Consider the following 923,874-nt stretch of genomic DNA (forward strand, 5'->3'; position numbering starts at 1 on the left):
GGGTGGAATTGGCTCAAAATTAGCTTTTGCCATGTGAACCTGGTTCTGTCCTCTGGAGAAAAGCACAGCTAGTCTCCTTCCTCTTGCCTGCACCAAGGATTCAGAGGTGTGAAGACAAGATGCATCTCCAGATTCTTCCCGCTTCTGGGAGAAAACCTAAACTCCATTTTTGAATGCCAACGTTTATAATTACAGTTATGATCATCGCGCTTTATTAAAAAAAAAAGTGTGCACTGCTTGCAAGACATTGCACTGGTTGCTTTTCATGCATGACTTTGTTTATTCTTCACAACAACCCTTCGAAGGAGATATTTTCTAGGTCTAATTTATAGGGGAAGAAACTGAGACTCAGAGATTACAGGTCTCATTGGGACTGATGGGGATGGAGTTCATCGAGATATCACCTCCCTTCATCTGGCCTCTTTGTTTTTATTAATATATCCAGAAGACACAGTAGCTTTCCTGACAACTTACTAAAACTGCCTGTTGAATGCCATACCTGCAAAAGAAGCCTTTACGGTTGTTCCTGATAAATTCATCTCCTTCATTCTGTCTCACGAAGACCTTTTTCCCCCTTATAACAATCACTCGGAGGCAACGTAACTCATGTAGAATTCCTGGCAACGATATTAAAAACGACAACAACATCAACATCAAAATCAAAATGACCAACCACCTAGCTCAGCTCCTGGCATGTAGCACTCACCCAGTACCTGGTTGCTATGTTTATTGTATGAGGTGAGCGACACTGTTTGGTTCCCTGGGTTTCCCTCTGTTCCTCACAAAACACAGCAGAACAATGTGCTAAAAGTAGCACTGTGCTAAGGAGGGGCCCATCCACTGTGGTTGGTCTCCGAGGTGGTTTCCAGAAGCATCCTTCCTCCCCAGCTATTGGCAGGAACAAGAAGCTGCTTCCTTGAATTTGTGTGCATCTGCCCCATGCCAGCCCCACCTCCCCCTGGGCTCTCATCATCCCACCCCTGTGCTGGTGGGACAGGCCTGTCCATCTCTGGTGAGAAGAACCCCCTCTCCCCAGCGACCTCCAAGCTGGTGGCATCACAGCCTGCCGTGCTGTCACTTCTGCTGCTGAGCCCTCACCCACGTTGCTCAGAAGAGATGCTCCTTTTAGCGGGGTGGAGCTGTCAAAATGGATTTTAAATATGGGTTGTGTTTTATTTTAATTTTTGGTTGTTTTCTAAATTTGGTCACAATCGCATCTTCTCCTTCTAAAACAAGAGAAAGGATGCAGCTGCCCTCTGGAAAGTCTCCAGAGAGGAGAAGGGAAGAAAGCCCTTGCGCTTCTCTGCTGATTGCTCTGCTCCCTCTGGAGCTCTCAGAAGCCAGCGATGTGGGAGTGGAAGGGACAGATGTGGACCTGAGGATGCTCACATGTTCCCCTTGCCCTGGGAGCTTCATGGAAGGCGTACCGTCACCGGCCCAGGACGACTCGCCAAGGCCAAGGCTACTGGCCCCTACATGTGTCAGACAACCAGACACTGTCCCTACCCCAGTGAGCAAACCCTGCTTGGACTCGGGCAGTCAGGTTTCAAGGTGGACACAGGGATGGGAGGAGCCCAGAAAAGGAAATGATCTCATCTTCATCGTAGAAGAGTGCAACCTGTGCCATCTTGAAAGGCTGAGCAGGCCATCGATTGGGAGGGGAGGGTGGTCCAAGGAGGGGGCAGCGGGGCCAGGAACGGTGGGAGCGGTGTTGCTGGAATGTGGGGGAGGGAGGCTGGGAAGGTGAGCCAGGTCCTGACTGGGTCCACATCTTGGTGGGGTTGGACGCCAGGCTGAAGAGTTTAGACTTCATCCTGGATGAAAGAGGGGAAATGGTCTTTGCAGTGAGGACAGGACAGCAGCTGGCCCAAGGGCCGCTTCCTCCCATTGCATCATCCTTCCACGAGCACCCCTCCCCCATGAGTGAGCTGCCCAAAGCCTGGGAGTCTATCACACTGTGTGGTTTGGCTTCTGTCCCCAACCCTGCACTGAACCTCTCCTGACAGGTCAAGGGCCTCTCATATACTAAATCCCTTGCAAAGTTTCTTCCCCGTGTCCCTGCATCTCACCACTACATTTGGCCTGCTCCGTCCCTGCCTCCTGTTGGAATGGTCTCCTCTTGTGGCTCTGGCCACTGCACCACATTTCTTAGCTCCCCATCCACTCCAGACTTCCTCTCCAACATCCTTGAGCCACATTTCCCGGGATCCCATGGGATCCTCTTGTGACCCTGCATGTTCTCCCTGGAAGACCTCAAACACAGGCCTGGCTTTAATGCTGACTGTTACCTGGGTCTGTCCAGTTAGGACTTACTTGTATTCAGCTGCAAGTGTCAGAAACCTGAAAAACAGTGGCTTAATAAAATTCAAGGCTTTATTTTTCTTATGTGAGAGGATGCCTAGAATTAGGCATTTTGGGGCTGATAGGGAGGCTTCACGGTACTGTTAGTGGGGGAGGCTCATTCCGTCTTTCCACACGGCCATGCTTAGCACATCCCTGTCACACTGTGGTTGCAAGATGGCTGTCTCACTACCCCCCCCCCCCACCTCCCACCAAGTATTCCCTTTGTCTTCATTCAAGGAAGAGGAGAAAGGACAAGAGCAAAAGACCCACCAGCTGAAGAGAGGCAAGAGGGGAGGCGCCTGGGTGGCTCAGTCGGCTAAGCTTCCTACTTTGGCTCAGGTCATGATCTCACTGTTCATGAGTTTGAGCCCTGCATCGGGCTCTCTGCTGACAGCTCAGAGCCTGCTTCAGATCCTTTGTCTCCCTCTCTTTCTGCCCCTCCCCCACTCACCCTCTCTCTCCCAAATAAAAAAAACATTTAAAAGAGAGAGAGAGAGAGAGAGAGAGAGAGGCAAGAGGAGTCACCAACATCACCCCCCCCTTTGGAGTTATTTGTCCCTCTGACTCCTAGTGAGGGGTCAGCCTGTGATCCCCTGTGCACGGTCATCAGCCCTGAAGGACCCTGGCTGTCTCACATCATGGCCTGGCACCGAGGCCTGGCATGCATCTTGTTCCTTTGCAGCATCAGTAGCTCACGTCACCGTCAAACATATTCACGTCCTGATATCAACCAAGGGAGAGGAGGGTACAAAGCCACCTAGTGTTGTCAGAGCTGGCGCAGGACAGCAGCCGCCGCTCCGCCGCCAAATCCCGAAGCGCAAAGGGACGGAGAGACCTTCGCATCAGGCTGGACTTACTGTTCCTGAGGCAGGGGGTCCAGAATGGCTCCAAAGTCCACAGCGCTACCTGCCCTCTGAAGCCTATCTCTCACCGCCTGCACTCTGGGTCTTCCCCCACCCTTCCGCCTGCTGAGCACTTCCCCGTGGTTGTGCCAACGCTGCCGCACAACTCATTCCAGCCCACACTCGGGTCTTTTCTTCCCCCAGCCTGCTCTTTCCGTGCTGTCCACAAAGCTGGAAGATGTGGTTTGTCTCCTTGGCACGGTTCCCTTCACTCTGGCAAGAGCCACCGTGTTTCTTTGGGATCTGCCCCTTCCCCTCTTAGTCTCTGTGGTCCACATGGTTCCAAGAGAGCTCACGCGTGAGGTCCAAGTCAGTGAGCATAACCACCGGCTCAAGGGTCAGCGTGTGATCTAAGCTGGTCTGACCAGAGTGAATCTCAGAACTTTCGTGGAGATGCTCAGACACAAGCTCTTGTTTACTTCTATTTGATTTAAACCTAGAAGGATATAGCTCAGAGAGGTGTCGGCAGCCATCTTGTGACCATGAGGCTGCTGGCCATCCTGTAACAATGCAAGAGGAGTCATCAAGGACAGTCAGCACAGAGTACCTGAGCCAAGAGAAGGAGAGAGAATATACTGATGATGTGGTTTGAGGTCCTGGATCTTGCTGTGAATGAAGTGAGTGAGTGAACTCTACTCTCACACTGTTCAGTCTTATGAGCCAGTGTGCTCCCTTTTTCCTTTTGGTAAAGGTCAGTTTGATTGTAACCAAGGTCAGCCAGTTGGAACCAAGTGTCCTGCTACACCTCTCTCACTGAACAGCAGTACCATTTATTCAGCCATGTAAGCCAGAAAGCTGGGGTCACCTCCAGACTCACTCCCCACATCCAAGGGGTACTGAAAGGCTCTCAGTCCTACCCACCGTCTCCCAAGCCAGTCTTCTCCCTCCTTCCCATTTCTATTGTCTCAGTTCAAACCCCATAGCCTCTCTTCCCTGATCCATGGAATAGACCATTAAGTGGCCTCCTTTGCAGACCTGCTGTCTCAATTTCTCCTTCTCCCCACTTGGCAGCAAAGTCTTTCTAAAAGCAAATATGAACATGACAGTGTTCAACCACTCCCCAAGCTCTGTTGGTTCGTGGAAAGAATGACCTGGCCCTAACTGCTGCCGGCGGTCCCGGACAGAGCAGGTGTGAACTTGTGAGGTTTCCAGAGCTTGTCTTTGGGGCCGCCTTCCCCCTCCTTGGCACTGTCTCCCACCCCTGCACCATCAGCTGAGCGTGCCATGGGACTGCTCAGGTGGGCCGAGCCCACAGACCCAGAGGAACTTTCAGGCCCGGGAAAGGTCAGGCCTCTCTTGCTCAACATGATAGAACCAGAGACTCGGGGTATGAGGAGCCCATGAGGCCCTCACCACTCTTCCCTCCCCTGGTACCACACGGCCTGGCTATAGCTAGATCTCCAGAGGCAGCCAAGCTCAGAGGGTGAGGGTGAGGGGGTGGGATGTGATGAAAAGAGGACTAGGGATGGGGTGGGGCTCGGGAGGCCTGAGCTTTAGACTGAGTTGAGCTTCTAACTCATTGTTGGACTGTCTCTGATCTGATCAGGCCAGCTTCTTGGGTGTTTGACTTATTCACTACCCACCCCCCAACTGAAGGGCCCCCCACTTGGTTTAATGCTCTACTGTTACCATCATGAAATTCTTAATACTTTTTGAAAGAGGGAGCTGCAATTTTCATTTGGCACTGAGCCCCACAACTGATGTGGCTGGTCCTTGTGTCAGTCTCCCCACCTAGTGTGTGACAAATGTAGGATCACTGGATTCTTTGCAGTGGGGTGCTGGGCCACTCCAGCCTTAGGAGGGGGAGGAACGTCTGCTCCAAGCTTGCCAAGTGAGGCTTGTATAGTCAGGCTTCGTGGCATTTCCCAGAGGCATACTCGTAATGCCATCTTCAGTCCCAGACAGCCCCCCCGTTTCCTGAGGCCACTGAATTCTTCCTTATCCCTCCTCACTGGGGATGTTTGTGCTCCTAGCTTGGGGCCAGGGGATCTTAGAGTGGCCAGGGGCCCTGGAGGTGCCCGGTGGTCCAGTCCACGGAATCCTGCTCAAGTCACGGACGCCTCTGAGAATCTCAAGGAAGCGATGGCCCCTGTACACAGGGAAGCACACACGTGCACACACATGCGGTTGCCGGGCACACACACACCGGACTGCACGTGCCCTCAGGAGCTTCCAGGTAAACACTTCTGCCTTAGAAGAGTCCTTTCTGCAGCATCTCCATCCCTGCTTGAGAGCCCTCTGACAGCAAGGCCTCCCCACCTGCGTCATTACTCCACTCTCTTTACCTCCTTTTCTTTGCACTAGTGGCTCTGCCTCCCAGTGACTTACAACCACTGGCCCTTGTCCTGCTCCTCAGAGCCACCCAGATGAGATCACTTAGCCCTCACTGTGACAGAGATGGGAAGATAAGGAGTTACATACCCCAGATTTTGCCCTTCTCCATGGTGTTTAGCTGTGATTCTTTCTTTTTTTTTTTTTTTTTTAATTTTTTTTTTCAACGTTTATTTATTTTTGGGACAGAGAGAGACAGAGCATGAACGGGGGAGGGGCAGAGAGAGAGGGAGACACAGAATCGGAAACAGGCTCCAGGCTCTGAGCCATCAGCCCAGAGCCTGACGCGGGACTCGAACTCACGGACCGCGAGATCGTGACCTGGCTGAAGTCAGACGCTTAACCGACTGCGCCACCTAGGCGCCCCTGTGATTCTTTCTTCACGGGACAGGGTGTCCAGACCCCAGCCTACGTCGCCTCCAGACGTCTTTCTGTTTCTTGGTGTTCCTGTTAAGGGCTGGCTTCCAGAACACAGCATTCCGGGTACAGTTTGACCAGCTTGGGGGAGGATGACCACTCATCTATTTGTTCTGGACATTAGCCTCAATTAAGGTAGCTGTGGGGACAGACATATAATATCAGATACACTGAGCTGGGGTTCACCTCAGATCCCCAGATCTTCTCCCTATAAAGAGCTGCCCAGTTATAGCTTCTTTCTCCTCTTTTTAGTATTTAAGAGGTTTTAAACTGAAATACCAACTTAGACCACATATTCAGGTTTTTGTTCCATTCCTTCACTACTCATAGTGCCTTCACCCAAAGGTGTTTCCACCCCTGAGCCTCAATTTCTTCACAGGTTTGTTGAGATGGACAAATATATCATGAAAATACCGTGGCTTTGAAATATGTTTTTAAAAAGGGGGGGGGGCGCTCTGGGGTGGCTCAGTCAGTTAAGCATCTGACTTTGGCTCAGGTCATGATCTCGTGGTTTGTGACTTCGAGCCCTGAGTCGGGGTCTGTGCTGACACCTCAGAGCCTGAAGCCTGCTTTGGATTTTTTGTCTCCCTCTCTTTCTCTTCCCCGGCCCTGCTCACGCTCTCTCTCTCTCTCAAAAATGAATAAACTTAAATAAATAAATAAATAAATAAATAAATAAATAAATAATAAAACCTTTGTCAGTTGTTATTTTGGAAAGATTTCTGGTTGTTTCCAAAATCCATTTCCCCTCTCCTACACTAAAATGGAACTTTCACCCTGGCATACAGATGCTCAGCACTAGACCACAAATCCCAGCCTGCCTTGCACTAGGCATGGCCCTAGGCGGTAAGGGGACTAATGCACCCAAAATCCAGTCACGCCTTGCAAGGGAGGAGTGTACTTTCCCTTGCCCTTTGCCCCTCCCGTGACTGGGGATGTGGTGGTGCGCCATCTTGGACCACCAGTATGCGTACAACATCCCTGGAATGGCAGAGCAATGGAACTGAGGAGCTTGGGCCTGTGATGACTTCGAAGAGCAGCCTCTCCATACTCAGTATGACTTTCATGTGAGTGAGAAATGATCTCCTATCTCCTTTACACCACTATCATTTGTGGTGCTCAGGTCAGCCTTATTCTAGCCTAATGGTGGAATTTTCTGGAGGCATGTTAATTCTGAGAGGCAGGTGTTGGCTCAAGTCAATCAGGAAGCATTAGGGGTTTGCAAATATCCTGAAGAAATCCGTATTTCCTCCTTTCTTCTTCCTACGTCTTTCCTTCCCTCCTTCCATTTCTCTCTCCCCACCCCATCTGTCCCCCAAGATTTACAGGGGTCTTCTGTACAGGCTGATTAGGTAGAGCACCTGCCAAAGGCTTGAAGCCTCGCAAGGGAGACAGATGTAACAACAAACTGCCTTCCAAGCCCACGGTAACAAGATCCCTGTGAAACTGTTCCCAGGGTGAAGCAGCCTTCACTGCTGGCCACCAGCAGCCACCACTGTGGCCTGGAAAGGTGGGAGGCAGGGAGCCCCGGATGGCCCATGAGGGTTGGGAGGTTCTCTAGAAAGAGAAGGTAAGGAAGGGCATTGCAAACACAGGAACAGCCTGTGCAAGGGCTCAGGAGGGTGCAAGCACCAAGCGTGTGTAGGCCGGGCTCACCGCTCTGGGCACCCTGGCTGGCCAGGGTCCTGCTTTGCTGTCAAGTGCCTCTGCTGGAGGAAACCGTCCTTCTGACCAGCCCCGAGCCATAAAGGGACAACTGCTTTGCAAACAAATGCCTCATGTGTTTATTTCTTCAGTTTTCCTCCCATATCTCATCTCCTCCCCTGAGTGAGATGCCTCCTGGTTTTGCTGAATTTCCACAGGAAACTGGAAAGAGCAACATCTGTCCAAATTTCCCTAACTAGCTCCAGATTTCCAGGGTCAGAGTGTGGACCCTGGGAGACGTGGTCTCTGTGGGGTTAGAGGTACAGGCCCTGGACCCGGTGGACTTGCCGTGAGCCCCTCGTGGCAGCCCGCCCGGCGCCAGCTCTCTGTACGACAGAGTCGTTGGGCCAGAGTTTTGCTGGGAGCATAATCAGTGGCTGCGGCGGCCCCTGGAGAGGGGAGTGCAGGACTGTTCCCACGGGCTCCTGCCCAACGCGCGTTCCTGAGTTTTATGTTCCTGGGAGAGGGGGTGGCAGGCAGCCACTCCAGCTCCCACACCAGCTGCTCCGGGCAGCAGCTCTCCTCCTCCCCTGGGGCCCTGCACTGCTCCCTACCACAGGGACACCGTTAGGGACACTGCTTTGTTCACAGCCACGTGATTATGGCCTTTCTTTAGGGACACGTTCTCTTCTGCCACCCCAAAAGGAGGCAGCTTGGAGCAGGGGAAGCAGCAGGGCCAGGCCTCTGGGGATCAGGTCCCAGCCCTTGAGTCTCCATTTCCTCACCTGCAAGACAGAGTGGGCTGGTCCAGGTGGCATCCCAAGGTGCCTCATGGACAAGGTGAGGGGCTTTGGAGCCAGGCAGACAAAGTTTCAGTTCTACCTGTGCCGCTTACTGGTCGCATGAGCCTGCCAGGGAGTCCCTACAGCTCGCCAGCCTCGGGTTCCTCATCTGTGCGCGGAGGAGGGGGACCAGGTCACCTCCGAGGGCTCTGAGGGCTTCGTAATGATACGAGTGCTTGCCCTCCACAAGGAAGCTGAGAGAAACAGTTTTATTACCTCGGCTATGGCAAAATATTTCTGATTCTACGCCTGCTGGAAATAAGCAGGGTCAGCATAAGCTACCCTTCTGCCCCCCCTGACTCCCCGCCCACCCTGCCAAGTCTCCACGGATCATCAGAGTGTTTTTCCTGCAGCATGAGCTGGAGGCCTCCTCAGGGTGTTCCCCAAGGCCTTGTGGGAGCCGACCCTGCCTGACCCCCACTGCCCATTGCTCTGCTCTCTCACTCACTCTGGCCCCTTGTAGGCCCTGAAATGGTCCAGCCGTGGCCTCCTCTGGACCTGGCCCCAGGGGTGGTGTTCATGGGGGGCAGGGGGAGGCATGGGAAGGGCTTAGTTCCTCCAGAGTCTTCATCGGCTTCCCCAAGCCACTCCAAAACCTCCATCTAAGTAAAAGCAGGAGACTGTTGGTAATGACAAGGCCTAGTCCCCCAGGTACCCCAAGATGCCACCCCCACCAGGCCCCAATAGGGGTGTGCTGTCTCCTCTGCCCAGTGAGCTCCCACCCTCTCTATCCTGCCAGCTCCTTCTCCTGTCATTGTCACTCTCTCCAAGTGGCATTTGCCCACATCCTGTCTGTCCCCCTTGTTCTCATCTCTCACAGCATCTGGTACTTTCATTCCGAGAACTCATCATGTTTGTATTTATACATGTATCTTGTACTTACCTGCTTAATGCCTGACTCTTCTACTGAATTATAAATGCTGGGAGAGCGGGGGTCATGCTGGTCTGGCTATACCCCCATCTCATCATCTGGTGCCTGGTAAAGAGTTGGCTGTTGACAAGTCATTGATGAATGAGTGAAGGACTGAATCACCTGGAGAATCTAGACTGTGGTGGCAAAATGATCCCAGCGGGAAGGCAAATCACTGAAAATGCTGACATGGTACCTGCAGCATTGAGGCCCAGGCTTTGGCACTAACATCATGGGTACAAATCCTGGCGTTGGCATTTGGGGCTCTGCGAGGGCAAAGTCATTTTCCCTCTCAGCCCTAGGGAAGAGAGTATCTCAAGAAAGAGAGATGGTCACCTATGGCGAAATGTTCCTGAGAAGAAGTCAAGGTAGGAAAAGGACTGGGACATGCCTGTTGATTCGACCACAGGAGGTGACGGTGACCTTGACAGGATCAGTTACAAAGGATAGGGGAGTCAGAAACTGCACGGCAGGGAGGGTGGCAGGAGTTGAAAAGGGGAGACCGTGAGTCTGAATGACTATTTCTAGACACTAGAACAGGAACGGGAGGAGAGAAGACATTAGCTATTTCTTACCACACAGGACCACGTCAAAATTAATTTGGAAAAGTTTCTGAATAATAAAAATGACTCATCTCCTGGATGGCTAGCAAAATAAGATTCTTCAACTCCCCGTCTTACTTTTCACAGAAAAGCAGGATGTCAGAGCCGCAGGCATCTCAAAGGCCAGAGGTTCCGGCACAACCTTCTCATTTGGTGGATGAGGTGCCCGAGTGACTTGTCTGGGTCGCACAACAGACGAGGGGCAGAGCCAGGCTTTGAACCCAGGTTTCTGTATGCCCAGACTCGGCTCTTTTTCACATTCCGTGTCTTTCTTTCCAAGCAGTCTTTATTGGCTCCAGGAAATGGGGAGGATGGTTATTTTTAGCTTATTCAAAATGAGTAAAATGGGTAATGTTTTTTTTCCCCCACATATCAGATCCAAAGCATGTCTTACGTAAGAGCTAAATGAGATGAGCAATGGCTCCATGGCGAGAACAAAGATTCCTTTGGATATTAAAAGCTCCAGAGCGAACCCCAAACGAGCCCAAACGACTAGGGCCAGTCCTACTTGCCTAGCTGAGAGCGAAGGGTAGGCAGGGCTGTGCGCATGTGCATGACGTGTGTGTGTGCGTGGGCGTGACGTGAAAGCGTGGGCATGACGTGCGCGCACGCGCATAACAGGCGTGTCGCGTGTGCGACGCGCGTCCGTGAATGGGCGTGACGCGCGTGCGTGGGCGAAACGCGTGTGCGTGCGTGGGAAGGTCGTGCATGCGTGCGTGGGCATGACGTGCGTGTGCGTGCGTGTGGAGTCCCTTTCTGGAGTGATTGCTTGAGTACAGGGTAAGCGCTACAAACCATCTAGGTACCACTTTATTATTATTATTATTATTATTATTATTATTATTAAAAATACTTTTATTGTTTAGAGCAGTTTTAGATTCACAGCAAAATTGACCAGAAGATAGAGAGTTCCCATAAACCTCCTGCCCCTGGACGGCCTCCCCCACCGTCTGACACCAGAGTGCTACCTTTGTTACAACCGAGACAACTGCATGGGCACCTCATCACCAAAGTCAGTAGTTTACATGAGGCTTCTCTCTTACTGGTGTACATTCTATGGGTTTGACAAATGTATAAGGATGTGACTTTGAACCTCCTCTACACGTTGTTATTATTATTATGGTAAAACAGGACGCAAAATTCACCATCCTAACCGTTTCTAAGTGCACAGCTCCAAGTATTAAGTACATCCACATTATTGGGCAACCATCACCACGATCCATCTCCAGACCGCTTTCCACCTTGCACAGCTGAAACTCTGAACCCCTTAAACACTGACTCTCCATTATTCCATTCTCCCCCACTCTCCGTACCCCCCACCCCCTATCCCTTCTCCAATCCCCACCTCTCCCCCCACCTCTCCTCCAATCCCAGCCTCACCCCTGACAGTCACTCTTCTACTTTCTGTCTCTATGAACCTGACTGCTCTAGGTGTGCCGGGTCAGAGGACTCCTCCAGCATTTGTCCTTTGTGACCTGCTTACTGCGCTCTCAGTACCTCTGTGAGTATGCTGCCTGGACCCCAATCCCACCGTTCAGATTCAATCCTCTGTCAGAGGATTTGCTTCTGTGCTGCGGGCGAGCTGGGTAAGCATCCTTGGGAAGATCGCGTGTCAGGTTTTCCTGGTGCTATCTCTTTAATGCCACTCAGTGGGTGGTACCTTGAGAGCAGGTTTTGGTGGGGTGGGGGTGCCCCTGGTTGAAAGCCCTGGTTGAGTGAGAGTGAGGAGAGGGAGAGACATTAATAACGGACAAAAAAAAATTCCTTGCCTGAAAACATATTGGGATGATTCCACGTAAATCTCTGTAATTAGCTTTATAACGTAGCCACCTCCTAGATTTATGTCTCTGGGTGTGTTGACATCGTGTCTTGTTCTGACTTGAGTCCTTGGGGTGTTACAGCTGAAGTGACCTCTAAAGACAGTGCTAGCCGTAATCTTAACACCACTCTTGTGTTTAGGTTGCATTCTACTATTCAGGACGTATTTTTATTTCTATTATTTTATTTGATCAAATGGTAGTCGTATGAGGTAGTTAGAATAGGATTTATCATCTCCATTTTTCAGGTGGGGAAACTGAGGCTCAGTGGGGTGAAGGGATCTTCTCAGGGTTATAGACTTGCGTGTTGGTGGAGCTGGATTGAGAACCCAAGTCTTTTCATCAGGGGGTCTGCCCATGCCCCACGTTTTGCTGGCATTTACTAAGTTAAAATATCGAACGTAACATCTATTTTCAAATGCACGGTCCTCTCCCGCGTTACTCAATCACAGACCCCGTCCTTCTCCAAGAGTGATGTGTCACCATCCAGATGTTCAAATTAGAAACGTAGGAGTCGTTCTTGACATTTCCCTCCCTCTTGTTCCATAGCCAAGCTTCAATTTAAGTCTTGTGGTCTTTAATTCCTAAATATGCTTTCAACACATCCACTTCTCTGCAGAGAAGTGCTGGACTACGGTAGTCCAGGCCTCTGTCTCTCTATTGGAGTTCACCCTTTGTATTGTCATGCTATATCCCTTCTGTTCATCGATTTCTCTGTGATTTTTTGAGAATTGTGGGTCTGAGCAAAGTTACTCAAGTTTCCGTATTGTAGGATTTCTCAGAGGCTTTGACATGCTTATCATGGTCCCAAGGGACCCAAGGTGGGGCATTGTGTGTTTTGCACTCCCCAAACTCACCAGACCGTGCAGTTCTTCTCTGCCCTCTTCCCCTGTCCATTCTCCACACTGAAACCAAACTGATCTCTGCTAACTGCAAGGCTGATCGTGGTGCCCCCCACCCTCACCCCTCATGCCACACTGGCCTTTCAGCTTCTCTGACATGTGTGGGACACACCACAGGGCCGCACCCACATGCCCTTTGCCAGGCTCCTGCACCCACCCCAACTTGCGGCAGCACTGACTGCTGGCACTCACAGCTGCCTCTTCTGGGGAGCTACCTACCTGGGAGGCCACATTCCCCACCCTCCAGAAGCATCTCATAACCAGTGTCTGACTTGGTGGCAGGGTTCACAAAAGGCCACCCACCCCCACTTCAAGGAAGGAATCTCTTCTGTGAAGGTTATGCTTCCGAGCCAGCACGCCAGCAAGGACCAGGACAGAGAGAGACTTCACAGGAGAGCGCATTCTCTTGCCAATCCTTTCCCTTCCCTTTCTGCCTCCCTCACTCCCTGTAGGTGCCCCCTCACGCCTAGGAAGAGCACTCCCTGGATGCTTCCCTGTCTCAGCTTCTGCTTCTCAGGAGTTGTCCCTGAGACTCATGTCCTCAGTCATAACAGGGACATGCAAGGGCATGTCGTCTCTCAGTCCTTTGTCTTATTCTCTCATGAAGCAGGTTTGTCTCCCCCAAGGGGACCATGTCTGTTTCTGTCCACCTCTCCACCCCCCCATACTGGTAGGTGCTCAGGATTTGCCAAATGGATGAAAGTTAGCACCACAAATATCCAGAGTGCAGATGAAAAGTATTTGTACAATATGGCAGCAGCAAGTTGGCATCTAGAATGTATGAAAAACTTTTCCCAGTGAGAGGAGACGAACATCATACAAAAATGGACGTGAGCATGCAATTTACATGTACAAATGGAGATGGTTGCTACCTATATGGGAAAGTATGTTAATCAAAAACTAGCAAATTCAACCAGTAATTGAAAGAACTCTTTTAGGCTATCGGGTTACTCAAGGTTTACTCATAAACAGTTCATCATGCTGGTGAGGGAATGAGCGAGGCATGCTCATAAATGGCTGGTGGGAAGCTACGTCGGTACCATCACTAGAATATAGCTCCGGAGGGCAGGAAGTTTGTCTCCCATTCACTGTGGTATCCCCAGTGCCCAGCACCACGCTTGGCATTTAGGCACGCAACGAATATTTGTTGAACACAATGGAAGGCCATTTGGCAATATCTATCAAGAACCTTAGGTTTTTCATACCCCTTGGTTTAGTCATTCTACTTCCTAAAGAAACTCTTAGAAAGACAAAGACATTTGCATGAGAACATTTTACACATTGATTTGTAAAATCAAAAGGCTGGGAACAACCCGGGTGTCCACAGGCTGGTAACTGGCTCAATTAATTATGGCACTTCCACACTGAGCAATTTCATATATCTGATAAAAATGACATATTTGAAGAATACTCAGTGTATGGGATTATGCTACTTACAAGTGAGAAATGAAAAAAACTTCAGATTTTATGACCTCAATTTTTGTTTAAAAAATAACTTGTTAATAGTGGGTTGCAGCGATTGTTATTTCTTCGTTTTTCTTTTTCTTTTCCAAAATTTCAACAATGAGTACCTATTACTTTCATAGTCAGAAAAAAAAAGCTTTAAAAAATAAAGCATGGTTAATAACAAAATTGTGGGTAGCCAGGAAAAGTAGGAATCATTTGTAATACTATTTTTTCCATTAATATTTCACAACACATCATTTTATGGTGGGTTAAGGAACACAGCCTCCTGATGGAATTAGCCTGGTTTTATTTAGACAACAATGAGAAGTAAATTTTATGCTGTTAGAGACAGTGAGTGTTGTTTTCATGTTCTTAGTGTATATTTTTCCATGACTTGGAGAATCTTAAAATATTGACTCCACTAAAAAAAAAAAAAAAAAAAAAAATTCACAACTCGTTTGACTGGAATTGATTTCTCCTGTGGCTCCTGGGGTCTGTAAAAGGCATCAGGATGCGACGTAGTGTTGACCTTTATTCTTTGCCTTGGCCAGAGAATTTCCCTATGGCTAGCTCAAGGTTTCCAAGAGGAAGGCAATTAAATGACCTAGCACAATTGTCTGGATTCTCGGTCTTGGGCTTATCTTGATTAGGAGGAAGTGAATATGTAGTTGTTCCAAATTTAGAGCATAGGAAGGAGCCAGATGTTTGAGACTATCACATGGAGAAAGCCTTAACCCATGATGGCTTTTGCCCTACTCACCACTTCTTGGATATCTGATTGTGCCACTTTGACACAGAGCAAAGGAGTTTGGGGTTCTATTTTCTTCTTCCCAGGAAATCTGTGCTGACTTCAGAGTCCATGGCAAGGCTCATGATAAGTACTGAAAGAACCAAGCATGTTTGTTTGCTTGTGTTGAACCTTCCACCATCTCTAAAGTCTAGTCCAGGACCCTCTGCCTAGCAGGCAAGGCTCTTTACAACCTGGCTCCTGCCTCCCTCTCCTACCATTCATCCCCACTACAGTGACAGAGCAGCATTTCAGAGAGCAAAGTGCAGGAACTAGACACAGCCTTGTCCCCTAGAGTAGCGGAGAGACAGACCCAAAACAGCAGAAGACATTCATCATCTGGCAGAAGGTGACCTGGGTCTGAAGATCAAATAGGCCTCTTTCCATCTGTGTGAAGCTTCTGTGTCTTAGTCATCTGTTCTGTTAAAGGGGGATATTAACAATAGGAATAATAATACTACCATATCCATCAGATTTATTTCTTGTATCTAAAGCACTCATTACAACATCTGCCATGTAGTTAGTGCCTAATACATGTTAACTCTTCTCTTATCCATTTACTTGGAAAAAGGTTGCTGAGTGCTGACTAGGTGCTAAGCACCGTGCTAGGTGATGGAGATTCAGAACGGGCTAATGCACAGTCCCTAGCTGACGTCAGGAAACTCACATTTTAGTGATGGACACTCACTGAGGACAGGTCAACATAACACAGCTCAAGGTACCACATTCCAGAAACCCTGGTCTCCTCCCCTTTCCCGAACACACCATGTTCCTCATGCTTTGTGCCTTTGCTCATCTGTTCTCCGTCATAAGAGTTTTACCCCCTCTGCCATTTGAAGACTTTGAAGACGCAGCTTAAATGCCATAAACATTGTGAAGCCTTCCTGACCCACAAGCCAGAATCAGGACCTCACTTGTGTCTCCATGGTCTTTTTTTTTTGTTTGTTTTGTTTTTGTTTTTTGTTTTTTGTTTTTAAATTTTTTTTTTAAACATTTATTTTTTTTTGGGACAGAGAGAGACAGAGCATGAACGGGGGAGGGGCAGAGAGAAAGGGAGACACAGAATCAGAAACAGGCTCCAGGCTCTGAGCCATCAGCCCAGAGCCTGACGCGGGGCTCGAACTCACGGACCGCGAGATCGTGACCTGGCTGAAGTCGGACGCTTAACCGACTGTGCCACCCAGGCGCCCCTCCATGGTCTTTTGCATAAACTCTCTGACTCTTACCTTTCCCTTCTGCCGGTGCTGGCCATATAGGAGCATCTCCCAATAGATTGGGAGCTCCTTAAAGGCAGGTTTATCTTGATCCATTTCCATGTTTCACTGTCCAGCACAGGGCCAGGCACACTGTAGATGTTCAGAAAGTGTTTTGGTTAAATGAATGAATGAATGATTGGGTATCTGAATCATAGGAGAAACTGCTGCATTGACAGAGGAGATGAAGAGGAAAAATGCTTCCTTTCTACTGCTGGATTTTATGAGACTGTCAGATTTGCTGTGCAGATACTTGGGTCCCTCCTATGAATTCCATCTGCAGCTATGAACAAGGATACGTTTATGGAGTCATTAGGAAACTTGGAGAAGGTGTATGTTCTCACAGTGTCTGCCTGAGCATGGCTTTCAAATTGCTATGTTGTCTGGATCATTCTGAAAGAGGTAATACCCTTGTCTTGATGCTGGGACGGTGCCTTTCCATTTGCTTTTCACTGTGTGGGAGACCATTTAATTGCAACTGGAGTTACTAAGGCTGATGTTGCAACAGAAGTAATTGGATATACAACCACATATGCTTTGGGAACTGGGACACAGAAATTTAACTTAATTCTAGTTTCCTCACTTATTTGTGGGATAATCTATGGATGGCTCCTTCTCCTTTCTGGACCTCATCCATTAAATGTGATTGTAGGAGGCGGGAATTAGGGTAGTCAGAGTGATTAACTTCTGAGTTGCCTTCTGGCTCTGATAAGCCCTGTCTGTAACTCACACGGTATCAGATGGACAAAAGGCCCACTGACAACAGAGTTGCGGGAAAGTGGTGTGGACAGGAGTTCTGGGAGAGGATCCCAATCCTAGTGAGTTCAAGGCCATGGTCTTGGAACCAAAAGCTCAGAAATGCTCTGAAACCACAGATGGCCAAATCCACCCACTGGAAGTCCAGACATACTTACTTAAATTTGTAAACTAAAAGCAGAGTTTTTTTGTGTTGTTTGGAGGATGCATGGCTAAATCTAACCTGGTTGTGGGTTTATGGATTGGCTGTGTGGGACCTGCATCGTAAAGTAAGGAGGCATGTCCCCTGCTAGCCCACCCTGGCCATCAAGCCATAGAGATCCTTTCTGTGAGCCTTGCCCAGGCACCAAGTCTTAATGATACCCTAAGGGAATTCTTTTAACTCACTATGTTATAGAGGCAACAGGATCAGTTGAAAAGAACTGAATCCACGCTTGGTAGTGAATTGTAGCATACGCCTTTCTTTTTCTTTTTTTAAATTGAGATATGATTCACATACCATAAAATGTGCCTTTTTAAAGTGTACAATTCATAGTTTTTAGTATATTCACAAAGTTATGCAACTATCACTGTCTAATTCCAGAACATTTTCATCATCCCCAAAAGACATACTACATACATGAGTATCACATCCCATCTGCCTCTCCCCTTAGGTCCCTTTCTGTCTCTATGGATTTGCTTATTCTGGACTTTTCATTAAAAAAGAATCCCATGACATGTGGCGTGTCACGTCTGATTTTCATTTGGAATACTGTTTTCAAGTTTCACCCATGTTGACCATATACTTTTTGAAAGATTAAAAATTATATACGTGTAACACCTTTCCACTAGCATATGGACAAAACTATAGTGTCCATTTGGTGTGACCTACCAGCACTTCTTCATGGACCTGATGAAGAATTAGGCTAGTTAGCTAGGCCTGTTCCAGAGCCTTCTTACTTAATTATTCCAGTTCAATTTTGGCCTTTTACAAGAATCGTACAGACCTTTAACATTAAGAATCAGGGCGCCTGGCTGACTCAGTTCGTGGAGGATACGATGCTTGATCTTGGGGTTGTGAGTTCGAGCCCTATGTTGGGTGTGGAGATTACTTAAAAATTAAATCTTAAAAAAAAGAGAAAATTAAGAATCATGTTGATTGACATTTTCAGTTTTTGTTCCATCTTTGCTGGCAGATTTAAAAGTCATTTTCTGGGGCTCCTGGGTGGCTCAGTCGGTTGAGCTTCCGACTTTGGCTCAGGTCATGATCTTGCAGTTCGTGAGTTTGAGCCCCGCGTCGGGCTTTGTGCTGACAGCTCAGAGCCTGGAGCTGCTTCGGATTCTGTGTCTCCCTCTCTCTCTGCCCCTCCCCCGTTCATGCCCTGTCTCTCTCTGTCTCTCTCTGTCTCTCTGTCTCAAAAACAAACATTAAAAAATTTTTTTTAAATAAAAAAAAAATAAAAGTCATTTTCCAACCTAAGATTATTTAAAGACATACACAGATTTTCCTGTCATATTTTCATGGTTTCATTTTTACATTTATAGCTTTAATTCCTTTGGAATTTGTAAATGGTGTGAGGTAGGCATCTAATTTTATTTTTTTCCATGTAGTTAGCAAATTGTACCCCAATACATCTCTTTCTCATTGATTTGGAAACAATTGTCTTAGCATCTGCTATTTTCTATATATCGTCAGGACTGTTTCTGACCTTTCTTTTCTGCATTGATCTCTCTTTTCAGCTGTTAGCACACTGTTGAATTTCTTGCCCTTTTACGATACAATTTAGTATTTGTTAGGATAAATTTATACTATCACTCATTTAAAAAATACGTAGTCATTATCATACGTTTATTATTTTTGTTTAGCTTTGTTAAGGTAATATAGTTATTTCATGTGATGTGCATTGCTATATTATTTAAAAATTTATGTTCTGCCTTAGAAACAATAGAAACAAGTAGCTGTGTGACACATTATAGATAAAGTAAACAAAGCATATGTGAGCTGGAAAAACCAAGGGAGCACTAAATATTCATGAGGTCTGAGACATCAGATATGCAGCCAGTTATAGCAGAGCTGCAGCAGGAGAGCCCCCTCCGTGCAGACTGAGCAGAGAACCAGAAAGGCCTGGGTCTCTGGACTCATGGGATGGCTGCTATGCCAGGCTGGTCTGCTCCCTGCAATTTAGGCAAGAGAAGACACTTCTATTTTGTTCTAGCCGTGATTATGTGAAACTGAACATCACCCTCACTAATAGCACCCCTAATTTCAGTTTTGTATTTGGTTGTCTGGATTAGGATGTGCAGACCAGCGTTAGTCACACTGATGGGCATGGACATCTTTTTGGTTACTGATGGGAATGGGAATGGCTCTAGTAGTTCACCATTAAGCATCTTGACTTGATTTACATAGAGTGCATCCCACTTGACTTGATTTTACGTAGAGTATACTTGTCACTTTAAGAAAATATTCTTCTCTCTCCTGATGGCAATGAGGAGGAAGAGGAGGAGGCAGAGGAGGAAAATGATGATGGAATGTTGCATAGTCTCAAATGATTTGGTCATCTATCAAAATAATCATGTGGTATTTCTGCCCTGCTATAGTAATATGATGAATTAAGACTAATGAGTTTTTCTGCAGTTGAAGTATGTGTGCTTTTTTATATATTCTTTTTCTCTGTGTCCTCTCTTCTTATCTGTATGTAGAAGCTCCATTGTAGCTCTTGATTCCCTCTTCAACCTTTCTTTCACCATGTGCATCTCTTTAACCACTTCCTTTGAGTTCTAGAATTGCTCAGAATTTGTCTTCTGACTTCTGGCTCTTCTAAGTGTGGTCCAGGGACCAACAGTAAGACCATCACCCAGGAGTTTGTTAGAAGTGCAAATTCCTGGGTCCCATCCTAGACCTACTGAATCAGAATCTGCACTTTAACAAGATTCCCAGGTGATTCATGTGCCCATTAAAATTTGAGAAGTGCTGTAAAATTCTAGCCAGAGGGAACCCTTTCCAGGTTTTTGGTGGTGATGCAGGACTTTCCCCATTATTATAGGAGCTTGATTACTTTAGTGTAAATTTGGAAGAAGTTCAAGAAAAAGCTTTGGATCGCCATCTGGGACCAGAATCCACAGGCTCTTTGTGACAGGATATGGGGGAGGGCAGTCGGCTACTTTGTGTGAAGCCATGAAATGAAAATGACATTCCATAGGTCATCAAAGTCACCACCAGGCATCATTAGACCAGCAAGAAAGAATCCTTCTGTTGCATTTCTGAAAGGCAGTGTGTATCCCCCAGAGGGCTTTGCCCACACTCCTTTCTTTGACAAATTTATAAATGCCAACTGGTAACCACATGAAAGCCTCTGGTCCTGAGCTGATAGAGGGAATGAAGGGGATCCCGCAGACTGGTTTGGTGTCCGGGCACGCATTTCCCTCTTTTCTTGGTAAGCAGAAGAAACTTCTGAGGTCATTGAGGAAAAAGATGTTTTGCAGGGCCCCAGCCTGAGGGTTGCCTGGGTGGCAGGGTGGTATTCTGAGACGTGAATTATGTGAGTATTAGCACATGGGAAGACAAATTCTTTTAAAGAAAAAATTAATTGAATAATGCACAGTTCTCATCAGTCCTGGCAGAATAGGCAAGAAAAGCCTGGGGAAGGTACAGAAAGCTATTGAAACGATTCTAAAAAGAACAAGAATCTTTAGGACAAATTGGCTCATTCTTTATTGCTGTCAAACCCTTTATTCCCTGGAGACAGTTGAAACAATACCAGAGCATAACTCTCATTGTGGAATTGACAAACATCCTACCTCTCTTAATGGTTTCATGGAGTTGTTGTCTCAACAGGAAGTTCTGGTCATTGTCACACATTCTTCTTGTTTATTATTAGTAATCATAACTCTTTGCATCACAGTCAGGCTCTAAACCTTACAAGGCTTTTCCACACAAAGTAGGTCATTTGGTCGTTCCTGAGAATCCCCGTGGGACAGCAGGGCCAGTAGGTATTAATGTGTCCATTTCACGGAGGAGGGGACTGAGGGTAAGAGGAATCACAGGACTTCCTCAGGGGCAAACTTGCAGTAAACGGGCGCCACAGGCCTCAGACTCATATTCACTGGCCATGAGAAGTTTCCAGGACACATTTGGCCAAGTGTCTTTTTTTCTTTGATGTTTATTTATTTATTTTGAGAGAGAGAGGGAGGGAATGAGTGCGAGCGTGGGAGGGCAGAGTGAGAGGGAGAGAGAGAATCTCAAGCAGGCTCTGCACTGTTAGTGCAGAGCCCAACTTGGCCCTCAGTCTCACGAACCGTGAGATCATGACCTGAGCCGAAATCGAGAGTTGGACACTTAACCGACAGAGCCACCCAGGGTCCCCAAGGCCAAGTGTCTTTAATCATTAAGTCTCCCAGTCCACCCAGCAATTATGCCTGTGCCTATACAGTAACAAGAAGGAGGGTCACCACCCTTGTGTAAAGGTCACTCTCCACAGTTCTATGCTAAAATGCACTGTGTAACTTTAGTGAGGTTACATTCTTCAGCTCAGGTTCACATGGTCAGACATCTTTGATTCCATGTACGGTGTTTGTTTTCATGTCCCTGACTCTGACAGACCGTTGTTAAACTTCTGTCAAAGATCTAGTAAGTGAGGAATGGTTCATTATAAATCAATCAACAAAACTGTTTTTAAGTTACTTTCTGAATTTGATTCATTTCACTCGATGGGGAGGGTGATGGCATCTTATTTCTACCTTTCCATGCTTCTACTCCTCAAGCTTCTACACTGAACTTCCCCGATTCCCCCCTATGTTCTATTTTTTTCTCCCTCGAGTATGTTCTCTTTGCCTTGAACATCCTTCCCTTCTTCACTTCTCCACCTTCTTCACTCTTCTTATCCTTAACGGAATTTGGCTTAAAAACAGTTCCTTTGTGAAGACTTTCAGACCCAAAGCTGGAAATAACCACACTCTTAAAAGCACTTCAGATGTATCTCTGCCATACCACGGACCTGTCACAGTCTGAAATGTATTTCATTTACCTCTCTGTATACTGGGAATCAGACTGGGGACTACTCCGGAGCAGGAATGACCTCTTATAACTCTCTGTATTCTCTGAGCTTAGAACCTGACAGCTAACAGGAAATCACTAAATTCCTCCACCTGATGGCTTTAGTGCCTCAGGCATTCTTTTGGACCAGGTATCACTTTAGTGTCTGCAGTTTAGGTGATAGGAAGGTCCTAACCGGGGCTTCTCAAACAGAGCAAGAGTATCATGGCTTATCATTTTAAAGCAGGAAGTACAATAAACTTCTCTCATTGATTTGTCTTGGATTCTATTCTGTTATGTCTCCCAGATTAGTGCCATTTTAGGGAAGAGCTCCTTTATCAACATCCTTCATGACTTTGTCCTAAACTGGTTTTGCATTTTCTTTGGTACCAGGGCCTTTTTTTCCAGCTCCTTCACTTTAGGGAATTAATGGTCAATGTTCTCAACCTTGACTGTTTGTTGTAATCACTAAAGGAACTTAAAAAAATGGTGATGTGAGGGGCGCTTGGGTGGCTGTCAGTCAAGTGTCTGACTTCAGCTCAGGTCATGATCTCATGGTTTGTGAGTTTGAAAGCCTGTGTCGGGCTCTGTCCCAACAGCTCAGAACCTGGAGCCTGCTGTGGATTCTGTCTCCCTCTCTCTCTCTCTGCCTCTCCCCTGCTCATGCTTGTTCTCTCTCTCTCTCTCTCTCTCTCAAAAACAAATAAACATTAAAAAAATACTGGTGTGAAATTTTCATGGATCCCCTTAAGTCTTTTGCTGAGTAGTAAGCTGTACATGAACAGAGTTAGACTCTGAGAAACCTGGTGGGAAACAGCTACCGAGGGCTCTGAGGTGGACAGAGATTTTGGTAGTCTCGCAGTGCTGACAGATGCTGGATTGCGGACTAGCTGTATTAGAGAGCCCTCACCCAATGCCCTGGACAGTCAGTTGAGACCCCAGGAAGTCTCTGCCTTTCTATCTTTAGAATAAAGCTAACTGTCTGCCAGGAAGAATACAAAACAAAACAGAAAAAGACAAAACAAAAACATGACACTCCTTAAAGGAAGGTAACAATCCCGAGTGTCAACATAGTATCCACAATGTCTGTCAAACAAACAAAAATTACTGGAAACACAAAAAAGCAGGGAAACGTGCACCAAACTCAAAGGAAGAACAGTTAGTAAAAACAGGTCCAGAGATATAAAATGATGGAATTAGTAGATAAAAGCTTTAAATAGCTTTTATCAAAATGTTCATCGATTTAATAGAAGATGAAGAGTTGGACATAATGAGTGGACAAATGGGAGAATCCAAACAGAGAAATGGAAATGACAAAAAAGAACCAAACAGAAACTCTAGAACTAAAAAACCTAATATCTGATATTTTAAAAATTCACTGGATTAGGATAAAGCAGATTGGACACTGCAGAAGGAATGAAGAGCATTGGGAAGGTAAATAACAATGTGGGCATGTTGAAGACTTTTTCTTGATACTTCATTCAGATGACTGAGGTCATCAACAGTCATAAGTTGTGGTAACTGTACCCTGGATGTGATGTGATGAGAATGGTACTTTACCTCTGTGGTCCTCCTTTCTAAAATCCTTAACTCCAGCATAATATTGAGGAAAACAACATACAAATCCCCACTGAGGACATCTTAGAAAATAACTAATACTTCTCAAAACTGCCAAGATCATCACAGCCAAGGGGAGCCTAAGAAGACATGTTGGCTAGATGTAATATGGTTTTGTGGGTAGGATCCTGGAATAGAAGAAAGACATTAGGTAACAACTAAAGAAATCTCAATAAATAATGGACTTCAGTTAATATAAAGGTGCCAACAATGGTTCATTCATTGTCGCAAATATACCATACTAACCTAAGATGTTAATAATAAGTGAAACTGGGTTCAGGTTACATCAGAACTCTCTTTTACTACCTTTGCAATTTTTCTGTAAATCTAAAACTGTTCTAAAATAAAAAGGTCACTAAAAAAACTGACATAAGTGATAGCAAGGATGTGGAGCAATTGGAACTCTCTTCCATTGCTGGTAGGAGTATAAAATGAAACACCTTGTACACCAGTCCGGAAGTTTCTTATAAAGTTAAACATACACTGCTGATATAACCCAGGAGTCCCACTCCTGAGTACTTAACCAAGAGAAAGAAAAACATATGTCCCCACAAAGACTTGTATGTGAATGTTTATGGAGGCTTTATTCAGAATCATCAACCATCGTGCTGAATGGAGGAATGAATTGCATAAATCCACACAACGGAATAAAAGTAAGCAATGACAAAGGAATGCACTACTGATACATATAAAACATGGATGAATCTAAAAAGCATTATGCTAAGTAAAAGAAGCCAGACACAGAGGAGTACATACTGTATCATTCTTTCTTTCTATTTATTTATTTTAATGTTTATTTTTGAGAGAGAGAGCATGAGCAGGGAAGGAGCATAGAGAGAGGGAGACCCTAGAGTCTGGAGCAGGTTCCAGGCTCTGAGCTGTCAGCACAGAGCACAATGTGGAGCTCAAACTCATGAATCGTGAGATCATGACCCGAGCTGAAGTCAGACACTTAACCAACTGAGCCACCCAGACACCCCTGTTTCATTCTATTTATATGCAATTCTGGAACAAGCAAAAACAATCTAAGGCAGGAAAATCAGAACAGTGGTAGCATCTTGAAGTCTGAGGATGGGGATTGATTAGGAAGGAACAGGAGGAAACTTTCTGATGTGATAGAAATGGTCCAAATCTTGATAGAGGCATAAGCTACATGGGTGTATGCATTGTTAAAACACATTAAGATATGTAGTTAAGACCTATACATTTCAGAGGTATGTAAAGTATATCTCATTTTTTTAAAGGTAAAATGCTGATGTCTGTGTCCTACTCCCAGAGATTCTGATTTTAATGGTTTTAGATGTAGGGTATTAGGTTTTTAAAAGCTCCCACAGCCAAGGTTAAAAAAAAAACTACAGTTGTAGGTGATTTGGCTGGTGTGGGGATCCTTCATCATTGTTTGCCCTGTAGATGCCTCTCTGACTTTGATGTATGGCCCCTGGAAGCTGGATGCATGGAGCAAGGAAATGGCTGTTTGATGGCCAAGTCTACCTGGGGTTGGCTTATCGGCAAACACCAAGATGCCAAAAGGCCCAAGAAGAAGACAGGAGCAGGATGGACCCTGCCCCGCAAAGACCCACCCATCAAGCTCTTCACTTTCTGCCTCTCCTGAGAATGGCCTGCTTATTCAAGGAGTGGATTGTTACAGTAACAGGAGCACTGGAAGGGGACTCATTATGGGGCAGGGGGACCTCTTATTCCACATACCACTTTGGAAAACTCTCTTGTCAGTCCGCGGGTATCACACAGACCACAAACTCCCACTGGATTCTGCAAGCTGGCCTGGTGTCATCCTGATTTTGTCCTCTTGGTGACTTCGAAAAGGCTGTTAAAAGAGAAGGAGCAGGGTATGTCCATGTGTTGAGCACATGCCAGGGCCTGTGCTGGAACTTGGCTTCTTCTTTCCACTTCCAGGTTAGCACTCTTAACTACACAATTTTCCTGATAGCAGTTTTTCTTCTTTTGAAGCTGACAGGCAACCCATTAACATTTTTAGGACAAAAAAACTTTTCTTAAAACTCTATCCAACATTAATAAAACTGCATAATAAAAACTGAAATGATAAATCATAACAGTTATTCCGTGGATGCTCTTGGTCTGATATTTATTTCAGAACAGATGGCCAAGGTTTCCGAGAGGTCTCATTAATTACTGGAAGTTTGGCTAACAATTTCATCTAGGATGCACCAATAAATGACAGCATAAACTTAGACACCCCCAGCTGCTAGGAACTTTGCAGGTCATCTAGCCCAGCCCCACTACAGTGCCCGAATAGTGACTGCATGGCCTGAGGTCTCTGCTTGCACACCTCCCATACATGGAGCCTTACAAGACAACCCAGTATATCTACGAGCTGGTCTGACATAATTTTGCCTAGTATGATGCCACATTTGTTTCTCTTAGCCACAAAGAACATCAGATCCCTTTTCCTGTTGGCTGTCCACAAGCTTTTTCTGCCACAAGTTAAACATCTCTAATTGCTCAAAACATGCCTCTTAGGATTTGGGTTTGTTTGCACTCAACCAGCCTATTTTCTCTCTCCGTCATGAGTCCTGGTCCAATTCCATTCAAATCCAACACAATTCATTGGGACCCAATCTACAGCCATACCATCCCCAAAGCTCCCGATCTGGTCTAAACCCATGTTACCAAAGCACCTTCTCAGGGCCAGGCACTAACTAGGCTAAGGGCTGTGGGGAGGAGCAAATCAGGATTGGCTTTGTGAAAGAGAGAAGCCTCGTCCCCAAAGGCCCAACAAGGTGGCGTGTGATACAGGGCAGGAGGGAAGGACAGTGTCCTATTTTTCCCCCTGATTTCCAGGCTCTCATCTTGCATTACAGCATACTGGCTAAAATATATGGCTGTGCAAGCTCAGGAGGGAATAGTTAGAAGAGGCGGCTTATCAAATTTTTGATGAATGTATGCCAGTTGGCTAGGTCTCTATAGTCTAAACTCCTGGGAGGGACGGTCTGATTGGCCCAGCTTAGGTTGGAACTCCATCAGCTGCCTGCAGAAGGGACCAGGTCACCTCGTATAAAAGACCATGTTTTCTGGACTAGGAACAAGGAAAGTTCTATGAAACATGAGTGTGGTTGGGGAGGAAATGATAGGCATGTTAGAGATGTATTATGGATATAATTACCATGATATACAACGTTCATAGGTATGTATAAGCAAGCAATATATAATATCCATAAGCATCAATCCTGAAAGATGGGTGTTTTCTCCATTTCATAGCTGGGGGAATGGATTCTGAGAAGTGAAGTGAATTTCCCAAGGTTGCTACGTGTTAATGGCGAAGTCATGGTTTGAATTTAGGGCTGCCACGTTGCTTCTTGGCATTTCCTCAACAATTCTTCCTGGAACTCATTTAGTCATTCACTTATCTATTCATTTATTCATTCAGCTGGAATTTCTCCTGCAGTGACCATGGGTCTGGCATTATGTGAGGGCCTGGGAAACAGCAATTAGCCACATAGACACACCCAGAGGGACAGCCATCAAGAGCACGAGGGACGGTTCCTGCCCCCTCACCCATACGGTTTTGCTAGAGAAATGACACATATGGACACCACAAGTTCAGGCATAGTTGTGTGAAATGATTCCTAGAATGACCAATATGGTAAGGGCTACAGGATGTCAGAATAGACAGATCTCTGAGCACTGGAGTAGCTGAGAAAGCTTTCTGGAGGCGGAGCTCTGATGAGCGCCCAAGGATAGAGAAAGGAGAAAGGAAGAAGACACCACAGAGGGCAGGGAGTTGTGCAGATTCAACTTCTGGGGTATTGTTCATTGACACCTGCTTCTCTCAGTTCCATCTGGGTGTTCCCCTGGTATGGCTCCCTGGCACCCCACCCACGGACACAGCCTAAGCCTCCCCAGCAGATATGTCCCCGCCGTGTCTTATTTTCCACCAATCCACTGTAAATTTAATTTAAAAAACACTTCAAACATATAAAAAAGTACAGCAAATAATGCAAGAAACACCAAGATACCCACTATTTTGATTCAACAGGTAACATTTCACCATATTTGTTTTCTCTCTTTTATAGAAATAGAATATTAAAATCTCAGCAAAATCCCTACCCTATCCCTTAACACTCCCTCACAGAGTTAGTGTTATCCTAAGTTGATGGGATTTATTCCCATATATGTTTTTCTACCTTTTTTACTGAGGATCCACAAACCATATGGTATTGGGTTCATGTTCTTTTGCGAGTTGCCTTATTTCTTCCACTGCTCCTTATAGTTTCAGATTTGTCCTTGCTACATGGAGATCTAATTCATTCATTTAACCACGGTGTGGTATTCTGTTGTATGAATGAACTGTAGTTTACTGAGCTGCTCCCCTACAGCCTGGTTAGGTCATTTCTGCTTTTTCACTATTACAAATGGCTCTGTGGTGAATATCCTCACACATGTCTCCCAAGAATCAGAGCTCCTGGGTCAAGAGTAAACAGATCTTCAACTTGACTAGGTATTGCAAATAGTTCTTTAAATGGTGGGGCAGGTTATAGGCACACCTCCTAGTGTATCTGAATATGGCAGTTCCAGTGGCTCCACATCCTGACAGACGGCTGCTATTGTTAATATATATATTTTTAAATCAGGTCCCCCTTTGCCCATGGCAAACAGATGGATCTTTTTAAAGTACACTCCTGACCATGTCCCTTTTCTATTTAAAATCTTTCCAATGGGCCCACTGCTCTTGGTATAATACTCAGAGTCTTGCTCTGCCTGAGTCAGTCCATGCCCACCTCTCCAGGCTCACCTCTTTATCCTCTCCTCCTCCAATATGCATGCACATGTACACACATGCACACACAGGCATGCATACACCCCCCATATACACATACATGCCCACATGCATACATATGCTCTGTGGTCCGTCCAGCCAAATCAAATCACGTTCATGTCCCCTAACCTGCTCATCCTCTCTTGTCTTTGGGCCTTGGTGAAGCTGTTCGCTCTGTCTGGAATACTCGTCCTCTCCTTCAAAAAACTGATTGCTCCCAGCCCTCAGCTCCCAGCTTGATGTCTTCTCCTCTGGGAAGCCTCCACAGGCACCCCAAGCCTGAATTAGATGCCTTTCCTCCCTTTGCCTAAGCACTCTCGACTTCTGACATCATGGTTCTCAGGACATGGTCTTGTAATCACCTGTTTATTGTCTCCCTGCCCCACTAGACTGTGGACACCTTGCTAGCAGGGCCTGTATTCTCTGTGTCCAGGCTGTCTACTGAGTGAATGTGTTAGATAATCCGCAGGCAGGAGACAGGTCAGGATGGAGCAGAGGCCACAAGATGGAAACAGTTGGAATCAGACTAGAGAGAATGTGCTATCCCATAGTCTCTATAGCGCCAGCTTCCATTAGGGAAACTGGGGTTCAGCTGGGTGGCTCATCCTATCTGGAGTCCTGCATTTGGTAAGTGGCAGGGCCGGATTTGATTCCGTCTCTGGACTCTGTGTCCGGGCTTTCTCTGCTGCACTTCAGCTGCAATGGGTGGAAAGGAGCCAGCAGAGAGGGAGAGAGGGGCTGCCAGGGAGGGGAGGCTGTGCAGGAGAGGGAGGTCCTGGGATCTAGGACACAGGTGGAGGGCTGACTCCAGCAGACATGACCCCAGATCCTCTGAGCCAGCGAGGAAGGAAGAACATTCGGCCAAGTTTCTAGAACAGACACTTGTTCAGGCTGCCCTGGGAGACTGGTAGGCCAGCCCTCCTCTGGGGAGGAGAAGACCTGTGGAAAGAAGTTCAGCATCTCCCTCAGCACGCAGCCCACCCTAGTGGCTTCTTCCTGCTGCACCAGGAGAATGATTTTTCAAGTCTCCCCTCTGGTAGGAGGGAGACCAGAGCCAAGGACAGCTGGAAAGAAATATGGACCCAGTGCAAACAGGTGGGAGCGAGAGCCCCAGTGGAGAGCAGCATGCAGGTCAGGCTCATAGGCCCCAGGTCCTTGGGCATCTAGAGGAGCCCTGTGGACCAGCTCATGTATGGCAGGGCAAGCGGACATCAGTAAAATGGGGACAATAATACCTATACCTCATATGATGGCATGGATTAAGTAAAATGAAATATGTAGAGGGCTTAGAATAATGCTTGGCACGTAATATGAGTCAATGAACTATTGTTACTTTCTCACAGGGCTGTTGGGCGTGAACAGGACGACATGGCAGACAGACTCTGCAGAACTGTGTAAGTGTTGGTGAGCAGCCTTCTCTTGTTAGGTACTCAGTAAGCAGCGTGGATGGTGATGAGAAATCCAGCAGACAGAGAGGAAGGGTGTGGAATTTGGTGACCAGTCACCCTCCTCTGTTCCCTGAGTTTCCTCATGGGACATTTGCATCAGAGACCACAGGGGTCAGTTTGGGAAAGATGCTTAGAGATCTGTACAGTCCAGTTCTCCAGATACACACAAGGGGACACCGAGGCCTGCAGGGTGGAAGTGACTTGTCTGGGGCCACACACAAGGCATCAGGGGTGAGCTTCCCAGACTCAGATCCAACGCTTCTCCTTCTGTCCCCTCAGTTCAGCCCAAGCGTAGGACAGGACTCTTGCAGCAGGTTCAGTGGTTGGTGTTTCTTCCTGCAGGTGTCCCCTCCCCCACCAGAGTCAGTGGGGCTCCCACCATCTCTGAGAGGCTCTGCCTCTGAGAGCTCCCTGCTTTGAATGCTCTCTTCCTGTTTTCCCATGGCCAGCCGTTGAAAAGTAATTGAAAGCCACTTCCAGCTCCGGTTTCCCCTCCAGAGCCAGGCCCCCCTGGGCCTCCCTTGGAGAGGTCGGGAGCAGGTCAGCAGCATGTACGCACCTGCTACCTTCACCAAGGTTTCTTGAGCATTGGGCAAGCATGAGCGTCTCCTTCCCCTCAAACAAGCTCCCTCCTTCCTCCTTCCTTCTCTCCCTGCTTCCCTTCTCCTGCTTTTTTTCTAAGTGACACCCCCAACCTCCCATAATTGCCATTGGACTCACCCACCCATCTGTCAGAAGCTTATTCTGAGGGACCTTGGGTATGTATCCTTGCCATTCAGGTGGGATTTCTCTGCTGCAAAGCAGTTGCAGGAGAATGCAGATGCAAAATGCCAAGCCCGCTAAGAGTTCATTTATAAGGTACATGTTGACCAGCAAACCCAGCAATTATAGGCATGCCAACAGAGCAAAATTAAGATTCAGGGTTTTTCTTGTAGCTCCTTCCATTTCTTGGAAAGCTGTTGGATCAGCCCATGGGGAGGTCTTGCTGCCATGATAAACTCTCCCATGGGCAGAGGGGTTTCCGATTCATGAAGTTGGCTCACACACATTATTTCATCTGAACTGTGCAACTTCCCTGGATGGAATTTTTTTGTCTGCTTTTCTGATGAGGAAACTGAGGTTCAGAGTGGTCAGAGTCACTTCTAAAGATCAAGAGATGGAAGGCTTCAATCAAGGGTTTCTGATTCCACACCCAGGTCTCCCTTACTAACTGTTGTACTAAAGAAAATCCAGAGTTTTAAACTCAGGACAAGCTTCTGCCTTGAATTTGTAGTTGAGAGGTAAAATTAAGTGAATCAGGAGTAGACGGCCACAATGGGACAGATTATGGTAAAGATAGAAGTGACCATTGAATCAATGAGAAATTGGCTGTCCCACTCTGGTCTCCTGCTCTAGGGGAACAGGACTCCTAGCTGGACAGCACTGGCTTCCCAGAGCTTTCCCTGACCCCCTTCCCACACCTGGGGGTGGAGTGGATTCTTCTTCTCTAGGACAACCTTCCCATGCTCTGCATGCCTCTACTGCAGTTCTTACACTACACTGTCATTCGCTTGTTCCAATAACCGTCTTGTCCTGTGCGCAGTGGGTTCCTCCTGTGCACAGGACCCCTGGGGCACCATAGCAGTGAGATGCTGCTTCAGGTGAGCTAGTGTGGTGAGCTAGTGCAGCTGCACTGCACGGAGCTCCGTCTGGGGCTGAGCCAGAAGCAATAGTGTCTGGAGGTCCAGAGAAGGGCCTGCAGCTGCCAGAGCTGTAACCAGAGGCTGGGGAGGGGGCACTGTGGGAGTTTCTAGGAAAGTGGGTGGCTTCTGAGGCGGTCTGGGAGCCATAAGCCTGAGGTTTAGGGTCAGGATTCAAGTCTCTGGGTTAGGGACTCCAGTGGTCCTGAGGGAATGGGCTGCAGAGCTGGGACTGACATCAGGAGGGGGTCAAAAGCCCTTCCCTGCTGGCTCAGCTGCCCAGGCCCACCGGAGCTGAGTCCTCTGAGCACCCTGGGGGAAGGCGGCTCCATGGATCTGGGGCCACCTCAGCTGTGGGGAGCAGAGACGGTTGGGAGTGGGGAGCCAGGCAAGGCATTGTAGGGATACCCTGTTTCTCTCACTTCCTAAAGGCAGAAGTGAGAAGCTCTGAGAAGTTAAGATACAAAGAATGAAAAATAATGTTTGATTTAGAAATTGCTGTAACCTTCTTAGGGAACCTTCTTCTTAGGTAAGGGGCTGCCAGACTTTCACACAGGGCTTGTGTGACTCCCGCAGGAGAGGAGACATGACCTTCCTTGTGCAGAACAACTGGTTTCTGCTCCCATCCAGCTGCCCAGGTCTATCTGTCTGACCCCATGGACAGGCTGACGTCCAGAAGGCATGTTGAGTAACTGAGCTCACATCTTACCAAACCACTTGGATTTGACTTTCTGGGTAAAGAGTTATCACCCAGTTTCTTTGAAGACGTGGGCTATTCCTATCACCTCTGGGAGGAAAGCCCTCAGTCTCTGCATCCTGTCCCCACAGTGAGGAACCCCAGCTGTTTCACTTATCCTTGGAGCCAGTGGAGTGGAAAGGCCAGTGTATCATATCCTTGAAGAAATGAGAGATGGGAACTTATAGTTTTCACTGAGAACCTGCTGTGCACGGACATGGTCTTAGGCCTTTTACATATGTCACTGTGTGTGTATGCATTTGCATACAACAGCCCAGAGACATAAAGCTTTACTGTCCCCAAGCCCCAGAAGAGGAAATGGAGGTTCAGCTGCCCTACAGCAAGAATAATGGGCCTCTCTGAGCTCTTTCTATCCCACCTTTCTGGAGATGCCCAGAAAAGGTTGGTGCTGCCTTTTCAGGACTGGGATGACAAAACCAAAGGCCACTGGAGCTGGTCTGGCCACCAGGGGCTTTCTGATCTTTCAGATGCTCCTTTTCCATGCCAGTCTCTACAGGTGACATCAGCTGGAACATCTGGAGGCCTGGCCCTGGTATCCAGAGGTGATGGCCCCATCCTGGCCCAGTGGCCACTCAGTGGTTAGGGAAGAGCGAGGCTGCTCATTCCCTGTGAGGAAACCGTGAACCCAGCCGAGAGGACGTGCTGGCTGCACAGGTCTGCCCGTGAAGGGAGCCAACGCAGTTGGTTGTAGGGAATCTGATGAAAATAATCAGCTGCAAACTCCTAAAAAACAAACAGTCCGTGATCCAGAGGTTTGAATAACAGCCCCCTCAGCCAGATGGCCGCAGGAGGCATGCCAGGGAGAGAAAACGATCTCCCGCCCTGAATTTCCTCTTTGTTCTGGACGTCATTGGCCTCTACCCCTCTCGTGCGCCAGCCACCCAGACAGAGTCTTGTGTTCAGGGAGCTTAAGGAGGCTTTCCCCAGATTAGGATTTGGGGACAGGGAATCCAGGAAAAAAGCGGCTTTCTTGTCCCAGCATGAGTCACCAGAGGCAGCAGGAAGCACACAGCTGTCTGCATCTGGTCCTGGAATGCTGCTGCTTCCTCGGAGGACACTCCCAAGAAGCCTGGGACCCTTGTGGGTGCAGAGCAAGAGGTCATAAGCAGGGCTGCCTTGTGTGGGACTGAGCCTCTGGACACCTTGGTTCCCTTCAGTAGACCTTCCCATCTGAGCCGTCGGGAAGCTGAGCATAAGCTTGTTGCCTCGTTAAATTTCAACCGTGCCTGGAGTGAATGGTGGGCAGTGAGTCCTCCCAAACTCAGCCTCCCTATGGCTCCAATAAGAGCATCTGTGTAAGAGCACGGCCAACATGGGTTTGAATCCTTGCCCTGCCACTGTATGAACTTGACCACTTATTTGACCTCTCTGAGCCTCAGTTTCTACTTCATTGAGTTTTAGTGAGACCAATACGTAAAGAAATTATATTTTCACTGCATGTAACACAGTATCTGGCACACAGCAGGCATTCAGTAGACATACCTCCCTCCCAGCCCTCTTGTCCAGAACTTTTTGGTACTAATTTCTTCTATTTTCCACTCCTAAATGCTTTCACTGATCCATGATACAATATTTCATTCCTGGCTTTTGGCAAATCTTCTAGGTACAATCCTCTCCTGTTTTCTCTGAATGGATTCCCATCTCTCCATTGTTATATTAGCTACTCTGTCTGCCAGTATGTATTTTGACTTGCTGAGCTGCTACAGATTCTGTTTGGAAGGAAACTGGGCAGTGCATAAGTGCCGTGATTTTGCACTAGGCTCATTTAACTTACAAAGTTACTTAGAACTTTCCTCCCAATGTATAATGTAATGCCACTTAAAAAATATTCACAACGACAGACAAATCTATTTATATGTAGTAATGTTATGGAGCATAGTAGTCAGGATGAGCTGGGGCTTGCTGCAGTAACACACAACTCCCAAATATGAAAGGCTTAAAAGAGCCAGGGGTCATTTCTCACTCATGCTACACATCCATTGTAGGTTGTGGGGTTTCTGCTCTATACTGGCCTCTCTTGGATACTCAGAGTTCACCATTTGGAATGTTGTTGGTCACTGAAGAATTGTTTCCAAGTATTTTAAAGCTTTGCCTGGTAGTAACGCACATCACTTCACATTTCATTGTCCCAAGCAGGTAATGTGGTCTCTCCTAAGTTCAAGAAAGCAGGGACATCCAATCCTATTGTGTTTGCAGGTGGAAAATAATCAGAAACATTGGTGGACAATGCTAATGTCTACCATATAGAAACTCAATGTTTTAAAAAGAATAGAGTTAGGCAAGAAGGAATTCTTGAATTCTCCACCCCCACCATTTACCACTAGAGATTTGCTAGTCACTTTAAAAGCAGAAAATGCCCAAACATTTGCATATAGAAGTTCCTTTTGTCCCTGCCTTCATTTTATTTCAGTGGTCCTCAACTTCTAGTTTGCTTAAGAATTGTTATTTGACATTGGGCAACATGGTATATGCAATCCTAGAGAGTTTCAAAGTGTTTTGAACATATGCAGTTTCCCTGTTTGTGCTGAATTTTGAACCTAACCTATTTTGGATGTGACTATAGTAATTAATTCATACTAATGCCTGAATTCATTGTTTTTTTAAATTTTCTTTAACGTTTATTTATTTTTGAGAGAGAGAGAGAAAGCGTGCATGTGCAAGTGGGGAAGGGGCAGAGAGAGAAGGAGACACAGAACCTGAAGCAGGCTCCAGGCTCTGAGCTGTCAGCAGAGACCCTGAAATGGGGCTTGAACTCACAATCCGTGAGATCATGACTTAAGCCGAAGTCAGACGCTTAACCTACTGAGCCACCCAGGCAGGCACCCCTAAATTTATTATTTTTAAAACCACTTTATTGAGGTATGACTGACATACCATTTTGTATGTATGACATACGAAAAGCTGCCCATGTTTAGTGTATACAATCTAATGAGTTTCAAGATAAGTATACACCCATGCAACTATCACCACCATCTATGCCATAACCATATCCTTCCCCTCCCAAACTTTCCTCCCACCCTCTTCAACTGCCTGAATTTAATTGTTCCAATGTTGTATCCCCTTTTTGCTCTTCTGTGCTACACTTGCAACCTGAGGGGCCACTCCATCCCTGAATCCAATTGCAGTTAGCATCTGTTTGATTTTGTGTCTATTTACAGGTACTCCTTCTTACCAAAACTCTAAAAAAGTCTTTCACATGCATATGTCATTTAACAGTTCTCACCATAACCCTGAGGTGCTGGTTTATTAAGGGAACACTTCCATTATACTGATGAGCTAATAGAGGCTAAGAGAGGTTAAGTGACTTTCCCAAAGACACACAGTACAGATGTGTTGAAGTCAGGTTCAGAGGCTCAGGTCCCACAGACGCCACATGCCACTGCTATTCCTATAGCCAGGGCTTTGTGCTCAGTGGAAGCCTGGCTTCCGCAGGGATTACTACTCCGGGCACACAACATTTCTTGAGCTGGACGTCCAGGAATTCCTGTCAATTAGGCATTTGTTCACAGAATAAACATTTCCCTGAAGAGCTCACCACAGCTGGCCAATGTCGTGGCCCTGCCATGGTTCTGTCTCAGGCGGTGAGATGCCCATTAGTCGTGGAGGCACGACAGTGTGAGGTCCACGTTCACACATGAACTGTACTGTAAGCGTGTAATATGTGTTAAGTGTGCAAGCCGTGTTCTGTGGGGGATTGAAGTCTTTGTAGATCTTTTTCGATTTGTAGGGTCCCCCAGTACAATATAGAATATCCAGTTAAATTTGAATTTCAGATAAACAATTATATTTTAGCCTAAGTACAGTCCAGATACACTAACAAATGATTTCTTGTTCAGTTGGGCACCTTATGTTTTTACTGGCTAAATCTGACAACTACATCTGTGTGCATGTATGTCAGTGTAAATAGACTTGCTTGTTTACGGCTAGGGCACATCTGAGTATGTGTGTGTGTGTCTGTATCTGTGTGTCTCTGTGTGTGTATGGGTTCTGTGTGCATGTGTATCCTGGCTGATAAGAAGTCAGAAGGGTGATTGGGAATTAATGGCTTCACCACCCACAGCTCATTTCCTACTAGGGCAACCCTGCTGGATCAAGAGAGGCCAGGATGGGACTTGAATGCCAGGCCAGAGAGCGTGGACTTCCTCCTGAGGGCAATGAGGAGCCATGGAAGGCTCTAAGCTAAGGAGAGGGCAGATTTGGATGTGTGCTAGAGGTGTGCTAGAGGTGTCCTTCTGGCTATTTGCAGAGAACTGGAGAGGGCCCCACAGGAGGGAGGCTGGGAGTCACTTTGATGAGACAGGTGAGGATCTAGGCTCAGGCCTTGGCAGGGGAGATGGAGGGAATGAAGCCAGCTGTGGGATTTGCTCCTCATTCCTGCAGGGGTGAGCGATGGGGGAGTCAGAGGTGATGCTCAGGCTTCTAGCTCGGGCACCTGATGGACTGCAGGCTTCTTGAAGGTTTATCTTCGTTCCTCCCTCATCTTCAATGTGAGGCACCATGCCTGGCACATAACAGATGCTCTGTGGGTGTTTCTGCCCTGAATGCATGTGTGTTTGAATGAGAGGAATGGGGAATGCAGCAGGATGTGGGGGGGGGGGCGGGGAGGAGGAAAGTTCTGGGAAAGAAGCTGACCTCAGTCACTTGGGGAGACCTTGGGCTTGAGGTGGCAGCGGACCTCCCAGGGAGATGTCCAGGAGGTAGTTGGCCATAGGACCAGCTGAGGAGAGGGGTCCAGGCTGGAGAAACAAATTCAGGGGGTTGTGAGTAGGTAGGAAACCAGACCACTGGAATCAACTCCCTACAGGACATGGTGAGGAATACGAAGGCAGCGGCTATGGAAGGAAGCTTGGGGGGAAGTGGCATTTAAGGAGCTGGAAGGAGTCTGAGAGGGTTCATGGTTCCCCCTCACAGGGCTGCTGGGGGCTACGCGAAGTATCCACTGGGTGGGAGATCCACGAGAGCCAGGCAAGGGGTGGCAAACAGAACATTTAACAGACACTGGCCAAGCAGATCAGGCTGGGCCACCGATGGACGCCAGGTTTTCTGGGCTCCGGGTTGTGTTTGAGCCCACTCCTGAGTAGTTGGATCATAGGGATGTCGGGGGAAGGATGGGAAGAGGGCCTGGGGCAGCTGGGGCAGGGAATGGGCGCCCAGGGACTCAGGGCAGCTGTTCTGTACCAGCTAGAACAGAAACATGTAAATATTTTGATAAGTGGGACAGTTCTGTAGGGACATCCTGGCTGCATGTCAGCCCTGGGGACTGGCAGAATCTATTTCATTCATTCCTGGCTATGGCCCCACACTAGAATAGCACCCAGCCGTGAGTAAATGACAGTTTCCATCAGGTCCTAGCACACTGCCTGGCATGTAATAGGTGCTCAGTAAATGCACTTCTTAATCTTTTCAGGGAGTAAAGACGCCTCCATAGTTCTAGGGAATTTCCTTCCCTGAGCACAATTTTTCTATTTTAAGGAATCAAATTTCCTTTCACTTGCAAAGATCTGTCTTCTGCCACCGAAGTCCAGGGAATTTCAAAGGCACTGGCTGGCAAGCTTGCTGCGGATCATGGGACAGTTGGAGCCCAAGTGAACAATGGCCCAGTCTCAAGGGACGGTTCCTGTCAGGGTCACCCCTCTCGTGGCCTCCCTTTCCTTCCGACAGCCCTGTCATCTGTCGGGAATTAGGGGCTTCTCCCGGGCCTGGCACACAGTCCATGCTGTGTAAGTGTTTGCTGTGATTATTTTTCTTATTACTGTCCCTGGGCCTGGTGTTTCCTCAAATTGAATCATTTCTGTGACTCTAAAGTTTAGTTTATTTTTTTTTTATCCGAGCCTCAGACTAATATCTCAATGGCTTTGGGTCCCCAAAGCCAGGCTGTCTTGCGAAGACTAATTCCAACACAATCCCTTTCCGGTGATTTTTAAACACTCACCCCACAGAGGAAGGTAAGCTTCCTTCAAGAGCTCACTTAGTTTAGATAAATACTTGGCCTGTGGATATACGAATGATCCTAAAATGTACCTTTGTCTAGGTGTTGCGTCTCAAAAGGAGTTTTCAGGATTCGGCGCATATTCATCAGGGATTGATTTGCCCACCTAGCCGTTGCTGCTAGAATGTCAGTGAGGACAGAGCTTGAGGCCCGTTTTGTTCACTGTTGTAGACCCAGAGGCGGAACAGTGCCTGTCACATCATAGGTGCTCAGTGCATATTTGTTGGATGAATGAGTGAGTGAATGAGTTACTTCTCTGTGCCAGGACGCCTGGCATTGGAAAGCCAAGGTAGGACACAATCCCTGCTGTCCATGGGCCTGTGGTCTTGTGGAAGGACTCCCCATCCCCATGACATCTACCAAAAATACAAAGCAGGTCAGCATGGCTGCCCGTGAGGTACATTCACGCCTTGCAGTCTAGAGCCGGGTAGCGGTGGCATTACTGTTGGGAATACCCGAAAGGGCGTTTGAGCTGGGTTTGATTTCAGCAGGAGTTGGTGGCAGGGAAGCAGAACGAGCCAAGGTCCAGAGTGGGAGATCTTGGTATAGGAGAGGAAGTTTCAGGAAGGCCACTGGTTGTGTGGGTCACAAGGTATCAGCTCCTGGAGGGCCGGGGCTGTGTCTGTCTGGTCCGTCTTCTATGACACAGAGTCTGGCACGTAGTAGGCTCTTAGGAAATCATAGCACAAGAAAGGGAATGAATGACAGGAGACGGAAGGAAAAATGGGACCTGGAAATCTCTTTTGGAGGTTTGTTCAGCAACTTCAGTTGATTGTCTTCCAGACTGGAACTGTAGATGCTCGTGTCTGGGAGGAACCTTAGGTCCGACCCCTAACATGTCCTTAACATCCCACCGAGTGATCATGGAGTTTGGGCTGGGATGCCCCTCAGTGATGGAAAGCCCCCTCCTTCCCACACAGCTGGCCCTTTTATTTCTGTATAGATATGATGGTTAGAATAGCCATCCTTATGTTGACCACAGAGGAGTGGCAGGGATACAGCCCTGAGCTTGGTTTGGCTCTTGGCCCTGCCACTGACTCCTATAGTTCTTTGGCAGGGCTGGTAGAGCCAGTGATTACAAATGTGGGCTCTGGTGTCTGACAGAACAGAAGTTACTTGACATCTCTGTGCCTTCATTTCCTTACCTGTAATTGGCATTTAGTAATGATAATACCTACCTTACCTCGTAGGATTTTTATAAGGATTAAATACATCCTAATGTATTGGCTAATACATGCAAAGTTCTTAGTGCCTATTGGCAAATTAGTAAGTGCTCAATAAAAGTTGGCTATGATTTGTAGTGTTATTGCCTCCTTTCTGGCTCTCAGTTTCTTCCTCTTTATAAAGGGAATAGAAGCCCTTCCCTGGCTGTCTTGTGGATTGTGTAAGTACCCAGAGAGAGAAGAGTGTGAAGGCATCGCAGAGGGGAGGCTTGTGTAGCTGTGGCATTTGCCTTGGAAGATCTCACCAGCATGGCTGGCCCCCTCAAATCACTCCCACCCCACCCAACTCCTGAGTTTTCTCTCCACCTTTAGGGGCTAGGTTTCTGTCCCTTGCCATCCTGTATCTTGACCTCTAAGATATATATTTAGAACAATCCCTCAAGGAGAGGAAGGGGGACATGAAGGGAAGGAAACAGGCAAAGTGCTCTCTTTCAGCAGTGCCTTGGGGGACTCGAGGCTCAGGCTTTCTGACCCCTTTGCAAGGGAGGCTCACCCAGCCTTTGAAATAACCACTTCCTCTCTCCTGGCTTTTTCAGATCAGAGAGGTGGGAGGGGGTGTGGAGATTCAGTTCCTGGATGAGCTGAACAGGAGGCTGCAAGCTTCCCTCTGATGTGTGACTCTTCTCGAGGGGCCCTGGCCCTGGAGACAGTACTCTGGGCTGCGGCGGCTCCTCTTGGAGTCTGCTGTGGACTCACTGCTGCCCAGCTGCCACTGACCACATGGATTGCTTTTAAGGGGTTTGGCTGACCTTCAACAAAACTGAGATGCTGTCAGAGCTGGAAGAAGCTTTAAGACTCTTTTGGCGAATAGTTCCCAGGTTGGGGAACCTGGGCACTGGGGGTCCTGAGACTATTTCCAGTTCTTTCACAAACCCCAAAGGCACAGCAGATGGCCCCTGTGTGTGCTCACAGGCTTCTAACAATATCAGGAATCTCGGTGTTTTCCTGAAATCAACTCAGGGTGGTACCTTGGTGTTGCTAGATATAACAACAGCTTTTCATTGAGCTTATCCTCTGCCATTAGCTGGGCACAGCCCTTGACACACATCATCTCACTAATCCCCAACCCAGTACAATGGGGATGTTGTATGATCTCTGTTTTACTTATGGAGAAAGGAACGGTGCAAGATGCCTGAGGCCACATGCGCAGTCAGCCAGGATTCCAACCCAGGCGGACTGATTCCCCAGCCCCAACCCTCAGCCACTAGGAAACAGTTTCCTGGAAGCTCACTCGTGTGCTTTTCAATATTGCAAAAGGGCAAACATACTCGTCCTTACTCAGGAAAGGCTATTGGTAGAGAAACTTTCAGATGTAAGTACGAGATGAAGGAGGCATAATCCGAGGCATGGTGGGATAGGTGGGAACCAACCACTTGTGTTGTAGAACGAAGGCCAGAGAAGTGAGGGTCTCACCCAGGGTCTTCTTGGGAACTGGCAGCTGGGACGAGAGTTTGTTTCACTCCAAGCGATAGGAGAACACCTTTGGCTAGTCAGCAACCAGGGCCACAGAGGGGTTCCCGCAGCTGATGGCTCCTGCCTGTGCTGGCATATGCCTGTGGCTCTGCCTGGCAGGGTCTCTGAGCTCCCCCCTGCCCTGCAGGCCGCTCCCCAGCAAGGGTCAGACCACACACCCTGATAATTCTCCACCGGTCCCCACCTACCTCCCACCAGCTCCACAGTGCTTTGGCCTTGCCAGACCACAGGGCTGTTGCATGCCGGAGGGGCCGGCAGTGTTTGTCTTCAGCAAACTCTTCCTTTGCCACTGCTGCAACTCCTAACTTCACACTTGTGCATGCACTTCACAGTTTGCAAAGTCCTTCCACATCTACCATTTCGTTTGAGACACAAGGCTGTTCTGGGAACTGGGCAGGGTAGGATAACACCTCCTTTTACAGAAAAGGAAAAGGAAGTTCTAAGAGGCAAGGTGCCTTGTTCAACGTCATATGCTCAGCTAGGCGAGAGAGCCAGAAGGAGCCAGAAGGTGGAGCCGACTAAGCCTGGTCCACCTCACCAGACAGCTTCTCCCCTTTGAGGAGTGAGGACTCTTGGAGAGCAGTGAGTATGGTGCTAAGGTGGGTCCTGCAAAGAGCTTTATATATAACGATCTGCATCACCGTTAAGGGATAAATCTTTCTTCCTGTAAGGGATAAATACAGGTACCTTGATTAAAACAGTTAAAGCTGTGTCAACTGAGGTTTCAGGCCTGCACTCGGAGAACTCAGGATGTGACGAAAGACACAGATGTTCCAGTTGGAAGTGATTTATGTCTCAGATCCATGACTTTATCACGGTGACCCTGGAAAGACAGTTCACCATCTGGGCCTCCGTTTGTATCCATGTACAATGAAGGTGACCACAATACCTACTTTGCTACTTATAAACAAGTAAGGCCATCATGCAAATTCCTCTGAGAGATTTTAAGAAGTGTTACACAATGATTACATGTGACAGTGAATTTTCAGAAACAGGGAAGGCAAAGGAAATTCACATTTATAAGCTAATGATTATTAACTGCTTCCTAAGTAATTTACATAGATTGTTCCATTAACATGAACAAGAACCTTGAAGAATCTGGTACCAAAATCATCATCACTGAATAGATGAGGGCACTGAGACCCAGAGATTTTAAGTAACTGGTGGCAAATGGCAGATGCAGGATATGAAATTTTGGTAATTTAGTGCCAGCGGATAAGCGCTTTAACTGCCGGGGGCATCAGAATCACCTGAAGGGCTGGATAAAACATGAATTGCTGGGCCTCATTCCAGAGTTTCTGACTCAATGGGTTTGGGGTAGGACGTGAGAATTTGATTAGATTTGGGGTGGGGACGGAGAATTTGATTTCTTTAAAAAAAATTTTTTTTTAATATTTTATTTTTGATAGAGACAGAGCACAAGTGGGGAAGGGGCAGAGGGAGAAGGAGACACAGAATCCGAAGCAGGCTCCAGGCTCCGAGCCGTCGGCACAGAGCCCGGTGTGGGGCTCGAACTCACAAACCGCGAGATCATGACCTGAGCCAAAGTCGGACGCTCAACTGACTGAGCCACCCAGGCGCCCTGAGAATTTGATTTCTAACAAGGTGATTCTTTGATTTCTGTCTGAGGTGATACAGATGCTGCTGGACTGGGGGCCACACTGTGAACTCTGCGGTGCACAGAATTCTCCTGGTATTTCCCATTTAACCAATGGCCAAATCTGGGCCTTCTGAGCCTGTTTGCACAGCTTAGCTGGCCACCCATGTGCACTAGATTCTTGATTTGTGTCATGTAGACATATGTTATGCTAATGGACAAAGTAGCTGAGTGGCCTTACTCCCTCAGAAACCAAGAGAGAGATGTTGCTCTGTGCTCTATGGCCTTGCAGGTGCCCGAGTTCTTAGAGCTGTAGCTTCTCAGGCCCTTCCCCAGAGCCAGCCATCAGAGGGAGGGCCATTTGTCTCAGGAAGGCACAGAGAACAGATTCACAGGCTACCTCTTCACTCCCATCAGTCTTTCCTTTTAAGCTGCTCACACTTGGGGTTTTGTGAAATAATCTATGAATGGGGAGATCAGGCTCAGTCTGCAAAAAGAGAAAGCACAGACTGAGGAGACTTAAATTTAATTAAAGTTAATTAAATTTATGTTTTTGAAAAGAAGGAAATGACTTCTAGAAGAATAGATGCATTTAAGAAAATAAGGGTTGAGCCAAAAGCAGGGGTAATAGGAACAAGAAAGTGAAAACCAAGGGCATATGGTTATCTAATTTTTCTGCAACTCTATTTTTGAAAAGACTGTGCTTTTTCCACTGAACTACCTTTATATCGTTGTCAAAAACTACCTTTATGTCTTTGTCCAAATGTAGAACTGCCAAAACAATCTTGAAAAAGAGTAACATCACAATTTCAAAACTTAGTACAAATCTACAGCAAACAAGATGGTGCAGGACTATTGTAAAGATAGACATCTATGCAGTGGCACAGAATTTGAGACTCCAGAAAGAAGCCTTCACTTTTATGATCAATCGGTTTTCTGCAGTGGTGCCAAGACCATTCAATGGGGGAAAAACAGGGTCTTCAACAAATGGCATTGGGACAACAGGATATTCACATGTGAAAGAATGAAGTTGGACCCCTGCCTCAACGCCATATACAAAAACTAAGTCAAAATGAATCAACGACCCAAACGTAAGAGTTGAGACTAGAAGACTGAGAAGAAAACAACAGGGGAAGTCTTCATGCCCTTGGATGAGGTCATGGGCTATCTCTCCACTGATTTAAGTCTTGCTTAATTTCCTTGGCAGTGCTCTATAGTTTGCAGTACAGGCCTTTCACCTCTTTTGCCAGATTTGTATAGCTATGCATTTTGTACCTTTTAGGCTGTTATAAATGACAGTGTTTTTAAATTTCAAGTACCAACTTTTTATTGCTGGTGTATAGAAGTAAAATTGATTTTTGTGTGTTGATCTGATATCCTGCAACCTTGCTGATCACACTTCTTGGCTCTAGTAGCTTTAGAGAAGATTCCATCAGAATTTCTCTATAGACAATCATGATGGCATCTGTGCATAAAGGCAATTTTACTTCTTTTCCAATCTGGGTGCCTTTCATTTCTTTTTCTAGCTTAAGGAACTGATGAGAACCTCTGGTACCTCACAGAGGAGCAGTGAGACATGCTCACTTTGTTCCTGATCCTTTGAGGAGAGGGACCAGTTTTGACCATTAAGGAAGATGTTGGCAGTGGGTTTTATGGGTGCCCTTTGACAGATAGAAGAGCCCTCCTTCTATTCCCCTTCTATTCTTAATATGCTAAGACTTTCAATGAGGAATGTTCTTGGATGTTGTCGGTATCTACTGATACAGAAAATACAGCGATTATGCATGGGAGAGTCCAAACTCAGCAGTCGCCTCTGCTTTTTCTCAGAAAGAAGGAGAAGAGAAGAAAGAGCCCCGCCCAGTGAAAGAAGGCTCTCTTGGGCAACTGAGCTTGCCCCTTTTCCGCTCTGCACCTCACTCCTTGACTGATATTCCTAGATATCAGTCTGATATTCAGACCCTTGCCTGTGGACTCCAAAGCCAATGCTCTTTCCTCTACACCAAACTGTTTAAAGACTTTGATTTTGGAACTCTGCCTGGTCAAGGCCCTGAAAATGGATAAAACCTCAGATTCCTCAATAATATAACAGTACCAACCATTTACTGAGCCCTTTTGGAATATCAAGAACCAGGGCTGGGACTAGGGTGAAATGGGTGAATCCTCCGTGGGTGCAGAATTTAAAGAGATACCTACAGGACTACAGATGCCTCACCTGCCTCACCCTCATCCAGGCCCTGCAAAGAACAGTGCTATATAGTCTGCTTGCATCTACTCCCTACATCCTCAAACAACCCTGCAGTGGTAAGTGCTAGTATTCTTAGTTTACAGACGAGGAAACAGGATCAGAGAGGTGAAGTTACTTAACCAAGTATTAAGCTGGCATGTGAGACAAAGGCTGTTCATGCTCCGTCTGTGTGTTTAATCAGTGGTTCCCAACTCTAGTGGGTCGGAACTTCCTGGAAGGTTGGTTAAAACACTGATGGCTGGGCCCCATCCTAACAATAACTGATTCAGTAGGTCTGCTGTGTGGGCAGGAGAGTTTGCATTTCTCACAAGTTCTCAGGTGGTGCTGATGCTGCTGGTCTAAGGACCACACTTCGAGAACCACTGCACTATATGTCATACTTTTTTTTCTCTGTAACCTTTGTTCATCAGATCCCAGGGGGCACAAAGATTCTAAGAGTAAAAAGAAGTCTGAGAAAACACTGCCAGATCCTTCTGGTTTGTGAAAGGAAAGAAAGCATCAATTTCTCAGGACAGGACCAAGAGTTTCTATGTCATCCATGAGTGTGTTGGAGCCCCAACCCCATTCCAGAAGGCCTCGCACAAAATCAGCGAGCAGTTATGACTTGAATCGTAGGGTGAACTGACTGGTCGTGATGGGGCCTCTGTAGAGACTTATTCATCCTGAAAGAATGCCTGACATTTATTCTGAAAGGCGTCTTTCTATAGACCCTCAATCCTTGTAGCACAAAATGGCACTTTTTTCTAAATATATTTCAAATATTTTCTAATTTATTCTTAGACATCTATATCAAGGGGACATGGTACATCACTTTTTCAAGTCTTTGAGTAAGAGCCATTGCAAAATAATAAGGGGAAGGGGGAATCAACACAGAGCTATTCACCATGTTATTAAAAAAAAAAAAAGTAAACTTAAACCAGTTTTGGCAAAATCTCCAAACTCTGACCATGTGACAACATTCCAGAGTTGACCCTCGTGTCTGAGGAGTTAAATTTTTCTTTAAGCTCCCAAATCTTTGGACCCTAGAACCCTCTTCCAGCTGCATTTGGCCCAAAAGTGCAATAAGGAAAAAGCTGATTTTATTCATTTACTTGAATTTTATGGTGAGTATCACAAGCCCCCATGGCAGGAATTCACAGCCTTGACTGCACACTGGAGTCACTTGGAGAGTTTCTCAGAATCCCTTCACCTCTGGCCATGCCTGAGACCAAGCACTTCAGGATCTCTGGGAGTGGGATTAGGCATGAGTGTTTTTGAAACCCTCCAGGTGAGGCTAGGGGCAGCCAGGACCAAGAAAGCCTGGCTTCAGGGAGAGCGAATTCTTAGTGCATCCCTACAGCCTTCCTCTGATTTTATACATTCTGTACATATGGACAAGGTCCCTTCCCAAAGCGTGGTACCAATTTACACCATCACGATGAATATAGGCATAAACTCCACCTTGGTGCCTTTGCCTGCATTGCTTGCTCGCTGCAATCTCCCTCCCGATTTGATTCATGTAGAACGTTGCTGTGATTGACTAGAGATGAACACAGGTTCTTTTCTGTCTCTCCCATTGAGCAACAGAGTCTAATTCCCTGCCCTTGAACCTGGACTGGACTTAGTGACGTTTTGACCAATAGTTTGTGACGGAGGAGATGTTCTGAAACTTCTGAGTTAAGTTGCTAGAAGTTTTGCAGCTTTTGGCTAGTTATCTCTGAAGGCTTGCTCTGGGAGATGCCACCTGCCAACATGAGTCAGTCAGCCAACCACTCCAGGGACACTGCCACACTAGAGAAGCCTAATGCAGGAGCAGTGGTCAACACAAGCAGCTGAGCCCATTCTACCAGCCTCCCCAGGCATCAGACATATGAAGGAACCCTTGGATCCTCTAGACTCATTTTCCAGCCAAATACCACTGAGTGCCCTGAGAGGCCATGAAAAGCAAAAGCATTTCTCAGCTGAGCCCTGCCAAAATTCTTGACCCATAAAATCATGATCGTGAAATACAATAAAATGGTTTTTGTTTGAAGCTGCTAAATTTTAGGATATATTGTTGCACAACAATAGATAACTGGGATAGGTGCCTTTGTTTCCTTTTTAAAAATTTTTTTAATGTTTATTTTTTATTTTCGAGAGAGAGAGTGTGTGTGCACACACATGCACGGGAGGAGCAGAGAGAAAGACAGAGAATCTGAAGCAGGCTCCAGGCTCTAAGCTCTCAGCACAGAACCCAACGCAGGGCTCAAACCCATGAGCTGTGAGATCATGACCTAAGCCAAAGTCAAGTGCTTAACTGACTAAGCTACCCAGGTGCCCCTGGGTTTCCTTTTTCTTTTTTTTTTTTAATGGTGTTAAGAACTATGTTCTTTTGATTTCCATTTCCAGTTTGTATTTTCCTGGGTATTTGGATTTGGATTTGTGATTTGTCTTCACCTTTGCACACTAGCCTTGTCTTGTCCCCAGGTAGGACTTCGACTCCAGATTCACACTTCCATAGCAGGTCTGGGACCCTGCATGCCCAACTTTGCACTCACATTGCTGTGACATGTGTTCCTGCCAAGGAGATTTATACATGAATAACCTTGAATTCTTTCAACTTTTCCATTATTCTAAGTGTTCTAGATGGTAGAGGGAGAAAAGAGATTTGTTTTCTAAACCCAACACTCATATCCAGCTGATCAGGTCATACTGAGTGCTACAGATGAAATAAAAATGTAGAGAGATATGAAGCATCACTTCAATGCTCCTTGATAAGAAGCCCCCTGTCAGTGGATCCATAACCACCCAAAAACACAGAAATCGGAGAACTTTTAAACCCTGAATGCTTTCTATAGTAATATAATTTGGGTTTTTTGTGTCTTGAACAAAACTGCCTTTTGCATATGTTATATATTTATTTCATAAAAAATTAAAGCATTCTAAAAACACTTAATAATTTGGGCAATAAGATGGGCAATTTCCCATCTTAATTACCCCTAACCTCTACTAATGTTTCTTCCTACTTAAAACATGAACAGTGTCTATTATTCCCTTCCCTGCTTTTTTAGGGATTAAACTTTTTTTTTAAAGTAGAGATACAATAATATTAGAGAAATTTGAAAACAAGGTAAAAATTTATATGCCTACCACTTTGACATAGTGACAACTATATTTTTATGTTCCTTTCCTGTTTTTACAAATCATGTGTGTGCAAATTTTGTTCCAGACTTTCCTCACCCAATACTTTATCATAAGTATTTTCTGTGATCCTTCATAAACTCCATACCCATCATTTTTAATGGTTATAGAATATTTCTTCAAGGTTTACACCATAATTTACTTTACCAGCCTCTCTTTCCTTTTTTTGAATATTTGGGCTGCCTCCAGTTTTTCACTAAAGCAACTCTTTGATGAATATTTTTCTGCATATGGCTTTTTCCATATTTCAGGGTATTTTCTTAGGCCAGCTTCCCAGAAGGGGATTACTGAGTCAAAGTGTATGAACATTTTTATGGCTTCAAAGTAGCTTTTGAAGAAGGTAGGTGTTCCATTTCATGAGGTACACAAACATAAAAAAAGGAAATTCAGCTTCAAAAAAATCCCTTGTAACACATGTACATAAAAACTTGGGCTAGGAGCTGCTCTGATAATTTTCTAAGTCGTTAAAGGTTGCCCTTTTAATTAAAAAAAAATTAAAAAGTTACTTTTTGTTTTATTTGCTTTTGATGAGAGTCTTTTCTGAGATGTTTTACACTGCTGAGCTTTTCTAAAAAGAACCCACAAAGCACAGTTTAACCTTTTTCTTGATGACTCATGTGATCAGTATAGCCATCAGCCATTTTCTCTGGGCTTAATCCCCGAGTACTTCCAGGAATTTCTGCAGCGGAGAGGCCACTGGCTCCTTCACAAAACAGCCACGGATTAGGGGCCCCTGTGGAGGTCTGCCCCTGAGTCTCGTTTCACGGCTCTGCCTCCCAGTGGTGGGCTTCCCTTAGCATGCTGCTGCCTCCTCAGGCACGGTGTCGTTGGCTGAAGATGCCAGCACCAGCTCTGATCCTTCCTCTTTACTCTCAGACCACAGGCAGCTCTTGGAATTGGGGAGCCGATGCGCTGAGCAAGCAGCGAGGTTCCCCCCCCCCCCCCGCCCCCTACGGCAACAGTCCGCCTTGGCAAACACTATTTGTGAAGTGCAAATGTGGAGGTGGTGAAAAATGCATGCTGGGATTTCCCTGGACTCACCTTGCTACAGGAACTTGCGTCGCTCACGCTCACAGAAGTCCCCAACTCTTCTGCAACTTCTCCTCTGAAGGTGAAAATCTCTCAGCTGTCTTTCCGTGTGTCACCTGGATAGCTGGGTGGGTGGCCGGAGTTTTGACTAAAGCCCTGGGGCCATACTGAGGCAGTGGAGTGAAGGGGGGATATGAGGCCAGAAGACCCAAGTTCAAATTTCAGCTCTGCCCTTTCTTAACCTGCTGGCCTTGAGAAAGTTAGCTGTTTGACCTCTAGTCTTCTCCATTGTGGAAATGAGGGTAACAAGATGGCCCACTCAGACCAGCACAAGACATTGTTTTATTTTATCCATAGTTTGGTGGGAAACCCTGCAATCTCACAGGTCATTCTTTTTTTTATTAATATGAAATTTACCGTCAAATTGGTTTCCATACAACACCGAGTGCTCATCCCAACAGGTGCCCTCCTCAACAGGAGCCCCGGAAGGGTTGGGCTCCCCAGGGCCTGGAGCAGCGCGGGGAGGCATGGAGGGCGCAACCAGACCTTGGTGGCACCAGGGTCCTGCAGCGAGAGTGTGTGGTGTTTTCCACAAGGGCTCTACATGTAAAAACACAGAATCACTAACTCCAGGAAGTGGGAAAAGCATAAGCCAAGATAGGAAGGGACTGTCCATGGAGAGGCAGGCAGAGTCTACTTTTCAGCCATTTAATGGTGAAAATGGTGTCTTTTCAGCCATTTAAAGTAATATGTTGAGGGGCGCCTGGGTGGCGCAGTCGGTTAAGCGTCCAACTTCAGCCAGGTCACGATCTCGCGGTCCGTGGGTTCGAGCCCCGCGTCAGGCTCTGGGCTGATGGCTCAGAGCCTGGAGCCTGTGTCCGATTCTGTGCCTCCCTCTCTCTCTGCCCCTCCCCCGTTCATGCTGTGTCTCTCTCTGTCCCAAAAATAAATAAACGTTGAAAAAAAAAAATGTAAAGTAATATGTTGAGAGGCACCTGGGTGGCTCAGTTGGTTAAGCATCGGACTCTTGGTTTCGGCTCAGGTCATGATCTGGCAGTACGTGAGATTGAGCCCCACTTTGGACTCTGCGCTGACAGCACAGCCTGCTTGGATTCTCTCTCTCCCTCTCTCTCTGCCCCTCCCCACCTCTCTCTCTCTCTCTCAAAATAAATAAATAAAAACATTAAAAAAAATTTTAAAGCAATATGTTGATATGACAGTAGTTAAGAATGTGGTAAGAATAGGGGTGCCTGGGGTGGCTCAGTCGGTTGAGCGTCCGACTTCAGCTCAGGTTATGATCTCACGGTCTGTGGTTTCAAGCCCTGCGTCGGGCTCTGTGCTGACAGCTCAGAGCCTGGAGCCTGTTTCAGATTCTGTGTTTCCCTCTCTCTGCCCCTTCCCCACTCATGCTTTGTCTCTCTCTGTCTCTCAAAAATGAATAAACGTTAAAAATTTTTTTAAAGAATGTGGTAAGAATAAGTAGGAATAAGAAGAAGAGGAAGCAGTCAGAGAAAGGGATCCAATTACTTAGGTTGTAATCCATGTTAGTGGTCAGGAGGGGTCAAAGTGTGGCTGGTGGTCCCACCAACCAGTGTCACAGGTTCTACCCCTTAAGCCTAGCCCTGCCCTTGGCCTTGTGGGTGACATCTATTCTTGTGTTTCTTCCCACATATTAGAACCAGTCCTGCTTGCACAGAGTGGGCAGGGAAGGTGTTTTTTTGTTTTTGTTTCTTTAATGTTTATTTTTGAGAGAGAGAGAGAGACAGAGTGTGAGCAGGGGAGGGGCAGAGAGAGAGAGAGAGAGAGAGAGAGGGAATCTGAAGCAGGCTCCAGTCTCTGAGCTGTCAGCACAGAGCCCGACACAGGGCTCAAACTCACGAACCGTGAGATCCTGACCTGAGCCGAAGTCGGACACTCAAGTGACTGAGCCACCCAGGTGCCCCAGGAAGTTTGGAATCAAAGAACCAGGCTGCCCATCTGATGTAGGTGCCAGGCTGTGGTTCAGGAAGGTGAAAAATACTCCCTTAAGCCCTCTCAGCTTCAGAGTCCTCAGCCCCACTCCACTCCCACTGTGGCTGGTTTTCATTGTCCACTGTGATATAAAACCTTTGAATGGCTAGTATCCATCTGTTCTCCACTGCCCCCCACCCCCCAGCCCCCATGGGGATATGCAGGACACATGGGCTTCCAGCCTCAGAGCAGGGCCCTGTGAAAACCCCAGGCCTCAGCAATGGACAATTGTTTGTCTCTCTTTGGGCATCTGGTTTTGGGAGAAGGAGCAAGACTGGTTTAGCTCATCAGAAGTCACTGGGTCTTTCACTTGAGCCCTGAGATTTTGTAAGTCAAGTAGTGAGGGCGAGAGCAGATGACTAATGCTTGCAGAGCGATTCACTCCATATTTCTACTCACGGGTGCTGATTACGAATTTTGAGGGGCACCTGGGTGGCTCAGTCAATTCTGCATCCGACTCTTGATTTCAGCTCAGGTCATGATCTCACGGTGGAGATATCTCTCTCTCTCTCTCTCTCTCTCTCAATAAATAAATAAATAAACGAACATAAGAAAAAAGAATTTTGAAATGATCATACCCTAATATGGGTGGTGGCTCATTCATGGGTCATAAAATCTATTTAATAGTTTTTGATCAATCTGTCTTATTATTTTTTTTTAATCCAGTGGAACAGAACAGAGAAGAAAGTACCTAAGCTCATGACATGTAGTAAGGGCAAATGAAACTTTTGCTTCAGAAATGTGTGTTTATGGGATTGAGAGACCAAGGGTCCTGTTCCAAAAAGTTTGAAAGCTGCAATCTGCTAGCATTTCTTCGTGGGGCGCAGTTGGCATTGTTGCTGGGATATTTCTTTGTTGTATAGACTGCCTCTTGCACTGCAGAATTTAGCAGCCCCGGCCCCTGCCTGCCAGATGCTGGGAACATCCCCATTCATTGTGACCAAAGAAACTTCCCTGCCTGTACATTTCCAGCCACCTCCTAGGGTTGCGACTGACCAGACCCTGAACTATAGGACTGAGGAAAGAGGAAGCCGCAACCCATCGTTGATCCAACACCACCCCTGCTGCATTGCAGTTAAGCCCAGCAGAGCCAGGGCAGGGGTCTCGTGGCACATCAGGGGGGAGAGGACATGTTTTTTCGTGAGCTGTTCTGGCCACTCAACAGAAGCAAGGTGTGGTCCTGCCACATGGGGACATCAGTCCTTAATCGGTGATAAAGCTCCTATCACTCTGGGGGCGCCTGGGTGGCTTAGTCAGTTAAGCAACCTATTCTTGGTTTGGGCTCAGGTCATGATCTCACTGTTTGTGAGTTCAAGCCCTGAGTCAGGCTTGGAGCTGGCAGCGGAGCTTGCTTGGGATCCTCTTTCCCCCTCTCTCTGCCCCTCCCCTGCATGCACTCTCTCTCTCTTCCCTCCCCCAAGATACATACATACATACTTAAAAAAAGAGAATGCGCCTGTCACTTTGGACAGGTTTCATGTCCTTCCCTCTCTAGCTTATCACAAGGACACATTTATCAATTCTCTTCCTCCTTGAGATAAAAATAGCTGTTAACTTTAATTCTTCTGTACCTGCTATCTTTTTATAGATATTAGGGACATGACAGGTATTATCTGATGTTTTGATGAGGGGTTTGGGGTGACATGGAAGGCAGGCAGTCCATAGGTGTGGGGTTTGCCTAAATCCTCTTTGATAGACCTCCCCTCTCTAGTCCAACAGTATCCAAGGGATCCTCTTGCTGTCTTATTTCTCTAAATCTCCAAATTGGATTGGCCTTGGAATCAGGTGCAATGTCCCTTCTAGTTTTGAGCTTCTTTGTCTCCAAAATCTTGGATTCTAAAGGCCTTAACTCAACAGAACATATGATCTCTTGCTCTTTCAAAGGCGTGGTGAATGGGAAAGTCTATCCAAGAGAGAGCTTGGCAGTATGTCAGAGCTAGAAATTGTAAATGATCATGGTGGGGGGTTATATTTCAACTGGAAAGTGTCCTAATACCCAAAATGCCAAGCTAAAGTTGAGGAACCAGGTGCTGTGAGAAATAGAGATGTTGAAACTTCAGGCTGATAGCAATGAAACTTCAGTGTACAGAAGATGGAACAGAGGAGCTTCGTAAAATTCCAGTTCCCAGGTTCCACCTGCAGACATTCTGATTTGGTAGGTGTTGGGCAGAGACTCAGAATCTGCATTTTTAACATTCTTCCACACAAAATAATTCTGATGCACATCACAGGTTAAAAACCACTGGTCTGGACCATGGTTCACTAATGCAGAGAGGCAGAGTGAAATGCTCTAGGACAGCAAAGCAGGCAGAGACTTTGGGGCATATTATGAGAATGAAACCTTCATTTCTTATTATCTTTCTGATCTGTAGTGGTCTTATTTCCAGGTGTATGGGGGAATTTGGCAGAAGCTCCACAAGGCAGAGAAAAGATCTGGACAGGTGTTTGAACACTTGGCTCTGGCTTCACCCTGGATTAGTTACAGCCCCGGGCAAGCCCCTTCCTCCTTCTGGACAGGAGTGGAGGCCGGCCTGACATTCTCTGAGCACTCTTCTAGAGCTGATATTCTATAAGTATGGTCTTTTTATTTTTATTGAACAGACAAAGGCACTAAATAATAATAAAATAGAAAACTGCTTAGTGACTGCTATGTGCCTGAGCCCTTTAATTTGATGCATTCAACCACTCTGTATTACTATAACTACCTTTCAATTCATGACACATGAGCACAGAAACATTAAGTAACTTTCCTAAGGTCACACGGCCAGTAAGAGACGATCCATGAATTTAAACCCATACAGTCTGATTTTGGATACTCTCTGATGCTCATATGTCAGATGTTGGATGGAATCCTTCTGCTCCTTAAAAATGATCTTTGCTTCCCCCATTCTGTGCCTTTTGAAAGCCCAAAGTCATCTTCAGTATCTAAGCAAATTCTCAGAAAGCTAAAGTTCTTATATTTACCTCTGATGCTGAGTTCCTGTTCCTAAATTCCAGTCATGTCTCGTCAAAGCATCCCGTGTGTGGAGCCTTTGTCCTGTTCTGTTGACCAAGGTATGGAATTCACCTCTCAGCTGGTGTCCGCAGAACCCCATTTTCACGAGGCATTTTTGTATTTGGTAAACTTGATTGAAGGCTTCTGTTGTTGCTTCAGGAAGGGGACTTGCAGGAGGAATGAATGTCCATGCTGGAACATAAATGGCTACAAACTGTATGTTAGATTTATAGTTTCTCAAATGGCCTGGGCCACGGCCACGCCTGCTAGAAATGTTTCACTGGCTGCTTCATCTACAGACTTTCTGGCCTCTGTCTTGATGGTGCTTATAAGCTCTTACTCTCCATCTTAGCCTGGGTTGCAAGAAGCAGAGCCTGAGGCAAAGACTTCTATGTTACTTTCTTCCAGAGTACAATCCCAGCAATGAGGGAAGGGGGAATGAGGCAAAGAACAAGGAAGATAGGTGAGAGGCATCAAATGGACAGGATTTCTCCTCCTTTGGGATTTTCTTTGAAGAAACTGATTTTTAGGAAGGTTCATCTAAGAGAGGAAGGGAGAAATACCCATTCACTGATTTCTATCTCCCGTTGTTCAAAACTTTGCCACATATTATTTCCTCCGCATTTCCAAGTTGCTTATGTGTGGGCACTAAGTGAATCCTGCAGCACCTCATGTTTCAGGATGGATGGAGAAGTCCAAAAGCAGGAGGGTGGAACCCCGTGTGGTTGTAAGTTAAGGCTGCCAGGTTGTGCCCATGGTTGGCCGGAACCCATACAGAGGTGATCGCTGCAGCAACGGCCGTGGCTGGAACAAATGGTCACCTGGAGGTGACGCTGGGAGGATTTGAAATGGTGCATTAGAGGTACCTAATCCAGTCCACCCCTGTGCCACTTAGGTTTGCACATGCCCTCCCAGTAGATCCAGCTCCAGTACTAGGATATGGGGCCTCTGATGGCTGTGAGAACAGGATGTTCTCACGCACAAGTCCAACCAGTCAGAGAATCCCTTTCAAGAGCGAAGTCAACTGAAATCTCTGGTAAGATTTTAGGCAGGAGAATTAGTGAAGCACGCTTCATACAGTCTCCCAGCTGTAGCCAGTGCCATTTCCCTCCTCTGTTGCCCATTCTAGATTTCCTTTATTTCCGATCCGCACTTTGGATGGTCTGAGTTGCTCACCCAGTGAGGTGACCTGGACGTTTATCCTTTAAGAGTCTGATCTGTTAGTTGCCTTGATAGTTTCATTCACCATCAGTGTGGAATATAGAGGTACCAAGAAATCCCCCCTGAAATTACCTGAGTTCCTCTCTACCTTCATAAGGTAGTTGCTGTCACACTTCTCATGGAAATCAGGGTCCTTATTTCCACTAATGCAGCCACTCTTTGTCCACTGGCTCTCTGGCATGAGCAACTTAAGGTGACCAAGTGGTCTCAGCTTCAAGTTTGGTGACCTTACTGTAGCCTCTGGAAGAACTTTTTCTCTGGAAACCGCACCGTCAGTCTAGAAGAGCCTACAGTTTCAGTGGACCACTGGGAGAGAAGATAAAAGGGCTCAATCTGACTACCCTTTGGCTTCTAGATCCAAGTACTCTAGTTCCGGAGGACACAGCACCATATACTGACTGTGGGTTTCACACTCTGGAGGAGAGTGCCACAACCTTGCCCTGTGTTGTCCCTAAGCTGGTGCCTTAGCTGAGCCTTCAACAGGCCCTTCCACCATTGTATTAAGCTAGCTTCTTCTGAGTGAAGTGGTACATGCTAAAACCAGTGGATCCTTTGGTCATTCACCCATTGTTGCACCTCTTTTGCAATAAAATGTGTCCCGTATCTGAGGTAATGTTGTATGGGCCACCATATTGATAAATGAAGCATCCTTGGTGCTGGCAAAGGTGCTTGGTCAGGGAAAGCAAACCTGTATCCAGATAGGTGTTGATGCTCGTAAAAGAGAACTTCTCAGGAAAGGATCTGAAGAAACTGGCTTGTCACTAAGTGGCTGGCTGCTGTCTTTGAGAAATAGTGCCATATTAAGCGGTCACGGTCAATTTCTGTAGCTGGCAGGTTGGGCATGCCACAGTGTGCATAGCTAGATCTGCTTTAGAGGGATGGGGCCCATGTTGTTGGGCCTTTGTTTAGCACTTACCCCTGCCATCATTGTCACTCCACCATGTCAGCCCTGGGGTAGCCAAGGAGAGAGCCTGGCTCATCCACAGAATGAGTCACTCTGTCCACCTGGTTGTTGACTGTCTCCTCTGTGGTGGACATTCTCTGGTGAGCACTGTGAAATACAAAGGCCAACACATTTTGTGCCCACTCCCGTAGGTCAATACGTGATACACTTCCCTAGATCTCCTGGTCCCCGATAGTCCAATCTTATCTTTCAGGCCCCTGGCCAACATCCAAGACATTTTCACACTGCTCAGGCATCTCTGTATACGCGTAACTCAGACCACTTCTCCCTTCGTCATAGTGGTCGACCAAGTCTACCACTCACAGTTCTTTTTTTAATTTTTTTAATGTTTTATTTATTTTTGGGAGAGAGAGAGAGACAGAGCATGAGCAGAAGAGGGGCAGAGAGAGAGGGAGACACAGAATCCAAAGCAGGCTCCAGGCCCTGAGCTGTCAGCACAGAGCCTGACACGGGGCTCAAACCCACAAACTGAGATCATGACCTGAGTCGAAGTCAAACCTTAACCACTGAGCCAGCCAGGTGTCCCATCATAGTTCTACCCCCCTGGAAGAAATTCTTTTCGTGATTATCCTTTGGGGCCATCCTTCAAATGGCTGCAATACAGAGAGACTCCATTTTCAACTAGTGCCAACACATCATACTGAGTCATCTGTGAAGCAGCCTAAGTTCTTTCCTTCTCTGTTTATGGGTCATAGGAAACCACCCATAAATCCATAGGTGTGCATTGAAGGAGTTTTAGTGCAAAGTGGTAGGTGACATGGGGATCTGGGCTATCTGTTCACATATTTACCTGTGCCTTCTAGATCTGTTTAGGCCTCAAATATGTAATTGGGATAGATATACTTAGCTTCTGACAGAACACTTGTATTAAGCTATTTGACTTACAAAGATGGATGAGAAAGGTCAAGTGGAAGTCCTTAAAACCACCTCCCTTTTCCATCTTCAAGAGTAAGTAAGAAGCAATACCACCTCCCAGGAAGTATTGCAGGGATTAGACCCACTATTAAGGCTTAAATGGTACAGGGGTGGTGAGTCCCATTCTGTTTCTGCTAATTCGCTTTCATGGCCCTTGCAAAAGCCAAACAGATTATGGTGGATAATAATGGATTGCCATAAACTCGGCCAGATGGTAGCCTCAATCGCAGCTGCTATACCAGATGTGGTATCTTTACTGGAATATATCAACACCACCTTCGGCACTTGGAAACGCACCGTGACCTGGCAAGGGCAGTCACAATCCCTATCAGTGGGGAAAATTGAAAGCAGTTTGTTTCCATATGGCAAGGAAAGTACTACGTGTTTACATTTTTGCCCCAGGACCATGTTAATTCTCCTTTTCTCGGTTGTAATATAGTCCACAGGGACTCTGTCATCCTGACATGCCACAGATCACAATGCTGGTTCCCTCCATTGAAAGCATAACACTGATTGGACCTGGTGAGATGGAAATGACAGCTGCCTAGAAACCCTGTGAAGATAACATGAGTGTGAGAGAGTGACAGGTAAACTCTGCCCCCGTCTTCCCCTGGGTTCTGAGGCAGAAGTTTTCGGTGCTTCTCTGGCATTAGGGAGTATAGTCCCAGGGAGAGGAAGTGAAGGAAAGGGGAGTGAGGAGGGGAAGGAGGAGGGGCCAATAAGATGCATTAAATGACAGATGTCTGTGTTGTGAGACCATCTTTTTCTTTTTTTTTTTTTAATGTCTATTTATTTTTGAGAGACAGAGAGAGACAGAGCCCAAGCAGGGGAGGGGCAGGGAGAAGGAGATCAAATCCGAAGCAGGCTCCAGGTTCTGAGCCGTCCGCACAGAGCCTGACGTGGGGCTCAAACCCATGAACCGTGAGATCATGACCTGAGCCAAAGTCGGTCTCTCAACCGACTGAGCCACCCAGGTGCCCCTGAGACAATCTTCTGAGATGCCTTATAAATGACTTTCTCAGGACAGTGTATCTGGGAGAGGTAGGGAGAAACGTGTTTGTTGGCTTCCTCTGGCAACATGTTTGCTTCTCAGGGTGTTATTTCCACATCACTTGCAGGCTGCTTATGCTGAGTGGATCATGCCATGTGCCAGCACCAATAGGGAGCCCTGGGGCAGGAAGTGAGAGGTGCTCCGCATGGGCATGGGGCACTGGACAGGGACCCTGGGTGCCTAAGGGTTCCCACCAAGTGGGAAAGGGAGCTGACATTTGTATTCACCAGTTCCTGCTGGTCACTGGTTAAGATTTTCTTGGTCGGCGTTAATTCCCCAGTACTTCAGGTCTGTGTGGGTAGGGCGGGCTCCAGTGGCCAGAGAAGGCACTCAGGTAAAGGGAAGCAGGTGCTGGCAGTGGTGGCCCTTGCCTGTAGTGCACCTGGATGACAAAGGCAAGAGGGGACAGGGACCCGGCACTGACAGTGGCCCCAAAGAGGGTCTGACACACTCTCCCTCCTCGTCCTCTCCTTTTGGGACTGTCAGATTTTCAAATTCATCTCTTTCTCTTATGCAGCCCTTGGCTCCCCTTTGCACATCCAAACACATCAAGGTGTTCATCAGAACAAGGTTCCTCCCTGGAAAGCATTGGTGGGCTTAAACTGACATTGTTTTCTCTTGATTACCCGAAAGGCAGCCCTCTTTAGTTACTCTAGTAAATTCTTTTCTAGCCAGCTAGCTAAGTTTATTCCTCTTTTTCTGCTCGTGGAATCAGATGAGGATGCAAGCTTTGGGTGCCTGTGTGCGTTCTGTCACACAGCTCCACAAGGAAGCTGCTCACTGAAGAGACAGGTTCAGGAAGACGTGTGCTATGTGCTTGGTAACTTCTTCCCAAACCAAAATTTGGGATGCTTCTCACTGATTTTTGTACCCCTTCCAGCTGCTGGAGACAGTCTGGAGAATGTTTTCGGAGACTGTGTTTTCTAGGACACTTGGGTGGATTATGGGAAAATGGAACAGCACGGTAATTTAGCTGAGTCCTGGAAGAGCCGGGACATAAGATCCCCACGTCTCCACACGTCCTAATCTCTCAGATTGTACTGAAGCTGTGGTAAACAATTTAAGACCTGCTTGGGTATGACATGAGGCTTCCTCTTGGCTATTTCTACCACTTCATATTGAATGGAAGGAAATTGCTGAAACCCTCAAAACACAGTCTGGCAGGAGGCAAAATGCCTTGCTTGGCATCCTGCCCCCACCCCTCCCACACCTGCAGCTGGGACCATTTGGATGCCCTGCACCCTCCCTGTCTTCCTTCAGCCTGAGCCCACAGTTCCCAGCTCTGGGCCCAACTCCAAAATGAGAGCCCTACTGCCTACGAACATGGGCCGCCTTTCCAGGTGAAGTAGGTACAAAATGAACAATATTTGGGGAGCCTGGGTGGCTCAGACGGTTGAGCATCCGTCTTCAGCTCAGGTCATGATCTCTCGGTTCGTGAGTTTGAGCCCCTCATTAGGCTCTATGCTGGCAGCTTAGAACCTGGAGCCTGCTTTGGGTTCTGTGTCTCCCTCTCTCTCTCTCTCTCTGACCCTCTCTCTCTCTCTCTCTCAAAAATAAATAAACATTAAAAATTAAAAAAAAACAATATTAACATGCATCTGTTTCCAGTCATTTGTACAGAAAATGTGCTTTGGAGACCTTCATTTTTAGATTCCAGTGAATTGGAAAAAATAAAGATTCCAGTGAACTGGATATTATCCAATACACAGATTGTATATCCAATATACAATTTGTATATCCAATATACAATTTCATTTCACAATATGAAATGTGCACACAGGATCTCCCTGCCAGAATAGTAAAGGAACCTGCTGCCTTACGCATACAGATCTTCCTCTACTCACAATGGGTCCTGATAAACCCATCGTAAGTTGAAAATATCCTAAGTCGAAAATGCATTTAATACATCTCACCTACAGAACATCGTAGCTTAGCCTAGCCCACCTTAAATGTGCTCAGAACACTTACGTTAGCCTACAGTCGGGCAAAATCATCTTAACACGGAGTCTGTTTTATAATGAAGCATTGAATATTTCATGTAACTTACTGAATACTGTCCTGAAAGTGAAAAACAGAGTGGTTGCATGGGTACAGCATGGTTGTCGCTGTATTGGCTCTTGTTTGTTTGTTTGTTGTTTTTTGTTTTGTTTTGTTTTGTTTTTTGCTGTATTGGCTCTTTACCCGTGTGGTCGCTGGCTGGCTGGCAGCTGCAGCTTCTTGTTGCCGCCCAGGACCACGAGAGAGGATCAGAACGTATATCCCCGGCCCAGGAAAAGATCAAAGTTCAAAATTTGAGGTACAGTTTGTACTGAATGTATATCGCTTTCATACCATCATAGAGTCGAAAAATCAAACCATCATCAGTGTGAGACCATCTGTATGGACCCTGGACTATAAATGGGACCACAATTAAAGCTCACCACTCAAAACGGAGCCATGCCTTCATCCTTCCTGTAACATACATACCTGAGGGAGACAAGGTTTGTCTCATAATAGCATCTTGGTTTTCATTTTTTTCAAGGTAGATATACTTTATTTATACAGTAAACATGCAGAAATATGTTCTTGCACATGTTTTTTGAAACCTGACTCCCTGTTTATCTATACACACCTTTTTTTTTTTTACCCATTTTTTAACAGAGACATGAGCACACAATCTATTCCACTCTTCTCTTTTTTATAAGAAAGAAAAAGTGCATGTGATGGCAAATGATTCATATCCTTGGTGCTGAGGAACAATAGGGAGTGGTGGGGACCAGGGAAAATGGCAGACCACTTTCTTAACTGAAATTAGCAGCCCCTTTTCAATGTCAATCAACTGTTGGCACAGGGAATTCAGGCCCCGTGTTGACAGGTTTTCCAAAAATTTAAAAAGAAGCCAGAAATCTAGACTTTAGTGTAAAATCACTTACTTATCAGGTGCCTGGGTGGCTCTGTCATTAAGCACCTGACTTTGGCTCAGATCGGATCTCGCCGTAAGTAAGCTCGAGTCCCACATAGGTGAGCTCAAGTCCCGCTTCCGGAAGGCTTGAGTCCTGCTTGGGTGATCCCTACTTCTCTATTTCTTTCTCTCTCTCTCTCTCTCTCTCTCTCTCTCTCTCTCTCTCTTCCCTTCCTGTGATTCTCTCTTTCTCCCTTGCTTACTTGTGCCCTTTCTCTCTATATATAAAAAAATAAAATAAATAAAATCACTTAATTATCAAACATTTCCAACTAATTTAATTTTGAGCTTGTCACCAGACAGGCCAAACAAAACCTGTGGGCCAAATTGAGCCAATGGCCACCAGTTCACAACTTCTGGTTTTAACAGTCAAATAGAACCATAGACCTATTTATTACACAATTGTAGTTGATGTGGCTCTTTCTAAGCAATGTAGAAATATATTCTAAGTTTGAGGCCTAAGAAAGTCAATTATATTTCCAGTTGATGTGATACTTTATAAGCAATAGAGAAATATAAAACTAAGAGACCAAATTCCCTATGGTTAGTGGTTCATACTAAAATAAGAATGGCTGCACGTGGGAGAGAATTCATATTCACAGAGAATATGAACCGATGAAGAAAGAAGACTGAAGCAGACAATTTTGTTAGAATGTGCTTTGGCTTGTGAGTTAATTCCACGTGGGGCCATCCTAGCTCTATGGCTGCTTTGGCTGCTGGTGCCTCAGCCTCTTGAAGGCTGGGTTTGGGGTTTCGCCTCTCTTGCAGACATGCCCCTTGCCAGAATCTCGCCACCATCAATTATAGACGCTAACATTCAGTGAGCATTATCGTGCACCAGACACTAATAACTGCTTTGCATCCCAGGAACATCTTCATCCTTCCAAGAGCTGATAGGAAAAACTCATTGTCACCTTCGTCTTACAGATTTGCCCACATTTCATATAGCTTATAAAGAATGGAGCCAGGATTCGCCAGGCATCATGATCCCACAGTACCAGTTCATAATTCCTACCTTCTCAGGGACCTCTTGTTTGTTAAGAGGTGTATCTCTCTTGCGACAGGTAATTCACCACCTTTAAGGATCTTCTGCAACATTTCAAGACCTTACCCATTTTCTCCTTCTCTTATGTGTCTCTGCCCTTACCTCTGACTTGGTAAATTGCATGGCCTTTCTGAGCCTCAGTTTCTCCATCAATAAAATGGGGACAGGAGGGAGGTGGCTGGATCAGGTTTCACAGGGCTCTGTCCATTGTAAATGTTCTGGGATTCCACAACGCTCAGGGAATACCCATGATTTCAAGTCCACATGCACACACCCATCAGCTGGTATGTCATTGAAGGTCTTGGCTCTGTAACACTTCCCTGCCCACCAGTCCCCTCTGCAACCCAGGAAATTTTTATCCATTTATTGCTTGAGAGTGCATCTCTCTGAGTACTGCCTTCCCCTTCCTCCAATGTATCCCCCTCAAACTCTCCTCAGACCCAGAGCCGGGGTGAACTTCACTCTCCTCTTGAAGCCTCTCCAGCTTTCTCCAGGACGTGCTGCTCTCTTCCTGTTCTGAAGACTGTTCACATTAATCCCAGATCTGTAGATATGTGCAGCATTTACAAGCGACAGAGCACTGTGGTGTGCAAGTTGCATATCGAGAGACCCACAGCCCAAGTCAGGATCATCGTGTCTACTATACAGATGAAGAAATAAAAAAAAAAAAAAAATCAGAAAATGTCAGGATTTGCCCAACTTTACTCTGTAGCCCAGACAAGAACGGGACTGGAAACAAGCTCCTGACCTCGGGCTGGAGCTCTTTCAGAGCCCTCACTGCCCATGCGGGCATTAACCCTGTCATGCCGGAGTGCTGCGCATCTCCAGTGGGTCTAACCCTGTGTTCTCGTGCAGGTAGGTGACTGAGTGGTGGAGAGCATGGGTATCAGCAACTGTCACGCATAGGTTGGGCATGTTTTAAGCCTCGGCTTCCTCATCCATGAAATGAGGATCATTGCAGTACTGCCTTTCCAGGGTTGTAGTGTGGATTAAATGAGGTAACACAGGTATAGTTATTTTCTGCTTTCCAAAAGTTCCCATTTTGCCACTTTGGTTTTACAAAAGACCCACGGGAATACCTGTTCTCAGTAACTGAAAGAAATCTGAAGAGCAATTTCACTGTTGCAGAAAAAAGGAGCAAAGCGAAAATAGCGTTCAGTGTTTTGGGCAAGCTGTTAAAGATGTGGCAAGCACCCCAAGAGTGTGATGGGCCCCAGGAGACATCTCAGCATCAAGCCGCGGCAGCTTTCAGCTGTAGCTTTTGACTGTGTCTGTGAGCATCTGTGCTTTATCTCGAGTTATTTTGGGCATCATTAGCAAGATGTGTCCTAAGGTTTCAGAAAAACCTAAGAGGGGTAATTTTTGGGGGTCTGAGAATGCTAAAACTTTTTTCCATATAAATTAATGGTAATTGCTTCTTCACTCTACACTGCTTTGACTCATGAAAGATTTCATAGGCCCACTGTACTTTCTGATAGTGGGCGGAAACCGTAAAACATTTAGCGCAGGGTCTGGGAAATAATCAGCACTCAATAAATGTTAGCTAGTATATCCATCCCCTCCTATCTCTGGGGGCATAACTCGGATTACTAGAAATGAAAACCAGGAGCTGACCACAGAGCCATGGCCCACGGTGGCTCCTTGGTGCGTCAGGAAGAGCCATTGCAGGGGCTTGCTAGGCTTCAGAACTGTGCCTCCGTGGTGCCTCCTCCCACCCCAAAACCTTACTGTGTGGTGCCTGGTAATCATAATAAAGAGCCACCGTGTGGGGGGGTTGGCCAGTGCCAGACCCTGTGCTAAGCCCTGTCCCCGTGGGATAGTCACACATACCAGGGATGGCTGAGACTGCTTCCCCTCTCCCACATCATCATCGTGCCTGGAGAGGTGTCTCACCTCAGACTCTCACCTTCATGCACCCAATGTTTATTTGCATTTCTACCACCAGGTATTGTTTTAGCCAGCTAACAAAACAAATGTATCTTCTTGCGCTCCTGAAACTTACATTCCCATGCTGGGAGTAGGGGGGTGGGGCAGGCAAGTTATACAGCGGAAAACCTTGGAAATATCAGATACGTTCAATTTTTTATTAGGGTTATCTTTGCGGCATGGATTTGTATATATCACGGGGCCATTTCTGGGCATTCACGTGGGGTTCGTGTGTCAGGCGTGCAGGGTAGGCACAGCAGTTAGGAGCTCAGTCCTTCTGTGTGCCCTTGTACATTCGCCCGGCCTCTCTGAGCCTCAGTTTCTTCATTTGTCATTTAAGGAAATCACAGTGACTCCAGCCTCCCTGGGCTGTTGAGAGAATTCCATTGGTCCATGAAAGGAGAGTGCTTTGGCCGCGGGGCAGCTCAGACCCGGACAGACGTTAGGGCGGGAGGGAACGGAGTCCCGCTGACCCAGACGGGCGCGGGCACGGGGCTTTTCTCGAAGGTTACATAAGGCGGCCCGGGGTGGCGGCCGCGGCCGGGAGCGCGCGTCCGTCGAAGGGGGAAAGGGGCGTGGGGACGGCAGCGGCGGCCGGGACCCCCGGGGCGTGAGTGCGGCGCCGCTGGCCTAGGTGGGCGCGGCGCGGCGCGCGGGCGAGCGCAGGGCGCGGCGGAGTCGGGTTTCAGAGCGCGGGTGACTCAGGGCGCGGGCCGGGAGCCGGGAGCCGGGAGCCTGCCCGCCGCCGCCGCCGCCGCTGCCCAGCGCCGCCTTTGTTCGCTGCAGGAAGGGCGAGCGGCGGCCAGCGCTCAGCCGGGCGCACAGTGCCTTCGGGGGACTCGGAGGGCCTGCGAGATGGCGCCAAGGTAGGACTCGCTTCCCCGCGCCCCGGGCCCTCGCCCCTCCCGCCCGCCTCACCTTCTCGCCCCCCACTTCTTGCAGGAGGAACGGACGGTGGTGGCCCCTGCTGTTGCTGCTTTCGGTCTCCGCGCTTCTCCCTTCTGTCACCCGGACCCGTTCCGCGACAGGTAAGCGACCCGGCCCGGGGGTGGCCCCGGCTGCCTCCGCGCGCCCCGGGGAAGTTGGTTTTTGGCGGCGGGCGTGCCTGCGGTGCGCACTGATTCCTGGACATAAAAGGGAGTCCTCGCCGCTCTGTGCGCACTGGCGCTCCCGGCGCCGCTTCCCCGGGCGGTGAAGGGGATGCGAGGGGCGAACCGGGGTCCCTGACCCGTCGGGCGGGTGGCGCGCGGCCTGGACGCTGTGCAGCTAGGGCGCGGCCCCTGCAGTCGTGGGCACAGAGGGACTTTGGAAGTACGGGGGCAGCGCCAGCGGCTCCGAGGGGACAGTTAGCTCTAGCTCACCCGGAGCCCGCACGCCGGTCCTGCGTGCCGGCTGGATCGTTGTAAGGACAGGTCTGGTGCCAGCTCTGCACACAGGTGCGGCCGCGTGATCGCTAGCAGAGACACCTGGCACCTTTGCCGCGCAAGAAATAACGGGACTGAATCGCCTCGATGCCTAACTTACCCCTGAGTTAGCTGAAGGAGTCCCATCCATGGTGGGCAGTGGCGCCCAGGGTGGTGAGAAGAACTACCGGCGGGGAGCCAGGGGATCTGGTCCCCTTCTGTTCCACAAGCCTCACTTTCCTCACTAGGACCCAGAGCAGGGTGGATGACTAGTAGGGTCTGAGTTAAAACAGATTTTGGTTAAGTTGTGTTCAGGCTGCCTGGGCTTGAAGCGTGGCTGAGTTAGGTGACCTTGGGTAATGGATTTCACCTCTTCGTGCCTCAGTTTCCTCACCCCACAAAACGGGAATAATTAGACCACCTTTCCTCATAGGGATGCTGTGAAGATTAAACGAGATATTAGAGGTAATACGCTTTCTACACTGTGGCACATACTAGGCACAAAATAAGCGATAGAAACTATGGGTCGGTCCTTGCAATAGCTGTTAGAAAGCAATGCAGGCAGTTTTTACAGAGGACACTGAGGATGAGGGAGGCTTAGGAAGTGGCCTGTCCAAAAGGCAGGACTGGAGCCCGGATCCTAGGCTCCCGTCCTTCCACCCTCAGCCCTTTCTCCATGCCGAGTTTGCAGAACTGTGTTCTCCAAAGGGTCCCACCCCTCCTGGATTTAGGAGATCAGTACACAGCCTGGACAAAATACGTGTCTGAGGAGAAGGGGCAGCAACCTCTCTCCCTTTGAAGGACACTGAGGATTGAGGGGGTGGCCTGGGTTAACTCTTTGTATGCCAGAGAAAGCCTGGGACAACCTAGACCATTGTCTCCTTGGCCTCTGGCCACTTTTCCCACCGGAACATCCAGGCTGGCATTTCTTGTAGATCAGAGGGCAGAGGGAGCACAGTTCTGGCTTCTCAGCGCCATGCCCCATGTCGAAACGCTGCACTTTCCCATGTGATATAGGGCACTGCCAGCTCAGCGGTAGAGGGCGGCCTGTGTTTCATGGGCTTTCGTGAATTTTGCTGCAACCCCTGCCTCCAAAAGGAAGAAGATTCTGGGCAAAGAGACTTTGGTGTTTCTTTCTCCTCCTGTGTTTGAAGGCTCCCCTTGATGTCAAGTCAGTTGTTAGAAACAACACAGAGGAAACCCTGTTCCCATCGAAAGCGTTAAAAGGGAGTGGCAGGAAACCGCCAGGAGCTGGAAAGGGCCACGAGAGGGCCATCTGCAACTGATGGGTATTCAGTGTCCCTCTGGGCCTCTGCAGAAACTCTTAGACATGTAAGATGTCCTCCTGCAAGCCCAATTTGGCATGCCGTTTAATAAGCCAACAGTTATAAGCAAACCACTTTATATGCTCAGGCAGAGGTGTGGGCATGTCTGGGTTACATTCATCCAATCCTCAAAAGTGCTCCAGGAGGCAGGGACTGGGACTGTTATCTTTGTGCTCCAGATAAGGAAACCGAGGTCCAAAGTCTCAAGGCTTCCCAACTCTAGAGGGTTTTTCCTGGCCTGCCCTGTTTGAAGAGATCCTTGTCAATGGGACCCTATCCCCTACACCGATCCTCGTGCCCCTCGTGTGTCATGGCTGAGCTAGTAAAGTTACAGTGTCATTGGAACATCTGCTATTTTAGCAGATAAGAAGGTGGTTTTAGGGGACAAGGGCAGCGGTTTCACAAGTTATTTGTTCCTGTTAATAAAATCCCGATATGTGCAAATTAGTTACTTTTCTTTATACTGTTTTATTGTGAAATATAATATCCATTCAGAAAAGTGCACACAAAAATTACAGCCCAAGTGTTTATCACAGAGCAAACAGCCACATAACCCAGGTCAAGAATAGGAGAGCCCCCCTCTGTGCTGACAGCTCAGAGCCTGGAGCCTATTTCAGATTCTGTGTCTCCCTCTCTCTGACCCTCCCCTGTTCATGCTCTGTCTCTCCCTGTCTCAAAAATAAATAAAACGTTAAAAAAAAAAAAAGAATAGGAGAGCCCCAGAAGCTTGTGCCCCTTGGATGTGACTGTTCCCTCCTTGCCCTCAGAGGTAACCATCACCTTGACTTTTATGGTGATTGCTTCCTTATTCTTTAGAAATAACTTTAGTACCTAAGCATGTATCCCCAGATTCTACAGTTCCACTTGAATTTGAACTTTATACATGGCTTATTTCACTGGATATTCAGTTTTCAGATTTGTCTATACTGTTGTGTGTGGCTGTAGTTAATTCATCTTTGTTGCTGTATGATTTTCTACTGTATTAACATACTGTACATCATCTATTCATTTGTCTCCAATATTTGGGTTGTTTCCATTTCGGCAGAGACAGTGGTGGGTTTGTGAACATTCTTGTACATGTCTCTTGGTGCACGTGTGCACATATCCCTGTTGGTTCTGTGTCTAGGAGTGGGGTGCTGGGTAACAGGGTGTGTTCATCCTTCAACTGAACAGACAGTGCCAGACCATCTTACACCATGGTGGTACTGAGGTGCATGGTCACCCACTGGGTATAAGAGTCCCCATTTCTTCAAATCCTCACCAGCACTTGATCTTGTCACTGGGCTGAATTTCAGCCCTTCTAATGAGTACATAGTAGAATCTTACTGTAGTCTTTTTTTAAAAAAAAGATTTTATATCAGTTCAACTTACTTATTTTGAGGTAGAGAGAGAGAGAGCATGTGGGAGGGGCAGACAGAGAAGGTCAGAGAGAGAATCCCAAGCAGGCTCCACGCCGTCAGCACAGAACCCAGTGTGGAGCTTGAACTCATGAACCACAAGATCATGACCTGAGCCGAAATCAAAAGTCAGATAAAAGTCAACTGAACCACCCAGATACCCCTTACTATAGTCTTAATTTATGTTTTCCTGATATTTAAGTTGATTACCTTTTCATATATTTATCGGACATCTGGTTATCCTGGTTGACTTTTTTATTGAGGTAAAATTCACATAACAAAACTAGCCATTTTCATGTGGACAATTCAGTGGCAGTCGGTCCATTCAAACTGTTGTACAGCTGTCACTTCTGTCTGGTTGCAAAGATGTTCATCTCTCCAAAGAGTGAAAAACATTATTTCCATGAAGTGGTCACTCCCCATGGCCCCCATCCTCATCCTGCTAGCCCCTGGGAACCACTAAACCGCTCTCTGTCTCTATGGATTTACCTATTCTGGATCTTTCATATAAATGGCATCATAAAGTATGTGCCTTTTGTGTCTGGCTTCTTTCACTTAGCTTAATGTTTTTGAGATTCATCCATTTTGTAGCAAGTGTCAGTACTTCATTCCTTTTAATGGCTGAGTAATATTCCACTGAATAGATATACTACAATTCGTTTATCCATTCTTTCGTTGATGGGGACGTTGATTTGTTTTCTCCTTTTAGCTCTTGTGAATAGTGCTGTTATGAACATTTGATACAAGTATTTGAGTACCTCTTTTCATTAATTTGGGTATATATACTTAGCAGAACTGCTGGGTCACAGGGTAATTACATGCTTAGATTTTTTTTTTTTTTTTTTTTTTTTAGAAATTCCTAAACTCCTTTCCACAGTGGCTGTACCACTTCACATTCCCACCAGCAGTGTACAAAGGCTCTGATTTTTTTCACATCCTTGCCAACACTTTTTATAATTACAGTCATCTTAGTGGGTATGAAGTGGTCCCTCATTGTTTTGATTTGCATTTCCCTGATGACTAATGATATTGAGCATCTTTTCATGTGCTTTTTGACCATTTGTAAATCTTCTTTGGGGCAAATCTGAATGCTAATCAGAGCCAGTTTGGGTTTTTCCTCAGATCATCTCACTCTTGCTCATGGCCGTCTGATATGCTTTCCTGAAGGAGAGCAAAGTGGGTAGGAATCACACCTGAGACCCCCCATCTCTGGCCTCTGCCTTACCTGTGCCCTGGCCTGTAGTGAGCTACTGTTGCTGACGTGCCATTAGAAATTACAATGAATATAAATGATTATAGTCTTTTAATTACTGGGTAAACTTGTTGGTTTTGTATAAAGTGGGGAATTCCTGCGGTAACATCCTGTGCCGTGTGTGTGTTTTATAGCAGAGTGCAGACTGAAAGCTCCTGGCACACTGAACCAGCCACAGCTTCCCATGCAGTGCTAGGATTTTGTAGTCTCTTCAGCTTTGCACATGATGTGAACTAATCTCCCTGTCTGGAGTACACTTTCTTACCTTCTGTCTCTCTTTAAGGCCTAATTCTACCTCCCAGCTTAAATGGCGCTCTGGAAGAGGCATCTCTCTGGCCAAACTTTCTCATCACTGAACTCCCCATTTCCTCATCTCTCTCTTCCAGCACCAACATTGTCCCCCTGTACTGTCAGTATGTTTATTTCTCTCTCTTTACCATGGGAGCACCTTGAGGGTGTGGGTCATGCCTCATTTGTCCATGGTTGGCCACTTGGACTTTGGCTCTTTTGTCATTATTATAAACAGAGCTGCTGGGACCATCTTCTGACAAATGATCTTTGTTTTCTTTTTAGATTGTTATTATCATTTTTGACTAGATTACCCCAGACTTACTTTCCCATCAAAGAACAGAAGTAGTTGCATGTTTCTTACATATTTAGATAGATCTCTCTTGGATACAAATTTAATCATTTTCCTTCCTCCTTTAATTGCTCTCACTGGATTCTCACTCTCCCTAAGATGGGGGTCATGCTTCTTGACGCAGAGGGCCCTTTGTGGCTTCCCGGTCTCCAGCCACACAGAGCCCCTCTTGACTTGGGCTCACTCCAAACCACTGGTAGCTTGCAGAATGAGACATGCGATGTCTCACCTCTGCCTCTCTGCATAGGCTGGTCACTCTTTGAGAGAATGCCTTTCTTCCTGTCCACCTGGCAACCCCCCATTCACCCTTTAAGTATCCTCTCTGGGAAGCCCTCCTCTGCCTGGCATGTTGGGTGTTTTTCCTTTGGGCTGACACTGTTTATCCACTCGTCCCTTGGTCCCAGGGCTTCTCAGACCGGACCGTGACCACTGATGATTCGTTTGCCTCCCCTGCTACATGGGAAGCTCCAAGAGGCAGGACTAGGTCTTTCCAACTCTGAATCCCAGAATGCCTGAGCGAGCATTCAGAAAACCCTTTCAGTGAATCAAAGAGGGAGTGAATGGGTAGGTCCAGGTCGTGGTCTGGAGAGAACGCGCCAATTTACCATATCATCTGTGGATTGTCATTCGTCTCGATTCTTCCACAGCTCTGCCAACTCTGGGGTGACCATGGCTGAGTAATGAGGGTACATTATGGGGCTTTTAGGTTTTTCGCCTTTAGTGACTTTAATAACTAGTTAGGAATTTATGCTAATGTTACTTTGCTCTTTATTTTCTTTTCATTACATCTAATTGCATAAACAATTTGTTTTCCTGTTTATCCCCACTCATCTTATTCCTCGTGGCCTCCATTTTGTCCAGAGTTGTACACTTATCTTTTCTCTGCTAGCTAAATATATGAGTTTGTTTTCAAGGTTTCCTTTCATGTCTATAGCTTGACCTACTTAAAACGGACCATAAATTAGGTAAATTACATAGATTACATAGGGTATAATCTGAAGTCAGTTGTGTTTTGTTTTGTTTTGTTTTTCAAAATGGTACTCAGGATTCTCCAAAACACTAATTAAGATGTCAGCTATTAACCAATTATCATGTTGCTTCTGGTTGTCGTCATATACGTTTGTTTCTTTAATGGTCAAAAATTTTTTCTCAAACCTCTACTTTGGTCACTTCCCTGTACCTATGCATGTGCATGTTTTTTAAATCCCACATGGTCTTCATGATCATTGCTTTAAAAAATGTTTATTTATTTTGTGGGCAGGGGTAAAGAGAGAGAGACAGAGAGAGAGAGAGAGAGAGAGAGAGAGAAAATCCCAAGCAGGTTCTGTGCTGTCAGTGTGGAGCCCAACAAACTGTGAGATCATGACCTGAGCTGAGTCAAGAGTCGGAGGCTCCACTGACCTAGCCATCCAGGAGCCCTGATCATTGTTGCTTCGTAATATATTTTAAAATCTGGTAAGGGAAGTCACCCCTGTCTCATTCATTAAGCCATACATTTTTTAGTACAGACTGATTTATCACCCAGGTTTTTCATGATATGATTGGATACTGGGAGTGTTGGCGAGGTGGTGAGCAGGTGAGGGTTATCAAAGAGGAAGATATCTTACAGTGAGATTCAGTTGAAGACGCTAATGTGCAATAAGGAGAATGGATGGCAAATAAGGCTTCAAAGTCAGAGCAGCAGATCATGGGGCCTGAGCTGCTGCTGTCGACGCAGAGCCCAGAGGAGCTGAGATGCATCAGAGGCGTTGGGAGGAGCAGGTTTGCTGGCTGACCACCTTCCTCTGTTCCACCCCAACTCAAGAGAGAAAAAGTCTGTGGTTAGAGCAGAACCTGGGAGAAGGTCCAGACCTATTATTGGGCAAGATTTAATGAGGGAGTTATAAGGCTGGGGTCACCTAATGAGTGCATCCCACCCCTTATCCCCATCAGAACTCAATTTAACTCAATGCAACCTAATCTAGTACAACCCACCTCAACCCAAGCCAAGCCAAGCCAACCCAAACCGAACCAGTTTTATCCAACCCAGTTCATTTTTGCACTTGTTGCATGGCATGGAGGACTTAAGATTGGACAGGGAAGAAATCTGTTCTGAGGGTCCGCATATCTCCCTCAAATGAGCAGGATCCCTGAGTTCAGGTATTAGGGGGCCCCTTCCTGGGTTTGGAGGAGCTTAGCTAGAGTCTGGTGTGCAGGGAGTAGCCCTGCCTTAAGCCTCTCCAGGAGTCATCCTTCCTTCCATCACTGAGGCACTCAAATGGAGCCCAGCTTAAAAGCCCCATCTACCACCAGGAGGGCTTTTTCAACTAGTCTTTTCACAAAGCAAACATCTGCTAAAGTCTTTGAAAAACTTCCCTGTTCTGTGTTCTGGCTACTATAGAGATATATACGTTTGTAGATATATAGGTTTCTGTCTTCTTCCCGTATTTCCTGGCCGCCTGCTCTCTCTGAGACCCTCTGGGGTGGGTGGTGGGTGACTAAAAAGATGCATTGGACTGAGCACCCGTCCTAGAGGGACTCAGCAGCACTGACTACTGGTTCAGTATTAGAGACCAGTGTGCAGCAACAGCTGGCTTAAATGCTGGGGAACTGATCCTGTGTGTCCTAATGGAGGTGCAAGCAAGCCTCAGCACTACCAAAGTAGGGGTGTCTATTTCCGCCAGAAGATGGGGCAGGCAGGGGGAGGGAAGCAGCCTTTGAAAGAGGAGACTTATTTTTTCAATAATGTTAAAAAAAAATGAGAGTAAAAAAAATAGTCATTGTAAAAACCTAGGGGGTGAAAAGAGTTCATAAATGTCACATATTATCTCACGACTCAGAGACAGATGCTGCTGGCATTTGGTGGACAGTTTTTCAAAGTCATTTGCTGAAATATGCACATACGTTATAAAAAGAATAGATCATTCTGTCAACATTGTGTTGTGTTGCTTGGCATTTTTTTCCTTAGTAATCATCTAAACACTTCCTCTGGGACACTAAATATTATTTCCTGACATCCTTTGTAATTTAAATAATATTTCATTGTACATATGCCCCATTATTAAATTAGCCCCCTTATATGCCTTCAGACTATTTCTGGCTGTTCACTGTTATAAACACTATCATGATGACCCTACTCTTGTAGCTCTGGATTTGACGTTTTCTGCAGTTATTTCCCAACATAAATTCCTAAAACAAATTGTTGGCCCGATGCATGCCCATTTTGAAAGCTTCTGTTGCATTCTTTGGGAAGGTGATAGTAATTTGCACTTCCCGCAGCAGCACACAAGACTGGCTCACCCCTCCTTTATCTGCTGCTGCTGTTTCTCTAATCCAAAAGGAGAAAAGGACAGCAGGTAGAGAGACAGTGCTGCATTACTGCCTCATATCGTCCTTAGTTGAATGGAGTTGGGAATCCTTCCTCCCTTTTCCCCTCCTGCTTCATTCATTCATTCTGCACATGCCTTGTAAGGGCTGGAAGAGAAGAGGATTCTTCAGGAAATTGGAGTTCCAGAGGTCATGTTCAAGGACGTTGGTGGTTCTCAACCCTGGCTGCACCTTAGAATCACTTGGAGATTCAGAATGATGTGATGCCCAGCCTTCACCACTTCCAGGATTCTGAATTCCTCTGGGGTGAAGTCTAGTCGTTGGCGGGTTTGAAAAGCTCCTGGTGTGATTCAAGGGTGCAGCCAGGGTTGAGAACAAACCATGCAGTCCAAGGGCCCCCTTTCAGAGGTGGCAATCCCGAGTCCCAGAGACGAAAGTACCTGTCTGTGGTTGCAACACATGTGAGTGACAGAGCTCGCACTGGATCCCAGAGGGACCTTCAGGGGGTGTAGCTCAGGCATAGGAGCTCTGGGAGCCTGGGTCCTGAGTTCAAATCTCAATTCTGCTACTTCCCATTGAGTGACCTCCCTTTCCCTTATCATCCCTACCTGTAAATTGGGTCAATAATTCCTACTATGAAGACTAACAAGGTAAGCCTTGGGCCTGTAATTGGGGACCCATTCAATACCTCCTTCCTTCCCTGCTCCCACATGTCTGTGGGTTCCCTGAGGGCGGGAACCCTGTTTTATTTATCCATGTTTCCTCAGCATCTGACATGGCACCAAACGGACACAATGAGCATTTGAATACATTAATGAATGAGTCATTCAAAGCCTGGGACTGTGGAGATCTTAGTGAAAACCCAGCATTATGAACCCTTGACCATAGCGAAGTCTGTGTGTGCCTCCAGCCCTGCTGAAAGACCACCCGCAGCCCTCCGCTGCGATGGATGGTGTGGGGACCAGAGTGGGCGTGAGAGCAGGGACTGGATATAACAGATATGTCAGGGATAGCATGCATGTCACAGAAGAAAAATGAAGGTATTCTTTTGTGTGTTGGAAAGTTGTAACCGTTCTAGAATAGAAGTCTAGAGAGCCCAAAAGCTGGTGACAGACCGAACCCAAGTTCATGCAGTGTCAGTGGCATCGTACACACAACTCCATCTGAAGTTGGGTCAGCCAGCTGCTTCTCCCCTCCCAGCCGTACATCGTAGCAGTTGGCTTCTTGTGTCTTTATTTTCAGCACACGGGTCTGTCTCCCTCCACCCTACACTGCACCGCCCCCCAACTGCAGCGACAGTAGCCTTCTGGCTTCTTGCTACTCAGATGTACCGGCAGCATCAGCATCGTGGGGGATGTTGGTAAAAACGCAGCATCTCCAGTCTCATCTACAGACCCAGTAAATCAGTATCTGCATTTTAACAAGATCCCCGGTGATTCACATGCACGTTACAGTTTGAGCAGCACTGCAAAACCAACTCTGATTATGTTACCTGTGCTGAAAACCCTCTGTCATCTTCCCATGCTGACCACCTGTGGTAGGCAGTCATGGCCCTCCAAAGGTGTCTACGTCCTAATCTCCAGAGCCTGTGACTAGATGAGGTCACATGGCATAGGAGAACTCGGACTGCAGATGGAATTCTGCTTGGTAATCAGTTGATCTTAAAAGAGGGTGAGGATCCTCGACTATCTAGATGGGCCAATGTAATCACAAGGGTCCTTAAGAATGGAAGGGGGTGGGCAGGAGAGGAGGGCAGAGAGATGCAACATGAGAACTGACCGGCTTTCTTTGCTGGTGTTAAGATGCAGGAAGGGGCTATGAGCCAAAGAACACAGGTGGCTTCTAGAAGCTGGAGAAGGCAAGAAATGGATTTTCCCTTGAAGCTTCCAGAAAGGAGCACAGTCTGTTGATACCTTGCTTTTTATCCAAATAAGATCTGTGTTGGACTTCTAACTTACAGAACTGTAAGATAATAAGTTTTTGTTAATATAAGTCACTAAATTTGGGGTGATCTCTTATAGCAGCCATAGAAAAGGATTACAGCACTTCTTAGCATGGCATTTGAGACCCTGGATGTCCCACCAATGTGGTGTTCTGGCTTTGTCTCCCAGAATATTCCTCTTCATAGCCTGACCTCAAACCACACAAACTCCAAAGTAGCTAGAATCTGGGGGAGGGCCACCTCAAAAGTCTAAACTGGGGACATTCTATCCCCTGTACCCCCAGTACCTAGCTCCATGCCTGGCCCCTGGCAGGTACTCAGGCAACGCTCACTAAACGAATAACCTGATGGCAGCCTGGTACATTCAGGTTACCATCAGCCATGGAGGGGTTCCCCTAGATCCAGGAGGCAAGTATGGCAACTGTGGGGGGAGGCACGGAAGAAACTTTCCCAAAGGCTCAGCTTTGATGTTCCCCTGTTCTTCTCTTGTCTTAGCTCTCTGCCTCTTTATGGGCCTTGGCTTCCCATCTGAGAAGTGAAGGGGTTAGAGCAGGTGAACCCTTAAAAGCACTGTTAGCATGAATATTATAGGATGCCTGAGTTCAGATGGCCAAATGCTGTGGCACTTGGGGAAAAGAATTGAACTCAGTGGCCCTCATCCCTGTTCGTCTGGTTGCTAGGCAGATGCCTCACTCCATCCCAGTCTGCAAGTCAGGATACAGAACTGTGCCCAACAACTGTGTGTATTTGGCACAAAGCAGAGACCAAAGCTGCCCTCTCCCCCTGTCTAGTTAAAATGCCAAATTACTCACTCTCCCACAGCAAGAAAAAAAAGGGGGGAGGGGGGCAGAAACCATTTCTCACTGCAGAGTTTTTCCATGTGACACATTTTCTAATTTTACTTCAGGTTTAACTGTCTGGAGTAGATGGCTCCATTTCAGGGTCTCCCCCCTCCCCCCCCCCCCACCTCTTCCTTTAGAATGTAAACTTCCAGTCTGAGAAGTGGAATGTTTTTGCTTGTTTAATATTTGCAAGTGTGGGCTGATACCAGATTACAGCTGAATGTGTTCATTTTCTCTGCTAGGGCAAGTTCTCTAAAATGCACAGCACTAACTTAGTGGTCAGATTCCTCGATTCTGGGTTCGGCTGTGGGAGCTTGACCAAGTCACTTCCATTCTCAGACTCAGATACTTGCTGTACGAGGACAGGAGAATCCTGGCTCACCAAGGAGACTGTGTGGTTGGACTGGAAGAAGTGGTTGGTGAGCCCCATTTCTAAGAGTACTGTTGAGACTTCGTTGGAATTGTGTGCACCTGATTTTATTTTATTTTTATTATTTATATTTTAATTTTTTAATGCTTATTTATTTTTGAAAGAGACAGAGAGACAGAGCATGAGTTGGAGGGGGGGGGGACAGAGAGAGAGGGAGACAGAATCTGAAGCAGGCTTCAAGCTCTGAGCTGTCTGCACAGAACCTGGTGTGGGACTCGAACTCACAAACCATGAGATCATGACCTGAGCCAAAGTCGGATGCTTAACCGACTGAGCCACCCAGGTGCCCCACACCTGATTTTACATCTGCCACCAGCTCTGTGTGGTTGTCCCAGGGCATGGACTGGCTGAGAAATTGTTAGTGCCTGGAAAGAGTCCTGCAGCTTTGTTTTAAAGAAATTGATCTTGCCCTTTCAATGTCTCTGGTGTCTGATCTCCTGCTTGCATCCATCTGCCCAGAGTCAGTCCTGTGTCTTGTCTTCTAATGGATTGTTGTAGCTGCTCCCTTGCTGGTAGGACCTCTATCTTTCCGTCCTCAAGCACTCACTGCAAGTAGAGTGGCTCATTGAAACACAGGTCCCATCATGTCGTGCCCCCTCTTAAAAACCCTTCCATGCGTTCCATTACAGCACCTGAAATTCCACTCTCCTTGGGCTGAAGCTCCAGGATATTTGTCCCCTCCTATCCGTCTTCATGCCCTGGCTCCAGCCACATCAAGATACTTGCTGATCTCAACTTCACAAGTATGTTCCCTTCACCCAGCATTTGCTAGTGCCTACCTGCGGGCTGGAATACTCTCCCTGCCCTGCTGAAATCCTCTTTCGCCTTTTCTCCTTTATAGACTTACTACTCAGAACAGTCCCTGCACCAGCACATTGGCATCACCTGGGGGCTTGTTAGAAAGGCAGAGCCCCGGAGTGCCTGGGTGGCTCAGTCAGTTAAGCATCTGACTTTTGATTTCGGCTCGGGTCATGATGCCACAGTTCATGGGATTGAGCACTGAATCGGGCTCTGTGCTCACATCGTGGAGCCTGCTTGGGATGCTCTCTCTCTGCCTCTGTCTCTGTTCCTCCTTCACACACTCTCTCTCTCAAAGAGAGAAGGAAGGAAGGAAGGTAGGAAGGATGGAAGGAAGGGGGAAGGAAGGAAGGAAGGAAGGAAGGAAGGAAGGAAGGAAGGAAGAAAAAAAGGGAAAAAAAATGCAGAGCCCCAGGTTAGAATCACCCAGATGCTGGGGGATGCGTGTGTACATGGCCTTTGTAGCATGGTGGTTAAGTGCTGGGGCTGTGGGATCAGACAGAGCTGGCTGCAGTTCTAGGATTTGAACATACCAGCTGGTGACTTTGGATGATTTACGAATCCTCTTCTAGCCTCTGTTTCCTCATCTGTAGAGTGGGAGATAATAATAGTACCCATCTCAGAGTTCTTGTGATGAGGACACGAAATCATGTCCCCAAAGCTCTGAGCACAGTGCTTATACCCGATTCATTCCATTAGGGATCAGAATTCACATGCAAATCCGTCTTGCCAAGGATAGGAGGGCTGGGATGAGGCCATTCATCTTTGGAATCATTGACCTTCCACTGGAGGGACATAAAAAGCCATACTCTGTTGTGGGGAAAAGTGAAATATAGCTAAATAAGAACTTTGCCAGGGTGGGAGGGAGGGTGGGATACAATTAATTGTGAACTTTCAGGCCTCCTTAGACTTCACCATCCTGCCTGCCATATCTGGTAGGATTTTCATTCATTCATTTGTTCACTCACTTTTACTGAAGAAATATTCATTGATGGCCTACAAGGCAATGTGGTATGTGCTGGGCATCACATGATGAACAAAACAGGCATGGTTCCCACCCTCTGGGAGCCAGCAGTCTATGGGGGACATAGACACTAAATAAATAATTGTACGAAAACCCCCTAAATATTTGTAAATGGTAAACAAATGTTAAGAAGAAGTACAGGGACCTATGAGAGCACAGACCTGGCCACTCTCATCAGCACCGGGGTGTCAGGAAAGTCTCCACGAGGAGTGACATTTAAGATGAGATGTGAGGGTTGAATCGATTTAGCCAGGAAATGGGGTGGGGCTGGTGGGTTGGAAGAGGATTGGAATGTTCCAGATCAAGGGATCAGAATGAGGAGAGGGGGGAAACAGCAGCCTGTGTGCAGCCTGAGCGTGGTGTGGGAGGGGAGGCTGTGGGGGGTCTGGAGATGAACACAGAACCTCCATCCAGAAACTGTTTCCCCACACCTGGCCTCCAGTGGGGCCAACATCTTGGCTTCCCTCAGTCCCATGGGTCCCATGCAGCGCTTATAGCCCAGGATCCATGGGCTAGGGGCCTCTGGGTCCTGCCTCCTGCCCTGCTGGTGCCTCTAATTGTAGAGAGCGAACTGCTCTAGGGAGGGGGGTCTGGGGTCTCCATCTCTTTCTTGCACAGGAGAAGTGCATTTAAGAGATTTGCAGCAAAATGATAGGGGAGCAGGGCTGGAGTGAGAGCCACCCAGAGCCTCGGCCACCCAGAGCCTGTCACAGCTGCCTCACCAACAGGCCATGAATGTCACATGGAGAAAGGATTCTAAGAATTGCCCTCTGCAGTTAGACTCCAGTTAGCCTTGGCTTTGAAAAGCTTCTTCCTGTCTATGAAATGAAGGGATTGGACCAGCTGTAAGCCCATCCAGATATGATATTATCTCTTTTGATTTCTGTCTCTCTCTGGATCTCTGTATTGAACGTGCGTCCATAAACACACAATGCAGAATTAATTCTCTCCCCATGGAACAGAAACAAGATCTTGGAAGTAAATAACTCTGGTGGGAAACTTTTAGAAGTGTTTATGCAAGAGAGTAACTTCTTTAAAAATGGTGGGATATACCGGGGCATCTGAGTGGCTCAGTCAGTTAAGCGACCGACTTCAGCTCAGGTCATGATCTCACAGTTTGTGAGTTTGAGCCCGGTATTGGGCTCTGTGCTGACAGCTCAGGGCCTGGAGCCTGTTTCAGATTCTGTGTCTTCCTCTCTCTCTGCCCCTTTCCCATTCCTTCTCTGTCTCTCAAAAATAAATAAATGTCAAAAAAAAATTTTTAATGGTGGGGTATAGATGATGCGTTACCCCCTCCTGTCTAGGCATTCCCCTAGAGACCTTCTCAAACTGGCTGTGCTCATGGTCCATGGCTGTGTGACTGTGGCATGCAAAGCCACATTGTTTATTTTCTGCATCCACTTTACTCAGATGTTGGTAACTTGGGGTGGGGTGGGAAGTCCAGTAATAACTGGGGAATAATTTAGAACATTTTATACTAAAAGGAACAGCACACATATATTATGGAGTGGAGTGCAAAAGTTGAGGGTTTTTAGAGATAAAGCAGGAGGCTTTAATTACATTTCCAAGCTCTGGGGGGCTCTTTGGCTAGACCCAGATAGTCAGGAATAGGGTCACCTCTCCCTGATGGTAGGATGCTTGAGTGGAGATGATGCTGTATATAGATTTGAGGTCCCTAACTTGTGGAGGAGGCTCAGAATTATGGCAGTGGGTGTCAGAACCCACTCTTGCATAAACATTTTCTCCATCTGCAAATGCCTAATGCACTTGTGTGTGGAAGCGGTTATTAATATTTTTGTTGTTGTTGACAAGATGAAAATTACTGCTCTCCGAAGCTCTTGTGCTAGGACCAGTTCTATGAGGGAAGGAACTTGTTTGTCTGTCACTGCTGGATCTCCAGCACCTAGAATAGTGCCTGCTGGACAGCAGGTACTCAGTGAATGCTGGATGAATGAATAGCTGTGTGTATGTGTTCATGGCTGCAAGAAGCTTTCCCCTCTCGATCTGCATTTACCTTTCCAGGAATCAGTGTGTGGGGTAGCATTAGCATGGGAAGGTTGGGGGGAATGTGAAAAATGCTCCTCGTGCATATGCATACGAGAGACCGGCCAGTCCCACTCAGGCTCAGGGTTTCCAAGAATCACCCTTTGGAGACAGCCTTCTACCCAATGTGGTCCATGCCGCATAGTGGCTCTTGTGGGAGAAGACACAGTTCACCATTCATGCATGTTGGAGAGCTTGGCTTCTACAGCTCCCCTCTGAAAGGGCCCAGAGATCCCCCAAACACTTTGCCTCCATCAAAACCCACTGGGAGCCTCGAGGACCCAGAACATGTGGGACTTTCAGGATTTCTTCATTACTGATGGAGGGGCACCTGGGTGACTCAGTCAGTTAAGTGTCTGACTCTTGATTTTGGCTCAGGTCATGCTGTCACGTCCGGCTCTGCACTGACAGCACAGAGCCTGTTTGGGATTCTCTCCCCCCATCTCTGCCCCTCCCCCGCACATGCACACGCTCGCCCTCATGGGCAGGACACACTCTCTCAAAATAAACATTAAAAAAAAAAAACAAAATAAATTATAGATGCAAAGATGAAAGCCACAGAGCTGCAATACAGAAGGCCTGGATCTGGGTCTTCTGATGTGCAGGTGGGGGGCACGGCACCACCCTGAAATTCCTAAGTCCCGAGAGTGACTGTAGATGCACAGTCAGTCTGTCCCATCCCCAGGGACGTGTGAGGAGAGCCGAGGGCAGGCATTCACATAAGCTCAGGTCCCTCAGCTTATGGGCTGTGGCAGCATGTGATTAGAGCTGAGCTCTGGAATCATCAGATGGACTTCAAACCCCAATTCCGCTTTTTCTGAGCTTTGTGACTTGGGCAGATCACTCAGACAGAGTGCCGGATTCCTCACCTCGATGTGGGATCGGGAGAGGTGGGTAGAGGTCGCACCTCCAGGGCTGTGCCAGGCGTTCAGCGAGTGATGCTAGGGGAGAGCTCGGAGAGAGCCGGAGGCAGGCAGCACACCCTTAGCGGATGGGAGCTTCTTCCTAAACCATGAACCTCACGTTGCCGCATGACGGCATCCCTGGCCTCATCCCCAGAGATTCCGACCGGGGCGGCGGCAGCCAGGCATCAGTGTTCTAAGGCCCTCCAGTGGTGGTTTTGCCAGGGATGAGGAAGGAGCTCGGTGCTAGAGCACGCAGGCCATGAAGGCAGGGGGCACGTCTGTCCTATTCACTGCTGACTCTCCAACAGCAGCAGTGCCAGGCTTGTGGTGCTTGGTGCTTGATAATATTTACAAGTGACTGAGTGAATGCGTGAATGAATGCATGAGTGATGGACGAGCAAGGTGTGCTTGGCACCTGACCTTGCCCTGCACCACCACCCTGAGAGCCAGACATTGGCATCTCCACGTCCAGGTAAAGAAGCTAATGCTCAGAAATGTGAAAGAACTGGACCAAGGTTACTGGCTAGTAGGCGTTGGAGCAAGGACTCGCACACAGGCCTGTCTGAAGTCCAATTCCGCGTCCTTTCCCCTGCACCTGTGGTCGGGGAGGCTGGTCCTCCTGGGATCCTCTCCCCCTGCGTCACCCTGAGTTCCGGGTTTCCAGGTAGAGGTATCTCCTGGATACTCACCTTGGAATCTCTGATTCTCCCTCCCGTTGCTCTCCACCACCCTTCCTCCAGCCAACGTGTGAGGACCATGGAGCTGTACTTTCATCTAGATTAAACAAGCGTCAGCCTGTTGCAAAACGTGACTTCAGGGTCACCATCTGTTCCAGCTGTTCGCTGAAACCCACATCCCATTGCAGAGCCAGATGGGTTCCAGCATCCAGCAGGGAGCAGGTCTTTGCACAGTTGAGCAGGACAGTTTGCAGAGAGAAGCAGTGTGTTCGATAACAGCTGCACGACAAATTTCTTAGGTCGTTTGTTTCTGCCTGCTCGACAGCACCCAAGTCATTGTACGTGTGGACCGCAGGCCCCCACTACAGGCACGCGTGCATTCGTTTGCACACTGTGCCCCTACTGTGGATCAAGCACTGGGTGGGGTGCTGTCCTGTGCCTCGCCCTCTTCAGGGTTTCGGGGAGAAGTGGCCTGGAGAGTAGACAGCTGTGGGAACCTGACATGCCATGGGCACTGGGGTGACTCACACCATCAGTCTGGGCCCCAGTTTTCTCATTTTCGGGACATTGGACCTGTGTTTCCTGAGGTCCTCCCCCAGCTCCGAAGGCCTCCACAGGCCTTCACCAGCCTTGGTCCGTGTAGGTGAGGTTTTGCAGTGCCTGCTGAAAGCCGGAACTCATTCTGCCAGGCTGCTTCTCTGCCTTGGCTGAGTTCACACAGACTCGTCTGCTGGGACACCCCGGACTGCTCCCAGGGAAGCTCAATTCTGCCTGGGGCGTAACGTGCCAAGTGCCCCAGAGGCTGCAGGAAAGTATGTCTCCTGCTGTTGCCAAACGACCGCCTTCGCTCCACATTCCAATTCACCAATTCCACCCTCTCCTTGGCAAGGGAAGGAAGGGGGCCTGGCTGCCAGGGGCAGCAGCTCGGGGTGAGGTAGTGATGCCTCCTAAAATGGTCAGCTGTGGCTTTCCTCAGAAACCTGCTGAGGCTCCCCATGGCCTGTTGGATACATTTTGGTCTCCTTGACTTGAGATTCAAGCTTCTCTGCAATCTGGCTCTTGTCCCCTACGTGAAAAAATGATAAGAGTAGAAAGAGCTGGAGAGGACCTCAAGTCACCTACATTTGAGTCCCAGCCACCCACGCACCAGCTCTGTGGCCTTCATCTGTGAAATGAGATAGCAGTAGTCCCCACTTTATCAAATTGTCCTGAGATTACGTGATGCATGTTACTTTAACACTTCTAAATCTGTATTTACCTGAGTTTGTAACTCCCTCCTTTCTGCTCGAATGCTGGAGATTATCTTAGGGTCTGTTGCTCCCTCCCCTGGAGCTGCTCACATACCCCTCGTTTTCCTTATGGTGGGTTAGCTTGCACTCTGCTGCCTCCGCCACGTCCAGCTGTGCAGAGCCTTCCAGTTCAGGCCACCTGTATCAGGACTCTGCGTTGATGTCTTGTTCCCTCTACTAGGCTCAGAGCTACTTGTAGACCAGATACTGCATCCTCTTGGTCTCCCAGAGTCCAGCCCAGAGCCAAGTCTGGACAAGGTCAGCCACTGGACACTGGTTGTAGGCAAGGGCAGAACCCTCGACTGGGACCAGGAGAGAGTGAAAGGAAAGACCCCTCCAGAACCCATTCTCCCCTTGTGGCCACATCGTGGCTGGGATAATATAAATCATGACTGAATTGACCCACGTGGATAGCAGCTCTTTAAGAGATTTTGCTGACCAGGTGGTGTCACCCATGCCAAAAAATTCAAGAAACACCTGAGAATATACCTCACTTAAGAGAAAGGCTTAGAAAGCCCCAGAACTGTCAGTCTTTTAAGCTCCTCCCACCATTTGAAGCTCCTCCCATCCAGTGTCTTGCTTCCTGGGTGGGGATGGGGCTAGGGGATGCAACCAGGAGCAGGAATCTTTCTGTTCTCCCCCCCAGGACCTGGAGGGCTGGTCTGTCCCATCCCATCCCATCCCAGTTGTCCAGTGGCCCCAGCTCATGTCTGATACCCGTATGGGCAGCTTCCCTGAGGCCTCCAGCCAAACTTCAAGACCCTAACAATATGTAAGGGAGAAGGGGAAAACTTCAAGACCCTAACAATATGTAAGGGAGAAGGGGAAAACTTCAAGACCCTAACAATATGTAAGGGAGAAGGGGAAGCACATGTTGCTCACATCCTCCACTCAGACCCTCACTTCAGGGAGGGGGAAGGTGGAGGCGGCTGGAATTTAGTCTGAAGTCTAAGAGGCCAGTGTATTTAAGGGAGGCACTCCCAACTTAGTGGGTGAGAGCCAAGAGCAGGCGTTTTGCAAAAGACTGGTCATTCAGAGCCCTCCTGCTTAAGGGTCAGCCAAAAGGATGGGAGACTCCAGCCCTCAGGAAAGTTAGCATCAAGCTTTTGTAATATAATAATACTATTTTATTATATCTTAATAGTGGGTATCAGGTGAGAGCTAGTCTATTAGGTGCATATTGAGCTAACGGTGCTGGTGGCATTACTATGGCAACACCTGGAGTTCATTAGACTTTTTCGATTGATGACAATAAATATGGGATGTTAGGTCGAGCCTGCAATCACTCTTGTCCAGAATCCATTAAGCTCATCCATTCACTCACATGTGCATTATTTGTTCATCCATCTATCCGTCCGATCATCATTCCATCCATCAGTGCTCAGTTTTTGCTTACCCCAGGCAAGGCCCCACGTTAGAGAGGTGGGTGAAGGTGGGAGATACAGAAATGAAAGCAGAACATGAGGCCTGCACCCTCAAGGGCTCATAGGCTGGTGGGAGACACAGGCAAGTGAACAGATAATAACAGAGTAGTGAGAAATTGGAGCTTCCTGGGAAATTCACCCAGGGAGGCTTTCTTGGCCAGATGGCGTGACTCATCTGTAGGCATCCAGGAGTAGGCCCTGAGCCCCAGCTTCCCAGTGTGGCTGCAGTGGCTTCCCTGGGTGACTGTAGGCCCTTAGACCCAGCACGGGGCACGGGGAAGCTGGAGAGGCAAGGGAAGTAGCTGTCCCATTTCCCTGGAAGGCCTGGGCTCTTTCTGCTCAGGACATCTTTCCCTTGGGGATTGGGTCCCTTGGAGGCCGTCAGCTTACTCTCGGCTGCAGAACCCTGACCTGACACACCCAGGCCCTTGGGCTAGGACTCCCAAGCCTCTTTGTATTCACACACAGCCAGCCTGGGGCCACTTGGACATCTCAGTCCAGGCCCTAGGGCCCTCCTGTTGCCAGTCAGTGAGATCTAGTCCCTCAGGGGACCCAGCATTCCATTAGCCTGGATAGGAAGCTGCTCATTTGTAGCTCATCAAGGTTGGGGCCCTGCCTGAGTCTGTCCCCTGGTTGGGGCCCTGCCTGAGTCTGTCCCCTGGTGAATGCAGCTGGAGTTCTGCCCAACTCTGTGCCTGTGTCCTGACCCTGAAGCGGACTTTTCCGCTGCTGACTGCTCGAATCTCCTGCTCCATGGTTCTCTACCACCTGCCTCTGTTCCAGCCTTAGGCCACAACCTCAGCCTCCACCAGCACTGCGAACAACAGGTGTCACCAACCTGAGGGTGATCATCACCTGGAGGCCTAGTCCAAACACAGATGCTGGCCCTCGCTGCAGTTTCTGATTCAGGAGGCCTGGAGTAGAGCCTGAGAATTTGTAGCTCTGGGTTCCCGGGTGATGCTGCTGCTGCTGGTCCAGGAGCCACACTTTGAGAACCACCAGTGTTGTGGTTAAGCACATGGGCTGTGGGGCTTGAACCCAGACTATTTGGGTCCAGATCTTACCTCTGTCACTTCCCAGCTGTGTGAACCAATGCCTCTGCACCTCAGTCTCCTCATCTGTAAAATAGAGATAAGGTGACCCCTGCTTTACTAGGTTGCTGTAAGCATGACATGCCCCAATCCAGGTCCCACTTGGCATACAGTGAGCGTGCGGTGAATATATCTGTGTCCTTGGATGCTGTCACAAATTACCACAAGTTGGGTGGCTGAAAACCACAACAGTTTATTCTTGTAAAGCTCTGGAGGCAAGAAGTCCAAAGTCAAGGTGTGGGCAGGGCCGTACCCACTCTGGAGGCTCTAGGGAAAGATCCTTCTTTGCCTCTTCCAGCTTCTGGTGGCTGCTGGTGTTCCTTGACTCCTGGTTGCCTCACTCCATCGTCTGCCTCCGTGGTCACACTGTCTCCTACGTTTTGTCTGTCAAATCTCCCCTATGTGTCTCTCATAAAGACACTTGTCATTGGATTTAAGGCACACGTGGGTAATCTAGGCAGATCTCTTCATTTCAAGATCCTTAATTTAAATATATCCGGGAGCGCCTGGGTGGCTCAGTCGGTTAAGCATCCACCTTCGGCTCAGGTCATGATCTCACGGTCTGTGAGTTGGAGCCCCGCGTTGGACTCTGTGCTGACAGCTCAGAACCTGGAGCCTGCTTTGGATTCTGTGTCTCCCCTTTTCTCTGCCCCTCCCATGCTCATGCTCTGTCTTTCTCTGTTTCTCAATAATAAATAAATGTTAAAAAAATTAAATATATCTGCAAAAGACCCTTCGTCCCAATAAGGTTACATTTACAGATTCTGGGGACTAGGATGTGGACATATCCTTTTTGAGAGCCATCATTCCACCTACTACTGTGAACATGGCTATTATGATTATGATTATTATATTATTATTATTGCTTAGTTGTTGTTTCTTCCAGCAGCTGCAGTTAGGCCTGACTCCAGCTTCCTGCCCTGGGGTGGGAGGAATTGGGTGGGGTGCTAAGCCGATTTCCAGGTTCTAGCTCCTCTCTGCTGGCCCCATGTTACGCAAACCATTCCCAGGCTGGAGCAGGAATTCTGCTTATGGAGTGACATTGGTCATATTACAGGGTCTCCGTGTGTTCAGATTTCATTAATCTGAGAAAAATAGCAATCTCAGCTCCCAGACACCTGTTCAGAGGCCTCTGTCCATATTAACTGCTCCTTACACCTGAGATGGCTGCACTGGACAAAGCATTTTCCCATTCAGAGCCACATGGGGCCCTCACTGTAACCTAGTGAAGGAAGCTGTATCACCCTATCTCACCTCTGAGAAAACAGAGACCCAGAGGGAAAGTTGCTCCAAGCTACTTTTCATGGCAATTACAATAGTTCAGGGGAGAGAAAAGAAAGCTTATGTCATTGATAATGAGGGCAATGGCCATAACCCAATGTGCTTTATTAAATGTCTGCTTTTGCTAGGCCCTCAGCTCAGGATTTTATATCTATTATCCCAGTTCATTCTCAAAACTCTTTCCTACAGCAGGTGGCATTATTCCTGTGCTACAAATTTAGAATCTGAGGCTCAGAGAGGGGAAGCATTTTGTCCAGAGTTGCACAGCTTTTAAATGCAGAGCTGGGATTTGAAGCCAAAGCTGTCTTTCTCCCCAGCACCATTCTACTTGGAGATCCTTCTAGCACTGAAAATATGTCCGGTCAGCCAAGATGAGAGCTGTGGCTTCCCAGGGGCCAGCAGGCCTGGAGTCTCTGGCCCTCCCAGATCTGCTCAGAAGAGGAAGCCCAAGAGAGACTGTCTCTGGCTGGCACAGAGCCCTGTTTCTGGTAGCTGGTAGGAGATGCTGTGTTGATGCTAAGAGCCATGGGGAGGGGCTATCAGGGCGTTGGGGATAGAGAAGCAGATGGGCTCGAGGCCACGGAAGGCTAAGAGGTCAGGGTGTGCTCCTGGAGTGGATCAGACTCAGATTGAAGTGACATTCCTGGAAAGGAGCAGGTGAACCCTCAACTCCTCACACCAGACAGATGAAGGTTTAAAGCCACCAGTTCTGGGACCTGATAGCTGTGTGCCCTTGGGCAAGTTATTTAACTTCTCTCTGCCTCTGTCCCCACACCTGTAGATTGGGCACAAGAAGAGTGAGGTTGTTGTGAAGAACTCAGGGGCTGTGGATGAGTACCAGCTGGGGAGCTTGTGCAGCTTCACCAGCCCCGGCCATGGCCCAACTGAATTGAAATCTCTGGGAGTGAGGTGTGGGGAGTAGTATTTTTGGCAGTCTTCCAGTGATTCTTCTGTGCAGCCAGAGCTGAGAACCACCATGATGGTAAAGCCCTTGTGCCCAGGACCCAGTCAGGGCTCAATACACATGAGCCCCTGCTGTGCATGCACTCGTATGTTTGTGAAACTGACATTTATTGGGCACCTGCCTGTGCCAGGCTGTGTGCCGTGTATCTGGCCATGTATGCAAGCCAGCTGTTCATGGAGCAACCGTTTCTAGCATTGCTTCTAAGAAAATGAGTCAGTTGGTTTCAGTGCTTTGTGAAGACGTGACCCAAATCGGATATTCTGAGAAGGCTTTTTACTGATGAGGGGGAAAATATGGAAAATGTACCCACATTAGAGAAACCTAAACGCTGTGTGTAGGAAGTGTAGTCAAACATCTCCAAACCTTTAAAGAGGTAGCCGGGGAAGGAAGAGTGGGCTTCAGACTCTCCGTGGGGCCCTAGGCCCATGTCTTCCCTTGCAATGCTTCAACGTGAATGTCAGTGACGTGAAAGGGTTTTGATGGTGGTTTTTTGTTGGTTGGTTGGTTGGTGGGTTGGTTGGTGGGTTGGTTGGTTGGTTGGTTGGTTGGTTTTTAGCTACAGAACCTTCTTCAAATGAGGCTGTGACTGGAACCGGATATGTTCAACAAAGGAAGTCTGAGTTGCTTTGGTGCAAGTGTGCGTATGAGGGTGGGTGAGTTTGTGCGATTGTGTGTCAGTGTTTGGGAGAGTGTCATGAACGAATGTGTGTGTGTGTGAGTACATGAGTGTGTATGTGACTGCATGAGTGTGTCTGAGGGATGAGTGTGGGTGGAGGTGTCAGAGGGTGCGTATGTGTGCATGTGAACGTGTGTGTATGAATAGATGCATTAGTGTGTGTGAGTATGCTTGTGGGTGTGTTGTAAACAGGTGAGTGTGTGCTGTGTGTGTATGTGTGTCCGTGTGGCTGTATACTTGTGTGTGTTAGGAGCCCAACAGTCAGCCCTTCTCCATCTCCCCTCTCCTGCGGTGCACCCCCCTCCCCTGAGCCCCACCCCTGGTCCTGGGGAATGAAGTTTGAAACCTTCTGGTCCAGATGTCCACACTGACCCTGCTTGGCCTCCAGCTGTTGGCTCTTTGTCCCCTTCTAGTGCTGAGCCTGGCAGTTTTCAGGAGCTGCGGGTTGCCGGGCACCCACTTCCAGCAGGCCAATGCACGTTCCCATCCGGCATCCCTCCTGTGCCCCCGACAGGCCCCTTCCCCTCCATGCCCGTTTTCCATGAGTTTTCCTCACGGTGCCCGGAGTGGAGTCCTCCAGAGCTGCCTGCTGGGAGTGATGACTCATTTCAGTTGATGTCATCCTCAGGATTCAAGGCCCTCATCACACTCAAAGAGTCTTTGTTCCCCAAATGGAAAAGGAAGGTCCATAAATCGAGAAGAGTTGACTAGAAAACTCTTCACAGATGCTCACGCCTGCCCACACCTGCTGGCCTTCATGTGCCACCTGGTGCACGTGGGCCCTGGAATGGCTCTGTACCCAGTTTTCTGGAACAAGTTTGGAAAAGGGGTGAAGGAGGGGTCTGAAGACAAGACCCTCACTGCAATAAGACAGCAGGGCTCACTGCATGCTTCCTGAGGCTCGCATATTACTCTTGCACTGGAGCCAATTTCTGCCTAGTCTGAGGGGGTAGCATACACGTGCGTGTGTGTGTGTGTGTGTGTGTGTGTGTGTGTGTGTGTGTGTCTAGGAGGTGGTAGTGAGCAGACCTGGGTCTCAGAATGAGAGAGTCATACTATACTCTCTCCAGGCTAAACTCTTCAGTTCCCTAGTTGCTGGGCCTACTTATCCAATTATATTACTAATTCTGTAATGGTTAACAGTTGGAGGCTGGCTGGCGAGGGCATGGAAGCACGGGCCCAGAGTCAGCCAGTGGGTGCTGAGTTCTAGACGCACCAGCCCCCTGCTAGGCGCAGCCCTCACTGTGTTGTCCATCCTCACGATGACTCTGAGCCAGCCTCTGTTCCTGCCCCACATACAGCCCAGAGGAGTGAAGTGGCTTCCACAGGGTCACACACAGGGTAGTGGCAAACTCAGGACTCCAGCCCAGGTCTGTCTGCTAGCAAAGCCTGGGGGTGGGGGTGGGGGGGTTACCCTTACCTGTGACTGCCAACTGGGAGAGGGCATCAGACTTACCCAGGCCAGACCCTAGAAGACACTGAGCCCACAGGGCCAGGCTGGAGGGGCAGACCTATGTCTTTTTTAAAGCTCCCTGGGTGACTGTGATGTGTGGCCAGGGCTGGAACCTTCCCACCACGGTATACCACCCCTTCTGATTGGAATCCTGACCTTAATCATTTATTATCCTCATGGCCTTAGAATGGTAATTAATTCTCCAAGACTTAGTCTGTAAACCTGTAAAATGGGGGTAATAATATTATCTATCTCATAATCAGGAGGAAAATGAAATGATTCATGGAAAGGTCATTAAACAGTGCCTGCCACGCAGCAAGCCCACAGTAAATCTTAGCTGTTGCTGTGCTTCCTTCTTGTCTGCATTCCTAGGTCATCCTTTCTAGGCTCTTCTGGCACTGGGGGCTGAGACGGGTCCGCATGGTCTATGCCCATATGTAGTCATATCAGAGAGAGAAGGGAACTCACCACCAGAGTGCAGAGCGATGGGCGTGTTTGGGTGGAGGGATGGGTGGGGACTATGAGGACACAGAGGTGTGCAGGTGCACCTGGAGGGGTCCCAAGGGCAACCCGGGAGGCCATGGGTTGTAATGGGCAGAGCCTAGTACTGAGTCTTCCGTGCTGAGCCCTGCCCTGGGCTTCAAGTAAGTTACTTCCCCTCTCTGGGGCTTAATTTCCTCCTCTTTGAAATGAGAGAATGATCACTGCCTCGCCTCCCTTCTGGTGGGGGCTCAGGTGAGAGGATGCTTTGGAAGCTGAAGCAGGTGCTGAGTGGGGAAATGGCCTCTCCTTCCTGCCGGGTGGGTGGGGTGGCCAAGCCACAGTGCCCACACCTTGCCTGTCTCCGCCCACATCCAGGCACCTTCAAAACCATCCCTCTCTCAGTTTAGGCCAAAGGCCTGAGAGAACAAGAAAGCAAGAGAGACAGAGACAGACAGAGACAGAGAGAGAGAGAGAGAGAGAGAGAGAGAGAGAGAGAGAGAGAGAGAGGAGAGCTCACACAGTAACTTCATTGAGCATGAAAATTCCTATGCTATATATGAAAACCGGAAAAGGGAAGGAGGCGTTCTAAGTTTACATGTAGAAAAATGCTCCTCTGTAATTCAGAAAAATGAGGTCTTTGATTGTTGCCAAACCCAGGTCTCCTTTCTAAGTTGATCCAGGACTTTTCTCCCTGGCAGGAAAATGGTTCTTTTTCTAAGAAATGCATTGGGTGGTAGGTTTTTCTAAGAGGCTTTTGCATCTTTGCTGGGTGCAGAAGGATCCCATGCAGCATGAATTCTGTTGTGTCCCTTTTCCTTCGAGAAGGGAGTCAGGTAGAGCCGGGAGCCTCTGTGGGCTCCCGCCTGGGTGGGGCGATGCTTCCTCACAGGCAGAGTTGTAACATTTTCCTGGGCACAGTGCTCCACGCCTCTGGCCAGGCTCTGCTGCCCAAAGACCAGGAAGTTTGTGGGGAGGACTGGCTTTGTCCTGCTCCCTGTTGTAGTCATTCCTTCCAGGCCTGAAGGCTGTGGGCTGGAGGAATGGACGGTTAAGAGTGGTTAGAGGAACTGGGAAACAGGCAGGAGAAAAGAAGGATGCCGAATCGGAGACTCGCAGACCTGGCAGGGGCCTCTGGAAACCATCAGCCTGAGGCTCAGAGAGGAGAAGGGATTGCTCAAGATTATACATTGAGCTAGTGGCAGTCTGCCTCCCAGGCCGGCCGTTTCCCTCGCCGCATGCTTCTGAGGCCATGATGCAAAAGTCAAGGCCGACTTGTGTGTGGTCCCAGAGTGCCGAGCAGGGCCCAGCCAGGCCGGTGCAAGCTAAGGGAGATATGCCTGGGTCCATCAGGAGAAAGTTCTGAGGACTAAAGATTGTCCAGCAGTGGTCAGGGTTGTCAGGAGAGAGATGAACTCCCCATTAGTGGAGATGTGCACACGGAGACCTTGCACATGGCACATAGCCTTTTGGTGGCCGTGTAGTGGAGGAAACTGCTTCTCCAGATGGTGAGCTGTGCTCTTCCTGCATAGAGTCTGTGGCTTGCTGAACTCCCAGCTCCCTGTCTCTCTGGGGAAGTCAGAGGAAGGGAAGCCACAAGCCAGGAGGTCTGATCTGATAACCCAGAGTCCTCAGGGGCCATGTCCCTGTAGGAATGTCCAAAGGGAAGGGAAAGAGCGGTCCTGAGAAGATGCAAGAATGTCTGCCTCCCTGGCAGGATGGCCTGAGAAGGAGCAAGGGGAGGGACGCTTGGTTTTCTGAGGCTCCCCAGTTTATGCTGCTGGAGCAAAGGAGGTATTGGAGAACTCCTCTCTCCCCGGGGCCTTGGGTGCAGGGAAACCCAGGCCAGAGAGGCTCTGCTGGGGTTCCCAGGGTGGTCACCCCCACTTTACCTGCATATCGTTGCCTACTGGCTCCAGCCCCAGTAGGGGGCAGGGAGTAGGATCCTCTGCACCCCTGCACCCAGTGGAATACGCCAACCAGCCTGAAGGAGTCTTTAGTCCCCATTTAAGCTGAATAAAGTGTTCTGTGGGTCTTCACAGCCATAGGTGGAAATGAGAGATGTGTGGGCGGGACACCTTTGGCTTTCCCACCAGCAGTGTAGGAGGTAGGCATCTAATTTCTAGGTGTGGCTTGACCACAGCAACCTGCGTGACCTCAGACCTGCTCTCTTGGGACCCACCCGGACCTCTGACTCTGATTCTGGTTGTTGGGATCCCCGTTCTCCCTATTTCCCCAGGCCCAGGCAGTGTCCCTCACAGCTGTAGCCTGGGAAGCCTTCCTTGGGTTTCATGGAGGCGTCGTTCCCCATGTGGCCACCAGGGGCCGCTGCCATGCAGGATCCTGGGGTGTCCTCAGCCTCCCTCCCGGTCTGGCTTCTCTGCAGCCCTTGTTGACCTGGAGCCAGAGGAACGCTCCTTAGCTCCTTCCGGCCTTAAATGCTAACAAGCGCGAGCGCTGGGCTCAGGTCCCAGATGATCATCTGTGAGATGGAGCTTTGCGAAGCCAAATACAGTTCCCCAGGGAGGCAAGGCTCCAAAGCCCAGGCTTGTCCTAGGCACTGCTTCAGCACCCCACAGATGGAAGGGCTGAACCAGCCCATTGCACAGAAAGAGAAACTGAGGCTTGACTGTGGAAGAGAAATACCAGATGCCCTAGAGTCTGTGGCTGCGAGGAGGAGAGGGAAGGGTTCCTGTTCATCACCTCCTCTGGCCAGGTTGCTGTCATCTGTGTGGAAGGAAAACCTGAACCCTGCCTTGTTTGTTTCTTCATTGCTAGGAATCTGCCCTTGTTTCCATGGAAACCGGCTTTGGACCCCTGGGAGGAAAGTTGCACCCTGCAGTGACTGTTCAGATTTTCCTCTGCCTGGTCCATCTCTAAAGCTTTCTGATCCCTCCTCCTTGTGCCCTTGGGAGGGGCTGCCCAGAGCTGTTCTCAGGAGCCTGAGCCAAAGACTGGAGGAGAGAGAGGCCCCTGTGCATCTGTCTTTGCCCTTTCATCAGGCCACGGCACTGCCTGCCTGCTGTATGCCCTGATTTGAGTATTTAGAGGAGGGACTGATGCGTGTGGCTCTGTGTATAGGGTGAGAGTAGGGCTTGGTGTCTTGGAGTGCAGCTGAGCAAGCTTGGACGACTCAGCTGTGAGAAGATGGGAACTAGAAGGAACAGCATAAGCAGAGACAGAGAGAGGGGAAGAGACAATGAAGAAATGCAGCCAAGGTTCTCTTCAGTGTAATTTTGACTTGATCTTGAAGGCACTGGGGAGCCATTGAAGGCTTTGGGGTTGTAAGTAGCATGAATAGGTGACTGCTAACCAAGACACCTAGATCATGAGCTTCTTGGGCACCTGCACTCTAGATTCAGTGTCATATCCCCCATGGCACACAGGCAGAAATTGGGGGCTTAATAAGTGTTATCAATTCATGAATTGGAAAAGTGTGTTGAAAAACCACCATTGGAGATGAAGCTATCCCTGTGCATTGATGAAGGGAGAGATCAAGACTGAAGCCGGAATCAGCCCCAGGAGGTATTTTGAAGGCAGTGAAGATACCTAGAATACGTCAGAACGGCTCCGGCTCTGAGATCCCATCTCGTCTAACTCCTCGAAGTGCACATGGGAAAACGGCGGTCAGGAGGGAGAACAGCTTGCCCAGGAGAGCACAGGTGGAGTCAGTGGCAGAGCTGGCACTCAACTTATGAGTCCTGCCTCCCCCACCTGGGCCGTGTCTGTGCCCAGAGGGCTTCCTGGCCCCATAGACCTAACCCCATGGAAATGAGGCAGCGTGTGTGTCTCCAGGAGATGAAGGAGCAGTGAGGTCCTTGTTAGATGTGGAGCCTCAGCCTCATGTCACTGACCTTAACCAGGGCCTCGGACTCTGAACCTGGCACTTCCTGGGTGCTAAACATTTTAGGTGTATTAGTTCACTCAAGTGACACGGCTGTTTTATGAGATAGGTGTTATTATCTGTGGAGAAGTGCGGCCCCCTCCCACCAAGGGCCCGAAGCTCCTGAGGCCAGAGAGTTCCAGGATCGGCTCCCCCCTCCCCCACACCGCCACCTCCCTTCACACTGCCCCCTCTGAACTTGAGCCCCCAGGATGGCGGGATGTCTTCCCACCAGCTGTGATCCCCACGCCCTCCCCGCTTCCCGCCCAGCACAGAGCCATCCCAGGACAAGCCTGTGGACCAAGTTGCTGGGCCTGTTTGTCTTGGCTCCCTAGCTTCTCTCTCCCCTCCCTGGTGGCCACCAGAGCAGGTGGCCCTCCCGCCGAAGCCAAGGAAAAATGAGCCAGCAGGCTCAGCGCAGCCCTGAGCATGGGTCATTCTAGGCCAGGGGTCGCTCCCCACCACGCCATGCTGTGGGACGCTGTGTTTGGAGGGAGGTAGGGGTTGCTGAGAGCAGAGCTGGACTGACTCGGGCTTCCTGTAGATTGTAGCTTGGCTCTCTCTGTGGCCAACCCAGTGGAAACAAGGCCTGTCGCCAGGCCCCTGCACACTTGTCTTCCCTCACGCAGCTGGGACCTGGGCAGCAGGAGGGCAGGGGCGATTAGGAAGGGTTCCCATTGCACACTTTGCTTTTGGCTAAGCTTATACCTTTCAAATCAAATAGAATCCCTGGTTGCTACTGAGCATTTGCAACTCCCACCCTTCGTTTTGTTGGATCCCCACGTGTAAGAATGGCTGAATGTCCCCACATCTCCGCTAAGTCATCCACCCAGAGGCTGCCCACTTGGTAAATGGCAAAGGCTGGATCTGAACCCAGCTCTGTCCAATGCCAGGAACTCTCCTCTGCAGGTGGCTTCCTCTGCCCACTCTCCAGCTGGCCAACCAACCGCCTGGGCCCGGAAGGGGCTGGGGCAGTGGGGCAGAATCACACCTCCCCTCTGTCCATCCTTGCCCGCTGCTCATCTGCTACTTCCTGGCTGTGGCTCATAGTCACGGAGCTCCCTACCTGACCATCCATTTTCCAGTTTATAAAGCAAGGAGGTTGGATGGATTTGTGATATTTTTTTTTTTTTAAAGCAGGATTCTTTTGGGACTAAAGAATTTCCAGAGTGGCCACGTGAAAGCCTGGGCTGTACCAGCCATGGCAGCACTGGGCTGGTTGAAACAGGCTTCCTGGCCTCTCTGCCTCTGCCTCCAGGTCCCATGAACCCCCACCTGTCCCTGAAACCCTCAGGACACCATTTGGAAACAAGCCAGTGACTGGATGAGCGGCTCTGGCCCATTTACTCCCTGTGGAAGGACACATTGTCCAAACCTGGACCATCCCACCAGAAAGGGGTTTCTCTTCTTCTCAGTAGGGGGGAGATTAGAACAGGAGGAAGAGCTTTACACTGGGTCAGGGAAGAAGAAAGCACGGCTGTCAGCAGGGTGCTCTTGGTTTTGTTTTGTTTTTATCTTTAAACCGTGGAGGGGAGAAAAGAAATCTCAGTGGGGTGTTTGCTTTCATTTCTTTGTCTTTTCTTTTCACTCTTTCCCTTCCCCCTTTCTTTCGGTACAAAGACAGGCTGTATCTGTGGGAGGAAAAGCAAGAAGAAAAGGTTTTATAGTTTCTAAAAGGGGATGGAAGGAGTTAATGCCTTTACAATATGCAAATGTCTTTTTCACACCATGTATATAGTATAAAATTTCAAAAAGTACAAAAGAGTATCGAGAGAAAAGAAAGTGTGTTCTTATTCCCCACCCACCACCTCCCCTCCCTAGAGACAGTCTCTGGTCCTAGTTTCTTCTGTATCCTTCTAGAGATATTCTAATATATATTTTAAAATGTATATATTTGTATGGGAAATATGTATTAATGTATGCATTCCCAACTGATAGTGATTCTGTTCTGCACCCCTTTTTGGGGGTCTGTTTTTACTTAATACACCTTGTTGGTTATTTTGTATTGGTACCTAAGGAATCACCCTTTTCAAAGGCTGCATGGTGTATCAAAACTGGTGATGCCACCAAAGATGGACAGTTAGGTACATTCTAAACAATGCTGCCGTGAACGTTCTTGTACATGCTTTCTATTTCACATACGGAACTTCATCCGTTAAAAAAAAAAATCCATAGAAGTATAACTTCTGGATCAAGGAGTACATGTTTACTTTTCATTTTGATGAATATTGCCAGAGCGCCTCCCACAGACATCATACGCATTGATGGTCCCAACGGCCCATCGAGGGTAGAGAGGTGGGGATGGCCCGTTCCCTTGCACCCTTGCCGACTCAGTGTTCTGACATTCTGATGTTTGCCAGTCTGAGAGGGAAAATGGTGTCTCTGCGTAGCCTTAACTTGTATTTCTCTCATTCTGAATGAGCGTGAGTGTCTTCTCAGAGGTTGAAGAGCCATTTTCTTTTTTCTTTTCTTTTCTTTTTTTTTTTTTTTTTTTTTTTTTTTTTTACGGTGGCAAGAATTTCCTATTCTTTTCCCATCTTTCCACTTGGTTGTGGCTCTCCTGTGGATTCATCTGTTTTGTGTATTAGGTAACTAGTTTGTTGTCTGTGGCATATGTGGCAAATATTTTTGTCCGGTTTGAGATTTTATTTGACATTGTGGGATTTTTTTTTTTCCCTGTGCAGAACTTTAAGAATTTCTGTGCAGTTAAATTTAACCAGATTTATCAGCCTTTTCATTTATGCCTTCTGGGGTTTCTCCTACTTAAAATTAATTCCTGTTTTAATGCAAGTTGCAAACTGGAGAGGAAAAGCCTTGGATTGAGGATCAGATCTGAGTTCATAGCCAACAATCTGTTCCCTCTTTTAACCCCAGTTTCACCTTTTTTAAATGAGGGGTTTGATTTTAGTCATGCAGTCATTTATTTGTTCATTCATTCATTCATTCATTCACTCATCAGAATTAGGCTGGATACTGGGAACACAGAGATGGATGGCGTGGTCCTTGTCCTCACTGTCTGATGGGGAGAGACAGGTGACCCCACAGTGACATGCAGTGTGTTGAGAACTATGATGGGGGACCCCAGCGTGTGTTGAGAGGGCTTCTAATGCAACTTCCAGAAGGGAGGGAGAGGGTGTGGGTGCAGGAGGTGAGACAAGGGATTTCCGGGGAGCTGAGGCCAGGGCTGGGTCTTGCAGGATGAGAAGGAGTTCTCCTGGCAGAAGAGCTGAGGGGGGTGAGGTGGTGTGGGTGGCCGAGGGAGAGGCGCTTGCTGTGGAGGGGAGGACCTGCAGCAGTGCGGGGCCCTCCGGGGCCTGTGTCAGGGCATGCTGGGGAGTAGGGAGCGTGGCTGCATCCAGACCACAGAGCCTTCTGGAATCAGGAGGCAGCAGCCTGATTCTCACGCTGAAGGCCCTGGGTGGCCATAGTAGACTCTCGGCAGGGCACCAACATGATCACGTTTGCTCTTTTGTTGAGGACGGGTCATTGTTTTCACTAAAATGTTGTGAAATATTTTCCAAGACGTGGTCTACAAAGATTACTACAATGAATACTTCTTTTGAATATTGCTTAGTTTAGGAAGTAAACATTATTGCTATAGCTGAAAAGCCCCACAGACTGCTCCCATATCGCATCTCCCTGCCTCCCCTAAATGTTGGTAAGAATACGCTGCTGGTGGGCATGTCAGATGGCACAGTGGCGTCTTAAATGTTCTCGCCACACACACAACGATAGTTATGTGATGTTAATGGAGGTTTTAGCTAAAGCTAATAGATATACCTATATATACACGTATGTATATATTGCAACGTATAAATGTATGCAATCAACACATTATATATCTTAAGCTTACACAGTGTTATATGTGTCACTTATGTCCTAATTTTAAAAAGTAGCACTTCAGAGAACTTCAGAGGACATTTTAGCAGCATTCAGTGAAGTTGCAGGTGTACATCCCCATGTCACCCGATGATTCGGGTGGAATTGCCTGCACAGGTGAGCACGAGGAGATGTGTGGAAGGAAGTACATAGCAGTAAGTGTTTTGAAGAGTGATGAAAATCTCCCTTTCCATCAGCAGAAAAGTGAGCCACTCTGTATGGCTTGTTTATACCATAGAGGGCTGTTGTGAAAATATGAGATCCAGAGCCTCCGGCATCAACACAGGTCAGTCTTAAAAATACAATGCTGAGGGGCACCTGGATGGTTCAGTTGGTTAAGCATCCAACTCTCGATGCTGACTCAGGTCATAATCTAACGGTTTGTGAGATTGAGCTCCTCATTGGGCTCTCTGTTGACAGCGTGGAACAGCGTGGAGCCTGCTTGGGATTCTCTCCCCCCCCCCACCCCCCGACCCCGTCTCTCTGCCCCTCCCCTCCTCAAAATAAATAAATGAAACATTTAAAAAAAATAACAATTTTTCATGGGGAAAAAGTGTCAGAAGGCATACGTACAGCATACCAACACTGACATGAGGTTTAGAGATGCGCACAGTGGTTCTGCATTCTGTCACAGACACATGCATGCTCACGTCGTAAACAAACAAAGACATGCATGGGAGTATACACACCACATCCCTCAGAGAGGCTGTCTTTGGGGCATGGCCAGCGGAATAGGATTGGAGAGTGGTGAGAGCTTCTGCTGAACCAATACTTTCTCCCCCCACCCCTTTTTTTTAAACGTTTATTCATTTTTGAGAGAGAGAGACAGAATGTGAGTGGGCAAGAGGCAGAGAGAGAGGGAGACACAGAACCCAAAGCAGGCTCTGGGTTCTGAGGTGTCAGCACAGTGCCTGATGTGGGGCTCGAACCCACGAGCCGTGAGATCATGACCTGAGCCAAAAGACGGCCCCCTAACTGATTGAACCACCCTGGTGCCCCTGAATCAATACTTTCTTAAGCAGAGTGGTGGACACATGCCTGTTCCTCATAATATTCCTCAGAAATTGTTTTAATAATGTATTCTGTTCAACCCAGTCCTTCCCCTAATTATCATTTCAACATGTAATCAATATACACGTTATTCATGAGATATTTTTCCTAAGACTTTTTTCCAAACTAAGTCTTTGAAATCTAGTTTGTATATTACACTGACGGCACAGGTCAGTTGCGATGACCTGTATTTCAGGTGCCCAACAGCCACACTTGTAATGGCTGCCATGTTGGACAGCGTGGGGTTCACACATCTCAGGTAAGGATCATATTGGGGGACCTCTGAGATTCCTTTCTGAACCTGAAAGTCAATGATGATGATGATGACGATGATGAGGATGATAATTCCCACCATTGATTGAGCATGTGCCAGCACCTCATGCTATTTCCTTCAGTCCTCACATACAGTTACTCCCTTTTTTTTTTTTTTTAAAGCCAGTGATAACCTCTCTGTAGTTAATTTTTTTTTTCCAACGTTTATTTATTTTGGGGACAGAGAGAGACAGAGCATGAATGGGGGAGGGGCAGAGAGAGAGGGAGACACAGAATCTGAAACAGGCTCCAGGCTCTGAGCCATCAGCCCAGAGCCCGACGCGGGGCTCGAACTCACGGACCGCGAGATCGTGACCTGGCTGAAGTCGGCCGCTTAACCGACTGCGCCACCCAGGCGCCCCCAGTTACTCCCTTTTGAAATGATGGCAAGACATTTGCAACCATGTGGGTGGAACTAAAGGGGATTATGCTAAGCGAAGTAAGTCAGTCAGAGAAAGACAAATATATGACTTCACTCATGTGAGGACTTTAAGACACAGAACAGGTTAACACAAGGGAAGGGAAGCAAAAATATAAAAACAGGGAGGGGGACAAAACCTAAGAGAACAAACGGAGGGTTACTGGAGGGGCTGTGGGGGGGGGGGGCTAAATGGGAAAGGAGCATTAAGGAAGACACTTGTGGGGATGAGCAGTGGGTGTTATACAGACGGGATGAATCACTGGAATCTACTCCTGAAATCATTATTGCACTCTATGCTAACTAACTTCGATGTAAATTAAAAATCAACAAATCAATAAATAATAAATAAAACGATGGCAAGACATAAAGGCACAAAATTGACCATTTTAACATTTAATATGTATCTCATATTATTATTTACACTTTTTTGGTATGTCCTAACTATTCCATAATAATTTTGTGACCCACGCGCACACACACGCAGGCTAGCTGCTGACTTTGTGTGGCCTTCTCTGGGGGTGCTGGGGGGTGGGGCACTGGAGTCAGGGCATCTCTTTCTCTCCCATCCTCCAGGGAAGTTTGGGTTTTCCTCGATCACCCAGAGCTTCAGTTGCACTGTCATGCTGCTAAAGGGTCATTGGCATGGCAGGCCAATTAGGTTGGGCTACCCACAGGCCCCTGGGACGGAGCACCGCCCCCCCCCCACCCCCCGCCCAGCTTATGAGACTGGGCAGTGAACCAACCTGAGGTCAGACCAGTCACGGCTTGAAAACACCTGCCACTTTTACTGTGTCACTCAGGGAATCATTCCGTCTTCCCAAGCCTGGGTTCTTCATCTGTAGGGTGGGAGACTGGCAGTCCCTGGGGCTGCAGTGAGGACTAAGTAAAATCCCGTATGAAAAACCCGGTCGTTTTTATATTCGGTATGGGGAGTTCAGGGGCACAGAGACAGGGTGTCCAGGCCACCCCCCCCCCCCCGCCCCATCTTGGCCTCCTTTTCTCCCTGTCAGCACAGTGGGGGCAATAACTCGGGCTTGCTGAGTGGATGTAATAAGAGGAAAGAGTAGTGAATGTTCAATGCATTGCCACCCTATTTACCAGGGTTACATGGATGGTGTCATTTCATCATTTTCGTGGGGCCCATATCATTGAAGGAGACCCAGTCTTGGGGCAGTGAAATGACTCACCCAAGGTCACACAGCTGGTTAGTTGTCCAGACAGGGGCAAGGTGTAAACTGAAAGGCAGGCTTGATTCGTCAGACAGGGCTTTACTCACGGCGCCCTTGAGTGGCTTGGGTCTTCTCTGGACACAAACCCAAGTCCCCCGTGGTCACTCAGGCTCTCAGGATCCTCTGGCTTTTGGCCGCAGCCCAGGCAGTCACCAGGTGTCTGCTCTGCCCCTTGGTCTCTGGGGAAGGACCCTGCTCCACTCTGACCCTCCCTCGCTCCAGACCTCCTCATGGGGCTGAATCCTCAGGATCTGGCTTCACTTCTGAGGCCATAGGGTCCTGCATGTCCATTGTCCTGCCTGAAGGGGTCCTGTCCACCAGTCCCTGAGACCTGCCTTCCTGTCACACTGCTGGCATGGTGGGTATCCCCTCGGGAGCGGGTGCACATCCCTGCAAGCCAACCCAGAGTCTGCTCCCAGCGCACCAAGGCTCCTGAGCCTGGGGGCCTTTCCAGGCCGCCACAGTGCAGCCCTGCGGTATCAGTAAGAGCTCAGACTCTGGGGTCAGTTGCCCTGGCTTTGAACCCTGAGGGAACTTACCTTGGGCAAATTTCTTCACTTCTCTTGGAAGTAAAATGAGGTTAACAGCGCCTACCCTCCCAGAGTTGTTGTGAGGATTAAATGAACTGATGTGTGTGAAGAGTTCAGAGCAGGGTCGGGCACAGAATGAGAGCTGAGGGAATGTCCACGATGATGATGGTGATGATGATGATGATGATGATGTGAATTTCATTGCCCTGAGGTCTGGGAACACTTCGCTTTGTCCCTACTTGTCCCCCACACCCTGGGACACTTCAACAGTAGACCTCATTCTAAACAAACAAAACAAACTTACCCAGTTTTATAGAAAGAAATGAGGAACAGTCTTTGAGTCGATGGGAGAACATCATATATTCTAGGAATATTCTAGGAGATATTTTTCAAAGGTTTCCAAACTGTAGGTCAGGACCTTTTAGTGGTTAATGAAATCAATGTAGTGAGTCGTTGCCAGTATGCTTTTAAGAAAATAAAAGAGAAGAATTCTGAAACAGAGGAAAATATCAGAGTGCCTGGTGGGTATTAAAAATAAATAATGTTGGGGCGCCTGGGTGGCGCAGTCGGTTAAGCGTCCAACTTCAGCCAGGTCACGATCTCGCGGTCCGTGGGTTCGAGCCCCGCGTCGGGCTCTGGGCTGATGGCTCAGAGCCTGGAGCCTGTTTCCGATTCTGTGTCTCCCTCTCTCTCGGACCCTCCCCCGTTCATGCTCTGTCTCTCTCTGTCTCAAAAATAAGTAAACATTAAAAAAATTAAAAAAATAATAATATTTTCTGAAACATTGGTTTCAGTGTTACAGGTATATGTCTATTGAAGGGGGAATATTGTGTTGCAATGTAAATGCATTTCTTATTGTGGGTCATTGTCAAAAAAAGCTTGAAAGCCAGTAATTAAGGCACTACCGTGGGGTTCCGAGGAATCCCATTTCACTTGTGAGTTTTTATTTCTTCATTTCCAAGCATGGTAGAATATATGTGTAAAGCATGGCCTCTGTCTCCTTCCCTGCAGAATCGGTTTCTCCGGGCCACCTGGACCTCACGGAGCTCATCGGTGTCCCCCTGCCCTCATCTGTGTCCTTTGTCACGGGCTATGGTGGCTTCCCAGCCTACAGCTTCGGGCCTGGTGCCAACGTCGGCCGCCCGGCCAGGACCCTCATCCCTCCCACCTTCTTCAGGGACTTTACCATCAGCGTCACGGTGAAGCCCAGCAGCGCCACAGGCGGTGTGCTCTTTGCTATCACGGATGCCTTCCAGAAGGTCATCTACCTGGGCCTGCGGCTCTCGGGTGTGGAGGATGGCCGCCAGCGGATCATCCTCTACTACACAGAGCCAGGCTCCCATGTGTCCCACGAGGCTGCTGCCTTCCTAGTGCCCGTGATGACCCACAGGTGGAACCGCTTTGCAGTGATTGTCCAGGGCGAGGAAGTGACCCTCTTCATGGACTGTGAGGAGCACAGCCACGTCCCCTTCCAGCGGTCTTCCCGGGCCTTGGCTTTCGAGCCCAGCGCGGGAATCTTCGTGGGCAATGCAGGAGCCACGGGGCTGGAGAGATTCACCGTGAGTCCAAGCCTCACAGATCAGGGAGGCCAGTGGACACCACGCGATAAACATAAGCAACTATTCCTGTTAATTGTTTTTAAAAATATTTTTGAATGTTTATTTCGAGAGAGAGAGAGAGATTGCAAATGGAGGGGCAGAGAGAGTGGAGAGAGAGAATCGCAAGCAGACCCTGCACTGTCAAGCGCAGAGCCTGATGTGGGGCTGGAACTCACGAAACTAAGAGATCATGACCCGTGTGGAGATAGAGTCTGACGCTTAACCAGCTGAGCCATCCAGGCGCCCCCTCGTTATTGTCTTATCCTTACAGCCTCAAGGAGGCGTGTGTGGGTGGTGTGGAGAGTCCTAGTCCTGGAACCCCAAACCTAGATTCCGGTGCTAAGTTTCCAATTTAGCCTGATGACTTCAGAGTGGATTCTCTGGGTTTTCTTATCTGTACACTAGGATAAGAAGACCTACACCGTGGAGTTGTAGATTTAAGTGGGATAGCCTGAGTGGAAGCTCTTTGTGCATTTTTTAAAAATGTGTATTTATTTTATTTTTGAGAGAGAGAGAGAGAGAGAGAGAGAGAGAGAGAGAGAGAGAGAGACAGCATGAGCAGGGGAGGGGCAGAGAGAGAAGGAGACACAGAAGCTGAAGCAGGCTCCAGGCTCTGAGCCGTCAGCACAGAGCCCGATGTGGGGCTCAAACCCTCTAACAATGAGATCGTAATCTGAGCTGAAGTGGCATGCTTAACCAACTGAGCCACCCAAGTGCCCTCTTTGGGCATTTTTAAGGCATTAGAAAAAGAGGAAGGCTTATTATTCCTTCAGTGACTTTTCCTTTGGAGAGGGGCAGCGGTTACATTGAAGTAATTTCTGCAAAGGTGGAGTAAGCTAGAATGCCAGAGTGACAGGTCATTTCTCTCTCACCTTTTAGACAATGTGCCCTGAAAAAATAGCAGAAAATTGACTTTCCTGTCAAAATGGGCTTTTATGAATAAGCCATTCTAAAGAAAATCCCTATGTTATCGTAGTCATGCATTTAGTCAGCACCCATGCTTCTGATACCTCACCTAACTGGTACAGGACGGTACCATGTGGCAGAGCTCAGGTATATTTGCAGTACGTGGGGACACAGTGAGTGAATCTTTTTTTTTTTTTTTTTAATTTTTTTTTTCAACGTTTATTTATTTTTGGGACAGAGAGAGACAGAGCATGAACGGGGGAGGGGCAGAGAGAGAGGGAGACACAGAATCGGAAACAGGCTCCAGGCTCTGAGCCATCAGCCCAGAGCCCGACACGGGGCTCGAACTCACGGACCGCGAGATCGTGACCTGGCTGAAGTCGGATGCTTAACCGACTGCGCCACCCAGGCGCCCCCACAGTGAGTGAATCTTAAGAAGCTAAAACCCAATTACAATTTTTCAACACTGACTTTGGAAGCCTCATGGAGAATGAACTGTCAGGTGTGGAGAGAGGAGGCAGGAGTGGAGGCAGGAGGCTGGCCGGCCACTCTTCTTCCCAGGAGGCCTTCCAGCCAAGAAGCTTCAAGCTCCAGGGGAGAGACACTCTGGGAGTGGGGAGACGTGCATCTTAGGGCCTGCCACGGACAGGTTGGGGACCTGGGGCCAGTTAGGAGGCTGCTGTGGCAGTCCGTGCTTGGAACCCAGTACTCCCCAGGGGCCTCTCCAGGTAGTGGAGCTCATATTACATTGGCTCAGGGAGAGTCCCCCTAAATGAGAGTGGGCCAAGTGGTGGCTCCACTGTCACCGCCACAGGCAGCACATTCTCGCACCCGTCCTTCCCCTTGGTCTTCTCCGTTACAGAACAATCGTGTTTACCACTAGCGGTCACGCTGTAGATGTGCAAGTGGTGGCTTCTGACCCTCTGCTTTTCCCCAGGGCTCCATACAGCAGCTCACTGTCTACCCGGACCCCAGGACCCCTGAGGAGCTGTGTGAAGCCGATGAGTCCTCGGTGAGCCCCCACCCCCAGCAGCCAGTCGGCCAGGGAGGGTTGGGTGCCCAGGCAATTCCTCTTCCCCAACGTCATGGAGTCTCTAAAATCTCTCAACTTGTCAAGCGCTGCCTCAAGTCCTATTTTGGGCTTTTTGGCTTTTTTTTTTTTTTTTTTTTAAAGTGCTTCAGCTATCTTATTTGTGGGGGGAGGGGAGATTGTGTTTCTTGTAAGGTGTTAGGCTCTTCTATGGCTGTGGCAGTCAGTGGCCTGGTTTCCAGACTTCCTGCCAGGAAAGGGTGTCAGGATTCTAAAATCAAAGTTAAAACTCTAAGACATGAGTGTAAATTCCTATAAAAACGAACCTAAATTTAGCTTTTGTGCCTGGCAAATGAATCAGTTCCTAAGTTGGGGGTGGAATATGGTAGGCAGGGAAAAAAGATGGGCCCTTCCGCTCCTCCCCACTTCCCTTCTGTCCCTCCCCCTTTTCCCTCCCCCTTTGCCCTCCCCCGCCCCACCTGTCCCTGCTAGGTGACAGTCCTGGGGGTGCTGGACATAAAGGGATACACTGGCACCTGTCTCTGTCCTCCAGCTGCTCACACACACTTACACGCTCCAATGCAGTGACAAAGCTGAGGGTGACTGGAACACCGGGGAGGTCCTCAAACCCAGGTTCACTGGCTTGGGTGGGGTTGGGGGCACAAAGGTGAAAGAAGAGGAACCAGACTAGGTGAGGGGGGGGAGCTGATGCCTGGCCAATGACAAGGGAGTGTTAGCCAGATGAAGAAGAAAAGGCATTTCAGGCAGAAGCCATAGCCTGCTGCAAAAAGTCAGAGGCAAACAAAGCATTCTTAGAACTTTGGGTGCTGTCAACCCCAAAGCAAAGCATAAGTTGATTTCATTCATTTAGAAACAAAGCAGAAAAGCCCTTCGGAGGTAGAATTTGGCTCTGTAAGAATGTCTGCACTCCCTGAGGCCACGATCCTGGCCTGACATTCAGATAAAGCCGGGAGCAGGGAAACCTTATGTATATTCATTCCTTTCTCTGCAGTGCTGTGAGTACTGGAAAAGTAGAAGCAACCCCAGAGTCCAAGAATAAGGCATTATTTACAAAATGATGGCCCCCAGGCCCTTTGGCTGACATTAGAAGGCTAATTAGGAAGAAGAGGTAGCTACAGGAAGACATTCTCTAACTGTTACTGTTCTCCACTGTGTAATTCCATGATTCTGGTGACAGCCACGCAAGTGGGAGGGCCTTTGGCAGGGATTGAAGGGACCTGGACAAAACCAAAGTAGGTATGTTAGAGACTGTCCATTGTTTATAGCTTTTTGTTTGCGTGAGCAATAAAATGTGGAAGGAACAGCAAAAAGAGCCAAGCCTGTGCACTATACACATTCTCTCTCAGTTCCGCTCTTTCTGTCTCTTTTTCCCTCTTATGCACGCGCGCGCACACACACACACACACACACACACACAGAGTTTCTCCAAAGGAGTCATCTTATGTGACTTTCCCACTTGTCAACTGCTCCCCCTGTGCCCGGCATGTTTTATCTCCATACAGGGGTCAGGAGAGACCAGTGGGCTTCAGGAGACAGAGGGAGTGGCCGAGATCTTAGAAGCTGTCACCTACACTCAAGCCCCGGTGAGTACTGGCTGGTAAGCCATACCTTCTCTGTCAGCTTTTAGAGGCTGAGTGCCCAGAGCCTTAGGTCTGACATCTCTGTTCTTAGATCTGTGACTTCCATTGTCGGCTCATCTGGGCAGGTTGGGAAAGTCCTGGCCGAGGGCATTTTGCCAGATCTCCAGTGCACTGGAATGCCAGTTGTCTCCCGGCCACCTTGTGCTGTGGCCACAAGAGGACTGTCCAAAGGCAGATATTGTGTCCTACTGCCTCCAAGCTCTGTGAACTTAGCAAACACATTCAACCTCTCTGAGCCTCAGCTCCTCTTCCATAGAGTAATAATCAGAGTCCTAGCTCCTGGGGTTGATGTGAAGGCCAGATGATGCAGTGCAGGGCCGGGTCTCAACCCAGTGTCTGGCATGAGGGAAGTGGCCCTGAATGGGAGATGATGAAGCATTTGCTCCAGGCACTGGGCTGTGAGAAAGAAGGCAGGGCTGCCACTCCTGTGAGATGTAGAGTCTTTTCAGGAGCTCCCGTCTGGCCCCATGGGAAAGGCAGCCATCCTCCCAGTGGTTGGGGCCTCCTCCCTCCTGGGAATCCACCCTGTGGCCTAGACAAGGAAGTGGTTTTGAAAGCACTGAGTCAGACTGTGGAGACAGCGGAAGCCCATTTTTAATGAAAACAGCCAACAGCATCTGAGTCATTGAACACAGAGGCCCGGTAATCTGGCACATTCTATAGACTCATCTCTGATAAAGGAAAAGAAGGAGGTAGAAATAAGGCAGAGGCTATAAATTATAGATTATAGACCTGTGGGAACAGAGGTTTGGGTAGGGCAGAATAGAATTGTAATCTGTTAGTGCTCTTTCTGTAGAGAGGTATATGGAAAACTACCCTTTGCAGGGCAAACTGAGACCCAGGCAGGGGAAGAGACTGGCCCTTAGGTACCTGGGGAGAGCTGAAGCTAGAGCACGGGTCCCCTGATGCCCCATCCAGGGTTCAGGCCACAACCCTGTGCTTCTGGCCTGGGCAGTAGTGCAGAGGTTTATCCCCAGGACCACAGCCGGTGCGAGGGCAGCTGAGATGGAAGAGGCAAAGGTCCAAGGTGGGCTAAGGGGCAGTGGGGAAGGTGGCTGGTCTGGGCAGTGTTAGAACCCTGTGTGCCACGGCTCTTGGGCGCCCTGTTGGCATGTCCAGGGCACATGCAGCAGGGCACAGAGTGGTGGTCCTTTGGGCCTTCTGGCCTGATGTGGTGGTACCCCCAGTGCACCAGTTCACAGGTAGGAGTGAGGCCAACTCAAGCAGAGATGCCAGTAACCCATGGTGGCCCTGCGAGAGGGACAGGAAAGGGGAGTGAGGTTTGAGAGCATGAGATGATCGTGGTGACGGGGACTGGTCAGGGAGGGCTTTCTGGTAGAGGAGGCATTGGAGCCAGGCAGCTCTCAACAGGGGTAGAGACAGAGAGGGGACGGAAGAGAACCAGGATTTCCCCATACCTACCATGGCTCTGCTGCTTTTGTATACGTGACTTAATGTAATCCTTACAACAACTGTGTAAGGGAGCTGACAGCAGACACTTGGGGAACAGGGTGGCTTTGCTAGGGTCATGCAGTGGTGAAGTCAGAACCTTGGACCACAGTACTGCACGTGGGGGCACACCACAGCTGGGAGGAAGTGTCCGGAGAAAAGTGATTTGATGGACTCTTGTTCCTAGATTTCCCAACCCCACTCTCCCCAGTGGTTTTAAGAGAACTGGTGCATACCAGAGTTTCACCAGGTGTGGTTTAGCTCTGCCGCTTGCTGTTTATCGACCTTGAATCAGGAACTTTTTCCCACTCAGTTGAGATGGAGCATGCCTACTTCATAGGCTAGCGTGAGTTACATGACCCTCGTGAAACCTGGGTGGGACTCAGCACATGACAGCCCTCAGTTTATGGCGGTGGCTGTCATTAGTCCTGACTGATAGGCTTATTGTGCCAGAGTGCCCTGTTCCCCTGGGGGTCCCCTTCCCACCACCTGCTTCCTGCCTGGCTGGTGACTGGGGCTGCCGGAGCATGCCAAAGCCCTGTGGCTGTCCTCAGTCCTTAACAGAATTCTCTGTGGGCTGTGGGCCCTGATGCTAACTTGCCTGTTCCTGGTATCAGAATCCCTTTCGCAGGTACCTGCACAGCATTCACTTCCTTTGCCATTTGCAGGGCGGTGTTTTTCCATTAATTCTTCAGAGGAGGCACTGAGGCACAGAGGGGTGAAGAGCTTTGTCCCCAGGGCTGCCTGGCTTGGAGGGGGACAGAGCCAGGTCTCCAGCTTGGGTCCCGATCCTAGAGCTCCGTCAGTAATGTCACCATCTCCTGGAAAAGGCTCTGTGGCTCCCTCTATGCCCCACCCCCCCGCCACCCCAGGACAGGGAGTTTCCCTCTTCTCTCAGACGTCCCGTCTCTGGCTTCTCTCTTGGAATGAATCTCACTTTCCTGTCCTCACCCTTTCCAATCTGCCACCCTGCAAGACACAAGCCATGACCAGCGAACTGAATCATGGACTGCCTAAGCAGTTAGGGACTTAAAAAGCCAGCCCTCCTCACCTCTTTCCCCATTTAGGGCAGGAGTCCCTGCTACCCCGTTCTTCCCCCCTGCTAAGTCAGCTTCTGTTGACACACCTTTCCATTTCTGGAAAGTTCTATCATGCCTAGTTAGAATTAATGTCCCCACGGTTCTCAGCTCTGGCTGTGCATCAGAATCACGTGTGTGTCTTGGCAGATGGTGGGGGGGCCGTGGTGGGGGGACAGTTGCTGCCTACCTGGACATTCGGATTCTGGGGGAGTGAGGTCCACCAAAGTGTAAAAGCGCTGCAGGTGATTCTGATCCACAGCCAGGACCTCTTTTCCAGCCACACCCAAATGCTCACAGTTTCCCAGACTCTATACATTGCATCCCTTCACCCAGGCCCCAGTGGTCTGTTTGCCTAGAGGGCCCTTCCCCCGCCCTCCCCTCCCCCGCCCCACCTGGCCAATTCCTACTTTTCCTTCAGGATCCAGTCCACAGCCCCTCATCGGAGCTTCCCTCCTGCACTTGGCTCTCACTTCTGCTGTCCCACGTGTCACAGTCAACCACATTGTGTCTGGGTCTGGGTCTCCCCATAGTCCAATAATTGAAGGGCAGACGCTCTGCCTTATTTCTTCATTTCTCTATCCCCCGGGATCACCTAAGGATCTGGTGGGAAATATGTGTGGAATGAGTAACTCTATTGTTGAGAGAGAGGCCCAACAAATCTCTACACTTTTAATACAAAGTCTATACACCTGACAGCCCCGTTGTGTCATAGACCACGCTGGTTCCACATCCACGCTAGCCCCTGAAAACCACAGCCACCTGCTGGAGGCAGGACAGCTGCCCTAACCACCGAGGGTCGGCTTACCAGAGTCACGCTCTGCCTTGAACAGGGCATTGTAGCTGACTTCTTGGGAGTGTGACAAAAGAGGGTTTGGGCTTGACAGGCTGGAGTCAGGGATTTCATACAACAGAACCTTTGCCATCCTGAGTAACAGAACTCAGCCCGTTGTTCCCTTGCTATCCTGTTTCTCATACCCCCACCTGCCTGCCTTGTCCCAAAGCTCAGGTCCCCTACAGGACACCATCAGAGAAGCACTGCAGGGTGCTGCATGCTCCTGGAAGGGAGAGGAGTGGAAGTGCCCGGGGCAGGGCCCTTACCACCCTGCTGGGTCACCACCGCAGCTGGGGAAGTGTGGGGAAGACCACTTGGGAGTTCTCCACAGCCTTCCTGCGGTGGCACCTACTCTCTGCTGCCACCCCCCACCCTGGTCCTGCCTCGCTGGGCCTCTGTAGTGCAGCCTCCCAGTCTCTTGGCCTAAACCTCAACTCTTTCAACCCTCAGATCCACGCTCCAGTTGGTGTCAGGGTGAACTCCCCACAGCACAACACTTCTCTTGAGCCTGATATCCCATGAAGGCCCCAGGTCCAAGGCCGAACTTCTCACCAAAGGGCCGGCCTCCCCGCTCTCTGCCTCTCCTGGCTCCGGCCCCCTGCTTCCCTCCTCCAATCCTTGAACCCTCACCAGGCGCAGGTTGCCAGGCCCTGACGATGCTGTATCCTTTCTTACCCAGCACCTCCCTCCTTCCCTGGCTGCTGAAATTCTCCTCATTCTTCAACGCCCAACTTCTTGGAGGTTTCCATTCCTGCTTCTACCCTGGAGAGTTTACACTACAGTAACCTAGATTTTGTTTTTCAATACATATATAGTCCATAATCGTTACTGAAAAACCTGCCAATTGCAGATGAGCAAAGCAGATAAAAAATCACCTCTAATACCAACACCCGGAGAAAAGCACTATTGAGGTGCTGTCCTTTCTCAAAATTTAAAATTCCGGTGATGTTGATAATAGCTGCCATAGATGTGTTCATACTATGGGCCTGGCTCAGTGCTGAGCATCTCCATGCATTTTCTACCCTGAGAGTATTACTATTGTCCCGTTTTACAGAAGAGTGAAGTTACATGACTTGCCTGACAAAATGTGGCCAGTAAGTGGAGAGCAGAGATTTGACCTAGATTTGACTGTAAGAACCGAACCATTAAATCCCAAGTTATGGTGCCCATAAGAATCCCCTTTGTTCTGATGGACCACAGATCTACTGTTTGTACACTGGATTTTGGCACTAAGGAAGTAACCTTCTATTACTAGTCAGGATAGGCAAGTCATGTGACCACTAACAAATCAGCCCTAATACCTCAGTGGCTGAATTTTCTTATTCATACCACGGGTCCAACACCCGTCAGCAGGATCCTTCCATTCACCGCCCTCAACCACTTGAACTGAGAAAGGGATGAGGCTGGGTCTAGGGATCCTGGATCTTGGGATGATATCATGACATTCATGGCCCCCCATCACCATTTCCATCTAGATCTTGAAGATGCTCTGTGTTTCCAACTGTTGGGGGCTTTTGTCTGTTTGTTTTTCTCTACTTGGTAAGGTTAGCCTAGACACTGTCTGACTTTGGAAAAGCAACACAGACCCTAAAGTTTCCTTGGAAGGAAATCACACTCATCTTCTAGTTCATAGGTGTTCAGGACACATCTGGGAGTGGATTTATATGGTGCTCACTGAGTGCAGCCTGGTTCATTCATTTGTTTACTCATTCATTCCCTCATCTAACAGAGCTTTATTGGGCACCTCCTTGATGCTGGCCTAGGGCGCAGGGTCCTTGTGCTGGAGCTTCAGCCAAGATGAGCAGAACCTCTCTGTAAATGGAACAGAACTCAATTCCCCCAGCACATACCTTTTTCAGGCCCTGGGAGGTTCAGTAGTTGCTTATGTACATGGCAGGCGGGTCCAGCCATTTTTCTGGATTAGTTCAGCACCTTGTGGGTATGTTATTTTCTTCAATGATAATCACTGCTGTTTTTTTTCTGCTTTCCTCCCAAGTAAATCCTTTTGGGTCTCATTTTTCCTCCCTTCAGTCTAAAGAAGCAAAAGTGGAACCCATAAACACACCTCCGACTCCATCCACTCCTTCTGATGATGGGGAGCTTTCCGGAGAGCCTGTACCTGAGGGGACTCTGGAAACCACCAACTTGAGTGTCATCCTGCACAGCAGCCCTGAGCAAGGCAAGTCCCTGATATGCCTTCATATACGGTGGTCTTTTAGTAAGTGGTTACTGTGTACCCAACCTGGGTGATGTATGCGACGTAGAGCATCTCATTTAACTTTCCCCTCTGTCCTTTGAGGAGGGAATGCTAACCATCCTCATTTTATAGACAAGACGGGGAGATCAAGTCAGGTTGGGTTACCTAGCTGAGGCTCTTTGGCTTGTAAATGGCATGGCTGTGTTTGAACTTGGATACTTTAAATTTTTTTTTTAACTTTTATTTATTTTTGAGACAGAGAGAGACAGAGCATGAACGGGGGAGGGTCAGAGAGAGGGAGACACAGAATCTGAAACAGCCTCCAGGCTCTGAGCTGTCAGCACAGAGCCCGACGCAGGGCTCGAACTCACGGACCGCGAAATCATGACCTGAGCCGAAGTCGGCCGCTTAACCGACTGGGCCACCTGGGCGCCCCTGAACTTGGATACTTGAACTTTTAACTCCCAGACTCCAGTAGGGACTGAGTTCCAACAGAAAAGCTTACAATAATTATTGCTGCATAATAAATACCTACTGTGTGCCAAGTATTTACATACTTTACCTCCAATCCTGATAATACATCTCCCAGATGGTATTATTGGCCAGGATTTTATGGGTGGGAAAACCAATGCTTGAAAGGTAAGTGACATGCTCACAGTCACACAACTAGGAAGGGTTGGGACCGACCCAGTGCTCAAGCCTGACTCCAGAATCCCCACCCTTTCCAGCTTCGGCCACAAACTCCTGACTCTCAGAGGATAGGATCGAGTCATCTAAACTCCTACGTGGCTCACGTGGGAAACTGGTGGCCAGAGAGGGGCAGGTGCCCAGCAGGTCAGCGGCAGGCCCTGGGGGAGGTGCTGGCCTCCTGGCTCCCCATCCAAGGCTCTCACTCCTAACTCTTATTCCACGAGCTGTGCAGAGGACACTGGCCAAAACCCAAGATCTGATGTGATCCCCCGGGCAGCAGCTTGACATGTCCCAAGGTCTGAGATTGGTCTGTGCTTTCAGCCTTTTATCAGAGGGGTGGCCATTCCATTGAAGGTACTGCCCGTGCCAGAGCACCAAAATGCAGGCAGGGCAGGAAAAAAGGACCAAAAACCACTCAGACTACCTGGAGGAGAGATTGGTTGGGCATATTGTATTCCATTCATATGTATAGCCCTGAAATTGGTGATGCAGAAGATTCAGTCCCAGGGACATGCTCATGGTATACTCCATGAAAAAAAAGCAGATTTCAAAACTATATGTGCGCTGTAACCCTAACTTTGGATATGTTATTTATATCTACTTGGATATAGCCATGTGGAGCAGTGTATATGTGTGTGTGTTAGAATAACATACAACAAAATGTTATAGGTCATTATCTGGGTGGAAGGATTGTGGGTGGCTGTTCTTTCCTCCTTTTACTTCTGTGTTTGACAGGTCTTCTGCAGTCATATGTGTCATTATTCCTTTTACCTCTGCCATCAGTAAATGAGCGTTACTTTAAAAATGAAATTGGGAGGCGCCTGGGTGGCGCAGTGAGTTGAGCGTCTGACTTTGGCTCAGGTCATGATCTTGATGCTCGTGGGTTCGAGCCCCGCTTCGGGCTCTGTGCTGACAGCTCAGAGCCTGGAGCCTGCTTTGGGTTCTGTGTCTCCCTCTCTCTCTGCCCCTCCCCCTATCATGCTCTGTCTCTCTGTGTCTCAAAAATAAATAAAAACATTAAAAAACAATTTAAAAAATAAAAACTAAATTGGGAAGTCTATGGATGAGAGACGGTATACAGTACCGATTAGGAAAAAATTTGTATAATTAATTAACAAAGTCATAATACAATCACTGAGTCAGGGTGTAGCCATGGAAAGAGTGGGGCCAGAGCAGACACTTTGGACGGAAGCCCTGCTCAGCCACCTATTTGCTGTTGGGCCTGGGGCATGTTGCTTAACACTTCCAAGCTTTGGATTCTTTAACTGCCCCCTGGGAGTGTTCCTAATCCCTGCCTCCCCAGGTAGATTAGAGGATTGAACCCAGCCAGGGATGTGGAAGTGGTTTATGAATTGCAAGTGCTGTCCTCCTGGGCCGAATTAGGATCTCTGAGGAGGGGCAAGGAAGTGTGGAGGGCTTCAGGGCTGGGACCAGGGCCTCTCCTAGACTGAGGGGTGAGTGCAAAGGCGGTGGGAGCCAAATGCAGACTGGGACGCAGGTCCAAGCACAGCTCATCTGTTCCCTGTGATCAGCCAGTCTCCTTAACTGGCAGAGAAAAGGCCAAACGGAAACCACAGAGCTTGCTGAAGTGTTTGTGTTCTGGTGGTTGGGTGGACAGCCCAGATGGTGAGGAGAAAGAGGCCTGAACCCTGAGCCCTCTCCCTGGCTGCAAAAAGCCACCTAGTAGTTTTATTCTAAGCTTTTCTGACACCATCTTGACCCATGGCACCCCCATTCCCCACCCTCCAAAGAGTGGGGACTCAAAGGCATGGGATCTGGCCTGCTGCTTGCACAGCACCCCCTGGTGGCCAGAGCCGGGAGGACGAGAGAGAGTGGTGATGTGTGCTGACAATACATAGTTCGGTTCTTACCGTGGGACATGCGTGAGCACACCGTGTGTGCAGATGACCTGGCATGGGGACAGGCCGACCTGGCTCCAGGGCCCCTCCCAGTCACTTACTTTCTGTGGGACCCTTTTCCTCTTCAGCAAAGTGGGGTTAATAATAATAAGGTGCTAACGTGCGGATCAGAGCAGCACACCTATGCCATGAGGAGATGGTGGGGAGACTGAAAACGTGAGATTCCTGTCCTGGCTCTGTCCCTGAAACTGCCAAGTGGTGGGAAGGTCCTTGTAGGTAGGACGGATAGGCTAGTAGCAGAATGAAATGAGACACTGCGTGGGACATGCTTAGGCTGGGGCCCCGCCCACTAGCTTGGGGCCCAGCCCATAACAGGCGTGTATTCATATTAGTATAATTTGTTTTTCTTTGCTTTAGGACTCCATTTGTTTTTTATTTTTATTTTTATTTTTTAATGTTTATTTATTTTTGAGACAGAGAGAGACAGAGCATGAACAGGGGAGGGTCAGAGAGAGAGGGAGACACAGAATCTGAAACAGGCTCCGGGCTCCGAGTTGTCAGCACAGAGCCCGATGCGAGGCTCGAACCCACGGACCGTGAGATCATGACCTGGGCCGAAGTCGGATGCTCAACCGACTGAGCCACCCAGGCGCCCCTCCATTTGTTTTTTAAATTGCAAAAGAGATATGTGCTTGTGCTAACAGTTCAATCAGTGCAGAGTTGTATGAATCCCCCAAGATAGTAGTTTCCTTTCCTATCCTCTGGTGGAAACCAATATTAAGCATTGTGGGTTAGCCAATTGTGTGTGGCATGCCTGCACACACACACACACACACACACACACGTATCTGTATATTACACACATTATTTAATAATTGCATTAAATATATAACGATGATTATATGTATAATGATAATAACACAAGTAAACTCATATAGTTTTTTTTCCCTTTACCCATATAGAACCACTGACAGTGAACATTTATCAATTGCTAACTATATTGAGGGGCTGTCCTCAATGCTCTTTCTGCATTAATGTATTTAATCCTTATAAGCACATAGTCTTCAGAACAACCTTGTGAAATAGGAATTGTTATTTCTGATTTGTGGATGAGGATCCTGAGACACAGGTTAAATGACTCGCCACGGGTCACGTTTCTAGTAAGTGGCAAAACGGGGTTCCCACTCCGCAGCTGGTGCCAGAACCTGTGATCAAAGCACGGTGTAAAATTGCCCCTCAACATCTGTTTTTCTGCAACTTGTTTTTATTTCCTCTTAATCCTTAATCCTGTATTATGGACATTTTTTCAAGTCAGTAGATAAAGAGATACTTCATTTTTTTCCAAGATTGCAAAGTGCAGTTATTAATTGCAGAATGGCTGCTTCCTTAGGGTCTGGTGAGATCCTGAACGACACACTGGAGGGAGTTCATACTGTGGACGGTGCCCCCGTTACAGACGTTGGCTCGGGGGATGGGACCCTCATCCATGTCACTGAAGAGGTGAGTGAATAGTTCATTTCATTTGCTAAGTCAGTAGTAAGTTTGCTTGTTTCAGACTTGCTGGTGGCTTGCCTTGGGCACCATAAAGAAGGAGGAGGGTTTTAGTTGGATGTCATGGGGACTGCCTCCCTCCTGCTGCGACAGAGGAGGGCAGACTCGGGGCCCCAGAGGCTCACCAGGGATGCACCAAGACGGGAGAGGTGCAGCAGAAGCCTGTCCTCACATCTGCATGGCGCTGAGCACCGGGTCCTCCCTACGGTACCCACCTCCCTCCTGCTCATTTCTGAAGATAAACAGCCTCATCCACCCTTTGAGCCCCTTGAAAACAGAATCCGATCGACTGCACATGTGTCCACCCCATTGTTGTGTACTCGGCTTTTATACTCGCAAAGCCGGTTTTCTAAAAGCTAGATACAGTAAGGTGCAAAAGTAAAGCACATGTGTTTTTCTCACAGCCGGCTCTGCTGAAAACCCACGGGGTCAGCTCATTCTTTCTGCTCTTCTGGGATGAAACTCAGACACTTCTCATGCTCTCTCAGTCACTATCTGATAATAACCTATTTTCACAGCTATTTCCAAAGTTCAGTCCAGCAAAATACCAAAATTCATTCCTTTGTCTCCCAAATCCCAAAGAACACGTATCCAGCTCACCAAATGATTTGTGGTGGGGAAAAGGGAGGGGAAAGTCCCAGCACACTGACAATTCTCTCCAAAGGAATTTTTTACCTTTTCCTATATAGCCCAGAGGCAGGTAGTAGGCCTACCCTGATGAACTGATTTCCTTTCCTTGTCTCTTAGCCCGTCCCACACAAGTGGTCTGCTTGCTTCTTCCAGCGCATGGAAGTGTACTTAATTGTACAATGAATTAGTTGTTTTTTTTTAATTTTACTTATTTATTTTGAGAGAGAGAGAGTGCTTGTGAGTGAGGGAGGGGCAGAGAGAGAGAGAGAGAGAGAGGGAGAGAGGGAGAGAGGGAGGGAGAGAGAGAATCCCAAGTAGTCTCCATGCTGTCAGTGCAGAGCCTGATGCAGGGCTCAAACTCATGAACTGTGAGATCATGACCTGAGTCAAAAAAGTCAGATGCTCACCCAACTGAGTCACCCAAGCACCCCAGTGAATTAATTGTTCCTAATTGTACTTTATTGTAAAGGCCTTTGGGACTCCAGCTAAATTTGAAGCAGAAAGAGTCTCATTTTGAAAATCTGTGACATCATTTTTTCTCTCTTTTTTGGGGAGGACAGTCATTCTGCAAGGAATTCATGCTGTAGGAAAAAAGGGTTCTGTGGTCAAATATGCTTGCGAAATACTCTGTTATGTAGTATATAGCATGTCTTACAGATTCCTTATAAGTCTTGCAGCAAGGAAATCTAACTTTGATCGGCTTAGTGTTTTTAGTGTCTAAAAGAACTACTTTTTGCAAAACAAAACAAAATTACGCAGAATAACCTGTGTCCTGCCCCCAAGTTTAAAAGAAAAAAAAAAAAACCTTTGGAAACTGAGATAAAACCTAGTTTTAAAACCTAGCCAAAATTGCTGTTGCTATTTTGTGCATCTGCTGTGTAACCTCTGGAGAAGGGTATGCATTTCCCAGGGAAACTGAGTCACAGGGAGGGGGGAAGCATGGAGTTCAGTCTGGAGAAGGCTGGGGAGGTCAGAGCTGCTGCCCACACATCTCTGAAGCACTGTCAGGGGCAAAGACATTCACTTGTTCTTACAGCTCCTGGATGGGCACATAGGGGAGGTCACAGGGAGGCCGATGCTTCTAGATAGAAGTGTTTAGAGCTGGAGCAGGGCTGGCTCAGGAGATAGGCATCACTGGTCACTGGCATGTGCAAACAGATGCTTGGAATCAACCAGCAGATACAGTCATCTTGTAGTCTCTCCCGTCCCTGGGATTCTGGGATTCTGGGACTGTCATGGGGCTGCAGTGAAGTCGAAGATAAGAAAAGTGCTTTGAGAAAAAGAAGCTAGAGAAAGGCAAGCTGATAGAGAGAGGGGTGTGGGCAGTCTTTTCTCTCCAGCCACAGGCTCGTTGATCAGGGCCACGGACTCAGTGATGTGGTCCCTCGCGATGCTTTTGTTCCAGAGTGTGCACACTGAAGAAGGTTCGGCAGCCACAGCAGCAGCCGGGGAGACGGAGGTGCCCACCAACACCGCTGGGGAAGCGGAGGCCAGCAGTGCACCCACCGGGGGGCCAGCCCTGTCCTTGTCCACTGAGGACATGGGGGAAGGGGTCACTCCAGTGAGTAGCTCAGAGTCCATTCTCCACCTCACCTGTTTCTGAGGGGTCATGGGCATCTCTGTGGGAGGAGTCACTGGGCTTCCTTACCAGTCTGCAGAATTCAGAGTGACAGCCTTGTGGGATCAGATCTGAATAGACATGGATTTGGAGGCTGAGGCATCTGTTGACTCATCCAGGTGTTCGTGGAGTGATGTGTTGTGCTGTGCACAGGTGCATAAGATAGACCAGTTCTTGGGAACAGAATGGTAAGAGGTGCAATAGGAGAAGCACCAAAAGGGGCCGAGAGCCCAGATTTGGGGTCCTGCAAGCCTTTCTGGAGAAAGGATGCTGAAGGTAAGACCATGAGGACACCTAGAAGGTGCCTGGCAGATGGGAGTGAGACAGGTGTTCCAGGAGGGACGCCAGCAGGAACAGAGGCCTGGGGGCGTTAACACGAACATGCAAAGAGGTCCCGTGTGAGCAAGGGGAGGTAGGGAATGTGGCTGGAGAGGCCTCTGAGACCTGAGAGCCGCGAGTCGGAGCTAGAGCATGTTCAGAAGTGGGGAATCACTGAAGAGCTAATGGCCAAGTCGGAGTAGGATTTACAAAGTGGAGAAAGGGTGGGAGAAGCAAGCCTGGGGTCTGTGTTGTGGTCTAGGCAAGGGGCTGGGATCGGAGGCCGTGTCGTGGTCCAGGTAAGAGGCTGGGATCAGAGATCAGAGGAAGTGGTCAGTGAGGCCAGCTCACTCCTCTAACGAGAAGGAAAGCTGGGTTTTGCTCCAGCACCATGACTTGGGCATCGGCGAAGGCCCCCCTCCTAGGAGGAGCGAAGACGGTAGGGACCGTGGTGGGTGGCCCTGAGGGTGATGGGGAGGAGCGGGGTGAGCCACACGGGGGGCATGCTGTCCAGGGACTCCTGCCTTGAGTGGTGTGTGAGGTGAGGGTTTCTCCGTGGGTGCCACATTCGAGGCAGCGGTGTGGGATGAGGTCTCGGATATACAAGCGCTTTGAAGGCGAGGAAGCAACAGGGTGCAGGTGCCCGACGGGCCTCAGCTGCCTGCCGCCTGCAGCCAAGCCGACCACAGTAGATTGCTGCTAGGTCCCTCATGATGCCTTTCCATTCAGGGTGCAGATGCTGAAGAAGGCTCGGCAGCCACAGCAGCTGAAGAGGCCGAGGTGCCCGTCAGCACAGCTGGGGAAGTGGAGGCCGGCAGCGTGCCCATGGCGGGGGCGACCCTCTCCGTGTCCACCCAGGGCCTAGGGGAACGGGTGACACTGGTAAGGAGTGCAAACTGCTGCAAGGTTGAAGTTGCCGCTGGGAGCAGGTCCCGGCCTTCATGCTATTCCACACACCCCAAGGAGCCTGGATGGGGCACTTCTCTGAAGGGGAGTCGGCCGAGGCCTGGGTACACGTGCGGTGGAACCCTGTTGGCCTGGGGACCGCGCACGCTGGCAGTCCCAGCAGGCCGGTGGGGAGTGAGGCTGGGGACAGGTGGAGAGCCAGCGGCGGGGGGCAGTCCCAGGGGCCCATTGCCCACCACCCCCACCAGCAGTGGGGCAGGAGCTGGGGCGTGAGTGGAAGAGGTGATGACGGCACAGCCACGGCCTGTTTCTGGGCACAAATGCGGGCTATCAGAGGGTAGAGGAAGGTCAGGGTCCAAAGGCAGGGGCAAGCATTCTCAGCCCTCTCCTTAGGCAGCATGGAGACAGTGTTTCCAGCTCATGAAGGTGGGATACAGATACAGGACACTTGGCAGGTCTGTCCCTGTAATGTCATCATAGTGGCTGTCCTTCAGGTTCTCCAGACTCAACAGACTCCAACCTGGACTCCTCATGTCCACTCCTCTTGTGGTCCCACCTCAAATGATTGGGACCCTCATCCCCTAGTTACCCAATCCAGAATTCTCTTCCCTCTACCTTATTCCCCACATCCTGTCAAGCATCAAGTCTTGTTGAGTTTTTCTCCCTGTTGTGGACCCGCCTCCTTCCCCTGCCCCTTTCCCCATGCCAGCCCGTGGACTGAGATCGCATGTCCCCCATCCAGGCAAGGGCTGAGGTCCCTGCCTCACCTGTCCATGCTCTCCCCTGACTCCTCCTGCAGGGGCAGCCCTGTGCATGGAGCCTTCCATTGCCCTCATTCCAGACCCTGCTCCCCCACCCAGCCACAAGGCCTTGCAGGGTCTGGCCTGACTGGCCTTGGTGACCGCATCTTAGGCCACTGTCTCCCTGGTTCTTGGGGCTCCCACCTCACTGACTTTCTTTCAGTTTCTTGAACGTGCCTCTTTCCTTAGAATCTTCCCATACCCTGCCCTCTCTCCCTAGAACCTTTTCGCCCCTTGGCCCTGCCTTTAATGCCAGTTTATCCTTCAGAGTTCACCTCAAACACCACTTTATCATGGAAGGACCATCCTAGAGTGTGAAGTCTCCTCCTCAGACACATTCATGGGGCCCAAACTTCTCTTTGGAAAGCCTCGTCATAATTGTAATTAATAATAATCTTGGTAAATCGTTCATTCCTGGCTCCCTACAACCATAAGCTCTGCGAGGACAGGGAGTATATATACATCTAGTTCATTGATCTGTCTTTATCCCTGCACATAGATGGTGGGTACTCAGTGGATATTTGCTGCATGAATGGAGGGGTTGTCTGGCCATCAAATATCAACAACATTAGCCTTTGAGATCACTCCATCCATTTGCTCCCAGCCTTTTCACCTTTGGTCCACGAGAGAAACTTTGCAGTGGGGATGCTTACCTGACCAGCTGATAGCGCTTCTGGGCCCCTTGCAAGTTATGTGGATTATTTTCATTAACAAAGTGGCTGCCACCACCTTCTCTATCTCCTCTTCCCCCTCCTCCTTCTTCTTCTCTTTCATCTCTCATCTTTGACCCCTCATTCCTTATCCTTCCCCTTCATTTCCTTCCTCCCCCCACTTCTTGAAAAGCAAAGCACTTGTCATGGGGTGAGAGAACTAGGGAGCGAATATTGACTCAGTAGAAAGCAGCTACCCCGGAGCTAAAGATGTGCAGGCTGAGGCCAGGCCCTCGGCACAGGTGTGCTGTAGGGGAGCCGGGAGGTGGGTGGACTGGCCTGAGAGGTGCCCTCCAGCCTGGGGCTCCAGGAGTCCGTGGGCCAAGGCAGGTCTTGCCTGAGCAGAGCTATGGTCGTGTTATCCATCTGGCTGTCTATCTGGCCATGCTATCTATGTGGCCGTGGCTTCCTTCCTGCGCTCACACACCCATTGACCCAGGGGTATAGAAACGGCGGCCGATTCTCATGCCAATTTTGTTTCAGGGTCCAGTCGGTGAAGAAACGTTAACAACAGCAGCAGCTGCAGCAGAAGCGTCCCTCAGCACTTCTGAGGAAGAGGAAGCTCGTGGTGTCCCTACAGACGGCCTGGCTCCCCTCGCACCCACAGCGGCCCCTGAGCAAGAGGTCACTTCTGTAAGTGACTCTGGTATCCCGTCTGCCTCACAGCGGGGAGAGGGGTCAGTGTCACGAGACAGGAACAGTGACTGGCCCTCCCCAGGGGCAAATGCAGCCCTCAGCTTTGTGAGAGCACGTATCTGGGTAGGTGCCGTTCGAGGAAGGCAGGGTGCGGTGGAAGCAGCATGACAGAGCGGGTCAGAGAATCCGAGTCCCGACCCTGCTACCTCCTAGCTTTGTCCAGGAATTTTCTCCAGTCAGAATGGGTTGCTGGGGGCAGGGGGGAAGGAGTGCCCCATCACCAGAGGGGATGCATTTGTTGGAGGGGGATCCTGAGTCTGTGAGTCTGTGCTTCTGCGAATGTGTGGTGGGTAATGACGGTCGAAGGTAAGAAAGTGTTGTGAAACGACAGTCACCCAGACTCTCCGGCAGCTGTGTGCACGTTGCGTCACAGGTAAGGTGAGGTGACTCCTCTTGTTGGTTTTGCTTTCCAGGGTCCTGGCGATGAGGAAGACCTAGCAGCCGCCTCCACGGAGGAGCCCATCCCCGTGGCTGTGGCAGAAGAGCTGGACAGCACCCTCCCTGAGGGGCCCCCACTTCCCGTACCCACAGTGGCTTCTGAAAGAACGGTCACTCCTGTAAGTGGCGTTAGAGGCACGGAGATTTGCGCGGCCATTCTTACAGAGGAGAGAAGGAAAGTCCTGGGAGGGACTGCCCCTGGCTGGCTCGGAGCGGGTTTCAGTTTGGTTCATAAAGTTCCAAATTTGGGCATTTGAGGGGCGTCTATCCTGGGAACACACAAGGAAGCTGCAGTTTGCAGAGGAAAAAGCAAGAGATAAAAATATAGGGCACCTGGCTTCATGTCCCAAATCATCCTCAATTTCAAATGAGAACTTCCTAATAGGCAGAGCTGGCAAAGATGCAAAGACCCCATTTCAAATGTCATGAGAGTCCCATCCTGAATGTGGGGAAGCCTGTAAGACTTGGTGGGGACTCGGAGGTGTGTGTGGGTGACCCTCACGTCCCTTCCAACGAGGGTTTCTATATTTCTGGGCTATACCTGTGTGGCCTCTTGCAAACACTTTCTTTACTTTGGGCCTCATTTCCTCAGCTCTCTGGGAGGGTGGCTCTGAGATCATGTCAGAGAACGCAGGTCAGGGAATGTTTGGAAAGCTCTGTACACATGCATGGGGCTGTCACCACTTAGGGCTATAACTTTGTGTTTTAGAATGAGGAAACCTAGTGCTGGTTGTCAGCATGGCGGGTGTGAATCAGAATGAAATGGCTTTCAGATGTCACAATGTTTTTTTAATGTGTATTTATTTTTGAGAGAGAGACAGAGTGTGAGCAGGGGAGGGACAGAGAGAGAGGGAGACACAGATTCTGAAGCAGGCTCCAGGCTCTGAGCTGTCAGCACAGAGCCTGACATGGGGCTCGAACTTGTGAACCTCACATCATGACCTGAGCCGAAGTCGGACACTTAACCAACTGAGCCACCCAGGTGCCCCCAGATGTCACTATTTTTTTTTTAATATTTATTTATTTTTGAGAGAGCATAAGCGGGGGAAGGGCACAGAGAGGAGGACAGAGGATCCGAAGTGGGCCCTGTGTGGACCGTCTGACAGCCGTGAGCCCAATGTGGGGCCCAAACTCACAAACCGAGACATCATGACCTGAGCTGAAGTCAGATGCTCAACCAACTAAGCCACCCAAGTGCCCCTAGATGTCACTATTTTTAAGAGACAATCTGGTGACCAGATCAGGCATATCAGCTTCTCAACAGCACTTGGTTACCCACACTTTCAAAGCCTTGACTCGAGCTACAGGCGTGTGACCTGTCACAGTGCTCCAGGGCTGGCCCGTGAGGGGAGGGCCGTGGGATCAGACTCAAGAGCACACTGGCATCCAGAGTGCCCGTTGCTTAAGGACCCCGTCCAGTGGCCCAGTGGTCGTCAGCACTGCTTAACTGTCTCTTTATTTAGAGTCTGTCCATTCATTTATTGACTTACTCATGGACTCAGCACAGCAACTCAGGGCCTCAGTCCAGACACTTGAAAATAGAAATGGGCATGGCCTCGTTCCTGTTCCCAAGGAGTTCATGGTTGAGGGGCAGGAAATAAGCTGTTTGCACTGATGTTTGTGAAACACTCTGTGTTCTGAGTTTATCTGACCCTATTCATACCACCTCTGTCTGGTACTAGGTGAATGGGCCCCAGTCTGTCGGTGAGGGTTGTGAGACCTCCAGAAACCTGTCTGCTGTTACATGCCTCGAGGAAGCAGAGCTGACTTTCGAACTGAGGCATGTGGGCCAGCAGAGCTCATGCTCTTGAACTTCCCTGAGAGTGTGGTGAGGTGGAAAGGTGTCAGACTGGGGGCCAGGAGGCCAGGGTTCTTTCCGGGGATGTCACTGACCCGTGATGTGTCCTGAGTGTCAATGTTACCATCTGTAAACAGAGGGAGGTAGACAAGAGCTCTGGTTTTTAACCCTCTCGGTACATTAGAGACACCAGGACATTTAAAACGCTGCAGGTGTCTGAATCCACTGCCAGACCAGTTGAGGAGCCCCTCCATCTGGGGTTCAAGCTCCCAGGAGATTCTACCATACAACTCACTGGGACCCACCCAGCTGGCTGTGATGTCATACATTGTGACTGCCAAAACACCAAGACCATATCCCCCCACAGTGACGCCACATCAGTGCAGCACATGTACATAGAACCAGCTCTCCTTTTTCCTTTTCAGAAACCTTTTATCATGGAAATTGTAAAAATTCACAAAAGGATTTAGAGTACTATAATAAGCCCCCCACATACCCGTGACCCTATGTGAATAAATATCAACTTGCCTGTGTGCTTTATCTCCTCCACCTTCTTTGGCCATCTTTTTGGAACAGAGATGGAGGCTGGAAATATGTTTAAGTAAATCCCAAATATGGCATCATCTAACTGGTAAATACTTTAATGCACATTGCTAATAGGTTGATCTGGGACTCCCCCCTCCAGCGTTAGCCACAATGCTATCCATCAGTGGTCATTCTGATTGGATGTCATTATCCTTCTAACAACATTAACAATGGTTCCTTCATATTGTCTGATACCCTAGTTGTTAAAAAATGCCTTTTTGCAATTAGTTTGTCTCTGGATCCCAACACTTACTATACACTGTGTTTGGCTGATGTGTTTCTTAAGCCTCTTTGGGTCTATGATTGTCTCTCTCCTTCCTTTTTCTTTGTGCCATCAATTTGTTGGAGAAACTGGGTCATTTGTCCTTCGATCCCTTGTTTTTTCCACTTGGACAAGTTGGCACTCGAGGGCCTCCCCAGACCAACTGTGTTGGTGGGAAGGTAGATTACTATTTCTGAGAAAGTTCTTTGTCAACACATGTTAACAACCGTAAAACGACATATTATTGATCCAGAAACTTCTGTTCTAGGAATTAATCCTAAAGGAGGTAGTCTTATATGTAAAAAAAAAAACTGTGTACAAATTTGCTAATCTCAGTATTGCCCATAATAGAAAAGAATTGAACATGGTTTAACTAGACAACAGTAGGGGGTTGATTGAATAAAGTATATTCAAGTAATGGAACATCATGCAGCTATTAAAGTTATACTTCTTAGAAGTATTTAATGATGGGGGAAATACAACATAATGTCAGGTGATAACAGCTGGTTATAAACTTCAGTTACGTTGTGTGGTCTTAACTATTTAAAAGTTGCGGCCCCTGGGTGGCTTAGTCGGATAAGTGTCCAACTCTTGATCTCAGCTCAGGTCTTGATCTCAGGGTCATGACTTCAAGCCCCACATTGGGCTTTGCACTGGGCATGAAGCCTACTTAAAAAAAAAATAAGAAGAAGAATAGATACACGCACAAACCCTGGAAGGAAATGCCCTCCCTGACCGTTAGTAGTTGTGGCCTCAAAGTGTCAGAACTGTGGAAGGATGGTAGGTTCCTAATACGGTTTGGTGTTTTCGCCATGAGCGTATGGCTTTTACAATGGGAATTTTTAAAAGCTCTAAGAAGAGTTGGGCCGAGGGTGGGGGGGGGGGGGGGGGCGGGGGAAGTGGGGAGGGAAAGACAAACACACAGTATTTCATCCTGGCACGTGACTAATAACAGATCACCCCTAAGTGCCTGTGTCAGGAATTGGCAATGAGGTGAAATGGAAGCCTCCATTTGAGCAAATGGTTTAAAAGCACAATAGGGACCAGTCAAGAGAGCACTCACTCTGGAACCTTGTTAGGATCATTATGAATCTCAGAGTCAGCCAAAGCAGTGAGTGAAAGGGACATCCACATCTGGCCCTGCCGTAGACCTGTGACAAATTTCTTACCTGTATCTTTGGTTACTCATACATAACATGGGGTCATAGTACTCGCGTCTCGGGTTGTGCTGGGGATTAAATGAATTAACACATGAACAAGTTTACCTAGTGCATGGTACACACTCAATAAATTAGTATATCGAATTATTTTGCAGATGAGGCCCAGAGAGGTTAGGGGTCACACAGGGCCACATTGCTCCCAGGAGATGAGTAGGGGTGAAAACCTTGGTGTCTGCACTTTCTACCTTTGGTTTTTGCAGTGTCCACAACCACCCGTCTTCAGACATGGGTCAGAAGTTGGTCAGCAAGGTCCATGCAGTTCAAATGAGGTCACTCCACTTCTAAGGTCTTCCCCCTAGTCGTTTGGCAAATACTATTAAGAGCCTAGCGTCTTCTGGGTGTTAGGGACACAGCAGAGACTAGAGAGCCACACCTCTGTCTTCATGGGGCTCGCTGCAAGGCCCCTGGCCATCCTCAGCTTGCTAAACAGCTCACTCATCAGAGCTGAGCCACTCCATGTCCCAAATGCATGGAGCAGGTTTTAACCACATCTTCTTGTTTTAGGATCAGAGAGGGCATGTGGGAACGGAAGGGCAGGTTGGGCCCAAAGGAGAAAAGGCTGGTGCTGTGACCATTCTAGAGACCACACTGGATCTGGTCATGTGCCCTGATCATGTTATTTGGGGTTAGTCAATTCTGGTCAAGGAAATAGCAGGAGTACTGAGAGGACTGAGCCCCAAAGAAACCAAATTGAGAGCCGGGGAGACCCACAAAAACATTGTGGGGCTCAATTCTTGCCACATCTTACCAAACAGTGACCTTGACCTCTGCAGCCAGTTTCTCCATCTGTAATCAGAGGGTCCTTCCAATTCTGGTGTTCTGTGGCTAGACTCCAGGCTCTGTCCCTGAATTTTTTCCTGGGAAAGCTTCAGGCAAATGGGAGCTTCAGAGACCTGGGTGTGCTTTTAGTAGTTGTAGAATTTTTGGAGAGATCTTTACCCCTTCTGTGCTCTGGTTTCTCCATCTGTAAAACAGGGGTGGTGATGACTACCCCACACAGAAGTAGTCAGAATGAAATGAGGTGATGTTAGTGGAACTGCTTTGTCTGGTGTCTGTCACCACAGAAAAACAACAAACTCCTCCTTCTGAAGCAACAGTGAAGTTTATTGCCGAGGGGATATGCCCGCAGCAACCAGGGCCATGGCCCCCCGGGAGCCCCACATCCTGGGGAGGTCCTGCTCAGGGAGCCTACTCTGGCAATAGGCAGCAACCTGGCTGCCTCTGGAGACTCTTTGTCAGCCCGCTGGTCCTGGTCCTCTGCCCTCCTCACCTTCCCCAGGGCTGAGGCCATCTCCCAGGGTGGAGGGTGCTCTGGCCCTGGTGCCTCATGAGGCTGCCTGTGAGGACATTGGGGAGGATGGTGTCCTCACTTTGATCTGACCTCCTCAGTGGACTTTAGATGCCACCAGTGTTCTGGGGAGCAGTAAGGGAGTCAGAGGAGGACATCATACAGGTTTTGTGCAGATTTACCGTTCATGTTTCTATTCCTTCCTGGGGCTCAGGCCGTTCTGACACCTTTTTTGTCAGAGGAGGCAGGCCTATAGGCAATAAAGGCCTCGCACAGGCTACAGGGCTGGTGGGAGGGGCAGGGCGACCAGGACCTGCTTCAGAGGGAGGCATGCTGGGCCTGGCTACCAGGCTCTGGCAGGACCTAGATTGGGGGGGGGGGGTCCCTAGGTGACAGGGTGGGGAGGGTCCCTACTGCCTGGTTATTTCTACCATATCCACCTACCCTACACATGTGGTGCAGAAACAAAGGGCTCCTGAGCCCAGGGTGGGACAAGGTGCCCTTGGGCTGGCACATGAAAACAAAGCCTTCTTCACCCCTGCAGAAGCTTCATCTTAAAGATGAGTGGTTTCTACAGAGAAGAAGAGGGACAGTGGTGGGGGGGGGGGGGACAGTGCCTAGCACTCCACTGACCATCTCATTCTCTTTAGGGTGAAGCTGGGGAGGGGCTTCCTGGCCACCCTGAACCTGTCAGGCCTACTGCAGCCATGGTGAGACCCCCTGTCCAGGTTCCTCACACACACAGTGTTAAGGGACTGGGGTTGCTGACAAGTAGCCACAGGCTAAGGATTCTACCTTTCTTTTATTTTTAAATTTTTTTTCAATGTTTCTGAGAGAGAGAGACAGCACAAGCGGTGGGGGATCAGAGAGAGAGGGAAACACAGAAACCAAAGCAGACTCCAGGCTCTGAGCCTTCAGCACAGAGCCTGATGGAGGGCTTGAACCTGCAAACCGTCGGATCATGACCTGAGCCGAAGTCCGGCGCTTAACCGACTGAGTCACCCAGGCACCCCTAATGATTCTACCTTTCAATCCAAGATGCCTCCAGTGAGACCTCGGGGCTTTCACCTCTATCAGAACCCTCAGTGAGCTCAGGAGCAGAGTCTGTTTATGTCCCATTCATATCCTGCACCCTGAAGGACCCACACGTTTGTCAACCACGTCCCAAACAGCTCGTCACCATCCCCCCAGACCCGCTCCTCCCTCGACACTCCCGTCTCTGGGAGTGGCACCCCATCTTCTTGGTCACCAAGACAGAAATCAGGAAACAACCTGCAGTGGCCCTCTGCCTCCCACACCCCATCCGGTCAGTCTACAAGCCCCGAGTCTAGCTGTGCAGTGCCTCCTGGTCCCTCAGACGGTGGCAGCAGCCACCCTGTCACTACCTCCCTTCTGCATGTGCACACCACTGCCGCCCCTCTAAACCCAGCCCAACTTCTCCTTGGAGCCTCTTAGCAGGTGCCCCATGAACGTTCCATGATTGAATTAAGCCTCTCCTGGTTCCTGTCTTCGGGAACTAAATACCAGAAAAGAGTTTCAGAAATTACCTTTGTTCTTTGGAGGAATTTGATGGCATTCAACAAGTATGCACTGAGTGTCTTCTTGGTACCAGATCTTATGCTAGATACTGGACATCCAGAGGTATCTCAGGATCAGGCAGACCCTGGGTCTAGAGTCTAGAGGGGCTGACAGACACATGCAACTGAGCTTCAAGTCAGGTGGCCCTACTACCAAATCGAGACCTCAGTAGAGGTTAGTGGGGAACACAGAGTAGGGAGAGATGAATTCCACCTGGAAATGGGGTAGGTAAGAGGGCTTCATGGAGGAGGTGAGAGTGGAACTAGGCCTTGAAGGATGAGTAGGAGTTTGAAAAGCAGGAAGGGAGGCTGAGAAGATGTGAAAGAGCATAGTATGTTTGAGGACCTATTGGCTGTGCAGCGGGAGGTGGTGAGGGAGGAGGGGAGCAGTGGAGGGGGAAGTGGGAGAAAAGGCTGGAAGGAAAGTTGGCAGCAGCAGTTACTGGGCTACAGAATAAGGGAAGAGTTTTGGTGACGTGGCTGTCCTTGGAGTGGCAGGTGAAACCAAGTGGTGGAACTTTCTTCTCTCTCCAGGTGAGCGCTGAGGCCGAGGGCTCTGGCCTGGGCTGGGGATCAGACATCGGCTCTGGCTCTGGGGACCTCGTGCGCACTGAGGAGCTATTAAGAGTAAGTGTGAGAATGACACTACCTGGTGCCTGGGATTGCCCTCTCGATAATCAGGAGGATTATACTTTCCTTCCACATTTGTATATGTTTGGCATTTTCCACTTCAGTCAGTTTTGTTTTAAGTGAATATGAGCCTTAGTTTATATTTAGGACCTCCACTTTCCCACTTGCCCCCTTTCCCTGGCATTCGGGGCTATTTCACAGCAAATATGCCCATGACCTTCACCACTGCCTTGGCTCTGCTCCCATCCCCTTTACCGATGATACAGAACTGACTGCTGGCCTCTTCTCTAGGTAGCATTTAGCACTTGGCTTCCAGGCCCTTCTTGAAATCCTCCCTACCCTGATGCAACCCCTACTACCAGTTCGGACCACTCCTTCTCCCTCTTTGCTCCTGCTCCCCAGCCTTCAGTCCAAGGCGGGGCCCCCATCGTCCCTGGTTCCTGGGAAGCACCTCTCTTCTCCAGCTGCAGCTGATGGCTTTGTTCCGGGGCCCCAACCTCCCCGCCAGCCCTTCGTCTGAGTCCCAGTGCTGAATCCCTACCTAGAACACTCCACTCAGTTACCCATCTGCCTCCTCCTCAGGATAGGGAAGGAAGGGTTCTGGACTCGCTGGATAAGTGGAGTGGGAGTCACATGGGTCTTCCAGGCTGGTGGGATCAGCCAACCCAGCCAGAAGCGAAAGAGACTAGTACACTGCAGAGTAGTATATAACCCTTTTAATAAGGGTTAACAACAGGCAGTTTTTGACCACTCTGCCAGGTAATCAGAAAACTAAGTTAGCCAGAGCACCTCTGAAAATTCCAACTGATTGGATTTTTAATATATATATATATATATATATATATATATATATATATATACACACCCGTATATGTATATATATGGAGAAAACATGATATAATGGGCTCAGAAAGACTTGGGTTAAAATCCCAGCTTTTCTAATAATTAGCCGTGAGTGGGTGAGCTCAAACCAAGCTACAATATCCTACTGAGTCTTAGTTCCCCATCAGCTAAGTGGGAACACCAGTCTCTACTTACAGTGTTACTGTGAGGAAAAGAGAGAATGGGTGGAACATACATGTTCTGATGTTCTGTATATGTTTATCCCCTCCCCCGCTGTTTCTTTTCTTTTCTTTTTTCTAATAATTTATTGTCAAGTTAGCTAACATACAGTGTATACAGTGTGCTCTTGGTTTTGGGGGTAGATTCCCCCGACTCATCACTTACATACAACAGCCAGTGCTCATCCCAACAAGTGCCCTCCTCAGTGCCCATCACCAACTTTCCCTCTGTTCCCCCCCACCCCAAATCAACCTTCAGTTCGTTCTCCACACTCAAGAGTCTCTTATGGTTTGCCTCCCTCTCTGTTTGAAACTATTTTTTCTCCTTCCCTCCCCACCATGGTCTTCTGTTAAGTTTCTCAAGTTCCACATGTGAGTGAAAACATATGATATGTCTTTCTCCCCTGCTGTTTCTTAACAGAGTATCTGCCTTTTAGGGTCCCCCAGGTCCCCCGGGCCCACCCGGCTCACCTGGGATTCCAGGAAAACCAGGAACTGATGTTTTCATGGGACCCCCTGGATCGCCTGGGAAGGATGGAGCTGCTGGTGAACCTGGGCCCCCGGTGAGCCCCTGGGGTCATTTCCCCCCTCTCCGTGGCCATGAGACTTCCTCTATCCAAGGAGGGGTGTACAGACCCCATACCCCAGCATGAAGACTCATGATAGAGAGCAAGCAGCTAGCTAACATTTGTAAACAAAAGTCCTCCTCAGCTGAGTCATTACTAAGGCTCATAAGAAGCAGAAGCCGAGAAACACACCATCCTATACACTGTTTTGCAGCTTTATCTTAGTGTAGGAAATGCAGACTCGTGGAATCTTGGAATTATAGGACATATCAAAGTGCTGGGCCTGGGGCAGGGGGTCCTTAGAGACCCTCTAGTCTGACTCAACCTCCTGTTCCCCCTCAGAGGGGAAAATGCAACCCAGAGAATGAAGGACACTCGTCCAGGGGTACACAGCCAGCAGTGGCCATGCTGGGGCCAGGGACAAGCATTCCACCCTGGACCAACACAACGCTCCTGGACCCACTGGCCTCACCCACTGGGTCCTCCCAGCCCTGGCCTCCTTTTCCAAGAAAGGTTCATGCTTGATTCTTATCAGAGATGTTATGAGCTGATTGTCGCTGATGTTCTCCAGGGCCCTGAGGGACAGCCTGGACCTGATGGAGCCTCCGGCCTTCCTGGGATGAAGGGGGAGAAGGTACGGGCAGGGGGGGTTCCAACACATGGGGGCCACCAGGCCCACACTGCCTGTCTCTGACCTCTGGGCCTGTCCTTGCCTCTTAGGTGAAGGACCCTTTCTGATCCCCTCCGAATCCTCTCTCTTCTGGATGTCCCCATCCCAGGGCTCTTGATGCCCAAACCTGAGCTCAGCATCTCCAGCTTTAGCGAATGGTGCTGCCGTCTACCCAGTCACGAGGATGCAAAGGCAGAATCTCTAACCCCTCCTTCCTCTCTCTTCCTGCCGTGCCCCACCTGTTGCTAGGACTGGCCTGCCTGATAGTCACCTCTCTTGCCTGTCTCCACCCTGATCTGATGTTCACCTCTCCTGGCCCACACGATGGCATCAGGCTTCTGGCCAGCGTCCCATCTCCCCACCTGTAATCCAGCTTCTGCCTGCCTGCCGCACCTGTCCATCTTCCTGCTGCAGGCTCTCTCCAGTCACAGCCCTCTCCACTGAGAAGGCACCGAACCCTGACTGTGTGCAGACCTGCCTTCCCAGCTCCATCTCCTGCTGCTCCCTCACGTGGCTTCTGGGTCAACCAGCAGTACTACTGATGTGCTGTGGGCATGCTCTTCCTGGACAGCCCCCTGGCCTTTGCACATGCTTTCTCCCCATCTCAGGTGATCTTTCCCTTTTCTCATCCTCCAAGGGCCAGTTCGGATATATCCTCTGAGAAGCCCTTTCAGACTCCCTATTAGCAGAAGGGAGTCCTCCTTCCTGCGCTTTCCGTTAGCACGGTATTTGTTCTGCTGGGACTCCTCTTAGCCAATGTTAGGTTACCTGTGCCCCCACCCCTCCCCTGACAAACAGCACTAGCACTGTCTGTGTGTCCTTAGTTTCTGGCTCAGGCCCCTGTTAGCGTTTGGTTAGTGAATCTGCTGCTCCCTTCACTCTCTTCATTCTCTGTAAGCCTGTCTCTCTTCGGTCTGCAAACCCCACGTGGTGCCTTGGAGGCGGGGTTCCTGCCCCTACAGTGTTCCCATCCGGGGTTGATGAGATAAGCCAAGTCCCCTGCAAAGGAGGGCAATAAAGATAAGGTAAGCCTCCGTGTGGTGATACAGGCAGGCATGAGTGTAACTGGGGTTCAGAGGAGGAAGGGTCCCTCCCAGCTGGGATAAGGACCAAGGTCTTCTGTGTGCTCCACGGCATGAAGTCGTGGAAAATGTCAACTCCCTAGACACCATCGTCTTCACGGAACTGAATTTCCAGTTTCCGACAGCTCTCAAGTGTGTTTATTTTAATTGAAACAGTAACTCGATTTTCGCGGAAACCTCCTTTCTCAGAAAAAGAAGAAAGAAACGGTTGTCAAGCTGTATAGAACTCTCTCTACAAGTACCGAATATTTCATAAGAAATTAGATTCTTCGGGAAACATCACAGACCCACACTGTTCCTCCCTGTCCTTCTTGCCAGCTCTCCTGCACCCGCCCCCACAAGCCCCTCCCTTGCTCGTCTGGCATTTAAAAATACCCGTGCCCACATCCGCACACTGACACCAGAGTAAGCACGCTCTGCACTCTTCAGGGGAGCAGCCGTGCACAGGGTGGCAGGCTTGTATAGGATGATTGTTGGAGATCAATTACATTCCCCACCTCCACCCCCCAAAATTTGCTGTGAGTCCTAATTCATTGCACTATGTGCATAAGATGCTTTCTGGTCAAGTAAAAGCAGATTCTAGAAGGACTTGGAAACTTACATCTGGAGAGCTCAAAGGAATCGTTGCAGATGACATTTACCTAAAAATAACTTTTAAAAGCCAAAAGTAAACCAAGGAGCATAGTATGGATGTAAAATAATAGAAATGTACTACAGAAAATGAGCAGTCTCTGGGAGGGAACCCAGCATAAGATCCAACGATACAGCTGATCCTTGACTCCCCTCCACATTATCTGTACTTCAGGCTTGCACAACTCCAAGGGACTCATTTCTTGCCAGGAAGTGCCTTCCGCAGTTGCATGGATTCTTGTAAGGAGATCTTTTCTCATGCTGCTCAGAAAGCAGCCTCCTTCTCACTTACAGGGCGCATAGACCAGTCTGGGCAGTTGTCTAAAAGGGAGTTTTTTCCCAGAGAATGAGGTCCAAGCTTATCTGACTGGAAAAAAAATATTGTCATATATAATCATTATTTTCAAATGTAGGATTGTCATCAAAATGTGGATGGTCATTAAGAATTCTTGAAATAAATAGTTTATTTTATGTTGAGTTCCATGATAGGAGTACTCCTTAATTTATTTTTTATAAATTAAGATGAACAGCTACTCTGAGATCTTTAGCCCATGAAGGAACAGGCGAAGAGTATCCTGCTTTCTCAGCTACTGAATGTTCCTGGAAAGGATGCTGAAGAACGTGCCGGAGACGCGTCTCTATGACATTCCTTTCTGCTTTTTGCATTGCACACTGTGACAGCCGGATCTGCGGCACACATGTAGCATTTACTATTGTCACTCTTTTCCTTCGTTCACACTCTGAATGATTCATTGTATTCTTCAGTGTCAAAAGGTGCTGGGACACCGAGGCAGAAAAGAGCTTGTGTTTTGACATTTTCTTCAGTGTCCAGAATTGCTGAGGGACGTGGAGTTCCCCATAACGGGCTTTGAGTGATCTCACTGAGCCACCGAAATGTCAGTGTTGGGCCTTATAAAGCAGATTCTGTCTTCCCCATGGGATGAGAAGAAATGCAAATAATTCATCATCGCCTTCCCTTTCTCTATGTAACCCCAGTTTGGCTTTGAGCAATTGTCTAAATCTTACACACTAAAAACAGGGTGCCCCTTAAGAACCTAAGCGGTGGGTACATCATAATCGGGTGTCAGGATATTTTCCTGACTCCTTCTTGTGTGAATCCTCAGAGATTCTCCCATTGGAGGCCCCCAACCACAGTCCCCTGATGTAGGGCCATACCTCCTGTGGTTGACCACTCCTGGCCACCAGTTCCCTTTGGTCCTCCCCTCTGCTCAGAACTCACAGCTGGCTCCATTCTATGGGACCCACATGCATTTAACAAGGATCCAGTAATGGGTTTGGAGCTCGTAACAGCTTATTTCAATTAAAAATTCCAATATTGGCCCGATTTCCTATTTCATATCTCCTTTAACCATCAGATGTGTTTGGTACAAAATCAGGATTATGGGCCTCCATAAAAGCAAATAGACCAAGGTCAATTGTAATTGTAACTAATTGAAGTTATCGATGTAACAAACACCATCAGCAAAAGTGACAGACAGCCACAAGGCAGTAAGTTGTGCCATCTGAGATACCACAACAGAAAACGACAATGCATGTATTTATTAGGTTTTTTGATGTTCCTGTATGTTGAAGTCTAATAATGTCCTTGGCAAATCTGATAACTATAATGAGCAGAAATTTCTAATGCATTCTGAAGCATGATTTTGTAGCACTCCTGCACCTCATTCTTTTACAGTATTTCCCTTGTAGAACTGACCTCTCCACACTTCATCTCCACAACCAGACCTGCAGCTTGGCTGGCTGAAATTGTAAGACACACAAGCCTCACACTGAGGAATTGGATATAGGTCTGCCATTATCATTTTGGGAGCAGAGAGTCTTTGCTGACTCTTGTAATTGGAGTTTCCCAGTTTTCACTCTATCTGTTCATGTAAATTCCAGTTAAGACGAGCTCTCCCATCCCCAAGCTGATGTGCTCGGATTCCAAAATGGTGGCCACCAAATCTGTGAGCCAATGGAATGGGTCTAAATACTACCTTTTTGCATGTACAAGCTGGATAAAGTCATCTGCTTCTGAGACCGGTAACTCAAGGTCCAAAATATCTTCTAGACTTCCTCTGAAACTGCTACAAGACATACTCTTAATTTGAAGAGCTGGGAAGGCAATTTAAAAAAGACAGTTTTTCACTTTCCGAACATAATTTTCTTTAACAGGCTCAGCTGGCAACACAAAATAAGGTTTTCAGAGAATAGAGTCCAGAAGTCAAGAGATGAAGCTAATTTAACTTCTCTCTCACAATTTCCCTGACTGTGATTTGACTTGTTACTGGAAAGGTGCATACGGTTGGCACTTCCTTCAAGGACAGATTGCGACAGGCAGCAGATGATGGCGCGGCTGGTCACGCCCAAGAAATGCAGGCACAGAAACCGCAGCCTCCAGATTAGGCAGCAAAACTGGAACCCGATTGTTTTTGTTTCTGCCCATGGTGAATGGTCACAGGTAGTTTCTCCTGGGTCAAGCAGGCAGGCAGAGAAGCCTCTGAGCCCAGCCACCACTGCTTCCTTCGCCGAAGCACCCCTTCCCCTCCCTGCACCTGCTAATGCCCTGGGCGACTGCAGCCTGATTGTGACAAGACGCATCTCTTGTTATTCAGCCCTTACAGATGGCTTCCTTTCAACAGTTAATGTATTTTTATTTCTAAGGTCTCTAATTCATTCTTTCATATAAGCATTGTGCTTATTTCATAATAATTTGTCCATGTTTCATGGCTGTAATAGCCTCCCTTTTCTCCCTGAGTATGTATTGTACGCTTAAAGTCCTGATAAGGTTGTGTTCTTCACGCTCCTTCCTTGGGCATACATTCTATTGCCGGCACTGCTGCCTGTCTTTCTTAAATGTTTATTTTAATTTAATTTTATTTATTTTAGTTTTTATTTTTGTATGCCTCTCTTTGATAGTGTTGCCCTCCCTCTGATATGTGTTGTTTCTTGCTCGTGTGTTTGCTTTCAAAGTTGGAATCTCTCTTTGGTCTGTTTTCTGCCTCTGTTCATACAGATTGTTGGGGAGTTGGGCAGCGGCTACTTCTTTTTTTTTTTTTTTTTAATTTTTTAATGTTTATTTTTGAGACAGAGAGAGACAGAGCATGAATGGGGGAGGGTCAGAGAGAGGGAGACACAGAATCTGAAACAGGCTCCAGGCTCTGAGCTGTCAGCACAGAGCCCGACGCAGGGCTCGAACTCACGGACCGCGAGATCGTGACCTGAGCCGAAGTCGGCCGCTTAACCGACTGAGCCACCCAGGCGCCCCGGGCAGCGGCTACTTCTGAGGCTTGCAGGTTTCAGTGGGTTTCAGGATGGGGGCAGTGGGGTGTGCCATCAGGCAGGGCACCTCAGCAGCTGGTCTTAGGAGTTTGGGGTATCCCTGGGTCTCCCGGGATTCCCTAGCCACTCGGGGCTCTGCCCAATGCCCTGCCTCCAGTAAACAGCTCTTATTGTTCTAGGAGTGGGGGCTGGGAGGTGAGGGGGAATGGGCAGGGCTGGCTCGCTTTCCTGCTCCGGAATTTCTACCTATCTGCCCATCAGCGCCACACCCTGCCCCTCGCTTCCACCGCCACTTCTGCAGGATACTTTTTCCCCTGTGCTTTCTCTCCACTACTGAAGTCTGTGGTTCAGCTTTCTGTATTTTCCCTTTGGTATTCCTCACTATTTTCAGATTCAGTGTCATTCACCATCTTATTTTTGAGCATGTTATTTTGGAACTAGCCACTTTGTCCTTCCTATGGATTTGATATTGGAAGGGCAATCCAACCTAGAATAAGAGGGCACTGGGGAAGGGCACAGCCTTAGATGGTGGGTACATCATCATCGGGTGTCAGGATGTTTTCCTGACTCCTTTTGTGAGTCCTCAGAGTTTCTCCCATTGGAGGCCCCCAACCACAGTCCCCTGATGTAGGGCCATATCTCCTGTGGTTGACCACTCCTGGCCACCAGTTCCCTTTGGTTCTGCCCTCTGCTCAGAGCTCACAGCCGGCTTCATTCTGTGGGACCCACATGTTACCCCCCAGAAAACCTATTTTGTGGCCCCCATTAGGGGTATACATGTAACCTGCTTTAGAGAAACACCCCCCAACCCCATTCTGGGGCCACTCCAGCCAGCCTTTTGTCTTTAGATATTTCCGGAAGAAAGCCAGTCACCAGTTCACAATTCTCCAAAAGTCTAGGGAATACATATCGAGTTGTTGAAGCCCCTTTCTTGGCCTCAAGTAGCAGACCTATCTCTTTATTTCCGACCTGGGAGGGGTGGGGTAAGGGACCCGCCAGTACACAGATAATTCTCCAAGGGAATTCTTCCTCTGCAGTCTCTCCCTGGTTAATCTCCAACTTCTCCTTTTTACTCTCATGGTAGGTAATGAGCTAAGAGTTGAAAAATGGATTTTTCAAGTCAGCTCATCTAATAACCTGTTACTTGAGAGCCTCTAATTCTGCATTTTCTTTGGAATATACCTACTGAAATATATATTAATTGGGCCTTTTTCTTGCTTTTTTTTTTTTTTTTTTTCCTCAGGGAGCAAGAGGGCCTAATGGGTCAGCCGGTGAAAAGGTAAAAGAAAAAAAAAAAGAAAGAAAGAAAAAGAGAAAGCTTTCTTATTCTTCCCCTTTCTCTGGGTTTACTGTAATTGGACTGCTGGGCTGGACTGCTGAGTATATAAGCATCGGGGAGAGAAACACATCTCTCAGATGTGTTCTCAGAGAGAAACACATCTCAGGAACTGTTCTGGGACCGCAGACCCACTAGAGAGGGAGGGGGAAACCACCTGCTCCTTTCCCACGCCCTCCCTCCGCACAAACACGTGCACAGGAGCGCATCCGCTTGTCTCCAAGTGTCAGCAAGACCGTGGTTTCTGTACCTGGAAGCAGTGCCCATCAGAAAATCCATCAACCTCATTTAGTTCAAAGAACGATTTCCCAACTCAGGCGTGTATGTTACTCCTTTTACCAAGCGACCCCAGGGCCGCACAATCAGCCCGTCCTCTTCCTTACAGGGTGACCCTGGCAGCAGAGGCTTACCAGGACCTCCGGGGAAAAACGGACAAGTTGGCGCTCCTGGGGTCATGGGACCCCCAGGGCCTCCTGGACCCCCAGGGCCCCCAGGCCCTGGATGTGCAATGGGACTTGGATTTGAGGTACTCCCCCACCCTTTTTGTGGTTAAAGAACAATGGGCACTGGGGGCTGTTGGAAAAACCAGCTAAGAGAATGCGGGTCCGAGGGCAGAGGCTGTGTGTGACTCCCCACTGGGCCCAGCCAGCTCCAGGTCCCAGCTCCACACCTGGCACACGCGTGTGCTCTGGAATTGGATGTGAAATTCTCATTCTTCCTCCTTCTCCAGGATACCGAAGGGTCTGGAAGCATCAGACTGTTGCATGAACCCAGGATCTCTGGACCAGCGGTTTCAAGTGTAGGTTGAGTTTTGAAACGTTCATTTTGAGGATTGTCATATTGTCCTGCTGGAGTGGGGAAGCTGTGGGGTGCCTCCGTGGCCCTGTTCCTTTTGGTAACTCACCCTCTCTGCACCTCCAGCTTCCAGCCATGCAGCGGGGAGACTGGGTGCTCTTTACAACCTGTTTCTTTAAGGAGCAGCACAGGAGTTTTGCACAAAACATCATAGGGGAAAACTTGAAAGTCATCTTTACCTCTCTCTCTCTCTTTCTCTCTCTTTCCCTCTCTCTCTAGTCCCTTACCATCAAGCATGTCTGCTTCATTGCCTCCTACCTGCACCTCATTTCAGACCCCTGTGCTCCCAACAAGTGCCCGTTCCCACTGCGTCCAACCCTGGGGAGATGTTGTCCCTCCTCTGCAATGATTTCCTGCTCTCAAGAGGACCAACCCCCAGATCTCATTATGTTTGTCACATGGGACCCAGAGCTAAGCATGCCAGCCCAGCAGAAACAGAGCCTCGAAGGGACAAGCAGCATACCCCTCTCTGCGGTTAAATTAGACCTTCCCTATCCTCCAGATGCAGAGGGCTCTGAGAGTCAGGGTTAAGACGACACTCACCCCATGCTAGGAGAGAGCCTCCATGGGTGTTCTTCCTTCTGATTCTGGAAGGGGGATTTGCCCCACATCTTTTGCTCTCCTTATCTGGGGCAAAATCCGTGTGGGAGCTGAGGGAGAGATGGCAAGATGTGAGGATAGATGAGGAGTAAACAAAGTGAAGAGAAGAAAACCAAAGAATGTCTGTTTGTTTTGTTTGTTTTACCAGGGTCCCAAAGGAGAAAAAGGAGACCAGGGGCCCAAGGTGAGGTCACAGATCTGAGGCGGGGGTGGGAGAAATTTCCAGCCAGCTTCTAGGAGCATTATCCATGTACAATGAATTTTTTTCTACTATCACTGTTGTATCCAGGGTGACAGAGGGATGGATGGAGCCAGCATTGTGGGACCCCCTGGGCCCAGGGGGCCGCCAGGGCGCATCGAGGTCTTGTCCAGTGTGAGTACCAGCCAGGTTGGAGCATGACTATCTATTTTCTGCCTTCGCTAAAGGGGAGAGAAAGTTGTCCACAACTTCAGGAATGGTGGTTACACAGAGGGCATGTAGCTGGCATCTGGCATTGGCATTTCCACCTACCAGCACACCCCTTGTGTCTGCTCCTGCCCCAGTACCACAGTTCTCTCACACAGCACTTCCAGAATACTCCTCTTATTGGCAGCATCTGCAGTCAAGAGAATGGCTGTGACAGAGAGGCAGAGGAACATAAGTGGGGGAAGAGTGAGGAAAGATGTTTTGGGGTATGTGAAATTAAGGAAGCCTTTCTGGAGGAGGTGTCTTTGAGCAGGGACTTAGGAGCTGAGAAGGATCTTACCAGGTAGGCACAAAGGACAGGACTTCCAGAATTCAGCTGGCAGGCACACTCTGAGCCACAGCACAGAATAGGAAAACGTGAGTGAATCCAAGGCACAGGAAGCTGATGGGTGTGGAGGGTGTAGAGAGTGGTGGAAAACTGTAGAGAAGGCTGGGGTGTGGGCAGGGAGCAGAGCAAGGTCCCCTTCATGTTAGAGCATCACACTGGTGAAAAACTGTGGCTCTTCTGAGACAAGTGATGCCATACTGATAGATGACAGAGAGACAGAAAAATCCCAAATAACTGGGGAAAAAAGGATGCCTACAGTTTAAAAAAAAAAAAAAAGTGATTACAAATATCCAGGGTGGGTAAGGGTGTGGTGAAATAGTGAGTCTCATATGCTTTGGTAGCAGTGTAAGTTACAAGGCCCCTTTAGACCACTCTTCAGCAATCCATTGAAACAAAAGTGTCCATACCCCCCAGTTCCATGTGGAAAGACATCCATGCTCCATTGTTGGAAGAAGCAAGTTGAAGAATTCTGCGTTCAGCCTGATGCCGTTGACGTAGAATAGGCACACGGACACACACACTGTCAACGCTGCATGCTTCCTATGGAGATATATATGGAAATATATGCTTTAAAAATATGTGTGTGCGTGTTTAAAATTTTAAAAGAGAAGACATTCATAGATGGTGCAATTTTTTTATTTTTATTAAAATTTTTTTTAATGTTTATTTTTGAGAGAGAGACAGACAGAGACAGAGTGCAAGCAGAGGAGGGGCAGAGAGGGAGAGGGAGACACAGAATCCAAAGCAGGCTCCAGACTCTGAGCTGTCCGCACAGAGCCCGACGCGGGGCTCGACCTCACGAACCGTGAGATCATGACCCGAGCCAAAGTCAGACGCTTGACCGACTGAGCCACCCAGACACCCCATGGATGGTGCAGTTTTAAGGTTAATTGAAAGAAGAAAGTCTACAGCAGCTCAGCGCTGTTTCATAAGGGGTGGGGAGGGGATGGATGTGCTGGCAGTGAGTTTAGGGTGTTGTGTTTGCCTCTGCTCTGCGGTGCTGGGGTGACTTCAGTTAAAGACTCCCTGCCAGGAACAAGGTGGAATGTGCTACCCTCTGTCTCATTGTCTGTTTTCTCTCTTTTCAGTCTTTGGTTAACATCACCCATGGGTTCCTGAATCTCTCGGATATCCCTGAGCTCATTGGGCCTCCGGTGTGTATCCACAGCTGCCCTAGAGTGAAGTTCTTCCCAGATACCCTGCTGAAACTAAGCTGGGTTGGTTTGGAATCTTCTTAGCTCCTGAAGTATGGAGCTAGAATATGTCAGAATAGAATGGAAAAAAGAACTTTGCATTTCTGAGAAGTTGCTATCACATTAATTTGATCACTCGGGAAGTTTTGTGTACAATGCAGTGGAAGCTTCCAGTCTCATGTATCGGAAGTATGTGTCATGGAAAGCAAAGAATCCTAAGTAACAAACCGATTGACGTCTGTGGGATGCCTTTGACCTGCTTTTATTTGCATGATCTCATCTCTTAGAATGGGAAGAGCCTAGGGAGACCTAGCCTTGTGCTAATGGGAAAACCAGCGCACAAGGAGAGAACATGACCTACTTTGGTCTTTCCAGCCCCCTGTTAGAGATAGGGACCACTTAGCAAAGCTGCAGTATCTCTGCAAGTCTGCAGAGTCGGCCTATGGCATAAGGAGACCTAAAAGGAAGGAAGCTCCTTCCTGCAGCCTGTGCCATAAATCCCCGTTGCACCTCCCAGCATCTGCTGGTGACAGCCGGAAAGAGAGGAAAGAACTGTGGTCTTAGGAGCCCTGGGGTTCCAGCCCATGTCCACACACCACTCTGAGCCTCTGAGCCTGTCCTCTGACAATGCCTCAGCAGCCTTTAGCAACCTCATAAGAGGTTGGTGGATGTGAATCTGCTTTGCAAATGGCAGCACTTAGCGCAAGCCCACATGCAGATTGAGGCTTATACTTCCACAGCTGGGCAGCCCACCCACCCCTGTGGTCCCTAATGAGGTTGGCCTCCACCCCCAGCATCCATGTCCTGGGGAGAACTTGGCACTCCCCCCAAGGCTTCTGCAGATATCTGGGACGTTCTTCTAGAGCCAGCCTGTCCTGCTGAGGGACCTCTGTTGGTGGGTACTTCTGCCGTCTCTTTACTACAGCCAATGGGGCTTCTTTTCCTTGGTTTCTGTAAAATCACTCAAAATACCCCAATAGTTAACCCCTAAAGCAAACCAGCTCTCAAGAAAAAGTCATCTCACAAAGGGTCTTGGTATTTCCCAAACAATTAGAGGTTTGGGGTTATTAGGCGGGTTATTACTAAAGGAAAATACCCTCTAAAATCAAAGATTCGGCATCTCTGCCCTAAGAGTCCCTGGGGCTTGTCTGCCCCATCCCTTCTCCCTCCCCGCACCCCTAGAATCTGCCTTCCCTGCCAGTCCCCATCCTTCCTTTAGCAAATCCAAGGATCCTTTTCGTTCCTAATGAAGGGCCAGAATTTTCCTACTCAGAGGCCCATCCCTCCCTGAGGGGACTCAAGTCCCAGCTGGCACCCTTCTGCTTCCCCACCCCACTGTATATACAGTGGATTGAGAAACGTGTTGCTTTCCAGTTGTCTGTCTCTCTATGTATTCTGCCAAAGTCAGACATTTAATGAGCATGTGGGTACCTGGGCCGGCAGGAAGAAGAGTCCCGGCCAATGTGGAGTGAACCGCACACTGTCTGTTTGTTCTTCTCTGAGGGAGAAGCACTGAGTCTCCACCCCCAAATACCTCGGCACACCCTTTGGGCCCACGCTTCAGAAATTAGGGGCTGCTTCTCCAAGAACATGTATCAAGTGATTTCACAGAGGAGAAGGCAGACCCTTCAAATGCAGAGTCCTGCATGGGGGTGGGGTGGCAGTGGGGGCTCTGGGCTCCTGGGCACAGTTTCTGACTCCGTCACTAACCAGCCGCGTGACTCTGCACGGTCCCTTCCCCTCTTGGGCCTCAACATCCTTGTCTGCAACATGGATCGTGAGACACCCTCCACCGTGAGAACATGCTTGGGTCTTTGGGAGCTGCTGGGAGGGGGTGGGCCCCTGAGGCACAGCATTCCTGCTGGCTCTGGAAATGCTGCTGCTAACCAGCCTATTTTATCTTTGGTATGTCACAGGGTCCGGAGGGCATACCTGGGCTGCCGGGATTTCCAGTAAGTACCACAGTAGCCATCTTCCCTCTGTGCCCTGGGGCTGTGTTCATTCTGTGCCTTCCACCTGGAATGCCATTCTCCTTCTCTATGACACCATCTTGTTCATGTAACCTGCCCTGGTTGACCCTCACCTGGAGCGGTCCTTTCCTCCTTTTTTTTTTATTTTTTAATTTTTTATTTTTTTTATTTTTTAAAGTTTATTTAAAAGAGACAGAGCGTGAGTGGGAAAGGGGCAGAGAGAAAGGGAGACAGAGAATCCCAAGCAGGCTCCGCTCTGTCAGCGTGGAGCCCAGTGCAGGGCTTGAACTCATGAAACCTTGAGATCAGAACCTGAGTCGAAACTAAGAGTCAGGACGCTTAACTGACTGAACCACCCAGGTGCCCCATCCTTTCCTCCTTTGAGTCCCACAGGCTTTATTTTCACCTCTGCTGTGATTCTTTTCTGCCCTTAATAAGTTATTCACACCCTTGTCTTTTTTTCTCGATTGTACTGTGAACAGCTTGTGGAGGTTGGGTCTTAATCTCTCTCCTGGTACCAGCAGAAACCAGAGCCAGTGGTTGGCTGCCTATGAATGTGAGGGGATGAGTCAAGTATACAGTCCCCGCAGATCAGTGTCCTAAAGAGAGAGGATGGGAGCAGTGGGGGATGAGGGGGAGCGATCACAGACTAGAAGCCCAACAATTAATAGTCTGTGTGCACACTATTGTGGCTTCCACCGTGGAAGGTGAATATGCATTTCTGTATAGAAAGTGATCAGTTTTGTCTAAAAGTGTGAGCTTGTGCTTACGCTCAAGGCTCCAGCGTGAAATCTGCACAATTTCTCCAAGATGCTCCAGATCTGAAATGTCCTAATGCCAACAGCGTATGCGTTGCCTCCAGGCAAATGAAGGAGATTTAACAAAACTGTGACAGAAATTTGTTCTTGATGATGGAATATAAGTGATTTCTCTTTCTGTTTCTTTCTGTTTTTCTGAGCTTTTTACATTTTGTTTTTTTAATTTTTTTTAGTGTTTATTTTTGAGAGAGAGAGAGAGAGAGCAAGCAGGGGAGGGGCAGAGAGAGAGGGAGACACAGAACCCAGGCTCCAGGCTCTGAGCTGTCAGCACGAGCCCGACTTGGGGCTCCAGCCCATGAACTGTGAGATCATGACCTGAGCTGAAGTCGAACACTTAATGGACTGAGCCACACAGGTGCCTCTGAACTTTTTACATTTTGCAAAAGGAGCATATCCTGTCATGACACTGGCAATACGTGTGAACGAGACCTCAGGAACAGGAGAGAGAGTGGCAGTCATAGAGAACACCTCTTTTGTTAAGAGGAGGAGAGGCCAGACCTCTGAGCTCCGGCCCTGGCTTGGCTGCTCCGAACCAGGGGCATGTTCCGGAACACGTTTTCCTCTATATGAGTAGGGCTGTGTTCCCGCGGGAGCCCCCAGGGCCACTTTAGGGAGTAAAGAGGGGGCCACAAAGTGGGATTCCAGGCCACCAACCTGCAATTAAGAAGCTCCATTTGACATATTTTATATATTGAGCTTTCATTCAAGTCTTTACTTGAAAAAAAAAAAAAAAGGAATGAAAAGAGTTTCATTGCTAAAAAGTAACAATAACAAATATTTGAAAGCCACTGCTCTAGTGGGTAACTCCCCCTTTAACCCACAAGACTGCACAGGGACTTGTGAAAAGCTATATGGCAGTAAAGTGTGAAACACCTTTTTGGGGCAGACATCTGGCTGTGAGTCACTGTCACAGGTATATAGTGTTGGAGTTGAGAAGAGGTGGTCACCTCTGGCCGGGTGTGCAGAACTTGGCTCCGCAGAGGGGTGGCTGGGCATTCCCGCAGCGGGAAGGGCGTGGGCAGAAGCGCGGAGGCAGTGAGCAGGGCAGAGAGGATAAGGGAAAAGGCTCACCTGGGTGTGTGATGGGGAGCAGGGGATGAGGTGCTGAGGCTGGCTGGGATGGGTTTGAGTGTCAGGCTGGGACGTTTGGATCCCATCCCATATGTGGTGGGGAGCCAGACGGGAAGTGGGAGTTCCAGGCAATGAACGGTGGGTGGAGGCAGGCCACGGGGTGGCCAGGAGGACCCATGGGGTGAGCAGAGGCAGCAGGACCAGGCTGTCTCAGTAGGGCCCCTCAGACGAAGCCAAAGTTCAGAGGCAGGGGCCTCTAGGCCTCCTAGCGCTCAGTGCTGTCGTCTTTCCACCATACCACAATTCTTGCATCACTTAAAATTAAGAAAACATCGTGGCTAGTTGTGACTTCTTCCTAGCAGCAGAAGAAGCTCTTTTTTTTTTTTTTTAAAGTTTATTTATTTATTTTGAGAAAGAGAGAGAGCTGGGGAGGGGCAGAGAGAGAGGGAGAGAGAGAATCCAAAGCAGGCTCCATGCTGTCAGTGCAGAGCCTGATGCAAGGCTTGAACTCATGAACCGTGAGATGACCTGAGCCAAAACCAAGAGTCGGACACTTAACCGACTGAGCCACCCAGACACCCCTAAAGCATTTTAATCTTAACAAACAACAAAATACCCTCCGATGATTCCTTTCAGGGCCCTCGTGGACCAAAAGGTGACACCGGTGTGCCTGGATTTCCAGGACTAAAAGGAGAACAGGTAAGAGGGACCCAGGTATTTAGTGGGATCATGCTCCAGAATTTGCTAAATATTTCAAATTGGCTGAAAGTAGCTTTTAACTTTAAAAAAGTTTTCTGAGATATAATTCACATGCCGCAAAATCCATTCCTTTAAGTTGTAGAGTTCAGTGATTTTTAGGATAGTCACAAGGTTGTACAGCCATCACCACTTCCCAATTCTTGAACATTTTCGTGCCAAAAAGAAACTCCATATTTAGTAGCAGCCACTCCACAGCTGTTAACTTTTATGATCTAAGTGGCCCTCCAAGGTGAAGGTGGGTCATGGTGGGGACATTGATTCTCATCATAGTCCCATGGGCCATGCTTTATCTAGCGACCTGTTGGGCACCCCCATTAGAGTGTGTGCTCCCTGAGGGCAGGGCCACATGCCAGTTTCTTCTCTGTGGTCCCAGTACTTAGCATAGGATCTGGTGCACAAATAGCACCCAAGACATTTATTGGATAAAGGAACATAAAATTAATCAGTACAATAGATGCTAGTATTTAGAAATTATAAGTTGAGCATTCTGCATTTGGATGGCAGTCTTGGTCCAAAATCTTTGGAATAAGTATTTAGCATGCAAAGAATATCCTGGGAACTCCCAAGACACGGAACGGACCTTTCTATCCTTCCGTGTTTGCCTCTTAGAATTAACTTCCTGGTTGGTTTTTATAGATAAGGGGGAGAGTAACATCCATACACAGATTGCAAAGACTCTGGATTGGGTCACGAATTCATCTATCCATTTGTGTACTCATCCATCTTATATCCATTCCTAAGGATGTGCCAGCCGGGTTCCTATAGGAGGCACTAGGGATATAGAAGTAAGACATGAGGAACAGACATGCAGTTAGCCAACAGAAAGCATGGCCGTTGCTGTAACGGTGATCTATGCAAGGCCAATAGCAGAAACCCCTGATCCTTCCTTGAGAGGCACAGAGGGTGGGTATGTCTCCGAAAGGAGGGAGCATTAAGCTTCTGTCTTTTTGTTCTCCCCCCACCATTCCACACTGGCCCCCCAGCAGAGGCTCCAGTGTCTGTTGGACCATAATTTTAGAGCGTAGGGAGTTCAAAGGCTGGGCAAAGGGGTCTGCATTTGGCACCATGTGGGGTGATGTCTTGGGGTGCTTTTTGCTGCCTTGGGCCTTTGACAAGCCGCCGCTGTGGCTTGGGAGGAGGCCTGGTCGAACCAGAGTGGCTCTTGCTTTAAACACCATTTTTAGAGGGACCTACGTGCCGTCGCCACCACTAATTTCCTACCACCTTGAAAACTGGGATGGGCGCCCAGCCAGCTCTGCTCCAGCCCTCGCAGCAAACACACTTTCTCTCGCTCTGCCTCTAATGCTTCTGTGCTTGTCCTTCTTACTGCTGCCGTGCTCAGGACTGCCTTTCCTCGCCAGTGCAGTGGTAAGATCCAAATATGAGGTGTGGGCTCAGGGGGACGGAGGGAAGAGGCCGCTCTGCTTGCTTTGGCACCGCTGTCCCGGCTGCTTCTGGCCCCGTTGAAGGGGGACTTTAGTGTGGTCCAGCCTAGCACCTCAGGGGCCAGCGCTGAAGTTTGGAGCCAGAGTGTTAGAGTGATATGGAAGGTCCCTCCACCTGGCCTTCTCTGTGCACACAAATCTTCTAGGAAGCCTCCTGGGATAAGTAGATGGCTCTGCTGAGGACGGGATCTAGGGCAAGATTGGCCACCTGGCTACCCATCTCCCCAGTTCCCCAGCATCTGAGATAGCTTTGTCTGCTCAGGTTTGCACAGGCTCCCAGAGTCTGGGGACAGAGTTCCACATGGAGACACGAGGCCTCTGTGTTGAGAGAGGCCTCTAGTGTTCATACTTTTGTCTCTTTCCTAATTGCAGGCGTTTTAACGAGAATAAGGATTGTTAGGGAGGCAAGCCACCAAGTAAATTAGGAGCCAGAGGTTCTCAGAGGGGTGCTGTGTAGTAAGAGGTGGGGAGGACCTTGTCAGGCTGGTTCCTGGAGGGTCGGGGGGTGAGGATGTAGATCCATCGCCATGGGAGCCCTCGAGGCTTGCAGGACGCCCACCTGGACTTGTGTGTTGAGGGAGTAACCCAGAGAGCGAGCGCTCAGGTAGGAGGCCCCTGCAGTTTGTTCTCCAGGGACAGGTCATGTCTGATCAGCGGGGCTGCAGGTACGGGATCGGGGCTGCAGGACCACGGGCCCAAGGGAGCCTCTGGATGAGGCCGTGAGGAAGAGACCCGATTTCATTGAAAGGTTCTCTGAATTGCAGGGAGAGAAGGGAGAGCCAGGTGCCATCCTCGCCGGGGACATTCCTCTGGAACGGCTGCAGGGGAGAAAGGTAATCATGTCACCAGACCCTGAAGGCACACATCCGCTTCAACGCCCCATGTTTGTTCCTGGCACCGACTGTGTTCCTCTGAATGACGAGTTCGTATCTCCCTGCTTTAGGGTGAACCTGGTGTGCATGGAGCCCCCGGACCAATGGTAAGCCAGACCATCTCTCAGCTGGGGCTGGACTGGGGGGCTTGAAGCATTTCTCATACTTTGGCTCCGTTAGATTGAGTTGTCAAGTTGTGAAAACAGCAAGGGTGTGGCAAATGTATGTGGATTAGGGTATGCTAATTGTAGTCCAGTGAAAATCTCAGCGGGTTAGCACAGAAGCAGCTGCTCACTCTTGCCAATCCCATGGTCGTTGTTCCTAGGTGGGCATCTTCCCCCAAGCAGTGATTCAGGGACCCAGGATACTTTTGTCCTGGGACTCTGCCGTCCGGTGGTTTCCCAAGCCACACTGGCATCTTCCAGCTCCGCAGGCTGAGGCTGGGGAGGGGAAAGAGGTCATGAAGGATGATGAATATCACTTTTAGCACATTCCACTGGCCAGAACTCAGAAGTGTAGGTTAGCTGTGTGTCAAGGAAGGAGAGGAGAATCGACTGGTGCCAACCACTCACGGGTATACCACATGCTTGCTAGCTGAAGATTGCCATTGCCCAAGGAACCCCTCAGAGGAACCCCAGAAAGTCTCTCTTGTTTCTTGGACCTAGTGTCTATGAGGCCTTGGGCAAGTCCATTTCTGTCTGGGCTTCTGTTTTCCCATCTTACAGAGGGCAGAGGTACAGTTAAAGGTATCAAGTTAGCACTAGATAATATGATAGGGCCCTTCTTGGCTTACGTGCTCTAGGAATCTGTAACCCATTTGGGCTGCTGAATGATTTTTAAGCTCCCAGTTCTCTCAAGAATGAACTGTAAACCTCTCTGTCATAGAGTCCTCCCCAAGAACAACAACAACAACAAAATTCAGGTGTAAAATGTCCACTGTGGGTCAGATGCTGTACTGATACTTCACACAGACCATCTCATGTCAGACTCACTGCTCTAAGAGGTATCAGAATTCCCAGTTTATAGACCAGGAAACGGATGTCAAAGAGAGTGAGTAACTTGCCCGCTGTCACACAGCTTGTAAGTGGTACACTGGGGATTTGAGCCAAGCCTGTTGGAGTCCGTATCCAGGTTTTCCCCACTGTCCCCAGTAAACATTTCTTCTAAAGCATTTTGGCCTGGAGATTTGTACATGGGGTTTGTTTGGTTGAAGCTGGACCTCAGGCCTGAGGAGAAGGGACCTCACAGACACATGTCCTTGACGAATGGCCCATAACCTCCAAGTTGCATCCCTCAAAGGACCTTCTGAGGCCTTTGGCCCCTTCAGTCGGGCAGAATGGGTGCCCTGCAGAGGAGAAACCGTGGGCTAAGACAGACTGGGGGAGTATGGTGTTAACCACTGGTGAATCACTTACCAACATCCAGTACCATGGAAATATTCCAGGAGTTAGCAATGGTGGCCAGCACGCCGCTTCAGATGGCCATGTCACTTGTTCCTACCAAAGCCCAGTGTGTGCACAGCTTGCCAAGCTCAGACAGCATGGGAGACCTTCTCCTTCACATGATGATGTCACATGGGCTACTTGTGGCCCTCATGACTGGTATAGCTTACAGCGCCTTTACAAGCTCCCTAGAGCCTTGTTACTCGTGGCTCCTGGATCAGCATCATCAGCATCACCTGGGAGCTTGTTAGAAATGCAGAGCCTTAGGCCGCACCCTGGACCTGCTGGGTCTGCGTTGTGACAAGATCCCAGGTGACGCCTGGGCACACTGACGTTTGAGAAGAGCTCTGCACTAGAACATACCACCAAGTGGCCTGTGCCCTGTTACTCCTTCTGTTCTTGCTTTTCTATCTTTAGGACTATTGTGGGCTGGGTACTTTACATACAGAGCCCGTTTTAACTCAGCTTTATTTGCCATTTTCCAGGGCATGGTTATATCTGTTAATGTCAGCAGGAAGAAGGGACTTGGAGACCCCAGGCTTAAACTAGTCATTCCCCTGGGAGGACGGGGCAGCCCCAGCTACAGAAGTAGGAAAGTGTAGACCGGAGGCAGAGGGTGTTCTGGGAAGAGGTAGTGTGCATTGTACATATCCTGGATGCCAGAAGGCATAAGGGTTCCTGCAGGAGAGTGGAACAGGGCAGTGGCTCTAGAAGCATGAAGACATAGAAAGCCAGCACTGGAATGAATAAGGGTCCACAGGTCAAAGACTCATCTGAAGAATTGAGGTGCCAGGCCAAGACTCTGGTCCTGAGAGACAGGTGGGAGCAAGGCAGGAGCCAAATCCTGGAGCAGGTTCTCAGGCTGGGCTAGCATGAGAGGCGAGGCAGGGCTGCGTTATTCCGACTGGGACATAAGACCTAGGGCACAGGTCCGTCTTCTAAGCTACCCCAGTACCCAGCTACCAGGGGGCTGTGGCCCTGAGCTACTGGCTCTTGCTCCTTCCTTAGCCCTGACTGAGAGGGTGGGGTCCAGAGTCTTGGGTGGGGTACAGCCTGCAGGAGGCCATGGGGTGCAAAGGGGTTGAATCGGTGGTCCCAGCTGAGAGCAGAGAAGTTGGGAGTCAAGGTTCCAGGCAGGTGCATACTTGATAATTGCCCGTTGTCCTCCCTCCTCCCTGCCCAGTGATTCATCCTCACCACTGCCCATGAAGGCAGGCCAGTGCCCCTCATCGCCCTGGCCCTTGACTTTCTCTTCTTTTCTAATCTGATACTTGTTTTGCCTCTAGGGGCCCAAAGGACCACCAGGACACAAAGGAGAGTTTGGCCTCCCCGGACGACCCGTAGGTGTCGCTGTTCCTCAGACTGGATGTGAGGGGAGGACGCGTGGGCTGGGCCAGCTGGCGGTCAGTGGGTTTACTAAGGCATCTCCTGTGGGTTGCAGGGTCGTCCGGGACTGAATGGCCTCAAGGGCGCCAAGGGAGACCGAGGGGTCATGATGCCGGTGAGTGAGATGACCAGTGCCCCAGCCCCCCACTACCTGGGACAGAGCCCTGAGTCCAGTGTCCATGGGGGTTGGGGGGGGGGGCGGCTAAGAGAGTACCGGGTCCAGTGAGTGGGGCTTGCAGACAGAATCTTCAGGAATGTTTGTCTCCTTCCTCCATTGCCACTTCCAAAGATCCTCCAGCCCATCCCTGTCCTCCAGCCCACTCTCAGGAGGGTCTCTGCCACTGAAAGCTCCTTAGTGGAACATAAGCTTCCTTGTCCCGACCCAAGAGGAAGGGTGGGAGAGAGATCTGGGTATGCTCAGGAAATCTGGTCTCACATCCCAGGCTCCTGACCCTGGGGTAATACCCCATCTTCCCGCTGTACACGGTCCCAGGGATATCACACCTCTAGGGGCTCGGCACATGTTTGTGAGTGCGTATCAAAGGTAGGTCAGCTACTTAGGCAGAGCCTCACAAGGTGGCAGACACTGGGGGCATCAGCAGGGTCCAGGGTCTACAATAAGGACGCCAGTGTTTCTTGAGCACCTACTATGTACCAGACTCTCTACAAAGTCTACTTTTGTTTGCACCATCCCATCTCTGCTCTGCATGTCCAGAAATCAGACAGGCAAGTGAGGACTGGCTCACACTCCTCAAGCACGCTGCGGCTACTAGGTGAAGCAGGCACTCGTGCCTTCACTTAGGAGGATCCGTGCAGCTTCCAAGCGGGCCGGACTCCTCATACCTGTGGTCAGAGCCTCACCCGTCCTGCTGCAAGGTCCTGCTTGAGATCCGGGCTTGGAGGAAAAGACATTGCACGGCATTAAGGCCGGCTGACCTGGCTTTGACAATAATGCCACTCTGTGGAGCAAGCTTGGGATTCTCTCTCTCTGCTCCTCTCCCACTCACACACTCCCTGTCTTAAATAAACATTAAAAAAAAGAAAAGAAAAGAAAAGAAAAGAATGCTGCTAGTGAACAAGAGTTTTGCATTTATTTTTGCATTTATGAGGCACTCTCTAAGGTACCGTATCAGGTGAGGGACCCTCCGGTCCCCACGCCACCTGCCCCTCCATAGCAGGGATGTGCTGGTAGAGAGGTGGTGGGCTCCGTGTTGGCTGAGCCCTTCTCTGGGAGGCAGAATCTAGGTTCCAGCTGTGTGGCTTTGAGCAGGTCACTTCCCCTCTCTTGGCCTCTGTCTCCATTCGTAAACCAGGGATAGTGCTTGCTCCTCTGCCTCTTCCATGGGTGGCCGTAAAGATGCAATGGGGTCATGGATGTTGACGTGCTGTTTCCAAGTGTCAGGCCTCCCTGTGGGAGAAGTAGGCGACTTTAGAGGGTCTTCTTTCCCCATTCCTGGAGGAAGTATCCCGCAGCTGCCCTGCACTCACAATAACCTCAACTCAGGAATGGCCTTTTTCTCCCTTCAGGGCCCACCTGGCTTACCTGGTCCTCCAGGGCCCCCTGGACCCCCTGGAGCTGTGATCAACATCAAAGGAGTAAGCTGGGTAGGGCGGGGGAGGGAGACCTTCAGGGGCTACTGGGGAGTAGGCCCCAGACTGGCCTAAGCTGGAGTCAGGCGTCCTGATGGCCTCACTTCTCTTGTTCTCACTTCCTGCAGGCTGTCTTCCCAATACCAGTCCGGCCACACTGCAAAACGCCGGTAAGTAGTATACAGTCAGTGCCCTGAGGAGCAGATGTTGGCATAGAAAGCGACTCAGAGAAGATGATCCGTCTTTGTGTTGAAGCCCTTCAGTCCATCAGTGTTCTCTTTGATGTCTCCTATCACTTACATATAGACCCTTCAGTAGGTCGCTAGAAGCTCCCAGATAACAGACCATGGCAGTGACACATACTGGATCTTCTAAAAGGTGCACACACTGGCAGAGTGTTTCTTTTAATGCAGTCAAAAAGCAGTGTCTTTTGTTATTATAACCACATTAGCTTCACGTTTGGAGCAAATAGTAAGAAGTAAAATTACCCCCTTAAAAATATAGATGGGAAAATAAAGCACTTCCAATCAGTGTTCTTTGCGTTAGGAACTTTTGGCTAAAACCTGTAAGTGAATGTGTGCTGTCCCTTCCCATCTGGTATGTTGAACAGCATACAACGCTGAGAGGAGAGGAAGGACTCTCCCTCCCACTTTATAGTGAGGAAGCAAACTGGGACTGGGACAAGCTCACAGAGTTGTCCAAGGTTTCAGTACTGACAGAGCTGGGGTCATCCGTCGGGTCCCCTGACCACTAGGCACTGTGACTCCAAGGGGTCAGGCACGTGCCCGGTCACCCCAGCTAGGCAAGTGGCACTGTCCCTGAGGTTTTGCCCATTTCTTTGGGGAAGCCCAGGGAGAGTGGGCCTGTCCCTGTGCACGGGCATTGGTCACAGAGCTGTGCGTGACCATTTCCTCATTTGTTCAACAAGTATTTATTGAGGACTTACTGAGAGCCAAGTACTCTGCTAGGCCCTGGAGATGCAGGGGTGAACTAGACGGGCGTGGCCTCTGTTCTCAGAAGTTTGCAAATTACAATTTAGAAAGGTTCCTTGAAGTGGGTTCATAATTGATGCCTGTTGGGTGTGGTGTTGAGGCTCGGGTCAGAGGCTTTAAAATGACGCAGTTTGGCTGAGTTCTGTCCATGTCGAAACTTTGAGGCACCCAAGTCTGCAGCCCAGGGCCCGGGAACTCTGGCATAGAATGCAGATGATATGACCCACTAAGACGTCCAGGGGGCCTGCTGGTCTATGTGAGGATGACATCAAGCCAGGTCATGTTTACACCGATCGCCTGAAGGGAAACATAAAATGTCAGTGCTGGAGGGACGCTCCTGAGAGATGACTGCATTCCTCCTCCTTATCATACAGAAGGAGAAACCGGCAGCCCAGAGAGGCAAAGGGTCTGCTCGAGATTCCTGGAGAGTTTGTGCCCAAAGCCCCTCTCCGCTAACATGATTGCAGGTGTCATGGGACAGCACTTAGCAAATGTGAGAGTGTTCTAAAAATGTACTGCAATTACCACGACCTGTGCTAGGACCCTTTCCAGTGGCCACAACCTTTGGGGTCATGAGATTACAGAAAAGAAACCAAAGATGAGCTCAGAGCATTTTTTGGTGAGCTTTTGATTTCACATTGCCTGGCTGGACACCATGGGGCTTGGGCATGGACATTTCCTGATCAGCTCTTGAAACGGACACTTGAAAAACAAATGCTTTCTGTCATGTCCATCATTCTATAAGCCCCCTTCTAATTTCGGCCCCTTCCTGACACCACCATGATTTCTAGCCACATGGGGACCGGAGGAACCCTATCAGCATAGCCACAGGATACCAGCTGGCCACTCCAGCCTACATCCTTAACTTTGAAATGTCTTTTCTGGGGGATTCTCATCTGTTCCCCCCATCTTCTCTGGGTGACCCCTGAGCAACTTGTGACCCTCCACCCAAAAGTAGGAGGATCCTGGTGCCAGAGGGATCATTTTGATTCCACATATCAACTGGGAAAAGGGGAAGTTGGGTATTAAAAGCAGGGTCTCCAGTGGCTCTGTTCTATAGAAAAGACAACGCAGGAATCTGGAAATGAACTGGGAAGGAATATTATCTAGGACAACTTAGATGCCAGACCCCTGGCACTTAATGGGGAGTCTAGAATAGCCCTTCCAACCAAATGATAACCCCCCCTTATTCATTACCACTACCCTTATCAGCTCCTGTTCATTATGCACATCCTTGGTTATACACCGTAGCAAAGCTAATGGCTGTGTAGCCTCACACCTGGGTCGTCACTCACTGGGATGCTTGACCTCTCACATGAATCAATCCTAAATTATAAGAAAGCAGGCCAAGAACGCTCTCAGTTGGCTAAATCAACACTGTCGGGATTTGTTGTCTTGCAGCTTTGGGCTTTCCCTTCGCACAGTTGTTCAACCAGTAGGTCTCACCTCCCCCCGCTGGCTGCATAATGGGCCCCCCCAGTTGAAGGCCTGGGATGCCTGTGCAATGAGGGCTCCTGGGATTTTGGGGGTTCCAGAGCCAAAGAAAGGCCTGACTCCGTGACATCGTGCCTCCTACCACACACCCCCGGGACAGGGGACAGTGGCAGCTGCCTGTGGATGCAAACACCAGGACATGGTTGGCACCTTATGACCTTGCCTTTCTCTCTCTCCAGGTTGATACCACTCATCCTGGGAATTCAGAACTCATCACCTTTCATGGTACAGCTTCTCTTCTTCACCTTCTGTTTCTGTGGGACTTTTCCAGACCCTTGTAGCTCTGCAGAAGGTGGTCTCCACTCCCAGTGCTGGACCTAAGACTCATGGTGGGGAAGATCTGGCTGCATGTGGTGGGATCAGGGGTAGCTGAGCCAGCGCTGTGGGACTGGGCACCTCTCTTCGGTTTTGTCACACATCTGTATATTCTATACATCGTGGCTGGGACTTCCATCCAGCAGGAAGTACTCAGGTTGGCTCTTTATTTGTTAATTTGTTCATAAAGCATCCACCAAGACCATAGTGCGTGAATCTATCCCGTGCACTGGGCAGATGAATCCTACGCCATTCTTGCCACCCGGGCCCTTAGACTCCCTTAGACAGAACTATTTTAAAAATCATTCTAATGTAATATACCAAGAACTAATACAGGGAAGGGCTATGGGAGCTCAGAAGACCTTTGCTTCAAAGTGTTTTTGGACCAGCAGCATTAGCATCTCCTGGAGGCATGTTAGAAATGCAGCATCTCAATCGCTTCTCGGGCCTTTGGGCTAAGATCAAGTGTAAGATCCACTGCAGACCTGCTGAATCAGAGGCTGCACTTTAAGCCCCCTACTGTGTCTGCACAGGAAAGTGTGAGAGGCGCTGGCTCTAGGTATCCGATTAGTAAATGTCAGCAAGGGGCATAGGCCAGGAGACAGGAGTCTGCAGGGGAGCAGTCGCTCTGGTCCCCTGTCCCCACACCCTCTCTCCCTCTGTGTGTCCCTCAGACTGAGAGGTCTGAGCACTTGCAGTTTAAACAGGGAAAAGTCATTTTTTCCCCAATACTGACCTCTGGCTCTGCTCTGTTGTCCATGGCCCGCCAGGCTATGGTCTTCCTGATGATACCTGGCCCCGTGGGTTTTCTGTTGGTTTTGGTTACAAGGTCCAGACTGTTTCCACCCTCCATGCTCAGATCCAGTTCAAGGCTCCCCCTGCCCCTGGTGCAAGGGGGACCTTGGGGAGGCGGGGTAGAGCTGGATTTGCTGTCTCAGATCCCTGGTGGTTCCCCCATCCCCACGGGGCCACTCTGGGAGACAGGGGAGGGAAGAGACCTTTCTGGACAGGACAGCCCCTGGTGAGCCTGTATCCTGCTACTTACTGGTGGTTGTTACTCCCGCTCCGTGAGATAAGCAGCCACGTCGGTGGTGGTGATCGAGCTCACCATCCCCTTCTCTGGGCTTCACCACTCCTGTGATCTCACCAGGGAGGGTGGAGGCGCTGCCGCCCTGGCCCTGTGATTGCATCTCCCAGGGGACCCCCGGCTGCAGGCATTGGGCCTCTGGTACTCACACTCCTCCCGTGCCGGGAAGCCTGAGCACCCAAACCCCATCTCTCGGCCCGAGAGCACTGCTGGGTCGATCTGTCACATCTCTTGGGAACTGGGAATTCGGAGATCTAGTGTCTACCCCACCCATCAAAGTGGGGAAAGGGGATTGCTTCCCTTTCCCAATGCTGAACTTCTGGAAGGCTCCCTCCGTGCCTCTCCCCCGCTATAAAAGAGTTGGAGAGAGAGAGAGTGCTTCTCACAAATCCTGAGGGGTGGCGGTGGGGTACACAGTTGGCATCCTTCCAACTTTGTGCATGAAATACTTCGCACCCTTATGGTCCTCTGAGGGAACCTGGAAGGTTCCCCTCCTCCCCTATCCCACCATGCCACACACACACACACACAGAGATGAGATGGGACTGGAGGCCTGACTGGGTGTTGAGCCCTCAGGCTGTGTGCACGAAGCTGTCTGAGACAGAGTTAACTGTAGCTTCTGCTGGGCCCCCACTGTGCATCGCTGGCACCTTAGAGACAGCACTTACTGCCTCCTGCTTCACATTACCCTTCACCGTGTCCATCTTCCCACAGAGACCGAGCTTTTGAAGGTCAGGAATTGCATCTGATGTATCTACCTCTGCCCTCCCCATAATTTAGCAAACGATTTCATACCCTCAATAGGCCTTTGTTTATTGAGTGGACTTTGCTAAAAAGGCTCAATTTGAAAACTTGTCACAGAAACGTTTTATATAGAATGAAGGTGATTTTCCGCAGTATTTTTTTTTTTATATATAAAATATATGTGTATTTAATGGCAGGTGTTAAAGGAGAAAAAGGATCCTGGGGTCTTCCTGGCTCAAAAGGAGAAAAAGGCGACCAGGGGGCCCAGGGACCACCAGGTATTTTATCTCTTGTTCTGGATCTTGCCTTTGATTTCTGTTCCTGAGAAATCCAGCTGAGCTAGAAAGTAAGACGGATTATATTACCACCCTGACCACAAGCTCCATGGAGTTCTAGAGAGACCCAGTCGTGGGTCCAAGATGGAACACTGTCAAAAGAGACCAGAAGTTCCTGTGCAAAGCAAGGCCCAAAGAGGGCCAGTGACACGCTCAGGATCCCACAGTGTCTGGGTTGTGGGGCCCAGCCAAGGACTCGTTTCTGCCTCCAAGGCCAGTGCCCACTCTGTTAGCTAAACCAATGTGGGGGCACTTCCACTGGGGAATAATGATGGGTGCCAACTTGGAGAGTTTATTTTTGAATTTCTGAGATTACGGTGGTGATTTTTACGCAGCATTTCTTTTTCAGGCCCTCCAGTGGACCCGACTTACCTGAGATTCCTTCTAAACAGTTTGAAGGTGAGTATCTCTCTACCAGACATTTGGCCTGTGTTTCCAAGTTCTCGAGCTCATGGTATGCACTGGTTCGCCTTACTCTTATTGAATGTTCTCTGCTTGCAGGGGGAGAATGGAGACAGGGGGATCAAAGGAGAAAAAGGAGACTCTCATGGTGACTTCTTTGTGTCAGGGCCTCCAGGACTACCAGGAAGTCCCGGCCTGGTTGTAAGTAGTGATTTTTCCTCGCCATTTTCCTCAGTGAATCACAGCCTTCCCTGACGCACCCCAGTGGGACTAGGCAGTTGGAGAGTCAAGGGTCTGTCACAGCACCACAAGCTGGAGGTAGGAGTTGGGCATTGGCCTCTCTCCCTTGTATTTACTTACCAATAGGGATGTTGGCTGAGGACCATGGAGGAAAGGGAGCTGGCCATGGCCGTATGCGTTCAGGTAACTTCCAGGTCATTAACCACACAGCCTTATTCATGTCAACGGTGGAAAATTTGCTCAACCCAAGGAGTTACTAACTAATGGTGAACATATCAGATAATAAAGGCAGAATGGAAGGTGAGGGAGATATTTTTAGAGGGGCTATTTGATTCTTCTGAAATCTCACGGAAGAAGGAGCCCTTAGATAGGCTTGGTCTTCTTAGGATGCCAGGTTTCTCCAGCTCACAAGAGAAATTCAAGTTATGTCTCCAGTGAGATTATGACCAGATCATGACCCTCAGGAACCAGAAGCAAACCCTGGTCCTGGGCAGAGCTTACCATGAGGGCAGACTCCAGCAAAGCCAGGAGACCAGGATTCTACTTCTACCTCTGCTGCTAATTTGCTTTGACACTTTGGACAAGCCCTATCCCCTCTCTGTGCCTGGGTTTCTTAATCTGTGAAATGCAGAGTCTGGGCCCTCCCGACTCCAGGGCTCTCTGGGGTTGTATGCAGTGACATTGAACATAATGACTGGGTTGCTGTTCTTTAGGTCTTACACCTGAGTTGTGCCCAGATTGGAGGATAATGATAGCAATAGCTCGTATTTATTGACTTTTTACAAACATCCTCACACAAAGAAGAGCTGGGACTTACAGTGATTACTGGGACTTACAGTTGCTTTCTCTCTTCTGTTACTGTGCTCTTGCCTTGACAGGGGCAGAAAGGGGAGACTGTCGTCGGGCCCCAGGGACCCCCTGGTGCTCCTGGCCTGCCTGGGCCTCCTGGCTTTGGAAGACCTGGTTCACCTGGGCCACCGGGCCCCCCAGGGCCACCAGGACCACCAGCTATCCTCGGAGCAGGTTAGTACTGTGAATGCCGTCCCTGCTGTTGAGCTCAGGGTCACCACATCGGGCAGGCATGTCAGAGCCACACTGTATGACAGAGAGCTATTTCCAGGTTGGAGCTTTCTTTCTTTCCTTTTTTAAAAAAATTGATGTGTAATTCACATGCCATAAAATTCACCCATTTAAAGTGTACACTTCAGTGGTTTTTAATGTATTCACAAGGTTATGCAGCCATCACCTCTCTCTAATTCCAGAACATTTTCATCACCCCAGAAAGACACCCTGCACCAACTAGCATTCAGTCCTCTTTCTCTCCTCCCCCCCAGACGTGGGCACCTGAAGATTTACTTTTTATCTCTCAGGATTTGCCTACTCTAGACATGTCCTATCAATGGGATAATAACAACGTGTGGCCTTTTGTGTCTGGCTTCTTCCACTCAGCATCCTCCATGATGTATTATGTGTCAGTACTTCATTCCTTGTTATGGCTTAATAATCTTCCACTGTGTGGACATAGTACGTTTTGTTTATCCATTCATCAGTTGGTGGACATTTGGGTCGTTTCCACTTGTTGGCTATTAATAATAACACTGTAGGGATGCCTGGGTGGCTCGGTTGGTTAAGTGTCTGACTATTGGTTTCGGCTCAGGTCATAATCTCATGGTTTGTGAGTCCGAGCCCCGCATCAGGCTCCTCTCTCCTTCTCTCTCTACCCCTCCCCCATTCTCTCTCTCTCAAAAATAAATAAATAAACTTAAAAATTAAAAAAAAAAGAATAACGCTGCTGTAAACATTCATGCACAAGTCTTTGTGTGGACATATGTTTGCAGCTCTCCTGGGTGTTTACCCAGGAGTGGAATTGCTGGGTGGCAGAATGTATGTTCACTCTGTTTCACTGTTTGAGGAACTGCTAACCTGCTTTCCAAAGTGGCTGTGCCATTTTTGCGTTCCCACTGGCAGTGCACAAAGCTTCGAGGCTTTCCTCATTTTCACCAACGCTTATTATTGTCCTATATTGTTTATTCCAGCCATCACTCATTCACGTGCAGTGATATCCTGCGGTGCCTTTCCCTGAGGTCTAATGGTGTGGAACATCTTTTCATGTGTGGGTGGAAACTCCTTGACTGCTTTGTCAATGCCTAGCCCTTAAGGGACTTGAGGACCAGCACTGATTCTAACTCTATAAAAACTCTCCTTACCCATAGCTACCTCACTTCCTCAAATAAAAAATGGGTAGGGGCCATTTGAGTGGCTCAGTCAGTTAAGCATCCAACTTCGGCTCAGGTCATGATCTCAGGGTTCATGAGTTCGAGCCCTGCATCAGGCCCTGTGCTGACAGCTGGGAGCCTGGAGCCTGCTTTGGATTCTGTGTCTCCCTCTCTCTCTCTCTGCCCCTCCCCTGCTTGCTCTCTGTCTCTGTCTCTCTCTCAAAAACAAATAAAACATTAAAATTAAAAAAAAAAAAAAAAAAAGGAAATGTAACTCCAACTAGCTTAAGCAAAAGGGAGATTTATTGGACGTGAAGGAGGTGAATCATTAACTTATCAGAGGGGCCAGCATGCAGCGGGACCTCAGGCACAGCCGGAACCGGGGACTCAACCCCTGTGAGGATTCTCTGGCCATCTCTTGTCATGGCTTCTCTCTGTATGCTAGCTTCATGCTTCTTCACCACAGACCACATCCTCTGCATGAAGGGAAATATGGTTACTGACAACTCAGAGCTTCCACAATCAGCTAGAAATCTTGGCCTTCCTTCTTGGTGTTAGTTTGTGAGGTCCTGGGGTGGAGGACGTAGGATCGAAATCTGTCTAACCCATCCTGGCCCAGATACCCAACCTTGGGCCAGTCACCTGTGGCCAGAAGGTGCGGTCACATAACAAGGAGGCAGTGCCTCCTGAATCCAAATGGTGGTAGAGGGGATGGGGAAGATCTCAAGAGAGGGTGAGGATACTAGTCCCACAAAAAAGGAAGGTGCTAGGCAGATAAAACCACAGGTGCCAACATAACCTTGAAGGATGAGCAGGAGTTGCAGGAGGGGGAAGGAGATTACAGGACGTGGAGAATCGGTTGTTCATAGCAGCTCTGTATGGGATGCTGCCTCGCTCCGCTGAAGGATTGCCCCTCACGTAATGCCCACAACCCACAGTTTACAAAACGCTCTCATGCCAATTATCCCATTTAATCTTCACAGCAACCCCGGGAGGGAGACGAAATGGATATTACTATAAAACTCATTTCATGGATGAAGACACTGAGGCTCAGAGAGGTTAGAGACTTGCTCGAGGTCACAAATCCTAGTGGGAGACGAGGCTGGGGTCCAAATCCAAGTCCTCTGACCCTCCCCTCACTAGACGTTCACCACCTATGTCGTGATTTTCAGGTCCTGTGCCAGAACTGCAGACCTGTTTACGTGACTTGGAAAATCTCGTACAGTAATTTTACTGGGACTTGTGAAAACATCCTTCACTCCCAAGAGCTTTGCAGATTTTGGGAGGTTACAGAAGTAGAAGGAGAGCACAGCCATGTGCATTGTTCTAGGGGAAGAGGGCACTGACTCTTCAAACGCTGAGGGCCCCTGGTTGGGTGCTATGTAGTGTGTATCTTTTCTCGGTTCTCACCTCAGCCCAGTGAAGGAGAAACACTTGTTTACATTTCACAGGTGACGAAACTGTCGCTGCACTACCCCGTCCTCCTGCAGCCCCAGCACCTTTCTTCCTCTTTCTGAGCCTGCTGGCCTCTGTGTAGCAGTTACTGGCTTGTCTCTAGGGTGAAGTAACTTGCGTGAGTCAGGACATATTTGGAAACTCAGCGCAGACTGACCTATATAAACAACAGAAGCACCAATAATTTATTCACTTACAAAACCCAGAAGTCCTAGCGTGGCTTCCTGCAAGGCTACAGTCAAGAACCCCAGATCTTTCCCAAACCTGCCAATGTGGCAGAGTCCCAGGCTGGGCCCACAGCCCCCTACAAGATGCAGTTGCAAAGTGCAGAGCTCCGAATGGGGTGGTGAACACTCCCCTCAGTGACCAGCGGACATCTGAGGCACTTTTCAGAGAGCGTGCTTTTTTTGTAACTTGTCTTTTCTGCTTTGTCTTAGCTGTGGCCCTTCCAGGCCCACCTGGCCCTCCAGGACAGCCAGGGCTTCCCGGATCCAGAAACCTGGTCAGTGTTATTATCAGTGTGTATTCTCTCTTCTGCTCTGGGCGGATTTACTTAGAACTTCAGCTGTAGCGTTTAGGGGCCGGCACGCTTCTTATGTAAGAATTAGGCCTCCATGGCAATAGAATCGGTACAACTCCACATTCGGAGGGCATGTATTACCTCTGTAGGTGACTTATTAAGTAAAAAGATACAGACTACAAAACCATTGATGATTTTGGTTCCACGCTCCTGATCCTTAATTCACTAGACTGTAACAGTAACCGATTGTGTTACATCAAAAAACCTAAGCACGAGAGTAGAAACAATATGGCAGCAGGTCCTGTGCTGGTCAGATTGGCCCTGGGCAATTCAGCCTTCTCTCTCCTGCCAGAGGATGGCTCTTGCACATTCATCACCCTACACACCACTGGCGCAGGGGGGAGGTAGCACTCAGACCCTATTATGATGCACAGGAAGAGGGACAAATACCTCACAAGGATGTCAGGAGTCCTGGGAATGCTCTTGGATCTTGGCTGGATTTAACTGGAAAATTTGGCTGCCAGATGAAAAAACCGTCCAGCAGACGACGGAATTTTGATATCTGGCGCCTTTGGGGGATTTCCGAGCCATCTTGCTGCACAAAGTCATTATTTTCAAGGCTAGGTGAAAATTAATTTTTTATAATCTTTCTCAGTTGAAACGAAAAGTAAAAGCTCTCTTGGACTGATAATTTCTTTAAGACTTGATGTTTTTCGATAGATTTCTGCAGCTTCTATGTCTGCTCCTGGATTTGCCAAGATGGATGTCTAATCTTCGGCCATTTCCTAGACAAATTGCGGACTGTGATTTTCTATCATGTATTTAATGTTACAACTACCCAGCTGGGCAAAACGGATTCAAAACTTAACTGGCATCGCTCACTGGCTTGCCTTTCTTATTCCAAATGAAAACAAACTTGAAACTCTTTATGGAGTAGCATGAGGTAAACGCAATTAACGTCAGTGCTGCTAAGCGGCTCACACAAAGGAAGTGTGCTTTTCGCAGAGCTCACCCGCGACTTCGCTAATGCCAAGACTCCACAAAGATAACTCTGTTTACCGCTTTTTAATGTCTTTGCGCTCATGGAATATTATCTTTCTGTTCTCATTTATTTATTACAGTTTCGATTTATGTTCTAAGCCAACTCATGTTTTCGTTTCCTCGAAAAGAATATCATTTGGTTATTAACCAAGGTACATGTCTCTCTAAGGCACAGTGAGCCTTTTCATTGGCTCTCGGGGGATGGCACCTGTTTGCATTTGCAAAGGCCGATTTTTCAGATGGTACCACCGCTCTAATGGTGACTGCACTGTCTGGAATTTAAAATTTCCTGACAGGTTACGGCATTTAGCAGCATGGATGATATGCTGCAGAAAGCACATTTGGTTATCGAAGGGACGTTCATCTACCTGAGGGACAGCACGGACTTCTTTATTCGTGTCCGAGATGGGTGGAAGAAATTGCAGGTAATTTTTAAGCTTCTCTTAACAAAATGCCTCCAAATCCCCTCTTAAAAATAACAATCGACCCCTGGAAGCGCAATTTTTCTGTTTTGAAAATAGCCCAACAGTTTCTAGCTGATGTCTCATTTTCAATGTCCTGTTTTCCTTAAGCTGGGAGAACTGATCCCCATTCCCGAGGACAGCCCGCCGCCTCCTGCGCTCTCCAGCAATGTGAGTGGTTGCCCTGCCTGACTTCTCGCTCCCTCCCTCAGCAGCAGCAGCTTCTGAGTCCCCCTTGCTGTCCAGAACCAAGCTCTCCAAGCTCTGTCCAGCCAGCTCTGCATGGTTTAGTATCTGGTGGAAGCCCAGAGATTGCCAAGTGCCAACAGAATGTTCTCGTTAGTAGAGCAGAGGAAGAACTGGACCCAGAGGCAGGAGAGCTGCTGTTTCCACATCATAGCTGAATCCTCTTGGGCAAGAGGCTTGCCCACTCTCAGCCTCAGTTTATTTACCTGTGAAATGATGGCCGGCATAAGCAATCTAGAAGAGCCCTTTAGTTTTTGCACTCTGAGATTTCTTTGCCTGAGAACGTTGGCAGCTTCCATTGTCCCTTTTTCAGCCCCACAGCAACCCTTTGAGGCAGGCCTTGTCATCCCCATTCTGCAGCTGAGGAAACCGAGGCTCTGAAGAGTTGACTGTTCTATTAAGTGAATTTGTTGACTATGAAACATGGGTCTTCCTCTTCCTTGGTTCAGTGTTGTCTGTAAAAGATTTGAGAATATCCCCTCCTTTTCTGAGGATCATTTCTGCATGGGGACATGAAACTCTTGGCCATTAAGAGCGGCCCCCAAAACAATGGCAAGCTATTTAAAGTATCTATTCAAGAGACGTCACTCTTGAACCTCCGTGTACTCTGAAGAACAGTTTGAATGCATATTCAGGACTGTTTGTTTTCGTCTTTCCCATAACAGCCCCATCAGCCACAGCCTCCACTGATGTCTCTGTCAAGTGTCAATTACCAGAGGCCTGCAGTAAGTATAATTCATGCATTTATCCTGCAGATGTTGAGCTATGTGTCTACTGTGTGCTAGGCCCCGTGCGTGGTACACAGTTCCCACCCTCAAGGTGCATCTAGACTAGAGAGAGGGGCAAACAAAAAAACAGGTAGTTACAGTAGTGTGGTAAGTCATTGGGGCGAGGCCAACACAGGGGGCTGGGGGTGTGAGGAACATCAAAGAATTCTGGCATCTTTAGAGGGGGTGACCTCTACACTAAGGCCTAAAGGAGAGCTGAGAGAAGGAGGGACCCAGGTGGGGGGTAGAGAGCGGGCACTTGAGGCAGAGGGGATTTGGAACAGAGGGAGGCAAGAGAGAGAAGTGTGCTTTTGTGTAGTTTTAAGTATGTCAGTCTGGCCGAAGAGGCAGAGCTCAAGGTATAGAAGGGAGAAGGTGAGTCTGCAGAAGGCAGAGACTTGTCATCGAGAGCTGGTAAGCCAAGCTAAGGACTTTGACTTTTTCCAGTGGGCACTGGGCAGCCACTGAAGGGTCTTAAACAAGAAAAGCGTCTATAAGATTGGCATTTGAGAAATTATCTTGGTTACAGTGTACAAATGAGTTGGAGGGAACAGGACCAGGGGCCCAAAGACAGTTAGGTGGCTGTTGTTTTATCTGAACCAGGATCACAGCATTGAACATGTAGAAAAGTAGGAAGATTGGAGAGAAATTAAGGAGATAGGAGAGTGACAGATTAGGTCACTGGTATGGAAACGGGGCAGCAAGGATGAGGGAAATCAGGAATGATGCCCAGGTTTCTGCTTGGGTAATTGAGTGGTGCTGGTTTCCTTCCCAAGGATCATTTTGTTACCGGAATTAAAATTCTGACCCTTTTCCTTCACTAGCTTACGTGAAGATTTTGTTCAGATAATTGCAGGAACCTCCTGGCACTCAATCGCAGGAAGTACAACTGGGTCTGTGGACTCTTGTCCCTGCTATTAGTCTGCTCCTCTCCCTCTACAGACCAGCTCCTGCAAGGGTCTTTCTTCCCGCCTCCCTTCCGCCCCCACCCCAACGCGCAGATGTAGGTTACATCCACAAAGCTTGCACACACCACTTTGGGTTGCCATGGCGCTGATCCTGGCCTCCGCTCCATGTGATCTTGCAGCTGCAGAGCCCAGTGCTACCTCACCCCATTCAGAGTCTGGGGAGAGGTAGTCTACATGGGTCCCCTTGGGCTAATTGCCCACTCCCAGCCAGATCAACAGCAGCCAAGAGAAGGAGATTGAATGACCTAAGGTCACTCTTTTTAGTGAGCGTTGTGGGGACATTTTCGAAAAACAAGCCACGGGCTCGGCAGCCACCAGAAATGGGCTTCCTGTAGTGCTGCTACTTGTCAGGCAGGACCTCATCCGGGGCCCACTGAGTGCGGGCACCTGTAGGAGACCTGAGTGGAGGCCACCCGGAGGGAGGCAGATAAGGGGCCTTATCCGGAGATACAGATCTGGGAGTCTTCAACCGAGCCCCAGCAATGGTGACGGAGGGCGCTAGGATTCCCAAAAGAGAATCTGCACCCTGAGAAGAGTTTGGACTGTGAGGAGCAGAAGCAAAAGGAACTGATGGAAGAAACGTGAGAACAAATAGAAGCCATAGCCAGAGAGGAAGAAAGAATGCCAAACAAGGTAGAAGCCAGCCGTGTCACATGCTTCCAGGAGGTCCATCAAAAGAACTAAATGGTGTTCTCCAAATTTAGAAGCCAGAGAAAAGCATTTCTGGAGCGTGAGGGGGTGCCAACGAGATTCCCTCTGCTTGAGGAATAAATGGGAGGTGAGGTGAGGAAAGAGAGGCGTGTGTAGGTAACCCTACCAAAAGCTCAGCCGTGAAGGGGAGAAGTTAGGGCAGCGGCTGAAGGATTTTTAAAATAACATTTTATAAATTCTAAAGTAATCTGTATTTTTAGAACATTTGGATGATAAATAAAAAGAATGGAGAAGGAAATGGGACATGGCTGTAACTTTACCAAAACTACAACCATCCACAGAATCACCCTTTAAACATTTGATTGTTGAAAGATTCTTGTCTTCATAAAAATGATAGCGTGTTCGTCATAAAAAATGTTCTGGCACTTAGAGAAATATAGACGTAAGGGCACCAAAGCCCCCAGTCCCACCATTCAGAAACAGCCATCATTCCAGACAGTTCTCTATGTATTTTTTTAAGGAAAGAGAAGTGGAGACAGGTGGGATTGGAGGCATGGCAGGGAAGCCCTGTGTTCACCTCTGCACCTTTCCTAGGTGTCCCCTGGTATGGGGACACCATCCTCCTGTGACTGCCCTTGGGTGTGGCCACCAGAAACCCACTGGTTGGAAGATGATGAGACCAGAGGGCCTCTTGCCTCAGGTGCTACAGTCTGCAGATACATGGGAGGGAGGAAGACAGAGTTTGTATGTGAGACTACAAGTCTGGTGGCCTGGAGGTGGTCGTGGTGAGTGAGCAGCATGCTGTAGCCCCCTCCCCATGCTAAGGGCTGCTGCTAGGAGGGCTGCAGGGGAAGTCTTGTCTCAGTTGGAAGGGATGGTGTGCTTGACCTGGACCTCTATCCATCCTGGTGATACAGGCAAAACAAGGATGAATAAAAAGGAGGAAATTGGGGGATGTTGCGAGCTTGGAGTCTGTTCTCTTCAAAATGGGGCAGGAAGGGGATGGTGACATGGAGAAGAAGGTCCAGAGACGGGCAGGGACTGCGTGGGGCAGTCTGGATATTGTACTTCACGGCAAGCTGTGCCCAACCGGGTGGACGCTGGAGGAGCAGAAGAGTGCCAATATGGTGGCGCTTGGGGCTGGGCCACAGAGACTCTTGGTGCCGGGTCTCATTCAGACCTGAGAGACAGTGCAGATGTGCGGAGAGAAACACCGACCACCTCCCACCTCGCCACACAGGGCTCATTCGCATGCCCTTTGGTTTGAGATCGTTTGAAATATTTTTCTTTTCTGGAGACTTGGGCACAGGGTCTGCACCAGCCCCCCCAGCTCTATGCTGATGAGAGGACAGCCACTCCTGAGGTGACATCGAGGAGGGAAAGGACCACTCCTGGACACATGCCACAGAATGTATTATTCCAGAGGGCACAGCACAAAGGCCGGGAACGAGGGATGGGTTTTGAGGGAGGAAGTGTGGGAGAAAACAAGACTATGGAAGGACTTTTATTTTGGCTGCTGACCAAAGTGGCAGGAATGCAAGGCTAGAATTACTGTGCGACCCCTCGTTTCTAAAAGGGTCTGCCCAGCAGTCTTAGCAATAAACGTCATGACCTTCTCCTTTCAGTGCCTTTCCCTCTGGGCCTCTCACAACCAGCCCCAGGCCTACTGGGGAAGTAGAAGAAAGGGCAAGGTCAGAAAGCTTGGTGTAGCTCTGGGATCCAGGACCAGAGCCACTCAAAACCCTCCTGGAAGCTGAACTAGGACATACCCAGAAGCTTCCAGCAAATGGCCTGCACACTAGATTCAGATCTCTGAAGTGCTCTGTTTTGTTTTGTTTTTTGTTTCATATATGGAAGAAATTTCCACCATTTAGAGCTGTTCAGAGAGCTGAAGCAGCCTGCCTGGGATCTGAGCTCTCCTGCCTTGGAGATGGTCAGGCTGGGGCTGGAATGCCACTGTCGGGTGGAGGCTGAATATGATGACCTCTAGCGCCTTCCATCCCAGCAAGTCTGGGATCTTACTAGGAACATGAGATGGGTGTGGGGGTTGGGGTTTGCTTTTTAACTAACTGCACTGTCTTTTCTCTCACTTCCCTTTTTCAGCTGCACTTGGTCGCTCTGAACACGCCATTTTCTGGAGACATTCGAGCTGACTTTCAGTGCTTCCAGCAGGCCAGGGCTGCGGGACTGTTGTCCACCTATCGAGCATTCTTATCGTCCCATTTGCAAGACCTCTCCACGGTTGTGAGGAAAGCAGAGAGATATAGCCTTCCAATAGTGAACCTCAAGGTAAAAATAAATATTCTTCCCATTGTCTCCCGGGCACACTGGTCTCCACAGAGTCTGTAGGCAACTGCCACTTCCTGACATCATCAGAAGTGTGCTGGTCCGAGACCTCACCTGCTTCTGGTTGGCTATGTGACTTTGGGTGGGTCAGTTTAACCTCTCTGTGCCTCAGTTTCCTTGTATTTACAGTGGCCCTTGGACAGTACGACTCTTGGGGCAGACAAAAGGAAGGAATAATAATCCTCTCTTTCGCTTACATAGCTCTTAAAATATTTACTGTATATCCATTATCGTAACAGATACTTCCAATAAAAGAGGGAGTTGTTCTTTCCTCAGGTTGTCAGATGAGGAAACTGAGGCTCAGAGGGAGAAAAGAGTTTGCCCGGAAGTCACTACCAACCAGAATTCCTTTCCTTGACTCGCAGTCCAGGGCCGTCAGTTCCGCCCGAGGCTGCTTTCTGTAGGGCATTGACTGGATGGCACCAGAGAAGAGCTACTTAGCACTGGTCCCAGAGCGGAGCCACGTCATCCTGCACCCTACTTTGGTCCTCTCCGCATATCTAAGCTGCCCAAACCTGCCAGACATTTCTCTGCCCCCTTTCGCTGGCCAGGCAGGGCCTTGTAGGCCTCCATGGAAATAGCCGGCTCCTTTAAGGCTACAGAGGGACAGCTCAGTTACTGCTCGGACCCATCCTGGATCCTGACCTCTCCCCATATCTCAAAAGTGCTTTGAGACCCTTAAGTCCCTGTGACCCCAGTGCTCCAGTTTGGTACCTTGAGGCTAGCAAGTTCCATCCTGACCCCATAGCTCCCATAACCCCTTCTCCTGAGGTTCTCTTCTGCCACGTTCACCCAAATTGTTGGTATTCTTGGAATACAAATAACTGAAGGCAACTGGGCTCCTTCAGGAAAAGAAGTAAGAGAGTCATCTCTGTATCACCCACAGTGTAGATTGACACAGGCCTGGCACAGATTTGGAGTTTGGTGTATATGTATAAAATTTTTAAGATAAAAATTAGTGAAGGCGTGGAACACACTTTGGTTGGGGAGCAGCCTTCATACACATATGATAAGAGAAATTACCACAAGAAATAGGACCATAAAACCACAAGGGTTCAGGGATGGATGATGAACTCAAACCACAAACAGCTCCTGAACTCCCACTCTGTCCAGGCTCTGGGATTGGGGCTGGTGGCTTTGGTGTGAGGTGGTGTGCGGGCCTTGAAGAATGAATAAATGAATGAATAAATAGCCAGTCCATTTGCAGGCTGATGGCAGAAGAATTCCAATGTAGCATTTCTATCTCCATAGGGCCAAGTACTTTTCAATAATTGGGACTCAATTTTTTCTGGCCACGGAGGTCAGTTCAATACACATGTTCCAATATACTCGTTTGATGGCCGAGACGTGATGACAGATCCTTCCTGGTAAGTAAGGGTAGAAGCCCTCAACGTATATGGGGCTATAGACTGCTTTAAGAGACATTCTAACAATGCGATGCTTTTACCAGCTGCCCCTCTGGGCTGTTGCTAGACTGAGCCTCAGTGAGCCAGCTGAGGGCCATGGAGAGAGTCCTGGCCTCGCAGCCAGGGGACCTGAGTCCAGTACCTTAATAAAGGACCTTTCCAGGTTCTCCCACTCTCTGAGCCTCAGCTGCCTCGTCTGTAAAATGGTCAAAATAATCACATCTATCCCCTAGGATTTCTGTGAGCATCAAATGGTAAGTATGAGACTGTCCAACATGCAGTAGGCACTCGATACCTGGTAAGGAACGCTGTTCTTAGTGACCCTTTAACCCTGTGTTGTGGGACCTGTGCTCTAATTCTTTCAATACGTGTGCTCATTAAGATCAGAACGAACTGGCAAAGCTTTCCTCAGTGTCTACCCTATGCCAGGCCTGATGCCCGCCCCCTGAAAGGCACAGTAATAAATTACATGACCCCATGCCCTTACAATGCTCATGGTCTACAGGGGAAGACAGACACGAACCAGCTACAATTCTGGACAGAACACTGTGATTGTAAAATGGAGAAACAGATAAAGATGACACAAGCACAGAGGAAAGATTCGTCCTTGTTTGGGGCTGACAGTTAAGAGGGCTTCCTGTAAAAGGAAGCATTTAATGGACTTTGGAAGATGAGAAGGGGTCACTGATCTGAAAATGAAAGAGAAGCTACTCCAGGCTAAGAGACCTTATGAGCAAAGGTTCAGATTCACAAAAGTGGAGAGTCTGATCTGAGAAAGTCCAAGCTGGGTCTGGTCGGAATACAGGATGTTCAGCTAGCCGAAAAGAGCAACTTTCCAAGTGGTGGGGTCTGACCATGATGTGGGGCCAGACCATGAAGGACTCAGGAGTCTGACTTGGTTCATTACTTAGGCCAGCTTGTTCACCGATGGGATAGGCCACAAAGAAGTGACATGTCAAAAGTAACATGGCACAATTCTTTTGCAGGCCCCAGAAGGTCATCTGGCACGGCTCCAGCACCCATGGAGTGCGTCTTGTGGATAAGTACTGTGAAGCGTGGCGAACCGCCGACATGGCTGTCATGGGACTGGCCTCCCCACTGAGCACAGGGAAGATTCTGGACCAGAAAGCATATAGCTGTGCTAATAGGCTAATTGTTCTGTGTATCGAAAACAGTTTCATGACAGATGCTAGGAAGTAATGACCCTCCAATGATTCTTAAGAGTTTTCCAATTTTTCGTATGTGAAGAGCCAACACTGAAATCGAAAATGTTTAAATGTTGTAAATATTAATTGTTTATTACACATCCGTCACAACAGCAGCCAAAGAAAACATACCTCAATACACTCAAAACTGAAGACATAAAGGACTCAGATCAAAAGTAAAATCTGATCCATCTATCGGTGCTATAGATTCTGCAGGAGACCCCATGCAGTGTGAACACATCCCAGCACGGTTAAGAGCGAGTTGAAAACAAAGGCCTTGGCTTTCTGCCCACTGCATCCTTCAGAAAGTAATTTCTTCCTTTAACCATTGTTGTTGAGTGTAAGATGTCCTTCATGTTTTCTCACAAAGTCAGTGTTTAGAAATGTTACCCTAAGTTATGTGCAGACCGAATGCTTTATTCTTCATACATCCATAATATACATCCATCCTTTGCTGTTCATACAGAGACACAGAACTGCTCAAATGATCCTATTTGTATTTTCTGATATTACCAGACCCTAATGTTTATTTCCTAAAATATTTTTGCCATCATGCTTTAGGAGTTTTAGATTTTTATACAGTATTTTAGTATGGCATCTGTTTATATAACTCCGACTTGCTGGAAAAGGTTAAACTCCAAATTATCTGAAACTAGAAAAGAAATAATGTGTAAGACTACCTTTCCCTTGGCAGGCCCTCCCCACCCTCTGCCCCAGATTTTACGACTTTCACGGGGCAACTCTCGAATTATAACGGCGTTGAACAAACAGGTTCATGAGGATGAATTTTCTGAGACACATATATCTTTGTGCTATATGCTTTGATTTTTTTCCATGTAAGTGAACATAAAAACGTCTTTTCCAGGTGCTTTCTTCTATTTGACTCTTTTCCCCTAGTTCCTTTATTCTCCACCACTGATGTGGAAGTGGCCCTGGGGTGGGTTTGCTAACCCTGCCACTGCTCCACAGCCCTCGGGAGATGATCAGAGAACAGGAGCATTTCCCGTCACGCTCCTCCACCCCTGCCTGTTGTCTCCCACTTGGAGGGCACAGCATGGGGTAGGGCAGAAGGACCCCAGCGAGGAAAACAGGGTGAACTATGACTGTTGCAGTGCGTGACCTTGGGCAAGCCCACCTTGTTTTTTCAAGGAGGTTGGGATAAAAATGACCATATCAGCTCCCAGTTATTAAACATCAGACTTATTATAAGGCCCGTTTACCTTTCTTAATAACCCTGCAAGGTAGGTATTTTTAGCTCCACTTTATAAATGGAAAAAAAAAGTTAGGGCTCAGGAAGTCCCTTGTTTCGGGTCACCCAGCTGGTGAGTGGTAGGTCTGTGTCAGATCTTTGCAAGGAGCCACTGCACGAGGCCACCTGTCTGCTCCCTCCAGCTCTGAGTCTGTGGCACTCTGGCTCCTGGCTTGACCCTGCAGAGAAGCAGAATCACCAGGCACGGGGCATGCTGGGATACTTCCTCCCATTCAGCTGGGCTGGCCCAGAAGCTCTGCAACGTGAATCCACCCGAATAGTCCTTGAGGTAGGAAGGAAATTGAGGACAAAACAATAAAAGGAGACAGCCCATAACCTCACTTAGGGGCTTCCTAAGTGGAAGAGTGATGAGAATCTCTAATGAGTCATGGAATAAAAGACAGCTATAGGTTGGAAAGCCCCAGAATTGGATTGTTGAAGACCAGCCCATCCACCAAGTGAGTGGGAGCTGGGAGGTGCCTGGTACAGACAGGAACAGAGACAGGAGAGGGACAGGAGGCTCCTGAGGTCATGAAGTGAAGATGTCATCCATTTTAGTCAGAGCCCACCATGGCCCTGGGTCACAGAGCAGGCAGGACAATATTTACAGGTCACAGAGCAGCCAGGGAGAGTGAAAAGGAGCAGACACTCGTGCTAACTCCCGGAAGGGAGGTTGATTTGTATGCCCTGGCTTCCCAGTCCTCTTTCTCCATCCATGGGAGTGGGTATAACCAACTGGCCCTCCTGGAAGAGGCCTTGAATCAACCCCAGCCCTTTCAGTCTCAGAGAATGATAGTTAAAATCCTGGGCATTCAAGACCCTTCAGTGAACATCAGCTTTCCTGTCACTTGCCAAAGGCTACCAGCCCGGTCTCCTCATGGTTACTTAAGTGAGTCACATAGGCTTCTGCAAGACCGTTGCTGACGGCCCACCCCATCCTGGGATAGCCATCACCAGTCTACGTCTAGCCTCGCCCGCTCGCTAATAGCCAGTGCAGGCTCTGCTTCGTCCTCGACATCCCCCAGTCCCCTGAACCTGTCTGCCGTTTGTATTCTTCCTCCTCTGAACACCTCAGGTGCTTGGCACATACTTGAAACAGAGGCTGAAAGGTCCCTAAGCCTTTGCTTACTCCTGAATGTACCTCAAGACCAGGAAACGGGCTAATTCTCTCAGGAATAATAGGGAAGGAACTATGCCCCCAGTAGTTTATCTTTACAGCGCTGGAGGCCTTTGGGTACTTGCCCTGACTCCACAGAACATCAAGGTCTGAAGCCCACAGTGTCTAAGTTCCCCTGTCCAGAAGCAAAACCAGAAGGACGGAAGCAGATGTCAACATATATGAGGGGCCAGGCCCCGTGAGGAGACAGACTTTGAAGGGCAAAGAGGAGCCAAGAGACTGAGAGGGTATGGGAGGTGGTAAAGACAAAGCATGGAGAAGGTCCAGGGTGATACTCTCTGCCAAGCTGAACGTGGCCATGTGGTGGTGTCTGAAGGGGAACTGAGGAAAGGAGGAGGATGGATCCCAAGAGCCACTGCCCAATTTCCTGCACCCACTGGGCTTCGTATGGCTTGCACTACGTTGTCTGAACCCGTAGAGAGTGCAAGAAGGAGACAGCACGGAATTCAGGGAACTGTCAGCAATACAGTAGAGCTGAATACTCATCGGTAAGGGAGACACAAGTTGAATTCATAAGCCAAAAAACATAAAACAACAAACAAAAAGGAATGGCTCTGGAAACCAGGAGGAAGGGCGGGGGATGCAACAGACTCGTGATGTGGTCACTTAGTCTGTTCTCTGTGTGTGTGTGTGTGTGTGTGTGTGTGTGTGTGTGTGTGCCTGCGTGTCTGCTCTCTTGCTTCTGCTTCTCTCTGTACTTGGCTTCCTTCCCTCCAGAGAGGAACAAGAGTTCTCCGTGTGGCACAGGTTGTTCCCAGACAGCTCCAGGCGTATATTACTCCACCACCCCAGAGACTGGCCTCAGAGAAGAGACTTCCTCTCCCCTCTGGGATTATAGTACTTCCTGGAAAGGACGCGATCAGTCCCACCTGTGTTGTGTGCCTGTAAGTGGGATTGGCAGCTCCCCCCAAGATGAGTTGTGCAGAAAGAACATATCCTCCACCCAAAACGTGAGGCTTACAATGACTGGAAAATGGAGACTCAGAAAGTTGAGAAAACAACAAACAAGCAAACCAATAAAAATTCCAACACACAGCACCAGGGAAGGGCTGAGTGTGGGGTGTGTGGTGGTGGATGATAGAGGTGAGATCACACTGGCCTTGAATTCTGGAAGAAGACATTTGAACTTGATTCTGCAATTGGCACACCTCGGGAAGATTTTAAGAAGATTAGATACGAGATCAGGTCTTGGAGAAAAATCAAGTAGGTCTTTTGTTTATTCATTCATCTGTTCAGAAATACTTTTAAAAAGTTTTTTTTTTAATGCTTATTTATTTTTGAGAGAGAGAGAGAGAGACCAGGGGAGGAGCAGAGAGAAAGGGAGACACAGAATCCGAAGGAGGCTCCAGGCTCTGTCAGCACAGAGCCCGATGTGCAGCTCGAACTCACAAACTGTGAGATCATGACCTGAGCCAGAGTCAGACGCTTAGCTGACTGAGTCACCCAGGAGCCCCCAGAAGTACTTTTTGAATAATGATTTTGAACCCAGCACTATGTTTGGATTTGGAAGTAGGAAGACTGATGATGCTCCCACTTTTCAAACCCACTGAACTCATTCTCATGCCACAGACTATTTCAGATCTCATGTATATCTCCTTTCCCCCAGCCAACTCCACAGAGACCTCACCAGTTGAGGCAAGTGTATATGTGCAATCTCTGCCTAAGCTAGCAGCTGGAGAAGCACTTCTCTGGTTACTCCTTGAGCTCCTGGGTCACTGAGGCACCACTGAGTCCCTCACAGCTCTCAGATCCCCACTGGCCGACTTTTTCCTTTGCTTTCCAGTTGATACTCCAACTTGCAGGGCAGTGGAGTGTAGACAGGCCCTGGTCTGGGTTTGAATTTGGGCTCTGCCCTCTAAGAGCCTTATAATCATAGGCAGGTTACTGAAGATTGTCCCCTACATTCAACCTTTCCCTGCAGCTCAGTTGCTTTAGCTACAAAATAAAGATAGTAATAGGACCTGCCCTCTATTGAGTTAAGCTGTTGGAAACTCTAGAAAGGGGGTTCTCACACTAAGCATCCATAAGTGCTCACTATCCTTGGCCTGCCTTCAGGTTTCTCAGGAGGAGCTGAGGTCTTGCCTTGCTGGATGATGTCTTCTAATCTGGTTTCTCTGCCTGACGTCAAGCCCAGGGCTTGGGCTCAACCTGTACACACTGGTGCAACTATACGTGTTGGTGTATATCCACTGTCCCACGCCCCTAAGTGGGGAGGAGTCCCAAGCCTCTGGCTACCCTCGCCCTCTGCTCCTCCTCCCCATAATCCAACAACTCAGATGTTATCATCTGGCTCCGTAGGGGCTCCAGGATTCAGCTCTGGCACTGGGGCTGGATCCCTCCTGATTGGCAGGAGCACGTGCTACGATGACCATAAAATAGTTGATTATTCCCCTGCCTAGGCCTGCCCAGCACCCTGAGTTCCAGAAAGTACCCAGAGCGCCCTGTTATCTGCGATGTTTGTATGGGAGATTGCCTGCCCCACCTCTCCCCCCACACATGCTCTTTTTCCTCTGGTCCTTCACTCAGTGAATGGCACCGCCACCCAGCCAGTAGCCTGGGAGTCATTTATTTCTTCATTCACTCATTCATTCAACAAATATTGACTGAATGCTTCAGTAGTAGTGACAACAACAACAACAACATCAGTAATTTGAAAAAGCCATAAAAGTTAGTGCTAGGAAGTTCAGCAAAGTCTGGGTATTTCCATGATGGCTATTTCTATTCTTCTCGATGTCACAATATTTAACCAATATCTTGGGGCACTGTGCTGTGCTGCGTGTGTTGGTCTTTGAGACACAATGGGATGTTGGCTCCTCTCTTACCTTCCTTGGGACTGCTGCTCACACCTCCAGGCTGATCTGGCCTCCAGCTCCCCCGCTCCACACCAGGGGAGAGAACTTTCTTTTTTTTTTTTTTTTAATGTTTATTTATTTTCAAGAGAGAAAGAGAGCAGGGGAGGGGCAGAGAGCGAGGAAGATAGAGGACCTAAAGAAGGCTCTGCATTGAGAGCAGAGAGCCTGATGCGGGGCTCAAACTCATGAGCAGGACCTGAGCCGAAGTCAGACGCTTAACCAACTGAGCCACCTAGGCGCCCCAAGAGAGAACTTTCTGAAGAGCCTGCCACACACTGTCCGTGTTTTGATTTGGGTTCCCCCTTAGATAAGCATTCATTTGCAAGTTGTTTATGTGGGAAGTGGCCCCAGGACACATCAACAGGGGTGTGGGGAAGTGAGACAGAGAAGGGATGGCAGGCTGCAAAGGGGCATCTAGTCACCACTGTGGATGACCAGGTCATGCTCTCCAATTAGGAACTCTAGGAGCCAGGACGGAGTGAATAGTCACCTCCGAATTTCCCACCTAAGTGAGCTGTGGTAGTTCTACACCATCAGTCATTGAAAAGCAGGGCTGCGTGAAATGCCAGGACTTCTGACTGGCCAGGCCCAGGCAGAGGGGTGCAGGCTGCCAGAGAAAGCTCTTACGTAGACTCTTGTGGTCGGAGGTTGGAGGTCTACGGGCCCGGCACTGCTAAACCTACTGACCCAGGCTCAGTCTAATGGGAAGCCACACGGGTTTGGTTTCAAGAACACCTACCAGGCAGAAATCTTGAGAATTTGTGGAGGATGCGAACCCTGTGTGAGCGCCTATCTGACAAACTCAGGCAAGGCAGCATCTGCCCGTGAGCCCGTCCAGGGGCTGATTTCCACAGGACCATGCCAGCAGGGGCTGGGGACAAACCTGTGCCCGGAGCAGTGAGGAAAGCTCATGATGGCCTGTGCACTTCTCACGGCACTCAGAAGAGCTCCCGGTCCTCTTCAGGATAGACTTTCGTACTTTCTCAACATCAACGAATAACAAGCATTTGTTAGTCATCTGAGGAGATGGTGCGGCCTCAAAATGGCACCAGACCGCCAATCAGAGCCAGTTAAGAAGAATTATGACAGAAAGCAGGAGTTAACTTTTAAACCAGTTGAAATTTGCATTTCAGGGAAAAGTCAGAGGGTAGAGAAGGCATGAAGTGGGATGCTGGGAGAACAAGAAACAATCCTTGAAAGCAAAATGACTGTGCGCGCCCCCAAATAAAATAGAACTGCAGCATGTATACTATTGAAAACTGACTTAGTGAATTATCAGATAAACTCATAAGAATTCATACAATCCCCTCGGAACACAGACGAAAAGATAAATTTATAAGATAAAAAATAGGACGAGGGAAAATAGATATAATATTCCAACATTTATGTAACAGGAGTCATAGAATCAAAAAGACGAATGGATGGAAGTATTTTTTTAAGTAATCTACACCCAATGTGGGTGTTGAACTCATGACCCCGAGATCAAGAGTTGCATGCTCTTCTGACTGAGTCAACCAGGTGCCCCAGAAGTGAAGTATTAGTTAACAGAGAGAGGGAGAGAGAGAGAGAATTTCCTGAGCTGAAAAGAGTTTATCTATGGATTGAAGTGGTTCACTGAATCACGGATTATAATGAAAAAGTCTATAAACCGCTGACACAGAAGCCGTTATAAAAAAATTTTTTTAATGTTTATTTTTGAGAGAGAAAGAGACAGAGCGTGAGCGGGGGTGGGACAGAGAGAGAGGGAGACACAATATCTGAAGTAGGCTCCAGGATCTAGGCTCCGAGCTGTTAGCACAGAGCCCGATGCAGGGCTCAAACCCACGAACCATGAGATCATGACCTGGACTAAGCCACCCAGGTGCCTCAACAGAAGCCATTTTAAAAATTAAAAGATTCTATATAAAATTTACTGGTATGAATTTTTAAAACATAGATATAACGCGCTATGAAAATGTAATGATCAAAACTGATGCAAAAAAATAAATAGCCTGAATATTCTAACCACAAGTGCAATTTAAAAGATTATTTAAAAATCTGGCTGTCCTTCCCCATTCTGCATTCTTAGATAGTTATGGCTGGGATAAAGAGAGATTCCTCAAAGAAAGGGTGGTGCTACAGAAGAAAGAAAATGTATATTGGCAAGTAAAATAAAAGACCCTTTATATCCTACCTCTTGGGTGGGAGACTTTCTCTGTATATATAACTCCCATACACACGATTCTAAGAATGCCTTACTTCACATACACTAAAGGTGTCTTCACCCCCAAAGTGACATCACAGCTACCACACCCAGCTGCTGCAAGTTGAGGGTCTCTGGGTGACATCCCAGTCCACCAGGCCCTGATGGTGGTCAATTGTTAATCACTTATTGAGCACATAAGGGTATGGAGAAAGAGTAACTGCCCTCAAGGATCTTCTATTCCAGCAGAAGGGAAAATAAGTTACACAAATACAAAGAAATATATAAATAAGATGGACTCAGGTAGTGAAAATTGCTAAAAGAAGACAAAATAAGGTGATGGAATATGGTTGGGGGAGGGGATGCCGAGATACCCTTCCGAGAAGATGGCATGTGAGTCGGGATGTTTGTAACGGGTGTATTCAGATGTCTTCCTTAAGGTATAATTTGATTTCTTACAAATATTGTCCCCAAACTATGCTATATCTATAGCACAGTCCTTTACAGGATAGGCCCTTATAAACCTCTCAGGAAGTATATGAGTAAAGGTCCATGCAGAAGACAAAAACACTTTATAAGCATTTGAAACAGGAAATTTGCTGTAATGAGTCACACAAGTGATAGAAAAACCTAAGAACTAAGCAAGGCACAGTAAGGCTATCCAGATATTAACAAAAGTGAGGCAAATGGAGGAGGATATGTGACCAAAGCCCAGAGGCCAGGAGTAAACAGCAAAAGTTGGGCCATGCTAGGCCTGGACTCATAAAGGAAGGAGACCTCATAGCCGGAAATCACACTGGAAGCAGAGAGGGTGGAGGAAGATGCCTTAACGCGTCCCTTCCTCCTGCTTTTCAACCCCCCATCCACCAGCTGACCCAGTGGCTTGAGCAGCATGGCCTGCCAGGATCAAGTTCCCACCCCCGAGTTTGGGAGAGGGTGAGAAACGTACCTGGAGGGCAAAGGGGCCCAGGACAGATGCAGGTGCATTTCATGACCTCCTGGGGATTAAAAGTCTACTTTAATCAGTCTCAAATGGTTTGAATCTCTTCTACCTCTCCTGAGCTGGGTCCTGGCTGCTGGGAGTGCAGATGGGGAAGGAGGGCGATAGGTTCTGAGATACCACTCCCCCTTCCTTCTTCAAGGCCCCGCTCTCCCAGTGTGTTTGGGGAGGGCAGAGGGACAGGAAACCGGACAAGAGTGTCTTTACTCACACGGCCACAGCTGTTGTTCTTTCTAAATTGGCTGTTCCCGCTTCTCCGGCTAACAGTGGCCACTGACACCCTCTCTGTGGCGGGCATTCAAATACTAGTGTGTCGTCTGGAGGACCCGAGCCCAACTACCTCCCTTAGTGTCCACTTGGCCCAACCACAGATCCTTCCCTCCTAGCCAGTATACTCCCCTTCTCCCCCTACTCCCAGCTGGAAACAGTGCCACGCTTCCTCTCCCGGACCCACACAAGTCCAGCGGCAAGTCCGAAAAGTGATGATCAGCTTGGGAACAGCAGGTCTATCAGGGACCCCATCTCTATGGCTGATTCGTTGACGTCTCCCCAGTATTTGGCTTGGGGGAAGGTCACCGCTCACCACAAACACTGCTGTCCCCACAAGGCAGAGGATTCTGGCTCTAACCCCCTCTTTTCCTCCACCCCAGTCATCTCATGAAGATTAGAAAGGAGGGATGGAGGGCGGCTGGTAGGGACACTCTGACACCTTCCAGTAAGCCCCAGCAGAGTCTGGTGCTAGGGTGGGCAGTTCACTTGAGAAGGAGAATGCTTAGAGCCTCTTTGTCCTCATCTCTGGGGTTTAGCTGGAATTCCTGGACAACAAGAAAAAGCCCACTGAGTATCCTGTTACCGTTGAACGATGGAAAGGGTGTGGGCTTGCAAAGATCTGGGTGAAGAGTGTCCCAAGATGAAGAAACAGCAAATGTAAAGGCCTCGAGATGCAAACTCAGATGGGGTATCTTAGGGGCAGAAAGAAGCTGGTAAGACCTAATTAAGAGGCAGTGAGGGAGAAGACAGAGCCAGACAAGGGCAGATGGGGCGGAGGCAGCTGCGGATCACCTAGGCCCCTGAGGACGGAGGTAAGGTGCTTGGATTTTACGTCTGGTTGCTCTGAGAAGCTACTGGGTTTTAAACAGGAGGGCGACATGAACCGGTTTTATTTATTATTATTTTTGAGGCCACAAATGATATGACTGAATGTATTATTATGATTATTTTCCTCTGTCCGAAAACACAAAACCAGCACCGACTCTTCCTACACAACAAAGAGAGTCTCACCGACATATGCGTGCCTCCTGCTGTTAGCATTCATTTTATTATTGACATAGACGCTATTCTCTAGATGTTTGCTCGCAACAGATCTGTTAGGTTTGACAGCACATGAACTGATTTTTGTTTTGGAAAGACCACTGTGACCTCTGTGTGCTGAATGGACTGTGGGGGAACGCTGGAGGCAAATGCCCAGTTCATAATTTGTTGCGGTGATTTAGCGAAGTGATGATGCCCTGGGCCATGGCTAAGCCAAGGACGTGGTGAGAAGTGGGGACATTTGGGTTGGATTTAGGAGGGGGCTACTGAAAGGGCTCCGTAGTCAGAGAATGATTCCTGGGGTCTGGGCCTGGACGGTTACCTGGATGGTGTCCCTACTTCCTGGTACGGAAATGACTCCGCGAGTTGTAAGTCACTGCTGGTTGGTTGTTTTCTTCATTATGGTGTTCCCAGGAGTATCTGCCACTTAGTAGGTGCTCAATAAATATGTGTTGACTAGTTGACTAGCTTAATCAGGTCATAACTGAGAAGCCTAGTGGACATACTCATACTCCTGCCACTTATGACTAAATGATATGTTAACGCCATATATGTTTGCAAAATTGCATTTAAAAAAATTGGATTGGGGAAGCAATTCCGGTTGTCACCTGCCAACAACCTATATCTCGTCCTTCTGGACAGCGACAGCAAAAACTCACTTCTCTGGCAGAGGGGCAAATTCCTCCATGCTCCTATTGGTCCTGCCTCTTGGGAGACATGGGAGAATTCCACCGAGCAGCGGCAAACTGGACCCCATAGTGGAGGAGTCTCTGCCCTTCACCCAGGCCCAGAGAAGCGTCCATTTCCTGGGGGCGCAGCTTCCTGGCCCGAGCTGGCTTGAAGCTCCACGTGATGAGGAAGGTCTATACAGGCCCTGGGCCGTGTTCCAGTCAAGATGAGATGCTTCCTCTTTACTCCAGCACCTTCCTTCCCAGCCACAGATTTCTGCCTTTGCAGTTATTCAGGGAAAATGGTCAGCCAACTCTCTGCACCCATGGAATCTTGCCGTGAGGAGAAAGAGCTGCTCTTTTATCTGTCTGCTGATCCTTCCACTTTCAAACAACCCAGCTTTGATGGAAGCATCTTTTTCGGTAGTGCCCAGACAACCCATTCCAACATCCTGGCATCTTTTGGGATAGACCTCTTGTAACAGCCAGTGACCATCTAACCGGCTGTTCACAGCACATGGCCTGGAATACCAGCTTCTCCTCCCAGGAAAGGGGAGTCCTTGTGGCTCCGCACCCCCTTGCCCCAGCCAGCTCCACATTTTAGGGTCCATTACCTTATTACTCACAAGTCTCCATTTATAGGGACGAATTGCTGTATTATTCAGGCTTCTTTAGTTATGGGACAGAAATCCAGTTAACCCTAGCATACCTAGAAAAGGGGGGTTACTGGTGTTTGGACAAAGGGTGGGCCATTGTCATGCTTTTTGCTTTCTACTCTCATCCCTCTTCCTGCTTCACTCAGCGCATATATACATACATATATACATATATATGTATATATGTATGTATAGATGTGTATATATAAATGTTTATTTATTTTGGGAGAGAGCGTGAGCAGAGGAGGAGCAGAGAGAGAGACACAGAATCGGAAGCAGGCTCCAGGCTCTGAGCTGTCAGCAGAGAGTCCGAAGCGGGGCTTGAACCCACGAACCGGTAGATCATGACCTGAGCCAAAGTCGGACACTTAACCGACCGAGCCACTCGCGCGTCCCCCTGCTTCCCTCATCTTGACGTTTCTCTGTGCCCCGGCCTCATTGTCTCTTACTTGGGATGCCTTCACCCTGGCGAGGACAGAGTACAGGAAGCATGGCCACCAGAAACTCCTGACGTGTTATTTAGCTCAGCTGTGCCAAGGCAGTGAGAAGACTGCTCTCCCCTCCCCGTGCTGAACCTGAGGTTAAGTCCCAGCTTCCGCCAGCCTCCTCCTTCAGTCTCGAGGCTGCGGGATGGGGTTCTGTGATTGGTCAGGCTTAGGTTGCGTCATCGCCTGGGGAGGGGGTCAGGACTCGGCGACTGGCAGCCCCACCAGAATCAACCAGATCTCTACATGAACGAGGTGAGAGTGCTGTTTCTCTTAAACAAGTCGGATAAAGGAGCTAGGCAGGCAAACCCAACAGATCCGTCTTACAGGAAGTCAGATTGAATGCAGTCCAGGAACCGGAGAAAGCGTGTGCGCTCGGAGGCTGGGTCTGTTTTCTTTTTTAACCCAAAAAGAAATGCACGTTGTGGGCAGGAATTGTAACGAGGCAGCGAGCGCCACGTGTTCCTCCGTGGAGAAAAGTAGGATGGAGGGGAGGGTGGCAAACGGAGGCCCTGCCTTCTCGCCAGCCAGCAGGAGGCTCTGGGAGGTGGAAGCCACTTCAGGTGATGATGACTCAATACGGTGTATCACGCCTGCCTCAGTTCTGCTCTGTCCAGTTCTCCAAAGCCAAATAAATAGGAAGTGTGGCAGACTGGATTCTTTTTAGCAGCAGTACGCTTGAGTTTGTTTTCATGGGCATGAGTCCACTGGAAAGCAATTATTTTCCCTTGCCTTCTTGCTGCATCAGAGAAATGGAGCAATGTTAAAGAGAGACTTCAAAGAAACAATTTTGTAACTTACAAAATGGAATCACACAGTGGCTGCCAAGTTGGCTGTGCTGATATGTCAGGACTGGTTCTTTTTTAAAAAAATAAAACTGTGTATATTTAAAGTGTACAACATTTTGACATACATATACATAGTGAAAAGATTACTACAGTTAAGCTAATTAACATATCCGTCTCTCCACATAGTAACCACTTGTGTGTGTGTGTGTGTGTGTGTGTGTGTGAGTGTGAGTATGTGGTGAGAGCACCTGAGATCTACTCTGAGCAAATTTCCAGTATACAATACAATATTATTAACTATAGTCACCATGCTGTACATTAGATCTATAGAACATATTCATTCCTCGTAATTGCAATTTTGTACCCCTTGCTCAACATCTCCCCATTTCCTCTGCCTCCCCACCCCTGGGAACCACCATTCTACCTTCTACTTCTATGAATTCGACTTTTTTCAGACTCCACATGTGAGTGAGATCATGCAGTATCTTTCTTTCTGTGTCTGGCCTATTCCACTTAATATAATGTCTTCCGGGTTCATCCATGTTGTTGTAAATGGCAGGATCTCCTTTTTAAAGGCTGGACAATATTCCAGTGTGTGTGTGTGTGTGTGTGTGTGTGTGTACATACATAAATTACACAGAGTAATTTCTTAAAAAAAATTTTTTTAAATATTTATTTTTGAGAGAGAGAGACAGAGAGAGAGAGACAGAGAGAGAGAGAGAGAAGCAAAGCAGGGGAGGGACAGAGAGAGAGGGAGACACAGAATCCGAAGCAGGCTTCAGGGTCTGAGCTGTCAGCACAGAGCCTGACGTGGGCTCAAACTCATGAACCGTGAGACCATGACCTGAGCCGAAGTCAGATGCCTAACTGACTGAGCCACCCAGGCGACTCCAGTAATTTCTTCATCCATTCAACCATCGACAGACATTTAATCTGTTTCCGTGTCCTGGCTGTTGTGAATAATGCTACAATGAACATGGGAGCACAAATAGATCTTCAAGGTACTGATTTCATTTACTATGGATATATACTCAGAAGAGGGATTGCTGGATCATATGGTAGTTCTATTTTTAATTTTCCAAGGAACCTCCATACTATTTTACATAAAGACTGTACCAATTTACATTCCTACCAATACTGTACAAGAGTTCCTTTTTCTTCACATCCTCTCTAATACTAGTTATCTTTCGTCTTCTTGATAATAGCCATCCTAACAGGTGTAAGGTGATATATCATTGTAGTGTTGACATGCATTTCCCCAATGATTGGGGATATCACGCATCTTTTCATATACTTCTTGGCCATTTATATGTCTTCTTTGGTACAATGTATATTCTGGTCCTTTGCCCATTTTTAAAATTAGGGTTTTATTTTGTTTGTTTTTGCTATAGAATTGTATGAGTTCCTTATATATTTTGGCTATTAAACCCTTATCAGATATAGGATTTGCAAATATCTTCTATTCTGTAGGTTGCCGTTTCACTGTGTTGATTGTTTCCTTTGCCCAGCAGAAGTTTTTAGCATTTAGTGTAGTGCCACGTGTTCATTTTTGCTTTTGTTGCCGGAATTTCTGGTTTTCTATCTCCAAAAAGTCACTGCCAAGACCGATGTGTCATACAGTTTATACGTAAATCAGCATGCTAGGGGCGCCTGGGTGGCTCAGTCGGTTAAGCGGCCGACTTCGGCTCAGGTCATGATCTCGCGGTCCGTGAGTTCGAGCCCCGCGTCGGGCCCTGTGCTGACAGCTCAGAGCCTGGAGCCTGTTTCAGATTCTGTGTCTCCCTATCTCTGACCCTCCCCCGTTCATGCTTTGTCTCTCTCTGTCTCAAAAATAAATAAACGTTAAAAAAATTTTTTTAAAAAAGAAAATCAGCATGCTAGAATCAGAAGAGATCTTACAGATCACAGCCAACCCTGTCACATTGCAGAAAAGGAAACTGAGGCCCAGAGAGGGGGAGAGAGTGATTTAAAGGACCTTAGTGAGTTTGAGGCAAAGTGAAGTCTAACACAGAGGTCTTCTGCATTGTTACACCAGGATCTTTCCATTAAGTCACTCAAGACTGCTTCATAAAGTAAATCATGGAATGTCCGCTGCACATTTGCTTCTAAATGTCCTTGAAAACAGTTGATGAGAAATTTCAACCTGCTGCTGCAAGTGAAATTGCTAAATGAATTCGATTCTTGCATGCCAAAAATATCTCTGCAAAGATGTGCCTCTGTCCTCGTTCAGACACAGGACACTTGAATTCAGCCATCAAGGATGTGCCCCGGCCTCCCAATGGCCTTCTCAACCTCTGAATTGCCATGGTCTGAGGGTGGTCTCCCTGAATCGGCTGCTTGTGTGTGTTTTTGTCATCTCTGGTGTTTCCCCATCTTGACTGTTGGGCTGTGCTACTCAAGACCAGCGCCCCCATCGCCCTGCCCCTCACTTTTCACAGTGAGGCTTTGGGGGTCAGTTGACCCTCCAGACCCACCAGGCCCTGTGCCCTGCAGAGCATCCGCAGCACAGCGGCGGGTTCCCTTGTATGTTGGCTTCTAGCTGGGCTAGCCCAGTAGCTCCGGATGGAAGGGAGGGAGGGGTGTGAGGTCGGGGTACTTATTTGCAGGGTTTCCTGTCTTGGGCTCTGCTGCATCCCTCCCTTGAAATGCACCACTCCAGTCAAGTGGCTCCCTACACGGGCCCCCCTCTCCACACTCCCGCAGCTCCTCCTCCCTGCACCCATTCAGGCTGGGCTGCTGTTATTGGTGCCTCCATGAGCCTTGGGCTTCTGCATTCTCCCTTGTGGTTTCTCCATACCCTGCCGTCCCTTTGAAAATAGTCTTTTCAGGGGCGCCTGGGTGGCGCAGTCGGTTAAGCGTCCGACTTCAGCCAGGTCACAATCTCGCGGTCCGTGAGTTCGAGCCCCGCGTCGGGCTCTGGGCTGATGGCTCAGAGCCTGGAGCCTGTTTCCGATTCTGTGTCTCCCTCTCTCTCTGCCCCTCCCCCGTTCATGCTCTGTCTCTCTCTGTCCCAAAAATAAATAAACGTTGAAAAAAAAAATTAAAAAAAAAAAAAAAGAAAATAGTCTTTTCATCAAACGCTCCTCAAATTACCCCATTTGTACGTGTCACCTGTTCAGCTGGGATTCTGACTGACAAACTACCTGACTCCAACCTGGGACTTCAGTCTCCGCTAATCTCTGGGACATACTCTATGCTGAGAGAGACAATGTTCAGAGCCTAAGTTCAGGAGTCAGTTTGCCTGGAGTGTCCTTGAACCTAGACTTCTAAGGCTTAATAGTGAATTTTCACATTCTTCCTGAGAACACCCCTCCAAACCTTGGGGTGGAACTGCTCACACGGCGATGGCAAGTGGCCGGAAATCAGGACTTTGAGCAAGGAGCCTGCAGAGCCATACTGCTGTCTGGCTGGCATCAGAGGTCTCATATGGCTGAGGGGCAAGGACAGGGCCTGGGAATCCTGAAAGGGAGCCTCCCCTGGCAGCATCAGAAGCCACAGTGTTCTTGTGCTTTCTTAGGCTGATAAGAGCCGGGGGAAGGATTCGTGTCCATGTTTAGGCCCGAGCACGAAGGAGGTGCACACCTGCCAAGGCCCGGTGTGGTAATGGCAGTGGGGAGCCTACTAGCTGGACTGAAAGAGCCCCTAGGAAAGGGGAGGCATAGTACTCTCCTCTCAGCACTAACCCCTCATAGCCCACAAGTCCAAAGTCCTAGTCCCCTTAGACTTGTCATCCCAGGGGTCTCTGAAGCTCCAAGGCCCGGTTCTGGTGATCACAAGCTATTCAGTAGTAGCCGGTGCCGTCTTTATTTCTGTCCCTCATTGTGCTAGACACAAAATATGTTCGATTGAGAATAATTTACAGTCACTTACAACCTGCTTCCTTCAGACTGCCACTCGAGCACAAAACTGTGTGGGATAGCAGTTTCACAGAAGAAATAAGCAGTTGCAAAGACGCCCAGAGTGATAATATTATCTCACAGGTTTTACAGTGTTTCACGGCGCGTCAGACATTTTCTCATGCGTTACATATCAATGGAGTCTCACCATAAACTTATTGTGTGTGTGTGTGGGTGGGTGGGTGGGTGGGTGGGTGTGTGCGCGTGCATTTATCTATCTGTGTAGCAAATGTATCTGAAGAGAGCCAGGCTTCAGGAAATAAAATGACTTACCCAAGGTCATATAGATAGCCAGAATGAATTTCTTCTTTCTATTTCTTATTATCTCAGTGTGTAATATATTTGTTGTGATTATGTCTGTCTTCTGCTTGAGTCTGTGGGCTCATGGAGCATGGACTCCATGGCTTATTTTGTTTTTTTGTCACAAATGCCAATAGGTGTGTGTGTATGCGTTCATTGCATCTTTAAAGTTTAACGAATAATAAAATAACCAGCCATGTATCTGCCACTTAGATTGAAAAATAAGATGTTACCATCCCTGTTGAAGACCCTCCTGTGTCCTTTCCCTATCTCTCTCTCAACCTACTAAACCACTCTTCTGAATTGTGTTATCATATTAACGTATCCTTAAAAATATATACTTGTGGATGTCATTTAACGTTGTGTACCTGGGTACATGGCCTATTTATCCTCATTCCCCTGACATACACCCCCAGGTGCACAGACACATCCTGCGCACAACAGGTGCTGAGCCTGGCCCTCGCATGACCAAAAAGCATCGTCTTCTCACTATAATCCAGTCACCAAGGGGTTGAAGAAGTCTGGTCAGAGGTTGGAATTGGTTCTGGGTAACAAAAATCACGGAACAAAACATCTCAGGGCACCCAGCTGGATTGCATGCCCATACAGCCTCTTCAGAGAAGTCCTTCGTAGCCATAAATCTGATCTATTTGGGAGGAAAGTCCCATAGACTGATTACTACTTGACGCTAGAGTCCCACATTGGAATTCAAAAATCTCTACTCCCAGGGCCTTCTTTCTGAGTCATAAGTGACAAGCACCACCCCCGTATGCTTAATGACTTTGTACTCTCCATTAACTCAACTTCCTCAACTTCCACGTCCATACACATTTCCCTGTTAAATTCCTGGAGAATTTATGACACATTTAACAACCACTTAAACTATGCAAGTAGTGTATGTAAACCTTCAGAGTAGCATTTGTCAAACCATGGGCTTTGACCCACTAGCGAGTTGTGAAATCAGTCTTGGGCGTTTAGACCAGGATTTTTAAAAAAACACGATAGAATTAGGTGTTACCTGGCCAAGAAGCCAGGACCACAAAATCTCACCATGTGTTGCCTGTAGCAAGCAAAGGGTAAATAGTGTTTTTTGGAAGTTTTGTGAAAGCCGTGTGTGGGGGGTGGGGGCTGGTACTGGGTCACAACGTAGTGTATTTCTTACTATGGATCATGTACAGAAAATGTTTGCAAGCCATTGCTCAAGAGGAACTTTGCAGGGGACATTGGCTTCTTGCTAACTTGCCACCTATTCCCTCTTTCACCACGGTGGGATAGCCTTGTGGTTAGGGTGGGCTCTGGGAGTATCCATGGACCGACCTAAACCAGTTGCCAGAATCCCAATCAGTTGCCACCGTGATTGGTTCATGGATGGGCAGTAGTCCTAGACCTAAACTAAAATATGTTACCCCACGGCCACAGTGAAGGGACACATGACCGACGCAATTAATCCAGGGATCTGCCTCTTAGGGAATCCAACCAGATCCTTTGATGGCCCCGAAAACCTTACAAATAAATGCTTTGGAGATGCCCAATCTGGTCGGAAACACAAAAAGGCTATTCACTGTCAGCCCCAGCCCCATCCCGGGCCAGAACTTGCTGGGGAGGGAGGAGAGACCAAAAAACAAACAAGACACAGGGTGACTTCCAAACTACATCATCAATAACCTACTTAGAAAAGTTATGGTTTTGCTGCCCTAAAGAGAGCTTTGTAGTTGACCAGAGGTCTCTCTCAAGCTCTGGGTTCCCCCAAGGAGTGGCTTACAGGTTGGAAGAACCTGGGCACTTAGGAGCTGGATTCCTGGGGAAACAGGGATTTGAGAGTCATCCGCATGTCCGCACCAGGGGAAGCCAGGGGAGCATTTGAGGTTGTCCAGGAAGTGGTGTGAATTGAGTCAAAATGAGAAGACCTGGGACAGACCCTGGGGAGCAATAGCGCTTGGGGACAGACAGAGGAAAGAGTGGTGAGAGGGAAGATGGCCACCAGGGCCGCACCTGTCCTGTTGCACCACGGTGGACACTAACAGTAGCCACTGCCCTGTCTGCCCTCTCTGGCAGCCTGCCAAGACCTCGTCTACATTTGCCCACCAGACACACAGGGCTTTTGTGGCAGAGATCTGGGTAGTGGGAGAAGTGGAGGGGGAAGGCTAACTGCATAGACGTTAGAATGGGCAGGGGCCTGTCGGAAGGGAGGAAGAGGATAGGGCGGCAGGGGCCACATTTTGTCTTTTAAATGTAATCTTTCTGGCACCACTAAAAATTTTATTTTCAACAGCAATGTAAATGACTTCTTGTGTGTGCTTTGGGAAGCCAGACCGTTTTCTCTTGGGATGAAACATGATGCAGGAGTTGGGAGGTGGTCCAGTGATGCTGCAGTTAAGATCCCACAATAAGTGAAAACTGTATGTAGCCACCTCCCTCACTTAACTGTGAGCATCTAGAAGGAAAAAAAGGGCTGGGCTGGAAGGAGGTGACCTGCTCATGTCTGAGAGAGGAAGGAAGAACAGTTGCATGGAAAGACCTCATGCTTTAGTCCTGTCCTTCCGGGGGCTCCTATCTTTCCCCACACCACCCTGCTCATGAGGGCTGGGAGAGAGAAAGCAGTGCATTCAGGGAGCCTGACCCCTGCCCCCGCCGACACACACACTAGCTTTTTGTTGGGATTAGGGCGAAGGAGCCCGTCTCATATAATACGGAGTCATCTATAAATGGAACTCTCAAATAGGGTGTGACGCAGAACCTTCCAGAAGCTGAGACACACAGATTCTATAAGCTTGGGGGTCTACAGCATTTTCTTTCTTTCGTTTCCTTAAGCCTCACAGTTAAATTCCTTTGGAAAGTACCTAGTTGTGTCAACTGTCTTACCAGAAATGAGGAAGGAGTTTGGGTTATATTTTGGGGCCTGAAGGAGCCGAGACCTGTACTCTAGAGGTCAGAGTTGGTGATGCGGGCATGGGGTGCCCTTACCTGAGCAGTGCTCATCCATTGCTCAGGCTCATTGAAATCTCTCCTAAATCTCCCGGGCGGTTGCTTCGGACTCAAATGAGATGCTTCTCGGAGCCTGGCTCCTGCAGCGGCACACCTCATCCACTCAGCTCCGCCTAGACATGGGAACAAGGCAGAAACCTAGTTGTCATCCCACTGGAAGCTGAGGCCCCGAGAGGGAGGTTGGGACTGCTTACTTTCCAACTGTCTGAGGGCAAGACTGGTACAAACACAGCCACGGTCCGTAGCCGAGGGACTGCTTCTCAAGGTCAGAGAGAAGATGGTTCAGGCCTGCTAGCCCTCAGCCCTAACTCACAGGGGCCAGGAAGTTGGCGTTACTTTTTAGTTCTACGCTGAGGTAAGGAGGGTGGTGAAAGCCAGAGATGTGTCTCTGGGGAGGCAGGGAAAGCAGCGGGGAGAGCTTAATGCACATCTGTGTCTTTACAGATCAAGCAACCAAAATTAAGCAAAGGTTAACTACCAGGAGTAAATATGCACACATACACAACACAAAAATTCACGTGTACAAAAGGTCCACTTCTGTTTTCCAGGATCAATGGGGCATTTATAAAATTAATCAGACATTTACAAATAAATAAAGTCCCCAAAGCAGAGGAAGTATCCATAGGACAAGTTCTTTATCCATAGTGTGTTTAAAAGTAGACACCCACAACAAAAGCCTGAATGAAAACAAAACAATACAAAACACAAAACAAAACATTTTCTTAAAGCAACCCAAGCATTTGGGGAAACCAGCTTGACAGAGGCGAGTAGGATAGACAGCCTGTGAGCATATTTTTAATGCTTGAGAAGCAGCAGAGACAATGCCAGAAGCTGAATTTCTTTTACACTGTATTGGCAAAATAGCTTTTGTTTGAATTCCCTTTGGTACTTATAACAGTAACAACTGTGTTATGCTGCAGCAGAAAATTTGATAGTAATTTTGAAGATGCCTGTGCAATAGGAGGTTAGGTAGCACGAGTTTCATTCCTGATAATTGATGGGTTGACCCTCCCATGGAAAAAAACTAAAAATGCTGGGGAAATATATCTTCCTAACTGCATGTATCAGGGGGAAAGAAACTAAGAGATTCTTCGGCCAAAGTACTAAGTGAAAGAAGGAGCTCATCATGGAAATTGGAGCACTGTGGCTGGCTGTTGCTCTGAGGGCACTTATTGAACCAGATTAACTTGAGCTTCTGATGTCTGGTCTCATAGAATACATGGAATCACAGAGTACAAAGATCAGGGGCCATCCAAAGCCTCTGGACACCCCTTCCATGAAGATGAGACCCCAAAGGTCTACACTCCCAGTGAGAAGGTGAACCAGAAATAACCACTAATCCCATCAACCAGCAGGGAATTGCAAGAACTTGAATGCAGAGCAAAAAAAGAAAAATAATGTTATCACAGAGACTCTGGAAGCATAAGCTGTCCCTCATGCAGTCTAAAGCCCAAATTCGTATTACCTGTGTGCTCTAAACAATAAACAAATAAAAAAAAATTCAACCCAATAATTTGTTAGAGTAACCTGAGACTGGTAGGGGTAGGTTACAAGAACAAATGCAAATCCTCGATAGAAGAACGTACCTTTACCTCAGACCTTAAAGAATTATCACAAATAAAATTCTGGGGTGCCTGGGTGTCTCAGTCGGGTGGGTGTCTGACTTCAGCCCAGGTCATGATCTCACGGTTCGTGGGTTCAAGCCCTGCATCGGGCTCTGTGCTGACAGCTCATGGCCTGGAACCTGCTTTGAATTCCGTGTCTCCCTCTTTCTCTGCCCCTTCCCTACTCACACTGTCTCTCTCTGTCTCTCAAAATAAATAAACATTGAAAAAAAATTTTTAAACAAAATTCCGAAGAAAATGCACAGCTTTCAATAAAAAGAACAATGTGTATGCAGAGGCACTATAAATGAGAAACAACAGACACAGAAATAGACTCACAACATTTCATATGCTTGAATCATCATATACAAACACAATTATGAAGTAACTATGATTGCTGTGGTTTTTTTTTTAACATACCAATGCTTTAAATGCTGTAAAAAACAAACAAACAAACAAAAAAAAAACAAGCCAAATTGAAAAACACATGTTGGAAACAAGGAACAATAAAGGAAGACCAAATAGAATTGGGAAAGATTCAAATACAACTTCTATTAAAAAAAGTTAAAACTTAATGGAAACAAATACATGGAGGTTAAATAACCTGCTACTAAACAATGAATGGGTCAACCAAGAAATCAATGAGGAAATCTAAAAATACATGTAGATAAATGAAAATGAAAACACAATGGTAAAAAATTTAGGATGCAACAAAAGCTGTTCTAAGAGGGAAGTTCATACTAAAACAGGCCTACCTCAAGAAGCAAGAAAAATGTCAAATAAACAACCTAACCTTACACCTAAAGGATCTAGAAAAAGCAGAACAAATAAAACCCAAAACCAGTAGAAGGAAAGAAATAATAAAGATTAGAGCAGTAATGAATGAAATAACAATAGAACAGATCAATGAAACCAGGTTGGTTCTTTGAAAAGATCAACAAGATTGATAAATCTTTAGATTCATCTAGAGAGAGAGAGGACTCAAACAAAATCAGGAGTGAAAGAGAAGAAATAACAGCTAACACCACAGAAATACAAAGGATTATAAGAGAATATTATGAAAAATTATATCCCAACAAATTAGGCAACCTAGAAGAAATAAATTCCTAGAAACATATAACCTCCCAAAACTGAATCAGGAAGAAACAGAACATTTGAACAGACTGATTGCTAGCAATGAAATTGATCAATTAACAACAACAACAAAAAACCTCCCACCAAACAAAATCCCAGGACCAGACAGCTTCACAGGTGAATTCTACCAAACATTTAAAGAAAAGCTAATACTTATTCTTCTCAAACTACTCCAAAAACTAGAAGAGGAAAGAAAGCTTCTGAATTCATTCTATGAGGCCAGCATTACCCTGATATGAAAACCAGATAAAGACACAACAAAAAAGAGAACTACAGACCAATATCTCTGATGAGCATAGATGCAAAAATCATCAACAAAATATCAGCAAACTGAATTCAGCAATACATTAAAAAAAAAATCATCCATCACAGTCAAGCAGGATTTATTCCTGGCATGCAAGTGTAGTTCATTATTCATAAATCATTCAACTTGATACATCACATCAACAAGAGAAAGTATAAAAGAAAGGATACGATCGTTTCAAAAGATGCAGCAAAGGATTTGGCAAAGTACAACATCCATTCATGATAAAACCCCTCAACAAAGCAGATTTAGAGGAAACATACGTCAACATAATAGAGACGATATGTGAAGAACCCACAGGTAATATCGTCCTCAATGGTGAAAAACTGAGAGCTTTCCCCCTAAGGTCAGGAACATGACATGATGTCCATCCACTCTCACCACTTTTATTCGACATAGTATTGGAAGACCTAGCTACAGCAATCAGACAAGGAAAAGAAATAAATGTATTCAATTTGCTAAGGAAGGTGTAAAACTTTCACTATTGCCCATGACATGATACTGTATATAAAAAACTCTAAAGACTCCACCAAAAAACTATTAGAACTGATAAATTAATTTAGTAAGGTTGCAGGATACAAAATCAATATACAGAAGTCCATTGCATTTCTAGGCACTAATAATAAAGTAGCAAAAATAAAAATTAAGAAAAACAATCCCCTTTACAATTGTACCAAAAATAATAAGACACCTAGGAATAAACTTAACCAAGGAGGTAAAAAACCTATACTCCAAAAACCATAAAATACTGATGAAAGAGATTGAAGATGACACAAATAAAATGGAAAGAAACTCCGTGCTCTTGGATTGGAAGAACAAATATTGTTAAAATGTCCATATGCTCAAAGCAATCTGCACATTTAATGCAATCTCTATCAAAATACCAACAGCGTTTTGCAAAGAACTAGAACAAACAATTCTAAAATTTGTATGGAACCATAAAAGACCCCAAACAGCTGAAGCAATCTTTAAAAAGAACAAAACTGGAGGTATCACAGTCCCAGATATCAAGATATACTACAAAGCCGTAATAATCAAAAGAGTGTGGTACTGGCACAGACATAGACACATAGATCAATAGAACAGAAGGGAGAACCTAGAAATAAACCCATGATCATATGGACAATTACTCTTCAACAAAGAAGGCAAGAATATGCAATGGTAAAAAGACAGTCTCTTCAACAAATGGTGTTGATAAAACTAGACAGTCACTTGCAAAAGAATGAAATGGGATTACCTTCTCACCTATAACAAAAACACACTCAAAATGGATTAAGAACCTAAATGTGAGACCTGAAACCATAAAAATAGAATAGACCACAGGCAGTGATTTCTCTGACATTGTCTGTAGCAACATTTTTCTAGACATGTCTCTCAAGGCAAGGGAAGTAAAAACAAAAGTAAACCACTGGGACTACGTCAAAATACAAAGCTTCTGTACAGCAAAAACAAAACAAAACAAAACAAAACAAAACACCAAAAAAAAACCACCCCAAAACAAAACAAAAACAAAAAACAAAAAACAAAACAATCAACTAAACTAGAAAACAACCTATGAAATGGGGAAAGATATTTGCAAATCACATATCTGATAAAGGGTTAGTATCCAAAATATTTCAAAAAACATCCCAAAAACAATCCAATTAAAAAAATGGCAGAAGACATGAACAGACATTTCTCCAAAGAAGACATCCAGATGGCCAACAGACACATGTAAAGATGCTCAACATCACTGATCATCAGGGAAATGCAAATCAAAAACTACAATGAGATATCACTTCACACCTGTCAGAATGGCTGAAATCAACAACACAAGAAACACCAGGTGTTGGCAAGGACGTGGAGAAAAAGGAACTCTCGTGCACTGTTGGTGGGAATGCAAATTGGTGCAGCCACTGTGGAAAACAGTATGGAGGTCCCTCAAAAAGTTAAAAATAGAACTCCCCTATGACTCAGTAATTGTGCTACTGGGTATCTACTGCCAAAATACAAAAACACTAATTCAAAGGGATACATGCACCCCTATGTTTATTGCAGCATTATTTACCATAGCCATATTATGCAAACAGCCCAAATGCCCATTGATAGATGAATGGATAAAGAAGTTGCAGGGTGCATGTGTGTGTGTGTGTGTGTGTGTGTGTGTGTGTGTGTGTGTAGATAGATATACAGGTAGATAGATAGATAGAGATTGAGGTATATTGCAATATTACTCAGCCATAAAAAAGAGTGAAATCTTGCCATTTGCAACAACATGGATGGACCTAGAGAGTACACTGCTAAGTGAAATAGTCAGAGAAAGATAAATACCATATGATTTTACTTATATGTGGAATTTAAGAAAGAAAACAAAGGAGCAAAGAAAAAAAGAAACAACCCAAAAACCAGATTCTTGATTACAGAGAACAAACTGATGGTTATCAGAGGGGAGGTGGGTGGAGGGATGGGTGAAATGGGTGATGAAGATTAAGGAGCATGCTTGTGATGAGCACCGGGTCGTGTATAGAATTGTTGAACCACTGCATTACACACCTGAAACTAATATAATACAGTATGTTAGCTAACTAGAATTAAAATTAAAAATTTTAGAAAACTTAATGGAAGCAATTAGAAAATGAAATTCATTTATAATAACATAAAAATGTAGCTAGAAATAAATTGAACAAGTGTTATGAATGACTTCTACCAACAAAAACTATAAAACATTGGTTGAGAGAAATTAAAGACCTGAGGAGATGGAGACATATACCATGCATACAGATTAGAATGATCAATATTATAAAGACATCAGTTCTCCCAGAATCTGAATTTACAGTTTCAATGCAATTTCAATAAGAATTCTAGCAGGCTTTTTTGTAGATATTGACAAGCTATCATTACAATTTACTTCTTACAGTGGGCAAAACAATGGTGAAGAAGAACAAAGTTGGGAGGCAAACTCTACATGATTTTAAAACTTCCCATAAAGTACAGTAATCAGGAGAGTGAAACTGGCATTAAGATAGACAATTAGACCAATGGAAAAGAAAAGAGTCCAGAAATAAACTGACAAATATACAGTCACATAATTTTTGACAAAGGTACCAATGTAGTTTAAAAGGGGAAGAAAACTTTTTTCAGCAAATCATACTGAATGTCAGTATGATCAACGGAATGTCAGTATGGAAAAAATTAAACCTTGACTCATACCTCACATCTTATACAAGAGTTAATTCAAGGTAGCTTACAGACTTAAGTGTAAAAGCTAAAACTTTAAAGCAACTTGAAGAAAATGAAGAGGAATATCTTTGTGGTTGAGGGTAGACAATTTTTTTCTAGACAGAACACAGAAAGAACTAACTATAAAAGAGGAACAATTAAAACTGCTGCACTTTTAAAACAACATCAGTAAAATAACAGAGCAAAACATATTTACTATATACACATTTGGCAATGGCCTCATATCCAGATTATACAGGTAACCCCTATAAATATAAGACTTGAGCAAGAGAGTTGGACAGGCACTTCACAGAAGATGATATGTAAATGAATAACAAACACAGTTGCCCAGCATTTCCTCTGATTTGAGGAGCTCGAGATCAGAGCTCAGGGAACCCGCAGCTGCTAGAATCTGCAAGGCAGAGCTCTGGTGAGGAAGGAGTTCTGCAGACAGTTTGAGAAATCCACATTGGGGTCCTTTTGACTTTTTGGCTGAATACTAACCTATGCACGCAGAGAGTGAGACCCCCACAAGGCTGGCAAGAACAACTTTGGAAGACAGAAAAATTACCGAGAAGCTATAAAACAGATTCTCAGAGTTCAGATGAGCTCAGGAATTATTTGAGTCCTCTCCAGCCAGAGTAGAGAGACCTTGTAGAATATATAGAGCATTTAGCAGAGATCCCAGAAAGAACACACCTTCTAAATGATGCACAATTAGTCTTAAAATAATAGTTATTTTGGACTTGTCCTAAAGGAGTTTTAAAATAAGCCTCTGAAGGGTGAAACTAATCTGCAAGTAACTTAACTCACTGTCAGGAAAAGATCATGACTCCTCAGGAAAATAAAGCATTCCATACCCTAAAATTTACAATGTCTGGAACCCAATAAAAAGTCACTAGACATAAAAAGCGGCAGGAAAATGTGAGCCCAAAATATCAGTAAACAGAAACAGACACAGAAATGACAGAGAAGATGGAATTAACCAACAAGTACGTTAAAACAGCTATTGTAAATATGCTTCAGATATTTAGGGATGTAAAGAAAAATGTGGACATAATGAGAGGAGAAATAAAGATTTTTAAAAGACCCAAATGAAACTTCTCAGGATGAAAAATTCAATTAAATAAAAGCAGCCATATATGGAGCAATAGGACTCGCATTCATTGCTAGTGGGAATGCAAAATGGTACAGCCACTTTGGAAGACAGTTTGGCGGTTCCTTACGAAGCTAAACATACTCTTATCATATGATCCAGCAATCATGCTCTTTGGTATTTACCCAAATGAGTTGAAAACTTATGTCCACACAAAAACTTGCACACGGATGTTTATAGCATTTCATCCGTAATTGCCCAAACTTGGAAGCAACCAAGACATCCTTCAGGGGTTGAATGGATAAATAAACTCTAGTAAATCTATAGAACAGAATATTATTCAGCGCTAAATGGAAATGAAGCATCAAGCCATGAAAAGATATGGAGAAAACTTAAATGCATATTACTAAGTGAAAGAAGCCAATCTTAAAAGGCTACAGTTTGATTCTGACTATATGACATTCTGGAAAAGGCAAAATTATGGAGATAGTAAAAAATTGGTGATTGCCAAGGGTTAGGGGGAGGGAGAGACAAGTAGGCTGAGCACAGAATATGCTGTGAAACTATTTTGTATGATACCAGGATGGTAGACATATGCCATTAAACATTTGTTAAAACCCCTAGAATGTACAACACAAGGAATGAATTCTAATGGAAGTTATGGACTTTGGGTGATAATGACGTGGTCAGTGCAGGTTTATCGATTATAAAAAAGGTACCACTCTGATGGGGGATATGAATAGTGGGGGAGGCTGTGCCTGGGAAGAGACAGGGAGTATATGGGAACTCTATGTAATTTATCCTCAATTTTGCTGTGAACCTAAAAAATAAATGTTTTATTTATTATTCATAATATTTATTTATAAGTATTTTTATTTAGAAAAAATAAAGTCTATTCGAAAAAAGTAGAAAGAAAAGACCAAGTACCTACAAAGGAGAAACAGACTAACATCTGATTTCACATACACAACAATGGAAGCCAGAAACAGTGGAAGGATAGCTTTGATTGTTGAAAGAAAACAATTACGAATCTAGAATTCTATGTCCAGTGAACACACTGCCCAAAAATAAGGATTAAATGTTGTCATCTCGGTCAAATGAAAACTAAAATTGTTTGCTACAGAGTCGACTCTCACCAAAGGGAATTTGAAAGGATATACTTCAGGCAGAATTAAAGTGATTTGAGATGGAAACGCTAGGGATTAAAAAAAGAAAAAAAAAGTAAAGATCAGAAAAAGTGGTAAAAAGTGTTAGCAAAAATGGCCACATTATTTCTCTCTTGGTATCCACACACCTTTGCAATGTGACTTTGCAGCTCTTTTTATGAAGAGGTGGATTCTATTTCACCACCCTTTGAATTTGGGTCTGGCCTAATTCATGCCCAAACCAATGGGATGTGGCAGAAATGATGTGCCAGTTGTAAACCGCCATTCATTATCTTGGATCCCTGAACTGTCATGTTAACAAAAGTAGGCTATCCTGCTACAGAATGAAAAACCACATAAAGGAGCTGATCTAAACCGTTAGATCTGTTCAACCCCCAGCTGACCTGCCCCCTGACAGCAGACTCATATGTGAGCTCAGCTGCAATCTGCTTAAATTGGCCTAGGCTGAGAAAAACAGCACAGCCTACCCACAGTCTCCTGAGAAATAATATATGGTTATTATTCTAAGCCACTAAGTTTTGAGGTGATCTGATATTCAGTTAGGAACCCAGGAGTTAGTAATAGATAATGGCACAAATCAATAATAGCTTGTAAGTTAAAAAATAAGATAGAAACAAAATATACAATAGTTAGCATACGACTAGAATTGAAGTGTTTTAAGGTGAAAAAAAGATGTTTATTTTTTTCATGTAATATGAACTTCATTTGTAAGCATTTAGAGCTGGCACAGTTGCTCAAGGAATTTATCAAGGACCCAGACTCTCTCCATTTTTCGCTCTACTATTCCTAGTAGTGACCATCATCCTTATGCTCACAAAATGGCTGCTGTACTCCAGGCATTGCAACTGTGTTCTGGGCAGAAAGAAGATAAGAATGTGAAGAGTCTATCTCTGCTTTATGGGGAAAACAGTATCATTCCAACAACTCTACCTGGTAGACTTCTTATGTTTCACTGGGCAGAACTCTGTCACATGGTCATATCTAAGTGCCGGGAGCCTGGGAAATTAAGATTTTGAGCCAGGTGAACTGTTCCCCCCTCCCCCCAAAATGAGGATTCTGTTATAAGGTGAATGTAGGAATGGATGTAGTTTAGGCAACTGGCTGTCTCTGCTCTCTACTTGGGAGAAAACATCTTGAGGGAATAATCCAAAAGGAAAAGCAAACAATGTATTCGTCATAAAGACTGAGCGGTAGCATTGTGCAGAGGACAAGGCATTGGAGTAAGAGTCTCTTAGTCCTGGCTCTGAAGCTGACTTGCTGGGGGCTGGTTGTCAGTTTCTTCCCCATGAAATCAAGGTGGAGTAACAAGCCTTTTTCAGAGCCTATAGAGTCTGCGACGGGAATTAACAGTTATGGGAGATTCTCCATGTGCAAGAGCTCATTTAGACCTTACAACAAATATATGAGTCAGTATCATTATTCCATTTTACACCGGGGAATGTGAAGTCTCAGAGAAATCATGGCGTGTACACGCATCCTACATCTGATAAATGGCGGAGTCAGGATTCCAGCTAGGGTCTGCAGGCCTCCAAAGCCAGAGGCTTCTTCCCTTGCTCTCCCTTTCTCAAAAGGTGAAATAAGTATATGCATTTTTATTTCTTGAATTTCAGGGCAACATTTTCCAAACCAGTGTCTTTTGAAGTGTGGCCTGGTGACATCGGCAGCAGAGTCACCGGGGTCTTTGTTCTAAATGCAGTCTCCTGGACCTCCTTCAGATGAACTGATACAGACTCTCTGGGGCTGATACCCAGGAATCTGCATTTTTTAAAGTTCTCCACCTAACTTGAAGACATTTTAAAGTTTGAGAACCATGATTTTAAACTTATCATTTATTGTTCCATTCCCGTGTAGTTTATTTATGGATCCACGCTCATGGAAATTTCCTCCTAATATCAGGAAAATAAAATTTAAAAATAGTATGTTTCTCCTTCCTGTTCCTCAGTTTTCTAATGAAGACTCTCAGTTCCATGGAAAATATTAAGGAACTGGAAGTGTGTCATAGAAAATAATCTGACACTGATTAACTGAGGCTCTGTAAGGCGAAGGTACAGGTTAACAGAAATGAATGCTGATTAGAATCAAACAGAGCCGGAAGGGGCTGGGCAAAGGAAATGGCATTAACTAAATATTTACTATGTCCTAAAAAAATGTATTTACTGTGTTCTAGACACTGTTCCAGACACATTACATCATTTAAGGGGCTCAAGATATGTGATTCAATCCCTTTTGTTTATAAATGGGGTAGGTATAATATTTCCATTTTAGAGATGAAGAATCTAATGAGAGAACCCGATGAGGGGACACTTCACTTGTCTGGGTTGAATCATTCATTCATTCATTTATTCATTCTTAGAATAAATGTCTCCTGAGCTTTCATGGAAGACACTGAGAATAGAGTCCTGAAAAATCAGTCTAACAGACCCCATGGTATCACAAGACCCTTACCCACCACATCTCCATGGAAGAAACTGGAACTGAGAGAGCAGATGGGGACCAGAGCCAGCCAGTGGCAGTCTTTCCCTGCTTGGTCTGCCCGCTGCAGGGAGCCGGAGGAGAACTTGTTACTGGCTTTCTCCAGCTGCCCAAGAGGGCAGGCTCTGCTTTGTTTTTGGTAGTACCTGCATCCCTAGCTCGGCGGTTCAGTGTAGAACCCTAGCTTACTTGTCAGAGAGCAGTGGCTGGAGGGAGGGCCTAGAAGTAAAGCTTGAAGGAGGGGGAGAAGAACCCCAAATCTTACATCCTCTCACTAAAGAGGAGGTATTGTTTCCATTTTACAGATGAAGACATGGAGACTCGGAAAGGTTAACTGGCTTGTTCAAATAAGTATCCTGTTCAGGAGGGGGAATGGGGCAGGTCTCAGATCTCCGCTCCAACACCCTACCTACCCTTTTACAGCTCGGGAGGGAAGTCTTTACTGGCAGGTAAAGTGCTCAGCGAGGAGTAGCGCTAATTTACAAATTGATGCTGGAGGGTGATTCTGATTCCTGCCACCAAGGTTTATTTAATTCCAAGCTCAAATCACACAGAAAATAAAATTTTCTCCTTAAAAGGTTCTGTGGAAAAATGTTCTCTGTTCTAAGTAACAGCCTCCTCGGCTGTGTTTGTGTCTGAAGAGAGGACTAGTCTGACAGGAAGAATTACAAATCTGGAGCTCATTTTGGTGTCCCAGAGGGAAGGTGGGTGGAGCGTCTCACAGTAAATTAGGAATTCAGAATGAAAACGTAGCCGAGTTTATTTGGGTTTCTAGTGACACCTCAGAATTATTGTGCAGGCGTGTCAGAGGCAAGTCAAAGTATTAACTACGCCCCCTCCGCCACGGGAGGAGTGCTGCGTGCTAAGAAGGGAAGTCCTCCTTCTTGGGGGGTGGGGGTGGGAACCTTCCCTTTCCCACCTGGATCAGGAGGAGGTCAGAAAGGAGTGTGGTTTGGAACCCGTTCTGAATCTGCTCTGAGTTCCGAAGGGAGAGAGGCTCTTCGGGGGTGTGTCGGAGCTCAGGATCTGAAGTCTAAGTCTGAGATCTGAGACCAGGATTTGAGGACTTTCAGGGCCTGGAATTTGAGAGGTGGGCTAGGTTGGGGTTAGACACTGACAGCGGGAGGAGAAGACTGAGTCATATATCAAAGGCACGGAGGAAGGACTTGGGGGGCGGGCTGTTGAAAGTTGAAGCTTGGATTTGGGAAATGGAAGTTGAAGCCTGCCTGACGACCGCGGATCTGGGCGACTGTGTTGAGGATTGGTGGTGCAGGGCCATGAAGGGGGGATCGGGGTGGGGTTGGGGTCAGTGCTAGATCTTAGGTGCTGAGAGAAGGCTACAAGAGAAGAGTGTTAGAGCTGCCACAGCCTTTTTCCGAAAGCGACTCACACCCAGACACACCCCTCGTGCAACCCTCGCCCTCCGGGGCTGGACGCTAAGCCAGGGCAGGGCTCGCTAGACCCTGCCGCTACCCGGCCTCCTCCAAGCAGGGAGCGGCTCGAGCTGGGGCAGGGGTCTGGCAGCACGGCCCCCGGGGAGTCTGGGGGCGTGGTCAGAGGCCGGCGCCCGCGGCTGCGGATTGGCTGTCCAGCGAGCCCGTGGGCGGGGCTCCGGGATTGGTCCCGCTTGGCCGCTCGCAGACAGCCGGGAGGCGGGGCCGGCGGGAGCCCGCCAGCCAATGGACGCGCAGCCCCGGAGCAGTTACAAAGGGCCGGAGCGAGGCCGCCGCGGCGGCGGGAGGTGGGGCGAGGCAGGGCTTGCTCAGGCGAGGCGGCGGCCGGGCCGGACCGGGCCACAGGCGGTGGCGGCGGGACCATGGAGGCGGCGGCCGCTGCTCCGCGTCCCCGGCTGCTCCTCCTCGTGCTGGCGGCGGCGGCGACGCTGGCCCCGGGGGCGACGGGTGAGCGGCGGCGCGGCAGGGCTGGCGGGCGGCTGCGGGGCGCGCGGGCCGGGCCCGGCCTCTGGCTCGCTACCTCTCTTTCTCAAACATGGCGCGGGGCCGGGGGCGCAGGTGGCGGCGCCGGGCCGGGGCCCGGCTGGCCTGGCCTGGCGGCCGCCACGCGAATCACGGGCGGGGAGCGCGGGCGAGGCGGGGCGGGGCGGGGGCGTGTGTCTGGGCGCGGGTGGACGTGCCGGGCAGCGGGCGGCCGCCCCTGCTCCCAGCTTCCCGGGGGAGGTGGCGTCGGGCGGAGCGGTCCGAGGGCCGGACTGCCTTGCGGGGAGCCAGGGGGCGCGGGCCGAGGGCCGGAGGTGGTGTGCGGCCGGCCGGGCCTGGAGGAGCCCGGGTGCCTTGTGGCGTTGTCTGGGCACCCCACCCCGAGCGGGAGGGTCGCACGAGGTTCTCGGGGCCCGGGGCGGGGTTGGGGTCGCCGGAGGTTTCCCGGGCGGGGTATGAACTCTGAGCCTGCCGAGCGGTGGGAGGGGGCGACGTGTGGGGGAGACCCCCGGGTCATGGGGGTGCCCTGGTTTTGGGCACCGGCCCGACCCCGCCGAGAGGGGCTGTTTCCCCAGCCGGGGTTGGCTCTTGGAAGGGGGAGCCGCGAAGCTTTGTGTGAGAAGAAGGAGGCACGAAGATGTGCGGAATGTTTCTTCTTTGGTGCGTCTGGGAAGTGTTGAAGTGAATCCAGTAGCCAGAAGGCTACAGATTGTTTTCGTAGTAGAAACTTGAACGTTTGCTCACTCTGCGGGGTTTGGAATGTTTGAATGGGAATGACTCCGAATTGATCAAACGCTTTTATTTCCTCGAAGGAACATCGCTAGTGATGTTCCTTTTCTTGAGTGACAGTAGTTTGAATCAGTAATCTCTGTGTACTTTGGTTTTCAAGGGAGAATGTTTGTTTGCTCCTTTTTTTTTTCCAAAATATGAAGTCAGGATGGGATATGTGGTAATAACCTACTTCCGTGGAAGGAACAGTGAAAAACTTTGTTAACATCCAGACTAAAATACTTGAAACTAAAATATAGAATCCTTAGTGTTAGAAACTAAATTACATTGAAAGTACATTTCTGTTTCTAAAATTGAATACCAAATGTTTTAAAAAACAAACAACTCAAGAATGAGAGTGCCAATTATGAGTAATAGCTACTGTCTGTTAAAAGCTTACCATGATGTAGATGCATAAAGTACATTATCCAATTCTCACAATGAAACCCTCAGGCCTTGTGGCATTTGCCCCATGTTATAGGTGAGAACACTGAGTTTCAAACAGGTTAGGTTAAGTACTTAGTTACTAAGAGCTGGAGTTAGGATTTCCACCCAGAGTTCAGTCTTTCCAGAACCTATATGCCTTAATATATACACCTGTCTGACGTAGCCCATATTTCTTTTCAGTCCTCTAATGAGCACTTGGTCTTTATGATTACCTTTTTGGTTTTGTCTTCACACTATGAAAATCCGGTTGGCTTTTTTCTGATGCCTACCTAGTCCATTCCTGGAATCCCTTCATACTGGGCCTACATTAGAGGAAATGCTGGTTTTCTGACAATGGCCTAAGGAGTGGGGGCAAGGTAAATATGTGGACAGGTAGGAGAATCCATAGTCAGGTATCAAGCAAAAGTAACATTTCTACAGCACTAATAATTCGAATAGCATACTTCACTCTTTCCACCTAGCCTACCCAGCACACTAAGTGTTCATGTATTCACTTGACAATATTGGACTTAATTAGGATCCAGAACAGTGCTCAGTCCATGCTGGGGAGAAGCTTCCAGACTACACTGGTGTGCATACAGCACAAAATTGATCCTGGTGCCGTTAGTCTGTAGTCTAGACTCCCTCAACTGGTCTGCCCACGCTTGTTTATGTTGATCTTTTATCGATTCTGAAGCAGCTCAAATGCACTTTTAAATTTATAATTTAGCTTCCTTTTTAAGACCTTGCAGTTATTCCTTATTGTCTGGGTATCTATTACTTTTGTATTTCTCTGCCCAGCTTCTCCTCTCTTTAACAGATTTCTCTAGGGAAATTGGTTCCCTGTCCCTAGTACACAGATTAGTACCATACCAATATGTCCACATATATATCCCGTGTGAGAGTCTGGTTTCCTTTCTGCCATCGTGTAAGTTTTTTCTTTGAAAACATGCCTAAAACCCCCAACTCTTTTTTTGTTGTTGTTGTTAAGTTTATTGATTTATTTTGAGTGAGTGAGAGAGAGAGAGAGAGCGTGTGAGAGCATGAGCCAGCCGGGGAGAGGCAGAGAGGGAGGGAGAGAATCCCAAGCAGGCTCTGTGCTGTCAGTGCATAGCATGATGAGGGGCTTGATCCCGAGAACTGTGAAATCTGTGAGATTATGATCTGAACGTAAATCAACAGTCAGATGCTTAACCAACTGAGCCACCCAAGCACTCCTCCATAAATGCTTCTCTAATGTCTCTTCTTTTCTTTGTGTGCAGCCATCAGTTTAGCCCTGCCTGTTATCCCTTGACTCTAAGTTGCTTTCTAGTTTCTCTCCTCTAGGCTTTTCTATAGGCTATTGCCAAGCTAATCGTCCTCAGCCATCCTCACAAAGGGTTTACAAGATTTTCCATTTGTATTCAGCAGTTAGAGCAATACTTGAGGCTTATGATTGAAGCCATCTCTGAGTATTCAACCAAAGATTCTCAACTCGTTACTACTGTAAACCCTCAATTCCGGTGATTTCTGTTTTCCCACTGACTCTTGACTTTTTAGCCTTTTAACTACATACTTAACTTTACCCCTTTTGGGAACGTGAGGAGAGAAGTTCTCAGTCCTGTCTTCATGTACTGATTTAGTTCCTGAACTCTTTATTTCCTTGAACTGTATAGTACTTACAGTTTGTGTTGTTTATTTCTACCATTCCTGTGCCGTTCTTTAACTATACTTTTGAATGTGTTGTAGGTACCCAGAGGGCAAGGGTTATGCCTTTTCCTTTATGCTTTTGGAACCTAGCACTGTGTTTTATATTCTGTTCCACTTAAATGCTTGTTAATTAAGTGAATTCCACTTGACTGAGCCTTCCTTTAGTATTTATACTGTTTTATGTAAGTACAGCTTATGCAATATTAATTGGCATTTCTGTGTATATAATATGGAAATTGCATAATGTGATGAAAGAAGCAGTTGGTTATTAGATTTGCTTGTTAGTCTCAACCTCACCCCTAGTTATACAGAAACTCTGGATCATACCTACTTTTCCTAATTCATGAGATTTTGAATACCAGATGAGAAAGTTGTATTGGAGTTTGAGGTTGCTATTTTGTGTTGATATTACTGGATTGATGTTCAGCCACCAATTTCCACTGGGCCACGTGTGTTTTGACTGATCAGACATCCTTTCTGATTGGTTGGCACCATTGTGGAGCCAGTTGTTAAATATTTTTAATATTACCCCTGCAGAGAGGCATCAAGTAGTCAAAGAGGGAAATGATTAATGTAGGCTGAAGTAATGGGGGGAGGCTTTCTGGACACTTTAGGACTTGAACTGACTTTGAAAGGTAGCTTAAATTCAAATGGGCAGAGAGGGAGATTTGATGAGTAGTAAGCTGTGTCCCCCACTGTCCTGGGGCCTACACCAGGGCAGGAATCAAAGCTTTTATTGACTGGCAAGTTCCTTTTTAGAGTTCAGTTCTTTATTCTATACTGCAGGGTTTGGATGTATTACCACGGTTTCTTTCCCCCAATTCTGAAAACTCTGTAATATGTGAATGGAAACAAAATAGAAAGGTAATCTAAGTGGGATAAATAGGGGAAAATAATATTATGGACTGCCCACCAGGGGTAAGCATTCTAATGCTGAAAGTTGTAAGTCCCTTTGGTTTATAAGGGGAAAAAATGACATCAGAGATTAGGTGAATTTCTTAGGGTCAGGCAGAACTAAGATAGGAATTTAGATGATCTCATTCCAAATCTTCTGCTATTTTTTTTTTTTTTAATTTTTAACGTTTATTTATTTTTGAGACAGAGAGAGACAGAGCATGAACAGGGGAGGGGCAGAGAGAGAGGGAGACACAGAATGTGAAACGGGCTCCAGGCTCTGAGCTGTCAGCACAGAGCCCGACGCTGGGCTCGAACCCACGGACCGTGAGATCATGACCTGAGCTGAAGTCGGACGCCCAACCGACTGAGCCACCCAGGCGCCCCACAAATCTTCTGCTCTTTAAAATATGAAGGGCTTTGAGGAGGGGAGGGCAGGGTTAATGGAGTGACTTACCTAAGTGAAGTTAGTTATCTTGAATTTTACAGAATTTATGAAAAGTGACTTCTGATGGAGTGGGGGAGGGGCTAAAAAGTCCTCAAGAGAAGGTCAATATCCTTTTTATATTGCTGATAAAAAGACCTGGTGTAGAGCTTATTGATTGAGAAGAGTAGGCTTTAGTAGTTTAAAAGATGGTAAAGCTGTTTGGGGTTTAATTGAAGTGGATGTAATTGAGAGGCCTTGCAGTGCATGGTCTAGGTTTAGAGTTTTAGATGATCTACTTTGTTGAAATTAAATAGGGAACTGACATGATCAAAATAATTGAGAGGGAGGTAAATCTTGTTCCTCTGAGGAGGGCTGCTTATGTGGAGAAGACCTTTGCTGAAAGGTTCTTCTAGGCCTAGTTGAAACAGTTATCTGAACTCAACACCATTCTGGTAGTACCTTTGTAGTTCATCAGATATTTTCATGTCTAATGACATGGGTTTTAAAAATGCCATTTTTTTTATGGATGGCCCTTTTGATGTGAGAACATGTTTCTTCAAACCACAGAGCCTCCTGCGCATGTTGACAAACTGCCTGCCTTTTGCTGTTCTTTCTTGGTTGTGGCTTACATAATGCAAGTTCTCTGAACAGATGGACTGTGGTTTATTATCATGTGATTGGGTCACATCTTTGCTTCCTGCTTCTGGAATTGAGGGCAGATGCTGGCATGTATCTCAGGGATTTTCATGCATTGTCCCATAGAACTGGCTTGAGAAAACTTTTGGAATCTTAAAAATTATGGTCTGTCTTGACCCGGCCTAACTCTAATACTTAGGGTAATTAATGTCTTTCTTAACTGAATTTCTTCATTATCAAATCCAACTGTTATGCATAAACATTAAGATTTGTTGCTACTTTGAATGAGATCCAGTTTTAGCTCTACAGTTTTGGCCCAGGTGATGCAGGTAGGCTTCTTATGGTTACCCTTTTTTTATATGAACTTAATGATTGGTTGACTTATAGGCTATTTGCTTTAGACAGACACTTTCTCCAACACTAGTGAGAGAGAGGAGTAAGTCTGGGTCCAGTTTCTGTGGGTCCAGTTTCATAGATCACATCTGGCTTTTTGGAAAGCTACTCCCTGTTTGGCAATCTAAGAGAATACACATTATAAAGAATGATTTCTAACTTAAAAAAAAATTATGACTTGCAGGAGATGGGTGCACACAGGTTACTTTGACATTTCTTGAAGATTCAGCGGTCCATGTACCATTTATCAATCTGAAAAGAATATATGATAAGAATGTGCCAGGCATTCTGTCTGCCTTGTCTCATTTAATTCTCAGAACCAACGCTGATGGTAGTTGTATAATAGTACAAAAGTTTCTTACTTATGTACCAGTTAATTTCCAGAAGATTTTTTTTTAAGTCCATTTGTTACTAGGTCCGGGTGACCAATGCTCAAGAGTTAACTGTAGATTTTGATGACGTTGTTTTGTTTTGTTTTGTTTTGTTTTTAATGTTTATTTTGAGAGAGAGAACATGTATACAAGTGGGGCAGAGAGAGAGGGAGAGAGAATCCCAAGCATGCTTCAGCACAGAACCCAACACGGGGCTCGATCTCATGAACCATGAGATCATGACCTGAGCCAAAATCAAGCATCAGACACTTAACTGACTGGGCCATCCAGGTGCCCTGATGACATTGGTTCAAACCCAGGATTCTTTTCAGCTATCTTACATGTTATTCAAAGATGTCAATATTCTTTCATCTTTTAGTCATAGATATATTTATAAAAAAAGATACTGCTTCAGATAGAATAGAGATCTGTAGGCTAGTAACAGTCCAACCACTGAGGTTCGAATGATTGTGCATTACCACTAACTCCAGTAGGCAGAGTTAACAGGATTTTGCTCAGACTGGAACTTAGTTTGTATCTGTGAAAGTTTGTAAAAGGAGGAGCTTCTGTGTTTCCATTTTACAGACCAGGAAACTGAGGTCATGATGTTAATAAGTGGTGGGACCTGCACTTGAACATTTTCAGAGGGTGTACTCTTTCCTGCACATCATGTTGCTTTTGTATACAGTAAATATCTTGTTTCGGTCACTTCATCAGGAAGGGTTTTTTTTTTTCTTCTTTTTTTTCAACCATGAGAATTTGCTTCAGCTTGTCTTAATTATAGTGTGCCTCTTTGCAACTGCAAGTTACTCAGATGCTTGCAGTCTTTGACTTATATTTTTAGGTAATTTTAATCTCTCTGATGAGTCTAATGATAGTTGATCACACACTATTTGTATTGATTTATATATTTTCATAGCACACTCTTTGCTTCTTAAAGTAACATAACCACAGACTTGAAAATAGCTGAAAATTTGAATTAGAGAAAAGAAAAAAGCTATCACTGTCCATCATTAACACTTTGACTCATCCATTCCCCATGGGTTTTTTTTAGTATAATAAAGTCATTAAAAAAATCATTCTATCTCTTTCAGTAGTTTATCAAAGCTAATAAAAGTGTTTTTAAGTTGCAAAGAGCTTCAGCTTGTAGTGACCAACACAGTGGGAAGTAGAGAAAGAGGCTGACTTCCTTTAAGAAATATGATACCTGGGGGGTGCCTGGGTGGCTCAGTCAGTTGAGCATCAGACTTTGGCTCAGGTCATGATCTCACGGTTCGTGGGTTCGAGCCCTGCATCGGGCTCTGTGCTGATAGCTCAGAGCCTGGAGCCTGCTTCAAATTCTGTGTCTCCCTCTCTCTGTCCCTCCCTCGCTTGCACTCTGTGTCTGTCCGTCTCTCCCTCTCAAAAATAAATAAACATTAAAAAAAAAATAAAATAGAGAAATATGATACTTGGGAAATACGATAAATACAGATTCAGTAATAGCAGCCATAGGCACTGCTTTATAGAAGTGGTAGGACTTGATCCCCTGCCTTGTGGGATGGACAGAGTTTAGATTGGGGCAGAGAGAAAGCTCTCCTAGGTAGGGGAGGATGATGCATATGAAGAAGGAGCATGCTAAGTTCCAAGAATTTTAAAGGGAGGAGTGGAGGTTCATGATTTAGAGGATGGGTTCAAGGAATTATGGGCCTTAAAAATCAGGTGAGTGGTTTTAATCTGACGTGTTTTTATGACATTTCAAAGAAATCGGAGGAGCTGGTAGTAGGGCCTTTGCAGGGCTGTCTCTTTGCCTCTGCTCTTCCCCACATATCCGCACAGCCTCCTCCCTTACTTCTTCTACATCTTTGCTCAAATGTCACCTTTTTCTCAATGAGACTTACCCTGACCACCCTTTTTTTAAATTGCCATTATCTTACTCTGCTTTTTCTTTTTTTGTAACATTTACTACCTTCTGAGATCCTGTACTTACTTAACCGTATTTACTTATTTACTCTGTCTGTTGTTTCCCTCTTCCTACTAGAATATAAGTTTATGAAAATGGATATTTCTGTTTTGTTCCCACTGTATCACAAGGGCATAGAAAGTGTCTGGTGCATCATAGGCACGCAGTAAATATTTGTTGAACGGCAGTAGATCTTAGTTGTAGGAAGTCGGAGTACAAAAATTAAGGATTCCATGAAATAAAAAAAGAATGACTCCAGGACTTTTACATCTGGATAATGCTTTTAACTAGTAAGGAATTAGGTGAGAGAAAGATTGACAGGGAAATGAAACCTGATTTGAACATGTTGAGTTTGAGGTGAGGGTCGCATAACCAAGTGGAGTTTTTCAGTAGGCAGCAAAGATGTAAGATTGGAATGTGGTTGGAAATGGGAGAGAATCTTAGGCAAAGAAACAATTATCAGCATTTGCCTTCTACCTCATTCTCTCTCTCTCTCCTTTTTTTTTTTCTTTTGATTCTGGTGCCCTAAAAAGCCACCTTAAGTGAAGTATTTATTTTGACTCTGAACTCCTAGCTTAGATGTGGAGCCTTGCTCAGTTCACTGAGATATTCTTCCCTCCTGGATTACAGGTCCATGCTTTGTTCTCTCCACCCCCTCCAACACCAAAGAAATATGTATTCAGAATTATTTGTGATCTTCTGATTGTACTGACATTAGCGTTCAAGCTCTCTTTCACCTCTTGAGAATCTGCTCTGGTTCTTGGATGAGGTACAAGAGAGGCCAAAATATAGCATTCATACTTTTTAGCATTCATACCTTTGAGAGGAGCACTATTTTGTAACTTCCTTATTGTATGGGAAAAATCTATTCAGTGATTGGCTTGTGTCCTCTGACTGTTTTCCAGGAAAGGATTTAGGAAACTTGAAATAAAAACATATGCAGTAAGATCAGAACTAATGACCAGAAAGATAAGAACCAATAAATAAAAGGGGAAAAGAAAGAACAATTCTCCATAACTTTTAGCTGGGGAAAGCTTTTGTAGTTGAACACAATACGTAGCTCTGAGTTTTCTAGCAGTGAGAGCAATCAGGGAACCTGATAGTTTGCATCTCATTGCCTGTTATTGAGCATTTATGGGAGGCTGCCTCCTTCCTTAATAATAAGGAGCCCCAGACACAAAGTTGCAATGCAGGGAGAATCTCTAAGTAGTAAAGGCTTCCTGGACCTCAGCCCTGATTCTCGTTCGCAGGCTTCTTCTTCAACATGTATTGAGGGTTGTGCTACCATTTTTCTTCTCCATGCAAAGGCTGGGATCCAAGTATGGACACACTAGTCTTACGCTAATGCCAGTGGAACAGCTGATGTAGGGCTGCAGCATTTAAATCAAGCTTAGCTAAAAGCTAGAGGATAATGAATAGAGAAAGCAACATGAAACTGTTCAGGCTGGCTTACAAAGACATTTTCCTCATGTCCTTATCTTTTGGCCTGTCTCCATTTGGCAGACATCATCTGAGTACTGCCACCAGAAGTGAATAGAGCCAGGCATTTATCTTTCTTCAAACAGGGCCAAAACAGCAGGGTCCAGAGAGTGTCTTTGCTTGGGTTTCCCATCTGAAGAGCTGCCTCCTTTCTGGGTGATGGATGTTGGGATCGATGACTTCCTTTAGGAGAGACCACACATACTCAGAGAATGTGTCCTTACACAGGTAGGATGCATAGTAACCCCAATATTCATATAAAAGATACTCACATATGTTACCATGAAGGATATTCTTTGTTAGAAACATGCCAATTTCATTGGGAAAAACAAGTTTCTCCCTGCTCTCGAGCAGAATCTATCATAGAAGTCTTTGTATAAGGGGCACGAGAGAGAAATCAAGTGAAGAGTTTGGGTTTATCACTGTCCATGACTTGAGTAGATTCACTTTCCTTTCTTACTTCTCAGTCCTAGTGTTTCCTTGTTCTAATCAACAGGGCTGAACCTCCTTATTTTTGTCCATTTGCTTCAGGATAACCATTCCATCTAGATTTCCTAGGTGTGAACCTCACGTATTACATAATAGTGTGTATTTATAGTTCTAGGACACCTTGTGCGGGCATCCTGTTACATTTCTACAATATAAGATCTTTAAATATGCATTGAAATACAAATAGCTCCCATGGAAAAAAGCAAAAACAAACAGCTTTTTTTAACTAGAAGCGAGGGCTAATATTTGGGAGCAATGAACATGGAGGAGATAGGTAAGCCTGAAGAGGGATGTAGAGATAGAAAATTAGTAACTGACTTTTAATTTATATGAACACGCACAATATATGTATGATCTTTGTTGGTTTTTTTCTGGATGTATTTATTCCCAAATGGAACCATAATGTGCTCTAATTGAGTCTCTTTGTTTAGCACATGGCTGTTGATTTGAGTACTTTCTCCAATTGAAAAACTGACATTTTAATTTTGTTATTCAATGTGCAACAGATTTAAATAAAAACACCAAGATTGTGTATTGTAGATTTCCTTCAACAATAATTATATGTAATTATTTTACCAAAATAAACAAGTTAAAGTAGTTTTGGCTGTTTTATCGCATTTTACATTTGGAAAAAAATTACACACCCGGGACCAGAGTTTGTTCATGTTTCTCAGTGAGGAATGAAAATTTCTGTTTGCTAGTTCTAGCTAGTTCCACCAAAGCAGTACAAAATTGATGTTAGTAAAAGGTACTGAAAATGTGAAGGGGAAGTGCAACTGGAATTAGGTCAGAGTGGCTGCATGCTACTAAAAACAGTGGGTAGTTTTCATGAATGTGGTATCTCAAAATTTTAAGGAACCTATGAAGATTAAATGAGATTATAGCATATTTCCTGCCACATAGAAAACACAAAGTAAATGGCAGTTATTTTTAAGAAAATTTCATAGAAATATAGGATTTTTAGGCTATAAACAACCATAAGTATGGGGATCATGATTACATTTTGTCTCACTTTATTTTACAGGTGAGGAAACTGGGACTCCGTACATATATGGTATTTCAGGATAATTTTAGGAAAATAATTCAGCTAATAACTAAACAGGAATTTCACTTAAAACTTCACTTAGCATCCCCCACCCCTTTTTTTTAAATGTTTATTTTTGAGAGAAAAGAGTGAGCACGTGGGGGAGGGTCAGAGAGAGAGAATCCCAAGCAGGCTGTGCGCTGTCAGCACAGAACCCGATGCGGGGCTTGATCTAACAAACTGGGATTGTGACCTGAGCCAGAATCAAGAGTTGGACGCTTACCCAACTGAGCCACCTAGGCACCCCTAGCACCCTTTTTCTCACTCAAGTCTCCATTAGGGAGAATGGTTTTTTTTAATTGCCTAAATTTATGGAAGATCTCCTTAAATGCTCTGAAATTAGACCCTCAACAGATGGATAAATAATGATAAAATCAATATAGCAAAATAGTGACAATTACAGAATTTAGGTGTTCACAGTTTTTCTGAATGTTCTGAATGTTTCTGAATGTTTGAAAATCTTCATACTAAAAAGTTGGTGGGGATAATTGAAAAAAATCTATAGTATCTCCTCATCCCAGATAAGTTTCTAATACTGATCTTCCTAAACATAGACAAACCAACAGTACTTGCTATAGCCAAACGAAGTAAAAAAGCCAGGGCCCAGTGCCCTCTGGGATACACACAGTCGGCCCTTTTCTTGACATTCTTTAAGGATTGAGAACCACAGATCTGTCTTTTGTCCTTTACTTTTCTTTCTTTTCTCGCTCTCCTTTTTTTTTTTTGTAAATTATTTGAAATTCTCTAATCACCAACAAAGCAAGCCAATTAACACAATTATCACTGTAGATCACTTTCTTATGAACACATACTCTATTTTTTCTCTTTCCATTGTTTTGATTTTATTTTTCCCATGGTAAATTTTAACTTTTGTTCTCTTCCTTATTTATAATGCATTTAAACAAAATTTTTTTTTAACGTTTTTATTTATTTTTGAGACAGAGAGAGACAGAGCATGAACGGGTGAGCGTCAGAGAGAGGGAGACACAGAATCTGAAACAGGCTCCAGGTTCTGAGCTGTCAGCACAGAGCCCGACGCGGGGCTCGAACTCACGGACTGCGAGATCATGACCTGAGCCGAAGTCGGCTGCTTAACCGACTGAGCCACCCAGGCGCCCCTATAATGCATTTTTTAAAAATGTTTATTTTTGAGAGAGAGAGACAGCATGAGTGGGGGAGGGGCAGAGAGCGGGGGAGACACAGAATCCAAAGCAGGCTTCAGGTTCTGAACTCTCAACAGAGAGTTCAATGTGGGGCTTGAACCCACGAACTGTGAGATCATGACCTGAGCCAAAGTCAGATGCTTAACCAACCAAGCCACCCTGGGCACCCCTATTTATAATGCATTTATGAGCTTGAGTCTTTCTGCTCTCATGCAGTCTTTTTCCCCAAGATCACAATTGTTTCTTCCACTTTATTCTTTAAAAAACAAACAAAAGACAAGGTCACATAAATATTCTTCTAGCTAGAGACTTTCCACCATTTCTCATTGATCATATACGTTATGTCAGATCTAGCCTTCCCTTGCCTTATGATGGGAGAAGGGGAAGGAGGGAGGAGTTTCAATAAATTTGAATTTAGGAGTCAGGCAGAAACCTTAGGGGATACTTTTCAAGGAGCAACAGACTCAGAATTAGCTGTGCATTGCAAACAGATGGCATGCCCTAAGGAAATAGCTGGGGTGCTTGCATCTAATTTAGCATAGAGATCCTGGAACTGGGGGGAAAGTCTCATGGAACAAATGGGTGTAATCACCTGTGAACCATTCTAAACCATAGCTAGGGCATAGTAATTATTGACTTCTATATAGATGTCATAAATTCTGTACATGTGCTGCATAATTCTATACATCAAGTCCTGATAGACCCTTACCTTTTAATAACCAGCCTTCTACTAGAGGCCTTCTTCAGTAACCAAAATGCTAGCATTAATGCTAACAGCAATTTGAAACCCATATTCCTAGTGCTAAGCTTCTGGACATTTATATCGTGATGTCTGAAAACTGTATTTGGTTGGTTCTTCTGAAAGGAGCTCAGACAACGTTAGATACTCTCACATCCTCATGCCCCAAGAAAGGCCATGGATTTAGTGGTTAGAAATACTACAAAATATTATAAAAGTCACCTCATTTTGGCTGGTCTTTTCTGTCCTTATTTGGTTTAATTTAGCTGTATTCCTCTAGGAGACTGCAACCAGAATTGAACTGCTTGCTTTGATATTTTGTTTGACAAAGAAGATGAACATTTCAGACTAGGGAAGTCAAGAAATTAAAACTTGTGTACCTATATGTGTGGTTCACCAAGTCTTTGAGATTTCCAGCAGTGTTTGTCTCTGCCATCCCTCTTTTAGCTAAATTCAGTAAGTGTTTCTTTGTTCTGAAAAGGGATGGGAATGACATAAAGCTAAATACCAAGAGACTCAATTAAGTGTGGAAAGTGCGATTGCTTCCATGGAGCAGGAAATAGAAAGGGCTGGATGTTGGAGAGCTGCTATCTTTTTTGTGGGAGGAGGGGTAACAGTTTTGTAGAATTATTTGACACTGTAGACTCTGTACATACATAACTTTGATAAAAATAAAATCTAACTAAAAAAATAATCAATGGTCAGGACACCTGGGTGGCTCAGTGGGTTAAGCGTCCGACTTCAGCTCAGGTCATGATCTCATGGTTCGTGGGTTCAAGCCTCATGTTGGACTCTCTGCTGACAGCTCAGAGCTTGGAGCCTGCTTTAGATTCTGTCTCCCTCTCTCTTTGCCCCTCCCCCGCTTGCATTCTGTCTCTTTCAAAAATAAATAAACATTAAAAAAATTAGAAAAGAATATTTGAATAACACAATAATAAAGATTTAATGTATTCCAATTTTATAATCATGAACACTATTCTTTTAAAATACTTCTTCACTTTTCCAGGAAATTGGTGATAGGAAGGTCTACAAAGAATACCCAAATTAGAAATTCACAACAACTAAAAGAAAAAGTCAAAATAAATAATATATCCTCTTGGAAATATAAGATTATTCTTCTAAATAATCCCTGTAGTAAAGAAGAAATTATAGTTGTAATTACAAACCATTTAGAAATGACCGGCAACACAAGCCCTACATAACAAAACTAGTGGGGATTTTGCTAAAGCAGTACCCAAGAGAAAATTCGAAAGCAAGAAGATTTCAAGCTAGAGAAGGAATTAAGTACAAATCAACCTAACTGCATGCAAAGGAAATAAAGATTTAGAAAAAATTACAGTAGATTTGATCTATAAAACACCAAATTGATTCTTTTTAAACACAGTACTAAAATGGACAAATATTTGAAAATCTAAAAGAAGAAAAAGACATGAATAAGAAAAATGATATAGGAGAACAGTATCTTTTTGACAGACTTTAATGTATTTTAATGTAGTTTAACTTCTGTTGTTTTCTCTTAAAGGTTAGGGCTTTTTGAATCCTATTTGATTAATCTTTCTGGACTCAATGTCTTGAAAATATTTATGTTTTGTTCTAGAAGTCATCTTGCTTTACTTTAATGTTGATATGTATAGTCCATCTGGAGTTGATTTTTCATTATGGAATGAAATATATATATATATATATATTATTTTTTAATTTAATTTTTAATTAAAAAATTTTTTTTAACATTTATTTATTTTTTGAGAGATAGAGACAGAGCACGAGCAGGTGAGGGGCAGAGAGAGAGGGAGACACAGAATCTGAAGCAGGCTCCAGGCTCTGAGCTGTCAGCACAGAGCCTGACGCAGGGCTCAAACTCACGAACCGCGAGATCGTGACCTGAGCCAAAGTTGGTCGCTTAACCTTAAGACTGAGCCACCCAGGCACCCCTAATTTTTAATTTTAATTCCGGCTAGTTACCATACAGCATAATATTACTTTTTTCCTCTCTCAAGTTTTACTTAAATTCTAGTTAGTTAACATACAATGTAATATTTATTTCAGGTTTAGAATTTAGTGATTCAACACTTCATAGGATACCTGGTGCTCATATCAACAAGTGCACTCCTAATCCCCATCACCTATTTAATCCCCCTACCCACCTCCCCCCTGGTAACCATCAGTTTGTACTCTATACTTCAGAGTCTTTTTCTTGGTTTGCCTCTCTCTCTCTCCCTCTCCCTCTCCCTCTCTCTCTCTCTCTCTCTCTCTCTCTCTCCTTATTTGTTCCGTTTGTTAAATTCCACATGTGAGTGAAATCATGTGGTATACTTGTCTTTTTCTGACTTATTTTGCTTAGCATAATACTCTCTAGCTCCATTCATGTCATTGCAAATGGCAAGATTTCATTCTTTTTTATGGCTGAGTAATATTTCACTGTGTATATGTATGTGTGTGTATGTGTTTTATTTTTTATTTTTAAAATTTGTATGCCTAGTTGATCCAGCACTACTGTTGGTAATATCTTCCTTTTCCCAGGGCCCTGCAGTGTCACTGCTATCGTAAATCAAATAGTTGTAGATGTGAAAATCTGTTTCTGGAATCTATTTGTTCTGTTTGTTCTCATGCCAATAATTAATAGTCCTAATTATTATCATGTTATGATGGGTCTTGATATTCTGTAGTGTAGGTCTTCCAAAAGCATTGTTTTCCAAAATTGCTTTGGCCGTTCTTGGGATATTTTTCTATATAGGTTTTAGAATTAGCTTGTGAATTCCTACACACACACACACACACACACACACACACACACACACATGCACACACGCACGCGCACACACACACAGCTGTAGGATTTTGATTTGATTTTGTTGAATCTGCAGGTCACTTTGCAGAATATTAACATCTTATAGTATTGAATGTCCCTCCATTTATAAATAAATTAATTTTCTTTTGTATTCTTCATAATTTCTGTCAAGTAATGCTTTGAAGCTTTCCCTGTAGAGGTCAGGTCTTATATATTGTTAGATTTATTCCTATGTATTTGATTTTGGATGCTTTTGTAAATGATACATATTTGAATTTTTGTTTTCTATTCATTGCTGGTTTGAGAAACACCTATCATGAATAGGTGTTGAATTTTGTTATTCTTTTTTTCATGTTGTTTATATCGAGATGATTTATATGATCTATTTACATTTTCCTAAACTGCTTGAAGTCTCTTATTCCTGAATCCGTACAGAATCCTGGTACAGCATCTCCCTGGAATGACTTCCCTTTCTTCTTTAGCCTTCTATAAGTCTCAGGGGAGGCACCATCTTTGAGGGAAGTGTCCCTATTCTCTGCTCTCACCGCACTTTGTGCATTACCCTTTACCCATGGCGTGCTGGCTTTCTACCTTACATTGTGAGCTCCTCAACAGCAGGAATCTCCTAGGCTTCTCGGTCCTCCTGAAGGTGTTCCTCCTTTGTTCCCACACAGGTTACATACACTGTTCTGGTGAAAGATGTTTAGGCCTTGCTCTGCGCTTCTAAAATATGAACTACACAGTGACACCAGCTCGTTTCTTTATGGCTCCAGTAGGTCTTTTGCTATTTGCAGGCCCAGGTGTGACTCTCTTCTTCCTTTAATTCAAAGGTAGCTGGTGGGTGGTCACCACTTCCTTCTCTTACCACAGTTCTATTTTAGCTTTATTGTAGCCCAGGATGATTTGCCACTTTTCATTTAGGTTCATCCCTGTACCTCAGTACCTGTGCAACTGAGTCACATCACCTAGAGCCACTGTTGCTTTCCAGAGGGAAAGGCTTGAGTCCTTCATCGTGTCCTACTTGGGAGAGATCACCATAGATTTTCCAATATGCTTTTTTCCCCTGTGCTTTTAGAATATATCTAGATTGTGTTGATGTAACTCTTTGGGCATTTCTGTTTCCTCATCTGAAAGATAAGAGAAAAGGATCAGGTAATTACCAGGTTCCTCCAAGCATGAACATTTTATGAGTTATGATTCTCTATTTGTTAGGGGTATGTGCACACTGGATGTATTCCAACACTTTGTTAATTTGGGTTGGAACTGAAAATCTACTTTCTTGTAGGTACGTCTCATGCTACTTACATCTCACGCTGCCTAAGAACTACTGAAGTTCTAATAACCCTGTTCAAACAGTCATACTGCGGAAAAACTCTGTATGGGTACCCGTGAATGGAGAAAGAGACAGAAATAGCTGACGGGAATGTTCACTGCTTTATGTGCACACTGTTTACATTATGTATTCTGTGTCAGTGTTGTCTTCTGGACTTGTGTAAAGGTTTGCTCTGATTCTCTGTACAGCAGGTATAACAGGGACTGGCACATAGTAGGTGCTAATAAATACTTGTTGAATGAATGCATAAATGAATTTTTTAGCTTTTTATGTGCTGAGTACTATGCTAAGTGTTCTTTCTTTCTTTCTTTCTTTCTTTCTTTCTTTCTTTCTTTCTTTTCTTTCTTTCTTTTAATTTTAGAGAGCTAGAGAGAGAGGGAGGGCGTGAATGGGGGAGAGGGGCAGAGGGAGACAGAATCTTAAGCCGGCTTCCACATTTAGCACAGAACCTGCTGCCACGCTCAGTCCCACGACTTTGGGATCCTGACATGAGCCAAAATCAAGAGTTGGACGCTCAACCAACTGAGCCACCCAGGGTCCCCTGAGTATTCTTATTTCTGTACATATTATCTCAATCTCAAACCTTCTGAGATTGCTGTTGTTATAAATTTAGAAAACAGTCTCAAAAAAGTTAAGCAACTTCCCCAAGATTACTTACAGGCTGTCTGGCAGAGATAGGATTCGAACTTCTTTTTGTCTCTGAATTCCCTTATATTAATTATCATACTCTTGTAATAACCACTAGTCCACATAAACTATAATGAGAAACTATAAAGGTATGTTTAGATTGGGAAAAACCAAGAAATTCAGTTAACGTTGTAGCGCTAACCATCAGAGATAAAAGTTTCTCTATTCTTTTTAGGGGCTAGGGTACACATCTGCTCTGTATATCAACATACCCCTTCAACTCTTTGAAGTGGTTTAAAAAAAAAAAAACAAGACACATGATAGCAATAGAATTATAATCACATTGTATATAGCTTTAGTAATATAACCATTTCCCTGTCCTTAAAAATGCTTCTAAAATATCAGCTTTAATACCTATATAGCATCCCACTTATGACTGTGTCATAATTTATTTTGTCATTGTCATATTGTCATTCATATAGGTTGTTTTCAACCATAAAATGCTGTAACAAACATCTGTGTGCGTATCTTTGCTCTTATCTCTTGTTACTCCTTTAGACAACATTCTAAGAAGTAGTATTAATAGAGTTAAAGAAGTTTTATTTTTTTAAGTAATATTTACTTTTTTAAAAGTTTTTTTTTAAAGTTTTATTTATTTAAGTAATCTGTACACCCAGTGTGGGGCTCAAAGTCATGACCCTGAGATCACAGGTTGCATGTTCTACTGATTGAGCCAACCAGGTGCCCCCCCAAAAAAGTATATTTTAAAGGCTACTACTGTATCTTGGCAAACTGTTTCACAGAAAGAACATTAAAGTTTTGAAATTGGCATGAGGTGGCAATACTCCATATAGTAAATGTACTAAGTTAGGAGTTTTGAATATAGTATAGGAGAAAGGGATGGAGCATAGAAAGGCATTTTTTATTTTTTTATGACACTGAATAGATATAATACACTCACATTTTTCTAAATTCAAAAAGTACAAATGTGTGTGTAGTGAAAAGTCTCCTCCCATCCCTATCATCTGGGTACCCAGTTCCCTTCCGTGGAAGTCACTGTTACCTATTGCTTTTGTATTTCCAGGGAGATGCTTTGTAATATGTACAAGCCAATGCGTATATGCATTTTCCTTTCTTCTTTCCTTCCTACCTTTGCTTTTTAGCCAAAATGTTACTGTCTTAAATATACTGTTCTGCACTATGCAGTTGTTTTTTAGAGAGAGAGCCTGATCAGAGAAGAGGGGTAGAGGGAGAGAAAGAATCTCAAGCAGGCTCCATACTCAACACAGAGCCCGATGTTGGGCTTGACCCACGACCCTGGGATCATGACTTGAACTGAAATCAAGAGTCAGATGGTCAACTGACTAAGCCACCCAGGCGCCCCCAGATTTTTACTTAATACATCTTAGGGGTTAGTCTATGTTAATCATCATCAATTTTTTTGAAAACAATTTTTTATGAAAACATCAATTTTTTTTTTTTTTTTTGTAGCTGTATGGTCTTCCATTTTAGTGATACCATCATGTTATTTCACCAGTTCTATTGATAGATGCATAGGCAGGATTAGAAACAACCTAGTATAAAATTCTTAGGAAATTAATAACCATGTATGTTAGGCACTTTTCACATGTAAAGTATATCTGTAGGCTACATTCCTTCTAGGTCAGAGGGTATGTTCATTTGTAATCTTGGAAGTGTCAGGTTGCCTTCCATTTATATGGAGGAAGAGGTTATTCTGGATGATGGGGTATTGTCCATCAAATGGACTTAAGGGAGGTACTTAAGTGGGAATTTCAGATAGTTGAAAGGAGAGCATTGAGAGATGGGAAAAAGACTTCAAAAATGAAGGTAGTTAAAAGTAAAAAAAATTGGTTGCTTGGCCATTTAATTGAGGACCCTGGTGCTAGTGACCACCCACATACAAAAGAGATACTCCTGGGATGTTTATTCAAGAATCATACTGGATCCTTTCTGGATTCTGGACCTAGGAATGCAGAGATGCATAAAATACTCATAAAATACTAACCTACAGTGTAATGGAGGAAATAGATGAACAAATAATTATACAATGAGTTTCGCTACCCTAAATGCTGTACCTTGAAGATATCAACTTAAGTTGAATTAGTCAAAAAATGAAAACATGGAGGGGCGCCTGGGTGGCTCAATTGGTTAAGCATCAGGTCATCATCTTGCAGTTTGTGAGTTTGAGCCCTGCATTGGGCTCCGTGCTGTCAGTGTGGAGCCTGCTTCAGATCCTCTGTCTCCCTCTTTCTCTGCCCCTCCTTGCTCACTCAAAAATAAACAAATATTTAAAAAAAAAAAAAGGAAAGTATGGATGTTTAATATTTGATGCAACTTGTAACAATAGAATCTTACTATTTGAAGAATTGTAGAGTTTTAGTTTTACATCAACCCTTTACTTAGTGCAGGAGATCCCTACTTCACAAATTCTGACTATTGGTCATTAAGCCTCTGCTTAAATATCTCTAATGATAGAGAAGTCATAATCTTCTGTGAGGCAGTCAGTTCATTGTAGGGAGGAGCTGTAGTAAGGAAATGCTTTTTATGAAACAAAATTTACCACATCCTGACCTCATGATTTGATTTAGTATTGGAGTGAGACAAATAGACACTAGGTCTATAAAATGAGGTAGTTGTCTCCACGGCTAGGATGCCTTTCCAGTCAAACTTTGTCGAATTCGTTCTTTGATTTTCTGACCCATATTTACATAGCAGATGGATGTTCAAGTAACACTGATTATTTATTATTTGGACATTTGTGGAATTTTGTGCCCAGTTCTCTCTCTGTCTCCCCTATCACCATGGCTACAGTTAACAGTAAATGCTGTTGACTTTTAAAAATCTGTTGTTAAACAGATTCCCCAAATTTGCTAAGCAAATCTTTATCCTGTATTTATGCAGTTTATTTTATTTGAGCCTAAACGAAAGCCTTTATATTAATTGTCCCTGTTAAATCTCATCTTGCCATTGAGGCAGCCTGTTCTTAGTGTGTTTTTCTTGGATATCAGTTAACTTTATATCAACTAATTCCATGGAGCTCAGGAGACTAGAAAATGGAAGTATTGTAAAAAACAAAAAAACAAAAAACAAGTGATTGAGAATTTAGGCGTGCCTCTAGTCCTCCAGGTTGGAGTTGTATGTTGAATTAGAAATGTTTCTTAAGTCCTTGGACTTTCTGGAAACATTTCTGGGTAAATCATATTTTTGTTTTAAAGCCCTAAATTTGGGAGTGGAATGTTATCCGGACTAGACTAGAGAATTTGCTTTCACGCTGTATGGTGCTTGGTGTTTTGACAAGCTCACTTTGACATTATAGCTGCCAGGTAACCCTAAGGGGGTGGAGTTGAGAAGAACCACTGAGTTCTTCCAAGAACCACTTGGAAGAATAAAACCCTGTTGGTGGTCAGGGTTTTAGCCTTGTTTACAGAGATTGGCAGCATATTTACAAAAGAAGAGAACCTAGTATGCTTTCCCCAGAGCTGGAGCAGGGAGAAGAGAAGAAAGGACCAGACTCCTTGAGAGAGGGTGTGGCACTGGGCCTAGAGGGAAGACCAGAGGCAGAACTGGAGTGGGACGCGGACAAGATTGTAGCGGGGTTGCCAGCAGTACCTAAAAGGGTTTATATGTATTCTAACTTTTGCCTTCATCCTTGCCAACAGTGGTATGATCTTCAGTTTTTAACAGTAGCTAAGCAGACTGAATAAAAGGCATCGTTCATGTCCTTTACCTGTCTTTTGGTGCATATTTGTAATATTTGGGAATACTCTCACTAGGTAGCAACACATAATTGTGCTATAATGGGAAGGGTAAGGGAAAGTAAGGGTCATCACCCGCAAAGTCAGAGTGGTGAAAAGATTGGAATTCAGTCTCTGAGAGGGAAATCTTTATCCTCCTGTTGCTTTTTTACCGCTGAGCTGTCTCAGCAATGAAGGAACCTGAGTCCTTGTGGGGCCCTTTGATTACATCTCCCACTATTAGAGGAATAATGTTGTATTTTGGTTTTGAATGTGTTGACTTTGCAGTAAAAGGCAAGCCAAGCAGAGTGTTTCTTGGAAGGCAGTTAAAATATGAGTTTGGAGCACAAGGCCAAGAAGTGTAGAGATGTAGATCTGAGAGGTAGCAGAGGGCTGACTGTGGACATGGAAGTGTGGTGTCATGTAAACTAATAAAGAACAATGTGTCAGTGTGTCTCATATCCTGAAGAATTTTAGAAAAGAACATTGAATTTCACCAGAAAGGCATCACTGGTGAATTTCAACAGATGTTTCAGTCAAGTACTTGATAGAGGGAAAGAAGGATCGTGAGACCAAACAACAAGGGTTGAAAAAGGTGGGAGTATTGAAGTATATGCATAAAGCGGGGAGTAAGTTATTGGCCTGGGAAGACAAGGTTTCTGGTGCCAGTTTTTATTTAATCAACAAAGGTCATAGACCTGTCTGTTCTGTGTACTGTTCGCAGGCTGTCTGCTTTTCCACTTGTTTAGCAGGGTACCTGGGTTTGTGAATCAGCCCTGGGTGGCCCTAGCTGACTATCTAGCAGTGAAGGGAGGTAGAAAGAATAGGGTTTTGATGTGTGACCTCCAGACACACTCAAATGAAGCAATGATGGAAATTTCCTTTATAGTTGGGACCAAGTGCTAGAATCTCAACTTGGGATTTATCACCATCAGTGAAGTTGATAACACCAGGAGTCCCGCTGTCTCTCTTTACTGTTGTCACTTTCTTTGACAGCTAGATGTTTGGTTTCTGACAGTCCTTCACATCACACCAACATCTTCTAATTTTGAAAATTCTGTGATTTATTTTGCAGTCTTTGGAAATTTCTATTGCTAGTAATTGTATTTCCTGGCATGGGATTGACAATTTTCTGTGAACGCAGTGGCTTTTCATTGCAGTGCTGAATCGTAGTGAAATCTGCCTGAAGACCTTAATGGGGAATAAGGTTAAGCTAAATTTTATTTGCAGGAGAGATATCAATGCAAATAATTAAAGTGATAATTAAATCAGTAATTCCTTCTATACATAGCCAAGTTTGTACATGGTTCGGTTGCAGTAGCAATATCGTGTCTTACTTTTCTGTCCAGAGGCTGAAGTTTTCTTTTTACCTTGATTGTAATGCAGATGCAGATTTCAGAAGTGAGAGTGTGGGAAAATGTGCATCATAGAATGGAGGAAGCTGTAGCTGCTGGTAGATATTGGGGCCTGGAAGCAAAAGGTGACCAAGGTAGGAGAAAGGTACTGAACAGGGAGTTTGATTCGTATCTTTGCTGTCAGGCAGAAAAGCCCAACTCTAGGGGTCCAAACAAGAAGCTGTCCTATTGAACCACTGGGGAGTCTTGAAAGATTTGAGTTATTTAACATCTGGATACTAACTCAGAAACATACAGATACCAATACCATCACATGTTTGTGATGAAAATGTAGTGGGAATTCACATCCACCTGTAACATGGGTAGGATGTTGTTATAAATTATTTTGGTACTCCTCAGTTTTAGTTTCTGCATTAATAAAATGACGGAACTGAATTAGAATGAGACAGTCTTCAAGGTTTCCTGCGGCCCTGTCTAGGACTGTACAGTGGAACTTTACGTACTACTTTGGGGAAGACGCGTTTCTTTGGTGGCCTACAAATAAAAACTGTGTGTGGAACAGCGCCATTTATTATATGTGATAATTCTGTGTGGTCACATATGATTTATATTAGTAGTTTCAAGATGTGCTATTGTACAGTATCTCATTTGACGATCTCGTTGAGATGATGAAATAGGTCAGGAAGGGATTATGTTCATTTTGCTGATGAAATGAAACCATTATGGTTAATATCTTGAATAGTTATTGAAATCTGATGGTCTCATTAACATTTGGGATGCTAGCCACCAAGGATAAAATCCTGCCACTGAGGAAAAAAAAAACCTCAGGACAAAAAGCTGTCAGGACAACTTTCTCACCTTCAGCTATCTAGCAGATTTACATATGCTCCAAGTTCTGACTCAGATGGCCTGTGAAGCTTTTCTTGATATCCCTTCTACCTTGGCAGAGTTGAAGCGCTTTGATCATTGTCCTCCGGACCCTGGATTTTAGTGCTCCATTTAATCCACCCTGCTGAGCTCCTGCAGTCCAGATACTTGTCTTATTCATCCCTACACCCCGCAGCCTGCGCAGTACCTGGCAGATAGATAGATATGCTCAGTGAGAAGTTGCAGAATGAAAGAGTTGAGTTGGTGGGCTGGTGTTAAAGGATGCTGCAGAGGAGGGTGTGAAACCTGGGCTCTGGAGTGGGAAGAAGACACCATTGTACACCTTTTTTAGATAGAAATTTTGCCCTGTATGTGCGTTTAAAAATTAACAACAGCCTAATTAATAAAGAGAGGTAGCTAGGGGTCAGATCTATCTATTCATAAAATAAATTTAAATTAAAAAAATGAGAATTAAAGCTCATGAATTGATGGAAATTTTTAAATTCTTGTTTTATTTTTTCTCTGAACTGTCATCATATATGTCAACTCTAAACATCATATATGTTTAACAGCAATCTTGTATTCAGTCTCAACTCTGATTTAGAGTAGTAAAATAGAATTTTAAAATTCTCTCAAGAAATAAACCCTAATCTGGTTAAGCTTTATGTTAAGTGAAGTTTTTATATTTGTCCAGTGACCTATTCTTGTTGAAAGACACTTGTTCAGAGAAGCCCTTTAGCCCTAATTTCCTCAAACTTGCCATAAGTAGTAAACTTGCCATAAGTAGTTTTTTTTTTTCAACGTTTATTTATTTTTGGGACAGAGAGAGACAGAGCATGAACGGGGGAGGGGCAGAGAGAGAGGGAGACACAGAATCGGAAACAGGCTCCAGGCTCTGAGCCATCAGCCCAGAGCCCGACGCGGGGCTCGAACTCACGGACCGCGAGATCGTGACCTGGCTGAAGTCGGACGCCCAACCGACTGCGCCACCCAGGCGCCCCAGTAGTAACCCCTTTAAAAGGAAACATGCAGAATGTATTTTTCATGTTACTTAAATTGTATAGCTGTGAAACTAGATAAAAAAATTTTTATTGTTTTTGGCTCATTTATAACTATAAACCAAGACTGCAAATTAAATACAAAGACAACTATGAAATTAACAAATTTCAAGTTAATAGTTATTCGGTGAGACAGGTGATGTTTAGGTTTCACAATAGAAAAAAATAGCCTCAGGTCTCATGCCATTTTAAATCTGTTTCTCTATTTTCACTTGAGTGATACTAAAAGCTGCAAGTATCCATTCTCTCTAAGTAATGTTGTGCAAGGTGCTATTAATGACTTTAAGGCTTTGTTTTTAAGTTCGGGATAATCAGACCTCATGTCTGACCAAAACACTTGCCAGCAAACATTCCTTAAATACCGGTTTTAATGAGATGTCAGCTGTGGTGTTCACTCGGAGATGAGGTTAACATGATGACATTACTGAAGTCTTTATTAAATGGTTCTCTATACCAGCTCATGCTGGAAGTGAGAATGGAAAAATGTCATTGGATACTTCCATCCACATTTATTTCTAATGAACTTTTGCAATTGTACTACAAAGATAGGACCCATATAATACTTGCAGCATATATATATGGTATTAGCTGTTAGACTGTTTGTTGGCTTTTGACGATGCCTGTATTTTCATATGCTCTGATGGTTCTAGTTTCCTGTACAGTATTTTTCACTGTTGGTTACAGTTACAATGAGACCTTTCCTTGCACAGTGTGCCATGAGAAACGTTTGGCCTGAGGGAGATCTTAATACAACCAAAGAAGTATCAGTGAAAGACAGCCTACTGACAGTACTTGTTTAGATTGTGGTTACTTATGATCCAGAATTTTTATCATTCATTTTAGATTATCTTTTATTTTTATTTTTTTAATTTTTTTTTAACGTTTATTTATTTTTGAGATGGAGAGAAACAGAGCATGAACGGGGGAGGGTCAGAGAGTGGGAGACACAGAATCGGAAGCAGGCTCCAGGCTCTGAGCTGTCAGCACAGAGCCCGATGCGGGGCTCGAACTCACGGACCGCGAGATCATGACCTGAGCTGAAGTTGGACGCTCAACCCACTGAGCCACCCAGGCGCCCCTAGATTATCTTTTAAATGAAAGCATTAAAAATTTTTTTGTACACAATTTGTAGACTCCCCTTTTTCTCCCAACATACTTGGGACCTCTGGTTTGGGAAATACTGCGTCAGCATGGATTTTTGTGATCACCATCTAAGAGTCCAGGATTAAATGGTGGGAAAACAAATTTTAAAAAACTTGGCCCTTCTTAATGTAATGAGAGACACTTTAACAGCAAACTATAAATAGAGTGATTTGTTCGATCTGACAAGTCTTAAAGGTCCACAAAGAAGACTAGGAAACGTATCATAAGGACCCACCCAGTTATCTTAAGAGTGGGGAAGAGTTTAGAGCATATCATGGAAAAGATCTTGTTTGAATAGGGTCTTAAAGGATGAGAGGTGGGTTTAAATGAAGCAGAAAGATAGTATGTGTGAAGACCATGGCCATGAAAGACATGATGGTGGGAAATGTGTGGCCTTAGATGGCATTTGCAAAGGGAGCTGTAAGTTGGAATCCAAAAGTAAAAGTCTTGTTAGGCCAAGTGTGTAGGTCTCATTTCATATATGCTAAGAGAGAAGATGAAGATCTTAGAATTGAGAGAGTATTCATGGCAGTATTTTTTATACATAGCAATTACACACTGTATCGTAGCGTTCGCCTTCTGTAGGCCTTGGAGCTCTTCAGGTGCTGGAACCATAAGTTAGTCTTGGTACACTAAGCTTTTGGTAGAGTAACTGATAAAACTAATGGTTAGACAGTATTGGTCGATTGACTAACCATGAGTACAGAGGATTCAGGAGAGAATGATGACAGTCTCCTATGGTGGTGGTTGTGATCTTTTGTGGGTGACAGACTCCTTTGTGATTCTGCTGAAAGCAACAAACCTTGAAAGCCATATATTTGACCTGCAGTTTCATGGCATTCATGTATCCCTGAAACCAGTCCATGGATTTTTTAGTCAGAATCCCTCCTTAGGAAATTATACCCGGGGAACCTATAATCACTGTGAATAACTGTCTCTTTTAATAATCTTTAAGTATTAGACTATGGACTATGACTGTGTCTTTTTTAATACTCTTTTTGAGTTCTTCTTGTGTTTGGGAGGAGTTAATTCAAATAGCTGAACTATTTAAGAAGAAGAAAGAACAATTTTTTTTTTTTTTTTTTTTTTTTTATGACGACTAAGGTAAAACATTGCTGGTCTGTAAAGGTAGTAAGTATATTAGTTAAGCCAGCAACCAAGAAGCACTTGCTTGAGGCAATCCTGACATTCCTGAGTTTGGTTTTAGCAAGTGAGTTGAGGTCCCCAAGACCACCCTTAGGCCCAGTGATTTGCTAGGACTAACAGGACTCAGAAAAGCTGTTGTACTCATGGTTATGGCTTATTACAGTGGGAAAGATACATATTAAAATCCTCAAAAGGAAAAGGCACATGGGGCAAATCCCAGGAGCAACCAGGTGCCAGCTTCCAGGTGTGCTGGCCCAGTGCAGTGGCACATGTGCACTCACTCCATAGCTCAGCATCACTGTGACAGCACGTGCAGAGTGTTGCAGCTTGGCAAGCTCAGTGGAGCCTTGGTGTCCAGGGTTTTTATTGGGTCTCAGTCACACAGGTTTGCAGTGTTCGTATCAGGGAGAATGTGCCAAGGGCTCAGAGCTTATTGCCTAGGGACTAGCCAAGGGCCAGTCCTAAACAGGCCTTTCTTGGGAATATGCAACATTTGAGCATCACAAGCCTGTTGAGTTCTCCTTTCCTGCACAGTAAGCTGTTCAGAGAGTTAGCTTTCTTCTGGCCTGCCTGTCTAGCTATTCTTTTTCTAGATATGCTGTTTCTGTGGACCTCCTTGGTCTCATCATAGGTAGCCATTCTGTGTTCTACATATCTGGACTGTAACGTTTTCCTCTCCAACGAGTAATTGGGAAGTTTGTTTGGACCTAAGGACATAACTGTGTTTTGCAGTTTCATGAGTTTGTAGTGAAATCTAAGTGCCCATTCTATCATTCATTTAACAAAAGTGGTTTTTTTTTTAATTTTTTTTAAAGTTTATTTTTGAGAGAGAGAGAGAGAGAGAGAGGGACATAGTGCCCGCAGGGGAGGGGCAGAGAGAGAGGGAGACACAGAATCTGAAGCAGGCTCCAGGCTCCAAGCTGTCAGCACAGAGCCCAATGCAGGGCTCGAACTCACAAACTGCGAGATCATGACCTGAGCCAAAGTCGGACGCTTAACCGACTGAGCCACCCACGCGCCCCTAACAAAAGTTTTTTGAATGGTGGTATGTAACAGGCCTGCTAGACATGGATTTACAGAAATGATTAATATGGATCTCTGCCTGCAATGTGCTTATAGTTTCATAGGGGAGAGAAAAAATATAGCAATCCTGTTAATGTGTGCTTTGGGAAACACTTAACCTCATTGGAGACCATGGTGGAAGGTCTGTGTCTGTTTGTAGGGGAAGGTGTTGGTAATTACGGGAAGACTTCCCTGAAGGAGTCACTTCTCCAGTTAAGCCATAAAGATCAAAAGATACAACTGGGCATGTTGCTAGTGTTTCTCCAGTCTATGATTGCCTTAACTGATGCAGTCTCCTTGGCTTACTGAGCAAGCACCCTAATCCTAGCTAGAAGATACATGCCTTTCTCAGGGTTTGCACAAGAGGAAAGAGAAATACAAATCTATTTCCATTACTCCATTACCATAAATCCACCCAAATGACATTTCCAACCTCTAGTGAAGTAGGTAGTTGTATTTTCACATATTGCTTCCAGGTGGGGGAATATGTGAATACATAGCTTTGGGCTGATAAGAATAACCATTAAAACTTTACATGTATTGTGTTTCAAATAGGAGAGCCTTACCTTGATGAAATTACTTGTAAGAATTTTTCTGTACTTGTAAACCAAAAAGTTTTAGAAAAAAACCTCGGTCCCGATTTTATCACATTTGACTCCTATGTATGTGTGCTTCTCAACAGAATTTGGAACTTCTGAGAGAAATAAGCATTTTATTTTTTGAACAGTGCAAAGAAATTGTATTATAATAGGATCAGGAATGTATTATTTTAGTGAATATGGGATAACTTCATATTGTGAACCTTGAGAATTTTTTCTAATAGAATCTTCTCTTTTCCCAGCATTACAGTGTTTCTGCCACCTTTGTACAAAAGACAATTTTACTTGTGTGACAGATGGGCTCTGCTTTGTCTCTGTCACAGAGACCACAGACAAAGTTATACACAATAGCATGTGTATAGCTGAAATTGACCTAATTCCCCGAGACAGGCCGTTTGTGTGTGCACCGTCTTCAAAAACCGGCTCTGTCACTACAACGTATTGCTGCAATCAGGACCACTGCAATAAAATAGAACTCCCGACTGTTGGTAAGTGGTTGTGTAAGACTTTTCTCTAATACTGCAAGAAAAGCTGATTCTGACCCAGGTTTTAGAACTAAAACCTTGCTCCATGGAGAGGCAAGAAGGAACTTGTCCATAGTTGTAGAGTTACAGGAGTAGCCAAGATCCTGCCTGCTGGGTGTGTGTTGTTGGAGAACGTGGTTCCAATAATAGACTTTCTCTGAGGTCTGTTATGCCTAAAAGGCCATCCTCTTCAAGGCAGATTCTGACAGGGCTGCTGCAGCAGTACATCCTCAGAGTGTCCCTGCTTTGTCCTCAGAGTGGCCTTCTCTTCCTTGTATGATGCCCCAGCCTTTTAAAGCAGTCGGTAATGGGCAGGAATTGAGCGCAGCACTAAACAGTCCAGATGCCTTCATTTTGTAATTTAACTTTGCTTTATGATCTTTATATACAAATCATTATATATGATTTCGGGGCTTTTGGTCCTTCACCATAGTTTACATTTAACAGTGTTCTGGCCGAGCCAGGAATTTGAAGGCTTCATAAATTCTTAGAATTAGATTAATGTTCAGGTTCTGGTTTAGGATGTTAGCCTGAGCACATGTATTTAACTCCTTCCATCACTTTCCTCAAATCCTGAATTTCTACAGTGGCAATATAGAATATTCAATATAAAAGTGGGGGAAACCTGTATTCATGCTAGCAGAATTAATGGAAGAATACCAGCCTCATGCCTATATTTGTGAGAAACTTCTATAATTTATAGTGCAGATAGCATCAGACTAGTGAAGAATTGACTACCCAGATGAAGAGAAGTACATGAAAGCACCTCTTACAGAATCCCACCTAACCTTACACTGAGGCACTCGGGTGAGGAGGTTACAGGAGGAAATGCCCCATCCTTCTTTAGGAAGCACCTGCTTTCATTGGTCACGGAGGCAACCACAGTGCTCCCTCTCCACTCCGAGTTGGTCCAGGCATCGTGCTAATTAGAGTAGGAAGCACTGCTGTGGCCCAGCAGAAAAGGGCCAGCCCTACAGGTTACAGAGCGAGGCAGTCCCGCACTTCATTCAAGTGATAACAGCAAAGTAAAACCAGACCATGGTGGGGAAGCTCCCCATGGCAACTTTCTATCAGACTGATTTTTCTGACTTCTGTTTAGGCATCTGCAACTCTAAAATGACAAAGAAAAATTATAATTCCACAATTTCCCATTTCCATTTGGCTTGAAATATCTAAATGAAGACTCATAAAGCCTTGTGAAGAACTCACTTCATTTCTAATGCTCAACACACATAAATCCCTCATTCCCAGGTCTCTGATAAGCAAACAGCAAAAAAATAAAAATAAAAATAAAAATAAAATTTTACCAAATGAAAAGATTCAGTGGTTCAGAAGTGAACTGAACTGGATGAATCAATCCTATGAAAAAGACTTACCTCATGATAGGGAAGAACTCCCAGACAGTCTAAAGTCCATTTTCAGTTAAAGATCACTTTTATTTATTTAATTAATTAATTAATTTATTTATTTATTAATGTTTATTTATTTTTGACAAAGAGAGAGCAGGGGAGGGGCAGAAAGAGAGGGAGGCATAGAATCCAAAGCAGGCTCCAGGCTCTGAGCTGTCAGCACAGAGCCTGATGCGGGGCTGGAACTCACAAACTGTAAGATCATGACCTGAGCCATGATCGGACGCTTAACTGACTGAGCCACCCAGGCGCCCCTAAAGATCACTTTTAGATGAAAAGCTCAACTGATGAATTATTTTTAAAAATGCAGTATTGAGAGTGAATAGCAGACTGGATACTAATATTTTATAGTTAAGTGTGATACAAGCTTAAGGCAAGATAAGCTTGAGAAATTGTGTTATAATTCAGGGAGAAAAGAGGGTGAGCAAATTAAGAGCTATAGAGGATAAATCTAGGTGATCCAATACACTTACTACAAAAATTCCAGAAAATGACAAATGAGCAGACAGAAGAGAAGAATGTTATGCAAAATTAATGAAAAAATACGTAATGAAATACATATAATAAAATGTCAGTTTCAAGAATGAAGAAAAAAATTGCTTATGCATTCGGCACAAGTGAACACTGATTACCTCTAAAAAGAAGAAAAAGTTCAGATTTTCTGCTTTTTTAAATATCAGAAGTTAATGGAACATCATATATTAATTGTTACCTAAAATTCCTTAGGTCTGCCAAGATTTTCTATGTATAAAAACAACAGCCATTTTTAGATAATAAGTATTCAGTGTATGAGAACCCATGTACTCTTCTTAAAAGAAATTATAAGAATTAGGATTCTATCATAAGAAATCAATCCAAGTAAAGATCTCAAGAATGGGAAAGTTGTGATATGAAAGAAATGGTTCTGAGCAGTGAACCAGCAAGGCTCAGGATTAATGCCAATGTAAATAATGTGTTTCTGAAATAATGCAAAATGTTAGTTATTAAGAGATTATAAGAATATAAATGATCTTGAAATAAAAGTCCAAGTGGTAAATGTCTGACTCTTGATTTTGGCTCAAGTCATGATCTCTTGGTTAGTGAGATCAAGCCCCATGTTGGGCTCTGAGCAGACAGTGCCCAGCCTGCTTGGGATTCTCTCTCTCTCTCTCTCTCTCTTTCTCTCTTTTTCTCTTTGCCCCTCTCCCACTTATGAGAGCATGGGCACACTCCAATAAACTTTAAAAAATAAAAATTAAAAAAAGTACAAGTGGTTAACATAGACTAGGAAGTATATACATGTAAACTCTATTAACAAAGCAAAAGATATATTTTACATTTAAAAAAATGGATGGAAGGGTGTCTGGCTGGCTCAGTTGGAAGAGCATATGACTCTTGGTCTCAGGGTCCTGAGTTCGAGCCCCATGTGGGGTGTAGAGATTAAGTAAATAAAAACTTACAAAAATGGATAGAGATAGATATATATATATACACAGACATATACTAAAATGTGAATTGTTTGGGGCTGGTAAGGCTAAAGAAAATTTTTTTTCATTTTACTTTTGCTCATCTATATTTATACTTTTTTTTTTTGCCTGCCATTTGTATATATTATTGGCCTTGGAATAAGAAGCCAAACTTCTTTAAAAAAAAAAAAAAAAGACTTAACACTTATGATGAGCACCGAGTAATGTATAAAATTGTTTAATCACTGTACTATGTACCCGAAATTAATATAACACTGTATGTTAACTATACTGGAATAAAAATTTAAAAACTTGATTTAAAAAAAGGACTTTTAAGACATTAATGGGAGTTTTTCCAGATTATTTTTTTTTAATTTGTTTATTTACTTATTTTTGAGAGAGAGAGAGGAGGAGGAGGAAAGGCAGAGAGAAAGGGAGGAAGAAAATCCCAAGCAGGCCGTCAGCACAGAGTGTGGTGTGGGGCTCAATCCCACGAACTATGAGATCGTGACCTGAGCCGAAATCAAGAGTCAGATGCTTAAGTGACTGAGCCACCCAGGTGCCCCAGATCATTGGTTCTTTTATTAGTGACCTGAGAGTGATAGTGTGGATGTCCTGGAATGTTGGTGGTCACTGGCTTTATTTAGACGAGGCTGAAGAGCAGAGGAAGAGTAAGTGGTTGTTGTCTGACCTGATGATCATGAAAGGGGGGCCAATGGGAGAAGACTAAATGATTTATTTGTTCTGGGTTTGAGCCCTATGAGCTGCTGGAATGAGGCTCTCTGACTAATGGGAGTAGTGACCAAGTGCATGAAATGGGGAGGATTAGGAAATTGTGGATGCCACCTTCAGTGTTTTTGCTATTGTTGATGTTTATTTCATTTGAGGCCCTTTTTCAGGAAAGCCATCATCTGGCCTTGGTCCCGTCGAATTGGCAGCTGTCATTGCTGGACCAGTCTGCTTCGTCTGCATCTCACTCATGTTAATGGTTTATATCTGCCATAATCGTACTGTCATTCACCATCGAGTGCCAAACGAAGAGGATCCTTCCTTAGATCGTCCTTTTATTTCAGAGGGCACTACGTTGAAAGATTTAATTTATGATATGACAACATCGGGTTCTGGATCAGGTAATGTTCTTGTTTTTCCTTTTTCCTAAGAAGTCTTTTAAAGATTAACTGTATTATTTATTAGTTGGCTAAGCCAGTTGGCATATTGTGTTTAAAACTTAAGATAGTGTAAATACTGATTCCAGCTTTAAGGCCAGTTAAGGTCTGCGGCTAATTCATCGTAGATGAATTAGAATGTACTTTTAATGTTGAAGTAAGTTTGTAAGTTATCTTCATGTTTGTATAAATTTCAAAGCTTTCTCACCTTCTTATGACTCCCATGAGATAGAAAGAATAAGGACAATTAATTTCTTAGGAGTGAGGCTGAAGTTCATAGATGTTCAAATGATCTGTAGCTACCTACTCTATTCAGGATTGTTTACCAGCTTTATTTTGATGTTTGAAAGCAAACATGGCAGAAAATGTTTTTGGAATTTTTAAGGTTATTTGCTTTTTTAACATATGAAATTGCTATCCTTAGCTCAGACCTAGTTTTTTTGTTAAACGAATGGTTTTCTCACTTTAGAAAAATGTCTAACCACCTTGTTATTTAATATAGCTTTATGGATCCATGACCTCTGTGATGTTTGCTTTTCTCAGTTCCATTTGCTGATTCTTGTGGTTTCAGAAGAAACTGGCTAATTGCCAGAATCATCTCTTGAAGTGGATTTTGGTATGGCAGTACTTCATGTTTAAACTGAAAGGGATTTATTTTTTCAGTTGCATGAGCTTGAAAAGACACTGAGAGAGGAAGACCCCTGTCCTCTATAATAGTATAATTTGACACTGGGCTAGGAATCAAGAGATCAAGATTCTGGTGCAAGTTTTGTCGTTGGTTGGCTCTCTGACCTTGGTTAAACCGTATTTCTTCTTTTGGGGTTCTGTGTCCTCATCACAAATTTGGAGCAGATACTGAGAAACACTGTCTTTTGAAAAGTATAAATCAACTTCAGATAAAGCCTGGATTCATGGATAAAATGAAGATTTGAAAATATATATGATGAAAATTCCACTAATTTTATAATCAAGTAACTAAAGGAACATTAAAGCAGAAGTTGTGTTTGGAGTAGGAATAGGACTGAAGCATGAAATCTCATCTGATACCAATGGAATTTCACACTGTGACAAATGTCTGTTTATTTTAAGGAAATGAATATAGATTTATACGCGTATCTGTTTATTCATTTAAGCGCGAGGAAACCGGCTTCTTGGCCTGAAGTCTTCCATGGACTTTGGCCATATATATTCAGTAAGTGACTTGTGTCCATGACACTAGTACACACACAGGCTTGTGCTGCGACTCAGGTCTCTCAAGGCAGCCTATAGGGACCTCTGAGATCGTTGTGAGCAGGGAGACAGTGAGAGGTTGGACTGAGATAGAGCAGCCTTGGTACTGAAGTGTGACAGTCTTTGGGCCGGAGTGCTAAGAGGAATGGAGAGAGCTTGTTTTAAGGCTTCTCTGGGGTTTTCCACTGATTCTGAGTATAGTCCAGAGGGTTCCCAAGGAACATCTGGCTCATTCTAGAAGTCACCCTAGACTAAAAAACTATGATAAGCAAAGACCAAAGTCACAGAAAATCAGAGTGGCTACAAATCATTTGGAATTCATTCCTTATTGCCATACTTCCTGCATAGCAGTAATGTATCAGGCCTCAAGGGGAATAAGCCCACCTAAAGCATTAGAAGAAGTTGCTGTCTGCATGGCAGCTGATTTCTGAATAAGAATACATTTATTAACCTTTTAAGATACAGACATGAAGTAAAGAATAAAATTCTTCTTTTTCCATTTTATCTGTATTTCTAGATACATCGGGAACTACAACTCTGCTGTCTGAAACTTTCTTTCTCTCCTTTTATGCTCCACCCTGCAAAAACTGGTCTACACTGTTTGCTAGCCCTGTGGCTTTGGGCAGTTAGCTGATGTCTCATGCCCAAGTTATTTTATCTTTAAAATGAAAGTAATGAACCCTGCCCTCTGCACGTCATTGGATTGTTGTGAGGTTCAAATGAGACAAGATGTTCTGATAAATTGTAGTTAGGTCCAAATGACAGGTGTTACTCTTATTGGAAAGGTATTTGGAAGAAGAATCTGACATGCAGTATAATTTGCTGCATTACAAAAAAAAACTTAGTTGAAGGCCTCCTTTCCCTGTCATAGTTCATTATGTGCTGAATAGCCTCCAAATTTATTGAGACAGAAGCTATCTTATGTAGAATGATAGCAGAAAATGCCACTCGTTTACCTTCTATTCATTATAAAGCCTTAGTCTCATGCATGGGACTCGTGACTGTGAGTAAAATGCCTTTATATAAAAGCCTTTTTAGCCCTTTCACTCACTGAGAAAAGATGAAACTAATCATTTCATGTTATGAATTCATATGTTCATTATTCAGTACCATGACCATAATGGAGGAAAGGCCTGATCTCTGTTTCTCAAAAACTGTGTCTTTAACTTGGAAACCGTGGGCAGCTCTACCCTTGAAGCTAGCCTGATCCCTGTTGCGTTCATCTGAATCACAGGCTGTATGTGGGCCCTTATTTAAGCTGTCATTAGATTGTAAACTATGTGTGAGCATGTGCATGTGTGCCAGTTTGCGGAAGAGATCAAGTCTCTTAGGCCACTGTTCATTATGTCTTGTTCATGCTTATGGTCTCTTAGAATGTATGTGGTTGTTCCGGTCTCGTTTTTTCGTTTGCTGCATGTGAAGCTGCTTGGACCCTGTCTGCATATTGACGTTTCTCAAAAGCATTTCTAAGGATACAGAAGAGGAAAGCAGATAACATAGAGATTTGAGTTAGGCCTGTTTCTTTTTCTCTTTAGAAGAAAATTATTACTTTTTAAAAATGCTCACTTATTCATACGGGTTGTGGTAACTAAATATAGATAATGTGACAGATCTAGATTTGGTTTTGAATTTTAGTTTGGGATCTAGAATGCAGTGATGATGGGGAGACAAAAACTTTCCCCTTTCTTGACTGTATCATTTACATGAGGCCTGAATGTGTTAGACGTTTTCATCCTTCCCATTTGCAGTTCCCCTTTCTCTTGTACTCCTTGCCTTTTTTTTTTTTTTTAAAGTTTATTTGTCTGTTTTGAGAGAGAGAGAGAGTAGGTGAGGGGCAGAGAGGAAAAGAGAGCATTGCAAGCAGGCTCCAAGCTCAGTGCAGAGCCTGATGTGGGACTCAGTCATACAACTGTGAGATCACGACCTGAGCCGAAATCACAAGCCTGCCATTTAACCAACTAAGCCACCCAGGTGCCTATCCTTGCCTTTCTAACTCCCAGAGTAGCTTCGTGAAGTTAACTCTTAAGTATACTTTATATCTTTAAACGTGTGACCCCATTCAAAGGCTTTAAGAAAATCTTGTGAATTAGTATCTATACTAAATAACATAACTAAGAATTGATTATTCATAATATTAAAGTGCTCCTTGATTTAAATAAGAAATTTTCACAGATCTATTTTTAGCTAGCAGCCTCCTTATCAACAAAAACAATTGCTTATAATTAGACTGCTAACTACTTTGCAATAGGTGGGGAGGATAAAGAGCAAGGAGAGAAAAGGACCCATTTGAGAAACTTCTAGATGAAAAGAGGAAAAACTTTCTGGTCACTTTATTTTTTATTTTTTTTTTAATTTTTTTTTTTCAATGTTTATTTATTTTTGGGACAGAGAGAGACAGAGCATGAACGGGGGAGGGGCGGAGAGAGAGGGAGACACAGAATCGGAAACAGGCTCCAGGCTCTGAGCCATCAGCCCAGAGCCTGACGCGGGGCTCGAACTCACGGACCGCGAGATCGTGACCTGGCTGAAGTCGGACGCTCAACCGACTGTGCCACCCAGGCGCCCCGTTTTCTGGTCACTTTAAAGCAAAAACTTAATGTTCTGATTAATAAGCATTTTACACTAGGAAACCAAGAGAGCACATATTTTCATTAACTATCATTGGATTAATTTGGTCTACCAAGCAATTCTGAATATAGATTATAAATTACATAAATTTATGTGTATAGGTCATATAAATAAAATACAAGTGTAGAACATAGTTTATACTGGTATTTTTACTGTTAGGGTCAGTATAATTTAAGATGACATTTCCTTAGTCCATAGGGGATGTGATATTAAGTGAATTGGAATAGTTCCAAATACAGTGTTACTTAAATGTTGTAGATAGTGATAAATCCTTTTCTGTAAATGAGTGAGTGTGGCAATATTTTAAAAATACATATTTTAGAGTAGGGCATGTTCAGATGGTGAAATAATGCCAATGTCCCATCACCAAGTTATAAGTTACTTGGCATCGTTCTTTAAGATACTAATGTTGCCTAGGCAGCCAGTTCCTAGCAAGTAAGTTGCTTGTCTTGAAATGGTTCCTGTGATAATTTTTACTGATTTATTAAAACCAGTATGGATTGGGGCGCCTGGGTGGCTCAGTCGGTTAGGCGTCCGACTTCGGCTCAGGTCATGATCTCGCGGTCCGTGAGTTCAAGCCCCGCGTCGGTCTCTGTGCTGACTGCTCAGAGCCTGGAGCCTGTTTCAGATTCTGTGTCTCCCTCTCTCTCTGACGCTCCCCCATTCATGCTCTGTCTCTCTCTGTCTCAAAAATAAATAAACGTTGGGGCGCCTGGGTGGCGCAGTCGGTTAAGCGTCCGACTTCAGCCAGGTCACGATCTCGCGGTCCGTGAGTTCGAGCCCCGCGTAGGGCTCTGGGCTGATGGCTCAGAGCCTGGAGCCTGTTTCCGATTCTGTGTCTCCCTCTCTCTCTGCCCCTCCCCCGTTCATGCTGTGTCTCTCTCTGTCTCAAAAATAAATAAACGTTGAAAAAAAAAATTAAAAAAAAAAAAAATAAAAATAAATAAATAAACGTTAAAAAAAAAACCAGTATGGATTGTACATACTGATTTTATGTTTCTTGTGTTCACATACTTTTCTTCTCCCGTCAATAAAACCATTACTACATTTATCCTTCTAAGATAAGATCTTTAAATTACTTCTCCTCATTCCCCTCATGGGCCCTTTTCAGAAATTTTTAATATTTCCTGTTTTATCCACAGCTCTCATTGGTCGTCTTGGGCTCAACATTCAGTACTCATCATACTCTTGTGGACAGCTTCCCTTCTCTTCCATTGCTTTACCATGTCCATCCCTGTCTGTGTGTCCAAGCTGGTTCTGTAAACATCCATTCATTTTCCTCTTCTACCTCTGCTTGAATATTCCTCCTACCTAAATTCTTAGCTCCTCTTATCCTTTGGTCCTATCCCTTCTGTAAAGGACAGTCAAAATTCAATTTAGTGTACAAAGTCTACCTGGACCCTCTAGGCAGGAGTTTCTAGATTCTTATATTTATTCTTTCCATTTTAAATATGAATTGTTGTTTTTGTAAATAAAGTCTGTGTCTCCCAGTGAGACTGTAAGCTCCTTAAAGTTAGAGCTGTAAGAGTTATTCTGTTCCTGAGTCACTCTTTAATGCCTATGCTTATCTTTAGGTTTACCGTTGCTCGTTCAGAGAACAATTGCAAGAACTATTGTGTTACAAGAAAGTATTGGCAAAGGTCGATTTGGAGAAGTTTGGCGGGGAAAATGGCGAGGAGAAGAAGTTGCTGTCAAAATATTCTCCTCTAGAGAAGAACGCTCGTGGTTCCGTGAGGCCGAGATTTATCAGACCGTAATGTTACGCCATGAAAACATCTTGGGATTTATAGCGGCAGACAATAAAGGTCAGTAACAGTTCCTTCTCCTTTGAGTAGAATGAAATCTACTTGAGCCTTTCCACAAATATGGCTACTAAACATTGTCAGATTTGGTGAGAAATCAATGTTTGCCATACAGATTAGACCCATTAAGTCAAATAGAATATATTAGAAGCCTTTAGAAACTGGAACTTCTTAAAGATTTTCTTGACTCTTGACTACATGTTTCTAAATCTCTAATTGTTTTTATAAAATATAAAGAGCAATGTATAGTTTTTAAAAGCGATGTTTTTTTTAGGCAGTTAGTTATTGAGTATAGTCATAACATAGAAAAAATTTTATGAACTCTGGTTGCTCAAAATTGAGATAGCATAGAGCCCAGAGATCTGTTTCCTTTAAATTTCCTCATGACTGTTAGGGCATTCTGATCTATACGAATGACCGTATTTATAGGAAGAGTTAAAATAACTGCTCAGTGTATTTTGTGTTTTAAATTGCCAGGGGCTAAGTAGCCTTTTAAATAAATAAAATAAACTTTTAAATAAACTCAGTTAAATAGAGAAATAGTTTGTCCAAGACCACCTTGCCTATTGGTGATCATTCGGACGCTTTCTTGCCTGTGGCACAGATCCAATGCCGCAGGAAGCAAAGAAGCCACGTCAGTGGAGAGTCAGAATGAGTGTGACTGCAAGCAGTGGCTTCAGAATGTCCTTCGCCTACTGTCTTGTCTTCAGTTACTACTGTCGTGTCCACTGTTCCTGCTTCCGTAGCTTCATCAGAGACTTGTGTTAGAGCTCCTGTCATCCCAACCCGGAATCAGATGTATTTCCCAGCTTTCCTACTTTTAAAAAATGTTATCATTTTCTTGTTTAGATTGACCAGAACTATAGTCCTCTTTTTCATCCTCTCCCTTCCCGTTTTCCTCAACAGTATTTCTTCAGAATATTAAGTGTTGATGATTTTTCCTTTTGCTTCTCTGTATTTTCAAACTTATTTGCAGTAAGCATTTATTACTTGGGTTGTTTTGATTTGTTTTTAGTTTTCAGTTATAGAAATTTTCCGGTATATAGAAAAGTGAAGTGAGTAGAGTATAATGAATGCCTGTCACTTAGCTTCAACAGTGATTGTTAGCTCATTGCCTCACATTTGATCTCTGATTCCACCTCCTGCCTCTGTCTGAATTATTTGAAGCCAAAGACATGATAATGGATCTTTTCTCTATAAAAATGTTTAATTTTCATCTTTAGATTAAGGAATCTTTAATGAAACATGACCACACGACCATTGTCACTTTTTAAAATGTCATCAGGTATATAGTCACTTTCAAATTTCTGCGGTTGTCTTTTTTTTTTTTAAATAATTGGTCATTCACTTTACGAATAACTTGAGTTCACACATTGCACTTGTCACTTTGTGTCACTTTAGTCCACATAATGCGTTTGGTTGATAATTATCTTAGATTTAAAATTGCTTAAAACTTAAATTTAAAATTGCTATGTTCCCTCTTAATCTTTTTTTTTCTTCTTGCAGTTTATTTGTTGAAGAAACTGGACTGTTTGTCCTGTCTGGCTCATTCTGGACTCTGTTGATTGAGTTTCCATAGTATCTCAGAACTGGCTCCTTGTAGTTAGAATTAGAGACTGAATCTAATTACATTTTATTGGTTTCTTGGTGATATTGTATACCTTCCTGTATACTGTATACTTCCTATGTATCACATCAGGAGGCATATAATGTTTGATTATCTCTTGTTTGTGACTTAGGGGTAGTGATGGGTGTGATGGATGTAGGCAGTGATTTATCAGTGGTTACTACCAGTTCCATATTACTTAACTTAAAAACAGATAAAAGCAGTGATCATTGTTTGACTAAGTCCTTCATTTTCATTTTCTTCTGCCTTTTACGTCATTTAGCTTCCTCTCCAACCCTTAAAAGGACCTTAAAAATAATGTTCCGTGACTAGATTTTCTGTCATTTCTTATTTCTTAGTAGTTGTCTTTGTTTTCTAAAACCCTTCTTACTGATTCCTATGAGAGCTCTATGTCTATGAACAATAATTGCTCCTTTGAAGAACTTACCCACATGCATAGTTTCTAACTTGGCTGTGGTGGTTGCTTTCAAATCTGTATTTTGGGGCTCTAAACGCACCCAGGCCCAACCTGTTTTAGGCGTATTTCAAGTTGCAAACACACTGGCACACGGTGCCCTTGCTCTGTGCCCTGGCCTTTCTCTTCCCGTTTGCTCAGGCCGCAGCCAAGCTTGTGCTGTCCTCTGGTGGTCAACATGGGAACTGGCTGCCCCTGCTGCATCTTCCCTGCCCTTTCCTCTTTTCTTTGTCAGGGGTTAATGGACTTTGCCCAGAACCTAGTCCATCCACCCCAATTCCCTTCTCCTTTATCCTTATCCCCTTGAGTTAGTTAATTCCACCTGATATAATCCTTTATATTGCTCAGCCTCTTCCTTCTCCCTCTTCTGCCTTTCTTGCTAATTACCTCAGAAAACCTCCCTTTCTTCCATCTGCCTGTGTTCCTATTTGTCAGCCTTTCAGAATTCAGTCTTGATTAGTAAGTATGCAGATCAAGGTAGTGATGCATCTGTGTCGAAGGAAAGAAAAACGTGTAAGTTTGAATAGAATTCATTTGTACAGTTTATGAAGAACAGTTTATAAAGAACTAGTGTCATGAATATCTAAATTCTTTTGGAAAGTACCCAGAAATCCCCTCTAGAATCTTCTGAAAATACCTTTCTTATTCTCTTCTAATCAGAGTTGCTTTCCTTCAAGTAAAAACCTTCAAAATATAGATGCTGTTTTATGTCAGTTGTGTGGGTTTTTTTTTTTTTTTTTACAACCAGTAGGGTAGGAAACATCATACTTACAAAAATTCTTTTAATGTTTCATTTTTTAGGGGGAGAGAGCGAGCACAAGTGGGGGAGAGGGGCAGAGGGAGACAGAGAATCTTAGGCAGGCTCCATGCTTAGCATGGAGCCTGATGCCGGGTATGATCCCATGACCCCAGGATCATGACCTGAGCTGAAATCAAGAGTCGGACCCTCGACTGATTGAGCCACCCAGGTGTCTCAGGAAACAGGAAACTGCCTATTTTAAGTTCCTGTGTGCCATGAGTTACACTAACTGCTTAACTAATTATCTTATATTTTAAATTTTAACACTTTTGCAAAAGTAAGGTATTCTTGCTGTGTCAAAGAAGAAACAGAGGCTCATTGGTTACAAAACTTATCTGAGGTCACATAATCCGTAACAACGAGGCCCTGGCTTTCACTCCAGGTCAGAATGACTCCAAGCTTGCATGTTTTACTGAATTGTGCTACCTCCTAGTATTGTCGTAATGCATGATTTCACGAAATATGTGATTTTCTTGCTACTTTTAGGTTAAATAGGCTTTTGTGGACCAGCCTAGCCTGGAAGCCTAGCCAGAATCTTTACCATGATTCCCATGGGAAAACACATTTCAAATCCATGTATCAGTTTACAAGCAACCTTTTTGGAATACTAGTTGTCAAGGTTCAGAATCACCTTATGTAAAACTGGGTTCAGCCCTAGCTTTTTTCCTCTGGACGTTTTAGTTCCTGTCTCTGCTTTCCCATGTGTCAGTGGGAAATACCACAATTTTTATATTTTTTTGTAAGCTGTAAACCTTGGGTTCATAATCCTCTTATCTGGCTTCTTTGTGAACTGAAGTTACAGTCTGTGATAAAGCTTGCATTTCTTCATTTAAGCTCACAGTCAGTTTTGTCCTGTACTATTCCATTCCTACTGTGGCCACACTAGGCTCCAGATACTTCCTATCTTCCTTCCTCTCATTTCCCTGCTCCTTCCAGAAACAACCATCGAGCACCTAACCTGAACCAGACATTTTTCTAGCCACTAAGGAGTCCCTGCTCTGTTACTGTCTGTGTAGGTTCAAGGTCACCATTTTGTAACTATGACTCCTTATCTCTTAAATGGGATTAGTTATCCTTGCCTTATCTCAAGACTAGGGGGCTTACTCAGAGTATCTGAAAGATACGTATGTAAAAGTATAAGACAGACAAAACATGAAGGAAATAATATGCACACTTACGGTACCATCATCATACGTTACAGTTGTGGATTTCAAGAGTAAAAAGAGTAAAAAGTGGTAAGTTTTGAATTGATAAATCTTAAATGTTCTACAACCCATCTGAAGCATTGTTATTCTACTCTATAGACAACGGTACATGGACTCAGCTCTGGTTGGTGTCAGATTATCATGAGCATGGATCCCTTTTTGATTATTTGAACAGATACACAGTGACCGTGGAAGGAATGATAAAACTCGCTTTGTCCACAGCAAGTGGACTTGCCCATCTTCACATGGAGATTGTTGGTACCCAAGGTAACTCCAAGTAATTCTGTTATTTAAGCTTTAAATTCCCCTGAATCTAATGTTTGTTAGAAAATTTTTGTGACAGGTCAGCCTAAGTGGAGATGTTTAAAATGAGGTTTTAAATGAAATTATTTTATCTTTCTGTTGAAAAGCTCAGGTGGAATTAGCAATGTAGGAATTTGTTTAGAGATTCTCTAGTCATTGTGGCACCACTGACGTGTTCGTGAGTTCTTAAAAGTGATTAAAAGTTCTTAAAAGTCTTGTGATTTTGAGGATCTTCATTTTAGAATTAAAGTCTAAAAGAATGTATTTTTATGTGTAGTATCAAATGTAATGTGAAAGATGCTTTATAAAAGTTAACATGCTATCTAATATTATCTGGCCATCTAATAATTATATATAACCCTGAGATAAGGAGACTGCATGAGACAGTTTATAGTTGAAAAATTTTAGTTACGAAATTGTTGTGGTATGATTTTTATGCCATGTAGGATATCAGATGCCAGTATCTCTCTCTCCTGTAGAGATTCTACACTTGCCATCACTCCGCACTTTACTGCACACATGCTATTTCACATCTTAGCCTCATCTTTGTAATTATTATTGTTGTTGATTGTACCAGCTCCACTGAGTTATAATTCACGTATCATACAATTCACCCATTTTAAGTGTATGGCTCAGTTTTTAGTGTATTCACAGAGCTGTGAATCACTGCAGTCAATTTTAGAACATTTTTCATCACTCCAGAAAGAAATACTGTGCCCATAGCAGTCGTTCCCCATTTCCTCCCAAACTCCTTAGTGGCTGGCTTCTTTCTCTTAACGTATTTTCAAGGTTCATCCATGTTGTAGCACATGTCAGTGCTTCATTCCTTTTTATGGCCAAATAGTATTCTGTTGTTTGGACATACCACATCTACCCATCAGTTGATGGACACTTGGGTCGTTTCCACTTTTGGCTGTTGTGAGTAATGCTGCCATGAACATTGGTGTACGCTTTTTTTATTTTATTTTTTTGTGTGTGGGCATATATTTTCAGTTCTCTTACACAGTGGAATTATTGGATTATATAGTAATTGATGGTGTTGGGGCACTGCCAGACTGTGACGATTTTTTCCGAAGTGGCTGTACCGTTTTACATTCCTGCCAGCAATGGAGGAGGGTTCTAGGGTTTCCACACTGTAATTATGATTTTTTAATAGCATGTCTTCCAGTGGTTAGTATTAAAGGTTGTGAATCTAATACTGAGTACATTACAGTTGGGAGGTAGATGAAGTGGTGTAGATATTTGGTTCTTAGACTGAAATATCAGTCTGTGACTAGAGTTCGGTAAATAATTCATGAGATGTCAACAAACTAACGTCTTTAACCCCTAGGCTTCGAGTTGTTAGACTTACAGTTTTTGAGCACCATCTTTTAGAGAATCTTATTTTCTCTATTTTTTTTGAAGAAATGTGATTTCAGCAACTTTTGGTGTAATGACTTGCTTGGGGTTGTTGAGTAACTGTCCAGGTATTGTGGATGATGCGGGCTGAGATACTTTGACACTGCGCTGGGACAGGAGTAGAGGCTTTGAACCTAAAGGTGAGAATTGTGACTGGTATCACCTTTTAAATAATCACGTTTAATTTTTGTTTCTTTAGGGAAACCAGCCATTGCTCATAGAGATTTGAAGTCCAAGAATATCTTAGTAAAGAAGAATGGAACTTGCTGCATTGCAGACTTAGGATTGGCAGTAAGACACGATTCAGCCACAGATACGATTGATATTGCTCCAAACCACAGAGTGGGAACAAAAAGGTATACTTGTGAATAGTATTTAATACCTTCTGAAATCAACTTCTTTTTCATTGCCTTCTCATTTGTATATACGTATCTTCTGAAACTCAAACCTGTACTTTATTAGATTGCCCACAGGTAGAAGATCTCATGGTCTTGCCTGCTCTGAAGCCAAGGTTACCTGACTTTAAAAGATGCCTGCTGATGAAAGGTGGCCCTTCCAGAATATTATCATTAGTTATATTAATTATAATAACAATATTAGCTGACGTTAATAGGCTGCCCAGTATGTGCCAATCATTTTAATGGGTCTTGTATATATATCATCTCAGTTAATGCTCTCCTTATATGCTGTACTGTAGCTAGCCCAACCATTTCCTTATTTTATTATTTTTTTAAAATGTTTATTTATTTATTTTGAGAGAAAGAGAGAGCAGGGGAGGGGCAGAGAGAGAGGGAGAGATAGAATCCCAAGCAGTCTCTGTGCTGTTCGCACAGAGCCCAGCATGGGGTCTAATCCCACAGACTTCAAGATTGTGACCTAAGCCAGAATCGGGAGTCAGATACTTAACCAGCTGAGCCACTCAGGTGCCCCCATTTTCTTATTTTTAGTTCCTGAGAATACACCTTTCTTTCTTCCTCAGAATTTTTGCATGTGCTGTTTCCCTGATTTGTCCTCACCCTTCCTTTCTCATAGGAAGCCTTTTCTCGACAGTGAAGTGCCCTTACCAAGGGCTCTCAGCAGGCTGAACCTGGACGGTTAAGGCACTTAGCACATTGTAATTCTCCCTTTATCTGTCTGTATATTCCACTGGATGGCAAGCTGCTTGAGAGCAGCCTTGGATTCCCAGTATCCGTTACAGTGCTTAATACAGAGCAGGTCTTCAGTAAACATTTGTTGAATCCATGAATTTCAAAAGAACATAACTAGGTAGGTGTCCTTGTCCTCATTTCATAGACGAGGAAACAGCCCCATGGAAGTTAAATAATGAGGCCAGCTTCATGCGGATGGTAACCTGAAGAGCTGAGATTTGAACCTCGGCCTTTCTGACCCAAAAGGCCTTACTCTGTATCACAGCATGTTGCCACAACATATGTTCACACTACTGCCTCGGCTTTGGATAGAGCCAAGCTTCATTCTGTCTCAGTTGTATCTGTGATTTCTGGATTCAACAGGGACTCTCAGAACTTTTGACTTAGGGTCCAGGACAGTGGTTGCTGCAGATCAGGTCTTCGTGGATCCTGGTCTCTAACTTTAGTAGGCTTTTTAAAACTTGAAAACCCTACAATGTGGCATCAATAGGAGGACTGGCGGGAGCCTGGGTGGCTTAGTTGGTTAAGTGTCTGACTTGATTTCGGCTCAGTTCATGAGTTTGAGCCCCACATCGGGCTCTGCACTGACAGTGTGGAGCCTGCCTGGGATTCTGTCTCCCTTTCTCTCTGCCCCTCCCCCACTTGTTCTCTAAAAAATAGGAGGACTGGCATTCATTTTTTCCTATTATTTTGTTCCCTGGATTATGTCTTCGTCCTTCCTTTCATCCTCTTCTAGTGAGAAGATTTCTAGATTAAAATGTATGGTCCCTGCATGGTACTTGACAAAGTAGGTGGTATATGTTAGGACATTTATAATAGTCATGGTTATTATATGTGTGTCTTTCATTGGAAACTAAGATCATTAAGGCAGATAGCATGAAATTGCTGTTTCAACTTTTCATGGGATTTAGTTGACATCAGTAATTTTCAAATCAGTATGGATATTTAATATTTTTGAGGGTAATATGATCTTAGTTTTGTAATATTGTATGTATATGTCCATATATAGAGAGAGAGATCTGCAAGGATGTTGATCAAAGTGTTAACACCGGGTGGTAGTAATGGAGTGATTTTTTACTTTGTACTTTATGAACTTTGGGAAAATTTCTGTAAGAAGCGTGAATCATTTTAAAAAGTAGCAGAACCATGCTAAAAGGGAAGAAAAATCTCAGAGGTAATACTGGTAATACTGATTTATTTTATTTTATTTTTTTAATTCTCAGGAGAAAAAAATCTATGAAAGAGTTCAAAAGTATTGTGGCCACCATTACATAAAGTAAAATGCTGACTTCTTTTTTAGGTACATGGCCCCCGAAGTTCTAGATGATTCCATAAACATGAAACACTTTGAATCCTTCAAACGTGCTGACATCTATGCAATGGGCTTAGTATTCTGGGAAATAGCTCGACGATGTTCCATTGGTGGTAAATTTCTCCCCCTCCCCCATTAGTTTGTCATGAACAGAGAAGCTGTTCAGGGATAGCCTTGTTTTTTTTTTTTTAATTAAAAAAATTTTTGTTTAATGTTTATTAATTTTTGAGAGAAAGAGTGTGAGAGGGGGAGGGACAGAGAGAGAGAGAGAGAGAGACAGAATCCAAAGCAGGCTCCAGGCTCTGAGCTATCAGCACAGAGCCTGACACAGGGCTTGAACCCATGAACTGTGAGATCACGACCTGCACTGAGGTCAGACACCTAACCGACTGAGCCATCCAGGTGCCCCTAGCCTTTTTTTATTGAGAGTGATTACACATATCAGCAGTGATCACTGAGAATGCCAAAGAAAATAAAGGAGATAAAATCTGTGGTGAGAGGAAATGACATGACACACTTATTCTAGTGTATTCTTTTTCTATTTTCCATTTAAATCTTGAGAAGCATCAGAAACCAAGCCCTTGTTATCTTGACATATAGTTATTTAGAGTGGATGACTACTTGAGAGGCCACCCAGGAAGCTGTTTCTAAATTATAACTGGGTCAAACTCATTTTCCCCCCTGAGATTGTGGGTATTTTGTCCAACTTCATAGCTGGAAGTTCCAAATACAGAATACAGTTACATCACCCTTACACTATGTTTTAAACTAAGTTTTAACTTAGGTTTAGTTTTAGATTGAGAAACTCCCATATTTACTTGAGGAATAGTTTCTTATCCTTGGGGGCCCAGGCTTGGTTGAGACTAAGGTCTCAAGTTTATGTAACAGTAAGAGGGGGAGCATGTCTCTTGTAGTGAAGAGGACAGATCCAAGTAGAGGTAAAGGACTTGCACCTCCGATTTGCTTGTAGGATTTACATCTCCTTGGTAGAGTGTAGATCCCTGTGCCAAGTGAGAGGGTAAGCGCTCACAGAATAAAAACTCTCATTTTTTGTACCATAGGGTTCTATAGGAAACTGTCAATCTGGTCAACATAGCTCATGGTTAACCATCGTCAAAATAGCCTTTGATGGGGCGCCTGGGTGGCTCAGTCAGTTAAGCGTCTGACTTCGGCTCAGGTCATGATCTCACGGTCCGTGAGTTTGAGCCTCGTGTCAGGCTCTGTGCTGACAGCTCAGAACCTGTTTCAGATTCTGCATCTCCCTCTCTCTCTGACCCTCCCCCGTTCATGCTCTGTCTCTGTCTGTCTCAAAAATAAATAAATGTTAAAAAAAAAATAGCGTTTGCTGATCCCATGGTGATATTTAGTTGCAAGCTCTACTGGACCCAGTACCAACTCAGAAAGATGGGTTGTTGATGCAGATGTGGATGAGACAGACCAAGCCATAAGCACTTAGCTAATTCATGAATGGAACCCTGAATAGGACTCTCAGGTGTTCCTTTTCTGTCTGGACAAAGAATGGTCTGGCATTATCAATAAATTCTTCAAAATTGTTGTTGTTGTTTTTAACCAATATAGGAATTCATGAAGATTACCAGCTGCCTTATTATGATCTTGTACCTTCTGATCCATCAGTTGAAGAAATGAGAAAAGTTGTTTGTGAACAGAAGTTAAGGCCAAATATTCCAAACAGATGGCAGAGTTGTGAAGTGAGTATTTCTTTTGGATACTATACAATTTTCTAAACTGTTTCTGCTTGTTAAGTGGAAATTTGCCTCTTTTTTTTTTTTAAGGAAAATAGACACAAGAATTTTCTTTCTTTCTTTCTTTCTTTCTTCCTTCCTTCCTTTCTTTTTTCATGGCAATTAAACCAATGAGTGAAAAACAGTTTTCATGTTCAATCTCAAGTCCATCAAAAGGGCCATGGAACATTTGCAGAGGCTGTCAGTGTATCAGAATAGTGTTTAAATCTACCAATGAACCAAAAGGCATCTGCATTTTATTTTATCTACCTATTTTTCTATCTGTCTTTTACATGGAGTGTTTAATCCTAATGCACTTACTGGTCTGGTTGAATTTAAGTTCACCATCTCTCTCTCTCTCTCTTTTTTTTTGATAAGTACATTCCTTAATCTCTATCACCTATTTAACCCATACCCCCATCCACTGGCCCTTTGGTAAACATCAGTTTGTTTTCTGTAGTTAAGAGTCTATTTCTTGGTTGTCTCTCATTTTTTTTCTTGTTTTGTTTCTTAAATTCCACATACGCATGAGAGCATATGGTATTTGTCCTTCTCTGGTTGACTTATCTCACTTAGCATTATATCCTCTAGATCCACCCATGTTGTTACAAATGGCAAGATTTCATTCTTTTTTGTGACTGAATAATATTTATCCATTGGTTGCTTCCATAGTTTGGCTATTGTAAATAATGGTGCAATAAATGTAGGGGTACATGTATCCCTTTCAATTAGTGTTTTTTGTAGTTTTGAGGTAAATACCCAGTAGTGCAATTCCTGGATCGTAGGGTGGTTCACTTTTTAATTTTGGGGGGAATTTCCATACTATTTTCCAAAGTGGCTACACCAATGTGCATTCCCACCAGTAGTGCAAGAGGGTTCTTTTTTCTTCACATCCTCACCAATGCTTGTTTCTGGTTTTTGATTTTAACCGTTCTGACAGGTGTGAGGTGATAGCTCATTGTAGTTTTGATTTGCGTTTCCCTGATGATGAGTGATGTTGAGCATCTTGTGTTTGTAGTCATCTGTATATCTTCTTTGAGAAATGTCTATTCATTTCTTCTGTCCATTTTTTAATTGGATTATTTTGGGGGGTATATAGTTGTATCAGTTCTTTATATATTTTGGATACTAACCCTTTATCAGATATGTCATTTAAAAATATCCTCTCCCATTAGTTTTGTTGATTATTTCCTTTGGTGTGTAGGTTTTTATTTTGATGTAGTCCCAATAGTTTATTTTTGCTTTTATTTCCCTTGCCTCAGGCGACATATCTAGAAAAATGTTGCTACAGCCAATATCAGAGATAATTACTGCCCATGCTCTCTTCAAGAATTTTTATGGTTTCAAGTCTTACATTTAGGTCTTTAATCCATTTTGAGTTTATTTTTGTGCATGATGAAAGAAAGTGGTCCAGTTTCATTCTTTTGCATGTGACTGTCCAGTGTTCCCAACACCATTTGTCTTTTTCTGATTGTGTATTCATTCCTGCTTTGTTGATTAATTGGCCAAATAATTATAGGTATACTTCTTGGTTTTCTGTCCTATTCTTTTGATCTCTATGTGTCTATTTTTAGGCCATTACCATACTATTTGAATTACTACCACTTTGTTATATAAGTTAAAATCTGGAACTGTGGTACTTCCAGTTTGGTTTTTTTGTTTTTGTTTTTGTTTTTCCTTCAAGATAGCTTTGACTGTTTAGAGTCTTTTGTGGTTCCATACAAATTTTAGGATTATTTGTTCTAGTTCTATGAAAATGCTATTGGTATTTCGAGAGGGATTACATGAAATGTATAGATTGCTTTGTGTAGTATAGACATTTTAACAATATTTGTTCTTCCATCCCATGAACATGGAATGTCTTTCCATTTCTTTGTATCATCTTGAACTTCCTTCATTAGTGTTTTATAGTTTTCAGAGTATAGGTCTTTTACCTCTTGGGTTGAGTTTATTCCGAAATATTTTATTGTTTTCAGTGCAATTGTAAATGGGATTGTTTTCTTAATTTCACTTTCTGCTGCTTCATTATTAGTGTATAGAACTGCAACAGATTTTAAAAAATTTTTTCAAGTTGATTTATTTATTTATTTATTTATTTATTTATTTATTATGAGAGAGAGAGTGTGAGTGGGGGAGGGCCAGAGAGAGAGAATCCCAAGCAGTTTCTGTATTGTCAGTGCAGAGCCTGGTGAAGGGCCTGATCCCACGAACTGTGAGATCATAACCTGAGCTGAAATCAAGAGTACTTGGAAGTATTCATGCACTCATTAAGTAGAGCACATTATTAAACAGATGGCTTTTTTTTTTTTTTTTTAGAGAAAGAGCGAGAGCATGAGCGTGAGCTGCGGAGAGGGGCAGAGGGAGAGAGAGAATCTCAAGCAGGCTCCATGCTCAGCGTGGAGCCTGACGTGGGACTTGATCCCACGAACCTGGGATCATGACCTGAGCTGAAAACAAGAATCAGAAGCCTTAGTTTTACTGAGTCACCCAGGCGCCTCTAAACAGATGGCTTTTTAAGCATGAGGAAAAGTTAGCAGTTAACATTAAGAGCACACATGCAATTTGCTGAATTAATGCCATCGCTGTCATTTTTGTTTTTTCTCAATTTGGTTAGTTTTATATGTACTTTATACTAATTCAGTCTTTCACTTTTCTAGGGTTTTATGAATCTCCTCTCAATAGTTGAAACACAGTAAGAACATGAAACTGATAGAATAACTGAAGAAATGTCTTGCAAAATCTTCTGATATTTTCCAGTCTGGACTTATAGTTCTCTAGGCCCACTGTGCAGCTTTCCCCTTGGGATATGCCTCACCTTTGGTCCTGGGATTACCTTTCCCTTTGTTATGGTGAATATTCTTTCCTGGCTGCGTGACTTCCTGTTTCTGGTTTATTCAGGTTCCTCCCTCTTTTAAGTCTCTGCTCAGACGTTACCTTGTTATACCCATTTCAAATATCATCTTCTTTCCCTGGCATATTTTATCTGCTTCCCTAAATGATGTTTCTCCGTAGCACTTACCACTGCCCGTCCATGTATTTTACTTACTTATTAACTATATGCTTTGGCTCTCTAGAATGTGGGCTTTATGAGGGTAGGGATTTTGTCTGTTTGCTCACTATTGTATCCCCAGTACCTAGGATGGTATCTGGTAGATGGTAGGCTGTCAGTAAATTTATTATTTTGTTGAATGAGCATATGTATGTGATAGGAACTTGATCCTTTTTATCTGGAAACAAATGTTCATTTCTAGAAAATGTCCCTGAAGTATTTCTTTGATTTGTTCTCTTCCATTTTCCTCTGTTCTTTTTTTTTTTTTTTTAAGTTTATTTATTTTGACTGTGAGAAAGCACGAGTGGGAGAGTAGCAGAGACAGAGAGGGAGAGAGAGAATTCCAAGCAGGTACTGCCCTGTCAGTGCAGGGCCTGATGTGGGGCTTGAACTCACAAACCATGAGATCATGACCTGAGCTGAAGCCAGGCACTTAACCGACTGAGCCATTCAGGCGCCTCCTCCTCTGTTCTCTTTCTTACAGTCTACTTATGAATGGTAGACCTCTTGAAGAGGCCTTCTAATTTTCTTGTCTTTTCCTCCATCTCTGGTTTTTTTCTACACTTTCCGGGAGGTTTATCAACTTTTATCGTTTTTTATCAGGTTTATTTTCCAATTCTTCTGTCAAGTTTTTCCAAAGTCAAACAAGAAGCAAAAAAACGATCAATGGTAAATCTAACATAAACATTTCCTTTTATCTCCTTAAGGATATTAATGATAAGTTGTTGATGTTTTCTTCTCTGTACAACTGTTTTTTCCAAGTTGCTTTGTTCTGTATCAGCTTCAGCATTCATATTGCTTTCTCTGGTGTCTAATCAAACTCCTGCTCTCTTCATGTTTAAAAATAGGATGCTAAAAGCCAATGGGAAGCTTTGTGCTCATGAAGGGAGCTTATCACCTGTGATCTTTAGGGTGATCTAACTGGGTTACTCAACTTGGAGAGCCACTGATGGCAGTATCTTCAGGTCTTTCCACTTGGGCTCGCATTCCCCAGAGAGGACTCTTAAGTCTCTTGCCTGGAGGAGTGTCTACAGGTTGTGGCCTGTGTTTTGGGGAGAAAGCTTATGGTCTTCTCATTTAGTGAGTTGTCAGTATGGAACTTTGCCCCCATGTTCCCCAAGTCAGAAATCTCTGCTTTACCCTCTCAGATACAAATCTCTAGTCTTTTGCTGGTGGAAGGGCTGCAGTCACCCAACTATGTGATGCTCAGGGAGGGGCAAGGATCTGGGGTTCCAGCTCTTTTGGCTGATCCTATTTTTAGCTTGCACTTCACCTCAGAGGAACTCAGTGCAGTTAATTCCTTGGTTTTTGGGGGCGTTTCAATGTGAGTCAAATTCCTTATTTGCCATGTACAACTCTGGTTTAGGATTCAGATTTTTTAGGTCTGCTAATAAGTAAGTCACCCCTTGTCCATCTGCTTTCCAGCTGCTGACAGCAGTACCCTACTGAAGGGAATTGAGGAGGTTTCTATTCATTTGTTAGTGCAGATAATGCTGAAACAAACAAAAACTTGAACGTATGTCACTTGGAAAGAAACTGTACAGAGTAAAGATCTAATCCAGATGAATGGAAAGTGGTGCATGCGTTAGCTATAATTTTTCTTCTATTTTCTTGCAGGCCTTGAGAGTAATGGCTAAAATTATGAGAGAATGTTGGTATGCCAACGGAGCTGCTAGACTTACAGCTTTGAGGATTAAGAAAACATTGTCACAACTCAGTCAACAGGAAGGCATCAAAATGTAGTTCTGCGGCTTCGCCTGAACTCTGCTTTTCTTCAGATCTGCTCCTGGGTTTTAATTTGGGAGGTCAGCTGTTCTACCTCACTGAGAGGGAATAGAAGGATATTGCTTCCTTTTGCGACAGTGTAATGAGGTCAATGAGAAACTCCCCAGGATTTCTTTGGACCCAGGAAACAGCCATGTGGGTCCTTTCTCTGCACTATGAACACTTCTTTCCCAGGACAGTTACAAAGTGTTGTGTAGTCTACCTTTATTTTTTATTAACACAAAACTTGGTTGTTGTTTTGTTTTTTTAAAGATGATTGCTGATCTTAACTTTAGGTTAACTCTGCTGTGCTGAAGATCATCTTTAAGGGTAAAGGAGCTGGATTGTTGAGTTACACGAAACATTTCTTATTTTTCAAGAAAGTGATTTTATTCCTGGTTAGTACATTCTCAGAGGATTCTGAACCACTAAAGAGTTTCCTTGATTCAGACTTTGAATGTACTGGTCTATAATTTTCAGGATCTTAAAACTAACACTTATAAAACTCTTATCTTGAGTCTAAAAATGACCTCATATAGTAGTGAGGAACATAATTTATGCAATTGTATTTTGTATACTATTACTGTTCTTTCACATATTCAGAATATTACATGCCTTCAAAATGGGATTGTACTATACCAGTAAGTGCCGCTTCTGTGTCTTTCTAATGGAGATGAATAGAATTGCTTAAAGTCTGTGTGTCTTAAAACCTGTAGTATTTTAATTCAAGAAGTTTATTTATCTGGGTAGCCCAGCCTTTCTCTGTCTAGTTTTTTGGAGGAATTTTTGTAATATGTCATTTGGTAGTCCATTTTGAAAATGCCTTTCTCCTACCAAAATGTGCTTAAACCACTAAAGAAATGAAGTGGCATTAATTGGTAAATGTTATCATGGTCATATCTGAATATTCTCACTTCAAGCTTTTGCATTTAAATTGTGTTGTCTAAGTATACCTTAAGTCAAGTGGCACTCTAGATGCTTATAGTACTTTAATAATTTAAAACTTGTAGCCTACAGACTAATTTTTCTAAAAGGGAAAATTTGTCTAGCTGCTTGTGAAAAGTTGTGTGGCATTCTGTAAGCCATTTTTTTCTTTATCTGATCAAAGACAGTGTTATTTTTTTAAGAAATGAATTACATTTAAAATTAGGATATGGTTGATGTTAAATAATAGGTTTTTTTTCTAGGAAGGTAAAGGTAATTAATAATTTGAATAGCTAACAGGTGTGCAAGAGAGTCACATTCGTCATGTCGGAGTCAGTGTTCAGTGGGCTTTCTGTCTTTGTAACTAAGGTCAGAGTTCGTGTGGTTCTGGAGTCTCACTACCCTTTGAAGAAGGCAGCTTCTAATTCAGTCTTTCCCTCCATGTGCGCATACTGTGCACAAGTGCTTAATCTCCCTGGTTATGTAACGAGTTCAGTACACCCTTGATTTTTGGGAGTGGTAGCTAAAGAACATTCTGAGTATAGGTTCTCCATTTACAGATGTTTTTAGTCAAATTAAATGTCTCAAGCAAACTCGTCATGGTCTTCACATTAACTTGAAACTAACTTACAATAACTGGTTTTTACTTCCAGTGCTAAAAGTCCTTTAGGGCTTTTATAATTTTCAGAGTTCTCTTTATCACTGTGATCTTATTCTGACGGGAGAGAAAAAACTATCATAGCAATGAGGCAAGACATTGACTTTATACTGCTATCAGTTTCTAAATGAAAGGGTCAGAATAACCTTTACAGTATTTTGGTCAGTAAGAGATAGTGGCCATTTACACTGACTGGGCTGCATTCTGATAATGTCTTATCTCTTATACATAGAATAAATTTGAAAGACTATTTGGTCTTAAAGCCAAAGTAATTTTAGAATGAATGACATATACATAGGAATTTAGTGTCAATTTCATGTGTTTAAAAACATCATGGGGAAAATGTGCTTAGAGGTTAATATTTTGACTCCAAATCTGAGTTTTTTCTGTAGTTACCATGATTTTAATTTTGTCAAAGCAAATGAATGAGTTTGAGGGGTTTGTTTTTATAAATATGTTAGATTTCCTGTTTAATAAACTCTAGCTCTGTGATTATAAGTACCTTTTTTTTTTTTTTTTTTTGGCCATTTCTAAGCCTACCAGATCTGCTTTATGAAATCCAGGGGACCAATGCTAAAACTATTTTTATATAATTTTAAGAACATACCAAAAGTTCTTGTCTGATTTGAAATTGTGATACATAATTTCTCACTTTCCTATAAGGTAAAGTAATCAACTTTTACTGAAGATATTCTTTATTGAATCAAAGATTGAGTTGCAGTTATACTGTTCTTGCCTAAGTGAATAAAATGTACTTTTGGGGAGTCAGGGAATTTTTTTTTAAAGTTGGAGTTTAGTTCTAAATTGGGTTTATTATTGCAGCAAATTCCTTTTTTGGCTAATGAGTTTGATAAACCCCATTTGGCTAATATTGGAAACGGAAGTCACTTAAAAGATGAAATAGATCCTGATTGCTACGGCCATAACTGCAGATAAGTTTGACTAGAGTGTTAATTTTGTCACTCAGAAACACAAGCCTTTGTTTATGCTGCCTGTCTTCAGACGTTCACCTTCCAAGATTAAACTTGGCTTAAAATGTACCTTCAGACCAGTTACCTGTCCACGTCCATTTTGTCAGTACCCCGGAGGACTGGGGATGAGGGAGGTACGACCCAGTGGGGCACAGGTGTCCCCGGTCCTTCCTTTATAACTTCAGCTTAGTTTTCTCAACCGGCCTTCCTGCTCAGAGACCATTGCCTTGCCGCCACCATGCCCTGCCCATATCCCCTCAGCAGCCTTTTGACTGAATAGCTGCTTTTGGTATCTAAATGGTTGATGGAAACGTAGGACGTGCTTCCATTTCTTCGAGTCATGGGGTGTTGCTGGGAGGGCTCTCCCAAGTTTGGAGATTGGGTGGGTGATGGCCCTGCTGGCTGCCTTGTTGTGACTTCAGTTATGGCCAGGGAGTGGGAAGGCAGCAAGGTGGCAGTATGGCAATAGGAGTTGTGCCAAAAGCAGTGGCCGATCCCACCTGCTGTAGGACAGGGTAAGGTCTGAAGAAGGGAGCCTGTGATTCTGCTGTAACGATATTGCTCAAGAAGTGCCTCGAGTCAGTGCACAGTGCCATGGCCATCAAGATTTCCAAATTTCAGTTCTCCTTACGACATTTAGTGATCAGCTCATGCGTGAGCTACCTTCTGTTCCCCCTCTACATCGCGAACTGTCCCACTTAGACTGTTTTGTGAAACAAGATGGCCTATTGCCAATTAAAATGCAGAACAAAATCAGTATCCCAGTAGACCTGTCATATCAAGAGTTTGTTTTTATCCTTGCACTGAAAGAGTGATTATAAGTCAACTGTTTCTTTTTGTTTCTTGACTGTGGCAGTGTTCTGGCTCCAAATGATGGAATTTCCAAACAGTGGTTCTGTTACAGCTTGGCAGGAAATGCCAGTTCAGATATTTTTGAGATCCTAAAGAATGGTCTGGACATGTAATCTGTAGCTTCTTGAGTGTGATTAAGAACACTGAAATACCCACGGGCCCCTTACGGCAGTGCTGGGATTCTAAGTCATTCTGAGGATTGTCAGTACATTCAGGCTTTTCCACACCATTATGCAATCTTACTTGTAATTGTAAACTTCTAAGAATGTGGTTAATAATATTCAACCTGTTTCTTAAAACTTAAAAAGAACTTAAGTGAATTTGTTTTTATTTTTTAACAAGATTTATGAATTGAATATCGTGAACCGTGTTTTGATATCCCTTTTTCACCTTGTGCCAATGGAATGGGGTGTTTGATATTTCTTTCTATGTCAAGGAGATGCTTCAAAATGTCAATTGCTTTAAACTTAAATTACCTCTCAAGAGACCAAGGTACATTTACCTCATTGTATATATAATGTTTAATATTTGTCAGAGCATTCTCCAGGTTTGCAGTTTTATTTCTATAAAGTATGAGTGTTATGTTGCTAAATTACTCAAATGGTACTGTATTGTTTATATTTGTACCCCAAATAACATCTTCTATACTCTCTGTTTTCTGTATTTTATTGTATTCGTGCAAAATTCTTTTGGCTTTTACCAGTGTAACCTCTGCCCTTTCGGATGTGTACAGAAAATGTCCATGTAAATTTTCATTTAAGTTGAATGATTTTGAGAAACCTATAAAGAGGAAAGAAAAACAAAGACGACAGTTCCCCAGAAGTTTTTAAAAATTGTATATTGTATTTGTAGTAATATTCTGAATGAGCTGTAAATAGGAAGTAGAAGAGCGATGCTTATGTCGGGTCCTAACACTACAGTAGAGAAGTGGAAGCAATGCAAATAAATGACTTTTTTTTCCCAAGTGCTAGTGGCATCATTTAAAATAAAGTACGTATGTTGGACTGAGCCATGCTGATAGGAAATGCAGTGCTATAGACAGATACTAGAATCTTTGGATTATTCCTCAGTACAAGTTGCAACATGGTAACGGGGCTGAGAAGTGCCCACCTGCCTTGAAGGTTCATCCGTGGCGTCCTCCCACATGCGTGGGGGTGCCTGATCTGTCAGGGGATGGGATGGACCTGCCTCCACGTGAACTGCTTATTGTCTCTCACTCTGCAGGTTTGCTAACGTTTTGTTAAAGATGTTACTATTTTGATTCTCAAAGTTTTTTCAGTGATTTTCAAAGGAAATTGAGTGCATCCTCTTTCCTAATTTAAGGATTTGTGGGAATTGGCTTTTTTTTTTTTTTTTTTTTTTTTTTAAGTCAGTTTGAACAGTTAGTATGCTAACTCGGCCGATAAGGAAACTGAGAAAATAGCGGTGGAGACAGGTGATGTGGCCCCAAACTCTTGACTAACATTGAGAAAGGTTTTATGGATTGGATTGTTCTTGCGTTAAACACTGTCCACTTCAGTTCAAAGCCTGGATTTAGGGATTTTTTTTTTTTCTTTCTCCATACTAAAGAAGACACATCACCAGGATGTAGCGCTTTTATTGAAAGATGGAAAAAAGTAAAGTTATTTTTAAAATACAGATTCAGAGAAACAGCAGAACTAGCTTTATACTGGTCTCTTCTATTTTGGAAAAAGTGTTTTTACATATGTGGCCTCCCGGACATATCTTGTAGCTCTTCACCGTCTGTTTGGCTTTACCGTTGAGGATTTACAAAAGAGTGGGGCTACTCTGAAAGACAAGAAAATCTTGATGTCATAAAAGGTAAGGCCGAGTCATGCAGGGCTCAGCCCTGCATATTTTTTCAGAATTGGGAAAGAAACTATATTAAATCATTATGGGAAAAAAAAAAAAAAAAAGGATTCTTTATGAGAGCTAAAGAGAAATAGAAAAAGTAAGAAACTTAAGAGAACTATTTTCTTTCCTGTTAGAAGGAATAGAATTATAAAGGGGGATTGGCAACTTAAGTATTTCAAAAGGGAAAGGGGAAAGAAACCATTGACGGAGGGTACAGAAAAATAGGAAGTAAAGGGGAGTATTGGCATGGACCAGTAATGAAATGTGCACATGTCATAGGCAGCACTAAAACACTGGGATCTTGATGTTGTGGTAGATGGTGTGCAGGGAAGTCTAGTTCTTTGTTAGAGGTGTGGTTGATAGACTATTTGATAACGTTAGACATTTTATTTTTTCAAAGGAATCTTTATTTTATTTATTTAGAGAGTGCAGAGGAGAGGGGCAAGGGGAGAGAGAATCCCAAACAGGCTCTGCACTGTCAGCATGGAGCCCAAGGTGGAGCTCAATCCCACGAATTGTGAGATCATGACCTGAGCTGAAATCAAGAGTCATACGCTTAACTGACTGAGCCACCCAGGCACCCCCGCCCTAGTGTTAGACCTTTTAAAAGGAAAAACTGTGGGAAGGGTTATGGATGTCAACCATAAAGTAAAATTAGAGCTGCTGCTTGGCACCCCGGATACCTAGAAGAGGAGTCAGATGGTCACTGGATTCATAAACTGAAATACATGTGGGCATTCAGCGAGTGATGGGTTAAATGCACTTTTGAGATTTAATTCCAGATGTGCAGAGATCATTGTACTGATCATCACCTAATGTGGAGTTTTCCCAAGTGCTTTTATATGTATGGTCTCACCAGACTTTTGCAACTGGGACAGATGGTGGCCAACTGAGAGTGTCCTGAGGAGGGTAGAGAGGACTTGGAGGAGCCTGGCAGTCCTTCCTTTAGGGAATGACTGAAGGTGAGCTGGTTGCAGATTGGATAGAGGGGTGAGGCCAGAGAGGGCAGATGCTGTGTAAGAGTCTCAGGAGCAGCTTTCTCTCCCTCACTGGCTTTGCACTTGGTGAGCTTCTTTAACCCAGAAGCTTCTTTCACCCCTGGCTTGTTCCCTGAGAGTTCAAAGCCTTGTAGCTTGGGAGGCTGGTGGCAGCCAGCCAAGTCCCAGAGTCAGCCCCAAGGAGAGTGAGGCTTCAAAATATCTCTCCTCATAGCAAAACAAACCAAAACACTCAAAAAACCTAGAAAGCTGAACATTCTAGATGTTCTCAATACGTAGCAGACCTACCTAGACCTGAACAGGCTAGAGCAGTTATAAGCAGTACAGGTGGAATAGGCCACAGATGACCTACAGGTGCACGTCTCTCTGGTTCCTGGGTAGGGGAGGCTCAGGGAGGGCACCTAGGTACAAAGGAGCAGGTTTATATACACCGAGCTCAGATCTTTCCTTCCTTTTCCAACTACTGGATTCCCGAGAGTGTAGGGAGGGTGATTCCTGCTGCTCTGAGCTCTAGTCAGCTTAGAAGGGCTGGGCATCCTGTGATTGTGACCCAGATTTAGGGCCTGTAGATTTGGGATTAGGTTGCCGCTCTCCCCAGTAGGCTCCAGAATATCTGATATTTCTACATCTAATCTTAAAGCCCGCTGGCGTAACAGTCCCCTTGGGATCTCTGACTCGAGACCAGCAAAGGGGCTGTGGGCTCATGGGTGATCCTTGGACTTTCAGGAAGCTCCAGGGACTTCTGGAGGATTTGGACACAAGTTAGCTTTCAGAAATGAAGGCGTAAAATAAGGTGGCAAAATAAAAAGATAAAAAAACTAAGCCAATTTTTTTTGCCTATGGATCTGTTTTTAAATTCTTCAGAACGAAAATATGATGGCTACTCGAATCCACAGGATAGAATGAAGAGTCCTGTAAATGGTAAATATGTGAGTAAATATAAAAGATTGTATAAATGTATGGCTGACATAACAATTACTACAAACGTGCTTCCGATGATACCCGCTTAAGATCGCACACTTCTACGTGTAGTTCGGAAGTTCAGGGATAATGTGGCTCAGTTGGCTCTCTGATCCATGGTTTCGAAGGTCAAAATCAAATACTGTTGGCTGTACAGTATTCTTTTCTGGAGGCTCAGTATAGATTGACTTCCAAGCTCATTCAGGTTGTTGGTAACATTTGGCTCCATATGGTTGTAAGACTGAGCCCCCGTTTCCTTGCTGACAGGAATTGTTCTCAGCCTCTAGGAGCCACTCACATTTCTTGGCTGTTGGCTCCTTTCCTCCAACTTCAAAGCCAGCAACAGCAATTTGGTTCCTTCTCATACTTCATCTCTCTGGTCTCTTCTGCCTCATCTCTGTATCTCTCTTCCACTACATTTCTCTCTGATGGACTCTTCTGCCTCCCTCTTCTATTGTTCAGGGCTCATGTGATTACACTGGGCCCATCTGGATAATCTAGGATAATTGCCCTATGTAGTAACCTTAATTTCATTTGCAAAGTCCTTTCAAGACAGCACCTTGATGGAATAACCAGAGGATGGGAATCTTGGGGAGACATTTGCTTACACAATAAATGTATGTTTTCCTTTTTTTAAATGCCATGCTATTGTATAATGCAATAATAACACTGTATTGTTGGGGTTATAACATAGGTGCAATGTATATTATAATAATAGCACAAAGGAGGGAGTAGGAATTGGAGCTATATTGAAACAAAGCTTCTGTATTCATTGGAATTATGTTAATATTAATCTGAAGAATATTGTGCTAAATTGAAATGCATATTATTGTAGTCCCTAGAGGAACCACTGAAATAATACTCAAAAAATATAGTTAAAAAATCAACAGAGGGGTGCCCGGGTGGCTCAGCTGGTTAAGCGACTGACTCTTGATTTCATCTTAGGTCATGATCTCATGGTTCATGGAGTCGAGCCCCACGTCGGGCTGAACATGGAGTCTGTTTAAGATCCTCTCTCTTCCTCCTTCTCTGAGTGTGTGTGCTCACTCTCTCTCTGTCTCTCAAAAAAAAAAAAAAGTTAAAAAGTTACAGAAAAATATATACTGCAAGTGGTAACCATAAGAAAGCTGTAATGGCTATATTAATATCAGGTAATGTGGGTTTTTAGACAAGAAATACTACTAGAAGTAGAGGACATTTCAAATGATAAAAGGGCCAATATATCAGGGATATACAATAATTATTAATGTATATGGGCCTAACAACAGAGGCCCAAAATACATGAAGAAAAAGTGATAGATTTGGAAGGAGAAATAGACAATTCAACAATAATATTGGGAGATTTCAATATCCCACTCTTAATAACTGATAGAACAACTTGACAAAAAGCACATAAAAGAATGCTGCTGGGGTGACTGGGTGACTCAGTCAGTTCAGCTTTTGACTCTTGATCTCAGCACAGGTCATGATTTTGCAGTTCCTGGGATCAAACCCCATGTTGGCCTCCATGCTGACAGCACAGAGCCTATCTGAGGTTCTCTTTCTCCTTCTCTCTCTGCCCCTCCCCTGCTCTCTAAATAAAGAAATAAATACTTAAAAAAAAGAATGCTGCTGGTCAACTTGTCCTGACATTTGTAGAACACCACCCACCAGCAGCAGACCACACTTTTTTCAAGTCCACATGGAACATTCTCCAGGGAAGACCATATGCTGTGCCGTAAAACAAGTCTCAACAACAAGAAATTCTAAATCATAGAAAGTATCTTCTCCCACTATGTTGAAATTAAATTAGAAGTCACCAACAAAAAGAAATCCCCAAATATATGGAAATTAACACACTTTCTAAATAACTCATGTAATTGAGGAAATCACAAGGGAAATTAGAAAATAATTTTAACTGAATGAAAATGAGATGTCAATTTAGTGTATGAAGCTAAAACAGTGCTGAGAGGGAATTTTATAGTTTTAAATACCTATATTTAAAAAGGTATTTAAATCCCATGAAGATTGATGCAAAATCCTTAACACAATATTGGCAAACTGAATCCAATAATAAATAAAAAGATTTATACAGCAGGACCAAATAGGGTGTATTCAAGGGCCTCAATCTTGATTTACCATCCAAAAATCAATCTTTTACACCATATTTATAAAAAGGGATAAAACCCTTCTTTTTATAAATAGACACAGGAAAAACATTAGACAAAATTCAACACCCATTCATGATAAATACTTAATAAAGTAGGAATAGAAGGCAACTTCCTCAACCTAATTAAGTACTTTTCAATTTATGAAAAACCACAGCTAACATACTTAATGGGAGGGGGGAGTGCTTTTCTCCTGAAATCAGGAACAAGTCAACAATATCCACTCTCATTATTTCTATTAAACACTGTAATGGAGGTTCTATCCAGTTCCCTCTCTTCCTCTCCCAAAGAAGATAAAGTCACTCAAAGTGGAAAAAGAAAAAAAGAAAACTATCTTTATTCACAAATGACATGATCCTGTAAGGTTTGAAGGAATACACACACACACACACCACACACAAAACTACTAGAAAGTAAATTTAATATGGCTGTAGAATACAAGTTCAAAATACCAAAAAAATAAAATAAGATCTATTGAAATCCTCTCTATTAACAAACAATACCCCCCAACAAAAAAAATCCACCCACAATAGCACAAAAAGAATACAGAAATAGATTTATTTCACTGAAATTTACAAAAGTTTCTGAGAAATTAAGGATGTAAATAAATGGAGAAACATTCCATGTTTGTGGGTTAGAGGATTCAGTACTATTATAATGTCAATTCTACCCAAATTATTCCATAGGTTCAACTCAATCCTTGTCAGTATTCCAGCAGGATTGTTTGTTTAGAAATTGACAAACTAAGGGACGCCTGGGTGGCTCAGTCGGTTAAATGTCCGACTTCAGCTCAGGTCATGATCTCACGGTTTGTGAGTTTGAGCTCCACATCTGTGCTATCAGCACAGAGCCTGGAGCCTGCTTTGGATTCTGTGTCTTCCCCTCTCTCTGCTCCTACCCCGCTCATGCTCTATCTCTCTCAAAAATAAATATGTGGTCTATTCTGGAGAATGTTCCATGTGCACTGGGGAAGAATGTATATTCCACTGCTTTAGCATGAAATGTTCTGAATGTTAAGTCCATCCGGTCCAGCGTGTCATTCAAAGTCATTGTTTCCTTGTTGATTTTTTTATTATCTGTCCATTGCTGTGAGTGGGCTGTTGAAGTCCCCTACTATTATGGTATTACTATCAATGAGTTTCTTTATGTTTGTGATTGATTTATATATTTGGGTGTTCTCACATTTGGAGCATAAATGTTTATAATTGTTAGGTCTTTTTGGTGGATAGACCCCTTAGTTATGATATAATGCCCTTCTTCATCTCTTGATACAGTCTTTATTTTAAAGTCTAGATTGTCTGATATAAGTATGGCTACTCCAGCTTTCTTTTGTTGACCATTAGCATGATAGATGGTTCTCCATCCCCTTACTTTCAATCTGAAGGTGTCTTTAGGTCTAAAGTGGGTCTCTTGTAAACAGCATATAGATGGATCTTGTTTTCTTATCCATTCTGTTACCCTATGTCTTTTGATTGGAGCATTTAGTCCATTGACATTTTAGAGTGAGTACTGAAAGATATGAATTTATTGCCATTATGTTGCTTGTAGAGTTGGAGTTTCTGGTAGGGTCTTCTGGTCCTTTCTAGTCTTTGTTGCTTTTGGTCTTTATTTATTTGTTTTTTTCTTTTTCATTTTTTCTCCCCTCATAGAGTCCCCCTTAAAATTTCTTGTAGGGCTGGTTTAGTGGTCACAAACTCCTTTAATTTTTGTTTGTCTGGGAAAATTTTTATCTTTCCTTCTATTTTGAATGACAGCCTTGCTGGATAAAGAATTCTTGGCTGCTGGGGCGCCTGGGTGGCGCAGTCGGTTAAGCGTCCGACTTCAGCCAGGTCACGATCTCGCGGTCCGGGAGTTCGAGCCCCGCGTCAGGCTCTGGGCTGATGGCTCAGAGCCTGGAGCCTGTTTCCGATTCTGTGTCTCCCTCTCTCTCTGCCCCTCCCCCGTTCATGCTCTGTCTCTCTCTGTCCCAAAAAAAATAAATAAACGTTGAAAAAAAAAAAAAAAAAAGAATTCTTGGCTGCATATTTTTCTGATTCAGCACATTGAATATATCCTGCCACTACTTTCTGGCCTGCCAAGTTTGTGTGGATAGGTCTGCTGCAAACCTGATCTGTCTTCCCTTGTAGGTTAAGGACTTTTTTTTCTCTTGCTACTTTCATGATCCTCTCCTTGCCTGAGTATTTTGTGAATTTGACTACTATATGCCTTGATGATGGTCGGTTTTTGTTGAATCTAATGGGAGTCCTCTGTGCTTCCTGAACTTTGATGTCTGTGTCTTTCCCCAGGTTAGGAAAGTTTTCTGCTATGATTTGCTCACATAATCCTTTTACCTCTATTTCTCTCTCTTCCTCTTCTGGGACCCTTATGATTCTGATGTTGTTCCTTTTTAATGAGTCACTGATTTCTCTAATTCTTAAATCATGCTCTTTTGCCTTAATTTCCCTCTTTTATTCTGCATCATTATTCTCCATAAGTTTGTCCTCTATATCGCCGATTCTCTGTTCTGCCTCATCCATCCTTGCCGCCGTGGCATCCATTTGAGATTGCAGCTCAGTTATAGCATTTTTTATTTCATCCTGACTAGCTTTTACTTCTTTTATCTCCACAGAAAGGGATTCTAATCTATTTTTGACTCCAGCTAGTATTTTTATTATCATGATTCTAAATTCTGGTTCAGACATCTTGCTTGTATCTGTGTTGGTTAAGTCCCGGCTGTCATTTCTTCCTGCTCTTTCATTTGGGGTGAATTCCTTCATTTCATTATTTTGAAGGGAGAAAAGGAATTAATGGGGTAAAAAAAATAAAATTAAAAAAAATTAGAATTAAAAAATTAAAACCAAACACACACACACACACACACACACACACACACACAAAATCGAATAAATGATGCTAGGTCCTAAGTGTGTTTTGGTCTGAGTGTTGAAAGGGGCTTGATAGGGGCGCCTGGGTGGCGCAGTCGGTTAAGCGTCTGACTTCAGCCAGGTCACGATCTCGCGGTCCATGAGTTCGAGCCCCGCGTCGGGCTCTGGGCTGATGGCTCGGAGCCTGGAGCCTGTTTCCGATTCTGTGTCTCCCTCTCTCTCTGCCCCTCCCCCGTTCATGCTCTGTCTCTCTCTGTCCCAAAAATAAATAAACGTTGAAAAAAAAATTTTTTTTTTTTTAAAAAAGAAAGGGGCTTGATAGATTAGAGAAAAAAGGGGGGAAAAAGGAAAAAAAAAGGAAATCATTTGAAAATTTGAAAAGATGAATACACTGAAGTAGACTAAAATTAAATGATGGAAGTAAACTAGAATTTGAAAAAATTTACACAAAAGTAAAAAATATAGTAGAAAAAAATTAAATAAAAATATTTTTAATAAAAATTGAAAATAACAACGGCCAGGTGCCAGCCACACCCAGGAACGTTCACAGGACTGTGCTGCTGCTGATGCCCAGAGACTGCAGCCAGTGCCAGCCCACCCCAGCAAAAGTTCACGAGATAGTGTAGCAGCAGCATTTCAGGAATTATGGCAAATCACAACGCACATCTAGCACCAGGTTTCACCCTTAACGACCTTGTTCCAGCACCAGCGAATGTGGTTGTTCTCCTGGGTCCACTGGGGCCTGGCCTTTGGGGGACCCACACAGCCTCTACCAGGTGTCCTCCCAGCAGAGGAACTGCCTCTCCTGGTGTGGCCTGAAGAACCCCAGACTCCACTCTGCTCCTGGGGATTCGCCCTTCCCACCAGAGCACCACCAGGTATTGAGTTGCGGAGTTTCAGACTCTGCACTCCCCCTGTTTACAGTCTTAATGGAATTTAAACCCCCTCCTTTCTCCTTTCTCCCTTTTCAGTTCAGTCCCTGTGGCTGTTTCCATTTTTCCACTTTCTTTCCAGCTGCTTTTGGGGGGGAGTGCTTTTCCTGAATTCCATCCCCCACCCCATCTCTGTCCTCTCTTCACACGCAAAAGCGGTTCCCTAGCCTCCGCAACTTCTCTCTCCCCCAGTTCACCTCTCCGTGCTGTGTACCTGCTGAATTCTGTGGTTCAGGTTGTGCAGACTGTTGTGTCAATCCTCAGATCAATTTTCTAGATGTGCAGGATGGTTTAGTATTGGTCTGACTGTATTTCATGGACCCGAGATGCACAAAAAACTTCTATGCTGTTCCACCATCTTGGCTCCTCCCCCTCTCTCAAAACTAAACAAATGTTGAAAAAAAAAAAAAAACAATGGACTACTGGTACATATTGCAACATGGATGAATGTCAAAACCATTGGCCAAGTTTAATAAGTACAATGACAAACCTGTAACGGGCATGAGGGAACTTTTTGGATGATAGAAATGTTCTAAAACTGGATTTTGGTGATGGATATACAACCCTAAAAGTCGCTACACATCATTCATTGTACCCATGCACACAATGTGGCGGGTGTAAATCATACCTCGTTAATCTGTTAAAGAACTTCTGCCAGTCTTGCCACCCTGCGCTTTATCGCTAGTCCTACTGAATCGCCCTCTCAGTGCCCCGCACACCCTGCTCCTCAAAGCCTCTTGGTGTGGCTTTCCTTCTCTGGCCTGCCAGGTCTTCCCCTAGCCTCTGCTCAAATGTCACTTCCTCCACCTTTGTTCATCCTGCCTGGTGGTACATCACTGATCCCCTGCAGCATTTCCAAATCACTTGGTACAGCCTCTAATTGCCCCTCATTCCCATTTTAGCCCCAGTAGGATTTTCAGGACTTCCTCTCCCTCCTTGCCTTGAAGGAAGAAGATGGCTTTCCTACCTTTCCCTTGTCTAGCGCCTGAGGACTAACAAAATTGGATCCGGATTATTCGGATACCAACTCTGCAGGGTCCTTGACCTCTCAGGGAGCGTGGCGTGATGGGGGTGCCCTGTCAGAAGCACACCTCCACTTCTTCGGGCTGTCTTCTCTGCAGCGCTCCCCTCCACGCTGTTTCTGAAGCCCACGTCACAGCGTGCCCACGCTTCCCTCTAAGCCCTTGTCCTTGACTGGCTCCAAGGCTGGCCTCTGCAGTTACAAATGAGCATCCCCACAACAGGGGCCAGGGGCGTTCACTGTGACCCTGTTGCCTAGCCGGGGGTTTGGCTCGGAGCAGACCCCACGAAGAGCTTGTAGATGAATGAGCATCCCGTTTACGGAATCCTGAATGGATTCGAAGTGATCTGACAGAATGCAACTATGGAGCTGGATACTTACTTTATAGAAGCAAAGTCTTTCACCCACGGGCTCCCCAAATGGAGGGCCTGCAAGCTTTTTATACAGGCATTCCAGCCTCCAGCTTCCCTTCAGGCTTTCTTAGAGAAGACTTTTTTCTTTGTCCTTCCTCATGGCCCCACCCATCCCCGGCTTCCCTCTTGCTGTTCTGTTTACTTCTTCCATCAGCTACTTCCATTGTCCTCTCTGTAGTTTTCTCACACTTGATTTTTTTTTTTTTTTCTAAACCAGTGGGCTCTCCTTAGAACCCAGCACCTCTTTTTTTAAATGTTTGTTTATTTTTGAGAGAGAGAGACACACAGAGCATGAGCGGGGGGGGGGGGGGGGGGTGGGCAGAGAGAGAGGGAGACACAGAATTGGAAGCAGGCTTAAGTCTCCAAACTGTCAGCACAGAGCCCCACATGGGCTTGAACCCACGAACTGTGAGATCACGACCTGAGCTGAAGTCAGACACTCAACTGAGCCAGCCAGGTGCCCCCCAGCACCTTTTTGGTAAGAGTAAGTTTGGGGCTTTTTGATTTAAATTATTTAAAATGAAAGAATATTTTTACATTCTCAATAACTGTTTATTGAGCATTGACGATATAACAAATTGTATACATTATCATTCACGTCTATTTTCTTGTACTGTTCTTTCAGATTAAATCACTATCAGAATTCTTACAGCATTAAATCACTATCAGAATTCTTACAGCATTCACCAGCTTGTAAGCTTGGTGAACCAGATGATTTTGGAAGTCTTTCCAGTTCTAATATTTTCTGATCCTAATATAGTTTTTCCCTTATGTTTCTTTTTTAAAGTAAGAAGTGAATGAAATCTGCTTTGATCTTATTGGGAGCTCGATATTTTTGAACTTAGGAACAAGAGTTTGGTTCATTAGATTGTACGGCCTGAGCTTTTAAGGAATGTATCCTGAGCGTGGATGAGTGTGATCTGGAAATCCCTTGCTTGCTAAACACAGGTTGGGTCTGGCAGCATGGCTGACCAGATATAATTTGATTCCTCCTGGACTCTTTGGTGCCTTGGCTATGTTGGAGTTATTCCAAAAGCCAGTCTGTGGATCTGTGTCTCTGGGTGTAAGGGGACTTGCACAGTGCTTGACATATAGTAGGTACCCAATAGGTATTTGTTGAATGCCTGCACGCCAGGCCAGGTAATGTAACGTCTCAGAAATGCAGGCAGACCTTCTTTCTGTGACTGTAAGATAGAGGGTTACCCCTGCCTCTCTGTTTACTCGTTTTTAGTGACCAGAGAGGCATTCACTGTTTCACAGGACAGTATAAGTTATTTTTGGAAGGAATACCTATTAAAAGGTCCCTTCTGGTATGCTCTCATTCCTCTTCATTGGTCCCACACACCAAGCCTTTGCCCCAGGGCAGCCGTGTCAGAAATTCGAGACCATGTTCTCCCTTGGGCCAGCTCTTTGCTGGGTTGAACAAACCCTATTTCTTAAACTGTTGCCCAGGCCTTCCCACACATCTCTCTGTATGATTCTGACTTCTTACTTATATTGCTAGGAATCCATGCCCCTGGTAGAAGATAAACCAGATTTCAGGTCTGTGCTGGTCTCAGAAGGTAGTTATTTATAAAAACAAAACAGAAAGCCTTTCCCACTCAAAGCCTTCCCCACTCCTCCAGAGTCCTCAGCAGATGGCAGTGTTGATCTTTCATTTTTTTTGTTTTGTTTGTTTTTTTTGTTTTTTGTGGGTTTTTTGGGGGGTTAGTTTTTGGTCTGTGGAGGGTGTTTTTTTGTTTGGTTTTCACAAATTTAGAACAGTCAACATTTCTGCCTTGCTTTATTTAGATTGCAGGTTCCACAAAATGTAGTTCTTTTTACTCAGTGTCTTTTGTTTGGGCCTTACCAAAAACCGTAAGTCCCCTAGGCAGGTTAAGAATTAAGTAAGTCCTCAAACTAGTATCCTATTTAAAAAAAATTTAATTGCAAAAGTTATGCATGCTTGTAAAAATTCAAAAGATACAGAAGCGTAGGAAGTAAAAGTGAGTGAAGGTTTTCCAGGTGTTTTACTGGGTATGCAAAGTATGTATACGACAATATATGTATATATAAATGGGGCCATACTATTTATATTACTCTGCACCTTACATTAGCTTCCTCACAGCGTATGCATTCCTCCACGTCAGTACATACAATCTACGTTCTTCCCACTTTCGTGGCTTATAACATTTACATTCTGTTCCGGAACTGTAGTCAAGTCTTCCAGGCCTGAACTTCTGAATGCTTAAACCCAATAAAAATAGCATTTACCATACTGTGGTTATGTAAATATTAATCACAGCAGAACAAAATGAAATCAGATCTACAGCAAAATAAAGAAAACCCATGAGCTTATCCCCTACCATGAAATTATTAAGGTTCAAAGCTGTCTCTTCTTTTTTAATGGAATTTCCCCCTTTATTTTTTTATTTTAAAAATTAATGTAATCAAATTGTAATTGACATACAATACCCTGTTCATTTCAGTTATACCCCACAGTGATTCAATATCTGTATACACAATGGAGTGATCAGCGCAATTTACCATCATCATACAGAGTTGTTTACAATGTCATTGATTATATTCCCTGTGTCAAAGCTGCCTTTTAATTTCATTTTTCCTTTCCTCACTTTTACTCAGCTACCACTCTTCTTTATTAGTTTGTTTTAGTCTCATGTTTCTTAAATCTCATTCTTGCATTCCTTTTGCTCTGCTCCAGTGTCTCCTTGAGTAGTGTGTGCATTTGAGTGCTGCCGTCATAAAGTTTCCCAGCACAGCTGATTGCTGGTTCGGCCGGAAATATAATTTAGCCTTAAATTCATAGTCCACGAATTTGAAAGGCGTAGTTTAAATTTTGTTTTATGTTTACTTATTTTTGAGACAGAAAGAGCGTGAGCACGAGCGAGCACGAGTGGGGGAGGGGCAGAGAGCGAGGGAGACACAGAATCTGAAGCAGGTTCCAGGCTCTGAGCTGTCAGCATAGAGAGCCTGATGTGGGGCTTGAACCCACAAACCATGAAATCGTGACCTGAGCTGAAGTCGGGTGCTTAATCGACTGAGCCACCAGGCGCCCCTAGAAGGGTAGTTTAAAAGTATTTCTGATGGGAAGTCTGATGTTAGTCAGATTCACACTCCTCTGTGACTGACCTATTTTTTTTTTTTTTTTTTTTTCCTTCTGGAAGCCTTTGAGACTTTATTGTTGTTCTTGGGGTTCTGAAATTTCTATAAGTATCTATTTTTATTTATCCTGTTTGGTACCTGGTGGGCCCTTTCAATCTGAAGATTTGTGTTTTCCCCTAGCTAAGAAAACTTTTCTGTTAGGTCTTTGATTTCCCCCTTTCCTTTTTCTCTTTTCTCCCTTCCTCCCTTCCTTTCTCTTCTTCTGTTCAAACTCCTATTGAATGAATGAATGTGGACTTCCTGGATCTTCCCTCTGTATGCACTATTCTTTCATTTTTCAATGCTTTGTGCTTTTTCCTGCGTTGTAGATTTCATTGACTTCCAGATAACCAGCCTCGTTTTCAGTCTTGGCCACATTATTCCTTCGGTTTTCTGTATTTTAAAATTTTGACAATCCTTTCATTTATTTTTATTTTTTGTAATGTTTATTTTTATTTTTAAGGGCGGTGGATGGGGGGGCAGGAGCAGAGAGAGAGGGAGACAGAGGATCCGAAGCAGGCTCCAGGCTCTGAGCGGTCAGTGCAGAGCCTGACGCAGGGCTCCAACTACCTAACTGAACCGTGAGATCATGACCTGAGCCAAAGTCCGACGCTTAACTGACTGAGCCACACAGGCACCCCTTGACGATCTTTTTAAATGTACAGAAATGATTTCTTGTTCTTCTGATGGCTCCCTTCTTAATGGCAGCTAGCTCTTATTTCAGAGATTTAACATTCTCTCAAATCTCTCCAAAGATACTTCGAGTTTCCTTTTGAACATTACCTACTGCATCTTGTTTTGTCTGTGGTGGTTCCTTTTGATTATTCATCTTTGTTTAGCTTTCCCGCTATTGGTTTTCCTCAAGTTGGTGACCCCTGGCTGTTCATTCACTTTCGTAAGTGAGGGACTAGACTAATCTGCCTAAGTGGCTGGTAAGGCCCATTTCCCAGGCTTGAGAGGCCCGGCTGCAGGCGCCTAAGAGTGATCGGGCTGTGTTGTCCATGTACTTACCTCTAGATTGCAAGCTGGGGATGTCCACACTTGCCACCGTAAGAAGAGTTTTCAGTAATGAGCAGTTCACTATGTTTTCCTCTTGGGTAGAGCAAAACCCTCCTCCCCTGACATAAATGTCCCTTGTGAATGTCTAGGGAGACTTTAAGCTCTATTCTACTTTTCTGCTGAGTTTTGACACCCATATTAGGATCCCTTTCCAGATTGATCACCCACAGTTTTTGGAGAGTAATTTTTGAGTCCTAGGGACCCAAGAGACACAATTTCTCCTTATGGGTTGGGAGTAGGGGAGGGGGAAAGGTGGGGGGGTCCCTACCAGCCCACGTACTGAATGTAGTCCTATGCTCAGTTATTCTGGTGATGTCCTGTGTTTCTGTTTTGGAGTTCTTGGGTCTGAGTTGAGAGTTTCTCTGGAACTCACTTGAGAAGGAAAGTTCTTGGTCCTGGAGTTTGGTGCTATGGATTATCTTCGCTCTTTCTCAGTGACTCCGTTCCCATTTACTTCCAGCTTCTTGCATTTTCTCAGACTTTCTGATCTGCTGCCACCCTCTCTTGTTTTCTAGCAACAATATGACTTAATTCTTTAAAAACTACCCTATACTTATTCTAATGAGCCCATGGCTTAGTGGAGAGGTGGACACATGTGCTCAGTTTGTGATTTCCAATGCAATGTATTGTTCAAACTTCAAATTTTGTCTTGATGCACATGGTCCCAAAGGTATAAGATGGATACATAAAGTGAAAATGCCCTTTTCATCCTGTTGCAGATAAAGACCACTAGTTGCCCCCTTCTGCCTGTTCTTTCCTTCTTCCACTAGAAATAAAGCCCCAGATTTTAGCGGGGCTCATCTCATGACTACTCAACTAAGGAGGGTACCTCCTAGGTGTGGCCAAGTGATCGGGTTCTGGACAATGGTAGGGGAGCAGAAGCTGTGTGCTGAACATTCCTGGGCTCCTCTGAAGGACATGGATGTGCCTGCCAATTCCTTGCTTCCCCCTTTCCTATTGGCCGGAATGCAGATTTGGTGGGGAGCCATCCTTGTCCATGCAGAGGAGGGCAACGCCGTAGGAATGGAAGAACAACAGAATGGAAGGGGCCTGGGAGTTCCTGACACTTCATTGCCATTATGCCAGCCTCGTATGTGGGAGAGAAATGAGATGCTCTCTTGTTTCAGCCTTGTATCCTGGGGTCACTTCTTACAGCAGCCTATCCTATCTCCTAGCTGGAAGAATTTCTGGGCTACTCGGTCCTCCCTGGAGGCAACCAGTGTGAACATACCTCTGGATCCTTCCAGGAACCTTTCATGTATGGACTAACATACATATCCACAGATGCATGCGTATATGCATACACATACACACAGACATATATATAGCCCCCTGTCCCATTTCACATAAATGATATTAAACCAAGCAGCTATTTTTTGAAGAGACTGAGCTCTGAAAAGGAGGATTGTTCCAGCTTCTCTTCTGTACTGACAGACTGATCTCTGCCTCCAAAGGTGCACACTGCCCCCCTAGTGAAACCAAACCCCCTCTACTCTGAGACAGCTTCTTACCCAAATACGTCCCCCAGATGACTCATTACTCCTCCCCCTTCTAAAAAAGGACATTTATTGAAATGTTGTAACCACACAGAATAATCATTGTGAGAAGTTCCAGTAAATTCATTTCCCCCTCCGTCCTGCATCTCCAGGGGTCTGCACGATAGAAGCTGTGCTCTGGGGGATGCCCAGCGGGCACCCTGTTATCTCAGCCCTGGTGCTGCTGAGCACCAAACCAAGCTCCAAATGCAGACGTTTCAGCTCAACAATGAGCTGACTCTTCAAGGCCTCCTTGTGAGGTCTGTTCTCTCTGCCCATCTTCCCCCCACCCACTGCCACTCCCGTGCTGGGTTCCAGCACCCTGAATTGATCTTGTGAGAAAGCACTGGAAACGGGATGACATCTATCCTGAACTTTCTATTTCTACCCTTTCTGAAAAGAAGGGAGAAGCCAGGAATCTACCAAGCTTGGTGGGAAACGGAAAAGGTCTGTGTGTTGGAGGGAGAGGTGGGTGGGATCAGTCTCAGAACAGAGAGACAATCTATTAGGGCTGCTTCCTGTGCAGCCTGGGCCAGCATGGTATTGTCACACCTGTGTCTTCCTGACTTTTCTCACTCCTCCTGCCTATCTGAACCCTGCCCAGCTCAAAACTACACCCTCCACTCACAAGGGTGCTGAGGAGCTGCTTGTGGAACCGATATCCTTTGAAAAATCTTATTTTTTTGGATAGGTAATGCACTGAAAGAATCCACAAATGGTACAGCCATTATGGAAAATGGCATGGAGTTTCCTCAGAAAATTAAAACTAGAATTGCCATATGATCCAGAAATCCTGCTTCTGGATCTATATCAGAAAGAAATGAAAACAGCATCTAAAAAGAGATACCTGCACTCCCATATTCACTGCAGCGTTATTAACAGTGGCCAAGATGTGGACACAACCGAATGTTGTGACAACCAATGTCCTTCAACAGAGGAATGGATAAAGAAGATGTGATACACACACACACACACACACACACACACACATACACAAGGCAAATGATATATCTCATTTATTTATTTTACTATATATATTATTTACTATATCATTTTTTATTTTCTATAGTACATGTATATAAGATAAATAAGATATATCATTTAGCTACGAGACGTGAGGAAATCCTGCCATCCACAACAACTGGGATGAAACTCGAGAGCATTATGCTAAGTGAAATAAGCCGGACAGAGAAAGACTGATTCTGCATGATATGTGTTTCATATGTAAATCATGTATCTGTGGAATTTTAAAAAGCCAAATTCATAGAAACAAAGAATGGTAGTGCGGGGGTGGGGGGTGGGGATGGGAAGATATTGGTCAAAGGAAGATATTGGTCTTGTAACTTCTGGTTATGAGGTTAACAAGTTTGGAGGCTCTAATGTGGAGCAAGGTGCTTATAGCTAGTAATACTGTACTACATACTTGAAAGTTACTATGAGAGTAAATCTTAACTGTTCTTACAGCACAAAAGAAACGGTAATTGTGAGGGACTAGAGGTGCTAGCGGACGCTATGGTGGCAGGAAGCATTTTTGCCAACATTCTCTTGATGGATACCTGACTCTCAGGACCAACCAATGGAAGGGGTCCAAATGGCTCGTCTCACCCACGAGGGACACACCTCCAGACTTACTCACAAACCCAGGACGACCCACTGGGATTTTTCTCTGCCCTTATCTAGGTCACCGAGGGGTTAAGCTTCTGCTGACCCTCCAGGTTTTCAGCCATTAATCATTGGGAACCAGAGCTGCCCTTGTGACGTTGTAACGCTTACCGGCAATTAACCTGTGTTCTATAGAGGAGCATTGTTACCCTGGCCTGGCTTCCTTCACCCTCCAAATTAACATTTCCCAAGCAAAGTGCCAGTTAATTGGAAGGGCAATAGAAAGAAAGGCCACACACCCACCTAGTCTAACTTAATAACCTTGAAAGGAGCCATTAATGAATGGGACACATGGCACATTCAGATCTGGTCGAGTCCTACGCTTGGGTTTCCCCGGCTCTGCTCTGCGCCTGCCCAGCCCCGCCAGCGCCCCAGGCTGTAAAACACACACTGGAATAAAACTTCCCCTCTGCAGAATGTCCCCACTGACCGGGGTGGGGGAAGGGGGTCCGAAGAGGTTCCTGGAAGCGCTCTTCTTATTGTCTAGACGGGGAAACTGAGGCTGAGGAAAAGGAAGAGCACTGTCTGGAGTCCCCCGGTCAGCGGCGGGCTGCTCCCCCTCCTGCTCCTCCCTCCGCTCCGCCTTGAAATGCTGAGCAGAGTCCCCTCTGCTTCTGGGTGCCAGGGCGTGTCACCGTTCATGTCGCTGCAGAGCAAGAGGCTGCTGTGGACAGTGGCAGCGGTGTCCCCAGGCAGCCTGCTCTCACTGCCTGTCCCCGTGTGCACCTTTGGGTGCACTGGCACCCTCCTCCTCCAGCCGGGCAATCTGGGGGTTCTTGCAGACCCTCCTCCCCTCAATTCCCGCTGTCTGGTCTCAGGTCCCGCCAGGAATCATTGCTCTGAATCTTTGCTCACCCTAGCTCTTCTTTTCCTGCTCTCCTCTGAAGCCTCCATCCCAAGGGGCCTCCACTGGCCCCTCCTCCCTTTCCTGAGCCCCAGTCCGCACTCCCTTTTCCAGCCCCATAGAGGCTGTTTACAAGTTCCTTCCTTGCTTTAAGTCCCTACCTCATCCCTCCATGTCCTTTTGAGACAGACTCACCTCCCTGGTCAAAGGAAGATATTGGTCTTATAACTTCTGGTTATGAGGTTAACAAGCTTGGAGGCTCTAATGTAGAGCAAGGTGCTTATAGCTAGTAATATTGTAATACTCACCTCAGACTGCTCCAAGAAGATAGGGTGTTTGAGGGGGTAGGAGGATGAGGAGGGGAAGAGAGGTGAGGGTGGGGTTCTGCTTAGGGTCCTTTCCTCCATGGTGGGGCTCAGCTGTCCTGGGGCTGCTTTTTAGTTGTAGAGGCTCCCTGAGGCCCCCTTGGGGGCCCTGAGTCTGTGCCCCTCTGGGATCTTGTTCCTTTCCCCTGTCTCAACCCTCTCTCTGTCCTGGATTCTTGCCTCACTTTGCAATAGTCCCCAGTGACCCGGTCCTAGTCCTGGAATAGCCTGCTCTCCTGAGCGCCCTGCAGCCAGCAGCCCCCCTCTCTCCTCTCCTTGGCTGTCGAGCCATCTACCCCTCATTGCATAGTCTCACCTCCCATCCACTCTCACTTGTCCCACAGAAACGTTCTTTCCTAAGTTGAAAACGACCTCCTTGTTCCTAAATTCAGAAGACATATTTTAGAGTTTAAAAAAAAAATATGACCTTTCTGTAGAATTTTCTAGTTGATCACTGCCTACCCCCACCACGCCCCCTTCCTGAAACTCACTCTTTCCTGGCTTCCATGAAACCTCTCTTGCCTTTACAAGCATCTCTTCCCACCTGTCCCCTCAGGCCCCCTCTCTCCCCATCAGGCATCCTCCTGGGAACACCGTCCTTGATGGTGGCTTCCATTACCAACTAAATGATGGTGATCATGACCATGAGGAGGAGGAGGAGGAGGTTGTATGGAATCCAGATCTGACTCCTGAGCCTCAGGCTCATAGCCAACCACCCTGGAGACATCTTACTTGGGAGTTTTACAGGCATCTCACGCTCCCTGTGTTCAAAACAAGCTCATTATCTTCCCCTTGCCTGCTTCTCCCCGGGGCCTCCCGACTAGTTGACAGGGTGACAGGGTCACCATGCACTTGAGGGTCGTCCATGCCTCCATCTCTCATGTCCAGTCAGCCAGTCAGTTAATCGTCAAGGCCTATACATTCAGTCTCCAAGGGGCCTGTGCTCCTACTGCCATTTCTTTAGCTGTGACAAATTCCAGTCTTGTCCCCCTACAGCCACAGTGATCTTCCTAAACCCATAGTGTATCAAGCCACTCCCCTCAGTGGCTCAGCACCACCCTTGGGTCACTGGGCAAGCTCTTTAGAACATCCTACAAGCCAGACTCCTCAAGACCACCAGATGGCGTTCCACATTGGAGAAATTCACTGTGGGCTCCTTTTTCTCATTTCTAAAAATCAAACATCCTTTCAACAATGTCAGTTCTTAGGACTTTGATAACTACCTCCTGATTTAGGTCTTGAAACACCTCCATGAGGTAGGTGCTATTTTTCCCGTTTTATGGATGAGAATAATCGAGTCTCACAGAGTCCGAGGTCACAAAATAATCAATTTGAACACCCGTCTGTTATTTCTTATGCTCTTTCCATGAGCCAAGAGGAGGGGGCTTCCAGGGACTCAGAGACCCCTCTGACCATGCCATAGATCTAAGAGACCTCCTCACATTGCAAACACCTTTTCCCATGTGCCACTGTACCTGGGACCTGAGCCCCCACCCTGAGTTCTGGGTCACAGAGAACCTGCTCCCACACCTAGTCTCAGATGGGATAGGGATGACAGACGAGCAGAGGATCAATAGCCATCTGTCCAGGCTCCACTGACAAGCTAATCTTTTCAGTAAACATTTCATTAGCCCCTGCCAGGCTGCTCGCACCTGCTGACAGGAGAGGCAGAATGGGGTGGGGGTGGGGGTCGGGGCCCTCTGCTTTATAATAGGCACAGATGTCAGCCTGGGTCTCCTGGCCCCTGAGATCCAGCTAAGCTCAGCTAGAATGCTGGTGCTGTGCACTGGCGGAATCCAAATCATCCCCCAGATTTTTGTAAATTCCCGGGGACTCATGTTCTTTTTGCTTCCTCTGGCTTTCGGGACTTACCATCTAAAAGAGACCGGCTCCCACTCTGCTGTGAAGCTCTTACAACTTCCGTTTTCCCTTCATAGTACTCTTACTGCTGCTGCTGCTGCTTATTGCGGCTACTGATATTGTCAGTTGTGTTAATACTGAGAGTGGCAAGCACCCGCCCTGTGCTGGACTCTCTGCTGACCTGTATGCATTACCTTTGGTAAACCCCACAATGATCCTATGAGGGAGGTGCTGTTGTATTTCCCCATTTGGCATGTAAGCAAAGAGTCTCAGAGATTTCATGGAGGAGTAGGGGGTAGATTCTGGGTTTGTCTACCTCTAAAGCCCAAGCTCTTACCCCCTGTATTGTATTTGGAGTTTGTGGAATTGTTTGACTAACCTCTGGCTCCCCCACCAGACTGGGAGGTCTGCAGAGGTAGGAAGCACGTCTGATTGCTTCACCACTATGTCCCCAGGGCAATGATTTTTTTATAAAAAATAATGCGAGGTATCGTACATGAGTTTGTTTAGGCTTTATTGCTCTGAAGCCAATGGAGGTAAGAAGCTGGTTTTTATTTGTTTTTCTTTCGTGGAGGGAAGCAGTGTTTGTTCTTGCCACGCAGAGGCATTCTCCTCAACTGTTTCGGTCTGGGTGACCTCTCATTTAGCCTGCCTCCTCTGTTTCTTCAAACCAAACAGTGTGCATAAAGCGTCCTTTGGCTAGCCGATAACCCTTGCTTTCCCACCGCTCTAAATATGCTCCTCCAGTCTTGCATGTCGGACTGTCTCGCGTTTTCAGAATTGTGTTTGGTGGCTTTCTCTCCGCTTCCTCACGTTTCTCCCGTTCAGCCTCCTGCTTTATGTCCCTGCTCTGGGCTGCCTGTACCTACAAGGTTGCTTCTGGAATTTTAAATGTCTCCATGCTTAATAAAAACTTGGTGCTTTGGGTGATTTCCAGGAAAAGAAAAGGAAAATATGGACCTGCCCTGAGATGACTTTATGGGGATTGGGGTGCATCTGTCTACGGGGGGCGGGGGCAGCCCAGTTGCTTGTTGGCAATTGGGAATACAAGCTCACTGGCACTGGATCTTTCAGGTTTGCGTATGGCTGACAAAGGACCCAGCCACAACTGTCAGTGTCTGACTCTAAAACCCTTGGTCTCGAGCATTGTATTACAAGGTCCCCGCTGGCTGTGCTCTTGGAAGAAAAATAGGAAACACCGATAAGCTACAAGAAACAATTAAAATCACATATCATGTTTCCACCTAGAGAAAATCACCATCGAACATGGGACATGGTGGTTAAAAGCATTCTGATTTTTTTCTATACATGTACGCACAGAAAAAGTATTATCACACCAGGCATTGATTTTGAAACCAGATATCCTCATTTGGCACCATAGGATGAATGTATTTCCATGTCAGTAAACACAGATTTATTTAATTTTTAGTGGCTTTATGGTATTCTAGCATATGCACGAAGTATGATTTATTTAACTAGTCTTCTACTGACGTCCACTGTTTTTAGTATTTTAACTTTTTATACAATGCTGCCTGGAGAAGCCTTGGAGATATATATATATATATATATATATATCCCTGTGGACTCCTCTGAGTTTCTCTGCTAAGGCAAGGAGGCTTCTTTACAGTGACACTTCTGATGTTCGGACCGATAATTCTTGTTCTGGTCGCTGACCTGTGCCTTGTAGAATGCTTAAAGCATCCTCGGCCTCTACTCACTAGATGCCACTAGCAGACTGCTCCCCCCCCCCCCCCAATATCCTGACGATCAATATCTGTTGATCGCCAAGTGTCCCCTGGGTGGCAAAATTGCCCCTGCTTGAGGACCACTGCCTCCAGGATAAAGTTGTTAAGTGACAAGGTTAAAGGATACACATATTTGAAGACTTCTGTTACCTACTGCCAAATTGCCTTCCAAAAGGTACAGAATCTATTCCCACCAACAGTGGAGGGCGGTGCCCCATTCATCCCCCTTGTGAATACGCGCCTTAACATAAAAAACCACTTTACTGATCTCAAAAGACAAAACGTTCTTTCCGTGTTTGTTTGATTTTTTTTTTTCGTGTTTTTATTTCTAGGGTGAGGTTGGACCTTTAAAAAAACCACGTTGATTGTGTTGACTGGCTGTTGTTTCTTGGCAAACTATCTTTCCTTATAACTATTTTTTTCTTTTGGAGCATTCCTTTGTTTTTCTTTTTCTTTTCCACGTCATCTTTTAACATATTAAATAAAATGTGCACGTCTATCCCTGCTTGCTGTCTGTCTTTCTGTGTCGATATCTGTGGTTGCATTTGTGGTAAAACCCTTCCGGATCTGGCAGTAGAGTCCAGGGAAGCACCCTTCCCGGTTCCCTTCCAGGGGCTGGAACTGTGGCTCTGCTGGGGAGCCTCCAGGGCCCCAGCTTTGCCTGGTAGAGCATCCTATTCAGGTCATGCTCTTTTATACCAAGATCTACTGAATGTTCCTTTTGTGTTTGAGGGAAAAGTTCTTGCTCTGGAAACCAGTGTGTCAGGGGACAGCCTTGATCTGGGGGGACTGACCGGGGGCTTGACCATAATTAGTTCAGGTTAATTATTGCCGATCTGTAGATTCACAGCACAGGGACCTCTCTTCCCTTAAGCCGGGGCCTCTGGAGGTTTCTTTTATGAGCTCTGAACCCTGAGGGAAGACTTAAAGTAATGAATTTTCCTGTAATCAGATTTGAGGGTTTGTTCCTTGAGACATCCAGTCAATTGGAGAATTGAGCCCTGACTGGTTTATTTGGCCAAAGGATGCCGAAAACAAAGCCCAGGACATCTGATACGCAATCCGGGGAGTAGGTTGGAAAAAATGACTTGATCTATTAGATGCCTACCTCCTGTGTTTCATGACGTTGTAGGGGGAACAGTTTTATTTACAAGGAGAAGCCATAATCTGGACCCGGGGTAGGAAAGAGCGGGGTGGCTTTTGTGTTGACTATCAGGGATGAGAGTCTGATTATCCTTGAGTAAAACCTTGTGAGACTCACTTTCACTTTTTTCCCTTATGGCAGTGACACAGTTTATGCATGTTTATAAATATTTAATGTGTTCGGTATTTATTCAGCATTCACTCATTCGTCCGTTCCTTTATTCAATCACCCAGAGGCACTGGGGACGTAGGATCCACGACGCAAGGCTCCTGCACATCTCAAGGTGCTGACAGGTTGCCTGTATGTTGGGAGAAAATAATAGACCGTGTGTGGGTTTGGTATGTACATCGGGGTCGCAGTGTGAAAATCTAAGAGGCCTTGTGGCAAAGTTAGTGAGGCTGGTTCCGGGGATCAATAAGAGGATGAGAACAAGGCTGGAGTGAAGGTGACAGGTGACACGTGCACCGGTGGGCCACCAGGCATTCGCTGGATGTGAGTCCCTTCTCGCAGGAGTCTCCCATGGGAGTCTCTCAGAAAATGCAACAGCCTCACTAGGCCTGATCCTGGAAAACAGCCCCTTCCAAATGGCTGTCCCAGTCAAGGGACGGACGGGAAAAGCTCAAAGACTTTTGTGTTGCTCTGGAGGCCACATGGCCAGAAGCAAAGGGGAACTCCAGGGGATCTCTCTTTTCCTTTTGGCAGAGGCACCTACACGGCAAAACACAGCCTTGCTCCAGGGGAGAGGGGGGAAGCCAGTGGGGGGGGGGGGTGCAGAGGGAAGCAGGGGAGGGCCTCTTATAAAGCTGAGCAGCCCAGACCAGCAGATCTGGTGGCCCCTGGCCCTGGGAGGCAGCCAAGTGAGACAGAGGACATAGGCTGCGGAGGGGACCCTTCTGCTGTCTCGTCCATTCCTGGAGTGAAGCACGTGTATCCTGACTCTTGATTATGCACGGGGCACCTGGGTGGCTCGGTCGGTTAAGTGCCCGACTTGGGCTTGGGTCATGATCTCATGGTTCGAGAGTTCGAGCCCAGTGTCTGGCTCCACGCTGACCGTTCAGAGCCTGGAGCCTGCTTCGGATTCTGTGTCTCCCTCTCTCTCTCCTGTTCCCCAGCTTGTGCTCTGTCTCTCTCTCTCTCTCCCTCTCAAAAATAATAAACATTAAAAAAAAAGGATTATGCTCATTTCTAGTTTTTCTTTGCAATTGCATGACTCTCCTTTTCAGCAAATCTCATTGGTGATACAAAGGAAGGCTTGCAATAGAGTTTCTCTTCAGCCTCCCTTGTCTCAGGAGCCACTCACTGGTTTCACACAGGAATGCAGGTTACAGAACTTCAGAAAAAAGTGTTCTAGGGACAGGGATCCCAAAACGGAAGTTCATTCTAGAATGATGTGAAGCTCTCAAAAATGTCATTCTAAGTGGATTCCGTTCTGCGCTTAATTCCAACAAAGGAGAAAAGAGAGAGGTAGCCAAAGACACAGGCGTGGCCGCACTGGAAACTGCTGGATCCAAGCAACATAACTGCCTTGTGCCAAAGATGGGACGAGAACACACACACACACAGCAAGGACACGTAGGGATACGTTCAGGATGGTAGCCCAGCATGACTAAGATGTGTGGAAAATGACAGAAAGGTTTTGATGGTTCTACTCTCTGTGAATTCAAAGTTGCATTTAACTGCATTTTCAGAGGCCTGAAAAACAATGGTTTGAACCAATAGGGCTGCACTTTTGTTTCTCTCTTAGGCAGCACAGGGTTGCTCTGGTGGCTTCACCATGCCACCAAAATCTGCCAGCTGCTCTACCATCCTTACTTAGTGAGTGGCTTCCATTTGCAAGTTTACCTCATGGCCCAAGAGGGCTGCCAGCGCTCCTACTATATTGGTGTTCCAGGCAGGAAGAAGAAGGAAGTGAGGGAGAGCAAAAAGGGTGCCATCTGAATGTGTAAGTTCCTTTTAAAGTAATTCCCCAGAAATCTCCCCAGCGACTTCTGCATACATCTGACTGACCACCTCATTTGCAAAGGAGGCTGAGAAATGTGGTTTTAAAGTGAGACACATGGCCGCATTCAACCCTCTGGAGATTCTGATTACTAAGAGAGCAAAGAGAATGGGCCATGGGGAGGCAACTAGCAGTTTTGGACACAAGCTCAAGGAAGACCGTGAACAAAGAGGGAAAGTTCCCTCCCTCCCCTTCTTAGTCTGGAGTACGTGGTGCACTATTAACAGGCAATAAAAGCCTCTAGCAAATTTTCTTCCACCCTCTCTTTAAACGTTAAAGGAAAGTTCAGACCCAGGGAAGTGTGACAGAGCAGCATTTAAAATGATTTCAAGTTCCAGCTCCCCGGATAAGTTTCAGCGCAGGGTGCTGAAAAGGACTCAGAAATCCAGAGAACGTGATGAGGGAGGGACTTGAACAGGAATCCCATTTTCTGAAGTGCGTTCCACGAGACGTCGCTCTGTGTTACACGAAGAAATGGCTCCTTGGCCGAAAGACTGGGAAACTCTGGGCTAAAACAAGTTAAGCTGTTTATTTAAATAAAAAAAAAAAAAAATTGGAGTCATAAACATGCTCACATACCTTATGATTTTTTGTTTTCCTTTCTAAAAGGGAGCATTTCCAAGCTTATTTGATCATGGAAATCACTTCTTGCAGAGCATGCCGTGGGACAAGGGTTCTAGAGTAAACATTTGGGACATAGAGATGTGGTCAGAGGCTGCCTCCTTACCTGCCAGGCTCTAGCTTTCTCAGAGCACTGCCCGCATCAAAATCATCCTAGCCTCACTGCGGGCCTACTAAATGTAATGTTGGGTCCATGGCCTGAAAATCTGCATTTTCCCAAGCTCTCTTGGTAATTCTCAAAACTCACTGGCGTTTGAGGTCCACTAGACGACAGAGCCGAGCCTCCACTTTACAAATACTATGACTTGAATTCACCTCCAGGTGAGCTCCTGCTGGCCCCCTCAAAACTCATTTCTCTCATCGCCATTTGGTACCCGGATAATTTCCTCAGCGCTGTGCACGGCAGCCTGCATTTATCTTTATTGCCGTTCTCTTTATTGATTTAGGTCCACCTCTGCAATTCGTCAAGCTTGGATTGTATTTTAATCTTGTCCTCCCGAGTAGCTAAGATCCCTTCCAGCTTTGTATCATGCCGACATCTGATTAGCTGGGTCTTGATTCCATCCTTCAAGTCATTAGTGGAAATATTAAATGGTGCTGGGTTAACACAACGGTCTTCAGGCCTCTCTGCAGATGTATGGCTCCTATAACTGCCACTGGTCTCTTCTCGGTGCCGTCATAGGTTGGACATCGCAGCCAGCGTTTCGGTTGAAGGTTTTTGCCTCCTTTACAAGTCCACACGTACAGGGTAAATCTAGGTAGACGAAAACAGAACTACCTAATGAATCAATTCAATAAACATTAGAGCAACAAAACGTCTTTAAGGCATGCTATGATTTTCCTCTCACTCCAATGGCGTGTGGGCCACAGGGTGAAGAAGCTTATCCCAAGTGCGTGCGTTAGAAAGATCAATTTTTCTGTAAAAGGCGGCTCAGCTCCATCTTTGAGCCACACCATTCTGGGCTGAGCCAGGCTCACAACAATCAGCTTGTACGTAGTAAGGCGGTGAGAGCTCGCTTTTCTGAACCTTTCCTGAGTGCTAGCTACTGTTCTTACCTCTTTAGAGGCGTTCACTCTTGGGATGCTTAGAACTCTCCCCCGATGTGAGCGCTGGCTGCTTCAGCGCCCTCTTCTGGACGGGCTGTCAGAGGCACAGAGAAATTGGAGAGCCTGCGCGAGGTGCCAGCGCTGAAAAAAGTCAGAGCAGACAAACTCAGGCAACCTGCCTGGTTCCCTCACTGGACTCTGGACCACCACCCTGTGTGGCTACAGCTGTGACGGAGTGAGCAATTTGGTCGGAAAGGCCTACCCAGGGCTCAGAACCCAGAAATTACCAGCAAGACTGTGCGTGGTGTTAACGGGTTTTTATCAGTTGTCTTACTGAATGTTTGGGAGCTGTCAATCGGGATTAGCTGCACCTGTTGTACAGATGACAAGATAGAGGCACCGATATTCCCCCCCCCCCCCCCAATCCACCCCAGCTCCTGCTGACTCCGTCCCCAGGCTGGCCTGGAGGACACCTGCCAAACAGCCGGGGCCCTGAGGACTCCCCAGGGCAGTGGGGGTGGAGAGACTAGCACCACAGGTCACGTGTTCAGTCCTCCCCACCCTCCCCACTACCCAGAAATTCCTTCTGGGGCCTCCCCCGCAAACCTGCAGCAAAGTGGGGCTGGGCTGAAATTTTCTCCCGTTGAACAAACACGCTCACTCACTCCAGGCTGGGCCTGGCCTCATTCCAGCAGCTGAACGAGACCAGGCCCTGCCTTCGGAGATTTGAAAGTGGAGCAGACATCAGCCAACAGTCCCCACTCACCCTGACCCCGGGGCGGAGGAGGAAGCGGAGGTGTCACCCAGCTGTCACCTGCTCTGGGAGAGCCGGCGGGAGCCAGCCAGGCTTCCTGCAGGGGGCGAGAGCTGGGCCTTGAGGTCGGGTTTCAGCGGCAGCCGAGGGGCAGGCGGGTGGCTTCTGGGGGCTTCTGAGGGCGACCGACGCCTGGCGAGCACGGAGCACCCACAGGCAAGTGCCTGCCTGGCAACAGGCAAGCCCCATCCTCACCTCAGTCCTCAGACTCAGCCCGTCAACCAGGCCCCGGCAGCTCCCTCCTGAACTGACGCCCATCTCCTCCATCAGTAGAGCCACGGCAGCCAAGGACAGGGCCCCCGGGATAAAAACCTGTCCCCAGACGGACACTTTGCCGTGGCGGGTGGAGGAGACCTGGAGACACGCGTCTTTGTTCTCCCAGTTGGCTATGAAGCACTTCGTCCTTTGGCCACCAGAGGGCGACAGTCGCCCACACATCGGCTATTGCTGCATCCTGGGGCATCCGCCCGGGACATCCGGGAGGCTGTGGAAGAGGACTTTGTCACTGAAATTTCGTGGGGACTTCTTCCCCCCCCCCCCCCCCCCAGCTTTTAAACGCCTTCAAAGCGGCGTATTCCAATCCCAGGGAGCAGCCTAGTTTAGGGATAGCACCTTAGGTACCAGGATACCAGATCCGGGGAGTCTAGACGACTGGTGCAGACTCGGGCTCTGACCCTCCCCAGCCTGAACTGTCTCCTCTGTAAAATGGGATGGTTTCCATGACAGGAGGGAAGTGAAGGGGCTCTGAAGGACACAACGCATGACGAAGAAGTTTTGATCAAAGCTGTTTCTCCTCCTGGTGTCAGTGCCAGTATCCTGCTGGTCACGGAGAAGGATGGGGAGGCCAAGGAGCCCGCCCACCATGACCTCGGGTGTCCTGGAAGGTGACTGTGTCCCTACTTCCGAGGGCAGGAGGGAGGCAGGGAAGCTGGGACAGGGTAGGTGGTAGTTCACAGGGTGACGGCTCTGGCCCTGGTTCTGACACCGCCTCACAGTGTGACCTCACGTGTGCCTGGCCATCTGTGCCTCTGGACCTCCCAGCGCCCTCCCAGCTCTGCCATTGCAGTATCTCCCAGCCTGCGGTCCTCTGAGCTGTTTTGAGAGAGAAAGATCACTGCTGTGGGAGTTGGAGGGAGGGGCTGAAGAATAGCCCCCATGCACCTGGAGATGGGAGTTTCCCTCTTCCTTTGAGCCTCGATTTTCTTATCTGTGGAATGGGCAGGTTAGACTAGGTGATCTCTAACCATTGTCTCTTCACCCTGTCTCAGTAAATACACACAGAGTTCATATTGGTACTAATTAAACAAACAAACGTGCCTCCGCCCAACCTGGCCAGGTCTCCAGGGACAGACACTCTGGGGCACATACAAGTGTCAGTTCTGGATCCTGAGCTCCCCACCCTTCTTTCTCCTTGCCAAAGCTCTCTCCCCTCTGGGTCTCTAGTGTGCTGTCTACGACAGATCATTTTGTCTTCGGGGGCTTCTTCTGTCTCCATCCACAGCCCTCCATCCTCCCAAGTGAGGGAGCTGTCCACAGCTTTGTCCTTTCTAGTCCCTGTCCCCAGTGCATGACCCACCCACAGCCAACACATAGGGCTATTCCATAAACAGGAGCTGGATGAATATTTAAAGGGAAGTAGTAAGTACTATATTAACAACTTACATGGATGTTGTAATGATCCACAGTGAAATATTCCCTCACCTCTTTGCGAAATTATCATTCCAAACCACGGAATACATTAGGTTTTATGATCTACTCGCTTCCTTGGGGAAATATAAATCTTGAAACATCATCTTCATAGGACAGGGCAAAGAGTCCCCTGGGACACAAGATGTTTAAGAACGTTAACGGAGAATCAGAAATAGTTTGCGATTAATATCGGGGTTTTGTTTATGGGCACAAATAAATCCCTGGTGTAGGGCTGACCTGTAAAAATCTGTCCAAGATGAAAACTCTGATTGCAGATGATGGAAATGGGGAAACAATCTGAATTTAAAGAGGTGATTTGGGGTGCAGGGTTGCAGTGTTTAGGAGCTAATATTTTCTGACCGTAAATTTGTATGCTGTTCAAACATTCCTAGCCACCCACTAAAATAAATATGATAGAGACTAGGAATTTATATCAACGGTCTACAGCCATCCAAGTTTTGTAAGTAGGTCGTGTGAAACAGGGAGGTTCTTGTTCCTAGGGTCGTTGAAAGATCCCCCCTCAGCCCTGTTGCACCATCACTCAGGTGAGGCCCCCGCTGTGAGATGCTCAACGTTGGAGGGTTGGAGAGAAAGCTGTGTCAGCGTCTGGGGCCTCGGGTGACTGGAAGTAGGGGGTCCTCCTGGGAAGAGAATTGCTTTGGGGGTGAGGAGACCCACGTGTGCCCTCTCACTCAGTAGCTCTCTGGGAGGTTAGGCAGGCCTCTTCTTTGTTTACAATCCATCACAGACTCCTCATAGCTTCTCGAACAAAGTCGAACCCTCAGAAGCTCTAGCCTGGGTCATAAAATCCTCTGTGACTTGACTCTGCCCCTTTCTCCAGGATCATTTCCCATCACACCAGGCTTTCGGGACTCAGTACGTCCTCTCCACTTCTTGGTCCCTTAACCTGCAGCTTCTTCCCAGAATATCCTTCCTCTTTGAGCCATTTGGTACACAAATTGCTATTTTTTAAAAACAGCATGATGGTCTTGTCTCTCAAGCCTTCTCAATGGCTCCTGGGGAGAGGTAGTTTCTCCTTCCTTTGAGTTTCTGGTAAACCCTGAACATCGCGCTCTCCCTCTGTCTTGCGACCTCCCTGTACACAGAATTACAGAACCTACTTCCCTGCCTTACTGGTCTTGGACTTGGCCAAGGGGCTTGATTAAACCAGTGCGATGTGAACAGAAGAGCCAAGGCCTAGGGGCGCCTGGGTGGCGCAGTCGGTTAAGCGTCCGACTTCAGCCAGGTCACGATCTCGCGGTCCGGGAGTTCGAGCCCCGCGTCGGGCTCTGGGCTGATGGCTCGGAGCCTGGAGCCTGCTTCCGATTCTGTGTCTCCCTCTCTCTCTGCCCCTCCCCCGTTCATGCTCTGTCTCTCTCTGTCCCAAAAATAAATAAACGTTGAAAAAAAAAAGAGCCAAGGCCTTAAGAGGCCATGTGTTTTCGTGTTCTCTAGTGCTTCTTTGATTTTCCATGGGAAGAATGTGTCTCTGACAGCTGCTCTCCCAAGGAGAATATGGAGTCACCTGGAGCCAATCTGAATCCAGCCCTTGTCTGGAGCCAACCCCAGCTGCCCTCAGCCTGGAGCAGAGCTGCCTTCACCAAAGCACAGACACGTGAGTGAAAAAAATAGATGCTTATCGTCGGACGCCACTGAGTTTTGAAGTGGTTTGTTATGCAGCAATATGTGTCAACGGCCGACCGATGCACCATTTCACCTTGGGGCCGGAGCTCAGAGAGGAAGTGCATGTAGAGGAAACCATCTGCTAATTTCGGAGGAGTTAAAAAATACTGGGGCTGGTGCTCTAAGCCTCTCAGAGGAGTCCACCTTCGGTGCGATGACATGTCTGATAGTGGTGCGTGGGGAGGCAGCACCTTCCAGAAATGGGCAGAGGTAGTGCCCTGGCTTCCTATTCGATGCTGGGACAGAGATCCAGGAATTCCCACATGTCCGGTAGGGGGTGACGAATGTCTGGGGGGAGCTCTCTGGTTTATATAGATGAGAGATTAGCACCACAAAGCACAGGCCCTTGGGATCTCAGGGTTGCACAAGGTCTCCAGTTATCAGCCTGACATGCCCAGATCAGACAAGGACCAGCCACCGGGGGTCCCCAGGGAAGACCCCAGCACAGGCTGCCCTTATAGTATGACCACATAGCAGTAGAGGATAGATACATGTTGTTTTAAGCCACGGCAGCAACAGAAAACGGCTGCAAGCTGGAAGCCTGTTGCTACTCTCCAGCAGCAGGGGATTGTCTGATATAATCTTGTTTTTGTAAAGAAAACAATGACAGAGACTTATGGGAGAGAGTATAGAGCTGTGGTTACAAGTTCGGCCTTTGGAGGTAAACAGATCTGGAGGTCTTCCTCTGGTTCCACGCTTCCCAGCTGTGTGATCCTGGGCGAGTGACTTACCCTCTCCCAGCCTCAATTCCTGCATCGGTAAATGTCATATTGTTGTTGTGGGAACTGAAATGTGCCTGCTATACAGTGAGCGCCCACTAAACAGAAATATCTATTATTATTATTATTATTATTATATTATACAAAAAGACCTACAGCAATGTGACAGTCATCTTGGGGTGAGGATGACTTTATTTTTGTCCTCGTTTTCTGATTTTTCTATCATGGACAAAATTTCCTTTGGAACACGAGAAAAAACAATACCAGGTGAATTGAAACAAGGGAAGAATCTGAAAATGTTTAGAGCTTTTTATATGTCTGATTTGTTCTCAAACAATGAGCTAGATGGAGTTTGTTGCCTCTTGGGTAATGTTCCCATTTACTTTAATTTTTACAAGCTAGTTGCAAATAAATGCTCTCCAATGCCAGTTCTTTTAAACCATTTTTTAAAAAAGCACAACGGACTGCTTTTGCCCACGTGGTTTGTTCCCAAGACCTTGCGGTGGAAGGGACCCTAGTGGGGCACGCGGCCCTGGGAGAAGCGCGTGGGGTGCAGGAAGCCGGGTCTTCTGAGAATCCAGGGTTGGGTGGGAGCATCTTGGGACAGAGGGCAAGCGGGCTGTTGCTTGATACTAGGCTCCGGGAGGAAAAAAAAAAAAAAAAATCAATGTTCAATTGTGGTTTTAAGGAGATTATGTTTACTTAAGAAAGTCATTAGTTGTGGGTATTTCTTTGCAAATGGCTTGAAACCGCATCTTTGCTTAGCTATGCAAATGTTAGCAGGTAAAGCGAATTTTATTTCTAATTTTAATTCACCAAACATATCGAGTGCCCACCGTGTGCCGGGTAGACTGGAGAGTGGATTTGGGCGAGTGGATGAGGAAAAATAGATAAATCAAGGGCTCCAATTTCCCTGAGCCTTATTACCTACTTTAACATTTCCCCATATTTGCTTTATTTTGCTATTTCTTTTAAAATTGTTTTGCAAAGCCATTTGAAAGTAATTTCCAGACAGCGTGACTCTTTATCCCCACCGATTTCAGCATAAACCTCTTAAAGATAAGAACATAGTCCTGTATCACCATATGCTATTATTACTAAGAAAAATCAGTAAAAATTCTGTAATATCTAATACTAAGTCTATATTCAAACGACTCTCTCTCGCTCTCTCTTTTCAGCTGTTTTGTTGTCATCGACACCGATGCTGTGTTTTGAATTGCCTGGAGTAAAAATGACCTTTGCTCCGTGTAGCCAATGGCACTGTGTTCATCCCCTAGCACCCGCTTGCACAGCAGAGTCCTGTTGGAAAGAAAGTCATGGGCTCAGCAGGGCTGCCTTGCACCTTCCCCTTATGTGACAACAAATATCATGTCTCATAAGAGAAGCTGGTCCCTTTTGACTCCCCTTTCCAACGCTACCCAGGAAGAGCTTACGCTCTCATCCCAGAGCAAAGGCTCAGATACACACCTTGCCTGATGTCACCACCTAGAAAGTGGCAGAGTAGAGCGACTCTGAACTGAGTTGTGTAATTACAAAGCTAGAGCTCTAGGGGCTCCCGGGTGGTTCGGTCGGTTGAGCGTCCCACTGGCTCAGGTCTTGATCTCACAGTTCATGGTTTGGAGCCCCGCAGGGGGCCCTGTGCTGGCAGCTCAGAGCCTGGAGCCTGCTTGGGATTCTGTGTCTCCCTCTCTCTCTGCCCCTCCCCCGCCTCAAAAGTAAATGAACATTAAAATTTAAAAAAAAATTTTTTTTTAACATTTATTTATTTTTGAGACAGAGAGAGACAGAGCATGAACGGGGGAGGGTCAGAGAGAGGGAGACACAGAATCGGAAACAGGCTCCAGGCTCTGAGCTGTCAGCACAGAGCCTGACGCGGGGCTCAAACTCACGGACCACGAGAGATCATGACCTGAGCCGAGGTCGGCTGCTTAACCGACTGAGCCACCCAGGTGCCCCTAAAATTTTTTTAAAAAAGAAAACAAAGATGGAGCTCTGCTCGTCCCCCCCCATCCCCCCTGCCTCCCCTTCTCCCACGTGCAGGAACCACTGGAGTGAATAACTCTGACACCAAAGTAGGAAGCGGACCCAGCTCAGTGGAGGCGATTACTGTCCAATGGTGATCCCCCTCACAGTATGCCACAGAAACCATGGCAAGAGCTTCAAGGAAACAAGAGCATTGCCTTCTCCAGAATGACTCCCCTGACAACCTGTTGACTTAGCTCAGGCTGCCATAACAAGGTGCTGAAGACGGGGGAGGCTCAGACAGCAGCTCTCTACTTTCTCACAGTTCTGGTGGCTGCAAGTCCAAGGTCAAGGTGCCATCAATGTTGGTTTCTATGAGGCCTTTTTTCTGGCTTATAGACACCTGCCTCTCGCCGTGTCCTCACGTGCCCTTTCCTCTGTGCGCACTCAAAGAGACAGACGGAGCTTTCTTGTGTCTCTTATAAGGACACAGTCCTTATTGGATTAGGGCCCGACTGTTATTATCTCATTTAACCTCAGTTTCTTCCTTCAAGGCCCTGTCTCCAAATATAGTTATAGCTTAGGGCTTTGGCATGTGGATTTTGGGAAACATGATGCAATCCATCACGCCTGTTCAGTGTTTTTACTGAAAAGCAAATATTTTGGTTGCATCTAAGTTGGGTTTAGCACAGTGTAGATGGTGGTCTGCCTAGCCTAGATGCTTCTTTACAATCCTGACCATTCCCCCTGCTTAAGCGAGGTTCCCCTGGCTTTACCCATTGACCCAGAAAAAGGAAATGCCAACTGATCACATCCTGGAGAAAAACCCGGCTCAGCCCTCAGTTTCTTCCTATAGTCTTCTCCTCACACCCTCCCGCTGTAGAAACTGAAAATGCCAAACATTCACTGCCCTGTCTCCTTTGCACCAAGCAGGACCATGACCAGGGCTTGGCCAAATCAGACTCGTGCCAGTGATTTGAAGTGTAGCCTGCTGAAGCGGAGGAGGGATCCTGCAGAAGCCCCTCCGGCAAGGCGTCGGGAGCAACAGCAGCCAAACAGTTTCCCGAGGTGGCAGATCTGGAGGCTGCCTCAGTGGGGCAGCAGCAGTGGGGTCTCTGCTGGGCCAGTGATGAACATGGTTTCCAACACTGTCCCAGCTGCGTGGCTTCTGAGGCCCTCTCGTATGCTCTGTGTGCTACTCAGCGTCCTACGACAAAGTTGTTGCCGGTGTGAATTACTGAGTAGATTTCTTCCACTTGCAATGAAGAACTCTGGCTGCTACCTCACCACCTCTGAAGGCCGTGCAGGCACGATCCATTACTAAAAGGAATCGTCTTACCTATTAGCTAAGCACAAGGGATGCTGCAAACTTCCTTTTCTTTCCAAATGTACTCTTTCTCTTGGAATAATTTTAAATATACAGAAAAATTGCAAAGGTGGTACAGAGTATTCTCATATACTTTACAACCAATTTCCTCTATTATTATTTTTTTTTAGAGAGAGAGAGAGAGAGAGAGAGAGAGGATGGGGGAGGGGCAGAGGTGGGAGGGAGAGAGAGAATCTTAAACGGGCTCCATACTCAGTGAAGAACCCCACATGGGGCTCGATCTCATGACTGTGAGATCGTGACCTGAGCCGAAATCAAGAGTCGGATGCTCAACCAACTGAGCCACCCAGGCGCCCTAGTTTCCTCTATTATTAATATCTTACTTTAGTATGGTACAGTTGTCACAGTTAATAAACCGTTACTGATACATTATTGTTAACTAAAGTCCAAACATTATTTAGATTTCTTTGTTTTTACCTATTATACTCAGTGTCCATTTTCTGTACCAGGTCCCCATCCCAGATTTAGTTGTCATGTCTCCTTAGTCTCCTCTTGGCCATGACAGTTTCTCAGACTTCCCTCGTTTTTGATGATTAGTTCTGAGGAGTACTCATTGGACGTTTCATAGAATGTCTTTCTATTGGGACTTTTCTGATATTTTTCTCATGATGAGACTGGGGTTATGGGTTTGGGGGTAGGAAGACCACAGAGGTAAGTTGCCCTTCTCATCATATCATATCAAGGATACATCCCATCAACATGACTGATCACTGTTGATGTTGAACTTGGTCAGCTGGCCCAGGTTGTATTTGTTATATTTCTCGACTATCAAGTGACCCTTTTTTTTTTTTAGAGAGAGACAGCATGAGTGGGGAAAGAGGGGTACAGGGAGAGAGAGAGAGAGAGAGAGAGAGAGAGAGAGAGAATCTCACGCAGGTTTCACACTCAGTGCAGAACCCAATGTGGGGCTTGATCCCATGAACGCATGACATCATGATCTGAGCCAAAATCAAGAGCTGGATACTCAACTGACCGAGCCACACAAGTTATCAAGTTACTTTTGTTCTTTCTTTCCATTGTGTAGTCTTTGGAAAGAAGGAGCCATGATAGCTCCCCAACTAACAGAGGAAGTAATGATTCACTTCCTTGTGTGTGGGATAGCTTCTGCACAAAAATTTCTTTTCCTTCCTTCCTTCCTCCCTTCCTTCCTTCCGTATGTAGGTATTTAGTACTTATTCAGATCAGTATGGGCTCATGGGTATTTATTTTATATTTTGGATTATAATCCAGCCCTATTTTATTTATTTTGTTGCTTCCATATCCCATTAGCATACCCTCCATCAATGTGGGCTTTAAAATCTGTTTCGTTAGCACTTTCTTCCTTTGGCATTGTAAGGTGTTCAAGGCTCATCTTGCCTATTTCCCGCACCATGCTGGGGTTGGCCGTTTCTCTAAGGAGTGTCAATTCCTTTCACTGGAGAATGGTATTTGAAACCACGGTTCGGGTGCTAGGTATGCTTGTAGCTACTGAACGGTTCTGGCCATTTCCTAAGCCTCTCAGCTGAGAAGACAAGATGTACATGGGTACACTAACCTGTGTGTATACGCACACCTATACGTACTCTATGTGCGACCGTCTGTGTTTATATTAAGTTGAGTAGGAATTCATAGTCTTATCCCCAACTCCCATCCATTGCGCACTTAGCACCTGCGAACCTCCCACGCCCACAATGAGAAACCTCTCCCCCATCTGCCATCCATTTACGTCAGTGTCCAATTCCAGTGTACCCACAAAGTAGGTTCAGAATTAACCCTCACCCCGATGGGAAACAACTTTGTCAACTACAGTAGAAGAGGTTTATGTGTCATTCCTTTTGTCTTTAGTTGTTTTTTTTTTTAATTTTTTTTTTTACATTTATTTATTTTTGAGAGACAGAGAGACAGAGCACAAGTGGGGAGGGGCAGAGAGAGAAGGAGACAGAATCCGAAGCAGGCTCCAGGCTCCGAGCTGTCAGCACAGAGCCCGACGCGGGGCTCCAACTCACAGACCGTGAGATCACGACCTGAGCCGAAGTCCAGCGCTTAACCGACTGAGCCACCCAGGGGCCCCGCTTTTGCCTGCTTTTGCCTTTAGTTTTGCAGACACCACTAACTCGCAAAGTTACCTCAGGCAGCACCTTCTGCTCCACCCCTTTCAGTAAGGCTGTTTGACTTTTGTGCAAAATCCCTTTTTTCTCCCGTTATGCAGATCTCAGCCCAGACGGAGTCAGCCTCAGACAGTCCCTAGGACCCCTTCTTTCTCCTGACCATCCTTCCTCTTTTCTATCCTCTGTCGTCTTCCTGAAACCTGCTAGCCCTTTCCCTGGGGTGGGCCGGGGAATATGAGCTCGGTCTCGAACCTGAAGGAGCAGAGGAGAGTTCTTCCCATCAAGGAGTGATGCTCCATAGACCTCCGGGGGATGAGGTCCAAGGTCCCAGATCCCCCAGAGGATAGAAACTATAAAACAAGAACCATTTTCTCTTCTTAGGGTTCATGGTCTCTCGGAGAGTTACTTCCAGTATATTGTTTTTCGAACTTAGCCACCATCCACAGACATGAGGATGGAAAGGAAGACAGGGGTGAATGGGAACAGGGAACAGTGTCCCGCCACGTGGAAGACTGTGTGGACTGGCTGCAGGGTTGGGTGAGAGTCAGTCAGGCCACAGTTCCACAGGGTAAGGATTCTCCCCAATCAAATCGTTCATGGAAACAAAATTTCATTCGCTTTTAAACATTATGTTCTTCAAATTTCTCTGTTATGTCTATTTTAAAAAAATCACCAGTGTATTGGAATACTTTGAAAACTCACCCACTCCTGCCTGAAAGGTGATCTAATAACAGTCTGGTGCCTGTCATAATCTCTGCGGCTCTGGCCTGGGGGTCCCCAAGTTTGAAGTGGCGTCCCTCATTCTGGCCCCGGGGGTGCGGAGGGAGCCCGACAGCCCATCGTTTCTTGCCTTTGATAAGCACCTTCCTTATACGAATTGCACCTTCCCCTGAAGTTACTTTTCCGGCTTTACCCCTCACCCCACCCCTTCTGTCCCTGTTTAAAAGGAGGCTATTCAGACAGCTTGAGAACAATGATGCTTCGGGATGGTTTAATCGGGGAAAGGAAACCTGTAGAGGGTCTTATCTGGGGTGAGTGTCTCAAGCATCCAAGATTATCTCCCTGTCACCTTGTGACCCATCTTCTTCATGCCACCTTTTAATTTTGGTAGCAATTACGGTGTATCTGGATAATGCCCATTAGCATATTCATGGTCATCTCTTCACATTTATTGTCCACACGACTCATTAATCTTCATCTACTTTGTGTGTTTGACAGCTCAATCTATTTTGCAATCTCTGGGAAGCAGCCATAGCCCCCCAAAGCCTTTGTTTTCCTGTAAATAAACGGTGTTGGGACCAGAGGACAATGGTGCATCCCGTGGTGATTGACACCAGCCACGGCTACTAATCAGGATGGGACTTCATCGCCAGCTGAGTCGAGTGCATTATGGGGCCATTGTTCCAACGCTGCCAGGGCAAGAACACACACAGCCAGTCACCTTCGCAAGATGGGTTGATTGTTCTTCAAGATTAGACCGAGTTGCCTTATTATCCGTCCCAGACAACAAGGCATCTCACCCAAACAGACGCATGTGCAGGGATGGCCGGTGCGCTGGCCAGATTTGAATTGCTAATGTATAATCTGCCCGGCACAGATGTGCAATGAATATTTGGATGTTGTTTTGCCCGTCAGTCGAAGAGGCTGAATGGATGAGGTGATGAGTATTCAGTGATGGGTCCTGGACGTTGGCCAACAGCAGAGTTTGAGAACTTGTGCTGACGATAATCAGACTACCCTGCAAAGTACCTTTGCGGTACTTTAGCAGCAAATTCTGTTAGAGACTGGTCGGTGGAAAGTTCCCTTTCCTTTTTGGTGCAATGAGATGTTTTGTTATGTGTTTCAGACTTGGAAAATGTATAGAAGTTGCCTTTATCGTGCCCTCACCTACCAACACTTGAGGCTGTGAGTAATGCAGAGCTCACTGGTTGGGTTTGAATTCCCCGTTTTCTAGCTTATTTGTTTAAGCTCATTTTGCCTGTTAAAATGTGGCTGAAAAATTCTATCAACCATATAGAGCTGCTACGAGAATCCAATGAGTTGATGTACATAGAATAAGCCCTAGAACAGTGCCTGGCTTAAGCATGTGCTCAACAAATGTTAACAATTACCATATTATTGGTCATTTGCTTTTTCTCAATGTCACTGTGGTCAAGTAGATTGGATACACTGAAAATAAAGTTAAACCATGTTCATTACGTCAGGATGTCTCCTGGCCTTCACTATGCTGCTTTATCTGGCACAACTCCAGGTGTATGGGACATTTCCCATATTTATATGATCACGGAGTCCTTTTACCTGAAGCATCTCTTACAGCTTATTCCCCCAGAACATACTATAGGAAAAGCTGCCTAGAATATAACACATTTGCAAAGCTTTAAAAGAAAAACATGGGATTCAAGAGTGTATATATAATCAAGCTACTTATATGTGAAAGCAGTAGGAATTAATTATGCAAATGCCTATATTCTCTCTGAAAAATATGTCATTCAAAGGTAGTATTCCACATGGAGGGAACACAAGGATGGCAGCTAAGAGCTTGTAGGAACGCAGTGAGACCAGTGGATTGCACTGAAGTAAGTCTAAGCAATCATAGCGAATATCTTGTTAAATAGACATCAAAAGATTAAAATACCTTGAAAGAAATTATTTATATTAAAATAATGGGATAACAGCATATAACAATGCAGATCAAAAGAATGAAGAATGGGAAAGAGAAAGCAGGTGATTTAAAAAAATTTTTTTTAAGTTTTATTTATTTTTGACAGAGAGAGAGAGAGAGGGAGAGGGAGAGAGAGTGAGTGGGGGAGGGCCAGAGAGAGAGGGAGAGAGAGAGAATCCCAAGCAGGCCCTGCGCTGTCAGCACAGAGCCTGACGAGAGGTTTGAACTCACACACTGTGAGATCATGACACAACCTGAAACTAAGAGTCAGACTCTTAACCGACTGAGCTACCCAGATGCCCCAGAAAGCAGGTAATTTTTTTTTAAGAAAAAAAAAAAAAAAAAAAAGAAGGTAGAACAGATTATCATCTATCTATCATCTATCTATCTATCTATCTATCTACCTACCTACCTTCCTACCTATCTAAAGGTGTAATAAAAGCAATTCTGGTAATTGTTCATTAAACATCAAAGGCTGGGGTACCTGGATGGCTCAGTCACTTAAGTGTCTGACTTCGGCTCAGCTCATGATCTCACAGTCCATGATTTCAAGCCCCATGTCAGGCTCTGTGCTGACAGAGCGTGGAGCCTGCTTCAGATTCTGTGTCTCCCTCTCTCTCTGACCCTCCGCCATTCACACTCTCTCAAAAATAAGTAAACATTAAAAAAAAAAATCAAAAAAAAATCAAAGGCCAATACTCTTAGATATGAAGGGGGAAAAACCCCCTAAATCCAAGTTTGCTCCTCTTATTAAACAAACCAAAAAATAAAATATTCTAAGTTAAAATATGGGTAAAATATGATTAATCAAGTGTGATCAAGAAAATCAGGCTTGGGAATATTAATATCAAACAATGCAGAATTCTACTTAGAGAGTATTACATGTTAGCAATTTCTTTATTCCAGTCCCTTGCACAAGGTGGGTCCTAAACAGATAGTAGGTTTATTGTAAAAGTGGAAGCAATTGGCAAAATGTATGTGGGAAGGGATAGTTTGCTTGCCAGGGCCATTGAGTGGACTATTTTAAAGGATCTCCATTTTAAGTACTGGAGAGGACACCTGCTTTGTCTGCCTGACTCACTGACCTCTGCCTCCTTCCTCTGCCCTGGGCTTCCTTCTCCTAGCTGTAGGAGTCCTGCTGCTGTGGGATCCTGGGTTCTGGATCCTGGCCACAGTCTGTGGGAGTCAACCTGCGCCTAGCAAACCGTAGAAACTTGCCCCTGACTGGCTGCATTAAGAGAAGGGTCTGTCTCCGTCCTTCACTGATGTTTCTCCAAACTCTGAAAAAGAGGACCTGATCCACCTGGATGATGCAAGAGGGAGTAAGTAAGTCTCTGCTGCTATTGGTGACTGTGTTTCCTGCCACGAGGAAGGAACTGGTCTACAATGAATGACGATGAAGTCTCCTACACAGAAATGGTATTCTGGTGGCATCTGAATTTCTAGTTTTATTTGATCCTCAAGCCAGACACACCCCTGCACTTCTCCTGGTTCCGGTGTGCAACTTTTCCTTGTGATAACATGATCCATCCCTGCAGATTCCCCAAAATTCCCTTGCCTCCTAAGCTAGTATTGGGTTTCTGTCACTTGCAACCAAGGGTCCTAATTGTGAAGAATGTTAAATAGTGGTACATACGTCCTGACACAGGATATTGTACTGCTCTAGTAAACTGGAGTGTTGAGTTAGGTTTCCTGGTCCCACAACACAACAGAGGCCTCACATTTGGCTGAAAGCAAGCTGGTCAACATGGTGATTTGGTTTGAAAAGAAACATTACCAGTTAGTGATTTTTGTTTTTGACAATTGCTATTTTTGTGTGTGTGTTTGGCAACCTTCTCATGTGTCTATTTTTTTATGCTTTTCCTTTTGAAATTTCCTTCTTAAAAGTTTAAATATTTGCTTTTAGAAATTCAAGTTATTTCTCTTTGAGGCTGCTCATAACTGTAAAAAGTTGGACTAATTTTGATACATAATGATACAGATTAATATAGAACAAACTGTACGTCCCCAGTAGGGCCATCATCAGAAACACAAATATCTAAAAATATGTTGTAAAAACATAACTGACCATTATTTTATACTTTTATGTTCAATTTTATTTTATTTTCTTATGAGAAAGGCAACTTATGCCACATCAGAAAATACACACAGAAGAAGAATTTAATGCATTTTGATAGTCACACTTACCTGGGGGCAACCAAAGTCATCACATTGGTGTACATTCTATTAGAAACTTTTATAATTACCTATGCTCCTGTCCTTTCACATTTATTCACTTACAACATCTTTCATTTCCCATAAAAATGAAACTGCAGCACATGTGCTTTAAAACAACTTTATGAGATTGGGGCGCCTGGGTGGCGCAGTCGGTTAAGCGTCCGACTTCAGCCAGGTCACGATCTCGCGGTCCGGGAGTTCGAGCCCCGCGTCAGGCTCTGGGCTGATGGCTCAGAGCCTGGAGCCTGTTTCCGATTCTGTGTCTCCCTCTCTCTCTGCCCCTCCCCCATTCATGCTCTGTCTCTCTCTGTCCCAAAAAATAAATAAATGTTGAAAAAAAAAAATTAAAAAAAAAAAAAAAAAACAACTTTATGAGGTTTAATTTCCATACAATAACATACCCTTATTTTAAGCCCGTATTTTATTAGTTCTGGTAAATTCATACATCTTTATAACCAGCATCATAATAATTACATAAAACACTTTCATCATCACAAAGTTTCTTTATGCCCTTTCCTAGCTGGTCTCGGCCTCACCCTGGGCTGCAAGAAAATAGTGACCCGCTTTCTGTTACTGTAGATTGGATTTTTTTCTCAGAAGTTTCCTACTAACAGTCTGAATTCTTTTGTGCCTGGCCTCTTTCACTCAGCAGCAGGCTTTTGAGATTCATCCGTGTCATTGTGTTTACTGCTAGTTCATTCCTTTTTATTGCCGAGAAGTGTTCCATTGTATGATACAACCACATTTTGTTGATCTATCATCATTCACCTATTGATGGGCACTTGAATTGTTTTCAGCTTTTGACTATTAATACATTAAACTGCTATGAATATCTGAATAAGTCTTTGTTCAGATATATGTGTTCACTTATTTTAAGCAAAATACCTAGAAGTGGAATTGTTGCTTTGGACGGCTGGTGTCATGTTTAACTTTGTAAGAAACTGTCAAAAGTGCTTTCCAAAGCGTACTTTTTAATATTCCCACCAGCAATGGGTGAGAGTCTAGGTGTTCCATATGCTTGTCAACATTCTTACTCAGAGTCTTTCATTTTATGGGCGTGTACTGGCATCTCGTTGTGGTTTACATTTGCATTTTCTTGATGACCTATGATGTTGAGCATCTTCTCCTGTGCTTATGGGCTATGTGCATACTTTCTGCAAAGTGGCCTTTCGAATCTTCTGCTCTTTAAAAAATGTGGGTTATTTGTCCTTTTGAGTTGTTAAGAATTCTTTACATATCTTGGCTGCAGGTCTTTATCAGATAAATTAACTATGAATATTTTCTCTCAGTCTGTGTCTTGCCTTTTCATTTTTTTAAAACACAGTGTCCTTTGAAGAGCAGCAGTTTTTAATTTTGATGAGACTTGACTTATCAATCTTTCCCTTTAGGCTTTGTGCTTTTTGTGTCCTATCTAGGACATCTTTCCCTACCCCAAGGTTATGGAGATTTTCTTCTGTTTTCTTTTCTAAGTTCTGCAGTCTAGCTTTTATACTTAGGCCTAGAATCCCCTTCAAGTTTATTTTTGTGTATCGTGTGTGGTAAAGGTTGAGGTTTTTTTCTCCCCCATACAGGTATCCAATTGTCCCACACCATTTCTTGAATAGACAAATCTTTTCCCTGTTGAGTTTCTCAGCACCTTTGGCAAAAATCAATTGACTGCATATGTGCAGATGTATTTTAGGACTCAGTTCTGTTGGATTGATCTATTCGTCGTCTGTCCTCACTTTGGTACCACACTGTCTTGACTGTTGGGAAACCTCCCAATGTTGAGTTAAGCAGTGCACAAATTGACAGGGAACCACTCCTTTTGGGGTGGTTTAAACCACCTGTCCATTGCCCCACGGTGTGACTTGCCCTGGCACAGGCAGACTCCCAACGCTACTCTTAAGGGCAATTCGTCCAGCCTGTGAAACACTGCCTTCATCCCTAACAAGCTCATGACACGCTGTAATTTACAAATCAGCTTCACATCCTCTGGCTCACTCATTTACATACTGATTCAGCCCCTCCAACTCACTCTTATCTGTCCTTCTCCACAACCGCCCTGTGGGGCAGGCTACTCAGTTCTGATCATACCACTTTATGGATAAGGAAACGTAGACTTCAGGATTATTGGCATCAAGACACCTTCTCAATAGTTGTGGAACCCTGGAATTCTAGAAGTAATCCAGAAAAACAAAGGCCAATCCGATTTAATCGTTTTAGCAGTCTGTTCTAATTGTGCCTGCCAACATCTTGGGTGAGTGGCAGGTCACAAAGGTAAGCCCCATCTACGCCTGTACCCCTCTGCCCCCAACACACACACACACACACACACTCTTCTATATTTGTCTGAAATGACATCAGTAGCTGGCCTAGTGATAGTTTTGCTCATGTTCACATCTCTGGGTCACAACAATTCACCCTTATTGTGAGCCCCACGCAATCCTCCGATCCTTCTGACAAGGCCAGAGTGCTGGCTCCAGCAGCCCCTTGGCTCAGGAATCAGTATGGTAAAATCCCTCCCTTTCCTCCCTCCCAAGGGTTACTGTTTGATCAGAGGACAGGTTGGAAATGGGAGTCTGGCATTTGGAAAGCTCCCATCCCCCAGCTAGTAGGCATGGCACTGGTGTCTGGATCGTGGCATCCTCACAGGCTGCTGGGGATGGAGTTGCAGAGGCTCAGGTTAGGGATAAAAAACTGAGGGGTTCAAAGGAAGTGGCAGGAGATGAGGTTTTTGGTAAAAGTGGAGGGGATGTGAGGGGCTTCATTAAGAAGTTAGAGGAGAGTTACGATGACACTGTGTGACCTCAGGCAGGTCCTTTTTGCTTTCGAGGCCTCAGTTTTCCCACCTGTGCCAGAACAAATTAGGCTGGGTGATCTCTGGGGTCCTATTCAGCTGAGTGGATTTGATAGTGGGAGTTGGAAACGCAAAGAAAGGCGGTCACAGGGCAGTTGGCGCCACTGACAGAGGCGAACAGACAGCAGGTCGGTGAAGCTTGTGCGTAGGTGCCTCATTCTCCTTACGTTAGGAGAGGCAGAGCCAGGTAGCACACGTGGGGCTGGGGACTGGGCAGGGTAGAGGTGGCGAAGCATTTACTGGAGAGGCATCTGTTGGACCTTGCCGATCTGGCATCAGACAGCTGGGTTCGTTACAGCTCCAGGGCTTCCTAGCTGCAAGCTGCAGCTTTTCCACTGTCAACACAGCTACAAGAACTATCTGGAGCCATCCTGTGAAGAGCAAATGAGACAACCTGGAAAGACCTTTGCAAACTCTGAAGTTTGCGGTATTTACCGAGGGGGGACGGGCTAAGATTTCCTGGCATGTGCAGTCCTGCCTGGATGGATTGGGTAGCTGTGGTGAATCCTGGCTCATTCCCTTTTTAGCTGTGTGCCCTTGAGCAAGCCTTTCATCTCCCTGAGCTCCCTCGGGGATAAAATGGGGGATAACCACAGGCATCTCACGAGATGGCTCTGAGGCTGAAAAGGGAAAATGACTGGCAAAACCTTTCTAACCCTGAGGACCTCAACAGGCCCGCCTGCAGTGCTGTAGAGGGTTTCACGGAAGAAGGGCCACACCATGAGTTTGGTTAGGGGGAAGGCAAACGGAATGGTAGAGTGGTTGGACTGTGGAACCGGAGAGCCTGGAGACTGTTCATCCCTCTGGGCTGTGTGACACAGGCAAGCTGCTTAACCACACTCATCTATAAAGCAAGAACCCACACGCCTCAGAACCGTTAGGATAGATCAGTTGTCTGCTATGTATTGTCATGCCCAGCACACAGTGATTGCTAGAAGAATTACTATTGATAGGGTCCTGGACAACTCACTTCAGTGTGCCGTGCTTCTATTTTCCCTCACTCCAGCTTAGTTTTGGAAGCTGTGAATACGTCTTATGGGCAAAGCTCCATCTTAGGTCTAGGAGCCAGGAGCGAATCCATCAGGGGCTAGAAGCTCACGGCACGCAGAGTTCTGCATCCTTCACCCCCCATCTTTGGTCTTATTGTCACCTCCCGGGGTAGACAAGGAAGGGAAATGAAACTTAAGGCCCGTGAAGTCCTGTAGTCCATTTTGTTAGGATCTGCGTAAAAATGGCCAAATAGGCAAAAGTTGTAGTGCTCTGAAGGGGTAAACACCAGTTATCGATCAGAGCATGCATGACTCTGTCCTAAACTCAGTGGTCTGAGCCACCAGGCCTTTCTGCAAAGCCTGTGGTTCTTTGGAGGAACACGTGCACCAGGGCACAAAACACAAAACCCACAAAACGGGGATGACCAACTTTATTGGACTGTAAGCTTTCACAATGACAAAGAAAAGCAAACTCAACTTTTCATTCCACAAAAGACTTCATATATTTCACTCTCATTTTAGAGAACTCCTTTTTTGGTACAGTCATTTTATTGCATATTAAATATTAAAATATTCCTGTGATACAGACTAAGGTGATAAAACCTGAAAGTTCATTCTGTAAAGAACCCCCAAAGCGCAGCATGAACCCACATGGAACTTCTGCAGTTTTCAATATCCCCACATTACAAAATAGCTAACATTTATGTAGCCCATCCCACGTGCCAAGTACTGTTTTAAGTACTTTACATATATTATGGTAATCTATCATAACTACTCTGTGAAGAACATAGAATATTACAGCTGATGAAGAAGCCGAGGCACAAAAATTAAGTAATTTGCCCAAAGTCACTGACACAGGCTGTTAGGCTCTCAGGTCTGTGCTCTGAGAATTGATGAACGTGGAGCCTTTGGCTAGCAATCACTGCTCTTTTTTAAAAATGAATTTGGGGTGTCTGGGTGTCTCAGTCAGTTGAGTGTCTGTCTGACTCTAGACTTCGGCTCAGGTCATGATCTCACGGTTTGTGGGATTGAGCCCTGTGTCGGGCTCTGTGCTGACGATGCGGAGTCTGCTTGGGATTCTCTCTCTCCCTCTCTCTCTGCCCCTCCACGGCTCACATGCGCACATGCGCTCTCAAAATAAATAAACTAAAAAAAAATTGAATTAAGCTTTTGGGGTGCTTGACTGGATCAGTTGGTAGAACATGGGACTCTTGATCTTAGGGTTGTGAGTTCAGGCCCCACGTTAGGAGGGAATAAAAAAATAAATAAGTTTATCTGTAAAGATACGTTGAAAAGTGCTTTAATGTTTATTTGTCCTTAGACCAACAGCTAAGTAAGGAACTGTAAGACTGGTCAGTGCCACGAAAGGGCTAGGGTACATGGAAGGCAAACACCACGTGCAGGCTGGGAGGAGGGAGGAGGGTTAAGCCTCACAGCCATGGCACCTAAGGCAGGCCTTGAAGGATACAAAGCAATTGTGCCTTACACTTGGTAGGAGCTCACTTAACAAAACACCAACATTAACAAAGCTGAGGACTCTGAGGACATGAAGATGCCAACCATACGGAAGAGGCACACTCATGAGTGACACTGTCCCCTCACTTCAACATCTAGTTTACTCTAGTTTTGGACTTCAGACCTGGTTGTCTACGTTCCTAACAATACCACGCAGATCAAGAGGTCCAAATCTAATGTTATTTTCTTTTCCTATGATAAACATCTATTAATGTAATGTCTCAGTGTGCAAAAATATAATAAATCATCTTTGTAAAAAAGTACAGAACATTCTTGCTATGGATCCAGGCAAAAGGTATGACTAACAAAAATTTCCTAACGGAGGACAGTGAGGGCTCAGGTGCATTGATTTTGGGAACTACGGTGACCCTGTTTTCATTATGCTATGAACCCAAATTAATCGACTTTAATGATGACGTACTTAGACTATCAAAACCAAATAAGGCACACTATGACTCAAAATTCATAGGCAGAGCAACAAAAATCCAGAGAAAATATAATTAAAATACTCTGCTGAATGTAGAACTGTATCATTTTTATATCTTAGTCAATACTGGTAAGACGTGGAATAATCATAGCATAAAACATACCTTCTTTTTCTGAAAAAGTAGATGGGAAGGTGTGGTGTATAGGAAAGTGGCTCAGATTCAAGATTCAAGTATATTTTTCTTTTAATCTTGTCTGCAATAGATTCTAGGTTTCTTTCTTGGTTTCAAAAGTGAGTCTACAAGCTACAGAAAATGAAATTATGAATACAACATAAAGGCCTTTAAAAAATTCTGATTATACCAGCAGTTTGGCGACATACTGGTAGAGCTGTTCCGTAAAAGCTTCAGAGGAAAACTTTTCCTTCACCCTGGCTCTCCCGGCCAGTCCCATTGTGGCTTTTAAGGAAGGTTCATGGATGAACTTTTCCATTGCTTCTGAGAAGTGCACAGGGTCAGGCTCACACAGAAACCCTGTGACACCGTGGACGATGGACTCCAAGGGCCCACCCGAATTAACAGCAATGACTGGGCACTGCATGTACATGGCCTCCAAAGGGACGATGCCAAAGTGTTCATTGCTTGGTGTGTAAAGCACGCAGGTACAGCCGCAGAGGAGTGAGATTTTCTGTTTGTCTGAGAAAGACCGCAGGAAGGTCACATACTGTGCAAGGTCGGACTGCTGGACCATTTTCTTCAATTCCTGATAGTGTTCCACATTCTCCAGGACTCTTTCGTCATACCCACCTGCCATGATTAGGTGAACCTTGTCCCAATCTTGGGATGTCAATCTTCCACGCAGTTTTATGAGGGCTTCCAGCGCCAAAGTCAGATTTTTCTTCCTTTCGTATCTGTTGATGGAGAGGAACAGGAATTTCTTCCCCTTGGGGATGAGGTCATCAAGCTTTTCAGAAACAGCTGAGTCAAAGCTGGTGACATTCAGAGATGGGTAGAGGATATCAGGGTCTACGTGAGATAGGGACTTGAATGTTTCCTTGAAAATGGCAGCTGTAAACTGGCTGTTGACCAAGATGCAGTCTGCCATGCCTGTGGTATATTCCTCTATCCAGTCGATCGGAGCCCTGTATAAGCGTTTAAGCAACGAATCTCTCCTGGTGAGCAGCAGATCTGGGAAATGACAATAAAACAGGATCTTCTTACGCCGTCTGGCCAGCTTGAGCACTGGGATACAGGCAGACACCTAGCCAAAGCAAAAATCAACAGCAGATATAGACTGGTCAACTCAACTTCAACCAGTCAAAAGCATACCCATCCACCCTGCCTGCTAGTCTGTGGGCTCATCGTGGGCAAGGTCTGATTCTGCTTATGTTCCCCTAGACTCTCATCCACTACAATGGCTGGCGTATAGAAGGCTCACAGACACCTGCCGGCTGTGTGCTAAGTACTTAGAGCTGCAAATCCAAATGTTTCCTCTAGAACAGCACTGTTCGACAGAAGTAAAAATCTAGTAACCATACTACAAATTTTTTAAGGGTGAAATTTGAAGAATATCAAATTCTTATTATTCCAAAATGTAATCAATTATCATAAAAGACACTTTACATTTGACTTTTCCACATTAAACCTTTAAAATCAGATGTATATTTTACACTTACACCACATCTCAGTTCAGACTAGCCACACTTCAAGTGCTTAAGAGCCACATGTGTCTAGTGACTACCACAATGGACACAGCAGCTCTATCTAGTGTTTCTCCTCCTAAGGAACTAGATGAACTATACTAGTTTATAGTATAGGCTCTGGATTCAAGATTGCCAGCTGTGTGACCACGAGCAAGTAATCTACCTCTCTTTGTGCCTCAGTTTTCTCTTCTGTAACATGGCGACAGCTGCAGTTCCAAAAACCCTTGTACGGTTTTTGTGATTATTAAACGCACAGGTGCGTGTAAAATGCTTAAGAATTTAGCACACAGTATGTGCTCAATAAAAGTTAACCATAATCATTACTAAGCATGAACTATATGCTGGCATTCCTAGAGACCTTCCTGTTGGGTAATCTGTAGAAGTTACTTGATCTCTAGCTCACTTATCACCTGAAGAATACTGCGAGATTTATCCAAAGCTTCTTAGTTAGAAAGTAGCAGATATGGAACCAAATCCAGGTCTCCTACTTCCAAGCTGTTTTTTTTCCCCTATTCACTAGTCTCAGCTGCCTCATGGTTTTTTTTTTTTATTTTTTTAAATTAAATTTTAGGACGAAACAGATGATCTTGGGATGACTCTTCAGTTACTTAAAAAAATTTTTTTTAATGTTCATTTATTTTGACAGAGAGAGAGAGAGAGACAGAGCATGAGCGAGGGAGGGGCAGAGAGAGAGGGAGACACAGAATCCGAAACAGCTCCAGGCTCTGAGCTGTCAGCACAGAGCCCGACGCAGGGCTCGAACTCACAGACTGCAAGATCATGCCCTGAGCCGAAGTCGGATGCTCAACCGACTGAGCCACCCAGGCACCCCTCAGCTGCCTCATGCTTAATGACTAGTTACACATGCAGGATATTTGGAAATGTCCACATTTCTTAAAAAGAAACAGCTTCTATACAAGCAAGGATGACCAAAGTAATTCAGGAATAACAATTAAAGTAACACACAATTACAAATGTGAAACCTTTTCCACTTATCAGTTTGGCAAAGATTAAAATGGTTGATAACACCCAATGTGCACAAGAGCATGGAATAACAGGAATAACATGAACAGGAAGAACATGGAATAAAAGGAATAACACTGTGGGAGAGCAAAGTGACACGACCTCTTTGAAAGCTTAATTTGTCAATAGCTATTGATATTTAAAATAAACTCTTTGGGGGTACCTGGGTGGCTCAATCGGTTAAGTGTCTGACTTCATCTCAGGTCATGATCTCGAGGTTCACGGGTTCAAGCCCCATGTCAGGCTCTGTGCTGACAACTCAGACCCTGGAGCCTGCTTGGGATTCTGTCTCTCTCTCTCTGTCCCTCCCCCATTCTCTCTCTTGAAAATAAATAAACATTAAAACATTTTTTTTAAATAAAATAAAATAAACTCTTGGAGGGGCCCTTGGGTGGCTGAGTCTAATCACCCGACTTTGGAACTTCGGTTCAGGTCATGACCTCACAGTCTGTGGGTTCAAGCCCCACGTTGGGCTCTGTGTTGACAGCTCAGAGCCTGGAGCCCGCTTCAGGTTCTGGGTCTCCCTCTCTCTCTTCCCATCCCCTGCTCGTGTTCTGTCTCTCTCTCTCAAAAATAAATAAATATTTAAAAAATAATTAAAAAAAAACCCCTCTTGGACACCAACTTTGTTTCTAGGAATTTACTCAAAGGACATGTGGACAGAAGTACAAAGAAAAAGGATACAAGGATGCCCACTACAACACTGATCTATTTGCAAAAAACTGGTCACAATGAGTGTCCTTTAACAGAATAATGTATAACTTATAGTACTTTCAAACAAAAGCAGATTTTCCAGCAACCATTATGAAGCATGAAGTGAATCTCTAATATTGATATATACGGATCTCAAACAGAAATTTGGGATGAAAAAAAGGTTAAGTTATCATATAGTAGGTGTGCCACAATCCTCATTATTACAATTAAGATGCATCTGAGAACAGACACATATGCTAGAGCAGCCACAGGCAATTTCTGGAAGAATCCAGGAGAAACTGCTAACAGTGGCTACTTTTACGGAGTGGAACTGAGATGGGACATTTATACTATTTGAATTTTTGTTCTGAATAAACGTTACTTTCTAAAATAAATTGAGGGAAAAAAAAAAAAGATGAAAAGAAAAAGGCGTAGAGTCCAAAATAGCTAGAGCCCAGATCCAAGTAGACATTATGTATAAAGAACTCTGACTTCTCCCAAGCCTAACAGGGAGCCATGTTAAAGTTTTAACAGGGGCATGACATGCTTAGCTTGGTGTTTTTAACACTACACTGAGGACGAATGGGGTGGCTTGGCCTCAAAAGCTACAGGCAGTGGGATGCATGTGGCCTGGAAGTGTCAACAGAAATAATGCAAAGAGAGAAGACGTGCAAGTTACTCAGAAGTGAAAGGTGACTGAAGGCTGACTTCTAATGCTTCTGCTTCTTAAAGCAAGCCCCAAGGCCCATCTACTTCAGAATCGCCAATGATCCAGCGAAAATGCAGCTTTCTGGGCCCCACTTCAGGGCTCCAGGATGAAAGCTTCTGAGAAGGGGGCCCTGTGACAACGTGCAACTTTAATGTGGTCCACAGTAAAGTTCGAGAACTAGTCTCACTCCCAATTCTCATCTCTCCAGATCAGTTCGGATCTTTCCGAACCGCAGACCGGGAGAGCTCAGCAGATGCCATGCAGTGCGCCCTCCCTACTGGGAAAAGGAGGCGAGGCGGGGTCGGGCGTGGCCGAACTCACGGCCGCCTCACCTGGTCGCACACGACCACGTCGAACTCCTCGTCGCCGAGAAACAGCACGTACAGCGCCAGGAAGATCATGCGCACGTAGGAGCAGACGGCCGCGCCGCGGCCGCCCCAGCCCAGGCTGCGCGGGAGCCAGTCGCCCGCGCAGCGCACCTGCAGCTCGCGACTATCCGCGAAACTGTGGCCCGGGTCGTAGTGCGCGGTCCAGACCTTCACGCTACATCCGCGCGCCTGCAGCGCCAGCGCCGCGTCCAGTACCAGCCGCTCGGCGCCGCCCACGCCCAGGTCCGGGTGCAGGAACAGCACCGACGGATTGGGACCAGGGTCTTCGTCTCGGCCCCGCTCCTCCGCCATGGCCGGGACGTCGCGCCAGCGCCCCGCGCCCCTGCGGGCTTCCGCGCATGCTCCTCTCCGGCTCCCAGCGGGCCTCTGCGGGGCCGACCACGCCTCGCGGCGCCTGCGTCGGTTAGGCCACATCAGCGCAAATCTGCGGGCGCCCAGTGTCTGCCAGAGGGAATTTCTTGTCTGACCGTGTCTGTATCCTCCCTTTGGTAGGGATTGGACTCTATGGAGGGCGCTGCGATCCAAAGGAAGCAGGCGGAAGGTCTGCATTTCCCATGCAGCGACTGATCAAGTCTCCTGTAACAAAATTTATGCAGGCATGTGGTGGGACAACCCAGGCGTCCCTGGAGCCACCGAGGACCCTGCCGGGGGCCTGGGGGCGGGGTCTGAGCCAGCCTCTCCTGCCGCTGGGCCTTTGAGGTCTTCACCGATCCTTGGCTGTCAGTTTCTGCCTCCAACTCCTTCCAGTCTCCAGCATGGTATGGCGGCCCCGGTCTTCCCTCTTTGACTCCTCCTCTCCCTGGCGCCCCGTCTCTTGCTTTCTGCCTTGCCCTCCTCTCGTGGCAGCCTCGCTGTCCCCAGCCTGCCGTGCGGGTGCTGGTCTTGGCCGCCAGGGCCTGGGGTCTGGGGGCGTGCCGGCGGCGCTCACACTCTCGTATCGTCTCTCTCTGTAGCCTGGTCCGACTCCCAGTGGTACTAATGTGGGCTCGTCAGGGCGCTCTCCCAGCAAAGCGGTGGCTGCCCGGGCGGCCGGATCCACGGTCCGGCAGAGGTAAGGATTCCCGCGACCCTCTGGCTGTGGTGTCAGAGAGATGGGGCCCAAGAATTCGCTGGTCCGGAGGAGACCCCGGAATGAATCACCAGGGCAAAATGAGCCTCAGGCGACGTGGCTGTAGGTCTTTTGTGTCTCGAGAGGGAGGCAGTGTTTTCTTCCAATTGTTCAGTTTGGGACACCGCTGTTAAAAAGTAAAGTTAACACACGAGTTGGATCAGAGACAACTTTGAGAAAACTGATGTTATTAAACTGGTCTTTGGACCTGAGCTTTCCCGTCTCATTTTTATTTGGAGGTCCCATCACGCTCAGTCTAACAGGACTTGTCTGATAACAAAACTCAGTCTCCTTTTATCCTAGCTTCTGCCCCAGTTATATTTCCATTTACTTCCATATGGCACTGTTACTAAACACTTGTTTCCCAAAGCCAAAACTTCAGGGTGGTGTTGGATTTTTCTTATGCTCTGTCTCTATTTAGTCATTTGTGAGACCGAATGGGACACAGAAAGCTTCTCATCCGTCCTTTTCTTTTTTATTTTCACTGTTAGTTTAGCCCAACTTCTCTCCTCTAGACGTTTGCGTTTTCTACCAAAGTCTTGTCTCCAGATCACTTCCACTCCAATCTGTACTGCCCTCTGATTCTGTCACACATCTTCTTAGTTTCTGTCTCACTTCTTTTTGCTGAAATTTTAAGGGAAAATGGGTGGGGGTGGATACCAATGCTTTTGGTGTTTTTTTCAGCCTACTTGCCTCTTCTCCTCTTTTATGATCTAGCAGCAGTGAGCTTAGTCCAACAGGACTCACTAGACAGCCCCTTCACCCATTTCTATTTATTCTGCAAGACCAAGTTCAGGGGTTATTTCCTCTTGAGGCCTTTCCTGACTTGGAAAGCAGCAGTAGCTATGAGTCTTCTCTTTTGCTCCCAAAGCATTTTGTTCATGTGGTTATAGTAGCATTTATATTTTTGTATTCATCTGTTTTGTTACGCTTTTTCAGAAATGGCCCATCATCTCTGTCCTACTATAAGACCTGGCATAATAAATGATGAATGAATGAAGGAATATAGCCATCCTGTAGTCTTGGGATTTTTGAAGGAACCATAGGGCATAGGAAGTGGGAGGCAGTTACACTGTGACCAGAAAGGAAGGGTAAAATAGACCCCTAATAGAAATTTAAGGGATTAAAATGGGCTCTGTCAACTTCTACCTGGCTTTCCAGTGGAGAGATGGGTAGTGTTTTGAGTACATTTGGTATTTCCAGGTACCCTGATTATCAAGTCCTCTGCATTGTCCCATGTGCCAGTAGATATAAAAAATCTGTAAAGAGCCTAGACTGATTTCTTTGGATCTCCTGTAATTCCGGGAGACTTTGAGAATAAGCACTGCAGTTGTGAGGTTGTGGGAATAGTGGAAAGTGCGTGGGTCCTAGTCCTGGCTCAACTGATGACTTATCCTGTCCATACTAGATTTACTAACTAGTTCACGTTCCTTTTTATGAACAAGGAGGAAAATTTCAGGTAGCTACCCCACAGCTTAAACGATGTATATCCTTGTGTGTAAAGGCTGTTCCAATCCCTGCATGATTATGTTTGCTATTTACAATCAGCTTTCTCATCGAAACAACCGTACACATGGACTTCTAAGTCCCCAGGCTACCGTATAGCCTATAATCAATGTGTCTGCACTAGAGTCTGGGGTAAAGGCCATGGCAAGGTGAGAGTCTGGGGTAAAGGCCCCATGGCAAGGGGATTAGGAGCGGGGCTGGAAGGGCAGCGAGAAGAGATGGGGCAGCAGGGTTTTCACTTCTGGCTTTTCCCTGTGTACTCTGGTTGGTGGCAAAGTGCTAGTTGGCTACTTCTGTGTTCTAGGGCTGCCTGTACCACACAGCTCGTTTGCCAACCCTTGATCCCCTTGTGAGGGACGTTCTGGCTGGATGTTGTCTGCGGTTTTCATATCTTACCTCTCTGCCCAAGATCTATAGATAGTATATCCAAATAGAGAAAACGGATTACAAAATAATTTTTTCTAAACTGTATACTCCATTTTAGGACCTGGATTACAGTAAGAGCTTAATTGTTTTGGGTTTTTTTGTAGCAAGTACAGTAACTTAAAAACATTTTAAAGTAGTCCTTTTAAAATCTGATTATATGGATGCAGGGCTTTTAAGCAGAAGTTTATTACTTGACTTCACAAAAACACGTTTGAAGAGAAACTGAAGTGCATTGTCCAAATGAGGCACCCATGTTATGTGGGCAAGTGGATGGGCTCGAGTCAGAACTGGGTCCACTGCCTAGGTTGGCTGCTTGCTGGCTGTGTGGTCCTAGGCCCTTTACTTAACCTTTTATGAGCCTGTTTCCCTCATTTATAAAATAGAAATGGTGACTGCTTACTGGGGTTGTTGTATTCCTTGGGATATGGCAGTACCCAGTCCTTAGTGGTTATCCTGATAATGGAGTAAAAGCAAGAATTTGGGGGGTTCAAGGGAAGAGAAGTTTTTGTTTTTTTGTGTGGTTTTTTTTGTTGTTTGTTTGGTCTTTAACAACGTAGTGGTCGCAAATGTTATAATGCTGGTGTAAGGGCATCAGAGAAGTAGCCGTTTGTAATATTTCTTTTCTTTCCAGAAAAAATGCTAGCTGTGGAACAAGGAGTGCGGGTCGCACGACCTCAGCAGGCACAGGGGGCATGTGGCGATTCTACACTGAAGACTCCCCTGGGCTCAAGGTGTAAGTCTTGGGAGCCGACCTTGCATTTCTGTCCAGTGTCGCACGGCTGTCGGCAGCGCTGTCTCTGCCACCAGCGGGGTTTGCTTTGATGAGATTTACAGTGCACAACAGCTGCATTCGTGCCAGGCGGGCTGGGTTTGGTTTGTCTGTGTATCAGTCAGTCAGCTTAGGGCCTGGAATAACATCTCTCCTTGGATTGAGTGGCAGCAAGGGAGAATCTTCACGTGGCTGTGTCAGAAGAAATGAATGGGAACAGAGAGAGCTGGAGGGAGAGCTGCTTAATGAGGTGAAATTGCTCTTCATTTGGTGTTCTTGTCCCACCCTGAGTAATAGGAGTGACCGCTTGAATTGGCGTCGGGTGAGTTTGCAAAGCTCTCCTGGAGGAACAGGCTGATACTGTTACAGCCTAATGGGAGTTTCTCCGTCAGGCTGTGTTACCAGACGTTCTTTGGCCTCCTTGCGTTTGCCGGGCGGTGAGTAGACCCTGGAGGGTGAACATGTCACTTTCTGAGTTCGTAGGTCCGGCAGTGCTCATTAGGTGATGGGAAGTGGGCGTCCAGGGTCCCTAGGCCTCGCTCACCTTGCAGTTTCTGGTACTGTGTGCCAGAGCTGATCCGCAGGTCTCTGAGTGTGAGGCTCCAGAACACCACTGCTTACAGCTGTTTCCTCCCTTACACCCGGCAGCTGAGGAACTGGAATACTGATGCGCTCGTTTGCTCACAGAGGCACTTACAAGTCAAAGACAGCAGGAGCTGGAACTACATCTTTTTTTTTTCCCCTCACTTACTTATTTATTTATTTTTATTATAATTTATTGTTACATTGGCTTCCATACAACGCCCAGTGCTCATCACCCGCTTTTCGCTCTCCCCCACCCCCATAAACTCTCAGTTTGTTCTCACTATTTAAGAGTCTCTTATGCTTTGCCTCCCTCCCTCCCTGTTTGTAACTTTTTTTTTCCCCTTCCCCTCCCCATCGTCTTCTGGTAAGTTTCTCAAGATCTACATATGAGTGAGAACATACGGTGTCTGTCCTTAACTTATTTCACTTAGCATAATACCCCCCAGTTCCATCCACGTTGCTGCAAACGGCCAGATTTCATTCTTTCTCATTGCCAAGTAGTATTCCATTCGATATATAAACCACATCTTCTTTATCCATTCATCCGCTGATGGACATTTAGGCTTTTTCCATAATTTGGCTACTGTTGAAAGCGCTGCTATAAACATTGGGGTACAAGTGCCCCTATGCATCAGCACTCCTGCATCCTTTGGATAAATTCCCAGTAGTGCTATTGCTGGTCATAGGGTAGTTCTATTTTTAATGTTTTGAGGAGCCTCCACACTGTGTTCCAGAGCGTCTGCACCAGTTTGCACTCCCAGCAGCAGGGCAGGAGCTGCAATACACCTTCTGACTGTGCAGTCCCGTGCTCTTTCCACGTGGCTTGTCTGCTAGAAAAAGACAAAATTACATTTACTTGGATTAGCTTAATTAACTTGACTAGTAACTTGACTTGGATTGCAAACGTAGTTGAGGAAGACTTCCTAAGTTCCTTGGAATTCTTGAGATTTGGTTTTACTTGATTTTTTACTGTTGTCGTAAAGATTTGTAAGGTGAGAACGTATTTAGCAAATAATTCTTGGGGTTGGGATGTGTGAGTTGGTATTAAAAACCTTTTGGTCTTTGTTCGAGGTAATCTTTGTGAGTATCTCAGAGAGAAATTTTGAAGCCTCTTGCTCTTCATGGTATCCAGAGGACTTAATTGTATACCCTTGTCAAGAAGGTGGTAAAACCTCTTCGTGGGCGTCTGGCTTGTGCTTGCTCTGGGCTTTGTGTTGTTGAACCGCCAGGCTTGCTTGCTGCTGCTTAGTGCTTGAGTCCTCCCAGGATAGAAGCTGTTCCTTGAAGTGTCATAAACCACAGTTTCATCCTCAGGAGGAGAGCGATATTTTTGATGAAAGGACGCAGATGGGAATTTATATCCACAGATTCACATCTTGGGTCTTGTTGCTGGTTCTTAGGAGTTCAGAATTGTTTTCAGGCTGATAATAATTGCATTTCCCGGAGCTTACTGTAAGCCTGCATTGTGTTCGTATTAATTTATTTAACACCTCAACAACCCTACGCGAGAGGTGCTGGGATTATCCCCATTTTACAGATGAGGAAAACGAGGCTCGGAGAAGGTAAGTAACAGGGCCATGGTCACAGCTCATGAGTGACAGAGTTGGGTCCCAGACTCCAGCTCTCTGGGAGCTGCGCTCTCAGCTTTATGCTCTGTGTCTGGCGTTGCTCTAACATTGCACCAAAGTAGAGGGTATGATCAAGTGTAACTCGATGAAGATTGCTTCCCATGTATTTTTAAATTTGTTTATTTCAGTAATTGTACAGATTTTGGAAGAACGGAATAGTGTAGCAAGGACTTTGATCTCTGTGTTGTTTATCGGCCACTGATGGACTCTTACTCCACTGCTCCACTGGATTACTCCACTCACTGCCTTCACGATAAAGATTTCTGGGGTCTTTTCCAATATCCACTCCCCAGTTGTATCTGGGAGGTGAAGAACATCTTAACGGGGTGGGGAGGGGGCTCATTTCACCAGCCAGCATTCACAGGTTGTGTGAGATGAAAGAAACCCACGTACTAATTCTCAACTTGAAAAACTCATTTGATTAGAGAAGCGTTGATGGGTAGAATCTGTTTCCTTCTTATAATAAACTCCTAAATTGAACTAGATGGGAACCTTAAAGAGTAAGATGAGCACTATGTATGGAATTAGGAAACCTGAGCTCAAATCTCTTCCTTCCTATTCTGGCTGTGTGCTGTTACGCAAGTAATAATTAGTCTCTGAACATCAGTTTTCCTTATTTATAAAATGAGATTAATATTTGTTCTGGGTCATGAGTTTTGTTGATCAAGTGGAATTATATATTTGAAAACACCTTGTAACTTAGAATGTGATATGTGTCTTTTTATGCCTGATACATTCTAGTTAGACAATGAAGGTTGTCTTTAAATAAATATTAACTTGAAATAACAGTTTGGTAATTGGGTTATTTGCACATAGAGAGTTTGGGAAATTTTTCTTCCTACTTTTTATTATGGAAAATATCAAGTACGTGAAATTACAGACTTGTGTCTCCAAGACATCAAATCATTTTATTTATGTATCTTTTAGTATGTTTACTAAAAGATAAGGATTTTTCCTTTCTAAGTAAGCATCATGCCATTTCCACACCCTCAAAATATCCATAATAATAATTTGGGGGAATATTACTAAATGTTGTAAATGATATTCTTGCATGAATCTCAGGTATGCCCCCTGCTTTTTCCCTAGGCAATCTTTAGTGTTACAGATAAAATAATGTATTAGTACTAAAAGTAAGCCTGCCTTCTCTTCTTATTTCCAGTGGCCCTGTTCCAGTATTGGTTATGAGTCTTCTGTTCATCGCTTCTGTATTTATGTTGCACATTTGGGGCAAGTACACTCGTTCATAGATTCGGCTACATCCATCTGTCTGTCATCTGAAGAAGAAGGAAAGAAACCCAACATATCTTGGACCAAAAGCATAGTGATTTTCTGTTTGTGAGAAGGAAATATACTGTAAGCTTATTGTTTTACAGGGAACTTAACAAGAATTGGTTTTAAGGAATCAATTTTTTTCTATGGCTAATAAACTTTTTAATTAATTTATACCAAGTCTCGTTGCTGATCCCTGACTACCAGGGCCCTTAGTCTCTCCAGATTTACAGGTGAATATGCAGAAAACATGTCTTGGGGAGATTGTTTTCTTTGTTGGATTCACAGTTCCTTATATGACTATGTAGTCACTCAAATCCAAGATACTGTAACTGGCCTTGGCTTGTTTTCTTCCAAGTATTTCTGTCCTGGTGATTGTCATTTTGTGTGTGCTGTGATTGTTAACGAGTGTGCCTGTGACTCCCATCAGGCAGATCTGTGTTCAGAGGCAGCTGGTACCCAAGGGAACAGCCATAGGGATCATAAATCAGATATCTTGGATAAAATGGTTCCTCATTCTGTTCTTTGTCTCTAAAACTGTAGATAATATTTTTGCCTCTTCTCTCTCTCAGTTCTTAATTCTGTGAGTGTAGACCCGAGATGTCCATTTATTTATCACTGGTTGCTAAATCTGTTTTGAAAGAATTTATTTGGTACATTAGATTTATCAAAACAAAATTTGTTTCATTTTGAAAATTAAAGACCTTAATAATCAGTGAGATACCAGCATTTCTAAACTGAGTTGATACAATTCCAACCCAAAATAAAAAAGTTTGAAGTTTCACTTAGCTTATATTGTCTTTCTAGGAAAAGCATTCAGTTTCTCGTAGACCCTAGGAAATACCAAGAATAGCTCACAGTGCATATTCCAGGAGTCTAGGACTCTAAGCCAGAATTTCTAAAGAGTGAGAGATCCATATGAAATGCCCTAGTTGTTCTGTACAATCAGAAAATGGAGAGGTGGTGTATTAGTTTAAAAAATAGCTGATTTTAAAAACCTCTTTCTCAAGTCTGTTTAAGAAAAACTTCTTAGAACATTTAAGCAGTTTCCCGAGTTTCTTAAGTCCTGGCTATAAAGTTATTTAGGTCCAGAGTATCAAGTTTAAATGAAGGAAAAAGTATGTATCTTGTAAAAAGATTTCCTAAGGCAGTAGATGGGTGAGCGAGCTCTTGTAAATCCAAACAAATGGCAAATTATTGGGGGAAAAGGAGGAAAAACTGGTTCCTTTGCATCCTGGCTGCTGCTTATTGCATGAAAATGCAGTAGCTATCTTCATGTTGAAATTCAGGAGACAAAGTCAATTTTCATTTGGAAGAAACGAAAGATTATGTTACCCGTAATGGATTTTTTTCCCTGATATTCAGGTTGATGGTTCCAGTAACAGCTAAAAGTTATGCATTTCATTTGCAAAAGAAATCTGTTCCTCTCTCCAGAGGGTCTCTTTTTCTCTGGGGGGAGAAGCTGAAGTCACTTGGAGGAGCTGTTCGGCTGTGGGGGGGGCACGTTCTCTTCGCTGCAAGATGCTGCCCGTTAGCCCTGTCTGCCTCAGTGATCTCCAGTGGACTGGTGGCCGAAAGTCACGGAATTTTCTGAGCTAGTGATTTGTAAGAAAATACTAGTTGTCAGTGGCAGAGCAGGGAGATATTTCTTTCAGCAGAAGGAAAATTGGTGGTTGGGCATAAAAATGTACGACATCTATTACGTTCTGTAGCTGCTTTTGGCTCTGATGATACAATGCTAATACCATAGCTGAGAATTTCAGTGTGCAAGCTGTTCCTTTCTCTTTACTTTTTCATTTTGAAAAACTAGGGTCAAGTACACATACTGTGAAATGTACCATCTTCACCATTTTTCAGCGTGTAGGTCAGTGGCGGTAGGCACATTTCACACGCAACCATTGCCACCGTCCATCTATAGGATTCTTTTGCATCTTGCAAAACTGAAACTCTAAACCTACAAATAAAAACTCCCCTCTCCTCTTCTCCCGTCAGCCCTTGGCAACCACCATTCTACTTTCTGTCTCTGAATTTCATTCTCTACCTCACAGGAGTGGGATCATATAGCATTTTGTCCTTTTGTGATGGCCTATTCAACTTAGCATAAGGTCTTCAAGATTCCTCAGTGTTGTAGCAGAATTGCGTACTCAGGATTGCCTTTGTCAGCCTTTTTAAGGCTGAATGATACTCCCATTTGTATGTATATACCACCTTTTGTGTTCCTTTCTTTCAAAATAGAGATTTCTAGGCTGTTGTTTCTTGAGCCGTAGGGGACTGTAAGCTATTCATAGTTCTGAAAGTCTAACAAATCAGATCTTTTTCTGCGTTATGCTTACCTTGACCCAAGGAATTCTCAAACCCCCTTCACTATTGGCTAGAATTCTAGCCACTTCCAAGTGGACAGAAGCCAGCACGGAATTAGTACGCTCGTGGTGTATGGGCAGTGGTGCCAGGGATTGAAAAATTGTCACTGCCTTTCAGGAAATCCATACTGTATGGTCACTTGTCCAACAGAAGAAAACCAGAGAGCCGGCATCCCCTAGCTGGAGAGACTAAGAATTCACTGCGTCCTCCCAGTGTTTAATAGAAGAGCCTGGGGCCTGGAGGCAAGATTGTACCACGAGTTCATAGAGCAGAGGCCAGAGACCAGGCTTCCCGATTCCAGACCAGGGCTCCTCCTCAGAACCGCATCGTGACCCTATTTTGGGCCTGTGCATAAGTCAGCGACCTCTTCCTAGAGGCTAGGCTCTGGGACTAGATAAACAGCGGTGGGCTTTGGAGTTACTGGGCAATGTTGGTCGAAGGGGGAGGAGTAAAGCCAGCAAGGTTAGCCAGTAGAAGTAAAATGAATAAGTCACTAAATTTGGGAGAAAGTCAGCAGGTTCATAAGACTTCATGGGGAGACAATCGGGAGAAGCGGCCAACCGAAGGGCATGTTTGCATTCTCGGGACCACAGATGGTAGGTGAGCCAAGCACACAGCGAGACTGACTGAAGAGGGCTCAGGTAAAGGCTGCGCTGCCCAAATCCGATTCCTAGCAACTAGCCCCCTTTCCCGAGCCAGAGACATTACAATAAAGTAAAATGTGCAAATTAACTGAATAGTCTGAGACTGGTTATACACAGTCTATATGGCTCCATTTTGGGGCAAGGTCTAGAATTCTGTATCTCAAAACAAAGGACATGAGGGGAAGAACTTGACACACGAGTGGGTTAAACTGGTCCTGCAAACAGGCTTGTCTTTCTTCGCATTGACTCTGGCCAGAGGCAGAGTAGATAATAGATCCTGTAGGGCAGCTTGTTCTAGAACCCCTCTAAACTGGTTTGGGTGGTAGAACTGAAGTGGTTCTCAAATGTTGGCATGTGTCAGAATCGCCTGGAAGGAGTCTGCTCCTGCCGCGTGGCAGACCTGTCTGGCAGCAGCCTGGGAGTCCCGGTGTGGGCTCAGGGTGGGCCCAGGCCTGTCACCGACACAAGAGTGTTATTTTTGTTCCCCTTTCTTGGCTTTGAAGCTTCAGCCACGGTACCACTTGCTTTGTGATCTGCACTGTGCTGGGAAATTCACCCTGCCTTGTGGGATTTTGCATTTTGTATGTTTGCCGCGGGGCGGTGTGCGTGGTCAGCTGGCTGCCGCGAGGCCCTGCAAGGCCCAGAGTCCCGATTGCCCCTTCTTCAGTTCCCTCACTCTCTGTCATAGCAGCACCTCTTTTTACAGACGTGCTGCATGAATGCACAGAACAGGCCCTTGTCAGACTTCCTTTTGCAGGAGGCTCACTGCACTGGAACCTGCAGCTGGCTCCAGGAGGCAGTACCACTGAAACGTGATGATCTCACTGGGCGAGGATTTCCTGCTGGGTGGGCCATCAGATACGGATACCGGCGTGGCATCCTGTTCTCCCAGCCCTGAGGTGTGATCGGCAAGGAGCTTCGGCACTGTGCTCCTCGGCCCGCACCTGCCTGGCTGTGGGAGAGCTGCCGAATCTCCCCCTGGGGTACGCCTGTGTGGCACACACCAGGGAGCCGTGAAACATTTGTGTTCATGCCATGTGCATCCTTGGCACTGCTTGTTGGTGGGCTTTGTAGGAAACCACAAGTAAATTTTGGTAAGTGGGTGTTAATTCTCACCAACCTCTGATGCTGCCTCAGGCTTGGTAGTCTGACCCAGCTCACTGCTCCTCCTCCTCCTCTTCCTCCTTCCCCTCACCCTCCTCCTTCTTTTCCTTTTCTTCTTTCTCCTTTTCCTCCCCGATCCTCCTCCCCTTGCTCTCTTCTGTTCTACACAACTCAGATTCCTGGGCTATCGCGTGCAAAGAAACAACAATCCTCCAGTGGAAGTTATTAAAAAATAATTCTGATTTTCACCTATACTTTTGCAAGTTGTGAGTTGAATTGTGTCCCCCCCAATGTATATGTTGAAGTCCTTGCCCTTAGCACCTCAGAATGTGACCTTATATGGAAACAAGGTCTTTACAGAGGTAGTCAAGTTCAACTGAGGCCATCAGCATAGGCCCTAATCCCATATGACTTAGTCCTTTTAAGACGGGGAGATTTGGACACACACAGCCATGCAGGAAGAATGCCGTGCGAACTTGAAGACATCCATCAACAGGAACAAGCCAAAGGCAGGCCTGGACCAGCCCTTTCCCTCAAAGCCTTTAGAAGAAGCAAACCTGCCAGCCCCTGGATTTTGCACTTCCAGCCTCCAGGACCGTGAGACCCTCCGTTTCTGTTGTTTAAGCCTCCCCACCTTGTGCTATTTTGCATGGCAACGCTAGCAAACTAATACACAAGGACACTGAAGGGGAAGCCAATCCATAGCTCAGCCATGCTTTTAACCACCCCCCCTTCTTGTCTTCCTAGTCCTGTGACACCTGTAGCAGCTAGGGAGCCCCCCTCCCCACCCATGAGGGAGGAAGGTGGTGCCCCAAACCTGGAGCACAACCGTTTTGGGTCACCAGCAGTGATGATGTCCCCCAGTGTCAACAAAAACCTGGCCTCTGTTTATGCACAAGGCGAGCACTATTTCCATCCAGCTTATTCAGTCTGGAGACTTGCTCATCTCATGATGAACTGAGAAAACCTAGTGTTCTGACTCAAGAGACCAAGTAGGAAAACTTGATTGGTGACAAATTCTTGGGAGGGAATTCGGTAGTGAGCAGATCTTGTTTAGGTGAGTGGATGACATTCCTACAACCAGCAATAAAGCCCGGACCAGTGGAGGCCTTAGCACTGCCAGCTGGGATTTGGTGATATGCAAACCAGCTCGGGATCTAGATTCCAGTTTTCACTTATGCATAGTCTCCTTGCATTGCTGCAATGAGTTCCACTTGGTCATTGGGATGAGAAGACTTAGCACAGCAGGCCAGACCCTGCTATTTTCAGAAAGGTCTGTTTGCAAAGTTGGCCCTTGACCAGGGGTCTGGAAACTTGGCATTTGAGCCGTTCCCTAACTCGTAAGGCTGACAATGTGGTTTAGCCTGGACACCAGCTTTCCTTCCCAGAGTCTAGAATTTTTGGTAGTTGCCAGGCAGAAGATGCCTATGAACCCCCTTCCAATAAAGTCCTTGGCACTGAGTTTTTAATGGGTCTCCCAGACAGAAGCATTGCACACATTCCTGCATCCTTCACTGCTAGAGAAAGGAACATGCTAGACGTGACCTTTGCAGGAGGGACAGAGTATAGGAAGCCTGTGCATGAATTTCTCTAGACTACACCTGTGTCTTTTTCCTCTGATGACCCTATAGTGTATCCTTTCACCGTAATAAACCTTAGCCGTGAGTACGACTATATGCTGAATCCTGCAAGTCATTCTAGAAACTGTGCAAACATGTGGGTGGTCTTGGGGACCCCTGAAACAGTCTGATGTATTATTTTTTAATGCGCTGTTGGACTATGTTTGCTAATATCAATATTCTTCAGTTCAGCTCTCATTTGTCAAGCTTTTCCTTCACACACACTATTCTAGACACACTGGCAGACAGCAACTTCTTTGATCTTTGGAGGTACCCACGACGATTCATCTTACAGGTGAGGAAACCGAGGCCCACAGAGATGGCGTGCCTCACCCAAAATCACGGAGCGACCGACCACGTAGCAGAGCTGGGAAGCCAGGCGGCTGCCTCTGCGTTAGGGTGATGAACTGTCCTAGTATCCCTTCCACCGAGGGGTTTCCTGGGACATGGCACTTTGAGAACTAAAGTTGGGGTGGTCCAGGGCAAACCAGGACAGGTGGTCACCCTGCTTCAAGTCTACCGCTGTTTTATCTTTATCTGACGGGAGACTTCTATTTTCCTGAAGGAGGTGGGCATACTTAGCCCTGTATTGGAAGAGCAGACACGTGGCCTCTCGAGAACAATTTCCAAATTCCTTTCCCTAGTGCCAAACACGGGCCCTCACAACCTGCTTTGCTGTGTCTGCTCCTTCCTCTTCCCCACCAAGCCTCCCTCCACCCCTCGCCCCTGCTCTGCTCACCACATTTTTCGGCATTACTGGTTTTAATTTCCTTTACAATCCCCTTTGCAAAAACTTCTTTCCTGATTTAATTACTATTTCTCTTAATTCAATTTCATTCTCTTGATTGTCATGAAACTCCTGGCGTTGTTTCTCCAAAGAATTTAACGGCGAGAGCCTCCGCTCAGAGATTAATTGTCATCATTTCGCCCTCAAACACAGGCACTTTCTTCTTTCTCTTCAATTATCTCCTGGAGAAAGGAAAGTGGTCACTCTTCTTTTCGGGGCTTCTCTGAGAACAAACACTGCTGGGGGCTGCCTTTTGAGAGAGCGAGAGAAAGCAAAGTCTCTTACATTTTTCTTCCACCTTCTACTGACTCTAATCTCATGATCGGAAAGCAGAGAACCCCAGGCCCCATGGCTCTGGCCATGAACAGTTTGGGGGTTCCGGGGGGAGGCAGCCCAGACTTAAGGAACGATGGCCCTCTGCCAGGAAGGGTTTGGGACAGTGAGGAAAGGGAATGGGGGCCAACTCTGGCCTTGAACAGCCCTCCCAGCTAGAGTCTCTCAGAGGAATGTCATGTAGCTCAAAGGAACAGAAACACCATGGGCTAGAATTTCCCTTCTCTGGACTGTCCCTCTCAGGACACCAAGGCCCCGGTGCCCTGTGCCTCTCACTGTTTCCTTAGGTTCTCAGTACAGCAGCCCATTGACCTTGCAGAGACACCCCCAGCCCTCAAACTCTATTTTTGCCCGCTCTGTTACCCCTGAATCTCCTCTGTCTTTGTGTGCAAATCTTGAAAAACAGTTGCTAGAGGAGGCTGGACTATTCCAGGTGGGGTGACTTCCAGTGGGTCCAGTCGCTACAACTCCTGCCCCTGTGGGTAGAGCCCCCTGAGAGGTAGAAAGTGCTGGCTCTGGGGGGTCAGACCAGCATCTGAGCCTCACCCAGCCTGGCACCTAGCCGCTGTGTGATCTCGGTGCTCAGCTACCCCGAGCCTCGGGTCCCTTGTCCACAAATATTTGGACATCACACCATGTAAAAGGGGCCTAGGCCTGCCTTATCTTTTAGGGCAGGGTTAAATGAAAGAATTCAAGCAAAGCATTCAGTACGGCACCTGGCACGTAATAAGCCTCCAATACAAGTAGTAACGTTCACAGTGAGAAGCATTTGGTCATATGTTGTAGGATTCCCAACTTTTAGAACTGGAAAGAAAGTTTGAATTCCAGTTCAAATCTCCAATCTGAATCTAAAGTCCTGTCTTCAGTCTCTGACTCTGCTTGGATACCTCCTGTGATGGGGAGCTCGCTGCTCTTTGAGAATCCCTGCCTTCTTCGGGCCATTCTGCAGATGCCAAGTAGGAGCTGTATTTACAAGTCTGATGTGTTTCAACTGCTTTCCACTTGCAGGGAACGAGATGCCCTTCCCTATCCAACAATAACGCAGGCGGCCAGAGGACAGGACCAAATGATTGCTTGGAGGATAATTTAGCAAATAACTCAATCACATCCTCACAGGTGATGGTTCCAGACTCCAGACTCTCCCCTTAGCTGGTTCCTGGGACTCTTGTCCAGCTGAAGAAGACGTTTGGGACTGAAGGAGGAGCACAGCTTGTCCAGACACATTTTATAGACAAGGTCTCAAAGATCCCCAAGGAATCTTAGAAATCACCCTTTCCTTGGATTCACAAGCGCTCATAAATGATACGACCTATTCCTGGTTATTCATGCTCATTAAATGGCAGAATAAAGAGCATAGAGCCCACAAGGGGCCCCATACCTATTACTCCGGACCGCTTGGCTGCATTTATGATGAGAAGGCTCAGGGGTGTTTAATATAAGCTACCCGATTTGTCTAATAAAATCCTTCCAGGTCTGATGTTACCAGCTTCATGTCACACACTCTTGTGCTATTGGGACAGACCAGAATGTATTTTAAATTCCCATTGTGTCTATTTAATTTTTGTTTAAAGGAAATGATTTTCGCAGTGTAAGGCGGGTTTTCTCATGTAAATATACCTATATACCTATGCATCAAGACACCCAGGAGATGATTTAAGAGGAGCACAATATAGGAAGGAAGGAGCCACAACGCACTCACGGCTCGTTTAATTGTAGATCCATACTGTTCTCCTAAGACTTAGGATTTCTGCAACAGTGGATTTGCATTGTTATGTAGCATATATATTTTTTCAAGTTTATTTACTTATTTTAATTTTTTTTTTCAACGTTTATTCATTTTTGGGACAGAGAGAGACAGAGCATGAACGGGGGAGGGGCAGAGAGAGAGGGAGACACAGAATCGGAAACAGGCTCCAGGCTCTGAGCCGTCAGTCCAGAGCCTGACGCGGGGCTCGAACTCCCGGACCGCGAGATCGTGACCTGGCTGAAGTCGGACGCTTAACCGACTGCGCCACCCAGGCGCCCCTATTTACTTATTTTGAGAGACAGAGAGAGAGGGAGAAAGAGAATCCCAAGCAGGCTCTGCACTCTCATTGCAGAGCCCGATGCGGGGCTTGAACTCACGCACCCGGAGATTGTGACCTGAGCCGAAGCCAGACGCTTAACTGACTGAACCACTCAGGTGCCCCTGTAGCATATGTTTATATAAAGCTGAATTTCTTCTCCTTGAACACTTAATAGATTTAACCTTATTTTAATGATATAGTTTGTATAGGCTCCTAGAAGGTTTGGATTGGGCCTTAGAATTTAATTTGGCCAATCCTTGCTGTTACAGATGAAAAAACTGAGGCCCAGAGGGGTTAAAGGATTTGCCTGCAATCACACTTGTAGGAAGCCTAGATTTCAAACATTCCAGTGGAGTGCTCTTTCTACATTAACACGAATCCCTTACTGTATGGATAATTATCTGACTCTCACGTACATACCCACACGGGAGGGAGGTGACATGTACCCATAAGGATGTTTACGACCAGGGCATCTGGCTGCACTGTGTGTCAGCACTGACCGCCAGGATTCACATGGCCACCCGGTGTTTCCGTGGCTGTCCTCTTGCCCCGCTCCCTGCGCCTCTTGAATCCCAGGCATAGCTGCGGTGGAATAAAAAAAGTGGACAAACCCTGAATTAGAACAGCTGGCCTTCGAGCCAGCTGTCACTTCACCTCTCTGGCCTTCATGTGGAAAATGGAGCTACTTCCTCCTGTGACCCCCATGTCCCCATGCTAACTGCAGTATCTGTCACACGGGATGGAAGCAGTATTGGTCTAAAACTCACCCCATGTGTAGTGAGATGAGCCTCTTTAGCAGTCTCTCTGGTATAAAAGGGCGATACTACTGCCTCCTTGTCCTCTGGCTCTGAGATCCTGTTTATGTTGAATTAATCTGGCAGGTGGATCAGCTTGCCATCTCACAGGTGCTGCCCCTTCCTCACACCCATTGATGAGGGACCACAACCCCCTTTCCCTTCCTGTGCGCACAAGGCATCTACGCATGTGTCGCAGACTCTACAGAAGGCTTGAAGAAACAGAGGTTTGCATCATCGTATTGCTTATTCCCCCCTCTTTTTCCAGCACTCTTCTTTCTGTAGGGTTCATCCCAGAAATTCCCTCTCACCTCAAAACACAGAATAACTTAGCTCATCAATTCTCTATCATTTAGGAATTATGTTTTGCTTCAACACAGACTTGTGAAACAATGTCTTAAATATGGTTTAAAATTTTCTCCTGTGTAAAAGAACTTTGGGGATAGGCATCCTAGGGCTGGTGTGGTAGTGTAATAATCTCATCAATGTCCTAACTTCTTGTCTTTCTATTGTGCTATCCTTAGCACAAACCAACCATCTTCAATCGAGATCACCTTAGGACCGCAAAATGGCTGCTGCAGCACCAGTCATTACATCCATGTTTCAGGTAGAAGAAGACGAAAGATCAGCAAGTAACCTATCAACTTAGCCCCATTTTCAGGAAGTGTTTCCAGCAGTCTTATCTGTAGTTTATTCCTTTATTCCATGGACCAGAGTTGGTCATATGGCCACTCTTACCTGGAAGGGAGGTTGGGAAATCTAATTTTTCAGCCAGGCGCATTGCTACCTCCAACAAAATCAGGGCCCTGTGTAAGTAAGAAGAGAGGAATAAATTTTGGGTAGGCAAACCAGCAATGTCGGCCCAACTCAGTTCTGGACCTCCCTTTGCATAGCCAATGACTCATTGCATCAAAGCTAAGAGACCATCACGCTGCCGAAGGGAGGGAGCTGGAGTGAAAGAACTGGTTGGATCTTTCATCTGCTGTCTTCACTAACCATCTCTGAAAGTGATAGGAGCGGGAAGAGATTAATTTATTTCTTTACTCAGCTCCCTACCCCCTTATGAAACTGACCACCCTGCTTGGAACGGAAGTTACAGTTGCCTTTATTTTCCTGCTGCGTCACCCAGGGATTCTCCTGACAACCGGAAGTCAGATATGAGAAAGCATGTTACCTCCTGTAGATTCAATTCAGTGACAGAAATGATGGTTGATCATTATTCTGAGTGTTGCCACGTCTGCTAAAGCTGCCCGCTCAGCTGAAGAAAAGGGTTTTCTGAGAGAGCAAGAGCCAGAGCCAAAGGGCAAAGAAGTCCAAGGGGTAGGACGGAGGCAGTGGGGAGAGAGAGAGAAGAGGGGAGAGAAGAGGGAGGGGGGAAGAGTAGAGGCTCTTTTAACATCCAAAGCAGAACAAATATGTATTGATAAGACTGATGTCCATGAGTGACCCAAAGGTACATACGATGGCCTGGGAGCCGGCATCAGACTTTATTCCAGTGTCTCTCACTATTTAAAAATATCTCCCTCCAGCCAAAGCATAAGAGACTCTTAAAAACTGAGAACAAACTGAGGGTTGATGGGGGGTGGGTGGGAGGGGAGGGTGGGTGATGGGTATTGAGGGGGGCACCTTTTGGGATGAGCACTGGGTGTTGTATGGAAACCAAGTTGACAATAAATTTCGTATTAAAAAAAATAAAAATAAAAATATCTCCCTCATTTCAAAGCAATATACGTATATTGAAGACCATGTGAAACATTATGAAAAAGCACAAGAAAGTGTTTTTAAAAACTGCTTTACTGATGTATAGTCAACATACCAGAAACCGTCCATATTTTTAAAAGCTAATTTATATTTATTTATTTATTTATTTAGGAGGGAGAAAAATCTTATATTTTTTATTTTTTATTTTTTTTTAATATGAAATTTATTGTCAAATTGGTTTCCATACAACACCCAGTGCTTATCCCAACAGGTGCCCTTCTCAATACCCATCACCCACCCTCCCCTCCCTCCCACCCTCCATCAACCCTCAGTTTATTCTCAGTTTTTAAGAGTCTCTTATGGCTTGCCTCCTTCCCCCTCTAAAAGGCAACCGGAATGGGAAAGGATATTTGCAAATGACATATCGGACAAAGGGCTAGTATCCAAAATCTATAAAGAGCTCACCAAACTCCACACCCGAAAAACAAATAACCCAGTGAAGAAATGGGCAGAAAACATGAATAGACACTTCTCTAAAGAAGACATCCGGATGGCCAACAGGCACATGAAAAGATGCTCAATGTCGCTCTTCATCAGGGAAATACAAATCAAAACCACACTCAGGTATCACCTCACGCCAGTCAGAGTGGCCAAAATGAACAAATCAGGAGACTATAGATGCTGGAGAGGATGTGGAGAAACGGGAACCCTCTTGCACTGTTGGTGGGAATGCAAATTGGTGCAGCCACTCTGGAAAGCAGTGTGGAGGTTCCTCAGAAAATTAAAAATAGATCTACCCTATTTATTTTATTTTAGAGAGAATGAGTGAGCAGGGGAGAGGCAGAGAGAGGGCGGGGGACAGAGGATCCAAAGCAAGCTCTGCACTGACAGCATCCTGATGTGGGGCTTGAACTCACGAACTGTGAGATCATGACCTGAGCCGAAGCCAGACCCTTAACTGACGGAGCCACCCAGGCGTTCCGGAAACTGTACATATTTAAAGTGTATAATTTGATACATTTTGACATAAGGATACCCCCATGAAACCATCGCTATGATCAGCATAACAAATCCATCACCCCCAAAACTTCCCGCATCTCCTTCCCTCATGCCCCTGCCTGGCCACCGGCCACCCCACCAGGAATCCCTGGTCTGCTTTCTGTCACTAGAGATTACTTTGCATTTTCTTAACTTTCATGCAAATGTATACCACACATGTGCTCTTTTTTGCCTGGCTTCTTTCGCTCAGCATAATAATGAGAAAGAAAAAGCCACAAACCCAACTTACAGAGAAGTAGAATTGATAATATAACGTAGAACTTCAGGATTGAGAACAATTAATGTTTAGTCATATTTGCTTCAACTTTCCTTCTTTTTTTTTTTTGTCATGTCATTTATACAGAGATAAGTTTTTAAAACTTGTACATTTTAACGCACAATTATAAAGCAAACCGCTGTGTAACCACCACCCCTGTCAAGAAGTGGAGCATTGCACGCACCCCGTGTCTCCTCCGGACAGCTACGCCTCCCTCCCCATTGCAGGTCATCACTAACCTCACTTTCGGGAAAGTCAATTTCTTGCTTTTCATTTTGGTTTTATGACCTAAGTCTCTGTCCCAGTAGGGCAGAGTTGAGTCACCTGTTTGTGAATTTTGTATGAATGAGATCATCCCGCACATCTCCTGTGACTTGCATTTTCTCCCGTTCTGTTTGTGAGATTAGCCCCGTTGTGCAAGGTGGCTACGGTTTGCTCATTTGAGTTGCTGCGGAATATTCGGTTGTATGAATACAGCACTGTGGGCCCGGCCCACACCGGCGAGAAAACTTTTAAATGTAATCAGTTTGGCCTTATGTTGGCACCGAAGCCTGGCAGTCAGCAGACAGTCATCCAGCAGCAAGCAAAACGTCCCCCATCCTGCTGCCAGTCCCCCAACCCCCACCCTGTGTCCAGAGAAGCTTAACCATAAATATTCATATATGCAAATTGCAACTATTTACAACAATAGCTTCTGCCTGACAGAGTATTCTTCCAAAGAAGCAAGCACAAAGTCTTTTTTTGTTTTTTTTTTTAAGAGACATTGAGAGGGAGAGAAAGTGTGAGGAAGTGGAGAGAGGCAGAAAGAGAGGGAGAGAGAGAGAGAGAGAGAGAGAGAGGGAGAGAATCTTAAACAGGCTCCACACCCAGCGCAGTCATGTGGGGCTCGATTTCACAATTCTGAGATTACGACCTGAGCCAAAATCAAGAATCCAACACTTGGGGCACTTGGGTGGCTCAGTCAGTCAAGAGTCTGACTTCAGCTCAAGTCATGATCTTGAGGTTCGTGAGTTTGACTCCCACGAGTTTGAGCCCTGCGATGGGCTCTGAGCTGACAGCTCAGAGCCTGGAGCCTGCTTCATTCAGATTCTGTGTCTTCTTCTCTCTCTCTCCCCCTCCCATGCTTGCTCTCTCTCTCTCTTAAAAATACATAAATATTAAAAAAAAATTTTTTAGGGGCGCCTGGGTGGCTCAGTCGGTTAAGCGACCGACTTCAGCTCAGGTCATGATCTCGCGGTCCGTGAGTTCGAGCCCCGCGTCGGGCTCTGTGCTGACAGCTCAGAGCCTGGAGCCTGTTTCAGATTCTGTGTCTCCCTCTCTCTGACCCTCCCCCGTTCATGCTCTGTCTCTCTCTGTCTCAAAAATAAATAAACGTTAAAAAAAAATAAAAAAAATGTTTTTTAAATAAAAGTAAAAAGTCCAATGCTTAACTGACAGCCATCCAGGCATCAGAAAGTCTTTTAAATAAAACCACGAACTTCATGTCATTGTGTCAGTCAGCTCCGGCTACTATAACGAAATACCACAGAAGGGGTGGGGGGGGCTTAGACAACAGAAATGTATTTTCTCAGTTTTGGAGGCTGGAAGTCTAAGATGAAAGTGTCGGCAAGTTTGGGATCTCCAGCAGCTTCTCTCCTCGGCTTGCCGATGGCTGACTTCTGGCCTCACAAGGTTGTCCCTCCTTTTCCTCACTGTTCCCCTCTGTGCCACTTTGTGTCCTGATTTCTTCATAAAGACCCCGGTCAGAGTGAGTTAGAGCCCACACTGTGAGCCCGTGGCCTCATTTTACCTTAAACACTGCTTTAAAGGCCCCGTTTCCAGATCCAGTCACATTCTCCCTCATGGGACTGGGGGTTAGGACTTTGATATATGAATTGGGGGGAGCAACTTCAGCCCACGACAGTCGTGTTCATCTTAAGACAGCTGGTTCTATTCTCAACGCCAGAAAGAGAAAGCAGGCCAAAGTTGGAGGATCTCTTTCGAAGGGCCGCTGACCCTATTTCCACTCTCTTCCTCAGGCCTTTACTCCACCTGGTTCACAGCACCTCAACACCATTGTTCTCAGGCTTCTTCAAAAGACGCTCTCACTATGAGTTATAAAGAAAGCACCAGAAGTCCAAACCTAGTTTCACGTTTCTTCATGTATCAGAAATAGTATAATAAGAGTCACTGAAGTTGGTCCTTGCAGTTTGAGACTTTTTTTTTAAGGGTTCAGTGCATTATTCAAGTTAAAAAATAATGATTTAGACCTCGTCCTGCCTGTAGCAGATGGACCCCATCGTCCCTCCTGAGCCTTCTGTCAAGAGGTTCTGTTTATCCTGTGATGGCCGGAGCATCTGCTGGAGTGAACGTTTACAAGCACGTTCTCACTGGTGAATGATTACGTCCTAATCACCACCCAGCGAAGTAATCTTAATCCCTGTTGTACCAAGGAGTTATCTGGAGAATGAAGAATGGGAGATTTTCAAGGTCACACAGCAGGAAAGTCACAAAAGCCAGTTTCCGTTTCTCAGTCTAACATGAATTCCACGATTGCCTTCTCCCAAGGGGAAGTCCATCATCAGTTTTCTGTTCAAATTGGGGTACCGTGGTGATAGTCATTGGAGGGGAGAGCAAGTGAAAACAGCATGATGACCCAGAGTGGTCAAGAGGAAAATGAGTTTATGAGGAGGCGGGAAGAGCAGGCAGAGTTGGGGAAGTATTTACGTTCCTCTGGGAGCAGGGCACACGTTTTGCTTTTCAGAATGACCCAGAAGGCACGCCGGGTCCCACTCACGCTTCCGTGGTTTCAAGGCTTCCTTTCTCTGTCATAATCCAAACTCATGGATTTTGTTTTTTCACACTTTGTACATCTAACAGTTTGTGATGAAAGTTTAGAGGATCCTTCTTTGGCGGGGGGGGGGGGGAATTTAAAAACTCTTCATTCAGGTTCTTACTTTCTTATAGAAAGAGCTGGGTTTTCCATTTTTTCTCAAGTGAGTATTGGCAACTGTGGTAGTTTAGATCAGGGGGCGACCTGTCAGCCTAATGCAGCCACTGCCTGTTTGTGCAAATAAAGGTTTATCAGAACACAGCCGTGTTCATTCATTTACATATTTTTATGGCTGCTTCCTTGCCTCAGGAATAGAGGTGAATACTGGTGACAGAGACTATGGTCCGCAAAGCTTAAAATAGCTAGTCTAACCCTTTATAGAAAAAGTTTGTCAATTCCTAAGCTTGACTATTATTCTCAAGTATTAGCTGCCCCTCTCTGGGGAAAGGTTGTCCTTCCCCTCACCACCAACTTTAGCATTGGTCGTGCTTTAGGTAATTAATGAAAGTGACATCAATCACCTCCAGGCAGAATCTTTAAGAGCCAGCACATGATACGCCATGTTCTTTCTTTTTCCTCTCCCTCATAAGACGAGCTGTGGTCCAGATACCAGCTGTTTCATCAGCCTTGAATGAAGATATGTAGGCAGCTGATCTTGATGGATATGTGCATTGCAATTTTTCTGCAAATCTAAAATTACTCCAAGGCCAAAAGCTTTAAAATATATTAAAAAAAAATAAGTGAGCTGCACACCGAAGATATACGTACTTGCTGTTTCAATTTGAAAACTGTAAGTGCTAAATACAATGCAGAATAAGGGCATTAATGGGAAAAACAGGTGAAATCTGAATAAAGTTGGTAGTTTCATTAATAGTAATGTTCCAGTGTTAATTTTGACAAACGCACTGCGGTTCTGTAAGACGTTAACGTCTGGGGAACCTGGGTGAAGGCATCCAATAAACCTCTGTACTCTCTTTGCAAGATGCTTTTAAAAATACAAAACATACAGACCCCCTAAAAACTTCAAGTAAGAGCAACACGGAGAGGACAAAGCCACCCTTAGCTGTAATCCAGCAGCCTTTGAGGGGCTGAAAGGGGAGGGTTGGAAGCTGGTACATCCTCACTTGGGCTTGTCCCCACAGTTCACTGACGTCCTTCTTATTTTTTAAAAGTTCTTTTTTCTCTGTGTGTTTCATTTGGAATAGGTTCTATTTCTATACTTTCAAGTTCACTGATTTTTTTTCTTCACCCATCACTTCACGCAATCCACATGTTTTTCACCTTAGACATTGTAGTTTTGATCTCTAGAAGACAGATTTGGGTCTCTTGTATATTCTCCCTGTTCACTTGACTCTTTGAACACCTGTTTAAGGTCCTTTTCTGGAGATTCTCACATACGTGTCCATTCTGAGTTGGTTTTGGTTTGGTTGATCAATTGGCTTCATTATTGGTCATGTTTTCCTGAGTTTTTGCAGGTCTGGTAAGCTTTGATGGGAAATCGGCATTGTACATTTTACTGTTGATGTTAGATATTTTGTATTCTTGCAAATTACAAGTATTGTTCTGGATGCAGTTAAGTACTTGGGAAACCGGGGTTTCCTTCTGTTCTTGTTGTTATGATTGGCTAGTCAGGTCTGGAGCTGTGCAGTCCAGGACTGCTTGCCCACTGCTGAGGCAAGACCCTCCTGAGTGCTTTGCCCCATGCCCTGTGAATTGTGAGTTTTTCAGTCTGATGGCTGGCTGTGGGCCCTGCTTCCAGCCTTGTGTGGGGCTTTAGGTTTTATCGCCTCTAATCCTTTCAGGTGGTTCCTTCTTCCATCTTAGGGAGTTTCTCCTCATGCATGTGTAATTGGCGGGTGCACCAAGGGCCCTGTGCAGGTTTCTGAGGTTCTATCTCTGAGTGACCTCTGTATTATAAGCTCTTGCTGCTTTGGTTCCCCCCTGGACTCTCAGCTCCATCCGCTCAACCCAGAGAGTCGGCCAATTCTGCCCCAGTTCCCTTCCTGTGCTATGGCCGGAGGACAATCATAAGATACTAAGTTGGGGCAACCACAGGGCTCGTCCCCTGTGCTTTGGGTCTCAGGTATGTTTGTCCTCTGCTGTGTGACCACCCGTGCTCTGAAAACCATTATTTTATGTATTTTTTCTTTCTCTTCCTTCCTTCCTTTCTTTTTTTCCTTCTTTTCTTGTTTTAGGTAGGAGGTAAATGGGTCCCTGTTGCTTCTCTTGGCTGGGAGCAGAAATCTCCATATTCTTTTTTGTGCCCTGTCTTTAAATGAGATGTACTTTGTTGGTCTGTTTATAGAGGTTTCTGCGGTGAGGGGAAAGAGGGACCAGGACAGCTCTCCTGGCTTCAAAGTGCAAGGGCTCCCTCTTCTTTTGTTACCACAGAGAACTCAAAATGTGGAACTACCCACTCTCCAGAGCTAAGCTTTCCGCCCCCAGTTGGTGTTCTTAGAGCTCTACCAGCCTTACCTTCCAAGGTGGACAGCACAAGTCTTACTAAGGAGTGAAGACGTAGTCTGAGTTGAAGAGGGAGCCATTTGTGAAATGGCAGGGCTGAAGGAGATGCCAGGGCAGATGCAGAGAGGAGCTGGAGGCAGAGGCCGAGGCCATACAGGTGAAGAAACCAAAGCTGGGGCCAAATACACACTACATGAGGGCCATGTTTAAGGGAAAGTCCACTCATTTACACGTTCCACGTCTAAGGCAGGGGCAGAATACAAGTTTGCCAAACAGAGGAACAGCCACGTATAAGAAAAGGCCCACACACAGCTGGGTAGGATGTTGAGCATTTGAGAAGAGCTTTGTGTCTGAAACACCTACATGACAGAGATGGCTTGGCTCCCCGCTGAAGATTAAGAGCTTCCTCTGCAGGCTTCCCAGAGAGTTGTCACCAGGGAGAGCATGCCTGCTCAGGGACGTGGTAGACATGTGACTTAGGCCCAGGCCCCGGAAGGTGAGAGGTGGTGACGTGTATCTCCCTCATGGGCTAATCAATTTTGCCCCATCCCTTGGACCGTGTGTGTGCATGCTGGATGACCTAATCACTGTCATGTGTTGGGTAATGCCCTGCCCCTCCTCGTGTTGGGGGCTTAACAATGGAGTCTGACTTCATTTCATAGGTGGGCAAACTGAGACCCACACAGAGACATGGGGCAGCCCAAGGTCACTATAAGTTGCAGAGTTGGGTTTTCCCACATTTCTTGACTCAAAGACTTCACAGAGGCCCCCTCCCACTCCTCACACCAATATGCACATTCGAGTGTCTTCACCTGCCTCTCTGTGAGTTGGTGGAAACCACAGAGTGGACCTGTGGGGAGACAAGCCCCCCATTACCCTTCAGCCATCACCCAGATGGATTGCACAGTGCAGGGGTGGTGACAGGGCAGAAGGCAGCTTCTCGCATACCCTCCCCTCCCCCCCTAGTCTGCTCCTGCTTTCATCTTTCGGGGGAATCCTTCTTGCCATCAGCTGGTGGCCTCATGGGGCAAATGCCTTGAGTCACTGTCGCCGCAACACTGGGAAGGTGACCACAGAGGGTGACCACAGGGCTGGGGAGCTGGGACTGTCTAGAAAGAAGTTTCCCTTTGAATGTCTATCTAGACGTTGCTCCTCATACATGTCCCGGATCCCGTCCGCCCTCCCCGAGCTCCTCACAGGTTGACTGTTCTAAGTTATGGTTGTGACCATGTCTCCGCGTGAGCCCACAGAGTGGTATGAAAACTCCCCAGGGGGCATTCAGGGAATGCATTCTCCAGCCCACTGTGGCCTCCCTTGTGTCTTACATGGAGGGACGCCTTTGCTCTTTGCAGACAGCACCAGTTGCTTTCAGACCTCTGTGCTTTTGTACGAACTGTTTCTTCTGTCTAGGATTTTGTCCTTAACCTGAACTGCTTGGAACACTCCCTCCTCATTCTTTTATTTTTAAAAATGACTTACTTAAAAAATTGTGGAAAAAAGATACATAACGTAAAATTTACCATTTTAGCCTTTTTTTTTTTTTTTTTTTTTTTTTTTTTTTAGCATTAAGCACATGCACATTGTTGTGCAGCCATCATCACCATCCATCTCCTGAACTCTTCCTCTTGTAAAACTGAAACTCTGGGGCGTCTGGGTGGCGCAGTCGGTTGAGCGTCCGACTTCAGCCAGGTCACGATCTTGCGGTCCTTGAGTTCGAGCCCCGCGTCGGGCTCTGGGCTGATGGCTCAGAGCCTGGAGCCTGTTTCTGATTCTGTGTCTCCCTCTCTCTCTGCCCCTCCCCCGTTCATGCTCTGTCTCTCTCTGTCCTAAAAATAAATAAACGTTGAAAAAAAAAAAAAACTGAAACTCTGTCCGCATTAAACGATGATTCCCCATCCCTTCCCCCTACAGCCCCCATTCTATTTCTGTCTCTACGAATTTGCCCACTCTACGCACCTTATAGGGGTGGAGTCATACAGTACTTGTCCTTTTTAGACTGACATTTCACTTAGCATAACGTCTTCAAGTTTCATCCATGTGATAGTATGTGTCAGAATTTCCCTCCTTTAAAAAAATATTTTTTAATGTTTATTCCTTTTTTGAGAGAGAGAGAGAGAGAGAGAGAGAGTGTGAGTGGAGGAGAAGCAGAGAGAGAGGGGCTTAAACTCACCAACCATGAGATCATGACCTAAACCAAGATCAAGAGCTGGACACTTAATTGACTGAGCCACCCAGGCGCCCCCAGGTTTACTCTCTCGTTCGTGGTGATAAGAGTCGCCCTTTCCTTACAAGATTGCTGGCTATGTTTAAAAAGGCGATACACATGAGTGCTCTGTGCAACCCCTGACACCACAAAGAACAGCAGGTGCACCTAGTACTTGCCCTATGAAGGCACCTGGTGGCCCCTAGAGATGTTTCTCCCTCACAGCTCAGGGGCCGGGTGAAGTCTGTCACCACCATGCTCTGAAAACATTTGTGGGCTGAGAACCGGACAGCACAGCACGACTGGATTTTCGTCCTGGTTCGAAATGGCGGTGTGACCTAGGGCAAGCTTCTTCCCCTCTCTGGGCCTGTTTTCTTTTCTAGACCACCAAGGCCTTGGACTAGAAGATGTTTGAGGTCCTTCGGCCCAGAGAAGCTGGGTGATCTGGGTAATGGGCAGGGTGTTACTTTCTGATGCTGTTGATTCTCTCCAAGGAAAGAGATCTCTTTCCGCTCCACTCTTTGCTGAGAGCTCTGCTGGTTTCTTAGGCAGGCCCCACAAGATGGCATGCTGGAGGCGGGTCTAGAGCTAGGGGTTCCGAGGCCAACAACGTCAGTTCCCCTTGCATGAGGTCAGGACCTGAGACTGGTGCCTCCCCGCTGAGTGCCCTGAAGACACCCCCAGGGAAATGCTGCCTGGATTACTTTCAGGGTTCTTGCCCCACCTGCCCTGGGCAGCTCAACCCATGTCCTCAGATCACAGGGAGAGTTCAGTATGTCCTGCTGTGACACATGGCCAGAGGGCAGTAAAACAAGCCCTCCTGGCGGGCAGGTGATCCTCATTGAGCTAGCCAGGCCTGACTCAGAGCCTTGACCTGCCAGCTCCTGAACCAGCTGCTCCCTGAGCCACACTAGGCAGACATCACACCATGGGGGAGGGGATCAGGCTGCAGGAAAGCGTGTCCCTTGCCCTGGGGCCAAGGAGGGGAATGCGATATCAGCCTGGTCCGACTGGCCTGAGAGAACAGCTGACTCTGCAGGGAAAGCTGAGATGAAGTCCTTAGTTCAAGACTGGCCTGTAGCCTCAGGACAGGGATTGCGATGGTCTGAACCCCTGCCAAGAAGAGAGCTATACTGGACCCTCTGAGGCCGAGCCCCTAATGCCACCTCCCACCTGACTGGGTTTGTCCTTCACTTGGTTCCTGCCCTTCTTCAGGGCCTTGCTTCCCCGTCTGGGGTGAATATGAAGGTATTATGAGAACAAGTTTTGTGGTGTCTTTACCTAAAATTTGGGGACCCTGTTCCTTCTGCCTTTAATGGAAATGTTACTCTGAAGGGTAAATCTATGCTGTGTAATTATGTGCTGCAGTGGACATTCTCTCTCTTCACCACAGACTCACCTGTCCTTACCATGTCCTATGTCTCAGCTGGTCCCTATTTTCCCATTTTCTAGAAGGAAAAATCCCTTCATGTTGGATTATAGGAAATGACAATCCGGACGTTTCAATGTATAGTTGAAGAGGTCTAGACTGACCAAGAAGGTCTAATTTCTAGTTCCAGCTCTACTGGTGGTGTCTTGAGCAATTCTCTTCCCCTTCTGGCCTCAGTTTCCCTCTTTGTAGTGTGAAGTGTTTCTTTCCGGTTTTGTCTCAAGGTCTCTAATTTCTCCTTGGAAATCCAACCTTTTTTCCCCACTTTGTCTCACAAATGGGTTTAATGGGAATGTCTGAGAAATGAAACATTTTGCTGGAGACCAGCTCAGGACAATGAAACCTCTAACCTCTACTGTGGAGGGCTGTTGGAGAACTGCTGCCCCCACTCTGTTTGCAGAAAAGGTAAGATATCCTGTTGCTATGGTGCCCCCCCCCCCACCAGTGGGGAGGTAAGTAGGGGCTTTTGGAGAATGTCTCTGAATGGAAGTCAGGTAGAAAAATGTGCTTGGTATGGGGCCATGCTGGGATTCTCTTCATGGAAGAGCCATAACTTATTTTTCCACGGACCTCGAGATTGTTTAAGGGGATTCCAGAAACTTCATGTGAGCAGTGAGGACCCGGCATCCTGGGGCTGCCGGCCAGTAAGGCGAGCTCTCTGTGTTGGCCGCCACCATGTGCTGACTGGGAGCTGGCCGCGGCCTCCGGGGGCCCTCATGGCATCCCAGGTCATGTGAGAGACTTATCAGAAAGCCAGTGCTCATCCGTCAAGCATTCGGGTGGAAACCTTTGCCACGGAGCTGTCAGCATGCCTGTATCAAATGGGTTCACCTGCCTGTGCCAGTGGAAGGGCCACACTCCAGGTGGCCCTTCTGGCTGTCCTGTCACCCTGCTCTGTGGCTGACAGACACCCACAGCCATATCTCTCGTCCGTGCTGCCAGCAGCCTGGGTGCTTGCTTGAGCAGCTGGGCTTTTAGCTTGTTGCCGGAGGGAACCCTACCCTTCGGCCTCTGAGGAGCTGAGCTCTGAACAGTGAGCAGGAGAGAGGGAGGAAGAGTTTTCTGGATGCAAAATTGCGTGGGAAGATTCATGGCAAATTTGGGTAATACAAATCAAACCAGCTTGCGTAGACTAGATCAAAGGTTCCTATGCAGATGATCACAAACCTGTGATGATTTGTGAAGAACGTTCATTCTTCACAGCAAAATGGGGAAAATAAAGCCAATAGAATGAATTTTGCAAAACTAGTGTAGCTTGAGGAATTTTTCTTCATTTTAAGAGATATCCTTGCTCCTTCTTTTCTTTCTTCCTTTTTTAAATAAAATGTGTATTTATTTTTGAGAGAGCACAAACCGAGGAGGGGCACAGGTAGGGGGACAGAGGATCTGAAGTGAGCTTTGTGCTGACAGTGGTGAGTCCGATGTAGGGCTCGAACTTATGACCACGAGATCATGACCTGAGCTGAAGTTGGATGCTCAACTGATGGAGCCATCCAGGCGCCCCCACCTTGCTCTTTTTTAATGTTAAAATGTTTCTTTCTTATCAAATGTTAGTGATATCAGATGGTAGTTGGTTTTTAAAAACATACTTACCTGATAACCTATGTCAATCTTCTGTCATTAAGAAAATTATTTTTACTGATGGACGAATTCCAAAAATCTAGGAACCAGTGTACTCTCAGAGGACTCATGAATAGAAGGTAATGGAAGAAAAGGGCAGGAAGTGGAAGGCCTTAGTCTGTAAGTGGCAGGTGACCGTGCCTGTTTTGCTCACTGTGGTAAGCTTGGCATCTAACACATGGGTCAGTAAAGTCTTTTTTTTTTTTTTTTTTTTTTCTCTGTAAAGGGCCTGGGACTAAATATTTGAGGCTTTGAGGGCCATACTGCCTCTGTCACAACTGCTGACTCTGCCCTCATAGCATGACAGTTTCCTTAGATAATATGTAAATGAGTGATTGGGGCTGTGTTCCAATAAAACTTTATTTACAAAAACCTGTGGCAGACCTGATTTGGCTCAGGGGTCACAGCTTACCCCAATTTAGCACAATGCCTAGTATCTAACAAATATTCAATAAGCATTTCCAGTGGGCAAGGAGGAAACATTGCAGGAATCTGAGGTAGGATTTCAGAAAGATCAGGGTGGTCGGGTGTGTAAGTTGGGCAGGGGGAACGCGAGGTGGAGCCCAGGCCTGGAGTGTTGGGGATTCAGCCTGGAGCAGGGCAGGAGGGAACGTGGTATGGGAACGGTTGAGCCTGTGTGGTGAGGATGTATTTAAGGAGGGAAGGAAAGGTCACGAATAGCTGTAATTGAAGTCCCAATTCCTTCAGCTAGGCCTCTCATGCCGCAAACCATGCTTCTAGAACTCAGAGCCTTATTCGATCTTAAATTAAAAAGCTTGGCTCTTCCAAACCACACTCTTGGCTTTCAAGACTGTTTTTGCTGTGACTTTCCAAAGCCCACTCCAAAAGCCAAGAATTTGAATCTTTGCTTTTTCTTTACATTTCAGCTATGCCAGCTTTGCTTGGAGGCAATAAGTCCTGTATGTCTTAGCCTCCTGACTTTTCCGTAATGGGAGAGAGGTGTGCACCAAAAAGAGAGAAAGAGAGAGCAAGAGAGTGAGCGAGCGAGAGAGAGAGAAGATGTACTTGTTAACTTATATTTGGTGCTAATAAAAGGCAGGAAAGTCTGGGGACGGTGCTGTTCTTGGTGAAGGCATGCTCAGTCATTTTTTGGACATTTATGGTGATGGGGGGGTGTTCCGTTGGGCTGTCGGGGGGCACTCAGAATTGCTGCCCAGGCTTACCCCAAGGGCGAGTCTGGCTGGAGAGTCGTGGAGGGAGCTGCAAGCAGAGGAATTCTCTAACAGTGGGAAGAGCCAGAAAACCTAAAGTGTAACCTTCGATATATGCCATAATGTATCCCCTCCAGCCCTAGGCAACCATCAGTCTTTCTGTCTCTATAGATTTACCTATTCTGGGCCTTTCATATTAATGGATTTTCCTATGTGGTTTTTGTCTCTGGCTTCTTTCATTTAGTATGTGTTTTCAAGGTTCATCCATGTTGTCACATTTATCTGAACTTCATTGCTTTTGATTGCCAATGCTAAATAATATTGTATAGATAGATATGCTACATTTTATTTATCCATTCATCAGTTGATGGGCATTTATTTGGGTTGTTCCCACTTTTTGGCTATTATGAGTAATGCTGCTATGAACATTGGTGTACAGGTTTTTATGTGGAGGCGTGTTTTCAATTTTCTTGGGTATATACCTGGGAGTGGGATTGCTGAAGGATGACTTCTTGGATCTTAATCCCTCCCCACCCCTTCACACTCCCTATGCTCTGACCACAGTGGGGTTCTACTCCCCCACCCCTAGCCCATACTTTAGACCCTCGATGCTTTGTCCACACGGCTGTCTCGCATGAGAAGTTCTTCCCTCCTATCATTTGGAGTTCAAATCCTATGTGTTACTAAGGGCCCAGCCTAACTATCACTTCCTCCATAAAACCTTCCTCCAATGCCTTTTACAGACAGTCATGCAACCTCACATGTCTGACATATAACATCAGGCCTTTTGTTTTTGGATTACAGTTATTTTGTGCCTAGGTCAGAGGCACATTATATTACACCTCCAAGCCTCATCTAGACTCTAGATTTAGATGTACTTTAGTATTCCAAGTGCTTGGCACACAGCAGACTCTGCATATATGATTGAACAGTGAGCATTCAATGTGTTCTGTTATTTAATGATTTTAAGATGGTATTTCTACACTTTATATGGATATCAAGACTGCAAAAGCCCTTTCCATCTTTTCAGAATGAAGACTCATTCTCCAAGCAGCACCTGGGGCATAAGGCCGAGCTGCCTTCTGTTCCTCTGTCTTATTCCTCTTGTCTCGAGTCTTACGTGGACATTTCAGCCTCTTAACATTTCCAGTTAAAATCTAATGAATTACTCTGAAAAAACAGGGTTATGCTTTTTGGATCCTGACTTCTTTGAGCATTGCTCATGACTTTGAAATTTATTTATTTATTTATTTATTTTTTCCAACGTTTATTTATTTTTGGGACAGAGAGAGACAGAGCATGAATGGGGGAGGGGCAGAGAGAGAGGGAGACACAGAATCGGAAACAGGCTCCAGGCTCTGAGCGGTCAGCCCAGAGCCTGACGCGGGGCTCGAACTCATGGACCGCGAGATCGTGACCTGGCTGAAGTCGGTCGCTTAACCAACTGCGCCACCCAGGCGCCCCTTGACTTTGAAATTTATAAACATAGACATCTGTCTTCCCAGATGACCTACTGAATCATAGTCCCCTAGAAAGCAGAGCTAAATTAGACGTTTAAGGGATCAGAAAGTGAAATGGACTAGATGATTTCTAGCCCCGTACAAGGTAGGTGCAGGCCCTACAAATGGTCATCTGGTCTCGGAAGGAACATTTCTAATAACAGGTGCATATCTTCCTCCCAAGGCCACCTGGAGGGTAAGGAAGTTTTTCTGTACATGGAAGTAAAATCTTCCATCCTGCAGCTCTCGACCGTTGTTGGCCCAGCCCTCTGGCGTCCCTCAGACCACTTCTCCTGTTCCAGATTGGCCCTTCAAGTTTTTTTTTTTTTTTTTAAAGTTTATTTATTTTTGGGACAGAGAGAGACAGAGCATGAATGGGGGAAGGGCAGAGAGAGAGGGAGACACAGAATCGGAAACAGGCTCCAGGCTCTGAGCCATCAGCCCAGAGCCCGACGCGGGGGTCGAACTCACGGACCGCAAGATCGTGACCTGGCTGAAGTCGGATGCTTAACCGACTGCGCCACCCAGGCGCCCCTACCCCCTTCAAGTTTTAAAATAGGACTGTGGCTTCTGTGTTTGTTCTTACCCAGATAGAATACCTCCAGTTCCCTCAGGAAGTAGTCAGTACTTTAACAGTAGAAATAATATATCATAAACAATCGATTAATGATAATGGATACTTTCAAGTAAGAAAAGTACCAATAATATTATAATAAAAAGTGACAATATTAAAGTCATAGCCTTTACTATTCAATGATTGAGCACTTAGCATATGCTGGGCTTTGTGCCCATGGGATCAACTTTTTCTACCTCGAAAACAGCCATATGAAGTAAGGACTACTATGATTCCCACCTGACAGATAAGGAAAGTGAGACTCAGAAAGACCTTAGTCTGATAAAGTCTCTATAGCTACGGATGGAGGTGAGTTTTGAACCCAAGCATGTCTTCTTGTGTTCAAGGTCTAACTTGCATGGGCACAGCCTTACTCTAGGGCCCTGGCAGGCAACAGTGACCTTTTCCAGAGAGCTGGCTGCTGGCTTCTTCCTTCCATGGTTCAGAAGAATAGGAGATGGAGTGTCAGTAAATCAGAGTTCCAGTGTGGTGTAAATCTGCATGAAGTCCCCTCCTTGCCCGGATGTCAAAAATGGGATCTGCAAAACAAGGATGTTAAACTAGATGTCTGTAAAGTTGCTATTGGCTTGTGATTTGAACTTTCCAGCCTTCCTTGAGTATGCGCTAAACTCTCACACTTCTGGGCCTTCGAGGCTTCAGTCTCCTTGCCTGGAAGTTTCTTTCATCTCTACTGCTTGACTGGTAAGAACACATCTTCTGAGACCTGGTTTGAATATTGCTCTCTCTGCGTGGCCTTTCCCGAACCCAGGCAGAGGTCAGCCCCGCTCCTCCCTGTTCTCTAGACGCTTGTGTAAGTGTCTGTCCTAGAACCTGTGATTGTTCCCCAGATGGACAGTGAACTTCTCAAGGACTTGTTTGTTCGTGGTGACCTCAGCACTGAGCACAGTGGACATGTGTCTTTGAAGGACTCTGGGATGGCCCTGCTGGTGCCATTTCACCAGCACATCTGCTAGATGGCGCTGCAGCCCACGGGAATGTGCCCCGCGTCCCGGCAAAACCGCAGGTCCTGCCAGTGGAGGCCACAGCCTCAGGCCAGGCTGGGAGATTGCTGGGCCGGAAGCCCAGGAAAAGTACAAGTTTCCATTCCTCACCGCTCCCCCCACCCCCATCTGCTCAGTGTTGAATCCTACTAGGACTGCACCGTCTGTATTCCCATTGCTTGAGGACTAGGAAGGCTGAGGACGCTCCCTACTTCCCTCCTCTGCGGCCTCATAGCAGGGGAATTTAGACCATTCCTTTCCTCTGTCTTTGGACTGTTCCAGGCTTACTGTCCAACGTATGTACTATCTGCTCCTTTTTTCTGCGTGCTCTCCTTACCAACTCCTCTGACAAGAGGAGAGGGAAGATACAATTCGGCATTTCAGGATATTTCTTGACCAAATGAACCTCTATTTCTGATGCTCTTCCCGTTTGTTCACTTTTGTTCCATTTTCTTTAGATGTTTCTATTTTCTTCAATCTTCCTTCTGCTCCTTCAGTGAGTTAGCACACTCTGAGCACACCTCAGCGAGGGAGGCAGGGTGGGGCATTGATTAAAGGCACCGAAGCCGGCTTTCCTGGTTTGATTCTTGTTCTTGCTGCTTCCTTCTATAACCTTTTGTAGGTTACTTGACCTCTTGGTGACTCAATTTCCTCATCTGTAAAACGGGAGTTGTTGAGATGATTAAATGAGTTCTTAGTGCTTTATTTCACAGGAGCTGATAAACGCTTAGTGCTACTACGGGCTTGTCAGGAAAACTTACAGTTGGAATTCATGTGCTCCATGTGGAATGTACCTCTTAGGCTGAGAGTCCCAAGAAGGCGGGGTTTGGTTAGTCTCGCTCACTGTCTCATCCTTAGCCTCCGGAAGAGTGCTTGGCATATGAGAGAGACTTAATTAAAATTTTTGGAAGAACCACAGTCTCTTTTGTTTCTCCCTCATGATAACAATGAACTAAAATTATGATATATAATATTTTTTACCCCTTTAAATTGGTTAGGATTTAAAATCAACAATACTTAGTGTTGGCAAGAACATAAACTTGGTGCTTGTATTTATTTCTGGGGGAGTGTAAAATGGTAGAACCTTTCTGGAAGGCAATTTGACAATATGTAGAAAAAGCCTAGAAGAAGGTTGGCTCAGTTAATTCCATTGTCATCTGGTAAAAAAATCCGAGTATTTGGATATGCACCAAGGGTTAAGTACAAAGGTGTTTGTAACAGCAGTATTTATTCTATTAAAAAATCACTAACGATTGAACAGAAATACTGAAATGGTTAAATAAATGACATGCCCATGTGATGACATATTAGGCAGCTATTAAATGATCTCTTTTGGGGGAGAGTTAATGATGTGGGAGAACATTCCAGCTACCAGCTTAAATAGTAAGAAGCAATCTACAAAACTGAGTATACAGAATGGGCACATTACTTAACCTCTTTGTTCCCAATTTCCTTATCTGTAAAATTAAAACAGTAATGGCGCCTATCTCTTAGGATTGTTACAAGGCTTACAAAAGTATTTCTTTAAAAAGGCTTAAAATATTGTAGTAGTCTGGGCATGGGAATGAGGGTTCAGTAAGTGTTAGCAACAGTCACAGAACCTGTCAGAAGAACAAGACTGGAAGGAAATATAGCAGAGTGTTACTAGTAGTTGATCTCGGGTGGTGGGTTTACAGGTTTTAATTTTCTTCTTTATAAAATAAAATATATGTAGAGCAACTAATAAAATGCTGGACCACAGTAAGTGCTCGATAAAAGGTAGCTAGCATCATTCTAGTGTCCTCTATTTTCTCTTTTTAATAATGAATGTGTATTACTTTAAAGCTATTTAATATATCCGCAACACTAGTTTTTTATATTTGTTAATTAATGACTTCACATGACTTAACATGCACTGCACTTCAGGCTTTGTGACAGCCACTTTGGCTCTATGGCGAGAACACTGACCATGACCCTTTTCCCTTAAGCGGCGAGCTCAGTGCCACCAACTCAATTCTGTTTGCATCATCCTCTTTTTAAGACTGTCCCAAATATTCTTTTCCTGTGGCCATCATTTTTGTGATAACACATTCCTTCTATGACTCAGTAGTTTTCTCTTTTGCCATTTTCTCCTCAGACTTTCCTTTTTTCACAGCAAATTCCATGACTATCTTAACTGCCTTCCCCTGATTTTATCCCACACCAACACTCTCCTTTCCTATCCAAAACAAATAATGATTCTTCTCTCCCTTGTAAATGAAGTCAAGATTGTTGATATTAATCATTTCGATCTCTTTTAAGTCCAAATAAAAAGTATATGAGTAAGTCGGGATTACAAACCAGAGGAAAGGATGACTAATTTGATGAAAGATATTGAGAAATGTAACCAACTATTTTGGAAAAAAAAAAAAGAGAGATTCCTATGGCATACCGCACAACAAATAAATTCCAGATGCATTAAAGAATCATAGCTAGCAAAACCTGAAGAAGATATTGGTAACTATCTCATCTCAGAGTGGGGAAAAACTTTCTAAAGACTTACGATGTGCGAAGGCATATCTATGTGTCTAAATAAACATAGATCTTTTCTAACTCAATACAGTCCAAAACAAAATGGCAAACACAAACATATTTGCAAGATTTGTGACAAAAGTAGATTATCCTTCAGATAGAAAAATACTTTACAAATCAGTGGGAAAATATGACTAAGTCAACAGAAAAATAGGCAAAGATAAGAAACGTTGAAAGATAAGTGACAGACCAGGAAAAAAAGTCTGTAGTGTGTAAAACAGATCAAGTATTAATAAACCATTAATTGTATAAAGTGCTCCTCCAAGTCAATATGAAAAAGACAACTCAAAAGAAAAACCAACAAAGGCTGTGAACAGGCACACCACTGAGGCAGAAATAAAAATGACCAACAAAGATATAAAAAAGATGCACAATCTCACCAATAACCAGGGAAATGTAATTCTTTTTTTAAAAAAGTCCCCTTCCCACCTAACAAGTTGGCAAAAATCAAAAGTTAAAAATCACCAAAGTTGTAGTAGATATGAGTGAAGCAGTCACTCTCTTAAGCCCCTCCTGTTGAGATGATATAAATGAGTAAGGTCTATAGGAGGGCAATTTGGCAGTAAATTTTTAAAATGTTCGTCCTTTTTGGTGTAGCAAATTCAGCTTCAAGAGATATGGCCTCAGAAATATTATACTTGTGCACAGAGATGTGTGCAAAAGGTGCTAATTGCTTATTGTAGTAAAAAAGTGAAGGAAAATGGATTCACATATTGTGGAGAACACTTATGGAAGTGCACACAAGTGTATGCATGAAGATTGTCACCGCAGTTTTGGAAGGACTTGGAAATATCTCAGATGTCTAATAAGAGCAGATTATGTAAATAAATTATGTGCAGTTACTTAACGGAATACTACTCAGCTTGTAAAATGAATGAGGTCAAACTATACGTGCAGATACAGGAAAGATGTGCATAATAATTAAAAAAAACCCCAATAATGTCCATAATCATTACTTTAAGAAGCAGGTTGTAGGACTTTAGGTGACATCTGATCCCACTTATGTAAATGAAACTATGGACCCTGCAATCCAGCTGTATGCCTCCGCTTGGGTGGGCAGGGGCCCTGCTGATGGAGGCTGAGCTGGGACTGCTGGTAAAGCTGAGCGGTAGCCCTAGTTCCCATCATGCCCTGCTTTTCACAAGTTACTGCCAGGGGAGGGCTCTTGCCTGAGCATTCTTCCTTTACCAGTCCGCTGGGTGGACTTTGGGCTCCTTTGCCTTTTTAAGTGGGTTTAAAGTAAGACATGACCCTATTATCAAATTCTGAAGTTTTTCCCCCAGGAAATGAATGGAATGGTCACTATTTCTCCATGAGAGAAGGACAAACCAGTAAAAGCTCCCAGAAGATCTTGGGCTTTGTACCAGGAGATCTTTTCCAACAATGATAGTGGATCCTAAGTGGGCCAAGCAGGAGGACTCTTTGTACCAGAAGGAAGGAGAGAGACCAAATGACCATTAGTCTGTGAGATCTGTTTGGACGGCCCTTTCTTTCAAGGTCTTCTGTCTCCTGTAAAGAGAAAATATGCTTCTTTGTGGTTCTAGCCTAGGTCTTTTGCAGTCAGGCTTGTCTTCCTAAGGAGAACATTTTAGAAACTCAAAGACAGTTTTCTGTTCTCTGTGTCAGTGCCATGGTGTACAATCCCCCTGTCACTTGAGGGGTTCAAATAGAGGCTGCAGTGCCATTGTTAGAGGAGCTGATAAGGGGAATCCTCATTGGTGAGCGGTTATCCTGGTTGATCCCACTAATCAATGGTTCCTTAGAATTCTCTTAGATTATATGAAACTAAGACTTATTGGTGAAGGGCTATATTCATTTTCATTATCCACTTGTTCCTGTGGCCTTTTTCTCTGTGAGTTGCCTAAAGGTCTCAGCAAATGTGAATAGAGAAGGAATCTGTAAATGAATGGGCTGTGGAGAAATGAGTGGCAGTCCCTAGTAGTAGTGAGACTCTCAATGGCTTTGTGGTCCTTGACCTTGAAGAGGGAATAATTCTTCTGAGTGATGATCCTCATGGAGAGATCTTTCCCTCTTTTGAGTTGGGATGAGTATGGTTCTGAATTTATATGAGTTTCTATAAGCTGCTAGTGAATGAGAGGTAAAAAACCACTAGTTGGGGGCTTTGTAAGGAGTTAGATGGTTGGGGCAGCCACATGGGTGATAATGGAGGACCATGGCAGTCTGGGTCACTGTTAGCTCAGTGGTTCTGCTTTGAAGAAAAAGATGACTGGTCATCATCTGAAGTCTTATTTCCATTTGGATTTCCTTTAGTTACTCAGAAGATAAAGAATATTATAGAAAAGTATACCAAAACACAGTGTTCTGGATTTTCTTTCTCTAAACTACTTAAATTTCATTTTCCTGAATGAATAATACTTTTTTTTTCAGGTGTCATAATTTTTGTACACTGGTTATATTTTTAAACATGTTTCATAGTAATTGAATAATTTTGAGATGTGAAGAGAGCAAAAGAAGACAGTATATACGTGCAGATTATTAGAAACTCATAATTTTGTAAAATTGACTTGGCACACAAAACAAAACAAAACAAAACAAAACAAAACAAAACAAAACAAAAACTCCCAGTTTTTTACTTGTGCAGCCTTGGTAGAAACTCAGTGCTAAGAATTTTGAAACACTGGCGAAACAACCCTTCCTTCTGCTCTGTTGAGTCCATCTCCTCCTGCCTTCTAAGGAACCATAGGTAACATTTTCTCTTCTGTATATTCAATGATTCTGTCTCAACTGGATCATCCCGTTGATGTGTAGCCATGATAAACCCTTTCTTATTTAAGAAAGCTTCTAATGTTCCACATTTCACATGAGTACTTCCCATCTCTTTCCTCTCCTTTTACAGCTCAATGTCTCCACAGAGTTCTCTATACTTGCTGCCCCATTTCCTTACCTCCCACTTGGCCCTCGACTCCTCCACTCTGAATTTTCCACCCCATCAGTTTACCACAAACATCCTTAGTAAAGTCTCCAAGCATCTCTACTACATTGCATCCAGTGGACATTTTCAGTCCTTACTTGACTCCCCAGCAGCACTCGACACTAGTGACCATTTCATCTTTCCTGAACCCCTCCTCCAGTGACTTCTCAAGTGGGACTCTCTTGGCTCTTCCTTCACCTCTCAGGCTGGCAAGCAGTTCTTCACCTCCCTACCCTTTCAATGTTGGTATCCATCAACTTCTCATCTGAGGGCCTTTTTCTCCTTTTCATTTCATATTCTCTTCCTCAATGATCACATTTACCAATCTTTAGAAAAGCCCCTTTAATTTATTTGTCCCCAGTCGGAATGTCTCCTTTGAGCTCTGGATCTGAATATCCAACTGGCCACTTGCTTTGGCTTGGATGTCTCAATGGTTCCTCAAAGTTGTGTGCTCAAGACTGAACTCATGATCTTCCTTTACCCACCCCTAATCTGTTCCCATCTAAGTGAATGCACCACTAATCCATGTGTTTTCACAAGTCAGGAAACTAGATTTTATCCTTGACATCTCCATCTTGTCACTCTTTTTCTGTGAATATCTCTTGAAGTGCCCACTTCCCTCCATCTTTACTACATTAAAAGTATAAAGCAGGGGCGCCTGGGTGGCGCAGTTGGTTAAGCGTCCGACTTCAGCCAGGTCACGATCTCGCGGTCCGTGAGTTCGAGCCCCGCGTCAGGCTCTGGGCTGATGGCTCAGAGCCTGGAGCCTGTTTCCGATTCTGTGTCTCCCTCTCTCTCTGCTCCTCCCCCGTTCATGCTCTGTCTCTCTCTGTCCCAAAAATAAATAAACGTTGAAAAAAAAATTAAAAAAAAAAAAGTATAAAGCAAAAGGGGCTACTTTGAAAGGAAGTGAGCTCACCATTGTTGGTTTTATCCAAGAAGAGACTGGTTGGTCTCTTGGCGTGAGTGATATAGGGGCTAGATGCCTAGGTGACTGCGAGTGTTCACTCATCTTCTCTCACTTGAGGGTAGGGTGAGGGTTCAGCTCTGCATTCTCTTAGACCACTCTTTCTCCTGCTTGTGAAGCCACTGCTCCGTGGAGCTTATAGAGCTCTTTGAGTCCATGAGGCCAACTCCAAACCAAAATCCCTTTTAGGAGAGGTCAGAGTTCTTCAGAGCCATGAGGGTCCCCAGATAGCATTCAGCTCAGATGGGAAAGTTGAGGCTCAGAGATCAGGGCAGGGACTTACTCTAGCTTAAACAGTGAGCCAGTGGCAGAGTTGGGGCTAGGACCCAGCCTTCTGCTTTCCTATGCTTTGTCTTCTCATTATCCCCTACTGGCCCTCATCAGTCCACTCTGTGTCATTTAAGGCTGGTGAGTAATAATTTGCACTAGACCCTGTCAGATGATAAATTATACCTCTCAAGTAGGAAGAATGTTTCAATGCTGCTCTGGGCTAGGGTGTCGAAAGACAAGAGCTATTTGTTTGAGACACAAACAAGGAGACTGGAGACATAGTAACAATGTGGGGACAAGGTTCCAGTGGATGCTTTATTTGTTCACCCTCATATCTAAAGACTTTAAGTTCAGGCCCATAACTGTGTGGAGGATGTCTTCTGGGGTGAGGGAGGGAAATATTAAAATCTGTGAGTTGAGGGGCATGCAGTTTGAAAAAGGATATTCCATACTGTCACATAATTTTATGTCAGGAAAACACAAAATAGCTAACAGAGTCTTAGTGAAAACTCCAGGGAGTAAAGCTTGATGAAATCTTCATGGTCGATAGGGTCACACGAAAGATACGGTGTTCTAAATTAAGGCATTCTAAATTAGCCTTAAGGGTAGCCGAGATGATGGCCAAAAAATCTGAATCTCTCAAAAACAACACAGAATAACAAGAAGGATAAATAAAACTGCACAAAATCCATGTCTTTGGTGTAACTAGAAGAAAGAGAATGGATACATTTCAAATTTACCCACAAGTAGATAAAGAAACACCAACTTGCAGCAAATCAACTTTCATGCTTTGCCCACTGGCATTCACAAAGAACAAGGATAGTAGGGAAAATGCTAAATGGAAAGTAAAGAGGGTAGATACTGACAAACCCATGCTTGATCTAAAATCACTGCCAGAGAGGGAGAGTCTACCTTAAGTCAGAAAATACTGAAAAAGAGTCCTTGTGTATCTGAGCATTTGCTATAAGAAAGGAACGTAAAACTGTATGCTATTTAAGGGAGCAGTTTTCAAAAGATGTTGCTTCTGAGGGAAAAGAATGTGAAAGGGTAGGGAGAGATGCTTTTTGGAAATTTAGTGGCAATGGTGAAAAGAAGCAAAGGAGAAATTTTAGAGTCTTGCAAATAAGAGAGAACCCCAAAATTGGAAGACACGAAATTTCTGCCCCTATCTTAAAGAATAAAAGCCATCTTTAAAGATATTATGCTTTGATACATGGACACAAAAGAGAACACTTGAATTAGGAATCTAACAGAATTGGTTGACTTCAGGAAAGAAATGTAAGCAAAAGACAAAAGCATACCAGAAACCAAGATCAAATGTCCTTGGGCACTTTACAGGTGCCCAAGAAAGAATAGACTAAAATTAAATTTTAATTAGGGAAATTGAAGAAAGGCAGGGAAATGATCAAGAGAACAAAAGCAAGATAAAATGAGAAGCAAAAAGGGTCAAAGAAAACATGGCTGAAATGGTAGACAGACAGGCAAGTAGAAACAACATATATATAATTGTAGTAACTGAAGAGGATAATTCCAGAAGACTTTACAGAAATAAAAGATCAGGGTCTATACATTTATAGGGCCCACTGGGTACCTGGGAAAATTTACTCATAAACGTCAACTCTATAACACATTCGAGTATAACTGTTAGACTTAGACTTTACTTTTTTAAAAATGTTTATTTATTTTTGAGAGAGAGAGAGAACAAGCAGGGGAGGGACAGGGAGGGAGGGAAACAGAGGATCAGAAGCAGGCTCTGGGCTCTGGGCTGACAGCAGAGAACCTGATGTGGGGCTCAAACTCACAAACTGTGAGATCATGACCTGAACCAAAGTTGGATGCTTAACTGACTGAGCCATCCAGGTACCTCCTAACTGCTAGACTTTAGACAAAGAAAAAGGCCACCAAGCACAAAAGATCAAAAGATGTATAAGAATAAGAATTAGAATTGAGGTTCTTTGCAGCAACAGATAAGTAATACATACGGATTTTTACATATTGCAAAGGAGAAGTCCAGCTTCTTTACAGTCCCAGTAGTTTAAAACTGAAGAGCATTCAACATAGTATTGGAAGTCTTAGCCTCTGCAATCAGACAACACAAAGAAATAAAAGGAATCCAAATCGGCCAGGAGGAGGTCAAACTTTCACTCTTCACAGATGACATGATACTCTATATGGAAAACCCAAAAGATTCCACCAAAAAAACTGCTAGAACTGATTCATGAATTCAGCAAAGTTGCAGGATATAAAATCAATGCACAGAAATCGGTTGCATTCCTATACACCAACAATGAAGCGACAGAAAGAGAAATCAAGGAATTGATCCCATTTACAGTTGCACCAAAACCCATAAAATATCTAGGAATAAATCTAACCAAAGAGGCAAAAAATCTATGCACTGAAAACTATAGAAAGCTTATTAAAGAAATTGAAGAAGACACAAAGAAATGGAAAAAGATTCTATGCTCCTGGATAGGAAGAACAAATATTGTTAAAATGTTGACACTACCCAAAGCAATCTACATATTCAATGCAATCCCTATCAAAGTAACACCAGCATTCTTCACAGAGCTAAAACAAATAATCCTAAAATTTGTATGGAACCAGAAAAGACCCCGAATAGCCAAAGCGATCTTGAAAAAGAAAACCAAAGCAGGAGGCATCACAATCCCAGGCTTCAAGCTATACTACAAAGCTGTAATCATCAAGACAGTATGGTACTGGCACAAGAACAGACACTCAGATCAATGGAACAGAAGAGACAACCCAGAAATGGACCCACAAACGTATGGCCAACTAATCTTTGACAAAGCAGGAAAGAATATCCAATGGAATAAAGACAGTCTCTTCAGCAAGTGGTGCTGGGAAAACTGGACGGTGACATGCAGAAGAATGAACCTGGACCACTTTCTTACACCATACACAAAAATAAACTCAAAATGGATGAAAGACTTAAATGTAAGATGGGAAGCCATCAAAATCCTTGAGGAGAAAGCAGGCAAAAACCTCTTTGATCTTGGCCACAGCAACTTCTTACTCAACACGTCTCTGGAGGCAAGGGAAACAAAAGCAAAAATGAACTACTGGGACCTCATCAAAATAAAAGCTTCTGCACAGCGAAGGAAACAATCAGCAAAACTAAAAGGCAACCGACAGAATGGGAGAAGATATTTGCAAATGACATATCAGATAAAGGGTTAGTATCCAAAATCTACAAAGAACTTATCAAACTCAACACCTAAAAAACAAATAATCCAGTGAAGAAATGGGCAAAAGACATGAATAGACACTTCTCCAAAGAAGACATCCAGATGGTGAAAAGACACATTAAAAAATGCTCAACATCACTCATCATCAGGGAAATACAAATCAAAACCACAGTGAGATACCACCTTACACCTGTCAGAATGGCTAACATTAACAACTCAGGCAACAACAGATGTTGGCGAGGATGTGGAGAAAGAGGATCTCTTTTGCATTGTTGGTGGGAATGCAGGCTGGTGCAGCCACTCTGGAAAAGGAGGTTCCTCAAAAAGCTAAAAATAGAACTACCCTACAACCCAGCAATTGCACTACTAGGCATTTATCCAAGGGATACAGGTGTGCTGTTTCAAAGGGACACATGCACCCCCATGCTTATAGTAGCATTATCAACAATAACCAAAGTATGGAAAGAGCCCAAATGTCCATCAATGGATGAATGGATAAGGAAAATGTGGTATATATATATATATATATATATATATATATATATATATAGGTGTGTGTGTGTATATATATATATATATATATATATATATATGCACACAATGGAGTATTACTCAGCAATCAAAAAGAATGAAATCTTGCCATTTGCAACTACGTGGATGGAACTGGAGGGTATTATGCTAAGTGAAATTAGTCAGTCAGAGAAAGACAAAAATCCTATGACTTCAGTCATATGAAGACTTTAAGAGACAAAACAGGTGAACATAAGGGAAGGGAAACAAAAATGATATAAAAACAGAGAGGGGGACAAAACAGAAGAGGCTCATAAACATGGAGAACAAACTGAGGGTTGCTGGAGGGGTTTTGGGAGGGAGGATGGGCTAAATGGGGAAGGGGCATTAAGGAATCTACTCCTGAAATCATTGCTTCACTATATGCTAACTAATTTGGATGTAAACTTTAAAAATAAAAAATAAAGTTAAAAAAATCATACTGATGTAATTAAAGAGACAGTGGATTTTCCTGCAAACTGGATTTTCCTGCAACATATAATATTGGACTGGAATGTGTAAAAGTGAAATTGTGATGTAAAGTAGCTCATTTAATCACAAAGAGTGATATTAAAAATATTCACCTAATGGAGACACTCTCCTCAATCTTACATTTGGAATACTGCCAAAAACTACTTGCAGATGAACACTGGGAATTTTTTTTTCTTATTCAGTTCCATAGTCCAGTGTCAATGTGATTGTGGAAGATATCAAACTTCAAATTTTGCAAAAAAGCCAATCATAACTCATTTTGTTTTTTAGTTGTAATGAATCCACAGAGGAAAAGAATTGAGTACAGTTATTTCTTTATGCCTGGTATGGTTAGAGACACATTTGAATTAAAAGTGCTACTTTTAAAAGTGTTGAAGAAGATCATCACTGAAGTTGATGGTGTCTGTCAAGCTGTGCCAAAGTTATTTAAGGTTAATGAACTAAGTTGGGGGAAAAATACTTATAGTGTGCCTGATGGACATCGAGCAATGCTGGATTTTTTTTAATGTTTATTTATTTTTGAGACAGAGAGAGAGAGAGAGAGACAGATTGTGAGTGGGGGAGGGGCAGAGAGAGAGGGAGACACAGAATCCGAAGCAGGCTCCAGGCTCCGAGCTGTCAGCACAGAGCCCGATGTGGGGCTCAAAGGCACAAACCATGAGATCATGACCTGAGCTGATGTCAGACACTTAACCGACTGAGCCACCCAGGCGCCCCTGGATTTTTTTTAATGGGAAAAAATTTTAGATTTCACCTGCTTTTAGGATATATGTTGACATTACTGATAATCAATTTATGAAAGGATTTTCATCTTGTTGTCAAGAAAGTAATTTTTTATTTGAAAATTGGGTGGAAGCATCAGATTATTTGCTTTGCAAAAAATTTAATGTGAATAACAAAGTTCTGTTCTCTGTGAGATTCACTGACTGTCATTGGTTTTATCTTTAAAATTCTAGAAAAGGATCAGCTGTGCCAATTTAAAAAGTGAGATATTTATTTATGAAATATATTTAAAACATTGAAATTGAAAATCCAAGTATATAAGCCAAATTATTATTCATTGTGTTATACTCCAGACATAATTTCACTTCCCACAAAGATATTGCAATGATTTTCTAAGGAACATGCTACTCTCCAGAGTAGAATCACTCAGAATGAGAAACAGAATTTCCAAAAGAAGGCCTGCAGGGTGGTCCTCAGAAGTTCTCTGGATTCTCAACCTGCTGAATCGAATTGCAGTCTGGGAACGACATAGGTACAGGTGAAAAGAGACTGGTGGTACAGGTGTGATGTGGTCCCCAAAGTGAGGATTTCCTAGATGTAATGTCCTAGGTCAGTGGTTCTCAGACTTTCTGTGTTCATGCCAAATGTTCAAATACTAGAATTTTTGGCACTATGCATGAAGCACTTCCCAAACATTTGGACCATTGGATCCATTTTCTCAAAAATATGATGTAAGATCAATATTATTACCAACATCCTTTGGGAAACACTTTCCTAGATGACAATGAGTTTGTTCATATAGAGCTTGAAAGAAAAATACTGTGACTGAAGAGTTAAACTCAGTCAAGATGTTCATGCATGAAGCAATTGGAAATAATTAAGTTGAATGAAAGGTCTCACAGAGTACACCTTATACATACTTTCTCTGAAATAACTACTCAAAGATATTCTTTCCAGGGGTGCCTGTGTATCTCAGTTGGTTAAGCATCCAACTCTTGATTTCAGCTCAGGTCACGTGTCACAGTTATGAGTTCCAGCCCTGTGTCAGGCTCTACACTGGGGCATGGAGCCTGCTTAAGATTCTCTCTGCCTTTCTTTGCTCCTCCCCAGCTCATGTTCTCTCTCTCTCTCTCAAAACAAAAACAAAAAACACAACATTAAAAAAAAAAAAAAACCTTAAAAACGATATTCTTTCCAATGTATTTCTATTTGAAAAAATAACGAATGAAATATTCTAAATGAAAGAGCAGACCTAGGCCGGCTGACTAGTGACTATGTCCCCGACATGGCCGCAGAAAGAAGTTCCTGCTCAAACCTCAGAACACGCCTCCTCCCCCTAAGTAACTTACCGATTGATGCATTCTTCTGAAGTCTGAGGTGGGAGGAAGGGGAATGTGAGAGGTGTGGAAAGTGTGAGTAGAAGAGGGAGGGCTTCTCTCAGGTAGGGGCCAGAGGCAGGAGCCCTCAAACCTGTCCAGGCTTAGAATGACCTGGGAGCATTTTACCCCTCCCCAAACCAATTAATCAGAGTCTCTGGGGATGGTGTTTGGTGCTAGGTATTTATATAGCACAGCAAGGCTGACAGTCAATGGTTAATAGGTGACCAGTGAGAAATGTTCTGTATACACTGAGGCCAAACATGTTAGAGATCCTCAGACACAGTGGTTCTGAAACTTCAGGTGCATCAGAATCTCCTGGAAGACTTGTTCAAACACAGATTGCTGAGCCCCACCCCCAGAGTTTCTGATTCAGTGGGTCTGTAACCACCAGGCCCAACATTTGCATCTTTAACAAGATCCAGGTGACGCTGATAATTGCTGATCTGGGACCACACTTTGGCAGCCAATCGGCTGAGTCCACGACCCTTCCCCAGCCAATCGGCTAAGGCCATGATCCCTATAAAACCTTTGTGCTTTTGTGATTATTTATTTTTTCAACGTTTATTTATTTTTGGGACAGAGAGAGACAGAGCATGAACAGGGGAGGGGCAGAGAGAGAGGGAGACACAGAATCGGAAACAGGCTCCAGGCTCTGAGCCATCAGCCCAGAGCCTGACGCGGGGCTCGAACTCACGGACTGCGAGATCGTGACCTGGCCGAAGTCGGACGCTCAACCGACTGCGCCACCCAGGCGCCCCAAAACCTTTGTGCTTTTGAAACTCGCTCTCTCTCTCTCCGGTATCTCACCGCTGTGTCGGTGCAGGTAGGAGATTGGGCTCGAGCTAGCTCGAATAAAGGCTCTTTGCTTTTGCATCGGACTCGGCTCCCTGGTGGTCTTTGGGGATCACGAGTTCTGGGCATAACACTAAACAATTGTGGATATAAAAGTAAACATGAACAGAAAAATGCAACATTGTACTGTATTAAAAGGATACAGAAAGTATTAAACTAAACACAATAGCAGGAGGTAAATAGTGAAGTTGGAAGGAGCAATCAGCAAATTAGGAAACAAAATCTAAGAGCTGATTACTTTAAAACAGATGAATCTCTGTTAATCATAATCCACCCAAAGGGCAAAAATACAAACACAAACACACATATGCACCACCAGAAAAGCATATTCAAAATCGTTACATTGGCTACAGACTTTTCTTCTTCCTCCACCTCTTCTCTCCCATCCCTTCTTCCTCCTCCGTAAGGTGACTAATGGAAATGACTTGATATGTATTCTTCTATACATTTATCCTATACAATGACATATGCCCATACACAGGATTTTTTTTGTTGTTTATTTTTTATAAAACTGGATTTTTATTAAAAACCTTTATCTTCAAATACTTTTTTTCCCACTTAACAATACATTGGGTCAACCATTCAGATCAATGGATACAGAAGTCATTTATCATCATCATCATCATCATTATCATCATCATCATTATTTGTTTTTGCTTTAAACTTAAACATTTTTTTTTAACATTTATTCATTTTTGAGAGTGAGAGAGACAGAGTGTAAGCAAGGGAGGGACAGAGAGAGAGGGAGACACAGAATGTGTCTGAAGCAGGCTCCAGGCTTTGAGCTGTCAGCACAGAGCCCAACGCGGGGCTTGAACTGCTCATGACCTGAGCTGAAGTCGGACGCTCAACTGACTGAGCCACCCAGGCGCCCCTGCTTTTGCTTTAAGCTTTAATGAAATGCTCAGCCAAGAGAAGTGATAACTTGGCTGTGATATGCCAGGGAGATAGAAGTCATTCATTCTTTTCAGTGACTACCCATTTTCAGTTTTCCCCCTGGTACAAATAATGATGCACAGATATCCTTGGATGTATTATATTATTGCTGATCAGAGCACATATATGTTTTAAATTTGCATAGACATTGGCCCTTTATTGTTCTTGCTGGGACACAGTCCTGGAGAGGGATAGGAACTAGCCTAGGGAGCAGATGAGCTGACTCATTAGGAGCAACAGCTAGGAGTAGATCGCCAAGCTTCACATTGGGGCCTGACCTCTTACTGGGGTTTGTGACCTTTGGCATATCATTTAACCTATCCTTGATTTCCCCTACATAAAATGAGGAAAAACAATAGTACCTACCTCGATGGACTGTTATACAGATCAAACGACAAGCTGTTAAGTGCCTGGCATGACGTAAGTGCTCGATAAAAATACATCATTATATCTAGACAATTTTCCTGCAGCCAGAGCCCTCCAACCCAAGGAAGCAGCCATGGGGAACTTTCTCCAGTCTCAGGTGGGTCTTCATCTCAGCTACCTCTGCAAACTCAGCTGGCTGTCACCTCTTGCCAACGCTGCATCATTTTGCCTTGCACTTGAGTTAGCTGCTGGCTTGTCTGTCTTCTCATGAATCTGGGATCTTGCTGAGGGTTCCCGGGGCTGGTTTACTTCATCTCTCCCAGCACACAGCCTGGCACAGACTAGAGTAGACCTTCAGAAGAGCTTTGGGGGAATGGATGCCTTTGATTCCCAGAATTTCTATTTATTTATTTATTTATTTATTTATTTATTTATTTATGAGAGAGGGAGCAAATGAGGGAGAAGGGGAGAGAGAGAGAGAGAGAGAGAGAGAGAGAGAGAGAGAGAGAGAAGTGGGGCTCACCCGAAGCGGGGCTTGAGCTCACCCGATGCAGGACTCGAACTCCTGGACTGTGAGATCATGACCTGAGCCAAAGTCAGATGTTCAACTGACTGAGCCACCCAGGTGCCCATGATTCCCAGGATTTCTCATTTGCAGAGACTTGTAGGTTGTCTGACCTGATTGTCCACCCAATTTCTGGAATTCCTCTTTAGACCATTAAGCAGATATTTTTCCAGTCTCTGCTTACATACCTCCAGTGGTGAGAGACTCACTATTGCTCAAAGGAGCACATGCTACTTTTTAAAACAGCTCCATTTTTAGAACTTTCTAATTTTAGTCAATAGGATGAATTTTTCCACCATCTGCATCAAGTTTTGGTTGGAGACTGCAGAGACATGCAGAGAGAGAGAGAGAGAGAGAGCACGCTGGCAAATAGAATTGCTCTGGATTTATGGCTGAGGTTACACAACAGTAAAAAGAGTGACAAAGCACACAATATCACTTTAATAAGCTTTGCTTAGCTAGTGAGAAGCAAGCTCTCAGAAATGACTATACATTTCTGCCTGCTATGCTTACTGGGAAAATCCTTATATGGTTGTTATTTACAAATCCAGACAGGAGTTTATAGAGGGTTTGAAGACAGCAGTTTATAGCGAGCTTGATGTATTTGTTAGCATGTTAATCTTCTACAAGTTCTTTTTCTGCTCCACAATTGTGGGGAGTGGAGTGAAGTTCTGAGGGTGCATTTGAAAGCTCCAGTAAGAAAGGGATTGACCTTCTACTTCTAAGATAGTTTTGTTGCCTTCTGGAGGGTGTGCTAGGATCTTAGGAGATGTCTCCCAGACACCCAGAATGCTCTGTGGAGTTTAGCCAGAACATCAGCCTCCATGGAGAATGGACAGAGACAGGTTGGTGCTAATGGTAGTCCTAGCCAGAAGGTTCTTAAAGTCTCCCTGTGGCCAAGCTGTCTGCAGTGGGTTGAGGCTTCCCAGAAAACTTCAGAGAGCTGCTCCCCTGAACCTTGCACCAAGAGCAAGAGGGTGACCCATGGGGGGCAGCGTGGTTTAACTGAAGGAACACCAGAAAAGGGAGTTGGTGGTCTAGGGGTAGATATCCATTTGCTGCTAACTCAGTTTTTCCACGGAAAGTGAACTCTAACATGCTGAAAATTTAAAACAAACAAAGCAGTCATAATCCTCTCCAACTGCATAGAGCTTCCTCTTGCCCTCATTTAACTCAAACCTTCCCAGCAACCCCGAGAAATAGACGGGATGAAAGTTATAATTTCCATTCTGTAGATGGAGAAACTGAGGTTCGGATTTGATGACAAGCCAAGGTCAGACCATAAGGGATGGGCAGATCCTGGAGTTCCGCTCTTTCCCCACCCCCCACAGTTGTGACTAGGCCTTCTGACTCCAACAGTCCATAATTATTTGGTCTGCCTTGGTACAGCGAATCGTCTCCTGGGGGAGGTGAATAGTTAGATGGCAAGTGTGGCTTTTATGGGGAAGATGTCTCAATACAAAAGCGTTTTTATACAAGGAGACGAAGAATAGGGGCTCAGACTGTCTCTGGGATAGCGATCTTTTGTCACTTTATTAAATTCAGATTTATTGCTGACTCCCTGACCAAAAACATAGCTGTTAGCAGTCCATAACGTGGGGCAGAAATACGAGTTCTCAGTGAATCCGAGGGAAAAAAAAAAGAGAGAGAGAGAGAGAAGAAACCTTAATGACCTGTCGCTCGGAATAAATCTTAGTGGCCACATAAACTGGGATGACAGGAATTTATATTGTTCTTCAGCACTTGAATGACTAATGTGGCCAGAATGGGGGAACCACAGAAATTATTTCTCTTAACAAGCCAGCACCTGTTTGTAGACTCTTGGAACTGCTTTGACGAAGCCTAGGAATGTCGCCTCGATATCCCTCGGTCACGTTCTTGGGGGGCAGAAACCTTCCCACACAGCTTGAAGCAGAGGTGGCGTTTCTGTCCTATCCTGAGACCCTCAACTTGGCTGTTCCAAGGGGCCCCAGAAGGTTCTGACTCAGAGGAGTCCCCTCGAGAGGCTAGAGATAATCATCTGAGAGATACTGACACTTGCAGGGCAGCAGCGGCCATAAAGGGTCTCAGAGGGTCTTGGAGTGGATGTACATCTGGACCATTCCCAATTCTACCCTAATCCCATGCTGGGAGTCTGTATTCTGGACAGGAGATTTACTAAGTTAGAGCCTGAAGTGTCCCTAGAGATCAGTTACTTCCATTTTTCAGAAGAGAAGACTGAGGTTTATGGCATGGAAGTAACTAGTTCAAAGTCACAAGGCAAGAGTGTCTGATGCAGAATGAGAGCTCAGATTTCCAGACACTAGACCAACACAGCTTCTGTGAGGTGACAACAGTCCTTCTTTATTTGAGTCTGAATGATTGTAAACCTGCACCCCACTGATGCCTAACTGATAGCTGCCCCATGTTCAGGGCTGGGGATGTAATCCCTAATGCAAAAAATCCCATTAAGATGCTCCCATGAGTCATTACTGACCCTTAAAAGCCCCCCCTCACGGATGTAGCATGTGACCACCTATACCCTGGTTTCACATTTTTCTTTTTATGTGATTCTCACAACCTCACTGAAAAGGCAGATAGGATGCTACTTTTCGTCATTGTCCCGATGAAAAAGCTGAAGCTCCTAAGGAGAATACAGCTGCACTTTCGTTTTCTCAAAGGAGCAAGAGTCTGGGGAATCAATGAAATCCCGAATGCATTGAAATGAAGTGCTATTAGTGCGTCTCATCAATAAACATCGCTGTTGTCATTAAGAGTCCATAGAATCCCCAGCTCCGACTGTGACCTGAGGCAGGCAGTCTACTGGGGAAAGAAGAGGCCATCAGAACCTCTGAGCTTTTCAGGGCTGGGCTGTCCTAGCCTTCCCGGAGCCCACCCAACCCATTCCTGGAGTTTCTGTTTAATTAAACTAACATCATTTTTCCCCCCTAAAAACAGGGCATCTAAAATGTAACCTTTAAAAAAGAGCTTCTGCGTCTGATTTGGTGCCCTATTCTTTTTTGTCATTAAAAAACATTTTAGCTGTTTTAAAACTTGTTCATCCTAAAGTACTTCTGGGTAAATTTTATGCTTCTATTCATTTATCAAATTCACAGCATCTTCTAAAGATGGTATTTCTTATCTACACAGGTGTCTTTTCCAATAAGAGGTATAAAACTACCTTTTCCTCAAAATGATATGTATCTAGCAATAAATACATGCATTAAAAACTTGAATTCCAGTCACTTATTATGCACAGACACCCCCAATCCTGTCTTCCATTACAGGTGCTATGGTAATTACAGGTGCTATGTACCAAGGTTGGGCATTTTCTATCTTGTGCTTCATAATCAGCTATTAATTTATGAACTAAAATATGGAGTCTATAACCCGGGTCGCCCAGGGTGAGCTGCTGCAGATTTGATTGATTGCGATCTGAGAACGTGCATTAGGGGTCACCCAAGTAACACCTAGAACACAGGGGAGATGGTGCCAGAAGAAGGTGTGGGTAGGGAGAGGCCTTTGAACACCGGCAAATACCACCTGTGAGGAAAGATTGACAGGAGTTCTAGGGCCTGGCATTTGAGCCCATGTGCATCTTAAAAAGGCTTTAAAACTGATGACTTTAGGGCAGCCATTGTTTTCATTCATTCATTCCACCAATTTATGGAGCGTCCATGTATTCCAGACACAAGGCTTGATTCCGTGGACACAGCTGTGGGCATAACCCCACATGCTCCCTGACTTCGTGGAGCCTATTCTGTGATGAGGGAGACACATCTTAAGTTACAGTCACACATCCGTGTTTTTTTCCTTTTTGTTCTTAGTAACAGAATCCTGATATTGTGTGGGGAGGCGATATGCCACAGTATGAACAACTTCACTTCCCAGTCTCCCTTGCAGCCAAGGGTGGCCACACGACACTTTCTGGCTACAGAAATGTAAGCGGAGGCCTGTTGGATATTGCAGGAAACTTTTGTGTTCAATCTCGTTGCTTCCTTTCTTTTTCATTTCCTTCTGGACTGCGAATGTGAGGCTGGGAGTGAACAGCCATCTTGTAGCCATAGTGCGGCCAGGCAGCATTGTTAAGTGAGAAAAAATAAGCCCGTTCTCTTTGGTTAAACACACAGTAACTGCTTCTCTGTTACACGCAGTCCCTACTGATAAAACTCACCCGTATCTTCAACGTAAGGTTGAGAGGCCAGAATTCTCTGAATGGGCAGCAGGAGCCCGGAAAGGGTGATTCCGGCAACGGTCAACTGCCAGAACTCCAGAATTATGTCTGCAAGGGCTGGACAGACAAGTAGGGTCTAGTCTGCTGTGTTTCAAGGGTTCCCCCCAGGCTGGGCAGCATGTGCGAGTGGGAGGCAACTATTCCTCCCGTCTTCCATTCAGTGGCACCGTGCCGTGGCAGGAAGTGCACCATGGCGCCTCCTTCCCAGGGCTGTCACCTAAGAAGAGGAGATGGGGGAGTGTGGGCGGAAATCTGTAAAAATAAGGAAGGGCATGAACGTCAGTTACCTTTCTTTTAATACCAGGCAGTCTGGAATTAAAGGTAGCAAGGCAGGAAATACATCCAGTGAAAGGCTAAGGAAGAGGTGGATTTTGGACTGGACCCTGAAGGATGGCGCTGACCGTCACGGGAAAGACACAGAAGGGTGCGCAGCAGGGGCCAGCATGGCAGAGGCCAGGCAACAGGAAAGGCTGAGAACCAGTGCAGAAAAGAGCCGGGCTACGACCCACATCCTTCTATATGTTAAAGAATGAATTGGAAACCAGTGTAAACGACTAGTGACCGGGTATAAAGGGGTGTGTGTGTGTGTGTGTCCACGTGTGTGTGCGTGTGTGTGTCCAAGCTCCCGTTGAGGGTTTTATAAGGGGGAGAGAGGCACCAAGGTGGAGGTTTCTCCAACAATCAACTAAACTGAAGGAATATGGGGCCTCGGTTGAGTTATTTTTGAAGCAGTATTTCCAAGGCCTGGGGGCCCGGAGTAGAACTGAGGCTGCCTCCCCTTTGCTTCCCAGAACGGCCACCCACTATTCGACATGCACAAGCCCGGGCGTTCTTTCCACGAGGCGTGGCAGGGCCAGGGAGAGATCCATCCCGGGTAATGAGACAATTAGCTCCTTGCATTCTTCCTGCAGGAACAAATCTGGGCCCCCGTGGCATCTGTCCCCTCCTGTTCCTCCAGCTGGCCTCCTTGCCACGTGCACACCCTGCCGGGAACCAAGCCCCGGCTGCCTGCCGCTCCCCTGCCCACTTGCGCTCCCAGGAGGGGATCGGGGGAGGCTGGAGGAGCAGGAAGGAACCAGAGGCTCACAGGGGGCGGAGTGATTGATCGCGCGCGCCCCTGAACTCCTCGGCGAAGTTCTCCTGCGGGGTTGGCAGCCCCTTCTGGAAAGCTGCTCCGTAGCGGAGGTGGCATATGGACTGTTGACAGAGCAGCTGCCGGGGAAGAAGACGCTGAAAGGAAGCCTCGAGGGATAAACAGAGAAATCCATGTCACTACGTGGGGCCCGTGGCGCGCCGCTCCCCGCGCAGGCGAGCTCACGCTTCTCCTTGCAGGGAAGGGCCCTGCAAGGAAAATGGTTTGGGCTGCGGGGCTCCGATGCGCTAAAATATGATCGCGATGACGATCCTCATCGTTGCATTTGTTGAGCACTTACTACGCGCCAGCCAGTTTTGTTAAGTACTTTAGGTGTGCTATTCCAGTTACTCCTCCAGAGTCCTCTGCGGAGAAAACTCTTGACCCCACTTTATAGATGAAAACACCGAGGCTGGAGAACTGAAGGATATCGTGCTGGTCGGACAGCTATTAAGTGACCCGGGTGGAACTCCAAAGACTGTACTCCTAAACGTTGTGGTGGCTCCAAAGGAGCACTTTGAGCGTCAGACCACTGGATTCATGTTTATTAAGACTCACGCTGGTGCACCTGACACGGCCACAGGGCCTTCATTCTCTCATGGCACCTCCAGAGTGAAGGGGCAGCTTATATTTGCAGCTTAGAGCCTCTAGCCCAGCGTCAGGCATAGAGGCATACGGTGGATTGCATGAATAAACCAGTCAACCCTTGGGGGAGCTGTTTTCACACCCATTTCACAGGTGGGAAAGCAGGCTTCTTAGAGAGTGTTGCCTAAAATCCTTGGCAGAGAAGAGGCTTGAACTCTGGTTTTCAAACCATAGGACTGGACCTGTCTGTGGCCTACCTGGAGTGCATCAGGTTAAGTGGGGGTGGGGGGTAGGGTGGAGGAGGAGCTGGTTGGGTGGGGGGAAAGGGGAGAGGGTGAGTGAGAATATAAAACCACAAATGTGGTTTATTACGGAATTCGTTGCTGATATCTTAATAAATCCCTGGTCTAGAGAGTTAGCAGAATATTGTTTCAAGAGTATCTAGCTTGAGTAAAAAGATGTTAAATTTTTTTTCTTGTTGTCAGAGCCCTGTCTGCAACCAGATCCCCAGGGAGCTATGGGTTGGTCTCTGTCCTTCACGTCTATCAAGTGCTATTTTCCCCAGGTGCATCAGTCACCCCAGTTGGGAATCTGGACCTTGCAGACATGAAGACAGAAACCAAGAGCCCATTCATCACATTGAAAGCTGATACCTGACAGAGATTCAATCTCATCTTGAGGCTGCAAACTTGGAGATAAATGGAGTGGACTAATTTTCTCAAACTCCAGAGGGAGAAGTTCCCAAGTATCAAAGGCAACCTCATAAACCACACGGATGGCACTACCACATAGCTCCCCGTGAGGTTGAGCCAATTCATGGCCTGGCTGTTGGCACGAGGACTGGAGCAGAGGCTTGGCCCATCTGGATTGCAAACATTTCTAAATGTCCACTGAAACCATAGGCACTTCTTCTCCACCTGAAAGGCATGGGGGTACCCTGAATGGGTCCTTGCTGATAGAGAACAGAAGCAGGCTCTTGGGCCTGGTTCTTGGTTCTTGGGCCTGGTTTTTGGTTGACCTCCTTCCTACCTCTCCAGCCTCCTTGCAAGTCCTTTCCCCTCAACCTCATCTGATGCCATTTCACCTCTGGGTATTTGCATATGCTCTTCCCGTAGTGCATATCCTACTCTATACACTAAACTTTTTTATACTTAGAAGTCCAGCTCAAGTCACATGTTTTGGACACCCCCCCCCCACCCCCCACCCCAGCAGAGTTGGTTAATTTCTGCTCAAGATTTCCATAGCACTTTTCACGTTCTTCTACATCCAAGGATCTGGTTGATTCTGATACTTGCTTGCTGCTCCTTTTGAATGAACAGTAAGCCATGATGTCTAACCTATTGGCAACCTCTTCTGCACTATTTATTTTATGCAAACTTCCAAGGGAACTTTGAGAGACCAGTGGGGAGCAACTTGGAGGACTCCTGAGATGCAGAGGCTCCCGGGATTTTGCCCATCCTGAGCTTCTGTCCAAATGGAAATGTGCACCCAGAAAATAACATCTTCCCGGGCCAAACCTGGATCCCAGGGAAGGGGAAGGCTGAATGGGGACAGTAGATCTCAGTCCCAAAGGTCTCCATGGGCCTTTTGACACCACAACGGCCCCCTCTTCAGTCCTTCCCAAGTCCTACTAATGCCATTATCATCCCTGACATCCAAGTGGGGCCTGAGGAATTTGTGCCAGTCTGTATTTCCACTCCCCTGCCCTGCACCTAGGGTGGATCACCCAGCCTCAGTTCCCCCACATGTGGATACCAAGGACACTGACTTCGGGATGGAAACAAGGATAAAATGAGATATCATTTACTTAATCACTTATGTATCTAGAGTTTTTTTTATAACCATGCAATGAAATGCCTGAATCTTAACTATAAGCTTGATAATTGTTTTTACATATACTCAGGTAACCACCACCCAGATCCAGATATCGAGCTAAATGAGACTTTAAAAGCTGACATAAGCTTATAAACTGTAAAGTGCGGCAGAAATGTCGGTTTTGAATATTACCAGGAGGTGGAGCCTCTTTCACATTAAATTCCTCTCCTCCTACAACTCCTAGGTTTCTAGAAATCATTAGCATCGGTTGCAGTCACGCTAGCAAATCTCTGCAGGTGCCAGGAGCTCAGCATCCCAGCTATGTCGAGCGGCCGTGGAGACAAAGACCCACCCACAGCTGCTGACACTCACAGCTCCCAGAACCATTGCTCTGGGCAGGTAGCTCAGTGACTACTCCATCAGTATCCTGATGATATCCAGTGATCAGCATTTGGATGTCCTGACAAAACACGGCCAGTGACAACACAGGGGTTGTGTCGTTTCAATTCAGTGCATCTGGCCCTGGGCAGAGAAGGAGAGAAGGAGCTTCCCGGGCTGGGCCTCCAAGGGGCTCACAGAAGGCGGGGCTGTGGACATTACCATGGGCATCCCTGTGAGGTTGGACCCCACAGAGGCGGAGGGTCTGAGCGTCATCCACCTCTCCTGCGGGACTCTCTTCCTGAGTTCCCAGGCCTGTCTCTCCAGGGCTGATCACTGCTCTGGGCTTTAGCCAGCTTCTCCACTTTCTCCACCTGGCTGCTCCATGGCCCCTCAGACGCAGCGTGTCCCTGAGAAAACGCATTTCCTTACTTTCTTACTTCCTAAACCTGGCTCCTTCTTCCTGGTTTCCCTCCTCCCTCATGGTGACAGCACTCACCCCGCCCCAGTCATTCAATCAAAGCCATGCCTGAGGGTCACGTTCTTCCTTCCTGTCCTTCACCACTGTCACCTCCACCATGACCTTTGGAAACCCTCGGTCCACTGGGAGCCTCCTGACCGGCTCCCTGCCAACTTGTACCCAACCTTCAAGACCTAGGAAAGTGCCTCTGCCTCTAGTAGTGTCCCCATGTCCTTCAGTTCCATGTCACTGACCTCTTGTGCCTGTTGATACTGCCACTCTTTATGCGAGCCTCTTTCGAGGCCTCTGGCTGCTCTCTACCTCGCCTCACTCATTTGTGTCCCTGGCTCCCGGTACCGAGCATGGCGTCTGGCCCTGGGTACTGGCGAAGGAACGGATGCATGCTGCGCTAATGACCGGGCGGCATAAATAAAGGCAAAGCCAACTGAGCTATTAATCATACTTTTGGAGACCCAAGCCTTTTAAAAAAGGCCAGGATATGCTAATTCGAGTGGGGGGCTTTGAGAGGCTTCCTTCATCTTCTCCATCCCTGGCCCCTGACCTAACAGAAAAGGGCGAGTGGCTGACACCTCACAGTCCTCGGAGCTTGAAAATGCTGCATCTGGAGGAACTTTGCCATAATTACCTCCCTACTTGAAAGTACAAACTATGTAATTTGCCTTTAAGTGATCTTAAATTAATATAAATAATGAAGTATGCTCAGAATACTCAAGTACTGGTATATCCAATTGAACACAATTAAAATTAAGATGGATTTATTAGTATTGTGACTATTATTGATTAAAATGGTAATGATAAATAAGGAGAAATGTTAAGTACAACAGGGAATTGGTAATATTTCTTCAAAGTAATCATTTTGCTGTGACTACCCAATTATTAGTACATTTAATGTGTTATTCAGTGCAATTAATTACCCACTTGGCTTCTGGGAAGGCACTAAGAAAAAAAATTGCTTTCTGCCTGGAGTGGTGGTTGCTTGGGAGAGACACCGGGAAAAGACCCTGCTTGCGAGAGCTTCTGTGACCAAGACCATACTCTGGGCATATGTGGGTCCCAGCGGCTCTGATAGAGGCTGCCAGTGCCCTGGGGGGAAGAAGAGACTCAACAGAGACCAGGGTCTCAGTCTCACAGTAGGATGCTTTTGTAGCTGTGGGAGGTGGTGATGAGCAGATCCAGGCGGGGGGGGGGGGGGGGGGGGGGGGGGGGGCTGGGGGGGCGGGGCGGGTAGACTCAAACAATGTGGCCTGAGACTTCACTGGGTCACCTAGCTTTGGGACCTGAGTTTACCCACAGCATCTCCCAGGGGCTCGTTTTTCTCATCTGTAAAATGGCAATGATACAGCCTGCCTGCAAAAATCTGTATGTGAGGGGGATCTGTCCACTCCACTGGGGAGAGGATGAAGTGTTTGCTTGCCAGGAGACAGAGGACGTCCTCAGGCTCAGTCTGCCTTGTGAATTCGCTTCTGGCTCCTGGAAACCACATCTGGGCAGTGTCTCTTGCAGGCCGTCCTGGGTTCTGGATGCCATGCAAGGTGAATGTGGAAGCTCACACACTTGCCCTCTAGCCCTGCTTCACTCCATGTTAGGCTGTCCGTGCACGCCCTTGCTGGGAAGAATGCAGATGATAGAACAAAAATTGTTGGACACTTTTGCAAAGTTCTTGCCTATTCATTTTCTATTTGTCTGCAGAGCCATCCTGTGAGGGAAAGTAAGCTTTATGGGCCGAATTTAAAAAATGAGGACACTGGGGTCTAGAGAGGGAAAGTGACTTGCTCAAGGTCACAGAACTAAGTGGTAGCTTGGGGATTTGAACTCGAATCATCTAACACTAAGAACCACAAGCCCCTGCCTCTTTAGCTTTCCTACATTATTGCCACACTTCCTTATCCCTGAGTTCTCTGGCTCCCAACCCTCTCCAATGCCAAGGTCTCATTGTATTGTCTCATGAAGCTAATTGCTAGTTTTTACATAAAGGTTTTATTTTATGAGCTCCAAATTGCCCAAATTAGATTTTATTAAGCTCGCACATATGATTTTCCTTGTTTTTATTAAAATTAAGTTCACTCATTTGCCATTTGCAAAGGAGTTTGAAATTAGGATCACTTTGTATCCACGGAAACACAGGGAGAATCTTATATGTGATCAGACTTCATAGGTGAGCTCCTGGGGCACAATGGGTCTGTTCATCCGCTTTGTGGATGACGGTTTACAACAGCTCTTCCTGGCACGGCTGTGTGGGACTGGGGAAGGGTGGTGGTGGGTGGGTAGGATGGAGGGGTGGTGGGGAGCTGGCATCAGTTCCAGCTCTGCCCCTCACTCATTCCGTTGCTTTGGGAAGGCATACCTCTTGTACTGGGCCTCAGTTTCCCCATCTAAAAAATGGGGAATTAAGGGAGTTAGACCTAGAAAAAAATTTTTAGCCCTTATCTCAATTCTTACTACTGGCAGCGAGTGGCCATAATGATGTAATGGGAAAGGTTTTACTGCTATATCTGGACTCAGCAGAAAAATGCATCTACATTAACTGACTCATTCAGCAACTATTACTTGAGCAACTACTAAGTACCAGGGACTCTTCTAGTCACTAGGGATAAGTGAACACATCAGAAGAGGCTTCTGTTTTCAGGAAACTGTGGCAATAACAGCTATAGAAACTGACAACTAAATAAATTAAATTATAGAAGTGATGATATTACAGAAGATGAATTAGAGAAAGTGATGCTACGTTAGACTGGGAGTGGGAGGGGTCAGCAAAACCCTCTGTGAGAGAGTAATCTTTGAGCTGAGACCTGAATGATAAAAGATCTCCCCGTCACGAGGAGATCTGGCTGCCTCAAACGTGCAGGGCACAGGGAGGATGGAAGTGGGTATAATACAGGTCAGCGTAGCAGGTGAGACGGAGGTGGGCTCGGAGCGGGAGACATAGGTAGCTCAATGGTGATTGATGAGTTATGTCTGCTACTGCAGTGGGAAGAGTGCTGTTAATGCGTGCTCCCTACTTGTAATCCTTGGGCTAAATGATCCCAACAATGCTATCCCAGGAGTCTGATGGCAAAAGCCCCTTCCTGGTACACAGTGTGACTCCACTTGGGTGAATAGGGGAGGGTACCATGAGCAAGGGGGTGACATTTGAACTGGTCGTTGAAAGATGCTCACTTCCATACCAAGGGGTGGCAGGCCCCTCTCCATGGCATCCAGGTTTGTCCCCCAGTGTCTGGAAATGTACTTGCCTAAATGTACAATTTAGGCAAGACATAGCCCAGTTTAGGTGGGGAAGACTCTCTGTGGAGGCAGAGAAACTGGGCCCAAGCCCATGCTCTGCTGTTCATTAAGCATGTGACTTGTGACTTGGCCTGTTGCTTCAGTGTTTCTGAGCCACAGTTCCCTCATCTATAAAATGGAGCAGTAAAAAAATTTGCCTCTCAGGATACAGTGAGAACTCAAAAAATAGCAGTACAGATTTATAAACTGTGATATTGGCATTTTAATATTTATAATTCGTGTATGAGCTATAATACTTATACTATGAAATATTACTAGGTTTTACAAGTTGTTATTCTCTTTAGGATGCCTCCTGATGCCCATCCCTCAAAAGAATTTGGAGTTTTTCCTTAAGTGTAAATTGTCACAGCTTTTATGGGAAGTAATTAGCAGGATGCAGTATGCAATGGCCTAAAAAATATTTTGTTTCTTTTTGTCCAGGAATTCTACTTAGAATTTTTTAAAAATGTTTATTTTTGACAGAGAAAGAGAGAGACAGAGTGTGAGTGGGGGAGGGGCAGAGAGAGAGGGAGACACAGAATCCGAAGCAGCCTCCAGGTCCTGAGCTGTTAGCACAGAGCCCATGCAGCCCCATGCAGGGATCTAACCCCTGAACCACGAGATCATGACCTGAGCTGAAGTCGGATGCTTCATTGACTGAGCCACCCAGGCACCCTTAAGTTTATTTATTTTTGAAAGAGAGAGAGAGAGAGAGAGAGAGAGAGCTATTGAGCATGAGTGAGGAAGGGGCAGAGAGAGAGAGAGAGAGGCACAGAATCCTAAGCAGGCTGCAGACTCCAGGCTCCGGGCTGTCAGCACAGAGGCCGACCTGGGGTTCGAACTCACAAACCCACACACCGGGAGATCATGACCTAAGCCGAAGTCAGACGCTTAACTCAGGCACCCCTCAACTTCTTGGAATTTAACAAAAAGAACTAAGTGGACTTCTGCTTCTGGGTCTGATGGAGTAGCTTGAAGCAGCCTGCTGCTCCTGCTAAGGACTAGAAATGCTGACTAGGAGACAAAAGAAAGGTTGTAGCTATTCATTCAATGGAATAATATGCAGCGACGGGATGAATGAACGATTGCAATGAGCAGAAACATGCACGAATCTCACAAACATAATGTTAGGCAAAAGGAACCAGATGCACGATCTGTACAATTTTATATTTGAATATACATAAAATATATCAAATGTATGTTTTTATATAAGTTTTTTATGTAAAATTTTATATCAAACTCAAATATAAATTCATATAGAGATGACATAAATAAATATCTAAGCTATAAAGATATGTAATATATATATAAGAATGAAAAATGTAAGTAAATTTATAAATATACACTTATATATTACATTTGTACAATATAAGTAAGTAAATATATAAATGTACAATATACATTTTATATACTATATAAATATAGTATATATATTTCTATTATGTGTGTGTGTATATATATATATATATTTTTTTTTTTTTTTTGCATTTATATTGGTGTTGAAGGTTAGGATAATGTTACCCTGGGGGGGGAGGTGTCATGACTGGATCCGGGGCACAAGAGGAGTTGGGGTTCTAGTAATACTCTGTTTCTTTATCTGGGTAGTGGTTCTATGGGGTATTCACTTTGTGAATTTCACTTTGTGAAAAGTCACTAAACTATAGGCTTTTGATTTCTTCATTTTTCTATATGTATGGTTCACTTTAATTTTTAAAAAGTTTAAGTAAATCAGGGCACCTGGGTGGCTCAGTCAGTAGAGTGTCTGACTTCAGCTAAGGTCATGATCTCATAGCTTATGAGTTTGAGCCCCACGTCGGGCTCTGTGCTGACAGCTCGGAGCCTGGAGTCTGCTTTGGAATCTGTGTCTCCCTCTCTGCCCCTTCCCTGCTCATGCTCTCTCTCTGTCTCTCAAAAATAAATAAACATTAAAAATTTTTTTAATGTTTACGTAAATAAAAAAACGTAATTGGGTATATAGACAAAGATGTGTGAATAAAAAGGTTTATTGCAGCATCTCATATAATTGTGAAAATAAAAATAATATGAGTCCAAAATAGGAAATAATTTTTTTTAATGTGGTAATGATACTGTCTTTTAAATGATGTTTTCAAAGAATTTTTAACCACGTGGGAGAATTTTGATACTACGGTGTTACTGGAGTAAAAGTACCGTGAATACTGGGTACAGGATTGGAGCCTGGGTTATGACTGAACAACCTCCTTAGGCCTGGAGGATGAAGGGAGGTGGGAGAGGCCAGGTGTCGGGCGAATCCCCCTCTGCTCAGCATCTGAGTTTCCCGTATTCGAGGGAAGGTAAAGGGATCTCATTTCCTGACCTTGTTCTTCCTTGTTCTCCTCTCGAAAACCCCCTCATCTCTTAGCCACTCCCTTCGAATCTCCAAGGTTTTGGGAGCCTCACGCAGGGGTCCTGTCCTCCCCTCCAGGGTCAGGTCTGATCCTCAGCAGGGCTCACACAGTCTGAGCCATCTGGTCTGGATACCTCCCCAGCGACCCTCAGAGTCAGTCCGATAAAAGGCTTGGGGGAAGAAAGAGACACATTTTCCTACTTGCCCCATAGTTTACAAAACTGCTCCTACCCACAAAGTTGTGAGTGCTGCGTGTTATTATTTAGCAACTCTCTCAGCCCCTCTCACCACTTTGCCATCCATCCTTACCCCTGGCCAGGCATTTTGGATTTAGGATGGCTGCCCCCTTAGGTCCACAAAGATCTGAGAGAGGCTTTGCCATCATCACCTGAAAGAGCCTGATTATATTCCCATTCAAGCTGCCTTCCTTTCCATCTTCCTCCCTAAACAATGGGAGTGGGGTGGGGGGAAGATTTCCAAATTTTCTACAGTGAGTTTTTGTTACTTTCATAATAGAAATTATTAAATAATGTTCTTTATCTCTGTGAGTGCTCTAGAGCTGTGCTTATTAAATGTTAATGTGCTTTGCCTAGAAATCCCCTGGGGAGCTTTTTGTGCAGGTTGTGATTCCGTAGGACTGGGGTGAGGTCGGGGGGATGCTGCTAGTCCGCACCCCTTCTGAAGAACAAAGTGACAGAGGACAGTTGGGGAGCAGATGCAAGCTGTGACCTGTTTCCTTGCTTTTCATCGCTCCCCCAGCGCCCATGTTTCACAGGTTTTCACATTTTACTGTACAGTTAGTGTAATGATGGTTCAGTAAGAAGTTTCCTAGAAAGTTGGAATCTACATATGTATGTGGGCTAACCAAAGCACTTTGGACGTTTCTTCTTTAGAGACAGATTTGAGCTCCCTTACTCCCCAAGCATATACAACATAGTGAACTCCTACAAAAGGACTTAGATAAAAGTCAAGAGGCCAGGACTTTAGCCCCAGCTATGCCAGTGACTCAGTTTCCTCCAATGTAACTGATGAAGTTTAGCATAAATTGTTGGTAAAGAATGATTTTCATGATCTTGTGAAAGGGTTGTCATGGAGTTAGGGAGCACTCAGTCAACCGTGTCCTCACTGGAGGCTGGAGAGTCGCTTACTGGGGTGTCAGAAAAGGGATCTGAGCATCAGAGGGGAAGGCGGTGGAGAGACCTGGAATATCCTGATTATAGTGAGTCTCTACTTGCCTTCATTTTCCAGTTCTATTTCTTTAAAAAAATTTTTTTAATGTTTATTTATTTTTGAGAGAGAGAGGCAGAGAGAGAGAGACAGAGAGAGAGACAGAGCATGAGCGGGGAAGGGGCAGAGAGAGAAGGAGACAGAATCTGAAGCAGGCTCCAGGCTCTGGGCTGTCAGCAGAGACCGATGCAGGGCTTGAACCCACAAGCCTTGATCATGACCTGAGGCAAAGTCGGACGCTTAATCGACTGAGCCACCCAGGTGCCCCTTTCCAGTTCTATTTCAAATCAAGTGTGTAATTATGTCTTCTTGGAAAGGTGAATAGGAAAATATTGAAGTTACATTTGTGAACTAGTTGTTTTATTATTCCAAATTGCAGAATCAAGCAGTGCTAGGTTGAAGAGGACACTTAAAGACCCCTAGTTCCACTGCTCCTGTGAGGGACACTGGAGGAGCCTTGGAGCTGTGGCAGGAGAGAGCTCCCAAGTTCAAAGGGGACCAGAGCTTCTGTGATGCACTCTAGGGCCTCCAGGGGAGCTGGTTGTGGTTGTCTGGGCTCCAAACACATCCAGGGACAGGGGATGACTCCAGGCAGCCTGTTCACCACTAGGTGGGTCTGACTGTTCATGAATTCTCTCAGATGAGCAGAAATCAGACTCTCCGTGGCCTTTACCCACTGGCCCAAGGTCTAATGTAGGTGTTTTCAAACTTCTCTGATGACCTGTTTCACTTGGGAGGCTTATTTAAAATTCAACACAGCTCCAACCCACTCAAAACAGATTCTTAGGCCCTTCCTAGAGATTCCAATTCAATGGGACTTGGCCATTTTTTTCTTTCAGTAGCCATACTTACTCCTTCAGGCATATGAAATCAATGAGGGAGGCCTTTGGATACAAAAGCTCTTCCTTTGATGCAAGGGGGGAAAAAATCCATTCCTGAAAGTGGCACATATAATCTGACTTCTTTATTTGATTTTTATTGTATGAACTGGTAGGTGATATGTTGTTTTCATCTGAACCTAAATATGAGATGTATATCTATACATTTCTTCTAAATGTTTTAAAATGCCTCCTTCCCTGTGATTGTGAGAAAGATAAGTGAGGCTGTTTTAAGGCAGATAAAACTGAACAAAGGGTTAACAGAGAAAATATTAAAATATAAAAATAACCCACCAATATAGTTGTGATTGATAGTAACAAAATTGAAGTCAAAGTCCAGTATTTAGGTTAGTGGATTAATTTCAAGTATGTTTGTCAGATCTAAGAAGAACTACAAAGATGCCCATGTCCTGCAATGCAACACTCTCCCTCCTAGAATTTTAAGGGAAATAATTCAATAGAAGATAAAGGAGCCTTATGCACAAAGATACTCATTGAAGCATTATTTATAATTTCAGTAAAACTATGAACAAATTCAATGTCCAACAATTGAGTATTAAGCAAATTGAGATATAACCATGAATGAAATATTATACAGCTATTGAAATGATTAGAAAATCTATATATCAACATGTACAGATGCTTACGATATTCAATGTAGGTCAGCAGAATAAGAATTTGGTCCATTTATCTTTTTTTTTAATTTTTTTTTCAACGTTTATTTATTTTTGGGACAGAGAGAGACAGAGCATGAACAGGGGAGGGGCAGAGAGAGAGGGAGACACAGAATCGGAAACAGGCTCCAGGCTCTGAGCCATCAGCCCAGAGCCCGACGCGGGGCTCGAACTCACGGACTGCAAGATCGTGACCTGGCTGAAGTCGGACGCTTAACCGACTGCGCCACCCAGGCGCCCCCATTTATCTTTTTTTTTTTTTGGTATATGGCTGAATATTAGAAGATAACATGGCAAAAGCGCACTTTAGTTAAATAATTAGTAGCTAAATAAATATATAGTTGCAATACTGTCATTAATATAATAATGTGACAATAGGGGCAATGGACAACTCCATTTAGAAGAAGTGGAAGGTCAGGCTTTGATAAATATCCATTGAAACCAAGGACCCTAAGATCTTTGAGGTGTTGAGGGAAGGCCTTTAGGATTGCTGTTTCAACTTGCTAAGCATCGTAAGGATGTTTATTTTAGTCACCTTGACAAATGGCATTCTGTATCCTCCTTGACTTCTGCAACTGGTAAGCAGCCCGAGAAGTTTTCCTCAAAGTTCACGTCTACCTTTGGGAGCGATCCAACGTGGGGGGTGTGGGGAGAGGCAGATGCTCAAAAGAGCAACTAGAAAAGCCAGACTTCCCATCTCAAATTTTGTTTTTTTCAGACCCAAATTCTTTTGTTCAGAACAGATTGGCACCAACGTCTCACAATTTGCATCGTAGAACAAAGATTCATGTTTGAGTAAAAACAATGAGAATAGCACAGCTTGTGTCTCAAAGGTTCCTCCTGCCCCCACTCCCACCACTCAGATTCCCTATTTCTAGTCTGCTAGGGGCCAAGAAAGCCGATGAGTCAGATCAGGAACCATGTACTGAGGTGAGGGCCTCTGGACTAAAGGATGAACCCCAGGGCAAGGACCCTAAGAGAGCTACTCTAGGGGGTGGTGCAGGGGCCTCGGGTTTCCTCACTTCTGGGGTAAGGACAATACTCCTGAGCATTAAACTTACTAGGTTAGATCTCGAATAAATGTGACAGTACTGGGTATTTTGGAAGGAGCTGGACTTATGTAGAAAAAGCATATATTTTATCTATTTCTTTTGTTTATTTATTTTACTGTAGAGAGAAAGAGAGTAAGTGTGAGAGAGGGGCAGAGGTAGAGAGAAAAACAACCTTAAGCAGGCTCCACGCTCAGCACAGAGCCCCATGTGGGGCTCGATCCCACGACCCTAGGATAGTGACCTGAGCCAAAATCGAGAGTTGGTGCTCAACCAACTGAGCCATGCAGGCACCCCATTACAACACATATTTTAGAGTCAGAAAGCCTGTATCTTAGTAGTGATGAGATTTTGGGCAATCACATCCCCTTTCTGGGCCTGTTTCCTAACTTATGAAATGGGAAAATAATCACTGTCTTGTACAACTCACAGAGTTATTGTAAAGATCCTTTAAATAATAAATTGGAAGTACTTGATAACTGCAAAATGTTATGCCTGGTAATTATTTTAATAAGCAATAATGATTATAGTAACATTGTAATTCTGAATTTTATTTTGGGGTCTTAGGTATTGATTCCCACAGCCTTGTAATTATGTAAGGGCTGATTTATGGGCTGTCATGTATTGAGGTTGTAGTATAAACTATTTTCCATTTGTGCTGGTGTGGATGGGGTTGTGGGTGAAAGTGTTCAGTCATGCAGTCAAAGTATCTGAGGAAGGCACTTGCTCTGAGAAAGCTGGACCAGACACCTTAGTCCCTTGCTTATTTAAAATCTCTGAAGTATATATAAAGAGGATATGCTGGCCAATGTCGTAATGATAGGAAGACATCTTGAAGTCCCTTGTCAGAGTGATGAAAGATGGAGATGTCTGAGATGGCTGAGATGGGACGCTGACCGTACAATGGATTGCCTGTTGGCCAGTGACACCAGAGCAGGATCACCCAGCACCAGGGGGGATACAGAGTGACTCAGAAGGTGGGTACCTTCCATCTGATCCCTCTCTGCACTATTTGTACCCATTCCTGCCTTTCTTCCCTTCCCCAGGCCCGAATCTCAAGGCCAGGGACCCTAAACCCTGAGAGACGAGAATCAGCAATTCATTGTTCTTCCTTCCTTTTTGTCCCGTCTTCTTACCACACAGAGATAGTGATGATACCTAATGCATGTTTCCAGACATTACTCAAATGATACAATCATTCCATTTTTTTTTTTTTTTGGTAAAAGAGCCAAATGACAGATGTGATATATAAAAAGAGTCGAACTCTCCTTTCCCCACTCCTCCCCACCCCCAGAGGAAGTGTGGCATACACCCCTCTCCCCTCTTGATGCATTTACACCCGTAGGCGTATTAATCACATATCATTTTGCTGCTTGCTTTTCCCACGAAGTAATATATTTTGGAGATCTTCCTGTTACCATATCTCTAATGCACTCTGCTTTCTGAGAAATGGATATACTACCATAATTTACTTAGCTATTCCTCTCCTTATTAACAGTAAATTAGGTTTTAGTTTTTTGCTACCACGTACAATCCTGTGTGATGAGCACTCTTGGATCCATTACATAAATTTGAACAATGAGCTGTGTGGGGCACACAAACAACTATTTTTTTTTTTTTTTTTGGAAAGAGCCCTAGGAGGGGAATAGCTGTCTCAATTGATATGTGCATTTGAAATTTTGATGGATGTTCTCAACAGGCCTTCATCAATTGGTTTCATCAGTTCATATACATAGCACATATGAGAATGTCTATTTCTCCACATTTTCGCCAACTAATCTATCTTCTTACTTTTGGTCAAATAATTCTCTTTTCCTTGACTAATGCAGCTCTGCATGATTATTAATTGGGTGTGAATTATTAATTTTCTGTGAATTGCCTGTTTATTTCCTTTACAAATTTTTACAATTGAGTTGCGTTTTTCTTTTTGCTTTGTTAGAAACTCTATATGTTCTGGGTAGTAATCTTTTATCTAAGTGTGTCATTTAATTTTTTCCCCAAATGAGTAGCCAACTGGTTCAATCTCACTTGTGGATTAATCCATTGTTTCTCTACTAATTTGAACTATCACCTCAATCGTATACATAATTTTCATATATACTTGAGTTTGTTGCTGGGTTTATAATTCTGTCCTATTGATCTATTTGTCAGTATCTTCACCAATACTAGACCATTTTATTTATTTATTTATTTATTTATTTATTTATTTATTTTTTCAACGTTTATTTATTGAGAGAGAGACAGAGCATGGACGGGGGAGGGGCAGAGAGAGAAGGAGACACAGAATCGGAAACAGGCTCCAGGCTCTGAGCCATCAGCCCAGAGCCTGACGCGGGGCTCGAACTCACGGACCGCGAGATCGTGACCTGGCTGAAGTCGGACGCTTAACCGACTGCGCCACCCAGGCGCCCCAATACTAGACCATTTTAATTACAATAGCTTACAGTGTGTTTTGACATCCGGTAGGATAAGACCTGAATAAAAAATGCCGTTGAATTTAGACTGGAATTGCACTGATGGACAAATATGGGGGACATCAGTGTATTCTCAATACTAAGACCTCCTAACCAGGTTTATTACTTCATTTATTTAGATTTTCATGTTACTTTATCTTCAAATAGATCTTGCATGCTGAAAATTATTTTTGTTTTCTAGGAATTTTATGGGTTTTTTTTGTATAAATTGAATTCTTTAAAAGTTATTATTCAGTTAATACTATTGGATTAAATATATAAATGAGTCTTTCCATGGTTTGGAACTTTCTTATTAGTTCTGATACTTTTCTGCTGGTTTTTTAGGTGGGCAGTCATATTATCTGCAAAAAGTGAAAGTTATTATTTTTTTTCCTTTCCAAGTTTTAAGTCTCTATTTTCCTTGCCTTGTTGACTTCACAGCAATAATGACTAGTATCGATGACAGCAATCAGTTCTGTTTTGCATTCATCTTTAGTGGGGATGCTTCTAGATCCCATCACTAAGCATTTAACTGCTGATGAATCCTGATAGGTATCCTTTTTTCTGTTGATGAACTTGCATTCCAATTCCTGACTTACTGAGATTTAAAATTTTCTTAATGTTTATTCTTGAGAGAGAGAGAGAGAGAGAGAGAGAGAGAGAGTGAGTGGGGGAGGGGCAGAGAGAGGGAGACACAAAATCTGAAGCAGGCTCCAGGCTCTAAACTGACAGCACAGAGCCCAATGCAGGGCTCGAACCCACGAACCGTGAGACCATGACCTGAACCAAAGTAGGACGCCCAACCGACTAAGCCACCCAGGTGTCCCCTGACTTACTAAGATTTTAAAAAATTAATGCTGAATGCTAAATTTTATTGAATACTTCTGTATTTATTGAGATAATTAATATTACTTTATTTCTGTGGCGAATTACAGGATGAATTTCTCTAATGTTGAATTGTCCTTTGCCCCTTAGGTCAGTTCTCCTTGGACGCAATTTATTCTTTAATATACACTTGGATTTGATTTTTTAATATTCATAATTTAGGATGTTTGCATCTACATTTCCAAGTGACAACTGGACATACCTTTTTTTTTTTTTAATGTTTATTTATTTTTAAGAGAGAGAGAGTGAGCACAGGGAAGGGGCAGAGAGAGAGGGAGACAGAATCTGAAGCAGGCTCCAGGCTCTAAACTGACAGCACAGAGCCCCACGTGGGGGCTCGAACTCATGGACCGTAAGATCATGACCTGAGCCAAAGTTGGACACTTAACCAACTGAGCCACCCAGGCGACCCGGCCATACTTTTCTATGATTCTCACTCCCCTTATTGTCATCACTACTGTTACTCTATTGTTACCTATCATGTATGGTCACTGTGGCTTTCATACTCTTCTTTAAACACTTCAAAGCCAATAATACATTCACTGCTTCTTCAGACTGGGTAGCCTTTCCCCAGAAGGCTGCATGAATGTGTGTGACTGCATGCTGGATGCTTATTAACATTCAGGCATCTGGCCACATGTCACCGCCTTGTCTAAACTAGCCACCCCGTCATCCTCTACCCCTTTAGTCAGTTTTATGCCCTCCCCAGAGCCATTTCTATCAGGAAGTATACTATTTGCCAATTTGTTTCCTTGTTCATTATTTGTTTTTTCCTACTAAGCTGTCACCCCATGAAAACAGAGCCCTAGTCTGCCTGGGGACGGCTGCATGTCACAGAGTAGGTGCTCAGGAAATACTCATTGAATGGAGAAGTGTATTTGTTTTTGTTTTGTTTTGTTTTGTTTTGTTTTGTGTTGCTTTGCTTTTCCAGACAAAGGGCATGGGAGACAGTACACCTCAGTCTCTTTAGCTTGGGATCGTGTTGAATTTTGTCTTCTTCATTGCACACCAGTTGACTGGCACAGGATTCTAATATTTAAGTGCCACTCCCCTGCATGTGCATAATGGAGATAATAAAGGTACTCATTTCATGGAGTTTTTAAGGGCACTAAAGGAGAAATGTACACAAAATACCTCTCACCATAGCAGACATGTAGGTAGCTAGTGTCCAGGAAATGCTTGCTATTATAGTTAGTCACTCACACAACATGGAGGGGACTTCCTGAGTCTCAGTTTCTCCTCAGTGTCCAAGGCAGGTAGTAATCCCTGCCCTACTTATTTCACAGGGCGATATGAGGATCAAAAGACAGCACGGAATTTGAAAACAGTAGAGTGTTGTGAGAATATTGTGATTCTTTCTTGCTATGCCCAAGAAAGACCCCCTTTAATTAAAAGAACCTGGAAAGCAGTATGTCCTGTAGGCAAACAGACCTGGAGCTGTCCTGGGTGGAACAGACCACCCTAGGCTCAGATCTCCACTCTAGTATTTACCGGCTGTGTGGTTTTGGGCAAATCACAAGCCCCTCTGATCCTCATCTTCATTGTTACTGCTGTTCATTCTGTAAAGTGATGATAACACCTATTTCATGGGGTTGCTGTGGGGATTACATGGAAGGGAATACACGAAGACCCACTTTTGCATTTTTCACAGAAGTGGGTATTTAATAAATGATACCTATTAATATTATATTTGTATGAAAAGGATTGGCAAGCCGTGATTTAGAACATTCTCTTTCCAATTTCCCATCATCAAAATAATCACACTTCTCACATCCTCACTGGCAGATTTCACAGCTAGTGCGTTCAGGAAAAGTTATTTATTTGAATAACAAATTCTTTGCCCAATTCCCCAAACTGCACATTCCAGCAGGGTTATTATAGGTGGACAGAGTGGGGTGGATTGAGGAGATGTGGTGATGGGGGTCAGAGAGCTAGCACGTGTGGGGCCCTTGCTGTGTTCCGGGCACTCCTTCATTCATCCTCGTCTTACAGATAAGAAAGCAGAAGCCCAGACAGGCTAGGTAACTTGCTCAAGGCCACACAGCTATCAGAGGCAGAGGCCAGATCTGAGTCAGCAGCCTGATTTCAGAATTTGTTGGTGTTAGTGCTCAAATGGAACAGAGGTATTTGGGGATAGCTCTTTGCTTGAGCTTGCCTCAGGCCTCTAATGTGTCACTTTTCATGGGTATAGGTTCCTTGCTCACAGTGTGTGCTTGACTAATGCATTCTGAATGAATGAAGAATCAGCGAATAAACACAGGAACACACGTAGTCTTCTGAAGACCCCTGTAAACAAGCCATTCAGTATGCCATGAGACTATACACTTTATAAGTGTGTAAGAGTGTGCTGTGCACAAGACTGTAAGGGATCGTAAAGAGAACCTATCATTCACTTTCAGCCCAGAACTCTAGGTAATGCTCAATCTGAGCATCTATTCTTGGCATATGTTTCCTTCTGTTAATTATATTAATATATGTGGAAGGCTGGCTAGCCCCCACCAAACCTAGACTGTATTTCCCAGCTCCTTTTGCATCAAAGTGTGCTCTGACATGGATTCTTGCCCACAGACTGTGACTGGAATGATGAATGGCACTTTCTGGTTGTGGTGATTGAGACGTAGGTGTGTGCCTTCTCCCTCCTTTCATTTTCCTCATCTGCTGGCTGAAGGCAGGGGATCCAGAAGCCCCAGAGGGTGAGGACAGAGCCACAATGTGGAAGGAGCCTGGATCCCTGGAAAACTACACACCAACTACCAACAATTGGTGTTGGATGTTCTCATGAGCCACACAACTTTTATTGAGGGAGGCCACTGAAATTTGGGGATTTATGACCGCTTTTCGCATAATTTTACTCAAAAGTCCGATTCCTTCTGAATGATCTCATATCCTTATACGCATTTAGGTATACAGGTTGGTCTGTTTTATTGTTGATAACTTGTGAACGCATAATTAATAAAAAGTAGAGGCATAAGAAGGATGCCGCAGAAGTTCCTTCTCCCTCTAATTAAGGTATAGAAATAGTCTTTATAATTTACAAAGCAGATTTACCTGATTATCTAGCTCTTATAATTTAGTGGTGTAGTTATTACTAAACAGGGGAGGAAATTAAAGTCCAGCTAAGGACTTTCCCTCAGGTCACCCAGATGGCAATTCAGGGGCTGTGTGGGGACTCAAACCATGTCTGTCTGGCCATGTATCCTCTGCTTTTTTGTCACAATGCAGTAACAAATGTGCCATTCTCCGTGGATAAGTTCCCTTTCCGTAAATATGGTGTGTAAGATGGCTTTGACAAGCGTCCTGTCCTTTCCTTCTTTACACCTTTGTCTCTGCCAGGGTTTCTTTGGGATGGAGTACTCAAAGCTTGTGATTAAAAACAGCTGCAGAAACAAGAGGAAAACATCTTCTAAAAATAGGTAGCGCCTTGGAACACAGTGTGCCAGGACTTTTAGGAGGTGGATGGGGATGTGCCATGGAGAGCGGCCACAGGCAGAGCTCTGGTTTTCCGCACAAGGTGACTGTTTCTGTTGTGAGCTGCTCCCCGGAGACTCCGTGAACTCGATCTTAGGACCAGGGGCAGAAAACTTGGACTTATCTTTCACTAAGGAATGTGAACACTTCCTTCAGGAATTCAAACTGCTTCTAAGGTAGAGCGTACTTAGCCCACGGAGATAATGTAATTCAGTTATACGGTTGGTTCAAAAGTATTTAATGATACAGGAAAATGCTCACCAGAAAAAGAGTCAGGTCATAAAATAATATGATGCAAAATAGTATAATCAAGAATTTATTAAAATTTTATACAGTCGCACACACGCTTGGCAAAAAGACTGAAAGAGAATACACCTCAGCGTAGCAGGAGTTATTTCTGGATGATGAGAGATCAAAGTTGAAATTTTTTTATTTTTGAATTCCTTTCTGTCATTTTTAATTTTTGTAAAATAAACATACACTATTTTTATAATCAGAAAAAAAAACATTGTGGGACAGAAGTAGAGGTTGTTTTTCTTTCTGAATTGATTTAATTTTAAGGTTTTTGCTCATTTTCAAATTATAGCTTTGTTGGGAGATAAAAGAAAATTAAATAAGCTACAGGAATTTTGCCAAAAATGATAAATTGCTATTAATGTTATAAATTATATAAGTTATCAGATCAAAATTGAAAGCCAGCATAACAGGCTATTCATATAATACTCTACTTCAAATGTTCCCATTTATTTTGAATTGCCTAACCTGCTTTACAGAGTTCAGATAACATAGTTGTTTCATTTTGTCATTGTTAGGGTTTTGTTTTGGTTTGGCTTCCTAAACAAATGACACAAACAATAAATCCAACCCTCCACAGATAAAATTAAAAAGCAAACCAGATGACCAAGCATTGGTAGGTACCTTTGACAGAAAGTTAAGAACTGCATTTTCTAAAGTGTTATTTATAAGAAAATAATCATAGGTAAAATAATATAGGTAAATGAAGAAAATAATATTTATAAGAAAATAATATTTATAAGAAAATAATCTTGGTAAAATAATCATAGGTAAAAATAACATAGAAAATAATATAGGTAAATGAAGAAAAGCCATAAGTGTATTTTGCTCCATAAAAACATAACAAATGAAATAGCAAATGAGTGTGAATCCTGACTAGCGACCATGCAGTCATAGTATACACAGCTACGATAAGCCCCAAATGCTGACTAAAATAGTTGTGAAACTGGTCAACGTCTGGAGTCTCTGTAGTGATACTCATCGACAGACATCACGACCACCGTGACCCTTTCTTTTCATTGTCTCCACTGGGGAAGTCGGCTGTGCAGATAACTCAACCGAAGCAAAGGTTAAATGAAGACAAAATTTAACTCCAATATTTTCTCTGAGTGTAAGGAAAAAAATACCTGAAACAACCCAATGATCCACTGAATAGGAATGGAAGTAAATTCTGGCACCCCAACTTAATGCAATACAAGGCGATGATTATAATCACAACTATGAGGGCCACATCAAACTATTAAATATATTTATTATAAAGTACAAAATGTAAAAGAATATACAATTATATTCTGGCTATGATCGCTATTATTTCAGCATAAAATCACATGTACCTATGATCAGGGATGGAAAAGGAAGAGATAATGAAAGCAGTTGCATCTTGGTGAATTATAAACGGCCTTCCTCCTTTCTTAAACATCTAAAATATATATATTGTTTTGAATGTGTTTTTAAAATTTATTTTGAGAGAGAGAGTGTGAGCAGGGAAGGGGCAGAGAGAGAGAGAGAGAGGGAGGATCTGAAGTGGGCTCTGCACTGACAGCAGTGAGCTCAATGTGGGGCTCGAAATCACAAGCTGTGAGATCATGACCTGAGCCAAAGTCGGATGCTAACTGACTGAGCCACCCAGGTGCCCCTGAATGTGTGTTTCAATAAAAAGAAAGATTTATATTTCGCTCATCTCCATAAACAAAGAAAAATATTCTAAATGTGAGATCCTGTGAAGTTTGAGTTGATTTAATTCTGGTTTAGAAATAAAAAATGATAAAAAATGACTACCATTGGTTAATTAAACAAATATTTATGGAGCTTCGTATTTGTCTTCAAATCACCGCAAACTGAGATGCTTAAAATAACACATATCTATTGTTTTATGGTGCTGTAGGTCAAGAGTCAGACACAGGTCTCACTGGGCTAAGATCAAGCTGTTGGAAAAGCTGTGTTCTTTCTGGACTCTTAAGGGGAGAATCTGTTTTCTTGACTTTTCCAGTCTAGGGGCTGCCTGCATTTCTCGGCTCATTGCCCCTTCCTCTGTTTCAAAACCTCTGGCCGGTTGAGTCACATCACATCACTCCAACCCTCTCTTCTGCCTCTTCTTCTACCTTTAAGGAGTCATGTGATTAGTCGGGGCCCCGAGGATAATCCTCTTATCTCCAGGCCAGCTGATTAGAACCTCAATGGCACCTGAAACTCCAGTTCCCTTTAGCCAATTAGGTAACCTATGAATTGCTATTCTGCCTGCCATAAGGTCCTATTCAGTTCTAGAGGTGATGCCAGCAGATGTTGGGGAAGTGGGGAGAGGGTCCAAAAATGAGGCTCATGGTCAAGAGTTGAGAATAACCATGTAGGAGAAGACCCACAATACGGTGTGGGCAGTGATTAGGGTAGTGGTAAATGGGGAGCACGGTGAGCTGGGGGACTCCAGGGAGGTTCACGGTGGACTGGCGTTTAGGCTGGGCCTGCAAGGATAAGTAGGATTTGGATACAAAAAGATGGCCGAAGAAGCCAATGATATTTCAAGTAATAGATAACTAAATCAAAGCCAATGAACTAGCCATTTTCGTAATGGAAGCATAGTCACAGACTGACTTTCTAATTCAACCTCATGCATCAGAGCAAAAGGCGTGGAGACAAAAGGCAGCAGTGTTATAGGAAAAATTCGGAAGGCCTCTTCCAACTCCTCTTTAACTAACTTGGTCAGAACTGGTTTGCTTGTTTGTTTTATCAGCTGCTCAAATTCTCATTTTTCCTTACACAGCTTCCAAGGTGCCAGTTATGTAGTTCCCTTCCGAGAAAAGTAGCTTCTTAGCGATTTTTTATGGCTTACAAAGCTTTATGCTTTGAGCAGAACAAATTCTGCTGTTTTGATTGGACCAGCTGGAGCTAAAGGCTGCCTAACAGAGAAACGCCTACTTGGATGCCGATCATCCAGTCCCGTCAGATGGTACCTGCTCTGGGCAGTTGAACAGGAGAGACCAAGAGAATGCAGACACTGTAGGGAAGGGGGAGTAAGGGGTGGGCGAGGGAGGGAGGGAGGCTAGGTCAGCATTAGCCAAGGGCTACTATTGCATCCTTCCTATATGGTTCCGTTATTGAAGGTTTCCTGAGCATGTATCTGTGTCTTGAAGTCAATGAAAATAGTGCCGAGCATGTTTTATGGAGGAATCCTGTGGCCTCACCAAACCTCTGAGTCTGTTGTGGCTGCAGGTTATTTTGGTTATTAAGATTTCCATATTGCTTTGATTATTCATGAGCTGGAGACAGTTCTTTGGGTAGCCAAGTGCTTCTCTTTTGTACCTTATTACACATAGCTCTTATTTACTGATTTTCAGATAACCACTCATAGGGTTTTTTTCTTCTAAGTCCTGGATAGACTCTGTCTATTGTATCACGTCATGTTACTGGTCTGGCTTCCCAAGGGCGAGGATGCTTCTGAACCCTCATGTCTAAAATCCAGAGGAGACAGCCCCTGGTGGCTGGTGGTGTTGTTATGGACTCTGCCTCAGTAATCAACTCTCTACAGCAAAACTGGAAAGATAGGTTAGAATAAACTAGATAGGGGCAGTCACAAGGGCCACTGAGTTACAAGGCAGGCAAACCCCCAAAGAAAGAAAATAGTAGAGGAGTTAATAAATTAATTCAGGAAAGAAGAAAAAAAGTCACTAAAGGAAAGAAGACACCTTCAAATGGTATTATTAGTAGTTACTGTTATAAGATGGAATAAAATGGAAGCGGACGGAAGGATAGAGAAAAGAAATGGCTCACAGAACATGTCTCAGAGATTTAGAAACAGGAAGATTTTGGATCCACCCCTTTTTATAGTTACAAGCTTCAAGGAATTATAAAAAGAACACTAGAAACAATAACCAGCAAACTGGAAATCATTACCAGCCAACAGGAAGAAAAAGGAATTAGGTTCACAGAAAAGAGCATAAAGACCACCAGAGCCAAGAAACTCCATAAGCTGGGCTTTAAAACAAGAGAGGGCCCTGAGGATAGGCAGAAGAGGAATGTTTCCCAAGGTATAGGTACATTTGAAGGAAGTGAAAGAGGAAATAGGAGGGAAATGGGAAGAAAACAAAGAAAAATTCTTACAACACTGTTCCCAAAGAACTATTGTAGAAACAACTCAAGAAAATCTGCAAAAAGAAACCAAATAAAGGTGCACCCAGATAATTAGTGGCCAAAAATTCCTGAAGTCCGTGTGGAAAGAAAAGATCTTAGCAACTTATGGAAGAAGAAAAACGTTATCCTGTACGGCTCGATTTAACAAAAAATATGCCATATTTAGCATCAGCCACTCTAGGAGAAAGCAGAACGCATGGTCCCTGAGTATATACACCCTGGTGAAACAACAACCAAAATAAAAGCCCAGCCCCAGGTCAGGTTTCCAGCCAAAATATATCATCGCATTTAAAGAGAAGATTTTTGCACAGCTAGAAAGTCCACAAAAACTAATCCATCTTGGTTCTAAAAGAAGACATTCAGGAAAACTTATTCTTTTATTCCAGGAGGGGTTAAGACAAGGGCTGTGCTAGGAAGGGCCATCAACCATCCTGGACTGGCTGGGACAGGAAAGTTTCCTGAGATGTGAGACTTCCGGTTTTAACGCCAAGCCAGCCCTGAGCAAACTGGGGTAGGTTACCCAAGCACTAGCTTCTTCCATGTGATAACCCGCCGAGGCTAATTGGGCTCAAATGGTCAGTTACATTAAGAGAGAGTATTCTTTAAACTCCTCAGGTACTGCATCTTTAAATTTGTTGTTTTTCTCCTGCCTTCTAGGAAAATGTTCCTAAAATATTCAGCATTTGGAGGTTCATTCACTCATCCAGTTAAATATTGATCGTGTGTTCTTTCATGCCTTGGGGTTGCTGTGTGGTTATGACAAATAAGCCCCCGCCTCCATGGGGCTCAGATACGAAGTGGAGAGCAGGGTATGTGGGGAACAAACGCAACTATGCCTATAATTGGAAGCGTGATAGATGGTGTGAGGGCGAAGAACAGGGTGGTATGCTTGAGAGTGACATAGAAGATGTCATTTTGACCCGGGGAGAGGAGGTCGGGTCAGAAAAGCCCCTCTGAGGAAGTGGCCTGAAAGCAGAGACCTGAAGGATAGGAGAGGAGAGGAGCCAGATGAGGAGTCAGGCTGTAGTAGGGAAATGTGTGAGTGGGTGGAGAGGGAGGGCAGAGTGTTCCCAACAGAGGCAGAACATGCAAAGGCCCTGAGGCAGGAAGGAGCCGGGTGAGGTGAGGAGTTGAGAGAAGGCTGGCGTCTCTTTTCCATTAAGGGGAAAGAGGAATGCTTTGCCCTTCAGCTGCAAGAGCCAGGAGTACCAGGAGTGATGGTGGTAACAGTGATCCAAGCAGAGTTGGTGAGAGAGAGAGAGAGTCAGAGACAGAGACAGAATTGGGGGGGGGGGGGGGGAAGACCCAAGAAGCAAAGGCTAAAGATCAGTTGATAGTGATTCTTTTTGCCTGAACTCTTCTTATATCATCTAAAGAAATCGATATAACTGCCCCGGGGTCTCTCTGGTGAACACACATTATAAAAAGCTTTGGAACACAGATGGAAGCAGAAGCTTAGAAACGGAGCTGAAAATAAGAAATGACAGAGACTTAGAAGGATGAGTCGTGGAGGATAAAACCCTACTTAATCTGAGATTTGCAAAAACGATGAGAAAAAGAAATACAAAGGCTGTTTCTAGCTATGCTAAGTGCCAGAAGAAGGGGGAGTATTACAATGTGAGCAACATTTTGGCTAGTGGATGGTCTCATGCCAAGAAGACCCAGATATGCCTCAATATTGCTTAATGGTTCCCTTCAGAGGCCCCCCAGAGGAGAGATACCTGAGGGGTTCTGAGGTAGGAAAGCAGTGTTTTCTTGTGGAGCTTTTTTTTTTTTTTAACCATAAATGAATCCATAACCTGTTAATTACTCAGGATAAACCTGTGAGGAGGATTTTTCTATGCTTCTAAACTCTATCTTTGGACCTATTGAATGTTCTAAGTAAAATCCCTGTGAAAATGTTGAAAATGTGTTCTACAGTTTACAAGATGAAACAAAAGTGGGAGTCCTGTCTGAAATACTGGATTACACAAATTCATACTCAAACTGACAGGCTGGAAGGATGACCTACTAGAAGGATGGGATTTTAGTGACCATAGGCGGAGCCAGCGCGACAAAGAGGGGCCGAAGAGGGGCCGAAGAGGCTTTTCTGTGCAGGGGTCCAGGCTGGGGCTGGTGGCGGCTGCCCAGGACCAGAGGGGCAGACAACATATGGGCGCATACGTGGTGTGGCCTCTGCCTGGGTGACTCCGTTCGTGCTGTCTTCGTGCACCTGTTCTCGGAGCTCCTGTGTGTGCTCCCTTGTGGTGCAAGCCCAGGGTTGGGGCGCATGCGCCACTCCAGGTGCTTGCCATATTGTCTTTTGCGTCCAGAGGTGCAACACAAGTTTCCAGAAAACAAGGCCTAGAACTTTCCCTGTATGGTCAACTGAATCTCTGGGAGCTTCCATGCCCAACACGGAGTACCTATATAGAAAAATTTCAGAAAAGATTTTAGCCCGGAGGAAGTCAATCATGGCATGGACTTTAAAATAGAATTTGAATGTTGATGTGACCCGAAACTGAATTATCTCCATTCTTGCCATAACATTCTCACTAGGTTTTTATTTTATATGCTTGAAAGAAATGCTGAACGGTTTTATACGGCAAGACAATGGGCAGAAAGCCACTAACAAAGCCAAAGATCAGAGAGGGGGAGTTCAATCAAATTGTCATCATTATTGAAAAGCAGCCTGGGTCATATGGTGCTAATGCTAAATAGAGCAGAGCACACAGACTTTGGATCAGAAAGACCTGAGTTTGAATCACGCTCTGCCACTTAGTGTCTGGCTTGGTGTTACGCTGTGTTAAGGGGGTCAGTGATACTTATTTCAGGAGGATTAAATGAGATGATGTATGAAGAGCATTTAGCACAGGGTTGGACACATAATAAATACTCACATTTATTACTATTGCTGTTATTATTATTGCTGTAATTTTAGGATGCATGAAATCGTGTTGAAAATCCTCACTATCAACTGATTTAAAAAATCACTTTAATAATAGACCCAATAGGCAACCAAGCCATTAAATTCACAGGCCTGGTGAATATCTCCAGAAGCCAGCCAATTAAGTAGCATCCAATCAAATCATCTTTGTGAGTCAAGAGACCATTTCAACATCAGGCCTAGGCATCATGGACTGAATGTTTGTGCCCCCCCCCCCCCCAATGCATATGTTGAAGTCCTAACCCCCAGTGTGGTAGTGTTGGGAGGTAATGTGAGAGACTCTACCTTCATGAATGGGATTAGTGCCCTCAGGAGAAGAGATGGGACAGAGCATGCTTCTCTCTCTGCTCTCTGCCAGGTAGAAGTACAATGAGAAGACACCCATCTGCAAACCAGGAAGTGGGCCCGCACCAGACACCAGATCTGATGGCACTTGATCTTGGACTTCCCAGCCTCCAGAACTGTGAGAAGTAAATGTTTGCTGTGTAAGCCACCTGGTCTGTGGTAATTTCTTATAGTCGCCTGAACTGACTAAGACACTAACACAGTAGGAATCTAGAAAATAAAAAGACAACAATATTGGCCCAGTTGCTTAGAGGTGACAAATTTATGCAGTATTTAAGTATGTAAGAAACAACACTAGATAATATCACCTACTTAGAATATGCAAAGCTAGAATGTCTCTGCCAACAGGCAGACAACGACGAGGTTTTAATGAAAAGAACAAATGGGATAAGATGACAACAAGGAAAAAGAAAAAGCTAATAATAGATTAAGAATTAATCTCAAAAAAGATGATGTTCACATAAAAATGAGCTAAAAATGCACACTATTTCCACAACCAGAGAAATTAAATTAATTTATTAAAAATATCGATAGCATCTAAAGTCCCCCATGCCAGCAGAAGACATGCGTAGAAGTATTGACAAGATTTTGCCATTGACAGATTTTTTAAAGCAATTAAAAGTAATAATAACATGAAAACAATATAGCTAACAAGAGCAGCAATCTTAAACATGTGGAAATAGGTCAGAAAGGAACCAAATACAGAGAGAAGATATAACACAGCACATCTACCCATTTCCTAAGATGTACTTTTGTTTCATAGGAATTATGAATCCAGAAGTTCAAGACAGAAATAGAAAACCAAGAAAACGGATAACATTTACAACAAGTTGGGTGGTGGTCTCTTTAGATATGTGACTTAATAAATTGCAGGCATTTTATTTTTTGTTTTTTTTTTCTTTTGCTTTAAAGAATACAAGACAACGGCATAGAAATCCAAATATAAAATCGATGTTGAGAGATTTATTCACCTTTCAAGCATGACCAGAAGGATCTTCCTAAGTCATATATCATTTTGACCTTAAAGAAATCTGAAAGCTCTCCAGTGAATGTAGGAGAAAGTTTAAACTCCAAGGTTCATTGCTCATCTCTGGGTAGAAGCAGATGCCCCGAGTCAGGCTTGCCTGGATGGAAACAGGCTCCATCACTGATGGGTGATAATTGTTCGGATTGGGACAAGTTACTCTTTCATCCTTAGTTTATTATCTGTGACATAAGGACAGTCGTGTGTAGTAGCACAGTGCCTGGTGTGTGGTGAGCTCACAGAACAACTGCCAATATCACATGGATCTCTCCCTGCACGGTTAGTCTTCTCTTCCTGTACGTATCCTTCTTCCAGAAGAATAGCCATTCCCTGAATACACCCCATCATCTCCTGCCTCTGTCTTTAATCCGATATTTGTAAAAGAAACTGAGGCTTGTTAAGTTCACAAATAGAGCCTCAGAACCTGGATTTGAACTCAGTTTTGGGGGATAGCTAGCTGACTCCTGCCTTATGCCACTTCTCCTTCCCATTTTATGCTCAATTTCACTTTGATGGACAAGCTTGTATCAGAACAATCCCCTTTCAAGAACAAGTAGGAGAAAATAACTGTTTAAAGTTGTTGATGAGCTACCAAGGAACCAGGATTTGGAGTGTCAGGGTCCTTGAAACAAGGAAGGCTCATTGAGATGAGGCTGCCATTTGACATTGCTTTTTCTCTTGAAGCATTTGCTGCTTCATAAGAGGAACTAAACAGGTGGAAGCGTCTTCCTCACTCATGGATTAGGAGACTCAATATTATCACTTCTTGTCAAATTAGTTTATAGATTATTATAAGCCTAATCAAAATGTCAGCAGATGTGTGTGTGTGTGTGTGTGTGTATGGAAATTAACAAGCTGCTTCCAAAATTTATATGGAGACACAGAGCACAGAGAATACCTAAGAATACCTAATGTAGTCTTGAAGAATGAAATTGGAAGGCTTACATTTCCAGCTAAAGCTATAGTAATTGCAAGAGTAATATTGGTAAAAGACCCATAAAGGAACCAGTGGTACAGAATAGAAAATCCAGATATAGACCAACACTTCTCCAGTCACCTGGTTTATGACAAAGGGGACACTGGGTACAATAAGAAAAAAATTGTCTTCAATACATGACTCTGTATCAATAGGATATTCATATGGAAGAAATCTGAATCTTGTCACCCACTTCACACCTTACACAAAAATCACCTCCAAGTGGATTATAGCTACAAATGTTAAAATTATAAAGCTTCTAGAAGTATGACATAGATTATATTAATGACTTTGGAGTAGACAAAGAGTTATTAAATATTAGGATGAAAGCAGCACTAAACAAAAAGAAAATATTACAAAATTGGACTATATGAAAACTAAGAACTTCCGTTCATCAAATATACTATTAAGAATTAAGAAAGTGAGGGGTGCCTGGGTGGCTCAGTCGGTTGAGCGTTCAACTTCAGCTCAGGTCATGATCTCCCAGTTTGTGAGTTCAAGCCCCACATTGGGCTTGCTGCTGTCAGTACAGAGTCTGCTTTGGATCCTCTGTCCCCCTCTTTCTGCCCTTCCCCTGCTTGTGCTCTCTTAAACATAAACAAACATTTTTAAAAAAAGAAGAACGTGAAAAACAAACCACTAAATGGGAGAAGACATTGCAATACATGTATTGACAATGAACTTGTGTCCAGAATATAAAAGTAACATACACAGGCAATCAAAAAAGAGGCAATCCAATCTTTTAAAAATGCAAGACACCTAGGGGCACGTGGGTGACTCAGTCAGTTGAGTGTCTAACTCTTGATTTTGGCTCAGGTCATGATCCCAGGGTCCTGGAATTGAGCCTCGTGTTTCTGCATTGAGCATGGAGCCTGCTTGGGATTCCGTCTCTCTCACTCCCTCTGCCCCTCTCCCTGGCTCATGTGCTCTCTCTCTCTCTCTCTCTCTAAAAAAAAAATTAAAAATAAATAAATAAAAATGCAAGAAACCTCGAACAGAACTCCAAAAGAGAAGATATGTAAATGGCCCAATAAAAATATGAAAAAGGGCTTAGGATCATTAGTCATCATGAAAGTGGAAATTAAAATTAAAAAGAGATAACACTACACTCACTAAAATGGCTAATCTAAAACACTGATAGTATCACATGTTGGGGAGGATGTGGAACACTGGACCTCTCATACATTGCTGAGAGACGTGTAAACTGGAGGTTGAGCCTTTGAAATTACTGACATTAAGCTTTGACCTGCAAAGATTACAATTTCCTAGGGTGCAAGCAAATACAACTACTTTGGAAAACTGCTTATCAGCAAGTACTACAGCCGAATATACACATAGCTTATGACCCAGTAGCAATTTGACTCTTCGGTATAAATCCAACAGAAATGTGTGAATGTGGGAGTCAGAAAATACGATCAGGGATGTTCACAGCACTGCTATTTGTAGTAGCTCAAACCCATAAAACACTCAAATATCCATCATCAGTTGAACAAAAAAAAAAAAAAGAGAGAGAAATTGTGACATTGATTCAATGCAATACTCTTCAATAATGAAAATGAATAAACTACAGCTATAGGTGACCATGTAGAGGAATAAAATACACATAATATTGAGTGAAAGGAACCAGACACAAAAGGATTCATACTGTATTAAGTTCAAAAACAGTCAAAACTAATCTCTGGTGACAGAAGACACAATACTGGTCACCTTTGGGAAGGGGGCATTATTGGTTGGGAGGGGGACTAGGAGGGGTTCTGGGGTGCTTCCTGATCTGTCTAGATGTGAAAACCCATTCAACTGTACACTTAGGCTTCATGCATTTAAAAAATATACACATACTTAAATTAGTTAATTAATATTATTTAATTACAAATCAGGGGTGAGAGAGCCTAAAACAGTGGGGTGGGCAAGTCATCATCAGAGATTCCAGGAGAAAATGGCCCTGTAGGTATTTCGAGCCCCAAGGTCAACTACAGTAGAGTCGATGTGAAAGTAGGCAGAGAGGACTGGAGGAAGCCCTGTACCGCCCCTTCCAGCTCTCCATGACTGCGTGTCCTTCAGAGGGAAGGACCATGTTTCCCTGAGCTCTAGTGGAGGACTCAGAGCTACCAGAAAGGCCACGTCATTTGCTATTTGTACTCACGTCCTGCATTCTACCTGCTCAATGGGTAATGGGTAAAAACTGAAACCTCTAAACAAAAACAAAAACAAAACAAACACAAAAAAACTGAGCCCTCTAAGTTTAGGCTCTTTGAGGCCCGTATGTTTTTCTTCTCCACCCAAAACTTGGCTTTTGAAAATGAAATTCTTGATTCTCACAGATCCTAATTTGGAAGTTAAAGTTTGAACTAACATCTTTTCTCTCTGCATTGCAGCTTTAACAGTCTTATTCTCCACAAGGCAATGGCCTTCTGGCTGAAAAGGACAAATCTGATGTGGGGAAAAGCAAAGCACCTTAAAATGCTTTAAGAGGTGCCTGAATGGCTCAGTTGGTTAAGCATCTGACCTCAGCTCAGGTCATGATTTCGCCGTTTGTGAATTTGAGCCCCACATTGGGGTCTGTGCTGACAGCTCAGAGCCTGAAGCCTGCTTCCAATTCTGTGTCTCCCTCTCTCTCTGCCCCTCCCCTGCTCACTCTCTGTCTCTCAAAAATTAATAAACATTAAAAATTTTTTAAATCCTTTAAAATGTTGTCTTGGCACATTAACTTTCATTTTTATTCAATAATAGGTGGGGAGCTCTTAGGGCTCTCTTTTATAATGGTAGTAATCCTGCTTATGAGGATCCACCCTCATGACCTAATCACCTCCCAGAGACTGCATCTCCAAATACCATCACATTGGAGATTAGGATTTCAACATATGAATTAAAAAACATTTTTTTAAATGTTTAGTTTTGAAAGAGAGAGAGAGACAGAGAGTGAGTGGGGGAGGAGCAGAGAAAGAAGGAGACACAGGATCCAAAGCAGACTCCAGGCACTGAGCTATCAGCACAGAGCCTGATATGGGACTCGAACCCACAAACTGTGAGATCATGACCTGAGCTGAAGTCAGGCGCTCAACCAACTGAGCCACCCAAGTGTCCCTCAACATATGAATCTTAGAGAGACTCAAACGTTCAGTCCATGACAGGTACTGACATCACAATGTGTGAAGTATGCTTGAAAAAGCTGTGTGTTTTAGTAAAAACAAAACAAAACCAAAAAACCCAACAAACCCCCAAACTTCAGGAGAAATATCAGTTGACTTCAAATATCTAAAAGGTTGTCCCTCCTCAGTATTTTTAATTATACTTGCACATGTGTTTTGGGTTATATTACCTCATGTACGTTTTTGGGTAAGAATGGACAGTACTACATCTCCAAGCAAATACAATACAATTCAATTCTTTATGTTGACCAGATTGACCTGCTCAACATACTCCTTTAAGTTAAAAATTTGCATTTTTCATTTTCAAATAAAATTTCAAATCAAATAAAAGCAGTGGCTCATTTTATTGAGGCAACTATATGTGTGTTGGTGAAGAACTTACTGCTGAAGAACAGATTACAAAAGCTTGTTTGCTTCTTTAAATGGCTTTACATAATAGCTGTTTTCTGCTCAGCGCAGTACAGAAAATACATCCTTAAAACCTAATATATAGAATTGGAGACCATTCACTATCCATATTTGCTTCAATCAACTTTGGAAAATAAAATCTCCACATTGAATTTTTTGTTGATGAAGCTGCAAAGTGAATTTTGGTAAACAAAACAACAATAAAAGTCTATGAAAATGTGCATTTATATGATAAAAATAAAACCTTTATCTATCTGAATCATGGAAAAAAGGGATTATGGTTCTTTTTTATGGAAATACTCCCCCCCTTACAGAAAGAAATGTGTATTGGTTACTTGCATTTTTCTGGCTGGTGTTTTCTCTCATGAAATTGATCAGATATAGATCAAATTCTTTAAGTGATCACAAATTCAAGGATCAAAGAATAGTAGGAAAGAGACCAACTTTGGTGCATGCTCAGCTGAAGTGATTAAAACTTAAAACATCTTTGGTTTCACAGGCTTTGCATAAGAATGTTACACAGATCTCCATTTAGTTGCTTAAATAACATCCATCCTGATGCCCAATTACTTTCAGCAAAATTTCTGGTCAGTACTTTAGTAGATCTCTCAAAAGTACCTATAACACTTGATTGCAAAGTTCTTATGTTTGAGAGACAGAAGACAAACCATGCCTTTAAGATGTCATCTGAACATAAATAAAATCTTGGCATTTGACATTTTTATCATTATTCAGTACAGGGGTCCCAGTTCTATTCTGTCTGTCCTAGTCCATCTCATCCCATCCCATCCCCCTTCACTTTGCTCCACTTGTTCTGTTAAGATTCGCTGATCCTTGGCCTTCTACTGTGCACTTCAACCTTTCAACACAGAGTGTCCCTCTTCAATAGGAAATTATGGGTCAGGGTGGTGGTGGTAGTGGTGGCGGTGGTCAATATTTCTGAAACTATTTCATCATAAGTAGTGCTTCCTCTACTGGAAACAGTTATGTGATTTCTCATTCAAACTTCAGTCTATTTTATCTATTTTATCTCAGGTAAGAAGCAGAGTCTCTTATTAAAACTCATTCACTCACACAGCCACACATTTTAAAGCTTAGTCTTTCATATTGGAGACTAATACAATTCTGAGATCTGAAAGGTCTCTAGGTATCTTGTAGCAGTGGCTTGAGAAAGAGACTTTGACCATGATTCATTCATTCACTCATTCATTCATTCATTCATTCATTCATCTATACATTATTGTACAAGTATTTATTGTGTATTGGACACAGTGCTATGGGGGAAATGATGGCAAGACACAAGATCTCTGAACTCTTCACCATTCTTTGGGTGCTGAGATCATTTCCTTCCATTTTCATCTTTTTTGTTTTGTTTTGTTTTGAGCTCATTTGTAGTTTCCCCCAATTATCAACTCTTAACAAATGAGTAGAGGCCCAGATTCCAATTCCGTGCGAAGCACATACATTGGGTGAGACTAGCCATATGCCTCAATTGGCACAGGCTCCCTTTTTTTTTTTTTTTTTTGAAAGGATTTGTTATGTCTTTAATAGGGATTTAAAAAATAGTTGGAGTTTTTATTCTACCACACAATAGAAATATTTCTACAGTTTGTTAGGGAAAATTAACATAAGCCATTGACACCGAGTTTGGGCATAGGGATGCCAGATGAAATACGGTATTTGGGACATATTTGCTGAAAATTTTGTTGTTGATCCGAAATTAAAATCAAACTGGATATTTTTTCCCCTAAATCTGGCAATCTTATTTGGGCATCATAAATTTTCTAAAGCGGGTCAGGTCCATAGTTTATCCTTCAGTAGAATCCAGTCCAAACACTGTCAAATAGAATTGCACATAAAAAAGGACTGGAGATCTTTTAGTATCTAAGAGAATTCTGTTCTGACCTTACCAAAAAGTCACCAAGATCATGTCAAGATTAGTAGACTCTGACAAGAGTCCTTACATGGAGAGTAACACAGGCATTGGAAATGATGCAAAATGTTCAAGAGCCAGGGGCCTTCCGAAGGCCTTCCCACATTTGGTGTTAGAACAAAATTCATAAATGTGAAGCTGATCTGTAGAGGGCATGATAGTGCTTCAGGTGAATCTCTGGGTTCACGGTATAAACACTCCTTTACATAATGTTTATCTCAGAGACTAGAACAGTTCCAAAAGAAGTTCTCTCACTTGCCAAGAAAGATCTATTTTTAAAAACCCTTATTATAAAAAAAAAAAAACCCTATTTAAATATCATGGCAATAATCCCTGAGGAAAGGTGTAGTATTATAAAGAAAATTGTAAGATAAAAAGATTTAGGAAGGAACTCTTAGGGAAAATTCTCTCTTCCCAGCGGAGACTTTCTGAACTCACATGCCCAAATAACTCCAAATAGATTTGCTACTCAGTATTTTTAAGTTATTTGTGCATGAATATTTTATACTGATTTTAAAGAACAGATGTTCTCATATTTTCCCCTCTTGCAAATTTTGAAAATAATCTTTTAAAATGTCTTCAATATTCCAAAGTGCTTAACCTTTGCTCTGAGGTAATTACAGGTAAACATCTTGTTACCCAGTAGGCAGGTTTTTCAAGGATTTCCTAAATCGCCTATGAGTTCTGTTCAAATGTGTCTGGAACCTGGTAGGGTTTACCAAAGAGTAGGGTGAGGATCAGCACAAATGCCCAGTAATGGCTCTGACAATAGTTGATCCTTCTTTCATAACTCCCTTACAACCCAGCTGCACACCAAAAATAAAAGGCAAAGGGTTGAAATCAGCCATAGATAAAAGGGTGGAATAATCTGGGGATGACTAGGTGGCAACGGAAAGACAGAAAGAAGATTGGAGAGCTTCCATCCAGACTCTGAAACTCTACCAAGAGGAAGAGGGATTGGGTTGGTTGTGTGTGGCCCTGGAGGCTATAGCCAGGATATCTAGGAGAAACTGAGGGAAGGTAATTTTTATCTGTGCTGTAGAAGACCTTCCAATGATGAGATGCTCTATTGGAGGAAATGGAAATGTTAGCAGTTCTAGATGAAGCTTGCCTGTTCGACTCTATATTTGGGGGTTCACAAAATTTAGCATCAGTGAAGCCAGAATGTGCTATTTCAGATCTGTACATTGGGAAGTCCTATTTGAATCTGAATCTCAGCTCTAGCCAAGTGACCTTGGGTAAGCTGCAAAGCACTGTGAGGATTGAACAGCATATGAGTAATGTCTGGCACTCTGTAAAATGCCCAGTGAAAACAAACAAACAAAAAATAACCCTCCCCCCAACCTGAACAGCTACATAAAAAAAAAAAAAAAAAAAAAAAAAAAAAGGTTTCACCTGGGGTGGGCTTTTTCTAAGGTCTGAGCCTCTTTTGATGAGTTCAGAAACACACCTATGGGAGAAAAGAGTGGACTATGCCCAAGAGTTAATGGGGTTGAAGAAGTAAGTAGTCTGACCCCTGGTGGATTCCTAGGAGGGTGGAATCAGTCTTTTACATCATGGGTAGATGCCTGAACCATCATGACCTCCTTTTGAAGGGCCATTTTGGCCTTGCAGGGCATGGGGCAAGTAAGACTTTTCTGCAGGAAATAGTAGCACTAGACAGATGGTGGGGGATGCTGAATGGATGGTGGGGGGCACTGGAGGGATGGTGAGGGGTACTGGATAGAGAGATGGAAGGGGATGCTGGAAGGATGGTGGGGACGCTGGATAGATGATGGAGGACATTGGGTAGAGAGTGGGGGACATTACATGGATGGTGGGCATCATTGTATGGAAGTAGGCGGACACTAAATGGATGGTAGGGGACACTGTATGTATGGTGGGGGACACTGGGCAGATGGTGGGGGGCACTGGATAGATGATGGGTCACTGGATAGAGAGATGGTAGGGGACACTGGATGGATGGTGAGGGGACACTAGGTAGATGGTGGGGGATTATTTCCAGTGTCTGTGCAAGAGAGTCACAGGGGATTTTCCCTGTCCAACAAGAGTTTCTTTTTTTGAGTTTCTTTTTTTTAAGTTTATTTATTTATTTTTGAGGGAGAGAGAGTGAGGGAGGGGCAGAGAGAGAGAGAGGAGAGAGAGAGAAGAGAGAGAGAGAAGAGAAAGGAGAGAGGAGAGAGAGAGAGGAGAGAGAGAGATAGAGAGAGAGGGAGAGAAGAGAGAGGGAGGGGAGAAAGAGAGAGAGAGAGAGAGAGAGAGAGAGAGAGAGAGAGAATCCCAAGCAGTTTCTGCACTGTGAATGAGGAGCCTGATGTGGGGCTCAATCTCACTGAGCTGAAGTCAGACACTTAACTGACTGAGCCACCCAGGAGACCCTCAACAAGAGTTTCTAAATGTCTAAGTCTTTGGAGTTTTCATACAATCTAGGGGAGGGGAGGGAGCCATGAAGGTAAGATGCTGGACCTTCTGCTTTTGGTGGATGGGGCCATGCAACAGATCTAATTTAACCTGCAAAATAAATAAATGTGACCTTCCTTGCATCCCTAGTGAGTGGAGCACCCCTGCTTTTCCCTGGTGTTTTCCCACATCAGTGCCCAGTCCTCCGTGCCTTCTCCACTTAGTCTGGATTCTCTTTGAACATTCCCTTAAGACTGCAGGCATCTACCTTGGGACTGCATTTCTGTACTATTCCTCACCCCCAGTTTTTTTCAATATTAGAAAGCGTATGAAAACATCAGAGAGGAAATTTCTTGGTTATGATACTGTTTGCTTGCACATGGTTCAAAAAATAAAGTGAGCAAGTGCTTTGCCTGTTGTCTTTTTGAAATGCAGGGGTTAGAATCTGTAAGAATCTTTCTAGTTCAAAAGTCCTGCGATCTTTGAGTTGGGAAGTACTACTTAGTCAGATTTGCAGTCACAGGGACAAAAATGGAACTTCCATGATGCACTTAAGTGTTTCCACTTGTGTAGCTGCCATTCCCATGTCAACACTGACCGTGGGAAGAGTGCATGTTGGCCCGGGAGAGACACAGGCTCTATTCTCATACTCAGATGCACCTCTGGAGAGTCTGGTTTCCAACCTTTAAGTGCTGAAAGACATAACTTCAAGGTCAGCCTTAACCTCTCAATTTGCACCTTCTCCGAAGATTCACTCCAAGCCAAACATTAAAACATTTTGATTTAAGAAGTAGTCACCAACAGTGTAATCACTCTTTAAAAATACTCCTATGGTCCCTTCCATTTTCTACCAGAATCCTCAACATCTTTCTGCACAAAATAGAGGTAACTGCTTGTGGGATTAATTGAGACAAGGTGTAAACCGTGCCTCTCATGGTTGCTGTGAATAGAGGCTCCTGAATAGAATCAATGGCAGTCTTAGTAGAAGTTACTGTTGTTCTATTTGGGCTCTTACGCCTCCTGTTTGGTTCACACCAGCGAGAGGTCATGACTTTATCCTCACTCCTATTACTCTGGAAGGATCCTGAAAGTATCTTTTTTGAGGAACCAGATTTCCCAGCTGTGGCCACAATGAATCCGGTGGAATTGTCAATTCAGGGAACCATTTCTTTGGAGCTCTACTTGCATGATTTTCCATATTTAATGACATTCCACCAGCAGGATAAACATACATGCAAGGTTGAATCATCTTTTCTTTCCCCTTGGATCAGGAATCCAGGAAAACAGGTGCAGGAAGCAGGTGGGAAGTCTGGGGAGCAGGATGCTGCTCCTGCCATGCTTATGCTGTGCAACGCCCCCCCGGGGGATGTGGGTGGAAGCAGTGCAGGGGCTCTTGGGCTGACTAGTGGCTCACCTCTGTACTATATAGCAGTACAGGAAGGAGCATGTTGTGGGTTGCCTAAAAGCAGTTCTTCCAGAAGCCTTTCCATCAAGACCAGAAAGAGGCAGTTTCCATGGCAGTGGTTTCGAGAGTTTCGAGGGGAACCACATCACTCTGGAGGCTTGTTGAGAGATTCAGGGCATGAGGCTTGGCTGTGAGGCAAGAGAACTAATTACATCTCTGACGAGTGCCATTTGCTCTTCTGGCTAGAGGAGAAGAGGAGAGGCCTCCAAGAATATCTCTTTGGCCTCTTTTAGAGAATAGAAGAGTTTCCAGATTGAATGAGAGAAATGACAGAAAAGAAAGTTAAAAAATGTAGATACTTCCAAAGAGATGAACGGGCATCAAAATTTAGAGAAGGGCGAGTGGAAGAACTAGGCATTTTCAAATTTACATCTGTATTCCTTGTCTTATTTCACAGCTTGCTGGAAGCAGTTGGCAATAAACACCATACAGCAGGATAAGAATGAAATGAGGGGGTTTGGGTTTAAAAAGGCCTTTGGGAATTCTGGTTAAGGTGGCAGCACAAAGGCATTTTTCATTCCCCTCCCTTCCTAGAAACCCATTGAAAACAAGTAAAAAAAAAAAGAGCGGGGGGCGGGGAACCCTTCATTTTATATAAAATGAGGAAAAAGCCACGGCTCCACACCATAAACAGTGAAGCATACCTACCAAATACTGTGTAATGGGAGGGAAATAGGAGAGGAATGGAGACCACCTCAGGGCTTGAGCAAGAGATGTCTTAAATGTGAGGATTCCCACCCTGAAAGGAGCCTTGATTGGAATAACATCAATTTGGGTGGGTCACCAGATTAACAGGAATGTCTCTGTAGAGGACCAGCAGCATTCCTGAGAACAACTGCAGAATGGGTGCTGGAGAAGACACCACAGGCATCATCATCGCGACCATGGTCTGAGCCTGACTCCTGGTCCAGGGCTGCTGCAGGGAAAGAGGCTGAGGAGGCAGTATTGGCTATTTGCCAAAGAGCCTATGGCTTAGAGGGCTTTGCTGTGAATAGCATGGGCCAAAAAAGCATCCAAGTGCAAAGAAAATAATGGGGATTTGATGAAGGGGGGTGTTTTGAGACAAGAAACCCAAACCAAAGTTTCAGACGTCCCCACCTCACTTCTCCTGCCCCTCCCCACAGGAAACTCCCATAAACAGCTCATCTCAAGAAAAGTCAGTAAGGAACACAAAGGAACCCACAGATGACTTACATATAGATCCTGCAAAGAAAGAAGACATATGACTAATAAAAAAGGCAAAAGCGTAAGAGACATCTTGATTATGTTTGAAATATCCAAGATTATTCACTCTGGTGTGTCTGGTGATGCCAAATTAAAGTATTATTTCTGTTGTGAAAAAAATAGACTTGGTCGTGGACTTGAGTTAGCCAAGTAAATATTTTCTTGGCAGTGTACAATATCAGTGCAAAATGCCTATTTATGCATAGACTATAATTATAGCATTCAATTAACATTCTTAAGTGATTCTTATTTCTGGCCTGGTGGTTGTTGAGACTTGGGAGATAGGAGTTCTGCCTGGCATCTTTGCCTGGAAACCACTGACTGATTTGAGTTTGGAGATTTGACGTGGACATACTAGCACTGAGGTTAGTGGGGAAGTATGACATGTGCCAAGTTCACATCTCAACTTGTTGAAACTGGTTGTCCAATCTTTTCAGTGAAATGGAACTTACCAAGGTTAAAAAAAAAAAGTCTACTTGCCAATTCAATAGACACTTTTCAATGGAAAGGCAGCATAGAAGGAAAGGTATATGCAGAGAATACATTTTGCCTCTCCCATACACAGGAGGGCAATGATTTATTGAGTGCCTATTATGAGCAATTTGTAATTATTTCTCAAGTTTACAATCAACCTGAGTACAAGGTGGCATTGTTCCCACTTTACAGATGAGAAAATTGACTTCAAGAGGTCAAATCATTGGTTCAGAATCACACAGGCAGTAGTTGGAGGAGTGGAGATCTGAACCCAGTGATGAGAGACCGAGTCTATTAGCATCAAAAGGGTCATAGTGTTGACGTTCCTCAGTTGGAAAAAGTTTCTTAAAAAAAATTACCTGGGGCGCCTGGGTGGCGCAGTCGGTTAAGCGTCCGACTTCAGCCAGGTCACGATCTCGCGGTCTGTGAGTTCGAGCCCCGCGTCGGGCTCTGGGCTGATGGCTCAGAGCCTGGAGCCTGTTTCCGATTCTGTGTCTCCCTCTCTCTCTGCCCCTCCCCCGTTCATGCTCTGTCTCTCTCTGTCCCAAAAATAAATAAATGTTGAAAAAAAAATTAAAAAAAAATTACCTACTTAAAACCTTTGGTGGGATATAAGATGGAAATACAAATATATGCATTTTTTCTCCCCTCTCATGCAAAATGTCATTAAAAGGTCAAAGAAATACAGTAAGGGGGGAAATGTGCAGGAAAATAGGGAAGGATGCTTTCCACTTGCTAAAGATGACAAATACTTTCTCCAGAATGCAGTGGAGACAGACATGCCTGGACTGAGCAGGGCAGTGGGTGGGGGCTGATCAAGAACAATTGGTCACATTTCAGTGATATCTTCTGGCTCAGTGCTGGGCTGGAGGTGGGGGGGAACCATGGAATTTCCAGAAGTTTATTAGAGCAAGAAGCCTCCCTAGCTGCATTCTCTTGCCTCATTCCTACCTGCATGGTGATGGAGCAAGGGAAGGGCCCTATTCTTCACCAGCTTCTAATGCAAGCTATAGCTGGCCCCAAGAAGTGGCAAGTCAGGGCTTGAATCTTCTCTGGGATTCAACACATTTATACCCAATAGGTGTTGGAGACACTAAGATGAATTAAAATAAGTCCTTATCTTCCATGAATCACAATCTTGTGTGGGATGTAGAGTAAACTGTGCTATGACAAATGGCAGGGAAGCTCCCAAGGGCAGAGAAGGCTCAGAGGAGGGAGAAACTCTATGTGACTGGAGAAGGGGTCTCCTTGGAAAAGGTGACACTGAGCTAGACTTCAGGATTGATGAAGTAATTGTTAATGTAAGAGGAATGCAGCTTTGAATGAAGTATATGAAGAGGAAATAAGTGGATGAAACAGTGAGAGTAAGTCTTGAGAAAATTTAAGAAACTGAGCAATACACCAACACTCCCACCCGCCTCTAGGGAGCGCACTTCCAGGCCTATGAGGAAAGTTTGCTGAGAGGTGCCTGAGGTGCCTGAGCAGCAGAGTGGGCAGGGCAGTGTTCTCCCATGCTTTGGAATGTTCTGCAATATTCTTGTGTGCTCTGGCAGGGATCACCATAGGGGTAGTTCAGGGAAGAAGTAGGGTTTGCTGTTCTTTATGGCAGAAGGAAACTCCCTACCGAGGGAGGAATAATGTGGCTTTGTACTTGTATCCAAGGTAGCAGATTTGATTATGGCACATCCCTGGGTCTCAACAAATAGGACTGAGAAGCAAAACAGTCACACTACTATTGATATTCGCTGAGCATCAGTTTCCCCATCTGTAACTAGGGAGATGTAATAATTCCTCCATCACTTAAAGAAAAAATTTTTTAATGTTTATTTTTTTGAGAGACAGAGCATGAATGGGGGAGGAGCAGACAGAGAGGGAGACACAGAATCCAAAGCAGGCTCCAGGCTCTGAGCTGTTAGCACAGAGCTTGATGCAGGGCTCGAACTCACAAACTGTGGGATCATGAGCTGAGCTTAAGTCAGACACTTAGCTGACTGAGCCACCCAGGCGCAATTCCTCCATCATTCTTATCTGTGTCACTGAGCCTGGCACCTACAGGATAAACTCTACAATTTTAAATGGAACCATTAATTTTTAGAGTTATTCCTGTTTCAAACCCAACACTTCTTCCTCTATTCAACAATGGCCTCTTATGGAAAAGCAGACAGGCAGAGGAAGAAACAAATTTAAATTTTATTTGTAGAACGTTCTGCAATTTGCCAATTTCATTTTTTTTCTATGTCTTTGGCCATGATTTCTCATGCCATCTCATTCCATGGTTTTTCACACATTGTTCCTTCTGTCTGAAACATCCCTCCTTGCTATTTCCCCAACTGACTTGGTCTTGAACGCTCAGCTCAGCTTTCACCCCTGCGCCTGCCTCTGGTCTACATGTCCCTTCTATGATATACCTCTCTCACGTTGCACCTTCATCCCAGATTACTACCATCTGGACATCTGTCTTCTTTGATAGACTGTGAGTCCCTGAGGACAGGGGCTGTTTTATTTCTCTTTACCTAGTACCTCGCTATGCAGTAAGCCTGACCAAATGTTTGTTGAAAGACTGTCTTGAAGCAGAATCCATAAAATATTGGAGGAAAATGCACTTTTTAATAATTTGGCATTGAGTAATTGTGCATGAGAAAAAAAGAGAGAGAGAGAGAGAGTTTCTAAAATTAGACAAACTCTCATGATTCATTAATTTAAACAATTTTCCCCTGAGGACTCCTCTATCTGGCATTGTTCCAGGCTCTGAGATACAAAGGCAAGTAACAGAGTCAGCTTCTGCACCCACACCAAATGAGTATGATGTCAGAGCTCCACATCAGGTATTCAGAGGGTGGAGCCACGGATGTTTCACCACAGTGGGGTGCTGGGATTGTCTTCCTATACCTGAACCTGGAGCTGTTCTCTGATGCCTGTATTATAAACAGTTGGTCTAGTGATCAGGTAAGGAAGCATAGAGCTGTTGGATTCGGGCCCCCACAGTAAATGTAGAAATAGATGTAGAAAGAGCAGCAGTGGTCCAGGGGGCAAGAGATGGGTTCTTGTGTGAAGTTTGCCATTGAAAGTTGCATGATTTCAGGCAACTTGCTCCATTTCCTTTGAGAGAGAGCTGTCAAACTTTTGTCAGTTTCTGCTTACACAAAAAAAGAGTGGGATGAGATAATCTCTAAGGTTCCTTACAGGAAGCTTGGCTCTATGGCAGCTTGAAGCAGGCTCTGAAATCCATCAGCAGGAGCACTTTGATTGGGAAGATACCCCACAGCCCACAAATTGGGCCTTCCCTCTTCCCAGCTGTGTGATTGGCATCTCACCAATATGGTCACAGCATCTGGTTCAGAGAACCAGTGCATTGACTCTCAACTGTCAGAGCCTTACTGCCCATCGGTGGAAGCCATACTAATGTCTAAATGAAAGTCCATGAACTAGACCAACCAAGTGACCTCAAAAAGGAGGGAGTGGACTTCTGAGCACAGGGAGGTGAGTCTGTTTTTAATTCTAATTAGAGGAAGGAAAAGAGTGTCAGGAGTCTTTAGTGATTCACATCTTAATAGCCTGGTTATAATTTATTAATCCCTTTCATCAAATTTTCAGCATCTTTTTCCCCAGGAGTGTAAGACTGACTCAACTGTATTTATTGTTTCTAGGTGGGGTGTCATTAAATATTTGGCATCTCCTAAAGCTGGTTGGGAAACTGGATTATATATTACGTGAAGGCACACAATTTCTGAAGGGAAAGGCATGAAGCGATGAAACATTTTTAGGCAGAATGAGTGATATATGCAGATACACATATGTTTATTTTTTAAAATATTAATAACCACATATTTTTCTCCAATACTGACAATGTAGGTCTGGCATTTCATTTTTTTTCCTGTAATTTCCCTTCACCAGCAAATTCAGTGGCTTTCCTTAAGGTGGAATATTAGCTGAATAGTAAATGTGTCATGCTTTTTGAAAATTTGATATATATATATGTTGTAAAATGATTACCACAATAAAGTTAGTTAACACATCCATCATCTTGAATAGTTACTGTTTATGTGTTGGTGTGAGAACATTTAATACTCACCAAATTTAATACTCAGTAAATTTCAAGTATGCAATACAGTATTGCCGCCCTGTAGTCACCATGCTGTACATTAGGTCCTCAGAACTTATAACTGAAAGTTTGTACCCTTTGACAAACATCTCCCCATTTCCCCCTGGTAATTACCATTTTACTTTCTGATTTTGGAGTTCAATTGTTTTAGATTCTACATATAGATGAGGTCATACAGTATTTATCTTTCTCTGTCTGACTTATTTCACTTAGTGTAATGCCCCCAGATCTCATCCATGTTGTCACAAATGGTAGGATTTCCCTTTTTTATGAATGAATAATATTCTATGGTGTATATGTGTGTGTGTGTGTGTATATATATATATGTATATATATATATATATATAAAATACATAGATACCATATATATGCCACATATACACATATCTGCATATAAATCCATACATATATCTATATATGCCATATATAGATCTATATCTATAGATGTATATATGTACATCTATAGGTTTATACATCTGTATATATACTTCTCTATCTCCAGGTGTGTGTGTGTGTGTATGTGTGTGTGTGTGTGTGTGTGTGTATCTCACATTTTCTTTATTCATTCATCTGCTGATAGGCACTTAGGTTGTTTCCACATCTTGGCCATTGTAAATAATGTTGTGATGAGCATGAGATCTTTTTTCAAGATAGTGATTTTATTTCTTTTATATATATTCCCAGAAGTGGGATTGCTGGATCATGATAGTTCTACTTTTAATTTCCAGAGGAACCTCCATACTGTCTCCTGTGGTGGCTGTACCAGTTTACATAACCACCAAGAGTGTACAAGGGTTCCCTTTTCTCCACATTCTTGCTAACACTTATTATCTCTTGTCTTTTTGATAATAGCCATTCTAACAGGTCTGAGGTGATATCTCTTTGTGGTTTTCATTTTCACTTCTCTGATGATTAGTGATATTGAGCATCTTTCACGTACCTGTTGGTCACTTGGATAAATTCTCAGAGAAATATCTATTCAGGTCCTTTGCCCATTTAAAAAAGAGGACTTTTTGTTTTTTTGCTATTGAGTTGTATGAATTCCTTATATATTTTGGCTATTAGTGTTTCATCAGATGTAGGGATTACAAATCTTTTCTCCTATTCTATGGGGTTGCTCTTTCGTTCTGTTGATTTTTCCATTGTTGTGCAGAAGTTTTTTAGTTTCATGTAGTCTCACTTGTTTACTCTTGTTTTGGGGTATAAAAAGGAGTCCAACTTCATTCTTTTCATGTGAATATACAGTTTTCCCAATAACATTTACAGAAAAGACAATCTTTTCCCCACAGTGTATTTTTGGTGCCCTTGTCAAATATTAGTTGGCCATATATGCATGGATTTATTTCTGGGTTCTTAATTCTGTTCTATTGGTGTGTGTCTGTTTTTATGTCAGTACTGTACTATGTTGGTTACTATAGCTTTATAATATAATTCAAGTCAGGAAGTGTGATGCCTCCAGTTTTATTCTTTCTCAACATTACCTTGGCTATTTTGGGCCTTCTGTGGTTCCATATGAATTTTAGAATTGTTTTTTCTGTTTCAATGAAAAATACCGTTGGAATATTGATAGGCATTGCATTGAATCTATAGATCACTTTGGGTAGTATGGACATTTAAACAATATTAATTCTCCCATTCCATGAGCACGGGACATCTTTCATTTGTTTGTGCCTTTCTCACTTTTTTTTTTCATAATCATCTTATTTTTTCAGTTTATAGATCTTTCACCTTCTTGGTTAAGTTTATTCATAAGTATTTTATTGTTTTTGATGCTATTTTAATGGTATTATTTTCTTTATTTCTTTTTCAGATAGTTCATCATTGGTGTATAGAAAAGAAACTGATTTTTATATATTGCTTTTGGGTCCTGCAACTTTACTGAATTTTTTTTTTCTCTTTTTTTTTTTTTTAATTTTTTTTTTCAATGTTTATTTATTTTTGGGACAGAGAGAGACAGAGCATGAACGGGGGGGGGGGGCAGAGAGAGAGGGAGACACAGAATTGGAAACAGGCTCCAGGCTCTAAGCCATCAGCCCAGAGCCTGACGCGGGGCTCGAACTCACGGGCCGCGAGATCGTGACCTGGCTGAAGTCGGACGCTTAACCGACTGCGCCACCCAGGCGCTCCTTTACTGAATTTTTATATTAGTTTCAAAAGATTTTTTGGTGGAGTCTTTGGGGTTTCCTATGCATAAGATCTTGTCATTTGCAACCAGTCAGTTTTACTTCTTTCTTTCTGATTTGGATGCCTTTTACTTACTTTTGCTGTTTAATGGCTCTGGCTAGGACTTCTAGTACTATGTTGAATAGACATGGTGAGAGTGGGCACTCTTCACTTGTTCCTGATCTTAGAGGAAACGCTTTCAGTTTTCAGAACAGAAGTTTGATGTTATTTGTGGGCCTTCCTTCCTTCCTTCCCCCCTCCCTCCCTTTTCCCCCCTCCCTCCCTTCTTCCTTCCTTTCTCCCTTCTTCCTTCCTTTCTCCCTTCTTCCTTCCTTCCTTCCTTCCTTCCTTCCTTTCTTTCTTTTTCTTTCTTTCTTTCTTTCTTTCTTTCTTTCTTTCTTTCTTTCTTTCTTTCTTTCTTTCTTTCTTTCTTTCTTTCTTTCCTTCCAAGAGCATGCATGCATGTGTGCGTATGCAAACCAGGGGAGGGGCAGAGGGAGAAGGAGAGAAAATCTCAAGCAGGCTCCACACCTAGCACAGAGCCCAACATAAGGCTTGATCCCATGACCCTGAGATCATGAAATGAACTAAAATCAAGAGTCGGACGCTTAACTGAATGAGCCACCTAGGCACCCCAGTTGTGAGCTTTTCATATATGTTTTCATATATGGCCTTTATTATGTTGAGGTCCATTACTTCTAGACCTAATCTGTTGAAAGTTTTTAATCACAAAATGATGTTAAATTTTGTCAAATTCTTTTTTTTTTGCATCTATTGCATTTTTTGCATCTATTTATTCATCATTTGTTAATGTGGTGTATCATATTTATTGTTTTGTGTATGTTGAAATATCCTTGCTTCCTAGGAATTAATTCTATTTGATAGTAATCCTTTTAATGTGCTGTTGAATTCAGTTTGCTAGAATTTTTTGAGAATTTTTGCATCATGTTCATCCAGGATATTGGCCTGTAATTTTCTTTTCTTGTAGAGTTCTTATCTGGCTTTGGTGTCAGACTGATGCTGACTTCATAAAAAGAGTTTGAAAATGTTCTCACCTCTTCAATTTTGGAAGAGTTTGGGAAGGATTAGCATTAATTCTTTAACTGTTTGGTAGAATTCACCAGTGAAGCTGTGTGGTCCTGGGCTGTTTTTTAACAGTTTTGCTTACTGATTCAATGTCCTTGTTATTGAGCTGTCCAGATTTTCTGTTTCTTCATGATTCAATCTTGGTAAGTTGTATGTTTCTAGGAATTTAAGCATTTCTTCTAGATTATCGAATTTGTTGATGTATAGTTGCTCATAGTAGTCTCTTAACGATCTTTTGTATTTGTGGTATTAGTTGTACCATCTACTCTTTCATTTATAATTTTATTTATTTGAGTCATCTTTGTTTTCTTGGTTAGTCTAGCTAACGTTTTGTTAATTTTGTATACCTTTTCAAACAACAAATTCTTAATTTCATTGATCTTTTCTGCTTTCTATTTCACTTATTTCTGTTCTCATCTGCATGATTTCCTTACTTCTACTAACTTTGGGCTTAATTTGTTCTTTTTCTTTCTAGTTCCTTTGGTGTGTAGAGTTAGGTTATTTATTTGAGATCTTTTTTTTCTTAATGCAGGTATTTATAGCTGTAAATCTTCAGTTCTATTAATATTTGCTTTATATATTTAGGTGCTCTTTACAATTTTTTTATTTAGGTATATTTAGGTACTCTTTATATTTATGTGCTCTTTACAATTCTTTTGTTTATATTTACATGCTTTTTATATACTTAGGTGCTTTTTACAATTCTTTTACCTTCCTGATAAATTAACCCCTTTGTCATTATATAATGACTTGTTTTGGTCTCTTGTGATCATTTCAGACTTGAAATCTATACTGTTTGATGTAGACTTGCTCTTTTTTGGTTACCATTTTCTTGAAATATCTTTTGAATTCCTTCACTTTCAGCCTATGTGTGCCCTTAAAGCTAAAGCGAGTCTCTTATAGGCAACCTATTGTTTGGCCTTATTTTTTATCCACTCAGCCATTTTGTATCTTTTGATTGGAAAATAAGTCCATTTAGGTTAAAATAATTCTTGATAGGTATGGTTAAAATAATCATTGACAGGTATGGACTTACAACTGCCATTTTCTTTATTGTTTTCTGCTTTGTAGTTTCTTTGTTTCTTTATTCCTCTTGCTGTTTTCCTTTGTGATTTGGTGATTTTTTTTTTTGTGGTGGTGGTTTGCTTTGATTTCTTTCTCTTAATCTTAATATATCTGCTACAAATCTTTCCCTTGTGCTTACCATGAACTTACATAAAATATCTTAGAGTTGTAACATCCTGTTTTAAGTTTAAAATGACTTAACATTGATTGCATACAAAAAGCTATACTTTTACTTCTCTTGGTCTTCAATTACTTCAGTGACTTCTCAGTCTCCCTCAAATTTTAGGTTATTGGTGCTATAATTTACACCTTATTTACATTGTGTATCTAATAACAAATTATTGTAGTTATAGTTATTTTTAATGTTTCTATCATGGCTTGAAAGTTTGAAAGTGGTTTATGTATCCCCATTACAAATTAGAGAATTCTGACTTTATGAATTTACCTTTGCTGGTAAAAAATATTTAAAAATACATTCATATATTGTTATTGTTATCATATATTGTTTTCATTTACCTTAAAGAATTCCCTTTAGCTCATTTTGTAAGGCTGGTCTGGTGATGATGAACTCCCTCAGCTTTTGTTTGTTATACTTTTATTCATTCTGTTCTTTTCATCTACAATGTACCAAAATATGTGGCCACATTACTAAGGGTCTATCATTATTACAGAGTAGGAAAGGACCTCAGGAGTAATTTTAAAGGGATGTAAATTGAAGCCTGGAGTGGGAAAGTAACTCAGAACCATAATTCTAAAGATGGAATGAGACCTAACAGCTCTAAATTCTTTTGAGGCTGTAAACTCTTCTACAGTATTTCCACTAAAAGTTGACCTTTCTTGGCTAGTTCCCCTCCAGAGACAGAGAGCTGACAATCTTCAGAGGTAGCCTTTCCCTCACAGAGAGCTTGACCATCAGAAAGCTTCTCTTCAATCAGCTAAAATATTCCTCCCTCTACCTTCTCCTTTGTGGTCTTCAGTTCACCCTGAAAACATCCCTTGCTCTTAGCAAACAATGACAGAGCTGGATGCTGGGTGAACCTAGGGTAGGAAGAATCCTAAGAGAGGGACAGCCAAGCCTGACACAATTACCAGCAACCCCAGGTGTATCTGCCTTAGATGGGATAGTTCTCTGAATATAGTGGAACATTAGCTATTCATGTGGTTGGTCCTAACTAGGAAAAGGAATCCTTTCACATGGTCTAACTTGGTTTATTAGAAATCTGTAACAGGTTTTAGTACTAGAGCCTTAACTGATAATGTCTTATTTTGGTACTTTTGATCATATATGTCTTCCGTGGACTCTTTATGAGAAAGAAAGTGGTTGGGAAGTTAGACAGAATTTAGGGTATACCTGGTTCTCCTGGCCAAATCCATTTTCATATCATTTCTCAAATATATGATTTCTGATACACTGGACATTGACACTGTACATCCTTTGGCTCACATAAATTATCCTTTTCATTCACACAGTGCATTCTTGGACTCAAACTGCACATTCTCAGACTCCATTCCTGGCTGCCTGATGCCTCAGTGGGCCCATCTCATAGTGTTATCAATGTCTTTGGGCCTTCCACTTTTTGAGATCTTCCCTTCTTGTAAAAACAGAAACTCTGTAATATCTTTGGACCAACATTTATTTACAGAGTTCAGGGCCTGGCCACCACCCCCAGATTTCTTGTCTACCAAGTTTTCCATAGAAAATAGAGCCTTCATCATCTTTATTGGCATATCTTGAAAGCACACACACTTATAACATGGCCTTTTTCCTTCTCTACCAATAGGCAACATATAAACCTAATTGACCCAAATCTACAAATCCCATATTTACAGTTGTTCTTAGTAATGTAAACCACTTCCTTCTCAAAAGCTCTCTCACCCACACTGTCCCATTGTAATGGCAAGGTGACCATTTTCATGAAAGGAGCCAGGACACATACCCACTGCCCAGCTTCTAACCATCCTGAAGGCTATTTGTCAAAGGGCCTTAAGGTTTCTCAAATGGTTGGAAGACCATTTGTGAATGTCTCACATCCAGCCCACTGATGAGCAAGGATTTTGTGAAGAAGATCACCCTAGACATCTAGAATATTTTTAAAGAGAAATAATGAAATCCTTTCAGAGTACAAATCCTAGGAAGTAAAATGACTGACATCAAACTTTCCATTCATTTTGAAAGCATTTATGTGAACAATATGGTATAGGATGGAATTTGTGTTGAATTTCTTACTAATGGGTCTTTGGAGGAGATATTCACTTCTTGCTGTTGTCCATATATTTTCTCAAGACAATTACCCATCATCATAGTACATATTACTTTGGCCAAAAATAAAATCAGATGAGGAAAAATTTGGTCTTCAAGTAACAATTGGTCATTATTATAATGATAATAGTAATAGTTAACTGTGTAAGAGCTAGCTGAGTCTTAGGCACTTTATATGCATTATCTTTAATCCTTACACCTCCAGGAAAATATGTGTTAATGGTAGTAGTGATAAGATGGCAAAATGTTTTGCTGAGATCTCAAATCCATGAGTCCTTGATTGGCTGTCTGCCTTGTCTGACACCAGTCCTGCCACCTCCATAGGCAAGGTACAAATGGATGAACCTAGTTAAAGGAAAGCTGTTTATAACTATAGAGAAAGCGGTGGCACCAAGTCTTCCCACCTTGGGAGAAAGGCTAGACCATGTCTGAATCATAAGGACTGACTCTGTGCTCCTGGGTGGACTAAGGCCTACAAAAAAAAGCTATCCTAGCTCATTGTGAGAGCTATCATTCCCATGAGCAGAACCAAGGAAGGACAGACCCAAGAGGAAAAGCATACAGGTAAAGAGTATTTTCCTAAGATCTAGTGCAATAGCATTCAGTCTTTCACCCTACCCACTCTTACAAGATTAATGGTAGAAGAGAGCAGTCTCATAAGCTAGGGTAGCCCTTCTTAGCCAACTAGAGTTACAGACTTAATCAATCCAAAAAGGAAAATAGATCCAGTAAGGCGTGCCATGTGGGAAGAAGAATTTTTAAAGTTTTTTGTTCCTCCTATTGAAAGTTTTTCTTGTTAGTACAGAAATGGCCAAGTACTGAGATGAGTATAGATGTTCTCAGCTCCTGAGAACATCCCAAATCAATGATGTCCCTCATTCATGCCAAACCTAGAATCTTTCTCAATATGATGCCCTCAGCAGCTATATTAGATGACTGGAATTGGCAAGTGTTTAAAATCCTTTTACTAACATGATCAAAGCACCCCAGTAGAGTACTGCCTATTATCCACATCAGAAAGCTCCTGTTTATGTGTGCAGTGTGAGAGATGCCTTAGCTTTCCTCCCCAGAAGTTGAAGCCTGCAGCCAACATGCCCTCAGTTCTTTTTTAAAAAATATTAGAGAAAGAGAGAGAGAGAGAGAGAGAGAGAGAGAGAAACAGAGAGACAAAGAGCAGGGCAGAGGGAGAGAGAGAGAATCCCAAGCAGGCTCCATGTTCAGCATGGAGCCCAACATGGGGCTTGATCCCACAACCCTGGGATTATAACCTGAGCCAAAATCAAGAGACACTCAACCAAATGAGCCACCCGCATGCCCCATGCCCTTATATTTTCATCGATTTTATTACTTAGGGATGTGGCCTTCGGCCACAAAAATCAAGAGTAACAGAAAAGTCTTGCTTGACTCTTCATGAGGCCTCTTTTCTAATCCTTGCCTCTTCTGTTATGTTTAGACCTAGAGCCAATGAAAGGTTACCTGTTACTTAGGCCACCTAATCTTTTCTAACTTCCATCTAGAAATATGTTTAGTCACTTTGTACAATCAACTTCAAGAAAGGTTTATACAGTGTACACCAGAGAATGAAGTAATGTACACAAAAAACAAAAAGAACACACAAACATCCCGGGTAAATGCTAAACCAGACAGAAGTCAAGACAACAGGCATAAGCTAGGACTTTGTTCAGTGAATGTGGATGTAAGGCCACTCCAGTCAATAGTGTCTCTAAGAAGTACACAGTAACAGTCCCACACCCATGGAATGTAGAAATCACAAGCATATCTCAGGATCAATGTGACTTCATATTTACACCCCAGCCTAATATCTAGACTTGAAGCAGACCAAGTAATTCTCTGGTCCCATTTCCTTACCTCCCAAATGAAAAATACCTGGTATCTTTAAAAGTATATATGTGGCATATGACACCTCCCCTCCTCCCTCCAATATGGAAAACAGGACTGCCCCAGAAACGGAGACAAGGTGAAGCCAATCCTGGCCATTCGGATGCTCCTCAATCCCTAGAGTTGGGCTCTAGGGAGGGGGTATTAAAATCCATTTAATCCCAGGTCTTTATCTCCTGGAAACTGGTATATGTGGTTGACATTTGGCTTTGGGATCAGTCTGTGTTTTCCAGATGGTGCAAGTAAGTCTTGGTATGACAATTTGTCTTGTTGACCCTTTGGAACTTTGGAGAAGTGGAACACGGTATTGGATGGACTAAATGGGGACGTTTGGGAGTTGCTACAGTAGAAGATGCTGTCTGCAGCTCCTGAAGAAGAGAGCCAGCTTCTGTTTTGGCTTCTCCAGCTCCCATGGCTCTTATTGCTGCGGTCAAGCACAATAAGAAGAAGTAAGGGGCACATGACCCTGATGTTTACTGCAGCATTCTTTACAACAGCCAAAGTATGGGAGCAGCCCAAGTGTTCATCAATAGGTGAGTGGATAAAGAAGACGTGGTATATATACACAAGGGAATATTACTCACCATCAGAAAGAATGAAATCTTGCCATTTTCAGTGACATGGATGGGAGCTAGAGAGCATAATGCTACATGAAATAACTCAGTCAGATAAAGACAAATACCATATGGCCTCACTCATATGTGGAATTTAAGAAACAAAACAAATGAGTGAAGGAAAAAAGAGGGAGAGAGAGACTAACCAAGAAATAGACTTTTAACTATGGAGAACAAACTTGGTAGTTACCAGAGGGAAGGTGGAATAGTGGATGGGTGAAATTCGTAATGGGGATTAAAGAGTACACTTATTGTGATGAGCACTGAGTAATACAGAATTGTTGAATCTCTGTATTGTACACCTGAAACTAATATATCACTGGATGTTAACTAAACTGGAATTGAAATTAAAAAAACTTAATTAAAAAGAAAGGCATACTATAAGAAGAAAGAAGATGCAAAGGGAGCGTCTGACATAATTTGAGAATTTGAGAAATTTTTCTCTGTGGCAAAGGGGGTAGTGTAAACAGGAGGGTTTACACTACAATAACTGGACAGCGTGGTGGCAAATGTGAGTGTTTCTGTTGCAGTCATGGCTTGTTGCTCTTGGATGTCCATTATGTAGTCTTCAGCTTGTTAGCCATGTGGTTAATATGAGAGAACACAACTTTTCAACCTAGTGTAGAGTGTGGGGCAGCATGAAAGAGGCGTTTGTAAGCCCTTGGGAGTATGAACTTCCATCTCAATAGTCTCATGAAGGACCGAATGGGACATGGAAGTAGTGGAAAGGATTAGAGATATTGCACAGCCAAGATGCTACTAGGACTGTTCTTATAATTCATAATTTTCTCTCTTGCTGGGACATCTGTGCCTCTGGTGGGTCTGGTCATGGAGCGCACTGGACTCACCAGGAAAAAGGATGGCCTCTAGAGGGCGCAGTAGGTCTCACCTCTGGTGGAAATCAAGTCAAAGGCATGCTTGGATTATAGTTATCTATCAGAGAGGCAGGTTAAAAAATTCTGGTGTCTGAGTAGCAGGTTCCACTTAGACCCTTCCCCTTTGCATCTTCTGTTTTGAGGATCCTACTTTGGGCCTTCTCATCTCCTAAATAAGGAGTGGCTAAGAAGCCAGCCACTGTTTATGCTTGAAAGTCCAGTGGAAACTGAAGTGTGGCATATGTAGTTAAAAAAAAAATTGTTGGGGCACCTGGGGGGCTCCAACTTCGGCTCAGGTCTTGATTTCACAGTTCGTGGGTTCCAGCCCCGTGTCGGACTCTGTGCCGACATCTCAGAGCCTGGCGTGCTTCAGATTCTGTGTCTCCCTCTCTCTCTGCCCTTCCCCTGCTTGTGCTCTCTTTTGAAAATAAATAAATAAATAAAGATTAAAAAAAAAGTGTGGGTAGGTGGCTTAGTCAGCCTGCCCTAAACTTTAAAGAGTGGCTAGCTTTCCCTGCTCCAGAATTAAGGCAGAGGAAAGTGTACCATTTACGGCAATTAGCCTGCTTGGACCAAGGATTTTAACCAAATGAAATTCTAGGCTCACATATTATTCACCCCAAACTACCAAGACATTTATTATGGTTTGGGGCCATGATTGGTAATGAAAAGGGTGGGCATCTGCCTGCCTTTGTTTACCCTTTAGGGATGTCCCAGGTTCAAGAAAGCAGCTATACAAGATCCAGAGGTCCAATCCTGGTTTCTCATAGTCACCACTGACCATTATCACCTTTAGTGTCCAGATGAGACCATATGGCTTAGAAGTAGCAGAACTAGGCTTGACCCTTCCCTCAACTCTTCTTGCCACTACACCTCTAGTGTGGGGGTCAGGACACGTGCATTTCAGCTCTTCCTCTGCCACCTTCCGTGGGACACCAGGAAAGCTCTCTCTCTGGGTCTCAGTTTCCTCATCTGACAAATGTATGGCTCACATCGGACCTTCTTCAAATCTGACACTTAATGATTTGTTACATTATTACAGCTTGTACTGTTTTGATCTAGGGACTTGGTATTTTAATCTACTTTTAAAAAAAAGGCATCAAATCAGGAATTCAAGCCTGTAGCCAATGAACTTTCCGCCCCCATTATGAGAAACAATCCCCAGAATCCCAAGAAAACCGAGGTCCAGGATTTCCCCTGGGGGAGGATTCTGCATGCGCATAACTTATTTTGTCTTGTAAAAAAACAAAACTCTTGTGACGTCCTTCCCCCCACAGTAAAGTCAATGACTTTCAACTTCCCTTCCCTTTCCTAGTCTTCTCTGGAGTCCTAGGCAAATTAAAGAAGGAGCATTTAATCTTCTCCCCAGATGTTTTGATCACAGAAGGGCCACATATGTGCACACATTCCTGGATATTTTTAGATATTTACAGGCTCCAAAGTTCTAACTGCTTTTTCACTCTGAGCTTTGTGACCGCAGCGAGCCACTCTGCCAAAGTGGCCAAGGCAAGGCTGCCGGATCAGGTCTTGGTGCAGGGAGGCTCTGATGCAGCTCCACTCAGCCACATTCCCAGAAGTTGTTCCAAGCCAGCCTTGCAGGCTGCAAGGCTTCAGGCCCTGAGGCCTCTCCAGCCACAGAGAAGAAACAAACCACTGCCATTTAAGAATAAGAATTATTCTTGGGGCACCTGGGTGGCTCAGTCGGTTGAGTGGCTGACTTTGGCTCAGGTCATGATCTCATGGTTCATGAGTTTGAGCCTTGCACTGGGCTCTGTGCTGACAGCACAGAGCCTGGAGCCTGCTTCGGGTTCTCTGTCTCTCTCTCTCTCTCTCTCTCTCTGTCTGTCTCTCTCTCTGTCTCTCCCCCCGCTCACGCTCTTTCTATCTCCAAAATAAATAAACATTAAAAAATGTTTTTAAGAATTATGGGTTGTACAGACATCCCCCTGGAATGTTCTGCCTGCAAGTCCCCTACAAACATACCAAAACCCCAGTAAAGAGGTATCAAGGTAGAGCGGGCAGAAGATCAGGAGATGCGCCTCTGGTGGGCTATATGACCCGTTACTTTTCTTTGCTGGGCCTTAGTTTCTCTACCTGCAAAATGGGATGCATCATACATGTTGCACAGAAGTCTGCAAACTATGGTCAGCCAGCCTGCTGGCTGTTTTTACGAATACAGTTATACTGGGACAAAGACAGTCCCATCTGTTTATGTATTATCTGTGGTTGAGCTGATGAGTTGCAAGAGAAACCACAGGGCCTACAAATCTAAAATACTTACTCTCTAGCCCTTTAAGAAATAGCTTTCTGACCCCTGATGAAACTTGCCACATTCAGTACTCTAGGATGTGCCAAAGGCATCCTACTGCCAGCAGTTGGGACTCTCCTTTCTCTTGGGGGAGGAATGATAGAAGCTAATGTCCCCAGGAGCAGATGTCAGCCAATGACAGATGGAAATTGGGGGAAGTTATCCCTGCTTCCTTACCTTGCAGGTGGGAAAATCCTGAGATGTATTTCATATTGTCTCCTACAAGTCCCCAGTAGGATTACAACTCAGATAGCCACAACAGTAGCCTCTTCATCACCATATCCTGAATCGGCTTTCTTCCTTTCCCTGTCCCCTCTCCACTCTCCTACTGTGCTTTCTGGATTCCATTCTCCCCCAAACCCATAGCACTCAAATCCTTGACTCAGAGTCTGCTTCTTAAATTTTTTTAAATGTTTTATTTATTGTTGAGAGAGAGAGAGAGAGAGAGATAAGAGAGAGAGCATGAGCAGGGGAGGAGCAGAGCAAGAGAGGGATACAGAATCCGAAGCAGACTCCGGGCTCGGAGCTGTCAGCACAGAGACCGACACAGGGCTCGAACTCACAGCAGGGAGATCATGACTTGAGCCAAAGTCAGACGCTCAACCGCCTGAGCCACCCAGGCACCCCTACTCAGAGTCTGCTTCTGAGGGTATGCAGCCTAAGACAGGACATAAGTCTTGTGAGCCTTCTGTTTTTCTCCCTTGGCTAGCATCCCACCTACACTAGGTTGCACATTGACTTCTGGGCTTACATGAAATGCCACAAGGCAGGATGTGGGATGCGCTTTCCCAATGGCCACCACGGCGCTGGATGACTCACCCTGGAAGTGTAGGGAAGCTTATTCTCCATGGGGTGAACCTCGACCATAGGAGGAAAACTGACAGACACATGTCCCCCACTTTCCCCTTCCTTGGGCTTCTGTCAAGTGTGATTTCTCTTTGCAAACTTTCCAGGGAAATTCTGTGTGCTGAGAAAGCATGCTTGCCAAGAGACCTACTGTGTTTCTTTGGTGCCCTATTGAATAGTTGCAGGGTGGATAACTCATGCATCCCCCCTTGTCTCACTTCCCAGTTTTTTCCTAACCCTAACTACCCTGTGTTTGTACTTCCCAAGAAAAGTCTCAGTACTGTAATCCTTGCTTCAGACTCTGCTTTCCAGAGGCCCTGAGCTATGGCATGGTATTGGTTTAAATATCTCTAAGGACTCTTTCAGTTCTGAAATACTAGACTTCTACTAAATTCCATTCTTTTTTTTTTAATTTTTTTTAACATTTTTATTTATTTTTGAGACAGAGAGAGACAGAGCATGAATGGGGGAGGGGCAGAGAGAGAAGGAGACACAGAATCAGAAGCAGGCTCCAGGCTCCGAGCCATCAGCCCAGAGCCCGACGCGGGGCTCGAACTCACGGACCGTGAGATCGTGACCTGAGCTGAAGTCAGACGCTCAACCGACTGAGCCACCCAGGCGCCCCCTAAATTCCATTCTTTACATACTTAGGAATAAAAAAAATTACATATCTACTATACTGGACATGAAGCATCATTTAATTTCTATAGAGACTAGTTTCTGAGGTATGCCAGGGGTCTTGCTTGTTACAATTCAAATCAGACCAGCAGAAGATGTTATAATTGTTATTAATATTTTTAAGTTCTATATTCTAGGTTTTAAGTATCTGATCCTCATTTAAGCCTTATTGGGCTCTATTATTACTACCATTTTACACAAGAGGAAAATGAAGTTCAGAGAGGGTAAGCCACTTTATCCTAAGTTGCCTAGTAAGTAGCCCAAGCCAGAATATGAAACCAGGACTTACAGATTCCAAAGGCTATGTTCGAAATCATATGCTTTAGTATATCTAATATAAACAAATATAATAACTCTTTGAAAGCTTCTTCTTTGAATAGACACTTCACTAGTGAAGATATGTGGGTGGCAGGTAAACATATGAACAGATGCTCAACATCATTAGTCATTAGGAAAATTAAGAACATAATACACTATCTCTACACACCTACTGGCATGGCTTAATTAAAAAGATGGGCCCTACTTAGTGTCGGTGAGGATGTGGAAGAACTGGATGCCCACACACTACTGGTGGGAAGGTAAAATGGTGCAGCTAATTTGGAAACCTGTTTGGCAGCTTCTTGAAAAATGAAACATAAATTGACTATATGATTGAGCCAATCCACTCCTAGGTATTTGCCCAAGAAAAATGAAGACATATGTCCACACAGAGACTTGAATAGGAATGCTCATGGCTACTTTATTTGTAAGCTAAAAGCTGAAAAGAACCCAAATGTCCATTGGCAGGTGAATGGATAAATAAATTGTGGTACTCTATCCATAAAGTAGAACACCACTCAATAATGAAAAGGAATGAGCTTCAGATACATGCAACCATGTACAAATCTCAAAATAGTTGTGAAGGAAGCCAGATAAAAATGAGTACATAGTGTATGATCCCATTTATATATGTTCTAGAAAATGTAGTAACAGCAACAGAAAGTAGGTCTGTGGTTGCCTCTGTGTGTGTGTGTGTGTGTGTGTGTGTGTGTGTGTAAGGAAATTTTTAGGGGCAGTGGATATGTTCACTGTCTCAATAGTGATGGTTTCATGGGAGTATAACTATGTCAACTCATCAGATCATATGGTTTAAATACATGCAGTTGAGGGGCGCCTGGGTGGCGCAGTCGGTTAAGTGTCCGACTTCAGCCAGGTCACGATCTCACGGTCCATGAGTTCGAGCCCCGCGTCGGGCTCTGGGCTGATGGCTCAGAGCCTGGAGCCTGTTTCCGATTCTGTGTCTCCCTCTCTCTCTGCCCCTCCCCCGTTCATGCTCTGTCTCTCTCTGTCCCAAAAATAAATAAACGTTGAAAAAAAAATTAAAAAAAAAATACATGCAGTTGATTTTAGGCAATTATATCTCACAGCTGTAAAGAACACAAACACATTCTGTGGATAACCAAACACACAAGAAGTGGCTTTGGAGAAATGTTCTTTTAAATTGGCTTTTGGGATTGTCTACAGAAATCAAACCAATGGTGAGTGAGGGAGCTGACTGACTGACTCAAAATAGTGCAGCGCAAAGAAAGAAGAAGGTGGGGATTCAGTACTTGGCAATTTAGGGACAGACTCTCTACCTCCTTCAGCCTCAATGTCCTCATCTAGAAAATGGGAATGTCTTTGCCTGCCCTGCATACCCCATAAAGCTGATTTGAGGAAAACTAAGTGACTTTGCTTTCAAGTGTGAATGACCAAATTTCCTCACCCTTATACCATGTACCTGCCAAGCTCTTGGTGGTAATCCCAGGCCTGGGTGCCACTGGTACCCCCTTGGGGGTTGTGCTGGGAGCTTACAGACCCTGCCTCTGGAATCAGCACAGACCATCTCCCTTTTAGTCTCTCAGGCTGACTTCTCCTCTGTGACTTTGTTCCCAGGTCCTGTTCGGCTGGTCCCTTAGCACTCATTTCATGTCTACACTTTCTAGCTGCTTTTGATGGCCCTGTTGGCCTCACATACCTCTCTGCACATACTTTAGCTCCCTGTGTGTCTTCTGCCATTGAGGGACAATAGGCTGGACCTGCCCACCCACCCAAGATCACCTACCCTGCCCACCCACCTGGACCTGCCCACCCACCCAAGTGGCTCCCATTGTTCAAGGCCTCCCCAGACACTGGAGAGACAGACCAAACACCGAAGGAACCCACAGCCTGGTGAGAGCAACAGATACACGGGTCTACTGTGCCAGCACCTATCTTGTGTGATACTGTGTGGTAGAGGTGTCCTGGGCCATCCCAGGGATGGCGGGGGGTGAGGGTTGGGGGAGTAAAGGGTAGCAATGTTGGGGGCTGGTTTTCAGATGAGGAAATGGCTCAGCCAGACTCAGAAGGATGGGTGAGTACTTTTCAGATGGAAGTCAGAAGAGAGAGCATTTCAGACACAGGACATGGGAATCCCCCTTCCTCAAGGGCAAAGGTCTTGGGGGTATTGGGACACTGTGAATGGTTTAGTGTCATCAAAACCCAGCAGGAGGTGAATCTAAAGGGTAAGCCAGGGCCAGATCATGGAAAGAAGGCTTGTGGTGTGCACCAAGAGGGTTGGGTCCAGACCTGTGGGAACTGGGTAGGTGCTGAAGGGTTCTAAGCCTGAGAGTGACAGTCACAACTCACTCTCCAGTAGGCCAGAAGGTTCGCTTGTGGGGCCCTGCTCAAATCTTCCCCAGGAGGATTGGATTCTCTCTCCAGCAGGGTTTCTTAACCATGGCACCACTGACATTTGGGGTCTGGACGGCTGCCCTGTGCCTGGTAGGATGCTCAGTGACAGATTCTCTGGCCTCTACCTACTGGGTGCCATTAGCACTCTTCCAGTTGTGACAACCAAAAGGCCTCCAGACATTGTCCCTGGGGTGGCAAATTGCCCTCTGTTGAGAGGACCGCTCTAGAGGATTTTCCCCCTATTTGTTTGTTTATTCTTGAGTGTGTATGCAGTTGGCCCTGCCTGTATTTGTCCTCTTGCCTCCTGCTAATGCCTGGCATCCAGCCTTCCCACGAGGCACACGGCTGGACGATACTCTTGGCTCTGTGCACAGCCTCGTTTCAGTACCTTGTCTCAGGTGGCTCAAACCCCCTGCTCATGGGGGCTCTGGCTGGGGGTGGCTGAGGGAGCCATGACTCTGAGCCATCCACCTTTGCCTCAGGCCAGCGGGGCACCTAACTCTCAGTGGGGCACACCATGTGATGTCAAAGAGACTACTGGAAGGGGTCCCACCTCGAGGTCAGCTAGACCAGAACTGTCCAAGCCTGTTGGCCCTGAAACCTCTGTCCTTTGGGCCTGCTGTCTGCCAAGCTTAAAGCCTGGAGGGACGAGGGAAGACTGCCAGGGAGAGGGCACCAGGCTGGGGACAGAGGGCAGGTGGTGGCAGCTGGAGGCCATGTGACCGCTGGAGGCTATGTGTGTCACAGGGCAGAGCTGGGCCACTGGCTCATTCCTGTGCTCAATCTGAGAAGGTCTCACATGACTTTTCTGGGGGAGCCTGCGTGTCAGGGTGGGAGAAGAGGTGGGAGGGAGGGGGAAGTGATTTTAGGATCCACGCTAGAAATACAGAATACATTTGTGAATCACAAGCAGATATTCATCATATGACCCCATCGGCTTTGCCAATGTAGAAATCAGGCTAAGGGCACGAAATATTCATCCCACCCCCTGCTCTGTGCATGCTGTGGTAGCTGAGACGGTCACTAGGATTAGAGTAGGAGGTGAGGGAGCCAGCCATGCGACCCACAGTGTCAGCGAAAGCAGAACATAAACCGGCCCCCAATTTTGGATGTTTCCATGTGCTCATTCACATGTTAATCTAACAACAGCCCCCCAATTCCCAGCGAGAAAACCAAGACCAGAGGATTCCTCTATGTTCCTTTTTCTTCTGTCCTTAGGGTTTCCAGGGTTTAATCTGGTTTTGGTTTTGCTTTCTGCACCCCCACCATCAGCTCCCCTACCTCACCATGGCCCCAAAACGTACATGCTGGCAGGTCCTTCTCGTTGACAGGACAGGTGAGGGTTCCTAAAATCACCGTGCCTCCGTGGAAGAGGCCTCTGTGCTGCTGCGGTACAGGATCCCCAGCAGAAGAGGTCAGAAATGCAGGAGACAGAAGTCAGGCAAGTTCTAGAGAAGGACGAGAAAGCCCTGGAGGCTTCTCCTCCCCCCACCCCAGGAATGAGAGGAAAGCCCCAGGGTTCCTCCAGTAGCCCCACCTCCTGGCCCTCAGTGAGCCAGGAGCTTTATTTAGTTGCGCAGAAACCCCATGGCCTGGATCAGGACTCCTAAGCCCATGTCCTTACCATCCAAGAGGACAAAATCTTGTGAGCAAGCTCTACCCTCTCCGGGAAAAGAGCCACCTGTCTCGTGCTTGCTGAATGTTTCACCTCTAGGGTTATTACTTTCAAAATAACATTTAGTATATTTAATCTGATTACATAAGCAAGATATATTCAGTGCAGAATATTTGGGAAATCCAGAAATGTATAAAGAAGGAGATTAAAAATTCACCATCACCTCACCAATCAGAGACAGCCTCTGTTAAAAGTTTGGTATATAGCTTTCTCATCTATTCTTGAGTCCTGGGTATGTATATAACTATAAAAAGTAAAACCAGAGAAATACTTCAGACAAAATTTTTTTTTTAAATTATTGAGGCATAACATACATAGTAAAAGGCACAAATCTTAAGTGTACAGCTCAATATATCTTTACATATTATTGCAACCATGAAACCCTCAGTCAGATCAAGATATAGAACATCTCCAGATCCCAGCAAACTCAACTCCTGTCCATTCTCAGTCAATAACTACACTCTGCTTCCAAGATGTAGCCAGTATTCTGATTTCCATCTTTCTCGAGTAGATTTGCCTATTCTTGAATATCGCATAAATGGGTTCACAAAGTATTTACTCTTTTGTGTCTGGCTTCACTCACCCAATCTGTGGCATCTATCACAAGGCCTGGCCTAGAAAAGGCACTCAACACTGGCACACGAAATGTATGTTGGATGCATGTTAAGTAATTGAATGAGTGAGTGAATGAATGAATGAGTGAATAGGCTTTGGTGATGGAGCGGTCTCCTGTGTTTTTTGGTCCCCATCTGGTGGTCCATGTGGAGAAGGGAGAGCAGTCAGGTAGCTTGAGTAATTATCCTGGTGGGATTAGATGAACCTGAGCTAAAGGGGTGGCCATGGGGAGGGTGAGGAGGGAGCAGGTTGTACACGCCTGTCTGCCTGGCACTCACGAGGGTTGGGCTGGTGCCCTGTGAGCAGCAGACCGGGAGTATTTTTAGAAATCCCATCAGAGCAGCCACTTGACACGGTGGCTGTCTCACTGTCACAGTGTCCCATGGCTCCATGTGGAGTGCCCACCCTGGGTCAACCCCTTGTACTCTATGAGTCACATAGCATAGTAGTATGTTACTGCCCCCAGTAGGGAATCATACTCAGCAGTGGCTTGGGATGATGAACAAGAACATAGCGAGGGGACCCAGGTGTCCCCAGAGAGCACTCTGTGGGGAAATGCAATCACTTGGCTCCTGAAGAAATGTGTGCTGTGGTCCTGTACCCCGAGAAAGAGACGTTTACTCTCTAGAATCAGAATCATGGCATAGTTCCTAGCCAGTGTAGTCCCCCTTTACTATCTGAAAGTCTCAACATTAGGAAGGACCCTTCTCCTGCCCCATGCCCCATGGGGGGGGGGAACTGAGCCCCCCTTTGACAATCTTTCTGACACAAACTCAGCTTTCACACCTCCCTTTTCCCCTTTCTTTGCATCTCCACTCTGGACCCAGCCACCATCATCTCTCGGCTGCCCTGTGCTAGCAGCCTCCTTTCTCCATCTGCTTTTGTTTCCCGTTATCCATTCTGCTCTGCAGCCAGGGGTCAGGCACTTTCCACAGCTGTGGCCTTGACAAAGTGGCTGGACACCGCAGGAGAAGGAGCACCCTTGCCAGAGAGGGATGAAACCATGGTCGGCAAGAGATTCCTGCCAGGCCATGCAGGTGGGAGGAGAAGGCACCCTGAGGCGCAGCTGGGGGTACGAGGTTGATGGGGCAGGACAGGTCACAGGTGGCCTGAGACCAGGCAAGGTTTGATTATTTGATGAAACTTCATTGGCCTTGATTCCTTTCCTTGGGCTTGTAAGGAAGGGGTTACAAGGAGATGAGAGGGTAGGCATCAGGTTCTTTTATTGTTTTTCTCCCTATCACTGGGGACATGGTAATGGCTTTGGGAATGTAGGAAATCAGTTTTCCATGAGCTTATGAACTATTGGGATAGAAGATTGTCATGTTATAAACTTAAAAACCACAGACGAACAGGCTGTTAGAATAAACAGTGTCAATCACTGAGAGTGTTTGTGCAGCGCGTGACCTGGCATGGTTTGTAATGCTGTCCCAGAGAACTGCAACGTTTCAGATCAGCAGTATTTGGGGGTTCTACTTGGAGAAGGCGACCCCTCAGCTGACTGGTGCTGTCCTCGGCTGGGTGATTTAATGGTCAGACCTGCTTAGTTGAGGGGGAGCAGGGTCATGACAAGGCACCTGTGCCCATCTGCCAGTTCAGATTAAGGGCCAAATCACAGGGTCAGTAAATGCCTCCTGGCCAGAGGACATGAGCCGAGCAGCTGTCCCTGACATGCTGGCCAGGAGAGGTCCTCTTACCAAGGCAGCCAGGTCACCATGGGGAGGGTGAATCCCCTGTGGTCAGAGGGTATGTGAGTATCAGGGCAGAGGGAGGTAAGGAGCCTGTTCCTGGCCCCTCAGACAGCCAGGAATCCAGGGAGCTGGAAAGGAGGTCTTTGGGCCAGGACGGAGGACACCCCAGTAATCTCCGTGGCCAGAGGGGTGGGTTCTTAGTATACACCGGGACCAGCTGGGAGAAGAGATGGATGGGAACTGAGCGTGTTGCAGTGAAATAAGTCTTCGACTGCAGATTATCTCTGTGCTTCCTTTTCCTCTTCTGAAGAATGAGTAAAATGAGATGGGGGAGGGGGTGCACATTCCCCATAAGTGGAATGATATCATATGAATCTAAGGCACTATTTGCCCCAGAAATTTTTGTGTGTAATATTTTTATCAGCAAATTGGAGGAATACTGGACACAGGCTCATCAGATGTGTACAGAAAATAAAGCTGGGGAGAGTGCTGAGACCAGTAAGGGAAACCTTGAATTGCAGGATCTGAAAAGCCTCAGGGTTTCTCTCCCCTGGGTGCTCTCTCCATGCGCCCATCAGAAAAGGCAGTGTCCCTAAAGGAGCTCCATCCTTCATGAGGTGGCCAAGGCCTCTCTCTAGCTTAGGGTTTCCCAATCTTGGCATTACTGTCATTGTGAACTAGATCATTCTTTGTTGCGGGGCTGCCCTGGGCATTGTAGGATGTTTAGCGGTATCTCTGGCCTTTACCCAGTACAGTAGATGACAGTAATGCTACCCCTCTTGCTCCTGTGACAACCAAATGTCTCTGGGGGACAAAATCACCCCTATTTGAAACCACCCCATTACCCTCATCCTTTGCATGTCCCTGCATGCATCCTATGTGGCTCTGGTCACACTGAAGTATGTGTGGCTCCTTGAATAAAGCGTTTCCACATCCTTCCTACACCTTTGCATACACAGATCCCTGCCCCCATCATCCCTTCCCACTCCTGCCTTTGGAGCTTCATGAAATCCGGCTCATCTTTGAAAATTCATCTTAAGCATCCCTTCTTTGAGGACACTGTCCCTGAGGCTTCCGGGCAGCTGGTGGACTCACAGCACACTTCTTCTGGAGCCCTGGTCCAGGCATGTATGTTCATTTTTTGCTTGCGATTGCCTCTCCCATTGGACTTTAAACTTGAGGGCAAATCCTGGATCTCGTTCATCTTTGCTCCCCAGTGCCTGGTACACGGCCTGGCACAGTGTGGGGCTCAGTAAATCCTAGCTGAGTAATATCATTTAATGAATTACTGTTAGGGGGTCCAGTATAATGGTATAATGTATAAAGCTCCAGTTGAGAACATTTTCTGGATCCTAATAAAGCAGAGTCTAGTGTTCCATCCTTAAGCAACACAGTAAAATCCATCTCATCTCTTATGCACAGAAAAACCAACTTATTATTATGTTAACCTTTAGGATGCTAGAGAGGTTTGGGGAGAGTTTGCTCCTGTGACTCCGCCCTTGAGAAAGCACCGGTGTGGCTGCAGTAGGTAACACTTTCTCTTTGAAAGATGCTGAGGATTGATGCCAACCCCAGCCAAACTTTCTCCTTGTTTCCCTCCCGAGCAGGGGACCCCAGCACTTCTTTCTTAAATGCAAATGCCATCCGTCGGGTCCCAGAGCTAAGCCCCGCCCCGCGGCTCCCTGCACCCTTGGCTACGGGACTTTCTCCAGCTCTCCCCTCGGCATTGTCAAAACGGGAACAGACTGCGCAGAAGGAACGCGTTTGGTGCTGAGACCAGAGCCAGGGCAATAAGCGGCAGATCCAGACAATCTGCTCCGCTCCTCCCCAAGGAGAGAGGAAAGGTTTTTATTACTTGCTGACAACCAAGTCAGCGATGGGAAAATCTCTGGGTGACCAAAGCTAAGCAAAGCAAGAGACTCGCCCCCTACATTGATGCGCCTTGAAAAAGTAAACAGCCTCTGGCTTTAAATGGCCAAGCTTCGCTGTGTGTGTGTGTGTGTGTGTGTGTGTGTGTGTGTGTGTGTGTGTGTTGGGTGAGGGGGTGATGGGCATGCACAAAGAGAAAAGTCCTGGACTCTCAGATAGAAAGAGCCATCAAGTCCAACCTTCACTCAGGAGGGAACTGCACTGATGATCCCTCCTCCCCAACCTGAACACCATCCGTGACAGGGACCTCTCACCACCTTAGCAAAAGATAGCTGGCTCTGTCTAATGGAAAGCTTTTGGTCACTCCGATGGTTTATCCTTTTGTTTCCAAGACCATTTTTTTTTGTTCCATTTGGAGTTCACCCAATCCTTCTTCCCCAGGGAAGATTTTCAGAGGCAACTCCTTTACCACCCAAATCTATTCTTTTGGCAAAACAGACCCAGATCTTTCTGTCAGCTGTCTAGCCGATGGCACAGTTTTGTTGCCTCTCTTCCTGACCATCCTTTTCTTGTTACCATGATAGGTCCCACAATACCCCTATTTTCTGCAGTTCTCAGAGAGTGCTATTTGGGATGACAAGTTTTCCAGAGGGCTGAGGAGGTACCTCCTTAGCAACAAACTTTTGAAAAGTATGACAGAAAGCTTTCGAGGGTGCATATACAGGTCCCTCTTAGAATGAGCACAGTCCTGCCAACTCTCTCTCTCTCTGACCTTTCTACTCACCCTGTTTCTCACTTCATCCCTTGCCACCCTTTCCCAGATGCCTCCCTGCCCCTCTTTGCACACCCCCTTCCATCAGGACTGGGCATCCTGTGCCATCTCCGGAAGCACTAGGGCCACGAAGGGGCAGGCACAGGGAAGCTGAGCAGTTCAGATCTGGGAGGGGTGACACCAGCTGGGAGCAAGATCTCCATCTGGAAGATGCTAAGCAGAGGTCCTTGGCAGGGTGTTCTTGAGGGGTCCCTACTCATGGGTCTGCTAACGTTTGGAGTAGGGGCCCCACAGTCTCTTCCAGCCCTATGATTTGTGTCTGTGGGCAAAGCTTGCACAGAGGGGTTTAATGTGAAATAAGGACCCCTGGGTGTCCTTGTGACAGCTGTGGGGGAGGGGCAGAAAGCCAGTTCCTTCAGTCAAACAGTTGTGGGGCCAGAGGCAGGGCAGGTCTCAGCCCCAGGCTGTGGCTGAGCAGGGGGCAGGGCAAGGTGGGGGGGGGGCTTGAAAGACAAAAGAGCACACAGAGTGTAGTGACAGGCAAAAAGAAGAAGGGTATGAGTTTGTCTCCTGCATTTCGAGGACTTAAGGGATGGGGCTTGAATGTCCATGGGTCAGTTCTCTCTCTCTTTCTCTCTCTCTCTCTCCCTCCAGGAGGCCAGTTCTCTAATTGGTCCAGGAACATGTACCATTCTAAAAAGTATGGGGATGGAGTCTGGGACATGGTCCTGGAATGATTTGCCAAATTCCTGGACACCAGAGAGGCCAGTGGGCTTATCATAAATGTGGGTGTCAGTGGTTTTCATAGGATTCTGGAATTCATTCCTAAGAGGGACCTTTATGCCCTTCCAGTCCAGCCTCTCAGAGGCTGGCATGACCTCCCACACTGTCATCCAGCCTCTGTCACAACACCCCAGTGTTTGATTAAAGGAGGTGATGGAGGGGTGCCTGGGTGGCTCAGTCGGTTGAGCGTCCGACTTCGGCTCAGGTCATGATCTCGTGGTCCGTGAGTCCGAGCCCCGCGTCGGGCTCTGTGCTGACTGCTCAGAGCCTGGAGCCTGTTGCAGATTCTGTGTCTGCCTCTCTCTCTGCCCCTCCCCTGTTCATGCTCTGTCTCTCTCTGTCTCAAAAATAAATAAAACGTTAAAAAAATTAAAAAAAAAAAAGGAGGTGATGGATAGAAATTATCTGCCTCTGGCAGGTAGATAAATGTCTTCCTTCCCTCTTTCTTCCTTTCGATGACAGGGAGCTCTCTACCTTCTGAGACAACTCACTCCATCTTTGGGTGACTTTGACCTGAAATTTGTTTAGCTGGGTGTCCCACTGACATCTTCTTATTAATACTATGCTATGTGGGGAATCAGAAGTTATTTATCACTATTGCTTATGACAAACACTAGTAGCAAGTATTAGTAAGCACTACCTTGTGCCAGATAGTAAGTTAAGTGCTTTACAAACTAAAAACAAATGTCAGGCTTATGAAAACTCTAAATTGCATTAGAAGGTCCCCCAGACACTATTCCATCTAGTCTTCATGCTCCAGAGTGTGAAGTTGTAAGCCACCAACATTAGCTCTCGCATGAGTGGATGAAAACTCTCCCTAAAAGAGGCTATGGTCACAAAGATTTTTAGATGCTTCCATCTACCTGAGGTTTCCAAGAAACCAGTCCTTTAGGAATGTAGTTAAGGTCAGTGGCTCCCCCCAGGGTTACCCAGAGAGCCTCCTCAGAATGGCCTGTCTATCCAATGTCAGGATACTGGGCCAAAGAGAGGTGTTCTGCAGAAATGGAGGGCCTTCTCTGGCCACCAAGGACAGCAGAAAGAGGTAATGACAGTCTCAAGTCAGGTTCCCTAGAAGCAAAGCCTAAGATAAGGAACCTGTGGCTTGTTGAGAGAGTGCCCTTCAGGAACAGCCAGTGAGGGAGGGAGGAGAAGGAAAGGGATGAACACAGATGTGGTTGTGGGTAGGGCCACCATATGAGATAGAGGACATCTGGTTACATTTGAATTTCAGATAAACAGCAAGTAATTTTTTACTACAAGTGTGTCCTAAATATTGCACGGGATGTACTTATACTCAAAATATATGCTTTATCTGAAATGCGAACTTAACTGGATATCCTGTATTTTTATTTCCTAAATCTGGCCACCCAATCCAGGCTAATTAACTGGCTCCAATTGTCCAACACTGAGGGGTTTCTGGGACGTGGGACCCTCAGTGCTAAAAGGTGGGTAGGCACCCTAAGTTGGGGTCTCAGGTAAAGCCTGACCTTGGCCTGATCCTTGGGGAGGGAGTGAAAGCAGGACTGACTGGAGCCTAAAGCACACTGCAGAGTTATCCCCCGCATCAAGGGGGTCTCCATGGTGTCACTTAGTTGTTGCCCTGCTGGGTGTGGTTGGGAGTAGGTGTGGGAGAAAGCTGTAACCTCCTGGAGAGGGAGCCCCTGTTTCCTGAGGGCAGTTCTTCCAGGAGAGGGGGCAACAGTGAGTCGTTAACAGGAAAAGGGGGGTGGGGGGCTAGGGTCATAGATCCCCACACCCTGAAGGTGACCAGCTTGGGCACCACAGCGTCAGCGTCTATTACCTTAGTAGTGTCCTCCAGCCCAGAGACTCTGCTCCAGCCTTTAGGAGAAGGGGTGAGAATGAAGCCTGACTCCAGTCCCATTGATGAACCGAACATCTCCTCTGTTCTAGGCTGGGCATGCGGCTACTTCCTGCCCTGGCCTGGGGCATGCTGCTATGTTCACAGAAGGTGCTGAAAGCCCAGAGAAGGGGCTCTTGTTATTCCTAACTGGGAGAGAGGACCAGAACAGATTTCACAGAGGGAGTAATATCTGCCCCAGACCTTGAAAAAGGGTGGGAATTTGGCAAGGGTCTGGGGTAGGGAGGCCAGGTGGTGGTGGTGGGAAGGGTGTGGCCAAAGGCACGAAGGTCAGTGTCACGGAGGGAAGGTGTAAAGCTATGGCAATGCAAAGAGGTCTTACCCTCAAGTCCTCCAAAAAGCAGCTACAGGGGACTTTAATTCCTTTTCTGCAAGCCAGTCGTTAAGTTGGGTGAACACCAGGCCTCACCAGGTTGCAGATTCTGGGACAGGTTTTGTCTGAGCTGACAAGACATCTGGTCTGTGCGAAGGGCTGTATGATTTATGTTCTGACCTAAGCTAATGCTTTGGAAAAGTGCTGGCGGCCCTACTGACCTGGGGATGCCCGGGCACCTGGGGAACGTCCCAGCTTCTGGCGGGGGAGGCCCTGCCACCCGGCCCTGGCCCTGATCCAGGGGAAGACAAGCTTCCTTCTCGCCTTTCCAGTATATCCTGAAACCAGAAGCCCCATGACACTGGCTCCTCTGTCACTGTTCTGGGATTTCGGCACTGGCTGAGGCAGGACACTCACACTGCTGAGAAGCCTGAGAAGCTGCTGGCACAAAGGTGCAGGGAGGGTCAGCCGGGGAGAGCGATGGGACCCAGCCCAGATCAGTGTCCCCATTTCTGGGCTGAACTTGGCCCAGCGCTGCTAGAGCTAAGCATCCGAGCCTTCCACTGGCCCTGCAATTTCTTTTCAGCCCTTTGCAGAGAGAAGCAGGACTATAAACCCTTATTTCAACCACTAACTTGCTGTGTGACCTTGAACATGTCACTTGGCTTTGCTGAGCTCTCTTTCGTATCTATAGTAACGTTAAAAACATCAGCTTGGCAACTGATGGTCTTGTAGTATTTGCCAGCTTTCAAAGCAGCACACTCACATAAATCCCCTTGTTTAAACTTCTCTGCAAACTGTGAAAAGAGCGTGTAGGAAAGGTGGTATTGGTATACCAGTTTAAGGAAGAAGAAATTAAATTGAATATAAGCAATGTGACTTGCCCTAATGTCACAGCTGCTAGGCTTCTGGGCTTGGGTCTCCTGACTGCAGGGCACCAGGTAGACAATAATCTCTTATCAGAGTCTCCAGGAAACGCCTGAGCCAGAGTCAGCAATTTTAAAGTCTTGATGATGGGGACCCGGGGAGCATTTTGTTTCTGTGAGTTTTCTGACACTGTAGAAGCTGGGCTAAGGAGGGCAGGTGTCCTACAATTGGCTCTGTACTCTTCCACTACAGTCTGAGGTGAATTCGAAATCTCAGTACTCTTTGCTCTTAGAAATACAATAAAAATACTTCACTCTGAAACCACCATCCAAATTGTTGGAGGAATAAAATAAGATTTGACAACATGGGGTTTCTCTGAGACCTTTGGGTGTTTACAAGGTCTTTCCAGGGACCCATGGGCTGGTGTCCTTTTAGATTCCAATGTGTTTGTATTTCAGATCAGTTACCATTCAGGACCTGAAGGGGACCTTCAAGTACTGAGAAGTACACGCAAGTACTGAGAGTTCCAAGGTGGGAAGGGTCTCTTCTAGCTGGGGTGGGGGCTGAAGACAGGAGCCAAACCAGGAACAGAAAGTAATAGAAACAGCCTTAATTAGGTCTGTTTATTTTTCTGGAGAGGTGAGAAGGAAGCAGTAGGTATGAGATTTGGGGCCAGCGTGCAGTCTGTGGCCAGACCTGTAGATTCAAGTCCCAGCTCTGCCACTTAGCAGCTAATTGAACTCAGGGCAGTTGCCAGATCTCTTTGGGCCTCAGACTCCTCACCTGTAGCCTGGGTGCAGGCAGGACCAGCCCTTAGCGCCATTGTCAGGGTCCACACTTGACCACAGCAGGTACTTAGTATGTGTTAATTCCACTGACTTCCCCCCCTTCCCACCAGTGGATCGTGCATCTAGGAAGTATGAAATCCTCTTTCATAAAAACAAACAAAAATTCTGCTTCTTAGGAAAATCTGATAACATTAACTTGTAAGCTGAAACAAGGTTCTGCATGAATGATGAAACTATTGGCTTATTTTCTTCTGACCTTGCTAGCTACCCCTTCCCCAACCCCAAACACACACACACACACACACACACACACAAAACTGGAATGCTACAGAGAAAGAAGGCCAGGCTATATCCCAGCATCCTGCCCAGATAAATCGGAGGCCATTATGGACTCCAGGGAGTGGGGTCCGTGTTTGCACCCCACTGGCACTGAAAAAACCCACAGGTCTAGTGCTTGGCCACACGGCCCACTCTGCTCCATGAGGATGGGGCCCTGAGTGTCCCCAGAAAAACTCTGGAAACACAGCCTGCCAAAGACCTCTCGTTCCGATTTCCTCTTGGGGAAAGAAAGGAAGGAAACTGGAGAAAGGAAGGAGAAAGAAAGAAGAAACGAAAGCAAAATGATGGAGGGAAGGAGGGAAGGAAAGAAACCTGGTACAAGTGTGAAATCAAAATAATAGACTCAGGATGGTGAGATGCATGTGAACAGAGTGTGACGCGGGCAACCCCCACAAATAGACCTTCTGTTAAAAATAGCCTTTGTCTAAATGTGGAAAGGGTGTAAATATAGTAGCGGTTTCGGCTTACTATGGAGCCGCCCCAGCTCCAAGTAACAGAGGCTTATTATAGGACGTGTGCGTCAGCAGCAGGAGAGGAGGGAGGGCAGGCAGACAACCTCTGGGCTGTGGGTACAGTACCCACCACGGCGAGGGGTCAGCCAGCCGCCATCTCCCCATCCAGCAGAATGGCCGGATTGCTCCGAAACGTTCTCACAGAGCTCCACTGGGCAGATAGCTCCAGCCAAGCAGGGGAGGGAAGAAAGGAAGGAAGGAATCACAGCGCTGAAAAGGATCTGGGGAGATTGTCTTGGAAATGCCACTCGCTTTCGTCTGGAGTTTCACCAGGCAGTGTGCTCACTGTCCAGCAGGCTGCTTTGCTCCTGGACATGACAGGAAGTTTTCATGGGAACCCCCTGGGATGACCAGCCTGTAGACAAACCAGTTTCCACAGACCTGAGTGTGGGGGACAAAACCTCTAGAAACCTGTGGAAAGTGCCAGAAAGGACTCTGACTCAAGTCTTCTAAAAAAAAGACTTTAGGTTATTATCCTCCATATCTCAGGTGTCACTTAGCAGGTGTGTAGGGCCTGGTGGCTGGACGGCTGAGGTGGACAGCTGCGTGTAGCTAAGGGTGCTGCTTCCCTGGTCTGACGCATGACCAAGGAGGCCGGAACTGTTCCAGACAGGAGCCCATTGCTCTCCATTTTTTTTGACACGGGTGGCCAAGGGTTGACTGGCTGTGTGGGTGCCAAGACCTACAGCGTGTCTCCCATCCAACCCAGCCGGACCTCTCGTTGTCCTCCTGGTCCATCCCCAAGTCATGTCTCCTCCCTGCTCAGCACATGTTCATGTGCACTCCTCCCTGCACTCACAGATGGCCCAGCACACACGTGCATGTGTGCACACACACACACACACACACACACACACACACACACCCCAACACACACATATAAACAAACCACCATTCAGTGAGAAGCCTGAGTCCAATTTCCAACAGTAGCCCTCATACTTCTTGCTTCGTCCCCACTCTGGCCCCTTGCTCCCACTGGGGTCCTCCATTTGCCCTGCTCTAGCTCTCTGGCAGCTTTTCATTCCTAACCTTGAGCTTGCTACTTGGATCTAAGGTGGACCTGGCTCTTCCAGGGGGACCTTCAACTTTTCTCTGACATGTTTGGAGCTTGCTGTCTGATTGCGCCCCCCTTTGGTTCTGCTAGGCCTGGTGACTACACCACTGATTTAGCTCTTGCCCCAGGACTGATGCCCTTATCATTACTCACCAACACCACTACTAGATACTGGTCCCATCCTGCCGGCCTCCCCACAGCATCATCCAAACTTCCCAGGAAACCATCTCAAAAATGCAGACCCACAGTGTCACCGCCCCACTCAAAATGCCAGCAATGGCTCCCTGGGACCTGTAGGACAAAGTCCAAACCTTGTAAGGCTCTGACTTGCTTCCCATCTGCTTTTCCATCTGTGTCCCTTGCCACCCTACCCTATGCATTCTATGCATAGGTCCTGGAGATGAGCTCTTGTCCACTGGGCGTATCCTCCATTCATGCCTTTGCCAGGGACCAGGCCATCTGCTTGGGCTGACGTGCTTTTCCAAATCTTTGCCCATCAAAATCCTACCCACCCTTCAAGTACCCAGCTCCAGAAGGTCACCTGCCTCTCCTGAGAAGCCCACAACTACCACCTCCTTTTTCATCCTACCCCAAATTCTAAGTTACTTTTGCATATGTAAGTGGAAAATGAATCAAGAGGCCCAGCAACATGTCTAGGTGAGGTGCGCTCCCATGTGCTACAACAGAGCCTTTATGTCCCTCTCTCAAAGTGTTTATCACTGTGTGTTGCTGTTGCCCGTTTAACCGTTGGTCTCCCCCACTGGACTATGACTCTCTTAGGGTGGGGTCTGGATGGTCTTGTTCAGGCCATAGCTCCAGTGCCTAGTATGGGGCCTGGTTTTATTGCACAAAACTACAGGGCTCTCTACTTCTGCTATGGACAGAATGTTTGCGGCACCCCACCCCACCCAATTCATATGTTGAAACCCTAATCCCCAAAGTGTTGGTATTTGGAGATGGAGTCTTTGGGAGGTAATGAGGTCATGAGGGTAGAGCTTGCATGATGGGATTAAGGCCCTTATAAGATGAGGCAGGAAAGAGCTCCCTCTCTCTGCTCTTTCTCCCCATCATGTGAGTTCAGAGCAAGAAGACAACAAATGTGAAGGAGGTTCTCACCAGCACCCAATTAGGCCAGCACTCCGATCTTGGATTTCTGGGTTCAGGGCTGTGAGAAGTAAATGTCTGTTGTTTAAGACCTCCAGTCTGTGGTATTGGTTTAGAAACCTAAGCTGACGAAGAAGACTTTGTCACTGACAACCTGAGTGCTCTCCAAATATCAGGGCCTCCATTACTGCCCTCACCCACTTACAGCCGTGCTTTGGAAACCTGCCCAGAAGTCTGCTAGGTTGACTCCAGCTGCCATTTGGGCCCATAAGGATGTCCTAGAAAGTACTTCCGCCACTCTCTGTGTTAACGGCTCAAAATCTCCAGACACTTCTGGTTACCAGGACCCTTTTGTGCACACAATGGTTTTCTTCCTCAAAATTAAAAAAAAAAAAAAAAAAAAAAAGGTTTGAATGGCAGTCAGGACTGGCAGAAGTTGGACACTCATTGTGAACCTAGGAAGGAGGCTGGGAAAGGAAATGGGAAGAAAGTGGATATGCTGATAGGCAGGCTGTTGCTTCTGCAGGTAAGTCTACCTGCCCTGGCCCCAAGCGGTCCCCTGGGCTTGGCTGGGCCTGCAGGCTCCCAGAACACAGCAGAACTAACAAACAGCCTGGAACACCATATATTTGGACAGATACAATCTTCTGCCTAGAGAGTATGATTACAGCAGAAAGAGCTGGGCTTCAGCAAAGCCCAGCTCCAGTCTCTGTTCCACCCTCTTATGAATAGAGTAAACTCAACCAAGCCTCCCAACATCTCAGAGCCTTGGTTCTTCATCCATAAGATGGGGATCAATTTGACAAGAACCAAAATCAAATATGATCATTTATGACAATCTCAAGCACAGTACCTGCACTCAGTAGATGGTAATTGAGACTGATTATAAATAGATTTCTACAGGCAAGTATATCAGACTGCGAGGAAATAAGCAAAGATAATGATTCAGAAAAGTAAGGTGTTAAGAGTAGATTTTATTTTATTTTTTGGGTAAACACCTCCTAATCAGGACAAAACAAACTCCACAAAGCAGGCTGAAAAACTTGCCCTGATCAGCAAGGGTTTGGGGGAAGGACAAGAAAAGACATCTCCTGTAGGATTATACTAGACGAATCAGAGCCTCAAATTTCTTAAATGCTCCAAAATCTGTGCTGTGGCCCACTGTATAGAAATTCTTGCAGCTAGGATGTAACATGTGTTTCCAGATGACACATAATAGAATCATATTGGAGGGGGTGCTTTTGGAACTATGTCCCTACATTAGGCATCGATCTATAATCAATCCATACCTCTCCATGTATAATTCTCTTCATTTTTCTTATATATGCACGCATATGTGGTTTCATGCAACAAATGGTCATATGAATGGGTGGGGGTAGGGATGTAGTGGAGAGGACAAGAGCTCAGGTTTTGAAGACGAACATTCCTGGTTCAATCCATGGCTCTACCTTATATTACCCAAGTGGCATGTTGGGGAAAACGTTTAGGCTGAAAAGAAGATAATAGCTGGACACATATCTGCTTATCTACCTCATAGATACTTGTAAAAGTGAGAGATACTGTGTGGAAAATGCTTAGCATAGTGCTAACGGTATCATTGTATAAATTCACGCACATGTACACATAAGTATACATGCTTATCCACTTATGAAAATATACCCATTCATCTGCATGCACACTGACAATTAAGCACGCATACCTACACGTGTGTGCATTCAAGTACAGATGGAGACACAGGGCATGTGCAGCTTTGCTATGTGATCTAATAAAGAAGTGGGAAATATGTTTCTCCCAGAGTTGGGGTCCTGACACATCATTGTGCCTGAGTTCCTATAATATTGTGGGTGAGGAGACTGTGGGTATGTAGTATAAGGCTCTTGAAGGTGTGGGCCTGAGACCAAGCACCTGATGTGGGTGGCCAAGGGAAAGATGTCAGGATCAGGTAGGCATGGCGACCATGCAAATACATCAATACAACTGGCAGACAGGGAGCCAAATTGACCAAAGGCCCCAGATGCCGTGCACTCACATTTGGGTTGAGGTCACACTTCCTACGGGCTGCTTCCAGCCAATCGGTGACTGAGTAGGCAGAGATGCTAGGTCACAAGGGACAGGGGCATCTCAGATAAGTGACTTTGGCTGAAGACTCGCTCTTGGCCTTACTGAAACTTCCTGGAGCTCACAGGAGTCCAGGATACTTTTGCAACCTTCCTTCCCTCCCTCTTGCATTCAGGTCAGACTTGTATGTGGTTGATGGCTTCCCAGGTCTCTCCTGACCTCTCCCGGCTCCCTCCCCATTTTCTCTCAGGCGTTTCCCAAGTAAAACCCTAGTGATTTTTGTTGTTGTTGTTGTTGTTGTTGTTGTTGTTGTTGTTGTTGTCTTAAGTTATTTATTTATTTTGAAAGAGTGAGAGTGGGGAAGGGGCAAAGAGAGGGAGAGAGAGAGAATCCTAAGCAGGTTCCACACTGTCAGTGGAGAGCCCAATGCAGGGCTTGAACTCATGAACCATGAGATACCTGAGTTGAAATCCAGAGTCAGATACTTAACCGACTGAGCCACTCAGGTTCCCCCAAAGCCTCGTGTATTGAATTCTGTCTTGGTGTGTTCTTCTAACACTAGAGGGGAGTGTGGAATCCCAGGTCACAGAGGAGTCAGGGTTAAGAAGACCCAGGAGCTCAGAGGACAGCACACAAACTCATTTCCTTGATCATGCATTCTGTACCTCATTAGTGTCCCCGGAAGGTTAGGAGACTAAGGTCTGGGAAGTTCTATGACTTGCCCAAGGTAACAGGATCAGAAAGTAGCACAGCCTGGTCAGGAACCAGGCTTCCTGACCCCCCAACTCTCTGCATTTTTTGTTCTGTGCTGCCCATTGAGCGTCTTCCTGAGAGCTTCCACAAGCATGGTATCATATCCTCAATTTCCCTTGTGATGAGGCAGAGTTCACCACCCCCATTTCAAAATGAGAAGCTGAGACCCAGAGAGGTGAGGTCAAATCACCCGGGGTCACTAGTTATAACCCTGGTCTCCTGCCTCCCAGCCCAGGGCTACACACATTTTGTCCCTCCTCTAAGCTACTTCTTCCCCACAAAAAATCTGGGAGTTGCCCACTCTGCCACACCCCACATATTCTCATTTCCCCTCTCTTCCTGGAAGCACCAGTCCCAGGGTGACCAATGGCTTGGCTCTACCAGGTACGCAGCAGCTTGGGGTCCAGCCCGGGGGTGTGAGGAAAAGCCCCTGCTCCCACCATTGGAAACCTGCCCGCTGAGCTTCTTTCCTTCTTGCTTGAAAGTGCTCTAGAGTTTCTGTGCTCACAATGCATCTCTTTGGAAGTCTGCCCTCCCAGGGTTGCCATGGTGACTATTTTGGTACTGCATGCTAGAAAAAGCCGAGGCACCTGCTGGTCACACCACCAAAACTTGTCTCTCTGAAAAATCAGCAGATGGCATTTGTCAGAAATTCCTACTTCTTGATTAATTTGGGAAAAAGAAGAGTGTGTGGTAGTGCTGATATCCTTTAACCTGGACTGGCTATGTTGGTGTTTTGGGGAAGATGGGAAATAGCTGTGCACAAACCCCATGAGCTTCCTCTGAAGTGGGGGGTCATTTAGTTTTCCCAGAGAGGCTCAGAAGTTTGGTGATTTTAATTCTAGTAGATGAAAACAAGAGGAAGACCATGATGTCGATTTCCTATTAAGAGGGCTTGGGATTTCAGGGCTAGTTCTAGAAAGGCCCATACATCACTTCTAGTAACCTCCACAAATTCTCAAACATGACTCAGGCTGGGTCCAGCTTTTAATTAGCATAAAGGGGAAGAATTCTGAGTTTATTCAAATCCCAGCTCTGCCACCTATTAATTGTGTGACCTTAGTTCAGTCTCTCAGTCCATCTAAACCTTGGTTTCCCCATCCGTAAAACAGTGATGATGACAGTGTTTATCTCACAAGATTGCCATGAGGATTATAGAAGATAGTTACCATCATCATCATCCTTATTCACTAGAATTAAATATAGGCATGGAGGGATTGACCCATCTAAATGTTCATGTGGTTTTTACACATAACTGCGCTCATGAAAATAAATCTATTAATTGGACTATCTAAGCAATGATTTATGTTAAAGCAACATAAAAAATCCCCCCAAACTTCTGGGTGCACACAGTATAATGTGTCTCTAACTTGTTATCTTGTTCTGCTTTTCTAGGAACTTATTGCCACCATTTCTCACATCCTGGCTTTCACACACCCTTTTTTTTCAGTTTGCAATACTATTTGTTCCCAGTGTAACTCTGACTGTAGGTGTGAGCCGGTTTCCTAGGCATACATTGACTACCACCTCCTAATTTTGGACTAGGTAATTTCAAGAGTCTTCTATTGAACTGGTTATGTAGTTTTCCACCCTTCTTTCCCCTTGGTTCTCTGTGGAGAGAGCCTCTGGTCACACTTGCAGTTGGAGTCTATAATGAGGCCTGGTAAATCAGACCTCTCCCCTCCATGGCCATGACAGACACTGCTCATCAGTCACAGCACTCTTCCCACTGAGCCCCAAAGGGCCTGGGAAGCTTCCTGAGGACAGTGCTCAAGGCAGCCACTGCTGATTCATCAGAATTAGCACAGCAAAGCAGGAAAGCTGATGCTGATTTCAGTTCTGCCTTTAACTAGCTGTGTGAACTTGGACTAGTTATTTCCTTCTCTGAGGCTCAGTTTCCATATTTGAAATGAGCTAGAAATAAAGGAAAGGAAAGGAAAGGAAAGGAAAGGAAAGGGAGCGGAGGGAAGGGAAAGGAAGGGGAGAGAGGAGGGGACGGGCAAGGGAGAGGGGAGGGGGAGGGGAGTGAAGGAAGGGAAGGGGGGGAGGGGAGGGGGAGGGAACGGAAGGTGAGGGGAGGGAAAGAAAAGAAAGGGAAAGAAAAGAAAAGAAAAAGGAAAAGAAAAGAAAAGAAAGGTGAATAATATTTAATTCCTTCTAGTTCCAAAAGTGTCCCTACTCTCAGCATCCACCCCACCCCCATCACATACACACACACTCTCCCACCAGGTGGGCTTCCCACACCCAACGCAGGCTCTGATCTGTTCCTCTCCTGGGGCTTGTCCAAATGATCAGATTTTATCAAATATCCTGGGGTGGTTGCAAGCTAAATAAAACATTCTCAGATGCTCAGAATGATCAAATCATAACACTTCTGAGCTGAATGTCACCTTAGAGCACAGTGAGCTGAATCCTCCATATTAAAGATGAAGAAATTAAAACAAGAGAGGTTCAGCTACTTCCCAGCGGTCACTCAGCAAGTTAGCAAGTTGATAATGGTCTCCCTTTGGGGAGCCAATGGCTCTGAGATCAGGGAGGTCCCTTAGTCACACGACCTGAGCTCCACCATTCAAATGGGTCCATGAAGGAATTCTGCTCAGAAGTGGCACAGAAGTTAGAGGGGCCGCTAGGAGCCTTCCCTTTGACCAAAGGGGCAGTGGAGGCATGCAGCCTTGGTGGTGTCAGAGTCCCAGGTTCTGGTGTTCCGTGCTCATCGTGTTCGGTGAAAGCTGTGATGTCTATCCGTGGCCAGGGGTGTCGCTGGTGTGTGGTGGTGGGGGGGGGGGCGGTCTTCGAAGGTGTAAATCTCACTTCATGGTTTGGGCACCTCCCTGGCTAGGTATCTTTATGTTGCTTGCACTCTTTGGCTGCCCTTGAGAGTCTGTGAACTATCCAGTATTCTTTAATAAATTCTCTTTCTACTGAAATGAGCTAGGGTGGGCTGTGTTGTTTATACCAAGAGCCCTGACTGGCACACCAACCCTTGAAAGGAAAGGAAATTCTAAATATAAATGCCACTTTGCAGACACTTGTTAATCCTCTCTCTTCTCCGCCCTCCTGCCTTTCCTCTGTCATGCCTGTCAAACTCATCAAGGCAGTGCATCACTGAAGCATTGTGGGACCTGTGAAAAGGGATATGTTGGATCTAAATTCCCACAAAATGACAGTGATTGTTTGAAAATGCTTACACAGAGGCAATGCTCCTCAATGCAGAGGGGTAAGAATCACCAGGATTTGTGAAGGCTGACCAGGGCAGGGTCAAGGGGGGGAGTGGTGCAGATGTCCCTGTGACTCCTCACCTCCCACCTGTCCCGTTCTAGAGTTTAATACCACAAGAATAATGTAGAAGCACCTTTTACTAGTTCATGTATGAACTTGAATTAGAGTTGCTTCCTAGCTTGACTGTCCTGTTCTTTCCCCAGCTCCCTCCTTGGAAAGATTTGTGTATTACAGCAGGAGCTACCTACAGGTTCACTTGCTTGAAAGGACCTTTCATGTAATGACAAAGCCATCATAGACCATCCAAAACCAAACGAAAGAGGGGCAGGAGGGGAAATAAAGAAGAGCATAGCAAAGGGGAGGTTGCAAACATCGGAGTGAATCCTCCTTACCCAAACTCCAGAAATGGCAATTGTTCATATACTCTTTTGGCCAAGAACCCTGACAGGCAGGAGGTGGTAGTAGATGGAACAAAGATTCAGACAGACCTGAGTTCAAGCACCAACTCTGACGCCCATCAGATGAATGACCTTGGACTCTTTGGGCAATTCCTCTAAACTCTCTGAGCTTTGGTTTCCTTTGTTTTATATATTGTATATATTTACAGTCTATGCTGTATTTTCACTATCTGTGATGGTTGTGGTCTCTAAAGTCACCGGGAATGCCGCATCAACAAATACTGAACTGCTGCTTGTAGGGGAAACACAGGGCTGGGTTCCAGGACGCCTCTGGGCACACTTTTGTCAGCCATAAAACTTAACCTTGTTTGGGTGTTTCTGCTTAAAGACATCTTATTCAATATTATTGTTGATTCATTAATGTTGAACTCCTGGCCAATAGCACTATAATTCCTGACTGAAAGAAGCTCATCTAACACACATTTTCTCTAGAAGGCATATCATAACTTCCTGTGCACTATGCTTCAGGACATTTTAAACAGCAAAATCACTACCAAAAAAAAAAAAAAAAAAAAAACCACAAAAAAGGTGAGAAACATGGCATTAAATAGACCACAAAAGGACACTTGTTTATAGTATGAGAACTGAAACACAGCTTCACCTTGTTTGACCTCAGCTGGGAATGTATGCAATGGGCCACTAAAATTATTCACTGCTCTTCCCATGTCTGCAAATGACAATAAAGTGCTGTGAGTATTGAGTTTGGGGTTACAAATAAATGCTAATGAGCAGACAAATTTGCATACATGGAATCTGTGAATGGTAAGGACTGACTATACTGTATTCAATATATGTATTGTTACCTCACCTCACATAGTTTTTGTCAGGACCAAATGCATATGAGAATGCATCGGAAACCATGAGCCACAGTATAAATGAATGTGAGGGTTATATAACACATATGCCCAGTGATCCTGGCTCTTTCTTCAGGTGTCACCTCCTCCAGGAAGTCTTGTACTAAAGGCAAGTATTTACTAACTGTAAATACAAACTAGGATGGGTTCCTGAGTCACATGGGTGTGGAGGAGAGAAAAGAAGGTCAAGAGGAAAACTCATTTGCCTCATTCAACTTCTCACCTTGTCCAGGAACCTAGATGCAAGGGCACACATAGCCAAGTGGCAGAATCAGGATTTGCATTCAGGATCTCTGACAACAGAGTGAGCAGCCTTAACCTCTAGAATTTGCTGGCAATAAATTTAGTTATATTATCATTGAGACGAAAGCACATCACCTAAAAATTCCTGGAGAGAACAGACCTTTGAGGATACCTCTCTGCACCTCCTCCCATCACCCCCATTAGAGAAACATGGATTTACCAGAGTCCCTCTGAAGTGTGCTATGGGCTGTAAGCCCCCTTTTGTGCGCCCTTCACACCATCACCCCAGTGGTGATGTGGTGGCTCCAAGATGACAACAGCGTGGGATGAAAACCTCCTGCCATGGGATCGTGTGAGCTAGGGATGAGCTGACTCCATGGAGGGTTAAGGATGGAGGTGCTAGCTAGGAAGTGGCTAAGCATCAGCAGGAATACTAAAGAGGCTCCCGCAATGGGGACACTCCCTGGTAGCCTCACCGCAGCCAATTTCCCTCCACTGCCTGCAAGTTTATGGGGATATGGGTTCCCTGGGCAAAGGCGATACTTCCTGCAACTAGTAACCTAAGGAACTCAGTCATTCCACAAACACTTACCGAACAGCTACTGTATTCCAGGGCTAAATGGTTGGGCATATTGACATTAGTATTAGGGTGTGGTCATACCCTGTTTACTTTAGGAGAGATAGTTAGGCCCAGTGGTCGAGACTATGTATTCTGTGCCTCAGTTTCCTTACATGTAAAATGGAAAAATCTTAGTACTTGCCCCATTAGTTGATATGAAACTAAATAGGTTAATACATGTAAAGCTTTGGACCAGTGTCTACCATGTAATAAGCTCTCATTAAATATCAGCTGTTATTAATTTAAGTGGCCAACCCTATGAGAGAGAAAAAGAGGAGGGGGGCTGTGCCAGAAACTATATAAGCCATTTCTTTCAAAGTGCACATGCTTCCGATACAAGGTGGGATTTTGAAGGGTCTTATTGATTAGGTATGGACTTCATCTTAGGAACTTACTTTAGAAACTAATGATGGTAGCAGCAGTAAGTATTTATCAAGCACATATGTATCAGGCCACAGTACTAAATGTTTTGCGTATGTTACTTAATCTAATTCACACAGTAATCAATACTATTATTATTCCCATTTTTGGACAAGGACACTATAGAGCAGTAAAGCAATGTGTCCAAAGTCACAGCTGACACCTGGCCAGGTGAGGAGGTGAACTCAGGTTTTGTAAGTGCAAGTGCTGTGTCTTAGCTGATAAGCTCTACTGTCCTCAAGGAGCTTACAGCCTATTGGGGTAGCTGGCACTTTTAAACAAATAATCGCAGTGGGTTGGAAAAGAGCTGGAAGAGGTGCATGGTAAGGCAGCCCTCCACAAACCTGTTCTCTCCCCTGCACTCTCTTGTTGGTGCCTACGTGGCAGAGACCAGATCTTACCCATCTTGGTTCTCCTTGCACCAGTCAGGTGCTCGGTAAATATTTGCTGGTTTAGTTCGATTTGAATGAGATATAATGACTCTTTCAGATGGCTAATGATTTCTCTCGAGTGTGGATTACAAGCCCTCAGGGTATGTTATTGTTTCTGAAGTTGGAGCCAGAAATGACAGTCTCTGTTTAAGGATGTAAGAATGCTCAAAATAGGAACAATGTTTGTTGCAGGCAAATTTGCTAGATGTGCGCTCTTTTGGTTTCTGGGTCATTTACAACTGGCTACCTTGGACTTTGGTACATTCCAAAAAGCTCCAGGCTGTTCTGTTTCCCTGAGTCATGAATTGAAAATGCAAAATAAGAAGGCAGATCTTATCTTCGCAATGAAAACACGCTACATTTCATCTGTAATCGCTTGCTCTGCGCCAATCTGACCCCTCCCCCAACTCTATGCTCCTCCTGCCTCTGCTTGGTCACACTCAGGGGAAGGGAGATCACCACCATTCGTTCCATCTTTGGGAACGTCTAAGCCTGAGGAAGGATCTTCTTACTAACTGATCCAAGATATATGGATCAGTTGCCAAGATATATGGCTGGTTCCCCACAATCAGTAAGCATCAGTGGGAAACTGCCATGAGTGGGGCAACAAGAGAGGCGAGTCTCCTCCTTGCACTAGACCCTGATGTACGGATTGGATTCACGTGGTGAGAAGCAGAACCAGGAGAGCAGGCCATCGGAGAAGGCCTTGAAAGACGACATGAGCCCAGGATTAGGAGATCTGGGTTTGAAGCACATTATTCCGCTTACAAGCCCTCTTACGACATCTCTGCTCACAGGAAGGAGACGTCAAAGTGACACATAGCCTAAATATGCTGGGTCACCAAGAAACACCAGTCTAACGTCCAGAAAGCCATGACAACCTATTTAAAAAAAAAAAAAAATTTTTTTTACATTTATTCATTTTTGAGAGACACAGAGAGACAGAGCACAAGTGGGTGAGGGGCAGGGAGAGAGGGAGACGCAGAATCGGAAGCAGGCTCCAGGCTCTGAGCTGACAGCACAGAGCCCGACTCGGGGCTCAAACTCACAAACCGTGATATCATGACCCGAGCCGAAGTCGGATGCTTAACCAGCTGAGCCACCCAGGCACCCCAACCCATTTAAATTTTTACTGAGGTCTCTAAGTGGCAACATGGAGAGACTTCATTGGCTGAATCACAGCAAAATCCTTCTTTGCCTAGGTATCTCCCCAAAGTTGGCTGTGCTTTTATAGCTGGACACTTTCTCCCATCTAGAAGCTCCTTTGTTCCCAAACCTGTAAACCAAACTGTGATGGGGAAGATGGCCAGTAGAAGAAAACTGAACTCTTGATTCCCTGTACCCTTTCTTGCTCTTGCCTTTAACTGAGTTGCTCATGTTTACTCTGTTCTTCCAAGAGTTGTTTAAAAAGTTTTCAAAGGCATACAAGATGCATGTTTCAGTGGGAAAAGACTGGGCTCGTAAGGCAGTGTTTACTCCCTTAAGCAAGTTAGCACTGTTGTCTCCTCCTACTCCTCCTACTTCTCACACTGCAGGAGCCAGTAGGGGCTTGAGGTGGAGAGGGAAAGGGGAACACACACAACCAAGTCTGGGTTCAAATTCAGCTCCACCATTTGCTACCTATGTGATCGCGGGCAAGTCATTTAACCTCTCTGAGCCTCAGTTTCATCATCTGCAAAACAGGACGGCATTACTACCAAGGCTTTGGAAAGATTAAATGGAAGGTGTCCAGTATGTGCCTGGAAACAATATATCCCTTCCAAATCACATGGGCTAGGGTCTCTGGGAGGTGTTCACCTGTCCCAGACTGAGCCCGTTCCCTGGGAAAGTTCGTGGTGTAGCAGGGGAGAAAAGACAGGCATAGCAATACACCTAATAGGAAGTAGAGCCTGCTGAGAGGGTGGCACAGGGCTGTGAGGGAGACAAGGATAGGCTGGGCCCAGAAAGCTCCCTGGAAAGGCGGAGTGTCAGTGGGTTACTGCTGGATGGCCGGGTTTGGACGTAAAGGGAAACACAGGAAAGGAAAGTGTGGCGCCTGTGCTGGGAAAGAGAACTGCAACACTGAATGTGTAGGCGGTCAGGCTGGGAAGTGGATGGAAGGTGGGTAGTTGTCTGAATAAGGACTAACTTTCTGGTCTCAGAGCTCGAGCTGCAAACAGGTCCTCCAAATGGACTTTCACACAGGCTCACAAACAAAAAGCAGTACAGAAAGCTTTAATGTTGTCTCCTCTCCCCCAAGACCACGTGGGAAGAGAGAGAAGGATTGCAAGGTGGGTAGGGGCTGGTCACTGTTTCTCACTCCTCTGGGCAGGTTTGGTGCCAATGACTCCAATAGAAGATGAAGATATTCTGACAGCCTGTGGTCCCCGAAGAAACTGGGTCCCTCTGCGTCCTCTCACTTGCCCAGAAGCGGGAGCAGGTGTGGGTATTATTGTCGCAGGCCTCTTACGTGGATGATCATCAGCACTTCTCATTTCTGAGGCCAACTGGGTGTGGCTGTAACTTTTATTTGGAGGCAGGCCTGGACTGTTTAGTCAGGAGTGACCGTCAGTTCTTGAAAAATGTATAACTATAACCTGTCACACTTTTACCATTTCAAGCATAGCATTAGTGCCTACATATGAACTGCTGATGGCATCTGTCATCTTTATTTAAAGCCTACCTGCTTCAACCACTTTAGGATACTGTTATCTGTTTATGAGCTCCAGGTCCCCCCAAAAGAATTTTCCCCAGGACTCTTACCAAGATGTATGAATGCCAGGTTCAGGCAGCTGGAGGGTCTTTCTGTAGGTTCAGGAGGTGTGTGAGATATAGGGTGGGAACTAAAAGGCCCAGGAATAAGACAGCTGGAGCAGAAAGACCATTGTGGAGAGTGCTGGGGATACCATAATTACTCAGAGGAAAGGCAAGGGGCTGGACCAGGCATGAGGCAAAGGAGAGGACAGACTCAAGAAATAAAGTCAAAGGCAGACTGTGACCCTCAAGAAGTGAGATGGTAAGCCACAGGTAAGTGACGAGGTAGGCTACCTCTTCCGTATCAGTGAGATGAAGGAGTTCCCTCCCAGTGGGTTGTGTTTTCTCTGTGTAGGAGGAGAGCTAGTTCTCCTCGGGTAAGATGCTAGAGGAGAGGTGGGGAGAGGTGAGAGGCATGGGGAGGAAGGATGGAGACCACAGGGCCAGGAACAGGCATTCAGAACTCTAGCAGGAGTGGCTCTGCCTCTTCACATCCTCCACTCCCCAAGTCTCCCAGTACAAGACAAGTGCTTTGTACCAATTACAGACTGGACCACAGGGGAGGGCCTGCTTGCTCCAGGGTCCTTAGAAGGCACAACCAACGAACATGATGACGGCCCTCTGAAAACTGGCAAGCTGGCCTCAGGAGGTTGTTGGAAAATGATGGATGCGGAATACCCAGTGAAGGAGCAAGCGTGTGCTCAGTGTCAATTCACTGTTTCCTTCCTTTTCCCCAGTTTTTAAGGCATTTCCAACTTTAGAATGCTCAAGCTGGAAAGGATCATCATGTGGTCAAACCCTCACATTTGCCACAGAAAAAAGAGGCAAGTATAAAATGGAAGGATGGGTGCTCCAACAGAACCGGCGGGGTCATATGGGAACACTAGCGAAGGACACTTAATCCAGCTCAGGGTGGGAGCAAACTCCCTACGATGCTCCCCGCCCCCCTCCGCCGGGCCCACTGTCACCGCCCCCCCCACCCCTCCACACCAGGCCCTGGCTGTCTTCTGTGTCCCTCCCCCTCATGCAGGCACACGCCCACACTGGCTTCGAGCCCTGGCTGCCCTGGGAATGGTCTTACAGGGTGGAAAGCTCTTAGGATACTTTACTAGGACTAGAATATCATTGTGGAAAATCTCCCCGGGCTCCAACCGCTGACTCATCCCTTGAGCCTTGTCCAGGAAATCAGTCTCCAAGATTGCACAAACTCACATGCAGAACAGCTATCAATATGTTCACATTTGTATCCATGTCAATCTCCTTCCCTTATTCCTTGATATAATGAGTTATCTAATTATGGTGACATCTGTTGAGGAGGAATCTAGCTTCCCGCTCCCTGCTCAGAACCCAGTACAGGGCTCTTTTTGGGGGAGATCACATGCTTCAGAGTTTGTGGGGGAGAGGCAGAACCCCAAAAGGAATCAGCCATGGCTGCCACATGACTTTTGCTATCCTCAGCAGCCAGCTCCTCCCTATCCCCAGCAGTATCTCAGGGATGGGCAGACATGCAGATTGAGCTGATAGAGCCACAGGCTACCTGCCCACAGGTCTCTGTCCTCCCAGCCCAGCTGATTGAGAAGTCAACAGGGAAGGCAGAAGAGCATGTGCTGGTTGCCTTACCTTTGTCTAATGATTAACACGGTTGCTTTTTTTTAACCCAGAAATGAGTTTACATTGGTTAACTGCCATGTGACCTGGAAACTAATGTGTCTACGATTCCTCCTTTCATGTGTCAGCATTACTCAAAGTTGGATTGTAAGTCTTGGCCAACATTCATTCATTCATTCACTCATTCATTCAACAAATATTTGTTGGGCACCTACTAGACACTAAGAGGCTCTGAGATAAATAAGCACAGTCTTTGGAGAATTTAACATTTAGTGATGCAAATCATAGCCACACAGGAAGATGATGCCTAAGAGCTGAAGAGGGTGCTGAGAGAGACTTGAAAGAAGAGGCCATCTCATCCAGGGCTCCCCCTTTGCCATTACCCCAAGGTGTCTTTAGAAACCACAGAATCTTTACCTCTCATGCAGAAGACTCACAATGGCACCCCCCAACATGCCAAACCACAGATTCAGCAGGGTCAATGACACCCCATGAACTTGGATTCATTTTGTTGGTGCTTCTCATTGTTCTTTTTCTCAGGAGAATTCTGAGCAGGTTTGATTCATGTTTCCAAGCTTCCTGTGTCTTCAGGGTAAATGTGACTGCTGTACATACTTCTGACAGAATTTCTTTTCTTGATATGTTAGTCCTAATTAAAGTGAGGGAACAGAGGATCCACCTCTTACACAGCCCTCACTAGTTTGATAAGATCTTCCACTATGCCCTAGTACTCAGTGTCCTTTGGAAGCATTTTTTTCAATTAAAAAAATTGCTTCCACTCATTTTTCTAGGAAATTCCTAATGGTGTAGTCACTAAAAAGCAAAGCTCTTGAGAATCTAATGATCCCAATAATAGAACTGGAGGGCTAGATAGGACCTTCAAGATCATGTAATCAATTCTCTTCATTCTGTGGATTAGAAAATCAAGGCAGAGAGTTGGGTTTTGAGAACACATATGGCAGGCTTTGCCCTGTGCTCCTTCTATACTCAGATTCGTAGGTTCCTGCCATTACCCACCTAGTTTGTTTTCCCCTTTACAGATCAAAGTATCTTTGAATATAAATAATACTTTTTTTTTACAGCATCAGAGTTAAATTATATTTTACAGGTTGCATTCACTCACTCAATTATTACAGATTCATTCTATAAATACTTTTTGAGCACATACTATGGGAGTGCATTTTGTTACTCACTGAGGAAGACCAAAAGTGAGTAAGACTCTCAATGGCTCAAATTTTATTATAGGAGATAAGACATGGACACAAATAACTTTAATATAATAGCAATAATAATAATAGCCATTGTTTACACAGGGCTCATTCTACTCCAGGCACTTCTCTTAGCTTATCATGAATATTAACTCATTAAATCTTTACAGTGACCTTAGGAGACAGGTATTATTATTATTATCCCCATTTTTACCAGTGAGGAAATAGGGGCCCAGGAAGGCGAGAGAACTTTCCCAAGGCCAAAGAGCTAGCAAGTGGCAGAGCTGTGGTTTGAATCCAGACAAGCTGGTTCTAAAATTAAAAAAAAACAAAAAAACAAAAAAACAAAAAAACAAACAATCACTGCAATTAGAAGGGAACATCTGAAGAAGCATGAGAGCCCCAAGAGGAAAGATCCCTTCCAAGTGACAAGATTGGGAAGAGCTTCGTGGAAGAAACGGCACTTGAGGGGGGTTGCCAGATTTAGCAAATCAACATATTGTGCCAACTTGGTGTGGAGGTGGACACAGGAGGTACCGCATCAGGGCAATGTGAAAACTTGCAAAAGAGGGACGTTCTTAGAAGCAGTGGTCCAACTGGTCTCCTTAACCCTGAAGACTCTCCCACTCCTTCCAATCCTCTTACCCATTTCATCTGAAAAAAGAGATGATCATGTCATTCTCTACTTAAGACCTTTTACTGCTTCCCCAGTGCCCTCAGGATTCGGTTCTGACTCCTTTACCTGAGATTTGCCCCTCCCTCATTTATTCACATCCATTTGCTCATTCATTCCGTTTCTCAACCTTATTGCAGATAAACTTCCATCACCATAACAACCGACTGCTCAAAAGCCTCTATGGTTTCCCATTGTCAAATGGTACCAATTCTCCAGATTGGCTTTCAGTGTTGTCCACAGTCCAGACCCTCATATCCACCCACCTCTCCTGAAAGAAACAACCTGCTCTAACTGGACTCTTCAGAATTCGGGGGCACATCCTGCACTTAGCCTTGGCCCATCACATCTCAGAAAATGAGATTCATTCTTTGATCAGGCTGTACCTATTCCCTCCGACCCAACCCAACTCCACCTCCCCTGCCTCACAACACTTTCAGCCTTTGCTCACCTCTCTGCTTTTCCACACCCGGCATCGTGGTGGGTCCTAGATTCTGCTCTCTGCAGAGCTGCAGCGGGCCCCTTTATTTCTATGAGGGCATCTAGAGTGTCATCCTTAGGCCTTTGCTTGCAGAGATGATTATTTTATTTCGATGTGTTTTTGTTGGCAGCAGTCTGATGCATCACACATCCAACTTAAAGTGTGATGTGCATCATACAGTGCTCTTACAAGAGGAGTAAACAGTGAGACAAGCAAGTGGCTGTCATTTGTCTCAAAATGTCTCCATTCTGAGAATTGCAGACTGCAGATAAGATCTGTCAATCAACAGTCATGAATATTGTTAAAACTGGCAAAGACAATTTTTGAACTTTTTTTTTTAAAGAAGAAAGTCCAAATTACTTAGCCAGACCCCTAAAATCAGTTTCCCAAGAGCTAATTAATCAATCAACAAATCAATTAATCCAATAAATATTTATGGGCTGTCTACTACATGCCAGGCACTATGATAGGTGCCTCAGAGAATATTGCACAAAAGGACAAAATCCTCACTCTCCTGGAGCTTGCATTTTGGTAGGCAAGTGGTCAACAGACTCTGGCCCATAGGTCAGATCCAGCTTGCCGCCTGTTTCTGTAAATAAAGTTTTATTGGAACACAGCCATGCTCATTTATTTATGTACTGTCTATGGCTGCTTTCGCACTACAACGACAGAGTTGAGCAGTTGTGATGGAGACCGTATGGCCTGCAAAGCCTGAAATATTTACCATCTGGCCCTTTATAGAAAAGTTTGCCAACCTATGGCCTAGAAAAATAAGTATATAATATGTCAGGTGACAGTTCATGTCATGAAGGAAAATGAATAGGTGTGAAGATAGAAGTGATAGAAAGGAGTGTCTGTAGATGCATACTCCAGTAACATGACCGTTGAGGGAAGACCCCAATGAAGGTAGGAAGCAAGCCACAAGAAAAAGGTAACCAACTGAGGCAAGGACTCAGCAGAAACAGCAAGTACAACAGTCATGCCACAGAGGCATTCTGGGTACATTCCAAACATCAGGAATGCTGCGGGGTTGAAGCCAAGTGAGCAAGGAGAAGAGAAACAGATATGGGATCAGAGCCATGGTGAAGGGCCAGATCACGATGGTGGACTTTGGTTTTATCCTGACAGGTGTGAGGCCATTGTAGGATGGGAGCAGATAATGGTCTAACTTTGAGTTTTGAAGGATGTCTTTGGCTGCTGTGTCAAAGAAAAGGGGACAGGATGTGGGGCCAAGGGTGGAAGTGGAGAGGCTACTATAATAGCTCAGGTTGGAGATACTGGTTCTTGGACCAGGTCCATAGCCATGCGGGGATGAGGGTATTCTGATTTAGGGTGCAGATTTAGGGGCTAAGGGGAGTCTTATTTAGGGTGCAAAGCCAGTAGGATTCCCTGATGGATTCAATGGAGGGTAAAAGAGACTCCACAGTTTTGGGCCTGAGCAGACTGCAGAGTGGAAGTAATGAGATGGGAAAAGTTGAGAGAGACCAGACTGGGGGTTAATGAGTGAGTGGACATTGGCCTTTCTACTTGGAATGTGTTATGTTTGTTTCTTAAGTGTCAAACATGAAATAGGCAGCATCAGCCACTACTGTTGTCCTTGGCTCACCGCCCCACGGCCTGCAGGGGTCCTGTGCCCTCCAGCGTGCTTCTGGCCCTGTGCTCAGACTGTGCACGCCTTCCACCCCTGAAGTGGGTCACACACCTTTTCTCCTGATGATCCTCCCCAGTACGGCCTCCCACGAGGCCCTCTCCCCTCTCCTCTCCTGCGGGCCATATTGCATCCTGCAGGTTGCAACTTAAACGTGACCTCCTGAGAAGAGGTCTTGCCAGCCACCCTGCCTCAGGTAGGCCCCCCTCTTGTTACTCTCTACCTCAGCCTCCATATCTTCACCAGGTAGTGCCTTTCCACGTTGTATTTTATACTTTTTTTTTTTTTTAATTTTTTTTAACATTTATTCATTTTAGAGAGAGCTTGAGCAGGGGGAGGGGCAGAGAGAGAGGGAGACACAAAATCTGAGGCAGGCTTCGGACTCTGAGATGTCAGCACAGAGCCTGACGCGGGGCTCAAACTCAAGAACTGTAAGATCATGACCTAAGCCGAAGTCAGACACTTAACCGACTGAGCCACCCAGGCACCCTCCAGGCACCCTGCCTTTCCACGTTTTAATTATTTTATTTATCTGTTTGCATACTTGTCTTTTGACTGGCTCTTCAGCCCCTCCCATATCCCACGGAACCAAAAACCATAGACAGTATGTAACTAAGCAAGAAGTCTGCGTCTGTCCTGTTCGTCATTATATCCCCAGGGCCTCACAGACTCTCTGCCATGTCACTTTCAACTTGTTCTTTTTCAGTCATAAAGCCTTTTCCTTATCCTGAAAACCTGTGCAGAAGAGCAGTAAACACATTCATTTATTCACCACACAGATAAGCAGGTGTGATAAAACAGGTGTGCCTCTGGCTGAATTGGCACAGAGGGGCCCCCTCTCATGGCCCCTGACCTGAGAATGCTTGTTCTTGCCAAACTGGGTACCTCCCACGCTCCAGCTATCAGAGCGTCAGAATGTCCAAGAGGTTGTATTTCCTGGGACAGTTAAATGTCAAAAGGCGGGGAAGAATACCAACATAAGACTGGCAATGTTTTAATTTTGCTAAATAGAGATATGAAAAAATTAAACAGCTACTCTCTTAGTCAGACTATGCTGCAGGAACAAATAGCTTCCAGAGAGTCACAGCTTCATGCAACAGAAGCCATAGCCACTACGTGCCCAGTGAGGTTGGCAGGGGCATGGCTTCTGGGGGAGCCAGGATGACAGAGGCTGCACCTTGACACGTGTTTCCAGAGGCAGAGAAATGGGATCATCCAGCTCCCAGAGATTCAGCCCGGAAGTGACGAGTTCTTTCCACTTGCATTTCACTGGTAAAAACAAATCACTTGTCCAGACCTAACTGAAATGGGGGCCAGAAAGACAAACCCTTTCATGTGCCTGGCAAGTGAGAGAGTCAGAATAGTTAGATGACCAGCATGGACGACATGCCCCCGCCCCGCCCCAGCTACCACTGAAGATGAACATCATTTTATCAAGGGAATGGCTCTTTAGTACCTGAAACATAAGGAGGACATCACGTCAAAATAAAAGCAAAACTTCAAGTTGAAAGAATTAGCTTTATTCAAAACTTGCTCTTCATCCTTACTGTTCTCACCCTCACCGGGGGAGGGACTGGAGGAAAACAGTCGTAGATTGGTGCGGGTCCCCAGGCCAGCGCTGGTTGATCCGTGCCCGGATCCACTGGAGGACTCCCGCCTCCTCGCCCTCACGCCAGTTCCTGTACCCGCAAACTCATCCTCCCCTTGGTCCCTCTGTGTCCCAGTTTCTCCATCTTTCAAGGACCAGCTGCAAGCCACCCTGCCGAAGCGTCCAGTGTCACTGTGCCCACGCCTCTTGGGGCCCAGAGCCCTTTCTGTCTTGCTTGTGCATCGTGTTGAGGGGATCCGAGTACGGATGAACGGAGAGGTCACGGTCTGTTCCCATCCATACTCATTCACAGACAAAGGGGGAAGTATGAGAGCAAAGATTCATCACTCAGAGTTTCCTTATGCTGGAGGAGAGGAGACAGACACTAGAGGGAACAGATGGCCCAGGCACTACTGAGAAGCCCTCACAACTACAGTCTCCCCCTGAGAAATGTTTCAAGTGGGAGGCACAGGTGACAAGAGGCAGCAGAGTGAGCCTCAGGCACCTGGGAGCCTGTGGGCTTTGGACCACCTAGACCTCTCAGGTGTTCCTGGGCTCTTAACCATTTCTCCTTCCCTGGGTACTTTCCTCAAGACACAAACTCTGGGCCACTTCTGTCTCCTTGTTGGGGGTCCCTTTGAAGTTCGACAGGACAGAGGGAGAGTGGAGTACCTGTGCCCTGTTCTGATGCTACCATGGCTCTGGAAAAAGCCAGATTCTACTTGGTGAAAGTAGAATGGAGATTTGAATAAATCAACGATGTAAACAGTTTTATGAAACAGACTCAATTTGGCCAGTGCACATTTACCAAAGCTTAAAATAATAATGATAATAACAACAACAATAATAATGATAGCCTAAATTGTCCGGCACTATGTAGTTTCCTTAAAAAGTGTTTCATATGTACTTTCTCACTCGATCCTCATCAGAAGTACGCAGAGGTGGATTATTATAGAGCTCAGAGAGGTTAGGTGGTTTACCCAAGATCACACAGCTAATATATAACTTCAGATGCTTTGGGTGGCAAATATTGGGAAACTGGCTTAAATAATTAAAGGGGAATTTACTCTCTAACATCATCAGAAGTCTAGGGTAAAGCAGGATTGAAGTTTGGTTGATTTAGCAGCTCGAGTATATCATTAAAGAAGTGTACTCTTTCCATCTCTTTGCCATCCCGGGGTGGCTTTGTCCTCAGGCTGGTGACACAGGAGTGCCAGACCGGTCATCCAGACATAATCATAGCAGTCATAGCAGAAGAAAAGAGACCCGTCATTTGCTGGGCCTCTCTGAATGACTGGAAATATTCATGAGGAGGAAGCCCCCTAACTCTTGCCCCCAGTGATGCCTTGCATCTCACAAGCCATTTCTGAACCACTTACTTGGATGGGAAATGAGGTCATGCTCAGACCACTTGGGCCTGGCTTGGGAACTGGAAAGGGTCAACTTTATTTGACGCATATGAATGTGTGGGTTGTGTCTACTTTAGCTGGCAAAAGGCAGAACTGGCATTTGAATTTTGCCACATCACAGATGTGATGTGGCTCTCTCTCTCTTTTTGTTCTGAAGGATTACCATATTATAAAATAACAACCACACAATAGGTATCTCTGAAGTAGCAGACTCTTTTAGTTTTTTCAAAATAAGAGTTTTTAAAGACCATTTTTATTCTTCCTCTACCTCTGCCCCAAATCAGCAGGCAAGTCACCTCAAGCCCAGAACTGGGGGACAGAGTGGTGCCAGTGGGTTCAGGCCAGCATGGGATCTCTTGCCTATAACAAATGAGCAGTTCAAGTTCTAGAGAAGATGCCTGGAACTTGGAAGTCAGAGGGAGAATGGTCGAGTCCTGCTCCAGTCCCAGCCAGCACTCATGAGAACCAAGAGGAGGAAGCAGGCCATGTGGAAAGATCACTTCCAGCAGCCCTGAGGAGGTGGTGGGGGCCACTCAGAAACATCTAGATTCCTAGCCCGCCATCATGCCAAGGTCTGCTTGGTTTCTGATGGTAGATATTTGCTGAACACTTGCTATGGTTAGGTGCTTTAGACACATTCTCTCTTTTGCTACTCACTACCTCCATGTGGGGTGAGAAATATCACCCACCATTTTACAGAGAAGGGACCAGAATCTCAGAGAGGCAAAGTAGCCTTCTTGGGGGAGATCACAGTTAGTATGGTAGGCTGAATAAGATCCTTCCAAATGTCCACATCCTGATACCCAAAACCTGTGAATATGTTACTTTACATGGCAAAAGGGGCTTTGCAGATGATATTAAGTTAAGGGCCTTGAGAGGAGGAAGTCATCCTGAGTTATCTGGGAGGGCCCAAGGTAACCACAAAGGTGCTTAGAAGAGGGAGGCAGGAAAGTCAGAATAGAAAAGGGAAAAATGTGACAATGGAAGCAGAGGTCAGAGTGAGGTGAGGAAGGGAACCATGAACCATGTAGGTGGCCCCCAGAACCTGGAAAAGGCGAGGAAAGGATTCTGCCTTAGAGCTTCCAGAAGGAAAGCATTCCTGCTAACACCTTGATTTTAGGATTTATGACCTGCAGAACTGTCAGGTAATAAATCTGTGTTGTTTTAAGCTAGTAAGTTTGTGGTGATATGTTACATTAGCCATAGGAAGCTAATACACTCCCCTGGGGTTAAGTATATAGATTCTGAAGCCAGAATGCCCCAATTCAAAGCCTGACTCTACTACTTAGTAGCTGTGTGACCTCGAGCAAGTCATTTAACCTCTCTTTGCCTGCACTCCCTCATTGATAAATTGGGGAAGGAAATAATGTTTGACTCAGAGAGTGGTTGCGAGGCTTAATATAGGCTCAGCCCCTAGAATGTATCTGAAGCGTTATAACAAGCACTCAACAGATGCCAAGTCTTATTATTAATATTTGTGGTAACACGGCAAGGTGGGTATTTTTATTTCCATTCACACGCTCAGAGAACTCACATGAATTGTCCAAGGCCACAAGGCCAGGAAAAGCCAGAGCCCGCAGGTCCATCTGGCTCCATATGCCTTTTACCTTTTACAAGATCTCACTGCTTGTAAGGCCCAGCAGTTTTAGTGATTGCAAATGTCCTGCCAAGAACCTGGTCTCCAGTCCCCTTACCTGCCTTCTCTCACCTGTTCTGCTCAGCCTCTCTCCTTTCTGCAGTCAGCCACCGGCTCAGATTGAAGGCAGCTAAAAAACATTGTGATTTGCATCCCATGTTCTAAGCGCCATCTCACATTATTCTTGCAACAACCCCAGGGTAGGCTGGGCAGGGAGCATCAACCCCATTTCAGGGATGAAGATACTGAGGTTCGGAGAGGCTAGAGGACCTGCCCAACGTCAGTGGGTCCCTGAGAGGCAGAGGAAAGGGAAGAGGTGGTCTCCTGGCTGCTGGTTCTGAGCCTTCCCAGCTGCCTGTTGACTCCTCCTGAAGGCTCCTGCTAAGTCCCTGCTGTCCCAATCCGAGCCTGTGAGAACTGCCATTGGTTTACCGCTCGTCTAAGAGAATGTGATATAAATGCTGCGTAGGTGGTCTGTAGCATGTGCACATTTTCTTTCCCTTAATATTGGCTTTAATTGAGTATCACTTGGGTAAATGCTTTGATTAGCAAACGTTTGTGCTTTGTGGATTTAACAAAGTTAGACTTTTCCAGCGACTAGAAAGTACTGACTGCTGTGATTGTTTTGATTTTTACGGTGAACCCATTAGAAACCCAGGGACCCTCGTCAGGGGTCATTGTCCTAGGCTGAACCCAGCAGAAGATCCTGCGTCACTGACATTCCTGGTGACAGTGAGCAAATTCCTTCCCCTCTCTGGGCCCCAGCAACGTGCTCTGGGAAATGAGGGGGTTGGACTAGATAATCCCTAAGGGTCTTTGCAGCGAGAGGTTCTGACGACCAAACCCCAGGCTGAGGGTTCCTAGAAGCACAGGAATTCTCTCCCAGCTCGCACGCTACTGAGTCCCAGGACACAGGGAGGATTGGCCAGGGCCCAGGGTTGCAAGTGGAGCGGGGCCCTGTGCACCGCGTGCCCCGGCCGCAGCCTGGCTACCTCTGTGTGTTCTCTGCCATCACGGGGAGGCCATCCTGCCCCAGCCACGGCTGTCCCAGCCCTGAGCATTGCCGTGAGCATCTGGGCCTCTTCTCCTTGGCAGTTCGGAGACTAGATGGGGGTGCCAGAACTGTTTCCTGGGGCCCATGCTCTGCCTGTTTCGTAATTCTCCACAGAGGGGCTGCTAGGTGTGGTTGAGGGTGAGCGGCGGCTCCATGGTCAGTTGGTTCAATGACGAATCGATTCAATCCCCCCCACCTTTTTTTTTTTTTTTTTTAATTTATAAAGATGACCTTTTCCTTACTTTTAAAATCAGGCATTCAACTTATTTTGTGTTTCATACTCTTCACTCTGTGCATACCGTTCTTTGAAGTGTGAGGCTGTTTTTATGTTCTGGAGGGTGTCTCATAACCCAAACATTCCCAGGCCTTAGCAACTTGGGGATGCAAATGCAGTTTGGTGACATTAATGCCGAAGTCTTGCTGCCGTGAGCCCTGACCTGGATGACTAGGGGCCGTCCACAGACGTCTGCCCCTGGCTGGTCCCCAGGGCCACCTCACCTGTGCCCCACAACATATGCATCTGTGTGCTTCCTTGGTCTTCCTCGCAAATCCTCCTTCACACAGCCTCACTGCACAGGGTGCTTCCGTGTGGCTCTAAAGCCACAATCTGCCGTGGTTCAGAGGGAGGAGGCTAGTGGCCTCGTCCCTGTTCTGGGGCGAGCTCCCTGTGCGTGCAGAGCCTTTCAGTGTTTTGTGAACACGGTCCCTCATCTTCCAGCCTGCCCCCTGCCCCCAGGATCCATCTCTTAGGTCTCCAGAGGGGGCAGACAGTGTTCTATCCTAGGGTTTCTCTTCTTTACATACTCCCTCCAAAACTACACTCCCATCCTGGCGACCAAAAGTAAATGTCCCCCTGCCAATAGAATCAGGAAAATGAGTTGCAAAGGAACCAAAAGTGCACCAGCTCTACAAACCCCAGTCTTCAAACCTCAGTTTGGTTTACATATTTAATTTTTAAAAAATAATTTACATCCCAATTGATATAGGAAGAATTCTGAGATTAATTCATTATAAAAATAAATTTTAAAATGTCAAAAAAAAAGATAGCAGAAAGGACCAGAATAGAGGTGCCTGGGTGGCTCAGTCAGTTGAGCATCTGATTCTTGATTTTGGCTCAGGTCATGATCTCACCATTTGTGGGATTGAGCACCGGTCTCAGGCTCTGTGTTGATAGTGCAGAGCTTGTTTGGGGTTCTCTCTCTCTCTCTCTCTCTCTTCCCCCCTCTGCCTGTCCCTCACTCATGATCTCTCTCTCTCAAAATAAATAAATGAACTTAAAAAAATACCAGAATATCTGAACAAATTTAAAAAACATATATGGGCTGAATTTTAGGAAAACTGGTCATTACATGAATTGGTCAACAGAAGAAATGGCTTTGGGTGAAGTTGTTTTAACCAGTGGGATCTGTTAAAGAAGACGGGCTACCTACAGTGGAATGTGGATTTTTGGTACCTAGCGCAGTACCTACAGCATAATAGGAACTCCATAAATGCTTACCGAATCAATAAATGAATGCGTACATGAGGTAAGTTTGGTCATTTCTAATTCAGCTTTGATGATACCCAAGTAAAATCTGGTGGAACATCTCTGATTTCTTTTAGGGGTAGCCAAAGTTCTCAGGACACTGACAAAATTCACCTTCGCTTGGAAAACAAACCAGTGCCAGGCAGGTTTTGGGAAGACAGGCCAGCAAGTCAACAGAACAGAGAAGGTGCAGAAGTCCAAAGGCCTCACCAGTCACGGGTCTAGCGTTCCCTCCTGAGAAGAAGCACTGGGTGCCAGAGGCAGGATTCTAACGGTCCCACTTAGGTTATGAGGAGTCCCACCAGAGAGGTAGACTGCCAACCTGATTTTGTGTGAAGCTTCCATAGCTCAGCTGCAGGAGAAGGAAGGATGGATTTCTGAGTTACCAAAAAATTTCTTCAGAGCTACAAATGGTGGTTGAAGTGGTCCTGGTGGGACTCAGATATACTAAGTTTGTTCAGTCATGCATTAAAATTTATTGAACACCTATTATGGCTCTGGGGTAATAATAGAAAAGAAGATATAATCCCTTCCTTTGGGATACCCTGGAGACAGGTTAACAGAAAATTGGAATTTATTGTACTTATTAGAAGTACCAGGTGCTTTGAAGCCTGGTGGTTTGAGGAAGGCCCTGAGGTCTGAGCTGAGTTCCGGGGAATGAGGAAAGGTAAGTCTGAGGAATGGGCAAGTGGGGACAGGAACACGGACGAAGAGAACTTCAGGAAGAGGGCACTGCAGGTGAATCTGTTGGAGGGGAGAGGGAACAGTAGGGAATTCAGTTCTCACTTCCCTCAGCTGTGGTGGGCTCCTGGGAAGGGGGTGGGTAGGCACCACTCAGGATCTCACTGCCACACCTGGCGTGTCCACCGGCCACTTAGGCCTCTACAAAACAGCTGTAGCAAGAGGCGAGTTGAACCAGGGGTTGCTCTGCAGCACAGGGGCTGCCTGCCTGGAAAGTCCCCATCAGAATCCCTGGAAAACTACATAACTTCTCCTATCAGAGTGAAGTGTCAGCCGGGTCCAGGAAGGTGGGGCAGAAAAGTGAGGAAGTCCTAAGGGTTGGTTGCAAAGTAAAGATAGCATCCTACTCAAAGAGGCACCAGAGAAGAGATAAGAGGAAGCGGGTAGGTTTGGTGGGCAGGGCTCCAGGGAGATTCTGAAAGGCAGTGGGAAGCTCAGGGAGCCTTTTAGGGGTGCTGCGGCCAGACCCACTGTGAAGAGGAACCTGGGAAGGATGCCCCGCCTATTTGGGGCGTGGGCCCCATAGTAGCCAAAAGACTAGAAAATAGGGTAGTGAACAAGCCAGGCAAGTCACACAGCAGACTATCATTCCTCCCTGATCTAGTGTGAGCAGTTCATTATTACCAACAAGGAAGACTGGCTGATGGGTACCACAGGGACATGCCTGGAGTCTTCTTGGGATTCTTGGGATATCACTTCAGAGCTCACAACAGCAAAAGGAAAGGGATTCTTGGCAGAGTCAGAATCTTTAGAGACCTCTTATATTCAGATAATACAATAGAGTCTATACCAGCACATCATGTCTGTACATGATAGCTGTACAGATAGCTCATCCCAGCCCCGGGAGACCAGCAGAAGGAAGGGTACTATCCCTGCTTGATGGATAAGAACAGTGAGGTTCAGAGGTGCCATCCAGATATGGGAGGGAGAACCAGGGCCCAAGCTACTATGGCTTGTCTGCCTCGATCCTTGCCATCACCTGCACGTTACTATCTATGCACTGCCATGCTCCAGATCTCAAACCTCGCAAAGGGTTAGAACCCATTTGTTTAAAGTATGGTCCTATGGGAAGGCAGTCACCACACATCCCTCCATGAAAGAGGTGGGTTACAACACAGAATTGCTGTATGGTTACATATTTGTAAAAGAAAAATATGTTGACACACATCCTTTATGTGACCATTGGACAATGTCTGGGTGAACAAACAGCACAATTCTGGCAGCAGTTGTCTCTGGTGATGGAGTTTCTAGGAGGTTTTTGAAGAATTCATGCTTATCTGCATTTTATCATTTTTCTACAATCAATATAAATCACTTCTTTAAAACTCGACAGTCAGGGTGGGGGGGCAGGGGGAGATTTCATAGCTAATAGCGACAGCTTCTCAAAAGAAACATTATCCATGAGGGATAGAGTGTTCTAAAATAGAAATTTTGTCCAGAAACTGGCAAGTAAGCCCAAGTCAGAGTGTATCGAAGAGTCTGCACACAGTGCCTCTGAGAACTCAGCCTTTAGAGGCCACGGAGGGGCCATCCCAGACGGCAATGGGCCAGCCGCCCAGGGATGAAGAGGAAGGCTCCCTGCTGCCATAGTCAGCGGCACCATATCCCCCAGCCTGAGGCAGCTCTGGGTGCCACCTTTCCCAATTGGCACTTTTCATACTGAACTATTATTTTCCTCATGTGTATGCCCATATTCCCCAAGGCTACGAGGCTTGGGGAGCCGGGCTATCTATGCCTTAAGACAAACTAGAGAGGTTCTGTAGAGAGATTAAGATCTCAGGCTTTAAAGCCAGATATTCAGGTTTAAATTTTAGACCCGTCTACCACGGATACATTCTATGACCCTGGATACATTACTTAAATCCTCTTAAAATGTTTTTAATGTTTATTTATTTTTCAAAGAGAGAGAGGTAGAGTGCGAGCAGGGGAGAGGCAGAGAGAGAGGGAGACCTAGAATCTGAAGCAGGCTCCAGGCTCTGAGCTGTCAGCACAGAGCCCGACCCAGGGCTCGAACCCATGAACCATGAGATCATGACCTTAGCCAAAGTTGGACGCTTAACCGACTGAGCCACCCAGGTGCCCCCTAAATCCTCTTAATCTCAATTTTCCCATTGGTATAAGGGGGATGATACTAATACCTACTTTATAGGGCTGTGAAGAAAAAAGGGATAATGCATATACATCCTTAGCAAGGTATCTGATACTCATTAAATAGTGGGTGGTATTATTATCATTAATAATAACGATAGTAATAGCAGTAGTAAGCTCAGGATCCCCAGGCCCAGTATGGGTCTTGTAGGCATTCCACGAATGTTTACTGAATAGAGAGGTGCCTCATTGTGGCTTCACACAAGCTTCCTCTCCCCACTGACCCCCGGCACAGGTCAGGAAAGCACCATACACCCTCTCCCTGGTTTTTTCAGAGAGCACACTGAAGTAAGACTAGCCTTGGGGTATACCTCCATCTCTGGGCCTCAGCCTGACATATTCTCCTTGATCCCAAGCCCAAATCCTTGAAACTCAGCCTCTGATTTTCACGAGGTTGAAGTGATTCACAAATGAGTGTTTCAAGCCCACCTTTGATCCCTGTGAACTGACATTTGACTGGAGAGATTTTAAAGAGAGAGTTACGTCTTCTACCGGCTAGATGCCAACAGAGAAAGCCTTATCAGCCCGGCAAATTCGTGGCCACATTCTTCACGGTCAGAGCCGAGTGGCAGCAGCTGAAATTCGCCATGGGTGACTGAGGTAATGCTGTGGCCTGAGAGGAAGGCCCAGGGTCCCCCGAGGGTTGTCATGGTAGAGAGCCAAGTGCACAGGCTCTGAAAGCAGGAAGACCTGAATTCAAATCCTGTCTCTGCTTGCTCTCTAGCCATTCAACTGCAAGCAAAGTGTTAAGCTTTCTGAGCCTCGGTTTCCTGCTTCTCTGTGAGAACTAAATGAAATCCAGAAGTAAATGTCTGAAGACTCACAATAGGAGCTCAATAAATATTACTTTCCTTCCCTTGGTCAGCATCTCCCTCAAGCTCCCAAACCTCATGGAGGTGAAGAAGGTGGTATTTGAGCTTGACATGGAAAAACTGGGTATGGTTTGGAAATATAGAGATGGGGGGAGGACATCCTACACAGAAATGGTATAACGAGCCAAGGCCCAGAAGCAACAATGCATGCTGTGGTAGGGGTAAAAGGAATCAGTTATGTTTGGGCCCTATCTGGTCAGGTAGTTTAGGCAGATCTTTGCTTTTCTATGCCCCCCCCCATTTTTTTCTATTTTTTCCCTGTTTGCTTCTTCACTTCTTAACTGTCTGCGAGAGGTTAAAGCAATCTGAATTAAGTTCGTTAAATTGACTTTTATTATTGAATTATAATCATTTGTGTAATTATGAAACCAGGTGTTCCTGATTGAGATCAATTATTCCTTCACCTGATCACTATAGAGCTAATAAGGACTTAGAATTGCTGTTCAAGTATACTTCCAGCCGGGTTGAAGCCTTCTGGAAAGGCATTTATTAAGCCAAAGAGAGGTGGAAAAAAAAAATCCAGGGGAGAACAAGGACAGAGATTAAAATCCTTTAGGAAAAGGCCTAGAAAGGCTGATTTGATCATTAAGTAGCCTTGATGGGTGGCTGGCTGTTGACGAGGAATCTTTGAGGTGTTCCTACAGGAACTTTGATGGGGGTAGGGTAGAGTGGGGGTGAGGTAGGCATGGGGTAGGGCAGGAAAAAAGGACACAGACACTGTGTGTAAACTGCAGGTTAGAGACCCATCTTCTGCTGTGTTCTTCTGCTGAGATGGAATTGCCCTCTCTCCCTCCTGAGGCTTCTCAATCCTGACTTCGGGAAAGATGCGAAGATGCCATGGTGCCCCCTTCCACTGTGTGAGGAGTGTGTGAAGGGGACGTGCAGTCTCTGTTCTAGGAGATGCAGGTGTGGGATGCATAGAGGTCTCAGTTCCTTCACATCTGATCCTTATTAGACCCCTCAGGAGGACAGAGCAGTAGTTACTATTTCCATCTTACAGGTGGAGTTCCTGAGGCTTGGTCAACAGACACGCCTACAGTCACAGGATTAGTGGCCAAGATGGGGAGGGAAGAGTTAGACCAAGCCCTTCAGATGCCAAGACCACCAAATGGTCTTTTCCTCACAACCTGATTGCCTGAGATCCCATTCCATGGATAAGTAGGGTGAGTTGATCATTTCTGCAGAGATGTGCAAGTCTCCTTAAATGTTAAAACCACTTAGGGAGATTAAGGAAACACCTGTTGTTTGGGCTAATCTCTAGATCTGTTAAGAGTCTGGCTGTGGTACCATTAGGTTTTAGAAGTGCCTGAGGTAATTCTAATAAGAGTCAGGGCTATGAACCATTGATCTCCTGGGTAGCTCGTTAGCTAAATGGAGCCTGGATGGCCTGGGGGAGTTCTGTAGCTGTATAGGGCCCTTTGGGTTGCAAAGGACAGACACCTAATGCAGCTAACTTGGCTTGCTATTTGCAGGGAGATTCATTAGAAGGCTTATGTAATCAAAAGGCATGTAGGGGATATAATGGATCCCAAGGACAAATGGTATGTGGGAGTAGAGAATCACCTGATCTCATCTAACCCAACTCCACATCTTTCATGCCAAGACCTGAGGAGCCATTTCATTCTCTCCCTCCTCAGACTGTTCGTGCCACAGTACAAGGGACCTGGTCACTGATGCCTCTCAACATCTCCACTGCTGGAGAAGATTTGAGACTACTTTCTTCATCTCATCCTTGGGCAGGTGCCCACTCCAGACCAATCACTTTGGTCACATGGTTGTGCCATTAAGATTCTGGCAACTCTCTTTCAAACCACATGGCTAAAGTGGGGAAGGGGTTATTTTCCATAGGAAGGAGGGAATAGTGTTCTAGAAAGACATACAACAGAGGTTTCCTAGCCATCATCTGTGATCTTCACATAGAATTCCTGCAGCTGGAGCACTCACTTGAGAAAAAAATCCTTCAGCAGTTGCCCTAAAAGCCCTACTGGTCTGGAATCTTGCACCATCAAGGAGCAAAAATGCCAACTTTGAAAACAGGACAATCTGGACCTAATCATTCCATGAATGCTGAGCAGCAAGACCTGCAAGGCAGAGGAGATAGATGCCAGGGCTGTGTAGACACTATTCCTGGCTGCACTGCCTCTCCCTGTCTGCCAAAGACTCACAGCCTTGGATTTAGAGGGGACTCTATATTAGTCAAGGATCTTTGGTTTGTAAGTGACAGAAACCCAACTCAAACTAGTTTACCCACCCGAGAAAAGAAATCTCTTGGGTCACATGACTGAAAAACTCAAGGTATTTGCTTTCAGGGGAGGGTGGATTCAGAATCCAGACAATGTCCTGAAGATAGTCACTCTCTCCCTTTCCTAGCTCTGCTCTCCTCTCTGGGTTCCCCTCAGGCAGGTTCTCCCTTTGCAGAGCAAGATGGCCATCAGCTTCTTAGCTACCCCTGTGGAAAGACCAGCATCTTTTTTCCCCAATGGAATTAACAAAAACTCCAGGGTTGTGTATCATTGGAATAATGTAGGTCCCATACCTGAGGCTGTATCTGTGGTCAGAGGATGAACTCACACAGGGGAGGTGGTAGTAGGAATGGGTGCCAGGCAGAACAGGACAATAGTTGTCCTTTAAAGACCCCAGAGCTCATCTAGTCTGATAGGCTCCAACCCACCTGCCCAAATATGATCCAAATAAGATACTCTGTGAAGATGTCCCCGATCAACAGCCTGACCATGGTCAACACTCCTCCTTGTCATCTTATTTTGTATACAGGAAATACTCAAAAACCACTCTTGTTGTGAACCTGCCAAGAGACTGACTATGAATCAGTTGTCTTGGCACCCTAGCACTGGACCCTGACAGAGAAATCTGTGAGTTCTGTTGAATCAAAGGACTCCAAGGAGCCAACAAGTTGAGTAGAAAATGGGCCTCAGAGGGTGGTAGGCAGAGTTCTGAAGCTGGAGCCTGGCCTGGCCAGATCAGATCTGATCCCAATTCACTATGCCCCTCAGGCAAACCTCCTTCTCAACCTGCACTTTGTCCACATGACCCTGCCTACCTACCTGTTAGAATTACTCAGAAGTTTGTATTAAAACAAGTTGGGACAAACTTGTAATTGTCAAGTAGTATCGTTATGCTTCTCACCCGTAGAAAAACCAAGGTCCAATGTCAGAAAATACGACGTTATGAAAAACAGCTCAAAGGTAGGAAAATCATACAATGATGGGACTGCCAAACAGAAAAAATAAGTCTAGAGAAGAATGATTTTAATATGAAATATGTGCTTTGAAGAAAATAACAAAATGGAAAAAAAAAAGAAAATAACAAAATGGGGAATCTAGGAGAACAGAAGCAGAAGCCAGAAGTCCATGGAGCAAAATCAAAGGGGGTCTTCATGCTGGAAGGGAATCCTGGGCACAAGCGAGTGCTGAGATTGTAGCTGGACCAGACTCTGGATGTGGTTTTTCCAGGCCTGGCCACAGAGAGATGCTGCTTTTGAAGGCCCTGGCCCTTCTCAGGCCTTCTACTCTCTTTCCAGTCTACAAAAGGAGGGTCAGTGAGGCAGGGGAGCCTTGCAGGCAACCAGACCACAACCAGATCCAATCCTGTCTGAAGACACCATGGCTGCTCCCTTCCCTGATACCGAAGGCCGTCTGGCTTTCCTCACTGTCATCTTGGGCTGTAAGTAACCCACTTAAATCACCACTGGACAAGGAGAAGCTCACAGCCTGCTTTGCAGCTCTTCTTCCATCCAAGCCATTAGTATATTTAATAGCTCTGGCCCCATGCTGATTTATGACACGTGGTAATTAATTCCTTTCTACTCAGAGATACAGACATTCACAGGTCTCAATTCAAACGTGTCTCTGCTCTGTTCCTTTTTAAAAATACTCGAAATGTTGAATTGGAAGGCCATTTGGTCTTTTGTGAGAAGTTACTGATCTCTATCCCATCCTTATATAAAAATAAATTCTAGATATATGAATGATTTACATGTAAAATATGAAACTATAAAGATACTCTAAGGTGAATATATAATCTGAGGGTGAGAAAGGTCTCTTTAAGCATGCCACTAGAGGCAGAAAAATAAAGATCAAGGTTCATGAATTTTTTTTCACATCAAAACTTTAAACTTCTGTGCAGCCTAAATTAATAAAGTATAATTGAATTAAATGAAAAGAAAATGACAAATTTGGGGAAACCATTTACTGTGTACAATGATGCTATCTATAGGGAGAAGGAGGATGTGGCTAATATTTATTTCTATGGGCCAGCATGTTAATATATACAGAATTCTAACAGGTCAATTCACAAAAGAATAAAATAGTAAAGAAACATAAGGGACAATATTCTTATTTATAATTAAAATGATGATAGAAGGCTACTTATGACATTAACCAAATTGATAAAAACAATAATACCCAAATATTAGGGTTCAGGGAAATGTTCACTCTCACTCACACATTGTTGTTTGGGAGTCTAAATTAGTGCAAACTTTCTGAAGGTAAAATTTGTCAAAATCAGAAGCATGAATCCATTTCCATATCAAGGAATCTATCTTGGAGAAATAAGAATATGCACAAAGATACAGCTACAAAATCCTATTTTAACAGTAAAGGTTGGAATTAATCAAATGCCCAATAATGAAAAGTGTGCTAAATAAGTTGTCATACACCCATATTATGTTGTAAATGTATATTCACTAAAATGGAGGAGGTTCATTATGTATTGTCAGTAAATAAAAATAGGTTATAAAATTGTAAGCTCAGCATACATTTTTTTTTTTTTTGCAAAAAAAAATCATATAAAAAGTTTGAGGAAATATACCAAATATTAACAGTGGTAAATTATCTCTGTGTAGTAAAATTTGAAGGTACTTTAATTTGCTTCTTTTGTTTAGAGGTCTTTTCTAATTTTCCTATAATGAATGCATATTATTATAAAATAGAAATAACAAAAATGCTTATTCTGCACAATTAGTGTGAGGATTAAATAGTATAACAGAAAATGGTTTAGGCGAATGGTAACTATGATTTCCAAAGAGACAGCCCCACGAAGATGGTCAGAGAATTTGGGAAAGATGAACCAAAGGGAAAGTGGAACTTGAATATGCTCATGACATGCAAAGAAATCAAGGTGCAGGGGTTCTGAAGGGTGAGGGCAGACAGAAAACATGGACACAAACCTCCCTTTTGGAGAGTTTGATGGAGTAGAACAAGGGGAAGGGATAAACAGAACCAAGAAGGTCAGAGGGTCCAAAGAAGTACTCTAGTGTTTCTCTTTTTAATTTTGAAGATTATGAAGTTCTGAGAATGTTTAAAAGAGGAGAAGTCTTGTGAAGACTCATACAGAAGTGTGCAAATAATCAGGCTGGATCACAGTTCATAAACTTCTAGATCCATGGCCCCTGATCCATGTGTCTCCCAGATAGGATCCCTCTATTTCATCTGGGGTTTCTGCAGATGGTCTCTAACTCTCTGAAAGTATTATATAGTTGTGATGTTATTTACTCCAATGAATGATCTGGCAACCTTCATCAGGATTCTCAAGACTACACCAGGAGAAGTCAAGCTATAAAGGATTCCACAGGCTCTAGCCAGTTGGAGGGTGTCCCATTCTTAGGAAAACATCGTATGGCATCTAAACTAGAAGGAAGTGAGGACGACCAGGCTAATCCTTAGCCAGTTCTAGACTCCTCTTTTCAATGATCTTTTTTTTTTATTAAAAAATTTTAAATGTTTATTTATTTTTGAGAGAGGGAGAGAGACAGCATGAGCAGGGGAGGGGCAGAGAGAGAGGGAGACACAGAATGTGAAGCAGGCTCCAGGCTCTGTTCTGTCAGCACAGAGGCTGACACGGGGCTCAAACTCATGAACCGCAAGATCATAACCTGAGCCAAAGTCAGATACCCAACTGACTAAGCCACCCCGGTGCCCCTCCTTTTCAATGATCTTTATAACTAGTTGTCTAGCCTTGTGCACACACCTTAAATGACTGGTAGTTCACTACCCTAAGCCAGTCACCCACAAATGGATGAGCTTCAGGAAACATACCAAACACTAATGTCTAGAAGTTCTATGGTTTTTTAAAAATCTGCTACAAACTTTTTATAGTTTCCTATTCATTGAAGACATCTTCAAGTTTTTAAAAATGTTTACAATCCTTTTCACATGTAGCTGTTGTGAATATAAATTATTATGTTATAGATTGCATCTGATAATTCTACCAGTGAAATCCCTGTTGCTCTGTTTCCATTGCTGTTTCTGAACCCCTTGTAGAGCCTAATTTTCTTTTGTGACTTGTTTTCCTTGACTATTTACTGGGTGTTATATTAGAAAGACTATTTTCAGGAATAATTTGAGGTCTAAAATGAAAGTACCTTCCTTTTGAGAGGATTTGGGTTGGCTTCTATGAAGGATCTTGTGAAAGTATAGATTCTGATACAAGTGGTTTTGGATGAAGCCCAAGAATTTGCATTTCTAATAAGTTCCCTGGTACTGCTCAGGTTGTGGCCCCATGGATCACATTTTGAGTAGCAAGAGACTAAAGAGGGACCCAGAGGACTGGAGCCAGGCTGTAATTCTGTGGGAGCTATGTCACATGTTCACTCTCGTGCTGGCGGTGAAGCCTTTGGGGTCCCAGCTTGTCGTGGGAAGGGTCTCTGTGGACATGCCTCACTATGTGTGGCCTGGGCTTTAATTTCTGTCCCTCTTACCTCTTAGACTTCCAGAACAGAGCTTTAATTTTGAGATACCAGCAAGGGTGTTCAAATCAAAAGCAGTTTCTGTGCTTGCTTATCTCACTAGGTTATTTTCCCTTTATTTTTAATCCATTAATTCCTTATTTTATTATCTCTTTTATGCTTAAAAATTTGTTTTGTTTTAATCTATATTTTTATTTGCTTTCAGTGGGAGGCTTGGCTAAATAACCTACTTGGCTGTTCCTAGAAACAAGAAGGTCTATGCCAAGCCCTCATGAACTCTTTAATACTCTCAAAATAATAATATCCCACGAACCTCCCAGCATCGTCTCCTTCATCTAGGTAGGACTTTGCATGCATCTATGATTATTTGTCTAGAATACATTTGTAAAGTTCTCTCCTTCCATTTGTACTTGTCCTTCCTGTAAGGCTCCACTCAGTCTCCTCACTCAGCAGGCCTCTCCTTGCTGCTTTGGCTTGCCTGGGTATTCCTCTTTGCACAGCCCTCTTGCCAATGTGTCCCAGGATTTCAGAATGGGGCCACTACAAGGAACATAAAGATCCCCTTCTCATTCCACGCCCGAGGAGATCGAAGCCCCGAGAAGGAAAACAACTTGCTGAAGGTCCCACAAAGAATTACTGCTGTACTCGAGACCAGAACCCAATCCTCGTCACTCAGCCTGGCAGTGTCCCACCATCACATGCGAGTCCTTCGTTATGTCGAGCCAAGCTTGCCTCTCAGCAACTTCCATGTAGTAATTAATCAAGAAATGGCAAGATGTGTGTCTTCTAAATCTGGGAAAAACACCAAAAGAACTTGGTACATTTTTATGTAATTTATATCTGCCCAGTTCTGAGGAGAAAGGTCTCCATCCCCAAGCAGCGGACAGGGAAGGAAGAAGTCAACAGACATTCCTGGAGAAAGTAACAGTTCACAGGGTTTGATTTTTAACTGTCTCCTTTTATTTAATTTCTATCTGTGAGATCTCTGAAATCTAAGGAGCCCTGAAACACCACAGAATACACCCACTGTCCTCCTGGAAGAATTCCAGTAAAAACAGCTTCTAATTAAATAAACGAGCTCTGCCATGTTCGCTTCAGATAGCAGAATAAGGCTTCCAATGACAAGCTCATTTGACTGCAGTCAGTTTATTACTTGTTAAATAATCATTGACTTGCTGTTCCTATCCATCTTATAACCTTTTCATAACTGAACACAGAAGAATGTAATATAAACAAACAAACAAATAAACAAACTAATTATAATTAAAAAAATGGCAATGCTCAGGGAAACTTGAATATCTCTAATGAAATCCATTAAGAAAGGAAGCAAAATGACTAATTCAGGAACTAGGTAGTAACTCATTCAATCTAATTTCTTAAACTCCTGAACTCCTGGCCCCCAAACACTTCTCTGACCATATGTCCTCCTGAATAGCACCTCCCCCCCAACCCACATAGACATACACACAGACACACACACACAGATTTACACACAGACACATACAGGCATACACACATAGACAGACATGCACAGATACACACAGACATATGGGCACACACATACACACTGAAGTCCTTCTCAGCCTTTCAGGACCTAATAACAACTTCCCTGAAGATTTCTCAAGGATGAAGTTCCTAGCCCGACTTGTGGGAATCACTCTTCAGAGAGACCCTGGAGATCCAATCTCTCTGGAAGGGACTCTGATTCCAAAGTGTGGCTGTTCCCCCATAATTACACTGTTTGCTAGTATAAGTGTGTCCCATGAAATAGTTGGGACATACTTATACTAAAAAATTATTCATTGTTTATCTGAAAGTTACATTTAACTGAGCATCCTGTATTTTATTTGGCAACCATACTTGAGTGGTGTGGCAAGCCTGTGGCAGTAGTTAACATTGTAGGGCCTTTGCAGGCCTCGCTTACTGCCCAGGACATAACGAGAGCTATGTGCAATTTATGGGATAATGGCTCATCTTGACCTCTGCTATTTTTTTTTTTTAATTTTTGTTTTCAACGTTTATTTATTTTTGGGACAGAGAGAGACAGAGCATGAACGGGGGAGGGGCAGAGAGAGAGGGAGACACAGAATCGGAAACAGGCTCCAGGCTCTGAGCCATCAGCCCAGAGCCTGACGCGGGGCTCGAACTCACGGACCGTGAGATCGTGACCTGGCTGAAGTCGGACGCTCAACCGACTGCGCCACCCAGGCGCCCCTTGAGCTCTGCTATTAAATAAAGCAGGTAGGTATGAACTATCCATAAGCTTGAGTCTCTTCAAACATGTGTATATGACTTTTCAAGTTTATGGAAAAATAACCCAAATAATAATATAATAATAGTAATAATAATAACTATATTGCCAGGTACTCTTGCAAGTGTTTTACAAATACTAACATTTAATCCTCCTAATAACCTTATGGGGTAGGCACCCTTATTATTGGCAATGAGCATTTAATAATTTGTCCAGGGGACAATAGGTGGCTGTGGTTGGTCAGTGACAGAGTTGGGACTGAATACCAACATCCAAAATCTGCCTTTTCAACCCTTCTTCTCCCCTGCATGTTTAATGGCCATTGTTCATGCATTACTCATAGCCTCTCACAACTGATTGCAACAAACCAGTGTGTTATGACCTTATACTTGTGAACAATGTCCTACAGAGTCAATTCCAAATTTGTCACCTGGGGAGTCATGACTTGTCATAAAGTGATGCAGGTTATCTTTACAGACCCAACTCCTGATATTCCCCTTCTCCATGTGAGAGAACCTCCCCACGAGAGGAGAAGCCATGTCTGTCTGGTTCTAGCACCTTGCAAGAATCTCTGGAAGAGATGAGTAGACACTCAAAAAATGTGCCTTTCACTCTTCTTTTTTTTGGTACACATTCTTTGTGACACATTTCAATGGCTTCATTTTCTCCACCATTCTTTCTTCTCCAAAAGGAAAATCCCTACTCATTCTTCAAGATCTAACTCAAATGTCATATCCTTTGTGAGGCTCCCCTAATTTTCCCTGGCCATGTTAGTTCTCCCCCATCCTTCTGTGTTCCCTTAGTACTTGGGTGATGGCTCAAAACCTGGTGTCTGGATTTCCTAATCAGGTATTTTTCTGATCTCTCCACTCCATCTCAATGATATGCTTCTCTGGAATAGAGGTTCTTCACCTTAACTGCAGCTCAGAATCAGCCAGGAGGTTTTGTAATATCCGAATACCCGGTGCCCTGCACGCCAAAATTCTGATTTGGCAAGTTGGATCCAGACGTCAAATATTAAAAAAAATAATCCACAGATGGTTCTGAGCCACAGCAATGGACCATGTTCAGAGTCATGGTTCTGAGTAGCAGGTGATAACTCTAGATCAGTTTGCTGAAGCTGAGTTGTGTTCTTGGTACCCAGTGAACATACTCCTCTTTATTGGCCCTACCCTTAGGTGCTGGGGATGGGTATGACAGAGAGTCTGGAAAAGTTTCGGGGAAAGTCTTTAAGATCACTTCCAGTGCAACATTGTATTATTCTGATGACATTTTCTGACATAAGATTCAATTCCATGCACCCAAAGCAGTGCCCCCTGCTACAGTAATGTCAGGAAAAGGGAAAGTGCATGTTTCAGAGATCAATAGAATTGTTTAGAGGAGAAAGACATTAAAATCAGCTAGTATCATCCCAGGTGGGAAAATCAGAACTCAGAAAAGTAAAGGAAGCCACCCAGGTGTGTTCTCTGTGCCTTCACATTCTTCGTCAACCCCACCCAAGGTCAAGTCCCCATAGGTGGATATTTGAAAATGAAAAGAAAATGGGTTTAACCCATGCCCCTACCCTATATCCAAGCAAAGAAACTACACTCTGGTCACCCACCCAAAATATAATTTTAAATGGGATCTAGCCTCATAAAAGACACACACACATACACACACACACACACACACACACACACACACACACCATCACACTATTTAACAAAACTCTCTACCGCAACATTATTCAAACTAGTGTAAAGCAGCTGCATTAAAAAAAAAAAAATTGAAATTGAATTCTGAGGCATAATCCAAGAGATAAAAGTAAAAAAAAAACCAATATGTGATGATTGAGTATGCACGACCACAACCCTTAATCTCTGCCATCCTCTGCAGTGTAAACAAATCTGCTGATTGTTGATGATATTGCTGAAAACATCACTAATCAAACCTTAAATACCAAATACATTTAAGCAAATAACACTCCAGTAACAGTCATTCTAGCTGATCGTGAAGGAAATTCAAATCGGAGACCAGTTTGAAAATGGCCAGGGCTAGACTGTAGCTTCGCATTAATTGACCAACATCCTAGAGGCAGAGCTTTCTCTTAAGTACAGAAGGCCTGAAACACAAAAGGAAATAAGGAAGAAGTCCAGGAGGCAAGCGCTAATGCAATTTCAAGCTGGAATTACATCAGCAGCTTTAAACAGATGGCAGAATGGGAATAAATGTGTTAGCTCCTTTCTCTTACTTGGGCTTTCATTGTTTATATCATTAAAAATAAGGAGAGTTTAAAATAACATATATCGTCATGTAGCGACTCACAGAGACATACAAAACTAGTTTGAAGACAGGGCTGAATTTGGTCATACTCCTGGTTGTTTTGAAAACAACTTGGTGAATTCAATTAAGTAACCAGCTGCCTATTTACAAAAGAGAATAAAACCTTGTAAAGGCACACTGATGATGACTGAGCTGGTCATAGAAAAGTCTAGAGAATCCAAAGACTGGTTTCTGAACATTGCTCCTGTATGGGAGAAGGTGACAATGGGTTATGGAATCTTATACCCCTAAGGCTGAAGAGATCTAATTGATGATCTAGTCCAGGGATGGCAAAGAAATGTATGAGTGTCACCACCTGCTGCTCCCAGACCTCAGCAGACATCACTAACCTATGATGGTATCATTCCTGCAACTTGATGCTTACTCCCAGAATTCTTTGCAAGACACCCTAGCAGTTTTTTCATGACAAAGTTGGGGTATGGAAACCTGTTTCCCATCCCTGATCTTGTCCAACTCACTCATTTTACAGAGGAAGAAACTGAGGCCCAAGGAGAGTAAAGTGTCTGGTAATATGGATTATTAATGCTTTGCTCTATAAATCAAATGCTCCATCACTACTTACATATTTACTGTGCATGACCTACATGCCTGGCACCTTCCATGAGTCATCTTACTTGACCTCACAACAATCCTATAGATGCAATTTTTGTTTCTATTTTAAAAAATGAGGAAACAGAGAGGTCAAATAGTGCTCTTCTTGTCAGGATGGTGGAGTAAGCACACATAAAATCCTTCCCTTCCTTGAATACATGGGAAGGTTGACAAAATATTTAAAATGTTTAAAATGCACTGGAAATAAAGGGAATATCTTCATGGAGCACGAAGAAGAGAAAACCTACTTACCTACTTACTGGCATATAGGAAGTGGGGCCCTGGGGCATAGGAACCAGATGTGAGCCCCTCAAATATTTGGGGGCCCCTAAGTATGCCTGAGCTTGCATTCTAGCCTACATATACCCACCTTCTCTGTTGAACTTTTCTTATGAAGTTAGGAGATGCTGCAGAGGGGAGTGAATTTATGCTGCACTGAGCCCTGCGGGGCTCCATTTGGTGAGGTGTGGACTGTCAAGCTGCCTCAGAGGACCTGGGCTCACGCCCCCAGTCTTGCCTCTTTGGAAATGTAACCTATGTTCTCGGGGATGAAAAAGTTTTTTCATCTTTGAAACAGAATATCTGTGCTTCTTCTGTGTACTCACAGGTTCCTAATGAAGTTATGGTGGGCAGCCCCAAAGGTGGCCCTCAGTAATCCTCAGTGGCCAGTGTCCATGCCCTGCAAAGTCCCCTTGCGCACTGCGAGTGTGATGATCGTGGTATGTCTGCTGAGGCTGGGTCCCATCGTGACTTTGCCTTGTTCTCTCTTGTGTCACTTGCTCCAGGGAAGCCACCGCCACACTGTGAAACACTCCAGCAGTGTTACGGAGAGGTCTCCGTAGCAAGGAACTGAGGCCTCTTGCCAGCACCAATCTGCCATCCAGATGAGTCAGCCACCTTGAAAGCAGATCTTCCAGCCCAAGTCATACTTAGGATGATGGCAACTCTAGCCAATCTTGACAGCAACTCCAGGAGAGACACAAATTTGGAACCACCCAGCTAAGCCTCTCCTGAGTTCCTGATCCACAGACAATGTGAGATAATAAATGTTTATTGTTTTAAGCCACTAAGTTTGGGGGTAATTTGTTACACAGCACTAGAGAATTTAGAAATAAGTAAGATAGTAACTCTAAAGTGCTATATGTTTATTTACCTTAGGGATCATTTTGATACCATCTGAAAATCTGAATTTCTGGTCACTGCATTTCTACTTTATTTTATATAAGTCACTTGGCCTTTCCCCTTGGTTTCTCCTGCAAATGAGTAGCAGAATTAACTCAGCATTGTAAATCATTACTAACTGAAGATGTGAAATCTCAAGTCCCAGAAATGAAATGCAAAGGACTTAAGCCAGCACTGTTTCCCCCACCCCTGGTGAATGCAAATTAGGTCTTGGGATGGTGTGTTCCAAGATGATGCCCCTGAGACCTCATTGCCTTATATTAGCATCCAGACTGGTCAGCTTCTTGTTAACATTTCTCCCTAAGCCTGTTGAATCCCTTGATGACTTTAGCATACATTAATTGAAGGCTTAACTTCAGGAGAGAAAATAACAGGTAAACATTGTTTTTACCTGCTTTAGGTATTAGCAAAAAAACCCATTCTGGGTCAAAGTTCATCAATATTTCACATAATTAGTCATATTAAATAAAATAATGTCTCATTTTTCTCGTTATGTTCTTATCTTTCATTCCTTGAAAACCAGAGATAAATAATTCCTTGCTAAAGACTAACATTTTATAAAACTAATTGCTTTCATAGTCATCTGGAAATTTTTTTGAATTTTTTTTAAGGGTTAAAACTTCTCAAACCCCTCTCATTCTTGAGTCAGAGTGAGATTAAAAAAATTTTTTAATGTTTATTTATATTTAAGACACAGAGAGAGATTGGAAGAGAGAGAGTGAGAGAGAGAGAGAGCATGAGGAGGGGGTAGAGAGAGACTGAGATAGAATCTGAAGCAGGATCCCGGTTCTGAGCTGTTAACACAGAGCCAGATACGGGGCTGGAACCCACAAGCCGCTAGATCATGACCTGAGCCGAAGTCGGATGCTAAACTGACTGAGCCACCAAGGTGTCCCAGAATGAGATTTAAAAAATCACATTGGGACTGCAAATATTTGTCAGTTATTTAAATCATAATACTTCTCCATATTTGCAGTATGTTTTTATACAAATATGTTGAATTGAATGGATGGATATGTTGGGCCTTTGACTTAAAAGAATTATCTTGTGGCATGAAAACATTTCCGAGGTGATGTATTACTTAGGAACTTGTCCTAAGGCTAAGAAACCGGTAGTATTGCAATTTAAAAATACTACTGTAGTCTTATTATATCTATAATAGCAAATCGTAATTTTGTGAAATTAAAGTTTTTTGCAGCTTATTTCTCACGAAGATATTAATATTAGAACCTGCCCTCCAAAACACTCACCTGGGCCCCATGAGCAATAGAGAAGGCCAGCACAAAGCTTCCTGAGGCTCCAGAACACTAAGCCCTAGTCTGATTCTGTCCCTGAATGATTGTGGGAGCTTATTTAATTACTTTCATTCTTGGGATTCATTGTACTCATCTATAAAATAGTGTCTCCTGGACTATAGATGCTGGTGAGGATGTGGAGAAACGGGAACCCTCTTGCACTGTTGGTGGGAATGCAAATTGGTGCAGCCACTCTGGAAAACAGTGTGGAGGTTCCTCAAAAAATTAAAAATAGACCTACCCTATGACCCAGCAATAGCACTGCTAGGAATTTACCCAAGGGATACAGGAGTACTGATGCCTAGGGGCACTTGTACCCCAATGTTTATAGCAGCACTCTCAACAATAGCCAAATTATGGAAAGAGCCTAAATGGCCATCAACTGATGAATGGATAAAGAAATTGTGGTTTATATACACAGTGGAGTACTACGTGGCAATGAGAAAGAATGAAATATGGCCCTTTGTAGCTACATGGATGGAACTGGAGAGTGTGATGCTAAATGAAATAAGCCATACAGAGAAAGACGGATACCATATGGTTTCACTCTTATGTGGATCCTGAGAAACTTAACAGAAACCCATGGGGGAGGGGAAGGAAAAAAAAAAAAAGAGGTTAGAGTGGAAGAGAGCCAAAGCATAAGAGACTCTTAAAAACTGAGAACAAACTGAGGGTTGATGGGGGGTGGGAGGGAGGGGAGGGTGGGTGATGGGTATTGAGGAGGGCACCTTTTGGGATGAGCACTGGGTGGTGTATGGAAACCAATTTGACAATAAATTTCATATATTGAAATAAAATAAAATAAAATAAAGTAAAATAAAATAAAATAAAATAAAATAAAATAAAATAAAATAGTGTCTCCTGGATGCTCTCTAGCGTCTTTCTGTCAGTCTTTTCAGACTGGTGATAACGACAAGAGTATACTACCTCCCGATCTGAAGTGAGGGCCTCCCATCATCTCTCACCTGTTAAGGGCCCCTAAAGAACGTTTTACCTCCTTTGTCTTCAAATAGGTAAGAGTTGCCATTCGTACTACTGAGAGTAGGAACAAAGTATGTAAGGTCTCCAATGGTGAGAGATTTGAGGCCTGCCTGAATAGTTTTCTCTGAATAAGCCCATAGTTAAAAACTGTTTTCTGATAAAGCAGTAATGCTAAAGAAGGACAAACGGTCACAGGGAAAAAGTAACATCGATTGCATGCTTCCTCTGTACCAGACACTGGTCTAAAACCCTACCTCTATTAATCGTTTAATTCTTACATCAAACCTACGAAGTGGCTGCTGTTATTTTCTCCATCTTACAAATGAGAAAACTGAGGCACAGAAAGGTTAAGCAACTGGCCTAAAGTCACATAGCTCATAAGCAGCAGAGCTGTAATACAAACCTGGGTACCTTGTGTGCTCTTGATCCTTTGCTATACGTATGAAAAGGTAAAAATCTTACAAATAATCAATGAAATGAAAATAATTAGCATACTATTTGTTTGAATCCACCAAAGCAGCAAAAATTTTTACACTGTTAAATTAGGTAATATATCCAAGCTAGGGAAGTATGTGGGGTATTTTCACATACTTTCGGTGGGAGTGTAAATTGGTATCGTAGCATAAGTGCATTTTTTTTTTTTGAGTCTTCCTGGAGTAACACCCACACATATGTGCAAGGTTGTACAATGTGGTGCTAATGTAACAGCAAAACATGAAAATCACCTGGGGTGGGGGAGGGGAAACAAAAACACTGCATCAGAATTACTACAGGTGGGGCCTGGGCACTGATTTCGTGGTATAGCTCCTTGCCTGATCCCAGTTCAGAACCACTGAGCTAAATAAACTGCAAGTCTCTCCACTTGATGGAATATTATGCTTTTTTCCTTTTTTACTGAGGTAGATTTACTTGTAACTGACGTGGGTAGAAAACTGCAGGCTGTGTATTGTATGCCATCTCTGTAGAAATGAAACAATACTGTGTATATTTACGTGCATATATATGTATATGTAAATATGTTGAAAAAATCTAGAAAGATGCATGCCCACATTATGTGATTACCTTTGGGAATTTGAGGATAATGGTCCAGGATGATTTTAGCCTTAAGAGTAATGTTTTTAATGTCTTGCAAGTAGATAAAAAATAAATTTAAAAGAACTTATAGATGTTAAAAGATGACTACATTGAAACAATACAAATATAGAAAAGGAAAAAGCTCAAATCATAATCCAACCAGCTAGAAAAAGCCATTTAAAATCTTTTGGTTGTTCTCCTTCCTCTCTTTTGTCCATACTTACATATATGTTTATTTTGATCTACCTACCCCTCTTTTCCACAAAGTAGGAATTATTACGTGCTGCCTTTTCTTTCTTTTGCAAAGGTTTTTCTCTATGGATGCTCCTAAAGTTTGTGCACCAACCCCTAACATTCCAGCATCTTGAATTCTGTCCTGCCTTCCATGAGAGCCAGGCTGGGGATGGGGGCCTGAGGTATGAGCCAGGAGATGGGGGGGGGCAGGTTACAACATCATATGGACCATCACATATAGAGATTTGCAGGGTTCTTCCAAACCTGCCACAGGGCTGGCATTCCTGCTTGGGGATTTAAAGTTTTGGGAAATGGAAGTATGGAAACCACCCCTTTTTTGAATGTGAGTTTGTTACTTGACTTCCAGACACATTATCAATCTGTATGAAAGTAGGGGGTCACCTATAATTGATTTCACCCCAAGAAATGGGATCAAACTATGCAAAAGAATAAGAACTGGGTCACATGTTCTAAAAAGGAGCATCTGACACATCTATCCCTCCAAGTGGATGAGACTGTGTCTTCTAGTCCGCAAGCCTACATTATGACCCAATTGGTGGTGTTACAAAGTGCCTGTTCCCGTGATTTATTTCAACCTCACACATGCTTATGAAGCATTGGCACAGGGATGGGTATGTATTAAAGACCTGGATATTGCTCTGTGGGCTCCCATGGTCCAGAAGGGAAGACATACATACATGAAGAGCCCTGATTCAAGGCCAGGTGTGATACACTATAACAGATCCCTAAGCAATTTGTCAAATATGGGTGTAATAATGGGGACCAATAGGATGAAATTCTTCAAATCCATAATCATCAGGGTGGGGAAGGGGAGTTAGGGCAGTTTTCCTAACCACCTTGGATTGATTCATTCTTGGACTCATAAACTTGAATTCACAACACTCCTGTGGCTAGAATGCCATCCCCATTTTGGCTGCCTAGAGAAGCATGGCTGCGTTTTAACTCCAATTCAGGGTGGCTAGCATTAAATACACACAGTCTGTTAATGCCTGGGAGACAGTGTGAGCTTGAATCCTTCTGGGGTCCACTTCCTCATCTATAAAGTGAGGATCATTTTGTTTTACATTCCCTCTCATTTATCTACACACATACACACACACACACACACACACACACACACACACACACACACACTCTTGGGAATCAAATGAGTTAATGGATGTGAAAACAGGTTCCACATTTTAAATAGCTATAAATACATAAGGCCATTATATAGATTTTTATCAGAGCTGCAGGTTTATCAAGTGTTTATATTTCATCCTTGGAGACCTGTGCTTTTATTTGAAATGCAGTATTCATCTCATTTTTTTGTGAAACTAATCTTTTTATCCAATGACTTCAGTCTGTTTGCTAGAAAGCTGTCTAGGTGACAATGCTGATATTCAAAAGCCAATCTGAAAACACTTTCCATCTAAGAAGTGTCAAAAATCACAAATGTGTATCTTTTTAAAAATTGACTGTATCCACTGTTTTACAACCCGGTGAAAATATTGTCAGTTGTAGATGTATGTCTGCTCTGAATATTTCTGGTATTCTTCATGGGCCTAAGCGTGGTTCTTGATTTATTCCTCTTGAATAACCTGGTGCTCCCAGGGGGAATATCACAGTCTATAAGTATCACTATTTACAATAAGATGGATTTTCCTATCTTGCTAATTACAGTATTAATTTCCATTTACTAGTTGGTAATTTGTAGCATCAATCCTTCCCCTGTCATTGGGGTGGGGCTGTTGTTTTCAAAGAAAGCCCCAGGAACATCCTTTCTCTTCTAATCTCCAGTTGTGCTACACATAACAGAAAATGAGAAAAAAAAAGATAGGATAATTTCCTTGATGGCAGACTAAGCAGGCAGAGACTGCTCAGGTTTCTGAGCAAACTCTGCACACAGAACCACACCCCGGGCTTCATCAGCCTCTCAGAATCCTCATCACCCTCCCTGCCTCATCCTTCTACAACCAAACCAAATTGCATCCCCACACCAGGTATGAAAGCATTACCATCATTATTGCAATATTTATAATCCCACCCCACTCCCCCCCCACCCCGTTGCATATTTCATTTCATCGCCAGGTGTGGGAAGAAAATCATGAAGTAAAAGCATTTCCCCACATGCTCTGTTTCTCTGCTTTGAACCCTCAGTCCCAGCTGCCAGCAGGAGCTCCTTGAGGGCTTTCAGAAATTCAATCAGTTCCTGGATAAGAGCATAACAAGATTTTAACTTTCACACTGTTTTCCTCTATGACTTGGATTTCCCACTCTTTGAGTAAAGTCTAATAATTTTGCTTCTAATGGGACCAAGGAGTGGTAAGAAGTATGGAGATGCTTCTCGGGCTGGAGCTCAGGAATTTAGGAATCCCCCCCACCTCTGCCCACCCCAAAAAATGGCTGAACTTTTCCTCTCTTCCTTCATTACTGGTTCTAGGACAGTGGAGATGAGAGGATGGCCAAGATTATGAAAGCAGCACAGATGAGAAGTCAAAGTAAGGGGTCTGAACCTGAGCTAGACCCGGAGGACTAGACCTCAGTGGCAAGCTGGTGTGCACAGGCAGCCTTGGCCAAAGGGCATGGTGCAGAGCCTATCCTTGGAACTTCCTTGGACTTCTCCTGATGCTTCATCCCTGTATCAAAATTCTAGAACAGGAATTAAGGACCTCAGAAGTCCTCCTGTCTTTCTTTCTCTTTGATTGGTAAACTGAAGCTTTCAAGAAAGCTTGAAACAGAGCCCATAGATGTAAACAGATCTAGAAGGTGATTTGTCCAAGCTGGAACAGGAGGACTGAGGAGAGAGAACAGAATGGAACTACTGAAGAACTCAGTGTGTCTGGATGTTTTGAGAGGAGTTTTATAGCTCGGTCAGGAGAGCTTGGGGGAAAATTAAGAATGAGGACACAGAGACCTAAATTGCTGGGGGGAAAAAAGAGGCATTTACTCACTTTATAAAAAATTGCACAAGAAAGAACATGAAACCATAGTATGCTACATAGCTCAGCTATATGTGCTGTTTACAGGGTCATGATGTTATAAACACTCTGTGCAGAAGAGAGGTAAGTCCAATTTTCCCTAGTAGGAATTAAAAGATGGCAGCTAAAATGGAAAAATTAGGGAATAGAACTATCCTTGTGTTATTTAGAAACTTGGAGGTAAACTCTAGAAGAAAACACTAGAATAATTTAAAGTGGCTGCCACTTGGGAGTAGCCTTCTGCAGTAAAGCAGGGGACTGATTTTTCATGATGAAGCCTGTAGTTCTATTTTAAAGGATGTGGACTTTATTTAAAGATGTTCATGTATTTTAAGGGGAATCACTGGGACTTCCCATAAATATCTGGGGCACTGTGGAACTTGGATGTGGCCAACCAATTTGTTTTGGTCAATGAAATGCGACTGGGAGTGAAGCTTCAGGAATGAGAGCACAATCCAACACTGTCTCTTCCCTGTCTTAGCTCTTGTGGATCTTGGAGCTGGATTTTCCCTCCACTGGGGTCCCTGAGTAAGGACAGCACGAAGCAGAGCCCCCTCAGTCGCCCCACGATTAACACGCAATATGAAGGAAATTAAGCCCTTATAGTTTTAAGCCACTGTGGGTGAAGGTTGTTTATTAATACTTACAAATTTGGCCTATAATCACTTCAATACAGGTAGAATCAAGCAAGAAAATGAAGATATGGAAACAGCCCATTCCATCCAAGCCACTGACTGTGGAGCCAAGGGTAGAGAAATAAGACTCTGTGACAAGGAACCGGGAAAAGGTGTCATAGGTATTTCACTGTATCATATGTGTATATATACATACATGTACATATATATGCATTCAATATACATATGCAGAAATTTTAAAATGCACGGATATGTAATACTTTCATAATGTATAATATAAATATGCAATACATATAAAATTCATATGTATATAATATATATATTATATATTACTATCATATATACAGTGAAAGTAGAATAATGGCCCCCAAATACAACCATATCCTATAATCTCTACGTGGCTAACGGGACTTTGCAGATGTGGCTAAGGTCAAGAACCTTGAGATGGGAAGATTATACTGGATTATTCAAATGTGTCTAATCTATTCACATGAATCCTTAAAAGCAGGACTCGTTCCTGGCTGCAGAAAGCTAGAGAGATGGCAGTGTAAGAAGGACTCGGCCTGTTTGGAGAAGAAAAGGAAGAAGAGGCCACAGGCCAAGGAATGCGAGTGATCTCTAGAAACTGGAAAAGACAAGGACACAATTTTCTCTCTAGAGCCTCCAGAAAGAAATACAGCTTTGCCCACACCTTGATTTTAGATCAGTGAGACTGGCATTGGACTTCTGATCTATATAGCTCTAAAATAATAAATTTGTGTTGTTTAAGCCACTAACTTTGTGGCAATCTGTCATGGCAACAGTAGAAAACACATACATGCTCACATACACATGAATTCTAAGAAAAATAAAATTCTAACTTTAAAACTTAGTTCAACATGAAATTAAAAAATTTATTTTAATGTTTTTTATTGTAATTTTGAGAGAGGGAGACAGAGACAGAGCACGAGCAGGGGAGGAGCAGAGAGAAAGAGAGAGAGGAAGACACAACATCCGAAAACAGGATCCAGGCTCCAAGCTGTCAGCATGGAGCCTGACTTGGGCTCAAACTCACAAACTGTGAGATCATGACCTGAGTTGAAGTTGATGCTTAACCGACTGAGCCACCCAGGTGCCCCTCAACATGAAATTTTTAAAAATTGTAAACATGGTTGTAAATGGAAATGTTTAGAATAGTTCTTAAAAGTAAAAATATATGAAGCAAAAAGTAAAGGAATAACAAACTCTTCCAAAATGTACTGTCTGAATCCAGACTCTGTTGCCTGCTACATGAATTTGGGCAATTTGCCTAACTTCTCTGGCCTCAGTGTTCTCAGCTGCAAACTATCCACCTTACAGAGCTCTAGGAAGCCTAGAATAAAGATGCAGTGTGTTCTTGTCCTGGGACTATTTCTTTCGGACAAACCACTCACATGTAATAGGTGATCAGGAATCAATAATAATATACCAGCCTCGAGTTTGAGTCCCAGTCCTACAACTTAATAATTGTTATAGTCATTCACTATATGATTCTCAATTTCTTCATCTGTTTATAGGGATAACAAAACCATTTACATTCACTGAAAAGGTCATATGAGATAATGTTTTAATAAATGTATATAGAGAAATCATCTTTTTTGAGGACAATGCAACAATGGCAAGAGTGGAACCTAGGAGACCAGTTAGAAGGCTAAGGTCATATAAAGAGAATGACAATATTGATTTTGGACAAGGATATAAACATGAAAAGTTCATTATCTGGAGATACTGATCAGAATATTTAAACTCTAAATGCCCAAAGTCCTATAGACCTATATGAAAAGTCATGGCATAATTAGAATTTCACTTGAGTATGGTATCAGGGAAAAGGGGTTAGTAAGAAGAATCAAATATTTAATGTCACAGTGCTGATAGGGTATGACTTATCCCTTCAAAATCAAGGATGAATTTGCCAAGAGAACAGGGATATTCTATTAGATGCAATCCCCTGTGTACATTTTCATATTAAATATACTCTTTCTACTGGGATTATTGACCAAGGCTCTCTTGTCACTGGAGAGCTGTGGATGGGCACTGACAGCATGAGTCCTTGTGATTCCCTATTCCCAATGGTTTCCATTGCCAGCTTACGGCTGATTTGTACATTACCGCTTTAACTAGGTTCATTTATTCAATCACATAATAATCAAGCCGGGTCCAAGAGGGCCATGAAGTCAATGCTCATTAAATAGAGCAAAAGTCCCAAGAAATCACCCACCTTACCCCATTCTATTTCCTGGTAGATAAAGAACATTGTGATCAATCAGAGAGGAACAAAATAATATTCAAATTATAACAATGCAGCAATTACTCCAAAAAGTATCAATAGGAACAAGAACTATATATAATTTTACAAATTGCTTTAATTAATTCAAGAACAGCAGTGATTGAAAGTCACACCCAACTCATGAAAGCTCTGATGGTGCCCTTATAACAAAGCTTCCTGAGTATCTCACGCGCATCTTGACTCTCTGATGTCTGCGCGTGGCTCTAAATTTGCTGTGCTGCCCAGCCTTGTGTGTAGCATTCTGACTTCTTATTAGGACACCAAGTTAGAATTCTTAATAAATTCTGGTAATGTGCTCCTTTCTTTATGAATATCAAATCTTGATATCTTTTAATAACCCAGTTATGAGTTGACTATGTTTCCCTTGGTTATACATAAAAATAATAATGAGTAATACCTCTTAAGTTCTTACGATATTCCAGGAACTCTTCTAAGAGCTTTTCATGCATTAGAAAAATGAGCATTCGTGGTATTTCCCATCATTCATTGATAAGAAGAAGGAAATTGTATTTTTGCTTCATATCCAGCCAGTCAGTTTGTTCCTAAACATTGCTTTAAGGTAAGTTTGTATGTCTCTGTCCTAATCCACATGTGCCTATTTTGAAGTTTAACTTCCAGAAGCCAGTCTCATTTCCCTTGTTTTCAAGTTTTGGGAACTATTCTTCATCATCTCCAGGTCCTGACCATAATATATAAAAACATTTTACAAACTATCAAGTGCTACATGTATGTAAGGGTTTTAGAATGAAGCCCGGAACTAGCTCTCCCTCTCTATTTACAAGTGAGGAAACTGAGGCTCAAACAGGAGAGAAGACATTTTCAAGGCCACTCACTGAGAAGGCAGAAGAGTCAGGATGAGACGTACTCTGCAGACCTCTCCTTCCAAACTGCTGAAATCAGTCAAAACCCTTCCAGACCCATTTTCAGAAGAGTACATTCATCCTTTTCCTGAGCACACCTTAACAAAGTACCCCAAAACTTAGAGGTTTGAAGCATGTTATCTCACAGCTTCTGAGGGTCAGGAATCCAGGAGGGGCTGAGCTGGGGGCTTCTAGCTGGAGGTTTTCTCTCTCAAGAGATTGCAGATAAGATGTCAGCAGGGGCTTCCATCACCTGAAGGTTTGACTGGGTGGGTGAACCTGCGCCCACACTCTCACGTGACTAGGGGCTGGCGGCCTACGTTTCCCACTACATGGGCCTCTCCATAAGGCTGCTCATGACATTGGCTAATGATCAGAGAGACAGAGACAGGGAGAGAGACTTGAATGCCACACCGAAGAGCCTGAACTTTTTTTCACGTGTCGTGGGGAGCCACTGATAAGGGATGCCTTTTGGGGATTCATCACCGATGTTCAGTTCTGGTTTAATTACCTGGGCTGAGGCCATTCTACATTGCCTAAACCACCACAACTGGTCGCTGTCGGAAGCTCAAACACAATTTAGTGGCAAGAATCCTCTGACCATTCTGTAGTGGCACATTAGAAAGGGAGCCAGGGAAGGGGTGCCTGGGTGGCTCAGTCGGTTAAGCTTCGGCTCAGGTCATGATCTCACGGTTTGTGAGTTCGAGTCCCAGGTCGGGCTCTGTGCTGACAGCTCAGAGCCTGGAGCCTGCTTTGGATTCTGTGTCTCCCTCTCTCTTTGCCCTTCCCTTGCTCATGCTCTGTCTCTTTATATATATATATGTATATATATATATATATACATATATATATGTATATATATATATACACACACACATATATATGAATATATGTATATATATATATGTATGTAAAATAAATAAAATGTAAAAAAAAAAAAAAAATTTAGAAAGGGAGCCAAGGAGGAATGTACTGGAGGGCATCATTAGTCCAGGGAGAGAAGAAAGGTTTATATTTGAACTTTTCCTTTTATAAAATTTACAATCACAGATCCACTGACTTTGGATTTAGAAAGGAACTTTGAAATGATCTAGATGCACATAAGCCGATGACATCCAGATCTACATCTCTGGCTTCAACCATTCCTCTGAGCTTTGAGCTTTGGGCATGCTTATCCAGCTGTCTGCTGGACATGTCAGTTGGTCGAACTCTGGATACTTTATTTCAACATGTCAGAAATTGGATTCATTGCTTTTTCTAGCCTCTCCTGCTTTGGGTGTTTTATTTAATTAAATCATCACCTGCCAGGTCACCCTAAGCAAGAGCCAGTAGGCCACCCTCTGTTGAATGCAGAAAGCCACATCAAATCTCCCCATCCTCTTCTGCTTCCAGCCCTTAAGGAATGTCTTACCTGGCCTGGAACATTCTTCTCTCTTGCCTGACTGGAAAACTCTACTGGGTTTCTCAGGACCCACTTCAAATGTCACTTCCTCTCTATGGAATTTGTCCTTCACCTGGACTCCCCATACATCATCACCAACTTCCAATATCATTGCTGCTTACATGTTTATGAGCTCTTTTTACTTTATGGTCAGAGAGACTGTGGCCTCTAAAAACTGACTTATCTGAATTCAGGTTCACTCAGTTTATCAATAGCAGAGCCAGGACTAGAAGATATTTCAAACACAGGGCTCATGCCTACATTACCTCTATGATAAAATGTATGCTGGTTTTTTCTTGCTGTTGTTGTTGTTGTTTGTTTGTTTGTTTTCTTTTCAGTGATGGAGAAGTATCTATGGGCTAAATCCATGGTCATCTTTGAGGTTAAAGCTGAACCCCCAAACTTGTGTCCTGTGTTGTGGGTGGCAGGGCAATACCCTGACTGGTAGGCTGGGGAGCGTGTGCATTGAGGGGCTGGGTGGGGATGTTCAGGCCTTGCTTGCAGGACGGCCCATGGAGAGGAAGTGCCACTCCAATTTGTGAGTCACCCATTTCTGCTCCACAGAGGCCTTGTCAAGTACGAGCCTGTCAGCTCTCATCTCCATCTCTCTTACCCCTGGGGCCAAAAGTCAAATTCTGTTTCTGCTCACTTGTTTGATTTTTAGTGGCTCCTCTGGCATCCCCAGCTTCAGAACCTTTAGCAAGTGGCTTCTTTTGAAAGTTTAAGGTGGAAATCTCTGAGCTGGGCCAGTGCTTCTCCCGACAAGTGTGCAATCGATGTGAAACCGCTCACTGGAGGCCATCCAATCCCAAGTCTTGCTAAAAGGCACTTTCAGATGATGGGAAAGGCTCTTAGAGGCCTTTTACAATGGACTAAGCTGGCTTAAAATCGTCACCTTTTTTCTCCTGGGTGACCATTCACCATCACCAACCTCTCTGGCAATCAAAGAAGAATGTGAAGATATAGACAGTAAGGAGATCACTCCTCAATACATACAGGACAGAAGGGGCAGGCAAAAGGGCAATGGCGTGGGAGAAAACTGTGAAGTGTGGGTGGAATCCAGGGGTCTTTGGGCTTTGTTTCTGCCCTTCCAAGTATCCTGTCTTTCTTGGGGTTTTCTGCCTTTGATCCCTGCAGCCACCACCACACCTGGCCCTTCCCTACCAGCCCCCAGGGAACACAAACCCTTTTCCAAAGGGGTCTTCACTAATGTGCTAAAGAAAATGTACATAGAAAATACCACCCACATTGAAAACAATCCAGTTAACTCATGATCACATGTTGATCCTAAGAGCCCCAGAAACAAGCGTGAGAGGTCTTCATCGAACTTCCCCCAGTGCCCTACCCAGCTCTACCCCTTGTCTTGCTTCTTCCCCTATGGGTTTCCTGCCCTTCTGTCAACCATAAGGCCTCTGGGTACCGTTTTGTTTTCTGGCACCTAGAAGATGGTGTGGAGAATCCTTTTGTTCAAATCAAATCAGAGTGGGAAAGAGATCAGTCAGGAGATAGTTGAAAGCTAAATTAAGGCATCAGAGGTAAAGCTAGGCCGCAGTATAAAGATGCAAGAAATATTTAGGAGTCAGAATAGGTGGAATTTGGGGTCCCATTAGATATGAGATGGAAGGGTTGAATCTTCTTTTTCTTGTTTTATAAAATATCTTCTGAACTCAAGCTGGAATCCCCTATACCATGTGCATGTTGGAAATAATATTGCTGAAAAAATTGAAAAAGGGAAGGAAGCAGAGACCGACATAAAGGGTTAAACAGGACTTCTGTTATTAATGAAGATATATGTAATGGCATGTCACTTAAAAAAAAATCTAACTTATGGGAGTGCCTGGGTGGCTCAGTTGGTTAAGCGTCTGACTCTTGATTTAGGCCCAGGTCATGATCTCACAATTTGTGGGATCGAGCCCCAAGTCGGGCTCTGCACTGTGAGCGCAGAGCCTGCTTGGGATTCTCTCTCTCCCTCACTCTCTGACCCTCCCCCATGTGTGCATGGGCTCTCTCTCTCAAAACGAGTGCACTTTAAAAAAATAAAAATAAAAAAATAAAGAATCTAATTATGAAGATATAATTTACATACAATAAAGTGCCCACATTTTAAGTGTATGTCTCACTGAGTTTTGACAAATATATATACCCATATAACTACCATTACAACCAATATGTAGAACATTTCTACACCTCAAAAATTCCCTTGTGCCCTTGCCCACTTAATATCTACTGCCCCCCCCCAAGCCAGCCACTGATTGGCTGTCCCTATAAATTAATTGTGCATGTTTTAAAATAAACAGAACCATATAGCATACAATCTTCTCTCTACAGCCTTCTTTCATTCAGCATTATGTTTTTGAAATTCATCCCCATATAGCATTTCATTTTATTGCTGAGTGAATATGTCATATTTGGACATGCCACAATTTGCTTACCCATTCACCTACAGATGAATGTTTGGGTTGTTGGGGGGTTTAGTTATTACAAATAAAGCTGCTGTGAACATTTATATGCAAGTCCTTGGTGGGGGGCTATACTTCCATTTTCTTAGAGAAATACCTAAGAGGAGAATTGTCATATGGTGGGTACATGTACATTTAACTCTATGAGAAACTGGAAGCTCATTTTTTTTTTTTTTTTTTTTACCAACAGAATGCTTCTTACCATTATTCACCATAATTCAAGGATGAGAAAAAAACAAATTTAGCCCAATCCTACTTGGATTATCATAAAATTTAAATTAGTAGGATCTGAATTAACGAGATTGAGCCATTATAACATGTTAAATTAATCCAAAAATGGTTTGGATTTTTAACTCATATGAAAATAGTGTTTCTAAAAGAATATTACATGTACCAGAAGGGAGAAATTTTGTGAACTTTGTATATTTCCTCCCAGAAAATAACAGCAATATATTGTTATTTTATCAATGGGATTCAATTATATAATGCTGTATAAAAGTGTGAAGTGCTCTATAAACATACATAGGGTATTATTGCATTACTTTAATGGAAGTTGTCAGGGGACTGGTAGTACTGTTTTGCTTATAACATCAAGTGGATCCTGTAAATGCCATGATATCAGCCTTCTGAGTTGACTCAGCCAAAAGCTGAGACGTGTATCGCTAGGTAGGCCAGTGACTTGGAAAATTATAGCTACGCTGTCCTCAAGGGTTCCCCTGCGATCAGGAGACTTCACATTGCCCCTAGGGACCTAACATCTCCAGGAGCTGCCTAATCATTGGCTCAGAAATTTCTTTAGAGGCTGATTGACAGCAGCTGCCAATCTAGATAATCACCAGAGAGCCCCAATTAAAGCTGTGACCATCGATCTCACTGCTAGGATGGAGGACTTTAATATAAATCCACAAGTGGAAAAAAATTACCCCCTGAGAAAAAAGCAGCATTTTTGCAGCAAGCACTATATTATACAGCCATATTATACATTATTTATAATTCATGGATGCATTTTTAACCCATCTTCTGAAATGTTGTATTGTTAGTCTAATAAGGATGGTATTCAGAACCTTTCTTTTTCAATTCTTCACTTTGGAAAGAGACATAGTAAATCTAGAAGAAAATATAAATGAAAGAGTATTTTTAGCACTGACAAAAATAGGACCGTTTTAAAGTAATTTGTACTATTGTCATCGCTGGGGCCTTCATTAGCCACCTATGGAGGAAGCGCCTGATGTTTTCACTAATCCTCCAGATGAGGCCAAGTTGAAAACACACACTCTCTATAGGGATTATGTGAAGATGTTAAAAGTTGGCCAGAAAGGTGACAAGGTATCTTGATAATTGAGACAGTCCTGGAAGTCAACTGGTCTGTCCAACCGTTATGAACTAATGGTGGGTAATCAAACACAGCAGGTCTGCACAGATATTGGCAAATGCCAAACAGCTTCCTGTATGCACAGAATTCAGCTTAATTAGTCACAGAGGAGGACTAGGCACATTTAAACTAATCCAAAAAATCATTATTGTTTGAGTTGCTTACACGAAAACATAAAAACAGTTGCCTTCTTAGGCCAAGCAGTTCCTACCTGCAAAGGGAGGGCATGTGAGACAGTCAACTGACCTTCATACAAAAGAACTGTCCAGAAGATTAATTCTCCCCTTCATTTCTCTTTTTGGTTATATCCCAGCCTTATTTCTCAGTAGCCCTATTTCATCCAGTAGATGATAAATGCATGGTGCATGCTAACTCAAGAGGGGCTACTGACGGGAAATGTAAATAGACTTTTAAAGTGTTTGCATAGTTTTATAGGCGAGGCGCTCAAGGGCTGGGAAAGGGTGATACACACCTGACTGGTAAGGCAGAGCTTTCTATGCCTGTCTCTGTGGCTCTTCCCTAGCAACTAGAACATGATTGGCAAGTGAGGGCTTTCCTGTTGCCCCAGAATGGAAACTAAGGCTCTGAATGGTGAGCAAAAGGCACTTAGTGTCCCACTTTCTAAGTCCATCTCTCCAAGGGGGCTTTAGATGCTTGGGCCGAACCATAACAACATGGGCTTATCAAGAGTTCTAATTCTAGAATCAGCCCCTCCTCCATTCCCATTCACCACCCCTACCCAAAACTCACAGGAGGTTAGCGAGGGTCAGCCTTTCGGTAGCGCCGCATTTGCCAAAGGGGGCTATTGCCTTCCGTGAATAAAACTAAAGAGGTTCTTCCTGCCCACAGACCGTCTTGAAGTAGTATGCCCCCCCCTCTCTAATCATTCACAAAGATGGGTGGTGTCTATGAGAAGACGCATTTCATTTTGTCATCATGCTCAGGCTGTGCGAACTGAACGAGAAAAAGAAACAGTCTCCCCATTTGTGTAGGTGTGATTGGGAGCCACAGCCCTGACCGCCTCCACAGAAAGAGCAAGGAGGCATCTGCATCAGAGGAACATGGTAGGAGAGCCACCAGCTGGGGTTAAGTTGGAATTTTCCATCAAATCTTTTGAGGGATCTTTTATGTGGAAGATGACTGCTTGGGCGTGAGTCCCTTATCAACTCACACATTGGAGCTACTGCCGTCCTCAACAAAATCATAGAAAATGAGACAGAAGACCAGTCAGCCAGCCCAGAAGGCCATGGCTGTACCCAGTTAAATGAAGAGGCACGTGCCCTTTCCTTCTCCCTCCTCCCTGGCCCACATAGAAAGCTCAGCACCCAGATAGGAGGGAAGATGGTGTTTGAAACCACACCCGGCCTCCCTCCACCCCATCCCAAGCACTCAAGGCCAAGGAGCGGTGGCCAGTGTGAGGGCCCATTTCTTCTCTGTCTCTGGATAAAAATCTAGCCAAGATTCTCCACCTTTCTAGGCATCCTCAGGTCATAAAAAGTACCAACATTTTCAATCACAGAGATATGCTCCATTTTAGTAAATAAAATAACCAGTGAAAACAAAATTGTCAAAACATTACTTCATCCAGAGTTAAAGCTCTTCACTCTCCCCAGTCCTGGCCTGCCTCAGGCTTAGAGACCATTGGTGGGTCAGCTTTTTTCCTTTTCTTCCCCCACCTCGCTTGAGGAAAGGTGTTCGCTGACTACAGGTGCAATCAGGCCGTGGTGCTCTTTGGGCAGGGTGGAGTCCTATTGCTAATTCTGTTTCCTGAGTGAAGCTTTCATGAGGGACTCTGTGACATCCCCTCTGGGGCCTCTGGCTGTGGCCCCCTCGATGGGAATGAAGCCCATTTTGGCTCTTGAGTATCTGGAGGCCCTTCCTATTATCCTTCCAGGCAGTCTTCCCCAGGAGAACCCAAGATGACCCCATGCTAACTCTTCTTCCCTCCTTCCCTAACGTGGGCTGTGTGGTCCCTCAAACACCCTCATCCACCCAGCACCCACTGTTCATGGAAGCACAGTTTGCTTCTTCCCGACAGTCCCCATTCTGTTGCCAAAGACCCTTTCAGCACTGTCTTGGCCGTGGCTTTTTTTCGGACCAATTTGATAGAGATGCAAATGATTTTTGTCTGGTGGAACAGATAATCTCAGTGGGTTATGATTTGTGGCCATCATGGAATACTGACAGGTTCTGTATCTAACTCAGCAATCTTATCCTAACATTGCTATAAATACTTAGCTTTTCAAATACTCCTTGGAATGATTTTAACATCCTAGTGGTTCCTTCATTAACTAATGAGTTGAATAAAATCTTTGACTTGTGTTCATTTTATATCTGAAAGAGAGTGATAATTTTACCTTTTCGAAAATTAGTTCTTCATAAAATTCAAGTCCCAACACTCTCTGCTAAGAAATTCTACTACCACTAATATTTGATGATAGTACTGACTTACACGTCTGTAGCAATTTGTAGGCTGCAACTTCCTTTCTGCAGTGAGAATCTTCTTGAGGAAAGAGACTCTGGCTGTCTTGAGCACCACTGCATCCCTTCTTCCTGGCAGAATCTCTAGTAAATAATAGGAACTCCGTAAATATTTGCTGTGAGTCTCATTTGATGTTCTTATAACCCTGCAAGGTAGGTAGAGAGATCCTCTTTCTTCATTTCACAGATTAAATGTATTTGGGTGGCTTGCCCAATGTCACACAGGTGGTCAGTTAAGAAAGTTGGGATTCAATTCAGGCCTTTTTATTTCTAGGGCGATGCTTTTTTCCAGTGTACCACAATTGTGTCTCATTTTATCAACATGTACTTAATACTCCCATACAAATTAGAAATGCCTCCTGGCTAAAAGCTTCCTTAAGTGACCACTTCTTGTTAAAATGTTCTAAAAGAAATTTTTAAACATAATCCAACCTATAAAACTTCCCAATTCATACTCATAAGCATGAAGTTATCTAAGGTCATGGCAATAATATCTAGAGAAATTTGAGGAGGAGGATTTGTTATTGAAACAGTGGGAAGTATTTTTGCCTCAGAATGGCAGTGTGTCGTGGTTTAAGAAAAATCCAAATGTATGGAGCCTTTGTTCTCCAAGCAAGGCACAAATTAACGCCGGAAAATCAGAAGCCAGTTCCAGTCTGCAGCTGGAATTTCCCTCAGTAAATGTTCTTATTTCTTTGAAAGCCAGTGGAACCCCCGACCCTCCTGAAAAAGAAATCAAACAAACAAAACAGAGAAGGTGTGTGTCCCTTCAAAATATGCTTGAGTCTTCATTTCTTTCCATTCCCATTGCCAGTGCCCTATTATAAATCATTATCCGTTCTTATCTAAATTGCAAAAATCCCCTCGCTGATCTCCCTGCACCTGTTCTTATGCTTCCCTCACATCAACACAAGTAAAGCGATTTTTAAAAAAACACAATCTGATCTTGTTTCACCCTCACTGTGGCCTCCCACTGCTCCTAGATAAACCTAATTCCTTAATGTGGGCTAGAGGTCTCCCACAACTCCGCCTTGCCTGACTCTCTTTCCAGTTACTCACCCTTGCTCACTTGAGACCTTTCCCATCTCAGAGCACTTGCACATGCTAATCCCCCTTCCTAGAAAGTTCTACCTTTGCCCTCACCTACGGCATCCCCCGTCCAGTCTCAGTGGCAGTACCAGTCTCTTGGAGAAGACTCCTGCACTTCTCCAGGCCCTGCGTCACACTGTGATTGCTTTTTCAGCATCTGTCTTCCCTCCAGACTATGGCTTCACTGAGGCCAGACTTGCCATCTACCTCGTCTGCAGCCCTGGGGCAATGCCTAGCATTGTGTCTCAACAGTTCTAAGATGCGCATTTTGTCACTGTTAACATCTCTGAAATCAGGATATAACTTTCAACCATTGGTATGTCATAGTTCATTCCACAGCATTTTTATTTCCTAATGCAGGTAAAACAATTGAGTGTAATACAACTAAGATTATCTTACATTTGGGGAAACCTGGTGGTTGGTACAAGAATGACTACTGGTAACAAAAAGCCTATAGTTACTTGGCTTTTGGCCTGAGTGCAGAAATTCTACTACTTATGGCTGGAAGGCTGGGTTCTTGGAAGGCTGTTTGCAAGTTCAAAAGCAAGACAGTCAACTGCTGTTTCCTCCACGGGTAGGACCGCCCTGGTGCTTTTTTGCCTGAGTACTAGCTAGATGCTATGCGTGTTGGAAGCTCATGGGAGAAGAGCACTGTATCTGGGATAATTCGTGTTGGCTACTGCCTGCTGCTCTGGTGTCTGCTGATTCAACGTCTGTCAACGCAACTTCATATCCCAAACACTGCTGTCAGCACCTGCTCTGCCAAAGCCTATGTCACGTCAGCTGCCCCGGCTCAGATCAGCTGCCCCCGACACCGTCCTCCTTGTACTCCATATAGTGCTTCTCTCAGCTAACCAAACAGAGCGGCCCTTTGGTGCTCACAAGATACTTTACCCTGTTATACTTTCAGATGCCTCTGTTGGGAGCCCAGGCATAGCCCTGGGAGAGAAGAAGGGAACTATGGAACGCTTGATCACTCATCATATTCCTGCCTTGACCATTGGTTCAGAGCCCTAAAGCTACCACAATGGTTGAATCACATTTCCTTGGAATCCAAGAGTAACTCTGGAGTAATTCTAACAGAGAAGGAGATCTACAGGGCCTAACAAATTCCAGTTTTGCCTTTACATAAAACATTAGCTCATTTTTCCCCTTCTTGGGAATCGGCTCTTCCTCTGGTAGAGGTTGTTCCATCCTGATTATTTATGGAGAAAACTCTCTCCTTATCCATGGCCATGTCTCAGCCCTAGCACAAGAAGGCATAAGTAGAACAGGTTTGTTCAATTGACTGTGGCCTTGATAAGTTGCAGCCATGATTGACGAGGCTGCTATTTCTGGGTGTCCTCTCCCATCATTACCCTGCCTGGGGCTTTACAAAATAGCTGGGTTGTATCCCACTGACAGAATCTTTTAGCCACTTTCAATTCTGCCAAGGAAATACAGACATGGGCCTTCAGCTTCTAAATTAACTTTGATTCTCTCCAGACCCTGGTCCCCTTTAGGTCACAAAGCATCTTAAAGTGATCTGAACATTTTCATTTAAAAGAAAAGAGAGAAAGAAAAAAAAAAAAACATGAGGGAGAAATAATTGAGACAAATATGACAACGAATTAACACCTGCAACAAATAAAGATCTTATTCAAGGGGCGCCTGGGTGGCGCAGTCGGTTGGGCGTCCGACTTCAGCCAGGTCACAATCTCGCGGTCCGTGAGTTCGAGCCCCGCGTCGGGCTCTGGGCTGATGGCTCAGAGCCTGGAGCCTGTTTCCGATTCTGTGTCTCCCTCTCTCTCTGCCCCTCCCCCGTTCATGCTCTGTCTCTCTCTGTCCCAAAAATAAATAAACGTTGAAGTTACCAAATGTTTAAAAGAAAAAAAAAAAAGATCTTATTCAAAATGTAAGAAAAATTAAGATCCCAATAAATAATTGAGATTTGTCTAAACTTTCCAGCCCTAAATGGAAGCAAAGACAGAAATATCTGGTTACAGGGCGCCACTGAACCGTGGCTCACAGAGGACTCTCCCCTCAGGTGCAGCACACTGGGCTGGAGCCAAAAGTCATGTGTGGATGAGAATCCAATAAGCCAGAGAGGAATATCTGATGAGGTTGCCTCACCTGAGGGACCAAGGGCATATGTCAAAAGCTAAAATGTTTGGAGGGGGTTGGACAGAAAGATGTGCTGTGCCTATAGACATTAGGGTCCCCTAAGAAAACCAACTGAAATTACCAAATGAAAACTTAAAAAAAAATTTTTTTATTTATTTTTGAGAGACAGAGAGAAAGAGCACAAGTGAGGGAGGGGCAGAGAGAGAGGGAAACACAGGATCCAAAGTAGGCTCCAGGCTCTAAACTCTCAGCACAGAGCCTGACATGGGGCTTGAACTCAGGAGCCGCGAGATCATGACCTGAGCCCAAGTCCGGTGCTTAACCGATTGAGCCACCCAGGCGCCCCTCCAATGAAAACTTTAAAATAGGGACTAATAACATCACTTGTGATACTAGAGAATGATCTCAACATACATCAGAAATTTTGACAAGCATCTGATCTTCAAGCATCAAATCTTCAACCATTGGGCATCCAGTTGAAGGAAATATCCAAGGCAAAGGGCACTCCTAATTCCTGTGGGGGTACAGGCTAGAGGCCAAACTGGGCCATGAGCGAACAGGGACCTCTTCACTTGAAAATGCATTTGCTACCATAGAAAAATCTTTGGGAATCAGCTGTGCGGGCAGCATAGGGGAAATCTGTCACATTCAACAGGAAGCCCAGGAGAGCAGGGTGTTTGTCTTAAGTGGTTTTACTCTTCTGTGATATGGTCAGAATTTCCCTCATGGGGAAGACAGAAGTACAGGAAGGCTGTCAGACACAGATACAGAAGGGAGGCTAAGCCAGACAGTGATTTGGGTATAGAAACTTTGTTAATATAAAGGTCCCCTCGTAGAAGACCTCTTCTGATAGACATCTATGTTCCTAAACTAAAATGACATGGTCAACCAGCCCTCCAGTTGAAGACTGAAGATTTTAAGTCTATCCAAGTAAGACCTAAGAAGAACTCGCCCACCTTACTTTTCGGCAAATACAGGACACACACACACACACACACACACACACATACTATTTTTTGAAAGCTTATTTATTTATTTTGAGAGAGACAGAGACAGTGCAAGTGGGGGAGGGGCATAAAGAGAGGGAGAGAGAGGATACCAAGCAGACTCCATGCTGTTAACGCAGAGCCTGACGTGGGCCTTGAATTATGAAACCGTAAGATCATGACCTGAGCTGAAACCAAGAGTCAGAGACTTAACTGACTGAGCCACCCAGGTGCACCCCCACCCCCCAACACACTCTATTAAAAAAAACTTTCTGTGACATAGAAGATAAATGTAGCATTGAGAGACAAAGACATTTTTACATATATATTTCATTCAAGCCATGGAAGTAAATTTTAGAGAAAGTCTGCTTTACACCCTGGAGGAAATAAGAGCAAAGATTTTAAGAAGAGATAAAAGACAAGATGGTAAAACAATATATTCACATGTTCTGAGGTAGTTCATTAAAGACACTGCTACAGAATAATCTGATAACTGTTAAAGGCAGAACTAACCACAGAAAATCAGATCTGTAACATGGAGGATAAACTTGAGGTGGTCTCTCATGATAGGAGGGAAAAGACACTAAAAAGACATTAAAGTAATAGAAGAAACATAAATGGAAGAATCAGAAAATGAAGAGTCCACATGTAGGTCTGCTACTTACTTGCTCTAAAACTGTTTCTCCTGAGTTATAGGTGTTACTCCAAATCTAAAATGAGCTGACTTCAATACTAGTCTCTAGGGTACTGAGAGGATTGACTGAGACAACTATCATAAAGTGCCTAGCATTGAGAAAGCATCAAATAAACAGTAGTTGCTCTTGCTACTATTACTACTACCATTACTCCTCCTCCTCCTCCTCCTCCTCCTCCTCTACTATTTCCATTATTATTACTAAATAAACAAAGACAGGGAGGCATGGAGAAAAAAATCAGTACTATTGACTATGGTCTATGTACCCGGACGATCAGCTGGATTTTGTCTATAGATATTTTTTTCCCAAGAAGACCTCAGAGCTGCTAAATTCCCTGAATCCATTTTCTAAGGATATCTGGCTTCATGCATAAATTATACATACATAAGTTATAATTTTATGGATATAAAATATTTGTCTAAAACTTTTCCCATAACTCTGCACACAGAGCTTCAGTCTTCTGACACTGAATGTTGCAATGGAGAAATCAGAGGCCAGTTTGATTTTTTTTTATATGGAATATATTACATAGGATAAAAATTACAGCTACCACACTATCCTTATGGTTCTGTAACTTGAGATATGGGTCAGGTTTTTTGTTTTTGTTTTTGTTTTTGTTCTCAGGCTGCTGCTGCTGCTTCTTCTTCTTCTTCTTCTTTTCTTTTTCTTTCAGGACTGAGTGCTCTGCTGACCTGCAGGCTCAGCTCTGGGTTTATTACAGGGAAGTTTTTCTATGATATCTTACAATGCATTCAATGTGCTTAGGTTAGTTGGCCTTTATCTTCCATGTCCATCCCTTTTCTAACAATTAATAAACATCGTCTTTCCATTTTCCTTAGTTACTCATGCTCTGGGTTCTGGCTATTACAGCTTCTAAGGTGACTTCTCTTTCAATAGTTTTATTATTGTGTTCAGTTTCTTTCCTAAACATTGACAGTTCTCTTTTTCCCCTTTCCCTATCTTACAGTCTCTTCCTTGAGTTCTTTTCTCTCCCTTGTGCTTCTTTCCCAAAGGAGCCATGTTCTTTTTAACTTCTCTGAGGTTGAAAAAGTATTTACCTGAACTTTTTTCTATACTCTAGAGTATTTTCTCTGACAGTTTGGAATGATTCCAGATGTAAATTCCTCATCCAGTTTCCACTTCTTAACTTTGCTCGTTCTTTTCCTTTGTGTAGTGTCTATACATAGGACCCATAGTGTGGCTTTTTTAATTCACTCCTCCATTAAGGAGGGGACCATGCTACTTGAGTTAGCTATTTGCTCAAGAATGGTGTGTAGAGTTGCAGCAGAGCTGTGATTTGGAGCAGCTGATAGCTTGGGTCCAGACACATGGTTTCTGAAGATATCAGAGAGATTATTTTCTTCTTAATTTTTATTGTTTGTCCCTATCAGCTGAGCAGATTGCCCAGACAGGAGGTAGGTCTGGCTCACAGTAACTCCCTAACACACAACTGGCATCCATCCCATTTACTTTTAGCCGAGTATCCCATTTACTTCATGCCGAGGTCTGGAGGGTTATATATCACCTCTCAGCATCCTTCTTCAAATCCACCCCAAACTCACTGATTTGGCAGACATCCTTTTTATTCTATGGGTTGGCAGTTGTAGCTCTAACTCTATTTGATGGAGTTGTCATTTTCTTCCCTATTTATGTTCTTTGGATTATTTTAATAGGTTACAAACTGGGGACTATCGTTAACCTGCTTTTCACCAGAAGTTCAGTGTAGACTTAAAAAAAAAATCTGATGATGGTATTCTGCTACCTTGCTGTGATCTGAGGCTTAGCTACATCTCCAGCACTTTTTTGTCCTTCACTCTTCTGCTTCATGTGATGTTGTTCACTTGCTCTCTCTCTGAAATCTGTCCTCTTGTACCTTTTGTTCCCTCTACCTGAAAGTTCTCCCTCCCCCACTCCCTTGGCTTGGCCAATGCCTCACACTCCAGGCTCACTGTAAACACCACTGTCCAAGGATGCTTTCTCTGATCACTTTAAGTTTATATTCACACCATGTTCTTGCACTTGCTATGTCAAACGTCCCTTCACCTCTGGTCAGCAGCTCCCAAAATAACATCTTGATTTCTCTTAATGTTATGTGGTGTGGGCAATAAACAATGAATTCAAATTTTAAACTGCAGTTTTCAAGTGCATATTCTCGAATCTAGACTGGACATTAGTAGGAAAGTAAAAACTCTGTGAATTGATTTTGGTTTGGGTTTTTAAACTATTTTTTATTTTTAATGGAAGTATGCTTGACATATTACATTAAACTAGTTTGAAGTATATGACATAGTGATTCAACAATTATATACATTACCAAATGCTCACCACTTAAGTGTATTAAAATATTATTTGTCTTTCTCTGACATATTTCACTTAGCATTATACCCTCTAAATCCATTCATGATGTTGCAAATGGCAAGATTTCATTCTTTTTATGGCTAAGTAATATTCCAGTGAGTGAGAGAGAGAGAGAGAGAGAGAGACAGTGTGTGTGTGTGTGTGTGTGTGTGTGTGTGTGTGTATCTCAAATCTTCTTTACCCATTTATCTATGGATGAACACTTGGGTTGCTTCCATACCTTGGCTATTGTGAATATGTTAATAATGCTACAGTAAACATAGGGGTGCATATATCTTTTCAAATTAGTGTTTTCATTTTTCTTTGGGTAAATACCCAGTAGTGGAATTACTGAATCATAGAGTAATTCTATTTTTAATGTTTTGAGGAACTTCCATACTGTTTTCCACAGTGGCTGTACCAGCTTGCATTCCCACCAACAGTGCATGAGGGTTCCTTTTTCTCCACATCCTCGCCAACATTTGTTATTTCTTGTTTTTGATTTCACTCATGTGTGGAATTTAAGAAATAAGACAAAACCAGAAAAAAAGATAAACAAAAAACCAGACTCTTAAATAGAGAACAAACTGGTGGCTGCTAGAAGGGAGCTAGGTGGGGGGATGGGTGAAATAGCAGAAGGGGATCAAGAGTACACTTATCATATGAACACTGAATAATGTATAGAATTGTTGAATCATTATACAGTACATTGGAAACTAATATAACACTGTATGTTTTTTTTTCAATATATGAAATTTATTGTCAAATTGGTTTCCATACAACACCCAGTGCTCATCCCAAACACTGTATGTTAATTATACTTGAATTAAAAAATATTATTTTTTAAAGTTTTTATTTAAATTCCAGTTAGTTACTGTACTATTAGTTTCTGGTGTACAATTTAGTGATTCAGTACTTCCATATGACACCCAGTGCTCATCGCAAAAAGGGTACTCCTTAGTCCCCATCACCCATTTATCCCATTATTGTCAAATTGGTTTCCATACAACACCCAGTGCTCATCCCAAACACTGTATGTTAATTATACTTGAATTAAAAAATATTATTTTTTAAAGTTTTTATTTAAATTCCAGTTAGTTACTGTACTATTAGTTTCTGGTATACAATTTAGTGATTCAGTACTTCCATATGACACCCAGTGCTCATCGCAAAAAGGGTACTCCTTAGTCCCCATCACCCATTTATCCCATCCCCCACCCATCTCCCCTCCAATAACCATCAGTTTGTTCTCTATAGTTACGAGTCTGTGTCTTCGTTTGCCTCTTCTTCCCCTCTATGATCGTGAATTTAAAAATATTATTTGATGAAGTTTCGGGGTGATGGTGGGGTGGTCTGGAGCTGATGGCCAAGAAAGAATTCTTGAAGATATCTTTGGTGCAAAAAAGGTGATTTTATTAAAGCATGAGGACAGGACCTGTGCACCGGGGTTGTAATGGGTAATTCATTATATACCCTCAGGTTGGGAGGGGGTCAGGGATAGAGTAAGTCTCTAAGGTATTTTAGAAGCAAGGTTTGTTTCCAGGACCTTGAGGGGCTAGCTGTTGCTGGAGAAACACCACTTATTACCGTTTAATAAAACCTCAGTCATGAGACCTATATTGGGAGGCCATAAGCTTGGAGTGTGATTGCCAGCATATATCTTGGGAAGTTGAGATAAAAAGAAGCAGACTTACAGGATTCTAGAGGTTGGGATGATGTTAAGCTAAGATTCTCTTTTGCTCCTAGCAAAGTGTTATCATCGAGGCAGCTGAGTTCCTGAGGGAGGTCACTCTGCCAGTTTCAAGGACCTGTCGATGGGCTGTAGGCAGTAAGGGAATTTAATTTTTCATTTTCCTTAGTTTCCCACATTACCAAGGCAAGCACTTAAACCCCTTTCCTTTGTTCTTGGGTAGCTGGGAGTCTCCAAGGACTATCACACAGATTCCACCTGTGGCAGTGGGGGGAAAGGGGGTAGTGCCAGCCTGTATTTTGCCCACAGCTTGCCCCACGCTCCCTCATCATTATTGACTATATTCCCTATGCTGTACTTTTCATCTCTGTGACTTGTTTATTTTATAACTAGAAGTTTGTACCTCTTAATCTCCTTCACCCATTTTGCCCATCCCCCACCTCTGTCCCCTTTGTCAACCGCCAGTTTGTTCTTTATATTTATGAGGCTGTTTCTTCTGTTATTGTTCATTGTGAATTGATTTTGAAGTATCGTGTGCTTGTGTCCATTACAGATATTCACTCTAGAACAAGTCTAGTATAATGAGATGTAATAAAAATGGGTGTTTCAGAATCTGTATCATAAAGCTGAACAAATGAATGACTGGTGTATCTTTAAGTTCCTACCCAAACATCCAAATAAAAGGTGATTCACAGATAGGCAATTCTGTGGGGTTGGAAGAGGGAATACTTTCTCAATACAAATCAAGGCAAGGATTCAAGTCTTTCCATCAACTCGCTCCACTGTTTTCATACTTCCTGTTCATAGGTAAGCACTTTGTAAACCTAGATGCAAAATGAAAGGCCTGCAGATTCCTTGCTAACAAGCTGTGTGAAGCATTCTCCAAATTTCTCCAGGCTGTCAGAGGGCTTAGATCAAGTGTTTTCACACTTTGCCTAAGCTCTTCTCAGACATATTTGCTCCAGGCTTTTATCAACTGCCAGGAACTGAGCAGCTGTGAGTTCCAGACCTCACAGGTCTGTGGAGCTGTCAACATGTCCAGTTCTGATCAGCGGCAGAGAAGCTGTGCTAGGGTCAGCTGTGTCTGACACCCTCTCCTCTGACCAGCAGGAGCTCCTGTGAGCTCTAGGTTCCTGCTAAACTGGGGGATTTCTGTTGAAGACACTCAGTCTGGGGACTTCCGCCAAGCAGAGCCTGGTTCCCACCCTGCTTCATATGGACCCTAATGCCCTGTCATCCAAGATGCCACATGGGATTCGGAGGGCAGGGTTAGCTCCAGCACCCTGCACCCGCCTGCAGTCCATGGGCTGCACTAGATTAACTCAAATGTCTGTGTACTATTTATTTATTTATTTATTTATTTATTTATTTAATTTATTATTATTTTTTTTAATATGAAATTTATTTTCAAATTTGTTTCCATACAACACCCAGTGCTCATCCCAACAGGTGCCCTCCTCAATGCCCATCTGTGTACTATTTAAAATGTGGCTCACCACTGAATTCATTTTACTTGGTTTTAAAGACTAAGAGTTTAACTACTTTTTTTTTTCTTTTCAGCCTTTTATGATATGGAAAATCAATTATTTTATGCACAGGGAAGTTTTTCATTGTTTTAATGCCTTTCAGGTTGAGGCTGGGTCTTTGTTTTTGGCTTTAGTGCTTTTTTTTCAATGAGTTACTTTTTAAATGTGTTAAGACTCCTTTTTTAGGCTTTACTCTGCCTTCAAGTGATATTACTGTTTTGTCTTTTAAATTTTATTAACTTTTGGGGCGCCTGGGTGGCGCACTCGGTTAGGCGTCCGACTTCAGCTAGGTCACGATCTCGCGGTCCGTGAGTTCGAGCCCCGCGTCAGGCTCTGGGCTGATGGCTCAGAGCCTGGAGCCTGTTTCCGATTCTGTGTCTCCCTCTCTCTGCCCCTCCCCCGTTCGTGCTCTGTCTCTCTCTGTCCCAAAAATAAATAAACGTTGAAAAAAAAAAATTAAAAAAAAAATAAATAAATTTTATTAACTTTTATTTGGGTGTTTTTAAGAGTCTTCTTGGTGGTGAGATTTCATTCCACTGCCTAGAATCATAGACTTTTAGAGCTGGGAAGGCCCTGGAGATTTTTCCTAAATCTCCCCTTGTAGAGGTGAGGGAAGTGAGGCAGAGGTGTGAAGAGACCTGCTCAGTTTCTCACAGCCAGTGGTAGAGTTGGAGTGAGGAAAATCAGGTTTCCTAACCCTCAGTTCAAAGGTATTTCCATTACAGCTGCTTATCTTTAAGGTATTTCCACTTGCTATGCTCAATATCTTAGACTCTAAGAGCTCCACCCCCACCTTTGATGAAAATACACATGCCAACTTGCATGGGAAAAGAATTCTAACTACAGTCAGTGTGATTTTGTCAACTCTTCACCCAAGACACAAGAAATACCAATACCTATGTCAAACAGTCAATCAGTGGTTAATTAGTATTACATGCATCTGTGTGTCAGGACAACTGCCAAAATGTGGAAGCCTTGGTTTCATGACAGGGTCATACGGAGATATGAACTGTGACATCCTGAGAAGCATAGCACTACTAATGGTAAACTAGATTTAGCAGTGGATATGGGGGAGAGGGGCATTCCTTGGAAGCCAGATATTCAAATTACACATCTTAGGCTAAGAAAAGCAGAAAATCTGGTGCTCTCTTTCAATTAGTAATACTGATAGATTATGCTGAATTTAGCAAGCCCTCATATTTTTTACAATAATAATAATGATAATAACAATAATAATATTTTCATGGCATCTTAAAGTTTGCAAAGCTCTTTCAAATTTATAATCTCATTTAATTGTCACAATAAATATTTTAAATAAGTATCTTCTTTTTTAAAAGATGACATTTGTGACTCTAAGTCTCACAGCATATTAGTGGGAGACATTAGATTTCAACCCAGTTTCTTTCTACTCAAAATCTCATGATCTTTTGTCATTTCTTTCTTCCTCCCTCCTCCAACACATGTTCATGGAACACTGTTTATGTGCCAGAAACTGTAGTAAGGAATGATTCCATCAAACGTGCAAAATTGATTCAACACAAGGAAAATTATGGGTTAATCTATCACTTCAATAGACAAAGTAACAAAAATCAGATTTTGTGACTACATCAGAGCAGTAAGAAACAGCTCTTTGGATTAGCGTGCCCAAGTTCACATTTTACAGATGAGGGAAATCTGGCATGGAGGTGGGAAACAGCTCAAACATCCAGTGAGACAGAAGCAGTACACTGAGTAGCTCAGATATTTCTAGTAGACCACAGCGCTTCTCAGGAGACACACAAAACATGCACTTGGTAAAAATCTTCATGCATTTCTGAAGAATGGGCATGGGTACACACAAACACACACACACACACACACACACACACACACACGTACAGATAAAATATATACATAAGCAAGTCAGTATTAATCTCAATGGGGAAGCCACAGAAAGGCCTGCCCTCTGAAAGAATAGGATATTATAGTTTTTAATATAGATTAGCAATGCTCTATAGAGATGCTCATGAAAGGGGATTCACATAGAAAGGAAAAGAGAAAAATACCACCTTCTAAAAATCCAAGGGAACCAACCCAAAATCTAAGTAAGGTAAACAACGTGGCAGAAACCAAGTAGAAATATAATAACTAAGTCCTGAGAACCTGAGATACATAGCCAGAAACTATCCTAAAAAAGAAAAGTTGAATTATAATAGCAATGCACAGCATTAAACATTTTATTTATTAATTCAATAAATGTTTATTGCCTAACAATGTTCTGGGCACTTGGTTTACAGCAGAGAACAAATAGACAAAGATCCTGCCCTTAGGGATCTTTTGTTCTCATGGAGGAGACAGACAAAGCATAAGGAAGTTGTATCATTCCTTGGAAGCTAAGTGCTATGGGAACAATGGTGAGCATGGTAAAGGGAATCAGGACCACAGAAAGTGAGCATGGGTTATAGTGTCAAATAAGATAGTCACGGCCACTGAGAAGGTAACATCTGAGTCAAGACCCGAAGAAGGTGAGTGAATTAGCCTTGCAAATATTTGAGAGAAGAGTGTTCAAGACAGAGAAGTCAGCCAGTGTAAATAAAGGCCAGGAGGTGGCCTCTCTGTTGGGTTAAGGAAATAGCATGGCAAGGTGAACTACCCAGTGTTTGATTTAGCACAGAAGTGGAGGAGGGGTATAACCCCACAGAGCCTTGAACACCCTTGTCTACTACTCTAAGAACATGAAATATGAAGCCATGTGGGTATTTAGCAGAAGAGTGTCATGATGTGACTTGAACCTTAACTAGATCACTCTGGTGATGGTGTTGAGGTAATGTTCCATCACTGCCCTTTTTTTCTTCTCCCTGGCTCACACCTCTCTCTTCTCAATTATTGTAGATAACAGTGGCATGGGCCAAGGTAAGGGCAGTGGAGGCAATAACAAGAGGCCAAAGTTTGTACATATTTTGGAGGTAAAGTCAACAAGATTTCCTGAGGTGCAATGTGCAAAGAAAAGGATAATGCTAAGGATTTCAGCCTTGACCAACTGGAAGGATAGTTAATAATTAACATAGTATGGGATATATGAGAATTACTGAAAGAAAATACCAAAATCCTTATAGCATAGTACCAGAACTAAGACTCTATCCTCCTTGTTCTCTGTATTCCTGGAGTCTAGACCAATGTCCAGAATGCAAAAGGCACTTGATAAATATCTGTTGGATAAACTGATGAATGAATAGTAATTATTGGAATCTCCTTTCTGAACTATAGTTTAAACCAGCAGTTCTCAAACTCTCGCATTCAACAGAATCACCTTGTTAAAACACAGATTTTGGGCCTCGTCCCCAGACTTTCCGATTCAGTAGGTCTGGGATGGGACCCAAGAATTGGCATTCATAACACATTCCCAGGAGGAGGCAGATGCCGCTGGCTCGAGGAGCACACTTTGAGAACCACTAGTTTGAATGCTGTGCTGACGACGTGCTCTGACAGTGAGCACATCCCCGCCAAGCCTGAGGTAGACTGAACTCCTGCTTCTCTGAGTGCTTGGACATCCCAGCTCCCCAGGATTGGCCTCCACGGGCCAAATGATGCCACCCATTCCTGACCACTCATTCCTGCTCCTTAAAACTTTTCTTTTGGTTTTCAATATTGCCATGTATTTTTTAATTTGCAAATGATTTTACTGGTTATCTCTTTTTGTTTGGAGCTGCCATTTTTGCCACTGAGTCTCAGCTGCCTCTCACTTCTGGGGGCTGTTTTCTTCTTTAAGTTCTGTCTCAATCCAAATGGGAAAATAGCCCCCTTTCCTTGATTTCCTCAGAGCACCATAACCCCCTGTGAGGTGGCTGTGTGGAGCAGGCGTTTTACTGAGGAGTCTAGCACACCTCAGCAGACAACTTAAAATCTAACAGAAGACACTACATCTCTGTTTCCAAATTTCATAAGCCACTCCCACAGAGACCAGATGGCTTCCCTTTCCTGGCCCAGTGACCCTCATTCATCAGTCTTTCTTATTGAACTCCACACCACATACACACACCCCTAAACTGAAAGTCCTTCCCACTTTGCTATGCAATGTGCTTCCTCTCTTTTTCTCACCTAGGCTCATTCAGGCCAGGCCCTGGGGCTTCCCCTTTTACCAAAGTGATTTATTTTTCCAACAAAGATGACTTTCCCACTTATGAGATTTCTGCCATCTTTATAATGGTAACATTTTCCTCTACTATAACACACATGCATATACACACATGTGCACTCATACATACATTTAATTTTAATAAGCAAAAGACCATACCTCACTATGGTTCTAATTTGCATCTCTTTGCTCATTTAGGAACTGAGGTCATTTTTTTGTGTGGTTTTTGTTTCAATGCGTATGTGTTTTCCAAGTAAATGTCAACTTTCTATCCTATCTGATGGTCTGCCTTTTAATTTTGTTTTTGCCAAAGGGTTTTAATTTTTATTAGTTAAGACTGTCAGTCTATTCCTTGTGACTTCTTCAATCATTTGTAACCTTCCTTTCTTTCCCCTAAACTCTGAAAGTCTTGTGTTTTTTTGTTTGTATGTTTATATTTGGCTTTTCTTTTATAGTTGACCATTTATTACACCTGAAATAACTTGCCCCTGATATGAAATAAAGTTTAAATGAATTTTTCCCCTGTTAATCAATCTTCTTTATAGCCCTGTCACCCAGCACACGTTCCCACTAAATGTTTTTACAATCAATGAATGCATCTCTGTACTTTGTAGAAAATAATACTTCTCTTCACTATTGAACCTTGTTTTATTTAGGGATGGGATGAACATGGCATTCACCATTCCGCCAGCTACCACCACTACCTACCCACATATATACACTTCGGGAAAAGCAAACTCCTCTTGGACATATTAGGTCCTTCTCAACTAGTGAATCTGCAGCCAATCAGAGACGGTCAGAGAAGATGTGAGCATTGTCCAGAAAAGAAGCTCTAAGTGCTCTCTGGGTCTCTGACAACAGAGGCACGAGGATTGGAAAGGAAGGGATAAAACTATCTCTCTATGCAGTGGGTCTGCTTCTGTATGTGGAAAACCCAAGAGATTTCAGAAAAAAACTACCTCAAATGGTAGGACAATGTAGTGCAGGAGCACAGAATGAAAATCAACATATGAAAATCAATAGCTTTTGTGGAACTGAATTATGTATAAACTGCATATCAATCCAAATTGAGGAGCATTTTATAAAATAACTGGCCTGTACTCCCCCAAAATGTCAAGGCCAAAAAAGGCAAAACGAACAAACAAAAAAAAAAAGCCAAGGAACTCTTCCATAATAAAGAGACTAAAGAAACACAACAGTTTCTCCTTTAGGAGAAGGGAGATGGTGGAGAGGGAGGGGCAAAAATATCAAGGACCTTATTGGTTTAATGGGTTAAAGTTAGATATCATTTGTAGGTTAAATAGTCACATTATGATGTTACATTTTTTGAACTTGATAACTGTACTGTGGTTATGAAAGGCAATGTCCTTGTTCTTAGGAAATACACACTGAGTATTAGGGGGAAAAGAGCATCATATCTCCAACTTACTCTCAAAATGATTTGGGGAAAATGAAAATGAAAGCAAGATAGATAGATAGCTAGCTAGCTAGCTAGATAGATGACATGTAGGTAGGTAGATACATGATAGATAGATAGATAGATAGATAGATAGATAGATAGATAGAAACAGAGCAGAGGCAGAGACAGAGAGAGATCGAGAATGATAAAACAAGTGGAACAGAACATAAACAATGAGTCAATCTGGGAAAAGCATATATGGAAGTCTCTTGTACTATTCTTTCAACTCTTCTGTAAGTCTGAAATTATATCAACGTTAAACAGTTAAATAAAAAGTAAGAACCCTGACATTTACAAATACAAACTAGTTAGAAGATACAACAGAAGACAAGGCCCTGTTCACACAAACATGTACCCAGCATAGACCTAAAATGAAATATCTAAAACCTTATGAGAAAAATGAAAAAAAAAACCCACTCCCTAAAGACACAAAATTATTTTTATAAACAGAAAGATGTTTTTGATTAGAAAGACCCAAGTTTAGAGAAGTCAGTCCTCCCTAAGTTAAACTACAAATTTATTGTGATCCTAACAAAAATATCATTAGGTTTGTTTTTCCTCCCTGGACCTTGAGAAGCTGGTTAAAAAGTTCATTTCAAAAACAAGCAGGAAAAATAATTAGGAAATTTCTGGAAAATAAGAGCAACTGGGGAGTGGGGTTAGTCCTATCAGGTATTAGATATAGTTTAAAGGTTCTATAATTAAATATGTGGTATTGGCATAGAGATAGACCAGTAGAATAGAATAGAAAGCCCAGAAATAGACCCAATGTAAAAGAAAATTTAAAGTATGATGAAGCAAATTCATAGAGAAAAGATGATTTGGGATAAGTGGATAGCCAGATGGAAAAAGATAAAATTTGGTCCATTCCTCACATCATACATTAGGATACATTCTAATTGGATCAGAGGTCTAAATGTAGAAAGAAAGAAAGAAAGAAAGAAAGAAAGAAAGAAAGAAAGAAAGAAAGAAAGAAGAAGGAGAGAAAGAAAGAAAAAAGGAGGGAGAGAGGGAAAGGAAGGAAAGAAAAACTAAAAGAGAGTGAGAAATCATATAGGTACTAGAAGAAAGCACAGGTTAATTCTTCTATAATACAGGAATGGAAAAAAGGTTTTAGTTGAAAGGTCATAAGAAAAAGATTGATAGATTTGCCTTTATAAAAAATTTAAAAGTAAACTTTCACACAACGAAAATACATGAAATGACAGTACAAGACAAATGACAATCTGAAGAATATTAACTCACAGTGCATACAGCAGGTTAATATCCTAACCTATAAAAAATAACCTAGCCTATAAAAAAACTTAAAACAGAGACTAAAAAGAGCAATGGCCTACAGAAAAATGAACAACACTGATGTGGAAAAAGAAATGCAAATGGCCCTTAATCATATGAAAGATGCTCAATGTAACTCCTGCTAAGGGGAAAATAAATGAAAAGGACATTGAGACACCATTCCAAAAGTTCGACTATTGGCAAGATTTAGGAAATAGACATTGTCATACATTGCTGGTGGGATTTATAAAATGATATCTCCCAAAGAGGTGAATTTGTCAATATCTGTAAAAATCAAATACATGTTTACCCTTTGACCCAGCACCCCAGTTCCAGGAATCTAACCCAAAGACATACTGGCAAATATAGAAGGTATGTGTACAAGGCTACTCACTGCAGTAAAATTCGTTATATTACTTTGCCCAGTAGTAGACTGTTGAACTATGTGACATGTTTACATGACCGAGGCCCAAAAAAGGAATGAATATATGTGTGTGTATGTGTGTGTATATATATATATATATATATATATATATATATATATATATAAAATATATATATGTGTGTGTGTGTGTGTGTGTGTATACTTTTTGTCTTGGCCATTCTATTTCTAGGGATTTATCCCGTGCCAATAATTTTAAGTATATTAAAATTGACTATGTTGGTTTTCATTCTAGTATTATTAATCATATCGAACAATTAGAAATAATTGAGATCTCTTCTCCAAGAAGCCTCCCCTAATGCTTCACACTCACACAGTTCATTGTGACTATCTCTCCATGGCAATCACCACCTCATGCTTTGTTTTTGACGAATTTGTGTATGGTGGGTATGTCTATTCCCTAGGCTACAGGTTCCTGGATCCAGGGAACCAGAGATGTATTGCTCATCTCTGTATCCATTTCACCTTGACTCTTACCTTTGCCCCTAAAGACTGACCTGTACCTTACCCACACTAGGCCAAAAAAGGCAAGTAGTTTTCATTTGCAGCATTAGTCCTAATCACCTAATAGTGGCTTCCTAGAGCACCATTTGAGAATGATTCTGAGGCTGAATGCAGGCTTTGATAGAAATAGTGCTACAATCAATCTATCTGTCACACACCTTGAAAAGAGAAGGGGCACATATGCCATGCCTTGCATAAGAAACTATACCTTGGTCACATCACACTGACTTTGAGTACTAATTATTCTAACAAAGGCATTGACTCATCTTGTAATTCCTAGTTGTATTTAAAACACAGACACACTCACAAATAACCACTGTATATGGCAGACTTTATTAAAGGTGTTTAGGAAAAAATATGCTGTAGTTTTAATTCCAAAGGTAAACACATTATAACTAGCTGGGGAGACCCCAGTCAGCTTCAGGGAAGACGAACTTGAGTCAGGCTATGAAAGATGAACAAAATGGTAAAATCTGAACAAGAATAATTAGAAAGGCATTCCAGGCAGGGGAACAAGTGTGAACAATTCATTAGATAGGAAAGACTGGGTCAGTTTGAGGGCATCGCCACCCAGCATTCTTCTTCTTCCTAACTGAACCCTAAATTTCTTTTAGATATCCACCCCTCCCTCATGCAGCCACTTGCACCAAGAAAGGCTGACTCTTCCCCCAGCTCTAAGCATGGCCCTGACTGGTGGAAGAGTAAAGCTATTCGTGATGTCAAAGATCAGTTTGGGAACAGTGTGTGTTCTGTTTCTGGCCAATGAGATATGAAGAGGAGTTTTCTAGGAGGGCTTCTTGGAATAATCTTCTTATTATAAAGCACTTATAAAACAGTGCTCCTTTCTCTTCGAGATGCTGCCACGTTGACTTGATAACCCGGAACTGCTGCGGCCAATTCAACCTCTGGCCTGAGGTTGAACCCAACGCTAAGGATGGCAGAGCAGACGGGTGAGGTCCTGGATTAGGTCACTGAGCTGCTAAGTCCAGTATCCCTGCAGCCCAACCAATCTCTAGAATTTCTGTTACGTGAGAGAACACATTGCCTTTCTCTAAATGGCTGTTTGGGTTTCTGATCATGGCAGCTGAAAGCATCCTGAGTCATTAGAAAATTGTGAGAGCCTCACCGCCTTTGGTTAGAGCAAAAGGTACCTGAAAAGAACTTGACTGGGGGGCAGTCCTCACAAAACCCCGCATGCCAGGCCAAAGGATTTGTAAATAATGGGGAGCCACTGACAGTTTTGGTAAGTAATGGGGAGCAGACTCTCAGAACAGATGGGATAAATATTGGTGCAAATGCATGGTGTAGCTAGCAAAGGACCCAATTTGATTCAGACTTCTCTCTCCTAAGTGAAATATGCATCTTCGGAGCAGCATCTTAACCAGACTGGGAACAATATGGAAAGGACGTGGGCGTGAGCGATGATCAAGTCCCCGGCATTGGTCTCGATGGTCACGCTCATACACAAATGCTGCCCTTGGCTGCAGTTTCGCCAGCATCGTGTGTGAAACCAAACAGTTGGTTTCTCCGCTTTCCTTGGCAATGGCAAAGCCCCAGTTGGAGCCCCATGTTTGTGCTAAACTCCAGGCGGCATGATTCTGATTTATAACTTTTAAAATTATTATAAATGTGATTTCTTTCCATTGTAGAAAAATTGGAAAATACATATAACAAAAAGAAAATTAAAATACTTTTTGATCTATCTCTCAGAGACAAATCACGGATAACAAACATTTTGTTGTATTCACTCCAAACTTAGTCTCTCTCTCTGTGTATCCACTTGATAAACAAAAGTAATATCACAATGTATATATTGTTTCATTTTTTTTCACTCACCAATATATTATGAATCACTTCTCATGCCGATAAATATATTTATTTTATGCAATGTCATTTTTAATGGCTCCATGAATTTCATTCTAAGGAAATATCCTGATTGGAATATTATTTCCAATGTTTGTTATTATATACATAGATTCTACTGTGATGAACATCTTTATATACATGCACAATTTATATACGCTGTCCAGTTATCATCTTGAAATAGAATCCCAGAAGTAAAACTGCTAAACAAAGATACAATAACATAAAAAAGTAAAAAATATTATTTCAAATTCTCTTCTTAACTAAGTATACAAATAAGTAAGAGTATCTCTTCTGTGTGAGTCCCCCAAGCTACATGTTTTCCAAGCTTTTAAAATATCTATTGAACATCTATTTGGACATATGTCTAAATATACAAATGCATCCATGTATATAATTCAATAGATATAGGTATATATACACACAAATATACAAATCTCTATTTAGGTAATTTGTTTTCACAAGAACAATAGATCTGTTGTCCTCATATGAATACTTGTGAATAGTGCATGTTACATTGTCCTACCAACATCTTCCCATCTTCCTCCTGAAACTCGCTGGGATTATGCTTTAAAGCAGGGCCACCAACCCAATTGCTGCCAACAGGGATCACACTGGGATGCAAATGATCATTAAAACAACTGCCAAAGGCAGGTGACTTCAAACACAGTGTAGTTCAATGCAACCTTATTGTGAATCATTCTTTAAAACCTTCCAGGTTTCTGTTCTTTCCACCTGAGAATGACTGGGTGTCACCTCCTCCTCTCTCCTGTTGACATGGTAGATATAATATACACACTGTGTCCAAAGACTTGGCTGTATTGCTGACTTTCTCAGTGTCATCATCCAACCTCTCTGTTACTTGATTATGCAACCTATAAATGGGACTGCAAGGCATGGTATAGTGTGACTGAAATTGGGGGTTCCAGCTCCAGACTAACAATGAACAAATAGCATTCTAAGAAGCCCCATCAGTGTGGCAAAGTCAAGCCAAAGCGGTTTTCTGGAGTCAGGATGGACAACGCCAAGAACAGAAGCCAAGCACAAGAGTCAACATCAATGCAGTGATGAAGCAGGGAACAGGCACTGGAGAATCTGCATGGCCAATAATATCATCCCTCTGAGTTATGATTCCCTGGCATGAGGTCCCTTTGTGGAGCCAAGCACACACCTCCCTGATTATTCTGTGGACTGTCTTAAAAGCACCATCTACCACCTGCTAAGGACTCAACTAATCATCTGTGAGCCAAACCATAGCATCAGAGTCAGTTTTCACAATGGCTACGACCTAGAAACCAAATCATAGGGTATACATATATTTATATATTCAACTACATTCATTCATTCATTCATTCATTTGAAAATACTTATTGAGCATTTACCATATTTAAAAAAATTTTTTTAGTGTTTATTTATTTTTGAGAGAGAGAGAGAAGGGCACAAGTGGGGAGGGGCAGAGAGAGAAGGAGACGGAGAATCTGAAGCAGGCTCCAGGCTCTGAGCTGTCACACAGAGCTCAATGCAGGCTTGAACTCCGAACTGTGAGATCATGACCTGAGCCGAAGTCACATGCTGAACTGATTGAGCCACTTGAATTTACCATATTCAAGTCCAACACCAGGCTCTGAGGATTCAGAGGTGAGTGAGAAATAGTACCTGCCCTGAGGGAGGTAACACTTTAGTGGGACTGAGACACATAGGCACATGTTATTTCAATAGATTGTGTTAATCACAAAGATAGAGGCTGGAAAAATTGTTCTAGAGTACTTTTGAGCAGCACATGGAAGATTTCATGGAAGAGGCAGCACTCAGACAAAGAACTCCAAATATGCAGAAATGAATCAAATGAAGACAGAGTGGTGATGAGGGTGTTCAGGTAGAGGGGGCAGCCTGTGCAAAGGTGAGGGCTTAACAGGCTATGTCAGGAACTGCTTAGGATTCAGAGTGACCAAAGCAGAGAGGGCAAGCGGGCAGGAAGGAAGGGTGGTGAGATCTAAAACCAGAGAGGTGGGGCATCTGGGTGGCTCAGTCGGTTAAGCGTCCAACTTCGGCTCAGGTCATGATCTCACAGTTCGTGAGTTCGAGCCCCGCGTCGGGCTCTGTGCTGTCAGCTCAGAGCCTGGAGCCTGCTTTGGATTCTGTGTTTCCCTCTCTCTCTGCCCCTCCCCGCTCACACTCTCTCTCTCAAAAATAAATAAACATTAAATAAATAAATAAATAAATAAATAAATAAATAAATAAGAGGTAATCAAGGGCCATCAGGATCTTACACACCATGCTAAGGGGTATGGACCTCATCATAAAGAAGATGGGAGCTACAGAAATGTTTTAAGCAGAAAGAGGGCTGGATTGGCATTTTAGAAAGATCATCGAGGCAAATGGATCCGAGGCAGGGAGACCATGCCTCTGAAAACTGATGTCAAAATAAGCAACATCTTCTTTTTCTACTTCTCATCTGACCATTCTTTATTCATTAATATTTACTGAGTATCTATTAAGTATCAGACTGTATATTAGGAACCAGAGGTAGAAAGAACAGGACATTAGCCTTGCTAGAAAGTGGTTGACTGCCCTGGGCTGCTCTGTGCTTGTGCGATGGGTTTGTTCAAGGGTGCATGTCATTAGAACTTTAGCACCCTGTATTCTCTATAAAAAGCATCACGAAACCTCCTGCTCAGCTTTGGTTTCAATAAGAAAGCAGTACTCCCATCCCCCTTAATCCAATTAAAGGAGCTCTGCGTCACTGTGAGTGCCAGCCTGGCCATGCAGAAAGCTCCTGGCCACGGAGGATGTCCCATTCCTCGAGCTCGGCCTGGGCTGTTGGGCCCTAGCTCCTCCCCTGAGCCGTTTCCATGGGCTGCTGGCCATACTTTGAAAAATGCACAGGTTGCCAAACTGTCAGCAAAAGCTTTAATGAATGGTTCTAATTACATTCAAGTAGCAGAGCCCACTGCCATTTTAATCAAATCTGGGCCTGGCAAGCTCTTTGGCAGGAATACAAGAGAAAGCCTCATGAAAATCCTGCCAAAACACTAATCACCTTTTATCCGAAATTTGCCTGATGGAGGCCTGGATGTAAAACGCTTAGGGAAGGGGGAGAAAAAACCCAACAACAACAACGTTTGGATATTTTAAGGAGCTTATTTTGGGGCTTGCCATAAATTATTACATGTGGGGAGGGGAGAAAATTCCAAATCAGGAGTTGCTGGGGGACCTCCCTTTAGGAACAGTCCTAGCTGTTCCTAGCTGAGGAGGGGGAGGAAGCGAGCCCTCATGGGGTCTGAGGCAGGGGCACTCAGCCAGGTCCAAGTTCACCTTGCACACTGACAGAGACCTAACCACATAGCCTTGCCCAAGGCCTTGCTTTGGGCGGCAAAGGACCTACAGCCCTGCTCTGCGTCCTTGCACTCTCTGCCACCTACATCGTGTCACTAAAGGGCGTTCTTCCGACCTGAACCGGGGTGGTAATTAATAACTTCTTTTTTTTTCTCCCCAAAAAAGATGGCTTTCATATTAACTACTGTGATTCTCAAAAGCTACAAAGAGTAGGCTTCCTCTACCGAGTTATTCAAGGCAAGGACACAAGCAATAGGAAAGCTAAAACCCAGACACCTAGCAACTAAGTTCTAGCCAGGGCAAAACAGAAAGAGGAGGTTTGGTGATAAACACGGTTCCTCTCCCCTGGGGCAGAACAAGAGGAGAAGGATTCAAATTGCAGCCAGAGGGAATTCTTTTACAAATAAAAAGGAGAGCTTCCTGACAATGAGTATAGACAGTGAATAGGGAACAGAGATAAGGAGTAAAACCTCCTTCACTCCCAACTCTACCCTTAGAATCTGTTGTGAGGGGTTTCCACACCACCCCCCAAGTCTAAAAGCAAGTTGCCCTCAGGAAACAAAATGAAGTCCTCTTAACATTTTACTACTACAAATACCTCAGCCAATTGTATGACTCTCCAGCTCCTTGGTTTGAGTTTTTTCAACCTTATATTCTATATTCCATATATTTTATACCCTTTCCCCCATAATGAAGCCCCCAAGAGCCCTGGGATACAGGGGAGTCTCAAGTACCTGAAAGGGTTTGATTCGTGAATTTGGAAGCTCTGTTTTTAAACCCAATCCCTGTTATGGACTGGTTATGTGACCTGAGCCTTGGGATTTTTTTGTGACTTTCGGTTTTTGTCACTTATAAAATGAGGATTAAAATACTTGCTCTGCCTTTTCTACAGAATACCTACAAGGATTATATAAGATCATGTATATAAAAATGCACAGGGGCGCCTGGGTGGCTCAGTCGGTTAAGCATCCGACTTCAGCTCAGGTCATGATCTTATGGCTTGTGAGTTCAAGCCCTGCAACGGCCTCTGTGCTGACAGCTCAGAGTCTGACCCTGCTTTGGATTCTGTGTCTCCCTCTCCCTCTGCCCCTCCCCCGCTCACACTCTATCTCTGTCTCTCAAAAATAAATAAACATTTATATATATATATATATATATATATATATATATATATATATAGCATTGCAAACAAGAGTACTTTACAAATATTTGCTCATTTCTTTATTTTTATATAAATATAGCTATAGAGGGTGATGGGGATTGAGGAGGGCATTTGTTGGGATGAGCACTGGGTGTTGTATCTAAATGATGAATCACGGGAATCTATTCCAGAAGCCAAGGCTACACTGTATGTTAGCTAACTTGACAATAAATAAATAAATAAATAAATAAAGCTATAGAAGAATCTGAAGATCTGAAGTCTAGTCTCGAATGTCACTTATTCACTGGCTACATAAACTTGTACTCTTGCTCCCTCATCTCTAAAATGGGTATAGTATTGCCTCATAGAGCTGTTGAGAGAACTGGATAAGATAGTCTATGTGAAAGCACTACGAAAAATAAAACAATAGAGAAATATGATTATACCACAACATGCTTGCTGTGGGACCTAAATTATATTGGTTGGATCCTGGAGATGTGCCAAGAAATAAAAAATTGGTCAAAGCCTGCAGTTTAATTTGGGGAAAACAAACATCTCAATGGACATGAGGTTCCAAAAGAATGAATGTCTATGCAGCCAGTAGTTCCTCTGACCCCATTCAGGTGATGGAGTTCAGCTCAGGTACTACATTGCTAGGAGACCAGGTTGGGTTCTTCAGCCTTTCAGGATCAGCCCTTCTAAAAAAAAAAAAAAAATAAAGCATATTTCATACCATATATAGCTGATAGCATTTTATTTAATTGAAATTTGCTAAGGGAAAAGAACTTACATGTGTGCGTGTGTGTTTAAAACAAAACAAAAAAAAACCCATAAAATGGAAATCCTCCATTTTTTACTCCTTATCTATGAAATACTTGAAGGTTATATAATAAGCCTCCCTTTTATCTTTGAAGAACTTGGACTTTTAAGAAAGTGTTCATAATAGAAGTAGGATCACGTAACCAAAGATGAATACAAAAGTATGGTGGGGACACTTAAGAACAGTATCCATAGATTAGAGCCCAAGAGGTGTAGTGCTCTTTAAGGACCCATAAGGTAGAACAGGGAAGTGGATGGGAGCAGGAACTTGCAAGAATAGTTGGGAATGCTCAGGACCAAAATAAGCTGAGAGATAAAATTAAAAAGAAGGAGGAAGAAGGGAAGGAAAAGAAAAATGAGAGGAAGAGGAAGAGGAAGGAGGAGGAGAAGAAAAAGAAGGAAAGATGGAGGAGGTGCAGGCAAGAAGAAAAAGGAGGAGAAGGAGAAGGTGGTGGTGAAGATGGAGGAGGAGGAGGGGGAGGCGGGGGAGGAAGGGGAGAAAGAGAAGGAGAAGGAGAAAGAAGGGGAAAGAGAAGGTGGTAGAGGAGGAGGAGGAGGGGGAGGAGGGGGAGGGGGAGAAGGAGAAGGAGAAAGAAGGAGAAGGAGAACGAGAACAAAAAGATTTCAACAACTAAGAGGAAAGATAGGCCCTAACAGTGAGAGCAGCATTTCCCAACATGAGTTCCTTGAACATCAATTTTGTAGAGCATTGTTAAGGGACAAAGAAAGGAAAAGAATAACTCTTACCAGAGTAACTCTTTACTAAAAAGTTTTAGAATTGTTGAATTATATAATTAATTAATTAAGTTCCTTTATTGAGGGACTTCTTAGAGACTTTAATATACTAATATGCACTGAAGTCTCTAAGATGATACAGTGACATGTCTCCCAGACTTATTTGACCACAGGATTTTTTTCATAAGGCATCTTGAAGAAATAATACCCCACAGAACAACTGTTTCTGTTTAGAATGGTTTAGAATGCTGGCTTAAAAGATCCAAAAATTATATTCTCTTTTATGATGACCAGCAGGGTCTCTGGAATGTTAGATATTCTGCCATTTCATTAATTCATTAATTTATTCATTCAACAAATATTTATCAGCATCTATTATAAACTGAACCCTATCCCAGACCCTGGATATACTGTGGTGAACAGAACAGATGAGGCCCCTGCTCTCACCCATGGAGGGTCCATTTTACTAAGGGTGGCAAGGAGAGAAAAAACATAAACAAGTAAACAGACATCTGAACAAGATTGTGGTAGGCTCCACAATGGTCCATAAGGATGTCTGCATCCTAATCTCTGGAACCTGTGAATGCTACCTTACATTCACAGGAAGTTAGCAGTTATGTTTAAGAATTTTGAGATGGGGAGATTATCATGGATTATTCATTGCCTCTAAATGTAAACACAAAACACCTTATAAGAAGGATACAGGAATGTCAGACAGCTGAGAAACAAAGAGAGAAACACCATAGAAACAAAGAGAGAAAAAGATGTGAGATGTGGGGACACAAACCAAGAGATGTGGGCAGCGTTTAGGAGCCGGGGAAGGTGAGGAACAGGTTCTCCCCTGGAACCTCCAGAAGGAGCCTGTCCTGCCAACATCTTGTGAGACTCAATCCAGACATCCGACCTCCAGAACCATAAGAGAATAAATGTATGTTGTTTGAAGCCAATAAATTTGTAGTAATTTGTTATGGTAGCAACAGGAAATGAATACAAAAGTCATATGAGCTGATGATAAGTTCGGTGAAGACATTATGACGGGACCTGATGGTGTAACTGGCTGGGAAGGGGATAGGCTGCTGTTTTCAGCTGTGTGGCCAGGGAAGGCTGCTCTGAAGGGGTGTCACCTGACAACACACTCAACACAGCTCAGGTCCACTTCTCTGTTGCCTCGTCCCCTCTAGCAAGGAAAGGGGGCTCTCTGGCAGCTGACAGTTGAACACTGTTGGTACAAAGAATAAAGACTCACTCCAGTCACTTTAAGGGATGAGCAGCTTACTGAAAGGACACACATAGAAGTAAAGAAAGCACGATCATCATCCTGGGCCACGTCCCAAGAAAATGGAGGAAAAAAGCTTCTCAGTCCAACTCCCAGAAAGAAGAGGAAGGGTCTTCTAGAGGTGGGAACAGAGTTGTTCAGAAATGGAAAGATGTTCAGGAAGCAGGGTAGGCCGACACCATCAATAGTAAAAATAAGGGTCCTTAGCCTAAGCCTCCCTATTTAGCTGAGTTCTGTTTCTGTCTCCGCTTTTTCCCGTGTGTCTTACTGTGTTGGCTCCAAAAACAAATGGCTCACTCTGCCAAACTCTTCATTAAACTCCCTGAGAGAAAAAAAATCTGATTTGTCCAATTCTTCACTAGTATCTCTCATTTGTCATTAGCCAGGGTAGAGATTGGCTGCCTCTGGGTCAAGTGCCCAACCCTGATCCAATCAGCTATGGCCAGAGAAGCCAGGTTGGTTGCAAGAGGAAGTGCCCAGGACCGCAGCAGAGAGAAATGGAGTCAGGCCTGGCTGCTACCTTCCGAAGAGGTTGTGGGTGAGGCTGGAAATCAGCACCAAAGACCCATCTCAAGATCTAAGTTCCTACAGAGTGAAGCCTGTTTTACTTCTATCTTACCTCAACAATGTCTGATATTCTTAAAAAAAAAAAAAAAAAGAAAAGAAAGGAAAGAAAGAAAGAAAACACGATCTATGTAAAATACTACTATCAAAACTTACATACATCTCTTTGAGTTATCCAAGCAGCAACCCTATCAAGATGATAGAGAAAGGATTTCATCCTCATGTCTGACCCCAGAGATTTCCTCACAAGCCATTTGCATTTCCTGAGCACTCAGATATACAGAAGGATAATCTAAATGCGTAGACAGCAGACACAAGGATGGCTGGTCCAGTTGACCTCCAGATTGCGACCCCTGCTAAAAAGCATGATTTTATGACATTTCAGACCAGCCCCTGTGGGACGGGGCAGGAACAGAGAAAGGAGGAATCAAAGGTCAAGAAAAGGCTAATGAGGCCAGTTCCCCCTTCCTCCACCAGAGCCTAGAGATGAACCCAGGAGTTTCATGGGGTCAGGGAGCAGACAGATTTTTCCCCTCTCTTCCTGTCCCATCAGAACCTGTAGATGGTGTCCATGTGGTAACTTTGGGGACTGAGGGGAGGTTCTTTGGGGGTCCATGAAAGGTAAAAAGGCAAAAAGACTCAGTCACTTTATAGATCCCAAGTACAAAGGTCTATTTAAATTTATCTCTTAATTTTTTTTAAATTTTTTGAAGTTTATTCATTCATCATTTCTGAGAGAGAGAGAGAGAGAGCGCACACACATCAGGGAGGGGCAGAAAGAGAAGGGGACACAGATCTGAAGCAGGCTCCAGGCTCTGAGCTGTCACCACAGAGCCAGAGATCATGACCTGAGCTGAAGTTGGATGCCTAACCAATGCCTAACCGACTGAGCCATCCAGGCGCCCCTCTTAATTTTTATAATAGACCACAGTGATAAGGAGATCTATATTAGCCCATTTCAGCAATGAGGAAATGAAGAGTTGTAGAGGTGAGTGTCCACAATGTCCAGAGACCCCTGAACCTCTGCAAAGCACCAGCCACCCCTGGGCAGCTCACAGTGTGATGAGATTCCTATCGCTGCCTCCTTTCCGCCAGCTCCCTTCCTCCCCATACACACAGCTTTCTGCGAGCAGACCTGGATGTAATAACCACTATGGTATGGCAGAGGACTAGAGAAAATACCCAAGAACACTGATAAGATCTGGCCTGGGACAGATGGTCACTAGGCATGGCTCAGGGAGGGAGAGGAAGAGGGAACCCAGGCTCCATCACTTGTAAGCAGAGAGCCCTTGTGAAAGCCACTTCACCTCCAGCCTCCGTGCCCTCAACTGCAAAGTATTTCTGCCCACCCTGCCATATCACAGACCTAAGGTAGGAGTAATTCTGAGACAGTTTGTGAAAGTGCTTTGCAAACAATAAAGTGTACTTTGAAGATTATTGTAGCCAGAAGGAAGATTACTTGGCCAGACTAGAATCTCTCTCCCAAGAAGCTGAATTTTCTCATCTAGTCATTCACAATCCCAGGTGACTGCTCTCTCTCTCACTTCCAACTCCAGCTGCAATTAGCAGTCCTGGAAGGTAGGGGCTTTTGTCTGAGCACCTTTGAATGCTCATCAGCTCAATGAATCTTAACTGAATGAACGTTTCTGCAGTGTTTTAGTCTATACTGATTTACATGTAAACCATTTCATGAGTTCCTCGCGAACATCCCATGTTTGCCATAACCCTTTTAAGTAAGCACTAACCTTTCCGTGCATCATCTCATTTAATCATCCCAACTCTATGAAGGCAGGTGTAGTATTATTATCTCTTTATTCCAGATGGGGAAACTGGAGCACAGAGAGGTAAGGGAACTTGCCCAAGGTCACACAGTAAATAAGTAACAGAGTTGGGATACACTCCCAGGGTGGCTGGCTCCAGAGACTATCCTCTATAGCATGCTAAACTGGCTCTCGGCAATGCCCTTGTAGTATCCATTTCCTTTTCATTGACATGTGCCATATCATTCAACCACTACAGGAGTCCTACAAGGCATGTGATTCCATTATCCTGAAAAGGAGCAGTAAAGTGATTTTTATGAATCTTCACAGTAACAGAGCAGGATTCATACCAGGTCTTGTAACCTAAGTCTGGTTTTCTTCCCATCAGAGGTACCTCTCTGATAATAGAGGTAAAAACAAGCTTCTTCCACGGTCCTCTAGAGATAATTGAGATAACAAAGGGCAAGTGGTTTGATTTTCTTGGGAAGAAAGGTTCTTGAGAAACTTAACATTTGATTATTGTTCCTGCGTCTTCAGTGAGGAGCAGCAGTGTGGGGGTGATGCCAAATATCAATCAGCCGGCGAGCAGATCAGTCATCTTCTGGGTAAGTGTGTGCATCAAATTAGCATTTTAGGAGCAAGGCAGAGAATAAGGTTTCTGATAAGTCTCTCTTCAAAACATATACCAGCCTTCAGAGATTCGCTTTAGATATTTCTGACATCCAACATGCACAGGATTTTCACAAGAAAGTTAGTAATCCTAAAACTCTCACTAGGCAATCAGCACCCTGCTTAGAAATTATAACAATAATCATTCTGAAGAACGCAGTTAAATTCTACTTCCTTATTTTCCAATTTCACATACCCTACAGTGGTCATATGTGGGATGTTGTTGATTTCTAAAGAAAAACCTAGTTTTACCCAGTGGAATTTTTGCAGGGGTGGAAAGTTACAAAAGGTGATTATTTAGCCAAGTCAACAAACCATCATTCACCATAGATATAAGAAACAAGATTGATCTTTCAACTTGACTTGCTTGAAATGATCTAGGAACGTAACAGGACATGTGGGAGCCTTAGAAGGCTTTTTTTTTCCTTGTCACTTCAACTTTTATTCTTCTGTTGAAATTAGGATAAACAATTTTAATTATTTTTATGGTGTTTTATATGTTCCTTTAACCTTTCCCCCAGCTTTATTGAGATATAATTGACATATGACATTGTGTAAATTTATGGTGTACAATGTGATGATTTGATACAGTATATATTGCAAAGTGATTACCACAATAAGGTTAGTTAACACACCCTCACGTCACATAATTACTATTTTGTGTGTGTTGAGAAGAATCATTTAAAATCGACTCTGTTAGCCACTTTTCAAGTACACATAACAGTATTGTTAACTATAATTACCATGCTGAATATTAGATCCCTGGAACTTATTCAACTAATCACTGGAAGTTTATATACTTTGACTGAATCTCCCTGTTTCTCCCACCACCACCATCCCCAGCCCCTAGAAGCCATTCTACTCTCTAGGAGTTTGGGCTTTTTTTTTTTTTTTTTTAAATTTCACATGAGATCATATAGTATGTGTCTTTCTCTGCCTGACTTATTTCATTTAGAATGATGCCAGTAGAGTTCATTTTGATGTATGCAACCCAGCTCTGGCACTTATTAGCTCTGTACTTTTAGGCAAGACAATCTTGTAACACTTAAGCCTCAGTTACCTTATCTGTAAAATGGGAACAAAAATAATACCAACTGGATTATAATAAGCGTTGATTGGGCAACTACCATATATCAGATACTGTCAGAAAGCTGGAGATACAGCATATAACAAGGCAGGCAAGGCCCTTGATCCTATGGAGCTTACATTATAGAGGTACTCAATAAATTGTTTGTCATTATAACATACTATTACTGTTACCGATATTTTTTTATTGATTGGAATTTGATCCTTTTCTCCATGCCATTTTTTAGAAAAGAATGTATTGTTTCAATAGAAGTTATTTTCTTTTTAATGCTTAGTGAATTTCTTAGTGTTGCTAATAGTGGTGTATGAGTTGTCTTATAGACCAAAAAAAAAAAAAACAAAGTACAGAAATTTGTTCTGCAGGGCCTGGCAATTTCTCGAGAGGTTAAAGATTCCTGGAGAGATACAAGCAAGGTCTTAGAACGATCTTGGAAGAATTCATGCTCATTACTGAGTGCATAAGGAATGGCTTGAATAAGAAGGCATCCTGGAATCATCACAGAGATGCAAGGCCCACCATGAAGGGACAACATGGCTGTGGCCACTGGAGAGACTCAGAGGGACATGCCTAGGAGGGGCTGAGAGGTGCCCTCAGACATGGGTAGCTGAAGAAAACTGCCAGGAGCATGAGGTGCACATGTGCTGCACCTCTCTAAATATCTAAATATCTGCTCCAAGAGAGACCCCACAAAGAGGTGGAGCCTATCACTCACCTGCGCAGCCTTGAGTAGACCCACTCACCTCACAGCTTCCCTTTGGAGCCCAAACAGGCTTCTCTGCTTCTGATGCATCTGGATGGTTTTGTCTGGAGGCTTCTATAAGGCTCTCAGAACTTCTGTAGGTTTGCACATCACCTCAGCCCAGTCTGACTACTGCTAGAAGCAGAGCTTTGAAACTGAGGACACAGGGATGAAGATTTGACTTTGAATTCACCTCTACATTTATTTATTAACAAAGATACTCCCTATTAATTTTTTGATAAATGAATGAACTTTCGTACAGTTTATAAAGTTTTTAAAAATGGGGTAAGCATTCCTAGAACTTCAGAAAAAGAAATTATTAGAGATGGAGGGGCGATCAAGTCAACTAATCCAACCTCCTTGTTCAGAGCTGAGGGAAAGGCAGTTTGGAGAAGGGAGGGGCCTCTTCTGCAGCCCTATAATTAATATCTGAAAAATCTGGAACCAGGAACCAGAACTTCTGCCTCCCAATCTAGTGCTCCTTCCACCTCTTGATCAATTTACAACCTGGAGCAGGAAATTTGACTATCCTTCTAATCTCCTCCCAACTTGTGCAGCTACAAAAATAGATACAATCTGGAAGCCCAGCCATGCCAAATATTGTGGCAGACTTCCCAGCCTCTCCTCCTCCCCCAGCTGATGGGAAGTTGAAGCTCTATAACACTCTTGCTAGGAATGTGAAAATTATTTCTCTTTTATTCTTTCTTATATCTAAATCCCACTGCCCAGCCCAGTGAGGTTCAAAACCTATCCAGGATCTTCAATCCAGAGGGAAGATCAGACAGGTCATCAGCTAAGCAGAGTCCCCTACTTCAGATTCTATAAATTTAAAAATATCTGAGACAATTGTGAATATTTATGTTTAAAAAAGACCCAGACTAGTGATGAAGAAAAACATGAAGTCTTCGAGGGAAAACCTATGTGGCCACGTGAGGTCTTTCTACGGGGAGAAAAGGCTAAAAAGAGAGGAACAAACAAACAAAAAGGTTGGACTTCTTAAAAGATTAATTTGAAATGGTGGTTGGACCCTACGAGAGAAGCATCCTACGTACAAAAGACAAGAGCATTTGAACATAGATGGACGTTGAATTCAAGAAACTGTTTTTCTTCATGCCGATACTTGGCAGCATATTGGAAAGAGTGATGGGGACATACGTACACGGAAGCACACTGCTGCATTATTTGTAATAGAAAGACATGAAAAGAATCCCAATCTCTTTCCATAGGAGACCTGTTAGAATAAATTATGGTGCATAGGGAGTATGGAATATCATGAAGGTTAGGCTGTATGTTCTCACATAGGATGGTGTCCAACAGACATTAAGATACTACATGGTGAAAAGCAAGTCCCAGTACTGTATGATAGGATCCCATTTGATCTCATAAGAAATGTGTGTATGTGTATACACATACAGACCATTCTAGAAGAACATGCAAGAAAATGCTGGGAAATGCTAATAGGAAGAGAAGGACAATGAGAGGCTTTTATTTGTCATCTTTTATTTTTCTAATGTGAAGGTTCTACCCCGAGAATATATTATGTCTACTATCTTTTTTTTTATATAAACCGTGAAAATCTAATATTTTAAAAACTGCAAGAGGGGAGCTTTGGGTGGCTCAGTTGGTTAAGCATCTGAGACTTGATATTGGATCAGGCCATGATCTCACAGTTAGTGGGATTGAGCCCCATGTCTGACTCTGCACTGACAGCATGGAGCCTCCTCAGGATTCTCTCTCTCTGCCCCTCATTTGCTTGCTCTCTCTCTCTCAAAATAAATAAATATTTAAAAAACTTTTTAAAATTAAAATAAAATGAAAAAATCCCACAAGAATAATCCAGAAAAACTGATTTTCTCATACATTTTCATTTAGTAACAAACCTTCCACAACATATAAAATAATAATGATAATGTCATTAAATGAAAATAGTCCCTTTTCTCCCTTCATGAAGAATTCAGCCCTTGGATAAAAGTTATCCTCCCCATCCTTGCCATCACCCTCTGTAACTTTGAAGACTGACACCATGTAAAATTTCTCGGTCACATGCTTTCTTGTTCTCCTTGCTTCACAGAGCTCTAGATCCATCCTACAACAGCCACCAGCCTTTGGTTACTTGCTGGGTCTCATTATAATGCCTAGAGCTAGAATTTGGAACTTCTTTTCTTTAGTCAAAGCCCAGAGAGCTATGATCACAAAGAATTGGCACAGATGCCCCAATAAATCCAACCAAACCATCTCTATCCTCTTTTTTTTTTTTTTTGGTAAAAGAACAGATCAGGGAATGTCCTTAGTGGGGTGCCAATGAGGTGCAGCAAGGAATCTGCCCAAGTCTCTGCAACGTAGTCATGGCAGCTCATGAGGAAGAATGGACTGGAGAACTGAGGAGTTAAGGCTACAGAGTCAACAAACACATCCACAAAGTGTAGGTTACTAATTATGACAGCCTGAAGGGAGCCTCTAAAGGTCTGCAAAAGGGTCCAGATTTGGGCCCTTTCTTGCTGAACCTACTTTTCAGTGATTTGGAGGAATACTGGAAAGTCATGTTTTCAATACTCACTAACTTTTCACCCATCACACTGATTTTCTTTCTGCTCCCACTTTATTAAAACATTCCAATCTCTGAATTGAAAAGGTAAAAATTGTATCATATCTTTTCTATGTTAGCAAGTTGCCTGTCTGAATACTATAGATTTCCATTTGTATGACATTCTGGAAAAGGCAAAACTATTGAGCTACAGAACAGGGCCCCTGGCAGGAGTAGGGACTGGCTACAACGGGGCCATGTGAGCGAACATTTTTGGAAGATGAAACTATTCTGTGTCATGACTGAGGAGGTGGATACATGACCCTATGTGTTTCAAAACCTACAGAACTATATGCCAAAAAAAGTTTGAATTTTTCTGTCTGTACATTTTAAAATGAATCCCCAAAAATGTGCTTGTCATTTTAAGATTCTAATATTGACATTAATAATAATACAACATGGAAAAATAAATGCTAGCTTCTCAGTTCATTAGCTCACATTGAAAAGGTAGAAATCACCTGGTTTCTTTGGAGTTGGAGTTAAGAATACAGGGCTGGACGTATGCATCCGATCGTCACCTGGTCCCTACCTGCTTCTGCAGTTTCACCTCCAATCACTGCTCTTCCCCCTTATTTCACATTCCCAGTCCTAAATGGAGCAGGTGGTTTCTTGCTCCTGTGCCTTGACACAAACTCTTTTTTAAATTTTTTTTTTTTTTTTTTCAACGTTTATTTTTATTTTTGGGACAGAGAGAGACAGAGCATGAACGGGGGAGGGGCAGAGAGAGAGGGAGACACAGAATCGGAAACAGGCTCCAGGCTCTGAGCCATCAGCCCAGAGCCTGACGCGGGGCTCGAACTCACGGACCGCGAGATCGTGACCTGGCTGAAGTCGGACGCTTAACCGACTGCGCCACCCAGGCGCCCCACAAACTCTTAATTGATAATGACTTCCCCCCACCCTCGCCTGCCACCCCATCTCCCTATGGGGCCCTACCAGAGAGCCCTTCCCCCTTCAAAACCTAGCTCAGCCATCAGCTTCCTGGGCAAATCTTCCCTGACTCCTGATAGAAATGATGCCTATTTCTATCTCCACTCTTTTGATGCTGGACTGTGATTATGTATCGATTCACCCCATTAAAATGATCTCCTGGAGGGTAGATACTGGGTCTTCTTATTTGCTTCTAAATCCAAGGAACTCAGCAGCATAGTGTGGGGTGGATAATTCAGCACTCAATAAATATTTGTAGACTTTAAATAATTTAAACAACTATTTTTTTTTCTGACTAGGCAAACTAAATCACTAATTATGTGTTTGAAGAAGGGGGCATTTCTCCAAAAAAATAATTCCTTAACAATTAATCAGTTTTCCCTTTTCCAGCATTTTGTTACTACTTGGGAGCAATTTTATTCATTCAGAGGATGCAATCAGCAGTAATCCATTTTATAGCATGTTTTGCGAGATGCATTCCTGTATCTCATGTTAGTCCATTTTCCTCTAGTTTTTAGGCTTGCAACATCTTTGTGCAGTGTGTGATTCCTAATTCTTCCCTGCAGTCCCTTATACGTAAGATAAGAGGACTGAAGTGCATTTGACTTCAGCTGGGGCTTATCCTAATGCACCCAAAAGCAAAGAGAAATATTGGCAGACCACAGACTCGTGTGATACATTGCTGTGGAATCCTAGACTATTGCTTATGGTAAAAACCCAGGTGCCTTACTCAAATACTAAGGGATCTGAAGGGATTGGAGAAAGGGATTTCCTACCCCGGTATTCTGTATTCCCCAAAGCTGACCTCATTCCCTGGCTAATGAGATAGGTCAAAGACATCTGGCTGTTTCAGACTGGGATTTCGGCAACAGCTGGGATGAACCCTCGTCTCCAGTGAGACTTCAGTAGGCTGGGTCTGCCAGCCTTGTCACACTTGTTCGAGTCTGGTTAAGTCAAGGTTCTGGCTAGAGCTGGGGATGCAGGCAGACCATTAGAGGTCTGAACAGGGTGCAAATACTGGCAAGGCAAGGCTCGGGGACATGGCTTAGGGGCCTTGACAACACCACTTATGAACATAGTATCTTAGAAGAGTGGCATAGAAAACATGTGCTGTCATCTCTGTGATTCTGTCAAAGATAATGCTTGCATTAGAACTAATGATTTCTGAGACACCTGGGTGGCTTAGTCAGTTTAAGCGTCCAACTCTCAGTTTTGGCTCAGGTCATGATCTCATGGTTTTGTGAGTTCAAGCTCTGTGCTGGGCTCTGCGCTGACAATGTGGAGCCTGCTTGGGATTCTCTGTCTCTCTCCCTCTCTCTGCCCCTCCCCCATTCACGCTGTCTCTGTCTCTCTCAAAAGTAAAGAAATAAATTTATTAATTTTTTTTTCAACGTTTATTTATTTTTGGGACAGAGAGAGACAGAGCATGAACGGGGGAGGGGCAGAGAGAGAGGGAGACACAGAATCGGAAACAGGCTCCAGGCTCTGAGCCATCAGCCCAGAGCCCGACGCGGGGCTCGAACTCACGGACCGCGAGATCGTGACCTGGCTGAAGTCGGATGCTTAACCGACTGTGCCACCCAGGCGCCCCTAATTTTTTTTTTTTTTAAAAGGACTAATGATTTCTAAGGCTTCTTTCTTGATCCCAACTTAGATAAAATGGTTTGATCACAAACAAGGCCAGGCAGGAACAGAGGACAAGGCATTTCAGAGTTCATGGTAAGCTGGACTTCATGCTGAGCTAGAGAAGGATGCAGGTAAGAGTGGCCCCCAGGGACTCCAACAGCCCTTGGGGAAGCTGTCCCCTAGATGGGCTAAATTTCCCAGGCCAGCTAACAAGCTAGCTGCTTAGAGGATATTTGTCCAAGGAAAGGCCTTCAGAGGCCCACATAGCAGCCCATGGTCAATCCACTAGGGGCTCAGCATGCCAGGCGAGAATCCTAGAATTTCTCAGCCCAGCTGCCCCGCATCCACACTGGCCCCAGGCTTCACACAGCCCTTCCAACTCCTTTTAAGGACACTGCTCTCCCCTACCTCCAAAGCATACCTCATTGGGAAGCAGCATACACGATGTAAATAGAGCAATTTTAGAGCCTGAATCCCTGGATTTGGGTCTCAGTTCTGACTGTTATGCACTTAAGTGACCTTGGGTAGATTATTTTCCCTACCTCTACCTCAATGTTCTTTATCTGTAAAATGGAAATTGTATCACCCACCTCCAAAGATGTTTCCATGATTCAAATCAGATCACTAAATAGCTGTGCTCTGTAAACTGAAACACTAGATAAACCTAAGCCATTAGCCACATCAAATTATTTTGGGAAGTTGTTGGGGTCTAAATGATGCATAAATAAAACCAGAGCTAGAGAGAAAGCCTCTCTATGCCCTGTGCAGACTCGCTGTCTCCTATCCTTCATCTGGCGATCCAACACCATCCCCCCCACCCCGTCCCGACCCTCCCCTCCAGCCTTCCGGGCTTGGCTGTGGGGCCAGCCAGCCTCTAACAGGCCAGCTTACTGCTCAAACCAGACAGTCCCCAGGGCTGGAGCTTGTGCCTGTCAGCCTATCAGCTGGCATGCTGACAGACAAGGAATCCGGCCAATAAATGTCTAATCAGGATGATACCAATTCTCAAATCTGGCAATTCAGCATAGTGAAACCAAAGGAGTAGCAGGCAGTTCTATAGGCTAGAGGTCTGCTGGCCACAAACCCTGGAACTTCAGGGCTATGGGTATTATGGGAGGGGGACAAACTGGGGAAAAAGCACATCAGCATACCTTGCACAGGAGGCAGTGCATGGCAGTGAAAAATGCAATGTTGAGTCCCCAGACACTCAAATACCAAGCCCCGCTGTGCTATGTACTGACTACACAACCTTGGCCAGATCGCTTAACTTCTCTGAGCCTTGGTTTTCTCATCGTACAATGGGTGTTACAATAAAGGACAATTCTAATAGCTCCAAGCTGTTCCTTTTGCCTGAGAAGGAATCTCACTGGTGAGACCACTGGGGGTTGACAGTGGGTGTGACTCAAAAACCCTGAATGAGCCCAATGTCTCTGTGGCTGCTCTACAGGTGGAGGAAAAGGCCAATCCCAGGCAACTAGAGGCCCTTGAGGGTAATTTCTGTCAGGGACATTTCCAGACTAGGGAGAAGAGGGGCATGGCTCTCAGTGGAAACAATTCTGACCTTGGAAGTCCTCAGACCCATCTCAGGGTCCCACAGAAATTGAATGCAAAATTGTATGCATGAATGCCCCAGGTATTTTTCTGGGGAGAAAGTCCAAAGCTTTAATCAGATTCTCAGAGGCATCCCTGACTCACAGAAGGGAAAGAACGGTTATTCTAAACTGCCATGCTGACTTCCACACCTGAATCATGCTCTTCCAAGTCCTATTCCCTGGAGGTAGTTTCTGTGGACCATGAACATAACCAAAGGAAATTGCCACCAGCCTCTATCTGCTTTGCCTGGCATGATCTTTATTTTCCTATTTCATTTAGATATATATTTGTCGAAAATATTTTAGTGAATAAATAGTACCTTTATAGTCACTCAAAACAACATAGTTCCTTTCTCTTTTTTTTTTAAGTTTTAAGTCCATTATTTAACCCAAGAAACAAGAGTTAACATAGGCAGGGTTTACCACTTTGTCTCAACAAACACAATTTAGATGTACTGTTTCTAATGAAAACCAAAACAGAGCAAATAATTAAGTTAAAAACAACAGCATCAATTTAGTGGTTTACCAATTAGCAATTCACTCCAACATGTATTGAGTAAATGCCGAGCTCACAGAACATCATGCTTAGTGCTCCTAGCTTAATTGGCCTCTCTGCAACAATTAGCATGGCTGGCCTCTGTCATCTACACCACCACCTTCCCTTGGTCTTGGTGACAGACACTTCTCAGACACTCTGTGGGTTTCATGTGCAGGTTCTTTCCTATTTCTCTCTGCTCCCCTAAGATACTGGCTGTACCCCCAGGCCCCTTGTTTTCTGGCTGGCTGTTTCCCTGATGGTTTCCTTTGCTTCTATGACTTTGGAGACCATTTCTACCCTAATGATTCCCAAATATGTAACTCTAGCCCAGGTATCTAGAAAGAATTCTAGGTCTGTAAGCCAGTCTCCTACTGGACACCTACATCTGAAGGTCCTACAGGCATTTAAACTCAACATGTCAGAAGCTGAACTTCTTATCCCCAAGGTCAACCCTCCTCCAAATCATGATCTTCCTCTTGTGTCTCCTATTAATGCATCCAAGCAAGAACCAAGGATGTTTGACTCCCTCTTTCCTGCCACACCTAGCGATCCTAAACATGTCAGTTCTTCCTCAGTACCCTCAGTAACCTCCAAATCCATTAGCTACCGTACTAACTTCACTCACGGGGTGATGGCAACAGCCTTCTATCAGGCCTCTTTGCCTCCATTCTTGCCTGCTTTGATCTATTCTTGATGCAGCAGTCAGAAAGAACTCTTCAATAGCTCACCAATGCCTTCAGGATAAGGTTCAAGCATCTGAGAATGTCTTACAAGTTCTTCTGTCTCTGACGCCATCCTTTCTGACTACTTCTCTAGACTGCATCTACTGTCATCCGTAGTAGTTAAGATTGAGGTTCGAGCTGCTATAACAAAGACACAAATATCAGAGTGGCTTTTAAACAAGGTAGATGATTTTTCCCCCTCTTATATAGCAATCTAAGTTCAGTTCTGAACTTAAAGCAGTTCAGGACTGATAGAGGAATCCTGATTCCTTGTATCCTGTGGCTCTATAATTTTTACTATGCAGCTTCCATCCAAGGTGGTCTAAGGTGGTTTCTCCTGCTCCCACCTTCGCTTCCCTTGCCAACCAACAGTGAAGGGCTAGAGAGACAAGGGAAGGATCCAGAAAAGGTAAAATATGACATCCAATTACACCCCATTGGCCATAATTTAGCTACTTGCCCACAGATGGCTGCAAGGGTACCTATGTAATAGAGTGCTGAGCAGCCCTGTGCTTACTCAGACTTGTTTCAATTTAAGACTTTGTAGGGGAGCCTGGGTGGCTCAGTCGGTAAAGCGTCCAACTTCGGCTAAGGTCATGATCTTGCGGTCCGTGGGTTTGAGCCCCGCATAGGGCTCTGTGCTGACAGCTCAGGGCCTGGAGCCTGCTTTGGACTCTGTGTCTCCCTCTCTCTCTGCCCCTCCCCTACTCATGTTCTGTCTCTCTCCATCTCTCAAAAATGAATAAACGTTAAAAAAAAAAAAAAAAAAAAAAAGACTTTGTAACCACTGAGAAGCATTTCCATCCCACAGGATGGTGTACTTCCTCTCCTAAAGATCTTATTACACTCAATTTTAGTTATTTGATCACTTATCTATCATCCCATCTAGGTTACGAGATTCTTTAGAGCTAGAATTGCATCTTGTTTATTTTTGTTTCCTCAATGTTTGGCATGATGCCTTATGCATAATGGGTTATCTATACATGTTTGCTGGTTGGATTAATGAAAAAAATTAACTAAAAGTAGGACCCCCAAATTGTGTACACACAGTATGAACTTAACTATGAAAAAAACCACAAAAACAAAAAGACAAACCACCAGAAAGACAAAAAACAAAAAACAAAACAAACAAACAAAAACATAAACATAGTCCTGAATGGAAATATGTCAAAGTGTTAACAGTTGCTGCTGATAGGCAATGAGATCTGGGTACTTACTTTCTCCTTCTAGCAGTATTATTTTAATTGGGGCAGGGAGATAACATAAAAAACAAAGATGGAAATTTTGCTCCTTTTAATTCATATTAAGATCTTTAAAGGTTTCACTTAACAAATGACCATTACATTGTTTTAGAGCATTGCTCTTTCAAAACATCAAGGAGTCAACTTAGAATGAACTTTTTTTAGGTTAACAGTTACGGTTAGCAATCACTAAGTCCAGCCATTTTATACATGGGAAAATCAAGGTCCAGAGAAAAGAAGGGGCCTCCATGTATATGGTCTTTCTAAAAAATACATGCACTTAAAAATTATACAATATAGTGTTATTGATTATGGGCACAATGTTGTACAATAGAACTCTAGAATTTACTCATCTTGCATCACTGACTCTTTTTTTTTTTTTTTTTTTTTTTTTTAAATTTTTTTTTTCAACGTTTATTTATTTTTGGGACAGAGAGAGACAGAGCATGAACGGGGGAGGGGCAGAGAGAGAGGGAGACACAGAATCGGAAACAGGCTCCAGGCTCCGAGCCATCAGCCCAGAGCCTACGCGGGGCTCGAACTCACGGACCGCGAGATCGTGACCTGGCTGAAGTCGGACGCTTAACCGACTGCGCCACCCAGGCGCCCCGCATCACTGACTCTTTATGCCAGTTGAACAGCAACACTCCATTTCCCCCTGACAAGGACCATTCTATTCTGTTTCTCTGAGTTTGACTATTTTAGATACCTCATACAAAAGGAATCATGTAGTATTTGTCCTTCTGTGACTGGCTAATTTCATTTAGCACAACGTCCTCCAGGTCCACCCATGTTGTTGTAAATGGCAAATGGCAAATGGCAAATGAATGGCACCCATTCATAAAGGACATTAGCTTGTTTTCATATCTTGATTACTGTGAATAATGCTGCAGTGAACATAGGTAAAGTCATTTCTCTTTGAGATGCTGATTTTAAGTCTTTTAGATATATCACCAGAGGAAGGATTGCTAGATATTGTGATAGTTCTGTTTCTAGTTTTTAAAGGAACCTCCATATTCTTTTCCATAGCAGCTGCATCATTTTATACCCCCACCAATAGTATTTCAGGGTTCCAATTTCTCCATATTTTTACCAGCCCTTGTTACCTTTGTAGGGTTTTTGTGGTGGGGGGGGGGGACGGTGAGGAGTTTGGATAATAGCCATCCTAACAGGTATGAGGTGATATTTCACCGTTTTTTTTTTTTTAATGTTTATTTATTCTAGAGGGAGAGAGAGACAGAGTGTGAGTGGGGAAGGGGCAGAGAGAGAGGGAGACACAGAATCTGAAGCAGGCTCCAAGGCTCTGAGCTGTCAGCACAGAGCCCAACGCGGGGCTCAAACTCATGAACTGTGAGATCATGACCTGAGCCAAAGTCGGATGCTTAACTGACTGAGCCACCCAGGCACCCCATCACTCTGGTTTTGATTGCCATTTCCCTGATGGTCAGTGATATTGAGCATCTTTTCATATACCTGTTGTCCATTTTTATGTCTTCTTTGGAAAAATGTCTATTTGAGTCCTCTGCCCATTTCTCCATTTTAAAATTATTATTATTATTATTATTATTATTATTATTATTATTGCTATAGAGTTGTAGGAGTTCCTTATACATTTTGGATATTAACCCCTTATCAGATACATGGTTTAAAAATATTTTCTCCCACTCTCTAGGCTCCCTTCTCACTCTGTTGATTTTTCCTTAGTTGTGTTTTTTAGTTTGACATAATCCCACTTGTTTTTTTTGTTTCTTGTGCTTTTGGTATCATATCCAAGAAATTATTGTCTAGACCAATATCATGAAGGTTTCCCCCTTTCTCTTCTTCTAGGTTTTATAGATTCAGGTCTTATATTTAAATATTTAGTCCATTTTTTTAATGTTTATTTATTTTTTAGAGAGAGAGCACCGGTGGAAGAGGGGCAGAGAGAGGGAGACAGAAGATCTGAAGCAGGCTCTGTGCTGACAACAGGGAGCTTGATGTAGGGTTTGAACTCATGAGCCATGAGATCATGACCTGAGCTGAAGTCAGATGCTTAACCGACTGAGCCACCCAGACGTTCCTTAATCCATTTTGAGTTGATTTTTGTGTATGGTGTAAGTTATGGGTCCAATATCATTCTTTTGCATATGTATATCAGTTTTTGCAATAGCATTTATTGAAGAGAGTATCCTTTTCTCATTGTGTTTTCCTGGCACCCTTATTGAAGATCAGATCACTGTGTTTGCATGGGTTTATTTCTGGGATCTCTATCCTGTTCCATTGATCTATATGTCTATATGGTCTATATGCCAATACCTTACTGTTTTAATTACTGTAGCTTTGTAATATATTTTGAAATCAAGAATTGTGATGCCTCTCATTTGTTCTTTTTGCTCAGGATTGCTTTGGTTATTCAGATCTTTTGTGGTTCTATATGAATATTAGGATTATTTTTTTCTATATCTGAAAAAGAATCATTGGAATTTTGATAGGGATTTCAGTGACTCTAGACCACTTTGGCTAGTACGGACACTTTAACAATGTGAAATGTCCAAACCACGAGTATGGGTTATATTTCCATTTATTTGTGTCTTCTTTGATTTCTCTCACCAATGTTTTATAGTTTTTAGAGTACAAGTCTTCCATTTCCTTGGTTAAACTTATTCCCAAGTGTTTTATTCTTTTTGCTGCTAGAGTAAATGGGATTGTTTTCTTAATTTCCTTTTCAGATAATTCACTGTTAGTATATAGAAATGAAACTCATTTTTTTGCATGTTGATTTTGTATCCTAAGTTTGTTTATTAGCTTAAACTGATTAGCATGTGGCTCTGGATATATCAGATTTGGTTTTATTCTTCAGGAAATGCCTTTGATGTTTTAAAATTTTTTGATTGTTTTCATTTTCAGCCATGAGAGACTGCCGGTCCAGAAATGATGCATCCCACTGTGTGCATGGCTCAGTTTGGTGCCTTGGCCAGCGCATTGGAAATAAATGATGCAATCAGCCCTAGTGGCCCACTGCAGATGCCACCACATCACAGCATTCAGAGACAAGGCCATTTGTCTATAGGTCTTCTAGGAAGAAGCCTCTGGCAGAGCTCTTCAAAATAAAAGGTGAGGCTGCCAGATGTATTTCTTTTCCTGACATGATTGTGGAGGCCATTTTGTGGTAATTTAAAAAAGATATATGAATTTATTCTTCTTTCCACTTCCCTCTTTACCTGTCAGTCATGTGGGCTTGCAGAGGGCACAGAGAGGCAAGTCATTTTTTAAAAGACTTTAAAAAGCAGACAAATTCAAGGAGGAACTGGACCCTTGGTTTTCCATCTCTCTGTTGCATGCTACATTCTGGGGAATTAGATTTCTTCCTCAGCATAAACACAGCATGAGCACACCTAGCTAGGCATCTTTACTCACAGCTTCTTCTGCCCAGCCTCCATACCCGATGGTGTTACCTGTCTTCCTGAAATTCCTGAAATCTCTGCTCTCACCTGCCCCAGGACTCCTAGTTCATGGTGGATATGCACGCACCACTCTTCTACACTTCCCATGTACACCTTAGGCTGTGATTAAAAAATTTTTCACGTGAACCTGCTGTTGCCCCACACCACGGCTTTCCTGAAGGCAACAACTGCGTCTGATCTGTCTCCATTTCTTCAGTGACTCGCACTCACTAAGCCCTCAGGACATTCTTGTTGACTCCATCAGATTGTCTAAGATCCAACCCTCGAGGGCAGCTTTGCTCTGGGATTTGAGCCAAGATTCCTTTCCCAGCTCACCCAGAGCTTCTGTCTCTCATCCACAGATCTTTGGAACCAAGGTCTTAGGCTTGAGGAAAAGGAGAAAAGGGTGTGGGGCTGGTGGAGTTCTGGGTGCAAGTCTAATACCACCCACCGCTAATTCAATGAGTCATTTCATCTCTTCCAGAAACAGGTTTTTTTTTTTTTCCCCACCTGCAAAATGATTGTTGTTGCACTTCACAGGTTGTAAGGATTCATTGAAGTAGTATACCCAAAATAGCTTGCAGACAGGTTAAAACTGAAAAAAGCAACTTTGTGCATCTGTGAACATTACCTTTTTCCTTCTCCACTTACAGGCATCACTACTTGTTTGTTTCTTTTGCATCCATGTCTAACCTATCTGCAACATTGCTAGCCACAAAATTCATCCTAGCACAAGATGCCCTTGCCTATAACAAACAGCAGTTTCTAGAATTTCAAATTTCATAATTGCAAATGGAGTCATTTAAGAATACCATGATCAGTGCCATGCCTAGGGTCTACTATGAGGGTCCAGAAATAGTTATAAAAATCAAATGATCTCTCTATTATTATAGACAGCCAATATATCCTGGAGGGATTCATGTTAGCAGGAATGCCTAGATGGTAACAGTAAAAGGGTATATGGAAATGGAGTTCCTACAAATGGTACTGGCCATCTTATGTAAAGATCCATTGTTTAGCTCCCTTTGTTCACAATGCTACCAGCACATCAGCATCCTACATTTCCTTTTTCATGGCTAAGGCCACTTGGGGGAACTCAGAATATTTCTGCAGCCTTCATTTTGTGAATAGGGCCTGATCATATAAGTACAACATGGATCCTTCATCTTTCCGCTATTCGATATGTAGAATTTTTTTTAACTTTTTAAAAATTTTATTTTATAAAGAGAGAGAGTGTGTGTGTATAAGCAGGAGAAAGAGTCAGAGGAGGAGGGAGAGAGAGAATTTTAAGCATTCTCTCCACCTGGGATCGAGAACTGGGCCAAAATCAAGAGTTGACACTCAAAAGACTGAGCCACCCAGGTGCCCCTTGATATGTAGAATTTATATAATGTGAAAATTCATCTTATCTCTTGATTCTAGACATGGGAGAGCTCATATATGAGTCTAAGAAAAATATCTTTGGTGCCAAGATGTCAGAAGAGCCAGATCCATGTGGGGCTCTTCTGGGGCTCTTGTATAATGCAACATGCCCAGAGTCCGGAAGAAGAAAATGTTATTGGGTGAGACCTTGCAAGATAAACCCCTCTGAACTGGAGGGCAAAGGTCACAGTGACAGGTTCCTCCTCCTGCCTCTCCAACAAATACTACTTTTCATGGGATGTGACTTGTTATAGTGATGGAGGTGGAGTGGAGTGAACCTAGAGGGAAAAAGGAAATGTGCTATTGGCTATGGGTTCTCTTCTCTTCTGCCATGCCTCCTTTACGTCTCCTTTCCCAACCATAGTCTGCCAACTCAACCTTTAACAGCCATGTGCCTTCTGGCAAACCTTACCACACACATTTCTACTCAATTGTTCACTTTCAGATACTCCTTCACTGATTAGTTCTTTTCAGACTGATAACTTCTTAGGATTATCTACAAATTTTAGATTTGACCTCCCTCTTCTATTAAAATTATGCACTGGAGGCCTTAGGCTAGGGAGGCACCTAGGTTCCTGGAATACTGCTCTGGCTAAGACTTCTGAGCACCCAGGTCCCTGGTTTCTGAAAGAGAAAATTGGACACCCTGTACACGTATCCTCTCTGATAGGTTTATAATCCCCTGTGAGAGTCTCTCATTGGGTTATGGCTCTGACACTTCAGAAGAATATACTTTGTCACTAAATGAGAAGCTCAGTGGTCCCTAAGTAAAGGTCGAATTATGCATTGTTTACTCAGCTAGAAAATACCTTTTTGAGAAAGAGCTTAGAGCTGGAACTGGCTGTAGGCTCAGCAAGGGTGGACAGTACAACATGGCCACTCATCAAAGTCTGCAGCATCTTGGGCAGTCTTGGTAAATGAGAAGAGCTCAGATGAATGGGAGGGAGACAGCAGCCTCTTTCGACCTTGTGCCAGTCAATCCACAGTTGGATTACCACACTGCTAATTACAAATCTCTTCATAGAAGTCACACAACCGGAGTCCATAAAGAGAAGAGGAGCAAGATGGATAAAGGGTTGGATATGTAACAGATGTGAAGAAACAGGGCATCTTTAGCTTGCAGGGGAGAAGGCATTTCAGGCTCTATAAAAGCTGCTTCCAAATATCTGAAAGGTTGTCACTTGGAAATGAGATCAACCACATTCTATGTGAAAACTGAAACCAATGGCTGAAATTAATTTTGGCTCAACATTAAGTATACCTTTTCTAACAGAGCTGCTTATCAGTAGAAGAGGTTGCCTTGTGAAGGAAGGAGCCCCTCACCAGTGGGAGTGGTCAGAGGTCCGATAGCAAACCATTAAGAACATGGTTTAAGAGGATACAACTTTTGGGACTCAAAGCTGATGACCTCTGATAGCTTTCCGAATTCCACAAAGTTTTCATGCCAAAAGAGAGTCCAGAACCTAATTCCAAAGAGCAGCCTTTCCCCTACCCGCCTTTCTGTTCCCAGCACACTAATTTTCTCTCTTTTGGTGCTGGTAGGAAGCAGGACTCCATGAGAGCTGGTAAGTGAGACAAGGCTCTGCCCAGCCCTCTCAGCATGATTGGCAATTAGCTGGACTCCAGCCTTCCAGGACTCACAAGCTCTCAGCAGGTTGTGATACTCCACAGTGCTTATTTAGAACCCAGGGAAGGAGGCAGCCACAGGTAGCAGGAGCTTAATTCTGAACCCATGCTAACCAAACATTAACATTTGCATTTAAAAAACAGAGCAGGAAAAAGAGCAATGAAAACTCTACTCAATTAAAGCTGTTTGCAAATGCAAATATGCCTGACACAGAAAAGAAAGGGGCTCCGGAGTGGCTACCCTTCTCTGCTGACATTTGTGACCAGACAGGAGAGGGGAGTATATACAAATGGTGGAAGAAGGAACTGGAGTGGATGGGGAGTGGAGGATGAGGAGGGACAGAAAGATAATTTGGTTCTATACCATGAAACCTATAATTTCACTCTGACATGAAAATTAGCTCTGTAGCTAATTAGCTTTCTAATATCATTTGCTGCCATAGAAAGGACAAAAGTTTATGAATTTATGAAGCTACCTGAAAAAGAAAAAAAGATGGCAAGTTTGCAAGAGGGGATTAGCTGATTCAAATGACAGGGGCCATTTCAGGGAATTAGGCCTGTCACTGCCTTTGTGCTCTGAAGAGCCCACAGGGGCAGGCCTTGGGTTGTGTCTGTACACAGTCACCACTCTGGCCGGCTTGGCTTCTCTGAGGAGCCCTTCAGTATTTGGAAAACCCTGCCCTCTCATACTGTGCTGGACTCTCCTCTGCAGCAACCTACCACTAGGCCTACTTGTGCCCTCTTGAGCCACTGAGCGCACTTTCCCTCCTCCTGCCCAGAACAAGCCTACTCTTACTTGAAGTAATTTATAAATCAGACCATAAATCCACTTGGAAGCTGGCCTTCTTACCCTATCAAGCATCTAGCTCCCTTCACCTTCTCTACCAAGCTCTATGTGATCCACTTAGGTTTAGAGCCTTCTGGAAGCTTTTAGAACTCAGTCTGACCTTGGGAAATCTCTCCTTTATTTTTATTTTCTTTAAAATATAATCATGGGGGGCGGGGTGCCATGGGTGGCTCAGTCGGTTAAGCATCTGACTTTGGCTCAGGTCATGATCTCACTGCTCATGAGTTCGAGCCTTGGATCAAGCTCTGGGCTGACAGCTCGGATCCTGGAGCCTACTTTGGATTCCGTCTCTGTCTCTGTCTGTCTCTCTCTCTCTGCCCCTCTCCCGCTCATGCTCTGTCTCTTTCCCTCTCTCTCTGTCTCTCAGAAATAAATAAACATTTAAAAAATAATAAAAAAATAAAATATAATCATGGTATGACAGAAAAATAGCAGGATATGAGGTCTAACCTATGTAACTCCCATAGAAGCACCGATTTTAACAACCACTCATGAACGATAATACCTTTAGTGGAGTCCAAGAGTACAGTGGAGAGGTTTCAGCACCCAGGTGGAGCAAAAAATCCAAGAATAGATGCACTGATGGGTATAAGAAGAGCAATTTTAATTCACCAGCACCAACTCTCCCCCAGGTTGGCATAATTCAGGACTAAGAGAAACCCCCTAGGCCCACGATTTTCCCAAAAGGGAAAGTGAGAGCAAAGTGAGTACCCAACTTCCCTAGTCTTGTAGTACACTATTTATGACCCACTTTTGTCTCATCCCACCCAGAACACTCAAGGGATGGGAACAGCCAAATCATCTGGGAACAGCTAGGAGCAGAAAAAAGGGATAAGGATTCACAGCACCCGGAACATGGATCTCAACAACTCACAGATACTAACCAGCTTGCAGGCTCCACTAAAAACCCTAGAACAGATAAACAAAATTAAGAGTTAATTTTTTGAAAAGATAAACAAAATTGACAAGGCTTTAGTTAGAATAAGTAAAAAGGTGAAAAGGGGCACTGGGGTGGCTCAGTAGGTTAAGCATCTGGCTTTTGGTTGAGTCAAATCATGATCTAAAGGTTGTGAGATTGAGACCTTCATCAACTCTGTCCTGAGTGTGGAGCCTGCTTAAGATTCTCTCTCTTTTTCCCTCTGTCCCCCCTAAAATAAAGAAAAAAAAATTTTAAGAAAGAGAAAAGGCGAGAAGACTCAAATCAATAAAATTACAATTGAAAGATGAGACATTATAACTGATTCCACAGAAATACAAAGGATCATAAGACACTACTATGAACAATTATATGCCAACACTTGGATAGTCTAGAAGAAATAGCTGAATTCCTGGAAACATACAACCAGCAAGATTGAATCACAAAGAAATAGAAAATTTGAACAGACCAATAACAAGTAATGAGATTTAATCAGCTATCAAAAACCTCCAAACTAAGAAAAGCCCAGGACCAGACAGCTTCACTGGTGAATTCTACCAAACACTTAAGGAATTAACACCAATCCTTCTCAAACTCTTTCAAAAATGTGAGGAGGAGGGAACATTTCCAAACTAATTTTAGAGGCCAGTATTATACCAAAGTCAGGCAAGGACAATATAAGAAAAGAAAATTACAGGCCAATATCCCTGATAAACATAGATGCAAAAATTCTCAACAAAATAATACCACACCCATTAAAAAGCACATCAAAAGAATCACACAACATGGATCAAGTGGAATTTATTCCTGGGATAAAAGACTAGTTCAACATATGCAAATAGATACATGGAACATATCACATTAACACAGTGAAATATAAAACTCATATGATCACCTCAATAGATGCAAAAAAGCATGTATCACAAAAACTCTCAAGAAATTCGTATGGGAAAAATGCCTCTCGACATAGTAAGGGGCATATGTGACAAGCCCACAGCAAATATCACATGCAATAGTGAAAAGCTTCCTCTAAGATCAGACACAAGACAAGGATGCCCACTCTCACCACTTCTATTCAACATAGTAATGGAAGTGTTAGAGCAGTTGTGCAAGAAAAAGAAATAAAAGGCACCCAAGTAGAAAGTAAGAAATAAAGTTGTCTCTGTTTGTAGATGACATGATTCTATACATAGAGAACGCTACAGAGTTCACCCAAAAGCTGTTAGAATCAATAAATTCAGTAAAGTTACAGGATACAAAACCAACAGAAAAACAAGTTGTGTATCTATACACTAATAACAAACTATCCATAAAAATAAAATTGAAGAAAACAATCCCATCTATGGTAGCACCCCCACAAATAAAATACTTAGAAATAAACTTAACCAAGAAGGTGAAAAATCTGTACACTAAAAATTATAAAACATTGATGAAAGATCCTGCAATCCCACTCCTGAGTATTAAATCCATATCTTAAGATATGTGCACTCCCTTGTTCATTATAGTATTATTTATAGTAGCCAAGATGTATTTATGATGTGTATATATGTACATATACATAGACATATATACCATATATATGATATATATGATATTATATACAATGGAACATTATTTAGCCATAAAAAAGCAACATATTTTGCCATTTTTGACAACATGGATGAAGCTGGATGATGTTAAGCTAAGTAAAATAAGCCAGAAACACAGAAAGACAGTGTATGATTTCCCTTATATGTAGAATATAAAAAAGTCAAACTTATAGAAGCAGAGAGTGGAACAGTCATTGCCAGGGGCCTGAGGCTGGAGAAAATAGAGGATTTGGGTCAAAGGATATAAACTTTCAGTTATAAGATAAGTAAGTTCTGGGCACTTAATGTACAAAATGGTGATAACACTTATCAATATTGTACTATATACTTGAAATTTGCTAAGAGAGTAAATCTTAAGTGTTATCATCAGGGGAAAAAAGGGAACTAACTGAGGTGATGAAATATGTTAAGTAGCTTGATGTGGTAATTATTTTACAATGTATATGTATACCAATACATCACATTGTACAACTTAAATATATATAATTTTTATTTGTCAATTACACCTCAGTAAAGGTGAAAAAAATTGAAGAAGATATGAATAAATAGAAAGATATCCCATGTTCATAGATGGGAAGAATTAATATTGTTAAAATGTCTATACTATCCAAAACAATCTACAGATTCATTGCAATCCCTATCAAAATTCCAGTGCCATTTTTTTCATAGAAATAAAAAAATCCTAAAACTCACATGAAACCACAAAACACTCCCAATAACCAAAGCAATCTTGAATAAGAACAAAATTGGAGGCATCACATTTCCTGATTTCAAATTATATTATAAAACTACAGTAATTAAAGCAGTAGGATACCGGCATAAAAACAGACATATAGACCAGTGGAATAGAATAAAGAGCCAGAAATAACCCACCCACATATCGTCTAATTCTTTACAAAAACAACAAGAATACAAAATGGGGAAAGGATAGTCCCTTTAATAAATGGTGTTAGGAAAAATTGATATTCACAAACAAAAGAATAATATTGGACCATATCTTATACCGTAGACAAAGGCCAACTCAAAATGGATTAAAGACTTAAACATAAGACCTGAAAGTATAAAACTTTTGGAAGAAAATATAGGGGAAAAAACTCATTGCCACTGGTCTTGGCAATGATTTTGGATATGATACCCAAAGCACAGGCAACAAAAGCAAAACTAAACAAGTGGAATTGCATCAGACTAAAAAGCTCCTGCATAACAAAAGAAACAATCAACAAAATGAAAAGACATCTTACATAATAGGGAAAATATTCACAAACCATGTATCTGATAAAAGGTTAATATCCAAAATATATAAGGAACTCCTACAACTGAATAGCAAAACAAAACAAAACAAAACAAAACAACCAAATAATCTGATGTTAAAAGTGAGCAAAGGGCTTGAATAGACATTTTTCTAAAGAAGACATAAAAATGATCAGCAAGTTCTGGAAAAGACCCTCAATATTACTAATCATCAGGGAAATGGAAATCAAAATCACAATGAGATACCACCTCACACCTTAGGATGGCTATTTAAAACAAAATGAAACAAATGTTGGCAAGAATATGGAGGAAAGGGAGCCCTGGTACACTATTTGTGTGAATGTAAATTGGTAGATCCATTATGGAAAACAGTGAAGAACTTTCTCAAAAAGTTAAAAATAGAACTATCATATGACCCAGCAATTTTACTTCTGGTATTTACCCAAAGGAATTGACATAAAAATCTCAAAAGAGATACCTGTACTTTGGTGTTCACTGCAGCATCATTCATAGTAGCCAAGATATGGAAATAGCCATTGAAGGATGAATGTGTAAAGAAAATGTGGTGTACACATTCAATGGAATACTATTCAGCCTTACAAAAGAAAGAAATCCTGCCATTTGCAATAATATGGATAGACTTGGAGGACACTAGGTGAAGTGAAATAAGCCAGACACAGAAAGACAAATACTGCATGATCACTTATTAGTAGAATCTAAAATAGTCAAAGAAGCAGAGTAGAATTGTGGTTGCCAAGAGCTGGAGAGAGGAGAAAATGGGGATGTGAAGGTCAGAAGGTATAAAGTTTTAGTTATATAAGATAAAGAAATTCTGGAGATCTACTATGCAGTATAGTGACTGCATTTCACAATATTGTATATTTCAAATTTGTTAAGAAAACAGATCTTATGCTAAGTGTTCTTACCACAAAATAATAGTAATAGTAATAGTAATAATAATATAGTGGGAGGAAATTTTTGGAAGAGATATGTTTAGGGCCTTGATGGTGCATTGGTTTCATAGGTACAGCTTTTTATATGTTAATCTTACCCCCAAAAAGTATTTTTTAAATATATGTATAATCATAGTTACACTTACTGAGCACATCATGTACCAAAAATGTCATGTACATTATCTGATTTAACCCTCACAGGAACCCTGGGAGTTAGATGTTCAATTATTATCCCCCCTGAACAGCTGAAAAAACGGAGTCTCCAAGAAGGTATTGTCTTACGCAAGGTTATAGAGCTGGTAAATTATATAGCCAGGATTTTGAACCCAGGTCTGTCATTTTTTACCAATATCACTACCTCATACATGTAGGACCCTTTGCAGCTCATTGATTATCAATTTCATTAGCTCTGTGAATTCTCCAATTTCCCAAGGTGGGGGTGAAGAATGTAAGCTTCACAGAGGTTGAGTGACCTGTCCCCTGTCAACAGCAGGTTGTTCTGGGGTTGGACCCAGATTCTCTGTTCTATGCTTTCTGCACCACAGCACACTGATATACACCTGCTAAATATTTTGTCCTAAAATTATTTTCTTTGGATTAACCAACTCTCAGGATTGTTATGATTTCCATAAAATAGAACACTTATCTGTAATTAAGCTTATTTTTAAGGCCCTTTCCATGGGCCCATAAACATGACATAATTGCATTCCAAGGCTTTCTATATGCAGATGGATATCAGCTCCTGGCCACACGTAACCACTAGGCTTTGTGTCCAAAGCATCACAATCCAAGGGTCCTGGGGGTGGGAGTCCTTCGAAGAAGGCCAGGGAGCCTCAGAGTCCTGCCCAGCTCCTCATCCATACAGAGTGCCTTCCTGCCCTCTCTCCTATTCCTTTTCCCCTTAGCAGTCCCTCCCAGCTTTGAGGCTGGATTTACCCAGTGACTACAACTCCCACACTGACCTGTAAGTTCCCAGATCTGTTATCTCCCGGGATGGGACCACTAATGGTTTCTTTTTTGGCCTCCACAGCCAGGTCTAGGCTCTGTGCCACATGCTTCCTATAATCTGTCCCGACACCTTCCCAGATTTCTTGGTATCCACAGTTTGTAGTAACCTCAACCTTAGACAGGACACTTTAAAAAACAAAAAAAGAATATCATCCATTTATCTGGTAAAGTCCACAGTACACAGAACCCCCGTTGAGTAAAAGTGGGCCCTCAGTAAAAACATCAATTAAGCTGAATTAAAAAAAAAAATCTGGGGGCGCCTGGGTGGCGCAGTCGGTTGAGCGTCCGACTTCAGCCAGGTCACGATCTCGCGGTCCGTGAGTTCGAGCCCCGCATCAGGCTCTGGGCTGATGGCTCAGAGCCTGGAGCCTGTTTCCGATTCTGTGTCTCCCTCTCTCTCTGCCCCTCCCCCATTCATGCTCTGTCTCTCTCTGTCCCCCCAAAAATAAATAAACGTTGAAAAAAAAATCTGTACCATGTTACCATCCTCTTTCCAAATATTGTTATGAGTTAGAGTTCCTTAAATGATTACATTCTTTAATTGTCAGAAATGTACTCTGGGATACCTTAAAAAACAAATTTGAAGATGAATCAAGCAAAGCTCCCTGATACTGTAATTGCTAAACTTCTCATGGACTATAAGAAGCAAACTTACTTTTAAAACATCCTCTTCCAGATTATGGGGCTTAAGGAACTGATACAAGTAGCTGATTGTTACTTGGGCACTTCCATACAGAGGGTTGTGTATAGAGACAACAATAGTACTCTTAAAGAATAATTAGCATCTTTAGAATAGGATTCATGAATATTACTTATCACAGTTTATGGCATCCAGCCAAAAGCACAGCCAACGGACTAATGGCTGTTGATATACAGAAATAGCCAAACCTGGCAGTGTGATCAGTGGCCTCAACAGTCCAACCAAAGAGTGGAATGGGACTCGAGGGGGCATGAGAGTAAGCACTTCCCACAGCATTCTGAAGATGGTCATCTGGTACAAGTGACCCCCCAATTCAATTTCTTCATTCCCAATAGTGCCCTTAAAAAAAAAAAGTTACTCTTAACTATTAAGAGTGCATCCAGTTTCAATGCTCTCGCGCTTCTCTAAGAATACAATCCTGCTTTCTGTTTTTATATTTATGACATAGTTGAGGTTCATCAATATTTTGGGAATGATTTCTATCTTTCAAAACTTTTGCTGAACTTGATCTCTTCAGCAATGAATGAGAGTGTCCCTGTTCTCCAGGCAGCCTCTCCTTCTAGCTCCCCACTCCGTTAAAACCCTGCCATTCCCTTCTTTAGTCCCTCCAACATTGTTCCCCTCCAAAATAGATTTGCTACCTCGTTTTCGAGATGTGCCCTCCATTCATTTCTCCACGTATCTCTCACCCTCCTCCTCACTTCTTCTGTGGACTTCAGATTCAGCTGACACATCTGAGCTCACTCTGACAGCCTGAATACCGAAAGAGCTCCTTTGGCCCTGCTCTTTCCTTGCTGTGTCTCGAGTTTGGCCTTAATGATTTTGTTTGCTTGCTTCATTTCATTCTTTTCACTTCTTGCAACAACTCTTGAAAAGTACCGTCTTGATTTCTCCCACTGGTCCCCTTCAAAAATATGATGGAAAGATGGGGTGCCTTGTGGCTCAGTTGGTTAAGTGTCTGATTTTGGCTCAAGTCATGATCTCACAGTTTGTGAATTTGAACCCCACATTGGCCTCTGTGCAGACAGCTCAGAGCCTGGAGCCTGCTTCAGATTCTGCGTGTGTGTGTATCTCTCTCTGCCCTCCCCAGCTTGCACTCTGTCTCTTTCTGGCTGTCTCTCTCAAAAGTAAATAAACATTAAAATTTTTTAAAAATATGATAGAAAGAGGTCTGGGGTGGGAGAGATGGCTTTAGAAAACTGGAATACAAATGGCACTGCTAACAAGCTGTGTGACCTAAGGAAAATCACATAACATCTCTGAGCCTCTTTACTGGTTTGTAAAAGGGAGATTATCACTCAACTAATAGGGGTTAGCACTGGTGAGTGGTTAATCCAAGCCATCCTCATCACCTTGCCATTTACACATGTCTGGAGGCAACAAGGTGGTACTAGAAGGACACAGCTTTGAGGGACGATGGCCTGGGTTCGAGTCCTGCCACCAACCATTTTTACTAGCTGTGCCATGCTGGGTTAGCCTCTGAACTTCTGTGATCCTCAGGTTTCTCCTCTATGAAACGGAGACAAAAATACCTCACAGAGGCACTCAGTAAGTGCAGGGAGCTCATTTGAGGAACATCTAGTTTTACTGCTACTTTTCTGGGATTAAAATTTCCTAATAACTTGTTAGCTAAGTCCCACGGCTTTCTGGGGCCACTGTGCCATTCATAGGTCCAAGGAGGGAAACCCTTAATAGTCCCCCTAGATGACTTACTTGTCTCCTAGACATCTTCCAAAATAAATCTCATTTCTTATACCATGCTCCATATCTCCAGAAAATGGAAACAAGACAAACATAACTCTTGGATTAATTCCGAACAATCACTCACTGTTCCCCAAATAAGGCCCTCATGTTGTTGCCCAAATCCTACCTGTCTCCCAAGTCTCTTGCTCTCTGCTTCCCCTGATGTTCAGAATCCTCTGCTAACATGTCTTACCTCCTTCTCTGCCCTGGTAGCTCCTGGAGGGCAGAGACCTTGCTACCATCTCACTGGGGGAACTCAGAGTGGTACTTAAGGGGAAGAGGAAGTGGAGAAAGTGGTACCAGCAACTGATACAGAAAGAAGAATGATAAATTACTGAAGTCAGGGAAAATTTGAATCCGAGGGTCACCCTATGTTCAGACAGGATTTTCATGACAGGAAAACACCGTCTAGTGTAAGAAATCAAATGACAGAAGAGCTATGGGGAGTCTTTCTCCTGGAAGAGTGCAAAATATTCTCACAAGGCTTTCCATATACTATGTTCTGTAAGACCATGATTAAAATCCATAAATAATAAGAAGGTAGATGTAAACATAGAATAAACATAGGTGCTCAATCAATGCAGAAATGATCATCAGTTAAGCCACCTGGAGAGTCTCCAAACAGCAGAGGTACTCAAACTATCCTGGAGGGCTCTCTCCTCTATGCAATTTCAGAGTGTTTCGCTTTCCAAGTATTGCGGTTGTCTCCTTCCGGGGCTCCACAGCGACAAAGCTGAATCTGATTCTTGCCTGTCTTCTTGGCACCCAGTAGAGGATCAGCTTCTCCAAAACTGAGTGCTGGACCATGCCTCCTGCCCACATTCTCTCACACTGACAGAGCAAGCCCTTTGTACTCAGGGTGAGGCCTTGAGTTGCTGAGTTTTGATTCCCAGTCCAGCATCTTTCCAAGGCAACACAACCAGCGTGCTAAGTAAGAGGCCTCCATGAATATCTGCTGACCAAGACCTGCCCACCTCCTGGCACCCTCTTCCCTGTATAACTCTGGCAGGAATGCCTCTTCAGCCCTACCTGTGGGCTCAACCTGACCTCCAGCTCTGGATCCTTTCCTGGCCTGAGGTCAAGGGGAGCATAAGTCCTCAGTGTAAGCCAATATGGCACCTGAACGACTCAGACTTAATCTCAAGGAGACAAGATCCCCAATCTTCTTATCATCCAGTCAATCTATAACAGCAATGGATTTGGAGTGCTATCGCCTTAATAAATCACCTGGTTTCCTTTCTCCTTGTTCCAGTTATAGACATGACTTCTACATTGCAAAACAATAGAAAAATTACAATTTTTATTGTGTTCTTTTTTTTTTTTTTTTTTTTGCTTCACATTATAAATATTTGTTTCCATCTTGTTGTCTGGTTTCTAGTGGCCTAGTGGCTGTATAATATTCAGTCAGGTTGATATATCACAATTTACTTAACCAGCTGTCTATTTTTGGACACTTAGTTACTTCCACACTGATACTAAACAACCCTACAATTAACACCTTTTTCCGGATTCAGAATTATTTTCAAGTGAAGATTTCCAGAGATGGAATCAATGAATCAAAGAAGAGGAGCATTGCAAAGACTCTTAACACACACTGTCATATTAAAGTTAGTCTACCTTGCTATGAGCAATAAATACGTAAGTATCCCAGTTTCAACACGACATCACCTATATTAACTATCATGATTATCTAACGTGTTTGCTAATTTAGAATGTATAATGGTATCTCAGTAAAAAAATTTTTATTCTTCTTTAATCACTGGTGAGATTGGAAGGTCTCCCTTATGTTTGTCACTAATCACATTGCCTCTTACAGGTTTTGACAGCATCAGAATTTGGGTTCTTGCATTTGTGACCTGTTCTCCCTGCCTCTGGCTTTAGAACCCATCTGCTAATCTCCCTGACACCACTTGATCCCACATTTGTCTACCATTTAACCAAGGTCCACAGACCTGGATAGGGATTTATAATCATGGATTAAGAGAACGTCATCCACAATTAGAAGTTTAGGTTTCACTATACACCGTTTTTTGTTTTTTAAAATTATGTGGCAGTAACTGATCCACTTTTCCTCTCAAGGCCTCTCTTCCCTCACCTAGGAAAAGAGTAACACCACTCACCACTTACCCACAGTGTTATAGGAGTGCTCTGGACCCTATAAAAGCAGGGCCAGCTACCTTTTTCTGTAAAGAGCCACATGGTAAATATTTTAAGAGTTGAAGGTCCTATGGTCTCTGTTACAACTACTCAATTCTGCTATTGTGGCATGAAAATAGCACAGATAATGACAGTAAAGAAATGAGCATGACTGTGGTCCAGTAAAACTTTCTTTCTGGATACTCAAATTTAATTTTATATTTATATATAAACATTTTATAGTTATATATAAATTATATATGTAAAATACACAATAACATATTATAATAACATATAATAGATAATTATACAAGTAACATAAATAATATACTTACATTTATATATTATATAATTAAATATAACCTATATAATGATATATAATAATATGCGTTAATATATATTTTTATATAAGTTTATATATATAAGAACATATTATATGTTACTATATATAATATATTATTACATATTATAATAATATATAATGTGTGTGTGTGTATATCTACGGGCCAGTTTGCCAACCCCTGCTCTAAAGCCCTATCCAGCAAAGATCTCATGGGATGGTCAAAACAAATAAGTAGGGACTCCTGGGTGGCTCAGTCGGCTGAGCATCTGACTTCAGCTCAGGTCATGATCTCACGGCTTGTGAGTCCGAGCCCTGCGTCGGGCTCTGTGCTGACAGCTCAGAGCCTGGAGCCTGCTTTGGATTCTGTGTCTCTCCCTCTGTCTGCTCTTCCCCAGCTTGCTCTCTCTCTCTCTCTCTCTCTCTCAAAAATAAACGTTAAAAAAGAAAACAAATAGGTACACAGAACAGGCAATAGTATTCATTGATATTTAGTTGTGAAAACTAAAGACAAAGCAGGTGAAGTGACTTGCCCAAGGCCATTCAGCCTTTTTTTTAAAGAAGATATATATACCAGATGGGGGAGAATATTCCCAAGGACGACGCAGCACATGCAAAGGTAAGGAAATGTGAAGAGCAGGCTATGGGGATTTGAGCCAGTAAGAGGTAAGGCATGGGGCTGGGGAAGACCCAGGTCTTAAAGCTCTGAGAGTCTTTTAAGTTTATCCTGAGGACAATGGGGAGCCACTGATAATTCTTGAGGAGTGATGGGGTCACTTTGGCCTTCTTGGTACAGTCTAGGAAAGACAAGCTCAGAAGTGCTTGAGTAGCCAAAGGAGGGAAAGGAGAAGTTGACCTGGGAAGAGAGAATGAGGTTACCTCCCCCCGCCAGAAGTCTTCCAGCTGCAAGGGTGGACCCAGGATTCTGACCAGATCTGTCTGACTCTGAGCCTCCAAGCAATGTCTGCTGTAGCCAGCCACCTCCCCAGTCAGTGATCTCAGCCCTGGGCCAACTCTTTCTCAACCTGAACCTATTCCCAGACCTCCTCTCCTTCCTCAGCCTGCTCTACACTGCCCCCACCAAGGCCAGGGGCTACCATGGTCATATTAGCATTAACAGGGAAAGAGCAAACCCCGTTTCTCTGGCTCCAACAAACGGGCCCTTGATTCTCCTTCCTACCACAAGCCATGTATTTGCAGGTCAAGCTCTAGTTTTCCACATTCATGGAGATGTTTAGTTGTATATAGATAGAGCTCAAATCTGCCTGCCATACTCTGCAGATACTTGGTCACCAGCTATCTCTGATTATAAATCTTCTCTGTCCTGATGTGTGACCACAATCATATCTTTCTTTTTAGTCTGCTTTTGACAAGTTCTCACTCTTGGAGGACAAGACCAGAAACAACAACAAAATCACTACTGTCAGAAACAAGAACCTTACTACAATAAGAGCCTAAATAGCCCGGTGGAAAGAGCATGCAATTTGGAAAATGAAGACAAAAGTTCAAGCCACAGATTACTCGACGCCCTGAGGTTCAGTTTTCTCATCTGAAAATAAGCAGAATTAGCTTTAAATGAGAAAATATATGTAAATGTGTATTATGAACTGTTGAGCGCTATACAAAAACACTAGCTAACAATGCTAATATCAGGTTTGTACTATTCCAAACAAAACCATGACTCTCTTAGCCATAATCAAAATGCACAAAGTTCATCATCTATAGAAACTCTAAGGCAGTGTTTTCAGATTTATTTTCCCCCAAGCTTTACTTTCTTTCCTGCATGAATGGGAAAGTGAATTCATTATGAATTCTCCTGGCCCCAGCACAAATCTGAAGTGCATGTGGTTTGAAGTGACAAATGATAGGATGTTATTGCAGGGGCTTGTGGGGGCTGGCAGCACACAGCCAGCAGCAGCATCGACAGCCTCTGCATGACACTGTGACTGCTGCCTACACCAAGCACATCACAAAGACCCCCGCCCCAGAGGAGGCTCTCAGCCTGGTCGGCCTCTGAAATCCCATGGTTGTCAGATACACACCTCTCCCTGCCTTTCTGGAAACTCAGTCACCTAGACAAGAATCCTTTCCTTGGGTTCTGATCAATGCCTGTTTAAAGCTTAAAAAGACCCCGCATCACCTAGTCTAATCTATTCCTCTTACATATGGAGAAACTGAAGCTTACATAGTAAAAGTGACTTACCCCAAATTATGTAAGCCCTGGTCTTGGCATTAGGAGACTTTGGTGTGAATTCCTGTTCTGTAACCAACTAGCTTTGTGACCTTGGTCAAATCATCATTGTTGAAAGACATTAATTGTATCATCAACGAAAGCTAGCATTTCAATAGTACTTTAGGATCAATCAACTGTATTCACATTCAAAGCCTTACAATATACATTAAGACAGGTTACACATTGTGCTAATCTGCATTCTGGTGAAGAGGAAATAGGAGCTCAGAGAAACTAAGCTATTTGCAAGGTTACCCAACCAGTAAGTGGCATGTTCTGGTTCCAAGTATCATATTTTCTCCACCAATATATATTGCTGAAATTCTTCAGTGATGAAACAGAATTAAACCTTGTCTTGCAAGATGTATAGAGTATATGTTAAAGTATGCTTGAACTAGAATGCTCAACTATTGGTTCCTGACATTTTGAAAATGAGGGTCTGTATTAGTTATCCATTGCTGGGGAATAAACCACCCCTAAATTTAGTAGCTTATAACAACAAACACTTATGCCCTCACACAGTCTCAGTTCGGGAATATGGGGGCAACTTAGCTGGGAGACTGTGGCTCGGAGGCCCTCACCAAGTTGCAGTCAAGCTGTCAGCTAGGGCTGCAACCATCTCAGTACTTGACTGGGGCCAGAACCCTCCTGCAGGTTCTTGCCTGTGGTTGGTGGCAGTGTCTCACTGGCTGTTGGCTGGAGACCTCTACTCGTCCCCATGGAAGTCTCCCCATAGGCTGCCTGAGTGTCATCATTATGGGACAGCTGGCTTCCCTCAAACTGAGAGATCCAAGAGGAAGAGAGAGACAGAGAAAGTACACCCAAGACAGAGCTGAAGTGTTTTATAACCTAATCTTAAGGGTGATATACCGTCACTTCTGCAGTCCACTAGTCATTAGAAACATGTCACTGAGTCCAGCTCATACTCAAGGGGAGAGGATTACACAAAGATGTGAATACTGTCTGATGAGGATCGTGAAAGCCATTTTGGAGGCTGGCCGCCATAGGGCTTCTTTATCATTCCAAAATCTTTGTTGACTCTCACAAAATCAAGATCATAATTTTTGTATCATGTGTTTATTGAAAAAAAATTAGATTAAACTACATGAAATTGCCTATATTTGATGATTTGTGACCCACAAAAATAGTAATCTCATATGATTCAACCAAATTTATTACCTCTGGGAGTTCTCAGATATCTGCTGACAATTTGCGATTAAGTTGCATTTTATGAATCATATTAGCATATGTGTTCCCTGGGAAAATGTTAACATGTATTGTTGGAGATATGTTATTTATTTGGTCTTCAGACAATGGTTGGTGGAAAATGACTTCATGTCTATGCATCACCTTCTCAGAATGAACTACATCAGCCTATGGGGATCTAGAACTCATAGATGTAATCACTGCACAAGCCAGGTGTGAGATACTACTAACTCTAACAGGTGCCAAGTGTCCTTTCTATTATAGCATACTGTCTTCCACTAAGTCTTGTTACCAACCATAGAAACCACCTTTTCTGTTAAAATGAACACTTCCAATGAATCAGTTCTGATTTGCTAATAGCTGCCCCATATCAATCAGAGGTTTTTGTCATACTTACTGGTGCTGAAGTAATGAAACTGAAGGAATCATTTTTAAGCTTAGTTATCATTTTATCCTCCCAACTTCTGATTGACTGTACTTCAAGCCATTGGCCTATTATACGTATCCTTACTGATTTACATGGTTAATGCTTTACTATTAATCCACCCTATAAAAAGTAGCTGATAGCAGTGATTTGGTTCAGGGAGCGGCTATCCTACGTAGTAACTGAGAAACTAGTCTGGGCAGAGGCTGTTCTAGGTCCTCCAGGTGCAGTGACGGACAAGACAGGGAAGGTCTCCGCTCTCATGGACTTTACATTCTAGTGGTTCCCAAACCTGGCTTCTTCAAAATATGGATCCTCAGGACACACCCTAGACTTACTGAATCGGAAAACGTGGGATGGAGGCCAGGAATTCATGTTCCCTAAGGCCTCATAAGTGATTCTGATGTAGCTGAGTTCATGGTCCAGCATTTGGGAGTCACTGGCACATATTTCAGTTCTCAACTGTTTCACCTCCCATTTACTCCATGACCTACAATGCTGATTTCCACCTCAACATTTCAAGCAACTGGTCTTGCTAACATCACCAACGAACTCCTGATAACCAAGTCCTTGACTTATTTCAGACTTTATCCTACTTTCTCCCTTCGTGGCATAATAATTGCTCACCTTCCCGTGCTTCTTGAAATCCCCCTCCCTTAGCTTTTGACAATGTTCTCTTTTGGTTCTCCTCCTACCTTAACTCTGGTTGCTCCCTCTCAGTGTCCCACTGATCCTCTTTCTTTCCCACTGGATAAATGGGTGGTGGTGGTGGTGGTGGTGCATCTGTGTGTGTGTATAATGGAGATAGTAACTGTACCTACCCCACATAATTATTATAAAAAGTAAATGAACTAATGTAAATAAAATACTGAACACCTGTCTGGTACATAGTAAGGATACTTTCATGTTAGCACCTTTCCAATCTCTCCATAATCTTACTTGCTTACAAAAATTTGCATGTGAGTCAGATTCAATTGTTAAGCTCACTCTTAGGCCAGAGGGTAGGTAACTGCACCACTGAAACTGTATGCATAATTTTGTATAAATATGTATACGTTTGTTTTGCCGAGGAGAAAAGCCATTACTTTCACGAGATTCTCAAAGATGTCTAAAAATGTCCAGAATGCTTAAATATCATCTGCTGGTCAACATTTCAACAACCATTACCATTCTCACTGGTTCGTAAACACACTACTTTCCCATCAAGATATGCACCAGTGGGATGCCTGAGTGGCTCCATTGACTAAGCATCCAACTCTTGATTTCAATGCAGGTCATGATCACACAGTCAGGGGATCAAGCCCCACATTGGGCTCCACACTGAGTATGGGGCCTGCTTAAGATTCTCTCTCTCTCTCTCTCTGCCCCTCTCCCCTGCTCATTCTCTCTCTCTCTCTAAAATTAAAAAAAAAATGAGCTTGAACTCAAAGTATATTTTAAAAAAAAGATATGCACCAGTGACTCAAAGACGCTTCTTTTAAATGTTAGTAGAGTCTTTATTCATTCATGCACACATTTATTCATTTGTGCAGTAGGCAATTATTGGTACTGACTCTACATCTGACATTGCTAAGCACAGGGTACAGGGGCACACAGACCGTGAGATCATTCAAAAGGCAACTGCTTAAGCTGTGATGAAGGCTTAAAGGGACCATAAAATTTGAAGAAGGAACTTTCCAGCAGCTTAGCAGCAACCGCTTTAAAATTTGCTACTTTCAAGACAATAAGAATGTTTCTGAGGAAGGGAGATCATTCAGTAGGGAACACATATGTAAGTTAGAGAATGTTTTCTGTTTAACTGGACAGAAGCTAAACAGAGACAGTCTCCCAAACTCTCCCACCTATCCCCCCTGCCTCTTTAGTTATTTTGAACCCAAATCTTCCCTTTATGTTCTAGAGTTTGTCTTTTAGCTGTGTGTGGATTGTAGACTTTGGACTCTTTGAACTGGGAGAGCCCTTAGTCCACAGACACAGCATATAAATTAGGTCTAGGGGCTCCTGGGTGGCTCAGTCCATTGAGCATCAGACTTTTGAATTCGGCTCAGGTCATGATCTCACGGTTTGTGATATCGAGCCCTGTGTAGGGCTGTGCACTGTCAGCTGTCAGTGCAGAGTCTGCTTGGGGTTCTCTTTCTCCCTCTCTCTCTCCCCCTCCCCTGCTCACATGCTCACGCTTTCTCTTTCTCTCTCTCTCTCTCAAAATAAGTAAACATTTTTTTTTTAAATAATAAATTAGGTCTAATCTTGAAAATCTCCAAGGGCAGGGGTCTCACTACCTTGAGAGGTTCATTCTATATTTGAGTGGGTCTAAATACTAGTAATTTCTTCCTTGTCTTGAGCTGAAAGATGCTTTAATTTTCACCTCAAAATCCTAATTCCATACTCTGGGATTGTAGATGTCTCCCACATCAATATTTTTCATTAATAGGTCATAAAATCAATTTTGTGGTTACATTCTGCATTATGTTTAACGAAATTAGGATAGGATAGAAGAATAGAATAGAATAGAATAGAATAGAATAGAATAGATCAGAGTTCATAGCATGTGAGAAAGACAAGTTTTATTTTTCAAAGTTTTGTTTTAGTTGTTTTAAGATTTATGAATATGTGTATTAGGTTGTGATATAAAATGTATTTACTGTGGGTTATACTGACAAGTTTGAGAAACACCAATTCCTTCAGATAATTTAAGATGGCTGTGTCATGGAGCCCTATGCCTTCTCTTTTCCAGATTCAATATCCCAGTCCCCTTGAATGTGCCTCCTTTGTTTGTTTGTTTTTTTCCAGTCTCTTCTCTACTTAGGTCTCTCTCCTCTGACTACGCTCTCTCTCAAGTGTTCCTAGTGAAATGGAAGGCATAGAACCACCTAGTCATGATAGCACATGCCATGACAGGACAGACAGAGGGACAATACACATTTGGGGGCAAGGCGACAGGCAGGAGTTCTCCCTGCTTCAGTGTTTGCTAAGTTCTCGGATGCCCTCAGCAGTGGAGCTCCAAGGTCATTGACTCCATCGCCAGAGGTTTTAGGAAGGTATTATGGGAGACGTGGATTCAAAAACACGTAATGTACAGCTACTCTACCAGGGCTCAGGTTAGTGCCAAGAGATACGGAGGTAACACCACCATCCTGCACATTACAGGCCCACTCACACCCATCATCTCACTGAATCTATGAGCTAAAAGTCAACTAATTTTACAACAAGAAACCTGAGGCTCGGAGAGGCAGGTAAAAACTTCCTGACGTATTTGAGGACTTGTCATAAAGCTTGTAACAAATGTTTGTCAGACAACCTACAATGTTGACATGGGTGACAATGGTGGTAGCTTTCACTGTAATGGCACTTCATTGTTTTCAAGAAGCTCTTATATTCCTTATCCTGATCATCCAGTGATATGTACAGGGCAGGTGATAGTTTTTCCATCTTTCCAATGAGAACATGGGCCCAGGGAGATTAAGTTACTTATCGATGGCCACATAGCTAGAGGTTAGTATAGCTAACTCTAACTTAGATCCTAACACTAAATCCAAAGCTATTTTCATGGGCCTCTCTGCCTAATGCTGAAAGTTGTATTCAGACCTATGGAAGCAAACTGCTCTTTATCTTTCCTGGCCCATAGATTTACAAAGAAATAGATTCTGGGGTGTTAATGCTCTATGCAGCTATCCTGTTATGACCACGATGGCATTAGCCTCTGTGACTCTAGCATAAGATAGATTCTTCCCGCAAATGGCCAACAAGTTTGGGCCAAGTTATAAACATTATTTACATCAACCTTAGACAGCAGCTGAGTCTGTGGTCAGGGTGCCAGGGAATAGATGAGAAAATCAGGCAGCCTTAATCTCTGTAGCATGTGGAAGGAAATAAAGACCACCTTGACTGATGGTTGGCTTGATATATCTGAAGAGGATTAAGTCTGACTGTGACAGAAACGGCTGGGGAGCCAAGGTGAAGACAACTCGATGAGGTATGGCCTTCAAAGTTTAAACTTCTAATCTCCAAGGACCAGAGTGACTTCGTAAGGAATTCAAGAAGAACGCAATTCACTCAACATATAATAGGATCCTGAAATCCTAAGAATGTTTTCCTGAGGCCAGAAAAAGGAAAGAAGTGTACTGGTGCCCACTGTGGGGTGACTGAAGTCTCAGGCAGACTGTGTGGTGCTACTTTGATAACTCAGGGCTACAAAGGTATTACAAGACTGATGACATTTGCAGGTGTTGACACCTACCCAAACTCATCCCCTAAATGGAGAGCTTAATAGATAGAAGCAAGCAACTAAACATATCCATGCATTCACCCCAAATGGCAGACTGGCAAAGTCAAGCCCGGAAATAAATGGAATTTAATCTCTGGAGTTTAACCTTAAATACCATCATTGGGTTTGTAAGGTGATTCTCTGGCATCCCCCCGCCCCCATCCACTGTTTTTCTTCCTGTAGGGGTTTGTCTTTTGATAACAAGCTCTACTTGCATTTGCAAAATATAAAAAGTGAACTTCCAGATGGACTTCTCAAAGTGCAATCCAAACATGAAGGAAACAAGAAATCCAAAAGTCAAAGGCGAGTGGGAGGTTTTCTTCTCCCCCAAATCTCTGGGGAGTCCAATTCATTCAACATGCTCACATTCTGGTTTCATTTCCATTTTCTATAATAAGAGATGAAGATGTAATATGTCAATGTTGATGTATCAGAGAGATGATGAATTCCAGGCTAAAACACAGCGACATCTGCTTGGAAACGAGATGGAAGAAATTAAGATGCTTACCATGATTATTTTCCTCCCGAGCAAATTTATAGTATCTCTGGTCTCAAGGGCAGAAATTCCAGACAGATTAGCTTTTCATCTCCTAGGTAACTCTCTGAACTGCATAGCTATAGAAATTCATTGCTTTAACACTGGGTGTCCTTATTAGGGAAATATCTTAAATTCTGTGCCAACAAAGAAACTCATTGACTACTAAGCAATAGTCACGAAAATATTTATGACATGGATTACAAACAGGTGCTCCAAACAGAACAAAAGCTGGGGTTATTCACCATTTGGGCTAACTGGGGAAAAAATTATTTACACCTAGTACAGTACGTTTTATGCTTTCAGTAAATATTTTTTTCTGGGTTATGTGCCCTCATTTCTAGGAATGGTAAATTTGCTCAAGTACCAGAGGAAATTGGCAATGTGAATAGAGCTATACGAATAATAGGTGCTAGAGCTATAGAAATGCCTGTATTATACTCATTTGTAAATTATTCAAAAAAGATGCATCCAGTCCCTACTATGCACCTGGTTTTGGCACTGGAGATGCAAAGATAAATACAATATGACCCTGTATAGTTCAAAATTTGCTTTATTTATTCTCTATAAGCGTCTTAGGAAGCTGTGCAGGCATAAGCCATGTCCATTTCACAGTTGAGGAAGCTGAGGCTAGATGAGGTCACACATCTGGAAATGCCAAAGTCCAGAATGGCACCCCAATTTTCTTTCCTCAAGTCCAGTGCCCTGCCTACTCCCTCATACACTGGCATGATTGAGATGAGACCCGAAGGAGGTTTGGGTGACCCACGGGCAACCACTCATAATGTCGGAGGACATTAAAGCTGGCTTTTGACTCACTATTAACACCCCAATGCATCTCATTTTTTATTTTTCATCCAGATGTTTAGCACCACGTAGACACAACTGTGGTCTCAGTCAAGCCTAAGCAATATTTTCCAGGGAAGACTCTAACGCTCACTGAAAAACTCTTGTCTTATTGTGTTCTGAAATGATCCAATGTGGGGAAAGGGTTTTGGGGCCTTTTCGAAGCAGCTTCTCTCAGAACTTTAGCAATAGGAGTTGTAAATGTTCCCAAAAATATTGCTTGGCATGAAAACCTCTTTCAATGCAAATGAGCCATTGATAAAAAAGAATTTGTTAAGAGAGACAGGAGTTGGGGGGTGAAGCTCATTAGCCATTTGGTTGCCAAGGAAGCAAAGCTGCCAGAAAAGCCCCAGTCGGGTTGGGGCAGAATGCCTGGGGGGCAGGCACCAAGAACACGGGGTCATTTGCAGTCAATAAGGAACACAGAGGACATTTTTACACCCATTTTAGGTACTATTATTTTTTTAAAAACCGGCAGAATTAATATGGGACTACTCTAAAATAACCACGATAAAATGTAAATAGCGCCATTAAATGAAAATGATTTTAGGTTCAGAAAACCTGGATTTGAGAATTCCCTCACCTGTTCATTGTGTGACCTTAGGCAAGACCCTGAACTTCTCTGAACTTCCATTTCCTCGTCTCCAAAATGAAGATAATAATTCCTACCTCACAGGATAAATATGACAGATTTGACAGTGCTTATTAAATTGTAAAACAGTGTATGAATCCAAGTTTTCCTTTTCTATTTACACAAAAACTCAAATCCCAATACAGAGTTGAACATCTCTGTGTGCTCAAATATTATTCATCACTAATTCAGTCTAACTTTGAGCAGCCCCAGCCTCAGCCACACTCTCTCTGTGCCTCTACTAAGAATAAACATTCAGGTGCCTTCTGCGGGCGCCCCCCACTCCAAGGCTTCAGTTCTGTGATCTCAGACCTGAGAGTGTTTGCTGAATCCCTGACAGGAAATCAAGGCTTTCTACTGGTTTTCCCAGCACTCTTAATATGCAAAAGGCCACACAGCAACTAATCCAGATGTCTGACTGTTATCTCAAGCGTGACCCTTGATCTCTAACCTCTCCAGCCTGCTCTGTACCATTTCCTCGAATTTCGGTAAATAGCAACTCCATTCATCCAGTAGCTCAGGTCACAAGAGTAGGGGTCATCTTCTACTCTTCCATTTCATTCGCTCTCCATCAGTATCCAGTCCAGCCCCCAGTACTGTCACTCTGCCTTCAAAGCACATCATGTTTATTTTGTCTCCCCACGGGAATATAAGCCCCTCAAGGGCATTCATTGGTCTTTTTCATTTATCAACATATCTCCAGCATTTAAATTAAACCGGTCCATTGTAGATGCTTTAAGAGGCTGTCTGATGCATCCTTGAGCCCATCAGGAGACCCGAGTTGTCTTTCAGTTGGGGGCATACTTATCCAGTTTGGTGAATGGTATGATTAAGGGTATAGAGAGGACCATGTATCAACCAAGGTGTTCTGCCTGAAGCTGAGGAATAAGGAGGTGATCAGTTCCTGCAGTGTGAACGGATACCGTAGAATCTCCAGAGCTGATAAACAGAGACATTGAACCTGGATCACAATGGCCATTCCAGGAAGCTCTGGTGGCTGCTGCCTCGGACACTCAGGAGACCATGAGAGGGGCAGCCTCTTCTCAGGCCTTGGGTGGGTCTCCAAAAGGAGATTCCGACTTCCTGGCCCAGCCTGAGTTGGCATCATGGGACTCACCCACAGAAAAGGTGCACTTTAACTTGTTTCATGATTGTGAAACTCTTGGGGTTTCAGTTCCCAGGGACTGCCTCTTTCTCTAATTCTCTTGAAATCTCTCAGCTATGAAAGTGGGTCACCAGGAAAATGTCCTTCCAGGGCCCTGTCCTTGAGCTGGAGACAACATCCTGACCCCAGAAGCTTACCAGGTCCTCTGAGGTTGGCAGAGGAGACAGACCTATGTCTAAGGAAGGAGATGTCTTCAAGCAGGCATCACTAAGCCTTGATAAAGGCACTTCTCTCCTCTCTTGTGAGAGGCTGGGTGCTGTCCTTTATGCCGCTTGCAAACCCTAGAGCATCCTGAAGTGCACTGTCATTACCAAAGATGGAATAAGTGAAAATCCTCAGTGAGACATTCAGATCTCATACAAGTATATGTTCTTATGATCCCCCAAACACTCTCACTATGCTCTGCACAGGCACTACCAATAACCAAAGTTATTCTCTCCAGAGCATGCTGAGAGAGAAAGCTATTTTGCTGAAGATTGTGTCTTTGACATTCACGCTCCAACAAGGATCGTCTCTTCTGGGCCTAATTTGACTTCTTTATGTGCCAAGAGGAAACTTTCCTTCTGAAGGGCAGGCATACAGATATCTGAAGAGGTCTTTAGCAGGCACTTTATAATTTCCTTGAATTTCCTAGAATGTTTGGAGAATAATGTGTATTGATTAACTGTCTCTTTCAAAATACTTAAAGTTCTCCTATCCTTCCTTTTTTTTTTTAAGGGAATTAACAGTGAAGGGGAAAAAGAAAAGAATATACCTATTCACTTACCCATGTTTTCTAACCACAGAGAGTGTGGCCTAAAATCCCATGAAACAGAACGAGTCCACAGAAGGACAGAAGAAGCCAAGTGGCCATTCCTGATAAATGTGGAATCGGGGCCAGTGGAAATAAGAAGGATGGCAGGGACTCCTTGAGACCATGTCATAATCTAGGGCTGACACGAGGCTGGCCAGTGTGACTGCACAGAGACTTCATGAGTCCAGGGTTATCAGGGATACATGACCTTCTGCTGCCTGGCACAAAGGGAAGTAGAGATCTGACCGTGTCACAGACGTAGTCTGTGTTATTTAATATGCAAAGCAAGTGACACTCCTAGGCCAATATTCTAATAGAGAATTCTGCATCCAATCAATGACTTAGCACAAAAACAATAGGAAAAATTAAAGCTATGACCAGTGATGCCACATAATAGCAAAACTAGTATGTCTGAGGGGTTGGAGTTTTTTAAATTATTATTATCGTGCCCTATATGCAGGGTTTCTGAGTGCTTTTTCTTCCTCGCTCACCCCAGGGGATCGGCATTTTGGCATACTGAGGACACACTGGTGGCACACTGATAAGCCATGGCGCATGGGTTGAAGCTTTGCTGGTGGGAAGAGCACTGGATTTAGGGACAGACCTGGGTTGCATTCCTGACCGTGGCTACTAGCTGAGTAACTGTGCACAAACTACCTAAATTTCTGAGCCCTGTTGCTATTATCTCTAAAATGCAAAATCTGGAAAATTCAAAGGGGATGGGGATAATTATCATCCCCATGTCACAAGTGAAGAAACTGTGGCCATGAATTCATAAGGAAAAGAACTGAGACAGTAAGATTTTTCAGATTATGTTTTTAGTGCCTGTCTATACCATGATTTCCTGAGGCGGCCTCAACAAAGAAGGAAAAAGAGTGATGGGGAGTGGAGCTCACATCTGTAAGAAGTCCAGGCACGGTGAGGAGGGAGGGAAAAGAATGGCAGTGGGGTTTACCCACCCCAACACACAAGCCTACTCCCACTCTTAACCACTCAGCTACACCGTGTGGCTCCTAAGGTGAGGGCAGGGCCAGATCCCAAGCCTCTGAGGACATTGCAAATGGATGTGCCTCAGAAAGGCCTGGAATCCACCTAAGGGACCAGATGATTCTGAAGCCTTCACTTTAACATTAAACGCATTTTACATTTAATACACTGTGAGTTCATTAACACACAGTGCATTAAAAGTTGTACAGCAATAATAGCCAAATTACAGAAAGAGCCCAAATGTCCATCGACTGATGAATGGATAAAGAAGATATGGTATATATATATAATGGAATATAACTCAGCTATCAAAAGGAATGAAATCTTGCCATTTGCAACAACGTGGATGGAACTAAAGGGTATTGTGCTAAGTGAAATACGTCAGAGAAAAGACAATATCATATGATTTCACTCGTGTGGAATTTAAGAAACACAACAGATGAACACAGGGAAAGGAAGAAAAAATAAGAAAAAAGAAAACAGAGAGGGAGGCAAACCATAAGAGACTCTTAAATACCGAGAACAAACAGAGGGTTGCTGGAGGTGCAGTGGGTAGGGGATGGGCTAAATGGGTGATGGGCGTTAAGGAGGGCACTTTTCAGTATGAGCACTGGGGGCTATATGTAAGAGATGAATCACTGGGTTCTACTCCTGAAATCAAGACTACACTGTATGTTAACTAACTTGAATTTAAATAAATTTTTTAAAAATTTGCACATTAAACTTCCTCCACTCAGCCCAGCTTTGAGGGCAAGGAGGTAAAACATAACAACTCCTGAAACCATTTTCTCTTTTTTTTTTCAAGGTGCCTTTGAGGAACTTAGAGCTAAAACAAAGGAAGTAAAACAGAACCTTTATTTTGGTCTTCTTTCCAGCTTTCCTGTAACCCTTGGGTCCAGCCTCAGTGCCAGCACCAGCCCCACCTCCTTTCTTTGGACAGGTGTCAGCTGTAGCCTCACCTCCTCAGGGAAGCCCTCCCTGGCTCCCCAAAGGGTCTTGTCCCCACCTCTCTGCCCTCCCCCCTCCCCCCAGAACTCTGCCTCTGCAGGGTATCGCACACTTGTCCTTGTTCCATTAAACTCCCGAACTTATTGGTTAAGCACCTGTCTTCCCTAGAGACTCTGAACTCCAGGAGGATGGGGACCCTGTCTGTTTTGTTCACTACTGAGCCTGCAGAGCCTAAGGCAGTGCCCGGCACAAGGTAGTAGATGCTGGACAAATATGTGTTGGCCGAACCACACCCTAGTCATGACCTCCTTCCTTTCCTCCACAAGGTCTGAATCACCCACCACCAGAAGCTATCCACAGAGCACGCACAGTGGGTGGTATTGTGTTGGGTGACGTGGAGTCCAGAACGTCACCTCCACTCCCAGAGTGAGCTGACGCTGATCTGAGGCAGCTGCCATTGTGGTATGTTAGAAACAATACTGTTTGCAGCCAGGGTACCCTGCTTCAAACCTCAGCTTCCCCATCTGCAAAAAGGAATACAAACACCAAATTCACCTAACTTACAGCATTGTTGCGAAGACCACATGTGAAAAATAGATGAGAGATATTTATTTATCATGCAGCATGTTACCATGAATGTCCAATTTTTATAAGCAGTATGAGAAGCAGGTGACTTTCCTTAAGCCCTACAGAAGGGCTCTCTTGTGGCTCCCTTTATCCCTTGCTCCTCTCTAAGCTCCTTTTGGGGCTGTTGTCTCCAAGGTCTCAGGACCTAACCCTTCATTTTATAACCATGGCTCAGAAAACGGAAGGGACATGCCCAAAATCAAACATGGAGTCTGAGCCAGGGCCAGGTCTGGAACCTTGTGTATCTGGTGTCCTTTCCATCCATCTCTTTTGTGTTGCCTCCCTTCTGCGTCTCCTCGAGTCAATTTCCACGCTCCTAGATAGTTCCTTCTACCCATCTTGAAACCATTCTCCACCTTCACTGCACAGAATACTGATACAAGAAGGTGCCAGCTGAAGTGTTTGTTAAATACGAATTTAGTTGCATGTTTGGTTGTTAGAGGCCCAGAAATATTTTTTCACAGGCCAGCCTGACCCTTAATACTTCTCCAATTTTCCATTCATTGGTTATTTTAATGAGGCACCTTGTCAGGATCTCCTCTTATTCTCGTCCTAAAAACGTAAATACACCTTTCACCTACAGAAGAGAATTTCAGATTCATTGTTACCAGATCCAGGGACAGAAGAGTCTAGCAGATTATAGCCCAAGTCTGTGGAGCTGAGGTAGGCACAGGGAAAGGGGGGGTGTGAAGGAGGAAGAGCAAAGGGTGCAACCCAATCACCACACTTTCTCTAGCAGTACATGCTAAGCCTTTAGCCTGTGGGATCTAAGTTAGTTCTTAAACAATCTTAATAAGGTGGTAGCCTCTGTTAAATAATGTTCCCACAAAATTCATGTCCACCTGCAACCTCAGAATGTGGCCTTATTTGGAAATTGGACTTTTGTAGGTGTAATCAGTTAAGATGAGGTCATACTGGATTGGGGAGAGCCCCGATGCAATGACTGGTGTCCTTGTAAGAAGAGAAAACTGAGACACAGACATGCTGAGAGAACACCTATGACCACGGAGACAGAGACTGGAAAAATACATCTATAAGCTAAGGAACACCAAGGGTTGCTGGCAAACACCAGAAGCTAGGAAGAGGCAAGGAAAGACGGCTCCCTAGAGCCTTTGGAGAGAATATGGGTCTGTGGACACCTTGATTTTGGATTTCTAGCCTCCAGAAGCGTGAGACAATAAATTGCTTTTGTTATAAGCCACCCAGTTTGTGGCAATTTGTTACAGCAGCTCCAGAAAACAAATATGCAAGAGGTATTAAAATTCCCACAGCCTAGATAAAGCTAGAAACTGTTTCAAGTCTAGCACCTTTGATCTTGATTAATAGCCCAGAGATGGTGGGGAATTCTGTGATTAGTCTCCATTTCATGGGTGAGGCCACCGAAGCCAGAGAGATCAAGCAAAATGCCAACGTCATGTGAAAGCAGGCTTTAGAGTTGAGATTAATCCATACCCATTTTAAGTCAGGTCCAGGGGGTTGCTCCCAAAGAACCCAACGCCCTTCCCATGGCCTACCCTTAACCCCCTCCTGTGAACAAAGAGGTTTCCGGGTGTCAGGTCAACCCTTCTCAGATCGAACTTCTAACTCTGGCTTGTGGGTCTAACAGAGAATCCAAAAACTCACGGATCCTTGAGTCTTGATTTAATAAGACAAAACTGGACTACATTTGAAATGGTAGAATGCAGTAAGCTTGTTGTTTGGCCTTGAAAGTGAAAACACTTCAACTAAAGTGGTTTCTCCTTGTTGTTAACTCTCCTGAAGAGAAATTTATCTAAAAGTCATCTCCCTTAAAATGCTTTGAAAATTAGATGAGATTAAAATGGGGATGTTAAAATGAAATCAAGCAATCGCTTTAGGTGGCAAGATTTTAGTTAACTGACTGAGAGCCTTGAATGTCAAGCTGAAGAGTCCTAACCATTTTAGAGGCTATAGGAGAAATCATCAGAGGGCTGTGAGTCAGAAGTGATGCACTCTCTAGAAAGTCTAACTTGGCAGCCATGAAAAGGGTGGATTAGACAAGAGATGGGAAGACATTTGAGAAAGTTGTGGTAAAAGTTCAAAAGGGAGAGCTGAGGCCCAGGCTGCAGCAGGAAGGGCCAAGTGATGGGCAGGTCAAAGACACATGGCAGATGTACAATGGCATTTGCTCCTGGGTGATGGTGGGAAACCAAAAAGGGATAAAGCCTGGATTGTCCATGAAGAAAGAAGGACAGGGCAAAGGAAGGCAGGGGGATAAGTAGGGTCTGGGCAACACTAAGGCCAATGTGACCACAGGAACCCTGGCCAGTTACATGAATTTTGGTCTGCTCATTTCTAGACTTTGTTTAAGTGACAGAAATATAAACTTCCATCTGGTTTAAGCCATTGTTATTTTGGGTTTTTCTGTACATTACAATCAAATGTAACTCTAACTAATACCAATACTGGGGCTCTGTTTTCCCCACAGCTACAGTCTCTTTCGAAGAGACAACTGCTTCATCTCCAGAATACTGCATAGTTTTGAAAGAAGCTTCTTCTCCCTCTCAGAGTGCTCATATTCCATCTGTCCCTAAAGCTTACAATTTCTCACTTAAAGATACATTTTAGATTCATCTTTCAGTCTAATGTCCTTGAAGGTGTTCCTCTCTTGAGGGCTGCTCACCTGGAAGAGCATCTCTTCCCCATCCCACCAACGCAAACACTGCCGATGGCCTGCCGTGCGCTGCCCTGATGGACAGCCCTACAGCCCGCCCTGACACTTCTGAACCTGACTTTCAAATTCCTCCCAAATCTGGATTTGACCAATGTGACATTCTTTCCCACCGTTTTCCAACAGGAACTTTAGTTTGAATCAAACCAGTCTTCTTTCCAAAACACCATGACCATTCCCAGCTCCGCGGTCCACTTATTCTTTCTACGTGAATTCCTACTCACTCTTCCCTTGGCTACAGTGTATATTTAGCAATCTCCATCTCTCAAGGCCTTGAACAAACTAGTAAGCCATGAGATAGGAGCAGGTATGACCTGAACCAGGGCACAAATCCATCAAGACTGTAAGCAAGCTTCCAGCCAGAAACCATAAGCAACTTGAAAGCAGAGGTGCTTTCCAACACCTCCTCAACACCAACCCCCTCCCCATAATTCTGAGAAGAGTGATCAATACTGAATCTGCAGAGATTCTCCAAATGAGGGAAGAAAAATAATGCAAAATGAAAGCGAAACCATGAAAAGAGTCACAGACAAATAACTAAAACTATGTGATAAAATAGACTCGCACACACAAATATAATTGGATTTAAAATTTATAATCTACAACGGCCTACCCATTAGGATAGCTACTGTCAAAAAACAGAAAATAACAAGTGTTGGTGAGGATGTGGAGAAACTGGAACCCTTTTGCACTGTTGGGAATATAAAATGGTGCAGTTGCTATGGAAAACAGCATGGCAGTTCTCCAAAAAATTAAAAATAGAATTATCATAGGATCCAGCAGTTTCATTTCTGTACTCCAAAGGTACAGAAATGAAGGGTATGTACTCCAAAGGTACAGAAATGGAAGGTATGTACTCCAAAGAACTGAAAGCAGGGTTTTGAACAGATATTTGTATGCCTATGTTCACGGCAGTATTATTCACAATGGCCACAAGTTGGAAGTGTCCATTGATGAATGAATGGATAAATAAAATGTGGAATATACACACAACATAGTATTATTCAGTCTCAGAAAGGAAATAAATTCTTACACATGCTACAACATGGATGAACCTGGAGGACATTATGGTAAGTGAAATAAACCAGTCGCAAAAAGACAAATACTGTATAATTCCACTTATATCAGGTACCTACAATAGGCAAATTCATAAAGACTGAAAATAGAACCATAGAATGGTGGTCGCTGAGGACTGTGGGGAGGAGGAAGTGAGGAATTATTGTTTAATGGGTTCAGAGCTTCCGTTTGGGAAGATGAAGAGAACTCTGGGGATTGGTTGCACAACAGTGTGAATATCCTTAACACTACCAAACAGTATACTTCAAAAATGGTTAAGATGGTAAATTTTATGTTGTATGAACTTCACCACAAGTAGAAACAATTTTTTTTTTTTAAATTAGAATCTAGAGGATTTTGGCGTTTGGCAACCTATTCGAATTCTGGCAACCTATTTGAATCACCTGGGCAATTATTAAAACAAAACATTGATTCCTGCCTCTCCTTTCCCCTTATCCTCCCTAGAAATACTTATCTAAATAGTTTGAAGTAGAGTCTTAATAAATGATTCTAACGTGCAAACAGGGGAATCACTGGTATAGAAATTAGGAAAAAATGTCAATGACCTCACACATACTTTTTAGACATAGAATCTTAGACGAAATGTGGGAGAGGAAGAAGAAAGAGTTCAGACATCAGTTTAACATACCTGAGGTTGATTCCTGTCCTACCACTTACTAGCTTTGAGACTTTGGGCAACTTATGCCCCAGTGCCTGACAAAGTACTCAGTGTCCATCTTGATGCCTGGCACACAGCAAGCTATCGATATATATTAGATAAATAAATAACACATCTCTCTGGGAGCATAATGACCATACTGTCACATTATTCTGAGAATTAGCTACCAGACACAATAAAGGTAGTTTCAACTATTGCTTGGTACACAGTAGGCATGCAATAAATGATAGATGTTATTACAAGTATTATGGAAAGACTGGAGGACATCTCCAGTCTTCTCACTTAGCAGGTAAGAACACTGGGGACCAGTTAAGAGGACAGGTTCTTTACCCAATGTCCATGTTATTATATAATAGCCTTCTACTTTCTTAACTTCTTGTGTCTGAAGTGCTTTCATCTAAACACCTATACTAAGACTTCCAAAAGTCAATGCTGCTGTTCAAACCATCAGTTATAACAGGAACCGGGATATGTTCAGATAAGCCCATAGGTGCCTTGCTCAGCAATGGTAGATGGTAGAATGTAGCTCTTTATGACAATCTGTGGAACATCAAATCTGAGACAATAACCTTGAGAAGCTACAGGTCTGAGTCATTCTATGTATGGAAGGCAATTTCCTGGGGTTCCCTGGGGAGCAAATTGCTCCTTGCTGAGTTTCCAGGGTTTTCTCTAAAGTGGGGCTTCAGGGGCACTTGGATGGCTCAGTCAGTTAAGCATCTGCCTCTTGATTTTTGGCTCAGGTCATGATTTCATGGTTTGTGAGTTCGAGCCCCACTGACAGTACAGCACCTGCTTGAGATTCTGTCTCCCTCTCTCTCTGTCTCTGTCTCTCTCTCAAAAATAAATATTTAAAAAATAATAAAATAAAATAAAATGTGGCTTCAAAACTCCCAAACTGTCAAGACCTCTGACCTACCAGCAACGTCTGGTGCCCTATGGCTCTTAGTTATTCCCTGACAGCCCCTACAGAATGTGGCCAGAGGGAGGTGCACAGACCATTGTGGCACCTGTTAAAAATGAAGATTCCAAGACCTGAGGGTTCAATTCTGCAGTCTCCATTTTCCCAGACTCCCAGGTGACTCATGCATGTTAAAGTTGAAAAGCACTGTCATTCTAGGAACCATCTGGCAGTTCATCTATTCCATGGGCAACATTCTACTGAGCAGGTACTCCATGCAGGCCCTGTTCTTGGCACTATAAAGTCAAAGAAGACATTGTTCTTATCCTCAAGGAGAGGGTAGATGATAGCATGGAACAGCAGATGATATAGGACAGCGTGATCATTCATTCATTTCATTTAATCATTCAACAAATAATTATCAAGAGCCATGTTCCAGGCATAGATTTGCATACAGAAAGGCCATATGGTGTGTTGGTTAAGCCATGGACAGGGCATCTATGCTTCCAGGGTTCGCATCCTAGCTCCTCTGCTCACTACCAGAGTGACCTTGGGCAAGTCACTTAATCTCCATATGTCTCAGTTTCCTCATCTATAAAATGGATATAATAATGACACCTCTCTCACAGGGTAGTTGTGACAGTTCAATGAGTTAATATATTTATAGCCTAGAATAGTACTCTGCACCTGGTAAGTCCTGAGTAGATTTCCACAGGAGTGGAATTGTCATGAATGCCAGGATTTTTGTTTGCTTTATCCCTAACACTTACAGCAGTATCCACTACATTAGCAGTCAATCACTATGTATTTGCCAGCAGCATGGCAGACTGAACTGGAATTAGCAGATTCTTCTCCACTCTCAACACATATATGTTGGGTAATATATAAATAGACATTAAAAAAATACATATCTGGCCTTAAAAGAAAGATAAATTCCCTGGTACTAAAAAATCAAAGAAAGGAGTCACAGAAATTTAAGCAGAAGCTGGAAAATTGGAAGACTCCAAAATGGCCAGTTCTTTTCATGATGGTGGTGGTGATGGGGCTGGGGATGACGGGGAGATGAAGATGAGGGCTGAATGAAGATTGATCTCAAGAATTACAGGGTACTTGTATTGAATTACAGGGCAGTCTTTCTAGAGCAACTCCTTGGGAAGAGATCCCCTTCCCTACTTTTTGCCTGTGACACCCACATACTTACGAAATACATTGCAACCTCCACGAAGGTGGGACTGCTTACCCGGCTCATCTCTTTGTCTCAGCTCTTTGGGTTCATCATGTGATCACTGTACTTCAGAAACTGAACTAGGTGTAGAAACTTCCCTGGGGCACTTTCTTCTGGCTCTGGAGCAACCACACACAGACACAGACTTACCCACCAATGTTTAGGAGAGACACAACATGTCAATAACATCAAACTCTCATGAAGTGTTTCCCTTCACTGCTCACCATAGCTACTAAGGTTGCCTGTCCTACTGATCACTTTTTTTTATTTAAAACTTTTTTTAAGGTTTACTTATTTTTGAGAGAGAGAGACAGAGACCATGAGTGGAGGAGGAGCAGAGAGAGAGGGAGACACCAAAGCCAAAGCAGGCTCCAGACTCTGAGTCGTTGGCATAGAGCCCGATGCAGGGCCCAAACTCATGAACTGCAAGATCATGACCTGAGCTGAAGTTGGATGCATAACCGACTGAGCCACCCAGGCACCCCCACCCTACTGATCACTTTAAGGAAAGAATTCAAACTTTCATGAGTCTGTTAGAAAGGGATTGCAGCCTGCTGTAACCTGCTCTATAAGGGATGATAAGACATTATTGGAATAAATAAGAATACGGTGTCTGCTAACCCAGATTTCCACACAACTCCTTCAGATAACTACCAAAATATAAATTGGACCTGCTGAAACTGACATAGCACATTGGAATAGAAATTTTAAAAATATTCTCAGCTGGCACTAACCAATGCAAGGTGAGTATTTAATTCTTTACATATGCAAAGTGTATAGTGCAAATCCTGGATATACCACCAACTCTGAGACTAGCCAGCTAATATTCTAAAACCAAATAGGACATAGGATAGGGCTGCTCATTAGTAAAGAGTGATCTAGGGGTGCCTGGGTGGCTCAGTCGGTTGAGCGTCCAACTTTGGCTCAGGTCATGATCTCATGGTTCCCGAGTTCAAGCCCCACATCGGGCTCTGTGCTAACAGCTCAGAACCTGAAGCCTGCTTCAGATTCTGTGTCTCCCTCTCTGTCTCTTCCCCTCCCCCACTCATGCTCTGTCTCTCTCCCTCAAAAATAAATAAACATTAAAAAAAATTTTTTTAAAGGAATGAGTGATCCTTTTTATTATTTAAATTTTAAACCCTTTAATATTGTATCCCCCCAAAGCTATCTTTATCTGAAAAATCAAAATTCCTCAACAATTTTTGGGGTGCCTGGGTGGCTCAGTTGATTAGGTGTCTGACTCTTGAGTTCAGCTCAGGTCATGATCTCATGGTTCATGAGTCTGAGTTCCACATCAGGCTTCATGCTGGCAATGGGGAGCCTGCTTGGGATTCTCTCTCTCTCTCTCTCTCTCCCTCTCTCTCTGCCCCTCTCCCATGCACGTGTGTGTTCTCTCTCTCTCTCTCAAAACAAATAAATAAACTTTGAAAAAGTTTCAAATTTCCTCAACACTTCTAAGTAAAGTGTTATGATACATTAAGTAGACATAATAAATTCTTTATTTTTAACATAAAGAAAGAGGCACACCATTTTTATTACTAGAAAATCAGTTTCTCCTGAACCTACTAAAATACTGAACAAATCTTGAGAGATTTTTCTTTTCAAAAGTGCCCACATATCTCTATCCCTGGCTCTGCCATTACAAACACCCACCTATTACCTGCCTCTGGTCCCCCAAACACGGATACCCATGCTTGGTCAGCCTCTGAAAGCCAACTTTGCTTCTAGACAATCAGAAATTCCTAGGGGGAAAGGCTCAATTAGGAGCCTCAATCCCCCTTCCCACCATCAGAGGTGGCACAGAACACTGGTTGAGTCTATAGGGTCCAGCTACCCAGGTTTGCCTCCTGGCTGTAGAATGACTGCGTGACCACTCAATAAACATCTGACCCTGGGCAAGTTACTCAACTTCTCTGAGCCTATTATCTTGTCTATGCAGCAGTAATAATGCCTTCCTCATCCTGCAGTTGTGAGCTAAAATGAGTGAACACCATGGGAACATGTAGAACAGTGCTTGGCACAGAGTAAGTGCCCAATACTCATTAGATACTATTATTGTTGTCACTGTGCCTTCTCTAGCCCTAGATGACTCTTTCCTTCTTCTCTACTCTGGCTCAAGTTTGTGTCACCTCTTACACAAATTTCTACCATGAATTGGAGTTGGGGCTATAGACATGCCATAGTTGACATTAGGGAAACTTCCATGAAGGCAATGACATTAGCAATTAAAAAATGCCTCCCTCCCTATTTAGCACTTATCAGAAAATTAGAAAGAGCGAAATTAAGGAATTACACAATCCTCTTAAAATTCTTTATAGGCCAACCAGGGCCCTCGCAACTTCCTTCTGCAGTTCTCAGACAGGTATCTTTAGTTCTTTCTCTCTCCCTGTATGTCACATCTTCCCCACCTTACTGTTATACCTTTTATCCTTCGGAGCTTTTCCCCTAACTTTGTCTTTTCTAAACTTTCTGAGCCCAAAGGCATGCCATGTGCCAGCCACAGTAACACCGAGGCTTAGCAGGGCAGACTAACACACCAAATTTTCCTTGAGCTTTTGATTCCCAAGAATATGATTAACTTTGAAGAAGCCACACCAGACTTTAGTTAGGCAAAAATAAAATGAAATGGCTTATTCGACCCAAACTGTTTTTTATTTGTGCCATTTCTGTCAGTGTCACACATAAATTTTAATTATACTAAAAGAAGAATTATGGAATAACTGTCAGGAGCACAGAGTGAAACTGACAGGGCTGCTGCAGGTTATGAATGTTGTTCTCTGCACAAAGGCAGCCAGCTGAGGGGTTAGTGGGGCCTGAAATCCAGCCTCTGACTCAGAAAGCTGTGCTTCCTGGGACAGAGTGGGATTCACTCAGAAGAGATAGCTTTTTCTATTTCATACAAAGATACTATATGGCCTAGTGGTGGTCACATACAGGGGGCTTAAATAAATAAGTGAATATATTGAGGATAATGAGACCCAGATTTCTCATTGTCAAAGGAGTTTTGAGCATGGAAAGGGTGCTGGCTGGAACTGGAGGTGTCAGCGTAAACTCATGGTTTTTTAACATAGGCAGATACAATTTATGTGGGTATGTGGAATGTGTATATGGATAATATTGCCTAGCTCTTTCTACCAAGACCAAGAAGGTCTAGAATCCATGATATACCTGTAGCAATGATCACACCTCGTAACCCAGATCTTGGTTTATTAAATGCCTTTTTCCACTAAAAGGAACAAAAAATCCATTGGAAAAGTGGAGGACTCCAGGGTGGGGACAATGAACATATAAGACAAGCCAGGAACATCTTGTGGTTCTTAAAAGTAAAGAAGTGCTCTAAAATTTTGAGAACATGCCTAAATTTCATAAGGGCAGCTGGAAATGACTCCCTCCCTCCACCTGTATCTGGTCTCCCAAACACCCATACCCATGCTCACCCAAATCAGGGGAAATCTGAACATCAAAATAAGTAATGATGATCATAGATTATAACCCATTAAATAAAATTCCAATTCTGTAAATCCATACTGACACACACACACACACACACACACACACGCACACACAGACACACACACACACACAAATAAATGAATTTAAAAGGGAATTTAATAGAGGGAAAAGCTACACCTTAAAATAGAATACCAGCTAATAAATACACAATAAATGCTAACATCAGTTGTATTTGGCAACTGTCACAACAACTGATTCAGGCGAAGTCAATGAATGCTAAAATTAATGGGTGAAAGTTTGATGGGGAATGGGATATTTACATCCCAATGTATCATCCCCAAAATGCTTATTAATAAATACAAAATATTTATTCATTCCTACGTACAAAATAGCTATTAATCTTAGAGCGGATAACCTTCCAAGACACCGTCTTAACCAAATGCCAACACATAGTGAACATCATGTACCACCTGACAGGATGCCCTGAAAAGAGCACATAATTGCTTCTGTGGTTTTCCTGACAAATATACATAAACTGAATCAGATCATTAGGAAACATTAGACAAATCCAAATGGAGAGACTTTCTACAAAGTTATGGGATTACACTCTTCAAAAATATCAATGTCATGGAAGGTAAGAAAAAAGTATAGAACTCTTCCAGGCTAAAGTGGCGCCATGAGTAAATGCAACACATGACCCTGGATTGTATCCTGGATCTGCAAAAGGCATTATTGGAACAATTAGAAAATTGCTGATGGCATCGATAGATTTTGATATTTATTTTGTGGGTATGTAGGAGAGTTCTGTTTGTGTTTTAGGAAATATACACGGAAATATTAAAGAATAATGAGGGATCCTGTCTACAATTTACTCTCAAATGGTTCAGGAAAAAAGTATGTATTAATAGAGAGAGGCAAAAGTGGCAAAATATGAATAATTGGGGAATCTGGGTGAGGGTATATGGGATCTCTTTGTACTATTGTTGAAAATATCTGCACTTGGGGCCCCTGGGTGGCTCAGTCAGTTAAGTTTCTGGCTCTTGACTTCGGCTCAGGTCATGATCTCATGGTCTGTGGATTCGAGCCCCATATCGGTCTCTGCGCTGGCAGTGTGAAGCCTGCTTGGGATTCTCTCCCTCTCTCCCTCTCTCTCTGCCCTCCCCTGCTCATGCACTCTTGTCTCTCTCTCAAAATAAATAATAAACTTAAAAAAAGAGAAAATATCCATAAGTTTGAAAATCAATTAAAAAGATGTTTTTTCTAAAAAATGAGGACAGTGAAAAGATTTTTAGACAAAATGACCCTGAGAGAATTAATCCCAAATAAGCCCACACTGAAAGATACTAAAGGAAGTTCCTCAGACAGAAGGAAAATAGTTCCTCTAAAACACTGAAATATGAAAAAGAATGAATAACAATGGAAAAAGTAAAAGTGTAGCTAAATGTACATGAATACTGAGTATAACAATGGTACTATATTGTGTGGTCTAAAGGATGTGTAGAATAACACAAAATGGGTGGTGGTTGGGGGAATACGTAGAAGTTAAGTTTTAAGGCCCTAGCATTGTCAGTGAAGTGATAAAATATTAGACACTAATAACTCAAGTTAGCATCCTCTAATTGCGGGGCTAGCCATTAAAGACATAGAAATATATACATACATAGGTATGTATGTATATATATAACTACAAGCAAATAGGGAAAATGGAATAGTAACAATAAAAGAACTTCATTAACCCAAAAGAAGGGAAGAAAGAAGAAAAAGCAAATAAAAAAACAGGTGAAACAAACAAAAAAATTAAATTATAAGCATAATAAAGTATATAAATAAATCATTTACATAAATATAAATACTAAATACTCCCATTAAAAGACAAAGATTGTCAAGCTGAATAAAAACAAAACATAAAACCTAGTCAGAGGCACTTGTAAGAGTCTTAAATATAGGAACATGAAAAGATTCAAAGTAAAAAGATAGAAAAGGTATACATACAAACACTAACCAAAAGAAAGTTGATATAGCCATATAACATCAGACAAAGTAAAATTTAAGATAAAAACCATTGCTAGAAACAGAGATACTTTTGATAATAACAAAAGGTTCAATTCACCAGGAAGATAAAACAGTTTCTAAATTTGTATTCCTCCAATAACAGTTTCAAAATATATGAAGAAAAATTTTACAGGACAAAATGAAATAGTTAAATGTGCATCATTTAAAAAAAATTGACCATACTTCTCATAGTAACAAATAGAATAAACAGGAAAAAATCAGTAAGAACAAAGAAGACCTAAACAATGCAATTAATGAATTTAACCTAATTGATACACATAGAACACCGCAGATGAAGAGGAAATACATGTTCTTTTCAAGTGCATGAAAAGTGGTTACTAAATTTGACATATGCTAGATCATAAAGTGAGCCTTAACGAATCTCAAAGAATTGAAATCATTTAAGGTATGTTTTCTGACCACAGTGGAATTAAGTTAGATATCAGTCACAAAAAGATGACTCAAAAATTCCCATGTTTGGAATTCAAACAATAAAATTCTAAACACCTTCTAAAAGATCTGCATACATATCAGCCTGACCTCCTAGCCACCTTCCCTAACACTGCCATGCCCTCTGGCTGTCCTAAAGGCAGATCTGGTCCTCTCACTGCCTGACCCTTTCAATGGCGGGCCTCCTCAGGCTGTAGCTCTGGGCATGGCCCTGCTTTCACATCCTGGAAGCATTCCGTGGACGCTCTCCCTCTCTACTCCACATAGTAATCTGGCCACAGGTCTGCCTCCTTTCTCAGCCTTCAGAAACACCTGTATTTCAGCCACCCGAGAATATTTACCATGCCCTCGGTGCACTATGTTCTATGACACATGCTGTTCCTGCTGCCTTAAATGCCTCATTTCCCCTTCCCCACACCACCGACTTTCACCTGCCTGTGGAACTCCTACTCATCCGTCAATGCCCCGCTCAAACTTCATCTTATCTCTCCCTAAACCCCAGTCAGAACCAAATATGGCTTTGGAGGCTATACTTCTACTCTAATACCAATCTTATGTTACTCTGGCAGACGTATTTGTCTGTCTCACCTACAGATCAAGAGCTCCAGGAAGATGTGGACCTTGTACTGTTCAGTTTTATTACCTAAAGACTGGCTCCATGAATTAAAAGTAGGAACTGTGCTATCACTAAAGGAATGAAGCTGGTAGGCATTAAAAAATTGTCTTTTAATAAATGAATAAATGAAATGATAAATGCTTTAGAGGTAACTTCTACTTATTACACATCTGGACACCAATACTGTTATCTGCCATCATCAACATATGGGTGTAGGTTGATTCACTGATTGATTCATTTACTGAATCCCTAATATTGCAGTGGACTAGATGCTGGAGATATGGAGGTAAATAGGACATAGACCCTGCCTGCACTGAGCTCAGATTCTCCTTGAGTTAACATAAAACAATGTAAAGGCTCTTTAATAGGCACGTGCTTAGGGCTAATGCATTTCAAAGAAACCTATGCTTCTTTCAAAACAAAATGAAGTTCACATGCTTGTGATAAATGTTATTTAGTGGCTGGTAACACTGGAGAAATTTGAAAATGGTTCCATCACCAGCCATTTCAGTCTCTGGGTGATTTTGGTTGACACCAAGATCATCAGGCAAGGTTTGAAATAATATTTATTTAAAGCTGAAAACATGAATGAGTTTCCACCTGAAAGAAATGATGAACCCTTGTCCAAAAACAGAGATAATTGTTAGCAATTTCAGAAGGTGAACTAGTAAAAGATTCATTCTCATATCGTTCTCATCTGTCTGATAGAGATGGAAGGTTTATACAGGCTTGACTAGTCCCCATGGCAACAGCCTTTCTCCTGGGTTACCATAGGAATTGTGAAGGCCTTTATAAACCTCCATTAGCAGAGCCCGGGCCGGCAGCCGGCAGAAACGTCTGCTGAGGAAGACACTGTAAAGTGTCAGCAAGGGCGTCTGGGAATTAATTTTACCCTAGAGTAGCTGTGCAGGTCTGTTGAGCCCCCAACTCTACAGCTATGAACACCAGATAACACTAGAAGCAGTCTGATGCCTTGAACACCTCATACGAAGGGGTTTTCAAAATCTAGCCACAAACATATGACCAGATTTGAAAGATTTTGAGACGAGGAAGGAGTCTATTCTGACACAGCCTCACACAGGAGAGAGGTAAATTCACTCTTGTTTTTTTTTTTTCCAGGACAGGGCATTAGAGCCATATTAATAATTAATATAGTGGTAGATGGTGGGGATGGTTATTCAACAATGTGAATGTTCTTAATACCACTGAACTGTAACTTACAAAATTGTTAAGCTGTTAAAATTTTGTCATGTGTATTTTAGCACATTAAAGATAATTTAAAAAAACCTAATAGTTATAATACTACTGTTACTGAGGACCTACGACGTCCCAGGCACTGATGCTAGGCACTATACATGTTCTATGTCACATCATCTCCCAAGCCTAGGGGTAGTTATCCCTACTTTAAAGATGATTACTATTCTTACATTGAAGATGAGAAAACAGAGGTTTCGGGAAATAAAGTGAGTTACTCAAGGGTACACAGCTAGTATGTTGGTAGTGACCATGGTCAAGCCCAGGTCTCTCTGACTCTGGAATCCTGACCCTTGACCACACAACCTCAGTGTTGATGCCACACTCTGCGTCAGCTCTCGGATGTGATTAGGACAGCCTCTTTTGAACCGATAAGTTAAAGCTCTTGTGCAATTTTGTTTAAATTTTGTTGTTTTCTTTTTTAAGACATGATTGGTAATCTCTTAGGGTGTGACTACAAGAGGGCTTTCATTTTCATTCTAACCTTTGTATTATTTTACAACAATCGTGTACTTTCAGAAAATATAAAGATACTTCCATTTTTTAAAAAATTGTGTTGTATAATGATGAATAACTCCTGACACTTTCAAATAGTGATCTGTATTTAAAAAAACTTGCCACTAACATTTGCAGGACAGTTGCATTTAGGGGGACATTATTTAATAAGTAAGCTGGAGAATGCATTTTTAGGCACTGGAAAGCTCTTTCTCATCAGGGTAGAGAAAATTACCATGTTTCATACCAAAACAAAAGTGGAACGCATGTGGTTATAATCTCTTTGGGCTTTGGTCAAGCTGTATGGAAGAAGTATGAAAAAAGAGAACTCTAGAGAGAAGGAATTCTAAAACCCTAGGGAATTTCTTCAGTAGCAAGAAGGAAAGCAGCACTGGGAACTGGTTTTTTTAAAAATAAGCCTTTGGGGCATGCCAGCAGAGAGGAGGCATGTCCTCCTTCAAGGTTTCTTCCACAGGCCAGTCAAAGCTGTGAAGAACACTAACCAGGATTTTTCTACCAAGAGTCAAAAACCTGGGTCCCGGCCCTCAAAGCTCTCGATGCTCAAGGAGGTAAACGGGAGAAGGAATTACATTTTTTTTCCCTTTGAAGACATTAAGTGGAAAAGAGGATACTAATTAGCAAGCAGTGAAAATATACCAGATTGCATCTACTTTTCTTTATTATTTTGCTTTTGAAGTACACTTTTAAATATCTGGTAGTGTTTCTCCTTAGCTGCTTTGATAACTTTTGTTTTAAAAAGTCAAATTGAGGGGAAATGGAGAGTTCTTGTTAGTGGGTATAGAGTTTCAGTTTTGAAAGATGAAAAGATCTGGAGATCTGTTGCACAACAACGTAAATGAACTTAATGCTACTGAACCATACACTTAAAAATGGTTAAGATGACACATTTTATGTTATGCGTTTTTAGCCAGAATTTTTTTTAAAGGGTAAAATTGATGACATCTGTCTTAGTCAGCTCGGGCTGCTATAACAAAGTACCACAGACTGGGGGGCTTGGGCAACAGATTTATTTCTCACAGTTCTGGAAGCTGAGAAGTCTAAGATTAAGGGGCCATAAGATTACCTTCCTGGTAAAATCCCTCTTCCTGGCTTGCAGATGACCACCTTCTTGCAGTGTCCTTGCAAGGCAAAGAGAGTAAGCTCTAGTTTTTTCCTCTTCTTATAAAGATACTAATCCCATCATGGGGCCCCACCCTCTTGAATTTATCTAATGACTCTTGTAGTAGGCATCAAAGAAGAGACACCCTTTCCCCATTAAAAGACAAAATCCAGAACTCTCTTGGCTTTACTCTTACATTCAGCTCACTTCTAGTCCTGTTTCTGCATTTACTCACCCCCGACCTCTCGCTCTGCCTTTGTCCATCAGGGTAATGATGGGCATGGCTTCTTTGACCTTGACTCTTAACTCTTTTCCTGGGTCTTCATGCTGAACTTGCCCCCACATTAGATCTACTTCTGACCAGGCCTCTGAATCCTACCTCACCATGAGAGCCCATCCCAGCCTACCTCAAAAGTGGGATGCATTGGACAGAAAGCTAAAGGCATTATCAAGACATTGGGCAAGGAATTATAAACCAATAAGCGAAATTTTGTCAGGAATAAATTTAGAGCTCTGCTGTTTTAGTCATTAAATCAATTGTTTCCATCTAGGATTCAAGACATAGCTTGATATCAGTTCATATGAAACAGATATTGGGCTTTTATTGACCATTATTGACAAATCTAATATTAGTCAACAGTCTAACAAGGTCACTAAGAGTACTAGGATAATGTTTAGTCACATCAGAAAGTTGGCAAAGTTGTTTAGTGAAGGGACAGGTAGTAAATATTTTAGAATTTGCAGGCCATACAGTCTCTGTCGCAATTACTCAACTCTGTCCCTATCTATCAAAATCAATCAGAGACAAAGTGTAGAAGAATGGGTGTGGCTATGTTCCAATAAAACCTTAGTTATACAAACTGGGTCAGTTTGCTGACCCCTCGGCTACAAAACGCACAGCCAAGATCAAGGAGTTGATATTCTCATTGCACTCTGCAATAGTCAAGCCATAAGCTAATTCTTGCTTATTTCTGGGCTCTAAAAGTATAGTTGGTCAGAGACAAGAGAATAGAGATTTTCCTATTGGTCAATATTGGTTTATTAATCTACCAGCCTATTAGTCAATATTGGTTTATTAATCCATCAACTTTGAACATGGTTTTTCAGTTCAGCTAAGAATCTACCTAGAAGTATTCATATTCCATTTGGACTTCTCCATCTGGTCCCCCAGGAGAACATGGCTAACCTTGTCATCATTTTGCTGAAATCACACCACCAAGTCTACCACAGAATCCAAGAACTGAGAGAGGTTAGAGTGTGGCATATCAGTATTGGTCCTTAGTGAACCCGTGTAGTTCCCAAGGATTATCAGTCCTTTAAAATATTTACCAGATGATCATTTAATAGACTGTCCTAGCTTCTGAGCTACAAGATGGCAAATCTATGGGGAGAAGTCAAATACTGGTGGCCTATTAGCCCTATCCATCTACAAACCTATTTAATTCAGCCTGTATAATATTTAAAAAAAAAAAAAAAACATTTAAATTTTGATCCCCATTTGAAAATTTTATTTATTTATTTATTTATTTTTAATTTTTTTTTTTCAACGTTTATTTATTTTTGGGACAGAGAGAGACAGAGCATGAACGGGGGAGGGGCAGAGAGAGAGGGAGACACAGAATCGGAAACAGGCTCCAGGCTCTGAGCCATCAGCCCAGAGCCCGACGCGGGGCTCGAACTCACGGACCGCGAGATCGTGACCTGGCTGAAGTCGGACGCTCAACCGACTGTGCCACCCAGGCGCCCCGAAAATTTTATTTATTTAAAAAAAAATTTTTTTTTAACGTTTATTTATTTTTGAGACATAGAGAGAGCATGAACGGGGGAGGGTCAGAGAGAGGGGGACACAGAATCTGAAACAGGCTTTAGGCTCTGAGCTGTCAGCACAGAGCCCGACGCAGGGCTCAAACTTACGGACCGTGAGATCATGACCTGAGCCGAAGTTGGCCGCTTAACCGACTGAGCCACCCAGGTGCCCCCTTTTTTTTTTAAATTTTTTTTAACGTTGAAAATTTTAAAATTTAACTTAAAAATGTTGAAGCTCCAACCATTCTGGGCATGGCTACCACCAGAGCTGGAGCTCAGTAACAGCTGCCCTTTTAAGAAGGAGCCTCCTTTTCCAGCTCACTAGGGTCTCTATCTGCCCTACTTGACTCTTTAGCTATTTTCTGGTCTCCGTAAAATGTTTAAGTTTACAATCCTTGTATATAACCCACTTTTTCCCCTTTTAGAAAATCATGACTATTCTTAGCTGATTCCAGTCTTCTGACACATCCCCCATTTTTCACAGCTCCTCTGAGATAACCAGAAGTGGCCCAGTAATCTCATTTGCAAGGTCTCACAGTTCCCTAGAATACAATGTTCCTGGGCAGGAGGCTGGAAGCTTTGTGCTCACTCACAGTCTCTTCACCAGTCTGGACTTTGCTGATCTTTTTTATGCCCCCCTTGATTGTTCTACCCTTTCCATTCATAAGGTCATTCACCTTGGCAGAACAAACGAAGGCCAAGTGTTTTGGAATGGCTTTGAAAGCATTTACCCAAGACATTTGCTTTTGCCTTGTTCACTCTTCAACTTGCTCCAAATAGCATTCTGTGTCTTTTATTATGTCCTGAACATTGTTCACAAGTCAGGATTTATCCTGAGCTTTTGCTTTTTGACGTCATTTGCACAAATCTTCACCATTCTTTGTTTTCATTCTTTGGTTTCCAGTAATGTCATTTGAAGAGCTGAGCTCACATGGAGATCTCTAAGAAGCCAAAGGATTCCTTCTATTTAGAGACCACCTCTGTTTCTTTGTCATCAGAATTGTATGCAATTTCATAGACAGAATATCCACATGGGGACCTTCCCAACCCCTGTTGAGACACCTACCATTTTAGAATTTCAAACTAACTCAATCTTTTCTCTGGGTTTCTTTTTTCCCCTTGGCTCACGCAAGCTCTTTCTCTCTAGCTTCCTCTTCTTTCTATTACAATTAAGTACAGGCGACGATCTCATCACTACATCTACCTGCTGGGAAAAAATAAATCGTGTGGCAAGTAAGGATTTATTAGAAGCTGTGCAGAATCTGAAATTTGCTTAGGTCTGACACCTTCTGGTTTCCAGCTTTATTCTTTGAATTTTGGGGGAGTTAGGAAGCCTCCTGGGAAAAGAACTCAGATATATATGGCATAGGAGAGGAAATGATAAGGTAGGGGCATTCAACAGAAAGTAAATTGCAAGAGGACCTGCAGAATCCCTTGGACATAAATTACATCTAAAGATGAGTGGTTCTGCATGACCAGTTAGACTCAGTGACAAAGCCTGAGAGTCTATGGGGAGAGATGTTGCAAGAACCGTGATGGGGAGCTTTTGCTTGAACCTACTCCGACTCCTCCATCCAAAAGACATGTGTGCCCTGGAAAGAAGGCAGCAGTGAGTGAGCTAAAAGAGGTTTCCACCAAACTGGTTGTGGGTTCCTCTAAGAAACTGAGATATGAAGGAGGGAAAGGACCAGCCAGCCAGAGTAGCAGTGGGTATTAAGTGCTGGTATAGAAGCAAGCTGGGGACAATCAAGATACAATATGTAGACACCTTGCTTCCTTACCAGACCTGTAATATGAGTCAGGGATTCATTTTTTCCATCTGGCTGGATGATCTTCAGGATGCCCTTATGTCAATAATAACTTCTCTTCTTTTATATTTTTGCCTTTCTCAAGATTTGACTCACATATCAATGTGTTTCTGTTCAAGGATTTGTCTTGTGATATGTAGCACTACCATACCTGCTTTTTCCTAACAAAGTGAACACCTCCATTACCATATTTAGGATCCTCCCATCATGTGTCTGAGACTTCTAAAGCTGTATCTCCATTCTTTATATGAAAATATCAAAATTATTCTATTTCACAGTACTAGTAAATCTTTCCAACCCCTTGCCTAGTTTTCACTTTCCATTATCTGAGATTCTCCCTGCCCCCACCCCCAGTCTTATGCTTCTGGATAACTAGCAACCAGCTCTACAATTTTTTTCTGAATAGTCACCGAGGACGCTATGATCTTGCCAGTCCTCATGTGATGATAGTTACTAGTAATGATGATGATAAGTACCACTTATTGGGTAGTTACTATGAGCTGTTCACATCTATTATCCCTTATATTTGCAAGGGATATCTTTATTTCCACTTCATAGATGAAAAAACTGAGACTCAATTACAGAAATAACTTGCTCAAAATTCCAAAGCTAGTAGGCAGATGGGCTGGTCTAACAGGGTCCAGATGACATCCTCAAAAGAGATGACTGAAGAAAGTTGAATGAAGGGGACACTGTAAGGTATTCAGAGTTACAGAAAACCTGCAAGAGGTATAAAGGGGCCCATTAATAGAAACAGCAGAAAGCTTTTATTATCCTTGGGCATGAAGGGGCAAGAAAAGCCAGTGGTTACTTGAACCTGGAGAGAAAGCTGTAGGAAAGGGCCAACTGTCAGGAGAAGCCATGGCCAAACTGCAACCCAACTGAGAGGGAGCTGGGAAAATAAATATCCTGACCTCCCTTCTCACCTCTGATTACCTGCCTATGCCTCCCATTGCCTAAACCCAACAGGATGCAAGAGAGCACATCTTAGGTCAGCCCTCAGCACACAGAACAAGATGAAGAATGGTGGAAAGTGGGTCTGGAGGAAATGGAGAACATCCCTCAGAACTGAGATTTGAACCCTGGTTTGTCTAACTCCAAAGTTTTTGTTTTTGTCAAAATTCCAGTGTCTTAAATTCTAGATACTTAAATTAGTGTCTTACCTAGGAGCTCATAATTTCAGTTTCTAACACCTTGATCTCCAAATCCAAATTCCATTCTTAGACATGTGACTTTGGCAGCCATTAACTTCCCAGATAACCTTATTTCTTCTAAGTCATCTTCCAAATAATGACCCAAGGAAACATAGAGGAAAGCCATGCCAGTACCCATGCCAGGACTGCAGTGTCCTGTTGAGCATATTAGAATCCCTGGAGATATTGATAACATTTGCCCACACAAATGATTCGTTAAGAGTGGGATATCTTAGCAGACTCTGCCACAGCCCAGACAGCTGCTCCAAAAAGTCAGTCCTTTCCTGATTGGATGACTGGCCCAACTCATGGTCCTTTGAAATCCTTTACTCCTTGGTTTTCTCTGACCTTTTTTCTCCCATTCCATCTACCTCTTTCTTAAGAAGGAATACCAAGAGGCATTTATCAACCTCTTTCCTATCCTACTCAGTCAGGGAAGTCTTCCAGTGACTGCTGGTTACTGATTTCTGTATAATCAACATGGCATCATCGATGGACAGTGTCTTCCATGACTTTGCCAAAGATGAGGAAATAGTGATTGTATTGGTCAGTTCCCAAGACAAGAATTGAACCACTTTTTCAAGCAGACAGTATCACTGTTTTTAAAAGGCATGTAAAGGGGCGCCTGGGTGGCTCAGTCGGTTAAGCGTCCGCGTTCAGCTCAGGTCACCATCTCATGGTCCGTGAGTTTGAGCCCCACGTCGGGCTCTGGGCTGATGGCCCAGAGCCTGGAGCCTGCTTCCGATTCTGTGTCTCCCTCTCTCTCTGCTCCTCCCCCGTTCATGCTCTGTCTCTGTCTCAAAAATAAACGTTAAAAAAAAAATAATAATAAATAAATAAATAAATAAATAAATGGCATGTAAAATTAAAAAAAAAGTCATGTGAAATAAAACATAATTATATATGCAGAAAATCCTAAGAAATCTACATAAAACAAGAACTAATAGGTGAATTTAGCAAAGTCACAGGTTACAAGGTAATTATATAAAATAAATTACATTTTCATAGACTATCTGTGAAAAATTAGAAAATGAAATCAAAGAAACAGTACCAATTACAGTAACATAAAAAACAAAACATTTAGGAATATGTTTAACACATATATGCAAGACCTGTACACTGTAAACTACAAAATGTTGCTGTGATAAATTGAGAATAACTAAATAAATTGAAAGATATAAAAAAAGAAAGAGATATACATATGTTCATGAATTTCAAGTCTCAATATTGTTAAGATATAAATTTATTTATAGATTGAATCTCAATATTGTTAAGATATAAATTTATTTATAGATTCAATGTTATCCCTATCAAAACCCCCACAGTCTTTTTTGGTAGAAATTGACACACTGATTCTAAAATATATATGGAATTGCAAATGATTGAGAACATCCAAAACAATTTTGAAAAAGGAGCAAAAAGTTGGAGGACTTACCTGACTTCAAGACTTAGTATAAATTATAGTAATCAAGACAGTGTGGTATTGGTATAAGGATAGACAAATGGATCAACAAAGCAGATTAGAGAATTCACACATATATATTTTCAACAAAGGTGACAAAGTTATTCAACGAGGAAAGGGAAGTCTTCAATAAATGTTGCAGGAATCACTGGATATCTGTATGGGAAAAGGTGAACTTAACCTTACCTCACATCATACACAAAAATTAACCTGACATAGACTATTGAACAAAACAGAAAACTAAAACTATAAAACCCCTAGAGGAAAACATAAGAGAAATCTTTGAGACTTTGAAGTTGACAACGAATTTTTACTCAGGACACAAAAGGCATTAAACATAAAATAAAAAACTGATAAATTTAACAACAATAGTCCTGAGGCTACTGCCTGGGCAGTTCAAGCCAACTTGGCACCTAGATGAGTCTCTTTTTCTCTGTGTATTTTTGCCCTTGTGTTAACGAGCATGTTAAATTGACCCTTGGCTAAAGCTTTTGAGTTCTCCATAACTCCAGCCCAGCCTGCCAAAGTTCTCTGTGCTGGACTGGGTCTCAATTCCAGTGGACAATAAAATGTGAATGTAACTTTCTTTGCCTTTGTTCTTTGTTAATGCATATACTTGTAAATACGTAAAGAGAAGAAGAGGTTAAGCAGAGACAGAATTTATGTTCTCCTGGGTCCTGGGTCCTAAGCCAAAATATTAGAGTGATAATCATACTCCATGATTATCACAGGCTTCATGTACCACTGCTTTGTCTCATTTTATGATTTAAAAACGAGTGTCCCCTAAGTGTTACATTAGCATCCTTAAATTTAATTAATAGGAGGCCACATTTTCTGACCCTGCCTTGGAGAAGAAAAACTCTTCCCAAGAGAATGTTTCTATTATAATCCACACTGCCACCTTGGAAATACAGTATACCAGGATTGCTGTGGATATTGTCCCTATCACAGAACCTCAAGTCCCACTAAAGGCTCAAGCCACGGCTTAACTAAGGACATGGACAATGATAAAGGTGTGTCTCTGCTTTAGAGATCGAGGTATGTTTTAACTGCTTGAGGCCACCATAAGGACCCTGAATCCTTGCCCATTAGGACAACGAGAGAGGCAATAGGAATCTAAAGATAAAAGCAGGTGAGGCTGAAGACATCCTTTGAAAGAAGAGCACACATCTGTGGTCTCATAGCTATGAATCCATTGACCCTACTAGCCCTGGACCTGTGGACTTAAGTCTTTATCCTTTTGTGTTAACCCAACAATTCCTGAATTTCTGATCTTGCTGAAACCTGCCCTCAGCACCTTAGGGTTCCAGCAATGTCTCCAGCATTAAAGATGTTCCTTTGGATGTGGTCCCAGCTGATCCAGGTTACCCAACTTTGGCTGTTATTCTGTTCTTTAATAAAAGCACAGAGCTGAGGAAACTTGTAAGGTTTTGCCACAGCTCTATCTCAGACTCTCCAGTTCAGTTCTTTTCTGGCCTTGGAGACACAAGGTGCTCCTTGACTTCCAGAAAATTATTCTCTGGTTAGGGAGAAACTGAAGCAAGTCCCATAATTCTTTTTTGAACTAAGACAAGTGCTGTTTACAGGGCTGGTATGAGGATCAAATGGAAAAATATAAACTACATGTGCAATAAATTCGTATGATTTCTGCACACATGGAATGCTACATAAAATGTGTCTTCCATTAGAGGCTGTGTTAATGAGGTCCTTAGTCTGAAAACAATCAAAGTGCAAAAAATTAATTAACTAATTAGCAGAAGCCTTGCTTGAGTTCTAGATTTAAACCAAAACCATAATTACTTATGCAGCACACTGTCTTGATATCCTTTATATATCATTAAAGATGGTATTTTGGCTACTTTTTATTTATTTTCTGTTTTCACATAAACAAAATGGCCCCTTCAACCACAACTCTGGGCCCCACTTCTGGCCAAAATGGACACTCTACATTTAATAGGCCTCAGAGATGGTACTGAGATGGACCCTCCACCTGTCACCAGAGCCTTCTTGGATCCTACCATCAGCCATTCTGCAGAGAAAGGGTTTTATAAGTACCCTATCCTCAATATAAAAGTTAAGTCGTGTAGCTAAGAAGACACAGATTTACCTCCTGCTTAGCTTTCCACCCTCCTCCTCCTCAAGCCCACCCCTACACAGCCTCACTGGTCTCATTTGTGTATATGTCAATCTCCCAACTGGATTCCAACCTCATTTGAAAACAAAGACTATATGCCTCTTTCATTTTGAAGAGGCCCCCAGAGCTGTCTATTCAATAATTTGCATACAATAAACCTAAATACACATTTTAAAATAAATTAATACATCAAAGTCTCTTTCAAAAAATATATCTTTGGGTGGGGTGCCGGGGTGGCTCAGTCGGTTAAGTGTCTGACTTCAGCTCAGGTCATGACCTCATAGGTTGTGAGTTTGAGCCCCATGTCAGGCTCTGTGCTGACAGCTCAGAGTCTGGAGCCTGCTTCAGGTTTTGTGACTCCTTCTCTCTCTGCCCCTCCCCTGCTTGCTCTCTCTCTCTCTCTCAAAAATAAATAAATAAATTATATATATATATATATATATATACACACACACACACACACACACACACACACACACACATATATGTATATGTGTGTGTGTGTGTGTGTGTGTGTGTATATATATATATATATATATATATATATATATATACCCATATACCCTTGGGAGCTGGATATGACCAGCTGGATATGACCAGCAAGGACAGTGGGACCCTCACCCCCTTGTCTGGAGTATGGATAGATGTGAAGTATGAAATGGTCACCAGAGAAATGGGGTTACAAAAGACACTGTTGCCAAAAACTGAGAAGTTGTTAATGTGGCGCTGAATCTTTTTCAGAGGCATCCCTGGGAACCTGGGGATTACAGACCATTAAGCCTCACCTCGGTATCAGGACAACAGATGCGGAGTTTAAAGAAGGACAGAACAGTACAACATAGATAAGGTGGATGTGATACTAGGTCTCAGCATGGCTTTCCCTGGGGAGGCTGTGCCTCTGCAGCCAGGCTGAGTTCTTTGATAAGGAGAATGAAGGAATAGAGTGTTCAACATGGTTGTAGTAGGATCAGATTTGCTCATGTTTTCAGCCAGTTTGGGTGGGGAGTAGAACACAAACACTCTCGGAAGAAGAGCCAGAGGAGTTGGCACAGGATCTTGCCTGCATTCAAACATCTTCCTAACAGCAAACAAATGTGGTTAACCTGGGTAGCACTGCAGTGGGCTGGGAAGTCTTAAGGAGTCACTTAATAGAAGAGATGCATTCCAGCTAGGTCTACTGTGGGGGGTGTTTCTTATTGGTGAATCCTACATTCTTACTGATCGCATTTAAAAAAAAAATTAGACATAAATTCTTTTGATATAAGAACCAACAGTCCAGTGAAGTATACCAGAATTTGATCACAGACAGAATGCTCAGTTAGAGACTTATCATGCCTAAATGACGGTTGTCTCTTCCTTGAAGAAATAATAAGCACTACCATCCTCCCGGCCACAAAGGTAAAAACACACAGAAACCATCTTTAACAACCTCTTGCCAGTTCTATCCCAATAACATCCCTCTTCTTCAACCCCATTACCACTGCCCTAGGTCAGACATCCTCAGGTCTCACTGGACCAAATGATAGTTTCCCAGCTGGCTCTTCTGCCTCCTGATATTTCCCTTTAAGCTCCCTCCACACAGCACTTCCAGATCAACTTCAAAAAGCACATCTGTCATTGTGTCACACTCCTGCTCAAAACCTTCAGAGGCTCCCCCTTGTCTAAACAAAATCTAGACTTTGTAAACTGGAATTCAAGAGCTGCATAATCTGCCCCAGCATATCTTTATAATAATTTTTTTAGTTCCCCGAAATTTTCACTTTTCTTCAAATTTAACTTTGATTAAAATAATATCCACTATTTATTGAATATAGGCTGGGTGTTTTTTTTTTTTTTTTCTCTATCTCTCTCTCAACCACTTTATGAGACATGTTGTATGATTAATCCCCTTGTGACATCAGGTCCAGAAAGATAAAATAACCTGCCAAAGGTCATCCAAAACCCAGGTGTGGGCCTCTGCCCTCCCCCCACAACTGCTCCTGTTCTGGGAGCACTTGCACTGTCCCCTCCTCCCCATGAAGAGGAAATGCGCGTGCTCCTTTCGCACCATGCTTTTAGTTCCTTGGAGTGTTCTGTTGTACAACCTGGAACTAGGAGTTTTCTGGCTCCAATTTTCTATAAAGATTTGACTCGTTAAAGCAGGTCACTCCCATTCATTGCTTGTTCATTTATTTCTAATTCCACTTATCTGAACTGGGAGTTGTCCCTTCAGAGTAGACTGCTTTTCCTCCTTTCTTGCCAGGCAATAGAGAAAGAACTAGATGAATGACGTGTGTTAACTTAAGGTAAATTGGGTTGGTTTGTGAAATCTTATCTGAATTCTCCCCTCTCCATGGCCTGATTTTCACACAGAACTGAAAGGTATGTAAAATGTCCCCGCTGGAAGAGCTGGGTAGAAGGGGCAGTCCAAAGGCACCAGGGAAGAAGATGAACCGCCATAAATTCCTGAAGATTCTCTGTAGATTCGTGTGCTTCTAATGTGGAAACTGGATTAGTGCTCTTGTCACGGCTATTAAGTAACATCAGCTGATTATTTTCACAAGTGCAGCTCTCATGCCCTGGGCATATTGGCTAGGTTTTTAAAACAAAGAAATAACCCCTGGCTGCACTTTACAGAGCACCATACTGATATAAAAATGCTTATGCAGATTTTTGAATGAATATGAAGTCTCATTAAAATTTGTACAGGATCCATAATGTTGTGATAGATCTTTTTTTTCCCTCTGTGTGTTTCTGCATATCCTATGTAATAAAACATTTTCATAGTACTTTGCAGTTTACAAGGAATATTTATGTTTTCTTGAAAGGTAAATAGAATAATTGTAGATAAGGAAGCATGGCTCAGACAAGGAAAGTGACCTATACCTGTCACAGGGAAAATGGATGGAAAAAGAAAGGATTTGAACCCTGGCTCTTAATTCCACACCCAAAGCTTTTTCCAAGCATCTTCTAGATACCTGGCCCTGGATTGGGCAAAAGGGACAGAAGGCTCAAAGAGTCTTCAAGAAGCTTACATTGTAGTGGGAGGATATACATAGAAGGTGGTATAAAGCAACTTGATGGAGGTATGCACAAGGTGTTCTGGAAGCTCTGAGGAAAGGCTCATGTATCAGCCAAGGGCTCAGGAAGGACTTGTGAGCTGAGTCTTAAAGAATAAATGCAGCTCAGCCAGGCAAAGGAGAGGTCGAGAATAATGAGGAATTCCAGACAAGGGAAGAACACAAGCAAAGGCCTGCCTGGTTGGGATGGTGTCAGGTATGGACTCTGAGTAGTAAACTGCTACTGAGGCAAAAAGGATCATGGAGGGAGGGCTCATCAGTGGAGCTGAAGACATCTGTGGATGTTCGATCAAGAAAGCCTTCGTATGGGAAGAGCTCGGACATTCCCCTGGACATTCTGCTTATTTTAATGCTTTAAGCATGGGCAGGCTTGCCTGGTCAGATTCATATTTCATTAGATGGTGCTGACTATGGCATGAGAATAGACCAGAAGGGAACAAGATGGAAGCAGGGAGCCTTGCATGAAGGCCATTGCACCAATCCAGGAGACAGCAAAAGGGGAAGCTTTAATTTGGCAGGATATGCCCACTGATATGCTGTGGCTGACAAAGGAGAAAGAGATGTTAAAGGTGTTTTCCAAGTTTTAACCAGGTGCCTAGGCAAGGATGAGTGAATTGTAGAATTTAGGAGAAGGAGCTGGTTTGGGGGCATGCTAGGTATGACAGGTCACCTAGAGCTATCGAGAAGATAGTTGACTTCCTGACTCAGGGAAGGTATGAATGAAAAAGAATACTTAGGGGTTAGTGAACTTACAGGTGTTAATAGAAGTCATAAGCGTGAAAGAGATCATTTAGGGAGGGTGTGAGACAGTGGACAATTCCACAATTTCCAATATGTAAGAGGAAGAGGAGCCATGAAGAACCAGAGACAGAATTTTCAGCCACTATGAAAACTGGAAGGATGCATACTCTGGATGCAAGGAAATCCAGAGTCTCAAGAAGGAAAAGAATGATTAACAATATTAAATATTGGAAAGTAGTTCTCAGTAGGATAAAGACTGGAAAGACACATACTGGATTTAGCAATTTGAAAGTTAGTGTTAAGTTTAGTGAACAGCTGTTTCAGTGGAATGACAGGGGCAAGAAGCCAGACTGAAACAGGATGGGGAGTGAATGGAAGATGGGAAACTGGAGGTAGTGAGTATAGGCAACTCTTTTGAGATAGCTGAATAAGATGTTACTGAGTTAGAGGTAAACATGGGGTAGAAGCAATTATGGTTTGTTTGTTTGTTTGTTTGTTTGGATAGGAAAAATGTGACCATTTTTATATCCCGAGGGAAAGGATTTCATAGAAGGGAAAAGGTTTCATAGAGAGTTGATGACTGCAGAGCAAGGTGCAGGGAGAGAAAGCGGCATCAAGGATACAATCCTCTGAGGTAGAGAGAAAAAGAAGCAATGGATGGGAAGCTGCTGAACGTTGAGAGAGATGGATCAAGACTAGAAGGATCAATTTCGTCAGTGCAGTATGAGACATGACATTCTGCTAGGAATGTAGAGTGTGGTTTGCAGGGTTATGTATGGAACTCAAGGAGAGTGGTAAGTGTTCAGAGAGTTGCAGAGAAGGAAAGGGTAATCAACCATGGACCCCAAAAAGGAAAATAAAAGAATAAAAGTTGGGAGAGGGCCAACTGATGGAGAGAAAATTAAGGGTCCGACAAAGGCATGAGGCTACCAGAAGGGACATGAAGACTTCAAAAAGAAAACTCTTCTGGGGGTTGAGTATGTGACTGAAATTGAGGCAAGGTAATGGTCTCCAGAAAGAAGGAGTACCAGAGTTATGAGACTAGGATGGTGGATGGTCCAATTCTTCTCATTGAAATGTCATAGGATGATGATGGCAGGAGTTGAGATGGAGAGAAAGGTCATGAATCAGGTGCCAAAGCCTTCAATAAACCAACCACAGTGTCTGGAAGGCTAGTAGATGACAGTGATATAGAAAATACAGTGGATCATACAGCCAGATAGAATAAAACTCAAAACACATTGCAATTTTTAACTAGGGTGAAAGTGTAATGTCTGTAAACATAAGAGGAGATCCAAGAAAATGTCAACTCCTTTCCCAGCACCATGGTGCATGGAAAGTGGAAGAATGAATAGCTTCCAGTGGGGAAGTCCACATAGGGCAATCCAGATGTCAGCAATAAGCAAGGTGAGTGAGGAGTGGCTCAGCATGAAGCAGTGATCCAGGGGCACAGTGGAGAGAGGTGGGGAAGGCAGTAGTGAGAAGCAGCTTGCATTAGTCAAGAAATTAATGGGACACTAACAAGGGAAAGGAGAGTAGTCACATGTGGCCTTTCTTCTGTGATAAAAAAATTGTTGAGATAGGAAGTCTGGTTAGAAGATACCCCCCACCCCACTTTCAGGGAGTGGTCTCAGGGACACCACAAAGGACACCAGAAAGATTTGCAAACAAATCTCCAGAGCCTTCTCCTCGTCTCCCAATACTCCAAAAAAAAAAAAAAAAGTATTCTTAGTTCATCCTACATTAATTTTTATCCAAAATAAATCCTGCAATTAAAAAAATCAACTCTCAATCTTTTTAAAGATGTTAAATTAAAATGTGCAAAACAACTATTATCTTCTTCCTTTAAAGAGAAACAGAGAAGCCTTTACTTCTGCTTTTTCATATTTTGCAGGAGAAAAAAAAAATGGAGCAAATGATGTGATTGAAGCCAAGGTTGTCTATAAAGTGTGAAAGCACTTCCTTTCCTTTCCCAGGAGCCAGGACTAACACTAGGAGGGAGAGGAAATTAGCATGAAAGTTTTACTTAAATTACGAGATGGGTGAAGACCTTGCCCAAAGATGATATCTCCCTGTCTCCTGTGACAGACAATGAATGGCTTTCAAGACCAAGGTTGTTCTCTTTGTTAGGTAGTTTCCAAGAAGCTCATAGAATGTTCCACTGGGCTGAGGGTGATGGTACTGACCCAGGAGTATGGAGTCTGCTGGATTCCTCCTCACTCTGCTGCCTATGCACTATATGACTCAGTTTGATCCTCTGTTTCCCCATTTTGAAAAAATCAGAACCTGTGCCACAGAATTACTATGAGATTAAATGAGACGATGATGGGAAATTGCTTTATAAGGTGAGAAAAGCACCAGATGCATGTTTATTGATGCTAGGGTGGCCTAAAATTGCTGCTTCTGCATTTACTGTCTTAACTCTTCGCTGAAGGAGTGACAGTAGGGCAGAAGAATGGCTTCAGGCTGTAGAATACAGCCGGACAGAAGCTTCCGGCAGGCAGGGTCCAGAGCGAATGCTTCTCAAACCATACATGATAAGAAACCTTTCCTTTATCTGGCTATACCTGCCCTCGTTCATCCATCATTCAGAGTGGGAGTACGAAAGCACACCATTGTTACAATTTTCCTTACAGTCCAGTCAAAAAACAAAGAAGTTCTTTTCTTACTCACTTAGAGGCTCATAGATATATAGTTCACAGGTCATCAAACCAGATTCTGCAGAAATGCATGTGTATATATCAATACATAAACTATACACAGATACACATATGTATACATATACATATATACACACACACATATACATATATGTATATGTGTGTGTGTATATATACATACATATGCTATATATATTCAATTCCTGCTGTTGCATCTCCATCCGGATGTCCGCCAGTTCCTTAAACACAAAGCTCAGCGTGGAGAAAGAAACTTAGTGATGTTGAAAATGATGTATTGCTTCTACAACTCTGTGGCATGGCTGGAGGGCTCTTCTTGCCTGGGATTACTCCCACAGCCACATTCAGCCAGCAGATCTGCTGAGAGCTGGACTCAGCTGGAGCTGTTGACTGGAGTGCTCCCTTTCCCTCCACAGGGGACTTTCTCGGGCACAGTGGTCTCATGGCACTATTGAGAAGAAGCAGTATGAGAAGGTGAAAATGGAAGCCACAAAGGTTCTTAAAGCCAAGGCTCCGAAGCTATGCAGTGTCACATCAGGAGCATTCTACAGGTCAAAGCCAGCATGGGGTCAGCCCAGGTTCAAAAGAGAGGAAACAGACTCCACCTGCTGAGAGGAGCAACAAGTCTCATCATAAAAGGCCTGTAAGATGGGAGATTTTGTTGTAGCCATCTTTGGAAATAACCTGCCACATCTGACTCTAGTCTTTCTCCTTCCTTCCTTCCTTCCCTACTTCCTCCCTCCCTTCTTCCCTTCCTTCCTTCCCACCTTCTTTCCCTCCCTCCCTTCCATTCTTCCTCCCTTCCTCCCTTCCAGTTCATTAAATTCTTATAATCACTAAGTACCTGCTAAGAGCCAAGCCCTATTCTAGGTGCCAGGGATACACCCATGTGCAAGACAAGTAAGACCCCTATGCATGTGGAACTTAAACGGTAGTGGAAGGAAACACATAGATGAATGACTTCACATCAGCTGGAGATAAAGAGTGAGGGGAATGAAGACACAAGGTAGGGGATGAGAGGGCATGGAGACGGCTTTAGAATGGGCAATCAAGGAAGCCTCTTGAAAGAGGTGACATTTAAGCTAAAATTGGGCACAGAGGTCCCCAAGTGCAAAAGCCCTGAGGCAGGAGCAGATGTGGCCATGGCTGCAGCATGGTGAGCTGAAGGAGAACGGCAGGGCAGGTGTTTTCCTATTTACCACAAACTGTGTCTCAGCCTTTTAGGCTAGACACTTTTCAGTATTATTCTCAACTCCTCTCTCTCTCATCCCCACATCCATTGAGGCCAAGTCCAGTCAATTCTTGTGTAACCTCTCAGACCAGGCTTCTCTTTGGAAGCCTACATAATGTGGCCCCCTGTCTACTTTTTGAGCCTATCTCCCCACTCTGAGTCTAGACTGTACTGTGAGAGGGCCATTCTTCTGAGGTTGAAGTATTGCTCTTCTCCCAAAGTGCCAATGAAATGAGAACTGAAGCCACAATCTGCCATTAATCTTTCAACGTGCATTAGAAAAGCAGAGGTTTCTAAAGCCAGCTTCTCTAGACAGCAGAAAACTGGGCCAGAAAGGAGTCGAAATGAAGGGGAGCAGGGAAGCAGCAGGCTCAGTGCTAAGGGTAAGGATGGAGTTTAAATCTGAACCTGAGGGGCGCCTGGGTGGCGCAGTCGGTTAAGCGTCCGACTTCAGCCAGGTCACGATCTCGCGGTCCGTGAGTTCGAGCCCCGCGTCGGGCTCTGGGCTGATGGCTCAGAGCCTGGAGCCTGTTTCCGATTCTGTGTCTCCCTCTCTCTCTGCCCCTCCCCCGTTCATGCTCTGTCTCTCTCTGTCCCAAAAATAAATAAACGTTAAATCTGAACCTGAAATGAGCAGCTCTTGGGGACAAGCAGAGTACATGAAGAGTGGGGGTGAAGGAAAGGTCAAGAGTCATTGACAAAAAGTGGAGCAGCATTCCTAAATAACTCATGATTCACAGAAGGCCAGAGCCAGATATGACCTTGGGGGCCATCAAATCCCACCCCTCATCACACAGAGGAGGGTGACCACCCTAAATGAGGAAGTGTGTCGCTCCCTGTCACAAAGTGCATTCAGCCTGGCCCTCAGGCCCTGGACTCCCAAGCCATGCTGCCACATGTCACTTCCCACTAATTCACCTCCCATGGTCTGGTAGATTGACCTCCCGGAGCCAGGCCCAGAAACAGGGAGCCTGATGTTACTTTAGAATGTCGCAAAAAAAAAAAAAAAAAAAAAAAAAAAAAAAAAGCCAAAGGGAAGAGGGTTTTCTCCAGCCCTCAGGGTTGTACTTTCCCTGGCATACAATGGAGGCACCCAGGTCCAAAGCGTCTGGGTCAGAGACAGAGGTTTCTTATCTCCTGCTGTGCTGATGTGACACATCTAGAGGCTGACAGGAAAACAACCAAGTCATTTATTTGACCGCTTGAGAAGTGAATTGGATCAGCTGTGCAGCTGGGCCAAGGAACTGCTTGGAAAGATGTCATTAGGGTGGCCAAGAGAAAAGCATCAACCCCTGGCAGCCAACCTAGTGGCCTCTTTCTAGCTAAAAATAGCCACCGCATCACAATCTTTTTAAAGAGGTTTCACATCCATTATATAAAATTCTCCACCCAACATGTCTGTGAGGTAGGTACTATTTTTCACTATTTAAGGATGAGGAAATGAGAAGCTGAGGGCACACTCAAGGTCACATGAGCTCATGAGTAGAAAAATTAGAATTTGGACACAGGTCCTGGGACTTCAAATCCACACGACTGATATTACTTAGCCTTAAAAAGGAATGAAATGCTGACACACAATACAACATGGACGAAATGAAGACATTAGGTTAAGTGAAATAAGCCAGACACAGAAGCACAAATACTGCAGGATTCCACTTCTACAAGGTCCTAGAGGAGTCCACTTCACAGAGACAGACAGTAGACAGGGGCTGTGGGAGGGGAGGGAAGTGAGTGTTTAACACATACAGAGTTTTGGTTGGAAAGGTGAAGAAGTCCTGGACAGGGATAGGAGTTAGAATGATAAGTTTTATGTTATGTATACTTTACTACAATAAAAAGTAACATTAAAAAAATTTTTCTTAAATCCACATGAAGCCAGGACGCCTGAGTGCCTCAGTCAGTTAAGCGTCCGACTTCGGCTCAGGTCACGATCTCGCGGTTCATGAGTTCGGGTCCCGCATCTGGCTCTGTGCTGACAGCTCAGAGCCTGGAGCCTGCTTCAGATTCTGTGTCTCCTTTTCTCTCTGCCCCTTCCCTATTCACTTTCTCTCTCTCTCTCAAAAATAAATAAACATTTAAAAAAATTTTAAATCCACATGAATCCAATGACGCATGTTTTCTAACAATTCCATTCCTTAAACATAGTTTATAGAGTGCTAGAACTGAAAGCAGCCCTTAATTCCCAAAGGAGGAAACTGAGGCCCAGAGAGGAACGTGGATGAACATGGGTCAGTCAGAAAGTTAGGAACAAATCATGTCTTTCTGGCTTTCTTAGTTCTTTCTAGCCTATGTCACCCCTGCCTTTTGTCAAACTTCCACAGCCAGCATCTTGGCCAGCTCGGGCTGCCCTAACACAATACCATAGGCTGGGTGGCTTAAACAACGGAAATGCATTTTCTCATAGTTTTGGAGACTGGTAATCCAGAATCAAGGTGCCAGCCAATCAAGTCATTCCCCGTGAGAACCCTCTTCCTGGCTTGGTTACATGTCATGAGTCCTCACGTGGCCGAAGAGGAGAGAGAGAGAGATATTTCTGTTCCTCTTCTTATAAGGTCACCAACCCTATTAGATCAGGACCCTGCTTTTATCACCCCATTTAACTTTAATTTCCTCCTAAAAACCCTATTTCTCCAAACATAGTCACATTGTGGGTTAGGACTTTAACATATGAATTTTAGGGGAACACAAGTCAGTCCATAGCAGCTAGCTACCCTACCTTGGGCACTTACCACGTGCCAGGCGGGTCCTGTGCTTTTGCAGAAGCCGTCCCTCGTCTTTCCAATCTTTCACTGATGGCGTGCCCCAGGGCTCAATCTTGGCTCTCTACTTTGCCTACATCCACTCCCTAAAGTGATTAAGGTCAGTTTCATGGGTTTCTCCCCAAGTTACATCCAATCTCTGCTCCGAACTCAACATCTCCCTACTTAGAAATGCTAAAGCATCTCGAATTTAATATATTTCAAACTAAACTCTTGATTATTCTCCTTCAACCTTCCCTTCATCCAGTCTTCCCCAATTCAGCAAGTGGCAACCCCATTCCACCTGCTTAGAGTCAGCCTTGACCTCTCTCTTCCTGTTCTAGCAAATCTATCTGTGAGCTCTACTTTAAAATAATTACAGGGCACCTGGGTGGCTCAGTCGATTAACTGTCCAACTTCAGTCTGGGTCATAATCTCACAGTTCGTGAGTTTGAGCCCCATGTCGGGCTCTGTGCTGACAGCTCAAAGCCTGGAGCCTGCTATGGATTCTGTCTTCCTCTCTCTCTGCCCCTCTCCTGCTCATGCTCTGTCTCTCTGTCTCTCAGAAATAAATAAACATTAAAAAATTTTAACTATTTCTTGCCTTCCCTTCTGCAAGCATCCTCATACACATCATCATCACCTCTGGAACAGACTACTATAACAGCCGCTATCGTGGGTGCTGTGATGCACAAGTCAGACCCTCCCTGCTTCAGGACTGAGGTATTGATTCCCCCAGGTGCTGAAGGCTCATAGCTGCATCCCTCCTTAGAAACAGCCCTCAGAAAGGAGCTCTCACTCCAGGTCTCTCTTCCCCATAAATATCCACATGGGTCAAGTCCTTATTCATCCATGTTTCTGTTCAAGTGCCATCTCACTGCAGAGGACCTCCAGCCACTCCTATGCAAACAACATCCCCTTTGTTCTCCAGCTCCCTTACCCTGCTTTAATTTTTCCTCATAGCATTTATTAGGCTCTGACATATATATTTTTTTGTCTATTTGTTTATTGTCCTACAAGTTAAGCTCCAGAAGACCAGGGGATATCTGAGTGCACCAGTGAGTGCTTGTGTGTGTGTGTGTGTCTGAATGCTTGGCCCCAGCATCTAGAACAGAATCTGGTGGCACATGGCAGACATTTGTATCAGTTTCCTATGGCTTCTGTAATAAATTACCATAAATTTAGTGGCTTAAACAGCACAAATTTATTATTGTGCAGCTCTGGAGGTCAGAAGTTTGAAATGGATCTCACGGCTAAAATCAAGGAGCAGGCTGGGCTGTATTCCTTCTGAAGGCTCTAGGGGAAAAATATGTTTCCTTGCATTTTTCATTTTTTAGAAGCCACCTACGTTCCTTGGTTCATGGCCTTGTTTCTCCACCTGCAAAGCCAGAAGTAAAGCATCTTCAAATCTCTCTCTGACTCTGATCCCTCTCCTGCCTCCTTCTTCCTCTTCTGAGGACTTTGGTTACCAAATTGGGCCTATGCCATTAATCCACATTAATCTTCCTATTTTAAGATCAGCTGAATAGTAACCTTGATTCCATCTACAACCTTAACTCCTCTTTGTGAAGTAACCTAACATACTCACAGGTTCTGGGGATTAGGCCATGGATACCTGTGGCAAGCAGAGGGGTTGTCATTTTGCCAACCATGACACTCAACAAATATATGATAAATAAATGAATTAATGATTATCTAATTTCACTCACTCAGTGATCCCTTAACATCAATGCCATGATTCTCCCATTTTACAGACGAGGGAAATAAGGTTAAGTCAACGTGCCCAAGTTCACACAGTTTAATAAATAATGGAGAATTCAAATACATGCAGGCTGACTCAAGTCAGTCTGTCCCCACTTGCTTAATTTTCCTATAATTTTCAAGTCATAAATCTGTCTCCCCCACTAGATTCAAGAGTTCCTAGAGGGCAGAGACCAGGGCCTTGCCTATTTGTAGCCCCAAAGCTCAGTCCAGGACTTGGCAAATAGCAGCAACAATAACAGTGGTAATTTATTGAACACTCGATATGTGCCAAGTACTGTTATAAACACCCTGCACCCAAAAATATTTATTGAGTAAATGTTGAATGGATAAAACCATCTATATTCACTAAACCTTAATAGCCACATATTTAGCCCCATCTAATACTCAAGCTCTATACTAAATGTACAAATTCAGTCATATTGAGTTGTAGAGACTCTAAAATATCATCATATCATCAAGAGTGGGTTTATTTCTGTCTTCTGGTCTGAATCCAGAATCCCAACTCATCATCAATCAGCCTGTCTAATGAATGAACATTCACCGTGAGTAGATTTATCCATTTTAGATTAAGACTTTGATTTGACAAACTAGAAAATAATGACTAAGATACACAGAGGTCTTCCCCATTTCCTGAGCACTCTCACAGATGCATTTAATTCTCAGAAGCGCACTGCACACAGAGTAGGATGTAGCATTGCTCCCATGCATCACAGGGAACCCCGGACTCAGAAATCCTAAATTGCTAGCCCAAGGTCACCCGCACAGTGAGGACTGCAGGCCAGATTTCCTGTCTTCTAATTCCACACTTTTCTACTATGTTGTGCTGCCAAGTAGAACATCATATGCCTTTTAGAAGGGACTGTCCGTGCAAACTGGCAAAACTCGGCTTCCATGTGGATCTGTGGGGACTCCGCCAGCTCCTCACGTCTGGTTTCCCCACTCTTTCAGATCCCCCAGCTCTCCCAATTACGAGGTTTACAATTTCTCAGTCTGCACAATGAAAGGGCGGCCCTAAGAATTTGAATCACTGCATAAAGTCTATTTTTTAAAATACTACTACTAATAATAATAAGGAAAGGGGATAATTGCCATGGGGATGGTTTTTTATTTGTCTTCAAAAAATGTTTACTGAATATGAATTGTGCATAACATGGGATTCAGGGAAAGAATTTGGCAGGTTGAGGAGATTTCTATTCTGTTTTCTTTTTATCCTCTTTTCTAAGCGTCCTTTCTGTTTCCACTACGCTTTGAAAAAAAAAACGCAAGAGAGCTCAGACTCTGGGGTAAAGAGAGAAAGAAGAATCCCAGAGTCACGGAGCCGGGCTAACCCCTTTTCTGTGAAGGTCTGTGTGCTCTTTTGTGCGCTAATGAAGAGATGGAAAGAAAAGACTTGTCCCCACATTATCCACCACTAGGCCAGCCAAAAGGACCTCTGACTCGCAGAACGAAGCGCACTCTGCTGCAGGCCTGTTCCCCTCGCTTCTTCACGTCGAGACGACACTCTCAGAGAATAGCTCTGTCCCCGCAGAGATTGTCCATGATTTGTGGGTCAAGAGCTGCCACAGGAAAAGTATCTAATTCCACTTTCACACACTTGTGGTGTCAGCAACCCAAATACAGAAATCTATTTTGGCCACATTTTAACTACTCAACTTGAAGGCAATGGCAGAGAAAAAGAAGCCCACCTGTTGGAACCAATGAAGAAATATCCTAAGTCATTTCTAGGCTATAATTCTAGGTGAATTCACCTCACCTAACATCCTGTAAGGTTTGTTGTTACAAGAGACTATGGGGTTTCCAACTCCAATACATGCTGCACATTCCAGCCAGAGAGGACTTTTCTGGCATAGATTTCTTCCCTTCAGGTCTATTTTTCAAACTGTCACCAGAGGGATTTTTTTTCCAAAACACATACACATTTATTCCACAAATACATATTCAGTTGCAATTAAGTGCCAGGCACTTTTCTAGGTAGGTTAAGTGATCAAGACAGGCAAGTATCTGCATTTGTCCAGACAGGGGAGACAGCATTACTAAAGTAAACAGGGTTACTTCAGATAACTGCTTCGTCATAGAAAGACATCAAAATGGGTCTTGGGATAGAAAGTGACATGGGTGAGGGGATATGTCGGTGGAAACATCACATCTGAACCAAGGTCTGAGAGACAAGAGGGGAAGAATTGTGCCAAGATCCAAGAGAAGAGTATTCCAGACAAAGGAAAGAAGAGATCCAGAAGGTAGGAAAGAGCCTGGCTCTTCAAAGAACACAAAGAAGGCCCAGGAGGCTGGCAAGTGGGGGAAGGGTGGAAAGTGGTCAGAGCTGAGGCAAGAGAGGTGAAATAGATGCTGGCGTGGTCGTGGGAGAAGAGAATAAACAGGTGGGCTCAGGACACATTTTGGAGGTAGAGCTCACAGTACTTGCTGATAGATTTGACATGGGGAAACAGGAAAAAATAATCAAAGATGATTCTTGGGTTGGGTCTTGAGCAACAGAGTGGATGGCAGTGCCATTTTGAATTTTTTTTTTAATGTTTATTTATTTTTGAGGCAGAGAGACAGAGCATGAACGGGGGAGGGGCAGAGAGAGAGAGAGAGGGAGACACAGAATCGGAAGCAGGCTCCAGGCTCTGAGCCATCAGCCCAGAGCCCGACGCGGGGCTCGAACTCATGGACCGCGAGATCATGACCTGAGCCGAAGTTGGCCGCTTAACCGACTGAGCCACCCAGGCGCCCCGGCAGTGCCATTTTGAATGGGGGCAATGAGGGAAACTAAGTTGGGAGAAAAACAAGTATTTTCCTTTGAATATGTTACATGTTAAATATCCATTACACATGTAAGTGAAATGTCAAGTCAATAACTAGATACACAACCCACAGGTAAATAGAAAATGGGGGTAACTATATAAATTTAAGTGTCATGGACATATATACCTGTTATTTGAAGCCATGGAATTCCTAAGGAGAAGGGATGAAGAGGGCAGAGAAGAGCCATAGGGCACTCCCAGTGTCCAGAGGTTCAGTGGTGGAGGAGAGACCAGCAAAGAATAGTAAGGGAGAGTGGGCAGTTGTGGTTGGAGGAACACAAGGAAAATGTCACATAATGAGCCAGAAGAAAGTAATCAAGAAAAAGGAGGCAATTAACTGTGTCAGATTTTGCTTAACAGTTTACTTTAAAAATAAGAAGAGGGGAGGCACCTGGGTGCCTCAGTTGGTTGGGCATCCAGCTCTTGACTTCAGCCCAGGTCATGATCTCACAGTTCATGAGATTGAGCCCCAAGTCAGGCTCTGTGCTGACAGCTTGGAGCCTGGAGCCTGCTTCGGATTCTGTGTCTCCCTCTCTCTCTGCCCCTAACCCACTCACATTCTGTCTCTGTCTCTCTCAAAAATAAATAAATATTTTAAAAATTAAAAAAAAAAAGAGGAATAAGATCTTGTCCTATCATTACTACTTTCCCATTAGAAACTCATCAATGGGTTGTTCTACACATTAAAGGGTAAGGGCTGCATTCCTTTCCAGAAAAGTCACTTCCTGACAGCCAACTCTATAGAGGAAGTCAGTAATCATATTCTGCATTCTTAGTTGCAAATGAGCAGAAAGGGATGTGTGAAAGGATATTAGGTATCTCACAGAATCTCCAGGAAGGCCCAAGAACCAGGCTTGGATCCCACTATAATCAGAAATAACAAACGCAGGAGCCACACTGTGAGGAGAAACTCCCAAGTGTTTCCTAGGACGTTTCTAGTATAAATGGACCTAGAAGTTCCACCACAGTTGCCCCAGAAGAAGCAGATGCCCCCAGCATCATGCCTGTCAGAGGAGCCAATCTGTCCACACAGTCAACACCTTCTGTTGTTCATTTCATCCTCCTGTTGGCAGATCCTTAGCCACACGTAAAACAGGTAACTGCAAAGGGGTCTGAGGAGTCTACAATGTCTATGGCACCTTCCAACATCTATTTCCCCTTCTTTTGGACTACCCTGATTTTTGTTAACCTTGTAATACACTGGATTTGGAGGATGCTGCCTCTAGTCTCAACCTATGGATCATGCTTGTGATTGGTTGGCCTATGGCAATGAGCATAGCCCCCACCTCTAGCCATAGATACAAATTCAGGAATGAACATATGACCTAATTCAGGTTGGTGAAATTAAATTAGACATTTGCTTGAGGCTTCTGTAAAAGAAACTACCTTAATCTTCTAAGAGAGCTCCCAGAAACAATCTTCTCTCTCTATTCCTGGATTGAAGGCTTATCCCCAAGGGAGAACATAACCCTGGGAAGAGTTCATTGACAACCATCTTTTGGCTGGAGAGGCACCAGCTTGGAATTAAGCTGATCCTGCAGAAGCAGAGGAGAAAGACAGAAAGAAGACCGACTTTAAAGCACATTCTTGGGCCACCGAAATAAACCAATTCTAAGATCTGCCCTACTCCTGGACTTCCCAGTTACCTAAATGAATAAATCCCTTTTAATGTTTAAGCAAGTTTGAACTGATTTTGGTTAGTGGCAATGTAATGCATTATAATTGATTCTGACTCGAGTCTATCTCTTGGGGCTCACTTCTTGGCATCACTCATAGCTAGGCACATCAGCCCATTTACTTTAAATCACCAGAATTCTGTCAAGACTGGTCTCTCCGCCTGGATGCCCTTCCTTCCTTTTCTCCTTTGCTGCATGCCTGCTTCCTACTCACACTTAAACCCAGCTACAATGTCACCTCCTCCCTGAAGTCTGCCTGGATTTCTCTTAGCTTGCTCTATTATAGTGTATATCACTGTCTGACCAGTATTATGATAACTCTTAAAGATATGTACCCTTAAATTAGATCATAAGCTCTTTGACAGCCAGAGTAGTCTCTTTGTCCTTAGTGTCTTTCAAAGGCTGTCGCTGTCCTTGCATCCATCAAATGTTTGTTAACTCTCCAGTGATTACCAAAAATGTGTGGACAGTGGAGATTTCCGCTGTTGTGATCTTATAGATTCATGTGCTGAGACAGCTTTGTATAAATGTTCTGGTCAATCCCCAAAGAACAAAGCAGTCCTTGATGACAGCTCCTCCTAGAACCACTGAGTTCTCATAGCTCACCTAATTCACCATCTCATTTTACTAGGGACAGAAGAGAAGCCCAGAGAAGGGAAGGTCATGGGCAACTGGGGCATGAAAACCGGTGTTGCCTAATTCACCGTCCATTCTACAACAGGAAGTTGCTTCTTTCCTTTGGCCCTGAGAGTTGAGGGTGAGCAGGACTGACCATCATTCTGGATATCTTTGGTGTCTGTAGTCTGCTCCTTTGCCACAGCCATTTTCTGCCTCCCACCTCCCTTATAGCTAGCTGGAGAAGGCACAGATGGAAACTACGTGAGACAGGGCCATTATTTCTTCTGGCTTACCTTTGGTGGGAAGGGAAAGACCTTATTCCTCGTAAAGGAAGCTCTTATTTTCCCCTTGCTTTATTGAGAAACAACTGGCAAATAAAAGTGTATATATTTAAGGAGTATAATGTGATGAGATGAAACATGTATATGTTGTGGGATGATTACCATGATCAAGCTAATTAACACATCCACCACCTCACATTGTTGCCATTTTTTTTTTATGGGTGGTAAGAACACTTAGGATTTACTTTCTTAGCAAATTTCAAGTATACCATACAGTATTATTAACTATAGTCACCAGGCTGCACATTAAATCCCCGGATCTCAATCCCCTTGTAACTGGAAGTTTGTACCCTTTGACTGTTGGAGGAAGTCATTGAGAAGATATGACCACCTGTAACGGGTAATCAGAGGCTCTTGACCCCTCCCACTGTACATTCTGCCCACTGTTTCCACACATTGACCATTTTTGAGGACACGGCCTTGAGAGAGCGATGAGTTGTTAAGACCATCTGGATGGTATACCTGATTAAACCTTGCTAAGTCCTCTATGTCAACGTTTAAGATTCTTGTGGGCCAGTGTAGAGATCTACTCATCTCATAGTCATCCAAGAGAAGCCTCATTTGTAAGTTCCCTTGCTCATTGAAACTTCCACCTACCAAACTGGAGTGGCCTGCCTCTTTCTTTGGCCTCTGCTTGCCCTCAGTGTACAGTGCCCAGTTTCAAATTTCATGAGCAACTCCTGAGGTTGCAAATCAACACTGGCCACCATCTCCCTGTTTTCCACAATCCCAGATCCTGGCCATCACCGTTCTAGTCTCTGTTTCTGTGAGTTCAACTTTTCTTTTACGATTCCACATATAAGTGAGATCATACATTGTTTGTCTCTCTGTGCCTGGCTTATTTGACTTAGCATAATGTCCTCCAGGTTCATCCTTGTCCCAGATGGCAGGATTTCCTTCTTTTCTATGGCTGGAATATGGAATATTACACTGTATGTGTGTGTAAATGTGTGTGTGCTTATATATATCACATTTTTGTTATCCAGTCACCCCCTGATGGACACTTGGGTTGTTTCCATATCAGAAATTTCTGAGTTTGTATGAAAAGAAGGAGAGATTTAGACAGGGTAGGATTTTTTCATGACCTCTGCAACTTCAGCTCCCTCCTCCTTCTCTGGTGCATTTGATCCCTTTGCGAAGCAGACTCTGGCTAGGGTTAGAAATGGGGGGGGGGGGGGGAGGATACCTGTAGAGTAATCTCCTTGGTTGCCCTCTGTACCCTCCCTCACACTCTGGCTCTCTCCTGCCCAGCAGTGTGCACTCGCCTGCCAAGCTTCACTTCCCAGACTCAGGCTGGAAATTACCTTCCAGGCAAGTGAGCAACACGCCCCAGGGTTCCCAAGGCCAGAACACGTGATGGTGCCTTTGGGAGTCAAGGCAGGCTTTACGTACAAGGTGATGTTTGAGCTCATACTTTAAGGACAAAACAAGTTTGCAAAGGGAGGAAAACATGATTGTGAAGGACCATCGAGGATCAAGGGTAGAGGGACAAATACCGAAGTAAAAGCACAATTGTGAAGGGACGTGAATGGTGCCTCACCTCAAACTATACGTCCACATCCTAACACATAGAATCCATGAATATGATCTTATTTAGAAAAGCGGTCCTTGCCGATTTAATTAAGTTAAGGGCCTCCAAATGAGGTCCTCCTGGATTATCCTGGGATTATTACTGACAGGCACCCTTATGAGGGAAAGGCCGAGGGAGAGGTGAGACAGGAGAGAAGGGAAAGCCCCACAGAGGAGAAGGCCATGTGAAGAAGCAGGCCGAGGGATGCTGCCATGCCCGAGGAACATGTGGAGCCACGAGGAGCTGGAAGAGGCAAGGAAGGGTTTTCTCCTAGAGCCCTCAGGGGGAACATGGCCCTGCCAGCCTTGATTTCAGACTTCCAGCTTTCCAAACTGTGAGAGAGTATGTCTCTGGTGTTTTAAGCCACCAAGTGTGCAGTAACTTGTCATAGCAACCCTCAGAAGCTAATAAAGATGGCCAGATGTTCACTGTGTGGGGAAACCGGTCACCCTTCTGTTTCCCCTTTCTATCAGATACGGATCCAAGCCATTCTACCCTTCATGAGTTGCAAAGAAAGCAGCCACTTACAGCTAGCCTGGCTTCTCTTCAATGAAAGCCAGGCTTGCTCGGCAAAACCCAGACACAATAGTGAGGACATTTAGGTTTCCAAAATGGGCAAGTTCAATATATGCTCATATACTAATGTGAAGGGGCTCAGTTACCCTGGGGGATGATAGCCACCCTCATCTCTCACTCTGGGACAAGCTGAAACCTGAGGTGTCACTCAAGTTTGCAAAATCAGAGAGGGAGAACTGCCCCTTGGGCAAAGGTCTGCAGTGAGGACACCACACTAGAGAACTGAAGAGGAAACCAGGTGGGGAAAGAGAACCTGAGAGAGAGGAACCCATCAGCAGAAAGTCAGACATCTTCTCTAGGAGGACCTCGGGCCTTTTCTTGTGTGGGATCAGACAAGAAGTATCTGGATTTTGTATCTTGATGCTGTACATTCCTCCCCTCCCTGCCCCCCCCCCCGGGATCTGGGAAAGAGCCTCGTATAATGACCCCACTGTCTGGCTGATGGGTCTGGTGAAACTGGAAGGGGGAAGGGAGGGGAAGCCCCCCACCCCCACCCCGAATGGAGTGACCTTGAGTGCCTCTCTTCTCTGGGACTGAAGGGTGCTGTCCCCTGTGGGCATTCCTATGTAAGAGAAGTCATGTTGGGCAATGACAGCAGCAAAGACCCCCCTCCCACCCCAACTAAGCTGGGAATAAAACCAAGGTACTGATGGTTTTCAGCCAGGGAGGGCATGATCAGATGTGCTTTTTATAGAGATTTCACTGTAAGAGCAGTGTGGAAAATGGAGTGCATGGGAAGAAACTGGTGACAGAAGGATCATGTTCCAGAATGTTTAAATAACAGTCCAAGAGAGATGAAGAAGACAGATGAAGGCAGTGGCGGTGTGGGCAGAAGCACTGACTAGAGACTGAGCTGGGAACTGTTCTGTTAACCAAGATCTGGACAGAAGGCAAGAGGCAGAATTCTCCATCCGATTCCTATTCCCAAAAAACTGGGCTGTTGGGGCACCAGGGCTCTTCACGGGTCTAGAGAATTCCAGGGCATTTCCATCTTTAAGGATTTCAGAACTTTAACTAAAAAGGAGGAAATGCAAAAATGGGGCCAAATAAGCCACAGTATCTCTGAAATATTTATTTTTTAAAAATTATGGCTTTTCAACCACGTGAACAATGCCGTGCATGTTTGTTTACTCTCCAAAGACAATCACAGAAATTATCAACGTATTTACCATGCCATCAGGGCTCCAGTCTCAGAAACAGACAGAATTTTCAGTTGCGCGACGTGAGTCTTCTCCAAGGCTTGGCGGTGCCTCACAGAGGCTGTGCATAACCCTGATTCAAGACGAGGTTAAAAATAGACACCAGGGGCTCAACACAAATGTGAGGCCTGGGTAGGCGGTCCTCGGTAATCAACACTGAGGCCTGGTTGTGGATACTCTGACAGCTGAACTCTGAAAAACTGCCCAAAGAAATAATTAATCCAAAGCCAATGGTTAGAAAGAGCTAGAAGCCAGAGAGACCAGGCTGAGTAAAGGCTGGAAGCAAAGGGGGCAGAGCCGGGAAGCACTCTCAAGCCCACCAGCTGGCGGCCACATGGATGGGGAGGCGGGGGGAGGACGTGCTTGGAGGGTTGAAGGAGATAGCCTGGGCCTGAACACTCTCTGTCCCTCCAGCAGACTGGGCAAGAATAAAAGCTTGCTCCATGGGAGCCCAGCACTTGCAGTCGGGCGGGAATTTGTCTCCTGCCATAGCTCTCTTTTGAGCCCTAAGTCCCCTCGAGAGGTCTTCCTCGTTGGGATTCTGACCTGTATTTTCCCACTCTCTTACTCTTCCATCTCTAACACCTGGCACATGTACTATGGCACAGAACAGAACACTGAGAAAAGTACTGGCTTCAAGGTCACACAGATCTAGCTTCATGGGCACAGCAATGCATCATTCTGAGCCTCAGTTTCTCTACCTATGAAATGGGAGTGGTAGTACGAACCTCGTAGGATTTGTTGTGAAGATGAGCAGATAATGGCAATGAATGTGCCTTGTGATCTCAAAGCACCCCAGGCACTAGCCCAAAGTGAGGTCATTGGCTTGTAAGTGGCATGGGGAAGTCCTCCTGGCACAGGACCCGGAGTCAGGGATGCAGCCACAGTGTTATGACTTGCAACCTAAGCTTCCACAGAGCCTCAGCCCCTCCCTGTGACTCAGTGCCATGGGATGTCTTCTGCCCCAACTTCTCTTTCTCTGCTGCCCATAACTACCTGCCTCCCTCCAGCTGGCTCCTGCATGGCCTAATTAGGATCTGTCCTTCCCATAGCCCTTGAGCACCATCCTGAGCCCAGACCTTCAGGGGCCCTTTACCGCCCCACCTGTCCTACAAGGGCTCTCGTTTGGGCACTGACTTTGAACACGGCTGGTCTCTAGTGGTTAAAGGAGCAGAATGAGGAGGGGGAACATGATCACGCTGACCTTCCAAGAAGTGTGCCTCCCCCAGCCCCATAAAGAAGGCTTTTAGGTTCCACTCAAGTTGTTCTTCAAAGCCCAGCTAACATGTTTTCCTCCAGAAAGATCCTTGATATTCCTGGTGCTGTGAATTCTGAATCCCGTCTGCCTTCTGTAATGGCCCTGAGCATTCTGGGACCTACAAGATAGTGATGTGAGTTCCCCCACCATACCATGAACTTCTCATAGGTAAATCCTGTGATTCATCTATGTATCCCTTACAGGGCTGGACACAAAGTAGCTGCTCAGTAATATTTATTGAGTTTATAACAAATATCCTCATCAAGGTTTTCTATTGACCAAAGGTGGCTTCTCCCCACAACCCCCCCCCCCCCACAACATCCTGAGTGCTTTATACCAGAGATCAGAAAAGTATGGCCCACCATCTCTTTTTGTAAATAAAGTTTTATTGGAACACAGCCATGGCTTTTGTTTATTTACTGTCTATCTCTGCTTTCATGCTGCGATGGTAAAGTTGAGAGTTGTGACTGAGACCTTCCAGTCCACAAGGCCTAAAATATTTACTATCTGACCCTTCACAAAAATTTTGTTTGATCCTATCTTACAGCAAGCAAATTTAAGTTTTTTCATCTGTAACACAGGGATAATAACCAAGAACAGAGAACTGTTGTGAAGATCAAAAAGGGTAATGGATATAAAATTGTTCTGCAGACAGCATTCACTCTGCCCACCACATGGGGTCAAAGGCTCAAGTGTTGATATGGGAAGTGGGAAGGCTCACTTGGGGGACATCCTATCCCATCTAAGCAGACACCTGGTAAACATACAGTGCTCTATAAATACAGAACTCAAATATCTGCCTGCAAGGAACCAAATTCCCCCTGCCCCCCGGGATAGACTCTTCCCATTCGGCATTAATTCAAATGGGGCTATGGCTCCTGGGGAGAATAAAATAGGCCTCTGAATGTTCCTGTTCCTCATTTAAGATAAATGCTCCGAGAAGTAAGAAAGTGCTTTAATTAATGCCATTGGCAGACTTGCATAACTGCTGGTTATGATAGATAAGAATGATTTTTTACTTGATTTGACAGAGCTAACATGCAAACCCCAAAATATTTTCAATTAGCCTCCTAGCTAGTTATCAACATGGATCTCACACTTCCTAAGGTGGGCCTCCGAGCCTTGAGGAAGTGGCTTGTTTTAAGCTACGTAGGAAGTGAGGGGGATGGGATAGGCAGGCAGGCAGGGGCACAGCCCCGGGTCTGTATGGAAGGAGACATTTCACTGTGGCTGAGCTGGAAGAAGTGTCTGCCAAGAGGGCAGAGCTGGGGCTCGGATTGGAAGGCCAGGCCGCTCTTGGCCGCGCTGCCCATGGGGCTGGGATGGCGGGATGGCAGCTGTTCTGATCGTGTGGACATCAAGCACAGCTGCCTTTGTCAAGCTGAGATCTTTCGACTACCTTAGTGAGATATGAAGTCTTGCCCCAGAAAGGGGAAGTCGTGCATTCTCTGAGTGAGTCAGTGGTGGGGCTACGCTTGACCCCGGGCTCCTCTTACCCACTTGGATTCCCCACTCCCTTCCATACCTCACTTTACTGCTAATCAGACGCCTTGACCGCCACGATCAAACCGAGCCTGGGAAGGAGACAGGGAACATTAACACTGTCCACGCAGAGGAGGAAACTGAAGTCCAGAAACAAAATGCTGCATGTGGCCCTCACCAGTGGGACATATGGGTGGGATCCCAGCCCTGCATCTTCCTCTCCACCATGCTACTTGCTGTGAGAACGGCCTCATGGGTCTCCGACCCTGACTGCAAAGCTCTGGGCTGGGCCTTCTTACCTGACCACCAGCAGTGAGGCTGAACCTCCGCTCAAACCAAACTTCCCGTCTGAGATTTGCCCCAGCAGCTGCCCCAGAAGCCTGTTCCATGTGTCGCTGACGCACAAGTCCTACCAGGGCTGGGAGTGGGTGGGGGGTGGGGGAGAGGTAAGTGAGGCACCAGGGCACAAAATTCAAGGAGACACTGACTCTCAGGGGCTGTGCAAGTGCTGTCGTCTTGTTGTGAGGACTAAATGAAATAAGAAAGTGCTTAGAGGCAGAACCTGGCACATAAGAAGAGCCATAAAAATATTCAATTATTATTGCTATCAGTAGTAGCACGACTACTACTGGTAGCATTGAGAGAATCTGTTTCTTCTTCTGCCCACTGGAGATAAAATTAATTTTTGTCAGTGAAGAGAGTCGATATTGTAAAGTTCTACAAATGTAAGCTATTGTTCCAGAAGGCCTTATACTACTTTGGGGGCACAAGTGTCCCTGAACGAGGGACAGTTAACTTTGTCCTCTTTTATGGCCTCAGCCGACCCCCTACCCTGCCTGGCCTACCTTATATGCTAAGAAAACTTGGATTCCACGAAGGAGCTAACAGGAGCCACTGAAGGATTTCAAGCTGGAAGTGATACGGCAAATCTGTGCTTGATGAAGATTCCTCTGGTAGTGTGATCTTAGACCGAAGAGGGCCGGAACTAAGGCAGGGAGGCCAGTCGGAGGCAAGTGAACAGTTCTGGCAAGAGACAGTGAGGTCTGAAGAAGGGTAGCGGTAGTGGGGACGAGAAAGGACCAAGCAAGAGAGTGGGGATGAGGAAATGAAATCTGTTCATCACTCCTGGAAAAACAACTGTGAATCAGTGATACCATCTTTATCCCCCAAAGCAAACAGATCCTTCATTAGTGCTAGCAATTGAGAGCTGTGTGAGGTTTGGTACCCACTAGCTGCTAAACATGCATATAAAAGGAAGCACACCATATGCTGTGATGAGTTAATGCCAATTGGCCCCACTCAGATATATACTGCTTTAATTTTAACACTTTATTTGAACAAAAGTCTACTTCTAAGGAAGCTCAGGATTCCCAGAGTTTCTTCTTGCTGGCCATTTGACTTGATTTCTTTCCTCGGTAATGAAATGTCACTTTCAGTAAGTATGGCCAGGATTCAGATGTCAAGTCAATAGAAACAAAACTTCATGGACAGATGAAATGAGATGCTTTTTAAGGTAGTGAGCTCCCTGCCACTGGGGGCATTCAAGAAAAATCGGGATGGCCACTTGATGGAGTTGTTGCAGAGAAGATTCAAACTTCAGAAGGTGAGTGGAATGGGGATGTTAGACTTGATGACCTTTAAGGTTTTCAAGAACCATAAATTCTAAGAGGTTGAATCACAAATGTAGTTCTTGGCTGACCAGGGGAACCCCATAATCACAGCAGAGTCAGAATGAGGATATAAGATTTTTTAAGCAAATTCAGAATTCATAACCACCTTAGGGAAGAAATCTGGACAACCCATCAGCCAAGACAGCTCCAGGACAGAAGAATGGAGATCATCAGAAGAAAAAGTTTGTTTGCAATGTCATCCTAAAAAGCCTGGCATAAATAAGGGACTTCTCTCAGGGCTAAGAACTAGGAAAACACTTGGGTTTTCTTTTCTATATAACTGACCCTGTGCCTCTTTTCACATTGGCCGTTAGGAAGCTCAGAACTTAATTTGCACATAAAAATAAAAACCGCATTGGGGCACCTGGGTGGCTCTGTCGGTTGGGCATCCAACTTTGTCTCAGGTCATGATCTCACAGTCCATGGGTTTGAGCCCCACATTGGACTCTGTGCTGGCAGCTCAGAGCCTGGAGCCTACTTTAGATTCTGTGTCTCCCTCTCTCTCTGCTCCTCCCCCGCTCTGTCTCTGTCTCTCTCTAAAATAAATAAAGATTTTTAAAAATCTTAAAAAGAACAACAACTGCATAGACCCTTGTAATCTGTCATCATCGCTCTCTCCTTCCTCATCACCATTCTGGCCTCTTATTTTAATGTATGTTTCCTAGTCCTAATTTTGTTTTTAATTGATAGTTTGCCTTCTAGTCCTTTCTATAAGCTTCCTCAAGTGCTCTGAGAAACAAGCAAGGAAATAAACAAGAAAATAAATAATAAACTGGCACCTAGGATGCCAGTTATTAGCTCCCACTGATGGTGGGGAAGTAGAAGGGGGAGCACTGGACTGGGGATCACTTGGGTTGTCACCATTCCTGTGCCACAGTGGGAGCTTGGGGAAGACGCTTCCTGGACTCAGTCTCCCCTTCTGTAAAACAACAGACTAGAGCACGGGCGTGGATTGGACTTTGGCTCCCGAGAGCTCCTTGCCTCCAACTGTCCATCCAGGGTTCCCAGGTAAATCTCCAAATGCTGCCCCTCTACCAAGGTCAGACCTCCCCTGGATTTTGAGGTCTCTTGCCTGTAGACAGTATCCTAGGCTTTTTATTTATGTTTTTAAAAAACACACGTATATAGTATTCACTATATTCCTTGTACTGTTCTGAATACTTCCATACTGTGATTAATGTCAATTTTGTAATGATTTTATGAGAGAGGTACTCTTATTATGCCCATTCTACAAATAAGAAAATGAAGGCTTTTAGGGTTTAAGTAAATCACTAGTAACTGACAAAGCTAGATTCAAAACCCAAGGCACCAAGTCTCTGAGTTCATACTTTTAACTGTATGTTCCTTCAAATCCGGCCATGACTTTGGCCCGACAACCTGACCTTATTATAATTCCTGACCTGGATTATTAGCTCTCCTAGATTATTGCCCACCTGCCATCCAAGTAAGCAAAGACTTTTCTGGATGCCTACTCTGCGCCAAACTCTATGCTGGACCAGGGACAGGCATGAACCCAATATGGTCTTATCCAAAGGGAGCTGTCTATTTGAGGACAGGAGTCAAACATATATCCCACTCACTAGAATCCAAAGAGAAATTAAATGCCATGTGGACATTCAGGCAACGGCTATGTCAATGGGACTTCCAATGGGGCAGATGATGGTGGAAGGGGGTGGGGAAGAGCATTGCAGGCAGAGGGAAAAGCATGAGCAAGTCAGAGGCATGAAAGTATAGGGTATGTGTCAAAGGGACTGGCTCCTGGCTTTCTCACCAATCTGGTCCTGTATCACCCTTCCCCTTCAGCTGTTTTACATATTTATTTATTTACTGAGTGCCAATTGTGAGTCAGGCACTGTTCTAGATGCTGAGGATATAGCAGTCCAAAAAGGTAGCTTTCATCATGGCGCTTACAAGCTAGGGGAGAGACCCAGATCATTAACAGATAAAAAAGATATGCCGGGTGGTGGTAGGTGTGATGAGGAATAACATGCGGAGTAACGGGACAGAGAGCAAGGGAGGGTCACTGTCACAGGAAGAGGAAGCAGAGAAGGTCCCTTTGATAACATTTTAGTGCAAACTCAAATGAAATGAGGGAGTGAGCTATGAAGATATGTGCTATGCGTGTGGTATAGGTAGAAGGGAGAAAAAACTCAGTTGCCCAGGGAATGAACTGTTTGTCATTTTTGAAGAATAGAAAAATGAGGCCAGTGGGAGAGGGAGCTGAGTGGCAGTATGGTTCTGGGCCACGTGCGGTCTGATTTATGAGAATAAGGACTTTGGATTTTGCTCCCAGTGTAGTAGGAAACCGTCACAAAGCTGTAGCTGAACCAAGCTGTTACAAGCCACACAAGCCCTTTCTAAATCTCTTTGGGAAAATCAACTTCTGTTCTACTTCAGGGCCTTTACCCAGTCTGTGCCCTCTGCCAGGAATGCCCCCACTGTCCCCCGTCTCTTTGCTGAGCTATTTCCTACCCCACCCCAAAGGTGGTACTTCAGGGAAGGTGCTCCTGACCCTCCTAAACAAATTAGATTCCCCTGCTAAACAACCTCACCACCCTATACTTCCCTTTTGTGGCACTTAGCGAAACTGCCATGACATAATATAAACCATAACATAATACAACTTTCATTTTCTACTGTTTCTTCCACTGGATAGTGGGCACCATGAGGTGAGACGGTGTCTTTTCTCTTTACCAGTGGATTGTCAGTGCACAGGGTCTGAGTCTTAAGAAGAGCTCCATAAATACTTGTCGAATTAATGCAAGAATAAATGAAGTGAAAGGAAAGGATGAGAAGGCGGGTTGGAGGCTCTAACCCTGGGCTGGAGAAGCACTTTGGCCTGGAACCACAGACAGGCCACATGGAAAGCATTTGAGGGGTGTACTTCAAGGTACACTTAAGCCAAACCCCTGATGGCTGTGGGCAGGAGAGATTGAAAGGTAGTAAGACTGGGGGCAGAAAGAATGGAAAGCAATTTTTAAAACTGTTTGGTGGATTCCCTGCCCTATGTAAAATGTTCATATTAAGAAAAATCTATGTGTTATAGATGTTTTCATGAATTTGGGGAACCACAAAGATCTCAAGGTATATCCCTTGGGATGTTGCTGGGATGGTGATAATAATCAGCTAGTGTGTAACCAAATGACAACAGCAATAAATGACAAGTAGCAGAAATCATACTATATAGGAGTAAGGAGACCTGGGTTTTTTCATTCATTCATTCATTCATTCATTCATTCATTCATTCATTGTTCATGCAATAAATATTGGCTATTGACCGCAAACTAGAGATTAAATCCTGCAGTAGGCATGGGTTTAGACTCTGTTACCTACTCAGTATACAAACTTGGACAAGTCATTTAACCTCTCTGTATAAAAGGAAAAAAACCTTTTATTTATAAGGGAATGGTCTTCCTTATTAAAGGAAAATACAAAGCCCTTTGGTGCTGAACGGGGTTTCCACATGGGAAGAGATGATGTAATAAAAGGTCTTACTTCCGTTCCTTTGAGTTTCCTTTACCCCTTGAAGTTTGATTTTGGCTGTTACACCCAAAAAGTCTGGAATGATGGTCATCATCTGTTTCATGGCCTAGAAAAATCTCTTCTTGTTCCTCAAAGCCCAGAGGAACATCAAACATCAGAGCTCCTGAAACCTTCCCTGGTTCCCCGCTTCCTAGGCAAAATGAATCTCTCCCATCCTGCCCTGCTTTGAACACTAGCTCATCCAGTGCTGTATGGCTCACTACTCCATGTGACATAGTTGGGTTCACCTGAGAGCTGTATTTTCTCTCCTCTGTTTTCCCAGCGTCTGCCTGAGTGTCTGGCCCAGAGCACATATTCTGTTGTTAAATGGATAAAAAGTCACCAGGAGAGCAGAACAGCTGACAAACCACACAGTGGTAGAAAGAAGTCCAAACAGACTTGCTAAGAGCCAGAAAGAAGAGACTAAAGCAGCTGGGAACATCAATGAGTACTCTCTGAGGGACACTGAGAGACCATGGGACATTGTGGGTTGGGGTCCATGCAACTTCTCTGTTGGAGAAAACAGAATGGCAGTCAAGTATTTGTTTTCTTTAACAAAACCACATCGTAGCCCATACCTTTGCAATTTAGAGGCTGATGTAAACTTAGGAAAGTCATTTAACCTGACTGTACAAGGAAAAAAAGATGATGATGATGGCTTACCAAGCTGTAAGTCTGCAGGGACACACCCTTATTGCCTTTGATGCCTTGGGCATTTCAAATTAGAATCGCTGATACCTTTTCTAATAGAATGTAAATAATTAAGAAACAACTACAAGATATAATTTTTAAATGTAGCAGTTGTTCCAGATATATCAAAGCTGTGTATCTCACTACCTTGCTTTCACTTGGCCTAAACAATGAACTTCTGTTCACCGAGTACTACTGTGTTTGTGAGTACTTCTACCTGGCATTAAGTGTTTTGTATGCATTATGTAATATAAAACTAAGGCAGCAAAATGAGGGAAGTTGTTTTTATATTCTCCATTAGGATGCCTCTGAGGGGGAAAACTTGAATATTACTGCAAGGAATATTTTGATAAATGATGTGAGTGAGAGATGAGACCCCAAAAGACATACTTAAGTAACAAGGGATGAGTGCTAAAGTTGCTTCTGACAGACAGTCAGGTGTTCACTTAACGGCAGGGTTTTGAACCACTGAGTAGCAAGATGGCTGTGGGCTGCAATGGTGTGCAAGTCTGGGGCAGAACTGAATTGTTCAGAAATACTAGAGTAGAGGCTAAGGACAGTGTTCTGGAAGGATCCTAGGGATTGCGAAAACCCACAGTGAGGCATGTAATGAAACCTTCTCCATCTTCCTTGGAAAATCACCAGAAAATTCTTCCCTATTCCCCATTGTTCATGGGACCTGAAGATTATTTCACAGGATGGAAAGAAAGTCTGAGGTCAGCAAAGTCAGCAGACATAGGGGAACAACCATAAATCTGGCTTACATTTCACCCACAAGCCTATGAGACAAAAAGCATTACCCTCCTTTTACTGGTGAGGAAACTGAGGCTGGTGTAGGTTAACGACCTTGTCCAATACACAGCTCCAAGTGGCTGGGCAGCCATTCGAAGCAGAGCTGCTTGATTCCAACACCTATAATTTTAACCCTAGGAGAGAACTTCCCTCTGTGATTCTAAGACTGTTTCCTGCTTATCAAAAGTTCGGTAAGTTTGATGATTACTCTTCCTAATTTCATTTTAAGCCATACTAATAACAGGAGAAGTAGTTGCACATAGACTAGAAGGAGAGGAATGTTTCTAGCCATGGGGTATAAATAGCCTACTGATCTCTCATCTTCAGAAAGGGACCAGAAGTGAAGCTGCAGCAGGAGGAGTGATTGCATGTGAGGGAGGGGAGCAGCCTTTTGCACACATGGGCACACGCTGCCGAAAATGAGACTTGCGTTATCACTGCCATAGTCTCGACAAACGCCCACCGTGGAATGACATCATTGCCAAAGCCCAATTAGCTCAAAGAAGACCCTGGCACTGGATGATGTTCCTTCAAGATGGCATGAAATTCCAAATATAAATTGGGTCCGCACTGGGCGATGATTCAAGGAATCGTATTGGCCAGTTCACAGGACAGCTTGGCAACTAGAAATCCTTTAAACAGTCTTTTGAAACTGTATCACCCCCCGAAAAGACAGAGGTATAATTATACCCAGATCCCTCAGTAAAAATCTAGAAAAAGAAATGCAGAGGTTCTCTGTACAGGGAGTGGTTATATCATAAATTATACTTCTAGAAAATGGAGGAAAAGTTTACCAAGGTGCATCATCTTCTGAAGCTACTTTGTCCTTTCAGAAAGACAATTGTTAGACATTTAAAATAGCAAAACTTCCTCACAGTATATAACCCTTTCCAATGTACTGCATGCCTTCATGTACTTTATCTGATTATACCCTCCCAACAGCTTGATGCAATTATTGTTGCCATTTTATAGACGAAAACCTAAAGTTTAAGAGGGATGTGTCAAGGACTGCTTGAGGGCAGGGGTTTTGTCTCATCCTTCTTTGAGCCATCAGCATGTCTTTTAGGGGTTGACATATCACAGGGATACTATAAATGTGAATGCGATGGAATCTACTGGAATAGAACTGAGTGACTTACCCAAGCCAACTCATAGTTCAGTGTTCATTTCTACCTGATGTGCAGCCCCATCACTCAACCAAAGTTTGCCATACACCTGTCTTGTGTCTGGGCATGTAATAAACACCAGAGAACCAGAAGAACATGGGGGAAGGCCAGGTGTAACATAAGCATAAGACAGGGTCCCTGTGAGAGACTGAATATACAAAGGGACAATGGCCAGACTATATATGAAAACAGAACTCTGACCCACTGTCTGCAGTCATCAATCCAGGAAGGCAATCCACTATCTATAATCGATAGTCAAGTAAGCCAAACAATGACTTCTACAGCAATCAGCTCCACATGGTGGAAATTGATTAATAACTGACAGCTTCCCTATTTTTTATTCTGGTGTCCAATTTAGGACCAAACAAAGAAAGCCACATACACACTCCTAACCAATCACATAGAATGCTCTGCCTTTAGTCTACCTCCAGCTTCCCTATGCCAATGGCCTCCAATCTGGGCACACTTGAAGCATTCCCTATTTCCCACTAATAAAACTTTTCCACTCTGCTGCCTGCCTTTGAATCTCTGCTCAACCCAAGTGATGGTGGCTGACTCCCTTAGTACAGCAAACTCTGAATAAATAGCCTTTGCTTATTCTCATTTGGGTGGTCTTTGTTTTCTTCTACATCTGTGTTTAAGGAACTTATACTATAGTGAGGAGAGAAGAAAGAACAAGATATATGCATAGGAAATAATAAAATTATAATATAGAATAGTGCCAAAATGAGTGGTCAACTAGTTTTTCAACCCCCAAAAAGAAGGATTTTTATGTACTAGCAGTACAAAGATATCAGTGATAGCTGCCTAGAAGAAGCATTCCATACCCAAGGTTGACTTGCCTCTGCTGAGTCAGGGGGAGGTAGCCTGGATGGACAGGGTGTGAGGAGTATATGGTCAAGAGATGTCACAGAGATGACAAGGCTTCCCAAATACACCAACTACTACACATGTTTATAGATCCATAAAGCATCCAAAAGCCTATGGATATCTCTCTTGTCACCTTGAAGTACTGGATAAAAACTAAGAGACTAGAGGGCCCACTTATTCCAATTGAAAGGTGTGACCTTGAAAGACAAGCAATTGTAGGGGGTGAACATTTGGTTACATAAGAGGGAGGGGTGTGAGAGTCTGTTCGGGACTGTGGTTGACAACGGGCTTTTGGAAAGGTATGAGGAAATCTTATCAGAACCACAAGGTTCTTCATCAACCTAATAAGACATGATCTTATACAATACTTATTGAGCAGTTAAACTATGCCAAGTATTTTTCAAGGAACTGGAAATACAAAAGTGAGTAATGTGGCCTGTGCCCTCATAGCCCTTACAATCACTTGCTTTAAGTTAAAATTTGAAAGAAAAGGCATAAAAATGCTAGGAAAATTCTAAACCAGATCCTAATACATTTTATACAGAATCTATCCCCCAAACCAAGAGCACACTGTACACACTGTATGTTAGCCAATAAATTATATTAAAAAAAAAAAGATACAGGAAGTATCCAGTAGTGCTAAGAAGCCAATCAGAAGGGCTATGCGTATATCTGAGATACCGGCATACTAATTATGCCCAGAGCACAGAGAGAAACAAAGTCACCCTAAAATGTCAACACTGACTAGGAAGTATGTAGAACTTAATAGGTCTCATGTATCAGTCCTGGTATCAACTGGGTTTAAACTTCCTCCCATTCTTCCCATCCTCCAAAGTCCACCAGAATAGTTTCTTAACTCTGACATACTTGTGATCATGTCACTCTCCAGCTCGGAACACTATAATGACTCCCTATTAGCCAATGCATGGTTTTCAAGGCCCTCTATTATATTACATTGCCTCAGTAAATCCTCCAATGCAGTCTTCAAAAACCCTTTCCCAAAGGATCCCTTGTTGCAGTTACTCTAGATCGGTGTGATCCAAATGGCAACCTCTAGCCACATGTGACTATTTACAATTAAATAGATTAAAATTAAATTACAGATTTACTTCTGCAGTTGCACCAGTCACATTTAAAGTGCTCAATGGCCATATTTGGCTAGTGGCCACCCTATTGAAAGCACAGATCTAGAATATGTCCATCATCATAGAAAGTTCCATCAGACAGCACTCTCCTAGACTAATCAATCTCTAAACACATTCTCTGTGCCTTTAGTCATTCCAGTCCTTCTATCTAAGATGTCATTTCCCATCTCTACCTATGAAAGTTCTAGCCATCATTACAATTTCACTTCAAATGGTACTTCCTCCAGGAAGCTTTCCTGAATAAATATTAATTGGCTGTCCTCTGTGCTCCTTTGAGTTACTTGGAACTACCATTTGTCATTTAATCATATTCTGCTTTTACTAAGGTCTTTGTGTAAATAAATGTTTCCTCCATCAGAGCAAGTTTTTTAGGGCTTTGTATCTGGTGAAGTGTCTTACACGTAGTTAAGGAGCAAAAAACTTTTGGCTTTCTGTTGAATCCTGGTGGAGCTGATTCTTAACTAAAGCAAAGCAATGGGAGGTAAAATGACAATACTCAAAGGAAGGAATGTAGGTAAAATAATGGCACCCCAAAGTTATTCATGTCCTAATCCCAGAACCTGTGAATACATTAGGTTACATGGCAGGAGGGGAATTAAGGTTGCTAAGACAGCTGACTTTAAGAGAGGGCGATTATCCTGAACTATCCAGGTGGGCCCAATGTAATCACTTTTCCCCTATCAAAGGGGAAGAGGGAAGCAGGAGAAAAAAAGCCAGAGAGATGGTCGTGTAAAGACTTGGTCCAACACTCTGGCTCTGAAACTGGGGGAAGGGGGTCATGAGTCAAGGAGTGAAGGCAACCTCTAGAAACTGGGAAAGGCAAGGGAATGGATTTTTCCTAGAACCTCTGGAAGGAATGCAGCCTTGCTGATATATGTATATATATGTGTGTGTGTATATATATATACGTATATATATGTATATGTATATATTAACGTTTATTTATTTTTGAGACAGAGAGAGACAGAGCACAAGCAGGGGAGGGGCAGAGACAGAGGGAGACACAGAATCTGAAGCAGGCTCTAGGCTCTGAGCTGTCAGCACAGAGCCCGACGCAGGGCTTGAACCCACGAACTGCGAGATTGTGACCTGAGCTGAAGTCGGATGCTTAACCGACTGAGCCACCCAGGCGCCCCTCTGCTGATATATTGACAGTGAGATACACTGACCTCCAGGACCATAAGATAATAAATTTGTTTAAGCCATTAACTTTGCGGTAATTTGTTAACAGCAGCAATAGTAAACTAATACAGAGTAGCAAAGGAATATTATAAATCAAGGCTCATGATTCCTGTATGGATCAAGCACTGACAATATTTGTATCCTTCCTCTAGCACTTTGCCTCCACACATTTGTCCTAAGAAAATAACCAGAATTCTCATGAAGGTTTATATCAGGATGTTCATTTATAGTATTATTTATCCCAGTAAAAAGTTCAGTAAGTAGGGATTGATAGCCATCCACACAACATAGCATTATGCGGCCATTAAAAAATACCACTTTATTTGAAAACTATTAAGTGACATGGGAAGAGCTGACAGTCACGTTTAAAAAGCAGGATATGAAACAATATATGATCCCAATTTATAAAAGTTAAAGGAAATATACCAAAATGTTAATGATAGATTAAACAAAAATTTAATGTCAATGATGGTTATCTTTGTGGGAAAAGATTAAGAGAGATTTTTAGTTTTCTCTTTACGCATTTCTGTGTCTTCCAGGTGTTCTCTAATGAGCATGAATTACTTTTATAGTCAGAAAAATAAACAACTTTTTTTCATGTCAAGCAAGCCCCTCAGGTAACAAGAACCACAAAATTAATCATGCCTTTGACTGAGTAATCTCATTCATGAAAATATATCCTAAGGAAATAATTCAAAACAAGAAAAAGAATCTTATAAGTAGAAAGGCAATGTTTTATAGCAATGTTACTTATAATAGTTTAAAATTGGAAGCAACCTGAATATCCAGCAATTTAATTATGATAAAGCAAATTGTAATATATTTGCTTGATAGAATGTTGGGAAGTCATAAAAATAATTAATACAAACACTATCTAGAAATTCAGAAATGACAGAATAACACAAAGCAAAAAAGCTCAAGCAGAAAAAACAAAATAGCTTCCATTATAATAACGCCACTTAATGTGGACAAAGATGGGAAGAAGAGATAAAGATTATAAGTCCTTGTTATGTTAAAAGGGGTTCTGAGAGTAATCTGCATAAAGTTGTTTTGATAACAAAAACAACTATTTGATAAAGACTCACACCAGCAGGTAAATGAAGAAACCTGAGAGGAGAAGACATGGTAAGAGCATGGAATGATGATGGCAGCACAAATGCGAGCAATTTCTGCTGGAGACCAACCACACAGGACATGAATTTTCACCTCTCTATCCATCAAATATTTATTGAGCCTGTTTTCCCCACATACAAATAAAACCGTAATGAAAAACAAGAGAATGACAGACACAAAAATTTAGAGTCTGAGTTACTCTGGGGGAATTAGGGTTCCACTGAGGAGAGGAACACAGAGTTTCGTAGGGGATCGGTAATTTCTTAAATTATTTCTTAAATTGGGTGCATGGATGTTCTTTTTAGTCTTCTGGTAAATCACAAGTGCTTACAATAGGCTTGGCATATATTGGCTCACACAAGAAATTATTTTCAGAAAGAAACTTTTCAGTGGCTCTGTAAATAAAGCTCAGACTCTTTAACATGGCATTAAGACCTCTTCAGGAACTGGCTTATAGCTAATTTATCATTACCTATGACTTCACCCCAATCTACAATCACTCTTATTAGTTTTTTTGCCAAACATGTAAGACTTTTTAGTGTCTCTGAGACTTTGTCCAGCTGTTTTGTTTGTTTTCCTTTCTGGAATGTTCTTCTTCACCTACAGATTCCCTAATCTCAAGGCCAAGTTCACCATACCTGCTTTGCAAAAGCTTGTTGATCTCCCTAACTGTCTCTTCTCTGTGTTCCATGCTGTTCTATTTCCTTATCTGTGCATTAGAACCTGACTTGCTCTAATCTATTATAATCTCTCACATTAATGCTTTATTGCTTACAAAGTCCTCTTAGCTCCATTATAATTGCAATAACATTGTGAGTTAGTCTTCATTAGCCCACTTAACAAATGCAGAGTCCAAGTTTCTGAAGGAAGAGCAGGACTTGAATACCGATCTTCAGATTCACATGGTCTCTGAAGGGACAGCGCTGCCAGGGAAAGAGAGGGCAGGAAGAGGCTGAGGGGATGAAACTATAGTTTCTAACAATGCAGTCAGCATTTGTACGATAAGTAAGGGCATTCTCACAACTATTAAGATCTGCCATGAAGATTATGTCCAGTATGTTTAAGACACATAAGTCTACCTGTCAAAGTAGAAGGTGGAACAGGCTAAAAGAATGACTACAAAATTGAAAGGAAAAAAAAAAAGTTAAATGAATTCAACAGAATGGGCCCTATATCTTACCAGGAAACTCATAGCAGACTAGTCTCCAAAGTAGGAACCTTGCCTTATTTTTCTTTTATTCCAAGTACCTAGAATAGGGCCCAGCACTAAAAAGGGACTCAGTACATGTTGAAATAATTTATTAATGAAAGGATGTGCTATTGAGAAGCACAATTAGTTTTAGATTTCCTCAAACTGGTTCTCTTCAGTCATGTTGGCCCTTTCAGTTCAGGGGGACTGGACATCAGTTTCTTGTGTGTTTAATAACACAGATCCTGAAGCTTCTCCAATGCTCAAAACCAAACAAAATATCCACTTGTTTGAATCAGTCAATAAGTATTTAGGCAGTAAAGTGGATTTAGAATGTGTTAGACAGCAGACAACTGCCCTATATTTTATACCATCTTTAACATTTGAGACCTGCACAATGCCTGATTTGAAATACTATACATGAAGAAATCCTCATGCCCAAAAGTCACAGATCCAATGAAAAGAAAACCTACCAGCAAGAAACCTTGACCTGCCATAGAGACACAGCTCTGATGAAACTAACAGTAATATGGAACAAAAAGATACCACTGAAAAACTCAGTGGGAGTTTTTGAAACCCTGCCGTCGAATACCAATGGCTATCTACTCTTTAAGTTGATCACAGAAAACCTGCTTTTGGGAAACTGGCCATCGGACAAACCAGCCTTTGGAGAATTTGCTTTTTGCAAACTAATTTTTGGAGAACTGACCTTGAACCAATGTTGGACACTGGTACTAGGCACTCTGTAGTGTTTCACAGCCTGGCCTGTGGAAGTAATCTATAGTTAACTGATCATGGTTCTAGGATACACTTCAGGTAAAAAAAAAAAAAAAAAAAAAAGAGAGAGAGAGAGAAAAAAGAAAAGAAAAACAGGTCTAGGTTCAAATAAGTTGATTAAAATGAAGCATTTGCAATAAGAAAGGATTTAAAGGATGTGCCAAGGGATGCCTATCCTGGAATGGGCGAAGGGTCTTGCCCCCACTGCCTTATCTCTGTGTCTCATTGTATGTTGTCATTTAGTGAGGGAGAGGAGGATGAAGATAGCAATCCCCCTTAAATAACTAGGGCTTAATTGTCCATATTACAATCCTTATGTGCATTTACTCTCATGGGTTCTGCCATCCCCAAACCCAAACCCAAACCTCTTCCTTTCATTCTCTTATTTAATAAATACTTAATCAAGTGTCTATATCCTATTCTAGGGGCTGGGAATATGATAGTGAACAAGACAGGTAAAATCTGGGCTCTTACCAAGCTTACATTCTAGAAGAAAGAAATGAGAGTAAGAAAATATCAGGGGTTGGGAAAGTTGAAACCCCCAAAAGTCTGTGCTATTGTAGGCAACAAGGTGTTTAATCTTCATTCCATCTCCCAGCAACATTAGACAAACAGACCAAACAGCAGACCTACTCAAATGCTCAGCAGTACCTGGAAAAATTTGATTATGAGGGGTGGACAGGAGAGAATTGCTCTATTTGGTCCAATTTCTAAATGGAAACTCACAGTCTTTGATGAATAATGAATGTGAATAATTAATGCATTTGAGAAAGGAAATTTTCTTACCTGTCAGTTACTTATCTTGGAGATTACACATCCATCACTCCTCCCCCAAGGGGCTAGACTCATCTCCATAGAAACTGGGGGCAACCCAGAATGTTAATTATGCCTCAATGCCAGATTTCCCTGCTCAGAATGTGACTCACCGGAAGACCTTCTAGGGCTAGTTTGTTCTGAAAAGTAGAAAATTTAATTTATCTGAAGTATTTCTTTAAAGCCCCAAATAGTGAAGTATCTTAATAAGACTAAGAAACAATTGAGACATGGACTCTGTGTGTGCACACACTTAGGGAAATATTGCATAGAAACACATGCATCCTCTGGGCAAGAGGCTGGATGGATTAAATGGATCCTTGATCCAGCACCACGAACAATGACAAACACATAGTAGATGCTTATTGAATATTACTGTTATTGTTGAATTTTGTTGAATGAGCCACCGATTCTGTGCTGAGATAATACAACAATTCTTATTTTCATGGTGACATTGTACACAATGTCCTTTTCATACACATTATTTCATTTATTCTGTACGACAACTTGAAAACTGGGTCTACAATACATTATCCATAATTTTTTTAAAACTCTAAAACCAAAAGTTTAAGGGAAACACATATGATGAAAAGCCTGATTTGAGCTGAAATGAGCCTCTTCATAGTCTTTATCCTACTTACGTAAATATTTATACATTTTGCTACAGAAATATTAATACATTTGCATTTGGAGGACTTCCTAGGTCCTGTCAGGCTTTTTTTGACCTATATATCATATATAACATATTACCTTTCTAAAATCTAAAACATTAAGAATCCAAAAAACACATCTTGCCCCAAGAATTTTGGTTGCAAAGGTCATGGGTTCACATTGTCATCCCACTTTTATAACTAGGATTCTTTGACTCCGTAAAGCTAAGCAATTTACCCACAATCACAGAGCTAGTAAATAGATATTTAAACCAAAATTCTCTGATGCCAAGTCTTTGGGGTTTTATTTTCCCAACTACACTAAACTTCAAACAATTAAACTGAAATTAATATTATTAAGTATTAAGATAATTGTCTGAGTATTAAGATAATTGTCTATCTCATTGACATAAAAGAGGTAAAATTATCAGAAGCAGCACAGACTTGGTCAGTGCAGCAGAAACTGAAAAAGAACAAATGGAGCTTGGTGAGGGCTGTCTCATGTCGAGAGACCTCTGGTCCCTGAAGGAAATGACTTCTGAAACTTAGTCTCATTCTTCAGCGCCTGAAGTGCACATGAACTAGGAGCTGATGAAGGGTTTTCTGGCAGACTTCTTTGAATAAGTCAGATATGACCCACATGATATTGTCATACCACATCCTTTTTTTTTTTCTAATCATGAACTTTTATTTGAAGGTAAATGATACCTAGATCTCTCTCTTGGAAAGAGAGAATAAGACTAAATTATAAGGCTGGCACTTTTATCAGTCAGGATAGTCTAGGTTATGCTGAGGTAACAAACAACATACAAGGTTCTGTGACTTAAAACAACAAAGGTTTGTTTCTTGCTCATATTACATGCTTATCACAAGAGGACAGGAGAAGCTCCATTCATTGTAATCATTTTGGGACTGAGGATGACAATGCAGCCACTCTTTCAAATGTTGCTAGTTGCCTGACAGAGGAAAAGAGAAGGCAAAAGAGCATGTCCTGGCTTTTTAAGCTTCTACCCAAGACTGATATGTTGTCACCTACACTCACATGGCTCATTGGCCAAAGCAAGTCATCTAGTCACACCCAACATCAAATGGGTAGAAAGTTCAAAATTTGTGGCTTCCATGATTTTCAATACATTTGCCTACTCAACAAATACTTTCTTGAATGCCTGCTAGTGCTAAGCACTATTCTATGCACTGGGGATTTAAAAAAAATTTGAGTGCTATGAAGAAAAAGAAAGTGAAGCAATGGGAGGTAAGTGATAGGGTTGGGGAAGAAGAGGTGGAAAGTAAGTTCAGGAAAGCATTCTCTGAACATGAGACCTGGAGGAATTGAGGGAGGGAGCCAAGTAAGGGAAATTCTACCTTTGAGGCCAAAGCAAGACACAAAGAACTCAAATCCCAGGAAAATCCAGCATGATTCTTAAAGTAGAGACAGAGGGGTAAAGCACCAACAGTGTGTATCTGTGGGACTGAAAAACAGTTGGGCTCATTCTCTTCAAGCCCCATAGTACACCTTCCCACTTCCTTCTTTTTCTGACTGAAAAAAACACAGACAGCAGAACACTTCCTTCTTCCTGAGGTTAAACAACATGCAAAAGTGTTTTACTTGAGGAAAGAAGAGCAATCAGCAACTGTTCTGTAAATAAATAAAACTATCCATTTATTGATGGAAATTTATACTACATGAAGGGTCTTGGGTATTTTAGATACTTCATTTTATTGAATAGGGTTGTTGTAGAAAGGATAAGATACATAGGATTATTATTACCATTTTACAAATGAAAAGGCTACTAACGAGGGTTAACTGACTTTCTAGAAAGGTATGCAGGGTTTTTTTGTGGCAAAGATAGTCTGACTCCCAAGCCTGTGCTCTCAATTGTCATGAAACATAGTGAACTTTAGACTACTTTTGGAGGAAAAATTTGTGGAAATCCACATCTACATGAATTCTTATTTGATAACTTAAAGATAGAATTGCCTCTGTTACAGGAAAAAAGGAATGTTATTTAGACATCTTTGCAACAGTGATCAGGTCTTCCTATAGATAAGACTGAGCCCATGGCTACTTCATTGCATACTCATCCAAAAGTCACCTTCTCAGTGAACTTTCCCCTGACTACCCTATTTAAAATTGCAATGCTGCCTCCTCAGTACATCCTACCTCCTTCTCTGGCTTTGTTTCTCCCCACAGCATTTATGACATTCTTATAAACTATATGATTTATTTATTCATTGTATGTCACCTACCACTTGAAAGTAAACTCCATGGATTAAGGAAACTCTTGTCTGCTTTTTTAAAATCACTTTTATTTCCCATAGAGTGTAGAAAAAAGAACCTTATACTCAATCAGTAACTATGAGTGAATGGCCAGAATGAATGAATGGAGGGGTGAATGAAAGGATTCAGAGAATGATCTCTTATTTAAGCAAGAGTTTTTAATCTGAGGTACATTAATGGTCTTAAGCATAAAATTACATGCAATTGTGTGGGGACAAGAGTATTTGTGTGTGTACAGACAGTCTCAAAGAAGTCAATGACCCAAAGGTTAAAAACCAACTTGTGTGGTATATCCATACAATGAAATCTTATTCAGCCGTAAAAAGAAATGAAGTCCACAGGTCACCTGGGTGACTCAGTTGGCTAAGCATCTGACTCTTGATTTCAGCTCAGGTCATGATCTCATGGTTCGTGGGAGCAAGCCCCATGTCAGGCTCTGCACTAATGTCAGGCTCTGCACTGTGGGATTCTCTCTCTCTCTCTCTCTCTCTTTCTCTGCCCCTCCCTCTCTCTCTCTCTCTCTTTTTCTTTCTCTCTCTCTCTTTCTCTCTCTCTCTCTCAAAAATAAATAAATAATCATTAAAAAAAAAAAGAAATGAAGTCCTAATACTTGCTACACGAACGAAGCCTGGAAACATTATACTAAATGAATGAAGCTGGACACAAAAGATCACATATTCTGTGATTCCATTTACATGAAAGGTCCAGAGTAGGCAAATCTATATGGACAGAACATAGTTTAGTGTTTGCCTGGGGCTCAGGGGAGAATAGAGGGCAGAACAGGGGGCAATTTCTTAATGGATATGGGATTTTCTTTCAGGGTGATGATAACATCCTGGAGCTAGACAGTGGTCATGGTTGCACAATATTGTGAGTATACTAAATACCACTGAATTGTATATTTTGAAGTGGCTAAAATCATACATTTTATGTTATGTGTGTTTTGGCACAATTTTTTCAAAAAAGAACCACTTTGTGAATAAGGGAAAGAAAGAGATGACAAAGATGAGGCAAATCATCTCCTACATTGAACAGGATGGATGAGGGAATCTAAGTCTGAAAACTGTCAGTTGCAGTCAAATATTCTAAGAACATATGGAATTGGAATATTTATAATACTAGGAAGAACAACTTATATTTGTATCGAGTTTTGCAGTTTTGGACAAATTTCCAAGTGTATTATTTAATTTAACTCCTAGAAAAGAAACTTGTGAGGTGGGGTGAGGGGTAGCTATAATTCTATGATTATCTCCATTTTATAAATGAGAATAATGAAGTTCAGAGAGGTTAAGTAATTTTCCCAAAGTCACATAGCTACTGAATGGTAAAATAAGGATCTAAACCCAGGTCTTTTTATGCTTTTGGCATAAAAGCTCTTTTCAACCTTTCAGTATCTTTCCAGAAATCACAAGTTTTCCTGTGGCAAGTCTCCCCAGGTGAGGTCAAAGGCCAAGTTTCTCCTCTAACATTTGGAATTACATCCCCGTAGTGTGGTCACACTGAGAACTTCACTGTGACCAGAAGTGCTCACTAGAAATGATACACATCCATGATAAATGATAGCACTAGAAAAAATAGATTATTACTTATGCAAGTTTTTGGGAGTGAGAATGTTCTAAAATGCGGAGTCAATAGTAAGAAAAAGGTAATCAAAGCTAATGAATGAAACCCAACCTCTTCATTTTACAAATGACAAAAGTCAAGCACAAAAGGCTTGTCTAAGATGACACAGAGTTGGTGTCAGAGGTAAGATCTGAATGTAAGGCTTTCAAATACTCTGTAAAAGCACAGGGTTTCTAGGAAACCATCCTTCCAACAGCCTTCTCTTCTCTGAGAAGAGATTATTTATTTAGTTTGTGTAGTTAGCAGGTCCACAAATATGCCGACATTTGTCATAAACACGGAAAGGAGGAATTAGGGATCCAGTGGTAATAAATAACCCAAATGCGTAAACTTGGCCTCAAATGAATCTGTTTTCTGCCTTTTGTCATCTCCATTGGACTGAAGCACCAGGACACGTTGACTTTTCTGTTTTATCCAGGAGTGGTTAACTATCCAGAATTTACCAGTCATGGTTTGTAAACACAGTTGGTGGTGGGGTGAATAATGCAGGCCCATAGTGTCACTTCCGTCCATGGTGACACAGATGGTTAGAGCTGAAGGGGCCTCAGAGACCCTGCAGTCTGGGGTTTCCCAGCCACAGTCAGCTGACCTCCAGGGAGTTACTGCCTTGAGCCTGTGTCCAACTCCACCTTCCTTCTCAGAGACAGAGCCTGTGTTTTGCTCCTCTCCCCCTTTCTCATCTTCTGCTCCCTCACTCTGAGGTAGGTTGAGGGTTTGCAATAAATGCTCCTAGGGTGGAGCATCAGCCCTCTTAGGGAAGATGTGGAGGAGAAAACTTAAAAAAGGGGAAAGCACCTGCTAGAACAAAGTAAATTTAGCAAAGCTCCTTGGTGTACACTTTGAGCTGGAAGGAAGATGTTCAAAATCATGTAAGCTAAACCTTCACTTCTCGTATGAAGAAATTCAGGCACAGAGAATGGATGTGACTTATCCAAAGCTACAAAGTCAGGAAGTGGTAGAGTCAACATCAGCACTCAGATCCTCCAAGTTCTAATCCAGTGCCTTTTCATGATACTTCTTCTCAGTTTCCATTGTTCTCTCTTACGTAAAATAACCATGATTCATAACCCACCACTGCCACATCAGGCATTGACTACACTACATCGTCTGCACGTTTCACAGAGTATATTTTGACACTCAAGGACATATGAGTTAAGCCAAGGATTTTTGTCTTGTACACCTGTATCTCCTCATACCTAGTACAGGTTCTGTCTCATAGGAAGGATGCCTGATTTTTTTGATGGAATGGATGCTGTGCATGGGACAGGTGGGGTTCCAACATGGCTATTAAGGTCTCTTATGGCATGCCCTCCTTTCCTCAGGGCAAAAGCCTTCTCTTTGTGTCCCCTCCACCGCACCCCTCATTTTCCCTCTGTCAAAATATTTTTCAAGCCCCAATCAATAGCTACCTCCTGTTATCTCTAGCAGAAAGGGAACTGCCAAAACTGGCATCAAACAGTTTTTAATTTGCATGCCACCCTAACTAATGTATGATATGCACTGACTATATGATATAGGTGAGTTACTTAATCTCTCTGAGACTCAGCCAATTGTAAAAGAGTTCATAAAACCAACCTCATTTGATTTTTCTGTAGAAGAAATAATATATGTAAAATTTCTATGCCAGCATATGCCATATGGTAGCTACTTAACAAATGTTAATTCCTTTCATCTGGTCAATTCCTCCCTTAAAACTGTCCCATGGCTCTCTGCTTACTCTTCACCAGTTTATTATGTATTATTTTACATGTTATTGGTAACTTCAGAATACTTCTGTCTTCCCACTAGACCATAAACTACCTTGAAGGCATTACTATATCAAGAAATCTTTCCATTTAACGCAACGTGACTTCCCACAGAATCTAGAAGGATGGCCAGCACAAATGTGGCACGTAAAACTTATTTTTGTAGAAGTAAATTGAAATGTGTGTGGGTGGTGGTGATGGGGAGTGCATAGTGTATCTGGCCCTTTAGATAGTTTGTCTGAAAAGTAATAGCACTTATGCTGGTGTCTTATGTATTTCTCCATGTTATGTGTATTCTTCTCCCTAAAAACAAGTAGCCAGTTGTTTGGCAATGACACCCTTCCATTCAAAGTGAGCATCTGAAGAGCTGACGCCCCCTCAGTGAGTGACCAAGCTATATTTATGTGTTGGGTCCTCATGCCCCCACAAAGAGGAAGTGGTATTTCAGGGATGACAGATGACAATGTGACGTTACCCATCTCCGTCAGTGCTCATTTCATTTCTTCAATTTCAGCAAAGAAATTATAGAAAAGGTTGCTCCTTTATCACATGGGTGACCTATTTTTATTATTTATTAATGAAAATAGGGAACGTTCTCTTCTCCCTGCCTTTCACTATTGAGCTTCCCATTTCTGTCCCTACCTCTTATCCCACCTTTCTGGAGGAAATAAAGGCCAGTAACTGAAACTTAAATGGTAAATTCATAGATCATATCTATCTATGTTATAATCTAAAAAAATAAAAGAACCAAAAAATTTTTTAAAGAATTAAAGTATGGATATATATGCATTCCTAAAATAATAATTAAAATTAACAAATGTTTATAAATTATTATTAGACAACAATTATTGAGCTCTTGTTATGATCAGGTCTCTGTGTTCTATGTTTGCTTACTTCATCTACTCCTCAACTAGCCCTACATGGAGGGTGATATTAACTTGTCCAAGATCTTATATATAGCTGCCAAGAGTCTGGGAGATTTGCATCTACATTTGTCTGAATCAAGAGGATGCATTTATGATCATTACCCATACTGCCTTGCCCATCCACGTGAGGGATTGAGTCATGAGTTAGTAATATGGAAATTAATGACACATAGCCCCCTCCCTCAAGAAGAAACTAACAATGTAGAATATACATACACATACATATATATTCCAGAGAGAAAGAGAATATATGTATATATGTATACATATATATAACATAGAGTGATTGGTGCCATACTAACACTACTAAAAAGGGACTATGGAAGTTCCCAAAAGGCAGAACTGAATTCTAAGGTCCAGATAATGGAGAAGACTCAATATATAATCTGTATCAAAGGTGGTTCTAGGAACTTTCACATAAGTGATCTTTGATATCAATTTATTTAATCACAAAGTACTCCTGTGTGGTAAGTGGGTAGTAGTATCCCCATTTTACAGATGTGGAAACCATGTCTCATATGATAATAGCAAACAGCTAACTAGCACTTATAACATATTGGATGCTGTTCTAAGAACTACGTGTATTAATCCTGTATTGATCCACATGTATTAATCCTCACAATGATTCAACCATACAAGTGCAGAGCCCATTTTAGAGATGAGGAACCTGATTTCCAGAGTGTTTAAGTCATTTCCCCAAGGTCTTACCACCAGTAAGAGGTAAAGCCAGGTGGAGGGGTAAAGTCAGGTAGAGGGGTTCTTATTTTCAACCATCATGTTATTGCTCTGTAGAGGGAAAGTAAGACACCCAAAGTTACCACCTAGAAAAGTGAGCCAGGATTTGACCCACATCTGTCTTTCTGTAATAAAGACAATGCTCTTAAAAAATACATTTAAAATATTTTATACGATAAAAGAGACTGGAAATATAGGTTGAAGTAAAATACCCTGATTGCCACAGCAAAAAGTAAGAATTCTATTCTATGGCAAGGGAAACTCACAAAAGACTTTGAGCAGAAAATTCAAAATCAATATGATTAAATCTGCACTGAAGAGGAAAGAAAGCTCACTAGAATGTAAAGAATGAGTCAGAAGTGGGTGAGGCAGAAAGTAACGAGCCCTGTTAGGAGGATTCTGCAAAAGTCCTAGTGATGAGGTCTGAGAGAGGACAGGTCACAATTAACAGAGAACGTGGGAGGGAATATTCAAGAGAATTTTCAGAAATGGCTTTGGCAGGACTTACTCAATGTGGAGAGAGAGGGACAACTCAAAGAGGAACCCAGAGTCTGTAGCTTAAATAACTGAGAAAGTAGTGGTACTCTTGACTGACCTAGGTAACATGGAGGGATAAGAAAGTTGGGGACATGTTGAGTTTCTGGTGCCTGTAAATCCTATGAAGCTTACCAGGGGAGAGTCATTTCAGGAAATAAAAATTATTTAGTCTCTTGGTCTCTGGGAGAAACCCTCTTCAGTAACTTTCAGGATTGAATAAACCAATATGCTCTTTATAAGTCATTCTAGCCAATAAAGCAGCAATTGTGACCTCTTTCCTGTAGCAATACATGAGGGATGCCATTCACAAACACAGCATCCCCTTAGCCATATCCACCATGTTGTAGAACCTTCAAGGTAAGTGAGACAGGTAGTATACAATTGTACAAAATTTTCAGAGCACCAGCTGTCATTCCAAAACACACAGTTTTTTTTAAGTATATCTAATAGCATGAGAAAATGTTAAGGAGGTAATCAGATTAAGTGGGGGAAAAAGCAGAGAACAAAAAATACATATAATGTATTCCAAAAAACATAATATACATATATATTACACACAGAAAAGACCCTAGAGGGAAATGCACCAAAATGTTAACAGAGGTCCTTCATTAAGCAAATATTTATGGAGCACCTGTAGTATGCCAGACTTTGCCTATTCATCATGTATGGTGAGAAAAAGGGACTTAATTTGATGCCCTCATATAGCTTACAGTTTGGGGAATGAGCTAAGAATATAAAGACTGTAAAGCAATCTGAGTACAGAATCCTTCTGGCCTTTTCTAATTGACTAAGTCTTTGCTCTCAACCATCATGTCCTGTCGGGGTAAAGTAAGGTGCCCCAAATTACCAGCTAGATAGGGGACAGAGCCAGGACTTGAACCATGTCTGTTCCACACCCATATGGACACCAATTCTTTTAGCAAGTTACGTGTTTAGTGGTGCAAGTGTTTCTAAAACTTTCAAAGTTCTCATAGAAATGACTCTCTTTTGCATTCATATTTCATTGATTTACATAACTTTGTAATTGAATTCTACAATTACAACAACAAGTATAACTGTCATTTTCCATATATGTGAATAAACACAAGTGATTCTTGTTGAGCATGTACCCCTTTGGAAAAGGTACAAGTGCCTGACCACACTAAAGAAGAGCCCACTGGTTCCCAGCATTCAGCATGAGGACATTGGTTGGCATAACTTACAGAAGTAATCAAGAGAATACATCAATCCACTAGGTCAACTAAATGAAAATTGATTAAGAGAACCTATATTGTCACATTTCCAGTCATACAGCTTGAGATTACTACAACATGAGGCAGCCAGTTAAATCATATTGACCTCTCTGTCAGTTAAAATCTTTTTTCATTATTATTATATCTGCCACCAAGTCATAATTTTGTGCTTGTTATTTGTTGAATTGTGTCCTCCCAAAATTCATATGTTGAAGTACTAATCCCCGCTCCCTACCCCAGTACCCCAGTCACATGCCAGTAAAGAATGTGACTTTATTTGGAGATAGGGCCTTTAGCAAGGGAATTAAAAACAACAATGAACTATTGGGACCTCAACAAGACAAAAAGCTTCTGCACTGCAAAAGAAACAATCAACAAAACTAAAAGGCAACTGACAGAATGGGAAAAGATATTTGCAAATGACATATCAGATAAAGGGCTGGTATCTAAAAGGTATAAAGAACTCACCAAACTCCACACCCAAAAAAACAAATAATCCAGTGAAGAAATGGGCAGAAGACATGAATAGACACTTTTCCAAAGACGACATCCAGATGGCCAACAGACACATGAAAAGATGCTCAACATCACTCCTCATCAGGAAAATACAAATCAAAACCACACTGAGATACCACCTCATGCCAGAGTGGCTAAAATGAACAAATCAGGAGACTATAGATGCTGGAGAGGATGTGGAGAAACGGGAACCCTCTTGCACTGCTGGTAGGAATGCAAAATGGTGCAGCCACTCTGGAAAACAGTGTGGAGGTTCCTCAAAAAATTAAAAATAGAACTACCTTATGACCCAGGAATAGCACTGCTAGCAGTCTATCCAAGGGATGCAGGAGTGCTGATGCATAGGGGCACTTGTACCCCAATGTTTATAGCAGCACTTTCAACAATAGCCAAATTATGGAAAGAGCCTAAATGTCCATCAACTGATGAATGGATAAAGAAAATGTGGTTTATATATACAATGGAATACTACTTGGCAATGAGAAAGAATGAAATATGACCTTTTGTAGGAATGTGGATGGAACTGGAGGGTATTATGCTAAGTGAAATAAGTCAGATAGAGAAAGACAGATACCATATGTTTTCACTCATATGTGGATCCTGAGAAACTTAACAGAAGACCATGGGTGAGGGGGAGAGGGAAAACAAAAGTTACAGAGAGGGAGGGAGGCAAACCATAAGAGACTCTTAAGGACTGAGAACAAACTAAGGGTTGATGGGGGGTGAGGGGAGAGGGGAAAGTGGATGATGGGCATGGAGGAGAGCACTTGTTCGGATGAGCACTGGGTGTTGTATGGAAGCCAATTTGACAATAAACTATATTTTAAAAAAAGAGATAGGGCTTTTAGAGAAGTAATTAAGGCAAAATGAAGTCCTATGAGTGGGTCCTGATTCAATATGACTCGTGTTGTTCTAAGAGGAGATTAAGACACAGACAACACACAGATGGAGGGGCAACCACATGAGGACACAGCAAGAAGGTGGCCATCCACAAGCCTCCAAGGAAAGGAAGAGGCCTCCAAGGAAACCAACCCTGCTGACACCTTGATCTTGGACTTCCAGCCTCCAGAACTGCAAGAAAATAAATTTCTGTTGTTTAAGCCATTAAGTCTGTTGTATTTTGTGATGGAAGCTGTAGCAAATTAATACAGTGCTTATCTCAATGGCTGGCACATGGTCAGTATTCAAATATTGATATAAATGAGTGAATGAGGAAAGTATATGTCTCCTATCCTGCATTTCTGTGATTGATTTTTTGAGGATCTTTTTAAAAAAGAAGTTTAGGCTGGCAAGGATGTGGAGAAATGGGAACCCTCCTGCACCGCTGGTGGGAATGCAACCTGGTGCAGCTGCTCTGGAAAACAGTGTGGAGGTTCCTCAACTCTTACATGAGCAGGACCCATAAAAACTAACTATCCAGGAGGTATTCCTTACTGAGTGAGTCTTGGCAAACTGACCCAAACAAATCCTCTTGGTTGGGAAGGCAAATGAGCCAAATAAAAGCAAAGGGCCACCAGACCTTAGCAGTTGAGACAAGATGGAAAATATGTACCGAAGAAATGGAAGCCTGGGTGACTGAGTGGTGGACAAAGGGACATTCCCATATTTCCTTGTAATCAATCTGCATGTCTAATATGAAAACTTCAGAGTAGAAGGTTTTAAAGTCTGTTTTATCCTGCTTTCCAACCTCTCAAAGTTGAAGGGCAATATGTGTATATAACGACTTTTCTTCATTCTCATTGCTTTAGAACCCTTCCTCCGTGTCTAGGACATCCTTAACAAGGTTTTGATTTCACCTTGTCTGATAAATGAAACTTATGTAGATTGCAATATATCATGTTGGACCCTAGATACTGTGAGGGTATAAGAGGATATAAAATTCTTTGGGATACAGGAAAGTCCAAATGATTAGAGATTTCTAAAACCAAAGTGAATGTACTGAGGGTTTTTTCAATTAGGAAGATACTCCCCCCGCCAATAATGCCATAGAAGCAGAGATTCCACTTTGCTTCTTTTGTTCATTTTGGGATGACAGGGAGGGATGAGCTTAGAAAGTAGGAAGAAGGGACACCTGGCTGGCTCAGTCAGTAGAGCATGGGACCCTTGATCTTGGGGTTGTGAGTTTGAGCCCCATGTTGGGTGTAGGGAATACTTAAAAATAAAATCTTAAAAAAAAAAAAGAATAAAGGAAGAAAGAAAGAAAGACAGAAAAGAAAGAAAGAGGCAAGAAAAGAATAGGCCTCAGCTAATCTCAAACTCCAGAAGCTTCTATCTTCCCAGAAATAAATACCTCGCTTTCCATTTCAACACAGAAGGTTCATGTGAGACATATTCGGAGGAAATAAGGTTTAGACAGAAGAAATCATTCAAGAAATGAATTCAGTATCTGTCCAAGTAGTTGAAGATGTATACTGGAGATGTAGTGATAAATATATACATGGTTTTTGCCGTCATGGAGTTTATAATCAAATGATCCTTGCTGTTCTTTCGACTCATGTTACAAATAGTAGTCTTTACAAACTGTAGTGTTGAGGGAGTAAAACAATCATGCCCTAAACATCTTGCTATGGGCTGAATATTTGTGTTCCCCCAAAATTCATATATTAAAATTCCAACCCCCAATGTGATGGTATTAGGAGGTGAGGCCTTTGGGAGGTAATTAGGTCATGAGGGTAGAGCACTCATGATGAATTAGTGCCTCCATGAGAAGGGGCAAGAGAAAACTTGGTTTCTCTCTCTGCTCTCTGCCATGTGAGAATACAACCCAACGACAGCCATCTGCAAACCAGGAAGCAGGCCCTCAGGAGGAACTAAATTGGCCAACACCTTGATTGTGGAATTCTAATCCCTAAAACTGTGAGAAGTAAATATCTGCTGTTTAAGCTACGTAGTCTATGGGTATTTTTGTTACAGCAGCCTGAAAAAGACATATCTACAGGTGCCTAGCCATGGGCACACACGACTGGGGACGGAGTGGTATAAAAAAGATTTATAAAACATGGGCTGTGTCCATGATGCGCTAAAAAATCTAATTGGGAAAATAAGATACCCATGTGAAACTGTTGGCCAACAGAACAGTTTAAATTAAAGTACTAGATGGAGTGATACAGCTGCTTAATAACTAGAAAATGTACAATAAAATGTTAAGTATATGTATGGTCTTGGCAACAAATTTTGAAGGAGTTTAAAGAAAGATCAATATAGAATAGAGATATCAAAAAAGACTTTATCAAGAAAGTGGTGCCTGAGTTAAGTCTTAAAGGATGGGCAGGAGGGGGTGGGCATTCTGGGCAAGAATAAAGCCATAGTGGCAAAAAAACAAAGAAAAACCAAAACAAAAAACGAAAAAGAAAATTAAAAAACCTGACAGTCACTGGGTAGGGATAACAGAGTAAAACCAATTAAATAACCACAAATTGTGAATGTTATAAAACAAAACCAAACAATTCAGATCACACCTAACAAACAAAATTATAATAGAAATACCATGTCTGCTCCCCAAACACATGCACATTCTAACACATTCTTGGAAAGAGTGCTGTAACATTGATTTATATCTGACAGTCCAAGTAAAAAATGAAAGAGCTGCCAAATCTGCCTATATAAATCCCAGTGATTTCACATGTTTTTATCCTATGAACTGAAGGCAGAAAAAAAGATTTAAGCCTTTGAGACAGCAGACAATAAAACGGTACCCTAGTGAAGCTTCTCCGAGGAGCCACTAAAATCATATTTATCATGTCCAAGACTGACATTAATTCTAATGTGCAGACACTCTTCAGCATTCAGATGCACAATATTAAATAACTCTAACAGGTGAATTTATCGAGTCATGCAGCGGTACACTGAGTTGTACAGAGGGACCATATAACAGCTGTATTATGCAGAATCAAACACTCCATAGGAGCCACATTAAGCTTCTTCTGTTGACAGACGGATGATTGACAAGACCCTCCTCCAAAATCTTCCTGGATAAAAGTGCTTCTCTTTTGCCTTGTGGTGTCAAACCCTTGGGCTACAAATGCCTTGAACAACTGATCAGAACCAAAACAGCTACCTAAATGAGAAGTCTGGGCCATGCTTGTAGGTAATCCTGACTGGTTCATGAAAAGAAGGACTGATCCTCTGTCTTGGTGAGATTACAAGTCCAAATCCCTAGCTATTGGCAGAAAACATCATTGCTGCTGCTTCCTTGCCCTTACAGAGAACTGCCTGGCTTCCTGACCTCACTGGAGAGCTCCAATTATTAGCTAACAAGCTACTGTTCTGGTCAAAAGCCCCAAAAGAAAGGTAAGGATCTGGGGCAGAGCCAGAAATCTGCATTTCTAACAAGCATCTCCAGGTACGAGTTTCCTAATTTGGTTGATCACTGGAAGCATCTGAAGCAGTTTCAAAGTGTGAATTCTCAAAACATACCCCAGACCTCCTAAATGGAATCTCCAACAGTTTGTAAATTATGATTGAAGTGATGGATCATTATGCTGTTCAGAATTGTTTATATAACAATGAAAGTGAGAGATTCCAGTTGATAGAGATGTCACTTCTCTGATTGTTTGCTTCCTTTTACAAGAAAAGAAGAGTTGGGGAACCCATTATGTTTCTATTCTTGCCATGGGTGCCAGGAAACTGCAAACTGATAGTGACTCTTCCTGGTTTAGATTTCTAGGTACAATTGCTCCCCTTTGTATTATTAGGCCCTTTAAGTATTCTTTTAAAATGTAACTTTGAATTAAGTCACCTAGAAGTGGTTGGAGCATAAATTACAAATTAGTGGAATATAAATAATTTTAATTCAAGCTTCACCTCAAACTTCAGAAAGTCACTTTCTCTGTTCAGTTTATAAATGTGGGCAAACCTTGCATTTTACAGCTTCATACCAATGATGGTGCTCCCATCAACCTTCCTCACTGGACAAATGACAGAGGACAAAGGTCCCTGAAGGACTGCTCTACTTGGCAGAGTAGAGGAATCCAGGCCTTATTCAGTTGTCCAGAAACTCAGCTGCTCCCTCTTAAACCCAATGACCTGCCAAGGAGAGCCACCTATGGAGTAGGGAAAACAAGGTGTGAACCACGTCAGAGAACTGAGGTTCAAATCCCAACTCTGTATGGTATTCCATAAGCCATTACCTCTAGTTTCCTCATTGGTGAAATGGAGGTAACTAACTTGACTTTGCCTGTCTCGGGGTAATTGTGAAACGTTTTACAAGATGCAAATTATTTAACAACTAATGGAAATAGCTCAGAAATGCTATACTCAACTGTGATAATGAAAGAGGGCTCTCTTGTTCCTAGGAAAAGGTTGTAGGTTTTAAAAAACTAACCTAGAGGATTCTAATGTACTCCTCGAACAGATGAAAACTTAAGAGCACAGTGAGGTCCCCAACTGGGAGGATGGCCTTTGAGTGTCAGGGTGTTAAGGTTTATGTTGACTTTGCACTAAATTCAGATAATGCTTGGAGCATTGTGTTCATCTTTCGACAGCACACTGCAGCAGGCCTTCACCACCTGTTGGTGTCCAAAGGAAACCAATCAGAATATAAGGCTCTAGAAATCATGTCCCATTAAAACTAGTTGAAGGAACTAGGCACATGGAGACTGGAACAGATTTAGGGGACATGGCTCTGTTTTCAAATGTATATAATGACATAAGATTGTCATGAAAAAGAGGGAGGAGTTTCTTTCAGTGAGGACTAGGATCTGGGGAACGTGGATTTCCCAAAGGAAAGTTGCTGGAGACAAGATGTCGATTTAGGGGAAGACAAATATCAGAATGTAGTACATTAGCAAGTTAAAATGGGGAGCTCCTACAGCATCAATTTTCAGATGTTTCAAAAAGGATTCTTGCCCTTGGTAAGAAGTTGCAATAGATAATCTTTGAAAAGTTCTGACCCTAAGATGCTCTAAGTCTGTCCCTTCATCTATGGCAGACGTAAAGTTTCTCATTCTTGGAGACAAACTGAAATCCTTTGGCTAAAGAACTCAAACTTGACTTCAGGTGGTAGAAATTGGGAGTTATCACTGAGAAAGGCTCAACTTTGGGACTCTCCGCTCACCCCCTGCCAAAATTGGTGCTCTTCAACACATCTCCTGGATTCACTACTTCACTCTGATTGCCAGGCTTCTCAGATCCAAGCTTGATGCAGCACCATCCCCCTACACTGTGCCTACCTTGGCACCGAGCCAGAAATCCACTGCTGCCATTTGTGTTTTCATTTAGTAAATAAAGATCAGAAATGGCTGCTGCTTTAATAGATTGAAAACTCTGGCCTGCAAATAAATATCTTGGGGGAATTAGAGAAGATTTGGAGAACAACAGTCAATCTCAATATAATTAAAAATAAGCTCTCACCTGCTACTAATTTCCTTCTTGTTTCTTTGCTAACAGAAATCTTTGTTTGAACAAAGAGGTAAAAGGCACAGTTAGAAGCTGTTTACATAGTGCAAATGAGAGTGCTAATTGTAGGGAGCCTGCATGTTAATGAGAAAGACGTTATTTATCAGTGTGAAATTCTGAGTGCAATAAATTGCAGGTGATATTTCAGGAAACATTCAGTTTCTAATGATTTCTTTTCACCTCCAACAGTGGCCCCAAATCAAAGTGCAGTATGTTGTCATGAAATAAGAATTGCTGTGGAAGCCAAGAGATCTGGTTGTGGCCCATAGCTAGCTGTATGCCCTGGAACAAGCTTTCCCTCTCTGACTTTCAGGCTCATATCTGCGGAAATTTCGCATCTCTGGTTTTCCTCCCAGTTCTGACCATTGTTGGATAAGAAGTACCAGTATATAAGAAGTACCTAGTGCTTCTACTGAGAAATCAGTTTCTCTTTCTTGGGATAACCTTTGTTGTTCTGAAACCAACGTACAAAAATACATTCTTGGAAAGGGCCTGGCTTCCTAGCTCCCAGGTTTTCCCCTACCCTGGCTGCTATGGTTCTGCCTGGCAATTTTTGAAGAACTCAAGGAAGATCCCTAGAAGCAAGCCTCCTAGCAGCACCCCAATATCACAGGCCTCCCAGCTGCTTCTTCAGTCTTTCTCAGACCTCTGAAGAGGCTCCAGGACCTCTGACCTCCCTGTGACTCATTCATTCGGCAAATCCTCTTTGAACACCCACTGTGTGCATGGCACCATGCCAAACACTAGGAACACAGAATTCTGCAAGGCAAACATAGTGCATTCCAGCATGGAAGTATCTAATGGGGAAGTCAGATGTGAAACAAATAATTATACAAGTGACAATGTGATAAGCCCTAAGTGGCAAAAATATGGGTTGCCATGACAGGAGGGTCAGGAAAGGCTGTCCTGAGTGACACTTGTACTCAAACCTAAAGTAGAAGTGGGCTGGTCGTGGCGGGAGGGGTGTACAAACTGAGGAAACAGTACTCAAGGCCATGGGCAAAGAGCCCAGTACATCCAATGACCAGAAAGTCAGTGTGACCAGACGACTCTCCATAACCAGAGAACAGACAAATACAGGCTGGAGAGGTAGGTAGGGCCAATTCATGTCAGACTCTGGAGGCCCTGCAAGGACTTTTGGACTGTGCTCCAAGGTAACTGGAAGCCATTAATAGATTTTTTTTTAAAGTAGGCTCAACACCCTCTTGAACTCACGACTTCAAGGTCAATAGATTTTAAATGAGAAAGAAATGTGATCAGCCAGAGGGGGTGTATCAATCTCTCTCAACTGTTGTATCTAAATTCACTCTCCCATTCCCTCTCAGGGCCACATATGTATACCAAGCTCTGAGAGAAAAGGGTATCCCAGTGTTCAAAGGAAATGGCATATTCTAAGTATTCCAAAGAAAATGAATCCACAAATACACTTTGGTAACAATCCTGACTATAGGAAGAAATCCAACAGGGACCTTAGAGATCCTTCTACCCTCCCTCCTACTTTCCTCCCTCAAGTGTACCATGTAAATAGGATAGTAAACAGGAAGGAGCCTACTCCATAGCAAGACAGGAAGTGATAAGCAGGAGACCCTGAAGGCTACAGATTATAAAGGAGTGCAAATACAGGGGGAAAAAATATTAAAAAAAAAAAAAAAAGACATCTACAGGCTCTGGCCATGGACAGAGTTCTCAACTCACTCCCAGAAGGCTTTGTATAAAATGTTTTCAAACACTTGTGGGGGCAACTGCTTACCCCCATGAGAGGCAACAGCAGGAAGAGGGTCACGGTAAGCCAGCTCCAGGAGTATCGGGGGATGCTGGAGGCGGAGGCGGAGGGAGATGGAATAACTCCGTAGTGTTTCCTAAAGCATGATCTACAGAACTAATGTTTCCTAATCAAATAGGGTGTGGTGACAAATGTAGATCCCCCAGCCCCAGAAACACACAGCCCTTATAAGTAGCATGGGGCTGAGGCATCAGCACACGGGCCCTGAAGTCAGACTAACTGGTTTCAAATCCTGATTTCACACACTTACTTGCTTTGTGAACACAGGCACTTTGCCTCATCTATTTTAGCCTCAGTTTCCTGGCATGTAAAAATGAACATCATAATAGGACCTACCTGGTAGGGTTGCTGCGAAGAGGAAACAAGGTAACTCCCGAAAAGTACTTGGAGCGGTGCCTTCCTGGGACATAGTAAGATCCTGATGATTATTAGCTATCAGTGTAACTGAGAGTGGGCCTGGGGACCTGTATTTTTAACATGCTCTGCCTGCAATTCTCCCCACTCATTAATGTTTTATTTTCAGTTTTATATGCCAGCTTCTGAGCTGAGCCTTTTATGTTTCTCATCTCATTTAAATCCCATGAAGTAGCACCAATATCTCCCCCTACCCCCGCTTAACGAGAAGGGAGTGGAAGCCTGGAGTGGTTAAGTACTTTCCCCAAGGCCAGATCCTGAACTTCTAGATACTTTTTAGGAACAGCATATTTCACCAGGATAGGGACAGACAGAGCACATATAGGGGACCTGAGCAGGCTAGCGCTCATGAGCTTGGAGAGCAGCTGTGAGCAAAGTCCACAGCCTCTGCCCAGCTGTCAGCGGAAGGGTGGGTTTGAGGGTGGGCTGAAGCTGGTGGGAAGACCTGGCCCCCAGAAGGAATGGTGCTTCCGCCCAGAGGGAGGGCCCATCCTGAGTGTTGTTGCAAGCTTATCATGTACCTGCTAGCCGCTCGCTGTCCTGACCTACATGGCATCACCCCTTCTGCAGTCTGTACACCTTTCTCATGGCATGGAGCCCTTGTGTAGTACAGTTGTTTACAAGTCTGTCAACCCCTGTTGGGCCTTGACCGCATGAGTGAAGTCTGGCTGTGTCACCACAGTCAAGTGTGGTGACTGGAGAGACATCATAGTGTCATTTCAGATTGGTGTAAAACTTGTTTTGTGCTTAAGAGTTGTTCATTCTCTGGTCACCCCAGGCAGAGCTGGGCCTCCTTTCGTGTGTTCCCATTGACTTTCCAAAGCCTTTCGTCAGGGCACCTGTGACACTGCCTTGGTATCTACCGGTTCCCCTAGCTGCACTGAGAGTATACCCTCTGAAGAAGCAGCCCTTCGCACTCACTCCCCTCCAGGGGTAGGAATGGAAATCTATCCCGACATGTCTGGACAGCCTACTTCTTTGGGACTGACCCAGTGACCGTCTTCATCACAAAATCCTTCATAAAAGGAATTGAAAATTCTTGCCTCTTCTCAACAAGCCTCCCCTTCCATGTGAGCAAGGGCATGTCTGTAGAGAAAATTACTACCAGTGAAGTCTCACGCTCTTGAACTGGAAGCCAGGCCTGCCTCTGAGACTTTGCCCTCTCTCTGCTTTGATCCCTCTGGACTGAGGGTCCACCTGGTAAGCTGAACACACAAGCATGGAGTAGGAAATTGAGCAGAGCCCAGCCTCCCACCAGGGCCCAGTCCAACTCTGGAGAGTACAAGACAGGTGCTTCATGGAAGTTTTTGATGAAGGAAGGAAGGAAGGAAGGAAGGAAGGAAGGAAGGAAGGAAGGAAGAAAGGAGGGAAAGAGGGAGGGAGGAAGGAAGGAAGGAGGAAGGAACGAAGAAAGGAAGGAATGAAACTTTCAAAAAAGAGACCCTTTTCATTTCAAAAATTCTAGAGCTAAAATTTCATACCAATCATAATTTCCTCTGGATATACAAACACACAGGAGTAGTAGCTACAGTAAATACCTAGGTGGAGCCCTATCCACTGTCAAGAGTGTCTCATATTCCTCAAGAATCCCCACAATCCTGAGGGGCAGGAGTTGCCTCGGTCCAACACACCCTTCCCCGTTCCTGTCTGCCTCCCTGTGCTGCCCACCCCACTCCCCAGCCATTTTGCCTCCTCAATTCATTCTTCAGATCTGGTTGGCACTCAAAGGTCAGTTCTCCCAGAAGGCCTTTTTTGAAGGAGTACCTGAAGGAATAGGAATGCCCATGTTCATCTTGTAATAGTGCACCTGCCTATCAGCTCATTGCAAAGGTATTGGTCTACAGTGGAGAAAGACAGAGAGACTGAAGTGTAATGCTCACACCCAGGGTCATGTTTACCAAAGGGTCAAGAGATCCCTGTTCGACTCATTAGGATTACTTACTAGCAAACCATCAGGTTAACAGGAATAACAGCAAAGAAAGGAGAGTCACCAGGCAGGGTTAAAATCAGCTTGTCTGCCGGATGAGGAACTGAATGGACAAGCGGTTTTCTGTGGCAACATTCAGGGAAATTTCTAGGGGGTGGGAGTAGTGGGCCACAGAAGTCAACCAGCTTACTGTACAGCCAGAAGAGAAGGTTTCTGTTGTGGTCCTGTTTCTCTTCCTACTGGAGGTGGAGAACAATGGTGCATAATACAAATGATTTTCCCCTGCCCCCTCCCCACTAGCAGTCACAGTAAAGGCTCTTGAAGAAATATCTCTTCCATGGCTTGTGAGGAGAACAATAGTCAAGAATACACTTGAGTATGAAACAAATAAGAAAATCATTCCAAAGAGGCAGGGACTTAAAACCAACGTCAGTAATCTAAAAAGTGGTAAAGACGGGAATGAAGCTCTCCCTCCAGTTCTCACCATGATGGGAAAGTCCCATTTTTCTAAAAGAAGCAATAACTTATATTCCTTAGAACAAAATGAGTGAGTCTCACACACTAGGAAATAGGAAGAATCTTGTTACCTTCCCTCCTCCACACACACATACACACACCCCTCCCAGGAGAACAGAAAGTTCCTCCTATACCACAGCTGATGCAGCAAACTAGGGGGTGGTATCTTCCAAAAATAGCAACCTCCCAAGATTCAAATCTCAGTCTCAGCATCCTACAGTGGAAAGATCAAGGGTTATGAAGCCAACCAGATTTGGATGGGATCACCTTCAGGTCATTCAATCAGAGGCAAATTATCTGACTTTCTGAGTCTCAGTTATTTCATCTGTGAAATGGGCACAAAGTATCTCTTGCACAAGGTTTTTATGGGTTTTAAAAGATATGACTAACATAAAGCACTTGGCAACAATGCTGATGAAATTACAGTACATTATAAATAATGTTCTGAGTCCTTCCTTCATATCTGTAGATTTGCTAGAGAACAAGGAAGCCAGAAGAAATCAAAGGTGCTGAACTGTAAAATTTCAAATAAAATATATACTTCCCAAAACAATGGAGAAGCTAAAAGAAACTATGTACCATGTATAGAGAATGACCCTCTAAAATGTAAGAAGAAAGTAGAAAAAAAAAGTTAATGAAACAAAATACAAAAAAACATGTGTAAAATATATCTGCTTTAACAAAAATATTTAAATGACTTACAACCCTTATTCAACTCAGATTGGGTCAAATAACAAAATCTAATAATTGCTATTTACCAAATATATCTTAAAATAAATCAACACAAAAATATAAGGAATATTATGTAAATGCACACAAGCATAAAACATGAGTACAATATTGCTATCAGATAACATTGAAAAAAAATTTTTAATATTTATTTATTTTCGAAAGACAGAAACAGAGCACAAGTGGGGGAGGGGCAGAGAGAGAGGGGGAGACACAGAATCCGAAGCAGGCTCTAGGTTCTGAGCTGTCAGCACAGAGCCCAATGAGGGGCTCTGTCTCAGGAGCTATGAGATCATGACCTGAGCTGAAGTTGTATGCCTAACTGACTAAGCCACCCAGGCGCCCCGCTATCAGATAACATCGACTATCAGGCAAATGCAAGAGAGACCATTATTTTATATTGGTAGAGGGTTTAACTTACAATGAAAATATAATTGTCATGAACATTGATATGTCAAATAATATTGCACTGACACAGTTAAAGCAAAAATTGTTAGAAATACAAAGAGAAAAATGAAAGGTACATGATTATATTCAGAAATGCTAAAGCATCTGTCTTTGACAGATAAAAGTAAGAATAAGCAAGGATATAAAGATGCTGATCAATCTACTTATCAAAATCGATGTAATACACAATTTTATAAATTATACACTTTAATATTATACAAACAGAAAATATACTTTGTATTCTAAGACCTATAGACTACTTACAATAATTTATGATACATTAGGATATAGAGAAAATTTCAAAGTTCCAAAACCAAAGCTTCAAAACTTGTACTTTTGAATGTAACTTAACAAAATTATAGATTAATAACAAAAGTTTAAAAAAAAAAGCCCAGCCTCTTAGAAGGTTAAAAATCACTTCAGTAAGTAATTGTTAAAAAAGAAATATGAATAATTTCAGATAATTTTTTAAATAAAGATGAGAAAACTATAAATAAAAAATTATATGAAATTCCCAAACAATTTTCAAAAAAAGAGAGCACAGTCTTAAATATTTCAATATGTAACAGTAAAGATGGGGAAAAAAAAAAACTACTCTATTATTTAAAATCTAGAAAAATAGCAACAGTATAACTTTTAAAAATAAAAAAAGGAATAAACATCAAAGAGAATAACAAAGATAAAAGAATAAAAAATATTATATAGCCAGTACTCAGAATTGGTAAATAAACCCCAAAGCTGGTCTTTTGAGCATAGCAATTATGCAAAAAAGCTTCTAACATATAATTAAGAAAGAAAGGGAGAATTCTGGGAAGATGGACATGATAGTGGCAGGTTCATTTTTGGATATTCCTCAATATCCACATAAATACAGAGTAACTAAACAAAAAAACCAAAATCTATAGACAACATTTACAGCAAAACTAGGTGACAGGTGTCTTCTTGAGCCCTTAAATACAAGTGGGTGGGACAAATCTACAAGAGTCAAGGCCTGCATATCACTGGATCTCTGCAAGAAAAAATAGTAGGATACACAGGATGTAACTGAGAACAGAAGCCTCCTGAAAAGGCCTGCAGGTTTTCACTAAAAAATGCAATGAACCAATTTAAGAGCAGTGGCTAAAATTGGCAGGAATTTTGCTCACTCCAAGATTAGATAAGAACAAAGAAGCCCAAAGGGATGAAGCAGCCCTGCCCCTATGAAGTGAGAAAAATGGGAGAGAGATATTTGCCATGAAAACTTTCTCTTTTGAAAAAAAATATTTATTTATTTTTGGGACAGCGCAAGTGGGAGAGGTGCAAAGAGAAGGGGACAAAGGATCCAAGGCGGGCTCTGTGCTAACAGGCTGACAGCAGCAAGACTGATGTCAAGATCATGACCTGAACCGAAGTCAGACGCTCAACTGACTGAGACACCCAAGCACCCTGGATGGCACAGTTCTAAACCATAACTTACTGTTATACTCTAGAAAACTTTAGAAATCAAATGTATCAAGAATTTTAATCGAAAGTATGAAATGGCTTTGTCAAAGCCATGTGCTTTCAAGCAATGCCCTATGCCCAGACACTCTACTGAGAGAGTAGAGCCAAGCAACTGCTGGAGTCCTGATTCCTGGGGTGAGAAGACAAACCACCCTGAACAAAAAGCAAATACAGCACCTGAACAAATACAGCACCTCGGTGCAAAGAAAACTCCACATTACTCGCTTCTAATTCCTTAGGGCAATAAATTGCAAGTGTCAGTCACAAAGCAACTTTTACCTAGACAGTTTATGTATTAACCCATGATCACCTAGTAGGGCATTTTAGTTTAAACGTCTTCATCAGATTATACAGTCAATTTTACAGGACAGAAAAACATTATATGGCAGTGTACAGTTTGCAAGTATTTTTCTATCATTACCTTATTTAATCTGAATATAACTACATATCATTGCACTGGGAGAAAAGGACAAGAAAGCAGTAAGTCTTGATGGGAGCACCAGATCACTTGACATCCCTAGCTCTAATTAAATGACAGAGATATGAACCAGCATCAATACAAACTTCTTTCCCATATACATCAAGGTTTCCAAATTGGAAGAAAATATTTCTTAGCTCATCAGCACATGTTAAATAAATAGTCATTAACAGGATTTTTTTCCCCTGCCAGGGTTCAAACAACAACCTTGGTAACCAAAGAGAAAGTTAAAAATAGGTGAAATCTCATTTTTAATAATATTAAAATTAAAAGTCTCTCCCAGAGAAAGTGGACATTATTCACAGTCATTCTTACTTTCATCAAGACTGTGGTTGTAAAGTATTTACTCTTATGAAGCAGGTAAGAGTGGAAAGCTTTGCCTGGATGCTATATTCATGTGCTAAAAGCACCTGCTTTCTCTCTGTCACCATTTCTCCATCACCTATTATTGGAGTGCTTAGACATTTTGACAAGGGTGTTATTTCACTATGAAACCTTACAAAAGGGAGGAAGAATATTTCAAAAATATGATGAAAACATCTAAGGTCATTATGCTCCTCATTTCTTTGCACTGAATTTATTTCCTTTTGGTATTTTGCAGTACACACAAAAAAATCTTAGTGCAGAACACATTCAAAAGCTCTCTCCCCAGAAGATAAAATTTTTAAGAATCGTGTCTCTCCCTGGCGAGTGTTTTAAGAAAAACAGAATCGAATGTTAAAACTTCTGTGTAAGGGCATCAGTCGTAGAAGTCCTATTTCATAAAAATTATGTATGGCAAATATAGCAAACACATTTAAGAAGAAGGTCTAGTCAGGACAGAAGAGCTACCATTCCTTAAAATAGTTATCACCATATTCATAGATTGTACATTTCCTTTGGGGCTCAGTATATCCGGCTATATTTGCACGTGCACACACACACACAATTTTTTTTAATTTTTTTAATGTTTATTTATTTTTGAGAGAGAGAGAAAGCAGAGTGTGAGCAGGGTGGGGAGGGGCAGAGAAAGGGAGACACAGAACTTGAAGCAGGCTCCAGGCTCTGAGCTGGCAACACAGAGCCCGATGCGAGGCTTGAACTCATGAACTGTGAGATTATGACCTGAGCCGAAGTTGGACGCTTAACTGACTGAGCCTCCCAGGCGCCCCAAAACACACACACATTTTAATCCATACCTTTTGAAAAGTCCTGTAGACTATGGCTTAAGCAAGGAAGTAGTGAGGGAGTGCTTAATGAGAGTTGCCCCTGAAAGCAGATAGACATGGGGCGGGGGGGTTCATAGTCAGCAACCTACAAGAAAACCATGCTTATTGTTAAGTGGGAAGCAAAGCAGAGAAGTCAAGTACCCCCAAAGTTATTCTTTTTGGAAAAATTTTTAAATATTTATTTATTTTTAAGAGAGACAGAGTGAGAGCAGGGGAAGGGTAGAGGGAGAGGGAGACACAGAATCCAAAGCAGTCTCCAGGCTCTGAGCTGTTAGCACAGAGCCCAATGTGGGGCCGAACTCACAAACTGCAAGATCATGATCTGAGCCAAAGTTGGATGCTTAACCAACTGAGACAACCAGGCACCCCTCAAAGTTATATTTGAGGGTTGCCAAAATGGTATAAATGGAAAGACTGTGACGTGAACAGGTATCAAAACAGTAAAATGAAACAACCTCAAGAATCAGGTGAGATAATAACAGCCAGTATGGGAATTAATCTGGTGAGCACAGCCAGTCTGCCATTGTATCCTTTGGGCATGGCTTGGGTTGAACTGGGGACCTATCTTTTAGAGCAGTATTTTCCAAACTGTACTGGGCATAGATTCCCCTGAGAAACTTATTAAAATGTAGAATCTGATCATTCTGAATCAGTAGGTCTGTTGTGAGGTAGAGACTCTGAATTTCTTACAAGCTCCCAGCTTGTTGCTGGTCTAATGGCCACATTCTGAGTAGCAAGTAGCAAAGGCAGAATCTCATCCTGAGCCAATAATGACTTTGGTAGCAACACCTTTTGCCTCTTCCATCTTTGCTCTACACAACGCTAATAGCATTTTTAAAACTTTTTAATCGTTGCTTTTTAGGAATCATACAAAGGTAATTGGACCAAGACTGTACTTGGACAAGTGTCAGGATCTGTGCCAGCCAAGAAATACCATGTCATCAAGGAGATCATGATCCATAGAAAAGTAAAAGGACCTTTATGAACTTCTTCCTGTTTCAGGAGTGACCCAGGGTACAGATGGCAATATAAAATGGGCAAAGAGAAAGCCTACATGAATCTTGAAAATGGTATGAGAGATTCAACTCTTTAAAGTTTGTTGGCTCCGTGTTTCAGCTCAACAGCAGAAAAAAGTAAAACTAGAACAAAAAAATTCCAGGAGGAATGGTAATCAAGGAGCCTCAGTTAAACCTCCCAAATCCAACACTAACATTAAACCCAAATTTCATAGAACTGAAAGCTTTTACTTCCCATGTTATAAAAAATGAATGGTGCTAAGGCTGCCCTGCAACCTAAAAGACTTTAGGAAAGAATATGGGTGTTCTATCTCCCCTTGTCGAGAAATCATCAAATAATAGCTATTTTACTTTCGCATTTCCTGATTTAAGCACAATATGTGTTCTAATTTAATGCTCACAACAAACCTGTGTAGTAGCCACCACTCTTAACTCCATTTCACAGATGAGGGACCACGTTTCAGAGAGATTGAATGATGTGCCAGAGGTCATTCAGCTAATAAGAAGCAAACTAGGATTCTAAACCAAGGCTGGTTAGAGTGTTTTCATAATAAAAATATTTTTTTAATTAAAAGGCTATTTAATTCTAAAACTAAAATGCAATTAAAAACTATAATAACCATATCTACCTAAGCTACCTCACACGTTATTTACAAAGTTCCAATGAAAAGATTAAAGATTTGAAAGTGCTTGGAAAATATCTGTAGCAAAACAATAAAGAAAGAAAGACAGAGAGACAGACAAAAAGAAAGAAACTGGCAAACAAAGGTACTTTGTAAACAATAAAGGATGAGTTTAGTTGTTAATGTGATTTATCATTATTAGATCCCAAGATTGTGGAGCCAAGTTAAAGCTGCAAACATAAATCAATCCTCCTTCAAGCTTCAGGAGATAAAAGGACCTCTTTGAACTCTAAACTTCAACTTTTCTTGGCCTTGGTATCACCCTGTGGTAATTTATATAAATGAAGACTAATTGTAAGAAACATTATTTCTCTTTCCCCAAGGAAATTCTCTTTCTCTTTCTCTCTCTCTCTCTCTCTCTCTCTTCATCTCTTTCTCTCTGTTTCTGTCTCTCTGTCTCTCTCTCTGTGTGTCTATGTCTCTCTGTCTCTGTCTCTCCCTCTCTCTCCCTCTCTCTCTCTCTCTCTCTCTCTCACACACACACACACACACACACACACACACACACAATTAGATCTAACACTTAACTTTTTCTTCTCATGAAAGCAAAAAACTGAAATCCAGGGAATAGTGATAAGCCCAAGGCCTAACTAGACAATAGAAGAGTCAACATTTTAACCATCCATTTGACTCCATACTGTCTCTTTTTGAAACGGAATGAGAAGCAAGTTATGGAATAAATCACAGGGACAAAAGGGACAGCATAAGAATATAGTCAATTATTATGATAGTGTTATATGGCAACAGAGGGTAGCTACTTTTGGTGAGCACAGCAAAAAGTGTAGAGTTATTGAATCACTATGTTGTATACTTGAAACTGATGTAACTTTGTGCGCCAACTATACTTCAAGAAAAGAAAAGAAAAGAAAAGAAAAGAGAAGAAAAGAAAAGAAAAGAAAAAAGGAAAGGAAAGGAAAGAAAAGAAAAGAAAAGAAAAGAAAAGAAAAGAAAAGAAAAGAAAAGAAAAGAAAAGAAAAGAAAAGAAAACTGGAAGCAGGATGCACTATACCTTCCTCAAAGTACATTGTGATCAATTCCTTCATAATTCAACACATGTTTATCAGAGCTCAACATTGAGTGCTGGTATCATAAAGCTGAATGAGACATAGTCTGTATCCTCAGTGAAGTCATAGTCCAAGACTTTCTGTGTGCTGGGCACTGCCTTTGCCACTTTGAGAATCAAAAATAAGTCAGTGCTAGTCACTACTCTCAAGAAAAGTGGTAAAGAAGTAGGACCTGAACCTAGAAATGTTTGGTTGGGAGACAAGTGTGAGGAGGACTCAAAGAAGAGCAGGATTTGGGCTTTTTTGGGGAGAAAGTAACAATTCCACCAACATGATAGATTTGAGGAAAAAGATCAATGTGCCTACTGGAAGATATGACTATGGTGGAGACTCCTGGAAACAAAAAAACCAATGACTGGGAGAGATTTTACGTACCTAATCCAAAGTTGAGCATCCTACCAGAGAAGTATGTGTTCTTGGATAGGAGGTTTTTCAAGGCATGTTCTGAGAAGTTTCAGGGGTTGGGGCCATAAGCATTATACTAGAACTGGGTTGCTATTCTGGCATCATTAATAATTTTTATTTTTCACTTTATTCAATGTTTAAGAGAGCGCACATGCTATCTCTCCAAAGTAGAGTCAAGCTTCCCATTCGTTCCTGGGAGCCCTCTAGCATCTTTTGGGCCATGATTTTTGACTTGTGGAAATTCCTGCTTTGGATTGCTTTCCTACAAACAACACTAAATCCAGAAGAGAGTTCTAATTTCCCCATTCATGTCCCACCTACCCACATGTATAGCTCCAAAGTCTACCTTAAAAACTTTAAGGAAGGAAATTCTAAGCCTCTCTAGTAAAGAAAGGATCCTGGACCTTGACTGATGGGCTTCCACACCTTGAATTTTGTTGAGACAGAATCCCTCCCCCCATTGGTTTAAGCTCATTCCTACTACATAAGACCTCAATAAAGACAGTTGATCCGGGGCACCTGGGTGGCTCAGTTAGTTAAGCATCCGACTCTTGATTTTGGCTCAGGTCATGATCTCACAGTTTGTGAGTTCAAGCCCCACATAGGGCTATGTGCTCTGCTTGGGATTTTTCTCTCCCTCTCTCACTGCCCACCCCCCCCCTTCCCCCTCGAGCTCTTTCTCTCTCTCTCAAAATAAATAAATAAACATTAAAAAAAGACAGCTGATCCTAATCCATCTCTTACTGATTAATCAAGCCTAATGCTAAGCTCCAAGGAAGGGCTGACTTGCTCCTTTTATTCATTTCTTCATGGGCATTCAGTATTCAGAGCACTTCCTATATGTCAGATCTGTGCCAGAAACCAGAGCAGATACAAAGAGAATCAGTCATGGTTCCTGTTTGAATACCTTATCTTCTAATACAGAAACCATGCAGTACAATAACTATAGGAACAAAGAGAAAATGCTCAGAGGCCTAAGGCAAAAACATAGACAAAGTGCTAAAGAATTTGAAAAGGAAAAGATTACTTTCATTTGGGGGACAAGGAGGCTCATGAGAAGTTGTGTGGATAAAGTAGCACTTAGCTAGCGATGGAAAGATAACAAGGTGGACATGTGGACTTGGAGAGGAGCAGCAATGGCTAATGTCTTGAGCCAAAAGACAGGACACCAGACTAGTTTGTATGAGGGAGTTTGAGGGAAAGAGGGAACCACTGAACGGTGATATAGTCAAGGGATCTGCACTAGGGAGAGAAAACTGTTTTCAGTGATACACAGCACAGGTTCTGTATGAACCCATGAGTCTTTTTCTGTCTATATTCAGTCAAGTCAACCTGAATTCAGAAGGAAGATACAGAAGAGTTTTAATTTTAGTCTCAGAAGAGGAAGTCACTGCTAGGGAGAAAAAAAGGGTTTAACATAATAAGGGAGGACAAGGGTAGCAGGTTTGCTCTTATATCAAAAGTGTACCATGGCATAGACCCTGAAGTTTTATGTATACAGCTACACCAAGAAGGTGTTTGGATAAAATATTATCTTCTAGGATGAAGGGTTTCTTAGATGTTATGCTATGGAGCAACATATAGGGAGAATGCCAGTGCAGTCAAACAGGACAACAGGCAAATCTCCTTAAAAAGTGAATGTCAGGAAATGGTCATTTTCCCCCCACACTTGCCAAGCTGAGTAATGTGCCTGTAAATTTTACACATTAGCGTCCTCAAAAGAGAAAAAACACAGAACAATGAAATTAGGGAAGGATCTGGCAATCAGATTAAAGACTCCTGGGTGAAAAAAGTCCCCAAAATAAATGTGTTGGAAAACCCATTTTGCTAATCATGCCAAGAGCTAAGCCCCACTTGAACTACCAGGGATGTGTGAACCTTCCTTAATGTCATTTTCAAGAGAGTGCACCTAACAAGTACAAGTTTCCCTGGGAGAATCACAGTTGTGCAATGGCATTTTTTGTTTGGTTGGTTAAAATGCCTTTTTTGTGTGTCTTTTATTTGTAGAGGGGCTTCTTTTTGTCAAGATACTGGGTCCTTTCTCCACCTCATAAAACTCTGTATGTGAAAGCGGAGGGGGAAAAACACATTTATTTGGGGATAGAATTAAAAATAAAACACTGTTATCTTGAGCTTGGGTAAATTTGAAGGCAAATATTTTAAAACAGCATAGCTTATTGGGAAATATGGATCAAGGGTTCTTATAACAGTAAATCACTTTCAGAAAACTAGTCTTGGCTGCTATGAAAACAGAGTTGCCTTTTCATTCAGCCAATAGACCATTTCTGATAAAATGATCCTATCTGGGAAATACTGGTGATCCCCACTGAACTCAACACAGCTAAATAAGGGTGGTTCAAGTTACGCTTCCCCCATGGCAGCCAGGCAGCAGGGCACTAATTCACCTTCTCCAATGAAGGACAGTCAGGACAACAGGTATCTTGTTTGGAGAAAGGTATTGAACAAGGCTACACAAGACCATGTAAGTTTATAAACATTGGGATCTGCCCTTCTGTAAGGAAATGGAGACAGAAAATAAAGCCATTTCAGTACATGAACTGGCTAAAATGAAAAAGGGAAGAGAAACTGTAAAAGTAACCAGCTCCTGCAGAGGATGACAACATGTATTTTTGTTTGAAAGTACTAGAAAATAAAGGTGTGGTCATCAGCAACGAGTAAGAATTCCAGAAGAGTTCAGAAGGCATGTTTAAAATTTAGTACATACATATCTATCACCCACACACACACACATGCACGTATGGCAATTTGGCATTTTGAATGCCTAGGATATGTCTCTTCTACCCTTTTCCCTTTTCCACATAACCAGGAAAAACATAGATATCAGTCCAAAAATATAATTGGGTAGAGAATAAATCTCAGGAAAAAAACAGTAATAAAGAAAAAGGATGTCCTGTTTCCTTAAACCTTTCATTCATAGATAGTCTTAACTACCTCTTACTTTTGCACCAAATTATGACTCCAGTGAATGTTCCATTAGCAGTGGGTACTGTCCACTTTCCCTGCTGTCTGAGGCCAGCCCACAGCTGCATTTATTCCCCTTTGTTCATTTTGAATAATTAGAAGAGCCATTGTATTTCAAGCCGCTAGAAATGACAACCCTCCAGTTGTGAAAAAAAAAAAAAACTATAGAATTGACTCACATAAAAGAAATTTGCTGACTTTTCTGGCTCTAGGTAGTATAGATCCACAAACACTCCATCAGCAAAGCACAGCGTCATCCCTGGTGTCCTTCTCTTGATTGCACTCTTGCTGCCAGAGATGGAGTTCTCAAGAGGTCCTGAGTGTCTACTGAGGCATTGCTGGTTTATCTTATATGGCATTCCTTAACTGTGTAGTGTCCTTTTGATTAAAAGTACTGCATCTTCTTTGGCTCATGTAATTATTTTGGAAATTTTTTTGATTTTGCAAACCCCAAAAGAGCAAAAGTCAGCTTAAGCGGTCTTGGGAGAGAATAAACTGGTCAAATACTAGGGCTGGGACTTAATCCCTTAGCAGCCAGGAAGGCGTTAGCAGATGGCAGTTGTACTTTGAACAGAGTGGAACATGAGCATGCATAAGTTCACCAAGAACAAGATAGAACAAATCTCATCTACTTTTCTGATACAGGAGAAGACCACAGATATAAAGTTTTGTATCTCATTCAGCATTATATCTGACTAAGTGCCTCATAACATACTTATGTACCAGAAAGAGAAATACAGATTGGTTGATCATATAGTTGACCAATAAGAATTGGTTAATGTAGCAAGGTCAAACAGGAGGGAAATCTCCATTGGTGTAGAAGATTGTTTAACTAGCTTCAACTCCCAGCAGCTATTTCAGACCCTACAAATGTGATATCAACCTGGAGGGACAGGTACCTGTATTTACAAAATTACTATGTATTGTCTTTCAAGGTTACTATATTAGTTATACATTTTATGTGCATTGGTATGGAAATGAGCACCTGACCTGTTATTTTTCCCCTGAGAATTACTGAGCACTGTCTCCCATTGGCATCTTTGAGGCCCCATCTATTGGAATCTGTGTTGCTCTTACATTTAGCATTTTTACTCTCCTCTCCTATATTCAGTTAAAATCCCTCTTGGTAGGTAAGTCTCCTAAACAAAACAAAGCAAAAAACAAACTCTTTTTTCCTAGTCTTTGTAAGAAATACTCTATAATAGTAGTTTGAACCACTTTTGTAAGTCAAAAGAAATCATCATATATCAGCAAACCCAATGTCTTCTGCTAGTTCATTGCAAATCATCACAATCTGGGGGGGTGGGGGAGAAATTTTAGTTCATACAAGTCTATGAAGATAATAGAGGAAAACATTTGAAGTAGGTATCACTACTAATGTTAGCTCAGGAAAAAAACATAATTGGGCAAAAGTCAATGAGCTTCGAGCACGTCTTTCTCCTTCTCTTTACAGCTCTATTCCTAAAGATGAAGGTTTTCTCTTTCTGCCTGACAGAGTAGAGGCCATTACTTCCCAGGAAACTTGAGGATTTACCACACTGTACTCTAATGTTGATGATTTTCTCTGCCTCAATTTTTTAAGGCTTCCTATAAACAGGCTGAAACAAAGAAACACTCTTTTCTTAGAATTTAATAACAGGAAATTCCATTCAGAGCAAAACTGAAAACATAAAAGTTAATTTAATCATTTGATTTGAAATTGTCAATAAAGAAATATTATATGAGATGTGCCAATAGTATTATAAGTGAGGTTATGCATAAAATATTTCATAGTTATAAACAAAAGTAACTTTGTAATCTAGAAAAGTATTTTATTCATTAGTCCATTAAAAAATAGAACTCTGCTTTGCTTCAAAGAAAAGTATTTTTGTAATTTTTAAAAAATATACATTTATCTTAAGTCTAGATTCAAGTTGTTATAAATATTCCATCTCTCAAGTCTGAATTATAAATCACAACACTCTATCAGAGTTCCCCAAAAACAGACCTATATTATTATAGAAAGTGCCTTGCCATTAAATATATCAAATATAATTTGCCCCCAATTAAAAAGAAAAAGAATGATGACCAGATGGAATAAAATGTAAATATCCAAAATGCTAACCTATTTATAATATATGACCAATTAGAAAGCTGGGAAAAGGGAACTGAGAATATGTTGCCAAAAAGAAAATGACTAAAGGGAGATTTTGATCATTTTTAGTAAGTTTCTGAATTTGATAATTTTCATTGTTTCTGGACAACTGAAAGAAATATGAAAGCACAACTTAATGAATCTGTAGAAAACTTAGGAGTGACAAGATGGCAGGCAGTGAGTGGATACCTAGTGTATTCCTAGAATGTTCTATGTTCACAGTTTTTAAAATAGCAGAATCTCTCTGAGACATGAGACTTTAAAAACTTGAACACAGAAACCAAAGAGGATTTCTCCAAGCCTGAAATCTTTTCAACTGTCTTTTCTCATCTTTGTATCTAAGAACCTAGGACTTTAGTGGAGCAGTTCATTGTGAGGAGGAAAAAAAGGAATGTGAAAATAGTTGAAATTATGACATTGTTAATCTCTAGCCACGTGTTCATTTTAGGCAGGTATTATTTCATCTTGCCGAGTTCTGTAAAATTGTCTCATAAAAGTCCCCGACTCTCACCAAAACAGTCAGGACATGATGGAAGAACTCCTTTTTTGAGTTTGTGACTCATACACTTGAAACTTCACTTGCATTATCAGAGTTTCGGTATTAAGTTCCCATTATTATGCTCTCTGAGGATGTAGAAAGTTAGAAGTTATCCAGACATCTCAGGTAGAAGAAATAGATATTGAACAGATCAATCAGTATTAGCTATGGGTAGAAACAGAAATTACCATATAAATTATTGATCTGCCTAGTTGACTTTGTCTGCACTTAACCAAACAAGCCAACTGTGGGCAAGACTTAATGCTTGATGATTCTGAGGTTTTCTAAAAATAGGCATTTATCTATTTGTTTTATTCTCACTTCATTTCACAATGTAAACACAAATGCTTGCAGTACAATTGAAAAACTATATATAAATTAAAAAATAAAACAGGACAAAGCAAAATAAAAATAAGAGGCATAGCCCAGGGAAAGAGAAGCTCAGATAGGCAACCCGAATGACCTCATATGGACTATAGAGTTTACTCAGATCTTCCAGAATGTCACAGCAAAAGGGCATTGTTCTTTTTTTTCTTATGAAATTCTTTTGATTCTTTTCTTAATGTTTATTTATTTATTTTGAGAGAGAGAGAGCACACAAATAGGGGAGGGGCAGAGAGAGAGAGAGAGAGAGAGAGAGAATCCCAAGCACGCTCCACACTATCAGTGCAGAGCCTGATGTGGGGCTCGATCTCACGAACTGGAAGCTCATGACCTGAGCCAAAATCAAGTCTGACACTCAACCAACAGAGCCACCCAGGCTCTCCAAAAGAGCATTATTCTTATTTGTGGTGCTGAAATATAGCTATCCCTCTAGAGAAGGAAACTTTTTAAAATCAATTACCTCTAAAATAAATATCTCTAAATTGAGGAATGTGTGTAATGGCCTTAACCATGGTGCTAATTATTTTCTATTTGTTCCTCCAGCCCCAATTTGGTCTCTGCCTTTCCTTCTGCTATGTGCATAGGAGGCTCACCCTGTGGACTCTCTCTCCCAGGCTTCTTCCTGGTTGGCTCCTGGTTGGGTTTGGCTGGAGACTGGTAGTCAAGAGAAAAGAGAGGTTGAAGAAGCTCTTCCCCACTCCTCTCTGCTTCAGCCACATTTCTGCTAGAGGCTGCCTGTCTTTAGGACCACAGCCCTGTTGGGTAATACTTCCCATGACTCCAAAAGCCTGTCAGCCCAAAATAGTAAGATCTTCCCACTTTGCTAAACTCTGGCTGCCTCAACATTTTTTGCTAGTTCTCCAAATTCTTATCCACACCTTGCTGTCCTTGAAGACTCTTCCTGTGAAGGAATGCCCTGGCTTACCTACCCAGGACCCTGATTGATACAGAGAAAATGTGTATTTCAAAAGCCTCCTTCTCAAAAGAAAGGTGAGAGCATAACAATTGCCCTCAAATACATCTACATAAAAACACCTTTACAAGAGCCAAGGAATTATTGTTCAAGTATACAAAAACTAATAGTCCAGAACAATACTATCCAATAGAACTTTCTGATATATTGGAAATGCCTTATATCAGTGTTGCTTAATATAGTAGCCATTAACTCTATGTGGCTATTGAGCTTCTGAAATGTGGCTAATGAGACTAAAACACTGAATTTTTAATTTTCTTTAATTTTAATTAATTTACATTTAGATAGCCACATGTAGCTAGTGGCTACACTACTGCACAGCACAGGTCTATACTAACCCCAGGACAAAATCTAGAGACTATCCAAATATATCATACAAAAATAAGTACAGTCCCTGCTGATCAAGGGCCTATCGTCAGTATTGGATTAAGCAAAAGGCAATGATGACTACAATATGAGGAAATTAAGGTCCACAAAATAAAAAGGATACAAAGTATAAAAGAGGAAAAGTTCACACCAAACCACAGGTATCCAGAAAATCTTCACAGAGGAGTCTGAAATGAGCTTGGACAACTGAACAGATTTTGTATTAGTTTTCTATTTCTACTAACAAACTACCACTCAGTGGCTTTAAAACAACACAAATTTATTATCTCACAGTTCTGTAGATTAGAAGCCCAACATGGGTCTCCCTGGGCTAAAATCAGGGTGTCAGCAGGACTATATTCCTTTCTGGAAACTCAGGAAAATCCATTCCCTTCCCTTTTTCAGCTTCTAGAGACCACCAACATTCCTTGGCTCATAGCGCCTTCATCCATGCTTCAAAGCACCAAACTGCAGTTCTTTCTATCTTTCTTCCATAGAAGAAATGTCCTTCTGACCACAACCAGGAAAGGCTCTCTGCTTGCTTTATTTATTTATTTATTTATTTATTTATTTATTTATTCATTCATTCATTCATTCATTTATTTATTCATTTATTTATTTATTTTAAGAGACAGAGAGAAAGAAAGAGAACGTGAGCAGGGGAGGAGCAGAGAGAGAATCTCAAGCAGGCTCGACACCCAGCTTGGAGCCCCATGCTGGGCTCAGTCCCACCACTGTGAAATCATGATGTGAGCCAAACTCAAAAGTTGGATGCTCAATGGGGCCACCCGGACACCCCAAGTTCTCTGCTTTTAAGGACCCATGTGATTACATTGGGTCTACCCAGATAATATAGGATAATCTCCCCGTCTTAAGATCTTTAACTTACCCGCATCTGCAAAATCCCTTTTGTCATATGTACAGGATCCAGAGAGTAGACTGTGGATATCTTTTGGGAGCCAGTATTCTGCTTACCAAAGATTTTCTTCAGCCAGAGTTTGGAGATGAAAACAAAGGGATTCCAGGAGGAGGTGCAGGGCAAGAGAAAAGCAGACCAACAAGAATTGACAAAATAATCCCTAGAATCTGTCAACCAGTTCATCTGATTAACCAGTATTCTCCCTTCCCTCTGTAAACCCTATGGTAACACAGAACTGGTAAGCTACCCTGAGACACCTGTTCACATCTACTTCTCCCAAATGAGTTGTATGCCTACCAAGAGCCAGTTGTGTTTCTTGCAAAACCTATTTAGGCCAGATGTACGTGTCATTGTAATATATAATTTAATTAAGTAGAACCTAAACCAGGGGTGCCTGGGTGGCTCAGTCCATTAAGTGTCCAACTTTGGCTCAGGTTATGATCTGAGGTTCATGAGTTTGAGCCCCACATCTGGATCTCTGCTGTCAGCGCAAAGCCCACTTTAAATCCTTTGTCTCCTCTCTCTGCCCCTCCCCGACTCTCTCTCTGTCTCTCTCAAAAATAAATAACCATTTTTTTGAAAGTCTTCAAAAAATAGTACATAAACCAAAATGATGTGAAAAGAGAGTTGTTTCCATGCAAATTAAGTTGAATGCTTTGGAAGGACTCCTTAAAAGTAAGATGCTAGAAACTTTTGCTAACAATTTAGATATGGCCAAGACAACTACAAAGATTTTGGAGAAAATAGTAAAAATCTAAGAAGATCTATAATCAGATTGTCTTTTAAATATGTTTAAAGCATACTACATGTAATGAGCTAGGTTTATTCAAGAAATGTTATAAAGAACTTCAGTCAGATGACCCATGCTTAAAGAGATGCCCTATCCCTTCCTCATATGAATGTACAGTGTACCTTCCATGTATAAAAATGTTTAATGTGTATATAAGTTTTATACATTTTTATAATGTCCTTCTTTCAATGACTTTTCTCAATAAAATGGTTAACTAACTGTGTTACAAAAGAGGGCTCCTGCTGTATTTAAAAAACAAAGATGGTACGATTGCAGACGGGGGAGAGTGGAAGGAGGATATGCCATCAGTACAGGTTGAGTAGACACCGAGAAGGACCTGCAATGTCACAATGAGGAATCTGGATACTGCAATAGGCCATATGGGGACGTTAAAATGCTTTTGTTTTGTTATTTGATAGCAAATGTTTTTGAGTGTATCAGAGGACATGGCTAAGATCTGCCCTTCATGAAATTCATTTGGCAGCTAGCAGGCTTCCTGCTTCCAGTCCCCAGAAGTCCAAGTCACTCCTCCTTGTAGCAAAGGCCCCTGGACTCCCACCCACAAGCTGAGTCTTGCTCCTTGGGCTCTAGACCTGCTCTGTCCAACAGGGTAGCCACTAGCCAGTATGGCTCTTGAGCACTTAAGTGTGGTTAGCCCACATTGAGATATGCTATGAATGTAAAATAAACCCAGATTCCAGAGACTTAGTATGAGAAAAAAATGTAAAAATCTCATTAATAATGTTTTACTGATCACATGTTAAAACAATAATATTTAGTATATATTGCATTAAATAAAGCCTATTATTAAAATTCATTTCACTTATTTCTGTATACTTTTTAAAAATGTAGCTACTAGATAACTATTGAAAACTATATATGTAGCTCAAATCTGAGGCCCGCATTATATTTTTCTTCTGGATAGCAATGCTCCAATCTTAGATCAGTCCTGGCATGAGATAGGAAGTTTAAGCCACCCCGTCCCCAAGCCCTAGGCTTTGGCACTCACATTCCTATTACTGGGTATCTAATTTGAAATAAAGAGCCCCTGTCACAATCTTCTTTCTCTATCTTGGTACACAGTCTGGCTTCCTTAATTTCTGTCTTACATTTTTTTCAAATTTATTTACTTATTTTGAGAGAGAGAGAGACACACACATGCAAAGAAAGAGGGAGAGAGAGAATCCCAAGCAGGCTCTGCACTGTCAGCACAGAGCCCCACATGGAGCTCAATCCCATGAACTATGAGATCATGACCTGAGCCGAAATCAAGGATCTGAAGCTTAAACAACTGAGCCACCCAGGTGCCCCTCTGCCTTACAATGTTTACAGCTCAGGTTACTGGCTCCTTAAAAATATACTTTCCTTCTCACTTTCCATCATTCCCAAACTCATGTTTCCTCCCTCTGTTGACTGTTTGCTTCCTCTGGAGAAGCAGAGATTTCTGGGAATATGGAGAGCAACAATAGGGCATTGGATCTGGTGGTTAGGGGATCATTACTGACCTTCATGAGAGTGACCATATCAACTGTTTGAGTGGACAGCTGAGCAACTGTCACAATTGCCACATCAGTGATGTCATGGAAATAAAGACCAGAAGAAGAACAGACAATGATGACAAAAGCACTTGCACATCCCTGACACAGGCTTCATCTACTGGTGTAACCAAGACTTGGAGAATGGAGGTCCTCCTGCCTGTTATTTATTAGTCTAAAGTAGCATGTTACCAAGTGTATGCTTTAAAAAAGCACCCTGTTAGACAGTTAGGGATCACAATAAGGTTAAAAAGAAAAGAAATGCACTAGGACTACATTAAGAAGTAAGAGATGTTCCTGCAAATCACCTCACTCTCATGCAAACAAAACTGAGCATCCCCTGATTTATTTTCCCATCCAGGGAACCGTCCAGATCTTTTTCTAAAACTCTGGAGGGCAATCTTTGTGTTCATGTTGCCTATGGACATGACCTGGAAGAAAGTATGTGATTGTGCCTTAGAGACAATTCAAATTCTCTTGGGCTGCTGAGGAATCTCAACAGAAAATGTTTCAATACATATGAGTACATGCATACCTGAGCATATATGCATGTACATATATCTCATGTGTGTGCTCACATGTTTTATGCATGTGAGAATTTTAGATGATGCAATGCAATAGATACCTAAAAACATGGCGCACAAAAAAATCAAAATCGACTATTCACTATCAAAATAATTGCAGTGAAGTTGGATAGGTATATGTTTCATTTTGGTTTTGTTTTTTTAAGTCCCTATATTGAAAACTGTGTCACATCTTACATTTTCATCCTGAGGTACTTTATAACTTTTTGTGAAAAACTGCTTCCTTCTGATTCTTTAGTCTTGCAAAATGCTCAGTGACTTTGCTGTTGTAGTCTGAAACAATTTAAATTTTTAGCATTCCGGTTCTCAAAGAGATCTCCCTGCTGACCACATGGAAGGGAGCATGAGTGGTAAAAAGAGTCCTAAACAGTAAGCTAAAGGATGTGGGTTTAAGTCAGAACTCCACCCATTGTGAATCTAGGCAGGACCCTTCACACTCCCTAGTCCATTTCCTCATTTATAAAATAAAGCTATTAATCCTTGAGCCTGTCTTTCTCATGGGAGTTAAAAATAAATAGATGGGAATCGACTTTATAAACTTTGAAGTACCAAGTACTTCAAATACCTATTTGAAGGTATTGTTATCACTACAATTGTTGAACCATGTCTCATGCCTAAGAAGTAGCTCCAGTGCTGAGTTCTTTGGTAAAGTGAATCAGGAAGGCAAGTAGCGTATCCCAACACACACCTGTCCTGTGACTTCATTCATGAAATTCAGGGTAGAAATTTAAAATGTTTCCCTAGATTGCATTACAATTACATTGGCTTCAAAAGAGGTAAAAGTCAAGATGTAACAGAAATCTTTATTCTAATTTGTTCTGAAATATGGGTTTTCAATCATCATGACTCCTTAAATTAGAATGGATCTGCAAAAATAGATACATGCAAACATTTTTTCCTAAAATTTTTTCATGTAAGAGTATGCAGCCTGCTATGTAATGTCACACATTAAAATAACACTGGCATAGAATGGGAGTAAAATCCTTTCTCTGGAAATAAGCATATGTTATTAAAATTATATATCATTTGTAGCCAACTACTAGAAAAGAATCTACACTGCAGTGTTTAAGTTTAGGAACCGGAGGACTGTGACATTGTGCAGTAAGCATAGGACTAGGAGGCAAGGGACTTGGGTTCTACTTCCTGATACTCCACTAATTAACCTGGTGACTTGAGTCAAGCATTGACTTCCATGAGCCTTAATGTTCTCATGTATAAAATGGATTAACAGCACATGCCTACTTAATCTGTTTCTTAGAATTCTTACAGGGATCAAATGAAAGTACCTATGAAAATGGCTCTGTAAACCATGAAATGGTGTGGACAAATAAACAAGAAAATGAGCTTTATGTTAAAGTTTTTATAGCATAATATAGCTGTCCACCAGTTTCTTTATCATCTGTGTAACCCACAGAGATATATTGGTCATTCTGTTTTTCATACATTAGCCTTAATAATGTTATAATAACCTTGACCTTAATAAACCTGCTAAAAGAGAGCTAAATATGCTCTTCATCCATCATTCCTCTCCAGAGTTTTTGAAGAGAATTCACCATCCCCCAAGTCATACAAACTTTAGTTACTCTGACAAAGTTGTATATATAGAATAAGTCACAAAAACTGTCGTTATGATATTAATAACAAGAGTATGAACAAGACCTTTGAAATATGTAAAAAAAAATCCTATAAACACAATGCATTTACAGAACAATAATTAAGAATATAATCACAGATAATACAGAAAATGATGTCTCTGAAAACTCAATGCATCTATTAAGTGCAGCCAAAGTAACTCTTACAGAAAAATTTCAGGATGTTATTCACCTCATTTTTTAAAAATTAAAGAAAATCAGCTGAATATTGTAAAGGATAAAAAGACAACCCAAACAAAAACAAGAAAAGGGAAAAATAAAATTAAACAAACCTATTGGAAAATTGAACAGAAGTGTAATTGAAAAATAAAATCATGATCTGACTTGCTAAAAACAGATAGGTCAACAGCAAAAACTTAATCAAAGGTAAAATGCAAATAAATTAAATAGAAGTGAGAAAGAATACATAATCAAAATACAAAATAAAATGAGTGAATATACAGTTGTATGAAAATGAATTTCATGCAATGAATAATTTCCTCTTACAAAATATGATAAACAAAAACTGAAAAAAATTGCAGATAAGATCAAAGGAAGCAGAGGGATTATATGAGTTTATAGATAAATTATCTAAAATGATCAGGGAATAATATCAAAGTATTATAAACCATTTTTGAACATAGCGAAAATGATAAAACCATAAGTAAACTATGATTTTGGCTCCAAAACCTGATAAAGATAATAAAAAAAAGCTACAGGCCAATTTCATTTATTAATATGCATGCAAAAATGGTAAACAAAATATTAGCAACAGAATTCAGCTAGTCACTAAAAAAACAATACACCAACGAACAAGTGGGAATTATCACAGGAATTTAAGGAATATTCCACATAAGAAATAAGAAAAGTAATCAAAACAATATACCATGTTAATAGCATAAATAATAAGAACCATAAATATATGCCCAAAGGGTTTTCAAAAAACATTAGAACTTACTTGTAAGTTTTAGACATAAAATATAGGAATAGAAGCTATTTCATTTTGACTTCACAAAAACGTTATTAAATAAATCCTTACTATGTGGAAAGATAGTCAAGGGAAAGGAATACTTAAAACCATCAGCTAGCATCCTGTGTAACTGAGGAAAACATTAGAGGTGTTCTCATCAACATCAGAAACAAAACTTAAATGTATTGTCACTGTTTATTAATACAGCATTTCAGTCTCTTACAAATGCAATGACACTTAACGAAATAATCCGAGATGTTAGAAACAAGAAAATGTTAATTTCAGACATTACTGTATACAAAATTTTTGAATCAGCCATAAAATTATCAAAGTTATTAAGAGTTCAGCAAAGTAGTCAGTGACAAACGCATACACCCCTAGTATTTCTCTGTACTATTTCCACATCATTAAAAGTAGTCAGAAATTAAAATAAAAACAATTTATTCATACCAACAACAAAAATGTAAAATAGAGACTTTTTTAAGCATAATTTATGTTAAACTGTGAATTAAAATTCTGGAAAGAAAAGAACAAATATTATAAGAATGAAAATCCTCCACAGGTTAATCTATAAATTAAAGCAACTTGAAAGTGAACCTCAACTATTCCTAATATAACTTGAAAAATTATTTTTAAATTCATTTGCAACGGAATTCCTTTTTAAAATGGAAGCAAATCAGCAATCCCTGATGCAGTTACTTTCAGCAGCCCAGTAAAATTACCAAGAAAGAGGAGAAGTCCAAAATTAAAAACAAGTCTGAAAACTGAGACATGCAGCAAGCCTGTTGCCAGAATCTGGGAGGAATTTTCAGTATCTACAAGACCTATGGAGCTGGATTGAGAAATACAACCGGTGGCTTCCTTCTGCTTCACAACACCAATAATAATAAATAAAAATAAAAAGTCCAAACATCATGAAATAAAATAGGAAGGCACTTGTCTCTCATTCACAATCTCTTCCCTGGCTCAGAAAACTAAAATTAGGGCCAATCAGACTGTTGAGCATCTATTCCTCTGATACTATGATATTCCTTTTTTATGACTTTTCTTTCAACCCTCTCTTCTTTCTACAGTCATTCAGAGAAGGTACTAGAATAAGATTATTAAAAGGGGGAATGGCGTTTTACTAAAAAAGCAAAACTAACAGCAATTGTATGCTAGAATGGAAATTTTTCCCAAGGAAAGAACAGTAGGCAGGTGCAAACAGGAAAGAGCTCTGACACACTACAATCCGTTTGGTAGACTGTAGCTTGTCTTTTATTCCATAGTTTCAAAAGCATCAACAAACCAGAAAGAGAAAGCAGAAGATAGCACAATGGTGAGAAGAATCATCTACTTGAATACTGGACAAATACTTAGAATTGGGCTCAAAAGTTCATGCAACCCATTGTAGATCTAAGGGAGGGATCTGGCATAGAAAACAGAAGGGAGAAGCCCTGCAATCTTTCTTTTGTAAAAATCTCTGTATGTTAATTCTCTTGTTTGAAAATGAGTAAATAACACACACACACACACACACACACCCTATAAAAAATAATGCAGAAGGAGAACAGCAGTCCATCATCCTTAAAGTTAAAAGAAAAAAAAAATCTGAAAAATAATCTTCTGCAAGAAACAGAAGTCATCATGAGAAATTTTTGTGTGATATTTTGCTCAGATGCAAAAACTAGGTTTCCATGAAAGAGAATCAGAGAGTAACGAAAAAAAGAGAGGAGAAAGTAAAACATAACAAAAAAAGGGGGAGAAAAACTTAAATCTTACCACAGCGATTCAGGAAATTGACAAAAAATTCTCCCAAATATTGCCCAGCCCGGTTGATTTTATAGTTACATTTTGCCAAACTTTCAAAGAACAGATCATCTCTATCTTATACGAGCCTTTTCAAAAATATAGAAAATGAGATAAAACTACCTAACTCATTGTCTGAGACTAATATAATCAAACTCTCAGAACTGGATGAGATTGAAACAAGCAAATAAAAATGTTGGCTTGGGGCGTCTGGGTGGTTCAGTCCGTTAAGCGTCTGACTTCCTCTTAGGTCATGATCTCACAGTTTGTGAGTTTGAGCCCCGCGTTGGCCCTGTGCTGACAGCTCAGAGCCTGGAGCCTACTTCGAATCCTGTGCCTCCCTCTCTCTCTGCCCCTCCCCTACTTGCACTCTGTCTCTGTCTGTCTCTCAAAAATGAATAAACATTAAAAAAAAAATTTTTTTTAAATGTTGGCCTGGTAGCTCTACAAATATAGATGCAAAAATTCTAAGTGAAATATTAAGTAACTGAATTCAAAAATATATTTAAAAATTATACATCATGATCTTATGGATTTTTCCCTAGGAATGCAAAAGAAATCTATCATTGTAACTCACGATACTAAAGAACTAAAAAAAAAAAATCATGGGTATTTCAATGGATTTTTTAAAAAGTATTTTAAATACTTTAAAAAGTATCTAAAAGAGACTGACTTCTGGAATGATGAATTAAGAACCTCTGAAAATCTCTTCCTTTGTAAAAACACCAACCCCCTCCCCCCCACCAAAAAAAAAGGCCAAAATCAACTTTTTCAGAACTCTGGAGACTAACCAAAGACTCACAACAATCTGAGGAGTTATTCAGAAAAAAAAAAAAATGGCTGAGTCTTAATACAAGCAGTGAGTTTTGTGGCATCTTGCCCCACCACCATCTTCCTCTCTCATCTCCATGGTAGTCTTGAAAACCAACAGCCTCGAAATCATGGCAACTATGAATACCAGCAACCTTGCAACCACCAAAAGAGGCTGCCATGTTTGCCCAGAAGCCCCATCTCCAGTAAATTGTTGCTATTAAATCTGTCTGGCAGTTTCCCTAGTAATCTCCATCTGCAGAGCTTATCTTTATACAACCTGATTCCAATCTTTATACAACTAATTCAATGAGAACAGCATTTTCCCTGGAGGTGTTTGTCTAAAACAATCAGTGGCCAACATTTAATATACGACTGCCTATAGTGATGATGAGAGTTGGGGCCAATAAGAAGCTGATCTAAAAACATTAAAATATATATATGGGGAATGAGATGTCCATTAAGGGGCTTTGAAAAGCTCTAACATATTCCTGGAATCCAGAAAGCCACATACACAACAGTGCCCAGGAAAGACCTAATTAATTTATCACCTCTGAACTTGAGGCTTTGTGCAAGCAGGAAGTGAAAGCTAAGGCAGAGTTGTATACTACCTGCCTGAGTGCCAAAGGAATGCCCAACACACGAATGGAGTCCGTTAGTGAAGGCTTGGAATTGGCAAAGCATTTAAGACAAACAACAAAGGAAAACCCCAATAAGAGACATCAAAGAAACTATGAGTAAATGGAGTGCTATGCCAGGGTCACAGAGAGATGATTAACCTAGTCAACTCTTCCCACTTTATCTGTGAAGTCAATGCAATCGCAAAGAAAATTTCAGCTTTTTTAAAGCATTTAAAAAAAAAACATCCAAACTTTATAAGAGGTTGTAAAAGTCATCAAATAGCTTGTAAAACTTTGAAAAAGAAGAGAAAGGAAGGAGTGATTTCCTCTAACCAAATATTATGGACTTATTAAAAAGTCACTGGAATTAAAACAGTATGGTACTGATGAAAGTCAGATAGGTCAATACAGCCAATTGGAGAACTCAGAAGTAAACCCATGTATGTATGAAAACTTGATATAAGACAAAGAAGCATTTTAAAATAAGGAGAAAATAATTTGTCTAGATAGTATTAGAAAGATAGGCTCACTATATGCATAGAAATAAAGTTGGAACCCCCCTGCCTAATGTCATTTACAAAGGTGAACTTAGAATGGATTAAAGACACTTCTATATAAGGTAAAACTGTAAAGCTAACAGAATAAAATGTGGGAATATCTTTGTGACCTAGGGATATGAAAAGTTTTCTTAAGTAAGATCCATAAAGCACAAACCATAATGTAAATATATATATATATATATATATATATATATATATATATATATATATATAACACACACACACACACACACACATCTAATGCTAGATTTTACTATAATAAAATACAGAATTTCTTATTTAAGGATAAATCTTTAAAAATATGAGTAATACTTAATACAAAACATTGCTGAGAGAAATGAAGGGAAACCAAAATAAATGGAGAGATATACTTTGTTTATAGGTTGGAAGACTCAATATTGGTGAAGGGTCAACTTTTCCTACATTGATCTATAGATTTCATGCAATCCCAATAACAATTCTAGTATGCCATTTTCTAGGTATTAAAAACCCAATTCTAAAATTCATATAAAAATGCAAAGAACCTAGAATAGCCAAAACAAATCTGTAAAAGAACAAAGTTTGAGGAACAAAGTCTGCCTGATTTAAAGCCTCATTATAAAGCTATAGCAATCAAAACAATGTATTGCTGGTGAAATGATAGAGAACTAGATAAATGGAATAGAAGAGAGTCCAGAAATGGACCCATACATATCTAGGCAACTAATTTTTTTTTTAATTTTTTAACGTTTACTTATTTTTGAGAGACAGAGCATGAGCAGGGGAGGGGCAGAGAGAGAAGGAGACACAGAATCCAAAGCAGGCTTCAGGCTCTGAGCTGTCAGCACAGAGCCCGACACAGGGCTCGAACTCACAGACCATGAGTTCATGACCTGAGCCAAAGTTGGACGCTTAACCGACTGAGTATAGGCAACTAATTTTTAACAAATTAGATTCGGAGGCAATTCACTGGAGAAAGAATCACTTTTCAACCAACAGTGGTAAAATAATGAAATATTTATCTTTTTAAAATGATCTTCAATCCATATTTTGCACTGTATTCAAAAATTAACTGAAAATGGATCAATACAGAAGTGTAAAACCTAAATCTGTTAAACTTAGAAAAGAAAAGATATAAGAAAATCTCTGTGATCTTGGTTTAGACAAACATTTCTTATGTAGGACAACAAAAGCACAATCCCTAAAAGGGAAAAATAATAACCTGGACTTCATCAAAACTTAAAACTTCTTTAAAAGACATTGTAAAGACAACAACAACAACAACAAACAAATCAAAATCACAGACCAGCAAAATACCCTTACAAAATGCTTACATTTAGGGCACAAATACAAGTATACATAAACACAAGTATATATAGGATATTTAAATGCAAATATCTGAATGAATACAATATCTGATATACGACTTGAACCTAGAATATATTTTAAAAACTCAAAATTCAATAAGAAAATAACCCAATTTAAAAATGGGCAAAAAATTTGAACAAATAAAGATCTATCGAGGGAAAATAAACACATAAAAAGACACTTGACATTAGTCATTTAAAAAATGCTTATCAAAACCACAATTGAATACCATTCCTTGCCTATTCGAATAGTTAAAATTAAATAAACTGACTACATCAAGTATTTGTGAGGATGTGAAGGGACTAGAATTCTCATATATCCTGCTGATTGGAATGTGAAATAGTACAACCATGTGGATAAAGAGTTTGGCAGTTTCTCATTCAACACTATGCATTTTATGTGGTGTGTGTGTGTGTGTGTGTGTGTGTGTGTGTGTGTGTGTGTAAAATCTATATGCTATGTATATTAAAGTTTACTGATTTTTATTACTACATGGTATTTTATAATATCCATCCAGTATACCTCATTTATCCATTCTCTGCAGAAAGAAAGTCATACTTGACTTTCAACTTTCTACTACATACTTACACAGCACCCCGTTGTGCCTTTGTAGGAATTTATACCCAGGAGTGGTATTGCTGGACCATAGGATGTATGCACACTAAACACTGTTATATTCCTTTCCAGAATGACTGATAAGAGTAAATTCCAACCAGTAATGCACAAGAATTTCCATTTCCTTTCCTTTTGATAATTGCCAAATGGTGATCTCTTAATTACATAACTCTTTCTACATTTATTACTTGGCATATAAGGAAGAACTTTTCAATCTCCACCTGTTCGTTTATTTATTCATTTATTTATTTAATCAGTGTGGGCTCATGGATTTCTAATTTACTCAAGGGATTATAATCAATTGAAATCATTATTTTGATATGCACATTGTCCCAGAATGGGAGCCCCCTCAAGCTGGTACCTGTGTCCCTTTGATAAGTCTCCATCATTATTTAATAAACTTTTTTCTTAGGTCAGTTTTAGGTTTATAGAAAAGTTGAGCAGAAAGTACAGAGAGTTCCCCACATAGTTTCTCCCTTGAGGTCAAGTAATGAATTTAATTCACCTTTGAATCCCTAGCATCTAACACAGTGGTTGCCACATAGTAAGTACTCACTATATGCTTGAAGAAATAATTAATTCATAAATCCAGTCTGAGATAAGCTACCGCGCATCAAGTTTTCAGAGATTCTGAATATCCTAATAAACCATGGAGGCATAAACACGTTCTCAGAAATGGAATTTTTCCAGTCTTCTGTTGCCAAAATGTTGCCTCATATAGGCTTTAGAGCTAAACAATAAACTCCATACTCCATCTATGCTTGGAGAGATCTTCACAGCCTGACAACTCTCCTATAATCCTTCCCTATACTCACAAAGAGAAAAACAAAAGGTTTGGTGCCATTTCCCCAATCCCTGAAAATACATCCCATGCATGCATATCATCTGTAATTTCTACATATCACAAAATCACATGGCCACAGAGCCACAGGGTTAGAACTTCCAAAAACCTTTTCCTCTCATTTTATAGATGGGACAACTGAAGCCTAAGGAGGTAAAATTACCTCCCCAAGGTCATAAAGCAGATGAGCAGCAGCACTAACCCAAGTCTGGTGATTCTTAACCATTTGACCAACATTACTACAGCAATAAAATTTAATTCTCTCACCCACACATAAGCCTTTCAACTGCTGGTTCACTTACAAATTGTTCCAGGATCATTGTTAATAATTGTTACTAAGCATGAATAAGTTTGGATACTAAGTTGTAAAATAACAGACAACCTCCTGCACACAATTGTTGCTATTGATTCAAAACTAAGTGACATGGTTGACCAGTGTCCCATCTAATTCTTAGATGCCTTTGGTTTGTTTTTGTTGTGTGTATGTATGTGAGTATATGTGTGTTTGATATTTTTTTCTCTGATTTCTATTAGCACTATACAAAAAGGGAAGTTGGAAATGTGAAGGCTCCTATCATTGCACAGACATGTGACTCTTGTCTAAATGGCATTACAACTGTTCAGACATTGAAATGAAAGCAAATGTGCGTATACCTATCACATTACATAGGGAAACTACTGTAGGCTGAGTTGCATGTCACCAAATGCCCCACATGTGACATACAGGGAAAATGACATAATCCAAGTATTCGGCAAAAGCAGCCCACAGTAACAAATGCATCATTTCTGAAGAGGAAGAGAGAGCAGATGGCTCAGCAAGCAATTGTAGAACAGCCAGCTTCCCCCTCCGCACCTCCAAAACCAAATTGCCTCCCGGTGTCTCATCCTAGGCCCTGGGGAAACTCAGAGGCAAAACACTCAAGCACCACATCAACAGCAGCCATAGCAGAAGGAGTCCTAGGTCACGGTGCCCTGGGCTTGGACCCAAAGGACCTGAGTTCACAGCCACATTGTGTTTCTTACCTTCCTTGCTACCTTAAAAAAGTTACTTAATTTCTTCAAATTTTATTTCCTCATCTATAATGAAGGTTTGGCACAACTCTAGAATGTTAAAGGGGATATTGAAATGAAAATGCTTCATTAACTACAAAGTATTCAACAAATGTTAAAGTTCATTAATTTAAAAAATGCAGATTAGTGGAAACTAATAGTTAGAAGCCAACCTGAAACCTAACAGCATATATTGTACAGTGTTCACAGAGCTCCAACCCTAAGTAAGTGATCACAGCTTCACAGTTCCTTTTCAAGAATGGTCAGTGGATTTTGGTTGTCTCTGTGTTAAAAAGTCAGCATGACTTTATTCCTATCACAGGAGTGGAATAAATCTTTTTCATTCATTACTCACTCAATAAACATTTATTGAGCATTCACTCTAAGCCATGCACTTGCTAAGTGACAAAAGACACAGTAGCTGGGGCTCTTCAGCTGCTAATTTTTTTTAAATAATTATTTCTTTTTCTTTTGTTGCTAGTGCTTAAAGGGCAAGCATGGTGGGAAACAAAATAAATATTTAACTATCTCAAGAAGGTTAGAGACAGACATTCTTTGATGATGTGTGTATCAGCATAAGAAATAATGAATTACATTCTTAGCATTTTCTTTTTTTGTTGTTATAATGTTTACTTATTTTTGAGAAAAAGAGAGAGAAAGAGCGTGAGCAGCGGAGGGGCAAAGAGAGAGGGAGACACAGAGTCAGAAGCAGGCTCCAGCTCTGAGCTGTCAGCAGAGAGCCCAATGTGGGGCTTGAACCCACAAACCGTGAGATCATGACCTGACCCAAAGTCGAATGCTCAACTGACTGAGCCACCCAGGCGCCCCCCCCCCAGCATTTTCTTAAAAGTTATTCCATAGATGTTAATTCATTTAATCTTCACACTTGCTTTATAAAGTAGGACATATTTCCCACTCTTCAGAGACTAGAATGCAAATCCAACCAGTCTGATTCCAAGTCCAAAACACTCCCCACTCTACCACACTGCCTCTCCCTTGAATGCTAAGGGATTTCAGGGTGGGAAGAGAAAAATGTCCTCTAACAAAACAAATCATGCTTATTTTCAATACTCTAGTGTAGGTTGTTGGGGCAGATTCCTAGGACTCTACTGTCCTCAAACTTCATAAATGGTAGAAAAACAGCTAAAACAAACATTAGGAAAATCATAAAAATGAGACTAAGTAATTTCAATAATCCCTTTTGCTACTGTTTTAATCCCACACAATACATTTATTTTATTTGTTTATTCACTGACATTCTGCTAACTGCAGAAGAAACTCCCAAAAGCTGAGACTAGACCAAAATAGTAGAACACTACTAATTGGTGGATCAATAAAGTACTCCATTCTGTTTGCATAAATAGACATTTTGATGGCAATCCTTTGCTTTGATGGCAACCAAAATAGATTAACTGGATCTTTAATAGATGTATATAATAAGAACAGCAGACAATATGCCCCGAAGATTGTCACTCTTGTATTCAGGCAGATGGTGGAAGTGGAGGAAGGGGGAAAGAAGGGAAAGAACATTCCTGGAGCGGCTGTTGCATGTGGGCACCATGCTGGGCACTTTACATATTTTAACTCTTTGAAGCTTCATAATAACCCTAGGTGCAATTTTACAAATGAGGAAACAGAGGCTCAGATAAGACTCAGTCTCTTCTCTTTGCCCCATGGCCTTACATTGCCTTTGAAAACGATCTGATGTGGGAGGGCTAGAGCATATGTGCGTTATAGAGAAGCTCCCCGGCTCCCGATACTTCTTAGAATTCAAGTGTCATGATTCAGGAATCAGGCATGCCGCTGAGGTCACAGGTGGTACTCTTGAGACTCCTTAGCCTGTGCACACAGTAGTCCCAGAGAGCAGTAAAAGCAAAGGGTGCAGTTTTAGAGCCACTAATTGGGGGGCTAGGGAGGCAGAGAGAGAAATGCAAGATGTGAAAGATCTAGAAAAGTACAAATCCATAGAAGTCAAGTATGTGTTAAGAAAAAATGGGCGGTCAAAAGCTAGGACAATGAGAACAAAGGCTAAGAAATGATGACCTCAGGATTAGGGACCAAGTCTTTATTATCCTGTAAGACAAGAAAGTTAGTAAAAGGGTGGAATTTATTTTTTTAATGATCGTAAAACATAACGATGCATTTTATGATAGGAAATTGGTAAGCACATAAAAGTATAAAGAAATTGGGCCTAGGCGGGGTGTTGGGGGTGGGGGAATCACCATAATTCCACCCTGATGTGATTAACATTTTTTAACATTTTAGCACACTTTCTTCTAATCTTCTGGGAACTTTTTACATAGATGAAATCATACCGAATATGCAATTTTGTATGTCATTTTTTGAAACTTTATTTATTTTTGAGAGACAGAGAGTGGAGAGCGGCAGAGAGAATGGGGGGTGGGGTGGGCAGAGGATCCAAAGAGGGCTCTGCACTGACAGCAGAGAGCCGGATGTGGGTCTTGAACTCACAAATCACAAGATCATGACCTGAGCCAATGTAGGACACTTAACCAACTGAGCCACCCAGCCTCCCCTGTGTGTCATTTTTTAAATTTAACATTTTCATGAACATATGCCCAAGTCTTTACAAATTCCTATAACTGCTTAATCTTGCATTCTACTGAACCACAGACATAGAGGGTAAGGTCAATGTTTTATTCTTTTTGTATACTTCCATAGAACTCAGCACAATCGTTTATAGACAGTAGGTGTGCAAAAATACTTGCTGAGTGGAAATATGAACACCAGTGCACTCTCATCAGCCCTTAATTTACCAGTCCTCTCCAGCCCTGTGTCTATGGTTCATCTTATGGTACATTGTGTCTATTCTCAGGGTGTTTTATTTTTTCCATCAGGCATGTGTGCCACCCCTAACTAGAAAGTATGTCCTATGAGAAAGAAAACCATGTCTCGCAATTCCTCTTATATCTTCTGTTTTCCATCTTCACCAACAGTGCCCACTATTGTGTTTGTTTTACGGAAGACAATTTAATCTCATTAAATTACAAAATAGATTGTAGCTTTTAAAAATTCAAAGAGCCAGAATACATTTGTGTTCGTGATACTTCTCCTAACACCAGGAAAGCTTTGATTTTTTTTTCCCTAAGTTTCACTCCCTAGTATCAAATCCTCTTTATGCTTTCTTTCTCCCCTTCTTTTCCCCTTACAGTAGACTGAAACTATATATAGGTATGTGTTTGCGTGTATCAGAACCAGAAAATTCCCAAAGCCATAAACAACGTATAAATCAGACACTAGTTCATGATATTTCTTTCTTTGCCCTCTTGACTAGTCATCTAAACAGGATAATTCAAACTTGGGTGAAATAAATAAAGTATCCAGAACAAGGAAGGAAACATCATGCTCTGCTTTGGGATGTCCAGTAATCCTAGGAAGACTGTGTTCAGCCCAAAGACAAACACTGTAAACATAAATTAAAAGGAGAATAATGTCCATAGTGAAATTCCCAGGAAGGCGATGGGTCTCAAAAACATAAGCAATTGTCAAGGGAGATCATTTTTCATGTAGGAGATGGATTCAAGGACACAGGAACTTGTATGTCATGGAAAGTCCTTGACTTTTGTCTGTAGAAACTGGAAAGTGAATTTTGAGCAGAAGAATGACATGATAGAACTAAGGTTTTTGGAGGATCATTTTGTGGAGGACAGATTATAACAAGGCAAGAGTAGAAAGTAGACCAGGTAGGAAGCTATTGCAAAAATCCAGAATTTACAACTCCAAAGTGTAGAACCTCCACTGCGTGGAAGGCATAGTCAGGCATATGGTATGGGCTGACTCAGAAGGCTGTGTGCCATCAGAGGTATGCAAGTAGAAAACCACTTGGGAAGGATATTGCAGAGGTTGGCCTTATAACCTAAAAGTCATTTGTCACATCGAGACTCCATGCTCATTGCCCATAATCTACCCATACCTTCAGGCAGCCTAATAATACCACCACTGTGTCTATAATTTATTTTATTATAAAAGCAGAACATGCTCATTGTAGAAAATTAGAGATGAGAGATACAGGTAAATGAAAGAGAAAGAAATAAAAATATAGTCTTAGCATCCAGAGATACTCACTGTTAGAACCTTGGTATGCATCCTTCCATTACATTTTCTTGGCATATGTATCTTTAGGTAGCCAGATGATAGGAAGCACAGATTTTTTTTCTCAACTAAATGGGATTACTATCTTTATGGGTTTTTTATAATCTTCTTTTAAAGTTAAATAAATGGTAAATATGTTCCCCTGTCAATTTATGTTTTCTTCCAGAATCAGAAACCCCCTATAAATAGCCCCTATAACAGTCTTGAAGTAATGGGTAATATAAATAACACAGAAACTGGCAGAGGACACATAGTAGTAGGAGATTTTCATGATGAGATAATATCTCCCTCATGAGTGTCTCCCACCTAGGTTTAAGAGGGATATTTTGAACCATCTCCATTATAATATTTTTCAATCCTGTCCCAGTTTCAGTTTCCTTCCTTCCAGCATATAACAAGCTATATCCCATGTCAGGTGACAGGAACATAACCAGAAGAGAGTGAAGGAATACCCGTCATCCTAATTGAGCCTCAGAGGTCTCATCTGACTTTTCCCTTGTTACCTCTGGGCATCTTACAATATTAAAGCAGTCATTCATCCCATGAGCACTTAAAAGTTTCCAAATGACCCTGGGCTTTATTCAGCACATTAGCACTAACAGTAACACTATGGTATTTCCTCAGATACAGCATTTGTAGATTTATCAACAACAAATATTTATTGAGCATCTAATATGTACCATGCACAACATTTGGGATAAACCAGTGAACAAAAGAAGAAAAATCTCCGTCCTGGTAGAGCTTTCATTCATGTTGGAGAAAACAGACAGTAAGAAATAAGTATGTTAGACGGTGGAGGTCACTACAGAGGGAAAGAAAGCAAGGAAGAAGACAAGTAGCAACATGAGGGAGGAGGAGGATTGTGATTTTAAATGATTGTGTCAGGAAAGTCCTTGACACAAAAGATTGACATAGCAGAGGGGTGAACCATGAGGGCAGTAGAGAAGAGCATTCCAGGCAGAGGCCCTGAGGTGCGAAAGTACTTGGGCATATTCTAGGAACAGTATGGAGACCATTGTGGGTGGAACAGAGTGAGGAAAAGAGTAATTCAAGATGAGGTCAGAAAAGATAGCCAGAGGCATGGTCACATAGGACCTTGTATATATATATATATATATCATGGAAAGTCTTGAATTTTTTTTCTGAGGGAAATAGAAACCATTCATAATTATTGATCAAAGAAAAGAGACATGACGTGACTTGGGTTTTTGGATAATTGTCTTGTTGAAAATAAATTGTAGAGGGCAAGAGTGGAAGCAGTAAGACCAAGTAGGAGTCTAGAACCATCCAGGAAATAGTGGCTGGGACCAGAGGGTAGTGGTGTGGGTGGGAAAAGGCAGTCAGATTCCACATAAATTTTGAAGATTCAGCCTCAGGATATGGTGACAGTTTTCATGGCGTGTGAAAAAAAGAGGAAAGTCAGGGATGTCACCAAAGTTCCTGTCCCTGGAAACTGAAAGAATAGAATTATTATTTACCTGACAGGGGAGGGAGCACTGTGGAAAGAGCAGATTGACAGGGTGGGTATTTAGGAATTCAGCTTTGGACATCTGAGTTGAATGACCATCAAAGTGGAGAAGTAAAATAAATAGTTGGATACATTCATCTGAGTCTTGGAGAGAGGTCAAGTTAGGAATTTAGGAGTTATCAGCACAAAGATGGTATCAAGAGCCAGAGACTAGAAGAGTTTACCAGTAAGTGTAGACAGAAGACAAATAGGTCCAAGAACTTAACACAGGGGCCAATATTTAGAAGTCAGAGCCTATGTGGAGGAACCAGCAAGGGGGAAAACGCATCAGATAAATACCGATATGCATAAAGCCTTCATGCTAACTCTAGAAAAGGTATAAGTGAAAAGCTCTAAGAAAAAAGAAATTATACATCATCAGCTTGGTGACCCTGAGATATGCAAGATGAAATAGGACTGTAACAGTGTCCAATCTGGAGAATAAAAGAAATACTGACCAGAGCAGAATTGATCCCTATCACTTAATGGCAACTTCAGAACTCCATTAATTCCTATTAAAGCCACTTCCAACCAATCAACATTCATAAGTAATGTATGAATGTATGAATAATGTAAATGATTGCATAATATTCCATTACATGAATATTAAGTTATTTATTTATTTAAACAATTTCCAGGTTCTGGGCATTTATGTTTTTACATCTCTTAGCTATTTAAATAACACTTTAATGAACATCCTGGTAAATGCTTCTTTGTAGACAATTATTTCCTTAGAATACATTGCCATAAGTATAATTACTATATTAAAGGTAGTGTGCACTTTAAAAAGACTATTAATATATATTTTCAGATTAGCATCCATAAAGGTTACACCAATTTATATTCCCACTAACAGGGTATAAGTGTCTTATGAGTGAGATATAATAAAGCCAGCCTGTGAATCCAACAGCAGAATCTGTATGGACAGCCTTCAACTGATTTTTTTCTACCTTCTAATATCTAGACACCCCATTGGTTCTTATTCTGGCTTTAGACCTTGGACTTGAGCTTTCAGGGTCTCCTCCCCTCTCCATCCCTGATTAAATTATTCCAGGGTTCCTTCCAGGCCCTGATCTTCCTTACCTTCGGTGAACCCCTCCCCATTCTAGATGAGGTACAATCATTTTCCTGTTATCAGTTCAGCACACCTCGAAGTTTTGCCTCATTCAAGTGCCAGGAACACCAAGAAAGAAAACCCACCCATCTAAGTCCCCTCACATGGGATGGGAGGAGGTATTTGGGGACCATCTGTCCTGATTGCTCATCTCCATGGACCCCTTCCAAAAGCTTGTCCACCCACTAAAGCCTTTCTTTATTCTGGCGCAAGGAGGATACTAATGTTCCCCACTCCTGAGACCCTGTCCACCTCAGTGACCTGGGCCAAGAATAGCGAGAGAGAGTGTAATCTCAATAATTACCTCACCTGAGACTCACAATGACCCTGGGAAGTACATATATATATACAATCATATCACATGCACTCAAGAACTAAGAAAAGCTTCCACTTGTAAATGAAATGTCTTACTCCTCCTAAAAGAACAGTGCTTATTGAGATAAATGAAAAGAGGGCGGTTGTTTCAAATCAGTATGACTAATGTTAAAAAACAGCTGGTAAGGAATACTAGGTAATCACATACACACAAGCTACCAACTGGGAACATTACAGTGTTATACCTACCATAATTTAGTTCTCCCTCCCCATGTAGTCACTCAGAGTGGCAGCTGTGATCCTGGGCTTTGCACGTTAGAGACCATTAGGAAAAGCAGCATGATTCATCATCTTCTGCTTGTTATTTTAACTTAGTCATTTGGGGGCAGATCTTCTGAGGCACTAACAATAGTCTGAGACTAGATTGATTTTCTTCTTTAAATAACTTGTGGATTTTTTTAACTGTTGAAATTTCTGCCATTTCAGAGAAAGGTGCATAAAATCTTGGAAGTGGAAGGGAACATGGAGGTCACCTAGAACAATCTCTCACCTTCATCAAACTATCCTTTATAACATTCCCAGAAAATACACAGACTCTCCTTGATTTCTTCTGATGATAGGAGGCTCACTACTCATAAAAGATCATTTTAATTTTTTTAGATAGTTCTCATTAGAATATTTTCTTTAATGTGTTCCTTTATAATGAATCCTTGGTTTTTCATGTTTTCTTCTAGATTAATCCAGGAAGCAATTATTCTCTTACCCACATAATACCTCTTTAACTACATTTTGCTTTGTCTTCTCATTTCTGGGATAAGCATCTGTAATTTCCCTTAATTTTCCTTTAGAACCTTCAGCATCCCAGATTCTCACCTTTGATTGAGTATCTCTCTTGGAAAATGGCGTAAGAATTTAACATAGGGCTCCGGATGTGATCTAACCAGGGCATAGCACGACGGCACTCTGGGCACAATGCTATTACAGATGAAAATTTAGCTTTCCTAGAAGTCATGTCACACTATTGGCCCACCTGAGTTTGCAGTCACAGAAGCCCCTGGGGTCCTTTTCAAATAGTCTGCCTTGCTCTCAGGGTGTTCCTGGTTCTATAACCCAAGGATATGCTTTTTAACCTAAATCCACTATTTTATATGTATTTAGAGCTACCAAATTTTATCTTGTAGGCTTTAACCCAACATTTCAGGTACTAAGACCATGTAACTGTCTGTATCCACTGTCCCTCCCAAATTTTCATTCTCCAAAATGTGAGGAGTGTATTCTATGACTTCATCCTTGATGATCATTCTGGGTATTCAAGGACAGAGCAGAGCATTAGAGACATCAATCCTTTAATGAATGATCTTTGAAGAAGTTTTAATAAATCACCCTGTTAAACTAGAACCTAATGGTAAAAGCGTTTACCCAACTACCAGAGAATTGCATATCTTGATGGCATTCTCATGACCCTTAACCCCCAATTTCCCACAGAATTTTTTTTAACACAATAGTGCTTTGGTCCACAAAAAGGTACTCCATAAGAAGCAGCCCTTGAAACTCACCACTGTATTTCATGTGAGGATGTACTGAGCAGATGGTTTACTATATGACATATGTCCTCTTTACGAGAACCCACAGAAGTTTCTCTCTGTTCTCAGCACTGTTTTTCTTTCTTATAGACATTTTTATTTATGATGTTTCTTCTTTGCATGAACTGTTAGGAAGTCCACAACAAAATCTTCAAATCACCTCTAGAAAGTGTACAGACTATGGAATAACAGAATCTCATGGTATACATTTCATGGACCAACCACACACTTGTGGTTTCATCTTATTCTCCCTAACATTTTTTCCCTTTACTCTAATTTCTTCACTTCTTTATTTTGGGATGGGGTGGGGGGAGGAGAGAGGTTCATCTTATTGAGTTTTGTGTATTATTAAAACTACCAAAAGCCTTTTTAGAACAAAGAAAAAGATGGCAGATAGATAGATAATCCAGACCACATTTGTCTAAATATTTTATCCACAAGGTTACCATAAGGATTTTGTTAGAGGCTTTGCTGCATCAGAATACACTATGTCTACAGCATTGATGTGATCCACAGGACTTACAACAATTTAGTAGAAAAGAGAAATGTCCTGGTCTTAGTGAATCCACACTAGCTCCTAACAATCACAGCTTTTGTTTCTAAATGCTTACAAATCATAAGTATACTGCATTTTTAGAATTCTTCCAGAGATTGCTATCAAGATGGCTACTGTATCATTTGGTGAGGAAGGGAGTGAGGGCACATATTTTGTTCTTCCTTTAGAAATTTGGAGTATTTGCTCGTTCCTAGTTTTCTGGAATTCCTATCCTCCATGTCTTATCAAAGATCACTGATAATAGCTGTGAATTTTTCACTGCCAGTTTCTCTCAGCATTCTGGGGCAAATAATAAATGCAGTGAACTTTATATTTAAGCCCAAGAAAAATTAGGCATCGTTCTTTTGAGAATAAGGTTTAAAGTATGTTACAAGCTGTTACGGTGGTTAAATTATAATAATTAGTATTTTGTGCAAATGATTTTACCCCAACTAAAAGCCTCAAAAGATAGGAGTAAGAGATATTAAGGAATTAAAGTTTACTGAGTACTCACTAGGTACAGGTACCATACTAGGTGGTTTACGTATTATCTTATTCCACATACATAATAATCCTATGATTTCGGTTACTGTCCATTTTACAGACGAGAAAACTAGGTTTCGGAGAAGTTAAGTAGCTGCCCTAGATCACAAAGATAAATTGCAAAGCTGGGTCTCGAACCCAAAGCCTATGCCTTTCTCCCAGACATGCGGAATTGTGAATAACATAAAAATGATTACCCTGTCATGGGATGCCTGGGCGGCTCAGTTGGTTGAGCATCTGACTCCTGATTTCGGCTCAGATCATGATCTCACAGTTTGTGAGATCAAGCCTTGTGTGGGGCTTTTCACTGACAAGGGGGAGCCTGCTTGGGATTCTCTCTCACCCTCTCTTGGCCCCTCCCTCGCTCACTGTACTCTCCCTCTTTCTCTCACTCTCTCTCTCAAAATAAATAAATAAACATTTTTTTTAAATGGTTAGCCAGTCATAACCTTTATCTGGTTGGAAAATGACAACCATGCGGTTTGTGCCTCTTCCTTGACAAACTCGCTCTTTCAGCACAGTCTAGTTCCTTCTGGAGCTAAGAAAACTAACATGAAAGAGGAATTTTGTGTTCCTAAGAAAAGAAAATCATAAAGAAAATATTCTTTTGCCAGAGTATGAAGAGCTGGCAAAGTGAATCATACCAAAGGCTGAGTGAGAAACTCTCTTAATAACAGTTAAGTACTCGTACCTAAGTATGAGAAAATAAGAAAATGTCCTTAGAGCACAGTGAAAAAACAGAAAATTAAAGGTTACATCAGGCAATGACAGATTATAGTTAAAGCTGAGTTAAGAAAAAGGTATCTATACTAAGTTGCTTGTATTTCTTTAAATTTGCCTTAAATTACACCTAAAGCCATTACATTAGAGTGTACAGAAGGAAAAACTGATCCAATAGGGTGGGACAGATTCCAGACTATCTCTCCTTTCAGAATTTTTTCTGGAAAACTCTAGTGCCCAACTCCAGGTGAGAAGTTTGGGTCAGTGATTTTGTATAGCATGCTGTTTTAGTATCTAGGAATGAAGCAAAGAAAAGGTACTTTCTAAACCTGAGTTTGGTAATTAATTACTATGTAACAGTTTGCATAACTTTCTATAGAAGTAACCCATCTTAAGAAAATTTTGTAAATTATTGCTAAGAAGAATAATGTGATATTCCGATTCCCATCAGACACCAGAGTATTTCCTGAATTCATTCAAGGAGACTAGACTACATTTCTAGGAAGACGTGACAAGAAAGCAATGGAGGTAAAGATGGTGATAAATCCAATTGCCTTGTAACTTACCTTGCACAAGTTTACGTCAGCTAAGGGACCAAAGAATGAACTGGATCACAAACACCAATTTATCATTTTTTATCTAGCAGTACACAAGTAAGAAGATGTTTCCATAATAGATGGAAACATTCTATACATAGAACCACACCTACAACAAAAGGGGCAATTCAACCAGATAATTGTGCCTAACAGAAATAGCCCTTTATGAATACAACTTTTTTTTTAATGTTTATTTATTTTTAAGAGAGAGAGAGAGACAGAGCACTAGTGGGGTGGGGGTGCAGAGAGAGACACACACACACACACACACACACACAGAATCTGAAGCAGGCTCCAGGCTCCAATGTGTCAGCACAGAGCCTGATGTGAGGCCTGAACCCATGCACCCCAAGATCATGACCTGAGCCAAAGTCGGACGTTCAACCCACTGAGCCACCCAGGTGCCTCTATGCATACAACTTCCTGTTCCAATTTTTATCCCTTCCTATTCCAGCTATTCATAGTAATGTCTGTGCCCAATCAGATCTGCACCCGGTGAGACTTCAGCAGTCCCATCCCATTGGCTATAGTCCCTATGGAACCCTACTATACGCCATTCAGTCTATAACTTGAGGACATGGTACCTTCCATCACCTTTTTCTGGTAGCAGCTACCACTGCAAAAGCAATAGCCCTCATATTTTGAGGATCTACAATGTACCAGTAGGCACTGGGCTTAGCCAGCTTCATAATTAATCTCAGTTAAACCATATCACAAACCTACAAGGTCTGTTAATAACCTCAATTTAAAGATGAGGAAATTAGGTCAGAGAGCCAGTGTGTGACAGAACTAGAACTGAAACCCAGGTGCATCCAACTCTAAAGCCCACAATCTTCCCAATATGTCACGTTGCTCCTCTAACTACAAGCAGAGTATGCTCTTCCTCTCCAGCACCCACTCCTTTCTCTGACCTTTTCCCAGTGGTAAGCACCTTGAATTCGCCATAACATATCTCTTCAATCAGTTGGGATGTTTTTATTGTCACACTACATTTCCAAGTACTAGTAAACCTAACTCAAACTGGCTTAAACATTCAAGGAGGTTTATTTAGTGCCTATAACTAGAAAGTCCAGAGGTAGGGAAGCAGCAAGCATGCATTCTGTTGGCTCTGTTTGACTCTATGAGTTGGCTTTGCAAGATGGTTACAAGCAACGGTTTCATTGTTACATATGGGAAAAAGGAAGTGTCCCTTCAGAGAACCATTAAACAAAAGTACTAAGATTCATTCTGACCTTAAACCAGTCTCAGTGGCCAGGGGCAGTGATACACTGTGGCTACCTTGGGTCTGTGTTCTTCATCTCCAGAACAATTCCTGAATAAAACCTCCTAGCCAAAAGGGTAAGAGTACCCAGCTTGGTTACACTACTGGTTCTCAGCCCTGGTTGCCATTAGCATCATCTAGTAAGCTGTATATACACTACCAAGTCTCAGGCTCCAACCCCGATCAACTCCTCTCTAAGGGTGGTGCCCTAGTGTCTGTATTTTGTTAAATTCCCCCAGTAATTGAAATGTGCATCAGAGTTAGAAGTAACCTGTTGATATTAATCAAACCCCACCAGTGTTAGGAGTGAATCCCATTCACACTCTAGCTCCTCCAGGAGAAGTGGAATGGGTGAGATAAAGGGGGAAGAGGCTGTTTCCACACCCTCTACAACATTTACCATCCTGTGGTAGCTGCTTATTTTAATGGTGTCTCTTTCCCTCCAGACCATAAACTCCATGTAATAAACTATGACATAAACTGTGTTAATATTACTCATCACTGTATCCCCAGAACTTAGCAAATACTGGGCACCTAGGAGTAAATGACCACTGGAACTTTTTCATGAATGAATGAAACTCAGACTCCATTGGACTGACTTCGCAAACAAGCCCTATTATCCTTTAAGTGAGTCAGGCGTCTCCTGCAGATTAATCTCTCAGTGTTCATTGTCAGTCCCCTCCACGCACACACTTGAAATTCTCAGGGGTTCTCCTCTGACTTCATCGAACCTTTAGCAACTTTGCCATGTGTTTAAAAGTTCTCTATAGTTTATCCTTCATCTACCTCCCCAGGCTCATCTGTCAGGATTACCTGCATTTAGAAGACCTCATCTATTACTAAATTCCTCTCAGACGCATCCTACATACAAGAAGCTCTGCTTATTTTTTTTTCCTTTTTGCCAACATAGAGAATGGCTATAAAATAATCTATTTTCATTTAGAAATTGGGCTGATGTTCTGTGCAAAGCAGTCTTGAATTGTACGAAGGATAATAACAACAATAAAAATAATGCTAATAGCTAACACTTTTGCAGCTCCTGTATAAGCAAGATACTGCTCTTAGTACCTCATACGTTATATATTAACTCATTTAATCATCCCAATAATCTTAGGAGATGGATATGAATATGATCCCTAGCTTCCCAGATGAGAAAACCGAGGCACAGAGAAACTATGTCACTTACCCAAAACCACACAGCTAGTAAGTGGCAAACCTAGGATTTAAGACCAAGTCATCTGGCTGCAAAACCCAGGAACTTAACTGCTACAACTTTGAGGTGTCACAAGAGACTAAACTAAGATGATGGCAATGGAAATGAGGAGAAAGGATCATCTGTGTATTCACAGAGAGCTACTAGAAAGGAAAGAACAGCCGGACTTCAACAATATCCTGCCTTACAGCTACATGATAAAAATAAAAATGCCACCGTATAGGACAATAGAGAAATCTTGGTAGAGTATAGGCAATCCTTAAAAGATGAGTTTTTAAACAGATTTTATATGATCTGAAGATTAATCATATCCAGGAGGCTGCCAGGAAAGGGTGTGAATGTGAGGGTAGCTGGGGTCAGAACCATGTGAGGATCTGAGGATCAAGGTCCCAGATCTACCTTCTAATACCTGAGTCAGACTGAGACTCGAAAATAAAAAATTCAACAACAGAGTCAAGGTCTCAAAGGCCCAGCCCATGTGGCTTGCGTCCTCTTGAGAGAGGCCCCTAGATTTCAGAAGTCTAGAAATGTGCATAGAGAAATAAGGCAAAACACAGCAGGTGATGCCAGCTGGAACCTTCTCTGTTTTATTCATGCCTCGTTGGCAGACGGCTGGTTCCCAGGAGGTGGCTGAATCTCACAAGGTTCAGATGTTAAAGGAAACAAATAACTAATTGTGCTGAACCTCAGCTTGGATTCACTCTGGGGTGTGGACAAGCGTTTGTGTCTCCAGAGCTTGCAGTGAAGTGGAAAGCATGTATTAGCCAGCTTGGTGATCTGAATTGAACAGAATAATTGAACTGTTGCCAAGTCTGTGGGTGACTAGATGTCCTGTGTGAGCCTGGACGGTCCTGAGAAATCGTAGTAATTGTCAACCATGGCCTACATTTGAAAGATAAGACATGTACCTCTTTTTCCCTGGTAAGACCTTATGCATCTCTCTAAATTTAAATTTAAGTTTGGTTAAATCCTTGTAGGACCTATGTGTATTTTCATCTTCTACATTCTACCTAGGTGATTAATAAGTTTATTCTCTGCCTATAAAAGAACACTTCCTTTTTATTTGCTTTAAAACTACTGATTTCAGGCATCCAGCCCTGCCCTCCTGTTCTAGTTCAATTCAGAGAGGCCAGAATTAGAACAGTTTCTGATCTGTCTCCTATCTGCAAGATGTTATGCTCCAAGTTGGGCAGGTGAATAGAGAAGGATTAAAAGGTTGGCCCTGGCCTTCAAGTAACTCCCAAATCATTAGGGATGCAGACACAACTTTTTATAATATGATAATGGTACAATTAAAATAACATAAGATCTCAAATGATGATTCCATTCATTATATTGTAGGAATGTGGGGAAGCTTCCTAGAGGAAGCAACTCTCAGATTAACCTTGAAGATGGAATTAAAATTTCAATAGGAAGTGAAAATTGTAGTTTGCATCCTCTAAGATTCATTTAGAAATAAGGTATGATATGAATACAAAATAAAATAAATATTCAACTTGCAGTATGTGCAGAGGTCTATATGAAGATATACAAGAAGTAGTTGGAATTCAGGATTGCAACAACACACACGGAAGCCACATACCTACAGAGATAAGCAAAGCCATGGAGATGTACATGACATGGCAGGAGTGGAGAGTCGGAAGAGAAGGTTGAGCTTGTAATCTTGGGGAACACCTAAGTTTGAGGCAGAGACAAGAGTGAAGCCAGCAAAATGGGCTGAGGAACACTGGTCAGAGGGAACAGAGAATTATCAGCACATCAACATAAAAGGGCTTCTGGAAAAAAAAAAAAAAAAAAACATCATGCAGGATCAACATTGGGAGGAAGAGGCCATAGGATCTGACATCGAGAAGCCATTGTCAACTTTCATAAGAGTAGTCTCAGTAGAGCAAGTGAGTGTGAAGTCTGAATAAAATGCAGTAAGAAATGAAAGGGAGGTGAGGAAGTTTTGGCAGTTCTTTTTTTTTTTTTAAGTGGAGTGAAGGGCAAATGCCATCTTGAATAGAAAACAATGGCTAGGCACAATGTAAATTAGTTGAACCAAGTGATTTCCCATATTTTTAGGGTTTATAGTCTGAGAGAGAATTACAACAGAGAATGCCAAGATGGGTAAATTATACAACTGCTTAACTTATGGATGTTAACTTAGGTTATAGGTTTATAATTTTAGTAAGTGTTGTAGATTTTTATAGTTTTCTTTGCCTGGCTCTTCTTGAGGAAAAGCATACCTCTTCTTTTGATGAAATATACCTGGTCTACTAATGATTCCAGTGAAGACTACCAATCTTAGTGTGAACACACACAGTTGTTAGACCAAGTGATGAGTATGTAACCAACCAAGCTGATCAGAGTCCTTACTAAGATATTTCAAACAGGAGCTAGCAGAAGAGACTGAGTCCCTCTCATGAGGTAACGTTGGAACATAAGCCTGGAAGCTGCTAGTAGCTATGTTTCAAGCCTAGTGGGAAAACATTAAAAGTGAGAGAATAAATCCAATACAGATGAGAAGCAAAAAATAGTTGATAAAGAAAAAAGAGAGGGGCACCTGAGTGGCTCAGTAGGTTAAGTGTCTGACTTCAGCTCAGGTCATGATCTCACAGTTCATGAATTTGAGCCCTTCCTTGGGCTCTGTGCTGACAGCTCAGAGCCTGGAGCCTGCTTTGGATTCTGTGTCTCCCTCTCTCTCTACCTCTCCCCCACTCATGCTCTGTCTCTCTCTCAAAAAATGAATAAACATTTAAAAAAAAGAAAAAAGAAAAAGAAAAGGAGAGAGTACCCCATAGATATTCAAGTCCCTGATTCCAGAGACCCTTAAGGCCCAACTCTACCCCAGCCCATCTTGCAGTTTTGTGATCCTCCCAATAAATTTCTCTTTTCTTGTAAACTAGATGGGCTCCTGTCACATGCAATCAAGAGGCCTGACTATTATAGAAGAACAAATAAAGGGTGAAGAATTTTTATTTCTTATTTATTTAAGCTTCTGGTGCTTTTTGTTTGTTTACTTATTTTTGAGAGAGAGAGAGAGAGAGAGAGTTGAGTAGGGGCAGACAGAGGGGGACAGAGGATTTGAAGCAGGTTCTGTGTTGACAGCAGACAGCCTGATGAGGGGCTCAAACTCGCAAACCATGAGATTGATGAGGGGCTCAAACTCGCAAACCGTGAGATGATGACCTGAGCCAAGGTCGGAGGCTTAACCAACTGAGCTATCCAGGCGCCCCTCTTATTTTTTATTTGTTTCTAGATTTGGGTTTAGGGTTAGCTTTAGGGTTAAGGGTTAGGGGTTAGGGAGGGTATGTGCCTGGTATCCTGCAGTTCATAGACCTCCTGAGATAAAAACCCCAGACGTCTGCTGGGGTGAGAACAGACATGGCAGCCATCTACAGAGCTGAGTCAAGGAGGGGATTTGGGGCTCTAAATACTCTTTAAATAAATATTCAACTGGTCCTTCTGTTTTTATATCTATCCTCACAAGAGGTGGAGAATTTTTAGAACTTGCCAGTTAATGGTAATATTTTCAAGATTTTTTTATAGTTGACAATTGTATAGTAAGCTGGAGTTGGAAGAACATGGCATAGACAGAACATGACTTGGTAGAAAACTTGGAGATGTTGTTAGGTATATAACATTCACTAGAAGGCACTCAATAAATGAAAGAATAGAGTGGATTTACCCAGACTTTGGGTTAAAAGCTTGGCTTTGCCATCTACCAGCTGTGAAATCTTGGGCAAATTTTCTTTTTTATTGTAGTAAAATACACATAATTTAAAATTGCCATTTTAGCTGTTTTAAAGTGTACAACTCAGTGACATTTGGTACATTCATGGTGTATAACTGTCACCACTAATTCCAGAGCATTTTTATTACCCCAAAGGGAAACCCTAAATCTATCAAGAAATTGTTCCCCATTTTCCCCCAGCAACTACTAATCTGTTTTTGCCTCTATCAATTTGCATATTCTGCACTTTTCATATAAACGGAATCATATAATATGTGGCCTTTTGTGTTTGACTTCTTTTGCTACTTTCATGATTCATCCCTGTTGTAACATGTATCTATCCTTTATTCCTTTTTATGGCTGACTAATATTTATGGCTGAATATATGGATATTATCCATTTTGTTTATTTATTATTTGATGGACATTGGGGTCATTTCCACCTTTTGATGGTTATGAATGGCACTGCTATAAAGATTTGTGCTCAAGTTTTTGTCCGAACACCCGTTTTAACTCTGTCTAACTTTTTGAGACATCATCAAACTTCTCTACAGTGGCCGCATCATTTTACATTTGACAGCATTGTAAGAGCATTCAAATTCCTCCACACTCTTGCCAATATTTGCTATTTTTCGTGAGTTTTTTTAAATATTATTATAGCCATCCTAGTGAATGTGGAATAGTTTCTCATGTCGTTTTATTTGCATTTCCTTAACAATTAATAATATTAAGTATCTTTTAATGTGCTTGTCAGTCATTTGTATATCTTTTTTGGAGAAATGTCTATTCAAATCCTTTGCCCATTTTTAATTTGGTTGTTTATCTTTTTCCTGTTGAATTGTAAAGGTTCTTTATAGATTCTGGATACTAGACCCTTATCAGATATATGATTTACAAATATTTTTTCACTCAAATTCTGTGAGATGTCTTTTCACAAACAGTGTCCTTGGATGAACAAAGTTTTTAATTTTGATGAAACTCAATGTATCTATTTCCCATTTGTCCTTACAATGTTGTATCTAAGGAAACACTGTCAAATCCAAGGTCATAAAGATTGAGCCCTATATTTTCTTCTATGAGTTTTTTGGTTTTAGCTTTTATATTTAGGTCTTAAATCTATTTTGAGTTATTATTTGTATATGGTGTGAGGTAAGAGTCTTGGGCAAGTTTTAACCTCTCTATATCTCAGTTTCCTTACCTATAAAATAAAGATAGTAAAAGCACCTACCTCATGGGATTTTGTGAGGCTAAATTATAAATCAATAAATTAAGGTGTGTAAAGTACTTAGAATGGTGCCTAGCACATCTAATAAGTAAATATTCAAGAGTGTTAATTATGATTTGCTGTTGTTGATTGATTGTGGTATGAGAGAAATCATCTGAATATGAGCTCATAGACTAGAAGAGAAGAACAAAATTTACCTCTCTCAAACAAATATTTTAGGTGACTTAAGATCAATTTCCATCATCTATGTATTATGGGTTTTTTAATAAGTTAATATTATCACTGCAGTAATAGAAGCGTAAAGTTGTTAAATAAAGAAAGATGATAGTCTTTTGCTATCCTGGGCTACTCAGAATATACCTGTAATCTTGTGCCTATTTTTGAGCACACTTAAAAAGAGCTTTTGATAACCCAAATTACAGCAGATAAACCAACTTAGTTATAAGAAATCTCAAAATGAAGTTTGGAAAAGAGCTGAAAAAATTGAGAACAGAGGGAAATTTTCTATGAGGCTGATGAAGCTTAAACTTCAGGCCTCCTCTGTGGCACAAACTCCTCCAGGCCCTAATTTTGTATTCATACTTTTGTATTCTTTTTCTTTTTTTTGAAATATGAAATTTATTGTCAAATTGGTTTCCATACAACACCCAGTGCTCATCCCAACAGATGCCCTCCTCAATACCCATCACCCACTCTCCCCTCCCTCCCATCCCCCATCAACCCTCAGTTTGTTCTCAGTTCTTAAGAGTCTCTTATGTTTTGGCTCCCTCCCTCCCTCTCTGAACTTTTTTTTTTCCTTCCCCTTCCCCCATGGTCTTCTGTTAAGTTTCTCAAGATCCACATAAGAGCGAAAACATATGGTATCTGTTGTATTCTTTTTCTTAAGAAGGAGTCCAAAATTATATACACTTTGGGGCCAACAAAATCTGTACCACCCCTGAATGAGAATAAACAAAATCACCACCATCGTAAAATCTCATTGCCACTAAGCAGAGGCTGAACCCATGCAACTGATGACTTATTGAAGGAACTGAGTCCAGGGACACCTGGGTGGCTCAGTCGGTTAAGCATCTGACTCTTGGTTTCAGCTCAGGTCATGATCTCACAGTTCGTGAGTTCAAGCCCTGCTTCGGGCTCTGTGGTGACAGCATAGAGCCTGCTTGGGATTCTCTCTTTCCCTCTCTCTTTCTGCCCCTCCCCTGCTCTCTCTCTCTCTCCCTCTCTCTCTCTCTCTCTCTCAAAATAAACAGATAAACTTAATAAGTAAAATAAAATAAAGAACTGAGTCAGCACTCAGCAGAGAACAGAGTCCAGGACTGGTAGGGCGCTTTCTAATATTATGGTTCCAATTTTAAAAGTTTCACCCCTTTTCTAGGAAGCAACCTTCAAGGATTTTTTTACTCTTAATTTGTAGGACAGTAGTTCTTAGCCAGTATAATAAATAGATGAAACATAGACAAGTGGATAGATAGATGATAGATAGAGTCTAGTTATATGTGATTTTGACATATAACTTCAATATGAGAAAATTTTGACTGATTAAAATATTTTTGGGGACACCTGGGTGGCTCAGTCAGTTGAGCCTCCAACTTCAGCTCAGGTCATGATCTCGCAGTTCATGGGTTCAAGCCCCACACGGGGCTCTGTGCTGACAGTTCAGAGCCTGGAGCCTGCTTTGGACTCTGTGTCTCCCTCTCTCTCTGCCCCTCTCCCACTCATGCTCTGTCTCTCTCTTGCACTCAAAAATAAACATTAAAAATATTTTTTTTCAAATTCTAAGCCTAATTCTACCACCAATCCACTGTATATTCAGTTTTCTTATTTCCTTATAAGTATTAAGTATATTTATTATAAATAATTCAAATACTGCAGAAAAGCACAAAGATTTAAATATCAGTTAAATATCACAACATAGAAAGAAACTGTGCTAATATTAGATGAATTTCATCCAGTCATATTTGTTTTACTTTTTGGTTTTTGTTCTTGTTGTTGTTGTTGTTGATGTTGTTGTTGTTGTTGTTTTGGGGGGTGTTTCAGTTAATCTTTTTTTAAATTTTATTTAAATCTAAATTAGTTAACATGTATGTTCAATTTTATTCTATGGTTCAATGAATATAATTCTTAGACTAAGTCAAAAATTGTTAAAGCTGTTTGCTTGCCTTTAGCACCTTAATTTTAATTTTCTTTAAATTTTTTAATAAAAATAGTTTATACCTATTATAGTGTCTCTAAGGTTTTGGTATAATTGCTCTGTTAGCTTTGTGAAATTAATTGAAAAGTACACCATCTGTTTATTATGGAGCAGTTTATACCTAGGAATTAACCATTCATTGAAAGTTGTTAAAAGATTGTCTGTAAATCCATCTAGACTAGGGCCTTTCTAGGAGTTAGTTCTTTGACAATTTTATAATTCCTTTAGTGGTTACTGAATGTTCAGGTTTTCTAACTCTATTTGAGGTCATTTTGGTAATATATATTTCTTAGAAAAATAATTTGTTTTATCCAGGTCTTTAAAAAGCCTTGTCATGGTATTTTTTAATAATTATTTTGGTGATAACTATATATAATTTTTCTTTTCCTTGAATACACTTGCCCAAAACGCATACCTTTATTGATTGTTTCTTTAAGAGCAGCTATTTAATTTATTGAGCAATTCAACATTTTTTTTCATTTTATAATTCATTGGTCTATTTTCAAATTTTAACTTTTCTGAACTTTGAATATATCTTTCAATAGACATCAAAGACTTTTGGCAGTGGCCAAATAGAGGAGTAAGTTGAGGCATAGTTGTAGTTGCCACAGGCATAGAAGGTATGCTCATCCAGTTGTTACCTTGGGTGAGTTAATTGCATTGATAGCCCAACATGGTATTAAACTTTAGACTAAAATGAGATTCAAAATATCATGTTATGTAGCAGCAAATGAAACATTTGGGGTATGCAGATGATTTTCTGTCTCATACAAGGCAATACAATTAAAGTAAGTCAAAATTGACAAATTTCTCAGACAGATAATAGAACTTTCAAAGCTAGGAACAGAAATGTAACCAATGCTGGCCAACTTTCTAGTGATACTAATTGTCACCCAGCTATAAGTACTCCACTTAAGGTGGAAAAATTATGAGTTTAATCCAGCAGAAAAAACAAGTGAACCCCTTGCAGTATGCTTTCAAATTAAACTGTCAACTCTAAAGGTGAATAGTGGTTATGTTCAGAAAAACAGGAATAGAAAGCAGTGTGTCACCATAATGTTAGACAAAAGTATTGACTGCAAGAAGAGACGTAAGGGGGATGTCAGACTTGGAGTATGAAGAAGGCTCAAACTAAAAATTGGTTGCAATATTGAAAAAGAAAAAAGTATGTAATTGTGTTGGTAAATATGTACTATATTTATTTATTTGTAGATGACATGAATTGTATATGTAGAAAATCCTAAGAACTAGTAAGTGAATTGAACAAGGTCAAAATATACTAAGTAAATATACAGAGATTTATTGCATTTCTATATAACAGTAATTGAGAAATTATATTTTAGAAAAACAAGATACAGGGGGACCTGGATGCCAGTGCCCTACTCTACTCTTGATTTCGGCTTAGGTCATGATCTCGCAGTTCATGGGATCGAGCCTGACAACATGGAGCCTGCTCAGGGTTCTCCCTCCCCCTCTCTCTCTCTGCTTCTCCCCCAATCACACACTCTCTCTCTCTCTGTCTGACTCTCTCTCTCAAAATAAGTAAATAAACTTTTTAAAAAAGAAAAGATACAAACTAAATATACAAAATCAATTATGTTTCTACATAGCAGCAATTAGAAATGAAATTTAAACAATACCTTTTATAGTGGAATCAAAAACATATAATGTTAACAAAAGATATATAAGACCTTTACACTGAATAGTAAAATAAATACCTAAGAAATATTTTAAAAGAACTAAAAGTATACAAAGATGTCAGTTCTCTCCAAATTGATAACTAGGTTTAATACAATTCCTATAGAAACCCAGCAGGCTTTTTTTTTTTTTTAAAGAAATTGATGAGCTGATTCTAAAGTTTATATGGAATTGCAATAAATCCAGAATAATCAAAACAATCTTGAAACAATAGAACAAAGTCAAAGTAATTATAATATCTACATCTAGATTATTATCAAATTAATTTATCCATTATCCATCTCCTTTGATAATCAATTTTGACATCGGCAATCAGTTCTATAAACATATTTACAATAGTTATTTTTAAGCAGTGATTTTCAAACTTTGTTCCATAGAGTCTTAACATTTTGAGGAGGTACCTCACTGGTTGCCTGTGGGTATGTCTCTTAGCTCTTCATACCCTCTTTAACCGGAGAATGACAATTGTAGCTGTTTTATATTTAGGGTTTTCAAGGAAGATTTCCTCTGGATAAATAATTTAATGACTGAAAATCATTTGATACATAAACACTGATTGGACATATCCCTGTTTTAACTGGTTTCAGACCTAAGGAAAATCCTTTTCTAGCTTAGGTTCTCCATTTTTAGGCTTTTCCAAGTAATTGTTTTCAAGAAGCATACATATTTCATAGGTCCTTCCTTATCTGAGATGTCTTTTTATTATTCACAAGTCAAAGATGATTAGGCTGGGTATAAAAGCAATAAGTTACAAACTTTGGTTCTCAAAAGTCTGTGTAAATAATCTATGTAAATACTCTGTGTAAATACTTCTAAATTTAGGCTTTCAGAGTAAAAGCCAAAGAGCAATCATACTTTTGGTGGGTGATTTTTTTTTTTTTTTGGTTTTTTGGTTTTTGTTTTTTTTTTTTTGTAGTCTGTTTCTTTTGCTGAGATGCTTGTGCAAGTTTTTTCTTATCTTTATAGATTAAAATTCTTGCCAGGATACTTCCTATGTGTGTCTTTGTGCACTTGACTTATCTGGAACATAATGACTTTTTTTTAATATGGGTCTTATTTCTGCTTATGAACTCTTCCTGTTATATCTTTGGGGTGGTAGGATGAAATTATTTATTTATTCATTTATTCATTTTTATTTTACTTTAATTCTTGTATAGTTAACATACAGTGTTATATTAGTTTCAGGTGCATAATACAGTGATTCAACAAATCCATATATCACCCAGTGCTCATCACAAGTGCACTCCTTAATCCCCATCATCCATTTCACTCATTCCCCCACCCACCTCACCTCTGGTAACTATCAGTTTGTTCTCTATAGTTAAGAGTCTGTTTCTTTGTCTCTCTCTCTCTCTTTCTGTTATGTCTTTAATTAGTGCTCCTTTCCATTAGTTTAAGTGTCTTCTTCAAGAATACCAAATATCCAGGGGCGCCTGGGTGGCGCAGTCGGTTGAGCGTCCGACTTCAGCCAGGTCACGATCTCGCGGTCCGTGAGTTCGAGCCCCGCGTCGGGCTCTGGGCTGATGGCTCAGAGCCTGGAGCCTGTTTCCGATTCTGTGTCTCCCTCTCTCTCTGCCCCTCCCCCGTTCATGCTCTGTCTCTCTCTGTCCCAAAAATAAATAAACGTTGAAAAAAAAAATTAAAAAAAAAAAAAAAAAAAAAGAATACCAAATATCCATATATTTACTCTCTGCTCTTTAACATCCATACTTTTTGTATTCTATGGAGAAAGTCAAACACTTCCCGGAAATCGTCAAGTTTCTGGACCCTCTTGTAAATCACTTCAGAGATGTGCTCTTCCTTTGGGTCTTCTAGATACTCTTTCCTCCCTTGCAGTAAAGTCTTTTTCACGCACTCAATGTGTTTTTTTCCTCCTCCTTACTTATCTGTGAACAACTTGAAATCTATTCATTTTTGGTGTTTATCAAAACACTGGAAAGTTAAAGTACCCTTGGCTCCACTCCATTTATTAGATGTGCACAGCAGCATCTGGCCTAAGCCCTGGTTTTCATCATGGCTTCCTCAAAAAAAATCTGTAATTCCCAGCATACACTGTTACCAGAGTTTTGGTGGTGGTGGTTTCTTTTTGTTTCTTTGTGACCCAGCCTAAACCTAAGGAGCTTTACCCTTAAGAAATTTTCCCCTGAAAATGCAATATACCTCCACCAGCCCTCCAACTCAGCCAAAGCTGACCTCACTTTCTGAGGATCCAAGTTGTTTTCTGAGAATTTTAATTTCTCAGGATAAAGAATTATATGACAATACTCTCAGCCTCACAAATCAACACACATGAGTAAGAGCTCACCTGCTCAGTTGTGTTGATAATGAACAAGACAGTGGAAAGGACACAGTGCCCTCCCTCCCCATTTCAAAGGGTTTTTTGTGTTATGTAGTAAAGCCAACTCAGTGTGCCATAGAAAGAGACTTGAGTGGATTTGTTTCAATCTTGCTTTGTAACTAGTGTAGATTCTTCTTTCCAATTTTGAGCCTATGCTATCCATTGTTTTTATTTGTGTATTTAAATTATTAAAGTTTTTTCTTTGTCTTTACAGGCATTTTAGTAGGAAATTTGGGAAATATTTCCCCAGGGACTTCTATCCAAGCTTCATTTGTAGCTGGAATTCCTATAGCTTCTTAATGAACAATTAAAATATGTCTGGGGAGGATATTCAGAAACTAAGTCAATGCTAGAAATTATTCATTAAAGATATGAAATCTGGGTATCTCAATATGAAAAGAGAGAAATATTATTTTCCAGGAGTGAAATAAAATTCCTAATAACTGACTAATATTCCTTACAGAAATGATGACAAAGAATGGTATTCCCAAAATAAAAGGCTTATGCTTAGAGCTCAAGTTGCTCTCCACCCAAGCAGAATTAAGAGTACCATTCTGCAGATTTGGGATTAATGTCACCACATTGAGTAGCTATAATGCAGGCAATAACGTTTCGTAAAAAAGAACACCATGTGGCGGCCTTGCTAATCTTCTGGATGAGAATCAGTTGGAAGTTGGCAACACATATTGACATGCCTTGGACTAAAAGGAGTTCTTAACATGACACTGCAGTTTTTAGGACTATTCAGAGATAAGAACTATATGGTCAAATATAGTGTGGAATATGGGCAACTATAAAACAATTGAATACTAAGAACTTAAATCAAATGAAATTTTTAAAACAAGACAGTTTAAACAAAAGCCTAGAGCCTTGAGACTGCAGTCTTGCAGTTGCAGTTGATATCTCCTTGTTGAAATAGTAGTTGATATCTCCTCGAGTGGGATGTGGGAACAGTGCTGCTAGATGGGGTCCACTTGAGGCTGAATCCTGTCATCCTTTTTTAGAAGAATTCAGGTTAAATTCTTCAGTCTTAACTAAAGAACCTTAATAAAGGAATGGGTAGATGGCTCATTCTGGGAGCTAAAACTGCCTCCACCAAGAACAAAATGTTCCCCCATGAGAAATATGAGCTCTTCATGGCTAGTGCCCTAAATAAAGGAGCCCAATCACATTTCTGAGGTCAATGTTAATATCCCCAACTGAACAAGCATTGAGCAGCTCCCAGTTCTTAGCCAGCCAAATGAGCAGAATTTAACAAGAAAGGGCTTGCCTTCACGATGCTAAAGAAAGGCTAAAACTACAACCTGCCTAAACCTAATTTCCCAAGTAAGAAGTACCATAAAGCAAGACAGGAACAGGGATACAGAAAGGAGATGGAAAATGAGCAGCTGAGACTGGGATGGGATCAGGAGGTGGGCAAAATATTTTTAAAAGCAGAGCCTCAGTACTCTGGCAACACATAACAGGGAAACATCTTGTTTGAACTAGTCTGTCCTGTCCTCCCAATAGGAGGGACCCTGCTAATCCTTGGATAAATTTATTTTAGAGCTGAAAGAGAATTTAGAGATTATCTAGTCCAGTCCCCTCACTTGAGGACACTTAGGCCCCAAGGCATTAAAAGACTTGTGGGGCTCATGTGATAAATATGTTGAAGAAATGGAATTATAACCCCAAACCTCCTATACTCATTGTGATGTTCCTTCCACAACACTACCAACCTCCTCATAGCTATTCTTGTGGGAATTCTAAGGGAGGCAGTATATTACAGTGAAAAGAGAAGTATATCAACTATAAGTTCTGAGTTTAGTCTTTGGTCTCTTAGCTTGAATGACAGAACATTAGAAGTCATATAGTTCAACCTGCCACTCAAAGTGAGAAACCTCTATGTAATAACCATGAGTAACTGGGTGGATGGCCAGGCTCTCAGGACCACTTCTCAAGGGTGGATATCTCACTACCTTGGTCAGAGCTGATATAACTCCATGACCTGAAATCTGCTTCTCTGAAATTTCTATTCTGATCTCCAAGCCCCAAGAAGGGGCCTTCATCTCTTCTACATGATAACACTGCTCATTTAGCTCAACACACATTCACTCAAAGCCCAAACTTGCTAGATGCTGGAGCTATAAACTTAACATAAGGAATGCATAATCTAGTCAGGGAGATGATCCTTAATCAATATTAAATATGATAATGTATGTCTACCCGTCCAGTTACATGTACACACTCAATAAATACTAGACACTATTCTTATTAACTATTATATAGTTCTTCCATTTTCTTGTGTTCGCACTGAATCTCCGCTTTCTTCAAGCACGCAGCATAAAATGGCCTGTAAGTCAGGAATCAGCAAGCTTTTTTTTCTGTAAAGGGCCAGATGATAAATATTTTAGGTTTTGTAAACCATATATCTCTGTCACAACTACTCAACTCTGTATTTGTAAGACAAAAGCAGCCATAAAAAATATGTAAATGAATGGGTGTGGCTGTGATCCACTAACACTTGACCTATAAAAACAGAGAGCCAGCTGAATTTGACCCCAGGCCATAGTTTGCTAACCTCTGCACTAGATGCTTCCCTATCCTCACCACCAGCCTTCAGTTTGTCAATGTTCCTTTTAAAATATGTCAGTGGAGGGGCGCCTGGGTGGCGCAGTCGGTTAAGCGTCCGACTTCAGCCAGGTCACGATCTCGCGCTCCGTGAGTTCGAGCCCCGCGTCGGGATCTGGGCTGATGGCTCAGAGCCTGGAGCCTGTTTCCGATTCTGTGTCTCCCTCTCTCTCTGCCCCTCCCCCGTTCATGCTCTGTCTCTCTCTGTCCCAAAAATAAATAAACGTTGAAAAAAAAAAAAAATTAACAAAATGTGTCAGTGGAGGGGGGCCTGTGTGGCTCAGTTGGTTGGGCGTCCGACTTCAGCTCAGGTCATGATCTCGTAGTCTGTGAGTTCAAGCCTCACATCCAGCTCTGTGCTGACAGTCTGGAGCCTGCTTCCGATTCTGTCTCTCTCTCTCTGCCCCTCCCCCGCTCACACTCTGTCTCTCTGTCAAAAAATGAATAAACGTTAAAAAAATTTTTAAAAATAAGTAAAATATGTCACTGGAAGCTAAACTCTGCTCTAAAAAGGGCAGAACCTGTATTAAGTACAATAGGGCTATTAAATACCATGAAGAGGATGCCAAAAGTCAATTTTTATCGCCGAAGATGGACACTTTTTTAAATAAGAAGGGTAGTTACATTAATTTATTTTTAGTTTGCAATATGCTTCCAGAATTATTTAATTTTAGTTGCTGCACACTGTACTGGTTTATATTACTTTTAAGGTCAACTAGAAATCCTGATTCCAGAGAGTGAGGATGAAGTACCTTAGTAAAACAAGAGGAGTAAGTGAATGTTGCCATTCTAAACAATGAAAAACCCCAACCTCCTTTTTCTTAATAAGGTGTCAAAATCCTGAGAGGGAAATTTAAATCTTGTACTTACCATGAGGGCAAGAGATAAAGGATTCTGCTCTAGGGGCACCTGGGTGGCTCAGTCAGTTAAGCACCCAACTTTGGCTCAGGTCATGATCTCACAGTTCATGGGTTCAAGCCCTGCATCAGGCTCTACTGACAAGCTCAGAGCCTGGAGCCTGCTTCAGATTCTGTGTCTCCTTCTCCCTCTGCCCCTCCCCCGGGCGCGCGCGCGCTCTCTCTCTCTCTCTCAAAAATAAATAAACATTAAAAAAAATTAAAGGATTCTGCTATAGAGAAACAGACAGGCCTGGTATTTGATACTGGTATTTCAGAATCCCCAACGAATGAGCTGGGTTCTTTCTGAGTGGTCAGTGAAGTCCACTCCAGCAACTATCAAGCTTTGCCCATAAATAGTTTTCAATCAGCTTTTTAGTGCCTCATTTTAAAATAGGAACAGACAACCAAGGATCGCCAGGCATTTCAGGAAAACCACCAATCAATATTTAAGACAGAGACCAATATAAACATGCAAAAAGAAGGAGGAGGAGGAGGAGGTGGAGAAGCCACCACTGCCTAAAGGACTAGAAATAACACAAGGAATTAAAAAAAAAAAACCCTCCCCCTCCAGATATATAATTATTATCTTAAGCAAGAATAAGATGTCATGAAAAAAAAAGAATACTTAGATATTCATAGAATAAGGAAAAAAGTCAACAGAAAGATTAAAAGATAAAATTGAAGAAGTTATCCAGAAAGCAGAAGAAAAAAAATGAGAATATTAATAACAAAGATCTAACATTTAACTAATAAGAATTCCAAAAAGAAAGAATAAAGATAACAGAAGAGAGGACATTCTCTAAGAAATAACACAGGCAATTTTCCTAGGCCTGAAGGAAACTAAATTACTTATTGAAATGGTTCATAAGAGCTCTACACAATGTGCACAGAACCTTGCCAAGTTATAGCCCAAGTGTTAGAAGTCACTCAGACAACTACCCTTTATTGATCTGGGCTAGGTACTAGTGGTGCAGAGCAAACAGGAGAGACATAATCCCTGACCTTGGAAGGTTTATAGGCTAATGGTAGGTTAGATTTCTTCATGTATCCCCCAAAAGCTTCTCCTCTAAAAGACACATCTTCCCCCAGACTACAAAGTTTGGCTCTTAGTAAATGATAAGCCTGGTCCAAATGATCAACCTGCCTCATCAAGACTAGCCCAAGTGGCTGGTAGAAACTTAACTTTCCTACCCAAGGAGGTTTTCCCTTGTCCCTGTTCTCTGAAACAGGTTTTTGTAAATATTTATGCTTTCTTGCTGCAGTCCACCCTGACAACTGACCTTCCCACAGAGTTGGTATATAGTAGAAACCATGACAACAACAACAAGCGCGACATACATCTGCTGTCTCAAATTCTTTCTGGAGAAAAATAGGATCTTAACAAGCAAGTGAAGATAAACAGATATATAACATTCACTTTAGCACTTTACTGGTCTTTTTCACACATTAGCTCTCTTTACAACCCCATTTAATGCTCTTTACAACCTTATGATACAGATACCCTTGGCCATTTGTGCACAAAGTTCCAAAGGGGTTAAGTAACTTGCCAGGGGCCCACAGCTAGGCAATGGTACTGCTGGAGTCACTTGTAGGTTCTTCCTTCCATTGTACAGATTTAATTGGACAATGAATGCTCCAACTAGACTCCCCTCACACATACACACACAAGAAAACCCAGCTTGTGTAAAGCAACATCTACCACAAATCACCTCCAAAATTAATCATTAGTGATCATGAATCACAAATTAATCTCTGAATTGATAAAACAGAATACTTGGTATTACCAGGAAGCATATATGAGGTACCAAGTACATATCTAATCTGAGAAAGACAGCAAACTATAACAGAAAGTTCAATAGCCTGAGGGTGGAGGTGCAGATACCAGCCATAATTCTGTCTCACATTTAGTCAGATTATATAACCTCCCCAGACTTACTGATCCTTATCTATGAAATGAGATATTGAAACTAGATGGTGCTTATTCTCTTTCACTATAACAGTACTTCTGAAAACATGGGACTTTAACTCAGTCTTTATTTAACTATACTTTATTAAGTAAGTTATAAACAGGAAAAATTGTTTAAACTCACTAGTAATCAAAAACAAATCAAGAGGCTAATTTGCCTATCAAATTATCAACTTTTAACTTTTAATATTTTTTAATATACAAGAAATACTCATTTACAGGGGGCAAATTAGAAATAGTGATACGGAAAGATCACTACTACCCACAATTCTATGAGTCAAATACAACTATTGTTCACATTTGTATGCCCTTCAAAAGCAACATCATGTTTTTCTTTTTGGTTTCATAATCAATTTACTCCCCAAAATGCATTGCAAATATCTTTCCATTTCAATACAGAGCTACATCATCATTTCATGGGTCTGTATCATCATTTATTTAACCAGTTCCCTTGTACTGGGCATTATTTGTTGTTATCTTGGCTATTATAAACAGCCACAGTGAACATCCTTGTAATATACAACTTGTCTGATTATTTCTTCAGGCTAAATTCCTGTAAATAGAATTTCTGGTATGCAAATATTGAAGACTTGTGGCAACTTTTGCCGGACTGTCTCCAGAAGTATATTTCATTCTCTTATTAGCCCCATGTAAGACTGCCTATTTCCCATAGTTCCACCAACATGGGGTATAATAATCTTAACTTTTGCCAAACTTATAGGGAAACTTGTTTAACTTGAAACACTTTGTTTATTAGGGAGTTAAAATTTTCCACACATGGCTATCAATATTTTTAATTATTTATTTCTTTATGATAGTTATATCCTCTGGCCATTTTTCTGTTGGGATTTCATGGCCGATAAGATGTAATTATCATGTTCCCTTGGAATTTTTCACATAAGGAATAGTTGGTGGAAAAGAAGTTTATTTAACCTAAGGAAAAGATTTGAGTGAGATATGATTATAAACTATAAACATTTGAAGAACAGTCCTTGGTATAGGAGCCTCTATAGGATGCAGAACGTGAATTATCATTTATTAAGTGTTTATATATGATATTTGGGATTTGTACGAACCAAATAGCCTAAGACAGGTCCCAAGTGGGAAGATGGTCTCCCATCAATCCCTCTTGTAGATGGACAGACAAGGGATTATAACCATCTTAACCCAACCCACAGCAGGGCTCCAGGGTGTAGGACCCCAGCCTTTCACAGCTAGCCCAGAAAATCAGGGATGAGTGGAAGTGAATTCTGTTTTGACTGATTACCACATTCAGGAGATATTAGTCACAGTAGAATTGTACTTATCCCATTTCTTATTACGAATAGTATCACAGAACTGGGGAAATTGCAGGAAAAATGACCCTTAACCACAAATTTTTGCCAATTTGTTTTCAGAGGCCTGGGGCCCTGGATTCAAGAGGAAGTATACCTCTTTAGGTTGGAATTCAATTCCAAGTACAAGGATAATTTCTCACTCTCAGATAATGGTATGCAACACCATGCCTGGCTTCCCGCTCTAAGAACACCAACACAAAATCCACTTGGAAGGTACGCTGTGTAATGACATTCAAGGCCTACTTGAGTTGCGGAGGCAGTATAATCAATCATCCCAAGACCAGAGTCCTCCAGCCAGGCTGGCCCCCATACCCAAGGTAACATGGGGAGTAGGAAATTCAAGTATGAACAATTTCATATGACCTTCTGCCTGAACATCCAAGGGTAAAGTCATCCACATGACAAGATTTCCCAGCATTAGTTGCCCACTGATGCATTCACTTTCTCCCATGGGATTTCAGCCATCTTGGAAGCTACATTGGTAAGCCCTGTTGGTAATCTTTCAAATCTGTTCAATACTCTACAGTCCATCATAGTCATGGTCAGCAGGCAAGTTGCAGAGTCTCATCATTCCAAAGCCAGTGGAAACACTCTAGAGTAGGCTGCCAACCATAAAAGAAATGAGTACACAAAGCTAGACCTTATTAGTTCATCATTTAGAGGACAATTCAAAAATTACCCAATAGCTAGAAGTAGGTGATCACGGAGTCTAAGATTACTATAGCATAGACAGAGCATCACTCTAGTTGTCCAGCATTAAGCATGTAAGTAGGAAAGAACCCCTCATGCTGCCTGGGGTTCTTCATACATGAGCATAGACTATGCCCAGACTCCAGTAGGTCTGATGAGCTGGTGTGGGCAGTGGTCATTCTATCTTTTTACCAATAACTATACACAAGCAGTCAACCTTGGACAGATATGCAAGTTAGCTTTTTATTTTAAGTTATTTATTCATTTATTTAGATGGAGAGACAGAGAGAGAGAGGAGGGGAGAGAGAGCATAAGCAGGGGAGGGTCAGAGAGAGAATCCCAAGCAGGCTTCCTGCTATCACCTTGGAGATTGATATGGGACTTGATCTCATGAACTGTGAGATCATGACCTGAGCCGAAACCAAGAGTTGGAGACTTAACTGACTGAGCCACCCAGGCACCCCCTGCCAATAACCATACACAGTAGTCAAGATTGTACAGACATCTACATTAGCTTATTTTAAAAGGATCTGTCAAGGTGCTCTTCGTAAACAGGGCACCAAAGGCATTAACATCCAAATAATAATAGCTAATATGATCCTCTCTCATTTTTTTTACTCCACTCTCCACAAGCAGAGATGACAGGATGGTGTACCTTCCCTACAGCACTCCTACAAGATAAAGTTTCCCCACACATGGAATTTCTTTGGCTTTCAGGTGACCATGACATTTCTTTACCTTCCCATTTAAGAAATACTAACAGATTTGACTACTTGATATTTTTAAATTCTGTAAATAAAATCATAGCCAAAATAAAAAGCAAACAACCAACTGGGAAAAATATTTGCAGCAAAAATGAAAGATAAACAATTCATATCTTGGTTGTTCAAGAAACTAATTGGTAAGAAAAACACAAAGTCATAAAAGGCAATTAACCAAACAGAAAATATAACTATTATAAAATACACACACATACATATGCTGACCATCAAAAATATTCATTCAAACAAGGCACATTTTATTTATCACTTGGCCTCTCAACAAAATGTTTCTAATGATATTTCTCAAAGCCTCAGAACTATAATTTCAATGGTCCTGAGCATTTACCATGGGAACTTCAAAAGAACCCCAGAACAACTAGGATTTAGAGCCAGAGTGTGCTCCCTTAGAGGGGATTAGTGACTGAGCAGCGACCAAAGCCCCCTGGAGAACTCCCCCTGCCCTAGACCACTATCTGCTTTACTTTGTCCTCTTGGGCCACCCTAGGAGCAAGCTCACATGAACCCCTCAGAGCCTATGTGACACATCAGATTTATCAGCTTTATTTCACCACTGAATGCCTTCTATCTCTTTCTCTGGTATTCTTTCATGATAAGCATAGCAAGAGGGAAAAAAGTCTGGAGATCAGTCACTTCATACCTGAAAGTATATTGGTCCTTTCATAAAAAAAATAATTCTAACTGTATAGCAGAAAGCAAGTGCATAAGAGATTGGAACTGTGTTAATTGGTTTACTAAGGATATAGCTGAATTTAAATGACTAATTCACACAGTATAAGAGACAATCAAGGAGCATAAAAGGGATTCTGCTGACCTAGGACCTATCCTGACTTTCACACTTTCACAATTGTTCAGAACACAGAAATCATTCACTAAATATTCACAGGAATCCTTAGCATAGAACAGAGGGTCCACTAGAAAAGACAAAATTTGTCCCTGACCTTTGATTGGTCTATCAGCAAGGCAATGGATTCTCTGACCAGCTAGTTTAATTAAATCCCAGGTGGCTGAGAACCACTGGGGGAGATCTGACCCTTAGAAACAAGGAGAGAGCACTGAAGACCAGAATGTGTTCCAAGAAAGGATTTTAGACTCTAGATAGAATAAGTTATCAGGGATTAGAAATAAGTGACCACCCTAGACAGAAATCTTAAATTTCTAGATTGGAGAAGACCGAAAAGGCCATCTTAAGACCCAAGTACTCATACAATGCATGAATGGTCTCTACAGCGTTCTGGATGGGTGAAATACAGTTCTCCTGTACAGCTTTCTTCCATTCCCTAAGCTAAGATTTCATTTTGTTTAAGTTGAACTTTAGACTTGGCTGGTGTTGCTCAGCACTTGGAAATCAGATCTGGTTGCTCCCATCTAATATGGGATCTGGGAAGGCAGGATGTTACCTCTCTGAGACAGTGTAGGGAGTAAATGGAACCTAAGGAGTGAAACTAAGCTTCATGCATCCCACCCATCATCTCTTCCTTCCCCGTCACCTGAGAGGAAGAAAAGGGTTCTCTTCTCTAGTCAAAAGCTAATCTTTCCGCCCGAACTCTACACTAATGATTCTTAAACACTAAGGTGCATCAGAATTACCTGGAGAGCTTAATATAGATTTTGGATTACCACTCCAAAGTTTCTGATTCAGTAGATCTGGGCGTGGCCCAATAATTTGTATTTAGAAATTCCCAGGTGATACTGATGATGCTTATCCACTGGAACCACTGCTCTAGACCAGAGGTCAAAAGCCTTCTGTTAAGAGCCAGATAGTAAATAGGTTGGGTTTTGCAGGCCATACAGTCTCTTTTGCAACTACTCATTCTGCTGTTGCAGTATGAGAGCAGCCAAAGACAATACGTAGATAAATGGATATGGCTGTGTCAAAATAAAACTTCATTTATTGAAAAAAAAAAAAAGAAAAAAAAAAGCCATGGATAGGGCTGCAGGCTGTCATTTACCAACCCCTGCTCTAGACTCTCTTGCTGCTCAGAGTTCTGCCATCACCCCTAACTTTTACAGACAAGTTTCTTAAACAAGTCAACACTCTTTGTTTCTACCTTTTCACTTCCCATTCACTCTGTAATCCTGGTAATTTGGCTTCTACCCACTCCACTCCACTGAACTGGATCTCAGCAAAGTCACCAGGGCTGTCATATGAGAGTTTTCAATCCTTTTCTTATCTACACTTTCCTCTTGCAATAACTGCTGACTTCTCCATCTCTCTTAGAACATCTTCCTCCGTCAGCTTCTTTGACATCACTCTTTACAGCTCCTGTCATATTTTTTTTTTCTGTGGCTTCTGAGTTTTCCTTTTCTTCAGCTAGGAACAGCTTCATGGAAGTGAGTCCAGTGCAATTGCATAAGACCCAAAGTTCAGAAAGGCCCCTGCTTGGGATTTAATGTACTCCAGTGATTATCTTGAAATTCTTAATAATTTTTCCTTTGAATTTCTACTTTGTTAAGTCCAGTGGGACAAAGGAACATGCACTGGGCTTGGAGTCTCAGCTTACGTTCATCCTGCCTCTGCCTACCTCCCAGTGATGGGTTCTTGCTGCCCATTGCCATGCCACCTTGCATCCCAGGGCCTGCCTGGCCTCCCCCACTCACTCTACCCCATGACTCTAGCCACTTTCCGCCCCTGGAAAGGGCCTGGGCCAAGTACTGGGAAGATCAGAATTGGGTACACACTCCATTACTGTGCCACATTAGCAACACCATGGCATGTATGGCAAGTGACCAACTGGAGGCTGAGTCTTGGCGCACAAACCTCTTGGCCACCCCATCCAGGTACTCAGTGTGTTGTGGTTTAAAGTGCAAAGGTTTAAACATCCTAGGGGGCCATCCATCTGCCGTGACATAGGAGAGAAGATCATGGTTAGAGGAAATGACTGGCTCCACATCCCCAAACCCACCTTTGCCCAGGGCTTAGTATAGAAATTCTACGTTGACAGAAGGCAAAACCTAGGAGCCTTTAGCCCCAAGCAAATGAGTGTTTCATATCATGGGCAGGGCCTTGCCCAAAAGTGTTCCTTCAGCCAGTTTGAAGGGAGGCCAGATATAGGAAGGAGAATCCTCCCTCTTCCTTTTCCAACATTACTGAGTTTGGCTTGAAGTTGACTCTTCTGTCCAGCTTGAGGCACCTTTCAGAAATGAGCCATGAAGTATGAAATGTGTCATTTCAGTAATTCCACATACTACTTAAATATTCTGATACTTACACTTAAAATTGGCATTGCTGAAAGAAGTCAGTTACAAAAGACAATATATTGTATGATTCCACTGATATGAAATATCCAGAACGGACAAGACTATAGAGATAGAAAGTAAATTAGTGGTTACCTAGGCTGGGGGGAGGGAGTTATTGGGACTGCCAATGGGTGCGGGGGATTTCTTTCTGAGATGATGAAAATGTTCTAAAATTAGATTGTGGTGATGGCTGCATAACTCTGTGAATATACTAAAAGCCACTGAACTGTGCACTTTAAATGGGTGAATTTTCTGTATGCAAATGATATCTCAATAAAGCTGTTAAAAAACTGGCATTGCACACTATAAAGATGAATGATAAAATTCATGCTAATATTTTAAAGTTTCAATTCTTCTTTATTGGAGTGATATTAAACAGTGAATAAAAGCCACCATGATGTCAAGGGAGAGACCACAAAGGAAAGGAAAAGCTTTGTAATATAACTATAACAGCACTTTTTCCTGTGTTTCTTGAGCAATTGGTGTTGTAATTTCATTTGCCTTGGCTCCACCTCTGACCTCTTAAGTTTTAGTGTTTCCCACAGTTTTACCCTTAGCCTTTTTTTCCTCACAATCTCTCCAGGAAGTCTCATTCAAGACCGAAATTTCAGCTACCATATATTTCTTCACGATTCCCAAGTCTTTATCTCCAGCCCAGACAACTTCAGATACAAATATCCAAAGGCCCAGTGAATATCTCCACAGGCACACATGTACTCATAATCTGCTCCTTTGTATTTCCTGTTCTGATGAAGGACATTACCATCCAAAACTGCTCAAATCAGAAACAATGGAATCCTCTTGTTATTTCTCCCCTACCCCCTTTCATTCAGTCATTCACTAAATTGTAAAACCCCAAGTAGCATCTGTTCTAGACCTTCTTTTTAATCTCCTCTGTTTCTGGGCTGACTTATATCTTCATCAAATCTTAGCTAGACTATCAAATAGCTTTTATATGAATCATTTTGGCTTAATCTCAACCGCCTGCAATTCATCTTTCACTTTCTAAAATCCAGAGCTGAACATGCCACTCCCTGGCTAAAAATATGCATATGTGTCACCGTAGCCTATGTGATAAAATGGAAATTCATCATGGTACACAAGACCTATGGATTCATAAAGTGTTTTTTAACTTTCATCATAATATTCTTATAGTAGGAAAACATTGGAAACACAGTAAATGTCCAATAAAAACGGAGTGGTTAAGTAAGTTGTGGTATATCAGCTTGATGAATACATTCATTTGAAACATTAAAATATTAATTGCAAAATAAACTGGGATATGTTCACATAGTACTTTACTGTATTATGTCATCATTTTAAATCAAATTAAAAAAGATAATTTCTGGTAGTATGGTGCACTAATTACCAAAACTGGCCATCAATTAAGCAAAAAAACCTAAAATGGAAAAATAAAATTTTTATATCTCTTTAAGTTAATATATGATATGATAAGAAAATAAAATATGCAATCTAAAAATTAAATAAAGGCAAAATCTCAGAGAAGAAAACAGAACACCGAAGCTGGCTTTAACCATGAGAATATTTGCTAAATCAGCTCAATTTGAGTTTAATTTTTCACAACCTTTTGAGAATCATTCAAGGTGGAAAAACTAATGGGCAACTCTTCCCATAAAATTGAGATCTCAAAGGACTATGCCCCCATGGTAAGGATGAACTAACAGAAATAAACTGAACCCCACCTCCAAAGAACTTATATAGAAAATCTCCTGTGTGGGACCTTCATTATGAGTAAAGGTAACAAAACCTAAATCTGCCTTGAGAACTGGTAATGACAACCAACATTTATTTGGGTTTTCACACGAAACTTCCATAACTTGATAGTTTCAAAGAAATAAGCTTAAAATCTCCAGCTGAGAATTTAGCTTAAAATGTCCCAGTTACACACTGATGTTACCACCCCACCCAAGCAGGCACCTGACAGAAACAAATGCAAATTCTCTCTGAAATAAACCACCTTCATCAGGGTCTCAGAGAGTTTACCCAGAAAAAGTTCCAAGGCACAAATCAGTCAAAATTCACAAAATGCATAATAAAATGAGATGAAATGACAGCAGAATTATAGCTGCAAATAATTAAATACTGGAATTAATGACCAAAAACTAAGAACATTTAATATTTTCAGGAAATAACAAGCTGACTTGAAACTGTGAGTAAACAGTAATGAGATTTTTAAAAAGAATAAAAAGAGTGGTGCCTGGGTGGCTCAGCTGGTTAAGCATTGGACTCTTAATTTCAGATCAGGTCATGATCTCATGGTCAGAAGATCAAGCTCCACATTGGGCTCTATACTGGGCGTGGAGCCTGCTTAAGATTCTCTATCCCTTTGCCTCTTTCTCTTTCTTAAAAACATAAATAAATAAAAATCAAAAAATAATTAAAAGAGTAAAAAGAACATCTAGATGCTAAAAACATAATCTTTGAAATTAAAATCTCAATGGAGGGGCTTAACAGCAGAATAGACACACTGGAAAAGAGAATCAACAAATGGTTAGATCTAAGGAAATTATCCAGAATGCAGTTCAGAAGGACAAGCAGAGGGAAAGTGTGAAGGTGAAAAAACATAAAATGTATGTAAAAGTATGTAAAAATGCATCTATTTATTTGGACTTACAGAATAGTTTCATAACCTTTTAAAATTGGAATAGTCTTATAACCATTAAAGCAATTGAATCAGAGGTATAGTTTCCACATCTGGAGAAAATGCCAAATACAGATGGCTTCACTAGCAAGTTATACCAAACAGTCAAGAAAAATATCCTTCCAAACTTGCAAAAACTCTTCCAGAGAACAAAAAGTAAGGGAATACATCTCAATTCATTTTCTCATTTTATAATCTAGCATGGTCTTCATTTTAAACTTGACAAGGACCTATGGCAAAGGAAAAGCACAGACCAGTCTCAGACAAGAATTCTGAGGCAATAATCCTAAACAGTATAGGAACAAATTAACAATATATAACACCTATCAGTATACAGAAAGGATAATCTAGGTATAGTAATCAGTATACAGAAAGGATAATTCTGTATTGCCAGAAATACAATATTAGTTTAACACTAATTCCATAGGGAATAAGACCCACTATCCCTGCTTTTATAAAATATTATATTAGAAACTCAAACTAGTGTGGTAAGGAAAAAAAAAGAAACAAGTGATACAGCAACTAAAAAAGAAACACTGAAATTGTCACTTTTGCATAAGATAGTATTCAAAATAATTTACCAGATAGATGATTAGAATTAGAAAGAATATTTATGTATTTTTCTGTATAAAAAGTCAACTTACAAAAATCAATTATATTTCAATTACCGAAGAAACAGATAATTAGAATACATATTTTTAAAGAGGCCATTTTCAATAGCATTAAAAAGAAATTTAACAAAAGTTGTATAAATCCTCTCTGGAAAAAATATTTTTAAAAATTACAAAAAGCATTCATTAAGACCTAGATAAACAAAATAATATTCCACATTCATTGAACTAGAAGACTCAGTATTACTGAGATGTCCATCTCCTCTAACTTAAGCTATAAATTCAATAATATTCTAAATAAAATCCCAGCAGTTTTTTTTAAATTGACTTTGCCAAACAGTTTTTAAAATTTACATGGAAGAAAAAAGAGCCAAGATTAATGAACACATTCCTAAAGAAAAACTAGGACATTTGTTTTACCACATATCAAAACTTCAAATAGAGCTGACATAATTAAGAAAATGTGACATTGGCATAATAACAAACAAATTAACCAAAGGGGCAGATTAGAGAACACAGAAATTCACCCACTCATATATGGAAATTTGGTGTATGGCAGGGCTGGTATTGTAAGCCAGCATAGAAAGAGTAAATTTTTAATAAATAGTACTGAGTCAATTGGCTATCCTTATTTAAAAGAAAAAAGGAAAAAAGAAAATGTGCTTGTACCTCGAATCACACACAAAGTCAATTCCAGGTAGGTTACAAACCTAACTGGAAGACTGAACTATAACATTTTCAGAAGAAATGCAGAATATCCTTAATACCTGACAGAGAAAATTTTTACTTTAGACACAAAGGGCACAAATTTTATATCAAAACCAAACAACAACAACAACAACAACAACAACAACAGTCGAACAGATCAATGAAACCAGGAGCTGGTTCTTTGAAAGAATTAACAAAATTGGTAAACCCCTAGCCAGACTGATCAAAAAGAAAAAGGAAAGGACCCAAATAAATAAAATCAGGAACAAAAGAGGAGAGATCACAACCAACACCACAAAAATACAAACAGTAATAAGAGGATATTATGAGCAATTATATGCCAACAAATTGGGCAATCTGGAAGAAATGGACAAATTGCTAGAAACTCACAAAAACTGCAACGGGAAGAAATAGAAAATTTGAACAGACCTATAACCAGTAAAGAAATTGAATCAATTGAATTGAATTGATCAAAAATCTCCCAAGAAACAAGAGTCCAGGGCTGAATAGCTTTCTAGGGGAATTCTACCAAACATTTAAAGAAGAGTTAATACCTATTCTTTTGAAACCATTCCAAAAAATAGAAATGGAAGAAAAACTTCCAAACCCATTCTACAAGGCCAGCATTACACTGATTCCAAAACCAGACAAAGATTCCACTAAACAGAGCTACAGACCAATTTCCCTGATGAACATGGAGGCAAAAATTCTCAACAAGATACTAGCAAACCGTATCCAACAATACATTAAAAGAATTATTCACAACAACCAAGTGGGATTTATTCCTGGGATGCAGGCTGGTTCAATATCTGCAAATCAATGTGATATATCACATCAATAAAAGAAACAATGAGAACCACACAATCCTCTCAATAGATGCAGAAAAAGCATTTGACAAAATACAGCATCCTTTCTTGATAAAAACGCTCAAGAAAGTAGGGATAAAAGGAGCATATCTCGAGATCATAAAAGCCACATATGAAAGACCCACCACTAATATCATCCTCAATGGGGAAAAACTGAGAGCTTTCCCCCTACGTCAGGAATAAGACAAGGATGTCCACTCTCACCACTGTTATTCAACATAGTGTTGAAAGTCATAGCCCCAGCAATCAGATGGACACAAAAAAATAAAAGGCATCCAGATCGGCAAGGAGGAAGTCAAACTTTCACTCTTCACAGATGACATGATACTCTATGTGGAAAACCTAAAAGACTCGACCAAAAAACTGCTAGAACTGATACATAAATTCAGCAAAGTTGCAGGATAAAAAATCAATGTAGAGAAATTGGTTGCATTTCTATACACCAATAATGAAGCAGCAGAAAGAGAAATCAAGGAATCAATTCCATTTACAATTGCACCCAAACCCATAAAATACCTAGGAATAAACCTAACCAAAGAGGTGAAAAATCTGTACACTGAAAACTATAGAGGGGCAGCTGTGTGGCTCAGTTGATTAAGTGTCTGACTTCAGTTCAGGTCATGATCTTGTGGTTTGTGAATTTGAGCCCTGTGTCAGGCTCTGTGCTGACAGCTCGGTCTGTAGCCTACTTTAGATTCATCTCCCTCTCTCTCTGCCTCTCCCCAACTCATGCTTTGTCTCTCTCTCTCTCACACACAAATAAACATTAAAAAAAAAAGAAAACTATAGAAAGCTTATGAAGGAAATTGAGGAAGACACACAAAAAAAATGGAAAAACGTTCCATGTGTATGGATTGGAAGAACAAATATTGTTAAAATGCCAATACTACCCAAAGCAATTTACACATTCAGTGCAATCCCTATCAGAATACTGGTGCAGCCACTCTGGAAAACAGTATGGAGGTTCCTCAAAAAAGTGAAAATATAACTACCCTACAACCCAGCAATTGCACTACTAGGTATTTATCCAAAGGATACAGGAATGCTGATTTGAAGGGACACATGCACCCCAATGCTTATAGCAGCACTATTGAGAATAGCCAAAGTATGGAAAGAGCCCAAATGTCCATCAACTAACTGACGAATGGATAAAGAAGATGTGGTGTATGTATATGTATATATATATATATATATATATATATATATATATACCATATATATATGGATATATATATATATGGATATATATGGATAAAGAAAATGTGATATATATATATATATACTATATATATAAACACAATGGAATATTACTCAGTAATCAAAAAGAATGAAATCTTGCCCTTTGCAAAGACGTGGATGGAACTAGAGTGTATTATGCTAAGCAAAATCTGTCAGTCAGAGAAAGACAGATATCATATGATTTCACTCATATGTGGAATTTAAGATAGAAGACAGATGAACATAAGGGAAGGGAAACAAAAAACAGAGAGGGAGAAAAACCGTAAGAGACTCTTAAATACAGAGAACAAACTGAGGGTTGCTGGCACAATGTTGGATGGGGGAATGGGCTAAATGGGCAAGGGGCATTAAGGAGGACACTTGTTGGGATGAACACTTGAGTATTATAAATAAGTGATGAGTCACTAAATTCTATTCCTGAAATCATTATTGTACTATATGTCAACTAACTTGGATTAAATTAAAAAACAAGAATAGGGGCACCTGGGTGGCTCAGTCGTTTAAGCATCCAACTTCATCTCAGGTTGTGATCTCATGGTGTGTGGGTGCAAGCCCTGCATCAGGCTCTGTGCTGACAGCTTGGAGCTTGGAGCCTGCTTCAGATTCTGTGTCTCCCTCTCTCTCTGCCCCTCCCCTACTCATGCTCCATCTCTGACTCAAAAGTGAATAAACATTAAAAACATAAATTTAAAAATTTTTAAATAAATAAAAATAAATTTTAAAGGGCACAAATTTTTAAAGAAAAGTTTACACATTTGACTAAATTAAAATTAATATTATCTGCTTACCACTAGATACCATAAAGAATGAAAAAGAGAATAGGAGAAGGTAATTGAACCCATATCACCCAAAGAATTAATAACTACAACTTCTACAAACCAATCAGGAAAAGAAAACCCAAGAGAAATATAAGCAGAAGATTTGAACAACCTCTTCACTAGAAGATAAACCATATGAAAAGATGTTCTACCTCATTACTAGTGGGAAAAATACATATTTAAACCAAATGAGAAAGCATCTCATAGCCACCATATTAGCAAAAATTATACTGTCTCATAATATCAGGCGTTGACAAAGGTGTAAAACAACCAGAATTCTCACATGCTGTTGGTAGCATAATTTGGTACAACCACTTTGGAAAACAATTTTGAATTACCTAAATATTTGAGGAAGAGTCACTCTTAAATGTATAAAGGAAGTCTTAAGTAACTGTAATAGGAATGGTATATTACAATGTTCTTTGCACTACCATTTATAATAGGGAAAACAATCTGGAATAAGCCCAAATGTTCATTATGGACGATAAGTTGTGTATATTCATATATTAGAACACTTTATAGTCATGCAAGTGAATGCAATATATAGCAAACAATAACATGGAAAAAAATAAAGACATTTAATATTGGTTGAAAAAATCACAAGAGAATACACCCAGTATGAATCCATTTAAATATAGATTCAAAAGCATTCACTAAACCATTTGTTGTTTGGAGAAACAACAAAATATATATAATAAAATTATACAGAAAATCAAGGGTACAATAAACACAAGATTTAGGATAATGGTCATGTGACCTCCAGGAAGTAAGAAAGGATGAGATAGGAAAAAGGCACATAGGAACTTCCAAAGCTAATGGTACTGTTCCTTATCTTAAACTGAATGATAGTCATATGGGTATTGATAACATATTGATTCATGATAGCTTATATGTAATTTGTAAATTTTTGCATGTATTCAACATTGAATAACCACTTCAAAAAAAATATCTACTGACATGAAAATGCCTATTTGTCCAAATGTTCATTACAAATTACACTATGTAGCAACATAAAAACATGAATTTGATATATTATTTAAAATTAGAATAATAAATTATGTATCAAAAGCTATGGCTATGACTACACACAAATTATGGTTGTAAGTGGATACAAACTAAATATAAGCAAAGGAAAAGAAAAGACACTTGATTCTTAATTTAATTTCCCTTCCTTATTTTTATTTCCATTAACGTGGTCATAATTCTGTGCCAACAATAAAATGATATAATTAAAACAGAAAACTGATGCTCTGAACAGGTCTTCCATGAAAGCTATTTGGTCTCTAGGCCAGATAACCAAGGTACCACCATTCACCTGGTGGCAGCTTATCTCAATTGCAAACAAAGTATTCAAGGAAAAAAATCAATGTCTTGATTGCTGCACTTATGAACCTTGCTTTATATAGCAACCAAAACATGCTTCATCAGCCTTCTTCATCTATGTTACTTTTGCCCATAATCCTGACAGCCATAGAAACATGGTACCCAGATAGCTGAGAAAGGACACTACCACAGAAATATTTCCTAAGGACAACTCTGCAACCCAATGACCTAATTTTATAAAAGACACTGGAAGAGAAAGATTATGACCAATTGACTCCTTATTACTAGGGAACTAGGAAGAGGGAATATGATTTAAGGAAACTGCACCAGGTTCTATTTGATCTGCAACGAAAACTGCTCCTACTATTCTGAATTTAAGTATCATGAATCATCCAAGGTCATCAGAAATACTTCATCTCAATCATATTAAGAAAAAACCAAAATGTTCCTCAAGGAGATATAAAAAGGAAATTTGAGGAGCCTTCATACTTACTCTTGTACCCGTCCAAATATCTCAAGTTTGTGAAAGAATAGAAATTGAAGTATAAATTAGTGATGGTATTGAAATCACTTTAAATCACAATTAAGCATTCATACCATCAAACTTAGAAGAGAAAAGCCAATACTGCTATATTGAAGTTAAGAATAAATTAGAGGCATGTAAAAGTCTGGAATAACAATATGCTATAAAAATTACTGATATAAAAATATGCCATTTAACAAATTTGATACTACAGAGGCATAAAATTCTACATAGAGTCTGGAAGCAACCATGTGAGCATAAGGAGGTAGCTGGGGTAATGCCAACATGGTTAATTCAGAAAGAAACTCAAATTTATAACTGGTTTAATTTCTGTTTTGAAGATAAATTACATGCCAGAAATGTATATGTTTCAGAAATTTTTCTACTGATATTTAAAGGTAAAAAACTGGACAATATAAAAAAATATTTCTCAGTAAATATCTTCCCTCTTTTCCCCCCAAATCTCATGAACACCTCAGTTCACACACATGTATGCACACACTCTCACACATATTCTCATGCACATTTCCTAAACTATTCAGTAGTGAACAATTCTAGGTTACCAACTATACTGTATTATATAGGTATAAAACATTGTAATTGTTTAGAAACTAACTGTACAATTTGGTGTTCAAAGATTTTTAAAGAAATTGATTTAGGAAAAGTTGGAAAGGAAGCCCAAGTTGATTGACAGTCTGGAGTTTGTGTTTCCACCATCTGAGCATAGCCAAATGCAAATGTGATTAAGTTCTGAGAGACAGGAATCTGCGAAGTGTCTGCAGCTTATTAGAATCTTCTCTCTAGGTACTATCCCGCAAGGGCATCAAGGGTGACCTCTCAGCTTCTTGTCTTAGAAGCCGCTTAGATTAGGGAAGAGAAAATCATCTTTATTCCATGCACCAAATCTAACCCATTGGTGGAGTTATTACTGGAAGGTAGAGTTCTGAGTTCATGCCCAGGATCAATAGGAAAAAGAACTGAAATGATTTGTCTGGCATAAGCGCACAAGGAGAAAATGGTGGCAGAGGTACTACATGGTTGCTATCTTTGCCCCAAGCAAATTCTGCAATTACCTATATCATTAGGAGGTTAAACATACACACTTATATGCATCCTGTGACAAGTGCATTTCTTTATGCTATTGCTTATGTATATAGAAATTGCAGAAATGTAAACCTATTTCATATAATCATTCTTTTTTTTTTTTTAATTTTTTTTTCAACGTTTATTTATTTTTGGGACAGAGAGAGACAGAGCATGAACGGGGGAGGGGCAGAGAGAGAGGGAGACACAGAATCGGAAACAGGCTCCAGGCTCCGAGCCATCAGCCCGGAGCCTGACGCGGGGCTCGAACTCACGGACCGCGAGATCGTGACCTGGCTGAAGTCGGACGCTTAACCGACTGCGCCACCCAGGCGCCCTTCATATAATCATTCAATAAAGATATTTTACAGTTCAGTTAGAAAACCCATTTTTATGTATCCATTTAATGAACTGAGTCATAATTATATGTACCACACATTATTCTAGGTACCTGGAGATAGAGAGTAAGATGAATTGGTTCATGCTCTCAACGAATTCACAATCTAGAGTAAAAAATATAAAAATCATCATCAGACACTATGCCAGTGGAGAAAGGTACACAGAGGGGGAGCAACTAACTCTTCCTCAGAGAACTCAAAAGAGTTTTCTCAGAGGAAGTAGCATTGCCTTTGGTCTTGAAAGGCAGGTGTTTGTCAGGTGAGACTGGTCATGGCATTTCATGCATCAATAATCAACAAACAGGGTCCTTTAGTTGTGCCAGAATCTGTGCAAATTGCTGGGAATAGAAATAAATGCCAAGTCATACCCTCCAAGAGCTGTGGTCTAGAAGTTTGGAGGTAGATGAGTAGAATCCAATAAAGAAACAGATTGGAGTGGGAATAGAGATTGGAGTGGTAATAGGGACTGGAATGGTAATAGGCAGTATGATTCAAAGGAATATTACAAAAGATACTTTACCAAATAAATAACTTTATATATCATCCTCTTGGGAATTCTGTTTCCATTTAGAATATAAAAAGCTGGAAAGAGCTCAGTCCAAACCTAACAGTAAAAAGCTGGATGGACTACAAATCATAACTTCTCTTGAACCATCAGAGAGCTGCAATTATAGGACAACCTAGTAACCTGAATTCTAAGAAAAGATGGACCTTTCCAAGGAGAGCCAGGGCAGGAGCACTTGCTCATGAGAGCCACGGAAATGAAGGAAGAGATACTAGGTGCTAGGTAAGTGGGTAAGTAAGAATAATTCAGCTAAATATTTTAACCAATTGCAAAAGGTCAAGTGTGGGCTATCTTTTAACTCTCTCAACATGTCACAGCTACTCTGCAACCATTTGAAATAATAGGCTTGAGTAAAAAGGCAACAACTTATTTGGATTCAGGAATAGTTGGTTTTTCCAACCTTGACAGGTCCTAAATTTCTAGACTCTATTCCCTCTGTTTCTGCTATCAAATCATCAACACTCTGGCTCTGTGTAACCACTTTCTTAGAGTACTCACATGATAATCATATAAATGATCGTGGGTTCAGTGAATACACACACAATCTTAAGGAGGTAAAAGATGCTTATTATGGGACTTGTACACTAATTCATAAACCTCTAGAAACCTAAGAATCTCAATCCATTCCTATTTCAAAATATTTACCAACATTTAGAAAACAGGACCAGAATCAGAATAAAGAGTCCAGAAATACACCCATTCTCATTTAGTCAAAAGACTTTTGATAAGGCACCAAAGAAATTCAGTGGAGAAAGGAAGTCTCTTCAAAAACTATGTTAGAATAACTGCACACCCATAGCAAAAGTGAGAGAGACAGAGAAAGAGAGAGAAAAAAATTACCTAACGCCATACACAAAAAGCAATTAGAGATGGGTCATAGACCTAAATGTATATAAAGGCAAAACAGTAAAGTTACTAAGAGAAAAAAAATCACAGGAGAAAATCTTTATAGCTTTGTAGTAGACAAAACTTTTTCAAGAAGGACATAGAAAGTATGAACCATAAAAGAAAAACATTGATAAACTGTACTGTGCCAAACTATAAAATGCTCATTGAAAGACACCATCAAGAAAATAAATAAGCAAGCCACAGCCTGGGAAAAAATATTAACAGTGCATATACCTGACAAATACATTGTGTCCAGATTGTACAGAGAAATCCTATAAGTCAATCATACAAAGACAAAGAACAAAACGTCTTAAATGGGCATAAGACTTAAACAGCTCACAAATGAAGATATACAAATGGTCAATAAGCACATGTAAAGTATTCAACATCATTAGTCATCACGTTAACACAAAGTATAATACATGACATGCCAGTATATACAACACACACACACACACACACACACACACACACACACACACACACACCTGTAATTTTAAAAATATTAACAACACAAATGTTGGAAAGGATGTGGAGCAGCCCAAATTTTCATTGGTTCTAGTGGAAGTAAACTTTCTACTTTGGGAAACGGGTTAGCAATTTCTTTAAAAGTTAAACATAATCTACCCTATGACCCAGAAATTCTATTCATAGATATTTTCCTAAGAGAATTGAAAATGTATGTTTACATAAAGCTTTATATAAGAATGTTCATAGCAGTTTTATTCATAGTAGCCAAAAACTGGAAACAATCCAAGTATACATCAACAGGAGAATGGAGTTTTTAAAAACTGTGGTACATTCAAAGATTGAATACTACTCATAAATAAAACGAAATGAACTGCTGATACATTCATGAATGAATCTCAAAAATATTACGCTCAGTGAAAGAAACAAAACACAAAAGGGCACATACTGTATGATTCCATTTATAAGAAATTCAAGAATAGACAAAACTAACCTACAGTGATAGAAAGCAGAGCAGTAAGTAGTTGAGGAATGGGTATGGGGGTTGACCAGCAAGATGCATGAGGGAACATTCTCGACTAATGAAAATATTTTATGTCTTCATATGCAGTTGTCAAAACTGATTGAAGATGCGATTTTACCATGTATAAATTGTACCTCCATTTTTTAAAAAGGTTAATAAATGTTGCTAGGGGCACCTGGATGTCTCAGTCAGTTGAATGTCTGATTCTTGATTTCAGCTCGGGTCATGACCCCAAGGTCATGGGATCAAGCCTCGAGTCTGGCTCCACGCAGGGTATGGAGCCTGCTTAAGATTCTCTCTTTCTCCAGGCACCTGGGTGGCTCAGTCAGTTAAGAGTCCGACTCTTGATTTTGGCTCAAGTCATGATCTCAGGGTTCATGGGATCAAGCCTCGAGTCACAATGTGGAGCCCACTTGGAATTCTCTTTCTCTCTCTCTCTCTCTCTCACTCTCTCTCTCTCTCTCTCTCCCTCTCTCCATCTCTCTCTACCCTTTCCCCACTCATGCTTTCTCTCTCACTAAAAAGTAAAAATAAATTAAAAAATAAAATTAATTAAATAAAATAAATAAAAAATAAAATGAATATTGCTAAAGGTATAGATTTCAGGTGATACCTCCCTAGACATCATTGATAAAAATGTAAACTTTTCCTAATGTCCTGGCTTTGCACCTTCTTTTGACTTACATAAAGTTTGATTCTCCCTATACTTCCACAAATCTCCTACACTCAGGTTGGAGGAGCGGTCACCGCTAGCCATCTGAAATGTTGGCCTCAGATCCTGGAAGAGTGAAAAAAGTAGCATTTCAGAAGAAACTGAAAACAGGGTTGGACAAATCCAAGGGACACTACAAGAAGAACAGGAGTTTTACCAGCCTACTATGGGACAGTGACCAAGAGCTGACTCACCAGATACAAAACTATGTAAGGTGGTTATCAGGGACTGATTCTTCACACCCACCCCTTCTGTGCATAGATGCAGAGCCACAATAAGGATGTACTGCCTTATGTTTTCAACTAAACATAAACTGAGGGGTGTCTGGGTGGCTCAGTCAGTTAAGCATCCGACTTAGGCCCAGGTCATGATCTCACGGTTCATGAGTTTGAACCCCGCATCGGGCTCTGTGCTGACAGCTCAGAGCCTGGAGTCTGCTTCAGATTGTGTGTCTCCTTCTGTCTCTAACCCTCCCCTGCCTACCTTCTGTGTGTGTGCCTCTTTCTCAAAAATAAATAAACATTAAAAAAAAAATTTTAATAAACATAAACTGAAAATTTATTGAAGCCAATTACCTAATCTGTTGGCTTGAACTTTTCCATTTTGTCTTTAGAGTACTCAACTTTGAACATAATCTTGGCTGGATGAAGCCACCTGTACTTAGATCTCACAGAAGACTTTCCATAGAAGAGAACACAATTGACTTGCACTTAAGTGTTTTGTCTTGTAAGTGCTTTAAGACATTGGTGCCAGCCTCAAGTTAGTTTCATGGCCAAAAAATAACCAATTTGGTCTGTGATTCCTGATAACAGCTGGCACAAATCAAGCTACCATCCTTCAGAACTGAAGTCTTTGGGCATACTGGTAAGTGGATGAAAAAATTTCAGCAGAGAAAGTTAGCTTTATTTTTAATGTGGTTATTCAATGCTGAGACAAGTGTTAGTGGATTTTAGAGACATGGAATAAGAATGGAAGTTTGGTGTTTTTGGTCACAGGAACATACTGTGACTTCTCAAATATAGAACAGATTACTTATTTTTTTTTAGAAAACAAAAGCATCTTGATGATTTAGGGGGCTATTTATTTACAAATGGATGAAATGGATGAGTCTTGCAGAATCTGATTCTAGACCCCAATATTCTCTAGGAAAAACTACAACCTAGGGGCACTTGAGTGATTCAATCGATTAAGTTTCCGGCTCTTGATTTCAGCTCAGGTCATGATCTCGTGGCATCCAGTCCCATGTTGGGCTCTGTACTGACAGCGTAGAGTCTACTTGGGATTCTCTCCCTCTCTCTGTCCCTAATCCCACACCTGTACGTGTGCATACACTCTCCCTCTGTCTCAAAAATAAATAAGTAAACTTAAAAAAAAAACCTGCAACCTCAATGTAGTTTGTCTGCTTGTGACCAGTAAATGCAAGGGTGGGGGGAGGCCCTGGCCTTAAGTTTGCTTTGTAGCCCTCCCTAAACATACTCTGAAAGCAATCACATTATGGTGACAACAGCATTGCAGTCCACTGAGTAATTTCTTCCTGGTAGATGTCCATTGTTATTTAATTCAGGGAAGTGTATATGAGGTTGCAATAAAAAGAACTATGCTTAGTGGTTAAATTTCTTATTTTCTTGTAATAATACCCTTCTATTTCTGTGACTACATCTTTGCAGGTGCACCCTACTTTCTCCACTCGCCTGACCCAGTGGTTCTGTTCTATACAATTCAACTCCTTGGCCCTCCATTATTTTTCTTCACTATCCCCCTACTTGTAGATTCCTCCACTAACATCTTAACTACCATGATTTTAATGATAGTTCCCAATCTTACAACTATAGTTCTTTTGTCTTTTTTTTAATGCTAATCCTACTGTTTACTTTTCACTTGGATAACCCATCATACTGCCAACTCTGCAGATCAGGCCAGCACCACTCCTCACCTTCTATATCCCCTGATAGCACTCCCAGGCTGCAAGACTCTCATATCCAAAACCTGGACTGCTGATTTCTATTTCTCCTTTCTTCACCCACATCCTACCAGTCCTCAAGTCCTGGTAAATCTTCTCTCGTAATTCTCTCATAATCTCCACTACCCTTTCCATTGTCCAATACACCAAGATCCCCCTCTTGGATTGCTGCAGTAGGCTCTTACCAATTTCCCTAAGTGTCCACCTCCCATCTATTCATGTAGCAGCAATAGCAAAGGCACTTCAGACAACACAGTTGGGTGATCATGGATAAACTGCTTAATTCCTAGAGGCACAGGTTCCTATCTGAAATGGGAAGGACAGTACCTCACAGGTTGGTGTGAGGGTACTTGAAGGATGCTAGAAGAATGATTTGTCTGAAGGCACTTTGCAAACAACGAAGTATTGTGCAAAGTGTTTGCCACCAGCTGGTAATTATCTTCCAAATAAACTAGAAACCCCTTGCCAGAGGGGCAAGGGTGTCACATTCCTGGATGTTCCTCAGAGTGCCCATTAGGAGGGTCCTCCACATGATAAGTGGTCACTAAATATTTGTTGTATAGAGTGAAGTCAGCCTGGCAGCTGCAGGCAGCAGATGATGGTGTCCCACAGCTCTGTTGCTACCTGCTGCCATCCAGTCATCCCTCCCCTTCCTCCTGCACTCACCCCAAGCCTGCATATCCCAACCTCCACAGGCACCAAATTCTCAATGCATGGCCTTGAACTTAGCTAGCGGCTGTGTAATATGATGTTAGTGATTTATGGGTACTTACCACTTTTTCCATTTTCAGGACAAAGAATGGGAGCAATGATAGCATGTTAATTGCTAGAAAGTCTGCTGTGACACTTTAGGTACCAAGGAAATTAGTACAGAGAGCTCTTTCCTGAGATCATTCAATTCTTTGGGAGCTTTATGCCCCAGAGAATGTGAATGGGAAATCACAACTCAGTCTAATCAATAGAGACTGTAACGAGCTCTTATATAATCCTTCAAGAGTCTATATCTCCATCAAGAAAGTAGGCCGAAGGAGTGAGGATGGGATGGATATAGTCCATCTGAATACACACAAAAACATTTTCCTAGAATCTTAGAATTGAAAGAGATCTTTGATGTCATTTAGATCAAATTCCAAATCAAATACAATAATGTCTACTCTGATATGTCTCATGGTCCTCTACTTAAACACCTCCAATGACAGGAAGCCCGCTGTCTAGGAAGACAGCCTACTGATAGACCAACTATAAATTCCACTTTAGAGCACATCTAATCCAAATCCTGATTTCACAGATTATGAAACTGAGGCCTACAGAGTGGACAGACTTAATATCACACAGTAATTTAGAGGCAGAACCAGAACAGAAATTCTTCTGCCCATAACAGAAAGTTAAAACACTTCTGCACCCCACACCATCCACTTTTATTCCTACTCTCTGCTCTGGGTTCCATCTCCAGAGCAACAGAGACTCTGTCTAATTCCTTTTCCACACGACAGCCCTCCAAATTTTTCAAGAAAGCATTATTTCGGCTCTTGAGTCTTTCTGCAAAAGAAGAAGTTATGTTCTTTATTCTAGCCCTTTCCATCTTTCTTAACTTGGAATGACTCTATACTCTTCATCACCTTCAGCCCTTGATCACCCACAGGCTGAAGGCACTTTCTAAATTAAGGACACCCAGAACTGAACAAAATCCCAGCAGTAAACAGTACAGTGGGCTATGAGATTCCTTTGAACTTGACACCTCACTTCTATCATTGTACCCAAAGACTGTTTTACCTTTTTAGAACCTTTTTAGAACCAGGTCATGTTGTTGAGTCTGTTATAATAGATATCTATTGAGTATTAATTTGACCCAGGCATTCCTCTAAGTACTTCACATGAGTTTAATTCTCACAATTATTCCCACAATTATTCCAACAATATTAGCTAGAACTAATATTATCAGGAAGGAAAATAAAACACAGACTTTAAAAAACATACCCCAGATCATACAGCCAGTGAGTAGCAGAACCCAGATTCTAACCCAGGCAGATGGCTTCAAAGTCTGCACTCTTAACTTAAGGCCACACATGACTTAAAGGAAAATAAGCCACTTTATTTAAAAAAATTGTTAATTCAGGGGTGCCTAGGTGGCTCAGTCAGTTGAGCATGCAACTCTTGGTTTCAGCTCAGGTCATGATCTCACGGTTGTGGGTTCGAGCCCTGCATTGGACTCTGCACTGCCACGTGTTTGGGATCCTCTCTCTCCCTGACCCTCCCTTGCTCTCTCTCTCTCTCTCTCTCTCTCTCTCAAAATAACTAAATAAACTTAAAAAACTCTTAGTTCTATTTATTTCTGTCAAGGGAGACCTCTCACAGCCTATGAAATGGGATATTTTGCTACATTTGCATCCATCTCTATTAAATTTCAGATTGTGAGTTTGGGCTTCTCCTTTTCCACTTTCATTCTATAATTCAATATATTAGCTATTTTCCTTCAGTTTGTGTCATCTTCAAATCTGATAATATGCTTTCCAGCTCTCCATTTAAGTTGTTGGTAAAAATTATAACTAGCAGAGGGGCCTGATGATATGAAAACTTGACTGGCAGTAAAAAGTAATCTAAGGGTTGGCCCTTCTTCACACCTCTTGCTTAGCCAATCAGAAAGCTACATAACTACTCTATTTTCTAGCCCACATTTCTTCATTTTGTCAGAAGGATATAGTAAGGAAATTTAACAAACACTGTATAAAAATGGGTACTAAGAGTACAGAATTCCCCCAAACCTCTGTGTCTAGAATATCTTTATGAAAATGAGGTTAACATGGTCTGATGTGTTCTTTGTCAATCCATGTTACCTCTAAAGCATTACAACTTGGCAAATTACTTAAAAATCATCTGTTTAATGGTCTATTTTAGAAATGGGGCCTAAAGTTGTCATTAAGCTTATCACCTATAGTGTCTAATGTTTACCTTTTGCCCTTCTTACAGGCTTGTAGGAACTATGGCTTTCTCACTCACTCCGCATCCATCCTCAGAACCCCAATAAAAGTTTCCAGCAGTGCTACCTCAAATACATATGCACGTGATATTCTTTCAATATCATGGGCAGTTGGTCTTCTGAACCTAGGATTTGAAACGTATTTTCACAGCTTCAGATTCTTTCATCCACTCGCCTCTGTTGTATCTTCACTTAGGTGTCTATGAAGCATTTCCAATTTAATATGTATCAAATGGAGTTTCTAATTGTTGCCTCAGTCCCAAACTTGCTCTTCCCACAGTCTTTCCCTTCTCCATAAATGGTCAGGCCACAAATCCTGGAGTCATCCTCGATTCTTCTCCTTCTCTTACATTGTATACACATCCATTAGCAAATCCTATGGGCCTTGCCTTCCAAAATTTTCCAGAATCCAACCACTTCTCAATACCTCTACTGTTACATTCTAATCTAAGCCACCGTCATCTTTCTTCTGTACTACTGAATTAGTCTCCTAATTGGTATCTTACTTCCATCCTTATTCCACGTAGAAGATGCTATTGGTATGCTCAGCCATGCCCCCTGGAACCCCTTCTACCAATGTGGTTGGTGAGCCCTTTCCAATCCATTGTGAAGGCATCCATGAGGACTGCCCTTCAGCAATAGAAGCCACTGTACCTGGATGTGCCTGGGATTTAGATTCTCCATCCCTTTCCTCAGAGTCTTTAGCCAGTAACCAAGGTGAGAGTAAAAAGCCCCTCTCCCTTGACTCAAGTGGGGAAAACTCTACAGTGAAATTATGTTCCAGAGCTTGCCATGGGATCAGGCTGAAGCTTCACATCACCTAAAACCATTTTCTTGCCACTGTCCTTCTTCATTTCTACCCTGCATCCTTCACTCCCTACCAGTTTCTTCATAAATCATATGCACATATTCATCTCAGGCTCTACTTCTAGAGAACTCAATGTAACACACGCCCCTTAGTGCAGCCACAGTGATCCTATTAAAATATTCACATCATTCCTTTGCTCAAAACTCTCCATTGGCTTCTCATCTCACTAAGAAAAAAGAAAAGAAAAGAAAAGAAAAGAAAAGAAAAGAAAAGAAAAGAAAAGAAAAGAAAAGAAAAGAAATCCAAAGTCTTTACCATAACCTAAAAGACTCTCCATGGTCTTCCCCAGCTATCTTTCTGACTTGCTTCCTTTCCCTCTCCCCACTCATTCACTCCACTCTCACTGGCCTCCTTGATATTGATAACGATTGATGTGCAATCTCCTCTCTCAGGCTGTGTACCCAACTTTCCTCCACCAAGAAATCTCTCCCCTGAGGTATCCATGAGGTGTCTTCACTTCTTTCAAGTCTCAGTTCAAATGTCACTTATTATTGAGGTCTTCTCTAATTACCCTATTATAAAACAGCATACATGTCCCACTTCCTGTCACTCCCTTTCCAAGAGAATGTAAATTCCCTGAGAATGGGAGCACTGCTCTGTACACTCTTATATTCCCAGCACCCAAACAGTGTCTGGCATATATTAGGCACTAAATAAATTTGTTGAATTATTTAAATAGACTATCTTTTGACTTCCTACACACAAACCACACAAACACACATACACATCCAAAAACTACCTCTGTTTTCAAAGCCCTGTTAGCACTATCTGTTCTATTTTTTTATAGCTTGGGAACCATTACCTGTGATGGCCACAACAGAAGAAAAATAGAAGTTGAGTTGTTATGACTTACTGCTGTAATCTATTAATGTTCTTCCACTAGAAAAAAATGGATAATATGGGGAAGTCTAGAAAAAATAGAGCTTTGCAAACCAGAAAGCTTGAGAATTGTACTGTTAGCTCAAAAGGCTTATAGTCAAGTTGCTAGGCAGGTAACTCCAAAATATGAAGCATAGTTGCCATCATTAGTGAAAATTAAAGGAATGAAAATTAAAGGAATGAAATTTAAAGTTAAGAAAAATTTACATAACAGAGATCATTGATATTTAAAACCAAAGAAAGTCCTATAATTATTTAATCATATAAAGAGTGGATATATTTCTCTTAGTACTCATAGAAAGGTTTATGTGGTAGGTTCTTGGAATGGACAAAAACTAACACAAAAGAATTTTGGATTTGTAGCACATGAACCATGGAAATGACACTGAGGTGTTTAATCTATAATTTTTAAATGTATAAAATCGATGCTGAGGCAAAAAGTACTGATGGCATGAGAGGCACAGGTTGATCTATGAGAAGGAATGCTTTGCTTAGTTCAAACCACAACTCAAAAATCTAGGAAAAGCTGTCCTTACCCACAGTTTAGAACACCTCCCTCCCCTATCCCAAGTTCTTTGAATATTCCCTTATTCTTCCAAACAGATGAGTTCATCAAAAATGTTATAAAAGTCAGTGTATATATTAGATAAGTAACCTATAGGAAGTTTTCTAGCTTGTTTGCAGTTAGTGGAGGGAGAGGTTAGCTCTGGGCTTCTCCCTATACCAAGAGCTACAGAGCCTCTCCCACTTCTTCAGCTTCATAGTTAGATTCCTGACCGCTCTGGGACATGCCTGCTCTATCCTGAGGTCTTCCCACCCTCCCTTCCAGTGAGGTCCCCCAGAGGCTGCTCACGTCTCATGTCCCTCTGCCTACACCCATAGTCTGCCCATTTGAACATTTCTCCAGTGTGCTCCATGCTCTCTGCAGCCACATTTGACAGCTCTCCCTGCCTTCTTTCTCTCAGCCACCAGATCCCTTGCTCTGTTTCTTTTTTTTTTTTAATTGAAGTATAATTAATGTACAGTGTTATATTAGTTTCAGGAGTACAATGCCATGATTCAACAATTCTACATCACTCATCACAATAAGTGTTCTCTTAATCCCCATCACCTATTCCATCCATCCCCCCACCCACCTCCCCTCTGGTAACCACCAGTTTATTCTCTATAGTTAAGAGTCTGGTTTTTTGTCTCTTTTTTTTTTTTTCCTTTCTTCATTTGTTTTGTTTCTTAAATTCAAATATGAGTGAGATCATATGGTATTTGTCTTTCTCTGACTGACATTTCATTTAGCATTGTATCCTCTATGATGTTGCATCCATGATGCAGATCCATCCGTGATGTTGCAAATGGCAAGATTTCATTCTTCATTATAGCCGGGTAATATTCCATTGCATATATATACTATATCTTTTTTATGTAATCATCAATCGATGGACACTTGAGTGGCTTCCATGTCTTTGCTATTGTAAATAACACTGCAATAAACATAGGGGTGCATGTATCTTTTCAAATTAGTGTTTTTTGTTTTCTTTGGGTAAATACCCAGTAGTGAAATTACTGGATCATCTGGTAATTCTATTTTTAATTGTTTGAGGAACCTCAATACTGTTTCTACAGTGGCCGCACACACCAGCTTGCATTCCCACCCACAGTGCACAAGAGTTCTTTTCCTCCATATCCTTGGTGGCTGTCCCTGCCTACCCTCTGCTCTCTCAGCTACCAGGTGCTTTGCTCTGGTTCTTTATTGATCCTACTGGGATAAACCTCTCTGTATGACAGGGTCTTCACTGTTCCCAAAGGGAATCATTATTTATTTCCCAAAGACACCTCTTTTACCCTTCGACCTTCCCCCAACAGCTCCCTCTACAACCTGTTACAGGGCTTTTCAAAGAGTAGTCCCAGATCCCCTGAGACAAAATCTTGGGTCTGGGCCAGAAATTCTCAGTGTGCCATGTGTCATTTCTAACAAGCTTCCTAGGAGATTTTGTTGCACATGTAAGTTAAAGAACCACTGCACTCATGTGCCTCAAGGGAATACCTCTGTAAATCTCCCTCCTCATCTCACAGAAGTCCCCACCCCTCCCCATGGGTAGCATCAAAGAGGGGAGATGGTCTATAGTCAGGGCCTCTTAGAGGCCACACCACTTCCAATTTCTGAGAATGACGATATCTTAGAAAATGAAAAAAATATCAAAACAGCATGACAAAAATTGACATATTTTAAATGTTTGCACTCAATAAACATATATAGTGCAATATAATTGTGCTATTCACAGGCTTACAAAACATAAAATTTATAGCACCCCACAGCTAATGCAATCTGGTCATAGAACACAACTTTCAAGTCATGCATAACGGCTGTTTTGGGATATTTTTATGTGTTTTGTTATTAGATCAGTGTATGTCTGTGGCTATGCTAACCCCGTTTGGAAATAACATCAAAAGTCTAAATTTGAGGTTGTTCTTAAATGTGAGGTGTTGGCAATATGGCCCTCCTGATGCTCATTGTGACGCCCTATCCCTTATCTCTTCGAAAGTGGCAAGAACCCCCTTCCTGGGACATAGTCCTAGATCTACTGTGTGGTGAAAGAAACAAAGGTCACTCAGCTGGAAGGGTGAGTACAGCCAACATGGAAGTAGAACAAGAATAGCTGGGAGGTTTGGGGACATTCACAAGATGAGTCCTCCCCAAGTGTGCTCTTTTATTGGAGGCAAACCCAGCAGACATTACTGACCCAGCCTAGGGAGAGAAAACTGCCTCTGTGGAGCCAGATCAGCATGCACTTGTCACTCTGTGGTTGGTGGCTGCTTGTTGACCCCCATCCTCTTCCCCATCCCAATCCTATTCAGGTCTTGATTGAACCTCCCAGCCTGTTCTCTGCCTTGTTACAGAAAATTGAGACGGGATACCTGTCTGAGCCAGGGAGACCCTCCTGGGACTGTTGTAACAACTAGTGAGAGATCCTCAAAGAGGGGTGGATGGCAGGGTCAGGGACTCCTCCTCACACTTCTCAGTGACACCCTAGACAGCTGGGATTTGGTTTCAGGGGGGAAGATGGTGGAGTTCATTCTAGTTACATAAGTTAAAATTTCCCTCCATGCTCACCTTGTTTCAATCAAGAAAATCTGAATCCTTACAATCAGCAACACTCACTAGAGAAAGGAAGTTCTAAGGGAAAGAGGTTTAAGTTCTTCTGGGTTTCATTCACACTTTATCCTGAAACCCAGGATTGAAATTCACACTACTTGGCAGACACTTGGAGCTGGGGTTGTTGTCTTTCATCCCTTTTCTCCCCCAGGAAAAAATAAAAATCTTTTCCACACCTGAAGGCTTTCTGCTTTCCTGCCATCATACCAAAGTAAAGCGTCATCTCCCTGGCAACTTGTGCCTGGTGTGAGAAAAGAGTAAGCCCCTGGGCACATGTGTCCGGCACCTATCTGGGAGGAGAGGGGTCTCCACAAACGTACTCCTGTCTCTTCCCAAACAGACATTCTGGCATTATATTCAATCCCTAACTGTGTGGATTTATTTAGCTACAGTGTTATCTCCATTAAGCCACAAGTAAGAGACAATTCTCTGCTTTTATTTATAACCTGAAGGGATTATTTTTGAGTTAAGGCTTTAAGAATTCAGATCTATCAGGAAAGAACAGCTTGTGTAATGAACTTCCTGTTTTCATCATATTTGGACACCGAGCCTCCTTGTTGCCTGTTATTATTACCCAGTTAATATGAACTGCCTGGAGTTTATTTTTAGCTGCGTTGACTCTATTGTAAGGACTGCATAACTGCTTTCAAAATGGGAAAATGTAATTACGGGATCTAATACTAAGTTGGGGATATTCTTAGGTTCTTTCACAAGGCAGTGGCTTAAAAAATGAAAATAGACCATTTTAAATGGCTAAAGAAAACACAGTTATTTGATCCAAAATAGCCCATTGATCCTTTTACAAACTAAACACTTACTTCACAGAATAAAGTCTCATTTTTGTTTAAGTGACCTAAACATATGAATTTATTTCCAAGTTCAGAGCAGGGGGAGTCGAGTGAGGAGGAGAAATTGGTGGAGAATTGAGGCAGGAAAGGTTTAAGCATCATCTACTAAAAGAGCACAAGATTAAAACCATGCTGAAGGCACCTAAACTCCTACCATGGGGGTTAACAGATAAGGGCTGGCGGTGGCGGTGTGAATCTCAGCACATCTTGGATCATTCTATTGTGTGCACCAAGTGTCTCATTCAGGGGCTTCACGGGCAGGGAGAAGCCTGCACTCAGAGAGCTGTGTAGGGTTGCCTTTCACATTTGGTGGCCTTGAATTAGTCACTTGCACAGTCCACTGCCTCAACACCCACCTCTTATAAGACTCCAGGTACTCACCACTCCATTATCCCTTCATTCAACAAAAATGTACAATAGTTCCCCCTTATTGGGGATATTGGTTCAGAGAACCCCAGTGGATGCTTGAGACCCAGAGCATGGAAATATATATGTTTAGTTATATATAGTTACTTACTTATATTTATTTATATACATATACACATATACCTGTGGTAAAGCTTAATTTATAAATCAGGCACATTAAGAGATCAACAATAAGAGTAAAATAGAACACTTATAACAATATACTGTAATAAAAGTTATACGAATGTGGTCTCCCTCTCAAAATATCTTATTGCATGGTACTCACCCTTCTGTTGAGTGTGTGAGATGATAAAATGCCCTCGTGATGAGATGAGGTGAACAACCAGGCGTTGTGTCCTAGCGTGGGGCTACCTCATGCTACGTCAGAAGGAGATGCGCCTGCTTCCTTACCTCCATCGCCATTGACCACAGGAGGGTAACTGAATTTGCAGACAGTGACCCCGATAGCAGGGCACACTGTATTGCTCACTCAGATTGTGCTGGGTTCCTGGAATGAAATGGGAAACAAGACATGGTCTCAGCTCTAAGTGTGATGAATGGACTGGTAGACGGAAGTCTAGGGGATTCTAGAAGCACTGGTGTACACCTAACCCAGCCTGGATGAGAGGGGGAAGGCTTCCTGGAAGAGCTGATGTCTTGAGCTGAGTCCTGAGGTACAAGCTGAGCTTATTCTGAAGAATGGCACTGTAAGCAGAGGAGGAAGCTGGGCAGAGAATCCAGATGTGAAAGGAACTGTGGCAAGGTCAGGTAGCCTGACTGAAGGGGAGAGTGTAAAGGAAGACAAACAGAATGAAGCCTGCTGTGTTGTGTGGGGGCAGATTGTAAACCATAGGAAAGCCTTTTAGGTTTATCCTGGGAGTAATGGGGGCAAGTTACTATAAGGTTCCAAGGGAGAAAATATATAATAAATACCACTGTGGTCCCTTTGATGTATGAATAGACAAACAAGATGTGGTATATACATACAATGGAATGTTATCCAGCCTTAAAAAGGACAGAAAGGCTGACACATGCTACAACATGGATGAACATTGAGGACATTATGTTAAGTGAAGTAAGCCAGTCACACAAGGACAAATAATGTATGACTCCATTTATATGAGGTCTCTAGTGCAGTCAGATTCGTAGTCACAGAAAGTAGAATGGTGGCTACCAGGGGCACCTGGGTGGCTCAGCTGGTTAAGCATCCGATGCTTGATTTCGGCTCAGGTCATGATCTCATGGTTGGGTGAGCAGCCCCATGTTGGGTTCTGCTCTGACAGCACAGAGTCTGCTTGGGATTCTCCCTCTCCCTCTCTCTCTGCCCCTCCCCTGCTTGCCCTCTATCTCTCTCTCAAAATAAATAAATAAACATTTTTTAAAAATTAAAAGAAAGAATGGTGGCTGGCAGGGGCTGGGGCAAAGGGTCATGGGGAGCTAGTGCTTAATGGGTACAGACTTTCCATTTTGCAAGAAGACTTCTGGAGATGGTCGCATAGCACTGTGAAAGTGCATAATGCCACTGAACCATACAAGTTAAAATGGCTAAAATGGCAAATTTTATGGTATGCACATTTTACCACAGTTTTTAAAATTTTTAATCAAAAAAAGAAATATCACTGTGGTGGCTGGGTTTATATGTATGTGTATACATATGTAAATGTGTATATAAATATGTATATATACCATATTATAGGTATATGTACACACACACTGAAGTGGCCAGATTAATATATTATTATGTATGATGTATAATATATATGTTTATTTGTATATACATATCCAGCTACTGCAATGATAATTGGTCATACACACACACACACACACACACACACACACACACAGATGTATATCTATACATAGGTAGATGGTTGTATGTGAGCGCATCTATGTATCTCTGTGTGTGCTTGTATGTGTGTGTGTACACAGAGAGAGAGAGAACAGAAAAGTAGAGGTGAGGACACCAGTTAGGAAGCTGTTGCAATAGTCCAGTAAGGTATAAACAGGCCTGAATTTTAGGCTGTGTGAATAAAGAGAAGAGAACAAAATCAAGGTTCATGTGGACAGTAGAATAGGAAGACCTAGTACTGACTGGAAGTGAGCACTGAGGGAAAATTCATTTGCTACTCCTTTTCAAGGAACCCCTCCAGCATGAAAAGAGACACAGCTACTCTAGTATTTCTTTCCCTCATGCTAAACCTCCCCATTTCCTTCAAGTGCTGCTAGTGCAATATGGTTTCCTGCCCTTGCCATCTCAGTCATCCTTTCTGAAATATATGTGTGTGTGTGTGTGTGTGTGTGTGCGTGTGTGTGTATATATACACACACACACACACACACACGCATATATATATATATAACTTGCTAGTGTGCCTCTTAAAACATAGTACAAGTATATTAATATTTAATAATACCATAATATACTATTTATATATAATACTAAATGTAGTATTAATTTTGAGTTGATATTTATATTTTCAAACTATCAGCACTTGGACATCTCAAATTGGATCTGTCCAAAACGAAAGTCCTGACCTTCCTTCCACAGTCTTCTTCATCCAAGACATGGCAATTCCATCCTTTGCAATCCTTGATGTACTTATTCAGACCAAAAACTCACCTTTTTTCACAACTCCTATCCTAACGGTCACCAATCCTGGTGGCTCTACCTTCAAAATATGTCCAGCTTTTCCCCACTTTCACCAGTACAGCCCAAGTTCAACTGGCCATCATCTCCTAGCTAGGTTTCCTGCTTCCACTTTTCCCACATCTCACTACTGTCTATTTTCCACAAAGCAATCAAGTGATGCTTTTAAAACATGTCAGATCACCTTACTCCTCTGCTCAAAACCCTCCAGTTGTTCCCTGTCTCATTTTTTAAACCCCTTAAAATGGTCTACATGATCTGGCTCTCTACTTCCTCTATGGCCTCTCAACCACTCTCTTTCCATGCTCCATTCCTGCCACATCAAACATGCCAAGCACAGACCTACTTTGGGATTTTTGCACTAACTGTTCCCTCTGCATGGAAACTTTTCCCAGAGGGACTCACATAGCTCTCCCCTTCCAATCTCTGCTCAGATGCCACCTGGTCACACTATTTGAAATAGCAACTCCACACTCACATCCTGTGCACTCTATCTCTCTGTTACACACTTGACTTTTCCCATAGCACTTATCACCAACTGTCACACCATGTATTTTTTTGTTTGTTATTGACTATCTTCCCCCTGTCCCTACTAGAATGCAAATTCTGTAAAGACAGGGAGCTCTGTCTGTTCTGTTTACTGATGTATCCTCGGCACCTAAAATGGTCTTTGGAATACAGTAGACTCATATATTGAGAATGAATGAGTGAATGAATGAGTATGTTCCCAGCTAGACGCCCTGGGGTCAGGCCTACAAAAACAACTCTACTCAATTGCCTGCACTTGTCCTAATAAACCACCATAGTTCTACCCACCATCTTTTACTAATTTCTTCTTAGGGTTTGGGCAAAAGGTATTGACTTAATTCAACTATGAACCTTATGTCATAATTTCCTTAAATAGTAGAGCTGTACATGCTACAATAAAATGGATCTCTTCAAGGCTTAACAAAATCTATGAAGAATATTTTCATCTAATTCTGAATTTTAATGAATAGTTATAACGATGAGTAATTAATTTTGATATTTATAGAAAATGAAATGCATTTCTTCCTCTATGAAAATCTAGTACTTTAGGAACAACAGATTCTTGGAGAAAAAAAATCTTAAGATCATTAAAGTTGGAAGGATTATACCAACCTAAGCCATAACAGGCACAGCAACTGAATGGACACCAAATGGCATCCTCTCTGTTGTGCCCAACCCTGCTACCCAAGCTCATCAATTCCTCTGATCTGTATGAAATTGCCAGTGGAGAAGTACTTGGGGTAAAGTATGAGTTTCCTGGTAACTAAAGCACAAAGAGAAATGCCTACTCTCTAACCTATGTTATAAGCAAAGAAAAGTTATGTCCTAAATCCAAAAGGAATTTATCACATATTTTTTTTAATAATAGCTTGTAGGTGACATAAGGCACTACACCCTCAGCAATGATATTTGCAAAAAAATGCAAAAGCATTGTTCCAATGGACAATTTGTATATTGATTCTCACAAAGGCTCAAACCAGACCACTAAATTTTTAACACGGTGGGAGTTTTTCTATCAGGAATTTATATCAGGCCAGATACGTTGCTTCCCAATACAACAAATCCCAAGAACAGAGATTAGAGTTCCTGGAAGAAAAATGGAGAGACAACCCATTTTAAATCGTCTCTCTCCAATATCATGTGTCTTAGGTGAGCCTTTGGCAAGTGTACAGTTACAAGTCACTTCAGGATTTAATTCACTGACAAGTGCCTGAAGTGCCAATAGTCTATGCTGTTGATTATCCATAAGCTTTAAACACCAGATGTGCAGGAAGTGAAGTTGACATTCTGTTGTTAAATTTTTAAGAACCTAACTTGTATTCTTGCCATTCCATTTCTGCACAAAGATAAGCTGCAGGGGTTCCTGCAGGTGACACCAGTATTTCCCTCAAAATGGAGTTTGAATCCACTCACACACTTAGACACACTCTTTTGAGGATCCCAAGTTTTTCACTGTATTGCAGAAGGCGATTTCATCCAAGGTTTTTCCTAGGGCAGGTGTAACCAATCAATCATTTCAACTATTTTTAACAATAAAATAAAAACAACAAAATGAAACACTCTCCTTGTGGACCCAGTTGAACCAATATCTGGAATGCCTGTCACAAGGAGTTGTTAGCGAAGGAAGGAAGAAAGGAAGGAAGGAAGGAAGGAGGGAGGGTGGAGGCAGGTTGGGAGGGAGGGAGAAAGAAAGGGAAGGAAGAACGGAGGAGGAAATGCTCCTATGGACCAGGGATGTTGACTTCTGGATTAAGGTTATCTGACATTGTATATCTGATGTTGAGGAGCCTCTGCCAAAAGCAGCAATTTTAGCTCTGATAGAGTCGATGCTAAGCTGCTCTTTCTAACAATAATTAGTCAGCAGGTTCAGCTGCTTCTTTTATAGTATTGTTTATTACAAAACATTACAAAAACATTGACAAAACTCAAAAGAAAGAAAAATCCACCCAAAATCCTGCCATCCTACAAACCAAACTGTTTACATTTTTTTCATGCTCCCTTTTAGTCCCTGTCCATATGCAGACAGAATTTTTGCAGTTGTAAGCATAGCACAGATACAATTTTGTAGTCAGGTTTGTCTCAATTAGAGTTTTAAAGCATTTTTCTAGTTTACTCTGTCATCCTTGGTTTCGCTACCAGGAACACTTCACCCCCGCCATCCTTACTGACCTCTCATGGGATCCTAAATGGTGAGGAAGGCTTAAAAAGAATAATAATCAATAGAATTAGGGGAAAGGGCTATTTTTAAATTCCTTGTTTAAGGATGGGGGGGTTTAGAATTAAACGTGTGTAGAAAGTATTTCTCTCAACCTTTGTTTGCTCCCATGGCTGGAAACCTTTATGAAAACAGCTACATTTTCCACCATCAAGCATGTTTTTGTTATCTTAAGAAAGAGCCCTTGCAGGTATTTCCTCTTTACCTAGTTTGTTTTGAAGGACTGCTTAGTATTTAGGACATAGGCATATACAGACATCTTTTCCTCCATCTGCTATAATGATTTACGTAACTTGGAAGTTAAGTGTGGATACTAGATACAGAATCCATATAAACATGAAGTGAAATATTCAGCTGTCAAAATGCTGAGTACCTGGATGCATCTTTTTACATTTTAATTTGCAGCTCTGTAGTCACTGGCTTCCACACCAAATGGCACGTCAGACTCATGTTGGCAGGAGCTGGTAAAAAATATAGATCCTGGGATTCACCCTTGACCTTGTGAAGCAGAATCTCTGGGGCTTGGCTATGGACTGATGTTTGGTAACATCATATATCATAAATTGTCAACGGTTTCTCTTTCTTAATAATAGCTCTGATTATTATGGGTTTTGGATTTTTATGGGGATGAAAGGGAAAACAGCTATAAGGATTTGGAGAAGGCATGGTAATATGGAAGAAGAATGTGGCCTATAGAAGCTTTGTTGAAATTTTTCTCTTTGAGCTAGATAGGCCTAAAATGTGAATTACCTGCTCCAGCAATTCTAGCAAGAATCCCAAAGTCAATAGTTTCCCATCTTGGTAAGCCAATCTATCCTAAATTTTCTATACACAATCCTGGAACCCCAAGGGCCATGGTCACAAAGGGGAGGATATCTGTTGGTGACAAGGTTGGGGAAGCATGTATCAAATCTCTCTTGGTTTTTTTTTTTTTTTAATTAGAATACTTTGGATGGAACTACAGTGTATTATGCTAAGTGAAATAAGTCAGTCAGAGAAAGACAAATATCTGATTTCACTCATATGTGGAATTTAAGAAACAAAACAGATGAATATAAGAGAATGGAAGGGAAAATAAGATACAGAGAGGGAGGCAAACCATAAGAGACTCTTAAATACAGAGAACAAACTAAGGGTTGCTGGAGGGGAGGTGGGTGGGCAGATGGGCTAAATGGGTGATGGGCATTAGGAGGGCACTTGTTGGAATGGGTGTCATATGGAAGCGATGAATCATGGGGTTCTACTTCTAAAACCAATAGTTCACTGTATGTTAACTAACTTGAATTTAAACAAATAAATTTAAAATAAAATACAAAATAAAACTGCATTTACACAGTAAGAAAAAAAAAATACTTTGACTCCAGAAATCTTTCATTTTTAATTCAATTTTAAATTAATTTTTAGAAGCATGGACTCATGTATTAACTAGTTAATTTTTTTTAACTGAAGAGTGGGTTATACCCATATGTGGCCTTTTCAAAAAAAAAAAAAAAAATGATCTCACCCATGGCCCAATTAGTGTCCTGGAATCTGACCAATCAGATTGCTAGTCCCTCCTTTTCAGAGTAAACAAAGAAGTTAGAGGGCAGAAAGATAGAATTTTTTCCTCTCTCCCTACATTAGACAAAGAAGGAGGAAAGCTTTCCAGGAACGAGTAACAGAAAAAGCAAGGAAGAGAGGTACTACAGACCCTAATGTGTGCAAAGAGTTTGTGATTCACCACCCAAGTCCTAGCTACAGTGAAGTCGTATGAATGAAGTTATTTTTGATCACCATACCTAGAAGTGAGTACCATTGGCATCTAGTGGGTAGAGGCCAGGGATGCTGCTAAACATCTTAAAATGGCACAGGATAGCCCCAACACAACAAAGAATTATCTGGCCCAAATGTCAACAGTGCAGAGGCTGAGATATCTGCTGCAGTGTGAAGAGTGAGGTGGTGAACAATAGGTAGGAAATAAACCTGAGAGGCTCATAAAAACCAGATCATGAGACACCTTGAATTTTATGCCAGGGAACTTTATTTTTTTCCATTTTACTTTTATTTTATTTTATTTTATTTTATTTATTTTTACTGTGAATGATGGAGAACCACTGAAAGAAAATTACATGATTGAATTTGGATTTTAAATATATCACTCTGAAGGCATTCTGAAGGGTAAATTGGAGGAGGCCATAACTGGAGAAAAAGAAAGTCCTTAGGATGCTGTTATAAAGGCCCAGAGAGAAATGTAAGGGCCTAGGATAGCACAGTGCCAGAAGGCACCAAAGAAGAGAGGGTCAGCACACATGTAGGATGTGAAAGTTCAGCAGGTATTGGGAACTGAATGGGTATGAGGTGGGCAGGAAGGATTCCAGGATAACTCCCATATTTTCTTTTAGATGATTGGATGGACAATGATTAGATAACAGGAAGGGAACATTTATGGAAGAAAAAAATTATGTATCCAGATAAAAGTTTCACAAAGTTATTCTTTGGAGGAGATAAAATAGGTAATAGAATCTATTCACTCAACAAATATTTTCATAACCATTATCTGTAGAAAATAATTGCTAACTAAAGCTGGTTAGCTCCTTATGCAAGCAAGCTATTAGACTGAGCCTTAAGTCTTTCAACTTAAGAAGAAATTTGATGTTATTTTGAGGAAGTCTCTAAGAGCCTTAATGGTTCTCTAATTTCAGGAGATGGAAAGTTTCCCTTTTTGAACCTAGAGTCAACTACACTTAGGGTTTATCTTGAGGGAACCATACCTGTGGAGTTAATTAAGGTAAATAGGTTGGCAAGGACTTTAGCCAACTACTCTAGCAAGACCAAAATAATTCTGTCAGCAAAGATTTTCTTCTGGAGCTCATTTCAACCTTGAAAGACTGGACTTTTTTTTAGAGTTGATGAAAATAATGGATTCTGGCTTTGGAGAATACTGGAGACAACAAAATGCAGAGATGCAGAGTCGAAATTGAGATGATTTGTTTAGTAATCAATCCATGCACGTGATTCTGAATTTCCTCATACTGAAATGACACCAAAGAAGATAAAATCCTCAAATCTGCATGGTTGGTGTCCCTGCAGTCAAGCACAAAATATTCCAGAATATTTTATGTAATTTAATTTTTGGAAAGGATAAGCTGTTTTTAGAAGAACTGTAATTTAATGAGTCTTTGGATGACTTGATCTCTTGTTATATTTGAGATAATATCTTGACAATATGGCCTGGAATTTTTTTTCCTTTATGATCTCTTTTATGAAGCAAGAGATAAAAGAAATTGCTCTTGAATAGTCCAGCAACATAAGTACTAAACCCACAGTTTGTTAATATTACAAATAGTTATTTTTGAAGACTTCCAGAATAAAATATGTGCTATAAATTCTGTGTTACCATAAATTTACTTGTTCACTTCAGTTTAACATTATCCCTAAAATCTCACTGATTGAGTTATGTGTAGGGACAGATACAAGGATGATTTTGAAAGTTCAGATTAAGTTTAAGGGAAAAATATTTACTTTCAACCAGTCTAAAATTTCCAACTCAAGGTTGTAGATAAGCTCTGAAGACCTAACTCTTCAATCATCAATAATGCTGCCTCTGGTTGGAAATGTAAGTAAAAGCCCACAGATTTATCCTACAGCCTGCCATTTACCATTATTGGACTATGATTATAAATGAGTTTGACCAGATATTTTCCTATTTGATTCAGACAGTTATTCCTGGAGAAGTGCCTTAAAAGGAAGAATCTGACAATTGCTGTTTTCTGATAGATGTAGCTCTGGTGGAACTGCTGCCAATCCTGGCATTCAAGTCCTCTGAAATTATGTCAGCTAATGAATACTTAGAAAACATAAAGTTCAGAAGGCTGCCAAATTACCGTACAATTTGAAGTATCAGTATGTACATTGTAGGAAAAACGTATGTGTTAAAACCTAAATCAGCCTTACCAGGAGCTGGATTAGTCCATAAATTCCATACCCTATACACTTAATTTTTACTCAGTAAGTGCCTTCTATGTGTTGGCCACTGTGTGAAGTTTTCACAACAACATATCTCCATTCATCTATGCAACAATCCTTTGAAGTAGTTTTAGTAGTCTCCCATTTAGAGATGAAGAAGAAAAGCTAAAGTTCAAAGTTATCTTTCTAATAATTGTTGGAGCTGGGATTTAAGGTCTGGAGCTGTCAGGTCTTTTGACAATAAATGTACCTTTTTGGCATTACACCATTCTGTGCCCTCCAATTTCAGGAAATCAAGCTCAGTGTATGAACCTCAGTTCATCATTTTTCTTCTCAATTTAGCTCCTTCTGTTGAAAACTCACCATCCCTCTTGTCGTCTGTCCCCATGACCAATCAACTGTCAATTCCTATCAATCCTACCTTCAAAGTCTTTGCTATTCAGTGTGCTCTGCGGGACAGAATCATTGGTACCGTTTGGGATCTTGTTACAAATGCAACATCGCAGGTCCCTATGAACCAGAACCTACTGAACCAGAACCTGCATTTTTGTAAGATTCCCAAGTGATTCATGCACACATCGAAGTTTGGAAAGTATGTCTCTAGGCTAAGTGGCCCCTCTCCATTCCTGTTATCACCATTATTCATCAGGTTCTCAGTGTCTCCGATCCAGAGTGTTTAATAATCCCCTAACTAGCCTTCCTCACTTTCAGTCTCTCCCTAATCCTTCACCACCAAATTCCTATTCATAAACCAACACATTGACTTTTCTAAAGAAAAGATTGAGTCAGTCACTCTCCCCCACCCCCGACTCAAAAACGTCCACTTGTTCCTCAGAGCCCATGAAAAATAATAACAATAGTTAACAATGGCATTCTTAGTCCAAATATTTTATAAGTCCTTTACATAAACTAACTCCTTCACTCCTTACATCAACTATGAAATTGGTATTATTATTACCCCCATGTTAGAGATGAGAAAATGGAGACTGAGGAAAGTTAAATAACTTGCCCAAGGTAATGCAGCTAGTAAATAGTGGCAGCAGGGTTAAGTCTCCCCCAAACTTCTTAACTGGTCTTGAATATCCTCCACAGTTACATTTAAAAGGAAGGGAGGGTTTTTGTCCAAGCATCCACTCTTTGTCAGGAACTTTGCTAGAAGTGTCCACTTGATTGTATCTCACAACAACTGCACAGCAAGGTTTTGATGTTATTATTCCAATTTTTATTGATGAAACTAAGAATTAAAGAAAATTGAACCAAATTTCAGTTAACTCCAAGTCAATATAATTTCTATCTATAGCTCTACTATTCCTTCCACCTAGAAAGTGTTCGCTACATCTCTGAGTGCCCAGATTTTACTGTCTTTTAAGACCAGTACAAATCTTACATACAAATTTTTCCCTTTCCTTCCAGTATGGAAGTATTCTTACCCTCCTCTGAAAACTTAAAATCTCTTTCCCTCCTTTTTCCTTTGGCACTACTTTGTATTTTTTAATGGTTATCTCTGTGTATGTATAATGATGTATATGCATGAACATTTTCAGAATACTGGGTTCTACTTTCTTTCAGTAACTGTGATTATTGTTCCTGAAGTTTTAGAAGATTAATCTAAGGAAAAAAATTAAATTAGAGCTATAATATTAATAAAATTTAACATAAATTCATGAACAGAAAAAATACAACAGTGGTAATTCAGGGTTGAAACAAGAATTATCACCCTGGATAAGACAGAATTTGAGAAACAGACAAAAATTAACATTTACTATTTTCTTTATTTAAATTTTTTAAATGTTTATTCACTTTTTTGAGAGAGAGACAGAGACAGAGAGCAAGCAGCAGAGGGGCAGAGAGAGAGGGAGACACAGAATCCAAAGCAGGCTCCAGGCTCTAAGCTGTCAGCACAGAGCCCAACAAGGGGCTCAAACCCACAAAGAGTGAGATCATGACCTGAGCTGAAGTCAGAAGCTTAACAAACTGAGCCACCCAAGCACCCCTATATTTAATTTTTTCCCATAAAATCAAGCAAATCCCTGTTGTGAGTTGATTTTCATGCAAGATGTTTTCTTAATTTCCCACCAACTCATCAGTTATTTTCTGTCACTTTGCTTGCATCTTTCATTCTATTTTATTTTTCCTGACAGCTGTTATCCGTTATAAACAATCTTTTCAGGTAGCTCCACTCTGATAATAATTCCAAAATTACCCCAATATGATTCCAACCTTTTCTTACTACCTGACATATTCATTCCCACAAATAGCCCACTTTAAAAGGGATATGAAGGGAAAAGGAGAGAAGACTTGGCTTAAATATTCTTTTAAAAAACTTCTATTGTGGTAGTTCCTGCAGCCCTAAAATTCCATTAGCAAGTAAGTTTAAAACTTTACCAGCCCATGTTAATTACACTAGAATTAAAAAAAAAAGTTTATCAGCTGAATATTTTTCCAAGATATATGTCACATAATTTATTGTCAACCAAACAATAAAATATATACATTTTCTATTCATACTTATTTATAATTATTACTGATACCCAATAAAGATATTTATAGTCCAGAGATAATTTCAATTTTATAACTCAATAAGTATTATCATACAGGCAGCAACCAAGAAAACTTTCATTTCCTCTTTCACTGATGCTGACTCCCACATCTAAATAAAGGTCAGTCTTAATTACTTGGTAATTCCTTTTTTTTTTAGTGTACTTTAAGAAGCAGAGCTCTGAAGTGTATTTCCCAAGGTGTTCTAAGATTCACTTTAAGAGAGGGATATAGTATGCAGCTTTGACTTGAATCTTTTCTAGAAAGAACATCTCACACTGGTTTCCATGGAATGCCCTGAAGGACATAGTGTAAAGTATTTATCTTAAGCCAAAGGAATTCCCAAAAGCCAAAAACAAACTTCAGACATACTATATTTTTTTCTATTCTGTTTAAAAGAGAATTGGAACTAAGTGGAAGTATCACATACAGTGCCATAAATTCCAAAGAGCCTTGGAGTTTATATCATTTAATGGCACTAGAATATACTTTCCATGAGAGGAAGAATCTTGACTTTTTTGTTCATCGCAGATTGTCCAGCATCTAACATACTGCCTACAATTTAACATTTGCTTAATACTTGTTGAGTAAATGAACAAACTCTTTTCATTTCACAGATGAAGAAATTGGGAGCCAAGTAGTCAAATGACCCAACCAAAGTCACACAATAACTTTGAAGCTGTCCTGGCACTAGAACTTCAGTCTACACCCCTCATTTGGGATCATTTCCACTGATTGAAACATAAGCAAATTCAGGAGTTGGGTAGGGAGAGAAATGAATGAAAAGTGAAATTAAATAGAAGCCTAGAGACTTTTTCCAAACACCTCATCAGAAGCCAAAAATAAAATTGTAATTAGCATTGGGAAGGGAGTACTAAAAAACATGTTTTTTAATTAAAAACTCTTCCAAGAGCAAACAAACAAACAAAAACTCCACCTGTCTGACTGATGGCCAAAACAGCAATTACAGGGGTTTAAAAGAAAATCAGCTTTTAATAATAGAAAAGTAGCCCACAAAAGGAAAGGAAACCCACAAACAGAGCAGGTTAACCATAAAACTGAAAACTAGACCAAATATAATTTGAGAAATGCTTTGAAAAGGACTCCAAAGGCAACAAAACACTTTTTACAACACACTAAAAAAAAAAAGTGGGCTGAAGAATCTGAATGACAATTTAATGATCAAGGTCTAAAAAAGGTACACTCATCAAAAGATCAGATAGCAAATTGGGTAAATGAATCACTTTTCTTGGTCCTCATGGGGAAAAAATGCTAGAAGGGAGGTTCATGCATCATAAATATCTTTTGAAACAGACAACTCAGGGCTATCATATCAAATAGTGGCAAATGTCCATGAGTAAGCAGGAAAAAGGCAAAGAGGTTTCAATGTATGTAGAGTACATACTTATGCAACTGAAGAGAAAAACTATTCTTGAGTCTGTATCAGGACACCACACCAACCTAGAAAAAGGACAGAGAAGTCCCCTGAAGGATACTGCCTCGATGTGATGCTGCAGCCAAAAATTCTACTAAAATACTGCTAAAGAGCATCAAGTAGAAGAAAACTTTCCTGTTTCTATTTAAAACTGTGGTTTAAACATGCTGGAAGAAAACATACATTTCTTACTACTGGTTTTAAGAATAATATAATAGAATTGAACTAGAAAACGAAAGGAAAAAAATAGGGACTCATGGTCAAGGAGACTATGCAAACGACTATAGACTATCAAGGCAAAGTTTCTGCTCTTGAGAGTTGTACTTAACCTAGGAATTCTGCAATCTCTCTGAACAGTCTGTTCCAGTATGTGGATGTGGCCACCACTTTACTAAGCACTTAATCATGTACCAAGCATTGTGCTAATCACTTTATATCCATTATCTCATTTAAACTTCACAATAACATGAACATATAAGTATTATTTTCCCCACTTTACAGATAACTAGATTGAGGTTTAGAGAGGTTAATAATTTGTCCTTTTGACACTACAGATAAGAGTCGGGATGTGAACCTTGGCTGATAAGACCTCTATATCAAGGTTTTATCCAACCTGCCCTCAGCAAGAGTTTTGCAAAGCAGTGCCAGTTTCCCACAGCAGACCTACACAAACTTTGATAACATCATGCAGCCCACCGCCATGCTCTCCTAGAGATCACCCCACTCAAGCTGCCCTTGGCTGAAGTCCATCCAGAGTGGCACCACAAGCATGGCAGTGTGCAAGCAGCAACATGGGCCAATACCACTCCAGTTATTCCTGCCCCAGGAAGAGGGGAAGATAACTACTCATACCAGTTTGACTGCAGCCCCAGCAGTGGGCTGGGGGCAGACATCTGGTCTGACTACAGGCCCCACCCACCAATGAAAGTCTCCCGAGGAACAACACAGTGAGAACATCCTGCAGTTTAGGGCAACCACAGTTCTGGAAAACACCTGATCTAACCCAGCTCAAGCCCAAGGTGGCCCCAGATTGGGCCATTAACAACACTGGGACCAAACACTACCCATAACAGGCAAAGGGAGCCACTGCAGATGACTGGACTGAAGGCAAATGCAGTTCAGCCACAACAGTAGGGTGTGTATAAGACACATAGAAGACATCCCTGAAGTGCTAGGCTCTGGGGAACAGAGGACACTGCACTATGGGGCACCACAGAACTTCTTCTTCATAAGGCCACTACTTGAAAAAGCAGGAGATGTAGCTGACTTTCCTAACACATAAAATAGACACAGAGAGTTAGACAAAATGAAGAGACAGAGGAATATGTTCCAAATGAAAGAACAGGACAAAAATCACAGCAAGAAAGCTAAAGGAAACAGAGATAAGTAATATGCCTGATAGAGAATTTAAAGTAATGGTCATAAAGATACTCACTGGACTTGAGAAGAGTGGAGGACCTCAGTGAGACCCTTAACAAAGAGAAAGAAAATGTAAAAAAGAACCAATCAGAAATGAAGAACAGAAGCTGAAATTAAAAATACACTAAAGGGAATAAATAGTAGACTACAGGAAGCAGAAAAATGAATCAACCTGGAGAATAGAGTAATGAAAAGCAATCAAGCTGAATAGGAGAAAGAAAAAAACTTAATTAAAAAAGAGAGAGAGAGAATAGATTAAGGGAATTCAGCAACACCATCAAATGTAACAACATTCACATTATAGGAATCCCAGAAGGAAAAGAGAGAGAAAGGGGAGGGGCAGAAAATGTATTTGAAGAAATAATAGCTGAAAACTTCCCAGATCTGGGGGAGAAAACAGAAATCCAGATCCAGGAAGCACAGAGAGCCACCAACAAAATCAACCCAAGGAAGCCCACACCAAGACACACAGTCATTAAAATGGCAAAAATTAGTGAAGAAGAGAGAATTTTAAAAGCAGCAAGAGAAAAGAAACAGTTACACATACATGAAACCATATAAGGCTGTCAGATGATTTTCCAGCAGAAACTTTGCAGGCCAGAAGGGAGTGGCATGATATATTCAAAGTGCTGAAAGAAAACCTGCAATGAATAATGCTTCATCCAACAAGGCTATCGTTCAGAATAGAAAGAGAGATAAAGAATTTCTCAGACAGGTGCTCCTGGGTAGCTCAGTTGGTTAAGCATCAAACTCTTGATCTCAGCTCAGGCCTTGATCTTATGGTTGTGAGTTCAAACCCCATGTTGGGTTCAACCCTGGGTATGAATCCTACTTAAAAAAAATTAAAGAATTTCTCAGGCAAACAAAAATTAAAGGAATCTGTCACTATTAAACCAGCCTTACAAAAAATATTAAAAGGAATTCTTTCAGTGAAAAGGAAAGATCACAAGCAGGAGCAAGAAAAGTAGAAACCACAAAAGCAGCAAAATTAAATATATCTATTAGGTATATCTATATCCTTTGACCCAGTCAAGGGATTCATAAAATGAAAGCATGTAAAGTATGGCACTATATACATAAAACATGGGGAGGTAGAAGTAAAAATGTAGTGCTTTTAGAATGGACTCATAGGCTATTATATGCACAAGATGTTTCATATAAACCTAAAGGTAACCACAAATCAAAAAATTGATAATAGATATGCAAATTTTTTTTAAAAAAAGGAATCCAAGTATATCACTAAAGAAAGCCAGCAAACCATGAGGGAAGAAAGCAAGAGAAGAAAGGAATAGAAAAGAACTACGAAAACAACCATTAAAAAGTAACTAAATGGCAATAAGTACATACCTGTCAATGATTACTTTGAATATAAATGTACTAAATCCTCCATTCAAAAGACATGGGGTGATGGAATTGATAAAAAAAAGAAAGACCCATCCATATGCTGCCTACGAGAGATGCAGACACATGGAGATTGGTACTCATGCAGCAGCCACTGTGCAGACAGGACTTCGGTCACTCCCACACCTCATTCCTTTCTGCTGAAACCATGTTTGACAAACCCATTATGGCTGAGATTGAGAAATTCAACAAGTTGAAACTGAAGAAGACAGAAACGCAAAAGAAAAATCCACTGACTTCAAAAGAAACAACTGAACAGGAAAAGCAAGCAGGCAAATCATAATGAGGCATGCACAGTCATTATGCATTGTACATTCCACAAGCATTGCCTTCTTATTTTATTTTTTTCAGCTGTTTAACTTTGTAAGATGCAAAGAGGTTGGATCAAGTTTAAATGACTGTGCTGCCCCTTTTTACATCAAAGAATCAAGAAATACTGACAACAAGGGCCGTGCCTACCTCTCCCTTCTGCTTGTCTGGCTGGCTGGGAAGGGAAAGAACTTGCATGCTGGTGAAGAGAGAAGCTAGGTGGTACAAGAGTGAAATCTAGAGTAAAAACCAAGCTGGCCCAAGGTGTCCTACAAGCTGTAATTTGCAGTTTAATCACAGAACCATTTTTTTGTTCAAACAACTTTAATTATTGGAATATACAATTTTTTGAATGTGCAAATAAAAAGTTTTAAAACCTGAAAAAAAAAGACACATGCAGATTGAAAGTGAAGGGAAGGAAAAAGCACTTATCATGCAAATGGAAGTGTATAAGAAGCCAACGTAGCAAACTTATATCAGGCAAAATAGACTAAAACAAAGACTATAACAAGAGACAAAGAAGAACACTACATAATCATAAAGGGAACAATCCAACCAGAAGATATAACAATTGTAAATATTTATGCACCCAACATAGTGACACCCAAATACATAAGGCATTTTTTAACAAATATGAAGAAAATAATTGATAGAAATACGATAATAGTAGAGGACTTAACACTCCCCTTTCATCAATGGATAGATCATTCAAACAGAAAATCAACAAGAAAAGAGTGGCTTTGAGTGACACATTGGACCAGATGAATCTAACAGATATATTGAGAACATTCCATCCTAAAACAGTGGAATACACATTGTTTTCAAGTGCACATGGAACGTTCTCTAGAATAGATCACATGTTAGTCCAAAAAACAAATCTCAACAAACTCAAAAAGATTGAAGTCATACCATGCATCTTTTCCAGTCACAATGCTATGAAACAAAAAATCAACCTCAAGAAAAAATCTGGAAAGAACCCAAATACATGGAGGTTAAATAACATGCTACAAACAATGAATAGGTTAACCATGAAACTAAAGAGTAAATCAAAAACTACATGGAGACAAATGAAAATGAAAACTCAAAAGTCTAAAATCTTTGGGACGCAGCCAAAGCTGTTCCAGGAGGGAAGTTTATAGCAATACAAGCCTACCTCAAAAGCAAGAAAAATCTCAAAGAAACTTACACTTAAATAGCCCTAACCTTACACCTAAAGGAGCTACAAAAAGAATAATAAACAAAGCCCAAAAACAGAAGGAAGGAAATAATAAAGATTAGAGAAGAAATAAGTGAAATAGGAACTAAGAAACAGTAGAAGTCAATAAAACCAGGAGCTGGTTCTTTGAAAAAAAAAATCAACAAAATTGCTAAGCTTTTAGCCAGACTCATTAAAAAAAAAAAAAAAAAAAAAAAAACGAAAACACACGAAGAAAGAAAGAAACAAAGACTCAAACAAAATCTGAAATGAAAAAGAGAAATAATAACTGACACCACAGAAATAAAAAGGACTTTAAGAGGATATTATGAAAACCTATATGCCAACAAACTGGATAACCTAGAAGAAATTGACAAATTCCTAGAAATATATAGCCTCCAAAACTGAATCAGGAAGAATATAAAACTTGAACAAAGTTATTACCAGCAATGACATTAAATCAGTAATCAAAAAAGTCCCAAACAAATGACCAGGATCAGATGGTTTCACAGGTGAATTCTACCAAACATTTAAAGAAGAGTTAATACCTATTCTCATCAAACCAGTTCAAAAAAAAAAGAACTATTCCAAATTCATTTTACAAGGCCAGCATTACCCTGATACCAAAACCAGATAAAGACACCACTGAAAAAGAACTACAGGTCAATATCTCTTATGGACATAGATGCACAAATTCTCAACAAAATATTAGCAAACTGAAACCAACAATACATTAAAAAAACATCATTCACCACAATCAAGTGGGATTTATTCCTGGATTGCAAGTGTAGTTCAATATTTGCAAATCAATCAATATGATACTTCAAATCAGCAAGAAAAAAGAGAAGGGTGCCTGAGTGGCTCACTCGGTTAAGCATCTGACTTCAGCTCAGGTCATGATCTCACAGTTCATGAGTTCAAGCCCCACATTGGCGCATCGGGCTCTGTGCTGACACCTGGGAGTCTGGAGCCTACTTCAGATTCTGTGTGTGTGTGTGTTTGTGTGTGTGTGTCTCTCTCTCTCTGCCCCTCCCCTACTCACACTCTGTCTCTCTCAAAAATAAATAAACATTAAAAAAAATTTTTAAGGATAAAAACCATGCATTCATTTCAATAGATGCAGAAAAAGCATTTGACAAAGTACAACATCCATTCATGATAAAAATCCTCAACCAAGTAGGTTTTGAGGGAACACACCTCAACATAATAAAGGCCCTTTATGAAAAACCCACAGCTAACATTATACTCAAAGGTGAAAAAATGAAAGCTTTTCCCTTAATATCAGGAACAAGACAAGGATGTCTTCTCTCGCCACTTTTATTCAACACAGTACTGGAAGTCCCTAGCCTCAGCAATTAGACAACAAGAAGAAATAAAAGTCATCCAAATTGGTAAGGAAGAAGTAAAACTTTCACTATTTGCTATGACATGATATTGTATATGGAAAACCATAATGGTTCCACCAAAAAACTACTACAACTGATACATGAATTCAGGAAAGTCGCAGGATACAAAATCAATATACAGAAATCTGTTGCATTTCTATACATTAATAACGAAGCAGTAGAAAGAGAAATAAGAAAACAATCCCATTTATAACTGCACCAAAAATAATAAAATACCTAGTAGTAAACAACCAAGGAGGTAAAAGATTGTATTCTGAAAACTATAAAACATTGATGAAATAAATTGAAGAAGACATAAACAAATGGAAAGAGATTCCATGCTCATAGTTTGGAAGAACAAATATTGTTAAAATGTCTATAGCACCCAAAGCAGTCTACACATTTAATGCAATCCCTATCAAAATACCAACAGCATTTGTCACAGAATTAGAACAAATAATCCTAAAATTTGAATGGAATCACTTCACATCCTGACTAGCCTGGATTTCAAAATATACTACAACAGTAGTAATCAAAACAGTATGGTACTAGCACAAAAATAGACACATAGGTCAATAGAATAGAGCCCAGAAATGAATGCATTATTATATGGTCAATTAATCTATAACAAAGGAGGCAAGAATATGCAATGGAAAAAAGACAATCTCTTCAACAAATGGTGCTGGGAAAACTGGACAGCAACATGCAAAAGAATGAAACTGGACCACTTTCTAACACCTTATACAAAAATAAATTCAAAATGGATTATAAACCTGAATGTCAAATCTGAAGCCATAAAAATGACACAAGAGAGCACAGGCAATAACTTCCTCAACATTGGCCAAAGCAACTTTTTTCTAAATATGTCTTCTGAGGCAAGGAAAACAAAAGCAAAAATAAACTATTGGTACTAAATCAAAATAAAAAGCTTCAGGGCACCTGGGTGGCTCAGTCAATTAAGCATCTGACTTCAGCTCAGGTCATGATCTCACAGTCAATCCCACATTGGACTGTCTGCTCTCAGCACTGAGCCTGCTTCAGACCCTCTGTGCCCTCTCTCTCTCTGCCTTTCCCCTGCTTGTGTTCTCTCTCTGTCTCTCTCAAATAAACATTAAAAAAAAGAAGTTTCTGCATAGCAAAGGAAACAGTCAACAAAACTAAAAGACAATCTACTCGATGAGAGAAGATATTTTCAAATGATATATCTGATACTGATATATCTGATACTGATATATCTGATACTGGGTTAGTATCCAAAATATATAAAGAACTTATAAAACTCAACACTCCAAAATTAATAATCCAATTTAAAAATGAGCAGAAGGCATTAATAGACATTTTTCCAAAGAAGACATCCAGATGGCCAATAGACACATAAAAACATGTTCATCATCATTTACCATCAGGGAAATGGAAATCAAAACTACAATGAGATATCACCTCACACCTGTCAGAATGGCTAATATCAACAACACAAGAAAAAACAAGAGTTGGCAAGGATGTGGAGAAAAAGGAACTCTCATGCACTGTTGGTGGGAATGCAAACTGGTGCGGCCACTGTGGAAAACAGTATGCAGTCTCCTCAAAAAAAAAAAAATTAAAAATAGAATTAACATACAATCCAGTAATTCCACTGTTGTGTATTTACCCAAAGAATATGAAAACACTAATTTGAAAAGATATATGCATCCCTTTGTTTATTGCAGCATTATTTACAATAACCAAAATATGGAAGCAGCCAAGTGTCCATTGACTGATGAGTGGATAAAGAAGAGGTGATGTAGATATACAATGGAATATTACTCAGTCATAAAAAAAAAAAAAAAAGAATGAAATTGGGACTCCTGGGTGGCTCAGTCAGTTGAGCATCCAACTCGACTTCTGCTCTGATCATGATCCTAAGGTCATGGGATCGAGGCCCACGTCATGCTCCATGCTGAGCACAGAGCCTGCTTAAGATTCTCTCTCTCTCCCCCTCTCCCCCCAACCTGCTTGCTCTCTCTCTCTCTAAAAATGATTTTTTTGTAAAAAAAGAATGAAATATTGCCAATTGCAGCAACATCAATGGATCTAGAGAATATAATGCTAAGTGAAATAAGTCAATCAGAGAAAGACAAACACCATATGATTTTGCTCATATGTGGAATTTAAGAAACAAAACAAATGAGCAAAGAAAAAAAGATAAACAAACAAACAAACACAAAAAACCACTCCTAAATATAGAGAAAAACTGTGGTTGCCAAGGGAGAGGTAGGTAGGGGGATGGCTGAAATAGGTGATGGGGATTAAGCATACACTTATCATCATGAGCACTGAATAATGTATAGAATTGTTGAATTGTACACCCGAAACTAATATAACACTGTATGTTAATTATACTGGAATTTTAAATTAATGAATTAAGAAAAATAAATTATTTTTCTCACACTTCCTGAGTTCAAGCCCCGCACTGGGCTTTGTGCTGACAGCTCAGAGCCTGGAGCCTGTTTCAGATTCTGTGTCTCCTTCTCTCCCTCTGTCCCTCCCCTGCTTGCACTCTGTCTCTCTCTCTCAAAAATAAATGAATATTAAAAGAAAAAAATGATTTTAACCAGCATGTTATACTTCCTTCCCCACCCTTAATCCTACCTATTCATTTTACCCCTTTGGGCATGACTGAGTTGGTTTGCCCAAATCACACCATGAAAATACAAATTAAACAGCTCTAATTCTAAATACAAGCATGAAGAAACCATGTCTTCTTTGACTTTGTGTCTGCAAAGTCTGACCATTGTCTTGTACAATATTCAGTAGGTGTCTGATAAGTCGAAATCTGCTGGATAGAAACAATGCATATTGCAGTAATTTGGCAACTTTCTGACAAGAAACATACTTGATTATGTCTGGGTACACAAAGCCCGTACTTTAGAAACTGAGGCTTAAAGAACTATAACAGATAAAGGTCAGACTTTTCTACAATGGATACATTAGCTCTGACATAAACAGGCAGCCATTGAGAAGTAGTAGTAGAAGGAGGAGGAGGAGGAGGAGGATGAAGAGGTGGAGGAGAAGGAGAAGGAGAACAGGACAAACAATAAAGCCAACCCTGGTTAATTACTAAGAAAAAATGAATTCATTGAAAGCTATTTTGTAATTCATAGAATCAACACAAAGACTGAAGAACTAGGCTTAAAATATCAGAAGAAACCAGGAAAATATAGGTAACCAGAACCACTGCTAAAGCCACATGCCAGGAATAGCCTGGTTAGGTGCTAAGCCATCACCACTGAACGTTGGATGGCACAGCTGGACTGCCACCACCTGAAGCTTAGGGAACTCTGCTAAAACTGCAGACACAACCACCAGTGGATGCTGGATGCCACAGGCACTACCCACCACCACAAGAAACTCTAAACTGACCCTGCTTCTTTAGGTAACTCATCACAGATTCCAATTCTTGGGCAGACTCTATTATAGCTGAAGTTAGGCAGCCTAAACTCAAGCTGTAAGGGAGGAAAAATAACTGGCTTTTTGGCCTCGACCATGGAGTGGACTCTGCTTCTCCCCAAGTCTTGAATAAGATTCCACAAACACAGGAAGTGAATTTGAGTGTGGGTGACCACAATAAAAAAAGATATGTATTTACTACAAAAATACAGTCTGAGAAAGGGATCTAGAACTAGATTAGGATGAAGGGAGTCTCCAAAATCTAGTAAGGGGACATACAAAAGACCAAAAATCTAGTAAGGGGAAACCACACCTCCAAGTGAACTCTGTTTCTCAAGTGGAATGGACTCCCGGAAAAGGGAGCATGAGCTGTATCAGCACTGAAGCGGGACATTACCACAAGGGTCCCATGAAGGGAGGCACACTTCCTACATCATAGGTCAGCAGTTATGGTTTCACTCCCTTTGAAGTCTCTGAAGTTATGATATGCCTGTGGCCATAATTTCCTACCACCCCTGTTCAGACATTTGCTGATTATTTCCTCCTGGGTTACAGTGATGCTTCTGAGCCCTTCATAATAATGGTGATGGTTACATTTACTGAGTGTTCCAGAGCTATGCTAAGGGCACATGTACTAAGTCATTTTATTTTCACAATAATCCTATGAAGTAGGTACTGTGATTACTCTCAGCGTATGGATGAAGAAAGTGAGGCAGAGAGGTTACTTAATTTACCCAAGGACACATCACAGGAAAGCCAGCAGTACCAAGGCTGGAACCAGTCCTCTTCGCCACCTCCATTTTGTGAGAATCTCCAGCAAGCCCCACTGGACTGCTGCTGTATACCATATATTTCCTTTATTATATCAACAGCTACAGAAAACTAGCATTTTACACACCCAGCATAATACCAACACTTCTACTTGCACAACTTTATCAGCCCCTATGCATCAAATACATTTACCAGAATAATAACATTAGAAAAGTCACAGAAGAAAGAACAATCAAACTGTGGTGAATCCCACTCACCAACTCTACCTACGAGCCTTTGATGGATCTCAATTTGTTGCACTCCATGCAAGTTAAAAGAACTGTGTTACCACAGTGTTCAGTGCTGCAATAAATGTATGTATATACTTCTTTGTTTCCATTGCACTCTGTTGCATGGGTGTCCCTGCCCTGAACGTATTCATTTCAGGGCCAGGAAAGCTCAGACTCATCCCCCTGCCATATGCCCACAATTCCCAGGCAAACTTCAGCTTCTGATTCTTTGCTACCTTCTTTTGGCAAGTGTCCATCCTCAGTTTAAAAAAAATAAAAATATTCCATCCATGTACCCTCTCCATTAAGATTATATATATCAGGCAGGGATCAATCAGGAAAACAGGACCATTCTAAGTATTGGAGAGGGAATTCAATGTAGAGAAGGAACAGAAGAGCCCAGTTAAACAGAGGACGGTGAAGCAACTTAAGAGCTTAGCAACAAGAAGCCACTACCACTTCTGTGGCTGGAGGGACAAAAGAAGGAGGTAGTGATATGGGCTTCCAGAGTTTAGGATTACTGGGGAAAGCAGGGACCATGGCAGGTATGTCTGATAAGAACTGGAGTCACAGAGAAGATGCAGCGACTGCTTAAGATGCTGCCCATGGCAGAGAAGAGGAGAAACACCCTAGGCTCCCCTCTTACCTGCTCTTCTGTTTCCTATCTGTCCCTCCCAACCCAGCTGACAGAGGAGCCTGAGAAAAGATCCTGCCAGGTCAACCCCATTATGACACCGAGTAAATCAGGGAATGCCAAGGAATGGATCTAAGAGCAAACAGATCATGGACAGTTCATGCTTCAATATTTAAATTACATTTGTTGGAGTATTATTTAATTTCTAAAACTAAGTGAATTTATATGTATTATTGAATACATATGTATTTTAATATTAAAATATTTCTGAGATAACCATCACTATTTCAAATCAGCACTGTTTGGGGCAGCCCTAAATAAAGTATGCCTATATATTATTTGTGATTTATTATGTGGTGGTAATATATTTATGATTAAGCTGCTTGTTTAATGAACTATATATAATCCATTTAGTAATATATAATCAGTTCTCATTAATATATTTGCTGTCCTTTTTTCCATTTTGCTATTTATTTTTTCCAATATTTTAGCATGAAAACTTTATTTTTTATATTAAATATAATTTATTTCCATACAACACCCAGTGCTCATCCCAACAGGTGCCCTCCTCAATGCCCATCACCCAATTTCCCCTCTCCCCACCCCACATCAATTCTGTTTGTTCTCAGTATTTAACAGTTTCTTAGGGTTTGCCTCCCTCCCTCTAACATTTTTCCCCCTTCCCCTCCCCCATGGTCTTCTGTTAAGTTTCTCAGGATCCACAGATGAGTGAAAACATATGGTATCTGTTTCTCTGCTTGACTTATTTCACTTAGCATAATACCCTCCAGTTCCATCCACATTGCTGCAGATGGCCAGATTTCATTTTTTTTCATTGCCAAGTAGTATTCCATTGTATATATAAACCACAATTTCTTTATCCATTCATCAGTTGATGGACATTTAGGCTCTTTCCATAATTTGGCTATTGTTGAGAGTGCTGCTATAAACATTGGGGTACAAGTGCCCTTATGCATCTACACTCCTGTATCCCTTGGGTAAATTCCTAGCAGTGCTTTTGCTGGGTCATAAGGTAGTTTTATTTTTAATTTTTTGAGGAACCTCCACACTGTTTTCCAGAGCAGCTGCACCAGTTTGCATTCCCACCAGCAGTGCAAGAGGGTTCCTGTTTCTCCACATCCTCTCCAGCATCTATAGTCTTCTGATTTGTTCATCTTAGCCACTCTCACTGGCATGAGGTGATATTTCAGTGTGGTTTTGATTTGCATTTTCCTGATAAGGAGTGATGTTGAGCATCTTTTCATGTGTCTATTGGCAATCTGGATGTCTTCTTTAGAAAAATGTCTATTCATGTCTTCTGCCCATTTCTTCACTGGATTATTTGGTTTTTTTTTTTTTTTTGGTGTGGAGTTTAGCGGGTTCTTTATAGATTTTGGATATTAGCCCTTTATCCGATATGTCATTTGCAAATATCTTTCCCATTCCGTCGGTTGCCTTTTAGTTTTGTTGCTTGTTTCCTTTGCAGTGCAGAAGCTTTTTATCTTGATGAGATCCCAATAGTTCATTTTTGCTTTTAATTCCCTTGTCTTTGGAGATGTGTCGAGAAAGAAATTGCTGTGGCTGGGGTCAAAGAGGTTGTTGCCTGCTTTCTCCTCTAGGGTTTTAATGGTTTCCTGTCTCACATTCAGGTCCTTCATCCATTTTGAGTTTATTTTTGTGAATGGTATAATAAAGTGGTCTAGTTTCATTCTTCTGCATGGTGCTGTCCAGTTCTCCCAGCACCATTTGTTAAAGAGATTTTTTTTCCATTGGATACTCTTTCCTGCTTTGCCAAAGATTAGTTGGCCATACATTTGTGGGTCCAATTCTGGGTTCTCTGTTCTATTCCATTGGTCTATGTGTTTCTGTGCCAAAATCATACTGCCTTGACGATTACAGTTTTGAAGTAGAGGCTAAAGTCTGGGATTGTGATGCCTCCCACTTTGGTTTCCTTCTTCAATATTACTTTGGCTATTCGGGGTCTTTTGTGGTTCCATACAAATTTTAGGATTGCTTGTTGAGAATGCTGGAGCAATTTTGATTAGGATTGCATTGAATGTGTAGATTGCTTTGAGTAGTATTAACATTTTAACAGTATTAATTCTTCCAATCCAAGAGCACGGAATGTTTTTCCATTTCTTTGTATCTTCTTCAATTTTCTTCATAAGCTTTCTATAGTTTTCAGCATACAGATCTTTTACATCTTTGGTTAGGTTTATTCCTAGGTATTTTATGATTCTTGGTGCAATTGTGAATGGGATCAGTTTCTTTATTTCTCTTTCTGTTGCTTCATTATTGGTGTATAAAAATGCAACCTATTTCTGTACATTAATTTTTACCCTGAGACTTTGCTGAATTCATGTATCAGTTCCAGCAGACTTTTGGTAGAGTCTGTCGGGTTTTCCATGATAGAGTATCATGTCATCTGCAAACTGTGAAAGTTTGACTTCATCTTTGCCAATTTTGATGCCTTTGAAGCATAGAAAAAAGTTAAGGGGACTCTACAGTGAACATCCATACACATACCAACTGGATGTTACAATTAACATTTTGCCATGTTTGCTTTATCACATATCTACCTATCTCTGCATCCTTCTACCCATCCATTAATCTATCTTTTTATTTTAAAGTTTTTATTTTAATTTCAATTAGTTAACATATGGTGTAATATTACTTTCAAATGTACAATACAGTGATTCAACACTTTCATACATCACCCGGTGCTCATTACAACAACTGCACCCCTTAATCCCTATCTCCTATTTCACCCATCCCCCACCCACCTCCCCTCTGGTAACCATCAGTTTGCTCTCTATAGTTAAGAGTCTGTTGCTTGGTTTGCCTCTCTCTGTCTTTTTCCCCCTCTGTTCATTTTTTTTGTTTCTTAAATTCCATATATGAATAGAATTATATGCCATTTGTCTTTCTCTGAATGACTTATTTAACTCAGCATTACACTCTCTAGCTCTATCCACGCTGTTGCAAATGGCAAGTTTACATTACTTTTTATGGCTGAATTATATTCCATTATATACACACACACACATACATACATGCATGCATACATATCACTTTTTCTTCATCCATTCATTAATTGATGGACACTTGGGATGCTTCCATAATTTGGCTATTGTAAATAATGCTGCTATAAACATAGAAGTGCATGTATCTCTTTGAATTAGTGTTTTTGTATTCTTTGGATAAATACCTAGTAGTGCAATTGCTGGATCATAGGGTAGTTCTACTTTTAGCTTTCTGAGAAAGCTCTGTACTGTTTCTCACAGTGGCTGCACCAGTTTGCATTCCCATTAACAGTGCACGAGGGTTCCTTTTTCTCCAAATCTTCACCAACACCTGTTGCTTCTTGTATTTTTATTTTAGCCATTCTGACAGGTTGAGGTGATATTTCATTGTAGTTTTGATTTGCATTGGCCTGATGGTAAAGGATGATGAACATCTTTTCACATGTCTGTTGGCCATCTGGATGTCTTCTTTGGAGAAATGTCTGTGCACATCTTCTACCCATTTTTTAAATTGGATTATTTGTTTTTTGGTATTGAGTAGTATAAGTTCTTTATATTTTTCAGATACTAACTCTTTACTGGATATGCCATATGCAAATATCTTCCCCCATTCCTTTTGGTTCTTGATTGCTTCCTTCACTGTGCAGAAAGTTTTTGTTTTGATGTAGTTTCAAAGTTTATTTTTGCTTTTGTTCCCCTTGTCTCAGGAGACATATCTAGAAAAAAGCTGCTATGGCCAATGTCAAAGAAGTTATTGCCTGTGATCTTCTCTGGGATTTTTATGGTTTCAGGTCTCACATTTAGGTCTTTAATCCATTTTGAGTTTATTTTTGTGAGTGGTGTAAGAAAGTGGTCCAGGTTCATTCTTCTGCATGTTGCTGTCCAGTTCTCCCAGCACCATTTGCTAAAGAGACTCTCTTTTTTCCACTGGATACACTTTCCTGCTTTGTCAGATTAACTGGCCATACATTTATGGGTCCAATTCTGGGATCTCTATTCTATTCAATTGGTCTATGTGTCTGTTTTTGTGCCAATACCATACCATCTTGATGATTACAATTTTGTAGTACAGGCTAATGTCCAGGATTGTGATGACTCCTGCTTTGGTTTTCTTCTTCAAGATTGATTTGGCTATTTAAGGTCTCTCATGGTTCCAAATTTTAGAGTTGTTTGCTCTAGGGCTGTGAAAAATACTGTTGGTATATCTATAGGAATTGCATAAAATGTGTAGATTGCTTTGGGTAGCATAGACATTTTAAGAATGTTCTTCCTATCCATGATCATAGAATGTCTTTCCATTTCTTTGTGTCAACTTCAATTTCTTTCATCAGTGTTTTTAAGTTTTCAGAGTACAGGTCTTTCACCTCTTTGGTTAGATTTATTCCCTATTATTTTTGGTGCAATTAAAAATGGTATTGTTTTCTTAACTTTTCATTTTACTGCTTCATTATTAGTGTATAGAAATGCAACAGATGGGGTGCCTGGTTGGCTCAGTCAGTTAAGCATCAGACTTTGGCTCAGGTCATGATCCACCATTGTGGATTCAAGCCCCGCATCAAGCTCTGTGCTGACAGCTCAGACCCTGGAACCTGCTTCAGATTCTGGGTCTCCCTCTCGCTCTGCTCCTCCCCTATTCGCTCTCTCTCTCTCTCTCAAAAATAAACAAACAAACAAAAAAAAAGAAATGCAACAGATTTCTGTACATTGGTTTTGTATCCTGCAACTTTACTGAATTCATTTATGAGTTCTAGTAGTTTTTTGGTAGCACCTTTAGGGTTTCTATATGCAGTATAATGCCATCTGCAAATAGTCAAAATTTTATTCTTCCTTACCAATTTGGTATTTCTTTTATTTCTTCTAGTTGTTTGATTGCTGTGGCTAGGGACTTCCAGTACTATGTTGAATAAAAGTGGTGAGAGTGGATATCCTGGTCTTATTCCTGATCTTAAGGGAAAACCTCTCCGTTTTTCCCCATTAAGGATTATGTTAGCTGTGGGTTTTTCATAAATGGCCTTTATTATGTTGAAATATAACTCAAAACCTACTTTGTTGAGGGTTTTTATCATGAATGCATGTTGTACTTTGTCAAATGGTTTTTGAACCTGCATCTATTGAAATAATCATATGGTTTTTATCCTTTCTTTAATTGATGTGATGTATCATGTTGATTGATCTGCAAATATTGAACCACACTTTCAACCCAGGAATAAATCCCACTTGATTGTGGTGAATGATTTTTTTATGTATTGTTGGATTCAATTTGCTAGTATTTTGTTGAGAATTTGTGCATCAGTGTTCATCAGAAATACTGGCCTGTAGTTCTCTTTTTTAGTTGTGTCTTTATCTGTTTTTGGTATCAGGGTAATGCTGGCTTCATAAAATTAATTTGGAAGTTTTCCTTCCTTTTCTATTTTTTGGAATAGTTTGAGAAGAATAAGTATTAACTCTTCTTTAAATATCTGATAGAATTCACTCTGAAGCCATTTGATCCTGGACTTTTCTGTTTCTTGGGAGTTTTTTTTTTTTTTTTTTTTTTTAACTGATTCAATTTCTTTGCTGGTTATCAATCTGTTCAAATTTTCTATTCTTCCAGTTTCAGTTTTGGTTATTTATGTGTTTCTAGGAATTTATCCATTTCTTCTAGGTTGTCCAATTTGTTGGCATATCATTTTTCATGCTATTCTCTTACAATTGTTTGTATTTCTGTGGTGTTGTTTGTATTTCTCCTCTCTCATTTTGTGATTTTTTAATATTTAGGTCCCTTCACTTTTCTTTTTGATAAGTCTGGCTAGAGGTGTATCAACTTTATTTTTTTCAAAGAACAAGATCCTGGTTTATTCATCTGTTCTATTGGGTTTTGTTTGGTTTGATTTGGTTTAGTTTCTATATCAATTTATTTCTGTTCCAATATTTATTAGAAGGGTTAGCTTTAGGTTTTGTTTGTTGTTCTTTTTCTAGCTCCTTTAGTTGTCAGGTTAGGTTGTTTATTTGGTATTTTTCTGGCTTCTTGAGGTAGAACCGTATTGCTATACACTTTCCTCTTAGAACTGCTTTTGCTGCATACCAAAGGTTTTGGACCACTGTGTTTTAATTTTCAGTTGTTTCCATGTATTTTTTTGTTTCTTCTTTTATTTAATAGCTGACCCATTCATTGTTTAGTAGCATGTTATTCAACTCCATGTATTTGTGTTCTTTCTAGATTTTTTTATCGTGGTTGACTTCAGTTTCTATCATTGTGTTCAGAAAAGGTGCATGGTATGACTTCAATCTTCTTGAATTGGTTGGGCTATTATGTGATTTATTCTGAAAAATGTTCCACATGCACTTGAAAAGAATGTGTGTTCTGCTATTTTAGGATGGAATGTTCTGAATATATCTGTTAAATCCATCTCGTCCAATGTGTCATTCAGATCATTGTTTCCTTATTGATTTTCTGTTTAAATTATCTGTCCATTGATCTAAGTGGGATATTAAAGTCCCCTACTATTATTGCATTATCATCAATTAGTTCCTTTATATTTGTTATTAACTGCTTTATGTATGTGGGTGCTTCTATGTTTGGTGCATAAATATTTACAATTGTAATATCTTTTTGTTGGATTGTCCTCTTTATTATGATGTAGGGTCTCTTTTTTTTGTCTCTTATTATAATCTTTGTTTTAAAGTCTACTTTGTTCAATGTAAGTATTGCTATGTATTGCTACTCCAGCTTTCTTTTGATATCCATTTACATGATAGATATTTCTCCATCCCCTCACTTTCAATCTGTAAATGTCTTTAGGTCTAAAATGAGTCTCTTATAGATGGCATATAGTTGGGTCGGTTTTTTTTTAATCCATTCTGTCATCCTATGTCTTTTAATTGAAGCATTTAGTCCATTTACATTCAAAATAATGATTGGTAGATAGGTATCAATTGTCATTTTATTATTTGTTTTGTGGATGTTTCTGAAGTTTTTCTCTGATCCCTTCCTTTCTTTCTCTCTTTCGTGGCCTGCTAATTTTCTTTAGTGATATATTTCAATTTCTTTCTCTTTATTCTCTGCATATTTATTAGTGGATTTTGATATATTGTTACCATTAGGGTTGTATATAAGCTCCTCTACATATAGTAGTCTACATTAAGTTGATGGTCATTTAAAGTTGAACCCATTCTTTACTCCTGTCCTCCCCACATTTAGGTATATGTGTTACATTTTACACCCTTTATTTTGTGAGATCCTTGACCGGATTTTTTTAACAGAATATTAATTTTTACTGCTTTTGTGTTTCCCAACTTCATACTGTCATTTTTGGCCTTTCCTTTCCATTCAGAATCCCCTTTAATATTTCTTGCAGGGTTGGTTTGTCGTCATGAATTCCTGTAGTTTTTGTTTTTCTGGGAAACTCTTTATTTCTCCTTATATTAGATAGAGTATTTTTGACTTCAGATTTTTCCCATTCAGCCCTTTGAATATATCATGCCACTGCCTTCTAGCTTACAAAGTTTCTGCTGAAAAATCACCTGCTAGTCTTACACATTTTCCCTTGTAAGCTACTGTCTTCTTTTGTCTTGCTGCTTTAAAATTTTTTTATTACTATAATTTGCCAATTCAACTATAATATGTGGATCTGCTTTTGTTGATTCTGATGGGAGTTCTTTGTGCCTCCTAGATCTGGATATCTATTTCCTTCCCCAGATTAGGAAAGTTTTCAGCTATTATTTCTTCAAATAAATTTTCTCTCTCTTCTTCTTCTGGACTCCTATAATACAAATGTTTCTACATTTGATGGAGTCAGAGTTCCCTAATTCTATTCTTGTTTTGTATAATTCTTTTTTCTCTCTTTTGTTCAGCTTGATTATTTTTCATTATTCTGTCTTCTAATTCACTAATTTGTTCCTCTGCTTCTTCCATCTGCTGTTCATTCCATCAAGCATATTTCTCATTTTGTTTATTATACCATTTATCTCTGTCATATTATTCCTTACGTCCAGGCTTTAAGCCCCACTGGTTGCCAGAAGTCACAAAATTCAGCCCCTATCACCTTCCGAGAAATTGATATGGGGATTCATTTTCTCCATGTGCTCACCTATATGTTAGTCTGTCTCTCACCCTTCATGACCACAGCTCTCTCCCCACCACAGCAGCCATAATCTGTTTCTCTCCCAAACTACATCTCTGTACTTCCTACTTTCTTTGATGTAGCCTCTTCCCTGCCTTCAGTTCCAAGTCTCCAGTCTGGAAGACTCCAGTCTGCCAGTCTCCAAGTCAATTTCTGGGGTTTTTAGGATGGTTTGATAGTTATCTAGTTGTATTCATGGGACAAGGCAAGACTAGGGTCCTCCTACTCTGCCACCACCTTCTTTGTTTTTAAGTAGACTCCACGCCAAGTGTGGAGCCCAATGAGGGGCTTGAATCCACAACCCTGAGATCAAGACCTGAGCTGAGATCAAGAGTTGGATGCTTAACTGACTGAGCCACCCAGGCAGTCCCTCTGCTGCCATCTTCTTAACTCCCCCTTCTATCTTATTTTTTTAGTGCATTTCAAAGTAACTTGCAATATCAGGACACTTTCCCCCAAAACACTTTGGTATGTACATCATTAACTAGAGCTTAATATCTGTGTACAGTTATTTTCAAGATAAAAATTATGTACAGTGAAATGCAAAAATATTAACTGTGATAGTTGATGAATCTGTCAAATGCATACCTGTGAAGTCCAACCCCATCAATTTAAGAATATTAGTGTTAATCCAAGGAGTTCACTTTTGTTCTTTCCCTCTCAATCCTAGCACACACTCCTCTAGAGGCAACCAGTGTTCAGATTTTTTTTCAGCATAATTTAGTTTTGCTTGTTCTGGAATTTTATTTAAATGGAATTACGAAATATTTGCTCTTTCGTATACTTCTTTCACTTAGTACAGCTTTATATCAGTGTTTTGGGTTTTAGATTTTTTTCATGTTGTTGTGTACATGAGTAGTTTCTCATTTTTATTGCCCAGTAGTAGTAGTTTGTTTGTTTGTTTTCAATATACCATAGTATCTTTATACTTTCTCTTATGGATGGACTCCTAGGCTGTTTCCAAGTTTTTTAATGCTGTACATTATTCTTGTATAAGTGTTTTTATGGAGATATTTTTCATTTTTCTTGGGTAAATACCTAAAAGTAGAATTTCTGGTTCATAAAAAAGTCATATGCTTAGACCATTCAAGAAACTTACAGACGATTTTCCAAGGTGATGAAACCCATTTTACACAGCCACCTACCAACAATAAATGGGTGTTCTGGTTGCTCCACATCCTCTCCAACATTTGGTGATAGCAGACTTTTAAAAATTATCCATTCTAGTGGGTATCAAATGTTAGCTCATTGTGGTTTTAAGTTGCATTTCCCTGATGACTAATGATGTTGAGCACATTTTCATGCGTTTTTATTAATCATTGGCCATTTGTACATTTTCCTTTTGAAGTATCTGTGCAAATATTTTGCTCATTTTTATTAGGGTGCTTTTATTTTTATTATTATTATTATGTCTTTTATAAGATCCAAGTTAAATAAACTCTTTTAAGCCCATAAAGCAAGATACATGAACTATGCTGCCCCAACACATTTTTGGTCATCATATTAGTACCTAGATTAATAAAAACTTTAATTTCTCTTAAAAAAAACTAAAACCTTATTTTTTGCCAAATTCTTTCAAAAAAAAAGCATATTAAAACCTCCTCCTCCTCCTCATATTCAACCTGTATATACAGGGATATACACAGTGGGTATATACAAGTGTTGTATTCCATGGTATAGCTACATGTTTCTGTAAAACAATATATACCCCTCCCTCTCTATTCTACATCAGTGCTTATAATCTTTTTTTCTAGATTCTCTGGACTTCAGAGTTCAAACCCCAGATCTATGCATAGTTTTCTAGACACAGTTCTTCTCTCCTGTTTTCTAGAGAACAAATCTTGACCAAACTTAGATGTGAATCAGCCCTTCCAGACTACTCGTCTAGTTATTCTTAAATCATCTTACTTTTCTACCTTATTTCCTAGTGATATTGCTCACTTTGAACTCAGTTCACACTCAAGAAAAAGTGTTATCAATGTATGTCATCTAGTATCTTAAAGATATTAATAAAAGAATATTAGCAAAATGAATGGAACAGATTATACAGAGAAAGAGATGAGCTAGAATAAACAATCCTAAAATTTGTATGGAACCACAAAAGACTCCAAATAACCAAATTGAAAAAGAAAAACAAGGCAGGAGGCATCACAATCGTGGACATTAGCCTGTACTACAAAGTTGTAATCATCAAGATGGTATGGTATTGGCACAAAAACAGACACACAGACCAATTGAATAGAATAGAGAACCCAGAATTGTACCCACAAATGTATGGCCAACTAACCTGACAAAGCAGGAAAGTGTATCCAGTGAAAAAAAGAGAGTCTCTTTAGCAAATGGTACTGGGAGAACTGGACAGCAACATGCAGAAGAATGAACCTGGACCACTTTCTTACACCATTCACAAAAATAAACTCAAAATGGATTAAAGACCTAAATGTGAGGCAGGAAACCATCAAAACCCTAGAGGAGAAAACAGGCAACAACCTCTTTGATCTCAGCCGCAACAATTTCTTACTAGACCCACGTCCAAAGGAAAGGGGAATAAAAGGAAACATGAACTATTGGAACTTCATCAAGATAAAAATCTTCTGCACAGCAAAGAAAACAATCAACAAAACTAAAAGCCAACTGATGGAATGGGAGAAGATATTTGTAAATGACATATCAGATAAAGGGTTAGTATCCAAAATCTATAAAGAACTTACCAAACTCAACCGAAAAAATACCAGTGAAAAAAATGGGCAGAAGACGTGAATAGACACTTTTCCAAAGAAGACATCCAGATTGCCAATAGACACATGAAAATATGCTCAACATCACTCATCATCAGGGAAATACAAATCAAAACTACATTGAGATATCACCTCACACCAGTCAGAGTGGTTAAAATTAACAACTCAGGAAACAACAGATGTGGGCAAGGATGTGGAGAAATGGGAACCCTCTTGCACTATTGGTGGGAATGCAAACTGGTACAGCCACTCTGGAAAACAGTATGGAGGTTCATCAAAAAATGAGAAATAGAAATACCCTATGACCCAGCAATTGCACTACTAGGAATTTATCCAAAGGATACAAGAGTGCTGATTCATAGGGGCACATGCACCGTAATGTTTAGAGCAGCACTATCAACAACAGCCAAATTATGGAAAGAGCCCAAATGTCCACCAACTGATGAATGGATAAAGAATATGTGGTTTATATATACAATAGAATACTACCTGGCAATGAGAAAGAATGAAATATTGCCATTTTGCAACAACATGGATGGAACTGGAGGGTATTATGCTAAGAGAAAAAGGTCAGTCAGAGAAAGACAGATATCATATGTGGAATTTGAGAAATTTAACAGAAGACCATGGGGGAAGGAAGGGGGAAGAAACTAGTTTCAAACAGAAAGGGAGGCAAACCATAAGAGACTCTTAAATACAGAGAACAAACTAAGGGTTGATGGGGGCCTGGGGGGTGGGGGGGAGAAATGGGTGATGGACTCTGGGGAGGGCACTTGTTGGGATGAGCACTGGGTATTGTATGTAAGCGATGAATCATGGGAATCTACTTCTGAAACCAAGCGCACACTGTATGTTAGCTAACTTTACAATAAATTATATATATATATATATATATATATATATATATATATATATATGTATGTATATGTAATTTATATATGTATATATATATATATATATTATATTTAGAAAAAGAAAAAAAAAGAGAGATGAGAAAAGTGGAATGGTTGGAACTCTTTAGGTTGCAGGGTAACAGAAACCCAGCTTGAATTAGATTAGGTAAAAGAGGAAATGTATTGGTTTGGGTGCTACAAGAAGGGAAGGACTACAGGTAGACCTCAAGGACAGAGACTTGAATATAAGCAACTTTGGAACCAGAAAACCGAGTCCCACCTGGATTTCTGTCTCTTCATTATTTTTTCTCTACAAATTTATTGTATTCTTTTAAACCAGCTGCAATCATGTGATAAGGAAATTGGCTGCAAACACTCTTCATCTCAGCTTCATCACCAGAGAAGAACAGACCATTCTTTCCCTGGTCCCTAGTCAAAAACTCCAAATGACAAGTTCTGACCACCTCTCAGCCATCAACTGTGACCAGGTTCAAAGTCTCTCAAAAGGAACATGGCAGCTCATATCCAAATCAATTGCCTAAAGGGCCAGAAGGAATATTTGCCCAAAGGGATGAATGATGTTCCCAGAAGAAGAGTTAAATCTATGGACAAATAAAATAACAGAGATTTACTACAAATACTACAACAGAGACCCAAAATGACTTATTCAATGAAGAAAGTGCGAGATGATGAAAGGAAGAGAAAATTTAAGGGAAACAATGTGGGATGATGAGAGCAAAAGTCTATTTGTGTGCAGACAGATTTCTTTCCACTGTCTTTTTTCAGATACGCTCTTTTTTTTTTTTTTTCACATATGATCTTTTAGATAGACATGCAATTCTAGTCCTAAAATGTCTGAGCTTCTCACTTTCCATATCCAACAAAAATTCTGATATAATAAGACCAAATCTTATCCCCCTTAATCCAACTATCCTCAGTCTATTTGTGTGCTGTTCCTTCCCAACTAATATGTCAAAATACCACACAAGATTTTGCCCTGTCCAATAAGCTCAACCTCCCACTTTTTGACAAAATTATAAGTAAGCAAAAAGATGGAAATTAGTCCCAAATTTAAGACTCACTATTTGCTTAAAACAAAAATAATTCCCTTTAAGGCATGTTGCATTCATTCTTTAATGACACAATTGTAACATAATTATAAACATTATAACAGTATAACCATTATAACATCATAAATCATTTGGAGGGAAAATTCAGGAATAGTTGAATCAAACAGGAATTAGGTTGCATTTTGGCTAAAGCTTAGTAATTTATCCCAGTCTACATGGGTAGGCTAAACATCCAAAATAATTTTTTTCATTTTTATTTTATTTTATTAATATTTATCCAAAAAACTGTATTCACGTACTAAATCCAAAAATGACTTCATTTTAACATTATTCCTCCTGTATTGTACATCCTCAGTAAATGCTTGTTAAATAAGTAATACAGGATCCATGGAAGCAGAGAGATAAAGAAACTTAACTTTTCCTTTAGGGAGAGGTCAAGAAAATCTTCATGAGTTCACTAAGGGGACGAGGCAGGTAACGAAAGAACATGTACAAAAAGAGAGGTCTGCACAAGCACGAGGAGCCAATTAGTTCACTATACTAAGGAGGAAAACTAAAAATGGGAGAGCAGAGAGAGGTGCAGTAAGAAAAGCTGGCAGAGGTCAAATCATAAAGAGCTTTATAAGCCATGCTAACAAATTAGATCTTCATTCAGTAAATGATAGAAAGCTGCTAAAGATTTTTAAGCTGGGAGCGGGTGAGGGAGAAGAAAAAAAATCGTATCTTCAGTTTTCACATTTATAAAATCATGCTGAAAGTATTAAGCAGATAAATTGAAGAGATCTAGGCCAGCAGCTAAGGAGAGCAATTAGAGGCAAGTATTATATTAATTCACGGGGTAAATGATGAAAGGTCTAAATTGAGAGATTTCAAAAGTATTTCATCAGAAGTAATAATAGGATTTGAATCTTGGAAACAAAAGAGAGGGCAGAGACTAGAAGTCCCCAGCTGAATGTATGTTGGTGCCACAATCCATAATGAATAATATGGAAGGAGAAAGCTTGAAAGGGGGGCAATAATGAGCCCAATTTAGTACCTAGTATGCTGCCTGTGGTAGGTCCAGGAGAAGCTTCCCAGAAGGCAATGAAAGTTGTATGTCCATCATGTGGGATGGAGTTCTGAACCAGAGAAAGAGATTTGGAGCCATGAGCAGAAAGGTGGTAACTCAAGCCCTGCAATTAGATGAGATGATCCAGGGGAGTGTGCCAAGGAAAGAAAGAAAAAGAAAAAGAAAAAGAAAAAGAAAAAGAAAAAGAAAAAGAAAAAGAAAAAGGAAAGGGAAAGGGAAAGGGAAAGGGAAAGGGAAAGGGAAAGGGAAAAGGAAAAGAAAGGAAGGAAGGAAGGAAGGAAGGAAGGAAGGAAGGAAGGAAGGAAGGAAGTCGGTCTTAGGACAGAAGTCTGGATTGTATGCAACTTATTTTTATTTAAGACTGTTTCTTAATTTTATAACATATTTGTTTATAAAAAATTGAACTATAAGAAAACTTGCAGACTAGTTGAAAATTGGCATATGTGGTAAAGGGACGATTTGTTACATGAAAAATATAAGTAGCTAAGCATATATATATATGTATATATGTGTGTGAGTGAATACATATACAATAGGAGGTATGGTTGATTCACTTGAAGGGGGGTTTCAACATCTGACAGAGCAATGCCCCTCAAAGGAGCTTGAGTGGAAACCTTCTGCTATCAACTCAAGTGGGTAGTGAGTATGGGAAGAGACAGGTGGCATAACCCACATAGATATTCTCCTTAAAGGCCAACTGCTAACCTGAGTACTTCTTGTACTGGTAGACCAGTGCTTTGATACCTAGAAAATATCTTAAAGGCCCTTCTGAATAACCTGTATTTTTCCCAGGTCATGAAAAACATCCATGATGTGAGAGACGCAGTGAGTTGAAGAGAAGCAGCAGAGCCATCAATAACAGCTAGTATGGAGCTGAATGCCATAAATGAGCAGCAAATTGTGGCATGAGAATTCTATGGCAGTAAGAAAGATGGAGCCTAAAACTTCTTGTGGATGAGTATCAACAGCCTGAATGATAGGTAGAATTGTTTACCCTACATAGTGGTAACACTTAGGCATGGACATAAAGCCGACCAACCCTTTACTGACATGATACATTTCTTTGACTTTACAAATCTCTGAAGACAAAAATGAGTCTTACCCTTGGACTCCCAAATACCAATTTTTTAGAGTTGACCATAGAGATAGAAGTATGTAATGTCACCCTAGAAAACCATGATCCCTCAGTCCCCAGCACTCATCTAAGATGTTGTTGAACGAGTATTGGAAGATGGCCAAGGAGTGCAGATGCTAAACAGTATTACATTATATTCAGACTCATCAACAGATGCCTGGAAGGATGGTATTTTCTTTCCACTTTTTCAAGAACAAAGTTATAAGCATCCTGGATGTCAAATTTCGTAAAGATCTAAGCGCCTGTTCAGGAAGATCAGTGGTAATGATGATGTAGCTACCATTTATTGAGTACCTATCATGTGCCAGATCTTATGATAGATAAACAATACTTACAGCAACTTCTACAAGATCACATAGTTAAAAATTGGTACAGCCAGAAGTCAAACCCAGATATTATTGGTTCCATTGTCTATACTCTTTGCTTTATGCTACATTGCCTCTTCTACTGAGAGATGGTGTGGGTTATACATGGTGAGCTTACCAAAGTCACAGTTGTCTTTCTAGAAAAGGTAAACACCAACCTTTTTCTTATTAAAGAGAACCAAGATAGACCCTGCAAGAAATGTGGGAAACTGATCCATCCTCCACCATTAAGTACTGTTTTACTTCAAAAGAACTTCAGCCTTTCATTTTGTAGCAGTAGAAACACCAGGATCCAGCTCCATAATACACCGGCCTGGTGATGGGCACAGAACATAGGAGCCAGGGTAGCTCTTCTGCCTTCCCATTGGAGAATTATTATCTGTACATGGTAGAATTATTCAGAATTCCTGGCAGAGGTAACAAATGGGATAGCAAATAGCCAGGTACCAAGAAAATATTGGTGGTAGTGAAAGTCAAAGCGAACTTCAAATTTGGAACAGATTAGGGAGAAGTTAAAATAGTTTGAGCATCCAGTGAAAAGTAGCCTCAGGAACTCTTGATATACTCTTCAGACACAATTTAAAGGGGGCATTCTCTTATAATGTGGCCTTGCAAATAAGGAAATACATGGATAATGTCCAAGGTTTTGAGTCAGACAGAGAGCCTGGCCTGCCAAACCAAGGCTTTATCCACAGAACTGCCAATACTTCATTATGGAAGTTAGCTTCTTTGGCTAGGAATAACTCTGAAATGCAGAACATCCTTTCCTAAACTCAGACCTAACAGGTAGTAGGGGTCAGAGGCCAGCTGTCTTCTTGTGGAGTTACATCTAAGTGTGGACCCCCAGCAGCAGTGAACACACACACACACACACACACACACACACACACACACATCCCAGTAGAGACAGGTATATCACTAGCATTGCCTCTACTCAGAGGACAAGTTCTACCAATTCAGAAAAGTAATAAAGGTTTCAGTACCATATCAGTGTGAAGAGCTCTCCTGAGGCCTCCTTGGAATTCAGCCAAGATAACTGAGTCATTCCATTCCATCTCCTGGGCAAGAGGCCAGAATGATCACTGACCCTCACCTCACGCTGAAGCCTATGGACATCACTGATGGCATTCCCATCTGCTGTCACAGCAGGACAAAGGATAACCAACAATTGCAACACGCTTTGAAAACACAAAATATCTAATAAAACTCATTTTTTTTTTCTGGAATCACTTTCTATTTAGTTTCAACAACCAAAAAAAAGAAAAATTTCTAGAGAAATTTCTAACAAGGAATAATAATAATAATAATATAATAATAATAATAATAATAATAATAATAATAATATGCTGCCTATTGCTATGGCAAGTTCTGTCCATTCAGTCTCTAACTGCTAAAACTGCATGTGAAAATGACACAGAAGGGCTATGATCATTTTATTTGACCCTAAAGGTCATTACTGAAATTCAATATAAAGTGTATACTTGATCCTGTTCACAAAGATAAATAAGAATATTACTTCACTACTAACTATTTCTAAGAGAATTCAACTCTTCTTAGCGCCTTGCTGAAAAATGAATCCTCAGAAATTCAAAGCCCCATCTTTAAAACGATTTGTAGAAACTTAAGGGACTAAGCCTTGACACCTGGAAACGAATTAAATATTTCTTAAAACATTTTAAAAAATGTTCTCATTCCATTTCTAGAAATGATTGATTACTTCTGAATGTGTAATAATTTTCCAGACTACCTTCCACAACTATAGCTTTCATCCTGAAAACTGGACTTTCATTACAGAATGAGCACAGTGACAATTGAGTGTATTTAAGATAATAAGTTAATGGGCAGTTATTTTGTATAAATCAGACATTCAAATATTTATAGGCAAAATAAGAATTGTTTAAAAATTTGAAAAAATATTCTCATCAAGCACACACACTATAATATTCCTGAATAATTTCCTGTGACTCACTGGCCAGCTACACATTCATTCAACATATTTTGAATTCAACATACTTTGATCTTTTGGTTAGGTCAACTTTATATTTTCCAGATTTAGTCAAATTTTAGATTTAACCAATTCACTAAATTAAACTTATAACCAATTGTCATATCTCTTTTCCTGCAGAAAGAAGGGGTGGAGGGGTGGGACTCCAACAAATTCATGAGCAAGTTGCTTGGAATTGAATTCTTATAAAATAGTGTGGGTGGGGGAAAAAGGAACCCTGTGAAATTCTTTGAGTACTACTACTTGAAATAGTTTTCATTTTCTTGATTCATCTCTCACCTTCTCATCCTTGTTTGTCTCTATTGCCACTCAAAAACCCTCTCACTTACCTCTTATTAATTCCCTGTTCCATTCCCTGAAGTGGCCTTTCAAAACTTTCTCTTCCTCTATGTTCCCAAAATCCCCAATCACAAGACTTCACTTCTAGCCTGCTACTTTTCTGAGAAAATAGAAGCTATCTGAGGTATGTTTCTTTTTACTCCCTTTCTCTTCCCCTCTGAATTCCTCTGTATTGTAAATTGTATTCCTCCTTCCAATCTTTGGCTCCAGGATGAAGTGTCTCTCATTCTGGTAACATTTTCCTCTTTGCCTTTACATTTGATCATAAACCCTCCCATCTCCTTACATACTTGCTCCTTCAATTCTCTTCCTTGATTTTTTTTTTAATCTCTCCTGACCAATCATCTCTTCTGCCTACTTAGGTAGACCCAATCCTTTAAAATAAACAAACAGGATGCCTGGGTGGCTCAGTCAGTTCAACTTCAGCTCAGGTCATGATCTCGCAGTTGGTGAGTTCGAGTGCCACATCAGGCTCTGTGCTGACAGCTGGGGGCCTGGAGCCTGGAGCCTGCTTCGGATTCTGTGTGTGTGTCTCTCTCTGTCTGTACCCTGCTCATGTTCTCTCTCATTCTCTCTCTCTCTCTCTCTCTCTCTCTCTCTCTCTCTCTCTCTCAAAAATTAAAAATAAACATTAAAATAAAACAAAATAAAATAAAATAAAATAAACAAAAATCTTCTTTTGATCTTGCCCCTTCCTCCAAGTTTTCTTATCATCTCTTCAACATCCTAATTATTAGAAAAGGAATCTACATTTGCTCCCTACATTTCTTCACTAGCCCTTACTCATATATTCCTTCTAGGATCATGATGAGCTCCTACATGTCAAATCCAACTTCATTCTCTCAAGCTCTTGCAGTGTTTGACACCGTGGATGACCTTGTATTTCCTTAAACCCTTCTTTCCCTTGCTTTTGTGACCTTGTAGTACCCTGCTTCTCCTAAGCATGTCCTGGCCGTGACTCCCCTTGTTCTTCCTTCTCCTGTCCTGTGACACCAGGACAGGCTTACCCTTGATCCTCTTCTTCATACCCCCTAACTCTATCCTTTAATAATCCAGTTCTTTGGGAACTCTTTTGGCATCAGGATCTCCAGTCCAAAAGTTATCTCTCAAACTACTCTGTAAATATGTCTACCTGGCAGACAGCTTCATCCATAACACTAGGGACTCCTCAAAGGCATAAACCCTGTTTTACTTATTTTTGTTCTTCAGTCTCCCACCTACACCATCGAGGGGCAGGACCAGGGTAGTAGAAACTCAATATAAGTTATTTAAGCTAAACTAAATTGTATTTCCCACCAGCACCCAAAACTGAACAGACACAAACTGAACAGCTCTCTGGCCCTCCATACCCAGAACAACCCAGCCTCCTAACTTCCCTATTTCTCTTAACTTTCTAACCTCCAAGCCTTAAAACCTCAGCTCCAACTCTGACATGTTCTTTTTCTTTATCCCTTAAATCCGATAAATTATCATGTGTTATTGATTCTTCCTCTGTTATGTTTTTACGTCTGTTTACTCATTTACCTTCTTTGTGTCATATCTTCAATTTGAGGCCTTAATTACCTCCCACAGACCTTACTGTAATAGATTTCCAAATCAGTTTTCTCATCTTGCCTACATACTACTTCTAGATTAATCTTCATTTAACACACTTCTAATGATACTAGTCTGCATCTCAAAAATAGCTAATATTTATCCTTTGCCTAGCAAACTACAAATGTCTTGCCCTAGCATCCAAAGTTCTTCATAATATGGCCCCCAAATGCCTCAAGTTACTTTAAGAAAAGAAAACATTGGGGCACCTGGGTAGCTCAATCAGTTAAGTGTCTGACTTTAACTCAGGTCATAATCTCATGGTTCATGAGTTTGAGCCCTGCATCAGGCTCTGCACTGGCAGGCTCTGCTTTCTCTCCCTCTCTCTCTCTCTCTCTCTCTCTCTCTCTCTCTGCCCCTCCCCCATTCTCTCTCTCTCTCTCTCTTTCTCTCTCTCTCTCTCTCAAAATAAATAAGCTTTTAAAAAATTAATAAAAAAAGAAAGAAAATAAAACATTTTTAAAAAGGATATTTATTGATCAACTGATAGCTGTCAGAAACAAGAAAGCTCTAAAAATAAACCACTCTCTCTTTCTACTGTGTCTCTGTTTCTCTTTTCAGTTTCTCTTCTCTCTATTGCTCTGCTTCCTCTGGTTATGCAGTTTCCATTCCCTGATGGTTTCAGCTAGCACACAGCACAATAAATATGACCACTCCTAACACCTTCTAAACCTCGGTGACTCTCAATACTTCCTTGCAGTTTCTGCCCCCACTGCTAATTGTTTCAGTCTTTGATTTCCCACTTACAAATTCTGAAGAGTTCAAAAAGCCCATACACGTTTTCATGCCACAGGAATGCCACAGGACAGCCTATGGGTTGTCTGTACTTGAATCAGATGCCCATTCTATTCCAATCAGCCAAGATCCAATCACACAGGGGATGGGCAGGATAACAGGGTCAGAGAATGGACCCTTTGGAAGTAGAAAAAGATTCCCTTAAAAGGAATCCTTTAGGAAGGCAGGCAATGATCAACATCTCTAAAGCAGTACTTTTTCTTGCCCTGTTCCCCTACATATATGCCATGATTCTATCAAACAGGAATTGCCATCTCACAAACCCAGTCCACAATTTTATAACTGCATGTCTTTGCTCATTCTGTTATCTCCACTTAAAATTATCTCTGCCACCATCTTACTATCTTGAAACCTACCACCCAAAGGACACAAACAGACATAAAAGTAATTCCCAAGACATTCAATACATACCAAGAAAAGGAAGCGATGAAAAATTATTTGAGCCCAAAGAAACAATACCCAAAAAAGGTTCATTTTTTGGTCAATTGAATTAGCAAAAATATATTTTGAATGAATAATGTACCTTATGATGACAGTTTCTTGTCTTCCAGTGAAATACAACTAAAATGTGGCTAAAACATTTAATTCCTGTCAAAATGTCACAAAGATGTCCAAATATAAATAAAAGAAGACAAGCACACCTAATATCAAGATTTTTAAAAATAATAGCACTGGAACAAGTAATGGTAAGAATATAGTAAAACTGTTGGTCTTATAAATGGCTAATGGTATTGCAAAAATACTAAAACCCATTTAGAAAGCAACTGACCAAATCATTTTGGAATATACAGAAAAACCTTAAGAGGAAAACTAAATTGTTTTTTAACACTATCAACTAGAGGAAAACTCTTAATGTTTTGATATATATCCTTCCATACCTTCTCAATATGTACATTTTTTTCTTTTTATAAAAGAAGTTTGGGTCAACAGTCTTCAAAAACATTATTTTTAATGGTTGCATAGTAGTCTATCATATGAATAGGTAAAAATAGATTTTTAACAAAAAAAGTTCCTAATGCTAGACTTCAGATTTTGTCTACTTGTTCATAATTACTGATGGACTAAAATGAATATAATGTATATAAATGTCTTGCACATTATATCTGATATTTTTAAAAATAAATTCCCAGAGATATACTTGATAAGGCAAAGAATATAATCATTAAGGGGCGCCTGCATGGCTTAGTCGGTTAAGCGTCCGACTTCAGCCAGGTCACGATCTCGCGGTCCACGAGTTCGAGCCCCGCGTCAGGCTCTGGGCTGATGGCTCAGAGCCTGGAGCCTGTTTCCGATTCTGTGTCTCCCTCTCTCTCTGCCCCTCCCCCGTTCATGCTCTGTCTCTCTCTGTCTCAAAAATAAATAAAAGTTAAAAAAATAATAAAAAAAAAGAATATAATCATTAAAACATTTTTTAATTAAAAAAACTTCTAAATATCAATTTAACCAAAACTGTAATATGGCAATATTAGGAGTATAGGGAGTGAGGGAGGAGGAGGGAAAGGAGAGATGGTATAAGGAAGCTAAAGCTCCATCGTCCATAGTAAGAAGCCATAAGTATACAAAATGAAAAAAATTTTTAACTAGTATAAGGGTGTGACCTAGAAATAAGGAGGTGAGATAGCTAATAATGAGTAGTGGACAGGAATCAGGTGTAAGAAAAGATGGCACAGAACACTGCTGTTTTCCAGTATAAGTCTTGTTCCCTTTGACTTTTTTAACCATGAATTTATACTAGTTTGCTAAAAATACAATTAAATTGAAAACATAAAACCAATAGTATAATTCAGATATAAAGTACAACAGACACACAAGTTGGCTTACAGGCCCACGATTCTCATAATTAGGTAGGAAAAAATCCTTTTATGTACATACCATTATCTATAAAAACTTTGAAAGGTACAGTTTTGTGAATTCGTATTGAGAACTCTGTAAACAAAGCGCACAACTAGGTGCTGTGGGAGGTATTAAGAAATACTCCATCTTTTCATTCTCTCCAGAGTGGAGACAATTGTTGTCAATACTAGAAGTATTGTCTCCACATGACTCAGCTATGGAATGTTAGTAAACTGCTATGCAGAAAAGAAGCTCAAGTTTTCTCTCAATAAAGTTTAAAAATAGAGAAAAACTAAGATACCAATTCCTCGAGGTAAAGTTCAAGAAAGCTGTGAATTTTTCTTCAGGAAAAACACTTCCATTTTTCTACATACCAAAACACATGCTACAGGCAGCCCTCCCCAAAATATGTCAGAAAATTGGGAAAATGAAAGGAACACTAGAATAGTGGAAATAAAATGTTAGAAACATTAATTCTCAGGCAACTTCCTCACAGATCTTGCCATGTATCCTTGGTAAATGTTTAGTTCTTCTTTGTTCACTTCATTGTTGGGTCAGAAATTTCCTCAGAATATTAGTACCTTTAGAAGAAATCATCATAGTGGCACCAGTGCCCCCTCTTTATTCAACTGATGTGAAGAGCACGTGTGTAGTAAATAAAGAATCAGATGAGTCTCCACTGTCGATGGTTATTAAGTATCTGCCTTCACTGTATTATCTCCTGCTAGTACACAAACTGGAGCTATTAGACCAAGAGTCTTGTCCCTGCTCCCTCCCCAAAACCTCTGTCTCCTTCCCCTCTTCACTGTGCATTTCTCCTTTACTTACTTTCTCTCTCTCTCTCCACTTCTCTTCCTCAAACCTCATTTCTGGGTTTTCCCTTTCTCTCTCTCTCTCTCTCTGTTTCTCTCTCTCTCTCTCTTTCCCCTACCACTCTCCCACCCTTACCCTATCCACTCCAAAGACCTGAGACGAGGAGAGATAATCTTTCTTGTTCTTCATCTACTTCCATACACAAAGAAGAACCATAAATTTTACCTATAGGTGACTCAAGTCTAGTAATGGAGACATCTAACAAAATGCCAGCTAACATTTTAAGTATAGTTCAGACTAAATTATTTGTAAGTTTATCAGAACTGCATGAACAGTTTCTCTTTGTATCTGAGTAACTACCACTTTGGATATTTATTTTGATTTACAATGGTAAACTAAATGTATAGTTGTGTTCTCTATTTCTAAAGTTAATATGCTTCCTTCAAACTGTTTTGTCTGATGACCATTATGTAAAGTCAGCATCCATTCACACCATGCTTCCTTCCCCAACTTTTACCCAAATCTATCTCTCTTTCCCATATAGTGGGTATTTTGAAGAAAAAATTGAATGTTCCCTATCTTCATCCAAGCCTCTATACTAATCAACATGGGTCTCTGTGCCAGAGTAGACAATATAATGTTCATTCCTTGGGAGCAGCTATATCCAAATATCATATTGAGTAAAGTTCCAGTTCAAGTACTATATGGACCTTTGAACTCTGAAAAATGTGGCTTCAAACCCCAACAAATATGGCTTTTGGAATGGACATTCCATCTTCCAATCAGAATGGAGATGTTACAAGAAGAACCTGGAAGGAAAGGATGAAATTAGTCTATCTGATGAATACATCAAGTAAGAAATGGGAAAGGATGCCAGAAATAGTTGGCTAAAAAGTAATACATCAAGTATTTAGATTATACAAGTAAATCTTTACAGATAATCTAAATTTCCAAAAAGTATGTTCAAAATTATGCTTAAAGTATAAAAAATCCCAAAAATATCACCTTAAGACAGTCATATAAATAAGGATGGCACCCATGAGTCTAAGACTAAGGCAAAACCCATCACCAATATTTGCTGATACACAAAACTGCTGAACAGACTTAGTACATAAGTGCATAAGTACCAGAACAACTGGGACAAACTGCTCCCACTCGAACAGTTACTCTAATTCTTCTTTTTCAGTATCATGGGCTAATGAATTCACAATTTATGAAAAGAAAAACCTATTACAAGCCCACTATATGCTAAGCATTGTGTTAGGGAATTTAGGGCACTTCCCTGGCCTGAATGATGGACAAAATATCAAAATTCTAAAGGCAGGATTAGTATCACCTTGGGCTTCAACAGGGCTAGAGTAAGTACTATTACTGATTCTATTTTTATTTAAAATTTTGACACTTTGTTCATCATGGATCTTTTGCATTATTTTTTTAATATTGCATTAAAATGTTATTTAATCTTGATTATTGAGTTTTTCAGTGTCCGTTTAAACTTTGCACCCGAGGCAAGTTCCTCACTCTCCTCATTCTACTCCTGGTCCTGCCTAGAGTTCACAGTCCACACAAGGGGTTGGAAAACTTTTTCCAAAATGGGCCAGATTGTAAATATTTTAGGCTCTGTGGGCCGTGTTGTCTTTGTTGATAACTACTCAATTCTACCATTATAAAGCTAAAGTATCACTGATATTTAAATTAAAAAGTGTGCTATATTCCAATAAAAATTTATTCACAAAAACAGGCTGCAGGACATATCTGTCCCACAGACTATTGTTTGCCAACCCCTAATCTACACTAAATCCTCATCTAGTTGTCGGTGTTAGAGAGTCAAGTAATTCTCATTAATAAATTGTCTGTAAATAGCTAAAGCTTACCCTTGAAGAGTCAATGATTCTAATTTAACCACTTTTGGTCAAAATTTTTCTAAAATGAAGTAAAAAAACTTTTTAATGGTTTTAAAATACAAAAAACAATTAAAGAAAATTAAAGCACCCATAATCACTATTCAACAATTACCACTATTACAATTTTGGTGAGTTGTCTTCAAGTCTTTCTATACGTAATTTTTCTTTTCTTTTTTTTTTTTTTTTTAGAGAGTGTGCATGCAAGTGGGAGAGGGGGAGGGGGGAGAGGGAGAGAGACAATCTTAAGCAGGTTCCATGCCCAGCATGGAGCCAGATACAAGGCTTGATCTCACAACCTGAGACCTGAGCCAAAATCAAGAGTCCGACACTTAACTGACTGAGCTACCCAGGCACCCCTCTATACATATTTTAACAAAGATATGAGTATTGAGCAGGATAGGCCTGATTATGCTGTGGTAACAAATTAACTCCTAAATCCCAGTGGCCTAACTCAACTAAGGCTTATTTTTCACTCATACTACCTGCCCATCATGGGTCAGCAGAATCTTAGTCCATCAAGGACCCAGACTAATTAGGAAACTCCACAGTCCTGTAGCTGCACCTGGAACATGTGACCTCATCAATCAACCTGGAAGACAAAGCAATACCTGGAGGATCTCACACCAGCTCTGCTATGCTTTGGCCCATAAGTGACACACAACTTTTGCCCACAGCCCATTGTCTAGAACTAGTCATGTAACTATAGGTGGAAGGATAGAAATGACAAGGACATAAAATGAAATGTTTAGTGGCCACCATCCTCCTTATCACATTATATACATTTATGTATGTATGTATTTGTATTCCTTTCTTTGCCCTTAAAATTATATCATAAACTTTTCCCCACATCATCCAATCTCCTCATAAATACAGATATCACTCCTTGTTACTGAGTCAGGTTCACTATTATAGCTTCTGTGCAGCAAAGGAAACAACAAAACTAAAAGGCAACCTATGGAATAGGAGAAGATATTTACAAATGACATATCTGATAAAGGGTTAGTATCCAAAATATATAAAGAACTTATAACACTCAACACCCAAAAAATGAATAATCCAATTAAAAAATGGACAGAAGACATTAACAGACACTTTTCCAAAGAAAACATCCAGGTGGCGAACAGACACATGAAAGGTGCTCAACATCACTCACCATCAGGGAAATACAAATCAAAACTACAATGAGATATCACCTCACGCCTTCAGAATGGCTAAAATCAACAACACAAGAAACAACAGGTGTTGTCCAGGATGTGGAGAAACAGGAGCCCTCTTGCACTGTGGCTGGGAATGCAAACTCGTGCAGCCACTCTGGAAAACAGTATGGAGTTTCCTCTAAAACTTACAAATAGAACTTCTCTATGACCCAGCAATTGCACTACTAGGTATTTACCCAAAGAATACAAAAATACTAAATCAAAGGGATACATACACCTTTAAGTTTATAGCAGCATTACCTATAATAGCCAAACTATGGAAACAGTCCAAGCATCCATCGACTGATAAATGGCTAAAGAAGAAGTCGTATATAGGAGTGCCTAGCTGGCTCAGTCAGTAGAGCACACAACTCTTGATCTTGGAGTTCAAGCCCCAGACTGGGTGTGGAGATTATAAATAAATAAACAAACAAACAAACAAACAAACAAACAGCTTTAAAACAAAGAAGTGGTGCATATACACACAATGGAATATTACTCAGCCATGGAAAAGATTGGAATTTTGCCATTTGCAAAGCCATGGATGGAGCCAGAGAATATAATGCTTAGCAAAATAAGTCAGCCAGAGAAAGACAAATACCATAAGATTTCATTTATATGTGAAATTTAGGAAGCAAAACAAACAAGCAAAGGGGGAAAAAAGAGAGAGACAAACCAAAAAACAGACTCTTAACTATAGAGAATAAACTGATAGTTACCAGAGGGTAGGCAGGTGGGGGGATGGGTGAAATAGGTGATGAGGATTAAGGAGTGCACTTGTGATGAGCACCAGGTGTTGTATGGAGTGTTAAATCACTATATTGTACACCTGAAACTAATATTACACTGTATGTTAGCTGGAATTTAAATAAAAAACTTTTTTAAAAAGCTATTATAAACATTGCTATGTGCCAGGCATTTTCCTCAGTACTTTATGCAGATTTTGTCATTCAATTCTTTTTTTTTTTTTTTTTTTTCAACGTTTATTTATTTTTGGGACAGAGAGAGACAGAGCATGAACGGGGGAGGGGCAGAGAGAGAGGGAGACACAGAATCGGAAACAGGCTCCAGGCTCTGAGCCATCAGCCCAGAGCCCGACGCGGGGCTCGAACTCCCGGACCGCGAGATCGTGACCTGGCTGAAGTCGGACGCTCAACCGACTGCGCCACCCAGGCGCCCCTGTCATTCAATTCTTAAAACTAGTCTATGAGGAAAGTCCACTAGCATACCCATTTTATGGTTCTGCAAATAGAGGCCTAGTGAGCTTACGTAAATTTTCCAAGACCACACAGCTAGTAAGTGGCAGATCTGAGACACATACACAGGAATGTCAGATTTCAAAGCCCATGCTCTTAACCAATGAGTGTGAACTAAAGAGCTGAGCTGTGGTCCAAGTCTGAAACACAGTACTGCTGTACTGGGCTATTGACTAGGAGTCATATTATCGCAGGAGTGGAAAAGGATGCATCAGACCATAAAGATTTGTTGTTACCAATAACTGGTGGACAATAGAAACAGTAACAGATGAAAAATGGAACCCAAGAGGAAACTGGTAAAATTTTCCAATTTTTTTCTCTTTCTCTCTCTGTGAGGTATTTTGAAAAATGATTGATCTCTTTGAATTCAAGATCCCTGGATTATTAGACCACTTTGGAGGGAGGGGGAATAATAAAGATATAATGGACTCTGATACTCTGGAAATCTGGAGTTCAGCAGGTTTTAATTGAAAAAAAAAAAGAAGAGTAATAAATGTAAGAATCTTCTTTAAAACATTTAACTATGAGCTATCTTTACTTAATATGTGTTCTCTACTTAAAGCAAGGATTGATATGTACATATTTCATTACACACAATTTTTAGTATTCTTCATATACTCATGTCTTATCACAGAAATTTTAAAAATTGTAGGATTTGCTATGTATCATATCTTAAAATTCTTAATGAGCTGAAAGATTTATATTTAAAAAGTACTGTCAATATAATCATTTAAATATTATCACCACAATTGTATCAAGATTAGACCACATATCAAACATAAGCATGCTGTCTTAGTCTATTCAGGATGCTACAACAAAAATACCATAGATTGAGTAGCTAAAACAACAAACATGTATTTCCCACAGTTTTGGAGACTGGGAAGTCCAAGATCAAAGTGCTGGTAGATTTGATATATGGTCAGGCCCTCTTCCTAGTTCATAAACAGCCACCTTTTCATGAGACCTCGCATGGAAAAAGCAGTGAGGGAGCTCTCTGGGCTCCCTCTATAGGGACACTAATCCCACTCATGAAGGCTCCACCCTCATGACCTAATCACCTCCTGAAGGCCCTACCTACTAACACCATCACATTAGAGGTTATGATTTCAACATATGGATTGGGGGAATTACAAACATTCAGTCTATAACACATGCTAAGTTCTGTTTTAGTAATAAACCCATTCCTAGATTGACTGTGGAGCAGACAGACACATAAGAATTTTCTATTGGTCAAGTTTTGATTATTTAGAAGATATATTAGTTGCCTAGGGTAGCCATAACAAATTACCACAAACTTGGCTTAAAACAAAATTTATTATCTCACAGTTCTGGAGGTAAGAAGTCCAAAAACAAGATGTCAGCAGGGCCATGCTCTCTCCGACGGCTCTAGGAAAGAATCTTTCCTTGTTTTTTCCAAGTGTTTGGTGGTTGTTGGCACTCCTTGTCATTCCATGGCACATAGATGCATCACCCAATCTCCGCCTCTACTATCACATGGCATTCTTCCTATCTGTGTCCAAATTTCTCTCTTCTTATAAGGACACCAGTCATTGGAGTAGAGCCCATTCTAATGCAATATGACCTCATCTTAAATTGATTTCCAAATAAGGTCACATTCATAGGTACCTGAGGATAGAATTTCAACCTATTTTTGCCAGGGGGACACAATTCAACCCACAACAGATGTCATAAAAGTGTCTTCATGTCTTCCTTGGGAGTGTAGGTGAAGACAGCAGAAAGGGAAGAATTATTTTCCACCAACTCTAGCGGAAGGCTCTGTGTTGAGTCTTGATAAATTTTTACTAATAGACCCATATTCAAACATTCTATCATATGCCTAAACACATAGAGTTTCAACTCTTGAGTGGATTTCTTGGAGCAAAACTGGGTACCTATACCCCATATATAACAGTGTTTACCAATCAATCAACAAAAAGTTCTCCAAGTTGAAACAAACTAACTTACAGACAAAATTTGGCAACCAACCCATCTGAAAGTTAGGAATTGCTTATAATTTTGATCATTACTCATTTTTCTCTCTTTTTTTTTTATAAGGGCAAGCACTCTGTTATTTGATATATACTATTTGTAATTGCTACTGGAACTTACAATAATCCCTGAACTTAATGGTTCGCAACCAATATTAACAGATGATCATCATCATCATCATCATCATGACAGAAATAAATCCAAACAGAAATTTTTCAGAAGGCAGTAGCCTTCTGTTTTTATCATAAGTACATTTTTTAAAGTAGATAACTATATTCAAGTGTTTATTATTTCTTACATAATAAGTACAGATAGAAATCTGGAGCTTATGTTAAAAATAAAAAAATTAACCAAAGCTCAAAATAAATATATTCAGCAGGGAACAATAGTCTTATAACAATGTAGCCTTTCGCAGAGCACCTTGGAGTGATGAATCATTGTACTTGATGATCTTAAACAAGTTTACATATAATTAGAGAGGCATGGAAGTTAGGGGGCTGGTATTGTTGTTTTACACAGAAACCTAGCACCAGACATCTCATAAACATTCAGAGGTTTGTATTTGTATTATGTAAGAATTACAACAACCCTAACAAAAAATAAAAATCCTTGGTCAAACTGTAAAATCATTTTTCACTTCCGTTTCTGAGTCACTTATTACAAATAGCAAGCCAAAAATAAAGCACACAATTAGGAAAGGAATCAAGCTAATTTTGTGTAATAGGTAGATAGATAAATATAGATAGATAATTGTGTTTTAAGTGTGTAATACATACATACTTGTAATTTTGAGAAATTTTGGTGAGGAATATTCACAAATATGTTGTGATGTATTTTTTTAGGTTTCAATCTGCATTACTAATACTTAAAACTTCTAGAGACCAAATTTTATTTTAAATTATCCAGTAGAGAAATCTTTACAGTTTTATGTTATTTAATGTATATTATGCCTTTCTTCTAAAAAATTAATATCTTGAACAAGATCCCTGTCTCCCAAAGTCCTGCCTTCTTATTGCAAGTACCCTATGTCTATTCGGGTATCCCACTATCTGGTTGCCCCTCCTCCATCTAAATACTGCAATCCTTACTACTTCAACCCCTTTATTTTTCAGTCTGTAACCCTAAGTTCCCATCCCAATCCTTCTCTCTTCGGATTTGACACTATTAAGGCCTGATCTTCTCAGCTTCAACCGATCACACTTCCAGTGGAATGGAGAACTGAACAGACCCTTAACAAAGGAGGAAAAACAAAACAACGCAAAAACCTCTCCTTTACCAGATCAAATATAGTTACAAGACTTGAACTTATAAAATGATACTCCAGGTGCCTCCCTCTCTCTTACTACTTGCTTACCCTCCCTTCGGCCATTTCTCTACCAGAGCCTGGGAACCTAATCACAGTGACATCACCAAGAGCTAGGGACCATTCTTCCTGGGTTGCTAGGTTGTTACTTGTCATCCTCATGTCATTAGGCTGTGCAACAGGTTCTGTTCCTCATCCTATCCTGAACCTACAAAAAAGACCTGTCATTTATAGACAAAATTATAAAAACCTCTCTTCTCTATGAATCCTAGAAAATAGCCGAAGCTCCAGGAATATCTGCCTAATTCTCATTAAATCCCCAAACTCTCAAACAACTTTATCTCAGCTATCAGTTATGTCTGATTCCTAAACTCCATAAAATTTTTTTTTCCACAGAAACCTTCTGTTGCTTTTCCTATAACCTCACCAAATCTGCAGGCCAATAATATATTCTTCCTCCACAGGATCCATGAATCAAGCTTCATTCAGATTTCCTGACCCACTGGGGCTGGTATTCCTGCTTCTGTCTCTCACGTTCTGCTTCTTTCACTGGTACGAAGGAGGAGGTAGAATGGTTTGATGAGTTGGTCAAGTCCAGAAAAATCAGTGTACACTATGCCAAGAACCTAAGAAGCTCAGAGAAATTTAAGACACAACTAAGTTGTGATGATCTACTCAGTAGTAATAGATTGACTATGTTCCTTTGGATCCCTTAAATGTAAATGAACAAAAATCCAAATGGAGACAGAAGTTGGCCAGGATGAGCAAATCCCAAGAAAGACAGGATAGTCCTAGAGACCCATCTATGAGCCTGAGCCCCACAGAATGACCTAATAGTTACAAAACTCAGATAATGAATGGGGAAGCAGTACTTTGCCAGAGACCAGAGACCATTCAAATGGGCAAGGTCACTTGATAAATAATACCTAGAGAATGATTCCAGTTAAAATATTCCAAAAAAAAATGCAGTGGCTTAATACTGAAAATATATATGCTCTAAATTCAGTTCTGTATGTAGACAGAAATATCATTGTTAAAATGAAGAAGTAAAATGCATTGGTAAAATTAAGCAAGGGAAATCTTTAAGTCTTCGCCATATCTAATACCACATTTCTGGCCACTTGCCTTGTGATGAATGAAGATGATAATGGAAGAATTATATCCACAACCAGGCATTATATTCATGAGCTTGATGCAAGGCAACTTTTCTCACTTAGAAAATTAAATCTGCTGAATTAACAGCCCACCAGCCCAGTTGGAATGATAGTGTAGAAGGGCATTACTTATAATAACAAATATGATGTAATAACCACTAATGGCTCTACAAATGGTATAGGAGCAGATTTTCTTTCCCTACTAATGAAACTGAACGTGATAGGCATTGTTTTTTGTCAAAACCAGTGGTGTTGAGCTTTGGCCATATGTGGAAAAAATAATGTTTATAAATAAATTTAAATGAATCGTAGCACCACTTGATAACTTACATTCTGAAAACATTGAGCTTATACTAACATGGAATAATCATGATACACAAAAAGAAATCCCTAAGGTAAATACACAATTAGAAGCTCAGTATCCACATTTCCATAACCAAAGAAGCAAAAATCCCTTTGATATTCTTCAAATCAACAACAGAATTTACACATTATTATACTTATTATATATAAGTTTAATGTATGATGAAGAAAGATCACTAATTAGTGCAGAAGAGAATAGACAGTAAATGATGCTGCGATAAATTTGTATCTGTATCTCATAAATAAATTTCAGATGGATAACAGATTTAAATGCAAAAATTGAACTTTATAATGCCTGAAGGAAAATATAAAGAATTATATGTAAAAAAATGTACATTGGAAAAAAGTCATGGAAGTCATCTTAAAAGTTGTAAAAGAGGCTTTAAAGTAAAAGATTGGTGGGGCGCCTGGGTGGCGCAGTCGGTTAAGCGTCCCACTTCAGCCAGGTCACGATCTCGCGGTCCGGGAGTTCGAGCCCCGCGTCAGGCTCTGGGCTAATGGCTCAGAGCCTGGAGCCTGTTTCCGATTCTGTGTCTCCCTCTCTCTGCCCCTCCCCCGTTCATGCTCTGTCTCTCTCTGTCCCAAAAATAAATAAACGTTGAAAAAAAAAAAAAAAGTAAAAGATTGGTATATTTTTTTCTTTTCTTTTTAAAAAATGTAATTGTGGCAAAATATACATAACAAAATTTTCCATTTTAACCATTTTTAAGTATACAATTCAGGGGAATGAAGTAAATTTACAGTGTTATGTAACCATCACCACTATTTCCAGAACTTTTTCATCATCGCAAACAAAAACTCTACCCATTAAGCATTAACTTTCTTTTTCCTTCCCCTCCTCAGCCTGGTAACCTCAATTCTCTATATTATCTCTCTGAATTTGCCTATTCTATCTACTTTACACATATAGAATCATGTAATTATTTTGTCTGGCCTATTTCACTTAGCATAATGTTTTCAAGGTTAATCCATGTTGTAGCATGTGTCAGGGTTTCACTATTTTTTATGGCTAAATAGTGTTCCATTCTCTCTACATATTATAGAGTGTTTATCCATTCATCTGTTGATGGACACTTGAGTTGTTTCCACCTTTTGGCTATTGTGAATAATGCTGCTGTGAACATCAGTGTGCACATACCAACTTTTTATTATTTCCAGCATGCACCTAGGATTGGAATTGCTGGAACATATAATAATTCGATGTTTCACTTTTTGAGGAACTACCAAACTGTTTTCCACCATAGTATCTTCCTGTTACCTGTTTAATCTTTGCACCAGCTGAACATATGTCCCTTTATTTTATTTAATTTTTTCTTTTTTAATGTATTAATATTTTCTTTTTTTTCCCCTTTTTTAATTTTTTATTGTGGTAAAATACACATAACACAATTATTTTTTTATCTTAACAATTTTTAAGTATACAGTTCAAGGGTATTAAGTACATTCATATTATTGTGCAACCATCACCACCATCGATCTCCAGAACTTTTCATCTTGCAAAACTGAAATTCTGTTCTCATTAAACAATAACTTCCCATGACCCGCCCCCCTCCCCAGCCCCTGGGAATTACCACTTTACTATTTAATTTTTTTAAACCTCCTCTTCCCCTCATGCTCCAGCCATTGGTAACCACTATTCTATTCTCTGTTACCATGAGGTTGGTTTTTTGTGTTTGTTTGTTGTTTTTCACTAGCATAATGTCCTCCAGTTTCATCCATATTGTCACAAATGACAGTTTCCTCCTCTCTTAAAGCTAATACTCCACTATATATATATATATATATATATATATATATATATATATATATTTCTTTATCCATTTATCAGTCAACATTTAGATTATTTCCATATCCTGACTATTGTGAATAACGTGGCAGTGAACAAGGAAGTGCAGATATCTCTCAGAGATACTAATTTCATTTCCTTTGGTTATATACTCAGATCATATGGTAGTACTATTTTTAATTTTTTGAGGAACCTCCATACTGTTTCCATAATGATTATACCAATTTACATTCCCACCAACAGTGCACAAGGATTTTTCTCCATGTCCTCATCAACACTTGTTGTCTTTTGACTTTTTGAAAATAGCCATCCTAACAGGTGTGAGGTAAGATGTCATTGTGGTTTTGATTTGCATTTCCCTGATGATTAGCAACATTGAGCATCTTTTATTTTTTATGTACCTGCTGGTCATTTGTATGCCTTCTTTGGAAAAATGTCTATTCAATGGCCAAATTTTTAATCAGGTTACTTGTTCTTTTACTATTGAGTTTTAAGACTTCCTTATATATGTTGGATATTAATCCCTTATCAGATCTATGGTTTGCAAATATTTTCTACCATGCCATAGGTTACCTTTTCATTGTGTTGATTCCATATACCCTAAAAGCACAAAGTCAAAATTAAAAGGTAAAAAGAAGTGGAGAGAAATACAGCAAATATGATTGACCAAGAGTCAATATATCAAGAGCATATACAGATTAACAGAAAAAAACTAAAATTTTAATGAACCAATTACAAATAGCATGAGTATATAATTCACAAAAGGAGAAATGCAAACAGCTAACATTGTGATGTTATATGTTAAACCCCACTTATGATCAAAAAGTAAAAATTTAAATGAGATTATTTTTTGCCTATTCAGTTAACAGTAATTTTTCTAATGCTCAGTTCTACTTCACCCCACCAGAGTTAGTAGAAAAGAAGGAAATGAGACGTGCCGATCACAAAAGAAAAATATTTAAAGATCCCTCTGGCAAAAAGAAAAATGCCTTAAGGGAATTATCTCCTCTCATACCCCAAGCAGCACTACTGTCAGAGGCTCTGGTTTAATATAGTCCACAATCCCAGGACACCCATCCTCTGAGATGTGTTCTAGACTTTATCTTTCAAATCCATAACTATCAAGCTTTATTCATGCTGTGATATGCCTAATTTTTAGTTATTCACACTCTGACTTTCATCCCTGATCTTATATCTCCCAATCTTTTGGATGGAATCCCTAACTTGTGCTGTCTGTTTTCCTGAACTTGATTCTTTTTTCTGCTAACATGATATATGCTAACCCTCCTTATATCTAATAGAATTCCTCTTGGCCTCCCCTGCCCAATCGATATGTTTTTATTCAAATTGTAGTGGAATAACATAAAAGTATCAATAATCAAGTATACCATAAAGATAAAAGTAGCTAACTTTATGATATACATCCTATAATCCAGGCATTATGTTGAATGCTTTACATACATTATTCAACTGAGACTTCATAACCCTCTGAGTTGGATAGGTAGTAGTATTTTTATTTTGCTTATGAGGAAGATGTTAATTAACTCACCAGCCTCATAAAGCTGCTGATACTAGCCAACTCACCTTGACCCCTCCATGCACTCTACTGTCTCCCTGGGCTTTTATTACATTGAACACATCTTGAAGACCATAATTTGACTTACAGAAAAAAATTCCTATTATATTAATATAAATATAATGTCCTACTGCACTTATAGCATCTAGCTGGGGAAATCAAATATTTCCTGGGAAACAAGTTACTACTAAAGTAAACAGAGATTTATTTTTCATAAATCATTATTTTCTATGATTTTTCTAGAAATATGAATTGACAGATACAAAAAAAAAAAAACAAAAACCCATCATACCATCCCATAACAATGAAAGGCCACCAAATGACAGGAGAACATAGTCATACATAAAACCAGATATTAGTATGCCAGGATGCCGAGTAGAACTTTCCCTATGGCCCCAGTACTGGCACTAGGGGCTATAGATGAAATCTACAGGCACTGAGTCTCCATATCTAAAGGGACAGACACCTTCCCTTAAGGCTTACTACTAGTCACAACCAAGACTATGACTAGAGGCCATCAACCCAACCCTCCCACCTCTTCCCAGTCCATGTAAGAGCCTAGGCAGGAAGAGGAGCGTGAATGGAATCCCCAGCCTTGCTTATTGTGAGGAAACTGTCTTTTCCCCTCTCCTACAAAGCCAAGTTTGTTAGAGGGAGGGGATGCACGGCTCTAAAAGAACTCCTGGTATGGGGCGCCCAGGTAGCTCAGTTGGTTGAGTGTCTGACTCTTGATTTCAGCTCAGGTCATGGTACCAGGGTTGTGGGATCAAGCGCCACACTGGGCTCACACTGAGCTTGGAGCCTGCTTGGAATTCTCTCTCTCTCTCTCTCTCTCTCTCTCTCTCTCTCTCTCTCTCTCTCCCCCCCCCCCCCCACACACACACACACACACACACTCCCTCTCAAATCAAAATAAAACAAAACAAAACACAAAAACAACTTCGGGTTGGGGGTAACTGCAGGAAAGGAGAACTACTGTGATCTCACTGTGACATGAGGGGAGCACAGCAAAGCCTGGTGTGTGAGTTCTAGGGTGGGCCTGGCCTGTAGATGGGGGCATGCAACGGAACTTAGAGCCTTGTGCCCACTTCTCCCTACAGATGTCTGAAGGCAAGAGGCTTACTGCAGCAATCTTGCTATAGCACAGCAAGGAAGCATAGAATAGTAATCCTGGGAAGGAAAAGATGTGTGGCACCTCCAGTCTGGTTTCATGACAAAAGGTATAGCTGAAAACCCCATCAGTCCACAGAAAGGACTCCACAACAGACAAGGGACTGAGAGACAAAAAGGGCTATCCAGAGAGCCAGGACAAATGAGGTGACACTCTACCAGAGAGAGGCCAGGAGGCATGAACCACAGCAGGGTTGCCCCTCTCTAAGAAAGCCCTCACTGACAGAGTGGGCCAGGTTGGCCTGAACAAGAAACCATCACATGGAGACAATGACATCAGCAGAGGCTGCTAGAAGCAGATAGAACTAGAGTGACCACAGTAAATAGGGTACCTTCCTACAACTGGCAAGTAGTCACAGTTGTAAAACTATTGTTACCTCTTCCATCCAAGATCTCTTTGCCCCAGTCAGGGACTATGTACATGACAGAAGGGGAGGAAATCTCTTAGAATCTTTCTTTCTTTCTTTCTTTCTTTCTTTCTTTCTTTCTTTCTTTCTTTCCTTTCTCTTTCTTTCTTTCTCTTTCCTTTCTTTCTTTTTCTTTCTTTCTTTCTTTCTTTCTTTCTTTCTTTCTTTCTTTCCTTTCTTTCTTTTCTTTCTTTCTTTCTTTCTTTCTTTCTTTCTTTCTTTCTTTCTTTCTTTTCTTTTCTTTCTTCCTTTCTTTCCATCTAGCTACCTATCTCTATCATCTATCTATGTCTATTTCTCAACATCTCCCTCTCTCTCTTCCTCCCTCCCTCCCTCCAACCTTCTCTCTCTCCCTGTGTCTCTCTCCCTTCCTCCCTCTTTTTCCAATCTCCCCTTCCAACACACTTTTGGGTCCCTCGAGCAATGGGTTAGGGGGAAAGTTTTAAACTGTGTTGGACTGAACTTTACTCATCAAAAATGACCAGTATGTTTTGATACTTACTTAATATTTTATTAAAGCAAAGGAAAAGAAGATTCTACAGATTTTAATGGAAAGAAGTAACTGAAAAAAAGTTAAAGTGCTTAGTATATCCCACTGAGTTGTCAATTGATAGATTACCTTATACTAACTACACTGTACTGGAAGAACTCTTGCTAGAACCTTACCAAAAGTAACCCATTTCTAGGACTATGTGCAAGGGTGACTGAGATGAGCTCTAGTTTTCTAATCTTTTTTGGAAAAAAAAAATCATTAAATACAATTTCCCTTCCAGGGCATTCTATCACTAGAAATCAGGACACCACAAGTTAAAAAATCAAATCAAAGGTACAAGTCACATTTATGCACATCCGACAAATCTGCAATGGAACCTACAGCCCCCTTCTCTGTGAGTCATCTCAATATTACAGAAAGGTGTGACCCTGTGTTTCCAGGAGGGCCAGTCATACGGTTCTGCTGTGCAGATGAGTCATAAGAAACCTGGCCAACCGTACTTGACATCCTCAAAACACCTCCCCAAGAGCTGGCCATTTTCTTTCCATTCACTCTTATTCTCTTTTTTTTTCCCCTCATATTTCTCTCCAGAAGCCACCCTTATTTGAATTCGCATAACAAGAATATTCTACCTGCTGCCCTATGGAAAGGACAAGAAGACTTTCAAAACTCAGTACAACTACAAAGTGATTCTACTATGGGATCCCTACTTACAAAAGTAAAATCTTTTTTTTTTTTTCCTCCACCAGAAAACGGTCCAGATTCTCAACAGTCTCCAGTCTCAGCTTGGTACCATAATTGCCATAAATAAACTTCTTACGCACTAAAACCAGTTTTGCCCTTTTCCCAGGAGGCTTTTGTAAAGCTCAACATAAATTCAGCTATCTCATATGATGCAATTGTGATTTAGGAAAAGCCAAGACCATCATCAATACACAGTTCCATCCTCCCACACCGACAGCCCAATCTAACTGCTGCCAAGTCCCCAAACCCTGAAACTCCCACCCACAAGCTGCCAAACCCTCTGGTTGCCCTATCACTGGCAGATGCTACGATGCTCTGTCAGTAAAAGGTTTGTGAGAAACTGAAAAGTGTACAAAATCAAACAGAATGCAAAGACATTTTTACTGAACTCAGTATTTCAGGATTCTGAAATACTTAATGCTTAAGAATTAAGAGAGATTTGGGGATCCATAGCCCTGTGTTTCTCTGTTTGGCCAACTTTAGGCTACTACCTGCCTATCCTGAAAGAAATCAGAAATGGCGGTTTGAATTTGCAAAGACTTTCAACTTGTGCCATGAAAAGCACCATGTAGGTACAACTCTGAAAATGTGAAATTATTTCAATTACAGGGGGACTTGTGTGTGCTATAGTCATTATTTCTACATTGAAGCAATACAATGAACACTCACCTGTGGAGCCAAGTTATTCTGCTAAGGGGGAAGCCATATTCCACTGTCACTGACATGCACCACATTGAGCTGTGTCCAAAGACACTGACTTAGTGACATAATGAGCTGAAATGCTACAACCTACAGTCAGGTTAGTCCTAAAGAGCTCAATAAAGTCCTTCGCCAAATCGTGTAAATTTTGTTTCAATCTGGAAAACAGTACTCATACTCTGAGTCCCTCATCCAACATGTGGGAAAACTGAGGCCCAGGAGGCTTAGCAAAATAGTTAAAATACAGACTCCTTGATTCGTAGCCCTGCGCTCTTTCCATTCCCTTCTTCTGTGCCCCAGCCTAATACAAACCCACTCTTCCCACATATACTCTCCCCACCCAAGTCTCACCTTTGTACTATTACCAATGCACTTCAAGTCCCCAGACTGCTTCTCTGACTACCTGAGCTGACCCTCTCTTTTCCTAATGCTTAACTCAGTTCCTCCTGGCATAGCACTGTCCTCTCTATGACTATGTCCCTAAAACTTGGGCTTCTTGTGCCTCCCAATCACTACCTGCTGTCTGATTTCACTCCACCCAGCCCCAAAACTCTTCTCTGATTCCTGAGTTCCAGTCCTCCCTCAACTAATTCTTACCCTGAAACCTTATATACTGCTGGAGTACATTGCTTTTCTACAGTATCAGTATTCTACTGTGCTGTAACAAATTGCTACAAAGTCAGTAGCCTGAAACAACACAAATCTATTATTTTATAGTTCTGTGGGTCAGACATCTGATACAGGTCTTACTGGACTAAAATCAAGATGCACTCCCTTCTGAAAGCTTCGGAGAGAGTTAGTTTATTTGCCTTTTCCAGCTTGTTGAGGCCACCCCCATATATTGACTCATGGTCCCTTCTTCTACCTTCACAGCCAGCAATGTAGTATCTCTCTGATCCTGCTTCCTCACCACTTCTCTTTCTCTGCCTCTTCTGTTCTGCCTCCCCCTTCTACTTTTAAGGACCTTTGTGATAACAATGAGCCCACCAGGACATCTCAGGATATTAAAGTCAGCTGATCAGCAACCTGAATTCCATCTGCTACCTTAATTTGCCTTTGCCATGTGATCTAATGTATTCACAGATCCTTGGGATTAGGACATGGACATCTTTGGGGGTGCCATTAATCATTCTTGCCTGCAGCACCTTCTCCTCATGCCTTGACAGCCTCCACCCCAATCTACAGAAAAATGGTTCTCCATTGTCTGAATCCCCAAATGAGCACTGAGCTCGCTTCATCCTATGTGCCCCAGTGGTCATTTGGAGATTCTCCTTGTAGAAGTCTGGAAAGGACATTGGCCAGGCCACTCCCCAGTCCTCTGTGTACATAGAGCCAGGGAGGGCTGAGCCTAGAAATGGAGAAGAGAAATGTGGGAGCTAGTGTAGAATCCACGGACCCAGAAAGAACAGCCCATGCAGTGCTATTGCTAAGACTGGTCAAAAAGAACGTAAACACATAGGCCACTGAATGTGTAGATTGAGCCTTCAAAAAGAGATGCCAGGGACCAAACGTCATGGTAGAAATTATGAAAAGCCACTGCATTGTGAGGAAATCTACATTGCACCTTAGGGGAAAAAAAGCTCCAACTCAGACAACTGTGGGAGACATTATGGAATCAGCCCTAGAGAGTCCTATTAACAACTTTGTAAAGACTTGCTTTTTTTCAAAAAATTTTTGAAACAAAGATTCACAGGAAGCTGCAAAGATAGAACAAAGAGATCTCATGTACCCTTCACCCAGGTTCTGTCAATGACTGGATCTTACTGAACTATATATAGTACACAACTAAAACCAGGAAATTGGCATTTGTATGGTGTGTGTGTAGAGTTCTTTGCCATAAGACTTATGTTTTAAAAACCATAACTGGACAATTGAATATATGTCGACATTCACCATTCAGAATCCTACAAAGATGGTTCTCAGAAGAATCCACACGTCTGTGCAGTAAAGCACAGAGAACTCGACCAGGGCCGACATCCGCGATGCAAAACCACAGGGAACCCTCAGTCCTTGAGACACACCTGCTGAAATGAGGAGATGCTCTTGAAACATTTTCATACGGTTTTCCTCAGTGTGTGGGAATTGTCTTAAATCTTCAGGGATGCCAGCCATCTCTCAGAAAAGAAATGGGAGAGCTGAACTGAAATCCCATCCCAGGGTCTCACTTCTTTCTCTCCATCCCAGGAAAGGATTCAAGAAAAATCCTCTGAATTAGCCCCACAAAGTATCTCAGAAGGTCAGACATACAATGGCCCCTAGAGACTTCATGGTTTGGTCCTATTCTTTAACCTACATATAAGGAAACTAAGGTCTGGGACATAGAGGAGAGACTGCTCAGTAACACAGCTAGTTAGTGGTTGTCCCAGGATTAGAACCTGAGTCTTCTAACTCTCAAACTGGCACATTTTCTAGTATCCACAAATATATGCTGCAAATACATGCTCCTGAGATTTCAACATGATTTTAAGAAAGAGGATAACATGATGAGTAATGCTATGTGGAATGAATTTGAGTGGGCCAGAAGTTGATAGGAGGAAACTGGTGATGAGGCCATTGCAATATATTGAGGAATATATATCATGGCTTCAACTAAAGCGATGGCAATAAAATTGGAAAGAAGCAAAAGAATTCAAAATATATTTTAGAAGTAGAGTCTGACTTGGCTGAACTCTCATATGGGTCATCAGTAACAAATTTCTACATCATTCAGGGAGACCTAAGGATCCAGACTATGACCATAAAACAGACCAAAAGTGAGTAACCTGTATGGAAGTTATACCTGAAAACTTGGCCTCATTGTCGCTGTTGTTACTAGGATTCACCAACAGCTATTCAGTTCAGATGGTTCCACTTGTCTTGGCAAGCAAAACCTACTGGGTTCACACGCTAATAGATCTCACTTCCTCCATAGCCTTCCTTCCTTAGCCTCCTGCCTAGAAAACTGACATACAAACTGTGCCCCAGGATTAGGTTCAATTGTACACTTGGGCTTGGATATTGGTGTCCCTGTTTATATCAGCTCTGCCATATCTGCCTGAAGTTCTACTTGCAGGGTCAAGGTAGCCCAGGTTTAGTGGCATCTTAAAAGCCTCCTACCCTATGTGCCCAGAAAGGCAAAGCAACAGCAATCTTAATGCTCGTGTAAACATCAGATGAAACCTGAATCATTTAAGGATTCAGCATATGGCTGGCTCATGAATCTACCCCTTGTACCCAAGATCCTCTGGTTCCCTGAAGAGATGGAATTCTAACCAATTATCCCTGGAATGTGACATCTTATCTAATGTCTGTAAACCCTTTCCTGAGACTGGCTTTCCACACACATCCCTCTGTCTCCCACTCTCCTCTGGGACTTGCAACCTGGACACAGACAGCAAGAACAACTGTCAACCTACAGACCTGTTGTTGCTCTCTACATGTTTCTCTTGGATTGGACACTGGACCACATGAGAGTTGGCTTTGCCACATTCCTCCAGGCTTAGTTTTGGTCTTCCCATAGGGAAAAGTCTGTATTGTTTGAATTTTACAGTGGGAGAGGGAAAACAGAATGAGCAACTCTCAAGCAGTGCTAATTGAGAAGTAAGTTCATGTAACCACTTGGATGAAAAGATTGGCAAAGTCTTGAAAAGTTAAAGATGCAGATCTCCTGTAATCCTATTCCTAGGTATATGTCCAAGAGAAAGGGATGATATGTCTACCAAAAAAAAATCATACAAGATTGTTTAGAGCCACTTCATTATTTTCGTGTGTTTGTTTTGTTTTGTTTTTTAAGTAAACTCTCTGCCCAACATGGCGCTTAAACTCATAACCCTGAGATCAAGAGTCACATGCTCTACCAACTGAGCCAGCCAGGCACCCCTGAGAACCACTTTATTCTTAATAGCAAAAAATGTAAATAATCAAATGTCCCACAAGGAAAGAATAAACAGATCGTGATACAGCCATTAAATGGAATATCACCAAGCAACTTAAAGAAAATTTATTAATATATAAAACAATGTGAATGGATCTCAGAAATACTATATTGAGCAAAATAATCCAAACCTAACAGGTACACACTCTGTGATTCCATATAAAATAAGTTTAAAAACAGACCAAAACTAATCTAAACTAGGTCAAAATAGTGGTTATCTCTGGTGGGATATGGGGAGTGGGGCCATTGAATGGCAGGGGCCATGGGGAAACTCTTTAGGGTGATAGAAATAGTCTATATATTGATCTGCGTGATGGTCACATAGGTGTATACATACGTGGAATGTCATAAAATGATATACTTAAAGTTTGTGCATTTTACCATATCCAAATTATACCTCAAAGGTATAAAAATAAAAACAAATAACATTAATATGTTATCACTATAAAATGTTTTAAATAAACATAAGCAAAAGGAATAAATCTATCATTCACTTCCCACCACTCAGATATAACTACTGTTAGATGTCTTTTGTAGCCATGTATCTATTTAATTTACAATTCACACTGCTTTTTTTCTTTAATATTTATTTATTTTTTAGAGAGAGAGAGAAATAAAGAGAGACAGACAGAGAGAATGAGTGGGGGAGGGGCAGAGAGAGAGGGAGAGAGAGGTTCTAAGGCAGGCTCAGTGCTTGATCTCACGAACCAAGAGACCGTGACCTGAGCTGAAGTCGAAAGCTTAACAGACTGAGCCACCCAGGTGCCCCCAATTCATACTGTTTTTTAAAGCAGCTATTTTTTATTGAAAATATTTATCATTTAATTGTTTTCTTAAGAAGTGATCTTCAAACATTTTTGTAGCAGAAACCGTTCTTAAAACAAAACTCTGTGGGAACCCTCAACATACAAATATTACTCTGGTGGGAGCCTATTATTTAGGAAGGCATGCCCTGCCTGCTAGACCTCCTCCACCCACCGCTGAGAACCTCTGAGCCTTCTTAGTAGTGCCCACCCAACCTCAAACCCCTGACTTGGTTTCATTTGTGATTAATGCATTCCAATTTACAAATGACCCACAGTGCGTTCAATTCTGATGGTGGCAAAAATATCAAGACCTGAAAATCCACAGCCTCTTCTCTTTTAGACCTACAAAGGAAATTCTGCAGTTGTCAGATGACCCCATTCACTAATTGAGTCCATTTACTCACTCCACCCTCAATATCCCTCAAAAAAAAAGATGGCTTTGTCCAACCCAGTAATGAGGCCTTTTTGAGATAGGTGCATGAAGAAAAAAAAGACTTGTGAGGTCTTACACTGGAAAAGGAAAGAATTATCAGCTAAAAAAAACAGATCCAGGAAAGGGAAAGTTGGAGAGGAAGAAGATAAATCTGGTTCCAAGAAAAAATATGAAAGGAATTTTGGACAAAGAGGTAGTGGAGCAAATTGGAAGCAGTTACAAAGGATGGCAAAACTTTGGGAGTTGGGGGAATTTGAAATCGTGAAGAGCGCTTGGGGCAGGAAAACTCCAAAATGCCTTTTCCAACATAAGCTTACTAGTGCCCCACCCAATGCTATTTTATTAAATAATACAATATTTTTTTATTTAAAACTATGTATAACTTCATTATATGCTAATATGTTATATACACTTGTGACTGTTTCTAGACTTTTGATTCTAATCTTATGACCTGCTGATCTATATCTGAACTCATTCCACACAACAGCTTCATAATGTATTTTAATAACTTACAGGGCAATTCTCCCCTCACTACTTTTTAAAATATTTTTTAGAGGGGTGCCTGGGTGTCTCAGTCGGTTGAGCGTCTGACCTCAGCTCAGGTCATGATCTCACGGTCCGTGAGTTCGAGCCCGACGTCGGGCTCTGTGCTGACAGCTCAGAGCCTGGAGCCTGCTTCAGATTCTCCGTCTCCCTCTCTCTCTGCCCCTACCCCACTCATGCTCTGTCTCTCTCTCTCTCTCTCTCTCTCTGCCTCTCTGTCAAAAAAAAACATTAAAAATTTTTTTAATATTTTTTTAGATACCCTTGAATATTTGTAATTCCACCTAAACTTTAGAATCATTTTGTCACATCCCCAAAACGTGTCATTGGGATTTTGGTTAGAATTTAGAGTAAGTTAGAGGAAATTCACATTTTTATAATTTGGAGTCTTTTTATCCAGAAATGTGGTCTGTCTCCACTCATTCAGGTCTTCTCTTGTTCCCCAGGAAGTTCTGTTGCTTTCTTCATATAATCCTATTTCTTGCCAAGTTAATCCCTAGGTCCCTGTATATATTTATCATAATTATGAAAGGGATCTTTCTTTCTATTATATTTTCTAGCCAGTTTGTGTTGGTTTGTGTTGGTTCATATGTACATGTGAAATCAGCATGCATATGTGTATGTATATACATACATGTGTATATACATACATGTGTGTATGTCATATGGTATAATGATATGTGTGTACACACATACTCTAACCAGACACAAAAATTCATATTAGCTTTAAAAAGTTTTCATTTGAGGGGTGCCTGGGTGGTTCAGCTGGTTAAGGCCCCAGCTTCAGCTCAGGTCATGATGTCATGGTTGGTGAGTTTGAGGCCCACCTTGGGCTCTCTGCCATCAATGTGAAAGCCCCCTTCGGATCCTCTGTCTCCTCTATCGGCCTCTGCCCTGCTTGTGCACTCTCTCAAAAATAAAAAAAATAAAATAAAAGTTCCTCACTTGATTCGCTTATATTTTCTAAGTATTTTCTAGATAATGATAATTTTGTCTCCTCCTTTCCAATATTTATACTTATTTTTCTCTGTTTACATCAATGGCTAGGAATAGTATCATACTGTTAAAAAGTATAATAAAGTTAAATATTTTCAGTGATATTTGGCACCTTTATGTTCCTAAGGTTTTGTCATTAAATAGGTTTACTCATAGTTGCTCATGAATGAGCTTTTTAGTATGTCAAGGAAATCTCCTTACTAAGACTGTTAAATCGCTAAAAACTGGTAAATTGTATTAAATGCCTTTCTGGTATCATGTTCATTCCCCTTTTAGCCTATTTAATGTAATCAACTATGCTAATAAACTCCATGTTGAACAATCCACAAATTGCTAAAATAAGCCCTATATAACATGGTTATGGTATTATATGTGTAACACAGCACAAAAGTCAATTTTCTAATATAGACTATTTACACTGATTTTCATAGGTGAGATTGACATAGTTGTGTGTGTATACCAGTTTTGTCAGGTTTAGTTATCAGACTTATGTTTGTTTCGAAAAAATAAATTGAGAAGACTTCTTACATTTCTAATATCCAACATATTTACTGATCAAAAGAAATACCTGCCCCTGGAACATTTCCAGGAATTACCCATAAAATCATCAAAGTCTGGTGCTTTCTGGGTGGAACAGATCTTTGACAATCTTTACGACTCTTTGTGTGGGTCCACTTAGTATATGCAGGTCTCCTTTAATTTTGGACACTTGATTGGTTTTTTCCTTGGAAAATCATCCATTTTATCATCTATTAGCTTGAACGTGGGCATCATTCTCACTTGCAATTCCTTCTCCCTCATATCTGTCATTCCATGCCCATTTCCAACCCTATCGTGGCTTTCCTTTCCTCTTCCTTGACTGGACTTAGAGGTTTTGTTTGTTTTTTCTCAACATTCTCAATGGATTTACCATTCCACTCTCTTTATGTCCACCAATTCTGTAATTTCTGTATTTAACTTGGTGAGCTTCTATCGCCAATATCCTCAGTTGTATTCGTTGTTCTATTTCTAATATCTTCATTTATTCTTCCCTTGTTTCATATTGAATATTAAATACATGTTTAAGGCACCAAATCTGGTCTAAGTTCTGCTTTGGCCATACCCTTCAGTTTTAGGAGTGGTTTTCATTGTCATTAATGTATACATTTTCTCTTTGCCCCAAAAAGTAATTTAGGAGAGTGTCTTAAATTATTCAAGAGTCTACATTGTTTTGCTTTAGTCAATTTCAAAATCTTATGGTATTCTGGTCAGCAACTGTGGCTTATACATTTTCTACTTTGGAATATTAAAGTTTTCTATCTGGTCCAGTATATAATCACATTTTATAAATGTCTAATGTGGACATCAGGAAACAATGCATATTGTCTCTTTATAAGGCATAGAGTTAATATATATCACTGATTTTTCTCAAACTTTACATATCCTCATTCTTTATCTACTTACTCTCCACTTACTTTGTCAATACTGTGTTGCTGTGGTCATCTCAAATCCCCCTTGTGTTCATATTTTGGTTTATATATTTCTGGGCTACACCTTCCAGATATAAATATTTCTTATGAATTCTTCCTTTTATCAATACAAAACGTATTACTTTGTTTAATGTTTCACATAATGCTTTTGCCTTGAAATCTACTATTGTCTTGTAATAATATTACCACCCATTTTCTTTGTTCTTCACTATAATTGTTGACCAACTTCATATCTTTAACTCCCCTTGGCCACTGTTACAATAGCATACAGTTAACTGTCAGTTTGGTTTTGACAGAGGCAAAATATACATACAATGAAATGCCTAACCATAAGTGTACAATTCAATGGGTTTTTACAAATATATATACCCATGTTATCTACCATGGTCGCAATCAGGATATCAAACATTTCCGTCATCCCAGAAAATTACCATGTACCATGTTATAATTTCTATCAACCTTTTACCCCTTCTGTAATTCTATATAAATAGAATCATTCACTATGTATTATTTTGTGTCTGGTTTCTTACACTCAGCGTGATGTTTTGGGGATCTGCTCTTGTTACTGCATATATTATTCTTTTTTTCTTGCTGGGTAGTATTTAAATGATTTATACCAAAATTTATCCTTCTGTTGATGGATATTTGGGTACTTTTCATTTTGGGACTGGAGTAAATAAAATTGCTGTGGGAATAGCAATTTCTTTTGGATAAATACCTAGAAGTAGGATTTCTGGCCACAGCACAGGTGTATGATTAATTTTATGAGACACTGCCAGAAATTTTTCCAAAGTGACTGTGTAATTTTATACTCTTACCAGCAGTTTCTCCACATCTTCACCAACAGCTGGTGTTGTCTTTTTAATTTTAGCAATTGTAGTGGGTATGAAATAGTATCTCATTATACTTTTACTTTGTGTTTTCCCTGAAGACTAATGGTACTGACAAATTTCATGTGCTTATTGACTATTTATACATCTTCCTTCATGAATCACCTGCTCAAGGCTTTCACCCATTTTATATTGAGCTGTTTGTCTAGTTATTACTGGTTTGTAGGAGATGTGTATTGTAAATATTTTCTTCCAATCTGTGTCTTCCCTTTTTGTTTTTGCTATGATAACTTGATGAGCAGAACTTCTTATTCTGAGGTGCCTAGGTGGCTCACTTAGGTGTCCAACTTCAGCTCAGGTTATGATCTCACAGTTCGTGAGTTCTAGCCCCACATCGGGTTCTCTGCTGTCAGTGAGGAGCGCACTTTGGTTCCTCTGTCCTCTCCCTCTCTGCCCCTCCCCTGCTCATTCTCTCTCAAAAATAAACATTTTTTAAAAAAATTTAGTTCCATTTTATCAATTTTTTCCTTTCTGTTCAGCGACATTTATGCTCTCTCTAGGACATCTTTTCCTAACCCAAGTTTTTGTTTCCCTCGAGATGTTTTATGGTTTTGATCTTATGTTTGGATCTCTGATCCATCTCTTAAGTATATTATGGTTTTTTGGTGTTATCTAATACAGAATTATATTGTTAATTGCATTTCCCAATTATTTGCTGATCTATAAAAATACAATTGACTTTATGTTCTACATTTTCTAAATTCATGTATTAAATTCACTATAGCTTTTCTAAATTACTTTGGCCTTTTAAAATTCATTTCTAAGTTCTAGTAGTTGTTTTGGGGCTTCCTTAAGATTTTCTACGTAAAGAATCATGTTGGGGAGAAATAGAGGGTTTTACTTTTTCCTTTCCAAACTTTATAGCTTTTACTTCTTTTTCTTGCCTTATTGCAATGGCTAGGAGCTCCAGTGCCATATCAAACAGAAGTAGTAAGAGAGGACATCCATACTTTGTTCTCAATCATGAGGAAGGCTTTCAATATTTTAATGTTAAATATGACGTTACTATAGGTGTTCTGTAGCTGCTCTTCATCAGGTTAAATAAAATTCTTTCCATTCCTGATTTGCTAAGTCAAGAATTGTTGAATTTTGTGAAATGTTTTTTCTGCATTTATTGAGAGAATTAAACATTTTTTTCCTTTATCATACTAATATGTGAAATACATTAATTAACTTTTGGATTAAACAGCTTTGTATTCCTGGAATAGACCCCAGTTGATCATGAGGTACTAACTTTTTCATATATTGCTGGATTCAACCTGTTAATATTTCATTAAGGATTCTGATTTCTGTCTTACTTCAGGCTACTATAACAGAATACCATAGACTGAGTGACTTTAAACAACAAACATTTATTTCTCACAATTCTGGAGGGTATGAAGTCCAAGATCAAGGCACCAGCAGATTCAGTGTCTGGTAAGGGTCCTCTTCCAGGTTGCAGACTGTTGACTTCTCCATCACATTGGAGGTTAGGATTTGAACACATGAATCTTGGTGGGACACAAACATTCACTATATTGCAGTGGCTATAATCACAGAAATACTGATCAGCAACATTTTTTTGAAATAGTTTTCTCAGGTTTGGTATCCGGGTAATACTTGCTTCATAAAATGAGTTAAGAAATATTCCTTCCTCCTTTATTTTCTAAATTTGCTTAGCATTCATATTGTTTTTTCTTTAAATGTTTTATAGTACTCCTCAGAGAGATCATCTGAACCTATAGTTTTCTTCACGGGAAGGTTTTTTAAATCAAAAATTCAAAATTTTAACTAGATAAAGGGTTACTCAGATTTTCTATTCCATCTTGTATTAGCTTTAGTAAGTTATGATTTAAAGTAATTTGAAAACATCTAATTTGTTGAATTTAACGGTATAAAATTTCCACATTGTTGTTTTCCACATTATTTTTTTATTATTCTTTTAATATCAGTATGATCTAGTGATATTTCTTTCATTCCTCAGGTTGGTAATTTCTGTTTTCTATCCTTATCAATGACAGTAGAGGTTCATCAATTTTATTATACTTTTCAAAGGACAGACTTTTGGCTTTGTCAATTTTCTCTATTAACTATCTCTTTTCTATCTGGCTGATTTCCGCTGTTATCTTAATCTTCTTGCTTTGGGTTTAATTTGGTCTTCTTTTTCTAATTGCTTATAGAGGTATGAAAAGTAACCTTAAAGTAACCTTTTTAAGGAGGTTTGAAGACAGAGCAAGCAGTTAACAAAATTTGTGCGCGAAGCACACCAGATTCAAGCCTGGGTATCACTTTCATTTGAAGTCTTGGAGATTACCTCCAGGTTATAGATACAGACAGACAGACAGACACACACACACACACACACACACACGACATTCTTGGGCTTCAGGAGATGTTCTTCATCTTTCGACACACTATTTCTGCATACTTCAATACACTGTATGAGATCCAAGGTCAAACAAAGTCCTGAATGACCAGGTTCACAGCCTTGAACATGTCTGGATAGTCTACTGGTGTGTCATCATGGCCCAGACTAAACATGAGTCTGGACTTTCAGGCAAGCATAAGCTCCTAAAATTTAAGCCTCTTTTTTCACATCTCTAACGGTTTTCCTAGGAAACCAGTGAAAGAGGGTTTGTCTCAGCACCACTGTCTACATAAATTTGAGTCCTTATAGACACCAGAATTATGAAGGTTATTTATTCTGAACCATAGGCCCTGGATATCTTCTATTTTCCCCCACCCTTTTCTAACAGTAAGCAATATGTCTCCTATGACTTATTAATTTCCATACGGACTTAAATTTGTGGAAACTCTTCCATTATGAAGTCATGAAATTGCAAAAGAATTTGGGAAAATAACAAAGCTCATGAGACAGACCTGCCCCAAACCTGGAGATCTCTATTTGTGAGGCATCCATTCAGTCCCATTACTACATATACTCAGGGGGATAAATCCTGAAGTTGTGGGAGCTCTAATGTGGCAGTGGAGGTGACGGTGGGGCCTACTTGCTAACACCAATCTGTTCCCATGAAACTTAAAGCAAGGCAAGATTTTTGCACATTTTTCTGTAATTGAATATCATTAAAGTATTGAATATACAATGCATCCTGCCTTTCTTTTATTCTTTCAAAAACTACTTATTGCATGCCTACTATATACCAAGCACTGTGCAAGGGATAATGGGATAAATTGGTGAAAAAAAAAGAAAGCTGAAAGACAGTTATGACTGGAAAGAGTAAGAACAGAGAAGAAAAAGTGAATTGCTGGCGGGAGCCTCTATTACCAAAGACTTAGTATGTTCTTAGGACCTTGAATCAGAAAAAAAGCAGTTATGCTGGGTCCCTCTGACATGTATGGCAAGGAGTGTGTGTGTGTGTGTGTGTGTGGTGCCTTTTGGAGAAGATGAGGGAGCATAAGGAGAATACCTCAATTTCTGCCCAATAGAAGTGGGAGGATGGAATCACTGATGTTCCAGAAGCTAAGAAAGGAAAAATGTAAATTATTTTCTTTACGCATGTGGTTTGCACAACATCCTCCAACATAAGACTCCCACTTGGGTCCTAAAGTTGGAAAAATCTAGGGAGTATGGAGAAAAGGAACAGAGCTACAAGACTTGACATTGTATACTGGGTGCCAGCACTAGCAGACAAACTCCTAGAGGGAGACCTTTATAAAATAGTCTCTAGGTTCAATAGCTATGTGAACTATGAATCTGGAATTAACATCATCTACCTAAATTACAGAGATATACTTCTCACATAAGTCTCTAAAGTGCAGGCAAGGTAGCAAAGGAAGAGTTCTTTAAGTGAGGGTAATTTGAAGAGCCCCTAAGAACTCCCTACCCCAAATGGTATTTCCCATGTTGACTAAAATTCTTCATTTTGTTTCACTGCTTGGAACCCATCTTTACTCATCTCACTATAACCACAGAAGCAGTTATAACATAGAATAAATAGTAATTAAAGATTCTGAAGTCAAATTGCCTTGTTCATCTTGGGCTTTACCACTAATTGTGCCTGTGACTTTGGGGTGTGTTTCTTAATAATAGCTAAAAATTAATTATTTATTGGGCATGTAATCACTTAGCAACTATAGGGCCAACCACTTTACATGTTTTTACATGTATCACTACTCCTCACAATACCCTATGAGGTATTATTATCATTATAATTTTACAGATGAGGAAACTGAAGCACAAATGTAACTTTGAGGTCCAAAACTAGTAACTGGAGGAGCTGAAATTCAAACCTAAGCAGACTTAACTATTATGGTGGTCCCCTCACTTAAATGCTCTAAGCCCCTATGCTTAGAGAGTAGTAAGGATTAGGTAAGATAATGCTTATAGATTTGACAGAGTGCAAAAGTGTTCAACACTATTACTGTTATTATTTCAGATAAATTAATTCTTGAAAAGAATTAAAGCAGTACCCAGCAAACCCAGTTCAATTTTACTGGCCTCTAGTATCAAGCTCTGTATTAGGTGCTAAGGTGATATCATGATGTATAAGACTTGATTCATACCATCGAGAAAAACAACTCAAGGCTTACTTAGTTGTCCCCTACGTAAAGTCCTTCAAGGGCTCTATACTGCTTTCAGAAAGCTCGTGTGCCTAGCTTGGCACAAAAGGTCCATCACGATTCCATTGTCTTGCCTCCTTGAATGCATCTCCTGCCACTTCCCCCATCCACACTGCAGCCTGAGCTACTGATTCTTCAGATATGCAAGACATTTCACATCTCAGTGACTTACAATGTGCTGTTCCATTAGTCTGGGAAATTCCTTTCTCTACCTCCATTTCTCCAATGTCCAGCTCAAATCTTTCTGGAATTCCCCAGCCCCTGCTACATTAGATGCTCCCTCTCTGGGCTCCCACAGAATCCTGCACACAACCACTGTACTTATTACACTGTACTGAAACTATCCTGCTCATATGCCTCCCCCACTATTCTGTAAGCTTCTTGAAAACTGTCTTAACAGTCTCTTACCCTAGCTCCCAGAACAATTTATGCACAGTAGACACTCAATGAATGTGTACACAATGAAAAAAATTAATAAATAAACTTTAATTAGCACTCTAATGAGGGTATAATGATTTAATGGAAGAATGAGTATATTGAAATTGACTAAGAGGATCTGTAATGACTTCTTTGAGGAGGTGGCATGTGAACTGGCTCTTTGTGGGAAGGTAGTACTTAAATTAATGGACATATGCAGAGAACCTCCCAGTAAGAAAAGTTTTGAGGAAAGGCCCTAGAAAGAACTTTTGGGGTATACTGAGTAAATCTCTGTGACTAGAACATAGGGAAGAAAAATGGAGAATCAGGCAATAAAGTGGCAAGAAATCTAGCAATAAAACTGGGACATGAAGAGAAGCCAGGCCATCAAAGCAATTCTCAAGCAATTTCAATTAAAAAAAATCTTAACTGCTGTAAGTAACATTATCAGCTCCCAATTCTATCTCTTCTCATGCATAACTGGCCCCTATAAGCATAACAGAACTAAAGTTATGTGTACAAGGAGACGTTGTAGCAAAAAGACACAAACGGGGAAAGGAAAGTAATATGGAGAGAAAAATAGGAGCAAACTGATCTAAATTAAAATACCAAGCAGAGGGGCACGTGGGTGGCTCAGTCGGTTAAGCGTCACACTTTGGCTCAGGTCATGATCTCCTGGTTCATGAGTTCGAGCCCCACATTGGGCCAGCAGCTGTCAGTGCAGAGCCTGTTTGGGATCTTCTGTCCCCCTTTCTCTCTCTGCCCCTCCCCCGCTTGCAGTTTCTCTCTCTCAAAGGTAAATAAACATTTTTTTTTTAATCTTTAAAAAATATATCAAGCAGGTAGGAGTGTCTCACCTGTAAAACAGCAGAACCATGTCATCAGCAATTTGATTAATCTTAAATTTATTTTCAACTTTATGTCATTTTTGCTATATATATTTCTATAACCAAACCACACTAACTAATCTAAGATGTAGAGACAGAGATCTCTAGGGACAACCAATATCATTTTAGAAAGGAAAGCCTTTCACCCACATGCTTTGCACTGCACCTAATGGGCCCCGGCATAACTACAGAGTGAATCTGGTACAGTATTGAATACAGGTTGCATCACAAAACAACAAAATGCACAACCACTTTACTCACTGTGCTCTCTGCTTCAAGCACCAACTCAGTATTTACTGCACACCTGTTAGGAGAAAGACACTGTTCTTGGCATAGACAGGGAATCTGGATGCATCTGGTAAGATCCAGGCCTTTAAAAGAATGTACAGAGTAGGTAAGATAAATGTGTATGTGATAATGCAATTCAAGGTGTGATGAATGTATGAAAAATGTAGCATGAAAGCAAATAAGAGGCATTCAGCTGAAATGGGGAAAGATTTCATGGCAGGGTTAACTTCAGGGAGTACTAGGGAAAGTTTTCATTGTATTTCTTCTTTTATTTTTATTTATATATTTTAATTACAAAGGTGATAGATGCGCATTATTTACAAGATCTTAAATACAGATAAGCAAAAAATCACTAAAAAACCACTATATTTTTGTATATGCCACTTAAAAATTATTTATTTATAAAACTGAAACCCTATTGTACATTCCTTTTGGTCAACAGCTTATTCAGGCAACAATATATTACAACCATCTTTCCATGTCATTTACTCTACTTCTACAACTAACTTCTTTATATTTAAAAAGGAGCATATCAAAAGGTATAGATGAGTATACAGTAAAAGCAAGTCTCTCTCCCATCCCATTCCCCAATCACCGTTTAGTTGTAACCAGAAACAACCACTGTTACCGGTTTCTTGTGATCCTTCCACAGATATTTTGCGTATGTGTATATATTTCTTTTTAAATAAGTGGTAGCCATACACACACAATCCTGTACCTCATTTTTCAAATCTCCCAGGCAATACACTTATCACTGCCTTATTACTCTTAGTAGCTACAAAATGTTCCATTGTATGAAAATATAACCACTTGATTATCCAGTCCCCCCTTTTTTTTTTTAATTTTTTTTAACGTTTATTTATTTTTGAGAGACAGAGACAGAGCATGAACGGGGGAGGGGCAGAGAGAGAGGGAGACACAGAATCGGAAGCAGGCTCCAGGCTCTGAGCTGTCAGCCCAGAGCCCGACGCGGGGCTCGAACTCACGGACCTCGAGATCGTGACCTGAGCTGAAGTCAGACGCTTAACTGACTGAGCCACCCAGGCGCCCCCATCCAGTCCCCTTTGATGGACATTCAGGATATTTCTAATATTTTGCTACTACAACGTTACTAGATGTGTCGTTAAAATGTAAATAGGTACACATTTGTAAATATATATTCAGTAAAAACTGCTAGAAGTGGAGTTTTAAGTTCAAAGGATATGTATAGTTTAAAATTTGAAAGATATTAATTACCACAGTGTCTTCTATTCAGAGGTGTCATCTTGCCAATTACAAATGAGAACGTCTATTCCTTTCCCTTACGTGTGGCTGCCCAGGTGATACTATTTCCCATTCTCCCATGCCCCCCACCCCACTACCAATATACAAACACACCTTACAGATAGGTGAGACCACCTATCTGGCCTATGGAATGTAAGAATGTGAACAGAAATGATGTGCATTGTGTCAAGACCAAAGTAATTGAGAAGAGAATGTGCATTCTCCACCATATCCTTGCCTTTCTGCCAGTTGGAAAGAGAAGATGTCAAGGCCTTAGGAAATGGCAGAGCCACATGATGCAAGGAACCTGAGTCCCTGAATCCATACAGAGAAAAACTGTTTATCAACCAGAAACATCCACATGGGAGTATTACATGAAGGAGAAATAAGTTCTTATTGTATTAAGGTGTTGAAATGTTGGTGTTTGTTAAAATATGTTGCCTTATTGTAACCAACATACTAAAATACCTTTTTTTTAATAAAACTCCAGATCCCTATACACTAATAACGAAGAGCAGAAAGAGGAATTAAGAAAACAATCCCATTTACAATTGCACCAAAAATAACAAAATACTTGGGAATAAAGTTACCAAAGAGGTGAAAGACCTATAGTCTGAAAATTTTAAAACACTGATGAAAGAAACTGAAGATGACACAAAGAAATGGAAAGACATCCATGCTCATGGATTGAAAAAACAAATATTATTAAAATGTCTACGTTACCCAGGGCAATATACACATTTAATGCAATTCCTATCAAAATACCAACAGTATTTTTCACAAAACTAAATCAAACAATCCTAAAATTTGTATGGAACCACAAAAGACCCCAAATAGCCAAAGCAATCCTGAAAAAGAAAAACAAAACTGCAGGTATCACTATTCCAGACTTCACAAAATATTACAAATCTGTAGTAACCAAAACAGAATAGACACATAGCTCAATGGAACATGATAGAAAACACAAACATAAACCCACAATTGTAACATCAATTTATCTTTGATAAAGCAGGAAAAAATATCCAAAGGGAAAAGGACAATCTCTTCAACAAACAGTGTTAGGAACACTGGACAGCTACATGAAAAAGAAAGAAACCAGACCACTTTCTTATACCATACACAAAAATAAACTCAAAACTGGAGCACCTGGGTGGCTCAGTCGGTTAAGTGTCTGACTTCAGCTCAGATTGTGATCTCACAGTTCACGGGCTCGGGCCCCACGTTGTGCTCTGTGCTGACAGCTCAGGGCCTGGAGCCTGCTTCAGATTCTGTGTCTGCCTCTCTCTCTGCCCCTCCCCTGCTCATACTCATTCTTTCTGTCTCTCAAAAATGATTAAAGGTTAAAAAAATTTTTTAATAAATAAACAAACTCAAAATGGATTAAAAACCTAAATGTGGAACCTGAAACCATAAAATCCTAGAAGAAAACACAGGCAGTAATTTCTCTGATATCAGTCATAGCAACATGTTTCTAGATATGTCTCCTGAGGCAAGGGAAACAAAAGCAAAAGTAAACTACAGGTACTGCATCAAAATAAAAAGCTGCACAACAAAGGAAACAATCAACAAAACTAAAAGGCAACCTACTGAATGCAAGAAGACATTTGCAAATGACATATCTAAAAAAAGGTTAGCACCCAAAATATATAAAGAACTGATACAACTCAACACCCAAAAAAACAAACAATCCAATTTAAAAAATGGGCAGAGGGGTGCCTTTGTGGTTCAGTCAGTTAAGCGTCCAACTCTTGGTTCCAGCTCAGGTCATGATCTCAAGGTTTCATGAGTTTGAGCCCCATGTCAGGCTCTGCGCTACAGAGCTGCTTGGGATTCTCTCTCCCTCTCTCTCTTCCCCTTCCCTGCTTGTGCTACCTCTGTCTCTCTCAAATACGTAAACTTAAAAAATCTATATATAGGCAGAAGACATGAACAGACATTTCTCCAAAGAAGACATCCAGATGGCCAACAAACACATACACGAAAAGATGCTCAACATCACTCATCATCAGGGAAATGCAAATCAAAACTACAAGATATCACCTCACACCTGTCAAAATGGCTAAAATCAAAAACATGAGAAAAAACAAGCATTGGTGAGGATGTGGGGAAAGGGGAACCCTTGTTCATGTTGGTAGAAATGTGAACGGGGACAGCCACTGTGGAAAACAGTATGAAGGTTCCTCGAAAAGTTAAAAACAGAACTACCCTACAATTCAACATGGAATTCAACATACAATTCAAATTTGGGTATTTGCCAAAAAAAATACAAAAACACTAATTCAAAGAGATACATGCACCTCTATATTTATAGCAGCATTATTTACAACAGCCAAATTATGGAAGCAGCCCAAGTGCCCATTCATAGATGGATACAGAAAATATGGTGTGTATATATATGTGTGTACGTGTGTGTGTGTATGCACACATACATACATAAAATGGAATATTATTTAGCCATAAAAACGAATTAAATCTTGCCATTTGCAACAACATGGATGAAGCCACAGAGTATAATGCTCAGCAAAATAAGTCAGAGAAAGACAAATACCATATGATCTCATTCATATGTGGAATTTAAGAAACAAAACAAACAAGCAAAGAAAAAAAAAAGAGAAAAGGGGGCAAACCAAGCAATAGACTCTTAACTATAGAGAACATACTGGTAGTTACCAGAGGGAAGATGGGCGGGGGGACAGGTGAAATAGGCAATGGGGATTAAGGAGTACACTTATGACAGGCACTAGGTGTTGTACAGAAGTGTTGAATCACTATATTGTACACCTGAGACTAATATAAGACTATATGTTAAACCATACTGGAATTAAAATTAAAAGCTTGATTTAAAAAAGTATCATGTAAAATAGCAACAGAATATGAGATAGAGCTAACAAAATACATGCAAAATATGTATGCTTTAAAAAAAAAAAACAAAACTAAAGAGATAAATAAAAAAGACCTAAGTAAAACTGGCACTATGTAACATGTTCTTGGATTGGAAGACTCAATATTGTTAGAATATCAAGTCTTCTCCAAATTGAACTACATATTCAATGCAATCTCAAAAATAATTCCAGCATAGTTTTTGGTAGAATTTGGCAGACTGATTCTAAACTTTATATGGAAAAGCGGAGGACCTAGAATGAGTGGAAAACTCTGAAAAAGAGAAACAGGAAGGAGAATTCACATTACCTGATTTCTGTACTTAATATAAAACTAAGCACTTAAGACAACGTGGTATTGGTAAAAGGATATAAATATACATCAATGAAATAAAAACAAAATTTTAAATTAAAAACCCACAGTTCAGAGAATACACTTAGGAAATATCCCTTAAGTTATTTCAATGTTAAGTACGACAATGGCTATTAGAAAATATCTTTCATCTCCTGGGTTACCAAGAACTGTTTTTTATTTCTTCATTTTATTATGAATGAATACTGATTTATCAAATACTATTGTAATATCTGGGGAAATAATCCTAATTTTTTTTCTTCTGATCTATTAAAGTGATACATTAAATTAATATTTCCTAATGTTGAAACAGCCTTAACACATCTCAAATAAACCTTGTTTACTTGATTATGATATTTTAATATGGATAAACATAATAGACTGAGAAATTCTTTGAACAATTTATAAACTTCAAATTTCAACTTGAGGAATTAAACAGTAGAACCAACCCTTAAAAGAACAAACTTGTTATCTGGAAAAGCAAGTGAATGAGTTATCACATATCCAAATCAAAAATAAAAGAAATGGAATTCCTGAATGAAAAGGAAAGAGAAATGGGGGGCAGATCTAGGAGCCCTCATTGCAAATAAAAGAAACTCAAGAGGGACCGCAGTGGAGAAAGCAATAATCAAAACGTAGTGCAAGAAAACTTCCCTCAGGAGGAGACTAGAGTTCTTAGATCAAAAGCACTCACTGTGTGCCAGGCAGGATAAATGAAAAAAGGCATACAGCTTAGATATATCCTGGCAAAAGTTCTGAAGTTTAATAAAGAAAAATATAAACTTTCAAAAAGAAAGAACAGGTTACTTACAAACAAATGAGCATGAGGCCAGCATCGGAGATGGCTAAGCACATAGGCTCTGCAGTAAGACTACCTGGCTTCAAATCTTGGTGTGAACCTGGGCAAGTTACTTAACTTCTTTGTGCTTCTGTAAAACAGGAATGATGACAGTACTTCACTTCTAAGGTTGGCTGGAAGCAGTATTTGCGATAATACCCAGAAGAGTCTGGCACATAGTTCATTATAATCACTGGACTTTGATCTGTTAACACTGGAATTTGTATCAGAAAGTGAAAACTTTGTAGACCTTTGAGAAGGCAAAAGCCAGAACCTTCCCCAGACCTTAATGTTTAGCACTAATGATCTGAAAAAAGCGTACAATAGGCCCCATGCTACTGCCTCTAATGCTACCTGAGCTCATGCTAGTGAGTAGTGAACTGATGGGCTGAAGGAATCTCATTGATTAATTTTTATTAAGGTGAACAAGGCAAGGATGACAGTTTTTTTGGCCTAGAGTTCAAGATTATCATAGATGAAAAAAGTTGTAAGCTCTGTCAAGAGTAAATGGACTTGAGGCACCTGGGTAGCTCAGTCAGTTAAGCATCCGACTTTGGCACATGTCATGATCCCACAGTTCATGGATTCGAGCCCCGCATCAGACTCTGTGCTGACAGCTCGGAGCCTGAAGCCTGCTTCGGAGTCTGTGTCTCCCTCTCTGCCCTTCCCCTGCTTGCACTCTGTCTCTCTCCATCTCCTTCTCTGTCTCTGTCTCTCTCTCTCAAAAATAAACATTAAAAAAAAAAGAGCAAATGTACTCACAGTGCAATCTCTGAGAGACATGGAGGATTCTCCTACAATGAGTAGATCTTATGGTTATTGCCACTCAGGACCCTCCAAAAAGTGAACTAGTATGGGATCTGTGGCTACGTGATTTGAATGTCATAAAAAAGTTATTTCTCTATGTCTCCCTCTCTCTCTGCCCCTCCCCCGTTCATGCTCTGTCTCTCTCTGTCCCAAAAATAAATAAACGTTGAAAAAAAAAAAAATTAAAAAAAAAAGTTATTTCGTTCATTCAGCAAATTACTTGAGCACATCTATGTTATGTGTCAAGCAGTATACTGGAGTTCTAACCGTAAGTAAGACACATGGAGCCCCTTCCCTCAAAGAGTTACATATGTGAATCTTGATTTATATGACCCAAATTAGAATGCCCATGTGATGTAAGAAACTGATCATACCAAGGTCATTAACAAAATGCAAAACACACATACACATACACCTCTTCTAGCACAAGAAACAAAAACAAAAAAGCCAACTTTTAATAGTTAATCGTGAATAGTCAAATGTTACTTTAACTTATTTTAATCCCATCTTTTATAGTTCTGTGAATGCGAAAGCCAACATAACAATTTGGTGGAACTCTTGTATTAGGTCAATTCTACTTACTAAGCACTTAGCACCAACCAGAAATATTTTAAATGTTCCTCTCTAGATACTAGCTAAAAATTCCCTAAGTCCACTACCTATCTTCACATGGAAGATTATTTTTTCAATCCAAAAGGAAGATAAAGAATTAAACTGCATATAATAAATGTAGTGGGGTTAAATGGTGGCCCCTGAAAAGATCTGTTCATGCCCTAATACCTAGGACCTATGACTATCACCTTCTTTGAATAAGGGGCCTTTGGGGATGTAATTTAGGATCTTGAGATGAGGAAATCATCCTGGCTTATCTAGGCATGCCCTAAATCTAATCACAAGTGGAGTCTTAAAGCCAGTCCTTATCAGAGAAAGTCCTTTCCAGAGAAAGGCCAAGAGTGTTTTGAGACAGAAGAGGAAAAGACACGAGCAGAAAAGGAGGAGACTATGAGAACACAGAGGCAGAGACTGGAGGGAGGCAACGGTAACTCAAGGAATGCCAGCAGCCACCAGAAGCCAGAAGAGGCAAAGAATGGATTCTCCTCTGGAGGCTCCAGAGGGGTGCTGCCTGCCAACACCTTGATTTCAAACTTCTGGCTTCTTGAGCTGTGGGAAAATACGTTTCTGTTGTTTATACCCCGGATCTGTGATAATTGGTTACTGCAGCCCCAGGAGACAGTGAACAAAGGCATTTTGGTAAGAAGCCCTGGGTTCAAGTACCACACCTGACAGTTTCATCCCTATTTGCTGCTTAGCAAGTCCATTAGCCTCCCTGAGCCTCCACTGCCTTATTAGTAAAAATGGGATAATCAGACCTGTGCTACTATCCCCCAGAGTTCTGATAAGACTAAACTGAAATCATGGATCTGAAAACACTCAGAATACTGTAAAATCCTATGTGAATATGTATTATTATCATTCTTATACTTTATCTGGAATTTCAAATGAGGATTGGAGCACAGGCTCTTTATTCAAATCCACTTGCTGCAACCCTTTACGCAAAAATCAACGTGCCTAATTTTAACAATGCCAACATTCTATCAATTCTTAATATCCAATTTTATGTATAGAATTAAGCTATCACTCATATACATAGTACCTCTTTAGTGCTAGGATTTAATGAAGGCCTAATTACCACTAACCCTATCGTCTATTTTATTTCCCTCCAGATAATCTTCTACTACTGTCATACTAATTTAGTAAAGAGACTATCTAATTGGTTTATTGCCCCCATATATATTAACAAATCAGTTCTAGCTGATTTGCCTTCAACAATATCTGTGAACTCACTTAACATAATCATAATTCTTTCTGTAGCTGACCTTAATTATTCCATACTGAATTTTTCTCAGTGAAGAATGAACCATTAATAATCTCTTCCTCCTATTTCTGGTTTTCCCCAATAGGTAGATCCTGATCTACTGCCAGACCTAGTTCTTCTTTCTAAAATCAAGTATATTTATGAAGTATAACCATAAACTAAGGATATTAGTTCCACAAGTTACATACAAAAGTTCACTTCATAACTCTATAATCTTACTTTACCAGTGTACAAGTTCATATTTCCGAGAGAATGTTTCCATTTTTATTTCACATAAAACATCTTCAGACACATTTTAAGTTATTGAGAGGTTGGTTCTACTGCAAGCTGCAAATGTCTTCCCTTCGGGGCAAGGAAGTTTGACATTAAAAATTTTTTAAATGGCACTTTGATAATGCAGTCTGGTACCAGAATTTATTTTCTTGTGCCTTAATCATTCTATTCTGTATTAGAGTAGAATGGCACTCAAATCATCCTTAGATCTAACCCAGAGTTCCATAAAAGTGTGTTGTCTGAAATGTTGCCTCTTCAGAAACCTTTAAGTAAATGTTGAAGGATTCTTCCCAAACAGCAGTTGAACAATAAAAACTTCAAGGACTTTGAGATTTGTAAATGTAATAATCACTTGTAATTATTACCATCAACAACATACATCCTTAAAATGAGATGTCCTTCAATAATACATTAGGTGTTCCCACCAAACCACTGAATTGTGGGTAATATGTTATTTTAATCTACCTAATTTCACTACCTTTCCATAGAAAGCAATTAAATCACCTCCAAGATGCATGTTAAACATTCAGTTCTCAGGATGGCCACTAAAAAATTTCAAATCAATAATTATACTTAGGAAAGCCACCCCCATTATTTTGTATATATAGGTGAATACTACTGTATGGCATACCCATAACTTTAAATATAGGCTTTATCCCCCTACAAATGGATTTATAAAGGTACATACTGTATTATCTCAGATCAATAAGAAATTTAGCAACAATAGTCTCCTAATTCTCATGCTCTTAAATGACCTACAAAAAAAGTAAACTGTGAACCACTTCCAACTGTAGCATCTATATTTTTCAATCAATTCCACATGAGACTGCCAAAATACTACTTATTCTGTAAAATGTGTTAACTCCCTTGATAAGGAAGATGGGCTAAAGATCTTCCTTAAAAGTTCTGACTCTAGATCCTTGGGACTCTTCTTAAGAAACTTAAAAAACATCCTGGGGCACCTGGCTGGCTCAGTTGGTAGAACATGCATTTTAAGTTTGAACCCCAAGGGCATATAGAAATTACTTAAAAGTAAAATCTTTAAAAGAAAAACAAAAAACAAAACTTAAAAAACATGCTAAAAAGCCATTCATTCCCTAGTCACCCATCTTAGCAACCAAAGTATAGAACCTGGCCCCTCGCCACTAGAGGGGGGTGTTTCTTCTACTGGTTTCTCTCTCCCCAAATTTGGCTCACCAGAATTTCTGGTTGAACTAGAATCAAGCCTCAAGATAAACATTCTGACCTTTATTTCTCCTTCATAATTGTGTAGTCCTTTCACTTTATTTCAGGCTGTAAGTTGCCACTAAAATATCAACTTCAATCCCTAATTACTTGTATTATTATGACCCACATCACACTTTCTTGCCTTTCTTACAGGCTAACAAGCGCTACACAGAGCTGATTATAGAGATTTTGACATTAATTCACTGGAAAATAATCAGAAAATCCAACCAAGCCTGAGTATTCATTTTTTAAAAACTGGACTTTTTAAAATTTGCCATGTTCACATGACTTCATTTGAATCACAATACCATGAAGGAAAAAAAAGACTATCAGTAACAAATTTCAAAGAAGAAACTCAACGTCTTCAAGTGACTTGCCCAAGATCATGGGTACGAAACAGTGAAGCCATAATGAAGACTGAAATACCCTGACCTGTACACATTACTGGTACTACTTAGTCTATGCCATGAGTAAAAGACACAAGATGAGAAAATACACCAGTTCTTTACTGCTTTCTCTGAAGAACCCTGGTCTGAGGCAACGTCCCTTAGAGAAGATCAAGACAAGAACTGGCCGAGAATCTGCACACACTCTATGAAGCCAGAAGTCAGGAGAGGGAAGAGCCCTGATAAAAGTAAATGTATCATAATAAAATCAAATCCATCGGACATGAATCTGCTTGGGACAAAGTAGGTATAACCACTCAGAATGCTTTTGGCTACAAGTGACAAAATCCCAAATCACGCTGTATTATCTCACAGAACTAGAAGTTCAGAGGTAGAGCAGACCAAAAATACAATCAGCAGTTCAATAAGGTCATCAAGGACTCAGGTTTCTTCTCTCGTTCTGTTACCTTCTAGATGAACTTCATCCAAAGCTACTTTTTCTCATTGTTCTAAGATGGCCTGAGCAGTTATAGCCATTACATTCTCTCATAACATCATCAGAGGAAGAAAAGGTACCATCTCTTTCTTTTATCTCTTTTTAGGAATAAGAAACTCTTTCCCAGAAGCACTCTGGCCCTCCTCCAGACTTCCTTTCAAATCTCATTGGCCAGAACAGGTTACAGGCCATGCCTAAGCCTTCACTGGCAAAGGAAATGGGATCAACCATAATTGCTTACACTAATCATCTGGGATAGAACGAATGCTGGAGAGAGTCAATCGCCATGACCATACCATGGGCAATTTATAATGATGAGTATTACTGTGACATTGTTTTCACTCCAGAACAAAACTGTAATTTAATTATGCTTCTTCCATGATCATAACAATGAGGCATGTGCTTTGCGTGAGACTCAGATAATTACTGCCTGCTCACATCTCATATTTACCATCGTAAACTTATTCATCAGATATAAGACATTTTATTAAAACTTTCTATTCAATCCACTATTTAAAAAAAAATCTTTAATGCAACATTTTAGAGCAAGAATGGCAAAGAGATTGGTGTTCCACACCTATTCCAGTAGATACAGCTATCTAGAACCCCAATTTAAGAATGATCCAAAGCGGAGTTTGGATCAGTGAAAAACAGTGACATGACTCATTAGTGATGTCTTCCATGGACTTGGGTTTGGGCACAATACAGAGTATATTTGCCAACACTGATTTAGAGAAAATCTCTTTAAATAATTTCCCTCCAGTGATCATGGATTTCTCTAATGCAATGCCTCGTTATTTTCATTTTAGTGGAAATTCAATCTACTCTTTCCCTCTTTATTCTCCCTATGTAATTTACATATATATAAATATAATATACATCAAGCACAAACTCCAAGAATTATTTTATATATAATCAGAGTTCCACAGGAATTCTGAAAACTGACCCCTTTTCTAAGTCCATAGAAAAGCTTGGCAGAATGGCTTCATTTACAAACTATCTCACTTACAGGAAGCAGAGCATCTTTGGGGCCCAGTCTGGATGTGGGCCTAGGCAAGATTGATGGACAGAAGGAAAAAAAAGAATGGCCATCTATTCACAGTGAAGATGGCCCAGTCCACAGCTTCCAGACAAAAACCAAAATGGAACCAAAACCTAATCCTACACAAAGGTGACTAATCAGTAACTGAAGAATGCTTAAATAATGGCAGATTACAAACAACATGCAGAGTGTATGTGTATAAAATGCATTTGAAAAGACAGGGAAGGACAACAGTGGTTATTCTGGAATGAACTTACAGCTTTTTTTCTTTTGTCCTTCTATTTCTTATCTACATTTTTCTGAGTGTCCTGTACTGCACATACACGGCCTTTTTAATGAAGAAGGGGGAAAAAAAGGAAACATGTTTTTATCTTATCGTTTGATGTTTATGTTTTCGTTGTTCCAATTAACCTTTAACTGCCTTGTAGTTAAGATCAAGCTTGTCCAACTATTCCTAAGGTTGGGAAACGAGGTTGTTTTAACTTTTTGATATCATAAGCAACAAAGTATTCTTGTAGCTGAAAATTGATTTGAAATATAAAAGAAGAAAAGTTAGAAAAATCCCTAAAAAAATGAATCAAAGTGTTTAATCACCCCATAATACTCTAAAATTACCACTACTCAAAAATTTAATTAACTTAGGATATTCTCTCTCTCTCTCTCTCTCTCTCTCTCTCTCTCTCTCTAAGTCAAATCATTTTTTTACCCAAACTGCCAGTTGGCCAGACTGTGTTCACAAAATTGGTTTTGGCCAAAATAATTTTAAGTCAATTTGGTATTGGACAAAGAACACACCATCAGCATCAGGGGAAAGTCTGAAGGCACAGATAAGAAACAGGATTCCCAAAAAAGATTCAGTAATAAAGAACAAGCAAGATAGCCTGGACAAGTCTGAAAAAGAAAAATCACCTAGGGCAATGGTTCAAAAGTGGAAGGAAGTCTTTTATCAAGGCAAGGAGCTGTAAAATGAACCCAAGTAGCTTAGTACATGCTTGTAAGGATACCAAGTAAACTGGGTTTCATCAGCCTGCTTGGATTCTCTCCCCTGGGTAGAACAGTACTAGGGTTTTCCCCAGGTTCCCTATGAAAAAACCTAATCTGCCTGGGTCTCAAGTTGAAGACAAATGTTCCCCAAATCATTCCATAATCACTTTCACAGTAAATGAGGTTTTGGAGCTGGCCACTGCACGACAGAGGATTCAAACCAGTTTTTTGGCATATTATGGTTCCCACTCCAACTATAGAAGGTAATTTCCCACATTGTCAGACAAAGCAGAGATGGCAGATGATATGACCTTGCAGAGGAAGAAGCAACTCGTACTAGACTGCTTTAGGAGTGAAGAACTCAGGTAGTGGACTTCAGCTTCTACAATAGCTGGTCAATATGGCTAGCGAGAGCCAGAAGACATCCCTGGTTCGAAGTCCTCTAAGGAACCTGATTACAGTTAGGATTTCTTTTTAGCTAGTTAATGTTCAATGGAAAATCCTGGAGAGCTTTCTGAGCACCTATATTCAACTCAAATATTAACTGGTTGCCAGGCTGTGGGTGTTGCTGAGGCAAGCAAGGAGGTAGCAGGGTGAAAGACAGTATTGCCACTGTCATTAAGAAAGGTGTTCTATAGGAAGGAAAACAGAGAACAGTATTTATATTCAATCACAGCAAAGTAGGTGTGAAAAAAAATAGATAAATCAGTCTTGTTGTTGTAAGAAACAAAACAACATAGAGATGGACTATTCACAAATGCTTCTGGGGCAACTGAGTAGTCATTCGGAGAAAAATATAGTTGGACCCATCCATCACCCATACACCAAAAAAAATGGGTAAAAACTGAAGTGTAAAATAGAAACCACAAAGATAATAGAAGATAATATGAGAGAATTCTTTTACAACTTTGTAATGGGACAGGCTTTTCTAACTATGACCCAAAATCCAGAAGTCATAAAAGTATAACAAATTCAACTACATTTAAAAAAAAAATCTACTTAGCAAAAACACCATAAGCAAAGATGAAAGACAATAACAAACGGGGATGGCGGACATGTTGCAACTCACATTACAACGGGGAAATTAAACACAACAGCCACAGGGTGATTTTAAACAACCAACCGCTCCCCCTCCCGCCCCCCCACCAAGAAAGGTAGGGATAAAAGACACATTTCACAAAAAAGGAAATATAAATGGCTCCTAAACATATGAAAAGATATTCAAACTCACTCATAAGGTAAATAGAAATTAAAACTACACTAAGATAACATTTTTCACCCATCAGATTGGAAAAAATCCAAAAGTTCAAGAACACATTTTGTGGGCAAGAACATGGGTAACCAGTCACTCCCATGCGTTTCTGGTGGGGGTGTACATTGTACAACCTCTATAGAGAACAATTTGGTAGTACCTATAAAATTATAATAACATACACTCTTTGGTCAGCAATTCCACTTTAAAAATTTTACCCTACAAATACATTTACACAAGTATGAAATAATCTATGTAACAAAAGTACTTATTGCAGTATTGTTTCTAATAGCAAAAGATTGAAAATTTCCCAAATGCCCATCAATATGGGACTGGTGATATAAATGATGCTATACCCACACAATGATGTGGAAAAGAGCTCCAAGATATATTATTAAAGTGAAATATATCTGGGATATTTTCCCACTGTTATGGAAAGAACTCCAAGAAACACTGTTAAGTGAAAAAAGGAGAATAATACGTACATAATTATATGTATTATATAAAACGAAAAACAGAATTTATATTTGTATTGGCTTGAATATGCACTTAAAAACTCTGGAAGGATGGGAATTGAATAGATGGGGAACAGGGGTGGAAAGGAAACTGCTCATTTCTAAACACTTTGTTGTTTGAATCAAGTGAATGCATTACCTTTTCAAAAGGTAAATTTTTAAATGCTTAATATATTAAATGTTTAGTAGACATAATTCCAGTGATATCTACTAAATATTCCACATTTGGACCCCTCAGTCTATGGGTGATAGATGGTGCACAAGTGAGTATGCACTTGGAAGCTGCCTTAAATAGTAGCATCCAGAAATGAAAAGCAAAGTGAGGGTTACAGTTGGAAACCTGATGACTAGAAGTGAAGAACTCACTGATGGTTGTTTATTCCCAGGGCAGAGGCAGTGAAGAAAAGAGGAAAGAACACAATCTTGTGAAAGTGTTATAGTAAGAGAGGCACATCAAAATAGAGATAAGCCAGAGATTAATTCTTAGGGGGAGTTAAGTCAAAATGTGGTACAATTCCTTAGGATACCTGAATTGGTTCTTGGTTCAAACACAGATGTCACAGAGTGGTACAACTAAAGGCACAGCTCTTCTGTAGACTAGCTGCAATGGTGACAGCACACTGATGTGCAACCAGCCTCCTCGGCTGCTCTCTTAGGCCTAAACTCTACGTAAAACTCTCTCAGAAAAGTTAATAAGGCCACAAGGCTGGTTAGGATAAAGAAAAGAGAATATTTGGAATAAAGCTTCTTGAAAACTGCTTTCATTCACCCATCAAATGTTTACAGAGCACCTACTCTGTGCCAAGAACTGCTGTAAGTGCTCAATAAATTCATCCCCCAAAATAAATATGTCCAAGGTAACTTAAACAAAAAAGAGATTTTAAAAGATTTTGACATAACAGAAGCTTCTCTTAAAAAACATTTTGAAATATGAAAAATAAACTAAAAAGTCAATTGACAGCTGTAAAATGCTATGAAACTATGGTAAATGGATTTCAATTTTTACCCAGTTTATTCTGTTGTTTTAAAAGAGTAAAAATAGTCACTGAACATGTGAATTTAAAATAAGAAAATCATTCTCAGAAATTAGAAATAATGAGGTAGTATGTTTCAATTTCACTAAGCTTAAATAGGATAAATCTTTAAAATATAAGCTTTCTATTCTCATCACCACAATCGATAAAACAGGAAAACATAACTGGAAAAGGGAACTAATTCAGAACAGATGTCAGGGAGGAATTTTTCCAGTAGTGAACTATAAACATGCGGAATAAATACTGGAAAATGTATTATGGTAAAAAAATCAGAATCAGTTACTAATTACATGATCTAAGCAGGAAACCAGATACCTAAATATGTAGAACAGGCATTTAAAAAACAGCCCTAAGTTAATGGACAAACCACGTTTTGACTCTCCAAACCTCAGATAATAAATAAACCTGCAATGTGTTAAAATAGGTATTTCTCAATGCCTATAAAGTTGGCTCTTATTTACCCATAAAGATGTATCCAACTGAAAATGTAACAAGTTTGCAAACAGAATTTATTGCATTCTTCCTGCTTGATGTGCTAATATTTTTTCAACCTAATACCTATTTGGTACTTTCCTTTTGACCAACCTTCTTAATATTTCACCCTACTTACACTCTACAAGGAGATAGATATAAAGACTTACAACCTCACCATCACCAATCATTCTCCAGAAAAAAGCAAAAAGGACAGTTATTCCTTGGCTGCTACATCTAAGAAGAAATAAATGGTTTATGCCTAGCATGCAGTAAGGATCAGAAAGGAACTGAAACAAACAACAGTATCCATTCCAATGAAAGTTTATTAATTTGTATGAAGTCAATTTGCTACTCATCCATATTCAGATGAATGTACAAAAAAACAAATTCCATAGCTAAATATAAAATGACTTTTGGACTATCCAGGTTTCTGCTCGTTTCTACTTTATGGATAAGAGAAAGCTGTGATGCTAGCAGTACATTAACTCCTTCAGGCTACCAAGATCCCACTCAATAGCTAAAATTAATTATCACACAGGCCAATGCAGTTTAATATATTACTAGTAAGATTACTACTATAAGCATACATGTTAGATACAAAAGAGTTATTGAGCCTACGGACTACAGCAATCAGGTAGTGACAGAAGACTAGACCAGAGCTGACTCGTGATTCACAATATTTAACCAGCCTAAAAAAGCATTCCACTCCAGAACCTGAAAGATCCTTCAGATCAGATAGCTCAATGTTGTCATTTTATAGATGATGATATTTAGGCTCCAAAAAAAAAGCTTAATAAACTTACCCAAGGTAGGGCAGTTTCATGGCATCCAAGCCAGACCCAGGCCTCTGAGAAGCAATCTAGTGCTCTCTGGGAAATACAGCATCCCACTCCTGGAGAACATTCTGAAGCAACTGAAGTTCATGTGAGGCAATTTTTTTTATTTCACAGTTGGGTGATAAGGAAAAGGGTTATGTGGTTATATCTGGAAAAAGATATTAACTTCATCTATCACTTCTAGCTCAAATAAGTTCTCATTTTATAGGTATAAATAATATCCCAAGTTGATTTATCACACAAGAGTAGTAACTTTTCTCCCCCAAATCTGTGGTCTTCTAGAGTTTACCAGCAACTGGGGAAAAACATGACTAGGAAATACACTCTCTTGGGGCACCAGGGTGGGTCAGTCAGTTGAGCATCCAATTTCGGCTCAGGTCTGATCTCACATTCTGTGAGTTCAAGCCCCACGTTGGGCTCTGTGCTGACAGCTCAGAGCCTGGAGCCTGCTTTGCATTCTGTCTCCCTCTCTCTCTGCCCCTCCCCTACTCACACTCTGTCTCTCTCTCTCTCAAAAATAAATAAACATTAAAAGATTTTTTTAAATAAAAAAAAAGAAACAAACTCTCTTTTTAACCACACTCCAAGCCTGTTATTTATTAATGAATTAAAAAAATATATCATTTAGTGAGATTTTAAAATATTATTAGCAGTTATGCTATTAAGTAATCTTTCTATCTCAGTTTTTACTGTTTTGTAAAATCTGTAATATAGAAAGTCTTCCCTCATCTATTACTTTTTCCTTTTAAAGTAAATTTTAATATTCTAAGTCACAAGAGCCTCTCTCTAAAACTTCCTACAAATATAATTCCAAAATCTCTTTGCCTAGCTCACTTCTACATATACATAGTGTCATACACATCTAGTTAAATATATTTCAGAAGAGGTAGAAAATTAAGAAATTTTTATATTTAACTCATTATACACAGATGTCAGAGGTCTCAATTTTGTAAATCTTAAGAAATTTTTGCACAAGAATATGACATTACATTTCCTAGCCTACAGCATCCGGTTCATCACTAAGAAAAAGCAGCATAAGAGAAAGTGCAAATAAAGGGAGAAAGAGGGTAAAATAAGAATCAAGTCTATCAGGAAAAAAAAATCATTAACAAATCTTCCTATGCAGATACAACAGGTACAAGCCGAACTGCAATTTCCTTGTATCAACACGCAACTGTCTGGGCTTGTAGCCATTATCTAACAAGGTATCTTCAATCAGGACTGTCAGAAGTTGAGGTGAAGAAAGCTTAATGTATGATCTCATATACATCCATTAATGCATGCCAAGAAGCTCCCAATCCATACAGTTTGTTATTTATATTATGGCTGGTCTCTATACTCAAATTTAGAAGAGAGAAATATCTTATGGATATTTACTATCTATGTTAAACTTAGGTGCCACAGAAATTTCAAAGATGTGTGAAGCATGTTTCTGAAGCTTATAGTTTGACAGGGGAATAAGCTATGAACACAAAAGCACAAAAAAAAAGCTGTAAAATAAGAACTCTATAAAAGACTAAAGCACAATCTGAGTACATTTCTTGAGCTAGTTTGACAGGAAAGATAAGATCTCAATAAGCAGAAAAGAAGGAGAAGGGAACATAATACAAAGGAAAACTATGAACAAATGTGGGAGGGGGAAAGATGTTTGAAGAGCAGTAGAAATACCAGTTTGACTAGAATGGGGAAATTCTGTGGAAATAAAGACGCCGGGATATGGAGACCTTTGAAGAGAATATCCACACCTTTTGAGCAATGATAGAATTGATATGGAAGAGATGATATGCAGGTAGATCAGTCAGAAAACTACTACAGTAGTACCATATTCCTGAGCCCAGAACACTAAAGTTTGTAAGTGAATGTCAGCTACAGTTACCAAATTTTACATATACATATATATATATATATATATATATCTTCTATTATATATATATCTTTACATATATATATATATATATATATATATATATATATATATATATATAACTTCTACAGTGATTCTAGAAACTTGGACTTACACAATTCTTTTACTTTCCCTTCCTATTTTCATTTCAGGTAACATCTTCTGGCTTGGATTTTTTATTTCGCTTTTCCTTATCCAACCTTAGCATTAATAAGGCTTATCATTCTTTGTTTATTAGCAAAAATCAACAACATCATATGTCATTGCTTAATCAGAAGAGCATTTAAAGCAATTTTTTAAACCCCACTTTGTTAAAGTGATTGTTTTCTATCACACACAATAAATTTCCCCCAAATTTCATATTTTATTTTCCAAGAACAAGAGCACTTTTTTTCTTGCAGGCTTCACCTACAAAACCAAAACAAAATGAAAGGTTAATATCCAATGAATCTGTAATAGTTACTTCATAGAAAGAGTTTTTTACAGATTGACTGCCGTACCCTTCATGAAAGCAAAAACTAACTGCTTTCTTTGCTTTGTGTGTGTAAACTAGGCCACACATGAATGTCTCTCTTCTAGAAAAAGGACCAAACCAGTTAAGTTTTCAACATTGCACGGATTAAGGTAGTCTTATTTTATTTGATTTCCCCAAAGAAGAGATTTAATTATAAAGTATTAAGTTTTATTTAATACAAAATAGTCATCAAAAAGGTAATTCAGACTACTGAAATAGTCATATTACACATGCCTTACAGAATATTGTGATTTCTAGTAAATCAGATTTATGAAAAGGTATAGATCAATAGATATTAATCTGAAAAAGAAAAGAGAATGATTCATTCAGTTTGAGGAATTGCATAGGTTTAGAGACCAAGGATTAAGCAGAGGATGGTGTCCCAATTTGTAAGAGAGCCTTCCCTGTCTCTCCTTCCATGACTTTCCATTTGAGTGCAAAGACGTTGCCACTTATCAGTGACTATTGGAACTTCTCCAACAGTCAGCCCAACTTCCTACCCAGAGGAGTACTAAGCCAGCTGATTGGCTCAGTGCAATCAGACAACAGCCCTCAGCCCAACTGCAGTCAAGGAACAAAGATTGGTGACCTGATACTCAGGAAGGAAAGGATGCAAAAGAGGGGTTGGGGAAAGCACAGAATTAACCAACACAGACATCCAGAAAAACACATCCACTTAAAAGAGAGAAATCTTTTACCTGGAGATATTCAGCCAGGGATGGATTTTTTTTTAAAGGTAAACAAAGACACGAGTTTAAAACTGTCATTGGAGGAGCCCGATTCATATGAACAAACTTAGCAGCCTTGGAACAACCCTGAGTGGGCAAAGACCTTTTTATATATTAACACTTAGAAAATGGACTTTATTCAATAAATTCATTAAAAGATGTCCTGTTTCCTAAAAACTGTACCTAATTTTAGGGTTTCTGCTCTACAGTGACTCCAGTTCTGCATGAGATTTCAAACTAAAGGGGGAATGGGTGGGGTGCAGAACACATGAAATTTTTACAGCATGGAAATAAAAGTATTTTTAAACCTTCTTGGGGGTGAAGAATTAGGCAAGAAGTAATACGTGGAAACTGTCAAGTGCTTCTCTACACACCCACCCACCAGATACCATCACAGCCGGCTAGGGGAGTCTCCCTCTTCTTGCCTGACAGCTTCACTTTCTTTGAGGTCTTGAGCTGGTGATCACACTGGCCCGTCATGGTATTTTCAGTTAACAAAGCAGTTACTCAACAGGGGAAAAAGCCACAAAGGAGCAGAGCAGCTGCTGCTGCACCCGTGATGCAAGTGCAGGATGAGCCCCGGGCCGCCACCGCCGCCTCGGCTCCTCCGTGACGTCCGGGAGGGGTATCCCCGGCTCTCAGGAAGTGGTGGCCGCGGGCGGCTCCGCCCCCACGCGACTCGGGGCTGGCCGGGCCGCCGGGTGGCAGGACTGCCAAGCAGGTTGGCAGACGGCTTACGCCGTCCGACACACACGCACGCCCCACGGGCCGCGCGCCCCGCTCCCTCGCCCGCGCCTCGCCCACTTCTCCAGTCACAGCCCGCGCCCCCTCTCTCCCAAGACTCACACCCACTCACCCCGACCCCCTGCGCAGAGCCTTGCCCAGCGCCGCCGGTCACTAGACGGGGACGAGCCGGGTCCAAGATGGCGACTCCGCCCCCGCCCCCTCCGCACTCTTGGCAGGGTCAGGGCGCCCCCTCACGCGGCGGGCTCGCGCCCGAGGCCCGGCTAAAAATAGCCAGGCTCCACTATATTTGGTTCGGCCGGATCCCGACGCGGCCGCGCGCACTCCGCCCCGCCCCGCGCGCTCCGCCCCGCCCCGCCCCGCCCCGCCCCGCGCGCTCCGCCCCGCCCCGCGCGGCACTGAATGGAGAAGGGGCGGGGGTGACCGAGGGGAACCTACTCCGCTATCTGCGGCGCGCGCCGGCGGCAGGGCCCGGCCAACTGCCGAATTTAGTAACATCGCCTGCGTCAATCACGCGCCTCCTGTGCGTCAGCGCCGCGCTGCTCCAGGTCCTGCTCCCCCCACCCCCCAGCCTTTGAATGGATACAATGTAGCAGCGCCCTCCTTCCTTCCTAGCCTGGATTGGAACCCGCGGCAGTGCAAAGGCTCCATTCCTCTCTGCTGGGTCAACTTTCGGAGCATCCTCCCACGGTCTTCTCCACACCACTCTGTCTAAAGTGGAAGTGGAATCGAAGAAATAAACCAATGTCATACATATGTATATAATAGTATATATAATATACATAACACTAGTTTTGTTTTCAAGTTTCTGGTGCTAACTCGAACCTTCGATTCTGAACCTTGAGCTGTCGACAGTGGGATACTACCCCCCCCCCCACTACGCCACACACACACACACACACACACACACACACACACTTTCACACACACGCAAAGATTGGGACAGGTCAAAGAAATAGAATGCCACATCTGATTCAAGCAGACCACATGGGGACCATGCCTGTCTGCATTGTTTCACTCAAATATTTTCTCCACCTCAAAAATTAATTTCTAGAGAGGTTGCTTTCACTCAGCTGCACGTTGAAACTAGGAGACTTTAACTCTGATAAATTTTTGTTTTTGTTTTCAGCAAGAAATACACACTTAAATTCAACATTTCCAGGAAGAAATTGCTCTCCCTCACACAGTCGCTGAGGCTTTCGGCACACTGTTTCATAACAAATGTGTCCCAGAAGACCAGAGCAAATCCCATGGCGAGGGACTCACTAATAAATCTTGTTGATTGATTTCGAAATGTTTAATTTGGGAGATTGGGAGAGGGGCAACCAGCAAAAAGTGAAAGTGCGAGCTGAGATTTCCATTTCTGCGGGGGGGGGGGGGAATGATTTGCAACAGTCAGACCCGCTCAGCTGTTCAACACGTGTGTTTCTTTTACACACATTAAGTAGTTTCTTCTGCAGCGCGCACGTGGATGATGGATGTGCACTCAGTTGGGTTATAGTGGGTCCAGTTAGGAAATCCACACCTTAGTATAAAGAAATAAAACCTTATCTTCCCGGAGCCATCTGCATCCCAGTGCGAAACACGCACTCAGCAAATTATAGGAGGAGAGGGATTAGTCTACACGCTGAGGGCCAGAGAGACTTAAACAGCTTTGGAACTGTTGCTTGAGGAAAGCGCAGCTGCACCTCAGGGAGTCTTCGGGCCGGTGCCTGACTCCTGCACCGGCTGCCAGGTCACTCGGAGAAGCTGGCTGGCGGAGCCTTCCCTTTCGGAAGAGCTGTCCTCTCCCTTACCCCCCTCTCCCTGGCTCCATGCCTCGGGGCAGCCTCGGAGGCGCGCCAGCAGCACTCCTCCAACTCTACTCCACCCGAGCCTGACAGCTGGGCGGTCCCGCCTGACCCGCGGGCGGGCCGCTGCACCCTCTCGCAGACTCGCGCCCAGGAGAGCAGCGCCGCTGCGAAGGGATTGGCGGCGCGGGTCCAAAAGGCCCCCCTGCCGGGGCTGGCCGTGCCGCGCAGTTTCCATTGTGCAGCCCTGAGAATGGCCGGGGAACGCGCGCGCGCGCACATGCACACACACACACACACACACACACACACACACACACCCTCCCTCGCACACGCGGAACCGGCTGGGCCAGGGGAGGGAGGAGGAGGGTGACGTAGCGTCCCATGGCGTCACATTGACGTCTCGCATTCCAGGCACTCTATGGAGAGGCCGCTAGGGCTCCTGTGGCATAAATGACGTGCCGAGAGAGCGAGCGAACGCGCAGCCGGGAGAGCGGAGTCTCCTGCCTCCCGCCCCCCACCCCTCCAGCTCCTGCTCCTCCTCCGCTCCCCACACACAGACGAGCTCACACCCGCTCCCTCACTCGCACACACAGACACGCGCGCACACAAGCTCCGCACACACTCTCCACTCTCTCCCGCGCGCTCACACCCCTCTCGCCCCGCGCCCTCGCCCGTGCAGAGCTGCGCGGCAGCCGGACGCCCCTCCCGGACTCACTTTGCAACGCTGACAGCGCCGGCGGTGGCCTTGGAGGTGGGAACTGCGGCGGCATCCTCCCCCCTGGTCGCGGCCGAAGCCCGGACGCCCGCGGAACCCCTCGCCGGCACTCTCCCATGAGTCGGGATCGCAGCATCCCCTGCCAGACGCGCACCACCTCTGGGAGCCGCTGGGCTTGTACACCGCAGCCCTTCCGGGACAGCAGCTGTGACTCCCCCCCAGTGCAGATTTCGGGGCAGCTCTCTAGAAACTCGCTCTAAAGACGGAACCGCTACAGCACTCGAGTACGTATGAGATTCGCCCAGTTAATTGGGGGACTTGTTAAAAAGTTGGCGCGCTGGGAAGCGTCGCTCCCGAAATTGACAACTTTGAGTGTGGGGTTTTTCCCCCTCGCCTCCTCGCTCTGGCTTTGCTCGCCGAGTGGCCCGGTGGGTTCTGATCTGAAACTTTTCCCCTGTAGCGGGCCCGCGGGGATCTCTGAAGCTCGTGGGATTCCTCCCCCCACCCGAAGAGGCGAAAAGCCTCTAACAAAGAGGAGGACCGGGATTTGTGCAGTAGCAGCTCCAGCGATGTAATTCAGGGTATTTCGGCTCTAGTTGTCATGGTAATGATGCTCTCGGCGGCGGCGGCGGCGGCGGCAGCGGCAGCGGCAGGGAGTTGCAGCTCCGGTGATGAACGGCAGTAATTTTCCTGCCTTTTAACTAGGATTGAAAATAGGGGCTTCAGTGGATCCAAGTTAATATATCTAATGGTGACTCCCAGCTGGTTGGCTGGGAGGAAGCTTGAGAGGGAAGGGGCCTGGGCAGCAGTGGTTGGAGTTTGCAAAGGCGCTCCGGTGATCTCTGGAAACAGGGCGTAATTGTAGGAATGTGGCTTATTGTATTGAAATGAGCCTGGGGCTCTCCTAGGCACGTCTGCCTGGCGTAGCCTACTTGCCCGTATACACTTTTCCCTTCAGAGGTAATCGGGTGTAATTGCCGACTCCCGAGCCCGGACACGCGTGGGGATGGTGTTCCTTTCCTTCGGGCCTTGGCTTGGTGTGGGAATGTTTTACTCTTAACTGACTTTTGGAGAAGTTGCTCTGAGTGTTTTGCTCTTAATAGAAATAAATGAAAGTTCTCAGTGGTGAGAGGAGAGCGGTTATGAGAGCGCAGCCTGCGGAGACTGGCTTCCAAAGGCACCTCTCGAACCCGTTGGAAGCTTGGGTCAGTAGTAAGAGAGAAAGCATTTGTCCCTTGCTTCTAAAGAACGTTCCTGGAGATTGCCTTTAATTTACGCCTCTGGATTCTTCAGAGGGAAGTGCTGCAAGGAGTTTAGTAATCAGAAATCTCGGGCTGTTATCCCAGAGCCTTAGGGTGCCAGGACAGAGGTAAAGGACAAATCTGTCCTGAATCTTCTATTCCCACGACAGAGAAGTATTTTACAGAACTGAGTTGGGGAAAGAAAAAAGCTGCCCAACGCGGCTACTTAGGGACAATGAATGAAGTTAGAGTTCATTCCAGTTATCTTACCTGTATTCGGCGCTCCTAACGTGAATATCAAAGACTCCTTTGGCTAGGCAATCTCCACACCGGCTCCCTCCCCCCACACCCACCCACTCCCTTCCCTGCGGACGCGCGCTCGCAGAAATTCTCCCCCGCGGTTTGTCTCCTCTCCCTCGGTCTTTCTGAGAATCTCTGTCTTTCCCTTTCTGTCGGTCTCTCCTCCACTCCTACTGCCCCCGCCCAACCTCCGCCCCCGCTCCCCAGGGTTGGAAACTCCGCGGAGGAGCCCCGGTCACAATGGTGCGTTTCACGGTTTCCTCCACACACTTCACCACGGGGAGGGGAACACGGGGGTGTTCCTTTCGGCTGCCCACGAGAAAGAAAGGAGCTTTGACAGAGGTAGTTATTTCTACCTAATTTACAACCCCGAGGCTCAGTGCTCCCGGCCTCGGCGGCCGCGAGCGGGAGCGACGGAACGTGTTTCCAGGCGCGGAGGCTTTGCCTAGGTAACCGGCCATGGGAGTGGGCGGGGGGGTGGGGGGGAGCCATGGGGCTCTTGGCTCGGCTGTAGGAAACGTGGTGTGGCTTTTTCCCGCGAACGCCCGGAGCTCGAGGGGAGCCCATTCCTTGAGGAGACGCAACCCTCGCCGAGCCGAGTCAGAAGCCGATCCTCGGAGAAAGACTCTGCTCGAAAGGACCCAGGGGAGGGCAGGAATGAGGGCACCTACTGCAGGAGGTGGTGGAAGGTTGCTGGAGATTCGCATTAAAAATTCGGGGCGGACGGGAAGCTCCTGCTACAGCCGTGGGAAGATCCGCCCGTGCTTGCGCTAGAGCGAGCGCAAGATTTCCGTACGATCAGCTGGGGCACGGCAGGGGCTGGGGCTGGGGGTGGCGAGGGAATCCCCCGTTTCCTGGCTTTCCAGGGCTTCCCGGACCTGGGGGTTCTGTTACCCACTCTCTCCCTTCAGGCAAGCCCCTGGCGCAGGGGCGGCGGGGGACGAAACTTACACTCCCCTCTCGGCCCGCGCACCCCCGAGGTTTTTTTGGGTTGTGTTCTGGTTTTTTTCAGTTCTGTGTTCCCAACCCTCTAGAAATGAACGGGTCCAGGCAAAGGGGGCGCTGTAGGCCAGAATTTGGGGCAGGGGATCCCTCCCCTGAGGCCCGCGGAGCTGCGCTTCCAGCTACAAAGTTTCGATGAGGCTGAGCGCAGAGACGCTTGCCCGGGAGCCGCGCTTGGCGCCCTCCGGAATGTGCCCCCTCTGGGCCGCCGGATGGCCCCGAGCCTAGAAGTCGCCCACCCTCAGGGATACCGCCTGCTGGGTGCAGGGGGCCTCCCTCCGCCCACCCCACCAGCCTGGAACTCCAGCCGCCTTGTCCCCTTGTTTCCAGCGCGGGCCTATTTCCACTGTGCCCTTTTGTTTGCTTGACCCCTGGCCCCCGAAACTCGCGGCTAATAGAAGCGAAGCTCCATTAGCATTTAGAATGAAAAGCGCAGACTTTCTTAATTCCTCGGGGCATTCACGCATTCGTTCCGGACCTTGTGCATTTCCTATGCAACGTGTAAATTTTGTATTTGAGGGGTGGGGAGGGGGGGAGGACAGGAGTTGGAAAATGGCTATTTTCCGCTCGTGCACACTCACTGACCCCTTGAATTCGGGCGAAACTCTTCCTCAGGTGCTCTTTCTTTGGTTTCCTTGACTTAACGAGCTCAGAACCGGTTGTAGGGACAGAGAGATCAATTTCTGGGCGATGACAGAATACACTTTTTTTAGCCTAGGTTTGGGTGCCACAAAACGCCAGAAAGTGCAGTGTGTGCTGACAAGCTTTCTGTGGCTACCCCCGAGGTGATGTGACACTTAGTGCCCAGGGACTCCGTTCATCTTAAGCACTGCTTTCTAGCCCTTTACCATTCTTTGTAATTAACATAGCATCCATAGAGACCCCCTACCAACCCGCCCCCTCCCAATACGTCCAGCCCAGACTGCGACGACCCAGATTGGTCTCACTTTGAGCTCTGTCCTCTCTCCCGGTGCCCGCAGAGCCCACTGCGGAAGAGCGCAGTCCGGCAAGCCCGGGCCCTGAGACTGGACCCTCCGCGGAGCCAGGCAGCACTGTGACCGCTTCGCCTCGCCGGACTTCCCCGCCTCCTACCCTCTCAGCCTCTGCTGGAGAGACCCACAGCCCCACCATTCAGCGCGCAAGATATCCTCCAGGTAGGTCTGAAAGCACGACCCTTTTTATCCCTCCCAGGTTTGGAGAGGTGGGGGATGGGGGAGCCACACGTCCAGCAGGCAGGCTGTTCCGACTTGCCCAGCGCCAGGACAGTGACTGCTGGCCACGCATTTCACAGCACAGGTGGCCTCATTGCACGAAGCTCCTCTGGATACCACACCCTGTTGCTACCTAGTGGAGCAGCCAGATTAAATTAAGCCTTGCATTTCTCAAAAATATTTTTCCTAAGAAAAATGTAATGCATATAAAAGATTAGGATCTTTTTATACATTTTAATGTCTTCATTTTTGCTCTCCTTTTATATTCAGTTTATAATGCACGTAAAAGTTACAGGATCACTTTGAGCAATACAGAGCTCATGTTTGTATAAAACCCAAATCATTTGGTGCAGAAGTTTGGATTATTGAAGCTCAGAGGAAAAGGGAAAAAGCATTTAAGCAGGAAACCAAGGAGTAAATTCGAATTGGGCAAAAGAAAGGATTGCAGGTTTTGGCTCCTTACACCTTTTTTTTTTTGCATTTGTTAAAGAGATGCCAGGTCCCTGGGCTGTGGTCACCAAAGATATGCAGATAAATAGAACTTAGTCCCAAGCAGACTCATCTTCTGGCTGGAGACCTCAGGAAGACATGAGGAAGAGCAATGGGTAGGGACTGGCAAGGAAGGATGACAGAAGACCAATGGAGAAATCTAGAGGTGCTGAAGGAGAATAGATGGAACATCAGGCAGTGGCCTTTCTTTTAAATCATGAGTCTTTCATTTCACCCCAACAAGAAGACAGTAGGAAAAGTAATCTTTTAACATCAAACTAGAGAGTGTTTTGAAGGCCCTTCTTGAAAAATGAAGGCTTGAACTGGACTCTCCTTATCACTGCTTCTTCCAACAGGCCCTCATCACCTTTTTCCAAGTCAAGATTTCATCCCATACACACATGACTCAATCAGATTTGGAAATGTGGGTAAGAGAAAGATGTCAAAGGAAGTGTGAAGTATTGACTTTTTTTCTTTTTTATTATTAGTCACAACTTCTATACCATAGACTCCAGGTAGAGGCTAAGCACTTGGTTTTCCTCCAGTTCAGAAAAACCAACCACCAGAAGCTACCCATTGTATCATTTCTAGTTAGCCATAAAGAAAGGGAAATAACTAGATAAACATCCACTAGGTCCAATAATTCTCAGGGCCTTCTCATCCAGCTCAACCTCTCTGAACAATAATAAGCCCCCTGGATACCCATCTCTTTGGGGGCTCAACATAGAAACTAAACCTACTAAGCGGCTGCTTTCTTTTCTAAGGGTACTAATTCTTCTGCCATAAAAAATTTGTAGACTAACTCACCTATTACAGTAGCTATAAACTGTTGTCTTAAAACAGCTACTGATATATTTTATTAGTCAGAATTGGAAAAAAAAATATATATATATACTGTACATGGCAGAGAGCACGTTTGGTGGGTGTTTTGTTGCAGCTGCTGATCTTTTCTTTGCAGATGGCACACACTCCCCCGAGTCCATTTCCTGGGCCTGTGTTCCCACCTCTCCACCTAGCTGGCTGAAGTCATCAACAGGGGTCCAGTTTGTGTAGGCTGCTGGCTGTGTTTGGAGAAATGGGGAGGGGGTGGGAGAAAGCGACCACAACGTGTGTGGGTAGGCTCAGTTGGCACTCATAAAATGTTAGAATGTCAGTCTCCCTTGGCCAGGAAGTCCCACATAGGACACCCCCCCCCCTTTTTTTTAACCAACTCATAAATGTATAAATCAATGTGTGTGACTTGGGGGACTCCTGGCCTCTTTCCCCAAAAATAAACCAACAGAGCATTCACTGGCTTTCTTTTTGTCCTCCCAACTTGTGGCTGAGACCACCCCCAATTAGTTTATAGGACTTAAAACCACTTTGTAAAAACACCACTGGGCTTATGAAGGAAGAAATCAAATTTTCCAGATCTGGTGGTGGACAAGGGCAAGGGAAGGAAGGTGGGCACAGAGATCCCCAGGAGTCCTGGTTTTGGCATCCTGTGCCCCTTTGACAGTCTGTCAGGGATTCTGCTTTCTTCCCAGGAAAGAAAGTAAGCATGGAGCTTTAAATCTATGCTACCAGAAGGAGGAAAAGATGTCACTTCCTATCCCATTTCCCAGATTAGAAAGCAATGAATCCAGTGCTACCTGTCAGCTAGAAGAGAGTGCTGACTTGCTTCTGAAAGACCCTTTTCCCTGTCCCTTTGTCCTGCAGATATGCCCTGCGTTCAAGCCCAGTATAGCCCTTCGCCTCCAGGTTCCAGTTATGCAGTGCAGACCTACGGCTCGGAATACACCACGGAGATTATGAACCCAGACTACACCAAGCTGACCATGGACCTTGGCAGCACTGAGATCACGGCCACGGCCACTACGTCCCTGCCCAGCTTCAGTACCTTCATGGAGGGCTACTCGAGCAACTACGAACTCAAGCCCTCCTGCCTGTACCAAATGCAGCCGTCTGGGCCACGGCCCTTGATCAAGATGGAGGAGGGCCGCGCGCACGACTACCACCATCACCACCATCACCACCATCACCACCACCACCACCAGCAGCAGCAGCAGCAGCAACCTTCCATTCCGCCCCCCTCCGGCCCGGAGGACGAGGTGCTGCCCAGCACCTCCATGTACTTCAAGCCGTCCCCGCCGTCCACACCCACCACGCCGGGCTTCCCTCCGCAGGCGGGGGCGCTGTGGGACGACGCGCTGCCCTCGGCGCAGGGTTGCATCGCTCCCGGCCCGCTGCTTGACCCGCCGATGAAGGCGGTGCCCACCGTGGCCGGCGCGCGCTTCCCGCTCTTCCACTTCAAGCCCTCGCCGCCGCACCCGCCCGCGCCCAGCCCGGCCGGCGGCCACCACCTGGGCTACGACCCGACGGCCGCCGCCGCGCTCAGCCTGCCACTGGGAGCCGCCGCCGCCGCCGCCAGCAGCCAGGCCGCCGCGCTCGAGGGCCACCCGTACGGGCTGCCGCTGGCCAAGAGGGCGGCCGCGCTGGCCTTCCCGCCGCTCGGCCTCACGGCCTCCCCCACCGCGTCCAGCCTGCTGGGCGAGAGCCCCAGCCTGCCGTCGCCGCCCAACAGGAGCTCGTCGTCGGGCGAGGGCACGTGCGCCGTGTGCGGGGACAACGCTGCCTGCCAGCACTACGGGGTGCGCACCTGCGAGGGCTGCAAGGGCTTCTTCAAGGTGAGCGCACGCCTCCTCCTGGCGCCCCCTCCCCCCTGCAGCCAGCCTCCTGTGCCACCCGCTCAAGTGAGCAGCCAAGGGGTGCGTTCCTATAGCCCTTCCTGGCACCTTCACATGCGCTCTCTCAGGGGGTTTTAACTTGAGGTCCATTACAGGAGGCCGAGCTGGATGGACTCCAGGGGGCCGTGAACCTCCTGACATGGCTTTACCTCAATGAACATTTTTCCAGAGGGAACCTTCAGCATATTGAGATTGAATTCTGGCCACCCAGTAGCTATTTTTATTAACAGTGTCTTGAAGGTGGTTATTAATTATCCTTGTTTCACAGATGAGGAAATGGAGGCTGGGAGATGTTACTCAGCTACCCCAAGACACACGTTCAGAGCGAGAGGGAGGCAGGATGCCAAGTCACGTTTGCATGATCCCAAAGTGTGCACCCTCGTCCAAGATCTGCAGCAACAGAATAGACAGGAGCAAGTGGCTGATGCACTCTGGGGCAGCTCCCTCTGTGGAAGACAGAAGCTGGGTCTCACCAGTCCCCTCCAACTCTGTGCCACATGCAGTGCCAGGTGTAGATGCTGTTCATTAGCCCCAAAGGGAAGTTTTACAGTTCGAGGCGCTTCAGCCTCCCCCATAGTTTGCCTGGGAGGAGGCTGAGGCCTAGGAGAAGTCTTGTGCAGGCTAGAAATGGTGACTTAGTGGCATGTTTGGCAGTTTCAGCCGGTTTCTTTCAACTCTTGAGGCCAGTGCTCTCTCTACCACTGAAGAAGAGGCCTTGTTCTCTTGCTGCTCTACTTTTGCTATTGACTCCCAGACTTCTTCAGACACTTAATTCTGTGCCACCCTCCCTACTCCCCTGGCCATTATCTCAGGCATTTGCAAACCCACAAATGTTTTCCCACAGGAACCACTCCCTAGCCTCCAGTGCTGGGCAGGGTGGAGGGAGAGGGGAAGCTAGATGCTGATTGGGTAATTGGTATGGGGGGGCCAATAGGATATATCTGGGAGTGTGCTAAAATTGGAGTCAGAACATTCAAATAGGAGTCCTTGATCTTGTCACCTACCAGTCTATGACGTTGAGCATGATATGCCTTTCTAGGCTTCAGTTTTCCAGTCAGGTGAATAAAATTCAGAGAAGGGCTATGAGTACTAAATTAGATAAGACATTTATGAATGCACTTTATAATCTTTAAATGGCCATAGAACACTAGTTCATTATCAAATGAAACCTGCAGAGTATTTGTAAAAATGCACATGTTTGTGGATTGGCATACCTACCAGCAAGCGATAATTATTTTTGATCTGGAGTTAGGATTCGTGTGCTTAATTAAATTCTGCAGATATATGAGAAAATGCTTGTGGAAAGACTTTGCACTATGCTAAGTGCCATAAAGGAGGTATGTTAAATGTAGAACCCTCAGGTTAGTCTTCTTCTTCTTCTTCTTCTTCTTCTTTTTTTTTTTTTTTTCTTAACTACCCAAGCTTTACCAGGGTTACTTTCAAGTTAACCACTTTCCTTTAGCAGATTTCATTTTCACAGTATTTCAGTGGAAATGCTGGTGGGCAAGGAAACAGGCAGCCAGAAAGGGTAAAAGAAAGGAAAAAAACAATTAAGAGAAGTACGATTAACCCACAAATATAATCACCTCTGAATAATTGAGAGTTAACCAAAATACAGGAATGGTAATACATTCCTAGTCTAGAAATGTCAATTAAGTGTTCCCCAACAGCGTCCCTTTTCTGCAGCAATGCCTTGAAAACAAATCTATACTTGAAAGGGTGGGGGTAGGATCAGGGAGAACCACCCCACAGATCTGTTAATTAGAGGAACAGGAGCCGGTTTGACCCAGTGGCTTTCTACCATTAAATTGAATTCTTTAAAAATGTGACACGAAGTGCAGTTAATGATGGGCATTCAGTGATTGAACCGTAACGATCTCTCCTTGTCCTTAAACTGTGCAGGCACACACAAATGTGGGGAAGCTTTCAGGTTATTGGGAAATGTATACCTGAAGCAAAATGCCACCAGCACTCAAACTGGCAGAGAGCCTTGAGGATGATGGCAAGAAATAGAGTTTTAGAAATTACTGCATGTCCGATGAAAGAGAGCTTCATTCAGAAAACTTAAGTTTCCTACCCTTAAAGACTGTTGAGAATTTAAATGCTGGAAATTCAGAAATACGTTTGTGTTTTGGAATTTTGCATTTTAAACTAAATGGATCTGGCTTTGGTATTTTTTTTAAGTTTTATATAAGCAATTTAGAAACCATTTCCTGAAATGAAAGTAAAAGGCGATAGGATGAAAACTAATACGTGGGGGTTGAGGATTGCTAAAAGTAAAAGATTGAAAGTAAATCTAAAATTTTGGACCCAAAATAGATCACCAATCCCAAATTATCTCGATTTCTTTGTTTTTTTCCTTTTTTTTTTTAAACGCAGCCCAGGCTTACCAAATAAAATTCAACTTTCTGCTCTATCTAGAGTTGTATAGATTCAGGTGATTTCTGAATGATTTCCTCCAAGTGGTAAATACACATCTGTTTGCACAAGTGTCTTTAACTTTTAAAAAATAAATCATTATTTTGAAAATCTGGAGCATAAAATACGCTTTAGTTATTTCTCCATGTGTCATTTAAAAATATATGTGATTCTGAAGAATACAACATCATCTTATATCCAAGTCCAAGTTTTATGATGTGTCATTTACAATATGGCTATTTTGATGTCTATGTCAATAGTCATTTTTGAAATGACCTATTAATGGAAATTTTCATTGAAAATTTATGGCTCTCATATTTCTTTCTTTTACTCTTTTCTGGGTTTTTTTCCTTCTATGTGGTAGTGGTTTTTAGTAACCAATTTTAAGATTTTGCTTTGAAAAATCAGAAATGACCAGTTTACCATACATATTCTTAAGAGAATATTCTTTTAATATGTATTATCTTAATATTTTAAAGGTTAAATAAATGATATAGGCCGATTGAGTGATTTTTTTGTTTTTGCATTAAAACATTTCCTATATGTTATAACTAGTCAAGTCCTCATTTTGCTTTTTAAGATTTCATCTCTATTGGGGAACAAAGCCAGTTACTGTGATATTTGACTTACAATAGTGATAGCCAACAAAGTACATCCCAGATAATTTTGATTTTATTTTAATAAGGTCAGCAATAATCAGGGGAGTGGAACAAGTAGAAAATTGTTCCCGAAGGGATATTAAAAGTGGAGATAATCTAATCCTCCAAGGTATGATATGTTGACCTGGTAATTTCAGATATGATTTTATCATTCAGACTTGGGTGTCTCCTGAGACTTGCTTCAGAACAATCCGAGATGATTTTCATTGTCAGCAGCTAACACTAATAAAATTGTTTTTCCTGCAGGCTAGCGTGTTAGGAAATTAAATTTATCTAATTATACGAATTGCACTGTCGCTTTTCACATTGTAATTAAAATACATCTTGTCAGGTCCTACCTCTTTCCAGAAACTATTAGTTGACTATCTCTGTATTGTGTTTTCTCAGAGAACAGTTCAGAAAAATGCAAAATATGTTTGCCTGGCAAATAAAAACTGCCCTGTAGACAAGAGACGTCGAAACCGATGTCAGTACTGTCGATTTCAGAAGTGTCTCAGTGTTGGAATGGTTAAAGAAGGTAAGGACATAATGCTTTTTGTTCAGCTTGTTTACACATATTCTTAGATATCACTGAAAAAATGTTAATATTGACGTTGGGATGGGTGAATTTTCCTAGTTTCCCCTTCTTTCCCACATTTTATTTTTATGGTGTATATTAGCATTTAAAAATAGCTGAGGACCACTTATTCTAATTTCTCAAAATCAATAGAGAGCTTGTGTACATACATCTCTGTTCTATTTAAGAAGGAGACTTTTAGAGCTAATTCATTACCAAATGTAAGTATGGGTGGCTTTTATTCTGCTTGTTTCAACTCTCATTAAATCATTGTGCGCATATTATTCCAAACTTACTGCCACCTTTAAATGGTTGGTCCCATTAATGATTGCTCCACTGTAATGTGTTTTGATTCCTTTTTGTGATTTATGGCTCTTCGTGGATATCTCTGAAGACATTTTTTCTTTCTTTCTCTTGGTATCAGTTGTCCGTACAGATAGTCTGAAAGGGAGGAGAGGTCGGCTGCCTTCCAAACCAAAGAGCCCATTACAGCAGGAACCTTCTCAGCCCTCTCCACCTTCTCCTCCGATCTGTATGATGAATGCCCTTGTCCGAGCTTTAACAGACTCAACACCCAGAGATCTCGATTACTCCAGAGTAAGTTTTGTGATGTCCTGCTTTTCGAATGAATGATCAGAGTCTCTATTCATGATACTACTAACGAGAGTAGATTGAATGGCTTTGTGCCTGGCACTGTACTAAACAGTTTTCATACCTCTCCTATATTTCTCACTTCATTTAGCAATTCCGGTGCATCCATTGCACCAAATCATTTTTGCCTTATTGGATCTCTAAATGCCTTAACAAATGACCCTGACGGTGCTGCACCTGTCGTACCATTGTTGTAGGATTCCTGATGGTTGTGCCAATGAAAATCTGCACAGGTGAATTACAGTGTGTAGATTTCTTTCACGGTTTAGAGGAAATGACTACCAATTTTTTTCATATTGTGATCACACCATCTGGGTGGGCCTCAAGTTATCCTTAAGCAGTTTACCCAACTGCATGGGCATTGATTGACCTGCCCTGTGAATAGAGGGACTAGACCACTGATGGAGAGGAGCAAGCTCTGGCTTTGACATTGGGAGGTGTCAGGGACACTGGGATGGAATGCTGCCTCTGCTGTTTCCTGCCTGTGTCACCTGGCTCCTGCTCTTGGCTTTCTCATCCCCACAGTGGAGATGATTACAATATTTAACCCCAGCGGGATGTTTTGAACATCAGTCACACACGAATGATGCTTTTGAAAAACATAAAATAAGCACCAATATTGTTATTGAAGTCAACCAAGGCATATCAATATTTTTATTTCATATGAGATATAGTAAAATGTCATCAGCTTGAACTGTGAAAATTCCTGGAAATTTGGATAACACAGAGGAGGACCATGAGAAGGGATTTTCTGAGCAAATGTATAAACTTTACTGAAAGGCCGTTTTGAAAAAGACTTAGAAGAGAAACTTCTAATAAGATGGGGTCTCACCAGAGTTGGAAAGAAAGGGGGGAAAAAAACACAGTTATTGAGCGATTTCTACATGCTAGACATTGTGGTGTGTTGTCTCATTTCATCATTTAAAAAACCATGAACGGTGAGGATGGTTACCCCCTCTCTGATACAAGAAAACTTATAAACATAGTTTGCACACAGATGAGAGAGAGGCAAGTCCAGTTGGTTGATCTGGCTTAGCAGCTACTTCCAGATTGCCCTCCCCAGGTCTCATCAGTATTTCAGGTTTTTGACAGAAGAGCTGGCAAAGATGTGTGTATATCTGCTTCGTGCCCTCCTTTTGGGTTGCAGTGTTGACAGAAATGAAGGGGTGATTGGTAAACCCGCTGTGATCCTCCTTCCCTCCTCCTCAGCCTCATTATAGGCGGTGAAGCCTCCTCTCCACACCTGATCACAAGACTTCACATGAGAATCATGGTAGATCCTTAGCACCAAAGGTTGAGGACTCTTATTCTGATTACAAGTAGCATCTCTTAACTAAAGTCAAGTCTCAAATAATAGTATAACAGAATAATGCAATGGTTAAGGACTTAGGCTTTGGAAACATGCAGGCCTAGGAGAAAATCCAAACAACCATCATTTAGTAGATGGGTGACCTTGAGCAACTGACTAAACCCTTTAATGCCTCAGTTTCCTCATCTGTGTGATAGAGTAATAACAATGATATCTACTTCCTGGGGTGGTTTGTGAAGAAGATTCAATAGGATGGTACTTGTCAAAGCTTTAGCACAGTACGCTGTACATTATCTCCTTGACCAACCTTTCCTACTTTACCATTTGTTTGAATGTATTAATAAGTGTGAACACAACAAATGTCAGGCACCATCCAGCAATACCATTAAGGTAGGTGTTATCTTATCTGTTTCACAGATGAGGAGATTAAAACTGGAGAGGTGAAAGGAGTGACTTACCCAAGGTCACCTAGCCATGCATCAGAGAGACAATTAGAAGCCAAGTGTGTTGGACCCCAAAATCTGAGCCCCTGCATACCATGCTTCCTTCCTTGTGTCTCTGGTTTCAATGAGACTGGGTGCTAGAAAGGCATTTGGGAATAAAGATGTCTCCTCCCTGAAGCAACTTTGGCCTCCCCTTGTGCAATTAGTCTGAATTAATGAAGCTGTTCCACACTGCCAACACTGAGGCTGTCGCATACAGTCTGACATTGTTCCAGGGTATTGGAAATCACTAATGATGATCAGTGCAGAGATTTTAGGCCCCAAAAGTGATTTTTTGGCCCAAAATTATCCATTTATTGGTCTACATGGCCTAATTAGTCATTCAGTGGCAAACCCTCTCCAGCACTTTGAATTGCCCCAGCTGGGAACTGTCTCCACACAGAAAAATCAATCCAGTGTGTTTGCTTGCCTCTGCACTATTCAGTGTGTTAGACTAGAGTCATCATCCTCATCAACAAACATTTATCCAATTTAATTGTTAGCTTTGTCCAAAATAGCAGATTGACCATGCCTGAGTCTGGGTCACATTGATACTACCTTGGGAGCCTTGCTCAATTCTGTAAAGCATATTTATTTTAATTGCATTGTTTTGGAATCAGATTGAACCTCATAACTTGGATTCTCCTGCTTTGAGATAGCTTTACAAAATTATCAAAACTTGGACCAAAATCAATTAAATTAAAAGACTTTTTAAAAATACAGTGAGTTTTCATCAAAAACTTGGATGAAGGCATAGAAGGCATGCTGATCACATTTGCAGATGACAGAAAGCTGGGAGGGATCGCTAATATGATGGATGTCAGTATCAACATTCAGAGTGATTTCGACAGGTTGGAACAGGATGGGCTGAAGCCATCATGAACAAAGTTAACAAAAATAAATATGAAGCTCGGTATTTAGAATTTTAAAGCATGGGAGAGCCTTGGCCCATCGGTAGTTCATGTTAAGAAGATCTTGGGGCTTTATTCCATGCACACTCACTATGAACAACAAAGTACATGTGTGGTGGAAGGAAGGGATGCTAGGCTACCTTGGGCTGCAGTGGTAAAAGTATAGGACCAGAACCAAGTTGGTGGTGGTCCCATAGACTGTCCTGTGAGACACACTTCAAGGATTAAGTCCAGTCCCAAACTGGAGTTTAAGAGGGATGTGGACACACCTTTTCTGGAAACTTGCAAGGGATGGTTGGAGAAAATGAAGATAACTGGATGAGAAGGGGAAAAGTTTGGCAGGACTAGGTCACCCTTTTACCCTGTGGAAAGAAGACTGGTGCTCCCAAGGGCAAATCTAGAGGGAGAAGAAGGGGGCCCCTTCCAGCTCATTCTGAAGATAAGGATGAGCTCTCCGAGCCACAAGAGCTCCTGTGGAAGTAACTAAGAAGTAACAACCCAAGAAGTAACTAAGGAGAACACATAACAGGATTTCTCACAAGCAGAGAAGCTATTTTGAAAGTTGAATTCCTTCCAATTCTAAAATTTAGTGATTCTGGGGTTTACTTTGTTGTCCCAAATGCAAACAGTTTTTTCATTTATATGAATTTATATTTATATATACATATATGTTAATAATATGTGTTAAGTAACTTATTTAACAAGATTCAACTTGCTTTGATCTCTAAAAAGCATTAACATAAAATGAAGTAAAATGAATTTATTGAGTGCCTACTTTGAGCTAGGCGCTATCTCATATGTTCTTACACAATTTCACTTATGCCACAGCTTTATGTGTTATAATTTATGGTTTCAGTCATTTTTTTTAGGAATGCCATTCATTGAAATTCAGTTTTTTTAATACCTTTTCTTTATGCTTATATACGCATGTGCGTATATGTATATTAATGTGTATATATATTCAACACAAATTTACAGAACTGGAGGTGACCTTGAGATCATCTAATCCAACCCCCATAATTTCAGAGGAGTAAATAGAGGCTTAAAGGAGTTAAGTGCCTTGCCTAAGGTCAGTGGCAGAGCCAGGGCTAGATCCAAATCTCATCACTGCAAGTATTAAGTTTCTGTTTCACCATACTGCCATTTCTATTTAGTGACAATTTACTAGGGTTTTTTTAATTTATTATTTTTTTAATTTATTTATTTTGGGAGAGACAGAGACAGCGTGAGTGGGGGAGGAGCAGGCAGTGAGAGAGAGGCACAGAATCCCAACCAAGCAGGATTGGGATGAAAACTGTGAGATCATGACCTGAGCTGAAACCAAGAGTCAAGTGGGACACTTAACCGACTGAGCCACCCAAGGCACTCCTCACTCCTCACTAGTTCTTTTTTTAAATAGAACCCTTATTAAGTTTTTAGAAATTACAATAATAGTAATATATGCCCATTGGTTTTTTAAGGTAACCCTTTTAGAAGAGGATAAAGTGAAAAATGAAAGTCTCTTCTTCATTTATTCCTGACTAATCCCACTCCTCAGCGGTTAACCAATGTTAACAGTTTCGTGTGTATCCATAACTTACTACATTTAAATAAGAATTTGCCCTGTCAGACTTGCATCAGACAGTTGACTTGACCAAGACAACTTATTGACATGACTATGCCAGTTTCCCCTGTGAATCAGGTAAATAGAGAAAGGAGAAAATGTTTGCCCGCAGGTGTGTTCTAACCTTCTTGTTCAGGCATGTGTGCCTTTAAGGTAGTAAGTGAGCGGGTTTTTCTCATTTGTGGGAAAGGGAGGTTGAGGGGTTGCGTTCCAGGTCACAGAGGGAATGCATGTTTTAGAGGCCAGAGAGAGAGAGAGCTCCTCGCTCTGTGAAAGTGTTCCTGGCTCTGGGACCTTCACTTCTCCTTTGGGCCAAACTTCTCTCCTTCAAAAGTGAGCTCAGATCATTGTATATCAGGGCAGTCAAAACATGTCATGTTTGATTTGTTTCTCCTTGAAATGTAGCTATTCTCTGTCCCACAGTTGCTTTTCATTTAGCGATACAAGTATATATAGATACTGGGCTTGGCTTCAGAGCCTGCATAATTACTGATGAGGAAATATACTTAAGGTCCTCATTAGTTGGTCATTTCAAGTATTTTTCAGGAAACTAGGATGTTGCTTGGTAATTGGTATCACTCAGTGTAGTAAGAGATTCCAAATACAAGAGATGCTGCTGGGATAAAACCAGGCACCAGCAAATGGCATTTAAATATGTTAACAAGAAACAACAGGGCGAACGCGTGTTAGACTACAAAGTAAACAGTATAAAAACTCTGCAAAAAAACTGTTTTCATAAAGCTACTCAGAAAACCCTCTCAAATTGCCACCAATTACCTAGATGATTTCAGGCCAGCTCCTGCGCTACGGTGGGCTTTCGTTTCCTCAACTGAATGGTGAGGAGATTGGACTAAATGCACTGCCACGATCCCTTCCAGCCTTCTTCCCTGACCCTCTGACCATTACACTTGCTGTAATTCCACTGTGGGTAGGGCTCAGCATTTCCCAAAGTGTGGTGTGCCAAAGGACCTAGGGTGTTTGCTTAAAAATTCAGATTCCTGGGCAACGCCCAGACCTATGGAATCAGAACGGGGAGCAGAGGAGGAGGCAGACAGAAATCTGTTTTTTAACAAGTGCCTCAGATGACCTGTTGACACACTAAGGGTTGAGAATCACCAATATAGTTTAATAAGAACAATCCATTTTTACCTCACATCTATTTCCCAGCCTTTTTTGAGACTGAGAAGGGATGGGCAATAGACATAAACATTTTCCGGAAAGTAACTAAGTCGTTTAACAAATATTTATTGAATGGCTACTGGGTGTCAGGCACTTTTCTGGAGCAGCAGACACATTTTTGAGCAAAAGAGTCCCACCCTCATGCAGCTGACATGAAGGATAGAGAAAGTAAGCAAATGTATAACTGTGGTGATGCCGTTAGTGGGAGGAGAGGAGGCTTTTTTGTTTATTATTTTTTTTTTTTTAGCAGGGGAGGCTGTTAGATCAGAAAAGAAGAAATTTGGGGGAAAACATATTCATTGCCAGTTTTTAAAGTGTCACTTTTTATAGTGTAAGAACCTAAGAATATGTGTACGTAGTTTGGCTCATATGTAGTGATCACATCTAAAATGTATAAAGAAATATAAAGACTCATGGAAAAATAATCTTCTACAGGGAGATAAAACGTTCTTAGGACATTTTACATATTTAGCCTGGACTGGCAGTGAGAGAGTAAATAATATCAGATTCCATTCTGCTATGAAAATGTCACATTGCTAATGTAGGGCTGGCATTCACCAAGGGTCTATCACCATTCGAATAATTCCCATTCGAATAATTTATTTTAGGCCAGCGTTGTTTCTGAAGTCTGATCTACACAGCCATATTACTGCCATATGGAAACTAACCTCTGTGGTTGTTTTCAGCTTTAGATTCTCATTCTAGGTAATTTGGAGAAACTTCCATCAGACATTAGCTGTATCCTCTTCTAAATGGCTAGTAAATGTAATACTGTGTCTTTGATTAGAAGTAAAGACAGATTTTTTGATGGATCTATTATGCATACAGGCTGGAATAAAAAGCATAAACAGGAAAAAAAGATTCATTTTTTAAAGTCATTCTCTGTTTCACCAAAATTCAATTGGAATGATCAATAAACAAATGTTTCCAGATTTTCTCTGGTGAACCCCAAACCTGCCTAGCCCAGAGACAGAGTAATGTAGAGGAGAACAGAAGCAGAGAATGGGGATCTGGTTCATCCAACTCCAGGGCCAGTATGCCTTGGTGAGGTTTGATAAAAACTGCTAGGCCAGGTGAGAAAGTATCTAAAATGTTTTGTTCTGTTTCTTTAAATCTTATGTTCAGTAGAGGCAACACTGGGTTTGTCTTTTCCTCTAGCATTGGATGCTGACCCACCAGTCACCCCCAAGTTACTGGTGGCTCAGGCTGAATCCAGTTTGGCCCCAGAATTCTGGAATGTGGACCAGAATCACTGCAGGTGAAGCCCAGAGGGTCTGGCTGGAGTCTGGCACGCCAGGCCTGCTGGCTTTTCTCCTTGCTGGACTCCATCACAGACAACTACCCACGCAGGGTACACAGGGACTACATCTCCCTGTGTGCAGGATGCATGAAATGTGAGCCCAGCAGGGACAGAGCCCTGCAGAGGATGCTGGGTAGAAGCTAAACACTCCAGAGGATTCTGAGCAAATATTGAAAGCAGAGTGATTATTGAGTTGTGAGCCATGGTTTCAGAGAAGTCAGCACAGGAGGGAGCTGCTAGGTGCCATTCCTAGGGAAAAGTTTACAACCTTTGGTCTTTTTAACCAAACATACAATTGTTTAACATACTATTTTTTTTTTAATTTTTTTTTCAACGTTTATTTATTTTTGAAACAGAGAGAGACAGAGCATGAACAGGGGAGGGGCAGAGACAGAGGGAGACACAGAATCCGAAACAGGCTGCAGGCTCTGAGCGGTCAGCACAGAGCCCGATGCGGGGCTCAAACTCACGGACCGTGAGATCACGACCTGAGCCGAAGTCCCGAAGTCGGATGCTTAACCGACCGAGCCACCCAGGCGCCCCTAACATACTATTTTAAAACAAAATAACGCTGAATCAGTGTCAAATTCCAGGCAGTAACATCATACCTGGTATGATTAGCAACACTTAGAATCATCGAATGCAAGAACCAACATTTGGAACATTTGCCAGGATAGATGATAGTCTGTGCCATAAAAATACACCTTAACAAATTTCAAAGAATAGAAAACAGACAATGTCTGTTGTCAAACCACAATGGAATTAAACCAGAAATCAATAAGAGAAAGACAGCTGAATGCAAAGAGCCAGATGGAATCTGCAAAATCAGGTAGCCCAGTCCCTTCCTTCTCCAGAGAAGTTAAGTGACTTGTCTAGGGCAGCACAGCAAGTCAATACTAGAGCCTGGGGGAGGACCCCATGACCTGCTGCCTGGTCCAACATTCTTTTCTCTACTCCAGTTATCACTCAGGAGTTTCACATGTAGAGCTGTCGGCTTCCTAAAGGGCGTTTTCCTCCTGTCCTTGGAGGTCATATGGAATTAGATTCATATAAGAAGAGAAAGCAAAAAAAATAAAATAAAATCCCTTTTTCTACTCTCCTCCAGTTAGTAGTGTATGTGCTGAAAGAAAGTGTTGGGAAGTGTCATGACACCAGGATCATGCTGACATCCTTGACTATCTGTGGGAAGAAGGACTACTTCCTTCTCCTGGACTTTGCTCCCGTGGAGTCCCACCACATCACAGAAACATCCAGGGCTTCAGAGAACCCAAGCCCTGTGTGGGATTATTGAGAGCGGAGGAGCCAGGACTCCAAACTGGACCTGATGGATCCTAGAAAGTCAGGGCTGAGAATTGGAAATCTTCCAGTTTTTTCTAACTTTCCCCTTTCCCCATTTTATAAATAAGGAAGTGGAGGGACAGTGTTAGTTCCAAGTATCATAATCGTTATCAGTATCGTCATCACTGTCATCATCAGTCATCTTCCTTGTCCTGGGCCCTTCACGAATATTATCACATATAATCCTTACAACAGAATCTTGAGGAGGCTATTATCCCCATTTTACAGAGGAGAAAACTGAGGCTCAGAAAAGCGAAGTCTTTTACCCCAGGTAACTAAAGTAAAGCAGCAGAGCTACATTATTTCACAAATTAGGGGCCTGGACAAATCTAGGATTAAAGCAGCTGGGCCCTCCGGCTGATGGTGTCTTTTGTTATTTCGTATGCCTCCTGGGAATGCAGAAAGGGGAAAAAAAGAGACCCAATTGAGAGAAATGTCTCATTTCCTCCTGTCTATGTTCTCAGTCGGTACCTGGTGTTTATTGGCGGTTCTTCCTCCAGTCAGGTTAGGGCGTTGTGGCAAACCTAGGCAGTCCCGTGACTATTCTTTCATTGCACAATATGCAACAACACTTTATTGGGGGTCCATTATGTGCCAGTCACTGTGCTGCTGACAAAACATGGGACCAAATGAATACACACCCGGAGACCTCCAATTAGAGCAACGCAAAATGCTTTTTAAAACTATCCCACAGCTACCAGTTGGGAACATCAGACACATTAACAGCCAGGAAGTGTAGGAGCGGAACACACAGGGCCATGTTTAAGTCTTTTTTTTTTTTTTTTTTTTAATTTTTTTTTGAACGTTTATTTATTTTTGGGACAGAGAGAGACAGAGCATGAATGGGGGAGGGGCAGAGAGAGAGGGAGACACAGAATCGGAAACAGGCTCCAGGCTCTGAGCCATCAGCCCAGAGCCCGACGCGGGGCTCGAACTCACGGACCGCGAGATCGTGACCTGGCTGAAGTCGGACGCTTAACCGACTGCGCCACCCAGGCGCCCCCCATGTTTAAGTCTTAACTGGACCACTGTTGGTCGTGTACCTTGGGAAAGTCTCTTAACCTCTCTGAATTCCCTCTGAGCCTGAGTTTTCTCATCTGCAAAATAAGGATTAAAATCCATATCCCAGGAGGAGCTGAGAGAAAGGACGCAAATGCACACTTAAGGAAATGATGCACATATTTACATGAATGTTTCTGCAGATCTCTTAAGTCTCTGTGTTGTTGGTTGTCCCTTGATTATTATCTTGCTATATCAATCTTCCTGCCTAAAGCAGGAAAGATTTTTTTCCTCCAGTGACTCAGGCAAAACCTTGACTCTACCAGAATATCCAAAAGCTGGGCAGGAACTTCATTCCTACTTGTACCTTTCTTCTCCTGGGATCCTTTAGATCAATGCCATCCAGTAGAATATTCTGCAGTGATGGAAATATTCTATATACCACACATGGCTTTTGAGTACTTAAAATATGGCTAGTGTGACTAAGGAACTGAATTTTCTTTTCTTTTTTTTTTTTTTTTAACTTCCATTCATTTTAGTACCCACAAGTCCTGAGTCTGATAGCACATAATTGCCTGGGCCCTACTAAGAAGACACCCTCCCATCCCCTTCCTGATTTGGTTTATGTCACAGCAAGCAAAAATCATTCTCTTCTCCTATTGGTTAATTCTGTGATTCCTAGACTCCAGTGTCCATGAGAATCAGCTAGAGATCTTAATAAAACAGTTTCTTGGTCCTACCCTCAGAGTTTCTGCCTCTGCAGGTCTGGGATGGGGCCCAAGATGTTCATTTCTGGCACATTTCAGGGACTACACTTTGAGAACTGTGGCTTAATGAGCATCTTGCTTGGAGACAGCCATGCTCTCCCGGAATCAGTAGACCCTGGAGGCCTACTTGGACACAGACCTCTAGGGGTAATGGTTCTTAACAATGGCTGCTCTTTGGAATCACCTGGGGAGCCTTTGAAATTCCTGCTGACCAGTCCCCACCCCAGACCAGCTAAAGTAGAATCTCTGTGCCTAGGAGCTAGACACAGTGTTTTTTAAAGCTCCCCAGATGATTGCATCAAGATTGAAAACCACTGCACTAATGGGACTTAACCAGATTTCTTTTGTCTGTGAAGAGGTAACAAAATTTGCTCTGTTTACATTGTGAGAATCAGAGGAGACTAAATGCAAAAAAAAAAAAAAAAAAAAAAAAAAAAAGTGTTTATAACCGTGAGACCTAAAAGTGAGGGTTTAGGCACTGATGGCCTGGGAAGAGCCAGCTTGTTAAGACTGCTGCTGCTTCTGCTGCACTGAGATAATGCTGCTGTGTGTGGTTTGCATTCCAGTACTGTCCCACCGAACAGGCCGCTGCAGGCACAGATGCCGAACATGTGCAACAGTTCTACAATCTCCTGACAGCCTCCATCGATGTATCCAGAAGCTGGGCGGAAAAGATTCCCGGGTTTACTGATCTCCCCAAAGAAGATCAGACATTACTTATAGAATCAGCCTTTTTGGAGCTGTTTGTTCTCAGACTTTCCATCAGGTAATCACTGTTTATCTTTTTTTCGTTCTCTCCTTGCTTTGAAGCAGTTGGAAACCTGCTGGGTTTGTTAACTGAGTCATCGGTGAAAAGTTTGCTCAGGAAGGAAATAGGAAATTTGGTCAGGCATTAAAAAACCGGGCAGTGGGTAGAGCACTGGACTGGTAGCCAGGATGCCTGGGTCCTAGTCTCAGTTCTAACATGCACTTGCTATAAGACCCTGGGCAGGTCAGTGGCCTCACCTGAAGTTTACTTTCCTTTGTAAAATGAGGTTAGATTTGTTGATCTCTGAAGCCCATTGCAGTTCCAGCATTCTGTGATTCTGTGAAGATTCTCTCCTGGTGCATAAGGTATTTCCTGGCAGCAAGTTTTTGTTTTGAACATTGCATTTACCTCATGGGTTTCTATTTGACAAGTTACTGTCCTAGTACCCAAGCTGGGGCTCTAAAGAGTTCCCACAGCTTCTCAACCCCCCAGTGTTTACTGCAGGAGAATCTGGATCAAAAGATTTGGTTCAACCTATCCTATTCAGTGACACCAAAGACTGAAAGGCAGTGAATTTTCAAAAAGCTGGAACCTGGGATCTGTCTAAGCTTTTCATACCGTGTTACCAGAAACTCTTGTTTAAACTGCAGATTCCCATGCCTCATTCCCAGCGATTTTGGTTTGGAGCTACCTTGGAGAACGTTCAGAAATCTGCATTTTTAACTCATGTTTCAGCAATTCTGAAGCCAGTGGCCTGAGGTCCATGTTTTAAATACTGAGACTGAACGATTGTGTCCTTTGTATGCCTCTATGGCGGGATCTGTGAGAGAGAGGAGGAGTTACATCTAAGGAGTCAGTAATTAGCATAATTACAGCCAAGCCGGTGTGCACAGGAGCCAAGCCAGCAATGTGACTGTCACTTGTTAGGCAGACAGCAAAAGATTAAGTAAGGGATAAGCTCCCCACAGGCAGGTGCCATATATGCCCCATTCACTAAGTTTTCTCCAGTGCCTGGCTCCAGGAATGGCATATACTTGGTCCTAAGGAAATACTTGCTAAGTGAATGAATGAATGAAACTACTCATCCAAGAAGCACAAATTAAGAGATATTAACTTATCGCAATAGGCTAAAAGAGACAAATATGTAGCAAGAGACTGGAAAATGAAAGGAAAGGTAAGATTCAGTTAAGGACCACAGAGAATTCAGAATTAGTTACACCTGTTGCTCTTTGAGCTCCCCTTGTGTACCAGGCCCGGTGCGTGGTCTTTCAGATCCTTTATTTCATTCCTACAACAATATTAAGAGGTAGCAATCGGGATTCCTGTTTTACAGGTAAGGAAAAGAAGCAATTAAGAGTGGCGTAGGCCCCATAGCTAAGTGGTGACATCTAGGTGTTCCAAGGCACCTGTCATGAGAGATGAACGAGGTGATGATGGACATAATATAAACTATCAGCAGATGTAGAAATAGCCCTGCACCGGGGCACCTGGGTGGTTCAGTCGGTTAAGCATCTGACTTCAGCTCAGGTCACGATCTTGCAGTTGGTGAGTTTGAGCTCTGCGAGCCCTGCATTAGGCTCTGTGCTGACAGCTCAGAGCCTGGAGCCTGCTTCAGATTCTGCGTCTCCTCTCTCTCTGCCCCTCCCCCACTCACACTCCGTCTCTCTCTCTCTCTCTCTCTCTCTCGGTCTCTCAAAAATGCATAAATGTCAAAAAAAATTTTTTTAAAGTAGAGAAGGATATGCAAAATGACTGTTTTACTTTCAGTGACTTTTTATTTTTGTGATTGACTTCTGGCAGTTGCAAGGACTTGGTGTTCTTAGAGTCTGCAGAGTGGAATTGTAGTGTCTAGTCTCAGGTCTTTTCAGTTTTTGACATTTGAGAATAAGAAGGGAAGGAGCCATGAAGGGAAAAGGCTCGTGTTCACTACAGAAAGAGGCGGTGCACAGTGCTTCACTGCCGTGCCCCTGGAGTGCCTGCTCCTCTGTGTCCCGTCCCGGGTGGGACGGCAGCTGATTCTCATAATAAGAGTACAAGTGCTCCACCCCCAGCTTCCCAGGGCTGATGCTCACCAAGAAAGTTCGCACAGACAAGTGGCGGTGGTTGTTTATCCCAGGAGCACAGTCTCAGGGCATCAAGAGTATCTGGGCAGGTTTCACAGCATAGGCCGCCGGGTTCTGAACACTACCGCGTGGTTACTCAGGTGCCTTTGTGTTATGGTGTTGGACAGACTGAACACACCCGTTTAATGTGTCTCTCTCTCCCACCCGCCATGACCTTGTCTTATAGGTCGAACACTGCTGAAGATAAGTTTGTGTTCTGCAACGGACTTGTCCTGCATCGACTTCAGTGCCTTCGTGGATTTGGGGAGTGGCTCGACTCCATTAAAGACTTTTCCTTAAGTTTGCAGAGCCTGAACCTTGATATCCAAGCCTTAGCATGCCTATCAGCACTGAGCATGATCACAGGTAAGCACCAGCTGGTCACCAAAGTGACTGTGTCCCTAGCCCCCCTTCCTCTCCTTTCCTGTGTTAAGGGGTTCTGGCTTTGGCTGTCACACACACACACACACACACACACACACACAGATTAGGATAATGACTGCCATTTTTCTAAAATCTGCTAAGTTTAACCTTGTTTAAACAAAGAAACATATATCTGCAACTTACTACCATGAACCTTCAGGAAAAATCTGAATTTCCACAGAAGCTCTGTTGACGTTGGACCAACTGCTTCTGGGTTATTTTTACGTGGGGTTTTTGAAGGAAGTTTACCTTAACCAGCCTGTTCCTATGGAGCAGAAGGGGCAAGTCTCCCTTTCTCCCAGTCCTTGGTGGGTGACCCAAAGTAAAACCAAAAAATATGAAACATACCTTATTTATTTATTTATTTACTTACAACTTTATTTAGCAACTTTGGTGGAGAGCTGAGAAAAATAGATATTTATGAAAAGCAAAAAATGGCTCAACTCAATAATTTTTAAAGGTTGAGAACCAGAAGCATAACACATATTCAATTTCTGTGTTATGCCTTCTTCCCCCTAGATGCCTCTCCCTTTCTTTCTTTCTTTTTTTTTTAAGTTTTATTTATTTATTTGAGAGAGAGAGAGAGAGGGAGCTGGGGAGAGGCAGAGAGAGACGGAGAGAGAATCCCAAGCAGGCTCTGAGCCATGAGTGTGGACCCTGATCTGGGGCTCAAACCCACAAACCATGAGATCGTGACCTGAGCCAAAACCAAGAGTTGGACACTCAGTCGACTAAGCCATGCAGGTGTCCCTCTCCCTTTTGGTCTTTTGGGAGAGAAAGGTTCCCCAAGACAGAGTGAGAGAGAAAAAGAAAGGCACATCAGTGAGAAAAGAAATACTACCTCCTTGTGGCTGCTCTCAGAGCCCCAGGCCCCAGCTCCCTTTGCCCCCCTCCCTCCACTTCCAAAGTGTCCTGTTCAGTCTCATCCTTCTCATCAGACTGGGGCCTCGTGAACCAGTGACAGAGGTTGGAGGCTTCAGAAGAGGCCAGCCAGACCTGGGGCTCACCTGCCATCCTTGTCATCAGAGCCAAGCATGGGCTAGGCTGTCGGACTAGGAATTAAGGTTCAGATTTGCTACACTCTTAGCTGTAGAAAACATGTGTTTTAGGAACATAATGAGCTTCACAGAGGACCAAATCCATCCTTTGGTGCAAATGGGCCCATTTTTCTCATGCATCAGGTGGGTTGTTCACATGCACCTTCTTGTGACATCTCCTGTCAATGACAGTGAGATGCGTCTGAGTGCCTTAAGAGGCTAGGCTGATTCAGCAATTAATGCTTCATCTGAGGGCAAATAGAAGTAATTAGCACATGCTACGGTAGGACTCAGACACTACTTTGTTCCCTCAGTGTTCCAAGTGGAACGCCACTTCCTCCAGGTTTTTGGTCCTTCTTTTGATGGGGCCTACCAGAGATTTCTGAGGGAGCCATTAACAAAAACAGAAGCAAGGCCATCTTGAAGAGGATGAATTCCATTTAGAGGGCTTTCAAATGGCTTGTGGGAGCACCTGAGGAAAATAAGCATGTTCAAGGCACAAGCTTATTGCTCCCAGCAGGACTGGAGTGAAATTGGTTCAAAGGCTACCTTTGAACTAAGCTCTTCAGCTCAATTTCAAAACCATTCAGCTCCTCCCAGGACTGTTCAACATTCAAAACTAGAAAGTACAGAGTTTAGTTAATTAAAAAAAAAAAATACTAGAGCCAGCCTTGGCTTTCAGTAAACAAAACCAGTACATTGCCACATCTCTATGGAAATGACTGTTGAGTCTAGTTAATCAACAGGTGTTCACTGATCTCCGTGCTCTGCAGCGTGTCAGTGCGTTTTCAGAGATAGCACACAGCCCTGGAGGAGACAGAATGCACAAACTAATGCATGTGGTACAGGGTGTTGTGGCATAGTAGGGATGTGGGAGTGGGCACAAAGTGCTGAGAGATAGAAGGTAGGAAGTGGTCTTCTCAAAACAGGTAATCTATTAAAAGCATGAATGGTCCTAAGGGTGCCTGGGTAGCTCTGTCGGTTAAGCGTCCAACTTCAGCTCAGGTCATGATCTTGCAGTTGGTGAGTTCCAGCCCCGTGTCGGGCTCTGCGCTGACAGTTCAGAGCTTGGAGCCTGCTTCAGATTCTGTGTCTCCTTCTCTGTCTGCCCTCTCCCACTCACACTCTGTCTCTCTCTCTCAAAAATAAATAAACATTAAAAGCAGGGATGGTCCTTGATAAAGGCACAGGATATCTCCAGGGTAAAATGGAAGGACTGAGAACTCTAGAGATAAATAAAAATTCACTAAAGCCGTTGGAAATATGGCTATCATAAGTTTCAGGAAGGAAGTGACCAAAAAAAAAAAAAAATAGTGTGCTGGGCAGTGAGGCTGGCATGAGAGCTAAGGGTGGAGCAAGGCAGAAGAGCCCCTGACATCAGTGAGGAGGTCAGAGTTTATTTGGAGGACAATGGGGACCCATGGAAAATTTTGACCAAAGGAGAATCATAGCCAGGCTTGCGATTTAGAAAGAGCTACCTGGGTAGCTCAGTCGGCTAAGCATCCCACTCTTGGTGTCAGCTCAGGTCATGGTCTCATGGTTTGTGGGATCAAGCCCTATGTCGGGCTCTGCACTGACAGTGCGGAGCCTGCTTGAGATTCTCTCTCTCTTTCCCTCTCTCTCTGCTCCTACCTCACTGGTGCTCGCTCTCTCTCTTTCTCTCAAAATAATGATAATAATAATAATAAGCAAACATTTACAAAGAACTACCCTGACAGTTGGCTTTGAGCACAAATGAGAGGGAAGAGGCCAGTTCAGGTATAGGAGCTGTGGTTTAAGAGGAGAGCCCCTGAGGCTTACACCTTTTGTTGTTGTTGGTTTACTCTTTAAGTAGAAATTAATAGATGACTCTGAGGCCAGGACATGTGGGTGCCAGACAGTCCCCGCCTGGAGATATTGGGCAGCTCAGTGTAGAGAATGCAGAGAAGGAATTGGGAGAAGGTGCTGCTAGTGTTGTCTCTGCGTCCAGTCCACTGTGTGTCCTGCGGCTATAGCCGCTCAGCCTGCTGCCCTTTCTGTGGGGATGTGCTCGGGGAGGAGGCAGTTTGGCATAGCAGACACACCCCAGGTTTGCATGTGGGGTCTTGTATTTAACAAGCGTGTGTTATTCAGTAACACGTTTCATTTCTCTGAACTTCAGTCTTCCCGTCTGTGAAGTGGGGATAACAACAACTATTCCATGAGGCAGCAGTACGGATTACAGGAAAGTAGCTTTGTGATGGAACCAGACCGGATTCAGAATAGGCACTCCATCCACCCACATTCCATCCTGGAGTGATGGTGACAGGGAGCCCCCAATATTAGGCACACGCCTGCCCCTTCCCCTTGGAAGCCCTAGGTAGTCGAAAATCAAACTCTGTGGCATGAGGAAGTGTGTGGTGGCTTTAGGAGGTATTAAGTTTGGTGAATATCTCAAGCATCCTTGGATGCTTGAGAGACCCAAAGGATGACACTGGTGTTGAAGAAATTAGGTTGCACTTACCAAGCACTTGGGCACAGCGGGGCCACGTCCTTTATGGGATACTGCCCTCAGTCCCGCCCACCTGTGCAGAGTTGTTACAGGTGCTGCGGGTATAACCCACAAGAAAAGTTAGCCCCTCTTGTCTCATTTCTGGACCTTGCAATACTTTGTGATTTGCTGGTTGGGAGAGTGTTTGAAATGTGTGAAAGCGTCAGGAAATGGCAGAAAAGGCGGTGCCTGGAAAACAGCAGTGTGCGTTGTTGCGGATATTAATTTCCATTTGAATATGGGCTCCCGTGAAATCCTCACTTCTGAATAAGCCCCACTGATCGTACAGGGTGTTTATGGAATACCAGTTGGACTACTGGCGTCAGGAAATTCATCCCAAAATAATTGTCTGCCCCTAAACCACAGGGAAGAACTCTTGAAAAGGAAGCAGAATGTTAGAAGTTTTAACCAATCTCTTTTCCAGGAAAATTATTAAGAATCCGTGCAGTATTAGAAGTTTGCACAAACGTGGCTTTTCTTTTCTAATTCTTTTTTCTGCTTCTTCCACCTCTCTCTAGGCCCCCTTGTGATAAACTAGGTGGGGAGGTGGGGCAGGAAATGGTTTCTTTCAGATCGCTCTCATTCCCCACTGTTGTGGTTGTCAAACGTTTTTGAGTCCCCAGTTTTTCTGCCCTAACCGCCCTGTTTAACCGGTGCCCCATCCCTGACATGGGAACAACCTACAGGCTTTGCTTCTGATGGGGTATCCGTGAGGGGATGTCTAGTTAGAGTTAATTATATTTAATAAATAAGAAGCCCCCCCCCAACATAAAGTTAGTGTGGAATTACCATTTTTATAAGTATCCATTCATTAAATAAATATTGCCAGGCCTGGTGTCAGTTTCTTGGGATGCAAAGATAAGCCATGGATAGCCTACTAGGAAGTCCTATGTGATTTTCATGTCATGAACTTAATGTGCAGTGGTTAGTGCCCAGGTCCTTAAAATGGACAGATTCAGTGCAGGGTAAGGCCAGACTACTGCTCACTCTTTTAGGGCAGAGAAAGGTTGAAGTGCTGCTCATGAATGACTTCCCAAGGAGGTAGCATGTAGCCATGGGAAGATAGAGAAGAAGGACATTCCAGACCAAGGAAACAGCATCGCAAGGGCTTGGCATGGAATACTTGAGCACCTCTGGGGTAGAGCAAACACAGTGGCACTGCATCACATGTGTTAAATCGCACCTGTAATCTCAGTAGAAAGAAGAACCAAAGGAGTGCAGTCTATTATACTCGATGACTATGTATCCTGGAGTGAGCAGGAGGGAGAAGACATGAACACAGTGTGGGCCCTGGGCTCTCTACTTCTAGTGGTGAGAGCTGCACTTTAGGGAAATTTAGAAGATTTTCAGGGAAAAGATTGATTCAATGTGATATTTATCTTATGGCCTGGGATTATGATCTAGCCTCAGAGTACAATGCATTTCCCACATAATGAAAAGGGGGAAAAGATCGGAAAGGCCATTTTGGACCAGATGGTGGAGAGAATCTTGAGTGCCCAAATGCCGTCTTGCTAATCACTTCACCGAAAGGATGTTCTCCATAGCTTTCTTTTCTCTCTCAGGTCTTCTGTCAAGTGAGAAAATGACTCTTTTCTCTTATGCCTTATAATCTTTCTCCTGGTCTTGTTGGAATATGAACTCTAAGATTGAGGAGCAGAAAGGAAGGCTGAAACAGGGGCAGAAAGCAATGAAACAGGGTCATAGGAGGACCGGGCAGGTGGCTGATCCTGCCACACCCTCCACCACCTGTCTTCCCAGAGCTCATTCTAAGTGGTTACCTGGTTACCCTGTGTTTATATCGTATATGGCCGTCAGCTGCATTGCAAAGAAAACTAAGTGTACAACTTGGCAAGGCAATATCCTTTTTTTAAAAAGGGGTGGGGGTTGTCTCAAGATTTGGAGATGGGAGATCTGAGTTCAAGTCTTCACTCTGCTACTTCCTAGCTGGGCAGTCTTGGGCTAAGTTGCTTACCCTCTCTGAATCTCAGTTTTCTCATTTTTCACAGAGATAATGTCTACTTGCAGGTTTCCTATAAAGATTAAGTGAGCTAATGTGTACTTCGCAGAGAAAAAAATATTAGCCAAACCTTCATTATTATTATCCTAAGTGTTATTTTCTTACCTCCAGGAAGAGCTAGCTATTCTCCTGAGAATCCAGAACAATTTCCTGCATCCCTATAATTGCATATACACATTATATTAAGTAACTTATTTGTGTCTCTTCTTTTCTAAATAGACTGTGGGTTTCTTTAAGGGCAGGGAGAGCCTTACTCATCTTTATAATTACTTTGGCATTTAAAGGCGTCTGGCACATGGCAAATATTGGTTAAATGAATGGGTTAATTGTGAATTTCAGAAAGTCTCCCAAATTGGGAAAATTAATTATTTTTAGCCTACTACTTTGTTATTAGAAAATAGTCTGAATTCCTGAGGACTACCTTATTTCAATTCAGATTATCTCAGTAATATTTATTGAGCATCTGCTCTGCGCCAGCCACACAAATCCCTCCTCCTCAAAGAGTTTGTGGTGTCGTTGAGGAGACAGACACATACCCTAATAAACCAAAGACAGGCAGAGTGGAAAGCACTATTACAGCCTCAGCACAGACTGCTGACCAACCTGTGGCTTCCTGATCAGTGTGGGCTCGGTGTCTCTGGGGACCGCCCAGCAGTGAAGGATGTTACGTATGCAATAAGAGGTAGCAGTGAGATGACTTCCCCAAGAAAGAAGGGGAGCTCAGAGCAGGAAGGGCCTGTTTGTTTGTTGGGGTTCGTTTTCCCTTCAGCTGGAACTATCTCACTGTGGTCTCCATGCTGGCCTGTGCCCTGAGACCTGCTCAAAAAAAGAAGGATTTGCTTTTCCTTATTGGGTGTCCTCATCCCCTGTCCTCATACCCTGCTGCTTGACATGAGGAAGAGAATTTCTTTTTTGTATGGGTCCAAGAGCAGAACTGGGCCCTGTAAAATTCAACTCAATATAAGAAAAGCTTGATCCAGGAGCAAGCAGCACTGGGGAGTTAGGTTTACAAACAGAGGCTAGACAACCACTGGTTGCGGACTGGCCCGGGCATCTCATGGGGACCAGAATTGACTAGAGCAGAGTTTCCCTAACTTTCACGTGCATGAAATCACTAAGCATCTTGTTAAACTGCACATTCTGATTACGGAGGTCTGGGGTAAGGCCCAAGATTCTGCATTTTGATGTTGATGCTGCTGGAGGAGGGACCACACTGTGTAGCAAGGGACAATGAAAGCTATTGGTAATTAGGATTCCGTGAAATTAAGAATAGCCATCATTTTAAAATACCCAGTGCCAGGCACCGTGCCAAGGGTTTTACACGTGCTCTTTTGTTTGTTTAGTAAGGAGATTTGGAAGGACCTGGGATGGATTACAGCAGAGATGGGAAGCAGAGGGACCAGCCAGGAGCTATTGAAACGATGTAGGTGACGGATAGGAAAGACCTAGCCCAGAGGCGGCAAGCTGGAGAGGAGGAGCTAGATGAGAGGAACATCACAGAGATAATAACCAATGTTCTTCGATGGATTAACTAGGACGGCCGGGGGAAGCAATCATTAGAGATGGTTATGGGAGTGATGGGGAGGACTGTGAAATCATTAAAAGGCAAACTCAGAGAAGTGGCTGATTTGAAGGGACATTAATGAGTTGAGTCTTAGACATAGGGGATACTTGCTAATATTTGTTACTTACTGTATGCTGGCATTGGCCCAAATACTTCACATGTATCAATTCATTTACTTCTCACCACAACCCACAAGGCAGGTACCATTATTAGGCCATATTTTACTGATGGGTCAACAGTCATCAGGCTCGTGAGTGGTAGATGGTACATTCAGGAAATCTGGCTCTTAAGCTTCTAATACAAGAGGTTTTAGAGTTGTGAAGTTCTTTACCATTGGGTGCTGCTTATGCCCTACTTGTATATTTATTCTGAGCAACCTACACGTTTAGTATTCAGTGAATCGTATTTTACAGATCATGGTTCCTCCATGCGCATATTCATTCAACAGACATTTATTGGGTGTCTCCTAAGTAGTAAGCTTGGTGCTATAGGTATAATGGTGAGCAAACACAGTCCATGCCTCCATGGAGCTTATATTTAATGGAGGAGGCAGTCAAGAGTCAGACCAATGTCTGATTTCAACCTGTCATATCCTTCAAAGGGGAAAAGTAGAATGCCATAGGAGAACATGGTCTAAACTGGGAGTAAAAAGGAATGTTCCCTTGAAGAAATATTTGATCTGCAATCTAAAAGATGGGTGGCTCAGTCAGGTAAGCATCCACCTCTGGAGTCTCACATTGGACTCCACGCTGAGCATGGAGGCTGCTTAAGAAATAAAGGATGAATAGGTATTAACTAGGCAAAAAGGGGAAAACATGAGCACAGACCTAAATACCTCTATCATTTCAGTCAATCTCTCCCTTTCTCTCTCCCCCTTCCCTCTCTCCCATTCCTTCACTTTCCCCTCTCCCTTCCTCCTCTCTCTCCTCTTCCAATTCCCTCCGTTTCCTCTCTCTGCAGAGATGTCTATGGCATGGGCAGCTAAAATTGCATGGGAATCCAACAGTTTCTTTAGATACTAACACCATAGAGGTCAGGAGTATATGATCTTTTGTCTGTCTGTTTTAGTCACTGCTCTACCCCCAATGGCTATAACATTGCTAGGCACAGAAGAAGCACCTAATACGTATTTGTTGAAAGACGTAATTCATTAATTAGTTCATTAGGTACACAGAAAGTAGGAAGGAGTTTCAGGGGGGCTGAGCTCACCTCAGGATGAGGAAGAACATTCTAATATGATGTTCAAGGCATCCTGGTATAGTAGAAACACATCTGGACTTGGAACAAAAGAAATTAGCCATTTGCTAGTTTTGACTGTAAGTCATGAAACTCTCTGAGCCTCAGCCTTCTTAACTATGAAATAAAGATCATCTTTGTCCTGCCTGATTCACAAAGATGCTGAGAGGTGTGATAAAATAATCTAAGTAAAAGAGGATAATATAAAGTGCTACTAGGTTTAGTTTTATTACCCAGCTGGTTCTGGGCACTCTCTTTGTGATCTCTTGTGGTGGGGATTCTTGTCTTAGGTGGGAGTGTGATCTAAATGATTCAAATCCTTTCCAACTCATATGTACTATGACTATAACATGTAAATCTATTAGTTAACCATTTCTGTAAGATGCAGTTTAAAGCTTTGAATGCATAAAGGTGAGTTAGAATACTGGAGTATTGGATAAAAATGATGTAGATCAAAAAGCAAGAAGTGCTGAAGACCCTGTTTTGTTTAATGGGGACAAAGATCTTACACTAAGATGCATGTGATTCTCTAGGAAGGGGGAAGTCCAAATGTCCAGTCTCCCCCAGGATTGAAGTCTCTGTTTATTAACGCTGTAGCCATGTTTACCAAGCTGCAAAAAGAAAGAAGGTCCCTCAAACTAAAATGTCAGTTATTGGGGTTTTAAGGAATTTCAGATTACCAGGAAGGTCCCAGACACCTAGTGACTCCCTAGTGATTTGAAAATTTGCTTGCTGCTGGCAGTAGTTTGCATGGAGACCAAATTTTATCTCAGCCCTTTTGAAAAAGTAAAGAAGCCACAAATCCAGTAGCTGTTCAAAACAACAAAGAAGGTGCCTTTGGCTTCTAACAGGAGTGTCTCTGAATTCCTCAAGGAATTCCAGGCCTAGGGTTGATCCAGCTGGCAGGGAGGTATCGATCTCCACTTGAGTTCACTGAATAAATAATGGTTGCCATAGTTATTGAGCAGCCACAACTGGTTGGAGAGCAGGGAAAACTATGAGGCTCCTTCTGTGAGTTTGGCCATAAGAAAGTCTGGTTATAAGGTTCCATAATCAACCCCCTCCCAAAATCCAGCCAACGCCTTGCTCCATTCCTTTATCCTAAAAATGAATATGGGATCTTGAATATAATTCAAGACATGGGGCACTGAAAGGAAGGGGAAGTTCAAATCAACGGATTGGTATTTTATTCTGGGAATAGTGTCCCTCCCTGGGTTATGAACCTAATTTGATACAGCTCAGTATTGATAGAATTTACTATCAGCACAATGACTGTTTGATCATGTTACAGCCACTAGAGCCACCAAATCGCAGATTGTTCTGTGTTAACACTGTTTCAAAGGTAAATGCCACTAACTTGGAAATTTTAAAAGAAAGGAAAGGAGTTATTTGATAATCTCATAAATATTCTCACTATTTTGTTTCCTTTCACCCTTCTCTATATGCAGAAATAACTTCCGCTTAGATGTCATTGCAGCTTAGATACCATTTATATTCTATTTTTTCTTTAATGTGATATTCTGTATTTGTCCACATTGCTTCATAATCTTCATATTTGTCCTTTCCGGTGTCTACAGAATCTCCCATTACGTGCATATACCATTTTTTTACTTAACAATTTCCCTATTCTTCTACCCCTTACCTTTTTCCAGTTTTTTTTTTTTCAAATAGATAACTGCTACCCCAAACGTCTTCATGCATACAGTTTCATTCTTCTGAATTTTTCCTTCAGATAAATTCCCAAGAGTGGGATTACTTGGTCAGAGGCTATGCACATCTTATAGCTTTTGAAGTTTATTGCCAATCTTGCAGCTTGCCTTTTCACTTTTGGAGGGAAAATAAAACTCTAGGCAGAACACCATTGCAGGAAGAGTTTCTCTTTAAGTTCACTCCCGGGTGCATCTTTTGAGACTAAACAAAGGGACTATGTGTATGTAGTAAAGATAAACGTAGAGGACAGGTTTGCACCTGGGCTGATTAGCTAACAGTTTGCAATCATGCGGTGCAAACCTTGAGAAGTAGGGAACTTTGCTGCCTTTTGTCTGACCCTGTGGTTGCCAACCACTTGCCACATGTCACGCAGCATCGTAGGTGCTGACGGTGCCACGCATGGAGCACCCTGCAGTTGGCAGAGCACTTTCGGGTTTCATCATCTCAGTTAAGCCTCACAATGACCCACGGAAGTAGGTTTTATTATAATGGCACTTCTTCTTTTAATTTATTGTGTAATATTTAAGACACACGGAAAAGGGGGAGCCTGGCTGGCTCAGCAGGTAGAATGTACAACTCTTGATCTCCGGGTTGAGTTCCAGCCCTGCGTTAGGTGTAGAGATTCTTTAAAAGTGAAATCATAGAGGCACCTGGGTGGCTTAGTCAAGAGCGTCCGACTCTTGATTTTGGCTCAGGTCGTGATCCCAGGTTGTGGGATCCCAGTGCTGAGTGTGGAGCACTGAGCATCAAGCGTGATTGATTCTCTCTCTCCCTCTGCCCCTCTCCCCCATTTGCATGCACAAACACACACACTCTCTGTCTCCAAAATAATAATTTTTAAACATGTTTTCAGTAAAAATAAAAATCTTAAAAAAAAAAAAAGACACACAGAAAGGAATGAAGGATAGAATCAAGACTTGTGTGTCTACCGCCCTGTAATCCCCATTCTCCTAGGAGGACATTGAGCTTCAAAGAGATTAGGTCACATGGCTAGTAAGTAACAAAACCAAAACCAGAACCCAGATCTGTCTGACTGCACGCCCAGTGCCCTTTTCTCTATATTATGATGCACTGAGATGAGACGCCTACAAGTCACAATCCAACTGAGATGCCAACTAGCAATTTTCATGGTTGTGCTTTAATATAATTACAACCACCAGGCTGGAAGGGACCTGAGAGGTCATTAAATTCAACCTCCTCCTTTTAAGATAAGCCTTGGAGAGAGAGGAGCTCACCCAAGTTGTACACAACTAGCCAACCTAAGGCCAACCTAAGGAAGAATGCAGATCTTCTGGCCCCTGGGCCTCCTTTGATTTAGAGCAAGAGAAGAAAACAATGTCAGGACATTGCTTCCTTTTGCTGATTGGCTTTTGTTTTAAGGAAATAATTTCCCCAACAAAAATATCCCCAACTGAGGATTAAGAGTAACTTCTTATCTTCTGAGCACTGAGTAATGTGTAGAAATGTTGAATCACTGAACATTTCTGTACACCTGAAACTAATATAATGCTCTACCTTAATTATACTGGAACTATATCCCCAACTGAAAAAATAAACCTAGGAAAAATTAGACAGTGTTGCCTGATTTCCCATTGGAAGGATGCCTTCCATCTCACAAGAATTATTGTTTTACATGTAAATATACTTAGAGATACAAGCCCTGACTGAGATAACTGGGGCCAAGCCCTTCTCTCAGGAAAGAGGCTCTGGTATCTAAATGCTGAGGGAGAGCAAAGTGATTTGTACTGGATGGCAGGCTCCTTTCTGATTAGAGATGCAACATTGTTCTGGGGCAAGAGGACAAAATCTGCCTCAGAAAACTGAGTTCAGATCAGTTTAGCAGTTAAGGTTTATCACTTAACCTTAAAATAAATTAGGGGATCATAATATTCAACATGGGGATCATTTTATGTATTGTTTTATAAAATATAAGATACTGGTGTTCATGTATTGCTACATTGTAGAATGCCACCGTGCCTGTTTCTGGGCCTTTTCCCTTCTCTTTGACTTTTCCATCTCCACAGCAGGAAGACATGTGTATTTTGTACAGAGTGCCTGGTGTCGGTCGATAGGTGTTTCAAGGGGGGGGGGGGGGGGGTGTGCAAAAAAAACAAGGAAAAGAAAAGCTGGATTCTTCTCAGTGCTGGTTAGCATGAAAGCACGTGCATGAAAACATGAAGAATGTGCTTTATGCTGGGTCTTGCGGGGGTAGCCCCTGAATTAGCAAATGGAACTGACCGAGCCCCTTTCCCCATCTGTCAAGATGAGAACATTAATTCATTTGCCTGGACGTGTTTCTTTGTCACTCTAAAGAGTTGCTTCCTGACAAGGCTTTCGTATGTATGCAAAATAATAACCACTCTGTCATTCACTCGGTGTGACTATGTGCCAGGAACTGTGTGCTTCACCTAAGTGGGTCCTCCCAGAAACCCGAAATTAGGGACGATTATTATCTTCATCTCATAAGGACACTGGGGCTTAAAAATCAAGAGGCTAACTCAGGGGCACACAGTGAAGAAGCGGCAGGACTGGGATGCAAACCCTGGTGTCATTGGAGTCCAAAGGCCACGAGTTCCCTCCAAGAGGGAGGCGCTTGCATTGTAAAATGCCATCCCAACTGGAGGAACAAGATGCGGGCTTCCATTAGGGATTCAAAGTCTCTTAAGATGTGACTGCCTCCTGGGGCACCTGGGCAGCTCAGTCAGTTAAGTGTCCGACCCTCGACTTCGGCTTAGGCCGTGATCTCACAGTTCCGTTCGTGAGTTTGAGCCCCACATTGGGCTACGGAGCCTGCTTGGGATTCTTTCTGGTCCTCTGCTGCTCGTGCGTGTTCTCTGTAGACAAACAAACTTTAAAAAGATTTTTTTTTTTTAAATAAAAGATGTAACTGCCTTCCAAACTTGCCCCTTTTCCATTGTTCTGCAGAACGACATGGGTTAAAAGAACCAAAGAGAGTAGAGGAGCTATGCAACAAGATCACAAGCAGCTTGAAAGACCACCAGAGTAAGGGACAGGCTGTGGAGCCCAGCGAGCCCAAGGTCCTGGGCGCTCTGGTAGAACTGAGAAAGATCTGTACCCTGGGCCTCCAGCGCATCTTCTACCTGAAGCTGGAAGACTTGGTGTCTCCACCTTCCATCATCGACAAGCTCTTCCTGGACACCCTGCCTTTCTGAACAGGAGCAGCCTGAGGGGGGAGCCGCCTCATTGGCTAGCGCCTCCGACTTGCTAAGCAGCAGAGGATTTGGGTCTGGACACCTACCATTTTCTGTCCTTGCTTAAGAGAGAAAAAAAAAAAAAAGCAGCTCCTGTAGAAAAGACTTTTTTTTTTTTTTTTCTGGCACTTTTCCTTACAACCTAAAGCCAGAAAACTTGCAGAGTATTGTGTTGGGGTTGTGTTTTATATTTAGGCTTTGGGGTTGGCGCGGGAGGGGAGGGTATAGTTCATGAGGGTTTTCTAAGAAATTGCTAACAAAGCACTTTTGGACGATGCTATCCCAGCAGGAAAAAAAAAAAGGATAATATAACTGTTTTAAAACTCTTTCTGGGGAATACAATTATAGTTGCTTTGTATTTAAAAACAAGAACAGCCGATGGTTGTTCGCCAGAGTAGGATGTGTCTTGAGGTTGATCTTTAGAATACACTTCCTGTGTCAAGGGTATGTATGTGGTGCAAACAAGGCAGAAATTCTCCTTAATTTCTTTCTTCCTTTATTTTATTTTAACAAATGGTGAAAGATGAGGATTACCTATAAATCAGACATAGCAAAACGATAATGGCTGTTCGCTTCCATATACAAGTGCAATTTTTAAAGTGCTGTCTTACTAAGTCTTGTTTATTAACTCTCCTTTATTTTATATGGAAATAAAAAGGAAGCAGTCATGCTGGCAAGTGACACATGTTAATTTTCCTAGCAGAGGCTTTGTCCACCTGCCCTATAGAACCCTTCTGAGGTATGGTCCGTCCAAGATTTTAGGCGATTCTTAATGGATCCAGATCTCTGCCCTAACTGTCCAGCTGTCCCAAAGGGGGTTCAGATTATAAAATGGATTGCATACAACTGTGTTGGTTGTGCTCTATCAACCCAGACAGAGTTCCCTAAACTTGTTCCAGTTGATAGCAACTAGCTGACACATTCGTTCAGAAGCCCCAGGAGCATTCAGTGAGTCTCACATGTCTGATCCGTAAATAAGAACATACAAATAAGCAGGAACTGATCATACAGGGTAAACATCAGAGGTAATAAGATTTTTTGAATATATATAATTTAATTTTTGTTACTAGTTACAGAGACAATTTTGGAGAGCGAGTCTTATTTTAAAAAAAATTATAGTATGAATGTGACTACTAGACAGGATTAGTGGGCTGCGTTTCAACATTCCGTGTTCGTACTCCCTTTTGTATGTTTATACTGTCAATGCCATATTACTACGAGATAATTTGTTGCATAGTGTCCTTATTTGTACAAACATTTGTATGCACGTTATATTGTAATAGCTTTGCCTGTATTTATTGCAAGACCACCAGCTCCTGGAAACTGAGTTAGAGTACTTAAATGGGGTGTTCACAACGACTTGGATACACCTATTAGAAATTAAATAAACAAATATATATATAAATATAGCAGGTTACATATATATATTTATAATGTGTCTTTTTATTAACCATTTGTACAATAAATGTTACTTCCCATGCAGTTTATTTTATGGTTCATTTGCAGTGACTTTTAAGGCAGTACTGTTTAGCACTTTGATATTAAAATTTTGCTTATGTTTTGCTAAATTCGAATAATGTTTGAAGATTTTTAGGTCGAAAAGTCTTTATATTATATACTCTGTATCAAGTCAAAATATCTTTGGCCATTTTGCTAAGAAACAAACTTTGAATGTCAAACTGATGTCACAGTAGTTTTTGTTAGCTTTAAATCATTTTGCTTTAGTCTTTTTAAAGAAGAAAGAACAGAACTATGCTGTTTATATTGTCATTAAATTATACAATCAAACAAATGCCAAATGAATTGCCTAATTGCTGCAAAGGATAACCCAGATAGCAAAGCATATATGGTTTTTTTTTTTTCCAACAGTCATTCTGATATTTGATCATGTATTATGTTTGTGTGAGCTTTTATAAAAGATTATTATTTTTATATCCAGGTGATGGGGTCTGCAATGTTAGGATCTTGGAATGTTAGACTTGGCAGGGGCCTGACTTGTTGACTGGTCCCCCACCCCTCCGAAACTCATACAAGAGAAAATGGGGGCCCAGCGAAGAGTAAAGATTACCCAAGATCCAACAGGCTGGCTGGACCAGAACCAAGACTAGGACCTGGTTCTCTTTTCCATAGTGTTTTTACTCAACTTACTACATCTATAGGAAAATAGGCTTTTAAAAATAACCACGACCATTTACATTTTACCTGATGACCATGAGGAAAGTAGTACTTTTGCATTAATTTTTTGAGCTTATATGCAAACATAATAAACATCATTAAATATCAGGAAAGCTAACATTTCATACAAGGTAGCTTCAGATCAAATTCAAATTGAATTTGAATAAATTAGAAATGCTGTGCATACATAACCCTTTTGTGCACCATTGGTATTGGAAAGTTAATCCTTGTTTTTTGTCATATCCGTAAGAGAAAAACAAAACAAACAGAAAAACCAGAGCCCTGGAGAAATGCTGTTACTTTTTATTTTTACACCCATCAGATTTAAGGAAAAGACTCTTTAGCCGTAATATTGATTGGTTGAAATGAATGAAGGTTTTTAGTTATAGGTCTAGACGCTAGTGCTGAAAATAATGGTTATAGCCAGTGTTCTTCCGTCTTCCATAGTTGTAATAACTATGAGAGCTTCCCACATAATCCATCAGTTCAACCCCCTTTTTTTGTCTTGATGTTGACACACAAGTTTATACAGAGTGGATGACCAAACTAGCTCAGAAGAGGACAGCAAGAATTGAAGCAGGTGATTCTTCCTTGTGGGAGAGCTCTCTCAGTGTGAACACGCCTTCTGTGGGCAGAAATCAGGAATCCACCAGCTGTTAATGGAGAGTGCCTTGCCTTTCATTTCAGACAGCAGAGTTTTCCAAAGTTTCTCTGCTCTTCTAACAGCATTGCTCTTTAGTGCGTGTTAACCTGTGGTTTGAAAGAAATGCTCTTGTACATTAACAATGTAAATTTAAATGATTAAACTACATTTTATCAATGGCTACCGGTGTGTTGAATAAGCATGCTTCATTGAACAGTATTCTCTTAATCATTTTTAGAATAGTATTTGCTGTGAACTCTTAAACACATCCCAAAATAGATTTTTTTAAAAGGCTTACTAATGCTGAAAAATTAATAGGCATTCTGAATTGGAAATATATTAAACCTCACTGATTGGGAAGGACATTCTGAATTCAATAACCATTTATTGACTGCTTCCTGTGGGCAAAGCACTGCTGTGTGCTTTGAGGAGATACAAACATGCACAATGTCTGAAGCTATTTTCTTTCAACTATATATAACTGTGTGTATATTAAATGGAGCTAATAATTTATTGCCTAAAAGTATTCTTTAGGGGTATAAAGGATTTATTTCTCTATCAAGATGATGGATATTAATTGTTTGTGAACCAGAATTTATAACAATCAGGATTAGAGTTCTCCAGGATTGATCAGAACTCTCTGCCTTTTTGCTGACGTCATTACTGCTATATTGCCTAGAAACCCCTCACTGTGGGCAATTCCAATGCAACTTTCATTCATCTCTGCCCCAAACATCATATATTCTGAGTTAGCGCAAATATATATTTTTTGTGGGCATTGATGACTCAAAAAAAGAAATATAGAGCTCTTCCAGTCTACTAAATCAGTTCATGCACAGATTATTTTCCGTGACATCTAAGTGCCATGTTTAGCCCAGGGCCAAACCCTTCTTCCTGCTTCTAAGAAGTACCTTCAGTACCTTCATTTCTTCAACTATACAGTATGATTACTAAGAAAAGAATGAGAGAGTTGGTAGAGCTCCATCTTGCCTATGACTTTAAATATAGGTGCTCAGCCACAGGGGAAAAAGAGAGAGTTCATCTTCTTCTCTGGGGACTCCAGAGGGAAAAGTCTGGTTTGAATGGGAAGGGAGGTGGGAAATCCAGGGCTAAATAAGGGGGATGTGCTTGTAGTTGAAATTTCCACAAGTTAAATCCTCAAAGACAACACAAGAAGCTAATTGCTGACTTTTCTTAACTGGGGTGAAATACACATAAAACTTACATTCTTAACCATTTTAAAGTGCACAGTTCAGGGATGTTAAGGACATTTACACTGTTATTTAACCAATCTCCAGAGCTCTTTTCATCTTACAAAACTGAAACTCTATACCCCTTAAACAATAGCTCCCCATTCACTCCTTCTGCAGCCCTGGTAACCACCATTCTTTCTGTCTCTATGAATTTGACTACTATAGGAACCACATGTGAGTGAAATCATACAGTATTTGTCCTTTTGTGTCTGGTTTATTTCACTTAGTCTAATGTCCTCAAGGTTCATCCATATTACAGTATATGTCAGAATTTTCTTCCTTTTTAAGGCTGAGTAATATAGCATTGTATGTACATACCACATTTTGTTTATCCATCCATGTGTCCATGGACTTTTGGGTTGCTTCCTCCTTTTGGCTATTGTGAATAACACTGCTACGAACATGGTGTAAAAATAACTTTTCGGGACCTGCTTTCAATTCTCTTGGCTAACTGTTGATGGTTGAGCTTAGTACAATATAAGTGCTTTGCAAGGATAATCTTGATTATAAGTGATTTTTTTTGCCTCAGGCACTGATTTCAGGCCTTCCCCATTTCTCTCTCAGAAGGCACCTGAGGTCATTTCATGAGCAAGCTGTTTGTAAACCTTTGCTCTAAGACCAGGCTTGAAATGGAAAGGACTAAAATCTGAGAACATTAAATGGTCCGTCATCTTGTCCAAATACTTTTTCTTTGAAAAATTCCATACTTTGCCCAAGGGGTTGAAAATCCCATCAAATTTCAAAGAGGGTTTTTGCACCTTCTATTATCTGACGCCCTTCACCATGAACAAAATTCTTCAAAAAATCTTTCAGAAAATTCTTCCTTGGGGCTGTCTCTGAGTTGCACTGTGACGCTAACACAGATAATACCTTTTGTTTGTGTGTTCTGTTTTGATAGTGTTGCAAGTGCAGTGTCATTCTTGTGTTATTTTTTCTTTGTCTCTGCCCATCTCATTGTTCCATCGGTGACCCCAAGGATCAATGGCCCCTTCTCTGATTACCTGCTGTGATGCTGGCCGTCTCTCATGCTGGGCCTCTAAGGGCATTTGATTTGAGGGGAAGAGAAGAGAGATCTAATATTTATTAGGCATCTATTGTGTGTGCCAGACACTCTGGTAAATACTTTCATGTGTGATCTCATTGTCAGACTGTTACGCCAGTCTGAAAATGGGGAAAGAGCTGGGAAGGGTTAAGTCCCTTACCAAGGTCCTATTAGATTGAAATACATTTCAATATGGCTCTGTGACTCCTGGCTGCCTTCCTGCAGCTTAGTCTTCAGACTCCTGCTCCTCTCGGCAGTACAGAGATCATTTACCCTCAGTTCCCTGCTCACCAGCAAGTGATGAGGAATTCTACACAGGCACCAGAGCTACTATCCTATACACAGACTCAACCTCATTTCCCTTCTGGTCAACCTTACCACCTGTCCTACTAATCCCTCAGGACTCAAGGCCCCCACCGTTTTGTCTCCAGGTCTCTAACCTTGTCCCTCACGATCCTTATACCCGAACAGTCTTCTAATAATGAAGCTCTGCTCCGCTTCTAGGATCATTTCTGGTGCTTCCCTCTCTCGACACAAATGCTGTCTACCCTGAGAGCAGACTTCAATTACTGAACCCTCACAACTCTTTCCTGCCTCCTGCCAAACTCCCAATTTCTGGGTAATTTAAAACTTCCACTCAGGGGCTCAGCTGGTTAAGCACCCTGCTTCAGGTCAGGTCATGATCTTGTGCTTCATGAGCTCGAGCCCCACATCAGGCTCTCTGCTGTCAGCGTGGAGCCCACTTCAGATCCTCTGTCTCCCTCTCTCTGCTCCTTCCCTGTGCATTCTCTCTCTCTCTCTCTCTCTCTCTCTCAAAAATAAACATTAAAAAAAAAAACCTTTTTTAATTAAAAATAAATAAATAAAACTTCCACTAAGGCTCTATAGTCAACAGCTTCAAAGTTGTCCTCCTTTGGAGTCTACAACCACCCCTCTGTTCCTTTCTGGCCACATTCACTAAACCCACAAAGACCAGCCTCATCACATGCAGAATCTACTTTCTTTGTCCCTGCAGAGAGAGAGAGATGTTGGAGCATTGCAGAGAACCAGACTTTCCTTAAGCATCTCAGACTTGTTCTTTTCCTCGAAGCCTGGAGTACATTTGCCCATTGAATTTATGTGTCTTCTAACACACGTCCCACCTTCTCTCTCTCTCTCCCCCTCTGTCTCTGTCATCTCTCTCTCTCAACAATAAATAAGTAAACATTTAAAAATAAAATTAAAAAATTAAAAAAAAATTTTTTAAGAAAAAGGGGGCGCTTGGGTGGCTCAGTTGGTTAGGCATCTGACTCTTGATTTCTGCTCAGGTTATGGTCTCACTGTTCATGAGTTTGAGCCCCGCATTGGGCTCTGCACTGATAGTGAGGAGTCTGCTTGGGATTTTCTCTCTCCTTCTCTCTCTGCCCCTCCCTCTCTCTCTCTCAAAAATAAATAAATATTTAAAAATAAAAATAAATAAAATTATAACACACGTTCCACCTTTTATACCTAAAGTCCTAATTTCTTCCCCCTCACCATCTCATCCTTGCTCATTTTTTCCTGCCAGTTTCTAATCAATTGTTCAGAAGTTTACAAAAATGTTTTTAAGTATATAGAAAAAGCATACATGTAAGTATACTACCTAACAAAGCTACATGCATGTGTTTCACTGTACATTTATATATCTTTAGGGGATTTTTTTAATTTTAAAAACTAAAGAATACATCCTTTACATTTGTATTTTTGCTTTTTACATTACCAAGATTGTATGGGAAATTAAAATAATATAAAATTAGAAAAATATGATTAAAAAGAACAAAGTGGGGCTCCTGGGTGGTTCAGTCAGTTAAGTGTCCGACTTCAGCTCTCACAGTTTGTGGGTTCAAGCCCCACCTCAGGCTCTGTGCTGACAGCTCAGAGCCTGGAGCCTGCTTTGGATTCTGTGCCTCCCTCTCTCTCTGCCCCTCCCTGCTCGCGCTCTGTCTCACTCTGTCTCTCAAAAATAAATAAATGTGATTTAAAAAATTTTTTTAATTTAGAAACAAATTAAAAAAGGACAAAGTAAAATATTTATATATACAAAAAAAATCGAAGTGATCTAAAAGCAAAAAATTATGATGAAATGCTTTTTTTATTTATTTTGAGAGAGAGCATGTGTGTGTGTGCATTCATGAGCGAGGTAGGGGCAGAGAGAGAGGGAGAGAGAGAGAATTCCAAGCAGGCTCCGCACTGTGAGCACAGAGCCCAACACAGCGCTCAAACTCACTAACCATGAGATCATTACCTGAGCTGAAACCAAGAGCCAGTCGCTTAACCCACTGATGCATCCACACATCCCGATAAAATGATTTTTAAAGCCTTTATTTTATTTTATTTTATTTTATTTTATTTTATTTTATTGTCTCTTTTATTTTTTATCATTTTGTTTCTTTTTTTTTTTTTCAACATGCTAAGTGTTTTCTTTAATCTCCATTCCCTATTTCTCCCACCCACACCCCACCCTCCCCTCTGGTAACCAGCAGCTTTTTGTTCTCCATTGTCAAGAGTCTATTGCTTGACTTGTCTCTCTCTCTCTCTTTCCTTTTTCCCCCCACTATGTTCGTTTGTTTTGTTTCTTAAATTCCACATGTGAATGAGATCATATGGTATTTGTCTCCCTCTGACTGACTTGTCTCACTTAGTATTATAAAGCATAAAATGATTTAAACATATAAAACAATACTAAACCAAACATCTATGAACATACCATCCAACACAAGAACCGTTGGAGTCCCTGTGCTTCCCAGCTGAATTCTCTCTTCTCCCCACTAACCTGAATTTTGGTTTAGCATTGATATGTGTACATTCCTAAACAACTTATTGTTTAGAGTTACATTTTTAAATTTTTATATCAGTGGTATCATAAGGTATATGTTCTTCTGCAACTTGTTTCTTTGCTCAAAATTATATCTGAGATTTATCTACGATGTTATAGAGCTCTAATGTATTACTTTTCACTACTCAATAGTACTTCTTTTAATACATTATAAGTTCTTTTTTTCAATGTTTATTTTATTTTGGGGGGGGGCGGTGCAGAGAGAGAGGGAGACACAGAATCCGAAGCAGGCTCCAGGCTCTGAGCTGTCAGCACAGAGCCTGATGCAGGGCTCGAATTCACAAACTGTGAGATCATGACCTGAGCTGAAGTTGGCCACCCAACCGACTGAGCCACCTTGGCACCCCTACATTATAATTTCTTAATTAATTTTCCTGTCAATGGATATTTAAGTTGTTTCCATGTTCTTGCTATTACAAGCTATAATATCATGAACACTTTTGTATACATCTCCTGATAAACATAGACAAACATCTCTCTAGATTAGTGGTTTTCAAAGTGTAGTCCCGGGACCAAAAGCATCAGCATCACCTGGGAACTTGCTAAAAATGCAAATTTTCAGCCCCCACCCCAAACCTACTTAATCAGAAACTCTAGGGGTGGGGTTTAGCAATCTGTGTTTTAACAAGACCTCCAGGTGGTCATGATGTATACTAAAGTTTGAGTCACTGCCTTAGGCTTACCAAAAAATAGAACTGCTATGGGGTATACAAATCTTCTCCTTTGCTAGATATACCAATTTTCTTCCAAAGTATTTGCACCGGTTTATACTCTGAACAACAAGGTAGGAGGATTCCTATTGTTTTAGATCTTCCCCAACACTTGGATCCATCAGAATGTTTTGTTTTAGCTAATCCAGTGGCTATAAAATGGCATCTTGTTGTACTTTATACAATTATGAATAGAGTTGCCATTTATCTATAGGTCTTTGTGTGAACATGTTTTATTTCTCTAGAGTAAAAACCTAGGAGTGGAATTGCTGGGTAAGTTTAAGTTTATAAGAAGCTGCCAAACCTTTCTACATAGAAATAGAATATTTAACCAGGCACATGGTTGCTCAGGATAAACACATTTCTCAGACTTCCTTGCAGTTAGGGATGGTCTTGGCCCACTTAAGTGGACATAAGTCAATGGACGTAAGTGAAAGTGTCCATCTGGTTACTATCTCCTGTATGTCACTCTCTGCTTCCAGATGGCATTTGACAGCGGCCTTCTAGAGACTACATTATTATTGTCTGGCCCCAGAAAGTGGCCTTATGGATGGAAATTTCAAGGTGGATAAGAATCAAGAATAATATCATGATAGGTGATATTTTAGGATGGCTTATACATACTACCGGTCTTGGAATATATCTAATGTGTATTGTAACCCACATGTTAGCTGGGGCCTCCTCCACTCAGGATCTAGAAAAGATTGTTTTGATCTCCTTCTTCCACAAATAGAAAAATACAAAGACTTCCTCAAGATACATGTAAATTCTGCCAGTTTTTACATTAGCACTAGCTTCGGGGTCCCACTTCTGTTTGTTTAGCTCTGTTAATGTGCTATCTTGCTGTACTTCTGGTGTCATCCCTAGTTCTGGTGTTGCTCTGGAAGTGGAACTTAGATGTTTTCCTTACGTCACATGTATAGGATATTCCCAGGTTCTAGAAACCTACCTTAAGCAATAGCTGGTGTCTTTTGCCCCTTGTTTATTCCTCTCTGCACCTTCCATCTGGAACGTGGATGTTATCTTAGACTATGGAGATAAGGGTACTTCCTAGGGATTGTAGAAAAGTAAGTTGGAAGAAATCAGAGTCTCGGAGGGGTTTTTGGAGAAGAGCTACCCTATCAGCTCTGGATTGCTTCTATCCAAACTTTCCATAAAAGAGAAATAAATGCCTTGTTTAAACCACTCCTTTTTTTTTTTTTTTAGTTTTTCCATTACTCAAAGTTGAACTATATCTCAACTAAGATGCATAAGATACAAGAAACATAGTCCATCTGCAACATAAGTTTAAAAAAAAAGTCAGGAGTATTCAGGATAGTGATTCAATGTGAATCATTCATGTTTTGAGGCTACCAAATAGGCCAAAGACATCTTAGGCCACGAATACTTATTTATTATTTCATTGATTCATTCAGCTTTGAACTAGGTCCTGTGTTTGTAGTTCCTCATAACCTTATAGACCTAATGCTGCTTCCCGCTTCATGGTCTTCTTTCTTTCTTGTGCTTTCTCTCCTACAATCTTCTAATTTCACTTTTACCACTAACTGCCTTATTCAGCATTTTCCAATTCCTATTCCTGAAAGAGAAAATCTAATAGGTTTAGCTCAACTTTTCTTTCTAGGCCAAATGTAGGTCCCTGAACAATCTGTGGATTAGGTGCCCTTGTGTCATTTCTGGTCTAATCAGCTATCATTGAAGAACAGACATTGAACCTTCAGAAAATACTGTGACTTGAATATCTCACTCTGAAGGGGCTGTGAATATCATAACACTGTGATTGTCATGTCTGGTATAGTAGGAAGTTTGACTTGGTTCATGGAGCCAATTGTGTAGGGCAGTTTTGGTAGAATCATTCCTTCTTGACCTCCTTAGTGCCTAGCACAATGTCTGGTTCCCTAGAAACCCTTAGAAAATGCTTCTTGAGTGAATTCAAGTTGGATATTCATTGATGGGGGTGAGAGATGGAAAACAGATAAAATTCCCAAATTCCATATGTCATTCCAAAGTTAGTTTGGAACTAGAGCCAAAGGTCTAGTTTCATATTTTTCTGAACTTCAATGTAATAAGAGAGAGAGAGAGAAAATCAACACAATCCCTAGGAAGGTTTGTTTTTTCCTTTCCTTTAGAAAGCAGCTGTCAGTTTAACTTATCCCAAAATACTGTCAGTGATGAGCATGACTGAAAATGCGTTTTATCTGTAATTAGAGAGATTACATTAAACACTATTATTTGCAGACACACATTGAATTAACCCTAATCGAGGCTAGCAAATAGTAGAGCCTGCCTATTTTTTGCCCCAAAATTTTTAGAAAATTGTGACAGTTGACACACGAGGGACAATGCTGACTAGATTTCTTTCCATCAAATACCAGACAGTAATTGTAATTGCCTTTAAAAATGTTTTAAGCAGTTTTGTTACTAAATCAGAAGTTGCCACAAATCATGCTGAAGAGTTTCTAAACATGGGGGTTGTTGACTGTGCATTCCAATATGAGTTTAATGAATTCATTTTCTAAGGAATTTAACTTTGCATCTGTTTTCAGGTGTAATTAATTCACTCTGATTAATGTGATTAGCATGGATATCAGTGGATTACACAAGATGCCATTTATTTATTCACTTATTTTTAATCTGCCACACTGTCCATAGGGGAATTATATAAGTGTTTTCGGGGGAAACATCTTGCGAGTGACTCTGATCACATTGGATTACTGCAAAGCAGAATCCTGGTAGGAATTTACTGATTATTCACAGCCTGTGCAGCAATGTACTTTGTTTGAGGGACCTATTCAAGTTTACACAGTCCCTGCTTTTAAAGAGCTTATAATTCAGAAGGGAAGATGAGACACACATTCCAATGCAAGTCACTTACAAAAAAGAATGGCTGTCCCCAGATTCTTCTTTCTCTGAGCATCTCTCCCCTACTCTTCTTAAATAATTCTATTCCTTAGGGTATGTCAATGCCCCCCCTTCTTTAATGCTTCCCACTATCTTGAGCAGTCCTATTCTTACCTCAATTACCACTCCCAAATCTACGTGTCTAACTCAGTCCTTTCCCCTGAGCTCCAGACCTAGAGGCTCCAGATGCCTCCCGATACCCTCACTTGGATATCCCATAGGTACTTCAAATTTAATAAACCCAAATTCATGATTTCCAACCAAATTTGCCCTTCTGTCTTCCCAATCTCTGTAAATGGCTCTTCATGCCATGCAATCATCCAGGCTAAACTATTATTGTGAGTCTCAAAACAGGAAGGCATTCATTTACTCCCCGAGGTTCTCAAAATTTAATGTTCATCTTTAGCGCTCACTGGAATCATCTGGAAATCTTATTAAACACAGTTTCCTGAGACTCATGCCCAGAAATTCTGTTTCAGCAGTCTGGAGTGAGGGTCTGTGAGTTTGCATTTCTAACAAGCTCATGAGTGACACCAATGCTCTTGGTCTAGGGACAACATTTGGGGACAATTGCCCTAGAGAATGACAAGAATGCAAGTACATTTCCATGATTCACCAAATCACTACTATGTGAGGAATCATTCCTAGAGAATGAAAGCCCAGGAAAAGAATCCCCTGTTTACTCAAAGGATACAATACAGATTCAAAGAGATACATACACCCAGTGTTTATAGCAGCATTATCAACAATAGCCAAAGTATGGAAAGAACCCAAATTGATGAATGGATATATATGGATATATATATAATGGAATATTACTCAGCCATCAAAATAATGAAATCTTGCCATTTGCAATGACACAGGTGGAGCTAGAGAGTATTATGCTAAATGAAATAAGTCAGAGAAAAACAAATACCCTGTGATTTCACTCATATATGGAATTTAAGGAACAAAACAGATGAACATGGGGGGTGGCGGAAGAAAGGCAAACCATAAGAGACTCTTAACTATAGAGAACCAACTGAGGGTTACTGGAGGGGAGGTAGGCAGGGGGATGGGTTAAATGGGTGATGGGTATTAAGGAGGGCACTCGTGATGAGCACTGGGTGTTGTATGTAGATGAATCACTAAATTCTACACCTGAAACTAATATTACAATGTATTTTAACCTTAACTGGAATTTAAATAACAACTTGGAAGAAAAAAAAAGAAAATCTCCTCTACAGAGAGCATTTCTGCATCAGCCAGAGGCAGTATGAGTTAGTGAAATAGCATGGGATTTAATATTCCTTTATCTGTCAACTATGTACTGAGTGCCTGCTCTCTGCTAGGCATAGTGCAAGCACTGAGCTAGGCTCTGAGATACAATGCTGGGTAAAATCATGATATGATTATTTTTTTTCATATATATACATATATATATCATCAGTCAATGGACATGGGCTATTTCCATATTTTGGCTATTGTTGATAATGCTGCTATAAACATCGGGGTGCATGTATCCCTTTGAATTAATATTTTGGTATCCTTTGGGTAAGTATCTATTTGCAATTGCTGCATCATAGGGTAGTCCTGTTTTTAACTTTTTGAGGAACCTCCATACTGTTCTCCAGAGTGGCTGCACCAGTTTGCATTCTCACCAACAGTGTAAGACGGTTTTCCTTTCTCCACATCCTTGCCAACATCTGTTGTTTCCTGTGTTGTTAATTTAGCCATTCTGACTGGCATGAGGTGATATCTCAGATACAATGAAGTTTTAACATTTATTTATTTTGGGGACAGAGAGACAGAGCATGAACGGGGGAGGGGCAGAGAGAGAGGGAGACACAGAATCGGAAACAGGCTCCAGGCTCTGAGCCATCAGCCCAGAGCCCCACGCGGGGCTCGAACTCACGGACCGCGAGATCGTGACCTGGCTGAAGTCGGACGCTTAACCGACTGCGCCACCCAGGCGCCCCAGCAATGAAGTTTTAAAAACCGGGTGGCTCAGTTGGTTAAGCAACTGACTTCAGCTCAGGTCATGATCTCGTGGTTCATGGGTTTGAACCCTGCATCAGGCTCTGCGCTGACAGCTCAGAGCCTGGAGCCTGTTTTATGGATTCTGTCTCCCTCTCTCTCTGCCCCTCCCCTGCTCGTACTCTGTCTCTGTCTCTCTCTCTCTCTCAAAAATAAATAAAACATTAATAAATAAATAAATAAAATGCGAACTCAGGCAATCTATTGAGACTTAGGTGTCTCATCTGTAAAATGGAGATGATGCTGATGCCACTATATAGACTTTATAAGAAATATAAAATAGCAATATATAATAAGTGCCTAGTTCAGTGCCTGGCACATTGATTATCAATAAGGATTTTTAACAAATGGTAATTAGTTCTTATTTTTATGTTAGAATTAGCCACTCTAAAGTGCTATGCAAATGCTAGTTGTAATTATTTTTAGCATTATTTCATAGATTCCTCATTGAGCTTACCCAGGTAGTTGGCTAGGCTTTAACAATATGAGAAAAGACCCCAAACTGAAGACATGGTAGAACTTTGGGGTTGTAGAGCTCAGCGTTTCTTTCACTCTTTAATATTATCGGGGCTTAAGTGTTAATCATCGCCCAACTTCCCTCCAAAAAAAACTTTTCCACATTGGCTTACTATTTGATTAGTTGTAATTCTTTCAGATAAATTGCAGTTGACTCAGAAGCCAAAAGAAACAACAAAATTTGATCATTCTTAATGATATTCTAGGATTTCAAGTGTCACGTTGTCTGAAAGGAAGGGGATATGGAAATAAAAAGAAAATTTCTTCTTGTTATTAAAGACTAAATGAGGTACTTCCAAACAATAGAATGCTATCAAACCTATGGAAATGGCATAGATTTGAACTTATTGATATGGGAAAAATTGCAGAAACAGCAGTATGTATGTATGTCATTTTGATTTTAAAAGAGAGTGAGGCTTATTTATGTGTCTCTACATAGACAAAAGTCTGGAAAGATACACATCAAATTGTTAACAGTATTTATGCTCTTTGGAATAACTATGATATTAATCTAAAGATTAGTCCATAGTTTCTCGATTTTATCCAATGACTATATATGATTGGTATAACAAACATTTAGAAAGGAGAGAGGAGAGAATGCATCCACAAATCCTACCAGGAACAAGTAAATCTGTGGAAGCTCTCAGGCAATAGTTCTCAATCTTGGCTGCAAATTTGTTTCACCGGGGAGTTTTTAAAACATCTCAGTTACCACGCTGCTCCCAAGACCAATTAAATAAAAGTCTCTGGGGCTAAAACCCAGGTTTCAGTATTTTTTAAAGCTCCCCAGGTGTTTACTATGTGTAGCCAAGGTTGAAAACTACTGCCTCAGGAGACTTTGTCCTGCATTTCCTTGCTCTGAGTAGGCCCCTACTGAGACCTGGCTTGGGGGTTGAGGGGGTTTGGACTCATCCCCATAACAAAGTTCATCCCCCAAGAGAGACATCAGTGTTTCTTGGCCCCCAATATCAATGTATTTTTATTAAAACTTAAGAATCATCTTGAAATGGAGCATAGGTGGAAACTACTTCAGCCACTGGACGGATGTAGAGGGTGGAAAGAAGATGTGAGTTAGAATATCTCGATTCCTTGTGAGGGCTGTCATCTAACAGATGTGTGATCTTTAAAAAGTGACTTTTAGCCTCAGCTTCCTCACAGCTCTGCCTCTCTGAGTTGCTACTAGGATTAAGGGAACGAAAACCCATCAAAAGTTTTGTAAAAGGTAAAATACTGTAAAAGTATTATTATTATTATTATTATTATTATTATTATTAATTTTGTAGCTAATATGAAGAACAGACTCAGGGAAAGATGATATCCAATGAAGACACTGAGAAAGCTTGACTTACTCTTCCACAGGAGATCCAGGCCTCACAATGGACAGGCAGACCTAAGTTCAAAGAGAGTTAAGTAAGGGGGCAAATCCATGGACTGAAATTAAAAGCACTTGACAAGCCAAACATGAAACATTTCTTTCTGAGAAATCCAGAGAAGAGACTCTGAGAAAGAGCTTCCCCTTGCTTTTCTGATGACTTCCAGGAATTTATCCCAAAGTGGTGATGTCCTACAATAAATAGGTTTTCTTCTCATAATTAAGCCAGAGGTTCTGGGAATGGGCTGAGCACAAGGCTGAATTCATTACTGAGATTACTCACAATTTAATTCAGGTCCCAAGGAGGTGTTCCCTGTGTGTCACCAGAAAAGAGTCCTTGCATCTAGACAACAGTCTATGTATGTCTCTAGATTGACTTTTTATTTTCCTCTGGACTTAATTTATTCTCTGAACAATAACAGGCCCTGGAAGGAACACCATTGCAACACTCTCTGTGGGAGGAGCTCAGCAGTGGATGGGGCCATTTGAGATATCATTTGACATCAGTAGTAACTGAAGGAAGTTGAGAGTCCCTTAAGAATAAGGACCATGACTGGGACACCTGGGTGGCTCAGTCAGTTAAGTGCCCAACTTGGTCTCAGGTCAGGATCTCATAGTTCGTGGGTTCGAGCCCCACATTGGGCTCTGTGCCAACAGAGCCTGCTTTGGATTCTGTATCTCTGTCTCTCTCTGCCCCTTGCCCACTTGCACTCTCTCTCTCTCTCTCTCTCTCTCTCTCTCTCTCTCTCTCAAAAATAATAAACATTAAAAATATTAAAAAGAAAAAGAATAGGGACCGTGGCTTTTTCATCTTTGTATCCCCTGCAAGTCACATAGTACAGGACCTAGGAAAAGTACACAATGAATCAACACCTTGGAAACTTCTCCTGAAGATACAGTTCCTAACTATGGTAGCAAGTTAATAAATATTTGTGGAATGAACAGCATTTTCACCACATCTAACACACTGAAAATGTCCACTGTTGTGTAAGTGTGTTTTCCTTTTGTTCACCTTAGCCCACTACTGACTGAAACCAATAATAAGTGGATTTATTGCCCCACAGTTTCAGGGTTAATACAGATCTACACTGAAGATAAACCCTAGCATGTGTACGGTACATTCTAGTTGTGTAATTAGATCTTCACGACTTCAATAAGAATAACTACTGTAGTAATCCAGGCAAAAGATAAAGGAAACCCAAACAAGGAGAGTGGCAGTAGGAGGGAGAGAAGTGGGAAGCTTTGAAACCAGGTTTCTGGCTTGGACACCTGAGTGGACGATGGTACTTTTCACTGAGATATGAAGGAGGTATAGTTTTGAGGGGAAGTGTGATGAGTTTAGTTATGAACATGCTGACTTGTAGGTACCTATCTATCATCCAGGTGTGGTACTGGGTAGACCACTGGACACGCAGATATGAAATTTGGAGGACACATCTGGATAGGTATACTCTTGAGCATCATCAGCATATAACGATAATAGAAATCCCATAAGAATGGGTATAAGGAGAACAGTGAAAGCAGTTTTAGGCAGAAGGATGTGACAGACCAGTAGCAGATAATTGAGGCAAAAGGTGAAAATGGGTACAGCCAGGAATAAAGAAGAGAGGGTAGTGCGGGAGGGGACATGAGGTCAAAGTAAAGATTTTTAAAGATGGGAAAGACATGTTTAAATGCCAATTGGAAAGAACAAGATGGGCCCACTAAGCACCTCTGTATCTGTCCATCACTACACCTGAACACAATAAGCCTCAGAGAGTATTGGTCACTGCTTCACTTCCGCCTTGGAAACATAGCACAGGTTCCTCTCTTAGTCAAATCTAACTCAGAATCATATAAAAAATGAAATTCTAGGAAATGCAGTTCTCAGTTTATCCAAGTTGACATATCACAATCCAGCACAGTCCCGCCTTGTCAACTCGGTCCACACACTTCTTTAACCGTATTTAATTTCCAAATAAAAACTTCAAGACCGTATTTTTGTATAACATGATTAAATTACCTTTCATACAACTGAAAACTTGTTAACCTTCTCTTAATAAAAGGGCACACAAAGTCCACTTCATCTATCCTGAAGAGCAAAGTTTTGCCACCCATCTGGCACTAAACTGAGTCTTCACAAAGCTATTACATAATTCAATCAGGTCAGTTGTTTCTAAATGATAGGAAGACTATTACTGCACTCACTCTCTGTAAAATGAGTTCCTTGGTCAGAACCAAGGCTGATGGGATACTATGATGACAAATAAAGCATTCTGTAAGTGCATGGATGAATGGTTTTGGAAGAAACACTGCAGGAAGGGAAGGCAAATCCATATCTGAAATGAGTATCTATTCTAGTAAGAACAATGCATTTCTCTTCTATGGTGGAAATGGTCCAATATAATCAACCTGACGTCAGGTGACCTGAGAAATAGTGCCATATCTCCAGGCGGTATTGGTCTTTGTTGTTGGCAGTTGGTGACACAGAAATGGAAATAATCATACTGGCTTTGGTAAGAGAAAGTCCATGTTGCTGGATGATCTCTATCCCTGCAGCCATGGCCATTTTATTTGTGAGTGCACTGGGCAAAGACAGAAATGACTGGGGAAAGATACTTACTGATATCCATAAAACAGGTCATCTTGTCCTCCTGATTATCAAGATCCTTCTATGGTAAGATTGGTCTTTGGTGAGCATTCACCTGGGACACACATATCATATTCTGTATTCATTCAAGGAGGTCTTTCCTCATATCCCTTCTCCAAAACTCTTTGCCTCTCATTCTTTAATCATCTTCCTCCCAAGTCCATTACCAGATCAACCCAACTATTAGCCATTGTTCATGAATTAATGCAGATCCATACCTCTGGTTATTTCTCCTCCAGGCAAATTAGCCAACCAGGTACACTGTTTGGAGTTTTGCCCACTGAGAGAATCTCTTCAACACTGTCCATGGCCACACCTAAGTGGGGCTGTCATGCTGTAGTCGCTCAATTTCAATTTCTGCCAGCATTTCTGGTAGAAATATCTGTAAACCCAATGCATTATTTTCTATCCTCAATCAACTGATCATAAAGAACACCCCATGAGGCCATAGATGCCGACTGAGAGAGGAGAGGCAATGTAGCAAAAGTGGGTTTCACAGGAATCTGTGCCACTTACTGATGCGATTTCTTATATCTTCAGGACCTGCTTGAGCCTGACCCCTTACATATCATTCCCACTTGTGGATGAAGTGATGCTTATTGGGTCAGACATCACTCATTTTGTGATAAGCAGCTCAGATTGCACGGTAACTCGGTGTCCCATAGTCAAGTGTTCAGACTCCACTGGGGCCCAGTAATAAGCCAGAAGTTGTTTCTCAAAAAAAAAAAAAAAAAAAAAAAAAAAAAAAAAAAAAATATATATATATATATATATATATATATATATATATATAGTAATTGGGAGAGGATGACATAATTTTGTCTCAAAAATCTCAAAAGATCTGTGCTATGATTCACACACAAAGGCTTGCCAAATGCTCTACAATGCATCTCTGTTTAGACACTTCAAGATCTGCTGAGTCAGACAACTACTTCTGGTGGTCTTTACCAATGGGAATTTAGAAAAAAGCATTTGCCATATCCATAGCTGCCAAAGCGTTTGTTGTTTTGCTTCAGCAAATAAACCACATCTGCAACTGTAGCAGAGCAAGCAGCTAGCTAGAAGAGCTACTGGCACAATGGAGGAGCTCAAGGGCAAGCTAGAACTTGCTGGGAACCTGTGTGTCTCTATCACCACATCTGACTACAATGACTTTCAGAGAATAATGGCTGCGTCTCCGCTTCCACCTTCCATATTTGTGCAAGTTCCTGTTTAAGCCAACTCTAGCCATGAGTCAGAGTAAAGAGAATACTAGGAACACAGTTCCAGCTTAACCAGGTTGATCCAGCATAATCCAGCACACTGGGTTTTGTTATTGTCATTATCTTGTATTCTTTAGCGTGTATACATACATTATGTTTATTCTTTTGCGTGTGTGATTTAGTTCATAATTTTAAAAAAAGATGTTAAAACCAATTTAAAACTTGATGCACAGAAGCTCTTCTTATAGAGATATTTGTAAAAAAAATTATTTGTGACTGAGAAAAATTACATTTTTTTTGATTACCACACTCTTCCTTCTCTTAAAGAAGAGATTCCTTTTCCGAGTGCTGAGGTGGGTCTAAGGATGCAAACTGGAGAGAAAACTATGAGTTGGGGGTGAGGTGACAGTTTGGGATTAGAGACTGATAAAGTTGGAGAATAATTCTAGAGGGAGAGGGCAGATTTTTGAAGAGTAAATAAAATTGCTATTCACTATGGAAAATTGGGAAAAGAATAGAAATCATGAAAGGGTTTTTAAAAAGTATTTTGTTATTAAATAACCCCTACACCCAACACGGGGCTCAAACTCACAACCCAGAGATCAAGAGTCACATGCTGTTCTGACTGCGCTAGCCAGGTACCCCGAAAGGGGATTTTATCAAGGTTTACAATATGATTTTTCAGTGCCAAACCTCTTCCCTTAATCCCACGGAATTCTCAGCAAAATGTCCATTTCTCATCCATGCATGAGAGAGGTAGATCTATACTGGAAATATGTCAAAATGCTGAGTGCCATCTCAATAGCAGGCCTGGAGCTGTGACTGCTCCCAGGAAGCCTGCTGCACTCCTGTTACACTGGTGAAAAAACAATGTAAAACACTGTTACTAAATTGCTGTAAGCAGTTTGCACCCTGCAAAAAGACACTTTGAGGCAGATTATTCTTTCCTTCAGGGGATATGGCCGAGAATTGGCCCTTTAGTTACACAACTATAAAACAAGCTTCCACCTACTGTTCTTGGGAAGATCTGTGATGTAACCTGAATCCAGATATTTTAGCCAAAAAAGCTGAGTGACTGTGGTATAATATAAATTGTCCTGGCTAGCTTCTAGCAGCCAAAATTATGCATCCACAGACTTTGTTGCTTCTTTGGGAGAAATGTTTATTTTCTCTGTATAGAATTAAACTGGATGTTCTTCACCTAGAAGCAGTTGCTTATTCTTGGAGAGATATATGTGCCTTTATGTGCAGAAATAGGAAGCTGCGAGGAAGAGAAAAGCAGGAGGGACATGTAAGCAAGATCTTCACCTCACCCTGGAATAGTCTTTTAACAAGTTGGGCTCAGTTTGAAGCATGGATATGTAGTTAAGAGCATGGGCTCTGGAGTTAGACCATCTTCATCTGAATCCCCTCCCCCCAACCATTTATAGGCTGTGTTACCCTGAGCAAATTACCTAACTTCTCTGTTCTTCATTTTCTTTATTTTATTTTTAACGTTTATTTATTTTTGAGACAGAGAGAGACAGAGCATGAACGGGGGAGGGTCAGAGAGAGGGAGACACAGAATCTGAAACAGGCTCCAGGCTCTGAGCTGTCAGCACAGAGCCCGACACGGGGCTCGAACTCACAGACCGCGAGATCATGACCTGAGCCGAAGTCGGCCGCTTAACCGACTGCGCCACCCAGGCGCCCCTTCTTTATTTTAAAATGGGAGGGATGATAGTTGTTACTCTATAAAGTCGTTGAGATCACTGAAAGAAGTGTATGGAGAGTTTAGCACAATGCTTGGAATATAGCCATATCACAATCAGTTTTAGAATAATCAAGGAAATACTGATAATGCGCCATCACTGATATAATTGCCTAGTAGGAACCAGCGGGTGAGGCCACACTCCTATGAGTAGGTTGGAGTCTCTTCAGGAGTAAAATTCCCACCACTACTCATCCCAAGAAAATGTGGATTACAGGGGTAGAATGATGGAATGAGAAACCAAGAATAGACAATGTGAGAAACGAGCCAGAAATGAGTGAGACAGAAATATTTACAATGAAGTCCCAGATCTCCTGGAAGAAATAGAGAAACTGTCTCTGACATTAAGGGTGAGGCTTCTGGGATACCAGAAACGAGACTTTCAAAACCAGGAGAGGTAAAGGCTGCTCCGGCTGTGGCTAAGGACGACGTCTCAGGATGACAAGAAACTTTACGTAAGAGATGGAGTGGAATTGGGCTCTACACCCACCCTGGGGGACTTGCTCACCATTTGTAAGGAACACACTAAATAGGATACTGTTTCTGTCCACATCACTGTGCAATGACTCCCCCCACCTGACACACAAACTTAGCAGCAGAAAACAACAATTTTATTAGACTCATGTTATCTGTGGGCCAGGAATTGGGACAGAGCCTAGCAGCGATGGCTTGTTTCTGCTTTCTGATGTCTAGGGGCCTCATCTAGGAGTTTGGAATCATCCAGAGGTATCTTCACAGTGGATGCTCGATGGGGCTACAACCGCGCTAGGGCTGACAGCTGGAAAAAAGTACAAGCAACTTCCCTGTGTCGTATCTCTGCATGAGATAGTTTGCACTCCCTCCTCTCAGTGGCTGAGTTCCAAAAGTGAGTATCCCAAGAGGGCCAGGCAGAAACTTAATCACTTCTTACAATCTAATCTTAGAAGTCACATTGTGTCACTTCTTCCAAAGTCACAAACCCACTCAGTTTCTAGTGAAGGGAACACAGATTTCACTTCTCCATGGGAGGAGTGTCAAAGTCACATTGTAGAGAAGAACATGTAGGATGAGAGTTATTCTTTTGGTCATCTTTGGAATATAAAATCTGCCATACATGGACAGCACTGAACTGCTCTTTTGCCTGGGTTTGGGGGGGTTCTTTTTACATTGCTCTACACCTGGGGCTCAAAAGCTAAATGACCAAAGTATTACCCCATGTGGGAGTCCAATAGGACAGAATTTCTTTAAGAGTCAGATTTGGAAATGGTGGCTGCATGATGTGTTATCACCTAGAAGGAAAAATCCCTTCCAACAGAGTGAGTGGAAGAATACAGGCAAAACATAATTTGGGAAAAGTCAGGAGCAATAGAAACATACTCTGTCTGGAGAAGAAATGGAGAATAGCGGCGGGATGAAGAACAGGAAGATACAACAGACCGATGAAGGCCATAAAAGGAAAAAATGTTTTCTGTGAAGTAGAAATAAACCATGGGTGGGGCGCCTGGCTGGCTCAGTCAGTAGAGCATGCAGCCCTTGATAGCAGAGTTGTGAGTTCAAGCCCCACGCTGGGTGTAGAGATTACTTTAAAATCTTAAAAGAAAAAAGGAAGAAAGGAAGGAAGAAATTTTGGACAGAATTAACCAATCTTAACTCACAAGGAGTAGGTAGCAAACTGTTTTCAGTTGGGAGGTGGGGGCATTAACTAAGAGAAACTGTTGTTAATGTGCCTTCTGTTGTATTCAGGAATGACAGCTCAAATGGGGACCATACTTCTGAGAGATGGTGATATCTTAGAACTGCACAGTACTTTACTATGATTGCTCCTTATAAATTTATTGTAACAGGTATACCACATTCACTTCTTATTATATCGTTATGTTTTTTAATGTTATATCTTTATTTATTATGTTAAGTATCCAATATCCTAATTTGTGTTATCTCTGAATCTAGGTTATACTTTCTGGCATCTGTCAAACTATTTAGTCATCACTACCTGGAACATTTTAGCACCAGGTGGCAGCAAAATCTGAGAGCTGAGATAAAATTCTTGGCAGAAAAGTAAACACCTAATTAAGAATTTACGTCAAACCTCAGGATGGTTAATCAGGAGTAGCAAATGCATGACTTCCCAACTCCTCTTGTTTCTATTTAGATACCCACCCCCATTTCAGTGAGTGATTATCCAAATTGCATGTACACTCTATCCCTGGCCCCCATACACTCACATAGACTCCTGCAGACACAGAGAACAGCCAGCCAGCTAAGTGTACTATGCTGGAAGTTAGCTTCAGAAGGGCAAGGACTAGAATAGCTCAGAGCATAGAGAGCCAGCAAAATAAAACAAATTGAAATCTGTTGGGAAAACCCAGGGTCTAAAAAAAAAAAAAAACACAAAAAACAAACACACACACACACACACACACACACACACACACAAAACAAAAAAAAAAAAAAAAAAAAAAAAAAAAAAAAAAAAAAAACAGAGACCAGGTTCAAATACCAATTCCAAAAGGCCAGAAGCAGATCCAAGGTCAGGTATCTCAATGAGACAAAGAGGAAATATAAAGCAAGAGCAAATATGAAACATAACAATAACTCAAACTGGAGAGGTCAGTGAGGGCAGGTGTTTTGTTACTTTGAGCTAGCCTCAAGAGACAGAAGAAACTAGATCCATACTCTCTTCTTAAAGGTATCCAAGTGTTGACTACCTCACCTCGATAAGACTCTCCGACTTAATGGGCTGGCCAAAGAACAGAGTTCTGGGATCCTTTTCTGGCTTTACCTTGTACTTGGGTGATCCAAACTGGTTGTTTCCAAGCTTGAGGTGATTCCCTCATCAGATGGGAGTTAGGGCATATCTAATCTTGTCAGAAGAGATGATAGTAATTTGGGATGGCAGTTCCAATTTGCTCTTATTTAAGAAGCACTGCCTTCATCACTTCAGATTTTATCTGGCTGGGACCTGGCACTTAAGCTGTCAAACCAGATAAGAGTTGCATACTTTTTAAACAGAAATACAAAATCATTTTAAAGTCCATTAACCAGATTTTTTTTAGTTGAAGAGTAACTCAAAATTGCTAAGCAAGTTTATTTTCAGATGCTTCCTTAATCCTGAAAAAGTTCCAAATAGTACTTTTCAGTAATTATATTTTGCAAGCATTTTTTAAAAGCAGGTGTTAGAGCTTTTAGGCATTTTCGATCCTTTTCCTACTTGTTGTAAAGGCCCACAATTCAGTCCTTGGAATATGTATCAAACTCTCAAATTAGACACAATCATTTGAAGGATCTCTATAAGGTTTGTAAGGGAATATTTTATAATCTTTCTTCATTCCTGAAGGTATCCATACAATTGCATGTTTCACCCAATGGCTACATAAATGGATTTTTGTGTCATATGTCTAAAGGAAAAACAACACTGTTTGTTCCATAGAGCATTTCAGAAGATGTTTTAACAGGTGGGAGGATTGCACCTTTTGCTCTTAGGAAAAAAAAGACCTATTGTGGTCAGTAACTGTCTCTTGAAAAGTAGCTATGTTTATTTCTGGGCTTGAAAACTAAGAGGTGGACTGTCTTCATAGAGCAGGTGGTTGTGGACAACTAGCAGCAAGATGGAATCAAAGTACTTCATGGTGAAGAGTGGCCAGATGCCCAGAGAGGCCTCAAAGGGGCCATACCCTGGTATGATCTCCATGTTATAGAAGCTACACCTCAGGAACCTGACTTAGCAGCATGGTGAGAGTGGATTTCTCTCTCTCTATCTCTCTCTCCCTCTCTCTCTCTCTCTCTCTCCCTCTCTCTCTCTCAGGTGGACACCTACTAACAAGCTTTGATGTATAAACCAGGAAGCCCATTTATTTATTTATTTTTATTTTTTGTTTTTGAAAGCTCATTTGTTAACTTATAACTAGGGACTAGCATATTCTTCATTTATAGACAGATCTACACAGAAAACCAAATTATTATCAAAAGTCTGCTTCACATAAGCATAGACTCAGAACAAGGGAATTAGCACATGATTCAAGTGTTTACTAGCATAGCTTTGATGTAGCCCAATGTACTTATCTCCACAAGGAGCAAGCCAGATTAAATCCCGCACTTGTTCCTTTATCTGGACTTGATCTAATAGCTTTTCTAGTTCTGACATTTTACGTTCAATTTCAACCTGATTTCCATTTTCTTCTGGTGCAAATGGAAGCATTATAGGAACTCAAAAGGGTCAGACAAAGCACAATAGTAGAGAACGATGGCTCAAGATATATGAGGAAGAAAGAGCGCCCTTAACTACTCTGCATGACTTCAAATCTTTAGACCCAGATAAATTCTATCCCATAATGTAAAAGAAACACAGACACTGTCATCCTCTGAGACATTTTGGGACATGATAGAAATGAGAAGAGGTGCTAAACATTAGAAACAAGTACATGTTTTGCATTTCTAAATAGAGAAATGACTTGAGCCAGAAAAGAAAGGACAAGTAAGTCTAATGTAAACCTCTGGAAAAATTTAGGTGCATTATTGAGCATAGAAAAGAATGAAGTGATCCCCAGGAAGCAACATGAGTTCACTACCCATGCATCGTTGTTCATCCAGTTCATCATTTCTATTCTAGGCTGCATTTCTAGCAGACATTTGTTTATTGGTTTATATCAGGTTTAAATTTAAATCATATTTAAATCATCCAAAATAAATCCAAATTTAAATCATAAAATCAACTGGAGGGTATTTGTCTTTCTATGTTCTAAATCAGTTAACAGCAACAATCATTTGTTCACCAGAAGTCTTAGTAAAATCCTGTAGTGAGTCCATCCTGACCGTGTGCCCATCATCTCCTGTAATCAGCCTAGAGGCAACATTTTGTTCTCATACTATTGCCTCTATTTAGAACATCTCCAAATTCCTCTTTCAGAATTCTCTTCTAAAGTTTATTTCTTTATAGGTATAAAGGCATTGCCATTCAGAGAATGGTTTTTTAACCTTTTCAGAGATAGTCAAGTCTATTCGAAACAAAGAGGGAAGGACTTTGATCACCTAGTCAATTAAATGAGGGGGCGGGGAAGTGAAGATGGTAAAGATTAAGGGTATACACATACACCAAGGAAATTGACTTAGTTGGGGGTCTTGTAAATTGGACATGAAAGCAATCTTTAGACAGGAATTTTTTAATGGAAGAAAATGTCCTTAGTACTTTCAAATTCTTAAAGAGTGTCTTGTTTTCAAATGTTTGAAAATGTATGTTTAAAATTATAAGGGAGATTGAATATAGGAAGACTACAGACTTTTCTATGCTTTTCTTTTTTCTGATACAACATTGTAATCTGAGCATTACAAATATCTTTTAGTAACAGAACAGATTTCATTCCATTTCCATGCATTTTTATATGCATGATTTTTTAAATTGGATAACAGACTTTATCTTCTAATGTTCTCATAGGCTATACATTTTAGTTCTTTTATTTAAACTTAAATAAAAATTTTAAAACACATAGGAACAAAAATTTAGGTAGTTTTAAGTTTGTATCTTTGCTTACATTCTTTTGGAAAAAAAACCCAAGTTTAACTGCAAATGCAAAAATTTTCATTACCAATAGATTCACATTATACTCATAACAATATTATATATGACTTTAACCAAATTTTTAAAGTTAGGAGATCAGCAGCAGTATCAGAAAGTAACTCCTGTAATGTTACTTTCCAAATGTGCCTCATCCATGCCAATTTCCCCAGGGGACATTCCAAATAATTGTCACCAGAAGTTAATTGATAAGAAATGTTAAAAAATAAGAAATGATTTTTTTTTAGTAACTTAACTTCATCCAGAAAGGATTAAAGATGATTTACAAAACTATATATAATTCAATAAGATTTTTTAAAAGCAAGGGAGGGATTGAAAAGAAAATGAATATAGGGAAAACAAGCCAGGGCTAAAGTGAGTTTTCACAGGGCACCTGGCTCACTCAATTGGTAGAGCATGGAAATGTTGATCTCAAGGTCATGAGTTCAAGCCTCACCTTGGGCATGGAGCCTACTTAAAAAAATGAGTTTTCGGGGTGCCTGGGTGATTCAGTCAGTTAAGTGCCCGACTTTGGCTCAGGTCATGATTTCACAGTTTGTGAGTTGGAGCCCCGCGTACGGATGTCTGCTGTTAGCACAGAGCCCGCTTTGGATCTTCTGTCCCCCGTCTCTGCCACTGCTCCTCTCTCATTCTCTCTCTCTCTCTCAAAAATAAATAAACATTAAAAAAAAAAGATATTATATAGAGGAACTCACAGTTAGCCAAGAAAGTTGGTGGAAACCTCTCCAGGCCTCAATTCTGTTCTTGAAATGCCTCCCCTGCCAGCTACACCTGTTGAGTGCTGACTGACATCTTCAGAGTCAATAATAATGGTAATAGTATCTCCATCACCCACAATAGCCACACCATTATAACAATGTACAATTATATATACCTATTATATATGCTTATTATATTATGTATTTATTATTATACACTACAATAACATCACTTTGCATTTGTATAGTGCTCTACAAAGTTTTAAACCATTCTCACAACCAAGCTTGCTTTGTGGTCCGAGCAGGGATTGCAGTCCTTCCTCTACGATGTAGAAAACAAAACTTGTACATCTTTAGGAAGTGGTATGTGCCATTTCCTCCCGATTTCCACAATGGGACGTGGTCTCTTCCTCTCCTTCAAACCCTGGGGGAATTTGTTTTGTACGTTTCCTATGACACTTAATAGTAACTCCATACATTGTATATAGTGCATTACAGTTTACAAAACATTTTTTCATGCTAACATCCTGTTTCTTTTTCATTCTCACAACTCCGATTAAAGAAAAATAATTGGCTCCTTATCTTAAAGACCCTGTTGCTCTCTTCACGCTCTCTAAAAACGTGAAAACTGCTCAGTAGTTCACCAGCCATCACCACCACCACGCTCACTTTACCATCCTCCAAGAACAGTGGAAACTAACATTTTTAGCTCCCTACTCTCTGCCAGGGGCTGGGATACTTTTTTTTTATAGATAACACTGCTTCAATTTACCTCTTATTTGCCTTTAGATTGTTAAATTTGATTCCCCTTCTCCCTGTCCCCCACCAAAACAAAACAAAACAAAACAAAACAAAACAAAACAAAAACAAAAACAAAAACAAAATGAACAAACAAAAAAAAAACAGACAAAATCTAGAAATAAATGTGTACTTTCCTTCTCTGTGGATACTTTGACTAATGAGGAAAAAGAAAAAGGGTGGAGGAGCTGAGAAGGAACTGACACCCTCTCTGAAACTCTGCTGCAGTGACTGATTGAAGAACCAGTTTTGGCTGGAGTCCAGCAGAGTGGTATAACATACAGGGCAGATCAAGGATGTGTTGACAAGAGCTGCCAGTTAGAGGGATTTCTGACGAAGACCTCATCAGGTAGGGAAAGACGTCAGCAGAAGTGCTTGGGTGAGGATGCTCTTCATTCTTCACCTTGGCTCAGAGTGACAGTTTCAAGACAGAAGATGGCTGGGGAAGAGAACCAAGATGGAGGCCACCACCAGCAATCTCCTCATCTGAGTACAGGGAAATCCCTGTACCAAGATGCAGCCTTATACAATTCCAGGGGACACTCTTTACATGGAATACAATGTGCACAGTGCCTGTAGAGTTGTGCAATATGGGGTCTTCCCCTTGGTGTCTGGCTCTTTCCTCCATTCTACTGAGTGCCATAGGGGATATCCATGTGGGAGACCCTTAAGAGAATGGGAACTCTCAAGCTTTCATGACTCATTTGCTGATTTGGTACTTGGTGTTTTGATTTCAGTCTTATTTTATGGCTTCCTACAACTTCCTATTAAAGATGGGGGCAGGGCAGGGAGCATAATGGGATTCTCTAGACATGCTGAGTAGGAACATGAAGGCCAGCATCATGCCAATGTGTGATTTCTCCCGTAGCATAACTCAGACTCCTCGTAACAAAGATTTCCCTGGAAAAAGGTCAATTTCACCCAGACTGTGTGGCCTCCATTCTTTTAGCTATGTTTTCCTGGGGGAAAGCATCAGCTTTTGAGAAAGTGATTTTGAAATTATTCTAATTCATATATGGGACCTGGATACTATTTTCTACCCTTTTAGGTCTGTGGTTTTCAAAACTGACTGCACTTTAGAATTACCTACAGAACTTTAAGATGACTGGTTTCCACTTAGGAACAATTAAATTGGGATCTCTAAAGGTAGAGCCCAGGCAACTTTTTTTTTTAATGTTTATTTATTTTTGAGAGAGAAAGAGAGAGAACATGAGTTGGGCAGGGGCAGAGAGAGACACACACACACACACACAGAATCCAAAGCAAGCTCCAGGCTCCAAGAGGTCAGCAGCCAGCCAGATGAGGGGCTCGAACTCATGAGCAGAGAGATCATGACCTGAGCTGAAGCCAGAGGCTTAGCTGACTGAGCCACCCAGGCACCCCAACTGTATATTTTTAAAGGTCCCCAAGTGGCCTTGTTGTGCCATCAGGGAATCTGTGCATCAGGTGGTTTTCTGGTTATTTCTCTGATCTCACCCTCACTAACAAACTTAGCTTCAGAAGGTATGCCCCACTGGAGAAGCTCTGGAGAAGAACCCAATGAGATTGCAAAGGCAATGAGACACACAACATCATCTAAATATTTATCCAGTGCTACATTCCAGGCCACCAGCTGTGAACACACAATAAATAACACAAGGCATCTGCCCTTGACAAGTTGTGCTCTAGTTGGAAAGACAGACATGTGAACAACTCTACAGCAGAGCAATATTAAATTGAGGTACTGTAGAGCACAGGCTGGGGAAATAGGGAAGTGTTTTGGGGAGAGAAGGGGATTTGAGATGGGTCTTCAGAGAGGGGTAAAATTTTGATCAATGGAAAGGAGGCAGAAAGCATTTCAAAGGGAGGAACAGCTTCAGCAAAGACATAGAAGCCAGAAAGTGGATGGGATATTAGGGAATTACAAGAACTCTGGTAGAACTTCAGAAAATGTGGGCTAGGAGGCTGGACATTTAAATTAAAACTTGGAGGGCCTCAGAGTCTCCCACAAGGAATCGGTAGGTGTTGTGTGAATTTCCATGTGTGTCTTAGTTGGAGGGGGCCACAGCACAGGTTTAATATTAAATAGTGCCATGACCAGATCTGAAACAAATAGGAACATGATCAACATGAACTTTGCTTTTTTAACACATTTGTTTTTTGAGAGACAGAGAGGGAGTGGGGGAGGGGCAGAGAGAGAGGGAGACACAGAATCTGAAGCAGGCTCCAAGCTCTGAGCTGCCAGCACGGAGCCCATCGCGGGGCTGGAACTCATGAACCGTGAGATCATGACCTGAGCTGAAGTCGCTTAACTGACCGAGCCACCCAGGTGCCCCAACATGAACTTTGATAAATACATCTGAGGTAGTTACTCATCTTGGCTTTTGCAACCTTCTGTCTGCTTATCTGACCACACTACTTTGGAAACCTGAATATATATCTGTTGCATTATTTGTGCCTTTTACATTGTTCTTTCTGTTCAGAATGCTCTTTCAACCCTTCACTGATTATTCCTATGTATTGTCCAAACTCTGAAGTAATCTTCTCTGTACTTCTTTCTATAGCACTTTTTAATTTTTTTTTTCAACGTTTATTTATTTTTGGGACAGAGAGAGACAGAGCATGAACGGGGGAGGGGCAGAGAGAGAGGGAGACACAGAATCGGAAACAGGCTCCAGGCTCTGAGCCATCAGCCCAGAGCCCGACGCAGGGCTCGAACTCACGGACCGCGAGATCGTGACCTGGCTGAAGTCGGACGCTTAACCGACTGCGCCACCCAGGCGCCCCAACTATAGCACTTTTTAAGGATAGCTAATAACAGTGCTTGTCAATCGTATTGTATTTATTGACATGTCTGTCTTTCCCTCCAGACTGTGAGTCCCTAGAAGACAAGAATGGAATCTTTAGACCTTCAATCAGCAGGATGAGGCATAGTAGCTGGTTTGTTGGCCATATAGACTGACTGA

At 42.7% G+C, this 923,874-nt stretch overlaps 6 protein-coding genes and 8 long non-coding RNA genes across 27 annotated transcripts; 11 read left to right on the plus strand and 3 right to left on the minus strand.

Moving 5' to 3' along the window:
* Positions 1 to 11,427: 11,427 nt before the first annotated feature.
* LOC123593070 lies at positions 11,428 to 46,899 on the plus strand. Its single transcript, XR_006710096.1, has 3 exons — positions 11,428 to 11,577; positions 29,722 to 29,772; positions 43,314 to 46,899. It is a non-coding gene; the product is annotated as an uncharacterized LOC123593070 (long non-coding RNA).
* Positions 46,900 to 48,578: 1,679 nt separating this feature from the next.
* Positions 48,579 to 62,095, plus strand: LOC123593583. Its single transcript, XR_006710392.1, has 4 exons — positions 48,579 to 49,059; positions 57,522 to 57,669; positions 60,473 to 60,613; positions 62,002 to 62,095. It is a non-coding gene; the product is annotated as an uncharacterized LOC123593583 (long non-coding RNA).
* A 2,087-nt stretch (positions 62,096 to 64,182) lies between these two features.
* LOC123593582 lies at positions 64,183 to 66,631 on the minus strand. The gene is made up of 3 exons (XR_006710391.1): positions 65,570 to 66,631; positions 64,964 to 65,169; positions 64,183 to 64,414 (listed from the first exon to the last, which is right to left on the minus strand). It is a non-coding gene; the product is annotated as an uncharacterized LOC123593582 (long non-coding RNA).
* On the plus strand, positions 64,490 to 173,500 carry COL15A1 (collagen type XV alpha 1 chain). Of its 2 annotated transcripts, XM_045469662.1 has the most exons (41): positions 64,491 to 64,911; positions 64,988 to 65,073; positions 103,003 to 103,550; positions 105,433 to 105,507; positions 107,049 to 107,129; positions 112,578 to 112,725; positions 116,683 to 116,792; positions 118,879 to 119,034; positions 120,139 to 120,291; positions 122,309 to 122,458; positions 122,935 to 123,078; positions 128,763 to 128,822; positions 130,224 to 130,316; positions 131,818 to 131,943; positions 132,518 to 132,580; positions 138,854 to 138,889; positions 139,332 to 139,472; positions 139,677 to 139,745; positions 140,550 to 140,585; positions 140,691 to 140,774; positions 142,284 to 142,349; positions 144,305 to 144,340; positions 146,884 to 146,946; positions 149,216 to 149,284; positions 149,395 to 149,430; positions 152,052 to 152,105; positions 152,207 to 152,266; positions 153,679 to 153,747; positions 153,870 to 153,911; positions 156,407 to 156,452; positions 158,571 to 158,651; positions 159,058 to 159,107; positions 159,210 to 159,311; positions 160,229 to 160,373; positions 163,459 to 163,523; positions 164,879 to 165,007; positions 165,155 to 165,214; positions 165,955 to 166,014; positions 169,779 to 169,964; positions 171,273 to 171,388; positions 172,414 to 173,500. In XM_045469662.1, exons 1-41 carry the CDS (start codon positions 64,901 to 64,903, stop codon positions 172,625 to 172,627), a joined length of 4,119 nt encoding a protein of 1,372 aa, XP_045325618.1. In that variant the 5' UTR covers positions 64,491 to 64,900; the 3' UTR covers positions 172,628 to 173,500. The 2 variants fall into 2 exon arrangements, with proteins under 2 accessions (XP_045325620.1, XP_045325618.1); XM_045469664.1 differs by lacking the exon at positions 118,879 to 119,034 and having other exon boundaries at positions 64,490 to 64,911.
* Positions 173,501 to 204,838: 31,338 nt separating this feature from the next.
* Positions 204,839 to 262,697, plus strand: TGFBR1 (transforming growth factor beta receptor 1). Of its 4 annotated transcripts, none has more exons than XM_045470424.1 (10): positions 204,839 to 205,056; positions 227,482 to 227,584; positions 233,568 to 233,813; positions 237,591 to 237,833; positions 243,302 to 243,532; positions 247,714 to 247,881; positions 249,515 to 249,671; positions 251,764 to 251,888; positions 253,354 to 253,484; positions 258,184 to 262,697. In XM_045470424.1, the coding sequence occupies exons 2-10, from the start codon at positions 227,482 to 227,484 to the stop codon at positions 258,307 to 258,309; spliced, it is 1,530 nt and encodes a 509-aa protein (XP_045326380.1). In that variant the 5' UTR covers positions 204,839 to 205,056; the 3' UTR covers positions 258,310 to 262,697. The 4 variants fall into 4 exon arrangements, with proteins under 4 accessions (XP_045326380.1, XP_045326381.1, XP_045326383.1 ...); XM_045470425.1 differs by having other exon boundaries at positions 237,603 to 237,833; XM_045470427.1 differs by lacking the exon at positions 227,482 to 227,584 and having other exon boundaries at positions 204,880 to 205,056; positions 237,603 to 237,833.
* A 20,747-nt stretch (positions 262,698 to 283,444) lies between these two features.
* LOC123593048 lies at positions 283,445 to 285,634 on the plus strand. The gene is made up of 3 exons (XR_006710087.1): positions 283,445 to 283,926; positions 284,328 to 284,464; positions 285,468 to 285,634. It is a non-coding gene; the product is annotated as an uncharacterized LOC123593048 (long non-coding RNA).
* Positions 285,635 to 293,891: 8,257 nt separating this feature from the next.
* Positions 293,892 to 302,490, plus strand: LOC123593305. 2 transcript variants are annotated; one of them, XR_006710248.1, is made up of 3 exons: positions 293,892 to 294,064; positions 300,669 to 300,855; positions 301,506 to 302,490. It is a non-coding gene; the product is annotated as an uncharacterized LOC123593305 (long non-coding RNA). The 2 variants fall into 2 exon arrangements; XR_006710247.1 differs by lacking the exon at positions 300,669 to 300,855.
* A 6,919-nt stretch (positions 302,491 to 309,409) lies between these two features.
* ALG2 (ALG2 alpha-1,3/1,6-mannosyltransferase) lies at positions 309,410 to 316,000 on the minus strand. The gene is made up of 2 exons (XM_045468966.1): positions 315,395 to 316,000; positions 309,410 to 312,195 (listed from the first exon to the last, which is right to left on the minus strand). Exons 1-2 carry the CDS (start codon positions 315,998 to 316,000, stop codon positions 311,293 to 311,295), a joined length of 1,509 nt encoding a protein of 502 aa, XP_045324922.1. The 3' UTR covers positions 309,410 to 311,292.
* Positions 316,001 to 316,092: 92 nt separating this feature from the next.
* Positions 316,093 to 322,916, plus strand: SEC61B (SEC61 translocon subunit beta). Its single transcript, XM_045468967.1, has 4 exons — positions 316,093 to 316,209; positions 316,405 to 316,502; positions 319,123 to 319,224; positions 322,633 to 322,916. Exons 1-4 carry the CDS (start codon positions 316,207 to 316,209, stop codon positions 322,718 to 322,720), a joined length of 291 nt encoding a protein of 96 aa, XP_045324923.1. The 5' UTR covers positions 316,093 to 316,206; the 3' UTR covers positions 322,721 to 322,916.
* On the minus strand, positions 316,580 to 852,937 carry LOC123593304. Of its 4 annotated transcripts, none has more exons than XR_006710246.1 (6): positions 852,728 to 852,937; positions 837,498 to 837,615; positions 754,347 to 754,568; positions 506,041 to 506,153; positions 333,189 to 333,256; positions 316,580 to 316,686 (listed from the first exon to the last, which is right to left on the minus strand). It is a non-coding gene; the product is annotated as an uncharacterized LOC123593304 (long non-coding RNA). The 4 variants fall into 4 exon arrangements; XR_006710243.1 differs by lacking the exons at positions 316,580 to 316,686; positions 333,189 to 333,256 and adding exons at positions 349,388 to 350,934; positions 351,040 to 351,150; XR_006710245.1 differs by lacking the exons at positions 316,580 to 316,686; positions 333,189 to 333,256; positions 506,041 to 506,153; positions 754,347 to 754,568 and adding exons at positions 827,373 to 827,530; positions 832,166 to 832,275.
* LOC123593303 lies at positions 387,833 to 399,582 on the plus strand. Of its 4 annotated transcripts, none has more exons than XR_006710240.1 (3): positions 389,222 to 391,105; positions 398,633 to 398,759; positions 399,383 to 399,582. It is a non-coding gene; the product is annotated as an uncharacterized LOC123593303 (long non-coding RNA). The 4 variants fall into 4 exon arrangements; XR_006710241.1 differs by having other exon boundaries at positions 389,225 to 391,105; positions 398,633 to 398,744; XR_006710242.1 differs by having other exon boundaries at positions 389,229 to 391,105; positions 398,633 to 398,737.
* On the plus strand, positions 594,042 to 611,825 carry LOC123593306. Its single transcript, XR_006710249.1, has 2 exons — positions 594,042 to 594,323; positions 611,402 to 611,825. It is a non-coding gene; the product is annotated as an uncharacterized LOC123593306 (long non-coding RNA).
* LOC123593302 (thymosin beta-4, Y-chromosomal-like) lies at positions 770,104 to 770,886 on the plus strand. Its single transcript, XM_045468968.1, has one exon. The coding sequence runs from the start codon at positions 770,229 to 770,231 to the stop codon at positions 770,469 to 770,471; it is 243 nt and encodes an 80-aa protein (XP_045324924.1). The 5' UTR covers positions 770,104 to 770,228; the 3' UTR covers positions 770,472 to 770,886.
* A 1,844-nt stretch (positions 852,938 to 854,781) lies between the features above and the next one.
* NR4A3 (nuclear receptor subfamily 4 group A member 3) lies at positions 854,782 to 895,821 on the plus strand. Of its 3 annotated transcripts, none has more exons than XM_045468259.1 (8): positions 854,782 to 855,407; positions 858,647 to 858,820; positions 861,065 to 862,032; positions 865,557 to 865,686; positions 866,150 to 866,322; positions 876,831 to 877,030; positions 879,302 to 879,480; positions 892,536 to 895,821. In XM_045468259.1, the coding sequence occupies exons 3-8, from the start codon at positions 861,067 to 861,069 to the stop codon at positions 892,781 to 892,783; spliced, it is 1,896 nt and encodes a 631-aa protein (XP_045324215.1). In that variant the 5' UTR covers positions 854,782 to 855,407; positions 858,647 to 858,820; positions 861,065 to 861,066; the 3' UTR covers positions 892,784 to 895,821. The 3 variants fall into 3 exon arrangements, with proteins under 3 accessions (XP_045324215.1, XP_045324216.1, XP_045324217.1); XM_045468260.1 differs by lacking the exon at positions 854,782 to 855,407 and adding an exon at positions 856,876 to 857,113; XM_045468261.1 differs by lacking the exon at positions 854,782 to 855,407 and adding an exon at positions 859,723 to 859,794.
* The last annotated feature ends 28,053 nt before the right edge of the window (positions 895,822 to 923,874 follow it).

The sequence above is a fragment of the Leopardus geoffroyi genome, chromosome D4 (assembly GCF_018350155.1).
Source record: "Leopardus geoffroyi isolate Oge1 chromosome D4, O.geoffroyi_Oge1_pat1.0, whole genome shotgun sequence".
NCBI lineage: Eukaryota > Metazoa > Chordata > Mammalia > Carnivora > Felidae > Leopardus > Leopardus geoffroyi.

Excerpts from the sequence above, each read along its gene's own strand:
- COL15A1 (XM_045469662.1), top strand. Across the intron at positions 158,652-159,057 it reads GGGGGCCCAGGGACCACCAG|GCCCTCCAGTGGACCCGACT; the intron begins GTATTTTATCTC and ends TTTCTTTTTCAG. Across the intron at positions 166,015-169,778 it reads TCAATTACCAGAGGCCTGCA|CTGCACTTGGTCGCTCTGAA; the intron begins GTAAGTATAATT and ends TCCCTTTTTCAG.
- TGFBR1 (XM_045470424.1), top strand. The coding sequence starts at position 227,482 with ATGCAGATTTCAGAAGTGAGAGTGTGGGAAAATGTGCATCATAGAATG. Across the intron at positions 227,585-233,567 it reads GGAAGCAAAAGGTGACCAAG|CATTACAGTGTTTCTGCCAC; the intron begins GTAGGAGAAAGG and ends CTCTTTTCCCAG. Across the intron at positions 237,834-243,301 it reads AACATCGGGTTCTGGATCAG|GTTTACCGTTGCTCGTTCAG; the intron begins GTAATGTTCTTG and ends GCTTATCTTTAG.
- SEC61B (XM_045468967.1), top strand. Across the intron at positions 316,503-319,122 it reads GGATCCACGGTCCGGCAGAG|AAAAAATGCTAGCTGTGGAA; the intron begins GTAAGGATTCCC and ends TTTTCTTTCCAG. Across the intron at positions 319,225-322,632 it reads GACTCCCCTGGGCTCAAGGT|TGGCCCTGTTCCAGTATTGG; the intron begins GTAAGTCTTGGG and ends TCTTATTTCCAG.
- LOC123593302 (XM_045468968.1), top strand. The coding sequence starts at position 770,229 with ATGCTGCCTACGAGAGATGCAGACACATGGAGATTGGTACTCATGCAG.
- NR4A3 (XM_045468259.1), top strand. The coding sequence starts at position 861,067 with ATGCCCTGCGTTCAAGCCCAGTATAGCCCTTCGCCTCCAGGTTCCAGT. Across the intron at positions 865,687-866,149 it reads TGTTGGAATGGTTAAAGAAG|TTGTCCGTACAGATAGTCTG; the intron begins GTAAGGACATAA and ends TCTTGGTATCAG. Across the intron at positions 866,323-876,830 it reads GAGATCTCGATTACTCCAGA|TACTGTCCCACCGAACAGGC; the intron begins GTAAGTTTTGTG and ends TTTGCATTCCAG.
- ALG2 (XM_045468966.1), bottom strand. The coding sequence starts at position 316,000 with ATGCAGACCTTCCGCCTGCTTCCTTTGGATCGCAGCGCCCTCCATAGA. Across the intron at positions 312,196-315,394 it reads ACGTGGTCGTGTGCGACCAG|GTGTCTGCCTGTATCCCAGT; the intron begins GTGAGGCGGCCG and ends TGCTTTGGCTAG.